We start from the raw sequence: 1,077,365 nt of genomic DNA on the forward strand, positions 1-1,077,365 counted from the left end.
GCGAGGTAAGTGCTCTGACGCTCTTATGAATTCTATGAGTGTCAGAGCGTTTACTGTGTTGGCCTGCGCTAAAAAACCTCTAGCGCAGCTTGATAAAAGGGGCCGTTAATTAGGTAGATGGTTGATTTTCATAACTAAGATGATATTATGTAATTCCTGGGTGATATGGCCCTAGCGTTTTGTGCCTCTGGTCCACAATGAACTGTTGATATTTGTGGAATATGTCATTGAGGATATGTTGAAATCCTCAGTTTGCAGCGGCATCTGAAAAGCAAATCGAATATTAGGAATTATCAGGAAAGGAATGGACAACAAAGAGGAGAATGTTATAATGCCCTTGTAGTGCTCCATGGTTTGACCACACCTTAAATACTGTGTGCAATTCTGGTTGACGTAACATGGCAACATAGTAAATGACGGCAGATAAAGACCAGAATGGTCCATCCAGACTGCCCAACCATACATGCTCTATAAATTAATTATTTCATTTAAATTGTTCTTTTTCTTAGATATTTCTGGGCCAGAAACCTAGAGCTCTACCCGGTACTGTGCTTAGGTTCCATCTACTAGAGTCTCCATCAAAGCTCAAGTCAGCCCATCTAAGCGATCCCAGGTGTCAAAATCATCTCCAGCCCATCCTCAAATGAATGGCTATATACGGGACATAGACTGTGCAAGTCTGCCAGTACTGGCCTTAGTTCTTCAATATATACCATTCTACGCCTAAATACTAGGACTAGGGGCCTTGCAATGAAGCTACTAAATAGTAGATTTAAAACAAACCAGAAAAAATATTTCTTTACTCAGCATGTAATTAAATTCAGCCTATCACACTGTATCCCCATTACTAAAAACAAATAGTATCTATTTACATTAAACAGAAGTATCCCTTGAGTAGGACCCAGTCTATCTACTATGAAAATGACAAATCAAATGTCATTTGAAAAAAGTAGGCATTTAACATAGATTTAAACTTTTTATTACTAATGTCGGCCCGACTATCTTTTGGTATGCTGTTCCACAAATTCAAAGCTAACCAGAAGAATGCTCTCTCCCAAAGTGTCCTCGTAAAATGAGGAGACAATAGTCTAAAATCTTGCAAGGATATTATAAGTCAACTGGCAGGCACATACAATGATATCCACCTACTAAGATAGGAAGGTTCATGCTCTCATAAAGCCTTATGTGTTAGAGCAATTTAAATTTACATCTGAAAGCCATAGGTAGCCAGTGAAACTTTATATACAATGGCGTTACATGATTATAACATCCTCAGGGGGGCCTAATTTTAGCATTCTGTAACATCTGTAGCCTTGGGCCTGTGGCAAACCTAAATTAATAATGGACCCATAATCCAATCTTGATGTAAATTAAAGCATGAAACAAAGTTTGTAATGCAGTACTTCTCCCTATCTGTCCTGGGGGGCTCACAAGTTGACTATGATACTGTGGGCCGCGCTTAGGCATCCTGTGGTAAGTTCCAAATCTGTGCGCGCTATCCATGCACTAAAACAACATTGTTCATTTTTGTTATTGTAGTGGGTGCATCTGGGGCAAAGAGTAGGTATTCTTGCATTAATCAGTTAATAAGAACATAAGAACTGCCATCTCCGGATCAGACCCTGGGTCCATCAAGTCCGGTGATCCGCTCACGCGGAGGCCCAGTCAGGTGTAACCTGGCGAAAACTTAGTCACCCGTAACCCTCTATGCACCTTCCGTGCTATCTGGTTAGCACAGGATTACCACATCAGCCTTTGCCACCCAATTGCTCGCGCAGTAATTCTCTTTCATGGGCATGCACTAATGGTCCTTAATAGATAGAAGAGGAAATCAGTCATTTCCCAGCTCCAGTAAAAACGGCCTTAGCGCTTGAGAAAAACCTGTGTAAAACTACACTAAGGCCACTTTTTATTGCAATTTGTACTATCCTTTCCCCCTCCCTCAGTTTAATTTTTTAATTTCGATGTATTTTTCACTACCTATTGTTTTTTCCCCTCCTGTTCAGTTAGTCTTATTGGTCCTGTAATCCCTCCACCACCACCATGACAAATTTAATTATTACGTCTGATAAAAGGGATGGAAAACTTCTCATACGCTGAGAGATTGGAGAAACGGGGTCTCTTTTCCCTGGAGAAGAGGAGACTTAGAGGGGATGTGATAGAGACTTACAAGATCATGAAGGGCATAGAGAGAGTAGAGAGGGACAGATTCTTCAAACTTTCGAAAAATAAAAGAACAAGAGGACACTTGGAAAAGTTGAAAGGGGACAGATTTAAAACGAATGCTAGGAAGTTCTTCTTTACCCAACGAGTGGTGGACACCTGGAATGCGCTTCCAGAGGGCGTAATAGGGCAGAGTACAGTACAGGGGTTTAAGAAAGGATTGGACAGAGAGAGAGAGGAGGAGGAGGAGGAGGAGGAGGAAGAGAGATACAGAGAGAGAGAGAGAGAGAGAGAGGAGGAGGGAGAGAGGTACAGAGAGAGAGAGAGAGAGAGAGAGGAGGAGGAGAAGGAAGAGGGGTACAGAGAGAGAGAGGAGGAGGGAGAGAGGTACAGAGAGAGAGAGAGGAGGAAGAGGAGGAGGAAGAGAGGTACAGAGAGAGAGAGAGAGGAGGAGGAGGATGAAGAGAGGTACAGAGAGAAAGAGAGAAGGAGGGGGAAGAGAGGTACACAGAGAGAGAGAGAGAGAGAGAGGTACAGAGAGAGAGAGAAAGAGAGAGAGAGAAGGAGGAGGAAGAGAGGTACAGAGAGAGAGAGAGAGAGAGAGAGAGAGGAGGAAGAGAGAGAGAAAGAGAGAGAGAGAGAGAGGAGGAGGAGGAGGAAGAAGATAGAAGGGGATAGAAGGGTATAAATAGAGGATTGCTGCACAGGTTCTGGACCTGTTGGGCTGCTGCATGAGCGGACTGCTGGGCATGATGGACCTCAGGTCTGACCCAGCAGAGGCATTGCTTATGTTCTTATGTTCTGTATGTGGATATTATTTTTACACATGCTTTTATTTCTTAATGATTGTAAACTGCCTAGATAAATTACCGATAGATGGTATATCAAATAAATAATAAACTTGGAAACTTGTAAAAGAGCCTCCTAAGTTTGTACCAGAGACAATGGAGGTATAAGTGACCTTGCAGTAAGAAAGAAAAAAGCTTTTGTTTCATTTTTTTTCAATTTAGTCCCCTGATAGCTCTATACATTACATCCACTTTTCCTGCAATGACTTTAACCTCTTTGAAAAGAATTATTCTGTTTGACCTTCAAACCAGCTTCCTTGACATCTTCATCACATGAAAACCGCTGTCCACGGAGATATTTCTTCAAAACTCGGAACAGGAAAAAAATCCAAGGGAGCCAGGTCAGGATTGTAAGGTGGATGGCTCTGCTGCTGAAACCCACATTCTTGGCTGGCAGCCTGTGATGGTCATAACAAGTGCACTGGCACATTGTTGTGAAGAAGCAGCACACCTGCTGTGAGTTTTCCTCATCTTTTCTCCTTGATTGACTCCCGCAAAGCGATCTCTCCCCAGTTATGGTGTCTTGAGTGGCATGAACTCCAGGAGCAAAAGTCCTTCATTATTCCCAGAAGACAGTTGTCATGACATTGCCTGCAGATGTTTCTGTCTTGAACTTTTTTTTGGGGGGGTGGATGACTTGTGCTTCTACCATATTGACTCCATTTTGGACTCAGGAGCTCTGTGATAGACCCAAGTCTCATCTCGTGCCATCAAACGATAAAAAAAATTTGTTTAGTTTTCACAGGGGATCTAAACTAAACTAAACCTTAGGTTTGTATACCGCATCATCTCTACATTCGCAAAGCTCGACACGGTTAACAGGAGTTAGGGTAGAAATGAACTCCAGAGGAGGGAAGGATGAAGAGGAAATTTAGAGGACTAGAATAATCAGAGAGGGAGGAGAGTTACATTTTTGAGAATAACCAGGTTTTCAGATGTTTACGGAAAGTTGGAGGGAACTCAGATTCCTAAGAAGGGAGGTAAGGTTGTTCCAGAGTTCTCCTGACAGCACTGGAGCCTTGTGGCTTTCTGACATGGCGTCAGCATTCTTGGAACCCATCTTGCACTAACATTGGACATGCCAAAGTTTTCATGAATTATTTTTCAAACTGTACCTGCCGAGATGCCCATTTCTTCAGCTATTCAGGAAATCTTAATTTGTCTTCCTGACAAAATTAAATCCACAGCTTTCTTGCACATTTCTTGAAAGTTTCTTCCATAGCCTGTCCAGTGTGAGGGTCATCTTCAACGGACTCTCTACCCCATTTAAATAGCTTGCTCCAAAATTTTGCTTTGTAGGATGATGGGACAGAGTAGACTCACTATAAACTGCAGTCGTTCATTTATGGATCTAATTTGGCATTTTCCCTTAGTTTGTCAGAAATTTTATCACTAAATAGTGTACCAAACCTTGCAGTTTCTTACTTGATTTGCACAAGGACTCTCTTGATATCCTGTCTCTTGGAATGTTAGACTCGCACTGAGCCACAACTGTACATGAGTAACCTTGAGACATGTCACAACATGCACAGGCTTGTTTTTCAATATGCTTGCTACTTTCTTTCATACTCAGGTAGATTATTGAACACCCCTCAAAGCTGCAATCAGTTACCCCATGTCAATGGCTGCCATAAGTTTTGTGGCTATCTTGCCGCACTTTCCATATCAACTTACACTATTTTGTAATGTCTCCATGAATTATGTGATCCTGCCTTTGCCTGCCCATGGTCTGCCCTCATGTATATCCCCTCATACATAAGCAGTCACGGCAATGCCTGTGTATGTTATAAGATAGCACCAACCACATACAGTACATGGGTAAGTGCCAATTAGTGGCACCTCTTCTCACATATGTGCTAGTATTCTGTAGCATACACAAGCATTTTGACCCTACCAGTAGGCATGAATTTAAAAAGTTGCCTTTATAATCTTCATATATCCTGTAGTTCTCATATTGCATAAGCATCTTGAGATGCTTCATATATGACGATAGTACTCTTTTATTACACTTTTCATGAGTACCAGTGCCCCAGTGTCCAAGTATCAAATCTGGAAGAAAAGCCACCGAACAAGATTGTTGTTGCCCCTTCTACTCTTTGTAGTCTGGCTGCATGATTCCAGTTCTCCCACCCCCACCTAACATGCTGGGGGAGGCTGAGCCACTATGCACATAGATGCGGGAGTAGACTGAAGGAGGGTAGTGGTGTATCACCCACTACCCCTCAGCTTGGCACCAAGTGGGCATATTTACCCTTAGTGATAGTTCTGGGCCTATGGCAGCTAATGTAAGAGCAGAGTTTGACGAGGTGATGCAACAGCAGACTGGCGGATGCTTGTTCATCCACTGAACCAGTGCCTATAGCACTAGTCACATTTTGCTTTACCACATCTGCTTCCTGGGTTATTTAAACTAAACAGAGGGACTTCACTGAGCATTGTGCTCTTGCAAACTCCACACTCCATGACTTATATAGAGAATCAAGACCAAAAATGGCAACAATTTAATCTCCAGTGCCAATGAGCCTAGTCTGAATCAGTTCCAGCTGTGTTGAATTTTGCACTTATTCAATCCTGGTTTGTTTTTTTTATATACTGTATATGTACCTGTGTATAACTGAAGACCTAGAATGCAATGGCATGAAGCTCATAGAAGTGGGAGTAGAGCCGTCAGGTCTGGGTGCTTTCATGAAAAAAAAAAAAAAAAAAAAGCTTCCCGTGGCCTTCACTTTATCATTCTTACTAAACTGCAATTTAAAAAAAAAAACAAAACAGCACAAGAAATGTGGCAACAATTTTCCTATTCTATAATTTTAAGTAAAAAAAGAAGCCTGTTTTTTTTTTTTTTATTATTAATAAAGGAGAGAGAAAAATGCATCAAAGTGACCGTTATGGTATTTTTTTTTTTTAACAGTCAGGGGTGAACATTCTGCAGCAATTTACCAGTAAACATAAGGTGACTGTAGTTGTAAATGCTGGTTAAATGATGATTTCACATGCCGGTTTTCTTTCAAATAACAGAGAACAGTAGATCCCACTGTTCTGTGGCAGGATGAAACTGAGTATTAACTGCTGTCATTTTCAGAGTGAGTTGCACAATTAAGGCACATTTTTCATTCATCGCACCCTGGTGGAACATCAGGCACATTAAATGGCTAGTTCATGTCAGAAAAGAGTATTTGGAACTAGAAAGTTATATAGACCTGTAAAAATGTTGTTTGTTTAGCTTCTGTTAAGCAATCCTTCTTCCAGCCCATGTGGTTTGAAAGAAAGTCATAGAAATTAATTGACTGGTATCTTGAGTTCTCTTTTATTTAGTGCAGTGATTCCCAACCCTGTCCTGGAGGAACACCAGGCCAATCGGGTTTTCAGGCTAGCCCTAATGAATATGCATGAGAGAGATTTGCATATGATGGAAGTGATAGGCATGCAAATTTGCTTCATGCATATTCATTAGGGCTAGCCTGAAAACCCGATTGGCCTGGTGTTCCTCCAGGACAGGGTTGGGAACCACTGATTTAGTGTGCATGAGAAACTGCCTGCTAGCTCAGTGGTTCCCAACCCTGTCCTGGAGGACCACCAGGCCAGTCGGGTTTTCAGGACAGCCCTAATGAATATGCATGAGAGAGATCTGCATATAATGGAGGTGCCAGGCATGCAAATCTGCTTCATGCATATTCATTAGGGCTATCCTGAAAACCCGACTGGCCTGGTGGTCCTCCAGGACAGGGTTGGGAACCACTGAGCTAGAAAATGATGCGGGGGACAAAGATTCATCCCCGTCCCTTCACCATCCCTGCAGCGAAGTGCAATTTTTCTTCCCCGTCTCCTCACTGTCTCCGCAGTCTTAACTTTCTTTCCCCGCTCAAACCAGAAAGATGATTTTATGCAATTTTATGGGCCTAAGGTAGAGTTACCAAATGGCTCCAGAAAAAGGAGGACGGATTAGGACATCCAGGTTTTACTTCCACTGGAAGCAATGGAAGTAAGGAGGACAGATTGAGACATCTGGGCTTTGCTTCTGTTGAAAGCAATGAAAGTAAAACCCAGATGTCTCAATTCGTCCTCCTTTTTCTGGAGCCATATGGTAACCCTAGCCTAAGGCATTGCAAATAAACATTTTGGGCCTGATTCTAATAACAGTGCCTACATCGGCCGGTGCTTTTCTAAAAACAGTGCCAGCCACATATCGATCACACACAGGCACCGGGAAGAGAACCGCGGCTTACATCTAACATAGGCGCCGGTAATGTAGGTCAGGTTTTTTTCAGACCTACACTATCAGCGCCTGTTTGAAGATAATCACATCTACAGAGGTGCCTAGCGGTGCCTAAGGTCACTTTCAATGTAAACCATATCTACTTTGACCTTAGACGCCGTTAGGCACCTCTATATATGCGATTGCAGCGTCCTTTTTTGTAAGCGCCCGCAGGTTCCTACATTTTATTTATAATGACTTTTTAATCAGTTTTAAATGATGCGGTCAATTACCGTGCTGATTAACACCAATTAAAACAATTAAGTTAGGCAGTGGTAGGGCGCCTATCGGCATCTAACTTACGACGCCATTACTAGAATCAGGCCCTTTAAACCTATAGTTGGGGAGGCGTTCTAACTTCTATTTTGATTGAAAGAACATCAATACAAGTACCACTTGTTGAGACATGCTGGCCTGGGTCCTGCATTGCGCACAGAAAACCAAACATCAGGACCACGATGGCCACAAATTTGGACTTAGAGATTACGATGTACAGCATCAGCATCTATGAGACAAACTTGGTTATTCTTATTACATAGGATTTTTTTAGACCCCAGTTCATTTGAATAAGGTAGATAGTTCTAAGTCTAATAGATGCTGGCATTGTCATATTAATATAGGGACCTTGGATCATCGTTGTTGAAAAGGATTCAGGTCCCAATTCCTGCCCCATACTTTCTCTGTCTCTGTCATATGTAAGTCAGGTACCTGGGGACACATCTTAAAGACCAGAAACCATCTTTCAAATATGTCCGTCTTTTATTATGAGTTTCACATCTTTTATACGAATCAGGTTTGCCAGCATGTGTCAGCATGTGACGTAAATGCAAACCATATATGGACACAGGTCACATGAAACTTTAAACACATCAGCATTTTTCCTAGCTAGAGATTGAAGTCCAAAAGGTAAGAAAAAGCCTTGACCAGCAGAGCTTCTTAACTAAAGCTGTCTGTAAATACGGCTTAACAAAACAATTGAATTCACTTCACATTATCTCTGTTTAAACATTATCTGTCCTTGTATTCTCTTCAAGGAAGGGAAAGATAAACAGGGCCTACCTTTGCATCTTTAAACAACATATGCCTAAGGACACTTACTAAAGTTCTGATACGTGTCCGTTCAATTCCCCTCTTACGTCATGTAAATGACGTCACAAATACACAGCATGAGCTGGAAGGGAGTGATACTCTAGGTATGTCTCTCAAGGAGGGGTCTTTTAGGAGCTGTAATACGAATAACACAGTACATGAGCAGTCAAGACAAGAGTGCAAATAATAAGAGATTATGCATTCAACTAAAGTGCTGATCCCAAGAATTAGATAAATCAGAGTTACATTTGAACTCAGCAAAGAGGTCTGCTAATTTCTGAATGTCCATAGGAGGACCTATATTGTCAGAAAGAAAAGTACAACAGCATAAAATACTGAGGAGAATTTTTCAGAATTCTCAGCTAGAATCATATCTAGGGCCATATGATTTTGAGAACCATCTGAGAAGTGGAGCCTAATTGATCAGTAATACTTTGCAAGGCGTTCCTAGAATAGTTCACAAAGCGTTGCTGATTATAATAATTTTAACTAATCCGATCAACATTCTTATTAATAGTAATAAAGGGAATAAGGAACTCAAACCCAGCCTTAACCTGAGCTCGGGCCTTAAATTCATCTGGGACCCCTCTTGGGACCCCTATAGCATCTATGTATACATGTGATCAGATTTATATCAAGACAAATAAAAGGAAAAACCATGTGAATAGGAAGGATGCCTTTCAGAAACAATATGCAGGAGCATAGTAACCTTAACTAAAGTGCACTGGCCTATCCACTGGCTGGGTAGCTTAACAGGGAGCCAAAAGTCTCCATAAAGCCAGTAAATATCAAATCTGATGCAGCAACAATAGGGCATACCTATGAGCCAAGACAGAACAATAACCTGGGGGTAAATTACCTACAAACTACTCTGTGTCAGATTAGAAACATGACATGTGTAATTGCCCTTATAGATGGTAACGGCAATATCAAGCTTTTGCTGTCCTGGCAACAAAGGGTATTTAGAACACTGCAGTGCACAAAGAGGATAGGTAAAATTAGAGGAGATATTGGTAAATAACCCAGAAAAGCATGGTTGGATACCAGGAGGGAGGTCCAGAGGTACGGTTCCTAGATGGGGTCTAGCTTGAGCACATATGTAACAATTACTCTTATTATGTTGATCAGCAGTGAATTTCATCCATTCTAACCAAAGGTTACATTCTGAAAACCCTACCTCAACAGCCACAATATCTTCAAAAGTGGGATTGGCAATAGCCATCATGTCAGTAAGTTTATTGAATGTAGGGGCCAGTGGGTTAGTATTTTTTGGGGCCCCCACAAAATGGCGGGAGAGGATGAGTGGAGGTAGATAGATCCCGTAAGAAAACTGATGATAGCTAGACCCACCCTTAAACCTCATGTCCATAATGTACATACCTTCATCAGTAGGTCTAGGGTTGTCAGTAGTAAGAGAAAGCTTAATAATTTGTGCAGGAACACTTTTCCTATAACAGTGTCCAACCTTATGAAGGGTCATACAAGTAAGCAGTGATTTACCATTTTGGTCCACTGTTTTTCAGGGTATTTTCTAGTTTATAAGCCCAGTCAGTATTAATATTCCACCCTACCACTCCCCAGAATGCACACTTATCCCCCCAACGTGAGTCAGTAACTTATATATATATATGTCCTTAGTTTTAGGAATCTCTGAGGACCAATGGCACAGCCTTGGGATATCAATTGATGAACAGTCCACAATGTCACAATACTCAAAGGAGAAGGTGGCAACTTGCACACTGCTGGAATTATACCAAAGGGTAGCATCGGTCTTTTCTGGATTCCAATTGAAGGACAGCCTTTGCGAGGGAGTAGTCCAGCTTGACGTCGTGTTCGCAAAGAGGTGTCGGGGGTGCTGTTTACAGCAGGAGTGTCATTTACAGATGGGTATGGGCAGAAAGTGTCATGGACCCAGAACACATCATCCCTGTAGACCCAGTTAGAAATGATCCATACAGGGAGAAAAACTAGCAGCAGCGGTGCCAGTAAGAGAATGATAAAGTTGGTAGAATGCTGCAATGAGATCATTATGTTGTTCCACTGGAGGAGGTGAAATCTGCGCAGGGAAGACTTGCTTCTGGGGTTTTAGGTTAACCCTCTTCAAGCGACTTGCGTGGATCCAAACAGGAAACTCCTCAGTGAGTGCAGCGGGCCTGGTCACAGCGATCACAGTAGTGGGAAGGCCAAAGGGGAAATCCGTCTGCTTCCGATCCTTGGAAAGCTGCTGGACAATCACCAGGCTGGAAAAAAATGGGTAGGAATCTGTGGAGAGAAAGGAGAAGTGCAAGACACGTTTCTTTGAACAAGCCCTAATATTTCAATTAGCTTTTAGACGTATTCCTCCTGTATCAAGGGAAAATCTACCCATGGGGCAGGGAAAGGTCATCCCGTGAGAATCTCAAAGGGAGAACAGCCAGATGTCTGTGCATACAGAAAGAGATACTTGAAAAGAAATGCTTGAAAAGCATTCCAAATATCATTCAGCAGCTGTACTCCAATGTGATCCAAATAAGAGATAGAAAACAAGAGAAGCCATGTTGCCTGTACTGAACGTGGCAACATGCAACAATACCAATTCATTCACTTAGCATAGCCATGGCAAAAGAGCGACAATACTCACTTACTTAAGGTTCTTAATTGAACAATCCAAAAGGATATGTTTTTTCGTGCTGCATATAACTATTATGCACCTCAGAGAGACCATACTGATGTACTGAATGTATTCAGAAATGTATATTGAATGGATCATATGTAGGGAACACCACGAAATAAACGCTGCATAAAATAAAGCTTTTTCTTATAACCCCTAACTAAACTATATTCAGAATATAAAAGCTATAAGTAAAAGAACATTGCGCAGTTAGGCTAGTAAGAAGTGGAAAAAGAGCTCTAGAAATGGCCAATATTATGTATCCTGGGGTACCCACTAAACTAAGACAAGTAGACATGACACAGACAAAACATAAAGTTTTTAAACGTGGAGCTATTTCTCCATCTGTCAAGTGTGCAGGGCTGAATTTAACTGCAAATAAACACATTGATATAAAAAAACCAAAACAACAAATAATGTATATCATAACCATCTCATATTTGGAAAAAGGCATAAAGCTAATGTCTCTTTGGAGCGTCTCTATCTCTGCAGTGATAAAGAGGACCCGTGGAAAACATTAGAAATATCTGTGCCAAAATGGATCTGGGATGGCTATGTATAAATCCGGAAAAAACATTTTAAATTAGCAACATCCTAATTTCAGCTAAAACACTAGAAAGGAATTGTATTTTCCAATTTATTTTCAATTCACAACCGTGCCAGCTGTAATTATTGAGCTATATATCTCTGTATCAAGGAGCAAAAGGTCAAGAATGAAAATATCACTAGCAAGAAGTTAAAATGTCGAGCGAGCACTACGATAACCAATACCATGATATTGAGCAATGAATAAGGGAGAGCTAGCAGCTGGTATCCAGGGTTTCCCCTCTTTGCACCAAAGTCCGTCCAAAAGGGCGGCTTTGGGCACCTGCCAAACGCCAGGCATCAAATTCAGAGGAAGCTGTGAAAAAAGAGAGGAAGAGAATCCTGTTCACCCTTGAGACCCAGAAGCCTATTTAAAAGAAGGGCTTGGACATCGTGAAAAGTATGAAGGGTAATGGGGTGACCTAGGATCAGAAAAGTAACCATCTCTACCACCATAGCACAAGCAGCCAGGGCTTTCTTAAACAGGAGTGACTATAAAAAAAGGCAACAGAGCGTAATTTACCGCCATGTTCTCCCTTCATGGTGTTACAATAGTCCCAAACAAAGAGATAAAACATGTGGGCATAAGCAGGAAAACCCAAACTTGAGCTAGAAACCAAAGCACATCTTAAATGTCCAACATTTCATAAGTCCATCTGATAAGAGCAGTCATTTCAGAAACCAGGGTCTGTCTCAAAATCTGGTCATAGAAGGAACAAGCAGAGATCCATTGGCGGCAGTGACCAATCATAGCAAGAAAAGTAAGCATGTCTTTCTTGGTAGCTGGGCGGGGCAGACACAGAATAGCAGCAGTGCAGAAAGTGCAGATTTTCCTCTGACCATGAGACAGGACAAAACCCAGGTATTTCACTTCAGATGTACACCAGTGCAGTTTATTTCATGACACCTTGTGACCACACACAGACAATCATTATAAAAGGTACAAACTATCAATCGGACAGGTCTCCTGAATTATGGAACACAAAAAGTTGTACAAAATAAGAATAGGACCATGAGGGGCAGTGCATGACTTTGTAGAATAGCCCGAAGGACATTCCACACTAGGTATACTGTTGCTTAAAGGTGAAGGCAAAAAAAGAGCTGAAAAGCTTCACCAAAGGGACTAAAATAAAACATACTTTAGGACAATGACAGAAAAAAAAATCATTGGCTGCCGGTGGAATGGTGGAAGAAACATAAGTGCAATGAGAATTACCAAAACATTAACAGCCCTAAATCTAGGACGAAACAGGGAATGCCATCAGCTTTGGCAACAAGAGCGATGGGCGTATTATAAGAAGAGATGGTGGTTTTGATAATGCCGGAGAAAAGTCAAGAGACAAGCAGTGGAATCTCACCTTACTGCTTTATAAAACCAAGAATGAGTAACTTCAAAGAAGCACTATAGGGGGTCAGTGGAAGCCCAAACAGAGAAGTCTGGGGGAAGGGACAAAAACATTCATGCACAGACCCTGATAATGAAAGCAAAGAACAGATTAGCTTTGCTCTGCACAAGAAAGAAAACCTTTAAAACGGAATTTTTTCTTTTTCTTGTTTCCTTTTTTTTTTTTTTTTTTTTTTTTATGATCCAGCACAGAACACAAAGAAAGCAGCCGGTAGAAGAAACGCACAAAATTAGGGCTTGTGTACAAACTACAAGGGAAAGATCTTAGACTGATTCAAACAGCGCATTCAATTCATTCCACATAACAGCCTGTCCTACCTCAGTATTAAACATTGGTGACACAGAAAGATGGGAACTGAAGGAAAAATGTCATACACACACACAGCCGTACAAGTCTCATTTGTCTAGGAGTAAGTGCCTTTATGACTCATTACAAAACCCATATAATAATGCAAAATATTCGCTTATCTTACCTTATAAGCGAGGTACAGTAATAAGAGACAATAAAATCTTATACTCTATAAAAAACCTTACAAATGACAGAGTGGGCAGGGGGGTTCTATAAATAATTTCATTCTTTCCGAAAGAATGGCAGCTGCTTATATATATGAGGGGCGCTTACCAAAAGTACCCCGAGATTTTTCCCAAAAAAACTCCATAATAGAACCCAAAGCTTGAACTTAAAATAAGGGGTTGGGTACAGGTCACCACTACCCAGTGAGTATTAAAGAACAGAAAAAATTCAGAAATACTCACAAAATACCGGTGATATCATCTGCCCATCCCGGACGAGCCCCCAACTGAAAAGGATTCAGGTCCCAATTCCTGCCCCATACTTTCTCTGTCTCTGTCATATGTAAGTCAGGTACCTGGGGACACATCTTAAAGACCAGAAACCATCTTTCAAATATGTCCGTCTTTTATTATGAGTTTCACATCTTTTATACGAATCAGGTTTGCCAGCATGTGTCAGCATGTGACGTAAATGCAAACCATATATGGACACAGGTCACATGAAACTTTAAACACATCAGCATTTTTCCTAGCTAGAGATTGAAGTCCAAAAGGTAAGAAAAAGCCTTGACCAGCAGAGCTTCTTAACTAAAGCTGTCTGTAAATACGGCTTAACAAAACAATTGAATTCACTTCACATTATCTCTGTTTAAACATTATCTGTCCTTGTATTCTCTTCAAGGAAGGGAAAGATAAACAGGGCCTACCTTTGCATCTTTAAACAACATATGCCTAAGGACACTTACTAAAGTTCTGATACGTGTCCGTTCAGTTGTATTATTGTCCAATGATACTTAATTTCTGGAAGTCAATTTGGGGACAAATAAATATTCTTGAGTCATCAATCCCGTTAACCTACGAAGTCATAATTTGTGGTACAATATTGCATATTAAGCCTTCTTTAGATAGATATAAAAGCCTGCTCTTCTTGATTATGACCAGAATAGCCATCCAGATGATTACATGTAACTGGAAGAGATACGACAGACTGAATTACACATTTTGGTGGGCAAATATTTGTTCCACTTATAAATATGAGAGAATGAATGCAAAGTGTTTGGGGTCTAGTATGACATTCAATAAGGTATGGAGCCCATTGACTTAATAGGTTGAATTGCAATGAATGTCAGGTATCTCCCTTTTTACAAATTCCTTACACATCCGGGGGGGTGGGGGGAGGGGAAGGTATTTGGGATTGCTAAAGGTATTTATCTATAATATTGCAATAATATATGCATGTGCAGTGTAATAGTTATGTGAGGAAGGGAGGGAGAAAAGGATTGGTAATGTATTAATTTTGTGTATTTTAAGTGCGTTATGTATAATGCTCATGTTTAATATAGTTGTATTGCACTGTCAAAATTTGAAAATCATCAGGACCAACATTAGGACCAAGTTGACACGAGCAAAGATGTTCTATTACCTTACTTTGTGAGTATTTCTTCAAATACATAACAGACACACAAACACAGTGTCTCAGCGAGGGTGAGCGGTGCCAGGGGTAGTGGCACCCCACCCCCCTGCCATGCCCAGGTGCCCCTTTCCCATACCTTTTTATCTTTGGCATGAACAGCCACCATGTTATTGCCCGTGTCACCTTTGGCGCTCTCTCAGATGTCAGTTCCTAGGCACGGGTCCCGGAAGTAATGTCAGAGAGAGTGCCAACGCCGACCTGGGCAGTAAGTTGGTGGCTGCTCGCGCTGAAGTTAAAAAGGGGCAGGGGAAGGAGCGCACGCACGCGGCAGGGGAAGGAATGGGAAGGGGGCAGAGAGGAGGAGGGGTGCTGGTGCCCCGAGGAAGATGGCACCCGGGGCAGACCTCCATGTTTGTTATTTACTACAGGTGAATAAGTAAGGAAAGCACGCAGAGAATGGTCTTTCCAACTTCCCTGCATGTGTGTATATGCAGTGGCGTAATGAGGGGGAGGGGGCATCATTACGCCACTGCATATACACACATGCAGGGAAGTTGGAAAGACCATTCTTTTCGTGCTTTCCTTACTTATTCACCTGTAGTAAATCACAAACATGGAGGAATATCCATTTCAACTACAGCATAACTGCTCAATAAGTACAAAGAAAAATTATGTATCAATGATCTAGTCCACATCATTGGGACCGCCAGTGCTGCCGCTAAGAAGCGAAATAACTAAACCAGATATTTAACATGTGGCAAGCAAATAAACATATGGAACACTTTTTAAATTTCAACTCAAAAGTAAATTAAGAAATTAGCTGAATTGGTTTATCCTTAAGAAAGGCTTCCGACTAGACTGGGTCCAGAAACACATATCTATCCCTTGCATATGATATAAGGCATTTACAGGGAAATTTAAAAAAAAAAGGTTGCTCCCACCGCTAGAACCTTAGGTTTGAGCAGTAGGAATTGCTTTCGTCTTTAACTGAGTCTGCTTAGATACATCGGGAAAAATAGAGACTCGTCGGCCGCGAAACAGAACTTGTTTTTTCATGAAACACAACCTTAAAATAGCCCTTCTCGTTTCTGAATTAGATCATGATGTGTCATGTTCCAGTGAAGACCTGATGTCTTTTGGATTAATCTGCAGTGATACGGATCATGAGCGAGTGCTAGAATTCTAAAGCCAATTGCTCTCTCTATGTGGCAGTTCCATTGCTCTGAAAAACACTCTCTTAACAACATTATAAATATTTCTGTTGTTTACTAACCTTGTAATAAATAATACATTATATCAATAATAGTTCTTGGTATTCTAGCAAGTGAGAGCTAACATTGTCATTAGCGTACATCCATTACAATTACTGCGTAAGCACTTACTGGCACCTAGTTTGTGGGTGACTACCGTATTTCCCCATATATAGGCCTGTGTATGGGGTGCAGCCTAGTTATATGGGGCAGCCTATATACAACTTTTAAATCTTCCATACCCCAGTACCTTTTTAGGAAGTCCTTCACTGGTGCGCGGCTCGGGTCTCCAGCAGTGCAGGACAGTCGCAATCTCTTCGACATCCGGCCTACACCCGCACCACTTGCTGAGTGCCTGATGTCAGTTCTCTCGAGTCCCATGATAGCTGACATCGGCCATTCAGCGGGCGGTGCGGGGGCAGGCCGGATGCTGAAGAGATCACGGCTGCCCTGCACCGCTGGAGACCTGAGCAGTGCACCAGCAAGGGGGCTTCCCAAAAAGGGTGCCGGGGGTGGGGGGGATGAATGTAAAAAGCAGGGGAGGTACCATAAGATAAGAACATAAGAAGGTGCCTTCACTGGGACAGACCAGAGGTCCATCCTGCCCAGCGGTCCGCCCACGCGGCGGCCCATCAGGCCTATCACCTGAACAGTGGTCCCAGACTAATTTTGTAACTTACCTCTAATCCTCTAATCCTATCCTTATAACCTACCTCTACTCCTATCTGTACCCCTCAATCCCTTTGTCCTCTAGGTACCTATCCAAACCTTCTTTGAAGCCCTGTAGCATGCTCCTGCTTATCACTTCTTCTGGTAGCGCGTTCCATGTATCCACCACCCTCTGTGTGAAAAAGAACTTCCTGGCGTTTGTTCTAAACCTATCCCCTTTCAATTTCTCCGAGTGCCCCCTTTTACTTGTAGTTCCCCATAATTTGAAAAATCTGTCCCTATCTACTTTTTCTACACCCTTCATGATTTTGAAGGTTTCTATCATGTCCCCTCTAAGTCTCCGCTTTTCCAGGGAGAAAAGCCCCAGCCTTTTCAGTCTGTCAGTATATGAGAGGTCCTCCATACCCTTTATTAGCTTAGTTGCTCTTCTCTGGACTCTCTCAAGTACTGCCATGTCCTTCTTGAGGTACGGCGACCAGTACTGGAAACAGTACTCCAGGTGCGGGCGCACCATTGCACGATACAGTGGCAGGATGACTTCCTTCGTCCTGGTCATGATACCTTTCTTAATGATACCCAACATTTTGTTTGCTTTCTTGGAGGCTGCCGCACACTGTGCCGACGCCTTCAAGGTTGTGTCTACCATCACTCCCAGGTCTCTTTCAAGGTTGCTCAGCCCTAGTGGCGAGTTTCCCATTTTGTAAGTGAACATCGGGGTTTTTTTCCCCTACTTGCATGACCTTGCATTTCCCTATGTTGAAGCTCATTTGCCACTTTTTGGCCCACTCTTCCAGCGTTGTCAGATCTTTTTGGAGATCTTCGCAGTCCTCCATGTTATTTACCCTGCTGTATAGTTTGGTGTCATCCGCAAACTTAATAACTTCACATTTTGTTCCTGCCTCCAGGTTGTTAATAAATATATTGAACAGTAATACTATGGGGCAGCTTATCTTACAGTTTTTAAACATAGGCCGCCCTTTTCTGCGGCCTATACATGGGTGCGGCCTATGCAGAGGGGTGGCCTATATGCAGGGAAATACGGTATGACTCATGTAGTTATTTATTTATTTGTTTAATTTTCTATACCGTTCTCCCAGGGGAGCTCACAATATATCTACACGAATCCTACACTAACTAATTAGCATGCCATACTATTGATCCACTACCTGATTAGTGTAGGGACACCCACTCTCCACCTTCCAACAAAAAAATCTACAAAAATGTATTAGCACTCAAATTAGCATGTGCCCATTTGGAACTTAGGCTGCTTTAGGGCATCCTGCGATGCCATTTTTTACGGTGTGGTAATCACTGTCATTTATTCCAACTTAGTAAAAAGGCCCCTTTGTACACTACGATCACAAAAAATTATGAATAGAGGATGAATAACTGCAGACTGAAACCAGAATCGTTAAAAAGTCTTATATCATTTCACTGTGTGTTTAAATTAATAGCGATACCATTTACGATCTTAGATACAAGGGCCCCCCTGAAATGTTATGGTCACAGGCAACTTGATAAGTGGAAGAAAGGAATGGACTTCCAGATTAGTTGAAGGTGCTCTTTGCCTATTGTACTGCTCTTATTGTCTCTTTTGATTTGTATTGCCTTAATATTTTTTGTTTGATTTTCTTATATTAAGATCTTTATAGAATGATGTGTTGGTTCTTCTATTGTGTTTTATTAACTTTAATTTGAATATACACCACCTTGATGGCCAAGGAGAGCATATACATTTTATAAATCAATCAATAAGGCTAAGGCTTATGCCTGAAACATAGAAACATAGAAGATTACGGCAGATAAGGGCCTTAGCCCATCAGGTCTGCCCATTCTACTGACCCACCCCCAAGTCTACTATCCTAGGGATCCCACTCCTGGTGAAAGGTTCCCTTGGCTTAACCCTCTAAGGGATCCCACATGGGCATCCCATTTGCTCTTAAATTCTTGCACGCTGTTTGCCTCGATCAGTGGCGTACCAAGGGGGGGGTGTGGGGGGCGATCCGCCCCGGGTGCCAAGCCCTGAGGGGGTGCTCCCGGTCCGGTTCTCCCCCCCCTGCGTCCAGTTCAGCCCCGACGTCTCGCATCTGGATTCCTCCCCGCACCATTTACCTGAAGCAGCCTGCAGCAAGATCGTGATCTCAGCGATCTTTGCATTGCTTCAGCTGTTTCCTTCGCCACGGTCCCGCCCTCCTCTGATGTCAGAGGAGGGGCGGGACCGCGGCAGAGGAAACAAAGCCAAAGCAGCACAAAGATCGCTGGGATCGCGATCTTGCTGCAGGCTGCTTCAGGTAAATGGTGCAGGCAAGCTGGGCGGATGAGCGGTCCTTCAAGGTGGTGGGAGGGCGAGTGGTCCTGCGGAGGAGGGGGGGTGCAGGCCTTCAGGGTGGGGCAGGCGGGCGGGCAGGCAGGCCGGCCTTGGGGGGGGGGGAAGGACACAGGCCTTCAGGGGGACAGGCCTTCAAGGAAGGGACAGGCAGGCAGGCCTTCAAGGGGGGGACAGGCAGGCCTTTGGGGGAGGGTGCAGGCCTTCGAGGGGGGGACAGGCCTTTGATGGGGGGTGCAGGCCTTCAAGGGGGGGACAGGCCTTCAAGAGGGGGGTGCAGGCCTTCAATGGGGGGACAGACCTTCGAGGAGGGGTGCAGGCCTTCAAGGGGGGGACAGGCCTTCGAGGGGGGTGCAGGTCTTCAATGGGGGGTGCAGGCCTTCAAGGGGGGGTGCAGGCCTTCGAGGGGGACAGGCCTTCGAGGGGGGACAGGCCTTCGAGAGGGGGTGCAGGCCTTCAAGGGGGGACAGGCCTTCGAGGGGGGGTGCAGCCTTCAAGGGGGGTGCAGGCCTTCAAGGGGGGACAGGCATTCAGGGGGGTGCAGGCCTTAAAGGGGGGGGGAGAGGCCTTCAGGGGTGGGATGCAGACCTTTAAGGGGGGGACAGGCCTTCAGGGGAGGGGGCCCTGGTGCAGAAGTACACGGAGGGAAGGGGGAGAGGTTCAAAGAGACGTGCACATGCCGGACTATGGGTGGGAAGAAATAATGGATATGAAAATAGAGGAGAGGGAGAGAGATGATGGACTATGGGTTTTAGGGAGGGTAGGAACAGAAAGGGAGAGAAGTTGGACACAAGGGATGTTGTGGAAGGGGGGAATAGAGATACTGGTTAGGAGGGTAGTTGGGAAAAGAAAGAGAGAGATGGTGGACTCTGGGGTGGTGAGGAAAGAGGGAGAGATGTTGGATGAAAGGGTAGTTAAGAAAAGGTGGATCTGTGGAGGGAGATGAAAAAAAGGAAAGATGCCAGACATCTGGGGGAGGGAAGGGAAACGGGAAGGACAGAGATGGAAGATGGATGGTTAGCATGTAGAAAGAAGGAAGGAGACCCTGGCAAGCAAGTTATCAGAAGACAACCAGAGCCTTGGACCAACAAGATTTGAAAAATAACCAGACAACAAAAGGTAGAAAAACTAATTTTATTTTCTGTTTTGTGATTACAATATGTCAGATTTGAAATGTGTATCCTGCCAGAGCTGGTGTTAGACCGCAAACGTGAGCTAGGATTTAACAGAGAGAGGAAAAGTCCTTTTTGTTTCTTTATTTTATTTACACCACACAGCACCAGTGTGGTTAGGATAAGCCAAAGGGGGGTGAAAAAGCTATAAAATAAACCCATCAGGATGTTTGAAAAAAACACCCAATTGGGCATTAAAATCGAATCGATAAACCAATTCAATATCGATAATTTATTTCCTGAATCTGGCAGCACTAGTTTGTGATACTGTCGTAGACTTTAGAACCTGGGATTGGGGAGAGATGGCATCCTCAGTACTTTATAATGCAAGTGAAACGAGAATTTGGTCAGACTTTTGAAGGGTCTGCAGAAGAAAAATATTGTATAGGCCGGGGACATGAGACAGCAGGAAATGGGAACTTTTCTTCCTTCTATTTTTGTGAATGGAAAGGCTGAGGATGTCAGAGTTCAGTTAAAATATGTGCTTTATAAGAAAATATAATAATGTGTTTTATAAAATTTATAAGCATTGCAGGCCTACCCGGTGAGGTGTTCCTAGTGGTGGAGGCAGCGTGTCAATATGTTGAGAGGAAGAGGTGGTCTGGGAAATTCTTCTGAGCAAACTCCAGGCCCATTTCCACCCCCCAGTTAGTCCACTCCACTCAACTGGTTCACACACTGAGTGGGTCTTTGGGTGTTGTGCCTGGGTAGTTGTTTTGGGATCTCTTCCAGTAGTTTGTCAGTATCTCCTTGTGGTTGAAGGAAGGAAACTTTGTTAACCTTAGCATTGACCTTCAGAATATGTTTGTAATATGTGTGGCATTAGGCTATGTAGTGATCGAAAGAAAAAAACATTTCCTGCATAGCTAAGTCCGTGTGAAGTTACCTTGTGCTGTATTTGACATCTAGCAAGGTCTCTGTTTGGAAGGAAAGATCTAAACTTAAAAATGAAGTGGCCAGAAGTTATGGTAAAAGCAGATAGTGTAGCTGGTTTTAAGAAAGATTTGAACAAATTCCTGGAGGAAAAGTCCATAGTCTGTTATTAAGACAAGGGGGAAGTGTCTGCTTGCCCTGGATCGGTAGCATGGAATGTTGCTATTCTTTGAATTTTGACCAGGTATTAGTGACCTGGATTGGCTACTATGAGAATGGGCTACTGAGCATGATGGACCATTGGTCTGACCCAGTTAGGCTATTCTTATGTTATGTTCTCATCTGTAGGGGCCTTTGTTTTCACTTCTTATTTTAATGTATTTTTTTTCTAGGAACTTATCAGTGTTTTTTTATAATGGGAACAAAAATGGAAGAGAATTAATGTGTGTGGAATGGGGGGGTAACTAATTTCTTCAGCTAAATAATTCAATCCACCTCAACCAGACATAGGAGAACTCACGTATCATTCACACACCCTCCAACCAAAAACGTCAAAAGAACAAAACTGTTCAACAACCTCCTAGTCATTCGAGCTGCAACACTCGACCCCCAACTCTACAACCTGTTGACCTTGACCACAGACTACAAAACCTTCAAAAAAGAAATAAAAACCCTTCTATTCAAAAAACACATAAAACCGAATTAACACAATCAGAACTATCCCAAGCATCACCTGCAACTACTCCATATGTACTTCTGATGTCATGACAATTCAGACATAATTTATGTTATGTTATGTTATGTTTGGAATAATGGTTACTGTCTTAGATTTTAGGACCTGGGATTGGGGAGAGATGGCATCCTCAGTACTTTATAATGCAAGTGAAACTAGGATTTGGTCAGACTTTTCAAGGGTCTGCAGAAGAAAAATATTGTATAGGCCGGGGACATGAGACAGCAGGAAATGGGAACTTTTCTTCCTTCTATTTTTGTGAATGGCAAGGCTGAGGATGTCAGAGAGTTCAGTTAAAATATGTGCTTTATAAGAAAATATAATAATGTGTTTTATAAAGTTTATAAGCATTGCTGGCCTACCCGGTGAGATGTTCCTAATGGTGGTGGTGGTGGCAGCGTGTCAATGTGTTGAGAGGAAGAGGTGGTCTGGGAAATTCTGCTGAGCAAACTTCAGGCCCATTTCCACCCCCTAATTAGTCCACTCCACTCAACTGGTTCACACACTGAGTGGGTCTTTGTGTGTTGTTCCTGGGTAGTTGTTTTGGGATCTCTTCCAGTGGTTTGTCAGTATCTCCTTCTGGTCCAAGGAAGGAAACTTTGTTAACCTTAGCATTGACCTTCAGAATATGTTTGTAACAGCGCTGCTTGTAATGTAATGTAATATATGAGGTTCAATAAAAAAAAATTTTCACTGCCTGTTTCTATTCTGACCATTTATTCCGTTTCATGGTCATTACAAAAAATATTTTTTTACATGGGGGGGGGTGTCAAAAATGATGGGCCCCAGGTGCCACATACCCTAGGTACGCCACTGGCCTCGATCACTTGCACCGGGGAGCTCGTTCCAAGGATCAACCACTCTCTCGGTGAAGAAATATTTCCCGGTGTCGCCATGAAATTTCCCGCCCCTGAGTTTGAGCGGATGCCCTCTTGTGGCTGAGGATCCTTTGAGAAAGAGAATCTCTTCTTCCATCTCGATACGGCCGGTAATATACTTAAACGTCTCGATCATGTCTCCTCTCTCCCTACGTTCCTCGAGTGAGTACAGCCGCAAATTTTTCAGCCTTTCTTCGTACGATAGATCCCATCTAGTGTCAGAGGTTGGTGAAATCTCCCCAAAAAGTCAAAGACACAGTTTCATAGATGAATCCAGTTTTTATAGTCAAGAGAGGCTCTTTCTTACATCATTGCCTCCCACTCCTAGCTTCTCAGTCTTTCTAGAAGATGCCAGAATATACACAAGTCAGGTATTGCTCTGCCTACAACTGAGGTCGAATGAGGTGAAATTCTATTTGTAATCAAGCACTCATACCGCAAGATTACCAGCTGTCATATATAAATATTCAAGTGGTACCATTTGAAGAGTGGCACCATCCATTTGAATATACCGAGCGTAGACACAGTGACCAGTCCAGTGACTATTCATGTAATTTAGAACTCCTATTTAGCAGACCTAAATTAAATGGATAACTTATCTGTTTAGCTGCTGAACATCACCACAATATCTTATCCGGGTTATAAGAGGCTTCAAAGGCAATTATGCCTATTTAGCAGATTAAATGGCTCACTTTTATCTGGATACAAGCTGACAGTCTCCGACACACCTTGCTTTGAATATGAGGCCCAGAAATAACATATCATGGTATGGATCTGGCTTCCACAAGGGTAGCAGTGTCACTGCTCAACCCAAGGGAATGTCCCTCCACTGTACAGTTAGACTAAATTATTAACTAATAGGTTCCATCTGTATCAGTTTAATCAGAAATCCAGAGCAAGGGGAGATACAAAGATACTGAATCTATTTGCCCTTTTGAATTCCATTCCCTCCCCGAGACATGCAGGAGGAATTGGATAAATGTGATTTGATTAAGTTAACATGGATTTGATTACCTGCAGTGGCAGTTTGTTTTCAGGATCTAAGCACAGCCTCCTTTTTATACTTGGAACATATCTTGTCAGTGCTTAGATTGTCTGAAACGATTATCTGATCATGCTTTTTTATGACTCGGCCTTATTCACATTTATTACAAAGCTCATCTTTCCAGGAAAGGAGAAAAGGGGAGGGGGAGGAAGAGAGGTAGCCAAGGACGGAGAAACAGTATTGAATCTGCAAATAATATTTATAAAAATAGCGCAAATGTAAGAAGACAAAGAGATGAAGAGGCTAATGTGAATCTCTAGGGCTGAACTGCCACTACATCTTTTTTGTTCCAAATCACAGGAAGCCTAGCCAACATTTTTTAATGGTGTTGGAGGTGGTGGGGGGGGGGGGGGGAGAGAGGATTAAATCAAACTTGCAGTGTGGCCATCAGGAGTGAGAACATGCATTAGTAAGGCAGCAGGAAGAATATGCATCGTTCTAAGGCATGAAATGTCATTGTTAGGACTTCTGCCACAGTGAACTTGAAGGGAATTCATAATATTAAAGGAGAATTTTCTGTTTTAAGTGACCAACTTTCCGTTTAACAACTGAAGAAATCCATAAGCACTGCTTTCCCTTAACTGACCATATCCTGATTTTTTTGCACCAGTGGGATATACCATTGATCATGGTAGAAGATCAACTGAAATCACTGGTTAGGTAACTAAGGGCTAGATTTACTTGCCCCCGATTCCATGGCCGATCCGTGCCCGATTGCATGCGGGCCGACGAAACTGGGGTGCCTAGTGCCTTTAATTGGAGCTCGTTTTTAGCATTGCATGAATACATCCCCCTGAGGTAACTTGGTCTTGTGAAACTAGAGGCTCACTTTGAAACTTTTCAGCTTAGCATCTCTTCCTTGTTGGTTTGAATTTTGAACATTAGTATCATGGTTTTTCAAGTGGCGTCCTTCTGGACCAATGATAGTAATTCCTTTTCCTCTCTAAAATAATGGGGCCCAATATTCAAAGGGATTTAATCGAGCAGAAGAGGCCATATCCTAGCAGATTAGATTGGGTGCAGAATGGGGTGGAATTTGTGCGGAGTCACTAACTTAGCTGTTTAGTGATGATGTTTAGTTGGGTTAATCACATACAGTTAGGACAGCAAAAAGGCTGGCCTACCTTTATGCACTGTTAATCATGTACCAGTCTTAATAATGTCTTACTATCCTCATCCTGCACTCCCTTGTAACTGTATATATTCCTTTCTCTCCTCTCTTCATCCTTCCAAAGTATTTTAGATCAATGTAGTCTTGTTAGAATGTTTATTTCTTATTTTTCCTCTATCTCTATTTTTCACTTCTTTGTTATTTTCCAGGTACTTTAGTTAGATTGTGAGCCTTCGGGACAGTAAGGGAATTTCTAAGTACCTATCTTACTTTTTAATTTTAATTGTTATTGTTACTGGTTACTTTACCCTAGTTAATCTGACTCTGCATCTTCGCTGTAAATGTACAGTCTCTTCTGTAAACTGCTCTGAACTGTTTTGTGGTATTGCGGTATACAAAAATAAAGTTATTATTATTATTATTATTAATGGCTGATACCTGGCTAACTTCCATGTTGGTGCACATACCTGGATATTCATTGCTGGGATCCACATTTGTCCTGCTATTGAATATCTGGGATTAGTTCAGCCTGTGCCTTACAAGCTGCTTGCCACCGTGGGCTGAGTATTGCCCCCATAATTTTTTTAGAAAGTTGCTGAACTCCTTTTCTCCATTGATAGAAACGCATAGATTTATTTAAGTTTTATTATATACAGTAGATTATTTGGGGGGTTGTTTTGTGGTTTTGTGTACCATTTTTGTTATGGGTGGGTTTTGTGTTTTTTTTGGGGGGGGTGTTGTGCCTAATGACCACCTATATTACATATTGGGCCCCCCTCCTCAAAAGTTGTTTCTGTCTATGCCACTGACCTGCAACATGGACCTATTGAGAGGCAGAGGTAGAGCAGATTGGAGCTGATGCACAGGGAAAGGAAAGTGAAATGCAAAGAGAGACTGACAGTGAGAGTTATTGACCCAGCAAATCATGGAATCATAAAAACACTGGCATACTGGGAGGTGTGACAAACGGACGTCTTTCCCAAGGTTTGCCACAGGGAAATTAAGGAAAGTATATAAACCCCAGTGCAGAAGGGCTGACCAGGTCAGTGACCAGGACAATAAATTAGCTGACTACCTGGTGAGTGACAATGAAATGGAAATAGAACAGGAAGGCTTAGACTTACCTGAAGCAGTTCCAGAGCCAGGCAGGAAGAAGCTGCCTTGCTATTGTCCATTGCCTGTAAGGCAGAAAGCTCGTAGGCAGTTTCCCCTCAGAGGAATGGCATGGGCTGAGGAAGGAATTCCCTTCCCCCATCCAAAGCCAAGGGGGAGTGGTTCTTCCCCTCAGCTTAAAGCCAGGCTCCTTAGAGAGCAGAGGGAGGAAGGAGGAGGAGCAGAACTAGGCTTGGCAGTAGAGCAGAGGCAGGACGGGGCTGAGCAGTTCCTCAGCACTGACTGGGAAATGACTGAGGAACAGGCTGGTAATTTGGCCACTGAATTCCTTCCCCCAGAACCCATGGTGTTGGAGGAAAGTGGGGCTATACAGGAAAGCTGGCCAGAGGAGATGGAGAGCTGAATATCCTGAAAAGGTCTGTGAACAGAGGTCTTGTTTAGGCTGTATTTTGCTGTTTGCTCTTTGAGCTAATGACTGTGGGAGTTGCTAGGGAAATAATCCTGTACGGCAATTTCACAGGCTGTTTTGCTGAAGTGTGGAAAGGATACAGTAATCTCCTCTGCAGGTTATGTGCACAGCTGAACCCAACGTCAGGCTGTAATGCTGGCTAGTTTTAAAGCCCAGAATTTCCTGACTTCCACACTCTTGAAAGTGCCCAGCTGTAAAGGAATTGCCATAGCAACTAACTAATTCAATTAGTCTGCCTGCCTGTAGGAAGAGTGAAATTAACCCTCTCAGGGAAAAGCCTGCTTGTGACTAGGGAGAAAGTCCAGCCCAGCTGGAGAGATTAAGAGCACTGTAGGAGAGCACATAATATTTCTCAATCATAAACAGGAATGCCTCTTCTGTCAAAGCTACAGGAGAAAGTTATTGGTGCTAACTGTTTCACCTCCTAGCCTCATGGAATATTAATGACTGTATGTGATTTACCAACCCAGTCCAGAGTTGATTACTGGGTGACTAAGAGTGAAATGAACTTTTTCTGTTGTTTTTGTATGAGGCGCATGCTCCCAGGAAAACCCGGAGCGGCACAGTAATTCCACGGCCGGTGGCCGAATAAAAGCTTATGTTTTCAACAAGGCCATTCTGACAAAGTGTGATTTTTTTCCCATAACCCTTGGAGAATAAGCTTAGTTGGGCATTTGCCAACGACTACCAACTTGAAAGGTGACCCTAATTCTAAAGGGACCACGCCAGTAACAAGCTTCATGTCACTACCCGACAGCTCAGGGTGTTCGCAGAGAGCGTGGGTGTGACAGAGGACTGAAGGCCCATCAAGTCCAATATCCTGTTTCCAACAGTGGCCAGTCCAGGTCACAAGTACCTGGCAAGATCCTACACATAAGCAGTGGATTTTTCCAAGTCCATCTTAATAATGGCATATGGACTTTTCTTTCAGGAAATTATTCAATCCTTTTTTAAACCCTTTTATGCTAACTGCTTTCATCACACTCTCTGACAATGAATTCCAGATTTTAATTACACATTAAGCAAAGAAAAATTTTCTCTGGTTCACTACTTAGTAGTTTCATTGAATGCCCCCTAGTCCTAGTAGTTTTGGAAAGCGTAAACAAGCGATTCATTTCTACCCGTTCCACTCCACTCAGTATTTTATAGTCCTCTGCAGTCCCATTTCTCAGCAATGAGCAGTTGGGCACATGCTTCCTGTGCTTCACAAGCTGTATCAGTACTGCTTTGGCAGAAACAAAGAACAGTGCCACAAAAACCCTCATGAGATTCACTGACTGCACCATAGCTGCAAGCATTAATTAGACATTTCCTTTTTTTTTTTTTTTTTTGCTATTAATAGCAGAACATTTTAACACCAGATGAGACCAAGAAATCCCACCCATCCCACTTATCTAGTAAGGATATGCTACAGCTAAATTTCTTGTTCTCTTAAAATGCTAAAATAGCTCAGGAGGTTTTCTGCCAAAATGATAGTTCAGTCACACGACAAAAGATATCTAAAGCATTAAAATATAAGCATGGTTTTCAATCATAATGGATTGGTATTTCTTAAATTTTGACTCTGATATAAGCTGTTTTCCATGGTATATGCAGATTGCAGTTGATTTGCAAATGTCAGTGAAAATGAAAGAGGGAACTAATGGCCCGATATTGGGAAGCAGTTATCCAGAGACCAGCCCCTCCTGTCAGTATAATTACATCCAATGGCTAAAGTAGGCAAAGTCTTCTTAATCAAAAACAAGTACAACAGTCAAAACTGAAGACTAATATAAAGAGTTCTTGCTCATATCACTATACCGCTCTCAGAGACCTGTAAGGTTAAACACAGCTGTGTTCTAAAACCACTTTGACAGGTGATAGGTATCATTCATTGAGCCGGTAAGTATATATCGTGTATTTTTGTGCAAATTACTGCAACCAGCTATACAGCTCCTATAAAGTGCAACGTGTAATAAATATTTAAAACGTATATGAAAAATATATATCAAAAAATTTTTAAACATTGCACTTATCTCATATAGGCTGGTTCGTAGTTAACGAATGGCTAAACGCTAAATGGTTAACTACGAACCAGCCTATATGAGATAAGTGCAATGTTTAAAAATTTTTTGATATATATTTTTCATATACGTTTTAAATATTTATTACACGTTGCACTTTATAGGAGCTGTATAGCTGGTTGCAGTAATTTGCACAAAAATACACGATATATACTTACCGGCTCAATGAATGATACCTATCACCTGTCAAAGTGGTTTTAGAACACAGCTGTGTTTAACCTTACAGGTCTCTGAGAGCGGTATAGTGATATGAGCAAGAACTCTTTATATTAGTATAATTACATCACCAAGTTTATCCACTGATTTTCAGATTTTATTGGATAGTGCCACTGAAAATCATTACTGACCGCCCCTGTGCTATCCAGATACCCCCTCATTCTATAATCTTGCATGCTCAGTTTTATGCTTAGAGCACAAAATTCCATGCACAGATTATAAAATACCTACAGTTATATGCAGGGTTACCAGAGATCTGAAAAAACCCGGAAATGTCCTCTTTTTAGAGGACTGACTACCAGACAGACTTTCCAAAACCTGGCAGTGTGTTTGGGTTTTGGAAAGCCCCAACGAGCTCCGGCTGCATCTGGAGGGCCTCTGAGCGTGTGCGGATGAGGTCACACACATCCATGCATGCACCAGGCCCTGCAGACGTGGTTATAGCTCATCTGGAAAGAGAGAAGGCTTTGGGGGGGGGGGGGGGTTGTGCTGAAGTGGGGCTGGGGTAGAACAGGACAGGGCCATGTATCTTGGATGCTGCAGCCCAAAATATGGTAACCTAATTACATACATAACTTACTTTACAAATTAGCTGCTAGCAATGAATTATTTGTGATTAGCTGGTGCTAATTGGTCCTAATTTGCAGTTATGGGTATAACTGCACTTACACTGTACCAGTTCTATGTAACTGCAAGAGGGGTGAGAAGGTGGGAGAAACATGGGCGAGCCATGGGTGTGCCCAGCCCTTAGTATTCTATAGCTTAGCACATGCCAGCTATGCACATTAACTGTGGAGGAGTACCCCAATGGTTAGTGCAGAGAGCTGAGAAACAGGTTCCATTGCTGCTCCCTGTGACCTTGGACAAGTCACGTAACTCTCTATTGCCCCAGCTACAAAAACTTAGATTGTGAGCCCAATAGGGACAGAGAAAGTACCTGCACAGAATATGTATACCACTTTGATTGTGCCACAGCAAGGGGTTAATTTTCATAGAACTTAGACACACAAAGTGCAATAGGCTAAGAACCACTGACTATCAGCCTTGTGTATCAGTCTCAGAATTGCAATATTTGACAGAGAACCTGTGCAATTGGGAGACATGTTTGTGTCTCTTGGCTTTAAACAAAAAGCAGGCTGCACTATTTTGGGTTTTTGTGGTCACTTGATTTAAACTAGGGGAAGACCATCATACATCATATTACAATAGTCTATCAGTTTTCCACAGACCTTTATGTAGACTAAGAAGGGGCCTATGCTTACCCTTTGAAGCTTTGCTTTGTTACTCATGGGTTTTTCTTATGTTGTTCATATTCTGTTTGTCTGCATTTATTGTACTGGCTGCATTTCACTTAATTCAAAAAAAAAAAAAAAAAGTCTAAACAGTTGGTGAAGAAAGCATTTAAAGATGTGTGCAAGAAGTCTCGAAAGTACAACGGGAACTCACAGTAGCCATTTTGATAATGGCTCTGCATGGGGCAGGAGAGTAGGACGATTGATCCTGCCCTGCGTCGCCGCTAGACCACCAGGTAAGGTCTGGGGAAGGTCCGGGATGCAGCGTTTCTTAAAAATTTTTTTAAAAAAATTGCGAATAACCGAATCCAAGGGTAATGAAACAGCGGGTTCGGAGGGGGTACTGTAGTTATTTTCAGAGGCACTAACCAATTAAGTGCCACTGAAATTTAGTGGTTAGCCCCAAGAAGGCTATTTAAATGACCAGGAGCTGTTTCTAGGTGAACGTGAGTTTATCCATGTAAAATTTTGTGAATAATGTCCCTTCAGCACATATAAAGAATCTTCACAGCTTTATGCTTTAAAAAATTAAAAGAAATTGTGACAGTTTGAACTTTATTTATTCCACTTAAATTTGCTCCGGTTGTACTGAGGAGCTCTTGTGTCTGATTGCGGTGTATGATCCCCAGGACCTCCAGACTCTGTGTGGCATTTCTCTTGCCAGCCAAATTTAAAAAAAAAAAAAAAAGTGCACTATACCACCAATACATGGCGTGACAAAAAGAGAAGGAAGGAAAAGTCATGAACCCTTAAACATTTGTCTAAAATTCATTTGGCATGCTGCTAGAAATGAGCATATGAGAAAAATATAGTTCACCCACAAGTGCATGAAATCATTTCCTAGACAGGGTATTCTCAAGATCAAATGTTTGTGCAGAGCAAAGCCTTCTATGCATGATGTCATTTTGCCGATGGAATTTAATGTACCTGAAAGAGTCTCTGGAGGGAGAACAATAGATTTATTACAGACATGCATACGCAAAATTATCAGCTTTTTAAATCCTGGTCTGACAAAATGCATGCAATTAAAGAAAAGGGTTTTACTCAAAAATCAATGACAGCTGCCATTTCATTTTTACCAGGGACAATCACAGCATAGAATCCATAGCAGCCTTTATTTTAGAGACTATCACCTTTATTGCTAACATATTCCAGCAAATGGACTCATAAGAGCCTGGTTTTATAGTACATGGCAAGCTGACATTTTCTGTATATGCTGTGAAAGCATATTGAATTAGCAGATGATACTGTCTTAATTACTCTACAAATTTTGCACACTGGAAATGCATATAGCACTAAACACAGACACGGCATCTGTTATTTTCTGTTACCAGTTAGCTCATTACCCTGTTGCACTCAGTGTGCTTTCCATGGAAGATACTGAGATGTTCCTAGTATGTGCCAAGCCTAATAGGAGTGACAGTTTGCAACTTAAAATGGGCTTACGGCTTTAAATTCTCAGGCCCCAAACTACACAGTGGTATACTACAGGGGTAATTCTATAACACATTAAGTCTCCTTTTACTAAGCTGCACTAGCGGTTTTAGTGTGCGCAGCAAATGCCACGCACGCTAGATGCTAATGCCTCCTTTGAGCTGGCATTGGTTTTTGGCGCGCAACGCAGGGTTAGCATTCGCGGTAATGTAGCACGCGGTAAAAACCCTAGCGCACCTTAGTAAAAGGAGCCCCAAAAGTAGGTGCCTATTTTAAACTTACTCTAGAAAGAAAAGTAGCCAGCAGATATCCTGGCCGTGGGAGGCAGGCTGGATAACTTCTGCAGTTAGTGCTGACCTCGGATAGTCAAGGTTGGGCCATTTCCCGTAACCAAATTTGATATCTAGGGGGGGGGGGGAGTAGCCATTAAAAATTAATTGGCTAGGTCAACATTCAGCATTGGCCAGTTTAGCAGCCAAAGATAGGAAGCGATTTAGCTGGTCAGTCAGTGCTGAAAATTGCCGACCATCGTATGATATAGCCAATTAATTTTTAGCCGCTACTCAGGAATATTCAGTGGAGATAACTGGCTATCACACACTGAATATTCGCATTTAACCAGCTACGCACTAAGGCCCTGGTTCTATAAAGGGCGCTGAGGAATGCAGTGCATAGCGCATGTCAATCTTAAGTTAGACATCATTTATAGAATCACGCCTAGCGGCACCAAAATTGGATTTAGACACCGGTAGGCGTAAAAACCTTAGGCACACCCTATTAATACTAGGGCTTCCTTGGCCGAAATTCCAGCGCCTAAGTCCAATTTACATGCCTTCATGCAAAACACACCCAAGATCTGCCCCTAACAATGCCCACTTTTTGGTAGGCGCTTTGGACAAGGCGCCTACCAAGTTATTTATTTATTTAATTGTTTAAGACATTTATATTCTGCCTTTCAATCCATCTATATCAGGGGTCTCAAAGTCCCTCCTCGAGGGCTGCAATCCAGTCAGGTTTTCAGGATTTCCCCAATGAATATGCATGAGATTCTCTGCGCTTCTCCAATGCTCATAGTAACTCTATGGCACTCGGAGCAGCGCAGAGCATTCAGCATGTTTGCCGGTGCTAAAAATCTCTTGTGCAGTTTTATTAAAGGGGTGGTGGTAAGTTAGGTGCCTAGATCAAAGGTACACCAATCTAAGCACCTAAGTGTCTTTTATAGAATCGAGGCCTAAGCACTTATTTAACTGGTCAGCGCTGTTAATGGCCAGTTAAATAGCCCTGAATATCGGCTGGTGGTTGCCTATCTTTCTTTCTAGAATACTAGCATAACTGTCCGAAAATCAAGAGTCAAAGGGACTCTACAAAAATAGTACTTTTAGGATTGATATGAATTATACAGACTTTTCCAGGATTGGTGTCCCTACCTTTAGCAATTTGTGAAGTATTATACATCTGACAACATTGCACTTGCAGTTAGGTTGCTAACCAGCTCCAGAGTCACCCCAACTGGATTCCCCAAGTAAAGCAAGACTATAAATCCCTGAATGCAATGAGGTAAAACCTGGACTGTTATCAATCCTGTTAGGAGAATCTGAAACCAGTTGGCAACCCTACTTGGCACAGCCTCAGCATGTAAGATCTTAGAAGCTAAACAAGGATCAAACATGACTAGGAGGAGATTGTGGTACAGTGGTTAAAGCTACAGCCTCAGCACCCTGAGATTGTAGGTTCAAACCCACATTTCTCACTGTGATCCTGGGCAAGTCACTTTATCACCCCATTGCCCAAGGTACATTAGATAGATTGTGAGCCTGATGGGACAGACAGGGGAAAATGTCTGAGTACCTGAATAAATTCATGTAAACTGTTTTGAGTTCCCCTGGGAGAATGGTATAGAAAATTGAATAAATAAATAGTGTGAAAAGTTTCAGCCTCTGATAACCAGAGCTGGTATTGTGATATCATAATGCTTCATTCCACAAATGCCTAAGAGTCAACCTCATCAGTGATGTCACAATGGCTTGATTGTCCTTTACTTGGCTCACCTTTACTACATTTTGTTTTTTAGAGTGGTGCAGTGGTTAAAGCTGCAGCCTCAGCACCCCGAGATTGTGGGTTCAAGCCCACACTTCTCCTTGTGATCCTGGGCATGACGCTTAATCCCCCCATTGCCCCACCAGGACATACAGGGAAAAATGCTTTACCTGAATACCTTGAATTAATGTACGCCATTCTGAACTCCCTTGGGAGAATGGTATAGAAAACTGAGTAAAATAAATGAATAAATAATAATACCTGTATCTGTCATGAAGAATAATAATCTTCCAGGTGATAAATCTGGAAAGCATGGCAACTCAGAGGAATAAACCTAAAGAGCAAATTCTTGCAAGACAAGCCCTGTGCATCAATGACAACAGTTTGGCAAGCAGAATACTCCAACAAGATCAATACTATCCAGTTAACAGCCATTGCAAGGTAAGGGAGTTCTAGGGGCCTTCTGTTTCAAGTTATCCTGAGTAGAACGATGGAAAATTCACGTGTACTGTTCAATTCTCTGGTTTTAGTACAGTTACTGGACAGAAACTGTTCATACAATTGTCAGTGGGAAGCGTCCAGGTAGTAGTGCCGCTCATAAAGGCTATGCCCAGACCTTCTCTGAATGCCCTGGCACTACCCAGGTGGTGCCAGGGCAATAGGCAGTTCCAGAAGTTATCCAGGTTCTGCCGATACCCAGTGCTGAACCTGTTATGTAAGGACAGCAAAATAGTTGTCCTAACTTAAAGCCTTAAACTTAAAGCCTATTTAAAGCCTTAAACGGAGACAGCCCAACCTACTTGAACAACCGCCTCATCCAATCCACCTCAATCAGACATAGAAAAACACACACCCCATTCACACACCCCTCGATCAAAGAAGTAAAACGGAAAAAACTATATGATGGCCTCCTGGCCACTCAAGCAGCTAAACTAGATAATCAAATCTCCAGTCTACTGATAACGACGCCAGACCACAAGACGTTCAGAAAAGAAATAAAAACTATACTCTTCAAGAAATTCCTGAAACAGCCTCAACTTCAAACTTACCGTACTTCCCCCCTCCCTCTTCTCGTCACACTGAAACTAGATAACCTACTATTTACCTCTCTAGAAAGGACAAATGTTCTTCCATTGTAACCCTCCGGTTTTTTTTTTAATCTCTTTTGTATCCCGCCTTGAACCACAAGGTAATGGCGGAATAGAAATCTCTAATGTAATGTAATGTAACTTACCCAGATATCTTCTGCTGGTCACTCATTACCTAGATATTCAGCATCAAAATTTGGATAACAACGGAGGCCGAGTAGTCATAGAAACAGAAAAATGAAGGCAGATATAAGCCACATGGCCTATCCAGTCTGCCCATCCATACTGTTTACTCTCCCCTTAGAGATTCTGGGCTCCTTTTATCAAGCCGCGCTAGCGGGGTTAGCTCGTCAGACATTTCATCACACTTTAACCCCCGCGGCTGGCTAAAAACTAATGCCTGCTCAATGCAGGTGTTAGCGGCTAGCGCGGCAGGCGGTTTTAACACGCATTAAACCCCTACCGCTGCTTGATAAAAGGACCCCTCTATGTATTTGTACCAAGTTTCCTTTGAATTCATATATATTTTTCTTCACCACCTCCTCCACTGGAAGGCTGTTCTACGAATTCACCACACTTTCCATGAAGGATTTCTTTAGGTTAATTTTGAGTCTATCACCTTTCACCTTCATCCTATGCTTCCCGGTTCATAGACAACCCCGCGAAAGACAAAGGCGCGCGCCGACAACTGAGTGCAAGACGGAGGCGCGCGCTGAAGAAAATTACAGTTTTTAGGGGATCCGACGGGGGGGTTTGTTGGGAGCCCCCCCAGTTTACTTAATAGAGATCGCGCCGGCGTTATGGGGGGTTTGAGGGATTGTAACCGTCCACATTTTACTGTAAACTTAACTTTTTCCCTAAAAACAGAGAAAAAGTGAAGTTTTCAGTAAAATGTGGGGGGTTACAACCCCCCAAGCCCCCCACAACGCCCCCACAATGCGGCGCGATCTCTATTAAGTAAAGTGGGGGGGTTCCTCCCCATGTCCCCCGTCGGAGCCCTAAAAACAGTAATTTTGTGCGGCGCACACCCCCGCGCTGCACTCAATTGTCTGGGCGCGCCTTTGTCCCGGCACGCTTTTGACCTGACACCATGCTTCCCTCATCCCAAAGCTTCCTTTTTCAAGTATATGTTTAAACGTCAGAGCCAGCTCTTAAATCCAGCATGGACTGTGTTGTTTATTTATTTTATTTTTTTTTGCGTGGGAGGGGGAGTTTAATTACCAACACACGCAATCATGGCTGCTTGAATAGCTAAGCAGAGGCAACCCAAACTATCTCCTCCCCTCCCCCCAAAAAAAAATCCATGAATGTGGGCTGCACCAGACAGCCGTCAGTTTAATACTGTTTGACAGAATGGGATTCAAATAAACCACTCTAGATAATTAAAAAGATGAGAGAGATGGCATGCAGTCTCCAAAAGAAGGATGAGAAAATTAGATTGTCTGAATGTTTACTCGCCATCCCTGTTGTGATTGTCACTTCTAAAGATAACATCTTTTTTCTGTCCACTAACACAATTTTAATATCCACAGTCCAGATACCAGTGCATCTGCCGGGATGATAGCGTTCGTCTGTTTCTTGATATCTGCAGTGGCACAAAGCCGACTTGCCAAAGCACAGACAACAAAGATGACGAATGGTTTGACAAATTGCCAAGTGCTACGACAGGAATCAATATTTCACAACGGTAAGGCTTACACCATGCCAATACTATCTTACAACACAAACTTTGTTATACTAAATCAGAAGCAAGTGATGATGGGATTGGAGCCTCGACCCTTTAAATCATGGTGGTTTTCAGTGACCAGACAGTCAATCAATCTGTCTACCCATTATGTTGCTAGAATTGAAAGAATAATCCCATGGCGTTAATAAAATTTCTTTTAGTTTCCTGCACCGGAGAATGTTTCCCTATTTATATATTTCTGAACTTTGCTTTTTGTGCTCCCAGCATGCCTGTGGGTAGGACTAACTAGAATCATGCACAGCTAAGGAGCAGTTGCACATATATTCGCCATACACCTTTTACCTACATACCAGGGTTGGACTGACCAGTCTATCAGTAGTAGGGGGCCCACTCTTCTCGAACCAGAAATATATGCCAGATGGGTTGTTAAATGCCCATGACTCTTACTGAGGACCTAGATAATTGCAATCTGTCCCTAATGGGGGGAGGGGGGGAGAAAGTGGAAACAAGTCTACTTTTCTTAAGGTACCCTTGGAACAGAGACTGGCCATTGTCCTGATTTCCAGTATTTTTGTATAGTATTAAAATACCCTATTTGATGATTAGCATGAGACTCCCCCATCATCACTAAACACAAACGCATTATGAGTAGACATTTGAAAAAAAATATAGGTGGGGGATTCTAATTAAGGTTACCAAATACCCACAATTTTGGGGGATTGTCCTTGAATTTGTGTATAAGTCCCCCATTGAACTTCCACCGGTCAGCAATTGTATCTGATTTTGAAAAAATAAAAATAAAAAACCCACCCTGTGCATACTACATCTGTCTGTAGCAGCACAAGGAAGTCATATAGGTGCCTTGTGATGCAACAGAAAGAGGAGAACCAGAGCAGCAGCAGTAGAAGAGGTTGAAAAGGAACAGGTAGCCCTCCAGGAAGGTCTGCAGTGGAAAGTGTGACAATGGCAAGCCCTAATCCAGCCCTGTAATGAAAGGCAAGAGAGGAGTTGTGTTGGGGGAACTGGGTAAGATCGCCCTAACCTCCACTACGTACCTCCCAGTTAATAAATTCAAAAATGTGTCTTCTATGAAAAATGTAAATACACTCTTCTTCTCTAGGGCCACCAATAAACATATTTCTTTTTAAGTGACCTATTTCTATAGGAGGAAAAAGCCTCAGATCCCCTTATGCCACCAGTATAAAACTTATGCAGGCTACACTTGAAAGGGAGATCACCTCGCCGGTTTCAAAAAAACCTCCTAGTTTCATAGAAGGAAATGTGTTTATTGGTGGCCCTAATTAATGGTGTTGAGGACATACAACATTATAAGACACTAGCGAGAAGAAGAGTGTATTTACATTTGATTTTTCATAGAAGACACATTTTTGAGTTTATTAACTGGGAGGTACGTAGTGGAGGTTATAATTGTGCTCTCAGAGTCCTGCATATATAATTTGTAGAAGATCACCCCCGACCCCTGGCTGTAAGTAAAAGGACCAGTATGACCTGTACTGATAGGAACAGAAGCAGAAATCGCTGGTGGGACTAGGAAGAAAAGAAGAACCACGGTGGGGAGACCCAGAGGGTTGTATAGTTATCCAATGAAATAAGAGTCCATGATGTCTTTGCTACGAAGAAATCCAGGGAAGCAGGATACACTGTCAAAGTCCATAAAGGGAAAAGGAATGGGATTTGATATACCACCTTTCTGTGGTTACAATCAAAGTAGTTTACATATTATATATGGGTACTTATTTTGTACCTGGGGCAATAGAGGGTTAAGTGACTTGCCCAGAGCCACAAGGAACTGCATTGGGAATTGGAACCAGGTTCCAGGTTCTCAGGCTACTGCACTAACCACTAGGCTACTCCTTCACTCTTTCAGTACAGCCTGGGAAGCTGCATCTTAGATTTATTTATTATCTATTTATTTGGATGTATTATTCACCTTTTCATGAAGAGATTCACCCAAAGTGGTTTACAATACATTGAGTAGTAATCAGGCACTCGTAAGTATTTTCCCTATCTGTCCCAGCAGGCTCACAATCTAACTAATGACCAGTTAGGTCACTTGTACAAGACTGCTGCCATCCACAAGGTGGCTGGTGTTGACCAAGTTATACACTTAAATTAAGGAAGAAAAGGATCCAAACATAGGCACTCCATATGTGGGGCATGGGAAGGTGCCCTAACCATGACCTTCTTCCCTCCCAGTGCCACTTTCTGGGACCTGTACAGTGGCAAACAGATAAGAATGCACAGGACTAATGCCACTCTGCTGGTCCTGCCTTCCCCTTCCCACTTCCTGTTTTGGAAGAGTGGACCCAACAGACTCATCAGTGGCACACAGAGAGGTAATGGCTCCATGTCTTCCTGGGATTTATATTTATTTATTTATTTTTTTGCACTGATGCACATCTCAGGAACACAGTGGTATCTTTGAGGGGAATGGGAGAGAGGACAGAAGATGCAGAACTGAAGAATGGCAAAAAACAGGAAATCTTGAATCAGGAGAGATGGGAAAAACAGGTGAAGTTTGACAAACAAGACATATCAAAATACATAATTGTATTTCATAATATACAGTAGTTCATAATAATATAAGTGTGCAATCATAGCTCAGATATAATGTGCCTCTGCATGAGACTGAAAACTTGGCTGTTCCCATTAGACTGACAAATTTAGGAACATGGTGTAATTGTCAGCACAGAATTCCCCATCCTGCCTTATTTGTAAGGTAAGTCTTTAGAGCCATTAAGATGTTTGATGAGATTTGTGATGAGGCATGAAGTATAGGCGTTATTACGCTAGATTACAATAATGAGAGAGCAGGGAAATTGGGAATTAATAGAGTTAGAGTCTAGTTATTCATTTCAGTACTAGTTTTTAACCTTATGGATTGGGCTGTATCAAATTACGGGTGACATAGTGCATTTGTGTTTGCATTTGTTATTTCCACTATAACTGTTATAAAAGATTAATACAATGATTTATATATTTAGTGATTTTTATTATACCCCATACCCAGCACTTCCAGCTTAGAGACTGCTAGATCAGGTCAAGAACCAACTAAATTAAACCACATAAGCCCCACCAGCTTTTAAATTAAATTAAATTTTAATTTAAAAAGGCATTATGTAATGAATTTACTGTAATTGTTATTCACTCTTCTGGTAGACTATGGGTCTCTTTTACTAAACAATCCCAAATATTGGTATCAGATACAAATCAAAATAGACCAATATAAATACTCAGAAATTAATTGCAGTCCAGAAATTCAAAAATTATCAATTCTCCACAAGTAATGTATTGGAGGAAAATGACATCAGAGACCCATGGACAGGATTTAATCACACTAACCCCGTCATTTTATAAGGGTCAGTTCTCATTCATTGGTCTATAAACCTCTTTATGCTTTTATCCTATTGATGTCTTCAATCTATATATATAAAAACGGAGGTATGTATGTGTGTATGTATGTATGTGCCGCGATCACGCAAAAACGGCTTGACCGATTTGAACGAAACTTGGTATGCAAATCCCTCATTACCTGGGGTGATATGTTCTGGGGGTCTCGCGGCCCACCTGCACACGTGGGCAGAGCTACAAATAGAACATCAGATTTCACCCATTCATGTCAATGGAAAAAATGTAAAAAGCTGCCATTCTCACAGTAATTCAAAAACGGCTTGACCACTTTGAACGAAACTTGGTATGCCGATCCCTCACTACCTGGGTTGTTATGTTCTGGGGGTCTCGCGGCCCACCTGCACACGTGGGCGGAGCTACAAACATAAAATCAGATTTCACCCATTCATGTCAATGGAAAAAATGTAAAAAGCTGCCATTCTCACAGTAATTCCAACTACCTGGGGTGATATGTTCTGGGGGTCTCGCGGCCCACCTGCACACGTGGGCGGAGCTACAAACAGAACATCAGATTTCACCCATTCATGTCAATGGTACAACTGTAAAACGCTGCCATTCTCACAGTAATTCAAAAACGGCTTGACCGATATGAACGAAACTTGGTATGCAGATCCCTCACTACCTGGGGTGATATGTTCTGGGGGTCTCGCGGCCCACCTGCACACGTGGGCGGAGCTACAAACAGAAAATCAGATTTCACCCATTCATGTCAATGGAAAAAATGTAAACAGTTGCCATTCTCACAGTAAATCAAAAACGGCTTGACCGATTTGAACAAAACTTGGTATGCAGATCCCTCACTACCTGGGGTGATATGTTCTGGGGGTCTCACAGCCCACCTGCACACGTGGGCGGAGCTACAAACATAAAATCAGATTTCACCCATTCATGTCATTGGAAAGGATGTAAAAAGCTGCCATTCTCACAGTAATTCCAACTATAAAACACTTTCTATGACACTATAACCACTAGGGACATCGTTTCTATTCTACCACGGACACCATACATATAGAGTTTGTATGTTCTAACTGTGTTTGTAACTGTTTCCTTCATGCACCCCAGTTCATAATGTTATGACATTACCTGAGTACTCACATATGCTGAACTAGGAACACAGGTTCCATTCTGAACCGGGAAAAAACTGCATGGAGTTTCTTTTCAACCTGAGTTTCCACATATTGAGTTGTTTAAATCAATACTGAAACTTTTGGATGCCACTTATTCCAACATATCTTCCTTTTCAGTTTACGAGATTGCAAATTCCAGTGAGACTTGCATTCTCTATCACAATCAACAAATCACAGGGACAGACTATTACATACTGTGGAGTGGATTTAAGATCCCCCTGTTTTTCCCATGGACAACTCTATGTTGCTTGCTCAAGGGTGGGTTCACCCAAGATTTTATATGTTCTTGCTCCTGGAGGTGAAACTAAAAATGTTGTTTATAATCAAGTTTTGTGTTAGTTGTATTGTATTCATTTTGTCAAATATTTCACATTATAATTTGAATATTGTACTTTTTATAAAGCTGTTAAAAAATAATTTCATTCACCACTATAAAGTATCTTTATATGAATCCATTTACAGTGTTATTGCTATAATTAAATACCCGTGCAACGCCGGGGCATCAGCTAGTTGATTATAATTTCAAACAAAATTGAGTATAAACATTCACTTATTTCTTTAATAAGTTAAAAGCTCAACAGTCCGTTTTACCACATATGGCTTCTTCAGGGGCTTCCTCTTAAAGAAATACATTCCTGGCATAGATATATAGATGATGTCTTTGTTTTATGGACAGGAAATATTGATGAACTAAGCAAGTTTGTTATCTGGTTAAATTCTTGTAATTCCTTTATTCAATTCCAACATACATATTCATTTGATACCATTTCGTTTTTGATGTAACTATTAGGCAATTTGATTAAGCTCTTCATATGACTTTTTTTTTTTTAGGAAGAAAACAGACAAGAATACAATTTTGAGAAAGGAAAGCTGTCACCCAAACATCTGGTGGAGAATTTACCCTGTTCTCAATTATTGAGATACAGGAGAATTTGTAGCGATGTCAAAGGTGTCAAACAACAAGCCAACATATTAATTAAGAATTTGAATAAAAGAGGATGTGATAAGAGACTATTGAATAAAGCCTACAAGAGAGCCCTTTACATGAATGGCTATTGAAACAATGCAAAAGTAAGGATCTACAAAAGAAACATACAGTACAGCAGTTTTACAATACAATCATGCAAGTTCAACTGTTAGTAGAATTCTATATAAACAGTGGAAGGTAGGTCAAACTAATCCTATGTTTCAAGACACTGAATTGAGAATAGCTTATACTAGAACAAAAAATGTAAAATAAATTTTGAGTCCGACTTATTTTCCGAGACATGATATGAACATCAAAATTAACAGAACAGGGCATTATAAATATGGTACCTGCAAGAATTGCAGTATGAATTTACAAAGATTTTTACTAATCCTGTAGACAATAAGACCTATGAGCTGAAACATTCCAGTGATTGCAACAGCGAATATGTTATGTATGTTATAAAATGTCCCTGTCATAAAATCTAAGTCGGTAATTTGAAGAAAGGCCGTGTAGAGGCACCACTTGTTGAACATTGTTATAAGTATCAACATAGTTTTCAGAGTTTACGATGTTTGATCATTGACACTGTAAATAAAAATATCAGGGGAGGAGATCACGACAGAATGTTGTTGGAGAGAAAAAAAATGGATCCACATGTTGCAATCTTTGCTACCCAAAGGTTTAAATAGCCATATAAAGTGGAAAGCGTTTTTATAATTCTAAGTGCGACCACTTTAAGCAATAATATTTAAGGGGTCTTTTACTAAGGCGCGCTAGCCGATTTAGCACACGCTAAATGCTTTTTTAAAAAAAATTATTTTTTTATTTTCTTAATATCAATACGTGCAATAATAATAATAGAATATATAATGGGTGTGTTAGCGCTAAATGCTTTTTAAAAAAAATTATTTTTTTATTTTCTTAATATCAATACGTGCAATAATAATAATAGAATATAATGGGTGTGTTAGCATTTAGCGCGCGCTAAATGCTTTTTTAAAAAAATTATTTTTTATTTTCTTAATATCAATACGTACAATAATAATAAAATATAATGGGTGTGTTAGCATTTAGCGCGCGCTAAATGCTTTTTTTAAAAAATTATTTTTTATTTTCTTAATATCAATACGTACAATAATAATAGAATATAATGGGTGTGTTAGCATTTAGCGCGCGCTAAATGCTTTTTTAAAAAAATTATTTTTTATTTTCTTAATATCAATACGTACAATAATAATAATAGAATATAATGGGTGTGTTAGCATTTAGCGCGCGCTAAATCAGCTAGCGCACCATAGTAAAAGAGGAGGTTGGTGTTTTAAAACAAATGACATAATCTAAGTTCTTCTATGGGCCAATGGCAATGAGACACTTTTTGTTAAGCTGCCACCATGTTTTGTTTAATTTTTTTCCTTATTTTTTTTAAATCAAAACACCAGGTAAAAATACATTAGACAATATTTTAAAATATGGCAGATTGATGAATAGTTATATTTCAATCACACTCTAACGTCCTCTTTTACAAAGCCGCACTAGCGGCTGCGCTGCACTAACAGCCCAGAAGCCCATAGAGATTTAAAGGGCTTCGGGGCTGTTGCCATGCAGCAGCCGCTAATGCGGCTTTGTAAAAGAGGCCGTAAGTATAATCCATAGGTACATGTTTAAGTGCAGGTTTTAAATGTCCTTTTTTCCCCATTGTGACATTTAATTTGCTGATTGGTTGATGCTAGTGTCGTTCTTCTGAAAAAGCCGCCACCACTTTTAAATTATGGCACCAAGTGAAAATGCATCGGTGAAAGCCTAAAAGTTCAGCAACTTGATGCAAGGTAAGGATTTTACTTGTATTTTCAAAATAAAATAGCATAAGGATTTCACTATACTAAATTTTATGACTAACACAAATGCTAAAAATATGCACAGGTTTTTTGAAAAGCTTTTTTTGGTATCTTTAAAGGTTGTTTGACGCGTGGAAGCTGCTAAGAAACATTACAGGAAACTTTGAACTGATATTAACTAACCCTTGACGAAGCTGTGAAAAGTGAAACAGCAGATCTCCCATCGGGTTAGGTACCTTTTTGAATAAAGTCTCTTTTTTGTTAAAAAAAAACAACAAAAAAAAACCTAAAATGAGAATAAGCAGCTTTAATGAGTGAATATGAACCGATGATGATGTTCATAGCCAAGTAAAAACACCGACCAATTCGGGTGCTTGGGTGTTTGAGGTTCATCATTCACCTGTACACTATATGATATCTATATGTCTTGTTTCATATATCTTTACTCAGTTTGAAAAGCTATTTTTTTAATATCATCTTTTAATTGGTTTTATACGACATGGTCAATTACCGTGTTGTTTATCACCAATTAAAACAATTAAGTTAAACAGAAGTAGGATGCCTACCACCGCCTAACTTTTGGTGGCCTGACAAGAATCAGCCCTTAAGTTCCCTTTGATGAATTCCCCCCCCAAGGGCCATTTTTACAAAGCCACGGTAGTGATGCTGTCACAGTAAATGCGCCAAAGTCTATAGGAACTGAATGTGTTTCAGTGTATTTACAGTGGCAACATCGCTAGTGCATCTTTGTAAAAGGGGCTCAAAATAGTATTATTTGGGCTAAAACAGTTAAATTTGTAACTTCCTGGGAAAGCTCAGTTTCTTACTCTGTAAGCCACACTGAACCCAAGAAAATTTAGGATATAAATATCACAATGTGATGTAACTTACTGTCAGCAAATTAATACACCCAGAAGAAAATAGTGGAACCACAGCCATGATCACCCATGAGAGAGGTGACAATCCAACCACCAAAAATATGACGTCCTAAATCAGGAGTTCCCAAAGTAGAGTACAGTCCATAGGCCACATGCAGCTCACAGGCAATCCTCCAAACTTTCTGCTTATAGATAGATCAGTCTGTGGAACAAGGTTTGCTTTTGGTTTGGGTTTTTTACCACATGCCATGGCAAATGGCCCACAGCCAACAGGTTTCCTAATCCCTGCTGACAAAAGAAAAAAAAAACAAGCTATATGGCGATGGAGAATCATGCACCACCAACAAACCACCCAACCCTGCTAGCATAAAAGAGGGTGAGGGAAGAAAGAAGGAAAGGGGCTATGGGTGAGAAGGAACATAAAGGAAAATATCAGAAAAGGGAGAGTAAGTGGGGAAAAGGGAAGAGAGAAGAAATTAGAGAGGAAGGGTTCATGGTGAGTATAAATAGAAAGATACACACAACTTCCCCAAGATGCTGGGGAAAGGAGGGAGAAGGTAGATGGTAAGGTTCCTGGGAATGTGAGCAGAGTTCTCAACTTTCTAGAAATATTTATACTTATAGTGTATTTGCCATACCTCTGGAAACCCTATCCCCCTCTATTCCCCCCTACCCCCCAAAAGACACACACACCAGAATGTCCAGCTTTCACATCACTGAATGGAAAAGATTCCATTGGGGACTTGATTTGAAATATCATATATGGCCCTGCACTTGGCAAGTCTGAGGACCCTTGTCCTAAAATAATGCTGTGACTGCCTTTGGTAATTGACAATGTAATGCAATATACTGAACAATCCATAGCAATAAACAGAGCTAAGTAGAAGCTCTTCCATTCATTAGCACTAATGATGTTTGATCACATTAACTTGCTGGAAGGGGAAGAGTGAAGGTGAGGGTTACTATATCCAGCTTCTGTATCCTGCTGGTATACTGATGATGTTTTGAATCCAGAATCTGCAGTACTTATTTGCCAAGAGACTGGTCCAAAAGGAATAAGATTGTAGACAAGCAGTGTTTGGTAGAAAACATTACTGATGAGGGGGAAAGTGTGCACCTGTCCTCAGTAGGCACTTATTCATGCCTCAAGGCAGATATAAATGCCAGCATGGATATTTTGTCATATCCTGGTGTATTCACCTTGAAAAATAAGGAATATAGAAACATAGAAACATAGAAAATGACGGCAGAAAAGGGCTATAGCCCACCAAGTCTGCCCATTTCAAGTATCCGCCCCCCCCTGAATTCACTCCCTTAGCGATCCCACGTGAATATCCCATTTTCTCTTAAAATCTGTCACGCTGCTGGCCTCAATCACCTGCAGTGGGAGTTTGTTCCAATGATCCACCACTCTTTCGGTGAAGAAGTACTCTCTGGAGTCGCTATGAAACTTCCCTCCCCTGATTTTCAGCGGATGCCCTCTGGTGGTCGAGGGTCCCATGAGACAGAAGATATCATCTTCCGACTCGATACGTCCCGTGATGTACTTAAACGTTTCAATCATGTCTCCCCTCTCTCTTCGTTCCTCCAGTGAGTACAGTCGCAATTTTTTCAGTCTTTCTTCATACGTAAGATCCTTGAGCCCCAAGACCATCCTGGTGGCCATTCGCTGAACCGACTCGATCCTCAGCATGTCCTTCCGGTAGTGTGGTCTCCAGAATTGAACGCAATACTCCAAATGAGGCCTCACCATGGATCTGTATAACGGCATCATAACTTCAGGTCTCCTGCTGACAAAACCTCTACGGATACAACCCATCATTTGTCTTGCCCTGGAGGAAGCTTTGTGGGATCAAAGGTGGAGGCCTTTATCCAGGAGTGCATCGGAAGGGGTCTGGATTTTGGTGGCTGAGAAGTCCTTGTCTAGAGAGGCATCAGAAGGGATCTGGACATAGGGGAGGAGAGTAATCAGTAGAGATGGCCATATTGGGTAGGGGGCAGATAGGATGAACATATAGATATGGGGGAGGGGGAGCAATCTCAAGTGGCCATATTGGGTAGGGGATTGGATGAGGATGTGGATGTGTGGGGAGGAGGAACAGAAGGTGAGACTTACCTTCATCCTGTGTACCTGTCCTTCCAGGAGTCATTTATTTATGCCTCAGGGCAGTATAAATGACGATGTGGATATTTATTCATGTCCATGTGTATTCCCCCTGTAAAATGGGGAAAACAAATTGGTAACCTAAAAAACCCTCGCTCTCTACATCTTAGCCATACACCCTTTGTGCCATGGAACTCCTCTTATACTTACTTCCTGCATTCCACTCCTCTGAACCTTTGCTGACTAGTTTTACATATGACCAAACAACACTCTATGAAATTACATGGTGCAAGCACGAGATCTCCATCATACGCACTTGAGATTTTCTTCCTTTTTGTGTCAACGATAGAAAATGTGTAACAGATAGGGCCCCAAGAGAGTAATTTTATAAATCATTTTTCACACACAAATGGTCCAAAAGTAGGTTAGACCTAAAAGTGAGGCACATACTTATACAGTAGAAGGCAAATTCTATAGTGGCTCCCAGGTTCTATTACAGAATAGAGCATAAGCTGGCCTTATGGGCTAACATTTAGATGCTACCATTACTCCATATAGAAGGCAGGTGTAAATGTGAGACACATAAATGATACATTTTAGCATGTAACTCATAATATTTTTTACGTGATTAAGTGTGGAACCTGTCCACGTCCCATTCTTGCATGTCCCCCTGTGAACACCTCCTTACATTTACACACTCTCCCCTAGATTCCATATAAGATGCTCAGAATTGCATGCTCAAATTTGTGCACCCAAGATGTGCGCCCAAATTAATTGAGTAACAAGCCAATTATCTTCAATAATTGGATGCTAACCACAAATTATTGATGTCATTTGGCATTCGTTAAAATTTGCATGCACAACTGGCTGTGTGATATTCTTCAAGGCTTGACGCCTAACTCTACTAGTGCATAGCTCAAAATGGGGCAAGGTCAGGGGCTTGCTAGGGGTGTTCCGAAATTACAGAATATAGGTCTCAACACACCTAACTCTGGCGCCAGCATTTACACCAGGTTTCAACAGGCCTAAGTCTGGAGTGGGAATTAGCACTACGCAAAATTTGATAAAGAGCACACACCTTTTATAGAATTACTAGTCTTTAAGCCCATTACATTAACGGGTGCTAGAATAGATGTGTCTGTCTGTCTGTCTGTGTTTCTTTCTCTCTCTCTCTCCTTGGCCACTGTCTGTATCCTTCTGTCTCCCCCCCCCCATCCCTTGAGCAAAGCTGTCTGCCCCCAGGACACACCTCCCCCCCAAAGCAGGCCCCTTTCCCTCTCCCTAACTGTCTCTCCATGGCCCTCTTCTGTCTCCCCCACACCCCCGAGCAAAGCTGTCTGTCCCCAGCAAACCTCCCCCCAAAGCAGCCCCCTTTCCCTTTCCCCATGGCTCCCGGTATTGATTCCCTTCTTACCCTCCCAACATCCAGGCGTCTTCTGGCCTGCTCCTCTTCACCAAAGCAGCCTGCGATCGTGGTGGCCGGCTTTAGCGAACCTCGCAGGCTGCTCTCCAACTCGGTAGCACGTTCCCTCTGATGCAATCCCGTGTGTCAGAGGGAGCGTGCTACTGAAGCTGGAGAGCGGCCTGCGAGGTTCTTTAAAGCTGGCCATGATCGCAGGCTGCTCTGAAAAGGAGGATCAGTGGCGGCAGCGGCGAGTGAGGGCGGGAGGTGACACGGCGACTCCTTCTGCACGGAGGTGGAGAGCGGCTTGCGAGGTTCGTTACAGCGGCTGGCGAACCTCAGCAGGCCGCTTTGAAGAGGAGCGAGAGGGAGAAGTCGCTGGTGTCTTCTGCACAGTCACGCGCAGGCGCCGTGAGGACTGGCACAGAAGCACACCTCACGGCGCCACCACTCACAAATTTTCAAGAGCGCATGCGCCTCTAGCATTTTATTATTATTGATGCTTAGCGCTGATTCAGTACTGAAATTTGAGCACCATTTACTGAATCTAGTCCTATGTACCCTGTGCGCTCACCTTCCAGAATACTGCTGTGGGCATATATACATAAGTAAGTTTAGGCATTCTATAATCTTAGCAAATAAATGGCACTTATTTTAAAGCACTAGAGATTATAGACCTCCCCCCCTTGCTTTTTTTTCCTAAGCCACAATAGAGGTTTTTACCGCAACCTAGGATACTAAATCGATGCTCATGGGAATTCTTTGAGCGTTGGCGCATTTAATGCCCCGGGCAATGGTAAAAACCTCTATCACAGATTTGCAAAAGAGGGCCAGAATGAGGTGGTAGGCGTGCAGAATTTTGGCAGAGCATGGGCAGAATGGCAATTTGTGTGTGCTCATATGTGCTCACATTTATATCTGCTTGCAAAGAGGTGTAGTATCCATACCTTGAGTCTAGGCACTATTCCTGCAGGATATGTGCTGTGTGTCCTTATAGCAGAGACAACAAATAGTTCTATTCCTGCTCTATTATCCTAGGCACTTGTTATAAAATTACCCCATATGCTTAGAACTGAAACATAAAACAGCCATTTTTCTGGAAAGGTTAAGAAATGCGCCTCACAGCCTTCTGGGCAGCGTTTCAAGCCACAGTGACAAATCAATAGCAGATTTTAATGGACTTTAATGCACTTGCCAGCCACATTGTGGATGCTACATATTAGAGAAATACGTCTAAAGGAGGGCCTTCTAAACCTGATGGAGTGTGTATTAAAAGGGATATTAAAGTCCTGCTGCTGCAGCCATTTGGTGAACTCAAAATGATCTCATTGATCCACACTCGCTAAATAAATTTTTTAAAAAATACGTTGAAAAAGAAACACTAAATATCTCATCCCACGGTAGATTTTGTTATTAAACACCCCCTCCGTTGGATGGACTTTCATAAAAGAAAGATTAATAAGCTACTGTTACACAGCCAAGGTTCTTCAACCAAATGAAACCATTACTTCAAACCCATTAACACTGCACAAGGACTTTTTAATGATTTGGACAAATTAAGCATTAAATAGGGGAAAAATATGCCTTTGTTTCCACCAGTCAGGAAAATGAGCTGCTACAATGAGAGTGGCCTTAACCTGGGTCATAATGGATGCAAACTCCTGTCTAGCTATGAGCTGATGCTGCTGCAACCGGAAAAGCAAGCAGAGTTATACAGTATCTACGGTGTCAGGTCAAAAGCGCGCCGGGACAAAGGCGCGCCCAGACAATTGAGCGCAGCGCGCGCCGCCGCACCGCTCTAAATTACTGTTTTTAGTGCTCCGACGGGGGGGAACCCCCCCCCACTTTACTTAATAGACATTGCGCCGCGTTGTGAGGGCATTGTGGGGGGTGTGGGGGGTTGTAACCCCCCACATTTTACTGTAAACTGAACTTTTTCCCTGTTTTTAGGGAAAAAGTTCAGTTTACAGTAAAATGTGGAGGGTTACAACCCCCCAAACCCCCCATAACGCTGGCGCGATGTCTATTAAGTAAACTGGGGGGGTTCCCCAACAAACCCCCCGTCGGAGCACCTAAAAACTGTAATTTGGAGCGGCGCGGCGGCGCGCGCTGCGCTCAATTGTCGGCGCGCGCTTTTGTCTTTCGCGCCGTTGTCTATGAACCGTATCTACAGTTAGTGCTTACCAGTTCCACTCCCCTTCCAACTCCTACCCTTGCCGCCAACACACAACTGTCGGTCAGACACATGAGAAAATGGTCAGTTTTTCAATCCCAGCACAGTCTCTTCTCCTCCAAAAGCTCTCTCCATTTCCAATTGCTGGTTGGTTGCCTTGCAGAGCACAACCTGCTTCGTTCTTTCATGTTTACGTAGCATGAAGACCACCTACTTAATTTACAGTTAGAGAGCAGTTTACAAATCAAAGCAGGTAGCTTACCCTGTTCCATTAAGAACATTTTAAGTGTGAGATATTTGTTGTCCGTGGTTCTGCATATTGGAATTAGTGCTAATAGTCCCATAATGCATCAGGATAGGTTTATCAGAAATCCAAGACTAGCCTAAAATGTCTCTACTAGAAATGGGCAAGTTGGCAGCTAAAGTACATTTTAAATTGTGGACTTTACCCCTTGAAACTGGTGCAAACTACCTAGGAAAAAAATGCAGAGATTTGTACCTGTTTTATTTTGCAAGTCTTCTCTCTTCAAAAACAACAAAATTGTGCATTATTGTCTCTTTGCACCTAATCCAGCCTCCAAATCCACCTGCTTTTCCCACAGATAAAACTACATGCCTTGTCAACTCCATGCATACTTTAGCTCATGGAAAGGGTGAGCATATATGGCTTTTGAAAAATGCCCTCTAAATAGATTCTTGTGTTTCCTCCACAAGGCCTTCTGTCTGGTTTGCTGTTTCTTTGTGAACCTTTTCTTCTCTTTGTCATCTCTTATTGTCAGTCAAAACCCTGTCCCTGGTTTTGACTGAGATGCAGTTTGGAACTCTTGGGAGAATTAATATTTTGTTGCACAAAAGCTGTGTACCTGGCTCTACAGCTTTTGGAGTTCTGGACTGCACGTGTCATCTGCAGAATCTTGGGTAGCACAGCTCTGATGTAATGAGTGTTTGCAAGAGCAACTAGAGCAGCTGAGAGGGCAGCCATGTATTGGTGGCTGTCCTTGTCAGAGTTGTTATATTGGTAAAAATTGTATAAAGAGTGCCAGTTTTAGTTAATAATTTGGGTGTGAAGTTCAGAGATACCGAACAGCCTGTTTTAATATGGATTTTGACTCTGTACTCTACTGATACAACTGAGTCTATATTTTAATGGTTCTTTGCATTGTACTCTGATATTGAATTCATTACTACAAATAGACTCTTGGTGGTGTCTAATTTTATTACCTTTTAAAAAGTGAGAAACAATTGGGTTTCATTTATAGTGGGTTTTCTTTAAAGTACACTAATGTGAATAGTGTGACAGGAGTTCTTTCAGGAGTTCCTGATTGAAAGTTTCACAACAATTCTCCTGACACTTTCTGAAATTATTACACTGTCAGACTGAGCTGGAAAATTTAATTTGAACTCTGCTTGACTGCTTTTGCAAACCAATTCACTTTATTGTTTTGTGTGTATGAAACAAGGTCCCATCAAGTTGAAGTAGCTCTAATATTTTTAACCTTGAAGGTTCTATGTAAATTTTAGTCTAATTTGTGACTTGTGGTAATAGTGAATCTGACTAAAGTTTGTTGGCTAATATTTATTTCGTATAAAGATCAGATACTGAGAGGATTCATGTATCTGATTTTCCTGACCTTTGTGGGAGGGTTTGGCTTAGGGTTCTGTTCTTTTTGGGTAGCTCGCTAAATATAATAATTAAATCTAATCTGATCTGGGATTTCTGAGTCGCACTATGTCCAAACAGATTCAAGGCAACTTACATTTGAAGTTATGTGAATACAAATTAATACATTATAAACAAATAACAGAAGATACCATTAATAAAGAGATAAGAATAGTTCAGTTATTTGATATAAACTTGTTAGGGAATAGGACTGTGCCTTATTGGGTTTATTTTAGTTAGACTAGTAGGTTGCCTTCCTCTTCACTGAGAACTGTAATCAAGAGTGCTGGTACCCTATGCAAGAAAGGAAAAAAAAGAGAAGAAAGATTCAAGAACGTTCTGCATACTTATACCACAGAGTTGAAGTCCACTTGTCACCTGTAGCACCTGTAAGACAGAATAAAAAGAATCAAATTCCTGCTTTTAACTGCTTGCTTAAATCTTTATTGCATGTTTAGTTAGAAAGATCAGAGAACGTTTACTTATCTGATAATACTTTTTCATGCTCTGTTGAGGTGTAGTGGATTGTATTATAAATGGTGTTAATTTCCTGGTAACTGTTTAAAACTGTTGGGAAACAAAAACATTAACTGGTTATAATCCATATAAGAAATAAGAGCCTTACTCTAAATGAGAGGGGTCAAAATGACTTGAAACTACAAAATAATTTGTTTGAGGCACAAACGTGAAACTAATAGTAAATATATTAAAAATACGTTTGTGAAATTCAGTTATAAGCAGGGATTCATCCAGACCAAATATACATAGAAATAGCTGACATACTAAAAATCAAAAAAGCTTTTTTGATTTTTAGTATGTCAGCTATTTCTATGTATATTTGGTCTGGATGAATCCCTGCTTATAACTGAATTTCACAAACGTATTTTTAATATATTTACAATTGAAACTACAAAAACCAGACCAGCTCTCTATTCTCCAGACACCTGAAGGGTTTCGGGCTAGCTGAACCCCTTATGCCAAGTGTTTGTTTGGATGTTACAAACAGAGTGTTACATCAGTAAGTGGGAACTTGTGTGAAAGATTTTGTCCGAGTTCACCAGGGTTCAACACCGCAAAATGCACAAACGTGCTTGGCAGACATTACCCACTCAATCAGCTGGCCACCCCGCATGAAAAAACAAAACAGCGGTTTGCAGATAAGTTCCTGTTTTTCAGCCATTTTATTAAGGGTTTAAAATTCACCAAGCTTTATACTTCTCAGGAGCTTTTCACCAATGTCATTTAAAAGCGTTGTTGAATTGTTGATTTATTTATTTGAATCCTATTTAAATTTAATTTTCCACACTATATAGACACCAGGGTTTTGGGCGATTGATAACAATTCTTGCATTAATTTATAGCTAAAGAAAAAGTAAAACAGAAGTTTTAAAAAAATTTTTGCACTATGAATTATAGATTTTTAGATTAGCCCACAGAGTGTTTTAAAATGATGTGAGTGGGTAATGTCTGCCAAGCACGTTTGTGCATTTTGTGGTGTTGAACCCTGGTGAACTCGGACAAAATCTTTCATGGTAATCATGTCATTGCTGTTAAATTTCTTGATCTTGTCTTGAGTATGGATTCCTTAAGTATTTGAATTGCTCACATTATATCTGAATGTTTTTTCATATTCCTCCGAGTTTGCTTTATGTTGTAATTTAGATTTTGTATCCTGAATATCAGCGTTTAAGTCCACTTTGACCTTGGAAGTAGTCTCAACAATTAACAGCATTAAATCCTTGCTACATCCAGCATAGCTTTCCATTTAAGTACAAAAGATTGATCATAAATAAACAACTGGGGGAGACTTATATAAAAGTAGACCACATGGGATCCTATGCTCCTTAATATAATGGACTAAGGGCTCCTTTTACAAAGGTGCGCTAGCGTTTTTAGTGCACGCACCGGATTAGCGCACACTATAGCACGCGCTAGCTGAAAAACTACCACCTGCTCAAGAGGAGGTGGTAGCAGCTAACACGCATGGCATTTTAGTGTGTGCTATTCCGCGCATTAGGCCCTAACGCACCTTCATAACAGGAGCCCTAAGTGTCACCATGCAATTCCACTCTGCTCAATCACTTATATTGATTTTCAAGTTCTGACCATGAAGTCTCAATTGTATGTTTAGTTCATTTACTGTATTTAATCAGAACTTTCTATACCGCCTTTAATGGTAAAAAAATAAAAATTAAAAAAGCAAGGCGGTGTGGTGTATAAACTAAAAATGACAATCACTGTGCAATCAGTGCTTCCTACTCTACAGAATAACTGAATTCATTAGACTCAGTCTGTGCCATGCTTATAGTTGACTCAAGCACTTGATAAATTACCTTCAAATCAAATGCAAAATTTAAAAACGGTGGGAGCCTACATAAACTAACTCAACTTCCTGTTTTCTTCAGGAAGGGTCACAGCTGAAAGAAGGCACCTGGATTGGTAGAAGCAGCCTACTATTGTTGATGATGCTGGCAGTGGGCACAGAAAGATTCATTATGGCAAGGAAAGAGACACCAGATTTCAGGGGGCGGGGAGAACAAAGAGGGAAAGAGGTGCTGCATCGTAGGAGAACACAAAGAATGAGAGAGATGCTGCATTGGGGGAAGGGGGACAAAAAGGGAGATAGATGCATGCAGAGGAGCAAGAAGAGAGAGTTGCTACATTGAGGGCAAGGAGGGAGACAGATGCTTCATAGAGGGGAAGTAAGGAAAGCAGCACTGCATGGGGGGCAAGGAAGGAGAGCAGTGCTGCATCAGGGAGGCAAGGAGGAAGAGAGGCACTAGACAGGGAAGTCAGGTAGGGAACAGAGAGATCCAATGACAGGGATGAGGAAGAGAGGGGATGCGGGGAGTACAAAAGGTGCTGGATTTGGGACAAGATAAGAAAAGAGGTGCCAAGACCTTTGTTGGACTCCAGGGTGGAGGTGGGAGGGGCAGAGGGAGGGAAGAAAGAGAGAGGGAAATGCTGGCACATAGCAGAATCAACTCTTACAGGCTACAATATCCACCCAAAGCATTCAACCAAATTTCCACCACAATACAGTCCTTCAGGTGTCAGAAAAATACTTCACCTACCACTGGTGAAATATATTGGATTTTTTTCCCCTGGCCGACAGACTTGACTATTTAAAGATAAGTGAATTTGAAGAAAAATGCAAAGAAGAGTAAATTTAAATATTCAATATTATAAATGCACATAAATAAGCTAATCATGAATGGGGAGCGTAAAGTTTAGCGTGATGAGATGTTTTGAGCGCTAAGTGGCCCCGCTGAAACTCTGAAATAATCAATATAAATATTTTTCTGACATCTGAAGGACTGTTTTGTGGTGGCACATGGCAGAAGACATAGGGACACAGAAGAGTTATGTTGCCTTATCAAGAATAGGGACACAGAGATGGGAGAAAAGAAGTGCTAATGGACAAGGAGACTCTGGAAAGACAGTTAAGAAAGATGAAAGCAGTAATTATTAGATTATTCTTGGAATATGCTTCTGCTAGAACTGGTTTTAGACATAGCTGGAGCCCATGAGAAGAGCCTCACTCACTGGCCTTCAATCTCCAGCATAGCAGTGGTAAATCTCTAGCTTTGGGATGGGCCACCCTTGATGTCTCTGGACTGCCCAAATAAACACAAGACTTTCAGCTGCAGCAGGAATAACAGTTGGAATGTTGCATCATGGAATAGGAGAGGGAGAACTAGGGATGCAGGTTTCCATTTTCTAGGCCTAAAAAACTGTTTTCATACCCCCTTCCTTAATATTCCAGCGGTGTCAGATCAAAAGCGCGCCGAGACAAAGGCGCACGCAGACAACTGAGCGTAACGCAGAGGCGCATGCCGAAGAAAATGACTGTTTTAAAGGGCTCTGATGGGGGTGTGGGGGGGAACCCCCCACTTTACTTTATAGAGATTGCGCCGCTTTGAGGGGGGTTTGGAGGGTTGTAACCCCCCATGTTTTACTGAAAACTTCACATTTTCCCTAAAAAACAGGGAAACAGTTAAGTTTCCAGTATAATGAGGGCAGTTACAACCCCCCACAACACCGCCGCGATCTGTATTAAATAAAGTGGGGGGGTTCCCCAACAAAAACCCCCATCGGAGCCCCTAAAAACACTCTTTTTCTTCGGCGCGCACATCCCCCTTGCGCTCAGTTGTCAGCGTGTGTCTTTGTCTTCCGCGGTTTTGTCTATGAACCTATTCCAGCTCTTCCAGATATAGGGTTACCAGATGTCTAGGAAAACCCGGACATGTCCTCTTTTTAGAGGACTGTCCGTGTGCCTGGATGGTTTTTTAAAAATGGGGAAGTCTGTTCGGGTCTAGCTGCCTCTCCCAACTCCCTCACCTACCTCCTCCCCAGACACTGAATTTAATATTCAGGCAGCCAGTGGCAGCGGCAACGAGGTGAGCCTGCTGCCATTGGCCTTCCTCTGAAAGACATTTCCCTGCAGTGACTTCCTGTTCCCACATAGGCGGGACTTGCAACGAAGTAGCTTCCAGGGCAGGCCATGGCAGCAGGTAGGTGAGGTAGTCAGGAGGTGGAAAGAGAGGTCATCCAATCCCACTGTGGGGAGGTTATTGGAAGGAGCAAAAGATACACACAGCCAGAAGCACCTGCAGAGGTGGTTTGAAGGAGAGAAGTACCAATGGCTGGGGAACATAGGGTGAAGAGGGAGAGAGAGAGGCAGATGCTGGGATGGGGGGGAGATTGAGAAAGACAGTGGATCCAGGGAGGAGGTGAGAGAGATATTAGTCCTGGATTGGGGGGTAAAGGAAAAAGGATAAATAAGGAAGAGAAGCTGGATAGAGTCAGAATATGGGGGCAGGGATAGAAGAAGGCCTTGGACTGAAAGGGTGATGAGATGCAGTGGAGGATAGATGAGGGCTAAAAGGGTACAGAGAATGGGAAGAGGGATTAAGGAAATGGAAAAAAGATGGAGGGGTGGGGCAGGGGCAGGGCTGGGACCAGTGGGAGGCAGAAGCATGGCATGGCAGGGGTGGGGGGTCGTGTGTCCTCTTTTTTGTCTTCCCAAATATGTTAACCCTATCCAAATAGTTAAAGTAGTCAGTATAAGCACCAGAGGGCAGGAATGTGGATAGGTTCTACAGAAGAAAAAAAAAAGTTATTTATTCCTTGAGTTTTCTTTGGAAAATATGCCATAAAAAGATAAACAAATGAGTACCCAAGAACATGTGGAATGTACTATTATAGCACACAATCATGTGTTCAGAGTTCCAGAACAGACTGTTCAAGGTTGCCTGCTTTGATATTTTTTCTCTCGTCTGCAGTTACAACGACTAAAGTCAAGGTTTTCATACAAATATATATCAAAATTTGTAAACCTCTGCTACTCCAGGACACGAGTAAGAAGATAAACATGCATAGACAGCTCTACACAGAGGGTAATTATAGGCAGTACAGAATATTTCAAACTGGGTGAATGCATAGATAGCAAGGTTGAAAAGCAAACAAAAAAAATATTCACCCCTTTTGCAAAACTAGCATGGTTTTTAGTGCCAGCTGCGGTAGTAACAGCTTTGATGCTCATTGAATTCCTATGTACGTCGGAGCTGTTACCTCTGTGGCTGGCGCTAAAACTGCGGTACGGTATGGGGCTAAAGTTCTATATTGAACTAACTTAATACATTTCTTGATCTGGTTTTATAACTGATAATCTCTTCATTAAATCAAAATTTATAAGTTAGTCAAAAAATGTATTTAAAAAAATTTTGTTGAACACAATTCCATTAGCAATTATGCTCCCGATTCACCTAATGAGGGAACTATAGGGCCCCTTTTACAAAGCCATGGTAGCGATTCTCTCGAGGCAAATGCACCAAAGCCTATTCAGTTCCTATGAGCTTCAGAGCATTTGCCATGGAGAATCACTACCGCAGTTTTGCAAAAGGGATCCATAATTTGTTACTGTGTCAAAAACAGAGCAAAATTTTCTATTTGAAGACTGTGCAACATATAGGGTTAAATGCACAAGATGAATGGCATCATGTCTTCTATTTTACTAATATATCTGCAAGAGCTTTGGATTTTTTCATTGATGATGATCGGCTGTGTGTAAAATCAAGGAAGCAATTTGATGGCCAATATTTTTAATTTTATTGGTTAAAAAAAGAGTCAAGTAACCTGTTGATAGCATCTGTAAAAAAAATATTCAGCACCTTTTAAAAATGTGTTTAAATAAAGAACTGAATTGTGTGACAAACCCAGTGCCAGCCCTGGCTCTGTCTCAGGGAAGATACTACACAATAAAGCCTTAAAACATCAGCCCCGTATCTCAAATCTTTTATAGCAAAGAAATGGGCTACCAAGATGATTAATTTAAACTTTTTATGATGAGTTTCCAATCAAATATTAATTGTCATCACAACTAATGAACTGTTGTCATCAATTCCTAGCATCAAGTTCTACTGTTCATCTCTATTGACATTCTTCCTATTTCCTCTCTGAGTAATTAAACCTGTGGTGGGAATATCATAACTATACAGACGTCAGTCTTTGGAACCTCTTATGATGTATATATCATTTCAAGTCCCCATCTTGTATATCTTTATAATCATTTACGCCTGCCACCACCTAAATTTTCTTGTCTCTGTTTCAAATCAATCTTTGGTTTGGCCTCTATGTACCTGGTTTCTTACTTTAATTTGGATTATGCTATTAGGCCCCCACGTAGAATCCACATGTTTACCATCCAGCAATAAAGGCCTGCCATTATAAAAGATTCCTGGACAGAACTCTAGCTTTCCAGGCAGGTAAACTGAACGACTGGCTGGGTAACGTATGTAATGTGCAGCGGCAGCAAAAAGGGCGAACAGAATACTAGGAATGATAAAGAAGGGGATCACGAACAGATCGGAGAAGGTTATCATACCACTGTACCGGGCCATGGTGCGCCCTCACCTGGAGTATTGCGTATAGCACTAGTCGCCGTACATGAAGAAGGACATGGTACTACTCGAGAGGGTCCAGAGAAGAGCAACCAAGATGGTTAAGGGGTTGGAGGAGCTGCCGTACAATGAAAGATTGGAGAAACTGGGCCTCTTCTCCCTCGAACATAGGAGATTGAGAGGGGACATGATCGAAACATTCAAGGTACTGAAGGGGATAGACTTAGTAGATAAGGACAGGTTGTTCACCCTCTCCAAGGTAGGGAGAACAAGAGGGCACTCTCTAAAGTTGAAAGGGGATAGATTCCGGACGAACGTAAGGAAGGTCTTCTTCACCCAGAGAGTGGTGGAAAACTGGAATGCTCTTCCAGAGTCTGTCGTAGGGGAGAGCACCCTCCAGAGATTCAAGACAGGGTTGGAAAGGTTCCTGCTGAACAAGAAGTGCGCTGGTAGGGCTAGTCTCAGTTAGGGTCTTTGACCTGGGGGCTGCCGCGTGAGCGGACTGCTGGGCACAATAGACCACTGGTCTGACCCAGCAGCGGCAATTCTTATGTTTTTATGTAACATTATCATGCACTCCTCATCCTATTTTAGTTTTAGAAAATTAGTAAAAACGAAACTGTTTAACCGATTTGTTACCTAAGATTTATAGTTCATTATCTCTCCTATTCTGTATACATGTATTTGATGATTCTTCATTGTAACTATGTTGCTGATTGTCTAGCTCTTATTATAAACCGCCTCGAACTATCATGGCTTTGGCGGTATATAAGAATAAAATTATTATTATTATCTCTTTATTTTTGAAATTTTTAACTAATCTTTTAATTAATAATACCCATTGTGTAGGAAAGATGGGGTGCAATGACCTTAAGACGGTCAAATAAGTAGAAAAGGCAACAGCGAAAGCTAGAAGGATGCTTGGGTGCTTAGTAGACAGTTGCGTTGGGACAGAAATCAAGCCTCGCCCTTCTGACTTCAGCATGAATGCTTCCATGTCAGATGCGGGTAGTGTGTTGGGACCCTTGCCCGTGGCTTTGTGAAGAATCACATGTGGCTGCCTGGAAGGAAGGAGGAGGCCACCAAGAGACAGGTACATACCACAAGTGTACCACTAGAGGTGCTTCCAACCTGCAGGATCCCCGTGACCCAAGGGGATCCTCCCAGGATCCCTGCAGACCCAGGGGGAACCCTGTAGGATCCCCGTGGATTCTGCAGGATTCCCATCGACTCCATTCCCATGCAGCTCTCTAATGCATGAGAAGAGGAATGGTCATTATGAAAAAGGAGGTAATGGTGCCCCTGTATAAAACTCTGGTGACACCTCATTTAGAATATTGTGTAAAAATCTAAAAGATATCATCAGGATGGAGCCAGGTCAGATGAAGGCTACTAAAAATGGTTGGTGGACTTCATCATAAAGCATATGGGAGGAGATATGATAGAGACTTTTAAATACCTACATGGCATAAATGCACACGAGGCGAGTCTCTTTCAATTGAAAGGAAACTCTGGAATGATGGGGCATAGGATGAAGATGAAAGGGGATAGACTCAGAAGTAACTTCAGAAAATAAATGCACACGAGGCGAGTCTCTTTCAATTGAAAGGAAACTCTGGAATGATGGGGCATAGGATGAAGATGAAAGGGGATAGACTTAGAAGTAACTTCAGAAAATAAATGTACACGAGGCGAGTCTCTTTCAATTGAAAGGAAACTCTGGAATGATGGGGCATAGGATGAAGATGAAAGGGGATAGACTCAGAAGTAACTTCAGAAAATACTTTTTCATGGAAAGGGTGTAAATATGGAATGACCTCCCAGTGGAGGTGGTAGTACTATTTAAGTAGTTTATCAGAAGCAGTCACCCCCCAGCCACGAAAGCAAAAATATATGCAAGAAAGGGTTCTCTAAACTAGAAAAATCAGGGATATCAAAAACCAAAAAGAGAAGACTTGTCTTTATAAAAAAAAAAGCAACTAAGCAAAAGAGTAGAACTTATCTTAAGTATATGTAGAGAGTCTTTCTGTTCCTGCTTGACATATACAATCATGTGGAGGACAACAGACAATACAGGGTGCCTACAAAAACACTCCTTGATTTTAAATGGTTACAAAACCAAAATTTATTGGAATATTTTTTCACCTTTTGTGGCTACAGTTTCATCAACTTATAAAGTTTCATATGGTATCTGTTGATGACATACACTCGATATGCGCCCTTAACTCGGCAAACATCGATGCAATAATCAAGCTCGAACCAGACCTGAATCATATCCAGCGTGATCGCATTTATAGCTTCAGTGATGCATTCCTGCAGATCATCCATAGTTGCGGGTAGTGAAGGTGCATACACTGTCTTTCACGTACCCTCAAAGGAAAAAGTTACAAACAGTAATGTCCGGTGATCTCAGGGGCCACTTGAGGAACACCTGCTCATTTTGTCACATAGCATCATCTGAAGGTTGCAACTTCTGCATCAGTTGCAGCTTATAAGGGTGAAAGTGCAGGCGATTGTGTAAGATCTTGCTAACTGTGCTTTTTTGGGACTTCTATTTACTGTCATCTTATTTCTAAACACATTCCAATAAGTTTTGATTTTATAACCATTTAAAATGAAGGAGTATTTTTGTGGGCACTCTGTATAATGAAATTAATATGAGCATATTCAATTTGGAAATTGGTCCTGAGCGTGTAAAGTCTACAGTAGTGCTTTTCATGGAGCCCCTCCTTCTGCTAATGACAGAGAGAAGGAGATACTCCTCTGCAGTGGAATTGCACAAAGTGAAATCAGACGTCTACAAATCATACAAAATACTTCCATCAAGCTTATACCAAAAACAAAAAAATTTGATCACGTAACCCACTTCTTAAGAACGCTCATTGGCTACCGGTATCTCATAGAATAACTTATAAACTATGCCTACTCACTTTTAAATCAATACTTTTTAAAACACCCGCATTTATTTTAAAATCATTGATTCCTTACTCTTCAAATAGAGCACTACGGTCAAACGAACAACATTTACTGACAATTCCTTCTCTCAAGATCATCAACACTAGACGACAGTTTATCTTTTCCGTTACTGCCCCACAAATCTGGAATTCTCTTCCAATTTATTTAAGAGAAGAACATAATATTGATAAACTTAAGACTAATTTAAAAACATTCCTTTTCAAAGATGCTTTTGAGTAATAATTCTCAATCTTGGATTTATTAATAATGTTGTATTTGACCATGCATCTTAAACTCCCGACTAGAGAATGACACGGGGAGCGATCCCCGCAGGGAGCTGCGGCGTGGCTGCGGTTTGGCTGCGGGTTATGGAGACTCCAAAGCCAAATCGCCGCAGACACAAAGACAAAAGTTTTCACCGCCCGCAAAAACGGTGAAAAGATTTGTCCCCGCAGGCCAATGTACCCCCTTCTAGGAACCGCTATTTACCTGTGTTTCACCGTGTTCGTGACCGGGTGTTTGATGTCTCCGCCATGTTGTCTGTCTCCTCCAACTCTCGATCCAACTTGCACGTTGCCGCATTGACTCCGCCCCCCAATATACTGGCTCCTCATTTGTCAGATCAACCCTTCCTGCCAATAGAACCTTCCCCCCCCCCCCCGACGATCGCCGGCAGGAAGGTGCTCAGCCCTTCATGCCGACAGAACCAGCCCTCCCCAACGATCGCGGCAGGAGGGTACCCATCCCCTCCTGCCTACCCCAACAGCCCCCCCGACGATCGCAGCAGGAGGATATCCAACCCCTCCTGCCAGCTCCCCAACAGCCCCCCTATGATCACTGGTAGGAGGGTGCCCAACCCCTCCTGCCGGCCCCCCCAACGGCCCCCTATATCGCCAATAGGAGGGTGCCCAACCCCTCCTGCCGGACCCTCCCCCAACAAACCCCGCCATCCCGAAACACCACCCTTAGTCTTACTTTCCAAGTTGGACCGGACAGCTCCTCGCTCGTCTGGCCAGCAGGCCTGCCTCCGTCTAAATGAGGCGGGCCCGCCCCTCCCCTCCCCTGCCTAACCCACAGGATCCTAGGGCCTGATTGGCCCAAGCACCTAAGGCCCCTCCTATAGCGGGAGTGGCTTTAGGTGCCTAGACCAATCAGGCCCTAGGATCCTGTGGGTTGGGCAGGGTAGGGGCGGGCCCGCCTCATTTGGACGGAGGCAAGCCTGCTGGCCATACGTGTGAGGAGCCGTCCGGTCCAACTTGGAAAGTAAGACTAAGGGGGTTCCGGGGTGGGAGGGTTCGTTGGGGGGGGTCCAGCAGGAGGGGTTGGGTACCCTCCTGCCGGCGATCTTAGGGGAGGCCATTGGGAGGACCAGCAGGAGGGGTTGGGTACCCTTCTGCTGCGATTGTCGGGAGGGCCGTTGGGGGGGGGTCTACAGGAGGGGTTGGGTGCCCTCCTGCCGTGATCGCTGGGGGGAGGGGAGACTTGCAGCCGTAGCCGCGGTCACTATGCTAATCACGGCAGGGAGATCTTTGCCGCGATTAGGTACAGCGGCCGCGTCTACTTACCATGTAGGCTAACATTGTAAGCATTAAAAGTACATGTCGTGTTTGTTTTTCTATAGTTATTAACTAATATTTAACTAAGTTTTAAAGTTTTAAAGTTTTAAAGAATGTTTCCTTTATACGTAAATAAAGAAAAGTATTTAAAATCGTACCCGTTTGAGGCTTTTATGTATGCAGCGGTGACGGTGACGGGGCGGTGAATGGGGTTGCAGTGGCGGTGACGGGGCGGTGAATGGGGTGGCAGTGGCGGTGACGGGGCGGTGAAGGGAATGGCGGTGACGGGGCGGTGCAGAGGATGGTGAGACGGGGACGGGGCGGGGACGGGGACCAATTTTTTCACCGTGTCATTCTCTACTCCCGACCTTGTGTTTTTCCCCGACTACTCTTTCTATAATAATTTGTAGTTCAAATCCCCTTCACCTTTTTGTTCTTGTTTGTTAAGTTTGTATATAGTCTAGTCTATTTTAATGTTTATGTTTAAATATTGTATTACTTTTAATATTATAATTTTAAATGTTTTTTTTAATGTATGTTCATCGCTTTGAAGTATGATTAAGCAATTAATCAAAAACACTAATAAACTTGATAAACTTGAAACTTGATAAACATGACCAGGCTAAATCAGGCCTTCTGATGACCAGATTTGTTTCCAGGTAAGTACATTAGGTTGATATACTACCTCTGGAATTCACAGAATGAGTGCTAGTTGCCCAGATGCTTGTTCCAAGTGATATATTCTAGTTTACCTTCAGGAAATCTTTCTTAAATGGGGCCTGAGGGGACATGAAGCAACAGCAAGTAACACGTCAGGCTTTCAGAAAAAAAAAAAGAACTTTATTTAAACTGTAAAACATTCCCCTGGAGAGAAAATCCTCTTATTTTTGTATGACTTTAGTTTTGCCACAAGAAACAAAGCATTGCAAAAAAAAAACCCCACTCATTCATGATCAGAACCCCGAATGTATGTCATAGATATGTATTTATGGTCTGTGGTTTCTCATCATTAACTTCCAGGACAATCAACATGGTTTTATTAACGTAGAATTTGCTGGGTTATCATCCTTTCACAGAATTGCTTCATAAGAACATAAGAAACTGCCTCCGCTGAGTCAGACCAGAGGTCCATCGCGCCCAGCGGTCCGCTCCCGTGGCAGCCCATCAGGCCCATTGCCTGAGCAGTGGTCCTTGACTATTTTTATAACCTATCTCTACTCCTATTCCTATCCTTAATCCTTATCTGTACCCCTCAATTCCCTCGTTCTCTAGGAACCTATCCAAACCTTCTTTGAAGCCATGTAACTTGTTCTGGCCTATCACAGCTTCTGGAAGTGCGTTCTACATATCCACCACCCTCTGGGTGTAAAAGTACTTCCTAGCGTTTGTTCTAAACCTGTCCCCTTTCAATTTCTCCGAGTGCCCCCTTGTGCTTCCCCATAATCTGAAAAATCTGTCCCTGTCCACTTTTTCTATGCCCTTCAGGATCTTGAAGGTTTCTATCATGTCTCCTCTAAGTCTCCGCTTCTCAAGGGAGAAGCCCCAGCCTTTTTAGCCTGTCAGTATATGAGAGGTTTTCCATACCCTTTATCAGTTTAGTTGCTCTTCTCTGGACTCCCTCGAGTACTGCCATGTCTTTCTTGAGGTGCGGTGACCAATACTGGACACAGTACTCCAGATGCGGGCGCACCATTGCGCGATAAAGTGGCAGGATGACTTCCTTCGTCCTGGCCGTGATGCCCTTCTTAATGATTCCAAGCATTTTGTTTGCTTTCCTTGAGGCTGTGGCGCATTGTGCCGATGCCTTCAGTGTTGTGTCCACCATTACTCCCAGGTCTCTTTCAAGGTTACTTAACCCCAACAGTGATCCCCCCATTTTGTAGCTGAACATCGGGTTCTTTTTTCCTATATGCATGACCTTACACTTCCCTATGTTAAAGCTCATTTGCCACTTTTTGGCCCATTCTTCCAGTGTCGTCAGATCCTTTTGGAGATTTTCGCAGTCTTCCGTTGTTTCAACCCTGCTGTATAGTTTGGTGTCGTCTGCAAATATAATGACCTCGCATTTTGTTCCCGCCTCCAGGTCATTTATAAATATATTGAAAAGGAGCGGTCCCAACACCGACCCCTGCGGCACCCCGCTCATGACCCATTTCCAATCTGAATAGTGACCCTTCACTCCAACCCTCTGTTTTCTGCCTGCCAGCCAGTTTTTGATCCATCGGTGTACCTCCCCTTATACCCCGTGGTTCCATAGTTTTTTAAGCAGTCTTTCGTGTGGTACCTTGTCGAAGGCCTTTTGGAAGTCAAGGTAAATGATGTCTATGGGTTCCCCTTTATCCACCTGTCTGATCACCCCTTCAAAGAAGTGAAATAAGTTAGTGAGGCATGACCTACCCTTGCAGAAGCCATGCTGACTTGATTTAAGCTGTCCATTGGTTTCGATGTGTTCACAGATGCTGTCCTTGATCAGCGCTTCCATCATCTTTCCCGGGACCGAGGTCAAGCTCACCGGCCTGTAGTTTCCCGGGGTCGCCCCTCAAACCCTTCTTGAAGATTGGTGTGACATTTGCTATTTTCCAGTCCTCCGGGATCTCTCCAGTTTTTAAGGATAGGTTGCATATTTGTCGAAGTGGCTCTGCTATTTTGTTCCTCAGTTCCTTGAGTACTCTTGGGTGAAAGCCGTCTGGACCTGGTGATTTGTCGCTCTTTAGCCTGTCTATCTGCCTGAGGACATCCTCTTGGCTTACCTCTAGTTGGGCCAGCTTATCTTCCTGATCTCTATTTACGTTCTCTTCTGGCTCCGGAATGTTGGTTGTGTCCTCCCTCGTGAAGACTGACGTGAAGAACTCATTTAACTTGTCAGCCATCTCTTTTTCCTCTTTTACCACCCCCTTTCTGTCTCCATCGTCCAAGGGTCCCACTTCCTCCCTTGCTGGTTGCTTCCCCTTAACGTATCTGAAGAACGATTTGAAGTTTGTTGCTTCCCCCGCTAATTTCTCTTCATATTCTCTTTTTGCTTTTCTAACCACTCGATGGCACTCTTTCCTTTAGGTTGTCCTTTGATTGATCCTTCTTCCATTTGTTGAACGAGTTTTCTTGTCACTTATCGCCTTCTTCACTGCATTTGTTATCCACACTGGGTTTTTCGCTCTGTTTTTTTTTTTTGCACCCTTTCCTGAACTTGGGGACGCACAGGTTCTGTGCTTCGTGTACCACACCCTTGAGTATGGTCCAGGCTTTTTCTACGGACTCCATCTTCCTTGCGTTGTTGAGTTTCTTTCCCACCATTTTCCTCATGGCATCATAATTCCCTTTTTTGAAGTTGAGTGTTGTCATTGCGGTCCTTTTCACATTTGATGATACAATTTCTAACCTGCACTGGATCGTGTTGTGATCGCTGTTCCCCAGTGGGCCTAGTACTGCCACCTCTTTTGCGGGTCCCCCTAGTCCGTGGAAGATTAGGTCAAGAGTGGCATCTCCCCGTGTTAGTTCCATGACCAGTTGTTCCAAGAAACAGTCCCTTGTGGCTTCCAGGAATTTGGCCTCCCTTGTACAGTTTGAGTGCCTGACACTCCAGTCTATCCCAGGGTAGTTGAAATCCCCCATCACCATCACCCTTCCACTTTTGCTTACCTGCCTCAGTTCAGCTTCCAGGTCCTGGTCGATCTCTTCCGATTGCCCAGGTGGGCGATAGTACAGACCTAATTTCATGTCTGCTCCAGATCCTCCCGGTAGCGTAACCCATAGTGATTCTAAGTCATCAGCCCCTACTGTTGTTTCAATCCTGGTTGAAGGTATGGATTCCTTTATGTATAGTGCTATTCCTCCACCCTTTTTGTGTGTCCTGTCCCTCCTGTAAAGTTTGTACCCTGGTATGGCCACATCCCATTTGTTGTCATCAGTCCACCACGTTTCTGTGTCTCCAATTATGTCTAAGTCCTTTTTGCTGGCTATGACTTCCAGCTTTCCCATTTTGGCCCTCAGGCTCCTAGCATTGGTATATAGACAAAGTAAGTCCCGGTTGGTTGCCTTCCCTGCTGGTTTTCCTCGTGGTCTGGTGCTCCTGCTGTCCCCCTCATGGGCTGCTGGACCTCGAGCCTTGCCCTGGTCATCCTCCTCCTGTGGTGCGCATGTTTCGTCCTCAGCCTGATTCTCCATTTTTGGTTGTCCCTCTGGTTCCGGTTGCTCTCTGTTATTACTGCCCACTAGTTTCCTCTGCTCCCTGGGCCCCTGCATAGCGTCCTTAGGTCCTTTTTCCAATAATTTCCCCTCGGTCCCGAGCCCCTGCATAGCGTCCTTAGGTACTTTTTCCAATAATTTCCTCTCAGTCCCGAGCCCCTGCATAGTGTCCTTAGGTACTTTTTCCAATAATTTCCATTCAGGCCCGAGCCCTTGTTTACAGTGTCCTTGCTCAGTATCCTTAGTTGATACTTTTGTCCGATGTGTCAAGGCCAGTTCGACTATCGGCTTTCCCCTTTTTCTCAGTTTAAAGCCAAGTCTATGATGCTCTGGACATTGCGTGCCAGCATCCTCATCCCAGCCGTGCTCAGATGCAGTCCGTCTCTCCTATAGAGCTTGTTCTTCCCCAAGAAAGTAGTCCAGTTCCGAATAAAGTGGAAACCCTCTTCTTCACACCATCTCCTCAGCCAACCGTTGATTGCTTGTAGCTCACTCTGCCTCCTTGCGTCTGCTCTCGGTACCGGCAAGATCTCCGAGAAGGCTATCCTTCGTGTCCTCATCTTCAGTTTTCTCCCCAGGATCCTGAACTGGTCAGTGAGTGTAGTCCTGTTGTAGTTCCTCCTGCTGACGTCGTTGGTTCCTATGTGGATTACTACTGCTGTCTCCTCCATTTCGGCTCCCTCCAGGATCCTCTCAATTCTGTCGATGATGTCCTTCGTTCTTGCCCCTGGGAGACATGTCACCAGTCGGTCCTCTCTCCCTCCGGCTATATGACTGTCCACTTCTCTCAGGATTGGGTCTCCCACTACAATAGCAGATTTCCCCTTCCTCAGCTGTCTCTCTGGTCTCAGGTCTGTGTCAGTGGCGCAGTCTGCTAGTCCTTCCTCTTGACTCTTTTGGGTCTCCGTCTCATCTGCCTGTCCAGATTCTCCGCAAGGTCCTCCTCCTATGGCGTCTGGTGGATTATGTCATCCAACTGTTGGTTCTCTCCTGATGTGCTGGTGGTCCTGTGCCTCCACCATCCTGCAGGCCTCCTCGATGAATTTCTCCAGCTCTCTAATTTGTTCTGTGATGTGGTTTTCTCTGGTGGTGTCTTCAATTGACAAGCACTGTCCCTCTATGGTGCAGAGTCCCTCCAGCTCCTGGACTCTGACCTGCAGTCTCCCGACCTCCTTCTTCAGGCTCTCCAGTTCCTGGCATCGACCGCATATGTATGCCTGTCTCCCAGAGGGGAGGTAGTCATACATGTGGCACTCGGTGCAGTATACTGGATAGCACTGCTGGGTTCCTACCGCCTCCATTGTTGTTCTCTTGTTCCTATGTCCCACGGTGTGTATGGGTGCGCAGCTAGCTGAAAGAGTGGAGAGAGAAGAGAGAATGAGTAGAGAGAAGTACCTGTAAAGAAGTTAGAATTTGCTGCTGGGTTGCCTGGGCACCTGGCTCCTTCTCAAGGCTCCTTCGCAAAAGCGCTCTCGCTACCAATTTTTCACTGGCTGCAAATCCAGCTGTAATATACAACACTAGTCTTTAAGCCAGTTACATTAACGGGTGCTAGAATAGATGTGTCTGTCATAGAGAGCTGCACGGGAACGGGGATGACGGGAATCCCGCGGGACCCGCGGGGATCCCGCGGGTTCCCCCTTTGGGTCACGGGGATCCCGTGGGGACGCCCCCTAGGGTCGCGGGGATCCCGTGGGGACGCCTCCGAGGGTCGCGGGGTTCCTGCGGGGTTGGATCGCAGCGGGGTTGGTCGAGCCGCGAGGGTAGTCTCCTTCTCCTTACCTGCCCTGTCGCAGCACACATCCGAACGGAAATCTTCCCGATGTCAGCGCTGACGTCGGAGGGAGGGCTTAAGCAAAGCCCTTTCTTTTTCAACCTTCTATTGGAGTCTCCAGAACAGGAAGTGGAAACCGATTGGCCGCTGAGTCAGAAGACCAGAGGGAGGTGGGGGAGGGGGAGAACCTCTTACCCGGGCAGAAGCTCCTTCAGGCATTTTCCTCTGCTTTTAAGGGCCTTTTCTCTGGCTGGGGGAGTGAAGAGACTTCCGGTTGATCCGCCAACCAATAGGAAACAGACAGACGACACCACAAAGGGGAGGTGGAAGCGCTCTTCACTGCCGATTGGTCACAACGCGCTACAGGGCGGGAAGACTACGAAAACGGCCCGCCCCGCGAGCGCTGATTGGGGGCTTAAGCAAAGCCCTCCCTTCCTCCGACGTCAGCGCTGACATCAGGAAGACTTCAGGTCGGCTGTGTGCGGCAGGGCAGGTAGGAAGAAGGCAATGGCGTACGAAAGAGGGGGGAGAGGGCGGACCGCCCCGGAGAATGTGCACAGCCGGTCAGATCCCCCGATCGACCGACAACAGGCCCGGCCGACAAATCTCCCTGCCCTGTAGCCGCGAATCTAAATTACCTCTTACAGCAGCTTCACTACTCCAGCTGCTGTAAGAAGGTAATTTAGATTCGCGGCTACAGGACAGGGAGATTTGTCCGACCGGGCCTGTTCTGTTGTCGGTCGGGTGCAAAAGCGCCACAAAGGGAGGGAGGAAAGGTGGAGTGGAGAAGAAAAGACGCTTAAGGGGGGAGAAGGCCGCTGAAAGTACTGGGGAAGACAAAGGGGTGGAAAAGAACGCTGAAAGGACATGGGGTAAACGGGAGAAAGGGGGGGAAGGACCCTGAAAGCACTGGGGAAGACAAAGGGGTGGAGAATGCCACTGAAAGGACATGGGGAAGGCAGAGAGGGGAGAAGGATGCTGCCTGACAGGACATGGGAAAGATGGTGGGGGAGAAGGACACTGAAAGGAAATGGGGAAGAGGGAATGGGAAGAAGACGCTGGCAGGGAAGAAGACAGAGGTGCCAGACTATGGGGGGAGCGGAGGGAAAAAGATGGGTGCCAGACCAATTTGGGAGGGGGGAGAAAGGGAGAGGCACAGTAACAGAGCAAATGGAAGACACAGAGAGAAGAGAGGCAGTGGATGGAAGGAATTGAATGAGAACATGAAGAAAGCAGAAACCAGGCAATAAAGGTAGGAAAAAAATTATTATTATTTTTTTTTTTGCTTAAGGATAAAGTAGTATATTAGTTGTGTTGATAAAAATTTATAAACATTAGAGGCTCTGGTAGAAACCCGTTTACAAAGTATGTATTCTTCCCAATTAATATTTCCAAATTAATAAAGTCTTTTTGCTTATTTTTAAATGGGTTTCTACCAGAGCCTTTAATTCAGTAGCATAATTAAATGAAATAACTATTTCTGTAGTTTATAGGGACAGGCGGGGACGTAGGGGATTCCTCGCGGGGACGGGTGGGGACGGAGGGGATTCCTCGCGGGGACGGGTGGGGACGGAGGGATTCCTCGCGGGGACGGGTGGGGACGGGTGGGAGTCCTCACGGGGACGGGTGGGGACGGGTGGGACTTTGGCGGGGACGGGTGGGGACGGGTGGGATTTCTGTCCCCGCGCAACTCTCTAGTCTGTCAGTCTGTGTTTCTTTATCTCTCTCTCCTTGGCCACTGTCTGTATCCTTCTGTCTCCCCCTCCCCCACCCTGAGCAAAGCTGTCTGCCCCCAGCACCCACCTCCCCTCCAAATGTCTCTCCATGGCCCTCTTCTGTCTTCCCCCCAGAGCAAAGCTGTCTGTCCCCAGCACACCTCCCCCCAAAGCAGCCCCCTTTCCCTATCTCTCCATGGCCCCTTCTGTCTCCCCCCAGCTCCCCCCTCCCGCCAAAGCATCCCCCTATCCCTCTCCCTGTCTTCCCCCCAGAGCAAAGCTGTTTGCCCCAAGCACACCCCTCCCCCCAAAGCAGCCCCTTTTCCTCCTCCCGCTGACTCTCTCTCTGGCCCCCTTTCTCTGTCTGTCTTTCTGTCCCTCTCCCTGCCCCTGTGTCTTTCTTTCTTTTTGTCTCCCTCCCTCCCGCTGTCTGTCTGTCATTTTTCCCCATTTCCCTGTGCAGCAGCATTTCCATCCCACTTCCCTATGCAGCAGCAACAGCATTTCCCTCCTATCCTCCCCCTTTCCTGTGTAGAAGCAGTAGCAGCATTTTCCCCCACTCCCCCTTTCCCTTCTCTTACCTTCTTTTCCCTGCTCCGTTCGGCCCCTCCCCGTTCAGACCCTCCCGCCGCCGACAAATCTCGGGGCTTCAGCCGCGTAGGCAGCACTTTAAACACGCTGCTTCACGGCCTTCTACTGGTGATTTCCTCTGCCGCGTCTGTCTCCGATGATGTCATCAGAGACGCGGCAGAGGAAATCGGCAGAGAAGGGTGCAAAGTAGCGTGTTTATAGTGCTGCCTACGCCGCTGGAGCCGGGAGGTGACGGAGAGAGCAGGGGGTGCTAGCGGCCGGCAGCCGCCACGCCGCAGGTGGAGAGCAGGGAAGGGCGCGCATGTGAACTTGTCTTGCCTTGTGAGGCCAGACCGTAAGCCGCGCATGCGCACTTCCTATGGGTCGCTACAGCTCACAGAAAATGGACGCACGCATAGGAAGTGCGCATGCGCGGTTTACCGTTTTATTATTTTAGATATTGAGTAAGACACCATGAAATAGTCCAGCCTAATTATTTTGCAGGAAAGTGATACTACTTCTAGCAAGATGGTGAGTGAAAGGTGCATTTGACGACTACAACTACTACTTACCATTTCTATAGTGCTGCTAGATGTAAGCAGCGCTGTACATTAAAACATTCAAGAGGCAGTCCCTGCTTAGTAGAGCTTACAATCTAATCAACAGACAAACAGGACAAGTACGGGGTTACTGGTAATATACTTAAGACCATAAGAATAGCTTTACTGGGTCAGATCAATGGTTTATCTAGCCTAGTATCCTCAGGGCAGGATTAATTTGTCGACGGCCCCTAGGCACACAAGTACACTGAGCCCCCTGCCCCACCCCACCCCACCATGCACCCAGGCGGAAACAGGAAGCTACGTCAGAGGGAAGCTTCGGGCAAGCAGCACCACTTGCAAAATTACAGTTCCAGTTGCCTTTCTTACCTGCGTTACTTGCATGTCTTACTTTCCGTCAATGGGGGGGGGGGGCCCGCGTTGCCGATCGATGCTGGAGGAGCCCATCGCTGTTTGGAAAAAACAATGTTGATGTTGTCCTTCATTGGGCCCCCTGACCATTTCGGGCCCTAGGCACGTGCCTACTGGGCCTATTGGTTAATCCTGCCCTGAGTATCCTGTGTTCACAATGGCCAATCAGGTCACAAGCAACATTCCATACTACTGATCCAAGGAGATTCAACAGTCACCCATGCAGTGCTGCTCGAGACCAGGAGGCATCAGAAGCAAGGCACAGAAATACTAGGGTGGACCTTCCTGAGAGATGAGCTGTACTGATTAGCTCATGGTGATGAAGAATTTTCATATTTCCATGCAAGTATTGCAATTAAGGCCCTTTTACTAAGCTGCGGTAAACATTAATGAACGCTTACCACAGCAAAAAATGACATACTGTGGGGTGTGTCAGAGGGGCGGAGAGTGGGTACATCTATGCAAATCAGTTACTGTGTCGGCATTACCACACGGTGATTAGTACAGGTTTAGTGCATGAGTCCCTACCGCTTACAAAACAGGGGCTCGTGCGCTAATGCAAAAAATTTCACTTTATCTTTAGATTCTCACAGTACAGCTACTGAGCACTTTAGGAATGATTTAAAGCAACCTGAGTTTTCTGAGGTTTTTTTCCTACCCAAGAATAATAGGATACAGTGAAACATTAGGAAAATATTTAAACCAGGGAACCGTCAAGGAATATCTTACTATGGAGTCCAAGACACATTAACCGATTTAGCGCGCACTGTATTTTTGTATGCTCTACAGACAGGTGGGAGCCCAGGTTTTTCTCTGGTGTGTACCTGAGTGTATTTTTACTGTGCTCCCTCTCCCCCCCCCCCCCCCCCCAGTGTAAGAGGAGCCTACGATTAGTAGACTTTAGCCTTGCTAGCTTGAAATTTCTGGCCTGGATTGGAATGTCCAGCCTGTGAGTCTGAGACTCGTTTTGATTAAATATTTGAGAAGGTCAGTGGCTCAACACAATCCAGCATCATTTTTGTCAAGGGAGGTTTCTTTTGGAAGCAAAAGAAATTGACAAAATTACCTTTGAAATTAGTGCTTATAAATAAGCACACATATAGAATTGCCCCCTAAGGGACCTGCTGCACTGATTTGAACCAGTAGAATCAGGGACTCAAATACTATATTGATGCTGGGATGTAAAAGTAAGACCAAGACTGGTCAAAAGATAAATCCTCCCTTACTCTCCACCTGCAACTGGATAGCTTGGCAGTTCTGATAGTAGCAATGGAAGTCAAAATATTCTTGGTTAGCTGGTCCCAACTTATGGCCCATATAGTGGGACGATAAAGGTACTGCACTGAGTTACATCATATCTGGTCATTTAAAAAACTTGGACATACAAAAATCAAATCCTGAAGACAATTTTAAGAAAGTTTTACAAGGGTAAATGCATGTTTAGCTCCAGAAAACTGCCTGCTGAAAATATTTTTTTCCCCCATATACAGAGGGATGAAGCTGTGTCCACTGTCTGCAGCCCATGCCCTCATTCATGTAGGATAAAAGGGCAGTGCTGTGGGCAGGGTTAGGGCACGTCCCCACTCCCCAAAGTACATACAGAGATTTCATCTTTAAATCCCAGTACATTCCTTACCTTCCAGCACCAGACCACTGCTTGGTTTTCAAATGGAAACTCCATAGCTTGTTTCCCTTTGAAAAGCCCTTGCTGGTCTGAAAATTTCCTTCCCTTATGCTTAGGTAACTTTGTGAGGGAACACGAGAACGTTAGCCTTCACAAATGAAAGGCAAATCAAAATATGCAGGTCATATCATTTTAGTATCTGCCACTTGACAATGCCAGTCACTGCCACACACAATGCCCGCGGAGCCGGTTTAATTGGGAAGGCTCCCTATGTACTATCAGCCCAAACTGACAAGCGCTTGAAGCTAGAGACTATAAAAAGGTTTATGTGTTTTGATTTCTCATGAAATGGATAGGAAGCACAGCCAGAGAGCAAACTGCAGGCACGGAAGCCAACTAACAGAGCGGACGAGAGCCAGAGACTTGAAGACCACAGTTTGTCAAGTAAATCTGTAAGTTATGTGACTAATACCACGACCTTTGCTGTGGCAGCTGTATTTTTCAGCTTCAGGGCAGTTACTCACAGTGATGTACTTAGCTGCACACCTGGTTCACCATTCCCTCCCCCACCTACCAATCAGAGTATAAGTGAGCTCAGCTTTTGGATATATTGATAGACTCAGACCAAAGGAGGGAAGAACACCTGTAAAACGCTAGGAATACAGCCAGAGAGATCTGTGGAACAGGTAGTTTCATTTACAAAGGCAGTCCCCTGGGAGCAATCAACATCCTATACATGGGATAAACAGATGGATTCTATTTTGAGGACTTGGTTTTGTGAATCAGCAACAGCTTTTTTTTTTTTGTGCTGGAGGTTTGTGTCAGAGCACTATAAAAGTGCCTACTTAAAACAAAGATCATTTATATACCTGCATTTTAGAGTATAAAGCTTTGCCAGAGTTAGTTAGGGGTATATTTAAAGGGTAGACATAAAAGGCCAGATTCTATAAACAGCGCCTGGGTTACATGCTGCTAGGTGCCCTAATCGCAGACACTTAGCAATGCCTAATTAAATTCTATGCGCAACCCAAATTGATTTAACAAGCTTAATTGGCATGGTAATTGACCACACCATTGAACTTTAATTTAAAAAAAAAATCAATTAAAAGTTGTGTACGGAATTATCCATGGCACCTAGAAAATAAGAATAGCTTTACTGGGTCAGATCAATGGTCCATCTAGCCCAGTATCCCGTCTTCATGGTGACCAACCCAAGTCACTAGTACCTGGCAAAAAACTCAAATAGTAGCAATGATCCAGGGCAAGCAGTGGCTTCCCCCATTTCTGCTTCAATAGCAAACTATGGACTTTTCCTCCAAGAACTTGTCCAAACCTTTTTTTAAAAAACAAGCTATGTGAACCGCTCTTACCACATCCTCTGGCAATGCATTCTAGAGCTTAACTATTCTCTAAGTGAAAAAATATTTCCTCCTATTGGTTTTAAAAGTATTTCCCTGTAAGTTTATCAGGTGTCACCTAGTCTTCTGTAATTTTTGATGGAGTAAAAATATCAATCCACCCCATTCTACACCACTTGGGTTTTTATAGACCTCAGTCATATCTCTCTTCAGCCATCTCTTTTCCAAACCCTAATCTCTTTAGTCTTTCCTCATATGAGATGAGTTCCATCATCTTTATCATCTTGGTTACTCTTCTTTGAATCTTTTCTAGTTCTGCTATATCTTTTTTTAGATAAGGTGACCAGAATTAAATGGGCACTTGGCTTTTAAATTCCTTTAATAGATGTCTAGGCTTGGGCACAGGTCTATTATTACCTGGGACAAATGCTTGCACAGCATCTGTTTTATTCAGAAGCCAGTTCTACAGCACTGTGGTCATAGGGTCTTCCCTGTGACAGGTGCTAACCCCCAAGGTAGACCCTAGCATCTGGTAACTATGATTTGGGTTATTCTTCCCAATATGCATCACTTTGCATTTGTCCATATTAAATTGCATCTGCCATTTGGATACCCAGTCTTCCAATTTCCTAAGATCTGCCTGCAATTTTTCACAGTCGGCATGCATTTTACCAATTTAGTTTAATGTCATCTGCAAATTTAATCACCTTACTCATTATTCCAATTTCCAAATCATTTATAAATAAGTTAAATAGTACCAGTCCCAGTCCTCCACTATTTACCCTCCTCCTTTGAGAAAAATGGCTATTTAACCCTATTATCTGTTTTCTGTCCGAGAACCAATTCTTAATCCACAACTGAACATTACCTCCTATCCTGCGATTCTTTAATTTTCTCAGGAGCCTCTTACGAAGAACTTTGTCAAAAGCTTTCTGAAAATCTAGATACACTTCATCATCCAACTCACCTTTATCCATATGTGTATTCACACCTTCAAAGAAGTCAAGCAAATAGGTGAGGCAACACTTCCCCTGGCTATATCCATGCCGACTCTGTCCCATTAAATCATGTTTTTCTACGTGTTCGACAATTTTATTTTTTAAAATTGTTTCCATTATTTTGCCTGGCACTGAAGTCAGGGTTACCAGTCTGTAATTTCCCAGATCTTCCCTGGAACCCTTTTAAAAAATCAGTGTAACATTGGCCACCTTCCAATCTTCAGGTACTACAGACAATTTTAGCAACAGGTTACAGACCACTAACAGCAAATTAGCAATTTTATATTTGAGTTCTTTCAGTACCTGGGATGTATTTACCATCCAGTCCAGGTGATTTATCACTTTTTAACTTGTCAAGTTGGCTTAGTATGTCTTCCAAGTTCATCAAGTTTCTTTCAGTTCCTACTCATCATCACCCTTGAAAACCATTTCCGGTTCAGGTAAAACTCTTACATCTTCTGTAAAAACTGAAACAAAGATTTCATTCGGTCTCTCCACTATGGCCTTATGCTCCCTGAGCGCCCCTTTTGCTCCTTGATCATCCAACAATTCCCTCACAGGTTTTCTGCTTCTGATGTACCTAAAAAAATTGTTACTGTGAGTTTTTGCCTCTTTAGCAAGTTTCTCTTCATATTCTTTTTTACCTTTCTCTATCATTACTTTGCATCTAATTTGCCAGTTGCTTATGTCTCTTCTTATTTGCTTTATTTGGATCCTTTTTCCTTTCTTTAAAGGATGTATTTTTGGCTCTAATAACCTCTATCACATCACATTTTAGCCATGCCAGCTTTTGTTTCCCAGTCATTCGCTGTATTTTCCGACCGCAAACCACACTCGCGGTACGCTCCGACCACCTCTTTCTGCACTAAGTCGGGCCTTATCCAGTCAGGAGCTGCTTTGTCACAAAATTTCCAATGATCGGGATGGTGTGGAGCTAAAGCAGAAGGGGACTTTTTCTTCATACAGCCTTTGGGCGAAACATGTCGGAATGACAGGTTCCTTCCCGATAACTATTGACAAAGGGAAAACTCAGAAAATGTAGAAAAAAAGATAAGTTGAAAGATTATTTATTTATTTACTCAAGCACTGAAATATAGAAGCACTAATGCACTAAAGCACTTTATATAAAACATAACGGTCTGACGAGGAGGCTAGTGCCACATAGTTTTTGGCCACTCAAACCAATTGGCTAATTCTGGCACTTCTGAAGGCCAATGAATAAATAAAAATTATAAATGAATATGTTATGAAGTACTGTTTGTGGAGAACATGAGTGATAGCATAACAGTACAAAGAACTGCTGTACACATTACTTTATCATATACATGCGCGCATACATGGACGCTCGTAAACCTGGACAAACTGCCAGGTTTACAAAAACTGCCTGGATACCAGAAAGTCCTCTAAAAAGAGAATATGTCTGGGTAAATCCAAACATATGGTAACCCTAGAGTTGGGATTAGGGGTAGGGGTAGGATCAAGATATGCTCTGGGGGGGAGGGGGGATCTGCTCTGGAAGCATGGGTTCTGATTTTTGGGAGTGGTATCTGCTTGGGGGAGATTGGATATTCAGAAAGGAACACATATTCAGGGGCCCAGATGTTCATGGGAATTGGACAGGGGGTTATGGAGGGGAGACTGGGAGGGGCTTACACACCATCATCATAGTTTTGTCTATATTTGAATAGTTGAGGCACTTGATTGTGCTACGAGATTGCTGGTGGCAAGGTTGCACATAAAACTGGCTGCTCCTCTATTCCACCTCCATCAACCACGATTTGCCCCTTAATGCGTAAAGCAGCTAGAATGGGTTTTTCACCATGCTGGCTATTTTTTTTAAACGCATCTGCGCCAGAAGACAGGAAACCCGATGCCCCGCTGCCAGCGGCCGTCTCCTCTAGAGGATCCTGGAAGCCGGCCAAAGCAGCCAAGTCCTCATCCATGCCAACACGCTCCGCCGACTACCAATTCGCAATCCAAGCCCCCCGCGGGCGCTTGGAGGAGGGAGGAGGAAGAGGCGACACCAAATGAAAGGAGGGAGGCAAAGCCACAGGGTGCACAGAGGGAAACCACCCTTGAAACCCCCCCCCCAGGTGCACGTACAATAGCTGTTAGCACATGTTTAGAAAACAGTAGAAAACCTGGGGCCGATTGCATTTGGGCCATTTGCTCAACTCAAGCAGCATACCACCATAATTCTTTCCGAGGTCTTTGTTTTTACAGGCTTGAGGAAGTGTGTTTGTACTATTCTACTCTTCAGAAAGACTAATGTTATTATTGGGGAAAAAAACTGGAAAATTCTTGGTCTCCATTTAATTCCTGTGAAAACTGTCCTTTAATGGGAAGATGGGGATTACTTTAAAACAGGACACCTAATTTGTATAAATCGCAGCAATCTCCAAAAAATCCACTGAGCATAGATCAGTGTTACCAATCTCACATGCATGCACTTTTTTTGTCCTATATTCTTAGATTTTAATTTTAATTCTTTAATTTTTCAATTCATATTATTAACCTAACTAGGTGGGAAAAAAGCCTCAGATATGGAGCTTAGCACCATCTGGTGTCAGCATGTGATACGTCACAATACTCCTGATCTAATCATCAGCCAAAAAAAAATCACCCACCTTTTCTATAACTCCTTAAACTACTGTTTCTTTATTATTTTTTCTATTTAATACTTTTTTTATAAGTTATGAAAAAATTTTAAAACTGGAATTTATCATGCATAATATAGACCTTCGTAAACAAGACATGCAAGCTATTCTTCTTAATAACATGCCCATGGTCACCTAATTTGTATAGCAGGTATGTATTTAAGCTTTGCCATATTTCTAAGAGGACATGTGTGCATACTTTACCACTGAAAACCACCCTCTGAGAGGAGCATACACACATGAACTTCTGCTATTTAGTATGCACAAATTTCTAGGCTTATTATAGGTGCATAATTTCCAAAGTATGAATATTAAGTGCTGTCTCTCTCACCCCCAGGGACACCTCTGCTCAGGTGTTATATTCATGGAAGGGCTACTATCTGGAAAACTATCTTTGAATGTCAGGCCCAACATTTTAAAAAGAGGAACTTAATCACAATCTGTATACTTTGGAGAAAAGGCGGGAGAGGGGAGATATGATAGAGACATTTAAATACCTACATGGTGTAAATGTGCCCGAGTGGAGTCTTCCATTTGAAAGGAAGCTCTTGAATGAGAGGGCATAGGATGAAGTTAAGAGGTGATAGACTCGGGAGTAATCTAAGGAAATACTTTTTTACAGAAAGGGTGGTAGATGCATGGAACAGTCTTCCGGAAGAGGTGGTGGAGACAGAGACTGTGTCTGAATTCAAGAAAGCCTGGGATAGGCACATGGGGTCTCTGTTTCTATGTTTCTACTGATCGCCATGGGCAACGCAAGCCTACGAATATTCAAGACAGGGCTCAATATGGATACTGGCATTAAATATCTGGGACTTGCATTGCTCAGGTGCTAGCCAATATTCAGATCACTGCCCACATTTAAAAATATGTCCTAACTTTAGCAGCTTTCTTATCCAGTTAATAGTCTGAATACGACCATTAAGGACTAGATTCTGTAAATGGTGCCCAAATTCGAGCGCAAAAAAAAAGAGCACCGTGACCAAACGTTATTCTACACATGGTGCTCCAGGATCCATGCCCAAATATTTCACCAACTGAAACCTGGTGTAATTCCCGTGCCTAAACCAGGTGCAGATCTACCATATTCTATAACATTGTTCGCAAATTCTAGGAACGCCCATGGTCCGCCCATGCCACACACCCTTCATGGAGCCACATGGAAAAATGTATGTGCGCATCTTTATAGAATCCTCACTAGAAAGATGTGTGCATAAACTCTAATTGTCAATTAGCGTCAATAATTGACTTGTTCACTAAAACTGTGCGCACATATTGGGCACTCAAATCTGAGCACCATCAACAGAATTTGGGTGTAACCAGATAAACTCCAGCTCCTGCCTGAATCTGAGCACAGACTGCCCCGGCATGAAGCGGATAATGCCATAGCAATCTCCCTGAATTTTCAGTGTCACTGTGTGATTATATGCTGCTGAGAATCTGGGATCACCTGGTCAGTGGAAGATAAGTGGTTAGGAGCTCTCCTAACTGATTATTTTCCTGTTGAATATTAGCCTGACTCAAGTTTTTTAAAATATCAAATCCAGGCCACACCTTCTCTGCACCCCCCCCCCCTCCACACACACACACGCACTTCCAATGTTTGGAAAAAAAAAAAAATGCCCACTCTCTCTAGACCAGGGGTGTCCAACCTTTTGGCTTCCCTGGGCTGCATTGGCTGAAAAAAATGTTTCTGGGGCCGTCAGGGGGCAGTGGCATCGCCCTCGACCAAGGCCGTACAAAATACTTCACGGGGCCGCATGCAGCCCTCGGGCCACAGATTGGACACCCTTGCTCTAGACCAGGGATCTCAAAGTCCCTCCTTGAGGGCTGCAATCCAGTCGGGTTTTCAGGATTTCCCCAATGAATTTGCATTGAAAGCAGTGCATGCACATCGATCTCATGCATATTCATTGGGGAAATCCTGAAAACCCAACTGGATTGCGGCCCTCAAGGAGGGACTTTAAGACCCCTGCTCTAGACCTTCTCCCTAACCTCTTAACCGATCTGTGGGATCTTCACAGATTAGAAGTGATTCCCTAGTGTCTCCAAAACTGTACCAGCCTCAAGTTAGCCAATATCACTTTGGATTACAGCATCAATGACTCATGAACAAATTGCCCCTGCCCTGTATAATCCCTACAGATGCAGCAGATACCTAGAGAACGAGAATCTAGAGGTAGTTCAGGGTGGTTTTTTTTTCTTTTCATTTTTTCAGCAGAGGCAGAGGGTATTCCTACACACACAATGTACATATTTAAAATGATTGTATTTGAAAATGTCTTTGGTGATTGAGAAGAGAGTAATAATCTGACATTACACGGTTTCAAATTGTAAAAAAAAAAAAAAAAAAAAAAAAGTGTCACCAGGGAGTGTGTGGTGCAGGGGTTAGAGTTACAGCCCCAGTACCCTGAGGCTGTGGGTTCAAATCCCTCACTGCTCCTTGTGACCCTGGACAAATCACTTAATCCCCTCAGGTACACTAGACAGAATTTGAGCCCACCGCGACAGATAGGTAAATATGATAAAGTACCTGAACTTAAACCACTTAGAATAAAAGTGGTATATAAATAATAATAATAAATATATCCACCACACAAGCATTCATTTAGCTACCATGCAGTTTAAGATCCACACAAGTACAGCACAGATCAGTTAAACAGGAGCTCATTTTCACTTCTTCCTGTCTAAAGTTATGCCTGATTTGAGACTGTAATTCCATTGTACAATACCTCATCAAATTTCATTGGAGAGGGATGCTCTTCTGGTACTGTGTGTCTCTCTTTTAATTCTAATGCTGTTACTATAGTTACAGAAGACTGCTGCCTAGCAACAAGCAGTCGCAGCAGAAATAAAGTTGGAAAGCTTTTCCATGTATGGTAACAGACCAATGTGATTTTACGTAACCTTGCTCTAATAGTAACACCAAGGGCCCCTATTGCCACGGATGCAGAAAGGAATAAGCCTTTTTTTTTTTTGTAAAGGGGGCCCATTTGGTTGGAACATCGCTTGAATTCTGGGCACTAAAGCTACGAAAGATCGCAGAGAATGATTCTTTTTGGAGAATCTGCATCAGGAATATAACCAGGGCAGCTGCCAATGGTGCGTAAACCACGGTGGGGGAGAAGCAGAAAGTGACTGAAATACAAGTGTAGAATCTATTTGTTGTAATGAAAAATGATTTCCATGCCTCCAGGATAGAGCTGCTGCTTTGCCAGTCTCTTCTGCCCGTCTACTGATAAGCTATTGACTGAGAAGTGTATAAAATTGCAACCCCAGTGCCAAAAACTGAATAGCGGTAGTTTCTTCCCTTTTCACTCCCTCTCCCCCCAGAATGGAAACAGCATCAGTCATATCTAAAATACAAGGAACTTCAGCTTGCACTTAATGGGAAACCCTCAACAATACCCTCCTTGGTATAGCCTAAGGGTAGGCAATTCCGGTCCTCGAGAGCCGGAGCCAGGTCAGGTTTTCAGGATATCCACAATGAATACGTATGAGATGGATTTGCATGCACTGCCTCCTTAAGATGCAAATCTATCTCATGCATATTTATTGTGGATATCCTGAAAACCTGACCTGGCTCCGGTTCTCGAGGACCGGAATTGCCTACCCCTGGTATAGCCAAAGGTACCCAGCATGTTTTTTTGTGTGTGTGTATGTGTGTGTGTCCATGTGCTGTATGAGTATGATCTATAGGGTCAGAAAATAATCTCTTGTCTCTACTTTGCGTATAGTGAATCCACAATGAACTTAAAGGTAGGCAAGCCATAAAGCAGATGAGATTTCCAGCTGACCCCAGATTCATCTGATGGGATTAATCCAGCCCTGGGTTTACCCAGCTGCATGCAGGAAATTGTAATTCCAATTTCCCAATTGCATTCCCTAAAAAAAAGCACAAGAGGTCTCTGCATGTAATGGAGTAAACCAAAGAAGAAATGGGGAAGGGACTGAACACATCAACCTTAAGGAACAAATACAAATTTGTTAATTTCATGGAGCCAACATGGTCCATGTTTCGGCTTCTGTGGAGAAGCCTTCCTCAGGGGTCGACCTAGGTTTGAAAAACATATACAGAAATATGAACAACATATACAAACCATATAACATGTGTATCAGTAAAACAAACATAGCCAATGTTAAGATAAGAAATTGACCATACATATTAATAAAAATCAAAGAGAAAAGTAAATCTTTTAAGTGTATATATTACTTTTCTCTTTGATTTTTATTAATATGTATGGTCAATTTCTTATCTTAACATTTGGCTATGCTTGTTTTACTGATACACATGTTATATGGTTTGTATATATTGTTCATATTTCTGTATATGTTTTTCAAACCTAGGCCGACCCTTGGGGAAGGCTTCTCCACAGAAGCCAAAACAGGGACCGTGTTGGGTCCATAAAATTCACAAGACTTGGACTTTTTATAAGGCTTGGTTTTACATATTGTGACAGGGAAGCTCCTGTCACAGTGAAAACTACTGCTAAAACTCCCCAGAATGCAGCACAGGGCTCTGTAAAACCCGGCATGGAGCCAGGACAGCTGGCTCAGCCAAGAGAATGCAAGCCTAAGCAGGTCCCAGCACAGCTGAAGAGCCAATTAGGGAGGGCTCTGAAAACCACTAATTGCCCCTATCACTCCTTTCCAGAGGTCAGGGAGAAACCTGAGACCAATTTAGAGAGGGGTGGAGTCAGACCCGGGAGTTTGTCTTATAGGCAAAGTAAGTTAGCAAACTTAGGAGAAGGAGGGAGAAGGAGAGAGCGAGAGAGGGAGGACACAGCTGTCTCTGATGAGAGAAGCCAAATCAATCAAGGAGTTTCCAGGTCATAGAGGGTGCCTAAATCCCAGCATGAGCGTATGGCAGGAAGCCAGCACCTAAGGAAAGGTGGTACAGCACTTGGGAAGTACAGTGACTGGCAACTTAAACCCCAGAGAGAAAGGCTGGGAAATTATCCCCAGGGAAAGGCTGCAGGTATTCTGGCAGACTTGCAGAGAGGGGGATGGGAAGCACAGCCTGGGGGAAAGGAGGAAACGTTAAGCCAGAGTTCACATGAGGGTGAATGGGAAATGTGCAGTGTCCTGAGTGATAATATGAGTGAAGAGGACATGGACCTGGGGGAATACAGTATTTGAAAGTCCTCAGCTAATCTCAAGAAGAACGTTCTCCCATTGTTTATTTGTTTCATACGGAAGCCAGAGCAGTGCTGGCAAAGCTAATTAGGTGATAAAAACGTGTCAGGAAGATAAAGGGAGCTGAGAGGGGAAAAGGCTGGACGCAAGCCGTGCTCAGCTAGAAAAGCCAGAAGGTGTTAAGATCCAGGGAGAGCTAGAAAAGCCAGAAGGTGTTAAGATCCAGGGAGATCAATAAGTCCCAGTGGGGATACGAGCCAAGGAAGGCATTGAACTGATATAATATTTTGATGTTATAGTATTTTTGCTTTTGATAAGGAGGTGCAATCCAGCTCCTCAGTAAAACACCTGGATTGTAATATAATAGTGTGCAGGATGCACCCAAAGGACTGTAACCAACCAAGGTGAATGTTTTCTTTTTGCTTCTGTTTTCTTTTCTTTGTACTTTGGGACACTAATAAACCTGGTACTGTTTTTCAAGGAATCCGGTATCCGGGTCTTCCTTTCACCACCATATAAAAGGCGTACTGAAATTCTTGCTTGTGGTCCAGGCCGGTGTTTCCCACCTATTCGGGGACGGGCCCGGCCACAATATATGAAATTATTTTTTGCTATTTTTGCTTATAATAAAATTGTATTTGTTCCTTAAGGTTGATGTGTTCATCCTTTCCCCACGCCTTCTTTGGTTTACCTAGTTTGTTCAGGGGGGGAGGGGTTCATTCCTTTAGGATTATTTTGTTAAAATGGAGTAAACCCAGGACTAGATCAACCCCATCAGATGAATCTGGAGCTCTCTGACTATAGTCAGTCAGATAAGGAGATTGACGGAAATCCTCAGAGTCACACTTAAACTATTTACTCCATTGCCTATTGCATCTGTATGTCTTGTATCAATCATGGACAGTTTCCCTTTATGAGTTAATACTTTTATCCCATACACAAGTAATGCCAATGAGAAGCTTTCTTCTGGCCATGCAGAATTCCCATATCCGTACACCTCGTATTTCATTAACTGCCAAGACAAACTGGCACAATGAGCTGTAACTAGAAAGATGTAATAGGCATTTGATTGAGGTATTTATAGAAAACCAATTCTTCTCCGCTTCGTACGCCCACTCACTTGAATCAATCAGGGTGGTTAATCTGAACACAATATTTGCAGAAATGCAGAATACCAAATTACTAGGAATTCTTTAGAAACAGTACTACGGTACACAGTAATTCAGTGACGTACAGTGAAGGCTTTCAGGGGAGTCAGTGAATCCCTAACTCAAGAGTCCTGCTTTTTTATTTCTTTGTTTACTTTTGCATGCTAAAGTTTGATTTGTTGAGTAGACAACCTACTCAACCAGTCAAACTGCCTCAAACAAAAAGTAAACAACAACAAAAAAAACAGGGCTCTTGGGCTGGGGATTCTCCAAACCCCCAGAGGGGGAATGTGTGGTGCAGTGGTTAAAGCTACAGCCTCAGCACCCTGAGGTTGTGGGTTCAAACCCACACTGCTCTTTGTGATTCTGGGCAAGTCACTTAATCCACCCATTGCCCCAGGTACATTAGATTGTGAGCCCACCAGGACAGATGGGGTAAAATGATTTTGAACCTGAATAAATTCATGTAAACTGTTCTGAACTCCCCTGGGAGAACAGTATAGAAAATTGAATAAATAAATAGTGTGAAAAGCTTCAGCCTCTGATAACCATTGTGACATCATAATGCCTCATTCCACCAATGCCTAAGAGCCAACATCATCAGTGATGTCATAATAACTTGACTGACATATTTGGTTCACTTTTACTATACTTTGATTTCTAGAGTGGCACAGTGGTTAAAGCTCCAGCCTCAGAACCCTGGTGGGTTCAAACCAACACTGCTCCTTGTGACCCTGGGCAAGTCACTTAATCCCCCCATTGCCCCAGGTACATTAGACTGTGAGCCCACCTGGACAGACAGGTAAAATGCTTGAGTACCTAAATAAATTCATGTAAACCATTCTGAGCTCCCTTGGGGAGAACAGTATATAAAATTGAATAAATAAATAAATGAAGGCCCTGACAGTACTGATCTGAATTTGATGGGTTGAGCAGTATCTGCCTGTTGCCTGCTTGACCAATCAAATTCAGAGCAGGGCCTTCAGGGGGTGGGGTGAATCACCAGAAGGCCCTGACTGCATACCACTGCAGTAATTCCACTAGGTATTCTTTATGACAGAGTATGAAGCATGTTTTCCTTCCTAATACCCTGCACAAGGCAGTTTGCCCGATTATTATAAAATTAATCAGCAACCTTCAAACCATTGCTCTCCAGTGAATGATGTGTGGTTATTCTCGATATGAAAACACACAACCAGGAGCAGAATGGCTCACTGACGCTAGCATTCACAGATCTTTTTTTTTTGGGGGGGGGAGGGGGGTACACTATGAGAAAAAAAAGGCATATACTTTCCTCATAGTGTGCAATCACACAAGCATGATAATTTGTGCTTGCACATAACTTTTGGGAAAGAATGCGTTCTCCTTGCACCTAGGGGAAATATTATAAATGGGGCTAAGCGAAATTGTATAAATGGCATGCTTCTTTTATAGAATCATGTTAGTGCCAATTCCCATGCCTAATTTTTGGCACCAGACTTACACCTGCTGAAATCTGGTGTAAATACTGACGCCCAAGTTAGGAGCACTGAAGGAGAACATGCAAAACTTTTCAGAATGCCCCTGACAGACCCAAGCCCCTCCCATGGCCACACCCACTTTTGAGTTATGCATTACTACAGTTAAGCACCATGTCTTATAGAATAGTGTGCAGCTATTTATTTATTTGGATTGTATTAATCACTTTTATAAAGAGATGCACCCAATTAGCCAGTTAATTTACACATGCATCTTGTGAGTGTGTCCAAATTTTGGCACACAAATCTAGGCACCATATAGAGAATCCAGGAGATAGTGTCTGCTCTTTTGAATAGTGCCACTGAACATCGGTTCCAACTGGCCATAGAGAAACCAACTAAATTCGAGGGTAGTCTGTGGTGGAGTTTGGGCGGAGCCACTACTCAGCTGGTTAGTGACAATCTTCAGTCCACTCACTAGCTAAGTGAGTGGATAAAGTTGGGACAGCAAAAGACTGCTCTAACTTTATCCACCGAGCTAACCAGGCACTGGCTTGAGTACTGTCGGGTGCCCAATTAACATCCAGGTTGCAGCACCATCCTGGATATTGAATGCTGGAGGCTGGACGTGGCCCGGCACTGAAATCCAGGGTTTATTCAGTCCAAGACTGTCAGCAATTTACAAGCCACTTACAAGCCTCCAAATGCAAATAGTGAACCCAAATGCAAATAGTGAATATCCCGGCGGGCTCACAATCCATCTAATGTACCTGGGGCAATGGGGGGATTAAGTGACTTGCCCAGGGTCACAAGGTGCAGCGTGACCCTGGGCATTGAACATTGAACCCGCAACCTCAGGGTGCTGAGCCTGTAGCTTTAACCACTGCGCCACACTCTTACCTCATGTTGCACTAAACCTCTGCCCTGAACATACCTACACATAGGTCATGCATATACTTTTGCACTTGTAAAGGCAGAGACATGGGTTTCATGGAATGTAGATAACCTCCCTACATACTACTAGTACTTCTAATAACGCTACTATTTATTGCTGTGGCTGAGACTAGAGAATGACACGAGGACAAATTTTTCCCCGTTCCCATGGGAACTCATTTTCCCGTCCCGTCTCCACGCGTTCTTTTCCTGTCCCTGCCCCCCTCCTGCAAGCTCTGTCCTCCTCTTCACAAGCCTCAGACACTTTAACATCATAAGTGTTTGAGGATTGTGCGGTTAAGATGGCTGAAGCACTGATTAAAGATAGCATAGTCCGGCACTTGGATACACACGACCTGATATAGAGCCAGTCAACACAGCTTCAGGAAAGGGAAATCATGTTTGACAAATTTACTTCAATTTTTTTGAGACCGTGAACAAACAAATTGATAGTGGAGAACCGGTGGACATAATATACTTGGACTTCCAGAAAGCATTCGACAAGGATCCACATGAAAGACTTCTCAGGAAACTACAAAGCCATGGAATAGAGGAAGATATATTAAGATGGATAGGCAAATGACTGGAGAACAGAAAGCAGAGAGTGGGCATAAATGGGAAATTCTCAGACTGAGAGAAAGTGATTAGCGTTGTGCCCCAGGGCTCGGTACTTGGGCCCATCTTATTTAATATTTTCATCAATGACCTAGAAGAAGGAACATCCAGTGAGATCACCAAGTTTGCAGACGACACAAAGCTATGCCAGGCAATCAGATCGCAGAAGGATAGCGAGGAACTCCAGAGTGACTTGTGTCAGTTAGAGAAATGGGTGGAGAAATGGCAGATGAAGTTTAATGTGGAAAAGTGCAAAGTAATGCATTTAGGCAGATAGAACAAGGAACACGAGTATAGAATGTCAGGTGCAACTCTGGGTAAGAGTGTGGCGCAGTGGTTAAAGCTACAGCCTCAGCACCCTGAGGTTGCGGGTACAATGTTCAATGACCAGGGTCACGCTGCACCTTGTGACCCTGGGCAAGTCACTTAATCCCCCCATTGCCCCAGGTACATTAGATGGATTGTGAGCTCGCCGGGATATACAGGGAAAAATGCTTGAGTACCTGAATAAACTCATGTAAACCGTTCTGAGCTCTCCTTGGAGAACGGTATAGAAACGGTATAGAAAATTGAATAAATTAAATTAAGAGCGAACAAGAAAAGGACTTGGGTGTTCTGATAGATAGGACCCTGAAACTGTCGGCACAATGCGCGGCAGTGGCAAAGAAAGCAAATAGAATGTTAGGCATGATAATGAAAGGAATCACAAGTAGATCGGAGAAAGTTATAATGCCACTTTATAGGGCAATGGTCAGACCACACTTGACATACTGTGTCCAACATTGGTCTCCATACCTAAAGAAGGATATAAAACTGCTGGAGAGGGTGCAGAGATGAGCAACGAAGCTAATAAAAGGTATGGAGAACTTGGAATATGAGGAACGACTTAAGAGACTGGGATTGTTCTCCCTTAAGAAAAGTAGACTGCGAGGGGATATGATCGAGACTTTCAAAATACTGAAAGGAATTGACAAAATAGAGCAGGAAAAAAAATGATATACAATGTCTAATGTGACACAGACAAGAGGACATGGACTGAAGCTAAGGGGGGACAAGTCCAGGACAAGTATCAGGAAGTTCTGCTTCACGCAACGAGTGGTGGACATCTGGAATGCTCTCCCAGAGGAGGTTATTGTGAAATCCACCGTTCTAGGATTTAAAAGCAAACTAGATGTACATCTCCTTACGAGAGGCATAGAGGGATATGGGTGACTAAAATTACTACTGGAATTGGCTAAATCCCCTTATGCCTTGAGTTTCTAATTTATGAGGGTTTCCTTTTCTTGACTAAAATTACGCCAGGTGTAGACCTGGCTGGGCCTCCGCGTTTGTGGATCGCCTGACTTGATGGACCGAAGGTCTGATCCGGAGATGGCATTTCTTATGTTCTTAAGGCAGAGCTTATAGGAATGCGGGGACAGGAACAAATTTGTCCATGTGTCATTCTCTAGTTGACACCAGGGCTGGGACTGGAATCTTCTGGAAAGCCTATAAGCAGTTTCCAGTTTTGATTCTTTTATCCACTTTTGCAATACGTTAGGTGAGTATGAGGCTGTGTTCTAAATCTAAACCAACTATTTACTAAAGTCATTTACTTGGTAGTCACGTCACAAGGTGGCAAAGATAGAAGTAATGCAAAAGGCAACAACTGGCAAAAAAATATATATTTACAAAGTCTCTGAGGCTGTTCACTCCTAACTCAGTTCTCAAAGAAAGTCCAGCTCTCCTTATATTCTCTTTCCTACTGCAGGGCACGAAGGACCCCTGGTCTGACCTGACAGAGGCAATGCTTATGTTCTTATGTTACTACCGAGGGTAGTGGTGGGGTGGAGGGGGGGGGAGTTCAGAAGTCAGCATTTTTTACATCTACAGTAGATATTCAGAGTCAGGTCTTACCCGGATTCTGGTCCTGAATGTTCAGGTATTTGGCAGCCGCTAGAAATTATTCAAATATTTTCTAGGCTGGTACCCAGAAAAATATATACAGTAGCCAAGTTAGGACAGCTATTTTTTTGTTCTAACTTACCCAGATTTCTAAATGTACAGTATATACCAGCACCAAATACTGGAAATATGCTTATATTTATTTTAGCATTTGGTATGCTGCCTTTATATCAAAGCAGACAAAGCAGTTTATAAAACTAAGGTAAGATCAATAAGAAAAAATGCTACAATTCATGGCAGGAAAGGAAAGAGGAGAAGAGAAGCAGGGCCGGATTTAGATGAAAAGAGGCCCTAGGCTATTCCACTTATGAGGCCCTTTCACCTCCCATTTTTAAGTTTGTAAATTACATGAGAGATAATAAAACACATCATTACTGTGATATATATCAATATGTTAAATGAAACTTGTTGTTATTGGTACTAACTTTTATAAAAAATGTGACACGATCCACGTTTTGCCTCTCTCCCCGCGGGGCTGGGCTTTGCACAGCTGTTTCCAGACTGACGTCTTTCCCTCCCCGATCCTCCTTCCAGGGCGAGAAAAAGAAAGGGAAAAGCCGAGTCGGCGCCCCATTGCTGCCAGAGCCAGTTCCGATCCCGAAGCGGAACCAAGGTAACCGGGGAGCAGCTAAAACCTGAACCGGAGGCAGGATCGGACCGGTGACCGGCGCGCGCCCCCACCCGGGGCTGAGACCGATTCCCCTCCGGAGCCAGGAAAGGGGTGGGGGAGGAGAGAGAGGAGCAGCGGGATCTGATCCGGAGCTGCAGCATGTGTGCAATTCGGATTTTGATGAGTCGCTGGCGCAGGCGCCGTGAGGAGTGACACAGAAGCACACCTCACGCCACCAGGACTCACGATATTTCAACAGCACATACGCGCTCTAGGATTTTATTATTTATGATATAATCATGAAAATATAAAATAAAGCACGTAATATACATTTTAAAATATGCAAATTAAAACATATGTTAAGAACTTACTTAGAATTCCGCGAAATGAAGATATTGTCACAAAAAAATTTTCAATAGTCTATAAACACTTCACTAAAGTATTGAACCTACTGAACTCAAAAGGCGAGAATCAAATGATCGTGTACGCAATCCTAAAATAAGAATCTTTTCTAATAACATTAACACGTGTTTCATATTATCGAAGTAACACGAATATAACCGAACGTCGGGATATCAATAGGTCTGTTCGTTTGTCTGTTCCAATCTACACCAATCTGCACTTTATTTATGCAAGAACAAACCAGAGCTTAGTAGCATAAGGCACGTCAATATTTGCCATAGCAATCAGTGAACGTATGAACTATACTTTGGTGCAATCTAGTATATACAAACGAACAGACCCAATGAGACGAACACGTTGATCTTAACCAATACATTTTTATGTTTGTTTATTAGTCATATGCGTAGAATTTCTCCTTATTTTCGGTTCAGTGTTTTAGTGTTCACTGTTTTTAGAATAGTGTAATTTTAATTTTGATAACAATTTGAATGTAGGCCCCTCTTGATCTTGAGGCCCTAGTTAGCCTATAGGAAAATCCGGCCCTGAAGAGAAGTAAAGGAAAAATAAAAAAAAAACAAGGCTGATCCTGATTGCCTGAGTGGATGCCAATCCTACACTCCCTCAGAAGACTGGGAGAATAAACTGTGATTGGAACTTCGGGAAGGTGGTTTCACTGCGAAGTGAGACAGGCAGAGCATTGCAAAGGAAGGAGTCGTGCACGTGAAACAGACGGATGAGTAAGCCATCAGGCAGTCGCAGAAAGGAGAGATCTTGCAGGACACTAGGCTGTAATCATGGAGGCCAGGTAGAGCAGAGCCCCGACGTTGAACTCATGTTCTATTCTAGAAGTGACAGGGTGCTAGTGATGTTGGGCCAGTAGTGGAGTAACATGGTCAGAACATTTTGCCCAAGTAAGGAGGCAGATTGAAGTATTTTGTATGGCTTGAAGTCATTTTAGAAGTTAGGGCAGTAATCCTGCATAAATGACATTGCAGTAATCTACTCGTATATGCCATCAACAATCCAACAGGACACGAACCCACAGGTACAACACAGAAAGGAAAACAATGGGAACGGATAATGAGCAATCCACAGGAGCCAGCAGGATAAAATCAAGCCTTGTTTATTTTAATCCATAACATGCAATGATATGGACCCGACAAAGTACTGCGTTTCGGTGAGCACAATCGCCTGCATCAGGGGTCACTGTGTCTTGGGCTCCACAAAGAAACACAAAGGCCCTCGAAGATAAATAAAACAATCTGGATCAGTGCCTTACACCATGGGTGGGAGCAGTATGTGTATGACAGTGCGTGGGGCGACTCTCCCCAGTCTCCATGGGGAAGCTGAAGCAGCAACTCTTGGGATTCTCACACCGACTGGCTCGGTCCTTTCCAAGCTCCAATCTATGACACTCATTTTCAAAAGAGAAAAAATGTATCAAAAGCAGCAAAAAGAGCCGGAAGGATGGGGTTTTTTTTACAGGAAAACATCCAAGTTCCGATTTTTGAAACTCAGATTTGAGATTGTTTTCTCAGCAGTTCATCTAAATCATAAGGGGGAGGATGTGTTTAGGGCAAGTTTTGGATGGGCCCAGAATTTGAATGTTTTCCTGGGATAATGGAACGAGATAAAAAAATGTCTGGGATGTTTTTATTTGTTTAATCATGATGAAGTCATAAAAACATGCCCTAACTGACCATCTGACCACTGGAGGGGTGACCCCCCATGACCCCCTTAATCCCCCCCAGAGGTAATTGACCCCCCCCACCCCAAAAAATATGACAGTGACAGTACATACCAGACTCTGTAACCGCTTCAGATATTATGCTCAATAATATGAGAATAAGAGTAGGATAATGGTCAGTACAGTGGACTGTAGAGAAATGGACCCAGGTCCATATCCCAGTCTAACTAGTGCATTTGTGGTAGAAATTGTGACCCTTCTAAAACCAACAAAATACAAACTGTACCTATAGAAAGGAGACAGCTTTTGTAGAGGTGAACATCCAAAAGCCCACTGTACTTAGGTGTTGGCTGGAGGGTTCACAATACAAAATAAGGGTGGACTTTGTACCTGGATCCCTTCATATGAAGTCTTCTGCATTGACCATTGGGCTGCCCCTCTGCTCTTTTGGGATGCATACGTGGCTAGTTTGCTAGGAATGGTGCCACATAGCCATCCCTATGGCTTCTTCTAGTGCGTTCTTATCCAGAACACTTTTTATTTTTTTTATTTTTATGATACCTAAAGAAATACATGTTGAGCACAGAAATTAAAATTTTCCCCAAAACAAAAACATAGACGTTTTTCCAGTTCGAAAATGGCTATGTTCAGGGTGAGACTTTTAGATGTTTTCAGCAAAACGTCTATAATAGAACTTGGATGTCATATCACTAATGTCCTTCTAAGTCTGATGAAGAACTCAAGATAACTTTCATCTGTGTCTTACCTCATCCCCCAGACTGCCTCAGCAGTACCCGGATAGTACCGAGGCAGTCGGACCTGATATTCAGCAGTATTATGTTTCTGTTTATTTAAATTTGCTGACTTGCTTCTTTTATATATATATTATCCAGATAATGCCGCTGAATATCAGTGCCTAGTTATCCAGAAAGTAGGTGCTGTTACCCAGATAACCAGCATAGAATATTTACCTCAATATGGCTGGTCTTTATACTTCATTCCTATGCTGTATGAATAAAGCAAATGGATTTACTTTTATTTTGTGTTTTTGAAATAATAGTCATCCATATCTTGATCCCTCCCTGATGCCCCATCTAGGATGAGTTTTTTTTTCACTACAGCTTTCCATTGTCAAAAGACACAGATTTAAGCTAAACAGCTTCTCCTTGTACCCAGCACCAAAGCGTTTGGAGAACTTCATTTTGATTCTGGTGGACGAGCAGAGTATAGTTGTGTATTTATTCATCTGGCCAGGCTCTGCAAGCATGTAGAACTGTATGAGCAGAGTACAAAGCGAGCCTTGCATAATTCAAAGCTCTCTGAGGACAGTTCTGTGCCATTAATTTTAAAGACCTTTGAAGAGTCCCTGCTGAGAGCTGCACTGACGTGCCAGCCTAAGAGGCTTTAAACTGAACCTAGTCAGCCTGATATACATTCAGAACAGAGTTGTCGCTGTGCTCACCTAGCAAAAACAAGCAGGTTATACATTTTGGATAATGCTACAGCTGAGATCACAATGCCTCTGCCTGGAAGGCGGTTATTGTCACTACCTTGCAATGGGTGATTCTGCAGCATGATCCCTGTCGCCATACTCAGCTTTATTATGTGAGAGGCAGCATTTCTATTGTCTCCCTTTCCAGAACTTGTCACAGCGATGTGGCATCATGTAGGGCACTGTCCCGCAAACTTTCTCAAGCCTCGGCACACTAAAGGTAGTGGCCATGGTTGGAGGCACGTCCTGTAGGCAGTCAGCTGGCACTGGCGCCTCCTCTCCTCCCCAGTGTACCGTGGCACACCTGAAATCTCAGGAGGAACATAGTTTGAGATACACCGATGTAGGGTCTTTTTCTCCAAAATCAAGCACAAATGTCTCTTGGGGGAGGGGGGGGTGACGTCAATAGGGATTCCAGAATACAAATCCATGCAGGCAGTGGGCTAAAACCTGGAATGGATCATGTACTGAGAATCTGGAGCCAGTTGGCATTGTACGAGTCATTTGCCCCATGTTCCGTGAATGCAATTTATTCTGAAGACTATTTGTTAGGGATACAAACTGAACTTGGCAAGCCACAGATCCAGACACGGACTCCAAACTGTTGAGAACATTAGGGCAGCCGCCAGCATGGGACCCTTGTCAGATTAAAGGATGGGCAGAGCAGGAGCAATAAAATGTTAATAGGATGAGTTCATGTTATGCTGAGTTTTGAGGAAGTAAAGATAAAACCAGAGGTCGGGGGACTCTGCAATTACAACATGCAAGGAAACTGAGTAGGTGGACTTTACAGTCTGTTTTAGTTTTTATAGTTTTCAATTATAATGCATAAGTATCTATGTGCTACAGCTACAGTAACCGCAATAAGAGAGGACTTCTTAAAGGAAAATGTAAAAAGAAATATATATTTAAAAAAACAAAACAAAACCTGATATTACAGATCTTCCCCTGTACCTCAGACCACAGTACTTCTATTAATTATTTCGAGAGTGCTACCAGATATACGCAGAACTGTACAGAGCCACAACGGAGGAAGTCCCTGCTTGAATGAGCTTACAATCTAAACCAGTGTTTTTCAACCTTTTTACACCTATGGACCGGCAGAAATAAAAGAATTATTCTGTGGATCAGCATCGGTCCGTGGACTGGTGGTTGAAGAACACGGGGCTAAGTCGTGGGCCAGACCCCGCCCATCTCTACCCAATCTCCACCCCAGACCCCGCCCCCATAATAGTACTAATTGCACCTTGCACGTCCCGTGCCTCATCTGAAAGCCTTCCCTCTAACGTTGCAACGTCAGAGAGAAGGCTACTGGTTCAGGAGCAGGATGCCCGTAGGAGCCACTGCCCATGGCTTTGTGCACTGAATCAGTTAGGAAGAGGGAGCTGGCATGAAGATAACGCCACATCGATCGCACCGTGGACCGGCGGTTGAAGAACACTGTTTTGGGCCTGATGCACGTGCTGGCCCTGTGGCCCGGCAGGAAATTTCTGTGGACCGGCACTGGTCCACGGATCGGTGGTTGAAGAACACTGATCTAAACAATCACGACAGGCAAACAGGATGCCAGGGTAGGAGTTACAGTTAGAGGGGATGGTTAAATTGCTGGCTAGGGTGGTGAGCAGAGGGGGAAGTAGGGTTATGAGATGAAGCCTATCTCGAAAAGGTGGGTTTTCAGCCTACTTTTGAATGAGGGAAGGGGTGTGGCAGATGAACTCAGGTAGTTTATTCCAGGCACACAGGGAAGTGAGATGAAAGGAACAAGTCTGGAATTGGAAGTGGAGGAGTAGGGTACAGACAAAAGCAATTTGTCTGAGGAACGGAGTTCCTGGAGAGGTATATAAGGAGAGAGAAGAGAGGAGACATACCGAGGGGCTGCAGAATGAACATGCTTGTAGGTTAGTAATAGGAATTTGAACTGTATGCGAAGGCGGATAGGGAGCCAGTGAAGTGATTTAAGGAGGGGGGTGAGATGAGTGTAGCGAGGCTAGCAGAAGATGAGCTATTACACATACTAATAAAACACCTGGGTTGCTAGCAAGACTTTATACAAATCCAAAATAGAATGTAACTGCTCAGGGATAAAGAACAGATAATTTACTCCAGAATAATTTACACGGGTAACACAGAAGCTCCCAAAGTTTCTTGGTGCATGAATAGAAACAATTTATGTCTTTTCTGAGTACAACTTCCAAATATATCCAAATTCTCTGCCCCCAGAAAAAAAAAAAACATCCCCTAACACACTGCTGGGTAATATAGAATCAAATTAGTGTCCCAAAAGTTGATTCACTCAATGCACGACAAGAAAGGAACACACAGTCTGTCTCTAATAACCAACAAAGGAGCTCAGAACCATAGAAGGTATAGAAATCACAAACAGGGACCAGCCCTCAGTTGTGAACTTGTCAAGTGCACCGTTTAGACACCATAAGAAGAACTTCTAACTAACTCTAGAAGGAGCAATGATAGACATGAATGAAACACAATTGAGGGCTTGTCTCCGTTTGTGATTTCTATACCTCCTATGGTTCTGAGCTCCTTTGTTGGTTATTAGAGACAGACTGTGTGTTCCTTTCTTGTCGTGTGTTGCCCAGAAAAAACATAGCACACATCTCTTGAAGGACAGGTGTAAAAGCACATTCAGGCCTTGTTCAAAGACATGGCTGACTAAGAGTAGACTTATCTTGAACTTCACTGGAGGATTCCAGAATTACGGAAATATCAAAAGGAGGACATGTCCGGGAAAAAATCTGGATGTCTGGTAACCCTGATTCAGATCTTTGTCTGCCATCATTTACTATGTTACTATAACCATGATCTGGGATTAAGAACCACCTGAAGCTATAGGGTAAGTGCGAACTTTACCTTTACATTTCATGGCATAGGAAACAGATATCAAGGATGCACATCTCAGAACTCTCAACCCCCAACTCAGACGTGCACTGCCATCTTGACTCCACCCTCCTCTATCAGACTTTACACTTATTAATAATCACTAACCTAGATGACTGTAACAGTCTCCTACATAGGATTACATCTTCAGAACTTAAACATCTACAACTAGTGCAGAATACAACAATAAAAACATAAGAATAGCCTTACTGGGTCAAGCCAATGGTCCATCTAGCCCAATAGCCTGCCTTCACAGTGGCCAATCCAGGTCACTAGTAGCTGGCAAAAATCCAAATAGTAGCAACATTCCACGCTACTGATCCAGGGCAATCAGTTGCTTCCCCCATAGTCTGTCTCCATAACCGACTATGGACTTTTCCTCCAGGATATTGTCCAAACCTTTCTTAAAAACATCTACATTAGCCACGTTTACCACAACTTCTAGCAATATGTTCCAGAATTTAACTGTTCTCTTAAGTGAAAAAAATATTTCATCCTATTGGATTTAAAACTATTTCCCTGTAACTTTATCAAGTGTCCCCTAGACTTTGTACTTTTTGATGGAGTGAAAAAATCAATCCACTTGTACCCATTCTACACCACTCAGGATTTTGTAGACTTCAATCATATCTCCCTTCAGCCATCTCTTTTCCAAGCTGAAGAGCCCAAACCTTTTTAGTCTTTCCTCATGTGAGAGGAGTTCAATTCCCTTTATCAATGTGGTCACTCTTCTTTGAACCTTTTCTAGTTCCACTATATTTTTGACATAAGGCAACCAGAACTGAATGCAATACTCAAGGTGAGGTCGCACTATGGAGCAATACAGAGGCATTATAATATTCTTTGTCTTGTTAACCATCCCTTTTTTTAATACTTCCTAGCATCTTGTTTGTTTTTTTGGTCACCACTGTACATTGAGTGGAAGGTTTCAGCGAATTATCTACAATGACACCCAGATCTTTTCCTTAGGTGCTGACCCCCAAGGTGGACCATAGCATTTGGTAACTATGATTTGGGGTTTCTTCCCAATGTGCATCATTTTGCATTTGTCCACATTAAATTTCATCTACCATTTGGATGCCCAGCCTTCCAATTTCCTAAGATCTGCCTGCAATTTTTCACAATCTGCATGCATTTTAACAGTTTTGAAGTTTCAAGTTTATTAGGATTTTATATACTGCCTATCAAGGTTATCTAAGCGATTTTTACAGTCAGGCACTCAAGCATTTTCCCTATCTGTCCCAGTGGGCTCACTGTTGTTCCAATTTCCAGATCATTTATAAATAAGTTAAATAGTAACAGTCCCAGTACAGATACATGCCGCACTCCACTATTTACCCTCCTCCATTGAGAAAAATGGCCATTTAACCCTACCCTTTGTTTTCTATCTGATAACCAATTCCTAATTCACAACTGAACATTGCCTCCTATAGCCATAACTCTTTAAATTTCCCAGGAGCCTCTCATGAGGAAGTTTGTCAAAAGCTTTCTGAAAATCTAGATACACTATATCAACTGGCTCACCTTTATCCACGTTTATTCACAACAAAGAAGTCAAGCAAATTGGTGAGGTGAGATCTCCCTTGGCTGAACTCATGCTGGTTAAATCATGTTTGTCTAAATGTTCCACAATTGTATTTTTTATAATTGTTTCCACTATTTTGCCCGGCACTGAAGTCAGGCTTACAGATCTGTAAATTCCCAGATCTCCAAAACCATGTAACTCCACTTATTCAAGAAGATCGCTGGCTGTCTATTGTCTACTGGATTACCTTTTAATATTCTCATCTTGGTTCAAAAACCTCATTATTCATGTATCCCACTATATCTTTCTCCACACTTGATTCCCTACGTCCCCCTCTAGAACACTGAGATTCTCTGTCTCAGTCCAATTCACTAAGGGCTCCTTTTAACTAAGGTGCGCTAGCGTTTTTAGCGCACGCAGGATATTACCATGCATTACGCGGCTAGAACTAACGCCAGCTCAATGCTGGCATTAAGGTCTAGCACGCGTGGCAATTCAGCGTGCGCTATTCTGCACGTTAATGCCCTAACGCAGCTTAGTAAAAGGAGCCCTAAGTATTCTTTCAGTCCATCAAATATGCTTCAATTTTTTACAGTCCAAAGCCTTCTGTATCATTGGCCCAACTTTATGGAATGCCCTCCCCTTTAACTTTGCTTAGAGAGAACTCTATCAATCTTTTGATCCTCTCTTTAAACTTTTTTTTTTTTTTTGTAATGCCTATGGCCCCTAATTTTTAGTCTTACCCTTTGCCACTGGGATTCATGGGCACTGGACGAGGGAGTGTCTGTATGTTTATCTCTTATTACTATTCTTCTTTTATCTAATACTATCTACAAATGGAGCTCCCTACCTTCTCCTTTTTAACTCTTTCTTTTACTTGTTTTTCTATTACATAAACTGCCCTGAAAGATCATTCTCAAGGGCAGTATATCAAGTTTTAATAACCCTGAGACCTGAACCTTTGTGTGCCATTAAATCCAGTTAGGGTGTTATTCAACTGGGGCGGCCAGCTGAAATAAATCTGGATATTCAGCGATGGTATCTGGATGCTGGCCAGAATCGAATATCCAGATTCAACAGTGGCCACCAATGCTATCCAGATAGTGGTGATATTCAGCCTCTACCCTAGTATATAACAAGTTAGGATTAAAAAACTTATATCAAACTGTACTGTAATTATGGCAAATCATAACCTAACTGTGTTTTATGCATGCTCAACCTGTAACCCGTTCTGAGTTCTTTGGGGACAACGGGATAGAAAACAAATTAATTAAATAAACTAACATTACATTACATTAGTGATTTCTATTCCGCCACTACCTTGCGGTTCAAGGTGGATTACATAAGAATTGTTATGATATTAAGTACTTAAGGAATAGTTTGAACATTTTCTAATTTGCTAAGACGTAGATAGTATTGCAGGAGGAGTTTGGGACATGTTTGGTTTTATGTGTTTTTTGAAGAGTAGGGTTTTTGTTTCTTTTTTGAAGGTTTGATAGTCTGTGGTGGAAATCAGCAGATTGGTGAGTTATCTGTCCAGTTTTGCTGCTCTGGTGGCCAGTAGGTTGTCATACAATTTTCTTTGATTGACATTTTTGGTTGGCGGGTGTGTGACTATTGTGTGGGTTCTCCTGTGTCTGGTTGAGGTGGATTGAATTAGTCGATTATTCCAGTAGGTTGGGCTGTCTCCGTTTATAGCTTTAAATAGTAGGCAGTGGAATTTGAAGTGTACTCTGGCTTGGGAGCCAGTGTGAGTCGTGGTATGCCTCTGTGATGTGGTCGTATTTTTTCACCTACAGTGGCATTAGGCATCATAAGGCACCTACACAGGTGTGAAAACAGCAGCCTTTTTTGAGTTTTAATTGGTTTTTAGTTGGCACAGTCAATCAGTACACCAATTATACCCAATTAAGTTAGGTGATGGTAGGGTCCCTACTGCTTGCTAACTTTGGGCGCCATTTTTAGAATTGGGCTCTTAATACATTTATGCTAAAATAATTTATTGATTCTGGTTTCTTTGCATCAGTGGATGCAGGAAGTTGAGGAGGGGAGGGTCATCTGCAACAGAGTGGAAACCCCAGAGGGAGTAGGCAAAATGAGTAGCGGTCTATACAACTAGAGGATAGGTCAGTCTGCTCTGGATGAGAATGTAATAACCAAAAGTAAATGCTTAGTAACCTTCCAGGACTCTTCTTCAGATATCCTACTGAAGGGCAAAGCTGTTAATTTGGGGACTATAGTTTTGTAGTAAACCCCCTTTAGTGGGGAGGGAAAATATCTACAGTTGACCAATGATAGAGCTTCTTTTGTTTAAGTTGCTGCCTCTGGACTAAAAGGTTTGCTGCTTCTAGTCCCAGCTGAGCCATTTTTCTTCACAGCTTTTCAAGAGAATAATTACACTTCTCCCTCAGTATTCGCGGGGGATAGGGGCAGAGCTGGACCGTGAATGGAGAAAAACCACGAATATCTTTTCATCTGGCTCTGACCCACCCCGCCTCCCTCCCACCTTCCCCCGAGCATCCCAGCCTTACCTGGTAGTCTAGCAGGCTTTCGGGGCAGGTGTGATCTTCCTACGCTTCTGCCCCATGCAGATCGCCAATAGGAAATGACTGCCGTGAGTTCCCGTAGTCTCTCGAAACTACGATGGGAGCTCATGGCAGCCATTTCCTATTGGCGATCTACACGGGGCAGGAGTGTAGGAAGATCACTCCTACCCCAAAAGCCTGCTAGACGATCAGGTAAGGCCAGGATGCCGGGAGGAAGGCGGGAGAGATGCGGGAACATGATAAAATATGGGTTCCCCCCCCCAAAAAAAAAAATCGCGAATTTGTGAAACCGCGAGTGTGGAAACAGTGAATGGGGAGGGGGAAGTGAGTATAATTTCAAAGAAGATTTTTTTTTTTTTAACTTTTACTTCTGAGCACCAGTTTACAGTATTTTTGTTTACAGAAATGGTCAAAGTGAGCTACTTTGGGATAGAATTGAACAGTTAGTTGCCAGTCAGTTACTCTGACCATTTCTTTATTTTTTTTCTTGCTGTGAAAGAAAGAGAATCAACGGTGAGGGAAGAAAAAAAAAAAGATTGGACACAGATTTATGAAAATGGCTGCTGTTTGCATTCCAAGCAGCTTTGCTTTAGCAGCTCGCAACAGGAAAACGTGCTAAATGTTTCAGAAGTGCCATTATCAATGGGGAACAGCTGGTAGTCAGAAAGTGACATAATTTAAGCTGTTTATTTTCTATTTTTGCACAACAGTTTTTCTGATTGTGCTTACTTCTCTGCAAGTTTTAATAAGGAACATCATTTATTAAGTGCTCATAGACCAATCCCAGAACAATATCTTGCTATGCACTGAGTTCTTGTACAGAACACCCTGAGAGATCCATTCATAAAGCCCTTGTCCTCATTGCAGATATCTGGCTGACAACCAGGAAAGGGTCCTGCTTCTCCCATTGACACTCCTTGTGACCTTGGGCATCACTTAAGTGGCAATTCAATAAAGTAAAGTGGCACCTCCTTATAAGCCCCACAAAGGGACACACTTAACACCAATTCTATAATGACTTAAGGATATGCCTAAGCTATTCTAAAATATTAATGCAAAGCTGTACGGCATGTCAAAAGTAAGGCACACCTACTTACAACAGGTCAATGAATGGCATAAGTGGGAATGCTTAAGTGAGCCATGCAATGTGCACAATTGATAGCATTCAATAAGTTGCAAGCAGTAGTGTACTGGGGGGCGGGGGGCTGGACCACCCCAGGCACCATCTTGGTGGGGATGTTGGCATCCCCCATACCACACCATGCTCACGCCCTCTCTTCTCCCTTCCCCTCCTCTCCTCTTTAAATCTTTGCCAGCGTGAGCAATTTCTCCAGCCTGCTACTCATGCTGGCCTGGCTCCCCTCTGAAATTACTTCCTGGTCACGGGGCCAGGAAGTGATATCAGAGAGAAAGCCAATGCCAGTGCAAGCAGCAGCCAGAGAAGCTGCTCACGCTGGTGAAGATTTAAAGAGGTATGGGAGAAGGGAGGGTTTCATTGTGGAATGGGGAGCCGTGAGGAGGGCACGGGGCGCCACTGCCCTGGGCATCTCCTACCCTCGCTATGCCATTGGTTGCAAGCATCACTTGGGGCTAGATCAGGGGTGGGCAACTCCGGTCCTTAAGGGCTGGAATCCAGTTGGGTTTTCAGGATTTCCCCAATGAATATGCATTGAAAGCAGTGCATACAAATAGATCTCATGCATATTCATTGAGGAAATCCTGAAAACCCGATTGGATTCCAGCCCTCAGGGACCGGAGTTGCCCACCCCTAGGTTAGATTCTCAAAAATTCATGTTAAAAACCGATGGGCCGCTGTCACAGCCGTTATAGTAGCAATTTAAAAAAATTGAGTCATTCTCCCAAAAATGCTCATGCAAATAAGGTAGATGGAGAGTAGTGAAGATTCACTATATTTGCATGTGCTTATCACTGGTAATAGCAATGGGCACATGCGCAGAATAAACTCATCCCCCCCCCAAAAAAAAACACAAAAAACAAACAAACAAGAACAACAAAATGAGCCACTAAAGTCAAGCAACCCTCCAACCAACAGCGGGACAGATGCCCACTCTCTCCCGCTGCCAAGCAACACATACCCCAACATCCCCTCGGCAGTCTTAATCAGAGCCTCAGGCCCCTCCCTGGTGCAACCCAGGATGCACCATGAAGGGGAAGACCAGCCATTTTGAAGAAGCGGGCCTGCTGGCTAGAGGAAGTAGGTACCCCTCTGGCCAGCCATCTAAGTAAAGTAAGGGAGAGAGGCTGGGGGGGGGGTCGTCAGAGGCAAGGGGGAGTTGTGTGGTGGCGGGAGAGAGTGGGCATCTCTCCCGCTGCTGGGGGGTGCAGTTGCTTAGTGGCGGGAAGGAGTGGGCATCTCTCCTGCTGTGGAGGGAAGGGGAGTTGGTCATTAGTGTTGGCAATGTGGCAGGAGAGAGTGGGCAGGAGGACAGGGGCCTTAAATAGGACTTAGGGCTCTTTTATTAAAGTGTGCTACAGTAAAAAAAAAATATATAGAAGAAAGCCTCATAATTTGCTGTAGCTTTTACATTTTTATCACTCATTTCCATCTGATTTCTAGGGCAAAATACAAAGAAATGGATTCCCTTGTTAAATACAGTATTCACTGAGCAGAATAATGAAGGTTCCTTCTATTTCTTCTGTAGACACTGTACATAATTAACATTAATGCCAAGTATAGCATTACAGTTCATTATGCTACCAGAATGAACTGTCACTTTAAGAAACATACTCTCTGAAAAGTCTAGCCTGCTTTGTAAAGTGCATGATTAACCCTATTGCTCAGTAAGGCTTTTGGATTTTCTGCATCTGTTCAGGAACCAATAGTCAAGTTAATACATGGTCAGACACATCTTTGAGGCAGTCAGTTATTTTTACTTGCCTAAATAGATCAAAATGACTATGTTTTGTCTTGTATGGGTATTTCACAGCACACAGCAAGTTAAAATTTTAAATTATCTGTAATTTCTATGCACTTTAAACAAAGTGCACCGCATTAATGCTTATACTAAAATTTGTTTCCTGGCATCCAAAGCTGAAATTCAGATATGAAATAACAGTTGTTGGAGGAAAAGAAAATAAAAATCAACTTTACTTAAAGTATACCCTGGGAAATAAAACCAAGGTGACTTCTGCGTGCATCTGGTAGCACTAGAGAAATAATTAATAATAGTAGTACTTTTAAAATAATATTCTAGAAAGATAACCTGGCCAAAAAAGTACTACTACTATTATTAATAATTTCTATAGTGATACTATACATATGCAGTGTTGTATACATTATATGTAGGTCCCTAGTAGACCCACCATCAAAGTTTTGTACTTGGGCAATGGAGGGTAAAGTGACTCAACCAAGGTTACAAGGAGCAACAGTGTGAATTGAACCCATTTAAGAACATAAGAATAGCCTCACTGAATCAGACCAATAGTACATCTAGCCTAGAATCCCGTCTTCACGGAGGCCAATCCAAGTCACAAGTACATGGCAAAAACCCAAATAGAAAACAAACAGCGAAGAAGACTCTGGTGCTCAATGTCCTTTATTGTGTATCAAGACTTGGCACGATCGTGTTTCGGCCCTAAATGGGCCTGCCTCAGGAATCTAAACAAACATATACAGAAAAACATAATATATATATATAAACAAACATGTACAACTTAAAAACTTATATAATAGACATTTTAAAAAATCACATATTAAAAAGGATGTATATAAAATTAATAGTGAAATCCCTGAATGGTGTAAATAATAAAAACTGGACTACAAATACTTGGATATACATATTATGTAACAAATAAACAATATCCCAAATGCATAATGTAAAATTTAAAAACAACAAAAGTAATATGCATGCTAAGACATCGTACAACATAAATAACCTAAAGACACAATTATTATATTTACAAAGTTCTTATAAATATCATGGGGCCGAAACACAATCATGTCGAGTCTTGATACACAATAAAGGACTGAGCACCAGAGTCTTCTTTGCTGTTTGTTTTCTACTTTCCAAGTTTTTGGAAGTTAGTATCTCCTGTTTTTCTGGAAAAAACCAAATAATAGCAGTTTGTGGACTTTTTCCTCCAGGAATTTGTCCAAACCTTTTTTAAAATCAACTAAATTAAACGCTCTTATCACATCTTCTGGCAATGGATTCCAAAACTTAACTATTCTCTGAGTGAAAAACTAAACTAAACTAAAACTTAATTTTATAGACCAGGTCTTCAGCCAAAAAGGTGCAAACTCGGTTTACAATAATGTAAGTATAGTACATAAATATAGAAGAAGAACGTAATCTCAAATGGCTTAATTTCCGTGGAGGGGCATAATCAAAAAAAAAGTTTGTCCCCTTTTGGCCTAAGTCAGTAGATGCTGAAGTTGGCATCAGGGAAATGTCCATTCTCAAAAAAATGTCCAAATTGAAGATTTTTTTGAGAATGGCCTACCTGCACGTTCAGCAATCTACTGGCCCAGACTGCCACTATGTTTATCCCTACCCCACATTCCCGACCAAAAAATAGCCCAAGTCCCAAACGCCTAAACCTGGACTTTTTAGGCGAAGGAGGGGCCAGTCCTTCGCCTAAAAGCAGGATTCTGTAACCAGCGTCTGTCAAAAAACAACGCCAGTTACAGAATTATATAACTGGCCCACCCCCCACCACAGTGATTGCAGCCGCAATCACGATCCCCCCACAACAAAACCCCGAACCAGCAGGGGTAATCCCAAGCCCTCCTGCCAAAGACAGCACCCCCAAACCACCCATAGGAGGGGCCTTAGGCAACTGACCCAATTCCGGTTGGCCCAGGTGCCTACGGCCCCTTCTATAGGCGGGGCCTTAGGCGCCTGGGTCAATCAGGCTCTAGGCATGCCATTCCACGGATGGTGGGCCTGCCAGCCAGCCGGTCTGGGGACCCGTCCAGCTAGCCAACATTCAGGGAAGCAAGGGGGGTGTCCAGGGTTAGGGGGGGCTGGGTAGTGGGGGGAGGGCATTCGGGGGTTTGGGGCATTCAGGGGGTTCACGAGGGGTGTGCCTTCGGAAGGAGTGCCTGGGCTCCCTCCTACCAGTGTTGTCGTGGGGGTGCACCTAAGAAGGAGGGCTTGGGATCCCTTCTGCCGGTAATCAAGGGCGGTGGGGGTGTCAGGGGTGCAACTCAGCAGGAGGGCCTGGGATCCCTCCTGCCAGTATTCAAGGGGGGTGTGGGTGTCGGGGGTGCGCCATGGCAGAAGAGATTGGGCATCTCTCCTGCTGGTATTTGCGGCAGTTCAGGGGGATCACAATCACGGCAGGGGGTGAGCAGGTTGCCACGGCTGCTGAGCTGATCACAAAGCCACTTAAAAGCGATCTTAAAATTGTTTAAAATCAAAAATGTAGGTGCCTAGAGGCATTTAAGGTGGCACCTAAGGATGCCTAAGGTTGAAGTAGGCGTGGATAATGCTGGAAACGGCCTTAGGCATCTTTAGGCACTGCCGTAGATGTGATTCACATCAAACATATGTGTAAGAAATGTAGGCCTCAAAAACCCTGGCCTATATTTTCAGCACCTATCTCTGAGGTAGCCACAGTTCTAAAATGGCGCCAGTGTGTGATTGACATGCGATTGGTGGCCATCTTATAGGCAGGCACCAATACCAGCGTCATTTGTAGAATCCGGCCCCGAGTGTTTCTGTGTGGATCTGCAAAAGGGGTGTAATGATGGGAGGGGCATGGGTGTTTCAGGGGTGTTCCCTTAAGATGCGTGCAGTGTTATAGAATAGTGCGAATCTGCACCCAACTTTTGTAGCAGAATTTACATCGGGTTTCAGTCGGTATAAACCCGTGTGCCCAGACTTAAGCACAGATCCCAGCACTATGGCCTGGATTCTCAAAATGGTACCATTCGGAAGGTGCCGTAGGTGCCTGAACAGCATTTAAGTTAAGTGTTTTAATTGGCAATTAACAGTGCAGTAATTGACCTACCAATTAAAAACCAATTAAAAGGAGGCGCCACGAGGTGTCTACGAAAAAGGCACCTGAATCATGTCTATGCAGATGCTTACTGGCGCTGAACGTCAAAAGAGGTGAGGTTATGGCCGGGGTTGACATTCAGTGCCACTAAGCTTGATTCTAAGTCAAAGGCACCAGAAATGTAGACCTTGTGACCAGCCAGGTAGTCTCCCTGTCAAGGTCCCAGCTAAGTTAAAGGCTAAGGTAAAAATAAAACCCCGGAAGAAAGATTCCAGGATCTCCCAAGAGTGTATGTTAAGGGATAATGTCACTGTCCACCAGGAGGAGCCTTACTTAGCTGGAGGAAATGAGTGAATTGTGTGTAAATCACCACCGGGGGAGCTCTAGAGGTCCCTGGGCTTCTGCTGACTCACCTAGACCAGGGCACGCCCCTAAGGTAGATAAGCCAGCAGTGGCATTCAGATCAGCAAGCCGGTTAGGGAGGAAGCTGAAGCTTTGTCTCCCCAGGGATCCTACTGAGCCAAACAGGGGCGACTGGCCCCAACCTATGGAGTGGTCTGAAGTAGAACCGACAGAGGATTCGTCTCACCTGTATGAAGAATCTATGGACTGTCAAGAGGCTTGTGCTGACTTTGAAGATAATTGGCCTGAACCAATGTAGGTGAACTTGTCTGTGAGCCACAAACAGTGAATGTGTTTTGAGAACTGTTTGTGTGCTGTTTTTCCTTTTTGAATGCTGTTTTTGTGAGAAAGCTTTGAGAGAGTGGGGAGAGGTTTTTGCTTCCATCCGGGAGGGAATTTGAATGCCTATTTGTAGGTCTGTATTTTTGCAAAGCCTGATACTCTCTCTTATTCCTGGCTGCCATGTACTGAGGGCCAGAGGCTTTCTTACCTTTTTTTTTCTCTACAATGAACTGAAAATTAAGGGGAACTGAATGCTGAACTGTTTTGTTTGGACTAAGTGAAACAGCTGCTTTGCAGCAGGCAGAGTAAGCGCTGCAGTGAGTTAAGGTCTCAGAAATTTCTGAGACTTAAAGAAGCAGCAGAAAGAGCAAATTGAGAGCTAATTTGGACTGCTTTATTTTCTTTGCCTTTTTGGCCGTTTTGGTTTTTGTTACTTGAATGCTGTATGGAATTCTGACTGTTACGCCTAAATTGTGGAAGGCATTACTTACCTGTTTTGAGGACTTAAGTAATGTAAGCTATTTATTTACCATATCCAATTGTTGGGACTTTATTTTGATGGTTTTGATACAAATTTCATGACTGCTGAAAACCCAATCCTGCAGGGTGACTCCAGGCCGGGTCACACGCTAAGGTACTGTTTGTTGTGGTCATCAGGATTTCTTCCAAGCTGTATCCTGGGCTGTACTGGAGGCCACAACCTGCAAAACCCTCGCCTACATTTTCAGTGCCTATCTTTGACACAGACCAATTATTCTCAAAATGTCATCATAGTTTAAGTGATGTTCAACTGGTGCCAATTTTTCAGACGCTGGCCGATTCCGATGCCATTTTGAGAATCTGGGCCTATGTGTTACTCTAAAAAGTGCGCCCATCCCAGAGTGCCCTTTATAGAATGCCATCCAGCACTCATTTTTTTTTTCCCACGCCCAAATTTTGGTGCCATTTGCTGAATCCAGTCCTTAATATTTAAAACACAATCAAATTTACTTGATCAATTTAATAACATAACTTTATTTTTCCATACCGCCTTAATCAGAAGAATTCTAGGCAGTTTCCACAAGAGAGAATAAACTGGACAATCAGTGAAATACAAAATAGTAAAAAAGAATATAATCTATTGAATTAAAAAAGACATTAAAAATTTTAAATTAATGGAATAAAATTAATTATATTAAAAATGAAAATCTCTCTTATCTGAATGTCAGTTCTGTTATACAAGGAGGTGCTGAAAAGTTCCCAGCCCAACCAACCAGCTTCCTAAATTCATTCCTTCATTAATTCATTGCTGAGTGTTATTTTGCCACTGGAAAGAGTGTTATCTTATTTTCTTAAGTGCCAATTTGCAGAAATGAAATTCTCTGTTTTGATATGGTTTCAAATCACTGATTGAACCATAACCACATCATTCTCTTCGTGGCTGGGCTGAGAGCATTTCAGCACCCTCTCATAAGTATTGTTTTCTTTTTACGTATTGTGCTCACTGTCCTATAATTCCAATAAAAAGATTTGAACTAAACAAAACAAAAAAAGTACACTTATTTATTCAATTTTCTATATACTGTTCTCCCAAGGGAGCTCAGAATGGTTTACATGAGTTTATTCAGGTACTCAAGCATTTTTCCCTGTCTGTCCTGGTGGGCTCACAATCTATCTAATGTACCTGGGGCAACAGGGGGATTAAGTAACTTGCCCAGGATCACAAGCATGGCTTGTTCCTCTACATTGCTAAGAGACTGGTGACAAGTCTATATATCACCGCACTGTTTTTAATCCCATTTCTTAGCTTGAGATGATGCCAGTTATCCATTTGATCATTTCAAGCATTGCTATTTTCCAATGGCCAATTGGTGGTGCAGCTTCATTCATGCAGTGTAGGAGAATGGGCTTCCAAATTAATGAAAGTGCCAAACATGTCTCTTGTCTCTAGTGACTCCCAGGAGAGTCCCATAGGACTATTCAAGTGAGGTGCTCTAAGAGAGGGTTTAGACCCTACTGCTATAGGCACATTTTTGCATTCAATTAGTGTTGTACTTGTCAGCCTATAGCTAATGCAAGACACTTGGGCATAGATTCTGTAAAGTGTGCCTAACTTTAGGCGTGCTTTAGGCGTCCGATTTAAATGGATAATGAGCGATTTAAGGGTCTTAACAAGCGTTAATTGGAACTTACACAAACTTAGGCATCCTTTAGGCGTCCTTAGAGAACAGATGCGAGATAGGTGCAGATTTAGGGAATAGTCGTGTCTAAGTTTGTTGACGTGGGCGTAACACGGGCATGGTTAAGGATAGGCACCACATAGATGCTAGTTAGGTGACAGAGGGCGTCTAAACAGTGTGGAAAATGTAGGCGTAGGAAAAGCTGGTCTAAGTGTAGTTTTTGCTTCATTTCAATGGAGCTTAAGTTAGGCATAAGTTAGGCATAAGTTAGGCATAAGTTAGGCTTAAGTTAGGCTTAAGTTAGGCTTAAGTTAGGCTTAAGTTAGGCATAAGTTAGGCTTAAGTTAGGCATACGTTAAGCTAAAGTTAGGCATAAGTTAGGCTTACTTTCAAAATTTCAACTTTCTGGCTGATGAATGTTCAGTTCCAGAGGCCCTTTCATCTTGGTTAGCCCTCTCCCTCCTTCCCCATACAGAGAAAATCTTTACTGTGGCTCAAGTACAACTAGGCAAGGTCTCAAACCTCCCTTCCTCTTTTCTAAACTTGCACACTCATCATTCTTATTTTAATCAGTTTGACATTCCAAAATTGGAAAAATTGGGATCGGCTGAGTTATAATTTGGGGTGGAACTCTTTATGCCATATCTTTAAAATGGAGCGTGTAATAGCCATACAGCAGGGGCATTTTAAGAAATTTAGGGATGTTTGGGAGCCATTAGCAAAATACTGTAAAGAATGAATATTACTTTTTCCCTTTGAACATACATGTCCAAGATGGGTGGGGGTAATTTTTGTTTTTCTTATGATTGAAAATAATTGAGATATATGAGGGGGGGGATATCTGGGACTGGGAGGGAATGCATGGATGGGAGAACATCGCAGGGGAGGAGACATAGACATCCTGGGACTGTCGGCCAAGTCTCTTCCCTGAATAAGCCCTTTTTCTGGAAACTAAAATCTTGTTAAAATGTTTATTTTATTTTTATTTTTCCTCTAACTCTACTTTTCACTTCTCTATTACCCTCCAGGTACTTTAGTTAGATTGTGAGCCTTCGGGACAGTAAGGGAATTTTTTCAAGTACCTTTCCTATTTCTAATCTTAATGTATATTTTCTGTAAACCGCTTAGAACCTAACGGATGTAGCGGTATATAAGAAATAAATTACATTACATTACATTACATTACATTTGATCTGAATTAGTCTTTGATAGAACATTAAGTGATGTTAAAGTGTAAAATGATTTTATCCTGTATTGCACTTATTGAAAGTTTTAGGGCTCCTTTTACGAAGGCATGTTAGCGTGTTTAACGCGCGTGACTTTTCATCACGCGCTAACCCCCCCCCCCACTAGCCGAAAAACTACCGCCCGCTTAAAAGGAGGCGGTAGCAGCTAGCGCAACCGGTGGTTTAGCGTGCGGTATTACACACGTTAAACCGCTAAAGCGCCTTCATAAAAGGAGCTCTTAAAAATGAATAAAGAATTAAAAAAAAAAATCAGTTTGGCAATCATCATCTGCTGCATTCATAGCCACATGTCTCCGATGGAGGCCACTAAAATTGCCTCTGTGCTCCAAGTAATCTCGCAGCTGTACAGTCACAATTTTCACCACCATCCCTAAATTCAAGATTGGCCAGTAATGACTAATTTGAGATACCGGTAAACAAAGATTTTTTTTTTTTTTTTTTAACTGGACAAATAAGAGTCTGTCTTAAAGTACTTAGACATTCTCCCATTTCCAGTGATTTCCATACTATACTTTTCAAATACAGAAAGTTGCCTTCCAATTAAAGCTTCATTAGCCAAGCTGGACACAGATCTACCACACTACTCCCCATCACAAAGATGCTCACCAGTGCTTAAAACATATCAATTACAGCAAGTGAATCCAAGAAAACTTAAAAAGAATTAAAAAATTTAGTAAGTTAAAAAAAATTGTTTTTTCTGCCCTCCGCTTTCCTCTTTACCCACTGGAGATCCACAGATAAAGTATCCATAGAGTCATTAGAACATTAGTAATAAAATAAATCATCTAGGAGATATTTCCCCTAAAACCTCTTATTTTGGAAAGCTTTCAGCTAATCTGAATAATTCTAATGTTTCAGTTCTGGTTAATCTCAAGGCTTTTCAATGCTTTTTTTTATTATTATTATTGCTTGCACTCTTTTCCAGATAAAAACGAGAGAGTTTATAGTTTGCAATATATATTTTTTTTTTAAAGAAAAATTTTTGTGATTGATGTGTCCTGGGTTTCGCAGCCAGCGTCAGCCTTCATAACTCACCAAAAACAATGACTGTATAAATATTGGAATAAAATCAGGGAGGTTTTGCTACTGAAGATAATATATTTAGCAGTAGATTACAAAACACTACAAAGCACAATGTGTATTAAAGAAATCAGGCTACTAAATTGTTTATTCATAAATTATATTTTATTTTCCAAACTCAGGACTCAGTATTGGCTGATATATGTAAAGGTCCTTTAATTAAAGCAGCAGTGCCTCCAACAGACATAGCAAAATAAGCTAGTGAAATGATTCCTCTCCTTTCTCCACCCCCCACCCCACCCCTGCCACTACCCAAAATATTACAACTTATAAAATTTTGGGATGGGGTGGATGGAACAAATGAGTAGTTTGGTAGCTAGTGCAGTGGGCTGTAAACCAAGGGACACAGGCTCAAATCCCGCCATAACTTCCTTAGGACTGGCGAGGGGCTTCAATAACAGCCTCAGTAGTTGGAGAATAAGGCTAGAGCCAGGCAGACTTCCAAGCCTGTGCTCTGAAAATTTCAAGTATCCATGCTTAAAGTTAGGCATGTAAATGCAGACTTACACCAATACAATAGAATCCCAGTTTACTGGCACTCAACCAACCGGCAAAAAAAAATCCCTTCCCTCGAGACCACCTTCACTGCTACCATCCATTCCAAACTCCCCCTGAGGCCACCATTGCTGCTACCCTCCACTCCAAATTCCCCCTCCCCCAAGGCCACCAGCGCTGTTATCTTTCACTGCAAACCCAGTTCCCCAAGGCCACTGACGCTGCTCTCCTCCCTTCACGCCAAAGATGACTTTTGCTGCTGTCCACCTTCTCCCCTCACTGACTGACAATGTGTTTACTATATGTATGTTGGTGCAGAAAAAGCCTGCCACCAATGTTCTATGCAGGACCGCTGCGGGGCCTTGAACATCTACGGCAGGGCTCAGATATAAACCGATATCCCCATCTTCAGCCCATTTTGTGGGCCAAAAATCTGGGTTTACTGTACTGTATATTCAAGGTCTTCCAGCTCTCGCGCTCTCTGAGATTCTCAGAGAGGGTAGGAACTGGAAGGCCTTGAGCATGGGCAGATACTCAAGGCCCCGCAGTGGCCCAGCGTAGAACATCAGCAGCAGGCACTTTCAACACCAGCACTCACAATGCAAGTCAGTAGGGAGAAGAGGTAGACAGTAATGCCAATCATCTTGGGCACGAAGGGAAGAGATCAACACTAGTGACCTGTGGTGGGGGTTGCAGTGAAGGATAGCAGTGCCAGTGGCCTGGAGGGGGGAAGGAGTGGGAGGACAGCAGCAACAGTGATCTTCAGGAGGGCTCAGATATAAACCGATATCCCCATCTTCAGCCCATTTTGTGGGCCAAAAATCTGGGTTTACTGTACTGTATATTCGAGTACTCTATATATGTTAGCCCTATTTGTAATAGTAACTCTCAAGCAACCAGAAACTACATTTATCCAGCATTTACCAGTCCCCATGGGTGCTGGATAACTGAGAGCCTACTTGTATTCTGTGCATAACCACCATTATAGAACGGATGCTTAAGGCCCAAATATTTGGCATCTAACCTTAAGGTCTTTCTTGGATTTACTCCTTAGTGTGCTAGATCTCCAGTATGGCTCAAGTTTCTGAACATCAGCACCTGGAAAATAATTATCCTTCTTCCCTTCTAAAAACAAAGCAAAACAAACCTACAGTTCAAATAGGTGGTCCTCCTCCCCTACCTAGACTACTGCAACTCCTTATATGCAGGCATTGCAGAATATGATTGCAAAAGATTACAACTTCTCCAGAACACAGCAGCAAGACTGATTTTCCAAACGGGCAAATATGAAAGCATCTCTCAACCCCTGAAGGAGTTACACTGGCTCACTGTGAAGAGAAGAATACAGTACAAGACAGCCTGCAAGGTACACAAAGCCATCTATGGGGGAGAAATCCACAGGACTTGTCGCAGACATCACAGGCAAACACACCTTCTTCAAGGCAAGAACACTCCAACGGTTCAAACTGGCCTTTCCCTCCCCCCTTCTCTTCAGGTAGGAAAAATCTGCACAACTCAACATCTGCATACCAGGGACCCAGGACATGGAATGGTCTTCCCCTTCACCTGCGACAACAATGCCAGTACATAGCTTTCATCTTTTCTCCTTAGACCTAAAATGAAATTCCAGGAGCCTACCCCCTGCTCTTTCCTCATGTCCATTCCCTAAATTTTGTTGTAACCCTTTGATTCCCCCAATTCTACATCCAATGGACATGTCTTGATCTTAAATCTGTTGTAAACCGCAGTGAATCCTAGTGGAAAATGTATGGAATGGTACAAATATTTTTTTTTACACAATAGAAAGTACAGTTCCGTTATAACAAGCTAAGAATGTCCTAGGTATATTGACCTAAATAACTACTTTGCTCAGAACAGCTTGTACAATCCAATGGGAATTCTGATTCCACTTCCTCAAAACGAGTCAGTGATGTTGGGATTCTTCATCATTCCCCATAACTGGAAAGTACTCAATATATATTTTTTTAAAATTTTTCTTATTTTCTTTTCTCTTTATTATTTTATAGCTTAAATATAGCTTATATATAGATAAAGGTTTAAAAGTGTATCACTTATCTTAAATCCTTATCGGTTCCCCTTCCCGACACGTTTCGGAACTCTTTTTCAAGGTCGAATGGGAATCAGAATTCCTATTGGATTGTACAAGCTGTTCTGAGCAAAATTGTTATTTAGGTCATCTATTGATTATCTGAAGTGAGTCATATTAGTTTGCTAGGTATATTGAGACATCTGGAACTTAATGCTTCAATATACTATAAAACATCTACAGTCTTCTAATGAATGTTTCCACATGAATAAAAGTAGAGTGATAGGAAGTAAAGAAATGGAAATTTTTCTAAGGCTGATGGGAGTTGGATAAATGACAGTAGTAGGTTATTCTGTGCATTCTCTCTTGGAAGATAAAACTAACTAGCCAGGTAAACAGCAAACAAAGTAAACAAGCCAGGAAAGAAAAAAAGGATCTCACGTAAAACAGGAGAAGAGAAACCCTGGCCAAATGGAATCAGACCGTGTGGCTCTTTCAGTGCTGGATGTATACCAGCCATAAATGCCGCTTCCAATGTATGAAGTTTTAGCGATCTCTGAAGAATTCTGGGCACAAAGAAAAGGTCAACTCATGGTATGGAGCTGCCAGTCCAGCAGCGTAAGGAGAAAAAGGTAGAACACGTGTCACTCTGTTATCTCGCCGAACATTTTGTGTAGGAAGCAGTAGCCAATCCCGATTAGCGCATAATGCACGCTTGTATGCGCTATTAATACTATAGTTAGAGTAATTCCTTTGTTTAAAGCAGGTACACATAAAAATGCAGGCCAGCCTGCCCCACTGGGTGATCTCTTACAGCATGGAGCAATACAATTAGATTTACAGTACAATAATATTGCTCTCTCTCCCTACACACACACATTCAACGCCTCTCAGTCCTTGACATCTAAGGATTTTCCAAACATGGAAAACAAAATTGTAAGGAAAATGATCTGGGTTGTTTTGGGGTTTTTTTTTTCAAGTTTCCTTCATGGTGTTCCTTCCCTTGCAGTTGCTCTGCTAGAATCAGGTTGGGCAGACTGGATGGACCATTCGGGTCTTTATCTGCCGTCATCTACTATGTTACTATGTAGATTCAACAGCGTGTCTATCAGCACTAATGATATCTTTGAAGACTTTTTTCACCTTTATTTAGTACTAGCTCATTTATGGCTGAGAATATTGTAACCCTGCCAGAATCAGCTCTTTGGCAAGCTCAAAAAAATATTTATTAAATAGCGACCATAATTGAACATGCTTATAGCTAATTTGTGCTTTATAACAGTACAGGAATGATGTGCTGCTTTTATTAGCTGTGAGTACATCATGTCATTCCTGTGTGTATAAATTTTTAATAGCTCTGGATGAGGTTTATCCGTGGAGAGGATATAAACCCGCTGTAACATTAATCTCATATGATGGATCAGAAAGAGAAACTTGCTTTACAGATGCTAGACACGGTTGAGATGCTCTGCTCACTTCCTGAAACTTAACAATGAGAGAATGCACCTGCAGCTACTCAAAGCAGACAGCCAGGCCGAATGTGGCACCTGGAGATTGGCAATGGGCAGCAGCCACATAGGATTATGCGATTTCTGGCAGTATCCAGCTTCTTGCAAGTACAGTCACCTTATGCCAAAGCTCTGCCAAGCAATCAGACCATCATTAGGACAAATATCTGCCCAGAATCAGTGGCGTGGGGGGGGGGGGCGATGGGGACGGTCCAACCCAGGCACCATGTTGGCTGGGGCACCAATTTCCCTCCTCCTTTCTGCCCCCCGCCTCTTCCTCCTCCTCCCCTCGCCAAGCGCATGCCCCATTCCTTTCCCCCGTACCTCTAGTTGAAGTTGTTGCTCGGGATGGTCAAAGACGTGCTCCTCATGACCCCATCGACTCTCCTGCTGACATCACTTCTGGGTGATGTCAGATGGAGAGCCAAATTCCAAAGTTTAATTGCATATTTTGTGAAGAAATATTTGCTCCGGTTTGTTTTAAATCTACTACTTAGTAGCTTCTTTGCATGCCATCTAGTCCTAGTATTTTTGGAAAGAGTAAACAAGCGATTCACGCCTACCCTTTCCACTCCACTCAGTGTATTATAGACCTCTGTCATATCACCCCTTAGCCGTCTCTTCTCCAAGCTGAAGAGCCCTAGCTGCTTTAGTCTCTCCTCATAGGGAAGTCATCCCTCCCAAACCTTTTATCATTATCTTCGCCCTTCTCTGCACATTTTCTAATTCCACTATATCTTTTTTGTGATACGTTGACCAGAACTGCACACAGTATTCAAGATGCAGCCGTACCATAGAGCGATACAAGGGCATTATAACATTTTCATCTTTGTTTTCCATCCCTTTCCTGTTAATTCCTAACATTCTATTTGCTTTCTTAGCAACCGCCACACATTGAGCTGAGGATTTCAACGTATCATCAACAATGACACCTAGATCCTTTTCCTGGGCAGTGACTCCTAACATAGAACCCAGCATCACGTAGCTCTAGTTTGGGTTCATCTTTCCCACAAGCATCACTTTGCATTTGCTCACATTAAACGTCGTCTGCCATTTTGAAGCCCAGTCTTCCAGTCTCACAATGTCCTCTTGCAATTTTTCACAATCCTCTTAGGATTTAACAACTTTGTTTCATCGGAAAATGTATCTCACTAGTTATCCCCATCCCTAGATCATTGATAAATATGTTACAGACCCCATCACAGACCCCTGGGGAACCCCACCATTTATCACCAAAAAACCACAAGTACAGGAATGAGAAAGAAAAAGATCAAATTCTAAGTCCAATACCTCTCTCAGATTCGTTTCAAATTCTTATCAAGGACACAAATCCATTGAACATTTATTGCATGATATTATAGTAACTTGTACTTCAAATTGTATAGAGGGGAGAGCCTCAGATCCCCGTGTGTTGATGATTATTTCAACCACACTGGAAAGGGAATAATTCTTGTCACAAGCCCGATCCCAGTGCTGGCCTTGTGACAGTGAAGAACCTTAAAAACCGACCGGTGAAATTAGTCAGGGCTGATCACTATGTGCCTGCAAGACAGGAACTAGATCAGGAAGCGCAGGCTATGTTTGGGCAGGATTTAGCCCATAGACCTGTGAAAATAGGTCTTACCCCTTTAAATCCTCCATCTTGGAAAGGGCTGTCCAAACAGGGTGGAAGGCAGCCTTGGCAGAAGAAAGCCCTGCCCCGGAGTAGGGCTGGGCGGGGCACAGCAGCTTTGGAACAGTTAGAAAGCTGGCTGTCCCGGAGAGATAGGAAGGCCAGGGAAGTTCCCAAGTGGAAGGAACCTCCACCAGCCTTGCTGCGGTGAGCGTGAAAATTAAACGCCGCAATAATCGGTCCACAGCCCTGACGCAGCTTGAAGGCGAAACAATACCTAGCTCAATGTCGGCGAAGGGACTGGCAGAGACGGCAGGAGCGATAATCACCTGCACTGAAACATCTAACTTTCAACAATTTACCCTGCCCTGAAGCTAAAGTTAAGTCTTTTGATTCTTTAAACATTGTAAACTGTTTAAAACTTGATTATATGTGGGCAGGAGGGGGAATATGAGCCAGTGAAGTTAATTCCCTTTCTTTTTTTTCTTTTTTCTTGTAAATCATGTTTATTAAGGAGTCAACAAGGGAAACAAGTGAAATACATGGGTAAAAGAAAATAGCATCCAGCGAGAATAATACAATGGGCATGAACAAAAACCCTAATGTATGGAGCTGATATGAGAAATGGCTTGTTCTTGCTCTTGGATATCTCTGTGTTTTATTGTTGCACTTAATTCCCTTTCTATTGCGGTTGTTAAGTTTCACAAAGCACGGGGTCTGAGGCTCTTCCCCTTTAACAAAAACAAAGATAATTAATATGCTAAGAGGTTTTTTTTGCTACAGAACAACACTCTCGATTGATTCTGATCAGGCATTATTTATTCTTAAAGTTTGTGAGAAGGGTATTTTATGAGATTAGTTTGTTCTTTCTCATTCTTGTATATTTTTTGGTGAACCCCACTATTTACCCTTCTCCATTGAGAATATTGACCATTTAAATGTATTCTGTCTTTTAACCAGTTCTTAATCCATAATAGGACATTACATCCTATCCCATGACTTTCTAATTTCCGCAGACGTCTTTCCCATGAGGTACTTTCTCAAAAGCCTTTTGAAAATCCAAATACACAACATCAACCAGTTCACCTTTATCCACATGTTCATTCACCCCTTCAAAGAAATGCAGTGGATTGGTGAGGCAAGACTTCCCTTGACTAAATCCAAGTTGGTTTTCTCATCAATCCATGCTTACGTATATGTTCTGTCATTTTGCTATCGAATGAAAAATTGTTAGAACAAAAGATGTTTCCAACTTTGTGAAAGCCTTATCTGTAATTGACCAGCACGATGATGATAATGAAGTTGAAGATGCAAATGATAAAATTAGATCACACTGCTTCTAAGGTAGATGATAGAAACATAGAAACATAGAAAGATGACGGCAGATAAGGGCCATATAGCCCATCAAGTCTGCCCACACTATTTACCCACCCTCTTAAGTCTTCTGACCCCTTAAGTATAATTGTAATTATACTGTCACTCTACTGACCCGCTCATTCAAGTCCTAGTGACCCTATCCCTTGGCATGACCTCGTAGGGATCCCACATGGGTATCCCATTTGTTCTTGAAGTCTGGGATGCTGCGTGCCTCGACCACCTGCACTGGAAGCTTGTTCCAATGCTCGATCACTCTCTCCGTGAAGAAGTACTTCCTGGCGTCTCCACGAAACTTCCCTCCCCTGAGTTTGAGCGGATGTCCTCTTGTGGTCGAGGGTCCCCTGAGAAGAAAGATATCCTCTTCCACCTCGACCCGTCCCGTGATGTACTTAAATGTCTCTATCATGTGTCCCCTCTCCCTACGCTCTTCAAGAGTGTAGAGCTGCAATTTGCTCAGTCTTTCCTCGTACGGGAGATCCTTTAGCCCCGAGACCATCCTGGTGGCCATCCGCTGAACCGACTCAATTCTGAGCACATCCTTACGGTAATGTGGCCTCCAGAATTGCACACAGTACTCCAGATGAGGTCTCACCATGGCTCTGTACAATGGCATCATGACTTCAGGTTTCCTGTTGACGAAGCTTCTCTTGATACAACCTATCATCTGCCGTGCTTTAGATGAAGCCTTCTCCACTTGAGTGGCTGCTTTCATGTCAGCACTGATGATTACTCATGACAATGATGATGATAAAGCATTCTTCCCTATACAGGAGTCAAGTGTTTCAGAGAGATTCCTTTGATCAGTATCTGCAGACCCAGCCAAAAGACCTCAGTAATATTGCAGCCTCGCCCGATGTAAAGGAACATTTTACTCAGGCTGAGCAATCCACTTTCTGCCAGTGCAGTTGTTAAACACATTTTCAGCTGTACTGGTTTAATAATGACTCACAAGCACACTTGCATGAGTGACAATCATTTTCAAAATTGAAAGTTTTACTAAAAGCAAATGGATTGTTTTTAGAGCAATAAAGTTGTTGGGATAAAAAAAAACATTACTAATAGTCGTATTCATTGTAATTACGATACTTTTTTCTTTTTACTGAAAAAGTATTTTATGAGGCAATAACTTTTTTACTTTTACTTAAGTAAATTTTTTAATGTGTTTTTCAGTGTACTTTTACTTAAGTTTTTTTTTTTTAATAAAACTCATGTATTTTTACTTTGAATAACACTGGGAAGCCCAACAGAGAGATAGTCTGGATAGCCAGGGGACTATATAGATACACTATTTTATTTTATTTTTTTTATGTTCAATAAATTTGATTGATTTTGAAGAAATACAAATGAGAGAACCAACAATATGAGTGCTCCAAAGGGGAACACGGAGTAACAATGAACATTAACATATGTGAAGTGTATCAAAAATGAGATAATGGCAGTCTTGCAGCAGTAAATGATATGAGAAAGATAATACATAAAGAGAAAGGAGAAGGTAATATAATGTTACAAAGACATGTTTGATATATCAGTTATGTATATGCAATTTCAGGGAAATGGAAGAAGATAAAATATATGTGATGTATCCATAATACAATAGATAGCAGAGCTAAATCAGTGATAGAGAGGATATAATAGAGGAAAATAAACATTGCAATAAGATTATAGAGAGGAAAATGTCAAAGATCAGATTTACAATATTCGAGTATAGGAGACCAAATTTTGTCGTAGGAGGTCAACCAAATATGTCTTTCAGCAATGCAACGCTCAAATTTTATGAGGAGACAAATTGAATTCCACCATTGATTTGCATGTAATTTTGAGGTATCTTTCCAGTGTTAAAGTATAAAAAGCTTAGCCCAGACCTATGGTATACATGTAGAATAAGGAAGTATGCATGTAGAATGACTGAATGCACTTAAGTGAATTTTCAGTTGCCTAAAATTTGGCATAGAAGAATTGCTGGGGGGAAGGTAGGAGATAGGAAAAAGGGAGATGTTGGCAATCAATGGGCGTGTTCCGATTATTGTAGGAGCCAGGGAATGCACAGAGATACTTTATTTGTATTTTTGCTTATTTATATTGCCATTTTTAAACTTGTTTGTTAAACTACTTTTAATGATCATTGATTAGATTGGTTGTATATAAATTATTTTATTTAAGTAAATAACTTAACACCCCTTTTACAAAGTTGCAGTAGCGGCTGCCATGCAGCACATGCTCCGATGCCCATTGAATCCCTATGGGCGTCGGAGCAAATACCACAGCAGTAGCCGCTACCGTGGCTTTGTAAAAGGAGCCCATATATTTTTAATGAGCAAGTTTGGCAATGGCATACCAATAATACACAGAGCGGCCTATTTACGGAACTGCGTAAAATTTTGCACATTACATGCATATAATTCAGTCAATGGCAGCATTCACAATAACACTGACCATCACCGGCTGAATATTACCCCCTAAATATGAGTTATCTTGTTTAGGAGAATGGATCCCATTGCTTCGCAGGTGTATTTCAAATATTTTTTTTTACTGATCATCTTTCTTGAATTGTTCCAGAACCCTTTGTACATAGGGCTACAATATGGCTCCAGGTCATGGAGGACAGATTGAGCCAGGTTTTACTTCCACTGAAAGCAATGGAAGTAAAACAGGACTGGTTCGATCTGTCCTCCATGACATGGAGCCTTATGGTAACCCTAGATGTACATATATACATCCTTTCTGTATATATCATGTTCTCCTGGAAGTTAACAGTGATTAAGCTATAAAACAAAAAGACGAATCCAACAGTTCTGCAGGAGGAAACAAGTATCAAAAAACAAAAAGGAAACTGCAAAGATGATGTACTTAAGTCAAAAATTTTATTAAAAGTCAACAAATATTGTATTCCAAATAATGGTTCTTGTTTAAAAAAAAAACAAACACCAGCGTTTTTTAACAAGAACCATTATCTGGAATACAATATTTGTTGACTTTTAATAAAATTCCTGATTTCAGTACATTATCTCTGCAGTTTCTTTTTTGTTTTTGTTATTGAGCTATAAAATGTCATCTACAGCTTTAAAAAAAAAAAAAAGATGCATTTGTTTATTTCTTTTCACCTGCAAACAGCAGAATATAACATACATAAAGGCATCCATAATGCAGTAGCAAATAGGGGTGTCTATTCATGTGTCTTCATTTAATGACGGTGTGTGAGAGATGTGGTGCATGTGATCTGTGGCTAGTGGTTAACGGCAAATGCTTCCAACTTTAGGATCATAAATCTATTACATATTGATTTTTAAAGGGAGAGTCTGTGTAAGAGATGCCTCCGACAGACCATAGATAATAGAAAAGGATAGCAGAGAATAGGGAGATAACGTTATAAGATGAAATGAATGGCTGTCGTTCCATAGGACCAATAACTACACCAAATAAATAAAACATATATAATCTAATAGGACTCAATGGAGCAGCATTTAAACTAGACAAATGGTGCATGTTACAAGGCTAACTGCATGGATGGAATAAATTGTTTGGGGAAGCTTTCAAGCCAATTTTGATTGAAACAAGTACAAGTTTAATCCACTACACTCAAGGGTTTTGGCGTTCAGGATCTAATATAAAATGTCAGTCAGTCAACCTGTGGCTGTTCAATTACTGTAGGGTGTTGGGTATGGGGAATACTAGTCAGAGTGAAGGTGTGAGGGGGAGAAATTCAGACTATACTTATATTACATTACATTACATTACATTAGTGATTTCTATTCCGCTTGTGCCTTGCGGTTCTAAGCGGATTACAAGTTAGAAGACTGGACATTTCCAGTAGCATTGCAGTACATGTAATCAAGAATGCGTTAAGTTACAATTGTTATTCTGGGCTTTTCCAGGAGAAATTGATAGCAGATAGTAGATAGTGATAGGTTGTTTAGACGAATAGAGATAATATTGTCTGGATTCTGTTATTTAAACGAATAGAGATAATACTGTCCGGATTCAAGGTGTTGCTGGTGGTGGTGGTAGGGTAGTCATGAGAGCATTTTCTAATACTTTTGTGAGGTTATGATGATGGGAAAGTGTTTTTTGAAGAGATGAGTTTTGATTTCTTTTCGGAATACTTTAGTGTCTATTGATTTGGTCAGTAGATTGGTGATGGTAGTATCGATCTTTGCTGCCTGTGTCGCTAAAAGGCTGTCATATAGTTTCTTTCGTCGTGTTCCTTTGAGAGGGGGGTGAGTGAATAGGCTCTGAGTTCTCCTTAATCTGTGTGAGAGGTTACGGTGTAGTCTGTTGTTTAGGTAGCTGGGTGCTGTTCCATGTATTACTTTGTATAGTAGACAGTAGAATTTGAACTGGGATCTTGCTTTTATTGGTAGCCAGTGTGAGTCTAGGTATGCTTTGGTGATGTGGTCATATTTGCCTAGTGAGTAGATGATTCTGAGGGCTGTGTTCTGAACTGTCTGTAATTGTTTTATCATGTAGTTTGGGCATGATAGGTATAGGCTGTTACAGTAATCTACAATACTCAGTACTAGGGATTGTACTAATATCTTGTATTGATCTTTGTTGAAGATACTGGAGTAGATGCTCTGTGCTTATTTATTAGGGTAAATATTCTGTCCCTATACACTTCTCCCTCCGTATTTGTAGTTTCAGCACTCGCAGTTTCGCTTATTCGCGATTTTTTGCATGCTGACTCCTCCCCCCAAAATTGCATCTTGAGTAAAGTACCTGTACTGAACTGCACCGATAAAAAAAGTTTCGCGTTTAGCAGCATTCACTCAGAAAATCGCTGCTTTCATGCTTCCACCCACAAAATCGCTGCTTCCCAGATTCCCAGTGTGCGCAGAGAAAAACGCTGCTTCCCAGCATGCACGGAGAAAATTGCTGCTTGCTTGCTATCAGCCTGAAAAAGTTATTCGTGGTTTCAATAGAAAAAATGGTGGCTGTTAGCAAACAACCACGAATGACATACAAAAAGTTATTTGCGGTTTTTACGTATTTGCGGCTATGTTCTGCCTGTATCCACCACGAATACGGAGGGAGGAGTGTATGCATACTGAAGCTAAACCCCCAGAATTCAGGAGCTTTACAGATGAGTCGGATAGAGGCCTCCTTCCCTTTCTCCTTTGATTCTGGGGACCCTTGAGTCATACTCAGAATTTCACACTCACCTTTCTACTCTGACTAAAGACACCTTTTTTTTCTTGTGCAAGATCTACCTGTTTCAGTCATGTTAGAACATTAGAAAAGGACCTGTATGTCCTCCTTTAGTTGCCGGTATTTATCCACCTGAACAATGAGTTCTTATACCCCATTTCTCTCTGTTCTCTCAATGGCATTCAGCCCCCTCAGAATAAATTTGATAAGGCCTTGCTGCTCTTGGGTGCCAAAAAATGCAAGGTCATGCACCTTGGTGGCAAAAATCCATGCAGGACTTACACCCTAAATGGTGAGATCCTAGCAAGGACTGTAGCAGAACGTGACTTGGGGGTGATCATTAGCGAAGACATGAAGATTGCCAATCAAGTGGAGAAAGCTTCATCCAGGGCTAGACAAATCATGGGCTGTATCTGTAGAAGTTTTGTCAGCCGTAAGCCCGAGGTCATAATGTCGTTGTACAGATCCATGGTGAGACCCCATTTGGAATACTGTGTACAATTCTGGAGGCCGCATTATCAAAAAGATGTGCGGAGAGTTGAGTCGGTTCAGCGAATGGCCACCAGGATGGTCTCAGGTCTCAAGGATCTCCCGTATGAAGAACGACTGGGTAAGTTGCAGCTGTACTCACTCGAGGAACATAGAGAGAGGGGAGACATGATCGAGACATTCAAATATGTCACAGGCCGTATCGAGGTGGAAGAGGATCTCTTTTTCCTTAAAGGACCCACAGCAACAAGAGGGCATCCATTGAAAATCAGGGGTGGGAAATTTCATGGCGACACCAGAAAATATTTCTTCACCAAAAGGGTGGTTGATCGCTGGAATAATCTTCCACAACAGGTAATTAAGGCCAGCAGCGTGCCAGATTTTAAGAAAAGATGGGATTGGCATGTAGGATCTCTTCATGGAGGTAGTTAGGGGGTGGGCCATTAGTGTGGGCAGACTAGATGGGCCGTGGCCCTTTTCTGCCATCATGTTCTATGTTTCTATGTCCTCCAGTAAATTGTAACGTTTCCTCCTGCAATCCTGAACAAAGCCACTGTAGGGTGTTGCGTATAGCCTATATCTTCTACTCTACTGCTTAGACCCCCGCTCCCCTTTATTTAAATGTAAATTACTTTGTTGTGTATTTTGAAAGGTGGGATATCTAATTAATATAGGCTGATCAATAACACATGTAACACAAATTCTCCTGAATAGGTGACTTGACTGAGCAATATTGCCAACAAGACCCCAGTCTGCATCCAACGGTGGACACAAGGCATTACGCCAACTGAAACCTGGTGTAAATCTTGCCACATAGCTTAGGCACAGATCTCCAATATTCAGTAATACTGACCTACTCTTGCCCATCCCATGCCCCCTTTTGAATTTGCATACAGATCTTTCTAGAATAGCACTTAGCAAGATGCGTATGCAAATCCTAATTGGAGGCAATTAGCCTCAATAATTGGGTTGTTAGTGCCCAATTGTTACTAGTTAATGGCTTGTTACTCAATTAAGTTGTGCGTGCAACTTGAGCATGTGCCCTAACTTGGGTGTATTTATTTTATTTATTAAAAAAACTTATTATCCGCTTATATCCTATGCGGCTTAGAATTAAACATACACAATACTGATCATAGTTTACAGTACATTGTACATCACATTACAAAACCTACATGTAATAAAATGGGAAAAACCAATCAGCCTTATTTTCTTTCTTCAACAAATTGTAGTAATCATTCTATGTACAAGTAGACATAATAGAATCAGCTAGAAGCTAAAACAAAAAAAAAACGTACCTTAAGTAATTTTCAAGATAACAGTACATTGTTACAAAACCACATTTCTCCAGACAGCCCATTCCAAAGCGCTGGACCCGCAACTGAAAAACATGACTTTCTGGTGGTAGCATGCCTAATTTTGTCTCCTATTCATGCATCTAACGACATTCTATTCTCTGATTGCAAAACTCTGTTTGGTTTGTATATTTTCAAACATTTGGTCAGATAATCTGGTAAAGTTTGGGGCATCATATATTGAACCCAGGGGCTAGTGGCTAGATTCAGGATCCATAACTACAGTAGTCAGAAGGAACTCTGGTACTTGACCCCTAACCCCGAACTGCCACTGCAATGATTAGACTAATGTTGCTGGGGATAAAAAAATAAGTTGATATCCCCAGCTAGTTGCAATTGAAGTCATATAGTATCGGTATCCTAGCTCAGTTCTTAAAAGGGACCAATAAACTTGTCACCTCAAAAAAATAGAATTGATTTAATTGAAGACATGGAAACTTGCAAAAACTAAGGGTACGTATTACTTGCTTAAGTTAAATGCAATGAAAGAATTTTAACTGGTGATAAAGATGATCGATAATGCAAACAGAATTATTCTAACCAATCATAAAGGATTCCATGAGGAGAGAGGCCATCTTAGTTAAAGAAAAGCAAATGTAAAAAGTTGTGCAAGGTGATAATTACTTTTACGTCTAAGGAGCAATAAGTGCTTGGGAAAAAAAAATGTATCAGGCAGGGCTGCCAGAATTAAGAAACAATTAAGCACCATGAGGAAGAAACGGAGTATGAAAACCAATGAGGCTTTGCTAGAGCGATAAAATTATCTATTATTCTTTGCATTTCAAATACAGTTTAATAAAGTATAGCGAGAGCATGTTTATTTTAAGACACAGATTTTAAGTTGCAAATGATACAGAACATTTGATGATGTGGTCATTTTGTTTAAGTTATCCAAATAAAAGGTGGAAAAAAAACCCCAACCAGTCTGAATCATTTGATAGTCTTTTGGGGACGAGGAACACACTGAACCAGCTGGCTGAAGTTTCTGGGGGTTATTTTTAAAAAAATGGGAACTCTTGGAGAAAAAAAAAAGTTTTGCCACATTGTAAAACTGCAGGAGGGGAGGTGGAAGGAAAAAGAATTGCATGGTACACTGCCATCATATGCCATCCATTGTGATGGCACAATCCATATTTAGAATTGACATATGAATCACTGCAAGTGAATAAACTGAATAAGTCATTTTAAAAAAATACTGAATTGTGTGTGTCTAGGGTGAGAGTTGTAGGCTTTGTCTCTTTCTTTTAGTCTTAAGAGCCCATAGCAGGTGTCTTATGGGCATTTCCACGGCAACTTCTTGTAATCATGAGCAAATAATTTAACCTTCCATTACCTCACAAACAAAAACTTAGATTGTGAATCCATCAGGGACAGAAAAGGTACCTGTATATAATACACAATCTGCTTTGATTGTACCACAGAAAGGCAGTATATCCAATTTATTACCCTTACCCATACACTCCATGCCCAGTGGATTAGTGGCAAACAGTAACACCTTTTCACGCTGAACTTTTTGCCTCAAGCTCAGAAAATCTTTGACACCTTTTCACCCTGTCCAGTGTCCACACTGGCCTTGGTACGATGAACTGTTAGATAACAAAAAAATCAACTAAGGTTTAGGTGTGTCTCCTGGAAAGAGGAGAACCAGTGAAACCCATGTATTATGGACTGCAGAATGCAATGGCAAGCCTCTGCAGTATTCTGTCGAAAAGAGGTCATATACTCTTCATCAACTTTAACACCTAGGAAGGGCAGGAAGGTTGATATGAGAACCAAACTGATTCATTGAGCTGCACTATTTCACATGAAGACATATTTCTCAATTGTCTCTTCTTCCTTAATATTATCTTAACAGGTGTAAATGAGGATGTATTTTTTTTTTTTTTTTAATTTATAACCTTTTAAATTTAATCAAGCATACATAACTTGAAAAAGATCAGAAACAATCAAGCAAGCAAACAAAAAGAAATCACCTAATTATACAATCAGATGTAATGGAAACATTAATTAATATTTAGTCCACAATTATAGGGATCAAGAAAGGAAATTTTCACTATTAGAAATATAACTCTTACTAAAGTAACGGCCTAGGTAACCCTAACTACAGCCGGATGGTAGGTCATTTATCATTGGACTAAGATTCCAACCTTTCTTTTGGTCCAATAAAATCTAAAAGCTGTTTGGGCTCAAAAAAAAGAAAATTCTTACTCTGATAGGTAATATAACATTTTGCTGGAAATTTAACCAAAAAAGTAGCCCCAAGAGCTAGGACTCTTGGCCTTAGGGCCAAGAATTCTTTCCTTCGCTTCTGGGTTTTCTGAGCCAAATCTGGAAAAATTCTCACATTAGAGCCCAAAAACTTATCATTAATATGTCGGAAATACAAACGAAGAATATATTCCCTATCACTTTCCAAAGCCAATGTCAGCAACAAAGTAGTTCTGTCAGTTACCACCTCAAGGGAACTTTCTAGAAATAAAGACAAATTCATGTCCAAATTTTCTTTCGGATCTTCAACAGCTGTAGATTCTCCTTGAGGTTTCTTTAAAGTCAGATAATAAGCCCTCACAATTGGAGGTAAATTTTCCAATGGAATGGAAAGAACCTCTTGAAAATATTTTCTCGCCATCTCAACAGGTGAAATGACGGGACATTTAGGAAAATTCAAAAGTCTTAAATTATTCTTCCTCAAAGAATTTTCAAAGTTCTCCTACTTACGGGAAATAAATGATCTTTCTTTAACCATTTCCATTTGTACAGTTTTAATTTCCTTTAAATTTTCTTCTTGTTCCTCCAATTTTTTAGTTAAATCAGACAGACACACTCCTTGCTGTTCTACTTTGGAGTAAATAGTCCCATAGTCAGATTTGATAACAGAAAGACTCAACTTAAGGTTGGCGTCCATGATAGATATGGCCTGCCAGAGCGCCTCCATATCTATTTTCTGCGGTCTTTTTAATTCCCCAAAACAGATGGCATTCTCTCCCGGAGCACCTCTCACCTCTCCTTCCAAAGTGCTGGGAGATAGCTGACATATTCCACCTGCACCTTCCTCCTGAATCTCCCGTGCTGGTGTCCCTCCTTCACTGGAGCACAGCCCTTCCTCTTCGGGCAGCTGAACTCCTGTGTCTCCCTGCATCTGTGTACTTCCGGGTTGGGGAGGGACCGACCTCTGCTCCGGGCTCAGTATCGCCCGTGCAGCTCCTGCGCCGAGTTCCCCCGATGAATCCGGGCTCACCCCCGAGGTAGGTAGGGTTCCTTCAGATGGACGGGAAAAAGCAGTCGTTATCGTGGTTTGAACCAGACGCTGTGGGGTCCCAAGCGCCGGAGGGTTAGGGCGAGAGATCCCTTTTCTTTTCCCCATTTCGTTAGGGGAAAGAAAATATACAGCGCTGTTCACTATCGATTCGGAGCGCTACTCCCGTTCAGGCGTCCGTCTTCGCCGCCATTTCTCAATTGTCTCTTCTTCCTTAATATTATCTTAACAGGTGTAAATGAGGATGTATTTTCAGGGAACAGCATCACTAGTTGTGGTTAGAGCTGTCTGATTTAGGCAAACATTTTTCAATTTGATTTTGCCAATTGAATCAATTTTTTTGATTCAATATGATTTGATTTCTATGTCATAGCTTTAAAATTAGCTGGTGGATTAATTTTGCAATCTTTTCACCCAGCCCACCCCCCTTTTCCCTCTCCAACTCCACGCTGGCACCGTCAAGTGTAAAAAAAACAAACACCGTTAGGTCCTAGCTCACACTGGCTGTCTAACACCAGCTCAGGCAGGATGCACATTTAAAATCAGTAATGTAATAACAAAATAGAAAATGAAACTAGAAGTAGAAAATAAAATTATTTTTTCTACCTTTTATTTCTGGTCATTTTATTATTTAAATCATGTTGATCCTAGTCTCTGGTTTCTATTTGTCTTATTAGCTCACTCGTCAGGGTCTCCTGCCCATTTGACATTTTCTTCATGCTCACCATCTTCACTCTCTGTACCTTCTCTTCTCTCCCCGCCTCCCTGCAGGTCTAGTACCCCCCCCCCCCCAAGGGTCCACACCCCTCCCCCAAGGGTCCACACCCCTCCCCAAGAGTCCAGCCCCTTCCCCTCTAGCTCTAACATATAGTCATGTTTCTCTCTTCCCTCCAGCACTCCCTCCACCCCATGTGGGCAGCATCCTCTCTCTCTTTCCTTTCTTCCAGCCCACTCCCCTCTCCTCACCACCATAAGGCCAGTACCCTTTCTCTCTTCTCTTTCCTCTAGCCCATACCCACCCCATGTGGATAGCACTCTCTCTCTCTTCCTTTCCTACCAGCTTGAGCCTCAGACTGTCAAATTGCCCCCCCCCCCCCCCATGAGTCCAGCATCCTCTATCCTTTCCCTCCAACTTTCAGCTTCCCCGCCCCCCAGGTCCAGCAGAGATAGAAAGCAGTAACCTGAATACTGCGGGCAATTCTGGTTGACGTATCTAAAAAAAAATAGCTGAATTAGAAAAAATACAGAGAAGGGTAATGAAAATGATAAAAGGGATGGGACAATTTTCATATGAGAAAAGGACAAAGTGGCTGGGGCTCTTCAGCTTAGAGAAAAGACAGCTCAGGGGTGATATAATAGAGGTCTATAAAATACTGAGTGGAGTGGAGTGGAAAGGATATATGTAAATCACTTGTTTACTCTTTCCAAAAATACTAGAACTAAGGGGCATGCAATGAAGCTACTTAGTAATAGATTTTTAAAAAAACTAGAGAAAATATTTCTTCACATAACATGAAATTAAACTCTGGAATTCGTTACCGTAGAATGTGTTGAAATCAGTTAGCTTAGAAGGGTTTAGAAAATGGTTGGATAAATTCCTAAAAGGGAAGTCCATAGGCCATTATTGAGATGGCTTGGGGAAATCCACTACTTATTCTTAGGATAAACAGTATAAAATCTAGCCACTGTTGGAAACTGGATACTGGGTTTGATGGATCTTCAGTCTGTCCCAGTATGTCAATTCTTACCCCCTCCCCCCCCCCATGGATCCAATAGCGGTAGCAGTGTGGCAGTGCCCCCCCCCCCCTCCATGGGGCCGACAGTGGCAGCAGAGGAAGCAGTACAGTGCAGCACAGCATCCCACCTTCTTATCCTTCATTGTCGATCCTCACAGGTCTGCTCTTGAGCTTTCCCTCTCTTGAAGTCCTTCCTTATGATGTAACTTCCTGTTTCCTATTTTAATTGAAGTGGGGAAACAGAGCATGGAGAAGAGGGAGGGGGAAGCGGAGAGATTGTGCCCACCCATTTTGGTGTTAGGCCCACCCATAATTTGGAGTCTGGCTAAACCACTGTGTGGGAGTCTTCCAAGTTATGGGCTCTCGACTTAAGCAGGTAAATAAAGAGCTCAAGGTAAGCGGGGGTCTTTAAAAAGCTTTTTGGAGATCCTCACAGAGTTTATTTCATGCATCACCCTTAAATAAAATAAGACTTTTTCTTTACAAAGTCATCTAATCCCTACGTCTCCTTTGTGTCTTCTATCTTACTAACAACCTACCTCAGATGTCGGGAGTAAAGATTTCTGGCTCTTTACTCCCGAGTTTGGTTGGAGTTAGAAATGCCTCAGAGACAGAATTCACAGCCCCTAGGAAAAGAAAGTCATGGCTATTTTTTACAGGTAACACCTAGTGGCTAGATTCAGGGCCCATGATTGCAGCATTATAATAATCCTGGCAGAATTCTGCACAACTGCACAATGCAGAATTTGTGCAGAATTACCTCTGTTCTGTGCAAAATTTGGCATTGGCACTCCCTCTCTCCATCTGCGACCCAAATCGTTGCCAGTGATATCTTCGGGCAGCCTGTGCGGGCTCTGCCAGCTTCTGTCTACTGTGTTCCCACCTTCGATGATATCACTTTCTCTTTCTTCAAAGGCCAGACCATGGTAGAGGGAAACCTACAGAGTTGGCAGTAGGTTGCCTATTTGAATTCTATGAGCATCGAAGATTTTACTGCAACAGCCGGCAATAAAAAGCCCTAATCCTTCTGATGGCCTTGCATCACCTAATGTTAGTGCCTGGATTAGGTCCAGCATTGAATATACTACTATTACTACTGCTAATCATGTGTATAGTGCTACCGTATTAGACGTACAGCAGCAGTGTACACGTTACAAGGGGACACTGAAAATTTCTCAGCCCAACCAAGAAGAAAATGATGTGGAGCCATGAACCTTACAAGTTATTTCACATTTCTCTTGACACTTTCATTTCAGTGAGGCAAATGGATCTAGTAAATGGGGCACAAGTATAGGGAAACCAAGCCATGGTGGCATCACCGATGAGGTTGGCTCTTAGGCATTGGTGGAATGAGGCATTATGACATCACAACATGAGGGGCCACTAAAAAATTTTCAGTCCAACCAAGAAGAGAATAGAGCCATGAAACTTACAAGTTATTCCACACTTTCCATTTCATTTCATATCATTGAAATGAAAAGTGTCAAGAAAAGTGTAGAATAGCTTGTAAGTTTCATGGCTCCATTCTCTTCCTGGTTGTACTGAGAACTTTTCAGCGGCCCCCCTCATATATGCAGGTACTTCCACTGTCCCCAGTGGGCTCACAATATGTTGCTGTCCCTGGAGCAATGAAGGGTTAAGTAACTTGCCCAGGATCACAAGGAGCTGCACTGGGAAATTTAACCCAGGTGTGATTCTGCCCACAGCAGTCAGCATTGTCAAAATCACTGACCTCCATGAGCTGAATATCGGGCTCATAAAATTTATAAGAACAATGGTCCATCAAGTCTAGTAGCCCGTTCTCACGGTGGCCAATCCAGGTCACTAGTACCTGGCCAAAACCTAAGGAGTAGCAATATTCCATGCTACCGATCCAGGGCAAGCAGAGACTTGGCTGGACATAGGACTTCAGAGGTGAGAGGACTGATGCAGCCAGAGGAGGAGGACAGGGTCCCACAGAGTTAGAGCTTTAATGATTTGTCCTCCACTACCCAGAACTTAACACCATTGAGATCTGCTCATTCCTCACACTGTAAACTTGGAGTGTACGTCCTAGCCAACCAGATGTAATAGCTGTGCAAGCATCTCTCCTTTCTCTTCCCCCCAACTTATAATTTAAAGTGGATCAGTTTTTCTTTATTTTTGGCAAACACCTTCTTGAGTAAGCTAAAAAGTTCAACAAATAAATCCTACAGATAACTGACCTGAATATACCTCTTTTCTCATTTAAATTGCCTTGTACAATCAGTTCCTGGTATACCAAAGCACAATCAGTTTTATGTTTGTTTTCTTTCTCTCTGTGCAGAAAATGGGATTCTATTAATTACTGCATTGGCACAGGATTCTGATTTCTCAGAAGCAGCAGGAGGACGTATTAAAAAAAAAATTTCAGGCTTCTAGCTGAACTTTCCACAGGTACAGAGCAGGGCTGCTCAGGAGGAGAAGCCTGATTATGATTATTTCCTTATGCCTTGAATGCAGTCTTTAAATTTAATCTTTCATACTGCTTAATGCTCTTTCTTTGTCACCGCTAATTTCCATGTGGGACCAATATTCAAGCCATGACAGGTCAGCAACTGCTGCAGAGTTGCCAAGGGGGTCGATTTCCTAAGAGAGACAATTAGGGCCTGCCCCACTCTTCCCATAATCCCTGTCTGCCCCACTTACAATGCCCAACCCTGCATATAGCTCCACCCAACACAGCTTCGACTCCTATAGCGGCACCAGCGGTAGTCTCCCTTTCCAGCAGCAGCTGGAGAGGCCTTCCTAAAACATCAACTCCTGCGTCCACTGGAAAGGAGGCCACTCAGCGGTAGATCCCAGTTCCTCAGCAGGAGTGCGGGAGATGGCAGCTCTGCTGCTGTGGACTAAATTAAACCTGGACATTCATTGCTTGGCCTAATCTGGATGCTGACTCTGAATATCAGGAACTTTTTCAGCGACTGGAAGTTATCCAGATCCAACCAATATAATCAGTGTTGTACCTAAAAATGTAACTGGGCACCGTTAGAACTGTTTAATGCGATATTACTTGCTCAGTTAATTAACCAGGCAATGGCACTGAATATTACCAGTGCCCAGATCTGCCCCCGACTCCACCCTGGACCAACCCAGCACAGCAGTTGAAGAAGATGTTTAACGGCACTCTCCAGTGCTATTTAACCAGATAGGAGCCCTTCCTACCCGTTTAAATAGTGCTGAACATCGACCCCGGTTCCTTTTATGTTTTGATATTTGTTTTAAAACGAATGGTGTCAACATTCAAAGCAATATAACCAGGTAGGAGGGGCTCAATTATATGTGCAACACTATCTGATGATATTTAGTGGCACTCAGGGGTGGACCGATGGGAACTGGGGCCCCTCCCTATATAACCTGGTTCTGTGGTAGCGACAGGAGTTCCCTTCAGCTGTCTACTACCGAGCTTGCAGTCAGCTCTCTGCTATATCCCACCCTTGCATAAGTAGAAAGTTATTTTCAGAAGGAGGGTGGGGCGAGTAGAAATCAGACCACGAGCTCGGCGGCAGACAGCTGATAGGAAGCACTAGGCCTTCCAACAGCTCTGGGCCCTTGAGCACTGCCCGGTTGCACGTATGGTCAGTCTACCCTTGGTGGTACTTAACTGCTACTAAATATCAATACATAGTAACATAGTAGATGACGGCAGATAAATACCCGAATGGTCCATCCAGTCTGCCCAACCTGATTCAATATAAATTTTTTAATTTTTTCTTCTTAGCTATTTCTGGGCAAGAATCCAAAGCTTTATCCGGTACTGTGCTTGGGTTCCAACTGCCGAAATCTCTGTTAAGACTTACTTCAGCCCATCTACACCCTCCCAGCCATTGAAGCCCTCCCCAGCCCATCCTCCACCAAACGGCCATATACAGACACAGACCGTGCAAGTCTGCCCAGTACTGGCCTTAGTTCAATATTTAATATTATTTTCTGATTCTAAATTTTCTGTGTTCATCCCACGCTTCTTTGAACTCAGTCACAATTTTACTCTCCACCACCTCTCTCGGGAACGCATTCCAGGCATCCACTACCCTCTCCGTAAAGTAGAATTTCCTAACATTGCCCCTGAATCTACCACCCCTCAACCTCAAATTATGTCCTCTGGATTTACCATTTTCCTTTCTCTGGAAAAGATTTTGTTCTACGTTAATACCCTTCAAGTATTTGAACATCTGAATCATATCTCCCCTGTCTCTCCTTTCCTCTAGGGTATACATATTCAGGGCTTCCAGTCTCTCCTCATACGTCTTCTGGTGCAAGCCTCCTATCATTTTTGTCGCCCTCCTCTGGACCGCCTCAAGTCTTCTTACATCTTTCACCAGATACGGTCTCCAAAACTGAACACAATACTCCAAGTGGGGCCTTACCAATGACCTGTACAGGGGCATCAACACCTTCTTCCTCCTATGATTCTATAAATGGCACCTAGGTTAGGCGCCATTAGGGGCCCAATCATGGATGACTAGCGATGCCTAACTGTGTTCAGCATACAACTTAATTGTTTTTAATAGGTTTTAAACGGCATGGTAATTGATCATTTAAAAAAAAAAAACACATTATTTTAATGATCAATTTAGGTTACGCATGGATATCCATGCAGTACCTAGCAATGCCTAAGTTGAGGTGCCCTCTGACGCCTAACCACGCCTACCTGAAAAGTAGGCGTGGTTATGGATGGAGAATAGGCGTGGTTGACGTAGGCATCACTAGGAGCTCCTTTTACTAAGGTGAGCTAGTAGATTTAGCACGCGTGCTCCATAGAGCTTGTGTTAGTATTTTTTGTGCAGCGTGGGGGTTAGGGCGCGCTAAAAACCCTAGCGCACCTTAGTAAAAGGAGCCCTAGGTGTTGTAGTTAAGCACTGGAAAACTCTGGCCTAATATACCAGCGCCTACTACAAGGATGCCCAGCGAAACTCAAGCATGTCTAGGTGCTGTTAAGTGTGATTCTATAAAGGACACCTAGTGGTTGATTGACAACTGCGCGGAGTAGTGACTACAAGTTAGGTGCGGCTAGGCACTGTTTATAGAATCAGGCCCTAAGTGTATTATGACTCTTCCTGGGTAGGGTTACCAGATTTTCCAAACGGAAAATCCAGACCCATGGCCCCCGCCCCGCACCCCTTCCCTCTCGACCTGCACGAGCAATGAGCAACGTCAGGCAGCATTCGCGCATGCGCTGGTGTGACACAGTGACATCACGCACATGCGCGTGACATCACCAGGTTGCACCGCGAATGCCTTCCCGATGTCGCTCGTTACCAGAAACTTTTCCAAACCCGGACAAAGTGCCGGGTTTTGAAAAGCTGTCCAGATCCCCAGACATGTCCTCATAAGGAGGACGTGTCTGGAGAAATCCGGACTTCTGGTAACCCTATCCCAGGGGACACCATCAGTTAAACCCTTTCTGCATTGCAGTCTCAGAACATTACCAGCTGGACTCTCAATTCTTTAAGCAAATCTTTAATACAAAGAAAATGGACTCACAGTTTGTTGCTTGGACAGAATTATGGCTCTATAATTAAGCACATGGGGCATATATGACTCTTTCTGGAGCTGACCATAGATCAGTGGTCTCAAACTCACAGCCCGCCAGGTACTATTTTGAGGCCCTTGGTATGTTTATCATAATCACAAAAGTAAAATAAAACAGTTTCTTGATCATAAGAACATAAGATTTGCCGCTGCTGGGTCAGACCAGTGGTCCATCATGCCCAGCAGTCCGCTCACGCGGTGGCCCTTAGATTAAAGACCAGTACCCTATTTGAGACTTGCATATGTTCTGTTCCAGTAGGAACTTTCCAACCTTGTCTTGAATCCCTGAAGGGTGCTTTCCCCTATTACAGCCTCCAGGAGAGCGTTCCAGACCTCTCTCTGGGTGAAGAAGAACTTCCTTACGTTTGTGCGGAATCTTTTCCCTTCTAACTTTAGCGAGTGCCCTCTCGTTCTCTTCACCTTGTAGAGGGTGAACAATCTCTCTGTCTCTACTAAGTCAATTCCCTTTAATATCTTGATATCTTGTGTCTTTAGCTATAAATTACAATATTATTATTAAGACTTAGCCAAAAGGAAAGATTTATAAACAGGTTGGGCAGACTGGATGGACCATTCGGGTCTTTATCTGCCGTCATCTACTATGTTACTATGTTACTATGTAAAGAGTTTTACCTCCTGCAAAATTGTCATTTCTTTAATGACATTAATTATTTTTTTTCTGAGGCCCTCCAAGTACCTACAAATCCAAAATGTGGCCCTGCAAAGAGTTTGAGTTTGAGACCACTGCCATAGATGTTCCCTTTGTAGCCCAAGGGAAATCATACCACCAGAAGCCAAATATCTCCAGCTATTCAGCTATCTGCATGATATGGGAATTTTCTAGACTTCAGCCTCATGCAGTTGTTATGAGCACAGCAAGTTTAAAATAGGAGAAATCCACGCAGAAATATGTCCTCTCAACTTTAAACAAGGCCAGTGTTGGGCAATAAGCGTACTAGCTTAATGGCTCGCTACTGCTTAAAGACTTTATTAAGCTAAATGTGAGGGACAGCAGTTGGAGTTAGAATTAAATGCCCATCACAGATCTGAAAATGTGGGGGTGAGATCCACTGGTATTTTTCCATGCCAAATATCGTTACTCAAAATGTCTCCAGACCACTCAGCAAAGACCTGGTTGAATTACCATCAAGACAAATATTCTCAATGGCAACTAAGCAAGGTTGATTCAGACTCAGACGTCTCTGTCTAACCCCTCTAACCTTAGTGTTTTCCTACAGAAAATTAATTATTTTTAGTCTGGGCATCCTTCCAGGATGGGAAAAAAAAAAAAAAGCAGAGTCAGGTTCTAAAGAAAATTTCACTGCTTTTCATTTCTATCCTCTGCTCTCCAATATCTTTCTGCTCCCCCAGTCACTGCTATTAATGGAGCTGATTTTCAAACACAGTTAAAACGAAAGTAAGGAAATTAAGGATAATTCAGAATACAGCTGTTCAATGGATTTTTGGTTTAAAAAAGAATGACCATATTAGTCCATATTATCGTTTACTTCATTGGCTGCCTTTGGAGGCAAGAGTATTATTCAGATTTTCCTGTATCTGCTTTAAGCTGATATCGGGATTGTCTCCAGCTTACCTTTTTCCTCATTTTGTGTTGCATAGACCATCAAGAGAAACTAGAAACTTCTTATTTGCTTATCCAACAATTAATGGGTGTAGATAGGACCCTAGCATTTCAAACTGGTAGGCAACAATCTTGATTAGATAAATGTATTCAGCAAGCTATGTTATCCTATTGCTGTTTTCGGAAATTAATTAAGACCACTTTGTTCGATAAGTTTATTACTTAGTGAGTTTTATTATTGAAATTCTATTTTACAAATATTTGCATTTTTTACTGCAATATTGTATTTCGCTGATTGTCCAGCTCTTTTTAATGTAAACCGCGGTATAAAAAAATAAAGTTATTATTTATTTTTAAATTTGGCTCCTATGTTGAGTCTAGTAATAATAAAATCTAAAGTAATTAAACAAAATAATTGAAGAGGAGATATAACAGGTATGGCAAAAAAAAAAAAACAAATCCATGAATCCCATTACAGCTGTTCATGTTTTAAAAGGTTCAAAGCGTGAAAACCGCTTCAGGTCTGCAAGTTCTTTTTGCATGTCTAAAACTTCCCCTGCTAAAAAAGCAATAAATATATACAGTATATATTAAAAAATTTAAAAAAAAACCCAAACCAATGCTCGTTCAGGGGCTGATTTTACAAACCTGCTTTAACTGCGGAAAAGGGCTTTCAGAAAATTACTCCTAGATGGCTTTGCCCAGCCAAGAAATGTACCCTCTGCTAAATAGAGATTTCAGCATTCTGCGCTGAAACAATGGTAAAACCAACTGGAGCCCTTCTTCCCTCCCCCCTCTTCCCCCCCACCACACACACACAAGTGATCTCACTATACATGCCTCTCAAAGGATGTGCCACCAAGTCGCCACACCTCTATAACCTGTGGCTAGGGCAGGATTAACCAATAGGCCAAGTAGGCACGTGCCTAGGGCCTGAAATGGTCAGGGTGCCCAGATGAAGGAGGGCATCAACATTGTTTTTTCCAAACAGTGATGGGCCCCTCCAGCATCGATCGGTAACACGCCGCCACCCCCCCCCCCCCCCCCCCCGATCAGTAATGCGGGCCCCACCCCGATTGACAATGCAGCCCCCACTCCCCATCGACAGAAAGTAAGACAAGCAAGCAAGGTAAGAAAGGCAACGGGAACTGTAATTGTGCAAGCGGTGCTGCTTGCCCAAAACTTCCCTCTGACACAACTTCCTGTTTCCGCCTAGGTGCATGGTTGGGTGGGCCCAGTGTACTTGTGTGCCTAGGGGCCCTCGACGAATTAATCCTGCCCTGCCTGCGGCCCCTATTAATGTGGTCATTTCATATTTCACCCATGAAAAAATCCCTTAGCTCCACTCAGCAGCACAAATTGTTCGTTCAATAATGCTCTGAAAAAGACAAACCATTCAGAATGTTCTTTGGAATAGCCTCTTGCTTTTAGTGATCTGAAATGTTGATTTCTCATGACTGACATAATTATCGCAGCAGCGTGCAACACTAAAAGCTTTTGGGGAACAAATGGGATGAGACATAACATTCCTTTAAAAGGCTAAAGCACTAGATTAGTTATTCACACTCTAGTTTTTATTGTGGTTACGTAGTCACCTTGGCAGTTGAACAGTTTTGACCATTGCATGGGATCATTTAGAGCAGTGGTGTTCTCACAGGCCATATTTCTGATGGCAGTTTAACACCTGGGAGTTACTGGGCAGATGGGAAAGCCTCTCAGTGACAGCTTCTAGAAGGTTAGGAACTAAGATCGGAGAAGGTTATCATGCCACTGTGCCGGGTCATGGTACGCCTTCACCTGGAATACTGAGTCCAGCATGTTAGGCGCCTTGTTATAGAATCACTGCTCTTAACCTTTTCCTATTGTGTGTCCTGAATGACGAGACATTCCAAAAAATGTCGTTGCCATCGTATGTCCCATGGCATGGGACATGCAGTACACCTTCTACCTATCATTTGTCCCATCTATTGGGCCATTGTGTTTACAATAGCCGTAAATGATAATGGTGAATAATACAAAACTTTGCTAAAATAATTACGATTGGAACCAGCGTAACGTAAAATTTATTACGAGAGGAAAAGGTTAAGCGTGCTTAAGCGCTCGCAAGGGCGCCTATGTTTTTGTTGTCCCTAGAGCTGGCCTATTTATTGGGTGCCTCCAAATCAGGTGCCAAAATAGGTGCCACTCAGTGCGACACGGTGACAAAATTCATCACCGTTCCCGTCCCCGCGGATAACCGCGGGAAACCATATTCATGTCATTCTTTAAGGAGAGAGGGAAGAATCAGAGTATAATTGGGCACAACCACTGATCCGCAAGCTTTGCTTTGATGAATAATGGTGTAGAAGGACTGAGGTTGAAACAGACACTACAGAATGACAGTCTCTGGTATCCAGAGCAGATATTGTGATGTCATAATGCCTCATTCCACCAGTGCCTAAGAGCCAATCACATCAGTGATGTCACAATGGCTTCATTATCCTTGGCTCACATAAGAATCAGAGTATGAATGGCCACAACCACTGACCCGCAAGCTTTGCTTTGAAGAATGCTGGTGTAGAAGGACCGAGGTTGAAATAGACACTAGAAAATGACATGGGATTATTTCCCGCAGTTATCCAGGGGGACGGGAACGGTGATGAATTTTGTCACTGTGTCATTCTCTACGCGATTCACTAAACAGCACTCAATTGTGCTTGAATAGCGTTGAACGGTGACTATAGCGGCGCCTAACTTTTGGGGGCTTCTTATAGAATTTGTCCTTTAATTTTAATACAACAGAGTTCTAAATTAAAACCTCGTTTATATGAAGTGCAATTCTGTACAGTGCGCCAAAATTTACGTGAACCAGTTTATAGAACAGGGGCTTTTATGAGCATAAATGATGTCAGGAATTGGCAAGTACACGCTTAAGTGCTAGCTAGTGTTCTACAATATACAAACTAAAATCACCTGGTGAGGCATCTTTGATAGGACGTCTAAGTCTGACTTTGGACGTTCCCACAAGGACAACCAAAAGCTGGTCCAGGGAATGACCATTTTCAAAACCGAAAGACATCTGTCATTCTTTTTTTTTTTTTTTAGATAATGACTCATTTAAACATTCTGGTCCTTAGAACATCTATCTTGTTTGCCTATTTTAGAAAATCAAAATGTCTAAAACAAGACCATTTGGACATGGGAGAGGCCAGTATTGTTTATGGACTGGCCACACAGGCATATCAACAGAGCAGGGGTGCACCTTAGGAGGCACTGCTGTGAACTTCATATAAAGGGTGCCAGGTATACATTTCACCATAATCCCCTTATATTGTACGGTGAGCCGTCCAAAACTCCCTCAAAACCTACTATGCTCACTTGCCTACCACCCCAATAGCCCTTATGGCTGAAGATGTCACCTATATAACAGTACAGTAGGTTTTGGGTAAGATTTGGTTGGGCCACACTTTCCACCATAAATGTAGAGGGTAAGGTGGAATATGGGCCTGGATCCCCCTCTCTGTGGTTCACTATACTGCCCACTAGGCTACTCCAGAGACCTGCTTGCTGATCTACCAGGATTTCCCATATCTGCAGCTATCATAGAGGCTGGTATGTACTGTTTTTTCACATCTTTTTGGAGTGAGAAGGAGTCAGTGAGCACTGGGGGAGTGTGTGGGGGGGGGATCAAGCCTTCATGCATCTAGTGGTCATCTGGTAAGTCTGGGTACCTTTTTGACCCTTATGCGCTTTTAAAACAGGTCTAATTCTGAACATTGAAATTACACCCTGGACATCTTCAAAAAGGTTTCATTATCCCTGCAAGACATCCAAGTCCTAAGGCCGCCCTAATCCTACCCAAAACATGCCTCTAACATGCCCCCTTAAGATTTAGACGTATGGAAGGAAAATGACCTGCAAGATGTCAGTTTCGAAAATCGGCACTCGGACACTTTGGTGATTAAAACATCCAAGTGCTGGTTTATGCCGTCTTCTGGATGCTTTTCTTTTTTGAAAGTGAACCTCTTAGCATTTTAAATGAAAGGGGGCTTTGGTGTGCTTTGGGAATGTCCGCGAAATATGTGCATAACTTATAGAATACTATAAGATATTTGCACTTTAGGGCACGCATAGGAGCTAACTGTTATTCACTTGACATAACTGTTGGTGACTACCTTTAAGAACGCCAATGCCAACATGGTAGGATTCTATAACAGCATCTTGGTGCCACAATGCTTTGTGTTGAGGGCCAATTCTATAACAACATTGATGCCGATTTATAGAACTGAAACCATAGAATGTAGAGATCAGAACTGAGACTTCTAGGTTGAGACTTGCTCAGTTCTGGTGGCATTTTCGAAAAGGATCTGCCAATGTAGAGCCTCTTCTAAAATACATGTAGGAGTGCCCAAGTAATTGCCAGCACTTGCAGTAGCAGCAGCCATTTTATAAATATACAAGATGAAAAAAAAGGAATAGCATGAACCTGGCAGCATCCATATAGAGATTTATTTATTTAATTCGATTTCTATCCCATCCTCCATGGAGCTCAGAACAGGTTACTAGCCAACATTCACAGAAGTTACATTGGACAGTGCATTTGGCAATACAATACAATACTATACTATACAGTCACAAAGGGCAAGGCTGGGTAGTATAATAACTTGAGGGCATTCATAGGGAATTCCTGGAGGTTATATTACAGAAGATTGGACCAGGGGGTCGTCAGCTGGTGGTTGTTGGCGTAAGATACATCAGAGGAGGCTGTTTGCGGTTGGACCTTTAGTTGAAGAGAAAGGTCTTCACTGCTTTTCGAAAGGTCATCAATGAGTTCTGTGATCTGATTTGAGTAAGGAGTTGGTTTCAAAGCTGTAGGAGTGGTTTACGGGCGATTTCCATCAGGAGATGTTGGCATTTACCCAAGGACATGACCATGTTGCAACTTCCACAAAAGCTGCTTCATTTTACAAACCTGGCAAGTAAACGGCATTAGATAGAAATGATGGCATGTATAGAATATCCTCCAAGTGGGCGCGATGGTGGTAACAACGGTAAAAAAAAAAGTCAAGGCATGCTGGGCTAAGCACTGGAAGCCTTTAGCTCTGACGTGAACCAGAGATTAGCCAAGAAAACACTTGTGCAGACAGTAGATGGAGTGGAGGCGTGGTCTGTTGGTTAGAGGAGATGCCTCAGCATACTGAGGGTGTGAGCTCAATTCCCACCACAGCTCCTTGGTGACTCTGGGCAAGTCACTTAACATTTCATTGCCTTATGTAAACCACGCAGAAAAAGCAGTATATCAAATCCCATCCCCCTTATTGTCTGTTATTTTTTTTTCTATTTTTTTAAATGTAAAAGTGTATGAATAATATCTTCCCACTATGTTGCTCAGCATGAACACTTGCCAGTTAATATTCAATCAGTGACAGGGAGAATTTTCTAAGTGCCGACTGTCCCCGACTAAAATTAATCCAGCATTAAATATTCAGATGAGCAATGGCACTAGGAGTTATGCCGGTACACCTGATATTCAGTACCTAGCTGCATATCGCAGATGGCATAGTTAGGACTGACCTTTCTGCTGCCCAATTAGGCGTGTGGGCACCAGCACTGAATATTGCCCTTGTCTGCATAACTCCTGACTGCCCAGAATATGCCTGGGTAGTCATAGAGCTAATATTCAGTGGCTCAATTAAATACAGCTGAATATCTGCAGCTGGTCAGCATAGGGTGGTTTAAGCAGGCAAGAGCCTCTCCTACTCGTAATTATCACCATCAAAAGCCTTTTTTTTTTTGGCTTTTGGCCTGGATGTAAGTCAGAGGCAGATCATTTGCTGCAGAGATCTGCTATACACACAGCAGACTAACAGAGAAAACTCATTCTGTTCACAGACTGCCATCTGCTGTTATAAATGAGTGAGCACAGTAGGAAGAGTATACCAGTGAAACGCCATCATGTCACGGTGATAGATATTTATTTATTTGTCTCCCATCTGAGCTCATTTTATTCACAAGTGCAAATTTTACTTAGGATGTGAAATGATACGGTGGCCATGTTAGTCCTCTTTTCAAGATAATATATACAAATAAAACATAAGAGAAATAAGGTTATACCTTTTTAAGGCATACTTTTTAAGGCATCCTTCGAAGATAGGATATAAAGAGAGGAATTAAAATGTTCAGATCAGGATGTAGAAAATCTCTACTATATTTTACAAAGATTCTGCCAAAAACAGGACCACTAATAGAATGTGCATAAGGATATGCAGGACTGCATGTGAATATCGCTCTATATCCAGGGGAGCAGCAATTTTTTTAAAAAAAAGCTGCAAGTAGAGAAAGCAAGTACGCAGCTTTGCTCCAGAAGTAAGAGAAAGCAAGGTGTTTTTTTAATCGCTACTCCTAAAATGCATGCACCCCCCCCCCCCAAACCTCTCCTGCCAGCATCAGTCTCCTTCAATCCTTCTTGGCCTCAGATCTAACCCCTTACCCTGCTCCCCAAAGTATTAGAACTCCCATCACACACTCCCAGTATCTGATACCCTCATAACATGCCCCCCAAAAGGACTCCTCATTATAAGCCTCCTGAAAATCAACCCTCACCTCAAATAAAGCCCCCACCCCTCAGGTCCTGATCTTTCCTCCGGGTGCTTATCAGTATCCCTGGTAGTCTAGTGAGAGCAGTAGTGATCCTCAATCACTCCTCTGGGTTCAAAAGGGCACCTATGATTCATAGCAATAATCTCACAGTTAAGAGGTGATAGGCTCTGGAATAATCTAAGGAAATACCTTTTACAGAAAGGGTGGTAGATGCATGGAACAGTGAGTTTCCCAGAAGATGTGGTGGAGACAGAAACTGTGTCTGATTTTTAGAAAGCCTGGGATAGGCACGTAGGATCTCTTAGAGAGAGGAAGAGATAATGGTTACTGCGAATGGGCAGACTGGATGGGCCATTTGGAATTTATCTGCCATCATGTTTCTAGAGGTCAGGCTGTTATATAAGGGGATGTTGGGGGGAATTAGGATGTTTATTTTAAAATAAATAGCAGCATGTACACCTGTTGATAACACACACACGTAAATAGCAATTTTAGAAAGCCCCAATTCACACATGGAGATCCACACTATGCAGAGATTTCAAGGGGGCATGATGGGGCATAGTATGGTTGGGGAACAGTCTACATGCATAGTCCCCATTTCACAAAAGAACACAGCAGAGAAGAGATCCTGCTGGCTGGAGACAACCAGTTTCCAGCACTTGGTAGGACAGAGAGAGAAGAATAGCTAGATAGATAGTCTGTGGAAGTGTGCAGAATAACATCTGGGGTCTGGTAAGGAGTCATAGAGGGAAGCAGATTCCATCGAAGTCATCGTTCACTTTCTTTATAAGGGACTTCAACCCAATCATAGTTTGTACCTGAGATAATGAAGGGCTAGGTGACTTGCCCAGGGCTTTTTTTCAGGGGGTACCCGAGGATACTGTGTACACGCACCTTTTCCATTGCCTGTCAAGCTTGACCCATGGACCCCAAAAATTAATGACAGATCCCAAGCTTTGCACACCAGTGCAGCCTTTTCATAGATTTTGTGACTGGTTTCAGGGCACCTGGCTGTTGTGGAGTGGGCCCCACAGTGATTACCCTCCCCTGAATCAACTGCCCCCTCAGATCAGATTCCTTGAAGGACTCCTTGGCTTTAGAAAAGCAATAAAAACATACTTCTTTACCTAAACTCCTGCCCTTGACCAACAGACTGCACGTCCTGTAGGCAGTCAGCTGGCACCTTTCCTCCTCACCGGCATCTCTCCTGCTCTCCATGCCTCTCTTATTCCAGCACCTTCCCATCCCCACCCAAAGGCAGCTCAGAGCCACATCTGGAGGGCCTCCACACATGCGCGGATGTCACCGTGATGACATCACGTATGCACGCGACATCATTACATCAACATCCGGAGAAGGCCTAAAGCCAGACCTGCCATTTTCGTTGGGCCCAGATTTAACCTGGGTGGGCCTTTCTCACCCCCACCCCCATATATTGTGGCACTGCCGGTGCCGGCTTGAATGATGGCCCCGGTCAGCGCCCAGAATAGCCTGCGCTGAACGTGCTTCCAGGATATGCTGGAAGTCCTGCTGGTTTCTTAGTCAGTGAGGAAGCACAAAAAGTCAGGAACAATAAAGTTTCTAACATATATCGGAGTCTCAATTTATTGAGTGCATTGTCCCTTTAGTCAGGGGTTAGTCCATTTATTTCATGAATAATAAAAAAAAACATGAAAAAAAATATCCGGGCTGTAAAACCAAAAGCCCACACCTTCCTTGCAGGTATCAACAGGTGAGTATTTCAATAGTTTATAATAGTTCAGTCCTAATAAGCCTGCAGTCCCAAGCAGGGCAGGAATTAGACTGTTACAATTGCTCAGTTTTATGCAAGTGTTCCAATTAGGCCTGGCTTGCAACAGGCCTGTCCCAGCCAACTCAATAAGCCGTTGGTGGGGGAGGGGAGTAGCCAAATCCACTGCTTTAAATAAGCTTGCCACAAATGGCCCCACAATCCCACCCAAGGATCTTGTGTGGATTCTCCCCACTTCTACTACCCCTACACAGAGTCCATAATGCAGTCCCAATTAACCTCAAAAGGCAAAAACCAAAAATCTTGCAAACAAAATAAACCTGGTTTTAAAGCTACCAGGTTAAGGCACCTTTATAGCCGGGAGCCCAGCACTACTCACTAGCCTCAAGCAGGTGTATGCGAGTTTCACAAACAACCAGCAAGAAAAAGATCACAAAAATCAAGCAGAGCCAAAAAGGTAAAGTCATAGTACTTAGCTCTCATCCATGGCTGAGGTTTCCGGTTCCATGGCAGTGTCCATGAACTCCATGGGCTCCGGGTTTGCTAGCTGGCTGGCTTCAGGTACAGGGGCTGCATCAACCATTTCTATATCCTGGTTCCTCTGAGGTTCAGGAGAGCCGTCCTGAGGACCTCCTGACCCAGGGTAAACTAATTGGTTCCTCCTCAGTGCTGCCTCTAAAGCACTGAGGCGACCACGCCATGTTCTGTGAGGGGGAAAGGCAGCCTGTAGCTTTTGCTGGGTTTTTCCCTGATCTCTAATTAAGCCTAGCAGCTGTGATTTACCTGAGCTGGTGGATTTGCTCTGAGGCTGTTCCTTAGTATAAGGCACCTCCCTCTGCTCCGGGCTGTTCTCCCCATATTCCTCACCTCCCCAGGGTCTAATAGCATAGGGTTGAAATGGGAATTCAGAGCCTATTTTTCTATTCGTGTCCAACCTGTCACATTGGTTAGCCCTCTTTAAGATTAGATTAGGGTTAGGCGCAGTCTTCCCTGGCACAAGCCGAGCTTTAGGGCTAGGGTTGTGACAATATACATGAAATTTTTTTAATCTTCCCCTCTGCCCCTACTTCCTTCTCCCTCTCCTCTGCCTGAAATTTCATCTGCTCTTCCAGGCATCTATCCTTCTCTTTCTAAGCTACCACCTGTGTGTACCTCAGAGATGCCACTGATGGTGATTCTTACAGGCAACTTGTTCCAGCTCTGCAAGCTTCTCTCTATGTCATCCCCATCCATGAAGAAATAGGAAATGCCATCATAGAGGGTGGGAAATTGGTAGAGGGAAACTTGAAGAGCCAATGCAGGCTAGCTAGAAATGTCGCTGGTGATGTTTCCTATGAGGTAGCCTGGGGGTGGGGTTCAGAAAGGGATGGACAGATGCCAGGCCATGGATGGAGAAGAGGGAGAGAGGGGAGTGAGGCGTCACCACTGAAGCGCTTTGGGGTCTCGTGTAGGGTTGCCAGATTTCATCTTTAAAAAAAAAGAAGACATCTGGCCCCGCCCCATTCTGCTCTGGCCCCATCCCTTTCCACCTCCAGTTTCACCCCATTCTCCCCTCAGCCCCGCCCCCCACATGAACCTCCCTAAGCTCAGGGCTGTGTCTGGGCCAATCAGGCCTTAGACTTAGCGGGGATGGGCTGGGAAGGGGCGGGCCTGTCTCATTTTGACGAGGCGGGCCTGTCGGCTGGACGGCAACAAGACCTGTCCAGCCGACCAACATTTAAAGGTTAGTTTGGGGGGAGGTTAGTTGGGGGGGAGGTTAGGGGAGTCATATGGGGGAGGTTGTTAGCATGGGGGGTCCGGAGGGGGTCTGGCTTTCCGGCAGGAGGGGTTGGGCACCCTCCTGCCGGCGATTGGGAGTTTCAGGGGGCAGGGCTCCGGCAGGAGGGGTTCGGCACCCTCCTGCCAGCGATCGGATAGGCGGCCGCTATACTTATCTTTTGCCGCGATAAGTGTAGCGGCCGTGTCTAATCTAAACCGATTCTCTTACCGGCGTCTGTAACATGGACGCTGGTTACAGAATCGGGGTTAGTGGAGGCCCAATTCTGTATAGGACACCTCTCCCGGGCGTCCTATACAGAATCAGGGCCAAGGTATGCATTTATGTATAGGATACATAGAAACATGATGGCAGATAAAGGCCAAATGGCCCTTCCAGTCTGCCCATCTGGAACATCCACTATCTCCTCCTCTCCCTATTGGTTAAGGTCTTTACACTTGCATTGTGATGTTATAGAACTTTATGGTTATAGATACATAGAAACATGATGGCAGATAAAGGCCAAATGGCCCATCCAATCTGCCCATCTGCAACATCCACTATCTCCTCCTCTCCCTATTGGCTAAGGCTCTTTTTTAATTAATTAATTTGTTACAAATTATATAACAGATCTAAAAGAATATCAATTACAGCCATCAGCATATTAAAAAAATGCTCAATCAAACAATCTAAAGAAACTAAGAATTCAACGATCTAGCCCACATTTGGCTAAGGCTCTTTACACCTGCATTGTGATGTGATAGAGCTTTATGGTTATACATACATAGTGTCACAAACCCTCTGCAGCGGCAGGCTGTCGTGTGACAAACACAAGGATTCTGGCATGTCCCCTCTAACCAGGGGTACCTTCAGGACTTTTCAAGGTAGCACTAGGCAACTGCCCAGGCTTGGGAGAGACAAGGCAAGCAAAGGGCTTCAAAATATCACCAGTCCAAACCAAGTTCTTTAAGAAAGAATAAAATGTTTATTCTGACCCAGAGGTCAAAAAGATGCAGCATAAAACAAAAATCACTTTTGCATTTCATTCAAAAATAAAGTCAATTGTAAAATAAAGATATCACAAAACAGCAAACTCCTGTAGTTGGTTATTCCTGGAATCATGTGCTCTGACTCAGGATTGCTTTACACTGGTGCTCACTCATAATTCAAACTTTCTCTCAGCATTAATATCAAAGGCATGTAACAGCAGATTTCAGCAGCCAAATAAAGTTTGAAATAAACCTTTGCTGTAAATCCAAATTAAACCAAACTCTTTAGGCAATATAGCTACAGCACACTCTTGCAACAGTTCAGCTTTTCCCTCAGCTCCCTCGTGCAGGCAAAACACACAGCTGAGAGAGATAAGCTAATTAGCTCCTCAGGAACGGGAGCCACGGCAGGATTTTCCAAAGTTCAAAACATCAACTTAAAGGTTCTATCTTGAGCTTCTTGTTCCCAAACTTGACTCTAAACCAATCCAATAGTTTAGGATTCAGGTAAGTATTATTCTTAAACTCAAAAATACTCATAAAGCCCAAACCTATCTCACATTCTTCAGGCTTGTTTGCACAGCAGAAAAACATAGGCAAAAGGGAAAAAAAAACCACAAACCACTAATGGTTTCCCAGTTACTCACTTTCTTCATTCAGTTTCCATACATTCTGTCTGGCTCTCTAGCATAGGGCCATGCTTTCCACACGGTCTGGAATCTGGAAGTTTGAAGTGGGAAGGATTTCTTCCAAATCCTGCATGGGCCAATCTGGCACGGTTGTCTCTCCTGCTCTGCTCCACAGCTCCTCACCTGCCTTAGACTGTGGGAGTGACTCGCCCTGGTCACTCGCTCCTCCTCCTGCTGCTTGTCTCAGCCTGCTTTTAAACAGCTCAGAGCCAATCCCCTTCAGCCTGTAGCGGGGGATGGGCTTTGGCTCTAAAGCAGCTTTTCTCTGCCTGGGTTTATCTAATGCAGCTATATTCCTTGTGGCTTCTCTAACTGCCCTAAAGCCCGGAGGCTGCTGTTGACAGTCTGCCTGCCTCTGCTCCAGATCACTACTGCTCTGATCATAGGGGCAAGGGAGGTCAGCCTCAAGTTGAGCGCCAGAATCAATCTGATCAGCTCTTCTGCACCCGATCCTATTAGGGACCGAACTAGTGCTGGTGCTGGGTTTGTCACAATAGAAACATGATAGCAGATAAAGGCCAAATGGCCCATCTGATCTGCCCATCCACAGTAACCATTATTTCTTTCTCGCTCCGAGACATCCCACATGCCTATCCCAGACCCTCTTGAATTCAGACACAGTCTCTGTCCCCACCACCTGTTCCGGGGATACATGGAGTCACCAATGGAATCCTCCAAGAACCAAAAGTGACTCAGCCTTGGTTTTCTATACACCAGGGCAGACATGCTCAGGGAAATTACTATAAAGCCAAAGCTTAAATTAAAAGCAAAAGGGAGGCCGTTATGGGTATAAATCAGAGAAGCTGTGGAAAGAGTAGCAGTGGCATTTATTGTACCATAATTTGATTAACATGTTATCAACAATTAAAGTTATATTAAAGTAAATGTATTTATAGTTGCAAACATGATTTACTTACTGTATCAAGGAAACTTATAATAATTACAGAATTGGTAGCACAGCTAAAAATGAGGCTGGGGCATATAAGAAAGTTATCTGGTTTTTTAACATTTGCAATATCAACGGCTTTACATTCCGAGCAGTTTTGACTTAGGCATATATGGGGAGAAACTCTTTTGAGTTTTCAAGTTTGCAGAGATCTGGAATGAACTTCCTGACTCCATTAGGCTTTTAGGCAAGCTGCAATTATTTTGTAAATTCCTGAAAACTTTGTTGTTCTCGCGATTTTTAAATGGTTTAACTACAGTCTCAACAAAATGATAATATTATAGTTATTTTTCTTATGCTTTTCTTATGTACTTTAGTTTTTTTTTATATACATATAATTAGTTCTTCCTTCTCCTATGTTTTCTGCTATGTACTCTAGTCTTAATTGCATGTGAACCGAGTCAAACTCCACTGGGAGATGGCCCGGTATATAAACCAAAGATTAGATTAGAATTAAATCAGCTGATCCTTAAACAGGACAGCAGGGGTTGCCAAGTGGCCAATATTTGGCTATCTCAGATGGTTTTCTTTCTAGGGAGGCCCATAGCAGGAGCCTTTATGTTATATGTAAATTACTTTAGTTATACTACAGAAAAGCAGTATATCAAGAATCTCAAAACATCAAAACCAGCCAATATAAATTCCAGTTTTCTAATGACAACCAGCCTCTGTAGAAAATCCTAAAAACCTAACTAGGTTGCAGCCCTTGAGGACTGAAGATGCCTATCCCTGATCTAGATGACTAGTATACCAACATATCAAAGTAGTACTTAGCTTTATTGCAATGATCATTAAGGGAACGCCTCTACCAACATGTCCATGTTTCAGTGTCTTTGCTTCAGGGTTGAGGATCCCAATGGCAAAATTATCATGTGTTTCTCTGAGATAGTTGTTCCGCTCCACCTTGATATTGAAAAGTTAAAAAGCCATTTCCTATGCGTGATCTGCACGGGGCAGGAGCGTAGGAAGATTGCTCCTGTCCCGAAAGCCACCGGGTAAGGTTCCGGGGAGTCTCATAAGGCTTAAAAATAGCCCAAAAAATTTAAAATGGTTAAAAAAAATCATGAATAACCGAATCCGCAGATACTGAAACCGCGGATTCGGAGGGAGAAGTGTATACTCTATGTACTTGTATTGCAAGACAGTGCTTGTATATCAAGTTAAAATTTAATCAAATGTTTTGCTTGTCTTGCAAAACACTTGCAAACCAAGTTACTTGCAATCCAAGGTTTTACTGTACTTTGGTTGAACAATTAAGGTTATGTACCGACTGCCCTAATTTTAAGAAATTACTTAAAACTCAGTAATTTCTTGATGCCTATATGGAGAGGTTGCAGTAAAAATCACATGTTTTAATTTTAGGAAACATTGATATGTAGGCTGTGTGTCATTGCCTGCATACAGGCTGCAGAGAGTAATATATGGTGTATCTAGACAAGATGTTATATGTAGTCGACGATTGTTGGTTGTTTGATACTTGGAAACCACCTAGAACTTAGGCAATATATAAATTTTCTAAATAAATAAATAATGCAGTGGACCAAGAACCTGGGGAGCTGGGTTCAGTTCCCACGCTAGCTCCTTGTGACCCTGGATGGGCAAAAAGATGTACGACAACTTACTAGCAACACATGCAGCTAAATTGGACCCCTCCATCACCAACCTACTGACAGCTTCAACTGACCTCAAAGCTTTCCGAAAAGAAATCAAAACCATACTATTCAAGAAATTCATCCAAATTTCCTAACCCCCATTCTTTTCCCCTCTCTCCCCCTCTTAGTATCCTCCCTTCAAAATTGTTTTAGACCTAACGCCTTTAATTGTATTCCTCTTCCTGAAAACGTCCAGCTATCGTTTTGATGTATTAGGCCCAACGTCTTTAATTGTATCCCTCTTCCTGGAAATGTCCAGTTATCTTTTTGATGTAATCCGCTTAGAACTGCAAGGTACAGGCAGAATAGAAGTCATTAATGTAATGTAATGTAAGTCACCTAACCTTCCATTGCCCAAAGTATAGAACTTAGATTGTGAGCCCACTAGGGACAGAAAAAAGTACCTGCATAAAGTATACTGTATATAAACCACTCTGATTGTACCCACCGAAAGCAGTATATCAAGTCCATGAACCTTTACCCATTTGAATCCTGAAAGTCTATTTCATTCTTTCCAGAAGTTCATGTAAACAGTTATTAAAAGAATTTACAAGATGACTTTTGAGGGAGGGCCACAAATGTGAATCATAGAAATGATAAGTATTTTGGTTCCTTTTGGATTCATCTCTTCTGAAATCAGCCCCTATGTTCTATGATTAAACAGCAGAAGTCTGCTGTTAGTACAACAGGCCTCTCAATTACAAATGGGAAAATCAGACATTCCGGAATAGAACTGCATCTGAGAGCCAAGAAATGTGCGTGTGAACTGCTGGTTATGCCATGAAAAATAGCACATTAGCACTACCTGAAAGTAAACACAGCAGTGTCTTTAAGAAGCAGACAGAACAGGAATTAGTAAATATTTATTCCTACTGGGCCTGATATTCAGCAAAGTGGTCATTGCAAGTGCTGACCTGGGGTGTCACTATAAATATATATTTAACATTGCAGTCTATAGGGTAGCAGTGCTGATTGTACAAATCGAGCAGTGACTGCACCAGCATGATATGTTTAACTTGGGCCTGTTCATGTCTATAGGGTACTTTTACTAAGCTGCGGTAGCATTTTTAGCCCGCGCTAACCCCTGCGCTACATGGAGAAACTAATGCCAGCTCAATGGAGGCGTTAGCTAAAACCGCTAGCGCTGCTTAGTAAACGGAGCCCTATATGTTTATTACACAAAATCTAAATTAAAGGTTTGCAAGCTTGGAGAACAACGTAGATACCTTACAATCTAAAATTTCAATAATATTAATATAAATACATAAACCTCAAAGTTTCACGGGCGCACTGGTGCCCACACCACCTTCACTGTTGAGGAATGTAAAGAACTACAAACTGAGTGAATGGGCAAATAAATGGCAAATGTGCTTCAATGTAGAGAAATACAAAGTCTTGCACATAGGGAAAGGAAACCCGATGTACAAAGATGGGGGGTATGGTATTGGGGAAGAGCAACCTAGAAAGGGACTTGGGGATCTTAGTGGACCAATCAATGAAGTCGGGAGCACAATGCGTAGCGGCCTCCAAGAAGGCGAACAGAATGTTGGGCATTATTAAAAAAGGAATCACTACCAGAACCAAAGAAGTTATCCTGCCGCTATATCGGGCGAAGGTACGCCCACATCTGGAATACTGCGTTCAATACTGGTCGCCATACCTTAAGAAGGATATGGCGACACTCAAGAGGGTCCAGAGAAGAGAAACAAAAATGATAAAGGGCATGGAAGACCTTTCATATGCTGAGAGGCTGGAGAAACTGGGGCTCTTTTCCCTGGAAAAACAGAGACTTAGAGGGGACATGATAGAAACTTACAAGATCATAAAGGGTAGAGAGAAGGTAGAGAGGGGCAGATTCTTCAGACTAGTGGGGGAAACAAAAACAAGAGGGCACTCAAGAAAATTGAAGGGAGACAGATTCAGAGCAAATGCTAGGAAGTTCTTCTTCACTCAGAGGATTGTGGATACCTGGAATGTGCTTCCAGAGGAGGTGGTAGAGCAGAGTACGATTTTGGGTTTCAAAAAGGGGTTGGACAAGTTCCTGAAGGAAAAGGGGATTGAGGGGTATAGTTAGAGGGGTACTATATAGGATAAAATGTCTTAAGTAAAGGATCACTTACAGGTCACGGACCTGGGGGGCTGCCGCGGGTGCGGACTGCTGGGCACGATGGACCTATGGTCTGACTCGGCAGAGGCGATGCTTATGTTCTTATTACACCCAAAATATGAAACCCAATTATATCATAGGTTTCTAATTCATGGAGAAAGAAAAGGCAGAGCCAAACAGTCCTAAAAACAAAAGGAGAAAAACGTATTTGGCCAGAAAACTCCCAAGAAGTCAAAAATAGGTCAAGGTATCAACAAAAATTTTTACAAAAACGGTTCTTACAAAAATTCTGTACTGTGAATATTGTCCATATCTCAAAAAAGCACAATGAAAACAAACAAACAACCCCCCCCCCCCCCCGCCGCCCCCAAATAGAGGAAGAGCAGTCACTTGGCTATCAATGGCAAAATACATCATCTCAACAATTCACCAGGCAAAAAAGGGCTCCTTTTACAAAGGGGCGCTAACCACTACCGCCTCCTCTTGAGCAGGCGGTAGTTTTTCGGATAGCGTACGCTATAGCATGCGCTAATCCGATGCGTGCGCTAAAAACGCTAGCGCACCTTTGAAAAAGGAGCCCAAAATGTAGTGTTATAGATCATACTTTCTGCTGGAGGCCAAATGATCTAGTTAAAGGTTAAGGGTTATTTGAGAAAAAGTTACCGTATATGTTTATTACAACCATTTGATATACCACTTGCCTTATCCAGGTCAATGAAGTTTACAAAAGATAAAATCAAATTTTTTAAATAAAAACTTTAAAATAAAAGGAATGCTATAAACTGGACAAGACAGAAATCAATCATACAAAGGCATTGTCAACTACTGTACTTAAAACCAATGCTGTTGGATTGCTTTTTCTCATCTCACCGACTTCTGCAAGCCAAATCCAGTATCATAAACTAATTTGAAGTAATATGATTTAAGTTGCTTCATAAAATTAAAGAATGACAAAATTCCAACTAATATAAGATGAGTGTGCATTCCAGAGTTTAGGCCCAAAAAGAAAAATGCTGATGATCTAATCCAGGGGTAGGCAATCCCGGTCCTCGAGAGCCACAAGCAGGTCAGGTTTTCAGGATATGCACAATAAATATGCATGAGATAGATTTGCATCTCAAGGAGGCAGTGCATGCAGATCCATCTCATATGTAATTCATTGTGGATATCCAGAAAACTTGAACTGCCTGTGGCTCTCGAGGACTGGAATTGCCTACCCCTGACTAGTTAATTCATAGTCTGTATTTAGGACCTGGTAAAAACCAATCAATGTGCATTTAGCGATCTAAGTTGACAATTTGTGAAATAAGATATAGTCAGTGTTGCTTCGTATAAAGCAGGGGTGTCAAAGTTCCTCCTCGAGGGCCGCAATCCAGTCTGGTTTTCAGGATTTCCCCAATGAATATGCATGAGATCTATTAGCATACAATGAAAGCAGTGCATGCAAATAGATCTCATGCATATTCATTGGGGAAATCCTGACAACCCGACTGGATTGTGGCCCTCGAGGAGGGACTTTGACACCCCTGGTATAAAGGGTAATCTAGATGGTAGGCCTTAAAAGTCAAATACAAAATTTTGAAACTGATCTACTACTGAATAGGTAGCCAATGGAGTTTACAAAGAAGTGGGGGAGGGCTGCGTGATCAGTTTTATGAGCTTTACAAAGAAACCATGCTGTGGTAGTTTGTAAAGTTTGAAGATGATGTATTCAGAAGGCTAAAATATTATGTCGCCTCGGGAACTCTTTAGAAATTTTATGTTAACAATCTTAAAGGTAGCAGAATCTGATCTTCACCGACTACAAAAAAATGTATTACTTAAAGAAAATTTCAAATAAAGAAGGATAATTAGGAGGAGGTAGGGATCAGATGGATATATCTGATATATTACAATCATCTGATATTGAAATAGAGGGTCGGGCTACATTATTGATCTCTCTTGTGTTTCTTCAGGATAAAAAAATGTTGCTGAAATTGTACTTTAATTTGAAACAAGTATCCTATTTGGGAGAAAGGGTATATATGTTTCCTGATGTCTCACAATGGACGCAATCCAGAAGAAAATAATTTCTATCATACCGTGCAAAAGTGATTTCTTTAGGGGCAGTTTTTCAGTTAAGATTTCCCTGTAAGTGTTTTGTTTCCCTTCTGGGAAATAAATATGTATTTTTTTGAACCTGAATTAGATTTCTTTTTAGAAGGTAAAGAGATCTCTACACATCCAGACTGAATCATGATGTGTATGGTGTTAAAAGATTGGAAGGATGTTAATTGCTCTTTTCCTTAAAGTTCTGTATGATATTTCCCTGCCCCAAGGGTTTCTTTTGTCTTGCCTCCCTCTCCTATTGTGCACTATATGGGATGAAATATTACTTTTGTGTTTTGTTTTTTTTTTGCTTAGATCAGCTTGTACTGATAATATTGTATTTCAATACAGTAAAACCTTGGATTGCAAGTAACTTGGTTTGCAAGTGTTTTGCAAAACAAGCAAAACATTTTATTAAATTTTAACTTGATATACAAGCAATGTCTTGCAATACAAGTACATACAGAATACACACATCACAACTGAGCCGATGGTTCTTCTCTCTATGGCACTTCAAGAGTGTAGTGACTGTTCTAAACAAGCAAAGACTTGCAAAACAAGTACATACAGTATACACGCGTCACAGCATCACAACTGAGCCGATGGTTCTTCTCTCTCTGACACTGCAGTGTAGTGACTGTTCTAAATGAGCGAGGTCTTGCAATACAAGTACAAGTTGTATTTTGTATTAAAGGTTTGGGGTTGTGGAACGAATCGCCTGAGTTTCCATTATTTCCTATGGGGAAATTTGCTTTAATATACGAGTGCTTTGGATTACAAGCATGCTTCTGGAATGAATTATGCTCGCATTATGCTGTATTTCCTTATCATTGTGATGCAATGAAAATTTGAAATGATAAAAAAAGAAGACTAAAGTAAATGGATTAATTAATATCATCAATAAACAGAATTATCACCATAAATCTCCCACCCCTGATTTTTAGCGGATGCCCTCTTGTCGTCGTAGGTCCTGTAAGGAAAAAGATGTCTTCTTCCACCTCCATATGGCCAGTAACATATTTGAACGTCTCTATCATGTCTCCCCTCTCTCTAAGTTCCTCAAGAGAGTATAGCTGCAACTTACCTAGACGTTCTTCATATGGGAGATCCTTGAGTCCTGAGACCATCCTAGTGGCCAATCTCTGAACCGACTCTATTCTCAGCACATCCTTTTGATAATGTGGCCTCCAAAATTTAATTTATAGACAAAGGTTTTGTGTTGTGGTTGGGAGATCGAGAATCCCTTACATCATTTGTAACCTGGTTAAACATTCAAAACAAATGTATCCAATTTACTGTGGAGTGTTCATTTGATAAGATTCATTTTGGGGATGTGGAAATAAGTACGTAAGCAGTTCATTACCCGGGTGTTTAAAAAACCAACGGATTGAAATATTATGCTTCAATATCAAAGTTGTCATCCCAGAGCATTAAAGAATAGTTTACCGTGTTCTCAGTTTTTGCGTATGAAAACATAAGAACATAAGAACATAAGAAATGCCTCTGCTGGGTCAGACCCTAGGTCCATCGTGCCCAGCAGTCCGCTCACGCAGTGGCCCAGCAGGTCCAGGACCTGTGCAGTAATCTATCTATACCCCTCTATCCTCTTTTCCAGTAGGAATTTGTCTAATCCTTTCTTGAACCCCAGTACTGTACTCTGCCCAATCACGTCCTCTGGAAGCGCATTCCAGGTGTCCACCACACGTTGGGTAAAAAAGAACTTCCTAGTATTTGTTTTGAATCTGTCTCCTATCAACTTTTCCGAGTGCCCTCTTGTTCTTTTATTATTCGAAAGTTTGAAGAATCTGTCCCTCTCTACTCTCTCTATGCCCTTCATGATCTTATAAGTCTCTATCATATCCCCTCTAAGTCTCCTCTTCTCCAGGGAAAAGAGACCCAGCTTCTCCAATCTCTCAGCATATGACAGGTTTTCCATCCCTTTTATCAGACGCGTCGCTCTCCTCTGAACCCTCTCGACTAACGCCATATCCTTCTTAAGGTACGGCGACCAATATTGGACGCAGTACTCCAAATGCGGGCGCACCATTGCCCGATACAACGGCAGGATAACCTCTTTCGTTCTGGCTGTAATACCCTTTTTGATTATACCAAGCATTCTATTCGCTCTCTTAGCGGCCGCTGCACACTGTGCCGTCGGCTTCATTGTCATGTCCACCAATACCCCCAAGTCCCTTTCCTGGGTATTCTTATTCAATAATATCCCTCCCATTGTATAGTTGTACCTCGAGTTTCTGCTCCCCACATGTAATACTTTACATTTCTCAATGTTGAACTTCATCTGCCATCTCGTCGCCCAATCTTCTAGTTTGTTCAAGTCCCTTTGCAATTCTTCACATTCCTCTGTAGTCCGAGCTCCATTAAATAGTTTAGTGTCGTCCGCAAATTTTATTATCTCGTCCCTGTTTCTAGATCATTTATGAAGATATTAAATAGTAGCGGCCCGAGCACCGAGCCCTGCGGGACACCACTCGTGACCCTCCTCCAGTCGGAGTAGTGGCCCTTCACTCCTACCCTTTGTTTTCTACCCTCCAACCAGTTTCTGATCCATCTATGTACGTCTCCTTCCACCCCATGGTTCTTTAGTTTCCGGAGTAGGCATTCATGGGGCACCTTGTCAAAGGCTTTTTGGAAATCTAGATATATGATGTCAATGGGGTCTCCTTTGTCCATCTGTTTGTTAATCCCTTCAAAGAAGTGCAATAAGTTTGTTTGGCACGATCGTCCCTTGCAGAAAAGAATCTGTACAGATGAGAAAGAGTTTAAAAATCAAGCCAAACATTTTTGGGCTGAACTTTTAGCAAGGGGGTATCCATTGTGGGTATTGAAGAATGCTTATCGACATGCTAAGTATACACACTTTGAATGGACAGGATGGAGGGCCACACCACATAATGATTTAATAAATATTTGTGTGCTGAGGGGAAGAGGTAGCTAAAATCATGAAAAAGAACTGGAGTATAATGAGAACTCACCCAATTTTCAATGAGCATTTTCTAGACAAAAAAACTTGAAGGAGTTATTATGTCCAGAATTAAAACAGACTCCAGAAGTTATGGGACATCATAAATGTGGTTCATGTAAATCCTGTGATAAGATGGTGGAAGAAGACAGTTTTGTGAACCCTTTGACAAGCAGGGTTCACAAATTGACAGCCTATACTACATGTAAATCATCTTTTGTGGTTTACGTATTAAAGTATCCATGTGATAAATGTTATGTATGGAAAACCTCTAGAAGTCTAAATGTGCTGTTGAATGAACATAGATCTTGTGTCAACTGCCAGAAATTTGGAGCCCCATTAATATCGCATTGTGTAACAGCAAAACATAGCTTTGAGGATTTTAAATGTTTGGTCATTGATACTGTCACAGCCAACATCAATGGAGGAGATTGAGATAAAAGTCTAATTCAATGAGAACAAAGATGGATCTTTTCCCTTGGAATTTGTGAGCCTAGAGGATTAAATGTAGGTATCAAATGGGCTGTCTTTATGTGACCATTTGACAATATCTAGCAGCAGTGGTGTAATAAGAGGGGGGCGGGGGGAGGGCCATCCACCCCGGGTGCAGCCTTAGGGAGGGTGCACAGCCGGCCATGTCCGGAAAACTCTACCGGGCTGATCAGCCTGCCTCTCCCCGACATCAATTTTGCCGTCGGAGAGGAAGTTTGGGCCAGCCAATCACTGCCTAGCTAGGCGGAACTTCCTCTCCGACGGCAGAATTGACGTTGGGGAGAGGAAGGCTGGTCGGCCCGACGCAGGGAAGACGAGCTTGGGGTGGCGGCGGCTTTAGAAGGGCAAACAAATGTGTCACTGAAAAAAAAAAGGAGGCCAGAACTGGGTCACTGAAGGCAGCATGTTTACTTCATTCATGCTGCCAGTGGCCCGAAGAGTTGCAGCAGTGCTGCTGGGAAGAATAATGAGCAAGCACCAGATCCTGCTGGGGAGGGGGGGGAGAGAAGAAATAGCATGGGGAGGGTAAAAGAGATGCTGGAACGCGGGGATGGGGAGAAAAGATGCCAGACATCCAAGGGAAGCATGGGAAGGGGCTAATAGAGATGCCAGATCACGGGAGGGAGGAAGGAAAGGAGAAAGATGTCAGACCATGGGAGGAAGGAAGGAAAGGGGGGAAGAAAGATTGGATGCACAGTCAGAAGAAGAAAGTGCAACCAGAGACTCATGAAATCACCAGACAACAAGGTAGAAAAAATGATTTTATTTTAAATTTAGTGATCAAAATGTGTCTGAATTTATATCTGCTCTCTTTATTTTGCACTATGGCCCCCTTTTACTAAACCACAATAGCGGTTTTTAGCGCAGGGAGCCTATGAGCATCGAGAGCAGCCTTGGGCATTCAGCGCAGCTCGCTGCGCTAAAAACTGCTATTGTGCTTTAGTAAAAAGGGAGGGGGGGTATTTGTCTATTTTGGTATGGTTGTTACTGAGGTGACAGTGCATAGAGTCATCTGCCTTGACTTCTTTGAAAAAACCCTAGAATAGGAATGATAATTAACATTTTCTCAGCGTACAGTGTGCTTTGTGTTTTTTTAAAAAATTTTATTGTTGATAGATCATTTTGACTTGGTCATTTTAAATGTAGCTCACAAGCCCCAAAAGTGTGGGCACCCCTGAGCTAGAGCATTGAAGTTGCGTGTTTCTGCTGTAAAGGTCATCTCTGATGCAACCGGAAGTTGCATCAGAGACAACCTTTACAGCAGCCATATGTAACTACAATGCTCCAGCTGCTGTAAGAAGGCAGTTTAGACATCGCCGGCCACAGGGCAGGGAGGTTTGTCGGACCGGGCCTGTTGTCCAGGCCGGGAGGGGAGAAAGCGCCACAAAGGTAAGGAGTAGGGAGGGAGAAAGGAAGAAAAGGTGGGGTGGAGAGGAAAACAGGGTAAAACAGAGGGGGGAGAAGGACGCTGAAAGCACATGGAGAAGACAGAGGGGGGAGAAGAACGCTGAAAGCACATGGGGAAGACAGAGTAGGAAGAAGATGCTGAATGGAAATGGGGAACAGAGAGTGGGGAGAAGATGCTTAAGGGAAATGAGGAACAAAGAGTGAGGAGAAGATGCTGCAGGAAAATGGGGAAGAAAGAGTAGGGAGAAGACGCTGAAGGGAAATGGGGAAGAGAGAGTTGGGAGAAGACGCTGGCAGAGAAGAAGACAGAGATGCCAGACTATGGAAGGAGCAGAGGGAAGAAGATGGGTGCCAGACCAGTTTGGAAGGAGGGAGAAAGGGAGAGGCACAGTAACAGCAAATGGAAGATGCAGAGAGAAGAGGGACAGTGGATGGAAGGAAGAGAGTAACAAGAAGATGAGGAAAGCAGAAACCAGAGAAGACAAAGGTAGAACAAAAATTTTCTATTTATTTATTGCTTTAGGAGACCTGTGTCACTGTTTCTGTGGTGTTGCATTGTATGCAGAGTCCACCTTCTTGCTGGTTCAATATAACCTTTGTCTATGTATTTCTATTTTATCCCCCCTTTTACAAAACTGTGGAGCATTTTTTAGCGCCAGCCGTGGTGGTAGCAGCTCTGATGCTCAGAATTCTATGAGTGTTGGAGCTTTTACCACCGTGGCTAAAATTCACACTACAGTTTTGTAAAAGGGGGAGGGGTTAGTTTGTGATGACATATTCCATACTAGGCGAAGGTGTTTTCTGTGGTCTGTGTGTTCGAAAGACATGGTTTTCTGTTAGGATTGACGGTGTAGGATTGATCTGTACTAGTCTGGCTTGTTTAGTTTTATAATGGGTGTATTGATGTTGTACTGCTCACTGCAGTATGTAAGATGCTGCCTTTTCCTAGGTACTCATGTGTGACGTGTAGCTTGTTACTAAAAATCATGTTTTTTGTACAGATGGGGGGGTGCCAAAAAATGATGGGCCCCGGGTGTCACATATGCTAGGTACGCCACTGTCTAGCAGTATGAAGATGTTCTCTTTTGAAGTAGCACTGGGAGTGGGATGGGCCACCATCTTGAAAAGGGGGCCCTATTGGCAGCAGGGAATGGGCATCCTTCCTGCCAATGTTTCATGGAAGGTATGGGAGGTATATGGGGATGTAGGGAGGGGGACTGGGGGATGTCGAGAGGGAGGGGAGCTGTGGGATCAATGGGTGGAAGGGAGGGATCTCCTTCCCAGTTCTGTTGATCATTGCAGGGGAATTCCTGATCAGCTGAGCTGACAGGACTCCTCAAAGCCACAGTTTTGGAGAGTCCTGCTGGCTCAGTTGATTGGGGATTAAAAGGCACCATTGTATGATTGACCTGTGATCATCAGCCGCTTTTAAGGCAGCCACCGACTTCAGCGTCAGTTAGCCCTCGATGGAGACTGCCCCAACTTTGTTGGCTGGGCTGAGAATTTTTCAGCGGCCCCCTCACAGATATATGAGAAATCCAGAGCAGAAACTTCAGTTACGTGGGACAACAGATGATTTGCGGTAGAATCAAAGATGAAAACTTAGGAGCACAATTTGAAAGTCTCTGATTGTGAGCAGGGAATGGGGCTACTTAATTTTTATGCAGAACTTCACTTCTTTGCTAATTAATGCAGCACAGCACTCTGGGGTGTCATGTTGTAATGAGGTAATGGTACATCTCAGGCGGTGGTGCAGTGCTGGCCACGTTGAGTGTCCCTGTTGCTTAATTATCAAAGTGCTGGAGAAATGAAATTACTCATAATAGTAGTCAGCAATGTGTAAATCAAAAATGCACAAGACTGGGCAGTGTCAGTCACCCAGTGCAGTTCTCAGCAGCTAATTATCCTCAGGTCTTTACATTAATATTGTTCCACTGATCTCCAATTGCACAGGAAAATCAGTGTCTATTTTTGCAAGAATTGATTGTGTAATTAAGTCAAAGCGTAGCTGGCTGTGTGTGTTTGTGTGTATGTATATGTAGGGAGAGGTGTGTGGACCTGCATTTTGTTAGATGACTGATCATCTCCTTGCAGGTTTAACCAGTGATTGTAATGCTCCGAAAAGAGAAATATTTTTAGTTTTGAAACTAGGAGTGAATGTTAAAGCTCGGGGTATTGGTTTACAGTGCAAAATACATCTAGATCTGTATGCACACTAATTTGATAGCACAGAGCAACTTAAGCTGACTCACCCTCTTTCCTAGTGCAGAAAGCCCCTAAGATGTAACCAGGAAAAATAATGCTCATGCTGAGCTGTGTGAGCAAAAACCTGAGATCTGCTGATTGCAGTTAACAATAAAAACAAGAGGAGGCAATTTCAAGCAGTCTTCACTGAGACAAAGCCCATGCATTCTTTTTTACTGCAGGCTTTGCACCAATTCTCATAGTAAATGCATATGCACCTGAAGCTCCCCAATGCTGGCTTTCAAAGAGCACAACACCCAGGAGGATATGTGGGGGTCAATGATGATGTCTTCACACACACCCCCAACCCACTATCATATAGTAGGGGCACAGGACAAAGAATTAAAGATGATTTTATTTTTATTTTATTTTAATATTTATACCAAATTTATTTTAATATTTATACCAAAGCGGCTCACAATGAACATACATAATGTTCAAGTTTATTTAAAATTTCTTATACCGCCTAATCAGCCTTCTAGGCTGTGTACAAAATCATAAAAATTTACATTGGCTAAAATACAAACTTAAAATGACAAGGTATCTCTAGGGATGACTACTACATTCAAAGACATTAAAAACCATGACAAACAGGAACAGAAGGTAAGAAGGCAAGAACTACAATATTCAAAGTAAAAGAAAATGTATAGGAGAAAAACAGTAGGAGGGGTTGCTGAAGGTAAAATCATTTTAGGTCGGGGAAAGGAAATCTGGTTGGCCTGACGCTTCTGTGTGAGGAAGCAGGGAGAGCTTGGGGCGGTGGTGGTTTGAAGGCCTGTTCCCCGATGGCAGCGGCAGTGGCTTGGAGACAGGGAGACAGAAAGAAAGAAGGGAAAAGAAAGAAAGGGGGGACAGGAAGACAGAAAGACAGAAAGAAAGGGGGCATGGAGAGAGAAAGACAGACAGAAAGAAAGAGGGGCAGGGAGACAGAAAGAAAGACAGAACAAAAGGGGGACAGAAAGAAAGGGGGCATGGAGAGAGAAAGACAGACAGAAAGAAAGAAAGAGGAGGGGGGCAGGGAGAGAAGAAAAAAAAGTTGGCGGAGGGAATGAGGTCTGAAAGCATACAGGAGGCTGAAAGAAGGGAAGAAATATTGGATGTACAGTCAGAAGAAGAAAATGTAACCAGAGGCTCATGAAATCACCAGAAAACAAAGGTAGGAAAAATTATTTTATTTTCAATTTAGTGATCGTTGGATCAGGTAATACCTCAGGTTGTGAAGCTCTCTTTGATACTGGTAGGAAATATATTTTATGTAAAGGTGGAAGTCCTGAATCAGGGTATTTAAATACTTCCTTAAGAAATTTATTAAATAAATCTCTAGGAGACATTGCCAGTACTTTGGAAAAGTTGAGTATTCTTAAATGTAGCATTTTAGTATCATTTCCCCTTTTTTCAACTTTCCTTACTAGCAATAGTCTGTCTTGCATTAAGGTGTCTTGAGACTTTTGTATCCCTTGAACCTGTTGGTCCAAGGAATCCATTCTTACCCCCTGATTCTTCATTCCTTCCTGTAGAGTTTCAATTTTCTTTTCTTGTTCTTTAACTAGAGGTAGCATTCCTGCACACAGCTGGTATGAGTCTAAAGCCTTCCAGATAGACTGCAACATGAACTCTGCTGGCTTATCCAGTATGGGGACCACTGGAATCTGTCCTCCTTCTGGTAAAGTCAGTTCTGCCCTCTTTCCGATCACTTCTGCTGCCACTCGAGAGTCCAGGGACACTGGAGAGCCCTCCAGCTCAGAAAGGGAAGTAGCTTTCTGTCCCTTCTGAGCCACCGTAGTTCCCCCTTCCCGTGGCTGCTGGGGAGGGAGGGCTAATCGACACCTCGCTCCCGAAAGCTGAAACCTCCCTTCGGTTCGGCAATGCCGGTTCGCCCCGGGGCGAAGATGTGAGGAAGCCATCCATCGTTCCTTGCCATCACGGGGTGAGTTCAGGTTGCCCCTCCTTTTAGGCATCAAAAGAATCCCCGATAATCTCAGGTAATAAGGAAAGTTTTCTGGCAGGAAGACAATTAGTCGGCGTCCTAACTACACCGCGGCCATCTTGCTCCCTTGTTTTTTAAAATTTTATTGTTGGTAGATCATTTTGATTTGGTCATTTTAAAAGTAGCTCGCAAGCCCAAAAAAGTGTGGGCACCCCTGATCTAGACTAACCACACACCTGTAACTAAAACCATTGCCACATACCTTATCCAACGGTACACAAAATCTGCCTTCAATTTAGCCACCAATCTGTTTATCCCAACAACTTTGTTCTATCCATCTTCTCTATGTGTCCATAGGACTCATTTTTTTTTAAAAAAGACAAATATCCAAACGTGGCATAAAGGGACGTTTTTCTCGACAAACCCTTTCAATTTGCTATTTTCAAACCCTATTTTCTAGACAGATCTCTATGCTGTTCAACTGCAGTTCATCTAAATCTCAATGGGGCATTTTAGAGGTATGGTGTGGGCGGCATTAGGGTGAGCTTATGACTTGGACATTTTTCTGCCATAATCAAACATTTAAGAATATATCCAGAGCACACACACACACACTCGTTTCATATACCTAGTGAAATGTTTCATATATACACTCATATATACATTCATTTCATATACAATACACATATACCTAGTAAAATAAGGAACTATCAGGTCAAAAATGTAAAAGGCATATATCTGCCTACTTTACAGCTGCTATTTGGGCTGGTGGCCAGAGGGATGGCAAAAATTGTACATGCACTTGCAAATCAAATATGCAAGTGCAATTTTCCTCTTCCCAGCCTACACATGGCTACAAGAAGGCCTTTGTTGATGTGGGACCCAAGCAGAATCCTGAAAACGAACAAACGTGTATTTTTAACTGCACTTGAAGATGGGGAGGAGAATTTTCAGTCAGGCCACGTTATACGGGTAAATGGGTGCATGTCTTTGAAAACTGGTAATTTTTTTTCCCCAGAGATCACAAAAGAACTGAAGATTAATAGTAGCCAGCCTTAGTTTGACTTCAGTGCATGGTGGAACTGGAAAGGTGGTGGGTTTTTGTCTCCCATCTGTTCAGGGAGGATAGTCTGACAGACCTGCTGATCTCTCTCTCTCTCTGGGAATCCACAGCATTCGCTATCCATTAGCAGCGCATGCTCCAGTGGCACAGGGGACAGGCATTCTGGGAACCTGTTTTCTGCCAACACATCAGCTTCCATTTTAACTACTTTACTACAGGTTCTGGAATTTAATTAACTGAATCTATAAAACTAGAGCTGGAGAAGGCAATCAGGGGAAGTGTGTAGGAAAGAATGCAGAGGAAAGAGAGTGTGTGCAAGGCATGTGTGATAACTTCGAGGCTTAAATTACAACCCTTTAGCTCTGCTGATGGCTACAAACCAGGACTGATTTTTTTTTTGGGGGGGGGAGGCTTGGGGGTTGAGAAGAGGCAAGATTAACACAGGCACCCAATTCTCCCTTCATTGGCATATATTGTTACCACTGATTGGATGGGGCTATAATAATTGGGGGAAGCGGAGCACCAAGGGCCAGCCCAGGCTATGCTCATAGATTGTCTGCCATAGCAACTCATGGACTTTTTTTTTTTTAATAGAAAAAGGGAAATTATGATTCAAATTAGTACTTTGGACAATGAATCCTTCAAATAACCACCAAAGACTAGATTCAGTAAATGGTGCTCAAAATTCAGTCGCCCCCCCCCCCCCCCAAAAAAAAAAAAAAAAATCAGCACTGAACAGTATTCTCTAAAGCAGGGATGCCCAATTCCGGTCCTCGAGAACTACTGGCAGGCCAGGTTTTCAGGATATCCACAATGAATATGCATGAGAGAGATTTGCCTGCACTGCCTTCTTGATATGCAAATCTCTCTCATGCATGTTCATTGTAGATATCTTGAAAATCTGGCCTGTCAATAGATCTCGAGGACTGGAATTGGGAAGCCCTGCTCTAAAGGATGCTCTGGGATGGACACTCTTCATAGAACAGCATATAGAATCAGGATCTGTGATCAACTTTGGGTGCAAGGCAATTGAAACCAGGTACAAATCCCAGCACCTAAAATAGGTGCAGTTCCCCGGTATTCTGTAGTAATAATAATAATAATAACTTTATTTTTGTATACCGCTATACCACAAGCAGTTCAAAGCGGTTTACAGAGGAAGAGACTGTACACAGCGAAGTTACAGAGAAAGAATTTCAGATTACATTAGTAAGTCGAGAGAGGTTGGGTGCTACAGAGGTACAATGAGGTAGGAAGGGATCAGAGAAATTTATCGAAGATGTATGTTTTTATTGATTTTCTGAAGGAGGAGAAATTGGAGATGAGGGTGGTTAGACCTTTGTTGCATTTGCCTGCTTGGAATGACAATGTTCTGTCAAGGAATATTGCACACGTTTTTAGTGAATGCCCCGACCCACCCATGCCTTTGCCATGGCCATGTCATCTTTTGAGTTGTATGCATAAAAATTTGCAAGATGCGTGCACAAATCCAAATTCATGCCAATTAGCACCAATAACTGAGAGCACCCAATTACTGTCACCAATTGGCACATTAGTCAATTTAGTTGCTTGTGTGTCTCAGGAACACATTCAGTTTTGTATGCAGAAATGTGTGCATCATTTATAGAATCCGGGGGTAAATGCGTCCCACTCAGTCAATTATCAAATCACTCCCAAAAGAACAATTTGCAAACCCTGTATTATACCACATTTTTTGGAGCCATTTGGTAACCCTATGTCAGGAGTAATCTAAGGAAATGCAGAAAGGATGGTGGATTTGTAGAAAAGCCTCCCAGAGTAGAAATAAGGACTGTATTTGAATTCAAGAAATCATGGAACAAGCACAGAGGGTCTCTAAGGGAGAGGAAAATATTCTAGAGCTTAATAGTTGGTATAGGCTGGATAAACTGTATGGTTTTTATGTTTTATCATTTTCTATAGTGCCAGATTTTTGGAGGATACCACACCAGGGTTACAGGGCATACACATCGCCAGCAGGGCAGGATTAATTCTTCAAGGGCCCCTAGGCACCCAAGTACACTGGGCCCCTTGCCCCGCCCACCCCACCATGCGCCCAGGTGGAAACAGGAAGCTGTGTCAGAGGGAAGCTTTGGGCAAGCAGCACCGCTTGCACAATTACAGTTCCCGTTGCCTTTCTTACCCGCGTTGTTTGCTTGTCTTACGGGGGGGGGGGGGGGGGGGGCCCGCGTTGATGATCGATGCTGGAGGGGCCCATCGCTGTTTGGAAAAAAGAATGTTTTTTTTTTAAAAACTTATGTTTATTGAAAGTGAAAAAGGTTACAACCAGACTCAGGCAGAATACAAAACTGAAATAGAAATACAGCCAAAGGGCCCAGAAAGGCAATCAGAACAATAAACACAACAGCAACCTTCCACTATTTTATATGTAGATGTCCCCAACCGGGACCAATCCCTACACACACTCACCCACTCACACCTACAGTCAAACCATATCTTAGAACAGGCTCCCATACATAACAGGAAAAAAGAATGTTGATGCCCTCCTTCATCGGGCCCCCCTGACCATTTTAGGCCCTAGGCATATGTCTACTTGGCCTATTGGTTAATCCTGCCCTGATCACCAGATAACATTTCAGTTTTCTAATTGCCTGGGATTAATTGACTATATTCCACTGGTCGTACTTAATATTCTGCTTAATGTGGTCACAGCCAGGGTTCAATTGCAGTGATTGGATTTTTTGATTCATTAACTATCTATTGCCAAGAGAAGTATCTCCATTCTCATTCTATAAGATCTGCTGAATCTAACATTTAATTAAAGCCGTCAGATACATTGGCTGGTTTACATTTTAGCACAGCAGAAATATAAGCACAAGACCTTGATGAAATCACTTTCTTCACCTCTAGAAAGATATTTTGATTGCTTGCCTTTCTAAGTTCATAGTTTTTGATCTTTTTTTCTCTTTTTAAGTCCCTTCCAGGGTCTCAGACTGCAATACTAATATCTTTCCTCTCTCTCTCTCTCTCTCTCTTTCTGCTCAGCACATCTGTAGTATCACAGGACCACCCCCCTCCCCCCTCCCCCCCCCCCCCCCCCCGTTCTCCACATAAAGCACAAATCCATGTTCCCTGACGTAGAAGGTGAGGTATGTCTGCCAATTGAAAAATAAATCCGGGGAGTAGTCTGGCAACTACATGTAAATTGCTCGTTTTCCTCTAATTCTTGGCTCTGACGTCAGAGGAGGGGCGGGACTGCGGCGCAGGAAGCAGCGCCTAAGCAGCGCAGGGATCGCTGACGTCGCGATCCTGCTGCGGCTGCTTCATAGGTGGTGCGGGGAGGCCAGGGGGGCGAGCGGTCATTTGGGGTGGGTCGGGGCATCAGGACTTCAGGGTGGGGCGGGCGGGCAGGCAGGCAGGCTTTCAAGGGGGAGGGGGTGACAGGCAGGCAGGCAGGCCTTCAAGGGGGGACAGGCCTTCAAGGGGGGGGACAGGCAGGCCTTCAAAGGGGGGAGGCAGGCCTTCAAGGGGGGGACAGGCCTTCGGGGGGGGTGCAGACCTTCAAGGGGTGCAGGCCTTCAAGGGGGAGGGACAGGCCTTTAAGGGGGGCAGGCAGGCCTACAAGTTTCAAGTTTCAAGTTTAATTTGCATTTGATGAATCGCTTATAACAATATCTAAGCGATGTACAATTTAAAAACCATCAGAATGTGGCAATACATATAATTTGAACAAATTATACAACTGACAAACAAATTGGACAAACAAGAGTAAAATGGAAAGGCAGGGGAAAGTTACAATTTCGTTGTTTGTTAAAATTTTTACATAAAAAGGAAAACACATTGGGTAATAATGGGGTGAGGTAAAATAAAATATTTTAAATGTACAAAGATATTCAATGTAAAAGAAGAGAGAAAATGAAAGAACCTTAAAATATTGCATTTCATGAATCAAATGCATCTTGAAATAAATATGTTTTTAAAATTTTTTTAAAAGAGACAAGGTCTTTTTCACTTTTAATAAAATTTGGAAGAGAGTTCCACAGTGTAGGGGCCATCACAGAGAACATATCAATTCTGGAGGCCGCACCTGCAAAAAGATATAAAAAGGATGGTGTCAGTCCAGAGGAAGGCTACTAAAATGGGCTGAGCAAATCAGGGCCTTCCGGCTATCCACTTATGGCAGATTCAGTTACAGGGTGCAATTGATGGGCCGCATTTGTCAGAGCGCAATTGCTGTGCATAGATTTGTCGGTGTATCCAATCACACACACTCCTTGAAACAGAAATTTGAATTTCCACGGCTGAGATTTATTAGTGAAAGCCCACTTATGTCCCTTTGGAGTAACTCTAGAATTCAAAATAAAGGCAGATCCCTCTCATGGAAGAGGTGGCAGCGGGCGGGAGTCGATCTTGTTCATCAGTTGATCTCCTCTACCTCCATTGTTCCTTTTGATATTTTTTGTTCTACATACTCACTTCCACCTTCTATACATCCCCAATGGCTTATGCTTACTGGAATACTGTCTAAAATGCATATGCGGCTTGATTTTATGACCTCTATTCACACGATTCGTCACTGGTCTACTTTGGCCTTAATGAAGGGTAGAGCGATATCCCTTTTTTATAGTATTTTAAGGGATCACTTTTTCACCTTTTCACCTCAATCAATGAATCATTGGGACTCGATTCTGCAGACTACACTTGCTGATATAGATTGGGAACTTTTCTGGTCTTCCACGAATCGTCCTCTTCTCTCTTCCAGAGTCTCGCAATCAATGTTCTTCGTTATGTGGAATGCAGTATGGACTCCATTTTGCATGTGGAAAGCGAAACTAAAACAAGACTCTATCTGCTGGAACTGCTTAACAGAGTCCGGGACTCTTGATCACATGCTTTTTCATTGCACTATGGTTCACTCCTTCTGGATTCGTATTTGGAACACTATAAAATCCATAACTAAATGTTCTGAAGAGATTTCCTTAGACATTGTAATTCTTCGTTCTCAACACCCTTGTTTTGCACAAACAAACTGCCCACCTAAACTCATTGATGCCATGTTTGTAACAGCTCTTATGCATATTCTTAAAAATTGGAAATCACCCTCGCTACTCGATTACACCTTTTGGTGGAACTCTCTCAGCATGTATCACAAATTTGAATCTTATGCATATGAGAAAAATACGGTCTCTCGACTCTCCGCAAACATGGTGCGAAACAAATCACCTTGGTTATTCTTAGATTCGTATGTTCATTCTACTCTATAGACACTTCTGCCTCTCTATCTCGCTATTTATCTATCTCTTGCTTTTTCTTAATCTTTCCCTCTATCTCCCTTTCTCTTATTCACTCTCTTTGCTTTTCTGCTTCTCATCTATCTGCTCTTAGCAGTTACACATACCTTGCATTCTTTTATTAATTTGGTTATATATTATTGATTGCAGACATGGTTTTATTCTATACCAATGGTTCTTATTCAGATTTTGTGTGTCTCAACTGCTTTCTGTATATTTTTTGAAATTTTCAATAAAAATCATTGAACTTAAAAAAAAAAGAAATTTGAATTTCCTCGCAGACCACCTTCAACTTCCTGACTCGTACTCCAGCCAGTTGGCTACTTCCTGATGCGATCACCAACATACACCAGAAAATGCACTGCGCGATGATGCCTCGACCTCACTGCCACTAATTTTTCCTGACGGGAAAGAAGGAAACTTCCCACAGGGTGCATTAAAAGAGGGCTTCCTCCAAGCAGAATTCTCTAAAACATTTGTAGCAAGTCCCCAGATTTGACTTTACAGCTCAAAATATGACGGGTCCGTACCTTAGGACTGTCTCCTTTTTCTCGTTTCAACAAATTCCTGCATGTTAGACACAACTGCTTTCATTATCCCTGCCACTTAATTCAGGTCTTGGAAAATGTTCATTGCTAATTGAAATCACTCTTGCGTGAGGAAGATGATGCATGTGTGGTGCCTACACATTGTACAGCAAGACAGAGGACTCACTGGGTAGGTCGTTTTTCAATTAGATAACACATTTGGACTTGATCTGTTTGTAAACTCACTTAGCACTTCATGTAGAGTGGAACATTGTGCATATAGAGGGCAGGGAGGGTACACAGAACATGGAGGAATAGACAGTCACAGAACACTGTGTCAGGGGTATGTTTTGTATACACAAAATCAGCCAGCCGGAGCACAGTGAAAAATGGCCATTAATACAAACAATAGAAAATTCAGCAATTATACCCCAGCAGTAAAAATGACATTAGCAAGTAGGCAAGACCCTTGTAAGGGATGTGCTAAGGTCACTTTTTACCACTGTTTGGTAAAAGGGTCCCTTAGGCAGTAAGGGGTAAATTCTATAAGAAGCGGCCAAAAGTTAGGGCATAGAAAAAATAGACAGGGACAGATTTTTCAAATTAAGGGGATCAATAAGTACAAGGGGGCACTCAGAGAAATTGAAAGGGGAGAGGTTTAGAACAAACGCCAGGAAGTTCTTTTTCACCCAGAGGGTGGTGGATACATGGAACGCGCTACCGGAGGGTGTGATAAACAGGAGCACGTTACAGGGGTTCAAAGAAGCTTTGGATAGGTACTTGGAAGACAAAGGGATTGAGGGGTACAGATAAGAGTAGAGGTAGATTATAGCAGTGGTTCCCAACCCTGTCCTGGAGGACCACCAGGCCAATCGGGTTTTCAGGCTAGCCCTAATGAATATGCATGAAAGAGATTTGCATATAACGGAAGTGACAGGCAGGCAAATCTGCTCCATGCATATTCATTAGGGCTAGCCTGAAAACCCGATTGGCCTGGTGGTCCTCCAGGACAGGGTTGGGAACCACTGGATTATAGGGATGGGATTAGAGGTAAGTTACAAAATTAATCAGGGACCACTGTTCAGGCACTAGGCCGCCGCGGGAGCGGACCGCTGAGCAAGATGGACCTCTGGTCTGACTCAGCGGGGGCAACTTCTTATGTTCTTATGATATATGCACGATTCAGGCACAATAGGGTGCTCTTTAGTGAATCACGCTGAGTGGCACCTATTTTGGAGGCGCCCAGTAAATAGGCCAGCTCTAGGCACAACTAAAAGTTAGGCGCCCATGCCAGCGCTTAAGCACGCTTAAGAGCAGCGATTCTGCAACAAGACGCCTAACATGAAGCCTAACATGTACAGCACCTATTTTTTTTGAAGGCCGCCTACATTTTTAGAGGCGCCTTGTTACAGAATCGTGCTTTTCTTTATAGGCGCCTATGTTTCAATTAGGGCTTATTTAAAAGCTTGATTGGGTTTGTTGGTCTATTTAGATAGGCGCCTATCTAGTTGGGCGCCTCCGAAATAGGTGCCTAACCTTAGGTGCTGGTTACAGAATTTGGGCCCCAGTCTCCAAAGGTTTCCTAAAGTAAGATGCCTAAAGTGGATGCAGTCAGCACAAATTCTATAATAGTAATTATACGTGTACTAGTGTAAATCCATAGTCAGTGGTGTAGTAAGGGTGAGTGGCGTCCAGGGTGGTGGTGCCCCTCCCCTGCTGCACACGAACCCCCTTCCCTTTCCCTGTACCCTCTTTGACATCACTTCCTAGGCATGCGACCTGGAAGTGACATCAGAGAGAGCGCCAAAAAGGTACAGGGAAGGTAAGGGGCACTCACGGCAAGGAGAGGAGCAGAGAGAGAGCAAGTGAGCGGGCAAGCGAACAAGTGAACGGGGGGTGGAGGAAGAGGAGAGATGCTGCCGCACCCTTAGGAAGACCGTGCCAGGGGCGGACCGCACCCCCTCCCCTTGCTACGCCACTGTACGCAGTTCTGCATCTAACTTTAGGCACAAGCACTTCCTCTAGTTCAATGGCTGGTGTAGACGCTCACATCTAAGTGCTGCCAATTAGGGGCATGGCCAACAGTATCTTATAACCTTACCCTCATATTCTGTATATGGCACCTAAAGTTCTACACATACATCAGTGTGTGTAGTTGGTGTACACACAGAATTTAATTAACCGGGCTAATCAGCACTAATAATTTCCCCCCTCCTTTTTACTGTCTATGCCCATTTAGCTACAAGGGGCTAGCTTCACTAACCTTCAATCCGTGTCCGTTTGCATGCAGGCCGACAAATTCACTAAAGGCCTGCAAGCAAATGGGGGCGATCGCTGGCACGCCCCCCCCTCCCCACACCGCCTGCACAGATCACTAGAGAGCGAACCTTGAGCATGCACAGATCATCTTCCTTGCCTGTAGATGGTCTATGCATGCTCTGAACAGGAAATGGGGGTTTTTCACCTTTTTGTTTTTTTTTTTTTTGCAAGCCCTTGGTTTTAACCTACTTTAAGCCTGCGGGTTAAAACCACAGGCTTGCACTGCGGGGAAGGGCTGGAGAGTTGGGGCAGCAGGAGAGATTCAGGGCGAAAGCAGGAGATGGGGGGCAGGCAGCAGTTCAGGGCTGAGAGCAGAGAAGCAGGGCAGAGAGCAGGGTGGCAGAAGGCAGGGCAGTCGGAAAGGACCTCAGCAACTGGTGCTCAGCAGTTGCTTATTTGGGATCGGTCAGCCCAGTCGGTGTCCCTCTTTTTTTTTAGTGAATCGCATCCCTGACTACTTTGCATGCCGTTTCCCCTCATTTGCATGAACGGATCGGAATCGGATCGGTACACAGATTAGTGAATCAGGTCGGAGGGAAATCTGGTCGCAAAAGGTTTGCAAACCGATCTGTACACGATCGGTTTGCTTAGTGAATCTAGCCCATGGTCCTCTTAACCTGTAAATTGCTTTGAACCTGAACTGGAAAAGTGCAATTAAGAAGTCCTGATTAGATTAGATGAGAATTGGGAATTAACACCTCATAATTGACACTTACTGGGACTGATGAAAAAGTTACGCGCACAACTTGGAAGGCGCAATTGTATGAAGAGTAGGTGCCAGTTGCAGTGCGTGAATTTAAAAAGGGGGCATGGCCAGGGGCAGATTGGGGCATCCCTAAAAGTTAGGCACATTGTTATGGAATGTACCCTATGCATGCATAACTTAGGCGCAGACATTTATGTGGCGCACAATGACACTAAGCGTGATTCTATAAAAGGTACACACACCTTGTGGAGTTGCACTAAGTGCCATTTTAGTTGGTGCTGACTTTTTAGGCGCCATATATAGAATATGGTCTTTAGTGTGTAGATCTTTGCTACTAATATAAATACAGTAGTTGAAGACTACTTCAAGAGCGGGGTCCCGAATCGGTTTGCTTTCATATTACCATTCCTTTCTATTAACTTACAGTTGCTTGTGAAACAGCGTGTATCGATTTCCAACTTCAGTTTAGGAGAGTATGGTGCAGCGGTTCGAGCTACAGTCTCAGCACCCTGAGGTTGTGGGTTCAAACCCTGCAACCTCACCTGGAGTATTGTGTTCAATTCTGGTCTCCTTATCTCAAGAAAGATATAGCGGCACTAGAAAAGGTTCAAAGAAGAGCAACCAAGATGGTAAAGGGGATGGAACTCCTCTCGTATGAGGAAAGACTAAAACGGTTAGGGCTCTTCAGCTTGGAAAAGAGACGGCTGAGGGGAAGATATGATTGAAGTCTACAAAATCCTGAGTGGAGTAGAACAGGTACAAGTGGATTGATTTTTCACTCCGTCAAAAAATTACAAAGACTTGGGGGGGGGGGGGCACTTGATGAAGTTACAGATAAATACTTTAAAACCAATAAGAGGAAATATTTTTTCGCTCAGAGAATAATTAAGCTCTGGAACGCGTTGCCAGAGGTTGTGGTAAGAGTGAATAGCGTAGCTGGTTTTTAGAAAGGCTTGGACAATTTCCTGGAGGAAGACACGGGGGAAGCCACTGCTTGCCCTGGATCAGTAGCATGGAGTGTTGTTACTCCTTGGGTTTTGGCCAGGTACTAGGCACCTGGATTGGCCACCATTAGAATGGGCTACTGGGCTTGATGGGCCATTGGTCTGACCTAGTAAGGCTATTCTTATGTTGCTCCCTGCGACCCTGGGCAAGTCACTTAATCCTCCACTGCTCCAGGTGCATTATACAGATTGTAAGCCCACTGGGACAGATAGAGAAAATGTTTGAGTATCTGTATGTAAACCGCTTTAAATGTGCTTGTCTAACTACAAAAAGGTGGTATATATAACTGTGACTTTATTTCCCTTCCTAAGAGCATTTGGTTTGCTCATTTATGCAACAGGCTGTCTCTAGTGAGACCTCAATGAGAGTACTGTGTACAATTCTGGAGACCGCACCTTCAAAAAGATGGACTTGGTCAGCCAGCAGCTACTAAATGGTCATTGGTCTTCATCATAAAATGTATGTGTACAGGGAGCTGGATAATATTCTGCTGTTGCCACAACTGCAGCTGACTCTCACCCACCTGACTAGACCATTAACTATCTCAGCACAGTATTTATTTATTTATATATCACTGATATCTTAAGTGGTTTACATTCAGGTACTTCAAGCATAAGAACATAAGCAATGCCTCCGCTGGGTCAAACCTGAGGTCCATCGTGCCCAGCAGTCCGCTCACGCGGCGGCCCAACAGGTCCAGTACCTGTGCAGTAATCCTCTATCTATACCCCTCTATCCCCTTTTCCAGCAGGAAATTGTCCAATCCTTTCTTGAACCCCAGCACCATACTCTGCCCTATTACGCTCTCTGGAAGCGCATTCCAGGTGTCCACCACACGTTGTGTAAAGAAAAACTTCCTAGCATTCGTTCTGAATCTGTCCCCTTTCAACTTTTCCGAATGCCTTCTTGTTCTTTTATTTTTCGAAAGTTTGAAGAATCTGTCCCTCTCTACTCTCTCTATGCTCCTCATGATCTTATAAGTCTCTATCATATCCCCTCTAAGTCTCCTCTTCTCCAGGGAAAAGAGTCCCAGTTTCTCCAATCTCTCAGCGTATGAAAGGTTTTCCATACCTTTTATCAGACGCATCGCTCTCCTCTGAATCCTCTCAAGTAACACCATGTCCTTCTTAAGATACGGCGACCAATATTGGACGCAGTACTCCAGATGCGGACGCACCATCGCCCGATACAATGGCAGGATAACTTCTTTTGTTCTGGTTGTAATACCCTTCTTGATTATGCCTAGCATTCTGTTTGCCTTGTTAGCAGCCGCTGCGCACTGTGCCGTCGGCTTCATTGTCATGTCCACCATTACTCCCAAGTCCCTTTTTTTGGGTACTCTCATTTAATAACATCCCTCCCATCGTATAGTTGCACCTCAGGTTTCTGTTTCCCACATGTAATACTTTACATTTCTCAACGTTGAACTTCATCTGCTATCTCGTCGCCCATTCCCTTAGTTTGTCCAAGTCCCTTTGCAATTCTTTGCAGTCCTCTTTAGTCCGAGCTCCACTAAATAGTTTGGTGTCGTCTGTAAATTTTATTATTTCGCACTTCGTCCCTGTTTCTAGATCATTTATGAATATATTAAATATCAGCGGCCCGAGTGCCAAGTCCTGCGGGACCCCACTCATGACCCTCCTCCAGTCCGAGTAGTGGCCCTTCACTCCTACCCTGTTTCCTACCCGCCAACCAGTTTCTGATCCATCTATGTACGTCTCCTTCCACCTCATGGTTCTTCAGTTTCCGGAGTAGGCGTTCACAATCTATTTAATGTACCTGGGGCAGTGAAGGATTTAATGACTTGCCCAGGGTCACAGGGAGCAGCAAGGGGTTTGAACCCACAACCGCAGGGTGCTGAGGCTGTAGCACTAACCACTGCACCACACTCTATGAAGAAAAGTAGGTATCTATTCTTCTTTACAGAAAACTACTACAAGTGGCATTGAATGTGCATACACCTTTCAGCTCTATAGCTGGTGTAAATGCCTTGCCTAGATGTATGCTTGACCGAACATAAACAGTAATTTATATGTTTATGTTTATATGTTTATAATTTATATGTTAACACGCGCTCCACCCAAAGTCTATTCGTCTGCAAACCCACCAGCAAAGTTCATGCCATGAAAGCATGGTACATATTTTCTGGTAGTTGATATTCTGTAATTGGTCTAGAATTCTGCTATTTACATGCCTTTTTCGTCATCTCAAACTAGGCGGCTAATGGCATTGACCACCTTCCAGCAAACATGCTCCAAGAAAGACCTGACACAAGATGGCTCCACCTCTTCATGAATTATTTAACTGCAGCAACTCAGGACCCACTTTATTGGAAGAGTCTACAAACGCCCTGTGGGACTGCCCTTTTGGTGCTAGAGCGTTGATTTGCCTTAACTTCACCCCCTCCCCCCAAAAATGTTAAAAAGCCGAGATCAAGGAAACTCTTATATCTTGGCATCCCAAGTCCTCTAAATTTTCTTCACACTTCTACCTCTAACCCTCTGTTGTAGTTCCTTCCTATTTCTCCTACTGTAAACCGCGTCGAGCTCTACGAACGTGGAGATGATGCGGTATACAAACCTAAGGATTAGATTAGATTAAATTAGATCTAGAGTAAGAAGGGTACCCTGCACTAAGTAAATATAAGAAACATTAGCATCAGTGAAAAATAATCCTGAGATATATGTATTAGAAATGGCAATACATGAGGGCAGTGGCTCTCAACCAACCAGTCAGGTTTTTTTCACAATTAATATGCATGAGATAGATTTGAATAGCATTGCCTCCATGGTATGCAAATCTCACTCGCTTGTTCAATGTGGATCTCCTGAAAACCCAATAGGCTATGTATGTCCCTGGGTTTAGGTTAAGAAGCACTGCGAAATGGGGCATAAGCCACAGATTTTAAGTCATTTAGCAAAACACACACAGACACATCTCTGTCTATATATATAGTTATCCTACCTACTACACAGTGTAAGTATTGCTACAATGACTACATTAATGGTTTCCTCAAAAGAAATATTCCCTTGCATTTGGCACTTTGCTACAATGAATTTATAATCACTGGAGAATTGCCTTCTTACATTTGAGATTCTAAACATGGCAACAGCTGATTGGTTTTACTGCTTTCCCAGACACAGTTTTGTTGGAGGGGGAGGGGGGTTAGCACTTATTTACCTGGAAGCCTGGGCAGAAGCAGAACATGGGATGAATACGCTTCAGTTTCCTCTCCACAATGGATTTTTTTTTTAATTGAATGCATATTGTATCTATTCCAAGTAGTGATTCAGGCACATTTTTCTCTATTACATTATACTAATGAAATAGCACGCAGCTGTGAGATTCCCAACAGGGTCACCAACAATTATATTATAGTATGGATGAGAGGAATCAGGTCAAGGAAGAAACAGGTCCACAAAAAAAACAAAAAAGCAAACAGCTTGAGGACTACTATAAGACATTATTAATCAAAATTGTAGAAAATAAAGCAGTTAGATTACTAATACAAGAAAATATGATCATATAACCCCCCCCCACTCCGTGAAGAATATTAATCATTGGATAACCTTTAAGGTCCTTTTGTGGTCCATAAAAAACATTATTTGGGAACACCACTTTACCTTGCTCATTTAATCTTTCCCTATACTCCTTCCAGGTCCCTGCGGTCATCTGAGAGTATCTGCTTAGCAGTGCTCTCCTATTGCATGCGGGTTGGACACAATCCGATCAAGGATATTTCATGTTACTGGTCCTACATGGAGTTCTTTTCACTATCTAGATCAGGGGTGTCCAACCTTTTGGCTTCTCTGGGCCGCATTGGCCAAAAAAAAAGTTTCTGGCGCCGCACAAGCACGCAAACGCTGCAGCAAGACAGAGTAGGGAGCCAGTAAGACGGTAAACACCCGGGGGCAGCAGAGGAAAACACTGCATCGCCCTCGACCAGGGCCGCACAAAATACTTCACGGGGCCGCATGCGCACATGCGGCCCTCGGGCCACAGGTTGGACACCCCTGATCTAGATAGATGTACTTTTTAAAAAATTTTATTAGTATATCCTCCCTATCAAGGTTATGTAAGCAGTTTACAGTCAGCTACTCAAAGCATTTTCCCTGTCTCGGTGGGCTCACAGACTATCTAATATGCCTCAGGCAATGGAGAATTGAGTGACTTGCCCAGGATCACAAGGGTGCTGAGGCTGTAGCTCTAACCACTAGGCCACGTCTTTTCCTGCCCAATGATTTGCCTTCTGGGTAAAATATAAACTACAAAGACTAAATAAACTTGAACCTAAGAGGTCTGAGGTCCTACATGACTCTGTCATGCTTGTTAGCACTGACTGATCCAGTCAATTCAAAACTAAACTAAAAACATTTTTATTTCTTGATGCTTTTGAATCGTAACTGCCCTGTTTTCTTTACAGATACCCCACCTATTGTCCTTCCTCTACTTGTACTCTTTTCTCAGAATATTGTAGTTCTTACCTTTTTTACCTTTTGTTCCTGTTCGTCCAGGGTTTAAATGTCTTTGGATGTACTAACTATCCCTAAAGATGTCAAGCAATATAAAGTTTTAACCTCATATTCCAGTCTATGTATGTTTTTATTATTATTGTACACCGCTTAGAAGTTTGATTAAGTGGTATAAGCAATTTTTTTTCTCTCTGCTTTTCAACTTAAAGATGGGCATTTTATTGCAAAGGCTGAAATAATTCCTTCTTCTTCGACACACCAACTGTGCGACCCCAGCATCCAGTGGTCTTTATGTGTTGACCACGTAAACATAAATGCCAGAAATGCCGCAGACCCCTGTGAGTACGGATCTTCTTCAGCTGTTCCAAGTCTTCACGGAGCTTGTTGTCAAGACCGTTAGCTAAAACCTGGCTGTATTTTTGTCATCCTTGATGTCTTTCTGCCTGTTTAGGAACCATTCTGGGATCTTATAGTGACGAGGATTTTGCATAATGGTAACAACTCGCTCCACCTCATTTTCTGTCAGCTCTCCCGCTCGCTTAGTCAGGGTCAATGTCAGCCTTTCTGAGTACCACATGTGCGTAACGTCCGCCCACACCCTTGATGGCAGTATTAGCAAAGGTGACTTTCCTTTGTCCATCGATACTGGTGTTGAGCAGAAGGAGAATATGCTGGAACTTCTCGGGAATTACGAGAGACATAGTCGCCGGTATAAGAAATTTTAAATAAACTTGAAACTTGGTCCACTGCACACGTGAACTTGAAATTCTCATTTCCTTAAGAAAGACAAGGCATCTCAATGCATGTGATGGAGTAAGAATCCGGTCTGAAGCAGCCTGTCCTTGGTGATCTGATGTACACGACAATACTGATGTCATCACATTAAAGTAGGGTGTCCCAAACATTCCCATGGAGTGTACAGGAGAGGATGAGTAATGCAATTTAATGCAAAGTCTTATAGCCCACTACTTTTGGCCTCAAGGCCATAAAGTGTAAATTACATTACCAATAATAAAACAGTTACCCCATCCTTCCCTTCCCCCTACCCCCAACCTTATCATTCAAAAGAAGAAAACCAATAAACATACCAACTTTCCAAATATCTTGCGTAATCGCCAAGCACTTTAAAATTTTCAGGGAGCTGCACTGTTCTCGGAAAGCATAAGCTTTGTGTTCATAACAAACGAAACTCCTTTGCAGAAGGCAATTTCAGATTATGAAAGGTACCTAGCCGTAAAGCATATAAAGCCGACATAAGTGCCCACAAAGTCAAACAATATAGCTTAAAAAACATGTGACTTAATTGGCAGCCTTATGGTTAGTTCAGTGCAGTGGCATAATAAGGGGGGAGCGGGGTAGAAAGGGGACCACCCCAGGCACCAGCGCTGGTGCCTATTCCTCCTCTCCGCCCCGATGTACCTAGTTAAATGATCAATAGCATGAGCAGTATCTTCTACTTGCTGCTCGCGCCAGCCTCAGGGACCAGGTTGTAGAAACATGATGGCAGATAAAGGCCAGATGGCCCATCCAGTCTGCCCATCTGCAACATCCACTATCTCCTCCTTTCCCTATTGGCTAAGGCTCTATACACCTGCATTGTGATGTTATAGAGCTTTATGGTTATAGATACCTAGAAACATGATGGCAGATAAAGGCCAACTGGCCCATCTGCAACATCCACTATCTCCTCCTCTCCCTATTGGCTAAGGCTCTTTACACCTGCATTATGATGTCATAGAGCTTTATGGTTATAGATACCTAGAAACATGATGGCAGATAAAGGCCAACTGGCCCATCTGCAACATCCACTATCTCCTCCTCTCCTTATTGGCTAAGGCTCTTTACACCTGCATTATGATGTCATAGAGCTTTATGGTTATAGATACCTAGAAACATGATGGCAGATAAAGGCCAAATGGCCCATCCAGTCTGCCCATCTGCAACATCCACTATCTGCTCCTTCCCTATTGGCTAAGGCTCTTTACACCTGCATTGTGATGTCATAGAGCTTTATGGTTATAGATACCTAGAAACATGATGGCAGATAAAGGCCAAATGGCCCATCCAGTCTGCCCATCTGCAACATCCACTATCTGCTCCTTCCCTATTGGCTAAGGCTCTTTACACCTGCATTGTGATGTCATAGAGCTTTATGGTTATAGATACCTAAATTAACACGCAAAATATAGTTGGAGTATAAATATGAATCTTCTGTATATAAATACTTATTCTTCAAAAAAAGAAAATTCTAAAAAATATTATATAAATAATTAATTAATAGTGCTAAGTGATAGCCAATACGAACTCCAAAAGCATGGGACTTCTGCCAGTTCAGGCTTATATACATCATAGCACTCCTCCCTTCCTACCTCTAAAATAGCTGGAGTTGAAAAGACTAAAGCTTTAAGTAAACATCAAAAAGAGAGAGAGAGAGAGGGTACTTATCTCTGCTGGAGTTATGAAAGTTGTAAAGAGTCCCAGGCTTCTGTTGCTAACTAATCCAAAAGTGCTTTGTGCCTCCAAATCCAAAAAAGTGTTATAAACAATCCAAATCCAGTTTCCAAAAGTTCATCTGAAATCTCCTGCTTACTCTTCAGGGCCTGAAAACCCTACTGGACTCCAGTCCTCGAGGACCGGAGTTGCCCACCCCTGAGCTAAACCATAGGCAACTTTATAACATAGAATTAGACAACCCAGGAAAATAACGTTCAATGTACAGCTGTTTACAGAATTTTAGATTTCATTTTCTATCATTGGGATACTGGATGGGTGAGATATTCAGGCATTGGAGGGAGAAGATAAATGTTATCAATCGGTTTGTTTGTATTTATTTTTCCATATGTTTATATTGTATTTTTAATGTTTTATGCTTAATCGCTATTATGAATATTATGTTTTAATCTGCCTAGTCCAAGGTAAAATATAAATTGACAGATTATAAATAATGGAATACCTACCCCCTCTTCTACAAAGCTGTGCTAGCCGCGTGGCAACAGCCCTGAAGCCCTTTAAATCTCTATGGGCTTCGGGACCGTTACCGCGCGGCAACCGCTAGCGTGGCTTTGTAGAAGAGGGCGCTAGTATCTCTGAATAAACTTGCATCGAGCTATTACTGAAAAAGGAGGTGTTAAATCTAAAAATTCCCTTCTTTCCCCCAAGCTATGCAAGCAGGTGTTCAAGAGACCTAACAGCTGACCACAAGATGGTGGTATCTCACTGTACTTGTGCTAATGCTACTCATTTCCCACATTTTTTAAAGCGCTGCAGGATAAAACCCCAGTGTTTGAAAATGACAAACTCTTAAGATTGCTCTAGAGTTTTAGGAATAAAACATGATGTGGGAATGTTCACAAAGCATCAGGTAAGGAAGAAAATTAAAAGGAAGGGAAGAATGTGTGAAGGAGATGGATAAAGAGAGAGCTCCCGTTTGGGCCAGAGAAGATTATGTCTGTCAAAACCCCATTCTGCTCTCAAGCTGTAGGAATAGGAGGAGTGTGTGGCGCAGTGGTTGGATCTACAGCCTCAGCGCCCTGGGGTTGTGGGTTCAAACCCCGCACTGCTCCTTGTGACCCTAGGCAAGTCACTTAATCCTCCATAGCCCCAGGTACGTTAGATAGATTGTGAGCCCCCCGGGACAGAGAGGGAAAATGCTTGAGTACCTGATTGTAAAAACCGCTTAGATAACCTTGATAGGCGGTATATAAAATCCTAATAAACTTGAAACTTGATAATGTGAGGAGAGATCTAAGGAAACTTGAGAAATGGTTTAGAATTTGTCAACTAAGATTTAGGGCTCCTTTTACTAAGGTGCTAGCGTTTTTAGTGCACGCAGGATATTACCGCATGCTACACGGCTAGAACTAAGACCAGCTCAATGCTGGCGTTAAGGTCTAGCGCGCATGGCAATTGAGCGCGCACTATTCCATGCGTTAATGCCCTAACGCAGCTTAGTAAAAGGAGCCCTTAATGTTAAAAAATACAGGCTCATTCGTTTGAGCTGCAAAAACCCAAAGGAGTGATACAGCATAGAAGCTGAAGAAGAAGATTGGGGCTCATGTCACCCCTTTTTACCACAAACTTCACTGGCTACCCTTTGAATCCAGAGTCCTATTCAAATTCACCTGCCTCTGTTATAAAACAGTATTTGGCCTATCCCCAAGCTACTTAAACCCTCACTTCTACCTGAATCGCATAACCAAGCACTCCTGCAGAATTCAGCTGTTCGCCTTCCCCTCCCTAAAACTGTGTCACTCCAAAAGATTCCTTGACAAAACTTTCGCCTTCCAGGCTGCCAAACTGAACCCATGGCTAGCCCAAATTGTCCTTGAGGCCCCCACCTACCTCGGGTTTAGAAAATCTCTCAAAACTCACCTATTCCATGGACAAGACACCTAACACCCCTCTCCAATGAACCACAACCTCCTCCTTTCCCCTTCCACCTCTCTACCCAGCCTACCCACCTCAATCCTCCCCCCCCTGACCTACACACTCCCTTCTCTCTCTAACCTCAACTACTTCATCGCTTCTAATATTATTCAATTGTTGTGAACCACTTGTAATTTTTTTTGTTAAACAAATGTGAACCGCCTAGAACTCCTTGGGTATGGCGGTATACAAAAATAAAGTTATTATTATTATTATTATTATTATCATATCTGATATTCTGAACTTGGTCAAACAGGTTGAAAAGGCAACAGCTAAAGCCAGAAGGATGCTTGGGTGCCCATGGAGAGGAACTGCCAGCAGTTAAAAGGAAGTGATAATGCCTCTGCGTAGGTCTCTGGTGAGACCTCGTATTGTGCACCCTCTTCTTTTCCAGGGTCAGTGGCTCCCTCCCTGCTGCTCCTTTGTGTTCCAGAATATAACCCTCAGAGCCAGATACACTAAAGTCAGTGATCGTCTAACGCTCACCGCTAAATTAGCGATGATTGCCTTTACCAACCCGATGAATAAAACGGCTCACCATGTGGTTTTCTGCATGATCACTCATTCTCAGGTCTGACCATGCAAATAAGTCCATTAATATTGAAATGCCATGTAAACTAGCAGAGCGACTGATGCTTTAGCATGGTTTCCTGATATTGAGGACGGAGGAAGAGATGGAAGGGGGAGGCAAACAGTTTCTAGAAGGGGCATAGAAGAAGAGAAGATGCCAAATGGAAGGGGCAGAGAGAGGGTAGACAGTGGATAGAAGGAAGAAAGTGAAGAGAAGATGATGAAAGCAGAAATCAGAAATGACAAAGGTAGAAAAAAAATTTCTGTTTCTTTGATTTATTTTTTTGCTTTAGGATAAAGTAGTGTTGTAGCTAAACAGAAAATGGAAATCCTTTTATTGGACTAATTCTAATACATTTTTTTGACTAATTCAGAGTCCAGGACCTTCCTATACCTCCCCACAGTTGTCAGGCTAGCTCTGCTCCAGAACAAGGAAGTGACATCAGAGAGGGTGGACCGGCAGCCGCAGGGAGGTGCAGGAAGGTCCCGCGATGGCTAAATTTAAAGTTTACTGCTGCTGCTGGTTCAGGAAAGCAGCAGTGGTAGAGCAGGATGACGGCTGTGCACCACCTTAGACCGTGCACCCAGGGCAAACTGCTTACCACCCCCTCCTCCCCCGGTAAGCCACTGGTGCACACACAATTCAGATGAGGCCCACTGAAATAGTTTCCTAGAGCACTGAGAACTAACGCAGACCATTAAAAAGTTTAAAACATTTACTGATTAACTGCAACCCCTGGAGAACTAAAACAATGGTTCCTGATATGGCCAGAAGAAGGTTGAATAGCATTACAGTACTTCCTTCATGGGACAATGGAAATGAAGTTCCATGGCTGTATCTCTGCAGCATTGTGCTGGTGCAGAGATACACCTGATTGAACTCCATTTCCATTGTCCCATGAAGGAAGTAATGCTGTTTAACCTCCTTCTGGTGTTCCCCTCACACTACCCTTGTGAGGGCAAAACATGGCCAAGGAGGATGAATTGAGACTTCCGGGTTTTACTTCCGTTGCTTTCAATGGTTGTCTTAATCCAGGGGTGTCCAATGTCAGTCCTCGAGGGCCGCAATCCAGTCGGGTTTTCAGGATTTCCCCAATGAATATGCATGAGATCTATTTGCATGCACTGCTTTCATTGTATGCTAATAGATCTCATGCATATTCATTGGGGAAATCCTGAAAACCCGACTGGATTGCGGCCCTCGAGGACCGACATTGGACACCCCTGCATTAGGCCATCTTCCTCTTTCTGGAGCCATATGGTAACCCTAGCCACATTAGGCAACTAGCGTTATATAATTCTCCAAGTACTGCTGTAGTTTTATTAATAAAAGTTTTGAACTTTTTACTTGTTTTGTATTAGTGGTTTGCTTTTATTCCCAGTACTCTTGCTCTTGCAGATACCAGCTTCTGTTTTCTTGTTGTTATTTCCTAGGCAGTTCCTTGAGAGCTCTAATAGCAGATAAATCTTTTCTTGAGGTGAGAAATTTTTTAGCCATGTGGTCTGCTGATTAACATATGCGGAAACAAAATAAACTTTTTGAGCCCTGCTTAGACAGCAGTTGCTTCCTGGGCTGAATGGCTCCAAATACAGTTCCTTCCTACTCTCAGTTCTGAATGAAATTTGTACAGTTTACTTCTTAGATAGTCCCTCTGGGTCTCTTCTAGCTTCAGACAGGGTGGTATCAACACACGGTACGTGTACCCCTAAGGGTGTGTGAGCTGCTTGTTGGGTATACACAACATTCCACGGGTCTCCCGCCCCTTCCTCTTTATTTGCCGCCACCAGGGATCCTATGCCTTCCTTCTTGCCTGCCCCCCTCCACCAAAGCGCCACCACCGCCGGGGATCCCATGCCCTCCTTCCTGCATTTCCACCAAAGCCAACCCAGAAGGCTTCCCTCCAATGTCAAAGTTGACGTCAGAGGGAAGTCTTCTGGGTCAGCGTCACGGGCAGTTGCTTTTGCACAATGCACGTGGCTGACCTGGAAGCCTTCTCTCCGACGTCAGAGCCGATGTCAGAGGGAAGGCTTGTGGGTCAGCCATGTGCAGCAGATAAGTTTTGGTTTCTTGACACGTACCTTGTAGTCATCCAGCCTGAGCTGGGCTAAACCCGTGATATTGTGGGCCTGCTTCTTATCATTTTTGTTTTGGAATCTAGATTTTATTTTTAAAAACAAAGTGACTTCCATATGAACTTACCCCCTGGCATGACTATTTCTTTATTTGTATCGGGTAATACTGCAGAATGCAAGGTGAAGGTGACTGATAAGCAAGACCTTGCCTTCACAAGCCTATTTGCCAGCAGATACTTTTGCACTGATGTCCACAAGAAATCACAGAGCTGGCTAAAGATTTCCTATACCAGCAGCTTTGCAAGTTTACTTAAACTCATCAACTTCCACCAGTGCAAATTTCAGTGAATTCTTAGTTATGAAAGTTTCTCAGTTAGGTGCTATTTGGCACTCATTCACAAAAAAAATTATGCTTGCCACATGGCTGCAAAGGGGTCGATATTCAAAGTGATTTGCCCAGTCAGGCAGGGCTCCTGGCCAATTAGATTGCTTGTGGACGGCTATCCACCGAGATTCAGCAGCACTCAACAAGTTAATGCCGCTCAATATCGGCACCAATCACCAAAATGAAAATCAGCCATTTTGTGGGCGGCCTAGGGACAAAGTCAACATTTATTTTGTTAAGTACCAATATTCAGCATTTAACTGCCTAAGTTAACCAGACAAATTGAATTGCATAAAACACAGTCCTATATTTATCCCATTTTGCTTAAGCAGTTAAGTGATGAATATCTCACTAAACTGGACCTCTCTTCTTATCATCAGAAGCTAGTTATAGCTATTAATTAATACCAGTGCCTAAAGTCCAGGAGCATAGCCAGAAGTTGATTGGGGGGGGGGCTAGCCCAAGCGTTTCTTCTCTGCCTTCCTGCCCTCCACCCCCTTCCCCGCTGTAGCTGCCACTTTTGTTAACCTTCCCCTTCTCCCTGATCATACCTCTGCTGGCAGGAAAGGTTCCCTGCTGGAGCCCAGCCCACACGGCCTGAGCAGCAGAAATGGGCAGGATGTTCCAGCCTCTGAAACCCAGCACTTCCGCGCATGCTCAGTTCTATAGAAACATAGAAAATGACGGCAGAAAAGGGCCACGGCCCATCTAGTCTGCCCACTAATGACCCACCCCCTAACTGCCTCCATGAAGAGATCCCACATGCCAATCCCATCTTTTTCTTAAAATCTGGCACGCTGCTGGCCTCAGTTACCTGTTGTGGAAGATTATTCCAGCAATCAACCACCCTTTCGGTGAAGAAATATTTTCTGGTGTCGTCATGAAATTTCCCACCCCTGATTTTCAACGGATGTCCTCTTGTTGCCGTGGGTCCTTTAAGAAAAAAGAAATCGTCTTCCACCTCGATACGGCCCGTGACATATTTGAACGTCTCGATCATGTCTCCCCTCTCTCTGCGTTCCTCGAGTGAGTATAGCTGCAACTTACCCAGCCGTTCCTCATATGGGAGATCTTTGAGACCTGAGACCATCCTGGTGGCAATTCGCTGAACCAACTCAACTCTCCGCACATCTTTCTAATAATGCAGCCTCCAGAATTGTACACAGTATTCCAGATAGGGTCTCACCATGGATCTGTACAACGGCATTATGACCTTGGGCTTACGGCTGACAAAACTTCTATGGATACAGCCCATGATTTGTCTAGCCCTGGACTGAACTGAGCATGTGTGGAAGTGCTGTAAATATGCTGAGCGGGCAGACCAATGACCCTAACCAAGTGCAAAAATTCTTGTGTTTCCCATGACGGAATAAGACTAAGGTGAGGGTGTCAATATGAAGCCAACAGCGCTCAGTGATGTGCTGACCACTGTCAGCATTATGCACATGTACAGGCTCCAGGATGCTGGGAATTATTTTAAAAAGGGTTAGTTAACAAGACTAAGAATGTCATAATGCCTCTGTATCACTCCATGGTGTGACCTCATTTGGAGTATTGCGTTCAATTCTGGTCTCCTTATCTCAAGAAAGATATAGTGGCACTAGAAAAGGTTCAAAGAAGAGCAACCAAGATGGTAAAGGGGATGGAACTCTCGTATGAGGAAAGACTAAAACGGTTAGGTCTCTTCAGCTTGGAAAAGAGACGGCTGAGGGGAGATATGTTTGAAGTCAACAAAATCCTGAGTGGAGTAGAATGGGTACAAGTGGATCGATTAAATTACAAAGACCAGGGGACACTCGATGAAGTTACATGGAAATACTTTTAAAACCAATAGGAGGAAAAAAATTTTCACTCAGAGAATAGTTAAGCTCTAGAACGCATTGCCAGAGGATGTGGTAAGAGCGAATAGCGTAGCTGGTTTTAAGAAAAGTTTGGACAAGTTCTCGGAGGAAAAGTCCATAGTCTGTTATTGAGAAAGAAATGGGGGAAGCCACTGCTTGCCCTGGATCGGTAGCATGGAATGTTGCTACTCCTTGGGTTTTGGCCAGGTACTAGTAACCTAGATTGGACACTGTGAAAACGGGCTACTGGGCTTGATGAACCATTGGTCTGACCCAGTAAGGCTATTCTTATGTTCTCCAGTAATGAATATCTAGTGCTGAATATTGGGCTCTTAACTGGCCAAATGCCGACTCAACCCCTGAAACACCTCCAAAATTGCCAGTTTTGCTTTAAGTGCTAACTGGTCATTTTCAACAGCACTATCTGGATATGTGCCTCTTAAAATGACCGGTTTGCTCCAAACAAGCGATTTAACCTGCCAGTAGCCATGTCTGGCTGGTTAACCAACCTCACAGCATTTAAAAGCCTGATCTGTATCTTATGGTGACCTGCTTGAAACCTTTACAAAGCAGACTACACATATCAGATAAAATAAAATTAAACTAGCAGGATTCCGGATGTCGTGATTAAAATAGGTTTCTGAAAACAAGATGCTCTTCTGATAAAGCTTCTGCCATTGCTGTACTTGATTTATCTATATACGGTACCACTGGGGACGAGCGATCACAATGTGATCAGCTTTAAGCTTGACATCGGGAATAGAAAACATGCCAAAACCTTAAACTTTAAAAAGGGCAAATACGATCACATGAGAGCCATGGTGAAAAAACGACTCAAGAAAAAGGTGGACAAACTTGAAACGGTAGACCAGGCATGGTCCCTACTGAAAAATACTATCACAGAAGCACAAAATCTTCACATTCCAAGGATCTCCAAAGAGGGGAGAACAAAGGGTAAGGGAGAACCGGCATGGCTTACCAGACAGGTGAGGGAAGCCATAAAAGAAAAGAAGGACTCTTTCAAAAAATGGAAACACATGAAAACACCCGAAGCATGGAAAAAACATAAAGATGATCAGAAGAAATGTCACAAGGCGGTGAGGGATGCCAAAAAGGACTTTGAGGAAAAAATAGCTCAAGAGGCCAAAAACTTCAAACCCTTCTTTAGATACGTGAAAGGGAAAAAACCCACAAAAGAGGCGGTGGGACCCCTGGACGACCAGGGAAGAAAAGGGTACATCAAAGAAGATAAACAAATTGCAGACAAACTAAATTCCTTCTTTGCGTCCGTCTTTACGGAGGAGGATACCGCAAAAATACCAGAAGCAGTGAAAGTGTTTAGTGGAGTAATAGAAGACAGTTGAAGTGGAGTTGGACCAGATATACTACCAGATCGACAAACTTAAAAGTGACAAATCCCCTGGACCGGATGGAATTCACCCGAGAGTTTTAAAGGAATTGACGGTTGAAATCGGAGAGCTATTGCAAAAACTTGCCAATCTGACAATCAGAACTGGACAGATACCAGATGACTGGAAGATAGCGAACGTCATGCCAATTTTCAAAAAAGGATCGAGAGGGGAACCGGGCAACTACAGACCTGTGAGCCTTACGTCTATCCCTGGAAAGATGGTTGAAGCACTGATCAAGGATAGCATAGTCCGGCACCTAGATACACATGACTTGATGAAACCCAGTCAACATGGGTTCAGGAAAGGGAAATCATGTTTAACGAATTTACTTCAATTTTTTGAGACCGTGAACAAGCAAATTGATAGTGGAATGCCGGTGGACATAATATATTTGGACTTCCAGAAAGCGTTCGACAAAGTTCCACATGAAAGACTTCTCAGGAAACTACAAAGCCATGGAATAGAGGGAGATATACACAGGTGGATAGGCAAATGGCTGGAAAACAGAAAGCAGAGAGTGGGCATAAATGGGAAGTTCTCAGACTGGGAGAAAGTGACTAGTGGTGTGCCCCAGGGCTCGGTTCTTGGGCCGATCCTATTTAGTATTTACATCAATGACCTGGAAGAAGGAGTATCCAGTGAGATCATTAAGTTTGCAGACGACACAAAGCTATGCCGGGCAATCAGATCGCAGGAGGATAGCGAGGAACTCCAGAGCGACTTGTATCAGTTAGAGAAATGGGCAGAGCAATGGCAGATGAAGTTCAACGTGGAGAAATGCAAAGTAATGCATTTAGGTAGTAAGAATAAGGAACACGAGTATAGAATGTCAGGCGCAACTCTGGGTAAGAGCGAACAAGAAAAGGACCTGGGTGTACTGATAGATAGGACCCTGAAGCCGTCGGCACAATGCGCGGCAGCGGCAAAGAAAGCAAACAGAATGTTAGGCATGATAAAGAAAGGAATCACGAGTAGATCGGAGAAAGTCATAATGCCGCTTTATAGAGCAATGGTCAGACCACACTTGGAATACTGTGTCCAACATTGGTCTCCCAACCTAAAGAAGGATATAAAACTGCTGGAGAGGGTGCAGAGACGAGCAACGAAGCTAATAAGAGGTATGGAGAACTTGGAATATGAGGAACGACTCAAGAAACTGGGACTGTTCTCCCTTGAGAAGAGGAGGCTGCGAGGGGACATGATCGAGACGTTCAAAATGCTGAAAGGCATCGATAAAATAGAGCAGGAAAATAAATTATTTACATTGTCCAACGCGACACGGACAAGAGGACATGGTTTGAAGCTAAGGGGGGACAAGTCCAGGACAAATGTCAGGAAGTTCTGCTTTACACAGCGAGTGGTAGACGCCTGGAATGCTCTCCCAAAGGAGGTTATTAAGGAATCCACTGTGCTAGGATTCAAAGGCAAATTAGATGCACATCTCCTTACGAGAGGCATAGAGGGATATGGGTGACTAAAACTACATCAGGTGTATACCTGACTGGGCCTCCGCGTGTGCGGATCGCCGGACTCGATGGACCATGGGTCTGATCCGGAGATGGCAGTTCTTATGTTCTTATGAAATCTATGAACATTAGATAGCACTGCAGGGATGCACAGCATGCTCCTATCCAGTCTCCTCAAGCTGGGCCATTCTGGTCTTCACATCAAAGCAAGTTTGTTGACAAAATATACCATAGGTGAGGGCGCGGTCTGATGGAAGAAAAATTGGAACTGGCTGTGGGAAATTCCCCAGACTTATTTTGCCAATTTAATGTGTAAGATCTCTGCAAATAATTATGGAACTGACCTGGCAACTAAATGATGGAGTTTGTGGTGCCCTGAGGGAGGCTTAGAGTTGATTCACATACCTGGCACTTGCCCCATAGGCCATCCATAGTTAGGGATACTGAAGAGACAGCATTCATAGTCCTAAGTTACCTAATGCAAGAGTGATACCTACTAGCTAGGCTTGTGCTAGGTTCTGGAGGGAGTCGCATTGCCTATGACTTAGCCTAATCATCATTTTAATAGGTGGGCTAAATAGGAAGGGGGTGCATGAAGATAATATAAAGATGGGGAGCAACAAAATCAAACAGCTAAGGTGAATGAAGGTTCATAGTATACTGGGTCCAACTGAATCATATTCTGTAAGACTAGGAATCATGGCAGTTATTTTGTTTCCCAGAGCCAGATGGGGCAGAAGTAGAGGGTGACTGCTCCTGGCTTGACCCACTAGGGATCACCTCCTGATAAGTTTCATTGGTGGTAGTAAGACCTGGGGGAGCTGGAGGAAGGAAGTTTCCTTGTAACTTGTGGCGTTGGTTAAGGGGAAGAACATACCTGTAGTAGACAATTGGGAGAGCTGGGGGATTGGAGAGGGGATGCAATTGGGGGGGTAGGAGTGGGGAAACAGATTAGGGGTGTTGAGAGGATTGAATTGGGGGCGGGGTGAGGTCAAGATATTCAGTTTGTCGCTGCCCTAGTGAACTGCCAATAGTACAGCTGCACTTATCCCCTATTTCTATAATCTTGTGCACCCCATTTTCATACGTATTACACAAAATTGCACACGCATAGAGGGGCATAATCAAAACATGCATCTAAGTCCGATTGGGACCTAGAGCGCTAGACTCCCAAAGTCGGAAGTGGTAAAATGCCCATTCTTGAAAAATACATCTAAATTTTTTTTTTAATAGTCTATCTGGACATCCAGGTTATTGTTCTTCCAGACCGCCAGTACATCTATCTTTATACCACATTCTCGACCAAAATTTTGTCCAAGTCCCAAATGCCCGGAACAAGACCATTTGGATGTGAGAGGGGCCAGCATTGTGATGGACTGGCCTCCCAGATAAGGCAACAGAGCAGTGGGGCACCTTGCAGGACACTACTGTGAACTTCACAAAAAGGGTGCCACATAAACATCTCACCAGAACTCCCTTATAGAATATGGTGAGCCCCCCCAAAACCCACTATACCCACCTGTCTACAACCACAATAGCCTGCAGGCCTGCAGGTGGCAATACAGTAAGGTTTGGGTTTTTTTTGGTGGGCTCACATTTTCCATCATGAATTTAGTGGTTAGAGTAGCCTGAAGACCTATTTGTTTGCAAGATATCTCATTCCCACTAACAGATGATTTTGTAAAGGTTTTAAAACCTATTATTCTGCAAGATATTCATTTCTCCTTCACTCTAACAAATGAGCAGATCTACTGTGCTTCTATGTTTTGATTTTAATGTTAAATGTTAATGTTTTGAATCTAATGTAAGATTCTAATTTTGATTTTATTGCAACAATTGTAATTCCTGGAGATGGCCAACCTCTTACTAATTTAGAAATTGCACTGAAGATAGGAGTAGAGGTAGGTTATAGGGATAAGATTAGAGGATTAGAGGCAGTTACAAAATTAGTCAGGGACACTGTTCAGGCAATTAGCCCTGATGGGCCGCCGCGGGAGCGGACCGCTGGGCAAGATGGACCTCTGGTCTGCCTCAGCGGAGGCAACTTCTTATGTTCTTATTGGGTATATTAGCGAATGTTAAATGCTTATGGAATGTAATGTAGTATCTCTGATTATATGGTTTCTGTAACTTCAGCTAGACTATAGATGGTGCTTAGAAAACAGCGTCAGACAGAGAGATCAAACCGAAGCTTCTAAAAATGGCCATCCTGGAAAAAATGTTGCGAAAAAGAAAAATTGATGGTTTACGTGGCATATGGTCAAGGGAACTAATGATGTCTATATCTGATGATCAATGGCAATTCATATTCCTTAAACGCATCTGATGTTGTCAGTCCGCTTCCATGAAACAATCTTTATTTTTTGTGATTAGACGTGTATATGGACTCCTGTAAGATTAAACAAAATTAACTCAGAGTATTCTCCTTTATGTTGGTCTTGTGAGCAAGAAAAAGGAACGTTAGATCAAGTTTTTCAAGTTTATTAGGATTTGATATACCGCTTATCAAGGTTATCTAAGCGGTTTTTACAATCAGATACTCAAGCAAAGATCACATGTTATTCTATTGCCCCATGGTTTATGACTTCTGGCAACAAGTGTGGAGTCATATTCAAGCAATATTACATATAAATGTTCCCGTAACATATGCTCTTTGCTTCAGTTGAATGTCACTAAAATTCAGAAAAAAATAGTAGCTATACTTACTGCTGTAGCAATCCAAATCATTTTGAAAACTTGGAAAAATGCATCCTTGTTATCTTTCCAATTTTGTTGGAATTCAGTGTGGTTAATTGGGAAATATGAGGCGGTTATAATGGAAAAGAGAGGTAAAGGGGCCAAATTTAGATTATTATGGGCACCTATATAAGAGTTTGCAGATAATAGTTGAAGTATAGTGAAAGAATGGAGGATTCCCTGGTTAGAAAAAGTTTTTTCACCCTTTGGAAATTGAGATCTATTAGGGCTTATTTGGATATAGAATCATTTAGAATTTTGGTGCAGTCTCTTCAAGAGAGTTGCGCGGGGACAGAAATCCCACCCGTCCCCACCCATCCCCGCCAAAGTCCCACCCGTCCCCACCCGTCCCCGTGAGGAATCCCACCCATCCCCACCCATCCCCGCGAAGAATTCCCTCCATCCCCACCTGTTCCTACGAGGAATCCCCTCCGTCCACGCCCGTCCCTATAAACTTCAGAAATAGTTATTTCATTTAATTATGCTACTGAATTAAAGGCTCTGGTAGAAACCCATTTACAAATAAGCAAAAAGAATTTATTAATTTGGAAATATTAATTGGGAAGAATACATCTTTGTAAACGGGTTTCTACCAGAGCCTCTTTTCTTTATAAATTTTTATCAACACAACTAATATACTACTTTATCCTGAAGCAAAAAAAAAAAAAAAAAAAAAAAGAAATAGAATTCTTTTCCTACCTTTGTTGCCTGGTTTCTGCTTTCCTCATGTTCTCATTCAGTTCCTTCCATCCACTGTCTCTCTTCCTTCTGCGTCTTCCATTTGCTCTGTTACTGTGCCTCTCCCTTTCTCCCCCCTTCCAAATTGGTCTGGCACCCATCTTCTTCCCTCCGCTCCCCCCATAGTCTGGCATCTCTGTCTTCTTCCCTGCCAGCGTCTTCTCCCCACTCTCTCTTCCCCATTTCCTTTCAGCATCCTTCTCCCCCCCAACTTCCCCATGTCCTGTCAGTGTCCTTCTCCCCCCTCTGTCTTCCCCATGTCCTTTCAGTGTCCTTCTCCCCCTCTGTCTTTCCCATGTCCTTTCAGCGTCCTTCTCCCTCTCTGTCTTCCCCATGTGCTTTCAGCGTCCTTATCCCCCCCGTCTTCCCCATGTCCTGTCAGCGTCCTTCTCCCCCTTCTGTCTTCCACAAATGCTTTCAGTGTCTTTCCCCCCCCCCCACCCCGGTCTTCCCCATGGCCTTTCAGCGTCCTTCTCCACCCCTTTGTCTTCCCCAGTGCTTTCAGCATCCTTCTCCCCCCTCCTTCTCTCCCGCCCCGGGTGCAGCACAGCCGGCAAGGTCCCCTTACTTTTGTGGCGCTTTCCCGATCGACCGACCGACAACAGCCCCGGTCTGACAAACCTCCCTGCCCTTAACCGCAAATCTAAATTTCCTTCTTACAGCTGCTGTAAGAAGGTAATTTAGATTCGCGGTTAAGGGAAGGGAGGTTTGTCGGACCAGGGCTGTTATCGGTCGGTCGGGAAAGCGCCACAAAAGTAAGGGGACCTGGCCGGCTGTGCTGCACCCGGGGTGGGGCAGACCGCCCCCCTCCCTTGGTAGCCACTCGAGCCGTGAGGCTACTCCTCCTTACCTACCCTGCCTGCAGCACAGAGCCGAACGGAAGTCTTCCCGACGTCAGCGCTGATGTCGGAGGGAGGGAGGGCTTTGTTTAAGCTTTGTTTAAGCCCTCCCTCCCCTCCGATGTCAGCGCTGATGTCGGGAAGACTTCCGTTCGGCTTGTGCTGCAAGCAGAGCAGGTAGGGAGAAAAGCCGCGCGACTTAGTACATCCAGCCCCGCAGGAACCCCGCGACCCTCGGAGGCGTCCCCACGGGATCCCCGTGACCCTAGGGGGCGTCCCCATGGGATTCCCGCGACCCTAGGGGGCGTCCCCACGGGATCCCCGTGACCCGAAGGGGGAACCCGCGGGATTCCCGTCATCCCCGTTCCCGTGCAGCTCTCTAGTCTCTTGTGCTTAGACAGCTTGATTACTGCAATATTATTTATCTAGGAATTTCTCAAAGAAATATGCAGTGACTGTGGATGGTCCAGAATATGGCTGTTAGATTGATTTTTGGGCTGAAGAAGCATGATCGTAACATGTCATTTTACCGGAAATTACACTGGTTGCCAGTGGAGGCGCGTGTGAAGTTTAAATTTGGTCGTTTTTGTTTCAAAGTTTCGTTTGGACTTTCTCCCAAATACCTGATTGACCTCTTTACTTTTGCAAATAGAAACATAGGAGAAATTTGCCCCTGAACTTTGTCTTCCCGCCTGTTAAAGATTGCAAATTTAAAAAACATCATCGTTATCTTTTGTCTTATCAGGCAGCATTAGGGGCAAGGATTTGGAAACTCTAATCATGTCTTCAAATTCTTATGTGAAGTTTAGAAGAAATGTACAGATCCATGGTGAGACTTCATCTGGAATATTGTGTACTATTCTGGAGGCCACATTACCAAAAAGATGTGCTGAGAGTTGAGTCGGTTCAGTGAATGGCCACCAGGATGGTCTCGGGACTCAAAGACCTCCCGTATGAAGAAAGGCTGAATAAATTGCAGCTATACTCACTCGAGGAACGTAGAGAGAGAGAAGACATGATAGAGACGTTTAAATATATCACGGGCCGTATTGAGGTGGAGGATGATATCTTCTTTCGTAGAGGTCCCTCGGCCACAAAAGGGCAGCCGCTGAAAATCAGGGGTGGGAAATTTCATGGCGACACCAGGAAGTTCTTCTTCACCGAAAGGGTGGTCGATCGTTGGAATGAACTTCCACTTCAGGTGATTGAGGCCAGCAGCGTGCCAGATTTTAAAAGGAAATGGGATACACATGTGGGATCTCTAGGGGGGTAAAAATGGAAATGGGATACACATATGGGATCTCTAGGGGGGTAAAATCAAGGTGGTGGGGTTGTTAGAGTGGGCAGACTTGATGGGCTATGGCCCTTTTCTGCCGTCATCTTCTATGTTTCTATATTTGTTTCTTAAATATTTGTGTAATTAATTTCCATGTTTATAGATATTATGGGTCCTTTTATCAAGGTGCGGTAGGGGTTTAGCATGCATAATACTGCGCGTTAAACTACCTGCCGCGCTAGCCGCTATCGCCTGCATTGAGCAGGCGTTAGTTTTTTTAGCCGGCCACGGGGGTTAGCACGTGATGAAATGTCCGACACGCTAACCCCACTAAAGCGCCTTGATAAAAGGACCCATATATTTTAGTAATCTATTCTGTGAGTCTTTAACTTACGTAATTTTCAATTTATTCAATTGTATACACTATTATAAACTTTTGTTAACCGCATAGAACTTCACGGTCCTGCTGTATAAAAGTTGATTGTTATGTTATGTTATGGATGGATGGATGTTAGTTTTTCGCTCTCTGCAAATGGGATGGGTGGGGAGAAGGAGTTTATTTCAAGGATTTTGTCTCTTACCCCCTCTTCTACGAAACTGCGCTAGCAGTTTCTAGCACGGGGAGCTGCACTGAATGTTCTGCCCTGCTCCCGACGCTCATAGGAACTCTATGAGCGTCGGGAGCAGTGCGGGCCATTCAACATGGCTCTCTGCGCTAAAAACTGCTAGCATGGTTTCGTAGAAGAGGGAGTTAATATCCTAAGCTTTGTGTTAATTATTATTATGAGTAGTTTTGTTAAATCTGTTTCTCCTGCATTATTGTATGTTATTATACAAAAATTTCAACAAAAAATTATGGAACTAAAAAAACCCCAATACATTTTTTCTCGCTTTACTTTTCTTGTTTGCTCTGGGCATCTGCTCTAAGGAAAGAGAAAGCCAGCCTGCTTTACAACCTTGTGCTCTGCTTAAGCATTGCCTTGGCACACCCTTTGTTCCAGTATTCCAGCATCATATATTATATAGTTTGTTTGCAGAACAAATTTAGCTTTGCACGCAACTTGCAGATGGGTGGATGTGGCAGCTTAATGAACTCGCCGTCAAACAGATCTGATGTGATGTTACGTTCCCAGTTCCCCTATCTCTGGGATGCACTGGTAAAGAGTGTTGATTTTATGTAGGGTTACCATATGGCTCCAAAAAAAGGAGGACGGATTGAGAGTGACATCTGGGTTTTACTTCCATTGAAAGCAATGAAAGTAAAACCCGGATTTCCTTTAACGTTTTAATTAGTGTACATCCCCCCCTGGCTCTGTTTTCATTTATTTAAACATTTGTACTAACGTTTTTCTTTTATGTAAACTGCTTAGGATTTTTTTGGCGGTATATCAAATAATAATAATAATAAATTTATTCTTGTATACCACCCAACCACAAAGTTCCAGGCAGTTAACAACAAAGAAGAACTGTACAATCAGTGAAAGGTACAACAGGTAAATAAAAATGAATGACAAGAAGAAAATTATATAGTTATTTAACAAACTTATTAAACAAGTGTGTTTTAAAAATTTTTCTAAAAACGTTATAAGAATCTGTTTGACAAATAAGCGGGCTTAACCAAGAGTTCAGTTTGCCTAGCTCAGGGGTAGGCAATTCCAGTCCTCAAGAGCCGGAGCCAGGTCAGGTTTTCAGGGTATCCGCAGTAAATATGCATGAGATAGATTTGCATCTCAAGGAGGCAGTGCATATTCATTGTGGATATCCTGAAAACCTGACCTGGCTCCGGCTCTCGAGGATTGGAATTACCTACCCCTGACCTAGCTGAAAGGCAAATGGCCTATTCAAAAATTTCTTGTAATGCAATAGACTTGAAACTTGAAGCACGGAGGGTTAAGTGACCTACACAAAGCCACAAAGAGCTGCTCTTGGATTTGAACTTGAGCCTTCCACCGCCCAGCTTGTTGCTCCAACCATTAGTCTACTTCACTCCACACAGCATTTTAGACTTTAACTAAATGACAAACAAATACATCCTGCTGTCAGCTGGCATAAATTATATTAATATTGACCTCTGTTCGGAACTGGACTGGAAAGATGACAGATGTCACCCGAGTCTTTTCCCACGGTGCAAGTTCTTACTGTTCTTCACACATTTTCTTTTTCTACTTTTTGTAACAATCCCTAAAATTTGTAATAGTGCTCTAACAGAATGGATAGATAGGTATGTGTCCCCAAAAATAAGACACTGTCTTATATTAATTTTGGGCCCAAAAAAGGCACTAGGTCTTATTTTCAGGGATATCTTATTTTTTCATGTACAATGATCATCTCTCAATTCCTCTCCTCCACCCCAATTTTTCCTATTTCCTTTCTCTCTCCCACATGTGCAGAATCTTTTCTCCCCTCTCACCCATCCCCTTGTGCAGCATCTTTCTATCCCTCCCATCCCTTGTGCACCAGAACCCTTACAGCTTCAATACCTCCCTTCCATCCCTTACAGCATCTATCCTTCCCTTCCTCCCATTCCCCTGTGTAGCATCTTTCTATCCCCGTCGCCGTGTACCCCCCATTGCCCCTTGAAAATAAAATCACTTTTCCTAGCATTGTTTTCTGGTGATTTTATTTTTCTACTCATCTTTTCCCAGTCTCTGGTTGCACTTCTTTTTGTCAGTGCTCTTAACTCTGTTTCAAGGGCCTTCTTATCCTTTTGCTGTTTTTCTCTCCTTTAAGAACATAAGAACATAGCCTTACTGAGTCAGACCAATGATCCATCAAGCCCAGTAGCCCATTCTTAAGGTGGTCAATCCAAGTCACTAGTACCTGGCCAAAACCCAAAGAGTAGCAACATTCCATGCTACTGATCCAATGCAAGCAGAGGCTTCTCCCATGTCTTAATAACAGACTATGGACTTTTCCTCCAGGAATTTGTCCAAACCTTTCTTTCTGTCCTACATCTATCTTGGGCATTAACTTTTAACATTCATTTTTTTTCTCAAATCAATCTACTTTTCCATGTCTTCCCTTCCCATCTATCCATGTGCACTCTCTCCTCCCTCTCTCTGCCCTTCGCCTCCATGTGTGCCATCTTCTCCCTCTTTCTTCTCTCCTACTACAATCTATCGATAAACAGCATTTCTTCCATCTCTCTTCTCTTCCCAATATTTCCCATCCCTGTGCACTATGTCCTCCCTCTCTCTCCCATTCCTCTCCATCCCTGTGTACCATCTCCTCCCTCTCTTTCCCTCTCCTATAGTCTGACATCTGTCTGCCCCCCTTTCCCCCTCTTATGGTCTGGGATTTTGATCCTCTCCTTCCCACAGACTAGAATCTCTCTCCCCTCCTTCCTTTCCCTCCTCCTCCCTTTGAGGTCTGGCATTTCTCTGTCTTTCTCTTCCCCTCCCCATGCCTTAGTCTGGAATCTCTCCCTCCACCTTCCTTTCCCTAGTCTGACATCTCTCTTTTCTTCCACTTTCCCCACCCACTAGTCTGACATCTCTCTCCTTCCCTTTCTCCCCTCTGGCATCTCTATCTGCCCCTTTCCTTTCTTCTTCTGGAGGTCTGGCATCTTTCCTTCCCATCCATGCAGTCCAACATGTCTCTCATCCTTCCCATGCTATTTCCCTCACCCCGGCGTGGGATCCGGTGCTTGCTCACCATTCTTCCCAGCGGATCTGCTGTAACTCTTCAGGCCAACAGCAGCATGAATGAAGTAAACACGCTGCCATCAGCGACCCAGAAGCTTTTCCTTTGTTACTGCTTCCTGTGCCCACATAGGTCGGAAGCAGTAGCAGAGAGGAAGCTTCTGGGTCACTGAAGAGAATCCTTAAAAGAAGGAACTTGAGGACAGAGAGATATCCAAGATCAAGTAGAGACAGAAGCTAAACAACAAACACAAAGGTTGAAAACTTGTTTAAGATTTTAGTAAAGATTTCTGTGCCAGCTGGGCTGGATAAAAGGTAGGCAATAGCTACATTTTGTATTTCTCCTCCGGGATTGTAGTCACCAATGTCATTTTACTGGAAGGAAATGGGGGAAGAGAAAGGGATTATATTACTATAAAGTTGCTTTTGGTATTGCCCCATTATATCTTGCCGACAGATTTGTTACTATGGCGCAAAAGAATAGTAGAAAATCTCATGCCCTATTTACGTTCCCTTCAGCCAAGGGCTGTAAAAGAAAGAAACATCATGGGCATTGTCTTTCCTACGAAGCAGCTTACCATGACAAAGATTTCCATCCATTATTAATTAGATCCACGTCTTATGAACATTTCAGAAAACTCTTGAAAACTTTTCTTTTTTCTAAATTTCTGATCAATTAGATTTCTGTATATCATATTATTCCTGTATTTTCTCAAAGCATAATCTTTTGTTAACCGCATTGAACTTACAGCTATGTGGTCTAGAAATCTGCTATTATGTTATGTAATGTTATTCTGCCAGTTGTTGATGCAATAGTTTGAAAAATATCTTTAAAATTGTTTCTCTTTGACAGCTCTGAAATACAGAGACCTATGATTGTGTTTCAGATTGAAAGGGGACTAGAGGGTAACACCATCTCCTTTTTTTCACAAAAATAAAACACTCATTCCCTTGTCATATTTTATGAGAAACAGTGATGTGAGACTAAGTACACCCAAAGGAATAGCATGGCAGCAGCTGGAAGAGGTTACAGAAAAGATGGGTGAATTTGGAAGGGGTAAGAGGTTCTTGGTTTTGTTTTCCTCAACTCTTAAGCCCTGGCTTTCCTTTCTCATTGTCAGAGCAGCTCTGCTCTACTACAGGCTAGCTTTTGGGGTCTATGACCTTTGTGGCTGTGCAGGGCAAAAAGAATGAGGGGGTATTGCTATAGTGATATGCCGCCCCCATATCCTTCCACATAATGTGGGCCAGGAAAAGACAGGAGTAGGGGTATAATGGTGCTGGTCAGAGAATGGAGGAGAAATAAGGGGGTGTACTCGTATAGTAAAAGGAGAGAGTAAGAAGGAAGTTGTGCTGGAGTCACCACTAATAAAGGAAGGGGCATTGTGCCAAAGCTGTTACCACCAAAGAGGTGACAGTTTTCATTTTTGCAGAAGGCAGTAGAGTCGGTGCTAACTCAGCTCCCTACTGAGCAAGCACTCACTCTCTAACTGCTAGAGCTTTCGCAGGCGGGCTAACACACCATGGGTCGATATGAATGCACTCCTTCAGGTTCACTGATTCCCTTCTCGGCATGTGATCTTTGGGATGTTCAGTCTGAGAGCACGAAACACCACATGCAAATGTGGCCTTAGGGGCTATGAAGCAACTGACTGCTGAGCTTCCAAGGTTTGGGCATTCAGGGGGTGGAGCAGCTCATGGAGCCTTTCTGGATGTATTTGGATGCTATTGTAGTTCAGTCTGTGAGTTCTAGATATGAATGGTGTCTGGGGCTTTGGGAAAGGGAAATAGGAATTTGATCCTTGCCAGGAAGTCTAAGGATACAAATTCTGAAATGCACAATGAATCGGGTTTAGGAAGTATGAGGGATGGGTGCTTCTAGCCTGCAGGGGAAGGACACTGACCAAGGTAGCGTGAGAGGGAACCCAGTGGGGGAAGGAATTATTAGGGGACCAGGCAGGTCAAGTCAGGAGGAGGTAGAGAGCAGAGAAGTATAGTATGGGGATTTGAAGTAGGCACGGTGGGGGTGGGGGGGTGATATTAAGCATCCTACACCAAACAAAAACCAAACTGCATTGAAGTAGGGAAAAGCAGAAGAAGAAGATGAGAGAAGGAAGAAGACAATGTTAAGGCAGGGAGGGACTGAGAAAGAAGTAGACATGGCCTAAGAGAAAAAGTGTATGGTGTACATAGGTTTGTTAAGGAAAAGACAGTATTGAAGACTGGCTGGGAGGGGAAGAATATGGGTTGTATAGATGGATCAGGACAGACTGGATGGCATTGCATGAGTGTGGTGTAGATCAGTGGTTCCCAACCCTGTCCTGGAGGCCCACCAGGCAAGTCGGGTTTTTGGGATAGCCCTAATGAATATGCGTGAGAGAGATTTGCATATAATGAAGGTGATAGGCATGCAAATCTGCCCGGAGCATATTCATTAGGGCTATCCCAAAAACCCAACTGGCCTGGTGGCCCTCCAGGACAGGGTTGGGAACCGCTGGTGTAGATGGTCTGGAAGTAGGATGGCAAACTGTGGTAACTGAATTGGGATTGGGGAGGAAGAGAGACTGATGGAACTTGTAGCACTACTCTTTAGCATTTCTTTTACCTAAAAGTCCTCCCTGTGTGGCACCACTTGCTGTGCTTTTCAATTAAGGACAGTCTGGCCAGTTGTGTTCACAACCCACCATGCTTTAATTTCCTTTATATGGACTTGGTCATTTGTGGTGAATCAAGCACCCCCAATCATTTTGAAAAGTTGGCTCCTACGAATCAGGGCACTGGGCTCCTGCTTCTTGTGATTTTGGGAAGTTATCAATGTAGGTGACCATTAAGACATATTATTTTACTGTAAACCCTAGTTATTAGTAGCTAGGTCTTATTGCATAAAATGGGTCCTGTAGTAAAAATAACACTTTTTAACTATAGCCCACATTGATAATTATGCCATTTAATCCTCCATTGCCTCAGGGACAATTAGAGAATGACACGGTGACAAAATTCATCACCGTTCCCGTCCCCGCGGATAACCATGGAAACCATCTACATGTCATTCTTTAAGGAGAGAGGGAAGAATCAAAGTATAATTGGGCACAACCAATGACCCGCAAGCTTTGCTTTGAAGAATGCTGGTGTAGAAAGACCGAGGTTGAAATAGACACTAGAAAATGACATGGGATTACTTCCCACGGTTATCCGCGGGGACGGGGACGGTGATGAATTTTGTCACCGTGTCATTCTCTAGGGACAATCACATTAAGGGACAAAGTGCTCCATCTTCTCCTCAAACTTCTGCATTAGTTGTTCCTCAAAGGCTACTATTGACAAAGGTAGGAGCATGATAGCAGGAGTCACCATGCCCTCCCGAGTCATCTGGGAAGTATCAGAACTGGGAACCTGGGTCCACTGAGGCTGGCACACCCTCTCTGACATCATGGAAGCTGAGTAGCCCTCATATTCAGGGTGCTTCAAGGACACCAGTGACCTCGGTGTCTTGGTGGTCTCATACTAAGCTTTGATGGGGGCCAATACCAAGACAGCTCAGCCTCCGCCCGATGTTCTGCATCATGCTTTTTTGGAACCAGTGAAGACAAGGTCAAATCCCTCTTCTTCAGGTAGGAATCGGATGATGAATTCACTCAGTGGCACTGCGGTGACTGAGATGGAAAAATATCTGACTAAATCCATTAAAAAAAAAAAAAAAGGCTGAAGAGGTTCTGTGCAACAGAGACAGGTGGGAAGAGGGGAAGAGGTGCACATGTGTAGTGAAAGACCTAAATGCCTCTAGAAAAAGTTGATGGGATACTGTTCCTGGGCTCAGTCATTGACATCACACAAGCGTAAGAATTCACGTCCTGCCTGTACTCATGACACAACGTCCAGGACTTACCCTGGCTAAGAATTTACTGCTTTAAGCACTGAACCATAACTCTGAAAGATTATGGGTGTGGTTGTGACATTTAACATCCTTGGCACAGTATTCGATTAAAGAGTAGTCACATGTTTACTGGAACTTGTTATGTTTAGTACATCAATACGGTTTTTTATTGTTGGTGGGGGTTTTTTTGTTTTTTGATACCATTAAAACAGAGAGTTCCAGGTTAACAGAAGTGAAATTGGAGGCCTATTTTGCAACTGCAGTGTTGGAGGATCTGGAGGATCTTGGAAGAAGAGAAAACTCATTTTGATAATGTATTAATGTGCTCAGTCGTCAGAGGAACAGATTCGGGAACAAGATTAGAAGGCAATAAAAATGTCAAATACTTGCCGAGGTTCTCTGACAGCTAACCAAAATACAAAGCACCTTCGTAATAATGATTGTGTGTCAAAATAAATAACATAAAATAAAAAGGAAGGTGAAAGTGATGTTCTTAATTCTCCTGGAAGAGAAATAATTTAAGCCCCTTTTAATCAAACTACAGTAGAGCATTTTAACACAGGCCGGCAAGGTAAATGCTCTGACACTAATAGGAATCGAACGAGTGTTGGAGCATTTATCTCGCCGGCCCCTGCTAAAACTCTCTACCACAGCTTGATAAAAGGGGCCCTTAGATAGGAGCAGGGCAGGATTAAAGGGTAGGCCAAGTAAGCGCGTGCATCGGGCCCAGAGAGTGCAGGGAGCCCAGAATGCTGCCTGCTCTGATGACGTCAGTGTACCTGCCTCTGTGTCCGGCTTCAGGCGTCCAAGTATTGCCTCCCCCCTGCCTTCTTTATTATTCAGTGCAGCTGAACTCGCAATCTTCAAAAGGCCACAGGCAGTGGTTCCTACACGCTGCCTGCAGCTGACCCAGAAGCCATTCCTCTGATGCTGGGATTTTGCATTAGAGGAAAAGCTTCTGGGTCAGCAGCTCCCGTGCTGCCCGTGGCCTTTTGAAGACTGCAAATTTGGCTGCACTAAATAATGAAGGAAGTAGAAGGTGCTACTTAGACTTCTGGAGCTGGGGGGACATAGGAGGGCAAAGGCAGGGAAGGGCCAGGGCCATGGAAGGGCAGGTCCAGGTGGCCCAGTGTACTTAGGTGCCTAGGGCCCACTGAAGAATTAATCCTGTCCTGGATAGGAGCCAAAACAGTGTAATATGAGAGAATTTCAAATTAGTGAAGAGTCTTAAGCACCTTTCAGACAGGGTTTTTCTGAAATTAAACTTGCTTACGATATGAAGTAAGAAGCAGGAGATGCTCAAGAAGAAAATATTCAGCAAAAGTGACTTTACTGACATGTACATACGTAATGCCTAAATGGACATCTGGAAGAGGCAAAAAAGTAAGAAAAGCATAGAATGCCTTGGGAGGAAAGGAAGAAGGGAAAGGTTGAGAAACAGTGCTTTGAGGTGGGGGAGGGAAAAGAGAATGAGGAAGGGATAGGGATAGAGAAAGACTATGCAGAGAGACTGGGGAAGAAACAGAAAGAGCAAGCCTGGTTGCGGCTGGAGCTATACCATTGTGCAAGCTTATTTATATAGCACTTATAGCTTAAGTGGATTTACATTCAGGTACTCAAGCATTTTACCCTAATGTGCCTGAAGCAATGGGGGATTAAGCGACTTGCCCAGGGTCTCAATGAGCAGCATGTGATTTGAATCCACAACCTCAGGGTGCTGAGGATATAGCTCTAATTACTGTGCCACATACTCCCACTGCTTGTCAGACATGTACATCCATCTACATTAAAAATGATTATCCATACATTATAATTCCTAAATAAAATCAACTAAACTAAATATATGCATATCGATAAATAAATGTTGAAAACCTTTATATACAACAGAAAGGAATGAGACATGTAACACCAACACAATTTAAAAATATACACAAGAATCCCATGAAAAAAACAGCTTCATACAAATGTACAATCAACGACTGTATTGGTTACCGATCCAGCACAGGATGGTACTGTCAGGTTGTGTACCATGTCTCTCCTGCTATACTGAAGGAGTAGCTTGTTACCTACCACCCACAAAGAAGTTTGAAACCTGGAAAAAGCATGCAATTAAATTCCAACAAAAGTCAATCTATTGTCCATTCAAGGATCCGAGATGCTATGGTGTCGGTAGGGTGGGTGGGTGGGGTCAAGCTTTGGAATAGCTTGACTGGAACCTTGCGGTTTTGTGTACCCCGATTGGGCTTTAAGAAACTATTGAAAACCTCTTTGTTTGTCGACGCATTTATGTAATCGAGTGCAAATGTGATCAAGATGTGAAGCTGCGTGCATGGTCAAGGATTTGATTTATGCCTTTTGATGTTATTTTATAATAAGTAGGTTTTGTTTTAATAACAATTATGTTGTATTGTCAAATTTTATCTATGTTACTTATGTAAACCATGTAGGTCATATGTGGTATATAGATTTCTTAAATATTTAAAATGCATAGGCACTGGGATACACACAATGTATACACAGAGTTAAACTTAGTTACACTTCTGCTTCTAGGCAATTTCTCCCATTTACAGGTGCCAGCTCCCTGAGTGCCATGGGTGCTGGTCAGCCCCAATATTGAGACAAGGACTTTATGATATTGAGGATGGGGTAATGATGACTCCTACGTAGTAGAAAGAATCCATGACAGTTTGATATAAATTATTTTAAAATATTCCCTACACAGTGATTGGGTGGTGGGTTTGGCTATAGGGGCTTCGGTTCTTGGCTGAATTACACAATTCTGAGTGTATGAGAATTTAAAGTTTAAATTAACATTTACGTTAACAGATACTCAAACGGAGTTCTTTGGTTGGTTAGGTTTATTTTCAAAGCACATTCTTCAAAGGAGTGAATAAACATTGTATACAGGTGAGCCGGCTGATATCCTGTATATGGATTTTCTAAAGGCTTCTGACAAAGTATCTCATGAAAGACTCCTGAAGAAATTAGAAAGTCGAGGGATCGGAGGTAATATCCTATTATGGATTAAGAAATTACAGGAAAATACTTTTAAAACCAATAGGAGGAAATTTTTTTCACTCAGAGAATAGTTAAACACTGGAACGCATTGCCAGAGGTTGTGGTAAGAGCAGATAGCGTAGCTGGTTTGAAGAAAGTTTTGGACAAATTCCTGAAGGAAAAGTCCATAGTCTGTTATTGAGAAAGACATGGGGGAAGCCACTGCTTGTCCTGGATTGGTAGCATGGAATATTGCTACTCCTTGGGTTTTGGCCAGGTACTAGTGACCTGGATTGGCTACCGTGAGAACAGGCTACTGGGCTTGAAGGCTATTCTTATGTTCTTATAAGAACTAGTTAAAAGATAGAAAACAGAGAGTAGGGTTGAATGGTCAATATTCTCAATGGAGAAGGGTAAATAATGGAGTTCCTCAGGGGTCTGTGCTGGAACAACTGCTTTTTTAACATATTTATCAATAATCTAGAGATGGGAATAACTAGTGAGATAATTAAATTTGCTGATGACACATAGTTGTTCAAAGTTCTTAAATCGCAAGAGGTTTGTGAAAAAGTGCAAGAAGACCTTGTGAGACTGGGCTTCAAAATGGCAGATGACATTTAATGTGAGCAAGTACAAAGTGATGCATGTGGGAAAGAGGAACCCGAACCATAGCTATGTGATGCAAGTTCCACGTTAGAAGTCACTATAAAATGGCTGTTCAGAATCGACATCTCCAGCACATGGATGTCCATCTCATATACATATATATTTTTTTAATGTATATAATTTTTTCATAATACAGTTCATACAGAACAGTAGAGAATAAAGATAAACAAAACCATAAAAAAGATTACAGAAATAAACAGTTTCTTCAAAATAGAATCTTTCTAGCCCACTACAATGGAAGAGTTACTATCCATTACCAATTATCACAAAAGAAATATATAAGCTCAGGAAAAACCCGAGCTAAACTATCTTTAGTGCTATATTTACTTTGACTCCTAACCAAGATCAGCATTCATTATTTATCCTCTTTATTCTTTCCTTGTTCCCGTAAATTTAGGACCTCTTTTATCAAACTGCGCTAGCAGTTTGTAGCGCAGTGAGCCGTGCTGAATGGCCCGCACTGCTCCCGATGCTCATAGAGTTCCTATGAGCATCAGGAGCACCGCGGGCCATTCAACGCGGCTCTCTGCACTAAAACTGCTAGCGCAGTTTGATAGAAGAGGCCCTTAGAAATTGTTGCAGGTGGATTGGATCCCAAAATATAAATTTTTTTTCTTGCAATTTAATAGTGCACTTACAAGGGAACTTTAAGAAAAAAAAGTGGCAACCAAAGCTAACACCCGAGATTTTAACTGAACAAATTCATCTCACATATTTTTGAATGTGAACATATTTCCTGTTTGAAAATGCATGTGAAATGGATGTCTGTTTGGGACATTCCGACTATTCTGATTTGGACGCCCTTTCATAAATGCTCCTCTATGTAACATATTCATGTATTTACAGAATAGTGCTTTAAGTGGAATTTTGGTATATACGTGCTTAAGTGACTACAGATGCGCATGTATGCCATTGTTCTAAATATGTATGCATGTAATCAGCATGCAAATGTTAGTGCCTATCTTATAGAAGGTATCTAATAAGTAACCACCCAGACCATACGAGCAAAAGAGGAGCTGAGTTTTTGCCAACGTGGGAAAATTGATCCACTCCCCCTGATGCTGATGTTACTTGTGGTACCCTTGGCAACTATCTTCCAGGGCACCGGGAAGCAAGCAGGATGTCAGAGCAGCCCCCTCACCTACCAGGAGCTGCCTGCTGAAGCCCTCAAAAGACCATAGTAACCCAAAAAGCATCAGAGGAGCAGAGAGACTTGGGGCTGGTGTAGAAGAATCATTCTGCCCTTCCCCAACGCTGACATCATTCACAACACCCATTCAGAAACAATTATAACAACTAATCACACCTACAGGCTATAGGCGGGAGGAGGAATTGTCCTAATACCTATTCCCATGAACCCAAAAACTCAGCCCTTCTGATGTGATCAATTATCAGTCAGTAGCTTTCATCCCTCTATTTATCAAAATGATGGAAGCATATGTCACAGAACAACTCAAACGCTACTTACAATGCTTCAATATCCTCCACCTGTCACAATCAGGTTTTAGGAAAAATCACAGCACTGAGACAGTGATCGCAGTACTAGTAACATATGGCAAAGAACTACTAAGCAAGGGTCACAGAGCAATTATAATCCAATTCAACCTGAGCAGTGCATTTGATCTAGTAGACTTAAATTAAATGTAATTAAATGTCTGAGATTTTCTGTGATTTCAGATTTAGTGGCCCAGTTCTCTCCTGGTTCCAAGACTTCCTAACCACTTAGCATTATGATGTACATAAGAATGGCGGACTTTCTGACAGCTGGCACCCTCTGAGTGTGGTCCCCTAAGGATCCCCACGTTCACCATCAGAGATCAACTTTCTAATGCAATCCTTGGGAACCAACCTAGATTTTGCACAAATAAAACATTTCACTTATGCAGACAACATAACCAAATGTAACAGCTCCATTAGCCAATACCCTCACCACTGTGAAACAATGTGTCCACATCATAGTAAACTGGACTTCAACCCACAGCCTTAAGCTAAGTAAGAACAAAATCAAATTCCTTTGGCTAGGAAACCTCAAATGACTCAAGCTATATCCAAAGGATTATAGTAGACGACACAAACTTTCCAGTAGAACTACAATCCCGAGTCTTAGGAGTAGAAACTGATAACCTCCTATCCATGAAGAGCCACATACAATCAATAACAAAACAATCTTTCATTGTGATGAGAAAGCTAAGATCCATCAGAAAATATGTAAAAACTGAGTCTTTCTAATCTTAGTGCAATCCCTAATTCTATCTCGACTAGACTACTGTAATGTAACACTAATTCTTTGCTCTAAAATGTTGCTATCGCGTTTACAACTAGTTCAAAATGCAGCAGTAAGACTCATCTACACACTACAATATTAAACTACTGTACATTGGCTGCTCATAACCACAAGGATCAAGTTTAAATTAGGCATCACTGCCTTTAAGATCCTGATAAGCAACGCCCCCAACTACCTTACAGAGTTGACCATCAGGGTGCCTCCAACAGATATTCCACCAGAAATCTTTTCCATTTAAAATTCCCAGCATGCAATAATATAAAGTCTTCCAGGTAACTGCCTCTTATATTATGAACTTGTGGCCACTCATATCTCAGGTTCCGAAAACTTTTAAAAGCATTTCTATACCAAAACAGGTAGCCAGCCCTGAAATAACTGAAATGGTAATTGTAAAAGCACATTTCTAGACTGTCTAATGCAACTCCTGGGACATAACAATGAGCCAGCGATGACCTACTTGAACATATGTATTTGTAATTGTATTTACCTACCTGTATTAGCAACTCTATTGAATGTCCATGTCATACTATCCATTGTAACTTCTTTGGTAACCACTTGTAACCATTGGGTAAATTGTAACTTGGGTAACCATTACCTCTTGTAATGCAATCCAACCTTGAACTGAATAGGTAAAGGAGAAATAGAATGCTCCTGAAATGCCTCCTGGCCTACTTCCTCCAAAATGCATAATTTCTAATCTAATCTTCTATTTCTGCGTCACACATACCTAGGCAGGATCAAGGCGACTTACAAAGAGAAGAGAGAGAAATGGAGAAAAAGGGGAGGAGAAAAAAGTTTCTGTGGATTATTTGGTATAAGATGAATGAAGTTTTAAATTCTATTCGTGATGGAATGGGTAACCAGTGTAGTTGCCTGATGAAGGCTGATATTGAGTTGTATTTTTTCAGGTTGAAAATTAGTCTTACAGCTGTGTTTTGTATGAGTTGCATTTTATGGATCAGTGCGCTATTGATTCCCATGTAGGCGGTGTTACAGTAGTCCAGCTGTGGTAGGATCATCGATTGCACAATCAGAGCAAAGTGTTGTTGATGAAAGTATGGTCTGATGAGTTTTAGTTGCTTCATGGTGAAGAGGGACTTTTTCTGAATATTAGAGATTTGAGCTTCTATGGTTAGTGTGGAATCAAGAATGCAGACTAGGATTTTGGAGGTTTTATCGACAGTGAGGGTGTGGCCCGAATGGAGAGTGATGCTTGTCGGTGCTGTCTGTTGGGCTGTGTGGAAGTATTAAGATTTTGGTTTTGGTTTGGTTTAGTTATAGCTTGATGATTGTTGCCCAATTTTGGATTCTTTCTAGCTAGACATTGTGATTGATCAAAAATAATGCATTGATCATCCCCAAATTCTGAAAATAAATTATCTATGCTGTTAAATCCATATTTAACTACTAAATCCTTTTGATTATGGACTTTATTGTGTGTTTGCTTAGTCTTGCAGTCTGTAAGCCAGGATATTAGTATTGGCTCTCCGTCTGAATAAGGCTAAGCCTGAATTCTTTAGTAGCCTGCAAGATCAAAACCTGCATGAAAATGCAAGGTTACATGCCACACCTAGAATCTGAATTGTTTTTTCCATGGTGATAGTAATAAAACAGTTATAAACTCATTCCCCTTTCTATTTTTGACATTGGATTATCCACTAATGTCATCAAATCTTTATTACCAGAGATTCTACGTCAGTAGAATGTGCAAGTTTATTTGGGCTTAGACTTGGATGTCTTGTGTAGAGTTACCAGACGTCTGGATTTCCCCAGACATGTCCTCCTTTTCAGGACATGTCCAGGGGTCCAGACTGCTTTTCAAAACCTGCCACTTTGTCCGGGTTTTGAAAAGCTTTCCTTCGGGTAGGAGGGAATCTGTGTATGCGCGAATGCACGTGACATCATTGCATCGCATCCGTGCATATGCGGATGTCCTTCCCGACGAGAGAAGGCAGTGGGGAGGGGGCTGGGGTGGGATTGGAGGTGGGGTTTGGGGCGGGCTTGGGAGCACAACAGGGCGGAACCGAGGCATGAAGGGGCGGGGATGGGTGGGACTGGGCGGGACTGGGGGCCGGTCTAAGGGGCCAGATTTTCCAGGAGGAAAATCTGGTAACCCTAGTTTTGTGGTAATAATCAAACCTTTCTAAGATATCCTGGACAGAACTTAGATATGAGCTAGACCTGATTTAGAAGCATCTAAGTGCCAAAAGGTTACCCAAACTGACCAGATGACCACTGGAGGGATTAATGTACACACACAAACATTTCCCCAGTGGTCACTATCCCCCTTCCAACCCCCCCCCTCAAAATCTGAATGCAACAGTACCTGTCTATGGAACAGCAGCACCTGCTATGGGAAATCCTAGTAGAGCATGACACAAGTGTCTTAAGTAGCCTGGTGAGTGAACTAGTGAGCCATAGAGAGGAGGTCTTAGACCCAGAAGTTCTACTATACTGCCATATAGAGGCCACCTCAGCCATGAAGGCTTTTGGGGTGGTAGACAGGATAGTAGGTTTGGGGGGAGTTTTGGGTGGCTCATCATACATTAGAAGGGGGTTGTTGTTCAGTGTTTAATGTTATCTAGGATAAGCTAGTGCAATATCCTCTACTACTTAGGGATATCTGAGTCTAGGGTTCATGCGCTTCAAATTCTGCACTCTGCGGCAGTTCACATGATTTGTGGGCAGGACCATCAATCACAATCATAATTCTGTGAACTGCTTAGACAATATTTTAAGCAGTATATCAAATCTCAAATAAAACTTGAAAACCTGAAACTTAATCAATTATAACTCTAACCAAAAAGCCAAATTTTTAAAGCTTTCCTATAAAGCCATTACTAATACTTATTTGATTTGAGTTTAATATTTTATATCCAACTCAACACCACACAAATCAGCAAGAAATGAATTCCAAAAAGATGGTCCAGTACAGGTGTAGCCAGACACCCAATTTTGGATGGCCCTGGACCCCAGAAGGGGGCAGAAGATCCCATACCTCCCTTCCCCACCTAGGTGAGGTAAGGTGATGTAGTCCCTCCTCCCTTACTGCTCCCCACAGCTACTGCCTACCTTTCAAAAAGGAAACTCTGCAATGAGAGTACATAGGATGAAGTTAAGAGGTGATAGGCTCCGGAGTAATCTAAGGAAATACTTTTTTTACAGAAAGGGTGGTAGATGTGTGGAACAGTCTCCCAGGAGAGGTGGTGGAGACAGAGACTGTGTCTGAATTCAAGAGGGCCTGGAATAGGCAGGTGGGATCTCTTAGAGAGAGGAAGAAATAATAATTATTGCGGATGGGCAGACTGGATGAGCCATTTGACCTTTATCTGCCATCATGTTTCTATGATCTTCACTGGCAGAGAGCAGCATGACTGGTACATGCTGCTTATGCTGGCCCCACAGCCTTCCTTCTGATGTAACTTCCTGTTTCCACAGAGGCGGAGTGCATCAGAAGGAAGGCTGTGGGGCCAGTGTAAGCGGCATGTATCAGTCACGCTGCCAGCAAAGATCAGCCCTTTAAAGGTACGCAGAGGAGAAGTTTGTGGAATTTTTAGCTGATGGGGCTAGGGGATCCCCACCATCTATCTCACACCAGGGCTAGATTCTCTTTATTCATTCAAGCAGTATCATATTATGAAGTCGCTAATAGCTCAGATCACCTCTTCACAGAATACCTGCAGTATGGAAAAGATTGTCAGTGTATACCTCTCCTCATCACCGCAGACAGAACTTCGCTAACTCTGGACCTTCTTGCATAACAGGCTTCTTTCATTGTTCCTTCTTTACTCCCACCACCTCTCCAAAGTCTCCCCTATGACTTCTCATCTCTCACCTGGGCAGTGGTCCATAACCCAGTCCTTGGGACATCTGCAGTGTCTCCCCTTGTGGTCAAGTCTTTCTCCATAGACCTTGAAAGAAAATGCGGGCACGCTCAAAGGTGACATCAGTAGACAAAGCCCAGTGTGTGGAATGTTCTCCTAGCCCAGAGAAGTCAAAGTTTGGTGCCTCTGAGCACACTTGGGAGTTAAAATGCTGTCTCACTCTTCCCCCTCCTGATCAGGCTTTAATGTCTGTGGATGTATGAGCATCTCTCCTCAGAGTCGCCTCATTTCTCTCACAGTTTTAGTGGCTCTCCCAGCATTTTTCACTTCATTCTACTCTATTTTGACTGTTGCCCAAACCCTAGTACTATGGGTATTTCTATTTTTATTTTTGTATCAGCATGTCTTTGCCTCTGCTGGACCCTGTTCTCTCATCTCACTCTTCCTCTCCTTCACAGCTCTCCTGTCAGTCAGGAGCCAGGAGAGCTATTCATTTACCAGTCATGCAGCAACTCCCAATCTTTCCTGTGATAGGGACCTCCAGAGAGAAACATCTGCAAAATTGGGATCATTACTCTAACGCCTTCTCCCCCCTCCCCCCACCCCCCAACTGTGCATAGCAACCACTCTGGAGGCTTCTGTGAGTACACTGGGGTAAAACATAAGGAGAAGATAAATCATTTTTATGATCAATGGCAAGCCATCACCACAGATCACTTAGTTCTTCATCTCACACAATTATCAATTGAGAACTCTTGAAAACTTTAAAGCTAAAATTAAGATTTTTCTCTTCAAAGATGCCTATACTCTTTAGGCTCAGCTCTCGCATCTAATTACCCTTATATCTCTTGAAGTGCCATAGGAAACAATACGCCAAATTCCTTTGAAACACCAAAACGCTTCTTTTGAAGCAATTCAAGTCCTAATGTGTCTCCTTTCTCCATTTACCTCCCTTTTTTAAAAAAAATTTTTTGATGTATTTAGAAACTTTCCCTCCCCTACTTCCCTTTTGTTCAAGTTTCAAATTTATTCATGGCTTGATATACCAACCTACAAGGGAACCTACCTAGTTTGAAAAACCTGGCAAATGAGCGCTTATCTCAACACTGTTTTGTGTACTTCACTCTCTGCTGCCAGGTTACTGCCACAACTTCATATGCTTTGATATCTGCTGTCAGATTACTGCCACTGCCAACATTTCATGGATAAATCAATTAGTCCACTGCTTCAGGGCTAACGGCAGAAGTATTCAAGTATCAAGGAAAAGGATCTAGGTGTCATCATTGATGATACGTTGAAACCTTCTGCTCGGTGTGCAGCAGAATCTAATGTGGGACACGTTTAGCCAAATGCTGCCTCAGGGATAGCATACAAAGGGAAGAGGGCTAATGACATGAACTCTTGACCAAGTGTTTGTGTTCAACACAACAGCCTGCTTGCTTTCTCTTCTCACAGCTTCAAACTTGTCTTAAAGGTAGCCGCCGGCAGTGGCTGCGGTGGCAGCAACAATTCATTCAGCTTCGCTACAATTGCTCCGGGGCTGATTGTAGCGAAGCTGAATGAATTGTTGCCGCCACCGCAGCCACTGCCGGCGGCTACCTTTAAGACAAGTTTGAAGCTGTGAGAAGAGAAAGCAAGCAGGCTGTTGTGTTGAACACAAACACTTGGTCAAGAGTTCATGTCATTAGCCCTCTTCCTTTTGTATGCTATCCCTTAGGCAGCATTTGGCTAAACGTGTCCCACATTAGATTCTGCTGCACACCGAGCAGAAGGTTTCAACGTATCATCAATGATGACACCTAGATCCTTTTCCTTGATACTTGAATGCTTCTGCCGTTAGCCCTGAAGCAGTGGACTAATTGCTTTATCCACGAAACGTTGGCAGTGGCAGTAATCTGACAGCAGATATCGAAGCATATGAAGTTGTGGCAGTAACCTGGCAGCAGAGAATGAAGCACACAAAACAGTGTTGAGATAAGTGCTCATTTGCCAGTTTTTTCAAACTAAGGAGGAGATGCATCTATCGTTAGAAAATTTAGTCATTTAAAATATTTAAAATTATTTATGAAAAACTATTTATGAAAAAGCATTTAAAATATTGAAAACATTTATTATAAAAATATTAAAATCTATCCTCAGGTTTTTTGGCCAATGACTGGAGCTAAGGAGCAAATTAAACTACGCTGATGTTCCACTCTGTGATAAGGACTGTGCGTAGGCTCCCATTCTGAGGCCTTTTCCTGAGTATACCATCTATAAGACACTATGAATTAAGGTGGTTTTGGATGCACCCCTCCTTATAAGTAGTATTATTATATATATTAGGTCGAATATTTCTTGAGCCACTTTGGGTATACCCCTTGAGTTGATATACCAACCATCACATGTGTCTGGGCGGTTTACAATATTTAAAATAAAAAAAAGGTCTAATAAAATTTTTGATTTAGGTGAGATGAAATAAAAAGAGGGTAAACCTAAAACTATGACGAATTAAGACTGATTAGAAATGAGAGGTTTTGGGGGGATAGGGAAGTTTTAATTACAATATTAAATCAAAATAAAAGGAAGGGTAGAAGGATGGGGAGTAACGAAAGCAAAATGGGGATGTCGCTTCTTAAAAGTTTTTTTTGTTTGTTTTTTCACTTATTGGTAGGCATCTTTAAAAAGAAATATTTTGGGATTTGTTTTAAATTTATTTAGGGAAATTTTCATTGTGGAGGTAAAATGGCATTGCATTCCAGAGCAAAGGTGCAACTACGGAAAAAAATATACGTCAGTGTGAACTTGCCCAGTATTTTTAACATTTGTTAAGATATTTCTTTTAATTTGACTCTTTTTAATCTCATTTTATTGTACACCGTTTAGACACTTGTTTGATAGATGGTATACCAAAAATAAAGAAACCTAAAACTTGAGATGGGCGGCCGAGAAAATTCAAAGACCTTCAACAATAGATTCAGTTCCTCTTCCAGCCCATGTAGCCATCTTAGTAGAGGAAATAAAATCCCTTTTACAAGCAAACAACTTTTCTTTCTCTACAAAATCAGGGCTTTTATTCTAGGTTCTTCCTCATTCCCAAGAAATGAGAAGGACTTTGACCAGTGGCGTAGTAAGGGGGGGCGGTCCCCCCTGGGCGCTGTCTTCGTGAGGGCACGTCCTCCTCTCCACCCCTGCTCCTTCCTTGCCCCCCCCCCTCACTGCCACGTGTGCATGCTGCTTCCCTTTCCCCATACCTCTGTAATGTTCCTAGCATGAGCAGCCATCCCCAAGCTGCTGTTGCGCCAGCATCAGCTCTTCCTATGACATCACATCCTGTACCTGCACCTAGGAAGTGACATCAGAGGAAGAGCTGATGCTGGCATGACAGCAGCTTGGAGGTTGTTGCTCGCATCAGGAACATTACAGAGGTACGGGTAAAGGGAAGTGGCATGCACATGGCAGGAGGGGGCGGGAAAGGAGCGTGTGGAGGTGAGGAGGCAGAGAACAGGGTGGGGGAGGGGCACCACCACCCCAGGAGCCTTTCACCCTGGCTACACCATTGACTTTGACCCATTCTGGACCTGCACAATTTAAAACAAAAGATATATTCAAGTTGAACTATCTTACCACAGTTCTATTAATTTTACATCAAATTGATTGGCTTGTTGTTTTTTATCTCAAAGAAACCTCTGCTCATATTCTAATCCACCCAGGCAGTACTTCAAGTTCACATTCCTTCGTCAGTATTTTCAGTACAAGGTCCTTCTTAATGGACTTTCCTCCACTCCCCAAGTTTTCACAATCTCTCAAATTCTATATAGTATGCCTAAAGTTATTCACCTATATCAGCGTATGGCTGCGTGGATGGTGTCATAGAGAGCGTTTCAGCTTCCTGGACTTTGGATGATTTTCCAAGGGCTGCTGAACAGGGATGGTGTGCAAAACTGTGCATCTATCAAAGAAGGGACGACTGAACATGGATGGTGTGTATCTATCAAAGAAGGGAAGAAGTGTCTTCAACAGCAGACCAACCTACTGAAGAGGGCTTTAAACTAGAATCATTGAGGCAGGATGATCAAAGCCCCCAGGTGAGTATAATCCCTCAGGTAAGTGAATCACTAAATACCTCTACACAAATGTGAAAAGGGGGCAATGTCTGGAAAACAGTATAAACTAATGCTCAAAGTATGGGAAACAAGATTCTGGATCTCGAGACTGTGATGGAAGAGTTTGAGTTGGATGTAGTGATGATCACAGAGATGTGGTTCGCAGAGAACTATGGCTGGGATATGGTTATATCAGCCTATAATCAGGAAAGATAGGGTAGGAAGAAAAGGCGGGGGAGTGGTGTTATATGTTAAAGATCATGTTAATGCCACACAATTGCAGGATCTGAAGAGTAAGGAAGAGGCACTGTGGAATCTGGAAAGGGAATGGAAAATGTATTTACATTGGTGTAATATACAGGTCTCCTTCACAGACAGAAGTGGGCAGAGATTTAATAGTAAACATTCAGAATAAAGCTGTAGAAGGTGATTTTAATATGCCAGATGTTGATTGGAGTCTTCTAGAAGTAGATGTTGTAGGGTCTTCTAGAAGTAGGGAAATCCTAAAAAGAGAACTGTTCTAGTAGTTGGTAACGGAATCCATGCGGGATGGGGCCAAACTGGACTTACTACTTACAAACGGGGAAAGTGTTTCTGATGGGCGATCTTCTGGAATTTAGTGATCACCACATGGTGTGGTTTAATATTAATATCCCCAACAAAAATCAAAACACCACAATACAAAAAAATAACACCACAATACAACAATACAATACAACAAAAAAATAACACCACAATACAAATTTTATGGCTAATTATTGAATCAAACTTCACCAGCATCTACCTAACTCACTTGTATAAAACCCTCCTTCTCCGCCCCCTCCTGCATCAGCTCTTCCTCTGACGTCACTTCCTAGGTGCGGGTCCAGGAAGTGACATCAGAGGAAGAGCCAACACTGGTGCCAGCAGCAGGTTGGGGTTGCTGCATGCACCGGGAATGTTAAAGAGGTACGGGGAAAAGGAAAGGGAACACGCATGTGGTAGTGGAGGGGGCAGGGAAGGAGCAGAGGGGGAGAGAGGAGGATAGGTTCTGCTCCCATCAAGACGGCACCTGGGGCGGACCGCCCCCTCACCCCCCCTTACTACACCACTGTGTGCTATGTCTGACCATACCATGTTTTGTCATATGTTCATATAATGATTCAAAATGTGTGATCGTGGCACCGAGGTACCCCCTCTTCAAACCCAACATGTACCCAAAAAGAGGGAGAAAAAGCTTCAGACTAATGTAGCAGTATAGAACCAAAAGGTACAAAACAAAACAGATTTTGATACTTTCACTGGCAAAAAAACCTCCCTCATAGAACAGCTCAGGTTTAGAAAAGGGCAAAGTCACCCAGAGGCACGTTTAAGGACTTAGCTGACATAAGACGACTTGAGCTCCAACGCTGTCACGTCTTCTCCAATCTTCCCAACAAGCGACCTTGTTTCACCAATGTTTTGGCTCATCAGGGGAACAAACAATACAGCCTTGAAAAGTGCAGCCACACTGAGGCCAGCAGTTTTGATTTGTACCTTTTGGTTCTATACTGCTATCTTAGTCTGAGGCTTTTTCTCCTCTTTTTGGGTGCATGCTGGGTTTGAAGAGGGAGGTACCTCGGTGCAACAATCACACAACATTTTGAATCATTATATGAACATATTATATGTTGTGCGTCTTCGTATAATTTGTTAACATATTATATTTTTACCATGCTTTGTAAACTTTGTTTTGTCATCTTTGACAGACTTGCCCTGGGAGAACAGTATAGAAAATTGGATAAATACGTTTCATGTTCTGTTATCTTTGTTTTAGACTGATCAGGAGGGGAAAAGTGAAGCAATGTGGGAATCCCACACATGCTCAGAGATATCCAAGTTTGACTTCTCAGGGCTAGGAGCACATTCCACTTACTGGGCTCCGTCTGCTAATGTCATCTTCCTCTGCCTTCCTTTGCTGTCTACGGAGAAGCCCTGTTATAGGTAAGCAACTTTACCAACACCAGATTGGCAGAGGGTGTCTCAAGGGCTAGTTTCAGGAAATTCCTCCCCCCACCCTCCCACTAGGATGTCAATTACCCTTTAAGACTATTCCATCTAGGCAATTACAAAGGAGAGGCTTCCTACCTGGAAGATACTATTGCCGTCCCTGTAAAATGGAAGGCCACAGGGTCGCTAAACAGACATTTGAGGTGGCATCACAGTTTGCCTACACAACATGAGTTTTACATCTTAAAATAAACCCCTCCGTAATAAATAGAGTGATTAGGTTAAGAAAAATACTGCAGATCACAGTGAATGCTAAGCATGCCTTGAACCAAAGGACCCTCAATATATGGAAAAATAAAGGATGGAAGAAGGAAGGAAAAATAAAGTTGCTTTCTGGTCAGTAACCCCTCCCTCTCGTGGAAGAATTTGCATAGCCAGATGTAGGCAATACTGTATATATAGCAGTGAGTCTTCCTGTTCACAGTCCACAGGTGCCTCACTAGAAGGAAGACAATTCGAAATGGCCCAAGTGATGATAATCAGTCTCTTCTTCTTGTATGGTGTACTGACTGTACCATCCTATGCACAAGATGATCCTTTTCCGGACTGTACTTCTATTACTAATGCTCCACTGGATAAAAATTATGAGCTGACTGTGAATCCCACTTCCTATAAAGCAAACTTACCTTACAGTGGTAAGTTTGATCTGTGTGTTTTTCTGTCTATAAACTATATACCTTCAACTGCTGGGATCTGCTAATTTCTTGTCATATAAGCTGGGTACTGAATACAAAAAATCTTTATGGATACTGTATGTTTGTGCTATCCAGTGCTGCATTATTCTATCTCTTTCTTGAAAACCTAGAATTCAGATAATAAAGAGTTGACCTGGAATTCTGTGCTCTGAAAGAATCTGTGTTTAGTTTTCTTGCAATCTTCCAGAAGAGGAAGGGTCCAGAGCAGGACTATAAAATCTGTGTATTTGTAAGAATTACAGCACCATATGGTTTGTCCTCAATATAAAGTTTGCACTTAATAAGGAGTAAGAGTACTCATATTTCAAAGATCCTATATGCAGCTTGAGGGGAGGAGTAGCCTAATGGTTAGCTTAAATCCTGTGAACTGGGTTTAATTCCCACTGTAGCTCTTTGGGTGAGCCAATTAACTCTTTACTGTCCCGGGTACAAAACTTAGATTGTAAGCACACTAGGGAAAGAGAAAGTACCTGCATTTGATGTGCAGAGCACTACTTAATGCTAAATCTGTGTTTGTGGCTTTCCTGGTATGTTGTGCCTTGCTTGGCTTAATGCTGCTGCTCTGTTAGCAGCTGTTTAATTAAATACAACTTGAGATATTACAATGCAGAAGGCACTGAAGTATGATATAATTATTGTTTAGCTGGTAACTGAATTTGGAACACAATTCGTTGTGTTAGAAAGCAGAACTGGAAGGGCAAAGTCCATTCAAATAATATCACTCAGTAGGAGACAGATTGATGTCCAAAATAATGCAGGTCCTTCAGTTATTTCCCTCCACTGATTTAGCTGTTCTTTTTCATCCCTTATCCAATAACCTCAGTTTGAGGGTATTACCTGGAATATGAGTGGGGTTTAAGATTTTGGATTATTTAAGATTCTTTCTCATAAAAAGAGTTGGAGGAAAATAGAAGGAAAATACGTTAGGTGAGTAGTTCTCACTTTGGGGATTAGGACCCCAATGCAAGTTCTTATAGAGCATTGGACTGACCTCCCCTCCCCCTTCATGAATAAAATGAAGGGTTAAATTAGAGTGCAGTCAGACCTCAGTCTGTAGCAGTATCTCAGACTCTAAAGAAAATTGTTAGCAAGGAAAGCCTGCTCCTAACAGTTTTCACAGCAGAGAACTAAAATAAAGGGGTACATTTGGAAGGTTTTGGGGTTTGCACAGGAACTCTGTGGATCTCTTAAAGTACTGAACCAAAGAGCACTGAAAGTTATAGAACTGGAAAAGCCACATGTCTAAAATACAGAAGCTATAGGAAAGTCAGAGGGTGTCTCTGGTTCTGATTCTGACCCAAACATCTATGTTCTCATCTTAAGTCTGATCTAGTTGGCACTATCTCAAATTCTGATCCAGGTTCACCTGGCAGTTGCCTCTTTTTGACTCAGCTAACTGGATTTTAGTTCTCGTTCTCATCTGATCTATTGTGTCTCTTTTTCTGGTTCTGACCCAGCTGAAAGTGATCTTGCTTGTTGTTTCTAGCTTGGCCTCAATTCCAGTTGCTTGCGCATTGTTTATGACCCAGTTATTGGATCCTTTGTTTCTGCTTCTGGTCCAGATGTGTCCAGTGCTATGTATGTCTAGTAGCATTATAGAAATAATTAGAAGTAGTAATATCCAGGTTCTAATTCTTATCCAGGTCTTTGTAATATGCTTTGACTCTGGCTCATCTTGCTATGCACCTGGTTCTGTTTCTAAACCCAGCCTTGGTTCCATCTGCTCACTAGTTTCTGACCTAAGTGAGTCTGTTTTCTAAAACCACATAAACTATTTTAATAAAAAGTAGGTATATTAAAAGCAAAAAACTGGGAAGAGAATCAGTTGGACCGCTAGATGACCGAGGGATAAAAGGGGCTCTCAGGAAAGACAAAGCCATAGCGGAGAGATTAAAGGAATTTTTTACTTTGGTCTTCACTGAGGAAGAAGCGAAGGAGTTACTGGTGTCAAAAATGGTATTCAATTCTGATTAATCAAAGAAACTCAAACAAATCTCTGTAACACTGGAAGATATTATGAGGCAATTTGACAGTAGCAAATTGCCTGGACCGTATGGTATACATTCCAGAGTGCTGATAGACTTGAAAAATGAACTTGCAGAGCTATTGTTAGTAATTTAAAAAAAATTCCAGAGCAGAAATTCCAGAGCAGAAATACAATATCTTTTTTTTTTTTTTTTACAGTAACAATTAAAGGCCCAATAAGCAACACCGCCATTTTGTTTCAAGTGACCAGTTCTCCCAATAATTATGTCAAAACTGGATGGGAGGGTGGGAATCCATCTTGTAACGGTATCTACTTCCAGACAACTGCTGACGAAACCTCGCTGACTAAGAGCTGGACCTCTCCCACTGATACTGCAGTAACATCCGTCACCATAAGGTAAGAAAGCTATCTGGCTTTATTTACAAGCTGCTGTTTCTCACCATCTGTACATGACTTTTCAGAGGACTGTATGAAGGATCTACCATTCCTAAGGAGGAAGAAGCCAGATGATCCAAGAAGAAACCAGATCATCACTGATGAAAAGGCCCCGAATTAATTTTATTAATCTAATTCAGCAGAAACCTGACTTGGCCATGTTTTGATATCTGACCCACTGAACGAAAAGGTATCAAAAGTGGGGTTACAAATTACATAGATAAAGGTTATAAAAGTTTGGAAAGGTAAATTTGGGCAACTTTCACTTTTGAAATTTGATCACAGTCTATACAAAATATGGTCAAAATTTTATCCCTAACCTCTTGTGGATTACAGAGACGTAAATGTTTTATGTTTGCTATTTTTCAAATGCGTTTTCCTGAAAAATGTATTTTTATTGCTCAACTAGTCTTTAAGCCCGTTACATTAACGGGTGCTAGAATATATGTCTGTCTGTCTGTCTTTCTTTCTGTCTCTCTCTCCTGGCTCCCTTTTTCTGTCTGTCTTTCTGGGTTCATAGACAACGGCGCGAAAGACAAAGGCGCACCCGGACAATTGAGCGCAGCGCGGAGGCGCGCGCTGCTCAAAATTACAGTTTTTAGGGGCTCCGACGGGGGGGTTTGTTGGGGAACCCCCCCACTTTACTTAATAGACATCGCGCCGGCGTTATGGGGGGTTTGGGTTTGCCCTGTGAGTGAGAGAACGCGAATGGAGTGCTCCCCCTGGAACCCTTGAGAAAGCCTCCTGTGAGGCGAAACGGGTCCCGTCAGGCCATAATGTTGGGGCAAGCAATTTCTAAGAATAACAAAGATAAAGATTAAGAATCACTGTGTGTCCTGTCTGGATTTTTGGATTTATGACAAAGAAGAGTTTTAGCTCTGGAAAGAATTTCCCTACAGAGTGAGGATCCATTTTGTTGCAGGGTTGTAACCCTCCACATTTTACTGTAAACTTAACTTTTTCCCTAAAAACAGGGAAAAAGTGAAGTTTTCAGTAAAATGTCCGATGCAGGCGGGGATCGTGAGAGGAGCCACCGCTGCGTCTTTCAACTAAAAAATGCAATACGGCAGGGGGAGGAGAGAGGACTTCAGGCAAGGAGCAGGGCAGAGCAAAAATCAGCACGGGCCGACAGCCGCCGCGTCCGACATCCACCTCGGGGGAGGAGAGAGGACTTCAGGCAAGGAGCAGGGCAAAGCAAAAAACAGCACGGGCCGACAGCCGCACGGAAAACGGACGCACGCGATGGGAGTGCGCATGCGCGGCCTAGCATTTTATTATATTAGATGTTTCTAAAGGGTGAAAATAAAGAGTCATGAATTTGATGTAACGCTTCTCTGTAGTACCACCAAAGTGGTTTACATTTATTATATGTAGGTACTTTTTCTGTTCCTTATGGACCCATAATCTAAATTTTTGTATGTACCTGGGCCAATAATGGGTTAAGTGATTTGTCCAGAGTCACAAGGAGCTACAGTGGGAATCTAACCTTCTGCACTAGTCATTAGGCTATTTCTCATTTTTTAAAGACATGGGCCCTCTTTTACTAAATAAACACACACACTACAACGGGAGTATTACTTCATAATGCCTAATTCTTTCAAAAACTTTCTACAAAAAAAATTAATATTTTTCAAACAATGCTTTAATTTAAATATTGATTAAAAACATCACAGTCAATATACCATACAAACTCATAAACATAGGATGCCTAGAATTCTCCAGCAATGCTCCTAAGTTGAAATAGGCAATCATCTAAGAGTTCTAACAGTCCATCACAATGAAGGAGTACTTATTTCTTAAAAGTTCTAATCCGAAATTCTTATTTTCTGAAGTCATCAGATCATCCTGGGCCCAGCTGCATCTTCCAAAGTGCTCAGCGCTCTCTCACAAAATCGCAAATGAAAAAAAACCACAAGTGAAAAAAGTTCATTCAAAAAAGCTCAATTTTAAAACAGTCATAATCCAAAATCATCAATCCAATGCATTTTATTCATAAATCCAGAAAGTCAATATAATTCAAAAACCTCAAAACTTCCTCAACACAGTATGCAGTCTCCGGTAGTTCTTTGACATCATACGTGTTTCCCTTCCAGCTTTTTCAAGAGGAAGATATATGTAACACTTTAGAAAACAGCAGACAGAGTCCCCTGCAGAACTCCATGGCGGCACAGCCATCTCTAAACACTAAACACTCTCAAAGTGCATACAGGTGTCTTAAGTAGCCTGGGGGTAGGCTAGTGAACCATAGAGAGGACAACGCAGTCCTTTAAGCCACTCTAACCACTACATTCATGATGGAAAATATGAGGCCACCAAAAAACCCCAAACTCTGCTCTACTACCATATAGGTGACACCTGCAGCCATAAGGGTTATTGGGACTGTAGACAGGTGGGCATTGTAGGTGTTTTGGAGGGCTCACAATAACCTTTAAGGGAGTTCTGGTGAAATGTTTTTCTGGCACCTATTTTGTGAAGTTCACAGCTATGCCCTATAAGATGCCCCACTGCTCTGTTGCCATGTCTGTTTAGCCAGTCCATCACAATGCTGGCCCCTCCTATGTCCAAATGGTCTTGTTCTGGATGTTTGGAACTTGGATGAATTCTTGGTTGAAAATGTGATATAAAGATAGATGTACTGGCGGTATGGACGTCCAGATAGATGATTTTTGTAAAACAATTTTGGGGGCATATAGAGGCTAGATGCACTAAAGTCAACAGTCGTCGCTATACCTGTTTTCACAGCTTTAGCGATGATCACTTTTACTGACCCTATGTACACAATGGCTCATCGTGTGTTTTTCCCCTTGATCGCCCATTTTCTGATCCAGCCATGCAAATTAGATAAGACCCCCAAGCAAAGGAGCCAAGCGATTGATGTACCAGGGATTTTAGCTATCAGTAACTGTAACTGATTGGCTCAGACGCCTAAGGCCCTGATAGGCTCCTCCCCATGTATCCTCTAGGAGCTTTAGGCCCTCCCTCTGTATCCCATGTGATGCACAGGGAGGGGCCTAAGGTCTGACATCTGAGAGAAGCCCTGATTTGCTTGGATGCCTAAGGCCCCAAGCAACAACTAGGTTTGCTGTTGGGTAAAAGTATGCATGTACACCTCCACCTAAATTTGGCCAACTTTAAAACAAGTCATTTCTGCACATAAACCACAGGCTTATGTGTGTAAAAGGACTGGAATTTTCACTTGACTATAACTATAACTATAAAAGTTTTAAGAAGGCTTTGAAAACTTATTTGTATAGTGAACATATGTTGAAAGGAGCAATAAATTCAATGTTGATTATAAGATTGTAATTCTGAACATTGTCTCCACTTCTTATTAATGTTAAACCGCAATGAATTTTGTTGAGGTATTTGTGGTATATAAATAAATGCTGTATTGTATTGTATTGAATCTTAAAGGTTTCACCCATGTATGTCGACCAAAGCTTTTTTTTTTTTTTTTACAGCTGCCAAACATTGCTGTGTGTTTCAAAGTTATAGGTATATATATAAATAAATAAATAAATAAAGATAAAGACTCTAATCAACCAGATCTAATTTTTTTACATTTTTCACAGTGCTTATGTCAAAACTGCAGATAATAAAATTAGCATGGCGACCATCGATTTGTCAAATGGTAAGTTGCTATACAATGCACTATAATCTGTAGCCATATCAGTGGACATGCAACCTGCATTCCAATTCTGCCTCTGCCACAGATACTGATTATCACCCTCCATCTCAATACACATTATAATAATTCCATCAAGATGGTTATTCATTGTACTTTTATGCTATTTGTATTATACTCTCCTAGTTTTAACACAATCCAAGTTTTATGAATCCAAGGTAAACATCCCATTTATCATGCATACCAGGGGTCCTCAAATTCTGTCCTTGAGTGTTGCAACCCAGTCTCATTTTCAGGGGTCCTCAAATTCTGTCCTTGAGTGTTGCAACCCAGTCTCATTTTCAGGATTTCCATAATGAATATATACAAGATAGATATACATGTACTGTTGCCACTTTGTGCATATTCATCAGACTGGTTTCTGATCCTCTATGAATGAGTTTGGGGACTCCTGTTCCAAACTAACACAACAGGCTGACTTGGGTAGAAAAACCGATGGCCATGTGCTAAATTCAATGTAATATCCCTACTGCGACTATACCTGATGTCTTCAAACATGGTGTAGTTATGCCGCTCCTTAAAAAAATCATTGCTGGACTCTACCTACCCTTCCAATTATTGTCCCATCTTTCTCCTTCCCTTCCTATCCAAGCTACTTGAACATATTGTCCTACACTGTTGTCTTGATTTTCTTTCATTCCAAGCCATTCTTAACCCCTTTCAATTGGGCTTTTGTCCTCTCCATTCTATGAAAACTGTTCTTGCCAAAGTCTGCAATGACCTGCTTTTGGTCAACTCCAAAGACCTCTATTCCATCTTCATCCTCCTGGATCTATCTGTGGCCTTCAAAACTGTGGATCACCGTCTACTTATCAATACGCTGTGCTCACTTGGATTCCAGGGCTCTGTTATCTCATGGTTTCTTCTTATCTTTCCCATCTTTAGCATATGCTATGGAGGATCCTCCTCCGCTGCCATTCCACTATTGGTCAACATACCTCTTATTTTCTCCATCTACACTTCCTCCCTTTGTGCTCTAATCTCCTCCCAAGGCTTCTGGTACAGTCTCTATGCTGATGACTTGAAAATCTGCCTCTCTAAGCCCAAAATTTCTACAGGAATCCAGATCCGAGTCTCGGCCTGCCCATCTGACATTGCTACCTGGATGTCTCTCCACCATCTAAAATTAAACATGGCCAACTCCTTACCTTTCCTCCTAAACCTGCCTCTCCCCTTCCTCTGTTCTCTATTTCAGTAGATAATGCTCTCATCTGCCCTGTCTTGTCGGCCCGCAACCTCGGGGTCACCTTTAACTCATCCCTCTCCTTCTCTTTGCATAGCCAGCACACCACCAAAACTTGTTGCTTCTTTCTATACATCGCTAAAATCCAGACTTTTCTTTCTGAACACACTGCAAAGACCCTCATCCATGTCACTTCTTGCCTAGATTACTGCAACATGCTTCTCACAGGTTTTCCATTAAGCCATCTCTCTCCCCTTCAATCTGTTCAGAATTCTGCTGCACACCTTGTATTCTGCCAAGGTCGTTATGCTCACCTTAACCCCTCTTCAAGTTGCTTCATTGACTCCCTGTCTGCTTCCACAAACAGTTCAAACTCCTCTTATTGACTTACAAGTGTATTTGTTCTGCGGCTCCTCAATCTCTCTCCTCTCTTATCTCTCCCTACACTCTGCCATGGGAACTCCTTTTATCAGGTATGTCTCCCTTGTCTGTACTCTTCTCCTCTACGGCCAACTTCTGACTCTGTCCCTTCTGCCTTGTCATGCCATATGCCTGGAACAACCTGCCAGACTTAGCACATCAGGCTCCATCTCTGGCAGTATTGAAATCTAGGCTGAAGATCCACTTTTTCAAAACTGCATTAGGTCTTAACCCTACCAATTTGCAAAGCACCATACCTGTTTGTTGTTCCCTCTGTAGCCCCTACTCTCTCTACCTCTTCTCCCTCTATATTTCCCTACATAAGCAGAATATATTGATTCAACATTTTTGTCCAATGTGTCTTTCATAATTAGATTGTAAGCTCTTTTGAGCAGGGACCTTCTCTTGTGTGTTTGATGTACAGTGCTGTGTGCATCTGGTAGCGTTATAAAAATAGTTAATAGTAGTACTAGCCACCAATATGGTATCTCTTTTGGGACTGTCAGCAAGAACTCACAGGATATGTCACACAAAAATGGATACCCAAAAAAACAAAACTTGGGATATGACTTATCACCATTTGGGTTGATACCCCATAAGCTGTGCCTTTTTGGTCAATCACTGCACTTTAATGCTATGCACTTTAATGCACTTTAAAGTGCAGTGATTGTACAAAAAAGGCACAGCTTATGGGGTATCAACCCCGCTCGTGATCTTTTTACCATCTATTTGATCCTGAACACTTTTTACACTCTGGAGAAAGTGGTGTTATAACGGGTTAGTAGTTAATGGTGGGTAATTTTTCTTTTCACACCAAAATGGATGCCAGCAGAGCATTAAGAGACAATTAACATATCACAATCAAGAGAAAGATTTGCTATTTACCCAGAGGGAATGTTCCTGCCTTACTGGACAATACATTTTGCACATTGTGGGGTGCTCTGGGTGTCTTTCATGCATTGCCCTCTTTTCCCCCAAAATGTATATTTTAATAGATTGATGTCTATGAGCTAAGACAGCACAGTTACTTACCATAACAGGTGTTATCCAGGGACAGCAGGCATATATTCTCACATGTGGGTGATGTCATCTACGGAGCCCCAGCACGGACAGCTTTTCAAGCAAACTTGATTGAAGTTTCAAGTTTGCTATGCTGCACCACGCATGTGCATGCCTTCTTGCCCACTAGAGGGCGCATCCCCACCTCGTGGTCCTCAGTTCCATATCCAGCAAAGAAGCCATCCCCGGGGAGGAGGGCGGGTTGTGAGAATATATGCCTGCTGTCCCTGGATAACACCTGTTACGGTAAGTAACTCCATTTTCGATGGAACCGCTGTGACTGTAAGAGGGGAGTCCAAGTTCCTCAGGAAGGTCTGATGGAGGACTTTATTAAGAGGCAGACGTGGAGTCTCCCTCGGGGGAGAAGGTAAATCCTGCTCCTCCAAAAACTCCTTGGTATAGTGAGAACCGGACACCAGATCCAGGTCCAAGGCCCTCCCCATATCAAGCACAAATCTCGAAAAGGAGGAGGGCTTGGAAGGCGGGGAGGGAGATCGAGAGGCCCGCGTCACCAAAAAGGAAGTGGAAGCCTCACGGGAATACCGAGGTTCCCTACCAGTACCAGACCCCGAACCCCACGACGACGCCCCGAGCGACCTCGACGGGGTCGGGGACCGCCTATGCCCCGAGGAACCCCTTTGGGAAGTCCCCTGGGACCGAGGCACCGAGGCCTGCCCCTTCCGTTTCGGCGAGGAGTCTCTCGATAACCCTCCCTCGGAGGAACGGAAAAGCCTCGGATTATCGAGGCGGAGCTCCGAGACACGCAGCGTCTCAGCCCCGGTCGGCGAGGAGCGTCCGCGTCTCCGAGGAGAACCCCGAGAACACTTGGGCTTCCTCGGCCGGCGCTTCGCCCGAGGCCGACCTGAGGGCGAGGAGCCCCGGGAGGACCTCGACGAGGATGAAGTGGAAGAGATCCTCCGAACTCTCCGCACCTTGTCCCAAGGCCGCACACTCCGCTCCGGCTGGTCGACCGAGGTCGAGGGCAAGGTCGGGGTCGAGGCCAGAGCCACCCGGGGGCCGAAGTCGAGGGCACCGAGACCGAGGCTGCCGAAGCCGGGGCACTCGAGGCCGAAGCCGGCTGCAGATGCGCAGGGCACCAGACAGCTCCGAGGCAATGAGGGCACGGAGCAAGTCCTGAAAAACAGGAACCCCCATCATGGCCGGTAGATCCGGGGCCGGCGGGTGCTCCCTCGAGGGCGACCTCGGTCTCGAGTATTCCCGCGGGGCACCCGACTTCGACGCTCGGGGCGGGGCCGAAGACGACCCACCCGCCCCCGTCGAGGATCCCGAGGATGGCTTCTTCAAGTTTGGAACTGAAGAAGGAAGTGAGGACTTACCCCCCGTCGATTTCGAAGTCGAGGACGCAGGCTTCGACGAAGCAGGATGTCGCGGCGAGGTCGAGGGAGTCGAGGCCGAGGTCAAGGCCGGGTATGATGGACGTATTTTTTCGAAAAAGGAACCTTTTCGTCCAGCTGGAAGTTGCTTGTCCCGTACCCCTCCTGATGAAGCCAACCGGTGAAACCTGGGTTGGGGGGCTCGGTGAACATGCATTTTGTGCAGCTGAGGTGATTAAGGATATACCCGGAGTAGCTGTAAAGACCACAGTACCACCTTACTAAGATAAGTAGTTTTTGTTCCTTTTGTAGGAGCTGTGGATGTTGTTAGAACTAATGTTATATAGTAATGGAGGGAGAGACTGTAAACAAGCAATGATGGTCTCTTTACACAGCTTCTCCGTGATATTTCACTGGGATATAGTTGTGGGTCTGAGCGTTCACTATTAAGCACGTATCATATTGTGTGGTCATTTTTTATATACAAAGAGATTTATAGATTGTGGATGGGTGACTAATCAAAGCAATAAAATATTTGTAACATACATTAGAATTTTTAAATAAGTGTTAATTGACATTAACCCCCTCTTTTACTAAGGTGCGCTAAACGCTAACGCGTCTATAGACTAACATGCTAACTAATCAGTTAGCGCACCTTAGTAAAAGAGGAGGTAAATGAGTTAACTGATAGGTTAATATTCCTTAAATTATTGTAATATTCCCTAATTTTAAGGAATAAAAACAAACTATCCCCCTCCTTTACAAAGCCGTGCTAGCATTTTTTTAGCAGCGGCCGCTGTGGTAAGAGCTCTGACGCTCATAGAATTCCTATGAGTGTCGGAGTTCTTACCACCGTGGCTGGCACTAAAAACGTTAGAGTGGCTTTGTAAAGGAGGGCCTATATATACTAACACATGCACATCCCAAATACAAAATATAACATCTCTCTATTTTTACATTGTAGGTGATTCAACCACACCTCCTACTACTGTTGCCACCACTGCCACAACCAGGGACACAACCAGCGCCACCATCTCCACAACTAGTTCTGCCTCAACATTGCTGTCAAGCTACACCATTCTTGGGATCATCCAAGTTATGGCCTTGGTCTTTCTCTGTCATCTGACATCCTAACAGGATGGGAAGCCCATGTCCATTGGCTGACATCTATTCTTCCAGGATATTTTCCTTTCTTATTTATAAATTAGACTCAGCTTTTGAAAATGTTTCATCTTGAATTACTCTATGACATACAATATACTTCTTTCAGCAATGAAGGGAGGTAATCCAAGAGTTCTTGTAATCAAAGACCTCCAGTCGGGGGCAGCTCACAAGTTTGTAGGTCCCTGGGTCAACTAGCACATAGGGCCCCCTCCCCCTTCTCATCCATAACTATCAAGTACATAGCTTTATTATCTATCGAATTAGACTATTTATATTTAGCAGTGCCATTTAAAATCTTATGATCCATTTAACAATAACGGTATCAATAATAACCGACAAAATGTCTATGACAAATAACATAAGTGGAAGTAGGTTGCATAGAGTATGAAATGTAGTCTACATAAATATTCATAGATGGAAGAAAAGAAAGTTTCTGTTAGTGTTATAGGGTATTGACATAAGCTTTATTAAATGGTAAACCTCAGGGTTTCGGCAGAGTTTATAAATAGATTTATTATGTTCCTGAAAAACACATCACCAAACTGTTATGCAAAGCCCGTCTTCATAATGAGAAAGGCCCCCAAACCTTTGTGACCCTAGGCCTGGGCTCAATAGGCCCATGCAGGGATCTGTCCCTGCCTCCAAAGAGTCACACAATTTTATTTGGCTACCATCGTTTTTAAAGATTTTTTTGTTTCAACTTTGGAAATTTTTAAAAGGGGTTGTTCCCTTTTCAGTTCAAAATAAAGACATTTACACAGTTACAAGTTGAATGTGGCCTTTATTTTAAATTCATAGATATTTTGATTAAATAAACCAGTATATGATAAGTGTTATTTAGTTTTGTGGAGAGTGCTCAGTGTCCATATTTCCTGCAGCTGAGCCACTTAGAAAACATATTCGGGACCATCATATCACCTCTCCGTCCCTCAGCGTAATCATCTTGTGCTTTATCAAACACCATGCATAAGTGTAATAAACCGGAAGCAAAGACAAAATATGCCCAGCTTCAATGGAAAGCGGCTCCGCAGGATTGAATGATAGTGAATCACAAACTTCAGTGCTCGTCCTTATGTCATAGGTGCTCCCCTACTCGGACCTGAGTTTCACCATCTCAAGGCTTCCTCGGGGAGAAGTATTAACTGAAACCCAGAGGGTGGTGGATATATGGAACGCGCTACCGGAGGATGTGATAAGCAGAAGCACGCTACAGTGATTCAAAGAAGGTCTGGACAGGTACCTGGAGGACAAAGGGATTGAGGGGTACAGATAGGAGTAGAGGTAGGTACAGATAGGAATAGAGGTAGGAAATAGGGATAGGATTGGAGGCAGTTACAAAATTAGTCAGGGACACTGTTCAGGCAATTAGGCCAGATGGGCCGCTGCGGGAGCGGACCGCTGGACAAGATGGACCTCTGGTCTGCCTCAGCGGAGGCAACTTCTTATGTTCTTACTAAACTACACATACCTAAATATATAACCGTATATTTCATCTGTCTCAATAAATACTAACATACTATGGTTCATAGTCAAATGTGCGCAGTCAAATATGCACAGACATTTGAGCGCAAGTCAATAGTGTACAAGAGAAATGCGCGTGGATACATGCGCGCAGGCTATTGTCATATGCGCAATTGTGTCGCACGCAATTGTCCTGCGCTCAAATGTCTGCGCGTATTTGTCTTGCTACCATATACTATAATACAGCTCTATGCCCTGAGGGAGACACCAGGGACCATGGTCTGAACGCCTCCTGCTGGACCATGGGAGAGGAAGTGGGTGGCCACTAGACAGCTCTTGTATTATATTTCTAACCTTGTCTTGATTTTACATGCAGTTTTGCACCTGCCCAATCTACCAATTCTCACAAATCCTATTTAATTGATGGAAAAATATCCTTCACTGGATAAAATAACGTACCATAAATAAGATAGCCTAATTAAAGTGAACCCAAACACATCCAGATGAGTGCATCGTATGCACCGAGCTAGCAGACAAAACTCAGGGACTTAACCGAGAATAAGTTTCAAGTTCAAGTTTCAAGTTTATTTATTCATTTGATGAATCGCCTATTAAAATTGCTAGGCGATGTACAAAAATCCATGTAGAAAGTAATACAGAGAAACTATCAATTAACAATATAATTACATAAAATACGGACATGAGGAGGTAGGGAAGGATTAAAGTTTACAATCTTAACAGCTAACGTACTCATCTGCTTCTCAAGGCATGGGGAAAAAAAAAACCCCGCTCCCCTAAAGGATATGGAAGAATGCCTCACAATTGACCAGCCCTCTCAACCTCCCCCAATGCAGGAAACATACCCACAACTCATTCACTATCCCTACATTAAGAGTTTGTATTCAATCCAGGATAGAGTCATTTAGAAGAATTGATTTACTCCTTGGAATTTTGAGCCTTTATTTTAAAACCATTTTTCCATGTTTTTTGACCACTCAATGTGTAGTAGCAGTCATAATAGCAAACAAAATGCTAGGAATTATTAGAAAAGGGATAGTAAACAAGACTAAGAATGCCATAATGCCTCTTTCATTTCATGGTGCAACCTCACCTTGAATATTGCATTCAATTCTGGTCGCATTATCTCAAAAAGATATAGCGGAAATAGAAAAGGTTCAAAGAACAGAAGATGAACCGGCTGATAATGTGCATTTGGATTTTCAAAAGGCATTTGACAAAATACTTCGTGAAAGACTTCTGAGGAAATTAGAAAGTCATGGAATAGGAGGTAATGTCCTTTTAAGGATTGAGAACTGGTTTTATTTGGAAAGGTAAAATTTATTTGGAAAGGTAAAATTGCTAGAATTGCTTTAGTGTCTTTACAAAATCCAATTATTACTGAGGGAGGGGTAAATTTTCCCAATTTTTATAGGTATCATCAATCCTACATTATGCGACCGGGTATGTATTGGGTCGGAATGACGACTCATGTTTCCTCTGAAATTATGCCATGTTCTTAGTATCAAAATGCCTAGGTTATATAAAGAAAACAGAATATTAGTGGATACCTTAAGATAAGTGAATAATTTAACACCTATTCCAATACATAAATTAACAAATCAAACTATATGGCTCAACTCCAAGATACAAATTGGCGGATTTAAGATCATCTGGAAGTATTGGATGATAGCAGGTATACGTATTTTAGATGTTATATCTAATGGTAAGCTGCTTGATTTTTCACAGTTGCAACATAAATTTGATCTTAATAAATCACAAAGTTTTAGGTGGTTGCAACTGAAGCAGGCCATTCAGGCAGGGTTCCCTGAATGGAAAAATCTTAATAATCAATATCAATATAGTTTAGAGTTCTTATGCATTCAGGTGGACTTCCTGGGACACCAGGCTGCATAGTGGTATAAAATGATATCTGGATTTATGAATAAAAAAACAAACACCGGTCTTAGAGACATTTGGAGCATTGAGATTAAGCATCAAATTACTGCATCTCAATGGTCACGAATTTGGTCTTGGAGGATGTCTGCATCTATGAGACAAACTTGTTTTTTTCGGTGTCAGGTCAAAAGCGTGCCGGCACAAAGGCGCGCGCAGACAATTGAGCGCAGCACGGAGGCATGCGCCGCAGAAAATTACAGTTTTTAGGGGCTCCGATAGGGGGTTTTGTTGGGGAGCCCCCCCAGTTTACTTAATAGAGATTGCGCCGCATTGTGGGGGCATTGTGGGGGGTTTGGGGGGTTGTAATCCCCCACATTTTACTGAAATCTTCACTTTTTCCCTGTTTTTAGGGAAAAAGTTAAGTTTACAGTAAAATGTGGAGGGTTACAACCCCCCAAATCCCCCACAACGCCGGCGCGATCTCTATTAAGTAAACTGGGGGGGCTCCCCAACAAAAAACCCCATCGGAGCCCCTAAAAACTGTAATTTTCTTCGGCGCACACCTCCGTCTTGCGCTCAGTTATCGGCGCGCGCCTTTGTCTTTCGCGGGGTTGTCTATGAACCGTTTTTTTCTGTTGCATAGAGCTTTCTGGACCCCTGTACGTTTACAAAAATTAGATAAGTCTAAGTCTAATAGATGTTGGCATTGTCATCTTGAAGCAGGGACTTTAGATCATTTATTATTCTATTGTCCATTTATTTTGGCTTTTTGGAAATCAATATGGGGCCAAATAAATTGTTTCTTAGATAATCCGGTGGCATTATCATATGATACTGTATTATTTGGCATGTCAATGAAGGCTAAGAGCCAAATATCTTCAAAAAATAATAAGCTTTTATTTATTATGACAGGAGTTGCCATACAACAGATTACATGTAATTGGAAGAATTGGAATAGATTGAACTACAGCTTCTGGTGGAATTCTTTGTGTCATATTTATAAAATGGAAAGAATATTAGCCATACAGAAAGGGAATTTTAATAAATTTCAAGATGTGTGGGGGCCATTAACAGATTATTGTAATGAATAGATACCATTTTCCCCTAATAGTGCAATTGTAAATGAGGGGGAGGGGTAGTTTTATGGTCTTTCATTAATTGTTGGGATTGGTAGGGAAAATGTATTATATGGTATACATGTTTTACTGGTGTTATGAAAGTGGGGGGAGGGAGGGGGACAAATTTCATTAATTTGATTATTGCAGAAAATCAAGTGGTGTATCCAAGTTTAAATGTCATTTTCTGATGCACTTGTAAGTTGTAAAAATGAATAATTTATAAAAAAAAAAAGAAAGACAGAAAACAGAGAATTGGTTTAAATTAGTGTTTCTTAACATGCGGGTATGCGGGTACACGGCCCCGCCCTCTCCCCCCCCTCCCCCCCCCCCCCCCCGCTGAAGCCTGTGCCAGGGGTCCCTCCCTCCCTCCCTGCCTAGAAGGATGAGAGGGAGAAATGGTGGATATGGTGGTGGAGAGGGACAGAGGGGCACACTGAAGGGGATGCAAGGGGGAGGAATGATGGACATAGTGATGGAGGGAGAGATGTTGCATGGTGTTGGAGAGGGGTGATAGAAGGAGAAATAGACATGGGGCCGATGGGCAGTGGTGAAAAATGTTGCACATGATCTGGGGGATGAGAGAGGGAGAAATGTTGGATGTAGCAGTAGAGTGGGTGGGAGAGATGCACCCTGGATCTCTCAAGACAGATAGACAGTGAGAGAGAGAAAGGGAGACATGTTGCCAATAGGGGTGAAGGAGAGAGGAAGAAAAGTTGGACTCATGGAGTGACAGAGAGAGATGGTTGGGGAAGGGAATGAGGTCTGGAGGAGAGGAAGCAGAAAGAAAGCAATATTGGATGCACAGTAGGAAGGAAGTACAACCAGAAACTCATGAAATCACCAGACAACAAAGGTAGGAAAAATTAGTTTATTTTCAATTCAGTGATCAAAATGTGTCAATTTTGAGAATTTATATCTGCTGTCTATTTTTCTATAGTTGTTACTAAGGTGACGGTGCATATTTTAAAGTCATCTGCCTTGACCTCTGTGGAAAAAAATGAATATAAATGATAATTAACATTTTCACAGTGTACAGTGTGCTTTGTATTTTTTTTGTGTGGTTACCATTATGCATTAATATGATTATATTATGTGTATATGAAAAATGGATGGAAGAAATTGCATTATAATTAGCACTATTATTATGGAGTGGAGTCAGGGGCAGAGCTTGGGCAGGTCTGGGGTGGAGCTTGGGCAGGGTACTCTTGCTATTTGTTAGGCTTAGGGGGTACTTGGCTTGAAAAAGTTGAGAAACACTGGTTTAAATGGTCAATATTTTCAGTGGAGAAGGGTAAATAGTGGGGCTCCCCAGGGGTCTGTGCAGGGACCGCTGTTTTTTTAACATATTTATCAATGATCTAGAGATTGTAATAACTAGTGAGATAATTAAATTTGCTGAAGACACAAGTTGTTCAAAGTTCTTAAATCGTAAGAGGATTGTGAAAATTGCAAGAGGACCTTGTGAGACTGGAAGACTGGGCGTCAAAATGGCAGATTAAGTTTAATGTGAGCAAGTGCAAAGTGATGCATGTAGGAAAGAGAAGCCCAAACTATAGTTATGTCATGCTGGGTACAGTGTTAGGAGTCACTGCCCAGGAAAAGGATCTAGATGTCATTGTTGAGGATACGTTGAAACCCTCAGCTCAATGTGCAGCGGCTAAAGCAAATAGAATGTTAGGAATTATCAGGAAAGGAATGGAAAACAAAGATGAAAATGTTACAATGCCCTTGTATCGCTCTATGGTATGGCTGCACCTCCAATACTGTGTGCAGTTCTGGTCACCATATCTCAAAAAAGATATAGCGAAATTAGAAAAGGTACAGAGAAGGGTGACAAAAATTATATAAGAGATGGGATGACTTCCCTATGAAGAAAGGCTAAAGTGGATAGGGCTCTTCAACTTGGAGAAGAGACAGCTCAGGGATGATATGACTGAGGTCTATAGAATAATGAATGGAGTGGAAAGGGTAGATGTAAAAGTTGATCGATTTATTACTCAATCAAAAATTACAGAGAGTAGGAGACACTTGATGAGGTTACAGGGAGATACTTTTAAAACCAATAGGAGGAAATATTTTTTCACTCAGAGAATAGTTAAGCTCTGGAAAGCATTGCCAGAGGATGTGGTAAGAGTGGTTAGTGTAACTGGTTTTAAATAAGGTTTGGACAAGTTCCTGGAGGGAAAGTGCACAGTCTGCTATGAGCATAGGAATTTGACGCATTCTTGAAGCTCACGGTGGAAAAAATAATAAAAAATGCAAAATTTCACTAATGTAAAGTTACCAGTAATTTTATTGTTTTTATCTTCAATCATGGCACCAAAAAAATACAGCATAATTGCATAATTGCATTAGCCGTTACATTAGTGGGAGAACGTTATAGTTGCCAAATGCTGGCCTTCTGATAACGAACTCCCTTAAGATCTCACGACACTCTCATTATATACCTTTGGCTCATTATGACATCATCAGTTTCTCAACCAATAAAAATCAACAAAGGAGGTGTTTAAAAGTTAGACAAAGTTTCAGAAAAGTACATTTGTTTGCTTATATTCATTTCTGAATATAAATCATAATTTTCACAAAAGTATATTAAGAACATCATTTGTTAAAAAGATGCTGAAATGTTCTAAGCCCTTCAATGCTGAAAAGTTGTCAGCCTTAGAGGAAAGGAGAAAGTGCAGGAGAAGGCAATCAAAGAAAAGGAGGACGAGAAGGAGGGGCCGTCCCCCCCTAAGCTGACAGTCTCAAATTTACACAGAAGCCTTCCTGTGTTAGAGACTGGAACAGCAGTTTCTAACTTTAAGTTAACCATTTCTGGATGTTGTGTTTTCCATTTTATTTTTAATACCAATTCATATCCACACATTCATACTTGCTTCATTCATATTTTCTTGAGCCCAAGCATTCATAATTCTCATTCATGTCTCGGCCATTCATAACTCATATTTAATTTACATATATCTTGGCTTGGGACACTTTTTCTAGCCAGCCTAAGGCACATGTGGTATCAATTAACACCACAATGCTGAGAACAAAGACTTGGAAAACAAAATGGATTCCAAAGACACCAGAACCTAAAATGGAGTCCCTGTATACCCTGGTTTCCTTCATGATCTAGCCTAATAGCAAAGTACATAAAAAGAATATTATTATACTTTCCCTTAAATTAATCTGTAGTGTGTTTTTCTGGCTTTAGCTTTATTCATATTCAGATTTTTATTCACCAATTTGTCATACACTGGATTGGCTCAGGCGGCTTAAACCCCACCCACAGGTGGGGTCTGAAGTGCCTGGGCCAACCAGAATAGGCCCAGGAGCCTTAGGCCCCTCCTGTGGGTGGGGCCTTAGGCACATGGACCCAACCCGGCCCATGTGCCTAAGGCCTCGCCCACAGGAGGGGGGTGGGATTGGGGGTGGGGGGATCGGGGATCGGCGGGGGGGCTGATCGGGGGTTTGGGGAGGCAGTCGTGGGGGGTTGTGTCGAAGGCAGGAGGGCCTGGGATCCCTCCTGCCCGTATTTTAGTGGGGGGGTGGGGTTTAGAGGGTGTCACTGGGCCAGGAGGGCTTGGGCTCCATCCTGGCCGGATTGTGTGGGGGGGAGGGGGGTTGGGGGGTTGGGGATCATGGGGCAGGAGGGCTTGGGCTCCCTCTTGCCCCGATGTCGGCGGGTGGGGGAACGCGGTTCGACGGAGAAAGAGGGCTTGGGTTCCCTCTTGCCCTGATGTTGTCAGGGTGCTGCCGGGCAAGAGGGCTTGGGCTCCCTCTTGCCCCGATAGTGTGTGTGAGGGGTGATGTATCACAGCAGGAGAGATTGGCCATCTCCCCTGCCGCGATGTGATCACTCCTCTACCCGAACTGCCACAACCCGCGGCAGGAGAGATGCCCAATCTCTCCTGCCGCGGGTCACGGCAGTTCGGGTAGAGGAGTGATTGCATCGCGGTAGGGGAGATGAGGCATCTTTCCTACTGCGATGGTTGAGGTGGGGGGTAGGTAGGTTGGCAGGCTGCTGAACTGATCGCGCCAGCCACCATCAGTTCAGCGGCCCCTTTTTCAGCACTTATACCTGTTTTGACTTGGTCTAAGTCAAAACGTATAAGTGCCGACTAGGCAACCTGTCAAAATCTTTGGTTATACACCTAGGTGTAGGTCGGCCCACCACCCGCCCTTTCCCCTCCTCTAAAAACGCCTCTTTTCTCTCTGTGCGTTTAGAGGCAGGGGAAAGGCCTAAGCTGGTTTTAGATATGTCTAAAACCAGCTTTGATTATGGGTACTTAGACGATCAGGCTTTTTGATCATCCATGTACCCATTTAGACCACGTTTTAGATGTTTGTTTGTTTTTTTTATTATGAGCCCCTTAATGTGTATTAACATTTTTGTTTCTATCACTCTAAGTGGGGTAAGTGGTTAAATTCTGTCACGTGACTGCAAAATAGATGGGTCAGGTGTTTCCGTATGATACCTGTAATTAAGAAAATTTATATTATTTATATATCTACTATAATAAAATGCTAAGCGCGCATGCGCACTCTTACCGCCGTGTTCCTTGATCCCTGATCTGTAGGTCTGTGGTCGGCAGAGTGTGCATGCGCGCTAAGGCGCATGAAAGGCGATGCGGAGTGGCGGCTGCTGGGAGGAGGGCTCGTGGAGCGGCCCTGGCAGTGGCTGCTGGGAGGAGGCCTTCGAGCCGCTGATGGTCGGGCGCTGCTCCCGTGAGTTTCACGGCCGGCTGTACCAAACTTCGCAGGCCGCACAGCACCTCAGTAGAACGTTTCCTCTGACATACGCGATCGTGTCAGAGGGAACGTACTTCCGAGGGGCAGAGCGGCCTATGAGGTTCGCAAAAGCTGGCCGCGATGCTCACAACGCTGCATACTGGACCAGGGAAACAGGTAAGGGGTGCTGCTGGAGCAGGGAAGAGGGACAGGGGAGGCAGGGAAGAGTTCCTACTGGACCGGGGGAGCAGGGAAGAGGGACAGGGGGAGCAGGGAAAAGGTGCTACTAGGCCGGGGGAGCAATGAAGAGGGACAGGGGGAGCAGGGAAGAGATGCTACTGGGCTGGGGGAGCAATGAAGAGGGACAGGGGGAGCAGGAAAGAGGTGCTGCTGGACAGGGAAGTGGAGTGGGGAGGGAAATGCTGCTGGTGAGAAAAGGGGGCTCGGGCTGAAAGGGAACAGATGGGAGAAGGGGGCTGAGTGGGGGGGGGTAAAAATGGGTTTGGAGCTGGGGCTGAAAATAGGGGACATGTGAGGGAAGGAGGCTTTTCTAGCACCCGTTAATGTAACGGGCTAAAACACTAGTACTGTATTATATATTTTTATACCTACGCATTCTTTAGAAAAAGGATTTTGTAGTGTGGCTATCTTTGACCTTTTCAAACAGGTTGTTGAAATAGGAGCATTTCTGGCAAAATTAACACCTGGAATCCCCAAGCCAACTGGATTCTTTGAAATGATACTGAACACTGAATTCTGCTCTTATTAATCAGTGATTCTCTGCATTTTAAGCTACTGCTTGAATCCTTTTCACTTCGTAGATGAATGGTGTGGATTGGCTCTTTTCTGGCACATTTCTATATTTAGTGCACAGGAGACAGAGCCTAAACTACTCTGCACAGTGCTGGAATAACTGGCTCTTTCTGTGTTCCCTGTAAGCCTGTGCAAACACAACCATGATTTTCCGAGGGAGAGGCATTTGAAATGTTTTATGGAGTTACAAGTTTGTGACTGTATTGAATGGAAATTGATACCTCCATTCTCTGGGATTTGTTGGGGGAGAGGAAGAGGTAACTTTAAAATAAAAATTAATGAGGGTCCAAAAATAATTGGAGTGTCTGAGCTTCCTTGAGCAGCATTACCCACCTTAACACCGTCCAATTAAACAAATACCATAAATAGATTGTAACCTACCCTCTCTAACTGCATTCCATATGTATTTTTCATACAGTTCTTCACTGTCAGTTTAATTTCCATCCTATAAATTCACATAGAATTTTTCTTTTTTCAACCATCTTTATTTTCTCTTCTTTATTAATTTCCAGGTACTTTAGTTAGATTGTGAGCCTTCGGGACAGTAAGGGAATTTTTAAGTACCTTCTTACTTCTCATTTATAATCTTAATGTATATTTTCTTCAAACCGCTTAGAACCTAACGGATGTAGCGGTATATAAGAAATAAATTACATTACATTTTCATTTAACCCCCCACCCCTTTTTTTATGAAGCCACATTAGATTTTTTTATCACTGGCCGTGACTATAAAAGTTATGATGCTCCTTGAATTCCTATGAGAGTCGGAGATAATACCACCGCGAACGGCAATAAAAAAGCCTAATGGACTTCTCTTTTTGGAAATTATCCAAACCTTTTTTTTAAACCCTGCTAAGCTAACTGATTTCACCACATTTTCCGGCAATGAATTCCAGAGTTTAGTTACATGTTGTATGAAGAAATATTTTCTCCGGTTTGTTTTAAATCTACTATTTAGTAGCTACATCACATTGGAAAGCGTAAACAAGCGATTCACATCTACTATAAGTACTGGCTGTGCTGTCTTCATCTTGCTTGTTTTCTTTCTATTTCCGTCCCTACTGGCATTAGACCATTTTTCTCAATCGCAGCAAATTGATAAGGATCTGATTGTGGATATCCAAAAGTTTGGAAGGAAAGAGGAGGTTCTGCTGTTGGGAGATTTCAACCTGCCGGATGCGGACTGGAATGTTCCGTCTGCGGAATCGGAAAGAAGTAGGGAGATTGTGGATGCCTTTCAAGAGGCTCTGCTCAGACAAATGGTGACGGAACCCACAAGGGAAAAAGCGATATTGGATCTGGTCCTCACAAATGGAGAGAGTATCTCTAATGTTCGAGTGGGTGCTCACCTAGGTAGTAGCGATCATCAAACGGTTTGGTTTGATATAACGGCTAAAGTGGAGAGCGGCCGCACGATACTTAAAGTCCTAGATTTCAAACGTACGGACTTTAATGCAATGGGAAAGTACCTGAAGAAAGAGCTGTTAGGATGGGAGGACATAAGAGAAGTGGAAAGACAGTGGTCTAAGCTGAAAGGAGCGATAAAAATGGCTACGGACCTTTATGTGAAGAAAATCAATAAAAACAAGAGAAAAAGGAAGCCGATATGGTTCTCCAACCTAGTGGCTGAGAAAATAAAGGCGAAAGAGTTGGCGTTCATGAAATATAAAAAAACCCAAGAAGAGGAGAGCAGAAAGGACTACAGGGTGAAACTGAAAGAAGCCAAGAGAGAGATACGTTTGGCGAAGGCACAGGCAGAAGAACAAATGACTAAAAATGTAAAACAGGGAGATAAAAATTTTTTCAGATATATTAGTGAAAGGAGGAAGATAAAAAATGGAATTGCTAGGCTAAAAGATGCTGGGAACAAATATGTGGAGAGTGAGCAAATGTGCTAAACAAATACTTCTGTTCTGTGTTCACAGAAGAAAATCCTGGAGAAGGACCGAGATTGTCTGGCAAAGTTACATGAGAAAATGGAGTAGATTCTGCGCCGTTCACGGAGGAGGGTGTTTATGAGCAACTTGAAAAACTGAAGGTGGACAAAGCGATGGGACCAGACGGGATCCATCCCAGGATACTAAGGGAGCTCAGAGAGGTTCTGGCGAGTCCTATTAAAGACTTGTTCAACAAATCTCTGGAGACGGGAGTGATTCCTGGGTATTGGAGGAGAGCGGATGTGGTCCCTATTCATAAAAGTGGTCACAGGGATGAAGCAGGAAACTACAGGCCGGTGAGCCTCACTTCAGTTGTTGGAAAAATAATGGAAGTGTTGCTGAAAGAAAGAATCTAAGGGTTACAGGATCCGAGGCAACATGGCTTTACAAAAGGTAAATCATGCCAAATGAACCTGATTGAATTTTTTGATTGGGTGACCAGAGAGCTGGATCGAGGACATATGCTAGATGTAATTTACTTGGATTTCAGCAAAGCCTTTGATACAGTTCCTCATAGGAGGCTGTTGAACAAACTTGAAGGGCTGATGTTAGGACCCAAAGTGGTGAACTGGGTCAGAAACTGGCTGTCGGACAGACGCCAGAGGGTGGTGGTTAATGGAAGTCGCTCGAAGGAAGGAAAGGTGACTAGTGGAGTCCCTCAGGGTTCGGTGCTGGGGCCAATCCTGTTCAATATGTTTGTGAGTGACATTGCTGAAGGGTTAGAAGGAAAAGTGTGCCTTTTTGCAGATGATACCAAGATTTGTAACAGAGTAGACACCGAAGAGGGAGTGGAGAATATGAAAAAGGATCTGCAAAAGTTAGAGGAATGGTCTAATGCCTGGCAACTAAAATTCAATGCAAAGAAATGCAGAGTAATGCATTTGGGGATTAATAATAGGAAGGAACCGTATATGCTGGGAGGAGAGAAGCTGATATGCACGGACGGGGAGAGGGACCTTGGGGTGATAGTGTCCGAAGATCTAAAGGCGAAAAAACAGTGTGACAAGGCAGTGGCTGCTGCCAGAAGGATTCTGGGCTGTATAAAGAGAGGCGTAGTCAGTAGAAGGAAGAAGGTGTTGATTCCCCTGTACAGGTCATTGGTGAGGCCCCACTTGGAGTATTGTGTTCAGTTTTGGAGACCGTATCTGGTGAAAGACGTAAGAAGACTTGAGGCGGTCCAGAGGAGGGTGACGAAAATGATAGGAGGCTTGCGCCAGAAGACGTATGAGGAGAGCCTGGAAGCCCTGAATATGTATACCCTAGCGGAAAGGAGAGACAGGGGAGATATGATTCAGACGTTCAAATACTTAAAGGGTATTAACGTAGAACAAAATCTTTTCCTGAGAAAGGAAAATGGTAAAACCAGAGGACATAATTTGAGGTTGAGGGGTGGTAGATTCAGGGGCAATGTTAGGAAATTCTACTTTACGGAGAGGGTGGTGGATGCCTGGAATGCGCTCCCGAGAGAGGTGGTGGAGAGTAAAACTGTGACTGAGTTCAAAGAAGCGTGGGATGAACACAGAAGATTTAGAATCAGAAAATAATATTAAATATTGAACTAAGGCCAGTTACTGGGCAGACTTGCACGGTCTGTGTCTGTGTATGGCCGTTTGGTGGAGGATGGGCAGGGGAGGGCTTCAATGGCTGGGGAGGGTGTAGATGGGCTGGAGTAAGTCTTAACAGAGATTTCGGCAGTTGGAACCCAAGCATAGTACCGGGTAAAGCTTTGGATTCTTGCCCAGAAATAGCTAAGAAAAAAAAAAAATTTAAATTGAATCAGGTTGGGCAGACTGGATGGACCATTCGGGTCTTTATCTGCCGTCATCTATTATGTTACTATGTGAGTTGAAGTGCTTATTTGTCTTGCCTTGGTCCTTATTATCTGTTTAGCAAGAGAAAAGAGTGCATAACCTGAGTGTGTAAAGTGTGACACTGAAAGAGGCAGGGGAGCAAATGGGAATGGTAGGTAGGTGACTAGAGTGAGTGAAGACGAGCGGGATAGAAGTGAGGGAGAAAGATGAGGGTGATGACAAGAGTTCTGGAGCAGAAGTAGGGACAGCAGTAAAAGTAGAAGAGAGCAGCACGGAGTTAGGGTATATTAAAAAGTATGCAGACCATGGAGAGGAGTGGAAGGGGCTGAAGCTAGAAGTCCAGTGGAAAAAAAAAAGAAATAAGCTGGAGGGTCAGTAGGCAGATGAAGGCAGGAGGAAAGCAGAGGGAGAGCTGGAGAGAGTGACAGGAAGAGAGCGCACATGGACATGGTGGCAATGCACTGAAGCAAAGCCAGCACTAACTGGCCTAGAATGTTTTCACTTGAAAATGAGATGGCAATTCAATACATCCTAATTATAGCATGCTTTTTGACAGGGAAACAGAAGAATTCAAAGGTGGTTAAGACTGGCATCTGGCAGGTTATGGTACGACCCATCAACAACCAGGGCATCACGAGGAGGGCAACAGTGTGTGCACAACAACAGGGCAAAGTTAAAAACTAATGCCAGTCAAATGATAATGGTAGGCAGCATAAACACAATCTGTTATGACACAGTGGAGTCAATAAACCATTCTGCAATATTCTATTGTGCCCATTTGCATATAGAGAAAACAACTTTTTTTTTTTTGCACTGCACACTAGAAGTGGAAAAAAAAAGGTTTCCGCTTGAACGAATAGAGTCTCCTTTCCAGGAGATGTGCACCCAACAATCCCCTCATTCCTTTCAGAATCCTCACATCTGCCGGACATACCCCTGAAACGGTGGTCTGAATTGGACACCGAACACAAGTTATTAGAAGACACACATAGGGCTCCTTTTACTAAGCTGTGCTAGCGGTTTTTAGCGCGCGCTACAATGCCGCACGCTAGACGCTAACGCTTCAATTGAGCTGGCATTAGTTTTTCCGCGTAGTGCGAGGAGCAGCACGCACTAAGAATGCTACCGCAGCTTAGTAAAAGAGCCCATAGAGATATTTTTATTCTTTACACAAGATGTGCGCAGCTCTGCTCCTCGGGCCATGCAGTCAAGTCAAGATACACAGCCAAGGCAAATATAATGTTCTGGGAACTGTGTTTACCTGGAAAAAAATGGTTAGGTCAATGTAATGCTCACGAATAGCCAGGCTTCATGTTTGTAGAAGCAGTCTCCTAGAAATAAGCTTTTATGCTGCTTTTGAATCCGGTAAGCGAGGGAGCATGACAGAGTGACCTCAAGCCTTCTTTCCCTTCAAAGAGTGAGCTAATAAAAATAGACTATGTGATGGAAAGTTGTTACTTTTCTAGGTGGAAATCCATGTGCACCAAGTGGGGCACATCCTTTTACCAATGTCATAGGATTAAGCACCTTCTGCTACATTTTCAGTATCCAGCATGTGTCACTGTAGCATGAAGAGCTCTTTGTGAAATTTGTTAGTCTGGAAGTGAATCAGCAGTCTTAAGGAGCTCCGACTGATTTCTGAAACAGGCTCATGCTATCCTTTCAATCTAACCTTCAAGTGTGTGTTTTCATCTTAAAGTGCAAGTCCTCACTTACTCTTTGCAGCAGGCAGCCCTGAGGCAAATAGCTTGTTCATGATTCATCCAACGAAGAACATGGCCGTGCACTAGTTTTTGTGCTTTTAAGAGACCAGACTGTCCATTCGTTATTGATTGTAATTTTATTTCGTAAATATATTTTACGGCTATGTGCTAATAACAACATTGGTGCATGGTCATTAATATAAAAAAAGAAAATGGGGCATTTTATGGCTCAGGTAAAAACAAATATGTATGTCACCTGTTGTTTTCTCAAACATTTGTGTTACTATAAGTCTTTTTTTAATGTCTTCACCAACAGCAGATCCAATTATTCAATCTTATGAGTTGTATTAACTTTTCAATTGTATGGACCTTCTGACTGCATCCGGGCACCACACTACCCGTTGCTAAACTCTTCGTCAGTCCAATCTTTATTAAAGTGCTTTTTATAAAATGTATTGTCTCTAAAGTGTTTTTTTTTAATATATTTTATCATTTTATCTTTTTAACTTAAGTTTGAACTAGCTCCCACAAACATTTACCTCGACCATTTACCTCGTCACTGGCTTCCGATAATTTCCAGAGTCCACTTCAAATGCATCTGCCTAACTTTCAAGATCCTCCACGGCATCCTTCCTCCATTAATCCCACTGTCCTGGAATTCCTCGAATCTTAGTACCACCAGACCTACCCAAAAATCGAAACTATCCTTCCCCTCATTAAAAGGCATTTCCCACCCAGGAAAACTGGGGACTTCCCTCCTCTTCAGATTCACCGAGCTCTGGAATAACCTTACCTCCCCTCTTCGGAACCTGAGTGCTCTCCAACCCTTCCGTAAACATCTTAAAACCTGGCTTTTCTCAAAAACTTAATCACTCCTTCCTCATCTGACATCCTAGCTCTTTAGCTTTCCTCTTTCCTCCGATCTTCATCTAACCCTTTCCTTGGAGTTCCTTTCTCTTTACAATCCCTGTAAACCGTGCCGAGCTCAATGACCATGGAGATGGCGCGGTATACAAACCTAAGATTTAGTTTAGTTTAGTTTAGTTTTAGTTTAGACCATGAAGAAAAGTTTCATTTTGAAACTTGCATGTCGGGAGAGGTGAAAGAAGAACAGATCACCATTAAGCTAAGTGACGTTCTTCTAGTTGACAGTGTTAACATTAGAAACATGAAAATTGTCAAGTTAAAAAGATAAAATGATAATGTATATATAAAAAACACTTTAGAGACAATACATTTTATAAAAAGCACTTTAATAAAGATTGGACTGACGTAGAGTTTAGCAACCGGTAGTGTCCGGATGCAGTCAAAAGGTCCATACAATTGAAAAGTTAATACAACTCATAAGAGTGAATAATTGGATCTGCTGTTGGTGAAGACATTAAAAAAAGACTTATAGTAACACAATTGCCAGGTAAAAATAGCCATGTGTGCAAGGGGAACCCCCTCACAGGGGTGTGCTAAGATCACTTTGTGCCATACGTTCTCGTTTTGCTCTTGTCTGTGATGTGAATTTTTAAGATTTTTCATGTATATTAATTGTGAGCCGCTTTGGCTAAAAGTGGAATACAAAAGGTATTAAATAAATAAATAAAATAAAATATAAAATACCTTAATAAAAGGGCCTCTTATAATGTTTGGGCAATTTACAGTCCATCCTATCATTCTCGCTGCAAGTGACTCCCCAATCCCTATATGTGCTGTCTTTCTGTCCAAATTAGATTGTAAGCTCTTCTAAACAGGGACTGGAGTAATCTAAGGCAATACTTTTTTACAGAAAGGGTGGTAGATGCATGGAACAGTCTCCCAGAAGAGGTGGTGGAGATAGAGTCTGTGTCTGAATTCAAGAGGGCCTGGGATAGGCACGTGGGATGGCTCGAAGAGAGAAAGAAATAATGGTTACTGCGGATGGGCAGACTAGAGAGGCCATTTGGCCTTTATCTGCCATCATGATTCTATGTTAAATGTACAGTGCTGCATAGGCCTTTCAGCACTATAAAAATGATAAATAGAAGTAGTAGTAGTATTGATAAGATAGCCCTAAGGGGGATAATTCTAGGAAGCAGACACTACCATTTAAGCCTTAGTCACAACGTGCACTATTCTGTAAATATGCACATCACTGCACTGGGCAGAGCATGAGTGGGGACACATTTACGTGTGTAACTTATAGGATACCATGAGTTATATACACAACATTGGCACTTAGATGCACACACTTACACTAGTCCTATAGCAAGTGTAAGTGCTCATGTCTACGTCTATACATGCACCCTCACCTGGAGTACTGCGTCCAGCACTGGTCGCCGTACATGAAGAAAGACACGGTACTACACGAAAGGGTCCAGAGAAGAGCGACTAAAATGGTAAAGGGGCTTGAGGAGTTGCCGTACAGTGAGAGATTAGAGAAACTGGGCCTCTTCTCCCTTGAAAAGAGGAGGCTGAGAGGAGACATGATAGAAACATTCAAGATACTGAAGGGAACAGACTTAGTAGATAAAGACAGATTGTTCATCCTCTCCAAGATAGGGAGGGAGAATGAGAGGGCATTCTCTGAAGTTAAATGGGGATAGATTCCGTACAAACGTAAGGAAGTTCTTCTTCACCCAGAGAGTGGTGGAAAACTGGAACACTCTTCCGGAGGCTGTTATAGGGGTAAACACCCTCCAGGGATTTAAGACAAAGTTGTACAGGTTCCTGTTGAACCGCAATGTATGCAGGTAGGGCTGGTCTCAGGGCACTGGTCTTGACCTGGGGGCCACCGCAGGAGCGGACTGCTGGGCACGATGGACCACTGGACCTCCATATTGGACTCTATTACCTCTGTTCTCTTCCCTTTTACCGTCTCACTAACCCCAACTTCCCCATTTTGCATGCTCCTCTCTCTTATTGCCAGCTGTAGCTCCTTCAATCCCCTTTCCATCATCTATCTAAATGTGGTCAAGGTCTTAAACCCTTCTACCTCTGCCATAGACCCATGGCCCAAACATTTATTTAAACATTTATCCCTTCATACTCTTCCACTGTTTCTTACTGTTTTACAAACTAGCCTATCCTTAGGTAAAATCCCAAGCATCTGGAAACAAGCATTGGTCACTCAGCTTCTGAAGAAGCCATCATTTGATCCCTCAGACCCTGCAAACTTTCAGCTTATTTCCAATCTCTAGTTTGACCAATTTTCCCTCTTGCTTGAGAAATCGCTTGCTCTACATTCTTACCAAGTAGGGTTTAGGAAGTAATGCTGCCCGATTCACGATTCGAATCGATTCACCGATTCACTTCGGGTGAATTGATTCAAATCGATTTAAAAGAAAAAAAAATTGGCTTCCTGATTCAGCTGACCCTCACCCCCTAAAGCAGGAGCGGCAGCGCTGCTCTTGCTGGCCGGCCACTGTCGCACCTGCTTTAGATGACGAGGTGGGAGGGTCATTCGGGAAGTGCTGGTGTCCGGCTTCCCCTCCTGGCGTCCAGTTTCCCCCCTGGCCTCCCCACACCGTTTACCTTATAGAAGCAGCCTGCAGAGAAGATCGCAGTGCTAGCGATCTTTGCAAACTGCTTCAGAGCTGTTTCCTCCGCTGCAATCCTGCCCCTGACATCTGCGGCAGGCCTTCGGTGGGGATGCAGGCCTTAAAGGGAGGGGACAGGCCTTCAAGGGGGGACATGCCTTCAGGGATGCGGCACAGGCCTTCAGGGAGGACAGGCAGGCCTTCAGGGGTGGGATGCAGGCCTTTAAGGGGGGAGACAGGCCTTCAAGGGGGGGAACAGACCTTCAGGGGAGGGGGCCCTGGTGTAGAAGTACACGGAGGGAGGGACGGAAGGGGGTTAAAAGAGACGTGCATTTGCCAGACTTTGGGGGGGAAGAAATAATGGGTCTAAAAATAGAGGAGAGGGAGAGAGATGATGGACAATGGGATTTAGGAAGGGAAGGAACAGAAAGGGAGAGAAATTGGACACAAGGGATGGTGTGGAGGGGGATAGAGATATGAATAGGAGGGTATTTGGGAAAAGAAATTGAGAGATGGTGGACCTGGGGTGGTGGGGAAGGAGGGAGAGATGCTGGATGAAAAGGTGGATCTGTGGATGGAGATGAAAAAAAGGAAAGATGCAGTGGAGGGAAGGGAAACGGAAGGGGAGGACAGAGATAGAAGATGGATGGTTAGCATGGAGAAAGAAGAAAATAGGAGACCCTGGCAAGCAATTTATCAGAAGACAACCAGAGCCTGGGACCAACAAGATTTGAATAATGACCAGACAACAAAAGATAGAAAAACTAATTTTATTTTCTGTTTTGTGATTATAATATATCAGATTTGAAACGTGTATCCTGCCAGAGCTGGTGTTAGACCACAAACGTGAGCTAGGATTTAACAGAAAGAGGAAAAGTCTTTTTTGTTTGTTTATTTTGTTTACACCACAGCGCCAGTATGGTTAGGAGAAGACAAAGAGGTTGAAGAAGCTATAAAATAAACCAACCAGGATGTTTTAAAACAACACCCAATTGGGCAGGAAAATCAAATTGAATTGAAAAATCGATTCAATAGGCTGAATCGAATCGAAATTTTTTTTCCTGAATCGGGCAGCACTATTAGGAAGGGCCATCCTGACTAAGATTTTTTTTAGACCTACACCTTTCTGTGATGTTGATCTCTCTCGTTCTCTCATCAGCATTTGACCTTGTAGACCACACGCATTATAAAACATCTTCAGCAAGGAAACAAAATGTCACAGCATGCAGGGAGCACCAGCCCCCTTTTTCAGCTGCTATTGTGTAAATGGAAGTGAGAAAGGCCAAGGTCGCAGTATATGGGATAGTTCTGGTCAATCTTTCCAAAAATATCTGTTGTTGCTTATTATTTCCCCCCATTCAGTTACAAATCCCAGGGTATGTTTTATTTATTCTTTTAACGAGTTGCATTCAGGTACAGTAGGTATTTTCAGAGAGCTTACATTTTAAGAATGCCACATTGCATAGATATGAATTTATTTTACATAAAAATATTGTAACATTATTTTGCATAATAACAATAAGGTAGTTTTCCATTTTTGCTTTGTGTCTGAATATTTAATTTTGTTCACCTGGGTGAGGAATTTCAGTAATCAGTGTGAAGTAGGAAAGGCCAAAAAAGATGAACAGAGTGGGAATATTGTGCATGGACAATGGGGGTATTGGGCAAGGAGAATGAAAGAGGAAGAATTGAGGATAGGTAAGGAAGAGAAGGAGGAAAGCTCGTTGTAGGTAAGAAAAGATGGAAATGGAAATTGGGATGAGGAGAAAAGAAAAGAAAAATCAGGATGGGTGAAGAGAATGAGAAAAGATCATAATAGGGGATAGAGGGAAGAGACAAGGAGAAGAAGAAGGGAAGGAGGTTCTGGGATCATGGGATAATTTATCACGATAAAGGAAAGGAGGTGTCTAGCCTGGCTACCCCTTCATCTCTTCTTCCCAACCTTCTTCTGTTTCCCCTTATCTCCTTTCCTATCTCCACCAGGTGTTTGTTTGTTTGTTTTTTGTTCCTGACCCAGATATTTATCTACATACATTCCATTCTCCATCTCTTACACAATCTTGCTTCCTACCCACTTCAACAATCCCCATCCTGTTTCATATCCCGCCCTTCCCCTATATCTCCTCTTTCACATACCCTCCAGCCTCCCACATAAGAGCCAGTTCTGCGGGTGCTGAGCACTCCCAATATATAGCAAGCTACTTCATTTGTCTAGAGGGGGTTAATTTGTATTGAATTAGGCATCCCCAATCATTTTGAAATGTTAATGCCTATGGCCTCCCAACTTCCCCTTTCAAATATCCTTCTGGTGGCAGCCAGGAACATCCTCTTTCACAGTCCTGGGCCTGACTGTTCATTTGAACCACATGAACACCTTAAAGCCATGAAAATCAGCAGTCAGATTCTAGCTGGCAGTAGAAATGGAGACGCCCGATGTGCAGCTACTCTTATTTTTGTTGTGCTGTATGACAGTATGGGGTGACAGGCAGTGGGGATGGGATTTGGGATACACAACAGCCATGAGGCAACCAGCCCTTTATTTTTTGAGTAAGGCTAGGCCCAACCCCTTGATATCTCATGGCGATTCAGAAGGGACCAGTCAGTTCCGTGGAATGGGGCAGTTTTTACTGTCCTTCCCACAACCATTGAAATTGCAATATACAAGGTGTCTGGTGATGATCAATGCAGTGATACTTCTAACAACAAAAGGAGCTTTTGAAAATTTTAAACACTAAAGGGCAGATTCTTATAGGGTGCCGGTCTCAGCAGCCACCTATGAAGCAGCTGAGAATCACATGCCAGCATCCTACACAGAATCAGGTCTATCTGTAAAAATAGACACCTTACCCGATTCTGTAGCCAGCAGCAGTTATAGAATCGTACCTGCCTGATCAAGGGATCCCTTGTCATCAGCTGATTACAGCAAGAGAATCCCTGATCAGCTGAGCCGGCAGGCCTCCCCGAAGCTGCACTTCAGAGAGGCCTCCCAGCTCAGGTGATTGGGGGAAAATACCTCTACTATGATCAGCTGAGCGACTGTGGCAGGGGACCCCCCCCCCCCCCCACAAGTACTCCAAAATCGGCAGGATGCTCACTCCCTCCTGCTGACACCCCTCCTGAAGGCTCAGCTGATCAGGGATTCCCTTGCCGCAATCAGCTCAGCCGGTCATGTCTACTTTTAACTTTAGAAATGTAGGACAGCATTATGTTGGCCTACATTTCAGGTGTCTGTCACGGCCCTAGGTACACTTAAGCTCGCCCAAGGCCACTTTCAGAAGAAACCATTCCTATGCCCAGCCTTGGGATAAGCTGTGTTCCAAGGCATCTCCCTGCACCCGCAATAAACTTCTACAGTGTAGGTGGCCTGCCTCTGGGGTGTTTTTCTTAAAACAGGCATCCCAATTGGCTGACAGACGGTAGTAGGATGTCTACCACTGCCTACAACTGGGATGCTCATTTAGAGAATCAGCCCCTAAGGGCTGTTTAAGTGACAGGAGCTTTCAAGCACAGTGGTCCATTTTTTATTTTTTTTTTAATTGGGTTTTTATATACCGCCTATCAAGGTTATCGAAGCGGTTTTACAATCAGGTACTCAAGCATTTTCCCTATCTGTCCCGGTGGGCTCACAATCTATCTAACGTACCTGGGGCTACGGAGGATTGAGTGACTTGCCCAGAGTCACAAGAAGCAGCACGGGGTTTGAACCCACAACCCCAGGGTGCTGAGGCTGTAGCTCAACCACTGTGCCACACACTCATGAAGTGGACTCATCCTCAAAAATTCAATAAATCGATTATCCTAAAAGGTGCCACCAGCCCTTTTGCTGTTTCTTGCTCTTACAGACTACAAATGGCTACCTCTCTAGAAGGTTAAAATGCTACATAGAAAGCCTGTGAAAATCCAACTGAATTGGCTAAAAACATTTAGCTTTGCTTGTTTTTCTATTGGTAAATCGTTCAGAAATATGCGTTTCTTCAATTAATCTGAGAGAAATCTTTGTTTTCAGGCAGGAGTTGGCTTTATTGTGAAGGAAGCTAAGGGTTTGAGAATGTATTAATGGGGAAGTGAATGAAAGGAAGCTGCTTAGTATGAGACTGGAGAGCAGGATATCACAGCCCCTTACTCAAGACCTAGGTTTCATCAGGGCCCATTCTGCCCTCAGAAATATATTACTGTAATCTTCCCCCACCTTGTTTTATTCTGAAATCACAATTCAACCATTTACCAGTATGTTTTGTTATGTCTTTTATGGCAGGAGCTACCTCAGGTGTGACTCACACCAGAGGAACAGTAAAAAAAAAGTTATAGGTTCAATTATTTGAGTTTCTATATAGTGTGCTGATAATATTTCTCTCCATTACAGGTACTCTAAAGATCCTTTGTACCAACTTTTTATTAATCAGTTCTTAAAATCTTTCAAACAACAAAGAAGGAATTCAGGAATGTATAAATCAGATAAGCTTAAGAGGTGTAATTACATTTAACACAAATCCGGCATACATTTCTAAACACATGTACCAAGCACAAGTGAGTATTGAGAAGGTTACTTATCTTCACCAGTCTGTCGCTTTCTTACAGTGGGATTCTGGATCTCTGGTACTTCTGAATGGCTCTGGATTAGCTCTGGAAGTCTCTGTAATATCTCATCTACTAAACTATCTATAAACAAATTAGTAAAAGAAACCTTTCTCCTTGTAATATGCATCCTATATAATAAAACTCTAGAGCGCACATGCGCTCTTGAAAAATCGTGATCCCTGGCGCCGTGTTTTCTGATCCGTGGCCGCGTTCCATTATAGAACGCAGCCAGGGATCACTCTGGCCACTCCCCTCCTCACTCACCAATCCGAAGCAAGCTCCTCACCAACCGGAAGCAAGCACCTCACCTCCCACCCTTGCTCACCGCTGCTGCTGCCGCTGATCCTTCTCTTCTGGGCAGCCTGCGATCATGGCCAGCTTTGACGGGCCTCACGGGCCGCTTTCCGGCCTCGGTGGCACGTTCACTCTAATGCACCGGATCGCGTTGGGAGGGAGCGTGCTTCCGGGTTGGGGAATGGCCTGTGAGGTTCGCTGGGGCCGGCCACCATGATCACAGCATGGAGCAGGCCAGAAGACGCCGGGATGCAGGGAGGGTAAGCAGGGGAATCAATACAGGGGACCAGAGGGAGAGGGAAAGGGGGCTGCTTTGGGGGAGGGGTGTGCTGGGGGGAGACAGAAGGGGCCATGGAGACACAGGGAGAGGGAAAGGGGGCTGCTATGGGGGAGGGGTGTGCTGGGGGGAGACAGAAGGGGCCATGGAGATATAGGGAGAAGGAAAAGGGGGCTGCTTTGGGGGGAAGGTGTGCTGGGGACAGACAGGTTTGCTCTGGGTAGAACACAGAAGGGACCATGGAGAGACAGGGAGAGGGAAAGGGGGCTACTTTGGGAGAGAGAAAGGGGGCTACTTTGGGGGAGGGGTGTGCTGGGGACAGACAGTTTTGCACTGGGGGGAAGACAGAAGGGGCCATGGAGAGACAGTTAGGGAGAAGGAAAGGGGGCTGCTTTTGGGGGTAGGGGTGTGCTTAGGGCAAACAGCTTTGCTCTGGGGGGGAAGACAGAAGAGGGCCATGGAGAGACAGTTAGGGAGAGGGAAAGGGGGCTGCTTTGGGGGAGCGGTGTGCTGGAGGCAGACAGCTTTGCTCAGAGGAGGGGGGGAGACAGAAGGACATAGACAGCGGCCAAGGAGAGAGAGATAAAGAAACACAGACAGACAGACACACATATATTCTAGCACCCGTTAATGTAACGGGCTTAACGACTAATGTGTGTACATATATGAGCTGAATCAGTCTTCCCCCAAATTCTAGATTACTGTCTTTGCTACCCCAGAAAATAATCAGGTTACCCTAGATCAGGGGTAGGCAATTCCGGTCCTCGAAAGCCGGAGCCAGGTCAGGTTTTCAGAATATCCCTAATGAATATGTACGAGATGGATTTGCATGCACTGCCTCCTTGAGATGCAAATCTATCTCGTGCATATTTATTTTGGATAGCCTGAAAACCTGACCTGGCTCCGGCTCTCGAGGACCGGAATTGCCTACCTAAGATGTGCTGAGACTTGAGTCGGTCCAGCGAATGGCCACCCGGATGGTCTCGGGACTCAAGGATCTCCCGTATGAGGAATGGCTGAATAAATTGCAGCTGTACTCACTTGAGGAACGCAGAGAAAGGGGCCATATTGAGGTGGAAGAGGATATCTTATTTTTCAAAGGCCCCACGGCAACAAGAGGGCATCCGTGGAAAATCAGGGGCAGGAAACTACACGGTGACACCAGGAAATACTTCTTCACCGAAAGGGTGGTTGATCGCTGGAATAATCTTCTGCTACAGGTAATTGAGGCTAGCAGCGTGCCTGATTTTAAGACAAAATGGGATCGTCAGTGGGATCTCTTCACAGAGAAAGGTAGGGAGGGTTTTGGGGTTTTGGGTTTTAGGGGAAAAGTTAAGCTTTCAGTATAATGTGGGGGGTTACATCCCCCACACCCACCCCCCAACATGGCAGCGTGAGGCAGCGCGATCCCTATTAAGTAGAGTGGGGGGTTCCCCCCTCCACACTCCCCATCAGAGCCCTTTAAAATACGGGTTTTCTTTGGCGCGATTAAGCCCTGCGCTCAGTTGTCCGCGCTCGGTTGTCGGCGTGCCTTTGTCCTCACGCGCTTTTGACCCGTCACCGGTTAGTACAGCTATATTGCCACATGCTAACCAATTAGCGTGCGCTTAGCGCATGAGCCCTTAGGGGCAGATTCTCAGAGTGGCACCTAGAACAGCGGATGCCTAGAAAAATGGCGCCTGCAGTGTGTCAACCATGCTTAGGCGCCACTTTGAGAATCACAGCTACCAATGCTTAGCAAAAAAAACGTAGGCGCTGGTAATGTAGGCCAGGGTTTTAAAAGCCTACATTGCCAGCACCTAAGAGTGCCAGAGAATCGTACATAGCGGCGCCTAGTGATGACGAAGTCTGACGTCACCCCTAAACATGCCTACTTCTGCATTAGACATCACTAGATGCTTTTAGGCACCAGGGACGTAGGCACCGGTCCAAAAAGTCACCTAGCATGGCCTAATTTCTTTTCAATTGTTTTTTAATTGACTTTTAATGGCATGTTCAATTGTCACACCACTTAAAGCTGATTAAAACAATTAAGTTAAGCGCCTATAGGGATGATCTAGATGCCTACAGGTGCCTAACTTTAGGCAGCCCTTACAGAATTCCCCCCATACTGCCTATATAATGGATAGTGGGAGGGGCTTATGTGCTAATGGGGAAATTAGCATCTGGCCATTAATGATGGATCTCTCAGAGAGAGAAAGAGATAATGGTTACTGTGGATGGGTAGACTAGATGGGCCATTTGGCCTTTATCTACCAGCATGTTTCTATGTAAAATAGAAAATTTGACAATTTTATCCTGGTGGTACAAATGGTCTTAGTGCACTAATCCAAACAATAAGAGGCACTGGAGATGTCAAATCTAACTGGGTGGTCAGAGATCCTTTATTAGCAATTCATATCAAAGATTTAAAAAAAAAAAACCCAAAATGCCCGAAGGCGAAGTCCCGACTAGGACCCGAGTTTCAGCGAAACCATCGCCTTCCTCAGGGCCCCTAAATAAATTTATCCTGGAACTGAAAGAGGGGGTAGTAACAATTTCCAAAACAGAAACAAAAACATTATTAAAAATGACAGTAAATATGTACCTTATATATTTCTGGAATATTAAGCATCATGCAAAGAAATTCTTTAAAGAATAAGGAAAGGAAACAATTGATATAAGTAGTGATGATAATAAAACCAGAGCATTTCTCTAGTATGGCATTCCCAAATGTGACTCTGTGACTGTGGAGATAGGGGCTATTCAATCAGAAAATTTTCATTTTGTATCATTTCCAGGAATATTCATTTTGTTCATTTTTTTGTCCTTATGTCGTCAGGGGGGGGCAGTGTTATTAAGAGTGCACAGTGGCATAGTAAAGGGGCACCATCGTCTCTCCTTCTCTCTGCCCCCACACACACTCTTGAAATGTTCATCGGTGTGAGCAGCATCTGCCACTTGCGGCTCGTGCCATTCTCGGTTCCCTTCTGATCTCATTTCCTGGTCACAGGACCAGGACATGATGTCAGAAGGGAACCGAGGCCGGCACGAGCAGCAGGTGGAAAAGGCTGCTCCTGACAGCAAACATTTCAAGAGGTAAGCAAGGAGCGGGGTGGGGAGGGGGGAGGGGGGAGGCATGTTCAAGCGGTGGGGAAGAGTGGGGGGAAGTGCGCCACCGCCCCGGGCACCAACCTCCCTCACTACGCCACTGAGTGTACATGCTTTTTAAAAAAATACCATACACTCAATTATCATATAAGGCAAAAGAATAATGGGGGGATGGGGGATGGGTGGGTAATGATAATTTAATATATATGTGCATAATTTAATTGATTAATATACATAGGAATTATATTATTCATGTATAGTTATGAGATGGGGGTGGGATATAAATCTTTTAGTTATATATTGTTATGGAATTATCAAGTGATAATGTAATATGTTGTGTTCATATTTTAATGTACACTTGATGTATATGTTAAAATGAATAACGATTTGGAGAAAAAAATACCATACACTCTTTTGAAAGAATGTGAACTATTCACAAAGAGTGTGCTCTCTTTCTTGATATCACATGCATCACACATATGCAATAGTGTCTATATGAACACACTATCAGGATAGAGTATTTTGAAAGAGCGTGCACTCTGTGAATACTGCACTCTCATTTCAAAAGAATATGCACTCTTTCAGAAGAATATGCCCTATTGTCTAGGGCAGGGATGGGCAACTCCAGTCGTCGAGGGCCAGAATCCAGTCGGGTTTTCAGGATTTCCCCAATGAATATGCATGAGATCTATTTGCACGCACTGCTTTCAATGCATATTCATTGGGGAAATCCTGAAAACCCAACTGGATTCCGGCCCTCGAGGACCAGAGATGCCCACCCCTGGTCTAGGGTTACCTGATGTCCAAATTTCCCCAGACATGTCCAGGGGTCCAGATGGCTTTTCAAAACCCGGCACTTTGTCCGGGTTTTGAAAAGCATTCCTCAAAATCGCTGTTGGGCAGGAGGGCAACGCGATGATGTTACGTGCGTGCACATGATGTCAACATGTCACATGCGTGCCCTCCTGCCCGACCAGAGCAGGCAGCAGGGGGGCGGGGCTGGTGCGTGATAGGGGGAGATGGGTGGAACTGGGCAGGCATGGGGGCGGGTCCAAGGAGTCCGGATTTTCCAAATGGAAAATCTGGTAACCCTACTATTATCAGCATGTGAAACCCCCCCATACAAAATTATGCGTTTCTTCTGCTCATTTATGATTGCACCATTGTCACCATTGTTCCCTCTAAGCTGAGCAGAAGTCTTCCACCTATAGTCCTGCTAGTGTGACGTGCTGTCTCACTATCACATTTTCAATAGTGAGAGTCAGGCAAGCTCTGCAGAACTCCAAGGAACTTGCCCGTACCCAGTGATTGAAAATGCAATGTTGAAGCACCACCCCTTATCGGCAGCAATGCAGTTGGAGGACCCTGCTCAGCGTAAAGGGAACAATGGATGTCACTGACATTTCCTATATCATTTCAATTGAGCGCACATCCCTACCTGACGATCCTGCCCATGGCACGTAAGGGCCAGGGTTTGCTGAATGGTTCCAAAATATAGTGAAAAGCTAAAAAGGGGGAGAGGGAGGTAGGACTGAGCTGGAGGAAGCCCCTAAGGAAAAATGGAAGGAATGTCAAACTTTCCTCCTTTGTTCCAGAGCACTCTAATGAGCTCATTTGCATAATTTTTGTCATGCAAGACCATTTTCCTGTATATTAATAAAATATTAATTTGATATGGGGGGGGGGGGGAAGATGTACCTGTCAGTGAAGGCTGTCGACAAAGGTTCATATAGACTGGGTCACACTACATGATTCAGGAACAATTACCTCGGTACTGGCCTGTATAATTGTGGTAATTACTCTCTTCTTATTTCCATTGTTACAACCACTTGCTATTTCTAATTACTAACCCAACTACAGTTGATATAAACTGATGAAAAATTACATAATAGAACTAGCTGAGTATCACTGGCAAGGATGCCAGTATCAGAACTGGAATCTCTGAAAATTCTCCTGAATTCAGCTCCAAAATCAGACCATACCTCCCTCGGTAAATGATCATCTGCTTTTGTTCCCCCCCTCCCCCATCCCCACAAGATTTGATGAGCTGCTTCACTGAGATGGTGGTTATCGCTTCTGCTACATACTGCCCTATCAAGGTCCTTGTTACATATGGCATCCTCTTAAATACAGCTTTGCTTTCGTTTTGAATGACCAGAACTTGAATTCCGTCCCTTCATTACTAAAGGGGAAGAAGTGCATCTTGCGTCATAGAGCAATTCAAGATGGAAAATTTTCAAAAGCCGAGTCTGATATGTAAATAAGAGAGAAAAGTACCCTGGGATGGATAGATGCCAGCCAATACATATGGGCTTCCCTTCCTGTTAAGATGTCAGATGACAGAGAAAGGCCAAAGTCATAACCTGGATAATCCTAAGAAGAGCGCAACTTGATAGCAATGTTGTGGCAGCATTAGTCGTTCCGGAGACGGTGGTGGTGATGTTATTGACGTTTCTGGCAGTGGTGATAGTGGTGTTGGTGGAGTTGCTGGTACTGTTGTTGGTGGCATCAGTGGTTGTGTTAATGGCTGTGGTGGTGATGATCTTGCTGGCGGCGGTGATGGGGCTGCCTGTGGTAGCATTGGAGGTGTTGGTAATAGTGGTGGTAGTATTGGTAATGGTGGTCGTAGTAATAGGAAACATGGTTGAATAAACTAGAATTTAAAAAAAGAGAGAGCTTTTATATTTTGTATTAGGGATGTGCATTTGCTAAGGTACATTTGGTCTGTTAGGAACACTAAAAATTTAAAGCTTATTAACTTATAGGTTAGTGCACCTAAGGTCCATTAACACATATTAAAAGATTCAAATGTGTGTTTAAAATTTCTTATTCGCATGAATGTATGAAATGAATAACATAAATGTTGAAAATTGAGATAAAAATCTGAAAAGGATCCCTTACCCTTCCCTTCCCCAAATCGGGTGCAGTATGTCTCTCTTCCCCCCCCCCCCTCCCCAAATCATGGGTACCTCTCCCTCTCTCAGAGCAATGAAGAAGGAAAGCTCCAGTTTGGCTCCTGCAGTCCTGCATCTCTCTTCAATTGGAATGGGTACCCGGCAGCAGCAGCGATTCCCACATGCTGTCTGCTGCTGACCCAGAAGCTTATCATCTTCCGCAAAACAGACTTATAAACCTTTCTTTTTCATGATGCATACTCTTGAACTAGACATCCTTCACTAGAAACTTAATCGGGCTATACTTAATGAGATTTTAAAAAGTCCAAAACATAGCAGTACCTCCTACATAAGAACATAAAAATAGCCATACTGGGTCAGACCAATGGTCCATCAAGCCCAGTAAACCGTTCTCACGGTGGCCAATCCAGGTCCCTAGTACCTGGCCAAAACCCAAGGAGTAGCAACCTTCCAGCATCTCAAAGAATAGCAAGATTCCGGAACCCCAATGAGAGCAACATTCCAGAGCTGAGATTGTGATGTCATAATGCCTCATTCCACAGTGCCTCAGAGCCAACCTCATCAATGCTGTTACAATGGCATAATTGTCCTATACTTAGCCCTATTGTATTATCCCCCTACTTTTCTATTTTTCTCGTAGTTCATCCCTCCTCCCCCTAAGAATCATGGCTTTATTAACCCCTGTCCTTTTATGCATCTAATTATTTTTAGACTGTAAGCCACCTAGAAGGATCCCCAATAGGTGGGATAGTAAATAAATAAAAAACGGAAACTTATTGGCGGCTAGTAGGGATATCGCATTGAATTTAGCACATGGCTACCAGTTGTTGTTCCCAATTCAGCCATCTTATCTATGTTTGGAGCAGAGGTTCCCAAAAATGGTCCAAGAGGAACAAAATGTAGTCTGATTGTCAGGATTTCCATAATGAATAAGCACACAGGGCCTGATTCTATAAATGATACCTAACTCGGTAGGCACCATTGAAAACAGCACCTACCACATGTCATTCAAAGTTAAGAGCCATTTGTAGAATCGCGCCTAGCGGCACCTAAGTCGAATTAGGTGCCTACAACTTAGGCACGGTATATTAGGCCAGGGTTTTCTTGGTGCCTAACTCTATCCACGCCAAACTTTGCCCATAACCACGCCTTTTTTTTTGGGGGGGGGAGTAGGCACATACCTGAAAATTAAATTTTTAATCATTTTTAAATTGGTTTTTAATGTCACTGTTCAATTAACAGCACCGATCAAGCCAATTAAAAAAATTAAGTTAGGCACCTACATCAGTAGAAATCCTGTTCTAGGCGCCATAGAATTTGGACCATAGTGGCAACAGTGCATGCATACTTATCTTGCATATATTCGTTTTGGAAATCCTGAAAACGACACTGGGTTGCAACACTCAAGGACAGAATTTGAGGACCCCTGGTATGCAAGATAAATGGGATGTTTACCCTGGGTTCATAAAACTTGGATTGTGTTAAAACCAGGAGAGTATAATACAAATAGCATAAAAGTACAATGAATAACCATCTTGACAGAATTATTATAATGTGAATTGAGATGGAGGGTGATAATGTTCTTTTCCCAATGAGTATCTATGGTGGAGGCAGGATTGGAATGCAGGTTGCCTGCTTTGCAGTGCATTGTATAGCAGCTTACCATTTGTCAAATCGAAGCTCACCATGCTAATGGTATTATCTGCAGTTTTGACATGAGCCCTGTGAAAAATGTAAAAAAAAAAATTAGATCTGGTAGATTAGATAGAGTCTTTACCAGCAATGTTTAGCAGCTGTAAAAAAAAAAAAAAAAGATTTAGTCGACATACATGGGTGAAGCCTTTAAGATTCAATACAATACACTACAGCATTTATTTATATACCACAAATACCTCAACGAAATTCATTGTGGATTAACATGAATAAGAAGTAGAGACAATGTTCAGAATTACAATCTTATAATCAACATTGAATTTACTGCTCCTTTCAACAGGAAGTATCAATGAGCATTTAGAAAGAACTAATCTGATGAGAACAAGCCAGCATGGTTTCTGTAAAGGAAGATCATGCCAAACGAACCTATTGAGGGGATAAGCGAACAATTGGACAAGGGTGACCCCATAGACATCATATATCTGGATTTCCAAAAAGCCTTTGACAAGGTACCTCATGAGCAACTACTAAGAAAACTGTGGAGCCATGGGGTGATAGGGGACGTGCACAGATGGATCAGAAATTGGTTGGCGGACAGGAAACAGAGGGTAGGAGTAAAGGGACACTACTCGGACTGGAAAGGGGCCACAGGGGTCAGTGTTGGGACCACTGCTGTTCAATATATTCATAAATGACCTGGAAACAGGGACGAAGTGCGAAGTTATAAAATTTGCGGACAACACAAAACTATCCAGTAGGGTCAGAACTGTTGAGGAATGCCAAGATCTGCAAGAAGACCTGAACAAACTGAGCGAGTGGGCAGAAAGATGACAGATGAGCTTCAATGTTGAGAAATGCAAAGTCTTGCATATAGGGAAGGGGAACTCGATATACAGCTATACAATGGGAGGGAGAGTACTGGGGGAAGGCAACCTAGAAAAAGACTTGGGGGTATTGGTGGACAAAACAATGAAGCCGGCGGCGCAATGTGCAGTGGCCTCAAAGAAGGCGAACAGAATGTTGGGCATTATCAAAAAGGGTATCACTATCAGAACGAAGGAAGTTATTCTACCACTGTATCAGGCGATGATGTGCCCGCAGCTGGAGTACTGCATCCAATACTGGTCGCCATACCTTAAGAAGGATATGGTGATACTCAAGAGGGTCCAGAGAAGAGCGACTAGGATGATAAGGGGCATGGAAAACCTTTCGTATGCTGAAAGGCTGGAGAAGCTGGGGCTCTTTACCCTGGAAAAGCAGAGACTTAGAGGGGACATGATAGAGACTTATAAAATCATGAAAGGCATAGGGAAGGTGGAGAGGGACAGATTCTTCAGACTAGTGGGGACAACAAAAACAAGGGGGCATTCAGAAAAGTTGAAAGGTGACAGTTTCAAAACGAATGCTAGGAAGTTCTTCTTCACTCAGAGGGTGGTGGACACCTGGAATGCGCTCCCAGAAGAGGTGATAGGACAGAATACAATATTGGATTTCAAAAAGGGATTGGATGATTTCCTGAAGGTGAAGGGGATTGAAGGATACAGATAGAGGGTGACTATACAGGTCACTAAACGAATAGGGTATACATGTTTTAGGTAAAGGATCACTTACAGGTCATGGACCTGGGAGGCCGCCGCGGGAGCGGACTGCTGGGCACGATGGACCCCTGGTCTGACCCGGCAGAGGCAATACTTATGTTCTTATATGTTCACTGTACAAATAAGTTTTCAAAGCCTTCTTAAAACTTTTATAATTATAGTTATAGTCAAGTGAAATTTCCAGTCCTTTTACACACATAAGCCTGTGCTTTATGTGCAGAAATGACTTGTTTTAAAGTTAGCCAAATTTAGGTGGACGGGGACGGGGCGGTGACGGGGTTGGTGAGACGGGGACGGGGCGGTGACGGGGATGGTGAGACGGGGACGGGGCGGTGACGGGGACCAATTTTTTCACCGTGTCATTCTCTAATGTACATGTCTTGCATACTTTTACCCACAGCAAACCTAGTAGTTCCTTGTGGCCTTAGGCATCTGAGCAAATCAGGGCCTCCTTCAGACATCAGACTTTAGGCCCCTCCCTGTGCATCACATGGGATACAGAGGGAGGGGCCTAAGACCCCTAGAGGATACATGGGGAGGAGCCTATCAGGGTCTTAGTTCACCATGGAAATGCTATTATCTGTAGTTCTGACATAAGCCCTGTATAAAACAAACAAAAATACAGACTTGGTGTTAGATAAAGCCCATATAGATATGAGGGACCGCTGAAATGGTCTCAGCGGAAGTCTCCATCAAGGTCTATACACTTAACCCCACACACACACACACACACACACACACAGCAGTAACAGCTCCGACACTCATAGGAATTCAATGAGCGTTAGAGCTGTTACAGCTCTAAGTGTTTCAAAACGCGCTACGGTTTTGTAAAAGGGAAGGGGGGTTTGGCCAGTGATTTTTCCACTTTTGTCATTCCATCGGAAAAATACAGAATGAAAAAAGTGGGAAATTGCTGGACTAAGTGTATAGCCCTCGATGGAGACTGCCCCAACTTTGTTGGCTAGGCCGAGAACTTTTCAGCGGCCCCCCTCATACATATATGTTTATGTTTATATACCGCCCTATCTGAACAAGCAGCTCAGGGCAGTTCACAATATAAGTACAATTATCAATGAAAATAAATAAAAATGGAAAAAAAATCCCACAGTATTATAGGACTGAAACAGATTCGGAAGGCTGCTGTGTTAGGTAAGAAGATCATACTTAGTGTGTGGATGCAATCGACCGCACCTGCTTACTGGGCTTGGAGAAATAGATTTCGTAATTTGATGCTTTTGGAGCAACGCCATGCCCGCTTGTCTTTCAAGCGGAAGAAAGTTTTTCTGCAGATCTGGGACTCCTATATTCAAACGCTTTCCCCTAGGGCCAGAAGCCTGGTCTTAACCTCGTTCTAGATCTTAGACGATGATACTGCATGTTTTCGGATGCTTCCCCGGGATGTTTGATATGGTGTCTGGCTGAGTAGATGGTTGGTGTGGCTGTAGAGAGTGGGTGGTTCACATGGTGGGGAGGGAGGAGTGTATTATGGGGGTGGCTGGGTGGGGTTGGGGATGTTTCTGTTTGGTGATTGCTGAGTGGCATAAGAACACAGCTCGCTCAGCAGTTCTTTTGGTCTGTATGTTTCTTTGCATAAGAGTGAAAGGAATCAATAAAGTTATTGTTTAAAGTTTTTATTTGTAGAAATCTAGCTTCTTCTTTGATGGTATATGTTAAAACTTAGCTATTGTGGAAGCTTTTCTATTTAGAGTCCTAACGCATATTGATTGGTTTACTAAGCATTATATTCTATGGGCGCGTTAGCATTTAGCGCATGCTAATATTTAGCTTGCACTAAATTGGCTAGCGCGCCTTAGTAAAAGAACCCCTAGGCCTTCGAAAATGCAGCATTTAGTTATGGGCAGCCAGTGGTTCTATTCACAACCCCATCCAAATAATAATAGGTTTAAGATCATAATAGGTTGACTTAAGTTAGACAGTAAGAAGGCTTTTTGAATTGGAAAAGTAAACAATCATTGGAAGACATGAACAAATGAGGGAGCAAGTTCAGAACATGTTAATATGAGAGGCTTAGGAATGGTAGATCCTGCATACTGTCTTCTGGAAGTTCATATACAGAGGATGAGAAACAGTGGCATAGAATGCAGCTTGGAAATAAAGTCAGATAGCTTTCTTACTTTATGGTGACGGACGTTAATGAAGTATTACTGGGAGAGGTCCAGTTCGTAGTCAGTGAGGTTTGGTCAGCAGTCGTCTGGAAGTAGACACCATTACAAGATGAATTCCCATCCTTCCATCCATTTTCAACAAAACTATTGGTAGAAATGACCACTTGAAACAAAATGGTGGTGTTGTTTATTGAGCCATTAATCATTACTGTAAAAAAAAAACACAAAAAAACCCAACAATGTTGTATTTTCTGACAATAAATACCGTCTAACTCTAAATTGGAGGCTATAGCCCAAGCCAGTTTATCTTTAAAACACTTCCCAAGTACAGTATACAAAAACAGTGTTTATCTCTTACAGAACATGAGATGTCTGGACAGTGCTATCCTATAATAATGGGGCAACCATCATGTGATCATTCATTGTTTCCTTACACTGAAAAGATGTATCATAGTAGACAATATGCTGAAACCTTCCTCCCAATGTGTGGCATTCTGATCAAGGCAATCTGATCAAGGAGCGTTCAGCCCTTTAGAACATGACATCTCTCTTTTACCTTTGTTAACTAATGCACCACCATGCCCAGTGGTGACGAGGGGTTCGGTGTCAAGTCCCAGGAGATCTGGGGCGGGGCTGGGGAGCAGAACAGGGCGTGATGCAGTCGGAACTGGGCAGGCCTGTGGGCATGGCCATGGGTCCAGGCTTTCCTTTGGGAAAATCTGGTAACCCTATTCCAAGCATCTCCTCTTCCATCTGCAACTGTTGAAAGAACAGTGTGAAGAGGTAAGGAAGATAGCCATGCCTACAATGAGGTCAGCTTGGCATGGTTACAGTGAGTCTGTTCTGCAAGCTATGTTGTACAGTGATGAGGGACAGGAGAGAAGAGATGCGGTGAAGATATTGAAGATCAGAGATGAAGGAGATGAGAAGACACAGCTTAGAGGCAGCAGGGTGAGATGCAGGAAAACACCATCCATCAACACTGAGGCAACTACACTCACCCAGTTACTTGACTGGAGCTCTGGAGTTTCTGAGCCTCCTCTTACCTGTATCATGAACATAGCAGAGATGAAAGCATTTCTCAACAAGCCCATGGTGGATCCAGTCTGGCCATCACACACCCAGTCCATAGAAAGGTGTGCAAAAATGGCAACTGTGGCTGCTGGTCATTTACAATCAGGAGAGGAGGGAACATTATATTAAGGGTCAGAAGGTTAGCAGGGAGTTCATGATCCGAAAGAGAAGCAAACAAGATATGGCCTCTTTGCTGGATTTTGTTAAATAATATTAAATGAACTGAATTAGAGAATGACATGGTGACAAAATTCATCACCGATCCCGTCCCTGCGGATAACCGCGGGAAACCATCTTCATGTCATTCTTTAAGGAGAGAGGGAAGAATCAGAGTATGAATGGCCACAACCACTGACCCTCAAGCTTTGCTTTGAAGAATGCTGGTGTAGAAGGACTGAGGTTGAAATAGACACTACAGAATGACAGTCTCTGGTATCCAGAGCAGATATTGTGATGTCATAATGCCTCATTCCACTAGTGCCTAAGAGCCAATCACATCAGTGATGTCACAATGGCTTCATTATCCTTGGCTCACATAAGAATCAGAGTATGAATGGCCACAACCACTGACCCGCAAGCTGTGCTTTGAAGAATGCTGGGGTAGAAGGACTGAGATTGAAATAGACACTAGAAAATGATATGGGATTATTTCCCGCGGTTATCTGCGGGAACGAGAACGGTGATGAATTTTGTCACCGTGTCATTCTCTAAACTGAATCAATGGCATTTTAAAGAAAATGACGTGGCTACAGATGTAGTTCAGACTATTTGTACGTTCAAATAAATATGACTTTATTTCCCCATATTTCAATGGTGATTTGATGTAGGCAAGACTCACTTTAAGCAGATTCTGAAGACAGCTTTAGATTCAGCATGCAAAACTGCATGTAATTTGGTCACTAGTAGTTTGTAAACTTTGAAAAAATAAAAATCTACCCCTAAAATTGACACACCCTACTATACTGTGCTTCAATGCCTTCTGTCTTTTAATATCTTAGGTCACGCTTAATTGAGCAGCTGCTAACAGAACAGCAGCATTAAACTAAGCAGGGCATAACACACTAGAATAGGACTTTGATCAAGCCACAAATGCAGATTTGAAATTTATCTTTACCCCATTAAGGGCAACTTTATATTAAGAGCATAAAAACAAGGGAGTAGCCTTACTGGGTCAGACCAATGATCCATCTAGCCCATCTTCATGGTGGCCAATCCTTTTGCCAGGTCAATAGTACCTGGCAAAAGGAGAAAGCAGCTGCTGCTGTTACAAATTTCACAGTCCTTCTCTAAAAACTAAGCACAGATTCTTTCAGAGCACAGAGACCCAGGTCAGCTCTTCTTTTCAGAATTCTGTAATTGGGTGCGTGCAGTTATGCGTATCTTGTGCGCATAAATACACAGAAAAGCAACACTTATGTTCATAAGTACACTATATGCTATTCTATAAGTTAGCATGTAGGTGCTCTGGATGGGGCATGAACATGTCTTCAATTTTCATGTATAACATAGAATACTATCAGTTATACACATAATGGACTGAATTCTATATACAGTATGGTGCCTAAAAAAAAAATTATGCATCCCCCTTGTGGACCTGTGCCTAAATTTACATGCATACCTTTTAATTAAATCCAGTTAGTGCTAATAATTGCTTGTAAGGATGCCAATTATCAGAGCGAATTGGCTCATTATTCAATTAAGTTGCACGCTCAGATTGGGCACACATAACTCAAAGGACCATATATAGAATCCAGGGGAATATGGTATATTTAGACCTACCATTAACATGGCATAAATGGTTGTGTCTAATTTTAGGAGTGCCAATACGTACTAACACTAGAATTCCATAATGGTATCTTGGTGCCCAGATGCCATTATAGAATAGGCGCTCCTCACACATCATTAGGGCTCCTAACCAGAGGCGCCTGTTATGGAATTGCCCCCACGGTGTTTTGTAACCAATACCCAGTATATTGGACTGGACATTTGAAAATTATAATACATGAGGGGGATAGAATTTTAAAAAAAAACACACAGATCAAACTTACCACTGTATGATGAGTTTGCTTTATAGGAAGTGGGATCCACAGTCAGCTCATAATTTTTATCCTGTGAAACATTAGCAAAAGAACAGTTCTCAAAAGGATTATCTTGTGCATAGGCTGGTGCAGTCAGTGCACCACAGAAGAAGATGAGACTGACGATCATCACTCGGGCCATTTTGAATTGAATCTTCCTCTGCTGGAGACCTCCTTCCAGTGAGGCACCTGTAGCAGTGAACTTTGAATAGGGAGACTCACTGCTATATATACTGTACAGTGTTACCTACATCTGGACTTGCAAATTCTTCCACAAAAGAGGGAGGGGTTACTGACCAGAAGGCACCTTTGTTTTTACTTCCTTCTTACTGAGGGTTATTGTTTCTCCACATATTGAAAGTACTTTGGTTCCAGGTATGCTTAGCATTCAGTGCCATTCACTGTAATCTGCTACATTTTTCTTATCCTAATCACTCCATATATTTTAGAAGAGGTTTACTTATTTTAAGACGTCATAAAGTGTTGTGCAAACAAACTGGGAGTTCATCTCAAATGTTTGTGCAGGGTCCCTGTGACTCCTCCCCTTTTACAGGAACTGTAACAGAATACCTCTCCTTTATGTATGCTTAGTTGAATAGTTTTAAAGACTAATTGAGGTCCTAGTGCAGAGGTTCTCAATCCAACCATAGGGACACCCCATCAGTTTGGTTTCAGGATCTTGAGAAGGAATATGCATGGGAGAGATTTGGCCGCAGTGCGTGCAAATCTGATCATGCATATTCATTGAGGAAATCCTGAGATTCAAGAGGAATGTGGATGCTCCAAAGACTGGGTTATGGACCACTACCCTAATGACAGTCAAGAGAGGCCACAGAAGAGTCTTCAGGGAGGTGTTGGGAGCCAAGAAGGAACTAGAAAAGAAGCTAGTCATATAAGGAGAAGGATTCACTAGAGCGTATCCAGACTTGCAGAGGCATTGTAGAAGCCAGAGCAGCAGCTAGCTGTATACCTGAGTCAAACTTGCACATCCAACTGTCCAAAAAGAGATGGCTCTTGCCTGAAGTCTATGGCTTGAGAACCATTTCAGGAATAAGGATCTCCACACACTGGAAGATAACTAAAGGTAACCCTGGTGACAGAGGAGCACCATGGTGAGAAAGAGAAAGGTAAATAGAATAGAGTCCTGTCTCTTCAATCTTGTTCCTCCTTTCTATCATTGTAATCCTAATCTTCTATCCCAGAGCTCCCAGTTCTCAACCCCCAATCCCTGTTTGTCTTTGAGCTGTAGATTCTGTCTGCAAAAAAGATTTAATTTATTCAAAAGCTTAATTGCCAGCAATGAAGGAATTTCATGAGGCAGATCACGGGCAGCCTGCTGAAACATACAGTACAGCAAAAGAGGCAAGGGAGGTGGCCTGTCAGCCAAAGAAATCAGTCCCAACCAGGATCCTAGTTTTCGGCGTCTAAAAAAAATGCCTTCCTCAAGGGACATTAAGCTGACGCTGAAGCTTGTAAGACACACTGAAGAAATATCGCTGAACGATCCAACAAGGTCGCTTGAAAAGCAAAAGAACCGCGAACGATGGTGAAGGCCTTAAAAGTGAAAGTAAAGAGGTGAACATGGTGATGTAAACAGTGACATCTGCACACGCTGCGTAACCGACAGGACGCCTCCCTTGCCTACTTTGCTGTACTGTTTGTATTTTGAGGCAAGGTGTCTCTTCTTTTTCTTTGTTGCAGCCTATTTAACAACAGACCAAAGGTCCATCAAGCTCAAAAGTGGTCAATTCAGGTCACAAATATCTAACAATATCCCAAGGAGAAAACAGATGTTATATTGCTTATCCTAGGAATAAGCAGTGGATTTCTCCAAGCCATCTTAATAATGACTTATGGACTTTTAGGAAATTATCCAACCAGTGGTTCCCAACCCTGTCCCTAATGAATATGCATATCAATAAGATAAATTTTAGATAGCTTAACCCTCATATTTTACATCAAAAAAGCTAGTTACTTATTAATTCATCCACTACATCATAAATATGATCATCACAATTAAATACTTTTATTAAACAATTCTTGCTGCTATACCTGGATGTCAGGTGAACATTTCATGAAATTTTAAAGAGGGATTATTTTAGTATTTATAGGAACTGGGGAAGCTCTATATCAGTGGTCTCAAACTCGTGGCCCGGGGGCCACATGCGGCCCGCCAGGTACTATTTTGAGGTCCTCTGTATGTTTATCATAATCACAAATATAAAATAAAACAGTTTCTTGATCATATGTCTCTTTAGCTGTAAATGACAATATTATTATTAAGATAGCTCAAAGGAAAGATTTATAAACTATAATGAGTTTTACCTCATGCAAAATTGTCATTTCTTTAATAAGACATTAACTATTTTTTCTGCGGCCCTCCAAGTACCGACAAATCCAAAATGTGGCCCTGCAAAGAGTTTGAGTTTGAGACCACTGCTCTATATGTATACGAGATATTATTGTGTGAGGTATGTGAGAATTATATAAGAATTGTTTAATAAAAGTATTTAATTGTGATGATCATATTTGTGATGTAGTGGATGAATTAATAAGTAACTAGCTTTTTTGGTGTAAAATATAATGAATATGCATGAGAGAGATTTGCATACCTGTCACTTCCATTATATGCAAATCTCTCTCATGCATATTTATTAGGGATATCTTGAAAACACAACTGGCTGGGGGTCCCCCAGGACAGGGCTGGGAACCACTGATCCAAACCTTTCTTAAACCTTGCTAAGCTAACTGATTTTACCATATTCTCCATCTTAATTACATTTCCCCTAATATTTTTGGAAGGAGTAAACAAGTGACTCACTTCTACCGACTCCACTCCACTCAATATTTTATAGACCTCTATCATATTACCCCTCGGCTGTCTCTTCTCCACACTGAACAGCCCTATCCACTTTATCCTTTCCTCACAGGGAAGTCATCCCATCCCTTTTATCATTTTTGTCACCCTTCTCTGTACCTTTTCTAATTCCACTATATCTTTTTTGAAATGCAACAACTAGAATGAGAAGAGGTCAATAATTAGAATTTTGTTGTGCCAAAAAGATTGCTATAAAATTAATTTTAAAAATGCCTGAAAGATCTAAAACAGGAGTAAGATTTTTTTTAATTTTTTTCTATTAATGGTTTGCAGTTAACGGCACTGGTATTAGCTGTTCAGGAGGGCTGTACCAGACAAGCTGAAAATATGTGAGAGCCTAATGTGGAAATTAAAAGAGGTGATAAAACTTTTTGAAGCATGAAGGATGATAAGCAAATGTACTCTGATTAACAATTAACTCCACTTGATACCACAAAATGGCATATTTTTTAGGAGGACTTCAGGTCAAGGGCACAAGGTAACAGCTATAAGAAACAGACTGCTGTTTTTTTCAGGAAGGACCAGAACTGGTTCCTGACTGGGGAAAGCAAAGAGAACAGATCTGGGTGGAAGGGAGGGGGAGGTGGAGGCCAACCAAACAAAAAACATCACTGCTGCCTAAGGGGTCCTTTTCTAATGTGATCCCCCCCGGAAGAATGTCTCTTCTACAGGGCAGGAGGCAGGAGATTCTTCTGGGATTCACTGAGTGCATGTGTATACAGGAAAGCATGAATGGGAGGAGTTGGAGGACCATGATCTGAGTAGGAGGGGGGAGCAGTACATAAAAGGGAGGTGAGAAGCAGAAGCGGGGGGGTTTGTTTTCCTGATCTCTCACCAGAGCCCGAGTACTAAGGGAAACTCCTGGAAATACCAGCAGCCTTTGGGATGAAAGTCTGAATGAGTTTACTAGCAGAGCAAGCAGTTTCAGCTTGGTGGGGAAGAAAAGTGGCCCTGGGAAGAAGATAGGACCTGGAGCAGCTCACCAGGAGTTAGAATAAAGGAACTCTACATTGGAAGGTTGTATCCAGGAGAGGACAGAGACAAGATGGCGTGGACACCCATCTCTGTGGGTTAATGAGTGTGAGGTGATTCTGCTTGCCGTAGAGCCTCAGTGGATAGTTGGCAGGAAGATAGTGTAGTCCTAGGCTGAGGGGCAAAGGATAGGACCCAGAATAGCTCACCATGAGTACAGAAGGAATTATGATTTGGAACATGATGAGAGAATGTTAAAGTGACTTTGTACCAGGATTATGATCAAGAATTGCAATTTAGGTTAAAGGATTATATACATACTGTATATACAGTACTTTTTCTGTGTGGTTACAATCACCTCCCAACACATACATCCCCCTCAGATTTTTACTCCCCAAATACATCACTCTGCACTTCTTTGAGTTGAATTTTAGTTGCCAGACATTAGACTATTCTTCCATCTTTTGCAGATCCTTTTTCATATTTTCCACCCCCTCCAGAGTGGAAATATCAATACCTTCATGGAGGTATTGATATTTACAACCCAGCTTATATGAACCTGGAGCAACTGTCACAAGTCATTCTGTCTGAAGACAAATATAGTCTGTTAATGGATATACACATTATAGAAAACTTTTGAAGACTTTTCTTTTCTCCCAATTTTTGGCTAACTAAGGGCTCCTTTTACTAAGCCGCGTTAGGGCATTAAGGTGCAGAATAGCGTGCTAGACGCTAATGCCAGCATTTAGCTGGTGTTAGTTCTAGCCACGTAGCGCAGGTTTAGCGCATGCTAAAATTGCTAACGCAGCTTAGTAAAAGGAGCCCTAAATCTTTATGTAATACATTATCTTTATATTTTCTCATAGCATAATCTTTTGTTAACCGCATTGAACTTAGGGTTATGCGGTCTAGAAATTTGTTATTATGTTATGTTATGTAACATGCCTCTATTTTCAGGTAGAAAGTCAGGAGATGATGCTTGGAGATTTGCGCAGGATTTGAAAGCAGCAAATAGGGTAATGATTTCCACATTCTTGGTAATTGATAATCTGGCCATTATTGTGTCTATGATTCCTAACAAGTCTACATGTTACACAATCATAGAATGTCCAGCATTCCGCTAGCGCCCTTAAGCCAGCATGTATTTGCATTTATGTACGAGGGAAATCAATACACAAGGGCTACACTATCACGGGGTTCTACAGAAAGTGTGTCCCACTTCTCACAAGCACTGTAACATGCATTAGCTGATGTAGCTTTGCTAGGTGGTTCCACTTTAGTTCAGCAGGTAGATGATTTGTTTCTCATTTCTCCAAATAGGGAGAGCAGTATTAAAGGTGGCATGATTGTTTTAGAAGCCTTGGCATAAAAGGAACTAAAGGTGACTAGGAAGAAACTAATTTTGTAAGTCTACGGCACAATATTTATTAGGAACAGGACGAAAACAATTGTTACCAACCAGGGTCCTTAAGATTTTCATGTGGATTGTTTACGTTGACTTTTGAAACTTTTAATAAAGTCTATTTCAGGAACATCGTCACACCCACAGGGTTTTTGGGGGGTTTCTCTTGAATTGTTCTCTCTGTGGACTTCCCAGGGTCAATTTCCTTTCCTAACCCTTCTGAGCAACAACAACAACAAAAAAAGGTAGGTTAGAAATGGTAAACTACTGTAGGGAGTGGGTCATTGATTTTACAGCCATTGAAAGACTTTTGCAATTGTTGACTCAGAATAAGTTTATAGAGTCAGTACAATCTTTATGAGCTTTAAGCACTAAAAATAGCACCCGATCATTTAGTCCCTTTTACAGGACCAAATTCAGTTGGCTTCCTGATACAGATGCTTAGGGGAAAGCGCTGCCCTGTAGCTTATCATAGCACTTCCTTTGGATCTGTGACTTACAGGCATCTCCCCGCCTCAGCACAGTAGCATCTGCCGCTTTCATGAAACAAACTAACATGAAGCGCTGGATCACCCACTAAATTTGCAGAAACCTTCTCTTCAGTAGCAGCCTTGATATTGAACTCTAAGACATAAGAACATAATAATTGCCGCTGCTGGGTCAGACTAGCAGTCCATCGCGCCCAGCAGTCCGCTCACGCAGCGTTCCCCAGATCAAAGACCAATGCCCTAACTAAGACCAGCCCTACCTGCATTCGTTCTGGTTCAGCAGGAACTTGTCCAACCTTGTCTTGAATCCCTGGAGGGTGTTTTCCCTTATAACAGCCTCCAGAAGAGCGTTCGAGTTCTCTACCACTCTCTGGGTGAAGAAGAACTTCCTTACGTTTGTACAGAATCTATCCCCTTTTAACTTTAGAGAGTGCCCTTTCGTTCTCCCTACCTTGGAGAGGGTGAACAACCTGTCTTTATCTACTAAGTCTTTTCCCTTCAGTAGAATGTTTCGATCATGTCCCCTCTCAGTCTCCTCTTTTCAAGGGAGAAGAGGCCAAGTTTCTCTAATCTCTCACTGTATGGCAACTCCTCCATCCCCTTAACCATTTTAGTCGCTCTTCTCTGGACCCTTTCGAGTAGTACCGTGTCCTTCTTCATGTATGGTGACCAGTGCTGGATGCAGTATTCCAGGTGAAGGCGTACCATGGCCTGGTACAGTGGCAAGATAACCTTCTCATAACAACTCATTACAACAAACCTACTGGTCATTCCCTCCCATTGACAAATCACATATGTCAATATGTCATATGTCATATGTCAATATACCCCTAATGGTATCTTTTTGGTTACTGGTCCCATCCTTTGGAACTCTCTCCTCCTCAATCGATCGATTCAAATCACAACTCAAGACTTTTCTTATTTCAAGATGCATTTCACTGATTTGCCCTTTCACGTATATTTCTTAGTTTACCATCTCCCTCTCATCTGCGGGCCACCTCGCATGACTGCACAGCCTACCTCTCTATATTTTTCTGCTTATACTCTGAGCCCCCCCGTCCTATCAAATACTGTAGTTCTTTTTCCTCTACCTTCTTCTACCCAGATTCTATTTTTAGCCCCTCCACCTCTTCTACCAACTTTTTTACTATCAATTTTTTGTATTGTAAACTGCATAGTTGCCTTCGCATAGTGCAGTATATCAAGACTTAATACAACTTGGAAACTTAGCACATTTCAATGGCTAGGCTGACACATTATGCGTTACTGATTTTGAGTACACTCTATATTACCATTCAGCAATGCACTACACTTAATTCAGCCACTCTTCTCTCCTTGCCTAGTGAAGCAAACATGAGGATGTGAAGGATGTAGAAACCATGACTGAGTTCTCTGTCCTGTTGGACTTTTTGGTGTTTACTTGGAAACCATAACCGAACCACAAACAGATTTGTCTGTAGTTCATCTGATGAACCCTGACAATGAATTTTTTGTTTAGAGGAGGGAAGCTTGGTTGCTGGATATGTAATGTGCACAATACATAAAGTATCAGAAGCATGCAACACTGCCAGGGGTCAAAGTCACACATGTTGTGGAGCATGTGACCCTCACTAGAGCAGCTTACAAAGTGCAGGGCACCACCATAAATATTTACACTGATTTTCCATATGCCTTTGGGGCCATCCATGATTCTGTTGAAATCTGGAAGCTCTGCTGGAAAGCATATCTCAAATAGTGAATATAATTCATCCCTCCTGTTTGCCATTACATTTTGTAAGCAAAGGGAATGATCTAGCTCAGAGGTAGGCAATTCCGGTCCTCAAGAGTCACAGGCAGGTTAGGTTTTCAGGATATCCACAATGAATATGTATGAGATGGATTTGCATGCAATGCCTCCTTGAGATGCAAATCTATCTCATGCATATTTATTGTGGATATCCTGAAAATACTGACCTGCCTGTGGCTCTCGAGGACCGGAATTTGCCTACCCCTGATCTAGCTGATACAGCAAGAACACAGGCAATAGAACAAAAGCTCTCAGGGGTGACCTATAGCCCTGACCATGAGAGGCCACTTACATTTATTTGAATGCTACCAGTGATTTCCCCTTTTTTTTCTTGATGTTTTGTGAATACCTTCTTTTTGGAAATACAATATTTAATAAATGTGCTGGATATAAAGTGGGACACAGCATGAGATTTTTCCAGTGTAATCAGGCAATCCGTGCCATGGGCCTGTCTTCTACCCTCTCCAAACTAGAATCCCTTACATTGACTTTTACAAATGTTTTGGATTCTGGGGTGGCAAGCCTATATTCTCCTATGAACCATTGATTTTTTGGACCTGGGTCCAGAAAAGTGTGGCACAATTTACAAAAATCGCAGTTTTCGCCAAGTCTGTCATGGCTGCCAAAACTTCCTATTTAATAACATAACATCGTACTTTTAAACCGCGTAACTATAAGTTCTACGTGGTTTACAAAATATTATAAACAATTTGATACTGACAGGAAAATTATTTGACCAAGTATTTTGAAAAAAGATAAGTTTTCAATTGAGTTCTAAAATGTTTATAAGAACAAGCTCCAAGCAATAGCGATCAAAATTCTCTATCGTGGGAAGCCGCTTGGAATGCTAAAATATGGTTAAGAAATTTCTTGCTTTTACCGCCCTGTACTGGTGGAAAAGTAAACAAGGCATGAGATCTTCTACTATATTTGTACGATGCTAAAGAAAATCTATTAGTCATGTAAAACGGAGCGGTACTATACATAACCTTATAGCAAAAACAATCCAACTTAAACAAGACACGAGCCTCCATTGGAAGCCAATGCAACTCACAATAAAAAAGAATTGCATGGTCATACTTCTTAAGACCGTAGATCAATCTAACCGCTGTGTTCTGAATCAATATATGTCTGGCCATGTCTTTCTTAGAGATTGTTAGATAAACAATAGGAATAGGAAGGACAAGAATCCTGCATTTGGAAAGAAAATTCTAGCACTAGATCTGAGGCACACGAAGATAAATGAAGAAACACAGAAACATAACAGCAGATAAAGGCCAAATGGCCCATCTAGTCTGCCTAAGAGGTCCTCTATCCCCGGCTTTCTTGAATTCAGACATAGTCTTTGTCTCCACCACCTCTACTAGGAGACTATTCCATGCATCTACCAGCCTTTCTGTAAAAAAAAGTATTTCCTTAGATTACACTTGAGCCTATCACCTCTTAATTTCATCCTATGCCCTCTCATTCTGGAGCTTCCTTTCAACTGAAAGAGACCTGACTCATGTGCATTTTCATCACGTAGGTTTTAAATGTCTATCATATCTCCCATTTTCTGCCTTTCCTCCAAAGAATACATATTGAGATCTTTAAGTCTGACTCTACGCCTTATGATATACACCACCAACCAGTTTAGTAGCATTCCTCTGCACTGACTCCATCCTTTTTATATCTTTTTGAAGGTGTGGTCTCTAGAATTGTACACATTCTAAATTAGGTCTCACAGGAGTCTTGCATAGGGGCATCAATACCTCATTTTTCCTCTCATTCATTTACCTGACCTGTCTCCCTCCCTACTTTATAAAGCTGCAACAGTTAGAATGGCCTAACAAAGTTTAGATATACTTCCTTTTTAAAAGGAACCTGCCCTGTTTGAATGGCACCTAGATGACCTTTTCTCCTCTATATTTTCCTTTTGCTGTGCAATATTTTTAACACATTGTTTCCATTCCCCCCCCCCCCCCAATTAAACCTCCTGTAGGTATAGTTACACAAAATAATTACATGATTTATGTAATAGAGTAAGTGATCACTGGAGGAGCCAGAGGTGCCTCAGGACATTCTATTCTCAATCAGGAAGAAGGATCACAAGGAGACTAGGAGCACCCCCTAATGGTTCAGTCAAGAAAAGCATTTACATTTTAAAGGATTGATCATTACATTTACACATAAGGGTAAACACTAACCCACAGAATTTAAATGCCACAGTTAGTGTTGCATTCAAATACTCAGATATTTAGTACCAGCTGATACTTAGCTATTGGCACTGAATATTCAAGTACAGAGTGGTGTCATCATGTGACCGGGCCAAGCAGTTATCACCCGTCACATATCCACCCCCATGCACCTTTGTTCTTTGTTACAACAAACATACAGGGTTAAACATATCATGCATTCTGTTAAAATCCATGACTTGGTCTTCCCATCTCCTCCTGTTCATTCTTCGGGTCCTCCCTGAACTCGGTTCTTCTCCTCCAGGTCCTCCCCGGTCTCTTGGGCCGTCAAGGATTGTTCCAGCCTCCACTGGTCCCTCTGGTCACTCATCTCTAGACATTGTAGTAGCCAGTCCCTCTGGTCACCACCAGTCCCTCACTCTGGATGCCAGTCTCTCGGGTCCCCACCAGTCCTGGACACCATCGATCCCTCTAGTTGCTGGCCTCTTGGCTCCAGCCAGTCCCTCCAATTCCTCTGATGGTCACCACTAGTCTCCCCACCAGTCTCTCTACCAGCCACTGCCAGCCAGAACTTCGCCGGTACAGTGGTCTCCTCATAAACCCTCTGGTTACCAGTCAATCCCTGAAGACTCCCCTGGTCCTTCAGGCATTCCACTGAGGACTCTCCCTGGTCCCTTAGACTCTCTCTCTCTCTTTCTCTCTCTCTGAGCACTCTCCAGGTCACTCAGATGCCCTCTCATTGGCCTTTCCCTGGTCATCAAGCTTGAGGGCTCTCCAGTCCCTCCAAGCTCTACTAGGTAGGCTCTTGCTCTTGAATACTCTCTGGTTGCCGGCCTCTCAGGTCTCCTATGAGGAAGTTCCTCTTCCTCAAGATCATCTCCTGGATCACTGACCAGAGACCCAGCTACCTCATCAATAGGACATTTGTGTTTTAAAACCCTGAAACTTCCAAAAAGAGTTCTGATAGGGAACGGTGGTAAAAGTCCCAAGATGAGAGTTTAAAGGCCATACTACAAACCACTTCCGGAGTTGATTAACTGGACTGGTCATCACTGGAACTTTTTTTCACAGAGATAAGGACTGTGAGCTAGGAAGAGGCAGCTCACAGTCAACAAGGAGCTTATACCTCCACCCAGAGGAGCATGGAAAAGCAGAACTGAAAATGTAATAAACTATGAACTATATTTTCACTTTTCTTTTCTGTACAACTCTACAATGAGTTACTTCAGAAAATATAAGGGAAACAATAACCCTGTTCCAGGAATGCACTTCCTTCTCTATAATCAATGGCCAATCTCACCAACTGCAACACATCTAAAATGAGACCCACTTCCCCTCCATCATTTCTATTTCAAATCATGCATTTTAACTAGCTCAGCTACCGACTCTTTTACTCTGTCAATAAAACATCTTTGTATTTGGACTTGAACATTGAAGCCTTGGAAGTTTGAAGATGCATCTTATTGCATTTATTATTTGGTTTTTATTGGCCAGGTTTGAGTGGGTGGTGTGAGAAGATTCCAGCATTCCTAAGGGATCCACAGTATATTTGTAAAATTTCAGGCACTCAAGCCACATGATAGAGTCACACACGAATGGGTGAACACATGGCTTCTACTGTGAGAATAATGCTATGCTATGCAAAAAGCATAGCATATGCAAATTTTATGCACACAGGACTTACAAGCTAATCAGGGGAGCTTGCTGGATGTTTGCACACAAAGGTTTTGCAGTCAGCATAGCTTTCTTATGTGCACATTTCAGCAAAAATGAAAGTGTCAGCCTATTCATCATATACCCCCTTCTTTTACAAAGGTGCGCTATGCCTTTTTAACGCACGCTAAACGCTAGCTCGTGCATGTTATCCTATGGACGCATCAGCGGTTAGCGCATGCATTGATTTAGCGTGCGCTAAATCCGCGCTAAAATGCTTAGCGCGCCTTTGTAAAAGAGAGCCATAAATATTGGCCTGGCAAAAATGTATGTGCAAGAAATTTATGTAAGGCTGATATTTATATGCAGAATGGGCGTATAGGTGTGTTGACACTTTCGTTTTTGTTCTGACATGAACATGCTCAGCTACCTCCCATTAGACTGCCTTGAGTCAATTCCTTCAAAAAGACAGTCAATAAATAAAGTATTTCAAAAATTGCAGGTGCTTCTTTCTGGATGCAGAAGAAGACAAAACTGGTAGTTAAATCTTATACACTGGCATGAAATTCTCTCTGCTAAGCCTTCTAAGCTGTCTCAGTTCTGGCAAAAGAAATTCCTTGTGCTGTCCAAATATCAAAGGCCTTGTTTCCTTTTCTATATTGCCACAGAATTCTTAATGGATTCATAAGAACATAAAGTGGCCAACCCAGGTCACAAGTACCTAGCAAGATCCAAAGGAGTAAAACAAATTTTATGCTGCTTATCCTAGGAATAAGCGGTGAATTTCCATCTTAATAATGGATATAGACTTTTAGGAAATTATAAGAACATAAGAACATAAGCAGTGCCTCCGCCGGGTCAGACCATAGGTCCATCCTGCCCGGCAGTCCACTCCCGCGGCGGCCCAAACAGGTCACGACCTGTCTGAATCACCAGAAGGGGCTCCCTTGCCACCTTGGTTTCCCATTTAAGTCCTGCCTTCCTATCGAAGTCCTAGCCCTCCGGTCTTGCACATGCACGACCTGGTTGGTTTATACTCATTACCTGGTTAACTTCCTATACTTGTGTTACATCCCAGCTCCTCCCTCAGTATCCCACGATCCCTTTATCCCTCAGGAATCCGTCCAATCCCTGTTTGAATCCCTGTACCGTACTCTGCCTGATCAGTTCCTCCGGTAGCGCATTCCAAGTGTCCACGACCCTCTGGGTGAAAAAAACTTCCTTGCATTTGTTTTGAACCTATCTCCCTTCAGTTTCTCAGAATGCCCCCTCGTATTTGCTGTCCCCTTCAGTCTGAAGAATCTGTCCCTATCCACCCTCTCTATGCGCCTCATGATCTTGAAGGTCTCTATCATATCTCCCCTGAGCCTCCTTTTCTCCAGAGAGAAGAGCCCCAGCCTATCCAGCCTCTCGGCGTATGGGCAGTGTTCCAGCCCTCTTACCATTCTCGTTGCTCTCCTTTGGACTCTCTCAAGTACCGCCATGTCCTTCTTGAGGTGCGGCGACCAATACTGAACGCAGTATTCCAGATGTGCACGCACCATCGCTCGATACAATGGAATGATGACTTCCCGTGTTCTGGTTGTTATGCCCTTCTTTATGATGCCCAGCATCCTGTTGGCTTTTTTCGAGGCTGCTGCGCACTGTGCAGATGGCTTCAGTGATGCATCCACCAGCACACCCAAGTCTCTCTCAAGTCTGCTGTCTCCCAACAATGCCCCCCCCAATTTGTAGTTGAACAACGGGTTCTTTTTCCCTATATGCATGACCTTGCATTTTTCCACGTTAAAGCGCATTTGCCATTTGTTTGCCCAGTCTTCCAGCTTGTCCAGGTCCCTTTGCAGGTCCTCACACTCCTCCCTGGACCTAACTCTACCGCACAGTTTGGTATCGTCTGCAAATTTTATAACCTCGCACTTTGCCTCCTTTTCCAGGTCATTGATAAATATGTTGAAGAGTAACGGCCCCAGCACCGATCCCTGTGGCACACCGCTCGTGACTCCCCGCCAGTCAGAATATTGGCCCTTCACTCCGACCCTCTGCAGTCTACCCGACAACCAGTGCTTGATCCATCTGTGCACATCCCCTCCCACCCCGTGGTTCCACAGCTTCCTAAGCAGCCTTTCATGTGGCACCTTGTCGAAAGCCTTTTGAAGATCGAGGTAAATGATGTCTATGGGTTCCCCATTGTCCACCCGACTACTTATTCCCTCAAAGAAGTACAGAAGGTTTGTTAGGCACGACCTTCCCTTACAGAATCCGTGCTGGCTTGTTCTCAGTAGGCCATTCCTCTCGATGTGCTCGCAAATGCCGTCCTTGATCATAGCTTCCACCATCTTCCCTATAATTGAAGTCAGGCTCACCGGCCTGTTGTTCCCGGGGTCACCCCTCGATCCCTTCTTGAAGATAGGTGTGACATTCGCCAATTTCCAGTCCTCTGGTATCTCACCAGTTTTCAAGGATAGGTTGCAAACATGCTGGATTGTGCCCGCTATTTCTTGTCTTAGTTCCTTCAGAACCCTTGGGTGGATCCCGTCCGGGCCCGGTGATTTACCGCATTTATCTAAACCTTTCTTAAACCCTGCTAAGCTAACTTCTTGTATCACATTCCCTGGCAATGAATTCCAGAGTTTAATTACACATTGAGTGAAGAAATATTTTCTCTGGTTTGTTTTAAATCTACTACTTAGTAGCTCCATCACATTCTCCCTAGTCCTAGTTCACATCTACCCATTCTACTCTAATCAGCATTTTATATACCTCTATCATATCTCTCTTGATCCATCTCTTCTTCAGGCTGAACCTCTTAGGGAAGTCATCCCATCCCTTTTATCATTTTTGTTGCCCTTCTCTGTACCTCTTCTAATTCCACTATATCTTTTTTGAGTTCTCAGCTATGATGTTAAGAACCTGTTTAATCGCATCACCATCAAAATTGTCTTTCTTTTCAAGCAATAGGGACAATCATATTAATGATGGAGTCTTGCCATTCTTCAGTGAATGTTGAGGATGATACAATGAAAGCCAAAATGTGTAATATGACTTAGAAGTCTTAGTAGAATCTCAGGCACTCACATGGTGAGATCTCTTTGGTGCACCACCATGAAAGATCTAACCCGTGGCTGGGTTCCTTTGGTAGGCCACATGCTCTTCATATTGACTGGGTTGGTACAGCGGGTTAGTGAAAGCCGGGCACTATTGGGAAAGGCTAAGGCAACCTGGAAAGTCAGTGTGTGAACAATAGCCACATTGGTGTCGATGTGGTAGCTGCTTGGTTTATTGTAGGGCTTTGTGGTTAGATATGGGAGGGAAGAGGTTCTGAGTGTGAATTAAAGAACCTTGGGCTAGATTCACTAAGCAAACTGATCGTGTACCGATTGGTTTGCGACCCAATCATCCTCTGATCCGTGCATGCAAATGAGGGGGAACGGCATTCAAATGATGGCAGGCAGCGATTCACAAACAAAAACCCTGCAACACCGACTGGGCTGGCCGATCACAAACAAGTGACTGCTGAGGACCATTCACTCAGGTCCTTTCCGACTGCCCCAATCTCCTGCATGCCCCGAACTCCTGCAGCCCCTGACTCTGCCGCCTGCTCTGATCTCCTGCCTGCCCCAAACTCCTGCAGCCCTGACTCTCCCACCTGCTCCAATCTCCTGCCTTGCCCCAAACTCCTGCAGCCCTGACTCTCCCATCCTTCCCCGCAGTGCAAGCCCATGGTTTTAACCCACGGGCTTAAAGCAGGTTAAAATCACAGGCTCGCAAAAAAGTTAAAACCAGTTTTTTTTAAAAAAATTCTCTGCTGGGCTCGGAGGGCCAGCGCATGTGCAGACCATCTACAGATGGTCTGCGCATGCATTGGGATCGCTATAGAGCAATCCAGGCAGGCAGTAGGGAGCATGATTCCGATCACCCTCATTTGCATGAGGGCGATTCGTGAATCAGCCCCCCGGACATGGATCCGATCCATGCCCTTAGTGAATCTAGCCCCTTGTATGCTCATCCACTCAGGAGTATGGGGTACAAAAAAAGAAGGTGACAAATGCTTCCCTGAATAGAAAGTGACATCCTACAGGTAGATATGTTTAGTAGCTAATGGTACTGTGGGTGAGGCAGTGTGGACAAGGAACAATTGGGTAGACAGGTTGGGTCAATTGGTCTTTTTATGCCTTCAACTGCTATGTCATTGTTTCAGAATGAATTTAAAGATAAGTGGATTTAAAATATTTATTAAAAGAAGAAAAAAAGTAAAATTAGAAATTTCATTTCATAACGATGGTGGATGGAGGCTAGGACCAATGAGGAGGCTTGCAACTGATAATCCTAGCTTGAATGAAAAATGTTAGCTTGGATGTAGCCTACCGAGGTCCTTTCCTCACTCTAGAAAAGAAAAAAAAGTTCTATATTAAGCAGCTTTTGTGAGAAGACTCCTATTAAGAATATGAGAGTTTTGGAGTGAACTAAAACATTTTTTTAAATATATCAAGTGAAAGGAAGTGAAGTTTTATGTATGAATTGTTTCAGAATTATGCATTTGGTGGTATTTTCATGCAGTTCCAAGATTTGGGGGGGGGGGGGGTTATTACTAAGTGGAGCACCTAGCAACTTAGTTGACCTCAGTTGCTTTGGTGACAGATCCTGGTGATTTGCCTTTTTTGAGATGACATGAAAGGTGACTGCTCAGTGACTGGCTGTGCTGACAGACTGCTAATGTAAAGGGTAATATTCAACCATGACAGTTAGCGTTGTTTTTATACACTGGCCTCTGGGTATTTTTAATACCTGGATATTCAGCACCAGTATCTAGTTACCACCCTGGGCTGAATATCAAGGTATAGGTTGGGCAGCATTATAGTTTATAGTTTACTAATATTTTAGGCTGCTACATTAATGGGTGCTAGAATATATGTCTGTCTGTCTTTCTTTATTTCTGTCTTTCTCTCCCTCCCGCTGTCTCTCTTTCTGTCTGTCTCTCTCCCTGGCCCCCTTTGTCTGTCTGTCTTTCCCTGCCCCTGTGTCTTTCTTCTTTTCTTTCTGTCTCCCTTCCTCCCGCTGTCTGTCTTTCTTTCTATCTGTCTGTCTCTCTCCCTGCCTCCTATGCAGCAGCATTTCTCTTCCCCCCCACTTCCCTGTACAGCAGCCACAGCAGCATTCCCTCCCACCACACCACTTCCCTGTGCAGCAGCAGCGTTTCCCCTACCCCCTTTCCCTTTTCGCGGTCTAGCCAGCTTCTTTAATCCATTGCCGCCGCCCCCCGTCCCCCCTTCCCACATTCCCGACAAACCTGCTGACTCCAGCAGCGTCTGCAGCAATGTACACACGCTGCTTCGGGGCTTTCTACTGCCCTGATTTGCTTTACCGCGTCTCTGATAATGTCATCAGGGACGTGCCAGAGTAAATCAGGGCAGTAGAAGGCCCCGAAGCAGCGTGTGCAGAGTGCTGCAGGCTGCTGGAGTCGGCAGGTTTGGAGTCGGGACCACGTGAAGGGGGGGGTGGCGGCAAGACGTCGGGAGAACTTACTTACCGATCCTGTGGAGAGCAGGGAGTCCAGCGCTGGCAGCCAGTCCTGCGAGTGTAAGTAGGGGCTGGGGACTCGCACATGCGCACTCCTGTGGCCACAGACCTACAGAACATGGAACAGGGAAAACGGAACACGCAAGTAGGAGTGCGCATGCGCAGCTAGGGTTTTATTATATAGGATTATTTATATTCTGCCTTTAAACATTACTTATCTTAATACTTCACTGCCCCTAAGCTGCTCCACTGCTCTGTTGGGATGTCTGTGTGGCCAGTCTACTACGAATGCTGGCCCCTCCTACATCCCAATGGCTTGTTTAGTGCATTTTTTTTCTTTTGGGTGCGTTTTTTTCAAAAATGATTCAAATAGATGCACATCTGAAAAATGGCTTTTATCGAAAAATTAAGATAGATGTTTTGTCGTTTTGAACATGGCATGTTTGGTAGTAGATTTTTGTGCATGCTTCGCGAAACATCCAAACTCGGATTTGTACAGGATGTCATATCGAAAATGGCCCTCCATGTCTTCTTGAGTTTTCATTTTACCTAGCTGTAACAATACCAGCATTGCTGGCTCAAGGAATTGTGGTGCCCTAAGCGAACAGTTGCTTTGGTGAAACCACCTCCCTATTTGTATTGGCGTAGGGTTGCTAGACGTCCGGGTGCCTGGATGGACTTCCTAAAACCCACAATGTGTCCTAGTTTTGGAAAGCCCCACCGCTTCTGAAGGGCCTCTGCGTAGATGACGTCACACGCATCCGCATATGCTCGGAGGCCCTTCAGACCCGGCGTGAAAGAAGAGATGAGGCTGTGTGGGAGCAGGGCTGGGGGGGTGGAACAGGGCGGAGTTTGGGGCAGAATGGGGAGGGGTTTGGGGTAGAACTGGGTGGGGCTGGGGCCAGAACTGGGCGGGGCCATTTGTTCGGGATTTTTTTTTTTTAGCTTCAAATATGGTAACCCTACATTGGCGCCTCCCTGCCTACACCAGCATCCCTCTCCCACCTCTTTTACAGTGACATGGGCAGGAAACTACTCTCACTACTGTGCTCTCCTCCATGCTCAGTTGCTGGCACCTCCTCAAGTTTAAAAACAACAGGAAGTACTTGGTTTCACTTTTAAACCTGAAAAACATGTTTCTTATTGTTGTGAAGGATGAGCTGGCGAAGCAGGCTTTTGCCACCCTAAGGCAGTGCCTCTTCTGGCTCACAGCACTGTACATAATCATATATGTAATGTAATGTAATTTATCTAATATAATAAAATGCTAGGCCGCGCATGCGCACTAAAAAATCGTGTTCCCTGATCCCGTCGCGGAAACACGAGTGCGCATGCGCGGTTTTCACGCATTGGGCTTACCACCACTGCAGCCAGCTGAGGTCTAAGATGCAGCTCAGCCTCTTCAGACAACGCCGCTCCTCCTCTTCGGGCAGCAGGCTCCTCTCCTCTCAGCGCAGCCGCTCGGAGGCCGCCAGGACAGAGCTGCGGCGCCGATCGCCTCCACCAGTCGGGCAGCCAGCCGCCGATCTCCAGTGGGCGGGGTATCGGAGGAGAGGGATCACGGCCGCTCAGCGCCCCCACCGAGGAGCCCAGCAACTTTCCGCCCACCCAGTGGTGATTCCATTAGCGTGTGCAACAGTCTTCACACGCTCATTCGGGCCCTTCTCCTGCCCTGATTTGCTCAGCTGCATCTCTGATGATGTCATCAGAGATGCAGCAGAGCAAATCAGGGCAGGAGAAGGACCCGAAGCAGCGTGTGGAGACTGCTGCACACACGCTGCTGGAATCACTACGTTTGTAGTTGGGCCCGCGGGAAGGGAAAGTGGGGTAGAGGAAACGCTAATGCTGCTGCACAGGGAACTGCTGTGGAGGGAGGGAAATGGAGGGGGAGGCAATGCTGCTTTGGACAAACAGACAGACAGAGGGAGGAAGGGAGACAGAAAGAAGAGAGACACAGGGGCAGGGAGATACATAGAAAGACAGACAGACAAAGGGGGCCAGGACAGAGACAGAAATAAAGACAGCGGGAGTCGCGTCAGGGGGTGTGCGGGATGTGGCAGAGAGAACTTTTCCAATGGGTGCAACTGGGCGGCTGTTGGGAACCTATGATCAGGGGCAGAGCAAGGTAAGTGTATCATAGGGATAAGAAGGATGAGGGGGGAGAAAAAGGAAGGGATGCCTACTGCTGGATAGGGGGAGAAGGAAAGAGGTGCTGATGGACAGGGGGGTGATGAAAAAGGAACAGAGGCCTAATGTTGGACAGGGGGCGAAGGAAAGAGGTGTTGCTGGACAGGGGGGAGGTAAAACAAAGGGAGAAGGGCTGCTGCTGCATAAGGAGAGCTGTGAAGGGGAAGTGGTGGACACAGGGGAGGTAAAAGGAAGGGAGAATGGATAGGGGGAGCAGGCAAGGGGTGGTGGTGGACAGCCAAGAAAAAAGAAAGGCAGAAAGAAAAAAAACAGCTAAGGAGAGAGAGAGAAAGAAATAAAGACAGACACACACACATATATTCTAGCACCCGTTAATGTAACGGGCTATAAGACTAGTTTCTTATATACCGCTAAACTCCGTTAGGATTCTAAGCGGTTTACAGAAAATAGACAATAGGGTGCATTAAAATTATAAGTAATATAGGTTTACAGAGAAATATACATTAAAGGATACAATAAAAATAAGATAAATAAATAAAGAATAGGTACTTTGAAATTCCCTTACTGTCCCGAAGGCTCACAATCTAACTAAAGTACCTAAGAACAAACAAATTAGCAAAATAATAGAGAGGAAATTAAAGATAGAGGAAAAAAATGAGATATGAAGCATCCTAACAAGAATACATTGAACTCTCAATACCAAATTGTTAAAAACAAAACGTACAATCCAAAATAATAATGTAATGGAAAGAAACTAATTAAATAGAAAATAATTTTAAGAATTAAATCAAATATAGAAATGTAAAAAGAAAAATAAACATTAGAAGTGAGGAAAAAAGAAAAGGTAGAGGAAGGCCAATCAATCAGTTAGAAAACACACGGGTTTTAAGGCAGAATCATATTAAACATACTCTAGCAGTCAATCAATCTGTATTCTACAAGTGCTTGATATTAGGCAAGGTGAAAACCACTGGACTCTTCTGTTCCTAGTTCTGCATCACATCCCTATCCCTTCCAGTCCCTGCTAGCTTGACAGAGCTTACAATATATTCAAGACAAATAAGGGCTTAGGGGGAGTTTCGTTTATTATGGGAATGATTAAAACAACATGGATATTGAACAGACGGATAAGGGGTTAGGAATTTTAAAATATCCTCAAAAGGTAAGCTTTCAGCCTGGATTCAATATGGAGTGGCTCAGGTACGGTGCAGCATAATGGAAGAAACTGGGTTGAGTTGGTGGAGGAGAAAGGTACAGCTAAGAGTGGCTTTCTCAGGGAGGAATGAGCGAAACCAAAGAGCCGCAGAATGAATGCACTACGAGTTGAGGAGACAGGAAGGATGACAGTGTCATTCACGGAAACAGAGAACGGGGAAAGTGGTGGGTTAGGGGGGGGGGAAGATAAGAAGCTCGGTCTTGGCTATGTTCGGTTTCAGATGGCAGTGGGACTTCCAGGCAGCAGGCTGAGACTTTGGCCAGAATTCCTGCGGAATTTCGGGTGCAGAGAGGCAGATCTGGGAGTCATCAGTATAATGATGCAACTGAAAACCACAAGAAGCAGTGGCGTCGTAAGGGTGAGCGGCGTCCAGGGTGGTGGCGCCAATCCCCCACCACCACCACGTGCGCCCCCTTCCTTTTCCACGTACCATTTTAACTTCCCCGGCATGAGCAGGACGCCCATGTCGGTGTCCACTCGCCCTTTGATGTCACTTCCTAGGTGCGGGTCTTGGAAGTGACGTTAGAGAGTGCCAATGCCAACACGGACAGCAACCTGGCACCAGGGAAGTAAAAAAAAGGTCCGGAGAAGGTAAAAGGGTAAGTGCGGCAAGGAGAGAAGAAGGGGTGGCGGACCGCCCCCTCTGCACCCCCCTTACTGCACCACTGAAGAGAAGAGATACGAACACCAAGGGAAGAAGTATAAACAGAGAGAAGAGTTCTCTAGACAGAGCCCTGAGCTACACTGACTGATAGTGGGATACCAGTGGAGGAGGATTTCCCAGAGCAAAACCTAAAAGTGCTATGGGAAAAATAAGTACAAAATCAAGACAAAACAGAGCCCTGAAATCCAAGAGAGAACAGCATATTAAGGAGTAGGTGTGGTGATCAACAGTGTTATCCTAAATGCTATTCACTGCGATGGTCAGTGTCATTTGCTACATGACAGGCTCTGGTGCATTCTTGGCTCCTAAACCCTGTCCTCAAGAAAAGCTAGATTACACATTCAGTCTTGCTGAAAACCAGGAGCCCAGCTGACAAACCGAAGCTTGATGTGCTTTTTCCCTGCATTTCTGCATTTCCAATTTAATCCCTTTTATAGTCAGGTTAAAATATGAAGACTTTTCTACGCAGTGCACACTGTGCTTTATCCTAAAGAGGGAGAAAAACAAAACACAAAATACTTGCCAATCACGGCCACAGGTTCTAGCTTTAAAAAAAAAAAAAAAATCCCTCCCATCCGTTACGTAACTCGCACACATGATATGTAAATATTCTGAACTGCAGCTGCCTGATCTCCACTTCCAGCTGATCCCATGGTCTTCCCTGCCAAGGGGGAGGGGAGTATCTGAGAGAACAGAGTCATTTTCCACAAAGCCTAAAATTAATCTGTGACTAGGTGTCGGGAGAGAAGAGGAAGAAAAATCATCTCTTCTGTTGCTCACACAGTCAGCATGAAACACCTTCTGCTAGCCATGATTGTAGCTGCAGGACTCTGGAATTTCAGCACTGGTGAGCCAATACTTTATTGATATACTGTATTTCATTAATTGTCTGCAAGCATCAGCAGAGAGGACATATAGAACATTGCACCATAAGAGGTGAATGCATGTTCAGAGCTGTCTTGTGAATCTCTGCTCTGGGCAAAACACTGCCTCGTCATTTCCATTATCTGTCTAGGTGGTCCATAAGTGAGTTATTTTTTTAAGCGCACACTGTGTTTTACACATGGAAAATGGTTATTATAGAAACACAGAAAAATGAAAGCAGATGAAGACCATATGGCCTATGTAGTCTGCTTAACCATGCCATCTACTATCCCCCTTCTCTCCCTACGAAATCCACTCACACTTGCCCCAAGCTTTCTTGAATTCAAATACACTTTTTGTCTTCACCATCTCCACCAGGAGGACGTTCCAAGTTTCACCACTCTTTCCATGAAAAAGGATTTTCTGAGACTACTTCTTAGTCGATTCCCGTTCATCTTCATACTATGCCCCCTCATTCCAGAGTTTCCTTTCAATTCAGAGACGCAACTCGTGCATTTATGCCACGTAGGTATATAAATATCTCTATCGTATCTCCCCTCTCCCACATTTCCTCCAAAGTATATATATTGAGATCTTTTAAGCTTGTCCCCATATGCCTTATGACGAAGACCACGCACCATTTTAGTAGCCTTCCTCTGGACCGATTCCATCCTGTTTATATCTTTTTAAAGGTGCAGTCTCCAGAATTGTACACAATATTCTAAATGAGGTCTCACCAGAGTCTTGTACAGGGGCATCAATATCTCCTTTTTCCTACTGGTCATTCCTCTCCCTATGCACCTAAGCATCCTTCTAGCTTTCGCTTTCAACCACTTTGGTCACCTTAAGATCTTCACATACTATCACACCCAAGTCCCGCTTCTCTTTCGAACACATAAGTTCTTCACCCCCTAAACCAGTGGTCTCAAACTCAAACTCTTTGCGGGGCCACATTTTGGATTTGTAGGTACTTGGAGGGCCGCAGAAAAAAATATTTAATGTCTTATTAAAGAAATTACAACTTTGCATTAGGTAAAACTCTTTATAGTTTATAAAGCTTTCCTTTAACAGTTAAAAGGAAATATATATAAACTATAAAGAGTTTTACCTTATGCAAAATTGTCATTTCTTTAATAAGACATTAACTATTTTTTCTGTGGCCCTCCAAGTACTCTATTTTTTCTGCAGCCCTCACATTTAAAGTTTAATATCTTTTCTTTCTCAAAACTGACACATTTCAATCACTATATTGAAAATAAAATCATGTTCCCTACCTTTGTTGGCTGGTGACTTTATTTTTCTGTGCTTTTAACTATGTTTCCAGGGCCTTCTTGTCCTTTGACTGTTTTTCTCTCCGTTTTCACTTTCTGCCTTGCATCCATCTTTGCACAAATAGGAAAGTCACTACATCACAATGACAATAATGTTACTCTGTTGCTCATATATTGTTTAGTAGAACTCTGCTCAGAGACATGAAGGCAATTTTGTACGCCTCACCACCCAATCATTGCAGTGTTCAAACAATATATGTATATAAAGAATAACTTTAGTTGTTATGTTGCTAGCTTTTACAGCTATGCTGAGCTTTTCATCCAAGTAACAATTGTTTGAAAAAATAACTTGAAAAACTTATCTTTAAAGTGTGGCTGGTTCCGACGTGCCACGTTTCGACCCTGCGTCAGGGAACCGGCAGCAAGAATAGTTACAATGGAGGTGAAAGCTCATGAAAAAAACCCGCGCTAACGCTGAATCTTGAATGCTGTATTTCTAAGAATGTCCTCTACCTTAAGTATATTTTGCTTAAATTGGTTACCCCTACTCATATATTTTGACTGAGTTTGCATCCATCTTTGGCATTAACTTAATATTAAATTTTTCTGCTTTCTTTTCAAAATCTACATTTCCATGTCTTACCTTCCCTTCTATCTCTCTCTTCTTTCATCCCTATTTCCATGGTCTGACATCTCTTTCCTTCCTTTCTCTCCCTCCCTCCTTCCTTCCTTCCTTCCTTTCCCCTGGTCTGGCATCTGTCTCCTTCCCTCGCCCATGCCCTGGCATCTCTCCCTCTCCCTTCATGGTCTGGTATCTCCTTTCCTTCCTTCCCTCCCATGAACTTGGCATCTCTTGTTCCTCTCCTCTCCCTTGTCTTCCTTCTCCTTCCTTCCCTCTCTTTCCCCAATTTGGGTACAGCAGCAAAAGAAGCAGCATTTCCCTTCCCCCTTTCCTGTGCAGCAGAAGCATTTCTCTTCCCCATTCCCTCCCCCTTCCTGTGGTGCAGCAGCAGCATTTCCCTTCCCCCTTTCCTGTACAGGAGAGGCATTACTCTTCCCCCTTCCCTCCCTCTCCCTTTCCCTGTGCAGCAGCAGCAGCAGCATTTCCCTAGGGTCCCCCTTTCCTATGCAACAGAAGCATTTCTCTTTCCCCTCCCCTTCCGTTCCCTTCCTTGTGGAGCAGCAGCGTGTCTGGCCGGCTCCCTTGCTCAGTCGATTGTTCCGTTCAAAGCCGCGGGTGGCGGCTCCTCGTGAGATCCGCGCCTGCGTCTGAAGCCTCTCTGATGTTGTGACGTCAGAGAGGCTTCCGATGCAGGAGTGGATAGCGCAAGGAGCCGCCACCCGCGGCTATGAACGGATCGATCGACTGAGCCGGCCAGACACGCTGCTGCTCCACATGGGAAGGGGGAAGAGAAATGCTGGTGTGGATGGCACCAGGAGCAGCCGCCGGCCGCAGCTTTCACCGGAACAATCAACTGCATCAAGGGAGCAGTTGATCATCGCATCCAGACCGCGGGCCACAAAATAGCACCTGGAGAGCCGCATGCAGCCCGCGGGCCGCGTGTTTGAGACCGCTGCCCTAAACTGTACCATTCCCTCGGGTTTTTCCATCCCAAATGCATGACACATTTCTTAGCATTAAATCTTAGCTACCAAATTCCAGACCATTCTTTATGCTTCGCTAGGTCCTTCTTCAATCAGGGGTGTCTACTCTATTGCAGATTATAGTATTATCTGCAAAGAGGCAAATCTTACCCAACAGCCCTTCAGTAATATCGCTTGCAAAAATGATAAAAATAACAGGCCCAAGAACCGAACCTTGTGGCATACCACCGGTAGCATCCCTTTCCTCAGAGCAATCTCCATTGACCACTACCTTCTGTCGCCTTCCACTCAACCAGCTCCTGTCCCAGTCCGTCACTTTGGGGTCCATATTGAAGGCACTCAGTTTATTTATTAGATGCCTGTATGCACAGGATATACTCACGTTAAAAAAAACCCTCCCCCCCCCCCAGTGCTATAACTGGGCAACAGCATTTACATGCTGCTTGCATGCATAAATTTAGAGATTACTAGAACCTTTGTGGATAAATGTACCTGTCTGTGCATTAGTGCCAACAGGGCACCTAAGCATTATTCTGTGAGAGCATATATAAGGGAGACATAGGGGAAGGGCTTCCATTATGTACATAACGTACAAAATACTGTAAACTAAATGCACCTTTGCTGCATTTAGATACCCTCTGTTATACCAGGTACATAAATGTTAGGCATGCCAATGCCAGATTATGTTAGTAAACTATAATGTAATCTGGGGGCTGAGATGGCATTATATAATAGGCTCTCACCACACAGCGTCGTGGCGCCTAAATGGCGGCATCAATAGAATAGCACCCACAGTGTTGAAACAGTTAGAGTAGAATCATACCAGGTTATGCCCCCGTGGGACTTGTTCATTGGTGCCCCTCCCCTCGTCCCTCCCACTTTGCCACTGCCAATCAGAGGAGAGGGTGAGCTGGAAGCCATTTTCTACGCCCCTCCACATTTGCGTCCTGTGCATCTGTACCAGTTGCAGAATCCTTCCATGCAATGCTGGATTAGAGCAATTTTCGCTGGCACTATCTGCATTGAGTCTTCAAAACTTGGTAGCCAACAGACTTATAAATTTACTTGCAATCAGTAAGAGGCAGATTCAGTAAATGGCGCTCAAATTCATGCCAAGCGCTATTCCATTGTGGGTGCTTTAATTTAAAAACATTCCTCTTTAAAGCTGTATTTAACCTCTAAATTCTTATCCTTCCATGTAAATTTTAATTCCAGTATTTTTGTACCCAAATCCTAATGTTCTTAACCTCCCCCCTTCAACCCTCTTTTTCTCCGCACTAGGAATCAAAATTTTGTAACTTTTTCCCTCACGTTTTCTCCACCTTACTCCAGTTTTGTAGTATCTGTCAGTATTGTCAGTCTGAAATTGCCCTGTGTTATTTATTGTAGAAATTTTATTAATATTTTTAATGTTTTACTCCAATTGTACATTTTATGTAATTCGCTTAGAAATATTAAGCGAACCATCAAATTTAAATAAAACTTGAAACTTTGGGCCAAGCACTTAGAGCAGATTCCCATATCTAACTTTGGGTGCAAGGATATACACCTGCTGAAACCTGGTGTAAATCTTGGCAGTCAAGTTGGGCGTGTAACCCTGGTATTCTAGAACACTACATCTTAATCATGGGAAGGCCTATGACCCGTCCATGGTCACACACCCTTTTGAGTGCTATGTGAGACGATGTAGGCACACAGGGCCTGATTCTATAAACAGCACCTAACTGTGTGTAACTTGTTGGTGCGGTTGTCAGTCAACTCTAGACACCGTTATACAATCACGCATAGCTGTGCTTAGGTGTCGCTAGGCATCCTAGAGGTAGGTGCCAGTATATTAGGCCAGGTCAACTACACTTACTTTTCAGGTAGGCATGATTAGGCATCAGAGGGCACCTCAATTTAGGCATCACTAAGTGCTGCGCAGATATTCGTGCGCAACCTTAATCCAAAATTTTTAAAAATCATTTTTTTAATCGGTTTTCAATGGCCTGGTCAATTACCATGCCATTTAACCAATTAAAAACCAATTTAGCTGTGCGTGGATTTTAGTTAGGCATCCTCACTGTATGAGATCTATTTGCGTTCACTGTTTCCATTATATGCAAATAGATCTCATGCATATTTATTGCAGAAATCCTGAAAAACAGACAGGGTTATGGCTGGATTAGAAGACCCCGCTCCCCTCTCTAAGCATTTCCGCGTGTGAGCATCACATAAATATTAGCACCTATGTTACCGAATTACCATCATCTGGCGCAAAACTAGGTGCTTTCATTTCTGAATGCCTACTTTTAGGCTTATTTATTTATTTATTAATATCCTGCTTACAACTAAGCAGGTAACAAAGAACATGCATTTCAGAAGGCTTCCTTTAACGGCTAGAATATGCTGCGGTAGCACTAACAGCACTAAAAGTATTCATAAGTGCAAAATATCCACTTCCTGAAGAAGCTCTCTTTATATCTTGAGAGCGAAACGGAGATCTTCCGTCGCAGTATTTCTTGAGGGCCGGGTAGAAAACCATCCCTGAGCTAAGTGTTATATATGTATATAAATACTATAAGAAAGAGGCCCGAATAGGGATATAAGAATATATTTATAATTTAATTGAGTAAAGCCCTTAAAGGTTGTTATATTTTAAAAAAAGGTTAAAAATTAAAAAAAATCAAAACTCAAAAAGAGACAAGTGGGATCGATGATAGCCCGCATACAGGTTATTAGCCTAGACTGATTCTAACGGCAAATAACTGCAGGCGCTTGAGATCCTTAGTCTCTTCTGAGATACATCTGGTTCAGCGTTTGCCTATGATTAGGTGGTTTTTGTGTGTCACATGTGGAATACTTGGATTTATAGCGTATAATATAATCAACATAAAACAATACAAAAAATATCAAACACAATTTCAAGACAGCAAAGCAGCAGACCTCTCTAATCATCTGTCCTCAGATTGTAGACAAATTCGTAAGTGCATATTCGAGCATGTAAAACACTGTTCTACACACTCAAGAGGACTACTACTACTACTATTTATTATTTCTAAAGCACTGAGAGGCGTATGCAGCACTGTACATTTGCTCAGAAGAGCTTACAATCTAATTTAGACAGGACATTTCGGGATTGGGGAGATTAAGGAAGAGAAAATGATAGAGTTGGTAAAGGTATCTGACAGTGAGTGGGAGTTAGGAGTTGAAAACAGATTCAAAAAAGTGGGATTTGAACGCTGCTAGGGAGGGAGCACGACGTATTGATTCAGGTAGCCTTATAAAAGAGTTTTATAAAATTATCCCTAAGAGGACAATTCTATAAAGTGGTGCCTAAATATAGGGGTGACAAAGAAGCACATTTAGCGTCAATTCTATAATGGTGCTCAGGTGTGAATAGTAGTGCAAAGGCGCTTTGGTGCACTGAAACTTAGGCATGACAGCTTACACCAGGTCAATGGCAAGCATAAGCTGGCAAGTCATAAGAATAGCCATACTGGTTCAGACCAAATGGTCCATCTAGCCCAGTATCCTATTTTCACAGTGGCTAAACTTATCTTCGATAAGAGTAAATTTGATTACGTAACCCCTCTGCGAAAGGAATTACATTGGCTTCCAGTGTATCTCAGAATTCAAATTAAGTGTATTTGTATTGCATTTAAGATCATATTTGGCATTTTGGCCACTTTGATTCCTTTAGACTGGAATGTTCATAGATCTCATCTTGCCAGAAGTTCTCAAAAATTAAAACTTGCATTTCCCTCTCTCAGTGGTAAAAACAGAACCTTTAAGAGATTTAGTTATTCTTTTGCTTTTAAATTAACCAAATTCTGGAATGCTTTGCCCCTTACATTAAGAAGTTTAGGTTATTTTGCTTTATTCTGGAAAGTTCTGAAAACTTTTTTGTTTGCTAAACATTTTGGAAATTAACTATTTCAGTCTACTTTTTCTTGTCAAATTTATGTATTATGTTTTACATTATTGTAAACCGAGTCGAGCTTCTCTTGGTTTTAGTTTAGTTTAGTATAAAGAACCGCGCCTAAATTCTTTCGCTCGCAACTCAAAAGAGGGCCTTGGGTGTGTCATGGGCATTCCCAAAAGTTGCACACACTGTTACAGAATTGGGGGAAATGTGTGCTCAACTTGTGCACCAGGATTTACAGCTGGTTTCCGCAAGAATAAGTCCTGGCACCTATTTAGGGAATGGGTACTCTGCGCTTTTCTATAAAATGCACTCATCCCAGAGTGCCTTTTATAGAATAGCATTGAGCGGATTTTTCCCGGTGCCCAAATTTGAGTGCCATTTATAGAATCTAGCCCCATGTATCTAACGCGCCAATTTTATTGACCAACACCTAGTGCATATGCGCAGAGATATCAATTGTGATGGCATTCACGTACGTGATAGCACCTAACCTATCAATCAGAGCAAACAACCGGCACCTAAATGTAGGCACCTTTTATATAACTGACCTTTAAAGGCTCCACAATGTCAATACAACTCATGTCTGAGTAAAACGTCATGCTTCACAGTGACTCGCAGAATGTCCATCACACTTAATTAAAAAAAATCTTGACTTAATGTGGGAACTATTACAGAGCGAGCTTGTTCCAAAATATTCAAGAACAGGATGCACAGAAATCTGACAGAGAACATTAATTATGACATAGGGCTTTTCATCTTGTTCCCATTGAAGACAGCGAATGAGTAAAATCTTTGCAATAAAAAGTGAAAATAGCAAGACCCCTCTTCATATTGATAGAGCTGGTACAACCTGCTCATGCAGGCTTCAAGCAGTTGGAGATTAATGTTACATGAAAGCTTTCTTCTAGTTACCACCAGTAACTGGCCCTAAGCAAACATACAGTCCCATAAGAACATAAAAGTCATACTTGAGCATGGGCATTAGACACTCATAAAGCTGCAGTTGCCAATTAAGCTGCTAGCTTGCACTCAAGGTGTGCAAAATAACAAAAATATGGAAAATGACACATAACGCAAGTTTCATCAAAATATAATTTTATTTATTGTTTTAATTTTTCCATCATGGAACTCAAAAGACTAGTTGCGTTAGCGAGAGGTCGTTATAGTTGCCAAAATGCTGGCCTTCTGATAATGAACTCAACCCGATACTTCGAAGCTCCCCATTATATACCTTTGGCTCAGTGTGACATCATTGGCCGTAGGCCAACCAAAACTAACAGAGGTGGTCTTTAAAGTTTAGACAAAGAAAATTCCTCTACATGTTTAATAGTTTCAGAAATCATATTTGTTTTGTTTACATTCATTTCTGAATATACATTAACATTTTATTACATATCCAATATTCTTTTTGTCCTTTTCACAAAGGTATATTAAGAGAACCTGCATTTGTTAAGTGCTGATATATTCTCAGCCCTCCCTGTCAAGGAGAAGGAGGAGCTGTTTCCCCCTCTCCCTGAAACCTGACAGCTTCATGTTACACCTACACAGTCCTAAGCATGGGCACCCAATGCCCCCCTTCCTATGCTTGAGACTGCTACAGTTTCTGACTAATTATTTCCAGCTGTTGTGCTCAGGATTTTTCCTTAGTGTTCTTTTTATAAACCATTTATATCACCACATATCACTTCAGGGGCCCCAAACATTCATAGTTTCATTCATACCATGTATTTCATTCATATTTAATGCATGTTATATCTCAGTTTGGGATACGTATTCTAATATGTTCTTCCTAGCCAGCCTAAGGCACATCTGGTATCAATTAGAACCACGAGGCTAGAAGCGGGAAAGCCTTGAACAAAGACAGGGAAAAAGGCTGAACACAAAATGGAGTAAAACCAAGCAAAAGATACAGAAAGACAGAGAACCCAAAATGGAGTCCATGTATATCCTGATTTCCTTCATGATCTAGCCTAATAGCAAAGTACATAAAAAGAATATTATTATGCTTCTCCTTAATATTAATCTGTAGTGTGTTTTTCTGGCCCTGGCTACATCCATATTCAGATTTTTATTCACCAATTTTTCGTACGCTTCTATTGGGTGTGGCCTTAACTAACACATTTGCTTGTATCTAACTAGAGTTACCCAGAATCATACGAAAATTCCACAAAATACTGCACCATCATGTCCTGACGTCCATTCCATTACCGTCCCATAGACATCACCCCCTACTGGCCACGAGCCACTACTGCTCATACTGGGACAGACCAAAGATCCATCAAGCCTAGTATTCTGTTTCCAAAAGGGCCAACCCAAGTCACAAGTGCCTGGCAAGATCCCAAGAAGGAAAACAGACTTTTTGCTACTTATTCTAGGAACAAACAGTGGGTTTCCCCAAGCCATCTTAATACGAGAGGGTACTGAAAGATCATCAGATCGGCAAATATTGGCTAAAACATTTGCTGAGACACTACAGATATTCAGGAAACGTGTTCGGTGTATAATCCACGAGCAGCTGGGTATGTAAAAGCTGTCATACAAGTGGGTGCCCAAATATTTGAATGCTGACGAGAAACAACACTGAGTGGACACTTTCAAGTTGATTTTGCAGCATTTTCAGCTAGCTGGTGCCAACTTTTTTGAATAATTACTGTTGATAAAAAATGGTTATCCCAGGACAAGCAGGCAGGTATTCTCACAAGTGGGTGACGTCATCCGACGGAGCCTTGATGCGGACGCCTCACAAGCAGACTTGCTTGAAGAAACTCGAAGTTTCGAGTCGCCCACACCGCGCATGTACGAGTGCCCTCCCGCCCAGTGCAGGGCGCGTCTCCTCAGTTCTTACTTTTCCGCGGAGCCGAGAAGTCCGTCTTTGACTCTCTGCGTGAAGTATTTTCACTTGTGCCTTCTTTCGACTGCAGTTTTGTGTTCTTTTGGTCACAAATCGCTGTTTTTTTTATTTCTTGTTTTCTAAAAAAAAAAAAAAAAAAAATTTCTTCCGTTCGTTCGACCGAGCAGGCCTCGTGGCCGCAGCCCTGCGGCTTCGATCTTGCAGCAGCTCTTTTTCGGCCTATGTCCCGGCCTGCAACCGGTTTTAAAAAGTGTTCCAAGTGCCAGCGCGTGATTTCCCTCAAGGACCCTCATCGACGCTGTCTTCGGTGTCTTGGGCCTCAACATCTCCCGAAATCGTGCCGGCCTTGCTCAACACTTAAGTCTCGTGCTTTTAAGCGTTGTTGTATCCTGTGGGAGCAGCTTTTCAGCATGGAATCTTTGATGGAGCTCTCAACGTCGAAGGTTGCTTCACCCTCGACCTCATCCGAAGCTCTTCCGGCTTCCACAGCTTCTACTCCGAGCCTCATCAAACCTGCCTCGTTTGTACTGGCTCTGTCTTCGACGCCTGCTGCGATGCTTTCCTCAGTCTCTTCAGGTCAGATAGGGCAGCAGCCCATTCCCACGGTGGTGCTTAAAGTGCCTAAGGCTTCTAAGTCCAAGCACTCTCACACTGCCTCGAGGGAACACGAGGCCCGTGCAGGTGGTCCCGTTGGAGACGCAGATCCATCCTTGCCGGCTTCGTTCCAGAACTTGTTGGAGAAGCAGTTCATTCAGCTCTTTACTACCATTGGGCCGAAGCTTCTCTCACAAATCCAGCCTGGGCATTCAGCATTCTCCCGCGAGGTCGAGCCGCCTCCTATGTCTCAGTCCCATGCACACTCTTTCAGGGAGCAGAGTCTCTGCGAGTGTCTGGTCTAGCATTTGGGCACGGACAGCAAGGAGCAGATTCTTTACCAGTGCCTCGGTTGAAACCCTCACACTCGAAGCAAGGAGCAGAGTCTTTGCGAGTGCATTGAGGTTCCTCTTCTCAGCCTCAAATGCTTCGTTCCACAGCCTCCAGCCCTAGCCACTCTCTGGGGGCTTCGACTGGGGCACGTTCTCCTCGATCTTCGAGGCACAGCTCGCATCACAAATCGAGGCATTATTTGAAGAATTCATCCAGGCATGCCTCGCCTCACCGCAAACAGCCTTTTCTTTAGTTTTCTCCACCGCCTCCATCGACCCTTTCGCTTCCGGACCTCGAGGACCTGATGGTTTCCATCTCTTCATCCAGGTCTCCTTCTTCACTGGACTAAGCTGCCTCAACGTTCTCGAGTCCTTCTCGAGGCCAGGCTTTAGCAGATCAGCTGTCCTTTTCATCTTTTCTGCGTCAGATGGTGGTTGACTTGGATATTCAACTGGATACTGGCTCGAAGTTCTCCAAGGAATATCTCGAGACCATGCATCTCCCTCAACCTCCGGCTGAATCTCTCAAGCATCCTCTCCATAAGCTTTTGGATCAAACCTTTGTCCGCTGTCTGGAAACTCCTTATTCCATTCCAGCTGTTCCATGCAAATTGGACTCTAGATACAGGACAGTACATCATAAGGGGTTTGACAATACTCAATTGTCTCACCAATCCCTTCTGGTTGAATCTTCTTTGAAAAGATCTCACCCTTCTCAGGTATATGCTATTGTTCCTCCGAGAAGGGAAGGTAAAACGACGGACAGATTTGGTCGTCGCATCTACCAGAATTCGATGATGACCTCCAGAGTCCTCAACTATAATTTTCATTTCATCACCTATTTTGAGTTCTTTCTTTCCATTCTACCAAAGTTCATGCCTTATCTAGATTCTCATATGCATTTTGAATTCCAAGAAGTACTTGCCTCCTTGTCACAACTCTGGCTACAACTTCTTCAGTCATCCTATGATGCTTTCAAGCTGTCTGCTCGAGCTACTGCTTGCTCTGTGACCATGCAACGTCTGGCTTGGCTCCGTACTATCGACATGGATCCTAACCTGCAGGACCGGCTAGTTAATGTTCCTTGCGCAGGCAATAACCTCTTTGATGAGTCTAGAGAGGCAGCCACCAAGAAACTCTCAGACCATGAGAAGTCTTTTGCATCCATTCTCAGACCGAAGCCAGCACCTCCTCGTCCTACACGCCCTCCTCAAATCTATCAGCGGCGTTTTCCTCCAAAGCAGGCTCCTTCTACTCATCAACCTGTCAAGAGGCAGCATCCCCAGAAGCAGCAAAAGCCTCAGTCACCTGCTGTACCTAAGGCTCCTCAGCCTTTTTGACTGTCTAGAATGGAGCATAACCTCAGTCCTTCTGCCATTCCCGTTTTTCCCCCTATCGGATGTCGTCTCCATCATTTTTACCACCGATGGACGACGGTTACTACTGACCTCTGGGTCCTTTCCATCATCAGGGAGGGATACTCTTCAATTCCATCAAGTTCCTCCGGAACATCCTCCAAGAGAGTATCCTTCCAAACCCTTCCCAGACCGCCCTTCTTCTTCAGGAAGCTCATGCTCTACTTCATTTTCAAGCTATCGAGCCAGTTCCTCTGGCTCAGTAGAACAAAGGTTTTTACTCCCGGTACTTCCTTGTTCCGAAGAAGACGGGTGATCTGTGACCTATTTCGGATCTCAGGATCTCAACAAATTCCTAGTCAGAGAAAAATTTCGCAGTTGACCCTGGCATCTCTTTATCCCTTCCTCGAGCAGAATGACTGGTTATGCTCTTTGGATCTCAAGGAGGCCTACACACACATTCCCATCCATCCGGCCTCCCGTCAGTACCTCAGATTATCGGGTGGGAAATCTGCATTATCAATACAGAGTACTTCCTTTCGGTCTGACCTCGTCACCCAGAGTATTCACCAAATGCCTGGTTGTGGTGGCTGCAGCTCTCAGGAACCATAGTCTTCAAGTATTTCCATACCCTGACGACTGGCTCATCAAAGATTCAACGTCGTAACGACCCACGGATATCTGGTTCCTGCAAAGTCTGGGATTCGAAATCAACTTTCCCAAATCCCATCTACAGCCGTCTCAGACTCTGCAATTCATTGGGGCCATCCTGGACACAGTCCAACTCAGAGAATTCCTTCCTCAACAACGTATAGAAGCGCTTCTCCATCTTTGTCATGCAGTGTCCTCTCACCCTTCCATCTCGGCGAGACACATGATGGTTCTTTTGGGTCACATGGCTTCCACAGTACACGTGACTCCTTTTGCCAGACTTCACCTCAGGATACCTCAGTGGACCCTGGCTTCCCAATGGACGCAGGTTTCCGACCCTCTGACTCGACACATCCAGGTCACTCCTGCTCTGACACAGTCTCTTCGCTGGTGGATGCTCTCTTCCAATCTATCCAGAGGCTTACTTTTTCACACACACACCCTCATCAGAAAGTTCTCACGACAGATTCTTCAACTTACGCTTGAGGGGGCTCATCTCAATGGTCTCCGTACTCAAGGCTATTGGTCCCCTACGGATCGTCAGTGTCACATCAATCTGCTGGAACCCAGGGCGATTTTCAATGCTCTCAATGCTTTTCAGCATCTTTTTCACGACCGTGTAGTCCTCATTCGAACGGACAATCAAGTCGCCATGTATTATGTCAACAAACAGGGAGGCACGGGATCTGCCTCCCTCTGTCAAGAAGCTCTGAAAGTTTGGGATTGGGCCATTCGCCACAACACCTTCCTCAAAGCTGTCTACATTCAGGGGGCGGACAGTGCCTTAGCGGACAACTTAAGTCGTCTTCTGCAGCCCCACGAATGGACTCTCCATTCCACGCCCCTTCATCACATTTTCTCTCAGTGGGGGACGCCTCAGATAAACCTCTTTGCAGCCCCCCACAACTACAAACTGCCTCAGTTCTGCTCCAGGATGTACACTCCTCATCGCCTCGAGGCAGATGCTTTTCTTCTGGACTGGACGAATCTCTTTCTATATGCGGTTTCCTCCATTTCCTCTAATTCAAAAGACGCTGGTCAAGCTGAAGACCGACCATGCCACCATGATTCTGGTTGCTCCTCGGTGGCCCAGACAACCCTGGTACTCCCTTCTACTTCAACTCATCAGCAGGGAGCCATACCTTCTACCAGTTTTTCCCTCTCTGCTTACACAGCATCAGGGATCTCTGCTTCATCCCAACCTACAGTCTCTTCACATGACAGCTTGGTTCCTCTCAACATAGCTCCTCTCCAGTTTTCTCAATCTGTGAGGGATGTTTTAGAAGCTTCACGGAAGCCTACTACTAGACAGTGCTATCACCAAAAATGGACTAGATTTTCTACTTGGTGCTTTTCTCATCATAAGGAGCCTCAACATTCCTCCTTATCTTCAGTTTTGGACTATCTGTTGCACCTTTCTCATTCTAGCCTCACGTCTACATCGATACGAGTCCATCTTAGTGCAATTGCTGCTTTCCATCAGCCTATTGAAGGGAAACCTCTCTCTGTTCATCCTGTGGTTTCCAGATTCATGAAAGGACTTTTCAATGTCAAACCTCTTCTCAAACCGCCTCCTGTGGTTTGGGACCTCAATATTGTTCTTACTCAGTTGATGAAACCTCCATTTGAACCAATGGACAAGGCTCATCTGAAGTATCTCACTTGGAAAGTGGTATTTCTCATTGGCCTCACTTCCGCTGGACGAGTCAGTGAGCTCCAAGCGTTAGTTGTAGATCCACCTTTTACAGTGTTCCATCATGGCAAGGTGGTTCTTCGCACTCATCCGAAATTCCTTCCAAAAATGGTCTCCGAATTTCATCTCAACCAATCCATTGTTCTTCCAGTGTTCTTTCCAAAGCCTTATTCTCATCCTGGAGAAGTTGCCCTTCATACTCTGGACTGTAAACGTGCTTTGGCTTTCTATTTGGAATGCACCAAACCACACAGAACTGCTCCTCAACTGTTTGTCTCCTTTGATCTGAACAAGTTGGGACGTCCTATTTCTAAGCGTACCATCTCCAATTGGATGGCGGCTTGTATCTCTTTCTGCTATGCCCAGGCTGGATTACCCCTTCACAGTAAAGTCACAGCCCATAAGGTCAGAGCAATGGCAGCTTCTGTAGATATCCTCAGATCTACTCCTATTGAGGAAATTTGTAGAGCTGCTACTTGATCCTCGGTTCATACCTTCACTTCTCACTATTGTCTGGATACTTTCTCCAGACGTGATGGACAGTTTGGCCAAACAGTATTGCAAAATTTATTCTCCTAAGTTGCCAACTCTCCCACCATCCCACTTTGGTTAGCTTGGAGGTCACCCACTTGTGAGAAAACCTGCCTGCTTGTCCTGGGATAAAGCACAATTACTTACCGTAACAGTTGTTATCCAGGGACAGCAGGCAGCTATTCTCACATGTCACCCACCTCCCCGGGTTGACTTCTTTGCTGGCTATCTGAACTGAGGAGACGTGCCCTGCGCTGGGCGGGAAGGCACTCGTACATGCGCGGTGCGGGCGACTCGAAACTTCGAATTTCTTCAAGCAAGTCTGCTTGTGAGGCGTCCACATCGAGGCTCCGTCGAATGACGTCACCCACTTGTGAGAATAGCTGCCTGCTGTCCCTGGATAACAACTGTTACGGTAAGTAACTGTGCTTTACGCCACTATGATCCTGAGACAAAACAACAGTCCAAGCAAGGCCAAGGACATTCAAGACCCAAAAATTAGCAGAAAAGGTCATGGCCATAGTGTTTTGGGATCAGGAAGGTGTTGTAATGACTGACTATAGTCCAAGGGGCCAAAAAGTCAATGGAGAATACTATTGTGACTTGCTGTGCTGATTAAAGGAGGCATGGAAAGCTTTTTGTAAGACAGTGCACCTGCTCACAAGGCTGGCAAAACAAGAGATGTTTTGACACAGCTGGGGTTCAGTGCATAGACCATCCACTCTACTCACCAGATCTTGATCCATCTATTTTCAGTTTCCAAACCTTAAAAAGAGTTTGAAAGGGCAACAATTTTCAAGTGATTCAGAGGTGATTGCAGCAGTGGAGCAGTATTTCAGTGACCAGACATCGGAGTATTTATTGGAAGGTGTTCTGCCCCCATTTTATGTGGGCAGTTTCTCAGTTCTTGTATAAATCAAGTATACAGTGCTCCCCCGCAAATTTGCAGTCCACGATTCGCGGTATTTTCCGACCGCAAATGACCAGGCAGGAGAGGGCAGCCGGAGAGGCAGGAAAGAGCAGCCGGAGCTCCGCGAGTACAGGAAATCACTTGCAGTACGCTCCGACCGCCTCTTCCTGCACTAAGTCGGGCCTTATCCAATCAGGAGCTGCTTTGACACGCAACTCCTGATTGGATAATGCCCGACTTAGTGTAGGAAGAGGCAGTCGGAGCATACCGCGAGTGATTTCCTTCACTCGCTGACGCTCCAGCTGCTCTCTCCTGCCTCTCTGGCTGCCCTCTCCTGTCTCCCCTGCTAAAAAACCATATTCTCGGGTTTTCAACATTCGCGGGGGTTCCTGGAACGGAACCCCCGCAAATATCAGGTGAGTACTGTATTTATTTATTTTGAAAATTTATATACCGTTTAAAACTAAACGGTTTACAATATTTACATACACAGTATTTCAAATAAACACATAATAAAAACAAATGGATAATTAAAAAACATATAGGGGTCCTTTGATCAAGCCACACTAGCGGAGTTAGCGCATCGGACATTTCATCACGCGCTATCCCCCGCAGCAGGCGGTTTAATGTGCGTTAAACCCCTACCGCAGCTTGATAAAAGGACCCCATAATAAAATAAATATAAAAACAATCTTCAAAGGGATACCATAATGTGGATAAAAAGATCATGGATAGTTCATCAGTTTTGTCAAAAATACCTTTAAAAAAGGCATCAACAAATAACTGCATCTTTAGTAATTTTCTAAAGCTACCCTTTTCCCAGCAATTTCCTATCTGACCCACCAAGGAGTTCCATAACTTAACTCAAGGAACCCCCACAAATCTCAAAAAACCGCAAATACAGTTTTTCATGGGGGAGCTTGAAGAGGGCAGTGGGAGAGAGCAGTAGGATAGCAGCCGGAGCGCCGCGAGTGCAGGAAATCACTTGCAGTATGCTCTGACCGCCTCTTCCTGCACTAAATCGGGCCTTATCTAATCAGGAGCTGCATGTCAAAGCAGCTCCTGATTGGATAAGGCCCGACTTAGTGCAGGAAAAGGCGGTCGGAGCGTACCGTGAGTGATTTCCTGCACTCGCGGAGCTGCGGCTGCTCTCTCCTGCTGCCCTATACTTGTCGGCGGTTCGCAGTCAGAAAATACCGCGAATGACCGGGGGAACACTGTACAGCTGAATAAGATATGAGGAACTGGTCTAAGTTACAGGGTATGCAGCAAGCTATAATATGATTCATGTGACACAAGTCTGCAATATACTGGACATGCGGCCAGGACTGCCATCTGGCCCAGGTCAACCCCAATTGGCTGATCAAGGCCTACTTTTTACCTTGCTTCATCTCTGAATGTGCAATTTTAATTTATTATTTAAAAACAAACAAACCTGGAACTACAAAATTCATGAATATGAAAAGAGACAAAACCAGAATTAGATTATCACAATTGACCTGGGCCAGGTATTTCATGACCAATTAGAGATTTATCTCCATTGTTGGCTCACATCCCATCACAAAACTGAACATCAAGTGGCTTTTCCTGATTTCGGTGTATCAGTTGTGTTTTAGAGAAGCTGAATTACAGAGGTGGCACTGCTAGTAAGAGAAGAGAAGGGAATTGTTTCTGATGTAATGTATGTATTAACTCTCGGATCAAACCTTTTCTCTGTCATTATTGCCCTCCCCTACCTCCTATCCCTTTTCCCTTCTCCTCCTTTGTCTTTCCTTCCATAGCTCTCAAATGCCATTTCTGCATGGATGCAAAAAATGATAAGGAATGCAATAAAGATACAATATCCTGTGGCCAGAACAAAACTTCCTGCATAGTCTCACTAAATGTGGAAAGTAAGTAGGTTCTGTTTATTCCTTACATACAGTGCTTATCCTAAAACGTTTTCCCTTATTTGTTCTTTCCTTTACTTATTGTAGATCTCCCCTTTTCCCTCTTGTTTTTACTTCTATTTGTCTGGTGCGTGTATTTTTGCTTTTACTGACCAATCCCTAGTAATGATATGTTCTGTTTTTAATCATTTGTTTTTGTGCCATTGTATGCTGATAATGAATTTTATTGTACACCGCTTTGAATTTTAGTTTAAGTGGTATAACACATTTTTAACAAACATAAACCTTGAAACCTATTTGGAAGAGAATCTTTGATGATCCAGTGCTGTTCTGTATGGTGGTCCTAAAGGTCCAAAAGAGAGAGCCCAAGGAGGCCTCAATGACAAGACAATCAAGGCACAACAATGGAGTCGTGAGGATGAAACAGACGTCAATGATTCAACCACAGGTGTAAAGTTAAAGTTCACTTTATTGATAGTAGCACTGCGAGGACTCGCTACTATCAATAAAGCGCACTTTCACTTTATACCTGTGGCTGAATCATTGACATCTCATCCGCACGACTCCTTTGGTGGTTCTAAACTAAACTAAACCTTGGGTTTATATACCGCACCATCTCCACGAATGCGGAGCTCGGCACGGTTTACAGGAAGAAAGATGAGAGAGGAACTACAGTGGAGAGATTAAAGAGTTAGGTGTAAAGGGGGAAGGTGAGAGGCCTAAGAGGGGGGAAGTGTTACAGTTTTGAGAATAGCCAGGTTTTTAGGTGTTTGCGGAAGAGTTGGAGGGAGCTTGAGGTTCGGAGAGGGGAGGGGAGGTTATTCCAGATCTCAGTGATTCTAAAGGGGAGGGATGACCCAAGTTTGCCTGCATGGGAAATACCTTTTATGGAAGGGAAGGATAGTTTAAAAATTTGGGAGGATCTGGAGGAAGTAGGGGTTGGGGAGTTCCAGGATAGAGGGATAACGGCAGGAAGGATGCCATGTAGGATCTTGTAGGCCAGACACGCACATTTGAAGTGGATCCTGGGGATTACTGGGAGCCAATGGAGCTTAGACAGGAGTGGTGAGATGCGATCAAATTTGCTTTTCGCGAAAACAAGCTTAGCTGCGGCGTTCTGAATCCGCTGAAGTCTGTGGAGGCTTTTCTTGGTTAGGCTGAGGTAGATAGAATTGCAATAATCCAATCTGGAGAGGATGATGGATTGTACTAGGACTGCGAAGTGTTTTTGGTGAAAATAGGGTCTGACTTTCCTTAGCATGTGAAGGCTGAAGAAGCATTTCTTCACCAGGGATTGGTTCTAAAGATCTCCTTTCTGATGATATGTGTGTCTTCACACATACACAAAACTGATGTCAGAAAGAAGGTATACCAGCTATTTGATACTCACGTATGGGATTTATCTGCAGTTTGGGAGGTTCCATGTTCTCTCTCTCTTCTAGGAAGAAGTTCAGGGCTTAAAAGAGTGCCTGTGTACTAAACAACAAGTTAAACCCAGTCAGCATCCTGTAGAGGGGGGTTCTTCAGGTCTTTATGTACTTTTGGCAAAAATTTATACTCAGAGTTGGTCAAAAAAACAGCCGCTCTTCCTTCAGGATATATAACAGCACAGTATAAATATCATCAGATGGATCTGAATCAAGTTGCACATATACGGCATTATCCTCAAGTCAGAGGAGGAGGTGGTTCCGTGTACATTGAAGTTTTCATCTGTAGCGCAACGTCTAGGCCAGCGGTGTCAAAGTCCCTCCTTGAGGGCCGCAATCCAATCGGGTTTTCCCCAATGAATATGCACGAGATCTATTTGCATGCACTGCTTTCATTGTATGCTAATAGACCTCATGCATATTCATTAAGGAAATTCTGAAAACCCGAAAGGATTGTGGCCCTCGAGGAGGGACTTTGACACCCCTGGTCTAGGCAGAAAGATCAAAGGTCTGTGGCCAATGTTGCAGACCAAACCCTGTTTTCACAAGATGGACTGTAAGATCTTCTTTACAAGGAACCAGAATCTAAATGACATACTATGCAAAGTGAATGTGTGGTCCAGTAATAGGGAGAGGTGGGTGGGTCATTTTCATTGTAGTAAATGTGCAGCGTGTAACAACATGCTTGAAGGAATGGGGGTTCTTATCCCTGGTAGGAAAAGGATTGATCTGCATTCTTTCACTACATGTAAAACAGTGAGTGTAGTGTACTTTATGTGATGATATGCCCCTGTGATTTGGCTTACATCGGGCCTACCGCCACGAGTTTTAAGACAAGATTATTTGAATACTGGTCTAATATTAATCATAGCAAAGAGATTCATGTGATGACACGACACTGTATGGATAAGAAACATGCGTTTAATGAGTTCAAGTGCAGTGTCTTGGAACATATACCTACCACAGACAGGAGGGGTGACATGAAATGGACTCTGCACCAACACGAACAAAGATCTATTTTTTGAACATTTTATGCCCGAATCTCTTGAATCAGTAACTTGAAAGGTACACACTTTTTGAAATCTTATCAGCTGTTCAGTGATGACTTTGTGATCATAAGTCACGCCAGAAATCAGTCGAAGCCTCCCTTTTTGTACAAGCAGTGCCACCTGCGCCTTTAGTGCATGGTTCTGGACTGAGGGCTTTGGCTGTGGAAATCCCTGATGCAACTGGTCAGCGGCGAAACAAGGCTCTTATAGGAGGTGCATCTGAGCATGGACTGTGAGTGGAGTGCAGCAGCTTAAATTGTTCCAGGTTGCCACCAGAGGTGTACAACGCTGGAAGACGGCAGACACTATGCTTCAGAGCTAAGTGAAAGCTTTCTTTTTTCTATTACCCTGTGTACAGTGGTTGGCTTAGGCCCTGTGTGAGATTAACATTTTGCGCTGTGGAATTTTTTATGCCAATGACAAGTAATTGGGCAGCTTGAAATCATATTGATCATAGGAGGCTGTTGAACAAACTTGAAGGGCTGAAGTTAGGACACAAATTGGTGAACTAGGTTAGAAACTGGCTGTCGGACAGAGGGTGGTGGTTAATGGAAGTCGCTTGGAGGAAGGAAAGGTGAGTAGTGGAATCCCTCAGGGTTCATTGCTGGGGCCGATCCTGTTCAATATGTTTGTGAGTGACATTGCTGAAGGGTTAGTTTCAAGTTTAAGTTTCAAGTTTATTTAATGTTTGATATAATCGCAATATCTAAATCCAATGCAATTTACAAAACTAAAAATATCAAAACAATTTCAACAAACATGGTATTAAAAACATTGTGATTATAAAATACTAAGAAAAGAAATGAGGGGGGGGAAAATAAATAAATAAAAAATAAAAAAAATAAAATAAAATTGGATTAAATACAATGTAAAAATAAAATAAAAGGGTGGGTAGGACATGAAAAGGTTGGGGACGGTACCAACTTGATTTCTATTTAACAGTATTCCTTGTCCAGATAAGTTCTAAGAAAAAGTAAAATGATTAAACCAGAGAAAGGTCAGATAAAAGCATCCCTAAATAGCCAGCTTTTTAGTAAGCCTTTGAATTTAGCGAGTGGTTTTTCATCTCTAATATTGAGAGGTAGGGAATTCCAGATTTGGGGAGCTGTAACAGAGAAGATCGTGTCTCTCCTTGAATAAATAATTTTTAGTGAAGGAGTAACCAGCAGAGATTTTTCTTCTGATCTAAGAGATCTTGTAGGTGTGTATGGTATTAAAAATCTTTCTAAAAATACTAGAGCTTTATTTAGTAATATCTTATGTGTCAATAGAGCTATTTTATAAGTGATTCTATGATTAACCGGTAACCAGTGATTTTCCCTTAACAAAGGTGCCATGTTCAAATTTTTTCTTATTTATGATAATTTTTATTGCGGTGTTTTGGAGAATTTGTAATCTACGCATTTCTTTTAATGTAATCCCTTTGTACAGGGCGTTACAGTAGTCAATTTTAGAGATGATTAAAGAGTGTATTATAATATTTAGAGACGATTTAACGAGAAATGCAGAGAGTGATCTAATTAATCTCAATCTGTAGAAGCAAGTTCTTATCAATGAACTGATTTGATCATGGTAACTAAGCTTTTGGTCCAGTATGATCCCGAGAATTTTTAGCTTAGTAACTACTTTAAGATTGGTCGTATTTATGGTTATATTGGCTCCTAATTTTTGACCCTCCCTGCAAGGAAACAGCATAGTTTCTGTTTTGAAAGTGTTAAGGGCCAATTTATTTTCTTGCAACCATTTCGATATTTTAGAAAGTTTTTCGTTAATAATTGTAATATCACCATTAACATTGGCATCTATAGGATGTAACAATTGAACGTCATCTGCGTATGCATACGGAGTAAATCCAATTGATTGACAGAGTGTTAATAATGGTGCCAAGAATATGTTAAATAATAGCGGGGATAGTATTGAACCTTGCGGAATTCCAAAGTTCGTGGAGGGAATCCTTGCTGAAGAATTATTGAATATTACCTTGGATGAACGATGGTAAAAATAAGATTTGAACCACTGAAGAACTACTTCTGATATTCCTATGGATCTTAGTCTATGTAAGAGAAGATGGTGGTCAATGGAGTCGAAAGCTGATGATAAATCTAAAGAAATAAGAAGAACAGATTGACGCTGATCCCAAAAATATAGTACAGAGGATGTCAAGGCAATTAGAGAGTGCTCTGTTGAATAAAATTGTCTAAATCCTGTTTGGTGTGGGTGTAATGCTCTGTTTTTTTCTATGAATTCTGAAACTTGGTTAAAGACAATTTTTTTCTGTCAATTTTGCTAAGAATGGGATATTGGCTATTGGCCTAAAATTACAAGGATCATTCAGATTACCCTTTACATCTTTAGGAATTGGGTGAGTAATTGAGTCTTTCCAGTTTTGAGGAATGATCCCGTTTTCTAAAGAGGAACAGATTAATTGATGAATGTAGTTGCCAAAGACGTTGAAAAAAATTTTTAAAATACATGGAGGAAGTATGTCTCCTTTGTTCTTAGTGTTCAATGATGGAAATAGACTTTTCAGGTCTGAGATAGAAGGTAATGTAAAGTGAGAACATTTAGATATAAGAGAGCAAGGGTCTGGGACAGAAAAATCCAAATCTGAGTCTAAATTAGCATCGAATGTTTTCCTTATCCCTTGAATCTTCTCTATGAAATGGTTAGCTAACTCTTGCGCAGTCAGGGTGCTAACTGAACCCTGTGCTGACCGGGTTTTAAACATTGTTAAGGATTTTAGGATAGAGAATAAAATAGCTGAGTTGTTTGCTGTTCTAATGCGTGATGAATAGTATCTTTTTTTTGTCTCATTAATTTTATTTTTGTAGTATTGTGCTTGGTTTAAGTAACTGGCTAGATTGGCAGATGTTTTTGTTTTACGCCATTTTTTTTCTAGGGAGCGCATTTGTTTTTTGATGAATGATAATTCTGGCGTGTACCAAGGGTTTTTTTGTTTTTTTATTGAAATTGTTTTTGTTATTTTGGGGGCAAGTTTATTGCGTAACGATACACAAAGGTTATCCCACTGGCTTATTTGCTCATCACTTGATAGTTTTTTGAAGTCTTCAAAATGAAGGTCAATTGTTGTAGTCAAATTGGATTCATCTAGCTTACTATAATCATAATAGCTATAAGTTTTATTAGCTCCCGGATGGTCATTAATAGTGTGTATATAGTCATAGTTAAAAGTAATTATATTATGATCGGTCCATGGGACAGGCTCAATTATTGGAGATGAAAAGGCTGAACTAAGGTGATTGGCGACAAAAACTAGATCTATAGTATGTCCTGCAATGTGTGTTGGTTGGGAGACTATTGAAGATAGGTCAATATTAGAAACAAGAGTTGTCAAATCAGATGTAAAAGGATTTTCTGGGTTATCGATGTGAATGTTAAAGTCTCCAAGAATTACTATATTTTTTGATGTTATACTAAAGTTCATAATTAAGGACTGCAAAAAAGTAATCGAGTCTCTAGAAACAGGTGGTGGCATATATAAAAGAAGAAGGAAAAGTGTGCCTTTTTGCAGATGATACCAAGATTTGTAACAGAGTAGACACCGAAGAGGGAGTGGAAAATATGAAAAAGGATCTGCAAAAGTTAGAGGAATGGTCTAGCGCCTGGCAACTAAAATTCAATGCAAAGAAATGCAGAGTAATGCATTTGGGTATTAATAATCGGAAGGAACCGTATATGCCGGGAGGTGAGAAGCTGATATGAACGGTTGGGGAGAGGGACCTTGGGGTGATAGTGTCCGAAGATCTAAAGGTGAAAAAACAGTGTGACAAGGCGGTGGCTGCTGCCAGAAGGATGCTGGGCTGTATAAAAAGAGGCGTAGCCAGTAGAAGGAAGAAGGTGTTGATGCCCCTGTACAGGTCATTGGTGAGGCCCCACTTGGAGTATTGTGTTCAGTTTTGGAGACCGTATCTGGCAAAGGACGTAAGAAGACTTGAAGCGGTCTAGTGGAGGGTGACAAAAATGACAGGAGGCTTGCGTGAGAAGAAGTATGAGGAGAGACTGGAAGCCCTGAATATGTATACCCTAGAGCAGTGGTTCCCAAATCTGTCCTGGAGGACCCCCAGGCCAGTCGGGTTTTCAAGATAGCCCTAATGAATATGCATGACAGAGATTTGCACATAATGGAGATGCCAGGAATGCAGATCTGCTCCATGCATATTCATTAGGGCTATCTTGAAAACCTGACTGGCCTGGGGGTCCTTCAGGACAGGTTTGGGAACCACTGCCCTAGAGGAAAGAAGGGACAGGGGAGATATGATTCAGACATTCAAATACTTGAAGGGTGTTAACATAGAACAAAATCTTTTCCAGAGAAAGGAAAATGGTAAAACCAGAGGACATAATTTGAGGTTGAGGAGTGGTAGATTTAAGAGCAATGTTAGGAAATTCTACTTTACGGAGAGGGTGGTGGATGCCTGGAATGCTCTCCCAAGAGAGGTGGTGAAGAGGAAAATGGTGCCTGAGTTCAAAGAAGCATGGGATGAACACAGAGGATCTAGAATCAGAAAATAATATTAAATATTGAACTAAGGCCAGTACTGGGCAGACTTGCATGGTCTGTGTCTGTATATGGCCATTTGGGGGAGGATGGGCTGGAGAGGGTTTCAATGACTGGGAGGATTTAGATGGGATGGAGTAGGTTTTAACAGAGATTTCGGCAGTTGGAACCCAAGCACAGTACCAAGTAGAGCTTTGGATTCTTGCCCAGAAATAGCTAAGAAAAAGTTAAAAAATTTAAATTGAATCAGGTTGGGCAGACTGGTTGGACCATTCGGGTCTTTATCTGCCGTCATCTACTATGTTACTATGTTACTGCTGGAATATGAGAATTTGAGGCTTTTTCTCCACAATTTGATAATAAATGTGTCTCTCCTTGTGGTAACCCCACCGCTGGCTAGTAACAATTTTTGGGTTTTGATTGCTTATTGATTCTGTTACTATTGATGAGTTTTGGTTTTTTTGAGACATTTAAATACCTATGTGATTTAAATACACATGAGGCAAGTCTCTTTTAAATGGAAGGAAACTCCAGAGTGAGAGGGCATAGAATGAGGTTAAGAGGGCATAGGCTCAGAAGTAATCTAAGGAAATACTTTTTATAGAAAGAGTGCTAGATGTGGAAATTGAGGACCATTAAGAAGTATTTTGATCTAGAGTCCTTTCGGTTACTGGTCCAGTCTACTGTACTGTCAACTCTGGATTATTGTAATATTATTTATTTGGGGCTACCAAAAAAGATTCTATTAAGGCTTCGATTAGTTCAGAATGCAGCAGTTTGTTTAATCTTTGGTCTCAAGAAGTATGATCATGTTAGTCCTTTTTATGCTAGACTGCATTGGCTGCCTTTTAAGGCCAGAGTATTTTTTAAGTTATAAGGCTCTTTTTGGTTTATTACCTTCCTATTTGGTATCTTAACTGAAACTGTTTAATTCATTAAAATGTATCAGAAGTTCAGGTATGTTCCTCTTCCCTACCCCAAGGGCCTGTCGCTACAAGACTTTTTTGCACAGGACATTGGAATATCAGGCGGGGAAGTTGAACTCCTGGATGAGTCCGCTGATTGTTCAAGCCTATTCTTATCTTACATTTAGGCAATTATTGACAACTCACCTATTTGATAAACAAGAATGTTGATATTTAGGAAGGTATTTTTTTATTAGGCTCTCTGTATTTGAAATGTACTTTTTATCTGATACTGTATTTAATGGATGTAGTAGTTATGATAGTTGTGTTTTTTGAAATTGTGTTTTTTAACTGATATGTTTCAGTTCTTCTGTTGTGAACCGCCTAGAACTGTTGGTGGGGCGGTATACAAGAAAATAAAATTATTATTATTATCTCCCGGTAGAGGTGACGACGACAAGCACTGTGTCTGAATTTGAGAAAGCATGGAGTAGGCACAGGAGATAGTGGATGCTGCGGATGGGCAGACTTGTTGAGCCATTTGGTCTTTATCTGCCATCATGTTTCTATAAAAATCTTAATATACTGCTCAATCAGAAAGCCTTCTGGGCATATTATAAATCTAATAAAGAACATAAAATGAAAAGAACTTCCAAATAATGACAGTTTAGAGCAACAGTGAAGAGGAGAAAAACATCACATAGAGACACAGATGCAAATTCTTCTAGTGAAGCATAGCCTGACCCTCATCCAGAAGTGAAAACGTACGGGAGGCACCAGAGCCAAAAACATTCAAGTCCAAATGTGAAAAATGTGAAGGCTTTTACAAGGCCCCCATACGAGTCAGGATCAGATGCAATCCGATTCAACTCAGATTATCCTAACACCTCATTGTCCCCCACTACGATCTCCTCCCTCCCCCCCCCCCAAATCTGAACAGACAAAAGAATGTTTAAATTAACAAAAGCAACTGATGTAAAATTCTTGTTCTGTTTTTTTTTACAGCTGGTTTACTAACCAAAGGTTGTGAACGTACCGTTGACTGCACCTCTTCAAACAAGCGCATAAAGACTAAATGCTGCGAGGAGGATTTATGCAATGCCAAGTTAAAGGTCAACAGTTCATGTATGTTGACGCACAACTGCTTGTTTCTGCTGCTGGGAACTGTGGTGGCCCTGCTCCATGAAATGGCCCCATAAACTTAAAGTTACTGATGACACATGTGCTTTCTAATTTATTTTATTGGGAATGTGCCTTTTTGTAACAATCTTATGATGTGTTTAAGCTGTACACTACAAGACAAATTCTTCATGCATTTGTGCAAAACACTGTAAAAAAAAAAAGACATTTAACTAAACAATCGCTGCTACAGTGCCAGATTTGGGACTTTGACACCCCTATTAAGCACTCTCAGCAGGGAGTGGAGATGCTCCAGACACTGAAGAATGGGGGGGGGGGGAATCACTAGGCTGCCCCTGCTTGGGTCCTTCCCTTCCACACACACATGCCACATCATAGTCCCTCATAAAGACCGTGCTCACCTCTGAAAAGGACAAAGACTTGCACTAAATTTGCATAAATGATCTGCGTGTGCAAAAATATTTACATTCATGCTACATTATAAATTATTATTCACCGTATTGTAGAATTCCTCCCTATCTGGCACTCTCACCCCCTCTCATGTAATTGTGGCAGCCATTGCTGAATATAACACTAAATGTGAATCAAAGTGTTTAAAGTATATCTTAAATTATTATAAAATAATTTATAGAGTGCTCAGTGTGAAATCTTATTCAAAACCAACAGATTAATAGAATGAAGATGTAATAACATTCCATCATTGCACTCACCTACCTACCAGCCCTATATGATTGATTAAATATAAGTTGTTCAAGCAGAATAATAGTAGTGAAGAAGTATAAATAAATACTTAGCTGGATATAATTGATGAAAAACATATGTGTGTCTCCACTGTGAAATATACCATCTCAAGATAAGCAAAAATGTCCTTGAGATCTGCTCATTAATGCTGGAGGTTGTACAATGGAATCTTTTTTATATTGTTGGTTTAGTAGATAATATAAAAGAAGTGAGTCTCCAAATCCACCATTAAAAGTTAATCCATTTCAGCATAAAGCTAAAACTCCTTGTAGTGAAAGCAATCCAACATTTCCTCAACACCGATCGTGTTTCACTATATTTTGCGTCATCAGGAGGAAATAACTTCGGACCACACAATGGAGAGAACACGCTGACAAAGGATTCCAACTGAAAAGTTAAGTCAACGTGTGACGTCTGACGTCACTGCTGAAAGCCATTGCTGAATGCCAGGCCCTGCCTCACGCCACTCCATTCCATGTTTTTTCTTCAGTTGGTAGAGATTGGGAACCCTGTCGACCCCCAAACTCCATCTCTAGCTCTTGTTTCTTTGGCTTAAAAAGCCTAGGTAGCCTGCCAACCCACTGTTCCAGTTCTCTCCCTCTCCTCCCAACATCTGCATCTGGCTTCACTACCTCTCCCCTCTCCTCCCCTCCTTTTATCCAATATCTTTGCCTTACTTCTTCATCCTATTGCCATCATGTTTCTATGTGTCTAAATTATTGAATAGTATATGTTGCACAATTTAGTCACAAGCATTGACACTGGCGTAAGTGCCAAAGCCTGGCTCTTCTCCCAATACATAGGGTAACTGATTATAAGAGGGGGGTGCTGAAGAGTTATCAACCCAACCAAGAAGGGAATGATGTGGAGCCATAAAACTTACAAGTTATTCTACATAGTCACCCCTAAGTTCATCCCAATTGGACATCATGTCTGAAATTTTTGTAACCTTTCCAAAAAATAGTCTGATGTCTAGTCACTGAAATACTGCTCCACTGCTGCAATCACCTGCAAATCACTCAAAAATTGTCACCCTTTCAAACTCTTTTTATGGTTTGAAAACAGAAAATAGTCAGATAGAGCAAGATCTGGTGAGTAGGGTAGATGGTCTATGCACTGAAACCCCAACTGTACCAAAACATCAATCGTTTTGCCAGCCTTATGAGCAGGTGCATTGTCTTGCAAAAAGAGAACTCATTTCCACAGCTTCCCTCTCCTTTTTTCTTTCAATGCCTCCGTTAATCAGCACAGCAAGTTACAGTAGTATTCTGCATTAACTGTTTGGCCTCTTGAAAGATAGTCATTACAAAATCTTCCTGATCCCAAAAATCTATGAATTATATATATATATGCCCCGAGTGGTATGAAATACAATATCAACTATAGATAGCAAAAAATCCACTCAACAGGAGAAGTGCACTAAACAGGAAAAAGGCCTCAGAGATGGAGCCTACGCACAGTCATAGACTGGGGAATTCAGCGTAGTTTGTCAGCTCCTGGCTCCAATCATTGGCCAAAAAACCTGTATTTTATTTCCTAACTTTTTAATTGATTATTCATTTAAAACAGTTTTAATTTATTTAGTTTTTTTTTATTTTTTAGTTTATTTAACCCCTTTGGATATAGTGTGTCAAGTCGGCTGATCCAGCGTTGCTCATGCTGGGCTAGATATCTTTTGAAATCACCCCCTCTCTTGCCCGGTTGCTGGGCAAACATCTAGGAAGTTCAATGTCCGGTTGACGGAACACAAAAGTAATATAAAAAATCAGAATATGGGGGCACCTTTAGCAAGCCACTGTATAACACAACATCATGAATTTGAAACTTTACGGGCCCTTGTATTAGAAGTTCTAAAACCGGGCAAGAGAGGGGGTGATTTCAAAAGATATCTAGCCCAGCATGAGCAACGCTGGATCAGCCGACTTGACACACTATATCAAAAGGGGTTAAATAAAAACATGGAGTGGCAACATTTCTTTTGATCTCAGTGTTGTTCGTGTTAATTATTTATGATGTCATCACGTATATGCGTTGATAAATAGAACGCTGTCGCCATTTTGTACTTGACTGAGAATTGTTGATGAGACATTGCGATTAAGTAAGTGAGCTTTTTTCAAGTATTTTTAGCTCTTTTTCAGATTCTAACCTATTGTTATGTTTTCTGTAGAAATCTATCATGCCATGACATTGGCCCTGACGCAGCGAATGAAAAACATATCCGCAAAACGCTGGCCGCGTCGGCTTCTTCCTGAGGCACTTTTTCGAGTCATTGTTGCCCTAGCATGTTCTTAAACTTCCATTAGTTCCAGATAAGTAGTTACTTTGGAAACTTTAACACTTGTTCTCAGTTCTATGGATAAGTGCATGGAAATAATATGTGTAACACTTTGAATGGTGGGAAAATATAGATAAGGTTTTAAGGTTATTGAAAAACTAAAAAATCTAAAAAAACTAAATAAATTAAAACTGTTTTAAATGAATAATCAATTAAAAAGTTAGGAAATAAAATACAGGTTTTTTGGCCAATAATTGGAGCCAGGAGCTGACAAACTACGTTGAATTCCCCAGTCTATGACTGTGCGTAGGCTCCATCTCTGAGGCCTTTTTCCTGTTTAGTGCACTTCTCCTGTTGAGTGGATTTTTTGCTACCCAAAAATCTATGACCATGACCTTTCCTACTGACTTTTGGGTCTTGAATTTCCTTGGCCTTGAAGAACTTGAGTGCCACCATTGCATGGACTGTTGTTTTGTCTCAGGATCATAGTAATATAACCATGTTTCATCAACAGTAACTAGTCATTCCAAAAGGTTGGCACCAGTTTGCTGAAAATGCTGCAAAATCAACTTGGAAGTGTCCACACAATGTCATTTCTTGTCAGCATTCAAACAATTGGGTACCCACATGACTGACAGCTTCTGCATACCTAACACGTTCTCTGAATATATGCAGTGTCTCAGCAATTGTTTTACCTGATATTTGCCGATCTGCCAAAATCAAGTCATGGGCATGGTCAACAATTTCAGGAGCTGATACTGTTAGAGGCCTCCCAGACCTTGTTGCATCTTCGGTCTCGAAATCCCCACACTGAGTTTTCACACCGTTTCTTCACTGTGGAGTATGATGGACATTTGTCACTCAACGTTTGCATCATCCACTCATGGATTTCCTTTAGGAATAGGAATTTCATGATAGCTTGGAGTTCCACACTTTTCATTGACATGGTTCAATCAATGATTTGGATCAATGGCAAAACATAGCATTACAATTCTGCAAACTGGCACTTTGCAAAATAAAAATAGCACTCAGAATTTAGGAAGTTGGTTGGGCTGAGAACTTTTCAGCACCCCCTCATACAGTCATTCACACAAGATAACTTAGATCAGTTCCTTATATCTTGTTTAACTGAACAACTTGCCTTGAGTTTAGCCACCAATCTGTTGTACTACCCATCTAGTCCCCATCTAATATCTGCACTTGGCCTCTCGGCTATATGATAAGCTGTATTGTAGAAAAGCATTAGCGTAATATCTATGTTATTTGAATGTTCTAATGTGTTCTTATTAGGTGTTTCATAAGTATTATCCTGACATTGTATTATCTCTGCTATTTGAATTTCAGTGCTGTTAATAAGTATATTTTTGAAACTATTATTAAGTTTCAACTTGCTGATTTTGAGTTTACCTCATTTATTGTATTTTTGTTTATATTTGGTCATTTTATTATTGTTATATTTATAACAAAACTGTACATTGTATGTTTAACTGTACTTACTGTATACCACCTTGGATGAATCTCTTCATAGAGGCAGTTAATAAATCCCAGTAAATAAATGCATGGGTATTTACTGGACATGCCAGTGTTCTATAAAGAAAAGTGAATCTCTACTTTTCTTAATAGAATAGGGTCTAAATAAGCGTGTCTATTTTGCTTAGAAATTGGCTTCCTTGTTATAAAATTACTCTCCAAATGCCTACCTTATTTCTACATTTGTTTGGGGGTTTTTTTAAATTATTATCATTGATTTTATGTAATCTGCTTTGGTCCAAGCATAATATAAATTAATACAACCATAAATTCACCCAGTATTGGTAGAGTGTTCTTACTGGCTAAGAGACATTTTAAAAAAAACCTTCACTTAAAAGCCTACTTCAAAACTCAAAGTATGTAGGGGAATTCACACAGTACCTGCTGAGTAATAAGAAGTCAGGCAGCTGAGTGTCAACCAATCAAATGCCAGGGATTAGCATCCAGGAGGCATAAGTGATTTTCATAATGCTGACATGTCTGGTTGTAAGGAGTCAGCAGCACCTTCCTTGTGCTAAGCACTTGTCTTTTTACTGGAGAAAGAGGATCTAAGTTTATGGTGTACAGCAGCTAGACATTCATGTTACCCACAGCATGTCTGAAGAAGAGGTCCTTGAAAGCTCATGTCTTGCCATCTGCCTTACCCCTGCCTGGCTAGCTTGTTGGTTTTCTTGTCACAACAATAGTCTTTTTGCTGCTTTTCAGAGCACACGCTTTTCCCGTTTCTTGCCATATTGTATGCTAGCAGGGCTGTCAAGAGGTTCTGTGTTCTTAATAATAATAATAATAATAATTTTATTTCTTATATACCGCTGTACCGGTTTACAGTAGAAACAGAAGAAATGCAATAAGTAAGATTAATTGAGATGAAGAGAAAGTACTTAGAGTTCCCTGACTGTCCCAAAGGCTCACATTCTTGCTAAAGTACTTGAGAAAAATAAATTAGTTAGGTTATAAACATAGAGTAGAAGAAGGTAGGAAAACAGTTCATAGGAAAATTAATTTCGAATACATTATACATTATATATTGTTCAAGGCGGAATACAAATTATAGGAATTACCAAAAGAATTGCGTAATAAAGATTATCTAGATAAATTACATAACAGTGATTCGTGTACATTAAATGGTGTGGTAGAGGATTCAATTTTGAGAATTACATATCAAGGGAATCATGTGTGGATGCGTAAAACACTGTATGGCATAATGTCAAGGCCAACAAAATAAAAGGCATGTCACCGACTTTTCTTACAGCTTCCGTTTTATTTCATTATATTGCCCACTTCCAAAAGAGTATCTAGGAAGGGATTAAGATCTCCCTTTACAAAGGACCCAGGGACTGGTTGCACTTGAACAAATGCAAGCTAGCAGCTCTTTTTCTTCTTTTCCTGTGGACTATCTTTTCTCTCAGTAACCTCCCCCACCCCCCTTTTACGAAGCCGCGTTAAGCTTTTTTTAATATCATCGGTTGCAGTGGTATTAGCTCCGATGTTCATATAATTCCTTTGAGCGTGAGAGCTAATGCTGCCATGGCCGGCGTGGCTTCATAAAGTGGGGGGGTGGTAATTACAGGTAGTCCCCGGGTTAAGAACGAGTTCCATTTTTAAAACCATTCCTAAGCTGAATTTGCATGCAACTCGGATTATGTTAGAATCTGTATGTATTAACTATCAACTCTCCTCTTCCCCCCTCTTAAATTCAATCAATTTGTACCTTGCTTAATTTATTGTAAACCGCATAGAACTTAACGGTATTGCGGTATATAAACTGTTGTTATTATTATTATTATGTATTTATGTTCTCCTGTACAGTACACAGTCTATAGAAACATTAAACCAACAGTCCTCAAAATAAAGTACTGTAGTTTAAATATAAAGAAAAGATAGGAGGTTTACACTTATGCATTTGTTCTCTTCAAAAAAGCCACAGGCAACATTTCCTACATACTGCCCATGGCTGACCCGGAAGCCTTCCCTCTGAGCATATACTCTGAGTTTCTCCTTTTGTGTCCCACGATACCCTATAGTGTGCCATTATTGTCTGTCTCCCCCCCTTCTTTGTATTTTTATTAGAAACAGTTGTATAAATGTTTTCATTTTATGTAAACCGCCTAGGTTTTTAGGTGGTATATCAAATGCAATAAACTAGTAAACTTTTTTCCCTCCCAAAGTCTGATCCTACTTTTCATCCTACCTTCTCCACCTCCTTGAGGCCCCTCTTACATCCCTTTCCATCCATCCCATTGTTCCCTCTCCACCACCACATCCAACATTTCTCCCTCTCATCTCTCTCTTCCCTGTGCTTCTGTACCTCACTCCTCTCCCACCACCATGTCCAATAATTCTCTCTCCCTCCCTATGCCCAGCAATTCTCTTTTTTCTTCATTTTCCCATGTGTACTCTTTTCTTATCACTCACTCATGCCCAACAATTCTCCCTTTCTATTCCCTCCTCCACCTCTGCATCTCTTTCCCTCCATTTTTCCATCCTATGTCCCAAGTTCATGATCCCCTCTCTCCCTCCCTCTATTCTATGTCCCATGTTCATGCCCCAGCCCTCCTTCCGTTCATCCTTTATTCAAATTTGTGCTTCCTTCCTTCCTTCTGTTTCAATGATCACACAGTTAAAGCAATACCTATGCAATTAAACTAACAGCATTAGCCTATATTTCAGATATCCAAACACATTAACTCAGTCTTTTGAATCTTTTAACTCTCAGTTCTGTTTTAGTCTCTTGAACCTTTACACCTCTTCCAGCTCTGAATGCCAACACTGTAACTGTCAAAAAAGATATGCAGGGGTAACTCATTCAAATCAAAATTACTGTCAAGTGACTGAAGAGGTCAATAGAACAAAAATAAAGTCACTGCTGGTTCATCAATACACTTAAGAAACTTATTTTTTATTTAGAACTCTGCTCAGAGACACGAAGGCTGAAAACGTGGCCTCACCTACCAATCATTGCAGTGTTCAAAAAGGATTTTTAATTTAAAGTACCTTTTAATATGCTAGCTAAAAAGCTATGCTGAAAATATAAATGCTTCCATGAATTTTATAGTTATGAAAAAAGACTTAACTTTGAATAGTGACTGGTTCCGACGTGCACGTTTCGTGGCTGCGTCAGGGAACCGACAATACAGCTGGATTTAGAGCTGGTAGTGGTCACTGAAAACAAGAAATAAATGCTGTAAACAACAATTCTTTACAATAAATCTAGTTTATAAAAAGCTATAACTCTATCTTATGGCTATTTACCGGTAGAGTACACTCACCATGCAATTAAAAAGCTAGATCTCTCAAAAAGACGTTTCTTCTCTAATGTCTCAGACCGGGCAAGCAAAGTACAGACGCTATTTAAGGATAATGCAGAGCCGGTGAGATTGCTACGTCAGAACCCTAAACGTCACTGTCCCGACCTGCTAAAAGCTATTGCATCATTATGCTCACTAAACTCTAAACTATAAAGCCTAATGCTGCACTCGTTCTTCACAGAAAACTGCTACTCGCTAGTGAAATCAAAGTGAAACAAAGTAAGACAAAACAAATAAACAGATTAAGTTGTAAACGCCCTTCCTTAACAGAGAACATGTACAGAGCCAGTATTATGAGCAATCACAAAAAAGCTCTCCATTCAACCTCACTGTTTAACCCTTTAGGGGACAGGGTGCCCAAGGTGTAGATCCATTTCTGCTCTAAGGCATACAATTTAGCCTGCATGTCACCTCCCCTAGGTAACATCGGGGCATCTAGAATTGAAAATCGCAAGGAGGACAGTCCTAGGCTTCAAAAGCAAACTAGATGCATATCTCCTTGAGAGAGGCATATAAAGATATGGTTGGCTATAAAATAAGCCAGGTGTATACCTAGCAGGGCCTCCGCGTTTGCGGATCGCCGGACTTGATGGACCGAAGGTCTGATCCGGAGATGGCGCTTCTTATGTTCTTATGTAGGACACAGGATGTTTTTTCTGAAGCCAATGTGGTGTGAGAGGAGCTTCTACAACTTCTTTGACTATCCTGCTCACATGTTTAGCGACACAGGCAGCAAAGATCGATACTACCATCACCAATCTACTGACCAAATCAATAGACATTAAAGTATTCCGAAAAGAAATCAAAACTCATCTCTTCAAAAAACACTTCCCATCATCATAACCTCACAAAAGTATTAGAAAATGCTCTCATGACCACCTCCATCACCACCACCAGCAACACCCTGAATCCGGACAGTACTATCTCTATTCGTCTATCAATTTCTCCGGAAAAGTCCAGACTAACAATTGTAACTGGACATATTCTTGATTACATGTACTGCAATGCTACTGGAAATGTCCAGTCCTCTAACTTGTAATCCGCTTAGAACCGCAAGGCACAAGCGGAATAGAAATCACTAATGTAATGTAATGTTCCCCAATGCGTACACAAATTTTTCTAACAGTGTGTCCTATATATAACAACTGGCAGGGGCATTGAATGATATATACCACATTTTTTGTGTTAAAGATCTACGGTTGATTACCCATTCAGGAAGTTGTAAGTCTTCCAACTTAACACTGTACTGGCACATAGAACATGCAGAACATGGTAAATGAATTCCTCTCTCATTTTGTTTGACCGTTTCAGAACGGTAAAGGGCTTTAGTGAGATGTTGTTTCAGATTCCATGCTCGCGAGTAGGCAAATTTTGGAAAAGTGCTGAAGCATTCATGATATTGTAGAATGCTCCAGTGCTGTTGTATAATATGTTTTATCTGGAATGCATGCTGAGAATATGGCAAAACACACACTGTTTCAGCTTCATCGGACTTCACAGCCGGGGACAACAGCACTTCTCTATTTGACCAGTATGCTCTTTTATATGCTTTCTTAACAACGGAGGTAGGATACCCCCTTTCTTTAAACCGCTCCTTCATTTCTTCAGCTTTATGCTCAAACTCAGTCCTAGATGAGCATAATCTTCTTAATCTGAGAAACTGACCCATAGGGATATTTCTACGTAGATGTCTCGGGTGATGGCTATCATATCTGAGAAGGTTATTGTGGTCTGTTGGTTTCCTATAGATAGAAGTGTTGAACTTCCCATTTACAATAGAGATCTTCATATCAAGAAATGGCAGGGAATACATGTTAGATTGAGCAGTGAATTGCAACGTGGGGTCTTGTTGATTCAGCCACTCTAGAAAATTCTCTAATTCAATATTTGTACCCACCCAAACAGCAAATACATCATCTATATATCTTTTCCATAATAAGAACTTTGGAAAGTGCTGGGAGGGATACAGATGTTGGTCTTCAAATGCTGCCACATAGAGGCATGCTATAGTGGGTGCCATCTTTGCTCCCATGGCAGTGCCACAAGTTTGAAAGAAAAAATGTCCATCGAATTCAAAATAGTTTTTACTTAGTGCTAATCGCGCTATGGTGACTAAAAAGTCAATCCGCTTGGTGGACAATTCTTGAAGACTCAGATATTTCTGTATAATCAAAACGGCTGCTTCTTGTGAAATATTCGTGCACAGGGCCGCTATGTCAAGAGTAATTAGAATTGCATGATCTGGAATATCTTGATAGGTGTTCAAAATATTAATCATGGAGGCAGTGTCTTTGACATAAGAGGCACTTAAAGGGACTTGATCTTTGAGTTGAAAGTCCAAAAATTCTGATAATAGTTCTAAAATGGAGCCTATGCCCGCTACTATAGGGCGCCCCGATGGGTCTATCAAAGATTTATGGATTTTTGGCACAAAATAGATGACAGGTGTAATTGGATGTTGACATATAAGAAATTTATATTCACCTTCAGTAAGAATCCCTGATTCTAAAGCTTGCACTAATAGAAAGGAAATAATTTCCTGTAATTCTTCTAAAGGGTCATGATCAATAGGTTGATAATACGCAACATCTGACAGCTGTCTCCAGGCTTCTCGTGTATATGCACTGGCATCCATAACCACTATGCCTCCACCTTTATCCGCAGATCTGATTACTATATTTTTATCTGACATCAAATTGCATAATGCTGTTCTCTGTGCTAATGTTAAATTATTTCTAGCCAAAATAGGTTGAGTTTCTAGAATGGCAAGGTCACGTTCAACTAACTGTTCAAAAGCTTTAATGTGAGGGTCAACTAAGCCAGGAGGGCACCCCTTAGATTTAAGTCTTGGGGTAGAAAGCAGGAACAAATTTGCTCCGTGGGAAGTAAGTTGAAAGCTTATTCAAGCATGTCCATTATCACACTTCCACATCAGGACAGGAGTGGAAGCGGGTGAATGAATGCTCAAATCCCTGATGAAGCATTGTAGCGAAACAGGGAGCCCTGTTGGATTGATGTGGAAGTGTGATAATGGACATGCTTGAATAAGCTTTCAACTTACTTCCCACGGAGCAAATTTGTTCCTGCTTTCTACCCCAAGACTTAAATCTAAGTGGTGCCCTCCTGGCTTAGTTGACCCCCAAATTTGTTCCTGCTTTCTAACCCCAGGACTACGTTTAAACAGCAATGTGTTCAGATAAGTTACTTTAATGAAAATATTTATGAAAAGACTTTAAAAAAATATTTATAAAAATAGATTTGAGAGACTCTGAATTTGCTAGAGAGCTTTGAGGAGTTTTTTGACCGAGGATGTGTCTGCTGGTCTCAAACTCTGTCTGAAACCAGCTTGTCTAAGTGGGAAGCTTTTTAGAACCCCTATTGGACACTGAGGTCTTTTCTCCTTTTTTGCTATAATTCTGATGCGTAGCCCTGTGTTTTGGAGGGTGTTTTTGTGAATTTTGAATTTTTGGGACATCCTTTCTTGTGTATTTGGATTTTTGTGATATTCTGTGAGTCGTCATACTCACATTACTCTTCTCTTCAAGTCACTTCACTGGCTCCCCATTTCTGAATACAATTCAAATTCCTCTTACTGACCTACAAGTGCACTCACTCTGCAGCCCCTCAATATCTCTCCTCATTTATCTCCCGCTATGCTCCCCTCCATGAACTCCGTTCATCAGGCAAGTCCCTCCTAACCATACCCTTTCTCCTCCACTGCCAACTCTAGACTCCGTCCCTTCTATCTTGCTGCACCATATGCATGAACAGACCGCCTGGGTAATTACATCAGGCTCCATCTTTTAGCAGGGGTGTCCAACCTTTTGGCTTCCCTGGGCTGCATTGCCCGAAAAAAATGTTTTTGGGGGCCACACAAACACTGCAGCAAGACAGAGGAGGGAGCTGGCAAAATGGTAAACACCCAGGGGCAGCAGAGGAAACACTGCATCGCCCTCGACCGGTGCTGCACAAAATACTTCACGGGGCACCCCTGTTTTACAGTATTCAAATCCAAGATAAAAGCCTACCTTTTTGAGGCTGCTTTCAACTGCTAATTCACACTGTAAAATTACCTATATCCTTCCTATCATTCTCTCTGCAAGGAACTCTCCTATCTCCATGTGTCCTGTCTGTCAAAACTAGATTGTAAGCTCTTCAGAGCAGGGAACATCTATTGCATGTCAAATGTATAGCTCTGCATACACCTTTCAGCGCTGTAGAAATGTTAAATAGTAGTAGTAGTGGTCTGGGTGGGGCACAACTCCCTGTGCAGTCCTCAAATGCCTGTTTTCAGAGATTTTCTTCTTGGCTCTCCCCGCTTACTACTATTTATTATTTCTATAGCACTGAAATGTATGTTAAAATGTACGCAGCGCTGTACATTTTAACATACAATAGACAGTCCCTGCTCAGAAGAGCTTACAATCTAATTTAGACAGGATCTTTTGGGGTTGGGGAGATTATGGTAGACGAAACGATACAGTGGGAGTTTAAGAGTTGAAAACAGATTCAAAAAAGTGGGCTTTTAGCTTGGATTTGAACGCTGCTAGGATTCTACAGTTCAGGCCATATTAAAACTGTCCATTCACAGGACTTACACAGACTAAACCATCACCTATAGGAGATTTACAGGCAGCCGTCACAACTTCTTTCCATACCCCACCCTCACCCCACAAGCTGAGATGCCACAAAGGCCAGATGAGCTATTAGGGTGGGGCATCACTGCCAGGATGATCTGCATCTCCCAAATTGTCACACTGCTATTCCCTCTGGGGCGTGGGTGTCATACCAGGATGGAAGCTTGCATCGGCGGAAGAAAGAACACACACACAAAAAAAGAACTATTATGCACTGCACAGTGTTCCCAACATACATTGGTATTTATCTATTTTTAAAATTTACAACCTGCTCTACCTAAAATTCTAGGTGGGGTACAAAGTTTATACTGTAGGAACACCTTGTTGATTGGCAGGCCCAAATAAACCATATTCAGCTCCACCTCCAAGCTTCCTAATTGGTAGTGATGTGTTATACAAAATATTGTCGAAGCCATGGCTCTAGTGACTCACCCTGTTCCGCTGCCTAAATGCCAACTAGGCATGAACGGAACTGGAAACAGCGGTAGGGTTACCATAAGGCTCCAGAAAAAGGAGGACGGATTGAGACATCCAGGTTTTACTTCCATTACTATTTTGCTTTAGCTCCATAGGAATTGGCCCTGTGGGTGGCCTGTGTGGTTGATTCTACTGCTTTGTTACAAGGAATACTGAATATAGGACAGAGCTCAGCTGGAACTCTCTTTCTCCACCTGCAGGTAGATGGACAAAACCACAGTTACTGTGGTAATTCAGTGACATCAGCGCTAGAGAGTCAAGAGGCAAAATCCAACCTTTCCTTTCCGAGGACTCTACCAAAATCCTTATCCACACTCTCATAACCTCTGAGTTAGACTACTGCAACTTGTTTCTCTCAGATCTTCCACTCAACTATCTTTCTCCCCTTCAATCCATGCAAAGTTCTGCTGCACCACTTATATTCCATGAGAGCTGCCACACTCACATTACCCCTTCTCCTCGTCTCTTCACTGGCTCCCCATCCATTTCCGAATACAGTTTAAACTCCTCTAACTGACCTACAAGTAAACTCACACTGCAACCCCTATTCTTCCCCCCCCCCCCCCGTGAATTCTGTTCATTGGGCAAGTTGCTCTTACCTGTACAGTTCTTTACTGCCACCTCCAGGCTCCGTCCCTTCTATCTTGCTGCACCATATAGAATAAACAGCCTGAGTCATTCCATCTCTGGCAGTATTCAAATCCAAGCTAAAAGCCCACTTTTTTGATGCTGCCTTCTCCTAAATCCCACTCCCACTCCTAATTCCTAACTCCCACTCACTATAAAATTACCTATGTCCTTTCTATCATTCTTTCTGTAAGAAATGATAAATAGTAGTAGTAAATAAGGAGGATGGATAGAAATATCTAGGTTTTACTTCCATTGAAAGCAATGAGGCTCATAATCAAAACTTAAACTCATCTAAAAACCTGACCAAGTCGGCACTTAGACGACCTAAAAGACAGGTGACCGCCACGGAGGAATGTCATCAGATAAGTGCTTCACCATTTGGTTGATAAGAGTTTCTTTAGAACTTTTTCTGGCGGTTTGGGATGGTGAAGTCGATAATGGTCCCAACGGCAACCTCAGTTTGGTGTCTACACTGAATAGCACTGGTTGCGGGTCTGAGCACTTCACAATATTATTAATAATATTTATTTAGTTTGAAAGTCTGTGATTATTTGATACTAGTCTTTAAGCACACTACATTAACAAGTGCTAGAATAAGAATATTTACCTCATGCAAAATTGTAATTTCTTTAATAAGACATTAACTATTTTTTCTGCAGCCCTCCAAATACCCTATTTTTTTCTGCGGCCCTCACAGTTAAATTTTAACATCTTTCATTTCTCAAATCTGACACATTTTCAATCACTATATGAAAAATAAAATCATTTTCCCTACCTTTATTGTCTGGTGACTTTATTTTTCTGTGCTTTTAACTATGTTTCCAGGGCCTCCAGCATGCTTCTCCTTTGGTCCTCCTTCCCTTCACCAACCAACATCTATCTCTCCCTCCATGAATCCAACTTTTCACTCTGCCCTCTTCCCCTTCCCCAGTGTAACATTTCTCTTTGCCTCTTTTCTGCCCTCCCCATCCATCTTGCCCTCTCCACGTCCAACACTTTCTGCCTCCTGCACACTTTCTCTCTCTTTCATTGCCTCTTCCCTCAGTGGCATCCCTCTTTCCCACATCCCAACCCAACATACTCTCTCCCCATGCACCATCTCACCCTCACCTCCAGTGTGTAGCACCTTTCCTTTCCCTCCCTTTCTGCCAGGTCCAGCAGCACCTCTTCTCCCTTCCTTTTACCTCTCCCCTGTCCAGAAGTACCCCTTCCCCCCTGTCCAGCAGCACCTCTTCTCCCTTCCTTTTACCTCCCATGTCCAGCAGTATCCCTTCTCTGCTCCCCCTATCAAGCAATACCCCTTCTCCCTTCCTTTTACCTTGCCCCTGTCCATGTTCTCCCTTCCTTTTACCTCACCCCTGTCCATGTTCTCCCTTCTTTTTACGTCCCCTGTCCAGCAGCATCTCTTCCCTGCTCCCCCTGTCCAGCAGTAGCCCTTCTTCCTTCCTTTTAACTCCCCCCTGTCCAATAGTATCCCTTCTCCCTTCCCTGCTCCCCCTGTCCTGCATCCGCTAGCTTTAGTTTCGCTTTAGCCACGGTTTCATCAGACAACCTTGGGGCTTTTGCTAGGCCGGCCCGCCTCACATCATCGAAGTGGGCCGGTCTAGCAAAAGCCCTGCGGCTGCTTGATGAAACCACGGCTAAAGCTAAACTAAAGCTGGCTGCCGCTGCTGGTCCAGGGGTGAGAAGAAGAGGAGTCCCGCCAGCGTATAGCCGGCAGAAGGCAGGAAGTCAGCTGGCGTCAATGAATGGGGCAGAAGGCAGGAAATCAGCTGATGCTGACACAGGTGATCGGCGGCAAAAGAAGAGATTATTGTAGTGCGCATGCAGAGGCACGGAGGCACGGAGTTTCAAATGTGCATGTGCACTAAGGGTTTTATTATTATTATAGATAGATAGATAATTTAAGTTATTTATCACAGAGGAAGTTAATTTAATTCCCTAATTATATTATTAGTATTCCTTTTTCTGGAGCCATACAGTAACCCTAGTTATACCAGCAGCATTAAGTATAGACAGAGTTACAGCTCTCCTGAATTTCTTGGGCCAAATGAGACTGCAAGACCATGCATGCAAAGGAAAAACATCATGTCTGAATCAGCCAGTTGGCAACCCTTGACTCCAGCTCTTCTTTGTGGAGTCAGGATCCAAAATTCCCTGGCAAAGAATACATACATCATGCTTTAAGGCAAAATTAAATATTCAGGGAACTGCTCAGCCAGGGAAGGGAGAAGGAAGAATACTTCAAACAATGGAGAGAAATCTAGAATGTTTTCTATTCAAATAGAAACTATGTCTTGTCACTTCAAAAAGAATTTAGAAATATTTTCAACCAATTAATCAGAGTAGGCATTCATCCCTTCACTGCTTTAAATACTTGAGCAGCTGCTACTTTAAGAAAAGCTTGCTTGACCTTTATCATGATATTATACACATGAAGTCTGACTTCCTCTTCTGGGCCAAAAAGAAATTTTGTAATGAGAGTGCAAATGATAAATTGTCTTTAAAATCCTTTGCACTGTAGTACCGTAGTGATAAGCACACCCAAGAAGTTTTTTTTTTCCCAAGAGGAAATAACCAACGTAATAATTAAATATAATGAAGTGTTGTTAATTCTTTGCTTAATAACGCTTTATGGGGTCTTTTTATTAAGGCGCGCTAACTGATTTAGCGCACGCTAAAGATTAGCACGCACTAAATGCTAAGGCATCCATTATATTCTATGGGCGCCTTAGCATTTAGCACGCGCTAAATCGGTTACTGCGCATTAACAAAAGGACCCTTATATAAGTGGTTGGCATAAATTTTAACCTATTTTTCCTATGTCAGATAATTTTGGGTTGTAACAAGAACATATGACATGGGAATAATCCTACCATAATGACAGCAATACTGCCCTTCTCATTCTAGGGCATCATACAGTCTCTTACATAGAGGGATTTACGGGACAGGCTTGCTTTCACAAATCTGTGACTGATTGAGAAAGGAGAGAAATTGCCCAATTTTTGTAGATCGCTCGATCAGCATGAAACATATCCTGGTTGCTGTGTTTGTAACTGCTGGGTTCTTGATTACCAGTAGCGGTAAGGGACTGTTTTACAAAGCCGCACTAGCGGCTGCCGTGTGGCAACAGCCCCGAAGCTCTTTCCCCGAAGCCCTTTACATCTCTATGGGCTTCAGGGCCATAGATACATCTTTACAAGAAATACATCTTTACAAGAAATACATCACAAAACATTAATCTACACAGCCAAAATAATATCAACAACAACCAAAAAAAAGGTATCCACTGTCCAAGGCCAGTGTTAATTGTCATGCAGCAGGGAAATTTAAAAAAATTTCAGGTTATTTGGGATCCATTAACAAGATACTTTAAAGATTAAAATTACTGCATAGAATAAATATTACTTTTTTCCCTTTTGTTCATACACGTCCTGGGTGGGGTGGGGGGGGGAATATTTTATGATTTCTTTTGCTTATGAAGTGGTTGGCATGAAGTGGTTGGGTATAAGGGAGGGGGAATATTTAATGTGAGTTAGAATTTGATGATATATTAAATGATGTTAAAGTATAAATGATTATATATATTACACTTATTGTGAGTTTTAAAAATGAATAAAGATTGATTTAAAAAAAACAACAAACCAAGGTCAGTGTTAAACATTCTAGAACCCAGGGCAAAAATGTGGAAGGGGGTTCCAACTCACCAACATGCAGTGTATCCCTAACATGACCATTTCTTTTTTTCATCAAAACGGGACATCTACTGATTTTCAGTCCCGTCCCCCAATCCTGTCCTAGCCCCACCCCAGCATCACCCCCAATTTCTTCAATTCATTTTTCATGTACACACAATATCTTATTAATTCATAATGGTAACCATAAAATAAAATAAAAAAACACAAAGCAGGAAAAATGCAGAAAAAATGTTAATTATCATTTATATTCAGGTTTTTTTTCAAAGAGGTCAAGACAGATGACTTTCATTTCTTTGTTTCTTTCTCTCTCCCTGCCCCCTCCCCCTTTCTTTATTTCTCTCTCCCTGCCCCCTTCTTTCTTTCAGCTTTCTTTCTCTCTCCCTGCCCCCCCAAGCCACCGCCACCATACTCCCCTAACTTTTTCTTTCTTTCTAAATCTCTCCCTGCCTCCCCCCATGCCACAGCCGCCAGCAACAATTTCTTCCTGCTTCCTGCCACCGATGCCTTTGCAGCAACAGGGCGAGGCGAGGCGAGTGTAGCGACTGCACTATGGACAGCTCAGAAGCCTTCCCCCAACGTCAATTCTGACGTCGGAGAGGAAGTTCCGGGCCAGCAAATCTCTGCCTGGCTGGCCTGGAATTTCCTCTCCGACGTCAGAATTGACATCAGGGAGAAGGCTTCAGGGCCGGCCATTGTGCAGTCGCTGCACTCACCTAGTCTTGCCCTGTTGCTGCATCGGTGGTAGTGAAGCAGGGAGAGAGCCAAGGCTCCGCGAACGCCTGTCCCATTGTCCCCATACACAGCTTTGGGACGCTCTCTCTTAAAATGGGACATTTTGTCATCCAGAAGCTGTGCATGGGGACAATGGGACAAGGGATCTAAAAATGGGACGGTCCCATTCAAAACAGGACAACTTTAGCAGACGTGGAGCCCAGGGCAATTGCATCATTTGCACCCCTTCCCCTAACACTGGCCCTGCCACTATCAAATATTTTAGACCAGGGCCACTCATACTGTAATCTGTGATCCCAAATGAGGTCATGAAACCTGTATGGGTCATGACCTGAGAAGGTCCTCCAAAGAGACATCAGCCTATGTCTCTGGGTAGGGGGAGGGGTCACACCCACAGAAAGTTTGATAAGTACTACTTTAGATTATTCCATATATTCCTTTATCACAGTCAGCCTTTACTGTTATTTTGTATATTAGACTGTAGAATGTTACTACTGAAAGCATAAAAATTAATGATTGTTTTTTCTGCACCCTTTCCAGCTTTATGTGTGCATGCCAAATCTGGCCACTAGGTGTCAACAAAGGCTGAGATAATGTGGATTTGCATAAGAATTATACAAATAGGTCTTATATTCAGACCTCATATATTTGCTGTGATACAGTACTACTCTGTTAATGATATATAGGAAAGGAATGTCTCAACTAAGCAACACAAACAGAAGTTTTTTGAAAAGAAAAAAGTTGGCTCATCCAAAAGTTCTATACCATTTGGATTCAGCAAGTGCTCTTTATTGATTTTTGTATTTTTTAATTGTTCATCTTGCATATTTTTCCTAGATAGTTGCACCTTCTTATTAGCACATCAACATGACAGTGCAGGGTGGTGCTTCAATATTGTGTTCTCAATTTCTAGGAACAGGCAGGTTCCATGGAGTCCTGCAGAGGTTGCCTACTGAAAGGACCGGAGGTGTTGGAGAACTCTTCCTGTAGTTGGTAATGAGTTTGTACTATTTCAGCCTGGTGAAATTTCATTGTTTAGCCACTGACCTAATGGGAAGAGGATAATTCTTGGAAGCCTTATTTTTCATTTATTTATTAGAATTTATTAACAGTATATATGAAGAGATTCACCCAAGCCTGGTGTACAGCAATTACAGTTTAGAAACATAGAAAGATGACGGCAGATAAGGGCTACAGCCCATCAAGTCTGCCCATACCATTGACCCCCTTTTAAGTCTACTGGCCCCCTTAACTCTACTGACCTGCTCTATTAAGTCTATATCCTAGCGACCCTATTCATTGGTATGACCCTCGCAGTGATCCCACATAGGTATCCCATTTATTCTTGAAGTCTGGGATACTGCGGGCCTCGATCACCTGTACTGGAAGCTTGTTCCAATGCTCTATCACTCGTTCCGTGAAGAAGTACTTCCTGACGTCTCCACGAAACTTCCCTCCCCTGAGTGTGAGCGGATGTCCTCTTGTGTTCGAGGGTCCTTTGAGGAGAAAGATATCATCTTCCACCTCGACCCGTCCCGTGATGTACTTAAATGTCTCAATCATGTCTCCCCTCTCCCTACGCTCCTCGAGAGTATAGAGCTGCAATTTGTTCAGTCTCTCTTCGTACGAGAGACCCTTTAGCCCCGAGACCATCCTGGTGGCCATCCGCTGAACCGACTCAATTCTGAGCACATCTTTACGGTAATGTGGCCTCCAAAATTGCACACAGTATTCTAGATGAGGTCTCACCATGGCTCTGTATAATGGCATCATGACCTCAGGCTTCCTGTTGACGAAACTTCTCTTGATACAACCCATCATCTGCCGTGCCTTAGATGAAGCCTTCTCCACTTGAGTAGCAGTCTTCATGTCTGCACTGATGATCACCCCCAAGTCTCGTTCTGCCGTAGTCTTGGTCAAAGTTTCTCCATTCAAGGTGTAAGTTCTGCATGGATTTCCATTTCCGAGATGCATGACCTTACATTTCTTGGCGTTGAAGCCCAGCTGCCAGACAGAGGACCAACTTTCTAAAGTACGGAGGTCCTGTTCCATAGTATCCTGCAGATTGTAGCCGTTTATGATATTGCATAGTTTGGCATCATCAGCGAATAAAGTTACCTTACAATAGTAAAACAATGAAATATAAGCATAAATACAGTCAATGAAGTAAATTTGAAGATGGCAAATTGAATTCTAATAATAGAACTAAATAATAACAACTTCAGAAATACAGTAAAACCTTGGTTTGTGAGCATAATTCATTCCAGAAGCATGCTTGTAATTCAAAGCATTCGTATATCAAAGCAAATTTCCCATAGGAAATAATGGAAATTCAAACGATTCATTCCACAACCCAAAAACTTTAATACAAAATACTACACGCACTTGAATTGTAAGACCTTGCTCATTTAGAAAAGTCACTACACTCCTGCAGCGTCACAGAGAGAAGAACCATTGACTCAGTTGTGATGTGTGTATACTGTAAGTATTTGTATTTCAAGACATTGTTTGTATATCAAGTTAAAATTTAATAAAATGTTTTGCTTGTCTTGCAAAACACTTGCAAACCAAGTTACTTGCAATCTAAGGTTTTATTGTATAAGCATTTAACAGCACTGGAAAACCATCATGTAATAAAAATATAATAAATATCAGCAGAATGCAAATGATAAGTTAGTCTAATAAAAAGTTGTTACTTACTGCTTAGTTGCCAGCCCTTATTTCAGGTTGACAGATGTATAATAGGAGACTTGGGATTAAACCTAAACTTGTCAATAGATGGCAGAGCCATTACAGTAAGTCAGCTATGTAGGGGTCAATATTCAGCCATCAGACAACGTTTTGCTCACTTCTGATGGTGTTATTCCTGGATATTCAAAGATGGGAATGATTTTGGCTTTGAATATCCAGTTATTTTTCAGCCTGTTAAGAGATAGCCACTTAAGTGGATATTCATCACTTAAGCGGCCATGAATTACCTCATAAAAATAGGACATATTTTTATGTGGTCTGTTATGCAGTATACCTGGCCATTTAAAGGCTGACTCCACACCCAGAAGGCCCCCAACATAGCCAGCTTTGAGTTCAACACTAACCACAATATTCAGTGGCACTTAGCTGGTTAAGTGCTGCGGAATATTAGAGGGCAATTCCAACGTACTGATTTAACCCCTAGCAGTAGACGTATTCTACTCTCTGTTTCTCCTCCATGAGGTTCCAATCTGTCCCAGGGCCTTGTTTCCACATCTTCCTTCACTGTCTGCCTGTCTCCAGTTGTGAAAAAAGGGCACTCTGCCCCAGGTACAAATCATATGATGGTGTTCCAGTCCCTTCATCACACTGCAGCCTGCAGTCTTTGGGCTACTGGCAATATCATGAGTTAAACATGCTGCCTTCAGCTGCCCAGAAGATTTCCCTCTGCTTCAACTTCCTGTCCCTGTGTGGTGCCACTGCAGGGACAGGAAGTTGAAGCAGAGGGAAATCATCCACAGCCACTGAAGGCAGCATGTTCAGCTGACTGACACTATTAACAGCCTGAAGACTGTAAGTTGCAGCCTGCAGAGAGGAGAGAAAAAGAGAGGTACCCATCCCATGAGAGGAAAAATTTGCACTCAACTGGGGGGAGGGAGGAGTAAAGGAGAACGCTACTAAATTGGAGTGTAGGGAGGGACAAGGAAGACCAGTGAAGAGAGAGGAGAGGAGAAAGAGATGCCAGACTATGGGGGAGGGAGGGGAAGGGAGGAGATAGAAGTCAGAGCCTGGGGAAGGAGGGAGAGATGGAAGGGAAAGACACAGATATCAGACCTGAGGGGAAGAAGGAATGGCGAGAGATGCCAAACCATGGGGGGAAGAGGGAGGGAGAGATGGAAGGGAAGGTGATGCCAGATCAAGGGGAGGGGAGATAAGGAAGGAAAGGAGAGAAGAAGAGATGAGAGGATATGATGAAGATGCCAGAGTATGGGGGAGGAAGAAGGGAGAGATATATGGAAGGAAAGGAGACAGAGATGCCAAACCAAGGGGAGGGGAGAGAAGAGAAGACAGAGATGCCAACCACGGGTTGTGGTGGGGAGGAGAGGAGAGAGATATCAGAACCTGGAGTGAGGGGTGGAGAGAGAGAGGGGGGGGAGATAAAAATGAAGAGGAGGTGAAGCTGTAATGAATCATGTAAAAAGGAGAGAGGGGGTACAGGCTGGATGGAAGGGAGAGATGTCAGACAGTTTATGGAAGGGGCAGAGAAAGAGGGCGGACAGTGACTGGAAAAGAGATCCTGAAGAGAAGATGAATACAGCAGAAACCAGAGATGACAAAGATAAAAAAAAGATTTTTTTTTTTTTTTTTTTTTTGCTTTAGAATAAAGTAGTATTGTAGCTGTGTTGATAAACATTTATAAATAGAAAATGGAAATAAGGTGATCTTTCTATTAGACTAATTTTAATATATTTTTGACTAATTTCCCTTCCTCAGATCAGGAAAGGATACTATAACTGCAGTATACTGTACTGACCTGGTTTTGGCATCAGAAAGGTAATTGAAAAATGTACTAGTTCAATAAAATGGTATTATCTTATTTTCTATCTTTTGTTTTATTTCTGTTTGTTAATTTGTAAAGTGGTAATTGTTATTTGTCTTTTTTTTATTTACATCTGCTATCTTTATATTTTGCAGCTTTAGGGGTCATGCATCACTGTTTCTGTGGTACTGTATTGTATGCAGAGTCTGGCTTGTTGGCAGTTCAGTATAACATTTGTTTACATATTTCTATTTTTAATTTATGATTACTTATTCCATACTAGGTGGGGGTGTATCTGTGTTCTTTGTGGATTAAGAAGACATGGTTTTCTGTTTACATTGACTGTATAGGATGGATCTGTACTAATCTGGCTTGTTTAGTTTTACAATGGGTGTATTGATGTTTTACTATTCACTGCAATGTTTAATCTGCTGCCTTTTCCTAGATACACCCTTTGTTGGGTGACTCGTGCATTATTACTAAAAATAATTTTTTATATAGAGAAGTGGGGTGTTAAAAAAATGATTGGCCCTGGGGATAAAATACACTAGGTATGCCACTGCCTGTCTGTATTCCCTCTCTTTCTCCTTTTCACAAACCTCCATGCCCTCAAATACCCCACTTCAGCTCCTCTCTTCACAGCAGCTGCAGGGGTTAGTCTTGAATATGGTAGCAGATTATAAATGAATACAAAGATTAAATCAATATACCCTCACAGTCCACTACAAAGATTAATCAATGTGCCCTCACAAGTCACATGGTGGCTCTCCTGCTTCTGAATCCTGTGCAGAAGGCGAGGCCTTTGAGAATTTGGACTGAAATACTCACCTTCTCATAGGGTTTACAATCTAAGACCTTCATTTAATAAGCAGGAATTAGCATGTCAGTACATGTTAATGCACTATAGTGTGTGTTAATATGATGTAACACGTTAATTTGGCTCGAAATATAGTCACACTGTAGAATTTGTTCCCAAGGATGTGTCCAAGGAATCTAGCACTGCTGAGCTTAAAAGAAGTTTAGACAAATTTTATAAAGCATTATTGGCCAGGCACATGCCCCCAGATTCTGTATAGATTTTCTAAATTTCAGCGCAGATCCTAGATGCATGCATAAACTATTTAGTCAAGTAGGCACTAACAATCAATTATTGGGAGTTAATTGGCACAAATTAGAAGTTACCGTACACATGCATCTGCCCTAGAACCTATTCTATAACACGTGTGCCTAAATTTCATAGTGTGTAAGTCAAAAGGGGCCATGAAAGGGGAGTGGGCAACTCAGGGGCATTCTAGGAAATTAGTCACAATGTTATAGCATACTTGATATGCACACTCAGCTGCCATCAGTTGAGTATGAGGACTTACACCAGCTTTGGCAGGCATAAGTCATCACAGCAAAAGTTAGATGTAAGAAACTCACTACGCTAGTATTCAGTAAAGGGTGCTTTGCTGAATGCTAGCTAAGCCTGAATCTCAACAGTACCTAACTTTGAGCGCCATTTTCTGAATCTGGTCCATGATGACTGGAGAAAGTTATCATGTATCCCAGGGAGTGAGCAGCAAGGAACGACTCAACTCTTTAGGATCCTGTTAGATCTTTCCTAAAGTCTTGAATTGGTCATTGATGGAAACATGATACTGTGCTCAATAGACCATCTCCTGTTCTCTTGGAGAAGTGTGTAGATATTTCTCAGGTGTCCTGGTACACCCCCAGCTAACCAGAATTTGGCTAGTCTGGCTAGTTTTCATTAAAAGAGGCAAGCAACATGGACATTTCAACTGGCAATGTAATTGCTGGTATGCTGTGATCACCAATCTCCAGAGCATCAAAACTTCTCCCAGCCCCTTAACCTTTCTCTCAACCTTTCCTGCCTTCCACTATCTCTGCTCTTCCTCCACCCCCACCATCTCCCATTCCCCCAGTCTGAAGCAGGAGCTGACACCTGGTCCAACTGTGGGAACTGCGGCCACAATGATACATTGTAACATAAGAACCCAGATCTGAGCCAGTATACATTCTACTGCCAACCCCCACTTCCCACATGGAAGACAGGAAGGGGATGTACTCGTGTGTATAGAAAAATAAATTCTTGGTTTCTCCCCAAGTCTTCCCACACCCTACCCCACAACATTAACTCTCCTCCAAAGCCAAGACACTCTCCTCAACCTTCTCCTCTCCACAACTTACCCCTTCCCCATGAACTATTTCTTTAAAAGCAGGGACCAATCCTAGATCTGGGTATGGTGGTAGCTATGGGAACAGTGGTAGAACAGGAGCAAAAGAAATTGTGAAGGCACACAGGCCTAAGACTCAGCCAGCACATGTTCCACTTCTAAGCCCCTTTCACCTTTCTCCTTTCTCATTCTTCTAAACTTCCGGAGCTTCCTCTACTCCCCCCCTTACCAAAGTTACCAATGTTTAATCCTGTCATAGAAATGAAGAGCACGATATTTTTGAGGAAAATGTGTCCTTTATAGGGAGGTTAGAAAGGATTCCGAGAATTGTGGCAATGACAAAGGCAACCTACAAAAAAGTGAATCCTTTGTTTTTCTTACAGATTATACAATCACATAAGGATGCACCAGCTCCAGTGAATGCTTAAGAAACTTCTCCGAGAACATGACCTGCTGCTTTGAGAAGCTATGCAATAAGTTCTCACTTTTTAATAAATCCATTACTATTCCTGCGGGAGCCAGTCAGGAAGCCGCTGAGAGCCAAGCAGCAGCATCAATGTGCACTCCTGCTCGGTGCCGTTCAGCAGCTGAAATTTCAAGTTTCAAGTTTAATAAAATTTTTGATTAATCGCTTAATCATAATTCTAAGCAATGTACATAGTGATAAAATTACAAGGTTTTGGGAAACAATACAACACATTAAAAGAAACCAGAACTTGTGGCAGCCACTGACTGACCAGGTTAGCAGCGGAGCAGAAGCACAGAAAGCTCACTCCTGCCTGCTGCACCTATGGCAGGGATTGGCAGAGGAGGTACGATGGACAGGGCAGGGAGGGGGGAAAAGGTGCAGAGCCTGGGAGGGAGGGGAACTAGGTGCAGACTCAGAGTCTAACAGGGGAGTGAGTGAGGGGGGCTGGGCGCAGAGCCTGACAGGGGAGGGAGGGAAGGGGGCTGGGTGCAAAGCCTGACAGGGCACTTGAATATTAAGCCACCTGTCTTATATTTTGGAGGAAAATGGGGGGTCTTGACTTATATTTGAGTATATATAGTTAAGTATCCAGCTCAATGTCTGTATCAGTAGTGCCAAAAATAATTAATCTGTAAGACAAAGGAATTGATATGGAAAGAATCTTAGAGATGGATGACCAAACTTTATTCCAGTAACCAGCCACATAAGGACACGTTAAAAACATGTGTTCCAGAGTACCAACTGCCAATTTGCAAGACCAACAAACATGACTCTAACATTTTCTTCCTCTCAGTGAGTTTATGGAAGTCCTAATTTTGTAGCAGTGCTGAGTTGCTGTACCTCTTTGAAATTGTTACTTCTCTGATAGGATTTGGCTTGGTGTAAAACTTGGGGGGGGGGGGTTTGTTTTATGTTCATATAATTCACCTGAAGCAAGCAATGCCAGTGTTGAGAATGTTAGTGTGTCACTTTTCAGATTTTTACATCTACAAGTGGCTCATTACTTTATCTGGTGAAGAAACTAGAACATATTGGAGTCGTGTTTGTTTCTTTAGAGCAGTGGTGTTCACTGATCATCCTCAAGCGCCTCAAATTGACTGGGTTTTCAGAGTACCCCTACTCAGTATGCATGAAAGAGATTTGCATACATGCTACCTCCTTTGTATGCAAATTATCACATGCATATTCAATAGGGATATTCTGAAAATCTGATCTGGTGTACAACCCTCAAGGATAAAAACAAAAAGTTGTGGATGCTGATGTTCTGAAAAATGATTTATTATGCACTAAAACACATTAAAACCATAAAAATACAGCTGTGATAGTCCAACCGGACCCTACACGATCCGTATTTTGGCTAACACGCCTTCGTCAGGGGTCCAATGGTTTTCAAATACACATATAAAGAATTGGACTGAAAACAGTCTAATTGTCTGCGGTGTTCTTTGACCACATGTTTAAACACAATTAGACTGTTTTCAGTCCAATTCTTTATCTGTGTATTTGAAAACCACTGGACCCCTGAGGAAGGTATGTTTGCCGAAACACGGACCGTGTAGGGTCCAGTTGGACTATCACAACTGTATTTTTATTTAACTGTGGATCATTGGGTCTTTTTCTCCTTTGTTGTACAACTCTCAAGGACCAGGAGTGAGTAACAAATAGAGAAACACCTGGTAAAGTAGATGAAAATTTATGTTGGCGAACCACCTTAACTTCTTCTCTGCAATGCACAGCAAACCACAGGAAAACCGTGTAGAGTCTAATTGATATGCTCTAATAAAGACCTCTTTGAAGAATCTCTCTCTCGACTTAGAGTTTGCTTTTAGTGGCTCCTCAATTGGATACTCAAAGGACTATCCCTACTTTTTGACTGGTTACTTTACTCATGAGGAATTGATTCATTTTTTTCTTTGTTGTGTTTCTTAGATACGCATGCAATCTATAGAATTCTATATGTAACACACAATTAAGGTAAGGGGTAAGGCACTTGATATACTGCCTTTATGTAGCACAATCAAAGCAGTTGACTTATTACGGCTTTTTAATAGGCTTCGACCGTATTTGCCTCCTAGCATATTTAGGGTCATTCTGCTGTCAATGGTTTTATCATGTCTGGACTTTTGTAATCTTGTGCTCTTGGGCTTACCAAAAACCCTGTTGAGTGCATTACAGGTTGCACAAAACTCAGTGGTTAGAACTCTTTTTCGCTTGGAAAGGACTCCTACTTATGCTCTTTCTCTAGTATACTTTATCCAGTGTAGAAGATGTGGAGAAGGATGCTACACTCATAAGACAGACCAGATGTTAAAGATGAGAATAAACGTACATAAACATCAGATCACACTTCATAAAGCAGATCAAGGTGACACCTCTGGCGATGAACACTTTTTATCCTGGGGGAATTCTGTGCAACTGTGCAGAATTGCACAGAATTCCCCATCCACACAGGATGCACAGAATTCTGTACTTGCTGTACAGAATTCACTGCAGGGACAGGTTACAGCAATTCTGCTCAAGCTCACTTCCCCTTTCCCACTGAGTTCATGCGGCAAGAACAGGAAGGAGTGAACTGGTGTACTTCCTCCTCCTGGGTCACTTTATCCACAACTGCTCTTGAAAGCTAATCAAGAAACATATTTTAAAACACTATCATTTTATATTTCTGGAAGGGAGGAGGAGGTTGTTATCCTTTATTTCTATGCTCTCAAAAAGAAGTAGCCCAAGAAGTTTCTATTTCAATGGCATCAGAGATATGTTTTTTAATGGAAGGGGCTTACCATTTTTGTGAAGTGAAAAAGAGGACATACGACCCCGCCCCCACCTCAGCCGGACAAAAAGACAGCAATTGAAAAAATCGTCTGGATGCCCGACGGGAGCAGCAAGAGGAGGACATGTCCAGGAAAACCCAGACATGTGGTAACCCTAAACATACCCACATGTTATTACCACTGCCCAAATCAGATACATTGCATAAGTCCTGCTGCATGCTGAGTCCCAGAAAACCCTGCAATTACCAAACCTGCTGCTTTCTGGCTGCCTCACCTGTCTTTTTTTTCTTAATTGTTCAATTAAAAACAGAGGCAATAATCCAGTTAAAACAGTATTCTTAGGCACAGAGAGCTGCAATCCTAGTATGCTTTAATCCCTGCAGTTGCATTCTAAATCCTGCTAGATCAGTGGTTCCCAACCCTGTCCTGGAGGAACACCAGGCCAATTGGGTTTTCAGGCTAGCCCTAATGAATATGCATGAAGCAAATTTGCATGCCTATCACTTCCATCATATGCAAATCTCTCTCATGCATATTCATTAGGGCTAGCCTGAAAACCCGATTGGCCTGGTGTTCCTCCAGGACAGGGTTGGGAATCACTGTGCTAGATGATCAAAATCCCAGAACCACAGAGTTACCATATGGCTCCAGAAAAAAGAGGGTAGATTGAGATATCCAGGTTTTACTTCCACTGAAAGTAATGGAAGTAAAACCCGGATGTCTGAATCGTCCTCCTTTTTCTGGACCCATACAGAAATAAGAATATCAATGAAAGATGGACTATCAGAACATCACCTAAAGGAATATCACCTCTATGCAGCTGGATTAAAATAGTAGATGAAATACTAACTGACCTGCCCAGTCTGTATCAGTATTCTTCTAGATAAGAATATTTCCCAATTGTCGACAGCAGTGGTCCCCAACCCTGTCCTGGAGGACTACCAGGCCAATCGGGTTTTCAGGCTAGCCCTAATGAATATGCATGGAGCTGATTTGCATGCTTGTCACTTCCATTATATCTCATGCATATTCATTAGGGCTAGCCTGAAAACCCGATTGGCCTGGTGCTCCTCCAGGACAGGGTTGAGATCCACTGTACATACTTTACCACCTGCAGGGTTAATCACTCTTTTCCAAGCCCTTTGTCTTTTTGCCATTCTGAGTAGATGAGCAGATGATTCCTAAATTTAAACGCAGGCATCTACCCCTCCATTATTCTCACCACTGTCCTCTCTATCTTTTCCAAGCTTACTTAAGTTCTGTCACTGCATTATCCTGATGCCAATCAGTTTTTCAGAATATTCATGGTGAGTAAGTGCTTTTCTTTGAAGATTTTGCCCTTGTAGCACAAAGGATGCTGAGAGGTGTATGCACTGTGTTTTGATAAGAGATGGTTTTCTTCATAAAAATGGGGCCATTTTCAAAGCACTTAGACTTGCAAAGTTCCATAATTACTATTAGGGGAATTTTCAAAACACTAACCCCCTCTTCTATAACAAATTAGTGCAACATAAATAAGTCATGTGCCTATCTCGTGTCTAGGATACACCATATCTACACCACAGATTCTAGAGGAGCAGCACATAGGTGTTTTAAGTAACCTAGTGGGTAGGCTACTGAACCATGAGAAGATGACCCAAGCTCATAAGCCTCTCTAACCACAACATTTATGATGGAAAGTGTGAGTCCAGCACAACCCAACAAAACCCTACTATACTGCCATATAGGTGTCACCTGCAGCTATAAGGGCTATTGGGGTGGTAGACAGGCGAGTATAATAAGATTGGGGGAGTTTATGAGGGCTCACCATAAATTTTTAGGGAGTTATGGTGAGATGTGGCACCCTTTATGTGAAGTTCACAGCAGTGCCCTCTGAAGTGCCCTACTGCTCTATTGGCATGTTGTGTAGCCAGTCGATTACAATGCTGGTTCCTCCCATGTCCAAATGGTTTGGATTTAGATGTTTTGAACTTGGACATTTTTGTGATCGAAAATAGTTAAGCATCCTAAGGTTGGACATCCTAACAGCCAAGATGTCCAAACAGGTCATTTTCATAAAAAATTTGGACATCTAGAGGTTTAGAAAATGGATGTTTCTCCTCCCCAACTTTTGGACATCTTGCGTTAAATGTCCAAAGTTGGACTTAGCCGTTCTTTCAAAAATGCCCCTCCACATAACTTTGTAAGCCATGAAGCGGCATAATAAAAAAAAGTCTAAGTCCGTTTTGGGCCTAGAGTGCTAGTTGCCCAAATTCGGCAGCGTCTAAAGTCCATTCTTGAAAAATATGTCCAAAATATTTTTTTTTCGAGAATCGTCCAATTATACATCCAGCTGTTTGATCATCCAGACCACCAAATCATCTATTTTTATACCACATTCTCATCCAAAAAATCGTTCAAGTACAAAACACCTAGAACAAGACCATTTGGACATGGGAGGGATCAGCAAAGTGATGGACTGGCCACCCAGACATGGCAAAACAGTAGTGGGGCACCTTACAGGGCACTGCTGTGAACGTCATAAAAAGGAAGCCACATAAATATCTCATCACAACTCACAGGTCACGGTGAGCCCCCCAAAACCTACTATACCCACCTGTCTTCTACCCCAATAGCCCTTATGGCTGCAGGTGCCACTTATATGGCAGTATAGTAGGGTTGGGGGGGAGGTTTGGCGGGCTCACATTTTTCACCATGAATGCAGTTGTTAGAGTGGCTTATCGGCCTGGGTCCTCCTCTCTATGGTTCAGCATCCCACCCCCAGTCTACTTAAGCCACCTCTGTGAAGCTGTACTAGGCTTTCCTATGCCAGGTGCTGATGTTCTGGAGGTAGGTATGTATGTTTATTCCGATTTTTATGGTGGTGTAGGGGGGGGGGGGAAACCAATGATCACTGAGGGAGTATGTGGGCATCTGTACTTTGTCCCTGCAGTGGTTAATCTGGTCACTTTGAATAGTTTCTGGGCACTTATACCTATTTTTAGATTGCCTAAGTCACAATGTATAAGTTCCATCTAGGCAGTTTCATCAAACTTTCGATTATCGCTGCAGGACGGCTAAGTTTGGTCGGACCACATCCCACCCACCTCCCACCCTCACCATGCCTCGAAAAATGCCCCTTTTCACTCTGGACGCATAGAGGCAGTCAAAAGGCTTAAGATGCCTCTAGATATGTCTAAAAATCTGTTTTGACCTGTCTTTTAGGTCGTCCAAGTGTCGATTTAGGCAAGTTTTTAGGCGTATTTTCATTTCAATTATGTACCTATAAGTGTTTTGAAAATATGCCTCCATATCTCACAACCTACAAAGCATATACAATTATAAAAATGTAGCCTACAGACCCTAGTATTGCCACAAATTTCATAAAACTCATCTTCAGAAAATGAATAGTATCATTATTAATACAGAGCAGTTTTATAAATCCTAAAGATATGGCTTCTACAATCTCCAGATGCTGTGGAAAGAACAACCTTCACCAAAGCAGAAACCAGCTGTTGTAACCATGACTCACATATTTCCATCGACAGCTGGATGGAAGCAGATTAGGTGGAGCTCTCTTGAAAGCATCTGCGATCATCTAGTACATTGTGTTACATCAACAAATGTGCCAGTGTCAATGTAATAAGCCCAATGGCAATCACAGGAAGGGCTAGGATCAGCCATAGCACCACCCTGGGTGAGCCACTATCACAAAATAGTTGTAATGCTTTGTCTCTAAATATATTGCCAGTATCTGTACAAGCTGCATCATATTACTAGATTTTTTTAAATCCTCTGGCACCAATTCAACTTCAGCCTTCTAAAAGAGCAGAGACTCAGTGTAAAGTGGCACCCACTTGGCAAATGATCTCATTCCACAGCCTTGCCAGCTCCTTGTTCAACACAAAACCAATTGTATCAGGGTGGCAGCTTCAGTGAGGCTGCAAAGAGCAACCCAGACTGAGCTAAAAATAGGTTCTGACAGCCACATAAACTCATATTGAAGTTCAGAGGAGGTTAACAAATTCAAAATATTAAAACAAAAAACTCATAATAGTTAATCTTGAAAAGAGATATTGTTTCAAAATTCTCCGAAATTGGGAGTAAGATAAGCAACAACATACTCCATATGACAATGCATTCCAATTTTTGGCTAACTGAACTACTATATTCTGATTTCAATCTGATTCCTTGGATAAATAGATATTGTAGCAACAAATAATTCTGAGCTTGACTGTTAGACAGCCTGTTAGATAGAGTAATTAAGTAGGTCAATGATACCGGACAGTTGCCCCCAAGTTTCTTAAAAACTATACAACAAAGTCTGAAAATTATTCAAGCCCTTACAGGTAGCTAGTACAAAGATATCAACACTGGAGAAACATGATCAAATCATTTGAAAGGAAACTCTGCAATGAGAGGGAATAGGATGAAGTTATGAGGTGATAGGCTCCGGAGTAATCTCTCCTGGAAGAGGTGGTGGAAACAGAGACTGTGTCTGAATTGAAGAGGGCCTGAGATAGGCCCGTGGGATCTCTCAGAGAGAGAAAGAAATGGTTACTGTGGATGGGCAGACTAGATGGGCCATTTGGCCTTTATCTGCCATCATGTTTCTATGTTGACTTATTAAAACCAGCCTAACAGCAGTGTTCTGAATCAACTGTACCCTGGTCAAGTGCTTCTGAGTGATCCCAGTATACAGCAAATTACAGTAATGCAATTGTAATATCATCAAAAATTGCATAAAAACTCTGAAATGGTCCAGCAGAAAATATGATTGCACTAAACATAATTAAAAAAAAGGTTTTCTGAGAAACATATGAGATATGAAAGCACATATCCAAAATCGAGTCCAAAATAATTCCAAGAATGTTGGGAGACAAATCAATAGCTGAGAGCCATTATAGCAAGCTACTGACTTAGGCAGTTTATCAACATTTCTGGAAAGCAAAATAATTTTCATTTTATCACTGTTAAGTATCAAAGAAACTAATGAGGACCAATAACTGATTTTCTTAATGCAATCATTAATCCTAGATAATTGATTACAGATCCTCTCAGGGTACAAACAAGCTAATTATCCTGGGCCCTTATGCTACAGGAGGCCCCAAACCTATCTAAAGCTGAACAAGATATACAGTCTGCTGAGATTTTTAAAGTTATTTACTGTAACCTGCTTTGAGTCTACACCTGCAAAAGACCCAGAGCAGCAGCATTCATTTTGTAGCATTTCTGAGAGCTCAGGAAGCAAAGTTCTCCCTGGGCAATTACTGCTAATTCACAGGCTTCTCTTCACTCTGCCAGTCACAATTACTAAAGAAGGAAAGGTTCAACAAACTGTAGCTTCTCCTTTTTGCTTTAATACTCCTAGAACTCTGTAGCCTTGCTTTCTAACTTCAACAACTTCAGAAGCTTCGTTTAAGAGTTTTATTACAATAGAGAGGAGAGACTACTACTACTATCATAAGAACATAAGAAGTTGCCTCCAATGAGTCAGACCAGAGGTCCATCTCGCCCAGCGGTCCGCTCCCGCGGTGGCCCACCAGGTCCGTGACCTGTGAAATGGTTTTTGTCCACTTTTATAACCTACCTCTAGTTCTATCTGTACCCCTCAATCCCCCTATCCTCTAGGAACCTATCCAAACCTTCCTTGAACCCCTGTAAAGTGCTCTGGCCTATCACCTCCTCCGGAAGCGTGTTCCATGTGTCCACCACCCTTTGGGTAAAAAAGAACTTCCTAGCATTAGTTCTAAACCTGTCCCCTTTCAATTTCTCTGAGTGACCCCTAGTGGTTGTGGGTCCCCACAGTTTGAAGAATCTGTCCTTATTCACTTTCTCTATGCCCTTAAGGATTTTGAAGGTTTCTATCATGTCCCCTCTAAGTCTCCTCTTCTCCAGGGAGAACAGCCCCAGCATTTTTAACCTATGCAAAATTTTCCATACCTCTTATCAGTTTAGTCGCTCTTTTCTGGACTCCCTCGAGTACCGCCATGTCCTTCTTGAGGTACAGCGACCAGTACTGGACACAGTACTCCAGGTGCGGGCGCACCATTGCGCGATACAGCGGCATGATGACTTCCTTCGTCCTGGTTGTGATACCCTTTTTGATGATACCTAGCATTCTGTTTGCTTTCTTTGAGGCTGTCGCACACTGCGCCGATGGTTTCAATGTTGTGTACACCATCACCCCCAGGTCTCTTTCAAGGTTGCTCACCCCTAGCAATATTCCCCCCATTTTGTAGCTGAACATCGGGTTCTTTTTCCCTACATGCATGACCTTGCATTTCTCTACGTTAAAACTCATTTGCCACTTTTTTGCCCATTCTTCCAGTCTCGTTAGGTCCCTTTGCAGGTCTTCACAGTCTTCCGTGCTTCTAACCCTGCTGCAGAGTTTGGTGTCATTCAGTTGTGTCCAATCCTTGGATACTCTTTAGGTCAATTCTTGCCATGCTTCCCTGTTTTCCATGCTTTCTTTCAATTGCTTAATTCCTATGTCATTCTTGATGGTATCCAGCTAACAGGCCTTTGGTCGCCCCTGCTTCTTTTTAGCACAGGATCTGGGTTTGTCAGTCTCACTCCAGCTCTGGAGTGAGACCGACAGATCCAGATCCCGTGCCGAAAAGAGAACGCTGTCCCGAGCCGCATCATGCGAGTCTGGCAAACAAAAAGACAGAGCACACCGGACAGTTGTTTTAACTAGGTTCACCCCTGACGAAGGAGTGTTTTCTGAAACACAGGACGTGTTGGGTCCGTGTATTCACACAAGAGGACTATTTGTTTGGAATGCTACATTGCATCTTCTTCAATAAAGATAAGACTTTTAGACCTTGCACATTGTTTCTGCAGTATTTCTTCTTGTTTTGGTCGTCTGACTTTCTCAATGTAGATTGGTTGGATTGTTTCTTTGTTTGACCTTTTACCACTGACCATTCTGAGTAGCACCTCCTTTTCTAGTGAATTTGCCCTCATCACATGTCCAAAATAGATCAGTTTCTGCCTGGTAATCTTGCCTTTCAAGGACAACTCTGGGTTTATATGATAAGAACATCTTTGTTGATCATAACTGTACAAGGGATTCATAGACGTCTACTCCAGCGCCACAGCTAGGAGTCATTTTTTTTTTTCTATCTGCTATTGTGAGTGAGAGGAGAGACACAAGGCAAAAAAGAAGGGGAAAAGTTCAGAGGATGGATACAAGAGGAGGATGGAAGGGGGTCACAAAGGAGAAGGAGAAGCATGACACACTGAATAGAAGGACAGGAAGAAATAGAAGGTTGGGAGGGAAGAGATTAAGGAAAGGGAGTACAAAACTGATTGGAAGGTAAGACAAATATGGGTAGGAGTGAGAGACAAGTAATGTGGCGGGGGTGGGGGGAGAGTGGAGAAATACCATAGGGTTAAAGGGAGGAAAGGTAAATAGATAAGGGGCCAAAGATTGAAATATGAAGTTCTGATAAATGGAAAAAGTAGAGATGGAAGAAAAGGGAGGAGTGGCATGGAATAATTATACTAAAAATTAGCACGGGGAAAAAAACAGGAAAAGGAGTCTGGAGAACACAAAAGGTTAAACAGAAGAGAGGGGAAAATGTGGAAAAATCAAAGAACAACGTTTTGTTTTCAATTAAAATATTTGATTATGCTTATTATAACATGTTTTATTTCCATCGCACCTCTCACACCTGTCTCTCTGATGTCTATAATCCAAGCTTGGCTGTGTAGGTGTATATCATAAATTTTCTTCTTACTAGACTCAGGTGGCAAGCTGCAAGCAGATGGGAAGAGTCAAGGTGTAACAGACACCATTAGTAGGAGCTGTGGGATAAGAATGCAGGAATTTGGGCAGGGGTTGGCAGGGTGTCAATTTTTGAAGTTGCAGAGGACAGCTAGAAACCTTGCACTGGCCTTGGATTAGTACCGGTAACTCTGTCTCTCTGTCTCACTCAGTTTTATAAATGTCTTATATTTGGCATTAATGAATGATTATAGCTCATAATACTAGAATGAACTACAGAATTACAATATCAGCCCATTGCACAAAATTCTCCATAAATAGTATCACAGAATACCTCATACTCAGTGGCTTCTGTGATCCTTGTCACTCTCCACAAAGTTACTCTCCTCCAAGTAAGATTCTCCAATTTTTTTCTATAACGACCAGGATCAAGTCTCAAACCTCAGAAAAAAAAAACAACAATATTGTTTTTGTTTTTCAGTTCAGATTGCAAACTCCTCGAAAAGGAATTCAGAGGAAGATTGCTTATGTGACTGGATTGTCAACTTTGACCAACCGGGATTAACTGGTTCTCTTTAAGAACTGTGCACATGTAAGAACATAAGAACATAAGACTTGCCTCTGTCGGGTCAGACCGGAGGTCCATCGTGCCCGGCAGTCCGCTCACGCGGCGGCCCCTCAGGTCCAGGACCTGATAGTGCTCCTACCCTAAAACTCACATATGCTTTTCGCTTTTGTCCTGTAGAGTAACCTTCTATCTATACCCTGTAATCCCCTTCTCTTTCAGGAAGTCATCCAGTCCCTTTTTGAAACCCAGTATTGTACTCTGTCCTATTACCTCCTTTGGAAGCGTGTTCCAGGTGTCCACCACCCTCTGAGTGAAGAAAAACTTCCTTGCATTCGTTTTGAATCTGTCCCCTCTCAGTTTTTCTGAGTGACCTCTTGTTTTTGTTGTCCCCGCTAGTCTGAAGAATCTGTCCCTATCCACCCTCTCTATGCCTTTCATGATTTTATATGTCTGTATCATGTCTCCTCTCAGTCTCCGCTTTTCCAGGGTAAAGAGCCCTGTAGTCTGGATAAAAAGAAACACTGATGTGAAAGCTCTGAAGGGAAATAGAACATAATAACATTAGAATCGCCATACTGGGACAGATCGAAAGCCCATCAAGCCCAGCATCCCACCTCCAACAGTGGCCCACCCAGGTCCCAAGCACCTAGCTACATCTCAAGTAGTAAAACCGATTTCATGCTGCTAGGAATAAGCAGTGGATTTCCCCAAGCCTATGGACTTCTCTTTTAGGAATTTATCCAAACCTTTTTTTAAACCCTACTAAGCTAACTGATTTCACCACATTCCCTGGCAACGAATTCCAGAGTTTAATTGCACGTTGTGTGAAGAAATATTTTCTGTGGTCTGTTTTAAATTTACTACTTAGTAGCTTCAACACATAACCTCTGGTCCCAGTATTTTTGAAAAGAATAAACAAGTGATTCACATCTACACTTTCCACGCCAATCAATATTTTATAGATAAGAACATAAGAACATAAGCAGTGCCTCCGCCGGGTCAGACCATAGGTCCATCCCGCCCGGCAGTCCGCTCCCGCGGCGGCCCGAACAGGTCACGGCCTGTCTGAGTCACCAGAAGGGGCCCCCTTGCCACCTTGGTTTCCCATTGAGTTCTATCTTCCCATCGAAGTCCCCACCCTCCGGTCTTGCACATGCACGACCAGAGCAGGCCGCGACCCCTGGTTAGCTATCATATCACCCCTGAGCCATCTCTTCTCCAAGCTGAAGAGTCCTAGCTGCTTTAGGACTTTCCTCATAGGGAAGTCGTCCCATTCCTTTTATCATTTTCATTGCCCTTCTCTGTACATTTCCTAATTCCAATGCATCTTTTTTGAGATAAGATGATCAGAATTTGCACACAGTATTCGAGTATAGAGCGATACAAGGGCATTAATCTTTATTTTCCATTCCTTTCCTGAAAATTCCTAACATTCTATTTGTTTTCTCAGCCACCACCGCACATTGAGCTTAGGATTTCAACGTATCCTCAATGATGACACCTAGATCCTTTTCCTGGGCAGTGGCTCCTAACATGGAACCCTGCATCTGTAGTTATAGTTTGGGTTACGTTTTCCCACACACATCACTTTGCACTTGCTCACATTAAACATCGTCTGCCATTTTGACACCCAGTCTCCCAGTCTGCAATTTTTCACAATCCTCGTGCAATTTAACAATTTGAGCAACTTTGTGTCATCAGCAAGTTTAATTATCTCTCTAGTTATTCCTATGATTGTGTACCAGAAAAGTTCTTATAACAAGGAGGAAAAAACCTCAGAATCCCGTCTCTAGCCAGAACAAATCTTGCTAGGAGACTGGAAAGGGTAAATACCTCACCGGCTTGTAAAAAACCTCCTTATTTTAACTTTTAGAACTTTTAGTATGTCTTAAATCTTTGGAAGCGTTTGAGACTAATTTCAACTTAATTCAATGAAAAAGCTCTGCATGCATAGTTCATATCATATATTGATGAAGACAACGGCCACTTATCTTTAGTGCTGTGCTCTTCAAATGCAAGTGCCTGTCTTGTTGATATATGCAGAGCCCCACTATTTACCCTTCCCCATTGAGAATATTGACCATTTAAACTTACTCTGTTTTCTGTCTTTCAACCAGTTCTTAATCCATAATAGGACTTTGCCTCCTTTCCCATGACTCTAATTTCCTCAGAAGTCTTTCATGAGGTACTTTGTCAAATGCCTTTTGAAAATCCAAACACATGATATCAGCTGCCTCACCTTTATCCACATGTTCATTCATCCCTTCAAAGAAATGCAGTAGATTGGTGAGGCAAGATTTCCCTTGACTAAATCCATGTTAGCTTTCTCTCATTAATCCATGCTTATGCATATGTTTTATCAGTTTGTTCTTTATAATAGTCTCTACCATTTTGCTCGGCACCAAAGTCAGACTCACCAGTCTATAATTTCCCGGATCACCTCTGGAACCCTTTTTAAAAATCGGTGTTACGTTGGCCACCCGCCAGTCTTCCGGTACTATGCTGGATTTTAGAAAAAAATTACAAATTACTAACAATAGCTCTGCAAGTTCATTTTTCAATTCTATCAGCACACTGGAATATAGATTAGAGAGAGATTATTATTTTAATCCCTTCATGGTGCGCGTTGGAGAAAGAAGAATAAGCGGAAATCAAGTAACAATTTTGTATGAAAAAAAAGTTACCATCTCAAACTGGGAAGGAAAGGGAAACCATATACAGTATCTCTTCCCCATATTACCCTGCACATACTCACCAAGAGCCAAATTCAATGTGTTGTGTAACAACAGGTACTCTTTGGAAATTACTGCATGCAAATGGTAACCAATAACTGTCTAGATTAGAAAATTATAGTTATAAGTATATGAAGGGTCATTGAAAAGTTCTCAGCCAAACCAATAAAGTTGGGGCAGTCTCCATCGAAGGCTACACACTTAGTCCAGTGATTTACCACTTTTTTTGTTCCATATTTTTCTCAAGTTCAAGTTTCAAGTTTATTTACACTTTGATATACCGACCATCAAACAAATATCTAGATGGTTTACAATTCCTAAAATTAGAGTTTAAAAAATGCAATAATAAAAATTAAAAAATAAGCAAATAAATAGGGGAACATAAAAACCAGACAAAGACAAAGATATAGACAGAGTAGGTACGATAGGCACTGAGGGAGGGGAAGATTTAAAATTACATTGAAGTCAAAATTAAAATAAAAGGGAGGTAGGAAGGGGAAGGGAGAGATCAAAAAGGAGAGGGGAGGGAGGTCGCTTCATAAAAGCGGTTGTTTTTGAGCAATTAAAAAATGGAAGAAAAAGGATCTTATCCGGAATTTTGGTTTGCATCATGAAATAAAAAAGATTTTAGCTTAGTTTTTAATTTATCGAGTAAGTTTTCTGATCGAAGATGAGATGGGATTGTGTTCCAGAGGGAGGGGGTTGTAATAGAAAATATAAAGTTTCGAGTGTAGAAAATATCTTTGAGAGATGGAACAGTCAGAAGTAGAGGTCTGCACGGGAACGGGGATCGCGGGAATCCCAAGGGTCCCGCAGGGGTACCGCGGGAATCCCCCCTAACCCATGGGACTCCCACGTGGACACCCCTCTAGCCAACGGGACTTCCACAGGGATGGAAGGCTTTGGAAGCAGGGTTCGTCCATATAATATAATGAACACATCAGCCTTAGTAAAAGAGGGGGTTTATAAGTTAATTACCTGAACAGAAAACAAAAAAAGGGTTCCACCAAAGAGATTCCACAAGGAAAACAGCAGTGCAAACACAAAAGAAACTGTGGAATTGATGATCCTGTCAGAAGTAATTGCTGCTTTTTATGGGGACGGGCGGGGATGGAAGTAATTCCTTGCGGGCATGGGTGGGGACGGAGAGGATCTTGACGGGGACGGGTGGGGATGGAGAGGATCCTGGCGGGGATGTGTGGGATTTCTGTCCCCGCACAACTCTCTAGTCAGAAGGTTAAGATCAGCAGATCTCAGAGCCCGGGGAGAAGCATAAGGAATGAGATACTTATCAAGAAAGGATGGGGAGTGGGTGAGTTTAATCTTCAAAACCAAGAGGAGAATTTTGTAAGTAATACGATGCGAGACAGGAAGCCAGTGTGCCTCACGTAGCAATAGGGTGACGTGATCAAATTTTTTTGCATTGTGAATAAGTTTAATGGCGGTATTTTGAATCAACTGCAATCGGCGGATTTCTTTTTGCGTGATTCCATGGTATAAGGAATTGCAGTAATCTATGTGGGAGATAATCAGAGTGAACTAGGGTTTGAACAGAGGCCAGCTCGAGAATAGAGGATATAGAACAAATTAGTCGGAGTTTATAGAAGCATTTTTGGGTAACTTCACTGATCTGATCATGAAAGGTGAGGTCTTTATCTAGGATGACATAATTTTACTTTAGGTTCAATTGGAATTTGTTTAGCATCAAGGTTCACAATCATTCGCGCACGCGGGACAAAGCCGCGCCGACATTTGAGCCCAGACAATTGCACGCAAGACTCCAGCATGCCGCCGGAAAAGTTAATTTTAAAGAGCTCCGATGGGGGTGTGTGAGGGAGAACCCCCCCCAGTTTACTTAATAGTGTTCGTACTGCCGTTGGGGGGGAATTGGGGGGTTGGAACCCCCCATTAGAGAGAAAACTTAACTTTTTCCCAATTTTTTTAGGAAAAAGTTAAGTTTTCTGTATAATGTTGGGAGTTGCACCCCCACACACACACCCCAATGACAGTGCGAACAGTATGAAGTAAAATGAGGGGGGTTCCCCCGCACACACACACCCCCGTCGGAGCTCTTTAAAATTAACTTTTCTGGCGGCGCACTGGAGTCTTGTGCCCAATTATCTGGGATGAAATGGCGGCGCGGCTTTGTCCAGCGCGCTTTTGTCCCGTCACCTAGAATCAATGCAAATAGGTCCTTTTAAAAACTCATTGTTTTTTGATGGAAAGTGAATACCACAGGATTTGTCAATATTGAGAGATAAATGGTTAGATCAAAGCCAATGACTAACTTTGTCAAGTTTGATATTGATTTCTTGGATATTACTTGCGTCTGAAGGGTTGATAGGGTGCAAAAGTTGGATGTCATTGGCGTATGCAAATGTAGTAAATCGTATAGTTTGAGCTAAGGTTAGAAGTGGAACAAGAAAAATATTGAAAAGCAAAGGAGAAAGAATAGAGCCCTGCAGGACACCATAGGTTTGGGAGATCGAAGATGATGAAGAACCATTAGAATGAATTTTGAAGTTCCGATATGTATAATAGGATGAGAACCAGAGGAGGGTGTGGCCTGAAATTCCACTGTTTTTGAGGCAATGGAGGAGGAGAGTATGATCAATTGTGTCGAAGGCTGCTGAGAGGTCAAGGGAGATGAGGAGAACAGATTTACGGTGATCATGGTAGTAATAAATGGTAGTAGTAAGACCAACGAGAGATAGTTTTGTGGAATGGTTAATACAGAAGCCTGCTTGATTGGGGTGAAGCGCATTGATTTTTTTTTTTAAAGTCAGAGAGTTGCTTAAACACTATTTTTTCTGTTAGTTTGGTAATGAAAGGAAGGTTGGCAATGGGACGGTAGTTGTCACAGTTGGTTTCATGTAAGTGTTGATTTTTTAATGTTGGAAAGACTAAGGCAGATTTCCAGGATCTAGGAACAGCGTCAGTGGTCAGACTTTTGGTAACCATTTCAAGAAGAAAGGGACCAAATATCGTGAAAAAATTTTTAGGGTGGATGGTGAAACGAGGAAAGTGGAAAATTGATGGACTGACCCAACTTGGTTGGATTGAAAACTTTTCAGTGGCCCCTCATATTGCACACTACTGTGCCCTACTACCCTTTTCACTTAACACTACAATGTGGTGCTTGATATACTGAGACCTGCAGCAATGTCAGCTGTATGACAAGTTACTTGTACAGATTTATGCACACTATTAGCACTATATATGGGGTTAAGGAAAAATACTATAAGAAACCAAGCTGTATTTTTTAGTGGGGAACAAAAAGGAGAAATGGACACTAATGATGGAAACCAAAATACGAGGGTTTGAAAAGTAATGAGACTGCCTCTGTTTTTCTTTCCAAGAAGTAGACGCAGCAACACTATGCTGGTTCTTGTGAAGCTCATATATCAACATTTCTGAACCTGCAGTTAGACTGCCATAGTCTTCATTGTTGGATCACAGCAAGAGGAAGAACTTCGTACATTTCATCATGGCAAATGAGGAAGACGTGTCTGTGAGAGTATGTCAGAAGTGTGTGATTGAATTTTGTGTTAAACTTGGAAAGACCGGTAATGAAACTCTTGAAATGTTATAGCAAGCATTCGGTGGGGAAACAATTAGCCATGTTGCAGTACCTCTGGTGTACTCTCACAGACACATCTGCCATGATGAAATGAACAAAATTCTTCCTCTCGCTGTGACCCAACAATGAAGACTACGGCAGTTCAACTGCAGATTCAGAAACGTTGATATATGAGCTTCACAAGAACCAGCACAGTGTTGCCACACACCTGGAGCATAGCCCCCAGCTCAGGACCACCGCTGCAATGACCAGACTAGGTATATGGAGGGAGGAGTTTATAAATTAGGAGAAAACACCCATAGTAATTGTGAATGGATGATACCAGATCCTAGCACTGGTTCCAACCAACCTGGAAGTACCAAACAGCAGGAGAAACAAAAAGCATCACTACAACTTGTTTGTTGACCCTTATTACTGAATAGGATAAGAATTTTATCGTTATAATTTCTGGGTGGAGCAAACATAAATAGCTATTTGCTTTTAACTTCTCTCCAGCCTCATTTTCTACTCCAATTATCCATCCTGTTATTAGATTAGGGAGCGTCTTTGACACCTGCTTGTTTAAAAGGGTGCCAGTTTACTTTTTATAGACACAAAATATAAGTCAGACCGTGTAGGAAGGAAGGCAAGACACTGATCTGAATGTGTCCCAATTTGATCGGCTATGACACTCTTCGCCAGTGTGGTCTTCACCATGGTTGCTCTTCTCACCACTATCAGTAAGTCAATTGTCTTTTAACTGGAACATTCTGGAATGATACCGATCTGGAAAAGGTAGTAGTTCTCTATGGTACCCTCATTTCTTGTACTCATTCAATCCCTGACTTTTTTACTGAGACCAGTACAAAAATACATTACTTAGTATCAGTTGTGATCGTAGTTTTAACATCCCCAAATGACTGCATGTAAGTCACTTTACTTCACGGGTGGAATGGTAAAACAAAAGACTTGCGATCTCTGTATCTTTTGCATGAAAGCAAATTATAATTACACTTTTAATTATAGCACTTGCCTGCCTCTGTACAAAGAATTACAACATTATGGAGTACAAGAAGGCTATCTTACGAAAAAGAGTGAGGACAACCACAGACAGGATGGGTACCAGACTTTATATCTGTTTACTGTAAAGCAGAAATTTATGATGCTGGCCCTCTGGAACAAAACAATACAGGGACAGTTTAGTCAGAGTCCATGCTAATAGCTTCAGGCATATCAGGATAAGGGATTAAGACTTGTATACCACCTTTTTGTAGTTTTACAACCACAATCAGAGTGGTTTTTCAAGCATATAGGTGTTTCAAGCATTTTCACTATCTGTTCCGGTGGGCTCACAATCTATCTAATGTACTTGGGACAGTGGAAGATTTAGTGACGGTTGTCCAGGGTCACAAGTAGCAGTGTAGGGTTTGAACTCACAACTTCAGGGTGCTGAGGCTGTAGCTCAGGGGTAGGGAACTCCGGTCCTCGAGAGCCGTATTCCAGTCGGGTTTTCAGGATTCCCCCAGTGAATATGCATTGAAAGCAGTGCATGCAAATAGATCTCATGCATATTCATTGGGGAAATCCTGAAAACCCGACTGGAATACGGCTCTCGAGGACCGGAGTTCCCTACCCCTGCTGTAGCTCTAACCACTACAGATTAAATGGTGAATGGTACAGAAGCAGAAACCCAAGGCATAGCAAAGGATCCTTGCTGCTGTGTGCTGAGACAAAACAATCATAATGAGAATTTTAGAACTGGAAAGCAAGCCCTTGACCCTTGAAAGCATTTAAATAAACAAAGACTAAAAAAAGTATTCAGAGCATAAAGTTGAGTTGTGCCAGCAGTTTTGAAGGGCAGAGCACAGGGTGTTTATTAAATGTTTCTCTGATAAAAATGGTCATAGTAATAGCATGTATTTTAGAAAGAGAGAAAAAATAAATTTTAGCTTCAAGCTCCCTTTTTGTTGCATGCGGGGACCTGTAGTCCTGGTTTCACTGCTAGAGGTCAAACATGTATATTCCCACCACATGACATAACCAGGACAAGCTTGATCTCTCCCTGAAGATCTGCAGTTATCCTAAGCCAGGGGTGTCCAATGTCGGTCCTCGAGGGCCGCAGTCCAGTCGGATTTTCAGGATTTCCCCAATGAATATACATGAGGTCTATTTGCATGCACTGCTTTCATTGTATGCTAATAGATCTCATGCATATTCATTGGGGAAATCCTGAAACCCCGACTGGATTGCGGCCCTCGAGGACCGACATTGGACACCCCTGTCCTAAGCAATGATCATGTGAAGAGGATTCATCTGCTACTTGTGCTTCATAATCACGTGGCAAGTAACACAAAATTAAAAATAAACTGAATTTCCTAAGTTTCTCTAATTTAAAAAAAAGTTATCTCTGTTTCAACAAGACATTAACATCTTCAAAATGCACAATAGATCATTCACAGTGGTGCATTAAGGTGCTGCATTTTCCTATGAGAAACTCCTTGTAAAAAATCTGTACTTTGACTCCTAGCCTGCTTACTGTGAAAACACTCTGCACATATTTGATCTGCAGCATGCCAGCAACATCTGATATGTCTTCTGGCTTTGCTTTGACCCAGCTAAGATTTTCAGTAATGCAACATCAAACCAAATAATAGTTTCTGGAATGTACATCATAGTGTTTTTGTAAAAGGCTCAAATTCTTCTGGATGAAAAACTCTAATTTAATTGTCACAACCCCTTCCATTCCAGATTATTTCGTTCTTCATTCTAATTTTAATTAAAATGAAAATTTAAATTCCGCATTCCCAATTTTTGAAGAAATTAGGCTCCTAGTTTTGAGAGTTATGCTCATAAATTGGTCTCTGAAAATTTATACGGACTGAGTGCAGAACTTTATATTCAAAGGGGGCAATATTCAGACAGTGGTGTTCAGTATTTTTTTTAAATGCTGTCACTACTGAATTAAATCAGGCCATGTCAGACACTGGCATTGAATATCCAATTTCCAGCCCTTATCCAGATAAGTTAAACCTGGCAAAGATAGGACTGTGATTCATATGGTTCTATTTGTCTGGTTAACTTATTCAGACAAGGACTGAATATTGGCACTTACTTGGATAAATGCCAACTCTACCCCCTGGACCACCCACTGAATAGCCAATTTCAACTTTTAAGCAGTTAGAGGGGATATTCAGTGGCACTATCCAGATACAAAAAACTTACATTGTGAGCCCACCAAGGACAGAGAAAATACCTGCATACGAGTATAATAAATGAAAACCTCTTTGGTTGTGAAGTAAAGGCTGCTTTGTTTACCTCATTGGAATAACTACAAGACGGCATTGTATCTTCCAAAACAGACAATATTCATTTATTGTTAGTATAAAAACTTACAGTATTACAGCAGCAGAGACATATCAGAAAAATATATTGTCAGTTCAGAATATGCAATGGAGAGAAGAACTTGCACCCATATGCTTAGCAGGGGGCTAGCAGATCCCCGTAGCATAAGTAAGTGAATCTCTCTGGCTTTACCTAGAATGCACGTGTTTTTTATACAGAGAAATTCTTCCTTTGTTCCAAAAAGTACATCCCCGAATTCTGGTTATGTAATTCCCTATTGGTACATAAAATAATGTATACCTAACTTCTCCTCTCAGTCCACGCCACTCTCACCTCCACCCCCCCCCTCCCCAGTAGGGGGGGGCCTTGCAGAAACAGAGAACTCTTGGTGAACTTTCTTTCTCCAGTGCTGAGATCTGTAGATGCTAATTAGTCTGTGCATCTTCGGGATGGTGTCCTTGTATGCTGAAAGTTGGCAAAGGTGACCTTTCAACAATCCAGCTGCTTGGATCCAATAACTTGGTTCAGAGACAGGGAGCAAATGTTTTGGTACCAAGTTCTCTCATCTCGCTACACCCACATCGTCCTGCAGGGATCCTTGCTCATTATAAAAGTTTTATGGCTTTCCAGGGTGCCTTATCCCAAGGTGATGTTCTAAATCACCCTAAATACCTTGTAACAAAGGAGTGACAATAATTTTTCTCGGCCCTCAGAGATGCCACCAGGGGATCAAACGATCATATCCCCCGGCTTTACGCACCTAATCGTCATCGGGTCGGTGCAAAGTGTGAAACTGGTATATCGTTTTTTTTGTATAATTAACTCTTATAATGATTTAAAACAATAAATATGACTGAAGAGTTTTAAAGTGAATACTTAGCTTAACCGGGATGGTAAATGGTGGTTGACAAGGGATAAACAAGCCAACATGTTTCACCCGTAGAGGGGTGCCTGGCATATGAAGTCATACAGCACTGATAACAGTTCAGCAGAACCTTGGAGAAATATCCTCCCAGCAGGGAATGGAGGCAAAAACGTTAGCATTGCAAAGACTGCAGGTGTTTACAGACAGCAAGGTACAGGCTGGGCCTGGCTATGAGAAAATATAGGTCTGTAGTGTCCAGCATACACAAGTGAGGCCAGTATGTCCAGTTGAATCATCTGTATGTCCAGGTTATCCATGTCAGTTGTAAAACCAAAACAAGAAACTGCAGAGATGATGTACAGGACACCAAGGCTTTGTTGAACAATCATAAAAAACATAAAACAGTTTATTTCCAAAAGGACTGATAAGACCGGACCCAACACGGTCCATGTTTCAAAGAAACACTCCTTCCTCAGGGGTCCTAACGTGTATCAAAACAAAATAACCTGATGGATAAGAACTGAATAGAAACTGGAAACAGCAATGAATAGCCGTTGGTGCTCTTGCGTGATGCAGGGCCCTGGTTCGGTCTTATCAGTCCTTTTGGAAACAAACTATTTTATGTTTTTTATGATTGTTCAATAAAGCCTTGGCGTCCTGTACATCATCGCTGCAGTTTCTTGTTTTGATTTTTCGTCTCGATATTTTACTGCAGTCGAGTTGGATCTTCTGTTTGTTGTAACCTCTTTGGTTGCACCACCAAAACCCTATATCAAATCCATGGCCCTTTGACACCCTACTTGCATTGATTCCAGAACTCTGTTCATACCCCTCTAATCCCAGTAATGTTACTTCTACAATAATCAAAAATTAATTTTTTCTAAGATCAAATGTTATATTCTCTAACCCTTTTACAGTGTGAACACAGAGTTAGTCTGCAGTGAATGCATATTAGAATCTCATTTTTTTAATGTTTAAAATTTTATTTTAGCTAGTGCTTGGAAGTGCTATTCTTGCAAACCAACACCCAATATAACAGAGTGCGACATGCAGCCAGTGGAAACCTGTCGCCCAGAAAAAAACTTCTGTATCATCTCAAATAAAATGACTGTGATTTCATTCGTTACCTTCCGTAAGTATAGAAAACTAGACATTTTCATGGATGCTGAGATCATGTTTGGATACATCGTAATAAGAAAGAACTCTGGGATCCCTAATATGTCTTCCCCAACTAGTAGTTGCCAACCTGGAACCGTATGTCACTGACCCAGAACCTTTAGGAACATATTTCCTTTTATCTACTGCAGCTGGAGTAAATGGCAAAAACTGCCTTCCTCCCTGTTGGCCCCTACCTAGTATTTTTTTTTTTTTTAAGAAATCTTCCACTGCTCCCAATCACCTCCCCCAATTATAGATTTGATTGTACTAATGGTGTTCTTCCACTGGGATAATATTCCCCTAAAGCCAATCACATTCTGCAACATAAAGAAGTGCTTTTCAATCCAGTCCTCAGAGCACACCCAGCCAGTCAAGTGTTTAGGTTTTTCACAATGAATATGCATAAAATAGTTTGGCATACCAAGGAAGCACAGTATGCAAATCTATCTCATGCATATTCATTCTGGATAGCTGGAAAATCTGATTGCCTGGGTATGTGCCAAGAACTTGCATGAGAAGTACTGCCGTAAGGACAATATCCGCCACTTCTCCCGACATTGTTCTTGAAGGGATAGCAAAAATAGATATCATCAATCTATACATAATAATGTTCTCATTCTCTCTCCACAGATTCAAAAGTCACAGTAATCAAAGGCTGTGCAAATGACCAGGAATGCACAACAGAGGATGGCTTTGTTTGGCTGTCCAAGGAGAACCGACATTGCTGCACTTCTGACTTCTGCAACCATGGAAATGGCACAAACGGTGGAAAGAGTATAGAGAAAAGCAGCGTGCTGCTGGGGGTAGCACTTGCGCTGGCACAGCTGAAAATGATCCAGTAAACAGGCCTCATGAGACAGGTGTTCTTGCAAATTGGATGCTAATAAGGAGTTTCAAAATAATTCAGAACTAGAGAGAGAGAGGAAAATCACAGAATGACTGGTATCTGATAGCACCATTCAACCAGACACAGACTGACTAAGTGCTCCTAATCTCTTACCATCTACTCCATTTTTATGAATACCAACAAAAGAAATAAAAGCATATTCCATGCTGAAATGTACTGGACATTGGTGGCTCTGACTAGACATTAAAAAGGGGAGCAATGATGTATCCAGACCACTTAAACCATCTGTTAGGCACCTCAAGACATCAGAGTAATTGATGGACAACTGCCCTAATGGTACATAGACTGAGGGAGTGTTCACATCCATGGAGAATATATTAGGCAAAACATGGGCAGGGTGCAATGTTACTTGCTTATAGAATATTTGTGTGTTCTTTTGCAGTGATTATACCAGCTCTATGTCTGATTATATAATAATTCTATTCTATGCACATATTTAGCAGGTAACACTGGTATTCTATAAAGTAAATGCATCATTTTCTTTATATAATACGCACAAGACCATCATTTATGGAATTGCCCTCCATGCCCCGGATTCTATATATGGTGACTAAAGTTGTGTGCACAAATTTGGCCATGTGGTGAAACTATATGCACAACTTAATTGTCCAACAAGCCAGTCAGTGCCAATAATTGGCAACTAACAAGCAATTATCAGCACTAATTGGTACTAATTAGAATTTATGCTCGCAGCCTTCTAACCATATTCTATAAAGTGGTGCATGTAAATTCTAATGCACAGATTGGAAAAGGGATTGTTGCCATGGGAGGAGCATTCCTAAAAATTAAGCAGTTACAAAATGTGCCTAATCTGAATAGAATTTAGGTGCAGGCATTTATACCTGATTTTAGTTGGAATAAATGGTTGAGCCTAATTTTAAGTAACGGGGCTGGTCACTATGGGCCTGATTCTATAAACAGCGCCTAACTGTAGGCACAGGTCGGCACAGTTGTTAATCAATCCTATGGCACCATTTATAGAATCATTTTTAGATGCCTAGCATCATCTAAGCGTACTTAGGCATCGCTAGGCATCTTAGAGGTAGGCATCGGTATATTAAGTCAGGTTTTACCTAGCATAACTTACTGGCGCCTAAAGTAATGCATAAGTTTGCCATGCCTATTCTCCACCACTAACCATGCTTACTTTTTTAGGAAGGTAGGCATCGGTGAGCACCTCAACTTAGGTGTCGCAAGGCGCCACATAGATATCTGCACACAACCTTGTCAATAAAAAAATTGTTTGAATTGGTTGTTTAATGGCATGGTCGAATACCACACCATTTAACCAATTTAAAAAACAATTAAGTTGCACACAAATTTTCATTAGGTGTTGCTAAGGATCCATGATTACAGCGCCTAGCCTAGATGCTGTTTATAGAATAGTGCTATGCATATTTTTTTCCACACCAGTTTTTTCAGTGACTTATATAGAATCTGGCCCCATATGTGTACCGTGACTTTTGAAAGCAGTGCATCTGCACTGTCTAAAAGTGAACTGAAAGTCACCCAAAGGCTTCTGTGTGTATTTTATTCCTCATATATACCGCTGTAAAGAGCGACTAAAATGGTTAAGGGGCTGGAGGAGTTGCCGTACAGTGAGAGATTGGAGAAACTGGGCCTCTTCTTCCTTGAAAAGAGGAGACTGAAAGGAGACATGATCGAAACATTCAAAATACTGAAGAGAATAAACTTAGCAGATAAAGATAGATTATTCACCCTCTCCAAGGCTGGGAGACTGAGAGGGCACTCTCTAAAGTTGAAAGGGGATAGATTTCATACAAACTTAAGGAAGTTCTTCTTCACCCAGAGAGTGGTAGAAAACTGGAACGCTCTTCTGTTATAGGGGAAAACACCCTCCATGGATTCAAGACAAAGTTGGACAAGTTCCTGCTAAACTGGAATGTACGTAGGTAAGGCTGGACTCATTTAGAGCACTGGTCTTTGACCTGGGGGCTGCCATGTGAGCTGATTGCTGGGCACGATGGACCACTGGTCTGACCCAGCAGCGGCAATTCTTATGTTCTTAATGTAAGGGAAAGAGAGTTCTTTATCTGCTAGAATGCTCAGTCAGGAGCCAACTGGATAGGTTGAATTTCCCAATATACTGGAGATCACAATAGGCTCCTTTATTCAAATGTGCCTTTGGGCAGGTTGAGTATTTAATACCTTAGCTGTAACAAAGGTTAAAATTGCAGGGTATGATAATTACAAGGCGATCAAACTTTAACATATTAATAGAATACTTGCCAAAAGTCAAATGATGTCATCTATCTTTTTACACAACACAAGATAAGTTTCATCTCAAACTGGAAATTCTGTATTGGTACCCTTGTAGAATTAATGTATATTGTAACAAATATTGATGCTTTTCTTATTTGTCATGTTATAAAAAAGAGAGAATAAATAAATATTCTTATTTATTTTTGTATTTATTTATCATATTTATATTTTGCATCTAACTATATATATATAAAATCGGATGTGTGTGTATGTTCCAGCATAACTCTGAAATGCATGGAGGAATTTCAACCAAACTTGGTATATATATCACTTACTATCTGGGGGAAAATATTGTGGGGGTGGGAAGGGGGTGACATGTAAAAATAATCAAAAACCACATTACCATGCAGGACAAAACCAAAACATAAGCACCAGAACTTAGATGTGATCAGATGTGATGACATTGTCCCATAAAAGACTTCACTTAGTGCATCACATAATAAAGCATATTTGATCCTGCATATTTCACTCTGCATCTAAAGGTCACTGTTTCTAAAAAGCCCATGTTCTCTTTCTACACAGCTTAATAACCTTTGCTCTCTTTAGCCTCAAGGTTTCTGCAAATGTCCAAGCAGTTTTCAGTCAGTACTTGTTTCTTATCAGGGAACAGAGCAATGAAAAATATAAACATAACATTTCATTCTCAGAGACAGTCAAGCATAACATTCCCAAAGATATGATTCTTCAGGAAAACTCTGTTTCTCATGACTAACATTTTCAGTGTGGCAAAACTCTGCTGTCCCTGAAGGGTGTTTTCCCCTATAACAGCCTCTGGAAGAGCATTCCAGATTTCTACCACTCTCTGGGTGAAGAAAAACTTCCTTACGTTTGTACGGAATCTTTTCCCTTCTAACTTCAGCAAGTGCCCTCTCAATCTCTTCACCTTGGAGAGGGTGAACAGTCTCTCTTTCTCTACTAAGTCAATTCCCTTCAATATCTTGAATGTTTCGATCATGTCCCCTCTCAGTCTTCTCAAGGGAGAAGAGGCCCAGTTTCTCTAGCCTCTCGTTGTACGGCAACTCCCCCTGTCCCTTAACCATATTTGTCGCTCTTCTCTGGACCCTTTCCAGTAGTACTATGTCTTTTTTCATGTACAGCGACCAGTGTTGGACACAGTATTCCAGGTGATGGCAAACCATGGCCCAGTATAAAGGCATGATAACCTTTTCAGATCTGTTTGTGATCCCCTTCTTAATCATTCCTAGCATTCTGTTAGCCCTTTTCGCCACCGCTGCCACGCATTGCGCAGACGGTTTCATTGACTTGTCTACAAGTACTCTCAAGTCTTTTTCCAATGTCCACAGAGAAGCCAACAAGCTTTTCCCGTTGAATACAACGGGCTTTAATGGAACACTTTTGCAAGGTGTAACACTTAACACAGGATTCAATTTGATGATCAGGGCCCAAACATTGACACCACCAATTATGTGGGTCAGTTATGGAAATAGGCCTCTGGCAACTGCAGCACTTTTTAAACCCCCATTGTAGGTTTCGAAATGGAAAAATCTCATCAGCGATTGAAGTCAATGGTGAATGAAGTCCTGTCAGGGAAAGAACCTCCAGGCCGAAGCCCGAGGTTGAGCAAAAGAAAAGAAATATATTTATTTTTAAAACTATACAAACAAAAGTAAAACTTGAAAGTATAAACTAGGAAAAAAGAAACACGAAGTGGGAAGGCAATGCCGGCTGAACAGTTGTCAAAAACAGACTTTGCTCCATGGAAAACGAAGAACTGAGGTACCACAAGCGGGCATCGGGGAGGAAGGCACTCGCGCATAAGCGGTGCAGGCAGTCAAAAAGTTTCTTAAAACTTAAAGTGACAATACACTTTTCATGCGGTCCATACCAGGCTCCTTGGATGATGTCACCCAAATGTGAGAATATGCTACCTGCTTGTCCTAAGATAATGCAGATACCAGCTATGGAATTTTCTTTATAATGGATTTCCAATCAGTGTTTTATAGTTTTTACTATGACCACATCTACTAATCTACTCCTTCTAAAACAACAATAATGTGAAAAATCTTACCATGTCAAATTACAAAATGTACTCGCATCTTCTTATGGGCTTGTATAACTGGTGTAATAAACTTAAGAAGTGGAGTTACTGTACGTAGTTTGAATACCACTGGAGGAAAATGTCATGCAACTGAATCATCTCTCTCAGCTGTGACTTTTCTTCCTGCAGTGCCACTAAGCCAGGAACCTCACTTCTCTAGTCACTATAATAGTTCTCCATCTGCTTCTGAGTACAGCATTCGTTTGTTAAGTTAGTCTTGAAAATCAGGTCTTTATGCCAAGAGCTACTTCATAGGAGGTTCGGCAATATATAATTTTCAATCTTGCTCTGTAGGAAACCACTAGATACGACTGTAACAGCAATGCTTTCATATTGGCTGACCAAAAACTCCTGCAAGGTGGCCAGACAGATTTGCTGGTAATGTACAGCAATAACCCTTGATCATCTGGCTTCTTCCTGTCATTGCTTTTGTCCTTCAAAACAAGAAGTTCCCAGTGTCCTTACTAAAAGAATTTGCTGAGTAAAGAAGATCATTTCCCAATATCAGCAAAAAGCACAATGACTAGAGCTTTCTTCCTGTGGCTGGATGCAATCTGTTTTTCAAACATATAAAACGACACTCAGAGGCTTGATTCTCTCACAGTGATTTACTGTGAGATTATTTCTAGACTGAAGGCTGTAGCAAGTCACTCTAGTGCCCTTTCTCTGTATATTCCTTCTCATTTGCGAGCTTAAATTTAGAGGATATTGTCATTCACACATACCTTAAACAACAGTAATGCAGCTATTCTGTAACCACGTATGGGGACAAAATGCAGCTGTTAGGCTGATGTTTAGCCTAGCTAAATATGACAGACTTAAGCTTATGTTGAATTACACTGGCATCTTGTCATGGCCCATATAAATTTAAAAATCTGTTACTGTTTTTAAGATTACCACCACTTCCCCCCACCTCCAACAGAGCAGAGCAGATCAGATCAGAAACACTTCTGAGCAACTTGCTTGCAGAAAACAAACTGATGGAGCAGGAGCAGCTACCTGGGAATTAGATGGAATTGAAGGAAATATTAGGTTCTTACCTTTGCTAATCTTCTTTCTTGTAAATCCACACTCTATTCCTGAACCAGTGGGTAATCAATCCCATCTCACGAGATCTCTTGTAGGAAGCTTCATTTACATATTTTTGATCCTCCCCTCTCACCTCAGGACTGACCTCTTTCAGTTGGTACAAAAGCAGACAGTCATACCTGTATAGGACATAGAAAAGATGAGAAATAAATCTAATCTGCTCATATTGGAAAACCGCATAACAATCATGATCAAACAGGTTTTGCAAATATTACAAACCATAAAATCGTAACAAGAAGCTACAACCTGCATTAAGTGTTGGGCACATTAGTGAAAGACCCCCAGAGGCAAAATGTACAATATTGGCATATGTTAATCTTGGAAAGACTGGTTAAAGAATCATAAGTCCAACTTACTAGTACTTATTGAGACAGACAATCGATGAATCAGCAACTCCCAGGACAGGCTTCAGGAATAAGAGTGGATTTACAATAAAGAAGATTAGCAAAGGTAAAAACCTAATCTTTCCTTCTTGTACAATCCCACTCTACTCCTGAACAAGTAGGATGTAACAGAGCAGACCCTCAAATTCAGGGTGGGACTGATGTGCCTGCTGCCAAAACTAAAGATCCGAATGCAGAATCCTACTTGGCTGCCACATCTATCCTGTAAAACTTCATAAAGATATATAAGGAAGACCAAGTGGCTGCTCTACAAATCTCTTCTGGGGAAACTGCCAAAGATTCTGCCCATGAGGCAGCAACACCTCATGTGGTGTGAGCCTTCACCGAAAGAAGAGGCCACTTTCCAGCCTCAATATAGGCGGGTGAAATAGCCATATGGATCCATCTTGAAATGGTGGCTTTCAATGCTGGTCTGCCCTTACAGGCCGCACCTACCAGCACAAACAGGTGATCAGATAAAACAAAACTTGTTTGTGACCTCTAAGTACCTCATCAAAAGCCTGCGCACATCCAACACCCTGTCATGCTTGCTCGAACCCAAGGATGTATCGGCTAGCAACCGCACTTCCTGGTTGATTTGGAAACTAGAGAACACTTTCGGAAGAAAAAGGGGACAGTGCACAGGATCATGCTTGATTCCATAATTCGAAGAAAGGGATCTCTGCAGGACAAAGCCTGAAGTTCAGAAACTCTGCTGGCTGACATAATGGCCACCAAGTACAGTGGAATATCGATTATCCAGACTATCCTCGGATTGAAAAATTGATCCATTTGTACCCATTCTACTCCCCTCAGGATTTTGTAGACTTCAATCATATCTCCCCTCAGCCGTCTCTTTTCCATGCTGAAGAGCCCTAACCTTTTTAGTCTTTCCTCATATGAGAATAGTTCCATCCCCTTTATCATCTTGGTTGCTCTTCTTTGAACCTTTTCTAGTGCCGCTATATCTTTCTTGAGATAAGGAGACCAGAATTGAATGCAATACTCCAGCCCAGTGAAAGAGCATTTGAGCCTCCAGCTGCAGGGGTGCACTTTTGGTGCCCCCTCGATGAGTGACATAGGCTACCTTTATAGTATTGTCTGAGTATTGTCTAAGTATTGTCATTCTGGAGGTACTCTTGAAGTGCAGGAGAGCCCGCCAGATCGCTCAAAGCTCCAGGCAATTGATTGACCTCTTTCTCTCAGGAGACCAAAATCCCTGGACTGGACTGTCCGCACAAAACATTCCCCAACCATAAGACTGGCATCCATCATCAAGATCACCCAGGTGGCGATCTGGAGGGGAACTCCACTGGAGAGAGGATTCAACCACCAGGCTAGACTGCGATGAGCCTCCACTGTCCAAGGGAGTCATCGATACAGCAGATCCCTTTGTAGACCCCAATGGGAGATAAGCGTATCCTGGAGCAGATGCAAGTGAGCCCTCACCCAGGAAACTACATCTATGGTCGCGACAATCGACCCCAGAACCTGCAAGTATTACCAGGCTGTAGGGGCTCAAGTGTCCAGAAGGGAACATATCAACTGGCGAAGCTTCTCTTGGCATGACTTGGGAAGAAACACTTTGTTCACTGCCATGGCGAAATGGACCCCCAGATATTCCAGGTCCTGCATTGGAATGAGCTGACTCTTCTGAAAGTTGACTACCCAGTCTAGTCTCTGCAGCAACAGGACAACCTGGTATACTGCTTGGTGTCCTTCGGACTCCGACTGGGCCCCGATGAGCAAATCATCAGATACTGATGGACTCGGATCCTGAGTTTTTGTAGGTTGGCTGTCACAACCACCATCACCTTGATAAAGGTCCGAGATGCTGTTGCCAGCTCAAAGGGCAAGGCTGCAAACTGGAATTGCCATTGCAAGACACGGAACCTCAAATATCGTCTGTGTTTTGGAAAAATGGGAATATGAAGATAGGCCTCAGTCAAATCCAGAGAGGCCAGAAATTCCCTTGGCGCTACTGAGATCACTGACCTCACCGTTTCCATCTGAATCGAGGAATTTTGAGGGCCATATTGAGATCCAGAATTAGTCTTCAGTCTTTGGAGCCTCTCTTTGGCACAATTTAATATATTGAGTATCTGCCAGAGCCTGTGTTGGACTTTGGAACGGTGTCTATGGCCACTATATCAAGCAACCTCTGAACAAAGGCTCTGACTTTGGCCTGTCTAGCCTCCTCACTGGAGAGTCCAGAAAAAGCTCTGGAAGGAGCTGATAAAACTCAAGCTTGTACCCATCTTGCAGAACGTCTAGCACCCAGTCATCTGGAGTGACATCTGCCCACTCCTCCAGGAAAGACAAGAGCCTCCCTCTGATCTGTAGAGGGATGAAAATATGGCCCGTGATCACGACCCCCCTCCCACATTCATGAAACAGTGCATATCTCTATAACAGCTGCAGATACTATGGCCAGTCCTAGTACAGCTGCAAGCAAGTCTGGAATAGCCTAGTGGGCAGTGGAGTGGACTGCAGAGAAGGGGACCCAGGCCCATATGCCACCCTAAGTAGTACACTTGTGATGGAAAGCATGAGTACACCAAAATCCACCAAAACACTAATGTACTGCCAGGCATAAGGGCTGCTTGGGTGGTAGACAGGTGGGTACATTAGGTTTTGGAGGGCTCACCATATAATGCAAGGGAGTTATGGTGAGATGTATACCCGATACTCTTAATGAGAAGTTCAGAGCAGTACCACCTTGGGTGCCCCACATGTGTTAGCATGTCTGTGTAACCAGTCCATTAAAAATGCTGACTCTTCCAATATGCAAATGGATTGTTTTGGAAGTTCTTATTTTGGACTTTTCTTTTTTTTCGATAATGGCAAAAATGAAATAAGATGTCTAGCTGGACAAAACATCTTGCTGGGTCATTTTTGAAAAAAAAGATACCGTATTTTTCACTCCATAAGACCTGACCATAAGACGCACCCTAGAATTAGAGGAGGAAAACAAGAAAAAAAACCATTCTGAACCAAATTCTCCCTGCCAGGCTCTGTACCCAACCCCATACTCCTTGTCAGGCTCTGCACCCTGCCCCCCTCCCTGCCAGGCTCTGTACCCTGTACCCCCTCTACTGGTCTAGTGGTAGGCTGGGACAGGGCATGCAGGCAGGCCTAGGAGCAGGCGAGTCCTGCGAGAAGTGATCGCAGCCATTCAGAAAACAGCGCAGGCCCAAGCGGGAGCGCGGAAAGCTTTGCTCCTGACCGCCGCTACCTTCTGACCTCCGTGCCACTGGCTGGGAAATAAGAAGAGGAGATAGCTAGGGAGGGAGGGATCACACTGGACCACCAGGTAATTTGTAAGCAGGCAGGCGGCGGCGGGTGGGGTTTTAAAAAGATGCGACAGACGGTGGTGGGCGTACAGGGTGGTGGGGAGTTTTACATAGGTGTAGCAGGCATGCGGTGGGGCAGTGGGCGGGGTGTTTTAGAAAGGGTCGGCGGCGGGAGGGGTTTTTAAACGGTACAGGGGTGTAATTTTTTGTACCTTCACTACATAAGACGCACTGAAATTTCCACTCAAGTTTGGGTGGAAAATGAGCATCTTTTGGAGTGAAAACTACGGTAAATGTCTTTAAAAATGGATATTTTCTCTACTCAAGTGTTGGATGTTTTTCTCAAAACGTCCAAAGTTAGATTTAGATGTCCTATCAAAAATGTCCCACATAGCTACTGATAACTGGGATTAACAGTAAAATAAAATGTCCTAACAGTAGCCCACTGTGTCTGAAATCAACAGGGCTTGGGATAGGCACGTGGGATCTCTCAGAGATTACTCAGTGGTTACTGTGGATGGGCAAACTAGATGGGCCATTTGACCTTTATCTGTCGTCATGTTTCTATGTTTCCAATTACTACAATAGTAAAAATTATTTGAGTCTATGACTGATTCTTTGAAGAGCTAATAGCATTAAGCAAACAATACCTTGCTGCCTTTTACTGGTATCAGCTCATGAGAAAAGGATATGGCTTATTTTATACAGTACTTTTGATTTTTTTAATTACAAATGTTGCTCATAGAACAAAAGAGGATGAATGAAAAGATCTGGAAGACAGTAGAGCTTTACAAAATTTTAAGAACATAAGAAATGCTGCTGCTGGGTCAGCAATCATTCTACCATTGGATTATATAGTAGGTGATCTGAATATAAATGTCCTAAAGTTCCAGTTTTGAAAACACTAACATTACCAGAAACCACTGTTTACTCTACACTGAGCAGGAGTCTTCCAACTACATTGCTGTCAGTAGGAGGTGGTGCTTCAATATTATGTTTTCAATCACTAAGGACAGGCAGGTTCCCTAGTGTCCAGCAAAACTTGCCTGTCCCTCACTATTGAAAATGTGATAGTGAAACAATGCCCCCTGCTAGTAAGACTATAAGTGGAGGACTCCCTGAGGGAACAGTACCAGAAACTCTGTCTCTCATCGCTCACAGCTCATTTTTATTACAAAACCTCTGGTTGCCAACTGCATTGTTGGTGAAAAAAATATTTTGTTAGTCTACTAACAATGCCTGAAACACCTGTACATACAAATTGACAAATCAAACAGTACCATGATCAAACAGGGAAACTTAATGGCATGCATGGATGCAAGTGCACTGAAGGGCAAATCATGGAGCATGTTCTTTTATTGATTATTGTAGGAAGGCTTCTATAAAAGAGGGCCTCACTGCAAAAGCCATCACTTCTGAAAATTCTGGAACACTTATTTATGACAAGAACATAAGAAGCCATGCTATACCATCTATTTTCCATGTATTTTGACGTACTAAAGAAAAATGCCATACCAATAAAAGCAGGAAAAAATACTAGTAAAATAAAATCTTTAAAATTAAGAAAAATTAATTTTATTTCTAGAAAATTAAACTTATTTCTAAGCAGAAAAAAAACTTTTACAGTATTTTGAAAAAAGTCAGTCAAACTCTGTACTAGTCATTATATTTACAGCAGCATCATATCTGCAAAAGGAACATCAACAGTTGAACTGATTCTATACAGTATCAATTATAAAATTATATGGACTCTTACATATTAATTCAATATTCTACTTAAATCATGCAAGTGATGTTTTAACAATTGATTGTACACGGCAGTAAAATAATAAGTACCTTTTATATATTTAGCTTTAATCATTCTTACACTTTAGATACAACTTTTACTTTAATTAATGCAATTTAAATGCTCTCAGAATTTGTAAAAGGTTTACAAGGAATTTACGGTAAGATAAATATACGTCAAGTCCAATATACAAAGATATTTCACTACATACAACACATAATACACATGCTATTACATTAATGAAAATCTACATAAATTAAGCATGGCTATAGCCACACTTACATTCTGACATATTTTAAACACACACATCACTTTATCTTTGAAGAGTAGTTGCAATCATTGTAAGCCTATTCCTCAGGCTCTCTCTCTTTTGCTTCAGTTGAGATTCTGTTGCTCTTGCTTCTTTTAAGATCTCATCAAGCTCCTGAATATAGGAAGCATCTATTGATCTTTTCTCGCTTCATTAAAACAAAAAGCCTAAAGTTAAAACATATATCTTAACTTTAGAATTCTCTCTCAAATTTCTATTGACAAGTAGAAAATTTTTAATTAGAAATAAGTTTCACAGTAAGTGCTCTTATCTACTAGCTAGTCACATGACCAAAAATACCATTCATTTCAGCATCAAAATACTACAGTAATAACAGACAATTTAAGCCTCTACTTTAATACATTAGGGATTTAAGTTGCATTATTTGCCCCATAACAAGACTTACCCTCTCTTCTACAAAACCGCGTTAGCGGTTTTTAGCACAGAGAGCCGCGCTGAATGGCTCGTGCTGCTCCCGACACTCGAGTTCCTATGAGCATTGGGAGCAGCGTGGGCCATTCAGCGCAGCTCCCCACGCTAGAAACCACTAGCGCAGTTTCATAGAAGAGGGAGTTAAAGGGCCTTAATGTAGCTTGACAAAATTTACCATGTCAATATTTGCTGTGAGTTAATATAATAAAGAGACGCAATGAGACAAATCAAACCTTCTTGAACAAAGCCTATGTTAGGTTTAGCACACATTAGTAATAGAGCTCCAAAGTAAGAAATGTGAAAGAAAATATTTTAGAATCAAAATCATATAAAATATGGAAAAGTTATCCTTGAAACTGTGTACTTGCCTGAAAATCTGTGCATATTTAGCCAATATGATGTTCATTTCTTTATTCATATCTATTAATATAAACTGATTTTTAGTTTATTAGATAATTTACAAATAATATCACTAAAATAATTTTCAAAACAAATAATTATTTTCATCACCTTTTATAACCTTTTCAAAAATGCTAGAATCTGAACTGTCAAAAAGATCTGTATCTTGTATATTAGGGGAACAGCATGGGCCTTCTTCATCTTCGGTCTGCAGAAAAAAAAATGTTATTTTTTACTTCCTATAAATATTTAAAAAGTCCACCACAGTATAAACTTTTCTGGGGGAAGTTATTATGGTGCAGTAAAAATCAGGCTTTTTACCATACCTTTATATACCATAGAAGTCACCAATGAGGTACTGGTTCCCATAAAATAATAATAATAATAATAATAACTTTATTCTTCTATACCGCCATAGTCGAAAGACTTCTAGGCGGTTCACATTCGAAGAAGGCTGGACAATCCAGCGAGTTACAGGATGCCAGAAGTGAGGGTTACATAAGAAATAGATAAAGGACAGCAAATTACATCAAGGTTGATAGAGGGAAAATATATCATTGTCAGTGGAGAGGCTTCTGTTTAGGAGATGAATTTGTCAAACAGAAAGGTTTTAATTGATTTTCGGAATGCATAATGTAGTTTATGATCAACTTTGTCATGGGAGCATTGGGCCACATCTAAAAGGGGCTGGACAAAATTACTCTGAGGTACCTTCTAAGTCTTACTCAGCACAAATACCCTCCAGAGATTTTTATTACCTAAATTCATCTTCGTCTTTTCCAAAGCATTAAGCAGGTAAGTTCTACTGAGCTCGGTTTCAGGGAGAACCCCCTTCTTCAGGAATCCCTGTAATGTGAATGTGTGTCACAATTTCTCTGCACTAAATCCCTCAATATTCTTATCCACTCTCGTGATTTCCAAAATCGATTACTGCAATGCCCTATTCAAGGGAATAGCTCTAAATGAAATCAAGCATCTACAAATTATTCAGAATGCTTCTATCAAGCTCATATTCAAAGCCAAGAAGTTTGATCACGTAACACTCCTTCTCAATAAAGCGCACTGGCTTACAGTTGCTCACCAGATAACATATAAACTATGTTTGCTCACATTCAAATCCCTTCTTTACAAAACTCCAGCTTTCATTTATAAGTTATTAATTCCATATACTTCCAATAGAACGTTAAGATCTACTGAACAGCACTTGCTGACGATTCCCTCTCTTAGAATTATTAATACTAGACTACAATTGATTTTTTCTGTTACAGCCCCCCAAACTTGCAACTCACTTCCTATTCACTTGAGGGAAGAACACAACTTAGAAAAATTCAAAAGTAAACTAAAGAGCTTTCTTTTTAAAGACGCCTTTGAAAATTAGCCATTTAGTCTTCCAACCAATTTTACTTTTTCTCTCTAATTTTATTGAAGTAATTTTTAACTTACCTTTCCTTCTGTATCTCCCTTATATGTCTCTTTAACTTTTAAATAATTTGTAGTTCATATCCCTCTCTTCCCTTATGTTCTTAGTTTTGTTACATTTGTCAATAGTCTTGTCAGACCTGATTTTTGTTATTTATTGTATTGTTTCCCACATTTTGTAATTTTATTATTATGTACATCGCTTAGAATTATGATTAAGCGATTAATCAAATCTCCATTAAACTTGAAACTTGTCAAGAATCTTGTATTTGAAAACATCGCCACTTAGCACTGAAAAACTGCTGCTTCTCGCTAGTGAGTAGCCCCCAAAGGGAAGATCAGATGCCACCTTTCAATAGATTCTGTTGTGACCTCATGTTGAAAACTTCATTTAACAAACAAAACTAAACAGACAGCAAATTTCATCAAATACTTGTGTTCCACTCAATGCAACATTGAGTTCTTTGGTTTAACCGAATCCAATTCAAAAATCCAGTATTGTCCATGCAATTGTATGCAGGCTGTTTTATCTTCCAGGGGGGCTAGGAGGGTTGAACTTTTTGGGGGGAGGGAGGATTCCAACAGGAGGGATTAGGCATCCCTCCTGCCAGCGAACTACTGGGGAGGGGTTCCAGCAGAAGGGACAGGGCATCCCTCCTGCCGCAACTGTTTGGGGGGTGCCGGGCAGGAGGGACTGGGCATCTCTTCTGCCGTGATCGTTCAGGGAGGGACGGGCGGCCACAGCCACATTTTACGTGTCTCCCACTGGCCTAGGGAGACACATATGGCCGCCTAGGACCGCCTAAGGTTACTTCCAGGCCAAACCACACCCACACTAAGCCTTAGAGCTTAGTCGGGCTTATGCGCCTACCTAGGCAACTTGGGCAAAGTTCTTCAACAGAATTTTGCTTGAAAGAGAATCATTGGTTTCATAATCTGGTTCACAAGGTGACAGAAACAAGTAAGAATCCTCTGAGCCTTTTCTAGTACTTGTCCTGTCTAATTTTCTTGCTAAGGATAGGACATCTTGTAATTATGATCAGATTCCTACCTTTTGATTATCCGAGATGTTGCCAACTGCTGGGATAAAACTAGCTAATCTACTAAGACCTCCTGAATGACTTTTATCACACACCTGGTTCTCAGCTTCTGGGGAGGATGACCTTTGGAGGATCATCAGGGGTAAGGAAGATATTGAGATCACTATGGATATAAAAAGCTGGTTAACCAGCACAAAATTCTATAGAAAGGAATCTACAGCTTATGCTATTCATCTCAATAACAGCTTGAGTTTCTCCTCAATGTCTAAGAATTTGGTATAGAGGGACTCCTGGGCAACACTGGAGTCAACTGGGAAGTGTATATCACTGACATCAAGTTTGGCATGTTCAGCGTCGAAGTAACCTTGACTTGGAGGTGTCATCCTTCAACATCAATGCAAGCACTGATGTATCCTTTATCATCAATACAATTTTCAACATCAGAGAGGTTTCCATGTGGGTTAACCAAGCCAAAAGCGGATGAACCTTCTGGCCCTTATTCTGAACACCTTTTAGTGGGCTTTTTAGAATAAATTGGCAACCTGGTACTTTACTTGTTGAGCATTTACTATTCTAATAAATGTAAATTGTGGTTTGTATAGACATTTCTCTTGCCTCTTCTTTGCTGGTTTGTCATCATAAAGTCTGCTTCATTTCTTATATGAACTCTCTTTTGGTTTTTTTTTATTTTACCTTTCCATATGTGTGTCATTTTTAGTCTCTCCCTCCTCTCTTCAATATTTATCTTTCTGATCTTACTTCTCATTTTGCCAGGGCTGAATTTAAGATTATATCAATCAAGAAGGGGACATAAATCCAGCTATTTTTGTTCTTTTCCAACTTTGTCATTCAGCTAATACTCTTTATATCTTCATATCTCATTTCTTTTATTCTCATTTTATGGTCTTTCATGTTCCTTTTCAACCTCTAATCTTTACCTCCCTATCTCCTATCTCTTTTTTCCTCAAGAGGAAGAGAATGGGATTTGCATACTGCTTTTTTGTGGTTACACATTCAAAGTGTTTACATATATACAGTTACTTATTTTGTACTTGGGGCAATGGAGGATTAAGTGAATTGCCCAGGGTCTACCACTCCTCACCTAAGTTGGAATACTAGGGTCTTCCATGATCCTATTACCTTTGGACAGAGTGAAAATCCTGTTACCTCCCATATCTATTGTTTTTTGGTGTTTTTTTTATCAGGAATAAGAAGTACATGTAGACAGATCTAAGCCTTACTACAGTAACCTGTGAGCACATCAGGTGGTGGGTATGTGAGAGGCAGGAATTGGTGAACCAGTAGAGTTGGGAGGAAAGACGTTTTAGAATGCTAGCAAAATACTTGTTTGTCAGGATTTGCCAATTCCTATTGTATTGCTTTGCTTGTGAAGGACCTTTATTGGTTGATCTCATGTCCTGAAATTCACAGAATTCTCATCCTAAATGAGATGTTGCCTCACAATGGTACTCTAAAAAGAATAACTGCTCACCTCTAATTCCTTTTTGCGCTTACAACCTTTCTCGACTGATTTCACTGGTTTGCTTGCCATTGTTACCTGATAAAATATAGCACACCTCTTTTTAAACAGGCAATGTGAATAAATAGTGCAGAAGACATTAAATATGTATTTAAGTTCATTGTTTAAAATAAATTTTAAATAATAGAAGAAAGTGTAATAATTCTCTCTAGAATTGAACTAGTTTTAATGGCAATGCCCTACTGAAAGAGAACTGGGAAGTTTCTAAAAAAAACAGTTGAAGGAATAAAGCAAATTGTATCTTTCTCCTCTAAATATTTCCAAATAATACCTACATCCAAAGGGAAGGGGTTTTAACAACTGATAAGATATGCTTGAGTTGCAAAGTCTCTAAACCCCAACCTTCAAGTCATATTTTGTGAAATACCTTGCATACACAAAACCTATTCTGGTAATAAATGCATTCAGTCAGAACTTGGAAGGGTCATTGGGGAGGAAAATTCAAGTCACAGAACGTGAAGGTCTTTGGGGTTCAGTGTTAACAACAAGGGAAACTAATTGTAATCTCAGCTCTCTTATTTGTAGTTATAGAGATCCTGAGGAAGATGACTTTAATATAAAGTTCAAACCGTAATGATTTCTACTATTATTCCCTCCCCCTTAGTGGAACATAGGCTCCAAGCCTGCAATTAAAGCCTTACAGAATCTCCTGCTCTCCCATGTTTAGCACTTTCCAACATGCATTAGTATTTTCCAAAACCATTTTAAAGACGTGAAGACTTTAATAGAGGCTGTTGCAGATCTACGCGTACGTACTAACAGCCAAGTTTTGCTGTTGTACTTAAAAGGAACCACAGCATTTATTCACATTTAGACTGCCAACAGTTCCTTACCAATATATATATCTTTTTATTGTATTTAAAAAAAGGAAATACACGTTATCCCTTCACGGGAAAGAGGCGAATGGGCCCTAGTGGGGGGGGGGAACCTCCCTCTCAGTCAGTGCGTATGGAAAGCGCTGCCTCCCCTCCCCCGATCCCACTCCATGAGGTCTTATTCTGGAAGGTTTGGAGATATAGGTGGCAATAGTTTCACTGTACAGTACAATATCGAAAGGAACCCCATTCCGGCAAAGGCCGTCGTCAGTTACCGAGGCGCGAGGGGCGGGACTAAGAAACTCCGGGCTCTTCGCCATTGGTTACCTGGGCGTCCAAGACAAATAGCAAAGTCACACCACCACACCCGCCCCCAGGCGATGGCCGTTACCCACGCGCGCACTTTTTTGACCGCGTCTCTCCTTGTTTTGCTTTTAGGTTGGGGAGGAGTTATTGCGAAGCTGAGGCGCGGGAGAGAGCCTGGACGGTCACGCGCTTTTGCCTCGTCTGCTTGCTTTTAGGTGTAGTCAACCAGTGGGTTAGGTGACGTGCTTGCGCAAGGGCGCACGCAGTTGCAGTTAGGTGGTGAGGTCAGGCGGGGGTGGCTGGATCTTCGCGGGCTTTGCCCCACGATTCTTAATCGAGTAGAAGGACAGTAGTTGAAGCAATTTGGAGGGCGTGGAATGTCCTAGCATTGGAAGATAAAGTGGTCTCTGCTGGGTCATTCCTTCTGCCCGAAGGAACAGGCAGCTAAATATATTTTTAGTGCAATAGGTGTGTCAGGTGTGTCATTCTGGACAAACGGGTAATATCCCAATTTAATTCCTCCTCCTTCATTAGAGGGCTCTGCTGCCCCCTTCAGTTTTTCCTTCTGAATTCCAGTCAGAAGGAATCTTTCTGATCTGCTTTCTTTTCTTTTTTGCAGGGTCAAGGGTCAGCTCTGCCTACCTAGAGGAGAAACAGACTGGTCCAAATCCCTCTTTGGTACCTGTTAGCCTGTCTGCAGAAACCTTTTTGGAGCTCGGGGGTCTGTTCCCCTTGTAACATTGCTCACCTGTGTAACAGGGGTTTGAGTGCATCCATCAGGGGCTCAGTGGGGTTCTGCATCCATCAGGGGCTCAGCGGGGTTTTGCAGGCCTCCAGCTGCATTTTGCCTCCCCCTTTCAGGTCCATGGGGGTTTCTGCCTCTTAGGTTTCCCTACCTCTAAAATCCTTTAATTGTTTTTTTTATTTTTGTTAAAGCATTTTGGATCCATTTTTTGGAATTTTAAGTTCTCAAGAAACTTCAAATCACCTTGTTTTGCCTCAAAACTGGAAGGGATGAAGTCCTTTTCCTCTAAGTCATGCCAAGCTTGTGCACCCAAAAAGCACCCTTGTGACACATGCACCAGCATGTGAAGGGGAGACAGGAGTGGTCGGTTTAGTCTACTCTTTGCTTTTTAGGGCTGAAGAACAGTTGAGGAGTCTGTTGGTTGGGAATAAATCTCTTCCAAAGCCCCAGAATGGTGGTCATCCTAAACACAGGCCGGGGAGCCCAAGAGTCGCAAACTGAAGTCATCGAAAGGAGACTCTGCGCTGCCTAACAGCATTCTCTGACTGTCCAGTTTTATTCTGTAATTCACTTTATCCAGTATTTCGCTTTATTCTGTAATCCGCTTTATTCTGTAATTCGCCTTATTGTCCAGCTCTATTCTAAAATTCGCAGATTGTCCAGCTTTATTCCTTGGGTTACATACAAGAGATCTATACTACATACTTAAGATTCATATTTTCCTTTTATTTATTTCCTATGTAATAAGTTGCATTCTGTAATTCGCTGATTGTCCAGCCTTCTTTGATGTGAACCGCCTAGAAGTCATTCGACTGTGGCGGTATAGAAAAATAAAGTTATTATTGTTATTTGTTAATCTAATGTGGAGAGCCTTTCTGGATGGCTGAAATCCCCAAGAGGCATCTGGCAGTGCTCCAGGACACGAACGAGGGGGCTGAAACTCCCTGGGCACATCTGCCTCAATTTCAGAGGCTTGCCAGGATCTGGGAGACCTTTCCAAGGGAGACTTGGAGGATGGTCTATTACTATGTCTTACTGTCACAGAGCGAGTCATCCCTTTTGGGAGATGCAGGGATCGGAAGCAGGTGCATCTGCGCTTGATATGGTGGCCCTTGATCAAGTTGATGACCCTGGAGTCTGCCGGCTGTTCAGACCCTTGGCTCTATTAGACTTTATTGCTGACTCTCTGCTGGAGTTAAACTTGGACTCCCAACAGGTCCCCTCTGCTTCCTGCTCTATAATAAGCAGAATGAGAGCTCGGTCTTCTTCATTTTCCCTGGCTTCCTAATATCAATATTAGTCATGCAGTATTGGATTCTCCTGAAGGGTCCCTTAAAGTAGCCAACATAATAGCTCGGCTGTATCCAAGGGCACACGAGTGCCAGCAGCTATTGCTCTGCCCAAGGTAGATTCTTGGGTTGCGGAAATAACCAATCACATATCCTTATCAAGTGAGGGAGGCGTATTAAAGTATATACTGGATCGCAGAGTGGATATGATTCTTAAAAGAGAGTTCAAAGTTCTGGCCTTGAGAATCAAAGCAGCTTCCTTTGTGACGCGCCTGTTACACTAGGTTGTGGAGTCTAGAGCTGGAAGGAGTCAAGCCTTTACCCCAGCTCCTATTAGTTGGAGTAGACTATGTAGCCGATGCTCTCTATGACATTATTAGAGTCATGAACAAAGTTTCAGCTTATTCAATCTCAGCCTGCAGGATGCTCTGGATCAGGCAATGGGCAGGAGATTCCACCTCTAAGGCTACTCTCAACAGACTTCCTTTCAAGAATCAAACGTTATTCAGAAAGGTTGAACAATCTCATGACCAGCGTGGCAGATCATTGGCCAAAGTCTCTACCTGGCTGCAGACCTCGAACCTCTAGAGCAGGGGTGCCCACACTTTTTGGGCTTGCGAGCTACTTTTAAAATGACCAAGTCAAAATGATCTACCAACAATAAAATTTAAAAAAAACACAACGCACACTGTACGCATAGAAAATGTTAATTATCATTCCTATTCCAGGGTTTTTCAAAGAGGTCAAAGCAGATGACTCTATGCACTATCACCTCAGTAACAACCATACAAAAATAGACAAATATACCCCCCTCCCTTTTTACTAAACCACGATAGCAGTTTTTAGAGCGCAGGGAGCTGCGCTGAATGCCCAGCGCTGCTCTCGACGCTCATAGGCTCCCTGCGCTAAAAAACTCTATTGCAGTTTAGTAAAAGGGGACCTTAGTGTAAAATATAGACAGCAGATATAAATTCAGACACATTTTGATCACTAAATTTAAAATAAAGTCATTTTTCCTACCTTGTCTAGTGATTTCATGAGTCTCTGGTTGCACTTTCTTCTTCTGACTGTGCATCCAATCTTTCTTCCCTTCTTTTAGCCTGTATGCTTCCTCTCCTCCAGACCTCGTTCCCTCCCCCAACTTTTCCTTCCTCTCTCCCTGCCCTTTCTGTCTCTCTGCCTCCCTTTCTTTTTTTCTGTTTCTCTTCTTTCCTTCTGTCTCCCTGCCTGCCCTTTTTCTTTCTTTCTCCCTGCCCTCCCCCAAGCCACTGCCATCGGGGATCAGGACCCAAACCGCCACCAATAACAGGCCCCAAACCGCCACCAATAACAGGCCCGAAAGCCGACCCGCCCCAAGCTCTCTCTGCTTCGGCCGACCAGCATTCCTCTCCCCGAAGTCAAATCTGCCTTCGGGGAGAGGAAGGCTGATTGGCCCAAGATCGCGATCGACCTATTGGGGGAAATGCTGCCGGGTCCTGCCTTCGCGGAAACAGAAAGTAGGCAGGACCCGGCAGCAAGAAGAGCAAATGCTTCACTAACCTGTCTCCCGCCTTAGCCCATAGCGAACGCTTGCTTCAGGGCTCTCAACATGTGCGTGCCGGCTTCCCTTCTCTCCCCCCCCCCCTCCCGGACATAACTTCCGGTTTCGGAGGGAAGAGAAGGGAAACCGGCACGCACACGTTAGAGCCACGGAGCATAAGTTTGCTACGGGCTGAAATCTCCAAGCCGTTTTTTTTTTTTTTTTAATGTTCAGCAGCGGCGGCAGCAGCAGATGACAGCTGGGCGGACCGCCCAGCTCAAAGGCCCTAGGGAGAACACTGGAGAGGAAGGCTGATCGGCCCGGTAGATCAGGACGGCAACATGAGTCTATCACGGAGCCCAGGATGGGCTCCGCGATCGACTCGCGTTGCCTTCCTGAGCTACTGGTCGATCGCAATCGACGTGTTGGGCACCCCTGCTCTAGAGGCTCCGGGCAGTCTCATTTCTGTAGCTTCAGGTGTTTTCAGCAGAGCTCAGGAGGAGCCTTCTTGCAAAGATCCAGGGATCCAGACAGAGATTCTCAGGTCGCAGGTAAAACCAGGCCTCCAGGTCCCGTTCTGCTACAACCTCCAACAAAGCACAATGACGCCAGGTCCGAAGCAGTTCCCCTAAATATAGGGGGACAGCTGTTGGACTATGCGGAGGCCTGGGCGCAGACCTCGGCAGATCATTGGAAACTGGAAATCAGAGCAGTTACAAGCTGATTTTCTTTATACACTTCCATCCTTCTTGCTGAAAGTTGTATCAGCTTTCCATGTTAATCAAGAAGTCAGATTGCCGGCGTTCCAGTCCACAGGTTCCAAGAAGTGGGACCGGATTCTGAAAAAGTTGGATGTCAGTGATGTTTATCTAGCACCCTTTTTGTGAAGTTCACAAGAGTGCCCTGTAAGATGCCCTACTACTTTGTTGTCTTGTCTGGGTGGCCAGTCCATTACAAGATTGGCCCCTCCCATGTCCAAATGATCTTGTTCTGGGTGCTTGGGACTTGGTTGAAATTTTGGTTGAATATGTGGTACAAAGATGGACATTCTGGCGGTCTGGACAAACAATAGCCTGGACATCCAGATTGACGATTTTCATTTTTAAAAAAAATTATAGACTTATTTTTAGAAAATGGACATTTTCCCACTGCCGACTTTGGGCGTCTAATGCCATACATCTGAATCAGACTTAGACATTTGTTTTGATTATGCCCCTCCATGGGTATAAAGAATTATCTATTGCTATATAACACATTGGAGGAGTATTTGAGCTCCATAAAGGTTTTTGTTGGCATGTTTGTTTTGCAGTTTTGATTGTTCAGTGTTAATGTTTAACATGTTTGTTGTATTTTCAGAGCAGAACAGAATTGCAATTCAGGAGTTTCCCCGTACACCTCCTTCATTTGTATTTCTATATAGAGCTATCACCTGCTTTGGTACAAACTGAAGGGGGCAGCAGAACCCTCTATTAAAGGAGGAAGGATTCAAAAGCTGCAGTGGATTCCTTCTGCATGGTTCACGAGCAATGAGATATTACCCATCTGTTCAGAATGACACACCTGTCTACTAGAAAAGATATTGGCAAGAACCTAATCTTTTTATAAACGAGGTTTGATCATGTGGAAAATATTAAAAAATAAACTTATGAAAGTATAAAAGACTCCTGATAATAGGTTTTGCAAAGAATGTTTTTGTTCCATAGGTTTAATTTTATTTTTTAATATTGGAAAGCCTTAGGTCTCCTTTTACTAAACTACAGTAGAACATTTATGAGCGTCGGAGCATTTACCTTGCTGACCCACGGTGACTTGTAAATTGGGATATACATGTGTATTTCCTTCTACCCCAGCAGTAATTTTCCCCTCTTCCCCCCATACAGTGATCTTTATTCCACCCCACATCTCCATCCTCAGTTCCTCAATTTTTTTATCTTGAATGCTGTAGCTCATTAGCTTGTGGCACACAGGAGGGTAAAATTAACCTCTGCAACACCAGTGGCAATGTGGTTTTCTAGAGTTGTCAGTCTCACTCCTATTTACATCACATTACATTACACAGGCCTTATGTTCCACAGTCACTTTATCAGTTCAATGCAGATCACACACAAAAAAAGAGATGTACAAGTAAATCAAATTAAAGCAACATTATAAAAATATACTGACATTACTCTGATATAATAAACTTCAGAAACAAGAATGTCTTTTTTTATATTCTTCTGAAACTTTAATTTGAAAAGGTTAGAGCATTCTAAACAGAAGCAGCCTGATATGACATAGAAGAGGTCAACAGATTTGCAGTTACATAGGAAAAATAATAATGAATTCTGTCCACGTTGTTTACAGGAGATGCATCAGCTCATTTATATAAGGGGGTATTTCACCATAAAGAACTTGAAGAATCATTGTGCACAATTTAAATTGTACAAGAGTTCTCAACCCAACCAAGAAGAAAATGATGTGGAGCTATGAAATTTGCAAGTTATTCTACACATTTGTTGACACTTTTCTGCTGATGTGACATGCAGTGTCGGGAAAAAGGATGGTAAAATAATGCTCTAGTTAAGGTGGGAGAAATTGGAGTGGTGTTCTCCAAAACTCATTTTTCAAAGTTCTTAGGGCTAGGGACAAGGTCCCTCCACCTCAAAGAACCTTTCCCTGCATTTTTTGTTTTTGAATTTAGCTCCCATGGGCCATCTTAGATTCCCAATTTTAATTTAAAAGCCTCTTATCTGCCTCAGAATCGATGTAGATGGACTCAGGCTGTGATACCCCAGATTCATGTCAGATTTTAACTGGATGGCCAGCCAAGGACCGTCCTGATTCCATGTACTCTGTGGCATGTGAGGAGAGGCGAGAGCCACCGACTTAGTCCTTTCTAATCCCTCTGGGGCAATGGGGTCCCAGATGGCTCATTTTACAGGTCAAAATTGGAATTTGCATCTCAATATGTATACTTTGGAGGAAAGGCAGGAGAGGTGAAATATGATAGAGGCATTTAAATACCTGCATGGCATAAATGCACATGAGGTGAGTCCCTTACATTTGAAAGGAAGCTCCAGAATGAGAGGGCGTAGGATGAAGTTAAAAGGTGATAGCCTCAGGAGTAATCTAAGAAAATACTTTTTTACAGAAAGGATGGTAGATGTGTGGAATAGGCTTCCGGTAGAGGTGGTGGAGAAAAAGACTGTGTCTGAATTCAAGAAAGTGTGGGATAGGTACGTGGGATCGCAGGGAGAGGAGGAGATAGTGGATGAGCAGACTGGATGGGCCATTTGCCCTTTATCTGCCATCATATTTGTATGTTTCTATTTGTCAAGGATGCTGCTAGTAGTGGGTAGTTGTTTTTAGCTGGGAGGCTGTGTCAGAGGCTTGAATGACCTAAATACAGTCTGCCCTAGAGGGTGTAGTGTTGTCTGTATTCTGGTTTTACAGTGACGGTTGTCTTATCAATCTCTGTGTGAACATTTTTTTTATCTTGTTTAAGAAGTCAACTAGTATTTGGGAATTTGGCTGGAAATATCGGATAGACCTAATTTTGGAGATGTAGTCATGGAACGCATTAGGCAAAATAGTTTTCTGATATCAAAAATTTTGTTTTCAATTTCATGAGTGTAGTGGGGGGTTGGACTTCAGCGATACTGAATTTGTATTTATTAACTGCTACCCTCCAGGCTGTTTGTTCTGGTAGGTTGCTCTTTTGCCACTGTCTCACAAGCAGCAACATGTGAGTATAAGGCACTAAACAATTAGCTTTATTCAGGATAAACTAGTCCTTGGCACATGTCACTGCTTACTGACCTGAAAATGAGATGAAGATTGGTGGGTGACAACGCAATACACAGAAGAATGGACAACTCCCACAATATGTGACAGCAGAGTAACCCACCTATAACCAAATGTAGGTACTGGAGCAATGCTCATAAGAGAGACAAAAAACAATGCTGAGCATATGTATGGTAGGCCTGAAACATTTTGTGAAAGCATGCCAACAGAGCAAAAAGTGAAACATAGCTAAGAAGCTGAATAAATTGGAACTGATGTCAGTCAGATGATGCAGATTTGCTCTTCTCATAGGAGTGCTCTGGCACTATTTGGGCAATTCTGTAACAGTTATGCATCCCAAGTCAGCACAAGAGATGCTTGTTCTATAAAGGCATCTACTGTAGTCATCCTGATTCCAATTATAGAATAGAAGCATAACCTCATCCTGACACACCTAAATTATTAACACTCCCCTTAGGCACTCAAACTTATTCCCTTTATAAACACGTATACGTTAGTCACTGTGTTTTTTTATATCATGCTTTTTAAAAAATAGCTTTAACACACGTAGAGAATCTCAGAACGCCACCTGTATACTGGATCGTGATATAATACAGTGTGGCAGCACTCGTCACTGGCTCACCCAATCGTGCAAATCTAACTTACTCTATCTTCTTTTTATTAGAACTCTTTTCTTCTTTTTGAATTATTTTATAAATTATCTAATTATTTATAATACTATTACATCTTCATTCTTATCGATTATATCTTCATTTGATAAAAATGAAGATGTAATAGTATTAGAAATTATTAGATAATTTATAAAATATTTATAAAATAATTCAAAAAGAAAGAAGAGAGATAACCCCAGCCTCGCTTTGTCTGGGTGCTCTTAGCGGCTGCTCTCCGACATGGACAACGCTGCCCCCTGCATCCGCCGCAACAGTTCATCAATTCTGCTGAGGGAGGGCATATCAGAGCGCCACGAGGCACCAGCCGCACTCCTGCCCCTTCTCTTTGGCATCTTAAGGGGAAATCGGGCCTCAAAGCCACCAAGCCAGGAAAAAAGGTAAGATGTCTGGAGCGTCGCTCTCAGAGCGTCTGTACCATGGCCATCCAGCCCCCTAGATTTTAAGATGCAGTAAAACCTTGGTTTACGAGCATACCAGTAATTCATTCCAGAAGCATGCTTGTAATCCAAAGCACTCATATATCAAAGCGAATTTTCCCATTGGAAATAATGGAAACTAACTTGCTCATCCAAGAAAGGACTCTCTTGTGATCTAACAAATCTGGTTTCCTCTTCCACAGTGCCCCACAGTTGGTATCACTGAAGGCACCCTGACACCCTCCTCACTCCCTCCTCAATGCTCTCCTTTCTTTTTATAGGTACAGTTATAAAAGTAAGTGGAGGTTTACAGCAAAGAAATCACTAATGTCATTTTAAAATTATATCATTCTAAGCAACCACTTCATCCACTTAGTAGAAGAACTGGCCCTGAAAGTGTATCGCTAAGATATATAATGTTTGTCGTGCTTACATGACCTCACAATCTTCCACCTGCTTTATTACCTAGTGCAGATGTTCTTAACCAGTGGTGCTGCAGAGAAAAGTGTTGAAATCTGATGCAACTTAATGAAAATTTCTAGACAGAGTGAAAGAAGTTATTTGGACAGTTTTCAAATGAGTTTGCCCAGGTAACTTAATAGCTGGGTAAATTCCTTAACATAGTAACATAGTAGATGACGGCAGATAAAGACCCGAATGGTCCATCCAGTCTGCCCAACCTGATTCAATTTAAATTTTTTTTTTTTTTTTTTTCTTAGCTATTTCTGGGCGAGAATCCAAAACTTTTCCCGGTACTGTGCTTGAGTTCCAACTGCCAAAATCTCTGTTAAGACTTACTCCAGCCCATCTACACCCTCCCAGCCATTGAAGCCCTCCCCAGCCCATCCTCCACCAAACGGCCATATACAGACACAGACCGTGCAAGTCTGCCCAGTAACTGGCCTAGTTCAATCTTTAATATTATTTTCTGATTCTAAATCTTCTGTGTTCATCCCACGCTTCTTTGAACTCAGTCACAGTTTTACTCTCCACCACCTCTCTCGGGAGCGCATTCCAGGCATCCACCACCCTCTCCGTAAAGTAGAATTTCCTAACATTGCCCCTGAATCTACCACCCCTCAACCTCAAATTATGTCCTCTGGTTTTACCATTTTCCTTTCTCTGGAAAAGATTTTGTTCTACGTTAATACCCTTCAAGTATTTGAACGTCTGAATCATATCTCCCCTGTCTCTCCTTTCCTCTAGGGTATACATATTCAGGGCTTCCAGTCTCTCCTCATACGTCTTCTGGCGCAAGCTTCCTATCATTTTCGTCGCCCTCCTCTGGACCGCCTCAAGTCTTCTTACGTCTTTCGCCAGATACGGTCTCCAAAACTGAACACAATACTCCAAGTGGGGCCTCACCAATGACCTGTACAGGGGCATCAACACCTTCTTCCTTCTACTGACTACGCCTCTCTTTATACAGCCCAGAATCCTTCTGGCAGCAGCCACTGCCTTGTCACACTGTTTTTTCGCCTTTAGATCTTCGGACACTATCACCCCAAGGTCCCTCTCCCCGTCCGTGCATATCAGCACCTTGGGCTGAAAACTTCAAGTAGCAGACCATTTTTGATATGACATCTAAATCTGAGTTTAGACTTTTTGCAGAGCACACACAAAAATCCATTGCCAAACATGCCCATTTTCAAAACTGCAAAATGCTCATAGAATTCCTATGCGTTTCAGAGCAGCGTCAGAGCATTTAGTACTCCAGGCAGTGGTAGAAACCTCTACCATAACATAATAAAAAAAAAAAAGGGGGGGGTTTGGAAAGCTAGCTTTGGCTGTAAGGGAAATTCATCCAGTATAACTGACTAAACATCTCACTAAATAATTTTTTTTTAATATTCAGTACATGTGGGAAGTTAATGATTATAATATTCTTTTAGCACAACATGTATGGGCTTTAGCTATAATATCCGGAAGCACTTTGGACTTAAAATCATGCTATTCTTTTCCTGGAGTTGTGCAACATTATTGGGGATGGATCATAATCACTTCCTGAAACCTCACCTTGATTTATAGCACACCCAGTCTGCTTTAGAGTCTAAACTTCAGACAAACAAGTTCTTTTTTAAATCACTAATGGCATATTATAAAGCAGCGGTCTCAAACTCAAACCCTTTGCAGGGCCACATTTTGGATTTGTAGGTACATGTAGGGCCGCAGAAAAAAATAGTTAATGTCTTATTAAAGAAATGACAACTTTGCATGAGGTAAAACTCGTTATAGTTTATAAATCTTTCCTTAATTGCTTCTGATAATTTCAACTATACACAGCTGAAAGCAGTGCAACATGCAGAAAGTGAAGTTTAGATAGTTTTTCACTTTCTGCATATTGCACTGCTTTCAGCTGTGTACAGTATAGCTGAAATTATCAGAAGCAATTAAGGAAAGATTTAAAAATTATAAAGAGTTTTACCTCGTGCATAATTGTGATTTAGATTCGAATCTAAAGTATCAACTGCAAGAGACAAGATTTTGGTGTAGTCCTCTAAGCTTTTTTGTAGAGGGGAGAATCATTATCCGACTTGGGCCTGGAAAACTTGTGCCTTAAGTGTCTGGTGGTCACATCCGCAACCGCCTTCAGTTCTCACCTCCTCCAGCACCGGACACAACCGCCCTCTTACATCAAGCAGTCACCGCCAGGAGAGGTGCCGAATTTCATGAGAGTTCACGAGATTACGTACACACGCACAAGCTGCACTGCCTCCAATGGTTACCTTACGTTCTGGAACGTTGCCCGCCTCAGTGCTGTAAACCTCACGCAAGTGCTTTCCTGCGTCTGTACACGACTGTCCTCTCCATTTCACCTCACAATCGTGTACAGATTCAGGAAAGCGATTCAGGAAAGGAAATTTCTGTAACTGGGCACAACTTTTGAGGTGCCCAAGGACACATATGAGAGCCTATACCAGGAGTCTAGATTCTGTTACAGAATTCCAGCATAATCCAGTATCCGGTGTGCTGTGCACTTTCACACCTGCAGTGTCACTAACCATAGAGCTGACATAACTGCAGTCACATAAATGTGGCAGGGGGAGATATAATTTATAGTATACTATGTTATGTTTGTAATTGAGAGACACACCTAAGACCTACCCCTACAGAATAGGGCTTAGGGGCTCTACTAGCGCATAGCACAAAAACCACCACAGTGAGGTTCCTTCTGTTCTTGATTCAGATGACTTGATTCTTGTTGTATCTCTTGACCTATCTGCTGTTTAGAATACCAGCGTATATGAATGTAAATGCATGCATACATATATAAGTGTGAATACTGTATGCCTGAGAAAACCAAGATGGCGATGGGGCAACTGAAAAAAAAAGAAGAAAGCGATGGGTTCAGTGGAAGACAAGCCTCGGTCCGGTCATCCACGTGCATCAGCATCACGCCAAGACCATGCACTTCAATGCATTTCATTGGCCAATTGCAAGTTGACCTCACCTCAGCTACTGCATGAGTGGTCAGATGAGTGTCATGTCAGTGTCAGCTCATCAACAGTTTGTTGTCACTGCCTGCAGTTTGGTCTGCAGGGCTGCAAAAACATAACAAGCCACTGATTAATATTTATTTTAGTATTTATATACCACTTATTACCAAAGTGGTTTACATTCAGGTACTCAAGCATTTTTCCTTATCTGTCCTGGTGGGCTCACACTCTATCTAATGTAACTGGGGCAATGGGGGATTAAGTGACTTGCCCAAGGAGCAGCGCAGGTTTGAACCCACAACCTCAGGATGCTGAGGCTGTAGAGCTAACCATTGTGCCACACACTGACTGACATCCAAAAGCGCAACCGGATTGAGTGGGCGCAGAAGCACTTAAGATGGGCATGTGAAATGTGGAAAAGATGCTTTTCAGTAATGAAAGCACATTCTGCCTGTTTGGTAACCAGGCCAACACCTATGTGAGAAGGTTTCCTAGACAGGAGTTCATGCCTGAGTGCCTCAACCTCATTGTGAAGCATCCTTTGAAGGGTAGTGTCTGGGGCTGCATGGCTGCCAGTGGCATTAGACATCTGTATATCGTCGATGGAATGGTCAACGGGACCAAGTACTGCAAAAGTGCATGGTGACATCAGCTCAGCAGCTGTTTCCAGGCCAGTTCCTGTTCGAAGATGACAATGCACCTTGCCATTGCTCCAAACAGGTGATCAAGTGGAAGCATCAGAACATCGAGTCAATTGACCGGCCTGCCCAATCTCCAGATCTGAATCGAGTCGAGAACTTGTGGCACAAGGTGGTCTGGGAGATATCCAAGAAAAATCCAACATCAAAACGTAAGTTGATTGCGTCATTCACTGCAGCCAGGAACCATGTTGTCACCCGTAACCACCTCATCAAACTGGTTCACTCATTGCTGACATGGTACAGACAGGTGATCAAGAACAGAGGGTAGCCCACCAAATAGTGAGCCATCACTGACACACAAAAAGACCACCTATATGAATATGAAGGATAGATGATGCTCATATGTACTTTTTGGCCAGTCAAGCACATTACTCGATTTACACACACACAAAAAAAGATTAACATGGCAACTTAAACTCAGAAATTTAAGGCCAAACTGCAATAGAATAAAAAGTTGATTCTAATAGCCAAATGTATCCCTTATAATGTGGTACACAGACAAAAAATTAAAATAAAAGATCAGAAATTTGAAAGAATGTAAAATTCACAAGTGGATCCAGACTTTTGCACACCACTGAATAGGGTGCACCGTTACTGAATTTCCTCCATGTGGCCACCATCAACCTGCTGACACTTACATAGTTGGTTTGTAGTCCACTGGCTATACTCTAATTGAAACTCTTAGATAGGGGTGGGTAATTTTGGTTCTCATGGGCCACAATCTAGTCAAGTTTTCAGAATTTTCCCAATGAATATGTATGAGATTAATTTGCATACAATGAGGCAGTACATGCAAATAGATTGCATGAATATTCATTCAGGAAATCCTGAAAACCCAATGAGCTTTGGCCCTCAAGAACCAGGGCGTCCCACCCCTGCTTTAAGGGGTTGATATTCAGCATAACTTAACTGGATAGGAGGGCTCCTACCCAGTTAAATCATGCTCACCAGATCCAGTGTTGATATTCAGCAGCACTTAACCAGAACTGCCAAGGGGGGGCAACTTTTTCAGTGAAAGATTTAGGGCAAACTCCCAGCCTGCCCCACTCTGCCCACTGCTCTGCCCCTGGTACGCCCCAATTTGTGGCCCACGGCATCAGTGGTTGCATCTCTTTCCAGTGACAGCAGAAGTTGCTTTAATAAAATGCCATCTCCTACTTCTGGTCCTATTGGTCTCACGGCAGCAGAAGATGATGTTTTATTAAGGAGTCTCCTGCGGCCACTGCTCAGCAGAAGATTCCAGCTGTCTGGCAGGAGCGTGGGAGATGACCTGCAAAACCCGAATGCAGGAAACTTGCAGAGCTGCTTAACTGGAGTTCCGCTGAATATTAGCACAGACCACAGCAGTTGGTGCCAGTTGTAGTCCAGGGATGGAGCTGGGAGTTATCCAGGTACATATTCAGTGCCAGTGTTCGGACAGCTATCCAGGCAGGTAGGATCATATATATGGCATTCCTAATTTCCTCAGATTGCTAATAGGGTACCAGTACTGAAGATCAGCAGAACTCAGGAGCTTCCAAAGACCCAGTTATTCAGTTCCGGTGCCAGGTCTCAGTGGTGTACCTGGCAGGGCAGAGCATTTCCACTGGACAGTAGGAGGGAGCATGGAGTGGTCATGGGGCCATGGCCATTAGTTCTGCCACTCCCCCACCCCAAAACAGAAAGTGGAGTGGGTGGGGGACAGCGGTCACCCCCCAACTCCTTGCACCCGGGACAGACCACCCTGCCCATCCAGGTCTAATTTAGCTGGTATTTCAAATGCTGCCCACTGTGGGCTGAACATTGACCCATAAGATTTCTGTGTCAATTGTCACCTAACATATTTTTTTTTTTTAGTAAGGGAGTGAGGTAAGAATTACAGTCTACCTGCATCCCTGCCTGTGACAGGTGAACTTTGTAGATCTAGCAAACATGGTTATTGAGGAAAATGAATGAAGCAAAGAACTGCTGGAATGTAGACAAACACATTTTCTTAACATGTCAGTCACTTCCTGCTCCATTTTACAAGAGTTTGCAGTCCCAAGGCAAGACATTTACAAGTCCACAAGTGCTGCGAACAGTTAAGTCCAGCTCCTTGAAGTAGTGAAAAAAACCCAGCCAGATCTTGACGTCAGCCGTAGGATATCCTCAATTCACTCATTTGCCTTTTGTTGAAGAAAACTGTTGCACTGGGACGAAACAAGCTGCTCTCATTTTAACAGCTTTCTTTGGAGACTGAAAACTTCTTCTATGGAAGGACAGGCACAGCCCGATCAGCCTGCTAGGTAGGTCTTGAGTGCGTCTTACGCTGCATCTTTGCCACGTTCTCTCTGCATTATTCGAGTGCATTTGCAAGTGTGGACTGCTGTAGTACGCATAATTTTGCAAGTCAGCTTTGTGTTGTTTGCAAACTTCCCCCACCAACCCGAGAGCTGTTTCCATCGAAATGCTGCCACCATCAGGGACTCAAGCACCAAGCTCCGTCTTCTCCCTCGTTCTCTTCTCGGTTGTTTCTTCTGTCTTCCTTTTATTTGCCATCTCATCTTTTCTCTTCTCCCTAGCTTTTTTTCAGCTCTCTCGCCTACCATTCCACTGAATTTTCTCTCTCCCACTGCTCCATTCTTTCCACCTCGGTCTTCACTGATGTGATGCCTCCTCTCCCTTCCTTTATCAGTTGCTTCCACAAATCCTTCATTTCTCACTTTTTCAGAAATCACCAGACTGCTTCTATCATATCTTCCCCAGCAATCATTATCCCTAGCATTTGCACCCTGCTCTCACCAATTCTTCCTCAGCCTTTGCCTACTGCATCTACACTGTCCTCTTTCACTAGAATCTGCCATTTGCCTCTTGCCCTTTTACTCGACACATTCTTCTCCCCCCCCCCCACCCCCCAATAAATTTTGAAAGTGCTTGTGGTCTGGGCTGGTTTAAACATTAGAAAAGCAAGGCAGACACCTTGGGAAGGCAGCTTCTTGGGGTTAGCAAAAAGCAGCTGCAGTCAAAGCAAATCCTAATACCCACTCAGATTTGAAGAACCGTCAGCATGTACTTTTACCTGCAGGGTACGTGCTTTTAAGACATTGTCCTCATTGTGTATCTGCTGTATAAATGAAGCATAGTTTTTTTGTTTATTTGTATGTTTGTCATACCATTACATCATCCTAGGACATTGAGGCAGTTTACAGTCCTGAGAATGCAGTCAGAAAAAAATATGGAATTGGATTTAGGAACTGGTGCTCAAAATTCGATGTCCCAAGATGATCAGTGCTAAATGCAATTCTACAAAGCTCATGCGCGCTTTATAGAATTGTGCACAGCACACTCCCACACCAAACTTTCAGGTACCAGACTTACACCTGGTAAAACCAGATGTAAATGCTGGCACCACATTTGTGTGCGCTCAAGCCGTATTCTGTAAATCTACATGTAACTTTTTTGAACTCCCTCCACATACCCCTAGTCATGCCCCCTTTCAGATACTTACTGTAAAAGTTAGGCGCCAAGCTATATAGAATGGCGTACAGCAGGAGTGTCCAACTTTTTGGCTTCCCTGAGCCGCATTTGCCGGAAACAAAATAAACTGTGGCCGCGCAAACTCTGCAGCAAGATGGAGAAGGAAGACGGCAAACACCTGGGGGCAGCAGAGGAAAACACTGCATTGCCCTCGACCGGGGCCGCACAAAATACTTCATGGGGCCGCATGCGGCCCTTGGGCTGCAGGTTGGATACCCCTGGCGTACAGCCAGATGCATGCACAAATCCTAACTGAAGCTAATTAACTGCAGTATATGAATTTTAGTGCCCAATTATTGCTAATTAAGGGCTTGATACTCAATTAAGATGTGAACGCATCTTGGGCACATGCCCAATTTTGGCCATACAGCTTTGAGCACCATATATAGAATCCAGGGGTAATGAACAAAATATAGGAGAAACAGAATGGGAAGTTTCAAGTTTTTTATTTTGTTTGATAAATCGCTTATTAAAATTTACTAAGCGATGTACAGTTTATAAAATCAAGAATAGGAGACTAACAGGGTAAAACATGTATTTTTCAACTCAAAAAGACTGACGTGAAACATAAGGAAAGCGGGGAAAAGTTACAATTTATTAAATTAAAAGAGAAAAACAAAAAAAGGGAGAAAACAAAAGGGACGGGAAAAGAACAAGAAAAATTAAAAGAAAGAAAAATTAGAAGATTCCTGAGTTAAATCTCAGTGTTAATAGCCAAACGCATCTTTAAAAAGATATGTTTTTAACATTTTTTTAAACAGAGAAATGTTTTTTTCATCTCTAATGTATTGTGGTAGTGCGTTCCAGAGTTGAGGGGCTACCACCGAAAACATTTCATGTCTTCTGATGCCTATGATTTTCAAGGAGGGTACAGATAGGAGGTTTTGTGTCATTGAATGGAGAGATCGGCAGCTACTATGAGGAATGAGCATTCTGGAAATAAATTGTGGTTCGTTAGAGGATAAGGTTTTGTGTACTAGCATAAGAATTTTGAAATTAATCCGATGGCTGACCGGGAGCAAATGAGCGTCCTTTAGTAATGGAGTGACATGGTCGTACTTTTTGGCATTATAAATTAATTTAACAGCTGTGTTTTGTATAATTTGCAATCTCTGTTTTTCTTTTTGTGTAATGTTAAGTAGGAGTGAATTACAGTAGCACAGCAATAAGTCACCTTAATACAACAATTATACAAATATTTAAAAAAAACCAACCCAACATATTAGAAAGCTACTCTAGAAGCTAGGTGATAGGCATTTTTGAACAGCCAGGTTTTAAGTGCCATCTGAAACCTAGGGCTCCTTTTACTAAGGTGCGCTAGCGTTTTTAGCGCAGGCAGGAAATTACCTTGTACTAAGCTTCTAGAAATAACGCCAGCTCAATGCTGGCATTAAGGTCCAGCGCACGCAGCAATGTAGTGCGCGCTATTCCACGCATTAAAGTCCTAGCGCACCTTAGTAAAATGAGCCCCTAGAGTAGGAAGAAAGTAGACAAAGGACAGATGGAAGCTCTAAAGAAATGTTTCCACACAAAACTTTGTTCTGAGCCAGATGTGGGAATATGAAAAGCGGAAGGAATCATGAGCAGCCTCACGTTGGTTGATCTGAGTGACCAGGATGGACCATAAGGGACCAAAAGTGATGCCAGGGAGGAGGGAGAATATGTAATATCATGACGAGTCGATGTTCAGTTATGTGTTTTTACAATTTTATTCTTGGAGGGTTAGTGTTGGACTGATCATAACTGTTTGGTTTAAATATCTGATTCTTGGATATGGGGAAGAGGGATCTGAACTTTAATTAAAGGAGCATAAAACTGAAGATTCATATAGGAAGCCTAGCAGCCTTGCATCAGCCTGATCAAGAATGAAGGGGAACCGCATCAAGAATGTAGATCACAGCCGAACACCACAAGGAGTCAACCATAGATGCAATAATAGATCACAGAAATTGTCACAGGTGCCAAAATATTTATTGAGGACCCTCGGAGAGAGCAAGAAATAATGGTTACTGTGGATGGGCCGACTAGATTGGCCATTTGGCCTTTATCTGCCATCATGTTTCTATAAGGGTGGTAGATGCATGGAACAGTCTCCCAGAAGAGGTGGTGGAGACAGAGACTGTGTCTGAATTCAAAAGGGCCTGGGATAGACACGTGGGATCTCTCGGAGAGAGAAAGAGAAAATGGTTACTATGGATGGGCAAACTAGATGGGACATTTGGCCTTTATCTGCCATTATAATTTTATGTTTCTATAATCATGAAGTTCTATGACATCACAATGCAGGTGTAAAGAGCCTTAGCCAATAGGAAGAGATAATGGTTACTGCGGATGGGCAGACTAGATGGGCCATTGGTCTTTATCTGCCATCATGTTTCTATGTTTCTAAATAAGACAATGTTTCAGCCTTTGCCTGCATTGGGGTCATATAATAATGGTCTTTAGTATGTGATACTGAACTGCACAAAGAACTTATGATTGAAAACAAAGCTATGCAAAGATTCAACTATAATAATAATAACTTTATTCTTCTATACCGCCATAGTCTAGGCGGTTCACATCGAAAAGGGCTGGACAATCATCGAATTACAGAAAGTAAATGGTGAAGGTACAACATATTACACAAGGAATAGACAGAAGAAAAATATAAATTTAGTGAGACTTCTGATTAGGAGATGAATCGGTCAAACAGTACGGTTTTAATTACTTTCCGAAAGGCGCCATAGGTCAGCCTGGCTCCATTGATGTAGTTACCCAGCCAGGACTGCTATTTGCTTGCTTGGAACATGGGTATGCAAATGTGTTACAGTTTCTGTGGGATCTCTCTTTCAATGACAACAAAGAAACAAATAGTCCAGATTTGGTTAGAAAAAAAAAATTAAGCCTGAACCTCTCCATTATGTCCCGGGCAGAAGCACTTTAAGGGAAGGTGGGAGAAGTCTGAGGTCAGCTGATCATGCTCTTCCTGCTACAGATGACTTTGCCTCTCTGTAACCCTGGGAAAAATCAGGCAGTGCCAAGCCCAAGGATCAAGGTGATGCAACCCAAATTGGCAGATGATCAATAAATATTTTGGCACTCAGTGACAATTCCTGTGGTATGAGACTGACTTCTTGTGTTGTGTTGATGAGCCAGAGTGATTGAAAGCTGCTCCAGCTATTGAGTTATATGCGGGCTGATATGAGGTTTGTGTGACAGCTGGAAAAAAACAGTGTACACCAGGGGTGTCCAACCTTTTGGCTTCCCTGGGCCGCATTGTCCGAAAAAAATGTTTCTGGGGCCGCGCAAATGCTGCAGCAAGACAGAGGAGGGAGCCGGCAAGACGGTAAACACCCGGGGGCAGCAGAGGAAAACACTGCACCGCCCTCGACCGGGGCCGCACAAAATACTTCACTGGGCCGCAGGTTGGACACCCCTGGTGTATACAGTGACCAACTTGGAACACTCTTTACAGATTATCCCCTTCCTTTACTAACACGTAGCGCGGGTTTTAGCACCGGTAGCAGCGGTAACGGCTCCGACACTCATAGGAACTCTATGAGCGTCAGAGCAGTTACCACTGCTGCCAGCGCTAATACATGCGCTAAGCGTTAGTAAAGGAAGGGGTATCTTTGAATTCTTTACTTGAGGTTATTCATTTGGGGGTAGTTTTATAATTATTTCCATGCATACATGGTTTGTTATAAAGTTGCAGTCAACATAGCATGATGGTGTGCAACGGGGCAGAGTTTGCAAGTAAGCACATGTTAATCTATGCATATACAAGATAGTTGTGCTTTATGCTGCTTACGTAGTATTTTATAAAGACATGTAGGTGTCTATGTTTCTGTTGTGGACCTTTCAGATCAGTGGGGCTGAAGGATAACCTAAAGACTGGTGCATAAATAGGGTCTGGGCAGCCAAAACTACATAACTCCCAAAAATCTTCTCCCAATGCATCTAAACAAACAAAAAAAAAAAAGGGTTCCCTAATGGCAGATTTTAATAGTAAAAAGTAATATTAGATAGGCACTGTAAAGTCACAGGGAAAAATGTAGCAAAAAGGCTATTATGAATTATGATAAAATTTCCGGATCTTTTCCAGATAAGCCCCGCCAAAAAGTTAACCCCCGCCACCCAAAAAAAATTATAAAAAAGAGGCGCGATCTGTAGAAAGTAAAGTGTCCGTGTCGCGTTGGACAATGTAAATAATTTATTTTCGTGCTCTGTTTTATCGATGCCTTTCAGCATTTTGAACGTCTCGATCATGTCCCCTCTCAGCCTCCTCTTCTCAAGGGAGAACAGTCCCAGTTTCTTGAGTCGTTCCTCATATTCCAAGTTCTCCATACCTCTTATTAGCTTCGTTGCTCGTCTCTGCACCCTCTCCAGCAGTTTTATATCCTTCTTTAGGTTGGGAGACCAATGTTGGACACAGTATTCCAAGTGTGGTCTGACCATTGCTCTATAAAGCGGCATTATGACTTTCTCCGATCTACTCGTGATATACAAATTAAGCTCTAGCTTTTGCTGTGATTATATCATGGCAGTAGAGGGAATGATGAAAATAATGGCAGGCAAGCACAATGCTTCAACATTCCTTTCTAAGTTGCATTTATTTTTGATCAGTTGATTTTAAATGCTGTAGAGGTAGAGGTTATGGCTGATTCTCTTACATTAGGCAATACCCAAGCCCATATTTACTAGAATCACTCTACAATGTATCAAAACCATCTTGGTTAGTACTTTAAAACAATGCACCTATGAGAAGGAATTTATTTCCCTACCCTTTCTAATAATGCTTTGGAACCCAGGGCTCAATGCATCCATATCCAGAAGTGTTATTCTAGGTTTACATACCTTTAATGGGTGTGGCAGGAATTTTGCTAGGTACACTACAAACTCAAAGAAGCACTGAGTAGATTTTATATCCATGGACTTGGCCTTTTTTATCTCAATCCGCTCTTGATCCCTGTGAAAAGAGGATGGCTTTGTATTTTCAGCTATATACATGTGCATCCTGTTAAATGCAAACACATATGCTAGCCATACAGCTAGTAAAAATGTATGCGCTTAAGTACCAAAGATGTGTGTAACTTTCAGACCCATCCAACTTCTGCCCATGTGAATGTTCACCTGTCAGATACAGGCTATGCAAGTTACATACCTAGTTACCGAATGGCATGTAGGTGGAAATTTGGGAATGCACGCCTGTATGTGCGCACACCTGAGTATATGTCAGTTACATATGCATATGGCACACAACTATTAACACCCGTTTTATAGATTTACGCTCTACATGTCAGCCCATAATCCAGCTGACAGGATTGTAGTATGTTACTTAATCTGAGATTCACAAACCGTTTTGTGTCTCTTTGTTCATCTGAAAGCAAATCTATAACTAGGCACTTGCAGCAAGTATACAGAAAAGCCTATGCAAGGTGGCATACACTGGGCAGAGTATAGGAAGGACATGAGTGTGTCTCCAAATTATGTGCACAACTAATGCAGTGCTATAAGTTACATGCAATACATGGCACACTTAGGCATGCCCGTGTACACCTGCCATTGGCCTGGCATAAATGGTTTCACCTTAATTTGGGTGCATAAATGCACGTTTATGCTACTGTTTTATAGACATAATCAAGGCACCCAGATGCCATTATGGAATAGGCACTTCCTGTACTGCATTTTTGGGGTACCTAAAAGGGGGTACCCTGCTACAGAATTGCCCCAGTAGTGCCAGAGCACTCCTATGAGAAGATCAAATCAGTAGAGAGCAAATGTGCATCATCTATGTGCATATCACTTCCATTTTATGCAACTTCATAGCTATGTTTCACTTTTTGCTCTGTTGGCACGGTTTTGCGAAATGATTCAGGCTACTGGAGTGGTTCTCAACCCTGTCCTGGAGGACCACCAGGCCAATCAGGTTTTCAGGCTAGCCTTAATGAATATGCATGAGAGAGATTTGCATATAATGGAAATGACAGGCATGCAAATCTGCTCCATGCATATTCATTAGGGCTAGCCTGAAAACCCGATTGGCCTGGCGGTCCTCCAGGACAGGGCTGAGAACCACTAGGCTACTGCATGAACTGTACTCAGCATTGTTATTTCTCTCTTATGAACATTGCTCCAGTACCTACACGAGGCAGATTTGGCTACAGGTGGGTTAGTCTGCTGTCATTTATTGTGGGAGCTGTCATTCTTCTGTGTAACCTCACCAACTTTAAATCTAGTCTTAAAACATTTCTTTTCAAAGATGCTTATGAGATCTATTCCTAGGATTTACCACTTATGAGACTCCCTTTACCCCTTTCATTCTACCCTTTCTATTAGTTTCATGCAATGCATCCTTCACACTTACCCTTATGAAGCACGTTATGTCTGTATTGTTTATGTCAGTCTATTTTCTACCATTTTTATATTTTTTAAAATATATTTTTTAAAATATCTGTATAATTGTAAGCCGCTTTGCATTTAAAAGCGGTATATCAAGACCAAATAACTTGAAACTTAAAAAGGTAATAAACTACTCAGGAGTTCATGACATGACAAATTTATTCAATATCCAGTCAATAAAAAAGTTGACAAAGGCCAGACATGGACCATGTTTCAGCATAAAAAGCCTGCATCAGGTGGCATCAACCGTCATCTGTGATATGCCAATTCAATGATTCCAAAAAAGATACCACTCAAAAAGTCGTCAGACCCAGAAAAAGTCTGTGTACATACAGCTCTCACGGCTGCTTCAATCCAAACACTGCCAGAAGTAAACAGATAATGGAAAGAAAATAGAAACGAACCAAAGGTCACTGCAGCCTAACGAAGCCAAATATTTGCATCAGTAGCAAAAAAAAAATGTTGAAAAAACTCAGTAGTTACCTTCATAAGGTTCAGTATTCACACTGCTTCACTAGCAATTACAGTCAAACACTGCCAGCAACCAATCCTCATCTCATTTTCTTGTCACTAATTTTCAATCTCTCAGTAGGCAGTGATATATGCCAAGGTCTGGTTTATCCTGAATCAGCTGTATTATACACACACATGTTGCTGCTTTCTCTTTCAAATGTGTGGTAAAGTTACCAATTGATTCACCCTCCTCCTGTTTGCAGCAGCCAACTATGTATGTATGTATAACTATGTATATGTGTTCAATCTTTTTAGTCTTTATAAAAATTTGAGATGATTTAATATGCTCACATAAATGATCTATACATTAAAATCATAGCAAAAAACCACAACATATATAAGCAGATGCTGGGACTTCTTGCACCTGCTCTAAGCATGTGCGAAAAGTTCCGGCAAAGGACAGCCGAAGGCATGCCGCCAACTTCTATATGAAAAAAGCAGCATCGGGAGAGGGCATCCACACATGCAACGCGGTGATGTCACACATGCATGATGTCATCGCATCTGTGCATGCGTGGATGCCTTCCTGCCCAATGAACAGGCAGTAGGGGCGGAGATGGGGCATAACAGGGCGGGGATGGGTCGAACTGGGCAGGCCTGGAGATGAGTCTAGGGGTCCAGATTTTACTGATGTAAAATCTAGTAACCCTAATCATCTGGCTCACCAAAATTCTGCGGCCATGGCAACAACAAACCATCTCTCCCTCCAGCAACAGAAGAGGCTTTAATAAAATGTCATTTCCTGCTGCTGATGGAGGAGGAGGAGACTGCTGAGTGAAAGTTCTTCATTCCCCATTGGGAGTGCGGGAGATGAACCATTGAAGTGGAGTCTCCCATTGAATGTGGGAGACTTGACAGGAGTGCCATGTTAAATTTTGTTATTAGAGCTGCTGCTGTTGCTTGGGGTCTGGTCCGCTCAAAAGATAGTGGCATAGCTGGGGGAAGGGGAGGGACAAAGGCATTGCTATCAGGTAGCAAGTGCTACCCCAAAAAAACTTATCAGTCATCGGATTATATTCAAGGGTAAGTCCCCTGCCTAGTCCAATGGTTTGCTGCCCTGGTATTCCTCATAGTTCAGTCCAAAGAGTACACATATCAAACCAGACTGCAATGTTTTCACTACTTAGATTCAAGCTCACAAGTATGTCTATGTAAGTTGAACTTTAAAAAGTCCCAAGGCCTAAGCATATGAGACAATCAGGGCCTTAGCCACCCTTCCCAGTGTATCCTGGGATACATTGGGAGGAGCCTAAGGCCCTGATTGGCTCAGACACCTAAGGCCCCTCCATTGTGATATGCTGGTGTAGATCAACGTATACATACCGGTAGATGAATAATCTAAATTTTAAAAAATAGTCCCTGCAAAGAAGCCTAAAAAGACATTTCTTCATAGAATGTGACTACCGTAATTTCTGTCTTTTTTAGTTCCTGTACATTAACTACGAACAACCTAGATGAGTTATTCATTAAAGAAGAGAACGGAATCTTTTACTTTCAAGGTAACATATCTCCCTTTGTTTTAAATTTTTTAAATTAATTTTTATATTGTCTTACTTGAAAAACTCCAGAGTGTGTTAAAAAATATATAGGGCAATTCTATAACCTAGCGCATAGAGGTACACACCACTTGGCCATGTCAAAGGCAGTTAGAATCCTATGTACAGTAGAAATTATTCTATCAAGTAGCATTTAACTGCCATAGCACTAATTCAGGCTTGTCCAATCTGTGGTCCCTGGACCAGAATCCGGCCAAACAAGTGCTTTTTTTCCTGGCTCTCAAAAGCTCGGCAATTATCGTGATGCTTGCAGAGGCATTTCTGTTTCCCCACCACAACTTGGCTCTATGTAAGCTTGAGCCAATTGGTGCTGGAAGTCTCGTGAAACTTGAAGCTGTGAGACCAACCCGAACTTCCAGCACCACATGGCTCAAGTTTGCAGAGAGCCATGTCGCAGTGGGAAAGCAGGAATCTCGCTGCTTGTTCTGTAGATGAAACCATGTGTGAGGAAAGAAACTGGAATAAGACTAGGAAGGGGACAACACACCATCCTATTTTGCCACTATATGATGAAACATTCAACAAAATACAAGTACAACAATGCATGCTTTGACCCCCCCACCCCCGAATGTTACAAAATATAAAAATGCAGCCCCCGATAAAAAAAGTTTGTTCAAGCCTGACAATCGCGAGAAGGAATACATGTTGACAGATTATGGGTAGACATAACATAACATAAGAACATAACCAATGCCTCCACTGAGTCAGACCCAAGGTCCATCGTGCCCAGCAGTCCGCTCACGCGGTGGCCCAACAGGTCCAGGACCTGCGCAGTAGCCCCCTATCTATACCCCTCTATCCCTTTCTTCAGCAGGAAATTGTCCAATCCTTTCTTGAACTCCAGTACCGTACTCTGTCCTATTACGTCCTCTGGAAGCGCATTCCAGGTGTCCACCACACGCTGAGTAAAGAAAAATTTGCTAGCATTTGTTTTGAATCTATCCCCTTCCTATTTTTCCGAATGCCCTCTTGTTCTTATATGTTTTGAAAATTTGAAGAATCTATCACTTTCTACTTTCTCTATGCCCTTCATGATCTTGTAGGTCTCTATCATGTCTCCTCTGAGTCTCCGCTTTTCCAGGGAGAAGAGCCCCAGTCTCTCCAATCTTTCAGTGTATGAAAGGTTTTTCATACACTTCTTGCATTCGTTGAAGTAGACCATAGAGTTGTTTCCCAGGTACGTGTGTAGTCTATAGAATACTTAAAATTATGCAGATCACTTGGCATACTTAAGCGTGTCAAGCTTATGTCTGCCATTGACATGGCATAAGAGGGCATGCCTAAATGTGGGTAATCTAATGCATTCATACACTAGTATTCTGTAATGGAATTCCTTGATGCCATTATAGAATTGGTGCCAAATGCAGGGAAATGGAGCACCTAAAGTGAGGTGCCAACTTAAGGAATTACCCCACTAGACACTTTCATAACATATAAATACAAACAAAATATAAATTGCTGTAGATAACAAAACCCAGCCATAAATAAGAATACTTAACAACCAGTAATCCACCCTCACAAAAACCCAACTTCTACCTAAAAACTACTGTTCCCTAAATTTTCCTCTAAAACCATCAGCAAAACATTACAATTTAGGAAGCTGTTAAAAACCTACCTGTTTGGTCAGGCATTTTTCAATATCTGATTTTGCAATACTGAATGTCTGAATTACTAGGGCTAGGCAATAGAGAATGACACGGGGACAATTTTTTCCCCCATGGAAACTCATTTTCCCCATCCCGTCGAGTTCTTTTCCTTTCCCATTCCTGCAAGCTCTGTCCTCATCTGCACAAGACTCAAACACTTTTGAGGCTTGTGCAGTTAAAGTAGAGCTTAAAGGAATAGGGACAGGGACAGTGCCATTACTCGCGGGGATGAGACAGGAAAATTGAGTTCCTGTGGGGATGGGGACAAATTTGTCCCTGTGTCATTCTTTACTAGGCAGCACAGAACTGACTGTTAAAAACGAGGTAGAGCAGGGGTGTCCAACCTTTTGGCTTCCCTGAGCTGCATTGGCCAAAAAAAAATGTTTCTGGGGCCGCACAAACATGCAAACGCTGAAGCAAGACAGAGGAGGGAGCCAGCAAGATTGTAAACATCCGGGGGCAGCAGAGGAAAACATTGAATGGCCCTCAACCAGGGCCACACAAAATACTTCACAGGGCTGCATGCGGCCCTTGGGCCGCAGGTTGGACACCCCTGAGATAGAGCATTATGGATATTCTGAAAACCTGACTGGTTGGGGTGCCTCCAGAACTAGGTTTGGGATCCACCATGTTAAAGGGTTCCCCTAAATTATAAAGGAGGTAACAAAACCTGTGGCGTTCCCCAGCTAAGTGGGTATGAATTAGATGTCTTCTTTCATACCTAACTTAACCCCTGCTTTATAAAGCCGCACTAGCATTTTTAGCACCGGCTGCCACGGTAACAGCTCTGACGCTCATAGAATGCCTATGAGCGTCCGAACTGTTACCACCGCAGCCGGCGATAAAAACGCTAGCGCGGCTTTGTAAAGGAGGGGGGTTATTGCACTGTCAGATAAAAATTGATTTGTCTATTATAGAGTCAAATTAGAAATTGTCAGCATGGATAACCACTGTAGCAAAATAAAATGTTCAATGGTATCAAAAGCTGCTCTAAGGTATAATAATACCAGAATCAAAATGTGTACATTCACCAAGATCAAAGGGTCAATAATCAGGCATTGCGGTCAGTCTGTGTTTTTTAATCCCCAGCTGTGGCATTTAAATCTATTCAGCACTTCTATCTGGATAATGAGCAGTGCTGAAATACGAGTGAGGAAAATAAAAAGTATGTGTAATCCACTAGAAGATTTTGAAATTTTCTCAGGAACCACTTGGAATTTCAGACAAAATTTTACAGATTTATTTGTTTTTACTATTTGCACTTATATGATGAGTGGAATGAGATGATCTTTAAACAAGGTGAAGTTACAGACTTTTACACAGGACCACCCAATGTGCTTTGCGTATTATAATGAACTGGCCACATAGACATACTAACAGAGCAGTGAGGCACTTAGAAGGTACTGCTGTGAAGAAAAAAAGCAGGCACTGCTGTGAACTTCATTGAAAAGGTACCAGATATACATCTCACTATAATTCCCTTATAATTTATGCTGAACCCTCAAAAACTCCCCCAAAACTTATTATATCAACCTGTTTACTACCCCAATAGCCCTTGTTGCTGCAGGTGGTATCTATATGGCAGTATAGTAGGGGTTTGGAGGGCTCATAGTTTCCACCATAAATGCCTTATAAATGATGGACAGTTTGGAAAATGCGATGGCGTTGAAACTGTGGATTCCGGATGGCTGACATGTCAGACAGAGATTAGATTACGTCTGCATTATTCTGAAAAACAGCCTGTGTCTATATCCAAGAAAAAATTTTAAAAATCTAGATTTAGGGTGAAGTTGACATTAGAAGGTTGAGAGGAGGAGGAGGATGACGACGACCAAAATAAGATTTTGCCGCCTCTTCCGAAGATGTCAACCACTTTGGAGATCTCTCTAGTTAGCGATGATGAGTTCAAATCTCGACACTCCCAACCTGAATTTGGCTATGCTTTGCAACCTGATCGATGGACTGAGTACAGCATACATACCATGGAACCAGATAACTTGGAATTAATTTTTGACTTCTTTGAGGAAGATTTAAGCGAAACAGTAGTACAGGGTGATACACTCCAAGGACATGTGGGCACAGCATGCCTGTTATCCTCTACCATTGCAGTGCATGGGAGGAGCAATGGAATTCTTATACTTCCCATCATGAGCAGAATTTCAAGGCAAACAATTGGAAAAGTTTGAGTTGACTACCTTATTATTAAACCAATAGAAGGATATGAATGTGACATGAAACAGTCATTTTCAAAGTATTGGAAGCCAAGAATACCTTTAGATGTTGGACACAGAGGAGCTGGAAACTCTACTACAACTGCAAACCTTTCTAAAGTTCGTGAAAATACAATCGCTTCATTAAAGAATGCTGCCAGCCATGGAGCAGCATATGTGGAATTTGATGTGCAACTCTCAAAGGATCGTGTTCCTTTAATATATCATGACTTAACTTGTTGTATTTCAATGAAAAAGAAACATAATGCTGAGTCGTTAGAATTGTTTGAAATCCCAGTTAAAGAACTTACTTATAATCAGCTGCAGTTACTAAAACTGACTCATGCGACTGCACTGAAGTTAAAAGACCATCCTCTGTCTGTTACAGAAGATGAGGTTTCTCCATCTGATCACTGCCCATTTCCCTCTCTTCAAACTGTATTGGAAGCTCTGCCTGAAGATGTTGGCTTTAATATTGAAATTAAATGGATTAGTCATCAAAAAGATGGCACTTGGGATGGCAATCTATCAACATACTTTGATATGAATTTGTATTTGGATATCATTCTTAAAATTATACTTCAAAATGCTGGAATGCGGAGGATTATAATCTCTTCCTTTGATGCAGATGTGTGTACAATGATTCGACACAAACAAAATAAGTATCCAGTATTGTTTTTGACACAGGGGAAATCTAACGTATATCCAGAGTTGATGGATCTCAGAAGCCGTTCAACTCCTATTGCCATGAGTTTTGCTCAGTTTGAAGACCTTCTGGGAATAAATGTTCACACAGAAGACCTACTGAGACATCCACAGAGACCAAGTCTAAAGGCTTAGTTATTTTCTGTTGGGGTGATGATACCAATGACCCTGAAAACAGGCATAAGCTAAGAGAATATAGAATTGATGGATTAATCTATGACAGGATATATGATTGGAATCCTGAACAGCCTAATATATTCCAAGTGGAGCAGATGGAACGTCTAAAGAAGGAGTTGCCAGCAGAGATGCTAAGAAAATGCTTATGTCCTATTAACCAGTTTGTTTGTGGTTCTGCCTTTTGTATGCGTAGTGCTTCTACTGTTGGAGCTTATGGCATAGATCAACAACAGCAAGTTTAAAAATGTAGGTTTTGTACATAGGCTGGTTCAAGGCTGCTTTAGTCAACAGCTGTTTGGGGTTTTTTTTAAGCAGCACTGTAGCCTCTTATTCCAATAAAGCAATAACCAAGCATTCTTGTTATGTTTTTCCACTATCTAATCTGTTGGGTTTTAAATAGTTTTTCAATCATTTTTAGAACATTTTTTTTGGCCAGATGATATTCCAATTTTGTATATAATTTTAAAACCTGGAAAATCAAACCTCAGTCAAGTACTGTATCACACTTTTACTGTACAAATCTGTATTATAAAATGTAACACAATACCTCTGAATAGCATTGTAATAATTTACTTTTCTGTGCAATATTTGATTCAGTGATACAGATTGCTGAGCAGGAAATGGATCATTACTATTTTGACTCCAAAATTAGTCTATTGTAGCAACAGTTTTCATTGTCATGTACTGTTAGATAATTATTTCTGGCCACAGACAAATAATACCTCAATTGCATATATTTGCACTGATGAGTACATTTGTATAAATGACCACTGAGGTCCCAAGGAGAAAAACGACTGACCATACCTTCTGGCCGCTCCCTCAAAACTGAAACTGCCCGCAAACGCTCCTACTCACATTTCATACCCAAACTTTGGCACACAATCCCTCCATCTGTCAGGTCACTAGATGGACTCTGGAACTTCAGGAAGGCCGTGAAAACCTTCCTCTTTACTAACCCAGCGCCTTAAAGTCATTCACCCTGAAATGCCACCCAGTCAACTCACCTTTGTCACTTAATTTCACCAGATGCTACTTAGTACATATGTTTTATTGTCATGTCTATATTGTAATTTATGTAACCTGTCATCTATATTGTAATTTATGTAAAATGTCATCTCTGCTCTGTCTGGATTATTATGGATGTACTTTGTAACCCATTCTGGGCTCTTTTGGGAGGACGGGCTAAAAATCGAATAAATAAATAAATGTAGTGGTTGCAGTGGCTTATGGGCCTGGTTTCTTCTCTCTATGGCTCACTAGTACACCCACCTGGCTACTTGAGACACCTACCTGTGTAATGCTCTACTTGGCTTCCCTATACCAGTTGCCCCACTGTTCTGTTCTATTCTAGAGACAGGTATGTGCTGTTTAGTTTGAAGGAGGGAGTCCCATGATCACTGGGGGTGTTTGGGAGGGGTCATTATATAAGCCCTCCAATGGTCATCTGGTCCTAGATGCACTAAAGTCAGCAAACCTCAAACGATCATCGCTAAACTAGTTTTCAGTGGTTTAGCAATGATCGGATTTGCCGGCCTGATGCAGAAAACAGCTCACCATATGGTTTTCTGCAGGATCGCTCATTCTCTGATCCAGGTATGCATATAAGGTCATTAATATTGAAATACCATGTAAACTAATAGAGCATTTGATGCTCTAACATGGCTTCCCGATGCACAAAAAAAGTGATCACTTTTAGCATTCTGAAAAAAGTGACTGGTCAAGACCAGTCTCTTACCTTTCCTACCAACACAAAAATATGCATAACAGGCCATACCTTTTTTTTTTTTTTTTTTTTTAATGGTTACAGATGCTGTGTGTGTGTTACACATTCACAATATCTGCCCCATTAAAAAAAACAAAGCCCCTCCCTGCTGATGACAGCCCTTCCCAATATCCCTGGACAAACTGAAACCAGGGACCAACCCCACTCCACCCCCTGCTAGCAAATATCAGCAGGAGGGATGCTCACTCCCTCCTGCCATGCTGAACCCTCCTCTGCGTGAGAAAAAATTGTCAGGAGAAATGCCCACTCCCTCCTGCAATGCCGAGCCCCCCCCCTCTCCACACGAGAAAAAATTGGCAGGAGGGTTGCCCACTCCCTCCTGCCAACGGAGGATCCCCCCTCCCAGTATCAGGTACCACCCCTCCGAACCATCCCTTGCCCTCCCCCTCCTTCCCTTAAAAAAAGACAGGAGGGATGCCCACTCCCTCCTGCCTCTAGATGCTCCTCCAAACCTCCCCCTCCCCAGTAACTTTGTCTGAAGAGAGCAGGAGGGAGGCATGGTCCTTCCAGCTCCAAGGCTCGCCAGTCCAAAATGGCAGACCTTCCCCTCCTCGGTGTATCATGTGATATACGGGGAGGGGCCTAAGGCCCTGATTGGCTCAGATGCCTAAGGTCCCTCCCAAGTAGTAAGTAAGGAGTTTGCAGACCAAAAATTTTCATTTTATTTAGTTTCCTGTGCTATTTAGTTTCCTGTGCATTTTCAATAGGTTTATAAAAAGGGTTTTGTTTCAGGGGAATATTGACAATAGCATACCTATCAATAAATAGTGCATTCTAATGATCTATATTGCTCACAGTCTCTGGAGATGGCCGCATGATTAAGTAGCTCGCTAATTTAGCTTGTTTTTGCAGACCACAAAGCATGTTTTTCCTTTTTTTTTTGCTCTGTGCCTACCATTGGTTCTTTTTCTTTTCTCGGGGAGTTTTTGTCTTGAAGATCGCGATCCTCACTCGGGCCCAGGGTAACGAAGATCCCAGGGCTTGTGGCCTGCACCGAGACTCAGGAAGTGAGCGCACTGAGACCCCCGCCTCAGCCAAAGAGACTTTTGTGCCGCGAGGGATAGAGTGCCAGGGCCAGGACTATCCGAGGAACAGCTGCCCTAAACCGGGGTAAAGGGAGTCACATGCAAGACAAAGGGAGAGGGAGCCTGTATTCCTGACTGTTTGAGCTCTTTTTGGTTTTGTTCGTCGCAAGGGGCATCAGGCGGCGAAGCGCGTGGGAGATGAGCCCGCCTCCCGACGCCCCTTGCAGCGCTAACTTTTTGTCTTTCTACACTCTTCAGCCCAGTCCAGTGGCTGCAGGGGAGGCAGAAGGGAAAAGTGTGGGAGAACGAGCTCCGCCTCCCGACGCCCATTATAGCGCCAACTTTTGATTTTTTACATTCTTCAGGGCAGCTCTATTGTTGCTGACAGCTGCCCCAGCCCAGTACAGTCCAGCGGCTGCAGGGGAGGCAGAAGGGAAGAGCATGGGAGACGAGCTCCTTCGCCTGATGCCACTTGCGATGAACAAAACCAAAAAGAGCTCAGTCAGGAATACAGGCAGAAATATAGACAAAACAACAGTCAAGACAACCCTCATGTTGAAGCCCCCTCTTACTCCTATACTTCCTCTCCACCCTTACAGCCTTACACAACATATCCCCCAACAATAATAACAATCCTCCAGCAAGCAACGAAGACCCAGTCCACCAGAAACTCAAAACCAATCAACGGGATACATTGGACAACCTCAGCATATCCTTCCCATACTCTGGAACAAACACAATCACAACAAACACCGAAAACAAACGAATCGTAAACCCCTCAATAACCCACTACCTACAAAATGCTCAACAAAACCTAATGAAATCACCATCCCCTGCATATACGTTAATGCTCAATCAGTGGTAAACAAGCTTTTCATCCTAAATGACCTAATCACATCCAATAACATTGCTCTGACATTCATCACAGAAACATGGCTGAAAGACTTCGAAAGCCCTGACTTCCACACCTCTGCCTACAGGGTCACAACATTCTTCATCTTCCCAGAAAGCTCAAATGAGGAGGCGGCCTGGCAATAATCTACAAAAACTCATACACCATCGCCGAGACAGACTCAAGCTCCCAACCCGACCTAAAATACATAGAATACATAGAGTATGACAGCAGAAAAGGGCCGACGGCGCAACAAGTCTGCCCACTCAAAGAACCCTCCCCTTAAAAGAACCCTCCCCTAAGCATTTCTCCGGAGTGAACCCACGTTTATCCCATCATCTCTTGAAGTCGAGCACGTTGCTGGCTTCAACTACCTGACGTGGAAGACCATTCCAACGATCCACCACCCTATCGGTGAAGAAGTTCTTCCTAATGTCGCCATGAAGTCTTCCACCCTTGAATTTGAGCAGATGCCCTCTTGTTGCCGTGGGACCTGTAAGGAAAAAGATATCTTCCTCCACCTCAGCGCGGCCTGTAAGATATTTGAAAGTCTATATCATGCCTCCCCTCTCTCTGCGTTCCTCTAGAGAATATAACTACAGCCTGCTTAAACGTTCTTCATATGGGAGATCCTTGAGTCCTGAGACCATCTTAGTGGCCATTTGTTGAACCGATTCCATTCTCTTCACATCCTTTAGATAATGTGGCCTCCAATACTGAACACCATGGACCTGTACAACGGTATTATAACCGTTTGTCAGGCTTTCGGCTGACAAAACTTCTTCGGATGCAACCCAGCATTTGTCTAGCCTTGGTTGAAGCTTTCTCCACTTGATTGGCAAGCTTCATATCTTCACTAATGATTACACCCAGGTCCTGTTCTGTGACAGTTCTTATTAAGGTTTCACCATTTAGGGTGTATGTTTTGCAGGGGTTCCCGTTACCAAGATGCATAACCTTACACTTTTTGTTGTTAAAATTCAGTTGCCAAGTATTTGACCATTTTTCCAGTAAAAGTAGGTCCTGCCTCACAGTGTCGGGCACGGTTGTGCTGTCCACTACGTTGCATAGCTTAGCGTCATCGGCAAATAATGTAAACTTACCTCGAAGTCCTTGGGTCAGGTCACGTACAAGACCGAGCCCTGCGGCACTCCACTGGTCACTTCCGACGTTTCTGAGGGAGTACCATTTACCACCACCCTCTGAAGTCTACCACTGAGCCAGTCTTTAACTCATGCAGTCAATGTTTCTCCTAGTCTCATTGTATTCATTTTGTTCAATAACCTACGGTGTGGGACACTATCAAAGGCTTTACTGAAGTCTAAATACACTATATCCAGGGACTCTCCTGTTTCGTTACCCAGTCAAAGAAGCTTATCAGATTAGATGCATCATCTGCATCCAATCTGTTTCGTTACCCAGTCAAAGAAGCTTATCAGATTGGATGCATCACCTGCAAACTCGAAAGTGAGCACAACCTCGCACACAAGAACATCGGAATCCTCCTACTCTACAGACCCTCTAGCACTAATTCAGACTCCATCACAAAAACGATTTCAGATAAGTTACCTGTATCCAATGTTTTTGAATTGGAAAGTATCATGGTATCTTTGGGAGGCAAGGGACTGTAAAGGCATTGATGGTCCCATTGGCAACCATAGTTTAGTGATTACACTGAACAGTTTTGGTTGTAGGGTCTGAGCACAGGACATGCCGGTGCCAATGCCCGAAGATCTGCTTCCTTCGCGCTGGGCCTTGAGCATCTGCGCATGTTCAAGGCCTTCGGGTTTCTGTTCCCTCCGAGATTCTCGGATCTCGGAGAGAACGGGAACCCGAAGGACTTGAGCATGCTCAGATGCTCAAGGCCCAGTGCGAAGGAGGTAGATCTTCAGGGACCGGCACCGACATGTCCTGTGCTTTGGTGCCGGTGCCAAATGTGGGTAAGAAATGTGATCAGGTGGGTGGGTGGGTGCCTGGGGGATGCCGTATCATGTCGGGGAGGGGATGCGACGCAAGCGGAGGGTGACGGATCGCGGGGAGGAGGGTGCCGGATCGCGGGGGGACGCTCGTAAATCGAGGCACGCTCCGTTTCCGAGGCGCCAATTTTGTGAATGTTTGCTCGTCTTGCAAAACACTCCAAACCGGTGCACTCGCAAACCGAGGTAACACTGTATTCTTATCTTTTTGCATTTATATAAAAGCTGCAAACTGGATCCAGATTCGCAGGACAGGGTTGATCCAGTCTTGGGTTTACCTCGTTGCATGCAGGGACTTGTAGTTCTGATTTCCCCATTGCATTCCCTGCGAAAAACAAGACTGCAAGTCCCAGTATGAACTGAGGTAAACCCAAGACTGGATCAACCCTGTCCTGTGAATACAGATCCAGTTAGCGGCCTTACATTTATAGGGCTAATTGTCTTTCTCTTTCTCCTTGACACTTAGCCAAGACAGGTCATGAGAATTACTTTTAGATGTGATCTGTTTAATTACAGCTTCTTGTGACTCTGGGCAAGTCACGTAACACTTCATTGCCCTAGGTACATAATAAGTACCTGTCTAAAATATGTAAAGCTGATTTGATTGTAACCACACAGAAAAAGCGGTATATCAAGTCACATTCCCTTTACCCTTATTTGATTTGTTAGTTGTTTTGTTTTTTAATCACTTCTGTTTCTTGGTGGTTCATGAGCAAGTGCTGTGTCTTGTCATCAGATGTCATTCTCTGGGTTAGACAGGGCTCACGAAACTTGCTCAATGTTGACTTTTAGTGGTCAGATTTTGAGGCCATGTTTCAAGTTTCAAGTTTCAAGTTTTATTTAAATTTGATGGTTCGCTTAATATTTCTAAGCGAATTACATAAAATGTACAATTGGGGTCAAACATTAAATATATTAATATAGTTTCTACAATAAATATCACAGGTCAATTTCAGACTGACACTACTGACAATTACTACAAAACTGGAGTGAATTGGAGAGAACGTGAGGGAAAAAATTACAAAATTTTGATTCCTAGTGCGGAGAAAAAGAAGGTTGAAGGGGGAGGGTAAAAACATTAGGGTTAGGGTTTAAGAAAGTGAAATTAAAATTTACATGGAAGGGTGAGAATTTAGAGGTTAAAAGCAGCTTTAAAAAGGAATGTTTTTAAATTATTTTTAAATGAGTTGAGATCTTTAGTATTTCTAATATACAAAGGAAGGGTGTTCCAAACAAGCGGATTCTAGAGAGAAACTGCCTGAAGACTCCATAATAAATAGTACCAAAAACAAATCTTTTCTAATTTTTGCATTCATCTGAAAAATCACTGCAGTGGAGAAGTAGCCTAATGGTGTTAGTTCAGTGGGCTAAGACCCTGGGAAGCTGGTTTTGATTCCCACTGCTGCTCCTTCTGACCCTCGAGCAAATCACCTAATCCTGCATTGCTCCAGGTACATAACTTAGATTTTGAGCCCTCTAGGGACAGAAAAAGTCCCTGCTTATACTATATGTAAACTGCTTTGACTGTGCTCACAGAAAGGCAGTAAATCAAATCCATGACCCTTTTTGTATTGACAGAATGGCAAACGGACTCATTTCGAAAGTATGAAAACAACAATTTACAAGTGCTGTTTGAGAACAGTTTGAATGACACGCTGGTGGTGTATCCAGACGTACGAGAGAGCTATGCAGAATTTCGGTCTCAGACTATGCAGGAGAGGCATAAAGGTATGACTTGGCTTCCTCACATGAAGCATCTTTGTTGTTGCAAGATGACTGCTTTTTCTTTTACAGATCCAGACTAATCTACAATTTGTGGGTCGCTCTATGCCTAAATAGGTTCAAATCTAGTCTTGAAAAGTAACCTAATGGTTAGAGTCAAGGGCTGAGAACCAAAGAAGCCAGATTCAAATCTTACTGCTGCTCCTGTCAATCTTAGGCAAATCACTTTATCTTCAATTGGGGGGAGGGAGGGCAGTCTGAGGCAAGGATTGGGCAGACATTGGAGATATTCAGTCCTTTAACAGGATAATTATCCAGATAAAATTAGGGCAGCAAAAGGGCTATTTTAAATTTATCTGGTTAGTACTTTGGACTCAGCCCCTCCTTTCAAAAAGCAGACTCCCTTATTGTAGTTGGTGTGGTTCCCTACGATTTGCTAGCTGAAGTCTGGCAGCCAGAACTCTATAAACTCCACATCCCACGGCAGTGTCCCCGCGCTGCTGCCATCACTGCTGGCCCCTCCTATGCTTGTTCATTTTTCACCAGCTGAGAAATATTTTTTTGCATTCAGGTGACAGGGGGAGAAAATTTGGTACCCCCTCCAAATCAGCCATCTGGCTACGCCAGTGGATTAGAGGCTTGAATAGCGCATCTAGTCAGCACTACATCTGGATATTCAGCACCAGCTGGTCTCCAGCTTGTGAGACTCTGTCTGTGTTACTGAGGTGAGGTATCCCACTGGTGTGTAGTTTTTGTAGAGAATTCTGCTTCTATTTTCCCATTGGTGTGATAATATTTACTATACTGCTTTTTTTATATATGAGGGGGTGCTGAAAAGTTCTCAGCCCAACCAAGAAGAGAATGTCGTGGATATGGTTCAATCAATGATTTGAAGCAATGTCAAAACAGAAAATTTCATTTCTGCAAATTGGCACTTAACAAAATAAGATAACACTCTTTTCAGCTACAGTGGCAAAATAACGCTCAGAATTTAGGAAGTTGGTTGGTTGGGCTGAGAACTTTTCAGTACCCCCTTGTACTGCACTTCATGATGGCAGTTGCTTTTTGTTAGAAAAAAGCAGAGCAGACTGATAAATCGTTCTGGCAAAAGCTTTAATTTGCACTGAACATGAATATGAGATTTTCAGTTTTTTTCCTCCTCTACAGATACTTGCAAGGTCAACATACATGAATACAGAGACACTAGTTTCAGAGAAGGTGTGTCTATAGCAATTACAGTTCAGAAGGAATCAAAGACCTACATCATGTACTGCAGAACAGACACAACTCTTGGATTTAAGGTGATTGTAAATTTAAAAGATTTCATCAACGCCTTCTGTCCTACCAAGCGGCGTCATGGGACAAGAATCTGAATCGTTTAATTATGTCCTTTAACACTTATCAACAATTTTGGTGTTCTTTAAAAACATATCTTTTTAGTAAATCATTTGGAAACTAGATATATTTTCTTATTGTATTCATTTTTTGTATACATTCTTGTCTTTCTGTGAACCGCACAGAACTTAAAAGTTTTGTGGTATAAAAGTGAGCTTTGTTATGTTATGTTAACTGTATTCATTATTCTGAGCCTCACAAGATTTCTTAGGGAGGAGAGGGTATTGTAGAACATAAGAATTGCCACCACTGGGTCAGCAATCCGCTCACACAGTGGCCCTTAGGTCAAAGACCAGTGCCCTAACTGAGCCTTACCTGCGTACATTCTGGTTCAGCAGGAACTTGTCTAACTTCGTCTTGAGTCCCTGGAGGGTGTTTTCCCCTATGACAGACTCCAGAAGAGCATTCCAGTTTTCTACTACTCTCTGGGTGAAGAAGAACTTCCTTACGTTTGTACGGAATCTATCCCCTTTTAACTTTAGAGAGTGCCCTCTCGTTCTCTCTACCTTGGAGAGGATGAACAACCTGTCCTTATTTACTTCATTATCTTGAATGTTTCGATCATGTCCCCTCTCAGTCTCCTCTTTTCAAGGGAGAAGAGGCCCAGTTTCTCTAATCTCTCACTTTACAACAACTCCTCCAGCCCCTTAACCATTTTAATCGCTCTTCTCTGGACCCTTTTGAGTAGTACTGTGTCCTTCTTCATGGTCCATTAAGCCCAATATCCTGTTTCCAACAGTGGCCAATCCAGGTCACAAGTACCTGTAAGATCCCAAGGAATAAAACAGATTTTATGCTGTGTATCCTAGGATTAAACAGTGGATTTTCCTAAGACTTGTGGACTTTTGTTTTAGGAAATTAGTCAAACCTTTCTTAAACCCTACTAAGCTAACTGCTTTCACCATATTCTCCAGCAACAAGTTCCAGAGTTTAATTACACGAGTTTTCTCCAGTTTGTTATAAATCTACTACTTAGTAGCTCCATCACATGCCCCCTATTCCTGTATTTTTGGAAAAAATAAACAAGAGATTCACATTTACCTGTTCCACTCCACTCAGTATTGTAGCAATTGGCATAAATGTTACAAAGATATGCTTGACTATTGTAAACTCTTCAGAGCAGGGACTGCCTGTTGCATGTCAAATGTACAGTGCTGCATATGCCATTCAGTGATATAGAAATGTTAAGTAGTAGTGGTAATGAATCATGTTCAAGGGTAGACAACCTCCAGTTTTCGGCGCGGGAGACCTTTTGAGGGGGGCAATGGGATAGCTTTTAAAACCTATTTTAAAAATCGGTCCACATGTTCAAGTTTTGTATCATGGGAGTTCCCAAATCAGCTGCACTTCACAGACCATACACAGGGGAGGAGGAGGGAAACAAGGGAAAAGCAGGCTATGGGGGACATAATCAAAACCTTGAAACGTCCAAAAACCCACCTAAGTCAGCACCTGGACATATTAATAGCAGGGACGTCCAAGTGCCGATAATCAAAACCAACTTTTGGGACATTCAGTAGCACTTCTAAGCTGCTGTGTGTCCAGAGCTCAAAGGGGCATGTTTGGAGGTGTGTTATGGATGGGTTTAGACCTGGAATAACCAAAGCTTTCCTAGACAGAACTTAGATGCAGGGAGTTAGACATAAGAACATAAGAATAGCCTTACTGGGTCAGACCAGTGGTCCATCAAATCCATTAGCCCGTTCTCATGGTGGTCAATCCAGGTGCCTAGCACCTGGCCAAAACCCAAGGAGTAGCAACATTCCATGCTATTGATCAAGGGCAAGCAGTGGCTTCCCTCTTGTTTTTCTCAATAACAGACGGTTGGCTTTTCCTCTAGCTACACTATCTGCTCTTACCACAACCTGTGGCAATGCATTCCAGAGCTTAACTATTCTCTGAGTGAAAAAAAAATTTCCTCCTATTGGTTAAAAGTATTTCCCTGTAACTTCATTGAGTGTCCCCTAGTCTTTGTAATTTTTGACAGAGTGAAAAATCGATCCACTTGTACCCGTTCTACTCCACTCAGGATTTTATAGATTTCAATCATATCTCCCCTCAGCTGTCTCAGCTGTCACCTCAAAAGGTTCTTCGACAAAACTTTCGCCTTTCAAGCGGCTAAACTGAACCCATGGCTAGCCCAAATGGTGCTCGAGGCCCCCACCTACCTCAACTTCAGAAAGCTACTCAAAACTCACCTTTTCCACGGACACAACCCCTGACACCCCATCCTCTACAATGCACCGAACTCCCCTCTCTACTATGCACTGAAAATCCCCTCTCTCCTTCTTACTGTAATATCCCTTCCCACTACCCTCAACCTTTTCTTCCCTTCTCCAGCTAACCTTAACGACATCATTCCATGTCAATTGTTCTTTATTATTGTTATCTGTAAACTCTGATATGTTGATAATTTGATAAATTGCTGTGAACCGCCTAGAACTTCCTGGGTATGGCGGTATACAAGAATAAAGTTATTATTATTATTATTATTATTATTTTCCAAGCTGAACAGCCTATGAATATGCATGAGAGAGATTTGCATACCTGTCACTTCGGTTATATGCAAATCTCTCTCATGCATATTCATTAGGGATATCTTAAAAACCCGACTGGCTGGGGGGTCCCCTAGGACAGGGTTGAGAACCACTGGTTTAAGGCATGACCCTCCCTTACTTCCCCAGTGGTCACGACGCCCTCCCACCACCCGTGTTGTCCTTTTATTTCTGAGGAATGGCAGAAAGCACCCTTTGATTGAAAAAATACATTTAAAATTATGTTGTAATGTTTGGGAAAAATAAACTGCATGTTCTTCCCTTGATGTACGAGGCACTGTCAGGTCAGATGATTGTCATCACTTCCCATCATGTCACCCATCTAAGATGACAGCAAGTAGTGTGCCCATATAGTAATTCGCTACTTGCTGCCATCTTGAAAAAGGAGTGTGACCTGGGCAGAGTTATGATATCACTTCTTGTGATATCATATAAAGGGGTGGGGTCTGGTGCAGGATTATTCAAAAGGAGTGGGGCTATAATGTCACAACTGGTGATACCATCAAAAAGCAGGTAAGTGGGCATGGTTTAGGTAGATCCTCAATTTTAATACTACTATCATGAATGAAAGGTACAGGAAAGTTATCTCAGCCAGAACAGGAGTGAATAAGCAAGTCCTGCTATAGTATGTGCCCCCAGTATTAGTCCTTGTGTGTTTGATGACTAGTTATTTGCTTCTTCCATTAACCCTTTCAGGACCAAGGGACATATTTGTCCCATAACTTTAAAATCCTATAAATTTTGATTGGGATAGTCTACAGTTCTAAATTTGATATGTACGGATTCCATATGATACTGCCTTTATGTAAACAAACTGGTTCCGACATTCATTCATTAGCATCGTTGCTAGATTGACGAGAAGATTCACTTGCCACACTGTCCATAAGCCAGAAGTGTGATTTTTTAAAATAAAAATAATGATATTTCACAAAAAAATCAATTTTTTGGCATCTGCAAGCCCTTTTTACCATAAAAATGTCGTCAAAACCACAAAAATTGGCCTACGATCCTTATGGTCCTGAAAGGGTTAAAGGCTTGGGATTACATTGTAAGAAATAAATAGCATCAGATATCTGTGGTCTGTAGGGATTTTACCTTTGTTCTCTTTCCATACAGGAAGGGCCTGCTCCACTGAACATTTTGGGAGTTAAAAGCGAGTATATTTTCTATAAGAGAACCTTCAGTGAAGGGGATGTGGAAGCATACAGCTTTGAATCATCCTTACTAACTGGATACTTCTTAGCATCAAAGGAGGAGAATGGCCTGAGAAAATTGTCTTTAAAGAGGAGCCAGGATCAGGTGGATGAAAGCCTCAGAATGATAGTCAGAGACAACTGATCTGCTAGTTTTAGGTTTTGGGATTTGTTTGATTTTCTTCTGAATATGCTGTTCTTAACAAATACAGATCTTTATGGAAGCATTTATATGACATTTCCCCCCCCCCAAAAAAAAAAAAAAAATTAACCTAATTGTTATGATAAAAATAATTAGGAAAATGGCATGCTCATAATCCGATAGATAAAAAAATGAGTGCTAGGAAACAGAATATAATGTGAAAAAGAAAAACACTAGAAGTGCATTGATCATAGATGTGTCAGTCCCAAGTGACTACTTAGTGAATTGTGTGGAAAGAGAAAAGACCTTCAAGCACCAAGACATGTAGTCTGAGACCAATAAAATGTGGCAGAAGGATATAGAAATATTTCCCATAGTTTTGGGTGCCTCAGACTCTCATTAAAAAGAATTTCCAAGCACACCTGGATAAATTGCCTATTCATGCAACATGTTATGAACTCTAGAAGGAATTCCTTTTTGACACAATGCAACTACTATGGTCAGCAGCATTAACAGTAAATTTGAGAAACTGAGATCATCCCCCACATATATACCCTGGCTTAGGAGTGAGATTCATTGTTGTCACGGTATGTACAAAAAGTAACTTGCTATCAAAACACCACAAAGTTCAGAAAGGGAAAATGCTAAGGGCCAGATTCACTAAAGATAGCAATTCAATTGCTGTTGGCCGATTTCTGGCCGATTTTGAAACAGCGACTGATTCACTATCTTTGTTGCATGCAAATGATTTCCACGGAAGTTAAGCTGTTAAGAACAGTATATGGAGTTTTTTTTCTTAACAGCCTAATGATAAACTCACTGAATTCTGTTTCTCCATATATTTGTTACCTATTCATTTCAAGGTCGGATTACATTACAAGAGGTTGGATCAGTTACCCAGGAAGTTGCAATGGACATTCAATAGAGTTGCTAGTACAGGTAAATTAGTACAGTTATTAATAAATAATAGTAGTTATTAAAACAGTTACTGTAGGTCAGAGGTGTCAAAGTCCCTCCTTAAGGGCCAGAATCCAATCAGGTTTTCAGGATTTCACCAATGAATATGCAAGAGATCTATTAGCATGCAAATACATCTCATGTATATTCATGGGGGGAAATCCTGAAGCCCCGACTGGATTCCGGCCTTCGAAGAGGGACTTTGACACCCCTGCTGTAGGTCATACAGTAGTTTCAAATATATAGTTACAAGTTTAAGTAGGTCATCTTTGGCTCATCGTTAGGTACCAGGAGTTTCATTAGACAGTTTAGAAATGGGCTTTTACAATTACCATTTCAGTTTCTTCTGGGTTGACTCCCTGTCTTGGTACAGAAATGCTTTTAAAAGTTTTCTGAACCTGTCTCACAAGATGGTCACAAGATCATAGTATAAGTGGTAGTTGGTTCCAGCATTTTGCTACTTGATTTTATATTGTCGCATGTTGGGAATTTTAAGTGGAAAAGATTTCTGGTGGAATATCTGTTGGATCAAAACAAAAACTCTGTGGAGAGTTGATGTTCCTGAATTGAACTTTATCATGAAAGGCCCACTGTTAGGTGGTCGGGGGCATTTTCTCTCAGGTGAAGGCAGTGATGCCTAATTTAAACTTCATCCTTGCAATTATGGGCAGCCAATATGGTTTCATATAGTAGGGCTGTAGATGTTCCAATTTCCATAGTCCGTATATGAGTCTTACTGTTGCATTTTGAACTAGTTGTAAACTAAACTAAACTAAGCCTTAAGTAGACGCAATAACAATGTTTTGAGCAAAGAACTAGTGTTATGTTACAGTATGCTAGTTGAGATAGGATTAGGGACTGCACTAAAATTTGGAAGGCCTCTGTTTCTAAGTATTTTCTAATGGATCTTAACTTTCTCATCACAAGGAAATATTGTTTTATTATTGATTGTATGTGGCTCTTTATGGATAGGTAGTTATCAATTTCTACTCCTAAGATTCGGGATTGTAGTTCTAATAGAAAGTCTGTGTCATCTACTGTAATTCTTGGAGATTAATGTGGATCAGCTGAGGGTCCTAGCCAAAAGAATTTGGTTTTGTTCTTATGTAGTTTAAGGCAGTGGGTTGAGGGCCAGTTTTCTGCGATGTGGACACATTTTTGACAGTGGTGGAGAGTGTTGGCTAATGCAGTTGTAGCATGATCATTATGTCATCTGCATAAGTGAAATTCGTGCGAGATCTAGGTTGGCTTCCAAGGATTGCATTAGAAGGTTGAACACTGATGGTGAAAGTGGGGATCCTTGGGGGACCCCTCTTGGAAGGTACCAGCTGTCAGAAAGTACATCATCCTTATGTACAGCATAGAGCTGAGTGGTTAGGAAGCCTTGGAACTAGGAGAGGACTGGGCTGCTAAATCTGAAATCACTGAAGATCTTGGACATTTGATTGAAGTCTACTAGGTCAAATGCACAGATTAGGTCAAATTGGATTATGATTGTGCAGTGAACCTTACTTAGTAGTTGTTTGTCCTACGTTACTAGTGCTGTGACCACTGTCTCAGTGCTGCGATTTTTCCTGAATCCCAAATGTGAACGGTGGAAGATATTGAAGCATTGTAAGTAAAAGGATGCTAGGGTGCATAGGGAGAGGTATGGCCAGTAGGAAAAAGTTGGTATTGATGCCCCTATATAAGACTCTGGTGAGACCTCATTTAGAATATTGTGTACAATTCTGGAGGCCGCACCTTCAAAAAGATATAAAAAGGATGGAGTCGGTCCAGAGGAAGGCTACTAAAATGGTGTGTGGTCTTCGTCATAAGGCGTATGGGGACAGATTTAAAGATCTCAATCTGTATACTATCTGTATGGGGAGTGTGTGGCACACTGGTTAGAGCTACAGCCCCAGCACCCTGGGGTTGTGGGTTCAAATGCTGCACTGCTCCTTGTGACCCTGGGCAAGTCACTTAATCCCCCAGTGCCCCAGGTACATTAGATAGAGTGTGAGCCCGCTGGGACAGATAGGGAAAAATGCTTTAGTACCTGCATAATTTGTAATTTGCATAGAATTGTAGGATATGTGGAATATAAAATAAATAAATACTTTGGAGGAAAGGCGGGAGAGGGGAGATATGATAGAGACATTTAAATGCCTCTGTGATATAGATGTGCATGAGTCGAGTCTCTTTCATTTGAAAGGAAGCTCTGGAATGAGATGGCATAGGATGAAGTTAAGAGGTGATAGGCTCTGGAGAAATCTGAGGAAATACCTTTTTACAGAAAAGGTGGTAAATGCGTGGAACAGTCTTCTGGTAGAGGTGGTGAAGACAGACTGTGTCTGATTTCAAGAAAGCTTGGGATAGTCATGTGGGATCTCTTAGAGAGAAGAAGAGATAATGGTTACCGCGGATGGGCAGAATGGATGGGCCATTTGTCCTTTATCTGCCATCATGTTTCTGTGTTTCTATATCCTTCCACCATTTTGATAAATAGGAGGATGGAAGCTATTGGCTGAGAATTGGTCATATCAGAGAGGCTGAGTTTTAGGTTCTTGGGAATGGGCATTAAAATAATTCCTCCTCCTGATTTGGGGAAAAGGCCAGTTTTTAGGTGAGAATTAAGCCACTGGCTTATTTTCCCTATGGTTGTTGGGCTGCTTAGATCAGGTAAGGTAGGTAGGTGTCGAGGCTGCAGTATGTTTTGGAGTATTTTAGGAGGTGTCTTTGAATTTAATCTCATCAAAATTGTTCGAAGATCTGCTTGCTGGTATTTCCATAGGTGGTTTTGATGCAGTGGGTCTAGCTGTAATGGGTAGCTGCTCTCATGTGGATTGAATCTTTGTTTTAAAATAGTTAACTAGTTCTGTGGCTGTTGTAATGGAGGGGTTGCCACCAGTGCTCCCTCTAAGCGGGCGGGTGTTGTGAGCAAACTTTTTTCGCTGTGAGCTAAAAGCCAGCAAGTTATGAGCCAACTCGCCCGATTCTCCTCTCGCCGCCCTGCCATCTGCCGTACGCCGTGCGCTGTGACGAGAAACTTGTGCGCTGCGATGTAATATTTTGTGCGCCAGCGCACACCAGCGCAGCTTAGCGGGAACACTGGTTGCCACCATTTGTGATCGTGTTCTGTTGGTTCGGTTATTTAATATTGAGAACAGTTTGTTGATTATAAGATTATCTTCTGTGCTGATCTGTTTAGAGTAGTACTCTTTCTTCTTTTGCGTCAGTAGTGATTTATGTTCTAGGATTTTCTGGCTACTAAATTATTAATGCAGAAAGAAAAAATGTTTTATCCAACTACGTAAACATTTCACTTTGATGACTTAACCATATTATGTGGTGTGCTCAGTGCTCCTGCAACCAAGTCATGTGGACAACAGACTAATTGCGAGAGGAACCATCATAGCGCCACCGCGTTTCTCAGTATCCCCATAACACCTTCAAACCCCAACTCATAAGATAATAATTAACCCTAATAATAAAGGTGTCACTTATCTTTATGCGGACTGAAGGGCTCCTTGGTGGCGGGGTACCTCTTGGCTGTTATATGTAAAAACTTGAGTGTAAATCAAAGTCTGTTGATCCATGAAATCACTGCACAATCTCCCAGTGTTTATATGTGTTCAATTCAAAGTGGCCCAAAATGATCCCCAACTCCAGACGAAGGTCCAGACAAAAAAATAAAACTAAACTAAATAATAATCCAAATATTAAAAATGACCCAAAATAGTGCAAATGATAAAAAGACAGTCAAAAACACTTATCTCCCCAACTCTGGCCGAGTTTCTCATTCGCTTCTTCAGGGGGAGAATAATATAAAAGATCTTGACAAAGGATGATCTCAGCGCTGTAGAAACACATAGAACAAAAAAATGCGTAAACAACATTACTAGCTTAAACAAGTCTGAAAACAATAAATTATTATCATGTGGAGACCCACCAAAGTGAACTCCAAATTTCACTGCAGTTAAATCATTTCGCCCTTACCAGGACGCTTTTATTAATTCAAACTGTCCAATAGGGTGCAAGACTTATTCAGCTGCTGTGATTTCGCTGGTTTCGCTTGCGCTAAAAATGCACTGTCGCAATCCCTGCCTCACTATACCAAAGGCCACTCCACTCTGTGGTTTAGTCCATGGGGCTCAATCTCTGTTTTTTTAGCAACAGAGAATGTATAATGTTATATGCTGCATCTTAATTAATACAGTATATCTCAGTTGATCCACAGAGTGACTGCACTGTAGCCAGGGATTGGTTAGAGGGGCTTCCATTTTACCCATGAAAACTTAAGGAATGTGCAGTCTGATGAAGTAATCCTTTGAAAAGAAACACTCTTCTTTCTGTATATTGTTGCCTTGGAATGAAGTAGCATACAACCACAGTAGCCTCATGGGGCTTTTTTTAAAACATTTTTTCATTGGACTGCACATTCCTTAAGCTCTCAAATTGATTTTAAATGTTTTTGGGTTTTGAAATTGTTGAAATCTATAAATTCCTCCCAGCTTCCCCTTGTCCACGTATATTGTCACTGCTTTCCTTCTCCTAGAACAGGGGTAAGCAATTCCGGTCCTCGAGAGCCGGAGCCAGGTCAGGTTTTCAGGATATCCACAATAAATATGCATGAGCTAGATTTGCATCTCAAGGAGGCAGTGCATGCAAATCCATCTCATACATATTCATTGTGGATAACCTGAAAACCTGACCTGGCTCCGGCTCTCGAAGACCGGAATTACCTACCCCTGTCCTAGACTGTAAGCTCTTTGGGGTAAGGAGCCTCTCTATAATGCTGTTATATGTATTGTCATATCCTCTCCTCCTTCTGTTCTGTGGTGTATATAGTAACATCATTAATGAGCATTAATAAAACAAGAGTTATATGTGCCTGACAATTTATGCAAATGAATAATTAATAAAATTAACATTTCCTTCTATATAGATTTGTAAAAATATATATAAAATATAACACTGCACCGAATCAAATTCTTTTCTTTTTCTGTGGTTGTTACCAATGTGATCAGTACAATTTGTTGAATACATTAAGATTGTTTTTCTAATTTCTAATTTGCACTCTGCCAGCTGTAGACTCACAGCATTTCTCCTCCCCTACTAGCAACCTGGCATGAATCACCCCACCTCCTTATGTACCTTTTAAACATTTCAGTTCTTTCTAGCAGTGTGCAGTGACTCATACACACTGTTTGCCCTGGCCCCAGAGCCTTTCCTCTGGCATACTACCGCCTATTTGGAAACAGGAAGTTGCATCAGAGGGCAAGCTCTGGTGAAGGCATTGAGCAGCATACACACTACAATAAGTAATTGGTGTGGGAGTGATGCCAGATCACCTGCGGGGGAAAGGAAAGAGAGATTCTGGGCAAGGGGAGGGACGGGGTTCCAGTGCTTACCCGCACTGGGCTCAGACACACCAAAAACTAGGTATTTGACTATGCCAAAGCTTCTGTCTGTTCTACTGTGGCTCCCATAGGACAATTCAGCTGCAGTTGTCTTGTTTTTCCTGTGTGTGCAAGGCCCTCAAACACCAAGTCATCCTCTTTTCAGTCTATGTAGGCTGCTGCAATACCACGTCTTACTCCTTCTTCAGACTGCATGGGCTGAAAGATTAAAGCAAGAGCTGATTGTCCTGAGGCAGCTGCTGAACAAGTGAGAAGCTTGACGCTACCGAGGCTGGGGGAAAGGGGTAGGTAGGAAAACTCTGTGGGATAGGTGACAGAGAAGAGTCTTTGGTAGGATTACCAGATTTTTATCTGGAGAAACCCGGACACATGGCCCCGCCCCCTAGACCCATTCTGTCTCTAGCCCCACCTCCCACAAAGCCTCATCTTTGTTTTCTAACCTCTGACTGCATCTGGTGTGACGTCATCCATACATGCTCAGGCCCTCCAAATGCGGCCGGGAGGTCAGGGCTTTCCAAATCCTGGACAAACCACCAAGTTTTGGAAAGTCTGTCCAGTAACCAGACAGTCCTCTAAAAAGAGGACATGTCCAGGTTTTCCCAAATGTCTGGTAACCCAAATCTTTGGGGAAGATTCTCAAATGTTTGCAGTAAAATCTGACAGACCACTGCCGCAGCCACTGTTGTAACAATTTCAGAAAGACAAGTCATTCTTTAAAAAACACATGCAGATAAGGTTTGTGGAAAGTCACTAAATCTACATGGGATGAGTTGCTGGTGATAGAGATTGGCATATGTGCAGAATACACCCGCAAATTTTTTAAAAATCCAAAATCAAAGATCGGCAGGAGGGATGCCCACTCTCTCCTGCCACCATTATCAAACAATCCTCCCTGATACCTCCCTCCCGGCAGCAGGAGGGATGCCCACTCCCTCCCACCACCGCTGTCAAGCAACTCCCTCAGGCAGTGGGAGGGATGCCCACTCCCATTGCTGCTGTAAAACAACCCCCTCCCCGACAGCAATGGGAGGGATACCTACGTACTCCCTCCTGCTGTTGCTGCACCCTGACACCCACCCCCCTACAGTGCGAGTAATACCCACGCCTTCCTACTGCGACTGTGCCCCCAACACCCCCCTGCCTCCCCCTACCTTCTTCACGAGCCTTCCCCTTTTCAGTGCACTTAAGGCCCCTGGGATGCACTTAAGGCTCCTCCAAAAAACAAAATAAAGATAAAGAACCACAGCTAAGCAAAAAAGAAACCTATCAAATCAAGAGATTCGCAACTGGCACGTAACTTAGGAGGCAGCGTTGTTAAAACCTCTACCCAGCTACAGTTAGAGCTACCCAGTTATAGCTGTGTACTGCAGCTTTTTTGTTGCTGTAGGGTGTGCCTAGAAGATATATGTTTAATCCCCATTTCAGAAGGGGAATACATGTTGATGCCCTGACAGATCAATATCAGGATTTACATATGCTGGAGCCCCTGTCAGTTATCTCCTGTGCCTGCCTACTGTCTCAATCAGAAAGTTTGAGTCCAAACTGAAATTTGGATGTCAGTCAGAATAAGGATATAAAGAATAATCTATTGCTATAACACATTGGGGTAATATTTGAGCTCCATAAATGTACCTGTATTTGATTGGCATGATTGTTTCACTGTTTTTGATTGTTCAATGGCAATGTTTAACATGTTATGATTTCAGAACAGAGTAGGGATAGTTTCCCTATATACTCATCCTACAAATGTGTTTTTATATAGGGCTATCACCTGCTTTGTACAAACTGAAGGGGGCAGCAGAGTCCTCTAGTGAAGAAGGAAGGATTCAGAAAATTGAGTGGATGATTCCTTCTGCATGGTTCATGAGCATATTACCCATCCGTCCAGAATGACACACCTATCTACTAGAAAAGATATTAGCAAGGAAAGAGCTTAATCTCTTTTTGGACTAGCAGATTCAAGGTTAAAAACCCAAATGGGGCACAATACTTTCTCTATTGTCGTATGCTAACTAACATGGAGTCTAAACAGAACACACAGCAAAAGCAGGCAAGAAGGAAGGGAACATCAGCCCGCCAAGCATATAGCAATGCACACTGGGAGCTTGAGTTAAAGAAACACACACTGTTTACATATTTCAATACAAGCAGTCTACTCCCCTCAATGTGGGGGCACAACACCCACACTGGGGATAGCACAGGTCAATACTTAGTAAAAGGGCCCCTAAATAAAGATTGTTTTGTACTATATGACAATTTTTATTATATATGTAATTTTGTAACTTAATAAATAAATCTTCAAATGTATCTGTAAATTGTAGGCGATCTGTAAATTGTAGGCGATGTGATACTAGAGGGGTATTCAATTCACAATTCCTCAAACTGCTTCTGTGCTCTTCAGCCTTTGATTCAGAGTGCAAATCAGGTTACCTACATACAGCAGTGGATATGGAGACCATATAATATTCCCTACTGCTTTGACAGGGATATTCTGTGCTTCAACTTTATAGGTTGTTAGGAAGGAAAGGATAACATAGCCACACTGAAAGGCTGCTCATAAACTGAACATTTCAAGATTATTTAAGCAAAGCAGAAGTTGTTTTTAATGGATTAGTTTTAATGCAAAGTGTGCCTTTAAAAAAAAATAATAATAAATTATTATGCATGTTTATTCTATGCCAGAACAGTGAATAATGTAGGCCTGAATTTTCTTCCAAGTCTTTCATGGCTGACTATCCACTCATGCCACATCAGAATCAGCTTGTCAGGTGTCCTGTAACTGACACCAGTCCTAAATACATTATTTAAATATACATGTAGGAATCCAGAAATTTCCCAGAGTTACTATGATACTACAAATGGCCCACACGGGCTAACAGCAGCAATGCCTTCCCCTTTAGGACATGTAAATTGCACCCACAAGGTCGCTTGCAGGGAAAAACATCTAGTGTGACCTCCAGCAGCAGTACAAAGCCTGTAGGCCCTGATCCTATAAATGGGGCCTAAAACATAGGCGCTGAGGAACACGATGAATAACGCATGTCAATCATGAGATAGGCGCTGTTTATAGAATCACACCTAATTGCCGTAAATTGGACTTATGTGCCCCATATTTATGCCAGGGTTCTCTTGGCCTAAATACCAGTTTCTAAGTCCATTGTAGGAACTTACATGCAAAACATGCTCAAGATCACCCAGGATCTTCCCTTAACCTTGCCTATTTTCTGATAAGCGCCTTGGACTAAGCATCTACCAGAAAGTGATAGGCACCTACCATCCAGTTAATTTTAATTTTTGCCTATTTTGAGCTGCTAATTGCTCATTATTAGCGCCAATGAAGCTTTTAAATAATTAAGTTAGGCATCAACATCGGCTAGGCTTGCCAATCTAAGCGGCTAACTCCTAGTGTCTTTTATAGAATCTGGGCCTTAGTACTATTTGGCAGTACATACAAAAGGTTCAGTGCTAACTACAGTGCAAAATGTTTACAGAGCCATTGTAGATACATCGTAGAAGTTGGAATGGGGGGGCTAAGAGGATGTAGACTTATTGTGTTTTCTTAGTATGTACCAAAGAATCCAGGTATGTCATGATTTGCTTCTGTTAGGGGAGGCTCTGTTCTGTTTTTTCATCTTTTGTATTATGTTTTGATTGGCTTAATAAAGTTTAAAAATTAAAAAAAAAAAGAAATGTACAGGCCAATGTATGTCAATTTTCACCTGTATTTTAGAAAAGATTCGCCAATGTAGAGATTATTTTAAAATACAGGGGAATGGACATTTAAGTGGTTGCAGCGTAAACATCCATTTAGAAACCATAGCTGGTTATTTTCCAGTTGACCTGATAACCTTGCTAGTTTGGCATTTGGGGAGCTAAAAATGTCTGAGGGATTAAGGGGACACTGTCTCTAATCCCTGCAGTAGAGTGCTGCTCAATGGCAGCTATTTCCCAAATCCTAAAATGTGCTTGAAAGCAGGCCATAGATAGGGTTACCAGATGTCAAGATTTCCCCGGATATGTCCTACTTTTCGAAGACGCGTCCAGGGGTCCGAATGGCTTTTCAAAACCCGCCACTTTGGATTTTGAAAAGCTTCCTTGACATCACAGGCAGTCGGGTGGGGGGAGGGTACTGGGGTTATGGTGGGAGTGGGGGGAAGGTACTGGGGCTATGGTGGGACTGGGGCATAACGAGGCTGGGATGGGATGAGTGGAACTGGGCAAGCTTGGGGGGTGGATCTAGGGGGTCCGGATTTTACTAAAGCACAATCTGGTAACCTTAGCCATAGATGTTATGTTTAGTCCCCTTCTGAAATGGGAACTGTCTGAACTTGCCACTAGCAAGTTGCCACTAGCCCTGTCCCACCCAAAACACACCCAGACCACACCCCTTTGCTATTTGCATGCTCTCAGGTCTAAAATGTGCATTTCTCAGGCTTTCCAGAGTGGGAATTTAGACATTTATTGAACATAAAGATTTAAGTGCTTGTTTATGCAAGTATTAAACCCAATTAAGGCTTGTAAAATGAGGGCTAACGATTTTCTTGAGTATCCAAAAGTAAACAGGACTCATCAGCAGTGTTCCCTCTAAGCGGGCGGGTGTTGTGAGCAAACTTTTTTCACCGTGAGCCAAAAATATCGGGCGCCAGCAAGTTATGAGCCAACTCGCCCGATTCTCCTCTCGCCGCCCTGCCATCTGCCGTACGCCTCTTCCGATCGTGCGCTGTGACGAGAAACGTGTGCGCTGCGATGTAATATTTTGTGCGCCAGCGCACGCCAGCGCAGCTTAGCGGGAACACTGGTTCAAATGGTTTTATTTATTTCCCCAAATTTATTTTTGTTATACGCATTGAAAATATTTGATATTGCGTTTAAATCAAAATCTCAATAAACTTGAAACGAGTGCCCGTGAGATTGTGGGAGGGTTAAATACTCAAAACTTAGAAGTTTTTGCTACGCCAGCTTTCTGGTATCTTTACATACAGTGGCGTACCTAGCATATGTAACATCCGGGGCCCATCATTTTTTGGCACCCCCCCCCATCTGTAAGAAAAACATGATTTTTAGTAACAAACCACACGTCACACATGAGTACCTAGGAAAAGGCAGCATCTTACATATTGCAGTGAGCAGTACATCAATACACCCATTGTAAAACTAAACAAGCCAGACCAGCACAGATCAATCCTACACCGTCAATCCTAACAGAAAACCATGTCTTTCGAACACACAGAACACAGAAAACACCTTCGCCTAGTAAGGAATATGTAATCACAAACTAACCCCTCCCTCTTTTACAAAACTGTAGTGTGGATTTTAGCTACGGAGGTAACAGCTCTGATGCTCATAAAATTCTGAGCATCAGAGCTGCTACCACCAAGGCTGGTGCTAAAAACGCTTCACAGTTTTGTAAAAGGGGGGATAAAATAAAAATACATAGACAAAGGTTAAATTGAACCAGCAAGAAGCTGGACTCTGCATACAATGCTTCACAGAAACAGTGACACATGTCTCCTAAAGCAATAAATAAATAGAAATTTTTTTCTACCTTTGTCTTCTGTGGTTTCTCCTTTCCTCATCTTCTTGTAACTCTCTTCCTTCCATCCACTGTCTGCCGTCTCTCTTCCCCTATATGGCATCTTCTCTCCTTCTATGCCCCTTCCAGAAACTGTATGCCTCCCCCTTCCATCTCTCCTTTCACCCCATTGGTCTGGCATCTCTCTCCTCGCCTTCCCTCTCCCACACCTCTCCTCATAGTCTGGTATCTCCCCTTCCCTGATTCTCTGGCATCTCTCTCCTTTCCTTTTCTTCCATCTTTCGCTCCCCCTCCATGCTCTCACATCTCCCCCTTCCTTTTCCCTTAGACTGGCATACCTTCCTCCTACGCTCCAAGCCCTGGCATCTCCTTTAATTCCCTCCCTCATCTTCCTTCTCCCTCCAGCTGGGTACCGCAACACTCTTCCCTGCAGCTCTGCACTTCCCCACAATTGCCATGCTTCGGTTCCTCTTCTTCCTTCCTTCCTCCCCCCCCCCCCCGCGGGACCCTGCGGCACCATCAACTCTTACTCCCTCTAATGTCGGCCCTGCAGCTCCAGACTTCCTCGCACCTTCTCCCCTCCCCCTTTGGATCGCTATTATTTTAAATGTTATAGCCGCGGAGCTGTATCCATCAGTGGAGATGTCTAACCTCGGCCTGCCCCGGAACTCTTACTGCAACAGTGACTTCCTGTTCCTGCCTAGACGGGCGGCTGCTGCAGTAAGAGTTCCGGGGCAGGCCGAGGTTAGACATCTCCACTGATGGATACAGCTCCGCGGCTATAACATTTAAAATAATAGCGATCCAAAGGGGGAGGGGAGAAGGTGCGAGGAAGTCTGGAGCTGCAGGGCCGACATTAGAGGGAGTAAGAGTTGATGGTGCCGCAGGGTCCCGCGGGGGGGGGGGGGGGAGGAAGGAAGGAAGAAGAGGAACCGAAGCATGGCAATTGTGGGGAAGTGCAATCCCCCCAATGCGTCCCCTTACCTTACCGACGCGTGTGTGGGCTGTGAAGAGAAACTTTGCGCTGCGATGTAATATTTTGTGCGCGAGCGCAGGCCAACGCAGCTTAGCGGGAACACTGCTCATCAGTGTTATTTACCAGACTTAACACTGCAATTCTTATACTAACTCATCTCCATTATTCTTGTGTGCTTGTTACTGTTGGTAGAGTTTCCAAGTTTATTTAAAATTTGACATACCACCCATTAGAGACCTTTCTGAAAGGTACATCAAAACTAGTTTCAAAGAAGGAAATACGGTTTCAAAGTAAGAAAGAGTACCTGCAAGTCCTAGACAGCTCTTAAGCAGACAGCAAACAAGTGACTGGATGAAAAGTTAGCTGCTGGCATCTTAAAAAATATTTTTTGACTTTTTTTTTTTAATTTCTCAAAAGATCTATCCAAATGAAGATGGGATAGAAAGACATTCCATAAGGAGGGACTTGCAATACTAAGGGCCTCTTCTATTAAACTGTGCAGCAGTTTCTAGCGCGGGGAGTCGCGCTGAATGGCCCACACTGCTCCCGACGCTTATGGAATTTCTATGAGCGTCGGGAGCAGCGTAGACCATTTAGCGCGGCTCTCTGTGCTAAAAACTGCTATCGCAGTTTAAAGGAAGAGGGGGAAATATCTTGGACCTAAAGGAATCTAAACAGACATATCTTTACATGAGGGGACTATGAGGCAGTTCAGTTGAGAGGATATACAAAGGGGATCCCAAATAGTGAAATTTATGTACCAATGTAAACATCTTTACATAAGAACATAAGCAGTGCCTCTGCTGGGTCAAGCCAGAGGTCCATCGTGCCCAGCAGTCCGCTCACGCGGTGGCCCATCAGGTCCAGGACCTGTATAGTAATCCTCTATCTATACACTTCAATCCCCTTTTCCTTTAGGAAATCATCCAAGCCCCTCTTGAACCCCAGTACCGTACTCTGTCCTATCACACCCTCTGGAAGCGCATTCCAGGTGTCCACCACCCTTTGGGTGAAGAAGAACTTCCTAGTATTGGTTCTGAATCTGTCCCCACTTAATTTTTCCAAATGCCCTCTCGTTCTTGTAGTTTTTGAAAGTTTGAAGAATCTATCCCTCTCCACTTTCTCTATGCCCTTCATGATAGCCTGAGAACCAGGTTTAATTCCCACTACAGCCCAACATGACTGGGCAAGTCACTTAACCCTCCTTTGCCCCAGGTACAAAATAAGTACTGTTTTGATTGTATAAATCAATCAAATTTATAGCATATCTTGTTTTAAACTTTAATAAATTATTAATTCATTTATAGTGTGAAAAGTATTCAGTGTTTGATTGTTTCCTGCAAGCACGAGCCGTTAGGGAAACAAAGTCAGGACCATCATTTCACTTTTCTTCCCAGTCCCTGATGACAATTCTCATAATATATCCAATTGTTTGCTATGCAGTAAGTTATAGATACTACACTTATAAAACAGTATTGAGAATCACTTATCTTTTGCCATGATGTTAATCTTAGCTTATCTTAGCCCCAACGGCCCGGTCCAGTAGGTTCTATTTTTCTATTTTCATTGCGGTAATAAAGTGCTCCGTGAATTTAAAATGTCCGTGAATGTCGCTCCCCAACTCAGACCTGAATTTCACCAAAACGGCTTCCTCAGGAGGAGTACCAAGTAATAACTACGAATAAAAATAAAGTCACACCAAATTAATAAATAATGAAAGATACTATCATTACTTTCCACAAATTTTAACCACTGTTCCCAATTCTGATATAATTCATTTTTCAATGGAGAGTAAAACTGTGACTGAGTTCAAAGAAGCGTGGGATGAACACAGAGGATTTAGAATCAGAAAATAATATTAAATATTGAACTAAGGCCAGTACTGGGCAGACTTGCACGGTCTGTGTCTGTATATGGCCGTTTGGTGGAGGATGGGCTGGGGAGGGCTTCAATGGCTGGGAGGGTGTAGATGGGCTGGAGTAAGTCTTAACAGAGATTTTGGCAGTTGGAACTCAAGCACAGTACCGGGTAAAGCTTTGGATTCTTGCCCAGAAATAACTAAGAAGAAAAAATTAAAAATTTAAATTGAATCAGGTTGGGCAGACTGGATGGACCATTTGGGTCTTTATCTGCTGTCATCTACTAAGTTACTATGTAAATATACTGTATATAAATTCGGCAGCCTGAAAAGGTAAAGGGATTCCAGACCAGTTCCCCTCAGATTTAAAGTTATCATTCTCAAAACACCTATTTATCCTGTCCCCTTTTCTCCCTCTCAAGAAAGAGGAGTTACATTTTTTGGACCATACCACTAATTTTTCCGCCTTATTTTGTACAATTTCCAGCAAGCATATGTTGTAGATTCCTTTCATGAGAACTCTGCAGAAATATAGCTGTTTTCTAATCTAGGGACTCTCCCTACTGAGGCATGATTATAATTATTAGAAATCCCCTAAAAAGTATGTTCTACAATAGACAACATTCTAGGAAGAGAGGAAAGTGTTGTGGTTGTTTTCAATCAGTAGGTGGTGGTGCAGATTTAGATTTTTTTTTAAAAATCTATACATCCTCATGGTTGGAAAAATTTCTGAATCCCGACGTCAGAAAGAGGATGCACAATCTAGAGGTGTGTCTGTAAAAGGAAGAGAACTGTTAAGCGGTGATCACGCGGAGAAAGTTTAGTGAAGAAAAGCTTGAAGATGCTTGGGATTCAGAGGAGAAAAAAATCCTGGAACCTAAGAAAAATGCAGCCAACCCTACATTCAGATGGTTGCAACAATTGTAAGTCAAAGTTTGAACCATGAGAGAGAAAGAAATACTTTTTTCAATGGTCTTTTTTATTGGCAATAAATGTGAACTACAATCAGTGCAGGAAAACATTATAAACCATTTTTAAAATACCTATGTATGCTTTTTTCTTCCTTACAGGATCTCTAGCTACAAAATATAATTAATCTATCCCTTTCCAATTTTATATAACTCGTTCATTGTTAAAGACTATGCAAAAACATTCTCTGTAGTCTAGTTATGAACTCTATATACAGTACTTTGATCTATAAAATCTATATGGTTGTATATGTAGCAATAGCAATTGTTTTAGACGGGCTATTTGCATTTAATACATGCATAAACTGGCACTTAATTATTTATCTAGCAGAAACATTTAAGTTCTCAAATTTACAAAGCTGGGATATGTACTTCAAAAATCCAATTGTATGCAAATGGTAAGAAAGTATGATCTGACTGTGTTTTGGGTGGGACTAAGGTATTCCTAGAAAACAACACATTAATTTCCCTTTTAGGAAGTGAAATAAATGTCGATGCCCTAACAATCAGGGTAGTATTTTAACACTTCACTTCTTAAAAATGAGTGAGGCACAACCCTCTTGATTCTTTATGTTCTATACCATGGAATGCTCTCCCAGAAGAGGTAATTGCGGAATCCACCGTTCTAGGGTTTAAGGGTAAGTTAGATGTACACCTCCTTATGAGTGGCTTAAGGTGACACAGGTAAGGGTAAACTAGATGCACATCTCTCATGAGAAGCTTAAAGTGATATGGGGACTAATACTATGCCAGGGTACACCTGGCGGGGCCTTCGCGTGTGCGGATTGCTGGACTTGATGGGCCTAGGGTCTGTTCTGGAGATGGCACTTCTACCAAAATGGTTCCAAGCAAACAGTATTCAAAAACTTCTTCTTAGTATCCCATGGACTAGGTGGGTTTTTAATACATACTCATTCAGATTTCTTTTAAAACCTACAACTAACCAAGGAGAGGAACATCAGAAATTCAACTTGGGAAAGGGATCATGGGGCCTCTTATAGCGCACAGCTATTACAGAACCCACTTCACCAATCCCAATTCTACAGTCATTTGTTCCTCCCCCCCCCTCCCCCAACCTCCCTGTTTCTAAATTTTGTTCACTATACACCGTTTTCAAATCAGTTAAATATGAAATAATCCATAAAGCAAAATACACTAATGATGTGTGGAACTGCACTTATCTATCCCATAGGATTCCGGCGCTGTCTGTATTTTCAGAAGGGAGTGAAAATACAGTTTCACACATCAATAGTGTATTTTGCCCATTAGTTATTCTCATTAAAAATACATGATTAAATTAACTTTGGCTCTTCTTTGATATTTCTGGGCCATAGACTAAAGTCTACCAGATTAGTGTATCAGGATATTGAGAGATTGTGGCAGAAATTCCAGTCTCAATTGGGGATGCTTAAAGATGCCAATGAAAAGATACTGAATGATCAAGAAAGCATTAAAAAGAGATGTAAAGATAAGAACCAGATATTTTAAAAGAAGTCATAGCAGCAATTAAAGCTTTATCAAAAAACAAGTCACCTGATATCAATAGAATTATTCAAAGTCTCAGAAGGTGCTATCATGGCCCTCACTCAACTGTATCAATAGAATTGGAAGGAAAAAACATGGCCCACTGATTGGAGAAGATCACTATTCATACCTATACCGAAGAAAAGTGACGACAAGGACTGTAACAACTACAGAATTAATCCATTAATTCCACACGCAAGCAAAATATTGCTGAAAATAATACAACAAAGGCTACAATCATACGTTGAGCAAGAACTACCTAAAGTTCAGGATGGTTTCAGAAAAGATCGAGGAACAAGAGACATTATTGCCAAAGTTAGATGAATATTGGAGAATAGCAAAGAATACCAAAAGCCCCTATACTTTTGCTTCATAGATTACAGCAAAGCTTTTGACTGTGTGGATCACAGTAAACTGTGGAGAACTCTAGCGCAAATGGAATACCCAAACACATAACTCAGCTGATAAAGAGCCTCTATGAAAATCAAGAAGCTGCAGTGAGAACTGACACTGATTGGTTTGCAATAAATCATGGCGTCAGACAAGGATGCATCTTGTCGCCTTACCTGTTCAACTTTTACAGTGAGGCCATCTTTAGAAAAGCAAATTTGGAAGAAGAGAGTGTTGGTTTCAAAGTTGGTGGCCAAAATATGAACAACTTGCCCTATGCAGATGATACAATGCTCATTATCAGCAGCAAAGAAGACATGCTGTATCTACTGAGAAAAGTCAAAGCCCGAAAGTCATAACATGGAATTAGAACAACATAAACAAGACGAAGATCATGAACACGGAAAATTATGAAGATTTGATCTTGAAGGTGACAGAATAGAAGTTGTAAAGGATTTCAATCTGCTGGGCTATTTCATAAACAAAGAAGCAACTAACAGGGAAGAAATACTCCACAGAATAGCACTTGGTCACTCTTCAATGAAGGTTCTTGACAAAGTATTCAAAGGCAAAGAAATAACATTCCAAACAAAGATCAGACTTGTCCACGCACTCATTTTCTCATTAGTCAATTATGGATGCGAAAGCTGGACATTACGGAAACAAGACAGAAAGAATATTGACTCATTTGAGCTTTGATGATGGAGAAGAATTTTATGCAGGCCGTTTGAAGAACTAACAAATCGATTCTGGAAGAGATCAAGCCAGCTATGTCACTCAAAGCCTAAATGATGACGTTATGACTGTCTTATTTTGGTCACATCATGAGAGAGAGATCACTGAAGAAGGACATCATGTTTGGGAAGATCAAAGGAACCAGGCGAAGAGAGCGACCTGCAGTCAGATGACTGGACATGTTGAAAACAACCATGGGGATGATGCTGGACTGAATGGGTTTTGCTGCATTTGCTATGGGGGAATCGATACTGCATCTTTGTAAAAGGGACCCTATGTGAGCAAATTCTGTTTAAAATACTAGTGAAAAAGCACAAACAAGAAGTAATGAAGGCGATCAATAGTTCTGAATACTTTAATCCATCAATTGAAAGACTCGACAGGTGTGTGTTTCGGCCCTAAGGCCTGCATCCGGAGTCTCTATTTCTTGAATAGTAACAATTTAACAGTCCAGCAAACAAAAGATCAAACCACTATTTCTTGAAGGGTAGTGATTTAGCAGTCAAGCAACAAAAAGATCAATCCTGCCAAAAACGTTTATATGTTTTATATCAGTCTAAGGCAGTGGTTCTTAACCTTGTTGGAGGTACTGAACCCCACCAGTTTCATATGCGTGTTCACCGAACCCTTCTTTATTGGAAAAATAAAATATGATTTTTACAAATTCAAAACATAGGTATACAGTGAGGGAAAAAATAATATCAATTTTGAAAACAAAAAAGTTCTCCTATATTTCGAATAATAATAACATAATAATGAAATTTACTGCAAATCAGTGTGACTTCTGCTGTTGCCTCTCAGAGACCAGTTCAGAAATGCGCGGCTTTACCTTGGCAAGTGCCACTCTCATGTCATTTTCGCAACAAAGTCTGTTCCTTTTCTTCGTTTTTATGTCCAGCATCCTCGAAAAGGATTGCTCACAAAGATATGTTGTAACAAACGGTATGAAAATTTCCAGAGCTTTCTTAGCAATAACAGGGTACGTTACCAATTGTTGACACCAAAACGTTGAGAGCGTTGTTGTTCTGAAGAGTTGCTGTTGAACCTGGCTCTGCTGAATTTCAATGATTTCATCGAGGTATTCATCATTGACATCTGTTGTCTCAACACTAAACGTGAACGGCTGTCTTACCCATACTGGATATGACTCTCTTGTAGGGAAGTATCCGTCGAGAGACTTTGCAAGCTCATCTAAGTGCGGGGCAATAGTTTGCTTCAGTTCCGCGGGTACAGAAATGTCTCCGATTCCAGATACATCTTCGATCCTACTTACAGAGTTGTCTAGCAGGGGAAAGTTTGCGAAGTTATCGTTTTCTGTTCGTCGTTTCCATAATGGTAGCTTTTTTTGAAAAGCTTTCAGGTTTTCTTCCGCTTCGATGATGTTGACTCCACCACCCTGCATCTGCTTATTGAGATGATTGAGAGCTGCAAAGATATCAGCCATGTACGCTAAAATGAGAATGAACTCAGAATTTTTGAAGCAATCTGCATGACAATGTTGCTGCTCTTGCAAAAACAGAGCTAATTCCACACACATGGCAAAAACACGATTCAGCACCTGTCCCCGGGATAACCACCGAACGTTAGAATGGTACAGAAGTACCTCGAATTCAGATCCCATTTCTTTACACAGCTCCTTGAAGATGCGGTGCTTCAGAGCATTATTTCGCACATAGTTCACGCATTCCACAACAATTTTTAAACTTCTGCCAGTTTTGGAGGCAAGGTTTTTGTTGCCAACGCATGCCTGTGCAGAATGCAATGTGTAACAATGATGTGTGGTGCATTGGCATTCACTAGCACACCAAAACCGGACTTTCTTCCGAGCATGGCTGGAGCTCCGTCCGAACAAGCTGCAGAAACCATATCCCACGAAAGATTGTTGTCTTTGAAGAAGTCATCCACAAGTTTCTTCACATCAGTTGCCTTAGTTGTTGTTGTAAGAGGCTTACAAAATAAAAAATCTTCCTTTATCACGTCGTCTTTCACATAGCGCACGAATACTGCAAGCTGGCTTAGATTGGAAACGTCTGTGGTCTCGTCGAGTTGAAGGCTGAATTTTGCCGGGCTTGAAATCAGATCTGCAACTACTTGATGTCTTTGCTCATGTCCTCTATTCTGTTGCTGATGATGTCATTTGAAAGAGGAATTTCAGATAACTGAACTTCAGCCGCTTTTCCCAGCATGATATTCGCCATCTTCAACACAGCTGGTTTTATGAGTGTTTCACCAATGGTGTGTGGTTTGCCCTGCTTAGCGATCAGGTAAGCAACTTCGTACGATGCTGTGAGGATCGGTTTGTTGATGGGTACAAAGCCGAGAACAGGCAGAGTAGCCTTTTCATCGAATCTTGCTCTCTTCACCTTGAATTCAGCGAGCGTTGTGTTCTTGTATTTTCCATCTCCATGCAGCTTAAGGAAGTGTTCCCTTAGTTTTGCCGGAGCTAGACTAGAATTACTCAACTTGGCATTGCAAATCATGCAATTAGGACGCTGACTCCCATCACATTCCGTTATACATGTGAATCCATATTGCACATATTCGTCCAACCACTTTCGTATTTTGCTCGACATAGTTAGTAAGGGATTAAAATATTAAGATAGGTATCACACGACGTACCATCACAACAGTTACAATTCGACTACTGTGCGCATCAAATCCCCTGCAGCACAGATAGGCCAAGCGATGTTGCGTGATCACCTGCAGCCAATTATGGACAAGCGGGGCGTATCATCACGAATCATAAGCACTTCGGTCACGTTCAATCATCTATCAGTTAAATCACAAATTTTGATCAGGAATTGATTGATGTATATAAGGCGTTAGTTACAGATTGATAGATCAAGAAACCGAGTACACGATCAGTCTTGATCAAAATCACTGAATAACTGATAGAAGATTGAACGTGACTGAAGCGCTATATGAGTCGGAGGTGTGTTTTGACCTCCGCCGAACCCGCGAGACTGACTCACCGAACCCCTGGGGTTCGGTCGAACCCAGGTTAAGAACCACTAGTCTAAGGTCTCGTTTTCATATGTGCACAGGGTCTAGATGCAAGGCACTTCTCTTGTGAAACTTGAAGTGTCCTAACCTAGACATCTCAATTCTAACTTCTACCTGCATCTATCAAAGAAGGAAAGAAGTGTTTTCAGCAGCAGGCTGGCTAACCTACTGAAGATGGCTTTAAACTACTGTAGAATTGTTGGGCCAGGGTGATCAAAGCCCCCAGATGAATATAAGCCCTCAGGTAAATGAATCACTAAATACCTCTACACAAATGGGAAAAGGGGACAATGTCTGGAAAGCAGTATATACTAATGCTCAAAGTATGGGAAACAAGGTTTTGGATCTAGAGGCTGTGATGGAAGAGTCTGAGTTGGATTTAGTGGCAATCACAGAGACATGGTTCATGGAGAACCATGACTAGGATATAGTAGACATTCAGAATATAGCTGTAAAAGGGTAAGTATTACTAATAGGTGATTTTAACATGCCCGATATTGATTACGGAGTCTCAATTCAAATGGTTCCTTCCTTCCTACAGAAGGTTGTGTCTGGTTTTCATGTAAACCAAGGGGTGCGCCTCCCAGCCTTCACAACTAAGGGAGTGAAGAAGATGGGTAGAGTGTTGAAATTTCTGGATGTATGAAGAATTTTGCTTTGTTATCTTGAAGTAATCAACAAGTTCCAGCAGTATGATCACCTCTTTGTCCTTACGAATGTGGCAAATCAGGTGAGACCAGCATCTAAAGCAATTATATCTAGATAGATCAGAATGGCCATATCTTCCACTTATATTGGAAGTGGAAAGCAGTCTTCACTGGTGCTGAAGGTGCACTCCATTCGCAACATTGTGTCATCCTGGGCAGATTCTAGAGCAGTCTCACCTGCAAAGATTTTCAGGGTAGTCACTTGGTCTAACTGCCACACATTAACTAAGTTTTACAGGATGGATGTCACAGCCAGGCTGGACACCACATTTGGGTCCTCAGTGCTGGCAGCTGGCGCATCTGTCCCACCCTAGGAACCTGGGAGTGCTCTGATACATCCCATTTATCAAGACTACCAGTCCAGTTGCACAAGAAGGAAAGATTAGGTTCTTATCTTGCTAATTCTTTCTTATCAACGGGAATGGTAGTCTTCATGCCCTCCCTACCAGATGTATAGTATTCTAACCTGCTTTCTGTTTCAGACATGCTTGCTTAGTCAGATGTCTTGTTTCTAACTCCTGCCCAGTAGGATCAGGAATGAAGAGGAATTCACTTATAAGAGGCTCATTTTAAATACTGGGCAACAGAACTATTGATGTAGATGGCACACAGTTGGCCCCTTTTGTTTCCACCTTGTTTGTTTCGGTTAGTTGTGGTTTAATGTTTGTATTTAGGGCAGAACAGACATGTGATTTCAGTGAGTTTCCTCGTACCCCTCTCTTATGTTGGCACTCTAGGACTCGCTAGAAGCTTTGGTACTGATTGAGGGGGTAGAACTCATCCCAGAGTAATGGGAGGTGGAGCATGAAAACAAAATAGTGTGCCCTCTACAACCCATGCAGCTAATGATGGTTTTACCTACTGGTCAAGACTACCATTCCTGTTTACAAAAAAGAAGATTAGCAAGGTAAGAACCTACTTTTTCCTTCTCCTCCAGCCCTATAGTCACCAGAATTAATGTTATTTTACTGGAATGACCTAGGGGAGGAGGAAGGGATTGTGCTAGTATTTGATGTTGTGGAGGGGCATTTTCAAAACATCCAAATATATATATATTTTTTTAAATAGTCTACTTAGATGTCTAGGTCATCGGGACATCTAGACCGCCAGAATGTCCAAAGTTATACTCCATTTTTGACCTAAAAATCATCAAAGTTGGAAATGTCCAAATGAACTGCATTTGGACGTGGGAGGGATCAGCATTATGATAGACTGGCCCCATAGACATGCCAATAGAGCAGTGGGGCACCTTAGAGGACACTGCTGTGAACTTCACATAAAGGGTGCCATATATCCATCTCACCATAACCCCCTTAAAAGTTGTGGTGAGCCCCCTCCCAAGCTCCCTTAAAACCCACTATACTACCTGGCTACCACCCCAATAGACCTTATGGCTATAGGCAGTATCTATATGGCAGTACAGTAGGATTTTGGTGGGCTCAAATTTTCTACCATAAATGTGGGTAAAGTAGCTTATAAATCTGGGTCCTCCTCTCTATGATTCACTTGCCTACTCACTAGCCTACTTAATACACCTGTGTGATGCTCTAGTAGGCTATCCGATAGGAGATGCCTTTCTACAGACAGGTATGGACTTTTAAATTCAGATGTTTGTGGGTGGGAGGGGGGTCTGTGTCCACTTGGGGGGATTGGGGGGGAAGTCAGTAGTTAATCCATCCAGGTTTCATTTGGTCAGTTTGGGCACCTTTTTGGCACTTAGACGCTTCTGAAACAGGTCTAGCCTGAAATGTCTAAGTTCCATCTAGGACATCCTGCAAAACGTTTGATTATAGCTGCAGGATGTCTAAGTCTAAGGCTGCCCAAAGCCTGTCCATATCCTCATATCACATCTCCCATCATGCCCCTTTACTCTCTGGACGCACAGTGGGTGAAACGTCCCACTACATGTCCAGGAAATGAGTTTTGATTATCTGCACTTGGATGTTTTGGTGAGAAAAATGTCTAAGTGCCGACTTAGGTGCTTTTTTGGACATTTGGATGTTTTGACTATGAGCCCCTTAGTCTGAAAAATACCTTTAAAATTGTAGTTTTGAAATAGATATGAAAAGTTAAAATATTGAAAATGAGTGACTTGAAGGAGAATTCACTATTGTTGCTGTTGTCCGGGTCTTGCCACGTCTAGGTAGGTAGAACCAACGTTTCAGCCATCATGCTGTGGCTTTCTTCATACCCTGACCAGACATGGTGAGACCTGGATAACAGCAACAATGATGACGCCAGCCTAAGAGAATAAGAATTCACTAATTTACTAAAATTATAGAATACTAGTATTTTAGCCCGTTACATTAACGGGTGCTAGCTGTCTGTCTTTCTTCCCCCCACCCCCCCCCACTTCCCTGTGCAGCAGCATTTCCCCCCACCCTACTTCCCTGTACAGCAGCATTTCGTTCCACCCCCCCCCCCCCACTTCCCTGTGCAGCAGTAGCGTTTCCCTTACTCCCCCCTTCCCTTCCCGCAGTCCTGACAAACCTGCCGATTACAGCAGTGTGTGCAGCACTCTACACATGCTGCTTCGGGGCCTTCTACTGCCCTGATTTACTCTGGCACATCCCTGATGACATCATCAGAGACGCAGCAGAGCAAATCAGGGCAGTAGAAGGCCCCGAAGCAGTGTGTGTAGACTCGAGTGCTGCACACGCTGTTGGAATCGGCAGTTTTGGAGTCAGGACCGCGAAGAAAGTAGCGGCTGGAGTGTTTTTTCGGCGCTTCCCTTCCCGCCCCATGAGGTGTCGCTACGGCTCCTCTCGATCCCCGCCAACGTTGGAAGCCTTCTCCACCGCTGGTGCAGCTGGTGAGAGGAGCTGAATATTGGGGAGAGCAGGGAGTCCAGCGCTGGCGGCCAGTCCTGTCGGCAAGTGTGGGTAGGTGCTGGGAAGAAGGCTGGGGACTCGCGCATACGCACTCCTGCGGCCACAGACCTACGGATCATGGAAGCACGCAGTTAAAAGTGCGTATGCGCAGCTAGGGTTTTATTATATAGATGATACAATATACAATAGGTGGGAGAGGATTTTATGCCGATGATTAAACAGGGAAGTTTACTCAATGCCAGTCTGTGAGTTGTAATCCTCCCGGTCTGAGGCTTTTCCTACCCTCCTTGTTAGATTATGGGGTTCATTTTCAAAAGGCACTGGGACATCTTACAAGTCAAAACATCCAAGTGTTATAATCAAGTTTGAAGTTTATTATGGTTTGATATACCGCTTACCATTCCTAAGCAGTTTACAAAAAAAACCAAAACATTATGTAATGTAATGTAATGTAATGTAATTTATTTCTTATATACCGCTACATCCGTTAGGTTCTAAGCGGTTTACAGAAAATATACATTAAGATTAGAAATAAGAAAGGTACTTGAAAAATTCCCTTACTGTCCCGAAGGCTCACAATCTAACTAAAGTACCTAGAGGGTAATAGAGAAGTGAAAAGTAGAGTTAGAGGAAAAATAAAAATAAAATAAACATTTTAACAAGACAGCATTGATCTAAATACTTTGGAAGGTAGAAGAGAGGAGAGAAAGGAATAGAAGCAGAAGGGGAGCCGTTGAACAGTAGAATTCTGGAGAAATTTAAATGATAGAAATAGAACAAAACAAAGACAAAAGGCAAAACAATAGATAAGATTAAAGATAAATCATAAGCTGGAAAGAAAAATAAAATAAAAGTTTGTCTTCAATCCACGGTTTCAGCGTCAGTGATGAAGTGGAGCAAGTAAGTTTAGGAGGAGCGATTGACGTTTCCAGAAAGGGCTTCTTCAGGGAAGAGACTTGGCAGACAGTCCCAGGATGCCTATGTCTCCTCCCCTGCGATGTTCTCCCATCCATGCATTCCCTCCCACACACACTGCCCGTGCCCCAGCCGCTCCAAGGAGGCTGCCCCAGATGAGGCCCACGGTGAATGCAGGATTCTCTCCTCTGCGGGAAAGCCGCCCGGAGCCGACAGTCGATCTTCTTAGCGGATTGCATGGGGGGAAGAGTTCACACTCTTGGTAGGATCGGGACTGTGTGCTCTCGGTGGTTGTGGCTGGTCTCGTTGCTGCTTAGGTGTAAAAGCAGTTGATCTCCACTGCTGCTGATATTTAAAAGCAGGCAGATTGATCTCTCCAATGGACTGCAGGGGGATGAGTTCACACTCCTGGCAGGATCGGGTATGTGGGCTCTTGGTGGTTGCGGTAGGTCTCACTGCTGCTTGTATGTAAAAGCAGTTGTTTTTCTACTGCTGCTGATATTTAAAGCAGGTAGATTGATCTCTTAAACGGGATATAGGGGGAGGAGCTCACATGCCTGGTTGGATCGGGGCAAGGGCTCCTATTATAGGCAGCTGGTCTTGCTGCTACTTAGGTGTTAAAGCAGTTGATCTTCCTAGCGGACTGCAGGAGGTGTGGAGCACACACTCCTGTCATGATCTGGTCTATGGGCTCTTGGTAGTTGCGGTTGGTCCCAATGCTGCTTAGGTGTAAAAGCAGTTGTTCTCCCACTGCTGCTGATATTTAAAAGCAGGTAGATTGATCTATCCAATGGAATGCTGGGGGAAGATCTTATATGTCTGGCTGGATCGTGGCAAAGGGTTCCCGGTAGTGGCGGCTGGTCCTATTGCTGCTTAGGTGTAAAAACAGTTGATCTTCTTATCGAATTGTAGGGGGGGCGGATCTCACATTCCTGGCAGGTTCGGGTCTGTGGGTTCTTGGTGGTTGCGGATGGACCCGCTGCTGCTTAGGTGTAAAAGCAGTTGTTTTCCCAATGCTGCTGATATTTAAAAGCAGGCAGATTGATCTCTCCAACAAATTGTATGGTGAAGAGCATACACGTCTGGCTGGATTGGGACAAAAGCTCTCGATAGTGGCGGCTGGTCTTGGTGCTGCTTAGGTGTAAAAGCAGTTGATCTCCTACTTCTGATAATATTTAAAAGCAAGCATATTGATTTTTCCAACGGAATGCTGGGGGAAGAGCTTACTTGTTTGGCTGGATCAGGGCAAAGGGCTCTCGGTAGTGGTGGCTGATCCTGTTGCTGCTTAGGTGTAAAAAACAGTTGATCTTCCTAGTGGACTGCAGGGGGAGGTGGAGCTCACACTCTTGGTTGGATCGGGTCTGTGTGCTCTTGGTAGTTGCGGATAGTTCCGCTGCTGCTGAGGTGTAAAAGCAGTTGATTTCCCACTGTTGCTGATATTTAAAAGCAGGTAGATTGATCTCTCCAATGGACTGCAGAGGGAGGAGCTCACATGCCTGGCTGGATCGGGGCAAAGGGCTCTTGGTAGTGGTGGCTGGTCCTGCTGCTGCTTAGGTGTAAAAGCAGTTGATTTTCCTAGCGAACTGCAGGGAGGGTGGAGCTCATATTTTTGCAGGACCGGGACTGTGGGTTTTTGGTGGGTTGGTCCCGTTGCTGCTTAGGTGTAAAAGCAATTGATCTCCCACTGCTGCTGATATTTAAAAGCAGGCAGATTGTCCAGGGAGAGGAGCTCTGCACTCAAACTGCCATCCTCCTCGCCTCCAATTCCTATCTGAAAATTAGGCTAAGATAGGGTAAAATAGACAACATGAGACACAATACGTGAAACGAAAGGAGAACTTTTGGGATACGTCATTTCTTTAAAAAAATGGGAAGGGATGTAACTTGGCAGAAGCCACTTTCTTTCATGTTTTTTGGCATTGTTCCGCTATGCAAACCTTTGGGAAGCGTGCTAGAGCCTTTATTAGAGACATTCTGGGCCAGCCCCTGTTGCTATCTCTCGAGGTGCTCCTTTTGGGATTCTTAGGTTCCTGCAGAGTTCGAGGGAAGGGAGCTCGATAGTGGGTTCAGAAGCTTGTTATTTTGGGTTTGAAAGCGATATTGAAAGAGTGGGCCTCGCAGGATCCCCCCTCGTATTGGGGTTGGAGACTTGCTATCCTTGAGTTACTGGGTTGGGAAGCTAAAGTTGCAAGAGGCACATCCAAATTTTGAATTTGCTTTAAGTATACCCTGTTTTCCACAGCTTGCTGGTTTCCTTTCATACCTCATCTCTATCCTTGAGGGGCTGTTGGGGGGGGGGGGCTAGACTGTGGTGGGGAGTGCTAGGGGGAATTTGATGTTCTCTTTGGTTCTTTCTTGTCTGGTCCCTTTTTCTTGCTGATGGCCATTTGGATGCAGGACTATACATGTGTTGGAGGGGGAGGGGGTTTCTATCCTAGTTTGGAACAAGGGGGAAAATTGTTGATTCCTTGACTGTTCCTTTCTGCTTATGCTGTTATTATTGTTCTTTTGTCATCAATAAAAATTGTTTCAACTTACAAAATACGGCTGTTAAACTCATCCATAATGCTAAAAAATATGATCACGTCACGCCCTTTATGATTGACTCCCATTGGCTCCCAATTAGCCATCGCATCACTTTCAAAATATTACTCTTAGTATATAAATCTTTAATTTTTAACGAACCTCAATTTATCACCAGAATGCTTATCCCCTATAACACCTTCCGGTCTCTTCGTTCGACATCTCAAAACCTCCTATCTGTTCCATCCCTGAAAATTATAGGCATTAGAAGACACGATATGTTTTCGGTCATGGCCCCTCAACTGTGGAACTCACTACCACAGTACATTAGAGAAGAAAAAGATCTTCCCTCATTTAAAAATTTTTAAAAACGTATCTTTTTAAAGACGCATTCAACCTTTCATCTTTCGACCTATGACCAGATGTTTTAGGTCCCAAACTTTTTACCCCTCCCCCTCTCGTTTTTCCCCTTTCTGTTTTTTCTCTCTAACAAAGAATTGTAACTTTTCCCCCCTACCCTCTACGACTCATGTCTGTTTTAGATTTGTAAGTCCGAAGTTATTTTGTCTGTTTTCACAACCTTGTTTTTATGAAGTTGTACATTGCATAGTAAACTGAATAAGCGATTCATCAAATATTAATAAAAACTTGAAAGGGAAGAGAAGGGATGAGAAAGAACAAATTGGGATGGGAATAAGATAATTCAAAACACCTGATTCATAACTCCAAATGCATCTTTATAAAGAAAGGTTTTTAGACTTGGAAAGGAGGAAAATGCCTCAGATGTCCACTCAGTAGCATTGTAAAGAGGAGGTGTGGTCCACCCCGGGCGCGTCTTCCTCTCCACCCCTGCCCCCGCGCTCCTCTCTTTGCCACGCACACATGCACCCTTTTCCTCCCCCCTTACCTTTTTAACCACAATGATGACAAGGGCAGCATTTAACTTTATTCCTCCTCTTGCCCAAATATTGCTGTGCAGATGACATTTTCATATTGATTCTGGTTTCAGATTATTTTAGCACCCTGAGGTTGTGGTTCAAATCCCACACTGCTCCTTGTGACCCTGGACAAGTCACTTAATCCTCCAATGTCCCAGGTACATTACATACTGTGTAGACTGTGTGAGCCCACTAGAACAGATAATTAAAATGCTTGAGTACCTGATTTGTAACCCCTTTCTGAACTCTTTTAGAAGGACAGGCTATAAAATCAAATGAATAAATTAGTAATTGCACTGATGTGGTAAACACAAACCAATGAATATAGAAAGTTTTAAAAAAATCTTTATTGTTTCAATTTCTATCGGGCCCCTTTTACAAAGCCACGGTAGCAAGTTTCAGTGTGGCAAACGTGACATAGTCCACGGAAATTGAAGGGGCTGCGTCGCGTTAGCTGCATGGAAATTATAAAAAGGGCCTGTTATTTGATTTCAACCTTTATTTGAAACTAGCTGATGCCCCGGCGTTGCACGGGTATTTAATTATAGCAATAACACTGTAAAAGGATTCAAATAAAGATACTTTATAGTGGTGAATGAAATTATTTTTTTACAGCTTTATAAAAAGTACAATATTCAAATTATAATGTGAAATATTTGACAAAACGAATACAATACAACTAACACAAAACTTGATTATAAACAACATTTTTAGTTTCACCTCCAGGAGCAAGAACATATAAATTCTTGGGTGAAGAGACCCCCAGAACATATCACCCCAGGTAGTGAGGGATCTGCATACCAAGTTTCATTCAAATCGGTCAAGCCATTTTTGATTTACTGTGAGAATGGCAGCTGTTTACATTTTTTCCATTGACATGAATGGGTGAAATCTGATTTTCTGTTTGTAGCTCCGCCCACGTGTGCAGGTGGGCCGCGAGACCCCCAGAACATATCACCCCAGGTAGTGAGGGATCTGCATACCAAGTTTCGTTCAAATCGGTCAAGCCGTTTTTGAATTACTGTGAGAATGGCAGCTTTTTACTTTTTTTCCATTGACATGAATGGGTGAAATCTGATGTTCTGTTTGTAGCTCCGCCCATGTGTGCAGGTGGGCCGCGAGACCCCCCAGAACATATCACCCCAGGTAATTGGAATTACTGTGAGAATGGCAGCTTTTTACATTTTTTCCATTGACATGAATGGGTGAAATCTGATTTTCTGTTTGTAGCTCTGCCCACGTGTGCAGGTGGGCCGCGAGACCCCCAGAACATATCACCCCAGGTAGTGAGGGATCTGCATACCAAGGTTCGTTCAAATCGGTCAAGCCGTTTTTGCATTACTGTGAGAATGGCAGCTTTTTACTTTTTTTCCATTGACATGAATGGGTGAAATCTGATGTTCTGTTTGTTGCTCCGCCCACGTGTGCAGGTGGGCCGCGAGACCCCCAGAACATATCACCCCAGGTAGTTGGAATTACTGTGAGAATGGCAGCTTTTTACATTTTTTCCATTGACATGAATGGGTGAAATCTGATGTTCTGTTTGTAGCTCCGCCCACGTGTGCAGGTGGACCGCGAGACCCCCAGAACATATCACCCCAGATAGTGAGGGATCTGCATACCAAGTTTCGTTCAAATCGGTCAAGCCGTTTTTGCGTGATCGCGGCACATACACACACACACACATACATACCTCCGATTTTATATATATAGATAACAGAAGAAATATAGAAGCATAGAATATGACGGCAGAAAAGGACAACGGCCCAACAAGTCTGCCCACTCTAATGACCCACCCCCTAATTTCTTCCTTGAAGTGATCCCACATGCTTATCCCATTTTCTCTTGAAATCCAGCACACTGCTGGCCACCTAGATGTTATGACAGGCGGTATAATAAACTTGAAACTCCATTTCTTAACCACAGGAGCATTTTGAACTGGAATTGAATGCTTTCTAACACATCACCCCTAGCACCCCCATCTGCCCACTGTGCTGTAGCCACTGCAGGGAGACAAAGAAGAGGGTGTGATATTTACACCCTGGTCTCCCTTAAAACCTGTGTATCTGCACCACTCACAGAGCCCCGCTTAAGCTCCTTCTCCCCAAATCTACCTTTCTGGTCTGTTCTATGTTCACCTGTTGGCAATGGATGGGATTCTGATGACGGTTTGCACAATAGCGTGTCCCTCCGCTCTCCACCCTCCCACTTACATAAAACTTACGATGATTGCTAGGGGGCCATATTAGGTGTTTTCACAGACCAGAAAGCAATCAACACTCTGTAAAATAATTAAAAAACTACAAATATTCTGAAACAAAGGAGGAGATAGCATTTGAGGCATCATTCAAAAACAATTTATTTATTTAAAAATTTATATACCACAAACTATGCGGTTTACATATCACATACATAATATCTTGCGTTCCCTGCGGTTTCCTTCTCAAGAATAATCAGGGAACCTTTCAAAATCCAGGTAGATTGTGTTATGTTGTAACTATACAAGGCCTTTCTTTAACCCAAATTCCACCCACTATGAGTTATAAAGTGATCATATACAGTGGTGCCTCACACAACGAACTTAATCCGTTCCAGGAGCAAGTTTGTTATGTGAAACGTTCGTTGTGTGAAACGCGTTTTCCCATAAGAATACATGTAAAAGAAAATAATTCGTTCTGCAGCCCTACATTTCCCTCCCTCCACCTCACCTTATATGCAGAGTTTGCCAGCTTTCTTTTTCACCCAGCCGCACGCTTTCAAAAAGCTGTGCACGCGCAGCTGCTGAAGTTGATCAATGTTCTCTTCTCCTGCAACTTCCGGTTTCCGGTTGCGTCAGAGGAGAAGATTGAACAACAGAGCATGCGCGCATGTGCTGCTCTTTGAAAGTGTGTGGCTGGCCGAAAAAGAAAGCCGGAAAACTCGGCATCTAAGGTAAGGTGGAGGGAGATGATGGAACACTGCATTCAGACAGGAGGGTGCTGCTGTTCCCGGCTTCGGCGAGAGTAGTTCCGCCCCCCCCCCCCCGGGCCCCTCGGGCGACTTCGTTGTGTGAAACGAAGTTCGTTATAGGGAGCAAGACAAAAAGTTCATTATGCGCAGCGTTCGCTGTGCGAGGCGTCCGTTATGCGAGGCACCACTGTATTTTATACACATACAGAATAATGCAACAAGTAACTTTAAAATATGCTAATGTGGAAGTGCTAATTCAGGAAGCAAAAAATATTTATAAATGATCTGGAAACGGGAATAGTGACTACATTTTCTGATGGCACAAAGTAATTCAAAGTTGTTAAGTCGCAAGAGGACCTTACAAGAGTAGGACTGTGGGCATCCAAATGGCAGGTGATGTTCAAGCGATGCATGTGGGAAAGAGGAACCTGAACTAGAGCAGAGGAGGAAAAGGATCGATGATACGTTGAAATCTTTGTTCAATGTGCTAAGAAAGCAAATAGAATGTTAGGAATTATCAGGAAAGGAATGGAAAACACAGATGAGAATATTACAATGCCCTTGTATCGCTCTGTCGTGTGACTGCACCTCGAATACTGTGTACAATGTTGGTCAAAAAAGATATACACTTCCCCCTCCGTATTCGCGAATTCCGTATCTACAGATTCGCTTATTCGTGGTTTTAAACCCAAAAACCCATTTTTATTTTTCAGGCTATTTTAAGCCCCCCCCCTTAAGCCTCACCCGGTGGTCAATATCAACATTTTCAGTTTTTTTGCCCAACAGGACTGGAAATTCCCACGTTTTGGGAGGTTTTCCTATGTCATAAATAGTGTGCACTCTACCAAAAGAATGTGCACTATCAGAAAAGAGTGCACACTATTGGACAATAATGCACACTCTTCCCGAAAGTGCATGCATGCACAATTTCCCAATAATGAGCACTCTACTGAAAGAATGTGCACACTATTGGACAATAATGCACACTCTTCCTGAAAGTGCATGCATGCACAATTTCCCAATAATGAGCACTCTACTGAAAGAATGTGCACACTATTGGACAATAATGCACACTCTTCCCGAAAGTGCATGTATGCACAATTTCCCAATAATGTACACTCTACTGAAAGAATGTGCACACTATTGGACAATAATGCACACTCTTCCCGAAAGTGCATGCATGCACAATTTCCCAATAATGTGCATTCTACTGAAAGAATGTACACTATCAGAAAAGAGTGCACACTATTGAACAATATTGCTCCTGAAACAAAAAAGTTTTAAAAACCCTAAAAAAGATTAAAATTCTATAAACAATACAAGAAACTAAACTAAACTAAAAATTTTGGCTGCCGTAGGGCATGAAGAGATGAGGAGGAATTCCCACTTGCTTTCAAACACATAACCTCTTACTCATCTCGTTGCATGCACATCATGTAGTCCAGTGTCTCATGCAGAAAGGTAACAAACATTAAAGAATCTGTTTGGGCAAGACTCACAGTGTGAGAAGAGGATGACATCATAATAACTATGCAGAAGGGCATTTTCCCACAATGGATGCTCCTTTCAAGTGCACACGTGTCTCTGTTCAAAACTTTGTAGCAAAGACCGAATCTCAGAACACAGGTGCCACTTCCACTCTGGTCATGCTGAAGACTTTTGCTGATATGAACTGGGAGAAATGGGAGCTTCATAAACAATGTGAGTCGTTAAGGAAATACTTTCTTCTGCTCTGTTAAATCTAATTCTAGTTTCTCTGTTTCCCTGTCTTCTCCATCAGCACACAACAGTCACTAGTCTCATATAATTCAGTGAATCCCTAATCCTGCTGCAACACTATCTGCTGGGGCTTTTTTTTTAATATTTTTTTTTTATTATTTTGTGTATGTTATTTGAACAGTTTGCGGTGGCCACTCTCTCTCTCTTCTTTTTTTTATCCAACCTCTTCCCCTGTGGGTCAAGCACCTGTCCTGTTCCCCCTGCCCAGCACTGACTCTTTGGATCCAGCACCTCTCTCTCTCCCCGCCCTCCCCCCATGCTTTCTTTGCCTCTAGCAAATAGACACATGCTGCCTGCAGCTGGCTCTGGAGTCTTCATTCTGCCACATCCTGCCCCGCTCCAACTCATCTTCCTGTTTCCACATATACAACAGAGGGAAGGCTCCGGAGCCAACCACAGGCAGTGTATGTTTATTGCTGCCACTTCAGGCAAAGAAAACAGGTTTGAAGGACCAAAGGGAGGAGGGGAGAGATGCTGGACCCACAGGGGTGGGGTTACCAGACATCTGGGAAAACCCAGACACGTTATGGTTGCCGGAGGAGGAGGTCTTCAGCTGGCAGGGCTAGAGGATCCATGGCACTGCAGGTATTTATAGTGGAGGGGGTAAAGCGGAGCCCCTCTTGTTGTTTTGTGAGGGTGGGAAGAACTGTGTAGGGGCTGCCAAGCTCCACTTGTTTCTCTGGAGGTGAGATAAACTGTGTTGGTGCCATTGAACCCCTCCTGTTGTTCAGCCACTTACTAAACCTGTTGTAAATGTTACCATATGCCACCCTGGGACAGGTAAAGTTGCAGGTTTATATTTTATCTCTCAGGAAGTCTCTTGCAGTCCTCCTACATCCAGTTCAGAGTTGCTAATCATTTTCTTCTATATATATCCACAGCATATGATGAAACCGATGCCTGGAAAATATACACTGCTGAAGACTTTCTAATAAAAAACAGCATGCATGAGACCCTTGTGGTTTATCCAGAGTCCATGGATAGCTGTGGACTATTTGAATCTGTGCAACAGCAATATCAAGGTACAGAACAGCTTCCTCAATATTAGAGGTGAATTAAGATTCTCTGGGGCACCTGGGCACCAAAATTTGGGGAGCCTTTCCCCATAGTTAGTTATGCTATAAAAGAAACTATGGTATATTGAAAAACATTTTTGGTTGATATTGCAATCACAAATATGACAAGCTAATGCATTTTTAAACCACAAAACCTGAGCATAAGTCATACATGTTAATTTTGAACTGTTTGAAAAAGCAAATTCCTTTACCAGTAAAGCAAAATCGATTTAAAAATGATTTAGTAATTACAGATGTTTTTATGTATATTCAGTCACAGTAATGATTTATATAACTATGCATTAAACATATATGAATAATTAAGGTCTATAAGGACTAGGGGGTTGGGGATTGAACGAGGCACTGCCATGTTCTTTCAGGGTTTCTGCACATGACATCATGCTTGTTGCAGGCTTCCAAATCTCACTATCATGGCAAAAATTCAGCACAGATCCTTTGACAGGGACTGATGTGAACTCACCCCTTGCATGGGTTTGCTAGGTAACAGGAAGCTTCTGCGGGAGGAAGGAATGAGACCATGATGGTGTCTTTGAGGGCACTTGTTCTCACAGGCCTCATACAGAATTCTTTTTACTTTTTTTTTTAGCTTTAAATTTTTATTGATAATATGAAAGAAAATAATACTTCTCTTACAGTACACAGTAGAGATAGAAGAAATACCCAGTCCCCGCAATACAAAGCCGTTAGTATCAGATCTCTAGTGCAAAAAACTATATCCAACAACTTCTCACTCCTCCCACTGCGCCCCCCTCCTGGATCAAAGGAGTCCTATCCCCCCAAAAAAAATCAAGTTAGTGAAAAATAAAGAAATCCTCCACTAAAGACCTATCCCTGCAACAAGTTCCAACTTGTGACAAATTTCTCTTCTGTATGATTTTTAAGTGCTGTCAGTTTCTCTATCAAAAGAATATATCGCAAGCATTTATGCCAAAGATCTAACGTAGGTTTCTCAGAAGATTTCCAGGTAAGGGCTATTGTGCATCTTGTTGCTAAAATACAGGTAGCCACAATTCTCTGAAAATGGAGATCTATATCCCTTAGCCAAGCAAAAACCATTTGTAAAAACAAGGGATTCAGATACCAAAGAGTTTGTTGCAGTATTTTCAATGTCCCAAAAAGGTTTTATATGAGTGCACAGCCACCACAAATGGAGATATGTTCCTTTTTCTTTGCAACCTCTCCAACATTGATCTGAACTCACAACAGCATATTTAGAAAGACACTCTGGAGTCAGGTACCATCTAAGCAGTACGTTGACACATTATACTTAGTGAGAAACATAATAATATTAGAAACGTGATGGCAGATAAAGGCCAAATGGCCCATCCGGTCTGCCCATCCCCAGCATCCACTATCTCCTCCTCTCCCTAAAAGATCCCATATTCCTGTCCCACGCTTTCTTGAATTCAGACATGGTATTTGGTTCCACCACCTGTACTGGGAGACTATTCTATACACCCTTTCTGTAAAAGGGTATTCCTTAGATTACTCCTGAGCCTATAATCTCTTAACATCATCCTATTCTCTCTCCTTCTGGAGTTTTCCTTCATTTGAGAAAAACTCACTTCCTGTACATTAACGCCATTCAGATATTTAAATGTCTCTATCATATCCCCTCTCTCCCATCTTTCTTCCAGAGTATACCTATTAAGGACTTGTCCCCATACGATTTATGACAAAGACCACTAACTAATTTTGTAGCAACCCTCTGGACCAACTCCATCCTATTTATATCTTTTTGAAGGTGTGTTCTCCAGAATTGCACACAGTTTTCCAAATGGGGCCTCACCAGAGACCCTCACTATCACCTCCCTTTTCCTACTAACCATTCCTCTGCTTATGCACCCAAGCACCTTTCTGGATTTCACCATCACTTTTTCTACCTGTTTTGTCACCCTGAGATCATCAGACACAAATCACCCTCAAGTCCTGCTTTTTCATACACAGAAGTACTTCATCTCCTATACTATACCGTTCTCCTGGATTTTTGCAGTCCAAGTGCTTGACCCTCTATTTTTTAGCATTAAATCTTAGTTGCCAATTACTGGACCATTCTTTAAGCTTTGCTAGATCCTGCCTCATGTTATTCATCCCCTCCAAGGTGTTTACACCATCTGCAAAATGACAAACTTTGCCAGACAGTCCTTCCGTAATATAGCTCACAAAAGTGTAAAAATGAGCTGGCCCAAAAACTGATCCCTTCAGCACTCCACTAACAACATTCTTTTCCTCTGAGCAAACTCCATTTACAACTACCCTTTGTCTCCTTCCACTTATCCAGCGTTTAATCCAGTTTGCCTCTTTAGGGTCCATACTAAAGGCACTACATTTATTTATCAACCGCCTATGTGGCACCATGACAAAGGCTTTGCAAAGTACACCATATCTAGCACTCCTCCCATATCTAACTGTTTGGTCACCCAGTCAAAAAAATCAATCAGATTTGTTTGACAAGACCTGCCTCTCATAAAATCATGCTGCCTCGAATCTTGCAGTCCATTCATTTCTAGAAATCTCACTATCCTCCACTTAAGAAGTGTTTTGCATTAGTATACTCACTACCAAGGTTAGACTAACCGGCCTGTAATTCCCAACCTCCTCCTTACTTCTGCTCCTGTGCAGAGGAACCACATCTGCTCTTCTCCAGTCCTCTGGAACCACTCCAGACTCCGAAGAAGCATTGAAAAGATGAGTCAAGGGAACCACCAGAACTTCTCTGCCACTGTGATTCATCTAAGATTATTTCCAGATCAGGAAGAGGATACAAGACCTCAGGATTTGCTTCATTCATTCATAGCTCCCCAAGGTCCAAATGCACACAACTTTTTACTTCTTTTAACCTAGAGCTACTAAGACTGTGTCCACACTGCAGATTTAAAAAAAAAAAAATCAGTTGATAGAAAATTAAATTCATTCTGCATTATAACAAATGACTTGTAAGTCTCATCCTCAAAAAATTATTAATGTCAATGGCTCCCCTAAAAAACCATTTATGAATGACCATTCAGGGAGTATCTGGTATCTATTCAAAGAATGCCACAAGTCTCTGCTTGTTTGGCTGACATTGCTGCCTGGATGTCCTGCTAAATATGTCCAAGACTGAGATGATCTTCTTTCCTCCTAAACCCTCTGCTCCTCCTCCCATCCATCTATGTAAATAATACTGTCATTGTTCCAGTCCCCTCATTCCACAGTGCCTCAGAGCCAACCTCATCAGTGATGTTACAATGGCTTGATTGTCCTATACTTGGCTCCAGTAGTCTGTTCTCAGAGTGGCCATTCCAGGTCCCTAGTACCTGGCCAAAACCCAAGGAGTAGCAATATTCCATGCTTCCTGGTTATGCTAGTATTTATTGATAACCAGATGCCATTAAAGGATAGGCTCTCATCACAATTCCTCGGCACAACCAAAAGGAAGAGCCCAGTTTTATTTATTTATTTATTTATTTAAAAACTTATACTCCCCTTATAACCTAAGCGGTTCACAAAATACATACACAATTATAAAACAGTACTATAAAAACAATTAGCAGAAGAACTCTTCCACCAATAATAAAATGAGAACCATCTTTCAAGAAAAGGCCTCTATAAATAAGGTTGTCTTCAACACCTTTTTAAATTTCTGAAAGTTAGAGAGCAAACTAAGTGGTCCTGTCAGATTATTCCACAGAAATTACTGAAGCCCTCATTATGGCATAATGTACACTTACTGACTTTTCACCAACCAGTTTTATGTTTAAATTACATTACAGATTCCTATTCCGCCATTACCTTTCGGTTCAAAGCGGATTACAAAAAGAGTTATGGAAGAAGGGTTACAAAGTTAGATCAGAGATCGTTTCCAAGAGAGGGTTAAGTAGGATCAGGGGTTAGGGAGGGGATGGTAAGAAGGAGGTATTCATGGTATTAAGCTTTATTCAGGGATTTCTTGAAGAGTATAGTTTTTATTTCCTTTCTGAACATCTTGTAGTCTGGAGTTGTTATCAATAGGTGTGAGATTTGGTTACCTATTTTTGCTGCTTGAGTGGCTAGTATAATTTTTTCCATTTTACTTCTTTGATTGGGGGTAAGTAAATGGGGTATGTGTTTTTCTATGCCTGGTAGAGGTAGTTTGGATGAGGCGGTTATTTAGGTAGATTGGGCTGTCTCCATTTATGGTTTTAAATAGTATACAGTAGAATTTAAATTGTATTCTTTCCTGAATTGGAAGCCAATGTGAGTCTGTTTTATTGTGAACGTGATAAAAACAAAGAGCAGAAACTATAACAAGAACAAAGGAATCAACATCCATCAATACACAATTTTCAAAAACAGTTCAAAAAGCAAACCCAACCCCCCATTCCCCCCACCACCACATACACACAGTGCAACTACCCCTCCGGGATCCCCCTCCAGCAAAATACAAAAACGACCAAAAAGTATCTCGGATGCCAAAGGCCAGTACTCTTGTGGCCCATGGGCTACGTCAAGAGGAAACCCCCCTCCCCCTCAAACAAACACACACAAAAAAAAAAGGAAAGAAGAAGAGAGGCAGTGACTGACCAGGGGAGCAAGCGCAGGGAACACTAGTGAAGCTAAGCAAGGGAATTCAAAAGGAGGCTGCGACCTCTAGGAGGTAAGGAATCCAGATAGGCTCCCCAAATCTGCAGGTAGTTATGCTGCCTTCGAGGACAACCCGACGCCTCTCGGGCCTCCCAGGCGGCCAAAGTATGTACCAGAGATCTCCAAGTCCAAAAAGAGGGAGGCTCAGAAACAGTCCAGGATTGCAAAATGCACTTACGAGCAAGGAGACACACCTTACAGCACCATTGGGGACCCCCCTTGGGAAGGCCACGGAAAGCTCCAGGTAGATCTAAAAGTTCTTTACAGTACCCGAAATAGGACCCCGAAATAAGCCCTGGAGATAATGGACAATGGACTGCCAAAAAGCTTGTACGGTCCAACAGTCCCAAAAATAGTGAGCAAAAGTATTGGGATCTCGGCCACATTTCAGACAGAGAGGGGAATCGATGCCTCCCACTTTATGCAATTGTACCTGAGTAAAATAGGCTCTATAAAACACTCGAACATAGCATTCTTGAAACTGCACTCCCGTTATCAAGCGAGGGACCCCCCACAGGGCACGCAGGATGTCCCAGCAGCCAAGGTCGCGACGGAGCTCCTCACCAACCAGTTTTAATGTCCCCTCTGATGTCAGGGATCGACTTGGTTGCTATATTTTCATAGGGTTACCAGATTTTACGCCAACCAGGCCCACCCATCCCCGTCCCATTATGCCGAACTCCACCCTCAGCTCCGCCTCCAGCCCCACCCCTGCTGCCTGTTCGTCGGGCAGGAAGGCATGCACAGATGCAATGCAATGATGTCATGTGCATGTGCGCATGCGCACGACATCACCGTGTTGCATGCACCGATGCCTCCTCTCAACGTGATTTCTTTTCAAAAGGAGGACATGTCTGGGGAAATCCGGACATTTGGTAACCCTATATTTGCAGCACCTGGGTCAAATACCAGGGGATCTCATAGTGTATTATTTTAATAATCAACAGAAGAACTTTATAGACAATCCAATATTTTACTGGTGAGCAATGAAGTTATTTCAATAAAGGTATTACATGATCAAGTCTGCTCCCTCTGCAAATCAGCAGAGCTGCAGCATTTTTGAGCAACTTGCAAAGCTTTACATTAGAGAATGACACGGTGAGAAAAATTCATCACCGTTCCCGTCCCCACGGATAACCGCGGGAAACCATCTTCATGTCATTCTTTAAGGAGAGAGGGAAGAATCAGAGTATAATTGGGCACAACCACTGACCCACAAGCTTTGCTTTGAAGAATGCTGGTGTAGAAGGAGTGAGGTTGAAACAGACACTAAAGAATGACAGTCTCTGGTATCCAGAGCAGATATTGTGATGTCATAATGCCTCATTCCACCAGTGCCTAAGAGCCAATCACATCAGTGATGTCACAATGGCTTCATTATCCTTGGCTCACATAAGAATCAGAGTATGAATGGCCACAACCACTTTGCTTTGAAGAATGCTGGGGTAGAAGGACTGAGATTGAAATAGACACTAGAAAATGACATGGGATTATTTCCCGTGGTTATCCGCGGGGACGGGAACAGTAATTAATTTTGTCACCGTGTCATTCTCTACTTTACATCAATTGCAGAATTGCGCCCTAGTTCACGTTGGCCATTTCAGTTGCCTGATGTGGAGCTGGCAGTCTGGATTTCGGTTTATGAGCTGTAACTTTCTGTTTTCCTAGTAACATTTAGCTGTATTTGAACCATTTTCCTTATCTTCCCAGATGGATGAGCTGTACATCAAATGACTAAATAAACTGAACATTTTATGGTCGTTTATAGGGACGTTCCGATTCAAGCTCCATCTGTACCAAGACACAAATGCCAAAGAAGGCGTACCCACTGTATTCACCATTCAGAAGGGCCTGAAGACTTATCTCATGCACTGCACAGAAGACAGAACTCTGAGATTTGAGGTGATTACTAGTAATATAATCTATTTGTGAGTTGCACAAACCTATAGAAGCTCTAGGCGACAAAGAGTAAACAGGAAGGGAGGGGGAAGAAGAAGGAAGACGGAGGACAGGTAAGAGGATAGATGCGAAGACAGATATCAATTAGTTGTCAAAGAGGAAAGTTTTCTTTTATTTTTTCCAAAAGAAGGTGTAGTTGGTCTATATTCATGACCCTGAGCCAAGCAGGGCTGCTGGCTCCAGTGGTTTCTGTATTTGATTTTTGCAAACCCTTCCAGATTTTGGGAATGTTCCAGGGGCGGGGCCATTAAATACAGATATTCAGAACTTGACCGATCAGGTTAAATGCATAAATAGGAGCATGTAAAAGTCAGTCCTTTCTTTATGTGGTAAAAACATCAGTAGGTCGTGTTTCGGCATAGCTGCTGCATCAGGAGTCCCAAGAGCATAGAGGACTTAATCACCAAAATATTGCGTATAAAGCACAGGTTTTGCTGCTCTTATGCAGCGAGATAGTCACCCTTCAGCATTTCATTTTTATTGCTTTGTGGCTGCTTTGAAATATTTTGTGTTCGCAAGCACCTCCATTGTTTCTCACTGTCGGGTTTATAGGTATGCACTGAGCTTTATCCCATACTCTACTTTTTGATGATTAAAGGGCAAATTCTATAAGAAGCGCCCAAACGTTAGGTGCCTAATTAGGCACTGTTCAGCGCGATTCAAGTAAAATTGGGTGCTGTTTAATGAATCACGGTGAGCGGAACCTATTTTGGAGGCGCCCAAGAAATAGGCCAGCTCTAGGCACAAACTAAAAATCAGGCGCCTAGCTGAGCGCTTAAGCACGCCAATTAGCAATGATTTGAATTTACGTACACATCTTTCTAGTCGGTATTCTATAAAGAAGCACAAATAAATTTTTAAGCGCAGATCCAGAAAGGGAGAATGACCATGGGAGGGGCATGGACAGGTCAGGGGCATTTCTAGAATTTGTTGGGTAGAATACAGTGGCTCCACATCAAGTTTAGGTACAAGGATTTACAGTGAGTTTCAGCTGGTGTAAATCCATGTGCCCTTCCTTATGTATCACTAATTAATTCTGGATATGGTTGTATGTTCATTGTTTCAAATGGTTTATTATTGTTATACGCATTGAATATATTTGATACTGCATTCATATCAAAATTTTAATAAACTTGAAACTTGCTAAGGACTATTCTTTAACAGTTCTAAAGATGGAGATATTCCCGACACATCCTTTAATTAGCACTAGTTGTCTGTCTGCAAGCAGTACCAACTTCCTTACTGTTTTATGAACCTCATCTGGAATACTGCGTTCAATATTGGTCGCCGTACCTCAAGAAAGACATGGCGGTACTTGAGAGAGTCCAAAGGAGAGCAACGAAACTGGTAAGAGGGCTGGAACACTGCCCATACGCCGAGAGGTTGGACAGGCTGGGGCTCTTCTCTCTGGAAAAAAGGAGGCTCAGGGGTGATATGATAGAGACCTTCAAGATCATGAGGGGCATAGAGAGGGTGGATAGGGACAGATTCTTCAGACTAAAGGGGACAACAGGTATGAGGGGGCATTCGGAGAAACTGAAGGGAGATAGGTTCAAAACAAATGCAAGGAAGTTTTTCTTCACCCAAAGGGTCGTGGACACTTGGAATGCGCTACCGGAGGAAGTGATCGGGCAGAGTACGGTACAGGGATTCAAACAGAGACTGAACAGATTCCTGGGGGATAAAGGGATCGTGGGATACTGAGAAAGTATAGAAACCCAACCAGGTCGTGCATGTGCAAGACCAGAGGGCTAGGACTTCGATGGGAAGATAGGACTCATCAGGAAACCAAGGTGGCATGGGGGCCCCTTCTGGTGATTTAGACAGGTCATGACCTGTTTGGGCCGCCGCGGGAGCGGACTGCTGGGCGTGATGGACCTATGGTCTGACCTGGCGGAGGCACTGCTTATGTTCTTATGTTCTGATGGTAGCTTGACATAGCAGTTTCCTGTCCTGACAGATACTTGGCAGCTCACTGTACTGTAACATTTCTGAAAAGGGAATAACTCCATTATCTTTTTGTAACCTATTAGTTTGTGAATATTGTGTTTTAAATAACCAAATAAAGCAAGTACTGTGCTGGGTTTACTTTAAAAAAAAAAAATGGAGGCCAAGTTGGCTCTTAGCATTTTTTTTTAATTTTTTTTTATTTAGCGCTTTGTGCCTGATCAATCTTGAGTCCCTGAGTTCATTTAGAAAACTTTTAAAAGCACATCTGTTTTCTCAGGCATTTTTATGAATTAAAACAGAAATTTTAGACATTGTTCAGGTTTATGAATACTGTATGCCTTGAAGAGAACACTTCTCCCTCCATATTCGCAGGGGTTAGGGGCAGAGCCGGCCTGTGACTATGGAAAAATTGCAAATAACTTTTAGTGCTGACTCTGACCCACCCCCGCCACCCTCCTGCCTCCTGGTCCTCTCCACACTTTACCTGGTGGTCTAGCGGTGAAGCGGGGCGGGAGTGATCTTCCTACGCTCCTGCTCATGCAGAATCATCAACAAAAATGGCTGCCGTGAGTTCCCGTGGTTTCACGAGACTACAGCGGGAACTCACGGCAGTTATTTTTGTTGACGGCTCTGCACAGGGCAGGAGCGTAGGAAGATCTCTTCTGCCCCGCTTCACTGATACGAATAACGCTGAACATCAGGTAAGTGCAAGTGCCAGATATTTAGTGTCAGTGTCTAGGACAATGTCCTGCAAACTTTTCGGTAGCTCACTAAACCCAGTGCCCTGGCCGGAAGGCATCCGGAAGTGCGCGGAGGTCGATACAATGATTTCACACGCATTTGTGATGTTAACACGTCAACATGCACGGAAGCCCTCTGGTCATGACCCTGAACCTGTCACTTTGCCGGTGGGGGATCCTGGAGGAGAGGAAGTGCCGGCAGAGGAGAAGAGATACCAGCGAGGAGAGTCATCAGCACTGGCTGACTGCCTACAGGACATGCCTCTTGCTGCGAGAGGCACATCCTGTAAGCAGTCAGCCGGCACCTCTCCTCCTTGACGGCGTCTCGTCAGGACATACCTGGAATCTGCTGTGCCACACTAGTGTGCCGATACACTGGTCTAGGAACTGCCCAGCACTAAACATCTGGATATTAAAAAAAACTTGCTGGTTTGTTTTAGAAAAAGCTGACTACTGCAAAACTGAATACTGTATTTTCACACATATAACGCGCGCGTTATACACAATTTTACAAACCGTGCATAACCATGCGCGTTATATGAGTGAAAATACGGTATTACCCTTGTCTTAGTCAAAAACAAGTAGGATGGAGTTAGGCACACAAGTGGTAGCAAAACTACTCAGTGTATCTCCAGTTTGTCTTTCAGGAGCAGCCCAGTCATAAAGAAAAAAAAAAATATGAAAGCTCTTAATGTTATAAAGTCAATTTAGCCAAATGCATTGTCTCAGTTGGTGTACTAGGCCGAGCAGTGGTGTGAAGTGAATGTTTTTTTTATTAAGATCTTCTACTGTTTGTACTTACAAACAGATCTAAGCGGTGTACAATCTAAAAGCATATAAAATATACTGTAGGAAAGGAATGTCATAAATAAAACCATATGTATTGTATTTGAGCCTTGATAACGTTTTTGTACTGCCACACAATCAATACTCAATCTTCAAGGCAGCCACTACACTTCATTCAATACATTCAATATTTATTTTTAAAAAAATGTTAAGTCTTCAGAATGCCAACCACCAGCCAAACAATTTTAGGCTTAGTTGTTTCATTGCATATTTGTCTTCATCAGACTTGTTTTTATTTTAGTTAATCCAGTGCTCTATACTTAAAATGTGCATTTTGTGTTTCTTAAATATATCTTAAACTTTACTTTACTAAAAAAAGCTGTTGCACTTACCTTCTGCAGTTTTCAAACTCTATTTAAATCTAAGAGTGTTTATTCCTAATGTCGGGTAAGGACCTGTCAGCTCGACATGTTTCGCCCGAAGGCTTTTTCAAGAACGAGTCCCCCCTTCGAGTTTCCTCCGCTTTCAGTCGGGATGCAGCGGAGGAAACTTGAAGGGGGGACTCGTTCTTGAATGTACCAGTTTTTGCTAGGATGATCTTTAGTTTAGGTAGATATGAAAGGGCTTTTCCGTTATTGAGAAACTTGCATTGGTTACCTGTGGAACAGTGTATTAAATAAAAATCGCTACTCTTATTTTTAAATCTTTAAATGGATTTTGCTCAATTGGCCTTATTCAGCTCTTGACCTTTCCATCTACTCATGGAAAATTTCATTTTCAGTCAACTGTAAGACTTGGATAATAATTTAACCATGATGATTGTGTGCTTAAAATCTATCCGCAACTACCAAGAGCACACAGACCCGATCCAGCCAAGAGTGTGAGCTCCACCTCCCCCTGCAGTCCACTAGGAAGATCAACTGTTTTTTACACCTAAGCAGCAACAGGACCAGCCACCACTACCGAGAGCCCTTTGCCCTGATCCAGCCAAACAAGTAAGCTCTTCCCCCAGCATTCCGTTGGAAAAATCAATATGCTTGCTTTTAAATATTATCAGAAGTAGGAGATCAACTGCTTTTACACCTAAGCAGCCTATAATAGGAGCCCTTGCCCCGATCCAACCAGGCATGTGAGCTCCTCCCCCTATATCCCGTTTAAGAGATCAATCTACCTGCTTTAAATATCATCAGCAGTAGAAAAACAACTGCTTTTACATACAAGCAGCAGCGAGACCTACCGCAACCACCAAGAGCCCACAGACCCGACCCTGCCAGGAGTGTGAACTCCTCCCCCTGCAGTCCATTGGAGAGATCAATCTGCCTGCTTTTAAATATCAGCAGCAGTGGAGATCAACTGCTTTTACACCTAAGCAGCAACGAGACCAGCCACAACCACCGAGAGCACATAGACCCGATCCTACCAAGAGTGTGAACTCTTCCCCCCATGCAATCCGCTAAGAAGATCGACTGTCGGCTCCGGGCGGCTTTCCCGCAGAGGAGAGAATCCTGCATTCACCGTGGGCCTCATCTGGGGCAGCCTCCTTGGAGCGGCTGGGGCACGGGCAGTGTGTCTGGGAGGGAATGCATGGATGGGAGAACATCGCAGGGGAGGAGACATAGGCATCCTGGGACTGTCTGCCAAGTCTCTTCCCTGAAGAAGCCCTTTCTGGAAACGTCAATCGCTCCTCCTAAACTTACTTGCTCCACTTCATCACTGACGCTGAAACCGTGGATTGAAGACAAAGTTTTATTTTATTTTTCTTTCCAGCTTATGATTTATCTTTAATCTTATCTATTGTTTTGCCTTTTGTCTTTGTTTTGTTCTATTTCTATCATTTAAATTTCTCCAGAATTCTACTGTTCAACGGCTCCCCCTTCTGCTTCTATTCCTTTCTCTCCTCTCTTCTACCTTCCAAAGTATTTAGATCAATGCTGTCTTGTTAAAATGTTTATTTTATTTTTATTTTTCCTCTAACTCTACTTTTCACTTCTCTATTACCCTCCAGGTACTTTAGTTAGATTGTAAGCCTTCGGGACAGTAAGGGAATTTTTCAAGTACCTTTCTTATTTCTAATCTTAATGTATATTTTCTGTAAACCGCTTAGAACCTAACGGATGTAGCGGTATATAAGAAATAAATTACATTACATTCCTTTCTATTCTAGGATGTAAAAGTCTGGAATGATATCCTTATCCAAATTAGGCAAATTCAATCTTTTTTTTTAAATTTTTTTTATTATTTATTTATTCAATTTTAATTAAACATACAGCATAAAAAATTCATTAAGAAACAGAAAGCATAATGCTATAGACATAAAAATCAACAAAGTATTTTCCATTTGGAACCTAACAAATAAATATACTCATAGCAACTTTCTCTATAAGTCCTCAACTACAAAAGAGGAAGAGGATAAGGAAAAAGAGGCACATCTCAAAAGAAAAAAAAGAACTTAATAACAATAATATCAACATCTCGCCAGTAATTAACTGAAATAGTCTTCCATTTTCCTAATAATAATCAAATTCTTTCCCCCGGACCTGACACCTGAACCTGTATTTTATGCTTATTCTCAAGAAAAGCCTCCAATTGTTTGGAATCAAAGAAAAGATACCTATTTGACTCATACAGTATTAAACATTTACAAGGAATTCGTAAAAAGAAATGAGCACCCAGGGCTATCACCTGAGGGCGTAGAGCCAAAAATTGCTTCCTTTTCTCCTGTGTGTCTACACAGACATCAGGGAAAACCCATACTTTACCTCCCAAAAACAATTGAGGGCTCCTTTTACTATGCAGCATAAGAATATTTTACCATGGGTCGGTGAGGTAAATGCTCAATGAATTCCTATGAGCATCGGAGCAATTAGCTCACCAGTCTGTGGTAAAATTCTCTTATGCTGCTTAGTAAAACCCAAAGAACAAAAAATGAACCCTACAAATGGAGGTGGAAAAATCACAAAATAGGAAAAAAACCTCACAAACCCCAAGACTGGAAAATGATTAGGGGAAAGAGACAAAGACCAACTGAAACTTGAAAAAATAATGATAACCAAAATTAATAAATATTAATTAAAGCAGGAGAGCCCTCAGTCACACAGCCACCGCTGGAAAATCCAGAGTGTAGCTGTCGCGGGGTTACACCCAAAAGAGTGTTAACTGCGGAACATCCCTGGGCTCTCTCCGCGTGAGAAGTGATTAACTAGTGCAACAAAAAAGTGCAATGCGTGTGAAAAATAATCATAAAAAACACACACCTTCTTAAAGTTAAGTTGAAATATGTCTCTGTCCCCCAAGCATGGGGCCAAAAGGAAAAAGAGTGTCCAGATCACACCAAGCCAAACACAAACTGGAAGAATTTAGCTTCTCCGTGTGTGAGCAGTCCGCGAGTGGTAACTTCGTCCTTCGTCCTACGGGACTCCGTTTCGGGGGTGCACACCCCCTTCTTCAGGAACTTGACTGCGCTGGGTCTCTCAAATTGTCCGACACAGCTTGAAAAGTGAGGAAGAAAATTTTGGTTATCATTATTTTTTCAAGTTTCAGTTGGTCTTTGTCTCTTTCCCCTAATCATTTTCCAGTCTTGGGGTTTGTGAGGTTTTTTTCCTATTTTGCTTAGTAAAACCCAGCATTAGAAAGGCATTAAAAAACACATTTTTTCTGATTTGACATTATTCTTGTTTAGTGTTTACTACTTGGGATTTAGCTAGGTACTTGGGACCTGATTGGCAACTGTTGGAAATAGAATACTGGGCTTGAGGGACCTTTGGTTTCTCCCAGTATTTATGTTCTTTTGTAATGAGAGTCTTTCTAGGACTCTGCTGTAGCGCTAGCAGCTTAAACCATGCTGATGCTGTTATAGAACCAAGGATACTTCAGTTGGCTCATATTTGCAGTAGTGTCACAAGTCCACCATCATCCTGCCGAAAGCAGCACGCAATGTGCTACATTTAGGAAAGTGTTCTGTGCTCTGGAGGAAAACCTTTCCAGCCTAAAAGCAACTGCAAAAGTGCTCAAACCCCAAGGCAGGTCCTCCTGCCAGCTTTAAAAACGCTACTGTTCCAGAAATCATTAATAGATTCTCCCTATCTACGTTAGAAGATCATAAATAATGATGCTTTCCAATCTATGTACTTTAATTGTAATGATCTATTTCTATGTGATAAATCAATTCTTGTAAACCGAGTCGAGCCCTTTCATAGGGATGACCCGGTATAGAAACCTAAAGATTGGATTGGATTGGAAGTACTCATTTTCCATCATCTGTGATTCTTCCTTAAGACCATGAAATGAAGGTCACAACGTTGTTGCCACAAGTAGATCAGTGGGTCCTGGATAACAGAAGAGCAAAGACACATAGATAACCATGCCTTATGTGGAGGGTGACTATATAGCTTCATTTCCAAGAGAGGAGGAGGAGGATCCTGTCCTAGTTTCATGCCATTGGATAGATGGAGATGTAGTCCTGATTTTTCATGTGCACTGGAATAAAGTCAGGACGAAGCTTGTCTGTCCTGCTATGGAGCTATGTGGCCACATGACCTATGTAGTAAGCTTGGGCAATAAGCTGAGTCATCTTTTTTTCTTCTTAAAACAAAAAGCAAGAAGGTTTTAAAATAGCAAACTATTTGTATTTATGCATTTGTTAATACTATTGAACATTTCCCTTCCCCATGGTAAACGATTCCATAATACACTGGGGCCAACGCTGGCCATGGTCCTGGAGAACAGGAATGCCATATTATGATCCTGAAGGTACATAAGAACATAAGAACTGCCATCTCCGGATCAGACCTTCGGTCCATCAAGTCCGGCGATCCGCACACGCGGAGGCCCTGCCAGGTGTACACCTGGCGTAATTTATAGTCCACCATATCCTTATATGCCTCTCTTAAGGAGATATGCATCTAGTTTGCTCTTGAAGCCTAGGACGGTCGATTCCGCAATAATCTCCTCTGGGAGGGCATTCCAGGTGTCAACCACTCTCTGAGTGAAGCAGAACTTCCTGACATTAGTCCTGAACCTGTCCCCCCATAGCTTCATTACATGTCCTCTAGTCCGTGTCAAATTGGACAATGTAAATAATCTTCTCTGCTCTATTTTGTCGATTCCTTTCAGTATTTTGAAGGTCTCGATCATATCCCCACGCAGTCTCCTTTTCTCAAGGGAGAACAATCCTAGTGTTATAAGTCTGTCCTCGTATTCCAGTTTCTCCATACCCTTCACCAGTTTTGTTGCTCGTCTCTGCACCCTCTCCAGCAGTTTTATATCCTTCTTTAGGTAAGGAGACCAATGTTGGACGCAGTATTCCAAGTGTGGTCTGACCATTGCCCTATAAAGCGGCATTATAACTTTCTCCGATCTACTCGAGATTCCTTTCTTTATCATGCCCAACATTCTATTTGCCTTCTTTGCCGCTGCCGCGCATTGTGCCGACGGCTTCAGGGTCCTATCTATCAGTACACCCAGGTCCTTTTCTTGTTCACTCTTCCCCAGAGTTGCACCTGACATTGTATACTCGTATTCCTTATTCTTATTGCCTAAATGCATTACCTTGCATTTCTCCACATTGAACTTCATCTGCCATTTCTCCGCCCATGTTTCTAACCGACACAAGTCACTCTGGAGTTTCTCTCTATCCTCCTGCGATCTGATCGCCCGGCATAGTTTTGTATCGTCTGCAAACTTGATGATCTCACTGGATGTTCCTTCCTCCAGGTCATTGATATAAATATTAAAAAGGATCGGCCCAAGTACCGAGCCCTGGGGTACACCACTAGTCACTTTCTCCCAGTCGGAGAACTTCCCATTTATGCCCACTCTCTGCTTTCGGTTTTCCAGCCATTTGCCTATCCATCTTTGTATATCCCCCTCTATGCCATGGCTTTGTAGTTTCCTGAGAAGTCTTTCGTGTGGAACTTTGTCGAACGCTTTCTGGAAGTCCAAGTATATTATGTCCACCGGCTTCCCACTATCAATTTGCTCGTTCACGGTCTCAAAAAATTGGAGTAAATTCGTCAAACATGATTTCCCTTTCCTGAATCCATGTTGACTGGGTTTCATCAAGTCGTGTGCGTCCAAGTGTCGGACTATGCTATCCTTGATCAGTGCTTCAACCATCTTGCCGGGGACAGACGTAAGACTCACAGGTCTATAGTTGCCCGGTTCCCCTCTCGATCCTTTTTTGAAAATTGGGGTGACGTTCGCTATCCTCCAGTCGTCCGGTATCTGTCCAGTTCTGATTGTCAGGTTTGCAAGTTTTTGCAATAACTCTCCGATTTCAACCTTCAATTCCTTTAAGACTCTCGGGTGAATTCCATCCGGTCCAGGGGATTTGTCACTTTTAAGTTTGTCGATCTGATAGTATATCTGGTCTAAGTCCACTTCAACTGTGGTGAGGCTGTCTTCTATTTCTCCTGCAAACACTTTCTCCGCTTCAGGTATTGTTGAGGTGTCCTCCTTCGTAAAGACGGACGCAAAGAAGGAATTTAGTTTGTCTGCGATTTGTTTATCTTCCTTGATGTACCCTTTTCTTCCCTGGTCGTCCAGGGGTCCCACTGCCTCTTTTGCAGGTTTTTTCCCTTTCACGTATCTAAAGAAGGGCTTGAAGTTTTTGGCCTCCTGGGCTATTTTTTCCTCATATTCCTGTTTTGCATCCCTCACCGCCTTGTGACATTTCTTCTGATCATCTTTATGTTTGTTCCAGGCTTCGGTTGTCTTTATGCATTTCCATTTTTTGAAAGAGTCCTTCTTTTCTTTTATGGCTTCCTTCACCTTTATGGTAAGCCATGCCGGTTCTCTTTTGCTCTTTGTTCTCCGATCTTTGGAAATCCTCGGAATGTAGAGATCTTGTGCTTCTGTGATAGTATTTTTCAGTAGGGACCATGCCTGATCTACCGTTTCGAGTTTGTCCACCATCTTCTCGAGTCGTTTTTCTACCATGGCTCTCATGCGATCGTATTTACCCTTTTTAAAGTTCAAGGTGGTGGTTAAGGTTTTGGCATGTTTCCCTTTCCCGATGTCAAGTTTAAAGTTGATTACATTGTGATCACTCGTTCCCAGTGGAACCATGACTTCCACTTCTGTTATCGGTCCCGTGAGGCCATTTAGGACCAAATCCAAGGTGGCGTTGCCTCTTGTCGGCTCTTTTACCATTTGTTCCAGGAAGCAATCCCCTAGCACCTCCAGGAACTTGGCCTCCTTGCCGCAGTTGGAGGTTGCTAGTTTCCAGTCTATCCCTGGGAAATTGAAGTCTCCCAATATAATTATATTGCCTGTCTTGCATTTTTGTTTGATTTCCTCCATCATTTCTGAGTCAGTTTCCTCCGCCTGTCCTGGGGGACGATAGTAAAGGCCAATTTTCGTATCTGCGCCATATTGACCAGGAATTTTGATCCAGAGTGACTCAAGCTTCTCTTTCATTTCTGTTGTAACTATTTCAACAGAATCTATTCCCTCCTTAACATATAGAGCAATACCTCCACCTTTCTGCCCTACTCGATCTCTTCTATACAGTTTGTATCCCTGTAGTACTATGTCCCATTTGTTTTCTTCATTCCACCATGTTTCTCTTATGCCAATGATATCCAATATGTCATGTCTTGCTATTGTCTCTAGTTCCCCCATTTTGTTACCTAGACTTCTAGCATTCGTATACATACATCTAAGTTCCCTTCGTGTTACCTTTTTGGACCTTCTACTCTTGGCCGTCCCTGTAGTTTCAATTACGATATCCTTTACTGCTCCTGTGTTATCACCTTTGTTTGCTGTGTGGTCGTCCCCTCCTGTGTCTGAGTTGTCCCTTCCTGCTTTTTCTCCCTTGTTGGCTGTGAGGTCGTCTTCTCTTGTGTAGGAGTAGTTTTCCTTGGCTTCTTCGTTGGGGCATCCTGCTATCCGTGCCATCGACCGGTGGTCGACTGTCGGCTTTCCCCTATCTTTCAGTTTAAAGCCTTCTCGATTGCCTTCTTCATGTTGCCTGCCAAAACTCTTGCTCCTTCCTTGTTGAGGTGTAGTCCGTCCCTTCTGTAGTACTTGCTTTTTCCCCAGAACGCCGTCCAGTTGCGCACGAAGTCGAAGCCTTCTTCTTCGCACCATCGTCTCATCCAGGCGTTGATTACTTGCAATTCCCCTTGTCTCTTTTCATCCGCTCTTGGTACTGGGAGGATCTCAGAGAAGGCCACCTTCACCTCCCTGATCTTCAGTTGTCTTCCGAGTGAGCGGAGCTGGCCCTTCAGCTCTTCCCTGTCATACTTCCGCCCGCTCACATCATTTGTTCCCACGTGGATAAGCACAGCGGTGTCCTCTCCCCCTGCGCCATCTATGATCCTGGAGATCCTGTTGGTCACATCCTTCACTCTTGCTCCAGGCAGACAGGTGACGACTCTGTCCTCTCTTCCTCCTGCGGTGTGGCTGTCCACATGTCGTATAATGGAGTCGCCTACGATGATCCCCATCTTCTTTATTCGGGAGTTCCTTGGGGGGCGTAGGTCCACGTCCTTGGAGTAGGGCCAGTCTTCTTCCTCCAATGATGCTCTTGAAATTGTTTCCTGTTCTTTGGATGGGGCGATGTCTTCCTGTGCTCTCACTATTCCTCCTGATGTGCGGTTGTCTCCTACCTCGTCTTCGGTTTCTTCTATGTTTGCATGGGTGTCTTCTCTCCTCACATCGGTTTCCTGAGTACAGTTTTCCAGCCCTGGGATCTCTACGTGGTGCTGATGAGCTTCCTCTATGAACATTTCTAGTTCCTTGACCTCTTCGTTTGGGCTGTACTCCACTAGAATCTTCTCCTGTGCTCGGATTCTGTCTTCGAGTTCCATCACTGTTCCTTCCAATAGTCTTACCTGACATTTCAAGCTATCCATCTCCATGCATCGATTGCAAATGTATGCCTGGATCCCCGAAGGGAGGTAGTCATACATATTGCAGCCGATACAGAAGACCGGAAAGCTCACCTTCTGACTTCCTTGGGCTTCCATTTCTTGCTTCCCTTGTGTCCCTTGCCTGCTGCTTCCTTATGTTGCTTGCCTTGCTGTCTCTTTTGTGTGTGCTGTCTCCGCTCTACCTCACCTTGATTGTATGTGTGGGTTTGTTCCCTTGGCGTCTGTCTCTTCCTTACCTTTTGTGTTTGTCGCTTCCTTACCGTTCAGTCCTCCTCGGTGTTCTTGATAGTAGATACTCGTCCCTACCGCTCGCCTTCGCCGCGCGCCGAACGGCTGGGCGCCGTTGGCTCCGCCCCTTTTAAGGGGGAGTTTGGGCTCTGACCTCGCCGACGCGGTGGGGGTGGGCGGAGCTAACTCTCGCCGCTACCCCTAGCTCTGTCTCCTTCCTGCTCTTGCCTTCTGCCTCCTGCCTCGCTCTGCAAGTCTCCCCTCCTCCTTCTGCCTGCTCCACCGGTTTCAGCTGCTGCTGCTGGTGCTCTCCGATCAGCGAGTATACATATTACTTATATTTCATACTTCCACTGTATGCAGATACCTCTTGTGTATATTCATTATGGATATTCCCCAAACTGTTTGCAGTTTCACACCCCTGCTGTAAAATTAATTCCATCCAAGGCATCATGGGAATAGTAAAAAAAGGAAATTCATGTTAAATATGGCTATCCTAAAATTGTCTTCAAGGAGAGCCAACAGCAGGCCTTAGGTCACTACAGCCAGTCCTGGCTTTCATCATTGCAGCTCTCGATCTGATTTGTAGTCCTGATTTTTTCTGAGAAATTGGAATTGATAAGCTAGAGTAGTGGTTTCCAACCCTGTCCAGGAGGACCACCAGCCAGTCAGGTTTTTGGGATAGCCCTAATGAATATGAATGAGAGAGATTTGCATATTATGGAGATGACATACATGCAAATATGGGCCATGCATATTCATTAGAGCTATCCTGAAAACCAGGACAGGGTTGGGAACCAGTGGTCTAGAGGGGCTATGGTGACAAACCTAGGATAGGCTCTGTCTATACATCACAAACTGGAGCCATTTGGTTAATACCCAGAAATGCCCATTACTTCTGATTCTTGTCTGTTTTTTTAGGGTAACCCAAGAAAGTAATTATTTAATGTGACTTAGCCCAAACATCTTATGAGTATTCTTTTGAAATATATTGAAAAACCGGCATAGCTATGGCTGCTGTAGATCAGCATTGCACACCCCTGTGTTATAGAGATTTTAATTATGAATCATCTGTTCTTTGTTCCCACAGGAAGGGAGTGTTCCTCGATGGATTTCGGGATATAAAAGCAAATATATTTTTTATAAGAGACAATTCAGTGAAGGGGACGCAGAAGCATTCAGTTTTGAATCGTCTATACTAGTTGGATACTTCTTAGCATCCGAACAAGAACATGGATGTAAAAAACTGGCTTTAAGGAGTCACCAACATGAAGTGAATGAAAACTTTCGAATACAACTTGTAAAAGTTTAGACTGTTAATGTTTTTGTTAATATGACCCCTATTTCTCTCTCTCCATACCCTTTTTAGCATCCAGCTCCCCACACCTGTCCCGTCTTTACCTTCCATCTAAACCCTAAATATGAATTTATAGGATCCTTGTATGTGTTATGTATGAAAATAAGTCTTTTGTGTTATTCTCTAACTAGCTTTATAGCCCGTTACATTAACGGGTGCTAGAATATATGTGTCTGTCTTTATTTCTTTCTCTCTCTGTCTCTCTCTCTCTGTCTTTCTTTCTGTCTTTCTTTTGGCTGTACACCACTACCCCTTGCATGCTCCCCCTGTCCATTCTCCCTTCCTTTTACCTCCCCTGTGTCCACCACCACCCCTTCACTGCTCCCCTTATCCAGCAGCAGCCCTTCTCCCTTTGTTTTATCTCCCCCCTGTCCATCAGCACCTCTTCCTGCTCCCCCTGTCCAGCAGTAGGCCTCCCTTTCCTTTCCCCCCCTGTCCATCAGCACCTTTTCCTGCTACCCCTGTCCACCAGTAGGCCTCCCTTCCTTTCCCCCCCCCCTCCAAGCAATCTGCAATAGTTACATTTCTGCTGGCATCTTTGTCTTGGGGGTGGCTCCTCCCTGGCGCTTTCAGGCCTTTCTTTGGTTCATAGACAACCCCGCGAAAGACAAAGGCGCGCACCGACAACTGAGCACAAGACGGAGGCGCGCGCCAAAGAAAATTAGAGTTTTTAGGGGATCCGATGGGGGGGTTTGTTGGGGAGCCCCCCCAGTTTACCTAATAGAGATCGCGCCGGCGTTATGGGGGGTTTGGGGGGTTGTAACCGTCCACATTTTACTGTAAACTTAACTTTTTCCCTAAAAACAGGGAAAAAGTGAAGTTTTCAGTAAAATGTGGGGGTTACAACCCCCCAAACCCCCCACAATGCCCCCACAACGCGGCGCGATCTCTATTAAGTAAAGTGGGGGGGTTCCCCCCCCCACACACCCCCGTCGGAGCCCTAAAAACAGTAATTTTGTGCGGTGCGCTCCCCTGCGCTGCTCTCAATTGTCTGGGCGCGCCTTTGTCCCGGCGCGCTTTTGACCTGACACCCTTTCTTTTGCTCGTTTCCATTATTTCCCCCCAACCTTAAAGGTTTCAATGCGCCTTAGATGGAATTTGCGCGCGCTAAGCCTGCGGGGCGCGTTAACCAGCGCTAATGTGCGCGAGCGGCTCCAGCACCGGCTTCTCCACCCGGACCCTGGGCACGCACCGCGCTCCGCCCCTTAGCTACCCGGAAGTACCGGGCTTCACTCGCCTGCTCCCGGAGAGTAGCCCGTGACGTCACAGAAGAGAGGGACAGAGCACAAGCGCATGCACCCCTCACGGAAGGGAGGAACTCGAGCCCTCCGTGTCATCATCGTCGTCGCCAAGGAATTCGCCAATCGAGGAGCACCCGATAGAGCGCTAGACTTCACGGCCGGGGAGCTGAAGTGAGGCTGGTGGGTGGGATCAGTGAATCCGCATTAAAGCGTGTGAAGGAGGGCAGGGCAAAGCAGGCTGCGGTCCCAGCTTGAAGAGTTGATCCTGTGATACCATTGGGCCGTCAAGTAGGCAGGGCTGTGGGGCCTGGGTGCAGTGGGGAAGGGGGATCTTGCCTGGCTGGGGCCAGCCGAATCCCCTGCTCTCCTAAGTGGCGGCCCCTCATGCCGCGCCATCTAACGCATGCGCACTCGTGCCGCCACATCTCGACAGAAAAGGGATCAGGGAACACGCGGCGCGAGTGCGCATGCGCGCTTAGCTTTTTATTATTATAGATTGCTCTTATAATTTTCTTTTTCAATTTTTTTTATTGTATTTTATGGATTTGTGAATCATTTTGAATGATGGCTATCATCAGTAAAATGGTGTACAACTTTTAAATAAAAGTATGGGTTGATATTCAACATGACCTATCTGCAGAGAAACAGCTACCTAGATAAATCCTGCATAGGGTTTCCAGACCCAGGTTTTCAGCAGCATTATCTAGAAAATGCTACTGAGAATCTAGACACTGAGAATCTAGACAGTCACTTGGCATTATCTAGGTAGTTCCAGAGTGGAACTGGCATTTCCCGGTTTGTGGTAATATTCAGTCTGCTAACTAGGAAATTGCCTGGATAAAGTTAGGACGCATAAAAGTACAAAATGCTGCAATTCGGTTGTTAGGCCATGAACATATTCGTGATCATGTAACTCCTTTGTACTTGAAATTTCACTGGGTACCCATGGAATTTAGGATAAAATTTAAGATCTTAATGTTAGCACATAGAGCATTGTATGAGTTACAATCATCATATCTTTCTAATCTAGTACTGTTCTATGCGCCTAGGCGTTTATTAAGGTCCTTGAATGTTAACAGAGTAGCTGTCCCCCACTTCTCAAAGGCTCACCTTGCTTTGACTAGAAATGGTGCATTTTGCTATTTAGTTCCAATATTGTGATAGGCTGCCGTAAGTTCTCATGGGATTTGCAGTTCTTGCGGCAGCCCATCAAGGAGCGGTGCATGGCCAGCCAGCAGCACAAAATGTTTGCTGCTGCGTGCTGGCCTGAGTGTGCCACTAGCTACTTACCTTTGCAAGCTTCTGGAGGATTTCAGTGTGGGATACACGCTGGACCACCAGGGAACAAGCAGGTACGCGAGGGAGGGAAGGAGGGAGAGTGGTAATTGTTAGTGTCGGCCTGGGCAGAAGACAGGAGGGATATCTCCTGTCCCAGCCTACCACTAGGTAGTTTAAGTTAAGGGGAATGGTTACCAATAATCTGCTGGCTGGGTTAGAGGGCAGAACCGGACAATCAAGCCATTGTGACATCACTGATGAGGTTGGCTTTTATTTAGGGGGAAGAGGGTACAGGGAAGGAAGGTGGGACAATGTTCAGAACCTGGCAGGGAGGGGGGACAGTATTAAGAGCATGGAAGGGAGGGAAGGAGGCTGGGTGCAGAACCTTGCAGGGGAGGGCATGACGGAGGGGACATTGAGTACAGATCCTGGCAGGGCATGGCACTTGAATATTAAGCCCCTGACTTATATTCAAGTCAACCGTTTTTCCTCCTTTTGGGGGAGAAAAATGGTGGTCTCGACTTATATTCAAGTATATACGGTATATGTATGTGCTTTCTTTATGTCTGATTAGGAGATGAGACGGAAAGGCAGTTAGAAAGGTGCAATTCCTTAATCACTCTTAACAGTGCAGTGAATGTATTCTGCAGCTGTTAGAATTGCTTCTCTTATAGAAATGTATTGTGGCAGTTTTTGGAGGGGTTCATTTATTTTTTGCCCCCCCATGCCAAAACTTCCTCTAGTCCAGATCACTTCCTCTTTTCCTGTGCATAGAGCTTCCTTCCTGATCCTCTGCTCCCATTGGCTGGATAGCATGATTGCTTACTGTAATAGAAGGCTCCAGACTTGAGACATTTGATGGCTGCCAGCTCAGAAAACTGCTTCCTCATACTCGGTAGAACTTTAAAATTGTCACTGAAAGTGCTATGCAGACTGTCTTTATTCATCATGTGTGGGTTTTTCCAGCTGTACTGTACTTTCTGCTTCATGTACTGATGAAAAAGTGCTGTGTTGACTTTTCTAAATAAATACTACCAAAAAAAAAAAAAAAATTGTCACTGAATATGCTCCATTCTTTCCAATCTGCTATCCCAATGTCAGCTAGTTATCAAGCTGGATGTTGCAAAATAGAGTAAGTTGAGTTGGGTAGTATGGAGGGATAGTGTGGCTGCATTAGTCTCAGGTCTATACAGGCCACACACACACACCCAGTACAGGTAAGGATTCACATTTTCTCCATAGACTAGAATGCTAATGCAGCCCACACCAGAGGTGACCCCAAAGCTGAAGACTGCACAAAGAAAAACTATTAAACAATTTTTTTAATGGGCAGATGCAAAACAATTGATTTATAAGTACAATCTGACCAAAAAACTCTATCAGAACTGCAGGAAGCATCCAAACAGTAATTCTTAGTAAAAGTGTACATGGAAGTCCATATTGCTGATTTACAATTATCTGTGACAGATGTCACTCTAATTTTGGCAATGGCTAGTGATCACTTGTAGAGAGTGAATACTGATATGACTGCAATTTGGGAGGGTGAGTTGTTGATAACAAAAGGAGATACAGTCTGTGCTCCATCTCAAATGAAATATTTGGAAACTGTAAATCCTGAGGAGGACGGGAAAGAAAAAAGCCAAGAAATCTTTCAAAAAATTCCTTAGCTCTGGGGACAGTAAAACAGAGTATTTCTGGGGCAACTTCTCAAAATGGGTTAGTGTTGTTACCATGCAGGCAGTGGAAGGAGCCTACAGTCACAACAAACATGTGGAGAAAATAAGCCGCAAACTTAAGTAGCAGTATAAATACAGACACTTCAGCAGCCTTCAATCTTATCACTCCGTCAAATACACACAAGTGGGGACAATAAACTCAAAACTTTTCAAATTGAATGATTAAGAAGAATGTCCTTAAGTGTAATAATGGAATAATCACTCATAACAATTCTCACAGACTACGATGTCAATCCTGCATACAACTTTTGGTAGCTTCTGTGCTCAGAGTCATGGAGACAATAACAGGGGCGATCCCCAACACTACTGACTCACCACCCAATCATCGCATTTTAAAGCACCATTTGTAGATAGTATAGATGTTTAGACTGTTGACTTCGGGTGCCACTAAGGCTAAACTATTTTTTCTCTTTATGCGTTTAAACTTAGGATACAAACAGCAAACTTATCTTGTAGCTTGCGGGTACCAGGTTCCGTCGTGAAACGTTTCATATCTGCTTCAGGGAACCAACAATATTGCGGAAAGATTTATATTCTGAGCGGTGTAGATTCACAGGTTGAACTCTCTTTGCTAACTGATCAAACAAAAATATTAAGACTTCTTTCGTGTCACACCGCTCATAATTTAAATCTTTCCACAATATTGTTGGTTCCCTGAAGCAGATACGAAAAGTGTCACGACGGAACCTGGTACCCGCAAGCTATAAGATAAGTTTGCTGTTTGTATCCTACGTTTAAACGCATAAAGAGAAAAAATAGTTTAGCCTTAGTGGCACCCAAAGACAACAGTCTAAACATCTATACCAGGGGTAGGGAACTACGGTCCTCGAGAGCCGTATTCCAGTTGGGTTTTCAGGATTTCCCCAATGAATATGTATTGAAAGCTGGGCATGCAAATAGATCTCCTGCATATTCATTGGGGAAATCCTGAAAACCCGACTGGAATATGGCACTCGAGGACCGGAGTTCCCTACCCCTGATCTATACTATCTACAAATGGTGCTTTAAAATGCGATGATTGGGTGGTGAGTCAGTAGTGTTGGGGATCACCCCTGTTATTGTCTCGATGACTCAGCACAAAAGCTACCAAAAGTTCAATCTTATCACTGGCATTTAAAAAAAAAACTCCACAGAGAACTTGCTCCATATTTCAAGAAGGTCCAAACCACTGTGTACAGGAAATTAGAAAAACACTTATATTTAGCTGGAGAATCAAACACTGAGTTCAGAGTCCCCAAATGTTCACTAAATCTTCAAGTCTTTAAATCTTCAGTAGCTCCAGATGTTACGCTGCTCCAGAAAAAGAATTCATAATCCTGACAAGGGTCCTTATGCCAGTGATAAGACCGAAGAAAGTCAGAAGTTTCTGTGTTTGAGGCTTTTTTTCTCCACGTTTGTGACTGCTAGATATGCTGTAGGTTCCTTCCACTGCCTGGCTTGGTAACAATTGAAATATAGCTGTGACATTAGTTTTTATCTTTTATATTTTGTATGATACTTAGACCCTGTTTTACAAAGGTGCATTAGCCGTTTCAAACTAACATGCACGCATTAGCATTTAGCACGCGTGTAGGCTTAGCACGCACTAAAATGCTTAGCGTGCCTTTGTAAAAGGAGCCCTTAGTGTTCTCATGACAGTAATGAACTTCATTCTGCTGTGGATTATATACAGTGCTATTTCTCCTGGTGTAGAACAAGGTTTAGGGGGAAAAGTAAGACTAGTGCATTACAGTACTCCCCCGATATTCATGGGGGTTCCATTCCAGGAACCCCCGCGAATCTCAAAAAACCTCGAATATGGTTTTTCATGGGGAAGCCTGAAGAGGGCAGCAGGAGAGCAGCTGGAGCGCCGATGCTCCAACCGCCTCTTCCTGCACTAAGTCGGGCCTTATCCAATCAGGAGCTGCGTGTCAAGGCAGCTTGATTGGATAAGGCCCGACTTAGTGCAGGAAGAGGCAGTCGGAGCATACTGCAAGTGATTTCCTGAACTCGCGGAGCTCCGGCTGCTCTCTCCTGCCTCTCCCGCTGCCCTCTCCTTGTCGGTGGTTCGCGGTCGGAAAATACCGCGAATGACCGGGACCGCTGACCGCGAACGACCGGGGGAACTTTGAAATCTGAAACGACTTTAGGAAGGAACTTTGGATGAGCAGTGTACAAAACAATTTGGATAAAATTAAGTGTATGATGTACAGCTGACCATTGCTTGCAGGATCTCCTGTTCTTCTAAGGGCTCCTTTTATGAAAGCACGGTAGCGGTTTAACGTGCGTAATACCGCATGCTAAACTGCCGGCCGTGCTAGCCGTTACCACCTCCTCTTGAGCAGGCGGTAGTTTTTAGGCCAGCGCGGGGGTTAGCGCAATGAAAAGTCACGCGCATTAAACCCGCTAGCACGGCTTCATAAAAGTTTAAAAAAAGTAGTGGATGAAATGAAATTAGCTGACCTTGAAATGGTTCATAAGGCACTACAATGAGAATATACTGAATTCAACTTTAAACTTTGATTTGAAAGGCTTGAATGATGGTGCAAAAGGAAATAAGAACATAAGCCTACCACTTCATTACCTTTTCTTTACACTAGTGAAAAACAGTGCTATTTAGCCTGATAAAAAAATTTTTGTGGGTGGTTTTCTATAAGCAATAAGAATCTCCTTTATTGTTTCAAAGGAAAAGTGTCAACACAGAAGCTTTCAAATCTACACAGGAGATTCAGTGAGTGAAGATGTCCCTAAAGCTGTGTGAAAAGAGAAAGGTCCTCCCCTAGCTGCATAAGCTCATTCTGTTGTAATCTCAGGAGCCAAGGGATCTGAGGCTTGCGTGACCAATTAGTAGTTATGACAAATGCAGAGTCTTATAAGAGTTTTTGACCCTGGAAATTAGCAGAATTAGAAGGAAGGCACACAGAAGTCCCAAGGAACAACAAGGCAGTCTTCCAAGGGTATACAGATATCTTGAATTTTAAAAAATGTTGCACTTTTGGAGGGGGGGGGGGGTGTCTATGGCCAAAAGTCTATTTATCGGTATTCCCCCAGTAATAGAACAGTATTTCTGCTACAGTTGTGTAGAGATCATTTGTGTGATTCTTACCTCCTGCTGAGCATGTCACCGAATAGATTTTGAACACCCAGTAGGTAAGTGACAAGGAGATAACTGCTCATGGAGATGATAAGCCATATTTTTATGGCTTCCTCACAAAGCTTGAGTGCCCCTGGTCCTCCTTAATTATATGGAACATTGTAACCTGGTTGTCTGTGCTAATTATAATTCTTTATTATGACAGATTTTTGAAAGTATAAGGAGTGTATTAAATATAGTAGCTCAAAGATCCAGATGGTTTATGTGTAGTAACTTCTTTTGTCGAGAGAATAGAACTGGAGTATGATAGTGACTGACATAGGCAGCCCTGCCTGTGTTGGAGACATCTGCTGTTAAAATGGTCTGAGGAATTTGGAAGGAGATGCCCTTTCAATCTGGCACCAGGTTTTTTCACCACTCGTGCCAGGTTTTTCGTGAAAGGGGCTGCAAAGTTGGTTCCATCGAAGTCTTTATCCTTTCCATCTGTAAAAGGCATGAGTCACATTGTCAAGAGTTTCGATGTTATGTAGTAGAGAATGACACAGGGACAAATTTCTCCCCATCAATTTCACCGTCCCCACGAGTTTTCCCGTTGTCCCTGGCCCATTCCTGTAAGCTCTGCCTTAACCACACAAGCTTCAAACACTTAGGATTTTAAAGTGTTTGAGGCTTGTGCAGATGAGAATGGAACTTGCAGGAGTGGGGTAGGGACAGGAAAAGAACTCACAGGGAAAAATTTGTCTATTATGTAGTTCTGCCTAATCAGTGAATCTGGAGAAACTATGTGGAGCATCTCCTTATAAAGATTTATACGTTAAACAGCATCATTTAAATTCAGTTTGGTTTTCTACTGGGAGCCAACGATGGAGTGATGTGAACAAATCTTTTTGCTGTACATTGTATTAACTGTAATTTTTTCATCAGTTTTATCAAGATTCTGGGGCCTGTTAAAAAAAATTGTAAGCTTTTATATTGAATTATACCTGCTGTATACCACTTTGGGTTAATCTCTTCATAAATGCAGTTAATTAATCCCAATAAAAAACATTCTGGACATTAATGTAAAATTCTATAACTTCAGAAAAAAGCCAGGCAGTTGGTAAGCCTAACGTCCTGAGCTTAAGTCCCCCCCCCCATCCCCGCTCTCTAAAATGTAGAAACAAAATATGTGCAAAGGTTGACAATGGATGCGTCCCTAACAGATGCCACTTGGTAGCACACATAGCAACCAACAAGAAAATTGTGATTCTTGAAATATTTTTTTTGAGAATTAAAAACATAGAAAATTAAATAAAGGGATAAGGGAATATTAACATTCCGTGTGTGTGCTTGGCATGTGTTGTGTTCAGGGGGAGATTGTTAGGACCATAGAGAAGTAGTTATGGAGGACTAGTTTTTCAGGCTGGGGCAGTTCATGGAACATTATCAACTGCAGGCAGGGTAATTTTTGGTTGTGGGCAGTTTGTGAGTTGGGGAGAAAGGTTAAAGGGTGGGGGGGGGGGATACCTGGAAGTTTTATACATATATATACAGTGGTACCTCAGTTTACAAGTGCACCGGTTTGCGAGTGTTTTGCAAGACGAGCAAAACATTTGCAAACTTGATTTGCGAGCGCCCCCCCCTGTGAACCAGCAACCCCCCCCCCACCCCCACCGCCGCGACCTGAGGTCCCCCAACCCACCCGAACCCTCTTCTTACTTTGATGTAGCCTCCGCACCTGCACCAGCATGTCCTGTGCTGTGCCGGTGCCCAAAAATCTGCCTCCGGTGCTGGGCCTTGAGCATGCGCAATGCTCAAGGCCCAGCACCGGAGGCAAATTTTCGGGCACCGGCACAGCACAGGACATGCTGGTGCAGGTGCGGAGGCTACATCAAAGTAAGAAGAGGGTTTGGGTGGGTTGGGGGGACCTCAGGTCACGGCAGGGGGGGTGCCTGATGGCAGCGGGGGGGGGGGGGTTCCGGTTCACAGGCCTTCGGGGGGGGCAATGCAGATTCTCGGGGGGGGGGGGGGGCAGCGCTGCTGGCCTCGGGGGGGGGGGGGGTGGAGGGTGGGAACCTATCAAAGCGAGTTTACATTATTTCCTATGGGGAAACTCGCTTTGATAAACGAGCATTTTGGATTACAAGCATGCTCCTGGAACAGATTATGCTCGTAATCCAAGGTACCACTTATATATTTATATATATATATATAGATATATATATTTTAGAGTGGGGTATTTAGGGCTGGTTTAACAGTTGCAGGGGACATAGTTGAAGGTGAGGCAGTTTGGGGCTGGAGCAGTTCTGAGGAGGGTTATGTATTCAGGATTAAAGTAACTTTGGATTTGGAAGAGTAGTGAATGCCACCTTTTAAACTGTCTCGTCCGGTTCATTGCTATATTTATCTTTTATTAAGATTTTCTAAACCTCTTTATCCAACACACAGGTTATGATAGTACACTAACTAAACGGTAAAAGAAAAAAAGAAATCCATAAACTGTGGGACCTGGGTTGGCCACTACTGGAAACGGGATACTGGGCTTGATGGACCTTCAATCTGTCCCAGTATGGCAATTCTTATATTCTTACTGTCTGCGTGCTTTCCCCACTTGTTCGGTTTTTTTTCTGCATGAGTAGTTGTTGGTCAATGTTGTTTTTATGCTTACAAACTCTCTGTTATGCATGCCTGTAAAAGTGTCATACAGACATGATAGCAGCTCTCAAAATGATGGTGATTATAATACTAATTAACCTTCCCAGTGCCTGGCTTCCTAGCTGTACTGTGGGACTTTATAGTTCAAACAAAAGCAACTGTGATATTTCAAACAGTTCAGCAAGCTTGGACATTTACAAACAAAGCAAAATATATCTGCACACTAAGCAGAATCTCTGGCTAAGACACTCTGCGTAAATCTAGAATCTGGCTTACAGAATAAGACACCAGCAATTTTATGTAAACACTTTAATATAGAGCAATTAAAGAACAACTTTTCCCTTATTTACCATTTTGTATTTTTTACAGCTAAATTAATTTATATAATAAAAGATATTTTAGGACTTGGTTCAAATGTTTCATAGGGATTGCTGACATGTTTGATGGTCAAATTCCTTAAAAAATAAATTCGGTAAATTAAATGAATCTTAGAAATAATTAAGAAAAATCAATGATTTCTGCAGTAAACCACTCCTTTGAGGATCTTTTCTAGCCATATCAATCAACAAGTATACAAGGACCTGATGTTTTAGACAAGTCTCAATAATTCTGGTTGGTATGGATTATCAAACCTTGATAAGATGGCTGCGTATTGTGTTATATATGGGATCTATAGGACTTGAAAGACACCACCACTAGGTTTTGGAATGGCCTACCAGAAAGTAAAAGAGGTGGACAGTGCAATGGGATTTTACAGATATGGTAAACAATAGTAGTAATAGGGTAGAGAAACTTGGCAAAAGGAGAACCAATGTATTAAGTATGGGAATTTATATGTTCATTTACCCAAAAAGGTGGAGAACCAAAAGGAAGACAGATGGCCAATCCAGCAGCCAAATATCATACTATATATGGGAAGGGACAGTGCATAAATGGTATGCTAAGTAATTTTACATTAATAAAAAAGATGAGGTTGTGACAGAATGGGCTCAACTCTACAAAAGAGAAAGATGTAGCAACAGATCATTCATTATAGCAAGGCTTCTCAAACCTACCATGGGCACCTACGGTCTGGTTTTCAGGATATTCCCTATGAATAAGATACAGTTGCAAATATTTAAAATCCAGTTTATACAAATTGAGTACATGCATAACTGGCTGTGGGATCCCCAGGAAAGGTTTGGGAAGTCCTGCATAATAGATAGTTCAACATGTGGCCCATAAGGCATTTGAACTTAGAAAGGAGCCACAGCAAGATACCACATGTGATCCTGCAATACAGTCAATCGCTGGGAATGCTTTCTAGAAGAGCTCAGCCTTGGTTACAGCACTTGACGCCCTCTTACCCCAGCTCTGATTTTTTACTCTAATTTCTGATTTGCCTCTAATCTCAAACAACTTAAAAATACTAATTAGCCTCAACGGAAACACTTTGAACCTATGCTGTAATTGTTTGCACTGATGAAATACATTTTTGCTGTGATCAGTTATTGATATAACAAAATTGCTTTGCACTTAACAGTAAAAATCATTTTTTAACCATAAAGCATTTTTTATGAAGAGCAAAACAGTATGAAGTTGCATGCCTACTGGTCTGTTTTGCTACATGTTCAAGTCTCTCTTATGCATTACAAATGTGCATTAAAGCTGCAGTGTTGATATGCCATCGCTTCCCCAAATGTACAGCTGTGTTTTAGAGGCTCCACAGCATGGCCACCGCTTTGCAGATGCCCACGTCATGATAATTGAAGTAGCAGAGGCCTGCAAAAGTCACCGCAGACATCCCAAAAAGGCCAACATTGGCCAGCTTGACCTTCAGGTCCCCATGGACATAGTCAGTCAGCACCTGGCCTAGGCCCCTGAAATAAAGGGGAACAAAGAAAAGCCTTTGATAAAATACAGAGAAATGACCTGGCCTTTACCTACCACCACAGATGCATACAGAAGCTTGTAACGCGGCTTCAACCACTGCATTTTTTGCAAAATTATCCTTCACAATTTTGGTTGAAAGGCTGCAGCATATCAACTTCACAAAATCAATCTCATGCTACTGTACATAAAGGCTGCTTGATTTTTGCTCTTCATTTGAATGGAAATCATTCAAAACTATATACAAAACATACAAGGAAATAACTTAATAAAGCATTTTCATATGTAAAGCATGTTTCACATAAGGAAAAGGACCCTTATAGAAGAGTGCAGCTGATGAGATGTGTGTACTCATATAGGCACTTCCACATGCAGAGCCAGGGCCACCGCTGCAATCTATATGCACATTTTATAAAATATAGGGTTCATTTTCAAAACACTTAAGACACACAAAGTGCAGTAGGATTCTATGGCACATTGTGTGTAAGTCAGGGGTGGGCAACTCCGGTCCTCAAGGGCCAGAATCCAGTCAGGTTTTCAGGATTTCCCCAATGAATATGCATGAGATCCATTTGCAAGAATTGCCATACTGGGACACACGAAAGGTTCATCAAGCCCAGTATCCTGTTTCCAGCGGTGACCAACCCAGGTCACAAGTAACCTAGTAAGATCCCAAAAGTGTAAAACAGATTTTATGCTGCTTATCCTAGAAATAAGTAGTGGATTTTCAAGTTTCCTTTATATTTTATATACCATTTATCAGACGGGTATCTAAACAGTTTACAATAAAATGAGATTTAAAAAAATAAAATATCAAATTAAGATATTACATATCTAGTGTTAAAAGGTACAGGGGCATAATCAGACTGACATACATGAAACGAGGGGAAGATGAGTTAATAAATACATCTAGATGAAAATAAAAGGAAGGCACGTGGATAAGGTGAAATACATTAGGGTAGGACTCGCTTCAAAAGAAGCGTTTTGATTTTCCAAGTTACATCAGTGAATTAATTGAGAGAGCTGGGATTAGAGAGTATAGGAATCGTTAAACAGGAAAGCCTTGAGTTTAATTTTAAATTTTACTACAGTTTTCAAGTTGGATATCCAATATAGGGGAATTCCACAGAGATGGTGCAGTGACCTAAGTCCATGTTAATAATGGCTTATGGACTTTTCGTTTAGGAAATTAGCCAAACCAATTACTTTTACCACATTCTCTGGCAATAAATTCCAGAGATTCTCTAACCGGCACCACTTTTTAGGTGCTGGTAAGTGCTCAAGATCATTAAAAAATGATGTTTAAACAACATTTTTAACCGAGTTTCAAAGGTGTCTGCCCCTGCCTAAAAAATCAGCACCAAAAATAACACCTCTGTAGGTGCTTTAGGCTGCCTAATGCCACTGTGGGCATGGCTAAAGCCGGAAGTGGCATTAGGCAGCCTAACGCGCATGATTCACAACGGGGGTGTCCAACCTGAGGCCCTATGAAGTATTTTGTGCGGCCCCAGTCAAGGGCGATGCAGTGTTTTCCTCTGCTGCCCTCAGGTGTTTACCGTCTTGCCGACTCCCTCCTCTGTCTTGCTGCAGCATTTGCGCGGACCCAGAAACATTTTTTTTCAGCCAATGCAGCCCAGGGAAGCCAAAAGGTTGGACACCCCTGATTTACATCAAAGGTAGGCACCAGAAATGTAGGCCTGGAAAACCCTATCATTGCTTGGGGCACAACTCTGTACCCGGTGCCAGTTACAGAATCCAGGCCTACGTGAAGAAATATTTCCTCTGTTTTGTTTTAAATTTACTATTTAGTAACTTCATTGCATAGCCCCTAGTCCTAGTATTTTTGGAAAAGGAAAAACAAATACAAATCTCATGCTTATTTATTCCAATCCACTCCGTGTTTATAGACCTCTATCATATTTTCCTTTAGCCATCTCTTCTCCAAGCCAAAGAGCCCTAGCTGCTTTAGCCTTTCCTCATAGGGAAATTGACCAACCCCTTTATTGACACCGTTCTCTGTATCTTTTCTAAGGCAACTGTATCTTTTGCGAGATGCGGCAACCAGAACTGCACACAGTATTCAAGGTGCAGTCACACCGTGGAGCGATATAAAAGCATTATAACATTCTTCTTTTTTGTTTTCCATTCCTTTCCTAATAATTCTTAGGATTCTATTTGCTTCTTAGCTGCCACTGCACACTGAGCAGAGGGTTTCAATGTATCATCAACAATGACACCGAGATCCTTTTCCTGGGTAGCAACTCCAAATGTGGAACATTGTACCACATAACTATAATTTAGACTCCTCTTTCCCACAAGCATCACTTTGAACTTGCTCTGGAATCTAGTCAGGTATTTCTGACCTGGGTTGGCCACTGTTGAGAGCATACTGGGCTTGATGGATCTTTAGTCTGTCCAAGTATGGCAACTCTTATGCTCACATGAAACATCATCTGCCATTTGGTTTCAGTCTCCTAAGGTCATTCTGCAATTTTTCAAAATCCTATTACGATTTAACAGCTCTGAATAACTTTGTGCCATCAGAAAATTTTAATTATCCCTAGATCACTTATTTATTTAGAATATGTAGAAATAAAACTAAGACAAAGAAAAAAAAAATAATACCTTTTTTATTGGACTAACTTAATGTGGTTTTGAAGAAGTCTTTCATGAGGTACTTTGTCAAATACCTTTTGAAAATCATACAAAATATCAACCAGCTCACCTTTATCCATCCCTTCAAGGAAATGTAGTAGATTGGTAAGGCAAGATATGCTCTGTAATTTTGTTCTTTATAATAGTCTCTACCATTTTGCTCAGCACAGACATCAGGCTCACCAGTTTACAATTGCCCAGCTCACCTCTGCAATCCTTCTTAAAAACAAGAATTTTACATAGGCACACTTTTACAAAACTAACCTCAAGATATTTACCATTAATAACATAACATAAAAACTCACTTGTATACCACAAATCCCATTAAGTTCTATGTGGTTCACAGAAATTAGCAATACAAATGAATAAACAACTTCCAAAAGATTCTATTAAAAAAATGCGTCTTTAAAGCACGTCAAAATTGTTGATACGAATTTGAAAGTGTAGATCTGCGAGTCAGATCCCTAATCCATGAGGTTGCCTGGAAGGACACCAATCAAGCCTTCAGGTATGTAAACAGAGTATGACAAAGAACTGAAGATGCTACAAAGAGAAGCAGGCGTACTAAACAAGATTATTAAAACATTAACCTTCCTAGATATTTAAGCAAATGCCTTAACCACAGATTTTAACAAAAGGGTTCAAAAATGGTCATGTAATCAGGGTATCTGTCTCCTGCACAAAGTGTTAACTTGGCCACTGCAACATTGTACCAGTTTTCACATGTAAGAGATTTTGTGTTGCCTCAGCACCCCGAGGTTGTGAGTTAGATCCCAGCCTGCTACTGTGACTCTGGGCCATTGCCCCAGGTACCACACTTAGATTGTAAGCCTACCAGGACAGTTAGGGAAAATACTTTAGAGTACATGTAGCTTGTAATCACTCATTTGCTTCATTACTTTATACCGTCTTGAACTGAAAAGATTTGACAGGATATAGATAAAGCTATTATTATTATTCAAAGTGTAGTGTAAACTGCTTTGGGTGAATCTCTTCAAGAAAAGGTGATTAATAAATCTAAATAAATAGTACACAAAGCTTACCTTCCCTATTTACAACTGAAGTAAAATCTAGGCAATTCAAATTACATTAGCTTTAACTACTCCTTCCTAAATGGTACTTACAAGGAACAAAATTCAAAAAAACCTCTGCAAATAAGACGATTGATTTTCCCATAGGGGAAAAATCTCCTTTGAAATTTGTCTCTCTTTCTCCCTGTGTGGGGAAAAAGGAGCAGGGTGAGGGCTGCAGTTAAAGCAAACCCAGTGACAGATAAGAATATAAGAAGTTGCCCCCGCTGAGTCAGACCAGAGGTCCATCTTGCTCAGCGGTCCGCTCCCGCGGCGGCCCATCAGGCCTAGTGCCCGAACAGTGGTCCCTGATTTATTTTGTAACTTACCTCTAATCCCATCCCTATAATCTACCTTTACTCTTATCTGTACCCCTCAATCCCTTTGTCTTCCAAGTACCTATCCAAAGCTTCTTTAAACCCCTGTAGCGTGCTCCTGTTTATCACATCCTCTGGTTGCGCGTTCCATGTATCCACCACCCTCTGTGTGAAAAAGAACTTCCTGGCGTTTGTTCTAAACCTCTCCTCTTTCAATTTCTCTGAGTGCCCCCTTGTACTTATTGATCCCCTTAATTTGAAAAATCTGTCCCTGTCTATTTTTTCTATGCCCTTCATGATCTTGAAGGTTTCTATCATGTCTCCTCTAAGTCTCCGCTTTTCCAGGGAGAAAAGCCCTAGCTTTTTCAGTCTGTCAGTATATGAGAGGTCCTCCATGCCCTTTATTAGCTTAGTTGCTCTTCTCTGGACCCTCTCAAGTATCTCCATGTCCTTCTTGAGGTACAGCGACCAGAACTGAACACAGTACTCCAGGTGCGGGCGCACCATAGCACGATACAGTGGCAGGATGACTTCCTTTGTCCTGGTCGTGATACCCTTCTTAATGATACCCAACATTCTGTTTGCTTTCCTTGAGGCTGTGGCACACTGCGCCGACGCCTTCAATGTTGTGTCTACCATCACTCCCAGGTCTCTTTCAAGGTCGCTCACCCCTAGCGCTGATCCCCCCATTTTGTAAGTGAACATCGAGTTTTTTTTCCCCTATATGCATGACCTTGCATTTCCCTATGTTGAAACTCATTTGCCACTTTTTGGCCCATTTTTCCAGTGTTGTCAGATCTTTTTGGAGATCTTCGCAGTCCTCCATGTTATTGACCTTGCGATATAGTTCGGTGTATCCGCAAATTTAATAACCTCACATTTTGTTCCTGCTTCCAGGTCATTAATGAATATATTGAATAGGAGCGGTCCCAGCACCGACCCCTGTGGAACTCCGCTCGTGACCCATTGCCAGTCTGAGTAATGTCCCTTTACTCCAACCCTCTGTTTCCTGTCCGCCAGCCAGTTTCTGATCCATTGGTGGACCTCCCCTTGCACCCCATGGTTCCATAGCTTCCTTAGTAGTCTTTCGTGTGGCACCTTGTCGAAGGCTTTTTGGAAGTCAAGGTAAATGATATCTATGGATTCCCCTTTATCCACCTGGCTGGTTACCCCCTCAAAGAAGTATAATAAGTTCGTGAGGCATGACCTGCCCTTGCAGAAGCCATGCTGGCTCGACTTTAGCTGCCCATAGTTGTCGATGTGTTCCCAGATGCTGTCTTTAATCAGCGCTTCCATCATCTTTCCCGGGACCGAGGTCAAGCTCACCGGCCTGTAGTTTCCTGGGTCTCCCCTTGAGCCTTTCTTGAAGATGGGCGTGACATTTGCTATTTTCCAGTCTTCCGGAATCTCTCCAGTTTTTAGGGATAGGTTGCATATTTGTCGAAGTGGCTCAGCTATTTCGTTCCTTAGTTCCTTGAGTACCCTTGGGTGAATGCCACCTGGCGATTTGTCGCTCTTTAGCCTATCTGCCTGAGGACATCCACCTTGCTCACCTCTAGCTGGACCAGATTTTCATCCTGCTCTCCTTTTACGATCTCCTCGGGCTCCAGAATGTTGGTTGTGTCCTCCCTCGTGAAAACTGACGTGAAGAACTTATTTAGCCTGTCAGCTATCTCCTTTTCCTCTTTTACCACTCCCTTTCTGTCCCCATCATCCAAGGGTCCCACTTCCTCCCTTGCTGGTTGCTTCCCCTTAACGTACCTGAAGAATGATTTGAAGTTTGTTGCTTCCCCTGCCAGTCTCTCTTCATATTCTTTTTTTGCTTTCCTAACCACTCGATGACACTCCTTTTGGTGTTTTTTGTGTTCCTTTTGGTTCTCCTCTGTTTTGTCCTTTTTCCATTTTTTGAATGATGCTTTCTTGTCACTTATCGCCTTTTTCACTGCATTTGTTATCCACACTGGGTTTTTTGTTCTATTTTTTTTGCACCCTTTCCTGTACTTGGGGATGCACAGGTTCTGTGCTTCATGCACTGTGCCCTTGAGTATGGTCCAGGCATTTTCTACGGACTCCATCTTCCTTGCGCTGTCGTTGAGTTTCTTTCCCACCATTTTCCTCATGGCATCATAATTCCCTTTTTTGAAGTTAAGTGCAATCGTTGTAGTTCTTTTCACCTTTGATGATCCAATTTCTAGCCTGTACTGGATCGTGTTGTGATCGCTGTTTCCTAGTGGGTCTAGTACCGCCACCTCCTTAGCGGGTCCCCCTAGTCCGTTGAGGATTAGGTCAAGAGTGGCATCACCCCGTGTTGGTTCTGTGACCAGCTGTTCCATGAAACAATCCCTCGTGACCTCAGGAATTTGGTCTCCCTCATGCAGTTTGAGTGCCCAATACTCCAGTTTATTCCCGGGTAGTTGAAGTCTCCCATCACCACCACACTTCCGCTTTTGCATACCTGCCTCAGTTCAGCCTCCAGATCCTGGTCGATTTCTTCCGTTTGTCCAGGTGGGCGATAGTACAGACCCAATTTTATGTCTGCTCCAGTTCCTCCTGGTAGCTTAACCCATAGTGATTCCAAGTCGTCCGCCCTGGCAGAGTCTCAAAATTAGTTCTCCTGTGATTTCGGTCCTAACAAAGGATCTAAGAATCATGAAGGCAGCACTATAACATGTAAGTAGTTCCAAATAGGGTAGAGTTTGAAAAATCAGTGGAAGCAAATCTGGTTTAAAAGTTTCCAAATATGTGGATGATCCCTTTGGTATAGCTTTCATAATCTTTTGAGTTCAATCATCAAATCCCAATATCATTATTATTGTTAATCTCTGCAAAGTAATTTTTAAATAGAAACGTCCAAGCCTGCTTGACCAAGTGTAAAGTCCACTGCAGGGAAGTAAGAAAGCTGCCTTTCGTTTCTCCGTGGTTTTCTCAGCACTTACAGTAAGAATAGTTTTTAAAGCACCTTCAAAATTATGTACTAACATTAAAAGGTGCTTGGTGGACAGGTTCACAGGTCTGTTTCTTTCCCTCTTTTTGATGTTTGCTTTATTTAAAAAAAAAAAAAATATATATATATACAGTGGAACCTTGGTTTGCGAGTAACGCGGTTTGCAAATGTTTTGCAAGACAAGCAAAACACTTGGCAAACTTTTGTCTCGCAAACTGAGCATTGCCCTGATAAACGAGCACTTACAGCTGCAGGAAGCGCCGCTTCAAGGGAATTCCTCTTCCATCTGCTGGTCAGCCTTCCACGCCAGATGCCTTCTGCATGTTGGAGAGTCTCTATCTGAGCCTACACAGCTGAGTGCCGTCCCACCTGCACGCTGCATATGATCACGCACAACGTCAATCATCGGCTGCATGGGCTCTCATAGGCTCTCCAACATGCGGAAGGCACCCGGAGTGGAAGGCTGACCGGCGGAGTATAAATTCTTAGTTTTGCCCATGTGTTCTTTTTAAAGTTTAGCAGTGTCTGCTGCTTCCTTGACAAGAGACCAGTTCATTCTTAGCTGAATTAGCAAAGAAAACAAAACAAAAAAAGCTAAAATTTGAGCGGGTTCAGGGGTTCTTCAGCGGTTGGCAAACAGAAGAGCCATCTCCTCGAAGCGGCACTGCGGGGTTTTCCAGTGGCTGGTGGACGGAGGAGGCGGACAGAGGAGACGGCGCTGCAGCACCCCTGGGCCATCCCTCGCCATTTCCTCGGCACCTTTTGGGGTCTGGAACGAATTGTCAGCGTTGCCATTATGGCCTATGGGGAAAGTTGCTTTGATATACGAGTACTTTGGATTACGAGCATGCTTCTAGAACGAATTATGCTCGTAAACCAAGGTACCACTGTATATCATTAAACTGCCCTTTAAGCCCAATGCCACATCAAAGGAATATACAAAATTAAATGTTAAGGACAGTAAAACAAAGTGCATAAAGAAAAAACAAGGCAGCAACTCAGTTATGATTTCACAACACTCTTCAAACTTTTACACACTGAATCTTAACTGCCAAGAACCTAATGTCAACTCAAGCTTCTGTTCACTCCCTCGGTAGTATCGTACTCAATTGCCAACATGGGGGAAGTCCACAGCTGCACTGACAACCAGACAAGGCTATTTCACAGAGGCATGGAGAGTCCCCCACTGTACTAAGCGATAAAACAAAGGACAAGTTCAGCCAAACAATAGGGCAGTCCATGACCATTCAAACTCAGACAGTATAGGGCAAGTTCATGAGGGCAGTTGCCAACAGTGCTGTGACAGGTTGCAAATTGATTTTGCAGAGCTGACTCAAGGATAGTACACCTCAATTTATACACAAACCCCTGGATTCTGTAAATGGCGCCAGACGCACGTCAATCAAACTTATGCGCCATTTACAGAATCGTAAACTTAAGTGTCGGAAATATAGGCAAAGGTTTTAAAGGCCTACATTTCAGGTGCCTAAGTTTTTAGAGAATTGCACTTAGCAGCACCTATGTCATGCTCCACCCATGGAAACACCCACTTAGGCATTAGGCACCTATCATCCAATTCATTTTTTTCCCCAATTATTGAGGCTATTAAGGGTATTTTGCCAATTAAGTTAGGCACAGTTTATAGAATCTGGCCCAAATTCTTGGAACAAAAAAAGTACGGTACACAAAAAATTAAACAAAACTTGGGGAAAGCCACCACTTATCTATGGAGGTAGCAAAAATGAATTGTTATTTAGCAAAAACTTATTTATATAAATATGGATCTACTCTTTGGGATCTGCTGTGATCCAAGTGAGCCACTGTCAGAGACAAGATAAGGAGTCTAATGGACCCTTGGTCTCGCACTGCATGATATCAAGCAGGCTCAACTGAGATTAGTAATGAGGTCCGCTTTTGATAAATTGTGCTTACTAAATTATTTAAAATTTGTTTTGTCCCTTAGCAATTTTCTCCAGTGGTATAATCGTTAGTCCTTTTTAATCTGGATGAATGAACTTCTTTGTATACTTCCAACTCGTGCATTACAAATGATTCAGGACTCTGCAGCTAAGCTATTAGCAATAAGGCCCTTTCACTAAGCTGCATAGTAACTGGCCTTAGTGCACCATTACACAGTGCATTTTTAGATCCAGGGCACCAGGATTAATGAATACTGAAGTGATACCAACATACTGTGGACAGTGCACGTTATTTATTTTTACACACTTATCACACTTTTGACATAGCGTTATTAGTGGGAGTGTTTCCCCATTTAAGTTGGGTCACAGATTGCAGCATCATCAGTTGCAGGTCCGCATCTGTGGAGAAATCTGCTCCAAAAAAAAATTACTTTTTGTGTTCTGCAAGAAATTAAAAGCTTATACAATGAATCTGGGAACTGGGACACTGCGCTGCGTAAATCCCCCAAAGCAGAAAAAAGAAAGTACCTTGCACAGTTTCAAGCTGTGAAAGTGTGTCATAATCAGAAAGAATGCACTCAATAAGGCATTTTTTCAGTACTTTATACAAGATACCTAGAAATGATGAAATTTTCTGGAAACCTCTTCCGGAACTAAGTTTTTCATGTCTGTTTTATGCAAATAAAGTTGTTGTGCCAGAGTTTTACCACAGTTAAAAGCAGAGTTGCATGCACCTGCACAGGGTCTTCCTGTTTCCTAATATCATGCACTGTGGCCGATCTTTGCCATGTGAAAAACCTGACATTTCTAAGAACCCACTATTCTATTTTGCTGATGATGGCAAAGTGCCCTGTAGAATAAACAAGTTCCCTATTTATAACAGTGTGAGTCATTCTTCCCTTTTCAAATACACCCTATTATGTCTCCTATTGCAGAGTGAACTAGCTAAGCAGCTTGAGGATTCTTATGTACCAAGGTCTTTGGGGGGAATGGCAAGGAGTGGAGGAGGTAGCCTAGTGGTTAGAGCTGCTGCTTCAACACCCTGGGGTTGCGAGTTCAATCTTAGCTTTTCCTTGCGACTCTGGGCAAGTCTGTGAGCCTGCTCAGACAGAAGGGAAAATACTCAAGAGTACCTGATTTCTATTCAATGTATTGTAAACTGCATTGGGTGAATCTCTTCGTGAAATCTAAAATAATAAATTAAATAGTGTCCTGCTGGTCTCAAACTACATCAGTGGTTCTTAAACCTATCCTGGGGGACCTCCAGCCAGTCGGGTTTTCAAGATATCCCTAATGAATATGCATGAGGCAGATTTGCATATAAGAGGTGACTTGCATGCAAATATTCATTAGGGATATCTTGAAAACCTGACTGGCTGAGGGTCCCCCAGGTCAGGTTTAAGAACCACCAACCTAGATTTCTCTGCTTGCTTAGTGTACTGAGTGAAAACTATCTAAAATTCAGATTAAATGAAATGCATCCAAATATTCTTAAAATGGACTCCCCTTAGGATGATTTTTTTTTTGGGGGGGAGGAGGCAGGAAGAGATATAACATAATAAGCACTCTGACCAAAATATATTTTCTGAGAATTCAGGACAAATCACCTACCCTACTGTCAACAATTCACCCTAGTTACAAACATGCATACTTCCTCCCATTATTCCACAACCTGCATTCCTCATACCTTGCTCACAAATTGGGACAAAATTAAATGTTTCCAGGATCTAAACACCACTACATGCCACACTAGTTTTAAAAATAGGATGTTATGTTCAGGGACAAATTCTCAGTGGAGTATGTACTGTGTGCTCAAGTGTTTGCCAATATTTTTATAATATAACGGTACTCAAAAAAACGAGGGTAATCAAATTATCAAAGATGATATTTAATATATGCACTATCATTGATCACCTAAAAATATTTTATAAGTCTCAAAATATGTTCAATTCATGAATATGACTTATACAAAGTGAACATTCAGACCCACAACTTTATCCCAGTGAACAAAGATCACGGAGTAGCTGTGCAGAGAGACCATCATAATGTTCACAGTCTCACCCACCAGAACCAGTACAGAGCATACACTAAACCAAATCTGTGCTGGCTGACTTGCAGTGGGTACGGGGGTTCCCTGCTGCAGCTGCTCTTACCTGATCGTGGCAGGGGAATTCCCCTCTCCTCCATCAGCTGAGCATCAGGAACTCTCCAAAGCCGCGATTCTGTAACCAGCATCCAAGTTTGTTCTTGGGTGCTAGTTACAGAATCGCAGCTTTGGGGAATCCCCAATGCTCAGCTGATGGAGGGGGGAATTCCCTTGCCGCGATCAGCTGCTACAGTCTAGGCAAAGATAGGCGGCTGAAATGTAAGCCAGGGTTTTCCAAGCCTACATTTCATCTGCCTTTCTTGGCGTGATTTGCAGCTGGGTAGCCACTTTAGATCGACTAACGCCACTTCGGGCATTGGCCATGCTTAATTTGGCGTTCCACAGCCTAGAGCGGCTACCTAGCAGCATTTCCAGCCGCCTTTTATTTAGGCATCAGTAGGCACTTTAACCCTGCCTTTTCTGACTGCATTTTTCAATTACTTAGGCATCGGCAGGGTGCCTACTGACGCCTAAATTTAGGCACTGGTTATAGAATTTCCCCCTAAGTCACTTCAAGATGTGTCATAGTACCTCAGGTCTCAATGTTACTTAACTTCTTAGGGTTGGAGTCATCACAATATCTTTCATTTCCTATTTCAAGTGTAGTAACTGACAGCTCAGCAAAAGGTTTTAATGATTAATGTACTCATTTCCTTTAAAAGAGAAATCTGAGGGTTTTTAATGGATAGGGAAATTAACATTATGCTAGCAGAATCTGCCAGGTTTGTAAAACAAAAAAAAACCCAAACAAACAGAGATGCCATCAGAGGTAGATCCCAGAGGCACAGCCTACAGGCAGAACAGTACAGGGAGGACTTGCCCACAGTAACACTTACCAGTGGCCATGCAGAGTAAGAGCTGCGGCCAGCGAATAATCTGCAGCGGGACCAGGGAAGTAATAAGCTGCAGGGAGAAGACCAAGCAGCACAACACTGACAACTCTCTCACTCGTCCAGTGCAGAGACGCGGCCTTCGAACCACCAGCTGTGATATAAAACAAGATTCACAATACATTATATATTCAGAGCGACTCACAAAGTATCATTTACATTCGCAAAGTATTAATCTTCTTACTTAATGTTCTGCCCTAACTGGACTTACATTATAGCAATTAAACCCCCAGAAAACACACACAATAAACCTATTTCATAAATAGTAACGTAGTAAATGACAGCAAATAAAGACCTGAACAGTCCATCCAGTCTGCCCAATAATTACATGCATTATAAATTCATGATTAAATTGTCTTTTCTTTGATATTTCTGTGCCTTGGACCACAGAAATCTGTCCAGTACTGTCCTTAGATTCCAACTACTGGAGTTGCCATCAAAGCTCACTCCAGCATATCCAAACCATCTCGTTATTTGTGGGATACAGACAATAAAAGTTTGTCCAACACTGTCCTCATGTTCCAAATTACTGGAGTTCCTGTGAAAGCTCTCCCCAGCCCATCCTAAACTGAATTGCCATATATAGACACAGACAGTGCAAGTCTGCCAAGAATTAGCCTCAGTTCTTCAATTTATACCATTTATTTTCTAATTAGAGATCCTCTGTGTTCATCCCACCCATTTCTGAATTTCATCTTCGTTTTCATCTGCACCATCTCTCTCCGGAGGGCACTCTAAGTATCAACCACCCTTTCCATGAAAAAGAGTTTCCTAACATTACTCCTATGTCTAGCACCCCACAACCTCTCTAGTTTTATCATTTTCCTGTCATTAATACCTTTCAAGTATTTAAAACATCTGTAGCAAAACTCCCCTGTCCCTCCTCTCCTTGAATATACATATTCAGGTCTTCTAGTCTCTTCTCATACGTCTTTTGGCGCAAAGTAACACAGTAAACATAGTAAATGACGGCAGATAAAGACCTGAACGGTCATCCAGTCTGCCCATAAGTTATACTCATTAAAAAATATATTATTAGATTAACTTGTCTCTTCTTTGATGTTTCTGGGCCATAGACTGTAAAGTCTGGTATTGTCCTAGGTTCCAAATGCTGAAGTTGTCGTCCAAGCTCACTCCAGCCTATCCAACCATCCCGTTGTTTGCAGGACATTTACCATAATGTCTGGCCAGTAACATCCTTCTGTTCCATATTAGTGGAGTTCACACTGATGCCCACCCCAGCCCATCCTACACAGAATCACCATATATGGAACACAGACCATGCAGGTCTGTCCAATACCGGCCTGACTTCTTTACTTTACATCCTTCATTTTCTTATGTTCCCTCCCCTTCGTGGTATGGAGTCAGTATCTCTTACCCACGGGCCCTCCCAAAGCAGCAGCAGCAGCGATCGGCCAGCAGAGGCTGTGATGTAAACAGGCTGCTTGCGGCCAGGGCCATTCCTCTGCATTCAATTAAAATTTTAAACGCAATTAACCATGAGATTAAAAGTAAGATTTTTTTTTATTCCCACTGCAGCTTACTTAAAGCTCTATTGCCCAGAGTCACAAGGTACTGTGGTGCTTAATCATCCTTATACATTTTAATTAAAATGCAGTACTAAAAAATTAAATAGAAAGTAAGATAAATACCAAATGCAAACAGAAAAATTACAAATTAAAGAATCTAAAACAGCATGCAGAATAGCTATGAACAACAGCCTTCATCAGCAAGGCAAGCCTAATTTATAGTCACATACCCAGGATGGGAAGCCAAAATAAAAAAAGGACCAATTTAGATAAGATGCAATATCCTACATATAAGCAAGCTTCTCGGACCGACAGTTGGGATACATCCTTTGCAGTGTAAACTTACTTTGTATTGAGGAAGGCATATTGCAAAAAAAAAAACACAAAAAACAGGCCATTACAGATACCTACCATGACGATTTGGAGAAATGTTAAACTGAGATGTCAGAGCAGGACAATTCTGAAGACTCACTGCAGCAAACCGATGTCTGGTCAAAAGATGTCTATTGAGGAGAAAGGCTAAGGGATAAAAGGAAAAATGAATTTGGGTATCCAAGTGTAACTAATTCAAAATCATCAACTAACTAAGAGGACAGGGGATAAACTTTCTCTACAAGGTGGTGCTGAAAAGTTCTCAGCCCAACTAAGAAGGGAATGAGGTGGAACCCGTGAAACTTACAAGTTATTTCACATGTTCACCCCTAAGTTCAACACACTTGGCATATTGTGTCTGAAGTTTCTGTACCCCTTCCAAAAAATACTCTGTCTGGTCATTGAAATACTGCTCCGCTGCTGCAATCAATCACTTGAAACTTGTCACCCCTTCAAACTCGTTTTAAGGTTTGGAAACAGAAAATAGTCAGATGGAGCAAGATCTGCTGAGGAGGGTGGATGGTCTATGCACTGAAACCCCAACTGTGTCAAACATCCATCGTTTTGCCAGCCTTGTGAGCAGGTGCATTGTCTTGCAAAAAGAGAACTCCTTTCCGCAGCTTCCCTCTCCTTTTTTCTTTCAATGCCTCCTTTAATTGGCACAGCAAGTTACAGTAGTATTCTGAAATAATTGTTTGGCCCCTTGGAAAATAAGTCGGTCATTACAACAACTTCCTGATCCCAAACACTGTGGCCATGACCTTTCCTGCTGATTTTTGGGTCTTGAATTTCCTTGGCCTTGGAGAACCTGAATACTACCATTGCATAGACTGTTGTTTTGTCTCAGGATCATAATGGTGTACTGTAACCATGTTTCATCAACAGTAATTAATCATTCCAAAAGGTTGACACCAGCTCACTGAAAATGCTGCAAAATCAACTTGGAAGTGTCCCCCGATGTCGTTTCTCGTCAGCATTCAAACATTTGGGCACCCACTTGGCCGACTGCTTCTGCATACCCAGCTGCTTGTGGTTTATAAACCCAACACATTCCCTGGATATTGGTAGTGTCTCAACAATTGTTTTAGCAGATTTGCCAATCTGCCAAAATCAGGTCAACAGTTTCAGGGGTTGACACCGTTTGAGGCCTCCCAGACCTTGCTGCATCTTCGGTCTCAAAATCTCTACACTGAAAATTTGCACACCACTTCTTCACTGCGGAGTATGATGGGCGTTTGTCACTCAATGTTTGCATCATACATTATGGATTTTTGGGGGGAGTTTTCTTCTGCAGGAATAGGAGCTTCATGATGGCTCAGAGTTCCACACTTTCATTGACATGGTTCAATCAATGATCTGAAACAATGTAAAAAAACATAGAATTATGATTCTGCAAATTGGAACTCAGGAAAATAAAATAACACTATTTTCAGCTATAGTGGCAAAATAACACTCAGAATTTAGGAAGTTGGTTGGGCTGAGAACTTTTCAGCACCCTCTCATATAGCCATCCAAATGAGTTTATAATACCTATTTTTTAAATAAGCATTTTTGTACATACATGATTTTCAGTTAAATAACACAGAAAACACAACCTCTGAGGGGGGGCCGATCGGGGGTTCTGGGGGGGGCGGATGTTGGGGGGAGGGGGTTTGTCGAGGGCAGGAGGGCCTGGGATCCCTCCTGCCCTTAATGTAGTGGGGGTAGGGGGGGGGGGTCGCCTGGGCCAGGAGGGCTTGGGCTCCCTCCTGGCCCGATCGAGTCAGGGGGTAGGGGGGTCGCTTGGGCCAGGAGGGCTTGGGCTCCCTCCTGGCCCGATCGTATTGAGGGGGTCGCGGCTGCCGCGGGGCAAGATGGCTTGGGCTCCCTCTTGCCCCGATGTTGTGTGTGTGGAGGGGGGAGTGATCCATCGTGGCAGGAGAAATACCTCATCTCCCCTACCGCGATGCCATCACACCTCTACCGGAACTGCTGCGGGTCGCGGCAGTTCAGGTAGAGGAGTGATGGCATCACAGTAGGGGAGATGAGGCATCTCTCCTGCCGCGATGGTTAGGTTGCCGGGCTGCTGAACTAATGGCGCCAGCAGCCATCAGCTCAGCAGCCCCTTTTTCGGCACTTAGACCTGGTTTTATTTCGTCTAAGTGCAAAAGGTCTAAGTGCCCACTAGGCAACATTTAACTGTTTTGGTTATAGGTGTTGTACGCCTAGGTGTAGGTCGGCCCACCTCCCGCCCACTGCCTGCCCTCTCCCCTCCTCTAAACACACCTCTTTTCTCTCTGTGCATTTAGAGGCAGGGGAAAGGCCTAAGTTGGTTTTAGATACATCTAAAAACCAGCTTTGGTTATGGGTACTTGGACGATCAGGCATTTTGATCGTCCAAGTAGCCACTTAGGACACTTTTTAGACGTTGTTGTTTTTTTTTTATTATTACCCTTGTCTAACTCCCCTCCCCAGACGAAAACACTCTGAAAAAGTATTATTAATATACAATCTGGCAAAGGGGGAGCTATACGAGGTTTGAATCATTTGAATAAATCCAGAACCAATACCAAACCAATCCATCGCTTGATACATAAAAGTCCATTCTACACAATCGAAGGCTTTCTCTGCATCCAAAGACAGAGAGAAGGCCCGATCATCCATAACTTTTGATAGATTTAACATATGTAACGCCAATCTTGTATTATTAGAAGAATGTCTTTGAGCAACAAACCCCATTTGGTGCATTCCAATGATATAAGGGAGAGCCTTAGCTAAGCATAAAGCCAGTATCTTAACCAATAGTTTACCATCTACATTAATCAAAGAAATAGGCCTGTAATTTGAAACCAACATAGGATCTTTATTTGGCTTCGGCAAAACGATAGTCAAGGATTCTGCCATAGTACCTAATATGCAACCTTTAGTTAGTTGAGCCTGATATAGATTTAGCAAATAAGGTAATAGGGTAATTTGAAATGCTTTATAAAATTCTACCGTGAAACCATCACCACCTGGTGCGGATCCAGCTCTAAGGGACTTCAATGCTGTTTGCAATTCCTTTATCAATATGGGCACTTCGAGACTACATTTTATATCATTGGTACTTTAGATTACTGCAATTTGGCCCATCTTGCTGGTCAGCACAAAAATTTATAAAGATTACACAAAATTCAGAATGCAGCAGACCATTTGATTTTTAATTTAAAGTCAGATCATATCACTCCGTACTACAAAGAGCTTCATTGGCTCCCATTTGAGGCCAGAGTATTGTTTAAATTTGGGACCCTCTGTTACAAAGCTCTCCACGGTCAGGCACCTTGGTATCTACTTAATCAATTTACTCTCTTTAATCCAGATCGCCTACCATGAGTTTCATCATTATTTGTGTTTCCTTCTGAATGAGGCTGTATCTATAAGGAGTTTTTACAACGACTCTTTGCCTATCAGGCAGCCAGCTTCATAATGTGTTTTCGCTCTCATCTTCATATATGCATTTAGAAAATTACTAAATCAATCCTATTTGTGAGATTTTTAGGAAATTAATTGATAATGGCTATTCTGCAGTTCACTGTGCTTCTACAGTCTCTTAGCTTTGTGAACTGCATTGATTTGAGAAGTTTTGCAGTCTAGAAATGAAATGTTGTTTGTGATGTTCGATTTGTCGTTTGTATTATGTGAATTTCCTCCAATTGTCTTCGAGTAGAGCTCCAGGCTCGTTCTAGCTTGCGCCATTCTCTTTTATAAGTTTTTCAGTTCTGCAGAAAACCAGAGAATTGGTTTTCTGCAGAATTACCAATTCTAGGTAATTTCTTCTCAATTAGGGGGAGCATGGAGTCTAGTGTAGTCCCTATGGAGTTCATGCAGTTTAGGTCAGATTGGAGTTGTCTGGAGAGATGATCCTATTCTTTCCCATAGTAGTTGAGTATCTATCTTCCCTCAAGTTATAATGGCCTTGCCCATCTGATGTGTGTGTCTGCGATTTGGTTTGCAGTTTAGTAGTAGTAGTTTAAGATAAATCTGCATAAATAATGATTTGACCCAACTATATTAACTTGTTTCTTATGTTTCCTATTCACTTTAATTCTTATAGCTCCTTGGAATAATACTTGGCCACACCCCATTTTACTAATGATTCTCACAGTTCAATTTTAACTACTATCCAGCTTTATGCATTAATCAGTCTGATACCTTCAAGAGGCTCTGAAAAGAATATGCTCTGTAGCTATATGAGTATGCTCTACCAGTGGCGTAGTAAGGGGGGAGGGTGGACTGCTCCAGGCGCATCCCTTCTCCCTCTAGATCTTTGCCAGTGTGAGCAACTTCTCCTGCCTGCTGCTTGCATCAGCCTGGTTCCCTTCTGAATTACTTCTGGGTCATCAGAGGTAAACCCAGAGCAAGTGCGAGTGGCATGCTGGAGAAGCCATTTGCGCTGGTGAAGATTTACAGAGGTACATGGGGGGAAGTGAGAGCACGAGTGAAAGAGGGGGGGTGAGGAGGTGCCACTGCCCCGGGCACCTCCTACACTCACTAAGCCACTGTGCTCTACTCATACTTTACATGCACTAGGATAAAATCTGTCTTGCATCTCAAATGACCAGCACAACCATGCCCTTTTTCCCATAGAAGTTATAGAAGTGGTAGGAACTCTCAATGGCCACGAATTTGGTCTTGGAGAATTAGATGTACAGTGTCGGCATCTATGAGACAGACTTGGTTCTTTTTGTTGCATAGAGCTCTTTTGACCCCAGTACGTTTACAAAAGTTTGATAGCTCTAGATCTAATAAATGTTGGCACTGTAATCTAGAAGCAGGGACTTTGGATCATCTAATTTTTTATTGTCCTTGTATTAACGCCTTCTGGAAGTCAATTTGGTCTCAAATTAATTATTTTCTAGAAAATCCAGTTGCTATGTCATATGATACAATTTTGTTTGGAACAATGATGAGAGCAAAGAGTCAAATTTCAGCAAATAATAATAAATTACTAATGATTATGACAGGAGTTGCCATTCAGAATATAACTAGAAATTGGAAAGATTATACAAGACTTAACTATACTTTTTGGTGGAATTCTATATGTTATATTTATAAAATGGAACGAATTCTTGCTATGCAAAAAGGAAATTATAACAAGTTTAAAAAAATTTGGGGGCCATTGATTGAATATTCGAATGATTAGACACTTTTTTTTTTATAGAAGAATAATATGATATGGGATTGCGAGAGTATAATGTGTGAGATTCAAATAAAATATTGATATGTGTGGAAGGGAAGGGGGGAGGGGGGATAATATAAGATTTAATATTATATGAAGTATACAAGTGAATTGTATGAATATTGAATGATTATTGTATACTTGTTATGAGATATGAAAATGAATAAAGAATTGGAAAAAAAAAGAAGTGGTAGGAACTTATCAGACATTTTCAAGTAGTTTAAACGCTAATGGTACCTCAAACTAAGTTTAACAGAAAAAAAATGAAATTCTTTTAAATAACTACATTTAAGTAATCTACCTCAAAAAAAAAAACAACCTTGGCCAAGCTCTCAGGTTTTCCTAAGCCATAAAACTGACATAGGCCACCCCTGCCTTGCAGCTTTGTCTGCAGTGAGAAATACAAAACCACAAAGTGACAAAAGCCAAGAACAAACTGCCGTCAGTTGTTAGCAGAGCTACTAAGCGCACCCCTTGGCCCTCCACTATTAGTACTTTTATATACTGCCTACCAATAGAGATTTAAGCAGTTTTTACATTCAGGTTTTCCCTATCTGCCCTGGTAGGCTCACAATCTACCTAACACCTTCTCTTTTCCGGCCCCAGCGGAACTCACGTGCAATGCCCCGAGAGCAACACCAACTCAGCCTTCCCACCGACGCCATTACACCACCCCTCCAAGGTCACCAGCCGCAACCCGGAAACATATTGCCCCGCTACCAGAAAATAGGTCACTGAAGGCCTTACCCGAAGAAGGGGGAAGAAAAAGTGTTGGAAATCAAGCTCGCTTTTACCAGCGCCATGAAGTTTGTTGAACTAGCAATGAAGAATGCAAATATGTATGATCCTTAAAGAAACGTAAAGCATTCCTTGCCCGGACGCCTTATGTCTGCAGATAAGAATCCGAACTCTCTCCCCCCCCTCTCCCATCGCTAGAACCTACGGATGGTACAGTCCACGGTCGACGTGATTCTAATAGCGTTTTGACTGAACGTCCGGAGGAAATGGGGCGGATCCATGGTTTAGAACGAGGCTCGGAACACAACGAGGGAAGGGAAGATTCCGACGTTGAAGGTTGTGCCTAGTTGAAATGTCGGACTTTGGGTCAAGCTTGGATTTCACTTCCGCTCCAAAAGCAGACGGTGCCCAGGATTCTGCAGAACTGCAGAGGCTACTGGCAGCGGAGCAGCAGAAGGCTCAGTTTACAGCGCAGGTAGGGAATGTAGGACAGTATAGCACAGTGCATTGTGGTACTTTTAGTCCTCGCTTGTTCTGCGAAAAACGTGGACTGTGGAGATCAGTAAATGACATGAAGGCGTTAGAAAGCTATCAAAGTAATGTAGGAAATTTAAATGTAGGAACATTATATGTACTAATTTCTAATAAAAAAAAAATCATATTTCATAAAGTTGATATTCAAAAGGACTTATGGAGTGGGTGACGATACGAACCACGTGAAAGTTTTTATATTTTTTTAAATATCCAGGCCACTTGACTTTGGGTGTACAAGCTGTTTGGACCTGTAACTTAAATTAGACCCACACAAATATTAGGTACAATTTGAAATACCGGGGATGCTTCAAGCTGTCCTAATGTATACAATTTTGCCACCTAAATGGAGTGCAACTAAATGTAAGGCTAGTTATGGGTGAGCCTTTGTTTCTCCTTTTTTTTGTGTGTGTGTGTGTGTGTGCGCTTTAGTTAGTTAACAGGTCTATAAGTACGTATAGTTTGCCAGGACTCTTGAAACAGCCTAGCGTGAAATAGGGCTGCTGTTGAGTCCGGCTCTTTGAATTGTTTTAAATTTTGATTTTCTATTTTGTTTTTTTGGTTGGGGGGGAGTTCCCCCTTTTTGCTGTTTGCCAACTTCAACTTTTGTGATAATTTGGTTAAGGTGCTGTGTACTGCAATATTCCTGTGTTGAAGTGGATTGCTACTATCGATGCCTTTGGTGAATATTTGTTGTGGAGATTTTTCAGAAACTTTGCGCCACATAGTTGTGCTGTTATGAGAATATATTAAATCTGAGGTCTCTCTTTCTCCACTTTTTTCTGTTGGTGCAAATGCCTTTTCATAGGAACCCATACTGATTAAGGGTTTTGTTTAGTTTTTCTGATTGATATACAGTATAGTTCTTACAAGTTTCAGACATAATTTTGAACCATCTAAGATATTGTTCAGATGAATAATGTTTAGCGGAACAGGCTGGGAGCCAGAGAACACAGATTCAAATTCCACAGCAACTCCTTGTGGCCTCAAATGAGCTATTTAACTCTCTCTTGGGATGGCCAGAGATGGCACCAGCAGCCTCACCCTATTTAGGGCCTGCCATTGAAACTGCCACACTTGTGTCATCTCCATTAGCTACGTTTGGCTTCCTGCTTTTAGGCAGCAGGGACTAGAGCAGTGGTCCCCAACTTTTTTTGTACCAGGGACCAGTTTCCTGCAAGACAATTTTTCCATGGGAGGGAGGGAGGGGGGGTTTCAAGGCAATAATCAATAAACTGCATAATATATCATCTTCACCATACTGTACACACAATATAATCTTACTAATACATTATGATAAACACAGAATTAAACTACACAAAGCAAACTCTTTTTTGTCTCCCAGGGTGCATTTCTCCCACCACCTGTATTGCCACATCCAACATTTCTTCCTCTCTTGTCACCTGGGCTATGTGCAGCATTCTTCACCCCTGCCCACCAGCCCCATACCCAATATTTTTCCTTGTTTCACCTCTTTCCAACACCATGCCATATCTCTCCCTTTATTGCCTCCACCACCATGTCCAACATTCCTCCCTCCCTCCCTCCCAAAACACTGCCCATGGCTAAACCGGAAGCCTTCCCTCTGAGCAACTTTTCTTCCCCTTTTGCATCCCTTTCCATCTGTCCCACTATTCCCTCTCCACCACCACATCCAACATTTCTTCCTCTCATCTCTCTCTTCCTTATGCATCTGTACCTCACGCCTCTCCCACCACCATGTCCAATATTTCTCTCTCCTTCCTTATGCCCAACAATTCTCCTTTCTTTATTTCCCTATGTGCACCATCTCTTTCCCTCTCACTCAGACACCTATGCCCAACAATTCTCTCTTTCTATTCCCTCTCCCACCTCAGCATCTTTCTCTCATTCCCTCCATTCTGTGTCCCAAGTTCATGCTCCCGTCCCTCCCTCCATTCTGTGTCCCAAGTTCATGCTCCCCTCCCTCATTTCTTCCTTCCATACTTTATCCAAAGTTTGTGCTCCCTCCCTTCCTTCTGTGTCCCAACATGCCTCCTGTCTCTCATGTCTCAAAGTGCCCTTCTTCCTCCATTCTGTGTCCCAAGTATGTTCCTCCCACCCATGTTCTGGTTGGCTCCCTCCTCTCAGCTGCACTTCTCTTCACAAAGCCACACGCAGCGGTTCCTACACACTGCCAGTGGCTGAGCCAGAAGTCTTCCTTCTGATGTTACAGGGAAGGTTTCTGGGTCAACCACATGTCGAGTGTAGGAACTGCAACCGTAACTTTGTGAAGAGAAGTGCGGCTGGGAGAAGGGAGCCAGCCAGAACAGGTAAACACCCATGGGAGAAAGGCACAAACTTGGGACATGGAAGGGAGACTTTGACAAATTCGCTCATTGGCAAAATTTTTATGTGCAAAATCTCTGAATATTTTAATTCATTCATTAGTAATTTCCAAAATTGATTATTGTAGTGCATTATTTAAAGATATATCGCAGAAAGAAATCAGATGTCTGCAAATTATTCAGAATGCCTCTGTTAAAATAATTTATAAAGCCAAAAAATTTGATCATGTCTCTCCTCTTCTTAAAAAAGCACATTGGCTTCCAGTTGCACACCGAATCTTATTTAAAATATGCCTTCTTACATTCAAATCATTACTATTTAAAACCCCTGCATTTATTTTTAGAGTTTTAATTCCTTATCGTACCTCAAGACTGTTAAGATCACAGGATCAACACTTATTGGCAGTGCCCTCTCTGAAAGTTATCAATACAAGGCGTCACACCATTTTTTCAATAACAGCTCCCCAATCTTGGAATGACCTCCCACTATTTCTTAGAGAGGAAAAGAACTTAGATAAATTTAAATCCAAACTCAAGAGTTTCCTTTTTAACGATGCTTTTAATGAATAAATTTCAAAGACTTGCTTACTTTCCACTTTTACTTTGTATATTAATATAAATTTTATCTGTTGCCCTTCTTATTGTTCTTTCCTTAAATGTTATTACATTAATATTGATTGTAACCCTTTAATGATTTTTCCCTTGCTTTGAAATTATATGTATAAGTTAAACTATGTATAGCAAAGTTTGTATTTATTAGTTTTAATTCATTTTGAATATTGTTTGTTAGATTTGTCACCCCTATTTAATTACTTATGAAATTGTACATCGCCTAGAAAATGTGATAGGCGATTAATCAAATTTTTATAATAAACTTGGAAACTTGGAGAGGGTAAGTTAAACTATGTATAGCAAAGTTTGTATTTATTAGTTTTAATTCATTTTGAATATTGTTTGTTAGATTTGTCACCCCAATTTAATTACTTATGAAATTGTACATCGCCTAGAAAATGTGATAGGCGATTAATCTAATTTTTATAATAAACTTGGAAACTTGGAGAGGGGCAATTTGGGACATGAAAGAGAGGAGGTGTGTTGTGACACAGAAGGAAGGGAGGAGCACAAACTTTGGACAAAGGATGAAAGGAAGGAGGGGAGGGGGCATGAACCTGGGACACAGAATGGAGGGAGGGAGGAGAGTATGAACTTGGGAGGGACATAGGATAAAAGAATGCAGGGAATGAGAGAGAGATGCCGAGGAGGGGAGGGAATAGAAAGGGAGAATGTGAGAAGGAAAGAGAGATGGTGCACATGAAGAAATGAAGAAAGAGGAGAATTGTTGGGCATAGGGAGGAGGAGAAAAATATTGGATATGGTGATGGGAGAGGAGTGAGGTACAGATGCATTGGGAAGAGAGAGATGAGAGGGAGAAAGTTTTCTAAAACTCTATGCTTAGAGGGAAGGCTTCCAGGTTAGCCGCGGGCAGCATGTAGGAAACACAGCCCGCAGCTTTGTGAAGAGAAACAAGGGTCAGTGCATGCTGGACTGAGTCTGGAGCCACGCGGTATGGAAAGTTCAGTGTAAACCTGCTATCTTTTATTTCTATTTAAACTATAGTACTTTATTTTGAGGACTGTTTCTTTAATGACTGTGTACTATACAGGAGAACATAAATACACACAGATTCTCACATCCTAGTTACATACAAATTAAGAAAATTTTTAAAAACGCAACTCATCCTTAACTGGGGACTGCCTGTAAAAGACAAGTAAAGGAAGGAGGAATACAACAATGAGGCCTAGGTTACAATAAATTGCCATCGTTAGGAGGAAAGAGTTAATATTGGGGTAGGAAAGGACACCTAACACACAAGAAGAGAGGAGGTGAAGAAGCAGCAAAGAGAAACCAGGGGGTCCTTTTACTAAGGCGCGCTAGTGCGTCTTAGCGCACGCTAAAAATTAGCGCTCACTAAATGCTAACGCATCCATAGGATATAATGGATGTGTTAGCATTTAGTGCACGCTATTTTTTAGCACGCCTTAGTAAAAGGGCCCCCATGTGAAGGGTGTCTCCCTGGGCTTCAGTCAGAATTTTTAATAATTTAAAAGGCCAGACCAGCTGGATAAAGTATTGGTCCCTAGAATCAGACTCTTTGGCAAATAAAAGATCTCTAAAGGAACTGGGGCAAACCTGAATGAAAGATTCAATGGATCAGAATAAGGATAACAATGGGCAGGAAGCTAATATTCAGATTTTAAAAGCAGTGTAATACTGTTTGAATTTTTTTTTTTTTTTTGTCCCATGGAGGTTAAATTTGAATTAATTGGAATTGGCAGGGAAATACTTAAGAGTACCTGATTACTATTCAGTGAATTGTAAACTGCTTTGGGTGAATCTCTTTATGAAAAAGTGATTTTAATAAATCTAAAATAATAAATACAGTGGAAGAGCATGAAAAAGAGAATTGCAATAATTGAGAAAGGAGATCATAAGCAAAAGGACTAACAGACCAAGGAAGCTAGCATCAAAAAATGAATGAGCTACACAAATCTATTTTAGGATAAAGAATTTCCATACAAGAACAGAAATATGATTAGAAAACATAAGATGACAATCAAATATAACAAGTACTGTAATCATAAATTGCCAAAAAATTATATGTCATGCACAATATCAATGTTACTAGCCAGGGTTTTTTTATCCACAGAAAAAAATCATTTCTTAACAAAAGTGGAGAAAAAGCTTCAAGCACTGTATCAGAGACAGCAATCAACACTCAAATATATTACCCAGTATGTTTGTTTATGTAGCCCTTCAATGAGATAGTTAGTACATTAAGAGAAGGGAGATGAGGCAAAATAAGACAAGAGAACAAAACAATGGGAACAGCATACCTGGTAGAAAGATTTTGGAGACATTAAATTTCAGTTTGTTAGCATAAAGCCAGTCTTCAACTTTATACACTTTTGTTGATACCAACAAGGAATTTATGCAATTATATAAGCCAAATAAGGAGAGAAATGCAGATGCAACTGCAAGGAGCAACTTTGATAGGAAATTTAAACCAGGAAAATCAAAATGAATATTTAGCCCAGGTAGCCTTCAAATGCCTTAGTGAAGTGTGACAGGGTATACGTTCTATCACAGAGAGATTTAGTTGGACAGCCCCAGGAGATATCTAACAGGATTCATACTTATAGAATGCAAGCTGGGTTTGATGTTAGTTTGTTAGTCCACTTACTCAGGGCGACTGGACTGGGACGTTGTGACCGGTCAGGGAAGGCTACATGAGAGATTGCAGGGGGACCCTTCAGGATTTCCATTAATATAATTCCCTGAATATTGGGAGCGCAAGTGAGCTCAGAACTGAAAAGAGATTTGCATCTTATTTGCATAATAAAAATGAACTGCAAACATTGCCGAGAAAACTCTGGAGAAAGGGATCCTGTTAGTCCCCAGAAGGGGACAGGAGTGGGGGTGATGCTTGTCTAACCAGGACAAAAATCTATTTATTGATAGGGAGTAATGGCTCACTGTAACTGTGTAGGGGGAACTAATAAAGTCCTCCCAGCAGGTGAGCCTAAAGAGTTGGTGAGTGATTTGGCCTCTCAACTCTCTTTATTTGGGGGAGGGGGGGAGGAGGTATATAGGCCCTTGAAGAGAACTGATTTCTGGTTGGAGAAGTGAGGCTGGAGAACAATTTTCAATATGAAGAAATATATTTTAGACAGGTTTAAAACCTAGTCTGAGGAGGTTCACTATGCTGCTATCATGATAGTGTTTCACATTTTTAATTATGGTCCCATTGCTGATAGAAGGATACAAAAATCTGTAGAATTATTAGTATTCATAAATAAATACCGATGATACATGACCAATTGACCTTTCATTATTGCTTATGATCATTTGCCAGATGCTAGCTTTCTGGGTAACTCGGGCCGCTGCTTTTTAACATATTCATAAATGATCTAGAAACAGGGACGAAGTGTGAGATAATAAAATTTGCAGACGACACCAAACTATTTAGTGGAGCTCGGACAAAGGAGGACTGCGAAGAATTGCAAAGGGACTTGGACAAACTAGGGAAATGGGCAGAGAGATGGCAGATGAAATTCAATGTTGAGAAGTGTAAAGTATTGCATGTGGGAAGCAAAAACCTGAGGCATAATTATGCGATGGGAGGGATGTTTTTGAATGAGAGTACCCAAGAAAGGGACTTGGGGGTGATGGTGGACATGACAATGAAGCCGACGGCACAGTGCGCAGCTGCCGCTAAGAGAGCGAATAGAATGCTAGGTATAATCAAGAAAGGTATTACAACCAGAACGAAAGAAGTTATCCTGCCGCTGTATCGGGCAATGGTGCGTCCTCATCTTGAGTACTGCGTCCAGTATTGGTCACCGTACCTTAAAAAGGATATGGCATTGCTCGAGAGAGTTCAGAGGAGAGCAACACGACTGATTAAGGGGATGGAAAGCCTTTCATACGCTGAGAGATTGGAAAAACTGGGACTCTTTTCCCTGGAAAAGAGAAGATTAAGAGGGGATATGATAGAGACTTACAAGATCATGAAGGGCATAGAGAGAGTAGAGAGGGACAGATTCTTCAAACTTTCAGAAAATAAAAAAACAAGAGGGCATTCGGAAAAGTTGAAAGGAGGCAAATTCAAAACTAATGCTAGGAAGTTCTTCTTTACACAACGTGTGGTGGACACCTGGAATACAATTCCAGAGGAAGTTATAGGGCAGAGTACGGTACTGGGGTTTAAAAAAGGATTAGACAAATTCCTGCTGGAAAAGGGGATATGGGGGTATAGATAGAAATATACTGCACAGGTCCTGGACCTGTTGGGCCGCCGCATGAGCGGACTGCTGGGCGCGATGGACCTCAGGTCTGACCCAGCGGAGGCATTTCTTATGTTCTTATGTTCTCTGCACATACATCAGCTGCTTAGATTGCCAGCTGACCAATTCTGTTGGGCATTTTGATGTAGCCCTGGTTTCAGCACTACTGCATGCTTGAAATCAGCATTCCAAGATTTGTATGTAACGGGGGTAAAACCACTCAGCTAGACCAGCAAGCAGACTTTGAGTCGATTGGCAACCCTATTAGCAATGGATGAGCTGGAGTGTGTAGTTCTAATAATCTAGGTCATCCTGCAGTGTTTTCTATCTCCCAGCCCAAAGTCCAGTGCTGTCAAAAATTAAAAGGAGTTTGTAGTTCATGATAAAACAAATTGTAGCCCAGGTAGGACGAAGTACCTTTCCAAAATCCTAAGGTGTGTGAGAGAAAAGAGACTTTCTGCCTCCTTGGTAGTTTTCTTAATGTTTCATTTATAGAGCTGCATTCTCTGCCCTTATACACGTTTTCATAATTTTTGGAATAACAAGTGAGCCTCATTTATTGTGGCTACACCTTATTTTAATACTCTTTCCCAAATTCACCTCTAAAGGATTAGGGGTTGACCAATCAAAAATGATCACTCTTGTCTAGATGCACAGTTTGACACAGGAAAGTGGCACAAAAATAGTCCAAAACGCTCTTAATTAGCCCATCCCACATATATTTTTGAAAGACTTTATTGTAAATATCTATAATAATAAAATGCTAGCCGCGCATGCGCACTCTCACCGCGTGTTCCCTGAGATCTGATCTGTTGCACTAGGCAAGAGTGCGCATGCGCGAAGTACGTCACCAGTCGACGATCGCCTCCACAAGCCTGCTCCCAGCCAGCCGACGATCGCCTCCACAAGCCGGGACTGGGGCACAAAGAGCGCCTCCTGCCCCCCTCCCCCCAGGATGAACCGAAAAACGGAGTCCAGCAACTTTCCGACCCGGCTCTTGCGATGACCCTGCCGCCCGGGACCCGAGTCCTTTGCCGCCCACCCTTCCCATGGACCCGACTACGAACCTGGCAATTCCAGCAGCATGTGCAGCAGTCTTCACACGCTGCTTCGGGCCCTTCTACTGCCCTGATTTGCTCTGCCGTGTCTCTGATGATGTCATCAGGGACGTGCCAGAGTAAATCAGGGCAGTAGAAGGACTCGAAGCAGCGTGTGAAGACTGCTGCACATGCTGCTGGAATTGCCAGGTTCGTAGTCGGGACCGCAGGAAGGGAAAGTGGGGTAGAGGAAACGCTAATGCTGCTGCACAGGGAAGTGGTGGAAATGGAGGGGGAGGGAATGCTGCTTTGAACAGACAGACAGACAGAGGGAGGAAGGGAGAAAGAAAGAAAAGAAGAAAGACACAGGGGCAGGGAGATACACAGAAAGACAGACAGACAAAGGGGGCCAGGGACAGAAACAGACAGAAAGAAAGACAGCAAGAGGGACAGAGAGAGACAGAAATAAAGACAGACAGACATATATTATAGCACCCGTTAATGTAACGGGCTAAAATACTAGTTTTGTGTATATTTGATTGCAAATGATTTGTTATATGTATATTAAAACAACAGATTTTCCCTGAAATCCTGGTAGTATATCAACTCAAAATCAGATCATTATTTTTCTCATACAGGTTCATAACTTTATGGATGTTTGCTGGGATAAGTGTGTGGACAAACCTGGTTCAAAGCTGGATTCAAGGACAGAAAGCTGCCTAGTTAGCTGTGTAGATCGATTCATTGATACAACGCTGTCCATCACCAACAGGTTTTCTCAGATCATACAGAAAGGAGGGCACTGAGAGAAGCTATCCTCCTTAAAGAAGAAACTCATCTCCAAGGGAAAAAAAATCTTTATTCACTGGACAATTAAGCATCCTGGAAAAATGTGTGTAAAATAAATCGTCATTTAGGCCTGAATAACTTATGAAATTTTCCCCCATAGTAAGTCAAGCCTTAAACTTTGTTTATAACTGGCTTGAGTTGTCTTTGATTGTGTAGGGCCATGTCAGTACCCTGTAATCAGCTGCTAATATGTTTCTGTGGCCTACTTTCATCCACTTGTACTCATTAAAATGCATATGATCATCTCAGAGGTTATTTGATGGAACACCAGCAGAAGAGATCTACCTGAATAAAGATAAAATGGTTCAATAATATGTGAAGTTCGTTTGTGAAATCATGTACATTGTGGTTTACTGAGGCTCTTATCTTCTTTTTTTCTTGGTGCTTAACATGCCCAAATCCTGTTACAACAGTAAGGGCATCACGTCAGTATTTACACTTGTGCTGAAGAAAGCATTTGGAATAAACATTTTGTTGGCTAATGAACTGATGTTTTCTTTAATATGCTCTTGTTAATTGTCTCATGCTTAGTGTAGTGCTAAAGTATTCCAAAGCTCTTCATAGTGAGTTTGTCTTGTGGCTAAGTACTAGACACACAGTTTAATAAACAAACAAATTGTTCTTTACTACCAATATTTATCTTGTATGCATTCAGTTTTAGTTAAGTCTTTTCTTCTGCCTCTCAATTACTGGCTCACCACAACATTGCCTGGCATATAGCCAGGATCTGCCCTTCACCAGAAACTACTTCACCGATTTGAAATCTTTCAATAAGTCTTCTGTAGAATTTGGTTTCCTTATATTCAGATATTGCCTTCTAGAACTCGTATATTAAATAAGATGACATTCTGAAGATTGCTTGATCTGGAACATTTAGGGCTCCTTTTACGAAGCCGCAATAGCGGCTTTAACGTGCGTGACATTTAATCACGCGCTACCCCTGCGCTAGCCGAAAAACTACCGCCTGCTCCGCGGCCAGCGGTTTATCATGTGCTATTACGCGCGATAAACCGCTACCGCGCCTTCGTAAAAGGAGCCCTTAGTTTTATTTTGGGATATAGTTTTAGTCTCTCTGGATTATAGAGATTAACGGATTGAGACTAATGAGGGAAAGTGAGGAGAGACAACAGAGATCTTGGGGATGTGGGATGTGTGGTTGGAGGGATGGGGGTTGTATTTTAATACGTCTTGCATAGAATATACTTTGATGCTCTGCTTTTGCTTTGCAATTATGGAGTAGATATTGAATAAAAAGATTTTCAAATAAGTCTTCTGCAAGGACATTGTTTCCAAATGGGCTAGTCACTTTGACTGTGCCCATAGAACTTTCAGTGCTGTTAGCTGGCACTAGTTAAACCTGATATGTCAGCTAGAAATGTGCTGGAACAGTGTTGGGGAATTGCAGTCAGATATTCTACCTGTAAGGTTTATACTTATGAGAGAAACTTTTTTTTTTTCTTGATCTGAATTTCTGATCGCATAAAAGCCAGGGTTGTACATTGATTTAAAATTTTTAATTGCACAATTGGTCATATAAAGCGCCCTCCTGTACAATGCAATACATAGATATGTCAGATTTGAAAATTTACATCTATCTCAGTTACTAAACATAAAATCATTTATTCTATCTTTGTGATTTTGTCTTTCTAATCATCTCATTCTAGACTCTGGTTCTGCTTCCCTGTGCACTGAACTCTGTTTCCAGAGCCTCCTGTCTATTCAAAAAAAATTTTCCTCCTCCTTCACTTCCTGCCCTTTATCCATCTTTAATATTCAACTTTCTTCAAATTTTTCTCCTTTCAAATCTGTCTCACTTCCATCTCTTCCCTTCCTTTCCCCTTCATTCATGGGCATCATCTCCCTTCTCATTCCCTTTCTTTCCCAAGGCCATCTCCTTCCATCTCTCCTCCCCCTCTTCCTGTCTGTCCTGATCTAGAAGAGCAGCACCCTTTCCATCTTTCCAGCACTACTCTTCCTCACTCCCCTACCCCCACCCTTTCCATGTTCCAGCATCTCTCCCTGTCCCTCTCTCCTCATGGTTCATCTAACTTTTCCTTGTATCTCTCTATCCCTGGGTCTAGCACTGCTCTCCCCTCATTCCTGATTCTGGTATCTTTTCCCTTTTCTTCCCCCTCCCATTCAAAGTTCTAATGTCTGTCCCTCTTCCACATTCCCTTCTCACAGTCCATCTAACTTTTTTTTTCATCACCGTCGTAGTGGCACTGCATCCATTAAAGCTACTGCCTTGGGTATTTGGGCCTTCCCTGTGGGCGTCCAACCCTTTCCGGCGCAACTTCCTGCTTCTGCTAGGGCAGAATGCTCACAGAGAAGGCCTGAAGCCCCAAGACAGCAGCTCTAGTGGATGCAGTGCTGCTACCGTGGAGATTAAAAAAAAAGTTAGATGGACTGCAAGAAGAGAGGGAGAGGAGCAAATGGAATCAGAAAGGAAAGGGGAGGGATGCTGGAACTAAGAAGGAGAGGGAAAGAAGTGCAAGACTCGGGGACAGATTCAGGTAGCTGGAGCAAGCAGCCCTGGTCTAGACAACAGGTGAGAGTCAGGGCTTGGGGCTGGGAGGGCTTAGCCTCTCCAAGCTTCTTATACTGGGCACCTATGGAGAGAGGGGGGAGGGAAAATGTGATTAACACATGTTAATATTTTAATGCATTAAATGGAAAGCCCTAATAAAAACCATTAAGGGAAATTTTTTTTAAAAACCACAAAACATAATTGGTTCACAGGAGCTTTACTAGTCTCAAATAAACAGCCACTGTAACCTCCTCTTTGTAATTTAATCTTAACCGTAAAGCTTTACATTTTGTGCAAAATTTCACAAATTTTCTCCTGCTCTTCCATTTCACTATACAATTTGCACATTCTTGTGATTTTTGCAAAGCAGTAGTGACAATAAAGTTAGGCTAGCCTAAGCAACAGTTAAGGTTATAAACAGCAATACTAAAGCTGCATCCTGTGTTCAAGAAATGGCCTGCATGGAGGCCCAATAGTTTTAGATAGCAGTCGTCCAAATTTTGGTGGTGATATAAATTGTTACAAAACTTATTGGTAAGACACAGAGGAGGGCCATAGTGTTGCTTTAATAATTTATCTTTACAAAATGGAGAGGAAAATGCAATTAGAGAAAACAGAATTCCACCAGGAGTAATTATCGAATTACCCCCATAGAGGGCAGTGCCAGAAATAGGGTAGAGAGAAAAAAACATAATAAGGAATTGATATACATCAAAGTGATAGAGAGGAGGGATCTAGAGTGGGTAGATCAACTGTTCTCATTTAGAATGTAACTGTGCTGTACATCTTATTACTTGTACAAATCAAAACAGACTGATGTTATCAGCAGTTACAAGTGAATTGAAGATACAGTGATGTTATTAACAAAGACTTTAATGGTGGCCGTTGTGACCATCCTGCCTCCTACACCTATGTTTGTCTAGGTAAGGGCAGATCAACTTTTTACATTCCCAGCATTCCAACTTTGGATGAGTTGCTTTCATATCCTTCTTGCAGATCTTGCAACTTTTGCCCGAGTGGCTATCTCTCTGTCTTCTGATCATTCTTCTCAGCTCTTTCTTCATATTGGGGTCCTGACAGAAGCCAACGTCTACAATGGTGATCCTTTTGGGATCCCATACACAATCCTCTTCTCGTCCAGTTTTGATAGCAGTGATGTTGCTATGAGGTGGCACCCAAGCTGTGTTATACCCATGCTGGCTCCAAGTTTTCTGCAGAGGATGGTTATCACAGTCAATCTTCTTGACTTTGCCGACTCGGACTCGGAGCTTAAAGATGACCTTGTCACTATCATTCGCATTTTGGGGGTAACACTTAGCTTTATCGATGTTCCTGCTCACGTACACTCCTTTTCCTAGCAATCCATCATTCGATGGGTTAAAACCCGAACGAACTATGGCTTTTGCTACTTTCAAATGCGTTCCGTGATACATGGTGTAGGTGCGGCCTCGTGTTGGTTCCTGGTTGGATTTTAGACTGCTGCGGTCATCCACTTTGGTTTTCCAGCCACTGAAGGAAATCGTCATTGTGGAATCAGGTCTTTAAATCTACAAGAAAATTAAAATGAGCTGGTTAGAAATCTTGTGATAAAGTACTCCTTTTTTTCACCAGCTGTTTGGATTAGTTGAACTTAACCTAATTGTTAATTTTATGAAGCATTACAATATCACAGGCAGCTGCAAAATATTTGCTGTTATCCCTATTTGCTTCTTCAGTTATTTACAGAAGAATCTCAACTAACAGGCATTCAATTAACCGGCCCTCTCAAATCAACCAACAAAAAAATTGCTGGCCAAAAAAAAAGTCTTCTGCATTCCTCAGACAACCTCCAAACAACCCTCCTCCATCCAGCCCCAAAGTAGCAGTGGAAGCCGTCCTGACAACCCCCCTCCCTCCGGGCCTGAGACAGCAGCCAATTCTGACGGTTCATAGACAACAGCGTGAAAGACAAAAGCGCGCGCCAACAATTGAGCGCAGCACGCGCCGCTCTAAATTACAGTTTTTAGGGGCTCCGACGGGGGTTTTGTTGGGGAACCCCCCCAGTTTACTTAATAGACATCGCACCGGCATTATGGGGGGTTTGGGGGGTTGTAACCCTCCACATTTTACTGTAAACTGAACTTTTTCCCTAAAAACAGGGAAAAAGTTAAGTTTTCAGTAAAATGTGGGGGGTTACAACCCCCCACAACGCGGCACGATGTCTATTAAGTAAAGTGGGGGGTTCCCCCCACGCCGCCCCGGAGCGCTAAAAACAGTAATTTAGAGCAGCGCGCACTGCACTCAATTGTCTGGGCGCGCCTTTGTCCCGGCACGCTTTTGACCTGACACCAATTCTGACAACCCCCTCCCTCCCTTGACTCCAAAGCAGCAGTGGCAGCTTATCCTGAAACCCCCCTCCCCCTTCTTCCATGGCCCCAAAGCAGCAGCCAGACCTGACAACCCTCTCTCCTTTACTGAAGCAGTAGCAGAAGTGCCATAAACAAGCTGCTTCCTGCCAGCCTTGCCACAGCTGCCTAGAAGCAGCCTGTTTATGGTGCTTCTTCTGTTCACTGGCTGTGCTACTGCTTCGATAAGGGAGGGAGGCTGCCTCTGCTGCTTCGGGGCCGAGGGAGGGAGAGGGGGGTTGTCAGGAACAGATACCTGCTGCTACAGTATTTTTTACAGTAAGTCAATCAACCAGAAAAACAGTTATCTTGCATCCACCAATCCTCATGGGTGCCAGATAGATGAGAGAGTCTACTGTATTTGTATAACCCTGATCTCACACAGTCTTGGACACCAGCTAGCTCTCTGGGTCAGGGACCTGTAACCAGGATCTGCAAAACAAGAGTCTGTTTTCAAGATGGGTGCAGGCAGGGGTGGACTTACTCCGTTAGGCTAACGGGTACTCTTTCCTGGGCACACTTTACTTTACTTTCAGCAAGAAACAACCTGCAGTCTCTGTGGTTAGCTTTAATTTGTTGTATTAACAGAAACTCAACAAACACACTGCATAAACACCCATCAGGCTATATATCCCAGCCTTCCTTGCTTAGTGACCATCCTGAAAATCCTTCCTTCCACACCCAAAGCAAAGACATTTTCAAGGGGGGATCCCATTTGTATCAACTCTAACTTGCTTGGTAGTCTCTGTTTCTGTAGATGCAAGTGGACTAAAATGGCAACAGCATAGCTTTATTTAAAAGTACAGGGACATTATGATTCTGCTGATTAGTGCAGTGCCCCGAATCTCAAGCTGGAGAATCAGGCAGAACGATTTGGCAAAGACACAGCAGGGTCTGAGAGATATGCACTCACCTTATCCTTCACTGTGCCACTAGGCAAGAACCTCCAAATCGAGGGCAGCCAGTGAGAGAAACACACCCCACCTTCCAAATGAGCCGTTGGAAAAATATGGAACGAAAAAAGTGGCAAATCGCTGAACTTAGGGGTCCTTTTATCAAGCGCTAGCGGGGTCACCGGGTCGGAAATTTCATCACGCGCTAACCCCCCCAAAAAAACCTAACGCCTGCTCAATGCAGGCGTTAAAACCCTACCGCAGCTTGATAAAAGGATCCCTTAGTAGTGGATAACCCTCGATGGAGACTGCCCAAGCTTTGTGGGTTGAGCTGAGAACTTTTCAGTGGACCTTCGTAATTTTCTGTGAGGTTTTTTTTTGTTTGGTTTTTTTTTTGGTGGGGGAGGGTTGGCGGCTGAAAGATGCATTCAATTTTTTCAGCCCAGACGCAAAATTACAATGGCTCCCTTCCTCCTCTTCTATTCTCAACAAGATTTGCAAAGTAATGCTGAAAACAGAGCAGAAGCTACGCTCAAATCTGTCTCTGGCCCTCACTTGGGTCACTCAGGAAATGGGAAGTAAAAGAGGGAAGAAATTCTACATCTGCAGCTCTCTTTTTTTTAAGCGAATTAGTTTTACAAGAAGAAGAAATCTGGTCAATGATCTCTCGATCTCGTCGTAGTATAAGGCGGTTGCATGTCCTACCCCTTTGGGCCCGAGTAGCTTTAATCATTAGCTCTACGGACGGATCCAACATGGCTGCGTCCACTGACTTGTTAGCCCGAGTTCGAACGTGATGAAAGCCGATCTGATCTTTCCCGATCGCCATTTGCGTAAGACTTACAGCCTGTTTCACAAAGCCGCGGCCCTTTAAATCTCTCTATGGGCTTCGGGGCGTTACCGCGCCCCTTTGTACAACAGGCCCCTTAGGCAACGCTGGGTGAGTCCGGAGTTCGGTCCCACTTAAGGTTCGACGTTCGTACGTTGTTAGTCTCGCTGGGGTTTAAACGGAATTTTTCAACTTACAGCTCCGATGTTTTCGGGAAGAAATGGTTTTCCCCCTGCCCAGGACTTTTCTCGTCCGTGCTGCGGCTCTAGCTGAAATGCGTTTGAACTTTTACTTTCATTCTCTCGAATAACAGGAGCTGTTCCATTTCCTGTAAACTCACTAATACAACCGCCTGCTCTCGGTGAAATGAAACTTCTTGGCATCTATAGTCAAACCTGAAATCTTTGGTGATTTATGCATAGCAGCCCAGATAATGATGGGATTCCTGATCTACATTTTTTTTTTCCCCCTGGGGCTTCGAGTCTAAGGGCTCCTTTTATCAAGCCACGCTAGCGGTTTAACGCATGCTAAACCGCCGGCCGCGCTAGCCGCTACGGCTCCTCTTGAGCAGGCGGTAGTTTTTGGCCAGCGCAGGGGTTTTACGTGTGATGAAAAGTCACGCGCGTTAACCCCCGCTAGCGCAGCTTGATAAAAGGAGCCCTAAAAGGGAAGGGGTAAAACGCGGACCTGACGGACCTCGCGGATCTAAACCCGCACGTCCTTAAAAATCTGAGGTCCGTGCCGCTTGTAGTTAGTTTCTGGCTCTGACAGACCTCGGTGACAATTTAGCGCTGACGGATCCGTCTCAGCATAGGGAGGGGAAAGTATTAGGATCCGTCAGCCGCTACAATGTCATCGAGGTCTGTCGGAGCCGATTTACTGGGGCTGTAGGAAACCAGTTTAAAGGATTCGTTTTAGAGCCGCTCCAGCACTAGCACTAGTCTCTGGCTCTGACAGACCTCGATGACATTGTAGCGCTGACGGATCCTAATACTTTCCCCTCCCTATGCTGAGACGGATCCGTCAACGCTAAATTGTCACCGAGGTCTGTCAGAGCCAGAAACTAACTACAAGCGGCACGGACCTCAGATTTTTAAGGACGTGCGGGTTTAGATCCGCAAGGTCCGTCGGGTCCGTGAGGTCCACGTTTTACCCCTTCCCGCCCTAAAAGACTTCAATTGAAAATTTGGGTGAAACACTCCTCCTAGATAAATTCTCCCCCAAAACCTCCACTTAAATAATCTCTTCCTCCCCAAAACACCAACCAAGTATTCAGATCCCTGAAATGTAACGAAATCTTATTTGTACTCTTAACTGTAATCTGTATTTGTTATATCACACAGTTATCCCAGGACAAGCAGGCAGCATATTCTTTACGCATGGGTGACGTCACCGACGGAGCCCTCGGTACGGACCTTTTTACTAGAAAGTTCTAGTTGGCCGCACCGCGCGTGCGCGAGTGCCTTCCCGCCCGACGGAGGAGTGCGTGGTCCTCAGTTTCTTCGTTTCCGCGGAGCGAAGAAGACGCGTGTGTTTTTTCAACGGCCGTTGAACTCACTTTTTGCCTTCCCGCTCGCGAATTTTTTCTACTTTTTCTTTATTTTTACCTTCGGGTTTCTTTTTTCTTTGATTTAAAAAAAAAAAAAAAAAAAAACTTTTGATTTTTTTACCCCTTTTTTCGTTTTTGCCCCGGCGGGGCCTGTTGCCATTATACAGGCCTCGGGGTTCGATTTTGCGGAGGCTGTATTCCCCTTCATGCCCCCGCAAGCCGGTTTTAAGAAGTGCCAGCAGTGTGCACGCCCGATCTCCCTCACTGATCTCTTCCTCCCCAAAACACCAACCAAGTATTCAGATCCCTGAAATGTAACGAAATCTTATTTGTACTCTTAACTGTAATCTATTTGTTATATCACACAGTAACGTACAGTCAATGTAATATCCAATTTGCAAGTTCTTCCGGAATTAATCCAGGTACCTCTCCTCCCTTGTAACCAAAAAACAAAACCAAAACTATTGTAACTTCACTGGAAATGTCCAGTGAGCTCTTTTGTAATCCGCCTTGAACTGCAAGGTATAGGCGGAATAGAAGTCCCTAATGTAATGTAATGTAAAAAATGTGGGGATGCCGCCACAGTGACCACCAGTGTTTCACCCAAATTTTCAATTGGATGAAGTCTTTTAGAGCTCCTTTTATCAAGCCGCGCTAGCGGTTTCACACACGCTAAACCGCCGGCCGCGCTAGCCACTACCGCCTCCTCTTGAGCAGGCGGTAGTTTATCGGCTAGCGCAGAGGTTAGCATGTGATTAAAAGTCGCACGCGCTAAAGCCGCTAATGCAGCTTACTAAAAGGCGCCCTTTGTTTTTCCGCCTTTCAAAGGATACAGACTTAAAAAGCATCACCAGCATCTTCTTTCGTATCGGGCAGCAGCATGGGGCGAAGATTTAGGGCTCCTTTTACGAAGCTGCGTTAGCGGTTTAACACACATAATAGCGTGCGCTAATTTGCTGGCCGCACTAGCCACTACCGCCTCCTCTTGAGCAGATGGTAGTTTTTGGCCAGTGCAGGGGTTAACGCGTGATGAAAAGTCACGCGCGTTAACCCCGCTACCGCGGCCTGATAAAAGGAGCCCTAAAAGACTTCATCCAATTGAAAATTTGGGTGAAACACTGGTGGTCACTGTGGCGGCATCCCTATATTTTCCCAATTACAGAATTTTCCCAATTTACAGAAAACATTGTAAATCGTTCGCAGTACATATAGATATAAGAGAAGTTCACATTTGAATTTTGGGCTCCTTTTACGAAGCTGTGTTAGCGGTTTAACGCGTGCTAAACCACCGGCCGCACTAGCCGCTACCGCCTCCTCTTGAGCAGGCGCATGCTAGCGCATGTGATTAAAAGTCGCACACGCTAAAGCGGCTTCGTAAAAGGCGCCCTTTGTTCTTCCGCCTGTCAAAGGATGCAGACTTAGAAACCATCACCAGCATCTTCTTTCATATCAGGCAGCAGCATGGGGCGAAGATTTAGGGCTCCTTTTACGAAGCCGCGTGAGTGGTTTAACGCGCGCGCTAATTTGCTGGCCGCGCTAGCCGCTACCGCCTCCTCTTGCGCAGGCGGTAGTTTTTGGGCTAGCGCGGGGGTTAGCGCACGCTAAAAAGGTGTGTGCGATAAAGCCGCTAAAGTGGCTTCGTAAAAGGAGCCCTTAGATCAACTGCTTCTTCTTACCGAAATTTATGGGGAATTTAGAAAACATCTAAAAACATATTTGTTTGTGAAGCATTTAGATGGTCATAGAAACATAGAAATAGACGGCAGATAAGGGCCACGGCCCATCTAGTCTGCCCACCGCAATGACCCTCCCCCACCTAACTCAGTGAATAGATCCCACGTGTCTATCCCATTTGGCCTTAAAATCAGGCACTCTGCTGGCCTCAGTGACCTGATGTGGAAGACTATTCCAGCGGTCAACCACTCTTTCAGTGAAAAAGAATTTCCTGGTGTCACCGTGCAGTTTCCCTCCCCTGATTTTCCACGGGTGCCCCCTGGTTGCCGTGGGACCCTTGAGAAGGAAGATATCTTCTTCCACTTCGATGCGGCCCGTGAGATACTTGAACTTTTCGATCATGTCTCCCCTCTCTCTGCGTTCCTCGAGTGAGTAGAGCTGTAATTTATCCAGCCTTTCCTCGTACGGGAGATCCTTGAGACCCGCGATCATCTGGGTGGCCATTCTCTGGACCGACTCTAGTCTCAGCACATCCTTTCGGTAATGCGACCTCCAGAATTGCACACAGTACTCCAGGTGTGGTCTCACCATGGATCTATACAATGGCATAATGACTTCAGGCTTACGGCTGACGAAACTCCTGCGTATGCAACCTATGATTTGCCTTGCTTTGGAGGAAGCTTGCTCCACTTGATTGGCAGCCTTCATGTCCTCACCGACGATCATCCCTAGGTCACGTTCTGCTCCAGTTCTTGTTAGGATCTCGCCATTTAGGGTGTAAGTCTTGCATGGATTTTGGCTGCCCAGGTGCATGACTTTGCATTTTTTGGCATTGAAGCTGAGTTGCCAGGACCTAGACCAGCGCTCCAGTAGTAGTAGGTCGTACATCATGTTGTCGGGCATTGAATTTTTGTCTGTTGTACTCTTGGCCACTACATTGCTTAGTTTGGCGTCATCGGCGAATAATGTTATTTTACCTCGGAGCCCTTCTGCCAAGTCCCATATGTAGATGTTGAACAGGATCGGGCCCAGGACGGAGCCCTGTGGCACTCCACTGATCACCTCCGTCGTTTCGGAGGGGGTGCCATTCACCACTACCCTATTTATTAGGCAATAAGATCTTTTAGAGTTTTTCCCATTGTTTTTAATTCTCATCAACTTTTATTGTACACTAAATGAAATATTTTAAATGATGTAAACCGCATAGAACTTCACGTTTTTTGCAGTATATAAATAAATTGTTATTATTATAGGTTTTCACTATTGCTTCCCTTAGGGGGTGATGCAGAAAGGCGCAATGCAGGGATGTCTGAGCGCAGGAACTTCTACTGCAAAGCGTAACTGTGGCAAGCAAGAAGCTAATTGCCGCAGATTTTATGTGCACAAAACCTGCAGCAAATGTGGGGAGAATATGCCCGACTTGAGAACGTGCGGTAGGTGCCACTTTTCTAGGCGCTTCCAAGTTAGGCGCCATTTGTAGAATCTGGCCTTTTGTCTTTTTCATGTTGGCTCATACCTTTTCAATAGTGGAGGGCCCATTTTTCAATCTTAAAGTCGTTCTGGGCTCCAGTGCCCTTTTTTTGCTTTTGCTCTTTTCTTCTGTGCCTAACACTTTTGCTGTTACTCTAGTAAGCTCACTCTTTAGAGCAGGGGTCTCGAAGTCCCTTCTCAAGGGCCGCAATCCAGTCGGGTTTTCAGGATTTTCCCAATGGATATGCACGAGATCTATTTGCATGCACTGCTTTTGTTGTATGCTAATAGATCTCATGCATATTCATTGGGGAAATCCTGAAAACCAGACTGGATTGCAGCCTTCGAGGAGGGACTTAGACACCCCTGCTTTAGAAGGAAATCCTTTACAGTCTGTGTGTCACAAGTTAAAGTTCAGAGGGAAGGAGAATATTTTTGGCCATAGACAGTAGCGTAGCAAGGGTGAGCGGCTTCCCTCTCCTCCCCCCCCTCCGCTATATGCACACACCATTTCCCCAAACCTTTTTAACATCAGCGCAAGTAGCCACGAGCTTGTTCCCTGCATCAGCTTCGGCACTCTAATATCACTTTCTAGATGCGGGTCCCGGAAGTGACATCAGAGAGAGCGCCGAAGTCGACGCGGGCAGCAAGTTCGTGTCTGCTCGCGCCAAAATTAAAAAGGTACAGGAGAAGGGAAGAGATGCGCGCGCGGCAGGGGGAGGAGTGGGAATGGGGCTGAGAGGAGGAGGGGTTCCAGCGCCCTGAGGAAGACCGCATGGCGGACGCCCCCCCCCCCCCCACACACACACACACTTCCCTTGCTGCGCCACTGGCCATCTTATATAATAAAATCCTAAGCGCACATGCGCACTCCTACCTGTGTGATCCGTGATCCGTAAGTCCGTGGCAGGTAGGAGTGCGCATGCGTGCGTCTGGCCGGCTCCCTTACACTCCCTGGCCGAAGTTAAGGTCCGTGGCAGGTAGGAGTGCGCATGAACACGTCTGGCCTCCCTGGGCAAAGTTATTTTTAAGTTCAAAGCCGCCGCTGCAGCTCCTCTCACGAGCCGCACCTGCGTCGGAGAAGGCTTCCGACACAGGCGGGGATCGTGAGAGGAGCTGCCACAGCAGCTTTAAATTTAAAAATAACTCCAGCAAAGAACTAAGGGAGCCGTTTTAGCTGCATGCTGCTGGGAAGGGACAGGGGAGGGGGAGGGAGATCTGCTAGTTTCATTCGATTTGTGTCAAAGTTCGTTACGATGATTTTATTTATGTTACTGTTTCTTTGTTACTATATATTATTGCTTCACATTACATTTCTTATCTCTTTATATTCATTAGTGAAAGCTCATAGGATGGTTAAGAACATAAGAATAGCCCAATAGTCCATCAAGCCCAGTAGCCCGTTCTCACAGTGGCCAATCCAGGTCCCTAGTCCCTGGCTAAAACCCAAGGAGTAGCAACATTCCATTATCTCAGAGTAAGCAAGATTCTGGAACCCCAAAGAGTGCAACGTTCCATGCGGAATCCCCAAGGAGTAGAAATATTCCATGCTACCGATCCAGGGCATGCAGTGACTTCCCCCCTGTCTTTCTCAATAACAGGCTATGGACTTTTCCTCCAGGAACTTCTCCAAACCTTTCTTAAAACCAGCTATGCTGTCCGCTCTTACCACATCCTCTGGCAACACGTTCCAGAGCTTAACTATTTTCTGCGTGGAAAAAAAAAAATGTCCTCCAATTGGTTTTAAAAGTATTTCCCTGTAACTTCGAGTGTCCCCCTAGTCTTTGTAATTTTTGACAGAGTGAAAAATCGATCCACTTGCTGTTCTACTCCACTCAGGATTTTATTTGATTTTAATTTTGCATATTGGTTATGTTTATAAGTTTGCTCATATTGTGGAAGATATGTTGACCTCAGTCTTGTGAAGTAAAGTAAAATAATAGTGAATACCACTTCAGAAGAAAAACTGCAGCATCTCACTGATCCTTCAAGAATCAACAAATATCCTCTTGGCTCTTCCAGTGCATTTTGATTTTGTCTGCATGCTCGGTGCATAGTGTAAGGACTGGAGAATCCGTGTTTTACAGGATTGTTCTGGCAAGGGAGGCTTTTCATGATTGTTGAATGTAATTATCAAAATCCCGTGGCCCAAAGCTTTTAAGTATATAATAGTAGCATTACAACGTAGAAATCAAGTCTACGACATTACCTAACACTGTAATTACTTAAGGCTCTTTTGTGTCAGCGCAATGATGATACCAGTTGGCAGCTGTTCCTTAAATAATTCAACAGGGATATTTTTCCAGGGCCTGGGTTAAGCCTACTGGAGCACTGGCAGAAATTTACGACAGGTCCCCAAAGCCATCAGCAGGCTCCATCTCCTTGAGCTTCAGGCAAGTTCAGGGACCTCTGTATCATGGGGATCCAGGGCAATTGCCCCGTTTGCACCCTATATTCCACACAGGGGGAGATCAATACAAAAACTAATCCACAGGAGAGTTTTACTCAGAGAAACAGTTCTCAGCGTATTATATAACTACATATACAGTATAAACAAATATAACTATATATTTAAAACTATTTCTAAAGGGCAGAAACCTCTACAAAAGATAAGAAGATGCATGTTCAAAGATTATTCAGACAGATTTTTATTAATTGGCAGGAAAGAAGAAAACAAGGACATTTCTTTGCTTTCTTGAATTAGAGAAGCTAACTCATAATTCCAGCTTACTACTACTATTTATTATTTCTATAGTGCTGAAAAGGCGTGCACAGCACTGTACAATTTAACATATAATAGACAGTCCCTGCTCAGAAGAGCTTACAATCTAATTTAGACAGGACATTACAGGGGTGTGGCGATTATGGTAGAGGAAATGATACAGTGCGTATAGGTATCTGACAGCAGTGAGTGGGAGTTAAGACTCTTAAGAGTTTCAAAAAAGTGGGCCTTTAGCTTGGATTTGAATACTGCCAAGGATGGAGCATGACATGGGTTTTATGCAGTCTGGGGTTGGAGAGGGAAGGTCTGGGAAAAAGTTTCTGTGCTCCTCCTCATTCTTACACATTGCAAACATACATTCTCCTTAGAGCATCTGTTCAGAGCCCTAGTTTTGCTGAAGTTAGTATTCTTGTCACTTGAATAAATGGTTTATTCCTATACCAATTACATCCAATGGATTAAACAGAGGCATTATAATTGGCTGGATTTTAGGTGGAATAATAATATCAACAACTTTTATCCTGTTGGGGTCCCAGACACAGTCTTCCTCTAATCCACTAGATACCATCCCACAACCAGGGGGAACCCAGGCGGTATCATAACGATGATCATGCCAAGTTTTCTGCAGCGGGTGACCCTGTCTGTCTATTTTTTTCACTCTACCTACATTAACTCTTAGCTTCAATACCACATTATCATGGGAATTATTCAAGGGGTATCTTTTAGCTTTCTCTATATCTCTGCTGACATAGACCCCTCGCCCCAGCATGCCATCATTTGATTGTGTGAATCCATTCTGAACGATTGAAGCAGCAGCAGCAGCAGTGGTGCCATGGAACATTATGTAGATCTTTCCATCAGTGGGTTGCTCATAGCTCTCCAGACAAGCTTCTATAAAGTAGGGTGAGTTCTCTTCGGCCCACATGGTTTGATTGGAAGTTCTGGATGACGTTCCTTTGAATCTCTTTCATAAAATAAAAGAGACATAAATGGACAACGGTCTCTAAAACCACAATCTAGTACATTTGTACGCATCAAGCCCCGTTTTACATAGGAGGATGAGGTAAGAATTGAGACATTAGGTCAGGACAGCTGCAATTACCCAAGAAATTTTACAAAAGCCTCTGTAGATCCTTTTGTGAAATGTTCCCAGTGGTAACAGCCATTTCACAGATCTATACATTCAAAAAAGAGTGGCATCATTATTATATGGTTAAGCATTGATAACTATGGGCTCCTTTTATCAAGCCGCGCTAGCGAGGTTAACGTTGGCCTAAAAACTATCGCCTGCTCAAGGGAGGCGTTAGTGGCTAGTGCGTCTGGCGGTTTAGCGCGCAGTATTATGCGCATTAAACCGCTAGTGCAGCTTGATAAAAGGAGCCCTATGTTTTTTTTAATTGCCTATGCCACAAAAGTAGAGAGAAAATGGCCATCATTCCCCTCAAACGTTGCTTTTGTGACCAAGACTTTGATATTTTGAAATTTACATTTTTTGCAGAACATTCCAGATTGATTGCAAGCCGAGTAAACCTAGGGGCCCTTTTACTAAGGTGCAGTAGGATTACACAGCATCAAGACCTTACTAGGTGCCTTGAAGTATAATGAGTACAGCTGGGAGGTCATCAGAGACTTCAAAATGGGTTCCTAATGGGTTTCCAAGGACACAAAGGTTCAATAGCAAAGGTGGGGCTGGCTATAGCAGACCGAGTTCTCTGTGAGGAGAAACAAGATCAAATGGGAACCACTGGTGGACCCCCAGAAAGTGCTGTTGCCACCACTGCAAATCTAATTAGGCCCAATGAAACAAATGCCAGAACCCTAGATAAGGAGTCAACAGCATTCAAGTAACTTCAAGATATGTTCCCTACGTAATCTGTCTGAGGTAAAGGTCAAAGCTGGTGTCTTCGTTGGACCACAGATAACAAGATCCTGGACTTTAAGGAATTTCCCAAGAAGCTAACTAGGAAGGAAACAGTGACTTGGAACAGCTTTGTCGCAGTGGTTCAAGGTTTTCTGGGCAATCCCAAGGCCAAAAACTATGTGAAGTTGATTGACAATCTGGTGAAGAATCAGAGTAAAATGGGCTGTAGGATGTCTCTCAGAGTCCATGTTTTTGATGCTTCATCTTGAGACTTTCAAAGAGAACATGGGAGCATACTCAGAGGAGCATGGTGAGCACTTCCACCAGAATATAAAGGACTTCGAACGCCGCTACCAAGGACAATATAATGAGAACATGATGGGAGACCACATCTGGGAGCTGATTCATGAAAGTGACTTACAATATAATCACAAATTTCAAAAAACTACAAACTTCTAAATCATCTATGGTCATCTTTGTGTAACTTCACTGTAAATACATGTTAATTCTGATTCACATGTACAAATGGATTGATTTTTCACTCCGTTAAAAATTACAAAGACTAGGGGGACACTCAATGAAGTTACAGGGAAATACTTTTAAAACCAATAGAAGGAAATTTTTTTCACTCAGAGAATAGTTAAGCTCTGGAAGGCATTTCCAGAAGTTGTGATAAGAGCGGATAGCGTAGCTGGTTTTAAGAAAGGTTTGGACAAGTTCCTGGAGGAAAAGTCAATAGTCCATTTTTGAAAAAGACATGAGGGAAGCTACTTTTTTCCCTGGATTGGTAGCATGGAATATTGCTACTCCTTGGGTTTTGGCCAGGTACTAGTGACCTGGATTGGCCACTGTGAGAATGGTCTACTGGACTTAATGGACCATTAGTATGACCCAGTAAGGCTATTCTTATGTTCTTATGCTTATGATTTTATAAGAATGGGCTATTGTGGTACACAAGTGGGTACAATAAGCTTTGGGTGGATTTTGTAGGGCTCACCATGCAATATAAGCAGGTTATAGGGATATCTGTACCAGGGACTTTTTATGTGACATTCAATACAGTATTTCTATGCTCTGCTGTCTGAGCAGTTTGCTAAGAATGCAGGCTGCCTGGAAAGCTTGCTTTTCTGCATTTTTCATGTGGACATCTTTATATTTGGGAATGGCCAAAAAAGATAGATGTACTAAGGGCCAAAACATCTAGATAAGTTAATTTAGGATAGACGTCTTGCAGTTTTGAAAATGAGCATTTTCGCTGCTGGATTGCTGGACGTCTTTCTCCAAACACGGACTAAGGCATCCTATCAAAAATCCCCTTCTTTGTCTATCTGTGCACATATTAGCTCCGAAACCGCTCAATCCCAACTATCAGATTTTGAGGATAGTTATATTTATAAATATTAACCAAAAAAAGGATATATTACTAGACAACTTAAGAGGTCTATCTCAAATCTGAAAAAAATGTTTTTCCTTAAACATATAGATCACAACAATATTGATTTATTGTTTTCTTTAGAAATAAACCATTCGTACAATTTGCTTTGCAATTCCATTTTGACTTGCTCCCATTGCAATAGTTCTAAGGCTGGAGATTCACTTTTAAAATGCATTGTGGGCCCCTTTTACAAAGCTGTGGTGGTGATGCTGCAATGGTAAATAAACTGAAGCCCATTTAATTCCGTTGGACTTTGGTGCATTTACCTCAGCAGCATCGCTACCACGGCTTTGTAAAAGACCCCCCTGTGTGTAAAAAAAAATCAAATGCACCAAAGGGTCAAGGAAATGACAGGAAAACTAGTGATTCTTTGCATTGATAGGGTGTTTTTCTGTATCGCATTCCCCAGTTACGTGTTTATTTTTTTATTAGGATTAATTTACCACCTTTTTGAATAAATTCGCCCAAGGTAGTGCACATCAAGAGTGATCTGGACGTAGGAAATAAACAATGTTAGTTGAAAAAATATTCAAATAGCATACAGTATACAGCATAGGGTTACCAGACATCCGGAAAATCCCAGACATGTCCTCTATTAAGAGGACTGTCCAGGTGTCTAGATGGATTTTCGAAACCCGGCAGTTGGTCTGGGTTTTAGAAGGTCGGGCCACATCTGGAGGGCCTCCGAGCATGCGCGGGTGCGAAGTGATGATGTCACATGCATGCGGGGCAGAATGGGGCGGGGCCACATAGCCTTTTTTTCCTTGAACAAATCTGGTAACCTTAAAATGGCATAGTATGTTAATTACAATGTCATCGGGGTACACAATAAAACATCTTAATAGCATAGGGTGGAAATGGAAGTGGAACATAATAGATAGATAAAATAGAGTACAAGAGTTAAAAAATAAGGGTGCTAACTTAAAAAAAAAAGTTGTATGTGGAGTCAGATAGTTGCATGAATATGATCTCAGCTTGGGAATGAGTGGAAAAAGTAAGTTCTGCTATAAGAACATAAGAATAGCCTTACTGGGTCAGACCAATGGTCCATCAAGCCCAGTAGCCCGTTTTCACGGTGGCCAATCCAGGTCACTAGTACCTGGTCAAAACCCAAGGAGTAGCAACATTCCATGCTACCAATCCAGTGCAAGCACTGGCTTCCCTCATGTCTTTCTCAATAACAGACAATGGACTTTTTCTCCAGGAACTTGTCCAAAGTTTTCTTAAAAACAGGAGTAGCAACATTCCAACATCTCAAAGAATAGCAAGATTCCGGAACCCCAATGAGAGCAACAAATCAGAGCTGAGATTGTGATGTCATAATGCCTCTTTCCACAGTGCCTCAGAGCCAACCTCATCAGTGATGTTGCAATGGCTTGATTGTCCTATACTTGGCACACATAAGAGCACAAACCGCATAGAGCTTTATGGCCTTGCGGTATATAAACTGATTATTATTATTCATAAGAACAGCCATAATGGGTCAGACCAATGATCCATCAAGCCCAGTAGCCCATTCTCACAGTGGCCAATCCAGGTCACTAGTACCTGGTCAAAACCCAAGGAGTAGCAACATTCCATGCTACCAATCCAGTGCAAGCACTGGCTTCCCTCATGTCTTTCTCAATAACAGACAATGGACTTTTTCTCCAGGAACTTGTCCAAAGTTTTCTTAAAAACAGTTATTCTATCCGCTCTTACCACAACCTCTGGCAATGCGTTCCAGAGCTTAACTAGTCTCTGAGTGAAAAGAAATTTCCTCCTATTAGTTTTAAAAGTATTTCCCTGTAACTTCATCGAGTGTCCCCCTAGTCTTTGTAATTTTCAACAGAGTGAAACATCGATCCACTTGTACCTGTTCTACTCCACTCAGGATTTTGTAGACTTCAATCATATCTCCCCTCAGGCGTCTCTTTTCCAAGCTAAAGAGCCTTAACCATTTTAGTCTTTCCTCATACGAGAGGAGTTCCATCCCCTTTACCATCTTGGTCACTCTGCTGTGAACCTTTTCTAGCGCCACTATATCTTTCTTGAAATAAGGAGACCAGAATTGAATGCAATACTCCAGATGAGGTTGCACCATGGAGCGATACAAGGGCATTATAACATTCTTAGTCTTGTTAACCATTCCTTTTTTAATAATTCCTAGCATCCTGTTTACTTTTTTTGGCCGCCGTCGCACATGGGGCGGAAGGTTTCATCGTATTGTCTACAATGATTCCCAGATCCTTTTCTTGGGCGCTAACCCCCAAGGTGAACCCTAGCATATGGTAACTGTAATTCAGGTTAGTCTTCCCAATGTGCATCACTTGGCATTTGTCCACGTTAAATTTCATCTGCCATTTGGACGCCCAGTCTTCCAATTTCCTAAGGTCCGCCTGCAATTTTTCACAATCTGTATGTGCAGTTGGTGTTAGTCCTTTTCCTGTGTGAAACTTGCAAGTTGCATGCTTCTTCCATTAAAGGCCTGGGAGAAGAGCCAGGCTCTTTCTCACTTCCTAAAGTAAACATAGTGATATCTGATATGTGCTTTTAAAGAAAGAATAACAATTTATGGATATGTACTGTAAGTTGAAAATATTTCTTAAGGTAATCTCAAAATAAAAACAAAGTAAAACTCACCAGTGAAGGCACGATGATCAGTGTAGCACAGAGGGGATAAGGTCTGGACTTTTATAGTGACGTGAATAAATTTCCGTTTCAATCTGCCTGCCCCCTTCAACATCCTGGAGTTAACGATAGATACCAAAAATATAAACATTCTTATCCACCTATTGTCCAAAACATATTTTTCTCAAATGTCCCAGACAAAAAAATGTTAAAACATTAAAAAAAAAAAAAAGAATTTAAAAATGACAAGTTATTACACAGACTCCCCTGAAGAAAGGATGATCATTGAGACCCCCCACCCCATTCTGTCCCAGCCTTGCCCCATTCTATTTCATCCCAGCCCTGCCCTCAAAACCTAATTTCCTCTCCTTCCCTGAGCTAGGGGCCACATCTGGAGGGCCTCCAAGCCTGCGTGGACAAACTGCCTGGTTTTCAAAATTCATCCGGATACCCAGACAATCCTCTAAATAAAGGACATGTCTGGGTAAATCCAGACATCTGGTAACCCTAGATCAGGGGTAGGCAATTCCGGTCCTCAAGAGCCGGAGCCAGGTCAGGTTTTCAGGATATCCACAATAAATATGCATGAGATAGATTTGCATCTCAAGGAGGCAGTGCATGCAAATCCATCTCAAACATATTCATTGTGGATATCCTGAAAACCTGACCTGGCTCTCGAGGACCGGAATTGGCTAACCCTGCCCTAGATATATGTCCTTGACTAAGTTCTTCACATTCTACATTCCACAAGTCACATTCCAGCTATACACTGATAAGGCTCCTGCTGGGAGCAACTAGAGGCCAATTCCTCCCTTTGCCTGTCTTTGCCAGTTGCTGAGTTCCACAAATCATTCAGCAGTATACAAACAGCATTCCAAGATATTTTGTTATCCTCTAGAACAGTGGTCTCAAACTCACGGCCCGGGGCCCACATGCGGCCCGCCAAGTGCTATTTTGAGGCCCTTTGTGTGTTTATCATAATCACAAAAGTAAAATAAAACAGTTTCTTGATCATATGTCTCTTTAGCTATAAATTACAATATTATTATTAAGATTTAGCCAAAAGGAAAGATTTATAAACTATAAAGAGTTTTATCTCCTGTAAAATTGTCATTTCTTTAATAAGACATTAAGGGGTTAATAATAATTTAAAAAAAAAAAACACGTCTAAAAAGTGTCCTAAATGGCTACTTGGACGGTCCTAAAGCTTGATCGTCCAAGTACCCATAACCAAAGCTGGTTTTTAGACGTATCTAAAAACAGCTTAGGCCTTTCCCCTGCCACTAAATGTACAGAGAGAAAAGAGGTGTGTTTAGAGGAGGGGAAAGGGCGGGCAGTGGGCGGGAGGTGGGCCGACCTACACCTAGGCGTACAACAAGTATAACCAAAACCATAGGCAGGTTGCCTAGTCGGCACTTAGACCTTTTTGACTTAGACAAAGTCAAACCAGGTCTAAGTGCCGAGAAAGGGGCCGCTGAGCTGATTGTGGCTGCTGCGATCAGCTCAGCGGCCCCAGCAACCTGCCTACCCCTCCACCGCAAGCATCGCAGCCGGAGAGATGCCTCATCTCACCTGTGGGCGGGGCTTTGGTACGGCTGGGCCAATCTGGGCCCATTCTGGCGTTGGCTGCCTGCCGGATGGGCGGGTTTGGCACCCATCCGTCCGGCCAACTTTAAAAGGTACGGGGAAGGGGGTGGGGGGTCGTGGAGTCAGCCAGGGGGGGTCGCGGGTTGGCAGGGGGAACGATCGGGGGTTCTGGAGGGGGGCGGTCGTTGGAGGAGGGGGTTTGCGTCGAGGGCAGGAGGGCCTGTGATCCATCCTGCCCATAATGTAGTGGGGGGGTAGGGGGTTGCTGGGGCCAGGAGGGCTTGGGCTCCCTCCTGGCCCAATCCAGTCGCGGGGGGATGGTCGCTGGGGCCAGGAGAGCTTGGGCTCTCTCCTGGCCCGATGTTAATCGGTGGGGCAAGAGGGCTTGGGCTCCCTCTTGCCCCAATATTGTCGAGGAGTCAGGGAATCGGCGGGGCAAGAGGGCTTGAGCTCCCTCTTGCCCCGATGTTGTCGGGGGGGGGGGGGGTCGCGGTTCAACATGGCAGGAGGGCTTGGGCACCTTCTTGCCTGGATCATTGTGTGTGTGGGGGGGTTCTGTAACCAGTGTTGTTTTTGAAAGACACCAGTTACAGAATCCAGCTTTTAGGCCTTCACCTAAAAGCCCTTCTGTTGGACGTTTGGGGCTTAGGCGTTTTTTTGGCTCATTATGGCCAAAAAGTGTAGACGTTCTGGGGGTGTACTTTTAGACGTAGTGGTAATCTGGGCGTTTAGTAGAGGCAGGCCATAATCAAAACAAGGATGTTTGTTTTGGTTATGGACACTTTCCCTGCTTCTGCTTTGAACGTTTAAGGACTTAGGCCAAAAGGGGACTTAGACGTTTTTTTTGATTATGCCCCTCTAACTATTTTTTCTGCGGCCCTCCAAGTACCTGCAAATCCAAAATGTGGCCCTGCAAAGGGTTTGAGTTTGTGACCACTGCTCTAGAAGGGGGGAAAAAGAGAATTTAGATTAAATCTATAAACCCAACTAAATGGTTTCCTGCTGTCAAAGAACATTGATTGCTTGTTCAAGATCTGTTTCTCAAACTGGACTTCTCCAAGCACCAGTACTGTCTGTTTTTAGCTTTACAATATCCTTTTCCACTGTGATTGAGATGGATTAGCCCATCTTGGTTGGTGAGCAATATTTATGGTCATTTTAGGATGGAAGTTTTCCATCTCCCTACAGAGCTTTAACCAAGGGGTCTGCAAGCTCACTGACAAAGAGAAACTCACTATCAAGAAGTACTTGCAGGAATTTTAAAATAAGGGTCTCCGTTAAGATGAAGTGGTGTGTGTAAATATAGAGCTGGATTAAAGATGTTGGCATATATAGCAGGATCAGAGAACAGTGGTGAAGGCGGAATTCCCCCTTCCCCCCCAGATTATAACACACAGTCCTAAACACACAGGTGATTTTCCAGTACTCCACACCAGCCCTGGGAAGCAGTAAACTAATGTTTGGGGAAGATATTCAGCAATATTCAACTGGGCCGGGGATGCTCCAGCTCAGTTAAATAGCACTGCCCAGGTAAGGGCAACTAATGCTACTGAATATTATGCCTGACCGCCACAGCATCCTGGGGGCAGAGTCAGGGTCGACCTGGAATATATTTGGACCTTGCTAATATTCAATGTCAGGGCCCAGATAAAATACTTATGATTCCAGGAGTTGGTTCCACTCATCTGGTGACAACACAGAAAAAGTCATCTATCTATCAGGCTCCTGTTTTGTGGAATGCTCTTCCCATTCAAATATGAGAGAAGCGGTCCTTGATCTGTTTTAAGAAGCGGCTCAAAACATATTTTTTTCAACAAGCCTTTCCCGGTACATTGCTGGGGGTTGATATGGAGGAGATGCTGTTAGCCATGGGAATGTCTCTTGAGCAAGATATACATGCTTATACATACTCATATCTGGTTCATAGTCATTCGCGCGCGAGACTTCAGCGCGCTGACATTGCAGCGCAGACAGTTCGGCGTAAGACCCCAGCGTGCCACCTAAAAAGTGACTTTTAAAGAGCTCCGATGTGGGGTGTGAGTGGGGAACCCCCCTAGTTTACTTCATACTCTTTGTGCTGCCATTGGGGGGGGGGGGTTTGGGGAGGTTGGAACCCTCAATTATAGAGTAAACTTAACTTTTTCCTGATTTTTTAGGAAAAAGTTCAGTTTTCTCTATAATGTTGGGGGTTGCATCCCCCCCACACACACACAACGGCAGCGCAAACAGTCTGAAGTAAAGTAGGGGGGGGAGAGATGGCATCCTCAGTACTTTATAATGCAAGAAGAAAAATATTGTATAGGCCGGAGACATGAGACAACAGGAAATGGGAACTTTTCTTCCTTCTATTTTTGTGAATGGAAAGGCTGAGGATGTCAGAGAGTTCAGTTAAAATATATGCTTTATAAGAAAATATAATAATGTGTTTTATAAAGTTTTTAAGCATTGCTGGCCTACCCGGTGAGGTGTTCCTAGTGGTGGTGGTGGTGGCAGCAGCGTGTCAATGTGTTGAGAGGAAGAGGTGGTCTGGGAAATTCTGCTGAGCAAACTCCGGGCCCATTTCCAGCCCCCAGTTAGTCCACTCCACTCAACTGGTTCACACACTGAGTGGGTTTTTGAGTGTTGTTCCTGGGTAGTTGTTTTGGGATCTCTTCCAGTGGTTTGTCAGTATCTCCTTGTGGTCCAAGGAAGGAAACTTTGTTAACCTTAGCATTGACCTTCAGAATATGTTTGTAACAGCGCTGCTTGTGTGGCATTAGGCTATGTAGTGATTGAAAGAAAAAAACAGACCTTTGCACATTTTTGCACTATATGGTGGGTGTATGAGGAGATTCACATTTCCTGCACAGCTAAGTCCATGTGAAGTTACCTTGTGCTGTATTTGACATCTAGCAAGGTCTCTGTTTGGAAGGAAAGAACTAAGCTTAAAAATGAAGTGGCCAGAAGTTATGGTAAAAGCAAAGGAAGGCGTAAAAAGAAAAATGGTGAACCAGCTTGGTTATCCAAAGAGGTAAAAGACGCAGTGAGGGAGAAGAGGAACTCGTTTAAAAAATGGAAACGAGAAAAAACGATGGAAGCCTGGAACTGTCACAAAATTGACCAAAAAAGGTGTCATAAAGTGGTAAGAGACGCCAAAAAAGTCTATGAGGAGAAGATAGCGCAGGAAGACAAAAACTACAAGCCCTTTTTTAGATATATAAAGGGAAAGAAACCAGCAAGAGAGGCGGTAGGACCTCTCGACGATCATGGAAAGAAAGGGTCAATTAAAGAGGATAAACAGGTTGCCGACAGGTTAAATACATTCTTTGCCTCAGTCTTCACAAATGAGGACACTTCAATAATGCCGGACACAGGGAAGATATTCACCGGGGCCACAGAGGAAAGCCTAACAACAGTGAAGGTGACGCTGGACAGGATTTACTCCCAGATTGACAAACTAAAAAGCGACAAATCCCCTGGACCGGATGGAATTCACCCGAGAGTTTTAAAGGAACTCAAGGAGGAAATTGGCGATCTATTACTAAGAGTGGCTAACATGTCAATTAGAACTGGACAAATACCAGAAGACTGGAGGATAGCTAATGTCATCCCAATTTTCAAAAAAGGATCAAGAGGGGATCCAGGAAACTACCGACCTGTGAGCCTCACATCGGTTCCAGGGAAAATAATTGAAACACTAATCAAAGAGAACATTGTACAACACTTGGAAGACCACAATCTAATAAGGGATAGTCAACACGGTTTCAGGAAAGGGAAATCATGTTTGACAAACTTACTTCAATTCTTCGAGAAAGTGAACAAACAAATGGATGGTGGAAAACCAGTGGATATAATTTACTTGGACTTTCAGAAAGCGTTTGACAAAGTCCCTCATGCAAGGCTTATGAAGAAACTAATAAGCCATGGAATTGGAGGAGAAGTACACAGATGGATCGACAAATGGCTGGAAAACAGAAGGCAACGGGTTAGCATAAATGGGAAATTCTCGGACTGGGAGAAAGTGACTAGCGGCGTGCCCCAGGGCTCGGTTCTTGGGCCTATCTTGTTCAATATTTTTATAAACGACCTGGAAGAGGATACAACATGCAATATAATTAAGTTTGCAGATGATACAAAACTATGTCGGGTGATTGGCTCTCAAAGGGACTGCGAGGACCTCCAGAAAGATCTGAACAAGCTGGAAACGTGGGCGATAAAGTGGCAGATGAACTTTAATATAAACAAATGCAAGGTGATGCATCTAGGAAAGAAAAACAAGGAACATGAGTACAGGATGTTGGGGGTGAAGTTAGCAAAAAGCAAGCAGGAAAGGGATTTGGGGGTACTGATTGACAGTACCCTAAAACCATCGGCACAATGTGCGGCAGCGGCGAAGAAAGCGAACAGGATGTTGGGCATAATTAAGAAGGGGATTACGAGTAGAACGGAAGAGGTCATAATGCCACTTTATAGAACAATGGTCCGACCGCACTTAGAATACTGTGTCCAACACTGGTCTCCATACCTTAAAAAAGATATAACTCTGCTGGAAAAGGTGCAAAGGCGAGCCACGAAACTTATCAAAGGAATGGAAAATTTGACCTACAAAGATCGACTCAGGAAGCTGGGGCTGTTTACCCTTGAGAAGAGAAGACTAAGAGGGGATTTGATAGAGACTTTTAAAATATTAAAAGGATTTGATAAAATAGACCAAAAAGAAGCATTACTTAAATATTCTGATGTGACGAGGACAAGAGGACATAGACTGAAACTGAGTGGCAGCAGGTTTAGAACAAATGTCAGGAAATTCTGTTTCACACAGCGCGTGGTGGGTGCTTGGAATGCACTCCCGGAGGAGGTTGTGAAGGAGACTACTGTTCTGGGATTCAAACGCAAGTTGGATGCACACCTTCTTGCATATCATATTGAGGGATATGGTAAATCCAGGTCTCCAAAAAGGAGTACCTAAATGGGCCGCCGCGTGTGCGGATCACCGGACTAGATGGACCTCGATCTGATCCGGTGAGGGCGTTTCTTATGGTTTTAAGAAAGATTTGGACAAATTCCTGGAGGAAAAGTCCATAGTCTGTTATTAAGACATGGGGGAAGCATCTGCTTGCCCTGGATCGGTAGCATGGAATGTTGCTACTCTTTGGGTTTTGACCAGGTACTAGTGACCTGGATTGGCTACCATGAGAATGGGCTACTGGGCATGATGTATCATTGGTCTGACCCAGTTAGGCTATTCTTATGTTATGTTCTCATCTGTAGGGGCCTTTGTTTTCACTTTTTATTTTAATGTTTTTTTTCTGGGAACTTATCAGAATGGGAACATATAATGGGAACAAAAATGGAAGAGAATTAATGTGTGTGGAATGGGGGGTAACTAATTTCTTCAACTAAATAATTCAATCCACCTCAACCAGACATAGGAGAACTTACGCACCATTCACACACCCTCCAACCAAAAACGTCAAAAGAAAAATCTGATCGACAACCTCCTAGCCATTCGAGCTGCAACACTCGACCCCCAACTCTACAACCTATTGACCTCGATCACAGACTACAAAACCTTCAAAAAAGAAATAAAAACCCTTCTATTCAAAAAACACATAAAACCAAACTAACACAATCAGAAGTGTCCCAAGCATCACCTGCAACTATTCCATATGTACTTCTGATGTCATGACAATTCAGACATAATTTATGTTATGTTATGTTATGTTATGTTATGTTATGTTTGGAATACTGGTTACATATATGAGGTTCAATAAAAGAAAATTTTCACTGCCTGTTTCTATTCTGACCATTTATTCTGTTTCATGGTCATTACAAAAAATATATTTTTACATGGGGGGGTGTCAAAAAATGATGGGCCCCGGGTGCCACATACCCTAGATACGCCACTGAATCCCAGTGCTGCTCTATATGACCCTGGGCAAGTCACCTAATCCTCCAGTGCCCATCACTTTGAATGTCAGCTTTAAAATGCCAAAGCCACAAAAAGGCAGAGTTTAAAAAAGGTTTGGATCATTTCCTAAAAGAGAAGTCTATAGGGGAAATCCACTGCTTATTCCTAGGATAAGCAGCATAGAATCTGTTTTACTACTTGGGATCTAGCTAGGTGCTTGGGACCTGGATTGGGCACTGTTGGAAACAAGATACTAGGCTTGATGGACCTTCGGTCTGTCCCAGTATGGCCAATTCTTATGTTCTTACGTGAGTCAAGTATAGGACAATCAAGCCATTGTGACATCACTGATGAGTTTGTCTCTTAGGCATGGGTGGAAGGAGGCATTATGACATCACAATCTCAGCTCTGGAATGTTGTTACTCTTTGGGTTTCTGCCAGATACTTTGCACCTGGGTTGGCCACTGTTGGAACCAGGATACTGGGCTTGATGGACCTTTGGTCTGTTCCAGTATGGTAATTCTTATGTCCTTAAATTCCCATTCCCTTCCATTTCCCCCTTCCTTTATTCCAACTCAGCATCTATAAAATGCTAGTATCAATATGTAAAAAGTTAACACACCTTAGACAATTGAATTAAGTGATTAAAAACCACTGCAGAAGCTGCTTTTAGATTTAAATTAACTACTGCTAAATGACATCATTTGTGCCATGTCGGCTTTTTAAGTACATCTACATCTACATATTTAAACAAATATATTTACATACATACAACAATTATATCCAAAGAGAAATCTCTGTACAAGATAAGAACAAGCATGTTCAATGCTCTTTATGACAGATTTTTATTAGTTGGCAGGAAAGAAGACAACAGGGACATTTCTTTGCTTGAATTACAGAAGATAAGTCCAGCTAACATGTTTAAATCAGTCTGGAGCTGGGGAGGGTAGGTCAGCGAAATAGTATATGGGCTCCTACCCCTTCAGGCACATTGCAAACATACATTCAGAACCAGTGGCGTAGCGAGGGTGAGAGGCACCTGGGGCGGTGGTGCCCCTCCCCCACCCTCATCTCCACCCCTTCCCTTCCCCCGTACCTCTAGTTCAGGGGTATCAAAGACCCTCCTCAAAGGCCGCAATCCAGTCGGGTTTTCAGGATTTCCCCAAGGAAGATCTATTAGCATACAATGAAAGCAATGCATGCAAATAGATCTCATGCATATTCATTACATTACATTACAGATTTCTATTCCGCTTGTGCCTTGCGGTTCTAAGCGGATTACAAATTAAGAGACTGGACAATTTCAGGAATATTACAGTACATAGAATCAGGAATGTATCAAGTTACAATTGTTAGACTGGAAGTTTCCAGGAGAAATTTAGAGCTCATGGTAGATGAATAGTAGGTTGATGAAGAGAGTTGTAAAATGTTTAGGTATAGTAATGGTGGGGTGTTCGTGTGTGTATTCATTAGGGAAACCGTGAAAGCCCGACTGGATTACGGCCCTCGAGGAGGGACTTTGACACCCCTGCTCTAATTGAAGTTGTTGCTTGCGGTGGTCAACAATGTGCTCCTCAGAACCCCGTTGGCTCTCCCTCTAACATCTCTTCCTATGCGCGGCACCCGGAAGTGACATCAGAAGGAGAGCCGATGAGGTCGTGAAGAGCACGTTGTTGACCACCGCGAACCACAACTTTAACTAGAAGTATTGGGGAAGGGAAGAGGGGTGCACGCAGGGAGGGGAGGAATGGGAAGAGGCAGGGCGGAGAGGAAGAGGGGTGCCAGTGCCCCCACCAACATGGCGCCTGGGACGGACTGCCCTCCTCGCCTCCCCTTACTACGCCACTGTTCAGAACCCCAGTTTTACTGAAATTAGTACTCTGTCACTGAAGTACACAGGTTTCATCAGGTCGTAAATACGTCCAATCTTTAGTAGCCTTAAATTTTAGCAATGGTAGGCATAAGGCAGGAGCAATGACAACATCGACAACTTTTATCCTGCGGGGGTCCCAGACACAATCTTCTTCTAACCCACTAGGTACCATCCCACAACCAGGAGGAACCCAGGCGGTATCATAACCCTGATCATGCCAGGTCTTCTGCAGGGGGTGACGTTGTCTGTCTATCTTTTTAACTTTACCTACATTAACTCTTAACTTCAATACCACACTTTCATGCGGTTTATCCAAGGGGTATCTTTTAGCTTTCTCTATATCTCTGCTGACATAGACCCCTCGCCCCAGCATGCCGTCATTTGACTGACTGAATCCATTCTCAATGATTGATATTGCAGCATTAACAGTGGTGCCATGAAACATTATGTAGATCTTTCCATCAGTGGGTTGCTCATAGCTCTCCAGACAAGCTTCTATAAAGTAGGGCGAGTCCTCTTCGGCCCACATGGTTTGATTGGAAATTCTGGATGACGCTCCTTTGAATGTCTTTCATAAAATAAAAGAGACATAAATGGACAACGTTCTCTAAAATCGTGGTATTTTTGTATGCATGAAGCCCCATTTTACATAGGAGGATGAGGTAGGATTTAGGATGCCCATGTCAGGATGCTTACAGGTTCCCCAGTTTATTTTATTTTATTTATTTTTTTTTTTTTACAAACCTCTCTGCCAAAGGCAGATCCTTTTGTTAAATATTCCCAGTGGTAACAATAGCCTCAGGAGAAAGGACATGCAATGACTACAAATAATACAAAATACTGCTAGAAAAAAGATGCACAAAAATTTAATCATGTAACCCCTTTACTGAAAACTACCCCACCACATCAGTTATTTATTCAATTTTCTATACTGTTCTCCCAAGGGAGCTCAGAATGGTTTTACATGAATTCATTCAGGTACTCAAGCATTCTTCCCCATCTCTCCTGGTGGGCTCACAATCTGTCTAATGTACCTGGGGCAATGGGGGGATTAAGTGACTTGCCCAGGGTCACAAGGAGCAGCTTTAACCACGTCGCCACACTCTATAAAACCCTGCTGCTAGTACATAAAAGTCTCTCGCCCCACTCCTTTAAAGAGCAGGGAATCAGCAACCAAAATCTGCAATGACGCCTGTGCCGGAAAGGCAAAAATACTTATCTGCTGCAGCGACAGAAAACGCGGGAAAGCAAATCCTCAATTAGAGTTTCCGTAAACTGCATGTAGAAAGTAAACAGTCCAAGGGGCTCCGTTTCAAAGGTAGTGACCCCCCTTCCTCAGGAACTATACACGGCAGGACTTTTATATATCACGTTTTTATTGTGCACTCATTATTAACACTGATATACACTAAATTAGGGCAAGGTCCTGGGATGTTGCACAGTGGATACGCTTTTTGGGTTATTATTGTGGCAGCTCGCCTAGGGGCTGCTGTGTTGACTGAGGACCTGCCTTTTCACTAATTAATTTATTATGTAGGTTATATTTTGGTTATTAACTCTAGTCTGTTGCCCCTCTTTTCACCTTTACAGCGCCAGGGAGGGAAGATCTTTTAATGCATTTTGTGACAGCCTAAAGGCACATTAGAGCTTAACACTTAAGTAAAAAGGCTCTTAAATATTCTACTAAACAACTTAAGAGGTCTAACTCAGACCCTCAAACTTATTGATCTAGTCAAGATTTTTATCTTTTTTAGAAATAAGCCATTTGTACAAGCTGCTCTACCATACTTTTCTTTCTTGCAGCCTTGTGGTAAAACTATTGCAACAGGAGCAGTATCACTTTTAAAGTACATGTTTTGTGTAAAAACAAAAAAAAAAAAAATGCATGAAAGACACAAGATCTCAAGGGTCAAGGAAATTACATTTATTCCCAATACTTGACTGCCTAATGGTATAGAGCAGGATAAGTGATGACCAGTGACAGGTCTATACTTTTGTTTTTTTGGTTGGGAGGACTCCTTTGGTAGGGTGAGTAGGATGATAGGAGGTATGGAATTACTGTTATATCATTTTTGGGGTGTTTATGATTTTATATTAAGTATGTTTTATTGGAAGCAGAATATAAAACTGTAAACCATTAAACTGTTAGGATTTATTTACCACTTTAAAAATAAAAAAAATAATGTCGAGGCAGTTTGAGGGGATGCTGAAAGGCTCTCAGCCCAACCAAGAAGAGAATGACATGGATATGGCTCAATGATCTGAAGCAATGTCAAAACACAGAATTTCATTTCTGCAAATTGGCACTTAATGAAATAAGATGACACTGTTTTTCAGCCACAGTGACAAAATAATTCTCAGAATTTAGGAAGTTGGTTGGTTGGGCTGAGAACTTTTCAGCACCCCCACCCCCTAAAATTGAGCCAAGTATAGGACAATGAAGCCATTGTGACATCACTAATGACGCTGGCTCTTATTGGTAGAATGAGGCATTATGACATCACAAACCTCAGCTCTGGTTACCAGACACTGAAACTCTTCCCACTATGAGGGGGTGCTGAAAAGTTCTCAACCCAACCAAGAAGAGAATGACCTGGATATGGTTCAAAGATCTGAAGTAATGTCAAAACACGGAATTTCATTTCTGCAAATTGACACTTAATGAAATAAGATGACACTCTTTTCAGCTACAGTGGCAAAATAACTCTCAGAATTTAGGAAGTTGGTTGGTTGTGTTGCAACCTATCAGCAACCCCCTCATACATAGCAGGAACAATCTGAATATAGGCGAGAGACAATTTCAGCAGCAAAAATATTCAAATAACAGTACATGATATGACGTAGTATGCTATTTAAAATGTCAACACAATACACAATAAAACATCTTAATAGATAACATAGGGTGTAAACAGAAGTGGAACACATAAACAGAAAAGATGGAGTAACAGCAGGAGTTAGAAAATATGATATGATATGACATTTATATTCTACTTGCTCCCAACAAAGGTTCAAAGTGGATGACAAAATTCTACAGTACAATTCAAAAGAAAAGGAACAGAAATTTATAGTAATAGATGTTTCCTAAATAAATATGTTTTTAACTCTTTTTGAAAGTTCAAATGAAAAGATGACATTTTCAATGCAGACGGAAAAGAGCTCTAAATCTGCACCGTCTGGTATATGACAGATTTTTCCAAAGATGTATTGTATTGCAGAAAAAGATGGAAAGAAGAGTAACCTAGAAGAATGTGCTCATGAAATGTTAGGGTGAAAACAAACCTATTAGATATTTTGGACAAGTACCACCAAATAATTTACCCCCCCCCCCCTTTTATAAAACCACAAAAGCGTTTTTTAGCACCAGCCGGCGTGTTGAGTGTTCTGCACTGCTCCCAACCTCATAGGAACTCTATGAGTGTCGGGAGCTGTGCAGAGCATTCAGCGCGCCGGCCGCTGCTAAAAAACGCTTTCGCAGTTTTGTAAAAGGGAATGGGGGTTAAACAGCAAACAATCTAACTTAAAAATAATATGTGCCTAAAAAGGTATCCAATGCAGATTTATTGAAGAAGATATTGCCCTATCAAATTTTTTAAGGAAAAAAAAAAATAATAATTTTAGCAGCAAGAAAGTTGTACGTAAAGTCAGATAGGTGAATGAATACGATCACAGCTAGCGTAGGAGTGGACAAGCAAATCCTGCTACAGTATGTGCAGCTGCTGTTAATTCTTCTTTGTGAGAGGCATGAGAGAAAAGCCAGTCTTTCTCCTGCTTTCTGAGAGATAGTAATATGTGGTACGTGCTTTTGAAGTATGAATAAGTTTCCAAGTGTATTAAAATTTGATATACTTCTTATAATAGCTGTTTAAGCGGTGTACAAGGTTACAATTTTTTAAAAAAATTTTCAGGGGATAAAACAGAGACATACGACGTGACATGACATACAGAAATGAGTAGAAAGGTGGGTGAAATTACATTTATGAATATGTAAGTGGAAAATATTTCTTTTCAAATTAAAACAAAGTAAAACTCACCAGGAATGCAGGTCGATCCATGTGGCAGAGAGGGAATATGTTTCTGGGCTTTTATAGTGAAGTGAATAAGTTTCAGTTTCAAGCTGACTGCCCCCTCAACTTCCTATCTTTGTCTACATTTATATTATAAAAAATGGAATTATAACTCTGCTCTTTGTGAGTGTAACAGCGGGGTTAAGGACAGATAACAGAAACGCCGACATTCATATCCAGCCATCTTTTGTCCAAACCCCATTTATCTAAAATGACCCCCCCACCCCCACCCCACACACATACACACATACCAAAAAAAAAAAAAAAAAAAGTAGAAATGACAAGTTTTTCCACACACTTCCTGAAGGGACACGTATCAGAACTTTAGTAAGTGTCCTTAGGCATATGTTGTTTAAAGATGCAAAGGTAGGCCCTGTTTATCTTTCCCTTCTTTGAAGACAGGTAATGTTTAAACAGAGTTGTAGTGAAGTGAATTCAATTGTTTTGTTAAGCCGTATTTACAGACAGCTTTAGTTAAGAAGCTCTGCTGGTCAAGGCTTTTTCTTACCTTTTGGACTTCAATCTCTAGCTAGGAAAAATGCTGATGTGTTTAAAGTTTCATGTGACCTTACGTCACATGCCATCACATGCTGGCAAACCTGATTCGTATAAATATGTGAAACTCATAATAAAAGACGGACATATTTGAAAGATGGTTTCTGGTCTTTAAGATGTGTCCCCAGGTACCTGACTTGCAAATGACAGAGACAGAGAAAGTATGGGGCAGGAATTGGGACCTGAATCCTTTTCAGTTGGGGGCACGTCCGCGATGGGCAGATGATATCACCAATATTTTGTGAGTATTTCTGAATTTTTTCTGTTCTTTAATACTCACTGGGTAGTGGTGACCTGTACCCAACCCTTTATTTTAAGTTCAAGCTTTGGGTTCTATTATGGAGTTTTTTTGGGGAAAAATCACGGGGTACTTTCGGTAAGCACCCCTCATATATATAAGCAGCTGCCATTCTTTCGGAAAGAATGAAATTATTTATAGAACCCCCCTGCCCACTCTGTCATTTGTAAGGTTTTTTATAGAGTATAAGATTTTATTGTCTCTTATTACTGTACCTCGCTTATAAGGTAAGATAAGCGAATATTTTTGCATTGTTATATTGGGTTTTGTAATGAGTCATAAAGGCACTTGCTCCTAGACAAATGAGACTTGTACGGCTGTGTGTGTGTATGACATTTTTCCTTCAGCTCACATCTTTCTGTGTCACCAATGTTTACCACTGAGGTAGGACATGCTGTTATGTGGAATGAATTGAAAGCGCTGTTTGAATCAGTCTAAGATCTTTCCCTTGTAGTTTGTACACAAGCACTATTTCTTGTCTTCCTTTTGATCCTGACTAATTTTGTGCGTTTTTTCTACCGGCTGCTTTCTTTGTGTTCTGTGCTGGATCATAAAAAAAAAAAAAAAAAAAAACAAGAAAAAGAAAAATTCCGTTTTAAAGGTTTTCTTTCTTGTGCAGAGCAAAGCTAATCTGTTCTTTGCTTTCATTATCAGGGTCTGTGCATGAATGTTTTTGTCCCTTCCCCCAGACTTCTCTGTTTGGGCTTCCACTGACCCCCTATAGTGCTTCTTTGAAGTTACTCATTCTTGGTTTTATAAAGCAGTAAGGTGAGATTCCACTGCTTGTCTCTTGACTTTTCTCCGGCATTATCAAAACCACCATCTCTTCTTATAATACGCCCATCGCTCTTGTTGTCAAAGCTCATGGCATTCCTCGTTTCGTCCTAGATTTAGGGCTGTTAATGTTTTGGTAATTCTCATTGCACTTATGTTTCTTCCACCATTCCACCGGCAGCCAATGATTTTTTTCTGTCATTGTCCTAAAGAATGTTTTATTTTTAATCCCTTTGGTGAGGCTGCCTTCACCTTTAAGCAACAGTATACCTAATGTGGAATGTCCTTCGGGCTATTCTACAAGTCATGCACTGCCCCTCATGGTCCTATTCTTATTTTGTACAACTTTTGTGTTCCATAATTCTAGAGACCTGTCAGGCTGATAGTTTGTACCTTTTATAATGATTGTCTGTGTGTGGTCACAAGGTGTCATGAAATAAACTGCACTGGTGTACATCTGAAGTGAAATACCTGGGTTTTGTCCTGTCTCATGGTCAGAGGAAAATCTGCACTTTCTGCATTGCTGCTGTTCTGCCCCGCCCAGCTAACAAGAAAGACATGCTTACTTTTCTTGCTATGATTGGTCACTGCCGCCAATGGATCTCTGCTTGTTCCTTCTATGACCAGATTTTGAGACAGACCCTGGTTTCTGAAATGACTGCTCTTATCAGATGGACTTATGAAATGTTGGACATTTAAGATGTGCTTTGGTTTCTAGCTCAAGTTTGGGTTTCCCTGCTTATGCCCACATGTTTTATCTCTTTGTTTGGGACTATTGTAACACCATGAAGGGAGAACATGGCGGTAAATTACGCTCTGTTGCCTTTTTTTATAGTCACTCCTGTTCAAGAAAGCCCTGGCTGCTTGTGCTATTGTGGTAGAGATGGTTACTTCTCTGATCCTAGGTCACCCCATTACCCTTCATACTTTTCACGATGTTCAAGCCCTTCTTTTAAATAGGCTTTTGGGTCTCACGGGTGAACAGGATTCTCTTCCTCTCTTTTTTCACAGCTCCCTCTGAATTTGATGCCTGGTATTTGGCAGGTGCCCAAAGCCGCCCTTCTGGACGGACTTTGGTGCAAAGAGGGGAAACCCTGGATACCAGCTGCTAGCTCTCCCTTATTCATTGCCCAATATCATGGTATTGGTTATCGTAGTGCTCGCTCGACATTTTAACTTCTTGCTAGTGATATTTTCATTCTTGACCTTTTGCTCCTTGATACAGAGATATATAGCTCAATAATTACGGCTGGCACGGTTGTGAATTGAAAATAAATTGGAAAATACAATTCCTTTCTATTGTTTTAGCTGAAGTTAGGATGTTGCTAATTTAAAATGTTTTTGTCCGGATGTATACATAGCCATCCCAGATCAGTTTTGGCACAGATATTTCTAGTGTTTTCCGTGGGTCCTCTTTATCACTGCAGAGATAGAGACGCTCCAAAGAGACATTAGCTTTATGCCTTTTTTCAAATATGAGATGGTTATGATATACATTATTTGTTGTTTTGGTTTTTTTTATATCAATGTGTTTATTTGCAGAGTTAAATTCAGCCCTGCACACTTGACAGATGGAGAAATAGCTCCACGTTTAAAAACTTTATGTTTTGTCTGTGTCATGTCTACTTGTCTTAGTTTAGTGGGTACCCCAGGATACATAATATTGGCCATTTCTAGAGCTCTTTTTCCACTTCTTACTAGCCTAACTGCGCAATGTTCTTTTACTTTTAGCTTTTATATTCTGAATGAAGTTTAGTTAAGGGTTATATGTTTAAGAAAAAAGCTTTACTTTATACAGCGTTTATTTCGTGGTGTTCCTTACATATGATCCATTCAGTATACATTTCTGAATACATTCAGTACATCAGTATGGTCTCTCTGAGGTGCATAATAAGTTATATGCAGCACGATAAAAACATATCCTTTTGGATTGTTCAATTAAGAACCTTAAGTAAGTGAGTATTGTCTCTCTTTTGCCATGGCTATGCTAAGTGAATGAATTGGTATTGTGCATGTTGCCACATTCAGTACAGGCAACATGGTTTCTCTTGTTTTCTATCTCTTATTTGGATCACATTGGAGTACAGCTGCTGAATGATATTTGGAATGCTTTCCAAGCATTTCTTTTCAAGTATCTCTTTCTGTATGCACAGACATCTGGCTGCTCTCCCTTTGAGGTTCTCACGGGATGACCTTTCCCCGCCCCATGGGTAGATTTTCCCTTGATACAGGAGGAATACGTCCAAAAGCTAATTGAAATATTAGGGCTTGTTCAAAGAAACGTGTCTTGCACTTCTCCTTTCTCTCCACAGATTCCTACCCATTTTTTTCCAGCCTGGTGATTGTCCAGCAGCTTTCCAAGGATCGGAAGCAGACGGATTTCCCCTTTGGCCTTCCCACTACTGTGATCGCTGTGACCAGGCCCGCTGCACTCACTGAGGAGTTTCCTGTTTGGATCCACGCAAGTCGCTTGAAGAGGGTTAACCTAAAACCCCAGAAGCAAGTCTTCCCTGCGCAGATTTCACCTCCTCCAGTGGAACAACATGATGATCTCATTGCAGCATTCTACCAACTTTATCATTCTCTTACTGGCACCGCTGCTGCTAGTTTTTCTCCCTGTATGGATCATTTCTAACTGGGTCTACAGGGATGATGTGTTCTGGGTCCATGACACTTTCTGCCCATATCCATCTGTAAATGACACTCCTGCTGTAAACAGCACCCCCGACACCTCTTTGCGAACACGATGTCAAGCTGGACTACTCCCTCGCAAAGGCTGTCCTTCAATTGGAATCCAGAAAAGACCGATGCTACCCTTTGGTATAATTCCAGCAGTGTACAAGTTGCCACCTTCTCCTTTGAGTATTGTGACATTGTGGACTGTTTATCAATTGATATCCCAAGGCTGTGCCATTGGTCCTCAGAAATTCCTAAAACTAAGGACATATATGTATATGTTACTGACTTACGTTGGGGGGATAAGTGTGCATTCTGGGGAGTGGTAGGGTGGAATATTAATACTGACTGGGTTTATAAACTAGAAAATACTCTGAAAAACAGTGGACCAAAATGGTAAATCACTGCTTACTTGTATGACCCTTCATAAGGTTGGACACTGTTATAGGAAAAGTGTTCCTGCACAAATTATTAAGCTTTCTCTTACTATTGACAACCCTAGACCTACTGATGAAGGTATGTACATTATGGACATGAGGTTTAAGGGTGGGTCTAGCTATCATCAGTTTTCTTATGGGATCTATCTACCTCCACTCATCTTCTCCCGCCATTTTGTGGGGGCCCCAAAAAATGCTAACCCACTGGCCCCTACATTCAATAAACTTACTGACATGATGGCTATTGCCAATCCCACTTTTGAAGATATTGTGGCTGTTGAGGTAGGGTTTTCAGAACGTAACCTTTGGTTAGAATGGATGAAATTCACTGCTGATCAACATAATAAGAGTAATTGTTACATATGTGCTCAAGCTAGACCCCATCTAGGAACCGTACATCTGGACCTCCCTCCTGGTATCCAACCATGCCTTTTTGGGTTATTTACCTATCCCCTTTGTGCACTGTAGTGTTCTAAATACCCTTTGTTGCCAGGACAACAAAAGCTTGATATTGCCGTTATCATCTATAAGGGCAATTACACATGTCATGTTTCTAATTTGACACAGAGTAGTTTTGTAGGTAATTTACCCCCAGGTTATTGTTCTGTCTTGGCTCATAGGTATGCCCCATTGGTACTACATCAGATTTGATATTTACTGGCTTTATGGAGACTTTTGGCTCCCTGTTAAGCTACCCAGCCAGTGGATAGGCCAGTGCACTTTAGTTAAGGTTACCATGCTCCTGCATATTTTTCTGAAAGGCATCCTTCCTATTCACATGGTTTTTCCTTTTATTTGTCTTGATATAAATCTGATCAGATGTATACATAGATGCTATAGGGGTCCCAAGAGGGGTCCCAGATGAATTTAAGGCCCGAGCTCAGGTTAAGGCTGGGTTTGAGTTCCTTATTCCCTTTATTACTATTAATAAGAATGTTGATCGGATTAGTTAAAATTATTATAATCAGCAACGCTTTGTGAACTATTCTAGGGACGCCTTGCAAAGTATTACTGATTAATTAGGCTCCACTTCTCAGATGGTTCTCAAAATCGTATGGCCCTAGCTAGGATTCTAGCTGAAAAATTCTCCTCAGTACTTTATGCTGTTGTACTTTTCTTTCTGACAATATAGGTCCTCCTATGGACATTCAGAAATTAGCAGACCTCTTTGCTGAGTTCAAATGTAACTCTGATTTATCTAATTCTTGGGATCAGCACTTTAGTTGAATGCATAATCTCTTATTATTTGCACTCTTATCTTGACTGCTCATGTACTGTGTTATTCGTATTACAGCTCCTAAAAAAACCCCTCCTTGAGAGACATACCTAGAGTATCACTCCCTTCCAGCTCATGCTGTGTATTTGTGACGTCATTTACATGTCGTAAGAGGGGATTTGAAGGGACACGTATCAGAACTTTAGTAAGTGTCCTTAGGCATATGTTGTTTAAAGATGCAAAGGTAGGCCCTGTTTATCTTTCCCTTCTTTGAAGACAGGTAATGTTTAAACAGAGTTGTAGTGAAGTGAATTCAATTGTTTTGTTAAGCCGTATTTACAGACAGCTTTAGTTAAGAAGCTCTGCTGGTCAAGGCTTTTTCTTACCTTTTGGACTTCAATCTCTAGCTAGGAAAAATGCTGATGTGTTTAAAGTTTCATGTGACCTTACGTCACATGCCATCACATGCTGGCAAACCTGATTCGTATAAATATGTGAAACTCATAATAAAAGACGGACATATTTGAAAGATGGTTTCTGGTCTTTAAGATGTGTCCCCAGGTACCTGACTTGCAAATGACAGAGACAGAGAAAGTATGGGGCAGGAATTGGGACCTGAATCCTTTTCACTTCCCTGGGCAAGGATAAACCTTGATATTACTTTTACAGGGCTAGAGTTCCTCATATCCTACTGCCACAAATCATTAATCTCTTAGACAAGCCATGACTCTAACTGGACTTTTCCAAGTATCAGTACTGTCTGCTCTTAGCTTTAAAATATCCTTTTCCTTTGTGATTGAAATAGAATGAGCCTGGTGAATAATACAAGGGCTCTAACAAAAAGTTTCAGCACTTTCATGTTTTCGCAGAGAAGTGGTAGAATGTCATGTGACCATTCAGTCAGGCAACAGGGCGATTTGTTTTAAAAAATAGAAGAACAGAAACGTTTTGAAGCATCGTCATATTTGTGGTAGTTTTATGACGGCAGTTTTCCATTTCCCTGCAGAGCTTCTGTCAAGGGAAACACCACGAAGACATGTGTGTGGAAAGTTAAAAATAAAGGCCCAAATTCTGTAACCAGCGCCTAATGTTAGGCACCTATTTTGGAGGCGCCCAACTAGATAGGCGCCTGTCTAAATTGAATTACAAGCCCAATTAAGCTTTTTAATCAGCACTAATTGAAACTTAGGCGCCTATCAGGAAAGCACAATTCTGTAACAAGGCGCCTCTAAAAATTTAGGCGGCCTTCAAAAAATAGGCGCTATGCATGTTAGGTGTGGGCGTGGCTTCATGTTAGGCACCATGTTGGATGATGGGGACAGAAAGGGGGTGGTAAAAGAGGAAAAGGAGATAGCTGACAGGCTAAATAAGTTCTTCACGTCAGTTTTCACGAGGGAGGACACAACCAACATTCCGGAGCCCGAGGAGATCGTAAAAGGAGAGCAGGATGAAAATCTAGTCCAGCTAGAGGTGAGCAAGGTGGATGTCCTCAGGCAGATAGACAGGCTAAAGAGCAACAAATCGCCAGGTCCGGATGGCATTCACCCAAGGGTACTCAAGGAACTAAGGAACGAAATAGCTGAGCCACTTCGACAAATATGCAACCTATCCCTAAAAACTGGAGAGATTCCGGAAGACTGGAAAATAGCAAATGTCACGCCCATCTTCAAGAAAGGCTCAAGGGGAGACCCAGGAAACTACAGGCCGGTGAGCTTGACCTCGATCCCGGGAAAGATGATGGAAGCGCTGATTAAAGACTGCATCTGGGAACACATCGAAAACACTGGGCAGCTAAAGCCGAGCCAGCATGGCTTCTGCAAGGGCAGGTCATGCCTCACTAACTTATTATACTTCTTTGAGGGGGTGAACAGCCAGGTGGATAAAAGGGAATCTATAGACATCATTTACCTTGACTTCCAAAAAGCCTTTGACAAGGTACCACATGAAAGACTACTAAGGAAGCTATGGAACCATGGGGTGCAAGGGGAGGTCCACCGATGGATCAAAAACTGGCTGGCGGACAGGAAACAGAGGGTTGGAATAAAGGGCCATTACTCAGACTGGCAATGGGTCACGAGCGGAGTTCCGCAGGGGTCGGTGCTGGGACCGCTCCTGTTCAATATATTTATTAACGACCTGGAAGCAGGAACAAAATGTGAAGTTATTAAATTTGCGGATGACACCAAATTATACAGCAGGATTGAAAGCAAGGAGGACTGCAAAAATCTCCAAAAAGATCTGACAGCGCTGGAAGAGTGGGCCAAAAAGTGGCAAATGAGCTTCAACATAGGGAAATACAAGGTCATGCATGTAGGGAAAAAGAACCCAATGTTCACTTACAAAATGGGGGGATCACCGCTAGGGGTGAGTAACCTTGAAAGAGACCTGGGAGTGATGGTAGACACAACATTGAAGGCGTCGGCGCAGTGCGCCACAGCCTCAAGGAAGGCAAACAGAATGTTGGGCATCATTAAGAAGGGTATCACGACCAGGACGAAGGAAGTCATCCTGCCACTGTATCGTGCAATGGTACGCCCGCACCTGGAGTACTGTGTCCAGTACTGGTCGCCGTACCTCAAGAAGGACATGGCAGTACTTGAGAGAGTCCAGAAAAGAGCAACTAAGCTAATAAAGGGTATGGAAGACCTCTCATATACTGACAGACTGAAGAAGCTGGGGCTTTTCTCCCTGGAAAAGCGGAGACTTAGAGGAGACATGATAGAAACCTTCAAGATCATGAAGGGCATAGAAAGGGTAGACAGGGACAGATTTTTCAAATTACGGGGAACCACAAGTACAAGGGGGCACTCAGAGAAATTGAAAGTGGAAAGGTTTAGAACAAACGCCAGGAAGTTCTTTTTCACTCAGAGGGTGGTGGATACATGGAACGCGCTACCAGAGGATGTGATAAACAGGAGCACGCTACAGGGGTTCAAAGAAGCTTTGGATAGGTACTTGGAAGACAAAGGGATTGAGGGGTACAGATAAGAGTAAAGGTAGATTATAGGGATGGGATTAGAGGTAAGTTACAAAATTAATCAGGGACCACTGTTCAGGCACTAGGCCTGATGGGCCGCCGCGGGAGCAGACCGCTGAGCAAGATGGACCTCTGGTCTGACTCAGCGGGGTCAACTTCTTATGTTCTTATGTTACAGAATCACTGTTCTTCAGCGTGCTTAAGCGCTCATATGGCCGCCTAACTTTTAGTTGTGCCTAGAGCTGGCCTATTTATTGGGCGCCTTCAAAATAGGTGCCGCTCAGCTTGATTCACTAAACAGCACCCAGTTTTACTTGAATTGCGCTGAACGGTGCCTATATCGGCACCTAACTTTTGGGCGCTTCATATAGAATTTGCTCTAAACTGCTTATAAATAACATCAACACTAAAATTATTCATAAAATATCTAATAACAACTGTAAAACAATATGATAATCAATTTCTCTGGCTTGTGAATCACACCTTACGTAAATAAAAATAATAACAATTCTAAACTGCATGTGTGTTTGTCCAGAGGACCCCCAGAACCATCCTTTTGTCCCCATAGGATGAAGTGGTGTGTATACGAGGGGCCACTGAAAAGTTCTCAGTCCAACCAAGAAGAGCATGATGAGGAGCCTTGAAACTTACAAGTTATTCCACCACTTCTCTTGACACTTTTCATTTCAGGCAAATGCATCTAGTAAATGAGCACAAGTATAGGGAAACCAAACCATTGTGACATCACCAAAACAAAAAGCGTCAAGAAAAGTGTGGAATAGCTTGTAAGTTTCAAGACTCCACATCATTCTCTTAGAGCTGGATTAAAGATGTTGCCCCCTCCTTAGGAAGAATTGGAGAGCAGTGGGTGAAGGCAGGTTCCTTCCACAGAGGTCATAACACACAGTGCTGAAGCACACACATGAGTTTCCATTGTTCCACACCAGCCCTGAGCAGCAGCAAACCGATGTTCAGCAATATTGAATTGGGCTAGGGGGACTCTTTCCCAGTTAAATAGTACTGCCCAAATCAGGAAAGATTAATGCTCCTGAATATTATGCCTGATTGCCAGGGCATTCTGTAGGTAGAGTTGGGGTGGACCTGGAATATATTTGGGCATTGCTAATATTCAATGTCAGTGCCCAAATAAATAAACTGTGCAAGTAGGACTGCATTAAAAGCAATCCTAACTATGCCTGGTTAGCTATCCAGGTACCAGCACTGAATTTCAGCAGTGCATGCATAACCACTCCCTTAAAACTGAAACAGCCTGCAAGCTCCTACTCACATTTCATATCCAGACTTTGGCACACCATCCCCCTCATCTGTTAGATAACTAGATGGACTCTGGAGCTTCAAGAAGGCCGTGAAAACTTTCCTCTTTACAAATCCAGGGCCTTAAAGTCAGAATTGACGTCGGGAAGAAGGCTTCCGGGTTCGAGTAGTTTGCAGCAGAGGAGCAGCGACCTAAATCGGGCCTGGAGGGAGGCTTTTTTGTGTGTGTGGTGCGGCAGGGGAGAGACAGGAAGTGATCGCCTGTCCCGTTGTCCCCGCGCACAGCTTCTGGACGCTGTCTCTGAAAATGGGACATTTTGGGCGTCCCGAAGCTGTGTGTGGGGACAACGGGACAGGGGATCCGAAAACGGGACTGTCCCGTTCAAAACGGGACGTATGGTCACCTTATTCAAAGGACAAGCTTCTAGTACTATTAGGGAATTTTTATCTGTAATCCATGTCTCAACTATAAATGTAAAGCCTACTTGAGAGTCTTCAATTAAATTCCAAACTAATAATGCCTTATTGCAAACTGACCGTGCATTAAAATAATAACACCTTATAGGTATTTAATCCTCTACTTTAACTGTTCTTACCTCTGGCACAATTGCAATTAAATTCTCTGCTTTACTTTTGCTAGTATTCTTATCCTTAACTTTCTGTTCCCTTATCATATGTTGTAGAGTACGACGGATAGTCTGACAAGTTGGTCAGCTTTCTCTCTGTCAAAAGTCTGTATTTTACACGTTTCTTATTTGTTACTAACACAGGCATAGTTGAAATTAGAGAATGACACGGTGACAAAATTCATCACCGTTCCTGCGGGAAATAATCCCATGTCATTTTTTAGTGTCTATTTCAGCCTCGGTCCTTCTACACCAGCATTCTTCAAAGCAATGCTTGTGGGTCAGTGGTTGTGGCCATTCATACTCTGATTCTTATATGAGCCAAGGATAATGAAGCCATTGTGACATCACTGATGTGATTGGCTCTTAGGCACTGGTGGAATGAGGCATTATGACATCACAATATCTGCTCTGGATACCAGCGACCCTTCATGCTTTAGTGTCTATTTCAGCCTCAGTCCTTCTACACCAGCATTCTTCAAAGCAAAGCTTGCGGGTCAGTGGTTGTGGCCATTCATACTCTGATTCTTCCCTCTCTCCTTAAAGAATGACATGAAGATGGTTTCCCACGGTTATCCGCGAGGATGGGAACGGTGATGAATTTTGTCACCGTGTCATTCTCTAGTTGAAATCATGTGTCTCTCCCAAGGAATTCCCCAAACCCACTAATAAACAAAAAAAAAACATATAGACCAAAAAGCCACCTCATTTTCAAATCTTACTTAACCCACCAATAACAAACCAAACCTCACTGAAAACCAGTATCTAACAATCAACGCTGATTCAACTTATCTTGCAAAATCTGTCAGTCGCTGCTCAAGTGGCTGCACAAAGGCACTTCCGATTTAAAAGCTCCCAAACCCTATCAAGATAAACAGCTGTGGGTAGTCAGAGGCAGGACCCAAACCCCAGCACGGCTAGCAGGATGGTAAGAAAGTTTCAAATGAAGCAGCACTGCTTCTCAGGGGTTATAGCACAGTTTCTGATGTCAAAAGAGTGGAGCTAGCTCACAACAGCTGCACCCTTAAAAAAAAATCCCTGGGCCATGTTTATTGCTTTAGCCCCTCCCCTCCAGATAATACTGTATGCAGGAAAGAGGAAGGGAGGGTTTGGAGAAAGAAGCAGAGCTATTCTGTTACTGTCAGCTCTAGCCTCCTACCTCTCTTTCATTCTATCCCCAGGCAGATTGCCCTATAGATTATGATTCTTGAAGATTTTCTGCCTTCCTGCTGTGCTCAATCTCACTCAATAGAGAACAGCCTTCTACTCCCTGCTCCAGCCCCAGCCCTACCAGACAGCATTCAGGAGACAAACAACATAGAAAAGAATTGCCCTGTTCTACCCTTCACTTTCTATAAATTTTCCCTTCTCTCTTTTCCTGTGTAGGGAACAAAAGGGAAGAGGATGGAATAGACCAAGGCTATCAACCTTTATGTGGCTGTGGTACTATTCATGTGGCTACAGGAAGTGTGTGACCCGCCCAGGTCATGACCCAAAATGCAATTTCATAAACCCATTTGGGAAGTTCTGGAATAGACTGAAACAGATAAAGCAAGGTCAAAGAAATGCTGCTCTATAAGTCAGCCCCTCCCTTCTTGTCATTCAGGGATAGGAGGGGGAAGAGATGAGACTGCAGCAAATAGAATAGAACTAATTGGTGCCCCTGGCTTAAAAACAAAAACTGGAATCATGTCCCGTCACTGATCTTTTAACACTCACGCAGTACAATGGGATCTTTTCCAGATAAGCCCCGCCACTAATGGAAAAAGTGGACGCGCCGAAAGTTAAGCCCCGCCACCTTTTGCCAGCGCACGCAACCTTAACCAGTGAAGTTCTCAGCACAACGGCCCCACAACGCGGCGCGATGTGTATAAAGTAAAGTGGGGGGGGGTTCCACCCCCACGCCCCCCTGTCGGAGCACCCAAAAAAGATTATAAAAAAGAGGATATGAAACTTAACATTATAAAAAAATAGGATAAATTGTCGACCATTTTTTTAAGGGCTCTGACGGGGGGGGGGCATGGGGCGGGGGCGGGGGCGGGACCCCCCCCCCCCACTTTACTTTCTACAGATCGCGCCTCTTTTTTATAATTTTTTTTGGGTGGCAGGGGTTAACTTTTTGGCGGGGCTTATCTGGAAAAGATCCCAATGCATCCCCCTTGGTCTTTGGAGCATAGGAGCATGGACTTGCCCTAAATCACAGGAAGCAGACTGGGATCGGGCTCACGGCCTCAGGGTGTTGAGGCGGTAGCTCTAACCATTAGGCCACTCCAATGGCCGCACCTAAAAGTTAGGACACACTAGAACGGTTAAAGGACTGCCGCTACAAAAGATTCCTGGACAGAACTCTTGCCTCCCAGGCAGGTAAATGGAACCACTGGCTGGCTAACATCACCAACCATTCCTCATCGTACCTCAATTTTAGAAAATCAATAAAAACGAATTTGTAACCTACAAATCTAGTGTATCGCTCCTCCCAACCTGTACCTTATTTTCGATGACTTTGCATTGTAACTTCTTCAACTTTGTATTGTGATGACTTTGTATTGTGGTTCATAGACAACGGCGTGAAAGACAAAGGCGCGCCCGGACAATTGAGCGCAGCGCGGAGGCGCGTGCCGCTCAAAATTACTGTTTTTAGGGGCTCCGACGAGGGTTTTTGTTGGGGAACCCCCCCACTTTACTTAATAGATATTGCGCCGGCGTTATGGGGGGTTTGGGGGGTTATAACCCTCCACATTTTACTGTAAACTTAACTTTTTCCCTAAAAACAGGGAAAAAGTGAAGTTTTCAGTAAAATGTGGGGGGTTACAACCCCCCACACCCCCACAATGCCCCCACAACGCGGCGCGATGTCTATTAAGTAAAGTGGAAGGGTTCCCCCCACGCCCCCCCCGTCGGAGCCCTAAAAACAGTAATTTTGAGTGGCGCGCGCCTCCGCGCTGCGCTCAATTGTCTGGGCGCGCCTTTGTCCCGGCGCGCTTTTGACCTGACACCCACTAGAACGGTTAAAGGACTACCGCTACTAAAGATTCCTGGACAGAACTCTTGCCTCCCAGGCAGGTAAATGGAACCACTGGCTGGCTAACATCATCATTCCTTATTGTACCTCAATTTCAGAAAATCAATAAAAACGAATTTGTTTAACCGATTGTAACCTACGAATCTAGTGTATCACTCCTCCCAACCTGTACCTTATTTTCGATGACTTTGCATTGTAACTTCTTCGACTTTGTATTGTGATGACTTTGTATTGTAACTACTTCGCTGATTGTCCAGCGCCTCTTGTTGTAAACCGCCTCGAACTTTCATGGCTTTGGCGGTATATAAAAATAAATCATTATTATTATTATTGTTATTTCTAGTGCAGTGCTTTGCATCTTTTTTTTTTTTTTTTTTTTGTGCATGCTTGGGAGACAGGAGGATCAAGATTTTTGCAGGATTTTCTGGAAGGGGGGGCCATTTATCATGACTGTTGAATTTAATTATCAGAATCCTATGGGACAAAGCTCTAAATCTTTTTAAGAATCAAATAAGGAGATAATCAAGCTCAGGAGATTTTTTTTAAGGTTTTTGGGTTTTGGTGCTGTGGAACAAATTGAAACAATGGCATAAATAACTCCACAATCCCATGGAGGAGGGGGTAAGAATGATACAATAACTAATGCAGAGGAAAGGCACATCTATCAGCTGCTTATTGATATATGCATCTATTTATTTATTTAATTCATTTTCTATCCTGTTGTCCCCAAAGAGCTCAGAACAAGTTACAGGTTAAACATACATAATTACCTATATAAACAAGTTTCAAGTTTATCAAGTTTATTCATATTATTTGATTGAACGCTTTTCCAAATTACAAAGCGTTGTACAAAAGATAAAAATATGATTTTAGAGAAATCACTTATACATAATACATTAATCAGACCTACATGGGTAATTGCTTTTTAAAACCACAAATATATATGCATACAACTCTTATTTCTAAAGGGAAAAAACCAGGTTCAAAGATCATTTCAAGTAGAAATTTATTAGACAGCAGGAGAGGGCATAATAAGAGCATTTATTTGCATTCCCAAATTATAGAAGATATTGTTTTCAGTTAATATGTTGCATGAACTTTGCCCCTCCCCTTACATGCACAATGCAAAATTAATTCTGTTCAGAGCCCCAGTTTTTCTGAAATTAGTACAGTACGCTCTCACGGGCACTCCAGCTTTTCACCCTTCCTTATTTGCCTTTTACCAGATTTTTCAGAGGCTGCAGGTGACCTTCAGGCGCAATGATAACATCAACAACTTTTATCCTGCGGGGGTCCCAGACACAATCTTCTTCTAACCCACTAGGTACCATCCCACAACCAGGAGGAACCCAGGCGGTATCATAACCCTGATCATGCCAGGTCTTCTGCAGGGGGTGACGTTGTCTGTCTATCTTTTTAACTTTACCTACATTAACTCTTAACTTCAATACCACACTTTCATGCGGTTTATCCAAGGGGTATCTTTTAGCTTTCTCTTTATCTCTGCTGACATAGACCCCTCGCCCCAGCATGCCGTCATTTGATTGGCTGAAACCGTTCTTAATGATTGATTTTGCAGCATTAACAGTGGTGCCGTGGTACATTGCGTAGATCTTTCCATTAATGGGTTCTTCATAGCTCTTCAGACAAGCTTCTATATAGCAGGGTGAGTCCTCTTCAGCCCACATGGTTTGATTGGAAATTCTATATGACTGTTCTTTCAATCTCTTTCAGAAAATAATAAGAATAAAAGCAGAATAAATAGACACAGTCTCTAAAAACCACAGTCTTGAACATATGTATGCCATTTCTTCAGTTACTGAACTGGATCATGGTGTGTAGAAAGAAAATATTGGAACTTTCCCCCTTTTTTTAATTTTGTTTCAGTTTCATTACATTAGGGGTCTCAAAATCCCTCCTTGAGGGCCGTAATCCAGTCGGGTTTTCAGGATTTCCCCAATGAATATGCATTGAAAGCAGTGCATGCACATAGATCTCATGCATATTCATTAGGGAAATCCTGAAAACCCGACTGGATTGCGGCCCTCAAGGACTCCTGCATTACATGTTGTTTAATTTTAGCAAATGCTGAAATTCTATGCCACTGAATTAGTACTCAACCATTCACATTCAAATTAAAAGTACTAATTTAAATACTGAAATCTTATCATACTTTTTATAGAGCTTCATGTACACCGTTTAGTATATAACAGCTACATGTGTAAGAAATTATTGGATGGACCGTCAGAGTGCAGTTGGGTAATACATCCTACCAGCTAAGCAGGGGTAGGGAACTCTGGTCCTCGAGAGCCGTATTCCAGTCGGATTTCCCCAATTAATATACATTGAAAGCAGTGCATGCAAATAGATCTCATGCATATTCATTGGGGAAATCTTGAAAACCCGACTGCAATACTGCTCTCAAGGACCGGAGTTCCCTACCCCTGTACTAGAGTCTTTGTCAGTCCAAATTTTATTGAAAACATTTATTTATTCTAATTTCTTAATAATTTAAACTTTTTCAATTTTTTTTTTTGCTTTCTGTGAAACTTTTTTTTATATATGTGTGCAACTTTTTCCATAAACTTAAGTACAGACCACTTAGCTGAACAGTGGGTTCTCAAATTTCATCTATATCAGCTCTCCCGACATGCATGTTTCTTGTATCCAGATACAAGCTCCCTCAATTGATCCCCTCGACCCTGAAGGTTTCTTTTGAAACATGCATGTCGGGAGAGGTGGTATAGATGAACTTGCACTGTTAAGGATAACTATGACAAATTGTAACCTATAAACTCTGTATTATGTTTATTGGTTTTAGACGCCTACTATGTATCGAGTTAGGATACAACTTTGCATCATAAATTTGTACTGTAATTATGTTAAACTGTAACCCGTTCTGAGCTTTTTGGGGAAAATAGGATAGAAAATGAATTAAATCAATAAATAGATCACTGGAGAACTGTGGTCTCTCTCCTGGTAGGAAGTGAGATCATGTAAAGTAGTGGTCCTTAACCCTGTCCTGGAGGACCACCAGGCCAATCGGATTTTCAGGATTCCCCTAATGAATATGCATGGAGCAGATTTGCATGCCTGTTACTTCCATTATATGCAAATCTCTCTCATGCAAATTTATTAGAGCTAGCCTGAAAACCCGATTGGCCTGGTGGTCCTCCAGGACAGGGTTGTGGACCACAGATATAAAGAAATGCATCATGAGTCCCCTGTACTGTCCAGAACATTGCAAAAACTGAGCTCCTGATGGGAAGTGAATCATGTGACTCCTAAACCATCCAGGATGTGGCATCTTCCTAATGAGAAATGTGATCCTGTAAAGAAACGCATCTTGATACCCTGCACTGTACAGCATGGAGGAGTAGCCTAATGGTAGTTCAGTGGGCTGAGAGCCAGGTTCAGTTCTGACTGTGGCTCCATGTGACTCTGGGCAAGTCACTTAACCCTCCATTGCCCCAGGTACAAAAAACACTTTAGATTGTGAGCCTACCGTGCTGTGTATATCTAGAAGTGCTATAGAATTGATGTGTAGTAAGTGGTGTCTCTCCTACCGATGGGAAGTGCTGATACTTGCAGTTCATACAGGCTTTCCCTGAATGGCACTGTCATAAGACTGTATATGTAAATTACAAAATCTCATGATATACCCTTGCATAGTATCTATAGCACTATTTAGATGAATAAACTTGCTAGGTATAGGTCTGCTGCTCTTTTTAATGTCTTCCATTGTAAAATGTGCTTTTTTGCTGTGCATGACACACAATATATGTGTTTCTTTGGTAGTTCTCTACTTATAAAAGGTTTCATGTTCAAAGAGCCTTTTGTAAAATACTAGCATAGAGAACATAAGAATAACAATTTCCTATCTATATCAAATCAACATAGTGATATCACCAGAATTGCTTATGGCTTCTCTGCAGGAACTTTTTACTAATTAAAGATTGTTTGACAGCGTTTTTTAAATCTTACAGCTGCATTTCATACGTTGAATCATATGCTTTTTTTTTTTCAGCATCTTCATGATTTTAGAATTGGTGCTGCTGCATTAAAGCGGTTTGACTTTTTTGTGTGGTAGAAAATTTGAGAACATAACATAAGAACATTCTATAAGAATAGCTATACTGGGTCAGACTTATGGTCCATCCAGCCCGGTATCCTACTTCTAACAGTGGCTAAATCCAGGTCACAAGTACTTGATAGAGTTCCAATAAATAGCAAGATTCCATGCTATTGATACTAGGCGTAAGTAATTAATTTCCCTATGTCTATCTTTTCCTCCAGGCACTCATACAACTCTTTTTTAAACCCAGCTACCTTAACTGCTGTTAACAAATCATCTGGCAATAAGTTCCAGAGCTTAACTATTTGTTGAGTGAAAAAATATTTTCTTCCGTTCATTTTAAGGTGTGGCTCACTGGTAGAGCCGCTGGCTCTACACCCAGAGATTGTGAGATCAAATACCAGTGCTGCTCCTTGTAACACTTAATCCCCCAATACCCTCAACTTTGAAATACCAAAGCCACAAAAAGGCAGTACACAAGTTCCCATTCCCTTTCCTTTGAATAGCATTACCATGTAACTTCTTTGAGTGTCTCCAAGTCTTTGTATTTATTGAAAGAATAAACCATCAATTCACATTTACCTATTCTAAACCACTCAGGATTTTGTAGACCTCTATCGTATCCCCCTTCAGCTGCCTCTTGCTGCCTCTTTTCCAAGTTGAAGAGATCTAGGGCACCTTTTATCCAGCAGCGCTAGAGCATTTTACCATGGGCTGGCCAAGTAAAATCTCCAACATTCATTCAATTCCTATGAGCATCAGAGCATTTACTTCACAGGCCCACACTAAAACGCTCTACCGCTGCGTGATTAAAAAAAAAAAAAAGCCCCTTACTAAGCTTTTCATCATATGAGAATAAAATGGTATGGTAGCTGTGATAGTCCACTTTTAAAAATAATAGTACGTGTATGTGCAAAAAACACATCAAAGTCACAAGATCTCAAGGATCAAGAGAAATTACAAGGAAACCTGGCAATTCCGAGCAAACAGGGTGTGTTCCTTTATGGTATTTCTCATTACACACTGATTTGTGCTTTTAAAGTAAGAATAACAATTTATAGCCCATGTAAGCGGGCCATATGTCTTAAATAATACTATATCATAAATCATTCTTTAGATGTACTTTATATTCATGCTGATAGCAGAGATAATTTTCAAATAAAACTCACCAGGAGGCAGGAAGATCTGTGTGTAAGAAAAGAGAAAAAGTTCTGGGTTTTTATAGCAAGGTAAATAAGTTTCAGTTTCAGAACTGATTTCCCCTTCAACATCCTGCCTTTCTTTATCTTTCTTATTTATAAATAGAATTACTCAATAAGCTCTGTTCTTTGAGGGTATAACTCCGTCAAATCCGCTCCCTTTCACAATATCTTTGTTCTAAATCACTAAATATCCTTATCCACTCCTTAGTAATCTCTAAAATCGATTACTGCAACGCCCTTTTTAAAGGAATTGCACAAAATGAAATTAGACGGCTTCAAATCATACAAAATACTTCCATTAAACTTATAACAAAGACAAAAAAATTTGATCACGTAACACCACTTCTCAAGAACGCTCACTGGCTTCCGGTATCGCATAGAATAACTTATAAAATATGCCTACTCACCTTTAAAGCAATGCTTTTTAAAACACCTGCATTTATTTTTAAATCACTGATCCCTTACTCCGCAAACAGAATATTGCGGTCAAACGAACAGCATTTACTGACAATTCCATCTCTTAAGATCATTAACACTAGAAGACAATTTATCTTTTCTGTTACTGCTCCACAAATCTGGAACTCTTTGCCAATTTATTTAAGAGAAGAACATAATATTGATAAATTCAAGACTAATTTAAAAACATTCCTTTTCAAAGACGCTTTCGATCAATAAGTCTTACTCTTGAATTCATTAATAATGTTGTATTTGACTATTCATTTTAATTCCCAACCCTGTGTTTTTGCCTGACCTCCTTTTCTATAATATTTTGTAGTTCAAATCCCCTTTTCCTCTTTACTCTTGTTTTGTTAAGTGTGTATATAGTCTAGTATATTTTAATGTTCATGTTTAAATTAATGTTTTACTTTTTAATACTTTTACTACTAAATTTCACAGTCTTAGACTTTTTATATTCATTTATATTTTATCCTTATCTTAGATGTATATCTAAAATAATTACGGTGATGTGCTCAGACCTGTAACCCAATAAATAGTGAAGCCACTACCATGAGTTTAACAAGGGGACCATCATTGCAACCACCTGTCCCCGACCCTCCCTAAATGATCTTGTAACTGTTCAAATACTGTAATAGTACTTATCTGAATGGAGAGGTTTTAGTTGTTGATCTTGGTCTTGTTAAATCTCACTGGTGACTGTGTTCTAACCAATAAAGTGAAGATTAAAATTCTATGATGATTGTGTTTATCCTCATCAATTCTTAACAATTCCCGTCCCCCCGACTCGAGTTTCGTCTACTTCGTCGGGGAGGGACACTAGAAATCTAAATAAAAATATATTCATTAATTCTACTTTTCTTAAAGATCTTACAAATTATTATAAAATACGATCCAAGCTACATCTCTTCAAAATACTCTTTATATTCTTAACTATTAGACCAGATTCATTCAAAATCTTTGGGCCATCTGGATAACTTTGCTCTGCCTGTGTGCTTATATAGGAAACTAAGCGGAAAGGGCTGGTCTTATTAAAATCCCCGGATGTAAACGCCGCCAGGGGAATTCCATATTTTACTATATAGCTAACCACTCTATGTCCACATTACTTTTTAATACTGAAATTTTAATTGTTTCTTTTTAAGTATGTTCATCGCTTTGAATTAAGATTAAGCGATTAATCAAAAATTTTAATAAACTTGACACTTGAAACAGTGGGGCTAACATAAGAACATAAGCAGTGCCTCTGCTGGGTCAGACCAGAGGCCCATCATGCCCAGCAGCCCGCTCACGCTGGGCATGATGCCACAAAAAAATTGATATTCTTAGCCATCTTTTGTGCAAACCACACTTTTCTTTTATTTATGTATTTATTCAATTTTCTATACCGTTCTCCCAATGGAGCTCAAAACAGTTTACATGAAATTATTCAGGTACTCAAGCATTTTTCCCTATCTATCCTGGTGGGCTCACAATCTATCTAATGTACCTGGGGCAATGGGAAGATAAAGTGACTTGCCCAGGGTCACAAGGAGCAGCATGGGTTTGAACCCACAACCTCAGGGTGCTGAGGCTGTAGCTTGAAACACTGTGCCATACTCTCCCCTTAATCATATTATACAACCCCTCCCCCCTATAACAATGACTCAGACCTTTTACAGAGAAAGTCAATTTCTCGTCAAATATAGAGAATGATACGGTTTCAAAATTCATCACCATTTCTGTCCCCGCATATAACTGTGGGAAATAATCTCATATCATTCTTTAGTGTTTATCTGAACCTCAGTCCTTCTACACCAGCATTCTTCAATGCAAGACTTGAGGGTCAGTGGTTGTGCCCATTCATACTCTGATTCTTCCCTCTCTCCCTAAAGAATGACATAGGGGTGGTTTCCTGTGGCTATCCACGGGTGGGAATAGTGATGAATTTTGTCACCGTGTTATTCTCTATAATCCTTCAGGTCTGCACTAGTGTTTTTGGTAAGCAAGTCACCTGCCCCTGGATTATATGAGGCGAGTAAAGTTGTACGCACAAATCTGTGCACATTGCTGATGTGTGTGAGCAACTTAATTGGCTAACAAGCCACTGCACTAACCACTTGGCTATTCTTCAAATCTAGGATAGCAAGCCAATCAGTACTGATAATTGCCACTTAAGTAATTATCAGCACTAATTGTCATACACATAGTACTTGCTAAGCGTATTCTATAAAGTTATGTGCATAAATTCTACCTCGCGGATCTCAAAAAGGGGTGTGACCAGAGGAGGAGCACGGGCAAGTTATGGATGTTCATATAGAATATGGCTGATCTGTGCCTAAATTAGAAACATGATGACAGATAAGGCCAATGTCCCATCCATAGCATCTACTATCTCCTCCTCTCCCTGAGAGATACCACGTGCCTGTTCCATGCTGTTCACAGTCTTTGTCTCCACCACCCCTACTAGGAAACTATTCCACACATCTACCACCCTTTCATTAGAAAGTATTTCCGATGTGGCGGGAGATCAAGATGGCGTCGGGAGCGGACACCTGAGCGAGCTCTCCGCTCGTTCGTATCTGAATCTGAGTTGTTGTCTCTTCTCTGGCGGTGACATGGGGAAGAGAAAAGGAGTTTCCTGCGTTGTCCCTCCGGCGGCTGAACCCCTTCAGCGGTTGATTCAGACTTCGATAACGAGCGCTTTTGCTCGCATGGGTGAGGCGACCCCAGCTACTTCGGGAGGGAACCCGGATTTTTCGGCGGACCTCAGCACAGAGTCGGACTACTCTAAGTCCGGACCAGAGGCTGGTTCCTCTCCAACCCGGAAGTGCACAAGTGCAGGGACTGCCTGGAAACCGACAGCCCCGAGAGGGAGAGAGTGATTCCAGCATCGGAGGGACATCCCTATCAAGCCTTTCACTGGAAGGAGGAGACGGAAACCACAAAGAATCCCCCTGCATTTTAGAAGAAGAGGTGAGAGGTGCCTCGGGAGGGAATACTATCTGTTTTGGGGAGATGAAGAAACCAGATAAGATAGACATGGAGGCGCTATGGCAGGCCATATCAGTCATGGATTCCAATCTCAAATTAACTTTATCTACAATTAAGACAGATTATGGAACTGTTTTCTCCAAGGTGGAACTACAAGGGGTGCTTCTCACTAATGTTACTGAAAGGTTGGAGAAACAGGAAAACAATTTGAGTGAAGTAAAAAAGATTCAAGTAGAATTGGTTAAGGAAAGATCTTATGTTTCCCGCAAGATGGAAAATTTCGAAAACCAACTGAGGAAAAATAATTTAAGATTTTTGAATTTTCCTAAATGTCCTATTATTTCACCAGTTGAGATGGCTAGGAAATATTTCCAAGAGACTTTAGCCATCCCATCAGAAAATTTACCTCCAATTGTTAGAGCTTACTATTTGAATTTAAGGACAACACAAGGGGAATCCACACCTACAGAAACCCCAGTGGATAAAGCTGAGGACTTAAATTTGTCTTCATTTCTGGAAAATTCCCTTGAGGTTGTCACTCAAAGAACTACCATGTTGTTGATTTTAGCCTTGGAGAGTGACAGGGAATTTATTCTTCGTATGTATTTTCGACATATAAATGATAAGTTTTTGGGTTCTAATGTACGAGTTTTTCCAGATTTAGCTCAGAGGACCCAGAGACGTAGGAAGGAGTTCTTGTCCTTGAGGTCAAGGACCCTGGCTCTGGGGGCTACTTTTCTTGTTAAATTTCCTGCAAAGTGTTATGTATCTCTACAAGATAAAAATTTTCTTTTTTTTGAGCCCAAACAACTTTTGGAATTTATTGAATCAAAGGAGAAAATGGTAACCATGCCTAGTAATGTATGACCTGCCAGCTGGCTGTAATTGGGGAAGCTAATGTCGTGACCTTGATTAGTTGATTTGTGATTATATTTAGATGTTTATTTCCTTTCTTGACCTTTTAATTGTGGTTTCAAATTGTGGACTAAATAAGATATTATATTTTCTTTATAAATTTAGTTGAATACTGTTATTGGATCTTTTGCATTGTATAAAGTAATGCTTGTATTAAAATGGAAAATCTCATAAATAAATAATAATAAAAAAGAAGAAAGTATTTCCTTAGATTATTCCTAAACCTATCATCACTTAACCTTATTCTATGCCCTCTCACTCTTGAGTTTCCTTTCAACTAAAAGAAATTCACCTCATGTGTATTTATGCCACATAGGTATTAAAATGTCTCTATCATATCTCCCCTCTGCCTTTTCTCCAAAGTATACATATTGAGATCTTTAAGTCTGTCACCATATGCCTTATGACGTAGACCATCAATCATTTTAGTTGTCTTCCTCTGGACCGAATCCATCTTGTTTATATCTTTTTGAAGGTGCGGACTCCAGAATTGTACACAATATTCTAAATGAGGCCTCACCAAAATCTTATACAGGGACATCAATACCTCCTTTTTCCTACTGACCATACCTCTCCCTGTGCACCCTAACATCCTTCTAACTTTTGCCGTCACCTTCTCAACTTTTTTGGCCACGTTAAGATCATCACATACTAGGCGGAGCTTACCCAAGATGGCAGTCTGATGTATCTGCTGGGACGCCATCATGCTTGTGGAGTGTTTCCTCATATGATATGGTGAAAAGGAAGTCAAAAATACAGGTATTCCCCATTGAAGCAGTGGCACCATTTGGCCCGATGGATGTCTTCGTAGATCGTGGCTCACAAACCCCCACAACTGGAGGTCTCCATGGCTGGAGAGAACGTGCAAGCTGAGGCACAGGACTTCTCCTTAGAGGTTGCCACCTTATCTCTGGATGAGCGGAGTCTGCCTAGCTGCCCTGTTGCAATGGAGGAGTCGTTTCTCGATGTGCCGGCTCGGGATGCCCTCTTGCTGGCCTCTCTGAGTGGGAGGACTGACCCTGGAAAGGAGAAGGAGGAGCTCTGAAGAAAGCAGCAATCGGTGGTGAGATCACAGCAAGCTCAAGCAGCTTCTTTAAGCAATGAGGAGGCTACAGGTATTTTGGGAGCCCAAGAAGTTTCTTTGATAACTGAGGTGGTCACAGGTACTTTGGGAGCTACAGGGAATTTTGGAACTGAGATTGTTCCCTTACAAAGGCCTAAGGTAATTACCACATAGTATTTGGCCACTCAAATTAATTGGCTGATACTGGCACTTCTGAAGACCAATAATAAGTATAAAGCTATAAATAAACATGCTGTGAAGTACTGTTTTGTAGAACACAAGTGATAGTATAACAGTACAAAGGATTGCCGCACATATTACTTAATAAATAAAAAATAATAATAATAACTTTATTTTTGTATACCGCCATACCCCGAAGAGTTCTAGGCGGTTCACATTAGTTAGACAGAGATTACAAGTGGTTACATATCAAATTGAACAAGTGGTTACAAGTGGTAACATATCAAATTGAACATAGCGTTGCAAACAGTAAGGAGGGAGTAGTTACAAGAGGTTACATATCAAAATGATCGTAGGGTTACGAACAGCAAGGAGAGAAGTAGGGGGGAGAGGAGGGGGAGGGTTTTTAAAGATGTTTTTTAAGCATAAAGATGTTCCATTTTTGACTAATATAATAAGAATGTATCCTGATGTATCTCGTTAAACCCAGAGAAGAAGAAAGCAGTTTCTTATATTGAGACCTCAGGCTGTACAGTTAGAGGCAACCTTTGTCCTAATATATCCTTGTAAGTGTGTTATGACATTTAGAGGTAATAGATATGTGTTCTATGAACCACTTATCTATCATCTATGAACCACATATCTATGTGTAATAGATATGTGGTTCTATGAACCACAGCAGCTGTCTAAGCTTATTTCTGCATGAGTCTGCATGAGCTTCTCTGCTCTCAAATTAGCACTGAAAAGAATTGTTCATGAGTAGTTAGATCGCCTCTTTATTTTCTTGAATGCCTTATTTTAGTTTTTTTCTTCAGCTACATCTCTGAATATTATGGACTAACTATACGTTGTATATGCTGATATCCTTTAAGCAATTTGGAATGTTAATTTTATTTTCAGTTTACATTGTATTTTTCCTTTATTGACTGGTAATCATTGCCAATTGTTAAAATTTATAAATAAAGAATTAAAGAACAAAAAAAAAGATCATCACACCCAAGTTTCGCTCCTCTTTCATGCACAAAAGTTCTTCACCCCATAAACTGTACCATTCCCTCAGGTTTTTGCAGCCCAAATGCATGACCTTGTGTTTCTTAGCACTAAATCTAGCTGCCAAATTTCAGACCATTCTTTGCTAAGTCTTTCCTCATGTTATTCACACCATCAGGGGTGTCTATTCTATTGCAGATTTTGGTATCATCCACCAGGACTTGGTTTTCTGCCAGCATTGACTGTGCAGGATTGATCTGTATTACCGTATTTTCGCGGATATAACGCGCGCGTTATACGTGTTTTTACGTACCGCGCATACCCCTCGCGCGTTATATGCCTGAGCGCGGTATACAAAAGTTTTAAAACATAGTTCCCACCCCGCCCGACGCCCGATTCACACCCCCAGCAGGACCGCTCGCACCCCCACCCCGAACGACCGCTCGCACGCGCTCCCACCCGCACCCGCATCCACGATCAGAGCAAGAGGGAGCCCAAGCCCTCTTGCCCGGCCGACTCCCCGACGTCCGATACATCCCCCCCCCCCGGCAGGACCACTCGCACCCCCACCCCAAAGGACCGCCGACTTCCCGACAATATCGGGCCAGAAGGGAGCCCAAACCCTCCTGGCCACGGCGACCCCCTAACCCCACCCCGCACTACATTACGGGCAGGAGGGATCCCAGGCCCTCCTGCCCTCGACGCAAACCCCCCTCCCCCCCAACGACCGCCCCCCCCAAGAACCTCCGACCGCCCCCCAGCCGACCCACGATCCCCCTGGCGACCCCCACGACCCCCCCACCCCCCTTCCCCGTACCTTTGGTAGTTGGCCGGACAGACGGGAGCCAAACCCGCCTGTCCGGCAGGCAGCCAACGAAGGAATGAGGCCGGATTGGCCCATCCGTCCTAAAGCTCCGCCTACTGGTGGGGCCTAAGGCGCGTGGGCCAATCAGAATAGGCCCTGGAGCCTTAGGTCCCACCTGGGGGCGCGGCCTGAGGCACATGGGCCCAACCCGACCATGTGCCTCAGGCCGCGCCCCCAGGTGGGACCTAAGGCTCCAGGGCCTATTCTGATTGGCCCACGCGCCTTAGGCCCCACCAGTAGGCGGAGCTTTAGGATGGATGGGCCAATCCGGCCTCATTCCTTCGTTGGCTGCCTGCCGGACAGGCGGGTTTGGCTCCCGTCTGTCCGGCCAACTATCAAAGGTACGGGGAAGGGGGGTGGGGGGGTCGTGGGGGTCGCCAGGGGGATCGCGGGTCGGCTGGGGGGCGGTCGGAGGTTCTTGGGGGGGGCGGTCGTTGGGGGGGAGGGGGGTTTGCGTCGAGGGCAGGAGGGCCTGGGATCCCTCCTGCCCGTAATGTAGTGCGGGGTGGGGTTAGGGGGTCGCCGTGGCCAGGAGGGTTTGGGCTCCCTTCTGGCCCAACTACCAAAGGTACGGGGTGGGGGGGTCGTGGGGGTCGCCAGGGGGGTCGCGGGTCGGCTGGGGGGGCGGTCGGAGGTTCTTGGGGGGGGCGGTCGTTGGTGGGAGGGGGGTTTGCGTCGAGGGCAGGAGGGCCTGGGATCCCTCCTGCCCGTAATGTAGTGCGGGGTGGGGTTAGGGGGTCGCCGTGGCCAGGAGGATTTGGGCTCCCTCCTGGCCCGATATTGTTGGGGAGTCGGCGGTCCTTCGGGGGGAGGGATGTATCGGACGTCGGGGGGGGGCATCAGGCTTTCAGGATGGGGACAGACCTTCAAGGGGGGACAGTGCACGGAAGTCAGGGGGGTAAACGGAGAGTCGGGACAGCGCACAGAAAGTCAGGGCGGGCGAAAGGAGCGTCGGGCAGCATGCGCGGTATACCCGTGAGCGCGGTATACCAAAGTTTTTGTACATAGCATCGTGATTTCTGCGCGCTATACCCGTGTGCGTGTTTTACACGGGTGCGCGTTATATCCGCGAAAATACGGTAATCTGGCTTGTTTAGTTTTACGATGGGTGTATTGATGTTCTAGTTGCATTTTTTAAGTGCACCCTTGTTGTGTGACTCGTGGATTATTACTAAAAATAATTGTTATATATAGAGGTGGGTGTGTTAAAAAATGATTGGTTCCAGGTGATACATACACTAGGTAAGCCACTGTGTATTTCAATCCTCAGGAACCCTATAGCTAGGGTTACCATATGGCTCCAGAAAAAGGAGGATGGATTGGAGGATGGAAGTAAAACCCGTATGTATCAATCCATCCTCCTTTTTCTGGAGCCATATGGTAACCCTAGCTATAGGGTTCCTGAGGATTGAAATACACAGTGGCTTACCTAGTGTATATATCACCTGGAACCAATCATTTTTTAACACACCCACCTCTATATATAACAATTATTTTTAGTAATAATCCACGAGTCACACAACAAGGGTGCACTTAAAAAATGCAACTAGAACATCAATACACCCATCGTAAAACTAAACAAGCCAGATTAATACAGATCAATCCTGCACAGTCAATGCTGGCAGAAAACCAAGTCCTGGTGGATGATACCAAAATCTGCAATAGAATAGACACCCCTGATGGTGTGAATAACATGAGGAAAGACTTAGCAAAGAATGGTCTGAAATTTGGCAGCTAGATTTAGTGCTAAGAAACACAAGGTCATGCATTTGGGCTGCAAAAACCTAAGGGAATGGTACAGTTTATGGGGTGAAGAACTTTTGTGCATGAAAGAGGAGCGAAACTTGGGTGTGATGATCTTTTTTTTTGTTCTTTAACACTAGGTAAGCCACTGTGTATTTCAATCCTCAGGAACCCTATAGCTAGGGTTACCATATGGCTCCAGAAAAAGGAGGATGGATTGATACATACGGGTCATTTTTTAAGTGCACCCTTGTTGTGTGACTCGTGGATTATTACTAAAAATAATTGTTATATATAGAGGTGGGTGTGTTAAAAAATGATTGGTTCCAGGTGATACATACACTAGGTAAGCCACTGTGTATTTCAATCCTCAGGAACCCTATAGCTAGGGTTACCATATGGCTCCAGAAAAAGGAGGATGGATTGATACATACGGGTTTTACTTCCATTGCTTTCAACCAGATATCTCAATGTGTCCTACTTATTTTCACTGCTTTCAATGGAAATAAAACCCGAATGTCTCATTCCGTCCTCCTTTTTCTGGAGCCATATGGTAACCCTACCTATAGCTTTAGATGGTAAAACTTCCTTCAGCCCAAGAGATGTTCCTGAACCATCTGTAAATGAAAAAGAAAAGGTCACTTTGCCAGTGGTGTATCAAGGATCTTCCCTTTGCTTCATCCCACCCCCTCTGATGTTACTTCTTGTTTTTACAAAGGGAAGGATCCAGTAAAAACATTTATAGAACTTCTAGGTTTATAAGGCTAAGGCGTAGGCCTAAAAGGCTCTTCCCTACTATATATGGCCCATGGCTGGGAAGAAAGAAAAAAAAAAAACAACAAAAACCCTAAGTTATTCAGAAGTAAGACAAGTTTTTATATGCCAACCAAATTGTTCTCTGCCTTTGCTTGTAATATGAAATTACTAGCTACCCCCTCTTTCTGGAAGAGGCTAGAATATCCAAGGAATGTGTATTACTCTGCTTGGAAGCTATCCATGTCAGACAAATGGAAAAATTACTTTGCTTCTAGAAGAGGCACTGAAAATCTATGTCAAAAACATAAATAGGGAAATATACCAAAGCAATTTGGTGTTGTGAATGTATAGAGATCAGAAAAACATTTCAAACACAAATGTAATGATCTCTACCAGAAAATTTCAATATGAATACTCAATACCAGTAGAGATGTTATACATACACTCAGAAATGTGTAATCTTGCCAAAGACCAGAGTCCCTGTAGCCAGACCCACCATCCGGTCATTGTGTATGAGAAAATAATGGTGAAATTCTCAAAAACTATTCAAATATATATAGTGCATGTGCCTTTTATAACATACAAAATGGATTTAAAGCAAAAAATGAACTTAGCTCTCAGGGTTCTGAGGGACCCAATGCGGATCACGTTATGAAAATCTGACTCAAGGAACCCGTAGAGAAAAGAAACTTTAAGGCTCTCAATACAATGGAGTGGTAAAAGGCTTCAAAAGAGTTTTCAAATCTGCTGTGATAAAAAAGAAAAAGTAAATATCCTCAAAAGCATGCTTTAAACATATTCTGGCTCAATGTGGGAAGGTACCTATCAAGTTGAAGTCTTGAATATACAGTAGAATCCAGATATGCCACTCCAATGGGGCATCCTGTTTACCTTTGCGGATCTTGCTCAAATGTTCTGATATATGCAACTTTATGCTCCTTGAGGTTTGGCCAATATAGTGTAAGGAACAAGGGAATTGTATGATGTAAACCACCCCTTGGGTGTCACAATTTGAAGACCTATTGTTGGCTTTAATTATAGCCTACTCTGGCAATGTGAATGGAAAATGACCTGTTATTCGGGGGGGGGACTTTGTGATGGTACAACAAACTGTGATTTGACTAACTGTTGTTTAAGATTTGGTCTTTTTGAAAATGCAAATCTTGGGATGTTCTGAAAAACAGGATGATATTGCATGATGCTCCAATGTTTTTTAATAATGCGCTTCATGGAAAAGGCATGATGTGAGTAAGGCAACACACACACCCCGACGCTTCTTATTCGCGTTGCTGTGTTTGCAGCAAGACTGAACAGTCCGCATTGGATCTTTTTCGTGCTCTTTTTTAATCACTTTACTGGGAGAACCTCTGTTAGAGAATCTATCACTCATATCTTTAGCTCTAATCGTAAAGTCTTCTTTTGAAGAACATAGGCGTTTAAGTCTCAAAAACTGTCCCATTGGTATATTGTCTCTAAGGTGCTTCGGGTGGAAACTGTCATAACAGAGCAAATTGTTCCTATCAGTTTCTTTTCTGTGAATGGATGTAGAAAAAACACCTTCTTGTAAAGTGATCATTAGGTCCAAAAACGGAAGTTGTTTGTGAAGTAAACTGAAGGTTTGTGTCGCATGTGTTCAACCAACGTAAAAAATGTGTTAATACCATCTGGGAGCCCATCCTTACAAGAAAGACATCGTCAATGTATCGTTTCCAATATACTATTGGCGCTAATGGCCCCAAAGCCCATAGAGATTTAAAGGGCTTTGGGGCTGTTGATGCGCAGCTTTGTAAAAGAAGCAGAATATGCTCAAAAAATCAGATGTATATATGAATTGATTTTCAAAATTTTCCACATGAAAGCACATTATGGATGGTGCCATTTTAGCCCCCATAGCAGTGCCCTTGATTTGTTTAAAAAAATCTTTGCCAAATTGGAAATAATTCATTTTTAAGGCCAGACAAATCAAAAAATCCATTCTAGCTTTAGATAACTCTAGGTTCTCCAAATGCATTCGTATGATGATTATCGCTGCTTCCTGGGGTATATTTGTATACAACACTGCTATGTCTTAAGTGACCAGAGTGGTGTTGGAAGGAATTCCTGAAAGCTGGTCCAATAGCTTTATCATATCGGTCGTGTCTTTCACATAGGACTTGATTTTTGGAACCTCTTGTTTAAGAAAGGTATCTATAAATTCAGATAAAGGTTCCAAAACTGAACCTATTCCAGAAACAATTGGTCTCCCCGGAGGCTGTTCCAAAGATTTGTGTATTTTAGGGACCAGGTATATAACCGGGATCCTAGGATGTTTTCTGTTCAGATATTTATATTCCCCTTCAGTAATGGTTCCTGCCTCCAGAGCTTTTAATAAAATGTGGGAAATCATGTCAACCAATTCACTGGTGGGGTCAGCATCAAGAAGTTGATACTAAGTTGTGTCAGATAATTGTCGAGACATCTCCTCGACATAGTCATCTGTGTCCAAGACCACAACTCTACCACACTTATCACCCTTATACGTTTAAAGGAGTTTTGCTCTGTTTAGAATGCACAAGCATGCTTTTGAGGATATTTACGTTTTCTTTTTTATCATGGCAGATTTGAAAACTCTTTTGAAGCCCTTCGCCACTCCTTAGTATTGAGAGCCTTAAAGTTTCTTTTCTCTACGGGTTCCTTGAGACAGATTTTTGAAACATGGTTCGCGTCGGGACCCTCATAACCCTGAGAGCTAAGTTCATTTTTGGCTTAAAGTCCTATATGAAAATCCTATGTGAAAGACATAGATTTAAATGAGGCGTTTCTAGGGATCTGCAATTAGAGCACCATTTATAGAATTTGTCATAGCTTCGAACAGCAGAACAGGCACAACATGGGTAGTAGCAGTATAAGCTTTCCCATGCTCCTATCAATATTCCTCAACCAATATACACAGACTTTGGTCTCACTCCTGATGCTGCAAACAGTGATGTCAATTAGAACCAAAACTGGTTTTGTACATTTTGTAATATGGATGCCTTTGAGGGTCCCTTGAGATCAGACTAAAAAAGATTTCAGATTTCCATAGCTTTCATTTAGTGCTGATTTGAGCCAGGTATGAACCACAGACTTAGAGGTGAAAAATTCTGAAACATTCTTCTGATTCCATCCAGTCTCCCAGAACAAAAAGCTTCAGACATAACTTATAGCTTACTCAAGAGGATGTTCTTGGGTCTCCATCACCAGATATCTTAACATCACACCTGCTAATGTGCTGCTTGTCCAGACTACCCTTTTTCCTGGAAACTATTTAATTTCTGTAAATCCAAACCACACAGTTTCATTTCTGCAGATAGGCAACACCCTAGAAGCGGAATTGCACACATCCCAAAATGCCACAGAAAAGGAAGCAAACAGATCAAATTTGCTGGTAAAAAAAAAATTCCAAGGAGCTACAGCACAAGCAAACTCTGAGAATTTGCATGGGGACTTTCCAGACTGGAGACCTGAGTATCTAAAAGGCAGATGAAATTAAATACAGGCAATTTCACAGTCATGCAAATAAGGAACCCAATTTAACTATAGGCATACCATTCTCGGTTTCATATTAGGAATCACCAGACAGGAAAAGGGCTGTGAAGTTAATGTGGATGGTACACTGAAATCTTCAACTCAGTGTGCAGTAGTGGTCAAAAATCAAAAGGGGCTTGAACAGGAGAGATTCAGATCAAGGCTGAATTATGTGTGTCTGTGTTCTTAGCCCTGTAAAGTAATAAGATGGCTGCTCTTGATTGTTCTCTTTGCATTGCTCCTTCAATAAACATTTTTAAAAAAAATGTTTGGAGATTGCCAAGTATGAAAGAAATGCCATAGCTTGGTTAATTCTACCAAATGTAAGATACATTGCTACAGGAGACTGTGTGGGAGAGGGGGGATAGAGGAGGAAAGATGGGGCTTTTTACTAAACCACAATAGTGGTTATTAGCACAGGGAGCCGCACTGCTCCCAGCGCTCATAGAGTTCCTATGAGCGTCGGGGCTTGTTAAGGGTGTTGACTGTTTTAGCTTGTGCAAATTTTGAAAATAAAGAAACAACAAAAAAATATCAGGAAAGAGATGGAGAATTATTGTTGAAACTAGTTGTACTGTCTGTTCTTATTTTGTGCTTTATAAAATCAATAATGGGGCAGAACAGGTTAAACAATGATTACGCTATTTAGGGGACACATCATTAAAGTGAAAGAGTGACTGATTTAAAATAAATTGGAAGATGTACTTTTTTATTCAACAATCAGTTCTGTGGATTTTAATAATCATAAAATGTATTTATAACTCACAATATCTTGCAGTTCAGAGCGGTTTACATCAAGAGAAACTGGCAAACGCAGTGAAACACATACACAAACATATTCAATACATGACTGAAATTTCATTGGACAAATTTATCAAATAAATAAGTCTTCAGGGATTTTCTAAATGTTTGGGGATTTGATCAAGGCATCAAACACAGCTGGATTTAAAAGAGATATGGGCAGTTTGAAACTCCTATAGGAAAAATCCATAAATAATTATTAGCCAAGTAGATCTTGGAAGGTTACCACTCATCCCTGGGAAGGATCTGCAAATAGACCTATTTTGGGGATCTCTGGCTTTTTCTTAATAACTTGGATTGGCCGCTGTCAGAAACAGGATCCTGAACTGAATGGACTTTTGGTCTGACACAGCATTGCATATTATACAGCTGGATAATTCTGCTGTAAGGGCAGGCAAAACAGTGTATGAACCAATCCCTGAGATGGGTCAGGGTTGGTTAAAGCTGCCAGTCAACTATTAAGAGAGGTTGGAGGTCAGGGGTCCTTTAAATTAGCAATATACCTGTTAGTCTTCATTCCCCCTCTATCCAACTTTTCCTACTTGCTCATTTCAACAAATTGCTATTAACTGCTACAGTCACAGAGCACCGTGGGGCATCCTAGGAGTTGCATGGTGCCAGTGAACTGCTATGATGGGCTCCCAGAACCTCCTTTTTCAATGATCATATACAAAAAAAGAATGTTTTAGCCTGTGCAGAAGAATTTGTGAGAGTCCCTTGATAACAAATTGGTAACAGACGAGCCCTCTCTTAAGAAGTTGGTAGCATATCTCTGCATGGACCCTTAGCTAAACTGAACATAGTCTCTGGAAAGGAGACAGGGGTTATATAGATCCTTGGATTGGATTTCTGGAGTTCTGCCTAGCTTTGTATAGCATGCAGCATTTCCAAGGAATGGTGAATTACAGTGAAAAGGGCATTCTTTGGAAATCTTTCTTCTGCCAGCGGATCAACCTCATATAATTTTAGTCCCTCCAAAGGGTGGTGGAGAGATGGAAGTACTCCAAGTTATCTGGTTACAGATACCCCTGGACTTCTTGCTAAAGATGTTTTCTGAGGGATGGGGGAAGGGGGGCAACTTGTTCAATTATGGTGTCCAGAGGATGCAACTACCACAAGGGGTAAGTGGTAAGAAGAAACAAGAATGTACAGAGCATTAGATCTAACCTATGACTCCTTAGCTTGATTTTCAGTAACTCTCTAGTACCACCTATTATCTGACTTATCCAGAAACAGAAAAGAGCACTCCATTAACTTAGGAATGGGATGACAAGGTGTAATCCATCATGCACAGAGTCAGGAGGTTATAGATGCCAATGGGGATGATGCTCATATGTACTTTGCACATAACTGTATCCTTTCATGCTTGGGAGTATGAAGGGAATGATAGGTTGAAATCTCTTGATTTAGGGTTACCAGATGTCTGGATTTCGCTGGACATGTCCAGGGGTCCAGATGGCATTTCAAAACCCGGCACTTTGTCCAGGTTTTGAAAAGTTTTCCTCCATATTGCGTTGGGCAGGAGGGCATCTGTGCATGTGGTGATGTCATCGTGTTGCATCCATGCATGTGTGGATGTCCTGCCCGACGAGAGCAGGCAGCAGGGAACGGGGCTGGGGTGGGATTGGGATTGGGGGCAGGATGGTACTTGCTTGAGTGGAACTGGGCAGGCCTGGGGGGGCAGGTCTTGGTGTCTGGATTTCCCAAACGGAAAATCTGGTAACCCTATCTTGGTTGGGGTTTTTTTTTTTTGTTTATTTTTATATACCGCCATACCCAGGAGTTCTTCCTCAAGGACACTCACTTTTATACAGTGTGATGCAAGAATAGGATTACCGGATGTACGGATTTCCCCGGACATGTCCTTCTTTTGAAGACATGTCCAGGGGTCTGTATGGCTTTTCAAAATCTGGCACTTTGTTCGGGTTTTGAAAAGCTTTCCTCCACATCGCTTTGGGCAGGAGGGCATCCGTGCATGTCAGAAAATCTGGTAACCATATCTTAGTTCTTCCTCAAGGACATTCACTTTCATACAGGGTGGTGATATGGTCTCTCAGCAAATCAGTCTTCTGCACCTTCCAACTTTATGCACTTAACCAGTAGCAGACTGAATATCACTGGTTAAGTGCTGGCTCTATCCAACCTCTGTACTGGATCACTCCAGCTTGAACTGGACTAGGCCACGGTGGTCAGAGCAGATTAACCATCCCCCCCTAACCCTGGCATCCTGTTTGTCTGTCTTGTCTGTGTAGACCAGGGATCTCAAAGTCTCTCCTTGAGTGCCGCAATCCAGTTGGGTTTTCAGGATTTCCCCAATGAATATGCATTGAAAGCAGTGCATGCACATAGATCTCATGCATATTCATTGGGGAAATCCTGAAAACCCGACTGGATTGCAGCCCTCAAGGAGGGACTTTGAGACCCCTGGTGTAGACCGTAAACTCTTTCAAGCAGGGACTGTCTCCTTTGTGACTCTTTACAGTAGTAGTAGTCGTAGTAGTACATGTTAGAACAGGGGAAGGGAACTCTGGTCCTCAAGAGCCGTATTCCAGTCGGGTTTTCAGGATTTCCCCAATGAATATGCGTGGAAAGCAGTGCATGCAAATAGATCTCATGCATATTCATTGTGGAAATCCTGAAAACCTGACTGGAATATGGCTCTCGAGGACCGGAGTTCCCTACCCCTGTGTTAGAACAAAACATTATAGCAGGGGTAGGCAATTCCGGTCCTTGAGAGCTACAGGCAGGTCAGGTTTTCAGGATATCCACAATGAATATGTATGAGATGGTTTTGTATGCACTGCCTCCTTGAGATGCAAATCTATCTCATGCATATTTATTGTGGATATCCTGAAAACCTGACCTGGCTCTCGAGGACCGGAATTGCCTACCCCTGCATTATAGTTTCTCGTCCAAAACTGTGTTCTCTTGTTTCCGCTATCCGACCAAGAGTACACTCCTGTTCAGACTGGCGCTGTTCTCTTCTCCTAGAGTAGACTCAGAATCTCTCCTCTCTTCTCAGGCCACCACATCTGAATCCTGTAAAAGAAATCTTCAAAAACACTCACGTTCCAAATTCATTCACTTCTTCATCTTCTAAGCTCAGAGAATCTCCAGATGATAGTGTAGACCAGTGGTCCCCAACCCTATCCTGAAGGACCACCAGGCCAATCAGGTTTTCAGGCTAGCCCTAATGAATATGCATGGAGCAGATTTGCATGCCTGTCACTCTCTTGCATATTCATTAGGGTGAGCCTGAAAACCCGATTGGCCTGCTGGTCCTCCAGGACAGAGTTGGGTACCACTGGTGTAGACAACTCCTATATTTCCTCCCATCCCAGGCAACCACTGGTAGCAGTGGGGAAAAAAATCCCTCCAAAATACACAAACCCCTTCACTCTTCAGTCCATCAGCCACCCTAGCTCTCAGACACTCGCTGACACCTGACCATTTTCAAGAAGAGTTACAGAGTGAAAAATCATAGTTCAGTGATACTACCCACTTAAGTTTCACTGAATATGGCCAGATGGCCTGCACAGTGGGGTTTAACAGGGCAAGAGCCTCTCCTGCTTGGTTAAGCCCTTTTGAATATAGGGCCCATTGTTTTTAAAGCTTTTCTACAATCCTTACAAGGCAAATGACGCACCTCAGGAAGCAATGAATGCATTCCATACTATCATGCCCTGGCCTGGGATCATTTTTGTCTTATATTGCACAACCAATACTCCTCCGCAGCTGGTAATGCAAGCTGATATAACCAGTTCATACCTTGAGCATATTCATTCTAGGGGCAAACAGAAATATCTCTGCTCTTGTTTCAGTCTTTTTAGCAGCTTAACTGAAAATCTTTAGAAATCACAATTTAATTTTGCTTTCATGTCTCCATATCCAGTTGTAGCACTGCACATCAGCTCCATTTCCTGTTAGTTAACTCTGAAAAGTTTACTCCTGGAAGAAAGGCAGCAGGGAGAGTACAATGAACTACAAAATGAGCAGGAGAATTTACTGTTGTAAATTTTGGGATCCTGTCATCCAGTATCTCAAAATAATTTTTCCCAGCAGAGACAGTTTCCCTCACCCCTGACCCAGGTTTTTATTTACAGCACTAGTCTTTAAGCCCGTTACATTAACGGGTGCTAGAATAGATGTGTATGTCTGTCTGTGTTTCTTTATCTCTCTCTCCTTGGCCGCTGTCTGTGTCTTTCTGTCTCCCCCCCTCCCCCCCAAGCAAAGCTGTCTGCCGCCAGCACACACCTCCCCCCAAAGCAGCCCCCTTTACCTCTCCCTAACTGTCTCTCCATGGCCCTCTTCTATCTTCCCCCCCGAGCAAAGCTGTTTGCCCTAAGCACACCCCCTCCCCCCAAAGCAGCCCCCTTTCCCTCTCCTGTCTCTCCATGGCCTTTTCTGTCTTCCCCCCAGAGCAAAGCTGTCTGTTCCCAACACACCTCCCACCCTTCTCTTCAAAGCAGGCCGCGATCGTGGTGGCCTACCCCAGCGAACCTCGCAGGCCACTCCCCAATCCGGAAGCATGCTCCCCCCCCCCGATCCCATGCATCACAGGGAACGTGCCACCGAGGCCGGAAAGCGGCCCACGAGGCCCACCAAAGTCGGCTACGATCGCAGGCTGCCCCGAAGAGGAGGATCAGCGGCAGCGGCAGCAGCGGTGAGCGAGGGCAGGTGGTGTGTTCGAGCTTGCTTCAGGTTGGTGAGGGCGGGAGGAGGGGAGTGGCCAGAGTGATCCCTGCCTCCGCGTTCTAAAATGGAACGCGGCCACAGATCAGAAATTACAGCGGCAGGGATCACGAAGTTTCAAGAGCACATGCGCGCTCTAGGGTTTTATTATATAGGATGAGCACTTTCAGCTTACCAGGACACCAACTGCCAGAGTAGATCACAGCATTTAACGTGGCAAGGCCTGTGCTTGCATTTCAAGTGTTACTGAAGGCCCTAATTAGGTCAAGTGCACTTCGTCTCAGGTGTATTAGTATTCCCAATAATGCAGAATACTCATTGGAGCTGATATTTAAAGCAGGTCGGTGAACCCACTTTCTTCAATTTCCCAACATAGACAGGTAAAATCAGGCCATTTAACCTCCCCACCCCCTTATCAAGCTGTGCTGCTGAGCAGTGCAAACTAAATGCTGAGCTGCCCATAGGAATGGGCAGCTCAGCATTTAGCATCACGCTGCTCAGCAGCGCAGCTTGATAATAAAGGGGGTTAATTTGCTAAAAAGGCAGATTATATGCATATAAAAAAGACCAGCACTGTGATGGGACAAAAGTGGTGCTGGCGTTTATACGGGTCATTTTATAATAGGTTGCCTTGGTCAGGAGGCTAAATGGATGCCTACTATTTAAAGACAGGTAAGTCCTCATCATTGTGATGGACCAATGGATCATCACATTCACCAATCCATCTTCTTCAAATTAAACAACTATCCAGTCACTCCAACCAAATGTATACTAAATGTACGCTGAACTAGATCCACTCTATGTGTGTTAACTGAAGATGAAAAATCGTATAACATGACCTAATTGTATGCTAAACTTGACTCTCTGTACACATGCAAATTCATAACCCATTTAACGATGCATTGTGTATTTAACCTGGTAACTCGTTCTGAGCTCACTGGGGAGGACGGGATATAAAACCAAATAGCCAATCAACTGACCGAATGAATGAGATAGGCATCAATGTGTCTTTATGAAATATAATTCAGAAAGGCTTGAAAGCCTTTCTGTGTAGGGATGCATTTGAATTCCAGTGGCGGCATGGCAGCAGAAAGTGACAAAATCAGAGAGGATTTCTGGGACATACTTTTTTTTCTCTCTTACTCTAGGAATGAATTGCAATTCTCACTTTTCTTCCCTGTTTTGAACTTCACTTCCCTCTCCTTTTCTTTATTTTATTAAAAAAAATTCTTATATACAGGACATCTACAAACCTAAGTGGTTTACAAATTACACACACAATCAAGAACATCCAACCAAAGTGTATATCATCGTGTTGGTAATTACATTTGGTGGTACAGTATATCAAACATTGAATAAACTGTAACTGTAAACAGTTCTGTAGCTTCACAAAATCTGATGAGTGACTAAAATGCAGCCACATATATCTGTTCAGGAATTGGTAACATCGTAAATGACAACAGATAAAGACCTGAATGTTCCATCTTGTCTGCCCAAACTTATACACTCTCTATAATTTAATGATTTCATTTAAATTGTTCTTTTTCTTAGATATTTATGGACCAGAAACCCAGAGCTTTGCCCAATATTGTGCATCTACTAGAGTCTCTGTCGAAAATCACTCTAGCTCATCTAAACCATCCCAGCCCATCCTTAACTGAATAGCCATGTACGTGACACAGACCATACCAGTCTGCCCAGTATTGGCCTTAGTTCTTCCATATATATCATTATTTTCTGGTTAGAGATCCTCTGTGTTCATCCCATGCTTTTTAAAACTCTGTCACCTTTTCCTCTCCCCCACCTCCCTCGGGAGCACATTCCAGGCATCCACCATCCTCTCGGTAAATAATTTCCTTACATTACTCTTGAGTCTACCACCCCCTCAACCTCAGATTATGCTCTCTGGTTTTACCATTTTACTTTCTCTGGAAAAGATTTTGTTCTACATTAATACCTTTCAAGTATTTGAACATCTGTATCATATCTCCCTGTCCCTCCTTCCCTCTAGGGCAGGGGTCTCCAAAGTCCCTCCTCGAGGGCTGAATCCAGACAGGTTTTTGGGATTTCCCCAATGAATATGCATGAGATCTATGTGCATGTACTGCTTTCAGTGCATATTCATTGAGGAAATCCTGAAAACCTGACTGGATTCGGCCCCCGAGGAGGGACTTTGGAGACCCCTGCTCTAGGGTATACATATTCAAGGTGTCCGTCTCTCTTCATACATTTTTTGGCGCAAACCTCCCACCATTTTCATTGCTTTCCTTTGGTATACATGTGCATGGTTCCTAAGCCTGTCCCGGTGGCTCCCCAGCCAATCAGGTTTTCAGGAATCCCACAATAAATATTAATGAGAGAGATTCCACTGCATGCAGATCTCTCTCATGAATGTTCATTGTGGATCTCCTGAAAACCTGACTGGCTGAGGAGTTCCCAGGAAAAATTAGGAACCATTAATCTATACATTTACTTTTCGACTCCATTTGCACTCCAACCAAACTGTGCCCTTGAATATACCTAAACACAGGTCATGTACAAGTACATTCAATGTTATAGCACATCCTTTTGCATGTTTACCCCATGGGTCATTTTATAAGAGGCCTTTTAAGCAGTTTATAAAATGACCTAGTTAGTGGTGATAATTGGCCAGGGAATGAAAGAGGTTTGCTTTTTAACACTGGGTTTTACTAAGCAGTGTAAGAGTATTTTACTGCAGGCTGGCAAGGTAAATGCTCTGACGCCCATAGATAGTCAAGTTAGCCCTAATAAGTAACAGGCTTAATTTTAAAAACTTATAGTCATCAGCACAACCATTGGTCATATGTATATTCAGTGGCACTATTTCCATGGATAGTGCCAAAGAATATTCAAATAAAGTTAAGTGCCACTGCCAGCTTTGAACTGTACAGAATACATGGCCAGCCTTTTTGAATTCTAGGTTCTTTATTAGTAATACCAATAGTCTGAAATAAAAGACCCAGCCATAGATCAATATGTACTCTGATGACCACTTATTTATAATGCCATTGAAACAGTGCCTGATTCCCAACCCTAATAAAGCACAGCTTTGTAAAAGAGAGGGTAAATCTTGTGAATCATCAAAAAAGGTTCTGCTCTATAAGGCCTATATTATCTCTACATTAAATGTATGAGATAACACAGGCAATGCCTCCAAGTTTTAATGCAATACTGTTGGCACATACTGCAGGCTAAATGCATAAACTTACTACACTTTAGTAAAAGGAGACCTAAGTGAATTAGCGATCTAAATATGACACACAATTCCCCAAGTACAGGCAGTCCCCGAGTTACAGACACCCGACTTAAGTACAACTCGTACTTAAGAACGCAGTTCCGGCTTCATTTGATTTCACTGAGCAGTATTTCCAGAGGCATAGACTCCTACACTTCTCTTGTAGCAGTTTCAGGAATGATGCATGGCCATCTTAAGAACAGTGTGTGGTTGTGCAAGCTGTACCTTAAAGGGAACACTGGCCCTTTTGTCAGCTGGGAGCAGAAGTAAGCAGCAAGAACCTTAAAATCTACAGGTTCCGAGCTATATACAAATCTGACTCGAGAACAGCTTTAAAAATGTAACTCATTCTTAACCCGGGGACTGCCTGTAGTTGAGAACTAAATGGTCATGGTGTCAGAATGCTAACCTCTTTCCAGTGAAGCTGGAAACCCAAAGCAAAAGGAGAAACTGGTAGGTCAGAAGCACAAAATAATTTTCAGTTTCTTTTCTTTAAACAGGCACCACCCTGCCAACATCCTGTTTTAGATTACAGCACATATTTTGACAGTTAGCTCAGGCAAAATCTGGCATTCATAAGCATAGCCGTGTGCAAGAGCCAACAGGATGTTCAGCCTTTACTTATGGAAAAACTCTGCTGCTAACCATGCTGAGTTATTAGAGGAAAAAAACAAACCCATTTTCAATTTTATATTCACAAAAATCTTCTTTTTTCAGTTTTCTTCTTCTTGAGGGGTCCATGCAGAAAGCTACTGCAGGCAGAAGTGCATGGTTAAAGGGAGATCTACACACACACAGAAATGGGTTCAGGCAGTTGTGAACCTGTGGACTTATTAATGTGTTATTAGTGTGGGATTGTAGAATCTAACTACACTGTGAATGAGCCTCTTGCCGAATGTACATTACCACAATGTCTTAAATATGAATAACAAGATATACTGTTAACTGACAAACATTTAGAAAGGGAAAACATTCTAAGTCGCTGTATTTTGGGTAGTGACCAGTCTATAACCCCAATAATGGGCATTTAGATGGTCAAGGTGTGAAGGAGAGTATCATGGGAGATATAAAACATCAGTAAACTACCCTATGCACCTGTTAAGTGGGTTCTTAAGTAATTGTAAATTGCTCTGAATCTTTACAGCAGGGGTGCCCAATACGTCGATCACGATCGACCAGTAGATCAGAAAAGCAACGCAAGTCGATCACGGAGCCCATTCCAGGCTCTGTGATAGACTCGTGTTGCCGTCCCGATCTACCGGGCTGATCAGCCTTCCTCTCCCCGACGTTCCCAGCTCTCCCTGCAGAAGCATCGGACCGACCAGCATTCCGCTTCCCGACATCAATTCTGACGTCGGAAAGGAAGTTCTGGGCCAGCCAATCGGGAAGCCGAATGCTGGTCAGCGGGAGAGCTTGGGGCATCGGTGGCTTGGGGCCTGTTCCCTTATGGCGGCGGCAAACCTAGTGTCTTAGAGGAGGGCAGGGAGAAAGAAAGAAAGGGGGCAGGCAGGGAGACAGAAAGAAGGGGGGGCAGGGAGACAAAGAAAGAAGGGAGACAGAAAAAAGAAGGGGGCAGGGAGAAAGAAAAAGTTGGAGGAAAGAATGAGGTCTGGAGGAGAGGAAGCATACAGGAGGCTGAAAGAGGGAAGAAATATTGGATGCACAGTCAGAAGAAGAAAGTGCAACCAGAGACTGATAATTACCAGGCAACAAAGATAGGAAAAATGATTTTATTTTCAATTTAGTGATCAAAATGTGTCCATTTTGAGAATTTATACCTGCTGTCTATATTTTGCACTATAGCTCCCTTTTACTAAACCACAATAACAGTTTTTGGCGCAGGGAGCCTATGAATGTTTAGAACAGCGCGGGGCATTCAGCGCAGCTCCCTGCTAAAAACTGCTATCGTGGTTTAGTAAAAAGGGAGGGGGTATATTTGTCTATTTTTGTATGGTTGTTACTGAGGTGACATGGCATAGAGTCATCTGCCTTGACCTCTTTGAAAACCCCTGGAATATGAATGATAATTAACATTTTCTCTGCCTTTCAAGTGTGCTTTGTGGGGGTTTTTAAAAAATTTTATTGTTGGTAGATCATTTTGACTTTGTCAATTTAAAAGTAGCTCGCAAGCCCAAAAAGTGTGGGCACTCCTGCTTTACAGGCATAGTGCGATCCACCAATCCTAGATTAGATGAGATAAATATTTTTTTATGTATTCTTTTGATCCTTTGTAGTCAAAATGCCAAATTCCCTTTATAAGTGGCTGGCCTCTTCCCAGAATTTAGAACACATCTTGTCTAACCTTAGACTTGTATATCTTCATATAGTGATATATTAATAAACAATGATTGACTTTGAGCACAGGTTAGTGTTTCTTTGTAGTTTGACAAACACATGCAGTAGCAATCAGCACACAGCATATTAAAATGAATGGTAATGAGGTTATTAGCTTTTCTGACCCGATGCAAAGAACTACTGCAGAAGAATTTAAGGTAAGCACAATATGGGGAACCTGAATGCGAGTTCTGAAGGAGGATTAGCTCGCCCTTTTGCAGCAACTGCATTGGTGGAACTGTTAATGTTTCTTTGAAAAATAGAAAAAAAATCTCTGGTTCAGGTTTCCAACTGTCTTATGATACGGTGATTGTTCACTGTGGCAGGCAAGCTATATATAATGAGTTTAATAACCAGGAAGCCAAAGCCCTAGACAGTGAGCAGAGCAAAGCTCAGAATTGATGAGGAAGGAGCTAGTGCTGCTATACAAAACCAGCAAAGACAGATGGAGTAAGGGAAATGGCAAGGGACTGGGCAATCTCAGTGTGATATAATTACACAAATGCTAATATATTAACCTCTTGAGAGAAATGGCTACTCAGAGAGGCAAAGTGAGAGGAAGCAAGGGGGTTTCTAGACCAGTAAGAGATGAAAGAGCTTACTTCTGAAAGTCAATAAAACCTATCTGTCCAAAAGGTATGACAGATTGTGTCATCTGGTTTTAAATGATAGCCTGTACAGAATTCAACAATTAGAGCAGGTAAAATTTCTGGGATTCCTATAATTATATAAGAATATGCACTTTAAGGTATCAAAGGACTTTTGATTTTGCCCATTCCCCACTTTTCTATGTCTGCCGTACAGTGAAACCCTATGGAAACAGGATAAAAGAAGCAAAGGGGACTCCAAATCCTACACACATATCATCAAAGTCAAAAAGTCTTTTTATTGTGAAATTGTCATGTCTTTATTGCATTGTAACACCTCTGTGCAACAGTGAATCTGACGCACATGATGACAGACTGTTACACATATATTGACTGAAAAGTGAAAGGGACACTAAGTTATTGTATTCCCAGCAATATTCAATTTTCACTCAAGTCCAGTCTATTTCCTTATATAACAATTGGAGAATGACATGGGGACTAATTTTTCCCCGTCCTTGTGGGAACTCATTTTCCCGGCCTTGCCCCATTCCTGCAAACTCCATCCTCGTCTGCACAAGCCTCAAACACTTTAAAATCGTAAGTGTTTGAGGCTCATGCAGTTAAGGCAGAGCTTACAGAAATGGGGCAGGGACAGGGAAATTGAGTTTTTGCAGAGACAGGGACAAATTTGTCCCCATGTCATTCTCTAATAACAACAAAGCGATACCTTCCTGTTGTAAAAGAGTTTTTGTAGCAGGTAAAGGGGGCTGATATGCCAGTACATTTACTACCACCTCACTTCTCCTGCTCATATGCTATATGACCTTGTGCAAATCACTTCACCTTCCTTTGCATCAAGTAAGCCCGCTGGAGACAGGGAAACATCTGCTGTACTTGAATGTAAAGAGAAGATAAAGACCCTCAAAACCAAGAAATAAACAACTTTAGTCATATACAGGGTGACCCAAAAAAAAAGTGAGTTTTAAACTCAAATACAGACATCTGTATCTATGAATACCAAGTTTGGATATCCCAACAAGTCTGGCTACATCTCTCACTGATTAGAATTTCCCACCCCTTCGCCAAGCAAATGCAGGGATCATTGGGGTCTCATTCAGTGATCTCCATCACTGGTTTTCAAAGGCCACTGCAGCTCTGACATTCAAGATCTCTGCACTGAATATTCAGGCGGTGCAATTGCAGACGAGAGAAGTTGCTGCAGGTGAATAGATCTCCCAATATTCAGCTTGGCCATCCTAAGAACCAGACTGGTTTCTGTGGCTTTGAGGATCACACTTTGGATCCCTGGATTGAATCATAAAAAGTAATAAATAGACAGAACAACCATCCTGCTCATACCTCATCACCTCCGGTAGAGATTTAGAAACATCCCTTGCATGGCAGGGTTAGGTTTTCTGTTTTTTTTTTAAATTTTAGGCCTTCCAGAAAATAAATGCCTCTTCTGGGCAGTAGTCTGCTTTCCAGTAGAAGGAAGTGGCCCAAATGATGAAGAAAACTTAAGCTTTTGTCATTTTTTTTGTTAATTCTTGTTCTGTATTTCCTCTCAACTGCAATTCCTCAAAATGTGCTTAGTCATAAGAAAGCACAAAGGCAGTACCTTTTGCGATCAACAGCTTTATGTTTCTCCACCATACTAAGTGTTTTCCAGAGTTTCAGCAACATGTATAAAAAAAAACTGGGAAGGTTGCATCATGGTCCAGTTAACTGTTTAGTTCAACGAGAGCTTCCCCTTGAAGGGAAACAATGTTTTCCCCTTAGTCCTCATCCGAGCTCTCCTCTGACCGATCATCATTTGCAACCTTCCAGTTCTTTCGTTTACTTTTTTTCTCCTGAGTCTCTAAGTCAATGCGTGGCTGGGAGTGGTGGCGTTTCTTCTTCCTCCGTTTGGTCCAGGTCTTCTTCTCCTGGGGTTTACCTTCGCCTGAACTGCTGGAGATTTTGACTGTGTCAGGAGAATCACTCTCTGCCCCAGATGAAGGAGATGGCTGTTTTGAAGCCTTTTTTCGGGTTTTCCTCCTCTTCTGCCTCATTTTTCTTGCCTTGCCTGCGCTCTCTGCTAAGCTTTCACCATCACTTGAGGACTCAGATTGTTCCTCCTTCCTCTTTTTCTTCAACTTCTTGTGTGACCGCTTTCGCTGCTTTTTCTTGTGTGATTTCTTAGGTCTCTTGCGTTTTCGAGATTCTTGAGTGGTCCGTTTTACTGGCATTGATTTTTCCTTCCCATTGAGTGCACATTTTTCATCTCTCTTTTCTCCATCACTGATTCAAAAACAGAGTAATGAAAAACAATGCAATTCAGAAATTAAGAAAACTGACAAAAGATTTTACTTTGTATAATTACAGGATAACTTTGAACAGTACATGTATTTGTCATCATGCACAACTGAAATAGCCATTTGACAACAAAAGAAGTTTTAAAAACAACAGTATCACTACGGCAGAACTTCCCAAACTGTGGGTTGGGACCCCAATTGTGCTTGGAGTCACAACTTATGCAGGCTCTCCATAGGTATATCATTATTCTGCACCTCTGGGAGGGAGAGAAGGGATTAACACAATTTTATTTGGCATGATCAAGGGGTCACAGACACAAAAAGATTGATAAGCTCTGCACTATGGGGTTTTCATGAGTAACTATATGTATATATAAGTGCTGATTGTTGCTACTTATACCTGTATATGGCATCAAATTTAAGAAATCTGCAGTCTAAGGGAATCTGATGAAGGATTAATCCTCCAAAAGTCAAACATTTGGCCAAATGGAGATTATTTTCAATGCAAAAGAAGTAAACACAACTTTCTTTTCAACCACCCCTCCAAACTTCAGGTTCAAATGAGAAGTTCACAGGCGTAACAGGGCAATAGGTAAATTTCCCAAGATATAAATACTGTATATTGTAGTTCTAAAATAAGTAATAAATGTATACTCTACGGTAGCATAAAATATGCATCCTTTAAACTTTTACATGCTGTTTATATATATATATATATATATATGTTGAATGTGAGCAACAGGGCCAAGTAAGAGTAAATAAGGACAGATTCTTCAAACTGAGAGGAGCCACAAGCACTAGGGGTCACTCGGAGAAGTTGAAAGGGGACAGGTTTAGAACAAATGCTAGAAAATTATTTTTTACGCAGAGGGTGGTAGACACATGGAACGCGCTTCTGGAGGAAGTGATAGGCCAGAACTCTGTACAGGGATTCAAGAAGGGTTTGGATAGGTTCCTGGAGGATAAAGGGATAGAGGGGTACAGATAGAACTTGAGGTAGGTTATAGAAGTGGTCAGAAACCACTTCACAGGTCACAGACCTGATGGGCCGCCGTGGGAGCGGACCGCTGGGCGAGATGGACCTCGGTCTGACCCAGTGGAGGCAACTTCTTATGTTCTTAAGTAAGGAGAAATTAGGTTCTTACCTGCTAATTTTCTTTCTTCTCTCTAGACCAGCACAGCTCACTGATGGGTAATAGCTTACCATGACCAGCAGGTGGAGAAAGAGACAAACTTTTGGCTGTAGTACAAGTGGGCTGTGTAGTCCCAATTACAATCAGTCTGCCGAATAGCCAAGCAGAACTAAGAAACTAATAAGTATGAACTATAACAGCAACAACACTCCCCAAAGGAGTAACAACTAACAAAGAAATACTGTTGGAAATTGAATAGGAGAAGGACCTTCAGAAACGTCCCCACAGCTTGCCAGCTATGCCAGATGAATCAAAAACCACTTCTTTTAATCTCCCCTAACTGACCCAAAAAAACAAGATCCTGTAGAAAAAAACGCATTCTTCACGTGAATCACAAAAGAAACAGACAGGGCGGGGGCTGTGCTGGTCTGAAGAGACTAAAAAAAAGAAAATTAGTAAGTAAGAACCTAATTTCTCCTTCTTTAAGTGTCTCTCCAGACCGGCACAGCTCACTGATGGGACGTACCAAAACAGTACCCATAATGGGTGGGACCCCCGAAAGGCCGCCACAAGCATGCACTCCCTGAACACCGTGTCCCGACACGCCTGAATATCCACATGGCAGTGGCGCACAAAGGAATGTAGAGAGGACCAAACCGCCACTTTACAGATATCTACCGGAGGCACCAGGGAAGACTCAGCCCAAGCAGCAGCCTGATCCCAAGTAGAATGAGCTTTGAGAAATTCCAGAACCAATGGTTTTTTTTGAAGAAGATACATTGAAGCAATAGTTTCCTTGATCCAGCGCGCAATGGTAGCCTTGGAAGCACCATCCCCCTTATGAGAACCTGCAAAGAGGACAAAAAGACGACCCGATTTCCGGAACTCCTAGGTCCACTGAACATAAGAGTGGAGGACCCAGCAGACATCCAAATTGCGCAACTGCCTCTGTTCCAAAGAGCCCTCCCGACTACTTAAGCCTGGGAGGACCACGGACTGATTGACATGAAAAGGCAAAACCACCTTCAGCAGAAAAGAAGGAACTGGCCGCAGAAGACCCACTCCCTAGAAAACTCCAGGAAGGGAGGCCTACAAGAGAAAGCCTGCAGTTCGGAAACGCGTCTCACAGAAATAATGGCCACCAGGAAAACTGCCTTAAGAGTAAGGTCCTTCAACGTGCAGGAGCCCAGAGGCTCAAAAGGAAGGCACACAAGCACAGACAGTACCAGATTGAGATCCCAGGCAATTTGGCCGCCCTAAAAAAATGAATCGCATCTGGGGAAGAGGTTAAACACCAACCATGCAGCAAACTGCGAAACACAGACAAAGCCACAAGCTGAACCCAGACTGACGACCAGGCAAGGCCCCTGTCCAGGCCATCCTGCAAGAACTCCAAGATGTGAGGCAAAAAGGCACAAATGGGAATCACGCGCGGACACCACTTCTCAAAGATACGCCAAACTCACACATAAGCACAAGAGGTGGAAAGCCTCCGGGAGCCCAAGAGAGTAGAAATCACTTTATCTGAATAACCTTTCTTACCTAGGCATTCCCTTTCAAGAGCCAAGCCGTAAGACAAAAGGGACCCGGATCAAACACTGGAATGTGGTCCGGCGACAGGGGCAGCAGAAGAGGATCTGCCATGAGAAAACAAACCAGATCTGCGTACCAGTGGCACCTGGGCCAGCCTGGAGCCACAAGGATCACGCGTCCAGGGTGCCAAGCGATGCGAAGGAGGACTCTGCCCACCACTGGTCACATGGGAAACACCTAGAGGAGGCCCTCCATTGGGTAAGGCTGCACCAGAGTATCCAGCCCCTCGGCCTGAAGATTTCTATGCTGAATAAAGAACCATGGCACTATGGTGTTGATACTCGCCATCAGGTTCATGACTGGCCCGCCCCAGGCATTGACACTTGTGGCCATCAATTTCATGACCAGTGCGCCCCAGGTCTGCACAATCAACCCGAAGGCCGTATACTGAGACACCATTCGCCAGGATCCAGCTTGTGATGATTGAGGAAGTCTGCCTGAACATTCTCCGATCCCGCTATGAGGGAAGCAGAGATGGCCAGAAGATTAGCCTCCAGATGACTCCTGGTTCTCACCTGACGATTGACATAAGCCACCTATGGCATTGTCGGAGAGAACCTGAACCAACTTACCCACAGCAACTTCTGGAACACTAGCAACGCCAACTGGATGGCTCTGGTCTCCAGAACATTGATCGACCAAGATGCCTCCTCCGGAGACCAGCTGCCCTGAGCTGAGCAACTGAGACACCGAGCTCCCCAGCCAAGGGAGACTGGCATCCGTAAGAAGCACTGTCCACTGGGGATGATCCAGACTCACTCCCTGCAACAGATTGGAAGATTGTAGCCACCAACAGAGGCTGCGACAAACTAACCCCCGAAAAGGAACGGGAGAATACAGATTGTGCAACTGAGGTGACCACCGTTGAAGCAGAGCATGCTGGAGTGGCCACATGTGAGCCCGAGCCCACCGAACCACATCCAGAGAGGCCGCCATCAACCCCAAGACCTGTAAAAAAAAAAAAAAAAAAATCCTGCGCCCAAAGACACCGGAAGCCATCAGAAGGCGAATCTGCAACTGTAACTTGTCCACTCAGGCTCTGGGAGGAAGACCTTCCCCAGGCTAGTGTTGAAGAGAACCCTGAGGTACTCCAGGTGCTGAGACAGAGTCAACCGGCTCTTGGACAGGTTGACCACCCATCCCAGTGACTGCAAGAACTCCACAAACCGAGCCGTAACTCGGGAGCTCTTCTGCAAAGATTTAGCTTGGATCAACCAGTCGTCCAAGATAGGAATGAACCAGAAAGCACAGTTACTTACCGTAACAGGTGTTATCCAGGGACAGCAGGCAGATATTCTTGACTGATGGGTGACGGCACCGACGGAGCCCCGGTACGGACAATTTTAGAGTGATTGCACTCTAAGAACTTGGAAAGTTCTAGTAGGCCGCACCGCGCACACGCGAGTGCCTTCCCGCCCGACAGAGGCACACGGTCCCCAGTTAGGATAAGCCAGCTAAGAAGCCAACCCGGGAGGTGGGTGGGACGCAAGAATATCTGCCTGCTGTCCCTGGATAACACCTGTTACGGTAAGTAACTGTGCTTTATCCCAGGATAAGCAGGCAGCATATTCTTGACTGATGGGTGACCTCCAAGCTAACAAAAAGAGGGATGGAGGGAAGGTTGGCCATTAGGAAAACAAATTTTGCAAAATAGATTGGCCGAAGTGTCCATCCCGTCTGGAGAAAGCATCCAGACAATAGTGAGATGTAAAAGTATGAACTGAGGACCAAGTAGCAGCCTTGCAGATTTCCTCAATAGGAGTGGAACGGAGGAAAGCTACAGATGCTGCCATAGCTCGAACTCTATGGGCCATGACAGAACCTTCCAGTGTCAGTCCGGTCTGAGCATAACAGAATGAAATGCACGCTGCCAGCCAATTAGACAACGTACGTTTAGAAACAGGACGTCCCAATTTATTCGGATCAAAGGACAGAAAGAGTTGGGGAGCTGATCTGTGGGGCTTAGTACGCTCTAAATAGTAAGCTAGAGCCCTCTTACAGTCCAAAGTATGTACAGCCTGTTCTCCAGAATGAGAGTGAGGTTTCGGAAAGAAGACAGGCAGAACAATGGATTGGTTGAGATGGAATTCAGAGACAACCTTAGGGAGAAACTTTGGATGTGTACGCAGAACCACCTTGTCATAATGAAAGACCGTAAAAGGTGGATCTGCAACTAGTGCATGTAGCTCACTGACCCTCCTGGCAGAGGTAAGAGCAATAAGGAAAAGTACTTTCCAAGTGAGAAACTTGAAAGGAGTGGTAGCCAAAGGTTCAAATGGAGGCTTCATTAAGGCGGAAAGAACCACATTGAGATCCCAGATTACAGGAGGGGCTTTAAGAGGTGGTTTCACATTGAAAAGACCCCGCATGAACCTGGACACCAAGGGATGAGCTGAGAGAAGTTTTCCATGAACCGGCTCATGAAAAGCAGCAATAGCACTGAGGTGGACTCTGATGGAAGTAGACTTAAGGCCAGAGTCAGACAAAGAAAGCAGATAATCCAACAATGTCTCCACTGCCAGGGAAGTGGGATCAAGATGATGAAGAAGACACCAGGAAGAAAATCGTGTCCACTTCTGATGGTAACATTGCAGAGTGGCTGTTTTCCTGGAGGCATCTAGAATGGAACGAACGGGTTGAGACAAAAGAGTATCATGAGAAGTCAGCCCGAGAGATACCAAGCTGTCAGGTGCAGAGACTGGAGGTTGGGATGTAGAAGAGTCTCCTGATGCTGTGTAAGCAGAGAAGGAAACAGTGGAAGAAGAAAGGGTTCCCTGGAACTGAGTTGAAGTAGAAGGGAGAACCAATGTTGCCTGGGCCACCGTGGAGCAATCAGAATCATGGTGGCTCGTTCCCTCTTGAGCTTGAACAAGGTTCTTAACATGAGAGGCAGAGGAGGGAAAGCGTACAGGAACAGATTGGACCAGTCGAGGAGAAATGCATCCGCTGCCAGACGGTGAGGAGTGTAGAGTCTGGAGCAGAACAGGGGCAGCTGGTGATTGTGAGGAGCTGCAAAGAGGTCTATCTGAGGAGTGCCCCACTGAGCGAAGATGGACTGCAGAGTTAAAGGATCGAGTGTCCACTCGTGAGGCTGGAGAATTCTGCTGAGTTTGTCCGCCAAGGAATTCTGTTCTCCCTGAATGTAGATAGCTTTCAGGAATAGATGGTGATCTGTGGCCCAAGCCCAAATCTTCTGGGCTTCTTGGCACAAGAGGCGAGAGCCTGTCCCACCCTGCTTGTTGATGTAGTACATCGCAACTTGATTGTCTGTGCACAGCAGGAGGACTTGAGGAAAGAGGAGATGCTGGAAGGCCTTGAGGGCATAAAACATTGCTCTGAGTTCCAGGAAATTGATGTGATGCTTCATTTCCTGAGCTGTCCAAAGTCCTTGAGTTTGGAACTCGTTCAAATGAGCTCCCCAGGCATAAGGGGAGGCGTCGGTGGTGATGACAAGTTGATGAGGAGGTAGATGGAACAGAAGACCTCTGGAGAGATTTGAGGATATCAACCACCATTGTAGAGACTGACGAAGAGATGATGTCACAGATATGTGACGTGAGCAAGGATCCATCGCTTGGGACCACTGGGTAGCTAGGGTCCATTGAGGAGTGCGCAGGTGAAGACGTGCAAGTGGGGTGACATGAACTGTGGAGGCCATGTGACCCAGGAGTATCATCATTTGCTTGGCAGAGATGGAACGTTGTGGAAGCACCTGTTGACATAGAGATTGAAGCGTTTGAAGACGGTTGGACAGCAGGAACACTCTCATGAGGACTGTGTCCAAGACTGCTCCAATGAATTGAAGTCTCTGAGTGGGGATGAGATGAGATTTGGGTAAATTGATCTCGAACCCCAGCAAACGTAGAAATAGGATGGTCTAGTTGGTGGCCTGGAGTACTGTAAGAGATGAATTGGCCTTTATCAACCAATCGTCCAGGTAAGGAAACACCTGAAGGTGGTGGGAACGTAGAAAAGCAGCCACCACAATCAGACATTTGGTAAACACTCTTGGAGAGGAGGCAAGACCGAAGGGTAGTACCTTGTACTGGTAATGACAACGATTGATCATGAAGCGTAGGTACTGTCTGGAGGCCAGAGTGATCGGTATGTGAGTGTATGCTTCTTTGAGATCGAGGGAACATAGCCAGTCGCCTTGATTGAGAAGAGGGTAAAGAGTGGCTAAAGAGAGCATTCTGAATTTCTCTTTGACCAAGCATTTGTTGAGATCGCGAAGATCTAGGATGGGTCTGAGATCTCCTGTTTTTTGGGGGACTAGAAAATAACGGGAGTAGAATCCCTGCCCCTTTTGATCTAGAGGAACTTCCTCTATGGCGTTCAGAAGGAGGAGGGATTGAACCTCCTGAAGAAGGAGTGAACCCTGAGGAGTGTTCAAAGCAGACTCTTTTGGTGGACTTTGGGCAGGAAGTGTCTGAAAGTTGAGAGAGTAGCTGTGGCGGATGATGTTGAGGACCCACTGATCCGAGGTGATGGTTTCCCAACGGCTTATGAAAAGAGTAAGGCGTCCTCCTATGGGCTGCGGAGGGTGGGCAGCAGGATGGAGGCTAGCTATGTCCTGGAGAACCAAGTCAAAAGGGTTGAGTGGATTTTTGTGAAGGGGGAGGCTTCACCTGTTGTTGCTGCTGTGCTGGTCTAGTAGCTTGCCTCTGTTGTTGCCTCTGACGTCTGGGTTGTTGCGGGGCCTGTGGTAAAGGACGAGCCACAAATCTACGCTCGTAGGCCGACTGCTGGCGAAAAGGCCTGGTAGGTGGGGTTTTCTTTTTCGTTTTAAGGAGAGTGTCCCACCGAGTCTCATGAGCTGAGAGCTTTTGGGTAGTGGAGTCCATGGATTCTCCAAACAGCTCATCCCCCAAGCAAGGTGCATTGGCCAGGCGATCTTGGTAATTACATAGAAAACATAGAAAACATAGAAAAATGACGGCAGAAAAGGGCCAAAGCCCATCAAGTCTGCCCACTCCAGTGACCCTTCCCCCAACCTCCTGCCCTTACCTCATCAGAGATCCCACATGAATATCCCATTTATTTTTGAAATCTGCCACGCTGTTGGCCTCAATCACCTGCCGTGGGAGTTCATTCCAATGATCGACCACCCTCTCAGTGAAGAAATACTTTCTGGAGTCCCCATGAAATTTCCCTCCCCTGATTTTCAGCGGATGCCCTCTGGTGGACGAAGGTCCCATAAGACGAAAGATATCCTCTTCCACCTCGATACGACCCGTGATATATTTAAATGTCTCAATCATGTCTCCTCTCTCTCTTCGTTCTTCAAGTGAGTACAGCTGCAATTTATTCAGCCTTACTTCATACGGAAGATCCTTGAGCCCCGAGACCATCCTGGTGGCCATCCGCTGAACTGACTCAACTCTCAGCACATCTTTCTGGTAATGTGGTCTCCAGAATTGAACACAATATTCCAAATGAGGTCTCACCATGGACCTGTACAGTGGCATTATGACCTCTGGCATCCTGCTGATAAAACCTCTACGGATACAACCCATCATTTGCCTTGCCTTGGAGGAAGCCTTTTCCACTTGATTGGCAGTTTTCATGTCATCACTAATGATTACTCCTAAATCCCGTTCTTCCGTGGTCCTAACTAAGGTCTCACCATTTAACGTGTAAGTCCTGCACAGATTTCTTTTACCCAGGTGCATCACTTTGCATTTTTTAGCATTGAAGTTGAGCTGCCAAGTCGATGACCATTGTTCTAATAGTAGTAGGTCCTGCGTCATACTGTCAGGCATAGTGCTTTTACCTACTATGTTGCACAGTTTGGCGTCATCGGCGAACAATGATATTTTTCCTCTGAGCCCTTGGGTCATATCACTTATGAATATGTTGAATAGGATTGGACCTAAGACCGAGCCTTGTGGCACTCCACTGGTCACATCTGATGTTTTGGATGGGGTACCATTTACCATCACCCTCTGAATTCTACCGCTCAGCCAATCTTTAACCCATGCAGCTAGTGTTTCCCCTAATCCCAGCGATTTCAACTTGTTCAATAACCTGCGGTGTGGGACGCTATCAAAAGCTTTGCTGAAGTCCAAATACACTACGTCCAGGGACTCCCCGGCATCCAGTTGTCTTGTTACCCAGTCGAAGAAGCTAATCAGATTTGATTGGCAGGACCTGCCCTTGGTAAATCCATGTTGATGGGGATCACGTAGATTTTCTTCATCCAGTATTGTATCAAGTTTCTGTTTGATCAGTGTTTCCATGAGCTTGCATACTATGGATGTGAGACTTACCGGTCTGTAATTTGCCGTCTCTGTCCTGCAGCCCTTTTTGTGGAGTGGAATAACGTTAGCTGTTTTCCAGTCCAAGGGGACTCTTCCCGTGCTTAGGGAGAGATTGAAGAGCACAGACAATGGTTCCGCCAGGACTTCACTCAACTCTCTGAGTACCCTGGGGTGTAGGTTGTCTGGTCCCATGGCTTTGTTCACTTTGAGTCTTGAAAGTTCGCAGTAGACGCTACTGGGCGTAAACTTGAAGTCTTGAAACGGGTCTTTCTGGTTTTCCCTTGTCTGTAAAAGTGGACCGGATCCCGGTGCCTCACAGGTGAAAACCGAGCAGAAGTATTCATTTAGTAGCTCGGCCTTAGTGGAATCCGATTCTGCATAGTTCCCGTCCGATTTCCTGAGTCGTTCTATCCCATCTTTGTTTCTTTTCCTGTCACTAATATACCTAAAGAAGGATTTATCCCCTTTCTTAATGTTCCGCGCTAGATTCTCCTCTATTCGGAGCTTGGCCTCTCTGACTGCCTTCTTGACAGCTTTAGACCTGTCCTGATAGTCTTCTTTTGCCTCCTGCTTTCCTAAATGTTTGTAGGCGATAAATGCTTTTTTCTTCTCATTAACGAGGTCCGAAATTTCAGTACTGAACCACTGGGGTCTCTTGTTTCTCCGACTTTTGCTGACCTTTTTTACATAGCGATTTGTTGCTTCATGCAAGGTGGATTTCAGAGTCGACCACATATTCTCCACGTTGTCGGTTTGTGCTTGGTTCTGCAGCTCCCGGTGGACAAAATCTCCCATGTGTTCGAAGTCTGTGCCTTTAAAGTTGAGGACTCTCGTCACTGTATTTGATCTAGAGAAACCCCATCTGAGGTTAAGCCATACCATGTTATGGTCGCTAGAGGCCAGCGTATCTCCTACTAATACTTCTGTGACGCTGTCTCCGTTGGTGAGTACCAGGTCTAGTATCGCCTGGTTTCTAGTGGGCTCCAGTACCATTTGTTTGAGTCGTGCTGCCTTTATGGAGGTTAATATTCTTCTGCTGCCAGAGGTAGTCGCAGAGAGTGTGTTCCAATCTGCATCGGGCATGTTGAAGTCTCCTAGCAGAACTGTGTCCCCGCGCAAAGTGATATTCTCTATATCCTCGATCAGTTCTATGTCCTTGTCTTCCTGTTGTCTAGGAGGTCTATATACCACACCAAGGTATAAGCATTTTTCGTTCCCTCTAGCCAGGTTCACCCAGAGGGATTCCCCGGAGTATCTAACATCTGTGATTCTGGTAGTCTTGATGTTTTCTTTAATGTATAGTGCTACCCCTCCTCCTAACTTTCCCTCTCTGTCTCGACGAAGCAAGTTGTAGCCCGGTATAACCATATCCCACCCGTGCGAGTCCGTGAACCAAGTCTCAGATATTGCCACCACATCTAGGTCTGCGTTCATTATTTCAGTCTCCAATTCCAGAATTTTGTTGCCCAAACTGTGTGCATTAACATACATTGCCCTCCATACCTTATTGTTTTTAAGTCCCTGTGAAGAGATTCCCTTCTGATTTAGTGTGACTCCCATTTTATCTTGTATAGTATGGGTACTTACCTTGGACTCAGAAGTGTGGTTGTGGCTCGCCACCTCAGGATAGTTTCTTACTGCTCTGGAATGTGAGTGGATACCCTCCCCCAACTTACCTAGTTTAAAGCCTTACGAAGTAGGCGGGCTAGTCGATGTCCAAATACGTTTTTACCTCTCCTGGTCAGGTGGAGTCCGTCTGGTCCCTGCAGTCCCTGTAGCGCCTCTCCGTGGTCTAGGAATCCAAAGTTCATCTCTATGCACCATCTGCGAAGCCACTCATTAGTCCATTTGATACGCTCTTCTCTGGCTCTAAGCCAGGCCAGACGTCGCATGGCCACTGACATAGCCGTGGCCCTAGAGGTCAGCTCAAAGGTATCATAGATTGATCTGACCATGAACTTACGAAGTTGTAAGAGCGATGAAGAAGTTTGGCGAAAGGCAGATCTTTTACGGTCAGGAAGGTATTTCTCAAAAGTTGACAAAGTTTGAATGAGATGCTTAAGGTAGAACGAAAAATGGAAAGCATAGTTTCCAGATCTATTAGCTAGCATCACATTCTGGTACAACCGTTTGCCAAACTTATCCATGGCCTTACCTTCTCTGCCAGGAGGGACAGAGGCGTACACACTAGACCGGGGGTCGGCAACCCGCGGCTCCAGAGCCGCATGCGGCTCTTTTCCACCTTTGCTGCGGCTCCGGTAGTGTGTCACGCAGGCATGCAGCTTACAAGTCGGCGTCGCGGCGGGAAATAGCCATGCTGAGCAGTGAGCTCAGCACATACACAGATGAAAGCCTTGCTTGCTGATTGGTCCGGCGGCCCCGCCCCGCCGGACCAATCAGCAAGCAAGGCTTTCATCTGTGTAGTGCTGAGCTCACTGCTCAGCATGGCTATTTCCCGCCGCGACGCTGGACTTGTAAGGTGCACGCCTGAAAAAGAAATCATCCTGGCCGGGGTCGGTGTCATGCTCCGGAGATCTACAGCCTTCCTATCTCCCTCTCCCTGCTTCCGGCCACATCCCCTGCTCCGCGGCTCTCTTCGGCAACTCAGCAGCAGCGATCGACACAAGCTTCTGACGTCGGGGCCTACCCTCTGCGAGTCCCGCTTGTTTCAACTTCCTTTTTCCACAAAGGCGGGACTCGTAGAGGGAAGGCCTCGATGTCGGCAGCTTGTCTTGATCACTGCTGCTGACGAGTTGCTGAAGAGAGCCGCGGAGCAGGGGGGTGTTGCCAGGTGCAGGTAGAAGTGAGAGGGCCAGATGCAGGACTCGTGGGTGAGGGAGGAGAAGAGAGAGAGAAAGAGAGAGGGGAGGGAAACAAAAGGAAATATTTCATACTGGGCTGGGCCGGAGTGGAGGGAGGGTGGAAAGATTCTAGCTACAGGGTGCAGTAACAAAGGAAAAGGGGGGAAAGCTGAAAATGGAGATAGTGACACAAAGAAGAGAAAGAGTATGCAGGACCTACTGAATAAGGATAGAGATACAGAGGGAACATGAAGAGGAGGTGAAATAGAGACATAGAAGTAATACTGAAAAAGTGTGTGTGTGGGGGGGAGATAAAGACATTGAAAGGGCAAATGGTGAACATGGGGTAAAGACAAGGACAGAGACAAATGAAGATTCTGAAAAAATGGTGAGATAGGGATATAGGTGAGATGGACACAAAGAAGGGTGATGCTGGAAAATAGGTGGAATGGTAATTCTGACAGACACAGAAGGGAAATGCTGGATCAAGGAGAGATGGGGCTCAGGCTGGATGGAATGAGGAGAAATGCCTTGTTGGCCCGGAACTTCCTCTCCTACGTCAGAATTGACGTCAGGGAGCGGAATGCTGGTCAGCGCAACACTTCTGCAGGGAAAGCTTGGGACGGCGGTGGCTTGGGGGCTGTTCCCCGATTGCGGTGGCAGCAAACCGAGTGGCTTGGGGGAGGGCACGGAGACAGAAAGAAGGGGGAACAGGGAGACAGAAAGAAAAAGTTGGGGGAGAGAATGAGGTCTGGAGGAGAGGAAACATACAGGAGGCTGAAAGATTGGATGCACAGTCAGAAGAAGAAAGTGCAACCAGAGACTCATGAAATCACCAAATAGCAAAGGTAGGAAAAATGATTTTATTTTCAATTTAGTGATCCTGTATATAGCATTAAGAAAAGAAACAATATATGCAGTGTTAGATTTGTTTTATAATGGTTTTGCGGCTCCAAGTTTTTTTTTCTTTTCGAAAACGGGTCCAAGTGGCTCTTTATGTCTTAAAGGTTGCAGACCCCTGCACTAGACCATGTGGATTTCTTTAAAGTAGATTCCACTAGAAAAGACTCATGGGGGAGTTGCGGTTTGTCAAAGCCAGGAATAGGAATGACCTTATATAAGGAGTCCAGTTTGCGGGGAGCTCCTGGAATTGTCAAAGGTGTCTCCAGATTTTTATAGAAGGTCTCTCGTAAAATATCATGGAGAGGTAATTTTAAGAATTCCCTTGGAGGCTGGTCAAAGTCCAGGGCATCGAGAAATGCCTTGGATTTTTTAGATTCAGCCTCCAAGGGAATAGAGAGAGAGTCGCACATCTCTTTAAGAAAAGAGGTGAAAGAAGTTTCATCAGGTTTGGAGGACGGATCTAAACCAGAAGGATCCTCGTCCCCTGACGAACACTCTCCCTCAGAGAGGAAAGGCTCCTCTGAATCACCCCACAGATCAGGGTCCCTCACTTGAAAGCTACGGTCCCGTGACTCCGGTGTAGAGGGTTCAAGGTGTCGAGTTTTGTGAGTCGACTTACCAGACCTCTGAGAAACGGTACCGGGAGATGTTATCGGGTGTGCCGGTGCCGAAGTTTGCACCGCCTGGTGTAAAGACCTCGATTCCGGCGCTAAAATTGGCATGGACACCGAGGAAGCTGTCCGTACCGGTACCGACAAAGTGGATACCGATAAAAGAGGCTGCTCCACTGCCGGTACCGGTAGCTCAGACCGGACCGGGACTGGAAGGCTCGGTGGCAGAAGAGCAGGCAGGAGCTGTTGCAATTGCTCTTTGAGCTGCACTTGCAGGACGGCGGCAATTTGCTCGTCCAGCGAAGGCACCGGTACCGCTTTTTTCTTCTGCGGTACCTTTGGTGCCGCTCTACACTCCGAAGAGGAACCCGAGGTTGAAGGGCTAACCTCAATCGGAGTGGAGCGCTTCCGCGGGCGCCTCGAGGTCGGCAGGATTGGGCTCGCTGCCACTGAGACCGGAGGGCGCTCCAGCGGGGAAGGCTTCTTAGCCGGCTTACCTGAGGGATGCGACGCTGGCGTGGTATCGCGCGGTGTCGAAGAGGTAGGTGCCGACTGCGTCGGGGCCGAAGTCGGAGTCGGTGCCGCCGAATCCGACATCACCAAACAACAACCGCTGTTGAATTTGGCGGTTTTTTAGAGTTCTCTTTTTCAGAGTGGCGCAGCAGGTGCAGGTGGACGCCCGATGGTCAGGACCGAGGCACTGTAAGCACCAGTTGTGCGGGTCGGTAAGAGAAATGGGCCTCGCGCACCGCTGGCACTTCTTAAAACTGGGTTGGGGAGGCATGAACGTAAAAACGGCTTCTGCCAAATCGAAGGCCGAGGCCTCGATGGTGGCAGCAGGCCCCGCCGGGGCGAACCCGAAAAAATGAGAAAAAAAGAAAAGAAATGTCTTCCCTTTTTTTTAAAAAAAAAATAAGAAAAGCAATAAAATATGAAAAAGGTTTACGCGAGCGGGAAGGCGTTTAAGAAAAAATTTCAACAGCCGTTGAAAGTGCGTCTTCTTAGCTCCGCGGAAACTAAGAAACTGGGGACCGCGCACCTCTGTCGGGCGGGAAGGCACTCGCGCGTGCGCGGTGCGGCCTACTAGAACTTTCCAAGTTCTTAGAGTGCAATCACTCTAAAATTGTCCGTATCGGGGCTCCGTCGGTGCCGTCACCCATCAGTCAAGAATATGCTGCCTGCTTGTCCAGGGATAATGCCCTTCTTATGCAAGGCCACCGCCATTACCACAATAATTTTGGTGAACGTCCACAGAGCCATGACCAGACCAAAGGAAGAAACGAAGGAACCACTGATGGGAGGTCTGAATTGGAACCTGCAGGTAGGCCTCCGTCAGATCGAGAGAAGTCAGGAATTCCCCCGGCTGAACTGCCAGAATGACAGATCTCAGGTTCTCCATATGAAAAGATGGAACCCAGAGCACCCTGTTGACTCCCTTCAGATCCAAGATGGGCCAAAAAGACCCCTCTTTCCTGGGCACCACAAAGTAAATGGAATACCTGCCAGTGCAAAATTCCCAAGCAGGCACGGGTACTACAGTGTTGAGGTCAAGCAACCGCTATAGGGTCTGACGAATAGTCCACTTCTTCCAAGCTGCCTGACAAGGAGAAGAGAAGAAACGATCCAGCAAGATCGGGCAAACTCCAGAGCATATCCATCCCGAATCACCTCCAGGACCCACTGATCTGTCATGATTGCTGCCCACCCCTGGTAAAACTCCCGCAACCGGCACCAGGGGAAGGGCCCGTAAAGAGTCATTATGCTGGAGAGGCAGCAGAGGGGCTGCCGGATGAGTCCCGCCCTCCCCAGTGGGTCCCCCCAAAAGGACTGAATACGCTGAAAAAACTGGCCCTAGGACCTGGTGGAAGGAAAAGAAGCCACCCCTCGACCAGGGTGGTAACAGCAAAAATCATGCAAACTTCTCCAAGCAACAACCCCCCTTGCGCAGGTGGGTGAGCACAGTCCTCAGGAAGACAGGGCACCTTAGAGTCAGTCATGGTCTGAACCAACTTATCCTGATCTTTGCCAAAGAAAGACCCCTGAAAGGAAAATTTTGTAAGTTTAGCCTTAGACGCCACGTCTGTCGACCAACCCTGGAGCCACAGGGTAAGATGAGCAGCCACACCAAGAGCCATGGACTTGGCTGAAGCCCAAAGCAGATCATACATGTCATCCGAGAGATAAGAAGCACCCATCTCCATCTTAGCTACCTCCTGATCCACCAAGGACCAGTCATTTGACTCCCAGTCAAGAACACGCTCAGACCATCGAAAACAAGCCCAAGCCACCAGACCGCCATACATCGCCGCCTGGACTGCTAGGGCAGCCACATCAAAACTCATCTTAAGAAGAGACTCTATCCTAGGATCCTCAGAGTTCCACAAAGCTGAGCTGCCCTCAATCGGCACCGTTTGCAGATGTGCGTTAGCCTAGACCACCGAATCCACCATAGGTGACTTCTAGATATCCCTATCCCCCTCCAGGATGGGATACAGGTGAGCCATAGATGGCGCAAAACGAAAAGGCATTTCTGGAGCCTTCCATTGCATGAGCACTGTATCCCAAATATGCTGATGCACAGGAAAAGAGCAGGATGCAGAGAAGATCCCGCGAAGCAGAGTGTCCACCACATGCGGGGACTCCTTTGCGTCCTCCTCGAAACGCAAAACAGATGAAATCTGAAGAAAAAGCTCCTGGAGCTTTTCCTGCTGAAAAATACGTACCTTTGATGCATCCTCGCCAGCTGGCAGTTCCGTAAAACGTCCGCCTGCGGCATCCGTCCCCCCTGAGAAGATCTTGGAGGTCCACCAAGGGGTCCAAGTCCTCATCAAACAAAAACGCATTTCCAAACAAAAAATCATTGTTCCAAAAAACCCTCGGCCACTTGGACAAAGCTGGGGGGAAATGGGTTGGAACTGGCGTGAAGGGGGGCTGAACAGGGTGGAGGCGGAGGGCGAAAGACCCCCCAAAAAACTCAAGACCCCCGGGGAGGAAACAGGAATTCCGGTTGCCTGAAAATAAGCACAAGACAAACACAAAATTTTGGGGAAAGCCCCTTGGCGGCAAAGCAGGACTCACTTCCAAAGCAGGAGACCTGTTAATTGAAAATGACAGGGTATTAAATTACTCAAAAAAATGAGGGAGAAAAAATATTCAATTTACAAAAAATAATCTCACATATATGAAGCTTAGAAGACTTTGTACCTCTATGGAGGATTTTGTCTCCAAGACTGAGGACATGAAGCTTAGAATTTTACAAAGAGGGTATCTGAGAGCGGAAGCAAGTAAAGTTTACAAAAGAATGCTATACATAAACCTCACTTTACTATTACATCCTCAGCCAGAATGAGCAACATCATCACTGATATGTGTCCCCAGCACTATTGGCGGTAAGGAAAACCTTATTTCCCTGACCATTGGTGGCTGGGGCAATCCCTTTGTGGGCGGGAGGGGAAGCCCAGGCTTCCCCCCTGCTGCTCATGTGAAGACTCATGAAGGGGAACCCTGTTCGCTGGCATCCAAAGCTGAAGATTCCCCTTCACGGCGGCCAGCACACCGCAAACACAGGTCGGCCACACTGACTTGGTGCCTGAAGCACAATGAGCACTTTTTCCCTTTAAAAGTACTCATTGCGGAAACTGCTACTAAGCTGAAAAATAAAGTGCCAGTTAGAATTAAATACAATTAAGATCAATTGAAGGAATCCCTTCAGACTGGCACTGCCTCAGGACTTTTTTTTCAAAGTAACTTTATTTTACAATATAAACAGACCCCACTGGCTCTCTAAGCCATATACCTTGCCGGTATCAGTGGCAAGGTTTATAGCTGAGGCACCTCCACTGTAAAATTTGGGGGAGGTGGGGGAAATGAGGGGAGGGACTTGACCCGAGTGTGGCACCCCCGAGGTTGGACCGACCCCCCAAAAGGGTCCCCCCAAGCTCAATCTGGCACCACAGATGGGGGACCAGAAGGCCTCAAAACAAAATCCAATAGCCCTAAACTAACTCAGGGAAGACTGCACAGGTTTACCACCTCCACCTGTTGGAGACTGAGAGCAGACTGATTGTACTTGGGACTGCACACCCACTTATACTAGAGCCAAAAGTGTGTGCCTCAGTCTCCACCTGCTGGTCATGGTGAGCTATTACCCATCAGTGAGCTGTGCCAGTCTGGAGAAACGCTTAAAGAACAGGCACTTGGAAATACAGATCTCCCATAAGAGCCTTAGAAACACGTTGCTTCTGAGCAACAATGTCAAATAAAGAGTTAATGTTTGAGTTGAAAGTGATTTCTCTTTTGAGAAGTAAAATGTGTGTAGTTGGTTTTTGGTCAGTTAAGCTGGATGGGTACGCTTCCTCCAACTCTACTGTAGGTCGTGTCATGGATTTGTACGTCACTTGGTGTGAAAGGAGACTGGGGGAACTGAAGGGAATAATGAAGGAGATAAAGAATGGGGATACTTGATGGGAAATTGGGGTTCTGTGGAATGAGCAATGTTTTTATGTGTACCTGGCAAGGAGAAACATGGTGGGACTTTAATTTTATATATTATGGATGTTAAATTTATCTCTTTCAATGTTCAAGGCCTGAACACACTATTCAAGAGGCAAAAATTCTTTAAGGAAGTACTCCATTTAAAGGCCTCTGATCTTTGTTCAGGAAACTCATCTTCTTCCCAAACATGATTTTTTTCTCCAACGAACAAAATATCCTTTATCTGGGCTCAAATAAGTTGCAAAGAAAGACAAAAGGAGTGGGGATTTTGTTTGCAGGTTCCCTGCTAGTATCTGTTAAAAAGAGAATTTATAATAATTTTAAGGAGAAACCAGAAGAGGCATATAGTTCGGTGCTGAATCATGTATAATTCTAAAAACAATAGTATGGATTTAAAAACATTTGACAAAACAAACCTGTCAGTTTCAAATTCCTCTGGGTACAACTCTTTGTATCCACTGTGTCCCCATCTACAGAAAGACAAAGAAAATCCTAATAGGAAATGTAATTAGAGATAAATTTAGTTATAATTGGACTTCTGCTTGTGTGAATAGGGGTGATGCAAGGGTATCAACACCCTAGGCGAATCCTAAGCCTTATGCCACTGCTGCCAAACTGCCCCCCCCATTAAACTTTCAGACTCCTGGACCCCTCCTACCCCCCCAACCAAGATTTTGAGAATTAAACTCAATCATCCCACAACATTCCTGAAAAAAAAACATAATTGTACTGTACACATCATAGTTTTTAACATTAAACATTTTATATACATACTAGTTTTTAAGCCCATTATATGAACGGGTGCTAGAATAGATGTGTGTGTCTGTCTGTTTTTCTTTCTCTCTCTCTCTCTCCTTGGCCGCTTTCTGTCTGTCTGTCTCTTTCTTTTTGTCTCTCTCTTTCCTCGGCTGTCCACCACCACCCTTTTCCTGCTCCCCCTGTTCAACAGTAGCCCTTCTCCCTTCCTTTTACCTCCCCCATGTCCAGCAGCATCCCTTCCCTGCTCCCCCTGTCCAGCAGCAGCCATTCTCCCTTTGTTTAACCTCCCCCGTCTAGCAGCACCTCTTCTCTGCTCCCCCTTGTCCAGCAGTAGGCCTTCTCCCTTCCTTTTACCTCCTCCCCTGTCCAGCAGCACCTCTTCCCTGCTTCCCCTGTCCAGCAGTAGGCCTTCTCCTTTCCCTGCTCCCCCGTCCAGCATCCGCTAGCCCGGGCAGCCTTGGGGCTTTTGCTAGGCCGGCCCACCTCGCATTATCGAAGTGGGCCAGCCTAGCAAATGCCCCGCGGCTGCTGCGTTTGCTGGTCCAGGGGTGAGAAGAGGCGTCCCGGCAGCAGCAGCAGCAGCGCAGGAATCAAACTGCCACTGCTGTCGCAAGCTGCCCCACATGCCATAAATCGAATCCGGCATGGAGGCACACAGCACGGTGGCAGGGATCACAAAACCCTAAGTGCGCATTCACGCTTAGGGTTTTATTATAGAGGATACATAAGGGCAATTCCAAAAGTCATTCATCTGGGTAAATGAACTGTTTGAGAACTGTCCACCTTTCCTTCAGTAAAAAGTACTCCCTGAAGGCTATTTGAAATAGTGTAACTATCAGGATCTACTGTTTTGCTTTGATTGCAGCTGCTTTTTGCTGTCCCCAGAATGCTTCAATTAAACTTATGATAGCCAAGAAATTTGATCATGTGACTCCTTTACTTAAAAAAGCACACTGTCTTCCTGTCGCACATCGCATAATGTACAAATTAAGTTTGCTTACCTTTAAATCTCTGATATCTAAAACCCAAGCTTTTATTTACAAAGTATTGATTCCTTATACTTCATCTAGATTACTGAGGTCGAATGACCAACACTTATTAATCATTCCCTCCCTTAAAATTATTAACACATGACGGCAATTCATCTTTTCCGTTACTGCTTCTCAAACATGGAATTACCTTCCAATTTACTTAAGAGAGGAAAAAAATTTGGAAAAATTTAAGAGCAAACTCAAAAGCTTTCTTTTTAAAGATGCATATAATGACTAAATGAATTGCTCAGGAATTTCATTTTATCTTTATATCTTTTGAGAGTTTTTGTCCTTCCCCTTTCTATTGTTTCTGACCTTAATTGTCTTTCTTTTTATTAATCAGATTGTATTTCTTTCCTATTCTTTCCTTATGTTTAAAAAGTTGGTTTTTATTATGTTTCGTAGATTTAGTCTTTTTTGTTAGTTATGTTTGTCTCCCCTAACTTTGTAATTTTATCGATTTGTTCAACGCTTAGAATTTGGAATAAGCGATTAATCAAATTTTATAATAAACTTAAAACTTGAAGCTCTGCCAAGCACCTTTGGCTTAAATCTCGCACACATGCTAACTTCCTTGCTAACCTCCTTTAATTCTGCTCTCACGCTGGATAAGCAAAACTACTACATCCAGTTACCGTATTTGCCGGCATATAAGACGACTTTTCAGTACCTTAAAATCCTCCCCAAAGTCGGGGGTCGTCTTATACGCCGGGTACTGTTTACATGCCCTTACTTTACATGCCCTAACATCTCCTTCCTTACCTCCTTACGGTGCTTAGGGTACTAGTAAACCTGCCGGGACATCAGTGTGACAAGGGTGCCAGCTCCTTCATCCTGCGCAGCGGGAAGCAGCGGCGCTCTGGCCCCACCCCTTTTCTCTTTACTACGTCTCTCGCACATGCGGCCGTGTGTGGAGTCTAGCCCTTAAGGAAGTTGCGGGGGCGAACAGGAGGCTTTTGAAGGCTTTTAAAGGGAAACTGTCATGCCAGCAAACTTGCTAGGGACTTGCCCGGCACTTGCTCTCTCCCTCTATGTGTTATCTTCCTTCTATCATTGACAGTTTCAGTTTGGTTAACAGTTTAGAAAACAAATAGCATGGCAGCTCCCATGGGTTTATTGTTCTATTCAGCTTTAGTGAATTAATTAAAATTGTTGAAATAAATTCTGATGTTCTTTTAAGTTTTATTTGTTGTGCAGAAGGTGTGCGGAAGAAGGGGTAGTCTTATATGGCGAGTATATAACAAACTCTATATTTTAACTGTAAAAGTTGGGGGGTCGTCTTATACGCCCAGTCGTCTTATATGCCGGCAAATACGGTAACTAACTTCCTTTCTTCCAACCCCTGCCATCTCTTTGCCACGCTGAACTCCTTCCTCAAAACACCCCCCTCCTCCAACCTCTCCTTCTCTCTCTTTCCATATGATGGCTGAATTTTTCCATGATAAGATTCACAAGATCGACCTTGAATTTGCTACCTTTCTACCATCCATTCTCCTAATCTTCCAGCTCCCACAATTCCTTCTTCTGTCACTCAACAACTTGCAAACTTCCTCTCCTGACCCATCCTCCCTTGCCTGGTCCCACCCTCTCAACCCTCCTTCAACTCCCACTGACTTTTCTTCCTTCTCCGAAATCACAGAGGAAGAAACCGCACAAATTCTGTCCTCAGCCAAGCCTACTATATGCCCCTCTGACCCTATTCCCACCCCTCTTCTTGACCTCCATCTCACATACTTTTGTACCTGCTGTCATATCCTCAACTATCCATTTTCACTGCAACTGTTCTTGATGCCTTCAAACATGCAGTGGTTAAGCCGCTTCTCAAAAAACCCTCGATGGACCCTACCTACCCCTCCAACTATTGCCCTATCTCCCTTCTTCCGTTACTATCCAACCTACTCGCGCGTGCTTGCCCTTCATCACTGCCTTGACTTCCTTTCATCTCAACAGGCTCTTGATTCTCTACAATCTGGCTTCCGCATCCTATACTCCAGAGAGACTGCCTCTACCAAAGTCTGCATTGACCTGTTCCTAGCCAGATCTAAGGGCCTTTAGTCTAACTTCAACCTTCTTGATCTGTCTGCTGCTTTTGTTATAACTGCTTACTCCTTGATACGCTTTCGTCACTTGGATTCTGTGAATCTGTCCTCTCCTGGTTTGCCTCCTTCTTTTTCCATTGTACTTTTAGTGTTTGCACTAGTGGGTCCTCCTCTGCTGCTATCTCACTAGCAGCTGGTATACCCCAGGGCTCTTAGGTCTTTTCTTCTCTCTCCCACCTCTTCCCTTGGTGCCCTGATCTCCTCCCTTAGCTTCCAGTATCACCTATATGTTCCCGATTCCCAGATCTATCTCTTGACACCTGAGATTTCACCTAATCTAAGAAAAAACCTCAGCCTGCCTGGCTGATATTGCTGCCTGGATGTCCCACTGCTACCTGAAACTAAACATGTACCAAGACTGAACTGCTCCTCTTTCCTCCTAAACCCTCTGCTCCTCTCCCTCCATTCTCTGTCTCTGTAAATAATACTGTTATCGTTCCTGTCTCCTCTGCTCGTAACCTTTGAGTTGTCTTCAACTCCAAGCTCTCATTTTCTACCCACATCCATCAGACTGCTAAAGCCTGTCACTTCTATCTCTACATCATCAAAATTTGCCTCTTCCTCTGAGCACACTATCCAGACCCTTGTCTACACTCTCATAACTTCATGCTTAGACTACTGCAATCTGTTTCTAACAGGTATTCCTGCTGAATCACCTCTTCTCCCTGCAATCTGTACAAAACTCTGCTGCATGACTTATCTTCTGCCAACCTTGCTACACTCACCTCACCCCTCGCCTCAAATCACTTCACTGACACCCTATCCGCCTTCGCAAACAGTTCAAGCTCCTATTACTAACCTACAAGCATGTTCATTCTGCAGCAATTCAGTATCTCTCCTCTTTTGTCTCTCCTTATACAATTCCCTGAGAACTCAGAAACAAATTGCTTTAATCTGTACCCTCCTCCACTTCCAATTCGACTTCATTCCTTTCAGCTCGCTGCCCTATATGCCCTTTCTTTTCCCTTATTCAAAAGTAGGCTGAAAACCCATCTTTTTGAGACAGCTTTCAACTCATAACCCTACTCCCTTCTACCCTCTGCTTACCCCTAGCCAGAAGTTTATCCATCCCCTCTAACTGTAACCTTTACCCTAGCATCCTGTCTTATTTAAATTGTAAGCTCATTCGAGCAAGGATTAGCTCTTTGTGACTGTACAGAGCTGCTTACGTCTGATAGTGCTCTAGAAATAATAGTAGTAGTAGTAGAAGCTGCCTCCCTAGGCAACTACATGGTCTTACCTAATTATTAAGCTAGCCCTGTGCATGCACAATACAAAATTGGATCTTATCAGATTCTTAAAATCCAGTCTGTGTATTGAAATACTGATTTCTTTGCAATTAAAAATCTGCACTTTGGCCACATACAAGTCATGTGCTTGGCCTTTCTTCAAATTGAAAGTGTGTACCACTAAAGCTACAGCAGCATCCAATTAATGGTGCTTGGGCTTGTGGAATGGGCAGATTCTACAAAAAATAAGACAGATGGAGACCATATCTTCCTGCTTAAGCTCTGCCCCAAGATCAGAAGATTCAGATGGACAATTAGCTGGTGACAAATGTGCCATGACTCTGGATGCACTGCTTACCTATCAGGTATACTGGCCTCACACTCATAGATCCTTTTATTCCAATATTGGGTCTTGCGTAAATCCTTCTCCAGAGTCACTACTGTTTGGCCCACGGTTTTCACTCTTGAATCTTCTCGGTGACCACCACCCTCATCATCAAATCCATCAGAACGCATTCGACTCCTGGAAAGATTTCAAATATGCACTTTGTTCAATGACAAAAAGCTTAAAAAGTACTATCATCCAAGTACCATTTTACCCTATATGAAGCATTGGGAATGATGGTTCAAAACCCAGCACTATGCCATAAAGCTCTTATGCTCCCTTATATGTTGCTCTATGAATTCTGTGACAAATTTGCAGAATATCATCACTGTCACTTTTTTCTTATATACTCCAGCAAAACTGCTTCTAGTGAGCTCCTGCTCATGGCAGCTGGCAAGTACAGAAAGAAGGAAAAGAATAAAACAGATAAATATAATTTAAAAGTTAAATAGGAGATACATATAAGTAACCCAAACAACTCATTGTTAATAAGTGAGTTACTGGGACATGTAAGTTTATGTAGTCAAGCTCTTCTATATGTCCTCTTCACATTAGGGGTTATAAGGCTCTAATTTAGTCTCCCTACAGATGTCGTCAGATAGGGCCAGCTTAACCACTAGACCAGGTGCGATACTGGCTTAGGGCACTGGCCATAAAGGGCACCAAAATCCCTACCAGTGCCTCACCTGGTGCAACGTTTAAGCATATCTGCCCCTTCCCCCTCAGCAGGTTTGGCATCTCCAGTCTCTCTCTCCCTCCCATCTATGCTTCAGCATTGCTCCCGCTCCCTTTCCTCCCACACCTGCCCCTGATCCTGCAAACCTGCTGGCAGCAGCAACATGAAAAGAGGCAGCCTCTGAGAGTTCCCTCAGCCAATGTCCCACCAACAGACACAGCATCAAAGGAGGCAGGACCAACACACCACCACCCCCAGGGGCTGGTCAGAGGCTGCCTCTTTCACACTGCTGCTGTTGGCTGGTTTACAGGACCATGGGGAAGGGGAGGGGCATGATAACAAATCATAAGGAGAGAGGTGCCAATGCAGATAGAAGTGCTACCAATATGGGGAGGCAAGGCATCAAAGGAAACTGGCTCAGGGTGCAATGATCCCTTGAGCCAGACCAGTATCAGAACATCTTTACAGGAGGACCTTAAGAACAGACTGGATATTGCCAAGGCTCCTATGACTACCCAAAGGGTGTGCTGTAGTGTGCAGAACCAGCAGAGGCCACAGGATGACTACCACTCAGCAGAAGCCTGGAAGTAATGGGCAAAAAGTTTTTTAATCTAATTCCTGACATAAAAAACAGCAAAGCTTGGGAGACATTCCGACAATGATTTACTTCTTGCATGAATTCTGCCCATCTCTGAATTTTTTTTTTAGAATACAGCGGCAAGAAAAAGAATGTTATGCCGAGTCAAACTTATTAGCATGATGATTTTACCATATCTTAAACACAGTTGCCTTACTTGCCGGTATTAAATTCCTCTGGATATAACTCTCTATATCCGCTGTGATCCCATCTAAAAGGAAAGAAAAAAGCAAAGCCATCTATTAGCTGGATGTAAATCTGGTAAAAAGTAATGTAATGTGCATTAATTTAATTTAAAGCCAGAGTTAGATAAGTCCATTAATAATATTAATAAATGACCTCCTTGGAGAAATGCACACAGACCTTATTAGGATTTTATTGTTTTCAATTAATGTGGATTACCGTATTTTCACGCATATAACGCGCGCGTTATACATGATTTTACAAACCGTGCATAACCACGCGCGTTATACAATTTTTTTTACATAGTTCCCCCCCTCCCCCCGATTCATCACCCCGAAGGACCGCTCGCACCCCTACCCCGAAGGACTGCTCGCACCCCCACCCGAAGGACCACTCGCAACCCCACAGCCTCCCCCCTCCCCCTCCCGCATGGAGAAGCTGCCTACCATTTCCGGATGCCAGTGAGCCCAGCTGCTTCCTCTGCCGGCGGTCCTGCCCCTTCTCTGAACCCTGCGTGCGCTGCTTCCTCTTCCGGCGGTCCTGCCCTTTCTCTGTCAGAGAAAGGGCGGGACCGCCGGAAGAGGAAGCAGCACAGCGCAGGGCTCAGAGAAGGGCAGGACCACCGGCAGAGGAAGCAGCTGGGCTCACTGGCATCCGGAAACAACGTTAGGCAGCTTCTCCATGCGGGAGGGGGAGGGGGGAGGCTGTGGGGGTGCGAGCGGTCCTTCGGGGTGGGGGTGCGAGCGGTCCTTCGGGTGGGGGTGCGAGCGGTCCTTCGGAAAGGAGAGTGGGGGCGGCGAGAGGAGAGTGGGGACGGCGGAGAGTCAGGGTGGCATGCGTGGCATACGCGTGTGCGCGCTATAGTAAAAATTTTTTACATAAATTTCTGTTCCCCGCGCGCTATATCCATGTGCGCGTTTTACACGGGTGCGCGGTATATGGGTGAAAATACGGTAGTTATTTTAGATATGTATTGAATATTTAACATGGTTTTAAGTATGCACTGGGCTGCATATGAATCTTATGTATTTTAGAAATCAGTTGCAGTCCCCTTTCATCTTAGGAAATGTGGAATGCTAAACATTAAACAAAATAAAGGATATTCTTTAGGCAACAGTAGTGGTACATGGGGAAAAATGTTACTGAGCTTGAAAGAAGCATGGATATACTAGGTGGGCCTCCCTTATCTGTTGTTGTATTCTATGTTTGTAACTGTAACAACTTGAACCTTGTTTTTAAAGATTTCCCAATTATTTGATAGTCACCTTTTTTAAAACCAGACCCCTGTTTGATTTAAGATAGAAGAATTAAGTGAAAGTACACTTAAATAAGTATTCTAATGCACTCTTCGATTGTATATTTCACCTAAACAAGCTTTTCTATATGTCTGTGGCCTGTCGCCGTTGTCAAGCTCCTGAGGTGGGTTTGGGACATATGTTCTGGACCTGCCCCTCCATTCAGTCCTTTTGGGGCTCCATTTTTCTTTTTGTGGAACATATTTGGAGTACCACTGTCAAGCGCTCTCCACTGGTCCTGTTTGGAACTGTTCCACATTATTCTCCCCGTAAACGTGGAGTTGCTGCTTTTCTCAAATGGACAGTGCTTATTGCCTTGAAATGTATTTTACTTCAATGGCTTGATGGGGAAGCACCCGATTACTGCCTGTGGAGATGCCGGATGATAACTCTTCTGATGTGGGAGCGTCAGGATGTGAGGAACTTCTCCTCGCTCCCAGGTCGCCTTTTCCAGTACACCAGGGAACCCTTTTGGTCTACTATGACACCCCTTTCGATACTGGGGATTCGCTTGGAAGGAGGACCTAGGGTGGGGTTGTTATCTGTTGTGGGTTTCTTGAAAATGTTGGCTTGTTTTGCCTATTATGTGTATTGTTACCTGTTTCATTTCTTTTGTTGAGCTCAATAAATATATTTGAAATAATAAGTATTCTAATGCAAGCAGATTATAATAAATTTTGGTTGCAGCGAGAATTGTCTGTGGTTTTTATAGGTTATGTCACATCACTTCTGTACTAGTAAAATTACATTGGCTTCCAATAAAACAGCATACAGTTTAAAATTTTGTTGTTTATATTTAAAGTTCTAAATAACAGAGCCTCTTTTATCAAGCCACAATAGTGCACTGAAGCTCATTCAAGCCCTATGGACCGGTGCATTTACTGTGCCAGCCTTCGCTATTCAGCTTGATAAAAGAGGCCCATAGTTTCACCTATTATTGCTAACAACTTTGCAAATTTATCAACTAGTTAGAATGTTGCAATCTAATAGGAATCTATTATGAAATTCCACTTGTAAATCCATTAATTTAAATGTATATTGCTCCTTGAGTTCAAAGCGATAGGACCAAAACTGTGAAACGGACTTTGCAAGTTGGAAAATTGTACTGAATTTAAAAAAGCCTTAAAAACTTTGTCACTTTATCAGGCATAAAACCTTGAAGGGACTGGATGAGATTTGCTGAAAGCAAGATATTAAAACAGTAGTTCAAGACATGAGTTATATGTTGATTATCAAATTTTATTTTGATTTTATTAGGATTATTGGTAATGTCAATGTTCAAACTTTGTATGTTGTTTGTACTCCGTCAAGTATTTTTGGATTGTGCAGTTAATAAATGCTGTAAATAAAGTACATCTTAATACAAACAGAACATATTCCTCCAAAATGTAAATAGTAGTTTAAACAATAAACCCACCAGGAAAATGAAGTCACATATCTTTAACTTGTATTCTCTATGGATAAAAGGGTCCTATAGCAAAACCACAGCAGGAAGAGTTTCCTGGAACTCAGAAAATTCTGGAAATGTTTCTGAGGCTGAATGAGCATTCTTTTTGTTCTGCCTCATTCTGCAAGCTGAGATTATTATGGAAAAGATTTGTTGAAGCACTGAACAGTTACACTGTGGGAGTGTGTGGCGCAGTGGTTAGAGCTACAGCCTTAGCACCCTGGGGTTATGAGTTCAAATCCCTCGCTGCTTCTTGTGACTCTGGACAAGTCACTAAATCCCCTCATTGCCCCAGGTACACTAGACAGAGTTTGAGCCCACTGGGACAGATAGGGAAATATGATAAAGTACCTGAATGTAAGCCACTTAGGATATAAGTGGTATAAAAATAATTAAATAAATATTGATTGAAGAGACACTATTCAAATACGACGGTTGATCAAGAACAGTAATACTTGGTAAAGGTATAAATCGAGGGTCATGGTGCACTGTGACAGTGGGTCTATGTTCTGTACTTAGGAAAACCCAGGGCTATAAGAATAGGATGGAGATGGTAACTGAAACCAAAGTTTTAGTTACCATCTCACACTTATGGTTGGGTGGCACCCTACAACCTACAAGAGGAAGTCTTTATGGATACTTGGCCCATACCTATGGGTTGGTGGGGGGAGATCTTCACAGATAATTAGCCAATGCCCACGGGTGGGTGGGGCTGTGACAGGCACTTTGTGAATGCTAACTGAAAACAACCTTTGAAGGTGCACCTTTTGTGTTGCTGCAATTCTGAGCTGGTGAGCAGTAACTTTCCCTTAGTGATCTTGGGGCCAGATTCACTAACCAGCCCGATCCAGGCAGGTCCGACGAATTCTGCACAACTTAATATGCAGATGGGGGCGATCGGAGGAACGCCCCCATCTGCAGGCACGGATCTCTGTTGTGTGATCCCTGCGCAAGAAATAGCAAGAAAAAAGGACTGGAAAGTAAGTAGCCTCTGACAAAGTAATGTAAAGATCAAACTCCCATGCTGCTGCATATGCTTGGTACACAAAGGTTGGAGAAGAGTCCAAAAGAGCTCTATGATGGTATCTTAGAGGAACTTTATTTTGAGTCCACAAGGTAAATAAAAATCCCAATTTCTCTTCGACATCTTCAGTCAGATCAGTCCAACAGAGACTCCGGATGTAATTACGAAGTTGCAAGTAAGGAAAAATATCCTGTGGAGAGAGAGAGAACGCCCTTTGTAAGTCCAAAAAGGGCATCATCTTGCCCTCCTCTATAAGCACATGAAAAAGATAATGAATGCCCTTCTGTGCCCAGCGTTAAAAATCCGGAGAAGAGGTACCCACTGGAAAATGTGGATTGTCTTTAATGGCCATGTAAGGAGAAGCCTTAGCAGAAAAATGATGATGTCTGGAAATCCATCTCCATGCGGCAACAGCTGTAGGAAGCAGGTGAGACAGCGTAGCAACAGGCAGGGGACGCAATCCCAGCACATGGAGGTAACAGCTGAAGTGCACAGAGCCCAGGAGCAACAGTTCAAGGCTAGTAGCGGTGAAGTCCTCAGCAGATCGAAATCAGTCACTGACATGCCTCACAGCACAAGCAATAGTAAGGAATTTGATATTCAAAAGGCCCAGGCCTCCCATGGAGACCGGGATACAAAGTGCTGTGTAAGGTAGCATCGCCCTCTTTCCCAGCCACAGATAAACCTGTAAAGACCTTTGCAATTTATGGTCATCTCTAGCCCTCAAAAAGAGGGGAAGGATCTGGAAAACATACATCCACTTTGGAGCTAAAAGCATGTTAAACAAATGGATTCTACCAAGCAAGGAAAGAGGGTAGGCTCACCAAAGATTTAACTTCCCAGCAGTACCGTGCAATAAAGGGTACACATTAAGAGCATACAAACGAGACAGGGAAACAGGAATTAAGACTCCTAAATATTTGATATGATCTACCGCCCAATGCAAAAGAAAAGGGCCCACCCATGAGGCCCTAACCTCAGGAAGCAGAGGAAGAGCCTGAGACTTATGATAATTTAATGTAAACCCACAGAAGGCCCCAAAGCGAGAGATGGTATCCAAAAGAGTAGGTAAAGACTCCCAAGGGTGAGATAGCACCAGCAGGTCATCAGCATAGGCAAGGACCTTGACTGGGACATTGGACAGCGGGACCCCCGTAATATCTGGGGACAGCCTAATCAGAGAAAGTAACGGCTCCAAAGTTAAAAGAAAAAGCAATGGAGAGAGGGGACACCCCTGCCTAGTGCCTCGAGCAATGGGAAAAGGAAGGGACTGGACCCCATTGACTAGAACACAAGCTGTCGGATTATGACAGCTTTAAGAGATTGTAAAAACATGCCTCGCACACCCAGATGTGAAAGGACCTCAAACAAAAAGGGCTACAACACTTTATCAAAAGCTTTTGCAGCATCCAGGCTGACCACCATGAAAGACACCTCATGATGTTGGCAGTAGGCCAAGGCCATAAGCAGTTTCCTAAAATTCAAGACACTGACTGACGGCCTCTAACAAAGCCCAGCTGCTCCTCCCCAATCAATTCTGGAAGGACTGTGGCCAGCCTGGACGCCAAAAGAGTAGAAAGTAACTTGAGATCTACATTTATTAAAGAAATCAGGCGATATGTGGTCACAAGCTCAGCATCAGCCTGCGGCTTAGGGAGCAAAGTGATCAATGCTAAATTAGCCTGGTCTGGAAATAACCTGCGGGTTTAAAGCGGGGCTGCACTGTGGGGAAGGGCAGGCTAGTCTGGGACACGGGAGAGTAAAACAGGCTTGTGAAAAAATTTCATCTTGGGAAGCTGGGGAGGAGAACATGCCCTGAGAAGCGTGTGAGAGAGCCGAGGTTTTTCAAGAGACAGCAACAGTCAGGGTAGCAAGAGCAGGGCTGCAGAAAGGCAGGAGAATCAGGGCTGAGCAGGGCTGCAAAAGGCAGGAGAAGCGGGGCAGCATTCGGGGCGAGCAGGCAGGAGAGACTGCAGGGCAGAGAGCAGGGCTTCCAGTCGGAAAGACGTTTTTGACTGGTTCCCAGCAGTCGCTTCTTCAGTTGATCGGCCAGCCCAGTCGGATTGGATTGTGTTGTGAATCGCGTCCCTGCCTATTTTGCATGCGTTTCTCCTCATTTGCATGCACGGATTCGAAGCTGATCGCAGGAGAGGTAAGTGAATCAGGCCGGAGGGAAATTTGGTTGCAAACCGATCGGTACACGATCGGTTTGTTTTGTGAATCTAGCCCTAAGTTTGGTCTTTAGTAACAAAAGGATATGCAATCATAAATCCATGTAAACAAGGTTCTTTTACTAATGAGAGTATATTCCTTTTTGAATCAAAGGACAAAGAGTTGTGAAAGTCTGTTGGATGAATAAGTCCTCTTCAAATAAGTCTGCAGTCCAATGGGTGAAATCTTTGTTTGGTTCATTAGCATGAGAGTGTGAAAATCCTATATTTTATGGAAGAAACTTTAGATAAGTTCTAAAACTTGTCAATGGAGGTGAAGGACTGACTCTCTTTGCTTTTAATTTATCGTTGGCAGCAGGTTGAATGCCAGTAGGAAGCCTGCTAGGACTTCTACCTCTAGTAGCTCCTTCCTTATGCTATCTTTTTTTTCTTCCTCGATTTGGCATAGACTGTTTGATCTACACATAAGAACATAAGAATTGCCGCTGCTGGGTCAGACCAGTGGTCCATCGTGTCCAGCAGTCCGCTCATGCAGCAGCCCCCAAGTCAAAGATCAGTGCTCTAAATGAGTCCAGCCTCACCTGCGTACGTTCCAGTTTAGCAGGAACTTGTCCAACTTTATCTTGAATTCCTGGAGGGTGTTTTCCTCTATAACAGACTGCAGAAGAGCATTCCAGTTTTCTACCACTCTCTGGGTGAAGAAGAACTTCCTTACGTTTGTACAGAATATATCCCCTTTCAACTTTAGAGAGTACCCTCTCGTTCTCCCTACTTTGGAGAGGGTGAGCAATTTGTCTTTATCTGCTAAGTCTATTCCCTTCAGTATTTTGAATGTTTCAATCATGTCCCCTCTCAGTCTCCTCTTTTCAAGGGAGAAGAGGCCCAGTTTCTCCAATCTCTCACTGTACGGCAACTCCTCTAGCCCCTTAACCATTTTAGTCGCTCTTCACAGCGGTATATCTTTGGAGTACTAATTTCATTCAGTGCTTCCTCAGTGCTGTTTGTTTCTTCGAAGGCAGGTTCTCCCACACAGTGACTCTGCACTGGAGAACCCATGTCCTTATTGGGACTTAATATATTCTGGGTGGAGCTATCAAATCCAGTATACTAGCTTTGAACTGCTGAGGAGAGGCAATGATTTTTCCCTATTATCTGCAGAAGCCCGAATAGACACAACTTCTAATTTTACATTGTAGCTTCCCTTTCTGAATTTCAAATGTGGCAAAGAACTCTTATGGTTGTAGTTTCTTGGATGCTTGAGTCCCTTGGAGCACCCATTTTTTTCTTTATATCTGACTTCCTTTTTAATACTTTCTGCTTTAGTTCTCATTTTTCTAGCCCTTGGAGACAAAGAGATTTCAGACATCCATTCACTGGTGCGACTCATCTATACAACAGCAACAATACTTATGTTTGTCCATTACCACACATATTTCTATCAGTTTGGTCAGCACTTAAATCCTGGCTTTACTTCCATTATCACAAGATCTATGTGAGGTTAAATTCAATTTTTAAAACATTTTAAGGATGTAAATGTCAATAGCTCCTTCTGACTGATGGACAGAAACTAACCACTTATTGACTGTAACCATGGAATGCCTGTGTAACCTCAAAAATTTTTTCCAGAGTTTTCTGAGCTCTGTAAAGCTAATCTCGACTTGGCTCCTTTTCAATTATGTCACCATCAGTATGGTTGTAGGTCCTCATTATCTACAGAGAAGATACATCATACATTCATACTACCAAACATATTAATTGATAGCTAATGATGGGACAATCTACATATTTTAAAAAACGCATGAACTGAAAATACTCCATTCCATCTGGATTGTTTTGCAAAACCTCAAGTTAACCTGGCGACATCGGGGGAGGCTGCTCTGCGCTTTGTGCTATATGTTTCCTCTGTTTGTTTCTCCAGTTCTCTGATTTTCCACATTTCTGATTCTTCCTGGATCTGTGAATTGCCAAGAAGTCTGTTATTACAAGTAGTAATTTGTTTAAGCATGAAAGCCTTTCTCCCTCTAATGCCCTGTCAAAGGGCATTATAACTTTACCAGAGATATCAAGAAGTACTGATACACATTTCACTTATCTGTACTACCTGACAGCTGAAAATAGAACTTGTGGCCCTAAAATCTCAACAGTGTACCTTGTTATGGGCATCTGTGTGGCGAATTACATTTCGCAGGAGCACCTTTCCAAGAGGAACCCGGGACATCTTTCAATCTGTTAAATAAGAATACAGTTATTACATATGGTTACAGGACACCTTAACATTTTTAAGCCAAAGCAGTGTCTGTCTCACTGCCTCATTTAACTTCTGAACTATAATATACATAGTACAGCAACCAGTGCCCCTGACACTTAGAAGCCCTTCTTTCTATGCCCTGTAGAGAAGCAGATCACTTCAATTCAATTCATTGAAATCTCAAAAGACTAAGCATATTGTAACATCCAAGATTTTATAAACTGCCCTACCTTTAGCTCACACTGACATGTAGAAACTGTTTTACCATTGACTAGAACCTGAAGTCACCAGCTGACTTCATTTCTTGCTTAACTTCTTTCACAGGAAAAAGATCTCTAACGTTTAACGATTTAGTTATCAAATTCACAAAGGATCCTACATACTAAACTGCAGTAAGGTTTTGCAGCTACTGCATGCTAAATACTAAAACTAAAAGCTAACACAGCTTAGTGAAAAGGCACCATAACAATGTCATAACATGTGCAAATTACTATAGCAAAGGAAGAAATTGGACATTTTTAAATATGTCTGAGCCAAAAATCACCTCTAGAGCTAGCCACTGATGTAATATAAAGCTACAGGTATATAAATAGGCTGTGCAGCATTTAGCATGCAATAAATCTAATAACGCACCTTAGTAAAAGGACCCCTAAAGCCTGCTCTAATTTTGTCATTTATTCTCTGAATTGCTGCTTGGCTTTCTCTTTATCAAATATGCAAAATCTGTATACCTAAAAAGAGATTAAGTTCTTACCTTGCTAATATCTTTTCTAGTAGTTAGATGTGTCATTTTGGACAGTAGGGTATTCTCCCCATCCTCGTGACCCATGCAGAAGAGATCCATTCCAGGTTTTCAACTCCTCCTCCTTCTTCAGAGACTCTGCTGCCTCCTTCAGTTTGTACCAAAGCAGGCAACAGCCCTATACAGGGTACAAGGAGACTCCCTGATTAGAAATCTGTTCTGCTCTGAAAGTATAACAAACATGTTAAACATTATAATTGAATAATCAAAACATTGAAATAACCATACCAATCATTTATGGAGCTCAAACATTCTCCAGTTCTCTAGTGTTATAGCACTAGATTATTCTTCAAACCCTTACGGTCTGACAAATATCAAAATCTCTAACTTCCTGAATCAGACAGTTGGCAGCTAGAGAAATACAGGGTAGGGTTCCAGAATGACATATCTATCCACTAGAAAAGATACGAGTAAGGTAAGAATCTAATATTTTTCTAGTGCAACAGGTGTGTCATTCTAGATAGTAGGGACATACAAAGCAGTCTCAGAAATCTAGGGCAGGACCTCTTTGCCTGCTCATAACACTGAGGGCCCAAAGATGGTATCTTCCCATGCTGCCATGCCCACTCTGTAGAACTTAGAGAACGTATGCATAGTGGATCAGGTCACTGCCTACAAATCACTTAAGCTACTACCCATGAAGAAACCACACATCTTACGGAATGTACTGATAACACAAAGTTGTTAAATCACAATAGGATTGTGGAAAAATAGCAAGAGGACCTTGTGAGACTGGGCATCAAAATGGCAGATTATGTTTAATGTGAGCAAGTGCAAAATGATGCATGTGGGAAAGAGGAACCCGAATTATAGCTAAGTGATCCTGTGTTCTATGTTAGGAGTCAATGCCCAGGAAAAAGATCTAGGTGTCATTGTTGAGATATGTTGAAACCCTCAGCTCAATGTATGGCAGCAGCTAAAAAAGCAAATAGAAAGGAATTATCAGGAAAGGAACGGAAAACAAAGATGAAAATGTTATAATGCCCTTGCATTGCTCTATGGCAGTGGTCTCAAACTCAGTCCGGGACCCACATGCGGCCCGCTAGGTACTATATTGAGGCCCTCGGTATGTTTATCATAATCACAAAAGTAAAATAAAACAGTTTCTTGATCATATGTCTCTTTAGCTATAAATTACAATATTATTATTAAGACAGCCAAAAGGAAAGATTTATAAACTATAAAGAGTTTTACCTCATGCAAAATTGTCATTTCTTTAAAAAGACATTTTTTCTGAGGCCCTCCAAGTACCTACAAATCCAAAATGTGGCCCTGCAAAGGGTTTGAGTTTGAGATCACTGCTCTATGGTATGGTCTCACCTCAAATACTGTGTGCAGTTCTGGTCGCCATACCTCAAAAAAAGATATAGTGGAATTAGAAAAGGTAACATAGTAACATACACAGTAGATGACGGCAGATAAAGACCCGAATGGTCCATCCAGTCTGCCCAAACTGATTCAATTTAAATTTTTAAATTTTCTTCTTAACTATTTCTGGGCAAGAATCCAAAGCTTTACCCGGTACTGTCCTTGGGTTCCAACTGCCGAAATCTCTGTTAAGACTTACTCCGGCCCATCTACACCCTCCCAGCCATTGAAGCCCTCCACAGTCCATCCTCCACCAAACGGCCTTATATAGTAAAGAGAAAGGTGACCAAAATTATAAAAGGAATGGGATGACTTCCCTATGAGGAAAGATTAAAGTGGTTAGGGTTCTTTAGCTTCGAGAAGAGACGGCTTAGGGGGTGACATGATAGAGGTCTATAAAATACTGAGTATAGTGGAAAGGGTAGATGTGAATCGCTTGTTCACTCTTTCCAAAAATACTAGGACTAGGGGGCTACTAAGCAATGAAGCTACTAAGTATTTAAAACAACCGGAGAAAATATTTCTTCACACAACGTGTAATTAAACTCTGGAATTCATTTCTGGAGAATGTGGTGAAATCAGTTAGCTTATCGGGGTTTAAAAAAAGTTTGGATAATTTACTAAAAGAGAAGTCCATATGCCATTATTTAGATGGTTTGGGGAAATCCACTTCTTATTTCTAGGATAAGCAGCATAAAATATGTTTTTGTTTGTTTTAAATTTTTGGATCTTTTCCAGATAAGCCCCGCCAAAAAGTTAACCTCCGCCACCCAAAAAAGATTATAAAAAAGAGGCGCGATCTGTATAAAGTAAAGTGGGGGGTTTCCCCCCCACGGCCCCCCCCGTCGGAGCCCTTAAAAAAAAGGCCGACAGTTTATCCTATTTTTTATAATGTTAAGTTTCATATCCTCTTTTTTATAATCTTTTTTGATAATGTTAAATTTCATATCCTCTTTTTTATAATCTTTTTTGGGTGCTCCGAAGGGGGGGGCGTGGTGGGGGAACCCTCCCACTTTACTTTATACACATCGCGCCGCGTTGTGGGGGCGTTGTGCTGAGAACTTCACTGGTTAAGGTTGCGTGCGCTGGCAAAAGGTGGCGGGGCTTAACTTTCGGCACTTTTTCCATTAGTGGCGGGGCTTATCTGGAAAAGATCCAAATTTTTTATTCATTTTTATATGTCAACAAGTGTAACATAGAAATTTAAAAAGATCACATAAAAAATACACTTGAATTCCTTTCATGTATCACTGTATCATAACAAATTAAAGGAATTTTTAGAGCAGAGTGAGCAACCAATGACTTCCTAAGTTAAATACGTCTTGGAATTTTTATTTTGATGGTTGTGGTTTAAAATGTTTTGGGTTTTTTCAGCTATTGAAATTGATATTTTAAATTATAAATGGAGTTTTAGTACAAGATGACTGTTTAGATTCTTGGAATCTTTACTTACTTTTAAAAGTAATGATATGATGCTGCCACGAGAATAGAACTGGAACTGCATATAATTGCTGATGCCATCGGGTTATAAAATATGTTTTATAACGTGGGATCTAGCCAGGTACTTGGGACCTTGGTTGGCCACTGTTGGAAATAGAATACGGGGATTGATGGACCTTCAGTTTGTCCCGGTATGGCAATTTTTATTCTTACAAGACTGATTGTTTGCCACAGGCAATATATGCTGACGAGATGGTCATCTGTATCTATCTTGAAATGGTAGCCTTAGATGCCGGTCTACCGCATCTAGCTTGACTGGTAAGCACAAATAGATGGTCCAACAGTTGGAACTAATTGGTGACCTCTAGATAAGGTAGGACTCTCCTCACATCAAGCTTCCTCAGAATCCGATCTTTTTACTTTGACCCTGTGATCTGGAACGCTGATAATCTTACCTCTTGATTAATATGAAATGCTGAAATGACCTTTGGCAAAAAGGACGAGACCATGCACGAGAAAACTCCCGCCTCCATATCTTGAGGAAGGGCTCCCTGCACAACAGGGCCAGCAGCACCGAGGTTCATCTTGCTGTCATAATGGTCACAAAGAAAATGGTTTTGAAGGTAAAATCAGATAAGAATGCCTCATGAATAGGCCAATAAGAAGCCTGACTGAGGTCATCCAAAACCACATTAAGGTTCCATAATGGAAACAATTGTTTTGCCAGTGGTCTGAGCTTTAGTGCCCCTTTTAGGAATATGGCTATGTCTGGATAAGGAGCCAGGGAAGCTATGCATTCAAGGGCTTTGAAAATGAGAGGCCCAACACTTTGACCTTGAGGGACGCCACTGTGAGGTTTTTGTTGAGACCTGCTTGGAGGAAAGATAGCACCACCACGATCGGAGCAATAAATGGCTCCACCTTCTCTTTCTTGCATTAGTGTTGAAACATCTCCCATACCTCAGAGTAAGCTGAGACCATCAAAGGCTTCTTGGCTTCAAGGAGAGTAGCAATGACTATCTCTTAGTATCCTTTATGCTCTAACGCTGCACATTGAAGAGTCATGCCTTAAGATCAAAGTGGGCCCTGAGATAGAAGATTAGGCTATACCTGAAGTCCAAGACTTTGGTACCTCTGAAGACACCCTAGGTCTGCATATCACGGCCTGCATGGCCAAGCGAGTGCTACAAGAACCATTCTGGGTGGTTTGCTATTCTGTAAAGTATGTGCCCTATTACTAGCCATGGAAGAAACACGTACAAGAGTTCATTCTTTGGATGAACTAGGGCAACCAAACCCTCACATCTGGGCTCAGATCCTCAACTGAAGAACCAGCCCACCTTTTTATTCCTCACTGTAGCCATCAGATCGAAAGTTGGCTGACCCCATCGAAGAATGATGGACTGGATCGCTGCTGCAGCTAACATCCATTCTCTCAGGTTATTAGGTTTGCCAGCTGAGGTAATTGGCCTGGATACTGTTGCCAAGACTCTACATTACCTTTTTGGTCTCCCCACTAGGGAATCCCCTTAACAGACTGGTTTGTGATAGGCGAACTCAAGCTTGTACCCTCCCAGGTCTGATGAGATCTGCGCCCAGACCTCCACATACGCCAAGAGCCTTCCTCCTATCCTCAGACGGAAGACTTCAGCCCTAGCATTACAGTGCTTTCTTGGAGGCTGCTGTGGGTTGAGACTAGATCTTCCTGAGTACTGTCAAAAGCAGATGAGGATTCCGGCTATCCAAATAAGCTTTCCACATCAAAATGAACAAATTCAGGAAAAAAGGCTTTACTAGGCATCACTGAGTCCCCTTTAGGTAACTCCAACTTACATCTCTTGGGCTCCATAGCTTCCATGCCCTTACACTTAGGTGCACCGCTGTTCTAGGGCTCTGGTAGGGATTTTCTTCCAGTAAACAGGCCTCCCAAAGGATCCTCAGCCCTAGAGACCAAAGGAGAGGCTCCTGCCCCCCTTCACATGCTGCGTGGCAGAAAGGCACTCTTCCGGTGTCCATCCAGCACAAATCTGAAGTAAATTAGGAGTAAAAGAGCCCAAGGACTCCATTCCTGCCAGTTTTGAGGCAAAATGAAGTGATCTGGAGAACTATGAAAAAAATAATTATCGAGATGGCCATCGCAGCATCATTTTAGCGCAATTTTTTTTTTTAAACAGCTCAAAACAACCTAACTAAAGTTAAACTCAAAAAACAGAATTTTAGAGTTGGAGGACCCTACAGGATGTGGCAGAAATCTTCAAAAACAGGTTTTCAGACCCTCCCATCCCACCCCACGATTTTGCTCATATGCTGTAATAGTTATACTCACTGTGACGCGCTCTGAAGGTGCTGTAGGCTATCTCAGCTTTAAGCAGAAGAATCTGGATCTCAGAGAAGAATCTGTGCTTCGGTCAGTCCTCCAAAGCCGAGATCTACAAACTGCCAGTTAGACCAAAGCTGGACTTATTCTCAACCCCCGTGGAACCGTGCAAGCGAAGGTGGGAAAGCAAAATCGCAGCTGGCACCCTAAAGAGCTCTGCTGAGCCCCCTGCGGATGCCTAACAGCCTACTCTCAAGCCCCTTAAACAAACTATCCTATTAGGGATAAAGACCCTAAGCTCCACAAATTTTTCTGCAGGCTGGCCAAACAGGTCTTCTGCTGGCTGTAGACCCAAGTCTGCCTCTTCTCCATGCAGGTAGTAGAGCTTACCCCTGCACAGGGAAACTCTGGTGCACCGATAACTAAGAAAAATACCAAAAATAATAAAGAAATATACAGAGCAGATCAGAAAGCCACCTTCTGGCTCACGTGCAGCAGGAAAAACTGAAGGATGTAACAGAGCCCTTGGAGGAGGAGTTGAAAACCTGGGATGGGGCACAAGCATGGGGAGAATACCCTACTGTCCAAAATGACACACCTATTGCACTAGAATTATCATTATATGTGTATCAATGTACTATTTATTTTTGTACTCTACAAAATAGAAACAGCACTGGCATCTCACTGTACAAAACAATGCAGAAGTTTTAGCATCTTACCTTCTGCCTGGGATCTGTAGCGAGATGTCGGTACAATCTCTAGTGTGTATATTGCAAAGATAAGTATAGTGTGTACCTAAAATTGTTACATGGATTCGAGGGCGTGAAAGCCAAATAGTGTTAATTAAGAGTATGAAGGCCAAAGTTAAAACTTGCTCTATCTTTTAAATAATTTTTATAGTGCTACTGGATGTACACAGCAGTGTACATTGGATGTAAGTATTCAGGTACAGTATGTTCCTACTCATAAGGGATTCAATCTAAGTGGGCACCAGTAGCAATGGGAGAAAAAGGTCACATCTGAACCCTGGCTTCCTTGATTCTGTCACTGTTTTAACCACTAGGCCTGGCTGCACCGAAGATCACAATTCTCTTGAAACCGAGCAAGTGCTGGGATATCAATCTGCTTGCATTCACGTTATCATGTCTCAGTGTCAAAATAACTGCTCAGTGCCTACTTTCCAACAGCATGTGCACATATATGGAGGGACAGTCACGGAGGGGAGAAGAGAGAGAGCCACCAACGGCGTAGGGGGCAGGGTAAGGAGGAACACTCTCATTTCGGGAATTAGGTGCACAAGGCCCTCTCTTCACAAGCCACGTCCGGGCGCAGAAGCCCTTCCAAGGGCAGAGAATCAGGTTGTTGCGAGTTGTTTGGTGTGTTTTTTTTTTTTCCCTAAGCGGAGTGTGCGCGGCTCCGGTCGTCTCCTGTCTTGCCTCCCGAGGCCCAGCTCACCTGGCCCCTGCAGCTCACTCTGCTCCTCTCTCCCTGCCCCGCGCTGGCCGTTCCCGTCCGCGTGTCACCCCGAAATCCTTCCCCCCTCCCGCCCCGTCTCTCTTTGCTACGGACCGAGGGCGGGAGGAGCGGCACTTCCGCTTCCGGAGCCTGGCCGGGCCGTTTCCATAGCGACGGGATAGCGTTGACACTACGCGTGGCGGGTAAGCGCTGCATTAGGAAATGAATTCACAATAACCCGGTGTGTCTCTGTCTCTGTCTCTTCAAACCCTGGGCCCTGCCGCTCCCCCTTTTGTTCTTAGTCTCTTTTCTTTTTTGTAATTTACTCAATCTATATCTTAAAATTTTCCTGTGTTTCGGAACAAACACGAGAGCACCTTTTTAGTCTTGGTACAGATAGGAATATGGTTACCATATGGCTCCAGAAAAAAAGAGGATAGATTGAGACATCCGGGTTTTACTTCCATTGAAAGCAATGCAGGTAAAATACGGATGTCTCGATCCGTCCTCCTTTTTCTGGTGCCATATAATAACCCTAAAATACCCTCTGTGTGCGTAACATACTTTTAATAACTGGTACCAAGATGGGAGGGGTGGGAAGGGCAGAGCTGTGCCAAGTTACTCAGAAGACTTTGGCCATTCCTAGTCTGAAACATCCCAAAGCAGTGTATTATTTTATCTATTGAAATCAATGCTGCAGATCCTATAATTCACGATAGAGCTGTTAGAAATCCAGTATCCTTAAATATCTTTCATGGAACTGAGTAATTTGGCAGCTCTGGAGAATGCATGCTAATTTGTAAAGCACTACATTTGTTTGTCATTCCCCCAGTAGCCCCCTACTCTCTCTACCTCTTCTCCCTTTGTATTTCCATACTTGATCAGCATATATTGATTCACCATTTTTGTCCGTGTCTTTCATAATTAGATTGTAAGCTCTTTTAAGCTAGGACCATCTCTTGCATGTTTAATGTACAGTGCTGTGTGCATCTTGTAGCACTATAGAAATAATAAATAGTACTGTAGTAATAGTTGAAACGAACAAGATCTGTTTCTTGGTCCCGAAACTGCCCTGCAAAACACTCTGTCATCTGGAGGTAATTCCCCTTAGAAAGAAAGATAGGTAGACCGTATTCTAAAGAGATTTTGCCTGTTTTATTATCAGTGTGCATTCATTTATATATCTGTTACATGGGTCAGTGGTAACCATCACAGGAAAAGGGGGATGTACAAGAGAGGGGAGGGGGTGCGTGAGCAGGATATGTACATGGCAGGGGGTTTGAGCCAGTATTGTCTTAAAGACGAAACTTCATTAACATGATTAAATGACCTCTTCCCAAACCATCGAGAGAATAAACACAAAACATTCTGCATCTGATTACCTGCAGCACAGGCAGGAACAAAAGACATCCTTTTAGACAGAGACAGAAAACTTATCCATTAAAATGTGTCCTTTCAATCCCCTCTTACGTCATGAAAATGATGTCATAAATGCACAGCATGAGCGTGGAGGGAGAGATATTCTAGATATGTCTATTGAGGAGGAGTTTTAGGGGCTGTAATATGAGTCAAACAGCGCAGGAACAGTCTAAAATTACATAAGCAACAAGAGTGCAGATAATAATAAAGATTATAACAATAAGAAGGTCTTTCACCCACCCCTGCATCCAAATAAAATACAGATCCCAAGGATTAGATAAACCAGAATTACGTTTAAGTTCAGCAGAGAGGTCTTCTAATTTTTTAATGGCCATAGTAACCTTACCCGTGGGACCTACATTGTCAGGAATAAAGGTGCAACAGGATAAAGTATTTTTGACACCCAACAAAGCGTTGCTGATTATAATAAATGTAATTAATCCAATCAACATTCTTATTGATAATAATAAGGGACTCAAACCTAGCCTTAACCTGGTCTCGGGCCTTGAATTCATCTGGGACCCCTCTTGGGACCCCTATCTCATAGCTAAAGCGCACTGGCCTATCTACTGGCTGGGTGGTTTAACACGGAGCCGGAGGTCTCCACAGAGCCAGTAAATATCACCTAAAGCAAAATCTAATGCTGCAACAGTGAAGCATACCTATAATTTCCAAAAAAAGAATACTAGGCTGTAGTTAAATTTCCAGTATGCCTCGGACAATAGTTTCATATTAATACATTAACACATTTTAGCTAATCATGATTTAATCAGGACTACTTGAAACCGTCTTCCTGCCCTCAGGGTCTATCTGCATCCCCATGCCAGAGTCAGATTGATACAATTTCCCATAGGCTTTGGCTGACACCAGCTATGCCAACCAAAATGCTGAACGCCTGCAACAGCTATGCTGACATCTTCCATATTCTTTGAAATGAAAGCAAACTTGTGGTACCCTTAGCCAGCTTGCCTCGCTTATGCCTTGCCAATCTCTAACAATATATTAGCACGTCCTCCAAGCTATGAAGATGAACAGTTCCCATTATGAGTTCAAACCTCTGTCTTAGGTTGCATAGGTCGTATCTATATCTTACCCGTCATTGAGCGAATGAACGGTGCATAAGGGATGCAGGAAACTTTCTCAGGAGGCCCAGGCAAAAAGATACAAAGATGTCATAAGAGAATATGTAAGTATGGGATATGGGATAATATTATCTCTGACCCTGGTAATGGTAATGCAATAGGCCATGCCAAATTAAAACCAAATTAGAACCAAATTAGCAAGTGTCAGAGAAGATACTGGAAATTCATGTATAACTGCCTTAAAAGCTAGAAGGAATCTTGTGAGAAAAGAAATGTACACGTGTTTCACTCTACAGCAAAGGAGAATCATAACAATACATAGCAAAATTTATAGAATAGTTAAGATAGGGTGAATTAAAACATTAAATACATGGTTTGCAGTGGGCGAATACTCAAAGAAAAGTTCCCAAGCTTGAGACATGAGCATCTCGGAGCAAATTTTGTGCAATCTGTCCATTTTCAAAAGTGATAGTATGATTCACTTCTTTGGAGGTTTTCTTAAGTTGTTCAATAAAGTTCAGCAGCTTATGAAATGTCTCATTGCCCATACCAAGAGGTAGTAGATGTACAGCATATGAAATAAAGCCTGGAATGTCCGTAGAATAGGTTAAATAGGTGGAATTGTACAGCAAAGCGTTCTTAGGAAGGTGGCTATATCCGATGAACAGGAAACAATGTGTAAAAGTCTTTGCAGTCAGGGTACAGGAAGATGAATTACAGTCTCTTTAAGCTGGTGAGATGCACGCTTGGGATGAAATGTGCACAGGATCTGTCAAGTCACTGGAAACTAGTGGGGTTCACCCTTGAGATGAAATGATGTCTGTGCATACAGGGAGGGATTTGAAAAGAGTCCCGATATCATTCAGCAGCTGTACTTCAGTGTGATCCAAATAAGAGATAGAAAACGGGAGAGAAACCATGTTGCCTGTACTGAATGTAGAGAGAGAGAGAGAGACCAGGTTGCATGTACTGAATGTGGCAACATGTGACAATATTAATGCATTTACTTGTTATAGTTATGGCAAAAGAGAGACAATATTCAAGTACTTAAGGTTCTTAATCAGACATTCCAAAAAGATATGTTTTTGTGTGCTGCATATAACTATTATGGCAATTCAGAGAGACCATAATTCTGTACTGAATGTATTTAAAAAATTATGTCAGAAATGTGTACTGAATGGTTCATATCAAGTGAGCACCATAGAATATAGATATAGAATAAAACCTTTTCTTAAAATATAACCCCTAACTAAGCTACATTTAGCATATGCAAATTATAGGGAAAAAGAACATTGCGCATTTGGGCTAGTAAAAAGTGGGAAAAGAGCTAGCTCTAGAAATGGCCAATATTATGTATCCTGGGGTACCCCTCAAACTAAAACAAGTAGACAAAACACAGACCACATGGCACAGACAAAACACAAAACACATAGCTCTAGGCTTCAAACTATTCTTCCATCAGTCGTGTTCAGAGCTGAACTTATCTCTGGAAATAAACACATTGTTATAGAAAAACAAAACAGAGATGAACACATGAGTAAAGTATATGGACAAATAATGCATAGCATAACCATCTCATATTTAGAAAAGCTAATGTCTCTTTGGATCGTCTTTATCTCTGCAGTGACAAAGAGGATCCCTGGAAAACACCAGAAATATCCTAGTGCCAAAAACTGGGATGGGCATGCATATATCCGAACTGCTGCTAAGAAAAAGAAAAGTAAAACACATTTTAATTTTGCAACATCCTAATTTCAGCTAAAACAATAGGAAGGAATTTTTTTCCATTCACAAATGTGCCAGCTTTGGCTTTCCAGATTTTATCTTTAATAGTCCTGTTCATGCGTTCGACAATACCGGAACTCTGTGGGTGATATGGGAGATGAAATTTCCACTCAATGCAGAGTGCGATAGCTAAATCTTTGCATACTCTGGCAGTGAAAGCAGGACCATTATCTGAGTTGATGTGTGTGGGACATCCCCACCTAGGGATGATTTCGCGAAGTAAAATGTTCACCATAGTCTGAGCAGTTTCATTTGTAGTGGGAAAAAACTTCAGGTTATCGGGAGAACATGTCAACAATAACAAGGGCAGCTGGTATACAGGGTTTCCCCTCTTTGCGCCAAAGTCCGTCCGAAGGGCGGCTTTGGGCACCAGCCAGATGGGCATTGATTAAGCCAGTGACCAGGGTCTCCGCAATTAAAACATCCAGTACTTCTAGATGGATTATTACCATCTCAATCGGAGACAGGGGCCCGCCCGCTACGAAACCCGTGACCCCCTCTTCCGCGAGGAGCGTACAGGTGCAGTCCCCAGGTAGGTAGCTGGCCCTGATAATGCAGGATTTCCCAAGGCTTAGCGATCTCAAAGCGTAGAAGAGTGTTGCGTAGTGGTTAGTGCTACAGCCTAAGGAACCTGAGGTTTGGGGGGTTCAAACCCCGCACTGCTCCTTTTTCCAATCTGAAATTCTGCACAAGAACTAGTGGGCCATTCTGAAATCATTTGTTTGATAAGAATCTACAAAGGAGAATGGAGGTTAGAAAGGAAAGTCTGAATAAGTAGGGAATCCATATTTGCATGGGCACTAAGACCTGCCTCTTGGGACCAGGTTTCATTAAACCTCTTCAACACCTATCAAGCTCTGTCTGCAATCCTGATCGAATCACATTGGATTCCTGTTACTCATCGCATTACCTTTAAAATCCTACTTTTAGTTTTTTAAAACACTGTCTTTGAACGAACCCCAATTCATTAATAACTATTTATTCCCCATAGTATATCACGTTCTTTAAGATCCATTAATCAAAAACTCTTAACAATTCCATCACTGAAAGTTATCGGAACTCGTCATCATGATATCTTCTCTGTAATGGCCCCACAATTATGGAACACCTTACCTCAGCATTTAAGAGAAGAAAATGACCTAAACCATTTTAAAGGCAATCTGAAGAGCTTCCTTTTTAAAGACGCCTTTAATTTATTTATTCCCTATTCCTATTGTTTTCACCATTCATGTCTTCTTTTGTGCTTTATTAATACAATTGTAGTTCTGCCCTTTTTTCCTTATGTATCTGTTAGTTTGTATGTCAATATGTCAAACTCATGTAATTTATTATAAATAAGCTTATGTGTACACCTTGTTTTTTATTTGTAAATCGCTTAGCAAATTAAATTAAGCTATTCAATAAGTTAAAAATAAACTTGAAACTTGAATCTCACAAATTTCCATATTTTTCTTGCTCTATCTGTAAAACTAATTCTGGCCCCTCTGGAAACTCCGCTCCATCAAACATTACTTCGATTTCCCCACCTTCAGGTTGCTGGTCCAATCCCTAATCCTAAACTCCCTGGACTACTGCAACATCATATATCTGGGCTCATACAAGAAAACCATAAAACGACTATGACTTATCCAGAACACCGCCATCCGCCTCATCTACGGGCTCAAAAAGTCAGACCATATCAGCCCTTTTTACAGAAAACTTCACTGGCTACCGTTCGAAGCAAGGATCATCTTCAAATTCGCCTGCCTCTGCTTCAAAACCCTAACTAGCTCAGCCCCGATATACCTGTCACACCACTTCACCTTCCCAGGCTCTAACCGTACACGCAATGTACACCTGTTTGCCTACCCCTCCCCAAAAGGATGCATCCACAAAAGGTTCTTCGACAAAACCCTCTCTTTCCAAGCTGGCAAATGGAATGCCTGCCTGTCCACTCTCATCTCTCTTGCCCCAACTTATCAATCCTTCAGGAAATCTCTCAAAACATACCTCTTTGACAAATTCCTCTAACCCCCACCCTCCCTACCCAAAATAACACCCCACTTCATCTTCCTCCCTACCCTTCCCTCTCCTTCACCCCGGTTGGCACCCCCCAAGCAACAGTGATTGGTTCACTTTGCATTTGCCACCGGTCTATACCATATAATTGTTAATTAATTCTCTACACCTGCATTGTTTAAATCGCTCTGAACTGTGTCCAATATGCTGTAACTTCGATGTAACTTCGCTGTAAATGTACAGTCTCTTACCCTGTAAACCGCTCTGAACTGCTTGTGGTATTGCGGTATACAAGAATAAAGTTATTATTATTATTATTATTATTAATTTATCCTGACACTCTTTGGTAGTATTAACATTGGGGCGGCCGCAAGTGCCCAAAATCAAAGGTGCCACATACCTCAAGCTGAATTCAGAGTCTGACTTCTTTCCCTTATCCTGCGTCTCCAAAATTGAGTCCACAGGAAAGTGATAGGAGTCCGGCAGGGCTGTGAAGGTTTGAGTGACCTTGGTATTTAGATACAGAAAGTCAGGACATCCCTATGAACTAACACTGTTTTTTTTTTCCTGGCTGTCAAATCACTTTTTACTCTTTCCAATTCTATCTGCATTGTATCTTGATCCTGTTGCAATGCATTATATAAAGGCATCACTAAGAAAGAAAGATAATGCCTCCAAATTATTCAAAATACTGCCATTAAAATCATTTCAACTTAAAAGCTCGAAAATTTGATCATGTCACACCACTTTTGATTAACTCCCATTGGCTTCCCATAGATCATCGATTTACTTATAAAATAATGTTACTGATACATAAAACCTTAGCTTCCGGTCTACCTGATTTCATCAACAGGTTATTAATCCCCCACAACCTCCATCGCACATTACGTTCTTCTTATCAAAACCTGTTATCCATTCCCTCTTTAAGACACATTGGCACCATGCGTACTAATATCTTTTCTGTGACGGCCCCTACCGTCTGGAACTCAGCACCAAATTATATAAGAGAAAGTTCATCACTTGATAAATTTAAAACTAGCTTGAAGGTCTTTCTTTTTTAAAGACGCATTTGGAGTATAAAAGTCCTTTTAAGGACTGTAATGGGACTTTGCTCCTTGCTTTTCTTATTCATTTTAATCTTTTCTACAAAGTGCTAGATTATTTATTTTTTGTTTCCTCCCTTTTGTTTTGATCCTTCTCTCTTTCTTTTTCATTATAATTTGTTTTGTTTTTAAATATATGCCTTTCTGACTGTCTGTTTTAATAATTACACAAATGTATTTCTACCCTTTTTCATTTTGTTTCGGTAAGTTCCCCAAACAAACCTGAAACCTACTTACAGGGAGCTCTTCTACGTTTAAAAGTTTCAGAAATCATATTCGTTCTGTCCACTGAATATATATTAACATTTTATAACATTTCCAATATTCTTTTATCATTCTTAAAACTTATTTCAGACAATTTGTCTATGTATCAAACAAGCTGCTGAAAAGTTCTCAGCCGGCCTACAAACAGTGCTGAAAACTAGTCAGCCTGCTTATCACTACAACAAAGGAGAAGGAGGGGCTGCCCTCCCCCTCTTCCAGCCAAAGATTGCCACAGAATCAGAATCAGATCTCCGACTCCAACTCAACCACTTCACCTATACCACACATCCACAACCTGGTTCACTCACATTCAATTCATATTAAGCCCTACAGGGTTCACCACTTTCACCTACCCTATTCAACATTTACATATCCTCTCTAGGACACCCACTGCAAAAACCAAACCTGATCTATTACATATATGCAGACGATATCTCCATCCTAATCCCAGTGAATAGCATAACAAATGAAACCTCAAAATACATTACTCAAATAATGACCGAAATAGAACATTGGACAAGCAACTTCAAACTGAAACTTAACACAGAAAAAAAACAAAAATCTTCCTTGCAAGCCCAACAGATAAAATTGCCAATTCAACGCTACATATAAAAGACCATGATTACCCAATTACCAACACAATAAAAATATTGGGAGTCACATTGGACACACACACTTCACTATGATTGAACACACGAATATAGTGGCAACAAAATGTTTCACGATGTTATGGAGATTAAAGACCATCAAAAAATACTTTGACCCACTATCGTTTAGATTACTAATGCAATCACTAGTGCTTTCTACCCTGGACTATTGTAATATCGTTTATTTGGGTTTCATTCAGAACTCAGCTGTCCGCTTGATATATGGATTAAAAAAGAATGACCATGTCATCTCCCATCACAAACCACTGCACTGGCTGTCAGTCAAGGCAAGAATATTATTCAAGTTCTCCTGCATATGTTTTAAGCTAGTTTGGGGACCAGCACCTACATATCTACAAACCCATTTCGCACTCCACAACCCAACAAGACAAACCAGAAACAGCTATCTTTTTTGCATACCCAAGCATAACCAATTGTAAATACAAAACCTTTCTGGACAGAACCTTCATGCTCCAAGCAAATAAACAACAACATTGGCTAGACAGTCACATTAATAAAACAGAACCTACCTACAATGCCTTTAGAAAACTCATAAAAACTACCCTATTTGACAGATACATCACCTAAACAGAACCTCACCAAGTACTCTTTCTTTTCACAATGCTCTCTGAAATCCTAATTCTTGCTGTTTCTGAATCTCTAAACAAACTGTACATTGTAATTTTTTCCCTTTTTTCAGGAAAGCTGCGATTTTTCTTTACAGGTCCGCTCCGAAATTCTTAGCAAACATTATATTTTGTAATTTTGATTCCTAATAGTCTCTGTACTCTGTACTCCCTCCACATATTGTAAATCGCTGAATGTTCAGCTCTCTTAAATGTAAACCGCCTAGAAGTCGCAAGATTGTGGCGGTATAGAAGAATAAAGTTATTACCATTATTATTATTATTACTGAAGCGAACAAAGTCTCATCTGTCTAGGAGGTGGAGAATCCTAAGTGCCTTTATGACCCATTAGAAAAACAATATCACAATGCAGGAATTTTTTCAATAAAAAAAACAATATAACAATGCAGAAATTTTCGCTTACCTTACCTTATAAGCGAGGTACATTAATAATATACAATATAATCTTATACTCTATAAAATCTTATCTAAGCGATAGAAGAGAAAAGCGCATGCAAAGAATGGTACAGATGACAGAATGCGCAGACGTTTCTATAAATCCACAATAGAGACTTTCCAAAAGTCTTCACTTAATTTCATTCTTCCCGAAAGAATGGCAGCTGCTTATTTTTACGGCGGGAGTTTACCGAAAACTCCACATTAATATTTGTCCTTGCCAAAAGAACAGTAACCGCGGCGGGTTTACCAAAAGCCCTACAATATAAATAAAGGGTTGGAACATGACTCCAATACCTGTGAGTATTAAAGAACAGAATTCAAAATTCAGAAATACTCACAAAATATTGGTAATGTCAAGTCCATCCCGGACGAGCCCCCAAGTAGCACTGATGTTTGGGAATGCCAAAAGCTGCTTTGACCACTATTGTGCGAGCCCTAGTTTGAGGGGGCAATAAGAATGGCTTTGGATCAGGGCTGAGGCCAATCCCCCTTCTGCTGTCACACTGCTGTAGTGCTTCTGGGGAGGTGGGAAGGAAGGGAGAGAAAAGAAAGATGCTTGGGAGAAGAGGAGGGAAGAGGGAAAGGGGAAAGCGATTGGGACTTGTATACCGCCTTTTTGTAGTTATACAACCGCACTCAAAGCTGTTTACATATAGGTACTTCAAGCATTTTCCCTAAGTGTCCTGGTGGTCTCACAGTCTATCTAATGAACCTGGAAATGCTGGACCGAGGGAGGGGAGAGGAAAGGAAGATGTTCAATGGGGGAAGGAAGAGAAACAGATACTGGGAATGGGGGTAGTAGAAGACATAGTTAAAAATAGTGCAAGATTCTTGCCACATCAAATTTGGCTATGGCTTGAAATCTCCCTTGATGGTTGATTAGTTTTGATACTGAAAAAACTTTTTGTATGGGGTATTTAGACACCTATGGGATACATGAGTTTTTTCAGCAAGCCATCAAAACACATAATAATCCCAAGACCAGGGTTTGGATGAATGGGCTGCTGTTAAATCCCTTTTCCATAAGTTGGGGGGACTAGACAGGGTGGTCCGCTCTCCCCGTTACTGGTTGTTCTGACACTAGATCTTGTTATTCAATTAAGAACAACCCTGAGATCCAAGTTTTTTCATTGGTTAGGATGGCTTTCAAGATAGTTGTATTTGCAGATGACCTCCTGTTGTTGAGCCTCATAATTCTGTCCCAGCATGGGATATTTTCTGGTTTTAAATTAAACTTTACTAAATTAGAGGCTTTGGTAGGGACAATGGAGCAGAGACCTGGAGGAAGGCTTTCCCATTGAAATGAGTGGTGCATAGGCTTTGGAACAGGGGGACTGTGGGGGCCATGGCTCTCCAGAAATTGTGTCCGCATGGTGCTCTCTTCAGTGGGTCAACAGCAGCAATTCCCACATGCTACCTGCCGCTAACCCAGAAGCCATGTCCTGCCCCCTCTGGCAATTTCCTGTTTCTCCGCTGGTCATCTGGGGAGAGGGTTGGGTTTGAGAAGGCCAATGCGAATGTGAAACAGGATTATGTAAAAGAATCTTCCTAAACTGCACAGTGTAAAGCGAGCTGTCTTGTCATTATTACTCTATCTTCACCCAGGGAAGCTCATTGAGGATGTCCATTTGACATACTCCTAGAAAGTTGTAGATCTTATGTGATCTTCTGCATTATCCTTTTTTTTGTTACTGCTAAGCACCATCTGTGCTGATACCTTGCTTCTTTGGGTTCTGCTATTGATTTTGCACCCACAGTCGCAGTTTCCTGCATCCACTGCTCTCTATGTGAAGTACTGTTTCTTTTATGTTGCTCCCAACCCTTTACAGTCACTTCTCATGGTCCCTTGCTCTAAATCTTCCTTTCCACCAAAACAGGCTTTTTAGGGTGTTTGAATCTGTCTATCATGTTTTTTTTAATTAATAAATATATGGATATATATATTTTGTTCAATTGTGATAACTTAAATAACAATATTCATATCACAATTTAAAAGAATTAATTAATAATTTAAATAGTGCTCAGACCCACAACCTTAGTGTTCTAGTGTAAAGACACACAACACCAGTTGCCATCAGACCATCATGGCACTATTAATGTCTGTGCCACCATATAACAATCCAACATCCATTTACTATAAAATAAACTTATCTTTGTGGTGGTTCTGCTTCTCCGATGGTCATTTAATAAGCAGCTGGTGTCATAAAGTGCTTGTGCATGTGCTAATAAATAATAACTTCTGGAAGCCAAAAATTACAAATATCTTCCCTTTTACTCGAGTTTTGCCTTGTGCTTCCTCAGGAAGAGATTATCTAGAAACAGCCTCCAAAGAAGAACCCATCCGACCTGCTCCATCAGAACAGCCTACTAACTGACATAGTAAATGGATGTTGGATTGTTATAGGTGGTACAGACATTAATAGTGCCATGATGGTCTGATGGCAACTGGGGTTGTGTGTCTTTACACTAGAACACTAAGGGGCTCATAATCGAAAGAGAAAAACGTCCAAAAACTGGCCTAAGTCGACACTTGGACATTTTTTGAACATTTCTCAAAAACGTCCAAGTGCCGATAATAAAACTGGGTTTTGGACGTATTTCTAAACGACCTAGGCCTTCATAGTGCCGCTCAACGTCCAAAGCTAAATGGGGCGTTTCAGGAGGTGTGTCGAGGATGGGAGTTGGGCGGGCCATGGGCCGGCTTAGACTTAGTCGTACAGCATGTATAACCGAAAGTTTAACAACAGAGCCTAGACGGAACTTGGACGTTGTGACTTAGACCATGTAAAACATGGTCTAAGTCACAAAAACCCACCTAAACTCACCAGATAAGCATTTCAAACACATAACACAGACCCCACACACACTACCCCAGTGATCACCAACCCCCCCCCCCCCCCTAAACCTTTTATTTACAACTTTAAATTTCAGCCTCCAGACCATCATTACCTGGCCGCCTGGCATAGGAAAGCCTAGTCGTCCAGCCCAGAGGCAGCTTAAGTCATCTTGGGGGTATGTTAGGGACCCATAGAGAAGAGGACCCATGCCCATAAGCCCCTGTAATCACTGCATTGATATTGAAACATGTGCACTGCCCTATACACCCCCAAACCCCTTTTTGACTGGCATATAAGTGGTTCCTGCAGCCATAAGGGCTATTGGGGTGGTAGATAAGTGGGTCTAGGGGATTCTGGAGCTAGTTTGGGGGGCTCACCGTCACCTATAAGGGAGCTGCAGTGAGGAGAAGCAATGGCACTCTTTTTGTGAAGTTCACAGCAGTGGCCTGTAAGGTACCCCACTATTTAGGTGGCATGTCTGGGTATGCAGTCCATCACTTTGCAGACCCCTCCCACGTCCAACAGGGCTTGTTCTAGGATTTGGATGGAAAGTTGGACGGAAATGTGATATAAAGATGGACGATTTAGCAGCTTGGACAATCAGATCGGCAGGACGTATAATTAGACGATTTTCAAAAGCCAAAAAAAGTTGGATGTCTCTTTCGAAAATGTGTCTTAGGCTCTTTTTAACTTTGGACGACTTGCATGATGGACGTAAATGGACTTAGACGACCCTTTCAATTATGCCCCTCCACGGTTGTGGGTCTTAGCACTATTTAAATTATTAATTCTTTTAAATTGTGATATGAATATTGTTATCATGTTTTTTTGCCATCACCTCTCTTTTAGGGTACATGATTTTTACAGCCTTAGGTATCACCACCTCATACTCTAATGGGGGAGGAGTGTTAATCTTGTAAGTCATCATACTTTCTAGGCTGTCACATGTTACAAATAAAAATCAGGATGCTTCGATACTGATCATCAGATTGATATACAATCAGGTCAGAAGGGAACTTAGGCAAAAAGTGTAATTGAAAGATGAATATCATGCATATCCAATTTCCAAAGGTATATTTTGCCTTCAGTGCCTTAATTATCAGGAATACATCATGAGTGCATTTCTTCCCTGCTGAGTACAGTACACACCCTACTGTATGCAGCCTTCACTCTATTTCTCTTCCATGCCATTCCAACTCGATTCTTTATCTCCCCTTCCCTGCCCCTCTCTACATGTCCCTTTACCTCTTTCCACATTCATGCCCCCTCTTTCTTCCTTCTCCGTCCCTCGATCACTGGCCTTCCCTTTCTGCCTTTTATATCTTCCCCAAGCCTTTTGGTCTTCTATACTCACCCCTTTTCTTTCCATGCTAGTACTCTTTCTCCTCCCAGCCCCATTGGCAGCCCAGTATTGGAGACTACTCATTCTACACAGGAGTCAAGAGCAGGGCAGGTTTGTCTTTGGCTGACAGGACAGTGAGGTCGCACCATGATCACCCAAATTTCTAATCTCGGTTTATATTTGAGTCGACCTTTTTCCCCCTTTTGTGAATGGGGGAATGGTTACCTAGGTTTATATTTGAGTATACACAGTACTTTTTTCCCATTTCAATTGGTGTCACTTATTCTGTACTTGTTGAGGATCTGTCTGTATTCTATGTGTGTGACCAAGACCATTCTAGTGGCATGAATTGTTTATGTAGCGATCTGTAACAATCTGGCTTGTTCAATTGCTCTGCTGTATATACCTGTTGGGAAATGATTGTTCTAGGACCAACTGTAGTATTTAGGTTGCTGCCTTTTCATAGGTATGGTTTTTGTCAGGTGAATTTTGGAAATTAATGCTGACATGGTAAATTTGTTCTAGGTATTGAGTGACTTATTTTGGGCCTAGTACTGAGAGGGTTTATGTTGCTGTTATTGAGATTATACTAAAATCAGGAATGTTTTTGCATGGCAAGTTCTACGTGGAATTGTACGGATTGCTGGGGGAGAGGTTTGAGGCTCTATAGAGGCAGAAAATCTGTTTGAATTTAACACCAAATGGATGAACATGTGTGTTTTGGGGGACTTTGGCTCAATAGGGGTTGAAGAGTGCAACCTCTTGTACTCTTCCTTCCTGATGTGGCTTGCACTTATTCAGTCACTGTAATTATTTTTTATGGAGGTAGGGGGATGGGACAGGGAATGGAGCACAGGTGGAAGTTTTTTTTCTTTCAAAAAGTTGGTAACCCTAGTCTCCTGTCTAGTGGGAGACTGCAAGTTTTGACTAGGGGGGAGGGGGAAACAGTCACAACCAGGTGAGACCTCCTGAGGGAGGATGCAGTAATGGGGAGAGAGAGAATGGGAGAGAAGCACACAAAAGTTAAGGGAAGGGAATAGTGAGGCAAAATATTCTGAACATTTACCCCAGTGCAAAAATAACTGTACATTGATCAGTGAACATCTCTTTCCCTTGTTTATCCGACATACTGAGCGTCTGAAGTTCTTAGAGTTGAAGACTATGGATGTTACAGTGGTATATTAGGTATGAAAACTATAATAGATTCTGGTGAGATTCGTTACTGTATAGATTGAGTTCCACATATCTGGCAGGACATTTTTCTGGTTGTTATGATCTGTATAAAACTTGCCCCCTCTTTTACGAAACTGCGATAGCAGTTTCCTTGTCATTAACAGCAGATGAATCCAGAGACTAGTGGGATAGCACACATCTACCAGTAGGTGAAGATAGAGAGCAATGAGTTGACCTCGGGCACAGCCTCCTGGCCAACCAGCAGGTTGGATGGCTGCTATCATTCTTTCCACTCCTTCTAGGTTCATTCATGTGGAGGAGTAGACCAGAGGTTGGATCAGCTACCTTAGTCTGAGGTTGTCACTGTATCTCCTTGGAACTCTGGGGAAGGCACTTGTCACTTAGTGGCCCAGGTACAGAAGAGTGTCTGGTTTCAAGAGGATGCCTTGCCTCTCCTTTGACATTCTGCTTGACTGTAGTCAGCAGTTTGCCTCCTGTGGGAGCCCTATAGACTTTGTGCTGGAGAGGGCTTCAGTTGGATGGGGAGTCTTCACTTGTCATGTTCCAGGCTTGATGCCCTAGATCCTTGCGAGGGAAGTGGGTCTAGTCTGCGGCGATGCTCATGGGTTTTGCCATCAGCTAGGGCTGACATAATAGTTGCTTCCACAGGAGGTTATTTGGGGCCTGGTAGTCACGATAAGAGGCTGCTTTGCACTCATACTTTTAGTGGAGGGGCACTGTAACTGTGGTTCCGCAGCATTGTGCTCTCAGACGAGGATTGCTCCTGCTCACATGTGCTATGGGGGGCTAACCTCTGTATGATCGTGGGATACATACTCTCTGGAATTTAGTGTCTCCTTGAACATGTTTATTTCCTTCCCTACCTCCCTACATGTGAATTGCTTTGGTATATCCCACTAGTCTCTGGATTCTTCTGCTGTTGATGACAAGGAAGGTAAAATTATGTTCTTTACTGATAATTTTCTTTCCTTAGTCACAGCAGATGAATCCAGAGCACCACCCTGTTGCTTTCAGGCACGGTTTGGGCATGCCTTTCGAATGAAATGGCATTCTCGTTTTGGAGCATCAATGGTGCGAGTAGCGCATGTGAGGGAAGAAATTATGTGCCTTACTGTTATGTGCTTTATGTCAACTGCTTTGAGAAGACCTATACTGGTTGGCCAGGAGGCTGTGCATATACTCGAGGTCAACTCACCTGCTGGTAGATGTGTGCTATCCCACTAGTCTATGGATTCATCTGCTGTGACTAAAGGAAAGAAAATTATCAGGTAAGGACATAATTTTACTTTCTAGAGCGGGGAGATGCATTGCTCCCAACACTCATAGGAACTCAATAAGCGTTTTGTAAAAGGAGGCCTTATGAGTAACTGTAACAGTTTAATACTGCTGCAGTGCACTTTGAGTAAATGTGACCCACTGAACAAAAAGGTACCAAAACTCGGGTTACAGATAACAGAAATAAAGGTTAAGTTTGAAGGGGTAAATAAGTTTTGTATACCATAGAGTCAGTACAATGGGACTATACAATTTTTTTCAGTACTTTGATGTTTTTCATGTTCTACAACCTAAAAACTGCAAATGCCTAAAAGGTACCTAAAGTAGGGTATTTGATTTCTGGGGTTAATTACTTTATTGATAACCCTTTCTTATTTTTAAAAGTTTCAGGAAGTTATTAAAAACTTAGGCCCTTTTTTACTAAGGTGCGTTAATCGAATTAGCGCACTCTAATTGGTTTGCACACCTTAGTAAAAGAGGGTGCTACTTTTTTATTCAGGTATTTCAGTGAAATTAAAATTGTTTTATTTTGTAATATTTTTATATTATTCTGGTCCCAAGGAAGTTTTGTTATTAATATCATTGTAACTGAAAATTTATTGTGAATGTTTGTTTAATATTTTTGGATGTTTTTACTGTAAGTTGCCTAAGCTTTTAGGCAAATAATAAATATTTTAAATAAAGATGTAATTAGTCCATACTCGAGGCTGTAATTTGGCAAGATTATGCAGTTGATATCAGGGCTGTAGCCAAGGGGGATGCCTGGAGGGGCTTGGGCCTGGGCCTTTCTACCCAGCAGCCACACACCACCGGCAGCGATTCTTATATGCTGCCAGTGGATGACCTGGAGCCTTCTCTCTGACACATTGTGTTTTGTGTCAGAGGGAAGGCTTCTTGGTCAGTGCTGGCAGCATATAGAAGCTGCTACCAATGACCTGAAGATGCTACACAGGCTGGGAATGGGAAGGGAGGGCAAGAGAGAGGCTGCATGGGGGAGTGGGAAGTGAGGGAGAGAGATGTCCACTTTGGGTTCAGGCCTGCCCAAAGTTGGCTGTCTGACTACTCTACTGGTTGATATCCCTCTATCTTGTAGTATGGATGGATTGTGCCACCAAGTTGGCCACTGACTCATGGTAACATGCACAGTGAGGAATCCACCCTGTGATGTTTCACGGCAGACTACAGGAGTGGTTTGCCATTGCCTTCTCCCACACAGTGTGCAGTTCCACTATGTCACTGCAGCCCAACATAAGCCCCCTCGGTCTACATCACTTGGTATTCCCAGATGGGCTCCCATCCAGGCCCTAGCATGGCCCGACTCTAATTAGCTTCTGATAGTAAGAACAGGCCTTCTCAGGGTGGCCAGGCTGTAGGCCATCTTGTAGTATACATCTTGTAGTATACAGTTTTGGTACCATTTTGCTCAGTGCCTTACAAATAAATGAGGCCAACAGCATAAACAAATCAAAAAGATTTTAATGAACTATGGTGTAAGCTGGTTGGTGAGAGATATTTCTGTAGTAATTTCCAGGACATAATTTTTCTCTGTCTAGGGACAGCTGACTTGCATAGTTGAAGCAATTTATGTCAATAATGGAAACTAGACTTTCTCAAAAGGAACTGCTGACACAAGTCAATCAACTGTGGAATATGCTGGATGACATAGCTGAAAATAACCCAGAGAGCTATCAGAAATTTATACAGCACCATCTACAAGAAGGAAAAGAACTGCTTGTGCCTCCTGAGCCACACCTCTGCCTGCAGACCAAAATATTGGTATGTATTTTAAAAGTTTTATTTTGCGTTAATCTTCTTATGCACAAACAGACTTTGCACGGTCTTGTCCTACATATGGCAAGAGACAAGTGAAGGTTTGACAATTCCAGTGTATTGATCTCTTTATTGTCAAATACTGCGAGTGGGGGAACTGTGCAGCTTTGGAGGGGAGGGGAAGGCATCTTGGCTGGTAAGTTGAATATTGTAAGCAATACACCACATATTATCTCCATTATGGTTGGCATGCTGGTGGCTTCACAACTAGCATTTAAAAACGGGTGACCTGTGCCTACATAGAGTGGTGGGCGATGCTCAGATCACCTTGTTGGGCAGACTGAATGAACTGTGAGAGTCTTTTCTGCTGTCATTTACTGTGTTATTGTATTACTAGTCTTATAGCCCGTTACATTAATGGGTGCTAGAATATATGTGTGTGTGTCTGTCTTTATTTCTTTCTCTCTCTTTCTCCTTAGCTGCTTTCTGTATTTATTTATTTCTTTTTCCTTGGCTGTACACCACCATTCCTTGTTTATGGCATATTCAGAGTAGCACAATATATGCATACCTTTCAAACATACATGGCGCAATTGACGTGCGCGGATTTGTCAGTGTGCTGTCTACAGCATTTGTAACCCAGCTGAGCCTGGAAATTGGCTTTGGGTCTTCTGCACTGTACTGGCTGTCAGACTGTATTACTGGTTCATAAAAACTACCCCCCCAGCAGAGTTTGATTTAATTAGGGTATAGCTGGGAGCCATCTCATCCCCCGGTTGGCATTGATACCAGTGGGATGCATGTTCCTTTGATTATTGTCGGTGTCTGCACACTGCGTGACAGCTTCCAGAGAGAAGGCAGAAAGGAAGAATCAAATCTACTGAACTCAATAAGTTGCACTGTGTTTTCCCTCGGAAGTTGTTCTGCGGGGGAGAAGGGGGAGGAAAGCACAGGGGGAGTGTCACATGTCTTTCGCTGGCCTCACACTCCAAGAGCCCCTCTCTCTTCACACGCATTCGGAGACCGGTCTCTCCTCTTCCGCTTCTCCAACCCCTGTCAGTGCAGCGCATCTCTACCCGTCTCCTCCCTGTGCGCGCACGCTCACTCTCAGGCCTTCCCACCCCACCATCCTAACGTCAAACTCATACCTGAGGCCGCCCACCACCACCACTTCCGCAGCTCGCTCGCGCTTCGATACCCCTCCCTCCTCTGAACATTGTTTGCCCTGATTATCCAGCATCCAGCCCTCCCCCCCGCCTCGCTGAAAACAGGAAGTGGTGGCGGGGGGGAGGGCTAGATGCTGGATAATCAGGGCAAACAGCGTTCATAGGAGGGAGGCTGCGGGGCCTGTTTCGGATGGTCTGAAAGGCAAATGGGAGCGGCGGCGATGGGTGCATGAGAGAAGCCTGGTGGTCGAAGAGGAGGAGCAGCGGCGGAGTCTGAAGAAGCTGAGCTGCGGCTCCCCGAGCTGAGATTTCTGCCGTTGGCTCCTTCGGTCCCGGCTGTCTCTTTCACCATGTTCCGCCTGTAGTATGGTGACGCCGCCGCTCCATACTGCCTTTAGAAACTTTGGCCGGTAGGGAGGCCAGAGCGTAAGCCGCGCATGTGCACTTCCTAGCTGCAGCTCACGGAAAACGGACCCACGCATAGGAAGTGCGCATGCGCGGCTTACCGTTTTATTATATTAGATAAAGTCCTTTTCTGTGGTTAGTATTATGTGGCTAGGTTTGACATGAGACTGTGACTGCCTTACCCCCCCTTTTACAAAACTGCGCAAGAGGATTTTAGTGCCGGCTGGCGTGCTGAATGCTTTGTGCTGCTCCGACGCTCACAGGAACTCTATGAGCATCAGAGCAGTGCAGAGTATTTAGCATGCTGGCCTATGCTAAAAAAATTCTTGTGCAGTTAGTTAGTTGGTTAGTTAAATGTGTAATATGCATCAGAAGCAGGACTACCAAATTATAAAAGTTTGGGATAGAACTTTAATACTGCAATATGACAAAAGTGTATTAATTTCTTTCTGATGATCTTGAGTCATTTAAGAGGGCAAAGTGATAGAGGCAATCAAGCAGTCAGCAAGGATTACCAGAAGTAGTACCGTATTTTCACGCATATAACACGCGCGTTACACAAGATTTTACAAACCACGCAAAACCATGCGCGTTATATGCGTGAGCGCGTTATACAATTGTTTTCTGTCTTGCTGGCGCCCTCCTCCATCTTCCTGCAGCGTTCGCTGAAAGCCGCAGCAGCGGCTTCCATGCGCCTCCTGCGGCTGGGAAGCATTCCCTCTGACGTCGTGACGTCAGAGGAACACTTCTGGGTCAGCCGCAAGAGGCACATAGGATTCGCTGCCCGCGGCTTTCAGCGAACGATGCAGGAAGATGGAGGAGGGCGCCAGCAAGACAGAAAACACCGCATCACAAATAGAATAGGCATTACAATAGAAAACCTGGGAAACAAAATTACTTCATTGGTAATTTCCCTGCTGGCGGCATTTGCTGATAGTTAAAATAGCTCAGCTAATATTTCTTGTGAAGTCATTTTGCATACGAAGCAACAGTTAGATAAATAGGGCTTAAACGCTGGCATGAATTATGAAAGTTCAATGAGGAGCATGCGCGGTATACGCGTGGGCACGCTTTACCAAAATTTTCTTACGTAAATTCCTTGTTCCCGCGCGCTATAACCGTGTGCGTGTTGTACATGTGTGCGTGTTATATGCGTGAAAATACGGTAATATTATCAGTATGCTACAGTAGAGGGCAATATTTCGGTACACCTGATGTTTGGAAGTCTTTTAATAAAGAGCAAATATTTAATAAATTCTTTATAATATCTGCATAAATACATTTTTGTTTAATTTTAGACAGCCTTCTAAATAATGTTTTTAGGGCATTTTCTGGTATGGGGGACCTTCATCACTAAGGTTCCCTTTTACTAAAACTTGGTGTGTGCTAAATACTAAGGGCTCCTTTTACGAAGCTGCATTAGCGGTTTTAGTGCACGCAGCTTTTTAGCGCACGCTAAACCCGCACTAAGCGGCTAGAACTAACACCAGCTCAATGCTGGCTTTAGTGTCTAGCAAGGCCAGCAGTTTAGCGCGCGCTATTACACGCGTTAAACCGCTAACGCGGCTTCGTAAAAGGAGCCCTAAGAAACCCATAGGTATAAAGTGGGCTTCTTAGCATTTAGTGTACATTAATTCCGTTAAAATGTTCTAAGCTTTAATAAAAGGAGCCCTTCATCACTGACAGTATTGTTCTCAGCAAATTGCTGTAGAAATCTACATAGAAGCAGGAGTTCACTATTAATAGGACTTTGTTAAAGGGGAATAAAAATGATGTAAATGTTACTAAAGAGGAGAGCCAAGAGTTTGCTATTTAGTCATGTTCTGAGCTTGGGTAGGCTGGTCTCAGTGTAGTTAAATTAAGTGGAAGTTCCACATATAGAGATCTTTATCAGAGATGGCCAGGTAATTAGATCAAGGAGCATTCTACTTCCCTCTGATATTGTGCTGACTTGTAAACTGAGAGTTAGTCCCATGAATAGTTCACCAGATCCCTTGGTAATTTTTTTTTAAAACCCCAAATAAGCAAAAAAAAAAAAAATCAAACAACAAAAAAGAAAATCACATACGACGAACCAGTTTAGAAAAGAGTCCTGAGAAGGATATATTCATATGTTGTTTTTTGTTTGTATAATATCTCTGTCAAACAAAACTTTGACTTGAACAGGCTCAGAACTTTATATATGAATAATAATCATTCAAAGTTTTAAAATCTCAAAAATATATTAATAATAACAATTCGTACATAACAGTTAAAAATAGTTTATACCATCATACTTTTTCCAGGGGGGAATGAGCCACTAGTCTATCTACTAAGCTCTACTTATCCTGTTTTCTCCCATAGAAGTGTCTTCTGGTCCCTGGGGGGCTCAAAGGACCCTTAAGAATTCAAGAGACACCTCCTCCAATGCACATGAACTAGCCATCTAATTCAAAGGCTGCTGAGGGATTAGATGGCTGGTGATTCGAATTGTAGCACCACCAGTTTGTGCTATGGGCTCCATTAAATAATTTTAAATTTTTGAATGAAATCTTATTTTTGCAGGAGCCCAAAGAAAGACCATTGTTTATTAACATTTGCAAATGGAGCAGGATTCTAGCTCCAGAATCAGACATCCATCCAGTATCTCTAAGGGCCTGTTTAAAAAGCCGCGCTAGTGGCTGCTGCGTGGTAACAGCCCTGAAGCCCATAGAGTTTTAAAGGGCTTCGGAGCTGTTGCCTGCACGGCTTTGTAAAACAGGCCCCAAGTGCTGGAGGATATATTTGGGAGGCTAGAGGATATATTTGATGGTTCAGATGTGTAATTCTACAAAGCAGGTTTGTAATTCCACAAGTCTTCCTGATAGAGGTCTAGGCATACAAATTGATAATTTCTATTCAAAGTCATTTTGAAAAGTTAATATAATATGCTTCTGTAAGCGTAGCTTGCTTTGTCTGTGTTTGGGTAAGACTTTATGTATTTAGGGGCCCTTTTCCTGAAGCTCTTTTATTCGATGAAGTAATTTTAAAATTTGGAATGAAATCTTATTTTTGCAGGAGCCCAAAGAAAGACCATTGTTTATTAACATTTGCAAATGGAGCAGGATCCCAGCTCCAGAATCAGACTCCCATCCAGTACCTCTAAGTGCTGGGAGGCTGGAGGATGTATTTGATGGTTCAGGTGTGTAATTCTACAAACCAGGTTTGTAATTCCATATGTTTTCCTGCAAGAGGATGAGGCATATGAGTTGGTAACAATATCTATTCAAAGTCATTTTGAAAAGTTAGCATAAAATGCTTTTGTGAGTATGGCTTGCTTTACGTGTGCATGGATAAGATTTTATTTATTTGCGGGCCTTTACTGAAGCTAGAACTGAAAAAAGTGTGAGCCAAATCCAACAAACTAATTAAGGGACCCTTTTACTAAAGCTTAGCATGCGCAAACAGACATTAGTGTGCATTAAATGCTGCACAGCCCATTTTATACCAATGTCCCATGTAGCACACAATAATGTCTGTTAGCAATGCTAAGCTTTAGTAAAAGGGTCCCTTAATTATTTTGGGCTAGATTCACTAAGCTTACCTATTGTGTCCCGACCACCACCCGATTCACTAACCTTCTGCCTGATCCGATCCGCACCTGACTAATCTGCACATGCAAATGAGGGGAAATGGCATGCAAAGTAGGAAGGCAGCGATTCACAAAAGAGAAGAAGGAACACCGACTGAGCTTGCTGATCGAAAAAGAAGCAACTGCTGAGGACCAGTCGCTCACGTCCTTGCCGACTGTCCTGCTCTCTGCCGCCCTGAAATCCCAGCCCTGCAGCCCTGAAACCATCAAACTAAAAAAACACCTCCCTTGTGCAAAAGATTCTCTGCTCTCTGCCGCCCTGCCTCTCTGCGAGCCCATGGTTTTAACCCGCAGGTTTAAAGCGGGGCTGCACTACGGCGTTTCCAGTCTGGCTGCAAAGCATGTTCTATTCCCTTGCGCATGCGTGGATCTGGATTGCTCTGCAGCGATCCGTGAGATTGCTTGTGGGCGTGTGTCTGATCAGATCATTTGCATGGGGACTCTTTAGTGAATTGGTCACCCGGCAAGACTCGGACACTGATCGCCCATGGATCAGATCAGAAAGGTGAGTTTAGTGAATCTAGGCCTTTGTTGGATTTGGCTTTTTCAGTTCTAGCTCGTGGTCAATTTATGCATAGCACCAGTATTGTAATTCTTTTGCCCTCTACATTCAAGAGAAACAGCCCTCACTGAAATCTCCAAAGACCTGTTCATGGTTAGATCCAAAGCCCTCTACTCAGTCTTCATCCTTCTTAGATTCAAACAATTTTTATTGATAAAAACAACATAAGAGCATCACATTGTGCATAATACAACAATAATGCATCAAATAATATAAAATAAGAAGCATAAATACCCCCACCTCCCCACCCATAACCCCCCTCTCCCCAATGGTATTCTCTAATTCACTTCACTATGACACATCAATACACTCTAGAACACCCATCTTAAGACTGCACTACGGCCCTTAAGATGCAAGATTTGTAAGTAAGGCTCCCATATATTCATAAACATCAACTTTCGCTTCTCAGGCCTTCCAGCATCTCTCGCCTCCCAGATGGTCAACTGATGTAACTGGTTTCGCCAATGCCAAAACTTTGGGGGGTCAGGGACCGTGCAATATTGTAAAATACATTTTTTGGTCAATAAACTCATCTTCCTACACAGCACCCGATGACCCCTAGGCAAATGTCTGAAAGCCTCTGGCAAATCTAAAACAAAATGGGTCGGAAAACTACGTAAAGATCTCCCAATTATTTTTGACATATAGGATATTATTCTTTTCCAAAAATTTTGAATAATGGGACAAGTCCAAAATGCATGTCCCAAAGTATGACTCCCAATCCCACATTTATGACACAACTAGTTTTTTAGCCCGTTAAATTAACGGGTGCTAGAATAGATGTGTAGACTTAGGCATTTCTTTCTCTCTTTCTGTATGTGTCTTTCTTTCTTTCTCCCTGCCCCCCTTTCTTTCTGTCTTTTCTTTCTGTCTCTCCCCCCTGTCCAGCAGTAGCCCTTCTCCCTTCCTTTTACCTCACCTCTGTCCAGCAGCACCCCTTTCCTGCTCCCCCTGTCCAGCAGTAGCCCTTTTCTCTTCCGTTTACCTCCCCCTGTCCAGCAGTACATTAACGGGTGCTAGAATATGTGTGTGTGTCTGTTTTTATTTCTTTCTCTCTCTCCTTAGCCGCTTTCTTTCTTTTTGTCTTTCTTTTTCCTTGACTGTCCATCACCACCCTTGCCTGCTCCTCCGTCCATTCTCCCTTCCTTTTACCTCCCCTGTGTCCACCACTACCCCTTCACTGCTCTCCTTATGCTGCAGCAGCCCTTCTCCCTTTGTTTTACCTCCCCCTGTCCAGCAGCACCTCTTTCCTTCTCCACCTGTCCAACATTAGGCCTCCGTTCCTTTTTCTTCAGCCCCCCTGTCCATCAGCACCTCTTTCCTTCTCCCCCTGTCCAGCAGTAGGCGACCCTTCCTTTTTCTCCCCCCCCCCCTTCTTATCCCTATGATACACTTACCTTGCTCTGCCCCTGATCAGAGGTTCCCGACAGCCGCCCAGTTGCACCCATTGGAAAAGTTCTCTCTGCCGCATCCCGCACCCCTCCTGGCACGACTCCCGCTGTCTTTCTTTCTGTCTGTCTCTGTCCCTGGTCCCCTTTGTCTTTCTGTGTATCTCCCTGCCTCTGTGTCTTTCTTCTTTTCTTTCTATCTCCCTTCCTCCCTCTGTCTGTCTGTCCGAAGCAGCATTCCCTCCCCCTCCATTTCCCTCCCCCCACACCAGTTCCCTGTGCACCTGCCCCTGTGTCTTTCTTCTTTTCTTTCTGTCTCCCTTCCTCCCTCCCTCTGTCTGTCTGTCCAAAGCAGCATTCCCTGTCCCTCCATTTCCCACCCCCACAGCAGTTCCCTGTACAGCAGCATTAGCGTTTCCTCTAACCCCCCCCTTCCCTTCCCGCGGGCCCGACTACCTACCCGGAGATTCAAGCAGCGTGTGCAGCAGTCTTCACACGCTGCTTCGGGTTCTTCTACTGGCCTGATTTAGTCTGGCATGTCCCTAATGACATCATCAGAGACTGCGGCAGAGCAAATCAGGGCAGTAGAAGGCCCCGAAGCAGCGTGTGAAGACTGCTGCACACGCTGCTTGAATCGCCGGGTAGGTAGTCGGGCCTGCGGGAAGGGAAGGGGGTGCAGCAAAGGACTCAGGTCATTGTAAGAGCCGGTGCGGAAAGTTGCTGGGCTCTTCGGTGGGGGTGCTGAGCGGCGGCGGCGATCCCTCTCCTCCGAGACCCCCCCCGCCCGCTCGCTCACTCGGCCACCCGCCCGCTGGAGGAACATAGATCGGCGGCTGGCTGCGGTCCCGGCTTCAGACCGTAAGCCGCACATGCGCACTTCCTAGCTGCAGCTCACGGAAAACGGACGCACGCATAGGAAGTGCGCATGCGCAGCTTACCATTTTATTATATTAGATGATGCAGGGAGACCTCCACTATAATATAACTGTGTACGAGTGTAATAAGCACGTAATGTCACCCTATAGTATGTTTCTCTTAACCATGCACACGGGGTCACCCCCAGTGTCGACCTCAGAGTTCGAGCTATATCCTAATGTCCCAAATTAAGCTTTAGATCTCTTTCCCATTTACCTCTAATGTACCTGTAGTTCTTCTCAGGTAGCAACTTTTGCAATCTAGCATATATACAAGATACCGAAAGAGACACCCCCTCTTCCCGAGTAAACAACTCTCATAATTTAGCCCCCATATGCAATCTCAATTGTGCTCTGTCAAGGGATCTCACTTAGTGCTCCACTTGAAAACACGCAAACTGTGCACCCCAAGTATTTCCTACTTTAGCTAACAATTCTGCACGAGTCAACAGCTCTCCTTCATCTCCCAATATATGTTCTAAACATAAAACTCCTCTAGCTTCCCATAATCGGTACTCTGTAGATTCCCTTCCAGGAGGAAAGGCCGGATTACCCTGCAAAGGCAAAAAATCAGTAACCAACGGATCACCTCCCAAGGCATGCACAAGCCAACGCCAAGCCACTTGTAAGGTATTAAATCTATCTGTTGTTTTTGACACTATTGATCACCACCTGCTCCTTGATAAGCTGTCCTCCCTTGGTTTTATTTATTTAAAAAGCTTCTAGCCCATTTAAATCCTAAGCCGGTTACAAAATCAAATGCATACAAATGACATACAAAATGCATTATAAGCATCATTAAAACAAAAATAAAAACAGTAACATATTCCCCTTACATCTTCCTTCAATATTAAGCAAAAAATAAACATATTTATCCCCCTTGAGAAAAAAACTTCACTGGAACAGACTTTCTATGGCCATATTCGAATTTGTCTAAAAGCCCTTCTGGTGCAAAAGGTACAGGAGGCTTGACAAGTGGATTATACATCCCCACCCACGAGTTTGTGTAGGAGTTACATTTTCTTCAGCTCCACCTCTTGCTCTGGGCTACACTTCAGTTCTTCCTTAGCTGTTCCTTCTACAAGTAAGTTGGAAGGTGGTTTTCTGATCTGCTCTGAGATCATTTTTATTATTTTTGGGTATTTTATCCGGATTGTGAGGCTTTCAGTGCTGCAGAGGTTCCCAGTGCTCCTGGGACAGCTCTGACAGTGAGAAGACAGACTCTAGATTGAGTCGGTAGCTAGCAGAGCAACCCTTAGGGGAACCTGCCTAGCTGGCCTGCACTAACAATTTGGAGGTTGTGCCCGTCTAATCTTCTTATCTTTTTGAGGCTGCTTTTAACTCTTAACCCCTGTTCACCATTTCAGCACCTGTCTGTTTTAATGATTCCCACAATAAATTCCCTAGTACTTTACTTGGCCTATTTGCATCTTGAATAGATTATAAGCTCTGAGCAGGGACTGCCTCATTCATGTTTTGTGTATAGTGCTGTGTATGTTAAGTAGTGTTATAGAAACAAGTAGCAGTAGTACGAAAACAAAGGTGATAAGTGACTTGTTGATTCTCACAGTTAATTGTACTGAAGGAGTGGTAGTCACAGAGTATATAGTACCATACTGGCTACCTAAACTTAACTTTTTCATGTGGTTGAAGTCTTATCTGTATGTGTTGTAATCAGTTGGATAGCCTGATGATTTGGTGGGGCCTGGGGTTAATGTGGATGGGTTCAAAGCAGTGCAGATCTTGACACTAATAATAATAATAGTTTATTATTTTTATATACCGCCTAACCAGCAGTTCATAGCAGTTTACACAATTAGGAACTCAGCATACAATATAATAATAACAAACATAATAAAATCTGAGAAATACAAGCATTAAAACTAATGAATAAAGATAACATGATATCAACTACAAGAAGTGTAAATAAAAAGATAAAAAGTACATTATAACTACATGATAATATGAAAATCAGTAATGTATATTATATTGTCTAAATAAATGGGTTTTAAGATCTTTTTGAAATTGATAGTAAGTAAGAAATGGAGAAACAAGAAGATTCAAACATGAATTCATTAATCCTGCTTGGAATGCTAGGGTCCTATCCAAAAATTTTTTTGTAACGACATGCATTTGTTGAAGGAAAATAAAACCAACCAGATCTACGGATATTTTTCTTAAAAATAAAAAAAACTAAAATGAGAAACAAGGTAAGCTGGTACTAAGCCAAATAAAACTTTAAAACAAATACATCCAAATTTAAATAACACTCTAGCCTCAAACAGAAGCCAGTGAAGCTTTTGATAATATACACTGATATGATCGTGTTTTTTCAAATTAAAAATCAAACGAATTGCTGTATTTTGTATGATTTTTAATTGGCATTAGGGCATAGACTTAAGAGGATGGGTCAGTAAAGTGGGCAGACTTGATGGGTTATAGCCCTTTTCTGCAGTTATCTTTCTATGTTTCTATCCCAGATAAATAACATTACAATAAACCAATATTGAAAGGATTGAAGATTGGACTAGGATTTAAAATGATATAAAATCAAAATATTTCCTAATAGTACGCAGCTTCGAGGACAATAAAACATCTCTTAACCAGTTTTCTCCTAGATCTATACCGTTAGGCTTGGATTCTCTGAACATGCAATTGTTGGCAGCCGCCTTAAAAGCATCCGCCGATCATGTATCAATCACATAATGGTGCCATTTAGAGAATCGCGCCTTTGGCAAAGGTAAGCACCGGAAAAGTAGACCAGGATTTTCAAGGCCTATATTTCCAATGCCTGCCTTTGACATGAATCGCACCTACATAGGCGCTTTATGGCACCTAACACCACTTCCAGCATTAACCATGTTTACAATGATGTTAGGCACTATAAAGCGCCTGTGTAGGCACGATTCTGGCACCAGTAGGCACTTTGAAAATAATTTTAAAATGTCTTTTAAATGGCATTTTTCACTTAGGCACCTTCTAGCACCTAAGTTAAGGCACCACTTATAGAATATGGGCCTTACTGCTTACTCAGACGTGTTTTTGTGGGGAGCATAACCCACTCCTAGCTCTGCCTCCGGCTGTAAAAGCAGGGAAATAATGCACTGCTAAAATACAGCATTTACAGCAAAAAAAGTGAGTTTCACTCCTGGTTTTGGTAGTAGCTTACACAATAACTTATCACGGGGAAACACATCTAAAATTACCAATGTCTTTTATGTCTTATAATGGGAGTTTACAGTGACTCTCAGTACCACTGTTACAGCAACCTCCATAAACCTGTGCATGCTTTATGTCTTACAGAGTTTTACAGTATCATTGACATTGCTTATAATCCAGAGATGTTAAAGAAAGCAGACGATAACCAAATAGAAATGAACCAGCTGATCCAACTGGCAATGAAGTACACAGAGGAGAATTTCAAGCTAGTTCTGTGCCATTCTTTCCACATCACTACATTCACACTGAAAGGAAGTTTAAAGCGAATGAGAGCAAGTCTCAAAGGAATGGAAAGTCATGCTGCAGTTACCAAGGAAAGGGAACATAATGGTAATGAAAGAGAGAGTTATTGGCTCTTAGTTTAGTGGAATTTTTTGCCCCTAGACCAAGGGTAGGGAACTCCGGTCCTCGAGAGCCGTATTCCAGTTGGGTTTTCAGGTTTCTCCAATGAATATAGTACATAGTAACATAGTAGATGACGGCAGATAAAGACCCGAATGGTCCATCCAGTCTGCCCAACCTGATTCAATTTAAAATTTTTTTTTTTTTTAATTTTTTTCTTCTTAGCTATTTCTGGGCAAGAATCCAAAGCTTTACCCGGTACTGTGCTTGGGTTCCAACTGCCGAAATCTCTGTTAAGACTTACTCCAGCCCATCTATACCCTCCCAGCCATTGAAGCCCTCCCCTGCCCATCCTCCACCAAACGGCCATACACAGACCGTGCAAGTCTATCCAGTAACTGGCCTAGTTCAATATTTAATATTATTTTCTGATTCTAAATCTTCTGTGTTCATCCCACGCTTCTTTGAACTCAGTCACAGTTTTACTCTCCACCACCTCTCTCGAGAGCGCATTCCAGGCATCCACTACCCTCTCCGTAAAGTAGAATTTCCTAACATTGCCCCTGAATCTACCACCCCTCAACCTCAAATTATGTCCTCTGGTTTTACCATTTTCCTTTCTCTGGAAAAGATTTTGTTCTATGTTAATACCCTTCAAGTATTTGAACGTCTGAATCATATCTCCCCTGTCTCTCCTTTCCTCTAGGGTATACATATTCAGGGCTTCCAGTCTCTCCTCATACGTCTTCTGGCGCAAGCCTCCTATCATTTTCGTCGCCCTCCTCTGGACCGCCTCAAGTCTTCTTACGTCTTTCGCCAGATACGGTCTCCAAAACTTAACACAATACTCCAAGTGGGGCCTCACCAATGACCTGTACAGGGGCATCAACACCTTCTTCCTTCTACTGACTACGCCTCTCTTTATTCAGCCCAGCATCCTTCTGGCAGCAGCCACTGCCTTGTCACACTGTTTTTTCGCCTTTAGATCTTCGGACACTATAACCCCAAGGTGCCTCTCCCCGTCCGTGCATATCAGCTTCTCTCCTCCCCGGTTCCTTCCTATTATTAATCCCCAAATGCATTACTCTGCATTTCTTTGCATTGAATTTTAGTTGCCAGGCATTAGACCATTCCTCTAACTTTTGCAGATCCTTTTTCATATTTTCCACTCCCTCTTCGGTGTCTACTCTGTTACAAATCTCGGTATCATCTGCAAAAAGGCTCACTTTTCCTTCTAACCCTTCAGCAATGTCACTCACAAACATATTGAACAGGATTGGCCCCAGCACCGAACCCTGAGGGAATCCACTAGTCACCTTTCCTTCCTTCGAGCGACTTCCATTAACCACCACCCTCTGGCGTCTGTCCGACAGCCAGTTTCTGACCCAGTTCAACACTTTGGGTCCTAACTTCAGCCCTTCAAGTTTGTTCAACAGCCTCCTATGAGGAACTGTATCAAAGGCTTTCCTGAAATCCAAGTAAATTACATCTAGCATATGTCCTCGATCCAGCTCTCTGGTCACCCAATCAAAAAATTCAATCAGGTTCGTTTGGCACGATTTACCTTTTGTAAAGCCATGTTGCCTCGGATCCTGTAACCCATTAGATTCAAGGAAGTACACTATCCTTTCTTTCAGCAATACTTCCATTATTTTTCCAACAACTGAAGTGAGGCTCACCGGCCTGTAGTTTCCTGCTTCATCCTTGTGACCACTTTTATGAATAGGGACCACATCCGCTCTCCTCCAATCCCCAGGAATCACTCCCGTCTCCAGAGATTTGTTGAACAAGTCTTTAATAGGACTCGCCAGAACCTTTCTGAGCTCCCTTAGTATCCTGGGATGGATCCCGTCTGGTCCCATCGCTTTGTCCACCTTCAGTTTTTCAAGTTGCTCATAAACACCCTCCTCCGTGAACGGCGCAGAATCTACTCCATTTTCTCGTGTAACTTTGCCAGACAATCTCGGTCCTTCTCCAGGATTTTCTTCTGTGAACACAGAACAGAAGTATTTGTTTAGCACATTTGCTTTCTCCTCATCACTCTCCACATATTTGTTCCCAGCATCTTTTAGCCTAGCAATTCCATTTTTTATCTTCTTCCTTTCACTAATATATCAGAAAAAATTTTTATCTCCCTTTTTTACATTTTTAGCCATTTGTTCTTCCGCCTGTGCCTTCGCCAAACATATCTCTCTCTTGGCTTCTTTCAGTTTCACCCTGTAGTCCTTTCTGCTCTCCTCTTCTTGGTTTTTTTATATTTCATGAACGCCAACTCTTTCGCCTTTATTTTCTTAGCCACTAGGTTGGAGAACCATATCGGCTTCCTTTTTCTCTTGTTTTTATTGATTTTCTTCACATAAAGGTTCGTAGCCATTTTTATCGCTCCTTTCAGCTTAGACCACTGTCTTTCCACTTCTCTTATGTCCTCCCATCCTAACAGCTCTTTCTTCAGGTACTTTCCCATTGCATTAAAGTCCGTACGTTTGAAATCTAGGACTTTAAGTATCGTGCAGCCGCTCTCCACTTTAGTCGTTATATCAAACCAAACCGTTTGATGATCGCTACTTCCCAGGTGAGCACCCACTCGAACATTAGAGATACTCTCTCTATTTGTGAGGACCAGATCCAATATCGCTTTTTCCCTTGTGGGTTCCGTCACCATTTGTCTGAGCAGAGCCTCTTGAAAGGCATCCACAATCTCCCTACTTCTTTCCGATTCCGCAGACGGAACATTCCAGTCCGCATCCGGCAGGTTGAAATCTCCCAACAGCAGAACCTCCTCTTTCCTTCCAAACTTTTGGATATCCACAATCAGATCCTTATCAATTTGCTGCGATTGAGTCGGAGGTCTGTAAACTACACCTACATAGATAGAAGTTCCTTTCTTCTCTTTTCAGAGCAATCCATATCGCTTCTTCCTCTCCCCAGGTCCCTTGCATTTCGGTCATTTGGATATTGATCTTTACATAGAGAGCTACTCCTCCACCTTTATGACCATCTCTGTCCTTCCTAAAAAGATTATATCCCGGTATGTTTGCATCCCATCCATGTGATTCACTGAACCATGTCTCTGTGATAGCAACAATATCTAGATCTGCCTCTAATATCAGGGCTTGCAGATCATGAACTTTGTTGCTTAGACTGTGAGCATTTGTGGTCATCGCTTTCCAGCTATTTTTCAGCGATAATCTCCTTTTTCGTATGGATTTTTGTGTCGTTTCACTTTCCGTTGCAATACTAAGAAATGAGTTGCTGATATTGCTTATGTTGCAGCCTTTACTACTATCACATCTTTTCTTTTGCCGGGGGTGGTCTCTATAATTGTCCTTCGTACATACATCACCCCCACTTTCTAGTTTAAATGCCTAGAAAAATATTGTCTAAATTTCTCTGCAAGGTTTCTTTTTCCTGCTGTAGTAATATGTAGCCCATCAGTGCAATATAGCTTCTTGTCCTTCCATGTATTTCCCCATTCTCCTATGTACCTGAAGCCTTCTTGATGACACCAGGCTCTGAGCCATCTATTAAAGTCCTCTGTGTTTTTCACTCTTTGCTCTCCTTTTCCATATGCAGGCAGTATTTCAGAAAAAGCTAAAGTCTTTACAAAAGGTTTCACGCTCTCACCAAGCTCCCGAAAAGCTTTCTGTGCTGCAAGTGTGGAGTTGTTGGCCAGGTCATTTGTTCCCAGATGGATAACAACATCAGTGTTAAAATCCTTAGTTTCTTCCTTAATTATAGTCAGTATTTGCCTGGAACTCCTGGTAGCTGAGGATCCTGGAAGACATTTCACTATTTTGGTCTCCTCGCCCTGTGTTCCAAGGTTAATGCCTCTGATGATGGAATCCCCCAACAGTAATAGTTTTCTGTTTTTGGCTTTTTTATTTGTACTTAGGGTGCGCTTGTTCTCATGAGTTCCCTGTGCAGCAGCATTAGCGTTTCCTCTACCCCCCTTTCCCTTCCCGCAGTCACGACTACAAACGCGGTCCTGAGTGCATGCAAATAGATCTCATGCATATTCATTGGGGAAACCTGAAAACCCGACTGGAATATGGCTCTCGAGGACCAGAGTTCCCTACCCCTGCCCTAGACTAAGACCAGTTCCCCAACGTAGAGTTACCATATGGCTCCAGAAAAAGGACTGATTGAGACATCCGGGTTTTACTTCCATTGAAAGCAATGGAAGTAAGGAGGCCAGATTGAGATATCTTGGTTTTGACAGGGGTGGTAATTCACATTACGGCTAATTGGAAAAATTATACAAATCTTAATTATTCTTTTTGGTGGAATTCACTTTGTCACATTTTTAAAATGGAAAGAGCAATTGCTGTACAGAACGGGGGCCATTAGAGAATTATTGTAATGAATGAACATCGTTTTCCTTTCTGATGGATACATGTATTTTATTGGGGGGAGGGGGGAAATCGGATGATTAATATTTTTATTTAATCATTGGATTTCTGTTGAAGAATTGTTGGGTGGGGGTAAGGGTTATAATTTCTACTTTAATGGATTATATGTATAAGAATATCAAGTACTGTATATTTTATTAGTAATGTAATGTTTTAATATTAATTACTTGTTTGTCAGTTTTAAAATGAATAAAGAATTTTTTTTAAAAAAGAGATATCTTGGTTTTAACTTCCATTGAAAGCAATGGAAGTAAAACCCGGCTGTCTCAATCTGTCTTTTTTCTGGAGCCATATGCCAACCCTACCCAAGTGGAACACTTGTCAGTAAAACATGAGGGAGACTAAATGGGCAGTGGTCAGGAAAATTACAAATTAAGTTTTCAGCTTCTGCATTATATAGTATCCTATATAATAAAACAATAGCCACGCATACGCACTCAGACCTGTGTGATCTGTGATCCCTGATCTGTGATCCGTAGGTCCGTGGTCAGAGTGTGTATGCGGTGGCCAGATCGGGAAAGCACAGCACAGCCGGCGACTCCCCCCTCCCGCCTTCACTCACTGCCAAAACCACCACCTCCTCCTTCTCGCCGGCTCACCTGCCTTTAAATGAAGAGAAAAGCGCTGCACCGCGCTAACGCTGGCTTTGCTGTCTTCTGTCCACTGCGGCCCACCCTCTCTAACTACTTCCTGTTTCCGCTAGGGTTGGCCGCAGTGGATAGAAGACACCGAAGCCAGCGGCTGTAGCCACCGATCTCCGTTCCTCCAGCGGGGGGGGGGGGGAGGGTCTGGGAGGAGAGGGATCGTGCCCCCACCGATGAGCCCAGCAACTTTCTGCTGCCCAGGACCCGAGTCATTTGCCGCCTCCCCCTTCCCGCGGGCCCAACTGGCGATTTAAGCAGCATGTGCAGCAGTCTTCACACACTGCTTCGAGCCCTTCTACTGCCCTGATTTGCTCCGGACGTGCCAGAGTAAATCAGGGCAGTAGAAGGACCCGAAGCAGTGTGTGAAGACTGCTGCACACGCTGCTTGAATTGCCATGTGTAGTCGGACCCGCGGGAAGGAAAGGGGGGGCGGCAAAGGACTCGGGACCGCGTTTGTAGTCGTGACTGCGGGAAGGGAAAGGGGGGTAGAGGAAACGCTAATGCTGCTGCACAGGGAACTGATGTGGGGGGAGGGAAATGGAAGGGGGAGAGAATGCTGCTTTGGATAGACAGACAGAGGGAGGAAGGGAGACAGAAAGACAAGAAGAACGACATAAGGGCAGGTGCACAGGGAACTGGTGTGGAGGGAGGGAAATGGAGGGGGAGGGAATGCTGCTTTGGACAGACAGACAGAGGGAGGGAGACAAAGAAAAGAAGAAAGACTCAGGGGCAGGTGCACAGGGAACTGGTGTGGGGGGAGGGAATGCTGCTTCGGACAGACAGACAGAGGGAGGAAGGGAGACAGAAAGAAAAGAAGAAAGACACAGGGGCAGGGAGATACACAGAAAGACAAACAGACAAAGGGGGCCAGCGACAGAGACAGACAGAAAGAAAGACAGCGGGAGTCGCGTCAGGAGGGGTGCGGGATGCTGCAGAGGGAACTTTTCCAATGGGTGCAACTGGGCGGCTGTAGGGAACCTCTGATCAGGGGCAGAGCAAGGTAAGTGTATCATAGGGATAAGAAGGAGAAGGGGGGAGAAAAATGAAGGAACACCTACTGCTGGACAGAGGGAGAAGGAAAGAGGTGCTGATGGACAGGGGGGGTGATGAAAAAGGAACGGAGGCCTAATGTTGGACAGGGGGAGAAGGAAGGTGCTGCTGGACAGGGGGGAGGTAAAACAAAGGGAGAAGGACTGCTTCTACATAAGGAGAGCTGTGAAGGGGTGGTGGTGGACACAGGGGAGGTAAAAGGAAGGGAGAATGGACAGGGGACAGGCAAGGGGTGGTGATGGACAGCCAAGGAAAAAGAAAGACAGAAAGAAAGAAAGCGGCTAAGGAGAGAGAAAGAAATAAAGAGAGCCACACACACATATATTCTAGCACCCGTTAATGTAACGGGCTATAAGACTAGTCTAGTATAATAGGAATTTGGCATTAGTTAAATATTGAGCACAGTTCTACATCAGTGACTTAGTAAATGAAACTAGAACACCTATGTGTTCTACTGATTTCTAAGTGAGATCTTTCTTTAAATATCTTAACAAATATTTCATTCTACAATAAAAATTGGTCTATTTCTTTTTATTAGGCAAGGAAGATTCTTTGTTTCAGCAGCTAAGAAACCTTAAGCTAGAAAAGGAAGATCTTGAAGAAAACATCTCACGTATTCGGTTAGTTGAGGAAGAGCATATCCAGCCTGTGAAAGCAGGTCTCATTGAGGAGATTTCCAGCACTGAAGAGCCTAGAGATGATCCTAGACTGCCCCATTACCAGCTGGATATCCTGAAGGATGAGAGAGGGAAGTCACAGATTCTGGAGCTCAGAGTTCAGCTGCCTGGCATTAATTCTATGTCTAAATGTGACCTAAGTATTTCTAAGGTATGTGCAGAACCCTGGCAATTAATATAAAATAACACAGAAGCCAAAGGCAGATAAAGACCAAGAACCCTTCCAATCAGGCTAGGTTTTTTCCTCCTTGGTTTTCCATCTCTTTGGGAAGAGGAGTGTGTGAATCATTATGCTTAATCAGTCATTGTACACAAAGATAACTTTACTAGCCCCAAGGTAAAAAATTATAAGATTAGGACATACTGTCAGTGGTGTACCAAGGGGTGTGTTTGTGTGTGTGTGGGGGGGGGTGCGGTCCTCCCCAGGTGTACGCCCTAAGGGGGTGCATACAGCCGGCCCACCAGGTCTGGAACCACCCTCCCTATTCTGCCGCTGCTGCTTTCCTTAACCAGCAGCAGCAGTTAACTTTAAATCAGGGGTGTCCAACCCACAGCCCCGCTTATGCTCCCTTTCGAGTCCCAACCAACATGACCTTCTCCCCTCTGTGCCTCTCTCTGGCGGGTGTCTAGCTTCTGGCCGGCTTCCTTGGTGTAGTCATTTTTCTGCTCAAAGCCACGGGCAGAGAGAAGGCTTCCGATGCAGGCATGGATTGTGAGAGGAGCCACCGCTCACGGCTTTGAACGAAAGAACGACTGCAGCAAGGGAGCCGGCCAGAAACTAAACACTCGCCGGAGGGAGGCACAAAAGAGAGAGACCTACAGCTCACTGCTCTTACTTTCTTGGGGCCTTCCTCCGCAGACACAGAAAGTAGGTGGGACATGGCAGCGAGGAAGGCCCCAAGCAAGAGTAGCAAGTTGTGAAGGCTGCGCTGCCGATGGGTATGTGAGACAGGGAAGGGGAAAAGAAATGCTGCTGCACCCAGACCATGGAGGGGGAGGGAGACAAATGCCAGACCAGAGGGAAAGGAGGTAGAGGAGGTGCCAGGGCATGGGGGAGGGAAGGGGATAAAGATGTCAGACCACGGGGTGGAATGGGAAGAAAGGAAAGGAGAAGAGAGAGATGGCAGAGCATAGGGGAGGGGGTGGAGACAGAAAAATGGAGATGGGATGAAGCTGAAATGAATCATGTACAAAGGAGAGAAGAGGCACAGGATATACAGTTTATTGAAGGGACATAGAAAGAGGGAAGATGCCATATGGAAGAGAGAGGGTGGATAGTGGATGGAAAGGGCAGAGAGAGTGTAGGCAGTAGATGGAAGGGGTAGAGAGAGAGGGCAGAAGCTGGGTGCAATGGGCAGAGAGGGCAGATGTTGCATGGAAGGGAGAGAGGACAAACGCTGTATAGAAAGAGAGCGAAAAGAAGATGATTAAAGCAGAAACGACAAAAGGTAGAAAGATTTACTTAGAATCAAGTAGTAGTGTAATCTAATATAATAAAATGCTAGGCCGCGCATGCGCACTAAAAAAAACGTGTTCCCTGATCCGTCCCGAAAACACGAGTGCGCATGCGCAGCCCCGGCTGTGACAGCTTAAAAAAAAAAAAAAAAAAATTACAGCTCTGCAGCGACCTTCCTCAGGCTTTCAATTTAAAACGACCCCCACCCCCACAACTACAGATTGCCGCTATCACCCGTCTCACCCCTCCAACTGTAGATCGCCGCTCTCACCTGGCTCCAAACAACCCCCCTCCCCCCCTAACCCACAACTGCAGATCGCCGCTCTAAACCGGCTCCCAATTTGCATGGTGCCGACTTTCAAATTAAAACAACCCCCTTCCCCTCCTCCAACTGCAGATCGCCGCTCTCACCCGGCTCCCAACAACCCCCCTCCCCCCCTAACCCCCAACTGCAGATCGCCGCTCTCACCCGACTCCCAACAACCACCCTCCCCCCCTAACCCCCAACTGCAGATCGCCGCTCTCACCCGGCTCCCACTGTGCATGGTGCCGGCTTTCAAATTAAAACAACCCCCCTCCCCCCCCCCAACTGGAGATCGCCGCTCTCACCCGGCTCCCCCCCTAACCCCCAACTTGGTGCCGGCTTTCAAATAAAAACAACCCCCTCCCCCCCCCAACTGCAGACTGCAGATCGCCGCTCTCACCCGGCTCCCAACAACCCCCCTCCCCCCTCCAACTGGAGATCGCCGCTCTCACACGGCTCCCAACAAACCCCCCCTCCCCCCCTCGCCCCCAACTGCAGATCGCCGCTCTCACCCGGCTCTCACTATGGTCTAAAACAATGTTGCAAAACTTAAATAAAACTGGCACATGTGTAGTGAAGGAATTTAAGTAACTGTAGCATTGATTTTTTTTAAATAGCAGGCGCGTTACACGGTCGTCATAACAATGTTGCATCCGGTTAATAATAGACGCATTCCACGTGTGAACTTTCGCATTTACATGAGTGTCAAGTGGCGGTTTGACCTACACTAATCACTCTGTGCCTATTTCATACTTTCTACCATTTCTACTCTGCCGATTTACTAAAAACAACTTACTCTGTGCCACTTCCGTTATTACAACACAAAAATAAAAGGTAGGTGATACACATCTGCACACACTGAAAATACACACACAGGAGGACAATAGAAACAGACACCAAAGCACACACAGAGAGAGCTACAGTAACAAATACAGACAGCAGCCAAATACATACATAGAAGGTGACACACAAAAATCACACAGGGGTCTAAAGAGACAGATTTAAAGAAAAACTTAAAACTTTGGACAAGGAGAGAGAGACAAATATTTAAAAAAAAACACAAAATGACATACACACACTGAGAGAAAAACACACAGCAAAAAAAAAAAAAAAACCCACTTATAAATCTACACATTTCTTCTAGCACCTGCCACTATTTGTGTGTGGCTGTTTCTTCAAGCTCACTAAGGAGTCTGCAGCAGTGTACGTGTGGCGCTTTCCCTATCGCTACAAGGAGCCTGCGTAGGACCCTGACACAGCTGCTCAAGAAAACTGAACACTTCTCAGATAAGAAAAAACCTGTGTACTTGGGGCAGGGAACAATTTTTATTTAACTAAAGCAGTTGTACTAGGGGATAAGTTTGTTTCATTGATTTGGGTGAAGAGGGAGTGCTTGGAAAGGAAACACAGAGTGATCTTGCTTTGTTTTTGGGGGAGGGGTGTGTTTGGTAGGGGACAATAACCAATTTTAGGGGAGGGGGGAGGGGGGTTGTTTGGAAAGGAAAATAAACATTCTTCCATTGCTTTGCAGGGAGAACAAGCACAATCTACTATAATAAAAAACATGTTCCGTGAAACGTAAATCGGAAGCAGACATAAATGTACATGCACGCATAAAATGTTAGGTACCGTCTTGCAGCCTCCCTTACTCTTCATGCTCCCCCCTCCACCCCTCCCCCAACACCACACAAACCTCCTCCACACATCTGAACCCCCATTGAACCTCCCATCTGACATTCCCACTGCGGTGTGACAATCCCATCCAAACCTCACTTTCCCCTCGCTTAATTCCTTGCCTACACCATCCCTTCTCGCATTCTAAAAAAAAAAAAAAAACTGCTGCAAAGGAAAATGAACAGGGGAAGAAGTGCTGCAGCAGCTGCTGTACAGAGAAGTGGGGAGGGAGGAAAATGCTGCACAGGGAAGTAAGGAGGGGGGAAATGCTGATGTAAAAGGAAATGGAGGGGGATGGAATGCTGATATGGTTACTGTACAAGAAAGTAAACAAGGGGAAATAAATGCTGCATAGGGGGCAGAAAGAGAGACAAATAGAAAAAAAAAACAAATAATAGGAGAGAGGGAAACAGAAATAAAAGAAGAAAGACACAAGGACAGGGAGTGAGACAGAAAGAAAGAAAGACAGACATACATATATTCTAGCACCCGTTATTGATAAAAGTTTATAAATAGGAAATGGAAATAAGGCAATCTTTTTTTGGACTAAACCCCTTTCCTCAGGTCAGGACAGGATTCTATAACAGCAGTATACTGTACTGTTCTGAAGAAAGATTTGGCCTCTGAAAGCTAATTGAAAAATAGATTAGTCCAATAAAATGGTATTTTCTTATTTCTATTTGTTAGAGAAAGAAAGGCAGAAGAAAGAGGGGAGCCTGGGGGAGAGAGAAAGAAAGAGGGGGGGGGGGGCAGGAGAAGAAAGAAGAAGGACCAGAGACTCATGAAATCACCAGACAAAAAGGTAGGAAAAATGATTTTATTTTCAACTTAGTGATCAAAATGTGTCCGTTTTGAGAATTTATATCTGCTGTCTATATTTTGCACTATGGCCCCCTTTTACTAAACCGCAATAGCGTTTTTTAGCACAGGGAGCCTATGAGCATCGAGAGCAGCGTGGGGCATTCAGCGCAGCTCCCTGCGCTAAAAACCGCTATCGCGGTTTAGTAAAAAGGGAGGGGGAATATGTGTCTATTTTTGTATAGTTGTTACTGAGGTGACATTGAATAAAGTCATCTGCCTTGACCTCTTTGAAAACCCGCAGAATATAAATAATTAACATTTTCTCTGCGTACAGCGTGCTTTGTGTTTTTAAAATTTTATTGTTGGTAGATCATTTTGACTTGGCCACAAAGGTAAGGGGGAGGGAGGGAGGGGAGCTGCTGAAAGACATCTAGTAATCCTTGCAGGCTTGACTGTGCAGGGAATTATTTTTGTAAAATCATGTTTTGTTATGTGACTGGCATTATCTAGACTTTAATTTCTATGAATGAATAGAATGAAAATGATATAAAATTACTTGCTTGTTTTTATGTGCGTGCGCTGAAGGAAAGTGGAGAGAGAGTGGGCTGAGGATGCTGAAGGGAAATGGGGAAGAGAGTGGGGAGAAGACGCTGATTTATAAATTGACAATTGTACAGAATATTGTTTCTTTTTATACTTTAATATAAACAATTCAAGGCTTGTGTGGATGGAATCAGGTGGTTTGCGGGAATGGGGACCGAGCTTACGGGGATTAGTCCAATAAAATGGTATTTTTTTATTTCTCATTATTTGTTTTATTTTTATTTGTTAATTTGTAAAGTGGTGATTGTTATGTATCAGTTTTTTCAAATTTACATCTACTGTCTTTATATTTTGCACTGTATTAGAGGACATGTGTTACTGTTTTTGTGGTGTTGCATTGTATCCAGGGTCTGGTTTCTTGGCGGTTCAGTTTAACTTTTGTCTACATATTTATATTTTCAGTTTGTGATTATTCCATATTGGTCGAGGGTGTATCTGTGTGTATGAAAGGGACATGGCTTTCTGATAGCATCGACTGTACAGGATCAATTGTGCATGATCTGGCTTGTTTAGTTTTACAATGTATGTGTTGGTGTTCTAGTGCTCACTGCAGTATTTAAGATGCTGCCTTTTCCTAGGTACACTCTTGTTGTGCGATATGTGGATTGTTACTAAAAATCATATTTTTTATATAGATGGGGGAAGTGTCAAAAATTGATGGGCCTCGGGTGCCACATACCCTAGGGCAGTGATTCCCAACCCTGTCCTGGAGGAACACCAGGCCAATCGGGTTTTCAGGCTAGCCCTAATGAATATGCATGAGAGAGATTTGCATATGATGGAAGTGATAGGCATGCAAATTTGCTTCATGCATATTCATTAGGGCTAGCCTGAACACCCAATTGGCCTGGTGTTCCTCCAGGACAGGGTTGGGAACCACTGCTCTAGGTACGCCACTGCCTGGGGGACCCCTTAGCCAGTCAGGTTTTCAAGATATCCCTAATAAATATGCATGAGAGAGATTTGCATATAATGGAAATGACAGGTATGCAAATTTCTCTCATGCATATTCATTAGGGATATCTTGAAAACCTGACTGGCTGGGGGTCCCCCAGGACAGGTTTGGGAACCACTGCTGTAAGCAAATGTGCTGTTCCTGCAGTCCCTAGGCTAGGTGGTCAACCTGTCCAAAAGCCGGTTGATTCCATCTCAGTGCTTAGAGTATCTCGGAGTTATTTTCAACACAGCTTGGGGAGTTTTCCATTAGAGAATGACACGGTGACAAAATTCATCACCGTTCCCGTGGATAACCGCGGGAAATAATCCCATGTCATTTTCTAGTGTCTATTTCAACCTCGGTCCTTCTACACCAGCATTCTTCAAAGCAAAGCTTGTGGGTCAGTGGTTGTGCCCAATTATACTCTGATTCTTCTCTCTCTCTTTAAAGAATGACATGAAGATGGTTTCCCGCGGTTATCCGCGGGGACGGGAACGGTGATGAATTTTGTCACCGTGTCATTCTCTATTTTCCATCCGGAGGCCAGGGTGTATAAACTGCAGCTGCAGATTCGCTCTCTGATGGACTGCTGATTTCTGCTGGCACAAGACTTTCTGCAAGTCTTAGGGTCCATGGCAGCCTCCTTAGAAGTGGTACGGTGAGCTCGAGCTCACATGTGCCCTCTTCAGTGGTGGTTGCCAGATTCATGATTTGGACTTTCAAGTCCTGCATTGGGGATTAGTTCCAGTCTTCCAATCTGGTTCAGGGAGTGAATCTCGAACAGACCCAGTCCTTGGTTGGGTAATTGGGAGAGCTTGTTGGAGCAGAGGCAGTTGTGCAAGTTGGATGTCCATAGGGTCCTTCACTCTTATGTTCAGCGGACCCAGGAGTTCCATAAGTCAGACTGGCACAGACCCTGCCCTGTCATTTTGTTTGGTGTTTTTGCAAATTCAGGTTTTTTTCTATGGGATTGGTTGTTTGGAGAGTTTAAAGAGCAGTAGCATTTTGGTTCAGCTGGTAAACTGTGGGGGGATTTCTGAAAGGTTCCTGTTCTAATCAGTATCTAATAGTGTTTTTCCCTTTGTCTTCTTCTTGTAAGTAGGGGGATGTTATTGGGGGGTTTTCAGCCTTATTTTCTGCTTGGCTATTTGTCAAGACTAATTGTAATAGGGACTGCACAGCCCACTTGTACTGTAGCCAGAGAGCATAAACCCATCCGTTTCTGTGCCGGGCTGGAGGGACTAAAAGAAAGAAAATTAGCAGGTAAGGCTCTAATTTCTCTATTTTTCACTTTGCTTCATTCCAGGATGATGTAATAATTGAGATACCAGCAAAGTATAGACTACAGTTGGATCTGCCAGAAACCATTGATGAGGATGCTGTTAAGGCAAAATTTAATAAAAGGACATGTGTACTGCTTATTACAATGCCAGTCTGAGAGGAATTTCTTTCAGAAAGGGCTATCGTGCAGCTTCAGCTCTGAAAAGGATTCTAGTAAATAACTGTCCATACCGCAAGAGGATCCAGTTTTATTCTGGAGTTCAACAATCACCTCAAAATTAGTAAACTTTTTCCTAATCTACTTACCCAACATGCAAACACTTTTTTTTATGTAGTGAGAAATTCTTCGTTATGGACATGGAACAGAAGTGAAGCTCTTTTCCATGCTCTCCAAGCAGTTCTGCTCCAGTAGACACCAATTTGTTTTCAAAATTAAAACTTAATAAAGGCTCTGCTCTGACAACAGTAGAACTCTTCCTACATATGTTTAATAATGAATTAATTAATGATGTCAGTTTCCAATAAAATGACCACTCACTGATAATTTGATGAGACTTTACTGTGAGCTTACCAATTTTAGTAAGCAGTCAAATTCTCCTCCTTGTAACTGCCAAAAATACCACTCATATTGAAGTGTCTTATTTCCGACTCTTGCTTTTCCTCTTAAAAATATAAGGGAATAGGATTTGATATATTGCTTTTCTGTGGCTACAAAGTGGTTTACAAGTTATGTTAATAAGGTTTTCTAGTCCACCTTTACCTATTACAAGAGGTTGGGGTCAGTGAGCCAGGAAGTTACAATGGACAGTTTGACATGGACATTCAATAGAGTTGCTAGTACAGTTAGGTCATAGTTACAAATATATAGTTACAAGTAGGTCATAGTTGGCTCATCATTATGTCCCAAGAATTGCATTAGACAGTCTAGAAATGTGCTTTTGTAATTACCATTTCAGTTACTTCAGGGTTGGCTCCGTGTCTTGGTATAGAAATGCTTTCTGAATCTGAGATAGTGATCAGTGTGATAGTTGTTTCCACCATTTTGCTAATTGATATTGGATGCATAAGGTAATTTGCATGATAGTCTTTATATTATTGCATGCTGGGAATTTTAAGTGGAAAAGATTTCTGGTGGAGGCGCCCTGGAGTAGGATGGCCAACTCTGCTAGGTAATTGGGGGCATTGCCTGTCAGAATCTTAAGGGCAGTGATGCCTAATTTAAACTTGATCCTTGTGGTTACGGGCAGCCAATATAGTTTCATATAGTAGGTCTGTAGGTGTTCTGCTATCCATTGTCTATATATATATATATATATATAAGAGGCTTACTGTTGCATTTTGAACTATTAATATACAGGTACTTATTTTGTACCTGGAGTAACAGGGGGTTAAGTGACTTCCCCAGAGTCACAAGAAGCTACAATGTGAATCATACTCAGTTCTTATGTCACAGCCCTAACCATTAAGCTACCCCCCCACACACACATTATTTCTTCTTCATATTAGTATATTTTTCATTTTTGTGATATAAGGTACCACCTGCTTCTAAACTACCTAGTTTATCAAGAACTTTCAAGAACCAGAGTGTAAATGGACTTAGATCCTCAAAAGTTCATGCCTCAATAAATTAGTTAGTCTATAAAGGCAACACCTCCCCTAAATTAAAGCTTGAATTTATAGACCGTGTCATCTTTATAAGAATAAAGCTTGACTCAATTTACAGTATGAAATGTTCGGGAAGAGACAGTAAAAATAAAAAATTTACAGTTTGGTAAATAACCAAGTTTTTAAATATATACGGAAGATTTGGAGAGCCTAATTCTCTCAGGTACAAAGGGATATTATTCCATAGTTCAGTTAGTTTAAAGAAAATAGACTTCCCCATTTTTATTACTTTTTTCAACTTTTCCATTGCTTCAAGCTTTCCAAGCCATTAATAAACATTCATAAAACTGCTCAGCTTCTAGTTTATTTTCTTAGTTAAGGGAAATGAAAAAAAAAATTCACAAACAGAATAGAGAGTATATTAAAACTTATATTTTTGTAATCAAGAGGGGACATGTTACAGTTAACAAATTTACATTGTACTGTTAGTGTAAAAATTGCTCCAGTGCAAATATGTTACAGGTTTAAAATACATAAACAATTCTGAGCAATATTTATTTTAAAGTAAATTGAAATTCTTTTAAATTTTCTTCTACTAGTTGTTAACAGAAAAATAAAATGCCAACAGCCTTTATATAAGTTTCCTCTTTGGCCAGGTATTAGTGACCTGGATTGGCCACTGTTGAGAACGGGCTACTGGGCTTGATGGTCCATTGGTCTGACCCAATAAGGCTATTCTTATGTCCTTAAGTTACAGAATATAACTGTTTACTTATAGGTAAAAGCAAGTTAAAACATACAGAAACTGTGCAAAGCAGTAATAGATGGAGGACTTTGGAGCAGAGATGGGCGTTCTTTTGAGTCCAACCTAGATATGGTAAAGTTCAAAGGAGAAAGGGGGTGTTTCCTGCAAGGTCTTGCAGGTGCTGTGGCGAGATTCAGCTTGCTGCAGCAGTGACTTCACATACACAGTAATTATCCTACCTCTTTTCTGGACACTCTTCTGAATACAGAGTATTTTTTTACTAGATTCTTTTAAGTTTTCAATAACAGAAAGGGACCTTTTCAACCCATGTAAGTACAAGTGAAAAAGATGTCATCCACCACAGCAAGGTAAAATGTGTTAACAGGAAAAGAGGAAGAGCCTGTACAGTATCTACATATCTAAGGTGTCCAGTTATTTTGTATGCAAATTTTTGGATTTTATCAAAAGTGACTGAATAAAACAAATGACATACATGATGATTCCATTTATTCAAATAAATATGTATGGCTGTCAATTAGCTTTATTCTGCTAAACAAAAGAGAATGTACTGTTATAAAAAGAAATTTTCCCTCCGTTCCATACAATTTTAGGGTTATTGGGGAATTACAGTATGCTTATCAGTTTTTAAAAAGTAAGTATATTTACATCCCAACCCACACACCACCACCACTGCAAGATCAAGGACTAAACAATTGAAAACGTGTCTGCCAGAAGTAAACTATTTATTCCACAGCACAAATTTTTGGGAAAATATAATTTTAACTGAACAGGATTCAAAGTAACAAAATACAGATTTATTTTTTCAACTTCTTAATACTACCCATTCTTAACTTTTGCAGAAATCATTTGTGCTTCTTTTTTAAAATTACTTGCTAGCACCTGTTAATTTTGTTGTATTAGTACGCCAAGATAAAAGGATGCAAAATAATTTTGCATACATATACAACCATTTCAAGGTCCAGTTCCAATGCTAAATTAAGAGAAAATGGGACCTGCCACTGCTGGAGTTATCATATTTTATTTTCCTCCCCTCTTGTAAAATCCCATGCATCTCGTTCCAATGCCATAGCAGTCTGTAGGAAAACATGTAGTGAACTGTACAAGCACAAGCATGAAGGTAGCACCTTCTTGCACTGCATTTTGCTGTCTGTTACAAAGGGTTTAAGTAATATGGGTTATAATGCCCATTCTTGGCAAACTGCTGAAATCTCAGCACTAAATTCTTAACACAGCACCTCACTGGTCCCAGCATAAATTAATGCTGTGTAATATGCATGCCCTCACCTGCGCTAATTTCATAGCAGACAAAGGTTAAAGAAACATTGCTTACTCCAGCTCACAATTAACTAAACAGACTTTTTTCTTACTTTGCCCAATTAATTGTTTCTTCGTAAATTATCTTGTTTTAAGTTGCTACCACTTCTATTTCAACACTACTATGATTGAATGAATGCCATTGGTGCTAAAAACATACATGTAAGCAATAACAATAGTTTAAATACATTAACATATATAGTGTGGGTCATCAGTATTCAAAAAGTTTTAGGTACTAACTGCTTAAGTGCTTTTTTAAAAAAACAACAAAAAAAAACAACAAACGGTTGCTGGTAAATAGATAAAACATCCATACATTCCACTATAGGGCCAAAACGTATCCATGCAAGAACAGGAGGGGACAGGAGTACTCAAAGAGCAGGACTAAAAGCTATGTGAACAGCAGTGATTTTCAGGCATTAGCCAAATAACTATCACTGAGATGGCTCACCTAAATAGCAGTCCTTACAGATAAAATTCTTATAAGTTTAAGAGTTTAAGTTTAGGACAACATTTTCAGATAGGCTGCCTGAAAATTTGCTTCTAATTATCTAATTTTTTTGAATGGTAGTCATACTATCATGTATTGACTCTATTGGGATTCCATTCCTATAACTCTCAGCTACTTCTATTTACAACCGTAATTGCCTTTCTTCTAAACAGGCAACATTTTATAATGGTGGGTCAGCTTGGTGATTCTGTGGTACTGCTGTGCTGTGTCATACAGAAGCCTGACCTTAGAATCAAAGGCTTATTAAGGCTGGAGATACTGAAGGTAGTGCTCACAGATCAACAAGAGAAGGGCCTCTCAGCCATCACTTTCACAATCAGGGTTTAAAGCAGATCCCAGATAATAAAGAAAATGAGGGCTTTTGCAAGAGAGAAATAAACAAAAAAGAACAACAAAAACCAGTTGATATATAAAAAATTGAAAAAAAGGTTAAGTGTTCATATTTATCAAATGGAAAAGCTTTCAACTAACATTTGCAAGCAGCATGAGAAGAAACCATCCTAAGGTCCCTGAGCAAACTATTCTAGGTATGTGTCACTTGAAAGCTCCGACCTAGAGATCAGATTTAGGTTCCTTGATACTTGAGTTCCAGAACACACTGCAGTTTGTGGCCTCTGGCTAAGGGCTGTTATTGTTACTTTGGTGGTTAAGCAGAGGTGAGAGGGTGTTTAAAAAATAAAACAAACAAAAATATCCTGTCTTTGCAAATCAAAGCTCACAGTGCTTTAGTTCAAAACAAGCTGATTTGTGCAACTAATAATAAGAACTGATTTACTGAACAGAGCTGTTCATGTGTGCTCTCTCCCATGAGAAGTCAGCGTTAGGCCTGAATATCCATAATTTCAAGCAATGGCCTTCAGACTTACATAATGTATCATGAAGACCCTGCAAATTTAGCTTTCATAATTTAACATAAAATGTGGCTGCATTAATTTTAAAGATTAGATGCTTAATGAAAATCATAATTGTACTCCATTTCCAATACCCTATTAACAACTAGATTTTCATATTCAGTCCAGCAGTATGCTGGCAGGGTTACTTAATGTGTCAATTACATTTGCCACTACCACAAAGCATGTAAACACTCACACACATAATTGTACCAGAAGGAAAGAGTCAATGAGACTGGGTCTGGAACTGGTGGTTTGCTATTATTTAGAAGCTGCTTAAAAAATCTCAGGTTTGGGGATAAATTAGTAATGACTTCATAGCAGGATTAGTCAAAGCAGGAATAATGGAGTTGAAAAATAGTTCAGATATCCTAAAAGTCCTCTAGACTTTCTGTAAAAGATAGTTTGTGGCACTAGAAGAATGTAACTGTCCACAATAAATATATTACCTAAATGTGCTGACACTTCAGCCAAGAACAAGTTACTTGGCCTATTTTAGTTTCATTGAAAAATGCAACCTTCTATGCAACCCCTATGGCTTGGTATTGCAAATCAAAGCTCATAGAGCCAAACATTGGATGAGTTAAAAATCAAACTAGAAGTTAAAGAGTCTCCTGCTGCTACAAAGGTAAATGAAATAAACTTATTACTACCCCAATATAGATTCCATGCATATCTGTTTCAGATATATTGAATGAAATAAAGCTTTATTATACATAGCTGTTTTCTCTTACAGCATTAAGAATAATTATTTTTTTCCTATATTGGACAAAAAGCAGAAAATTCTTATTCAATAAACTGGTAAGTACCAGTATATTTTAGCATAAAGGCAGCTCCATTGAAACACCTGAACTCAAAACATTTCATTTTATATTTTAAATCTGATAAAACTCCAATGAGGAAAGTAGCACTGTAAAATAACACTTAGTAAAAAGTCAATATTGGAGTGAACTATGGACTTTCCAAGCAGCAAACTATGAATCCAACCAGAACACGTGGAGTCCAGTTTCCTGAGCCCTTTTCCCCACATGCTGTTGGGGTGGGGGGAGCAGAAAAGCTTTGCAAGTCAGGCTCTTAAATTTCTTATTTAAAGAGAGGCTGACCAACCAATCAGAAATCCACAGACTTGGGCAAACACTGGTGTTAAAAGTACAAATTACGCTACTGAAAAAAAAAATCCTAGATGCATTCTAATGCGCAGAGAGCAAATTATTCTCTGAAAAACAGATAATGTGATACGCTATTAAAAAATACATTTTCCAATTGGCTGGGCCTATATTCACTAACTCCTGAATACAATTTTTTAATTTCATATTAAATTCTAGGTTCATACTGGTAATTTTTATATAATCCAAATACTCACTGAGAGTACATTTTACTGGTATTCACTGAAGCTGAATTTGTCACCTATTTACTCACTGTAATATATACAGTTCTGCTTGTCATTCAATCCTTTAACACTATTGCATATTATAAACCCCTTATCTGTACATATCAGATAATAAAAAATAAACTAATGTCATTTTCCTTTTGATCTTTTAAATAAAAAAGAGCACTTACTGGAGTCTTTGACAATGAAATATATAAATATCTTGTTTACAACAAACAAATGACCTAGGTAATGGTTTTTACAGTTAATTAAAATTATAGCAGCATAGTGGTTGGTTTCTCCAAGAGCTTTTTGAACTCTGCCAGCCACTGAGCTCCGACCGAACCATCCACTACACGATGGTCACAGCTCAGGGTCACGGACATCACACTGGCAACATCAAAGCTGTGGAAAGAGGATAACATACGCAGGGACTTTATTACTCCAGACTGAAAGCTCAGAAGTGTTCAAAGAGAGGAAAGAGCCCATATTTCATTATGCATCTTATATTCTTTTTCCTGACTTTGTGCATTTATAAATCTCCCTGGGGTAAATATCCTGTTACAAACTGCAAAGCTGATCTATGGGCATCAACTCTCAGGGTTTCTTTCTCTAACCCCCCAAAACAATTCCATTTCATGTTATTACTTTGTTGAATGGCACCATCTAAGTGCTATGGAACTGAAGGCATTATACAGTGGGCATTTGTAGCTGGGAAATTTCTCCTCGTTTGCTTCTTCTAACCAGGGCCACTAATGTTTGACTGGACTCTACTGCTGCACCATTTTTTTCACTCAGTGCAGGATTCAGCAAAAGTTTTTAATGTAACTGAATTCAAATTTCTTGGAGGAAAAGGACAAAAATCATTATAGGGAGATTTAGGCAAATCTACTGCTTATCTCTGGAATAAGCAGTGTGAAGTCTATTAGACCCTGCCTGGTAATGTGACCTGGAATGGCCACTGTTAGAAACAAGATACAGTGGTACCTTGGTTTAAGAGCATAATTCGTTCCAGAAGCATGCCCATAAACCAAAATACTCGTATATCAAAGCGAGTTTCTAAGGGAAACTCGCTTGATTCATTCCCACCCACCCCCATCCCCCGAGGCCAGCGGCGCTGCTCTACCCCCCCCAAGAACCAGCATTGCTCTCCCCGCGTGATCCGGCGACCCCCCCCCCCCCCCCCCGCTCGCATCGCACCCCTCCCCGCCGCGATCCGGCATCCCCCCAGGCATCCACCCACCCACCCGATCAAATTCCTTACCCCCATTGGCACCGGCACCAACGCAATGCCGGTGCCTGAAGATCTGCCTCTTTCACGCTGGGCCTTGAGCATGCGCAGATGCTCAAGGCCCAGCGCGAAGGAGGCAGATCTTCGGGCACCGGCACGTCCTGTGCGTTGGTGCCAATGGGGGTAAGGAATTTGATCGGGTGGGTGGGTGGGGGGATGCCGGATCGCGGCGGGGAGGGGGTGCGATGTGAGAGGAGGGTGCCGGATCGCGGGAGTGGGGAGGGTGCCAGATCGCGGGGGGCGCTCGTAAATCGAGGCACACTCGGTTTCTGAGGCGCCGATTTTGCGAATGTTTTGCTCGTCTTGCAAAACACTCACAAACCGGTGCACTCGCAAACTGAGGTACCACTGTACTATGATAGAACTTTGGTTTGACTGATTATGGGAATTTCTAATGTTTTCATGTGCTCTGAAAACACTAAGAGGTACTAAAGGAAACAGACCAACTATGGCTTCTTTCCCTGGAAGATGCACTCTTTAGCTCAACATTTTAGCCCATTCCTACAGAGAAATAAAGTGTAGAAACCTATGGATTGCAGTCTTTGACCTAAGGGCCGCCACATGAGCGGACTGCTGGGCGCGATGGTCCACTGGTCTGACCCAGCAGCAGCCAATCTTATGTTCTTATGATTGCCTATTGTATGCATTTCTAGAACTCAGCATGATACTTACCCCTTTTCATTATCTGCTGGGACCAGCCTGTTCTCTGAGCTACCAACAGCCAAGATACAGGCCTGAGGAGGATTAATTATGGCAGAGAAGTTCTTTACCCCAAACATTCCCAAGTTAGAGACAGTGAATGTACCACCCTAGGACAAAAAGGAGAAAGGAGCTTTCACTACACAGCTGCTTCTTTCAGTTAGGGTACAAGAAACAAGTTTGTTCTGAACAAACTGTTTACTACCAAATTAACAGTGTGTACCAAATGTTGCTAGACATAACATAACAAATACAGTACATGCTTTTCAAGTCCTAAAAAAAAATACTGTTTAAAAACATCTTCCTTTAGTACTTAAACCCAGAAACCTGAGCTTGTGAAGGAGAATTCTCAAATGATGTTACCTGGATAAAATGGAGGTAGGGGTAGAAAACTTTTCATACCTGTAGGCAGAAGTACCTCTACCAAAAAAAAAAACCGGATAAGTGTTGGGGCAAAGGCAAAGCCAGCTACTACCCAGGGATAGCCAACCACCAGCATCAGCACCCACCAAAGCATGGCCAACACCACCAGCATGGCCAACCACCAGCACCAGCAACCTCTGCATTTTCAAGGAAAACTCCCTATGAGGTTTCCCTTTCAAAATGTGCTCTCAGGCCCCTTAAAATTATATATTCTCACACAATATATTTACAACAGAGAATCTGAAAGTAAAAACATCATTTATTAGACAACAAAACTGTGTCATTGATTTTCTTAGGGGATGCCCCTGAAGCACAAAGCACAGTTTCTCACCTGGAACTCGTGGGGCTGCAGTTTACCATCACGTGCTTTATCTGCCAAAGAAGCGACGTCTTTGCTGATGGAGACTAAACCCTTAATGTGTGCGTTAAAAACAATGGGTGTTATGAGACCTGCAGGGGTGCTCACTGCAACGTTAACATCCACCACGTGATTCCTGCATTAGGGGGAGAAGAAACAGATCTGCATTAACACAGGCAAAATCCAAAAATGTACAGTGTTGTATGGGTACTTAAGGTCTCTATACAGCAGGAGGTCCCTACGCGCAGAATCAGAGAAAGACAGGGCTGGAAGAGATCTCCAAAGAGGTCATCTGGCTACCCTCTGCCTCTCCCTCTGTCAGGATCCACAAACCACCTCAGATAGATAATATTTTTCTAGGGTGAAGGACTTATTTATATTTTGTCAGTCCCTTCTTGTCTTTCTCACACAAGGGATATGTAAACTCAGCAATGTGACTAGCAGAATAAGTCTTCCATGAGAGAATTACATGGCCCAAAATGATTTTGGATCTGCAAGTTTCCTCTTAGTTAGGTACTATGGTTGAAATTTCTCTTGATCAGCATATTGGGTCACTGTATCAAAAAAAATAGCATGCTTCAAAATTCCACAACATCATAAACAGATACAAAAGTTTGGTGTCAGGTCAAAAGTGCGCCGGGACAAAGGCACGCGCAGACAATTGAGCGCAGCATGGAGGTGTGCGCCGCAGAAAATTACAGTTTTTAGGGGCTCCGACGGGAGTTTTTGTTGTGGAGCCCCCCCAGTTTACTTAATAGAGATTGCGCCGCGTTGTGGGGGGTTTAGGGGGTTGTAATCCCCCACATTTTACTGAAAACTTCACTTTTTCCCTGTTTTTAGGGAAAAAGTTAAGTTTACAGTAAAATGTGGAGGGTTACAACCCCCTAAACCCCCCACAACGCCGGCGCAATCTCTATTAAGTAAACTGGGGGGGCTCCACAACAAAACCCCCCGTCGGAGCCCCTAAAAACTGTAATTTTCTTCGGCGTGCGCCTCCATCTTGCGCTCAGTTGTCTGCGCGCGCCTTTGTCTTTCGCGGGGTTGTCTATGAACCCAAAGGTTTTCACAGCTGGCACACAAAGTTTTGTATTTAACTTCTACTTACAAACCTACCGCCTAATGATGGTGTCCATCCAGAAAGAATTAGCTTCAGGCACCTTTAAACACGCCAGAGCAGAAGCCTTAATGATGAAGTCATTGACAGACAGCTTAATGTTCTCGGACTTCACTACCTACAAAAAAAAGACAAGTGAGTTGCACTTAATTTCCATTCATGTTCTCTGCTTTGTGAGTCAATCATTTTATGATGCAATTCCACTTGCTGGGAAAAGGGCAAGTATTAGAAGGGAAAGCTTCAATGGCTCTTTCAGCTTTAGCTTGAGTTTACATACTAGTAGCTGGTGATTTATACCACAATTGGCTCCAGATTTTGTCTTTGATGTTAAGCTTTTCCATCACTGGACTTCCACGGATGTAGTCAATCTGATTTTTGTACAATCCATTGGGTGAAGTCCATGTGTACAGTTGTCATTTGTGTTGCTGGAAGAAGGTGGTTATGTACCTTTTAGGCCTTCCAGACTAGCACAGACGGATGGGTTTATGATCTCCTGTCAGCAGGTGGAGACTGAGAACACATTGACTTTTGGCAGTAGTAAAAGTGGGCTGTGCAGTCCCATCTACAATCAGTCTAATGAATAGCCCAAGCAGGAACTAAGAACTTGAGAACTGTGAACTAGAAACACACCACCACCCCATGGAAATGGAGAAGACAAAATAGTTGTCCAGATTGGACATGGTAAATGACGGCAGTCTGCCCAACCTTACCCTCTCTTTAAAATTACTGAATTTAATTTAAATTTTCTTTTTTCTTAGCTATTTCTGTGTCAGAACCCAAAGCTCTGCCCAGTATTGTGTTAGGTTCCATCTACTGAAGTCTCCGTCAAAGCTCACTCCAGCCCATCCTCAACCAAATGGCCATATACGGACATGAAGATACTGTCTAGAACAAAAAATCTTCAAAGTGTCCCCACAGTTTGCTGGCTAAACCAAACGAACGTTGCTCCTATTATACTCCCCAAAACCAAGAAAAGATAGTGCAGAAAAAAAAAACTATTCTTTGTGAAAAATCGAGTAAAACAGGACAGGTACCGGTCTAGAGGGACTAAAAATTAGCAGGTAAGAATCTAATTTCTCCTTCTTTATCGTCCCTCTAGACTGGCACAGATGGATGGGAGGTACCGAAGCAATACCAATCATGGGTGGAATCCCTGAAGGGCTGCCACAAAGACACGCTCACCAAACACCACATCCTGATGCACCTGAATGTCCACATAGTAGTGATGAACAAAGGAATGAAGATCAAACCGTGGCCTTACAGATATCCACTGGGGGCACAAGAGAGCTCTCACTCCAAGAAGCTTCCTGACCCCAAGTGGAATGAGCTTTGAGAAAAGCTGGAACAGATTTCTTCTGAAGGTATGCTGAAGAGATTGCTTCCTTGATCCAGCTCGCAATCGTAGCTTTAGATTCACTGCCCCCCTTACGAGGGCCCGCTAGAAGGACAAAGACGATCCAACCGATGGAACTCCTGGGTCTGCTGAACGTAAGCACAAAGGACTCTACAGACATCCAACTTGTGCAACTGCATCTGCTCCAAAGAGCGCTTCTGCCTACTCAAAGACTGGAAGGGAAAACCGATTGACTGACATAAAAAGGAGAAAGGAAGAAAGGAGGGAACCGGCTGCAGCACGACCTGCTCCTTAGAGAATTTCAGGAAGGGAGGCCTACACAAAAAGGCCTGCAGTTCAAAAACAGAAGTAATGGTTACCAGGAATACAGCCTTGAGAATAAGGTCCTTCAATGTTTGAGCCGAGAGGCTCAAAAGGAGAACAAACAAGCACTGGGAAAAAAAACCCAAACAGATTAATAATAATAATAATAACAGTTTATATACCGCAGGACCGTGAAGTTCTATGCGGTTTACAATGCTTAGAAATGTTACAGATTGAGTGAATAAACAGAGTTACAGATTGAATGAACAAACAAAGTACAGATTTAACGACAGGTGATTCTTGCGGTCGTTTGTTAAGGACTAAGATTGAATGGGTTGGTCTCCTAAGTATTTCAGGAATAGATGTGTTTTCAGGTGTTTCCTGAATTCTCCATAGGTAGTAGGCACAAGCAATTGTTCAAGGTCTTTACCCCATAATGCTGCTTGATGTGCGAGAAGATGTTGATGATGACTTTTAAATTTACAACCTCTAACTGGTGGAGAAATGAAGTTCAGGTGTGAGCTTCACTTGTGTCTGTTGGTTGAGAAAGAGAAAAGGTCTGTTATGTATTTAGGGGCTAAGCCATAAAGTACCTTGAAGCAAAAACAACCAAACTTGAATTTCACACGTGCCTCCATTGGTAGCCAGTGTAAAAGTCGATAGGAAGGTGTCACATGATCAAACTTCTTCAATCCACAAAGTAGTCTAACCGCTGTATTTTGAACCAGTTGCAATCGCCGCATGTATTTCTGGGGGAGTGCCGGAACCCAAGGATGAAATGAAGGCTGGAGCAATTTTGCTGCTCTCAAGAAATTAATCACATCTGGAAACGAGGCCAAACGCAGATTACGCAAAAGATCATGAAAAGACAACAAGGCCACAACCTGAACCCTTAGAGAGGGCCAGGCAAGGCCCGTTCCAGGCCATCCTGCAAAAACTCTAAGATGTGAGGCAAAGACACGCGAATGGGAACCACGTGACGAGCGGAACACCACTCCTCAAAGAGAAGCCAAATGTGAACATAGGCCCAAGAGGGTAAAGACCACCTTATCAGAATATCCTTTTTTACGTAAGCGGTCCCCTTTCAGGAGCCAAGCTGTAAGACAAAAGGGACCCAGATTGAACATTGGAATGGAACCCTGAGTCAGAAGGTCGAGTGAGAGGGACAGTGGAAGAGGACTGCCACGAGAAGACAAACCAGATCCGCCTGCATGTCGAGCAATGCGAAGAACTCTGCCCACCAGTGGCCATGGAGGAGAGACATACAGTAGGCCATCCGCTGGCCAAGCCTGCACCAGAGCATCCAGCCCCTTAGCCTGGTAATCCCTGCATCAAATGAAGAACCTCGGCACCTTGGTGTTGACACTCGTTGCCATGAAGTCCATGACCAGCCAGTCCCAGGTCTGAACAATCAACTTGAAGGCTTCTAGCCCGAGACACCACTCTCTGGGATCCAGCACATACCGACTGAGGAAGACCACCTGGACATTGTCCACCCCCACTATATGGAAAACCGAAATGTTCAGAAGGTGAGCCTCTGCCTACTCCATGAGAGAGCTACCTCCTGCGCTACGAGATGACTCTTGGTTCCCCCCTGACGACTGACGTAAGCCACCGCTGTGGCATTGTCAGAGAGAACCCAAACCAAGGTGCCCTCCAGCAGACTGGAAAGCTGCCAACGCCAACCGAGTGGCTCTGGTCTCCAGAAGATTGATCGACCAGGAAGTTTCCACCAACAACCAGCTACCCTGAGTTGAACAACCCAGACACTGTGCACCCCAAATGAGGATATTGGCATCCGTGAGAAGTACTGTCCACGGGGGCTGATCCAGACTCACCCACTGAACCAGATTGGAAGACTGAAGCCACCAGCGCAGGCTGTGACAAACCAACCTGCGAAGAGGGACTGGGGAGTCCAGATTGTGAATCTGCAGGGATCATCGCCGAAGAAGAGCATACTGAAGGATGCACATGTGAGCCCGAGCCCACCGAACCATTTCCAAGGAGGCCTCCATCAACTCCAAGACTGGCAGAAAACCCTGCACCTGAGGGCAACGAGAATCCATAAGGGTGCAAATCTGAGACTGCAACTTCAGCACTCAGGCTTAGGGAAGGTGTCGAAGAGAACTCCAAGATACTCCACGCATTGAGACGGAGTCAACCAACTCTTGCAAAGGTTGTTAACTCAGCCCAGCGTCTGCAGAAACTCCACGACCCGAGCCGTGACTCAGAAGCTCTCCTGAAAAGACTTTGCTCGAATCAATCAGTGGTCCAGATAGGGATGATCTAGAATGCCCTCCTTGCACAAGGCCGCCGCCACCACCACCATAACCTTGGTGAAGGTCCATGAAGCTGTGGTGCTTTCGCAGAATTGCAAAGTGAAGGAAACGCTGATAGGAGGCCCAAATCGGAATATGAAGATATGCCTCCGTTAGGTCAAGAGAAGTCAAAAATTCCCCAGGCTGAACAGAAAGAATCATGGACTTCAGGGTCTCCGTGTGAAAAGACAGAACCTGGAGAGCCCTGTTTACACCTTTCAGATCCAAAATAGACCAAAAAGACGCCTCTTTCTTGGGCACCACAAAGTAAATGGAGTACCTGTTGGTGCAAATCTCTGGAGGGGGCACTGGAACCACTGCTTTGAAGTCCAACAACCTCTGTAGTATCTGATAAAACACCCGCTTCTTCTAAGTTGCTTGACAAGAAGAGAGGAAAAGATCTGGCAAGGGCCGGTAAAACTCAAGAACATAGCTGTCCCAAATCACCTCTAGGACCCACTGATCCAATGTGATCTTGGCCCACCCCTGGTAAAACTCTCGCAAATGGGCTCCCACCGGAAATTGAGGGAAGGACCCACACAGTCATAGGGCAGAGATGGAGCCATCAGATGAGTCAAACACCACCCCCCATCCCCCCCGGTGGGCTCTCTGAAAAGACTGCATGTGCTGAAAGAAGCATCCTCTGGAAGGGAAAGTCCTCATCAGGAGAAACTGCATCAGCGAGGAAAAAATCCTCATCCCACAAAACCCATAGAGGCTTGAACAGAGACAGATGGGGGGCAGATGCCGAAGGGAGAGACCCCCCCCCCCCCAATGAACCGGAGACCCTTGAGGAAGAAGCATGACCCCCAGCTGCCTGCAAGTAAGCCTTGTACATGGCTAACACGAAATCAGAGACAAAACCCCATGGCGGCAAAAAGGTACACACTGCTTGTGAAAAAGAAACATCTGAGACTTGTTCCTGTCTTTCTAAAACAGGAGGGAGGTCACCCGAGGCCACAGGCAAAACGATGGAGCTTCCCACCAAACAGACGTAAAGCCCGCTGAAAAAATCTCCCCTGATGTCTGTAGCAGTAAAGTAGCCTGAATGGGCCCAACCGCTAAAGCAGAACTAAGGCAGCATCAGCTGTAATGGAAAGGGAATCCCCAGCACTATCAACAGTAAGGGAAACCTGAGTTCCCTGACTGCCGGCTGGGGAAATCCCTGTGGGGGCAGTAGGTGAAGCCCGGCCCTCCCCACTGCCTAGAGAAAAGATTCAAAGAAGAGCGATCAAGGTGATAAAGGAGATGGAATGCTTCTTGTATGAGGAAAGACTAAAAAGGTTAGGGCTTTTCAGCTTGGAAAAGAGATGGCTGAAGGGGAGATATAATTGAAGTCTACAAAATCCCGAGTGGAGTAGAATGGGTACAAGTGGATCGATTTTTCACTCTGTCAAAAATTACAAAGACTAGGGGACATGTGATGAAGTTACAAGGAAATACTTTTAAAACCAATAGGAGGAAATATTTTTTCATTCATTCAGAGAATAGTTAAGCTCTGGAACACATTGCCAGAGGTTGTGGTAAGAGTGGACAGCGTAGCTGGTTTAAGGGGTTGGACAATTTCTTGGAGGAAAAGTCATGGGCCTGGATCGGTAGCATGGAATGTTGCTGCTCTTTGGGTTTTGGCCAGGTACCAGCGACCTGGATTGGCCACTGTAAGAATGGGCTACTGGGCTTGATGGACCTTTGGTCTGACCCAGTAAGGCTATTCTTATGTTCAGCTGACAAACAGTACATGCACGAAGCGGAACCTGCTCCCAAGCACCCGAAGCAGATGAGAATTTCCTCTCGCAGCGGTCAGAGCACTTCGAGCAGACGCTGGCCACATCAACCGCTCAGCAGGAGCACAATGAGCACTTTTTCATTTTCTTTAAAGTGCTCATTGTGAGCCACTAGGAATGAAAAACTAAGTGCCAGTTAGCAATAAAAATCAATTAAGCACAATTAAAGGCTTCCTTTCAGACCGGCACTGCCTCAGGCCTTTTTTCTTTTTTTAAAAAAAGCTATAGTCTTTGCCTAACTGTGGCTAAGTGTACAGCTGAGGCACCTCTAATCAAAATTTGGGGAGGTAGGGGAAATGGGGGGGGGACTCGACCACTCGAGTGTGGCACCCCCAAGGTCAGAAAGACTCCCGAGAGGGTCCCCCCAAGCTCTGTCTGAACTGCAAAAAAGGGACAATAAAAAGGCTACTAATCAGATCCAAAAGACCCCAACTAACAAGAGGAAAGACGGCACAAGTTTACCACCTCTACCTATTGGAGACTGAGAACAGACTAATTGTAGATGGGACTGCACAGCCCACTTGTACTACTGCCAAAAGTCAATGTGTTCTCAGTCTCCATCTTCTGGCAGAGGAGCGTAAACTCATATGTATGTGCCGGTCAGGAGGGATGATAAAGAAGTTCATTTTTACCATACTTAAGAGGTACCAAACCACCTTCATCCAGTAACACAAGCGACAACTGAACATATAGACTTCACCTAAAAGATTGTACAAAAATCAGATTGACCATCTGTGAAGTCAGTGATGGAAATGCTCAACATCCAAGACAAAATCTGAAGCCAACTGAGGTACAAATCGCCAGCTATTAGCGTGTGAACTCAGGCCAAAGCTGAAAAAGAGCAAGCCTGTCATGAACACAGCAAAGTATGATCTTGAAAATATATCACTGGAATTTAAAGACTGACTACACAATCATTACTCCACATTGCATACTGTTCCACAAGTGGCAGCATTTACTCATTTTGAAATCCAGACTCTTTATTGCTTACCATATTAACAAAAGAGATACCTCTATAGGCGTTCCCGCAAGCAGCACTCTGATGGTCTCCTGTGTGAATCCTGTACCCCTGGACCCTCCACAAGCAAATAATCTGCACCCTTCACCAACTCTACTCATGAGGGAATTTCCTGGCCCACTATTAATGAAGGCACAAGCTCTCCACTCCTGAAGGAATTCCTGTGTGAGGGGTGAGTAACTTGGCACCAACCACATGAGCCAACAAGCTGCCCGCCAATGGCTTCGGGGGTATTCAGGCAAGCAGCTGAGAAAAACACTCACCATATTGGATAATAACAAAAAAGAACCTGAAGAATTATAGTAATACATCAAAAAAGCTGTACTGTTCAAGCGAGTATCATTTGCAGTACTGAATTCTGAAAGGGACTGACAGAATGACTGCTGTAGATAACATGTTGCTCAGTACTAAAAACAGATGAGGGTTTTGGCCCAGGCACAGTATACTTTCGATAGAGGGCATGTAATCAATTTCAGGAACCAGTTCCTACTTCTTGGGTTATCAAGGGAAAAAGATGTACTATTCTCAGTCCCCTAGAATAAGCAGCAGCCCCTATGCAATCATATCGCTGACAAGCTTCAGAGTGTACCTGCAGAAGGATATGCAATCTATGCCTCTCAGATGTAGGATTGTCACTACCATGTTGGAGCAGGATGTAAAGAGACAGGTACAACGGGGAAGACTCAAGCGCCTGCAACAGAACCTCAATGCACCTTTGACCAGATAAAATGGTTCTAATTAACTTGGAATCTTTAAAAGGAAGAAGCTGCCACTAGAGAATAACAGGCTAGCCACGGGTAACCTGCAGAAATGGGGCAAAAAAAGATTGGTAGCTACGGGTACGGGGACAAGGCCATTCACTGCCCTGTGAAGTGGTGCATGGCCTTGTCCCCGCAGTAAAGTATCTGCTGCGCATTGCCTCCCTTCCCACCCTTCCCGGTCAGCAGCCTTCCTCACAATTGCACGGTCCGTGCATTTCTTCCCCTCATCGGGCTATCTCCCTCCCTTTCCCTCACCTTCACATTTCAGAATTTCCTCTCTCCAAGCGTCCTGGACCCCACAGCCTTCTTACAAATCGTGCACGATTGACCTGAAACTTCTCCTCTGATGTGAGCCGCCCAGGCAGAAACAGGAAGTTGAGTCCGAGGAGAAGCTTTAGGGCAGTCACGCGCGGCCTGTGAGAAGGCTGTGGTGTCCATGCCGCTCGTAGAAAAAACCTCAATTCTGAAAAGCGCCTGCGAAGGTGACAGGAAAGGAGGGAGATGGCCCAATGAGGGGAAGAGGTCGAGTGGCGCCGAAGGGGAGGGGAGAGAGGAACAGATGCCAAAGGGTAATGGGGAGGGGAGAGAGGAAGGGAGCAGACACTAAAAGGAAGTGGAGAAGAGAGAGAAAGAGAGAGGAGACTCCGAAGAGAAGTGGCGAAAGAGGGAAGAGCAGACGCTGGATGGTAGTGGGAGGGGAGAGAGGGGAACAGACGCCGAAGGGAAATGGGGAGGAGAGAGAGGGAGGGGAGCAGACGCTGGAAGGAAGTGGGAAGGAGAGAGAGGGGAGAGGAGAGAGAGGGAGGGGAGCAGACGCTGGAAGGAAGTGGGAAGGAGAGAGAGGGGGAAACAGATACTGGAAGGAAGTGGGAAGGAGAGAGAGGGGGAAACAGATACTGGAAGGAAGTGGGAAGGAGAGAGAGGGGGAAACAGATACTGGAAGGAAGTGGGAAGGAGAGAGAGGGGGAAACAGATACTGGAAGGAAGTGGGAAGGAGAGAGAGGGGGAAACAGATACTGGAAGGAAGTGGGAAGGAGAGAGAGGGGGAAACATGCTGGAAGGAAGTGGGAAGGAGAGAGAGGGGGAAACATGCTGGAAGGAAGTGGGAAGGAGAGAGAGGGGGAAACATGCTGGAAGGAAGTGGGAAGGAGAGAGAGGGGGAAACATGCTGGAAGGAAGTGGGAAGGAGAGAGAGGGGGAAACATGCTGGAAGGAAGTGGGAAGGAGAGAGAGGGGGAAACATGCTGGAAGGAAGTGGGAAGGAGAGAGAGGGGGAAACATGCTGGAAGGAAGTGGGAAGGAGAGAGGGGAGAAGATGCTGAAGGGAAGTGGAGAGAGAGGGAGGGGAGCAGACGCTGCATGGAAGTGGGGAGAAGAGAGAGAGGAGAACAGACACTGGAAGAAAGTGGAGAGGAGAGATAAGAGAGCAGTCACTAGAAGGAAGTAGGGTGGAGAAGGGAGCAGACGCTGAAGGGAAGTGGAGAGAGAGGGAGGAGCAGATGCTGGATGGAAGTGGGGGAGGGGAGAGAGGGGAACAGATGCTGGATGAAATGAGGGAGGGGAGAGGGGGAACAGACACTGAAGGGAAGTGGGGAGGAGAGATAGGGGAGCACATACTGGATGGAAGGAGGAGTTAAAGAAAAAAATGGCACATGCTGGATTGGGGGAAGAGGATAGAGTTAGTGAGATACTGGAAGGAGTGAAGGAAAGATGTGGCAAGCTGTAGGTAGACACAATGAAAGGGAAATTGAGCACTGGAAAGTAAGAAAGTAGACAAGAGAAACAGCAGAAAAGAAAAGGAAGGGAAAGAGAGAGGAGAGAGAGATACCAGAGTATTGGGGGAGGGGGAGGAGACAGATACCAGATCTGAAGGGAGGAAAGGAGGAGAGAGATGCTAAAAACAACTGGAGGAGGGAGTGAGAGATGGAAGACATAGATGCCAAACCAAGGAGGGAGCGGAGGGAAGAAAATGTGTGCAAGACCAATGGGGGGGAGGGAGAGATAGAAGGGAGAAGCACAGAAATAGAGCAGATACCATATGGAAGAGGCAGAGAGAAGGCAGATAGTGGATGGAAGGAAGAGAATGATGAGAAGATGAAGAAACCAGACAAAAGGTAGAAAAAAAAATTCTATTTCTTTTCTTTTTTACTTTAGGATAAAATAGTATTGTAGATGTGTTTATAAACGTTTATAAACAAAGCCCTGCCAGCTGAAGATCTCTTCCTCTAGTTCGGCAGCCAGAACTCTAATTTATAAAAATGACAACTGTACAGAATATTGTTTCTTTTTTTACTTTAATAAAATATGTTCACTATAAAACTATTCGAGGCTTGTGCGGATGGGATCAGATGGTTTGCAAGGACGGGGCGGGGACAGAGCTCACGGGGATGGGGACAAATTTTTTTCCCCATGTCATTCTCTAGCTGTCACGGCTAGATATTAAAAACACTGTAGCTGAGAGACACAAAGTGGGAGTTGAACCATGCTAGTTGGAAACTATGAATTATTGGACAGCTGTAAATTTTTATAAACTCCTTTTAGAAAGACTGAATAGAAGAATGGAGGACCCTTTGAGAGAAGATAACCAAGTGGAAGAAGCATGAAACATTTTAATACAAATATACACTGATGCTATGACAGACAAGAAAATACTATTAACACACATTTTGCACAGCTATTGCTGCTAGGCAGAAACTCTACTGTGAAGTGTCTCTGGCCTTTTCACACAATGGTCAAACCCATCTCTGCCTCCCAAGATGCCTCACCTCATTGAGCTCTTTCCTGAGATGCAGAATCTCTCCCATGTTTATGTCGATAGACAGATAATAGTGAGGTATTGTCTGCTTTGACTGCATCAGTCGTTGAGCAATTATCTGAAGGCAAAAATGAAGACACTGTCAGTCCCAGATCATATATAGATTAAATCCAATAAAAAATAAATTATATCAATAAGATATCCATACGCATTGAGGGTCATTTTCGATAGGACATTTAAGTCTGAGGTTGGATGTCCATAAACCCAGCAGAAAAAAAATAGACATCTGGCAGTTTTGAAAATGGACATCTTTTATTTTTGAAAATGACTTATGCATAAGATTTGGTTCTTAGGACGTCTATCTTTTTTGATCATTTTCAAAAATAAAACGTCCACATGAAAAACACACAAAAGCAAATTTTGTAGACATGTCCAACTACCTTGTCTGATTGCGGCAGAGGAATCCCCATCAGCTGAGCCAGTTTCAGGGATTCTTTCAAGCTCAGCTGATGGGGATTCCTCCTGTCAGGATCAGCTGAGTTGCGGAGCCTTGCACCCCTCTCCAGCCCCCCCCCCCAAATTGCTTCCCCCCCCTTGACATCCCCCAGCATTATTGGACCCCCCTCCCCTATCCCCGGACCCTCCGTACTTGCCGATGACAGATCGGCAAGAGGGAGGCCCACTCTCCCCTGCTTAAAGGGCCATGTGCTGCAAATGAAGGCCTTCCTCCTCCCAATGCATCTTGGATTGCAGTGGAAGGGGCCTCCGGCCCTGATTGGCTCAAAATTGTCATTTTGGTCATGCCTTAAACCTTCCAGTGGTAATCTTGTCAGTTTGGTCACCTTTAGACCTGTTTTACTTTGGTCTAAGTCCCGGCGTATAGTTCCACCTAGGATGTACTGGAAAAGCTTTGATTATTGCTTCAGGACATCCAGGTGGAAACCTGCCCAATTCCCACCCATAACACACCTCCCAACACAACCCTTTGAGCTCTGGACACACAGCAGCTTAGAAGTCCAGAAAGTTTGTTTTGATTATCGGCCCTTGGACATCCCTGCTATTAAGACTTCCAAGTACCGACTTAGGCAGGTTTTTGGATGTTTAAAAATTTTGATTATGCCCCTCATTACACTTCTCCCTCCGTATCCACAGGGGGGGGGGGGTTAGGGGCAGAGCCGGCCCGTGAATATTAAAAAACTGTGAATAATATTTGGGCCGGCTCTGACCCACCCCTGCTTCCCCCGGCATCCCTTAAGCCTTACTTGGTGGTCTAGCCGGTTTTCGGGGCAGAAGCGATCTTCTACGCTCCTGCCCCATGCAGATCACTCATAGGAAATGGCTGCCGTGAGCTCCTGTCGTAGTCTCGAGAGACTACGGGAGCTCACGACAGCCATTTCCTATGAGTGATCTGCATGGGGCAGGAGCACAGGAAGATAGCTCCTGCCCTGAAAACCCGCTAGACCACCAGGTAAAGCTTAAGGGGGGGGGGGGTCTAAGAGGGCTTAAAAATAGCCCTAAAAATGAAAATGGATCTTAAAAAAAAATCACGAATAACCAAATCTGCGGATGCTGAAACCAAGGATTCGGAGGGAGAAGTGTATATATATTCTTAGTGCATTAAATGGTGTCACCTCAACAAATCATTTAGAGTATTCACTGGTTTTAGAGAGTATATGTTTCTAAACCTGTATACAGTTGAAAGGCAAAAATATGTATGTGCTTCCCTAAGCAGATATTGGTAAAATATCGGTATAAAACGTAATTTGTTTTCAAGCAGAAATAAAATCAAACTTAGCACAAAAGTCCAACAGCATTTGAAAATCTATTAATACAGATGATATAGTCAGATTATATTGAGTATACTGCCTAATGGACTGAACAGTGGACTGAAAATCAAGGAAGCCCGGTTCAGATCCCAGTGATGTTCCATGTAATCTTCAGTAAGTCATTTAACTCTCCATTGCCTCAAGTCTAAACTTAGCTTGTAAGCTCACGGGGAACAGGAAAATACATTCCGATACAGAAGGTAACTTGCCTGGAGAAAGATGAAAACTAAATTCATATCCAATGGACAACTTTTACTACAGCAAACTTTCATTATGAACACATGGTCTGTAGAATTTGTACTTACCCTGCGGATGTTAGTGATTGGGATATCTGTAAACACACCAGTGGGCACAGCTGCCACTGCTGGGGATGGTGCAGCAGGAGCCGCTGCAGTCACCTGCATAAGGAAAGATTAGTTCTGCATTCATTCACAATAACTGGCAAACTTCCATCCCCCTCCAAAGCCCAAATTAGTGCCCCAGTTATAAAGCAGCAGTGTGACAGGAAAGAAGCAGGATTGATGAAGAGGAGCATTGCACATTGTCTAGGAAATGGAGAATAATGATGAAAAGTCACACAGTGACAAAAGAGGAGGAAAAACAGGGTCCGATTGGTTATTTTCTTAGCTCAAGCTAAATATATATTTTTTTAAGATGACTTTTTAAATTCAGTGTAGTGGATTTTAAATGTTCTTGTGAGAAGAACACACAGCTGTAAAATTTTTAAAATATATCCTACAATAGATACTTGGTCCCAATATTTTCTTTACGCTTTACTTACAGGAGGAACCTTTGGAGGCACAAATGATTCAATATCTTTCTTTGTGATTCTACCATCAAACCCAGTACCTATCAAATAAAATGCAAAAAGGTTATGGAAACCAAAGCAACAAGACTTCTTTGTGTATCCCTCTTATTCCCAACATCCTCTAGTTCCAACTCAGCAACTCAAGCCATCTCAGCAATGTGGAGGTTCACTTGTTGCCATTTTCCAGCATACTCTATTATACTGTACAGATTTAAAAAACAAAACACCAAACAGCTCTCCAGAGGTCTTTGGTACTATACATACTGCAAACTCGTACAACAATTTGTCTAATGTGTCCCTATAACCCAACAGAATCAACCACACATTTTATCTTATTCATTTGGGTAATGGAAATAAAGAGGAAAGTGGTACCTGCGTGATGACTTTATATGCTATCATGGTTATCTTTTCTGGTGAGTTGGGAATTGCGTCATAAAAAGGAGAATGCTAGATTTTGTCAATAAAAGCTGCTCACCTTTCACCTGTGTGACATCAATATCCCGCTCTGCTGCCAGTTTCTTTGCTAGAGGGCTGACAAATACTCTTCCCTTAGGGGCTGACACTGTTGGAGGCGATGATGCTGATGGAGGTGGAGGGGCCATAGGATGTGCAGCGGGTGGTAATGGAACAGCCTCAAAGAGAAAAGGTGCCAAATATTAATTTACTGCATGCTACAACACATGACTTTTTTCATCCAATGGTTTCCTCCTCCTGCTTCTTTGTACATCTAACTCAGTCAAAACCAAGGCTGGAATCTGGTACCATGAGCCTCCATTCACAAGCACTTGGGAATTTGTCCTGTATTTTATATACATCCTAACATGCCTGGTCTGGTAATTTCTGTGAGAGTCTGGAAGCCAGAGACCATGCAGGAAGACCTCAGCTTTTGTGAACCTTTAATTCAGCTATTAGAAGTATTAATGCACTCCAGCTGTGCTACAATTGAACCAAACAATAATATAAGGTTTCCTCCTTAATCCCCAGTAAACTTAATCTGTCGTTCTGGGCATAGTATGTCCCATCAGCAGAAACATCCATTTTAGGAGCCAATCTCAAATTAAAATCTCCACCAACAATCAAGTAGCCTTCCTTATGGGACAACAGAAGTTCAGTAAGCTTATTAAAAAAATGTTCACTGATTTGTATTAGTTGCATAAATATTTAACAGAGTATAAGTAATATTATGAGATTTAACCACCCAAAAAATATAATACCCTTCAGTGACTTTAATCACTTTTTGGATCTGCCAGTGTATATTCTGATAGATCAGAATTCCCACCCCATTAACATTTTTATGAGTTCTCTCATTAGAGACTAAATATTAGAAACATTTTTATGGGAAAGAAGATATTAATGACGTTCTAATAGGTGTGCTTTACTGTATGAAGCACACCTCTACTTTCAAACACAGTATTTCTCTAAAAAGAAAACGTCTTTTAGTAGGAACATTCAAGCACTTTACATTCAAGGATAACGTGCTCATTTCCATTGCTAAAACATTTTAACAGTAAAATAGCACAAAATACTGATCTTCGTGAAAGTGGTACATACACAAAAGTACACTTTAGGATGTAGTAGAACCTAGTAAAAATAAGGTCCCCACCCAGAACCTCTAACACAAAACCCTCCCCACCGCCCCTCATTATTTCACCCACTAGGTGGAGCAGCAAAGTGTTTCGCTTGTAAAGAAGAGGAAGGTGAGCATGCATCGATAGCTCACTGCTCTAGTACACTTAAAATATGCATGACATTCTCTACTGATGCTTACTCTGAACACATTATTACAATCAGATCACATAATCAAAAATTATATATCTTATTCTATCAACAGATGACTCTTTAAAGTCAAAACACTTCCTCAAACTTCAGAATTTCTGTCAAATAAAGCTCAAAACTTGCAGATAGCAATAGAGTACATCAGCCCCGACAACTAGTAGCCTAATAAGAAAGAAAAAAAAGTGCGATCTCACACTTCATCAGGTGATGTAGCATTATCGTAGGTGGCAAACTGATATCTGGCATTGTAAGCACCCTTTCCATTTAGATATTTTTTGCTATTTAGAGAGAATTTGGATTTTAAGAGCCGATAGTTGTCATTACTGATGAAGTTAAGCTCACCAGGTAGATAGGCTTGGACGCTGCAGATTTCCATTTCAATAGAATACTAATACAAATGGATATTGCCATTGATATTGAATTCCTTGACTCCTCAGGTATTGGGTGAGAGGTCATAATTCTCCTTGGCATTTTAAAGTGGTCACTGCTTGACATATTTTTATCTCATAGAAGTCCCACTTCAGTGGAGCAGTGCTCCAAGCTTTATCGATCACCTGTTCTTTCAATTTATAATCTGCAAAGGCATAATATCTTTAGATTTATTTTTAGGAGATGAGCCCAATGCCCAGTGAGTTCAAACTAAAGCAGTAATTAGGTGCAATAAATCTTACACAATTACAGATCATCAATTATCCTGTACTCATGTCTAGGGGACACACAGCACCTAACACATGTCCCAGAAAGAAATTAAACCAGAGTATAACCAATTCTTATTTTATTAGAAAAATATAGCAAGAAGCCATCTTTTTCCTTACAGGACCTAGGGCGATAAGAGAGCATCCGCTAAAAATCAGGGGCGGGAGATTTCATGGTGACACTAGGAAGTACTTCTTCACCGAAAGGGTGGTTGACCGTTGGAATGATCTTCCACTTCAGGTAGTTGAGGCCAATAACGTGACTGACTTTAAGAACAAATGGGATCAACATTCAAAGAAGAACTTAGGGGGAGGGTTATTCGAGTGGGCAGACTTGTTGGGCCAAAGGCCCTTTTCTGCCGTCATATTCTATGTTTCTAAACTTCTCCAAGTCCAAACTTGACTGAATCCAGTTTGCGTGGGTTCTCTGTCTCGCTGTGCACAGGTGACACACAGGAACCAATCAGGACCTGTCCAAAAGGATATTTCTAGTCCCAGAAGAATAATGAATAAGCTTTTTGTAGAAGGCACGTCAGACAGCATGGTTTGCCAAGGTAAGTGAACAAGACCCAGTTCATAGCATTGCCTGCAAAAGTACCCTCTCCTCTACATCTTCCCACAGCAAGAGAGTCCCGGGTGCTGGTAAATGACCTTGGCTGTGAACACACACATCTTATAAACAAGTCCATAATGCTCCAGGAGAGAAAGAATGTTCTTAGCCTAAGTTTAGGCCTGAAGCCTCCAAAAGGTAAAGCAGAGACAACCCCTACAGAACCAACACCGCCTCCAAAGGTTGAAGAGTTTGTTGCTCAGGAGAAAGTAGGAATACCACTATTTTTTATATTACCGATTCTGTAGCTGCATATTCTGGCATTTCAGGAATACCTCATACCCGAATGTTCCTTCTTTGATTCCGGGTTTCTAAATCCTCAAGCTTTTCAAGAATATAAGTTTCTTGAGTCTGGTGCTCTTGCTAGGCTTGTAAAAGCATCAGCATGCTCCGCCATACATTTTTCAACCTCATCAACTCTGTGGCATAGCTCTTATTTCACTACAGAGGTCTGCCAGCTCTGTTCTCACAGTCCCAGTATCTACTTTTATTTCATAAATCACCTTTGTGAACTCATCAAGGATCACCAATGAGGCCTCATCCTGCGTCAAAGCCCCTGGAGAAGGACTCGTTTGTCTCTGCAAGAATGAATCATCTGTAGCTAATAAGGTCAGTGCCATCTTGCTGCTGCAGCTGTCACCACCTGCTCAGGATTGTAAGCAAATGTTGTCAAGTCCAGACAATGAAGATGCTCTTGCAGTATCTGCTGGAGGTACAAAACTAGAGATCCAAGAATCTAGGTGATAAGCATAGTCAGAACAGAGATGGCAGCACATAATTTGAGAGGTAGCACAGAGCACAGTGCCTACGCTGCCATTCAGCTGTATGATGTCACTTCCCTAATAAAATCTATTTAGAAAAAGTTATGTTCCGCAAGTGTAGTTTCTTGGACCCCCTCTGCAATTTTACTTGATTTATCAAAAAGTTAGGGGGCTCCAAACCACCAGACATATGGCTTTGGGTTTAACAAATCAAGGCGGCAAGATAAAGAGGATCCAAGTGGTGCCAGAACCTGCAACTCAGTATTTTATTAGCTTAAAGAACATTTATCCTTATGCAGCTTGATTTGAGTTTTGGTGGATCATTTTATGTTAAAAGAAAAGCTTTATTTTGCTACCACTAGTTTTCCTGCTTCAATTCAGTAGTGTGTAGGAGGCACTATATCATAACACTTTCTCGGAGCATGACAAAGTCTCCCAGGCTGCTAAGGGAAAACAAATTTTAAAAAAATAAACTAAACCATGGAAAAAGCATGTAAATATAGAGCACAATATTCTTACTTGAGGTACTGCTTGCGGTTTGATGTCAGCCACACCAACAGTCTCCTGGTAATTGGCAAAGCTGGGAATATCCGACTCCTTCTCTACAATAATACAAAGTGGTGTCCCCAGAGGCACATCCCTCGTCCCTTCCGCAATGAGGATTTTGGCCAAGTACCCTTCCTCTTGAACTTCGAAACCTTACAGATATAAGATATTGTTCCACTATTTCTGTTAAACTTTGTAAAAAACATGAAACAAGAAACTTGGTACAGCAGAAGTCAAAACACCAACGCTTAAAACAAAGGGTTTTATTTATTTGTGTCATAATCCAAGAAAAGGGATCAAGTTTTAGAAATTGAATTATTCAGCTGTCTGAGTAATCAAGAAAGCACAGTTACTTACCGTAACAGGTGTTATCCAGGGACAGCAGGCAGATATTCTTTACGCATGGGTGACGTCACCGACGGAGCCCACGGTACGGACCTTTTTACTAGAAAGTTCTAGTTGGCCGCACCGCGCGTGCGTGAGTGCCTTCCCGCCCGACGGAGGAGAGCGTGGTCCCCAGTTAGTATAAGCCAGCTAAGAAGCCAACCCGGGGAGGAGGGTGGGACGTAAGAATATCTGCCTGCTGTCCCTGGATAACACCTGTTACGGTAAGTAACTGTGCTTTATCCCAGGACAAGCAGGCAGCATATTCTTTACGCATGGGTGACCTCCAAGCTAACAAAGAGGGAGGAGGGATGGTTGGCCATTAGGAAAATAAATTCTGAAGTACAGATTGGCCGAAGTGCCCATCCCGTCTGGAGAAAGCATCCAGACAGTAGTGAGTAGTGAATGTGTGAACTGAGGACCAGGTGGCCGCCTTGCAGATTTCCTCAATGGGTGTGGAACGGAGGAAAGCAACAGAAGCGGCCATAGCTCTTACCCTGTGGGCCGTGACAGCGCCGTCTAGTGACAGACCGGCCCGAGCGTAACAGAACGCGATGCAAGCTGCAAGCCAGTTGGATAGCGTCCGTTTAGAGACCGGTCGACCCAAACGATTTGGGTCGAAGGTCAGGAAGAGCTGAGGGGACAAGCGGTGAGCCCTTGTACGATCAAGATAGTAAGCCAGGGCACGCTTGCAGTCAAGACTGTGCAATGCCTGTTCTCCGGGATGTGAATGAGGTTTCGGAAAGAAAACAGGCAACACAATGGACTGGTTGAGGTGAAAAGCTGAGACCACCTTTGGAAGGAACTTTGGATGGGTGCGCAGAACCACCTTGTCATGGTGAAAAATAGTGAACGGTGGATCGGCAACCAGTGCATGAAGCTCACTAACCCTCCTGGCAGAGGTGATGGCAATGAGGAAAAGAACCTTCCATGTCAGAAATTTGAGCGAAGTTGTGGCAAGCGGCTCAAAGGGAGGTTTCATGAGGGCAGATAAAACCACATTCAGGTCCCAGACGACCGGAGGAGGCTTCAGAGGTGGTTTGATGTTGAAGAGGCCCCTCATGAATCGGGAAACCAGAGGGTGAGCCGTGAGAGGTTTTCCTAAGACAGGTTCATGAAAAGCCGTGATGGCACTGAGATGGACTCTGATAGAGGTAGACTTGAGGCCTGCGTTGGACAGGGAGAGCAAGTAGTCCAGAACAGTTTCCACCGCTAAAGAGGTGGGATTGTGATGATGACGGAGGCACCAAGAGGAGAACCTGGTCCACTTCTGATGGTAACATTGGAGGGTGGTCGGTTTCCTGGAGGCGTCCAAAATGAGACGGACAGGCTGAGACAGATTTCCTGAAGAGGTCAGCCCGAGAGAAACCAAGCTGTCAGGTGGAGCGAAGACAGATTGGGATGTAGTAGAGACTGATGTTGCTGTGTAAGTAGAGTAGGAAACACAGGCAGAGGAATGGGATCCCTGGAGCTGAGCTGAAGCAGGAGGGAGAACCAGTGTTGACGAGGCCACCGGGGAGCTATGAGGATCATGGTGGCTCCGTCCCTGCGGAGTTTGGATAAAGTCCGCAACATCAGAGGTAGAGGAGGAAAGGCATAGAGGAACCGATCCGTCCAGTCGAGAAGGAATGCATCCGGGGCCAGACGATGAGGAGAGAAGAGTCTGGAGCAGAACTGGGGCAGCTGATGGTTGTGAGGAGCTGCGAATAGGTCCACCTGCGGAGTGCCCCAGCGAGCAAAGATGGAGTGGAGCGTGGGAGGGTCCAAAGTCCACTCGTGAGGTTGAAGGATGCGGCTGAGATTGTCGGCCAGGGAGTTCTGTTCGCCCTGGATGTAGACAGCCTTGAGGAAGAGACTGCGGGCCGTGGCCCAGGTCCAAATGCGAAGAGCCTCCTGACAAAGGAGGCGAGATCCGGTGCCGCCCTGTTTGTTGATGTAGTACATGGCAACTTGGTTGTCCGTGCACAGGAGCAGAACCTGAGGGCAAAGAAGGTGCTGGAAGGCCTTGAGAGCATAGAACATGGCTCGTAGTTCCAGGAAATTGATGTGATGAAGACGCTCCTGCGGGGTCCAAAGACCTTGGGTGCGTAGGTCTCCCAGGTGAGCTCCCCATGCATAAGGGGAGGCATCCGTGGTGATGGTCATGGAATGCGGGGGCAGATGAAAAAGAAGGCCCCTGGAAAGATTTGAGGAGTTCAACCACCATTGTAGAGATTGCTGAAGAGACGATGTCACAGAGATGGGATGAGAAAGAAGATTCGAGGTCTGCGACCATTGGTTGGCCAGAGTCCATTGAGGTGTCCTGAGGTGGAGTCGTGCCAGGGGAAGCACATGCACCGTCGAGGCCATGTGGCCCAGGAGGACCATCATCTGTCTGGCAGAAATGGAGTGATGAAGGAGCACCTGACGACACAGGCGGAGCAGGTTCCGCTGACGGTCGGAGGGGAGAAACGCCCTCATTAGTGTGGTGTCGAGAACTGCTCCAATGAACTGAAGGCGCTGCGTGGGAAGCAGATGCGACTTGGGGTAGTTGATCTCGAACCCCAGGAGGTGGAGGAGAGAGATGGTCTGATGAGTGGCTTGTAGCACAAGCGGAGACGTAGGTGCTTTCACCAACCAATCGTCCAAGTAGGGAAACACCTGGAGGTTGTGAGACCTGAGGAAGGCCGCCGCCACAATGAGGCATTTGGTGAACACCCTGGGTGATGAAGCGAGGCCAAAAGGTAGCACTTTGTACTGATAATGGCGATGGTGCACCTGGAATCTTAGGTAGCGACGTGAAGCTGGATTGATTGGTATGTGAGTGTAGGCCTCTTTGAGGTCCAGGGAACATAGCCAGTCGTTCTGAGAGAGATGAGGGTAAAGCGTGGCAAGGGAGAGCATTCTGAACTTCTCCTTGACAAGACATTTGTTGAGGTCCCTGAGATCGAGAATGGGACGTAGGTCTCCTGTCTTTTTTGGAACCAGAAAGTAACGGGAGTAGAATCCCCGGCCCCTTTGTTCCAGAGGTACTTCTTCGATGGCATTGAGGAGAAGGAGGGATTGGACCTCCCTCAGGAGGAGGGGGGTTTGAGTTGAAAGAGAAGCAGACTCTACGGGAGGATTGTCTGGTGGAAGAGTCTGGAAGTTGAGAGAGTAGCCGTGGCGGATGATGTTGAGGACCCACTGGTCCGATGTGATGACCTCCCAACGGCTGAGAAAAATGTGGAGCCTGCCCCCGATTGGTTGAGGGAGAGGCAATGAGGGTGGAAGACTGGCTAAGCCCTGGAGAGAGGAGTCAAAAGGGCTGAGAAGGTTTGGCAGGAGGAAGAGGCTTGGCAGGTTGATTAGACTGTGCACGAGCCTGGTTGTGGTGTTGTTGGCGAGCCCGCCTAGGTTGCTGTGAAGGCGGGTTAAGCGGCCTAGCGGAGAACCTGCGCTGGTAAGAAGACTGTGGTTTGTAAGGCCGAGCAGGAGGGGCCTTCTTCTTTGGTTTAATGAGAGTATCCCATCTGGTCTCATGGGCGGAGAGTTTTTGTGTGGTGGTATCCAGAGACTCTCCGAACAATTCGTCTCCCATACATGGGGCGTTGGCTAGTCGGTCCTGATGGTTGACATCCAGATCAGAGACCCTGAGCCAGGCCAGGCGGCGCATGGCCACAGCGATGGCAGATGCACGAGAGGTGAGCTCAAAGGAGTCATAGATGGAGCGTACCATAAATTTTCTAAGTTGAAGCAGGCTGGAGATGTGCTGCTGGAATAGTGGGACCTTGTGCTCCGGCATGTACTTTTGCATGGCGGAGAGTTGCATTACCAGATGTTTCAGGTAGAATGAAAAGTGGAAAGAGTAATTGTTTGCCCTGTTGGCAAGCATGGCATTCTGGTAGAGCCGCTTGCCAAACTTGTCCATAGTTTTGCCCTCCCTGCCAGGAGGGGTAGAGGCATATACACTGGAGCCTTGAGTCTTGAGTCTTTTTTAAAGTGGACTCAACCAGGAGAGATTCATGGGGCAGCTGGGGTTTATCAAATCCCGGGATTGGAATAACCCTGTAAAGGCTATCCAGTTTACGGGGTGCCCCAGGGACAGTTAATGGATTTTCCCAATTTTTATAAAAAGTTTCCCGTAGGATGTCATGCACGGGTAACTTCAGGAACTCCTTAGGGGGTTGATCGAAATCTAATGCCTCCAGGAAAGCTTGTGATTTCTTGGAATCAGATTCCAGAGGCAAAGATAAGGCCCCCGATAACTCCCTGAGGAATTTTGAAAAAGAAGATTGCTCAGGTTTAGATGTGGTATCGGGGGCCGAGGGCTCTTCGTCCGACGACGATGCATCCTCCTCGGTACCGAGGGGAGATTCCTCCCAGAGGTCCGGGTCTCTGACATCGGTGTGTGCGTGCCGAGAGACTGGAGTGGAAGGCTCGGTATGATGAGCTTTAGACCGAGACTTGCCTGAGCGTACCGAGACGGTACCAGGGGATGAAGACCTGTGTCTGTCTCGGTCTCGGGAAGAACGGTGCCGGTCAGGTTCGCGGGAAGACCGGTGTTCCGCTCGGTCCCGAGGAGGATCGGATGTCGTCAGAGCGACGGCCTCGGCATGGGCATGGATATGCGGTGCCGAGAGAATGGGCATGGAGGGGTCCATAGGTACCGATGGCGTGGATACCGGTTGGACGGTGTGGGGCTCGGGCCGGTCTGGTACCGAAAGCAGCGGTGCCAGGATAGAGGGCAAGAGCTGTTTAAGTTGCGTTTGGAGTTGTTCCTGCAACTTATCCTGGAGGATGGCCGCAATGCGGTCATCCAGGGGTGGCACCGGAACCACTTTTTTCTGCTTTGGTTCCATGGGTGCCGCTCTACGCTCCGGCGATGAGGAGGCCGATGACGAGGCACTCACCGATATCGGAGCGGAGCGCTTTTTAGTTCGGCGTGGAGCCGAAAGAGCCGGTGTCGCCACCGAGGTGGGAGGGCGCTCAAGGGTGGAAGGCTTCTTAGCCGGCTTACCTGGCGCCGGTGGCGCCGATGTAATGTCAGGCGGTGTCGAGGTGGTCGGTGCCGACTTCGATGGTGCCGCAGTTGAAGAAGTCGAGTCCATAGTCGGGCCGGTGCCGAACAGCAGACTTTGCTGGATTTGGCGATTCTTCAAAGTGCGTTTTTTAAGAGTGGCACAGCGGGTGCACGAGTCCGCCCGATGCTCCGGTCCCAAACACTGTAAACACCAATTGTGTGGGTCAGTGAGGGAGATCGGGCGTGCACACCGCTGGCACTTCTTAAAACCGGGCTGCGGGGGCATGAATGGAAACACGGCCTCCGCAAAATCAAACCCCGAGGCCTGGATCGTGACAACAGGCCCCGCCGGGGCAAAGACCAAAAACGAAACAAAAAGAAAATATTTTTTTTTTTTTTTTTTTTTGGAAATGAAATAAAAAAGAACCCGAAGGTAAATAAACGAAAAAAGAACGCGAGCGGGAAGGCAAAAAGAGGATTTCAATCGGAGTTGAAAAACGCACGTCTTCTTCGCTCCGCGGAAACGAAGAAACTGGGGACCACGCTCTCCTCCGTCGGGCGGGAAGGCACTCGCGCACGCGCGGTGCGGCCAACTAGAACTTTCTAGTAAAAAGGTCCGTACCGTGGGCTCCGTCGGTGACGTCACCCATGCGTAAAGAATATGCTGCCTGCTTGTCCTGGGATAAGATGCTGATTCAAACGCAACAAACCACTTTTTTTCTACCATTTCATTTGCCAGAGATATACTATATCAATTAACAAATTGTTGTGTCTGATGAATAGAACCCAACTGACATTGTCGCTTTGTTTCTCAATTACCGTATTTTCACGCATATAACGCGCGCGTTATACGCGTTTTTACCTACCGCGCATACCCCTCGCGCGTTATACGCGTGAGCGCGGTATACAAAAGTTTTTCTACATAGTTCACACCCCGCCCGACGCCCGATTCACCCCCCCCCAGCAGGACCGCTCGCACCCCCACCCCGAACGACCGCTCGCACGCACTCCCACCCGCACCCGCATCCACGATCGGAGCAAGAGGGAGCCCAAGCCCTCTTGCCCGGCCGACTCCCCAACAATATCGGGCCAGGAGGGAGCCCAAACCCTCCTGGCCACGGCGACCCCCTACTCCCACCCCGCACTACATTACGGGCAGGAGGGATCCCAGGCCCTCCTGCCCTCGACGCAAACCCCCCTCCCTCCAACGACCGCCCCCCCCAAGAACCTCCGACCGCCCCCCCAGCCGACCCGCGACCCCCCTGGCTGACCTCCACGACACCCCCACCCCCCTTCCCCGTACCTTTGGTAGTTGGCCGGACAGACGGGAGCCAAACCCGCCTGTCCGGCAGGCAGCCAACAACAGAATGAGGCCGGATTGGCCCATCCGTCCCAAAGCTCCGCCTACTGGTGGGGCCTAAGGCGCGTGGGCCAATCAGAATAGGCCCTGGAGCCTTAGGTCCCACCTGGGGGCGCGGCCTGAGGCACATGGGCCCAACCCGACCTGGGGGCGCGGCCTGAGGCACATGGTCGGGTTGGGCCCATGTGCCTCAGGCCGCGCCCCCAGGTGGGACCTAAGGCTCCAGGGCCTATTCTGATTGGCCAGTAGGCACCAGTAGGCGGAGCTTTGGGACGGATGGGCCAATCCGGCCTCATTCCGTCGTTGGCTGCCTGCCGGACAGGCGGGTTTGGCTCCCGTCTGTCCGGCCAACTACCAAAGGTACGGGGAAGGGGGGGGGGGGTGTCGTGGGGGTCGGCCAGGGGGGTCGCGGGTCGGCTGGGGGGGCGGTCGGAGGTTCTTGGGGGGGGAGCGGTCGTTGGAGGGAGGGGGGTTTGCGTCGAGGGCAGGAGGGCCTGGGATCCCTCCTGCCCGTAATGTAGTGGGGGTAGGGGGTCGCCGTGGCCAGGAGGGTTTGGGCTCCCTTCTAGCCCGATATTGTCGGGGAGTCGGCGGTCCTTCGGGGTGGGGGTGCGAGTGGTCCTGCCGGGGGGGGGGGGTGGATGTATCGGATGTCGGGGGGGGCATCAGGCTTTCAGGATGGGGACAGACCTTCAAGGGGGACAGGCAGACCTTCAAGGGGGGTCAGACCTTCAAGGGGGACAGGCAGACCTTCAAGGGGGGACAGACCTTCAAGGGGGACAGGCAGACCTTCAAGGGGGGACAGGACTTCAAGGGGGACAGGCAGACCGAAGGGAGTGAAAAAGCTATAAAATAAACCCACTAGCGTGTCAATGTGTTGAGAGGAAGAGGTGGTCTGGGAAATTCTGCTGAGAAAACTCCGGGTCCATTTCCAGAGCAGGGCGGGCGAAAGGAGAGTCGGGACAGCGCACGGAGAGTCGGGGAGGGCGAAAGGAGAGTCGGGGTGGCCAGAGAAGAGTCGGGGCGGGCGAAAGGAAAGTCGGGCTGCATGCGCGTTATACCCGTGAGCGCGGTATACAAAAGTTTTTGTACATAAAATAGTGGTTTCTGCGCGCTATACCCTTGTGCGTGTTTTACACGGGTGCGCGTTATCTGCGTGAAAATACGGTAAGCATGTAAGGTTTGGTACCTTTTCTTAGACTGAGACACATTTATTTTCATTAACTTGGTATACAGCCATTCTGAAACCATCATGGCAGTGAACAATTAATCTTCTGTTGACCCTGTTTAAAGACTCAAAAAAAAAAAAAACCCAACAAAAAACCATTCAACTGAACCTCCTAAACAGTGAGGCACAAGAGGGAAGCAGTAGCCCAACAAAATTTAACTGAATACAAATATGCAGCAAATGTATTTAGTATATCCCTTCTATTACCATTTCTCATACATATATGACCAACAACTGCATTATAAATCTCATTTTTTTGGTTTACAACTATAATTTTTTTTTTGCCAAACCAAATAACAGATTTTAAATATAATCAAACTAACAAATGCTCTGTACTCCATCCATTTCTAAAATGAATGCCAAAATACTTCCTACCAGACAAGGCAGTTTCAGTAGATTCAGCATCACTGCGGGAATGTTGCTTTTCATGGCTAAGGTTTTATAAGAATATAAAGCACAGTCCATTGCAAAAACTGGGAAGCTCCTTCTCCCACCCCTAAGGTTTTATAAGAATATAAAGCACAGTCCATTGCAAAAACTGGGAAGCTCCTTCTCCCACCCCAGTAACGTAAAGAACATAAACCAAGGGCTCCTTTTACTAGGCTGTGGTAGCGGTTTTAGCATGTGCGCTAGACGCTAACGCCTCCATTGAGCTGTCGTTAGTTTTCCGCGTAGCGCGGGGTTAGCGCACGCTAATATGCAGTGCGCGCTAAAAAACGCTACTGCAGCTTAGTAAAAGAGAAGAGAACTGGTGAGTTTTTCATCCCTGCAATCCCATCAATAGATGTTTGCCTTCTAAGAGGTGCCAGCTGCTAAGTACTTATAACTTATTATGCTTACCGAGTCTCCAATACTGGTTTTTCTGTTGCTGAACCACTACACTTACCTATTGTAGCTTTATCTGTTTCAATCTCTGCCAGCAAATCGCCTTCACTCAGTTTCTCACCAACCTTCTTTTCCCATCTTTGCACAGTTCCCATCGTCATTGTTGGGGAGAGAGCAGGCAAAAGAATCTATGGGACAGAAGATAGCAAAGCTTCAAAGTTCATTTCCTATAGTACCCGCAACTTTGCAAACCCATGGACGCCTTCCACCCCACAGAGATATGCACTGAAATATTTTAGAATGGTTCAGCGATTGCTTCCATTTCTAGCAGCATTATGAAAGCAGCAGCACTTACAAGCTCCTGTACTGCCAGTCCCAAACCCTGCTCCCCCTCAACTTCTGAAAAGGAAAGAATAAATGCCTCAGGTAGTCAGAAGCAAACTGGGGAAATATCAAGCACGGTCAGAAGCAAGGCTCCGCAGAGTAGTGCAGGAAAAAGAAGACATGAAATTACTCCTGCAAAGAATACAGGGATCCAGAATAGAGATTGTACATGAAGTGATCAGCTGAATGAAAAACTGGACATTTTTACACAGCAGCTGGTGGAGGCCAAAGACCTCTTGGTAGTCTTGGAGGATGCAAGGGTAGAAGACTGTGATTATACTGCAATTCTAGCAAGAGGTGCATTGGCTAAAATACAACCAGAAGGACCTGGAAAATAGAAACAGAAGGAAGACTGCTGAGAGCAGCCTTGGAAGTGGAATCTCCCACCCATTGCTTGATCCAGAGTATTCGACGGGCTGGGGTAGTTAGGTTCTGTCATGATAATTGAAAAATGTGAGCAGTGGCCAAAAAAGCAAACAGGATGCTAGGAATTATTTTAAAAAAGGGCGGTTAACAAGACTAAGAATATTATAATGCCCCTGTTTTGTTCCATAGTGCGACCTCATCTAGAGTACAGTACTGTGTTCAATTCTGGTCTCCTTATCTCATGGAGGATATAGTAGCACTAGAAAAGGTTCAAAGAAGAGCGACCAAGATGGTAAAGGGGAAGGACCTCCTCTCATATGAGGAAAGACTAAAACGGTTAGGGCTCTTCAGCTTGGAAAAGAGATGGCTGAGGGGAGATATGATTGAAGTCTACAAAACCCTGAGTGGAGAAGAACGGGTACAAGTGAATCGATTTTTCACTCCATCAAAAATGACAGACTAGGGCAGGGGTAGGCAATTCCAGTCCTCGAGAGCTGGAGCCAGGTCAGGTTTTCAGGATATCCACAATAAATATGCATGAGATAGATTTGCATCTCAAGGAGGCAGTGCATGCAAATCCATCTCATACATATTCATTGTGGATATCCTGAAAACCTGACTTGGCTCCGGCTCTCAAGGATTGGAATTGCCTACCCCTGGGCTAGGGGATACTCAATGAAGTTGCAGGGAAATACTTTTAAAACCAATAGGAGGAAATTTTTTTTCACTCAGAGAATAGTTAAGTTCTGGAATGCATTGCCAGAGGATGTGGTAAGAGCGGATAGTGTAGCTGGTTTTAAGTAAGGTTTGGACAAGTTCCTGGAGGAAAAGTCCATATTCTGTTATTGAGAAAGACATAGGGGAAACCACTGCTTGCCCTGTATTGGTAACATGGAATGTTGCTACTCTTTGGGTTTTGGCTAGGTACTAGTGACCTGGATTGGCCACAGTGAGAATGGGCTACTGGGCTTGATGGACCATTGGTCTGACCCAGTAAGGCTATTCTTATGTTCTTATGTCTTGATGCCAAGGTAGGTGAGTAGCAAGTTAAATACGTGCTTTTATTTTACACCTTTGGGAAAGGGAAGGATCAACTGAAATGTTTTAAGTTTTCTGGCAGATTATTGATGAAGTTGACAAAAAAGTTTATGTGGATCTGCGGAGTTTACATATAGGCTGTGGAACATCACATATGATAGTTTGAAGGTGATGCGAGTCAGTGCAGTCTATTGTAGTAAGATGAGATGTAATCATATCTGCTGTCATATTTCTATGTTGTGATCTTATAGGAAGAGTGGAGATCCATGAATAGAGAATTTATGGCAGCTTCTCTGCATGGTCTGAGTATTTCTTTACTCATGTTCTATTTTGTTTTCTTTAGCTGAATGTTGCCAATATCTGCTTTTACAGCAGTTGTTATTCTGCTATTCACCATCTGGCTCCCAAAAATATATTAAGTGAGGCCTTTGCTCCTTACAAGCATGTACACACTATCAGGAAATAGTGCATTCAGGCATGCACATTTTGAAGAGTGCACACTGTTTACAACATAAGAAAAACAAATTACATTTTGTGGTCTCTCCTGTCATTTCAGGTAAAAAATAAATGAAATTAGATGACTCAGGAAATGTCATTTCAAATAAATGCACATCCCTAGTGCAAAGTTGCAATGAATCTAACTTTATAATGAGCCTTGAGACACTACTTTTCTTGATGTTAACAGTTGCTTTGGATGGAAGGAACAGGCCAAGCATGACTTTTTCCCATCTCACGTCAATACTGATGACTCCGGATCTACCTCTTTTCATCTGCAATTTCCCCTGGAACCCAGGCCAAAGTCTTGGCCTATTTTTCTGACATTGCTGCTGGGATGTCCCACCACCATTTAGAACTAAACATGGCCAAGATTCTTCCCATCTTCCCCCTAAACTCACCTTTCCTTTTCTCCCATTCTTTATTTCAATAATAACACTATCATCAGCCTTCTATCCTCAGTTCATATTCTTGGGGTCTTAGATATGTGCAGAAAGAGAAAAGTAGAGAAAAAGAGTATCACTTACATCACCAAAATTTATTTTCTGAAAAACCTAGCCAGAACCCTTATCCTTACCATACAGGTCCTCCCACTGAGCCATCTCTCCCCTTCTGCCAATTTACCTTTTCTTCTGAATGATGTATTTTTCACCAGCATCATTGTATTAACAAAACCCCATTTCTCAAGTCACATCATTCATTCCCTGTTTTGGCATTTGATTCAAATTTCTCTTACTAACCTACAAGTGCTTTTGTTCTTCAGCTCCTCAGTATTTCTCATCTTATCTTTTCCTACATGCCTCCTCAGGAACCCACTTAACAGGGTAAATCAAATTGATCTTCTCCCTGTGTAAATATGACCATATATCCTCTTGACTACCTAGAAACACACTGGCTTCTAATACAGACAAGATTATTACTTAAATTCTATTGTCTGTTATTTAAAGTCTTGAATGGCTCCATGCCAACCTACCCAACCGAATGAGTGTTTCATCCTGAAAAACATGACCAGATCCAGGAGAGTCTAGAACTCATTTACCTACCCTTTAGTTAAGGGCATAAAATGAAAGAAAATACTAGAGGGTCTATTATCTTTCCAGGCTCATTAGAATTCTATTTGTGGTGTCAGATTACAGAACTTTCCAAAAGGAAATGAAAATCATGTTGTTCAGGAAATATGTCAAGATATGTTAATGCTGCTGTTCAATATTTATTGAACTTGTGATTTTGCTGGAAATGTCCAGTATGTTTCTTATTGTAATCTGCCTAGAACTGCAAGGTTAAGGTGGAATAGAAGTCAATAAATGTAATTTAATAGAATAAACCAAATCTTTGCTCAATGACTTTGATGATGTCAGAGATAATTGCCCTGTAATCCACTGCAGATAACAGGAGTCCTTCTATTAAGCTAATAGGTTTGTCCTCCACCAGCATACGCCCCCTCAATCTGGTATGACAGGCACGTCATACCACTGATGTTGCTTTGATTCCCAAGGCTCACATCCACTCTGCGATCCTACATATCCTTTAATACCACACCTCCCGCGCTTGGCAGGGATGTGAATTTGGTTACCTGCACTGTTAAGGAATCTACCACAGGCTGAGCAAACATCTGCTGGCACCTCTGAGCCATTGGATAGAGCCGAGTCATTGTTTGGCTACCTTTAGGGACCCTTCAGGATCATCCCAATGCTACATGACTAAAATGCTCAATCAAGATGCTGTGGAAACAAAGATAAGTGGGCTCTCACTCCACTCAGTATAGAGCAGGGAGCAGACGGGACCTGTTGGGAGTTCAATTCTCAGAAGGAGTCAGTAAAAAGCTCTTAACAGAGCTGAGGGTTTGAACAGTTGGTGAACCATGGGGACATCGCCTGATTGAAGGCCACCACTGTATTGTGCATACTCCCATCTGCCTACGAGACCCTGCATCTCCCAGCAGTAAAGGCATGCAGATAGAGCCCTCATCCTCTGAGTATTCATCGGAAAGGCCCACCGGATCCTGGTCAGTCTCTGAAACTGAGCTGGGCACTTCCTGAGAAACTTCCCCTGGGAATATTGTCATTAAAGATAAGCTCTCCACACCATGTTGAGAAATTCAGGAGAGAATGCTGTACTGGGCAGCATTTAATCCCTTCTAGGTGACTCCATCTTACGTCTCTTGGGCTCCGTGGCTTCCATGCTCCTAAATTCAGGTAAGCTGGAGTTCCAAGGCTCGGGAAGGGGAAATGTCTCCGCAGCCCTAGAAACCCAAGGGGAAGCTAAGCCCGAAGCTTCCGACCATGCGGCACAAGGGCGCTCTTCAGGCATCCATCGAGCCTGGTGACTTCTTCCCTACAAGTACTGAGGCAAAATGAGGTTATTTGAAGGTTCTGGAGAACTTTTTTTGGGGGGGAATCAGGAAATCCAAGATGGCCATCGTGGCAGCATTATGGCACCAAAAAATGGCTCAGCAGAAAATAAAAAATACCGAAAATAGGTTATTAGAGATGGGGGTCCCTATAGGAAGTGACAGAAACATGCAAAATCAGGATTTAGAGCCTCCCCCAACACCGATTTTGCCCAAAGACTGTAACAGCCTTACTCGCTGTGGATGTGCTGCAGCCTGCCTCAGCTCTCTTTAAAGTAGCTGGATCTGGAGAAAAAATCACTGCCTCACTGAAACTGTCCACCAATGCTGAAATCTTCAGGCTGTCAGTTGGACTGAAGTCTGACTGAGCCTTGAACCCCCGTGGACCCGCAAATGCGAAAGGGGGGGAGGCAAAATGCAACTGGCACCCTGCAAAGTCCCCTACGGATACCTAACAACCTGCGCTCAAGCCTCTGAGACTCAGTAAGTGAGCAAAGCTTCAAGGGATCTGGACCTCAAGCTCCACAAGTTTCTTCAGGATGACCAACAGGTACCACAGAGGGATTGGCCTTTAAGCCGCAGATTTCAAATCTGCTTCTCCACGTAGGCAGAGCATTCACCTTGACCTGGGGAGCTCTGGAGCACTGAAAACCACAAAAAACTGTAAAAAAAAAAAAAAAAAATACTGAAAATAATAAAAAGTATAGAGAGCAGATCAGAAGACTCCTTCCGGCTCATGTGCAGAAGGAAATAACTGAAGGGGGACTGCAGAGCTCTCTAATGGAGGAGGGATTCCTTCTGCACGGCTCATGACACGGCTCATGACTATATGGGGATATTACTAGTCTGTCCAGAATGACAAGCCTATTGCACTAGAATATTCATTGTATCAGTGATAGTGGCAACAGTTGTAGCAGGCTGAAGAGTCCTGTGCCTCAATGTCTGCACACAAACCCCAGCACTCTGGATGGGTTTCTAATCTAACAAGAAGCCCACAGAGGAAGAAAGCGCAGAGTCTATAAACTTTCAGGGATTCAAAGCCCTCATACCAACTGTCATTACTAAACATAGCTCACAATGGAGGTCCCAAAGCAGGGGAGTAGAACTGTGTGTGACCCCACCTGACATCCCAAGCCAGTTTGGTGGGGAAGAGCGTGGCGTAGATGTTAGAACTACAGCCTTGGCACCTTGAGGTTGAGAGTTCAAACATCATGCTGCGCCTTGTGACCCTGGGCAAGTCACTTAATCCTCCAATGCCCCAAGCACATTAGATAGATTGTGAGCTCACCAGAACAGATCAGGAAAAATGCTTGAAGTACCTGTATGTAAACCACCGAATTTGGTTGTATAACTTCATAAAGGCTATATACAAGTCCCAATCTCTTCCCTTTCCTACTGCCTTAATCTATTTAGCCTCTTTTTCTGAAGAAGCTGTTCTATCTCCTTTATCATTTTTTACATCCTTCAACTTGATTCATGCGTCTTCTTCACTACCTGCAGAGTCCAACTCTTTTCTGTTTCCCTTTTGATTTTTTTTAGGTCACATCACAGTTCTACAATGAAATGGAATTCTCTTCTGGTTGGTAAAGGTGAGGTATGATCTCCTGTCAGTTCTATATAAAGACAGGCTCAAGAACCAGATTCAAAACTCTCACCATCAGATTGAGAGAACCCCAAATTGCTGCAGTTTAGGTCAGGTTGCATGTCTTTACAATGATATTATAGCTGGGTACAGGCCAAATCAAAATTCTACACTCAACAATCTTAATTCTGCTCCAGTAATAAAGTATACCATCACATCCAGCTTAACAAGTGAACAATTTTGTATTTTTATAGGATTATAGAAAATGATATTTTTCAACCTTAAATTGCAGGTATGTGACATCTGCTTTTGTCCCACAACTATCCTTGATTTTCCATTCAATGCAATACTGTCTTCAACGCTACATTAGCATCAAACCAAATACAACTAGACTTCGGAAGAATCATACCATATGCACATCTTTTACCTTCAAATGTGCTGGGTATGCACTGCCTGGAGCCTGAATTGTAGGCTGAGGAGCTGTTGCACTAGGAGCTGCTGCTGCTGGGGGTGGTGGTGAAGGGGCAGAGGCTGCTGCAGAATCCAGGGTAAAATCTTTAAAGGCATCAATATGTTCAGGCCTGGAATAAAAAAAGTTAAGAGAGATCACACATTTCTAACCACTTTGAACCGGTCATTCTATGTCAAGAGTTCACACAGTATGGAAAGACAGGCAAAAATATATGGAAAAGTTACGAGAGGCTGGTCGAATAGTCAGGAAAGCGAAGATGCAAATGGAAGAAAAAATAGCCAACATGGAAAACAGGGGGACAAGAAACCAACTTGAATTGAAGAAAATAGAAATTTGTTCAAACAAAAAACAAATATGAATCAGAGAACAAATTATCAAGTTATATTGAATTACCAGACTTCAAATACCCAAGGCACTATTTAAATCATTTTTCATGCCCTTGCTGGGGTGGTAAATTCATCATTGGTTTTGCAACACAAATCTGACCAATTTCTTTGACCTGGGTAACCACAGAATTGGATAGAGGGAGAGCATTAGATATGGTGTAATTAGATTTTAGCAAAGCCTTTGACAATATTCCACAAAGGAATCTAATAAATAAACTGAGTGCCCTCAGTTTGGGCCCCAAAGTGATGGACTGGGTCAGAAACTGATTGAGTGGAAGGCGACAGAGGGTAATGGTCAATGGAGATTGCTCTGAGGAAAGGGATGTTACCAGTGATGTGCCTCAAGGTTCGGTTCTTGGGCCTGTTCTTGTTAACATTCTTGTAAGAGATATTTCTGAAGGACTGTCAGGTAAGATCTGCCTCTTTGAGGATGATACCAAAATCTACAATAAAGTAGACACCTCTGATGGTGTGGATAACATGAGGAAGGATCTAACGAAGTTTGAAGAATGAGCTGAAATTTGGCAGCTAAGCTTTAATGCTAAGAAATGCAAGGTCATGCATTTGGGCTGCAAAAACCTGAGGGAATGGTGCGATAGTATATGATAATCTTAATGTGGCCAAACAGGTTGAAAAGGTGACAGTGAAAGCTAAAAGGATGTTTGGGTGCATAGGGAGAGGTCTGGCCCGTAGGAAAAAGAAGGTATTGATGCCCCTGTATGGTGAGACCTAATTTAGAATATTGTGTACAATTCTGGAGATAGCACTTAAAAAAAAAAAAAAGAGATATAAGCAGGATGAAGTTGGTCCAGAGGAAAGTTACTAAAAAGGTCAGTGGTCTTTGTCATAAGGCATATGGAAACAGACTTAAAGATCTCAATATATATACTTTGGAAGAAAGGTGGGAAAAGGGAGATATAATAGAGACATTTAAATACCTACGTGTCATAAATGCTTAAGTGAGTTTATTTTAAATGCATTTTCTTACCAAACCTTTAGAAAAACAGTTAAAACTTATCTCTGATAAATCTGTATAATTTCATATCCTTGTTGATGTATCTCTGAATTGCCTTCTGTAATATTGCTGTCTGTATGCAGTCTCTTTTACTGTAAACCACTCTGAACTATTTGTGGTATTGCAGTATATAAAAATAAAGTTATTTATTATTATTATAAATGCACATGAGGCGAGTCTCTTTCAATTGAAAAGAAACTCTGGAATGAGGGGTCATATGATCAAGGTGAAAGAGAATAGATTCAGAAGCAACCTCAGAAAATGCAGTACTTTTTCATGGAAAGGGTGGTAAATGCTTGGAATGACTTCCGGTGGAGGTGGTGGAGATGAAAAGTGTATCTAAATTCAAGACAGCTTGGGACAAGTATATTGGATCTCTAAGGGAGAGGAGGGGATAGTAGATGACATGATTATGCAGACTAGATAGGCCTTATGGTCTTTATCTGCCTTTATTTTTATTTGTTTTCTATATCCAACATATGGTGCTAAAGCTTTCTCACAAAATGCTTATATATAATGTATTTATATTTATGCTTATAACATAATATCGTACTTATAAACCGCATAACCGTAAGTTCAATGCAGTGAACAAAAGATTAAAAATAACATAACCTAAGGATGATTTAAATTAGTTTACTAAATATTTTGAAAAAAGATGAGTTTTCAATTGAGTTTTAAAGTGCGTGTAAGAACAAGCACTATGCAACAGTGGTCTAAATTTCCCTGTCATAGAAAGCAGCCTGAAATGCTAGTTATGTTCCAAGGATTTATGGCTGTTCTCAGATCTTCCCTCAATCCCATTTTCTCTTATGCTCCTCTCCTTCCCCCAACAGCACAGAACCAGAGGTGCAGTTTAATTTCAAATCAATTTGTATCAGTTTAGAAAGTAGTCAGAGTATACTTATTTAACGGTTCCAATACTAAGTAGTCTTTCCTTTTATGCAACAATATGAAGTTGACAGTCGAGGACACTTCTTTCCAGGTTCTATTAAGCAAAATAAGATTTGAATTCCTCAGAAGTCATGAAAGCTATGGGTGCAGCCTTCGAATAGCCAAGAAAAATGCAGCACAAAGGTGAGAATCAAGAAAAAGACGATATGGAGTTTTTACTAGTTATGCCTCTTCTCTTTAACCATCAACAGAAAGGGTTCCTTTGACTAAGGTGCGCGAGCATTTTTAGCGCGCGCTAACCCCACGCTACACGAAAAATACTAACGCAAGCTCTATGGAGGCGTTAATGTGTAGCACATGCGGCAATGTAGCACACGCTAAAACCACTAGTGCACCTTAGTAAAAGGAGCCCAAAATATACCAGCTGGGAGTTGGAAATTTGCTCAGGGCTCCCTCTGAGTTGTTAAAATAAAGCTGATGGCACCAGCAAAACCTCCTGTCTAGCTGTCCTCCTTCTCATGCCATGCAATACTGAGAATGCAATATTCAAAATGATTTACACATGTATGATGTGTTTTACCTGTCTGAAAACTAAAATTCTGAATGGTTATACATGTTTGGAGGGAAAAGTTTTTATGTTGAAAAAAGAAATTCCTGGGGCAGAGAATCAAATGTGTGGCTAGCACTTTCAGATTTTTTGTGCATACTTTTCCAAAAATAATCTGTCTGCAGAAAAAGCAGATGCAAGTGATTGTTTGCATGTTCCCTTTGAAAACTGAGGCAAAGCCTATAGGTAAAAAGTGCATGTGGAAAAATGTTTCCAAATTACACTTTAAGGGTTATAGGGCATAGCTCACAGCTAGCCATACAAGGTCTAATTTATCAATTCTTTTTCAGTTTGCACAACATGGAAAAGAAAAGAAAAGTAAAAGAAATCCATCTTTGATAAACTAGAATGATAGTCATATAGGGTCAAAAAAATGATAACAAAAATTTGTATCTTGTCAAAATGGATGAACAAGGTACTTGCCAATAGCAAATTCTGCCTGTTTTAGTTGGGCCCCTTTTACAAAGCCACTAATGCACCAAAAACCATAGGAACTGAATAGGCCGCGTGAGAATCACTACCGCAGCTTTGTAAAATGTGCCCTTTAATTTCCAAGCTGATTTTGAGCTCCCAGTAATTTAAACTGGAAAAATATTTTTGTACCTGCACTTTGAGCCAGTATATACACACACACTACATGTTCTTACATATAAAATATAGCCACTGTATTAGCACTCAAATTTGACAATTGTAGGCTTACTTTTCAACAGTGATACATATAATGGAACCAATTGGAATATCTCGTGTCCCTTCTGGATATAGAATCTTGGCCAGGTAGCACTCTTCCATACTCTCAAACCCCACAGTTGCTTTGTCAGTCTCCACCTTTTTGTATTAAAATAAATGATCATATTATAATAAGAAAAGCAAAGAAAAATATATAAATAGGTACACAGCATATCTGATTGTATGGTTTTTCACCATAGCTAATTGTAAAAACAATGGGTTTACACTCTCCTGGAAACAAATAAGTAGGGGAAAAGAAGCATAAAATGGGCAGCTCTATCAATGAAAGCTCCCATAAAGTCTTTCTTGGAAGAAATAAATCAGTATAAAAAAAGCCATTTATCATCCAACTAAAACCACATTAAAATCTAAACTAGATGGTGGACAGGCAACAATGTATCTCAAAATCCATTAAACTAATTTGCTAGTAGAAATAAAGTAGCATCAGAAAGATCCAAAACTATACTATTAAAATCCAGAAATATGTAACAAATATTTTTTAAAACCCTAGAAGAATGAATGTCCTTATACAATACTGCAATTCTTTTACTTTCATTCACACAACTGTGTACGACACTGACACTGAAATGTACTGGCTATGCACACTGACTGTCACAAAGGTCGATTATTGCTTCAAAAAAAAAGAAACAGCTTTCTACTTTTCCACACTTACCTCTGCTATCAGATCTCCCTCCTTGATTTTATCTCCTTCCTTTTTTTCCCAGCGAGCTATACTTCCCATCTGCATTGTAGGGGAAAGAGAAGGCAAAGGCACCTAAAAAACATCACAATTTTTAGATTAAAAAACTGCCCAACTGCCATCTTCTTCTGTTCAGAATAGATTTATTTTATCGTTTCATTTGATTCAATATGTCAGTTGTCTCTAATAAACCCTGGATTAGCAGTGGAGAAAGCAAACATTCTGCATTGTTCTGAAGGGAAAAATCAGTTGCTCAAAACCATTCATGTCCACATTTCATTTACCACTAGAAGAATCCTAGGCCTTCCTAATATCATAATTTGCATGTCACTCCTTTTCATCTATGTACTTTTTTTGAAAGGAAGCAGTATTTTATTTATAATCTCAAATTTCCCTTTAGCTATTGGTATTCAATTATGTTAAGGATGAGCATTTTTGTTTAAAGTTCACTATTTGCTCTTTGCTACCTGCCACCAATGTAATACAGGTAGACAGCATCTAATTTCCTAATATGTTTGAGCAATATCACCCCCTTTGCTCTTTCTGTCCTGACCTACTAAAGAGTGTGTGCCACTATTTTATTCAATTAGTTTAATAAAAAGGTATCATACATAACCTCTTTCTTGTCAAGCATCTACATAAATTAGTAACTAGAATACCAATTTTCTAAAGGCAAATGCAATCTATGTATATTTTCCATAGATTTTCCTCATCCTCACCTCTCTAACACAGATCCTCTATGGCAGTGCTTACCAATCTTTTTGCAGCTATGACCCCCATCATCGCAGCCAAATAAAACTGTGTGGACCCTTCCCACACACTTCTCCAGAGCAGAATAATGATATACTTATGGAAAGATCACCCACACATGGGTTTGGTGGCCCCTCATTTAGGCAGTCTTATTCCCCACCCCCTCACTGAGCCTCTAGGGCACAGGTGTCAAACTCAAGGCCCGCGGGCCAAATCTGGCCCAACTGGTCGTTGTATGCGGCCCATGGTACGATGCCCCCAGTGTTACCTTGTGGCCGGCTCCCTCCTCCTCACAGCTGTAGTGTGCACGGAGCTGTGTGCAGCGGCTCCTCGTGCATCCCACACCTCATCCAGAAGCATTCCCTCTGACTTTGTGACATCAGAGAGAAGGTTTCCAGTTCAGGTGCTATTTGGCTCCATGCAGACTAGGCTGTGAGGAGGAGGGAGTCGGCCACAAGGTAACCCTGGGGGCATCGGACCGCGGCCTGCATAAAACGGCCAGGTTAGAGCCGGCCAGAAGGTTAGACACCTGCCAGAGGGAGGCACAGCATGGAGGGAGAGAGACAACAAAGGTAGGGGGAATGATTTTATTTTCAATTACTGTGTGTTTGAATTGTGTTACTTTTGAGCATTTTAATGTGCTGTCTATCATTTGCCCTGCTCAGGAAGAAATACATGTTTCTTTTTCTCTGAATTTTAGGGGTTAAAAAAAATATATATATATTAGTACTTTTAGTTTTTTGTCCCGTATTTGCATAGGGGTTATCTGTGTTCTAGTAGGAATGAATGTTGAGAAGCATACAGTGTGTTTTGTGTAGTTTAATTTTGTGGTTAACCATTACTATTATGTGTTAATAAGATTATATTGTTTGTGTATATATGAAAAATGAATGGAAAAAGTGGTGTCATAATTAGTATTATTATGGGGTAGTGGTCTGGGGTGGAGATGGGGCGGGGTCTGGCCCGCAACTTAGCCTGTGTTTTGGATTTCGGCCCCTTAATGTGATTGAGTTTGACACCCCTGCTCTAGGGGGGAAAAAAAAACATCATCCCACCTGAGGTTAGAGTTACTGTCATGCCATTTCTTCACTGAGTCTCCTGAAAGAAGAGTCTTGTCAACGAGACAGGTGGGAAACTCCTACCACTGATCTTCTACCCAAACCCTAAACATCAAGGAGTCGAACAGTAATCTCTGATCTCTCTCCAACCAATTAGGAACGATTTTATGGCACCCAGAAAAAGACCGTGGAACCGCTCTCACCTTCTGATGGGGCGGCAGGCTGTACCACCTCTTAACAGGCCCGGGTCCCAGGCTGCTCCGGAGCAGGGGGACACCACTGGTCCGCAGGCGAATCATACCGGCATGATACCGCCGGAGCCTCCCAGCCAGCCAGGGCTTTGGAACGAGGCAGCGGGCACAGGGCCGCAGACGCAAGGCCAGGCGGAGCATGGCAGGCCGGAGAGGGGGTGGAATATGAGTTAAAGAAGGGAACTACAACCTCCGCCACCCTCACCACTACCACCCCGCTCTCTCCGCCTTCCACAATGACCTCCGGGCGGCGCGCCCGCAGCTTTACGGCAAGCGCGCTCACCAACTGTCGCAGAGGACTGTCATAAACACGGGGAGGTGGCTGCGTGCTGGAGCGCGAGACGCCGACATCTGTGGAATGAATGAATGAGGGACGTCGTGCGAGAGGCGGGGGCGGAGCCGGAGGTTCGTTAGAGAGGAGTCAACTGTGTATCTGAACTTGGTTAAGCCCGAGAGCCTGGAGTGAATTTAAGAAACCCCCAAACGTGTACACCATTAACTCAAAACAAGTTTATTTAAAAGTTTATTGTACACGCAATATCAAATACTTAAATGCGTATGACAATTTAAAGTTAGGAGACAAAATAACACAATTTGTACAATTAAACATACAATGTATGTACACAAGTAATTAGCGATGCAAAAAGGAAGGGAGTGAACTACAATCTTTAAGGAAAGTAAGAATACGTTTAAGGAAAAAACAACATCAGGAGGGTAATGAAGAATGCTTTAAAAATATGGGTAAGCCTAAAAAGAGGTTGTGACCTATAAATAAGGTCTGTTTAAAATTAGGTATTTGAGCCTAGGATTAATGATAGATGAATTATCCTATCTATGACTCAAATGCGTCTTTGTACAGGTAGGAATTTAAAGTGCTTTAAAATTTTTCTAATGAGGTTTCTCCACGTAAATAGATTGTTCCAAAGCTGGGGTGCTATGACTGAAAAAATTGAAGCTCTTCTGGTACCTATTATTTTTAGAGAAGGGATAGTCAGCAAATGCTGTTCCGCAGCTAGTTTAGAAAAGATCTTTCTTATATACACAGTAGATAGCAGAGCTAACCAAATTACCCAGTTCCAAGAAGATTTTTTAAGCATGATAACGCTATCATGTTGTTTTTTAAAATTTAATTGTTTTATAGTGCCTATAAGCCCGAAAACTATTGAAGTGGTTTGGATTTCAAATATAGTAGATATCTTTCTGTCCCTGGAGAGCCTCAATGAGTTTTGTACCTGAGGCAATACAGATGTACTGTGGGACCTGGAGTTATAAATACTACACCTTGAGAATGACACGGTGACATAATTCATCACCGTTCCCATACCCGCGGATAACTGCGGTAAATAATCCCATGTCATTTTTTAGTGTCCATTTCAACCTCAGTCCTTCTACACCAGCATTCTTAGCAGAGCTTGAGGGTCAGTGGTTGTAGCCCTTCATACTCTGATTCTTCCCTCTCTCCTGAAAGAATGACATGAAGATAGTTTCCCGCAGTTATCCGCAGGGATGGTGATGAATTTTGTCACCGTATCATTCTCTATAACTACACTACTTTGGGATGTAAATTCAAGTGGTACTGACCAAAAAATATATTCCCGGAACTGATAGACTTCAAACATATGTATATTCTGTATTTTATTTATTTAGCTTACACTAGGTACTTCCCTATTCCTAAAGGGATTACAGGTAGATACTCAGAACCTAACGCTGGCACTAGAAGTGATTAGCACTGGACTAGTGCCAGTGTTAATCTGCACTGGATGTTCAGAGGGATCTAGCACAGGAAACGTGTGTACCCAAGAACCAAGATTAGCACTAGTGGTGTAGCAAGGGTGAGAAGCACCCGGGTGGGCGCCTCCCCTCTCTCTGCTCCCCCACAATCATCCCCTGCTCCTTCCTCGATCCCACCTGCCACACATGCCTCCCCTTCCCCCATACCTCTAGTTGAAGTTGTTGCTCACGGCGTTCAATAACATGCTCCTCATGACCCCATTGGCTCACCGTTTGATGTCACTTTCTATGCGTGGCACCTGGACATGACATCAGCGGGAGAGGCGACAGGGTCGCAAAGAGTATGTTGTTGACCGCCGTGAGCAACAACTTCAACTAGAGGTATGGGGGAAGGGAAGGGAGGCATGTGCATGGAGGAGAGGAATGGGAAGAGGTGGGGGACGGAGAGTAGCAGGGGTGTCAGCGCCTCCACCAACATGGCGCTCAGGGCGGACCACCCCCCCTTACTACGCGACTGATTAGCACAAATAATATTTAAATGTAGTCAAACAGGTGTTAATGAGTTCATTGCCTACATATTCTCTCCCCATGTTCAGAGAAAGCTGCCCTTAGCACTGGAAGCCTAACTCCAGCTCAGAGCTGGCATTGGGGTATTTGAAAAGATGATTTCCTCCTTAAAATCTGCCAGTTTTGATTGAATTTGGAAGCAGAAGGAAGCTCCTGGGTTATTCCATGCAAAGTGGTCTAATGGTCCCCACCATTATGTTTCAGATTTTGTTCAAAATTTTCACTTTACAGCAATTGAGCATGAATAGCGGCATCATAACATTCCTTCAAATTTGGCATCTTTGACATAGGAGCGGAAATTTGTCCATGTTTAGAGTCAATTATAAAAAAAAGTCTGCCTATCATCCTAAAAGCAACACTGTTTGAAAGAGAAACTTTTACACTTTAAGATACATGCCTTTTGGTTTTGCAATGCCACTGCCATAAATGTACAAATTCACCTCAGAGTTAGGAATGTTTAGCAGTGTGACATGCAATATTACATAAGAACATAAGCAGTGCCTCTGCTGGATCAGACCAGAGGTCCATCAAGCCCAGCAGTCCGCTCACGTGGCAGCCCATCAGGTCCAGGACCTGTATAGTAATCCTCTATCTATACCCTTCTATCCCCTTTTCCTTCAGGAAATTATCTAATCCCTTCTTGAACCCCAATACCGTACTCTGTCCTATCACACCCTCTGGAAGCGCATTCCAGGTGTCCACCACCCTTTGGGTGAAGAACTTCCTAGCATTGGTTCTAAATCTGTCCCCTCTTAATTTTTCCAAATGCCCTCTCGTTCTTATACTTTTTGAAAGTTTGAAGAATCTGTCCCTCTCCACTTTCTCTATGCTCTTCATGATCTTGTAAGTCTCTATCATGTACCCTCTAAGTCTCCGCTTTTCCAGGGAAAAGAGCCCCAGTTTCTCTAATCTTTCAGCATATGAAAGGTTTTCCATACCTTTTATCAATTGTGTCGCTCTTTTCTGGACCCTCTCGAGTATCGCCATATCCTTCTTAAGGTACAGCGACCAATATTGGACGCAGTACTCCAGATGTGGGCTCATTCTGTAAGTTACACATGTTAAGTGAAAACTCTGCCTGTGTCCCAACCATACTCTACCCCTTGCAAATATACGCTATGCAGGATAAGTAGATATCTACAAGAATAGCACTTAGGCAGGATATTGTTAAATGCACATGAATATGTGAACATACACACACACATATGCCAGTATTCTATTGTGTAACATGTATGCAAATGTTAGCACTTAGGGCCTGATTCTGTAAGTAGTACCATAAGTTAGGCAGTGGTAAGTGCCCATCACCTAACTTAATTGCTTTAATTGGCGTGGAATTGACTGCACCGTTAACAAACAATTAAAATGTGTTTAATAAAATGTAGACGCCTACTAGGGTAGATGTTGTAAATGCATATACAACAAGGTGCCTAAGGTCAAAGTAGGTGTGATTAGGGGCAGAGATGAAGGTTCCCATTATCAGATGTACACTGCTATACCCTGTAATTCGCTGTATGTACAGTTTCTCTTTATTGTAAACCACCTAGAAGTCGCAAGATTGTTGGCGGTATATAAGAATAAAGTTATTATTATTAGGCGCCTGTAAATGCAATTCTCAAAAGAACTTAGGCATCTGCAAGGTAAGCCAGTAAAATCCTGGCCTACATTACCAGTGCTTATGTTCTATGATAGATGCCATTTGCTGTGATTCTTTAAATGGTATCTAAGCGTGATTGATATGCAGCTGGTGTCTTTTTTTGTAGGCGGCTGCCAATTTAGGCACCTTTTACAGAATCTGGCCCTTAGTGTATAAAATTACCCTTTGTTCTCAGGCCTCAGGAGGGAGTAGGACCACTATGATGCTTGGGAAAGGAGCCCTTGCTGACTCCTTTGGCTCAAGTTCTTTCACAGTGTACACAAAAGGTCCATGATGTAGGACAAGGGGGAGTCTGCCAGTCTGGAGGCCAGTTGAAACTAGAACTTATGTTGCTTTTTTTTCCTGGTTCTGCCAGACCCTAGCCATCCTTAATTAAAAATACCAGATAAGCAGGTCAGATACCCAGATGATGACCTTAATTTTAGCTTAAATTTAATTATTTAAATACATCATGATTGTGCAGGGGAGGTGGGGTCTGATCTGTGTCTTGTTTAGATTAGTGGTTCTTAACCAAGTCCTCAGGACACATCTAACCAATCGCTTACAGTGGATGTAGTGCATGCACATTTCTCTCTTGCATATACATTGTGGATATCCTGAAAACCTAACTTCACAAGGTGTGTCACAAGGATGGGGTTAAGAAATCCTGGTTTTTAGAGGAACTGCCTCTGAGCTGCCACAATACCCAGTTCTAAAAGGGAGATTTTAAGCCAGTCCTAGGTTTCTAACAACCCTATAATAAAGTGTTATGGGACAAACAGCATCAATTTTGATTTTAAAGGTGGGGACTATAATTACCACACTATTTTAGATGAAAAATTAAAACTAGGACTGGCCCACCTTAAACTGAGTAACTGGCAGCTCTGCTGTCATACAGGGAGGATAACTTTGTAGAGGTTGTCTAGGTGGGAAAATGGTTGTTTAAAATGATGCAAGTATTTTAGCGATTGTTTGTTGAATGGGAAGTCTTTCATGGAGTATATTTGGCACCATGCACAAATTAAAAGTTAATTTTATAACAGGAAATGTTCAAAAATAGAGCAGCATCAGTAGTGGAGGAGTGTTCTAGTGGTTCGAGCTACTGCCTCAGCACCCTGAGGTTGTGGATTTGATCCTAGTGCTGCTCCTTGTGACCCGGGGCAAGTCACCTAACCCTGCCATTCTCTCAGGTACCATAGTTAGATTGTGAGCCCACAGAGAGGGAAATGGGGGTGGGGTCTGGGGCACAGCTTGGGTGGGCAGTAGTTAGAGATACTCAGTTGATATTTGTTAGACTTAAGGGGTACTTGGCTTGAAGAAGTTGAGAAACACTGACCTGAAGTCAGGACTCCTAGACACATTTCATCAGAAATAATATTGTCCTTATAAAATTGAGTATACAGTCTACCAAAATTTATTTTTCTCCATCTGAGCTAAACATGCTTCTTTTAAAATGTTAACTAAAAAGCGACAGGGTTTCTGTAAAGGAACAACATGGATCATTCTCGTTTTGAGGGATGGGAGGGTTGGGTAGTTTTACTGTTAGAGAAATTGTATAGCACTAGAGTATTGGGAGATGGGTTATTGTTAGATTGTTTGCTGCTGTTTGATGATGCTGTATGTTAATGTGGTTTAATTGAATAAAAATTTAAATTTAAAAAAGTTAATTAAAATCATGCATGCCATTCCACAGTGCTTATACTTTATACACATTCCTCCTTTCTATATATACTGCATCAAAAGTTAGGTGCCAATTTGACATGTAACTTCCATGCTACAATGGCAGTTATGCACCAAAACGGGAGTGCTGTTCTCTAACTTGGCCTGAACTGCAAGGAGGGGCTGCATGGCATTGGCATTCCGCCCCTCATGGAAGAGGCATTGGCATGGACCGTGTCATCAATGTGTGCAACTTACAGAATACTGTCATTTGAGTGCACAAGATGCCACATGTACTGTAGGCACATGCATGTATTCCTGCTATTGACATGCCATAAGTGCATATGCCTAAATGTTGGTCTATGATTGCTGACTTACACTAGTGTTCCATAATGAATTTGGCATGTAAATTTGCCATTATACATAGTATACTATCCTAACACTGAGATTTTTGGGACCTAACTTGCCCTTTATAGTATTGCATTCATTGAGGGAAGGCGGTTTTCAGATGGTCAATTTATGAATGTGTATTGTTGTTATCCCTAAATTGTTTGGGGCCTATATATTATCTGTATAGAACTGCATCTACCAATGATGCTACCTAGAGGATACACTCTGAACATTTTATAGATTCATTTTGAATCTTCCTTTCCTAAATCTCAAACAAGCTATAAAACTTAGGGCTCCTTTTACAAAGGCGTGCTAGCGGTTTTAGTGCACGATACAATATCGCACGCGCTAAACACTAACGCTGGCATAAAGCTTGCATTAGTATTTTTCGTTTAGCACACGCTAAAAACGCTAGCGCACCTTAGTTGTTTTAGCAAGTCAGATGCCTCAATTTCTGATGAGAAATTACATCTTACCTGCCAATTTGCTTTCCTTTAGTCCCTTCAAACAGGCCAGACTGATGGATTATGCACTCCCACCAGCAGATGGAGACTGAGATCCCCTAAGACCTTAAGTGAGCCTTCAGCCTTTGCAGTCCTAAGAGTGTCAGTATTTTCAGTCTCCAGCACATAGTGGACATGGTAAGCTTGTGCAATCTCAGTTGGTTTGGTAGGACTGGAGGTCTAGTATCCTCTTGCTTTTGAAAGCTTTAGGAACTCATTTTGCAGGTTTCCATTGGCTAAAACGTGGTTGTTTCAGCAGGTCTTTGAGAGTGGTTGGTTGCCTGAGTTTCTATATAATTTTACTCTTCCCTTTCTATCTTGTTAACCTCATTCCTTTTTTTACCCCTTGTTATGTTTTAATTTTGTAAACTGCTTTGCTATGTTGTTGTTGCCTTAAAGATAGCATCACATACCTCTACTAGTTAAATAACATTATTTACTGAGAGGGCTATTTTAAAGTTTTGTACATAGGCAAATGATGATTGTATATCAACAGACTGCCTGAAAACTGCTCTATCTTGGTACAGCTAAAATTATATTGAAATATTAGGTTCTTATCTTGATAATAATCTTTCTGTTAATCTTCTCAGGAGTCTGTATGTATGGTGACATACCAAAGCAATGGCTAACATCTAGGGAGGGACAGAAAAGCCTACTTGCAAGACTGAGGACCCAAAAGCAGTAGTCTCTCTGTAAAATCTGGAAAAAGTATGCAGAGTAGACCAAGTAACTGCTCTACAGATATCTGAAGGAGGAACTGCCTGAGACTCCATTCTGTGACACCCCTGGTGGAATGCACCTTGAGAGAGACTAGTGGCCATTTACCACAGGCAATGTATGCCAAAGAGATGGTCATTCAAATCCATCTAGCTGTAGGAACCTTGGAAGCCAGCCTGCCACTCCAGGACTGGCTGGTTAGCATGAACAGATGGTCTGAAAGGCGAAAGTCATCGATCATTTCTAAGTACTGAAGCATGTTTACCTTTCTCAAAATTATATCCTGCTTGTCTGAGCCTGTAGATTGAAAAGCAGGCAGATGAACCTCCTGGTTGACTTGGAAATCAAGATACAGCAACAGGTTGGTAGTAAATAGATAAACCTAAATGGAGGAAAAGATCTCAGATCCACCACTAAGGGAACACATAAGTATTCTCCCTATAATCATGTGGTGATAGGTTTCTTTCATCGATCAAAAAACTTCCATTGTATTTTTTTGTATAATTTTTTTGTTTATACTTGTATTTGAATTAAAACTCATAAAGTGCTATGATTTTTTGTTTATATATGTGTTTGAATTAAAACTCATGAAGTGCACTGTTTAGTAATAAATTTTTCATATAATGCTACTATGCAGAAAAAATATTACTTATCTGCAGCTGAAGACAGGTTAAAGTGCTTGAGTGCTCCAATCGAAAAGTGCAAGCGGCCAAAGCTGAAAAAAGATAGCACACAAAAAATGTTAAAGTGCTAAGTGCTCGTCAAAGTTGCACAATATAATTGAAAATGCAGAAAAAATACTTATCTGCAAATTGGAAAAGCAGGTTAAAGTGCTGTAGTTTAAAGTGCTCTATGCTTAATCGTAAATATGGCACTTCACATGCACCCTGCTAAGTTCAAAAGTATATTGCACATCCCCGTCTCGGATCATTAAATCGCTCTTAGTCTCGGTTCGTTAGCTCTCAATGGGTCCCGTTTCACCCTACAAAGGGCTTCATCAGGAAACGAGTGCTTTTGTGGGATAGACCTTTGCTAGCATATTTATGATTAAGCATACAGCACTTTAAACTACAGCACTTTAACCCGCTTTTCCAATTTGCAGATAACAAGAAAGCCCGGCCACCTGCACTGTAAGGCCTTTCTCCAGCCTGGCTTGAAGGAAAGCCAGTATGACTTGCTCCACTTGGTCCTTTGCACACCACTGTTGAAAAACCTTCCAAGCTTTAGGTAGTCCGCCATAGTAGACGGTTTCTTAGCCCAGAGAACAGTAGCAATAACCACATCTGACTAGCCCTTGCGGATTAGAGCCATGTACTCAAGAGCCATGCCGTAAGACCATGGTGCTGTGGATTCTCCATGGGGACTGGCCCCTGATTCAGAAACCCACGATGAAGAGGCGGTGTGAGGCTCCTGGTAGAGACAGAGACTGATATCAAGAAAGCCTGGGATAGGCACGTGGGATCTCTTAGAGAGAGGAAGAGATAATGGCTACTGTGGATGGGCAGACTGGATGGGCCATTTGGCCTTTATTTGCCATCATGTTTCTGTCCTGCTGAAGATGTACCAGGTCCAAATACGGTTGGCGAGGCAAGTTTGGGGCCACTAGGATTGTGAGACCTGGATGAGTTGCGATTTTGAGAATAATCCAGCCCACCATGGGTCAAGGGGGAAAGATATAAAGTAGACTGACACGTGGTCAGGGCTGGACCAACATGTCCAACCCCGAGCTTCCTGTTTCTTCTCTTCGACTGAAGAAGTGCTTCACTTTCGAGTTTTTGGCAGAAGCCATCAAATCCATCATTGGCCTTCCCCAGTGGTGCACAATGAGATCGAACACCCTTTGGAAGAGCGACCATTCCTCTGGGTTCAGAAACTGTCAACTTAGAAATTTAGCCTGTACATTTTCCACTCCAGCCATGTGGGCCACAGAAAAAGCCTGAAGGTGGCCTTCACCCACCGGAAGAGCATCTGAGCCTCTAAGTGCAAGGGGATGCTTCTGGTACCTCCCTGTCTGTTCACATACACCACTTCTGTGGTGTTGTTGGAGAACACCCTTACAGCTTTTCCTTCAATTATGCTTTCCAGTGCCTTCAAGGCCACCTGGATGACTCAGATCTTGAGAAGGTTTATGGACTACTCTTTCTGATTGTGAGTCCACTGGCCATGAATCAAGCAGTCCCCACAATGAGCTTTCCAGCCAAAAAGAATGGCATCAATTGTAAGAGTCAGTCACTCCGATATCCATGCCCTTCGACAAGAAAGAAGAGTCAAGGAGGTTTCCTGAAGCCACCAGTGTAAGCTGTTCCTTGCTGTTCCTGCCCATGGGAGCTGCATCTGAAGTGAATGCCTCTATGGAGACCACCGGGAAAGAAGTGCGTCCTGGAGAGATCATGTGTGCTCTGGCCCAGGAGAAAACTTCCAGAGATGTTGTCATGAAGCCCAACACATGAAGATGATGCCACACAGTAGGAATCTACATTTTGAAAAGAGACAGGATCTGTTGCTGCAGCTTCTGTTTGCATGGTTCTGGAAGAAAAATGCAGCCCTGAGTCATGTCGACCAGAATGCTCAAGATACTCCAGAGTCTGGGTCAGTTCCAAATGGCTGCTCTTGAAGTTGACAATCCAGCCAAAGCACTGAAGCAAAATGCCCTGCTAGCTCACACTCCTGCCTGAACGGGACTCTGATCAGCCAGTTGTCCAGGTAGGGATGAATCTGGATCCCCGTATCTGGAGATGAGTTGCAACCACCACCATAACCTTGGTGAAAGTGTGAGGAGCTGTCATCAATCCAAATGGAAGGGCTGCAAACTAGAAATGCTGCTGAAGTATGTGGAAGCTCAAATATTTTCTGTGACCTGGAAAGATGGGAATATGCAGGTACACCTCCATGAGGTCCAGATAGACCAGAAATTTTCCTGGAGCCACAGCTGCAATGACAGACTGGGCTGTCTTCATGTGGAAATGAGGGACCTTCAGAAAGGCATTTTACTACCTTGAGATCCAAGATGGGCCTCCAGTCCTCTGTGCCTTTCTTGGGCATGATGAAGTATCTGGAGTATCTGTCTGAGCCTGAGTCGATATTGGGGACTGGTTCTATGGCCCAAATGTCCAGAAGTCTTTGAAGTGTGGCCCTTACTTTGGCCTTTTTCCAGCAGTCCGACCAGAGTCGACGAACAAATCCAGAGGAGGGCGATAAAATTCAATCTTGTGACCCACTCGAATGATATCCAATATTCATTTAACCAAGGAAATTTTCTCCCACTCCCCCCAAAACATCAACAACCACCCCCAATGTGTGGAGGGCACAACTGCTAACTTGGCATCATTGGGGCTTTTTGGAGGAAGGGTGACATGAGCCCTGAGGACTGCTGGCGCCTGGAGTTGCTGAATCGCTGTCTATAACCCTGTAAGGACCTCTGGACAGAGGCCCCCTAGAATTACTGCCAAGAATGACTGGAGGGATGAAAAGTGTTCCTACTCCTGCCTGGAGGTCGGCGTGGTCTGGCAGAGACTTAAGGTGGCAATCTGCCACACTGGCCATAAAGTCATCAAGACCCTTATTGAAAAGCATCTGTCCCCTTAAAGGGCAGCCTGCTCAAGGTCACCTTAGACGCTAAGTCGCCCGCCCATTGCCAGATTCACAGCATTCTGCGAGCTGAGACAGCATAAGCTAACACCTTGCTCATGACTCTGTAAAGGTTGTATAAGGTATCTGCCATGTAATCCACCCCTTCCAGCACAAGCTGGGGGCAGGCAACTTCTTCAGAGGGCTGCCGCCAGTCTGTTGTGGCAGGCCCGAGCAGAAAACAAAGCAGCAGCAGCCTTGATCCCCAGAGCAAGAGCTTCAAGCTGCTTCTTCAGAATCATGTCCACCTTGTGGTCCTGAACATCTTTCAGTATAACACCACTCTTGCTTGGGAGAGCCATACATTTAATGACCTGAGCCACCACCGAATTCACCTTTGGCTGGAACATGGAACAGGGTCCCCTCTGGGGTCTCCCGCTGTTCCATAACCAGTGCAGTAATGTCCGGATGTGCAGGAAAAAAAGGAGGTCTAAGCATTAGAGCCACTCATGACCATGCACTGGGAAGAGGAAGTTAGAGCCTCCAGTTTCATTTCTTTAAGAGCATTAGCAAGCAGCACAATTTTTTGCAAGTAACAGTGTCCTCATACCCTAAGGAGTTCATCCCAGTTAATTAAAATAAAAATTGAGGGGTTTTGAGGCAGCTGGAGGCTTTTGAAAAAAAGATCAATTGAAATCCAAGATGTCTGCCGCCAGTAAAATTGTGCCAAAAACAGCCTGTGGAGACTTTATTGAAATTTCAAAAAGTTAAAAAGGGGTTTTAGAGGTGGGAAATCTAAATCCTAAACTCAGAAACCCTCAGATGTAAGATTTTCAGACCCACCCTGATTTTCCCATAGGAAATAATGGGGCTGTACTCTCAGTTCTGTGGAGGTGCCTGCCTGTCAGCTTTTCAGTGCAGCTGGAAAGAAGGAAAGGACTTTCTGCCTCAGATGCTTCCAAATCCAACTCCAAACTGAGAAATCTTCGGGCTGCCAGTCAGACCAACCCTGACCGAGACCTCCACCCCCATGGAACCTTGCAGAGCAATGGGAATGGGTAAACTACATAGCCATCACCCTGATGGTTCTTACACAGAGCACCCACAGCCTGCACTCAAGCCATTGAGAAACTCAGAAAGCAAGCTGGCTTCCAGGGGAACGGACCCTGAGCCCAGAAGTCTCGCAGCATGCTGGCTCCCAGATCCACCCGAATGCTTGCTCTGCAGAGCTCAGAAGAACCTGCATCCTTTCCCAGGCAGAGATGAAATGTTTCTGAAGCATGTGCTTTGGGCAGGACCAGAAACTAACCCAAATGTACATATTTATTTGAAACATATTTATATACTGCCTATTCAATATTTTTAGCGGATTACACAAGATATACGTAATCAGCAGGCAAACATAATAAACAACACAACATCAATTATAGGTCATACAAAAACTGTACAGAAGCTTGCTCAAATAAAAACATTTTCATCCTTTTTCTAAAATCCAACTTACCCTGCATAGTTCTAAAATCAATTGGCAAACTATCCCATAACTTAAGTTTCTGAAAGTAAGAAGCTCATAAAATTTCAGAGGACATTTCAGGATCTATTCACATTATCTTCCATATGTACACAAAGAGCAGATGCAAGAATCCATGGGTACTTTCTGTACATAGCAAACTTGGAAGGGAAAGCAAGCACAAATTTTCTCTTTGACACTTGATGCAAAGCCCAAATGTAAAAAAGTGGAGAGACTGAAAACTGCCCCTTTATGTGAACAACCTTTCACAAACCAATATCAGTCAAGCAGAAATTCTTCATGTGCAAGCAAAAAATAAAGATTAGGTTCTTACCTTGATAATCTTTCTTGTAGATTTGTCTAGTGGTCCTGAACCGTAGGTTGTTTTTTTATAATTCTTTATTTAAGTTTTAACAATTGACAATATTTACAAGTCAAACAAGAAAAATACAGTGTAAAATGAAATATAAGACTCCAAATTGTTTAAACACGTATAAGAGCTCTTTCTCTATGTGCCATAGGAGAAACACATATAAGAGCTCTTTCTCCGTCTGGAGTAATGCATCCAAGCTCCCGCTTCTGGGCTTGTATCTTTGACTGTAAAAGTGAGTCGTCTTTGTGTTTGCTGCCAAGGCCATCAGATCCATCTATGGAGACCCCACTGCCCGCGGGTGGGAATAGAGACCATTCCCCTGGGAAATTGGCACGCACATTTTCCACTCCTGCTACGTGCATGGCCGAAAGAGCCTGTGAATGAGCTTCTGCCCACTGAAAGAGGAGTTGAGCTTCTAAGCGCAATGGGGCGCTTCTGGTGCCTCTTTGCCTGTTGACATAGGCCACCACTGTTGCATTGTCCGAGAAGAATCTGACAGCCTTGCCTTCCAGAGACTTCTGCTGAACCAGTTTCCAACAACTCTGAACTGGATGTCTGTTGCCATGATCCTCCTAACCATAATGTCCCTGGAGAGGGTAGCCACCACCGCAGGCTGTTCTTCCCTGCTGATAACCAAGGAAGTGGTCGCTAGAGAGGGTCCATTTGAGGAGACCAGTGAGAAAGGAGGGAGTCTTGGGTCACATGTGTGCTCTTGCCTAAGGGACCAAATCTATGGTTGTCACCATCAACACCAGAACCTGCAGGTAGTACCATACTATGGGAGACGGCCTCTGGAGAAGACCGAAATCTGCTTCTGGAGTTTCAGTCTGTGTGGCTCTGGAAGAAAAACCTGGCCTAAGGTTTGTGTCGAACAGATCTCACAGGTACTCCAGGTACTGGATCGGCTCCAGCTGACTCTTCCTGAAGTTGACAATCCATCTCAAGCCCTAGAGGAGTTGCGCCAGTCTTGAAACTGCCAATTCGCTTTCCTCCTTGGATGGAGCTCTGATAAGCTAGTCATCCAAATATGGATGCACTTGGATTCCTGCCTTGCATAGGTATGCTGCCACCACCACCAACTTGGCAAAAGTGCAAGGTGCTGTTGCTAAGCCAAAGGAGATCACCTGGAAATGCTCCAGCACATGAAACTGCAAATCTCTCCTATGGGCCAGGAAAATGGGAATGTGGAGATAGACCTCTGTCAAATTGAGGGAGGCGAGAAATTCCCCCGGTGTCACTGTCACTATGACTGACCGAACTGCCTCCATGTGAAAGTGCGGCACTTTCAAGACCTCATTGACTGACTTGAAGTCCAGAATTGGTCTCCAGTTCTCTGAACCTTTCTTTGGCACAATGAAGTATACGGAGTCTCTGCCTGAGCCCGATTCGTCATCCGGGAGCAGCTCTATGGCATGAAGAACCAGTAGCCTTTGCACTGTTACCTGGACTTGTAGGGTTCTTGCCGGTCAGCTGGCCAGAAAATCTATGAAATGGTCTGTAAGTGGTGCACAGAACTCAATTTTGTAACCATTTCGAAAACCTCTAGGTCCCAATGGTCTGCTCCAAAAAAGCCAACAACCTGCCCCCTATCTGGGGAGGCTCAGCCCCTGTCCTGGTGTCATTGTGATTTCTTAGAGATTAGGGAGGAGTGCAGTCATGATGCTTGCTGTCTCCTGCCTCTGCTGTGATCCCTGAAAAAACCTCTGCGTCATTTGGCCTGCTGCATAAGGACAAAATCTTCAAGAGCCTCAAAGAATGCCTTGTCCTGAACCCTGAGCCATCTGAGATCTAATGTCTGGCAAGGCCTCGGATGACAGTCCACACTTGCCATCAGGTCATCCAGACCCTTACCAAATAGCATCTGCTCCTGAAAGGAGAGCCTGCTTAGTGTGACTTTAGAGTCAGAATTTCCTACCCACTGTCTGATTCAAAGCATCTGTCAAGTGGAGATCGCATAGGCCGATACCTTGCTAACATCTCTGATTATATCATACATAGCGTTTGCTATATAATTCACCCGATAGGAGCATCTGGGGATCCTCATTGTCCTCCGGGACTGAGGCTCGAGATAATTGGATGTGGCAAGCACGTGCCACAAAGGAAGTTGTAGCTGCTGCCTTAACCCCAGGGCCATGGCTTCAAATTGTTTCTTGAGAAACAAGTCAGCTTTATAGTCCTGAGAATCCTTTAACATCAAATCTCCACTAGGCACAGTGATATGCGTTTGACCTGCAGCACCAGCGAATCCACCTTTGGCTGAACAAACAGTTGTTGGAAATCTGGAGCCATCAGGTAAAGTTTGGCCATAGCCTTACCCACCAGTAGGGACCCCTCTGGAAACTCCCAGTGGCCTGTGACAAGCTTTGTGACATCCGGATGCGAGGAAAAGCACTCAATCGGAGCAACAGAACTGCTGAGCACTGAGATGAGGGAGCTAGAGAAACTTCCAGCTTCAATTCTCTCAGCAAGGTGGAAATAATGGCCGAAAGCACAGAGGCTTTGCAAAGCTGGTGCACCATGGGATCTTCCCCCCCGGTCCAGGGCCACTGCCACTTCTTGACCGCCACTCTCATGCAAAGAACCAGACTCTGACAGTGAAACTTTATCTTGGGACAACAGTACATGGAATTTTTCATCCTCCCAGTCTATATCAGATTGAACCTCCTGGTCCAAGCCTGTGTCCTCATCTGGCTGAGTTCTTCTGCACCAATCCCTCTGGTGCGCTGCAAGCAGATGCTGAGGACCCTTGGCAGTTCAAATAGACGTTCCATATGAGGGTCAAAAAATCTGGGTTGAAGCCTTGTATTGGGGGTCTCAAGGACCCCAGTAGGTACCCCTGTCAGTCTTCCTGGGCTCCATAGCCCACACACATCTGCGCTTGGTCAATGCATGTCGGGAGAGCTCTGGAAAGGGTCTCTTATTCAGGGAATGCACCTCCTGTAGATCCCCCGCCCTTGAGGACATGGAGGAGGCTGAGCCAAAAGCCCCTACCCCTTCCCTGCGCGCTCTGCCACAAGCGGGACATAGATGCTCCTCGGCTGGCCATCCAGCGCAAACTTGGCATGATATAGGAGTAGGAAGGCCTGAGGGGTCCAGCCCTGTTGATATTTTAGCAAAATCGAGGGGTTTTGAGGCAGAGAAAGGCTTTAGAAAAAAAAGATTGTTTAAAATCCAAGATGGCTACAGCCAGCAAAATTGCACCAAAAACAACCCTGGGAGACTTCCCTGAAGGACAAAAATACAGGGAAAGCGGTTTTAGAGGAGGGGAACCTAGGCTCTAGGTGTAGAAATCTTCAAATTTGATTTTTGAGGCCCCCCATCCCAATTTTCCCCATAGGCTGTAATAGTCTTACTCACTGTGCTATGTGGTGCCTGCCTGCTTCAGCATAGGAATTCAGCTGGAATAAATAAAGAAATCTACCTCACTGATTTCACTGGATGAACCCACTCTTTAGGCTGCCAGTCTGACCGAGGTCGGACTGAGCCTCACGAAGAGGGGTAAGACCATGTAGCCAGTCCACTATTAATCCTGGCGAAGCCGAAAAGGAGCCAAACATCCTGTGTTCAAACTCCTGAATAAATTAGGGATGCGAGCAGCTATGAATGGTACGGCCCCTGAGCTTCAAATATAAAAAAGCAGGCTGGGCAGCTTGGTGTCCCCAAGGGCTGGGCTGATTTACTAGCAGCAGACTTCAGCTGCACAAGTTTGCCTCTTCTCCCAGGCAGAGGTCTCAACAAGTGGGAACCTCTGGGCACCGAACCTTCAATCAAAGACTTAGAAAAATACCCCAAAATAATAAAACCACAGAGCAGAAACACTTTTGAACAACTTGCTTGCAGAAAACAAACTGGGGGCAGGAGGCAGAATTAAAAAGATGATTGACAGTTTTCTGCAAGCAATTTGCAAGTTCAGATGCAAAACATATGGTTCAGGACCACTAGACACATTGCACTAGAAAATGGAGTTACATATATTTTGTATATACAACAGGAGAAATGTTATTAAATGTGACTAGACATTCTTATTTCCATAACAAAATAACACTAGGAATGAAAACTATTTTGTTTGGTGTTGTAGGGTTTCAACATGATATAAAACATAGAACCAATCTATAGAAAATGAACAGAATATAGTACACTATGTATATTATAAAGACTTGCACAACGCGTAAAAATATAGATTGATCTGTGACAATGATCTACACTGGTAAAAAAAATACTTCAAAACATTTACAAAAAGGGCACATTAATACAAAGTAAGAGAACAAAGTTCCATCTCTTGTTGAGATCCAAGAAAATGGTGGGCCACGCACTCACAGGTATAAGAAAGATAATGTATTTATAATCCATTTATTTCAATCCTTCCAGAAAACTGGTCCTATTTACACCTGATTTTTGTACCATTACAATCATCTCTGCTGTGCAGAAATACTATGCAGGCAATAGAGGATCAGAGAAAACCAGGACTGAGAACGCTCACAGGTCTTCTGCTCCTTGGGCTGAGATCAAGTGCTCTGTCAAAGGCTTGGATCTAGACTGAAGGTGGAAGCCATAAGCAATAGAGAGCACGAAAGGTTAGTGTCTACCACATGATAGATTGTAAAGTACCTGATAACTTTGTGATTCAGAAAATAACTGGGCGATGCTGAAAGTTTTGAGAAGTGGCAAAACTCTTAGAAATATCACTTGTATCGCCTTAAACCAAAATAATTATGCTGTGAATGATAATTTTAGAGTTATGTCAACTAAGAGGAGCAAAACATTTGATATTTCAGTTTTTCAGTATCTTATTTTATACTTTAAAATTTAAACCTCGTTATTCACATATCTTCACATCAAAACTTGGAATATCAGGACAGAACTGTACTACATGAGATTCTGAAAAAAACTTAAAGCTCTCCTCTTCGAAAACAAAAACTCTGTTGATAACTACCATTGGAGTACCTTGCCCTGATCTCTCATAGCTATGTACTATTTACAAAACCCTGCTACAAATTGAACCTCACCTTTATATTTTTTTCTAATATTACACATCTTTTGTCTCAATTGTAACTCATGACAAATTTAAATTGCTAAAATTGTAAGTTGCCTTAAAGCTTTCTAAGCATAGTGTGACTCAGAAATCACAAATTAGATTAGATTTTAATTTTAACAAAGATGGTTGTCAAGATCTTCATATTTAGCCAGTTTCCTTGGAAGAAGAAGGTGTTCCAACCATATTATTCTCCCAAATTCCCACTGATGGCGATGTTATAGGAACAATTATGAATTAATTAAATAACTTTCATTTTAGGGAAAGGGATTTGATATACCACTTTCTGTGGTTACAATCAAAGTGGTTTACATATTAGGTATTTATTTTGTGCTTGGGGCAATGGAGGGTTAAGTGTCTTGCCCAGAGTCACAAGGAACTAGAGTGGGAACCCAGTTCCTCAAATTCTTAGGGCACTGCACTAACCATGCTTCCAATGACTCTTCTAGCTTGCTAGAGCAGAAAATTGAGATTAGTAGAATAAGAAGGACAAAGATTAAGGATGTCATTCTATAAAACATTTTCCATATATAAATCTTATTTTACATGTGGAAAGTGACATAAAATTGTGGGGGAGGGGGTTACATGTAAAATTTTTTTTAAAAAAAAGTATATCAGAGGGCCCCTACATTTCTGCAGTCTGACTAGGTATTCCCAAGGGGCAGAGTTACCATTTATCTTACCCAATATGTATGCACATACAGTGGTACCTTGGTTTGCGAGCATAATTTGTTCCAGAAGCATGCTCGTAAACCAAAATACTCGTATATCAAAGCGAGTTTCCCCATAGGAACTAAGGGAAACTCGCTTGATACGTTCCCCCCCTCCCCCCCGAGAACCAGCATTGCTCCCCCTGACGACCTCCTCCCCGCATGATCCGGCACCCTCACCCCCGCGATCCGGCACCCACCCCGCTCAGAGAGAGCGTGAACTCGCAGGCCTTGAGCATGCACAGATGCTCAAGGCCCAGCAAAGAAAAGGAGGCAGATCTTCGTGCACCGGCACCCATGCACAGGACGTGTCAGTGCCGGTGGCCAGATGGAAGTAAGAAACATAGAAAAAGACGGCAGAAAAGGGCTATAGCCCACCAAGTCTGCCCATTCCAAATACCCGCCCCCTGGTTTCACTCCCTTAGGAATCCCATGTGAATATCCCATTTTCTCTTAAAATCTGACACGCTGTTGGCCTCAATCACCTGCAGTGGGAGTCTGTTCCAATGATCCACCTCTCTTTCGGTGAAGAAGTATTTTCTGGAGTCACCATGGAACTTCCCTCCCCTGATTTTCAGCGGATGCCCCCTGGTGGTCGAGGGGCCCATGCGGTAGAAGATATCTTCTTCCGACTCGATATGGCCCATGATGTACTTAAACGTTTCAATCATGTCTCCCCTCTCTCTTCGTTCCTCAAGTGAGTACAGCCTCAGTTTATTCAGTCTTTCTTCATATGTGAGATCCTTTAGCCCCAAGACCATCCTAGTGGCCATGCGTTGAACCGACTCGAACGTGTTTGGGTAGGTCTGGGGGATTTCAGATTGCGGCGGAGGTGTGTGTGTGTGTGCGATGCGAGCCCCGGGGGGGTGCTGGATCGCGGGGGGGGGGGGGGGAAAGGGTTCCGGAATGCAGGGGGCGCTGCTCGCAAATCGAGGCAAGCTTGGTTTCCGAGGCGCCGATTTTGCGAATGTTTTGTTCGTCTTGCAAAACACTCGTAAACCGGTGCTCTTGTAAACTGAGGTACCACTGAGGTATTTACATCTGCCTGGGGATAGTTCTAAGAGCCTATTTTATAAAGGCACACTGGTAACTATGTTGCCAGTAAAAAAACAAACAAACAACAACAACCCAATAACTTTAAAACCAATACAACTGTAAAGCAGGGGGTCCTCAAATCCAGTCAAGGTCACAACCCAGTCTGGCTTTCCACAATGAAAAATATGCATGACATCTATTTGTATTCACTGTTTCCGTTGCATGCAAATAGATCTCATATTTTTTGTGGAAAACCTGAAAACAAGGCTGGGTTGTGCACCTCAAGGACTGGATTTGAGGATCTCTGAGAAATGGCAAATAATTGCTAAATTTATGCATAAGACCATTGTATCAGGAGCCTGGGACATCTCAAACTTTGTCTCTTCCAAGACCATCTTATAATATAATCATTGGTCCAACTGAATATCAAATACATTTTGAATCAGTTGAGCACAAATCAATCCCAGACTGAGGGCACTAAATCATGAATGCAAAACCTTTTTGGAAGACTATATCATCCTGATATAGAGTGGCACATTTGAAAAGTGATTGTGTTGGTGTTGCTGATTAGTTTTTGAAAGCTAAGCAATGTACTCTTCTTTTGAATAATATTTTGCACACAAATAATTTTTGCAGATTTGTAGAAAAGTGAATTGATTTGTGCACTGATTGAAATTTTATTTGCTATTGAGATGGACCAATAATTATAACTACATGATGCTCCCACGCTTTCCCTGTGGAGGGTCCAGATGATTAACCTGCTTGCTTGGGAACATCCTGGACCACTCCTCTGTGCGTGGCTTTCGTTTTACGGCTACCTGGGAACCCTTCTGGAACACTGACTCCTTTGGCCAGGAGTCGGATTTTGAACTGTTGATTGTGTAATCCTAACTACTGATGCTTTCCCTAAAGGTTCTGCCTTTGCATATTGTTTGATTTGTTACTCATAGAGGGACTCTGGAAAGGGAAGGGGGGGATGGGGGGGGGAGTTTGAAAGTTGAAAATTGCTTGAGCTCTGTTTTCTGTGAGGATTGATGGACCTGTGTGTGTACCTTGGCTCAATAAAAATTATTTAAACATAACTATAGGATGCTTGCTATTGGGAAAAACAAATGCTAAGGATCTCCCAGATTTCTGATATGACTGCCTTTGCACATATTCAGCAATTTTTTGCCACTTTTCCCAGGTTTTATACATTCAAGGATGTTAGTTTGAAGATACTGTAGTTGATTTTGATACATTTTTTGCACTATTTTGTTAGCCTTTAAAAAACCCTCCATTGCCCCAGGTACAAAGTATCTGTATGTAAACCGGACTAAAACCCCATAAGGTGATATATCAAATCCCATCCCCTTTCCAAACAGGCATAAAATAGAAGCTGTTCTGAACTTTTTTTTTAGGTGCCATGTTATGAAATGTTAAGGGGGGAAATTCAGCAAATGGCATGGGATTATCTCTGCTAAGTTCATATTCTGTAAATGGTGCTCTGCATGGAACAATCTTTACGGAATACTAGCTTAGTGCACATTGCGCACCTAACTTTGGGCGCTTGGAAGATGTAAATGCCTACACTCAACTGATGGCAGTTAGGCACGCAAATGCAGATATTCTATAACATAGTACTTAATTTCTGGGAAAACCCCTGATCTGCCCATTCCCCCCTCCCGCCCACCATGATTATGCCTCATTTGGAGTTGCTTGCTTTGAAATTTAGGTTTGCATATTATAGCATAGGGTAGATTGTGCATAACTCCTAATTACTGTCAGTTAAGTGCTTGCTAATACCTATAATTGATTGTTTTTACCTAATTAGCTAACTAGTTTACATGCGGATATGCGATCTACACCCAAAAGTACAAACCCAACTTTGGACAATCAATACAGAATCCAGCAGTGTATGTCTGTAACTGTGTTCCTGATGTCTGCTAGTATAAATTCCATATTTAAGCCTAAACTGCCCATTTATTAACATTTTCAGAACTGCAAGAATAAGAGACCATCATTTCTCTCATTCAATGTGGTGGTTCTTCACAGATCAAGCCTTTCCTCCTGACAAATTGGTGTGGTGAATTTGTATTTGGTTTCCATGTATGCTCCCTCTCACTCCTCATACCTTCGCTGTTACCGTATTTCCCCCATGTATAGGCTGCGGCTTATACATGGGTTTTACAAACTGGCCTAGTGGGTGTGGCTTGATTAAATGGGGCAGCCTATCTTAAAATGCTGTGACAAAGTGCAGGAAGGCAGGAACTAGAGTGTAGGGAGGCAGCACAGGGAAAAGAGCAGAACAAGTCTGGGCAGGAACTGAGGCAGAGATATAAGCGTCTCTCCTGCAACCGGCACTTTTAATGCCGTCGAGGATAGGTGACCTTCCTCCTTCTTTCAGTGCCCCCCCCTCATCCTCCCCACTGAAACGCACGCTCCTGCTTGTGACTGTAAACCCACCGTTGGAGCCAAGTGACTGACACTTGTTGCCAGGTAGAACCCCACACACAAGACCTACATCCGCGAGAACACGCGCTCTCCCTCGTTCACGATCGCGTGCCCCAGCCCCTGTTTCTCCCAAGTTTAAGTAGACAGGACATAACCTTCTGGACGGCTGCTGGCTGCCTCCTCCAATCACGTTGTGCAGGGTAGGAGCAATGTTTGCAATCTCAAGCCTTGCCCCGCACCGCTTCCTGTTTGGCTGCCTTTAGTTCTCACGAGTACTGTGAAAACTGAAGGCAACCAATCAGGAAGCAGTGTGGGGCGAGGCTTGAGATTGCAAACATCGCTCTTGCCCTGTACAGCGTGATTGGAGGAGGGAGGAGGTAGCCGTTAGCCATCCAGAAGGTATTTACCGGCAGGGGGGAAGATGTATAAGCTGATGTAGGTTAAAAAAAACTCATAGATAAGCTGTGGCTAGTAACATGGGGTGGCTTATCTAAGAGCTTTCAAACCTACATCGGCATTTCCTATGGCCTATACATAGGGAAATACGGTATATAAGGCAGTATGATAACTTCCTCTGGCTAAGAGAGAAAGCTGATAAAGCATCTCTTAGCTGTCCAGCTGATGATGTCCCTGATGGCACATTTTCCAGAGGCTGACAGTGCTGCTCAGCCTGGAATACAATTAAGGTCTTCCATGTCTTATCACACAGCACTGCCACAAAGCCGGTCCATAAAGCTAGCACACTTTCTAAGTTGCTGGATTTTGTTTTAGATAATGCATAGTACAAGTAAAAGGTACATTCTTATCATTTCAAGATTGTGGCATAGAGTGCATTGACAATGCAAGGAAGAATCATTTAAGGAAACCGGTGCACTTCAGTTAAGACAAACCTAATACTATTTTGGTTTCTTCAAACTTCTGTTGGAAAGTACCCAGTGAAATACAGTGCATGATCCCAACACATGGAGCCTGATCATCAGAGTTTGTCCCACCTCGGGGGTAAGTTATAATAACACTGCAAATTCAGCTGAGACGATTGAATTTTCAGGACTGCAGTACAGTAGCTGGCATGTGTAGAACCATATATTGTCCTTTTTTAAGGTGACAGGGGAAAGCAAAACAACCTTTTCCCACTGTGTATCACCTTCAACACTGCAACCACGTTTTAATATTTGGCCACACAAAATTCAGTTTCTTTTTCTTTTTTGGTAAGAGTCATTCAAAGAAAAGACCATGTCCTTTGGCAGCAGTGTAGGGTTGCGTTGAAGTGGCTACTTTCGGTAATTATTTCTCAGCCTTCTCACCAGTTCTGCACTCTCAGCTCTGCTTGCTTAGCTGTCTCCATGATCTTCTTCCACCCAGGCTACTATTTTGCCTTCCCAGCCAGGAATAATTTCATCGTCATTGAATACCTTTGGGGAAAAGAAAAAAAGACAATGAATTCCTATAGCTTTAGTCAAAGCCAAATTACTCAGTAGAAATTATGTATTACATGAAGTTTTGGAAGTATGATGCTTATTACCTTGCAGTCTGATGCATCTTATTTATTTATTAAAATTTAATTACCCACCTTTTTAAAAGAATATCACCCCAGGCAGTATATAGCACATTAAATAACAAATATCAGCTGAGAAGACCGTGCGGGTGTATGAGCTGTTTGTACTATGCGCGAGGATAGTTCCAACATAATCCCAGCTGAGAAGATCGCACTACATTGAATAAGTTCTACACTGGTCATTGGTTAACGTCATTACGTTGTACGGAGCACGTTTACCCTGCATCAGCTCAGCTGGAATAAATTGGGCTGAATTTACAAACCGCGGCCATGTTTGACTCTGGACAAAAGCACCCTCAATTGGTAAGCGCATGAAATCTTCATCCCTTATCTCTTTTGGCAAGTTGAATGATGAATTTTAGAAAATTGGATTATTGTACACTATCTCTGAGGCACTATATTTAGTTATTAGAAGCTATGAAAGTAAGATTTTGTTTTTATACTATGTTTCTAGCTCCCCTCGACCCTGAAGAAAGTTTCATTTGAAACATGCATGTCGGGAGAGGTGGCTTTGATGAGATTTTAAAAAGAATAGAGTGAAAAAAAGAAAAAAACAACTTCTAGAGCTAAGTGATTCAAATGTATTTTTATATGAGTGATTGCACTATTTATGAAGAATTGATAAATGAACATATATATACAAATGAAGATATACATAAAGAAAAAATAAATATAATAGCTAGATATTTTCAATAAAAATTGGATTGATGAAGTGGTTAGCAGGGGGAAGGATTCAGTGCCCAACTGCAGCCTGAAGGTCCATACAAAAATTTCTTACATATGTAGCTACGTTATGTTTGGTATTCTACATATAGCTATACAACACTGAATAAGAGTGCAGTATATTTAGTATTTCTAGTGATATTATCTAAGACTACTGTACACATGTAAATTCTCAATCTGTTGTTTACGACTTATGTACGTAAACGCTGTTACCCGTTCTGAGCTCGGGGAGGATGGGATATAAAATGAACCAAATAAATAAAGTATTCATACTTCAGGTCCAACTTAGCAAGATAAGATATTGCAGAGACTGGATGTGCAAAGAGATTTACTCCACTATTTGGAAAGGACCAACAACTTTTGCTTTTCCGACCATTTGTTCGTTCTAACCAGTCAGTCAAGATGAGGCAGACCAGCTTCCAAGGCATCTATTTGCCAGATAGATTCGCATGGCAATTTTGACGTACACTGGCTACGGCAAACAGCCACTTATTTCTATCAAAGCTCATTCGACCAGAAGTGTGGCGTCCTCATGCCAGTTCCACCTGAAGAGATCTGTAAAGCAGCCATTTTGGTCTACTCTCCATACCTTTACAAAATTCTACAGAGTGGACATGGCGGCTTGGAAGGAAGCCGCCTTTGAATCCTTGGCTGTGCGGGCTGACTCGTCTGTCCCAATCTAGAGTACAGACTCCTATGTCTTTGCAACAGAATGGAAGATTAGGTTCTTACCTAGATAAGCTTCTTTCTGTTAGAAGACATAGGAGTCTGTACAGTCCGCCATGTCAGTTTTTCAATGCGCCTGCTTTACTGCCTCTGATAAATCTATAGACCCAAACTCGAATTTTTCTCCTGTCAGTTGGATAGGTATGTACTAATAAATTGAACATAAAGTAATGAGTTTGTTGAGTTTTCTGAGCTCCATACGTGTTAGTGGTAGTTGCACAGAACAGGTTGGTTCATTGGTACATCTATGTTGCAAGTTCATGATAATTACTGTTCTTTTTCAGGAGTTACAGAGCAGAACAGAAAGGTATTGTATTATCAGGGAGGTATCCCAGGACCCTCCTTCTGATTTCTTCTGTCAAAGTGGAGATTGACTGTTTTGATACAAACTGAAAAGGGCACTATATTCCACTGGTGAAGGAGGAGATGCTGAAAGATGTGATTGACATCCTTCTGCAAGCAACTTGTGACCAAGGGATAATCACCTAGAGTATGACTCCTATGTCTTCTAAAAGAAAAAAAGATTATCCAGGTAAGAACCTAATCTTCCATTTTCAATTTTGTTCTCACATTCTTGACTATCTGAACTGACTGACTGACAGATTTTAGCTATGGTGCATTACCTTTTTGTTTTTCTCCCTCCCCTTTGGTTCATTACCTAATTAAAGACAGATTGCCCTCATGTTTTCCTTTTATATACTGTCTATGTTGTTCTAGTGGTGCATCTTGTTTTAATATCCCTTTATCCCACCGATTATGTAAACTGCTTAGATGTGTCTTTTATGATTTGCGGTCTATCAAAATAAACTGAAACTGAAGCCCACACAATAACCCATGTACTGTCACAGGGTAGGCCCTGCGACTGAGCCGGGTAGTGAAAGGACACCTATGCCTAGGGCTAGGCAGGGGAAAATACTCTCCCAAAGGGATAAAACACTACCCACACCAACACCTCAGCCCAGAACTATAGCCAGGCAAGGAAGGTTCAGTAAAGAGCAAGGAAGTACCTATTTGTTTTCGCCAGAGTCAAAGAAGGGAGAACAATGGGTAAGGGGAACTAAAAGTACTCGGGATATTATTCCTAGGGGGAGGATGCACCACACATATCCTAACATTCATGGGAGACACAATTCCAGGCAACACCAGGAACATTCCAGTCCTCAATTTAGCCAGGAACAAGTCACACCTGTTGCTCATTATCCTGAGGCTTATAGAGATCAGCAGCAGTGCTCAGAAGGGAGGTAGCCATTGAACCAACCCATACTGGAGCAGAGGAGACAGAATGGAGACAGGAGACCAGTTCCAAGGGCACGCAGCAGTATACTTCAGCCTAACACCCAGGTCAGATCTAACTTTATGGAAGCTGAAATGTTAAATGAATTCATGAGGGAAGCTTCTGATAATGAAGACTTTTTAGACCAAGAAGAATCCATGGACTTTAAAGAGGGAGATGTTGATGCTGACCAGTGGGCTATGGAAACCAATGATGTTTAAAGGAAGTTAGGCAAAGACTGAGACAGTTGTGCTAGTTAAGGGGCTGGCTGTCTCTGTAACCTTAAGGCAAAAGAAAGGGTTACTGAAAGCCTTAGTGAGGGTTCCTTGCATTCCTTTTGGGCAAGAACCCTAGTGTTTCTAGGCTGGAGCAATTAGCACTGCACAGCCTTGGCAGCAGTTTGGAGACCTTTTTCCTTTGGGGGGTTTTCCTTAGATTAGATTGTGGGTCCTAGTTGGGAGGGGCCACGGACAACGGTCATTGTGGGAGGAGGTCCCTTCTGCCCTGAGCTCTGCATCCAAAGAGTTCAGAGGCGGATCCAGTTTAAAGCTGCCAGCAAGAAACTGTATCATACTGCAGGAAAGCATTTTGAAAGTGGTTTGGAACCGATGAACCATTGCATTGATGTAGAGAAGAGTCATTTTTGGACTATATCTGGGAAAGACCAGTTTATTTTCTTTTTGAACTGTGAATGCAATTGTGGGTTTTGAAAGCTGAAGTTCCTATGGGAATAAAGAATTTTGTGTTGGAAGCAAAACTGGGTGTTTTTACTTGATCCACCAACTCCAATTAGTACTGATAAACCGCTCGGTCAGCGCCGTGTGCTCTGGGCTCTTTCGGCCACTCCCGCTTGGGAGCAGCCCGGCAATACACGGTGACAGTATGTAGCATATCCCCAGATGCCAGCAGCTCAATGACAGAACCCCCCCCAAGTAAAAGAAGAACTATTCAGAGGTGATAAAGAGATTCTGGTTGTCTGAAAATCTCATATACAACATCATCTTTATATAATTCTTAAAAAAAAAAAAAAATTTATTCAGAATCACAGGAATGTGCATGCCACACAATAACAAAGTTTATTAAAGCCAGATAATACAAGACAAACCATAAAATCCCTTCTGTGGTCCTGATTTTTATCAGGTATCAACCCCAACTTCTTTCAACCTTCCCCACTTAGAAAAAATGTATGGAAGGGATGACCCCAAGCCACCACCGTGGATCAAAATCAACTATGAACACAATCCCATCTCCCTTCCCAGCACAGTATTGCCCTACCTCCACAAATATCTTAAAGTAATTTTTATAGTGCAGCACCAGCGCAGGCAGCAATGTAAATAATAGAAAAGCCCTTAAAAAGCCTATGAACAACAGGCCTTTTAACATCCCAGCATGTGTATATTTTCAAAGCTTGAGGCATCCTGTTCCCTCTATGTGCTGTCATGGGGAGCAGAATGTTGCAGGCCTTGAGCACATGTATGCATACAAGCTGGGATGCTAAAAAGCCTACCCATAATCATGACTTTTAAAGGAGTTCCCTGCTACTGTCTTTGTCAGATCTGCCAATGCTGTGCTGCATTGTTGCCCCCAAAGCCTATCACCCTTGACAGACATATAAGAAGTGGAATGAAGTAGACTATCGGGGCCATGGCCCTACCAACATTTTGCCAAACACAGAATCAGCAACAAAACTGCTTAAGGAATTGGGCCAGAGACTGGTGTGTTTGGCCCCTCTAAGTGTTTTGCTGCCCCTGGTCAATACTTAGTCTACCAAGTGGTAGGATCCCTGGTCATTGGAATGGAAATGTTGGTCCTTGGTGAGGCTTCCTGTCCCATTCTCTACATCAAGAGTTCTGGGAACACAGAAAACATGAAAGAGGACAAGAAGGAAAACTCAGAATGGAAGAATATGCTTGAGTATTGGAAAACACATAACGGCTCACAGTACCTCCTCCTTGACTGTACCAAATTCTGGGTCCAAGGCTTTGAAGTGATATCTGTGGTTTCCTTCTCGACTGACAGCTGCCTTAAAATCACTCAAGGTCACTTCACCTAACCTGAAATATTAAAGTTAGGAAGGAAAAGTATAAAATCTTATCAGAAACTACATTGGCTCCCAGTTGAGGAGAGGATACTTTTCATATGCGTCTGCATAAGTTATAAAGCATTGTTTGGTTATGAACTGTGCTACATGATGAAACATTTTAGACTTTCTGAAACTGATCGCCGTACTCGTGGTTGTTCTTTACTCTCTTTTCTATCCTTAAAAGGATGTATATATAAAAGATTTCCTGAAAGAACTTTGTCTTATCAAACAGGCAAATGCAGCAAAACTTTAAGTAGTTTAATTGCCCCTTTTTATTTATTTATTCAATTTTCTATACCGTTCTCCCAAGGGAGCTCAGAACGGTTTACATTAATTTATTTAGGTACTCAAAGCATTTTTCCCTGTCTATCCCAGCGGGCTCACACTCTACCTAATGTACCTGGGGCAATGGGGGGATTAAGTGACTTGTCCAGGGTCACAAGGAGCAGCGTGAGTTTGAACCCACAACCACAGGGTGCTGAGGCTGTAGCTTTCTTATTCTTATTCCTATCAAGATTTTAAGAAAAATGTAAAAAACTTATCTATTTGATAAATTTGTCTGATATGTTTTTATCAATTTGTATTGAATTTCCATGCTACTGATGAACTATCACTGTGATGTACAGCTTTTCTTTGTTGCAAACTGCACAGAGCTGAGAGGTGTTGCAGTATAAAAATAAAGATTTATTATTATTATTAATAAAATAAGACATCTGAAAGACTTCCTCTGCTTTGGCTCTCCTTAAAGAAATCAGAATTCTGAAACAGAAAGGACATTGGAGAAAAAGATGCACAGAAAAAATTCTCAAAGAAATAATTCATTCTTAGATTGCTTTTATATTTAGCTTTCCTTTGTGGCTTGGAGAATGCAGGTCTGTTCTGGGAACTGAGACTATGGTAATGCAGAGCACTTAGCAGCAGGGCATCCACAGAAACATTTTCAGATGAAGGAGCAGGGAGAATATTACAAAATAAGAACTCATACTTAGAGTATAGAAATTTGTGGGTTGATGTATATTATTAATACAAGGCAGAGATTATATATTGTAATTCCTGGATGAAATGTTTGTTTTCTTATTGTAATCCACATGGATCGGAATAGGATCCTGTGGAATATAAATCTGAAATGTACTGATATATAAAAGACAAAATCTTAGAAATATATACAAGTACAATTAATCATCAAAATTCAGTGAAAGGGCAAATAACCCTACTTGCTCCTTCCTCGTGGACCTATACTTGCCACTTGACCACCCCCCACTGAGTTACCAGGCCCTCACCTTACATTTTAGTTTATTTTCTCAAATTCAAATGAAAGAACTGTTCAGAGAAGGCAACAGGGAAATCTGGAATATTTTAGGGTCACTTTTTTATAAACTAGAAATTATCCCCCTGATTCCATATTTGGCACCCAAATTGGCACCAACCAAAGAAAAGCACGCTGTTGGCTTACAACACAATTGTAATAATTGATGTTAACAACTATTGCAGTTGATTGGCATCATTAAATATTTGCACACATCTTCCTGCATGCCAAAATTCCCTAGCATACAACTCAAAAGTGGGCCTGGCTAGGAACGTTCAAAATCATTGTATGCAAAGTTATAGAATAGAGCCTGTCCCCCAACCAAATGTCAAGAATTGGACACTGGCATTTACACCAGGTTTCTGCTGTGGGTGGCCTAGTGGTTATAGCTGCTGCCTCAGCATCCTGAGGTTGCGAGTTTGATCCCGCCTGCTCTGGTGGAAAGACCATGGGGGAACCTGGAAGAGGAGGGGGATGCTCTGGCTGTGCTATCTCGATCTGGCATGGAAAATTGCTTTTTCTCTTTATCTTCAGCAGATATCCTGTTCTTAGCCACTGAAAAGTCGATTTTGGCTTGTTTAGATTCTTAGAAGAACAGATCTCTTCGAAATGTGGTTGCTTTATCTAACAGGGTCTTATTTTTTCATTTTATTTAGTATTAACTGTTTTGCTTTGGTCTAATTTTGCTATTTTATTTTTGTTTTATCTTTCTGGGGTTTTGATTTGAATTTATTGGTCACTATTTTCACTTTTGTTATCATTAGTATTGAAAGTAATTGTTTATTCCGGTGCTTTAGCTAGATTGTGAGCCTGTTGGACAGATAGGGAAGTTTCCAAGCACCAAATATTAGATATTTTATTGTTTATGGACCACTGTGAAATTCAAAGGGGCATTGGCGGTATACAAATAAAAATTGTATTGTATTGTGACTCTAGGCAACTCACTTAGCACTCCATTGCGCTAGGTAGCACAGTTATAGGGTGAGCCTGCTGTGACAGAGGGAAAATACTTAAGAGTACCTGATTACTATTCAATATATAAACTGCTTCGGGTAAATCTTTTCATGAAAAGGCAATAAATCTAAATAATAAATACTGGCACCCAAATTTGGGTAATGGAATGGGCTCTAAGGGCTGGATTCTGTAAAAGGCACCTAAATCGACACGTACCTAGAAAAAAGATGCAGGCCGTGTGTCAATCAGGCTTAGGTGCCATTTAAAGAATCGTGCCTAACAGCACCTATGAAAAAATTTAGGTGCTGGTAATGTAGACCAGGGTTTTACTGGCCTACGTTTCAAGTGCCTAAATTTTTTAAGAAAATTGCGCCTAGCGGCACCCCCAAACTCACCTACTTAGGCAATAGGCACCTACCTGTTATAGACTCGGGTAGGTGCCTTTCGCCCAATTAAATTTTTGTTTCAATTTATGAGCTTGTTAAAGCTCATAATTGTATATAGTAAGGTGGTTTGGGTAAGGTGGGCACCTAAATTGGCACCTCTTATACCCTCTCTTTTAGGAAACGCATAGCATGGGTTTTAGCACTGGCAGTAGCGGTAACGGCTCTTACGCACATAAAATTCCTATGAGCATCAGAGCAGTTACCGCCGCTATGCGTTCGTAAAAGAGGGGGATAGAATCTGGCCCTTAGTGCTATTCTATAAACAATGCTTAAATCAAGAGCAGCACTCTGCATTGATTTTTTTTTTGTAACCCAAATTTGGGCATTATTTACTGAATCCAGTCCTATTTGAGTAAAGAAAAGTTCAATTCAGCTCTCTGCTGAAGAGTCATATTAAAGCACAGTACAGGGATACGATACTAAGGCACTTGACTCCACTTGACTCAAAGGTGTTTAGTCTCGGGATTGGCAGATAGCACCTGTTATGCTACAAAAAAATACCAAATTCTGGAGCCAGGAAATACCATTATTATTACAGACTTAACACCCTGATGCAGCATGACATGTCTTTTTATTTAAAAACCTACTCTGACAAAATACACTCGGGAGAGTAGGCTTTGCCTAAGTTAAACAAACCTTTTATCCAAAACGAGCCTCAGAGCTAGGAACGCCAGAGCCTCTGTGTTCAGCTATACAGCTGACCTGCTATAATCATTGGCTCCTCTTACAGCGAGCACTTACCCAGGAAAAAACTCCACCCATGGGAGAAAAAAACCTAAGGTATTGGTAGCTGTAGAGACAAAATAAAACCAAAAGCTCTAAACTCCCCAGTGTCTAAGAGTGTGGTAATACAAAGAAATACACTTAACAGAACAAATACATAGACAAGCCAAGTACTTAGCTGCTCAGTCCCGGGGCTTCAACAGAAACAAAGTTTGCACACATCAGTTCTGCAAACACTGGCGTTATCTCCTTTTGATCATGGTTCACAGTTCACAGTTGCAAAGTCTACTCTCCCAAGTGTCTAAGTTATTTTGTCAGAGTAGGTTTTGTAGGAATACCACACAGGAAACATACACACGCAGTCTTAGAGTCGGGATGGAGGCGCTCCCTAATGGATGGTCTCTCACCCTTTTATTGAGAATCTTGCCTCCCTTAATTACATGGCTAATGCTTTACAAGGTTACTATTTCATTATGCATATACAGTGAGGATTATCCCAAGGTAATTCCTTGTTTACATATTTTATGTGATTCTCAAAGTTACTATCTCACATGACATCTGAATACATCATAACAGTTACAATAAAGATTCCCAATGTGTACACTTCTAATATGTCTGACATCTTACTATAGCATGTGACAGTCCAAAGGTTATAATGCATGCTCCTTAAGCTCTCTTGATTAGCCTTAAGCTCAGGGCCTGCTTTTGCTAATAGAATGTCGACATGGCAGGGAATGAGAAAAGATTCATACTTCTTTCACAAGGCCGCAGAGCCAAACACAAGGCCTTAGATCAGTGTGCTAACCTGGCCTGTGAGCAGATCGTCGTGCCCTGCATCCCTTCAAGGTTTCTGATGTAATTTATTTAGCTGACATAAGTTACCTTGTGTGTTGTGCAAATGTCTTTTTATTTAAACATTAAAACATACCTCTTTGGTATATTGACCATGAAAGGTGTAAGTGATCGATCCGTGAAGTATAGCACTTTAGTACAGGTACTGCTACTCATGGTGGGTGTGCTATGAGAGTGAGGCAACTCTGAAATGAGACAGGGCATCTGATGTGACCAGCAGTAAAAAAAATATGAAATGACACTGAATCAGAATTATCACTTATTCATCCTGTAATAATTTACTTTATTTTATTTACTTATATATTGGAAGTTATTAACTGCCTTTTTTAAGATGGGTGTATTTACAGTCAAGAGTGAAACCCAGAATATGTGCAGCTTGCCAGACAGTTTGAAAACTGCTCCCTCTGGAAGTGATTTTAGAAGTTACATGGCACTTGTATATGTAAAACGCATATTTGCATATATAATTAGTATGCATACATATGCAGTGGTATAGGAATGAGCAGCTTGGGCCCTCTCCAAAATTGTGGCAGCCGTGGAATGACTGGTTAGGATGCCCAAACTCCACCAACTGAAATGGTCCTCTGCCCTAGCAGCGAAGATGTTGGCGGCATACTTCAGCCACCAACACCAGCACTCCCACCCGTACTCAGTTCAGTAATATGAACTGATCATGCACAGGAGTACCCCTGTATATAAATATATATTCCAATACAAATCCAAAATTCAAGAAATTCTGACCACCTGTGAATCTGGACTCTTTAAAATTGTTATCCGAACTGCCCAAGAGTCTGGACTCTTGCAGAGAGAGATAGAGAGATGGTGATGCTGGAGCTTTTACAGTAAATGTTACAAAGAGGAAAAAAATGAAAATTCAAAAACAAATTTAACAGTAAAATACCTAAGTTTCTATGACTCTCCTAACATGGTCTAATTCAATGAGATAATATTTAAGATTCTTTGTATGTTTTTTCCTGTAAATATTCTCATTTTGATAAATGAAGCATTCTGTATTTGTTAGTGAATAAATCAACAAAATTGGCTTTCATCTCTTCTTTATTCCTTAAATTTGAATTTTAAAAGTACTGCCTAAAAATCTGGACAATCCAGACTGACCCAATCCCAAGCAGTCCGGATTTTTGGACTTGTACAGTATAAATAATGGCTTTGATTGCCTGCTAGAGTTCTGGCTCTTTATGCTTATTTCATTATGCCAGAAGATTCTTCATGAAATTTTGCATCTGCGATAGGTGATTATTTTTGTACAGGATCTTGGTTACTTGCTTCAACTTTCCTTTTGTTTCGTTATTTGCCAACTGGATGGTTGCTGGTTGTTCACCTACTTTCCTACCTCTGTGTTTGTAAAACTGATGAGCTACAAAGGTTGAAAGGTGGGGTTTCAAGGTGTTTTTGGTTAAATGCCAAGGCCTGAAGGTACTGAGGTTAAATAGTGAAGAGTACAGCCTGATGCTAAGTGAAAAAGTCTAAAGGTGCTGAAAACTGTGAATAGGTTGAGACTGAATGGTAAGGAGAACAGTACTGAAGAAGCAACACCACCTGGGGAACACAAACTCGAAGAAGAGAAAGCCCTCTCTCTGCATATCACAGAGGTCTGGAGTGGTTGAAGTTGAATGGTGAAAAGTAAGGCTTGAAGGAAGTATTGGAGGATATGCATATGAAGATGCCTGAAGGTGCTGAAGACTGAGAAGTGAGGTCAGTAGATTGAATGGTGAAAAGTAAGGCTTGAAGAAAGAGTTGGAGGCTATGCATATGAAGATGCCTGAAGGTGCTGAAAACTGAGAAGTGAGGTCAGTAGATTGAATGGTGAAAAGTAAGGCCTGAAGGAAGTGTTGGAGGCTATGCATATGAAGATGCCTGAAGGTGCTGAAGACTGAGAAATGAGGTCAGTAGGTTGAATGGTGAAACTGGAAGGTAGTAAATGGTACTTACTTGAGTTTGGAGGCCAAGAATCCCTGTATTCACTTGTTGCTCTGTTTCCTGGCCCCCTTCCTCGGACCTAGATATAAAGGCACATTGCTTTGAAATTTGAAAAAGCGATTTTATAAAATTTTAAATAAACTTGGAAACTTGGAAGGCAAGCAAAGCAAGAAAATACGGTTAAGAGAAGGGGTACGGTTATCCTAGAATCAGCAGGAAAATGATTGATTTATTTATTCAATTTTCTATACTGTTCTCCCAGAGGAGATCAGAATGGTTTACATGGATTTATTCAGATATTCAAGGATTTTTCCCTGTCTGTCCCAATGGACTCACAATCTATACCTGGGGCAAATGGGGACCAAGTTATTTGTCCAGGTTCACAAGGAGCAGTGTGGTTTTGAATCTTCAACCTCAGGGTGCTAAGGCTGTAGCTTCAACCCCTGTGCCACACACTCAGACATAGTATTTTAGAAAACAGCATGGCAAACATTGACAGAGATGGTAAAACATAGTTAACAAATCATGGTATAATACAGGGGTGCCCACCAGTGTTCCCTCTAAGCGGGCGGGTGTTGTGAGCAAACTTTTTTCACTGTGAGCTAAAAATATCGGGCGCCAGCAAGTTATGAGCCAAATAAATATGTTGCTTTCTACCACAGAACTTCCTTACGTTTGTATGGAATCTATCCCCTTTCAACTTTAGAGAGTGCCCTCTCGTTCTCCCTGCCTTAGCTACTAAGTCTATTCCCTTCAGTACCTTGAATGTTTCTATCATGTCCCCTCTCAATCTCCTCTGCTCAAGGGAGAAGAGGCCCAGTTTCTCTAATCTTTCGCTGTACGGCAACTCCTCCAGCCCCTTAACCATTTTAGTTGCTCTTCTCTGGATCCTTTCGAGTAGTACCGTGTCCTTCTTAAAGTACCAGTGCTGGACGCAGTACTCCAGGTGAGGGCGTACCATGGCCCGGTACAGCAGCATGATAACCTTCTCTGTCTCTTCAGTCCAGCATCTGCCCCTTCCATTCACTGTCTGTCTTTCCCTGCCATCTCTCCTCCTGCCCCCCCCAATCCCCCAATTTGGTCTAGCATCCATCATCTTCCTTCTGTTCCCCTCATGGTCTGGCATCTCTATCCTTCCCTCCCCCCTGTGGTTTTTAGCATATCTCTCTTCTCATTTCCTCCACTCAGATCTGATCATTCTCTGCTCTCTCTTCCCTTTTCTTCTCTGGTCTTCCTTCTCTATTTTCTGCCTCCATCTAAATTAAATTCTTTCTTACTATTTAGTCCCGTTTCCCTCTTTTCACTGTGTCTACACACAGCTTGTCACCCCTTTCCCTCACCCCTCCATTATCTTACTATTTTCTTCCCCCTTTATTTATCTCCTCCTTCCATCCAGTATGTGTTCTTTCCCCACTTCCATTCAGCATCTGCTCTCCCTTCTCAACTGACATCCATCTGCCTTCTGCTCTCTCTCCCTTCTTCTCACTTCCATCATCTGTCCCCTTCTCTCTCTCTCTCATCTCCTCCATTCCATCATCTGCCCCTTCTCTCTCTCTCTCTCCCCCCCCCAACTTCCATCATCTGCCCCCCTTCCCCTCACCTTTGTGGGTCACTTTCTTTCCCCTGAGGGTGGCTCATGTCACAGGGGAAGCTTTGGCAGAGCAGAACCGCTTGATTGACAGTGGAACTTACTTGATTGATGTCGATGCTGGGGCCCGTTGCCGTTTGAAGGAAAAAAAAAAAGGTGGAAAAAAGGAACCTGTAAAGGCGAGAGGAAGGGAAACCTCCAGGACAGCTGCTTTTTGCCCTCCTTCAGCGGCCCAAGAGTTCAGACCAGCAGCGGCAGCTCTGTATGCTTTTAACTTCGGCACAGAGCTGCCCCTAATCAATAGTTTAGCGCGGTTTCATGAGGCAGCCTCGGGGCCTTTGATAGCCGGCCCGCTTCGATGATGCGATGTGGGCCGGCCTAGCAAAGGCCCCGAGGCTGCCTTATGAAACCGCGCTAAACTATTGATTAGGGGCAGCTCTGTGCCGAAGTTAAAAGCATACACAGCTGCCGCTGCTGGTCTGGAGGTGCGGAGACAAGGCAGGAGGCAAACGCGGTGGAAGGCAGGAGTCCCGGCGAAGGCAGGAGTCCCGGCACAGCGACTGCAACAGGAAGTTGCAAGTCAGCTGACACCGGCCTTTCGTTGCGGCGGGGACCGAATCCTTCGCGGACCGGCAAGATTTTGTTTGCGGACCGGCGGTTGAAGAACTGTGCTCTACACTGTGTGCGCTGTGACGAGAAACTTGTGCGCTGCGAGGTAATATTTTGTGCGTCAGCGCACCCCAGCGCAGCTTAGCGGGAACACTGGTGCCCACACTTTTTTGACTTGCGAGCTACTTTTAAAATGACCAAGTCAAAATGATCTACCAACAATAAAATTTTAAAAAACACAAAGCACACTGTACGCAGAGAAAATGTTAATTATCATTTGTATTCGGGGTTTTTTTCAGAAGTCAAGGCAGATGACTAAAATATGCAGTGTCACCTCAGTAACAACTATACAAAAATAGACAAATATACCCCCTCCCCTTTTACTAAACGTGATAGCAGTTTTTAGCTTAGGAAGCTGCGCTGAATTCCCTGCGCTGCTCTTGATGCTCATAGGCTCCCTGCGCTAAAAACCGCTATTGCAGTTTAGTAAAAGGGGGCAATAGTGCAAAATATAGACAGCAGATATAAATTCTCAAAATGGACACATTTTGATCACTAAATTGAAAATAAAATCATTTTTCCTACCTTTTTGTCTGGTGATTTCATGAGTCTCTGGTTGCACTTCCTTTTTCTGTAAAGCCAATATTTCTTTCTTTCTGCCTTTCTTTTTCTCTACCCCTGTCCCCCCCCCCTCTTTCTTTCTGCCTTTCTTTCTCTCTCCCCCTGGCCCCCCTCTTTATTTCTGCCTTTATTTTTCTCTCCCCCTGCCTGCTTGTCTTTCTTTCTTTCTCCCCCTGCCCCCCCAAGCCATCGTGCCGATTTCTCCACTTCCCCAATTCTTTCCCTACCCCCACCCCCAAACCACCACACCGATTTCTCCCTGCTGCTTCCCCGAGCCAGGCCTGGCGCGTACAAGACTTCACATCCGACGTCAATTCTAACATCGGGGAGGAAGTTCCAGGCAACGATTGACTGGCCCAGAATTTCCTCTCCGATGTCAGAATTGACGTCGGAGGTGAAGTCTTGTGAGTCTGGCGCTTGTACGCGCCAGGCCTGGCATGGGGAAGCAGCAGGGAGAAAAAGATCGCAAAGGCAACGCGATCGACTCGCGTTGCCTTTGCAATCTACTGGTCGATCGCAATCAACCATTTGGGCACCCCTGATATAATACATAGCATGATGAGCATAGTATGGCAAACAATATTACAAAGTATGGCTAACAGTATGGCATGGCTTGACAAAAATGGTAATTTGATACACTAGTACAAAAAAGTGGAAATAATCTGATTGATGAGTGAATATCATGGGCACAGGACATGCAGCACTTAACTCAGCAATTACACCTTTAATTGAGTTATATTCTGTCTAACATTATGAAATATGAGCTCTGCACTATAAAACAGAAACCTAGCATTTCTAATTTAGGAAAAATTGCACATCCAATTATGAACAGAGGGTAATTTTCGGGACAATAAATTATTCATTTTTGGATTTTACCAAACTTTTTTTCTTGATTTTCAGGTGTAGTTTTTTTTTTTATTTTTTTTGGTTCATTTCACACATTCTTTGTTGTATTGCTATTTATGATTGTATATGTAACTTGTGAACTGCTTATAGGTTTAAGCGGGTTATAGTTTTTTAAATTAATAAATAAATAAATAAAATAATTTTAAAAAGTCTGTGAACATTCAAACTTTTTAATATGTACAAATCATTTGCAGGCCTGTGGATTAATAGCTCTGTGTGCATACAGTTGATTGCACACATTTTTTGAGGTGTGTTCAAATGAATCAAATGTATGCTAATGAATGCACATCCCTAGGTAATTTTTAGCCAGGCTGCAGTGTTTGCAAGCCCAAGGGTTAGGGCTACCAAATTTCCTTGTTAAAAAAAAATGAAGACACATGGCCCTGCCCCCATTCTAACCCCCCCAGTCACACCCCATTCTGCCCCCAGCCCCACCCACACACTAACCTCGTCTCTTCTTCCCTGAGCTCAGGGCTGTGCTCTGCCAGAAAGTTTTTACTTCCTGCTCCACTCTGAGCCCTGCCCCTCTGGCCCGACTGCCTAACATTCCTTTGCTTACATTGGCTCTGCTTCAGCCTCTGATTCCTCAAGTTAGCACCATCTGCTGGAAGGTAGTTTAACTACCACATCAGTGAGGGAGTGTTTCTGGGGGTACTTACTACTATGCCACTAACTGCCTCACATCAAGGCACCACAATCTTTTGATCCACTCTTGGTCAAGTGGTAAAAAGTTCAGTAAGAAAACATTTCTGGTTAGTGACGCAGAAGGAGATAATGGTGTAAAAAATGTGTTTTAGATTTGGTTTACCTTCCGTTCCTGTCTCCTTTGGGTCTCTATTGTATGTAGTTTCTCCATTAGGCTGGAGATGGCCAGCTCTAGGCTGTCAAGGGTGTGGTGCTGCGGGTCGTGCCCACTGAAGCTGTTCCTTAAGCTCCGCAGGGCATCACGTACCACCTGCAGGTCATTGGACTAGCAAGAGGAAGGACCAAAGTCAGAACATCTAGCCCCAGTAACAAACAGCAATACCTTTCTACAGCTACTGATAATAAAGCTAAATACAGACTTAAACTTAAATGGTAATAATAAACTCAAATAGTTTTACTGGTTTTTAAATAGTTTAAAGCCCATTTCAGATACAATGTGGAACAGCTGCTACTGTCCAAATCCCTCAACCCTTCTCTATTTAAGTAAACTAATCAGGGTCAATTTAGCTATTAGGTTTACAAGACAGCTGCCCGGAAGGCAGCAGCTTCTGGGGACTGCAAAGAATAGTGGCAGCCAAAAGGAGGGTTTAATACTTAAAAGCAGGAACAAAAGAGGAGGCTAAGCCAGAAGCGCTTGCCCCCCACCCCACCCCACGCAGCACGTGGGACCTCAGACTGTTATCCAGTGCAAATCTGGCATGAATCCACTGTATCTTGGGCTGAGGAGTTCATCACACCTGTTTTTGAGCAAAATCAAGGTATTTTGAGGCAGAGAGGCTTTTAGGGCTCCTTTTACTAAGCTGCGTTAGGGCACTAACGCGCGGACTAGCGCACGCTAGATGCTAACGCTAGCATTGAGCTGGCCTTAGTTCTAGCCGCATAGCGCGAGGTTAGCATGTGCTAATCTGCTGTGTGCGCTAAAAACGCTAGCACACCTTAGTAAAAGGAGCCCTTAATTTCAAATCAGGAAATCCAAGATGGTCGCAGCAGCAGTGAATTTAGCACCAAAAATGGCCTAGGGGAGCTACTCTAGGGTCCAAAAATTAGTGATTTGGGGATTTTAGAGGTGGGGGGTCCTGACTCTAACCTCAGAACCCCCCAAAATACTAATTTTTTTTTTTTAAACCCCAATTTTTTTTTTTCAGTCTGTTAGTCTGTTTACTCACTATGCCATGCTGTGTGCTGGGAGCTTCTTGTGCTGAAGCAGCAGACAGCTTACAGGGAGAACATCTGCTTCAACAAGCTTGGAATCCAGACTGCTTGTCTCTTCAGAATGCCTCTCGGGCCCCAACGAACCGGCCGGAGACCTCAACCCCCACCGGAACTCATGCACACAGACGGGGAGGAAAGCACTTGGCCCCAATCCTAGAAAAACTGCCATGGAGCCACTCAGCCTGCGCTCAAGCCCACTGTGGACAGAACCTGAGGTGAGCCTTGCTCCCAAGGAATCAGTCTCTGAGCCCCTGAACTGTTAGTGTAAGCTGACTAAGTAGATGCACTGCAAAGCAGTCTGCCCTTTGAAAGCAGATCCTGGACCTTAGAGTCTGTGCTCTCCTGCAGCCAAGGATGCCCCAAGATTGGGATCCTCTGCAGCATCAAAAAAGCCTCGCAATTGGTAAGCAAAAACCCAATTTAACTAAAAAATAAACATGAGCAGAAAAGACAGGTTCCTACCATCTCGCTCATAAAGAGACAACTGGGAAATTGGAGGACAGCCTAGAGGGAAGGGAGGCGGAGCAAAAGAATGCTAATGAGGCTCTATATAAGAATTCTCATGAGAGTGGATTGAGTACCGAAACGTTCGGAAATAAAATGTCTGTCGCATTAGAAGTCCAGTTAGGTGTTTTCCAGGGTCATTCTATAGGTTAGTGTTGGAGTGATCATGACTGTTAAGTTTAAACATTAATATCTTGGGAGAAGGGGAAGGGGCTAATAGTTTGAGAGTTTATAGAGGTGGGGGAACAAAGCCAAAGGTTTGCCTAGGATGCCTAGGGCCCAAAGGTTTGAGTGAAGAACCTGTCAGACACAAATTAATCCAGTACACACATAACTGACTGCAGATAAAGACCTGAACGGTTCAGTGTGCCCAACAGTCACATGCATTATTAATTCATGATTAAACTGTCTTTCTTTGACATTTCTGGGACATAGGCCATAGAAGTCCACTCCATGTGTTTGCCTACCTGTAAAATACATGCTATGTCAAATATGCAAGTACAGTATTTACAAAATAGCATGTAACTGGATTTTGGGCTTTTATGCGCTACTGTGCATATGTACTTGTATATATGCCAGTTTTGTAGTCACATGGATATTTGCAATATAAAATTAATGCCTTCATTATAGAATTACCCCCTGTTTTTTTAACAGGGCACCTATTTTATGAAGGCAAAAAAAGCACCTATGTGCCTCTATTAAATATGCACCCGGAACCCGACCCAATAGTGCACAAATGTAGACTAGTTTCAAAGGCGGTGTAAATTTGTGCATTTATCTATATGGGTACCTGTATATTTAATTAAATATATGTGTACATCACAACTCCATTCCTTGTCTGCCCAAACTATTACATTACATTACTGATTTCTATTCCGCCTCAACCTTGCAGTTCTGGGCGGATTACAAAAGAGGCATCTGGACATTTCCAGGATGATTACAAAGAAACATCTGGACTTTTCCAGAAGAGTTACAAGAAGAAGAACATTTCCAGAGGAAGAAGAATGGTGTAGTATAGTTTAGGGCAGTGATTCCCAACCCTGTCCTGGAGGAACACCAGGCCAATCGGGTTTTCAGGCTAGCCCTAATGAATATGCATGAGAGAGATTTGCATATGATGGAAGTGATAGGCATGCAAATTTGCTTCATGCATATTCATTAGGGCTAGCCTGAAAACCCAATTGGCCTGGTGTTCCTCCAGGACAGGGTTGGGAACCACTGGTTTAGGGAATGGGATACGGCAAGGAGGATTGGGCTATTCCAGTGGATATACAATTCGGGATGCTGTACAGATATGCCCCTAGGAATGCTCACATTATAATCTCAGTCAATACTCTGGCATTGGTAAACCATTCATAATACCACAACTATATCTCTCAATTAATAAATTGCTTTAGTCAAACTATCAGGGCTTCAGACATGCCATTTAGTCACCACACAATTTTTGTGTTTGCTTGGTTGCCAAAATTCTTCTCACTGGCTATGGCTTCTTCACTAGCCCCTACTCAATATGTTTCACAATTTTTTGGGTTTTTTTAAAGTGCTTCATTATATCTCAAACTTATTAAAGTGCTTAATATCAATAACTTAACCGTTATAAAAAAATTGGTTAAAACTTATCTTATTATATTCTTTTTCTTGATGATCTTATCTCATCGGGAAAGGGACCTGTCATATCCGACATGTTTCGCCGATAGGCTGCTTCAAGAAAAGGTCCCCCCTTCACAACTTATTGTGAAACATATTGAGTAGGGGCTAGTGAAGAAGCCATAGTCAGTGAGAAGAATTTTGGCAACAAAGCAAACACAAAAATTGTGTGGTGACCAAATGGCATATCTGAAGCCCTGATAGTTTGACTAAAGCAATTTATTAAGAAGAGAGAGCGGCATTGAGAGATATAGTCCTAGGATTGCTCAGGCACAAACTGTGTAAAAATACACACATTTTTTCCATGCAGTTTGATAAGAGCAGGATTTAAACACAAGAAAGGTCTTATTTAATTACCCTCATAGACGCTAATTTGCTGGTGTTCATTCATTTGCTCATGTTTGCTTAGAAATTACCAACTCTGTATCGACCCTAACATTCGTTCGTAACTGCCAGATAAACATGGAACAAGTAATTGCTCCTAGCAAGGTCATTAACTCATATTGGGGTCCTTTTATTAAGGTGTGCTAACCGATTTAGCGTGCTCTAAAGATTAGTGCGTACTAAAGGAGCCCATAGAAAATAATGGATGCCTTAGCTTTTAGCACACGCTAATCTTTAGTGTGCCTTAATAAAAGGACCCCATTATCATCTGTGGCTGAATTTTGTCATTCAAGTGTTCTGTGTTAGAAATAGCTGCATCACTGAAAGAATAAAATCCCATCTCGGTTCTTTTTATGCTAAATGTGTAAAATGGCTCTGCAAAGATTGCCTGTTCCCTTTGCACTCTGCGAGTACTCACTCCTCTCTGTGTCACTGAGCCAAAAGCAGCAGATTTACCCCCTGGCTTCAGGAATCCGTTGCTTTGAGTGGCATAGCAGTTGTAGCCACCAGACACCTGCTGAAACAGAAGCAGCATTTATGAGAAAATATACATAGAGATAGTGATGTAATAAAGCATGTATATTTTCGCACACAGGGCGTCTATACATGTAAAAATGTGCAAAATAGCCCAAAATACACAAAAAGAAGAAATGTGGTCTTACCTGCTAATTTTCTTTTCTACATAGGTTTTCTTCTCAAAGATGGGTTGGTTTACCCTCTTCTGCCAGCAGATGGAGACTGAGAGCCACTAGTTTGATGATGTCGCCCTATTTAGGGTCCTGTGCAGTCCTCAGCTAACTATCGTGTTTCCCCGAAAATAAGACAGTGTCTTATATTAATTTTAGGTCCCAAAAATGGACTAGATCTTATTTTCGAGGTATGTACATGTTCATCTCTCCCTTCCTCTCATTCATCCCAATTCTTCCTCTTTCCTTTCTCTCCCCCACATGTGCAGCATCTTTCCTCCCCTCCCTCCCATCCCTCGTGCAGCAGGACCCTTGCCCAGCTTCTATCCTTCCTTCCCTTCCTCCCATCACTTGTGCAGAAGGACCCTTCCCCAGCTTCTATCCTTCCCTCCCTCCCAACCCTTGTGCAGCAGAACTCTTGAGCGAGCACCCCCCGAACACTAGCCCCTGCTGCACAGCCAAACCCTCACCCCTCCCTCCCATCCGAACCCCGCCAACTGCGAACAAGCCCTACATACCTCCCTAAGCAGCATCAGGCCGGCAGAACTCTAAACAGGCTGCTTCGGCCTTGTCCGCCCATGAATTCACTCTGCTGTATTACTGATGTGCGGCTGCACGGTGGGGACGGGTGCTCAGGGAGGGGGCAGAGCTTGCTCAAGGGTTCTACTGTACAAGGGATGGGAGATAGGGAAGGGAAACTGCCGGCGAATTCCGGGACTAGGGCTTATTTTTGGGGTAGGGCTTATATTAAGACCTACCCCGAGAATCCAGCTAGGGCTTATTTTTGGGGTAGGTCTTATTTTCGGGGAAACACGGTAAAATTTCTATAACACAGCAAACTCATAACATACTGTATATCCCCTCAGATGGATAATAGAAATAACCACAAACCAAACGAGAGAAGGGTCACAGATACAAATCAAACAGGGAAGAGAGAAGGGATGTGGATTTCCCTTGACTAGTTAAACCTTCTGAAGCTATTCTTCGATCTGAACTACTACTCCAGCTACAGCCTCAACGCCCTGAGGTTGTGGGTTCAAATCCCACGCTGCTCCTTGTGACCCTGGACAAGTCACTCAATCCTCCATTGCCCCAGGTACGTTAGATAAATTGTGATCCCACCGGGACAGATAGTGACAAATGACTGAGTACCTGATTGTAAACCGCTCAGATAACCTGGATAGGCGGTATATAAACACCTAAATAAATAATGAGGCTGCCTCTGTTTTTCTTTCCAAGAAGTAGACATGGCAATGCTGTGCTGGTTTTTGTGAAGCTCATACATCAACGTTTTTGAACCTGCATTTGGATTGCCATAGTCATCATTGTTGAGTCACAGCAAGAGGGAGAACTTCAGACATTTCATCATGGCAGATGAGGAAGACTGTCTGTGAAAGTACGCCAGAGGTGTGTGATTAAATTTTGTGTTAAACTTAAAAAGAGTGGTAATGAAACTCTTGAAATGTTATGGCAAGCATACGGTGGTGAAAGAATTAGCCGTGCTGCATACACTTACAGACATGCCTTCTTCATCTGCCATGACAAAATGTATGAAGTTCTCCCTCTCACCGTGACCCAACAATGAAGACTATGGCAGTAGAAGTACAGGTTCAGAAACACTGATGTATGAGCTTCACAAGAACCAGCACAGCATTGCCATGTCTACTTCTTGGAAAGAAAAATAGAGGCAGTCTCATTTCTTTTCAATCTGCCCTTGTAATTTGCATAGGAGACTGAATGCTGAGAGGACTATAAGAGGACACTAAAAAAGAGAGGGAGGAAAGGGGGACACTCCCTGGGTTGTGTGATGAGGGGTGCTTCTTCATCACACAACCAAGTGAAAAAGAGCCCAAGACTGTGTTTTTAAGCATCTCAGTGGGAGCATGCAGGGAGCCCCGAGGGACAACTTAACAAATTGTTAGAACTTTTAAAAGAGAGATTTCTGGCTCTTTTGAGCCTTGGACAGGAGGACTGATTTTTACAGAGGGAGATTTCAGCAAAGGACAATAACCCCAGAGAGGCAGGAGAAAAGCAGTTGCAGAGAAAGGGAGAGAGAAGCCAAAGGGTAGAAAAAGAGCAGGAGAGAGAAACAGAGGCAGGAGACCAAGAGGGGAATTGGCGAGAGTTAGCTCCGCCCACCAGGGCCGTCATCAGGGCAGTACCACCAGTCCTGCATTCAGGGGCCCGGAGCTGACAGGGGGCCCGGGCTCCCCTAGGGTCCTAGGCCACAGTCTAGGGGGAGGGGCGGTCCGCCCCACGTGGACAGGAGAGAGCTGGACGGGGGACCCGCGGAGTTCAATACATCTCGAGCCGCGAGGCTCGTCTTCTGTTCCTGCCTGCCCTGCAGCTAACATATAGCCGATCGCAAGCGTTCCCCGATGTCAGCGCTGACGTCGGAGGGAGGGCTTAAGCAAAGCCTGCCCTCCGACGTCAGCGCTGACGTCGGAGAATACTTCCGGTCGGCTATTTGTGCGCGGCAGGGCAGGCAGGAAGCAGAAGACAAGCCTCGCGGCTTGAGCTTCGTTTTGCTGAGAAAGTTGCAAAGATGGGCTGGGAGGCAAATGCGGAACACAAAAGGGGGGAGGGAGTGCGTTTTGGACACAAGGCATGAACTTGGGAGCGAGGAAGGGAGGGAAAGAGATGCTGAGGTGGGAGAGAGAATGGGTTTTTGGACACAGAAGGCATGGACTTGGGAGAGAGGAAGGGAGGGAAAGAGATGCTGAGGTGGGGGAGGGAATGGGTTTTTGGACACAGAAGGCATGGACTTGGGAGAGAGGAAGGGAGGGAAAGAGATGCTGAGGTGGGGGAGGGAATGCGTTTTTGGACACAGAAGAAATGGATTTGGGAGAGAGGAAGGGAGGGAAAGAGATGCTGAGGTGGGGGAGGGAATGAGTTTTTGAACACAGAAGGCATGGACTTTGGAGAGAGGAAGGGAGGGAAAGAGATGGTTGTGTACATGGGGAATAGAAGAAAGGAGAATTTTTGGTCATAGGGAGGGAGTGAGGTACAGATAGTGGCATACCAGGGGGGGGCGGTCTGCCCCACCCCGGGTTTACGTCCCAAGGGGGTGCACAGCTGGCCACCCTCCAGTGTTCTCCCTAGGCTGGCAAACTGCGGCTCTTTAGCCACTTGAGTGCCACCGCCGCCATCGGGAACAGGCCGGCACCAAGTTCTCCCTGCTTTTCCCTGTGGGGCCGGCCAACTCTCGCCACTCGCGTCAATTCTGACGTCGGAGAGGACGTTCTGGGCCAGCCAATCGCTGCCTGGCTGGCCTAGAACGTTCTCTCTGACGTTAGAATTGACGACGGGTGGCGAGAATTGGTCGGCCCAGCGGGGAAGAGAAGCAGGGCGAACTCGGTGCCGGCCTGTTCCCGATGGCGGCAGTGGCAGCCTATTCTCCAGTGGCGGTGGCAGCATTTTCCCAATGGTGGTGGCATAGGGGAGGGCAGGGAGAAAGAAAGAAAGGGGGGACAGGAAGCCAGAAAGAAAGAAAGGGGGCAGGGTGAAACAAAGAAAAATGGGGCACGAAAAGAGAGAGAGAGAAAGACAGACATACAGAACGAAAGAGGGTGTGGAGAGAGAAAGAAGGGGGCAGGGTGAGAGAGAGAAAAACAGACATACAGAAAGAAAAGGGGTATGGAGAGAGAGAAAAAGAAAGAAGGGGCAGGTTGAAACAAAGAAAAAGTTTGAGGAGGGAATGAGGTCTGGAGGAGAGGAAGCATACAGGAGGCTGAAAGAAGGGAAGAAATATAAGAAATATTGGATGCACAGTCAGAAGAATAAAGTGCAACCAGAGAGTGATGAAATTACCAAAGGTAGGAAAAATGGTTTTATTTTCAATTTAGTGATCAAAATGTGTCTGCTTTGAGAATTTATATATGCTGTCTATATTTTGCATTATGGCCCCCTTTTACTAAACCGCAATAGCGTTTTTTAGCGCAGGGAGCCTATGAGCGTTGAGAGCAGCGTGGGGCATTCAGCACAGCTCCCTGCCCTAAAAACCGCTATCGCGTTTTAGTAAAAAGGGAGGGGGAATATTTGTCTATTTTTGTATAGTTGTTACTGAGGTGACATTTCATAAAGTCATCTGCCTTGACCTCTTTGAAAACCCGCGGAATATAAATGATAATTAACATTTTCTCTGCGTACAGCGTGCTTTGTGAAATTTTATTGTTGGTAGATCATTTTGACTTGGCCACAAAGGTAAGGGGGAGGGAGGGAGGGGAACTGCTGAAAGATATCTAGTAATCCTTGAAGGCTTGACTGTGCAGGGAATTATTTTTGTAAAATCATGTTTTGTTATGTGACTGGCATTATTTAGACTTTAATTTCTATGAATGAATAGAATGAAAATGATATAAATTACTTGCTTGTTTTTATGTGCGTGTGCTGAAGGAAAGTGGAGAGAGAGTGCGCTGAGGACGCTGAAGGGAAATGGGGAAGAGAGAATGGGGAGAAGACGCTGATTTATAAATTGACAATTGTACTGAATATTGTTTCTTTTTTATATTCATCCATAGCTGCATGTTAATGATGTGCTCATATGCACTTATTTATCATCATAACATATACATCATCATTAACATGCAGCTGTGGATGTGTAAGGACAGGCTGAGGAGGATGGATGGGAAGGAAGGAAGGTGCACATATCAACATATCGTACATTTTTAACATGCATTATGCAGCTATAGGCAAGCAGAGGAGGATGGGATCATACAGATGTGTATGTTCAGATATGCGCTCAGATGTGTAGTTTTTTCTGGTATATTTATTAAGCTTACAGTATTTATAAAACACATTTAATACTTGTTACAAAAAAATATTGTGCAATTGTGATCTACTTCTGGCCTACAAAGGTCAAAAGAAATCCTTAACTGAGATTTTACATTCAAAAGTGAATTATAGCTACTAGCACTATTATTTATTAGTTATTTATTATGCAGATGTTTGTTAGTTTGTTATTAGTTCAGTATTAGACATATGTTAGTTTAGAATAGATAGATTAGTTTAGGTTAGGTTAGGTCCCTGCTGAAAGAGTCTACCTTGACGTGGTTGCAGGCTTACAAATCTTTTGGTCAAAGAGTGCGGCAACAGAGAAAAGTATGTGTGTATTCGGCCCACGGAAGAAGGGGGGGGTCGGGGGGGAAGGGGTGCATGGGGGGCCCAATAGGATTGCTCAGTAAGGGGCCCAGAAATTTCTGATGGCGGCCCTGCCGCCCACCCCCCAACATTGACCACTGAAGCTCTTATTATTATGTTCTTATGTATCTGGAGAGAATGGAGAGCAAGGACCCAAGTGACGACTTAACTACAAATTCACTTGCATACAGTTCTATGTATCAAAATTTATGCAACTTCATTAGTAATGAGCTGCTACAATGCAAAAGCATGCGAAGCAGTTCATTATTTCAGAATTTTATGACTGGTGAATAAAAAATGTTTTTGTAAAAATAAAATCATAACTACAGTATATTAGCTTTTTGTTTTCTTAACAAAACTATCCATAAGAAATTTATATACATATATTTTCTCTCAGGCTTATTTGAATAAATCTTATGTTCAGAAAATTGTTTCTTTTGCATGAAATTTTAGATATTTAGTATAATTTACTGACAAATGGTTACGGACCAGATAAGCAATAGAAATGCATTATTTCATTCAGGCAAAATACAGAAAAAATAGCATCTAGGCACATTATAAGAAATGCTATTTGATACATTGGAATTGGCTGTTTTCTTTACATTTTCATTAAAGTGGGAATGTTTTATGAAACCTGAAAGCTACTCTAGTGCTTCTGGGGTAAAATTCAGTTTCAGGTTTATTATACTTGATTAACCACCTAAGGACAAATATCCATCAAGGAAAATTGTTCACACACACACACAAAAAAACAAAACTCCATTACATGACAGGATAGAAAAGAAGAGTATTGTCATCACAAGGGACAGCAGGTTGTTCCATGAAAAATGGTTAGTGTATTAAATAAATGCAGCTGCAAAGAATGAGAGCTATACCATTCCACCATATACAGAAGACATGGAGAACTTTATCCCATGCATGAAGGGGAACTTTACAGAAGACATGGAGAACTTTATCCCATGCATGAAGGGGAACTTTACAGAAGACATGGAGAACTTTATCCCATGCATGAAGGGGAACTTAACAGAAGACATGGAGAACTTTATCCCATGCATGAAGGGGAACTTAACAGAAGACATGGAGAACTTTATCCCATGCATGAAGGGGAACTTAACAGAAGACATGGAGAACTTTATCCCATGCATGAAGGGGAACTTTACGGAAGACATGGAGAACTTTATCCCATGCATCCCAAACTGTAGGTAGTGATCCCAACTGCAGAAATAAAATTCTTATTTGGAGTCACCACCAGAGCTGCAAAACAAAACAAAAACCCCAGAGAGTGGCATTGTTGGCCCTTGTAACTCAATGGGATGCTATAACTCAGTTTGTGCAGGCCTGCAATAGTATCATCAGCCAATGCTGCACAAAGTATAGGAGGAAAGAGAGCTGGACCACCAGATTTTTCAAATGGTTAAAGTGGGATGGTGACCACCGTTCCCTAAGCAGAGCAGGAGTCCTCCACCTAGAATCCTGCCAATGGGGGTGTTTCACGACCACATTTTCAATTGTGAGAGACAAGTAAGCTCTGCAGGACTCCAGCAAACCTCACTGTTCCTACGGATTGAAAACACAATAATGAAGCCCACCATTCATTGGCAGCAATATAGTTGAGGACTCCCACTCAGCTTAGACAGAACAGTGTTTTTCTCAGTTACTGCTCCAACTCTTTGAAATTCACCACCACTATCCCTGCGGGAAGAGACCCTTATCGACAAATTCAAAGCAAATTTAGAAACATTCTTAAAGATGCTCATGATTTGTAAATCTCCATCCCAAATGATAACTTATCCTTCCCGTTGTATTGACCTTTTTATCTCACTATCCTATTGCAAATTGTATTTCTCCCTGCCCCCCTTTTTCCTCATGTGTTCATGTCTCAGTCATGTCACTCTGATGATTTTATATTCTTCTTTTGCACACCGCTTAGACAATTTTTTAAGTGGTATATCAAATTTTTAATAAACTTGAAACTAAGGGCTCCTTTTACAAAGCTGCGCTAGCGGTTTTAGCGCGCGCGCTAGACGTTAATGCCAGCATTGAGCTGGCGTTAGTTCTAGCCGCATAGCGCAGGTTTGGGGCATGCTAAAATTCTGCGTGCGCTAAAAACGCTATCGCAGCTTAGTAAAAGGAGCCCTAAAAAGTTTGGGGAGCACCGTATTAAGGTATATTTAAGCATGAAAGAAAAGATTAATGTAGCAGCTGACCTCATCTTCATTTCTGTTCAGCAATTGGCGGAGAAGGGCACTCTTTTGCTCCAACTCCCTTTCCAAATCCACCTGAAAATAAAGCCAAAGCAAAGGAATTAGTTCTTGAGCCTTGAATTTTAGATTTCACCCTCCTGGAGATCTCTGTGCCTTCCAGTTGTACCAAACTCCCAGGCTAACTGTGGTTCCACACACTGTTGTTTTCAGTCTTTTCCCAATCAATAACCTTCTGACACAAACTATTGCTAGGAATTTGGCAGCGGAAGCAAAGATTCCGTACAAACGTAAGGAAGTTCTTTTCTACCCAGAGAGTGATGGAAAACTGGAACGCTCTTCCGGAGGCTGTCGTAGGGGAAAACACCCTCCAGGGATTCAAGACAAAGTTAGACAAGTTCCTGCTAGACCAGAAAGTACGCAGGTAAGGCTAGTCTTAGTTAGGGCTCAGGTCCTTGATCTAGGGGCCGCCGCGGGAGCGGACTGCTGGGCACGATGGACCATGGATCTGACCCAGCAGCGGCAACTCTTATGTTCTTGAGTGATACAGGATCTTTTATTGTCCTTTTCTAGTTTTTCGCTTTGGCCCATTTATATAAGTTGGAGTTTCCAGCTGCTTCTTATACTTGCCTTGTTTCATGTTGTCAGGAACTGTTTTAATACTGCTCTCCCTGACTCATGGAACTTTTTACTTTTTTAAGTCAGAGATGAACAGAACTATCTTAGATTTAGGAGTCTGTTGAAGACATGGCTATTCTGCAGATATTTTCATATATTTATTATATGTTTTGTGATTCTGTGTGATTATCTGGCCCTTCTTTTTCTTTCCTTTTTTATTAATATAAATTATAACTTCTTAATTGTTCATTGCAGATTTGATGGCAAGATAAAGGAAAATGGTTGTTCTTGGTGGACTGTATGGTTAGATTGATTATTATTTTGCTGCAATATTATAATTTTATTCTTGTACTGTTTGTATATGATTTATGTTTGATTTGTATGATTTTAGCTTTTGTCTTGTGTTTTTATTAATGTGTATGTGACATTGTACTCCACCTAGATATGAACTATAGAGCAAAATATAAATATTGAAATAAATATATGTTCCAGAATGGTAAATCTGACCATTCTTTTTTTCGTTTGACTATAAACCGTCCTGAACTATACAGAGGCAACAGTAAATGAAAACAGTGTTGTTTATTATTAAGGAATTCCCCCAAAGACAGTGTGATCTCTTCTTATTAAAAAGCCCTTTTACTAAGCTGTGTTAGGCGCTAATGTGTGCATAACACAGCTTAAAATGGCATACCATGGGATGAGTTCTGCAGTAACTGCCAAATGTGCACACGCTAAAATATTAATTTTTTTGAGGACGGAGAATGGGCAATTTTGTGCTAAACTGCACATCTACGTCAGCACGCACTAACTGGTTAGTGTAGGAATACCATATGAGCCCTTACTGCCTAAAAATGGAAGGTGTAAATGCTCACATGGTAAGTTTTTTTAATGGCTGCACACTAATGGCAATATTAGCACATGTCCATTAACAAATAAAAAAAAAAAAAAAGAAAAAATCATTTTACAGCCTCAGTATAAATGGCCTTAGTGGGCTGGAAAAACCCGCATAAGGGCGAACTAGGCCACTTTTTCTTATAGCTTAGTAAAAGGACCACTAAGTTAGGAGACTACCGTGAAACTCTAGACAATTAAAACCGATTGTGATCTATCCAAAGCTTTGCTTTTAAGATGTATTCTCCTCGGTGTATGAGCCCAGACTCTGCTCCACTCTGAGCCTCAGGTAGCCCAAGCAGGACTAGTGAGCACCACTGTCTTGTAAGGGCAAGACAACCCTGTCTGGCTAGTGTGACCAAGTGCAGCCAGTCTCAGTCCAGGATGCAGGCAGGACCAGTACCTTTTGCTGGCTGCCCTCAGAGGCTTTTCGAAGCACCTCCTCCAGTTTCATCTGATGTTGTTGCAACAGCCGATCTTTTTGGCCTAATTCCTTCTGCAAACAGAAAAGGAAGGTTTACTGAGAGTGCAAGAAAGAGCAACATGTGAGCAGGAGCTGATACACTAGCAGGAGAACCTGACCCAACTGCTAAACACACATATACCTATGTGCCTTTGTTTTTAAAATATGTAGATGGCATGTTGCACACATGAGATTCATTTGCTGTGCTCAAGAGCACGTTTCTCAACCCAGGTCTCATAACACAGCCAGCCAGTCAGTTATTTAGGATATCCACAAGAAATATGCATGAGTGAATGCAACTTTATCTCGTGCATATTCATAGTGAATATTGTAAACTAGACTGGCTGGGTGTGTCCCAAGAAGGCATGTAATATCAAGAGTATGATAATAGGAGAAACAGACTAATGGGTTTATAATTCTTCATGTGACAATAGTGGTGCACGCTTACTTTATATTCACCCAAAAGATGGTTTCTCTCCTCTATCTTCCTTTGCAGATCTACCTGCACAACAGAAAAGTACAGTCTCATAAGTAAAGTTACTACAATATGCAGATAATCACAGCCAATTTTAGCTCCCACATGCAAATGGAAAATGGCGCTCCCCCCATCCTTCAACTGTTCTTGCACAAACTGAGACCCTTCCCTTTACCCATCAGTGTAGTCTTCCTGCTTGTTTGAGGGGACATATTAGCTGTGGGAAGTAGGGAGCCAATTAAGCACCAGAAAATTCCTTCCCCTGCAAACTATATCTATACCTTTCCCCTTACATCTGTTTATGCTAGAGAGCCCAGCCCTGAAGTAATAAAACCAAAATGAGGGTTCATCATGGGCCTGCAAGATATGACGTTCTACCCTTTGCAGATGTTTCTATACTGACAGGAAGCTCATGCAGAATAAATTAAGCACTATGCTACAGGGTCCGTCAGCGCATGAGACTCACAGACCTTGTGTTCTAGTTTCTTTTTATTGGATATATAAAAAGAAACTATACACTATTTGGATGACATATTGTAAGCTGCGTGAGAAAGCGAATGAATGAAATGTAGTTGTTAAGGCACTTCCCCCGTCCTGAGGAAGATACGAAACGCGTTGGTGGGGCCTAGTGTAACAGCGACATTGCACTAACAAAGCTAAGTTATCTAGGGGATAAGAAATGTTCAGTATAATACTTGAAAATGAATCAGAAAGAATGGTAAATTACTGAAATGAATGAAACGACTAAGAAAACATATGGAGGAGATAAAAATTCAATGAATTGAGATTTTGGAAATGACTTTAAAGATATTAACATATTTATTTATTTATTAGAGCACAGAAACAGTATGAAAAATTAGAATTAGAAACAGTGTGAAGAATATAAAAAAGAAAAAAAAAAGATTAGAATAGAGGGCACATTTGGGTGAGCCAGTGACGAGTGCTGCCACATTAGAAATAGAAACATAGAAACTTAGAAATAGACGGCAGATAAGGGCCACGGCCCATCAAGTCTGCCCACTCCAGTGATCCTCGCTATCTATCTTTGCGGATAGATCCCACATGTCTATCCCATCTGGCCTTAAAATCCGCCACACTGGTGGCCTCAATAACCCGAAGTGGAAGACTATTCCAGCGATCAACCACCCTTTCAGTGAAGAAGAACTTCCTAGTGTCACTGTGCAGTTTCCCACCCCTGATTTTCCACGAATGCCCCCTTGTTGCCGCGGGACCCTTGAAGAAGAAGATGTCTTCTTCCACCTTGATGCGGCCCGTGAGATATTTGAATGTCTCGATCATATCTCCCCTCCCTCGACGCTCCTCGAGTGAGTAGAGCTGCAAATTCCCCAACCGCTTCTCGTACGGGAGCTCCCTGAGTCCCGAGACCATCCTGGTGGCCATCCTCTGGACCGACTCCAGTCTCAGCACATCCTTGCGGTAATGCGGCCTCCAGAATTGCACACAGTACTCCAGGTGCGGTCTCACCATGGATCTATATAGTGGCATAATGACTTCAGGTTTACGGCTGATGAAACTCCTGCGTATGCAACCTATGATTTGCCTTGCATTGTAATGCATTTGCATTGCATTGTACTGCAGGAACCAACAAGCAGACAAGTGGCATTCTGAGATTCCCCTTGTGTCTTTTAAAAGTATTATAAGCTGCTTCATAAAGCATGATATAAATTTAAACAATAGTTTGAAAAATCTTTGGACTAGTTTCTTTTTGGCATTGCTACTCTATGGACGGGCCCAAGCCACCCTTCATGAGAAGCAGAGCAGGCCCAAGTTGAGGCACAGCAGTGATAGTGACACTGGGAACATTTGGCACCAAAAGCAGTTGTCTATGTTTCCTATACCGAGATCTGGGCCTGTATATAATTCATAACTTACAGTACCACATGAGTGGAAAGTCTAGATTCATACTAATTATCCATTTTGCCTATTTGATGGAGGAGTTGAGGAAAAGGAGAAAAGGCTACCATCATCCTTGCCAGCCACCACTTATATAATTGAGCTTTTCCCTTTTGCAACCAACAGACATAAGAGAAACTCACATCTGAATTTTGTTTTTCCGCCTGTTAAGAGGTTGTAAACTTTTTTCATATCAAGCAGCGTTATGGGGTAAGGATTTAGAACAATTGCTTTTGCTTACTGACACTTATGGGGAATTTAGGAAACATATCTGTTTTCGAAGCAGCTAATTCGTAAAAATTTTATTATGCACTATTTTGATCATTTTAGTGTCTCTAATTATTGGCTTTTAACTTTTTTAGTTCTATTCAACTTCTTTCATTTGTTTATTTATTTATTTATAACTATTGTAAACCGCATAGAACTTTTACGGCCTTGCGGTATATAAACTGATTATTATTATCTATTTATTAATTTTCTCAGGCCTATATCAGCCATTACAGTGGTGTACTTAGTAAATATGTCAAAGGCTTTAACGATGCAGGACAGGAGCTATTGAATGCAGGAAAGTTCTATGAATTTTAATGGATTAATAGTGTGGGCTACTGTCTTTGATTGGGGGAGTGGGTTTTAATTGGTTTCTTTGCTCTTATATGACAGCCTGAGTGTGTGGGCTCAGACAAACTTCCTTAAGAACAACAAACAAAAGATCAGGATGCTCTGGTTTGCAAGGAACTGGTGCTAACCATAGGTGAAAGGCTCACAATACAGAACTCCTCGAAGGTACAGCACAGTTACTTACCGTAACAGGTGTTATCCAGGGACAGCAGGCATATATTCTCACATGTGGATGTGGGTGACGTCATCTACGGAGCCCCAGCGCGGACAGCTTTTCAAGCAAACTTGATTGAAGTTTCAAGTTTGCTACACTGCACCACGCATGTGCATGCCTTCTTGCCCACTAGAGGGCGCATCCTCACCTCGTAGTCCTCAGTTCCATAACCAGCAAAGAAGCCATCCCCGGGGAGGAGGGCGGGTTGTGAGAATATATGCCTGCTGTCCCTGGATAACACCTGTTACGGTAAGTAACTGTGCTTTATCCCAGGACAAGCAGGCATGATATTCTCACATGTGGGTGACCTCCAAGCCAACCAAAAAAGGGCAGGTGGGAGGATGGCAATTTAGGAAAACAGGTTACGTAACACCGACTGGCCAAACCGGCCGTCACTTCTGGACAAAGTATCCAGACAGTAGTGGGAGGTGAACGTATGAACCGAAGACCAAGTGGCAGCTTTACGAATTTTAATGGATTAATAGTGTGGGCTACTGTCTTTGATTGGGGGAGTGGGTTTTAATTGGTTTCTTTGCTCTTATATGACGGCCTGAGTGTGTGGGCTCAGACAAACTTCCTTAAGAACAACAAACAAAAGATCAGGATGCTCTGGTTTGCAAGGAACTGGTGCTAACCATAGGTGAAAGGCTCACAATACAGAACTCCTCGAAGGTACTAGGAGTTACTCTAGATTCCTTGCTGTTATTCAAAGACCAGACTACATCCTTGGTAAGGAAATTCTTTTTCAGACTAAGACAACTAGGAACAGTCAGATTGGTTCTGATCCAAGACAGCTTTAGAAAGGTGGTGCAAGCTGTCGTACTGCTCTACCTAGATTGCTGCAACTCCCTCTACTACGGCGTTACAGTGAAGGAACTGAAGCGACTACAAATGCTCCAAAACACAGCAGTGAAGCTAATTTTTCGCTCAAACTGTTTTGAGAGGGCTAGTCCTCTGCTGCTTAAATTGGCTACCAGTCTGCTCCTCTCCAAGCAGGCAGAGCAGTTCCTTGAGCTGCATAAAAACAGTAAACAACCCAAAAAAAAAAGTAAAATAATAAAGAAATAAAGGGAGCAGATCAGCATAACACGTTCATGCTTGCCTGCAAAAGGAAAAACAGAAGGGGCCGCAGAGGGAGGAGCTGAAAAGCTGTGATTGACATTTTCTGCAGAATGCTCGTGATCAGGCATGGACAACCCTATGGTTCAGCATACCATTCCTATTGCACTGGAAAGTATGATTATGGTTGTGCATCTCCAAACTATCGACTATACCTGATTCACTTCTGTCTTCAATGAAGGAATAACAAAATTGCACAAATTTCTCCTCCAATCTCTATCATAACTGGTGGAGCTTCACACAGATATTTAAGTACTCAACATATTGCCATGAGCCTCACATTGATGTTACTCCCTGCACCATTTCTTTTCCGCACAGAGGGTGTAAATACCTTTTTACCTATGAGGAATCTCTTTGAAAACAGCTCACTAAAAAGGTAAGGATAGTCACTCAAACATAAGTCTTGGGAAGGTCCTCTCCTGCTCAGGGAGCCATGCTGTTTCCATTTAGAACTCACATTTTGGCTATGCAGTTCATCTTTGTCCATGTTTGCTCTCAGCAGCTCTTGTTTTAGCTGGAGGATAGCGTTCTCCTGCTGAGTCATCCTTTGCTGTAGTGCATCCTGGGAAGAGAAAACAGAAATAACACTTGGATATTTAGGAGGAGGTTTTTGAGTTGGCCATATAAGAGAAAGTGGAAGTGGCTGATATGTATTGTAAAAAAAGTCAGTTTCCCTTCTAATATCACAGCTTAAATGGCATAGCAAGTGTATAGTTGCACTCAGTGGCATAACAAGGGTGAGAGATGACCTTACACCTCTCCCCTGCCCCCTTCTCTGCCCCTACCCGCTCCTTCCCCACCAATTCCTGCCATGTATGCGTGGCACATGTGCCCCTTCCCATAAGCCCATAACTCTTTAACCTTCACGGTGCAAGCAGAATCACCAACTTGCTGTCGGCTCTCCATCTGACGTCACTTCCTAGATGCGGGTCCAGGAAGTGACATCAGAGGAAGAGCCAATGTTGGCGCTGATTGGGGGGCTCGGTGCAGCAGAGTAGAGAGGCCAGGCTGATCAGTCTTGACAGGGGGGACTGGTGCAGCAGAGAAGTGGAAGCCTGGTGTTGGGAGGGTCCACAGGGACCTATACACTGATAGAGAGATATAGGAGAGAGATCTGGTCCTGTAGCGAAGCTTGGTGATGAGAGGGTCTCTGGGGTCCTATACACTGGTAGGAAAGAGCTAGAAGAGTAGTTGGAGAAGTGGAAATGGCTCAGGCCTGATGACCGGCAGTGGGACCGGTGAAAAAGGATTCAGGCAGTGAGGACCCAAGAGGCCAGGGAGTGAGAGATTGGAGGTGGCCTCACAAGGAGAGTCCTCAGTGTGTACATCTGTGATAAGACAACTGAGGGGCTGGGACAGCCCTCAGTGTGTGCATGCATGCAGGATAAGATGACTTTGCAATGGAGAAGCTAGAAGAGTCCAAGGCTGAGGGGGAAGGACTCACAACTGACTGGTGGAAGGACCGACCGGTTAAGAGACCAGTAATGGCACCGGTAGTGGTCAGTGGATCCCTAGAAGGTAGCCTGATAGACCCTGGGAGTATTGGACACAATTCTGAGGAGCGTCCGGTAGAGGGTCCAGCTGGGACGGTGGCAACTGGAGAAGGGACCGGTAAATGGCACGTGAAGCTGCCGAAGACCTGATGGGCCAATGGAGAATCAGAGAGGACTCAGTGAAAACCTGGAGAGACAGAGTCCAGGGAGGACCCAGAGAATTACCAGGAGGAGCTGGGAAGACCTGGTCGGGGGATTTTACATTACATTAGTGATTTTTATTCCGCCATTACCTTGCAGTTCAAGGCGGATTACAGAAGAGGATTTCTAGACATGTCCAGAGGTGTTACAGAGTAGAGTGGGTTGCTTCAGAGGATTGAAATGTTTCATACAGTGTTAGTTAGTCTTCATGGATTTCTTGAATAGCAGGGTTTTCATTTCTTTTCTGAAAGTTTTGTAGTCTGGGGTCGCGATTAGTAGATTGGAAAGTTGGTGGTCTAGTTTTGCTGCCTGTGTGGCTAGAAGGCCATCGTATAGTTTTTTCTGTTTGATGTCTTTGATTGGAGGGTATGTGAACGGTGTCTGGGTTCTCCTGCGTCTGGTTGTGGTAGTCTGGATTAGGCGGTTGTTCAATTAGGCTGGGCTGTCACCATTTATGGATTTAAATAATAGTCAGTTGAATTTAAATAGTATTCTTGCTTGAATTGGGAGCCAGTGTGAGTCGAGGTATGCCTCGGTGATGTGGTCATGTTTTCTTAGTGAATAGATTAGTCTCAGGGCTGTGTTTTGTACTGTTTGTAGTTGTTTTATCATTGTTGTGGAGCAGGGGAGACATAGGATGTTGCAGTAGTGAAGGAGACCTAGGACTAGGGACTGGACCATAAGCTGGAATTGTTTTCTTTCGAAGAATTTTCAAACTTGCCTTTGATTTCTCATGACTGCGAATTATTTCTGTATTGTTTTGTTGATTTGTGGTTGCATGGTGCAGCATCTGTCTATCGTCATTCCCAGAAGTTTTAGAGTGGGTTGAATGGGGTATGTGATTGAGTTTATTACTAGGTTTGTTATGGTTGGGGTTTTATTTTTTTCAAGAAGTATGAATTATGTTTTGTCTGGGTTCAGCTTTAGTTTGTTGTCTTTCATCCATGTTGCCACTGTTTCTAGAGTTTTGTGTAGTGTGTCTGTCATGGTGGGTGTTGGATGATCAAAAGGAAGGAGAATGGTGATGTCGTCTGCATAGCTATAGAAGGTTAAGCCTATTTTGTCTACGCAGGTGCTGAGGGATGCAATGTAGAGATTGAAGAATGTTGAGAATAATGGCGATCCTTGAGGTACATTGAAAAAAATCTCCATAACTGCATCTTCATCACATTTTTATTTTTAATCTCTTATGTGTATTTTATTGAAATAAACTTGTGGAGAGATATTTTTCAACTATATATTTAACACGTCATTCTAGTCAATACTCCTTAGCTTCTTTAGATCCTTGGGGTACGCCACAGAGGTTGGCCCATGGTTCTGATTTTTCTTTGTTTGTCATTATTCTGTAGGTCCTGGATTGTAGGAATCCTTGAAACCATGTGTGTACTTTGCCAGTGATTCCTATTGTGTATCTAGTATTTGTAGCAGGATGTCGTGGTCTACCAGGTCAAATGCTGCAGTGAGATCTAGTTGAATAATCAGCATTTTTTTGCCTGTGCTGAGGTACTGTCTAGCTGTGTCCAGAAGGGAGCCCAGTAGTGTCTCAGTGCTGAAGTTGGTTCTGAATCCAGACTGTGTAGGGTGGAGCAAATTGTGGTTTTCTAGGTAGTTGGTGAGGAGTTTAGCTACGAGGCCTTCCATTAGCTTGACATATAGTGGAATTGAGGCTATAGGTCTGTAGTTGGATGGCTGATCTGTTGCTCCTTTTGGGTCTTTTAAGATTGGGGTGACAATGCTTTTGGAGAGGTCTTGTGGGAAAAGGCCATCTGAGAGCATGGTTTGTATCCATTGCATGAGGAGAGTGCGGAATTTTAGGCTGGAGGTTTTTAATAGGTATGGAGGGCATTGGTTGAGGTCGCAAGCTGCGTGGCTGTATTTTTTATAGAGTTTGTTAAGGTCGGACCATTGTATTGTGGAGAAGTGGGACCAGGTTCTATCTGCTGTAGCTGATTCTTTTTCTGTGGGGGGCATTGTGATCTCTTCTAGGTGGGTTGGGGTTCCTGCAAAGTTTGTCTTGGCAGTTGTAATTTTGTTTTTAAAGTATTCAGCTAAAAGGGTGGCTGAAGGAGGAGGGCTGTCATTTTGGCTAGGTAGGGTTTGGTGTCTGTGAGTTCTTTTAGTAATTGGAATGTATGGTGTATGTGTGTGTAGCCCTGTATATTGTGTTTTAACAGAGACCTGGAAGAGATCGGAAGGTGCCTGGGGGTGGATATGTGATGGGTAATACTGCTCAGCCCGGTAACATGATCACACTGCCCAACTGCACTTAAACTTATAAGTAACATAGAACATAGAAGATGACGGCAGAAAAGGGCTACAACCCATCAAGTCTGCCCACTCTGCTTACCCACCCCCTGTCTATGCCCTAATGACCCAATTTCCTTATCTTGACCCTCGTAGGGATCCCACATGGGTATCCCATTTATTCTTAAAATCTGGCACGCTATCTGCCTCGATCATACACTATATAGATACTGAAGAAAAAAAACCAAGGCACCCTCAATGACGAGAAGAGCACAGCACAGCACAAGAGAGGAGTCATGAAGATAAGAAATTGTTTGATTATGGCGGTACAGAAAAATAAAGTTATGTTATGTTATAAAACCAAATTGTAGGTGAAATCTTTTTACTGGACTAATACAGAGAGTAATTTTATGACAGACTGCCAGGAATGTGCAAATTTTATTGTATTATACCCCAGGGACACCTTTGACTGGGGTAAATAAAGTTATGGATATATAGTACATGAGGATAAGATGTCAATAATTCAGCCACGGGTGTAACATTCAAGATACTCTTTATTGATTGTAGCACTGCAAAGACTCAACACTGACAGTGTTTTGGCATCTATGCCTTTGTCGAGAGTCTCAAAGGCTTATTACTCTATCACATGAATAGAGCATTCAACACATGTCAATGTAAGGAGCGAACAAAGCAGTAACTGGTGTCTAAAGCAACGCTGAAGGTCATGAGTAAGAGTCTTTGAAGTGCTAAAATCAATAAAGAGTATCTTGAATGTTACACCCGTGGCTGAATTATTGACATCTTATCCTCATGTACTATATATCCATAACTTTATTTACCCCAGTCAAAGGTGTCCCTGGGGTATAATACAATAAAATTTGCACATTCCTGGCAGTCTGTCATAAAATTACTCTCTGTATTAGTCCAATAAAAAGATTTCACCTACAATTTGGTTTTATAACATAACATAACATAACATAACTTTATTTTTCTGTACCGCCATAATCAAACAATTTCTAGGCGGTTTACATAGAAGAAAGCTGGACAATCAGCGAAATACAATTAATTGAAATACAGCAATTTTCCTAAAAAATTCAGTATAAAATTTTAGTTAACAGTAATGTCCTCATTTAGGTAATAAATTTGTCAAACAACTTTGACTTGATTACTTTTCGAAATGTATCATAAGACAACATAACTTCACCAATACAATTACTCCACCAGGACTGCTGCTTACTTGCTTGAAATGCAAGAGTCCTGTCCCAAAAAGTCTTGTATCTGCAGCTAGTAATTTTTGGATAGGCAAATAAATTGGAATTCCTAGTTATCCTTGTTGTTATTTCATAGAACTAGAGAGAAACTGAGAACAGATAAAGATAACCCAGTCTGCTTATGTTGCCTGCTTGCTGCAAATGCCAATGATCTCAACCATTAGCCTCACTTCAAGCTCTAGAACAGGGGTGTCAAAGCCCCTCCTCGAGGGCAGCAATCCAGTCAGGTTTTCAGGATTTCCCCAATGAATATGCATGAGATCTATTAGCATACAATGAAAGCAGTACATGCAAATAGATCTCATGCATATTCATTGGGGAAATCCTGAAAACCTGACTGGATTGTGGCCCTCAAGGAGGGACCCTAACACCCCTGCTCTAGGAGGACCCTCTCTGTTTTGTCCTATAGTTGAATTCAGCTACCTTTGCAACAGTCCACAGCCTCCCCAAGGAGATTGCTTCATGCATCTACAGCACAGTTCTTCAACCGCCGGTCCGCGGACCGGTGCCGGTCCGCAAACAAAATCTTGCCGGTCCGCGAAGGATTCGGTCCCTGCCGCAACGAAAGGCCGGCGTCAGCTGACTTGCAACTTCCTGTTGCAGTCGCTGTGCCGGGACTCCTGCCTTCCACCGCGTTTGCCTCCTGCCTTGTCTCCGCACCTCCAGACCAGCAGCGGCAGCTCTGTATGCTTTTAACTTCGGCACAGAGCTGCCCCTAATCAATAGTTTAGCGCGGTTTCATAAGGCAGCCTCGGGGCCTTTGCTAGGCCGGCCCACATCGCATCATCGAAGCGGGCGGCTATCAAAGGCCCCGAGGCTGCCTCATGAAACCGCGCTAAACTATTGATTAGGGGCAGCTCTGTGCCGAAGTTAGAAGTACACAGAGCTGCCGCTGTTGGTCCGGACTCTTGGGCCGCTGAAGGAGGGCAAAGAGCAGCTGTCCTGGAGGTTTCCCTTCCTCTCGCCTTTGCAGGTCCCTTTTTTCCACCTTTTTTTTTTTTCCTTCAAACGGCAACGGGCCCCACCATCGACATCAATCAAGTAAGTTCCACTGTTCCTTGCAAGCGGTTCTGCTCGGCCAAAGCTTCCCCTCTGACATGAGCCACCCTCAGGGGAAAGAAAGTGACCCACAAAGGTGAGGGGAAGGGGGGCAGATGATGGAAGTTGGGGGGGAGAGAGAGAGAAGGGGCAGATGATGGAATGGAGGAGATGAGAGAGAGAGAAGGGGACAGATGATGGAAGTGAGAAGAAGGGAGAGAGAGCAGAAGGCAGATGGATGTCAGTTGAGAGGGGAGAGCAGATGCTGAATGGAAGTGGGGAAAGAACACATACTGGATGGAAGGAGGAGATAAATAAAGGGGGAAGAAAATAGTAAGATAATGGAGGGGTGATGGAAAGGGGTGACAAGCTGTGCGTAGACACAGTGAAAAGAGGGAAACGGGACTAAATAGTAAGAAATAATTTAATTTAGATGGAGGCAGAAAATAGAGAAGAAAGACCAGAGAAGAAAAGGGAAGAGAGAGCAGAGAATGATAACAGATCTGAGTGGAGGAAATGAGAAGAGAGATATGCTAAAAACCACAGGGGGGAGAGAATGATAGAGATGCCAGACCATGAGGGGAACAGAAGGAAGATGATGGATACCAGACCAAATTGGGGGGGGAGGGGGCAGGAGGAGAGATGGCAGGGAAAGACAGACAGTGAATGGAAGGGGCAGATGCTGGACTGAAGAAACAGAGAAGGTTATGATGCTGCTGTACCGGGCCATGGTACGCCCTCACCTGGACTACTGCGTCCAGCACTGGTCACCGTACATGAAGAAGGACACGGTACTACTCGAAAAGGTCCAGAGAAGAGCGACTAAAATGGTTAAGGGGCTGGAGGAGTTGCCGTACAGCGAAAGATTAGAGAAACTGGGCCTCTTCTCCCTTGAGCAGAGGAGATTGAGAGGGGACATGATAGAAACATTCAAGGTACTGAAGGGAATAGACTTAGTAGCTAAGGACAGGTTGTTCACCCTCTGCAAGGCAGGAAGAACGAGAGGGCACTCTCTAAAGTTGAAAGGGGATAGATTCCGTACAAACGTAAGGAAGTTCTGTGGTAGAAAGCTGGAACGCTCTTCCAGAGGCTGTTATAGGGGAAAACACCCTCCAAGGATTCAAGACAAAGTTAGACAAGTTCCTGCTGAACAAGAACGTGCGCTGGTAGGGCTAGTCTCCGTTAGGGTGCTGGTCTTAGACCAGAGGGCTGCCGCGTGAGCGGACTGCTGGTCATGATGGACCTCTGGTCTGACCCAGCAGTGGCAATTCTTATGTTCTTAGGGCAGACACTGGCTGGAAGAGAGTGAAAAGGCAATGAAAGCAGAAACCAGAGACGACAAAAGGTAGAAAAAAATAATTTTATTTCTATCTTGTGATTCAAATATATCAGATTTGAAATATGTATCTTGCTAGACATAATTGGGGAGTGCAAAGCCCAGGCAGTGCTTCTTTAGCTTCCAGCTGGCTTAGGGCTCTCTCTGACCAGAGAGCAGTTGCCCTAGTTCCACTCCCCTAACACCATTCCTGTCATGTGTGACTGTGGTATTCTGTTACTTGATATTTGTATAGCATTCTGTAATAATTTGGCTTATTCAGTTTTCTTGATAGTAGAGGGGATATATGTGAAGGGGAGGGGAGACAGGGGTTTTGTTGATCTTTGCCCTGTATTATTTGTATTTATAAAATGACAATTGTATAGAATATTGTTTCTTTTTATACTTTAATAAAATATGTTCAATATAAAATTATAACTATTTGAGGCTTGTGCGGATGGGATCAGATGGTTTGTGGGACCGAGCTCGCGGGGACGGGGCAGCGATGGTTTTTAAAAAAAAATTTCAGTCTTAGTAGTTTGCCGGTCCACGAAATAACTATTTTATTTCCGCCGGTCCATAGGTGTAAAAAGGTTGAAGAACACTGATCTACAGTATTCCCCTGATATTCCGGAACCCCCACGAATCTCGAAAAACAGCGAATACGGTTTTTCATGGGGGAGCCTGAAGAGGACAGCAGGAGAGTAGCCGGAGGGCCGCGAGTGCAGGAAATCACTTGCGGTACGCTCCGACCGCCTCTTCCTGCACTAAATCAGGCCTCATCCAATCAGGAGCTGCGTGTCAAAGCAGCTCCTGATTGGATAAGGCCTGACTTAGTGCAGGAAGAGGTGGTCGGAGTGTACCGCGAGTGATTTCTTTTACTTGCGGCGCTCGGGCTGCTCTCTCCTGCCTCTCCCGTTGCCTTCTCCTTGTCGGCGGTTCGCAGTCAGAAAATACCATGAATGACCGGGACCGCGAACTGCGAACGACCGGGGGAACACTGTATTAGCTTTTCTAAGAAAACGCACTTCTTTACCTTTATCCCCTGTAGGTTTCTAGCTTCCTGCTTGTATTTCAGTAACTCTTTCTGTAAATCCAAAATATTTAGTTTAGATACAACATTACACTGAGTTACAAATACTGACTTAAATATCAACAGAGCATTTCAAAAGGGCTATTATGCATTTTACAGAAAGCTACCACTTCAAAGAATTAAGGCTAAGACTTAGAAATTATGCATGCATCAGAGAAACTTTTACATCGGCCAATTCAGTCTCTAAACTACCAATGAAAACAACATTTGTCAGCAGTGCAGAATGAAAAATAAAGATATGGAACAAGAAGACAGGATACAGGACTCAGGGACTGATGCAGAAAGCTACTGTGAGCAGAAGTGTGCGGTTGTTAACCCCCCAATTCTCTATACAGCGCCCAAGTTGCAAGTTCATTTTAATTTTGTAAAGAATCATTAATTAGCTCTAAGGACCTGATTCTATAAATGGCACCTAAAACAAAGGCACAGAGGAGCATGTCAATCATAAGTTAGGAGCTGTTTACAGAATCATGCCTAAAATGAGCTTAGGTGCACCCTATTTATGCCAGGGTGCTCTTTAAATGAAATTTAGGTGCTTATCAGTGGCTAAATCTAAAATAGGCACCTACATACCAAACATGCCCTTGATTCGACCTCTAACCACGTCTACTTTCTGCTAGGCACCTTGGACTAGGCACCTACCTGAAAGTGGTGGCACTTACCAAGTTAGGTGCCTACCATCCAATTAACTGCAATTTAAGCCCATTACGAGGTGCTAATTGCTCATCAGTGCTAATTAATCTTTTTAAATAATTAAGTTAGGTGTCTAGATCAGCTAGACACAGCAATCTAGGGGCTAGATTCACTATGGAAACCGATCGTGTAGCGATCGGTTTGCGAGCCGTTAGCGGCCAGATTTCCCTCTTGCAGTATTCAGTAGCCTGTGTAGCGATTCGCTTCCGGTGCGTGCATGCAAATGAGGGGAACTGCATGCAAAGTAGGCAGGGATGCGATTCACTAAACTTTTTTCCGATCTGACAGGGCTCGCAAAAAGCGACTGCTCAGGACCAGTCGCTGAATCCCTTTGCGACTGCCCTGCCTTCTGCCGCTCTACTTTCTAACATGTCAGCCCCATCTCCTGCAGCCCCGAACGAGCCTGCCTGCCTGCCCCGAACCCCCTGCCTGCCTGTCTCGATCTCTCCTGCCTGCTCACCCCGACTCTCCTGCTCTCTGTCGCCCTTCCCCGCAGTGCAAGCCCGTGGTTTTAAAGCGGGGCTGCATGCCGCAGTGCAGCGCCAGCTTTAAACCCGCGGGCTCGCACTAAAGGGAAGGGGGACCCGAACATGCCTGCCCCGACTGCCTGTGCAAGCCCGTGGTTTTAACCCAAAGCGGGTTATACCCACGGGCTCACAAATGTTTAAAGTTTAAAAAAAAAAAAGTTTTGGCTAGGACAGGTCTGCGTATGCGCAATCCGTGCAGGCAGGTGGGGGGTGTTCCTCCAATCGCCTCATCTGCATATTTAGGTTAGTGAATTCATTGGACCTGCCTGAATCGGAAACGGATTGTTCCAATTCGGGCAGGTTAGTGAAAATAGCCCTAGGTGCCTAACTTTATTGCAGTTAATTGGCTCCAATTAGGATTTGCCTGAGTATCTTCCTAAGCACTATTCTTTAAAGGTCTGCACACAAATCTTTTACTGTGCAACTCAAAAGGGGATCTAGCCAAGGGAGGAGCATGGGTAAGTCAGGGGCATTCACAAAAGATGCACTCAGAATTCAGGGAAACTGTGCCTGAATTACATGCAAGGATTTACACCTGGTCTCACACCCAAAGTTGAATGTGTATCGTGGGGCTATGTGCTATTCTATAAAGGGCATCCATCCCAAAGCACGCTTTATAGAAAACTGTTCTGTACCAAATTTTGAGTGTCTTTTACTGCATCTTGTTCCAAGAGCGTATATGTAAGATACTGGCCACACAATGCAGAAAGAGGTTGAGTGCGGGAATTACATCATATTGGATTAAAATGAATGGTAATAAGGCCATAAAATATTCTTAAGCAATGCATTAAAAGGAAACAGTAGCTTTTAAAATACACCCAACACCAAAAAGATTGTTCACCAGGTTCAGGGCAATGTAGAAGGGTTGGCCAAGAGGATGTAGTGCAAGTTTTTTTTTTTGGGGGGGGGGGGTTAAATAAAAGTTTTGTCTTTTTTTTCAGTGACCAGAACAAATGCCTGCAACTTTAAAAGACAGAAGAGAGGTAGCAGCTCACGTATGCATGTTCGAACAAAAACAAAAGTCCTGGCAAACATCTGCACCTGTTCTTCTGCGCCATCAATATTAGCCTCGCAAAAACTTTTATGTGTCAGAAATTTTTGCAAGGCTGATATTTATGTACTAAACAACAGGTGCAGATGTGTGCTGGCACCTTCATTTTGTTCATAAATGCGCACCGTGAGCCACCCTTACTGCACACATGTCTGACAAACTTCCTCCAATTAGCGCACTAATTCTGCACATTTGAAATTAGCATCTCAGTGAATCACACCTAGTTTTAACTTCACAGTAGAAGTCATGTGCTTAGCCTTCCTCGCACAGTTCTATAGTGTTGCTTTCTGCATTGACCCCCTCGGAACATGAGATTTGCAAAATCAGGATGGCTGTTTTCATAATGCAATATAATAAGAGAAGCATACCATTTATTAGAATGAATGTCTAAAAAACAGGCCAGTTCGATGGTAAGGGCTGTGCTTTACCATCTAGCAGCCAGCTCACGTTTTCTGATGCTCGCTCGGAGCCAGATTCTCTAAGTGGTGTCTAGACTGCAGACGCCACCTAGCTGAATTGCGCGCGGGATTCTACATTTTTAAATTGGTATGATAATTAATCATGCTGTTTTTAAGCCAATCAAAAAAAACGATTGCCAATTAAGAGTTCCAAAAAGTAGGCATGGTTAGGAGTAGAGAATAGGCTTGGTAAAGTAGTTCAAGAAAACCTGGTCTATATTACCGGTGTCTAAGTCCATAGGTGCTGGTAGGCGCGATTCTATAAGGGGCACCTAGCGGTTGACTGACAACCATGCCTAGTGGTGCCTACAAGTTAAGCCCCCAGTGGCCAGATTTAGGACTCATAATTTCAGGGTTTCAGATAAAGCCAGATGATCAGCAGTAACTGGGCTAAATGAGTTGGTAGGAGATATAAAATTGGGGAGAAATCCCTGAGCAGCTGCAACTGAAGGCTGATGGGGGGGGGGGGGGCACATGCCAGAGCTAGTGCCAATCAAACTAGAAACCAAAAAGAGCATGAAGAAACTGCTGGATCACAAAATGTGCAAAAAAACTTAAGAAATAAAATAGGGATCAAAAGAAAGCAAACTCTGGGGAAAAATTATAAAAGAAAGCAAGAAACAGGAAGTCACAGATTTTTCTGGCTACTTTGAAGTCAAAAGAGATCTGAGATAGCACTGAAAACCTGACAATGGACCGTGCTATTACAGCTGAAATGATCCAGAAAACAAGCTAATGCTTTAAGGCCCTCTTTTACTAAGCCACGACAGAAGTTTCTACCATGACCCAGGTCGCTAAATGCTCCGATGCTCACAGGAATTCTATGAGTGTTAGAGCAGCGGCAGAGCATTTAGCACTCCGAGCCAGGGTAGAAAACTCTACTACAGCTTAGTAAAAGGGGGGGAGGGGAGCGAGTACTAGCTATATGATCTAATACCTTTATATCCTGATTTTCCTCCATGCTCTGATCCAGACGACTCTTGATTACAACCTAGCAGAAAAAAAACCCCATGAAATTAATTAAAAAATCCCCACAGTCCAATCATGTATTTCACAAACGATTCTTGCAGGAAAATGAGTGAGCTGGTTCCTGTGCAAAGACCATGATCCACGTACCAGCTGTTCTTCAGGGCATGCTGCCTCCTCACACAGTGCAAAGGAAATTTGTTCATCCTCGGGTAGTGATCCGTTTAACAATAAGGCCTGAGTGGAGAAAAACATAAGCCTGTTACCATGTGACTCAGGAACAGAAGCACGATGAGGGGATTAAAGCCTTAGCAACTATTAACCACAGAGGAACTAAAAGGTTTGCTCCCAAAATTAATTCGCTTTCTTTCTTATTTGCAATTAATAATAATAATAATTTTATTCTTATATACCGCTATACCGAAAAAGTTCTAGGCGGTTCACAACAAGCAGAACTAATACATGCAATGCAGATAAAATACAAGAAATTAAGATAAGAGAAACTTAACAGATTAAAAAACAATACTTTTGAGATACAATGCAGATAAAATACATCAGATTAGAATAATGAAAACTTATTAACAGTTAAAAAAGAATGCATTTAAGATACCAACCTAACAGGCCGAGTTAATACATATGATACAAATAAAATACATCAAGTTAAAATCTTAAAAAACTTGTTAAGAAAATAAAACAGGATGCGTTAAGATACCAACCTATCGAAAAGTTGTGTCTTTAACAATTTTCTAAAATCAAAATAGGAAGAGACCTCTAACATAATTTTTCCAAGGCATAAATTCAATTTGGCAGCGTGAAATGAGAGGGTTCCTCAAGGAACTTTTTGTAGCGAACAGATTTTATGGAGGGATATGTGAATTAAAATTAAAATTAAGATAAAAGATTTAAAATATTATTTTAATTTCTAATTACAAGGGAATTGCACTGAATTTTTAAGACATTAAAACTGAAGAGGAGTTTGACCTGGTGGCTCACTGGAACTATGAAAGATTTTATTTTTATTCCCAAGTCTGGATCAGCTGGGCTAAGGCTGCTGCAGTTTTAGAACTAACTTACATCTCCTTTGGGGCAAGAGGATTCCCTAACCATCATGCAATTGTGATACTTAGTGGCTGGATTAAGGGTGCAAGATTCCAGGGTTCTGGAATCTGTAAGAAGCTTTGATATGAGACCTTTACCTTCAGCTGAGGAGTGTTGTTGTAATGACTGGAATAAGTACACTTGGGGCGAGGTAATAAAATAGGAGAAAAAATTCTCAGGCAGTTACAAATGAAGGCTCATAGCACCAGATTCTAGATACAGTTGCAATTAACCTGGAAGCATAAAGGAGTATAAGGAAATAGCTAAGTCAAAAATAAATTGAATGTAAGCAGCAAGTCTGCACATTATGGTCTCCAAAGACCAAACAGTTGTTAACTTTACCACACTGAAAATATAAAGAAAACCCTTGTTGCTAATCATGCTGTTAATGCGTCAGAACGGGGAGAGCTACCGGTGACATGCATCTCCAAAAATCTCCTCACACTCCACTAATGCTGCTACTGTTTCAGATAAGGCGTCATGGGGCATGCTATTCATCTTCACGACTGCCAGCTCTGCCCCAGAACTGAAAGTGATGTCAGAAGGGGGCTTGGCTGGCAACTGCGAGGATGAATAGAGTGGTCCTGCGATGCCTTTATCTTTGTTTTGCTTCTGCCAGAGAAAGAGGGAGAGACATGCTGGATGGAAAGGGGGAGAGAGGAGGTCAGGTGCTGGATGAAAAGGAGGAGAGAGGGAGTCAGGTGCTAGATGGAAGGGGGAGAAAGGAGGTCAGATGCTGGATGGAAAGTGGAGGGGGAGAGAGAGGGGTCAGGCACTGGATTGAAGGGGAGGAAACAGGGGCGGACCCTGGATGGAAAGGGGAGAGAGAGGGGGCAGATGCTGGATGGAAGGGGGAGGTCAGGCACTACATGGAAGGGAGAGAGATAGAAAGGGGCAGACGCTGAATGGAAGGGAGGGAAGAGAGGGAGAAGGCAGATGCTAGATGGGGAGAGTGATGGGGCAGATGCTGAGTGGAAGGGGGGAAAGAGAGGAACCAGATACTGAATGGAAGGGAAAGAGAGAGGAGGGGCAGAAGCTGAATAAAAGTGGGAGACAGGATCAAATGCTGGATGGGGAAGAAGAAAGAGACCCTGACTTCCTTTACCCTGATTTCTTCCTTTACTCTAACTCCCTGTATTTTCAGCAGCACTATCTAGTTATGTGCCGCTGAAAATCCAGGTGATCAACCAGTCAGTGGGTGATAAGCTGGTAGGAGTCTCTCGTACTTGATAACCTACCACTGAAAATCAGCCTCTAAGTTTATACAGGAGGTACTAAAGACTGAAGTGAGAAGATCAAGGTTCCAAGTTTTGAACCCTAGCTATCCTTGTTCTCTGGCCCCATGATCTAACCACCTAACCCCTTTTGAATCCAGTCTGATCACTCACATTCTCTAAAATAGTGAACAAAACAGGAGAATGGATTAATTGCCTTCCATACATTATGCAAATGTGTTCTGCTGTCTTTGGTCTCTTGTTTTCCTTAGGAAACCTGAGTCGCAAAGGCTCAGTGGCTGCAGCCTGTATTTACTGGACAATGGAGGCTTTGTTTATAGGTAATACTTATTCAAAAACAGAAAAGAAAATGTTATCACTGAGAAACAGACTCGGCTCTCACCACAAACAGAAACTGAATTAGCTGAAAGCATATCACCCTGTTGTAGTTAAGAATGAAAGTGCCTGATTTTCAAAAAAGGCTGAGCTCCTACATTTCGGGGCTCCTAAATGTGTGCCCTATTTTCAGCTAAAATTAGAAGCCTAAGGTGCCTTTTTACTAACCTGCAATAACCATTTAAAGTACAATTGAGGCCCAGAAACAAGCTGCCAGACAACTACATTAAGTGATTTTTCAACAGTTTGCCTGTTTCCATGTGTTAAATGGTACATTACCTTTTTTTTTCCTCTTGGGGCGAAGCATGGGCTGAGAATGGGCACGGAAGCATTTAAGTAGCACTCTGCACTAACTACACACTAAGGCCCAAATTCAGTAAACAGCGCTCAAATTTGAGTGCCGAAAAATATGCATGGAACGCTGTTCTATAAATGGATCTCTTAGTTGGGCCCTGTGTATGGAATAGGACATAGGGCTCGATTCTATATATGGTGCCTAAAATTTAGGCACCTACTAGTGTGGAGCTAAGCGTAATTCTATAAAAGATAGGCACGCTTTATAGAATCATTATTAGCGCCGCCTAAGCGTCCTAACTTTAGGTGCACCCTATTCATGCCAGGGTTTTCTTGGCCTAAATGCATGTGCCAAAGTCCAAAACAGGCACACGCATACAAATGACACCCACGACCCACCCCTACCATGCCTACTTTGCAATTGACGCTTTGGACTAGGCACCTACTTCAAAGTGATAAGATTCCTACCGAGTTAGGCACCAAGCATCTAATTAAGTGCAATTAACATCAATTACGAGGTGCTAATTGCCAATTATTGGCACCGATTAAGTCTATTAAACAATTACATTAGGCGTTTGGTTCTTCTTCACCCAGAGGGTGGTGGACACCTGGAATGCGCTTCCAGAGGAGGTGGTTGAGCAGAGTACGATTTTGGGTTTCAAAAAGGGATTGGACGAGTTCCTGAAGGGAAAGGGGATCCAGGGGTATATTTAGAGGGTTACTATACAATACAAAACGCCCTTGAGTAATAGATCACTACAGGTCCTTGACCTGGGGGGCCGCCGCGGGAGCGGACTGCTGGGCGTAATGGACCTATGGTCTGACTCGGCAGAGGCAATGCTTATGTTCTTATGTTTACGTCAGAAAGGCATGCTGATGTAGGCGTCTAACTTTAGGCAGACTTTAGAGAATCAGGGCCATAGTACCAGGATCCACACCCAATTTTAGGCATGATGATTTACACCAACAGAACTCTGGTGTAAATCTCTGAGCCTAAATTAGGCGCAGATCCCCCAAGTTCTATAATAGTGCACGCAACTTTAGGTTTTCCCTGATGTCTGGAAACCCTACTCTCGGCAGGTACTGCATGTTAAGGGGACTATTAATACGTGACTCAAATATCCTGTTTTTGTTTTTCAGACAATTTCGTATTCTCTGTCATTTCCTGGATAAGGCTTCACAAATTACACCCTCTTACTATACAATCTAGACTACTCTAACACACATATGTTGCATTATCATGACACATGAGAGGAGTAGAAAATCTCACGCCCTATTTACGTTCCCTTCAGCAAAGGGTTGCAAGAGTAAGAGGCACCATGGGCACTGTCTTTCTTATCAGGCTGCTTCTTATGACAAAGATTTCCATCCATTATTGATCAGATCCAAATCTTATGAGCACTACAGAAAACTTTTAAAGACCTTTCTCCAAATTTTTTGGCTAGCTAAATTTCTTCGCATCTCATTAATTCTGTATTTTCCCATAGCATAATCTTTTGTTAACCGCATTGAACTAATGGCTATGCGGTCTAGAAATCTGCTATTATGCTATGTTATGTTATTAATGGAGGAGTAGCTTAATGGTTAGTGCAGCAGCCTGAGAATCTGGAGATCTGGGTTTAATTCCCACTGCAGTTCCTTGTGACTATGGTATGTTTAATTTTAATTTTAGTGGGGGAGGGGGGTGTCAAAGGAGAGAAGAGAAAGCAATGGAAGGCAGAGGAAATGGTGTGCTTGGTGCCTAATGCCTCTTACATCTTTGATGTCAACATCTGAATTGAAACAAACCCGGCTGAAATCAAAGTGCAGAGTAAATGCAAAGAAACAGTGATCGTGATGCTGACACCCTGTGGTCTTTGCTGATATAGCAACCTCTCATTAATCTGTATACATAAGAATTACCATACTGTGACAGAATGAAGGTCCATCAAGCCCAGTATCCTGTTTCCAACAGTGGCCAATCCAGGTCACAAGTATTTGGCAAGAACCCAAGCAGTAAAACAGATCTTATGCTGCTTATCCTAGGAATAAGCAGTGGATTTCTCCAAGTCATCTCAAGCGGTATATCAAGTACTACTACTAATAATGGATTATGGACTTTTGTTTTAGGAAATTATCCAAACCTTTTTCCATGGAAAGATAATTATACAGCTTAGATCTCCCATTACAATAAAAGATATCCCTATTATTTCTGTGTTTGCAACTAAAATTTTGGGTGTAATAATAGATAACAAATTAACTTACTGCCTGCAAATTAGCTCTGTAGTAAAAAAAATTGCTTCATTAGGCTGAGCATGATCTGATCTCTTGCAAACATTCTAGATCCTCAATTTCTCAATATTTTAATTCATTCCCTAATTATATTTAAGCTCGATTACTGTAATGCATTGTATAAAGGGTATCTATGAAAAAGACATCCGCCATTTACAGTTGATACAAAACACGGCCATAAAAATTATCACAAATAAAAAGAAATTCGATAATGTTACTCCTTTATTAAAATCAGCTCACTGGTTGCCAATTCCACACCGTATCATATATAAAATAGCTATCCTTTCATTCAAAACTCAAACCAGCTTCTATCCATAAACTTCTCATTCCACATGATCCTATAAGAGCTCTAAGATGCTCCTCTCAGCATCTGCTTTATACGCCATCCTTGAAAATTATTAGCATACATCGGGCTACCTCATTTGCAATCACGGCCCCTACAATATGGAATTCCCTACCTCTTCGTATCAGGGCAGAAAAAAACTTAGATAAGCTCAAGGGAAATCTAAAGACTTACCTTTTCCAAGATGCATTCGACTGTTAAATAGATTAGGTTACAGCCAGAGTGATTTCATAATCTTTATTCCCCAGCCTCCCCATCGTGATTTACCTTTCATGTATTCTTTACTGTTAATTTGTAGTTCTCCCTATTTCCCTATTATTTCTAGTTGGTCAAGTATTGTTATACGAGTACTTACTCGTTTATTGGCTCCCCCCCTTTTTTATTAAATTTAATGCATTTACAATATCATGAAAATATCAAGGAAAAAAAGGTTTCCATACAAGTTTTCAATACAACAAATAGTACAAAAAACAATCCTTTACAAGCACACTAAAAGGGGAAACATATTTGCTTATGCCAACTAAGTTTTAAGGAAAAATAAGGAAATGGGTTGAGTTCCAATGAACCCAAATCATTCCCAACTAAATTAGGACATTTTGGACATTCCTACCCTAATTCCTCATTGCTCCCCCCTTTTTAATTACAAATTGTGAAACGCTTAGAAGTTTTGATTTGCGTTTTATCAAAATTTTTAATAAACTTGAAACTTAAACTCTGCTAAGCTAACCAATTTCACCACATTCTCCGGCAACGTATTCCAGAGTTTAATTACATGTTCAGTGAGGAAATATTTTCTGGGAGGAGTGTGGTGCAGTGGTTAGAGCTATAGCCTCTGCACCCTGAAGTTGTGGGTTCAAACCCTGCACTGCTCCCTGTGACCCTGGACAAGTCACTTAGTAATCTTCCACTGTTCTAGGTTCATTAGATAGATTGTGAGCCCGCTGGGACAGATAGGGAAAATACTTGATTAACATGAAATCAATTTTTCCGTACTGAATTTTGGTATCGATCGGGAAAGTTTTCTCCAGGACCCTCATCTAACTCAATAGCTTTCCAGTGAAGCGTTGCTCATGAAAATCAGGTAAGAAATACAATCAACTTTACAGGAAGGACAAAGATTTGCAAGGATTAGATAAAAAAGATTACAAAACTAAATCTCTCTGATACCCCCAAATCAAAGATACCTGTAGTCCAGAAATCATTTTCCTAGCTTCCTCCATTTCTTTTTCCAAGAAATCCTGTTGTTCCAATAGATGTTCCTCCCACGAAGTCTCCAAATACAGGGCTTGACCAGTCTGCCAGTCGGGAAGAGGAGCAGAGCTGGTCTCGTCTAAAAAAAGAAAGAAAAGGAATGAGATGGCTTAAAGCCAGGGCAGAGTTGATGCGTAAAGAAGCAGAAGGAGACAGCTGGGTAAAAAAAAAAAAAAACCACCACCACAAAGCGAGGCAGCAAGTTTGCCCATTATGGCCTCCAAAAAGGAAATAGGTATTTGGTTTACCACACTGAAAATGTAAAGAATATCCTTGTTGCCAATCATGCTACTGAGTTTGTTTGTTTTCCTGGCATGTTTGGTTTATTTATAATATTATTATAAATCTGTAGTTCAGCATTCAAGGGTATCTGTGTATTTTTATAAAATAGGCCCAAAATAGGCACTCACTTGGTCTCTCAACCTAGATGACCTGTTATAAAATTATCTTCAAAGTGACTTACTAAAATCTTAGCCCCTCACATTCTCCCTGCTAAAACTGCACCCTCGATGCTAAAGCAAACCTTCTCCCAAACCCTTTGGGATTAATGATTCCCTCACTGCCACGGGATCTCCACAACTAAAGAAGAGCAGGGGGATATCAAATACTTAATAAACTTGAAACTATCTAAGGGCTCTTTTTATAAAGCCGAGGTAGAGGTCTCTACCGCGGGCCAGTGAGGTAAATGTGACTGTCATAGGAGTTCTACCGATAGAAACTTCTACCATGGCTTTGTAAAAGATAGCGTAAGAAAGGCTGCCAGCACTTATCAATCTTTCAGAGGTTTTTTTTATCACAGACCGTTTCAGTACAAACTCCAATGCTCACAGAGTTCCTGAGCATTGGAGCTTTTACCACAGCAGTCTGCGATAAAATTTCTTACACAGCTTAAAAAAAGGGGGCCTAATTGCCCAATACATAAAGAATTACAAGGAATAAAATTACAATTGCGAGGGATCTTCAAAACGTTTCTGCACGTTAATTTTTTTAAACACTATTAAATATCTCAAAAGCAAATTACATGACTTTTCTACATAATCGTCCTGTTTTGCGATACATTTTTCCCTGCATCCTTCTAACTTGCCCTCACTTTTCCTGCCCCAACCTTTTCCCGCGAAAATATGGAGGTGCAAAAACTTTTTGAAGAACCCTCATACATTTGAACTTTTTCTCTATCCTCAACTGTAATAAGAAATAAAGAAAATATTCTCAAAATCATTAAGGGCCCTTTTACAAAGCCACTATAGTGATCCTGCTGCAGAAAATGCACTGAAGCCTATAATGCACTGAATGGACTTTGGTACATTTACTGCAGAAGCATCACTACCACAGCTTTGTAAAAGACCCTTTAAGTACCTTAGGTAATTCTTCCTTATCTGTTTCCCAGCAAGGAAGGACTCTTGTTGTAAAGGATCTAGAAACACATATCTATTTTTTTCATAAACAATCAAGCATTTACACAGGAATTTAAGGAAAAAGGATTTAATTAAGGCATTTTATGTCCCATTAGCACATGTTAATTGTTCCTATGTTAAGTCTGCATTATTCAGTTAGCACGCACTAATGTGAATACGTTAACTGAATAATGCTCTCACGCCCATTCCCCACTCACATCACGCCCCTCCGGAAAATATTTCCAAAAATATAAATAATGTGCGCTTAGCTTACGAAGGTGCGCTAGCGTTTTTAGCACACGCACTGGATTACCGTGAACTATAGCGCGCGCTAGCTGAAAATCTGCCCCCTGCTCAAAAGGAGGCGGTAGCGGCTAGCGCACGCTATTCCATGTGTTAAGGCCCTGGCGTACCTTCGTAAAAGGAGCCCTAGAAGGCAAATTATTATCGCAAAGCATTTTAACATGTCTTTTGATAAGCCTTTTCCCACAAGCTAAGTGTGTGTTAGAGCTTAATGCTGTTTAATATGAGTAAAAGGGCCCCTAAATTTTTGAATGTGCATTAATGAACTGAATATGCACTAACAAATGCACACCCCTAAATGGCCAGTATTATCTGGAGGGAAGGGACTGTTGGAACTCTTTTTTACCTGTAGATTGGACTTGAAGGAGATGCAATCAGTGTTGAGGGGGAGGAGGTTGCCTGAGCTCATTTTTAGTTTTAAAAATCAAACCGGAGGGAAGAGATATAATCCAAGTTGACTTCAGTTTAAATTAGTTATCTCTGCTCCTAGTTTGGCTAGCGACAAGTTAGCTGGATAGTGCTGAAAGCAGAGCTTTCTTTCTTCCTCCTGACCTTCTGTCACCCTTTGGATTTATTGCTTAGTTAAGCTGGGTGATGATATTTTTAAAACCTTTTAGTTACTTACCTTTGGTAATTACATGTAGTTTGGCAGCTACATATATGGACATCTTTCTGTATTTTACTTACTTATACATTAAGCAGGCAATTCTGTAATACTGTATTTAAATCTATGGGCTGTTCTATACATTACTTATGCAAATTTTCAAAGTGAACAGGTGCATTTAATTTCTCTTTGAAAATTACCCTAGCAAAACTATCCATGCACAATTACACCTGCTATTTAGATACATACGGTACTTTTTAAAAAAAGTCTAAAACCACATGTGTAAGAGAAAACTCCACCTAGACTCAACTCTACTAAAGCACCTCTTCCAAACACAGTAAAAATGCACACCTGGAGATAATTTCATAGCAGCCCATTTAGGTATTTCAAGAAACAAGCAGATCAGAGAGAAACAGCAATACAAATGATCAAGGAGCAATTTAAATGTTTTCATTTTTATACTATACTTTTAGAATAATAGACGTAATCACATATTCATATTGCACCTCATAACCTTAATGTATTAGATATCTGTCTTCATGATCCTCAGCAGGGCCACCAGGCACTCAAATGTCTTTCACAATGCTTGGCTTTATGCTCCAAATCGTCATTGGAGCATCTCACTTAACTTCATATTTTTCTTCTTCTAAAAGCATAGTCTATGTCATAGCACTTCTATAGAGGTTTAAAAGAATTGCCACAGGTGAACAATATTCATTTTTTAAAATATACACTTTTTATATACATTTGTTGTATTTGGCAAGAGACTTTTAGTTTGATTTATGTTTTATTTATTTGTATATTTTAATGCAGGAGTTCCCAATCCACGGTCCGCGGTCCATCTCCTTGCTCAACATCTTTCCATCCATCCTTCCCATCCCGCATAGAAGAACCCCACCGACCCTTCCACCGCGAGGCCGACATGCCTCCGTTCCAAACAGTAGCGGCGGCAACAATGAACATATTTAAGAGATAGAAAAGTCTCTGAGGTGGCTTGATAGTAAGTTCAGTTTGCAGAACCAGGTTAACCAGCCACCACCAAAGAAGCAGGACCAAAAACCATGCCAATGATGATGTCATCAGTGATGCGGTGGCAGAGGGAAGGCCCCCCACAGGAAAGGCAGCAAACATAAGAACATAAGCAATGCCTCTGCTGGGTCAGACCTGAGGTCCATCGTGCTCTGCAGTCCGCTCATGCAGCGGCATAACAGGAACAGGACCTGTGCAGTAATCCTCTATCTATACCCCTCTATCCCCTTTTCCAGCAGGAAATTGTCCAATCCTTTCTTGAACCCCAGTACCGTACCATGCTCTATTACGCCCTCTGGAAGCGCATTCCAGCTGTCCACCACATGTTGGGTAAAGAAGAACTTCCTAGCATTCGTTTTGAATCTGTCCCCTTTTGGAAAAGTTGAAAAACTGAGGCTGAGGGGACTAATAGTAATGGCTGAAAGCTAAGCTAAGTGAAATATTTAACTATTGAAAGAAATTATTCATTGAAAGAAAATATTTATATAAAAGTGAAGAAAAGAAACACAATAAAAATAGTAAGGAATGTGCCTCCGGGAAAATATGAAGTAACCCTTTAGAGCTATGCTGCTTGGAGGGTAATCTGATATCTTATTGGCATTTTAAACATTTTTCTGTGCGACTGGACTGTATGTGGTATTGAAAGGTGTCCAGGGGAGACACGAGACTTCATGGAGAAGCAGATGCCAGAACACGGGAAGACCGGGCAGGGGGTCATTCTCTAGCTGACACAGAAGGCGCTGCAGCACCACCGATATAGTCTTGTCAGAGCACTTCACAAAGTCAGGCGTAAAGGGCATAGAGGATCAAGAACCTTCTTCAATGGGAAGGTTAGAATGCTTTCTTTTCTCCTTGGGGCCATCAGAACCTTTACTAGGCACTGGTGCTACATCACAGGACCCTAAGAGGGTAAAACTGTGCCCTATTCGACCCAAACAGGTGTTTGGCAGCATCGATAAAGTAGTCAGAGGCTGAACCCGAGGTTCCCACCTCCCCAACATGTGTGGCAGAACACAGCGCAAAGGCGCTCTTTGTCATTAAGTCATTAAGTCCTCAAGATATTAATCAGCTTTGTTTACATTGTTCAGTAAAAAATTGTAGTCATTCTCAAACATTTTATTGGATGTCTGAGGGACAGCTAAAAGCTAAGACGAAAAAATGAACCTTAAGTAATTTGTACATATTGTGTTGGCAGTTTCATAAAAGTCCATTTCCATGAGGAAGGAAGTGCTTTATCTGCAGAAACAGCGTTAAAAATGGTCCTCTTTGAGAACTCTATGATGGAGAAGTACCTGGGAAATATCTTTGACAGAGACCAAGGAATTGAAAGGTTCTGCTTTACTGAGCGTTAATCTTGTTTGGTGCCAATTTATGGTAATATGATACATTTGGTCATGGAATTACTAGAGCAGCCAAACCTAAAATTCACCAAATGCTACTTTGTGGGAGGAGAGTCGTAACATATGGTAAGTACAGGCCCATAGCCCAGATATTTCACCCACAGAAATCACTAAGCTGCACGGAAAAGAAGAGGGAATCTCTAAAAAGTACAGAGTGCTCTGTTTGTGCCAAATATAAACTCCCACGTCAGAACACATTAACAGACGGGGATATTTTTTTCAGTCTTATGTTTCTGCATAATAAAGCACTTTCAACAAACTGGCATAAAAATTTCAGGATAGTTTTAATAAAAATGAGATAAACTTCGTATATTATCCCTTCAATATTCAGCCAGCAATGGGTAGTGCTGTTAATGATCATTTGCTGGCGTTGACCCCTGATATTCAATGCCCGGCATTGAATATCCAGGCTTTTTTAAGCCAGCCAGTACTTGCCTGGTTAACTTTACATTCAGACCTAATCAGTCATTCATTAGCATATAAAGACAGGACTGCTATTTATGCGCTAACACTGGCAAGTTAGCTCTGAAAATTGGGAATGGCACTCTGTCCCTGGTATGACCCTCTTCCCAAAATCAGTGGCTTGTACTTTGGTGCAAAAATGGCCAGTTAAGTGCCACTGAAAACAACTAGTTAGCCACCGACAAGCACGTTAACCAGTTCATGGATGTTATCGGCTGTTTGACTCACACTGAATATCGAGTCCTATGCATTTTTTCTATCCAATAGCAATTTGCAGAAATTTAGGTGTTGTAATATTCAATACTGTTACTTATCTTTCCTTAAAAGACTCCCCCCACTACATGCACATCTATTACTTTTTAAAAAAGGAGGGGGAGAGAGACCAGCACACAATCAGAAAGGACATTTATGAAATTAAATTACAAATCTTGATGTAATGAGTTGGGCGGGCTGAGCTTGATACAGCTGAACAGATGGAAGGAGGGTAATACATGGAAGAGTCAAACTCCATGATATTCTCAAAATCTAGAAAGACTGGAATATTTTTAGAAGGTCTAGGTGCTTCTTGTTCCCACTGCCTTATTAAAGGGGGAAGGGGCATTTTTAAGCATTTTCAACGACGGGAATGCTTTAAAGAGCTCATTCTGAAGCCCTCAAAGATGAAAAGAGTTAGCAAAAAAATTTAAATTACTCTCATTTCAATAAATGCATTAAACTCATAAAGCTCTGTTGCTCCAAAACTAATATAGGCAATTAATGGTCCCAGTGGAAGAAAGGATGAAAGCCAGGGTGCTGTTCTTTGATGGGCTAGTACTGTTCTCATTGTACTTTGCTGCACTGAAAAGGTGTAAGCATGTTTTACATATTCATTGCTGAAATTAATGTAAGATACTGAAAAATGAAGGGTTCTGATTTCCTTTCTGAAGTAGAAAGCGCCTTGAAGCAAACTTGTTTTGCCTTTAACCTAGTAAAACCATTCCTAATGTGCAGTTAAGGAATCGCTGCCTTAGAAAAGCGTTCGGTTTCATTGTCTTCTTCATTTTTCTCCTCTCAGATATAGGGAGAAAAGAACAAGACCAATGTTGGCATATTTCAGAGATAGAATACCAGAACAACTAAATATGTCTTGGACAACAATGATTATACCAGATAAAATTCACAAATTTTGGGGAAAGGCATGTTACTCAACTGACCTACAACTGTGTTCATTCTGCTGCCCCTCAATATCTCTCCTTGCTTCTCTCTCCTTATACACCTCCCAGAGAACTCTGTTCCTCAGATAAGCTGCTCTTAGCTTTACCCTTCTCCTCCACTGCCAATTACAGACTTCGTTCCTTTCATCTAGCTGCCCCCTATGCCTGGAATAAATTACCCAAGTTTGTCCGTCAGGCCCTTTCCTTTCCTTGTTTAAAAGCAGACTGAAAACCCACCTTTTTGATATAGACTTCAATCCTTAACCCTACTCCTCTGCCCTCCAACCCAGCCTGCTGATTATCCATTCCCCTTAACTGCATCCATGACATCCTGTTTGTCTGTTTTGGAAATTTATATTATAAGCTCTTTCGAGCAGGGATTGTTTTCTTCTTCTTTGTGACTCTGTGCAGCGCTGCGTGCATCTGGTAGCACTATAGAAATAATTAATAATCGCAGTAACCGTAAAAAAATTGATTCTATATGTGCCCTATTCCTGCTAACATTAAGATGACAGCCAAGTACTACTCAAATTTTAACCAAGAGCCTCAAAGTCTCACAGACCTGCCCCCTATAAGGAGTTTAGTATAATCATAGGCTCCAACCCGGAAAAACACCGGAGAAGAAAAACTACTATCAACAGGAAAAAGGTTCTCTGGCTTGGGCAGTTTGGATTATCGCAAGAGGATTATTCTCCTGACGCAGCATTTCTGCGAAACAAGGACTTGCAAGCTCTCTTGTCGGGACTTGTTCACTTTGATTCCTTGGATGGTATAGCCTTGGACTCCTATTGATTTTTGAATATTAAGGACTTGTATCAGCTGGAATATAGGGACCAAGGCATGGCGGTACGAGAGCTCAACTTGAACTGCTTAGAAACTAAGTTCCGCCTAGATCTTTAATTCCTTTTTGCTTAGTGCCGCTTATGCTGGGCTGACAGCCAGTGTTTAGTACTGACTCGGTTTTCAAACCAGAGAACTTTTCTCCTGTTGATATGCATTTTTCTTCTTTGGTGTTTTTCCGGGTTGGAGCCTATGATTATACTGAACTCCTTATAGGGGGCTGGGTTCCCCTGGAGTGTTGGTCTGAGACTTTGAGGCTCTTAGTTAAAATTTGAGTAGTACTTGGCTGTCACCCTAATGTTGCAGGAATAGGGCACACATAGTAACATAGTAGATGACAGCAGATGGACCCGAATGGTCCATCCAGTCTGCCCAACCTGATTCAATTTAAATTTTTTTATTTTTTTCATAGCTATTTCTGGGCAAGAATCCAAAGCTCTACCCGGTACCGTGCTTGGGTTCCAACTGCCGAAATCTCTGTTAAAACCTACTCCAGCCCATCTACACCCTCCCAGCCACTGAAGCCCTCCCCAGCCCATCCCCCACCAAACGGCCATACACAGACACAGACCGTGCAAGTCTGCCCAGTACTAGCCTTAGTTCAATATTTAATATTATTTTCTGATTCTAAATCTTCTGTGTTCATCCCACGCTTCTTTGAACTCAGTCACAGTTTTACTCTCCACCACCTCTCTCGGGAGCGCATTCCAGGCATCCACCACCCTCTCCATAAAGTAGAATTTCCTAACATTGCCCCTGAATCTACCACCCCTCAACCTCAAATTATGTCCTCTGGTTTTACCATTTTCCTTTCTCTGGAAAAGATTTTGTTCTACGTTAATACCCTTCAAGTATTTGAACGTCTGAATCATATCTCCCCTGTCCCTCCTTTGGACAACAATGAGCCAGCAGGGCATTAACAATGATCATTAGTCAAAAGAAAGATGCTTTAATGAGCCAAAATCATCTGACGTTATCCCAGGAGTGATCAAAGTGAATCAAAAGCACCATTCAGTGTAAAAAAAAAAGCATGCGGATGATGATCTTGGTGTCTCAAATATACCGTTGCGCTTGCCAAAGTGGCGTGATGCAAGCACAATGGCAAACGTTAGTACCAAATATGATTGACTTAGAGTGGGGTTCATTACTCTCAAAGTATGTGAACCCATTTGGAGACACTGCCTCCCCCCAACCAAACCACCCCCCCCAAAAAAAAAACCCCAACCAAAAAACATATAAGAAGTCTAATGCTGCATGAGTTCAGAATAAAAACGTCTTTATTCTGGAGACTGTTGAATCCTTGTGCTATGATGCTATGAGTGTTTTGGCTTGCCTGAAATGTATTTTGACTTACCTTGGCTCTATGTACTGTTTTTGCTTTCATCAATAAAAAATCATTTAAATATAAAAATGTCTTCATTCCAAACTGCACCCCAGACTCAACAGGTTCTGTATTCTTTCACAAGGCTGGCGTTGTTTACCTGTTTTGTTTTCTGTTTCTTTGGACTGGGTGACCATAAACTCCACCTTCTCTTCCAAGGGTGTGGCGAAGGACTCTGATTTTGCACTGTGCACCGGACTTGAGGAGGTCAGGCTGGAAAAAAAAAGGGGGGGGGGGACAGAAAGGAATTAAAATAGAAATTGATCAAGAAGCACACTGTCCTTAAACTATGCTACTGGTGTTTAGTCGCTTTTTTCTCCTTTTGGGTTTATCATGTCTTCTACTGGGCTTTGCATCTAGTCACTATAAGATCAATTCTATAACTGGGCACTCACATTTACATGCCACTGGAGCGGATTAGTTTGCAAAATACTGGTATTTTTGCAGGGTAAGTGTACAATTTTGAGTGTAAGTGGCAGTAAAACACCTAAGCACTATTCTGTAAGGATGTGCATAAGTGGCAAGGCAGGTAAATGCAAGGGGCATTCACAGGGATGAGCATGGGTGTGGCTGCCACTTATATTTACAGATCGTAGAATAGTGTATTTATGCAAGTCTTTGCTGCATTTGGATAACAGCAGTTAGACCAAATGTATGGTGTCAAGATGGGATCCCTGAGAGGGTGAAGTTACGGATGGGTCAGTTAGAGCGGGGGCTCTAGAGCAGACTTAGGGGGTGGGTCTGTGGAGTGGGCAGACTTGATGGGCTATGGCCCTTATTTGCCGTCATTTTCTATGTTTCTAAGAGTAAGTACACCCTTATGACATTAGAGATTATCGTTATAGTGAACTCTAAAGAACCAATTCTTTGCATAACAATAAACTGAAGCAATTGACTCCTGATGCAGGCACCATTGCCGAAACATAGCCTTGTCGAGTTTTGCTCTCCGGTTTATTATTTTATGCCCTTGGTTGCATAGACTGAGCTCATCTGACTCAGACTGGTGAACAATCCAGTGCATCTACTAGACTCCCATGCCCACCAAGTATTCATTTAGGATTGTAACTGCTTCTCCAGGCAAGTTATCCCTCTTTTCCCATGTCTTCATTCAAGGTTGTAACAGACATTTAGTGCTGCCCCATACCTTTACAGAAGGGCTACATAACATAAGAAAAAAAAACCCTCAAACATAAAATTGTATACAAAATGTTCAAAAAACTTTTTGATCAAAATTATTATGTTCTGGTCTTAACATGCACTAGCACCAGCCCAAATATTGAGGTTAAGGTAGCCAACCACAGTTTAATCACTGCACAAAAACATATAAAGCAACTTAAACTATAAAGGTACTTCATAAACTGTGAGAAATACCACATTCACCGATATTATTTTTTTGAGTACTTATCTTGTATGGTGGTGGTGGTGGTGGTGAATAAAGAAACAGTTCCAGAAGAACTTTTGATTTTTGCTTTTTAAGCTATTTCTTCTCTCTTTGTGTGTAGTCAAGAAAATAACTGTACATAATTCTACATTGGAGGTTCTTTATGTTACATAACTTTGTTCTTAACCGTATATTTTTATTATGTTTTTTCTGAACTTATGTATATTTCACTGATTGTACAGTTCTTTTTCTTTGTGAACCGCCCGGAACTTTTATGGATGGGCTGTATCTATAATAATAAAACCCTAGAGCGCGCATGCGCTGTTGAATGATCGTGAGTCCTGGTGGCATGAGGTGTACTTCTGTGTCACTCCTCACGGCGCCTGCGCTAGCTGGAGGCGCGTGTGCCAGCGACTCCTCCCTCCCACTGATGCTGCTCTTCAAAGTGGCCTGCTGAGGTTCACCAGCCGCTGTAGCGAACCTCGCAGGCCGCTCTCCACCTTCCCGACATGGTGCTGAAGGAGTCGGGTTGCCACTGCCGCCACACTCGGTCTTCCTGCAGCCCCGCCCACCGCCATGAAGGAGGAGATCTGGGCCGAGAGGTGAACGATGCAGCCACAGCTCCAGTTCGAGGAATGGAGGGAGGGTAAGAATGGGAGGGGGGTGGAAACAGTGTTTACAGTGAACTGGCAAGACTCAAGGTGAACAAAGCCATGGGACCAGACAATTTGCACCCAAGAATGCTCAGAGAATTGAGCGATGTCCTGGCAAAACCGTTGGCTGAGTTATTCAATCTCTCCCTAAGTAAGGGGAAAGTTCCCCTGGACTGGAAATTAGCTAATGTCGTTCCTCTGCATAAAAAGGGTTGCAGGGCAGAGGCTGCGAATTATAGACCGGTGAGTCTCACATCAATAGTGTGCAAACTCATGGAAACACTAATTAAAAGCAAATTGGACACGATCTTGAATGAAGGGAATCTTCGGGATCCCAGTCAGCATGGATTCACCAAGGGTAGGTCCTGCCAATCCAATCTCATCAGCTTCTTTGACTGGGTAACAAGAAAATTGGACTTGGGAGAGTCTTTGGACGTCGTGTACCTGGACTTCAGGAAAGCTTTTGACAGTGTCCCACACCGCAGGCTGCTAAGCAAGATGGAATCGATGGGGTTAGGAGAGACACTAACTGCATGGGTCAATGATTGGCTGAGTGGCAGACTTCAGAGGGTGGTGGTTAATGGTACCCTCTCTAAAACATCGGAGGTGACCAGTGGAGTGCTGCAGGGCTCGGTCCTGGGTCCACTCCTTTTCAACATATTCATAGGGGATCTGACTCAAGGGCTTCAAGGTAAAATAACACTATTCGCCGATGACGCCAAACTATGTAATATAGTAAGTGAATGTAGTTTACAGAATTATATGGCGCAGGACCTGCTTACATTGGAAAGTTGGTCCTCAACCTGGCAGCTAGGCTTCAATGCTAAGAAATGTAAGGTCATGCACCTCGGAAGCGGAAATCCATGCAGGACGTACTTCTTGAACGGAGAAACTTTAACTTGGACTTCAGCAGAACGAGATTTAGGAGTAATCATCAGTGCAGACATGAAAACTGCCAATCAAGTGGAGAAGGCTTCATCTAAGGCAAGGCAGATATTGGGTTGTATCAATAGAAGTTTCGTCAGCCGAAAGCCTGAAGTCATAATGCCGTTGTACAGAGCCATGGTGAGACCTCATCTGGAGTACTGTGTGCAATTCTGGAGGCCACATTACAGTAAAGATGTGCGCAGAATTGAATCGGTTCAATGGACGGCCACCAGGATGATCTCGGGGCTCAAGGGTCTCTCGTACGAAGAGAGACTGAACAAATTGCAGCTCTACACTCTTGAGGAACGTAGGAAGAGGGGAGACATGATGGAAACATTTAAGTACCTCACGGGACGTGTCGAAGTGGAAGATGATATTTTCTTTCTCAAGGGACCCTCGGCCACAAGAGGGCACCCGCTCAAACTCAGGGGCGGAAAATTTCATGGCGACACCAGAAAGTATTTCTTCACAGAGAGAGTGGTTGATCATTGGAACAAGCTTCCAGTGCAGGTGATCGAGGCAGACAGCGTGCCAGACTTTAAGAATAAATGGGATACCCATGTGGGATCCCTACGAGGGTCAAGATAAGGAAATTGGGTCATTAGGGCATAGACAGGGGGTGGGTAAGCAGAGTGGGCAGACTTGATGGGCTGTAGCCCTTTTCTGCCGTCATCTTCTATGTTTCTATGAAACGGAAGGGGGCCATGGGGCAGGCAGGTATTGCACAACAGGGGACCAGGGGAGAGGAAAAGGGAGCTGCTTTGGGGGGAGGGGGCAGACAGCAATCATCAGGGGGGAACAGAAGGGGGTTACGGAGCACGCATGCATGGCACAACAGGCACAGGGCAGGCAGGCATTGCACAACAGGGGACCGGGGGGAGAGGGAAAGGGAGCTGCTTTGGGGGGAGGGGGGCAGACAGCAATCATCAGGGGGGAACAGAAGGGGGCCACAGAGCACGCAGGCATGGCACAACAGGCACGGGGCAGGCAGGCATTGCACAACAGAGGACCAGGGGGAGAGGGAAAGGGGGCTGCTTAGGGGGGAGGAGGGCAGACAGCATTTATCAGGGGGGGAACAGAAGGGGGCCATGGAGCACGCAGGTATGGCACAACAGGGGGAGAGGAAAAGGGGTGTGCTGAGGGGCAGAAAACAATCATGCTTTGCTCTGGAAGGGGGGGAGACAGAAGAGGGCCACAGAGAGACAGGCAGGCATGGTGCAACAGAGAAATACAGGTAGGCAGAGGGGCCAGAGAGAGACACAGACAGAATGAATGACAGACAGACAGACAGCATCCAAGGAGAGAGAGACAAAGAAAAAAAACCCAGACAAACATCTGCTCTAGCCCCCATTAATGTAACGGGCTTAAAGACTAGTACAAGAATAAAGTTATTATTATTATTATAATTTTCTTCCTTTCACTTATTATTTATTTTTCCTTTGTCAGTGTTTGTAGATGTGCAGGAAGTAATTTTACAGCTGTTTTAAGCACTCAATGTTTGGTTTCCATCCTCTTGCTGTTCTGTCCCCATATTCATGTGAACAGAGTGCTTATTTTCAGATATAGAGGGGCATACTCAAAAGTCTAAGTCCGATTTGGTCGTAGGTCACTAGTCGCCCAAAGTCGGCACTGGTAAAATGTCCATTCTCGAAAAGTAAGTCTAACCTATTTAGTTTTTCGAAAATCATCTATCTGTACGTCCAGGCATGTATTTGTCCAGACCACCACTACGTCTATCTTTATACCACATTCTCAACCAAAAATCTGTCCAAGTCTCAAACGCCCAAAAACAAAACCTTTTGGATGTGGGAGGGTCCAGTATTGTGATGGACAGGCTACCCAGACATGGCAACAGAGCAGTGGGGTACCTTACAGGGCACTGTTACGAACTTTACAAAAAGGGTGCCACATAAACATCTTACCAGAACTCCCTTATTGGTTATGGTGAACCCCCCCAAAACACCCCCATACCCACCTGTCTACAACCCCAATAGCCCTTATAGCTGCAGGTGGCACCTATATGGCAGTACAGTAGGGTTTTGGGGAGGTTTGGTGGGCTCACATTTTCCACCATGAATGTAGTGGTTAGAGTGGCTTATGGGCCTGGGTCCTCCTATGGTTCACTAGCCCACCCCCCAGACTCTTAAGCCACCTCTGTGCAGCTCTAATAGGCTTTCCTATGCCAGGTGCGGCAGGTATGTACGTTTTTATTCTGAACTTTGCGGGGGTGCAATGGGGGTCAGTGAATACGGGGGGAATAAGTGGGGATCTTTACTTTGTCTCTGCTGTGGTTATCTGGTCACTTTACATCGTCTAACTCACAACGTATAAGTTTCATGTCGGTAGTCTTGTCTAACACTCGATTATCCCTGCAGGACGACTAAGTCTAGGTTGACCCAAATCCCATCCATGTCCCACCCTAACCACTCCTCCAAAAACACCCCTTTCAGCTCTGGGTGCACAGCAGGCTTCAGAGGCCTAATATGTCCCTGGATACTTCCAAAAAGCCGTTTTATCGGCACTTGGACGACCTGTCCTTTAGATCATCCAAGTGCCAAATTGGGTGAGTTTTTAGATGTATTTAAGTTTTGATTATGAGCCCCATAGTATATTGCTTTAAGATAAGCTCCCAGAGTGCACTGCTGTTTGTCTGGTGAGATGAGTCCCCCTTTCTCCTGGCTGCTTCTCTTATGTGTGTGGACATAACTCCATTTTAGAGTTGAACATGGCCATAGAGAAAGTACTGTTCCCCTTCTGATTTCACCTTTGAATCTGCTAGTCTGAATTAACTTTAAGCTTAATGGACAAAGCTTAAAAGTACAGTATTACCACTTCACAAAGAATATGTGACATTACACTCCCAGTTTCCCCTATCTCTGGGATGTACTGGTGGAGCGTGGGTGCTGTAGTTGTAGGTTCAAACCCAAGTTGTCTCCTGTGACCATGAGCAGGCCACCTGGTCCCCCATTGTCTCAAGTATATTAAATAGATTGTGAGCCCACTGGGACAGATAGGGAAAAATACTTGAGTACCTGAATAAATACATGTAAACTAGTCTGAGCTCCTCTGGGAGAATGGTATAGAAAATTGAATAAATAAACGTAGAAGAAAATTCCTTGATATCAATTTAACTGTAAGATTATTTATTTCTCTGTTTTAAGTTTTGTTTAAGGAATCACAGAGTCCAGCCTGGTAATAGTATAGGATACAGATTCAATGAGTTTGTCTGTCTGAGATCCTCTGGGATAATCCTCAGAATACTTGCCATCTAGGAATTCTCTGTGTACAGTATAGCCGACTCCTTTTTGAATTTCATCACCCAACCTGGGCATCTCAATTCTGATCTCTATGCTCTAAGGCTTCTGTGAAGAAAGATTTCTGGATTCTGCTCCTGCCTCCTTGCAACTTCATACTATGTCCCTTAGTTTTACATCTGACCTTCCTTTGGAAAATATTTGTTTGTACATTAATATCTTTCAAATATCTGTATCATATTTCCCTTGTCTCTCCTCTAGGGGCAAAATTCTTCATAATATACAGATCTTACTTACTCTGCACTGTCTTCTGCTTTAACTCTTCCTGTTTCCAAGACCTTCCAGTGGGAAACTAACCATCTCTCTTCCTCTCTCTCACTCTGCCTCTCTCTTAGGCATATTGCATACTGGCAGGATTACAAAGGCTGAGGCACTCTGCTGTATCCTGGTTCTCTGGCCAACAACAGCAGTGGTAACAGCGATCAACCTAATTTAGCATTTCAGTTGTACAATAATTCAAAGATCCAGTTATACAAAAAAAAAAAAATCCCCAAACTAAAACCACAGGGAAGAGGCCGGGTAGGGGTGGTTTTTAATGGAACTCGTTTCAGTTACTCATATACTGAAACCATTTGTTCTGAAATAATGCCAGTCGGCAAGCTAAAAAGATTATGACCAGCATTTTGTTTCTTACATCATGAAGGCCCTCCAAATCCATCTTACAGACAAGAGCTGTTAAACAATAATATGACCTGTTTAACATGGTTCCGAAGCCTTAAAAGAACTGGGCATTACAGAAATAGGCAGAACCTGACATTTTCGAGGTCAATATTTAACTAGCACATACACATTCAATGCTATGCTGAACATATAAGTTGATTTTAAAAAACATTTTTGCACAATTATACAATTAACATTATAAGGATTATCTTAGAAGCCCTATCCATGTTTTCCACATGGAAATACTGGCACATTTGTCGTTCAAACGTGGTATTTCGGCTTGCGGTCGGGGTTCGCATGGGAAGGAGAGATGGCAGGGTTGGCGGGGGGAGAGGGGGGCGGGAGGAAGCGCTGCTGCCGGCGAGTAGGGCTTATTTTCGGGGGGTAGGGCTTATATTAAGACCTACCCTGAAAATCATGCTAGGGCTTATTTTTGGGGTAGGTCTTATTTTCGGGGAAACACGGTACTATTACTATTTATCATTTTTACACAAGATAGATGTTTAAGTGATGTATTATGCACGGCTAAAAATTCCCAAAGTATATGCTAAACCAGTGGTTCCCAACCCTGTCCTGGAGGACCACTAGGTCAATCGGGTTTTCGGGATAGCCCTAATGAATATGCATGGAGCAGATTTGCATGCCTGTCACTTCCATTATATGCAAATCTCTCTCATGCATATTCATTAGGGCTATTCTGAAATCCCGACTGGCCAGGACAGGATTGGGAACCACTGTGCTAAACCACCCATCAAAAAACATTTCCGAGTAGTTTATAATGCTAGTAAGGGTAATCTAATCATTGTCTTATATACCACATCTTCTCTATAAAATAGAGTTCAAAATGGTTAACAAAAGAAAGCAAAATACAGTAAATTAAAAACAATCCTTAATCATTTAGACATATGGGGGGGAGGGGGTAATTCTGTGCAGAGTACCAAATTCAATTGGCCACCTTGATTGGCAGACTGGTTGGACCATGCAGGAGGCACGTCACGTGTGAAATTCAAGTTTGGTTGTTTTTGCTTCAAGGTACTCTATGGCTTAGCCCCTAAATATATAACCTCTTTCACAACCAACAGACACAAGCGAAGCTCACACCTGAACTTCGTTTCTCCACCAGTTAGAGGTTGTAAATTTAAAAGTCATCATCAACATCTTCTCGCATATCAAGCAGAATTATGGGTAAAGACCTTGAACAATTGCTTGTGCCTACTATCTATGAAGAATTCAGGAAACACCTGAAAACATATCTATTCCTGAAATACTTAGGAAACCAACCTATTCAATCTTAGTCCTTAACAAACGACCGCAAGAACCGCCAATCGCTAAGTCTGTACTTTATTTATTCATTCCATCTGTAACTTTGTTTATTCACTCAATCTGTAACATTGCTAATCATTGTAAACTGCATACAACTCCACGGTCCTGCGGTATATAAACTGTTATTATTATTATATCTGCTGACATTTACTATCTTACTATAAGTGGGTGCCTCTTTTTAGGCGGCCTGATGCCACACAAGTGCCAATTCTATAATGGCATCTGTATGCCATTGTACAGTAGAATACTAGCATAACCCAGTATCTGGACCTGCAGTTATCACAGCCACAGACTCTGTGTACCTGTGGGCATTCTAATGTAGCAAGGGTATGCATAACTTACAGTATTCTATAAGCTGTGTACATAAGTGTCAGCCTCATCCTGTATATGCCCCCTTTCTTTGTATTTTCGCACTATGCCATTATAGGTGCACCCTTATAGAATAGTGCTTGGGGAAAATATTGACATTTTTGTATGGTTCAGTTTTTGGGCCAGCTCTTTTTAACATTTTTGTAAGCAATATTGCTGAAGGGCTCTGGTAAGATTTGCCTCTTAAAATCTGCTATAGAGTAGGCACCCCAGAAGGTGTGGAGAACATGAGAAAGGTCCTAGTGAAGTTTGAAGAATGGTCTGGAATTTGGCAGCTAAAATTTAATGCTAAGAAATGCAAGGTCATGCATTTGGACTGTAAAACCCTGAGGGAATGGTACTTTTTACGGCTAAAGAGCTATTTTGCACAAAAAAGGATCAGACGGGGGTATACTATAATTGTATGTGATGATTTTAAGGAAGCCAATCAGATAGAAAAAGCAATGGTGAAAGATAGAAAAAGGAGGTAATGTTGCCCCTGTATAAGCCTCTGGTGAGACCTCATTGAGACTATTATATAGAATTTCCTTCAAAAAGATACAGAAAAGATGGAGTCTATCCAGAGAGTGGTTACTAAAATGGTCAGCGGTCTTCATCACAAAGTGTAAGGGGACAAATTTCAAGATCTTAATATGCATACTTTGGAATAAAGGCAGAAGGGAGATATGATAGAGACATTTAAATACCTATATGGCATAAATGCACAGAAACATGAAGGCAGATAAAGGCCAAATGGCCCATCCAGTTTGCTCATCCACTATCTCCTCCTCTCCCTAAAAGATCTCATGTGCCTGTCTCACACTTTCTTGAATTCAAACACAGTCTTTGTCTTCATCACCTCTACCGGGAGACTATACCACGCATCTACCACCCTTTCTGTAAAAAAGTATTTCCTTAGATTACTCCCGAGCCTATCACCTCTTAATTCCATCTTACGTCGTCTCATTCTGGAGCTTCCTTTCAAATGAAAGAGATTTGCTTCATGCATATTTATGCCATGTAGGTATTTAAACTTCTCTATATCTCACCTCTCCCATCTTTCCTCCAACGTATATATATTGAGATCTTTAAGTCTGTCCCCAGGTTCCAAATGCTGAAGTTGCCATCCAAGCTCATTCCAGCCTATCCAACCATCCTGTTTGCAGGATATCTACCATAAAGTCTAGCCAGTAAGATCCTCATGTTCCAAGTTAGCGGAGTTCCCATTGATGCTCTTCCCAGCTCATCCAACACCAAATCAAAACATATGGGATACAGACCGTACAAGTCTGTCCAGTACCGGCCTTAGTTCTTTAATTTACACTTTGGAACTCTCTCCCCTTGGCCTTACGGTTAGAGCCCTCAGAGAATAATTTCTCAGGCATTTATTTTTTATATAATCTTTTATAATCCATGATTCTAAGTGTACTCTTCAGCATTGATGCCTGTTGTTTCCCTTGTGTTTCATCCTTGTATGTTTTTGCAATATTGAATTTCAGTTCTGGCACCATCTCTTGGATTTTAATTGTATTGTCTGTGTTTAAGATTTGTTTATAGTCAGTTTTTATATTTGCCATTATGTAAACTGCCAAGATGTTTTTAATGAATGACAGTGTAGCAAAAGTTCAAATAGCTAACATACACCAAAAGAAACATTCACTCAAAAACATACAGATGCCTCAAATGTTCCTAAGTGCCCTTACAGAACTGGTATTAAATGCATCCCACTGTGGCACCTACAACTTGGCACCAAATTATAGACATGTCCCTAGTGTTTTAAACTTAATTCTTTGTTCACTAGGTAACTGATGGACTGAAAGCAAAATGAGTTCAGTAACCAGAAGACTAATGGTAGACAGAAGTGAACATTACAAGGGAGAAGGAAGGGCGAAAACAAAAAAGCATCCTTCTAGAGAGAGTGTGTAAAAAAGAAAAAGGGAGAAGGATGGAAACACGACAGATGCTAAGCAGAGAGTAAATCTATATTATAAAATAAATAATTCTGCTATTGGAGACAAGCTAGAAATCTAAAAAAGAATAGCAAAACATGACACTTGATTTATTTTCTCGCATTAGGGATGACCTTGTTAATTCACTTGTGGCTCTATCAGTCATGAATAAGATTCAAAAAAATAAATCTGAAATGAAACGCCCCCACTACTGTCATTATACTGCAATAACATATGCCATTTATTTAACCAGATAAAGCTATGGACAGGTTTATAGGGGTCTGCACAAGCTGCAATATACTTCAGTCATTGACATGTTATTTGGAGGTGTTTGGCAGGTGAGAGCACTGACTGAAATATTGCACTCCCCCCATGATAGACTGTGCTGCCCAATTCCACATGACACCCTAGGTATGGGATACTATTGTTCAAGTGAACCCTCAGATCTGACAGTATTACTGTTGCTATAACAGAACATTTCCACTACACTGTATCTGAGTTAGAGAATGACATGGGAACAAATTCTTCCCCGTCCCTGCGGGAACTCATTTTCCCATCCCATCATGGTAAGTTCATTTCCTGTCCCTGCCCCATTCCTGTAAGCTCTGTCCTCATCTGTACAAGCTTCAAACACTTTAAAATCATAAGTAGCAACATCCTAGAGCTCAGATTGTGATGTCATAATGCCTCATTCCACCAATGCCTAAGCTCTGACCTCATCTGCGCAAGCCTCAAACACTTTAAAATCAAAAGCGTCCGAGACTTGTGCGGTTAAAAGGCTGAGCTTACAGGAATGGGGAAGGGACTGTGACAAAGCTCGTGGGGACGGGATGGGAAAATTGAGTTCCTGCAGGGACAGGGATAAATTTTTCCCTATTGACATTCTCTAATTTGAGTTTAAAGGTTTGGTATCTGGAATCATGGCGGTATATCCTATGTAAAGGATTGTGATGTGTTTATGTGGCATACAGGCTAGGGCAGAAGATTTAACGCAAAGAACAATTCTGTGAACCTCAATCAGCCAAGGTGAGAAAGGAAAAACATCTTAGGCACATGATTTGCAAAGACTTGTTTTTGCCATTATATAACCATGACAGAGTTTCATAAACAGACTTCCAGTTGGGTTGATGTACTGCTTCAAGCCAATTTTAGCAGTAATTTAACTTTATTTTCACATGATTGCTCTCGCTTCTCGGCAGTAATCATTGTAAAATGGCCCTAACAGCTTTCAAATCAGGGTGGTTTTGATTCCTTTAATAAAGTGACTTGTGTCTGCATGGTCACAATCTTGCTGTCAGGCAGATTGATGACACCCAGTAGTTACTTCTAATCTTACAAAGGAAAATGGGTCAGCTGATACCACACAGGTCACATATTATTGTCATTCCTGGAGGGTGGAAACCATGAGCCACGTCCTTTATGAATTCATAATTCCATGAAACTTAAAATAAGGCTAAAAGCATCCCCTGCTAGACAACCCACATCCATTGGGAAGGTCAACTTTTCTCTGGGTTGGAAAACGTCATAAAATCAAGTCAGAGCTAAAGATTTATCAAAAGAGACAACCACATTTATGTGTGCTATATAGCCCCAGGATCTGGCTACACCCTGCATGTAATCACTGCTTATATTATACTTTCAACATTACCAATGTTTACTTGTCTCCAAAAACACACATGGAAATACAACAGAAGGTTCGATACTCAAACAACACCAATTCTTTCAACACTATTGCTGAATATGTAAGTGTTTTTTTAAAAAAATCAAATAGTATTATGGCCAGTATTCTATACATGATGCAAAAAAATTAGAACTGATTAAATTTTGTGCTAAGTGCTATCTTATAAACAGCGCTCTCAGTTGGGTGTCATTACAGAATAGCGTTTGGTGCCGGGATCCACATCCAATTTTGGGTGTGAGAATATACAGTACACCATGTAAAACCTAGTGCAAATTCTCGCATCTAAATTATACGTGAATCCCCCTTATTCTAGAAAAACGTGTGTGAATTTCAGGAACATTCCTGATCCGCCCATGCCCTTTCCATGGTCACATCCCCCTTTCAGATCCACATTATCCCAGTGCCTAAAGAGCGCAGGCAATTTTCAATTAATGTCAATTAGCGCCAATAATTATCTGCACCCAATTATCTGTGCTAATTGCCTTGTTAATCAATTGGGTATGCTAATTGGGCATGCACCAATACCTGCGTATGCAATTTTGAATGGCATACATAGAATTAAGCTGCATGTTTATAATTCCAGGTGTAAAATGGATTGGATGTCTGAAATTCACTCCCTACTTCTATAAACTTGCATGCACAGTTTGACACTTACCTTTGTATTCTGTATTATGATGCTCAAAATTGCACACACAAATTTAGGCATGTGCCCAATTTGTGCTTGCAATTTAATTGAATGATGAGCCAATTACTGACAATAACTGGGCACAATTACTGGCGTTAATTGACAACAATTTAGATTGATGTGCACATTTTGCTAAGCGCTATGCTATAAAGAGGTGTGTTTAAATATTTTGTGTGCAACTGAAAGAGGGCACGGCCATGGGAGGCGCATGGGTGGGTCAGGGGCATTCTTAAAATGTGTGTTTTATAGAATAGCGCTATGTATAGGCCATTTACTCCAGGTTTCAGCTGGCATAAATACCAGTGCTCAAATTTAGATGGGAAAATTGGTTCTGAGCATTATTCTCAGGAGTTCCCTTTATAGAATATTGTTTAGTGCCCATTTTTTTTTCCCCAGTGCTGACTTTTGAATGCCATTTATAGAATTCTCCCCATGTATGCAAGAGTAGCCTAATGGTTACAGCAGGAGGGCTAAGAATAAGGGAAGCTAAGATTCAAATCACTCTGATGTTCCATGTGACTTTAGGTAAATTGCTTAATGTTTAATTGCCTCATGTAAGATTAAGGTGACCTTTTAATAAAATGTAGCATCCTACGTTAATAAAACGTAGCTGTGCATCCTATTTTATACCTAAGTGTCACTTAACACATGCTAATATTCATTAGTAAAAGGCCCCTTAGCTTGTCAGCTCTCCAGGTGAAGGGAGGGCCAGTTCAAGGGCAATGAGCACCCCAGGTGAACCTTCAGCCTTATGCCCTCCTCAATTAACATTTAGGCCTCATATATGGCCCCGCCTCCCTCCCTCTACTGAATAAATCATACTTTTAAGTATTAATTATATGAATACACATGCAAATGCGACAGCTACTTCTAGAAATTATTAGGGGGCACAGATATCAATGTGGGCTACTTTTAACAGTAAAATAATATGGCTTAACAGTAGCCCACACTGATAAAAGGTATATTAGATAGATTGTGAGCCCACCAGGACAGACAGGGAAAAATGCTTTAGTACCTGAATAAATTAATGTAAACCATTCTGAACTCCCCTGGGAGAACGGTATAGAAAATTGAATAAATAAATAATAAACTAAAATAAATGCACCCCCTTACACAGTTTAATGAGCTACTATATTTCAAAAATTGCCTACCTTTCTTGCAGTAGTATACATTAATGGCTCTGAGTTCATGTGGCTTCAGGATCTATGATTTTACTTTCGTTTCAGCTGCTCTTTGCTATCTCCCAAAAACTGTTGCCCTAAGCAATGCCTAGTCTTGCCTAATGGTTGTGTGACCTTGCTAATGCAGGTGCTGGTACTGAATATCCAGATCTTGCTTTGCCTGACTCGCCTGCTGATATTCAGTGCCGGTTCCTAGAGAACAATTCAGTCAAATCAAGATAATTTCTGTGGGTCTACTTGTCCATAAAATTATTTATTTATTTATTAAATTTCCTATACCATTTTTCCAGGGGAGCTCAGAAGAATTTACTTGAATTTATTCAGGTATTCAAGCATTTTTCCTTACCCAGGTAATAGTAACATAAGAATTGCCAAACTGGGACAGACCAAAGGTCCATCAAGCCCAGTATCCAGTTTCCAACAGTGGCCAACCCAGGTCCCAAATACCTAGTAAGATACCAAGTAATTAAACAATTTTATGCTGCTACGGAGGGAGGGGGCTTAGGGGCCTGGCCCCCTCCCCACTTTTGCTCACAACTTGACTGGCTGGTGGGGATGTCCGACCCCTGACAGCCAATGAATTTCACTGCTGGAACTGCCCCAGTGCTGTCTCAGCAGGGAAGAAGTCAGTGGCCTCCCTTTCTGCCACTGACATTGGCACTCCTTCATGTGTTACCCCTCCAGTCTACTCTGGGCCCTCCTAAAAATCCAATGCTGGCCATGCCCCTGCCAGGCACTAGTGCTGAATACTGGCATAAGAACATAAGAACTGCCATCTCTGGATCAGACCTTCGGTCCATCAAGTCCGGCGATCCGCACACGCGGAGGCCCATCCAGGTATACACCTGGCGTAATTTTAGTCACGCATATCCCTCTATGCCTCTCGTAAGGAGATGTGCATTAGAGAATGACACAGGGAAAAAATCTGTCCCCGTCACCGCCCCACCATCCTCTGCACCGCCCCGTCACCGCCGTTCCCTTCACCGCCCCGTCACCGTCACCGCCATCCCTTTCACCGCCCCCTCACCGTCACCGCCATCCCTTTCACCGCCCCGTCACCGCCACTGCCATCCCATTCACCGCCCCGTCACCATCCCCGCTGCATCCATATAAGCCTTAGTACTGTAATATTTAGCTTATTCCTTTCTTATAAATCAAAGTTCCTGCTGCTGAACTAGAGAAAGAGATATTCAGCAGGCAGGGCTTTGTTTATAAATTTTTATCAACACAACTAATATGCTACTTTATCCGAAAGCAAAAAATAAATAAATAAATAGAATTTTTTTTCTACCTTTGTTGTCTGGTTTCTGCTTTCCACATTTTCTCATTCAATTCCTTCCATCCACTGTGTGTCTTCTCTCTGCGTCTTCCATTTGCTGTTACTGTGCCTCTCCCTTCACCCCCCCCCCCCCCAATTGGTCTAGCACCCATCTTCTTCCCTCCGCTCCCCCATAGTCTGGCATCTGTCTTCTTCCCACTCTGTCTTCCACATTTCCCTTCAGGGTCTGTTCCCCTCCACCCTCCTTCAATGTCTGTCCTATTCCTTTCCACCACCACCCTTCCCTTCCTCCTTTACCATCTGTTCCTTTCTACTACCCTTCAGCTCCTCTCGTATGGCCTATCTATCTACCTACCTTCCTCCCTCTTATTTTCATGGCATGTTACAATGTAATTTGTGCAAGCCACTGGAGCCTGCAAGCTCGGTCCCTGTCCCATCCCCACAAACCATCTCACTTCTGTGCTCCTATTTTCCCCATTTCTAATATCTCCCCTATGTATCTGCCATTGCCCCCCCCCCCCCTGTGTCCATATACCATCCCCATGGCATGTCCCCTTTATGTCTCTGTCCCTATGCCCCATGCACATAATTTCCCCTTTCTGTTACCTTCCTGTGTCCAGATTTTCCCTATCTTCCTCTTCCATACCAATGTGTCTCTTCTTTTCAACCCCATCTAGCTTTTTTCCCTCTTTCTTCCCCCCCCTCCTGCTTCTAGCATTTGGCTCACCTGCCTGTCCTTCCCTTTCTTTCCTGCTGTGGGTTTTTCTTTCCGTCTTCATCCCCTTGGCCCAGAATCTTTTTCCCTTTCACTCCCTCCTTCCAATTTGAGCCGCGAGCGATCGCATGGTCCCCGCAGCCACAACCCGCCTGCCCAATCGATCCTAGTGTTTAGCCAGCTCTCTCCCTTCTCCTCACCTTAGTTTGTAGGCATTCTTTTTCGGCGACCTGCACGCGCGGCTGCTCAGTGTTGAATCTTCTGCTCTGCTGCAACTTCCTGTTTCCGGTTGCGTCAGAGCAGAAGATCGAAACTGAGCAGCAGCGGGTGCGCGGCTCTCTGATAGCGTGCGGGTCGCCGAAAAAGAAAACCTACAAACTAAGGTGAGGAGAAGGGAGAGAGCTGGCTAATCACTAGGATCGATTGGGCAGGCGGGTGTGGGCTGCGGGGACCGCGCGATTCTTCATGCCTCACTGCGGGGACAAGACCATTCACCGCCCTATGGGCGGTGAATGGCCTTGTCCCCGTCGCCGCAGCGACTGCTAGTTTTCGTTCCCCGTTTCGGCGGGTGACCCGCGGCTAAAATGCGGTGGCCGCGGGTAAACCGCCACCGTGTCATTCTCTAATGTGCATCTAGTTTGCTTTTAAATCCTAGAACGGTGGATTCCGCAATAACCTCCTCTGGAAGAGCATTCCAGGTGTCCACCACTCGTTGCGTGAAGCAGAACTTCCTGATACTTGTCCTGGACTTGTTCCCCCTTAGCTTCAGTCCATGTTCTCTTGTCCTTGTCACATTGGACATTGTAAATAATTTTTTTTCCTGCTCTATTTTGTCGATTCCTTTCAGTATTTCTAAAGGGAGAACAATCCCAGTCTCTTAAGTCGCTCCTCGTATTCCAAGTTCTCCGTACCTTTTATTAGCTTCGTTGCTTGTCTCTGCACCCTCTCCATCAGTTTTATATCTTTCTTTAGGTTGGGAAACCAATGTTGGACACAGTATTCCAAGTGTGGTCTGACCATTGCCCTATAAAGCTGCATTATAACTTTCTCCGATCTACTCGTGATTCCTTTCTTTATCATGCCTAACATTCTATTTGCTTTCTTTACCGCTGCCGACGGTTTCGGGGTCCTATCTATCAGTACACCCAGGTCCTTTTCTGGCAGTGTATATGGATATCTTCCAGGTCCTCTCCAACTGCATACCTGAACTGACCCAGCATTAACTGGAATGTCACAGAGATCAGCAGTGGTCAGGGGTGCTTTCTGGTTAAATGCCACTGTTCTAGGGCTAATCAGCGTGATTTAACTATACAAGACCCTCTCCTGCCTGGTTAAATTATTTTCAGCACTGACCCTATAGTAAATGACGGCAGATATAAATCAGAATGACCTATCCAGTCTGTCCAGAAAGGTGGCTAAGGTGGTATCTATTGCTCTTTGCATATTAGCTCCCCCCACCATTGTTTTTAGGGTTTTAACTGCTGCTGGATAATTATCTTTGACCTGAATCTGAAATGCTGACCAAAAGGAAGAAGTTCTGTTTATTTTAGTTTTTCAGCAGGGTTTAAAGTATGAGGTCAGTAATATTTCACCCATGCCATCCCAAAGTTGCCAATGCGGTCCTGCTGCTGCCCTACTGCAGGCATCAGGATGTCGTTCTTCTTAAGGATGTCAGTTACAAGTTTCTGCATGCACTGGATCAACACCAGGGCTGGGTCAATATCCTCTGATTAACCAGGACAAGGTGACAACCAGACTGGAGAACATGTTCCTTATGACCTGGAAGGAGATGGCCACTCCCGCCCCTAGCCAAAGGTAAAAGGTATCTATAAAGGTCAAGGGCATCTCTTCCACCAATGCAGTTCTCTGATATGGGAGCAGTTATGTTCAAAGAAACTAATAAGAAAAGAAAATATGTTGCCTGTAAATACTTTTTAAATCTCTCACTGAACTGCCACTTCAGCTGTAAAGTTACTGAAGGCAGGCACTGTCTGACAGGGCCCTCAGAAACACAACAGTGGATCGACTGGCACATAAAATAGCAAACACATAAAGGAAAATACTTATATATTACAGAAATATATTACTGTACTATTTTGAACATCTGTTGTCTCAATCCTTCAGCTTGTTGTTATGTTGCCACATATACAAAATCTACACATACACATTTCATATATTCTGATCTAAATGTCGGTGTTGACAGTCTTACCATTTGAATGGTTTCCCTCCCATGATTCTGTTGCTTTAAGCTTTTTCTTCTTCACGGGGTCCCTTTCCTCTGAGATCCAGCCCCGAGTGCATCCTAATCCCAGCCATGGGTGGACAGCTCTGACTACCAGCTTCCTGCAAATCACAGTGCCCACTGGTTCAGAGTATTGTTATTTTCTCTCCTCCTATACCTTGGGTACACGTATCCCAATCAGAAAAATTAAAAAAAAAAGTGTCCTCTCCAAAAATCCAGTCCCCAAGTCTTCATCCACACGCTGATGTATTTTTGCCTGCAGAAATGATTCCTTTCAGATGGTTTTCATGCAAGGCTCTTCCTTTTGCAGGCTGCATGTTGATCTTTGTTGTTTTCATACCAACTCCTTTCCTGAATTGTACACTGCATGTCTCAGATAATGCCTGTCTGCCTACTTCTCCCAGCCACCATCAGCTGAGGGAAGTGGGGAATGCCTCCGTCTGCAGCAAGCGGCACGGTCCTCAAACTGAAAGCAGCTCATTTGCAGGTCGGGTGTCAAACAGAACATTGTATTGAAGCTCCCATGAAGCCAAGCTGCCGATTCCCTTTTATTCTGTTCTGAGGCGTGCTGTCTCAGGCTCCCTCTTTCTCCTCCAGCTGTCAGACACAGCTTGTGCAGTGCTGAACCTATTCATTCACCCAGCACTAAGAGAAGACGGATTTTAGCTCAAGGTTGGGGGCAGGGAGGATCTGTGGCTCCATCTGGTGTGGATTATTACTCAGTGGCCAGGAAAATAAGTCAGATTTTGGGCATCCTCGCATTGTAGGACGCTGTTTTTTTCAGAACATGCCTTCCTGTAAATCTTGGCTCCCAAAATAGGTTCTAGTATAACCTTTTCATAAACATTAGGTTGGAAATACCATGCTAGACTGGAGAGGCAGAGTTAACAAAAAAATTACACTGTCCCACTGAAATGAATGTTCTTCACCTAATGAAGGCATTTCTCATTCACATTGTTACCACTGTACAAATATTTAAATTATGTAGTATATTTATAAATACTATATGTTCCAAAGGAGAAGATCTCCTCAGCAGATTAGGTTTTAAATAAATGCATTTAATGAGAAGGCTAAAGTATCTTACTTTGTGTATTTTCTCTCAGGAATATCAAATACAGCAGAGCTTTAACCACACCCATTCCCTGTAGTTGTTGCTTAGGGCTCTTTGGTACACCTTGGTTATAACTCTTATTAAACAGAAATATCATAACCCGCAATACAAGGGTGAATTAATATATTTATTTTTATTTATGCATTTATATACCACTTATAGTATAAGGGCTCCTTTTACGAAACTGCATTAGTGGCTTTATCGCACACACCTTTTAAGCGCGCACTAACCCCCGCGTAGCTAGAAAACTACCGCCTGCTCAAGAGGGGGTGGTAGTGGCTAGCGCGGCCGGCATATTAGCATGCGCTATTACGTGCGTTAAACCGCTAACGCGGCTTCGTAAAATAATAATAATAATTTACTGTTTATATACCGCCAAAGCCAAAGTAGTTCGAGGCGGTTTACAATAAAGAAGAGCTGGACATTCAGCGAAAAAAACAATGAAGTCTTTGAGTACATGAATATTTGTACAGAGTAAGGTAACATTGTAGGGGCGGGTTTACAATAAGAAGTAGGTCGAGGCGGTTTACAATAAGAAAGGTTGGTCATACAGCGTGAGGTAAGCAGTGAAGACTTTAGGAATCCTTGGTCATAAATTGGTTGAACAGGTTGGTTTTAACTAGTTTTCTGAAGTAGCCAGTCGTTCTGCAGACTTGCTTGGAAGGCAGCCGTTATAAGAACATAAGCATTGCCTCTGCCGAGTCAGACCACAGGTCCATCATGCCCAGCAGTCCACTCCCGCGGCGGCCTCCCAGGTCAATGACCTGTAAGTTATCTATTATTTAAGACATTTTGCCTGTATAGTATCCCTCTAATTATACCCTTCAATCCCCTTTTCCTTCAAGAACTCGTCCAATTCCTTTTGAAACCCAAAATCGTACTCTGCTCTACCACCTCTTCTGGAAGCGAGTTCCAGGTGTCCACCACCCTCTGAGTAAAGAAGAACTTCCTAGCATTTGCTCTGAATCTGTCTCCCTTCAATTTTTTTGAGTGCCCTCTAGTTTTTGTTGCCCCCACCAGTCTGAAGAATCTGTCCCTCTCTACCTTCTCTATACCCTTCATAATCTTGTCAAGGAATCTTTTGTATCGGCAGGTTTTTAATGTAGGGTGGCTAAACGTACGTATTCTGCTTGTAGGCCTGGTGAAGCAGTCTAGTTTAAAGTGGGAGACCAGGCATAGAGGGGCCAAACCGAGAATGGATTTGAAATAGAGGCAGGCAAATTTGAACAATACTCTTGCCTCCAGGGGCAACCAGTGGAGTTTTTGGTAGTAGGGGGGTTATGTGATCCCATTTCTTTATGCCGAAAATCAGTCGCACAGCTGAGTTTTGTATGATTCGGAGTCTTTGAATGGTTTTCTTGAGAGACCCCCAGGTAAATGATATTGCATTAGTCGAGTAGGTTTAAAATGGAGGAGCCCTAAGTGGTTTACATTCAGGTACTGAAGCACATCGCGCCCAGGCCGTCAAAGCACAAAAGTAAACAGACGGGGGGGGGGGGGGGGTAATTTCCAAAACAGATACTAATATTACCATGCTCATTGCACACATAAATGTTTAAAATAATAGCATTTAAGAATAGTTCCAAAACTGAACTCGGGGAATTAAATAATAATAACTTAATTTTTATATATTGCAACACTACAAACCGTTCAATGGTAGATCCAATGGTAACTAGTTTGCTTATATATATATATTACCGATCTCCTCCCTGTGTTGTTTAAACAAAATATATTATATGTAAACTACCTTGGACGAGCTCCGAACCCTCAGGTAGAGAACCCGCAAACGGGGACACGCCCCAAAATGCACTTTATACAAATGAAAATAATCACAACAAAAAAAGATAAATTAAACAGTTTTATTAGTGTAGGAGGAAGTGCAGTGATAGACCAGGGGAGTCCGCATTTTGGGGCTTGTCCCCGTTTGCGGGTTCTCTGCCTGAGGGTTCTGAGCACTTCCAAGGTAGTTTACATATAATATATTTTGTTTAAATAACACAGGCAAGAGATCGTTAATATATATAAGCAATTTAAGAATAGTCTACATTCAGCTCAACAATTGACTTAGAAGTCTTAGGGTACAATTGACTTAAAAGTCTTAGGGTACAATCAAAGCTGTTTACATATTACATATAGGTCCTTATTTTGTGCCTGGGGCAATGGAGGGTTAAGTAACTTGCCCAGAGTCACAAGGAGCTACAGTGGAGATCAAACCCGGTTCCGCAGGTTCTTAACTAGGCTCCTCCTCCACTCTTAGTCTGTGAGGTGGTGGGGTTGGGTGGGGGTGGGGAAATGATGGCTGAGTGAGGGCACATGGGGGAAAAATGGGAGACAACATGCACTGGAAGGGAAAACTATTGCTGCCCCTCCAGATAAGAGCACACTACTACTACTACTACTACTTATCACTTATATAGCGCTGAAAGGTATACACAGCGCTGTACATTTTGACATTTAGAGACAGTCCCTGCTCGTAAGAGCTTACAATCTAACTTGGACAGACAGACATAACATATAGGTTTGGGGATGCAGAGCCCAAGGTGAAAAGAGTTAGGAGTTGAAAGCACTCTCAAAGAGTTGGGCTTTTAAACGGGCCTTGAACACTGCCAGAGAAGGAGCCCGCCATAGGGATTTGGGCAGCTTGTTCTAAACACATGGCGCAGCAAGGCATGAAGGGATGGAATCTGGAGTTGGCAGTTGAAGAGAAGGGCTCAGATAGGAGGGTCTTACCAGCTGAGTGGAGCTCACGGGGGGATCATAGGGGGGAGATAAGTGAAGAGAGATAGTGAAGGGCAGCTGAGTGAGTACATTTGTAGGTCAGTAAGAGGAGTTTGAATTGTAGTCTGGGAAGCCAATGAAGTGTCTTTAGGAGGAGTAACGTGAGTATAGCAGCTCTCCCTGCATATAAGTTATGCAGCTGAATTCTGGATGGATTGGAGAGGAGTAAGATGGCTAAGCGAAAGACCTGAGAGTAACGAGTTACAGTAGGCTAAGCACGAGGTGATGAGGGCATGGATAAGTGTTTTGGTAATATTATAGAGGAAGAAGTGGCAGGTTTTAGCGCTATGTTGTATCTGAGTGGTGAAGGAGAGAGAGGAGACAAAGATGACCCCAAGATTACGAGCAGACAAAAGAGGAAGGATGAGAGTGTTGTCCAAAGAGATGGAGAATGAGAGGAGAGGTGGGTTTAGGCGGGAAGATGAACAGCTCTGTTTTAGCCATATTCAATTTTAGATGGCAGTGAGACATCCAGGTGGCAATGTCGGACAGGCAAGCTGAGACTCTGGTCTGGGTTTCAGTAGAGATATTTGGTGAAGAGAGGTAGATCTGGGAGTCGTCAGCATAGAGGTGATACTGGAAGCCGTGGGAAGATATCAGCGCTCCAAGTGTAGATTGATAAAAGGAGCGGTTCCAGGACAGAGCCTTGAGGTATACCAATCGATAATGGGAAGGCTGTAGAGGAGGAACCACCATTGCATCACTGAAGGTGCGATGGGAGAGATAGGAAGAAAATCAGGAAAGGGAAGAACCCTGGAATCCCAACAAGGACAGTGTATCAAGGAGTAGACGATGATCAACAGTATCAAAGGCAGCAGACAGATCGAGAAGAATGAGGATAGAGGCCTTTGATTCTGGCTAAGAACAGGTCACTGGAAACTTTAGCAAGGGCAGTTTCCATGCAATGCAGCAGGCAAATGATCAGGATGAATGATCATATTCTGTATTTGGCTACTTGTATCTTCTTATGGAGTTCTTATTTGTTACACGTTACAAAGTCAAAAAGGAAAAAAAACTTTTATTGTAATGTGAATCCTCAGTGTGAGGTCTGAGAAGAGGATACCTGAATTTTCCAGTGTAAATTTTTAGTGATACCACTCCTTAGAGGTCATTTTTCCTTTGTGTCTTTAAAGTATCACAGGTGTCTCTCTGATTTTGGTTTTTCTATACACGTTATAAAGTTACATAAGAATAGCCTTACTGGGTCAGGCCAATGGTCCATCAAGCCCAGTAGCCCGTTCTCACGGTGGCCAGTCCAGGTCACTAGTACCTGGCCAAAACCCAAAGAGTAGCAACATTCCATGCTATTGATCCATGGCAAGCAGAGGCTTCTCTCCATGTCTTAATAACAGACTATAGACCTACATGTTGTTTTGTCTTCTGCTGAAGCAAAATGAAAGAACTGTATAACAATTGGCTAGAAGAGGGACACTGCTAGATCTGTAACAGTCTACATTTAGATTCAGTTACTGAACAGAGATAGTCATTGTATCCCTACTAGATAATATTCACAGAAACCAAGACAGCAGATTCACCTCATTATTAGTGCTGTTGGATTTCTCAGCAGCTTTTGACACCAAAGAATACAATATCATGCTAGCATGAACAGTACTTGCTTGGTTCAGATTCTATCTACCAGATAGGCAACAGTCTTTAGTGTTTGGTAACACCTCATTACTACTGTGGACACTAGCCTGTAAGGTACCACAAAGATCCATACTGTCCCATATTTTATTTAACATCTATTTCAAGCCAGTGGTTTCAGTGGAGCGATAATCAGTTCTACGTCTATGTAAATGCTGTATAAGCTACTCATACCCATTGAACTAGATTTACCTAAAGTCCTGAATAAACTGACTATATGTTTAACAGCAATTCAAAGAATGGATTCCTAACAAAAGCAGTTACATAATGGACATTAAAATCCCTTTCTGAGCAATGAATTCCTCCTTAAATGGAAGATCAAGAACCTCCAGATTCAGCTAGACTCAACATTTACATTGATCCCCCAAATTCAATAAACGTTCAGGAGCTGCCTCTATCATCTGTAACAACTATACTATGTCTCCACAAGTCTTGCCACAATGGTTCATGCCATGAGAGAAACCCATCAGGCGTTCCACAGGGGTCTCCATTATCCCCACTACTCTTCAACGTCTATATATCATCACTAGGCGTGCAGCTGGCCCAGCGGGGTATAAAATTATTCAGTTATGTGGATGACTTTACAATCATTATCCCGTTCAATACTTCTCCCTCCGAAACCACCCCCATGGCAACAGAAGCACTGAACCTGATGGAACAATGGACCACAGAATTCAGACTGAAGCTTAATTCAGATAAAACTAAATTCTTTATAGCCTCGCCACACCCACCTGTCACTACAACACCACTACGCATTAACAATCCCAACTACCCTATTCAACCTACAATGAAGGTTCTGGGGGTAATACTGGACCAAGGTCTAACCATGAAAGACAATGTGGACTCCCTAGTCAGAAAGGGTTTTTTTACTCTCTGGAAACTTAGGTCCATTAGAGCATACTTCGACACTTCAGCATTCAGAATTCTGGTACAATCCCTAATACTAAGCCATCTTGATTATTGTAACATTGCCCATCTGGCAATCTCCCAGAAGCAAATGCAGAGACTACAACTGATACAAAATGCAGCAGTCAGGTTGATCTTCGGGTTGAAGAAGTCCAATCACATAACCCCTTCCTACCGACTCCTGCACTGGCTGCCAATGGAGGCACGTGCGAAGTTCAAGCTGGAATGTCTCTGCTTCAAGGTACTATCTGGTCTAGCCCCTAAATATATAACTGACCTCTTCTCCTTCTCAACCAATAGACATAAGAGAAGAACACACCTGAAGTTTGTTTCCCCGTCGGCTAGAGGATGCAAATTTAAGAGACATCATCAACAACTTCTATCGTATCAAGCAGCCTTATGGGGCAAAGACCTGGAAAAACTAATTACACACACAAACAACTATGGTGAATTTAGGAAACACCTAAAAACATACCTGTTCTTGAAATACCTAGATAACGAATCTGGACAATAGACCCCATCACAATCCCACCCCCAAATCTGATCTCGTAAACTGTTAACCACTAATCTCTAACTATGAATGTTCCATTCAATTTGTAGAATCTTTCTAATTCATTGTAAACCGCATAGAACTTCACTGTCCTGCGGTATATAAACTGTTATTATTATTATTATGATAGCATTAAGGCTGGATTATTACAAAGCGTTTGAACCAGATGTAACCGATTCAGAATGCCCCTGAATGATCTCAATAGAGAGCTGTAAGAGATATGATCACATTACATCTTGTCTGCAAAAACTTCACTGAATACCAGTACAATACAGGGTTAAATGTAAAACTCTACATAAGAACATAAGCAATGCCTTCGCTGGGTCAGACCTGAGGTCCATCTTGCCCAGCAGTCTGCTCACGCGGCGGCCCAACAGGTCCAGGACCTGTGCAGCAATCCTCTATCTATACCCCTCTATCCCCTTTTCCAGCAGGAAATTATCCAATCCTTTCTAAAACCCCAGTACCGTACTCTGCCCTATTACGTCCTCTGGAAGCGCATTCCAGGTGTCCACCACACGTTGGGTAAAGAAAAACTTCCTAGCATTTGTTTTGAATCTGTCCCCTTTCAACTTTTCCGAATGCCCTCTTGTTCTTTTATTTTTCGAGAGTTTGAAGAACCTGTCCCTCTCCAATCTCTCTATGCCCCTCATGATCTTGTAAGTCTCTATCATAACCCCTCTAGTCTCCTCTTCTCCAGGGAAAAGAGACCTAGCTTCTCCAATCTCTCAGCGTATGACAGGTTTTCCATACCTTTTATCAGACGTGTCGCTCTCCTCTGAACCCTCTCGAGTAACACCATATCCTTCTTAAGGTACGGCGACCAATATTGGACACAGTACTCCAGATGCGGGCGCACCATCGCCCGATACAACGGCAGGATAACTTCTTTCGTTCTGGTTGTAATACCCTTCTTGATTATGCCTAGCATTCTATTCGTTCTCTTAGCGGCCACTGCGCACTGTGCCGTCGGCTTCATTGTCATGTCCATCATTACCCCCAAGTCCCTTTCTTGGGTACTCTCATTCAATAATATCCCTCCCATCGTATAGCTGTACCTCGAGTTTCTGCTTCCCACATGTAATACTTTACATTTCTCAACGTTGAACTTCATCTGCCATCTCGTTGCCCATTCCCCTAGTTTGTTCAAGTCCCTTTGCAATTCTTCGCAGTCCTCTTTAGTCCGAGCTCCACTAAATAGTTTGGTGTTGTCCACAAATTTTATTATCTCACACTTCGTCCCTGTTTCTAGATCGTTTATGAATATATTAAATAGCAGTCCGAGTAGTAGCCCTTCACTCCTACCCTCTGTTTCCTACCCTCCAACCAGTTTCTGATCCATCTATGTACGTCTCCTTTCACCCCATGGTTCGTCAGTTTCCGGAGTAGACGTTCATGGGGCACCTAGTCAAATGCTTTTTGGAAATCTAGATTTATGATGTCTATGGGGTCTCCTTTGTCCATCCGTTTGTTAATCCCTTTGAAGAAGTGTAATAAGTTCGTTAGGCATGATCTCCTCTTGCAGAAACCATGTTGGCTGGTTATTAGAAGTTCGTTTCTTTCAAAATGTTCATCGATGTTCTCTTTTATCAGTGCTTCCGCTATTTTCCCCGGAACTGAGGTCAGGCTCACCGGTCTGTAGTTTCCTGGGTCACCTCTTGATCCCTTTTTAAAGAAGGGTGTAATGTTGGCTATCTTCCAATCCTCTGGGATCACGCCTGTTTTCAAGGATAAGTTGCAAATTTGCTGCAGTAGTTCCGCTATCTCCTCCTTTAATTCCTTCAGAACCCTTGGATGTACAGTGGTACCTCGATTTACGAGTGCACTGGTTTGTGAGTGTTTTGCAAAACGAGCAAAACATTTGCAAAATCGGCACCTCGCAAACCGAGCTTGCCTCGATGTACGAGCGCCTCCCCCCGCGATCCGCCCCCCCCCCCCCGCCGCGATCCGACATCCTCCCCGTACCCATCACCCACCCGAACACATCACTTACCCCTCATCTGGCACCCAGCACCAATGCACAGGACATGCCGGTGCCGGTGCCCGAAGATCTGTCCTCCTGTTCGCTGGGTCTTGAGCATCTGCGCATGCTCAAGGCCTTAGTTCCTGCTCTCTACGAGATTCTTGAGATCTCCGAGAATCTCGGAGAGAGCAGGAACTAAGGCCTTGGCATGCGCAGATGCTCAAGGCCCAGCATTAGATCCAGAGTGGCATTTCCTCTCATCGGTTCTCTAACAAGCTGCTCCATGAAGCAATCTTGTGTAGCCTGCAGGAATTCTGTCTCCCTAGCGCAATTTGAGCTTCCAAGACTCCAGTCTAACCCGGGGTAGTTGAAGTCTCCCATAATAACCGTGTTGCCGCTTTTGCATTCTCGCTTCATCTCGGTTTCCGTTTCCTCATCGATATCTCCGGTTTGCCTGGGTGGACGAAAGTATAGGCCCATTTTTATTTGAGGCCCTTTCCTTCCCGGGTATTTTAACTCATAGAGATTCTAGTTTGTTGGCCGTCTCTGTTGTCCATTCTTGTCGATTGTATGCTTTCTTTTATGTATAGGGCTATTCCACCTCCTTTTTGTCCTGACCTGTCCTGGCGATAGAGCTTGTACCCCGACAGTGCTGTATCCCATTTGTTTTCCTCATTCCACCATGTTTCAGAGATTCCAATGATGTCTATGTCTTTTGCATTGGCCATGGCTTCTAGTTCCCCCATTTTGTTTCTTAGGCTCCTTGCATTAGTATATATGCAATTTAGATCCTGGTATTTTGTTGTCTTCATTTCCTTTCCCTGTGCTTCGGTCTTTATTTTCTTTTCTTTTGCTACAATCTTTCTAACCTCCTCTTCTGGGTTAGTCGACTCCTGCAATTTGTCCCTTGTTTCTTCCCAGCCTTTTTTCCCCTTAGTATCTTCACGGGATACCTTCTTCCGAATCATCGACGCTTGGTCGACTGTCGGCTTTCCTCTTCTCCTTAGTTTAAAGCCTGTTCTATTCCTCTCTTGACGTTGTTTGCTAGAAGTCTGGATCCCGCCACGCTCAGGTGCAGTCCATCTCTCCTGTAGAGCTTGCTCTTGCCCCAAAACGTTGTCCAGTTCCTCACGAAGTGGAATCCTTCTTCCTCACACCATTTCCTCATCTATGCATTTATTGATTGTAGTTCCTTCTGCCTTTTCACATCTGCCCTCGGTACCGGTAGGATCTCTGAGAACGCTATCTTCTGGGTCCTCATCTTCAGCTTCCTTCCCAGAAACTTAAACTGTTCTACCAGCGTGCTTCTTCTGTAGTCTCTCCTGCTGACATCATTCGTCCCGATGTGGATCATTACTGTGGTCTCTTCTGTCTCCGCTCCTTCCAGGATCTTTCCAATTTTGTCCACGATGTCCTTGGTTCTTGCTCCCGGGAGGCAGGTCACCAGTCGATCCTCTCTCCCTCCTGCTATGTGGCTGTCCATATGCCTCAGGATCGAGTTTCCCACTAGGATCGCTGATTTTCCCTTCTTCAATTTTCGCTTCAGTCCTCGATGTGCTTTGCTCTTTCTTCTTCTGGGCTTCTTCTGGGCATCGACTAGCCAATTTCTCCCCCTCGTGTGGTATTCCTCTGTGGGTGTCTTCTTTGAGGTCATCTGCTTCTTGTTCTCTCTTCCATGTTGGTGTTGGTGTAACTTCTTCTTTCATCTCAAGTTCGTTCTCTTCCACCCTCCTCCTGTATGCTTCCTCAATGAATTTCTCGAGTTCCCTGACTTCATCCTCAATGTGTCTCTGGCTCATGAAGTCTTCAGCTGTCTTGATTGGGTCCTCTTCAAGGATTTTTAAGGTAATGGGCATTGAAGAACAGGATCTCTCTCTTAGCATCTCCAAAGTTGCTACAGACCTCCTAAGGAATATCCCTAACTACGCTCTCTCTAAAAGAAATAGTGCAATGTGACATCTGCCAGCAAGCCTTCTCTGGAAGCTTGTATGGCCTATGCTATGAAATATCACCTAGGCAGGACAGTTCTGAGCTGGAATAGTACTCTATGCAAACCCCCTCCTCAGATATTCAGCCAGAGGCGGTCAGCATTTTTATAAGCGCTGATCGCCACTGGCTAAATTACACACTGATATTCAGTGCTGAGCCATGTCTGGGAACCTGCACTGATTATCAGCTGGCAAGCCTGACTGATATTCAGCTGGGACTGTATAGGAGTCATGCATGCCCGACTGAATAGGCCCGGCTGCATAACTTTTTTTAAAAATAAAAAATAAGAGTCCTGGAGCCCTGATGTCCCTTCCAAACCACCTCCGCCCAATCACAGCCTCTCCTTTCCCAGCCCCCAGGAAAATCCATTAGTCCCTTCCTTTCCACCCTCCGTAGGGCCCCTCACCTCTCCTCCCCAGTTGTCCAGAGAGGCCCATACCACCACCTCAGGCCTACCTACATCAATGGGGGCAGAAAGCACATTCTCCTTGCACCTGCCCTTTGTGTTGCTTTTCCCCCCAGATATCAAAGTGGTTTACAATATATTAACTAGTAATCAGGTACTCTAAGCATTTTCCCTATATATCCTGGCAGGTTCACAACTAACTAGGGTACCTGGAGCAATGGACTTACCCAGACTATCTCACTCTATACATTTCCAAAGATACTAAGGTCCTCCCAAAGAGAATCCCTGACCAGATCCTCTCCAAAGGAGATCATGCAATTGATATCCCACAAGCGAGTCTTCTATAGGGAAAAGCCTCCACACTCTGGAATGCATTCTCCATTCTGCGGGAAATCCCAGCAGCCATTTTGAAAGAGAAGCCAGACCTGCACGGGAATCAAGTGGATCATTCCTGCACCCATTACCCAACCAGTGAAAAGGAAGACCCAAAAGGGGACAAGCCACAGAGAAGGGGTGTCCAGGAGAGGGTCCAGTACAGGTGAGGGGGGGGGGGGGTAAACCAGAAAAATGCTCATTGTCAGTGAGAACGTCTGGGAGGAGAGCCACCTGCAGAGGTGTGTATCTGGAAGAGGGCCTGTCACCAGCAGGCGGGGGACTGCCAACAGCAGGTGGGCTGGCATAAGGGCTGCACAGCATTTTCAAGTTAAGAAAGCAAATAGAATGTTAAGAATTATCTGGAAAGGAATAGAAAACAAGGATGAAAATGTTAATGCCTTTGTATCACTCTATGGTGTGGCTGCATCTCAAACATTATGTGCATTTCTGGTCGCCACATCTAAAAAAAAAAAAATAGCAGAATTAGAAAAGGTAGAGAAAGGCAACGAAAGTGATAAAAAGAGATGGAAAGGCTTCCCTATGAGGAAAAGCTAAAGTGGCTAGGGCTCTTCAGTCTGGAGAAGAGGTGGTTCAGGGAAGATATGATAGAGGTCTATAAAATACTGAGTGGAATGGAGCAGGTAGATGTAAGTCGCTTGTTTACTCTTTCCAAAAATACTAGGACAAGGGGCATGCAAATGAGGTTATTAAGTAATAGATTTAAAACAAACAGGAGAAAATATTTCTTCACTCAACATGTAATTAAACACTGGAATTCAATACCAGAGAACATGGTGAAAGCAATTATCTTAGCAGGCTTTAAAAAAAGGTTTGGATAACTTTTGAAATTCACAAATGGCTGTGATTTTTAAGTCCATAAACCATTATTAAGATGGATTTGGGAAAATCCACTGCTTATTCCTAGGATAAGCAGCATAAAATCTGTTTTACTCTTTGGGATCTTGCTAGGTACTTATGACCTGGGTTGGCCACTGTTGGAAACAGGATACTGGGATTGATGTAGTCTGTCCCTGTAGTCTGTCCCAGTATGGCCACTCTTATGTTCTAACCAAAACAATGCTGGCTTCAGCATGGCTTCAGGAAAGGGAAGTCATGCTTGACAAACTTACTTCAGTTTTTCGAAGGAGTGAACAAACAAGTCGATAGCGGAGAACCGATTGACATAATATACTTGGACTTCCAGAAAGCGTTTGACAAAGTACCTCATGCGAGACTTCTCAAGAAACTACAAAGTCATGGAATAGAAGGGGATATACTAAGATGGATAGGAAAATGGCTAGAAAACAGAAGACAGAGAGTGGGCATAAATGGGAAGTACTCAGACTGGAAGAAAGTAACTAGCGGTGTGCCTCAGGGCTCAGTTCTTGGGCCTATCTTATTCAATATCTTCGTAAATGACCTGGAAGAAGAAACGACCAGTACTATCATCAAGTTTGCAGATGACACAAAACTATGCCGAGCAATCAGGTCACAAAAAGACAGCGAAGAACTCCAGAGAGATTTGAAGCAACTTGAGAGATGGGCAGAAAATTGGCAGATGAGTTTTAATGTAGAAAAATGCAAAGTGATGCACATGGGCAGTAAAAACAAGGAGCATGGGTACAAACTGTTAGGTATAACATTGGGGAAGAGCGAACAAGAAAAAGACCTGGAAGTACTGATAGATAGATCCCTGAAGCCATCGGCTCAATGTGCAGCGGTGGCAAAGAAAGCTAACAGGATGTTAGGCATGATAAAGAAAGGAATCACGAGTAGATCAAGGGAGGTCATAATGCCGCTTTATAGAGCAATGGTCAGACCACACCTGGAATACTGTGTCCAACACTGATCTCCATACCTAAAGAAGGATATAACACTACTGGAGAGGGTGCAGAGGAGAGCGACAAAACTAGTAAAAGGTATGGAGAACTTGAGCTACAATGATCGCCTCAGAAAACTGGGACTATTCACCCTTGAGAAGAGAAGACTGAGAGGGGATCTGATAGAGACTTTTAAATTGCTAAAAGGGATCGACATAATGGAGCAAGCTCACTCACCAGTAGGGGTAAAGGATGGTGAGCAAGAAACAGCGTTATTCACATTGGCAAATGCAACCCAGTCTCGGACCAGAGGTCATGGCCTGAAGCTGAGAGGGGACACGGCCAGGACAAACGTCAGAAAGTTCTGCTTCACACAGCGAGTAGTGAACGCCTGGAACTCTCTCCCGAAAGAGCTGGTGGAGGAAACCACCATTCTAGGATTTAAGGGAAAATTGGACGCACATCTTCTTGCAGAAGACATTGAGGCATACGAGTGACCATTGTATTCGCCAGGGTGTGCCTGGCTGAGCCTCCGCGTGTGCGGATCGCCGGACTAGATGGACCCCAGGTCTGATCCGGTGCAGGCATTTCTTATGTTCTTATGTTCTAATGCTGAACACAGATTCCAGGCCGGTTTCGGAACAAAAACAAAAGTACATACATATAACCCCAGGCAATTTTATAAGCACTACTTCAGCACATAAAACACTACCATCCGTATTTGCCTTCTCCATTTGGTATGTGGTTGCGCTGTAATATGGGAGTTTGGGGATTTATACACAGATGTCGCCGATTACACAAATTCTTAAACTTGCAAGTGCTACTAAAAAGAAGTTCATTTATTACAGCCTGGAACTAGTTTCAAGAGACATCTCACATTTACACATCTGGTTTTGGTATTTTTCTAGTCCTGGAGGTCACTGGCCTTATGGAACATGGACGAGTGGTCTCCCTACACTCTACTGACCCCGTTTCTCTGTTGAGTGGAATCGTACTGCAGGAGCACCAGTGTGCAATACCTTCTTTGCACTCTCCATTGCCTTGGATGTTTTTCATTTATGTACGAAAGCACAAAGAAGAACACAAGTCTCCGAATGTCCAGAAAAAAAATGATTTATTCAGATAGTCAAAATAAAAGCAACCTCAGGATACGAAATGTGTCACTGATGGTACATGCTCACAAAAGTGAAACTTGGACCCTACACGGTTCATGTTTCAGCGAGTAATCAGCCTTCCTTGGGGGGTCTTTGAAAATAAATTAGCATTAAATTAAAATTAAATTAATAACGTGAAAAGTGAAATGACTCAAAAATGTAAGACAGGGTGCTATTTGGTGGTGTGTTTATGAAGAAAGTGAAAAGTGGAAACAATTTTGAAATTCACAAATGGCTGTGATTTTTAAGGATCAAAATATACTATCTACAGTGTGTGAAATACTGTGGCACTTTGGACATAAAAAACCCATCTTAATGGTAAAATACCCAAATTGAAGATATTAAAGTGCCAGTGTGGGTCAGTTAAGTTTACGGCATTCTTCTTTTCTCCTTTCCTACATTGGCACTTTAGTATCTTCAGTTTGGGTATTTTACCATTAAGATGGGTTTTCACATCCAAAGCGTATTTGGATACGCTTTGGATAGGGTGTTTTGATTCTTAAAAATCACAGCCATTTGTGAATTTCAATATTGTTCATACTTTTCATCTTCTCCATAAGCACACCACCAAATAGCCCCGTTTCTTACATTTTCGAGTCACTCCACTTTTCACGTTATTAATTTAATTTTTATTGTTAATTTATTTTCAAGGACCCCTGAGGAAGGCTGATTACGTGCCGAAACACGGACTGTGTAGATTCTAATCTCACTTTTGTGAGTATCTACGATCAGTGACACATTTCATACCTAATATATCCCATGTTTGCTTTTGACTATTTGAATAAATCATTTTTCCTGGACATCCAGAGACTTGTGTTCTTCCTTGTGCTTTCGTAGTTTGATTTTGTCTGTGGAACGTCCTTCTTTGCTTGTGCTTGCTCTTTTCATTTATGTCCATACCGAGTCTCACGAGAACTGAAGGCACCATTCGGAGGGCGACACTAGCCCAGGCAGGCAGGCGGAAAGCTTGCGCATGCCGGCTAACACACCGCTGGACCACCAGGCAATGGGAGACATTTAAAGAGGTGCGGGACAGGACGGGAAGAGGCGGTGCGGGCCCAGGTAGGCTGGCGGAAGGCTCACGCCTGCCAGCTGTGAACCACTGGACCACCAGGAAATGGGGGAGATTTGAAGAGGTACGGGACGGGGGGTGTTTTAAAAAAGGACAAAGATTAAAAAAGGTACTGGGGGTGTTTTTAAAAGGCTCGACCGGGGGGGGGGGGGGTTGTTAAAAATTCATATCTTCGCTGCATAGGACTCACCGACATTTCTACCCACTTTCAGGTGGAAAAAAAGTGCGTCTTATGGAGCAAAAAATATGGTAATTATTTACTGTATATAAGGCTGCTCTCCATAGAGCTAGCAGCAGTCACCACTCTACGTATATTCAGATATGGAAATTTTCTCTCTTATGACACTATTCAACATCTGGAAAAGGAGTGGGATAGTAGACATCAGGGGAATTCTAGACCAGTGCTGAAATTTTTGCTGTGGTTAAGGGGAGGAAGCTGAGTAGGAATATGACAGGATGTGCTCCTCAAAACAGATTCCATCTCTGTACATTGTACTACAGTTTCAAAATGCAGCATTGTGCCACACAACTAGGTATACTAATCATTTTTATAGAGCTACTGAAGTAACCTAATGGTTAGTGCTGTGGCCTGAGAATCAGAGGAACTGGGCTCAGTTCCCACTGCAGCTCTTTGTGACTCTGGGCAAGTCACTTAACCCTCCATTGTCCCCAGGTTTGGAGTGGCAATTTTCATTTTTGAAAGTTTTGTGGGCCAGTAGAATGGGAATATGCAATTTTTTTTCCACAACCTTGATGTTTTCATGTACTACAGCCTAAAAACTGCAGGTAACTAAAGTGGGATATGTGATTTCTGAAGTTAATTACTTTTTTAGTGGTAAATGTTTCTCATGTTTATTTAAACTAGTCACCAATGGCATACACCAATAAAGCAAAAAAAAAAAAAAAACCAACAACAAAAAAACCTATACAAAGAATGTGGATATAATATGTTTGTGTAAAAGTGCTCAGTGTCCATGTCTCCCGGATACGAGTTCAGACAGTAAATAATTATGGACATAAATGAAAAGAGGAAGCACAAGCAAAGAAGAAGGACCAGTGTTCCACAGACGAAATCAAAATACAAAAGCACTTTTGTTGTCCCTTACCAGCCACCTCATACGTGGCCACCGCTGTTTATTATCAAACTCATTTTTTAAAGACATAGGGCCTCTTCTACTAAACCGCGCTAGCGGTTTTAATGCGTGGAGCCACGCTGAATGGCTCGCACTGCTCCCGACGCTCATTGAGTTCCTATGAGCGTCGGGAGCAGCACAGGCCATTCAGTGCAAACCGCTAGCACAGTTTAGTAGACAAGGGGGATAATTAGTCAACACTTGAGGCTGAAATTTTACAGAATTAGGCAGTTGCCATCACTCTATCTTGTAGTATAAAATAAATCACACATCCCGCTTTTGGTTCCTTTTCACTCAAGGGATCACAATTGTTTTCTATTAGAAGTGTTTTGCTTTAGCACAGATCCCTTCTGCATCGACCCCTAAGTGGATGAATCAATGAGAGATAAAGGATCCCTTTGCGCACACTACCAGATTTAGCACGTGCTAAATGCTAAGATCCCATAGTATAAAATGGGCTTTTTAGCATTTAGAACACACTAATTCCAACAGAGTGCGCTAAGCTTTAGTAAAAAAGCCCTAAAATGACTTGTCTAAGGTCACAAGGAGTATCACTGGCACAGGTGAGATTTGAATCCTGGCTTTCTTGGCTCCCAGTTCGTGAACCATTAGGCTACACCTCCTGTACCAATTTTGCTTGGCTAAAATATGCACCTGGTTTTGTACATGACACACCACAACGAAGGGCATCTTTGATAGCACATCTGACTTTGGACATTTTGAGAAAAACATCCAAAAACCGGATGAAGAAAACATCTATTTTCAAACCCGCAGGGCATCTATCTCTTTTTTTTAAAAATAGCTCAGCTAGACATCTAATTTTTTTTTTTTTTTGCCATTATTGAAAAAAAAAAAAGTCCAAATTAAAAACATCCCAAACAAGCCATTTGCATGTAGGAGGAGCCAGCATTTTTTTTAATGGACAGGCTACACAGATAAGACAGCAGAGCAGTAGGGTACCCTAGGGGCCACTGCTGCAAACTTTGCATTAAGGGTGCCAGATGCACATCTCACCATAACCCCTGTACATTACATAAGAACATAAGAATAGCCTTATTGGGTCAGACCAATGATCCATCAAGCCCAGTAGCCCGTTCTCACAGTGGCCAATCCAGGTCACTAGTACCTGACCAAAACCTAAGGTGTAGCAATATTCCATGCTACCAATACAGGGCAAGCAGTGGCTTCCCACATGTCTTTCTCAATAACATACTATGGACTTTTCCTCCAGGAACTTGTCCAAACCTTTCTTAAAACCAGTTACGCTATCCGCTCTTACCACATCCTCTGGCAACGCGTTCCACAGCTTAACTATTCTCTAAGTGAAAAAAAATTTCCTCCTATTGGTTTTTAAAAGTATTTCCCTGTAACTTCATTGAGTGTTCCCTAGTCTTTTTAATTTTTGACAGACTAAAAAATCGATTCACTTGTACCCGCTCTACTCCACTCAGGATTTTGTAGACTTCAATCATATCTCCCCTCAGCCGTCTCTTTTCCAAGCTGAAGAGCTCTAATCGTTTTAGTCTTTCCTCATACAAGAGGAGTTCCATTTCCTTTACCATCTTGGTCACTCTTCTTTGAACCTTTTCTAGTGCCACTATATCTATCTTGAGATAAGGAGACCAGAATTGAATACAATACAAATAAGGTCGCACCATGGAGCGATACAAGGGTATTATGACATTCTTAGTCTTGTTAACCATCCCTTTTTTTAATAATTCCCAGCATCCTATTTGCTTTTTTGGCCTCCGCCACACATTATATTGTGAGGCCTCCAAAATTCCCCCAAAACCTGCTGTACCCACCTGTCTACCATCACAATAGCCCTTATGCCTGCAGGTATCACCTATATGGCAGTGCAGTGGATTTTTGGTACGCACACACTTTCCACCACAAGTGTACTAGTTAGGGTGGCAAATGGGCCTTGGTCCCCTTCTCTGTAGTCCCCTGTACCAAGCTACTCTAGAGACCTGCTTACAGCTCTACTAGGACTGGCCATAGTATTCACAGCTGTCATAGAGACAGATATGTACCATTTCCTGTGGAATATTTGGGAGTGGAAAGGGGTCTATGACCACTGAGGGAGTATGTAGGGGGCCATAGTTTCATCCCTCCAGTGGTGGTTATCTGGTCAGTTTGGTATCTTTTTGGTCCTTATTCATTAAAAAAAAAAAAAAAAACCAGGTCTAGCCCAAAATGTCCAAACAATGCCCTGGACATTTTGTAAAACGTCAAAGTGCTAAGCCTTCTCAAATCACACCTCTAACACACACCCTTACGATTTAGATGCACTGGAGACAAAAACAACCAGAAAGACGTCTAGAAAGTCAGTTTCATAAACACCCACTTGGACATTTTGACTAGTAAGACGTCCAAGTGCAGGTTTATGCCATCTTTTAGTCTACTATCTTTTTTGAAAATGAGTCCCACAATGTTTTGAGGAGATACTTAAGATCAATTAATAGTACACATAGATTTCATATAGCCGAACCATTGAATACCTCCAAAATATATCTGCTCTGATTCATAACTACTGTTGCAAGCGTGTAAACATTGTATATTCAGGAGTATAAAGACACATTAAGCCAAACTCAACTTCTCTATACCCATTCCATTATATTACTGATTTAGAGGAGAATTCATCAAGCTCAGCGCCCCTTAATGAATTATCTCCTTATTGTTTTATTATTGAACTATTACTATATTATAAATTGTTATGAAAATAATAGCGTTTCTCTATTGTACAACAGCATTAACTCTGTGAAGAAGAGGAAGTACAGGGCTTTAGTAAAACCTAATAATGCCAATCTGGCTGCCAAAAGCAGAAGTTTGAACAGGACAGTGGAGTCGGCGTCAAAGTTAAAAGCAATTTTGGATGAAATTGGAATCGGCAAAAATGTTGACTTTGACTCCAGCTTCAAAATAAAAACCTATGTCATCATACTATATATGGTAAATTTATAATTTTATGCTTACAATAGACAGGTAGATGGATAATTAATTTATTTTAGTAAATTTATATATAGCCTAAGTGGTTTACATTCAGATACTCAAGCATTTTTTCCTATTGGTCCTGGTGGGCTCACACTCTCTAATATACCTGGAGCAATGGGGGATTACTGTATATATATTGTTTGGGTTCTTTGTTTAAAATAAATATATTTTGTGATCTATTAGTTCGAATTTTATACATATCCATTTCTGTAATCAAATGTCTTTTAGATTTATTACACGTAACAGAAGTCTGATTCGGAGTTGGACAGTAGAAAAATAGAGGAGTCAGAATGGAAGGTTTGGTGTACCTACTCCACAGTCCTGATTTCTAATACTCTACCTAGGGTATGAAGCACACCTTGATGGGTCAAACTGACGTGTTAAGAGTTAATCTTTCTCTCTTTGCCTCTGGGAACAGCATCAGCCTTTTTTTTTTTTTTTTTTTTTTAATAGTTCCAATCTGTTCTCTCTTCCCTCCATGGACAGCTTCTATATTTGGTGCAGCTCGGGGCAAGCAGACAGCATTCCCCCTGGCAGCCAATGTCTGTGTCAGCTGTGACGCTAAATGCAAAATCCATATTATTTCTGCTCCACAATCCACATATCCCTTAAGGTTTATCTTCTGACACAGACACAAATCCATCACTTTTATTTGCTGTACTGGTACCTGAGACCTAGTCTATGTGTTTATCATTGAAAAATATTGTAGCACAATCTTTCTGTAACCCCTTCAGTGCCAGATACTTGGTCTGATTAGGAAAATCCCAAAAGATTAATTGAAAGCATTCAGCCTTCAAGATATCATTTAAATTTTAATTAAACGTCACAGCCCAGGCAAAGCTTTAATTAAGAAAATTATCCAAAATGAAGTGAATCCTCGGGTTCTTCCTGATAACAGTTTCTGATGGATGCTCTTATGTGACATGTTAACGCTACATAATTAAACAGTCTGTAGTCTCTGGAGATTTCTCAGTTGGGGGATGTCTACAATTTTCTCCTGTTTTCTTTCAGCTTCTGGCTCAATCATAGCCAACCTCCTTGAAGCTACGGAACAATGAGTCTTCATTTTGGCAGCTAGCTGGGTATGAGGTTCCTCATCTTCCTCCACTCTAGTCCTCTCCATCACTGTCCTCTAGAGCAGTGGTTCCCAACCCTGTCCTGGAGGACCACCAGGCCAGTCGGGTTTTCAGGATAGCCCTAATGAATATACATGGAGCAGATTTGCAAGCCTGGCACCTCCATTATATGCAGATCTCTCTCATACATATTCATTAGGGCTATCCTGAAAACTTGACTGGCCTGGTGGTCCTCCAGGACAGGGTTGGGAACCACTGCTCTAGAGAAGAAACCACAGCTCACTCCAGAATGTGACATGCTCTTCCCCAGTAGATGGCACTGTTGTATGATGACTAAGACTCGCTCTCTCTCTCTGTCTAGCCAAGGGCTGTGAACTGAGGGAGTGACAGGTAAGAGATACAGCTCTGAAAAATCACCTAGGCACGAGTCCCAAGCTGGAATAGCACTCTTTGCAACATGCCCCTTAGTGTCCCTACCTCATCCACTGCGCTATGGCCACAGGAGAGACAATGGATAAGGAGCGATTTTTGCACCTGTCTCCCATGTGCCCAGCGTGGCTGCATCACTTGCAGTGTTCGGGATTGCCCTTTACATAGGGGTCTGATTTATGCCTCTGGTATTTCCAGAAAAGAGCAATAGGAAATGTGTGGTTATTGGCTAAGGCCATATCCTATATCCTCTGTTTTAAATTGATAAAAAGAGATTAGGTTCTTACCTTGCTAATATCGTATTTTTCAATAAAGCTTTAATCACTGCTATGACTTCTTCCTTTTAAAATATCTGGTTTTTCTTCAGCTTCAGCTTCCAATTCAATTTCCCCAATGTAATCCTCATTGCAAGTTCAAGTTTCAAGTTTATTAAAATTTTGATTAAGCGCAAATCAAGATTTCTAAGCGTTTTACAAGTTATATTAAAAGGAAGGAGACATAATTGGACAGATTTCCACTGAACAAACATTTGACTAACCGAAACAGGTAGGAAAGGTGGGAGAACTATAAATTTAAAGAAAAGAATACAAAAAAGAGAGACCACAATATGAAGGGGAGGCAGTTAGAATTATCAAAGAAATCTAACCATATTTAAGATCTGTTTAGGAGTCATATGTATCCTGGAAAAGGTAAGCCTTTAAATGCCTTGTTTGTATAAATTTTCTGTATATTCTTTCCATCTCTTTTTAATGTTTTCTGGATCATTCAATATCATTCCATTGGCGTCTTTAAGCATCCCCAGTTGAAGTTGGAATTTCTGCCGCAATCTCTTAAATCTCTTGAAAAGCTAATCTGTTTTTTTCATTTACATGTTCTGATTCAATTTTCTGACAAATATCCTTGATATCATTGTCTTGCTGAACTTGCCGTTGAAATATTTGGTTCATTTGTGATACTTTTTCTCTTTCACCAGATAGTTTTGCTTGTCTTCTTTCTTCTGCAATCCAAGGTGATTTCTTGGCTTTCTTTTTCTTCTGGAGTGTTTTTGGGTTTTTTTTTTAGCTCGTTTGATTGAAAATGGCCCTATCCTGTCCATTTCAGCTTCTGTAGACTACAATCACATGGTTACAGTCACATGATTTCCCCTAACTCTACAAGTGACAAATATGTTAGTGTGTCCCTTAGCTTATTTTCAGAGAACAGTTATGTTATGGCTTCAGCATCCTGTTCCAGATATGAAACCAAAATATTTCTCTTTCTGTTTCAGTGGGCTGCCATATGCCCCTTGGAGATTTTAGCCATCTAGAAAGGCTCTCCACATCAGATTGACAAATTCTGGAGAAAATGCTGTGTTTGACTCCAGCTTGTGTCTCTTGGGCTCCGCAGCCTCCATGTCCCTGTGTTTAGGATGATTGCTAATCCGGGCTCTAAAAGGGATTTACTCCCAACCGATGGATCCCTGACTGTTCCTCAACCATAGAGAGTAAACAGAAGGCTAAGCTGACCACTCCCACCCCCCTTCATGTGCGGCACTGCATGTGGTGCAAGGGCGTCCTTTGGGTGCCTATCCAGTGAAAACCTGGCATGAATTAAGGGTAAAGGAATCTTAGGACTCCATCCCTACAAGTTCTGAGGCAAAACAGATCTGAAGTTTCTGAAGAACTTTACCAAAAAAAAAAAATCAATCAGGAAATTCAAGATGATTGCAGCAGCATTTTGGCACAAAAAAACAGCACCAAAACACTAACCAAAATGTTAAAAAACAGAGATTTTAAGATTTTGGAAGTTGCGAATCCTAAGGAAAGGGACAGACACCTAAAAAAAAAAGGTTTTACACCATCCCCCTGATTATACTCATAGGCTGTTGAAGTCTTACTCACTATGACCTGTGCTGGAAATGTGCTGCAACCTGCCTCAGCTCCAAAGGCAGTTAGATCTGAGAAAAGAAATCACTGCTTCAAAAGTGTTCCTCCAATGCTGAATCTTCAGACTGTCAGTCTGACCGGTGTCTGACTGAGCCTCGAACCCCTGTGGACCCGCAGACATGAAATGGGGAGGCAAAATGCAGCTGACACACTGCGGGATCCCATTAAGCCCCCTACAGATGTCTGATAGCTTGCGCTCAAGGCCCTGTGACACAGTAGGTGAGCAATGCTACAAGGGGGAATGGATCCTGAGCTCCAAAACGTTTCTGTAGGCTGGTGAACAGGTACCATAGAGGGGTTGGCCTGTCAGCTACAGACCTCAGTCTGCTTCTCCTCCATACAGGCAGAGCTGGACCTTCTACTAGGGGAGTTCTTAGCAACAAAATCAGTCAAAAGGCTGTGACAAAGGCCGAAAAAATAAAAAAATAAACAGAACAAATCAGAAAGACTCCTTCTGGCTCGTATGCAAAAGGAAAAACTTAAGGGGCAGCAGAGCCCTCTAGTGAAGTAGGAGGGATTCAAAAGCTGGAGTGGATTCTTCTGCACCGATATTATCCATCCGTCCAGAATGACATACCTATTGCACTAGAATGTTCATATATTTGCAATACTGATGCCCCAGAAGCTAACAAAAGGGCCTTCTCAGTGAGCTCTTCTTGTGAATGTGGCAAAAATCCTGAACACATGTATTCTTTTTCTGCGGGTGGGGAAAACGAGAGGGCACTCTCTAAAACTGAAAGGGGATAGATTCCATACGAACGTAAGAGGGTGGAAAACTGGAATGCTCTTCCGGAGTCTGTCATAGGGGAAAACACCCTCCAGGAATTCAAGCCAAAGTTGGACAAGTTCCTGCTGAACCAGAACGTACGCAGGTAGGGCTAATCTCAACTAGAGCGCTGGTCTTTGACCAGAGGGCCGCCGTGTGAGCGGACTGCTGGGCACGATGGACCAATGGTCTGACCCAGCAGTGGCAATTCTTATGTTCTTATGCCAGGCCTGATTTTGCTTGCCTGGCCACTGCAAAGAAAAGCTGGCATCAAGCAGGGCACTCACATTACATGTAGTCACACTAGCCAATTCAGGAGGAATGTCTTGCCACAAAAATCCAGCATGGTCTGAAATTTTAGGCTCATAAGGAATATAATTCAGTGCTAATACAGAGTACTGAAACCTAGAGAGAGAGACTGAGGTTGGGAGCCTACATTCATGAACTTTTGGAAATCTCTTCAACTGGAAGTAGCTCTTTGAATTCTCACATTCCCCAAGAATTAGCTGAAAATGTGACCCCCAACAGCAGTGGTTTCTAAAAAGGAGGGCCCAGTGGTTAGAGTACCAACTGAGCTGACAAGGGAAGCCTGGTTTAAATCCCAATATAGCAAACTGTAATCCTGGGCCAGTCACTTAAGCCTTCATTGCCTTAGGTATAGTGTGAGCCCTTGCAGTGATATTCAACAGTACTTATCCACATAGCAGCTGTTATATTGGCGAGTGCCCTATCTGTCAATATTCAGAAGCACTATCCCCTGGATTCTGTATATGGCACTCAGATTTAAGCAGGCTCCAAAGATGTGCGCGCACCTTACTTGGCTAACAAGCCTTCAACTATCAATAATTGGATGCTAACCATCAATCACTGACATTAACTAGCAACATCTGGCTGTGTGCTATTCTATTATGCTGGGTGCTTAAATCCCATAGCGCACAACCCAAACAAAGAGTGGCTATGGGAGGAACATGAGTAGGTCATGAGTGTTCCAAAAAGTTGGTGTATTGTTACAGAATAATGGGTCTCTGTGTCCAACTTCGGCACCAGGTTTCAAGAGGCATTAAGTCTGTGCCCAGAATTGGATGCGGGAATTGGCACTAAGCACTAGTCTTAGTAAAAGGTTCATGCCCCTTATAGAATAGCGTTTAGTGCCGATCTCTTCCGGCACCAAATTTTGAGCACCATTACAAAATCCCTCCCTATTCGAATGTTCTTACAGACCACCTCAATGTATATGGGGTAGAGCATGGATATTCTGCCTAACTCCATGGATAGTCAGTGATATTCAGTCACTATCAGCATAGCTACACACTTCTCCCTCCTTATTCGCTGTGATAGGGGATTAACAGACCCGCGAATACAGAAAAACCGCAAATAACTTTTTCATATGTTATTTACTGTTTTCTATTAAAATCCATCGTGAATATGGTGAAACCGCGAATAACATGGTGGGAGACCTGGCCTGTTCCTGAAGGAGAGGCAAAACACGATGAAGAAAGTGCTGGGAATCAGCGATTTCTCTATGCAAGCTGACGTAATTGGGCGGGGGGGGGGGGGGAAGCCAGCAAGCTAAAAACCGCAAATAATCGAAACTGCGAATGCTGAAACCGCGAATATGGAGGGAGACGTGTATAGATTAATTTAGGCCAGCAAGAAAGCTGTCATGACTTATACTGCCTAGCTATATGGAAAGCGGCTCAACATCATTACTATCCAGAGAACTAGCAGCAGTCACCGCTCTTTATATACAGTAGACTCTCAGTTAACTGGCACCCATAGGGGTTGATAGATACCAGCTAAATGTAGTTTCTGGTTGCTTGAGAGTTACTATTAAAAATAGGCTTAACTAATACTATACCCTATAGTATGTCATGCCATAAACTGTTCCAGACAAACTGCCGGACATGTGGTAGGCAAAGCGTGGACATACTTAGGTATGGTGTGTCAAGTTTATACTTAAATTTCTGCTAGAAATTGATTTTATTTTCATTTAAAGTATTATAGTATTTCTTGGATTTTTTTTTTTTTGCTGGTTGCTGAGAGTTCTGGTTGCTTGAGTTCCAATTAACAGAGAGTCTACTGTATCTTCAGTGCTGCTCACTAGTGCTGCCTGATTCAGGAAAAAAAAATTTGATTCGATTCAATTCAGTCTATTGAATCGATGTTTCGATTCAATTCGATTTTCCTGCCCAATTGGGTGTTTTTTTCAAACATCCTGGTGGGTTTATTTTATAGCCTCTTCACCCCCTTTGCCTTCTCCTACCCACACTGGTGCTGTGGTGTAAATAAAAAAACAAAAAAGACTTTTCCTTTCTCTGTTAAATCCTTGGTCACGTTCACGATCTAACACCAGCTCTGGTAGGATACACATTTTAAATCTGACATATTGTAATCACAAAACATTAAATAAAATTATTTTTTCTACCTTTTGTTATCAGGTCGTTATTCAAATCATGTTGATTCCAGGCTCTGGTTGTCTTCTGATAACTTGCTTGCCAGGGCCTCCTTCTTTCTTCGTTCTAACCATCCATCTTCCATCTCTGTCCTCCCTTTCTGTTTCCCTTCCCTCCCCCAGAGGTCTGGCATCTTTCATTTTTTTCATCTCCATCCCTTCAGCTGCAGCGATGAACCCCACCATCCCAAGATCCACCATCTCTCCTTTACTCAACTACCCTTTCATCCACCATCTCTCCCTCCTTCCCCACCACTCCAGGATCTACGAGTTCTCCCTTTCTCTTCTCAACTACCCTCCTATCCAGTATCTCTATCACCCCCCCCAAACTATCCCTTGTGTACAACTTCTCTCCCTCTCTGTTCCTTCCCTCCCTAAATCCCATTGTCCATCATCTCTTTCCCTCTCCTCTGTTTTTAGACCCATCATTTCTTCCCCCTCCTTCTCCAACCAGTCTGGTAAATGCACGTCTCTTTGAATCCCCCTTCCCTCCCTACCTCCATGTACTTCTACACCAGGGCCCCCCTCCCCCTGAAGGCCTGCACCGCCTGAAAGCCTGTCCCCCCTGAAGACCTGAACCCCCCCTGAAATCCTGCCCCCCCCCCCCCCAAGGCCTATCCCCCCCCTGAAGGCCTGCATGTTCCCCCATGGCCTCCTGGTCTTACCTTTACTTAATTACAGCAGCAGAGCAGCCTACAGAGATGATCGCCGGTGCTTTAGCGATCCTTGCAGGTTGCCATTGTCCTGAGCAGCATGTTCCCTCTGCCATAATCCTACCCCTCCTCTGACGTCAGGGGCAGGATCGCGGCAGAGGGATCCTGCTGCTCAGTACGACGGCAGCCTGCAAGGATCGCTAAATTCTCAGAGTTTTTTAGCCTATGTCTCCAAATAATGCTCAAGGAAGCATACAGCATGCATATATTGGGCTACAATTATTCCCTGCCCAAATGAATTTACAATTTAAAGGGCTAATTCTAGGACACATTTTATGCATGCATTACCTCAATAATCTTCTTTCCAGTATAAAGGAACATGAGTCTTGACCAGTGGGTTATTCACCTCTACCCAAAAGTGTTTGCAGAAGGAGTCATCTACAACTTTTCAGCTCCGGCTTCTTGTGTCAGTGGGCAGTCCCCATCTCATCAGTTTGTACCAAAATAGTTGATCATCCCTAAAAGAGGAGAAATAACAAGGAAGGCACGGGGAATTCCTCAACCAAGTCATGTCTTTTCTGCTCTGCAACAAAGACAATTAATTACTCAATGAAACTCAATATAAGCAAGGTGGACCCAAACAAGCTACCTGAGTGCAACCAGCACTCACATTTATACAGCTATTGTAGGCTCTCTCGCAGACTTTGCCAGTGAGTTATCACATCACTTATTGTACTTATTGGAAAGTTAAAAAAACAATCATCTACATAGAAACATAAAAACATGATGGCAGATAAAGGCCAAATGACCCATCTAATCTGTCCATCCACAGTAACCATTATCTCTTTCTCTCTCCGAGAGATCCCTTGTGCCTATCCCAGGCCCTTTCGAATTCAAACATAGTTTCTGTCTCCACCGCCTCTTCCGGGAGACTGTTCCATGCATCTACCACCCTTTCTGTAAAAAAGTATTTCCTTAAATTACTCCCGAGCCTTTCACCTCTTAACTTCATCCTATGCCTTCTCATTCCAGAGCTTCCTTTCAACTGAGAGAGACTCGACTCATTTGCATTTACATCACGTAGGTATTCAAATGTCTCTATCATATCTCCCCTCTCCCACCTTTCGTCCAAAGTATACAGATTGAGATCTTTAAGTTTTTCCCCATACGCCTTATGATAAAGACCACATACCAACTTAGTACATACTCTCTTAGCTGCTCCAAGGCAAGCATTTGGAGACATACATACATGTCTAAGACAGGAAGCAGGCTAAATTGATATTTGGTAGTTTGGGTGTCAAGACTCATGTTCCTTTATACTGGAAAGATTATCAAGGTAAGAACCTAACATTCCACTCCAGTGTAAAAGGAATATGAAACTTGATCAGTGGGAAATACCAAAGCTGTCCCCTGACTTTAAGGTGGGGCAGATGAGCCTGCTGCTAGCACCGAAGACACAAATGTGCGTTCACATCCATTCTGTTAAACTTTGTGAAAGTATGAAGAGTGGACAATGTAGCTGCCCTACAAATCTCCTCGGGTGAAACTGTCCAGGATGCTTGAAGTACCTGTATGTAAACCACTTTGAGTGTGGTTGTATAACTATAAAAAGGCGGTATATAAGTTCCAATCCCTTTCTGCCCTGAAGAAGCACACTTCTGGTGCATTGTGCCTTCTCGGAGATTGGTGGTTGTTTACCACAGCCAATGTAGTCAGATGAAATAGTTTTGCGGATCCATCTGGAAATCGAAGCCTTAGATGCTGGCTTCTCCGATTCGCAGGACTGGTAATCCCAAAAAGATGCTCTGAAAGATTGAAAGATGAAAATCATTCATCACCCCGAGATTACAGAGAACTCTCCTCACATCCAGTAACTCCAAAACTTCCAGAAGGAAAAACTGAGGAGATGAGGACTACCCACTGACACAAGGAGGTGGAGTTGAAAAGCTGTAGATGATTCCTTCTGCAAAAACTCACGGGTAGAGATGAATAATCCACTGGCCAAGACTCATGTTCTTTTAGTACTGGAGTACACACATGTATAATATTCATTTCAATTAACACACTTCTACTCTGCTCTTTCACCTAAAAGTATAAAGGGCAGAATACAGTAATAGTAAGTAAATTCAGAATTGAAAAACTCTTTAAAGATAAACCTACAAAATATTATATTATTATAGTCTTCTTTAATTCTAAAAAATATCTTCTGTAAATCTCTTTCCACAAAAGGTTGCTACCTAGCAAAAACTCTTAACATTTTCAGCTTATCATCCTCCAGAGGCCAAAATGAACTTGGATGAATTGAGCTCTTGCTAATTAAATAACAATAATGTCACAGTCATTACGAGGTCATAGACAAGGTCACAAAGGCAGTAAGAACAGCTGAGACCCCTTGTCTGCCCCTCACCACACACTTTGCTTTCAGATCCTGAATATGAATCCTAGAGGGTTATAAGCACAGTAACATATAAGAACAGGAATTAAAAGAACTGAATCAAGTGGCAAAAGCTGATTTGAAAATCTGTCACCAGAAACCTGAATTAGAATGATAAGGTCTGATATTCAAAGTGAGTTATATGTTTGCCCTTATACAAATAAAATCAGATTGTTTATTTTAACTCACTAAATAGCCATTTTTTTAAGAAGGTTTGGGGAGGGGCAGAGGTGGAGCCAGCAAATATCCATTTAGCTGAAGTATTCAGCCACTTAATGGATGTTATCCATTTAATTTACATCTGCTGTGTAGCAGACCTAAATTAAGTAGATAATTCTCACACAAAGGAGATCATTTGATGAATGACTTTTGTTTTATTCAACAGCAAACTATAAGAACCAAGGCATTATACTGGCCTTATAAGGCCTTACTTCATTTGCTCTTTAAGTTTCTATTTTAATTGATAATTTTTATGGACTATGTATCTCTTCCATGTTCAATACTTTTGTTCTTGATGTTGTTTCACAATTCTTCTTTGAATAAAAAGATTTAAATATAAATAGTTTTCTTAGGCTTCAGTGGTTGGTGGTGTCATGGTTCTTGCAGCTGTCCAGGTGGTGCTTGTCTGAATTTCCTTGACCAAAGTTTCGGCCATCTTACCATGGCTTTCTTCAGGATTCAGGATGAAGAAAGCTACAGCAAGATGAATGAAACATCAGACAAGCAAACTCAGATGTGACACCACCTGGACAACGGTAAGAAACTAAATGGTGCGTTGCCAAAGTGATCACTGCCTAACCTATATGGTTGGTGGTTTTTCCTTAAACAGACAGGTATGCTCAGAGACACCATCTAGTTAAGCACTGGGACTGGGGCTTAACCACATAGTGATTGCCCCCAGCTGAAAATCAGGCCCTTAAGCTTTAAACCAAGGGTATCCAACCTTTTGGCTTCCCTGAGCCACATTGGCTGAAAAAAATGTTTCTAAGGCCGCACAAATGCGCAAACGCTGCAGCAAGACAGAGGAGGGAGCCGGCAAGATGGTAAACACCCGGGGGCAGCAGAGGAAAATACTGCATCACTCTCGACCAGGGCCGCACAAAATACTTCACAGGGCCGCATGCAGCCCTCGGGGTGCAGGTTGGACACTCCTGCTTTAAACCAATGGCCTGCGTTTCACATTTCAATTCTATTTGTAGTCTGTTGCCCAAGGAAAAGACACTGAAAGTCTTCCAGACTTTTTCCTTCTTTAAACATGTTAATTTCTACCCAACAGTACTCCAGTTTTTCTTTTGGTAAATGTTTATTTCTGCTGAACAAGCACAAGCATAGTACTCTTCTATTAAAGTACAGATGAACTGTCACTTTTAGTACCTCAGAAAAACATTAGCTTTCCCCAGAAGGGAACAGTAATCATATATTCTGCTGATAATTTTTTGCTTTCCTTGAAAGAAACATTTTTCTAATGTAGTCTTTGTTATTAGCCCAGACATACCTAGCATGGGAGTAATTTTAAACAAGTCACCCTGGAAAAATTTCCCAAATGTGCCTAGTTTAAGCCTATTTTATAGAGCAACATAGGTGCCTATGTAACTTTGGGGCTCATTTTCAAAACAAAAAATGCTCAAAAAGTGGCATAAAGGTGCAAATGGACATTTTTCTCACCAATGCACCCAAAGCGCTATTTTTGAAGCACATTTTGAAGATGATTTTCTATGATGTTTGTCTGTAGTGCATCTACATTTCAAGTGGGTATGTTGGAGGCATGGTTTGGGCAGGACTAGGGCAGACTTACAATTTTGACATTTTTCTGCAATAACGCAACATTGTAGAAAACCTCCAGGGCAAAATTGGACATTTGAAGCTAGACTTGTTCAATAAGTGCCAAAAAGGTGCCCAAACTTACCAGATGATTTTCTATGATGTTTGTCTGTAGTGCATCTACATTTCAAGTGGGTATGTTGGAGGCATGGTTTGGGCAGGACTAGGGCAGACTTACAATTTTGACATTTTTCTGCAATAACGCAACATTGTAGAAAACCTCCAGGGCAAAATTGGACATTTGAAGCTAGACTTGTTTCAATAAGTGCCAAAAAGGTGCCCAAACTTACCAGATGACCACTGGCAGCATTAAAGAATGAACCCCCTCCCATAGTTTTCCAGTAGTCACTGACCCCCCCCCCCATCAAATAAGGCTGCCTCAGAGCATATAATGTCACGCTTCTGCTCCAACAAAGCGCAAGGTCCAGGCTTGAATGTCTTCTCACTACCACAGAAGTGTCTCTTTTGGCAGCTTATGGACAGCCAGCTCTGGGACACTCCTCTAATAAGGAGTAGAGGTCTGCAAGGGAACGGGGATCGCGGGAATCCCGCAGGGGTCCCGTGGGAATCCCCCCTAACCCACGGGACTCCCACAGGGACCCCCCTCTAGCCAACGGGACTCCCACGGGGATGGAAGGCTTTGGAAGCAGGGTTCGTCCATATAATATAATGGACATGTCAGCCTTAGTAAAAGAGGGGGTTTATAAGTTAATTACCTGAACAGAAAACAAAAAAAGGGTTCCACTAAAGAGATTCCACAAGGAAAACAGCAGCGCAAACACAAAAGAAACTGTGGAATTGATGATCCTGTCAGAAGTAATTGTTGCTTTTTATGGGGACAGGCGGGGATAGAGGTTATTCCTTGCGGGGATGGGTGGGGACAGAGATGATCCTGACGGGGACGCGTGGGGACGGAGAGGATCCTGGTGGGGACGGAGAGGATCCTGGCGGGGACGGGTGAGATTTCTGTCCCCACGGAACTCTCTAGTAAGGACTTGAGGCAGCCGTGTTGGGCATTGTTCCTGGGAGTAACTTTTCAAGCACTTTGGGGGAAAAGCAACTTTAAAAAGGAGTTGTAGATGGTAGATGTATAAATGAAAACTTGAAAACAAAAGCCACGTACTTTCACACCATCAGTACGTACCAGGTTTAGGGGTGGAGTCTGGGAGACAGCATGGGTGGAGTAATCTAATCTAATGTTCAATTTCTGGATTACTCGATGCCTAAATAGGTTCAAAGTGATTTACAATTTAAGAAGCTCATATTGTGATGTGAAGAATTACAATTCTGAAGTACTGTACAGAATATATGGACTACAGTAAAGTTGTTATATAAACACAATACTGTTGAATAAACATTGAGTTGTCATTAGAATTACAATACATTTGAATTAGAAATATAACGTAGTTGAATTAGCATCATATTGGTTGGGAGCAATTGTGTTATACAATATTTAAATAGGTAGTTCTTGTGATTTAGTGAGGTTAGAGTGGCTTATGGACCTGGGTCCTCCTCTCTGTGGCTCACTAGCCCACCCACCAGGCTACCTGTGTGATGCTCTTCTAGGCTTTCCCATACCAGGTGTTGCTGTTGAGACAGTTATGTACTGTTTCATTCTGATTTTGGAGGGGTGAGTAGTGGTCAATGACCACTACGGGAGTATAGGGAAGTCATTACTTAATCCCTCCGGTGGTCATCTGGTCAGTTGAGGTATCTTTCTACCACTTAGACGCTTTAAAAACAGGTCTAGCTCCGAATGTTTAATAATAATAATAATAATAATAACTTTATTTTGTATACCACCATACCCAGAGAGTTCTAGGCGGTTCACAGCAATTAATTAAGATTACAAACGATGAGATCATTGGAATTAACATTTTAGGAATGCCGTGGTCATTGAAGTTGATAGGAATATACAAGAATGTACAAGGAATATACAAGAATGTACAGGAATATACAAGAATGTACCATAGGAAGGCAATATTTTATTTTCAGGAATATACCGGTCATTAAGGTTAATGTTTGGAAGGTACGATAAGAGGGAAGGAGGGGGTTCCCGTGTATTGATGGGAGTTGAAGAGGTGAGGGTGTGTTAAGGGTTCTGTCCGTGGAATAAGTGAGTTTTGAGTTTTTTTCTGTCCAGGACATCTTGAGAAAGGTTTGATTATCACCGCAAGACATCAAGTCTAAGCCTGCCCATAACATGCCTCCAACATGCATTTTTGGACGCACAGTGGCTAGGACACTTCACAAGACAATCTGAAAGACATTTTTGAAAACTGGCACGTGAATGTCCTGGTGATGTTCAAATGCTAATTTCTGCTATTTTGGGGAAGTCTTAATGTTTTGAAAATGCCCCTAATAGGCACCTATATGCATTTACAAAATAAGCTACAAACAGGTGCCTACTTAACTTCTCCCACAGGTGGAATGTTATAAAAATTATTCTCCACATATGTACATCTGACCCCGCTTCAAACACTGGTGCAAATAAACAGGAGAGAACCAACTTTGATCCTACAACCAGCCCCGTGAACTGTGTGAAAACTGCTGAAATAATACTAACATTGGGGTTGTTTTTTTTTTCCAAATGATAAAGATTTCCATATTCAACAGTGCCCTGCTTACTGAAACCCTCATCAAAATCAGTGAAATTCCACCCTTGCCCTTACTCCTCCGCCCTCTCCCCCCTATATCTGTTCTCTGCATATTCGAAACCTGCCTTTGTCTGGTTACTGCCATTTCTGCTGATGGGTGATTTCAGATACTCATAACAAAATGGCATTGATTATTTATTCTAATGATCAGACATCTTAAAACCTTAGTATTGGATAAGATATAGGGGGGGTGGGATTATGAATGATAATAATTGTTAATTATTAATATATGGGTGGGTGGGGTGGGATTCTTTTATATTTATATATTTGGAGGAATATAAATAAGATTGTCAAGTGATTAGTTAAAAATATTTCTGATTATTATACACTTGTTGTAATATTTGAAAATGAATAAAGATTTATAAATAAATAAAAAATGGCATTTCTTTATGTATCCCTGAGCCACCCTCCTTCCATCTTCCTATCACTATATTTCATGGAGGCAGTTACCTTGAGGACTCGGATGTAGAAGGTGACCCCTGATGCCCTTCATACTGCTGCACCATTGCCCGCACGCTCCAGTATGGTTTTTCAATTTCTTCATCCAGACTGCTGATTCTGCAGGCAGAAAACCCACTATCGCTGATAAGCATTTAAAGAGAGTGCACAGCTATACCCTGCGGGAATTTGCACCAGTAATACTATTGCCCTGGATGCCAACTCACAATTTCAAGTCCAGACTATTGCACTGTTCAAGATTTTATCTTTAGTTTAGTGTTAGAAATCGGTATTTTATTGGACATAATGAGCAGTAATATGGGCCCTCATTTTACATGCCCTATTCGCATTTGATGAGTGTATAAACTGGCACTTAAACGTTTATCTTGCCACGATATGCACATGTCAAACCCAAGCGCATGCAAATGGCTAAGGGATGTGGTCTGAGCGTGTTTTGGGCAGGACAAGAGTGTTGCAAGTTCATAAATGTATATTTCCCCATTTCAGAAGAGGACTAAGCATCAACGTCCTAAAAGATCAACCTTGGGAGTTACGCCTGCTACCAAGCAAGCCTGGGATTTGGTAAACAACTGCTGTTGAGTAGCACTGCACTGAAGGGATTAGGAGGTCCCCCTTAATACCAGTCACTTTAACAGCAGTCGGGATAATACCCAGCTATTTTTCTAAGGCTACAACAAAAAGGCCAAACAATGTGTTCTGAAAATGAAAAGCAAGTACTACAACGAGGTGGCAGGTAAGGGCTTTTTTTCCTCCTTTTTTTTACCTCTGTCTGTAGTGAAAGACATCTCGCCCTGATCGGGACACATCCTGCCGTACGTCTGCCAGGACAGTCACAGCTCCCTGGGCGACAGCCATGGCGGACCGTGGTCTGTGATTGGCTGATGATGCTGCTTGCTTCTTGCCTGCTGGATTCTGACTGATAGTTTTTCCAGTGCAGGGTTTGAAGTGAGCAGCCAGTGCAAGTATCAGTCTCATGATGGATTTCAGGTTTCCTTCAACTATATCTGTTTGTATGACCAGAAAAAAGAAAAAGACAAATGACATGAAGGAATCACCTTAACTAAAAGTAAGTCTTATAGTATCTTTCATACAAATAAGATTTCCACACACTTTACTAGTGCGATTGCATTGATGTTTTATATGTTTGTTTATCTCTCTATAATGGATGATTATATTGCATGCCCTCGGCACAGTATTGCATGTAGAATCACCACTCTGTAATGGTTGGTTTCTGCATGATTGGAGACAGGAACAATCAGGTCAATATTCAAATGCTTCACTTGGTATATTTATAAAATGCTGGCTGTGATGTTTAAGTAGAGTACCAATATACAGCAATGCTATCCATATAGTGAGCAGTGCTGTATATACATATTGGACAATTTTCAGCCAGTGAGGGGCAGCGTGCTAGTGCTCAACCCGGATATTCAACACTGGACTGTTTCTGGGGTTTTTTTGGGGGGTGGGACAGCTCTAATTTAACCAGCTAAGCAAATATGGTTAAGTTAATAGCGAGCAAATTGAAAGGACTGCTATTTATGTGGTCCAATTAGCCTGCTCAACTTAGCCACCCAGTGCTGAATATTTATGGCTATCTGGCTAAGTTTCACAACATAGGGCTAGATTCACTAACCTTTTTTCTTGGGGCGATCCGTGGCCGATTCCACCAGGCCCGATTGATTCACAACGCGAACAAATTCAAATTAGGGTGATCGGAGGAACACCCTCCTCCGACCATACGGATCGCGAGTTTGCGATCCTGACGCATGTGCAGACCATCTGCTTTCCCTGCAGATGGTCTGCGCATGCATTTTGGGTCCAGGTGTTTTGGGGGTTTTTTTTATTGCTGGTTTGTTTTTTGTAGCGCCGACTCTCCTGCTCTCCCCTTCCAGCTGCTCTTGCTGCCTAGACTCTCCTGCCCTATGCCGCCCTTCCCCGCAGTGCAGCCCCACTTTAAAACCATGGACTGCACTGTGGGGAAGGGCGGCATTCTTCCCCACAGACTTAGCAGGCTTGCTGTTTGAATGTGCCCCGACTCTCCTGCTCTCCCCACCCCGGTGGCAGCAGCCTCTTCCCTTTCACCAACTGTCAGCTGGTCATACCCTGCTCTCTGCCGCCTTCCCTGTAGTGTGAGCCTATGGGTTTAAAGCAGGGCTGCACTGCGGCGTGCAGCCCCGCTTTAAACCTGCGGGCTCGCACTACAGGGAAGGCAGCAGAGAGTTCATAGGGGAGAAAGCAGGGCTGGAAGATCGGGATTGTTGCTTGCAGGAAAAAAACCCTGAAAATCAGGGCAGAGTGCAGGGCGGCAGTGGAAAATCGGGGCAGAGTGCAGGACGGCAATGGAGCAGGAGAGTCGGAAAGCCATTTGTGACTGGTCCCAAACAGTCGCTTTTTGGGTTGATCAGCCAGCCCAGTCAGATTGGGAACTTTTTTTAGTGAATCGCGTCCCTGCAGTTCCCCTCATTTGCATGCGCGGATTGGAATCGGATCATTACACAGGTTAGTGAATATTGTGGGAAGGAAATCGGATCACAAAGGACTCACAAACCAAACGATACACGATCGGTTTGCTTAGTGAATCTAGCCCATAGCCAGTTAGCAGCTAGTTGCTAATTGCGAATATTCAATAGAGTTAACTGGCTATCTCTCGCTGAATATTAGCAGTTAGCCAGCTAAGCTACAAGCTATTTAACCGGCCAGAAACTGTTCCTGGCCAGTTAAATAGTGCTGAATATCAGGAGGGATAGAGACTGCTGACCAGCACTAGATCATGGATAACAGTGATATTTGCCCACAAAGTATAGCTAAGTAATTTAATTTAGTACAGCCTTTTTGTTGGCCTAAATTAATTTACATCTCTATATGGAGAGCATCTGAATATCCTGGCTATCTGCAAAATTAAGAGAAAGGCACAGGCTCCATCCTTGATCTTTCTCCCAACAGACGTGAAACTTTGACAAAGCATTCGTGGATCCTTCATTATTTCTAAAAAATGCACAGAAGTAAATTAGTTATAAATGGCCTGGTGCAAATCAAACTCACTTTTGTAGAACCTATGCTAAATTGTAAGGTGGGAGGCAGCTACTGCCTGCTTCCTTTCTGCAACCCCATGAGAATTTGACAGTTTGGAACTGATGTCTCTAAAGTATCTTTTAAAAATCCAAGTAAAGCTGAACAAGAAAACAAGACTCCTTAGATATTCCCATTTTTTAAACTGCCCATGATGCTACAAGGTGTGCAAGTGTTTTAAACCCACAATCTTTTCACCAGTTTTCAAAGTAAAAATCAGATGTGTATGAGCACTCTGGAAATTGCCGAAGAAAAAAGTACTTGCACGGATCTGCACCTGTTTTTTTTCCAACCAAAATAACACACATAGTTTTGAAAATCCTACTAGAACTGAGTTAGTTGGCAGCTCTAAACATACCCTGTCATCTCCGCTGCACTTAGGGGCACTCTCCCTCAATTTGGGGACACTTCCCCGGTATCTGGCACACCCCGCGCCAGTTATAAAGCCTGCCAGCCTTCCCTGGCCCTTAAGCCTACCTTTTTTCAACTCGGGACCTGGCATCTGCCAGACCAGGTCTCCGGCAGCTTTCTGCCACTTTCTGCGGCTCTCCTTGGCCTCCAGAGCTCTTTGATCCTTCTCCTTCAGGCCCTTCTGCTCTTCCCAGCCCCTGGCCTAGTTTTCAGCACACAAGCGTGGCCCCATTATTAGCACGCATTACCAGCACACCAGTTGGGCTCTCCTTCCTCTTCAGCACATGCGTGGACTACCACGCATGCGCCCTTGCAGCTCTACTCCCCCCTCCTTCCCAACAGCTGGCACTTCAATCCAAATTAGTGCCGCAACCACCAAGAACACGCCTGCCCCGATGCTGGGCCCTGCCTTCCTACCCCTCCAGCGGCTGACAAATTTTTTTTTTTTTTTTTTTTTTTACCACACTGCCACAGGAGACTGCCGGCTCCAGCAAACCAGCCTTCCGGGTCCTGCCTCGAGGCCACGGCAGGACCCCGAAGATTTTGGGCCCCATCGAGACCCCATCACAGCCAGGCCACAGTTTCTGATAGGCTCTCAGCCACTGGACCCAAAATAATAATAATAAAAAACAGATACCAGATTCTAGTGCTGTTCTGTTTCTGGTCACAATACCAGGGGCTAGAGCCTCAACTCTAATAACCAATGCCCTGCACCCAAACAGCTCCTAGAAGGATGAGGACTACCGCTGTATCTTCTGAAGTGGGCTCCCTCTGTTCTGGAGGACTTTTCTGTAATTTTCTTTATGGTCTTCAATTTGAACCCCACCCCTACTCCCAAAAGCTTTCACTGGCCCAGGTTGCTGCAGGTTCCATTAAATAAGAATTTTCCAAGACCAGTAAGAAGCTTTTCATCCCAGCAATGGTTCCCCATCTTGCTGCCCTCCTGCTGTCAACATTAATTGGATTCAATACAGTAAACTATTTGCCTCTTTGACTTACCATACTATATTGTTTCTTATACCCCACAAATGTCAACTGAGAATCATTGCGGCTTCCTTGGAACATAATGGCAGTGAACTCATTCTGAGCCTGTGTTCCTAGGAGGTCAACCCAAATTTCAGCCTCAGTAACATCATCCTTTATACAAACATCAAAGTAGCAGCTTCACTATTAAGCTGCCTAAGCTGTCAAATTGCTCTCTAATGGGATAGTCTATAGGTAATTCAGGAAATAGTTTTTATAACTCATTTGCCCCAGTCACACTGCACTGTTCAACTCTTATGTAGCTCTCTGCTAAGATATGAAAGCAATTTACAGTGGGAGATGGAAGCAGGGTTACTTAATAATGGTGCCTGAAGAAGTTAATTGGAGTACAGAAAAGGATCTTGAAATCGGAAGCAATTTATTGAAATTTCTAGACAGAGTAAAGGCAGTCAGGATGGTTAACAGTTACCCCCCAGATTCTATATATGATGTCCAAAGTTGCATGATAAAATCTGGGCCTACACCTCAAGTTTTGCATGTAACTTAATTGATTAACAAGTTTTTAACTAGCAATAATTGGGCACTAACAACCATTATTGCAGTTAATTGGTATCACTTGTATTTGCCAACACAACTATTTGCTGCACACTATTCTATAAGGCTCAGTGCCTTACTGAACATAGATGAAAAGGAAGCATGGCCAGGAGTGTGTCAGGGGAATTCTGAAAAGTTGTGCATAGAATTACAGAATACTGCCTTACCTCGCCTAATTTGGACACTGGTATTTATACTAGGTTTTAGCAGGAGGTAAGTCTGGTGCCCATAGGTTAGATGTAGGAGCCATGATAAATGCTATTTTATATATTGCACTTAACACTGAATTTTTTCTGCACACAAGGTTTGGCGCCATTTATAAAATTTCCTCCATAGTGACATATGTAGCTATCAGTAGTCACTAGTAGATACATGTTGGTTAAAGAGCAGCACCAGTGCAGGAATCAAAAAAGGATAAGCTCTCCAGGTTATCTTGTGTCTCATTTTTCTTTGAATCACGCCAAAAAGAACACACGTAGAGTGCACTTGTTATCATATCCCTGCATAAAATCCTGTCGTTATAAGAAGTTCCTTGAGAGAACCCTCTCAGTTCAAGCCGCTAAATTGAATGTATGGCTTGGAAAAATTATGTTAGAGGTCTCTTCCTATCTTGATTTTAGAAAATTGTTAAAGACTCAACTCTTTGACAGGCTGGTATTTTAATGCATTCTGTTTCATTTTTTCAATCAAGTTCCTTATATTCAACTGATATATTTTATCTGTTCTATGTATTATTCCTTTCCCTGCCATGCCGGTATTTTATTGCCTGTCTGGGTGGCATTTAACAGTTCTTTTTAAACTGTCAACAGTGATTCCCCAATTTAAAACTGTTTTCTTTTTTGCATTATATTACAAATGCTTTCTGTCTTTATCTGTTTTTAAGTCCATTATTCTAATTTGTATTTTATCTGTATCCCATGTATTAGCTCACCTTGTTGTGAACCGCCTAGAACTTTTTCGGTATGGCGGTATATAAGAATAAAATTATTATTATTATTATAAAGCCTGTAGAAGATTAAACATAGTTCTAAAATAATCAGATGTGCTGGAGGGGAAGGAGAGGGGAAGTGAATAGCTTGGCAGTAAACCACTCTATTCCTGCCCCCATGAGGTCTGATCCTGTCCCTGCTCCATTCCTGCAAGCTCTGTCTTCATCTGCACAAGCCTCAAACACTTTAAAACCATAAGTGTTTGAGGCTTATGCGGTTAAGGCAGAGCTTGCAGGAATGGGACAGGGATAGAGGCAAGGAGATAGGATGGGAATATTGAGATCCCACAGGGATGGGGACATATTTGTTCCCGTGTGATTCTCTAAGTGGAAGTTTGACCCTTATTGGTTGTCATCTTCAGGCACAAACTGTTAAATTCTTTCAACCAGAGTAGCACCAAGTACTGTGTCAATGTGCAGCACACTCACCTTTAGCATATGTCTGGTGCATACGGATCTTTTTTGAGGCCACAAACTCCAGCACCTTCTGTACGTTTTCCCTCATTTCCTGTTGGCTGGTGGGACTTATCTGAATACCATTCAGTTTTTCGCCAGCTAAAGTAGAACGAAAAGAAGACTGGCTATTAAATCCTTATCAAGAAATTATTCTGCTACTATGGGATATCTATCAAAGGCCGGGATGCACTAAAATCGTTGCTAAAATCCAGTGGGACACTGTGGGGCTGACAAATTGTTCGATTTTAAAAAGGTGATCATTGTTTACATGCAAATTAGTTTCGTGGAGGTCAGCTGTAATTCCACCCTATCAGTAACTGGAAAAACAACTTTCACACATACGCAGAGCCGGCAGTGCAAACCCTTGTTGTAGAAATCTGGCAAGAGGGATGCCCACTCCCTCCTGCTGGCAGGCCCACCTCTTCAAAATGGTGGGCCTTCCCCTTCCTGGTGCATCCTAGGATGCACTGGGAGGGGCCTAAGACTCTGATTAGTTCAGATACCTAAGGCCCCTCCCATAGGGCCAATCCCTCCTTCCCGATGCATCCTGGGATGCACCGGGAAGGGAGCCTAAGACTCTGATTGGTTCAGATACCAAAGGACCCTCCTATGGATGCATTGAGATGGGGAAAGCCCGCCAATTTGAAGAGGCGAGCCTGCCGGCAGGAGGGAGTAGACAAACGGAAAAGCCCACGGTGAGCAGTTGTGTACTTCGGTCGGTTAAATGAATAAAGAGTTTTTAAAAATTACGTCAACGCTATACCAGTTCAACTGGTTTAGCGACAATCATCAGATGCATAGTGAGTTTAGTGCATCTAGGCCAGAGTCTGAAGTAGGAAAAAAAGTTTACGTGTGACTACATTTCTCTTCCCAGGGGTTTTCCCTGCTTGCTCATCTCTTTAAGGATCTAAGTTAAAATCAGCCATCAGGGAGTACATAAAATTTAGAAGGATCATTCTGCCTGCTGTTTTAAGTATGGCATTAGTGAACTTGCTCAGCTCAGATTTTTTTTTGCTACGGAGTGAATTCATACAGAGACTTTTGGTCAACGCTTTTCTTTGATTCATATAGGCTCTCGTTTATCCATTTTGCAGTTTAATTTGATACCTTGTCAACCTTGGACCCCTGATGAAGGCTTGTTAACCGAAACATGGACCGTATTGGGTCCCTTGATTTGTAAAGAGGTGGTAACATTAACCACATTAAATAGTTAAAATAATAAATTTAGCCTGCATCTTGTACGCTTGTTTGCAGTTTTTCTTTTGTTCTTTGTGCTGCATCCTCTTCACTGCAGATTGTGTTGGATTTTTTTTGTTGCTTTTTGTTTTGAGTCTTGCTCAGCTATTTCCCAGTTTTGGGTGGAAATAAGGATTAATCAAACTATACAGAACACTATCAAGATGTGCCTTCTGTACTTGGGCAATTTAGGAAGATGTGTTTAATTGATAAGTGGTGCATATTGTTGCAGTGGATTCACCCTGAGCCTCAGACAGTGATGTTATGGCGAAATCAAATGCACCACTTACTCCGTATGGAGAAATTACTGTTATCTATGATGAAATTTGTATATGTTGTGGGTTTTATAAAGGGTTGGTTTCCTAGTAGTTATGGGAATGTTGCATTATCTTCAACTATGAATTGATTGTATTATTTGCTTGTTGTGAGTCACTTGGGTGGATACTGTAGAGTATTGTTTCCCATATTGGTCCTTAATATAACCATATTTTTAATGCTAAGAGCTAATACATAAAACAAAATCCACTTTGGCAGAGTCAGACAGTCTCTATATTTCACTTGTTAAATACACCTAGGTCTTGATTAAGCTCTGGAAAATGTACCCTTAAGTACTCTAAAATATAAATATAAATAATTTATTTATCACCTCTAAAGCAGTGTTTCCCAAGTCGTTCTTAGAGTACACCTTGCCAGTCAGGTTTTCAGGATAACCACAATAAATATGCATGACATTGATCTGCATACACTGCCTCCTTTATATGCAAATCTCTTTCATGCATATTCATGGTGGATATCCTGAAAGCCTGACTGGCAAGGTGTACTCTAAGAACGACTTGGGAAACACTGCTTTAGAGGTGATAAATAAATTATTTATATTTATATTTTAGAGAACAAGCTGATATTCAAACAATTTATCCAGGAACTTTATACCTGCAAATCAATTTGTTCTGTGTAAAGCAGAGGCGTATCTTTGCAGTCGGTTGTAGTAATAAACATTTACCTATTAAAACAACTTTCTGCCTGGAGGAAGAATCAGCCATTTGTCTTTTGTTGTTCTGTAGGTCATAATCTGTCCAGCATATGTTAAACCTTCTTTGTATAACCCACATAGAGTGTCTGAATTTTCCTAACAGATTCCGTGATAATTGTTCCAGGTGTGTGTGAACCAAAACTGAGAACAAAAAATATTCAACAATTTCTTTGCTTCTGCAAAGGGAATACACCTGCAAGAAAGGCTTCATTTAAAATGACCATATGCTGGGGAGCGAGGTTAACAGGATTATGGGTAGTAATGGAGGAAGGCGCCGCTGGGAATATAGTCAAGCACCTTTGATATGCTTTCCTCTATAAGCACAGAAAACATGGAACGACAGTCACTTTGGTTATAAATTGACTAACCTAAAGTCTTCAGTTTCTGCTAAAACATTAAAGCACCTGGGACTGTTGGTTCATCACTGGGGCCGTTTTGCTCTGGCAATAATTGTGATTATGTTACTAAGCAGTGCATGGTGGAGGTCTACCAGCAGAATGGTATCAAAATGTCAGGGATAATATGTGAATGAGCATACAGTGAAATATTCACTCTCAACCAGGATTAATACCTTATAAATGATGTATTTTGTACACACTGGATTGTTCTAGCCCCAACAGAGCAATTCTTTGTCTACACTTCAGGTTGAAAGGCAGATGTGGTTTGGAGATTATAACTCACTGAGAGCATAGTATCAGTCACAGAGACCACAGAACTGTGAAACTGCAACAGCATCACATCTACAAAATCCTGAGTGGAGTAGAATGGGTACAAGTGGATCGATTTTTCACTCCGTCAAAAATTACAAAGACTAGGAGACACTCAATGAAGCTACCTTTAAAACTACTAGGATTAAATTTTTTTTTTCACTCAGAGAATAGTTAAGCTCTGGAACGCGTTGCCAGAGGATGTGGTAAGAGCGGATAGCGTAGCTGGTTTTAAGAAAGGTTTGGACAAGTTCCTGGAGGAAAAGTCCATAGTCTGTTATTGAGAAAGACATGGGGGAAGCCACTGCTTGCCCTGTATTGGTAACATGGAATGTTGCTACTCCTTGGGTTTTGGCCAGGTACAGGTGACCTAGATTGGCAACCGTGAGAATGGGCTACTGGGCTTGATGGACCATTGGTCTGACCCAGTAAGACTATTCTTATGTTCTTATGTGACCCTCACCAAGTGACACAGCTCACCTGAACCTGTGCTAAGCCCTCTTCTCAATTCCCCAAGCCCTTCTCAAAGTGAGCTACATGCTACCTTAACAGTGGTCACATTTTTTGTCTGTTTGCAAAATGCCAGAGATACTGTTTCTATAGCGCAGCACCATCTATACCAATGGCTCTGTAAGAACAATGGATATTATTTTGGTCAGGGTTGTCAGCAAGGAAAGCAGGAGGGGTACACACCCAAGGTGGAGAATGCCAATATGCTTCAGCCATGAATGCCACAGCAATCATTCCAGCAGCAAAGTAAGCTGTAATGGCCATTGTGTGATCACTGGAGTTTAAGTACATCAAGGAAGGGGCCAATGGTGTCATTAGAAAGAGGTCCTCTTGCAGCAAATAATGACAGTCCTGATTCTGGTAATAATGTTACTGCAGGGTCAAATTCTCTTTCCCAGCTTTATCAAATCTTACCACTGTTACTACTTTGAGTGGACTGCTGGGCACGATGCACCACTGCTCTGACCCAGCAGCGGCAATTCTTATGTTCTTAAACTTGGAGGCTTGTTTGTGTGTCAGAGTGCTTTGAAAATGAGTTCCTTGGCATTTCATATATCAGTCTAGTGTAAACAAATCAGATTTCATGAAATTATTAAACTAATGCATGGAAAATTACAACAAATAATTCAAAACATACAAGCACCATTTGTACTAGCAATGACATGCTAACACTCATGACTGGAAGAGCCAATGTTAAACAAAGGAATCTTTCATCATGCTATGTTTAATTGGCAAGTGTTCCATCCACTTAGGTGAAAGCTTGAAAGAAGGGCTGCGATTTCATTGGCTTTCTAAAAGTAAAGTAGCAAGATTCTACAAGCAACTCAAGTGAAATGGAATTTCATAATTCAGGCACAAAACAGCAGGCGTACTGCTGGTTAAGGGTTAATTTTGCCTCTGCTAAGGGTACTTATAGATTGACTGTAAAGGTAATTTGTAGGACAAAGTGTTCTCCCTGACTTGTGAAGATGTAAATAAACCAGAGTCAAATGACTTAAGACATTTAAAAAGCATGCCTAAGATCTTAAATTCTACCCAATGTAATAGGAAGCCAATGCAAGCTGTGTAAAACTAGTGTCACCTGGTCATGTGATTTAGCCAATTACCAAGCCTACCAGCTGTTTCTGCACCAGCTGGAAGCACTGTAGACTACAGTATACTGTGAAATTTCATCTAACCCCTTTTTTTTTTTCCTTTACTATCCTCAAGAAATTCAGTCAAGTTTTGTTAAGAAAATTTCTTAAAGAAATACTGGGGTTACCCAATGCGGAAAATTTCCCAATTAATAATTATTATTACATTCCTCAAAAAAAAAAAAAAGAATCCGCCCAGGGGGTGGACCACTTAGTGACACATGATATTAACTTGACTGAATTTCTTGAGGATAGACAGGATGTGATCCAGAGTAGGTCCACTCTGGTGATAACATGCATGAGTGAGATGGACAAAATGTTAATTATGAAACTTTATTTTAAAAATAGATTAACAAAATTTTGTGGAGATGTGGTTAGAATTTTTCCAGATGTCTCTAGAGCTACGCAATTGCGAAGGAAAGAATTTTTGAAATTAAAAGTTAGAGTTTTAGCTCTAGAGGCATCTTTTTATCTAAAATTTCCATGTAAATGTCTTGTTAAGTTAAAAGCCTTCAAAAAATGGCTATTAAGATTCAATGTTAAATTTCAGCCCTAGTCACTCCAACATAAATAACAGTCCAATAAATTAGACCCAGGCTAAAGACACCTTCACCATTCATTTAAGGTTACTAAAAGGTAGCCTCAGCCCCACCACTCCACCGCTAAATCAATGTTTCATTGCGGGAAGAATTATGTGAGAACTCATCATTGGCTGCCTCTAACAAATTTTTTATGCCAAAAGTTTGTTATATCAAAAAGTCTTCATGTACCTCAATAATAATAATAATAATAAATATTCAATGCTTTAAAGCGTCATTGTACTTAGCTTGTTTTTATCAGCCAACGTCCGGGAGTAGAACCCGACATGCATGTTTCGCACTACAAGAGTGCTGTATCAAGGGTCTCCCAAGAACGCCTGTGTCATCCGACTCCACCAATTTTAAAATTTAAGGCTGTGTAAGAACATTCTAGCCAAGTTTTAAAATTGCATAAAGGTGGAAGTTTTCAAACAGCCTGCCTAGGGGCAAAGTCCCTGCGCACTCTGAATATGCTTTCCCTTCAAATCCTGCCCATGGAACAGAGGACCCACCCATTCTGCACCAACTTTTTCTGCCAAAAGAATATTCAGGGACAGATTTACTAAAAGATGCTACCACATTACATGGCTTATTTGCTGTGTGCTTTAGGGCCTCTTTACTAGAGCTTAGGGCACTCTAACAGTCATTAGCATGCGCTAAATGCGGAGCTTCCTCTCTTATACCTATTTGCCACGTTGCATTTAGTGCACACTAATATTTATTAGTGCACTACGCTGAAGGTTCGCCTAGGCTGCCTAATGCCTTTCAACTGGTCCTGCTTCCACTTTCTATCATTACAACCAGTGGCGGTGTGGTAAGGGACGCAATAAAGAAGTATGAATGGGAAACACTTTGGCCTTAATTTTCATATTATTTTCTGTTTGTTTTGAGGGATATTTTGCTTTGTTTCCATCATTTCAGTTCATGGTATAATGACATAAATGAAACATTTCGGTTTTGTGTTACTTCCTTATGGTTTCTTTTATTTTGTTATTATGACTCAGTAGTTTTTTCCCGCTATTTTGTGCTCAGCTGGAACCAGGGCTGGGATCTCGTAATGAAATGTCTCAGGGAATTATCTCCTCTTTTATATTTTATATGCCTACTTCCCCTCTCCTAAGGGTTACCAAATGGCTCCAGAAAAAGGAGGATGAATTGAAACACATCCGAGTTTTACTTCCATTGAAAGCAAGGAGTAAGGACAGATTGAAGCATCTGGGTTTTACTTTCATTGAAAGCAATGGAAGTAAAATCTGGATTTCTCAGTCCATCCTCCTTTTTCTAAAGCCATATGGTAACCCTACCCTCCCCCAACCCCAACCCCCATACTTACTCTGGTCATTGCGCTGATGGTCCTTGGCCCATGCACCATGTTTCCAGAACCCTGCAATCATGACCCTAGGTGTGATTTTTAAACAATGCCACTCCCTTCCCTCTGGAAGCTGTGAATGGCATCCCTTGCTACCTAAACCAAAGACCTTCTATAGTTTTAAAATGGCAGCACATTTCTACCCACTGATCAAAATACAAAATTACCACTACTGACCTACAATGTCAACAAGGTGGGCCAGGGCAACCCCGTCCCGGAGATCCTGCCTCAAGTCCTGCACCAGCCTCATGCCTGTCTTCTTCTTTAGCTGAGAGTTCACCCATGCCACGTAGGCCTGCAGCTGCTGCTGTGGAACAGAAAAATTTAGGGTTATAGTTCCAGAAAAAACTGAAAAGGTTGTTAGAATTAAAGGCGCACTCTGATGGACTGAGCACCAGAGAAGTAAGGATTAGGTTCTTACTCGTGAGAACTGATGGCAGCCATTCAGGGAACAGCGCGGGGCCAGGCTGGAGTACGAAAAGCTTGCTCCTGTCTTGTGCGCCGCTGGCCCCGACATAATGAGGCCGCTGTCCAGCGAGGGAGGGGAAGGAGCATAGAAAACTCGCTCCTGCCAATATACCGCTGGACCATCAGGATTTAAGGGGGATTTCAAAAGGTATGACGGGATGGGGGGTGTTAAAAAATTGTTATATTCGCTCCAAAAGACGCACAGACATTTCCACCCACTTTTGGGGGAAAAAAGTGCATCTTATGGAGCAAAAAATACAGTACTTCAGATGTGAACTATTTTACCTTGTGTTACTATATATACAATTCATACGTATAAGTACCACAGAAGTATATATATATATATGTATGTATGTGTATCCCTGGATTCTCTATATGGCACCCAAAATGACATGCCGAAATTTGGAGCGCATCGGCCGTATTCTGTAACTGCACGTGTTCCTAGAATTTGCATGCAGTGTTATAGAAAGGGCAGATCTGTGCCTAATTAAGATGCAAGGATATTGATATAAATCCTCACACCTAAAATTGGGTGCGGATTCCAGCAGTAAGTCCTGTTCTATAACGGCATCAAACTTCAGGCACCATTTTTACAATTTAGTCCACAATTTATATGTATGGCTCAGCTGCTTGGTTTGTACCACCATTTTATACACAGGCTCAAGTATAATTTTACAAAGTTGTCTGCTGGGTCTACTTTTCACATGATACACTTGGTTTATGAGTATAATTCGTTCCAGAGCAAAGCAAAGTTCCTCATAGGCCATAATGTAAACTCAAACGATTCGTTCCACAACCAAGGTTTGCTATGGTGGCCATGTTTTCCCTTGCATCCCACAGCATGTACCCACCTCTGGAAGCAGATGCTGTGCTGGAAAGCTTCTTTGTTATGCAGCGGAAGCTGCGCTTCTCCTCCATCCTCCACCAGGTTGTACCAGTTCCTCACTGGCATGTTTCGTCTTCCCTCACCTCTCAGAAGCACAGTCAGCAAAGCCCCAACCCCTCTCTTCTGCTACTGCTGCTACCACCACCGGCGAGGCTTGCAGGAAAGGACAGCCCCGGGCCGGCGGGCATGGTGCATCCGCTCCCCCTCAGCCCTTTATCACAGCCAGGCAGCACAGAGAACAATAGATTGGGCAGAGAACAGACACTTTCCCTCTCCGTTGATTTCTGGGAGCTGCGCTCATTGGTTAAAAGTTACCTCACATGACTGGGGGCATGACTGGCGGTGGCAGTGGTGGAAAACATGGGGAAGGAGTTGAGAAAGAAAAAGATTGCGTGGAATGTAGGTGCATGAGCGTGAGAAGAGCACCTGCCAATTGCCAAAGGGAGTGTGCTGGGAGCGTTGGGAGTAAGGGAGACTGCTTCCGATAGTCAAAAAACATTATCTGGGGAGAAACAAACTAAAGCCACTAGAGTCACGGAGAGGAGGTGAAGGCGGAGAAAGGGAGCGGAGAGCATACGGAAGCGGAGGAGACAGAGAAAGGGGGAGAAAAAGCAGCGGAGGACCGTACAAGTGACGGAGGAGGCAAAACAGGGAAGCGAAGAGGAGCGCTGAAATTGCCAGAGTCGGAGGAGGAGGCGGACGGGACGCGCTGGTAACTCCGCCCACCCACCCCGAAGTCACAGCAGATCTCCCCCCCATAAAAGGGCTCGAGCCAACGGCGCGCGGCCGTTCGGCGTGCGGCGAAGGCGAGCGGCAAAGGCGCTCGTCTTAGCGAGAGCGCCTTTGCGAAGGGCCTCAAGAAGGGCATCAAGGAAGGGCTATCAATTTCAGCTGGTCTCTAAAATCCTACAACTAGCCAATTTACCAATCAACTTCAGTCTTTCTTCAATCTTTCCCTCTTCCAGGTCTTTCAACTTTCAACTCTCTACTCCTACCTAACCAACAAGCACACTTAACAGGTGGACCACACCAACCACTCTATATATATATATATATATATTTTTAGATAAATAAATAAATAATTAATAATAAAAAAACCTTTATATATGGCAGGCAGAACTAGAGGCAGCAAGACTTCAGTCAAGACAGGCAGCTCAGTCGCCGAGAGTACCCAGGGGATGGCTACGGTCTTCGTACAGATTGAGGGGGAGCCTGGACAGAGGGCAGAGGTCTCTGTACAGACCGAGGCCATCCCCTCAAAGATGTCTTCAGTCTCCACTCAGACGGAACCAATTGATCAGCCAGATGAAAGCCTTCTGATAGAGCTGAGGAGTCTGAGAGAAGAGATTCAACGCTTAAGGAGCATCCGTGATGACGAGACCTTCATCGACGGAATAATCAAGGAACTGTCTCAGATCGCCGAACAAGAGCCTGATAAGACCATCCTTGAGTCACCCAGAGCTTCCAGAACTTCAGACTTGAATCCTACCGTCGGAATTCAGGAAGTCACTGGAGACGCCGATACCTGGCAGCTGGTGACTTCCTCCACAGGTAAACGCAGAAAACCTAATTCTGTTTCTCTCTCTCACATACAGGGCAACTCTACATCGACACCACATATCCCCCTTAAGAACAGATACCAGCTGCTACAGGAAGGTCCTGACAACGAGGTACAAGAAGTGGTTGAACAGATGGTTACGGTTCCAGAATCCACAGGTCGGCCCACCCCTAGGAAGCGCAGAGTTGTGGTCATCGGGGATTCACTGCTAAGGGGCACCGAGGGACCAATTTGTAGACCAGATCTGCAATCAAGAGAGGTCTGCTGCTTGCCGGGGGCCAAGATCCGGGATGTAACTGCTAGCCTGGGCAGACTCATCAAGCCCCAAGATCACTTCCCTATGATTCTCATCCACGTCGGAACCAACGACACTGCCAGGGGCACCCCGGAAAGCATACCCGAAGACTTCAGAGCCCTAGGAGAGAAGCTGAGGAGGATGGATGCGCAGGTGGTCTTCTCCTCGATCCTCCCAGTGAGGGGCAAGGGCAGTGCCAGGGAGGATCGAGTCCGGAGGGTGAACGACTGGCTGCAGGAATGGTGCAAGGAGATGGGTTCCTGCACCACGGAGAGGCACTGCAAGGACTGCTTGGACCAGACGGGTTACATCTGACCAAGAGGGGGAAGAACGTCCTTGGACACCGTCTAGCCCGCCTACTACACAGGGCTTTAAACTAGGTAAGTTGGGGGAGGGTACGGGCTACCAATACTATTTTGAGACTGAACTAAGTAAACACTACATTTCTGGGTCACATTACAATTCTGGGTCTAAGGGGAGTACACATAGCAATTCTGGGTCTAGAGGGAGTACACACTGTAATTCTGGGACCAGCGAGAGTGCACACGCTGCAAATTGCACTAACGGAGCTCAAGTAGCCCAAACGGGAATACCTCCACAGGGTACACACATTACCAAGTCTGGGATAGGAGCACACTGTAGTCGTGGGGAGTCCGGGATAGGTACACGCTGTAGCTCTGGGTCTAGGGAGTGTAAGAGACACGCGAAAAATAGTAATGGTGTCCTAGTTGATATAGAGGGATTGTCCCCACTGAGATACAACAAGCACACAACATGGAGGGCTATGTACGTCAACGCCCACAGTCTGGGAAACAAGATCCTAGACTTGGAAACAGAAATGAGGAATGCCGACCTGGATGTGGTGGCGATATCAAGTTTCAAGTTTATTAAGTCTTGATGAATCGCCTATAAATTTGCTAGGCGATGTACAATAAAAAATAACATGTATTAATAAATGAAACAAGTACAATATTAAAAATGACATAAAAACAGATTTGTTGTATAGACAAGAAACCCTAACCCTAACCCTAACCCTAACCCTAACCCTAACCCTAACCTTAACCCTAACCCTAACCCTAACCCTAACCCTAACCCTAACCCTAACCCTAACCCTAACCCTAACCCTAACCCTAACCCTAACCCTATCTGAGACCTGGCTCACAGACTCCCACGGGTGGGACATGGTCATACCAGGTTACAACTTGCTTCGTCGGGACAGGGAGGACAAAATGGGAGGTGGGGTAGCATTATATACTAAAGATGACATTAAGGTCACCAGAATCACAGATGTACAGTACACTGGGGAATCCCTTTGGGTAAATTTGGCCAGAGGGAAGGACAAATGCCTGTATCTTGGCGTAGTATACAGACCCCCAAAACATCAAGAAGACCTAGATATGGAATTAATCGGAGATATAGAGAATATCACCTTGTGGGGGGACACAGTATTGGTAGGTGACTTCAACATGCCCGATGTGGATTGGGTCATGCTTTCCTCTGCTTCCGGCAGCAGCAGGAAGCTATTAAACTCTTTGAATGGAGCAGGATTCAGGCAACTGGTATTTGAGCCAACAAGGGATCAGACAATTTTGGACCTGGTACTTACCAATGGAGAAAGTATCACAGAGGTCTCGATGGGTGAAACTTTGGCCTCCAGTGACCACAATATGATATGGTTCAATCTCAGGAAAGGTTTCACGAAATCTACCACACTGACCAAGGTTCTCAAGTTCAAGGACACAAACTTCCAAGACATGGGAGACTTCGTTCACCAGGCGCTACAAACCCAAGCAGACACTGGCAGCGTGGAAGAAATGTGGTCAACTTTGAAAACCACCATACAGGAAGCAACAAACCGCTATGTTAAATCAGTAAGCAAACGGAGTAGGAACAACAAGCCACAGTGGTTCTCTATGGAGATCTCGGACCTCATCAAAGAGAAGAAAAAAGCATTCATCTCTTACAAACAATCAGGGACACAGGACTCCAGAGTAGATTATCTGACCAAATCAAGAGCCGTCAAAGCGGCAGTTAGAGAGGCCAAATTCTGCATGGAGGAGTCTCTAGCAAAGAACATCCAGAAGGGAGATAAATCCTTCTTCAGGTATATTAGTGACAGAAAAAAGAACTCGGGTGTGATAGTACGACTCAGAAAACCAGACGGAGACCATGTAGAGACGGACTCGGAAAAGGCCCAACTGTTAAATGAATACTTCTGTTCAGTCTTCACCCGCGAGGCGCCGGGAATCAGCCCTCAGCCACAGACAAGGATTAAATCAGTAGACCCGTTTAGTAATTTCAAATTTACACCCAGCAGCGTCTACTGCGAGCTGTCAAAAATCAAGGTCAACAAGGCAATGGGGCCTGACAACCTACACCCTAGGGTACTCAGGGAGTTGGGTGATGTCTTGGCGGAACCACTATCCGCGCTCTTCAATCTCTCCCTTAGTATAGGTAACGTCCCGATGGACTGGAAGACGGCTAACGTCATTCCACTACACAAGAAAGGCTCCAGGATGGAGATGGCAAACTACAGACCAGTGAGTCTCACTTCAATAGTGAGCAAACTAATGGAAACCCTAATCAAACATCAATTGGATAGGATCATGGACGAGGAGAATCTACAGGATCCCCGCCAGCATGGATTTACTAAGGGGAGATCCTGCCAATCCAACCTGATCAGCTTCTTTGACTGGGTGACGAGGAAGCTGGATGTTGGTGAGTCCCTGGACATCGTCTACCTGGATTTCAGCAAAGCATTTGATAGCGTGCCACACCGCAGGTTGCTGAACAAGATGAGTTCTTTAGGTTTGGGCAACACATTAACCAAATGGGTTGGGAACTGGCTTGGAGGTAGGCTTCAGAGGGTGATGGTGAATGGCACCCCCTCCGAAATGTCAGAGGTGATAAGTGGAGTGCCACAAGGCTCCGTCCTGGGCCCGATCTTGTTCAACATCTATATAAGAGACTTGACAGAAGGGCTCCGAGGTAGAATAACATTATTCGCCGATGATGCCAAACTGAGCAATGTAGTGAGCAAAAGCACAACAGACAAAAAAGCAATGACAGACGATATGGTGCATGACTTACTTCTGCTGGAGCACTGGTCTAGGTCCTGGCAACTCAGTTTCAATGCCAAAAAATGCAAAGTCATGCACCTGGGAAGCCAAAATCCATGCAAGATCTACACCCTAAATGGAAAGATCCTGACAAGAACTGAAGCAGAAAGAGACTTAGGGGTGATTGTCAGGGAAGACATGAAGTCTGCAAACCAAGTGGAGCAAGCTTCATCCAAAGCAAGGCAAATCATAGGTTGCATATGCAGGAGTTTGGTCAACCGTAAACCTGAAGTCATTATGCCACTGTATAGATCCATGGTGCAATTCTGGAGGCCGCATTACCGCAAGGATGTGCTGAGACTGGAATCGGTCCAGAGAATGGCCACCAGGATGGTCTCGGGACTCAGGGAGCTCCCGTACGAGGAGCGGTTGGGGAAATTGCAGCTCTACTCACTCGAGGAACGTCGAGAGAGGGGAGATATGATCGAGACATTCAAATATCTCACGGGCCGCATCAAGGTGGAAGAAGACATCTTCTTCTTTAAGGGTCCCGCGGCAACAAGGGGGCATTCGTGGAAAATCAGGGGCGGGAAACTGCACAGTGACACTAGGAAGTTCTTCTTCACTGAAAGGGTAGTTGATTGCTGGAATAGTCTTCCACTTCAAGTTATTGAGGCCAGCAGTGTGCCGGATTTTAAGGCCAGATGGGATAGACATGTGGGATCTATCCGCAAAGATAGATAGGGAGGGTCACTGGAGTGGGCAGACTTGATGGGCCGTGGCCCTTATCTGCCGTCTATTTCTATGTTTCTAAAGCGTTATCGGGATGGCAGATGGCTTAATTCGCTCATGTATTAGAACGGTGCTCGGTTTGCAAGGTAAGATTTGCGGGAGCGTTTTGCTCGTCTTGCAAAACACTCACAAGCCGCATTACTCGCAAACCGAGGTTTGACTGTATATGTTCCCAGGGGCATAAAATATGTGAATAGGAGCAGGATTGGTCTATTCTTTTGGCATACATTACACATATATCGGAGCAGGTGGTAATGTACACATCTATTTTCCATGGATAATTTTATAAAAACACAGAAGCTCCTATGTTGTCCTTAACAAATACTGTAGACTTAAAAAAGGACTTTTACCAATTTCAAAAGATAATTCTATAAATGGTACCTATTTTTAGGCAGAAACAAAACACTGTGGAACTGATTATCTTGATAAAATCTTTATTTGAACAAGGTGCAGATTAAAAAATAAAATAAAACACGATAAAAAGTTGTGGTACAGACCCGACACGGGCTGTGTTTCGGTTGTGAAAGGCCTTCTTCCGGGATCCAATACTGCTATAAACCACAAATAAAAGATTGCAAAATGAGTAAAACAAGATATTGTGTGAAATTGAGAGTAGTATCTTGTTTTGCTCATTTTGCAATCTTTTATTTGTGGTTTATAGCAGTATCGGACCCCGGAAGAAGGTCTTTTACGACTGAAACAAGGCCTGTGTCGGGTCTATAGCACAACTTTTTACTGTGGTTTTTTTTGGGGGGGTTTTAATTTGCACCTTGTTCAAATATAGATTTTATCAAGATTGTCAGTTCCACAATTTTTTGTTTCTGCTCTGCTGCCTTGTTGTGGAATCCCACTGGTGGACTTTTTGGTTGCTACCTATTTTTAGGCAAAAAGAGCACACCTAATTGGAGCCTATTCTATACAGAAAAATAGTCACTTTCTGATATGCTTCAGTGGTTTTAAATCAGTAATCAAGTGTACTTCTCCTATCACTATTTCCTCTAAACCAGTGGTCTCAAACTCAAACCCTTTGCAGGGCCACGTTTTGGATTTATAGGTACTTGGAGGGCCTCAGAAAAAATAGTTAATGTCTTATTAAAGAAATGACAGTTTTGCATGAGGTAAAACTCTTTATAGTTTATAAATCTTTCCTTTTGGGTAATTCTTAACAAATAATATTGTAATTTATAGCTAAAGAGACATATGATCAAGAAACTGTTTTATTTTACTTTTGTGATTATGATAAACAAACTGAGGGCCTCAAAATAGTACCTGGCGGGCCACATGTGGCCCCTGGGCTGCAAGTTTGAGACCACTGCTCTAAACTGAGAAGGAGTCCTCCATCTACAGTTCTGCCAGTGGGAGGTACTGTTTCACCATCACATTTTCAATAGTGAAAGACAGGTGGGATCTGCACTACTGAAATCCAGGAAATCTGCCTACACAATATTTAAGCACCACTCCCTACTGGCAACAATGCAGTTGGAGGAGTCCCGCTTAGCTTAGAGAACAGTGAGTCCCATTATTACTACCCCCTCCCCCATTACAAAACTGCAATAGTGGTTTTTAGAACAGGCCAATGCACTGAATGCTCTGCGCTGCTCCCTACACTCATAGAGTTCCTATGAGCAACAGGAGCAGCAGAGCATTCAGCACGCTAGACTGCACTAAAAACCACTATCACAGGTTTGTAAAAGGGGGGTAAGTGATGTGTCACAGTTGTTTTAAAACTCTACTCTAGAGCACTCCTTCTCCCACTCTCACACTCAGCGTCTATTTCAATAAATATTCCCTAAGGTCATATATGTATATATGATTAGTCTTTCGGATAGAAGGGAATTTCATACCAGTTATAGCCTTTTATTACTGTTCTTAGATACAAGTGCAGTGTTCTGGCCCTGGAGCAAATCGGATTCTTTGTGCACTGTCCTACCTTATATAACCTGTCAGTACAATTTATCCAAAGACAATGCAATGTGTGAGCTTTAGGAGGCCACATAAGCCTGTTCTTCAGACGTGACCTATGTGGTTTCCAAAACTCATGGAAATCAGTGTCTTTGGATAAATCGTACGGCAATCCAGATAGGGATATCAAAACCTTGCACATGAAAGAGCTTATTTATAGGATTTATATTCCGCACTACGATCAGAGAGACGCGAGCGGTGCCTGTCCTGAAAGGAGACAGATTCAGCGAATTTGATATGCAGAAGGAGAGAGTGAATGTCTTAGACAAGCTGATGACACTGGATTTGGGGCGTCCGGTTTGCTGACAAGGATCGGATGACATCTGGAGAAGTTTCGCAGACAAAACAGTGAAGTCATTTCAAGCTGGTCTTCAGTCTTGTCTATTTTGGTTTTATTTTCTCACTTTCTTTTTAGTTTATGATATTTTATTTTTAAATCTCATTCATTGTTTTGCCACTTGGTTTTTGTTTCCTATTTTATTTTATTATTTAATTTCATTTAAATTTCCTAAGAATTCTATAGTTTCAACGGTTCTCCCTTCTGCTTCTATTTCCTATCTCCCCTCTTTTTTCAACCTTTCAAAGTCCTTTAGGTCATTGTAGTCCTATTAGAATGTTTATTTTCCTGTTTTTCTCATCTATCACTATTTTATTTCTTCATTACTCTACTAATTGTCATTTTTTCCAGGTACTTTAGTTAGATTGTGAGCCTTCGGGAAATTTTACTTATTTCGGTACAGTAAGTACCTATTTTACTTATAATTTTAATGTACCCTATTGTCTATTTTTCTGTAAACCGCTTAGAATCCTAACGGAGTTTAGCGGTATATTAGAAATAAATTACATTACATTACATTACTCATAACCTCAGGGTGCTGAGGCAGCAGCTCTAACCACCAGGCCACACACCCCTCACTGATTAATTAGGCATATAATATACAAAAGAGGATGAACAATTGCTACTCTAGGCAGGGCCATGGCGCCACTGTCCCTAAGAATTATGCTATTTCACTGTTAGCTTAGGGTAATAAATCAAAACTTAATGCACTCTGTACGAGATTATCTACCTTCCCAATGCAGTGCATGGCTGTCTCTTTAATGTACATTTCTATAATGAACTTTGGCTAATCACTTGTTCCAAGCCTCAAGAGACTTTTCAATTCATCCAAGGCTATATCCCAGAACTCTCTGTGTCATCAAGTCACATGAAACCACAGTTGCCAGATGCAGTGGATCCCAAGCTTATTGGACAGAAATATGTATAAAAGTTTAATGGCCTAAAGAGGAGTTAAATACACAGAATGACAGGGAGAAAAGCTGCCTAACCTCAACCAGAACTTTAATTTAACAATCAGTATCATTTTCGGTTCATAGACAACGGCGCGAAAGACAAAAGCGCGCGCCGACAATTGAGCGCAGCGCGGAGGTGTGCGCCGCACAAAATTACAGTTTTTAGGGGCTCCAACGGGGGTTTTTGTTGGGGAACCCCCCCAGTTTACTTAATAGACATTACGCCGGCGTTATGGGGGGTTGTAACCCTCCACATTTTACTGTAAACTGAACTTTTTCCCTAAAAACAGGGAAAAAGTTAAGTTTTCAGTAAAATGTGGGGGGTTACAACCCCCCACAACGCCCCCACAACGCAGCGCGATGTCTATTAAGTAAAGTGGGGGGTTCCCCCCCACACACCCCCGTCGGAGCCCTAAAAACAGTAATTTAGAGCGGCGTGCGCCTCCGCGCTGCGCTCAATTGTCTGGGCGCGCCTTTGTCGCGGCGCGCTTTTGACCTGACACCTCATTTTCTGGCACGATATTTACCATTAACAAAGATTTGTTCAATAGGTTAATGCATAGCACTGTATGCTAACATAGGTTAAACACAGTTACGAAGAGAGAAAGGCTTGTCTCCTATTCTGTTCCTATGGGAAAAGCCCTTGATGCTAAAAAAGTGTGCAAACTGTGCATCCCTTTAATATATGCTTCAGTCTCAGATTTTGCTCTTAAGCCAGGGAGCAAGGCTCTGATTCATCAAAGCGTGACGTGACAAATAAACTTTACTGGGATTTTCCAAGATGAAAGGGATCTGCAACACAGTGCTTGAAATTTAACAATGCAGGCCACTCTGATAAGCTTTGCTATGTGATGTAGGAATCAGCCTGGGCAGACAAAAAGAGAATGAATGCATTTAAAGGACCCACATTTACAAGGACAGAAAAAATAGTCTTCATTAAAACCACACTTTTTCTGCCCTGCTTACCATGCTAATGCAAGCGTTTTATTGAATTAAGAGATCATTGCAGAAGGTAAAACAGAGCGCTTTGACTACTGCCCTTTAAATCACCATATCCATGACAATTTAATAAGGTCAGCTCATTACCATACACAGTCTTCAAGGGCGAATAAAGGTCATAACCAAGAGGCTGAAAAATCACTGGTGTAGTCTGAAATTTCACCCATAACTTATTAGAATATTATTTTACTAGAGCAGGCCAATAAAAATGAAAATATATGTAATCTTATCAAATTGCTCTATCTAGGATGCACGTTGTATTTAGCTGCAGGCACTCCAGAGGGGCCCTTATTTACAGTTGCAATAGCAAGATAAGGGGAATCCCCTCAAAGATGTAGTATTGGGATTAAAAAGGGGAATCCTATCCAGTAATCTAAAAGAAACAGCGGGCACCTCTACTTCTGTGCTACCCTCTCTATCTTGCAGAGCCACCAAGAATGGAAAGCAAAATTCCCCCAGGTCCAGCCTTAAAGGGAGGCCCAGTGCTAGCCATAGATAAGCCATGTTGGGCTCTACGGACCTGCATCTCCCTCCCCTTCTTCCCTTACTAATTGGGTTTTTGCTGCTACATTTGGGTTTTTGTCAGGTACTGGAGACTCTTGAGTTATCCGGTACCCAAGGGGATTAGTAGATGCCAGATAACTGTAGTTTCTATAGTGCTTGAGAGTCTCCCTTCTCACCTCCTCTTTCTGGTCTGCTAGATGCACTAAACAGGATTGGTAACACTGCGTGGGTCTGCTCCGATCCGATTTTTGGCCGACTCCAAAAGAGTTATTGATGCACTAAAAATTTTGCACACAAATGATTCGATCGGAGGTTCACTGTAATCCCCATCTTTCCCATCCAATTGATCGATGTGAGAGCAACTCTCATACATGCACAGAGTTGGCAGGGAAAGCCCAAACAGTTGAGAGGCAGGGGAAACCCCAAAGCAGCCTCCTGCCACTTAGCTATTTGAGGCAGGAATCCGGTTTTTTTTCCTTTTTTTTAATGGGCACAGATGCTGTGTGTGTGTCACACATGTACAATATCTGCCCCATTAAATAAAAAAAGATGAAAAAAAGCCCCCCTCCCCTGCCGATGACGGTCCTCCCCAACATCCCCCTGATAAAGTGGCACCGGGGACCAACCCCCCTTCCCCCCATGAAAATTGGCAGGAGGGATGCCCACTCTCTCCAGGCATGCCAACCCCTTTCCCCCTTGAGAAAAAATTGGCTGTAGGGATACCTACTCCCTTTGGCCATGCTGACCTCTCCCTGCATGAGAAAAAAATCAAGAGGGATGCCCACGTCCTCCTGCCAACCAGGGCCTCCCCCGCGCCAGCACCAGACACCACTCCCCCTAACCATCCCCTCCCCTCCCCCTTCCGCCCCCCAAAGAAAGGTAGGAGGGTTGCCCACTCCCTCCTGCCACCGTATGCTCCTCCAAACCTGGGAGCCGCTGCGTGAGCGGACTGTGGGAAGGATGGACCACTGGTCTGACCCAGCAGTGTCAATTCTTATGTTCTTAAACCCCCCCCCCAAAGAATCTTTGTCTGAAGAGAGCAGGAGGGAGGCAGCTCCGAGGCCCGCTGATCCAAAATGGCAGACCTTCCCCTCCTCGGTGCATCATGTAATTCACAGGGCCCTGATAGGCTACTTCTCAGTACTAATAATCAGACTGTCTCAGCCTGATTATTATTACTAATATTGGTTACTTCAAAAACTGGATTCCCTGCAGGTTGTGATACTTTTTTAATCAGAAAAAAAATGAACTACTAATCATGCACATGACCACATGGGTGAGCATTAGTGACTTGCTCGTGTACACCTTCCTTCTAGGTAATTTGATGCTGGGCTCCACACAAGGTATCTAGCTTTCTCCAAGATCGTTATAGCTTTTTCAGCTCCATTTAAAACTCACTAGAAATTTGATTGGGAGAGAGAAGGGTCAATGTCCACTGTCCATGAAAAGACATTGCATTTATCTGTGATGGATGAAGTGGTTACCAGCCAATGAAGGATTACACCATGGGGAATATATTTGCTAAAGTCAATATTGTATGAAATTGAAAGCGTTGTCAGCTCTTGCTGACTCCAATGCCATTTCCTTATTCCTGGTTCTACTGACTTAACCCTAGGGCTCTAAATGAGCTGACACTGTCTGGAGTCACCAGGCAACATAGTTACGTATGTTTAAAAATAGCTCTAAATTTTCTTTGCTAGTCTGCTCTCAAGTGGAAAAGGTTGACAAAGACTAGGACATTAGAATGCATTACAGGAGGAAGAGCAGGCTTTCCTGTTCCAAGTTTAACCTATTGTATCAGTAAATAAAAAGGAGCTTGGAGGGCTTTTGTATCACCTCACACACATCCAGAGTGCAGCTCCCACTCTCAGTGAATTGTATAAAGACGAGAAAATAGACTATTAAGGGGTCATTTTAGAATCCCTAGGCACTATTTCTAAGTAAAAAAAAAAAAAGCAGATTTCCACATGTGAAAAGGCATAAATAAAGGCATATATGGGCACTATAGAAACAATGCTACTTTCTGTTTATGTACCATATATAAAACGAGTCACAGAGTTCTGTGCACAGTGAAAGGAAGCATGGCCGGAGTATGTTCTAGAGCAGGGGTCTCAAAGTCCCTCCTTGAGGGCCGCAATCCAGTCGGGTTTTCAGGATTTCCCCAATGAATATGCATGAGATCTATGTGCATGCACTGCTTTCAATACTGGATTGCGGCCCTCAAGGAGGGACGATCCCTGTTCTAGAGGTGCTTCAGAATGTGTGTGTACTCCATCGTTTAGAACAGTAACATCCATATAGGACTACATTTTACATATGGTGCCTAAAAAATCAGCGCTGAAAAGAAACCCGCTCAGCATCGGTGTTACATAAGGCTAGATTAACTAAGCCCAGCGACCGTGTCCCGATCACTTTGCGACCCCGACCCGATTCACTAACCTTCCTCCTGCACCTGATCCGATCCGCACATGCAAATGAGGGGAAACGGCATGCAAAGTAGGAAGGGCCTCGATTCCCTAAACAAAATTCAGGAACACCGACTGGGCTGACCAATCAAGAAGAAGCGACTGATGAGGACCAGTCGCTCACGTCCTTTCCTGCTCTCTGCTGCCCTTCGAGCCCGTGGTTTTAACCCGCGGGTTTAAAGCGGGGCTGCACTATGGCATGTTCGGACATGCCGTAGTGCAGCCCCGCTTTAAACCCAGGAGTTAGTTATGTGAAACTTACACATTTACCAGTCAAGACCGGCCAGGGCTGACCGCTCGGCCAGGGCTCACGGGTTACTAGAAAGAGCAGCGCTTTTAACCGGGGGTTGGTCAGTATTCTGACATGCAGGGCCAAGAACCTCTCCCTCGCTTCTCTGGGTACGAGGTGGTTCTTCTCCTTGCTGGGCACCATCTCTCCCACCATATGCAATTAGGGAGGGCGGGATTCCGCTCAAGCCATGGTGAAAAACATTACTGTGTGAGCGCGGGAGCAGAGACAGACAGCAAGCGCATGCGCAGACCATCTACAGGCAAAGAAGATAGTTTGCGCATGCATTGGGGTCGCTCTGCAGCAATCTGTGACGTCGGTGTGGGGTGTGCCTCCGATCGCCCCCATTTGCATGAGGACGCGTTGTGGATCTGTCGGCCGGCCACGAAGTGGATCGGATCGCCCACAGAGCACTAAGGTTAGCGAATCTAGCCTATAGTTGTCTAGTTCACCTCCTTTAGCAGGCGTGGCGTCACTTAGTATTGTCTTGGGGTCAGAACCCTTATTGCTCTGCTCTGCTATTGCTTGTGGGGAATGCAGCTTTCCATCTGGGATTGGACCATGTGGTGTTTAAACAATGGGCTCATAAGGGTCTTCAATATCTGGGTCACGTGCTTACGGAAGATGGCTCCCTTTGCTCCTTTCAGAAACTACAAGCTGATTGGTTTCTTACAGACTACTATACTTATTTACAGTTGGCACATTATTTTGCTTCCTTGCCTGCACGGACTTTGTCTAACACTTTTCAACATACGCTTTTTAGTTTCTTTACAGATGATCAAAGGGAGTGGATCTTGGTCTCCCAATACCATCAACTTCTACAGCAGCTTCAGCTGACTCGGGACTATCAAATAATCTTATATCAGTGGTCATGGGCTTTGGCTCACTTCCCTGACCGCTCTTGTTCTAGTCATCCTTCACTTAGTTTATAATGTTGAACTCCAGGAGTGTCATTTCCACACAATATATCAAGCCTATATCTCGCAGAAACAGGCCTTGCATTTCAGGGGCACCCCCTACTCCGGTGAGTCCCAAATAAGAACATAAGAATAGCCTTATTGAGTCAGACCAATGGTCCATCAAGCCCGGAACCCCTTTCTCACGGTGGCCAATCCAGGTCCCTAATACCTGGCCAAAACCCAAGGAGTAGCAACATTCCATGCTATCCAGAGCAAGCAGTGGCTCCCCCCATGTCTTTCTCAATAACAGACTATAAACTTCAAAGAAATTGTCCAAACCTTTCTTAAAACCAGCTACACTATTCGCTCTTACCACATCCTCTAGCAATGCGTTCAGGTTTCAGGTTTATTAAAAATTTGATATACCGCCTTATCAAATATCAAATCGGTTTTACAAAGTATTATTAAAAATACACTAAAAACAAATTTCAATATAACAACAGGAATACACACAAATGATGACTTACTGGTACGAAAGGTAACTGGGCAGAACTACATTTATTTAGATAGAAAAGAACGGAAAGGGGGAAAAACAAGTGCATTCTAGAGCTTAACTATTCTCTGAGTAAAAAAATATTTCCTCCTATTGCTTTTAAAAGTATTTCCCTGTAACTTCATTGAGTATCACCTAGTCTTTGTATTTTGTGACGGAGTGAAAAATCGATCCACTTGTACCAGTTCTACTCTGCTCAGGATTTTGTAGACTTCAATCATATCTCTCCTCAGCCGTCTCTTTTCCAAGCTGAAGAGCCCTAATCTTTTTAGTCTTTCCTCATACGAGAGGAGTTCCATCCCCTTTATCATCTTGGTCACTCTTCTTTGAACCTTTTCTAGTACCACTATATCTTTCTTGAGATAAGACCAGACTTGAACACAATACTCCAGGTGAGGTCGCACCATGGAGCGATACAGGGGCATTATAACATTCTTAGTCTTGTTAAAAATCCCTTTTTTAATAATTCCTAGTATCCTGTTTGCTTTTTTGGCCGCTGCCATACACTGGGCTGAAGGTTTCATTGTTTTGTCTACAATGACACCCAGATCCTTTTCTACCCCCAATGGCAAGGGGGAGATAATTCTTTTGGACATGGCCTTTGGCTATGTCTGCAAATTCGGGCCTTTTGGAGGGCGGTCCACTCCTATTTGCAAACTTTAATTGGCCATAGTCTCCCATTTCACCTAGAGCAGTATCCCTCAAACCTTTCCGGTTGGCGGCACACTAAACTCAGTGCCCCAGCCGGAAGGCTCCCAGAAGTGTGTGGGATGTTGATGCGATGATGTCATGCACATGCGCGGAGGCCCTACGGTTGTAACTCTGGAGCTTTCCCTTTGGTGGGAGATCAAGGAGGAGGGCAGGTGCAGGGAGAGGAGGAGCTATATCACCAACTGACTGCCTACAGAACGTGCCTCTCACTGCAAGACGCACATCCTAGATGCAGGGTATAATTCAGCAGAACTAAACAAGGTGGGTTATAGGTGAGATTAACAGAAGGAGCAGTATTAACTGAGTACAATTGAAAGGACATAGGCATCTTAAGATTTAAGAAAAGTTACTAATATAGTATGGTTTCATGTCAGACTCCGGGCATCGTAATTAAGGGAGGCTTATCCTAGAATTCCATCTACCTGAGTCCAAGAAACGTTAGCAATGATTCATTTAACCTCACAATTGGCCCCTCCTCTCCAGGCAGAAAATCCAAGGAAACATGCATAAATGGATTAAATATAAAAATGAGTAAATCCTATCAAATGAGGGCTGCTAGGCACTATTTACAGCCCAGCATAAAAGAGATTTCAGTCACTTAGATTTCAGAAGCAGTAGGGCACAGCAAAACAGATTGGTGTATTCTGTGGGGATCATTCTATCTGTAAAGCCTGCTGTGCATGTGGAAATGAGCTCCTGTAAAGCTGTATGTAGGTACACATGCATAAAAAGTGGGCACATGGAAAGAGTCACCAGAGGACTGGAGAAAGGCAGATGTGGTCTCTCTTCACAAAAGTGGAAGTAAGGAAGAAGTAGGTAAGTCTGATTTCTGTGGTGAGTAAATTAATGGAAATACTTTTAAAACAGAGAATAGTGAAGTTTCTGGAATCCAGTGGATTACAAGGCAACATGGATTCACTAAAAACAAAACCTTGTCTGACAAATCTAATCAATTTCTTTGACTGGGTGACCAGAAAATTGGATAGAGGGAAAGCGCTAGATGTGGTGTATTTAGATTTTAGCAAACATTTGATAATGTTCCACTCAGGCTTCTAATAAATAAACTGAATGCCCTTAGTATAGGCCCCTAAGTGACAGATTGGGTGAGGAACTGAGTGGAAGGCGACAAGGGGTAGTAGTCAATGGAAATTGCTCTAACGGAAGGGATTTACCAGTGGTGTGCCTCAAAGTTCAGTTCTTGGACCTGCTCTTTTTTAAAATTTTTGAAAGCAATATTACTGAAGGGCTGTTGGGTAAGATTTGCCTTTGAGGAAGATACCAAAACTTGCAAAAGAGTAGACACCTCTGATGGTGTTGATAACATGAGGAAGGATCTAGCAAAGCTTGAAGAATGGTCTGGAATTTGGCAGCTAAAATTTAATGCTAAGAAATGCAAGGTCATGAATTTGTGCTGCAAAACCCCGAGGAAATGTTACAGTTTAAGGCAGTGTATTGCAAACTGTGTGCCTCCTGAGATTTCTGGTGTGCCGTGGTACACTGAGGAAGAGGAGAGGTGTGGGTGCCAGCTGTATACAGGACGTGCCTCTCACAAGGAGAGGCACATCCGGTAAGCAATTTCCCGACGCCGGCACCTCTTCTCTCTGCCGGCCCTTCTCTCGGCGAAGGCCCATTTGAAGGGCCTTTGCGCATGCGCTGATGTTGGCGCACTGACGCCAGCGCACTTCTGGGTGTCTCGAGCCAGGGACACTAGGTTTAGTGTGGCCTGGCTCGAAAAAGTTTGCGGGACACTGGTTTAAGGGGTGAAGAACTTTTGTGAACGAAAGAGAAGCGGGATTTGGGTGTGATAGTATGTGATGATCTTAAGCTGGCCAAACAGGTTGAAAAAGTGATAGCAAAAGCTAGAAGGATGTTTGGGTGCATAAGAAGAGGTATGGCCAATAGGAAAAGGGTGATATTGATGGCCTCCATATAAGACTGTGGTGACACTTCATTTAAAATATTGTGTACAATTCTGGAGACCACACATTCAAAATGATACAAATAGAATGGAGTTGGTCCAGAGAAAGGCTACTAAAATGATCGGTGGTCTTCATCATAAGGCATCATAATGATCTCAATATGTGTATTGTGGAGGAAAGGCGGGAGAGGAGAGATATGACAGAGACGTTTTAATACCTTTGTGGCATAAATAGGCATGAGGCCAGTCTCTTTCAATTGAAAAGAAACTCCAGAGTGAGATGGCATGGGATGAAGTTAAGAGGCGATAGGCTCAGGTATAATCTAAGGAAATAGCTTTTTACAGAATGGGTGGTAGATGCATGGACTAATCTCCTGGATGAGGTGGAAGAGACAAAGACAGTGAATTCAAGAAAGCATGGGATAGGTACATGGGATCTCTTATGGAGGAGGAGGAAATAGTGGATGCTGTGGATGGGTAGACTGAATGGTCCATTTGGCTTTTATCTGTCATCATGTTTCTATGTTTTTGAGATTTGCATGTAGGCACTTCCGGGGGCATAATATCAGCAGAGCTAAGATAGAGAGGTGCAATGTACACACATATACTACAGTCTCAATTATCTGACGTAAGCTGTTTTGATAATCCACCGCTAAAATACATGCAAGCTAAACCGTCAGGAACCGGTTTAGCAACCGCGTTAAAGGCAACTTTAAGTTTTGAGAATCTGGCCCTCAGTTGCTCAGTCTCTCAGTTTTAACTGCTCCATCTGCTCGGTCACACACAAAACTCCACTATTTATCATGCTTAAGAGCAACACACTTTCAACTCACCTAAAATACTCAGAGGACACAGAGGACATGCACACATTTATACTTGCCCTGGTGCAGGTGCAAAAGGATTTGTGCATTACTGGGGATAGTTCTTGGTGCCAATGAGATACGGTAGGTACCTTTTTGAACTTTTCACGAAAGTGGCCTCTTATAAAATCAATTCCTGCCAGAACTGTGCAGTCTGAAGCACCTAGACTTCGAGACCAGGATAAGAAATTTAATTGTTCCTTTTCTCCTGCCAAAAATACTAACAATTCCTGGCCTACACACTGTAACTATATGGGAACACACTGATAGTGCCACGGTACTGGCACATATTACATGAGCGCACTGTTAAAGGAATGTTTTTCTCCTGTGTGCACAGTGATATCTCACCACAAACAGTGTGTCATTCTATGGTTTAAAAAATGATTTTCAGATTAACAGAGTTTCCTTTGTACTAAAGATCTGGGGTCAATTGCTGCATTTTCTACTAACCTCTGACCTTCCAGATGATTCTCATCCCTCCTGTAAGATGTGCAGGGAGTATGTCCTACAAAAAGGAAGGTGGTGTGGCCTGTTCCTGTTGCGGCGGCAGTGGCAGGGGTGGGTGGGAATGGAGTGTGTCAGGTGGCAGGGTCGGCTTCGGCAGTGGGTCAGGGAGAGATTGGCAGTGGTGGCTTCAGTGGAGGGGGCAGGCAGGGAGAGAGGAAGAAAAAGTTGGATTCATTGAGGGACACATAGAGATGTTGGTTGGGGAATGGAATGAGGTCTGGAGGAGAGGAAGCATGCAGGAGATAGAAAGAAGGGAAGAAATATTGGATGCATAGTCAGAAGGAAGTGCAACCAGAGACTCATGAAATCACCAAACAACAAAGGTAGGAAAAATTATTTTATTTTCAATTTAGTGATCAAAATGTGTCAGTTTTGAGAATTTATATCTGCTGTCTATATTTTGCACTATATTTGTCTATTTTTCTATAGTTGTTACTGAGGTGACATTGCATATTTTAAAGTCTCTGCCTTGACCTCTTTGAAACCCCCCCAAATATAATGATAATTAACATTTTTTCTGCATACAGTGTGCTTTGTGTTTTTATAATTTTGTGGTTACCATTATGTATTAATAAGATTATATTGTGTGTATATGACAAATGGATGGAAGAAATTGCATTACAATTAGTACTATTATTATGGGGTTGGAGTCATGGGCTGGGTTTGGGCAGGTCTGGGGTGGAGCTTGGGCAGGGGTACTCAGTTGGCATTTGTTAGGCTTAGGGGGGTACTTTGCTTGAAAATGTTGAGAAACACTGCTTTAGATGAGGAGACAGCTCCCCAAACACAGAGATGAAAACAGTTTTTTATTGTATTAGACTGGAAACCCATGTGGAGTACTGGGGTCTGAGTGCTGACACACAGGGTCCTATGCGGACTACTGCTACAGCTGCCTTCTTGCTCTGGATAAGGGGGGAAAGAGGAAGTGGATGAGAAGGGAGAGGAACAAAAGTCTACTATTATATTTTCATCATCTGTGGTGATGTGAATTAAGTGATAAAATAGGCTAATGGATAAAAATTTGGGAAGCACTTCCCTATTTAATCCTATAATTGCTACTTATCATTTCTATAGCGTTACTAGACATACGCACTGCTATACATGTAAGACACAATTCCTGTTCAACAGAGTGTACAATCTAATTAAAACAGAAAATATGACCCTGAACTCCTCCATTTCTATTTACCCACAACCCTGACACAAACACACAAAGCTGTGTTAAAATACCGCATATAAAGAGATGCCAATACTGTCACTCTCATACTCAAGAGGGAAACCGTAATAGCTATTTCTGTGTGCAGAATGAATTTTATCTATGTAAATCAGCTGCCTAAAAAAATACCTACCCTCAATGTGGCTAAGAGGGTGGAGCATGTGCTCATAAAAGTTGTGGATTTCTGCAATACCCAGACTGCAGATTGTGATTGAACACCTAGCACAGGGGTGTCCAATGTCGGTCCTCGAGGGCCGCAATCCAGTCGGGTTTTCAGGATTTCCCCAATGAATATGCATTGATAGCAGTGCATGCACATAGATCTCATGCATATTCATTGGGGAAATCCTGAAAACCCGACTGGATTGCGGCCCTCGAGGACCGACATTGGACACCCCTGACCTAGCATATGGAATCTGGAAGGAATGCATTCTTAAAGCTGCAAAATTTTTACCTACAAAGAAAGCAGCTGCATCAGGCAAAAAATGCTTCAAAATAAACATATGCATGTACCTTCTCTTTGAAAATTGCTGCAAAGTGGGGGAAAAATATACTCTGTAGGCCAGGGCTGCCCAAGTCCTGTCCTCGAGATCTACTGGCAGGCCAGGTTTTCTGGATATCCACAATGAACATACATGAGAGAGATTTGCATACCAAGAAGGCAGTGCAGTCAAATCTCTCTCATGCATATTCATTGTGGATATCCAGAAAACCTGGTCTGCCAGTAGATCTCGAGGACCGGACTTGTGCAGCTCTGCTGTAGGCAGTTTAAAAATCACCCCTAATGGCCAACCACTATTTCAATTTTGAAGACTTATTTTATGAAGAGACATTCAAAAGTATAAAAGTGTTATTGAAAAAAGCACAAAAAAGTAAGGCAGAAGATACATTTGAATAAAGGAGGAGAACTGAAAATAAGTCTAAAAGAAGAAGCAAGAGTACATGCAAATGAACATTCATGAGATGTATTTGCATACAACCCCTTTGAATTAAGGGAAGATTAGGTATTTACCTTGATAATCTTCTTTCTGTTAACATAGCATACGAGTCTCCCAATTCGCAAGCTGTTGCAGAAAGAATCAATACTTTTTCTTCAGCTCCACCTCCTTCCTCAGTGGGCAGTACTACCCTCTTTAGTTTGTACCAAAGCATTTGATTATCACTAAAATAAGAAACATAAAAAGGAAGAGTACGGGGAACTTCCCTGACAAGACATTTCTGTTCTACTCTGTAACAAATATCGGGGTCCTTTTACTAAGGCGCGCTAGCCGATTTATCGCATGCTAAATACTAACGCGTCCATTATATTCTATGTACGTGTTAGTGTTTAACGCACGCTAAATCGGCTAGCGCGCCTTAGTAAAAGAGGGGGATAATGAACAATGTTAATCAAAACAAAACATATAAAACAAGGTAGAACAGCCAAGCCACCTGAGTGTAACCAGCACTAACATTTATGGAGTTTGTATACTCTCAATTGCATTTGTAACGATACCATAGTATTCTTTTCATAATACCCGACTGGTATGAGAAGATCTCCAGTTCTGGACAGACATGCTTGTCTGAACCACTAAGCAGGCTAATAATCATACTGACAAGGTGGGGCTTCAGGACATGTATGCTGAGTTAACAGAAAGAAGATTATCAAGGTAAATACATAATCTTCCCTTCTGTTACAAAAAGCATATGAGTCCTGATGTGGGACGTTTGAAATCAGTCCCTAAAATCTAAGGTCGGACAGATGAGCTTGCTTTTTACACTGAGGACCCAAAAGCGGCGTCTTTTGTGCTGCTATATAGGCTCTATAAAACTTAGTAAAGGTATGAAGTGTGGACCACTTTCGCCACTGCCTTTTCTCCCTCCAACTTGAACAGGACTCTGATCAACCAATCGTCCAAGTACAGATGCACCTGCCTTGCAGAAATGCACTGCTACAGCCACCATCATCTCCGTGAATGTGCGTGGTGCTGTAACCAAAGGGGAGTGCAGAGAACTGAAAATGTCTCCTAGACATGGAACCTGAGATACTTTCTGTGCTTGGGGAAAACGGAAATATTCAGATAGGTCTCCATTAAATCTAGGGAGGCTAAGAATTCCCCTGGAGATACCACCACAGTGACAGACTGAATGATCTCCATGCAGAACCGCAGCACTTTTAGTGCTACATTAACTGACTTCAGATCCAGGTTTGATATTCAGTCGTCTGAGTCTTTCTTAGAAACTATGAAGTATATAGAGTATCTGCCTAAGTCGATCCTTCAGGAGGCACAGGCTCTATGGCTCAAATGTCTAAGAGCCTTGTCACCGTCACCCGGAATTTGACTGCTTTCTCTAGCCTCCTGGCCGTAGAGTTCACAAATAGATCTGGGAGCAGGTGATAGAATTTAAGCTTGTAACCTTGTTGACTGATGTCCAGCATCCAGAGGTCTGAGCAAATCGGCTCCCAAGCCTCCCCATAAGCTGACAACCTACCGCCTATCTGCAGAGGCAGGCCAACTGACCTGGTATCATTGGGATTTCTTGGAAGCTGCTGTGGTGCGAGAACCAGAGGTCACCTAGTGCTTCCATAGCTCTGTCTAGATCTTACCATGTATGTCCTTTCTTTACTATAAAAATGGATTTCATCCCCTCTTTCCTTTTGTTTATATTATAATTAATTAAGTGTATGTAATGTTTTTGTCTCCTTATGTATGCATATTTTATTGTACATCGCTTAGAAATCAGATTAAGCGATTGAACAAATCAATTAATAAACTTGAAACTTGATATGATCTCTGAGCAGAGGCTCTTTCCGAATACTGATAAAATCACCGACAGTCTCAAAAAGCAGCTCAACCTGACCCTCTAGGGGCTCAAGGTCTGCTGTCAGGTAAAGCTTTAGGGTCATGATCTGCCACACTGGCCATAAGGTTGTCTAATCCCTTACCAAACAGCATTTGCCCCTTAAAAGTAAACCTGCTTAATGTTGCCTTGGAAGCTGAATCTCCTGCCCATTGCCTGATCCGGAGCATTCTACGAGCGGAGATTGAATAAGAAGAAACTTTGCTCATGACTCTGATTATATCATATAGAGCATCTACTACATAATCAACCTCTGCCATTACCAGCTGGGGGCAAACGTTATGGTCCAATGAGGGAGTTCAAGACATTCTAGTATGGCAAGCACGTGCCATGAATGAGGCCACAGAAGCTGTCTTGATTCCCAAGACTAAGGCCTTGAACTGTCTTTTCAGGACCATATCTACCCTGCAATCCTGTGCATCCTTTAAAATTACACCTCCTTCATAAGGTAGGGAAGTACACTTGGTAACCTGTGCTACCAAGGAATCTACTTTAGACTAAATAAATAACTGTTGAAGTTCAGGAGCCATGGGATACAGCTTGGACATAGTCCTAGCAACCTACAAGAAGCCCTCCAGAGTCTTCCAATGCTCCATGACTAGCAAAGTAATCCTCCAACCGGTTCCCCCAACCCAACTTGCATCCCTAGTAGTGGTGCCTACTCTGAAGTGCCCCACCCCTGAAGTATGAAACTCCCACCAACCTCCAACCTTCACAAAAGTTCCCACCGAGATATACTGTAATAGTCCTTGGTGTGTAGTGTACTGGGCAGAAGCAAGGGCCAGTCATTTCTGCCCTCATTGGTGCTGTAATCCCAAATGGTGCCAATGAACCCTAGCAGCAGTCTCACAGGGTTGTATGAAACCGACAACAGATCATCTCACAGATTAAAATGACAAATCAAGCATAATATTCCCAAGCCCTCAAATAACATCAGCATCAAAAATATAAACAACTAGCTGATGCCCCGGCGTTGCACGGGTATTTAATTATAGCAATAACACCGTAAATGGATTCAAATAAAGATACTTTATAGTGGTGAATGAAATTATTTTTTTATAGCTTTATAAAAAGTACAATATTCAAATTATAATGTGAAATATTTGACAAAATGAATACAATACAACTAACACAAAACTTGATTATAAACAACATTTTTAGTTTCACCTCCAGGAGCAAGAACATATAAATTCTTGGGTGAACCCACCCTTGAGCAAGCAACATAGAGTTGTCCATGGGAAAAACAGGGGAATCTTAAAAACACTCCACAGTATGTAATAGTCTGTCCCTGTGATTTGTTGATTGTGATAGAGAATGCAAGTCTCACTGGAATTTGCAATCTCTTAAACTGAAAAGGAAGATGTGTTGCAAGTTTCGTTCAAATCGGGCAAGCCGTTTTTGCGTTGGCAGCTTTTTACATTTTTTCCATTGACATGAATGGGTGAAATCTGATTTTCAGTTTGTAGCTCCGCCCACGTGTGCAAGTGGGCCGCGAGACCCCCAAAACATATCAACCCCAGGTAGTGAGGGATCTGCATACCAAGTTTCGTTCAAATCGGGCAAGCCGTTTTTGCGTTGGCAGCTTTTTACATTTTTTCCATTGACATGAATGGGTCAAATCTGATTTTCTGTTTGTAGCTCGGCCCACGTGTGGAGGTGGGCTGCGAGACCCCCAGAACATATCACCCCAGGTAGTGGGGGATCTGCATACCAAGTTTCGTTCAAATCGGGCAAGTCGTTTTTGCGTTGGCAGCTATTTACATTTTTTCCATTGACATGAATAGGTGAAATCAGATTTTCTGTTTGTAGCTCCGCCCACATGTGCAGGTGGGCTGCGAGACCCCCAGAACATATACCGCAGGTAGTGAGGGATCTGCATACCAAGTTTCGTTCAAATCGGGCAAGCCGTTTTTGCGTTGGCAGCTTTTTACATTTTTTCCATTGACATGAATGGGTGAAATCTGATTTTCAGTGTGTAGCTCCGCCAACGTGTGGAGGTGGGCCGCGAAACCCCCAGAACATATCAACCCCAGGTAGTGAGGGATCAGCATACCAAGTTTCGTTCAAATCGGGCAAGCCGTTTTTGCGTTGGCAGCTTTTTCCATTTTTTCCATTGACATGAATGGGTCAAATCTGATTTTCTGTTTGTAGCTCGGCCCACGTGTGGAGGTGGGCTGCGAGACCCCCAGAACATATCACCCCAGGTAGTGGGGGATCTGCATACCAAGTTTCGTTCAAATCGGGCAAGTCGTTTTTGCGTTGGCAGCTATTTACATTTTTTCCATTGACATGAATAGGTGAAATCAGATTTTCTGTTTGTAGCTCCGCCCACATGTGCAGGTGGGCTGCGAGACCCCCAGAACATATACCGCAGGTAGTGAGGGATCTGCATACCAAGTTTCGTTCAAATCGGGCAAGCCGTTTTTGCGTTGGCAGCTTTTTACATTTTTTCCATTGACATGAATGGGTGAAATCTGATTTTCAGTGTGTAGCTCCGCCCACGTGTGCAGGTGGGCCGCGAGACCCCCAGAACATATCACCCCAGGTAGTGAGGGATCAGCATACCAAGTTTCGTTCAAATCAGGCAAGCCGTTTTTGCGTTGGCAGCTTTTTACATTTTTTCCATTGACATGAATAGGTGAAATCTGATTTTCTGTTTGTAGCTCCGCCCACGTGTGGAGGTGGGCCGCGAGACCCCCAGAACATATCACCCCAGGTAGTGAGGGATCTGCATACCAAGTTTCGTTCAAATCGGGCAAGCCGTTTTTGCGTTGGCAGCTTTTTACATTTTTCCCATTGACATGAATAGGTGAAATCAGATTTTCTGTTTGTAGCTCCGCCCACGTGTGCAGGTGGGCCGCGAGACCCCCAGAACATATACCGCAGGTAGTGAGGGATCTGCATACCAAGTTTCTTTCAAATCGGGCAAGCCGTTTTTGCGTTGGCAGCTGTTTTACATTTTTTCCATTGACATGAATGGGTGAAATCTGATTTTGTTTGTAGCTCCGCCCATGTGTGCAGGTGGGCCGCGAGACCCCCAGAACATATCACTCCAGGTAGTGAGGGATCTGCATACCAAGTTTCGTTCAAATCGGGCAAGCCGTATTTGCGTTGGCAGCTTTTTACATTTTTTCCATTGACATGAATGGGTGAAATCTGATTTTCTGTTTGTAGCTCCGCCCACGTGTGCAGGTGGGCCGCGAGACCCCCAGAACATATCACCCCAGGTAGTGAGGGATCTGCATACCAAGTTTCGTTCAAATCGGTCCCACAGCTTTTTACATTTTTTCCATTGACGTGAATGAGTGAAATCTGATTTTATGTTTGTAGCTCCGCCCACGTGTGCAGGTGGGCCGCGAGACCCCCAGAACATATCATCCCAGGTAGTGAGGGATCTGCATACCAAGTTTTGTTCAAATCGGTCAAGCCGTTTTTGCGTGATCGCGGCACATACACACACACATACATACATACACACATACATACCTCCGATTTTATATATATAGATAGATTACTGTCACTTACCCCTCACTTAAGCTGAGAGATATTGCATTACAGATTACAAAATCAGGCCTTGATATAGGCAACTGCCACTGGTGCCAAATTTTGATAGGCCCTGGAATACTGATACCAAGTCTCCATCCTTAGCGTTTGTGTACCAGCCCTACAGCAGTAGCAGCAAACTAAATAAGAAAATGTAGTGTAGGGCCAGCAGTGTCCTCTCTCTCCCAAGGATTCTCATGGTAATGGAAAACCCATGCAGGAGATGCAAAGCTTGTCAGATTGTAAAGGAAAGCAGGCTCCATGCTGAATTTTCTCTTTGAGGAGCCAATACAGTAAAGTATGATAGGCTTTGCAAGCAGGTTTGTTCAGCTTTTGTGTGCATTTTTATATGTTACCCAGGGACATCCAATGTAAAAACTAGTTTTGTACGCAAGCTGTGTGCCAATCCTCAAGTAGACATCAGCACACAGTACATTTAAATCCATGGTAATGAAGCAATTAGTTTTTCAGCAAAAGAGCAGAAAAGTGTACAGAAGGCCAGAAGGCTGAGCACTGCTACACTGGGTTTTTAACACATCTGGAGTAAAGGTTAGCTCATTTTTCCAGGGTCAGTGCTTATAACTGTTTCTCTTTACCTCAATCATACAGGACCTGCAACTTTTTTTAGCTTCCTGGAAAGGAAGGCACAGAGGGGAAGTGTGCTGGAACAAGGAAAGGCTGGACTTGATAACTGCAAACACTGTGCATCAGCACTTCAGAGCTGCATGCAAATACATCTGAGCATGTGCTTGGAATGCTATACTGTGCATAGTTTCTACAATATTATTTCTGCACATGCACAGTGTATGCACACATGACTGAGGTGCCAATACCCACTTTTTGTAGGTGCAATTCCCACGATACTGTGTGCCAAATATAGCTGCCACTAGCGCAGACCCATGTGCACACGTGTTTGGCATTTTTGCATACAGTCCATTTGCATTCTATTTGCTTATTGCTCTAGGGAGCAGGGTTTTGTTTTGGGGGTTCTTTTTTTGGGGGGTGGGGGTGGGAGGGAGGGTTGTTGTTACTCATGTGCTTAAAAAAAAAACCTGCACTGAACTTTGCTTGTCCCTCTATGCAGCATAAAAAGTTTTAATAAACATAAACAGAGTCCTAACTTTGCTGTTACTGTTCTGGGATTAGCCCAGAAAAAAATGAAGGGAGGGAATGAGCAGCAGCAATTGGGGGACAGCAAAATGAAAGATCCCTTCTTCTCCTAATGCACATGTATAACAATGCCATTAATAAACACCTCCACCCACTATGCAATATCAGGAAAAATTACAAAAGGCATTCCCCTCTTCGCATCTTTAGGGAACATTTGCTAAACTAGATCAAATATTTGAAGATGTGAGGCTCTGATCTGAGCTTAACTTTATCCAACAAAGGGGGAAGTTTTCACCAGGACCAGTTCTGGATCTACAATTCCGCATGATTTAATGCTGACAGCTGTCGACAAGAAAACCCTGATAAATTTTACAGCGAACATTTTTTTTTTTTTTTTAACTAAAGCTCTACGGCTCCAGCACCTTTGTAGCTACTGGTACAGACGATGACAGATAATAACACCCGCAGTCTCCTGACCTTTGAGAATTGCTTTTCAACTCACTAAGGGAAATCGAACAAAAGAAAGCCTTCCCTGGATCGTTAAAATGTCCAGATTCGATTTTTTTTTATTTTTTTTTGCACCCACCTAGCCCCCCCCCCCCCCCCCCACGATTATCACTTCTTTAAAGTGAGTTAAGTTTGTTTCCGAGTCCTAAACGACTGGAGGACTACTTCCTTTTGCTATAAAACCGTGATATTTAATGATCTCTCTTACATACCTCCTCCATCACTCACAGATTCAAAACCGGAAACAGTGAAAAGTTGCCTTTTTCTCCCTCCAACTCCCTCAAAATCTTAAGCTTCAGGCTGCCCGTTTCTCCCCGGACACCTCCTTGCAATAATAAAGTACAGTACTCCACTTAATCAAGTGGCACGTTACAGGAAGACTTTAATGCACAACAATTAAATCCGCAGCTAGCTCTGTCGGCATCACGCGGGGACATGCAAACAGTCTGTGGCCGAGACGCTTGCATTTACCTCGGGCAAGCCTTCCTGCAGGATTTCCAGCACATTTCCTCTGTCCAAACAGGCAAGCATCATTTGAAACTCCGCAAAAGACCAGCCAGGTCCAAAATGTGTGCGTCTCCCCCCCACCGCCAGGTCCAAAATGTGTGCGTCTCCCCCCCACCCCCACCCCGCCCCTCTTACACGAGGTAAACCTCCGCCTGGTCAAAGCCAAGCGTTTAATCGTTGAGAAGGCTGTCTCATCCCGCCTCCTCCCCCCCCCCTAAGAGACGCGCTGTCCCGTTATCCGAAAGAGGAGCCTTGCAGACGCGAAGGCGGCACTGAGCATGCTCAGAAAGCATCTCTCCGCGGCGCACCAGCCTCCTGGATGTCATGTAACCAGAGCAACAGCTCGGCTTACATACAGGATGGAAAGACGGGAGGGATCCGCGTTTTCCTTTGCCTTCCCTTAGCCCCCCCCCCACCCCCTTCCATTAAAGTGAGGCGATAGTCGTGGGAGAAGTGTCATATCAGTCCTATGCACTAATATATTGATTTTCTTTTAGGAGAACAGCAATGAAATGTCTTGCAATACAACTACATACAGTATACACACATCACAACTGAGCCAATGGTTCTTCTCTCTGACTCTGCAGGAGTTTAATAACTGTTCTAAATGAGCTGAAGTCTTGCAATACATGTATGTATAGTATTTTGTACTAAAGTTTTTGAGTTGTGGAACGAATCGTCTGTTTCCATTATTTCTTATGTGGAAAGTCGCTTTGATATATGAGTGTTTTAACATAACATAGTAGATGACGGCAGATAAAGACTCAAATGGTCCATCCAGTCTGCCCAACCTGATTCAATTTTAATTTTTTTTTTTCTTCTTAGCTATTTCTGGGCAAGAATCCAAAGCTTTACCAGGTACTGTGCTTGGGTTCCAACTGCCGAAATCTCTGTTAAGACTTACTCCAGCCCATCTACACCCTCCCAGGCATTGAAGCCCTCCCCTGCCCATCCTCCACCAAACGGCCATACACAGACACAGACCGTGCAAGTCTGCCCAGTAACTGGCCTAATTCAATATTTAATATTATTTTCTGATTCTAAATCTTCTGTGTTCATGGGCTAGCCATTTGGATTACAAGCATGTTTTTGGAACGAATTATGCTCATAAACCAAGGTTTTAATGTATTTTGTATTCTAGTTTTTGGGTTGTGGACAGAATCATTTGCGTTTCCATTATTTCCTATGGGAAAATTTGCTTTGATATGCTCGTAGACCAAGGTTTGACTGTTTATATAATACATTAGCTATTTCTCTCTAAATTCCCTGGACTCTGCTTAGGGTGAAAGGCAGAAGACTAGCAATATTGGCAGTGGCATAGCAAGGGTGAATGGCACCAAGGGTGGCGATGAAACTTCCAATTGCCAATTTTGTGGGAGCCACTGCAAAATACTTCGATTGTTTTTTGATTAATGTGTTTATCATTCACTCTTTATGAGGACCCGATGGGGTATCAGACAACCCAACAAACGATATAGCTTGAAGGGAAAATTTCTTCATTTGCCCCACGGTACCTCCTCCTCCATACTTCTTATGTTTTAATGTTATATTTATATTTTTATAAGGTCTTTTTTTTCTTCAATTGTATTTTTTAATTCATTCTCATATATAAGTCTTCTCTATAGCAATTAGCTTATCATTTCAAATGCTTTTAGCTTCTGAATGAGAGTTACTTAGCTTTCGGCCTTGATGTCATTCCCCTGAACGCCAACGCGTTTCGAATATCTTTGTCAAGACGACATGGGGAAGTTATATTTGAATTAATCGACATACACAGCGTACCGCCAACCGGCTAGAAACAGCAAGCTTCCCCATGTCGTCTTGACAAAGATATTCGAAACGCGTTGGTGTTCAGGGGAATGACATCAAGGCCGAAAGCTAAGTAACTCTCATTCAGAAGCTAAAAGCATTTGAAATGATAAGCTAATTGCTATAGAGAAGACTTATATATGAGAATGAATTAAAAAATACAATTGAAGAAAAAAAAGACCTTATAAAAATATAAATATAACATTAAAACATAAGAAGTATGGAGGAGGAGGTACCGTGGGGCAAATGAAGAAATTTTCCCTTCAAGCTATATCGTTTGTTGGGTTGTCTGATACCCCATCGGGTCCTCATAAAGAGTGAATGATAAACACATTAATCAAAAAACAATCGAAGTATTTTGCAGTGACTCTGTGATTTATTTGGTGTTGAGATATTGACGTTACTATTATAGATTACTTGTTTCAATTTTGTGGGAGGCCATGGCCTCTGTGTCCCATCTCCTCCCCCCCCCCTGTTCCGTCACCCATGCCTAGCTAGACCCCAAGTAGTAACACAGATTTTATGCTGCTTATCCTAGGAATAAGGAGTGGACGTCCCCATCTCAATAATAGCCTATGGACTTGTCTTTCAGGAAATTAGTTAAACCATTTTTAAACTCTGCTAAGCCAACTGATTTCACCACATTTTCTGACAATGAATTCCAGAGTTTAATTACACATGTGAAGAAATATTTTCTCCACTCTGTTTTAAATCTACTTAGTAGTTTCATTGAACGCACCTAGTCCAACCATAAGAACATAAGAAAAACCTTACTGGGTCAGACCAAAGATCCATCAAGCCCAGTAGCCCATTCTCATGGTGGCCAATCCAGGTCACTAGTGCCTGGCCATAACCCAAAGAGTAGCAATATTCCATGCTACCGATCCAAGGCACGCAGTGGCTTACCCCATGTCTCAATAACAAACTATGGACTTTTCCTCCAGGAAATTGTCCAAACCCTTCTTAAAACCAGCTACGCTATCCGCTCTTACTACAACCTCTGGCAATGCGATCCAGAATTTAACTATTCTCTGAGTGAAAAAATATTTCCTCCTATTGGTTTTAAAAGTATTTCCCTGTAACTTCATCGAGCATCCCCTAGTTTTTGTAATTTTTGACTTAGTGAAAAATCGATCCACTCATACCTGTTCTACTCCACTCAGGATTTTTTAGACTTCAAAACCTTTTTAGTCTTTCCTCATACAAGAGGATTTCCTTCCCCTTTATCATCTTAGTCGCTCTTCTTTGAACCTTTTCTAGTGCTGCTATATCTTTATTGAGATAAGGAGACCAGAATTGAAAGCAATACTCCAGGTGAGGTCGCACCATGGAGCAATACAGAGGCATTATAACATTCTTAGTTTTGTCACCCATCCCTTTTTTAATAATTCCTAGCATCGTTTGCTTTTTTTAGCCGCTGCCGCACACTTCGGTGGAAGTTTCATTGTATTGACTACAATGACATTTATATTTTTCTTAGGCGCTAACCTCCAAGGTAGACCCTAGCATCTGGTAACTGTGATTTGGGTTATTCTTCCCAATGTGCCTCACTTTGCATTTGTCCACATTAAATTTCATCTGCCAGTTAGACGCCCAGTCTTCCAATTTCCTAAGGTCTGCCTGCAATTTTTCACAATCTGCATGCGTTTTAACAACTTTGAAGAGCTTAGCGTCATCTGAAAATTTAATCCTCACTCATCGTTCCAATTTCCGGATCTTTATTCCCCCCTACCCATCCCATCCAGCAAGACAATCTGGCTGCTTGGCTGCTCACTCGCTAGGCAAGTGTTCCACTGGGTTTCCCCCCAGCCACCAGACCAACTCATGACCAGACCTTCCTGTCCGTCCTTCTTCACTCAGAAACGCGGTTCCTCTCACCCCCTCTGGCTCTGCACAGGTGTTCCCCTGTTCTGCTCCTGAGGAAAAGGTTTACTCTCCCCCTCTCCCAGAGCTCTCCCCTTGACCTCTGCTCTGTTAGCAGTGGCCACCTTGATTCCTCAGCCCCTGGTTATTGTGCTGGATAGGATACCCCCTCACCTCATAGATCCTGGAGGGGGTTCAGGCCACCAAATACCTTGTGCTCAGTGAGGCAGAGAGCTTTATTTCCTCCCAACTCAACCCATAAATACTGTCAATCATATTTTCACAACATCTACAACTGTATCCATCTTCTAACTCCACCCACCTAAGGCAGCTCCACCAGCTCCCATCACCATAGTGACTGGTAAGAGAAACTCATCTCCTACACTACAGCAGAGGCATTCTCCTGGGAGGAGGGGTCACACACTTAGCTGGCTAGCCCAGTGTTCTTAAAGGCCTGGGGATCAAAGACGGCCCCTTGAGACCTCTAGAATGGTCCCCATTGGCTTTCTTTGGGGGGGAGGTTGTAGGGGGGGGTTCTGCTACTCTGCCTCTCTACCCAGGCTCAGGACAAGAAGGGAAAGTGTGTGGGGAAAGAGCCACATGTTTGATGGACAATAAATAAAAGAATACATTTGGAAATTCTCACAACCTTGAGACGACCCACCAATTATGTTTGAAGGTGGGCTGATGGGGATGGATGTCACTGGCATACACTGGTCAGCAGTGCCATAGCACTGCATGGGAAGATATTTGGAGATTCTCCTTCAGCTCATTAGAATCCAAAGTAATCCCAGCTTAAAAATTAATAAAGACCACTGGGCTAGCCAGATCCACAAGCTGTAAATTCAATGTCAACCATGGCCAGGGCTTAGCACTGAATTTCTAAGCATAATGTCAGTGGCAGTCAGCAAAATGTTGAATGCCGCTGGCTAAATATGACCCCTAAATATTTAGGTCACTTATCCCAGCCTTATGCCGGAGGCTGGATTCTGGATTGTCACAATAAATATACACATTCGTTACAGATATCATGAAAACAAGAGCAGATAGGTGTGTCTCCATGCCAGTGCTGGGAAACAGTCTTAGGTTTTATCAATAACTAATTATTTATTTTAGGATGCATTTTTCCAAACATGAAGCTACCTCTTCAAGGTGCACTCCAGCCTCAGCTCACTGAGGGGCCAATGCTCAAAACTACTGCCAGAGTTAACTGTGGTTAATGCCGGGTTGCACTCATATTACCTTACACCAAAAGCTCAGTTTTAGCATAGGTTTTAACTCACACTGAAAACATTGCCACAGACCAATTAAAATGCCTGTTAATGCAGTCATTATGCACCCTTTTGCCATGTTCCTCAAGTGCATTTAGCACGAGAAACGTTTCACCAGGTCCAGGGTAGTAACACCCCTTCTCTTCCTGATCCTCCCCCTCCAAGCCAGGACCAATGTGACCTGGCTCTTCTTCCTCCTTCTCCCCCAATCCCATTAAAAAAACTTCCCCGGTAGTCCAGTGTCTCCCCAGTCCCATAAAAATGCTCCCTGGTCATTTAATACCCCCCACCCCCACCGGCAACCCCAACCCAAGGACCCCCACTTCAGGAAGCAATTGAAGACACATTTGTTTATCAATTAATCATTTTTTAAATTTATTTGGTATCTTCTAAGCAGTCTACCAAGGATCACCAGTTAGCTGTAGCGATCCTAGCAGGCTGCCTCAACCTCCGCAGCACGTTCCCTCTGCTGCGGTCCTGCCCCTCCTCTAACGTACAGGACCAAGGCAGAGGGAACATGCTGTTGAGGCTATGGCAACCTGCTAGGATTGCTACCGCCGACCGGCGATCCTCGGCAGGCTACTTAGAAGATGGGACCAGGAAGCCGGGATGGAGGGAGGGAAGGAACAGTGGGCCAAATCTCGGGCCAGATCGCACACCAAATTTAATTACCCTGTGGGCCAAATTTGGGCCACAGGCCAGATTTTGATACCCCTGATTTACAGGTTATGCAGTATAGAAATTGTTTATTATATTATGTTAGGAGTTGAAAGCACTCTCAAAGAGGTGGGCTTTTATGTGCAAATATATTTATTGAGCTCAACAAAACCATCAAACAAGAAGTGAACCAAGTACAATCAAGCTCAGCGTTTTTGATAACAAAACCTGTCCCCACAGATAATAACCCCCCCGTCCCATCACAACCCCCCCAAGATAATAACCCCCCCTCCCCAGGGTCCTCCTTCCAAGTACAGCTCATCTAAAGAAAAATATATAAGGAGTAAGCAAACCAGGTACAACAAAAGAAAGCAGTATATAGGGATTCAACAGTTCAGCAAGCGACTGCGCGCCAGCGGGGTCATAGTTGAAGAGGTGGGCTTTTAAACAGACGGAGCCTGCCATAGTCATGAGAATCAGAACATTTTTTTGTATGATGACTTCCAAAGAGAAATGTCTTGTCTGTTTTGTGGGGAGGTTGAATATTTTGCTGCATATCATGTTTAAATTTAACTCATAAGAACTGCTATACTGTGTGAAGGCCAAAGATCTTTGAAAAATTTAAGTTATACTTGCAATATTAATAATATTTCTTATTGTTTTTCTTGTTCATGTGTGTGTGTATATATATAATATAATATAATATAATTGGATTGGCTCACATGGAATTTTTTTCAATATTTAAAAAATTATTAATTATGTGCAGCTTTTCCTTTGTTGCACAAATTATCATTAAGGGCTCCTTTTATCCATCTGTGCCAGAGGTTTTCAGCATGAACCAGTGCGGTAAATGCTCCAATGCTCAAAGAATTCCTATGAGCATCAGAGCACTAACCTCGCTGGCCTGCACTAAAAACATCTGGCACAGCTTGGTAAAAGGGGTTGAAAGTTAATATTAATTTATGCAATTAATATTTGCTCTGGATTATACATTTACTTTAAATGTCTATTGCTAGCAGCTGCCACTAGAGGGTTGCGCGGGGACAGAAATCCCACCCGTCCCCACCCATCCCCGTCAAAGTCCCACCCGTCCCCCTGAGGAATCCCACCCGTCCCCATGAGGAATCCCTCCATCCCCACCCATCCCCGCGAGGAATCCCCTCCGTCCCCACCCGTCCCCGCGAGGAATGTCCACCATCCCTGCCCGTCCCCGTGAGGAATCCCCTCCGTCCCCGCCCGTCCCTATAAACTTCAGAAATAGTTATTTCATTTAATTATGCTACTGAATTAAAGGCTCTGGTAGAAACCCATTTACAAATAAGCAAAGAGACTTTATTAATTTGGAAATATTAATTGGGAAGAATACCTACTTTGTAAACGGGTTTCTACCAGAGCCTCTAATGTTTATAAATTTTTATCCAATACAAACAACTGGGTAAATAATGAACAGGGAATTGTTCCAAAATATGATAACAGCAAAAACCAATAAAGGAACAAAAAATAACTTTTAATACCTTTTTAAGCCTGAATGGTGCTCAGAATCCAAGAATGGAATAAAAAAACTCAGTGTGGGGAACAAACCCCTATAGAGTTTTTCGCAGAATCTATCATTGCACCAACTTTTGTTTCTTGCTTAGGAAGTATGTGAAATTGCAGGTCGCACACAGCGCAGCGGGTTCTCTGAGGAAGCCAGTTCGGCGAAACGCGTCAGAACCTTGCTGGACCATTGCTGTATGGACATTTAAGTTAAGTTACTTTTGATTTCACCTTTTTTGAAGTTATCAAGGAGTTGGACATTTATTTCACTTTATAGATATATAAAACACGTTATAGTTTTTGAAGAAGCATTTTTAATCACCTTTTTTACCACAAAAGTTGGTGCAATGATAGATTCTGCGAAAAACTCTATAGGGGTTTGTTCCCCACACTGAGTTTTTTTATTCCATTCTTGGATTCTGAGCATCATTCAGGCTTAAAAAGGTATTAAAAGTTCTTTTTTGTTCCTTTATTGGTTTTTGCTGTTATCATATTTTGGAACAATTCCCTGTTCATTATTTACCCAGTTGTTTGTATTGGGCATCCAGAACTTTATATCTGGGGTATTTACACATGGCGACTGCCGGATAGGATACCACTTTATCTTTTACTGATCAACAAGCAGATGACATTTTGTCTTCTTTCAAACTGTTCACCCAGGAAGATGTGTCCACGACTACAGTAGATTGGGATCAGCTGGCGCATTTACAGAAGAGAACTATTAGGGCCGAATTACATGCAGCAACACTGGCGGAGTATTGCAGAGCTAAGCGCATTCCTAGGGGGCTCCGTATGCGTACAGAGCCTCGTCTATTTCTTGATAATGGGGGCTTTTTGGAGAAATGGAATGCTATTTTAAATAAATGCTCACACGATTTAATGTTGCTCATTATTGACACTACCAAACATGAACTGAGCACATATCATACTGAGTTTCAAGACAAAGTCACCTCAATGCAAAGTGCAGAACCACCAGATGATTTTGCTACCAAGATGGATGTTTTAAAAAAACAGATGGAGGAATTTAGAGTTGATATTAGGAAGACAAAGATAGGCAAGTTTAAAAGGGATGAGAGCGATTACATCCGGGGGTTCATATATCCCTGGATGGACCGTAACAAACGCCTTCGCCAACCCTGAAAAATCACATATGCACAGACATCTAGTGGGTCAGGAGGAGAGGACCCCAGCTCAGATTCTAGTAGCTCCATAAATTCAGGTCCTATTCAAACCCGCTCTTCTACAGTAAATTTTCAAGGGCCTGCCTCCCACAAAGCGGGAGGCACTCGGACCACCAGAGGGAGACGGCCCCCAAAGCCCTGACCACGAGTAACAACGTATTCAATTTATCCAGTAGGAGTTTATCTTCCAATGAATTGACTGTTCTTACCATGGGGTTATATCATTCGTTCCTTTCACTAATTACAACCCTTTAGACACCAGGATTAGCTTATACAAACTAATCAGGAAATGCAATCTCACTCTCTTTTTTCAAGACAAGACAGTTGATCAAGGTCCCACGGGGCTTTATAGATCTTCCACTTGGAATCCACCGGGCAATCTGGACCCCCATCTACAAGTCTTTTATAATTTAGTTGAAAAAGATATTGCCAGTTTGGAAGGTCAACCATCTCGTATTCGGCGCAATGTGTGCAAAGAGATGATGCAATCTATACAAGCATTATCCCAAGATTCCAGCATTGTTATACGCCCCGCCGACAAAGGCGGTGGCATTGTATTACAGAACACTGCAGCTTATGTTAGCGAAGCTCGTAGACAATTAAGTGATACCCATTACTACGAAGTTTTGCCCAATGACCCTACGGTAGAGATCTCTGACCTTATACAGCACACTCTTTTGCAGCCTTTGGAAAATGGGACTATCACTGACAAAGAGTATCGTTTTTTACATCGGAACCATCCAGTCATTCCAGTCATATATTTCGGCCCCAAAATTCACAAAAGCCTAACTCTTCCACCAGGGCATCCCATTGTCTCGGGGATGGGTTCTTTGTTGGAGCCCCTGTCAGATTTCGTGGATTTTCATCTCAAACAACAGGTTTCTTCAGCTAAGTCTTACATAAAAGATACCACTTCTATGCTCAACTGGCTTCAAGAGTCTCATTCTGTCCCTCAGGGGGCTCTTTTGGTTACTTTAGACATCCAGGCCCTATATACTAATATCCCCCAGACCAGTGCCATTGAGGTTGTACGCAGACATCTAGGTACCCTTCAGTTGTAACCAGCTAGAGTGGATTTTTTAGTAGTTATTGCCAGCATAGCTTTGCAAAAAAACTACTTCATGTTTGATACGCAATTTTTTTGCAGATTCAGGGCACTGCTAGGGGGGCCACTATGGCCCCCTCTTTGGCATGCCTTTATGTAACTGACTTCGAAGAAACACATATTTACACTTCCACGTATTACTCTGAGATCTATGTGTGGAAACGCTACATAGACGATATATTTTTGGTATGGACAAACACTTTAGAAGCTTTTCATCAATTTTTACAGTGGCTTAACACCTGTAATCCGCATTTACAATTCACTTGCTCAGATTGCTTTTCTTGATATTCAGATTGTTTTGTGTCAGGGTCATTTTGAAACCACCATATACCGCAAGATGACCGGCAGAAATAACTTGCTTCATTATGACAGTTACCATCCACGTCATTTGAGGGATAATCTACCCGTGGGCCAATTTCTGAGACTCAGACGTTTATGCAGTGATAGAGAAGAGTACAAAACTCGCTCTGCAGATATGTGGCAACGGTTTGTGGAAAGAGGGTACCCTCATGGTATCATTAAAAAGGCCTACAAAAGGGCCTTATATGCACATCGCACTTACCTGTTACAGCAATCTTCTGTTCCAGCCGAAGCCTGAATGGTATGCACACTTCCATATTCATACAAAGCGTTTGGCATCAAGAAGATTATCAAAACACATTGGCACATTTTACAGGTACATCAAGGTCTTTCTCAACCTCCTTTGTTCGCGTTTTCTAGAGGTAGAAATTTGCGTGACCACATTACCACCTCCCAGTTTGTTAGTGTACATACTAGCACTCCTGAACATCTTAAGGGCCATTTTAAATGCGGACGCTGCACTATATGTTCTCATGTTCTTGAAACTACTTGTATTCATCATCCCAACTTACCCAAGTCTCACACTCTTCAACACCATACTGATTGTGACACTCAGGGGGTTGTGTACATGATTATATGCCCGTGCAAGTTGCTATATATCGGACATACTACTAGAAGTATCAAAGTCCGTATTACAGAGCATTTGAGCAAAATCAGGAGAGGTGACATGGGGGCCCCACTAGTGCAGCATTGGCACTTAATTCCTCATCAGCTGAATGATTTACAGTTTGTAGTCTTGGAAGTGGCCCATTTAAACAGAGGAGGCAATGTTCAAGCTTGGTTGTGGAAACAAGAACAAAGATGGATATTCCACTGGAAGACAGTGACTCCTACTGGGCTGAATAAAGAAGTTGAGTGGTGGGCGTTTCTTCATCGATGACAGACAGTTTGGCACATCATAAGTACTGGGTGCTCAGCTGAGCATTGACGTCACAGGAAATGAGAGATTTTTTCCTTTGAACTAGGTACCCTGCTGACAGCGTCGAGAGTTTTTTGTTATACATGTATTTTGTTTGAACTTTGTGAAGTATCACCTTCTTTTTTGTTTTTTGCTTAGGAAGTATGTGAAATTGCAGGTCGCACACAGCGCAGCGGGTTCTCTGAGGAAGCCAGTTCGGCGAAACGCATCAGAACCTTGCCAGATCATCGCTGTATGGACATTTAAGTTAAGTTACTTTTGATTTCACCTTTTTTGAAGTTATCAAGGAGTTGGACATTTATTTCACTTTATGGATATATAAAACACGTTATAGTTTTTCAAGAAGCATTTTTAATCACCTTTTTACCACAAAAGTTGGTGCAATGATAGATTCTGCGAAAAACTCTATAGGGGTTTGTTCCCCACACTGAGTTTTTTCATTCCATTCTTGGATTCTGAGCGCCATTCAGGCTTAAAAAGGTATTAAAAGTTCTTTTTTGTTCCTTTATTGGTTTTTGCTATAAATTTTTATCAACACAACTAATATACTACTTTATCCTGAAGCAAAAAAAAATAAATATAATTTTTTTCCTACCTTTGTTGCCTGGTTTCTGCTTTCCTCATGTTCTCATTCAATTCCTTCCATCCACTATCTCTCTTCTCTCTGCGTCTTCCATTTGCTCTGTTACTGTGCCTCTCCCTTTCTCTCCCCTTCCAAATTGGTCTGGCACCCATCTTCTTCCCTCTGCTCCCCCCATAGCCTGGCATCTCTGTCTTCTTCCCTGCCAGCGTCTTCGCCATTTCCTCTTCCCCATTTCCCTTCAGCGTCTTCTCCCCACTCTCTCTTCCCCATTTCCCTTCAGCATTTTCTCCCCACTCTCTCTTCCTCATTTCCTTTCAGCGTCCTTCCCCCCCATCTTCCCCATGTCCTGTCAGCGTCCTTCTCCTCCCTCTGTCTTCCCCATGTCCTTTCAGCATCCTTCTCCCCCCTCTGTCTTCCCCATGTCCTTCTCCACCCCTTTGTCTTCCCCATTTGCTTTCAGCGTCCTTTTCCCCCCTCTGTTTTCCCCAGTGCTTTCAGCGTCCTTCTCCCCCCTCAGTTTTACCCATTTCCCTTAAGCGCCTTTTCCTCTCCACTCCACCTTTCCTCCCTTTCTCCCTCCCTGCCCCTCCTTCCCTCTGCACCCTTACCTTCGTGGCGCATCCCCGCCCGCCCGACAACAGAGCAGGCCCGGTCCGACAAACCTCCCTGCCCTGAATCCAGCTGCTGTAAGAAGGTAATTTAGATTCGCGGCTACAGGGCAGAGAGTTTTGTCGGACCGGGCCTGTTGTCGGTCGGTCGGGGGGAAAATGCCACGAAGGTAAGGGGATCTGGCTGGCTCTGCACCCCCCCTAAGGCTGCCCCGGGGTGGACCCCCCCCTTGGTACACCACTGCCTTGAATTTATCCTACCTGCCCTGCCGCAGCACACAGCCGACCGGAAGTCTTCCCGATGTCAGTGCTGACGTCAGAGGGAGAGAGGGCTTTGCTTAAGCCCTCCCTCCGACGTCAGCACTAACATCGTGGAAGACTTCCAGGTCGGCTGAGTGCTGCAGAAGGGCAGGTAGGGAAAAGAAGACGAGCTCGAGTGCATCCAACCCTGCAGGAACCCCGCGACCCTAGGGGGTGTCCCCATGGGATCCCCGTGACCCTAGGGGGCGTCCCCACGGGATCCCCGTGACCCGAAGGGGGAACCCGTGGGATTCCCATCGTCCCCGTTCCCGTGCAGCTCTCTAGCTGCCATGTGGCAACAGCCCCAAAGCCCTTTAAATCTCTATGGGCTTTGGGGCCGCTAGCGCAGCTTTGTAAAAAAGGCCGTATGTGTTTGCAGAGATAAGAGCGGTTGCATTTATAAATGTAAAAAATGTTATACTACTATGAAATTCCCCTGCCCCCAACACAGCTACTTTCATGCCACCTGGCTGCCAAAAACTTCTGGGAAGAACACTGTGGAATCAAATGTATAAACAATGAGAAAAATACTGATTAATCCAAGATTTTGTTCATAATGTTGCAAATTTATCAGGGCTGTGGAGTCAGAGTTATAGAGTTTGAGTCTAAGTTGGAAGCAATTTTGGGTGGTTCGGAGTTAGTAAAAATGTGCTAACTCCAACTCCAGCTTCAAAATAAAAGTTTACATTATAATACAGTATATTGTAAATTTATTATTTTATACTTATATTCTTATGTCCTGGATCTAAAGTATATTACTAGTCCTTTAGATCCAGAAAAAAAAATGTAAAGCCTAATCTCAGATGGAGTTGGAGTCCAAGTCAGACAGTAAGAAAACAGAGGACTCAGAGTCGAAGGTTTGATTTACCAATTCTTTCACAACCCAGAAATTTATACTACTGTTGGTGATATTATTTAACATTTTTTGTATTAAATGTATGAATTTTCCAAGTATATGTACATACTAGCTTCCTTTTTATCCACAAATGAAGTATTGTATAAGTCGGAGTAAGTTCACTTCCAGCCCTGGCCCTCCTCTAGTTCCACTTCTTTTCTGTCTACAAGATTAAGCCCTGGCCAGCTGAGATTTAATTTAATTGTTTTATAGGCCACAATTTTCAGCCTAAAAGACTATATACAATGGGGTACACCATGCAGGAAAAAAATACATTCCAGAATATTAAGGAAGCTCAGAGAAGTTCTCATAGGCATGTGTAAATAGATCCTTGGAGATGGAAAGAGTTCCATAATAATGGAGAATATAAGGCATGGTCTCTCTTTACAAAGTGATACCAAAGAAGTGAAAAATTACAGGCTGGTAAGCCTCACTTCAGTGAAAGAAAAAGTAGCGGAGACATTGCTGAAAGGAAAGATAGTGAACTTTCTATAATCCAATGGGTTAAAAGATGTGCGGAAACAGTTTTACCAGAGGCAGATCATGCCAAATTAATCTGATTCCTTTGCTTGGGTGACTAGAGAGCTAGATTGAGAAAATGTGCTGGGTGTGGTCTACTTGGATTTCAGCAAAGCTTTTTATATGGTTCCTCATAGAAGACTTCTGAATTAACTCAACAACCTTGGGGGTGGATCCCAAGGAAAGCTGGACACATTACACCACTGCTACAGTCTGACTCACACAGCATATTGAAGAACTCTGGATCATTTTAGGAGCACATGTTTGTCTTGCAGTAAGGTGTAATTGATTGCACAGAGAGCAGGCCAGCAATAGTCAAATTATTCCACCACTTCAGCTAGGCCTTAGAGATCAAAATGGTAGTTTATGTGGGAATTACTGTTTTGGCTTGCTGCAAGGGGTAATCAAACAAGGGAGGTCATTTACATTGTACCAGTATTACAGCCAGGTTCAGGGTAAGGAGATCTGAAGACACTATTTTGACCCACACCATTCACTGGAGTCTGTATCATTTGGGAAGCACAGTCACACTTTTAGTTTGCTCCAAGCGGTATCACACATGAGAGGTGATCTGGAGGAAATTACTATGCTGTGGGAGTTAAGTTTCTACATCTGATGGGAAGGGAAGAGAAATTAGCCCACTCCAAAAAAATGCCCAAATACATTTCTAATGGGAGCAGCAGTTCCAACAAATATAAAACAGTAATAATGCAAATAATTTAAGACAAAAATAGCCTAAACAATAAAATTTCAGTGCAGGATAATAATGCTTTATTCTAATAAACATCAACCTAAGCAGGCTGATAGTAGTAATAAGGCCTGCTGCAAAGATCACAGTTCTTGAGGCAGGACATAGTGCAATGCGCTATTACTTAGCCAGGTGGATTTTTTTGATGTACAATCTTATGCATTACACCAGCTATAGAAATGATTAATAGTAGTAGTAGTAATACTTTTAAACTTCATTCTAGCTGAACTCTTAGCCAATGTAAAAATTGCAAAACTGGACGTACATGCTTCTGGTGTCTAGCTCCTAAAATAAGGCAAGATACCATATTTTGGACCAAATGTAACTTTTTTTTTTAATTTGACACTAAAGCAGCCCAACATACAGCAAATTGCAATAATATGACAGGTAGCAGATTGATAAAAGATTGTCCAAGTTGTTTACTATATAAAATACCAATACTTATTTACCACATATATAATCATAAATACATAAATAATTAAAAGCCCAACAAGGCCATGTTTCGCCCTTTCAGGGACTACATCAGGGGTTATTAAAAAACTGTAAATAAATACATAAAACAACATGTTAATATAAATCATAATTACAGAATAAAATAATAAACTAATTAATACTTAAAATCATAGCATCACAGACTGATGCCAAACAACATGTATAAAACAGAATAAAACTACGCAAATCATTCTCTCCAAACAAGATTTAACCATAGCCCCTACATGCCTCATCCACTTAAATATGAGGGCAAGGGAAGATCATCCGGGGCCCCCTGACCCCCAAACATTTTGTTTTTAAACAATTCAGCTTTAACATATGACTCTATACCACTAAGAAACCCCCAGCTCTGATTTTTTTTAATTAACTGGCACTTATAGATAGTGGGAAGAGTATGGGGCATTTATAAAGATATGAAACTACATATTGGGATATAGATTGAAATGATTTGTAAACCTCAGATTTTGTCAAATAAAAATATCAACTTTATGGACCAGAAAATGTTAGGGGAGAGGGGAAGAAATATCAATCAAAGTGGTGAAATATAATAATATAATTGTAAACCGCTTAGATTCCATTGTATGCTTGTGATATATCAAATTGAGGACCCCTTTTATCAAGCCGCGTTAGGGTTTTTATCGTCAACCGCTGTGGTAAAAGCTCTGATGCTCATAAGAATTCTGTGAGCGTGGAGTTTTACTGCAGTGGCCAGCAATAAAAAAAACCCCTAATGAGTGAATCAAGAAGGTTTAAGCAACAGGAGACAGCTTTGCCCATTACCTGAGGTGAAGCCAGTAGGCAGAGCTTGTCACCATACTGATTCACCCAAAACAGCCTATTAGAAACCAAGGAAGTTTAATTGACAGAAGACTGCACCAATCATACTGTTTTTGAGTGTATCAAGATTGTGGTAGCGTTAGAAGATGGCTTCAGCATTGTCACATGATGCCGTCTCCTATTAATTAACCCTCCTTGAAGTGAATGATGTGGTCTATGAAACTACTCTGAAAAAAAAGGTAGATAATGAAATTAGCTGCCCAGTGAATTACTCATATGAGTTGGACTCAGTTCTATATTAAACATAGTAAACATTTCTATAAGCTCAAGAGATTTGAAATGTCTATGGGCTGAGCCACTGAACTCACTAGGCTTTTTTCTCATAGTCAAAGAAAAGGAGAAATACTTTAATGAATCAAGTCCTGTCTGTGTCTGTACAATCTGAATCATGGTCTTGCATAGAAATTGAACCTTCATCATTATGAAAGTAATAACACTAGTTGGTTTGTTTAATAAAGATATTACAAAAAAAGAAAAAAATTGAATCTTGAAGAATGTTAGTGCTTGTGAATTTATGAATTTAGATCCAGGTGTATATCTGTAGCTACAGGAACTAATAGAACTGTAACCAAACACAAACTCTAGAATCAAAACAGGCTGTTCCTGGGCCTTGGGAGGCACAACACAGACATATATATCAATACCAACCCCACCCCCCAGACACAATGTAGGCACTTGCCTCTCTCTGTTCTCACCACAGCTGGTGTTATTGTTCACTGCTTACAAAGGTGAGGCAGACAACATGTCCTGTGTTATGGGTTTGCTCTGACTGCTTGTTTAAAAGCACTTCACAAAAAATATCTAATAATCATCAAATTGAGCCTTCCACCAATTTATTAATACATTTTTAATTTTTTTTATTTGGGGGGGGGGATTAATTGTACTTTGATGATATTTTAATCCTACCTGCTTTACCATCTGTTTGTTTCTCCTTAAAAATCGAGAAGGCATTTTCCTTTTGGCTTTTTGATAATTCTATGGCACTTCTGCTTCTCTTCACTGTTTTCTCCTTTCCCTCCACCCTTTCTTGCCCCTTTTCATTAACCTAACAGCAGGACTTTGGGGGCCCTAGTCAGCCCTCAGCTCAGATACCATACAACATGTTCAGTTTTTAAAAAATGTATTAATTATTAATGTTAAATTGTTGTAAACCATATATAATGTATATTTGTTTCAAATATCTTTCAATGACGATTATAGAAAAAATGTAAACAATATTGTTTGTCGAGACACATTTATATTTCTAAAATGATATCTTTATTTTAAAATATATTATATACATCCTTATCATTCCTTCCAAGAATGTTTTAGCAAATCAAGACAAAAAACCCCATAAGTATTTTCTTATCTGTCTCTTGAATCACCAAGGCCCCCTTTTATCAAGCCATGGTAGAGCGTTTTAGTTCAGGCCAGCAAGGTAAATGCTCTGATGCTCATTCAATTCCTTTGAGTATCGGAGCATTTACCTTGCCGGCCTGCACTAAGGGCTCATTTTATTAAGGTGTGCAAACCAATTTAGTGTGCACTAAATGCTAAGACATCCATTATATTCCTATGGGCACCTTAACATTTAGGGCACCTTAATAAAAGGACCCCTAAAACGCTCTACTGTGGCTTGGTAAAAGGGGGCCTAAAATACAAGAGGTATAGTGGTTTGCATGCCACTCTTGTCTGTTACAATTTCATCATTATTTCAAGGTAATACATAGAAATAAAACACATAAAGGAAATAAAGTAATGCTTTTACCATTATTTCAAATGTATGGAAGTAGAAAATAGGCAAAATGAGTATTTTATAAACTTACAGAGGGTAATCTTGATGTGCTCTTGGACGAGTCTACAGGCATCTCCATCCTCATCGGCCAAAGGTCACCAGATCAAAAGGGCTGTTTCAAGATCTGCAGCTCCCTCGGCCTTGTTCTGTACTGACAGGCACTGTGTGCCAAAATAAGAAAATTAAATTCTACGCTGACAGCTAAATGAGGACCTCAGAAGAATGAAAGGAGCGGTAATGTGAGGCAGGTTACATCAAGACTGTACCGAGCTATAGCTGTCCACTGGCAACCTCTGCCCCCACCCCCACCCCCCAGCCTTAATTTGCCACTGTCAATAAAAGGAGACAGTGGACAAGGAGCAATTTCTACACTCGCTCCGTATTTGCACCCTATACAGCCACTTCATTCTCACAGTCCTTGGCACTGCACTAGGTTAGATGGACCACAATTGCAGTTCTTTCCACACTGAGTACCAAGGAAAAAATTACTTTCTTAATCCTGCACTTGGGACCCTTTGTTAACCTGTTTCATTTCCCTTTCCTTGCATGCATCTGTGTTTGATCCTTGGTAAAATACCCTTTGCACTTCTCACCCCCTGCCCCCATTTCCTAATCTGCTCTCCTGTTCCCAGGTGTTAATATCTTAATTGAAAGTTATGATCCAGACATACAGTAGTAATTTTCTGGAAGAATCTAAGCTAATACAATATTATAATTTGCCTATGTATAGCACTAGGCAGAATATGGAAGACTATATACATACCGTACTTCACATACATAAATAAGTTAAAATCCTCTTCTCATGATACACAAAAAAAAGAAAACATACTCCTATGTGCTAGGCAAATGATGCAGTGCTACACCAATTACAGTATCCTCAACAATCACTTGATGGAGAAAGTCTTCGCCTTCTCATGAAAAAAATAGAAGCAAATTCTCTTCCAAGCATGCATCAAGCATAAAAGAAGAGAGCAACCCAAAAACACGCATGCTTCAGTGTCAGAATGGTGAACAGATTTAACAGTGTTTTCAAATATTGGCCACTGGACCAAAAAGAATGAAAACTTTTCTACAAAGCAGGGGCAAATTTTGAATCCTCAGGCATTATGTCCCTTTAAAGCCCTGAAAATGAGCATGAATGTCTAAGCAATTTCATAAAAGTGGGCAACAAAATAGAGACACTAGACATGCACATAAATAACACACTGGCTTACTGTATACCATAATTGACTATAAGTTGAGAAATTTGGGGTAAAAAAAGCCCTAAAACTCCAAGGATGACTTATGCATGCGACCCACTTCTGACCCAGCACGGCTCTTTCCCTCCCCTCCCTCCAACACCCCTCAGCAGCTAGCAAATCCTCTCTCCCTACACACAGGTGTACCCTGTCTGCACCTTACTAACTCAAGCATCCAGCGATCCTCCGAGACTGCTTGTAGCCTGACCTGGAGCCATGTCTATGGTTTCTGACGGCCTGTTCCAGAGCCATCTCTATGAAAGGCAACCAAAATGCAAAGGTCTGCTGCTTTGGAGGGTAGCCCACTACAGAGCTGCCAAGTTTTCCATTCCAAGCGGAAGACATTTTGGGTGGTCCTGGTTTTAAACTTACATCCCAAAGCAGTGCAGTATTTATAGTCCATGAAACCAGTGCTGCAGGTACCATAATGCACCAAGATGAGGTTGGCAGAAATCTAGAACTGGCCAAAAAGTCTCCCTCCAGGAATGAGTAACTTGGCATCATCAAGTTACTCTCGGCCCCTTCACACTGGGGGTTGGGCTCTCCATCATCATGCACGGGCCCAGGGTAGAAACTGCAGAGAGACCAAAAAAGTCATTTGCAAGCTGTATATCTCCTTCAGTTTTAGGCAGGGTGGGTCCTCTTGTAATAAATAATAAACTATAGAGGCACAGGACAATTGCCCTGGTTGCCTTCCCTTAAGGCAAGTCTTGTGTATACTAAAAATATAAATTACTATCTTTGGATACATTTTCTAAAATTCAGTTTTTAAATAATCTGTAATGCACATTACATAACAGTGCAGACAATACTAGGTGGTCAAGCTGGAAGTTATATTCCAAGAAAACAGTTTAACTTACCGCCCCATCACCATCAGACAAGAGGCAGGAAAAACTGGAGTGAGGAAGAAGGAAACACCCCCTCCTTTTGCAAAATAAAAGTACAACAATAATAACTGCAGTATTAATATTGCGAGTAATACTGATCGAATCGCGGTATAGGAGGAACACCGTGTATCCTTCTCGCGGGCTGGCGTGTTACAGTAACCATGGTAACAGCCGCGAGTAAGGCGAAATAGGGAAGGCTCCTCCCCATAGACGAATGGATCCTCCCTCCCCCCCTCGAAAACCGCTAGAGCACTGAGCTCGTCAAAGCCGTCTACGTCTTTGAACACCCAGCGACCTATAAGCGGCGACCAGGAGTTGAATGGGGCGTGACTTATTATAATTTTGTACTCGTCCCTTCTCTCTCTTAGGCCAAAGGCGAGAAGGCAGAATCTAGGCCCTTTGTCTTATCGACGTTCGATTGCAGGAGAAGGGCGTAGCTTCATTTGATTGACAAAGTCATGAGGAAGTGCTTTTTTTCTAGCGCATTTTTTAGATCCAAGAGTGTAGTGGAGTGATGCAAGAAACCTGTTAAGTAACAGTGGTGGTAGTAGCAGCAGCAGCAGCATGGATTGAGAGCGAGAGATTACTAAAAGATAAATGGATATAGATACTTAAAACTTGTATAAAGTTTTTATACCTTTACATCTGTAACATCTCTGGAGCAATGACATCTAGTGTGTAAGTTTTAGGCATACCAGTAATGAACATTACTCCTAAGCTAGGGTACATAAGAACTTTAAAAAAGCCTTACTTTGTCAGACCAATGGTCCAGCCTTGGGTTACCATATGGCTCCAGAAAAAGGAAGATGAAGTGGTACATCCAGCTTTTACTTCTGTTACTTTCAATGCCTTAAATTTAGCATGGCTGCTAAGGGCCCAAGATTACAGGTCTGCCATATGTGCCTGAATCAATCAGGGCCTCCGAGTGAGTCCCAGGGAGGGGCCTAAGGCCTTAGTTGACTCATGCATCTATGGCAGACCTGTAATCTTGGGCCCTTAGCAGCCATGCTAAATTTAAGGCATTGAAAGTAACGGGGGGAGTAGTCTTAGACATCTCAGTCAATCAGGGTCTTATGCACCAGGAATAAGGGCCCACCCCCCTCCTACCCCTTCCAAGAGGCAGGCCTGCAGGCAGGAGGAGCTGGATATTTTTCCTGCTTTCATCTTTTCAAATAATGGTGGCAGCTCAGGGGCATGGGGGAGCCAAGTAGCAGAGGCAGGAGGGAGTGGGCATCCCTCCTGCTTCTCTCTCTTTGTTTGTTTGGGGGGAGTCATCACAGATTTTTTTAAAAAATGAGTACAGGTATTGTGCATGTGCAACACACACAGCATCTCTGCCCATAAAAAAAGAAAAAAAAAAAAGTTTTCCTTCCCCAAACAGCTGAGCAGCAGGAGGCTGATTCGGGACTTCCCTTGATGCTCATGTGTTCAGGCTGTCCCTGCTCGCTCTGCACATGTGTGAAAATTGCTTTTCCAGCAACTGGTGGGGTGGGATTATAGCTGACCTCCATGTGAAACTAATTTGCATGCTAAGTCCTTCATACATCGTTTTAAAATCATTGAATGAATCCACCCACTTGGCTAGAGCAACCATTTTAGTGCATCCAGGCCAGAGACAGGAAGCTTGGGGGAAACTACACTTAAGAGCAGCTATCTCATTAAGAGCCTCAGGAGCATTATTGAGAGCAGAGAAATTGGTGAGGAAATGGTGTGTGGCTACCGAGAGAAAAATTTTCTTTCAGCTCTAGAGTATGTGTGTGTGTGTATATGTAAGGAATAAATATTTTTGAAAAATGTTTCCTATAAATGTTTGATTTCATGAGAAATACAAGTTAAATCTGGTTATGGGCTGAGCTGAGGTAAGTAATGTAAATGCAGTGAAGATGGATACAGCCAGTGGCATAGCATGGGTGAGCGGTGCCTCTCCCCACCCCCTGCACACACATCGCTTTTTTCACCCGTATCTGTGTAACGTTCCTGCCACAAGCAGCAACCCCCAACCTGCTGTCATGCCAGCACCAGCTCTTCCTTTGATGTCATTTCCTGTGAGTCCTGGAAATGACATCAGAGGAAGAGCCAACTAAACTAAACTAAACCTTAAGTTTATATACCACATCATCCCCACGGAAGTAGAGCTCGGCACGGTTTACAAGAACTTAAAATGAGAAAGGGTAGGAAAAGGTTTACATAAGTTTATAAATCGAGTGGAAAGTAAGGGAAAAGAGATTACATGTTAGAGAAGAGCCAGATTTTTAGTTGCTTGCGGAATAAATGGATGGAGCTCAGGTTCTGCAGCTGGATAGTGAGGTCATTCCAGAGACCTGTGATTTTGAAAAGAAGTGATTTTCCTAGTTTACCTGCATGGAGAATACCATGAAGGGAGGGGAAGGATAATTTTAATTTGTGGGCGGTCCTGGTGGAGTAGGGGTACGAGGAGTTAAAAGAAAGTGGGATTAGGGAAGGAAGGATGCCGTGAATAATCTTAAAAGCCAGGCAAGAGCATTTGAATTGGACTCTGGAGATCACTGGGAGCCAGTGAAGATTGGCCAGGAGTGGGGAGACGTGGTCAGATTTACGTTTTGCAAAAATCAGCTTGGCTGCCGTGTTCTGAATAAGCTGGAGTCTTTGGAGGCTTTTTTTTGTTAAGCAAAGGTAAATGGCATTACAATAGTCAAGTTTGGAGAGGATGATGGATTGGACAAGGATGGCGAAATGATTTTGGCGGAAGAAGGGTCTTGCTTTCCTTAGCATGTGGAGGCTGAAAAAGCATGATTTTGTCAGGGAGTTGAGGTGGTCGTTGAGAGAGAGAGAGGAATCGATAATGATGCCGAGGATTGCTTGAGAACTCAAGGTGTAAGGCAGAGCCTGAGGGTAGTGCGAAGAGGGTGGGCAAGTGTTCTAACTTTGGGCCAAGCCAGAGTAATTTTGTTTTTGATTCATTTAGTTTCATCTGTACCGAGAGGGACCAGGAGTGAAGTCTCCTTATGCAGGATATTATGTTGTCGTGGAGGTTAGTGGGGTTTTGGTCTGTTTCAAGAACGACAAGGATATTGTCGGCGTATGTGTTTCAAAGGGGGAAAGCTGGAAGAGCTTCAATGAGGACATATAGATATTAAAAATGATAGGGGAAAGGGGTGATCCCTGAGGGACCCCGCAAGAAGGAGACCAAGGAGTGGACATGGTGCCATTAGAGTTGACAGTGTAGGAGCGAGAGCGAAGGAAGTTTGAAAACCAGTTAAGAACGGTGGAATCAATTCCTATCTCGGAAAGTTGATAAAGTAGTATGTCGTGGTGGACGACATCGAAAGCAGCAGAAAGGTCAAATTGTAGCAGAACAGCGAACTTGTTTCGAGAATGTAGTTGTTGCACCTTTGATATTAGGGAGACAAGGAGGGACTCGGTGCTGAAGCTGGGTCTAAAGCCATGTTGATAGGGGAAGAGAATGGAGAATCTCTCTAGATAAGAAGATAGCTGGGTAGCGACTATGGACTTAAGCAGTTTGGTTAGGAGGGGGATATTTGCTATGGGGCGGTAGTTCGATGGTGAGGAAGGGTCGAGATCAGCTTTTTTCAAAAGTGGGGATAGGGCAATGTGTCCCATTTCTGTAGAGAACAGGCCAGATAGTAGGGCAGTGTTTACAAGATTGGTGAGGGAGGAGATGGCCTGCGCAGGAATGTTATCGTAAAGGTAGGATGGGAAAGGGTCTAGGATACATTTGCATGATTTCAATTTGTGACAGAGTTTAGAGATCTGGGATTCGGAGGCTATTTCGAAGGCAGTCCAGGATCTATCAGCAGGGATAGGGTTGGAGTCGTTGGGAGGTAGAGAGTTGTAGGAGATAGTTGGGGGGAAAGAGCTTCTTATGGTAATTATCTTATCGTTAAAAAATTTGGCTAGGTCGTTAGCAGATGGTAAAGAGAGGGGGGAGGTGGAGTCATTTTTTGAGGTTAGACTACGCCAGATGTTGAACAGTGTACTAGTTTGGTTTTTTGATCTGGTGATTTTGTCACCATAGAAATTTTTTCTTGCTTTTGTCAATACCGTGTTGTAGAACTTGATATTGTTTCTCCAGGATTGTCTGTCAGAAGGGGATTTCGATTTTTTCCATTTACGCTCCAGTGCTCGACATTTCTGCTTCAATTCCCTATGATATGGAAGGTACCAGGGAGCTTTGCGAGAGTGGGAGATAGGTTTAGTACAGAGGGAAGCAAGAGCGTGGTAAGTGGATTCAGAGAGGGTTACCCAGTTGTGCCAGTTGGAGTCAGGGTCGGTGTGGTCAGAAGGAGGTAGTTGGTTGAGAAATTGGGACCAGAACTGTTCACTCACGATTTTTTTGCGATAGGTGATATAGTTTGTGACCCGGGGAGGAGTGCCCAGATGGGACATGAAAATGGGAAGGCAGACGGAGCCAAGAAGGTGATCAGACCAGGGGACATGTTCCCAACGTGCTTCTTGAACAGAAGTTTTGTGTTCCGTCAGATCGAGGAAGCTGATGATATCTAGAGTATGCCCCTTATCATGGGTAGGGGTGGGCGGAGGGGTAGTGAAACCGAGGGAGGTGAGGAAGTCGTTAAAATCGGTTGTGTCCTTGTTGGTAGTATCGTCTAGATGGAGGTTAATATCGCCGATGATCAATAGTCTCTGGAATTTTAGGAAGGCCCTTGTTATGGTCTCTAGGACGAGTTCGGAGGATTTGTTCCAGGGGGTGGGTGGGCGGTAAAATAGCAGGATACCTAATGGGTGGGGATGGAGTTCGTCGTTTACTGAGGCTAGCAAGAATTCTAGTGATGTATGGCTGCCCTTTTCAAGGAGCTGGACATTGAAAAATGATTTGTAGAGCAGGGCCAGGCCTCCTCCCCTCCGGTTGGTTCTGGGTGAGAAGAGACCTTGGTAGCCAGGGGGGCAGAGTTCGTTTTGTGTGAGAAAGTCATCTCTGTCGATCCATGTTTCTGTGATGCACAGGAAACCAGGGTCAAAATCTCCGAGTAAGTCTTTTAGTATTTGGGTTTTGTTTCGGGCTGATCTGGCGTTACAGTAGAGAGTTGGGACTGGGGTGAGAGAATCCGAGGTATGGTTGGGTAGGTTGGCAGGAGAAACAGGTTTTAAGGAGGAGTGATTAACTCCACGGTGTTTTGTGAAAGGATGGGATCTGGCACAACAGCAGGTTGGGGGGTTGCTGCTCACACCAGGAATGTTATAGAAGTACAGGAGAAGGGAAGCAGCATGCATGTACAGTAGTTGGGGGGATGGGGGTGTGTGTGCAGAGAGGATAGTAGCAGGGGCAGGCTGCTCCCCCCTTACTATGCCACTGGATACAGCTTAGTTTGCGAGAGTTGTGGGTCAAGAACTTATCTGATACCTGATGGTTCTCATGATTTGTTTTCAATTTACCTCTCCTTAACATTCATGTGTCTGATTTTGATCAATGAATGGCTCCTGAAATAGCACATTGGGGCTGATATTCAGACTGCAAAAGTCAGCCTAGCTACATCCCACAATTGGCAGTGAGCTAGAATATTCAATGCCGGGCCATTTCCAGTGACCAGGGTTGAAGATTGGGTTAGTTTGTGGGTTTGTTTGTTGTTGTTGTTTTTTTTTTTTTTTTGGGGGGGGGGGTTGGCTAGTGCTGAGCTGGCTTAGTTCTGTTTCAGTGTGCTTTAGGACTCCCATGTCTGCTTTTCATGGATACTTTTATTAGCCTCTTCTATTCATGTAACTCCTCCCATTTCCTCCCCAGCATTTTCTCTTTCCCTACTCCCATCCCATGTCCAGCATCTCTTCTTCCCTTCCTTAGCTATCCTCATGTTAAAACACCTCTCACTTTCTCTTACCTTTTCTATCCCCTCTACTTGTTCCCCCCTTACCTTCTTTCTGCCAGGCTGCTGCTGTCTGCTAGCTGTTATGTTATCAAATAGTAAAAGAGAAAAAAGTTTTTACACTCAAGAAAGAACTTTATGTGAACCAAATTTGACAATTCGGCTTAGGACTTAAAAAACATCAAAAGTATCTGATACAGAGTTACCAAAAATATTAAATATGTGGCAACTAGAAAAACATGCCAAAAAGAAAAAACAGAGAACCTCAGAAACTCCTAAAGGTCTGGATTACTGTTTTAAAATCATGTATATTTATTTATTTATTTATTCAATTTTCTATACTGTTCTCCCAGGGGAGCTCAGAACGGTTTACATGCATTTATTCAGGTACTCAAGCAGTTTTCCCTCTCTGTCCCGGCGGGCTCACAATCTATCTAAAGTACCTGGGGCAATGGGGGGATTAAGTGACTTGCCCAGGGTCACAAGGAGTAGCGTGGGTTTGAACCCACAACCACAGGGTGCTGAGGTTGGAGCTTTAACCACTGCGCCACACTCTCCCCTTAAAAAAAATGAAAGGAAAACTCATACTTGATTTGAGACACACGAACATGATATTGTTGGCGGTATATAAGAATAAAGTTATTATTATTATTATAATATGAATACTCCAGTAATAAAACTAACTCCCCCTTTTTGCAAAACAGCACAAGAACTTTTTAGCATCTATCAGCGCTAAATGCTCTGTGCTGCTCCGACAGCCAGAGCGCCTATGAGCATCGGAGCAGTGCAGAAAATTCAGCATGCCGGCTGGCACTAAAAACCTCTTGCATGGTTTTGTAAAAAAAGGGGGGGGGGGGGGTAAAAGAGCACACATTTTTTAATATAAAAGTTTTTATTATAAAAGGAGTGAATTGCCAGACTTAAACATTAGAAGCAAAGAAATAGCCAAATCAAGTGAAGATAAAATTGGGAAAGACTGGCACCCACTTTAGAAAAGATTTAACTTCTCCCTAACTGCACTGATCTTAAAAGATACTCAAATACTATACACATTAAGAAACATTATATTCTAAAGAAAATAACCACAGACAACAAATCTTCAATTTACTTTTCAAAGAGGTATCTGTGAGCGCCGATGATGTCAACACTCTCGGATGCGATAGTTCCATTTTTCACTGTGTTCTAAGAGCATGCTCATTGAAGTATATAAGAAGTCCAAACCTTTTTTTAAAACTCTGCTAAGCTGATTTCACATTCTCCAGCAACAAATTCCAGAGTTTAATTACACGTTGTGAGAAGAAATATTTTCTCTGGTTTGTTATAAATCTACTACTTAGTAGCTTCATCGCATGCCCCCTAGTCCTAGTATTTTTGTAAAGAGTAAAACAAGTGATTCACATTTTCCCTTTCCACTCTATTCAGTATTTTATAGATCGTTATCATATTACCTCAGAGCCATCTCTTCTCCAAGCTGAAGAGTCTTAGCTGCTTTAGCCTTTCCTCATAGGGAAATTGTCCCGTCCTTTTTATCATTTTTGTTGCCCCTTCTCTATACCTTTTCTAATTCTTCTATATCTTAAGATATGGCGACCAGAATGCCACACAGATGTGGCCGTACCATAGAGCACTACAAGGGCATTATAACATTTTCATCTTTGTTTTCCATTCCTTTCTTGATAATTCTTAATATTCTATTTGCTTTCTTAGCCACTGCTGTACATTGAGCTGAGGGTTTCAACATATCCACAACAATGACACCTAGATCCTTTTGCTGGGCAGTTACTGACTCCTATCATGGAATTGTACATCACGTAGCTATAGTCTGGGTTCTTCTCTCCCAAATGCATCATTTTACACTTGCTCACATTAAACGTCATCTGCCATTTTGTTGCCCAGTCTCCCAAGGTCCTCTTGCAATTTTTCATAATCCTCTTGTGATTTAACAACTTTGAACTTGGTGTCATGTCATCAGCAAATTTAATTATCTCACTAGTCATTGATAAATGTTAAAAAAACAGTGGTCCCAGCAAAGACCCCTGGGGAACCCCACTATTTACCCTTCTCCATTGCGATATTGACTATCTTTTAACCAGTTCTTAATCCTCAGAAGTCTTTCATGGAGTACTTCGTCAAATGCCTTTTGAAAATCCAAACACAAAATATCAACTGGCTCACCTTTATTCACATGTTCATTCACCCCTTCAAAGAAATGCTGTAGATTGGTGAGGCAAGATTTCCTTTGACTACATCTATGTTGGCTTTTTCTCATTAATCCATGGTGGAGTCAGTGGAGTTGTTTGTGATGGGTTGAAATGGAGTTGTATTTTTTTCAGACCAAAGATGAGTCTTACTGCAGTGTTTTGAATCAGTTGTATTTTGTGGGTGAGGGTGGCGTTGATTCCTAGGTAGGCAGAGTTGCAGTAATCCAGTTGGGACAGAATCATCATCTGGACAATGGTGGCAAAGTGATGCTGGTGGAAGTATGGCCTGAGTCTTATGGAGAAGGCTTTCTTTCGAAGATGGGATACTTGCGGCTCCATGGATAATGTGGAGTCTAGTATACAGCCAAGAATTTTGGAGTTTTTTTCTACAGCAAGTATGTTGCCCGACTGGAGCATGATACTCCTAGGTGCTGTTTGTTGGGCATTGTGTAAATAGAGGACTTTGGTTTTGGTGGCGTTTAGTTTTAGTTTTTGAGCAGTTGCCCATGCTTTGATCTTTTCTATATTATCAAAGATTTAGTTAGTAGTGTCAGTTTGGTTTCCTGCCACCGGTATGAGGAGTAAGATGTCATCTGCATATGACAGTATGTTCTCATCTTCAAGTTGGATGTCTCTCAGTGAGCTCATGAATAGGTTGAAAAGAGTAGGAGAGAGCAGTGAATCCTGCGGAACTCCACAAAAGGCCCTCCAGTTGTTGGAGTATACACCGTCTTTTTTGATGGTGTATTCTCTGTTCATGAGGAAGTCGGTGAACCAGAGCAGTACCATATCTGTTATCCCTATCTCTGAGAGTTTTGCTAAGAGTAAATGATGATCAACTGAGTCAAAAGCTGCAGATATGTCGAATTGAAGGAGTATGGCCTGTCGGCCTGTACTTAGCAGTTGTTTGATTTTGGTTAGTAAGGTCAGAATGAGGAGTTCTGTGCTGTGCTGTTGTCTGAAACTGAATTGTGTTTGATGGAGGCATGAATATTGTTCTATGTATGCTGTTAGTTGTTTGTTCATGTGGGTTTCAAGAAGTTTGGTAAGGATGGGGTTGCCAGCGATGGGCCTGTAGTTTGAGGGAGTGGTGAGATCTGTGTTGGAAGATTTAGGAAAAGGGGTTAGAGCTATTTTTCCCATTTCTTCCAGTAGGCATCCTTGGCTTAGGGATTTGTTCAGGAGGGAGTTGATCCATATGATAATTTCCTTGGGTGCTGATGTGAGAAGGTAGGGGGGGGGGCAATTGTCTAAGGGGCTGCAATGGATGGCCAGTTTGCCTAATAGTTTTTGTGTGTCAGAGATGGTCAGGGTAGTGAAGGTGGACTAGATGAGATCAGCCTTACTGGTTACTGTGAATTGTTCAGGTGCTTTTCTGGGATGTGTCTGTCCTGGTGACTTGCTGGCTACTTCTGTTTGCACAGTCTTGATCTTCAGGAAGTAATCTGCCAGCTCTTGGGCTGTGGGTGTATTGAGGTGATCTGTAGTGTTTTGTTTGGGGTGGGGGGAGTAGCTGTTTTACTAGAAGGAATAATTTTTTGTTGGTGGTGGTTTCGGTGCCTATTGTGTTTGTGTAATAGCATTTCCTGGCTTTGAATTTATATTTATTGACTGCTGCTCTCCATAACACTCTGTGGTTTGGCGCTTTGTTCTTTCGCCATCTCCTTTCCAATCTAATGCACCTGGGGCAATGGAGGATTAAAGTGATTCACCCAGGGTCACAGGGAGCAGCGCAGGATTTGAACCCACAACCTCAGCATGCTGAGGCTGCAACTACTAGCTGGAAGAGTAGTGACATTGCTGAAGCCTTTCCTGATTATATATAAATTTGATTGGTGATTGAAAGGAGTTCCTTTTTGGAATAACTGTCATTGTAGGGGGAATTCATATAGCCATTTATTGGTGGTGTGAGATGACTTTGAAGAAACATTTTTTGGCTGGAGATGGAGAGGCAATTATAATCTAGTTATTTATTTTATGCTTGATTGATTAACCATTGATTTTTTCATATAATTGAAACAGAGCGTTCTCTCCTGTGCTACTCAGACCGGAAAGTTTTTAATGCCGCTGATGTACGTTGACTAGAGCTAGACTTCAAATAGACTCACCGTTACTGAGGCTTTTTCTTTCCTTGTCTGGGCCGCTGAATTCTTTACAGTAGAGAGTTTTTTTATATTTTTTGTGATGATTATATTACACATATTGATATTGGGCACTGATAAATAATTTTATTTCTTTATTGGACCAATGGTTATATTTCATTAGAAGAGTGAACATTGTGTCTGATTCTTCTATTTATGAATGTTCACCTCACTATACCCCCCTTTTATCAAGCTGCACTAGAGGTTTTTAGCACGAGCGGGCACGGTAAATGCTTTGATGCTCATAGAATTCCTATGAGCATTGAGCACTTACCTCGCCGGCCCATGTTAAAAACTTCTAGCGCGGGGGTGAGGTAGGGTTAGTATTTTCCTAATCTGATACTGGAAAAAAAACTTATACTATAACAATGGCAAATTGTAACCTTTTAACTGTATATTATGTATGCTAGCCTGTAACCTGTTCTGAGCTTTTTGGGGATAGAAAACAAAATAATAATAATAATAATCTGTATATTTACGGGGTTTCAGTATTGACACACCAAACTGAAGCAAATAACAAAATTGTATAGTTCATTAGTTCTGTGAGCCATATATACAGCTGGTCATATAGGCTTATCATAATCCAGTTTCCAGAGTAACAAACACCATAGTAAGATTCAAATAAATCTATCCTGCTGTCTGCCTCAGGTCAGGGCTAGAGCTGTGGGGGGTTGAATCACAGAAAACGGCACCAGCTGGGAAGCGCATCTGAAGAGCAGCTTCTTATTTGGACATAAACCTTTTCAAATTACAGCATTTTCAGTTACATTGCGACAAGCTTAAATTGTAATGCAATCCTGCAAACAAAACCAGCAGGTAAATTCAAAATATTGCCATATTTTCATTACAAAACAATGTGATGATGTTTTGGAAATGAAGAAATAATAACAAAGTCATGCATTCATTTTTTATATTTTGCCTGACAGCCTTTTCTAAAGAATTATTATGAAAGCTGATATCATTAATGTCAGAATCAAAAGTACTGATAGACTCATGTGTGGTCATATTGATAGAGAACAGCACAGGGACAAAGTTTGTTCCCTTCTCCACCCTGTCCCTGTAAATTCAGACTCCATCACGCTAGTTCCATTATTTGATTTTTGTACAAATGTGGTAAGATTTTGTACTGTTGCAGGGACAGGGTAGGGAAGGGGACAAACTTTGTCCCCGAGTCATTCTCTATTAGTTAATTCTTACATTCATCCAATCTGCGCTTTTCTATAGGTGAAGGGGATGCACTTTTATATCCAGCGCGAGCGCCTGCGTTTGGTGGCCGGAAGTCCTGGTCTGTTTTGGTCGTAGGAGACGAACAGTCTATGAATGAGCCAAGGTACATTAGGAGTGATACTGAGCTGATCCCTACCTCTCAAAGGCAGGATAAACTCATCTAACCATAAAGAGTCTATGAAATTAATTAAAGATGAATATAGTTAGGGTAAACATTAAAGTTTAAATGATAAACTTAAAATATTACAATGTAATAGTAACAACTAATGGACTCGATAAATAGAATAAGCTCCTTAAACCAGTCATTAGATACCTTTTTCTTGTATAGGTTTATTAATGGATTTCCTTAAAGTTCACTCATAAATTCTTGGATCAATATTTGAGGACTTGAGATTGTTAGATTTAGAGATTTTTAGTATTATGGAAATTAATTTCTTCTATTATTATGAACGATTAGACAATCTTTCTGTACAAAATGTTTTGATTTTGTTAAAAAATTTAAAATGATAAATAAAGAATTAAAAAAAAAAACAAAACAACTTAAAATATTATGAAATAATAAGCATAAGATTGCCTTCTACATTTAACACACATAACGTCTGCCTCATGGATTAGTAGATTCAGCATCTTAGTCCCCCCCCCCAAAAAAAAAAGAGTAACAGTACCAAAACTTGTATTTAGCTCATTTTTAGAAAAAATATATACTGTTTTTCAAGAACAGAAGAGCTGGCATTCCAAATTAAAGGACGCGCATGAGAAAATTAAATCATAATCTACTGTGTCAGTCCCAAAAGGCCACTATGAGGAACTAACACAATGCATTTATGACTCAAATATTTCTCTGCCTGTTCTGCTTTGAATATTTAATGGCATTTAATGCCAATGGCACCTCTCTAAAGCATTATCTCTCAAACTATGTGCCACAGCATAGTGGCGTGCCCTGAAGAGATTCCGGGTATGCCACAAGAGATTCCAGAATTTTACTTTATTTAAAAAAAATTCCCTTCATATGTATACACTAGAATAGATGACATGTAAGTTGTATACGCAAAAGTCTGTTAACATTATGAGCATTGTGCATAGGATACAACCACCTAGAGAATCATCATTGTTTGACATGATTGGTCCTTGAAAACTAATGACAAGCAATTTTGTTTTTTATACAGTAGTTATCCTAACTTAAGCAACAAAGCAATCAAGGCTTTGTTACCATTTGGATCATATTATCTTTGCGAACCTGGATTTTCAGCTCTAACAGAAATTAAATTTGAAAAAAGAGAACAACTGCAGATGGTGGATGATGAAATGCATGTTTGCTTGTTGACCATCGAGCCGCGGTTTGAGTTAATTTGCACTCTAAAACAAACACATCCATTGAATTGATTAGCAATTCTATCTACTTTAGTTTCACCATTGTTAACAATTATCCATATATACCGGCAGCTTAAAGAGCTTTAAATAAATAACTGCCAAATGTAATTTTTTGTTGGTTTTGCAATTTATAGTTACAATTATAATATACCACAAAAACCATTTGCTCCGTTTAGTGTGCTAAAGCTAAAAAAGTTTTAAAGACACTGCTCTAAAGCAATGGTCAACAACTCAGTCTTCTGCTGCATCCAGCCAGGTTTGCAGGATATCCATAATAAATATGCACAAAATAGTCTACATATATTGGAAGCAGCATGTGCAAATCTATCTTGCTTTACAAGGAACTCATTAGTAAATGAACACTCTAGAATGCACAGTAAGGAACGCCTGCCTTTTAGCGTGCAAACTTCCAGTTGGTCTGGAGCTTCGGTAGCATTTTGCTTGAATTTTAGTCTGCAAGAGTGGCTGTGTATGTTCCAAAATAGCTGGAATTTTTCAGCTATTATAAACAACCCCTGTAAGATCCTCAGCGGCACAACTCAGGACTCAATATGTCTCATTGTCCCAAGCTTTATAAGTCTACTCTTCATTGGATCTGTTTTATATATATATATATATATATATATATTCTCTCTTTTAAACTTATTTAAGAGCTTAATTTATACTCTATTTTTCATTTTCATTAGTAATTAAGCAAATACTTAGCTCCCCTGGAAGAACGGTATAGAAAATTGAATAAATAAATCTTAAGCATATTCGTTTATGGATATCCAGAAAATCAAACTGGTTGGGTGTTCTCTAAGGACTGGGGTAAGAAGAACCACTCTAAATCATTGTGCTCCAGTTTGATCTGAAAGTGGAGGAGTAGCTTAATTGTTAGTGCAATGGCTTGAGAACCTGGTGAATTGAGTTCAAGTTCCATCACAGTTCTTTTGTGACTCGGCAAGTCGCTTAACTCTCCACTGCCCCAAGTACAAAATAAGTACTTGCATATAATAAGTAAACCAATTTGATTGTAACCATAGAAAAAGCAGTACATCAAATCCCAGTCTCTTTCCCTTATTGCAAAAATTTTCAGAGTGTAAAAAGTGTCGGTGTGAAGAACTAAGGCAATACCAGTATGCATAATATTCCCAGACCAGCTCTTTCTGATCATCAGACAACCAGGAAACACCTTACGGGTAAACAAGCTATGGAACTGGAAATGTATTAGATTAACATAATAACATAGTAGATAAAGACCCGAATGGTCCATCCAGTCTGCCTAACCTGATTCAATTTAAATTTTTTAAATTTTTTCTTCTTAGCTATTTCTGGGCAAGGATCCAAAGCTCTACCCGGTACTGTGCTTGGGTTCCAACTGCCGAAATCTCCGTTAAAACCTACTCCAGCCCATCTAAACCCTCTCAGCCATTGAAGCCCTCTCCAGCCCATCCTCCCCCAAATGGCCATATACAGACACAGACCATGCAAGTCTGCCCAGTACTGGCCTTAGTTCAATATTTAATATTATTTTCTGATTCTAGATCCTCTGTGTTCATCCCACACTTTGAAGTCAGTCACCGTTTTCCTCTCCACTACCTCTCAGGAGCGCATTCCAGGCATCCACCACCCTCTCCGTAAAGTAGAATTTCCTAACATTGCCCCTGAATCTACCACCCCTCAACCTCAAATTATGTCCTCTGGTTTTACTATTTTTCTTTCTCTGGAAAAGATTTTGTTCTACGTTAATACCCTTCAAGTATTTGAACATCTGAATCATATCTCCCCTATCCCTCCTTTCCTCTAGTCTAGGGAATACATATTCAGGGCTTCCAGTCTCTTCTCATACGTCTTCTGGCGCAAGCCTCCTATCATTTTTGTCGCCCTCCTCTGGACCGCTTAATATTCACTGGGCCCAACATTCAAAGGATCTGTACTTCTAATTTTGGGAGTTATGCTCCTAAATTGGCCTCTTTTAAAATTCACTAGGGCTGAAAACAGCTGCTTTAGTGCCAAGTAACAGGCATTTGGAGATGCAGATCTCCCATAAAAGCCACAGAAACACATGGGTTAAATTTATATTAAAAATTTCACTGAACTTCTACATTTAGAAACATAAAATCCTGTTGTAGATGGGAACAGGGTTTAGGGTAGAGAAAAGGTTTGGAGCACTAGGTACAATTCTATAAAAGATACCTAAAATTAGATGCCTAGATTGGCATGCCTAGCTGATCTAGGTACTTAACTTAATTATTTAGGGCTCCTTTTACAAAGCCACAGTAGAGGTTTCTACCATGGGCCGGCAAGGTAAATGCTCCAACATTCACAGGAATTCTGAGCGTCGACGCATTTACTTCACTGGCCCGTGGTAGAAACCTCTATTGTGGCTTTGTAAAAGCCAGCTTAATAAGCTTAATCGACGCTGATAATTGGCAATCAGCCCTTAAAATTAATTGGGTGGTAGGCACCTAACTCAAGTGCCTACCAGAACCTGGGCAGAACCTAAGCATGTTTTCTGTGGAAACACCTAAAATGGACTTAGGTGCCAGGATGATCTCGGGGTTCAAGGGTCTCTCGTACGAAGAGAGACTGAACAAATTGCGGCTCTACACTCTCGAGGAACATAGGGAGAGGGGAGACATGATCGAAACATTTAAGTACCTCACAGGACGTGTCGAAGTGGAAGATGATATTTTCTTTCTCAAGGGACCCTCGGCCACAAGAGGGCACCCGCTCAAACTCAGGGGCGGAAAATTTCATGGCGACACCAGAAAGTATTTCTTCACAGAGAGAGTGGTTGATCATTGGAACAAGCTTCCAGTGCAGGTGATCGAGGAAGACAGCGTGCCAGACTTTAAGAATAAATGGGATACCCATGTGGGATCCCTACGAGGGTCAAGATAAGGAAATTGGGTCATTAGGGCATAGACAGGGGGTGGGTAAGCAGAGTGGGCAGACTTGATGGGCTGTAGCCCTTTTCTGCCATCATCTTCTATGTTTCTATCTTCTATTTGGGCCAAGAAAACCTAAGTCCATTTTAGATGCCGCTAAGTACAATTCTAGAAACAGCGCCTAACTGAAGATTGATCAGCACTGTGCACCACATTCTTTGGCACCTAGGTCTTAGGTGCCTTTTACAGAATTGGAGCTTTGGCTTATACTGTAAATTAGGCTAAGCAAATGAATGACAGGCCTACATTTATAAATAAACTAAATAAAGATGACATTTTAGCTGAAAACAGACATAGGTTTGGCTGAAAATTAAGCACCAATTTAGGAGTATAATTTTTTTTTTTTAATATCAAGCCCATTGTGAATGAACTACAAACCAGATTTATTTCAAGCCCTTGAGGGAAAAAGTTGTATCTGCTAGGGCAGAGGTGCACAGTTAACCATCACACTATATTTATTTATTTATTTCTTCCATTTGTTAGTCACACATAACTTGTACAAGCTCTAGGCGACGTTACAGAGGAAGGGGTTAGATGAGGGTAAAGGAGGATTTTGGAAGGTTGGAAAGAGTAGAGAGGGAATAGAAGTAGAAGGGAGAAACCGTTAAACAATAGAATTTTGGGGAAATTTATATGAAAAAATAAAACAAAGGGGTAAAAAACATGAAATAAAAATAATTCATAAACGAAAAAAATTGAAAAATAAAATCAAAACAGTCTAAACAGAAGTTCCAGCTTGAAATGTCTTCACTGCTTAGGCTGCCACAGAGGCAGGCAGCAGTGTAAGGAGGGAAGGGGGACCCAGCAGTCAGCTATCCCCGACAGGGATATATCACGCTGCCATGAGCCAAGCATGACTCCCCCACTCCCACCTTCCCAAATATGAGAGAATAAAAGTTATGATATCATCATTCATCACAGTGGCCAAAGCTGCAGGAGGATTACCCACAATAAACTCCCTTGTCCAAAAGGCATTGGAAGGGTAAAAGTCCAGCAAGAAGTCAGTAAGACATTTTTCCTGACTTAAAATGAAGAGTTTCTTATTGTGACCCAGAAAATTAGTAGAAAGGAAGGACTAAAAATTTTTAAGTTCTGACATATTCATGTGATTTAACACTGAATGATGAAGACTCAAACTTGAGCATTAAGACATATCTTCCTCCAACAACAATTTAAAATCCAGAGACATACATGGAACCTTAGCAAAGACAGCAGCTTTAACTAGCACACAGAAATGGTGCAGAAGAGGGTGGTATGGGCATCAGCACCCATGGCTGATTTACAGTGGGGTCTTTTATAAGATTACTGGTGTTCAGTTGCCAGGAACCCATCTGACCATACACATTCCTTGAACAATCATGTAATGATATGCCAACACTGCAAGGATGGATGAGTATGTGTTGGAAAACTGAGGGTTAACCTGTACATACTAAGGACAGCTGCTCTACATTTCCTACTGATACATTGGTAGGGTGAGAGTTAAGTGATGACCTAAATTTCCTAAGCCAGGATGGGTACCCCAGTGCCCATGGCACTGTTGACATGGCATTATTTAAACACCTTAAACATCCAGCCTCCTCCTTGGCCTTCAGCATTAGGAATCAATGCATTTTTACTAAAGGGATCCCATCAGAACACAATTGTTTTCCCAATACCTTAAAGTGACATACAGGAGTGCAAATCATCTCTAATGATGAAAAATCAACTTGAAAAAAAAATTCATCAATATAATCTTTTTCAATGTGAAACATACTTCCATGAGGGTATACCGCATTACACTAGAGTCCCGTTAAAGTTGTCATAATTTAAATTGGCCCTGGGAAAGCTTATGGTGGCATACTCTGTTTCCTGAGCCTTTTGGAAGCGTCTCACGTCCTCCACTGTCCGCTGAGGAGCTCTGCTGAAGACCTGGATGTCAGCATATTGCACGCTGTCCTCCTTCCGGTTCTTGTTCACCTTGGCATACACTGGGAAATCTGCCACTGTATCATACGTGTGCATGAGCTCCTGTCTCTGGAGAGAAGATAAAGGACTTTAGTAAGTAAACACTTACTGAAAGCAGAAGATACTGAAAGAAAAGGGCCTTCAGAAGACCATGGCAGTAGAAGTGGTTGAGGATGTTATCCTGGGAGGAAATGTATGTGTGTCCTGGGACTTCACCAGTATGGTCAAGCTCCAGGACACACATACATTTCTTCCCAGGATGCTCTACAAGAAGAACTATTCCAGCAGTTGGTAATGGAACCTATGCGGGATGGAGCCATACTGGACTTAGTACTTAATAAATGGGGAAAGTGTTTCTGATGTTATAGTGCAGGGGTAGGCAATTCTGGTCCTCGAGAGCCGGAACCAGGTCAGGTTTTCAGGATATCCACAATAAATATGCATGAGATAGATTTGCATCTCAAGGAGGCAGTGCATGCAAATCCATCTCATACATATTCATTGTGGATATCCTGAAAACCTGACCTGGCTCTAGCGCTCGAGGACCGGAATTGCCTATCCCTGTTATAGTGGGTGATCATCTGGCATCCAGTGATCACTGCATGGTGTGATTTAATATTAAGACAGGTGTAGGGAAGGCTCATTCAAAAGTAAAGGTTCTAGACTTTAAAAAACAAACAAACTAACTTTGTTCAGATGGGGGATTATATCAAGGAACTGTTGTTTGGATGGTAACTGAAAGAAGTAGGAAAGCAGTGGGCAAAACTAAAAGGAGCTATTATAAGGGCAACAAACCATATTGTAATGAAAGAGGAAAAGGCTGCTTTGATTCTCATAAGTAGTAGCTGAAAAGGTAAGGAAAAGAGGTTAGCTTTCATAAACTACAAAAGATCGCAGAAACAGGAAGACAGGCAAAAATATCTGGAAAAGTTAAGAGAGGCTGGTCAAGTAATCAGGAAAGTAAAGATGCAAATGAAAGGAAAAATAGCCGATAAGACATTTGTTAGGTATATTAGTGATAGGAAGAAGTGCATAATTGGCATTCTGAGGCTCAAAGGTGAAGGCAAGAAATATGTAGAAGCTGAAAAAGATAAGGCTGAATTGCTTACCAAATATAGGGATGGATTTTCAGAGGACTGTGTTCGTCAGGAACTAGCTAAACTAAAGGTAGACAGATGGTGTATATCCGAGGGTACTGAAGGAAATTAGGGAAGTTCTGGCAGCTCCGCTAACCTTTTCAAAGCTTCTCTAGAATCTGGAGTGGTACCAGAGGACTGGAGAAGGCCAGATGTGATCCCTTTCCATAAAAGTGGAAGTAGGGAAAAGTAGGGAACTATAGGTCAGTAAGTCTGAATTCTGTGGTAAGTAAATTAATGGAAAGTTGGAAACACTTTTAAAACGCAGAGTAGTAATGTTTCTGGAATCCATTGGATTACAGGACCAGAAGCAACATGGATTCACTTGAGGCATTTCTTATCAGACAAATCGGATTAATTTCTTTGACTGGGTGACCAGAAAATTGGATGGAGAGAGTACACTAGATGTGGTGTATTTAGTTTTAGCAAAGCCTTTGACAGTGTTCCACACAGGCATCTAATAAACAAACTGAGTATCCTCGAGATGGGCGCCAGAGTGACAGACTGGGTCAGAAACTGGTTGAGTGGAAGATGTCAGAGAGTAGTGGTCAATGGAGATCTTTCTAGGAAAGGGAAGGGCTTGGAGATCCCTTCCAGCTAAGTTATACAAAGGACAATTAGGCATGCCTTGAGCACATCAATATTGAAAAGACTGGCTATGCATAAGTGCCCTAAGACCCCTCTAAAATGGCATGCATAAATGATATAGGGCACAACTGCAAGAGGGCATATAAGTGAATAGACTGGGCAAGCCTACTGTCATGTCAGGTCTACAGCTGGCATAACTGCAGGTGCCTAAATGTAATGCCTGCCGATATCGGGTTATGTTAGTGTTCTATAACAGAATTTGGGCACCCAGATGCCGTTATATAATAGGCTCTCACAGAGTGGTAATGGGGCACCTATAATTGTGCCCTTAATTTTTCAGTCAACCATAGAAACATAGAAAGTGATGGCAGATAAGGGCCACGGCCCATCCAGTCTGCCCACCAATGACCTCCCTTACCTTTTTCTGTGAAGAGATCCCACGTGTCGATCCCATTTAGTCTTAAAATCAGGCATGCTGCTGGCCTCAATTACATGTAGTGGAACACTATTCCATCAATCAACCACCCTCTCGGTGAAGAAGTATTTCCTGGTGTCGCTATGCAATTTCCCGCCCCTGATTTTCCACGGATGCCCTCTTGTTGCTGTGGGACCTTTGAAAAAGAAGATATCCTCCTCCACCTCGATATGGCCCGTGAGGTATTTGAACGTCTCGATCATGTCTCCCCTCTCTCTGCGTTCCTCGAATGTGTAAAGCTGCAATTTATCCAGCTGTTCTTCATACGGGAGATCCCTGAGTCCTGAGACCATCTGGGTGGCCATTCGCTGGACCGACTCAAGTCTCAGCACATCTTTGCGGTAATGTGGCCTCCAGAATTGTACACAGTATTCCAGATGGGGGTCTCACCATGGATCTATACAATGGCATTATGACTTCGGGCTTACGGCTGATGAAACTCCTGCATATACAACCTATGATTTGTCTGGCCTTTGATGAAGCTTTCTCCACTTGATTAGCAGTCTTCATGTCCTCACTGATGATCACCCCTAAGTCTCGTTCTGCTACAGTCCTCGCTAGGATCTCACCATTAAGGGTGTAAGTCTTGCATGGATTTTTGCTGCCAAGGTGCATGACCTTGCATTTTTTGGCATTTTCTGTAACAGCCCCAACGATTTGGAACTCTCTTCCGCTTTATTTAAAGATGGAAAATAATTTAAAAACATTCAAAAGCAACTTAAAATGCTTCCTTTTTAAAGATGCTTTTAACTGAAGTTTTATTTTATTTCAAAGTTGATTTTAACTGATGTTTTATTTTAGTTTTTTTTTTTTCTTTTTTTTAACTCCCTGCCCTTTTGTACTTGCCATTAATGTTTCTTCCATTTACTATAGCTATTGTATTTCCTCCCTCTTTACCTTGTGTGTCTTTTGTTCGTTCGTCCATAATAACTTTGCATGTATTATTGTTCGCTTTGTAGTTTTTAGAAAGTATGTATTAACTGTAATATTGTTTGTCTAAAGGAAAAATTTTTTACTCTGTACAACGCTTTGTAGAATCGATAAAGCGTTTAATCAAATAACTAAATAAACAATAAACAATTGAAACTTAGTTGCCAGGTCCTGGACCAATGCTCCAGTAGGAGAAGGTCGTGCGTCATACTGTCGGGCATTGAGTTTTTGTCAGGCCCTGTTGTGCTCTTACCTACTATATTGCATAGTTTGACGTCATCGGCGAATAACATTAATTTACCATGAAGCCATTCAGCCAAGTCCCTTATGAAGATGTTGAATAGGATCGGGCCTAAGACCGAACCTTGCGGCACTCCACTGATCACCTCCGTCGTTTCGGAGGGGGTGCCGTTCACCACCACCCTCTGAAGTCTACCTCCAAGCCAGTCCCCAACCAATGCAGTCAATGTGTCACCCAATCCTATAGAGCTCATCTTGCTCAACAACCTGCGGTGTGGTACGCTATCGAATGCTTTGCTGAAGTCCAAGTACACGATGTCCAGGGACTCCCCAATATCCAGCTTCCCCGTCACCCAGTCAAAAAAGCTGATCAGGTTGGATTGGCAGGACCTCCCCTTTGTAAATCCATGTTGATGGGGATCTTGTAGATTCTCCTCATTCAGGATTGTATCTAATTGGCGTTTGATTAGAGTTTCCATTAGTTTGCTCACTATTGATGTGAGACTCACTGGTCTGTAGTTCGCAGCCTCCTTCCTGCATCCTTTTTTGTAGAGTGGAATGATGTTAGCTGTTTTCCAGTCTAACGGGACTCTACCTATACTAAGGGAGAGATTGAAGAGTGTGGATAGCGGTTCCACCAAGGCGTCACTTAACTTCCTGAGTACCCTGGGGTGTAGGTTGTCTGGCCCCATCGCTTTGTCAACCTTGAGTTTGGACAGCTCACTGTAGACACTGCTGGGCATAAACTCAAAATTACAAACGGGACTACCAAGCTATCCCCTGTCTGCAGCTGAGGGCCGGATCCCGGCGCCTTATGGGTGAAGACTGAGCAGAAGTATTCATTTAAAAGTTTAGCTTTTTCAGAATCCGATTCTACATAGTTCCCGTCTGGTTTCCTAAGGCGTACTATCCCGCCTGTGGGGATGGGAGCAAGGGGGATGGAGAGGAAATGCATCATGCCCACCCAAAATCTGCTATCTGGCTACAGCACTGCCCAGAAGATATAAAAACAGGGAGAGAGGAAAGTGAGTGCATGTTTTAAAAACTGTTTACCTTGATTTCAGATTGCCTGTTACTCACACCTGAAATGGGAAGAGAAAAAATAAACATTAATGCAGGATTTTTAACCATTTGCATAAGCCTCCTAAAATTATATTATATTCAGGTACTTATTTGGTACTTGGGGGGGGGGCATGGAGGGTTAAGTGACTTGCCTAGAGTCGCAAGGAGCTGCAGTGGGAACTGAACTCAGTTGCCCAGGTTCTCAGGCCGCTGCACTAAGCTACCCTCATAGAAACATAGAAATTGACGACAGATAAGGGCCATGGCCCATCTAGTCTGCCCACCCTAATGTCCCTCCCCTACCTTCGCCCTGTGAATAGATCCCATGTGACGATCCCATTTGGCCTTAAAATCAGGCACGCTGCTGGCCTCGATCACATGCAGTGGAAGACTATTCCAGCGATCAACCACCCTTTCTGTGAAAAAGAATTTCCTGGTGTCAGCTCGTAGTTTCCCTCCCCTAATTTTCCACGGATGCCCTCTTGTTGTCGTGGGACCCTTGAAAAGGAAGATATCTTCCTCCGCCTCTATGCAGCCCGTGAGATACTTGAACGTCTCGATCATGTCCCCTCTCTCTCAGCTATACTCACTCGAGGAGCGCAGAGAGAGAGGGGACATGATCGAGACGTTCAAGTATCTCACGGGCCGCATAGAGGCGGAGGAAGATATCTTCCTTTTCAAGGGTCCCACGACAACAAGAGGGCATCCGTGGAAAATTAGGGGAGGGAAACTACGAGCTGACACCAGGAAATTCTTTTTCACAGAAAGGGTAGTTAATCGCTGGAATAGTCTTCCACTGCATGTGATCGAGGCCAGCAGCGTGCCTGATTTTAAGGCCAAATGGGATCGTCACATGGGATCTATTCACAGGGCGAAGGTAAGGGAGGGACATTAGGGTGGGCAGACTAGATGGACCGTGGCCCTTATCTGCCATCAATTTCTATGTTTCTATGAGGGTAGCTTAGTGCAGCGGCCTGAGAACCTGGGCAACTGAGTTTAGTTCCCACTGCAGCTCCTTGCGACTCTGGGCAAGTCACTTAACCCTCCATGCCCCCCCCCCCAAGTACCAAATAAGTACCTGAATATAATATGTAAATTGTTTTGATTGTAACTGCAGAAAGGTATATCCCATCCCATCCCCTTTGCCTGCCTTAAGCTCAGCTTTAACTTCTGTTATATTAAACCGGAGACAAAACCCCAATGGGACAACAGTTCAGATGCCCAAATTACACAGGCTGTGACCCCAATCTGCACTGCGAACCAAAAGAACCCCACACCCTAATGCGTTTTTGTCATATCTTCCATAGAACTCAGCCAATTCTTATGAAATTTAGGGCTCCTTTTACAAAGGTGCGCTAGCGTTTTTAGCGCACGCACCGGATTAGCGTGTGCTACCCGAAAAACTACCACCTGCTCAAGAGGAGGCAGTAGTGGCTAGCGCATGCGGCATTTTAGCGCGCACTATTCCCCTAACGTACAGTTGTAAAAGGAGCCCTTAGTGCGTCGTAATCTGAGGGAAGTTGATGAAAATTATGTAAATATTTCCCACTGTACTATAGCACTACTTTGTGGAAATGGCGTATCTTGCGCAAAAATCTAAAGTCATACAGTAATGTTCAGTTAATCAGATATGCGAAGGGTGCTCCCTTTGCACAAAGGCACGCCCTCAGCCTCAGTGTGTTTGAGGCTTGTCCTCCTGGCTCAGTACAAGATCATGTACAACGTCAATGTGCTCTTGTGTGAGCACCAAGCGAGGTCGTCCACTGCCTGGCTTACGATCCACAGTGCCCGTTGCTCGGAACTTGCATAGCAGCACATCAAGGCTGTTTTTGTTCCAACCCTTCTGTGGGAACTCTTTCAACAATCTTTTACTACCATAACCTTCTGCATGCATCCCATAGAAACAATGCATTTTCACACGATAGTGCTGCGGTACAGTGGGAGATATTTACATCATTTTACACTTCTCCCTCCCTATTCGCGGGGGTTAGGGGCAGAGCCGGCCCGCGAATAGGGAAAAATCGTGAATAACTTTTGGCTGGCTTTGACCCACCCCCGGACCTTACCTGGTGGTCTAGCGGTGACACGGGGCAGGAGCGATCTTCCTACACTCCTGCCCCATGCAGAGCCATGCCATGGTCTCATGAGACTACAACAGGAACTCCCTGTTGTAGTCTCGTGAGAGCACGGGAACTCACAGCACGGCTCTGCATGGGGCAGGAGTGTAGGAAGATAGCTCCTGCCCTGCGTCACCGCTAGACCACCAGGTAAGGTCCATGCTCCAATCTCCCGCACGCCACCTCTGATCGCGCCCCCCCCCCTCCCCCCGCCGCCGCCGCCACCTCTGATTGCCTCTCTCCAAGTCCCGGGGCCATTTTTTTTTCAATGCCGACGAGTGATTCTCAGAGGGGGGCCTGGGGAAAAAAACATGGATAATCGAAACCACGAACGGGGAGGGAGAAGTGTACATCAACTTTCCTCGGGACATGACACACTAAATTTCATAAGAATCGGCAGAATTCTGTGGAAGATACGACAAAAAAACCCATCAGGGTGTGTTGTTGTTTGGCTCACAGTGTATAAAATCATTTATGTACACTTAGGACTAGATTCAGTAAATGGTACCCATATTTGGACACCAAAGAAAATCCCTGCGATGTGCTATTCTATAAAATGGCACTTCAAGTTGTGTGCCATTTATAGAATAGCGCTTGGAGCCAATTTCCACGCCAAATTCTGAAACCTGGTATAAATCCTGCCATGTAAGATAGGCACAGATCACTTGAATTCTATAATACTGTGTACAGACTATGTCAAACCTTTCTTAAAACCAGCTATACTATCTACTCTTACCATAATCTCTGGCAATGTGTTTCAGAGCTTAACTATTCTCTGAGTGAAAAAAGCATTTCCTCTTATTGCTTTTAAAAGTATTTCCGTGTAACTTCGTCGAGTGTCCCCTAGTCTTTGTAATTTTTGACGGAATGAAAAATCGATTCACTTGTACCCGTTCTACTCCATTCAGGATTTTGTAGATTTCAATCATATCTCCCCTCAGCCGTCTCTTTTCCAAGCTGAAGAGCCTTAACCTTTTTAGTCTTTCCTCATACGAGAAGCGTTCCATCCCCTTTATCATCTTGGTCGCTCTTCTTTGAACCTTTTCTAGCGCCACTATATCTTTCTTGAGATACAGAGACCAGAATTGAACGCACTACTCCAGATGAGGTCGCACCATGGAGCGATACAGGGGCATTATAACATTCTTAGTCTTGTTAACCATCCCTTTTTTAATAATTCCTAGCCTCCTGTTTGTTTTTTTTGGCCACCGCCGCACATTGGGCACATCTTTAATAAATGCCCCTGACCTGTTTATACCCACACCCCCTTTTGAGTTGCACCCTAAAAGATTTGCACATGGATCTTTATAGAATAGCACTTCGCAAAATGTGCACGCAGATCCTAATTGTAGCCAAATAACTGGTAGCTAGCATCCAATTATTGCTTGTTAGTAGGTAATTAGTCAAGTAAGGTATATATCTGTGCAATTTGGGTGCACAATTATATAGAATGTGGGGGTACGTGCTTTTATAGACTACTTGTATAAGCAGCATCAATGCACCTACATTTAGGCATGTAAACGTAAGCCAAGTCTATGACCAGCATAAAAGAGCGCAAAGATGCTGTGACCACTGATAAAGCTTAGAGGGAGCCCAGGGCCAAAATAACAGGGCAATTAAAAGCTTCTCTGTTCCTCTGCTGTGATTTTTCCCCTTCATCCTCAATCCAATATGGATCTCATATTTTTAGAAGTGAGGAGAATTTTGGGGCCTAAAGCTATGAGCTACAGTAGCACAGGAAGTGCAAGTGGAAGGCGGGGCATGGGAACATGGAACATCTGTCCCTGGAGTCATTTCCTGATGCTGCTACTGGGCCTCTGGAGTCCCAACTAGGGGATTGGAATGGGGATGGGTACCTGCAGTGAACCGTGGGGTGAGGATGGGGCCAGAACTTGCGGGGACAGGGACAAATTATGCCCCCCGTGTCATTCTCTAAAAACATGAGACTAGTATTAATATGTAAAATCTTAACACATCTTACACAATTAGTAACTGAATTCAATGATTAAAAAATTGCAGAACCTGCTTTTTGATTTAAATGAACTACTGCTAAATGACATCATTTGTGTCTTGTCTGCCTTTGATGTGGCAACAAGAGTGTTGTCTGCTGATCAGACATACCATCTGTGACATCCTTCCATCATATTTTTCTCAGTGAAATCCAGGATGCCTGGCCCTACCCTGTTCCCCCCGAGTCCCACCCCACCCCATTCTGCCTTTGGCCCCACCCTCCGAAAGCCTTGTCTCATTATTCCTGGCCTCCAGGCCTCCGAGCATGCACAGATGCGTGTGAGGTCATCCACACACACTCAGAGCCCCTCCACACATGGCCAGAGCTTTCCAAAACTTGGACAACTGCTGGGTTTTGGAAAGTCTGTCCGGGCACCTGGACAAGCCTCTAAAAAGAGGACATGTTCAGGTTTTCTCGGACATCTGATAACCATACTCAAGCATCTTACTTAACAGATTCATCCATCATTGCTGGCATCAAGGAACATTTCCAACATTCAATAGACACTTATTTTCCTGTTCATCCACTACACAGTTTAAGTTCTCTTCTACACCCATGTCTGAAACTGCCCAGATGATGTAAAACAGGGCTGCCCAAGTCCTGTCCTCAAGATCTACTGGCAGGTCAGGTTTTCTGGATATTTGCAATGAATATGCATGAGAGAGATTTTCCTGCATTGCCTTCTTGGTATGCAAATTTCTCTCATGCATGTTCATTGCGGATATCCAGAAAACCTGGCCTGCCAGTAGATCTCGAGGACCGGACTTGGGCAGCCCTGATGTAAAACATACATAACTGAAAGAGAAACCTGGTAAACGTAGACAAAATTCAGACAGGAGCCACAAGATGGTGCCATTTCTCCAAATATGATAACTTTCACCATTTGGGCTGCCCTGACCCTCCCTCCTTTCATTTAGAAAGGTGGACATCAATTCTGAAGACCATGAAATTTAACACAAAAGAACAAAAACTTATTTTACCTCTTTTTTCTTTTCTGCCAAAAAATTTCCTAAAGAGAAGAAGAGATTTTGATTAATGTGGATTAGGCAAAATATAGCAGTGCTCTTCATAGAGGCCAAGATTTTCATATGAATGAGGGAGCCAAACAGCAAATTACTCCTCCCCAAACACAGTGAAGGAACTTGCTCAATATTGGGGGCTTCAGGACCCACTGGCATCCATAGAACTGACACCTATCGCTCACATAACTATCTGTAACAGCAAGATCTTTACAGAAAGATTAAATCTAACAGCACAAAGGACCCAGCTACTTTTCTTTTGCATTGTCATAGGCCTCTGTTGAAAATCTAGAGCCAGCTCTGTCCAACTTTCTCTTCATTTCCTTTCACCTATGGTTCTTCTGGGCTTAACCCAGGCTTTCTTGAATTCTGTAGCAGATTTTGTCTTCACCACTTCTTTTGAAGGCTGTTCCATATCCCCACCTCGCCGTTTATAAATAGAGAATTTTTAATGTTACTCATGTGTTCCACTCCCCATTTGAATTTCATAGTCTGATGTCTTGTTCCAAAACTCCCTATACATTGAGAAATACTGAATTTGTTTCTTGTGGTTTAGTACTTCCCAAGAATCGATAGGGCCATACTGAAATACTATACCTTTAATCGCACGGGAATGTCTCTCACTGTATTGTCTTGCGAGATGTTGTCTTGTGCTTATTTATCCTGCGCGTGATTGTGTTGTGCGCGATTTGTGTCGCGCTCAATTATTGTACGCGCGATTGTTGTGGTGTGCATTTGTGTTGTGCGTAATTGTGCTTGCGTGCAATTGTGCGGTATTGTCTATGCGCATTTGACTTGCCACCCCTTTACAAAAATATAAAGGAGATTTATTGGACTAACAGTTCATTTTTTAAAATTACCTTTGGAAGGTAGCCCTTCTTCTTCAGATCAGAAATAAGAAAATGTTGACAAATTTCAGAATATATATAAATGAAACATGTAAGTATTCCAATGACAGTCTCACAGGAAGAGGGAGGGGTGAGCAAGGTAAGAAATAGAGGGCTGGGTGAGTGGGAAACAGGAAGGTGACAAAGCAATTTAAATTCATGTTTGTAATGCAAAAGAAAACCAAAGTCTTTGTTAAGTCCTGTCTGGTGGGTGTCAAAATATTTTATCATCATTTTGGATTTCAAAAGGTCTTATATTCCTGGATTGCAGTCCTAGAAATATAATTCCCAACATTTTAAAAGAATGCAGACAGTACACATGGCGAAGTCTTCTCCCTCACCGCATTACAGCTGGTACCAATTTTTTAAGAATTATTTCTAAAACTCTGTAGGAATCTGTAGTTAAGTTCTACAAATTAATGGATCTAGGTGCATTTAGCCTTCTTTGGGAGTATTTAGGAAAGACAAGTATGCATTCTGTTTTTCATACATCCCAACCTTCATGTCTATGATTAGCTACTGGAACACGATCGGGTTATTTTTAACTAGTCAGATGAAAATAATTCCTAACTAAGGGAAAATAGACAGCTGAAAGTCACTTTCTTCTTTTCTGTGAATGTGTTACTATTAACTTGGCATGTTAAGTGCACCTGCTCATTAAATCACCATCAGGAGACAGCTCCTTAGTTGGTAGAGTTGAAAAAAACCCAAAAGGTCCATTGTGTCCAGTCTTGTAATTGCTAGGACAGCAATCAGGCAATCAAACCAGGAAATATCGTATTTGCCTAGGGCCCAACTCTAAAAGGTTAGCAAGCTCATTGGGCCCTACATTCTAATATAGAAACATTTTAAAACTCCCATTAATGGGGCTTCACATTGCTCCAATTGCTGAGGAAAACTAGCATTGGAGGACAGAGATGCCAATGGTGAACTGTTCCAAAGAGTGAGATTTTCTAGACGGTGCATGAACGGTATAAATCCAGAATGATTTAAGTGTCCAGAGGACGTTTCTTTCAAAGCATGCAGTCCTTTTGGAGGGCCCACCGGAGGGGGTCGTGACTCCCCCGGGGGCTCTTCCACCACCCATCAGTCCCAATGACTCATTGCCAGTCCTTCCCCTGGTTCTCGTCGGAGCCCGGCTGCGGGAGTTCTACCGGAGGTGGGCCAAGAACACCATGGATCAGTGGTTCCTGGAAATGTTTTGTGATGGTTATGCTCTGGAGCTTGCCCGACCTTTGTCAGATCGTTTCCTCTCCTCTCCTTGTCAGGTGACTTGGAAGAAAAGAGCTTTCCATCAGACACTGTTCAGGTTGCTAGACCTCAAAGTGGTAGTCCCGGTGCCTTCTCAGGAGCTGCGCACCAGCAGGTACAGTCAAACCTCGGTTTGCGAGTAACCCAGTTTGCGAGTGTTTTGCAAGATGAGCAAAACATTCTCGCAAAACTTGTCTCGCAAATTGAGTGTTGACTCGATTTGCGAGCACCCCCCCCTCCGAGAACCGGCATTGCTCCCCCCCCGCTCACTAAGCCCCCTCCCGCTCGAACCGGCACACCCCTGCGCGAACAACTTGAGCTTACCCCTTCCCTCCCCCCCCGGTGCCGCTTGAAGATCTTCCTGCCTCTGCCAGGCCTTGAGCATGCATCTGCGCATGCTCAAGGCCTTCTACTTCTCCCTCTTGCAGAGAATCTTGGCACATGCGAGGATGCCCTCCAGACGCAGCCCCAAAGAGATGTAGTTTGGGTGGGACCAAGGTTGGGTGTGGCAGAACAGGGCAGGGCTGTGGGCAGAATGGGGCAGGGCCACACGTTCTCTTTTTTTTGAGGACAAAATCTGGTAACCCTAGCTTTGCCTCTCTATTCAAGCTTACTACAGAAAGGGAAAAGTGGATAGGAGGTAAAGTTGCTAGCTTAAAGGAAAAGGCATTTCTCAATAGATGAAGAGAGTGCATTTGAAAATGCTCTCCTCCTTGAGGATACCCTCAATAGTCCGAAGGTGGGCTGGTGGGGTATTTGTTATTGACATACACTGGTCAGCAGTGTTGCGGTCGCGTATGGGAAGATACTTGGTGGCTCTCCTTCAGCTCGTTTGGATCCAAAGTGGTCCCAAGTTAAAATTTAGAGAATACCACTGACTTAAGAGGGAACAGTGGTTGTGGATACAGTGATAAGAGAGAAACAGGGGGAGGCAGCACATAGGAAAGTGTGTTCAGATTTCTCCCTGCTGCGTAGGCCACTTGGCTTTTCTTCTCATGGAAAGTAGTGATCAAGATTTGTGCAATGGCAAAGGGATTCCAGTGAGAGAAGGGGACTCAAACAGTCAGAGTGAAAGAACCTTCAGTTGAGTGTGACACCTTCCTAATGAGCGAAACCTGGCATGTGGGAAGATGTAGCAAGTAAGATGTATAGCTTGCTGTTGCCACCTGCTGGCTGGAGGGCTATGCACAGTCTCACTCATTTGGACTGATCTGCGTAACTGTCATCTGTCTAACTTTAAGCAATCTATTGAGAATTACAACCATAGTGGACTTTTGATTTCAGAGTCATTTTACTGTAGTGATTCAGAAGTCAAAGAGAATAGAACTGGCATAGTTCATTCTCCTGCCTGAAGATCACTCTACAAAGATGATTATTTGGATCAGGGCCTTTTATAGGGATGGGTAAGAAGGGTACTCACCTGGAGAACTGGGCCAGGAGGAGGGAGGCCACTACTGTTTACTACTACTACCACTTATTTCTATAGCGCTGCTCGACATAAGCAGGACTGTAAATGTAAGAGACAATTCCTGCTCAATAGAGCTTACAAACTAATTAATCAGACAAACAGGAAAAATAGGGGTTAGAGAATCTCTCACAGAGGAAATGATAAAACAGATGTGGGTACTTTACAAGTGAGTAGGAGTAGGAGTTAAAAGCAGCCTTGAAAAAGTGGGCTTTTAGCCTAGATTTGAGTTCTGCCAGAGACGGAGCTTGAAGGAGACTCAAGACTTTAAAATTAAATGTTTACTATATAGCAGTGGTCTCAAACTCAAACTCTTTGCAGGGCCACATTATGGATTTGTAGGTACTTGGAGGGCCTCAAAAAATAGTTAATGTCTTGTTAAAGAAATGACAATTTTGCATGAGGTAAAACTCTTTATAGTTTATTAATCTTTCCTTTTGGCCAAGTCTTAATAATATTGTAATTTATAGCTAAAGAGACATATGATCAAGAAACTGTTTTATTTTACTTTTGTGATTATGATAAACATACCAAGGGCCTCAAAACTGTACCTGGAGGGCCGCATGTGGCCCCCGGGCCACGTGTTTGAGACCACTGCTATATAGGATGACAATGCTAATGGTTCCTTGCTGTTTTAGATATCTTACATTGCATGTATATTTTTATGTAGAATATACAGCACTGTCACACTTGAGGACCATCATGAAAAATACAAAGTGTTGTGGAATGGAGGGGCAAGATAGTTCTCCTCAAATGAAGCTCCAGGGAGTATGACTCCCTCCTTCTAACAAGTTAACTTAATCATGTATTTCTAATGAGAATAACTAATTGGCAGACTGGATGGGCCATTCAGGTCTTTATCTGCTGTCATTTACTATGTTACTGTGTTTAAAGTGTTAATATGATAGTGATATGCAGTTATGTGTATTTCTGGGTCATTCTTGGGGGACAGAGAGAGGGCAAAGGCTGGCTGTGACTGTAGAGTTCTTATCCAAATCTCAACAGGAGAGAGGTGGAGGATGCCTATTACACTTCTCCCTCCATATTCGCGGTTTCGGTGTCTGCGGCTCTTCATGCGCAGGCTCCGCCCCCAAATTTACATCAAAGGAAGCTCCCAGCGATGCACAGGGAAAAATCGATCCACTAAGTGTTGTACAAAGGAAATTGCAGCACTTTCTTGACAGGAACAGGTCATTTTATTCACGGTTTTGTGTCTTTTTTTGGGATTTTTACAGAAAAACAGCAAATAACTTTTGAAATGTTATTCGCGGTTTTTCCATATTCGCGGCTATGTTCCGCCCGCATCCACTGCGAATATGGAGGGAGAAGTATTTAATCATCTGGAAGTTATTTAGTGGGAATGAGTTATTAAAACAGGTTAAGCAGGGTCTTAGACTACGGGTCTGCACTCAGCATCTTTTATTTGTATGTTATTGCTTGATAAACCATCCATCACTACATAAAACATGCCACTAAGTGTTTACATACTACAGAAAATTAAAATAAAATACAAACAGGTAAGACTAAAATTTAAAAAACAGGGAGCACCTGCAATGCCAGTGCAGTCACTTTGTTTGCTAGGGGTGCCTGCCCTTGATCTTCACATCTGTTTCTCTAAATCAGGGGTAAGGAACTCCGGTCCTCGAGAGCCATATTTCAGTTGGGTTTTCAGGATTTCCCCAATGAATATGCATGAGATCTATTTGCATGCACTGCTTTCAATGCATATTCATTGGGGGAAATCCTGAAACCCAACTGGAATACGGCTCTCGAGGACCGGAGTTCCCTACCCCTGCTCTAAGTGAACTGGTTACAGCTGGCTTTGGAAACAAAAGCATTTTGTAATTTATAAGCTTCTGGTGTGCAGAGACTGAAACTCAGAAGACGAAGGTATGCAGAGAGCCAGTAATTCTCCTTTATAGGTCATAGCCAAGGCCGCTCCCCTCTGGTCACCCGAAGTCACACACGAGTTCCATTTCCCCTTTGGAGTTGCCTGTTCCTATTACCACCTGCCTGGGAGATGAGCTGGGAGACTAAGTACCTGGCTGTCTGCCCAGGGTAAGGTTTCTAAGCTCAGCACTGAAACTGAAAAGGTTTAAAACAGAGCCACAATTGCATTCCAACAGTGCCATTCCCATCTGTGCCCCTGATATGATGAAATAATTAGCACCTAGACTTGTTCCTATAGGCCAGAGCCACAGTAGATTGCCTTTCTACCACTACTACTACCGTATTTCCCCAACGATAGGCCGCGGCCTATACATTGATTGTGCAAACCTACCTATTGGGTGCAGCTTGCTTAAATGGGGTGGCCTATCTAAAAAACATGAAAACTCATTCACTAAAAGTATAATTCAGTGCACAAAAAAGACAACATACCCAAATGATTCATTGAATTTAAATGTACTGTTTACTTCAAAAAATCATAGATAGTGACGGTGTTCATAGTGGTGGAAGTGCGTGCAAAGCTTCCTCATTTTTCCGACAATTTCTCACTTGTTTTTCCAACTACTTCAAAATGGCGTCCAACTGCACGATTGCCGTTTTGTGTCGCAAAAGCAACGACCTGGAGTTTAAATTCTGTAGCGTTAAGACTTGCGTCGCGGCATGATATTGTCAATTTTTATCAATTTAATTTTTATCAATTTAATTGTTCACTACGCATAGATTTGCAAAGGCCTACAGGGGCAGGCCAAATTAGATGCTTTTACTTCAGTAACGCCGCGGCTAATAACATGGAGTGGCTTATCATAGAGTTTTAAAACATAAATAAGTATTTTCTGCGGTTTATAGAATGGGGCGGCTTATCGTTGGGGAAATACAGGTACTATTACAACTATTTATGATTTCTATAGCTCTGAAAGGCGTATGCAGTGCTGCACATTTAACTTTTAACTGGGTCATTACTGTTTTATTAAAATTTGATATGATCGTCTATTCCTAGGTTTCTAGGGGAGTTACAAAAATGAAAACCATAATTTAAAATATATACGTTTACTTTGGAGATTGACATACTGGACACACAGGGAAGGCAGGGAGGAACTACATATGTTAAAAGAAAACAATTAAGGTAAGAACGAAGGGGAGAGATTAGTTAAAAGAACTAAGAGAGGTTACGAGTCCCTTAAGGAAATAAATGCTCTGGTGTAGATCTGCGAAGAATAAAGATGACTTAAAGTCTTTTGGGGAGATTAGTGATGATATAAATGACGACAAGAAAAAGGAGCTCAACTCAGTTAACAATAGTTTAAAAAAAAATCTAATTTGGACAGATAGGAGGGAGTTTCTTGCAGAGAGAATGATAGGATGGACACAGGCGAGTGGGAGTTAGGAGTTGAAAGCGGCCTTGAAAAAATGTTTTTTTAGCTTGGATTTGAATACTGCTAGAGACCGAGCTTGACGTTATTGACTCAGGCAGTCTGTTCCATGCAAACACAGCAAGATAGAAGGGATGGAGTCACAACCCTCAGCACTCCCACACAGCCAGCGGAGCGCAGTGCCCCCCTTAGTTACGCTCCAAAGCAATCGATCTCCACTGGACATCTTTCTAATGCACTGCTCCCCTGCTGAAAAAAGCAGGGTGCATGTGTGTGTGTGTGTGGGGGGGGGGGGGTCAGGTTTGCCATTGTTTTCTGAGGTTCGATATCCTTTAATATCTCCTGGGCTCAGGTTCTGTTCTGCCCACGTATTTTATCACAAAGTGGCATAAATTCCAGCCAAACAGTCACACAGTGCAGGGAGAATAAGGAAAGAGGTGGCCCTGAGTATAGGATCTCCTTTACCTTCTAAGGTAGACTTCCCTGCTCCGGGGGTCCTTTCTGCCTGGTTGCCAGGTTGTAATCAAGAGGGTGAAAAAATTTGGGTCTACTGAGGTAAATGTCCCAATCTAATTGTAATCCTCCCTGTCTCATTACAGTATATGATGTTCCTGTTCCTTATACAAAGGGGAACTTTAAAGACGTAATGCATTGAAATGTAATCACAGCACTAAACAATGTATTAGACTGAATTCTTCACATAATGTTCTGGCTTGGGAGCAGCTACCCGCCACCCTCTGTTCCTTTTTTTTTTTTTTAGTTGTTTGTATTTCTTGAGGCAGTACTTTGTGTTTCACAGTGCAGCGCTCATACAGGAGATCTTTACGATTGTTCAGTTTGAATTTGGGTTTTCCTATCTGGTTGTTTTTTTTCTTCAAAATCATTATTCATTTTATAACTTTCAATAAGTGCAACAAAAATACAATCATATATACTTTAACATCACTTACTAATCCATCAAAGACTAAATCACATCAATTACCCTCCCTCCCTTCTTTTATATCCATCATTATATAACATTTGAATAATCCCATCCTCCCCTCCACCCTGGACATTAGTAAATAAAAAAGGGGAAAATAAAATTATTAATTAACCTATCTGGTTTTCTGATATTCCATGTACCATCATCTGGGACCCCTGAGGAAGAGGTGTTTCTTTGAAACACGTACCATGTCGGGTCCGGTCCACACGAATACTTGAACCAGATTTTTATTTTATTTTATTGTTATACATGTTTTTATGACTTTTTATTAAATTCCTGCACCTTGTACATTATACTGCAGTTTTGTTTTTGTTTTCTGCTTTGTATTTTTTGAGAACCTTGATATTACCTCAATATTTCAGTCCCTGTCCTCTCTCCCCCCCCTCCCTCCACCCCACCTCGCCTCACTCTTGGTTAGAGAATTAGAGCACCAAGTCCCCTGCCTCTGGAGATAACTCTCCTTGCTGTAAAAATATGGTAATTAAGGTGGTCCGATGACGAGTGCTGTGTGCTGGTCCAACTTTTGTTTTCTTTTCAGACCGGCTGGGAGATCCTGTGGGCAGGATTGAGCTGCTGAGCTTACCTCGGTGGACCACGTGCAGCCAGGAAGCAGAACCAGAGAGCACCATTGGAATGCACATGGAAGTTGTGCTGGTGCCAAGAAAGGAAAAGGAAAAATGCGCCTAGAACCTCTGAGCTGTAGCTTTGCTCGTGGCCCCGTCAATTTTTGCAGAGGCCCTGTGTTATTTTTCGCTTTCATACTGCAGGCTGGGCCAAAGGGAGCCTTCTGGCCATTAATGGTGAGGCAAGGGAAGAAAAAAAGAGATGGGCTGGGTTGGCCTGAAACCCCGGACAAAGAACAAATCCAACAGATCTGCAGTGAGGATGCAATAGGACAAAGACAAGAAAAGAACTGCAGACAGATGCACAAGATGCAGGCAAAGTTGATTTAAAACCAACACACAAACAATTTGTTGCACCCAAACTTGTACTTGCACACTTGATAACATAAGAATTTATTTCTAAACCACAATTGCCTTAAAGTTCAATGCGGTTAACAAAAGATTAACTAGAAAACATAACTCAAAATGATGGATACATTAATATTAAGAACCAAGAAACTTAGACAAGAAAGTCTTGAGTTATTTCTTATAGTGAAGATAAGAAATAGATGAGGATAAGAGCAGCTTAAAATCTTTATCCCACAATGCAATCTGAAAAGAAAGAGTTCTATCATGATATCTTTTATACCTACAGCCCTTGAATGGTGGGAATATGAAGAAAGCTTTGGTAATACGTGAATAATAATAATCATCTTTATTCTTGTATACCGCCAACCGTGAGTTCTAGGCAGTTCACAATCAAGAAGGACTGTACAATCAGTGAAACATACATGTAAACAGGGTTAGAGAAATAATCATGTTACCAACTTATTAAACAGGTAAGTTTTCAACAACTTTCTGAAGGCGTAATACGATTACGTTTGTGGAATCAAAGAACTTAACCAGGAATTCATGTTTCCTAATTAGAAAGCAAAAGTCTTATCTAGAAATCTCTTGTAACGACAAGCTTTTACAGATGGATACATGAACAAGGGACCTGACCCATCAGTACTTTATAATAAAGACATCCCAATTTAAAAAGAACCCGTGCCTCCACAAGCAACCAGTGCAGTTCACATAGTAGCACAGTAGATCACTGTTCTTCAACCGCCGGTCCGCGGACCGGTGCCGGTCCGCAGAAAATTCCTACCGGTCTGTGGAGGGCCGGCGAGATCGACACGGTTAAATTTCCCGTCGGCATCTCTTCCCTGTTCCCTTCCAGGGCTTAGGATCGGCTGCAGACAGCAAAAAGAAACACAGAAGCCGCGGGACTTTTCCTCTTGCCTGCATGCTATAGGCTCTGCCGATCCTGATCCCGCCCCCCTCTGAAGTGACTTCCTGTGTTTGAGGGGCAGGATTGAGACCGGCAGAGCTTATAGCGAATAGCAATGCAGGCAAGAGGAAAGGTCCCGCAGTTTCTGTCTTCATTTAGAGTTCTGGGCAAGGGAACTGTAAGTAAACTGTTAAGAACCAGGCTGCTTCCAATTTAGTGTCAGTTATGGTGAGAGCAGCCATTGTGACACTGGAGTCACTCTGGGGCCAGCAGCAAAGGGAGGGAATAAGATATGCTGGATTCTCACGTGTTGTGGGAAGGGGATGGTAGACCCGGGGGTGGGGGAGGATTGGTGTGACAGAAGGGAGATGGTGGATCCCCTTGGGGGAGGATAGTTATTGGAACTAGGTGGGAGTTGGAAGAATAGGGACACAAAGACAGATGCTGGACCTTGCAGGGGGCAGAGAGACATGGAAAATGCTGAACAGGAGGGTGGAGTATGAAGACAGAAGTAAGATGTTGGACATGGGTAGAGGGAGTAGAGAGACAGAGGGGATATGCTGGACATGGTAAAGGGAGAATAGGGAGACAGGGAGAAGATGCTGAATAAGGAATGGAGGGAGTAGGGTGATGGAAGGTAACTTGCTGGATTAAGATGGGGAAAAGAAGGGAGGTACTGTAATACGTTCAATATAAAATCATAACTGAGGCTTGTGCGGATCAGATGGTTTGCGGGGACTGAGCTTGCGGAGACGGGGCGGAAATGTGGGTTTTTTAAATTTCAGTCTTAGTAGTTTGCCGGTCCACAAAATAATCCTTTTATTTCTGCCAGTCCACGGGTATAAAAAGGTTGAAAAACACTGCAGTAGATGACGGCAAATAAAGACCTGAATGGTCCATCCAATCTGCCCAACACTATCCACTCTTTAAAATTACTGATTTAAATTTTCCTTCTTCTTTGCGATTGCTGGACCAGAGCTTAAAGCTCTGCCTGGTACTATGCTTAGTTCCATCTACATAACAATGCGTGAAGTGATCATATTTCATCAGTCCATAAATGAGCCTGCAGTATTTTGGATTATTCGTACCGGTGGTGTCAAAGGACACGCAACAAATTTGCCTGATCTGTATGCTGTCTGATAAGGAAAAAAGCATATATGCAGCTGAAAAAAACAAAAAGCTGCATATATGTTTTTTTTGCCATATCAGACAGCATACAGATCAGGCAAATTTGGTGCGTATCCTTGTTTGTTGGTTTTAAATCAACTTTGCCTGCATCTTCTACATTCGTCTGCAGTTCTTTTCTTGGTATGAAAACCCATCATCATTATTCTCTAAGCCTGGAATCTTACTAAATACAGTGGTGCCTCACACAACGAACTTAATCCATTCCAGGAGCAAGTTTGTTATGTGAAACGTTCGTTGTGTGAAACGCGTTTTCCCATAAGAATACATGTAAAACAAAATAATTCGTTCTGCAGCCCTACATTTCCCTCCCTCCACCTCACCTTATATGCAGAGTTTGCCAGCTTTCTTTTTCACCCAGCCGCACGCTTTCAAAAAGCTGTGCACGCGCAGCTGCTGGAGTTGATCAATGTTCTCTTCTCCTGCAACTTCCGGTTTCCGGTTGCGTCAGAGGAGAAGATTGAACAACAGAGCATGCGCGCATGTGCTGCTCTTTGAAAGTGTGTGGCTGGCCGAAAAAGAAAGCCGGAAAACTCGGCATCTAAGGTAAGGTGGAGGGAGATGATGGAACACTGCATTCAGACAGGAGGGTGCTGCTGTTCCCGGCTTCGGCGAGAGTAGTTCCGCCCCCCCCCGGGCCCCTCGGGCGACTTCGTTGTGTGAAACGAAGTTCGTTATAGGGAGCAAGACAAAAAGTTCGTTATGCGCAGCATTCGCTGTACGAGGCGTCCGTTATGCGAGGCACCACTGTATGTCCTTGTCTATGAGAGTTACAGGCACTGAACTGTGTGGCAGAAGCAGCCCTGAGTCAGGTATTCGAGACTCCTGCCACAGATCCATGAGCCTGGCAAGTCAGGGGGAATTCTAATCTTCATCAGAACATTTCTATTCCACTTTAAACAAGACTGACTCAAGGCGGATTATAGTAAAATGATCTGTGACAATAATTCATTCTACAGTATACGAAAGTGATACTAACCATTTTTTCAGTTACACAGTGATAAAAGCTAGTTATCAATTAAATATAAAGAAAACCGCTTTTTCACTGTCTTTCTAAAAGATTGATAACACTTGATGTCTCTGATCGCTCTAGGTAGCTTATTCCAAAAATTGAGTTCTGTGCCAATTAATGACCAGTGACTGGAAATTATTTAATGATAAATAGTTGCAGAACGGATGGTCAGTCTAATTTCCCATGCAGACCTTAGCTCTCTAGGAGCCCAATTTTTGTCTGTGTCCCTGCAAACAGATTAAAAGAGAAAAAAATTTTCTGCAGGGAGGGGAGAAAATGCTAGAATTAAGTGAAAGTACTATTCTCCCTCTAGCATTCGCGGTTTCGATTATTCACGGTTTTTAGCTTGGTGGCTCCTCCCCCCAAATTACATCAGCTTGCATAGAGAAATTGCTATTTCCAAGCGTTTACAGAGAAAATCGCTGATTCCCAGCACTTTGTTCACCGTGTTTTGCCTCTCCTTCAGGAACAGGCCAGGTCTGCCACCATGTTATTTGCGTTTCACTATATTCACGATGGTTTTTAATAGAAAACAGTGAATAACATATGAAAAAGTTATTTGCGGTTCTGTTAACTCCTATCACAGCGAATACGAAGGGAGAAGTGTAGACACAGGGATTTCAAAACTTCCTACAGCTCAATATTTAAACTTCAAGCCAGCTATGGTGTTTTTCATTAAATGTTTAAAGGATATTCAAAAACAGTACTTAAACTGTTATCCAAATAACAAACAGCTAATGTTGGACTAGCAAATAGCCTAAATGGTGCCTGGTTAATCACCAGCTCTACCCCTATTCTCCCCATGCACCACTTCCCACCCTGCCACTACCTAAAGTGCCAATATGGTGAATAAGGGTCCTAGTCCGAAACATGATGGGGCCTAGGACAAATGCTAGGGAGGGGCCCCCAGAGCTTGCTTGCAGGCTGTCCCTCTTTTCAATTTCAGGCAGGTTTTGGGTCCCCTGTAACATGGGGGTCCAGGCCCCTAATGTCAGCCCTGATAAAGGTATTTAGTATTACTATTCAGATAGTGCTGTTGAATATCCAGGGTCAGTGCCACCTACTTACTGTGCAGGGGGAACGAGGCAAAATTTTAATGGTGGCTTTTGCATGGGTAAACTACCACTTACCCCTGAAAATGTCTTTGAAAATTGCCTATGTAAAAAGTACCTGTAGATACTCGTACCAACTTTGTCCAACCAAAACACTAGTTCCCTTGAATGCAAATCTTTCTCATGCATATTCCATTAGGGATATCCTGAAAGTCTGGCCCTATGGCAGTCCTCAAGGCCAAGGAGTGATAAACACTGACCTAGCTAGTCAGAATTAGAACCCATGATTGCAAAGCTCCAGAGGAAACTAGATAATAAGGTTGTGGCTGAATGTGGTCACGGCAATGACCAAGTCTGAACGGTTCTCTGCATGAACATGCCTACAACTCAGAAATTCTTCTCGCCAAGGCAAAAGCCACCAGAAAGACTGTCTTAACTGTAAGATCCATTAGAGAGAGGCCTTCTGCAAAGGCTTATACAAAGCAAAACAATGTTAAGGTTCCATGATGGAAAAGGTCGTCTATGGGGGGATGCAATCCGAGTGCCCCCTTCAAGAATCAGGCTACTGGGCACCACTTGAGCACCGCAAAGCCTCCAAAATTGGATAAAACCCCCAAAATAAAACTTCTCAGATCAAAAAGATGCCTTTCAGCACGCATGCAGAAGGAAAAACTGAAAAGAGGCAGTATAGCCCACTGAGGAAGGAAGCGGAGCTGAAGAAAATGTAAATGATCCCTTCTGCACAGTTCACAGTTAGGGAAAGTTAACCCACTTGTGAGAACTCATATGCCCTGTGTACCAGAAACCACCTTTTTGAAGGAATTCTCTCAAGGGGGTGTACAGCAAGAATAAGTCAAACATGAGCAAGAGATAATTACAGCTGTAAAAAATATTAAAATAACAATTCAAAATATGGCATAGTATGCTACATTACAAAGTCAATCCACTAAAAGGTATTTTAAAATATTATTTAAATTTATATCATGCCTTATGAAGCAGCTTATAATACTATTAAAAGACACAAAGGGAATCTCAGAATGCCACTTGTCCGCTGTTGATTCCTGCAGTACAGTATGGCAGCACTCGTCACTGGCTCACCCAAAAGTGTCCTCTATTCTAATCTCTTTTTTTCTTTTTTTGTATTCTTCACACTGTTTCTACTTCTAATTTTTCATACTGTTTCTGTGCTCTCTAATATAAGAACATAAGAACATAAGCAGTGCCTCTGCTGGGTCAGACCAGAGGTCCATCACGCCCAGCAGTCCGTTCACACGGCAGCCCATCAGGTCCAGTAATCCTCTATCTATACCCTTTTTCTTCAGGAAATTATCTAATCCCTTCTTGAACCTCAAAATCGTACTCTGTCCTATCACACCCTCTGGAAGTGCATTCCAGGTGTCCACCACCCTTTGGGTGAAGAAGAACTTCCTAGCATTGGTTCTGAATCTGTCCCCTCTTAATTTTTCCGAATGGCCTCTCGTTCTTGTAGGTTTTGAACATTGAAGAATCTGTCCCTCTCCACTTTCTCCATGCTCTTCATGATCTTGTAAGTCTCTATCATGTCCCCTCTAAGACTCCGCTTCTCCAGGGAAAAGAGCCCCAGTTTCTCTAATCTTTCAGCATATGAAAGGTTTTCCATACCTTTTATCAATCGTGTCGCTCTTTTCTGAACCCTCTCGAGTATCGCCATATCCTTCTAAAGGTACGGTGACCAATACTGGACGCAGTATTCCAGATGCGGGCGCACCATCGCCCGATACAACGGTATGACAACTTCTTTCGTTCTGGTTGTAATACCTTTCTTGATAGTACCCAGCATTCTATTCACCTTCTTAGAGGCCGCTGTGCACTGTGCTGACGGCTTCATTGTGTTGTCCACTATTACCCCCAAGTCCTTTTCTTAGGTACTTTCACCCGTTACCAGCCCTCCCATTGTATATCTGTACTTCAGGTTTCTGTTTCCTACATGCAAGACTTTACATTTCTCTACATTAAACTTCATCTGCCATCTTGTCGCCCACTCTTCTAGTTTGTTCAGGTCCCTTTTTAAATATTCACTGTCCTCTTTAGTCCCAACTCCACTAAATAGTTTGGTGTCGTCTGTGAATTTTATTACTTCGCACTTCGTCCCTGTTTCTAGATCATTTATAAATACATTGAACAGCAGCGGTCCGAGTACCGACCCCTGTGGAACACCATTTGTGACCCTCCTCCAGTCCGGGTAGTGGCCCTTCACTCCTATCCTTTGCTTTCTACCCGCCAACCAATTTTTGATCCATCTATGTATGTTTCCTTCCACCCCATGGTTCTTCAGTTTCTGTAGTAGGCGCTCATGGGGGTACCTTGTCAAAGGCTTTTTGGAAATCGCGAGAAAGCAAATGAATGAAATGTAGTTGTTAAGGCACTTCCCCCGTCCTGAGGAAAATACGAAACGCGTTGGTGGGGCGCAGTATAACAGCGACATTGCACTAACAAGCTAAGTTATCTAGGGGATAAGGAATTTTCAGTATATTGCTTGAAAATGAATTAGGAAGAATGATAATTTATTGAAATGAATGAAATGACTAAGAAAACATATGGAAGAGATAAAAAATCCAATGAATTGAGATTTTGGAAATGACTTTTAAGATGTTATTAGTATATTTATTTATTTATTTATTAGAGAGCACAGAAACAGTATGAAAAATTAGAAGTAGAAACAGTGTGAAGAATACAAAAAAAGAGAATAGAATAGAGGACACTTTTGGGTGAGCTAGTGACGAGTGCTGCCACACTATACTGCAGGAATCAACAGCGGATAAGTGGCATTCTGAGATTCCCCTTGTGTCTTTTAAAAGTATTATAAGCTGCTTCATAAGGCATGATATAAATGTAAACAATATTTTAAAAAAACCTTTGAGTGGATTGATATTATAGAGTGCCTAATAGGATTGACATTACAAAGTCAACACAATACACAATAAAACAATTTGACAGACAACATAGGGTGTAAGCAAATGTGGAGCATATAGATAAAGAAGACAGAGGTAGCACAAATGAAGTCTTGCAGCACCTTATCCCATCCTGGCTCTTACTGACAGAGCAGGGGAGGACTGCTGGGTCAAACAGAAAACCAATGCTTGAAATTTCTTCTTGGTATCTGGAGTGGCTTTAGGCCAGACATAACTCAATCCACACCCTGTTCTCCCCTTGTGTTCATGCCAAGGAATTCAAAGCCTCTATCTCCCATAGGCAAACTGCTAAAGAGAATCACTTGCACAATTAAAGGAAACTGGTTAATCCGCTGGTTATTTCTCTCTGGAAAAAAGGAGGCTCAGGGGTGATATGATAGAGACCTTCAAGATCATGAGGGGCATAGAGAGGGTGGATAGGGGCAGATTCTTCAGGCTGAAGGGGACAACAAGTACGAGGGGGCATTCGGAGAAACTGAAGGGAGATAGGTTCAAAACGAATGCAAGGAAGTTTTTTTTCACCCAAAGGGTCGTGGACACTTGGAATGCGCTACCGGAGGAAGTGATCAGGCAGATTACGGTACAGGGATTCAAACAGGGATTGGACGGATTCCTGAAGGATAAAGGGATCATGGGATACTGAGGGAGGAGCTGGGATGTAACACAAGTATAGGAAGTTAATCAGGTAATGAGTATAAACTAACCTGGTCGTGCATGTGCAAGACCGGAGGGCTAGGACTTCGATAGGAAGGCAGGACTTAAATGGGAAACCAAGGTGGCAAGGGAGCCCCTTCTGATGATTCAGACAGGTCTTGACCTGTTTTGGGCCGCCGCGGGAGCGGACTGCTGGGCGAGATGGACCTGTGGTCTGACCCGGCGGAGGCACTGCTTATGTTCTTATGAGATTTATTAACCACTTTTGTGAAGAGATTCACCCAAGGTGGTGTACAGCAGGTATAATTCAACATAAAGGTTTACAATTTTGTTAACAGCATAACAGTAGTAAAAAAAAAAGACCAAATGTAAACATAAATACAATAACCCTCCTTGCAGTATGAGCTAAATGCCGAGCCGCTCATAGGAATAGAATGGGCGGCTCGGCATTTAGCTCGCACTGCTTTGGCAGCGCAGCTTGATAAAGGGGGAGGGGGTAAATGAGTAAATTTAAACTTAATAATAGGACTACCATGAAACAGTTTCAAAAATATATCTATCAACTGCACTGAAATTCAAGTAAGAGGGATATAATACATACTATAAGCGAGACATAATACTTATGAAGCATCTAATAAGCACCAATCAGAACATCCAAATAACATAGATACAGTGGCTTAGTAAGGGGGGGGGCGGACTGCCCCAGGCGCCATTTTCACAGGGACACTGGCGCCCCTCCTGACGTACCCGTTGAAATGTTTGCCGGCGCAAACAGCATTTACACCTGCTGCTCGCACCAACTGTGGTTGCAGGACCGGGACATGACGTCAGAAGGGATCCAAGGCCGGCGCGAGCAGCAGGTGGACGATGTTACTCATGCTGGTGAACATTTCAAGGAGGAACGTGAGGGGCGAGAAGGAGCTCGAGCAGCAGGGAACAGCGGGAAGGGGGGCGCACGGCACAGCGCCAACCCCCCCGGCTATGCCACTGCATAGATACGACGCTAATGCTTTTCTATAATACAGCTTATCTGTGGGGCCAAATGCAGATATTAGATGGGGGACTAGATAGGTGGTACAAGGCAAGTTGTTTATACAGTTAAACAAAGTATAAGGAACTGATTTAGTTAGTGTGTGTGGTGAGCTAGTCCTGGTGCAGAATGACTGTAGAGTCAATCAATCAGTCACCCTATGTATTAAAGGCCTGGGTGAACAGCTGTTATGAGCACAGCTCAATTCATATAAAAAGGTATTTAAAGGCTACATCAATGCATCCATCCATCATAACTTCCTTGATAATTCAATAAAGGCAGGAGTGGACAACTTTTCCAAACGGATGACTGCATGAATGTAAGTACTTTTCCATGGTGGGCTACACACAGAGAATTACGTTTCTCGCTCTCAAATATTCCCCCCCATAGTGTTCAACATTCCCTACCTCTCAACCCTCCTTGAGGTACGTCCTTTATTACCTCCCTCCCTCAATGAGACAATACCACATTCAGCAGAATATACATCTGCTCATGCTCAAGGCCTGCCAGCTCCCACACCCTCCAAACTTCCTCTTTCAGAGGGAGCAGAAACCAGCCAGTGAGCCTTGATCCCTGTTCTGCTGATTATAGTATCGCCACAACAAGGGAGGGAGGCGAAGGGAGAGAGGGTGCCCAATCTTGCAGCCACATAAAATAAATGGTTAGCCACTGCAGCCCGCAGACAATAGGTTGCCCATCCTTACCATATAGCTTACCTAGTCTGCTCACCTATATTAACTACTCAGCTCTACAATTCCTTTTTCTCCTTTATCGACTCTCAGTGCTTGCCCCATACATTCCTGAATTCAGATCAGGGCTGGTCCAACCACTAGGCAGAATAAGTGCCTGCCTAGAGTGGCAAAATTTGGAAGTGGCAGCGGTCAGCATCACTAAACAAGAGTCAGGTTGAAAAACGTAGGACACTGGAAGTCTTGAGCATGTGCAGATTTAAGGCCCTGTACTGGCTTTGGTTTAAAGCTGCAAGGCTTGGGCAGACTCGGTGGGGATACGGCAGCAGCAAAAGTGAGGGCTACCAGGAAGAAGAGAAGGAGCAGATGGACACATGGGGGACACAGTGGACACTTCAGAGTGGGAGTAGGAAAGGGAAAGGGAGATGCTAGCCACCTTGGGAAAAGGGTTAGAGATGAGGACATGGGAATTGCACTCGGGTGGGTCACTGGGACCAAAACCCAACAATATTTTACCCCAACACAGTATCAGCAACTAGAGAGCTTCAGGGAAGGGCCAGAAATTATTATTATTTTTTTTTCCTGGAAGGGGAGATGCTGTACACCTTGGGGGGGGGGGGGGGAAGGGGTGTTAGGAGAAAGCAAGGCTGCACAGCATGGAATTACATTGGCTCCCTGTTGAGACTAGAGTGCTTTTTAAGTTTGGATGCTTATGTTACAAAGTCCCTAGTTACTTGGAGATCATTTTTAATTTTCCATTTCTAGACATTCATTACATATATCAAAACTATTTGATTTTCCGTTGGTTAGGGGCTGTCATTATAAAAGATATCACAATTGTCTGTTATCATTTCAAGCTGCCATCTGGGATCCAGATTGTAGCCGGTTGCTCTCCACTTCCACATCTTACATGAATTTTAGAAAAGTGTTAAAAACAAAACAAAAACCCAACTTACTTAAGATTAATCTTTTTATAATTCACTAGAGATGTTTGTTCTTAACCTCATAGATCTGACAGGTATTGTGATATACAAATATCATGTTATGTTATATTTTACGTATTATATAGGTACTTACACCATTTTGTAGTTGGGACAATGGAGGGTTAAGTGACTTGCTCAGCGTTACAAGAAGGGGGTAGGTTATGGGACATGAGGAGTGTCAGGTGCCCTTGAACCAGCAGTGATTCAGACATTGCATGGAACAGCCCTCCAATGGAGTGTAAATATGAAGATATTCACCACTTTTTCCATAAATATTTTTGATTCTATCCCCTTTTATCCTCATCCTATGAGCCCTCATTTTAACATGGATACATGTATATTTAAATGTACATATCATATCTCCCTTCTCCCAAAGCATATATATTTCAGTCTTTAAGTCTGTCCTTATATACTTTATGCCAAAGAGCACTGGCCATCCTGTTTTTATCTTTCTGAAGGTGTGGTCTCCAGAATTGGACACAGTACCCCATATAAGATCTCACCAAGGGCTTTAACAGAGGCAGCATCACCCAGAAAAGAAGGCGCAAGAAAAGCTCAGTTTAATGCTTGGGGAAAGAGGTCAAAGACAGCTGTAACAAAACCAATCTGTCCAGAGACATTACAGACCATTAGGAAGCCCAGAAGTTTCCTTGCTAACTCTCCTTTGTACTTAGCAATTCTTTCATTTACTACTGACATGAATTAATTCTGGTCTTTCATATAATACTGCAACAACTTATGTACAAATTGACGGGCCTCCTTGAATCTTCAGAAAGGGAGAAAAGAGCAAATGAAAGGGAGCCAGAGAGAATGAAATATTCAAGTAGCTGTCAGGGGTGAAACATTCTTATCGATAGCTGTAGAAGTATTCACAAGTATAGTTCCAGTGAAACCAAGATAAGGGCTAAGGAGCAGGATGGCCCAGGAAGCTAGGAAAAGAAAATGGAACTGTTAAAACTCACTAGGCGTATCAGGGAATTTCTGTACCGTGCGAGCCTGACTCAGAGTTAAAGGGCCAGTCCCTCTTGGTGGATATGGGTTGCAAGGATCATCATTTAGGGACCCTTTGAGTAATGATCTAACATGGGATGTGTTAAAGTATATGTTATTTTTTATTGCATGTGTGCGCACTAACCGCACAGTAGATATTTTTTTATTTTTTTAAAAAGGGGGCATGTCAGGAGTGATGAGTAGATATTTCTGTGCTAATTAGTTACATATCTACATTATCACATGCTAGTTGGTTAGTAAATGCTCATGCAGTTATTTTTTTTAAGATGGCCACACACTAATTGTTTTTTACAGCTGTGGAAAAAGTGGCTTTACTATGGGGGAATGATCCATGTAAGGGCAAACTAAGGCCATTTTTTTTTACTGCAATCTAGCAAAAAGACCTCTTAATTAGTTTTTATAGCATTTTGGTATGTATTTGATTTTTTAAAAACATCTTTTATTAAGAACTAGAACAGGGGTGTCCAACCTTTTGGCTTCCCTGGGCCGCATTGGCCGAAAAAAATGTTTCTGGGGCAGCACAAACGCACAAATGCTGCAGCAAGACAGAGGAGGGAGCTGGAAAAACAGCAAACACCCGGGGGCAGCAGCAGAAAACACTGCATCGCCCTTGAATGGGGCCGCACAAAATACTTCATGGGGCCACATGCGGCCCTTGGGCCGCAGGTTGGACACCCCTGAACTAGACTCAATAGCATAACATGGATAACAAAGTCGATGCCTGTATGTTTCTTAAACACAACAACACGACATGTACCCTCACTTCTTGCATTCTGTAATTCGCTGATTGTCTAGCCTTCTTCGATGTGAACCACCTACAAGTCATTTGACTATGGCGGTATAGAAGAATAAAGTTATCATATTATTATTATTATTATTATAGTTACAACTAATTCAGATAGTGTACCAAAAAAAAAAATCCTGATTGGATCTCTTCTGCATATGGCACGTGGCCATTGGGATGCTAGCCACTTGTCTAGAATGTTTCCCCTATTGCACTGTAAAGGGCATTAAGAAATTAATGTGGGGTTAACGAGTGAACTGTGCAGACACATTAAGGGGTTTTGTGGTAGTCTGCCTGTATCCACACATTAATGAATGTTCCACTCAGGGCATGGCATGGTTGGAGAGCGGGTGTGGAAATGTTCACCAGCTAGCAGGTTATTATTACTGCATGCTAACTGGCTAACACACATGGGAGCACTTAGCTAATGTAAAAACCATAGCCCATATCAAAAACCCCGAGGAAGCCGCTTGGTAATGGCGAAACGGGTCCCTGTCGGACACGGTATATGGAGCTATTGCGGCAATCTATCTAATGCCGTTCAACAATTTAACTCAAACCGAAAGATAAGTGCTTTTGTTTACAATTATAATTATTGGTTGTGACCCAATGATGAGAAAAAGGCTCTTTGCAGTAACTTGTTGAAAAATCAACATTATTTGCATATACCTACAAGTTGAACCACTAATAGTGTTCTTAATGCTATTTGCACAAGTAAAAGCTATTTTTGCACAATTTATTTCTCTCAATTAATAAATGTTAGTAAAAAAGATAATTTATTTAAAAAAATACAAACATAAGATAATAAAAAAGAAAAAAGTAATTAAAAAAGAAAGATTTTTTTGAGTAGTAATTATTAAATTTTGAAGAAAAGTGTTGCACACAGTTACTGTTAATATATGAAGGTTTTGGATCGATGAAAGATTCCCATGCCACAATTCCTTATATGGATAATAACATTATGATCCTTGGAGTGGCAATTCTGAGATTCTTTCCTTCATTTAATTAATTTAATCTCCTGGTTGATTAACCTTTTGTGCATCTGATTATTTTTGGTTAATCTTTTTCATTTTGTATTATTTTGATTTAACACACATGGGAGCACTTAGCACCTCCTAAATTCGTAGAAACATGATGGCAGATAAAGGTCAAAAGGCCCATCCAGTCTGCCCATCTGCAGCATCTACTAAGAGATCCCACGTGCATGTCTCAGGCTTTCTTGAATTCAGATACCGTCTTTCTCCACCACCTCTACCGGGAGACTAGTCCACGCACCTACCACCCTTTCCTGTAAAAAAATATTTCCTTAGATTAGGAGGCGGGTGAGTGGTCCTGCATTAACCAAGAGCAGGTATCGCAATTTAATCCAAATGTTAACACATGACCTGCAGTAAAAAAGTGTTGGGAATGCCCCTTCTTGATGCAGCGTTTGTTTTGGCCTTGCTGTGCGTTAAGAGCCTTCTATATATAAGAACATAAGCATTGCCTCTGCCGGGTCAGACCAGGGGTCCATCGTGCCCAGCAGTCCGCTCCCGCAGCGGCCCCCCAGGTCCATGACCTGAAAGTGTTCCCTACCTAACCTAAAATATCCATACCCTATTCGCTCAATGTCCTGTAAGGTAAACCTCTATCTGTACCCTGTTATCCCCTTCGCTTCCAGAAAGTCATCCAGTCCCTTTTTGAACCCCAGAATTGTACTCTGTCTTATCACCTCTCCGGGAAGCGCGTTCCAGGTGTCCACCACCCTCTGAGTGAAGAACTTCCTTGTATTCGTTATGAATCTGTCTCCTCTCAGTTTTTCTGAATGACCTCTTGTTTTAGTTGTCCCTGCTAGTCTAAAGAATCTGTCCCTCTCCACCTTCTCTATGCCTTTCATGATTTTATAAGTCTTAATCATGTCCCCTCTCAGTCTCCGCTTTTCCAGGGTAAAGAGCCCCAGCTTGTCTAACCGTTCGGCATATGAAAGGTTCTCCATACCCTTTATCATCCTCGTTGCTCTCCTCTGGACCCTCTCGAGTATTGCCATGTCCTTCTTGAGGTATGGCGACCAGTGTTGGACGCAGTATTCCAGATGTGGGCGCACCATTGCTCGATATAGTGGCAGGATAACTTCCTTCGTTCTGGTAGTGATACCTTTTTTGATAATGCCCAACATTCTGCTCGCTTTTTTTGAGGCCGCTGCACATTGCGCCGCCGGCTTCATTGTGTTATCCACCAATACCCCCAGATCTTTTTCTTGGCTGCCTAAAAAAAAATAGCACCGGCTAATGCGGCCCTAAGCTCGATTCTATAAAAGTTAGGCATCCATTATAGAATCACGCTTAGCCTAAGCGTACTTAGGTGGTGCTAAGCATTCTAACATTTAGGCCTATCCTATTTATGCCTAGGTTTTCTTGGCCTAAATGCCTGCGCCTATGTTAGGCACCCAATGGCTTCTAATTCAAAACAGGCGCGTACATGAAAAACATATTCACATCCTAACCATGTCCACTTTTAACTACGCACTTTGCACTTTGCTGTTGTTGAATCACACCTACCAGGTTAGGTGCCCAAGAATTGCCATACTGGGACAGACTGAAGGTCCATCAAACCCAGTACCCTGCCTCCAACATTGGCCAACCAAGCTCACAAGTACCTGGCAAGATCCCAAGGGGTAAAACCGATTTTATGCAGCATATCCCCGGAATAAACAATGGTTTTTACCCCCAACCATCTTAATAACGGCTTACAGACTTGTGTTTTAGGAAATTACCTAACCCTTTTTTAAACCCCCATTAAGCTAACTGCTTTCACCACATTCTCTAAAAACACATTCCAGAGTTTAATTACACATCGAGTGAAGAAATATTTTCTCCATTTTATTTCATCACACGCCCCCTAGTCCTAGCATTTTGGGAATGAGTAAACAAGCGATTCACATCTCCTCATTCTAGTCCACCCACTATTTTACAGATCTCTATCTGTGCTGTCTCTTCTCCAGGCTGAAGAGGGGATGGGACTTGTATACCATTTTTTCACTGTGGTTTATACATTCAAAACAGTTTACATATTTTAGACAGATACTTATTATGTACCTGAGGAAATGAAGCGCTAAGTGACTTACCCAGAGTCACAAGGAGCTGAAGCTCTTAACTCCCACTCACTGTCAGTAGCTTTACCCCTTGTATCATTCTTCCTACCAGAAACTCCCTAACCCTGAGATGTCCTATCTGTCTGTCCAAATTAGATTGTAAGCTCTTCAGAGCAAGGACTGTCTACTGAATGTTAAATGTACAGCGCTGCATATGCCTTTCAGTGCTATAGATAAATAGTAGTAGTCATTTTAAAAGTGTGCATTACAGCACCTTAAGCCCAAATCTTGGTGTCAGGTCAAAAGCGCGCCGGGACAAAGGCGTGCCCAGACAATTGATCGCAGCGCGCACCGCCGCGCTGCTCTAAATTACTGTTTTTAGTGCTCCGATGGGGGGGCGTGGGGGGGACCCCCCCACTTTACTTAATAGACATCGCACCGCGTTGTGGGGGGCGTGGGGGGTTGTAACCCCCCACATTTTACTGAAAACTTCACTTTTTCCTTGTTTTTAGGGAAAAAGTTCAGTTTACAGTAAAATGTGGAGGGTTACAACCCCCCAAACCCCCCATAACGCCGGCGCGATGTCTATTAAGTAAACTGGGGGGGTTCCCCAACAAAACCCCCCGTCGGAGCCCCTAAAAACTGTAATTTAGAGCGGCGCGGCGGCGCGCGCTGCGCTCAATTGTCGGTGCGCGCTTTTGTCTTTCGCGCCGTTGTCTATGAACCCCAAATCTTTATGCTTTTTAGTAGAAGGACCCCAATGTGTAAGAGAAAAGGCAAAGTTATAATCTTATAATACTAGGAGGAAGGGCTGTGGCTCACTGGTCGAGCTGCTGCCTCTGCAACTCAGACATCAAATTCCTTGTGACCCTGAGCAAGTCACTTAAGGGCAAATTCTATACGAAGCGCCCAAAAGATAGGCGCCTAAGTAGGCACTGTTCAGCGCGATTCAAGTAAAATTGGGTGCTGTTTAATGAATCACGCTGAGCGGAACCTATTTTGGAGGCGCCCAAGAAATAGGCCAGCTCTAGGCACAAACTAAAAATCAGGCGCCTAGCTGAGCGCTTAAGCACGCTTAAGAGCAGCGATTCTGCAACAAGGCGCCTAACATGTAGCCACGCTTCACGTGCATAGCGCCTATTGTTTTGGAAGGCCGCCTACATTTTTAGAGACGCCTTGTTGCGGAATCACTCTTTCTTGATAGGCGCCTACGTTTCAATTAGTGCTGATTAAAGAGCTTAATTGAGCTGGTTACTCGATTTAAATAGGCGCCTTATCTAGATGGGCGCCTCCGAAATAGGTGCCCAACATTGGGCGCCGGTTTCAGAATTTGGGCCTTAATCCTCCAGTGCCCACCGCTTTGAATGTATGCTTTAAAATGCCATAGCTACAAAAAGGCAGCATACAAGTCCCCATTCCCTTTCCCATTATTTACCTCCCCTCCCCCCCCTTTTACTAAGCCGCAATAGAGGTTTCTACCGCAGCCCGGAGCGCTAAATGCTCTGACGCTCAGAGTTCCTACGAGTGTCAGAGCATTTAGCGCTCCAGGCACAGTAGAAACCTTTACAGCGGCTTAGTAAAGAGGGCCTTAATAAGAAAACCAAAAGCGGCAATAAACCTATTCATACTTTCTTCCCTACCCACATATGCATAAGGCTATAAATCAGGGGTGTCCAACCTGTGGCCCGAGAATCACATGCGGCCCAGTGAAGTATTTTGTGCGGCTTCGTTCGAGGGCGATGCAGTGTTTCTCTCTGCTGCCCCTGGGTGTTTACCATCTTGCCAGCTCCCTCCTCTGTCTTGCTGCACTGTTTGCGCGGCCCCAGAAACCTTTTTTTCAGCCAATGCGGCCCAGGGAAACCAAAAGGTTGGACACCCCTGCTTTAAATGATCAGTCTAAAATGGGTGTGCTACATTATATATACAGAAATAAAACAAAATTATACCTTTTTATTGGACTAAATCCATTTTTGATTAGCTTTCAAAGGTAACCCAGAACACTACAGTAAAAGGAAATTTTTAAGACAATTCAAAACATAAGACCTTTGGAAATAAAAATGATAAAATATTGTATTTTGACACTCTCCAGATAGTTCTTAAAGACATGGATTTTGTATGGTATTACAAACCATAAAATTATACTTTTTCCCTCACTCACTTATCTCCCCTATTTCTCCCCCTACCCACCCTCTTCCTCTTCGACTGTCATTGGAATGCTTTTATGTTTCACTTATATATTCTGATATCAACATTTGCTTATTTCTGATGTGAAGTAGGGTTGCCATCAAAAGCATAACCAAAAAATGTATTGTTAGACCAATAAAAAGGTATCATCTTAATTCCTTTATTTATATACGTATGTTAACAATGTGAAACTGAAGTGGAAATCAAACACTAAGGATCAAATCTTAAACTTCCTCAGTGCAAAAGAAAAAAAAAAAAAAAACAACCCCAACAAATTATAAACTTTAGAGTTCAACCAGGCACCAACTCAAGGATCTACTCTAAATAATTTTCTCAGATGGTAATGCTTCATTTTTACTGACCTAGCAAGTCAGTACTTTCAGAACAGCCGCAAAAAAAAGCTGATTTTCGTCCATCCGCTTGTAATTAATATTGTTTTTTGGTCGATTTTCGTGCGCTGCTTTTCTGCTTTGGACACAGTTTGCAGACAAAGATTTCCAAGAAAACCAGGCTATCTTTATAGCAGCCACCCACACTGCAATCCATTTTTACCCTCAAAAATAATGACGTTTATTGTTAGACATGTCATTCTTCACCACTAAGAGAAGGGGGGGAAATAAATTAGATGAAAGCAAAGGGGGAGCAGGTGTTTCAGCAAAGGTCAGTTGGCACTCCCGAGTCTATAAAGTCTCATCCAATCATGTATACCCTCCCCCCCTCCCCCCAACCGCGAATACTGGAGGGTACTCACAGGTCTCCTTTACAGCAGACGTAGTTACCCATGGTACTTCTGCTCACTGCATGGAGAGACAACCAGATTTGTCTGAACTCCTATAAATACTGTAAGGAGTTTGAGTTCACGTTTCCTGGTTCTTAGCTGCACCACCAGGAGTGTCGAGTTTCTGGCTGGTGGGAAGGACAAGTTTCCCTTCCCAGGCCTGCGCTTGACCTGCCATCTGCTGGAGAGATTTGGGAGAATCTTTCCATGTTTCCCTTAGTTTTTGGTCCCAATACAAATGATGTCTTCCATTTGTTACATGCATAATAAAATATAGGTACACAACACAATATTGCATAAAAAAAATAAAAACTTAACTACTGATTTAGTCCACATCATTGGGGCTGTCTTGCACGTTAATATGAGACTGTACGCTTTTCATAGTAAGCAGACTAGCAGTGGCCAGAAGCAGGTCAGGTTCCAGAGCCCCCACTGATCTGTCATTCTGTGAAAAAGGTAATACCCCCCAAGAGCAGGTGTTCTCTCCCATTCCTCGGGACACAGCTAGCCAGTCAGGTTTTTAGGATATCCACAATGAATATGCATGGGATACATTTGGATGCAATACCTCTATTCTTTGTAAATGTATCTCATGCATATATTACATTATGACATTTGTAATCCACACTTTCCTCTTGAGTTCATTGTGGCTTACATTAGGAAACTGGGCAGTCCCAAGAAATTACAAGATCAACTATTAAAAACAACAACAACAAAATTATTTAGTATTTACATACCTTCTAAACAGGCATATTTTCAATAATTTCCAGAATGTACTATCATTTGTCTGATACCTTATCATACTAGGCAAATCAATTTATTGCAGATAGCCACAAACCCTGACTGGCTAGGGGTGTCATGAGAGCTGGGTTGAGAACCCCTACCCTAGGGCAGGTGTAGGCCATTCCGGTCCGCGAGAGCCAGAGCCAAGTCAGGTTTTCAGGATATCTACCATGAATATGTACGAGATGGATTTGCAAGCACTGCCTCCTTGAGATGCAAATCTATCTCATGCATATTTATTGTGGATATCCTGAAAACCTGACCTGGCTCCGGCTCTCAAGGACCGGAATTGCCTACCCCTGCCCGAGGGCAAATGGTGTTCGCCTGCAGTCCACTCCAGACCAATAATGGGTGGAGTTTTGAGGCTATGCCTGTGATAGATTTGCATACAATGGTAGTAAGAATGCAATTCTCTCTCTCTTGCATGTTCATTAGAATTTAGAGGTATGCTGAAAACCCAAAATAACCCTTTGAGGCTTAGTGCAGTGGTTCCCAACCCTGTCCTGGAGGAACACCAGGCCAATTGGGTTTTCAGGCTAGCCCTAATGAATATGCATGAAGCAAATTTGCATGCCTATCACTTCCATCATATGCAAATCTCTCTCATGCATATTCATTAGGGCTAGCCTGAAAACCCGATTGGCCTAGTGTTCCTCCAGGACAGGGTTGGGAATCACTGGCTTAGTGAATGCCTCTGCCCTGGCATAGCCCTGCCAACTGTTGTGTGATCTTGTCATCACTGGCTGTCACTCCTTCCATGAAGTTTATTCATTTTTCTGTACCGTTTTCCCAGGAGAGCTCAGAACAGTTTACATGAATTTATTCAGGTACTCAAGCATTTTTCCCTGTCTGAACCAGCAGGCTCATAATGTACCTAGGGGAATGGGGGGGGGGGGGGGATTAAGTGACTTGCCCAAGATCACAGGGAGCATTGGAGCAAGAATTAAAAGAGAAAATATATTTTGAATAAAGCAAGATGAAGAACGTCACAAGTTGGTCTGTTCTTTTTTTTGAATAGTTCATTCTGTTAAGTGAGGACTGCACACTGTTTGAATCCAAACACCACAGTGCTGAGGTTGTAGCTTTAACCACCGCGCCACACTCTTCTGCATCATGTTGAAGAGAACTTACAGTGCTACCACTTCTCTCCCTCCCCCCCCAACTTTGCTATTCAGTTGTCTTTTTGTGTGAATCAAATATTTCTCCTTCTGCCTCCTCTCCCTCCCCCCCACCCCCATGGGACTTGTCTCATATTTCCTGGTTTTTCACCAGCTAATGAAATGGCTTTTTGAGTTCTAGAAACCATGCACTCTAATTATGTTTACTTTGGCACATTTCTTTGTGCATAAGAAAGAAAACTATGTTAAGTTAGTCCAATAAAAAGGTATTATTTTTTTATTCCTTTATGTTTTTGTTTTATTTCTACATATTAAGAACATAAGAATTGCCATCTCCGGATCAGACCCTGGGTCCATCAAGTCCGGTGATCCGCACACGTGGAGGCCCCGCCAGGTGTACCCTGGCATAGTTTTAGTCCCCATATCACTGTATGCTTCTCAAGTGAGATGTGTATCTAATTTACCCTTCCCCGTATCACTCTATGCCACTCTTAAGGAGATGTGCATCTAGTTTATCCTTAAATCCTAGAACGGTGGATTCTGCAATTACTTCCTCTGGGAGAGCATTCCAGGTGTCCACCACTCGCTGCGTGAAACAGAACTTCCTGATATTCGTCCTGGACCTGTCCCCCCTCAGTTTGTCTATGTCCTCTTGTCCGTGTCACATTGGACATTGTAAATAACTGCTTTCCCTGCTCCATTTTGTCCATATTACCTTGCGCAAGAAACAAACTCTCTGTGTGCAAGTGCTGATGTACCTAAATCCTGACCTGCCTTTCTCCTGTTCAGTGCCAAGCCCTTCGTCATGGTTGTCCACCCCTTCTCTCTCATTAGACTGGTCCTTGGCCTTTACTGTACCAGTGCATCTCAAGCCAATTCTGCTTAATTTATCATATTTGAATGCAGTTTGGAATCAAATTGCACACACTCTTGAGTTACAGCTGTTTCCCTTGTTTTTGGAAAAAAAAAAAAAAATCTTTCCCTGAGCAATTGTCTGTGCTGTCTGCAATGCTCAAATTGGCATTTGATGCAAATCCATTCTTCAGCTGTCTGTGCTATTTAATTTAGATGTCTTGGTATGATGTCTGCTTGGGCTACGATTACCATATGGCTCCAGAAAAAGGAGGACGGATTGAGACATCTGGGTTTTACTTCCATCCATTGCCTTCAATGTCTCAGTCCGTCCTCCTTTTTCTGAAGCCTCATGGTAACCCTAGCGTGGGCCTCTGATGAAGTTTCAAGCTTTAGAGTCAATTAGTGCTTGAATAGCGCCAACAATAATCTGCGTGCAGAATGTTTAGAGGCCTTTAGCACAGGAAATAATGTGTGGGCCAAAGATAGCCACAAATTGTATTAAGATGTAGTCAAATGGATGTTAATGAGGTAATTTGCTATTCCCTCCCAATGCTCAGAAAACTGCACAAATAAACCCTGCTCTTAACACTGGAAACCTACCACCGGCTTGGAGTTGGAATAGGTAGGGTTACCAGATTTCCTTTTTAAAAAAAGCGGACACCAGGTCCTTCCCTGTTCCGCTCCCAGTCCCGTTCCACTTTTTCCTCAGCTTCTCCCCCACAAACCACACGTCTCCTTCCCCGAGCTCGGGACCATGTCTGGATGTCTTCTGTGCATTCGTGAACGTCAATGCGATGACATCAAGCATCATGTCGATGTCTGTGCATGTGCAGAGGACATCCAGACATGGCCTCGTGCTAAGAGCTTTCCAAAACCCAGACAAACTGCCGGGCATCTGGAAACCCTAGGTATGGGGGGGGGGGGAAGGGGGAGTTAAAGATAGGATTTCTTGTGATTCTCTGTTTAAAATCTGCCAGTTTCGATTTGTTCAGGAAGTAGAAGGAAGCCTGTGCAAGTCTCTAAGCACCGTTACTGAGAAACAAATGTGTGTGAGTCCAAGCAAACCTAAAAGTGAAATCACACATTGGCTCCTGTTTTCTGCACTCAAATACAAGCCTTCTAAGTTAAAAAAAAATGGAAAAGCCTATATTTAAAGGTGCAGAAGAGTGGTCCTGATGTGTGCTTCACTTCTGGATTTCCTTGGGCTGCATTAACTTTGAAACTCTTCTGTGCATGTGCCTGTCATGTTACTCCCCCTTACTTTTGGTCTCTGAATCCCGCTGTGCGCCCAGAGCTGAAAGGGGCATTTCTGGAGGAGTGGTTAGGGTGGGATGTGGGCCGACCTAGACATAGTCGTCCTGCAGGGATAATCTAATGTTTGACGAGACTTCTTAGGCGAAACGTATACTTTGTGAGTTAGATGAGGTAAAAGTAGGTATAAGTGCCAAAAAAGGTTTCAAAAGTGACCAGATAACCACTGCAGAGACAAAGTAAAGACCCCCACAAAGTTCAGAATAAAAATGTATATACCTGCCTCCAGAACATTAGCACCTGCTATAGGAAAGAGTAGAGCTTCACAGAGGTGGCTTAAGTAGTCTGGGGGTGGGCTACTGAACCATAGAGAGGAGGACCCAGGCCCATAAGCCACTCTAACCACTACATTAATGGTGGAAAATGTGAGCCCAACAAAATCCTACTGTACTCCCCTACAGGTGCCGCCTGCAGACATAAGGACTATTGGGGTTGTAGGTGGGTATAGTGGGTTTTGGGGAGCTCACCATAACCTATAAAGGAGTTCTGGTGAAATGTTTATGTGGCACTCTTTTTGTGAAGTTCACAGCAGTGCCCTATAAGGCGCCCCTCTGTTCTGTTGCCATGTCTGGGTGGCCAGTCCATTACAATGCTGGCCCCTCCCATGTACAAAAGATTTTGTTCTGGGCGTTTGGGACTTGGACAAATTTTTGGTCAAGAATGTGGTATAAAGATAGACGTAGTGGCGGTCTGAATGATCAAACGCCTGGATGTATAGAGAGACGATTTTTGGAAAAAAAAAATAAAATTATTTTAGAGAATGGATATTTTGTCATTGCCAACTTTGCGTGACTAGCGCCCTACATCCAAATTGGACTTAAACGTTTCTTTTGATTATGGCCCTCTATGTATAGAACTCTATATTGAAGAGGGTTTTTTTTTTGTATTTTTGTTGGTTTTCAGAATAACAAACAAAGCCAAACACACTGGCTAGGTGTGTTCTGAGGACTGGGTTGAGAGCCCCTGCTTTAGGAAGACCTTCCAGCTATGGAAGACTGTCTTGACTCTTATACGTGCCTATATTACATTACATTACATTAGTGATTTCTATTCTGCTTGTGCCTTGCGGTTCTAAGCGGATTACAATTAGGAGAGATCTGGACATTACCGAGAGAATTACATAAACAATGATTCAAGTAAGTTACATGTTATGGTAGAATATTACAAATTTAAAGATATCAGGAATTTATCCGAGAGAGTTACATAGCAAGATTCAGGTAATTACAGGATACAGTGGGGAATAACATTAAATTCGGGTAACAGAAGAGAGTTACCTATCATTGAGGTTATTAAAGGATACAGTGGGGAATTTCTCTGATAAAATTACATAGCAAGAATCAGGTAATTACAGGATATAGTGGGAAATAACAATATATTCGGGTAACCGAAGAGAGTTACCTAACATTGAAGGTAATTACAGGATACAATGGGGAATAACAGTATATTCGGGTAAAAGAGGAAAGTTATCTAACATTGAAGGAGTAGAAGTATTGGATACAGGTGGTAGATGCTTATGTAGGGATCTGAATCATTTTGGTAGGTGTGGTTCGAGGAGTTGATTAAAGTGTTATTCATGGGGGGGAGATCATGTGTGATTGGGGGGAGATTAGTAAATAAGGACGTGTTTTTTGAATAGGAATGTTTTGATTTCTTTTCGAAACACTTTGATGTCTGTTGTTTTGATCATCAGATTGGTGATGGTGGGGTCAATTTTCGCTGTCTGTGTCGATAGAAGGCTGTCGTAAAGTTTCTTACGTCGGGTACCGTTATGAGGGGGGAAGGTGAATAGGTTCTGAGTTCTCCTTGGTCTGGGTGATCGGTAGCGGTAAAGGCGGTTGTTTAGGTAAATGGGGGCAGTTCCATGGGTTATTTTGAATAGTAGGCAGTAGAGTTTGAATTGAGTTCTTGCTTTTATCGGCAGTCAGTGAGAGTCTACATAGGCGGGGGTGATGTGGTCAAATTTGCTAAGGGAGTAGATGAGTCTGATGGCTGTGTTCTGGACGGTCTGTAGTTGTTTTATCATGTTGTTTGGGCATGGCAGGTAGAGGCTGTTGCAGTAGTCTAAGGAGCTAAGTGTGAGGGATTGTACAATGATCTTGTAGTGTTCTTTGGTAAAGAATTTTCTTATTTTTCTTAGGTTTCGCATGGTGAAGAATGCTTTTTGTATGATTTTGTGTATATATTGTATAGAGACTCCTGGCTTTTTCCCCAGATAAATTATGCTGAATAGAAGAGGCTGGTAGGTTGCCCAGGTTGCCATGCTGGTGTGCCTGGTAACTGGCACTTCAGCTGTTGAGAGCAGCTCAGAATATAAAGGATTTGATCATGAACTGCAAAATTCAGCAACAGCTGCTGCAATGTGCATATAGGAAAAGAGCTGAAATTTCATTTGAACTACTGTGTTTGCTGCATATGTCTTGTTTAGGTTTTGCATGTCCTATAGAAGACTCTGATTATACCTTACTGATTCATGGTGCACTGAATAATGGTACAATGTTATATGACTTTATAAACCTTCTAAGAACATCAGCATGCCAAGGATTATTGTGGCGGACCTTATCATATTTCTATTATTCTGAATCAGATCAATAGTGTACAACGTGAACAATCTGCAACACATCACTCAGACTTGTACTTGGTCAGGTAAGACGATAATTATTTAGGAGCTATTTTCAGTCTGTTTGTAGAATTTTTTCAAAGAGACTTTGAAAACGTGCCACAGATGCAAAATATCCGTGGTCCTTTGCTTCTCTGTTTAATAAAATATCTGTTCCATGGAAAATAATGTACTTTGAGTTGAAAGTGTAATCTGTGCAAGTTAATGATTTCCTGATCTGTGTCAGCAATAGCGAGGGAGGACAGTCATGAGTTAGCCACATAAATGGCTTTGAAATGTTTTTTTTCTCAGTGTTCAAGTAATTTCAACTGTATTTATTTATTGCAGCCAGTGATGTATTAAGTGGGGGGAGGGGGGAAGGCAGTCTACCTCAAGCGCCCTCTTGGTGGGGGTGCCCCCCTCCCCCACTAGCGCATTAACATGCCACTTCCCTTCCCCCCTACCTTTATAAAATTAAGGGCACAAACAGCAATCCCAACTTGCTGCTCGCGCCAGTGTCAGCTCTTCTTCTGACGTCACTTCCTGGACCTGCGCCTAGGAAGTGATGTCAGAGGAAGAGCCGACGCTGATGCGAGCAGCAGGTTGTGGTTACTGCTCGTTCCGCGAATGTTAAAGAGGTACAGGGAGGGGAAAGAGCACATTGCGGCAGAAGGGTGCGGAGAAGGAATGGACTAGGGTAGGGGCGGAGAAAAGGGAAGGGGAGGGGTGCCTCTCACCCTTGCTATGCCACTGATTGCAGCCTTTCCTTAAATGATACCATTAGCTGACTACAGTATTGTCCATCCTTAGCCTCATAATGGTATCCTTGTTGAGAGTCCATCACTCTACTTCATCAGTAGAATTGCCATGTTGCCATGTTGTGTGCAATAACTGGGAGAATAAACAAGTGACTTTCCGGTCGAAGTGAATTAACAAAGCCTGTAGGTTTTATAAAGCAGACATGTTTTTCTTGCAGTCTGCAAGTAAAATGCAAAACAGTATTTACAAAGCATGAATTGGGGATGTCTTGGAGAACAGCCTGTTTGTGCTATGATTGATTAAATAAATGCATCATGTCAGACTCGAACTGTGGCTCTGTACAAACCGTTTCCTCCTCCTCTCCCTACAGGTGTATATTAGAGATATACACCCCCTCTTTGTTTGGTGCTGCCCTCTGTGGTCCCCCTTTCTCTTGGAGGGCTATCTTTACATTATGTATTTTGGCTTTTTCTTCTTCCCCTTTCCTGGGAGCTTCGATGCTAAGAATGCCATCATGAGATAGCGTGGCTTTGACCATTAGAGGGTCAACGCTCAGTGGCAGGATGTAGGTCTTTTTGAACTCCTGGCTGACGAAGCTGTGCCTATCCAGTTTCTGGGAATGCTGGGCTGATACCTCCAGCAGATTATCCATGGTGCGAACAGCGATCTCATCTGGCGCGAACTGGCACACATCTAGAAACACCTGAAACTTATAGTTGAGTTTGTTGATTTCCGAGAATCCTCTCTCCAGTTGCTTGTTGATTCGGGGTCTGATGTAGTAGCCTTGGTACAAGGTGGGAGCTAGAATATCTTCAGAAAACAGACCTTCAAATAACAAGACAAACAAGCCGTTTTAAGGCTTTATTTTCTCTGTTTGTTTTCCAAGACTAAGTAGGACACATATTTGTGAAGTCCAAATAAAGGACACATGACTCTGCCCTGGCTCCACCCCTGGCCCCACCTCCCACCGATCTTGCTCCTGCCTTGTCCCACCCCCTACCTTTCACCAGTCTTGCCCTTGCCCCACCGCACCTTTCACTGATCTCCTTAGTCCCCCTTCCAATCTTCTGTACCATTTTAGTGCTTCTCCTCTCCAATCCTTCCAAGGATGCTTCTCTTTCTCCCTCCCTCCCTCCTCCCATGGGTGCTTTTCTCTCTCTCTCTCTAGAACCCCCCTCCCTGTAGATTCTTCACTCTCTCCTTCCCTCCAGTGGCATAGCAAGGGTGAGAAGCACCCGGGGCGGTGGCACCCCTTCCCCGCCCTCTTCTCCACCTCTCCCACCTCTACATGCTCCTTCCCCGCCCTCTCCTGCCACATGCATGCCGCTTCCCTTCTCCCATACCTCTTTAACTTTTCTGGTAAGAACAGCAACCCCCAAGCTTCTGTCCGCCACCTTTGGCTCTTCCTCACCAAGACAGCACCTGGGGCAGACTGCTTCCTAAATTATGTAAACTAAGGAAAGAAGGGCGATTTAAATCTCATAAATATCTCAAAAACAACCCCACACAAAACAAACGAACCTGCTCAGCAACGCTACAAGGCTTAAACATACATATACCCAACCATTCACAGCAGGAGAAACACTCAATCAAATAGAAAATAAAAAAAGAAGTGGAGAAAAAGCCTCAGTTCAGCTTCATTTGGCAAAAAACTCCACTTTACATACACTCCTACACAAACAAACCGGTAGGGTGAAGAAAGCACTGTAATAGCTTGCAAAGTCAATGTTCAAAAGCACCAGGGGAACACAACCCCACACGTGAAAAAAATGTGGCAACAGGGCCCAAAGGCACAGTGATCCGAAATCATAGCATTAGGCCAAAAAAAACACTTAGCTGCTAAAGTCCATCAGATATGTCTCAATTCAGTGTAGTAACACAGCAGCTAGAGTACCCCACCCCACCCTTACTAGACCACTGTCTCCCTCCAACTCCCTCCAACTTAAATTCTTCTTTTTGCCAGGCCTTTAGAAGATCGTTAAAAATGTATCTGTTTGATAAATATTTATAATCTAGATATGTTCATAATTTCTTAATGCTATATTTTATATATACCGGTAATGTACCTTGTTTTGTAAATTCATTGTTTTTACAGTTTTCACCAGAGTCGATGGGACAGGCAGGTAGGGTTGCTACAGAGTTATGCTTAAAAGATGGTTTCTCAATGGAGAGAGGGTTCTTGAGTGGGCAGACTTGTTGGGCCGCCGCCCTTTTCTGGGCCCTTTTCTGCCGTCATACTCTATGTTTTATTTGTAAACCGCACTGAACCGTGAGGTATTGCAGTATATAAATAAATTTATTATTATATGGAGAAAGTTCTACATATCCCTAATAAGGCATTGTTGCCCTTTACTAACTTATATTCCTGTGAAGAAATTGTCTGTGGGTCGCAATGGTCCTGTGGCAGCTGCTGAACAAGTGTAAGATAGCTTGAATCTTACGGGGGTTTTTTGTTGTTTTTTTTAAAAGTCAGATTTAGAAGTGTTTAGGTGAGCAACTTATTGTTACCTTAGTTTTTTGTCAGGACTGAGATCACATTTTAAGATTGTTCTTTAAATTTAAAAATCATGGCTATATGAGGATAACCCAAAAGAGGAGGAGGAAATTTCTAGCATTCAGACAATGTGTACACACACTAAAATACACTTTTCAACTGCATTATCCTTATCATTGCGTGGTTATTTCTTCTACACAATATGTTTTCTTTGATCCGGATCAACTCTAATTTCTTATTGAAGCTAGCTCTCTCTTCCGCTCCACAACTCCCCTGCCCCACGGGTTCTTCTCTGTCTTTCTCTCTCCCTCTTTCCAACCTCGTCACCCCCCTCCACATGGGACAGTGCTTCTCTCCCTTCCTGTAGCTCTCCCCTGCCCCCCACCTACCTCCTTTACCAAAATTTAATTCTCGGGCTAACTGGCAACAGCATTGAGCTAAGCGTGCTGCTGTCAGCCTGCCCAGAAGTTGCCTCTCTGGAGTATCCTGCCTACAAGGGAACAAGAAGTTACTCCAGAGAGAAGGCTTCTGGGGCAGGCTGACAGCAGCAATCCCACCTCATTGTTGCTGTCTGCCAGGCTGAAGCTTAAATTACAGTAGAGTTGTAGGTCAGTGGGGGACAAGGAAGACTATTCCGAACAGGGGAGAAAGCTGTCTGGACATCCAGATTCCGGCAACCCTAAGTACTAGACTTGTAATTCTTTTCTATTTCAATATTAACAATTCTTCACATTCAGTCCAAGAATAGGCTATTCACTGTTTGGTATTTATAATAGTATTGCCAAGGGATATCAGACCATCCCTGGAACACTCATAGTTCCTCGGGGGTTCAATTCCTCATACTTCCCACTATGGCATACTTATTATAGTTTTTTCTTTTTTCTTTTGTTTCATTTACTTTTTGTTCTGTTGTGTTTATCATTGACACAGTTCATCCATTTCTGTGCCTTTAAATAGATTCAATGACTTATTTAACTTATCTAATAACTTAGCTTAGCTTTGCAGCTTCTAAGTCTAGCATCCCCTTTACCCTAAGGATCATAAATACTCCACTAAAAATTCTAAACAGCACTACCCTATTTGCGATACAGATCTTAAACATGAAAAGCTTCTTACCTACTATTCCTATTCATTACCTACACATGCCGTCGGCATCAAAAGATGGCCGTGGTGTCCTACCATGGACTGAAATAGGAAATCCTAATGACGTCATTTCCGGTCCCAAACGGGATTGTCTAATGACAGCAACCAATCCCCAATCACTCACCAAATCAATGCTGGACCAAAAGTACGATAATTTGGAAAGTGTTTTGGGAGTGGTCTGATATCCCTTGGCAATACTATTATAAATACCATACAGTGAATAGCCTATTCTTGGACTGAATGTGAAGTAGCCCATCCTATTGGAACAACCAACTAACTCAATCCACCTCAACCAGACCCAGGAGAACCCACTCACTATTCATACACCCACCAACCAAAAATGTCAAATGAAGAAAACTATATGACAATCTAATGGCCTCCAAAGCAGCAAAACTAGACAGACAAATCACCAATCTGCTGTCTTCGACCACAGACTACAAAACCTTCAAAAAAGAAACTAAAACCCTACTCTTCAAAAAATACATAAAACCTATTTAACACAACCAGTTCCTTCCCAATCTCCACCCACCACACTCACTACCCCTTTCAAATCTAAAATGTTTCTAATTACTCAACATGTATCGCCTCAAGTTCCCGACAATTCTTATATAACTCCTATGTAATTCCTATGACAATTCTTATGTAAAGTTACAATTCTTGTAACTCCTGATAAATCTTATGTAATCCGCCTTGAACCGCAAGGTATTGGCGGAATAGAAATCACTAATGTAATGTAATTGGCAACCCTAAGGACACATGACATAGTTCGCTTTGAACAGTGCCTCATTCTCAGTCTCAACACCTGGAAACTTCTCTCTGCTCACTTCTGTTTCAGTTCCTTCCCTTTTGACTTTGAAACTCCCACACTAGTTACATCACCTCATCCTTTAATCTCCCTTGCGTTAAACTCTACCTTTTGTTACCTTCTCGCCCAGTTCCTGGTAAAGGAGAAAGTGAAGTCTCAGGACTACTACAGTACATTGTACTGTGAGGAAGGACACAGAAAACATACTTAATGAAGGCAGAAAAAGACCAAGAGGGCAAAAAAATTTGCTTAAATGTAAGATTTAAGTAAACTGTTTAGATTTTATCACATGTTTGACAGTTTGCATGGCATTCATATTCTGCTTATGACCATAAATCAAGGGTCTTCATTTCCAGTCCTCAAAGGCCGCCAACAGTTCAGGTTTTCAGGATGTTCTTAATGAATATGTATGAAAGAAAGTGATATGTCTACTCCTTTCATTGTATGCAAATTTTTCTATGCATATTCATTAGGAGTAATCTGAAACCTGACTTGTTGACAGCTCTCGAGGACAGGGATTGAAGACCAAGACTCTAAATTATGAAAGAGACTAGGGGCTCCTTTTACTAAGCCGCATTAGGGCTTTAACGCGCAGAATGGCACGCGCTACATTGCCGTGTGCGCTAGACCTTAACGCCAGCATTGAGCGGTAATTTCCTGCTTGCGCTAAAAACACTAGCGCACCTTAGTAAAAGGAGCCCTAGGACTCTTGATTTTGTTACATCATGTCATAAAAGATTATTTAGACTTTTCCCTTGAGGTTATGTGACTGTCATTTATTTTTCTTCCAGGAGATGGTACTCTTTGTGCAGTGCTAGGCAGAAAGGTGAGGCCAGACTCCAAAATCGCCTCTCTTGGGATTGGAATCACTAGGACTAACTCAGCTGCCTGCCAGCCTTTCAGTGCTCACACATTTTGAGGGTTAAGAACATGTGAAGAACAGCATCAGAAGTCAAACCAGCTGTAAGCCAACTGCATCTGAAATGTCAGCCCACCCTGGGGGACTGTCTGCTTCAGATTCATCCAGAGGCATAGTTTGTTCCAAAGTGTACGTTAATATTTTTTTAGATTTTTATCAAGAAGAGTTTAGTCCCCAGGGTTTCATCACCTCAGAATAAGCCTAGCACAAATATTGCGTAATAGCTTTATTGAAAAACTTTCCAGCCAGTCCTAAACATATCCCTCCTAGGGAAGTAATTCCTGGTACAACAAACACAAAACGCAACCATGACACTTATGCATGTAAATATATTTCTCCCAGCTTATTCTGAGGCAGGGCAGAGCACACTGATATAAATTAGCTATAGCCTCATGGACAGAGCATAAAAAGAAGCTGGTGGAGGGTGCACATGCGTTTCTAGCAATAAAAATAAGTGTACTATCCACTCTAAAATGCAGTTTCTAGTGCTGGTTGTGGTGGGGGTCATGTTATACTTCTGACAAAGTAATTTGCATCAATGGTTCTCAGATCTTGTTCTGGGGATCACCAACCAATCAGGTTTCCAGGATATCCCTAATAAACCTACATGAAAGAGACTTACATGCCTATTATCTCCTTTATAAGCAAATAGTAACCAGGTCTCAAGGCATAAAATGAGACCTGTGTTAAAATATCAAGAGTTGGTGGTAAAATAACCTGTCTTAACAGTAATCCACGTTGATAACTCGCCCCCCATTAGTGTGAAGAGTATCAATCTCTGGTAATGAGAGCTGATCTTGTGATGTCATAATGCCTCATTTCACCAACACCTCAAAACCATTCTCATCAGTGATGTCACAATGGCCTCATTATCCTATACTTGGCTCATTTTTATTACATATAGCAGTGATTTTGATATCTAGAGACACTGCTTTTTTCTTCATTAAGGGGGAAAGTTATCAATGTGAGCTGCTGCTAAGATATGTTATTTTACTGTTAACCCGGGTTATTAGTAACTAGGTGTCATTGCATAAACTGAGACGTGCTAAAATAGCATGAGTTAATGGTAAAATAACATGTCTTAAGGGTAGCCTAAATTGAGAACTCCCCCCCCCACACTAAATGGAGTATAAATGTTTTAAATAGTTAAACATTCTGAAGAGAGTTGTGACTTTGCAAGCAGAACAGAACCTAGCTACACCATCTTCCGGAAGAAACTGAAAACCCATCTTTTCGACACATAATCTCCGCTCTCTCTCGCTCTCTCCTCTTCTACTTCCCCCTCTTCTTCACCCCCCTGCCTTCCCCCTCCCTCTCCTGCTCCCCTCCCCCACCCTCTCTTCTCCTGAACCTTCCTCTCTTGATGTCGCCTTGAGCCTGAATAGGTATGCGTGAAGCACAAATAGAAGATTAGATTAGAATTGCCATAACACTGTCGTTGGGTGTGATTGAATAGAAGTATTATACAGTGTCATGTTCACTCTTCCAGTGCTGATGTGAGATCAGTGTATAGTGCTGCGTACGTCTGGCAGCACTATAGAAATGATCAGTAATAGTAGTAGTAGTAGTAGTAGTTAAGAGGGCATTCGGAAAAGTTGAAAGGGGACAGATTCAAAACGAATGCTAGGAAGGGTATCACAACCAGGACAAAAGAAGTCATCCTGCCACTGTATCATCCTATGGTGCGCCCGCACCTGGAGTACTGTGTTGAGTTCTGGTCGCCGTACCTCAAGAAGGACATGGAGGTTCTTGAGAGGGTCCAGAGAAGAGCAACTAAGCTAATAAAGGGCATGGAGGACCTCTCATATACTGACAGACTGAAAAAGCTAGGGCTTTTCTCCCTGGAAAAGCGGAGACTTAGAGGAGACATGATAGAAACCTTCAAGATCATGAAGGGCATAGAAAAAATAGACAGGGACAGATTTTTCAAATTAAGGAGATCAACAAGTACAAGGGGGCACTCAGAGAAATTGAAAGGGGAGAAGTTTAGAACAAACGCTAGGAAGTTCTTTTTCACACAGAGGGTGGTGGATACATGGAACGCGCTACCAGAGGATGTGATAAACAGGAGCATGCTACAGGGGTTCAAAGAAGCTTTGGATAGGTACTTGGAAGACAAAGGGATTGAGGGGTACAGATAAGAGTAGAGGTAGATTTTAGGGATGGGATTAGAGGTAAGTTATAAAATTAATCAGGGACCACTGTTCAGGCACTAGGCCTGATGGGCCGCTGCGGGAGCGGACCGCTGAGCAAGATGGACCTCTGGTCTGACTCAGCGGGGGCAACTTCTTATGTTCTTATGTTTTGCTTTACCCAGCGTGTGGTGGACACCTGGAATGCGCTTCCAGAGGGCGTAATAGGACAGAGTACGGTACTGGGGTTCAAGAAAGGATTGGATAATTTCCTGCTTGAAAAAGGGATAGAGGGCTATAGATAGAGGATTACTGCACAGGTCCTGGACCTGTTGGGCCGCCGCATGAGCGGACTGCTGGGCACGATAGACCTCAGGTCTGACCCAGTGGAGACATTGCTTATGTTCTTATGCTTATGTTCTTATGTTTTGGTAATACAGAACCAAGGGTAGCCCTGTAATATGGGATGTAAATGTATCATATAGCAAGGGCAAATATTAAATCAACAATGGGAATTCATGCTCAAAATACGTCTGCCATGCTAAGCTGCCATCCTATGTTTTGTCATACAATGTTCGTCATGCTCACACCATACCATGTTTGTCGTGTTATGTTTTACCATGCTTTGTTGTCTGTAAACTTGTAACCCGTTCTGAGCTCTCCTGGGAGGACAGAGTATGAAATCAAATAAATAAAAATCTGTGACAACAAAAGAATGAATCAGCCTCTCTTTCCTTCTCCAAAATTCTGGTCATAAATCTTGTTGGGATTGCCAAACTCATATTCTGCGCTCATGGGATAGGCATGAGGCACTATCCTTTCTGCCATGGTTTATCCCCAGTGATTTTTCTGGATCGCTGGGTATCGAAAGGAAGAGAGAAGAACGTCCTGAGTTATTTGGTACTTGTGACAGTGAAGGCTGCAGATTATGAAGTTTTTATCCAGTGAATTCCAGAGGGAGGTAGGGGATGAAGGGCAGAGAATGATAAAATACAGACAGAAATAGACCGAAGCAGGCACTCTAATAGATCTGGAAATGAAAGAAAATTTTCTGTTTCATATGTGCTGGAGTTCCCTCCATAAATGTAGTGTGTAAAACCAGATGGATCTGTACGACAGTTAACTAAGGAGAGGAGCAGAGAGAGGGGAGAATGGAATGCTTTTGTTTTTCATACATGGAGAACAGAAACCCAGATGGTGCCTGCAAAAATATTTTCCTCAACATGCTTTCTCATACTGCATTTCTCACATTTGCAAGAGAAATAGATTTCTCTGGAAAACATATTTTAAGCTCTGGAACGTATTTCCAGAGGTTGTGGTAAGAGCAGATAGCTTGTTCCTATTATTGAGAAAGACATGGGGGAAGCCACTGCTTGCCCTGGATCGATAACATGAAATGTTGCTACTCCTTGTGTTTTGGCCAGGTACCTGGATTGGCCACTGTGAGAACGGGCTATTGGGCTTGATGGACCTTTGGTCTGACCCAGTAAGGCTATTCTTATGTTCTCACATACACTAATTCCATGTATTTCACATGGTGAAGGGAGACTCAGCAGCCTTTGCCTTCTTCAGTAGTCCCAGTGCTTATGATATGTAGGGGAGTGAGGAGTTTTGAATTATAGTCTGTTTAGCCATCTGGGATAATACCCCCTAAACATCTAGGATCATTTTCCCACAAGGGTCAGTGCTGGGACCACTGCTATTCAATATATTTATTAATGACCTGGAAACAGGGACAAAGTGTGAAGTTATAAAATTTGCGGATGACACAAAACTCTCCGGTAAGGTTAGATCTTTAGAGCAATGTACTGGTCGCCGTACCTTAAGAAGGATATGGCGATTCTCGAGAGGGTCCAGAGGAGAGCGACAAAAATGATAAAGGGCATGGAAAACCTCTCATATGCTGAGAGGCTGGAGAAGCTGGGGCTCTTTTCCCTGGAAAAGCGGAGACTTAGAGGGGATATGATAGAAACTTATAAGATCATGAAGGGTATAGTGAAAGTAGAGAGGACCAGATTCTTCAGACTGGTGGGGGCAACAAAAACTAGAGGGCACTCAAAAAAATTGAAGGGAGATAGGTTCAGAACAAATGCTAGGAAGCTCTTCACACAGAGGGTGGTGGACACCTGGAATGCGCTTCCAGAGGAGGTGATAGAGCAGGAAATTGTCCAATCCTTTCTTAAACCCCAGTTACGTACTCTGCCCTATTACGCCCTCTGGAAGCGCATTCCAAGTGTCCATCACACGTTGGGTAAAGTAGAACTTCCTAGCATTCGTTCTGAATCTGTCCCCTTTCAACTTTTCCGAATGCCCTCTTGTTCTTTTATTTTTTGAAAGTTTGAAGAATCTGTCCGTCTCTACTCTCTCTATGCCCTTCATGATCTTGTAAGTCTCTATCATATCCCCTCTATGTCTCCTCTTCTCCAGGGAAAAGAGACCCAGTTTCTCCAATCTCTCAGTGTATGAAAGGTTTTCCATCCCTTTTATCAGACGTATTGCTCTCCTCTGAACCTTCTCGAGTAGCCAACATAGGTCATTAAAATCTGGCAGAATTCCAGAAAGTGACAAGATTCCATGTTACTCCCAAGGATAAGTACTGGCTTTCTCCAGGTATACTTTTATAATGATTCTGGTAAAGTCCATGAATTTGTTCAAATCTGTGGAATAGCCACTGGGGGGGGGGGAGGAAACTGGGGCTCCCTCACTTTAGGTTTTACATAGACCGTCCTCTGGTGATTGTTTTTGACTCACACAGGCTAAAGTTTTTCTGTTTGTGGTTTTATTTGATACCTTATCAACCTGGGACATCCTGATGAAGGCGCGTTTACCGAAACACGGACCTTTGGTTTGTTCTAAGATGGTAATGCTAACCACACTCAATTATTTGGTATAATAAATTTAGCCTGCATCTTTGTACGTTTGTTTGCAGTTTTTCGCTATGTCTGGTGGGGCAGTTAGCCGCACTTTCCTTGAGTTGCTGCTGTGCTAATCCAGGGAAAGTGCCGCCGACTGCCAGGCCGCTGGTAGAGAAGCTGTTCAGAGATCCATGCTAGTTCAGGTATTTGGAAGTTACAAAGGAAGGGGGCATAGTAAGTAGGATAAAGGTAGAGAGTGGAGCAGAACAAAACGGTGTGCTCTCTGTCCCCCCCCCCCACCCAATTGAAGATCTGGTCCAAATCTATTTAAAATCCAACTATGCCAGCTGCTTTTGCCCCAGCAGAATTCCAGAGCTTAATTATGCAGAGTGAAAAAATGTATTGTCTCCTATTTGATTTAAAAGTATTAATATATAACTTCATGTTACAGAAACAGAAATGTATTTTCTCCTGTACTGTGCAAAATACAAAGATATTGGGGTGCTCCACCTTCAGATTCCCAAAACCGGCATATTCAAATCACAAAACCAAAAACTAAAAATATATTTTCTATTTTTATTATTTGGATTAAATAAGTTGTGAATGGATGGAAAGTAGGGGAAAAATTCCCAGGCATTTGCTTTTGAAGGTCATGATGCCGATTGTGAGGCCTGGTACAGACCCAAATTGATGGTCATAACAGTGATAGAAATTGGAGCTCTTGTGAAACATAAAATTAAGAGCAATCATCTTAAAAATATGCTTTATTTACTTTAAAAAAGGGTCTACATTGTCAAGCCATAGGTGTGGCACCATGAGGAGCAGCCGTACCTTTTTTTCAGTTTTTTAAATCATAAAACGCATTTTCCTAGACGTTGTAATTTGAGAATATTATAACACATATTTTTTATGAAGAAACAAAATGGAATTGTCCAGATCAGAATGGTGTGCACTACAAAAGTGTCCTCCAACCCATCTGGGAATGTGAAGATCTTTATTCCTCCAATGTCACAATAGTCCATACAACGACTCAATGATTCAGTGACTCGACATGTACATGTTTCGGCCAACAGGCCTGCCTCAGGAGTCTTAAAAATCATGGACGATGATATTCAAAGAAAGCTGCCACTCACATAAATTTAACCAAAAATCTCGTATCGTCCAGCTGTGTCCCACTAGTGCCGAGCATGACAATGCATATTTTTTATGGCAGTTTCTGTCTGCAATCAAACAAAGCTACCTTTAATGAGAATCACAGCTCATAGGGATTCTGGGGGTTTAGGGAGGGCAGAAGGGGTGACTGGTAGGGATAGAGTGGACTGGCTTGTTCTTTGTGTTACAGAAGGGGTTTTCTCTTTGTAGTTGGGTGCTGTCTGGTATAATTTTGATGCACAGAGGTGTATCGGATTTATGGGTAGGAGGGGGTTGGGAGGGGATGAGGTGGTGGTTTCTGTTTACTCTATAAAACTATTTGATGGTTGGCATAGCAGGAAGTTTTCTGTATGGACTTGCTTGTAATCTGCTGATACTGTTTGTTACAGGCAAACTTATGAACATCTGATATCACAAGATGAATCGTACAAAAACATTGTGCCCTGTCACTTGTTGCCCAGTACCAGGATAGTAGCTGAAATAATCCTCTAGGCATTCAAAGAAGCTCTGATTACAAGCCAGAACTCTTTGCACACACAAAGACCAGTCAGTCAGCAGCACTTCTTGCTGACCAATAGACCTTCCATTAATTCATTAATTTTTTTTTTTTTTGTATTCTTAGTAATGTGAGCATAAGGGGTTCTGAGTGTGACGCCAGATAAATCCCCTGAATAATCAGTTCTGTTGCTGAATGAAAGCAGACAGTAGTGAACTTGAATAATAGCAATCAAAATAAAACCCTGACATCATGTTTCCAGAAGATTCACACAGAGGATGGTAGGAGGGGCAGTCAGCACCCACGGGTATATAAAACCCTTTGTTCAGTGGGAGCAGCAGAAACTAGATTTTCAAGCTATTCCTGCCGGTGCTTTCAGCTGCTGGAATAGGAGAGATGGACATCACCATTCACCGACCCTGGATCCATCGCCCATTTGTCTCCTATTTCGGACCAAGTCGGATCTTTGAGCAGAACTTTGGGGAGCACCTCCATGAGGGGGACCTGCTCTCCACCTCTGCTGCCCTGCATCCCTTCTATTTCAGGTTCCCCTTCTTCAGACTTCCAAGCTGGATAGAAACTGGATTCTCGGAGGTATAAGAGCTGATCATTTGGGGATTTTGTTGAGCATATAGCAAAATATTTTCTCCCTTTCCCCTACATTGTGTGCACATGCATATCACATATGCACACCTACATAATATTTTGCACTGTTACTTGTGGTGGCTCAATTTTACATGGAAATTTGCAAAACTTCTAAAACAAGTAGATGCATGTAAAAAATCTTAAAAAATTGATTAAAAGTAAATTATATAGGAGTGATATGAGGAGAATGTAGGCCAATGAGGACATCTACATACCGATATCCCCACCCAAAATTTTTTTAGTAATGGTGGAGGCCACATTCATAAAATTGTTACTTATTTAAAACAATTACTATGATATGAGTGGTGATGAAAAAATATAGAATACACTGGTATCAACGGCAAACAGTTTTGGCATTGGGGAATATAGTGGTCACCTACATAATATAACATAACATAAACACAATATAAAAATCAATTTCTAGACCGAATAACCGGGAAATTCTAAGCGGTTCACAAAAGATTAACTAATGACCTACAATTGGATATGAAAATGAAAACCTGCAGCTAATATGAAATGTTAGTTGCCCAAAACCCTAGAGAATAAGCAAGTTTTCTAAAGTGTAAATAAGAAATAGAATATGTTTTCTTTTCTTTTTCTTTGATCCTACACAACTGACAACCTTTTTGTCAGCTGCACACCTGAAAGCTGGGACAACAACATGTGTGCTCAGTGTTTAATTTGGTCACTTCCTTCAGTTGATTGTATCCCTGCTTTCCTTTCTTTATATTTCTATGATCTATTTCAGTAGGCTCGCTGCTCTACTTCTTGGATTTATGATTTGAGGACTTGAGGTGGAGTTCAATGTCTATTTTGTCTTGATTGTGGTTAATCTAAATAGGGAAATTTATATTCTTTGATTAGCTCCGCCTTTCTGTACAAGTGTATACTTGATATGTTTATGAAAATGACTAATAAATTAATATTAAAAAAAAGAAAGAAATAGAAGTCAATAGTAATTGCTTGAAATCCAAGTAGAGAGTTGCACGGGACAGAAATCCCACCCATCCCCGCCCGTCCCCACCAGGATCCTCTCTGTCCCCACCCGTCCCCGCCAGGATCCTCTCCGTCCCCACCCATCCCCGCAAGGAATTACCTCCATCCCCGCCCATCCCCATAAAAAGCAGCAATTACTTCTGACAGGATCATCAATTCCACAGTTTCTTTTGTGTTTGTGCTGCTGTTTTCCTTTGTGTTTGTGCTGCTGGACTACCAATGATGAGGCATCACATAAATCTCCCGCTTTTTTTGAGGAGGCTATAGCGGTGGAGTGGTGGGGCTGAGGTGTCCTATTGAGAAAAATACAATTCTGACACTCCAACTTAGTGTTTTTTGATATATCTACAAGATTTGATTAGGTTGGTACCACTGCTAAGTATTTGCCATTATTACATAAGCTGTTTTCCTTGTGGCATCCCTTTTTTTGTTTTCTGTTCAGGTAATTAACTTATAAACCCCCTCTTTTACTAAGGCTGATGTGTCCATTATATTATATGGACGAACCCTGCTTCCAAAGCCTTCCATCCCCGTGGGAGTCCCGTTGGCTAGAGGGGGGTCCCCATGGGAGTCCTGTGGGCCAGAGGGGGGATCCCTGTGGGAATCCTGTGGGTTAGGGGGGATTTCTGCGGGACCCGCAGGATTCCCGCGATCCCCATTCACGTGCAGACCTCTAGTCCCAAGTAGCTGCCTGTTAGGAAAGAAATACGCTCCTCTCCTTGTATCTGTCTCCTTTTTTTCTCCACTCTGCTGTCACCTAGCATATCTACCTATTAAAGTTCTGAAGAGAATTGGCTGGACCTCCTGTTGAAATAAATTGGAACAGAACAGAGAGCAGATATTTATTTATTTATGTGGGTTTTGCTGACACCTTTTCCATAGTAGCTGAAGGTGAGTTACAGTCAAGTACACTAGATATTCCCTGTTTATTTATTTATTTATTGAAAAATTTTATTAACTGCTTTTATGAAGAGATTCACCCAAGGCAGTGTAAAGCAGGTATAATTCAGCATAAAACTTACAGGGCTCCTTTTACTAGTGTTTTTAGCGTATGCAGCTAGAGCTAACACCAGCTCAATACTGGCATTAAGGTCTAGCGCGCGCACTGTTTTGCGCGTTAATGCCCTAACGCAGCTTAGTAAAAGGAGCCCCCAATTTTGTTAGAAGCATAACAGCAGTAAAAAGACCAAATATGAACATAAATGCAACGAATGAGGTAAAGTCAAAATCATTAAACTGAAAATAATAGGACTACCATGAAACAGTTTCAAACATATACTTATTAACAGTACTCAAATTCAAATGAGAGATACTCATGTAATACATACTAAAAGGGAGACATAATACTTGTGAAGCATCTAATAAGCACAAATCAGAACTTTCAAATAACATAGATACGACGCTAATGGTTTTCTATAATACAGTTTATTCTATAACTGAGGGGCCAAATGTAGATATTAGATGGAGAAACGATGGGATAAACAGATGGGAGGCTAAATTCAAGGCAAGTTGTTTATACAGGTGAGGTATAAGGAACTCAACTAGACTACAGTAGACTACTGTTGTAAACCGCCTAGAACTTCCAGGTACGGCGGTATATAAAAATAAATAATTATTATTATTATTACTGAGGTCCAATGATCAACATTTACTAGTTATTCCCTCACTTAAAATTATTAACACACAGCGGCATTTCATCTTTTCTGTCACAGCCCCTCAAACATGGAATTCCCTCCCTATTTATTTAAGGGAAGAGCACAATTCGGATAAATTTAAGAGCAAACTAAAAAGCTTTCTTTTTAAGGATGCATTTGATAATTAGAAAGCTTGACTAGGAATTTCATTCCAATTCCATAATCTCTCTGAGGTTCATTGATCTCTCCCTTCCTATTGTTTTTTTATCATAATTGTCTTCTCTCCTATCAACAATTGTATTTCTTTTCCCATCCTTTCCTCTTGTTTTAATATGTTTGTAAAGTTAGTCTCCAATATGTTTCGTAAGGTTTAGTTCTCTTTCTGTTTTGTTGCCCCTTAAACTTTGTAATTATATTGATATGTTCATCACTTAGAATTTTGAATAAGCGAACAATCAAATTTATAATAAACTTGAAACTTGAATAGTGACGTGTAGCAAGCTAATCTTGGTGCATGATAAGTGTATAGTCAATTGCCCTATGTATTATAGGCGTGAGTGAAGAGCCAGGCTTTAACCTGCTTCCTGAACTAGAGGTACTCTGTAGTTAGACGTAGCCCCTCTGAGAGTAAATTCCAGAGCGTAGGGTCTACTCCTGAGAAGGCTCGCTGGTGAGTATCATATCATACAGTTTCTTTTGACGAGGGTACAGATAGCGATGGTCCTGTTAAGCTTATAATTTTTGTACCTGAGGCGATGGAAGGTTAAGTGACTTGGCCAAAAATCACAAGAAGCAATAGTGGAATTGAAATCAGGTACCCCTGGATATCAAGGCTAGTGCTCTAACCACTAGGCTACTCCTCCAGGAGGGCTTGGTTCGCTTCATAAGTGAAAGCTAATGTAATTATAAGTTACCTGAACATACAGTAAGAGGATGTTGATTTTTATCAAAGCTTCTTGTTTGAAAAGGGAAATAATTGCTTAAGGGTAATTATCTCCTGCAAAAAAAAATAGGTGGTGGTAGGGGGGGGGGCACTCATCTTTACTTGGAGGAGGAAAGATATAATAAAGACATTCAAATACTTCCAAGATATAAATACATAAACTCATTTTCTTTAGTAACGAAATCCTAGAACAAGAGGTTGGAATATGAGGCTGAAAAAGAGAAGATTGAGAAACTAAACTAAACCTTAAGTTTATATACCGCATCCTCTCCATAAAGATAGAGCTCGGCATGGTTTACAGGAACTTTAAGATAAGAAAGGAAAAACATAATAAGAATTAGCGATAATAAAGAGCGTAGCGAGATTTACATTTTTGAGAATGGCCAAGTTTTCAGATACTTTCAGAATAATTGGAAGGAGCCCAGATTCCGCAGCAAGGCAGGTATGTTATTCCAAAGCTCAGTGATTTTGAAAAAAAGAGATTTCCCTGATTTTCCAACATAGATAACACCTTTTAATGAGGGGAAAGATACATTAGAAAATATTTCTACCTTGAAAAATGTTGGGTTGCTTATGTGCCACATGCCATCTGCTGTGCATGCACATGAGTGACTAAAGTGAGCAAACCATAACTAGAGAAATGAACTGCTACACGAGACAGGAAAATTACTTCATAAAAAGCTGACTTCACGTGTTGCAGAGAGAGAAGTCAACTCTATTTTTTTCAACTCTTCAATTAATTTTTTTTTTTTTGTATTTCTGTGACATCCCAAATAAATTAAATGCAGTTAAGAATCCCCAAAATAAGCTACAATGAGAGATAACATAATTTGCCTAAGGAGAGACAGGGGAAGAGGAGAAGCATAGGTAGGATCTCATGGTTTCCCTGTTAGGGTTACCACATGACTCCAGAAAAAGGAGGACTGATTGACACATACGGGTTGTACTTCTACTGAAAGCAATGGAAGTAGGGGCTTTATTTCCATTGAAAGCAATGGAAGTAAAACCCAGATGTCTCAATCCATCCTCCTTTTTTCTGGAGCCATATGGTAACCCTATAAGTGAGCCTATAGCTCTGTTTACTAGGTCACACTCTTGGGAATAGCGTTGGTGAGATAGTCTGATCCAGAAGAAGCTTACACTACTACTAGCTGTTCTGTGATAAATGAAGGCCCACAGCTTCTATTTAAAACCCTCCTCCCCTTTCCAGCTAAGCAGAGTGAGAAATGTTCACCAACATTTCTAAAGACCTCAATATGATACTGAAAATGACTTTATTTATTCAGACATTTTAGAATCAGGTATAAGCGACTAGTGAGTGTTATGAGTCCATCAGCTCTCTTGCTTTCCATCAGAGGTAATGAAACATCAATATTCTACTTGAAAATTAATTTCTTTATTCTTATATAGTGTTGCACAGTACTGAACTTGGTAAGCGATGATAAGTCAATGCAAATCATGCATGTACATTAAATACAAGTGGATCGATTTTTCACTCTGTCAAAAATTACAAAGACTAGGGGGACACTCAATGAAGTTACATGGAAATGCTTTTAAAACCAATAGGAGGAAATTTTTTTTCACTCAGAGAATAGTTAAGTTCTGGAAAGCATTGCCAGAGGATGTGGTAAGAGCGGATAGCGTAGCTGGTTTTAAGAAGGGTTTGGACAATTTCCTGGAGGAAAAGTCCATAGTCTGTTATTGAGAAAGACATGGGGGAAACCACTGCTTGCTCTGGATCGGTAGCATGGAATGTTGCTACTCCTTGGATTGGCCACTGTGAGAATGGGCTACTGGGCTTGATGGACCATTGGTCTGACTCAGTATGGCTGTTCTTATGAATAATAATAATCAGTTTATATAACGCAAGGCCATAAAGTTCTATGTGGTTTATGCTCTTATGTGTTCCAAGTATAGGACAATCAAGCCATTGTAACATAACTGATGAGGTTGGCTCTGAGGCACTGTGGAAAGAGGCATTATGACATCACAATCTCAGCTCTGATATGTTGCTCTCATTGGAGTTCCGGAATCTTGCTATTCTTTGAGATGCTGGAATGATGCTACTCCTTGGGTTTTGGCCAGGTACTAGTGACCTGAATTGGCCACTGTGAGAACGGGCTACTGGGCTTGATGCACCATTGGTCTGACCCATTAAAGCTATTCTTATGTTCTTAAGATTCCACCTCTCCCCCATAGCAATAAGTTACCTGAGGCCAGAGTGATTTTGGTAATGCATCTACATGCTATGAAACTGCTGCTTTGGGCAGCAGTACCTTGCCTAATTTGAGTTAACTCTATCCTTAGTGCATCCTTGGCTAATTGCCATTCTTCATTGATTGCTCTCCTGCATTCCTGTCTTTCCTCCCCCCCCTCCCCCCAGCTGCGATTAGAGAAGGACAAATTCTCCATTAACCTGGATGTGAAGCATTTCTCACCTGAGGAGCTGAAAGTGAAAGTGACAGGAGATGTGATTGAGATCCAGGGGAAGCACAAAGAACACCAGGTAGGTGGGATGACTATGGACTGTTCCTTGCCTAGGCAGGATACTGGGTATTATGAACGCCTGTTGTAGATTTATACCTCCATCCACCCTTAGGCATGTGGACAGTCAGCTGCCCCTCAGTCTTCACAAGGTTGCACAACAACAGTGACTCAAAACAGCAGAGTGGCTGCCCACAGACACTTCCCTGATCTGCCTATTATTAAAGTCATCGTTGAACTCATTCCCACAGGTGATGTGTTTCTATTATACATATCAGTTACCTGTTGCCATTTCTGCTCCCCTGAATTAGATACTGTTTTTTCTCATAATTCAACAAAAAGCTATGGGAACCCTTCGATCACTGGCTCTACAACTTCACTAGGTATCTTATGTATGGGTCTATCTTGAAAGTCCTGCTGCCGTGCTGAGTCTCATCGCAGCTTCGGGCCTGGGAGGAGGTAGGTGGCTATTGCAGTGGCAGGCCCAGCAGGGGAAAGAGAAGATGCTGAATATGGGGAGAGAAGGAGAAGATGTTGAACATCTTGGGGAGGGACAGAGAGTGTAGGGGAGGGTTGATGCAGACCATCAAAGGGTAGATAGTGAAAGGGGAGGTGCATGGTAGAGCGAAGTAGGGAGAAGAAGAGGAGATGCTGAATTATGGAGGGGGGGGGAAACAGCTGAAGTTTTGCCTAAGGCATAAAATACCTTTGGACTTTCCTGAGATTATTCCTTTGAAGGGCCCTGGGCATAGAAATATGTTGAGACCCCCCCCCCTTCTAATATAAATACATTCTAAACCACCCACAAATAGATCCTGAATGATTCTGACTTCAAACTGCAGAATGCTGTTTACTGATTCCTTCTGCTGGCTGGAGGACAGTGCACAAGGAGGTGAGGAAAACAGATCTGTGTATTAGCTGAGATTCTGGTTCCCTCCACTACTCCTCTTTCTGCCAGCAGCTGACTTACCAGGGCAAACGTTTGCCTTGGGAGCTATAGATTAGCCCATTAGGTCCCGCCTAAACTTTGAGCCCTAGGCACATGCCTAGCTTATCTATGCCTTAATTCTGCTTTGCATATTCCCCTATACTCACCAATCAGTGCACTTTCAGAAGTTATTCTAATCTGTTATGCCACTACAATCCACAAGGTATGTACTAAACCAGGGTAGGGAACTCCGGTCCTCGTGAGCCGTATTCCAGTCAGGTTTTCAGGAATTCCCCAATGAATATGCATTGAAAGCAGTGCATGCAAATAGATCTCATGCATATTCATTGGGGAAATCCTGAAAACCCGACTGGAATACGGCTCTTGAGGACCAGAGTTCCCTACCCCTGTACTAAACAGTGCTTCAGAGCATTTCATTGCTACCGCGGGCCGGCGAGGTAAATGCTCCAACGCTCATAGGAATCGAATGAGCATCAGAGCATTTACCTTGGCAGCCCGTGGTAAGAAACTCTACCATGGTTTAGTACAGTGATTCCCAACCCTGTCCTGGAGGAACACCAGGCCAATCGGGTTTTCAGGCTAGCCCTAATGAATATGCATGAGATAGATTTGCATATGATGGAAGTGATAGGCATGCAAATTTGCTTCATGCATATTCATTAGGGCTAGCCTGAAAACCCGATTGGCCTGGTGTTCCTCCAGGACAGGGTTGGGAACCACTGGTTTAGTACATGCTTTAAGATAGTTACCATAAAAATTCCCATTGATCTGAATAAGCAGTTTGACCAAACCAAAGGTGGCTTCTACGTGCCTCAGACATGGTCATGCCCTCAGGAATAAAGCAGCCTGACAGACAGTGGTATTGTCAGGGGTGGACTGGGACCCATTTTTTTTATTTACAAAATTCCTAACCTGCTTATACCAAAGCGGTTTACAAAATACATACATAGTCATCAAATAGGCCATATGGTCTTTATCTACCTTCATTTTTCTATGTTTCTAGGTCAATGTATCGCCTACTGTGTACCGCACCACACTAGTGTGCCTCCTAAGATTTCAGGTGTGCCACAGCACACTGGGGAGGAGGAGAGGCACCAGCATCAGCCAACTGCCTATAGGATGCGCCTCTTGTGGCGAGAGGCACATCCTGTAGCCCAGGGGTAGGGAACTCCAATCCTCGAGCGCCGTATTCCAGTCGGGTTTTCAGGATTTCCCTCAATGAATATGCATGAGATCTATTTGCATGCACTGCTTTCAATGCATATTCATTGGGGAAATTCTGAAAACCCGACTGGAATACGGCTCTCGAGGATCGGAGTTCCCTACCCCTGCACAGTGTAGCCAATCAGCCGGCACCAACGCTTCTCCTTCTCTCGGTCCTCTTCCCTGCTGGCATCCCCTTCTGGCATCTCAGGGCCCGTCTGGAGGGCCTTCGCTTGTGCACGGACATTGGCACGATGTCATCACGGCAACATCCGCACACTTCCAGATGCCTTGAGCCACAGCCACTATGTTTAGTGTGCCGTGGCTCGAGAAAGTTTGCGGGACACTATTCTAGGTTGTTAAAGCCAATTATTACTATTTATTTGCCAAATAAGTGCCAATTTAGCACCAATTAACATATTAAGGGCCCCTTTTACAAAGCCACAATAGCAATTTCCCTGTGGCATTTGCACTGAAGCCCAATCAATTACTAGGGGCTTCGGTGCATTTGCCACGGGAGAATCGATACAGTAGCTTTGTAAAAGGGGCCCTAAGTTACAAAATAACTGGTGTTATTTTATAACTAGGCATGCAATTGCACACCTAACTGCACATGCCCTATATAAAATTGGGACCTATGTGCACACACAAATCTACATGATTTGGTCATCCAGAAAAAGCTTCTTGCCAGATCTGGCTAGTTGGGTTTGACGCACTCAGTCCCCTTTTCTAAATGCTCTTACATTTTGCTCAAATTTGACCCTATATTGCCAAAATTGCACTAGCTTTCCTTAAACAGCCCCGTCCCTTTGTTTCCAGGATGAGCATGGCTTCGTTTCCAGGGACTTCTTCCGAAGGTATAAGGTGCCGACAGATGTGGACCCACTGTGCATCACCTCAAGCCTGTCAACAGATGGTGTGCTGATGGTGACAGGACCAAGGAAGCTGGCAGACAGGCCTGAGCGCAGAATTCCCATCACCTGTGAGGAAAAGCCTGCAGCTGCAGGAGCTCCCAAGGAAGAGACCAAGCTCTTGGACCACTGAACTCTTTCCAACCAAAGGAAACCTTTCCAGGACTGGTTATATGTACTTTATCTTTGGTACCGTACTGATAACAAGCCCTGAACAAAACTACATAAACATAAGCTCTTGGTTTTTCACCACTGTCAGTGTTAAGGGCAATTAAAAGATGATAAAAGTATTGGTGGAAAATGTCCCAGAAGAGTACGAAAAGTGATTGCAGTAGTATCTATGGATATACCACAAGATATCATGCTAAGTGTCGTTGCCCAAACAAAACAGAAAAAGGCAAGAGCAATGTCCTAATCAACCAATATATAACTTTATTGTTAAAAAGCCCCAACAAGGCCTTCCAGTGATAGTGCCTTACTGCAGATAGATTCCAAAGGTGTTTTATCAGTTCTCATTATCTTCAATACATTTTCTTATTTACTAGTACTGTAGTTTGTGTTTAACAAGAGGCTGCTGTAACAGCTGTGATCAGTAGATGTCAGTATAACAGCTTACTCAGAGGCTGTAGAAACCAAATTTTCAAAATGATTGGGGTGCTAAACCCAATGGAAATGACCCCTCCTTGGGCACAGTCAAAGAGTTTGTTCAGTGTCAGCACTGGCTCCTATGGGCTGCAATACTAGCAGTGGCCATAGGGTGTCAGCTTCCTAACAGGCACATTGTATCAGTGCAAATCACCTATTGAAGTTGCCATGTCTGCTACTTTTTCTTTGTCCTTCTGTCTGTTTGCACTTATGTCAAGGCAGGGCCCTCACCAATGATGGATGTAAGCAAAATTTGATAAGAGAGTGTCTCGCTTAAGTGCCAGTACTCTTGCCATACTTCAACCCAAACTGCTCAGGAGGAGCTTTGTCCCCACCCCCCAATATGTGAGAAAGCAGAATTGGCAGAGGCAGATTACAGCAAGAGAAGACTGTAATATAGGCTAGCAACATACATTTCTCACACTTGCTTTTTGCATGAATTTTATTTCCCCCCTTAATTTTAGAAGGGCTTTTTGCCATTTCACTACTCAGTTGGAATTATGTTTCAGCATAGTGCATTTCATACTTAAGGGCTTGGTGAGTGTTATTTCTTCAAAAGTACAACTCATATCTAGCATTATGTAAACTCTAGGAATATTCATAGAAACACAATAGAAGATAAAGGCCAAATGGCCCATCCGCAGTAACCATAGCTATGAGCTCAGTTCATTTATGAGAGGTGAGTTTGATATCATCAAATAACATAAGAACATAAGAATTGCCATCTCCGGATCAGACCCTGGGTCCATCAAGTCCGGTGATCCGCACATGCGGAGGCCCCGCCAGGTGTACCCTGGCATAGTTTTAGTCCCCATATCACTGTATGCTCTCAAGGGAGATGTGCATCTAATTTATCCTTACCCGTATCACTCTATGCCACTCTTAAGGAGATGTGCATCTAGTTTATCCTTAAATCCTAGAATGGTGGATTCTGCAATTACTTCCTCTAGGATAGCATTCCAGGTGTCCACCACTCGCTGCGTAAAACAGAACTTCCTAATATTCGTCCTGGACCTGTCCCCCCTCAGCTTCAGTCTATGTCCTCTTGTCCGTGTCACACTGGACATTGTAAATAACTGCTTTCCCTGCTCCATTTTGTCGAATCCTTTCAGTATTTTGAAAGTCTCGACCAGATCCCCTCGCAGTCTCTTCTTCTCAAGGGAGAACAACCCCAGTCTCCTAAGTTGTTCCTCATAGTCCAGGTTCTTCACCCTATCTAGCAGTTTTATATCCTTCTTTAGGTATGAAGACCAATGCTGGATGCAGTATTCCAGGTGCGGTCTAACCATGGCTCTGTAGAGCGGTATTATAACTTTCTCTGATCTACTCGTAATTCCTTTCTTTATCATGCCTAGCATTCTATTTGCTTTCTTCGCTGTCGCCGCACATTGCGCCGCTGGTTTCAGGGTCCTATCTATCAGTACACCTAGGTCCTTTTCCTGTTCGGTCTTTCCCAGAGTTACACTTGTGTTTTGCCTGTAGTCTTTCAGTAGGCCCATCATAAGAGAAATTTCGCCAACAGAATGGGCCCCTGAGTTACAGATGAAAGAAATTTCTAGAACGTTTATCATCGACACCCTTGGTCTGAGTCATTGAGGACTAGATTTTCAAAAATTTGTGTTAAAAACCGATGGGCCGCTGTCGCAGCCCTTATAGTAGCAATTTAAAAAAGTGAGTAATTCTCCAAAAAACACTCATGCAAATGAGGCTTGTGGAGAGTAGAGAAGATTCGCTAAATATGCATGTGCCCATCGCTGGCGATAGTGATGGGCACATGCACAGAATAAACGCAAAAAAAAAAGTACTCAAAAACCAACAACAAATCAAGCTGCCGAAATCAAGCAACCCTCCAACTGACAGCAGGAGAGTTAGCCACTCCCTCCCTCAACCAAGCAATTACCCCCTCCCCCAGGCAATGGGAGAAATATCCACTCTCTCCCACTGCCAAGCAGCACCCCAAAACCCTCTTGGCAGCGGGAGAGATGCCCACTCTCTCCTGCTGTCAAGCAACCCCCCAATACACAACCCCTGTCCTCCGGCAGTGAAAGAGATGCCCACTCCCGCCCCATGCAACTACACCCCTCGACAATGGGAGAGATGCCCACTCTCTCCCACTGCCATGCAACCCCTCCCCATGGCTCCGATGACCTCCACCCTCACCCCCTTACCTTACTTAGATGACTGGCCGGAGGGATGCCTACTCCCTCCGGCCAGCAGGCCTGCCTCTTCAAAACAGTGGGCCTTCCCCTCCCCGGTCCCTTAGCTCTAAGCAATCTTTATAGAATATCACTTAGCATACATCTCCTTGCCCAACTTTGCATTTGAGGACTATTATTATTCGGGTACTCAAGAATTTTTCCCTATCTGTCCCGAAGGGCTCGCACTCTATCTAAATCCCAAACCCCTCATTACGTTTTTATAAGGGGGAATAAATTGCTTATCTTAATCAAACAGCTTAAACACGTTTTGGGCCGACAGACAGAATGTGTTTAAGCTCTTTGATTAAGATAAGTAATTTATTCACCCTTATAAAAAAGTAATGAGGGGTTTGGGATAAAGATTTATACTAAAGTATTTATATTTTCACAAGTTTTACTATATTTAAGGGAATTAAAACTAAATCTAAAAATAAGGCTTTTATTCAAAACTCATGAGGAGGTTGGTGTGTAAATCTCTTGGCAATGAGAGGATAGCTGAGCCTAGAGTGACACCTCTGAAGTTTTGATTAAACTCTTGATATATTCTAAATTTAGTAAAAATGGTTTGATGAATGATTTGAAGAATGTATTTTTAAAACCTGCTTTCTTAAAGATTCAGTTTTGATCCTGGGAATAGTATGTATATATATTATAGAGTAGCATTATAGTAGTAGTATTATAGAGTAGCACATAGGCAGATCCACACGCAAATCCTAATTAGTGCCAATTATCACCAATAATTGTTAGCATCTAATTGAATCATTTCTGTACACATCCCGATTTAGGCACCCAAGTTTTGGTGGCCTATATAGAATCCGGGGCTTAATGCTTTAAGTGGTGTTTTTTAAACCTGTCCTAGGGGACCCCCCCAGTCAGTCAGGTTTTCAAGATATCCCTAATGAATATGCACGAAGCAGACTTGCATGCCTGTCACCTCTATTATATGCAAATCTGCCTCATGCATATTCATTAGGGATACCTTGAAGAACCGACTGGCTGAGGGTCCCCCAGGACAGGCTTAAGAACCACTGCCTTAAGGGCTCCTTTTATAAAGCTGTAGTAGCGATTCTCCTGTGGCAAATATAATGAAGCTTATAGGAACTGAATGGACTTTGCTGCATGTGCTGCGGGAAAGTTGCTACCATGGCTTTCTAAAAGGTGCCCTAATTGAGGTAAATACTAATAGACAAAAAAAAAGGGGGGGGGGGAACCACACAAAGGGCCAAGAAACGCAAAAAGTGGAAGAAGCCACAAATACCAAGGAGGAACCAGGAATAAAATAAAAAACATTAATAAAATACAAATCCAGATGTCACAGGATATACAGGAGACCCAACACGGTCCATGTTTCAGCAGTTTTATGCCCTCCTCAGGAGTCCCATTAAAAAACTGCTCATACCATTAGTGACTGCTCAACCTTGATGAATGGTGTGCAGGAAAAAAAACAGACAAGTCTATGACACTTGTATTTTATTAACGTTTTTATTTTATTCCTGGCTCCTCCTTGGTATTTGTGATAAATACTAATAGACCCAACATTCTCGATTGGTACTAACAAGTAGGAACTTGAGAATCAGATCTAGTGGTTGAGTTCTCTTGTTTAGGGCCTACAGCACAGAAGCCAGTTCTGTGGGTGCTGAGCATCCCCAATATTGAGCCCACTCCTTCATTGTGCAGAGGGAGGTGATACTTTGTACTGTGTTAGGCACTCCCACTCATTTTCAAATGTTGGCGCCTATAGCCTATAGCAGAACACTGTGGAGCTTAATCTCCCTTTAAGCAGAACACAACAGAATAGCTGTGCTCTTTCAAAGATGAAAATCCAAAATGGAAACAGTGCCCAGGTCACATAAAGAGTTAACATCTCTGTGACAGTGATTCTCCAAATTCTAATGCTGTGGCCTCTTTAGGCACAATGAGGGTTCAGAAAGCCATTGCCAGAGCTGCCAATTACCCAGTTCCAGGAGGGAGATTCTGGGCAGGTCTTGGATTTCTGTTAACCCTATCTAAGGTTACCATTATTTGGGCCACCAAAACCCAGACACGTGGCTCCACCTCCAGCCTGCCCAGTTCTGCCTTCAGCTTCGCCCCATTCTACCCCAGCCCCTCCCAGTTGAGCCTCCATTCCCACTCCCACAAACCTCCTTTCTTCTTCCCCAACAAGCTCCGGCCATGTCTGGAGGATCTAGAGCAGTGGTCTCAAACACGCGGCCCGGGGGCCACGTACTATTTTGAGGCCCTCGGTATGTTTATCATAATCACAAAAGTAAAATAAAACAGTTTCTTGATCATATGTCTCTTTAGTTTTAAATGACAATATTATTATTAAGACATAGACAAAAGGATTTATAAACTATAAAGAGTTTTACCTCATGCAAAATTGTCATTTCTTTAATAAGACATTAACTATTTATTTCTGTGGCCCTCCAAGTACCTACAAATCCAAAATGTGGCCCTGCAAAGGGTTTGAGTTTGAGACCACTGATCTAGAGCATGCGCAGATGTGTGTAACATCATCTGTGCATGCTCAGAGGCCCTCCAGATGCGGCCGGAGCTCATCAGGGCATTCCAAAACCCAGACACTCTGCCAGGTTTTGGAAAGTCCATCCAGGACCCTGGACATATCTGGGTTTCCCCGGATGTCTGGTAGCCCTAATCCTATCATAATGCATTCTAGAACTTTCAATAGATAGAATCAGGAACTACAAATGCCACAGTACTTTAGTATGTAGGTTCAAAACCATGACTGATCAAAAAGTCTCTCTAAACTGGGTAACGACATCTCTGCATCACATGGAGTGGAGGAGAGGCCTAATTGTTACAGCAGCTGCCTCAGCACTCTGAGGTTGTGAGTTTTGAAATTGATTCCTACTGCAGCTCCTTGTGACTGTGGGCAAGTCACTTAACACTTGACTGCCCCAGGTACAAAATTAGTAGCTGTCTAAAATATGCAAACTGCTTTAAAGAACATTCTAAATTTTACAAATCAAAAATAAATCATGCAAAAACAAAATTTTACTCGGCTCAAATTTTGAAAGCCACAAACTCCTCGGCCCTCTATCGAATATTAAACTCAATCTCATATTCTAGTAAGCGAAAAAGTCATGACGAGGAACCTAAACTTACTGCTCAGGAACTTTCAACATATTTTATCGATAAAATTAATAAGATTAGGTCAACTTTCACCACAAATCAACCTGTTAAATTCGACCAAGAACAAACAGAACCCAGTTCACTTTCCTCAAAATGCTCTTATTTCAAAATCCCAAATTTGACAGAGATCAAAATTCTCATCAAATCCATTAATATAAAAGGTTCCCTGGCAGACTCTATACCACCTTTTCTCCTTAAGCGTTACTTTAAGATCTTTGGTCCAGCAATCCTTACACTAGTTAGTGAAAGTTTAAAACAAAGTCTTATGCCAAAACTCTGGAAAGAATCAATTATTCGTCCTATCATTAAAGACTGAAAAATTAGTATTGAAGATATATCAAACTATTGACCAATAGCCAACATCCCATTCCTATCAAAATTAACTGAGAAGGTGGTGTTTAATCAAATGTCAGATTTCATTGAAAAAACTAACATCTTGCACCCAAATCAGACAGGCTTTAGGCAACACCATTCCACAGAATACTCACTATTAGGTATGACCACATCCATACAATATTTCTTGGATCACCACCAGTCAGTTCTTTTAATTTCTATAGACCTTTCAGCCGCCTTTGATACGATCGACCATGAGCTCTTACTAAATAGGCTACAATCTATTGGTGTCACAGACCAGGTCTTATCTTGGTTTCAATCCTATTTCTCTGATCGTACTTCATCTGTGTCATTTAATAACGAAACTTCTAATAATTTTACCACAACATACGGTGTGCCTCAAGGATCTATACTATCTCCACTTCTATTCAATATCTTTCTCGCCCCATTACTTACTCTGTGTCAATCCATCGGCTTCAATGTTTATGCTTACGCCGATGATATTCAACTATTACATCCCATAGATACCAATAACCCTTTGGACATACCAACAATAAATATGAAACTTGAAAAAATATCACAATGGCTAAATAATAATAGACTAGCACTGAATATCAATAAATCAAATATTATGCTCTTTCCCTGGAAAGATAACTTAAAACTTAACCTTCCAATTACAATCAAGGGTGTTCCGTTGCAAGAAGTCTATAACATTAAAATCTTAGGTGTTACATTTGATCATAAACTCTCTTTTCACGACCACATCAGTAATATTGTCAAATCCTCTTTCTTTAGACTCCGACAAATTCGTTCTGTTTCCCAATTTCTTTGTGCTAAGTCTCTCAAAACTCTTATCCACTCTCTCGTTATTTCCAAAATAGATTACTGTAACGCTCTGTATAACGGGATAGCTCAAAAGGAAATCAAACGTCTACAGATCATTCAAAATACGTCCATTAAACTCATTTTTAAAGCAAAGAAGTTCGACCACGTAACACCGCTTCTTAGGGAAGCCCATTGGCTTCCAGTTACACATCGGGTAACATATAAACTATGTCTGCTTACATTTAAATCTCTTCTCTTTAAAACCCCAGCTTTTATTTACAAGTTATTGATCCCATACACGGCGAATAGAACATTAAGATCCGCTGAACAACATCTACTAACGATTCCTTCCCTTAAAATTATAAATACCTGACGACAGTTAATTTTTTCAGTTACAGCTCCCCAAACCTGGAATTCTCTCCCTAATCATTTAAGGGAAGAAACCAATATAGAAAAATTTAAAGGTAAACTGAAGAGTTTTCTCTTTAAAGATGCCTTTATAAATTAATAATTTTGTCTTTGAATCAATATCATTTTTTCTTTCCAAACTTTTATTGAAGTAAATTTAAATTTAAAAGAAAAAGAAGAAAAAAAAAAAAAAAGGGGGTTTATATTTTTTATATATTTTTTTTTTCTTTCCCCCTTTCCTTATGTGCCCTCCTTATTTGTCTCTTTATCTTTTAAATATATTGTAATTCTTTCCCATCTTCTCCCTTATGTTTCTTGTCTTATCAAATTTGTTAATAATTTTGTCAGTCTTATTTATTGTATTATTCCCCTTGCATTGTAATTTTATCAATATGTTAATCGCTTAGAATTTGGATTAAGCGATAAATCAAATCATTATTAAACTTGAAACTTGAAACTTTAATTATAACCACAGAGAAAAAGCAGTATATGAAGTCCCATATGGTGTCGGGTCAAAAGCGCACCGGGACAAAGGCGCGCGCAGACAACTGAGCGCAATGTGGAGGTGGGCACTGAAGAAAATGATGGTTTTAAAGGGCTCCGACGGGGGGTGTTGGGGGAACCCCCCACTTTACTTTATACAGATCGCGCCGCCTTGTGGGGGGGTTGGGGGGGGTTGGGGGGTTGTAACCCCCCACATTTTACTGAAAACTTTACTTTTTCCCTAAAAAACAGGGAAACAGTTAAGTTTCCAGTATAATGAGGGTGGTTACAACTCCCCAAACCCTCCACAACGCCACCGCGATCTGTATTAAGTAAAGTGGGGAGGGTTCCACAACAAAAACCCCCGTTGGAGCCCCTAAAAACACTCTTTTTCTTCGGTGCGCGCTTCCATCTTGCGCTCAGTTGTCGGCACGCGCCTTTGTCTTCGGCAGTTTTGTCTATGTACCGTCCCATACACTTTACAATCATAGGCACCAGAATGGGGTGAGTCACTGGTGTTAGGGCCCTGCTTATATTTTGCCCAACAAAGCATCAGCATTTAGAGAGCTTGGCTCCTACAACCAAAAATGGATCTCTGCTGCCACAATGACAGAAATATCCCCAACCCACTCCCAACCTGTGTACTTCAGGCCTCCTCAGTTGTAGAGAGTTCTTGTGAAGTGGAAGTTTAAAATTCAAGTAAAGATCACAAGCCTCAAGTGAAAGATATTTCATTCCAGATCCAGTTCTAGGGTTACCATATGACTCCAGAAAAAGAAGGATGGATTGAAACATCCGGGTTTTACTTCCATTGCTTTCCCTGGAAGTAAAACCCGGATGTCTCAATCCGTCCTTTTTCTGGAGCGTATGGTAACCCTATCCAGATCCATTCTAAATAAACATTGAAATGTCTATCATTCTCTTCCGGCTGTTTTATGCTGCAGCGTCTCTGTAACTCTCTTTTCAAAACTAAGCAAAATCAGCCAGTACCACTATCAGGAAGAAGTAGTTATAAAGTGCTTTAATTTATTCACTCGGAAGAAGATTCTTAAAGGCACAAAAGACAGAAATGACTTCACTCCTCAGTTTAACATTTGGCATTGACAATCTTGAGTTTCAGAACACAAACATATTTAAGAAATGCAGTACATCAATCATTTGGGGTAGGCGATTGTTAATATTTTACCCAAATATTCATTTGTCTTAAAACTAAGGATCATTCAAGTAGTGGGTTAAAAAAAAAAAAATGCAATTAATCCCTGAGTCAACATGTTTACAACATTTGAAAATAAGTACTTCTCTTGACCAAGGACTGAATTTCCTGCAACTGCAGGAAGACAAAAATATCATTGTCAACAATAATTTTAAAAAAATCTCTTGATGCAAAACATTTTGTGATCAAAAGTGCTACATCTAGGAATGAGGCAAAAGTCCTGTAGTTTTTTTGCACCAGTTTTTTTAATGGAATTTTTTTTTTCCTGTCCTGAAGCTGCAATAAATAAAATCCTTAGATCCAAGAGACACTGTTTTAAAATTGCGGCAGCATACTGAGGTGCCTTTTTGCTAAAGCTTGGTGTGCGCTAAGGGACATTAGCACATGTTCAGTTTTTGTAAAAGGACCCCTTTTTGTTGCCTTACCATTTTGCCACCTGTTTAAATCTGGCCCTGCCTGTTTTCAGAATTTGTTTTTATTTATTTTTTGTCTGTTTTAGTTAGGGTAGAAATAGAACAAACACCAATTTAATTGTATTTCTAAATAGCAGGAAATCATTCATTTTAAGTCAAGCAATCAGATTATGTCTCAGTGCAAGAAAAAGTACAAATTACTTGTAATGATTTATCTAGTTTCACACTGCATTTTGGCAATCACTTCCATTCCCTGACCTGCAAGCTCTACTACTAAAGGGATTTTCCATTGTGTGTTGAAGGCAAAAGGTCTTTTGAAAACAGAGTCAATCAAATATCATAACGGAAATGTATTTATACTTCAGGAAGTTAATCAGTATTTGGCAAGAAGATATTTGCTAGAAGGTTGGAGAAAGATAAGACTTGGGCATCTTAAAGAATGACAGGGGCTGTCATCTGGGTTGATTCTCAGGTCAAGTCTTCTGTTTACCAGAAAGTAGGGCTGGAGATTCTGGGGAGACAGCACTTACAGACCCTATGGATTGGAGTGGGGAATCCCAGAATTGCACAACAGCAACTTCTAAATGCAATACTTAGCAAGGCTGGTGTTGGAGGGTGGGTGGGAGGGGGATGCAAATGGGACAATTGCCCTGGGCCTCATGCTATAGGACCCCCAAGCATGTCCACAGCTGAAGAAGGCTTCTGGAAAGCTTTGGGCCCCTCTTCCATACATCTACACCAGTCCTGATATGTAGGGTCTATCTCAGGCAGGCTATAGAGTGCACCCTGCACGAGGACTGTCACTGGGCAGAGATGCTTTTATAAACTTCATCTCATTCGTTCCATAACCTCAGTTCTCGAAACCACCTCCATTGAAACCCTAATTCACTCATTGATTATCTCTCACCTTGATTATTGCAATTCCTTATATCACAGAATCACACAAAAAGAAATACGTCGCTTACAGCTCATCAAATTTATCTATAAAGCCAGGAAATACAACCACATCACTCCCCTTCTCCAAGAATTGCATTGGCTACCAGTCTCACATCGCACTACATACAAAATTCTTATGCTCGTCTTCAAAATAAAACTTGCAAAACCGGAAGTTACATCGAAGCAAGGACTCTGGTGGCAGAGGGAAATCCCGAACGGGTCTCAGCGTGCAGATCGGCAGCAGCAAGGCTCTCTCCTTCCCGCCCAAGCTTCATTCCAGTCTGATGGAGGAACAGGAAGGAACGACAAGCAGATCATCAGGGCTCAATGCAGAAAGGAGCCGAGAACAGGCAGGACCAGGGATATTCAAACATCCACCAGCTGCACAGCGGATAAGGGCCTCCCCCCCCCACACAGCTCCCTCTGACCTCCACAAAGCCTCTAAGGCACAGAGTGGGTTGACTGCACTTTCTTCGCCCGCACATGGTGGAGTCCACTCAAAGCTGTTCTCTAAACAAGATGAAGGGAGGCATGTATTGAACGTGATAAGGGATCTGAGCTTTCAGTTCGAAATGTAAAATCATTTTTAACTTTAAAAGGGAAATAGCCTTATATGAAGGTATTTCTGGGCTCAGCATTTGTCTTCTGAATACATACATGCCCTTAATATGTAATGATAGATTTTACAGTATTTCTCCTCCCTGGCCAGGAACAAGCAGCGGTAGCGAATGCAATTCACTACCCTGCCGCTACTCTGGGCGTCTTCTCTCCATTAGGCCGCCCAAGCAGAAACAGGAAGTTTTCACTGAGGGTGGGATGCAGTGGAAAGAAGATGCAAGGAGTGGATCGCTAAATAATTACCGCCACCGGCAACACGTTGTAACGTCAAAATAAAGGTAGATGGCGGGAGAGGGGAGATGGACTTGGGGGAGTTGGTGGACTGGAGGAGAGATGGGGAGAAGATGAATGGGAGAAATAAACTTGGTGGAGGAGGGAAGATGGATGGTGGAAAGGGGAGATGGACTTGGGGAGATCATGAAGAGGGGAGATGGGGAGGGATAGAAAAAATAATGGGAGAGAGATGGCGGACAATGGGATTTAAGGAGGGAAGGAACAGAAAAGGAGAGAAGTTGGACAAGGGATGGTGTGTGTGTGGGGGGGGGGATAGAGATACTGGATAGGAGGGTAGTTAGAAAAAGAAAGGGGAGGGAAGGAGGGAGAGATGCTGCATGAAAGGGTAGTTGAGAAAAGCAGAGATGGTGGATCTGGGTATGATGGAGTCCATTGCTGCAGCTATGGGAATAGAGGCGGAAAAAAGGAAAGATGCCAGACCTCCAGGGAAGGGAAGGGAAATGGAAGGGGAGGAGAGGAGAGAAATGGAAGCTGGATGGTTACCACAGAGAAAGAAGAAAACAACAAATGGGCAAGAGACCCTGGCAAGCAAGTTATCAGAAGATGTTTGTTGTAGAGCCTGGGACCAACGTGATTTGAAAAATGATCAGACAACAAAAGGTAAAAAAAAATTTAATTTTCTGCTTTGTGATTACAATGTGTCAGATTTGAAATTTGTATTCTGCCAGAGCTGGTATTAGACTGCGAACGTGAGCTAGGATTTAACAGAGAAAGGAAAAGTCTTTTTTGTTTGTTTATTTTGTTTACACCACAGGACCAGTGTGGGTAGGAGAGGGCAAAGGGGGTGAAGAGGCTATAAAATAAACTCACAAGGATGTTTGGAAAAAAACCAAATTGGGCAGGAAAATCGAATCAAATCGAATCGAAAAAATCGATTCAATAGGCTGAATCAAATCGAATCGAAATATTTTTTCTGAATCAGGCAGTACTACTTTCCGCTACCTTTGATACAATAGATCATCAACTCCTACTTCAAAGATGAGCTGCAATGGGCTTCTCTGAACAAATCCTTGAATGGTTCAACTCATATTTCTCTGATCGCACCTCTACTGTCTCATTCAATAATATCACATTTTCACCATTCAAAAACAACTTTGGGATTCCTCAGGGATCTATACTGTCCCCCATTCTCTTTAACATTTATCTGGCCCCTTTACTAACATTACGTCAATCCATTGGTTTCACTGCTTTTGCATATGCTGACGACATTCAGCTCATCTACCCCATTGACGCATCGGCCCCCACAAACATCAATCTTCTCAACACAAAATTAGATAAGACTAACAATTGGCTATGTGAAAACATGCTCTCGCTCAGCATCTCTAAAACTCACTGTCTTTTCTTTCCTTGGAAAAACAATATTCAACTTGTAGCCCCTGTCTCCATTAATGGCATCCCTATTTTCATTGTTGATTCAGTCAAAATCTTATGAATAATGAATAGACAGTAAACTTTCTTACATGTCCCAAATTAGTGCAGTAGTAAAAAAAAAAATTGCTTCTTTAAACTTAGAATGATTAGATCATTAGCTAAAATTCTGGACTCTCATTCTCTCAATATTCTGATTTATTCCCTTATCATATCTAAGCTCGACTACTGCAACTCATTATATAAACAAAAAACAAAAGGAATTGACCCCAAAATATCCACAAAGAAGAAAATCCAGAGAAAACCAAAAAAACTCTGTGGAGTGACGATGTTCCCAAATGGACTTTATTTGAAAGTATCAAAGTTCCAAAGGTACACTAAAATCATCCACATAAAATAATTCCATCCACATAAAAGTAAATCATCCACATAAGAGCCTTAAAGGACCTTAAGGGACCCCTGAAGAAGACTTTTTGTCGAAACGTGGACCATGTTCGGTCCTGTATCCCTAGCGGACTAGGTCCTTTAAGGCTCTTATGTGGATGATTTACTTTTATGTGGATGGAATTATTTTATGTGGATGATTTTAGTGTACCTTTGGAACTTTGATACTTTCAAATAAAGTCCATTTGGGAACATCGTCACTCCACAGAGTTTTTTTTTTGTTTTTTTTTTGTTTACTCATTATATAAAGGCATATGCCAAAAAGACATCCGCCGTCTCCAACTTATTCAAAACACCGCTATTAAAATTATCACAAATATGAAGAAATTTGATCATGTAACTCCCCTGCTTAAGAACGCTCACTGGTTACCTGTTCCGCACAGAATCACTTATAAAATTGCCATTCTTGCTTTCAAAGCTCAAAATACCAAAGAACCCGCTTTCATCCACAAGCCTCTCATCCCATATGATCTGCCTAGAATGCTTCATGTTCCTTCTTTAAAGATTATCAGTACACGCCAGGACACCTCATTCGCTGATACTGCACCCACAATCTGGAACTCTTTACCTACCTATTTAAGGACAGAAAGTAATCTAGACAAATTCAAAGGAAGCCTAAAGTGCTTCCTTTTCAAAGACATCTATGAAAGCTGAGCCAGCCCTTTGATCTCGTAAGCTTTTTTAGCCTTCTGATTAATCTTTTTTTTTCTCTATATTCAGAACATTGTCCTTCCATCCCCGTTTTGTTTTTTCCTTATTTGTTCTCCTTTACTTTAAATATTGTACTTCTCCCTACTTTTGTTTTATCGTATGTTATGTCTATAGGTATTATGTTTCTGAACATTATGAAATTTTTATTTTAATTTGTATTTTAATTGTTTCCCCATTCTTTTATTGTACAATGCTTAGAATTCATGATTGGCATTTTATCAAAATTTTAATAAACTTTAAACTTGAAAGCTTCCGGGGGCACCAAAGGCAGCATGCTCAGCTGATTGATACTGTTGGCAGCCTGAAGGTTGTCAGCGGCAACCTGGAGGAGAAAAGGGAGAGAGGTGCCCATCCAACAGGGAGAGGGGGAGAAATGTCACACCTGATTGGGGGGAGGGAGAGGCAAAGGAGAAAGCTGCCAAATTGGGAGGGAGGGAAGGAGGAAGGAAAGAAGAAGGAAGATCAAGGAAGGGAAGGGAGAGGAGAGAGATATGCCAGACCACAGGGGAGGAGAGGGGAGGGAAGGGAAGCAGAGGAGAAATGCCAAACTACAGGAGGAGGGGAGAGAGAGAAGGAAGGGAAGGAGACAGAGATGCCAGACCATGGGGTGGGGCAGTAGCGTACCAAGGGCAGACACTGGATGGGAGGGAGAGAGAGAGAGGGAAAGGTCAAATGATGCATGGAAAAGAAAGAGGGGCAGAAGCTTGCTGCATAGAAAAGAGAGAGAGGGTCAGAGGCTTGATGAAGGAAAGGGAAGTGAAACAGGACAAATGCTGGATGGAAGGGGTTGAAAGAGAAAGGGCAGATGCTGCATGAAAAGGAGAGGGGCAGAAGTTACTGCTTATGGAGTGTTAAAATTTCTCTATTGACCTTAAGTGATGTTTTGTATTAACAATATGCCTGGTACTGGATTTTGGATCTGGATTAATATCACACCTTTCTCAGTAATAACTCAATGCAAGTTACTTTTTGGTACAGTAGGTATTTTGCTGTCTCCTGGAGGACTTATAAAGAAATATAACAGCTTCCACCTCACACATCTAAACAGTTAACAATTAAAAGAAGCGAGACTATATACCTAAGAATTACATAAAATAAAATTAAAAGGGGGAAATGTATAATTCAATTACTAACACATATCTTCAAAAAGGTTAAGGGCTCCTTTTGCAATTAATTTTTTAATATAGAGGGGGTATTAAAAAATCATTGGCCCCTGGTGTCAAATACATGAGGTATGCCATTGCCCTGATCATCCCTAATGGGTGGACGATTCTAATCTGGATCCTCTGTTGCAAGACACAGGATCTCTTTTATCAAGCCAAACAGTGCGGTAAATGCACCGAAGCTCATAGGGATTGATGGGCTTAAGTGCATTTTCCGCATAGCACTTGCTACCGTGGTCCAAATAATAAATACACTCTATTGTAGGGGAATCCCTCCATTAAGCAGTGAATCACATTCATCTGAGTAAATGAATAAATAAATAAATTCAAGGGAAAAAGGCCTCAGAGACTGGAGCCATACGCAGTCGTTTTATAGACTCATTGATTTGGCCCTGGCTTTCTTTTTGAATAGCATGGAGGAATGTTAAATTGCAAAAAAATAATAAGATAAATTATCTTTTTAATCTGTTGGTACTTTCTGTTGGGGTTTCCTGCTGTGAAATTAAAGATAAACAAACATAAGATAAGTACAAAAATAACAAAAAATAAAAAAATAATCTAATCTAATCTAATCCTTAGGTTTGTATACCGCATCATCTCCACGTTCGTAGAGCTCGACGCAGTTTACAGTAGGAGAAATAGGAAGGAAGTACAACAGAGGGTTAGAGGTAGAAGTGTGAAGAAAATTTAGAGGACTTGGGATGCCAAGATATAAGAGTTTCCTTGATTCCTAAGTTGGAGGGAGACTTACATTTTTTGAGAAAAGCCAGGTTTTCAGATGTTTGCGGAAAACTTGGAGAGAGCTCAAGTTCCAAAAAGGGGAGGTAAGGTTGTTCCAGAGCTCAGTGATTTTGAAGTGGAGGGAGGTCCCTAGCTTTCCTGTGTGGGAAATGCCTTTTAGCGAGGGGAAGGATAGTTTTAATTTGTGGGAGGATCTGGTGGTATTAGGGTTTGAGGAATTCCAAGAAAGAGGGATAAAGGGAGGGAGGATACCATATAGGGTTTTGAAAGTTAAACAGGCAGGTTTTTTGGCCAATAACTGAACCGAGGAGCAGAATTGTTTAAATACGCCAAATCAGTGAGTCTATAAAATGACTTTGCGTATGGCTCCAATCTCTGAGGCCTTTGTCCCCTGAGTTTATTTATTTATTCATTTACTCAGCTGAATATGATTCGCTGCTAAATGGAGGGATTCCCCTACAATGGAGTGGAATATACTACCCGTTAGTTGTATTTATTGATTTAAAAAAAGGGCCATAGTCTTGTAGTTAGAGGCACAGGACGATCTCAGTCTGATTATTCTTTAAAAATAGCTAGAAGCCCTGTGCACAATTGCTGTGTAGTTGTCTGGTATTAAAAAAGAGAAAGGTAATTTAAGTCTGAATAATAGCTGGAATTCTTTTAATCTACAAAGGCTGATTGAAAAGTAACAAGACTGCCTCTGTTTTTCTTTCCAAGAAGTAGATGTGGCAACCCTGTGCTGCTTCTTGTAAAGCTCATACATACACTGACGTTTCTGAACCTGCAGCTGGACTGCCATAGTCTTCATCATTGGGTCACAGCAAGAGGAAGAACTTTGTATGTTTCTTTATGGCAGATGAGGAAGACGTGTCTGTGAGAGTACCCCAGAGGTTGTGTGATTGAATTTTGTGTTAATCTTGGGAAGAGCGGTAATGAAACTCTTGAAATTCCAAACCCTGGAAAAAAAACCAAACCAACTGCGCAGCTGGAAGTTCTCTTTAGATGATGACGTGAAAAATGCCACAACCGCGGCCTTATAAATGATGTCGCAAAACAGTCTACTGCATGTCTTTGAATCATTTTTGAAATGCTGGAAAAATGTATTGAATGTGAATGATGCTACTTTGAAAAAGAAAAAAAGTTCAGATCCTGTGGAATCATCTGATTCTGAATAAAAAACAAACAAACAAACCCCAACCCAGTTTAATTACTTTTCAATCAGCCCTCATAGTTGTAAGAGGAAGGGATGATGATCCCCTAACTTTTAGAACTTATCCCACTGCTTACATCGTGGGGTGAATGTGCCACAGAAAATGTTTTCTACATTTGGGGGGAAATTCTATAAAGTGCTCAATACTATTCTATAAAGGGAACTCTGGGATGAGCATTTTTTTTTATAGAAAAAAATGAGCACTAAATTCTACGCTCAACTTTGGGCACAAGGATTTATATGAACTGAAACCTGGGGTAAATCCTGGCGCACAAGTTGGGCATGGATTCCCACTATTCTGTAACATTGCCTGCATCTTTTATGTAAATGCCCCTGACTGGCTTATGCCCTTCCAAGGCCATGACCCCTTTTGAGTTGCACATGATCCAATTTAGGAGCTCATTGTTACAGGATTGCACACAAATTAAAAATTAGGGTCAATTAAGTGCTTATTAACTCCAATAATTAAATCATTAGAGCCCATTAACTAATTATTTTGTGCACATATCTGGAATCTATGCCCAATTTTGGGCAATTTTTTTTAAATATAATCCAGGGTTTTATATCTCAATCATTCCTGGACAATAAAATCCCTTCCTAGCCAATACATAGAAACATGATAGCAGATAAATGCCAAATGGCCCATCTAGTCTGCCCATCCTCAGTAACCATTATCTTTTTCTCTCTCTGAGAGATCCTACGTGCCTATCCCAGGTCTTTTTGAATTCAGACACACTCTCTGTCTCCACCACCTCTTCTGGGAGACTGTTCCAAGCATCTACCACTCTTTCTGTGAAAAAGTACTTCCTTAGATTACTCCGGAGCCTATCACCTCTTAACTTCATCCTATGCCTTCTCATTGCAGAGCTTCCTTTCAAATTAAAGAGGCTCGACTCATGCGCATTTACATTACATAGGTATTTAAACGTCTCTATCATAACTCCCCACTCCCGCCTTTCCTCCAAAGTATACAGATTGAGATCTTTAAGTCTGTCCCCTTGGGAAGGTGCCTCTCCTCTCAAACCTATAGGTCTGCTCTTACATCTGCAGGGGCTGCTGCTTCTCAGGCCAGTCATTCTCCAGCCATCCGTAGCCCAAAGAATATAACTGGCCCCCGTCACATGTGAGGACAGACTACGGGGCAAGACGGACCATTGGTCAGACCCAGTAAGGCTATTCTTATATGCTTATGTTATCTAAAGAGTTGCAGATGACCAGATGAAAACATTTGCATTCAGCTTTGGATTATAATTCTAAGGAAGAGACCTTTCATTACAAAAAAGAAGTGAACAGATATGAAAGCGCCCCCCTACCCTCCCTTGGCGGCACTGAGAATGGCTGCTTTGTTCCTACCCAGCTGGTGCTTCATTACCTTAGGTTGGGTGCCACATAATCGTGCATATAGCAGGACTTATGAAAGAACTGGACCTTTGGTGGGCCTGGCTCAGGCCGGTATCCAGAGAAGACTTGAGGTTCTTTTTTAAAAACCGAAGGAAATTTGATGGCTGGTGCTGGAGCTGATTTAAATATTTTATCCTCTTCTGGTGGCTCTTTTTTGCCCCCTTCTATTTTGTTTAAGAAATCCTGCAGGGCTTTGCGACGTTCCCTCGGGGCTACATAGTCTACCATATAAGTAGACTGTGGAATGTTCCTGTTTCCAGATGATCCCCACTTTGACTGGGGTAAAGTGAGGCCAGCATGATAGGCAGCCAATGCAGATATTTTGCTGGTTTCCTGCTCTTCTGGCTGAACCGCTTCCTCAGCATGCCTTTTCATGGCCGCCAGGAGGTTCTTGCGCTTTTGGCTTGGGGCTACATAGTCTATCATATAGGTCGTCTTGGGAATGAACTTGGTCTCCGGTGGATCCAGTTCTGGCTGGTGTCCAGGGTAGATATGAGGCTCTCTTTTAAGTGCTGAATAAAAAAAGGAGGAAATGGGAGCATTAATTTAAGTCTTTGCAGATACTGTACTTTGTTGACTAGCCTACTGCCCATTCTTTACTAGCGGGAAAACAGAAGCTATTTCCTCTCCTTCCCCCCTCCACGAGAGACCTGGTTTATCCAGTGGAATCTGCACATTTTTTGCTTGGGGGGAAAATCAAAATAAGTTAAGTCAGCTGTTGTAACACTGCATTATGGAATCATTTCCCCCCACAGCCAATCACAGTAATGCTGTATCATGTGAATTATTTCCTCCAATGATCACTGAATCACTGCATCATGGGGGGTCATTTGCTCTCAGAGCCACTCAAGGCAATTTACAATTCAGACTCCATAGTTATATCTCAGCCAACAGAGGCTGATGTTACTTGTTCAAGGCCATAACATCGGTGGAAAAAGTAGGGAATTTGAATCTTCAGCCTAAAGCTATGAGGCTACACTCCTCTACTCATGGGGCTCATTTGCTATCAGACCCCCCCCCCCACAGCCAATCTCTAATGCTGCATTCAGGCGCATATATAAATTATACATTAAAATGATGTTCTTATCTGCTTTGCAGTAGAAAAAGGAGTAGCACAGGACTGAAACAATGTGGCAGTGTGTTTCTGGCCCATTCACTTACTTGCTCTCTTAGGTATGTCCTCTTCCCGGTTGTAAGCTGCTGCATAAGTTGTCTGGTAATAGTGAGCATGCTGTAAAGGAAGTTATACTTCCCTGAAATGAATATTTCTTAAATAAATAGTGTCTCTTGCTCCCATTCTCTATCAACAGCAAAGTATTCTATAATCAACATTATGGCCTCTACATGCACTGGTTTGAAATCCTCAAAACTGGGAATTAACATAAAAGGAACTGGAGTGTCAGCTGACACAGAACCAGTCAGGTTGGTGGACTGGCTGACTTTTCCAGACTATCCTAGTCTATATGTACTCTGCTGCAGCAAAAATACATTGAACTATTTCACTAGAGCAAGGAGCCCCCCCCCCTATTTGTGCATGGAGGGTACATTTGTTATTGAAGAAGAGTGTTATGTAAATTTAGTAATAGAACCATGAAATGATGGATCCCATTATAAATTTATTAAAAAGCATGCTTTGATTTCTAATAAAAATGACGCAGTAAAAGCCTTCCATGCTATTTGCAGTGATACTGCCCAGCTACTGTTATATTAAAAATCAAGTGGATAATTTGGCAGACTACCTCCCGGTGATGTATAATAATGTAATTTAACATAATCTATTAACTGCTCTTCACGTTTCAAAGTCATGCAATATTGACTCTTTCTCTGTATGCATGCACTAGGCTGTGAATGGTTTATGGGAGCTGCCGTGATAGTTTCCAAGGCACACCCTAGGTGGGTGAAGGTTGCTTCTGCTACCCTTAGCTATCCCAAGGCAATGAGAGCCAGGTGAGCCACAAGGAGCTGCTGTGGGATTTGACCATGTACCCTCAGCCTGCTGCCCTAGCCATTAGACTATCCCACTGCCTCTTGGGCAACTCACTAGGGCACCAAATTTTGAAGCCACTAGATCGTCCTTTCCCAACCAAAGAAAAGTCTGTTCCTGTTTGCTTTAACATAGTAACATAGTAGATGACGGCAGATAAAGACCTGAATGGTCCATCCAGTCTGCCCAACCTGATTCAATTTAAATTTTTTTAAATTATTTTCTTCTTAGCTATTTCTGGGCAAGAATCCAAAGCTCTACCCGGTACTGTGCTTGGGTTCCAACTGCCGAAATCTCTGTTAAAACCTACTCCAGCCCATCTACACTCTCCCAGCCATTGAAGCCCTCCCCAGCCCATCCTTCACCAAACGGCCATATACAGACACAGACTGTCTTACTCTGGTCCTACTTATGAGTATCATACTCTTAAATCAAGCCATATTTACTATACATACAATCATGTAATTTTTTTTTTTTGCCAAACCACAGCTCATTAGGTACCTGAGATGGGAGTGGTTTGGGCTCTAGTACTGTTTTAGTGTCACACCTCTCTTCATACCAGTTCCCATGGAGTGTCTTAAGGGAGTAAGGCTCCTCGCTAGAGATGCATTGTCGGCCGTCCAGCAGAAACTTCTCATTTTTGTACGCCAGAGCCATCTATTCCCCATGAGAAGTAGCATAAGCAATAGCACTGCTGAGAGGCCCCGAATGCATCCAGATAGTCATTCTTTAGGCTAAGAGAAACATAAAAATATATTGTTTATATAGTGGAAGATTACTGTCATATCAACAATCACACACATTCAGATTAATCAGAGCTAACACCTTCTAAATAATAGCTGTGCACCTATGAGTTTTAGTATTTTCCCTTCATCTTTTAAGGTCCCATTCTTCATCTAGCTCAGCTATTTGTAGAAACAATCCTGATGGAAAGCAAATACAGTAGGTCATGGCTCTCTATAGATTGGGTTATGCATGCACCCAAAGTATACCATGTAAGCGCCATCATTTTGTAATTGCTGTGACTCCTTTAGTTTCCCCAGGAGTGTTATGAATACAATACAATACAATAGCACCCTTTGTGATAGAGGAACAGAAGCCAGGGATCATTACTCATTTTTAAGGCTGCATACTGTCTGCAAATCTGCTGATGTGTTTTTTTTTTCTTTGATAGACTGGATATATTATAGACCTAAATACATGGAACAAGCACTCCAGCTATATCACGGGTTGAATGTAATAGAAAATTAAACAAATTACAAAAAGTCAGGAGCTAAAAATATAAGATGTTCCAGGAGACAAATTTTGGCAATTTAAGCCAAAAACTAAAGAGCAGAGTATACTAGAAATCAACAAAGTACCTGATTACTACTATTCATTGTAAATTGCTTAGGATATAAGCAGTATGTAAATATATAAAAGTACAGAAGCTTGGGCTCTACATGCAAGAAACTCTATCATTATACAAAATCGGGGATTTGTAATCCAAGAATTAAAATTAAGGGATTACAGTGTTTGAGAGTTCAGCAACATATAAAAGCAATAGCTTAAGTTTTCAAGAAACTCCAGCAAAGTGCAAAGTGCAGAATTTGGGATATAAAATGAAAGAAACCCAGCATAAAAATATGTGGGTATATACTGAACATATGACATACAATAAGAACACGTGTAGAATAGCACAGGAATGCAAGCTCAGGGATTTGCAATGCAAAAGACCCCCAGCAAAATCCAGAATGCATGTCCACTGCAACGGGTTTACCTGAGCTCCGGCCGGAGGAGAGGGGGGATTTTCCTCACTTCGCCTTTCCTCGCAGAATTAGCTGAAATACAAACGGCAGAGGGGAACCCCCTCCCCCAGCCCACGTCCCACACCTGCAGCCAGTCCCGGGCTCTGCGAGCTCCCGGCGTCTCCATGGAAACGGGACGCTGCCCGCGCGACGTCAGCTGTCAGGCGGATAAAGGGCCGGCGATCACCCGTTTCACCTCCGGACCTGCCCCCTCTTTCTCCCTCCGGCCAAACCGACCCAAGGCTTCTTTGTAATCTCCCGGTGCATCGCGCGGATCGGTCCTGCTCGCGCTAAGTGTTGCTGCCCGGATGGCTGCGCGAGGCACCGCACCGAGGGTGGGGAGAGGCGGAAGGGACCGGGTCGCAGCGAGAGCGTGGCTTCCGAAAGAGCTGCTTTTATTTCGCGGTAAAAGGAAAAAGAAAAGAAACCTATTGGAGCTGTGCCAGCCTTTTAGGCTCTGAAAAAGCGGGCACGATCGGCCTTCCGGCCCCACCGGTACGTTTCCCAGCTCGCTCCCAGGTAAGAAGGGCTGCAGCTCGGTTTGCACGTGTCAGTGTTTACCTCCTATGAGGATCACATCAGTGGCAGTTAATTGCTCATCCTTCCCTGAAATGCCCAGCCCTAGAATGCTGTCCTCCAGTGCCAAAGGCTGCAACAAAAAGGCTTCATGTGTGTGGGTGGTTTTTCACATCGTGTAATGGAGGCTGGCTGGGTTTGGGTGATTTGTACAGCATAAGCTACAATTATTTATTTGGATTTATTTGTAACCTTTTCAAGGCAGTGTGCAGCAAGAATAAGTCACAAAAAAAACAGGGAGGAATGGAGGGAAGTACAGTACAAAGATTAAAAAATATCACTCCAAAACAAAAGCGCCACACAAGCCAAGAAAGCTAGCTTATTACTTAAGTGAAAGAAAAGCCTCAGACAAATGGAGAGGTGGGCCCACAAGGGAAGGGGTAAAACGCGGACCTCACCGATCTAAAACCGCTCGTCCTTAAAAATCCGAGGTCCGTGCATTGACAAGTCCGCCTTCGCTTTCCCTGCAGCTCAGCTCAGGCCCCTGGCTCCCTCGCGGACCTCATGGACCTGAACTGCATGTCACATCCTTAAAAATCCAAGGTCCGTGCCACTTTTAGTCTCTGGCTCTGACAGAGCTCTATGACAATTTAACTCTGACGGATCCTAATGCTTTTCCCTCCTTATGCTAGGATCCGTCAGAGTTAAATTGTCACAGAGCTCTGTCAGAGCCAGAGACTAAAAGTGGCACGGACCTCAAAAGTGGCGCGGACCTCGGATTTTCAAGGATGTGATGTGCAGTTCAGATCCGTGAGGTCCGCGAGGGAGCCGGGGGCCTGAGCTGAGCTGCAGTGAAAACGAAGGCGGACTTGTCAATGCACAGACCTCGGATTTTTAAGGACATGCTGTTTTAGATCCGTGAGGTCCGCATTTTACCCCTTCCCGACCCACACTCTTCCACCCAAGCATCATAGGCAAAAAACTTTCGCACAAGTTTAAAGTTAGCAGGTGGGAGCAAAAAAAATAGCCGAGAATGATTACCGTAATGGTAAAAACCACTGAACACAAACAGGCCAGGCCGATAATCGTTTCGTGACCGGTAACCACTGCTTCAGGGCCTTAGCGCCAAATCCAGGCTGTCAGTTCGCAGATCCTAACTGCTGCTTTCAACCAACCAAGAATAAATCAAACATAGGCAATGGACAATTGTAGCAATAAAAATGTTCAAAACAACAGTATTGGACAACAGCCAGTTATTTCAGAGACAGAATTTGGATTTCAAAAATATAGGGTGTCAGCATAAACATAGAAACATAGAAATAGACGGCAGATAAGGGCCACGGCCCATCTAGTCTGCCCACCCTAATGACCCTCCCCTACCTTTCTCTGTGAATAGATCCCACGTGTCTATCCCATTTGGCCTTAAAATCAGGCACGCTGCTGGCCTCAATCACCTGTAGTGGAAGACTGTTCCAGCGATCAACCACTCTTTCAGTGAAAAAGAATTTCCTGGTGTCACCTCGTAGTTTCCCGCCCCTGATTTTCAACGGATGCCCTCTTGTTGTCGTGGGACCCTTGAAAAAGAAGATATCTTCCTCCGCCTCGATGCGGCCCGTAAGATACTTGAACGTCTCGATCATGTCCCCCCTCTCTCTGCGCTCCTCGAGCGAGTATAGCTGTAATTTGTCAAGCCGTTCTTCATATGGAAGATCCTTGAGTCCCGAGACCATCCGGGTGGCCATTCTCTGCACCGACTCCATTCTCAGCACATCCTTGCGATAATGTGGCCTCCAAAATTGCACACAGTATTCCAGGTGGGGCCTCACCATGGATCTATACAATGGCATAATGACTTCCTCCTTACGGCTGACGAAACGTTCTCCTTCCCCCCCCCACCCCCCCCGTGTGTAAAGAACACCAGTTCTTGGAATTTGCTACTTTGGAGTCTCAAGAAATGTGCACTAGCCTTCTGAGAAGACAAAATAACACTAAGGCCTAAAATGCTACATTTACAATGTAAAAGGACACAGTAAAACATTTTAATAGCATAGTAGGCTGTATGGAAAGTTGAAACATAAAGAGAGAGTAACAGGAATTGGAAATAAAGGGGACTAAGTTTAAAAAAAGTTGCAGGTGATGCTAGGGTAGGAGTAGATAAGCAAGTCCTGTTGCTGTGTGAGCACGCGCATGCCATGGGATTTATCTCCATCCCCCATCGTGTCTCCACGAGTTTTGCCCCTGCTTCATCTCTGAAAGCTCTGTCCTCATCTGCACAAGCCTTGAACACATATGATTACAATGTAAACACAGTATTCAGGGCTGTGGGTAGGTCAGGTTCAATGTGACCCTTTTCGGCCTATCTACAAACGTAGTTCAACCTGCCTCCCTTACCTGTGTCTATATTATAGATCCAACGAAAAGCCTTAGGGGCTTTGCATGACTTTCTGCTCACATCCAGAGGTCCACTTTCTGTTGTTATGGTCGTCTGTCTATTGTTTTTATTTCTTCCAACATCTCTACTATCACGTTTTTATTTCTCTTTACATATTTAGTTGGCACCATTTGTCTTTCCGCACACTCCATAGTAATAGATAGTTCCATTCCTTCATTTATTTATTTATTTATTACCTTTGTGTGTTTACGAATACTCTAGGACCCCTGAGGAAGTTGTTTTACCGAAATATGGCCCTTGTTGGGTCCATTTAATACATATGTGGACAGTGCTTAATATTTTTTTAAGAAATAAAATGAAGATTTGGACATTGTTCGTTTCCACAGCTTTGTTTTGCTTTGGATTGTATATTATAGATCCCTGATATTCAGTTTATTAAATATTCAATTTGCTGGGTAGGATAGTAAATTCTGAACAAAACCGAGGATATATTTGTTGTGGATGCTTTTTTTTGAAGCTCCCCTGCAAGTATAGGGTTACTTAAACAAAAACAACCCCTCCCTTAACCCTTTCAGGACCATAAGGATCGTAGGCCAATTTTTGTGGTTTTGACGACATTTTTATGGTAAAAAGGGTTTGCAGATGCCAAAAAATTGATTTTTTTTGTGAAATATCATTATTTTTATTTAAAAAAATCACACTTCTGGCTTATGGACAGTGTGGCAAGTGAATCTTCTCGTCAATCTAGCAACGACGCTAATGAATGAATGTCGGAACCAGTTTGTTTACATAAAGGCAGTATCCTATGGAATCCATACATATCAAATTTAGAACTGTAGACTATCCCAATCAAAATTGATAGGATTTTAAAGTTATGGGACAAATATGTCCCTTGGTCCTGAAAGGGTTAAAATGACTATCTGATGGGGAGGGGGGCAATACATTTAATAAAATGAACAGATATCAAAGGAAGGAATGAGCCATTCCAGAGACCACAGGCAAGGGTAAAAAGGGTCAGCGGTCTCCAAGCTTTTTCATGTAAGGGACTGCAGCGTGAATGCAAGAGCTCCGAGGGCCACATAAAAAGTTCCCCGCTTACGCATAAACCACCTTGACCTGCTTGTTCAGACCTGGATATTAAACAAAAATTAATTCTAATATTGTACAACTCTTCAAGGATTACATTTTAATTACTCACTGCAGATTCGATCCCTGAGACGCTGGACAAGTCACTTAATCCTCCGTTGCCCCAGGTACCTCAGGTAGATTGTGAGCCCGCCGGGACAGATAGGGAAAAATGTTTTAAGGACTTGAATGTAAGAACCGTCTTGATGGTGTTGCAAAGGGTGGTATATAAGTACCTCAATAAACATAATGAACACATTGTCCACGACGATGTAAAGCTAAGGCCTGGACTCTGTAACTGGCATCGTTGTCGGCTGCTTTAAAAGCAGCTGCCAATCCTGTGTCAATCGCACAACGCTGGGTACGGAATCACGCCTCCGGCATTAGGTGGCCTAAAGCGCCTCTGGAGGTGTCATTCCAAGTGCCAATTTTTTAGGCTCCTTGAAACTCGGTTTAAAATGTTGTTTCAATGGTGTTTTTTTTTATTAACTGAGTTTGGGTGCCTACCAGCGCCTAAAAATCCAGCGCTGTTTAGAGAATGCAGGCCTGAGTGTCCATCAACCAAATCAGTTCAGCCGCCAGTTGTTTGAGGTAGATATTGAACAAAATAGGTGATGATATATCTGATCTTGTGGTACCCTGCAGGTCAGTACCTATGTTGCTGAATAGAGAATGACATGGGAACAAATTTTTCCCTGTCCCCGCAGGAACTCAATTTCCCCCCATGAGTTTTGTCCCTGTCCCTGCCCCATTCCTGCAAGCTCTGCCTTAACTGCACAAGCCTCGAACACCTATGATTTTAAAGTTGCTGAGGCTTGCAGGAATGGGGCAGGGACGGGAAAAGAACTCGTGGGGACGGGAAAATGAGTTCCCGCAGAGGCAGGGAAAAATTTGTCCCCTTGTCATTCTCTATTGCTGAACAGTATGGTTTGTTCCAGTATGCTAGATAGGATGTGAACCAAGCCAAATACTTTCCCATTGATACCTGTTTCTGCCAGTCATCTTGATATTGTGATCCACAGCGTGAAAAGCTGCTGAGAAATCCAGCAATACTAACAAGGAGGTAAATCCCTTGTCTTAATTTCCGTGAAGATTATCTAGTGGGGATAAAAAGACTGTTTGTTTCTGTTTCATAAGAGCAACAAAAAAAGAAATCCAACCGAATCTGCAGAAAAACCATCAAAACAGGAAAACCAAACAAAAACTGCAGACAGTGTACACGATGCAGGCAAGAATTTATTGTACCAAAGTTAAAATGCAGTAATAAAAAAACCTTTTTACCAACCAAGAGACCCAACACGGTCCGTGTTTCGGACAACACGCCTTTGGCAGGTATACAATGTAGCGCAAAAAATGAAGGTAACAACAAATGCCTGTGTATTACACCAAGAGCCGCTGCCAAAAACCAAATCACTCAAAATAATTTTTTGCGGTAAGAACCTAAGACATAAGAATTGCCACTGCTGAGTCAGACCAGTGGTCCATCATGCCCAGCAGTCCGCTCACGTGGCGGCCCTCTGGTCTAAGACCAGCACCCTAACTGAGACTAGCCCTACCAGCGCGTTGTATACCTTATTTACCATGGACCTCTGACGAAGGCGTGTTGTCCGAAACACGGACCGTGTTGGGTCTCTTGGTTGGTAAAAAGGTTTTTTTATTACTGCATTTTAACTTTGGTACAATAAATTCTTGCCTGCATCGTGTACCTTGTCTGCAGTTTTTGTTTGGTTTTCCTGTTTCTGTTTCATAACCAGTTCTGGATCTAGACTGATATGGATCTAGGCAGTTTAATTCTTCTAGCGAATTGTTGAGTTGAACAATGCAACTTCCTTGTCACCCGGGACCAAGTTCTGTTTCTTACATTACAGTGTAAACGTTTTAAAAATATCAAATTAAGGGAAAGGAATGTATTTTGGATGTAGCTCCTACTCTTCTAAGTTGTAGTTATGGCGTGTCCAGATACAGGAGGTGTTACCTGTGCCGGAAGACTTAGTCTGTGTTTCTATCTGAGCATTTTGTACTGCTGGAATTAAGAACATCACAACTTGGATGCCTCAATTCCAATCTCCACTAGTAAATATCTCAGTCATTCATATGGCATTGACCAATCATTCATAGAACTATCCACAAGATCAATGTCCCATACTTTCTTAGATATTTTTTACCATAATTATCAGGGCTTCAGACCTGCCATTTGGCCACCACGTGTTTTTTCTGGTAACCAAGTGTTTCTTAATGGCTATGGCTTCTTCATTTGCCCCCTCGATGTATTGATTTTCTCTATTTTTGTATTTTAATATTTTTAATTATTTTTCTTTATATTTTCTTGTATTTTAAGGTGCTTAGTGCTAACATAAATATCAATAACTTAATCTTTATAACTAAAAACTTATCTTAAATATTTTGCACTGCTCGTTTCACTCTCTCGGGAAAAGGACCTGTCACATCGACATGTTTCGCCGTTAGGCTGCTAATGTGACAGGTCCCTTTCCTGACTCAATTCCAATCTCGGCATACTATGTAAAATGAACCTTCACATGTGCCAGTACCTGATTCTATATTTTGATTTTTTTTTTTTTTCCAGTTTGAAAGTTATGAGGCCAAGACAGAACATTTTGTTGGTAGGAGAAGGGAATTTTTCCCTTTCTGCCGCACTCTGTGATTCCAGCAACAATGAAGCTCACATAACTGCCACCTGCTACCAAAGCGAAGAAGACGTAAGGAAGCAGCTGTTTGCTAGAACCAACATAGAGGGTCTCAAAGATAAAGGTATGGTCAGAAGCTATGATCTGAAATAACTAAACACACCATAGGCATAGGGCTATTTTCTAAAGGGATTTTTTTCAAGTAATATTTGTGAAAAAAAATGCTGTCAGCTTTGCATTACTGAATGCTGCTTATCAGCATGTAAGATGGCCCAGCCAGAAGAGCAGCAAAGGACTCTGGGGGTATTATATTAAACAAATCCTGACCATTCGGCCTTAGAATGCCACTAAATGACTTCTAAAATACCAGTACTTGAGATTAACAAAGAACCTGGAGGATCCATCACAGCCCTTGAGTTTCAACAGATGTGCTAAGGACAGATGCTTAAGGTAACCAGATAAAGAATGACTCAAACTGCCTGTTCTTAAAGACAGGTGCTTATTGTCAACAGAGAGCCATTGATTCAAACAGTTTCCAAATTATGAACCAAAGAAAGATACTGGAAAATATGTACTTAAACAACAATAGAGGCTACTTTTAGAACAAGATTCCAACCTATAAAATGCCTTGTCTCTTGACATATCTCTCTCTATGCTTTAGCTTATCCCCCCTCTCTCAGAGCACCTATACATCTCACCTATTCAGAGACACACAGGAAAAACTGTCTTTCCCATTCACAAAAGCATATAAGCAACTCTAAAGCCAACTGTATATTTTGTATTTGTAAAAGTGTGTATATATATATATATACAGTCTCTATGTTTCATAGTTGTCTCTCAGCCTCTGACTAAAGAACTCTAACTCTCTCTCTCTAAATAAGCAACTCTAAAGCCAACTGTATTTTCTGTATTTCTAAAAAGCCTATAAATATATATATATATATATATATATATATATATATATATATATATATATATATATATATAAGCCTATATATATATATACATACATATATATATATATATATATAGGCTTTTAGAAATATATATATATATATCTAATATAATAAAATGCTAGGCCGTGCATGCGCACTAAAAAAAACGTGTTCCCTGATCTGTCGGGTTTTTTTAGTGCGCATGCGCGGGCTGTACGTCACCAAACTCGGCAACGCAAGCCATGTCCGCCGTCGGCCTCGAGCTCCTGGGGGCCGGCGGCTCGAGTCGCCCAGCCGGTGCTGAGTCCCCCCCACTCCCACTTCAGCTGGCACGGACGGTTTGAGAATGAGGGAGAGAACAACGCAGCCAGATGGACCGCGGGAAGGGAAAGGGGGGGAGGGTTTCGAGGGAGCCGGCTGGCCGCATAAATTATTTTAATTTGAAATCTGCCGCCGTCGCCGCGGCTCCTCTCTCATCTTCCGACATAATATAAGTGCAGCTCATGAGAGGAGCCGGGCAGCGGCTTTGAAAACAGCTCCCTTAGTTCGCTGCATTTTTTTTTTTAAGTTTAAAACTGCCGCCGTGGCTCCTCTCACGATCCCGGCCTGTGTCAGAGAAGGCTTCCGACGCAGGCCGGATCGTGAGAGGAGCCGCGTAGGCATCTTTAAACTTAAAAAAAAAATCCAGCAAAGAACTAAGGGAGCCGTTTTATCTCCATGCTGCTACGAAGGAACAGGTGAGGGGGAGGGAAATGCTGATGCTGATGCACAGGGAGCAGGCAGGCATGGCAGGCAAGCAGGGGAAGAGGGAAAGGGGCTGCTTTGGGGGTAGGGGTGTGCTGGGGGCACATAGCAGTCATGGGCAGGGGATCACAGAACAGGCAGGCATGGCTCAACAAGGGGAGAGGGAAAGGGGGCTACTTTGGGGTGAGGGGTTTCCTGGGCCAGACAGCAATCATAGGGGGGAAACAGAAAGGGGCCACGGAGCAGGCAGGCATGGCGCAAAAGGGGGCAGGGGCATTGGGAAACGGGGCTGCTTTGGGGGGAAGGGTGTTCTGGGGGCACACAACAATCATGCCGGGGAAGAGAAGGGGGCCACAGAGAGATAGGCAGGCATGGCGCAAGACAGAGACACAGACAGAAAGAATGACAGACAGCATCCAAGCACAGAGAGAGAAAGGAAAAAAAAAACAGTCGTCTACTCTAGCACCTGTTGCACAGAGGGAGAACGAAAGAGATGCTGATGGACAGGGAGTTGAAGAAAAGGAACGGAGGACTAATGTTGGACAGGGGGAGAAGGAAAGAGGTGCTGCTGGACAGGGGGGAGGTAAAACAAAGGGAGAAGGGCTGCTGCTGCATAAGGAGAGCAGTGAAGGGGTGGTGGTGGACACAGTGGAGGTAAAAGGAAGGGAAAATGGACAGGGGGAGCAGGCAAGGGGTGGTGATGGACAGCCAAGGAAAAAGAAAGGCAGAAAGAAAAAAAGCGGCTAAGGAGAGAGAGAGAAAGAAATAAAGACAGACACACACACATATGTTCTAGCACCCGTTAATGTAACGGGCTTAAAGACTAGTGTATATATATATATTGCTTATTTATAGAGAGAGAGTTAGAGTTCTTTGGTCAGAGGCTGAGAGACAACTATGAAACATAGAGACTGTTCTAGAAAGTACCTTAGGCTATTAATGTGTGTCTTAGTGCATGATAACAGCTAATGGTGCTGATTAGTGTGGCGCTAAGCGCGAATCTATAAAACGTAAGTGCCTTATTTAGAATCACACTTAGCGCCACCTAAGTGGCGTTACATGTTGCTAGGCATCACAACTATTAGGACTCCTTTTATCAAGCCACGCTAGCGGGGTTAACGCGCGCGGCTTTTCATCACGCGTTAACCCCTGCGCTGGCCAAAAACTACCGCCTGCTCAAGAGGAGGCGGTAGCGGCTAGCGGGGCCGGCGGTTTAGCACGCGCTATTACGCGGGTTAAACCGCTGGTGCGGCTTGATTAAAGGAGCCCTGTATTTCTGCCAGGATTTTCTTGGTCTAAACGCTGGTGCCTAACTCAAAAACACACCCATAATCCACCTCTAACCATGCCCCCTTTTAGGTGAGCACTTTGGACTAGGTGCATATAATTTTGAGCTATGCGCCTACCAGGCTGTGTGCCTAACTTTGAAGTAAGTGTCAGTTATCGGCCCCTGTTAAGCCTATTAAGTTAGATACCTACATCGGCTAGGTTTACTGATATAGGTACCTAACTTAGGCAGACTTTATAGAGTTTGGGGGGAATGCATTAAATTGCTATTGTGTTTTTAGTGTTACCACATGCTGAGTCGCACATCATGGGGATTTGTATTAGGGGATGAAACTAGGTGTGGCATTGGTGGTGAATGGGCCTGGAGAGTATACAGCAATTAATGCACTGCACTTACACTGTGTGCTAGCTAATGTGCAGTTAGTATGGGACCCCTTACCGCCTCATAAATAGGAGGCTCTAAGGCAGGGATTTTTGGACCCCTAGGGAGTCCATGGGTGGGTTTCAGGGGGTCTGTGAGGGTCAGGTAAAAATGAACATTTATATTCATTATACAGCCCGGTACTGTTGACTTTTCTCGCAGATAACGAGAGAGTAGATAATAGTAGTAATGAATCTATTTTAATTTGCACAAAAGGATTGTATCTCATAATTATGAGTGGCCATTACTTTTTGCATAAAAAAAGGAGTTTTGGTTTGTTTACTTTAAAGTTTAATAATACTTTGTTTGTGTCTTATATGTATAAGACAATCAAATCTCGATAAAGTACGTTTATATTCATTGCATGCAAAGTTGTATTTATGGGAATATTTCTGGAGAAAGGGGGGTCCATAGCTTTCATCAGATTCTTAAAGGGGTCCCTGACTCAAAAGAAGGTTAAGAATCTCTTCTCTAAGGGACAGTTTCTGTAATTGGGTGTCTAAAAAGATAGGCACCTGAAGTCGCCCATTACAGAATCATGACTAACTAAGGCTTAGGCATCTACAATGTAGGCCAGGGTTATAAAAACCTACATACCTCTGCTATTAAAGATTCCCAATTAATGCACTCGAAGTTTGAAAATATGGAGAATTTACTTTGATCTAGGAATCTGAGATTGGTTAATTTTCCCAAAACTCATCTTATTTCACCAGAAATATTGTTTTGTAAGTACTTAAAGGAAGTTTTGGGATTGCCAAATTCAGATTCCTTACTTATATCTAATTGTTACTATATCCCACAAAAGAATAAATTAAATCTAGAGAAAGGAGTAGACCAATTGGTTACAACTGATTTAAATCTTACCAAATTCTTGGAGGATTCCTTAGACACTATAACCAACCGGTCTACATTATTAATTACTTGTTTCAATGAGACAGATAAGAGTTTAATTATGAAGACATATTTTCGGAATAAACAAGTAAAATTTTGTGGAGATATGGTACAAGTATTTCCTGATGTCTCAAGACCTACCCAGATGAAGAGGAGAGCCTTTCTTTTATTAAAACCCAGATTAAAAGCTCTTGGAGCTACTTTTTATTTGAAGTTTCCATGCAAATGCCTTGTGCAATTGAAGGGAAAAGATTATATTTTTTGGGATCCAATTCAACTGGAAAGTTTCTTGAATGTAAATGAACCAAATAAGATTTAGTAACTGTTATATTTTTGAGGCGTTAAATTATTAAGTTCACCTGAAAGTTGGTGGAGTTTCCCCCTGTTGTTAGAGGGAACTCCTGAATATTATGTTTATTATGATTATTTGTTATATAAAGGGAGTTAGCTCTTTCTTAATATGGGCTAGATGGGAATTAGGTTGATCAAATAATGATTATTATTATTTTCTTAAATGGTCATTCACTGTAAAATCCCATTCTTGCCTGTCTTGTAATATCAATGGTTGTAAAAGTATAAATTTTTTTTTTTTTTAAAAAAGCCTACATTATAGGCGCCTAAGTACTTCAGAGAATTGCGCCCAAGTCCTCCATCCCTAAACCAGTGTTTTTCAACCGCTGTTCCGCGGCACACTAGTGTGCCGCGAGATGTTGCCTGGTGTGCCGCAGGGCCGCCATCAGGGCAGTACTACCAGTCCTGCATTCAGGGGCCCGGAGCTGACAGAGGGCCCGAGGCAGGGGCGCCAGTAGCTCGCCAAGGCAAAGTGAGTCGATCACCCAGGACTCACTTTGTCTTGGCGATCTAATCTATCGAGCCGATAAGTCTTCTTCTCCCCAACGTCAATTCTGCAGTCGGAGAGGAAGTTCGGGCCAGCCAATCGCTGCCTGGCTGGGCGGAACTTCCTCTCCGATTGCAGAATTGACGTCAGGGAGAGCATGCGTCGGCTTTGGGGCCTGTTATCCATTGGTGGGTCCTGTTCCCCGATGGCAGCGGCAGTGGCTTGGGGAACGGCAGGGAGAAAGAAAGAAAGGGGGCAGGCAGGGAAACAGAAGGAAAGAAGAGAAACAGAAAAAAAGAAAGAAAGGTCAGGAAGAGAGGAAGAAAAAGTTGGGGGAGGGAATGAGGTGTGGAGGAGGGAAAGCATACAGGCTGATAGAAGGGAAGAAAGATTGGATGCACAGTCAGAAGAAGAAAGTGCAACCAGAAATCACCAGACAAGGTAGGAAAAATGATTTTATTTTAAATTTAGCAAAGTGGAGGCAGTATTACCACAGTTTTCAAAGGAATTTGCCCAAATAACTTAATAGTTAACTGGGTAAATTCCCAGAGATGAAAACTTCCCTTCACTTACTATGCACAGTTCTGAATTTATATCTGCTGTCTATATTTTACAATATGGTCACCTTTTACTAAACCGCAATAGTGGTTTTTAGCGCAGGGAGCCTATGAGCGTCAAAAGCAGCGCTGGGCTTTCAGCGCAGCTCCCTGCGCTAAAAATTGCTATTGTGGTTTAATAAAAAGGATGGAGGGTATATTTGTCTATTTTTGTATGCTATAAAAACCAAATACAGAGAGAGACTGAGAGCTGTTGACGAAGAGCTACGTGTGTGTCTTTCTTTGATTCCAGCTAGAATATCAGCTTTGTGTTCAGCCAAACAGGCCCAGGTTTCGCACTGAATAAAGTATTTTATAATTTTTCACTATTCTGTTTACTTAATATTTCATAATAAAGTAATTATAAAATACTTTCTTTGTGTTTATTTGATTCCTATTCAAGAGAATTACTTTATATATAGTCAATATAGGCACAGAGTTAAATTTTTTAACATTTTCTAATGGTGGTGTGCCTCATGATTTTTTTCATGAAACAAGTGTGCCTTTGCCCAAAAAAGGTTGAAAAACACTGCCCTAAACACACCTACTTTGGAGTTAGGCGCCATAAGATAGCTGCCTATCACCCAATTAATTTTTCCCCCCCAATTATTATGAGCTTATTAAAGCTCATAATTGAAGCCAATATACTAATTAAGTTAGGTGCCTTACTTAGAGGGAAATTCTATAAAAGGCACACCTCCATGCTAACTGTGCTAAGGAAAATGTTAATTCCCAACCCGCAGTGGAAAATGCTGAGCACCATGTTAGATTTTCAGCTGCTACACATTAATTTTCTGCACTAAACCATGGTAACTGCAACATCTAGCAGAATGTACTAAAAGGATCCCATAGATTTGTAAGAATATGTGAATTTGGAAGCAAATTGAAATTGTGTCTGCAGTGGCTACTTCAGTCATCCAGAAATCAATGAGGAGACAAAGTTATGGAGGGATTTTTGAAATGCTGAAGCACTGGCAGTCGATGCACCTCGAGCCTTAAGATCATCAGAACAGGCAGGCTACGCTCATGTATATCTTGTTACGTGTATTTCTCAGGGGCCGACATCCACTTCCAGGTAGACTGCACAAAACTGAAAGAGTTCTTTGCGCCTGTGAGCAAACGGTTTGATCGTGTGATCTTCAATTTCCCACACTGTGGGAGGAAGGCTGGCGTGAAAAAGAACCGAGAACTACTGGCCAAGTTTTTCTGCAGGTGGGCAAACTAGGCATATGCAGGGAGAAAATTCTGTTAGTTTATTTTTTCCATTCTGGCCATTTTTGTTTTAGTACTTGCTGTTTTCTGTTCATGCACAGTATTTCCTGTATTCTAATGCAGGGATGAAAATGTGCATGATACCATGCAAACACATCACCTGTAGTTTAAGGCAGTGATTCCCAACCCTGTCCTGGAGGAACACCAGGCCAATCGGGTTTTCAGGCTAGCCCTAATGAATATGCATGAGAGAGATTTGCATATGATGGAAGTGATAGGCATGCAAATTTGCTTCATGCATATTCATTAGGGCTAGCCTGAAAACCCAATTGGCCTGGTGTTCCTCCAGGACAGGGTTGGGAACCACTGGTTTAAGGTAGCCAGGCAGGTGAGGCTTTAGTACAACTGTTTCTCCTTGAAGCAAAATTCAAACTTGCTGCAAATTTAGGAAGGACAAAACTTAGGGCAGTATTCAATCCAGAGTAAAAGTCCACCTTTTCAACGTACGCCTTTTCAACGCTATAGAAATAATAAATAGTAGTAGTAGTTGAGGCTGCGTTTAGTTTATTTAAAGTAACAATGTCTGAGAAACTCTTTAACCTCCTACTTGTTCTGTTGTCTCTTTGTTTAGATTGTAAGCTCTACTGAGAAGGCACTGTCTCATGAATATTTTAATGTATAGCACTTATGTTTAGCAGCGCTATAGAAATGATTAGTACATCTAGCCCTAATACTACTAAAGTGCATTAAAACATTAATGAGCATTATTAGTAAATAGGCCTAATTGTTTTTTACTGTTGGTCCCTTTTTATACATGTGTTAATACATGGTAAAGCGATAGCACCTCTTAGTAAATCTAGTACTTAGAAAAGAGGAACTGCTGGTTATCTTTTGTCAGGCATTCCTGTTTTAGAAAAAACAGGTTCCTCTTTGAAAACTTATTTGCCAAACAATACTCTCATATGCAAGCAACAAAGTCTAGGGATCTGCATAACCAAAAGTATTTCAATTTATTTTCAGAACGATTTCCAAATTTTACTGTGTCTTTGAGTATATATTTGGTTCATTTCACACATTGGTTTATATAGCATTCATTTTATACAAGTTAGAATTTTGCGTGTGAATTAATTGGAAGGTTTATGCACCTATAGTCAATTTTACAAACACTAAGAAGTCCTTTTACTGAGCTGTGCTATACGGCAGAAAGGGCGGTAGATGCGTGAACAATCTCCCGGTAGAGGTGGTGGAGACAGAGACTGATTTCAAGGAAGCCTGAGTTAGGCATGTGGGATCTCTTAGAGAGAGGAAGAGATAGTGGCTACTGTGGATGGGCAGACTGGATGGGCCACTTAGCCTTTATCTGCCTTCAAGTTTCTATGTTTCTAAAAACATCCTAATATATGGTGCACTTAGTTTGGGCATGTGCACATGCTAACTGCATGGTAACTACTTTTTTTCTCATACATTTTTGAGGGGACGTGTCGGAGTGGAGAGTGGACATGCCTACGCTAACCAGTTAGTGCATCTACGTTACCGTGCACTAACCCACAGATTGAATATATGATGCCCATCCAAGATGTGTGCCCAACTAAATTGGCGAATGAGCCAGTAAGTGCCAATAATTGGGTACTAATTGGCACCAATTTAAATTTGAATTCACATTTTACTGCACGCTATTTTATAATGTATGCCCAAATCCCATAGCGTGCAACCCCAAAGGGGGCATGGCCATGGAAGATGCATGGGCAGATCAGAGCATTCTTAAATTTGGGGTACAGTGTTATAGAATATTGAGGGTGACCCAAATTGGACACTGGTTTCAGCAGGCGTAAATCCTGGTGCCAAAATTGTCACTCGGAGCTATTCTATAATGGGCGCTCATCTTTATGAGTACCCATTATAGAATAGCATTAAGGCACCTAGGCCCAAATTCTGTAACCGGCGCCTAATGTTAGGTACCTATTTTGGAGGTGCCCAACTAGATAGGCACCTATCTAAATTGATTAAAAAGCTCAATGAAGCTTTTTAATCAGCAATAATTGAAACTTACCGTATTTTTCGCTCCATTAGACGCACCTGACCATAAGATGCACCCTAAATTTAGAGGAGGAAAACAAGAAAAAAAAATAAATTCTGAACCAAACTCTCCCTGTCAGGCTCTGCACCCAGCCCCACCCTCCTTGCCAAGCTCTGCACCCTGTCCCCCATCTGGTGATCTAGTGGTAGGCCGGGACAGGGCAGGCAGGCGGGTAGGTATGGAGGCAGGCCTCTTCCCCCCAAGCAGGCAGCAGGCAGACCCCGGCCTCTCCATCCTCCCTCATTACCCCCCAGGCAGGCAACAAGCAGGCCCCAGCCTCTCACTCCTCACTCCCCAGGCAGGCAGCCTCTTCCTCTTCTCCCCCCACCCGCATACCTTTTTTTAATTTACTTCTGGCACCTCACTCGCTGAGAGCGGTGCACAAGGATTGCTGGCTGTCTGGTTCCCACGGCTTCCACAGAGAATGGCAGATGTTGCTGCCTCCTCTTCTGTTCTCTGGCAGCATCGCGGTGCATCAGGCTGCTTGCATGGTCTCGCAGGAAGCTATGCCGCCAGAGAACAGAAAAGGAGGCAGCCGCGCCTGCCGTTCTCTGCGAAAGCAGCGGGGACCAGGCAGCCAGTAACCCTTGTGTGCCGCTCTCGGTGAGTGAGATGCCAGAAGTTAAAAAAAAAGGTACGCGGGGGGTGGGGAAGAGGAAGAGGGCCGGCAAGGAAGGGACGGTGCCAATATTAAAATAAGTTAACCGGGGGGGGGGGGTCGCTTTTCATATTTGCTCCATTAGACGCACCCTTATTTCCACCCACTTTTTTGGGGAAAAAAAGTGTATCTAATGGATCGAAAAAAAGAAAGCACGATTCTGCAACAAGGCGGCCTTCAAAAAAAAATAGGTGCTCTGCATGTTAGGTATGGGTATGGCTATGTGTTAGGCGCCTTCTTACAGGATTGCTGCTCTTAAGCGTGCTTAAGCGCTCATATAGGCGCCTAACTTTTAGTTGTGCCTAGAGCTGGCCTATTTATTGGGCGCCTCCATAATAGGTGCCACTCAACGTGATTCATTAAACAGCACCCAATTTTACTTGAATTGCGCAGAACAGTGCCAACTTTTGGGCGCTTCTTATAGAATTTGCCCTATAATCTGTAAACGGCATTGTAAGTTAGGTGCCTACTGATGCCTAACTTAATTGCTTTAATTGGCACAGTAATTGACTGCACCGTTAAAAACCAAATAAAATCTCATTTAAAAAAAAGTAGGCACTAGGAGGTGCCTTTAGCATGGTGTCTAGTTGTGCCTAAGGTCAAAGTAGGTGTGGTTAGGGCTTGAGATGACCTTTGGTATTGGTAGGTGTGATTCTCTCAAAAACCTAGATGCCGGAAATGTAGGCCTTAAAAACCATCTTACTGGCCACGATTCTGTTAACGGCGCCTAAGTGTGATTGACCTTTTTTTTAGGCATTGGCCAATTTAGGTGCCGTTTACAGAATCCAGAATCCGGGCTTAAGTGCCTTTTTTTTTGGGGGGGGGGGGAAGGAAGGGGTGCTATTTACAAAATCTAGTCCTGTTTAGGTTCACAGTAAATGTGGAGTCCCTACTGCCAACTAGACAGGTGATGGGAAGTGTTTATGTGATAACTTTTAAAAAAATGTTTATACACTTAGTGCACTGCAATTAATGAAAATAGAAATAAAAGGCGCTTTTTTTTTTACAGCTGCGGTAAAAATGGTCTTGGCGCATGGGAAAGACCCATGTATGGGTGTACTAAGGCCAATTCTTACTGCAGCTTAGTAAAAGGACCCCTAAAATATTTAGCGTGCCCAGATACTTTAAATCATGTTAGTGATGCATACATCTTTTAAGGCAGGGGTGTCCAACCTGCGGCCCCATGAAGTATTTTGTGCGGCCCTGGTCGATGCAGTGTTTTCCGCTGCTGCCCCCGGGTGTTTACTGTCTTGCCGGCTCCCTCCTCTGTCTTGCTGCAGCATTTCGCGTCCCCTGAAACATTTTTTTCGGCCAATGTGGCCCAGGGAAGCCAAAAGATTGGACACCTCTGCTTTAAGGCTTAAAGGATTTTGAGAAAGACTTGGCTGCTTAAGTCAGCTTTTCAACAAATCATATTTAAAATAGTTTTTATTTCCAGCTATTTTTATCCATGGCTAAGTGCACAAAATTTAGACTTTTTTTAGTAGGTGTAAGTTAATTTGAAAAATAGACTTTTGAACTTTGAGTGTTTATTATGCCTTTTTTTTTTTTTAATTCCATACTGTATATGTTCAGTGATAAGTTTTGTATAAAAACAAAACTAGATTGCAAGCCCATAAAACATTGATGGTTTCAATTTGATGGATTTTGGTATTCATCATTATGACCAGTGGCGTAGCGAGGGAGAGAGGCGCCCGGTGTGCCGCTTCCCTTTCCCCCGCACCTCTGTAATGTTCTTGATGCAAGTCGCACCAGCTTTGGCTCTTCCTCTGTTACTTTCTAGGCACGGGCCCAGGAAGTGACGTCTGAGGAAGACCCAATGCTGGTGCAACAGCAGGTTGGAGGTTGCTGCTTGTGCCAGGAATGTTAAAAGTATGGGGGAAGGGAAGCGGCACGCACATGTGGCAGTGGGGGAGGGCGCGGAGAAGGGGTGGGGTGGACTGTCCCCCCCTTACTATGCCACTAATTATGACAATTATATTTTATCTATTATGAGCATTCTGCAAATAGATTTTTGGAAGGTGGTTTATAAGTTCAACTGAAATAAAACACTCCATGTTGAAACATTGGATTGATAGAAATCTAAATGAAGGATATTAATCTATAATGCTAGAATCATAATTTCTTAAAATAATCATTCAATGATTAAAATAAACTTACAAAGACAACTGGTGACATGAAAACACAGATTGGCTCAGTGTTTGTATGCATTCTTAAGTGCTTGATTCTTCTGTTTGTATGTATGTTTGTATGTACCAAGGGACAGTGTTGATTATGCTACTTTCTCTTTTCAGTGCTGCAGAGGTTCTTGCAGAAGGAGGAGACATTCATGTGACACTCTGCAAGGGGCAGGGTGGGACTGCTGCTGATCAGCCAATGAGAGACTGGCACAACAGTTGGCAAGTGGTGGATATGGCAGCTGGGGCAGGATTTATTCTGAGTGCGGTGCAGCCCTTCTGCTCCAAGGACTTCCATGGATATAAGTGCACCGGATACAGGCAACTGATTACAGATTTTGGTTGAAAATTAACACGTCAGAATTACTGTCTTTATATTTCTCCTCCTTTCCTCCCCCAAGGGTTTCCTCTGATTTCTTTTCAGCTTTTGTCTCAATCCGAACAGACTTCTGCTGGGGGTATAATTCCATTAACTTCCATTCATTACGACCTGGCAGGATTTTCCTCTGCACCCTCCTCCCTCCACCAAGCTTTGCAACAGTATTTAACCAGGGACTATAGACCATAATGCACTCTGGATCTTGGTACATGTGCACTCTTAAGTCTAACTACCGTGAAGCACTGGCTAAGATACCCTACCCCTAGGGGTGTGAATGCTGCATCTGCAGCTTCTGGCCCAAGAATGGAATCCAATTTTTTCTTATATCATTGCCACTAAGACATTCATAAACCTTTAATTTTAAAGTTCTGTACTTCTGCCCTGCCAGGGCTTTGTTATGATACTTGCAGTCCAAGAGCTATTTCCTTGTAGGGTTCAACAGAGGCTAAAAGTCATGAAATTGACTTTTAGGTTGACTCCATTGAAACAGCACTTTAATGGGAAGAGTAGCAGTCAGACACTTTGGGGCTCATTTTCAAAAGAGATAGACGTCCAAAAGACAGCATGTCTTACTAGTCAAAACATCGAAGACGACATTCTCAAAATGGACTTTCAACACGTCTTTCTAATTGTTTTGTCTCCAGTGTGTCTAAAAGGGGATGGGATTAGGACTTGGATGCCCTATAGCAGGGGTAAGCAATTCCAGTCCTCGAGAGCCGGAGCCAGGTCAGGTTTTCAGGATATCCACAATAAATATGCATGAGACAGATTTGCATCTCATACATATTCATGGTGGAGATCCTGAAAACCTGATCTGGCTCCAGCTCTTGAGGACTGGAATTGCCTACCCCTGCCCTATAGGGATAATCAAACCTTTAAACCAGTGGTTCCCAAACCTGTCCTGGGGGACCCCCAGCCAGTCAGGTTTTCAAGATATCCCTAATGAATATGCATGAGAGAGATTTGCATATAATGGAAGTGACAGGTATGCAAATCTCTCTCATGCATATTCATTAGGGATATCTTGAAAACCTGACTGGCTGGGGGTCCCCCAGGACAGGTTTGGGAACCACTGCTTTAAATAAACGCCCAGGGCTTTTTTTTTTTTTTTAAGTGTTTGAAGCTAAACCTGTTTTTAAAACATCTAAATGCTAAAAAGGTGCCCAAACTAACCAGATGACCACTGGAGGGATTAAGGCATGACCCCACCCCCTGTGGTCACCAACCCCCTTCTACCACCCAAAGATGTAAAAAAAAAAAAAACATTACTATCCAGCCTGTATGACATTCACATGGCTTACATACATTGGCACAGCAGAACAGAGGGGCACTCTTAAGGATTACTGCAGTGAATGTAATCCTTGGTGAACCCTCCAAAGCATACTGTACCTACATAAATATGACACCTTTTAGCATAAGGGCTATTGTGGTGTACAGGTGGGTACAGTAAGTTTTGGGTGGGTTATGGAGGGCTCACCATACAATATAAGCAAGTTATAGTGACATCTGTAGCTGGTACTTTTAATATGACATTCACTGCGGTAATCCTTAGAGTGCCCCTTTGCTGTACTCAGGAATGCTTAGCTGTCTGTGAACAGTTTGCTAAGAATGCTGGCTGCTTTGGACGTTAAAAAACCCCCTGCTTTTCTTTGTTTTTTATGTGGACATTTTATATTTGAAATTGGCCAAAAAAAATAGATGTACTAAGGGCCCAAACGTCTAGATAATTTTATTTTCCAACAAAAAAGATGTCTTGCAGTTTTTAAAATGAACGTTTTCTCTACTGGACTTTTGGACGTCTTTCCCAAAATGTCCAAACTCAGATGGAGGCAGGGAACATGAAGAGAGGGTGGTGATATAATAGGCATGATACTTTGAATATAACAGACTTTGGTACTTGCCCTGCTTGCTAATCAAGGCTGCACTAACATCTGTGTCACGGTAAACTGTATATTATATAACTACAAGTTTGTTTAAAGGAAGGTGACCTCTGTACTTTCCAACTGATTTTGGTAGGAGCCAGGAGAAGCCCTTTCATGTGGAAGGTGCCTTGACCCATGTTTTTACAAAGAGCCTACCTTTCCAGTGTCTCGGGCTTTTGGACGTCCAAACAAAATTAGATGACGATTGGGTATGTTTTCAGGTTCCAGCGGTATTAGCAGATAAAATGAACAGGTGAGAGTTGTTTACCCAACTAATAAATATAGCACCTACTATTACTACTACTATTTATCATTTCTAAAGCGCTGAAAAGCTTACGCAGCATTGTGTACAATCAACATGCAGTAGATGGCCCCTGCTCAGAAGAGCTTACAATCTAATTGGACAGACAGACAGGACATATTGGGGTTGGGGAGTTTCTTGCAGAGAGAATGATAGGATAGACATAGGTAATTTTATAGTGAATGAGAATTAGGAGTTGAAGGCAGCATTGAAAAAGTGGGCTTTTAGCTTGGATTTGAATACTACCAGATGCAGTGCCTGACCTAATGACTAAAGGCTTTGTTGCATTCTCCACTCTGCTGTGTCTCTCTGACAATAAATAAGAAATGATGGCAGATAAGTTATGGATGCAGGTAGAAAGAACGAAAAACCCAGAAATATTATTGTTTAGCCATCTGTATCAGTATGGTAGAACTGGCCAACAAGTATAGCACTTGGTAGAATAGCTGTCTTTTTTTCCCCCAGATGAAATAAAAATCTTATGTTTAGTGACCAAATTAATTTCAGAGATCTGAAGCTGTAAATGGTGCATGCCAGTGTTCATAATGTCACTTAGATGTCTGCCTCTATATTCCTAACCCATGACTGAATAAATCTTAAAGGACAAAATTGAAATTCTGCATAGGAACCAATAATGTTTTTAGTTTGAGTAAATTGGGCATAAACACAACTGCACCCACACACACATTTTTAGAAAGAGAGAAAAATTTCCCAGTGTCTGTTTCTCAACAAGGAGCTGTGTGTGAACATTTCAAGATGTCTCCTTTATTTTTTTTTCTTGGTTACATAAATTTGACAAGGTTATAGGTACTGAGCTATGGCAGGGCAGCTTTACAAATGCTTGACATCACAATGTGCTTTAATTTTCTGCTGTTTCTACTAGACAAAACAATCCTGTATTCCAGTTGAGACATAAAAGGAATAAGAGGCTCTATTAGAATCTCATTCCTTTTATGTCTCAACTGGAATACAGGATGTTTACGGAAGGAAAGGTTGGAGTCTACAAAATCCTGAATGGTGTAGAATGGGTACAAGTGGATCGTTTTGTTGTTTGTTTTTTTTACAGCATCAAGATTTACAGATTAGGGGGACACTCGATGAAGTTACAGAGTAATACTTTTAAAACCAATAGGAGGAATTTTTTTTTTTTTCCACTCGGAGAATAGTTAAGCTCTGGAACACGTTGCAGTTAATGTAGTTTGGTTTTAAAAAAGGTTTGGGCAAGTTCCTAGAGGATAAGTCCACAGTCTGCTGTTGAAACAGACATGGTGGAAGTCACTGCTTGCCCTGGATCAGTAGCATGGAATGCTGCTACTATTTGGGTTTTTGCCAGGTCCTTGTGATTTGGATTGGCCTCTATGAAAAAGGGATACTGGGCTAGATGGACCATTGGTCTGACCCAGTACAGCTATTCTTATGTTCACATGAAAATCATGATTTGGGTTGAGGATTATAGTCCTTTAACATACTCGTATACCAACACTGTTCCAAACACTCAAGCATTCAGGCCTGGATTCTCTATACAGCACTGTCATGTGATTTGACACGAGATCAGCGGCTGCTGATATTTGTGCCATATAGAGAATCTGCCTCAATGCCTTGAGATAGGATAAAGCCTTCAATGCTGCTCAACTCCTTGCAACAAGTATTTGGAATGCCATTGGTAGACACGTACACCAATGTGTACATGTTTAATTATTAGCAAAATATGTTAAATTTCTTTTATTTTCCACAAAAGAGTGCAGATGTTGAAGATTCATTTAGTACAATACTGCTAGATTTTGTTTTTTGTTGCCTAAAATGTCTTTTGTGTCATTATTTTATGACAGGAGAATGTCTTCCTATTTTTTGGGGGTTGTAACACTGTATTAGTGGAGTTATAAGGAATCCGACCCTACTTGTTAAAAGCATATTGGAGACTCTAGTGTTATTTCTGTACTGATTTATTGTTGTTTTTAAATAAAACAGACTCAAGTCTTTTTTATCAATGTATCATTGGCGAGTATGAAAACATAAAGGTTATAGCTATAATTCCAAGAAATTTGTTCCATTAAGCAAAAAATAATAGCAAATTTTAAGAAAAATGGAGCGTTATGTAACAGTGGCTTTGAGGGACCTTAGGATGGACTTAAAATTTTTTTATTATTATTTTCTGATCAAGCATAAATTAATGGGAAAAACTTCAGTTTCCAGTTTTTCCAACTTTAGGATTTTCTGGACAACCTTAATACTTCATCCATTACATGCAGATCTCTCTCACTCAGTAGGGATATCATGAAAAACTGATCTGTTTATGCACATACACCCTCTTGAACACCAGGCCATAAACTGAGTATAGACTCAATACAAGGGTTTTATCTCATAGACAGAAAATAGGAATACTTTAGCAGTAGAGGGGGATTTTATTAGTAGCTGTGGATTTATTAAAAAAATAAAAATAAAAATGCTGAAAATGACACCTCCCTTGTGACTTTCTGGATCAGGTCTCTAGTTTATAAGTGTAGGAGCTTTCTTTGTATAAATTCATAAAATACTAGAGCTTGGAGAAATAAAATGTTCTTGGTTTGGTTTTACAAGTCACAGTGGTTTAAAATAATCTCATACATAGAAACTTAACTGACCAGTTAAAGTCCTGAAATACTTTCTCTTTTTTTACTTGAGCAGGGCTTTTCTAGCTACAGATGCTCCCCACCCAGTAAGACTGGTCAATGAGAGGCTCATGGCAGAAATGGGCAAGAGGTTTCCACTACAAAGACTGGAGAATGCCTGTTCCCTTCTACATGATATCAGCTCCTCTGCAGTCCTCTCCTGGGCTTCCGATGTCACTACAGTAGCTCTGTTTTGGATTATTCCCAGCAGTGATGGAACCTCCAGGGTAAATCCTGGAGATACTGAAACAGTGGAAGCTTTTCATGTTCCAGCCTTATGTTCTGAGCTTCTTTCCTGTGAGGTCTCGGAGAAGGGCTGCTGGGCACAGGAGCAATATGCAAGCAAATATTATCTCCGGCCCTCTCTTACAGTTTGCTGCCGAGAAATTTCACAAAGGTCAGACTTTTTCCCTGGGACTCTCTATGCTCTCAGTGGCCCTGTTTTCAGAAAATGTTTGATTTCTCCTTATTCAATGCCAGCTTTTCATGAGAGCCTTATACTTTATGGGTTGACTAAAGATAAGCATGGTAATCCTGCTCAGCTGCTTATGGAGGCTTTTAAAAATGCTGTGGTCTCTCTTATGGCACCTTATTTCAAGGACATATTGAGCTCTTCACATAAGGAACCAGAGAAACAAGGGCAGTCTCGTCAGTCTTGTTCCATATCTTTTCAACACCACCCCAGTAAAGGACTTTATTTCATGCACATTGATGTGGGTGATGGAAACAATTTGCGTGTGGGTGCCTTTGCTGAAGCTCCAGATGGGTATCTTTCCAGCAAACTTGACCTCTTAATGCTGACTTTCAATTTAGATCTGTTAACAATGATCATTTTGGGTATGTCTGACTGGCGATTATTATGGACATTTGATGAACGTTTCATTAATCAGTTCAGCCATGGAGAATTAAAGCACTGTCACAACTTTTCTATTCACCCACCATCCTATATCCATGATATCAGTTTCTGGGTCAGGGAGGAGATGTCATTTGATGAAGTAGAGTTTCACACCGTTGTCAGAGACGTGTGTAAAGAAATGGTGACATCCATTCAGTTGCTTGATAGCTTCCAGCAGCCAGAGACCAGTCGCCGCGGCCTCTGTTATAGAATGACCTATCAGTCTTGTGACAAAGCTCTGTCTAGTAAGCAAGCAGCAGAGTTTCAGCTTCAGCTTAGGGTGAAGCTACCAAAGCACTTGCAGGTCATTCTGCGGTAGGCTGTTGTGTGTAAGGGTAAAGGAGGCACACACTATGGACTTTTTTTTTTTTTTTGCCCATGGGATTTGCACCAATAATCAGAGCAAAAGTACATTAATAATTCTGACAATTAATTACTCCTGGAAAATCTATCAACAAAGGTTGGTAATTGCTTTTATTCTGTACAATTTTTTGCTTGAAACAAAACACTTGTAATTTTTGATGTGATAAGATCACCCCCTCCTGATTTCTGGGAGCATCTCTTAGCCAAAAAGAGCAAAATGAATACATTAAGATGGTTTCTTTGCCTGCACTATGGGTGGGTAACAGCCATTGATTTAAAATATGGGACCCTCCATCTGTTTCATATTGTTGCCATGAGCTCCCTGTATGAGTGATACACAAAGGTGTTATAAAATAATAGCAAGGGATATTTTGCTAGGTCTGCATTCAAAAACTAGAGCATTGAGCTGGAACTCAGTCTGTCTCTACTTACTCTCCCCTCCCCCCACCATGATTGCCCTCTGCAGGCACCCCTTCAACCAGCTTTGATTGCTGTTACCTTTTCAATCCTTTCCAAATGAACAAGTGCCGACTTTTTCTTTATAAATAAATGGAATACATCTAGAATGTTCTACAGTTTGTAAGAATAATAAACAGGTTATCTAATCTTTAAATAGTGTAACTTATTTTATATTCACAAGCAGAACATCATCCTTATCATGTTTTTTGTCTTTTCCTATTTCTTGCTATTTCTTGATATGTTCTGTTTCTGAATTAAGGGGATCCCCATTAACTATTTAGAAGTTGTTTTGTAATGAAAATTCTGTTATTTTATATATTTCACTTTTACTGTTCAATTACACATTCTTTTTTATTATTATTAACCTCAAATTCTGTATATGGTGCTTTTAAGTTATAGGTGCAAATCAGTGTGCAAAGCCAATTTGCATGCACAATTGTTTAACAAGCCTTCTTGGCACTGATAATTGTCAATTAATACCTATTAATTGATTGATAATTAGAAGTTATACAAACAACTTTTGGTAGGTGCATGTCATTTCCAGTGTGTGAATCTGAAAAGGGGTGTGGCCAGGGTAGGAGCATGGGTGGATTGAGGGTGTTCCTAAAATTTATGTGCATTGCTATAGAATATGCCTGATCCATGCACAACTTAGGCACAGATATTTAGCCCTGGTTCTCCTTAGCTTAAATGGGTGCACCTAAAAGTTATGATGCACACTGGCACTAAGCATGATTCTATAGATGATGCATGCTTTTCACAGAATCACACTAAGGGCTCCTTTTACAAAGCCGCGCTAGGGCCTTAACGCACGGAATAGCGTGCGCTAAATTGCTGCATGCGCTAGCCACTACTGCCTCCTTTTGAGCAAGGCGGTAGATTTCCGGCTAGTGAGTTAAAACCGCTAGTGCGGCTTTGTAAAAGGAGCCCTAAGCTTCCAATCAGTGCCTATTTTTTGGGTGCCACATATAGAATTAGTACTTCATAACATATTCATTTATAATTTTTACTTATTTATTGGTCTTCAGAATGCCAGTATTAGCCAATTGGTTTGAGTGGCCAAATACTATGTGACACTAGCCTCCTCATCAGACCGTTATGTTTTATATAAAGTGCTTTAGTGCTTCTATACTTCAGTGCTTGAGTAAATAAATAAATAATCTTTCAACTTATCTTTTTTTCTGCATTTTCAGAGTTTTCCCTTTGCCAGTAGTTATCGGGAAGGGACCTGTCATTCCGACATGTTTCGCCCGAAGGCTGTATCAAGAAAAAGTCCCCTGCAATAAAATGCATTCATTAAACTCAGTATAAGATATCAACTTAATTAAAAGACCTTTCTGCTATTGCAAACATCTCCAGGAAGGGAGATTATAATCCGTTCAAGAAGTAGGACAACATGTAAATCTTGTAATGTAGTATATAGCATTATATGTCCATGCGGTCTGATATACATTGGAAGAACTAAAAGACCAATCCATATTAGACTAAATGAGCATAAATCTCGCATTATGAACAATGTCCTGGAAGCACCGCTTGTACAACACTGGCAGGATAAACAGCATACTTTACAAGACATCCAATAGTGAGTGATAGATCATGTCAAAGAAGGGTGGGAGGGAGGTAACTATGAACGCAAACTAAATTAATGTGAACAGAACTGGATTTTTAGGTTGAATACGATATACCCGGGAAGTTTAAACCAGGAAATAGAATGGATGTCTCTTATCTGATTCCTGATTCGCTACTGCTGCCCCTGATGTCAGAGAAGAGGGAGGTTAAAAAGAGGAGCAAAAAAATGCCACAGACATCTTTGTCACAAAATTTCCAATGATCAGGATGGTGTGGAGCTAAAGCAAAAGGGGTAACTATTCAACTACTAAAGGATTTGCTGGTTGGGAAGAACCCCTTTCTTTAAAGATGTTTTTAGAGATGTTTACAATAGCAGAAAGGTCTTTTAATTAAATTAATATCTTATACTGAGTTTAATGAATGCATTTTATTGCAGGGGACTTTTTCTTCGGGTGAAACATGTCGGAATGACAGGTCCCTTCCCGATAACTACTGACAAAGGGAAAACTCAGAAAATGCAGAAAAAAAAGATAAGTTGAAAGATTATTTATTTATTTACTCAAGCACTGAAGTATAGAAGTACTAATGCACTAAAGCACTTTATATAACACATAACGGTCTGATGAGGAGGCTAGTGCCACATAGTATTTGGCTACTCAAACCAGTTGGCTAATACTGGCACTTCTGAAGACCAATGAATAAGTCCTAGCAAAATTCTTCAATGAAAAGGTCACTACCATACGATGCTCCTTCCCACCTGCAGTCTCCTACAACTCCCTGGTGCTCACCGACTCCAACCCTACTCCAACGGTCTCTAGCCCTATTCCAGCCGACAGATCCTAGACTGCCTTTGAGCACGTATCCGATTCCCTCATCCTTAAACTCTGCCTCAAATTGAAATCTTGCAATTGCTCTTTAGACCCTTTCCTCTCCAACCTCTATGAAGAAATACCCACTCAGGCCATCTCTTCCATTACCAAACTCTTAAACTCCGCCCTACATTCGGGCCTTTTCTCCCCAGAAATGGGCCATATCGCCTTAACCCCTCTACTGAAAAAAACAGACCTCGACCCTTCCACACCATCCAGCTATCGCCCAATAGCAAATATCCCTCTCCTTACCAAGATGCTCGAATCCATCATATCGACCCAACTCTCATCTTATCTTGAGAGATTCTCCATTCTACTACCTTACCAATTTGGCTTTCGTCCCAACTTCAGCACCGAATCCCTATTGACCTCCCTAATTTCTAAAGTTCAACATCTTCACTCTCGCAACAAGTTTGCCGTCCTCCTGCAATTCGACCTCTCTGCTGCTTTCGACGTTGTTCACCACAATATTCTAATTTACCAACTCTCCGAGATTGGCATCTCCTCTACTGTCCTTGAATGGTTCTCAAAATTCCTTCATTCCCGATCCTACATTGTCAACATGAATGGCACCTCATCCTCCCCCTGGAAACCAATCTGTGGAGTCCCATAAGGCTCACCTCTATCTCCTATCCTTTTCAACATCTATATGTCTTTCTAAAACTCCTCCATATATCCCCCCTTGAAACAATTTACACTTATGCTGATGACATCCTTGTCCTCCTCGAGACCGACTCGAACCTTACTAATAATCTCTCAGAGAACATATCCTCTTGTATTTCGAACCTCCAATCTTGGGCCTACACCGTCCAAATGAAATTGAATGAATCCAAGACAAAACTACTCTGGCTTGGCCCAAAACTAGCTCAACTACCCACTCTGCAGCTCGAATTCTCCAGCAAGGTCTTTGGCATCATCATTGACTCTTCATTGTCCTTCAATGACCACCTCAACTCCCTGGTAAAAAAATGCTTTTTCAGCCTACACATGCTGAGGAAAGTAAGATCCTGTTTCCAGCAAAAGCATTTTGCCGTTCTCATCCAATTTATCATCCTCTCAGACTGGATTATTGCAATTCTATCTTCATAAGCCTAACGAAGAAAAACCTTCACAGACTCCAATGGATTCAGAATGCCGCGGCCAAGCTTATCTTTGCAAAAAGCAAATTTGATCACGTCTCACCGCTCCTGTCCAAGCTTCATTGGCTTCCGATAATTTCCAGAGTCCACTACAAATGAATCTGCCTAACTTTCAAGATCCTCCACAGCATTCTTCCTCCATTTATTCCACTTTCTTGGAACTCCTCAAATCTTAATACCACCAGAACTACCCAAAAGTTGAAACTATCCTTCCCTTCATCAAAAGGCATTTCCCACCCAGGAAAGCTGGGGACTTCCCTCCCCTTCAGATTCACCGAGCTCTGGAACAACCTTACCTCCCCTCTTCGGAACCTGAGCTCTCTCCAACTTTTCCGTAAACATCTGAAAACCTGGCTTTTCTCAAAAATGTAACACTCCCCCCTCCTTTGATATCCTAGTCCTTTGATATCTTAGTCCCTCAAACTCTCTTCTTTCCTCCTATCTTCTTCCTTTCCTCGAAGTTCCTTTTTCATCTCAATTCCTGTAAACCGTGCCGAGCTCTACAACTGTGGAGATGGTGCGGTATATAAACCTAAGGTTTAGTTTAGTTTAAAAATTATAAATGAATATGTTATGAAGTACTGTTTGTGGAGAACACGAGTGATAGCATAACAGTACAAAGGACTGCTGTACACATTACATATAGAATTAGGCCATTTACCCCGGATTCTAAAATATGGCGTTGCCTGCCTTAAAAACAGTCACCAATCGTGTGTCAATATGACACAATGAGTTTAATTTAGTACCTCTCAAGGCAATTTATTTTTTTGTGAGATGCTACCAATGTTTATTTCCTGTGAGAATGATTGAATATATATTTCTAAACCAAAATTCAGTTTTAAATTTAGAGAAAAAAAGCCTCTTAATTTGTCATTGCTACCATACTGTATAAGTAAATTTAGGAGCTATGGTTCTGATCTTCATACTATACAGCTTAAGTGTTTAAAATTTATTTGAACTGAATAATTTAACCTGAACATTTGACATACAAGAAGGTATAAGTCTATGGGCTCCTTTTATCAAGCCTCGCTAGCGGTTTAATGCATGTTAATCCGCCGGCTGCGCTAGCTGCTACCGCCTCCTCTTGAGCAGGCGATAGTTTTTAGCCAGCGCGGGGGTTAGTGTGTGATGAAAAGTTGCGTGCGTTAACCCCGCTAGCGTGGCTTGATAAAAGGAGCCCTATATGTCAGGAATTACTCTGCCACGTTCTTTATTAAATCTTCAGGAGAAATTCAGCTATTTGTTAGTCGCATCTCCTTCTCCATGCTGCTATAAAGGCACTTTTTTCAGGCAATGGAAACATCAATCCCGACAGTTGCTTTTACACTGCTTGTCTATGAGGAAACTAATGGACAAACATGGCTAATTCTGCAGTTCTTAATACCTATCCTCTCCACTAGAGATTTTACCAGCTTTGCCAAGTCTGAAATATGATACATGGGAACCTCAAAATTATTATATTTTGCAAAATAATTACCTTACAGTGCAGAAATGGGAAAATATGCATCACAAAAAACTGCTAAAAATGTATCAAAGAGCTTACACTTAAGCTAGTGCTGTCCTTGAACCATGACAGAGCTGGAACAGTAAGAGTTTTATCACTCTTATCATTGCTGGAGCTATCACTAGCAATGAAATGGGATAGCAAGAGGTCTGCTGTTTCTCTGCCTACTGCTGGAGCTGTGTGCCCACCCAGGTTAATCTCAGACCCTTCCAAAACATTAGTGCTAAATAATTATGCCATTGTTCTGAACAGTTGGTGTGATGGAGGTGCTACTATTATTGACAATAGCAACAAAGGCAACCATATTCCCATTGTCCAAATGTCACTTCACTTTTGCACAGACTACACATGTTCTTTGGCTGCTTAAGAGAACACACAAATGTTACCCATCTCTTAAAATCACTTTATAAAGAAACTGCTGCACACGTTACCCACGTACAAAATAGTAACCAAATCCGCATCAACTCTAGTCTTCAGGCTTCGAGTCCTATATGCTTTTCATATGCCGCTTCAGGTGCGTTCCTGTGCTCCTCTGCTAGGTTCCTGTTAATGATCCCTCTATTAGCTTTAGCTCATCTTGATACATCCAACATATTACTTTCTTGGGTTTGGCCTCTTCCCTATGGCATCTTCTCCTTCCATCTTGCCATTAAAATTCTGTCGTCCTTAGTTTACATTTGCATTAAAACACACTGTTTTGGTGGACAATAAATACTATGCAATGTTCCAATAAAACTCAATTGTTCCTTTCTTTTCCCTACCAAACTTCTACTTTCCTTTCCTATCAATATAAAAAACAAAAAATGCATATTGTAAAGGCAACTTCTTACAGCTCAGTTTTTACAGTCCACTAACAGAGCTAAGCTACCATTAGATGACATTTAACCCTACTGTATACAGGATATCTACAGGACCAAGAGAAAGAGATAATGATTACTGTGGATGGGCAGACTAGATGGGACCCCAATTTTTCCAGTTTTTAGTAATCATCTGCATGGCTATCCCAGTCAAAATGATAGTCTACTATATCTTTCTAAAGGGGGGTATAATCAATAATATTGCCCCCACAGATTACCATCTTATAGGACAACGGGATTGAAGATTCCAGTATCAAATTAATGTGTACCCAACCAGCCTGCGAAGACTACACACTTTAGCGGACACCAAAG

General features: G+C 42.7%; 19 protein-coding genes, 1 long non-coding RNA gene and 1 pseudogene across 44 annotated transcripts; 10 read left to right on the forward strand and 11 right to left on the reverse strand.

The window, feature by feature from the left end:
* Nucleotides 1-182,080: 182,080 nt before the first annotated feature.
* On the reverse strand, nt 182,081-182,563 carry LOC117347591 (annotated as a pseudogene).
* Nucleotides 182,564-203,446: 20,883 nt separating this feature from the next.
* Nucleotides 203,447-235,742, forward strand: LOC117347109 (integumentary mucin C.1-like). 4 transcript variants are annotated; one of them, XM_033917524.1, is made up of 5 exons: nt 203,447-203,579; nt 222,790-222,956; nt 225,902-226,100; nt 229,712-229,770; nt 234,785-235,742. In XM_033917524.1, exons 2-5 carry the CDS (start codon nt 222,905-222,907, stop codon nt 234,952-234,954), a joined length of 480 nt encoding a protein of 159 aa, XP_033773415.1. In that variant the 5' UTR covers nt 203,447-203,579; nt 222,790-222,904; the 3' UTR covers nt 234,955-235,742. The 4 variants fall into 4 exon arrangements, 3 of the variants coding, with proteins under 3 accessions (XP_033773415.1, XP_033773413.1, XP_033773414.1); XM_033917522.1 differs by lacking the exons at nt 203,447-203,579; nt 222,790-222,956 and adding an exon at nt 223,464-223,657; XR_004536719.1 differs by lacking the exons at nt 203,447-203,579; nt 222,790-222,956 and adding an exon at nt 224,728-224,857.
* A 28,061-nt stretch (nt 235,743-263,803) lies between these two features.
* On the reverse strand, nt 263,804-273,882 carry LOC117347028 (Y' element ATP-dependent helicase YJL225C-like). The gene is made up of 4 exons (XM_033917318.1): nt 273,599-273,882; nt 270,486-270,684; nt 266,763-266,821; nt 263,804-264,837 (listed from the first exon to the last, which is right to left on the reverse strand). Exons 1-4 carry the CDS (start codon nt 273,768-273,770, stop codon nt 264,509-264,511), a joined length of 759 nt encoding a protein of 252 aa, XP_033773209.1. The 5' UTR covers nt 273,771-273,882; the 3' UTR covers nt 263,804-264,508.
* A 21,268-nt stretch (nt 273,883-295,150) lies between these two features.
* Nucleotides 295,151-347,550, forward strand: LOC117347627 (lymphocyte antigen 6D-like). 3 transcript variants are annotated; one of them, XM_033918792.1, is made up of 5 exons: nt 295,151-295,373; nt 312,872-312,982; nt 321,885-322,004; nt 344,512-344,571; nt 347,118-347,550. In XM_033918792.1, the coding sequence occupies exons 1-4, from the start codon at nt 295,316-295,318 to the stop codon at nt 344,529-344,531; spliced, it is 309 nt and encodes a 102-aa protein (XP_033774683.1). In that variant the 5' UTR covers nt 295,151-295,315; the 3' UTR covers nt 344,532-344,571; nt 347,118-347,550. The 3 variants fall into 3 exon arrangements, with proteins under 3 accessions (XP_033774683.1, XP_033774684.1, XP_033774682.1); XM_033918793.1 differs by lacking the exons at nt 344,512-344,571; nt 347,118-347,550 and adding an exon at nt 324,928-325,560 and having other exon boundaries at nt 295,152-295,373; XM_033918791.1 differs by lacking the exons at nt 344,512-344,571; nt 347,118-347,550 and having other exon boundaries at nt 295,154-295,373; nt 321,885-322,259.
* Nucleotides 347,551-365,168: 17,618 nt separating this feature from the next.
* Nucleotides 365,169-372,458, forward strand: LOC117347049 (prostate stem cell antigen-like). Its single transcript, XM_033917368.1, has 3 exons — nt 365,169-365,284; nt 369,743-369,883; nt 370,540-372,458. The coding sequence occupies exons 1-3, from the start codon at nt 365,230-365,232 to the stop codon at nt 370,749-370,751; spliced, it is 408 nt and encodes a 135-aa protein (XP_033773259.1). The 5' UTR covers nt 365,169-365,229; the 3' UTR covers nt 370,752-372,458.
* Nucleotides 372,459-381,475: 9,017 nt separating this feature from the next.
* Nucleotides 381,476-388,249, reverse strand: TEX12 (testis expressed 12). 3 transcript variants are annotated; one of them, XM_033917445.1, is made up of 5 exons: nt 387,992-388,249; nt 386,802-386,867; nt 382,962-383,058; nt 382,820-382,871; nt 381,476-382,167 (listed from the first exon to the last, which is right to left on the reverse strand). In XM_033917445.1, the coding sequence occupies exons 2-5, from the start codon at nt 386,859-386,861 to the stop codon at nt 382,023-382,025; spliced, it is 354 nt and encodes a 117-aa protein (XP_033773336.1). In that variant the 5' UTR covers nt 386,862-386,867; nt 387,992-388,249; the 3' UTR covers nt 381,476-382,022. The 3 variants fall into 3 exon arrangements, with proteins under 3 accessions (XP_033773336.1, XP_033773335.1, XP_033773337.1); XM_033917444.1 differs by having other exon boundaries at nt 387,940-388,249; XM_033917446.1 differs by lacking the exon at nt 387,992-388,249 and adding an exon at nt 387,683-387,929.
* A 14,320-nt stretch (nt 388,250-402,569) lies between these two features.
* On the forward strand, nt 402,570-430,046 carry LOC117347793 (interleukin-18-like). Its single transcript, XM_033919173.1, has 5 exons — nt 402,570-402,795; nt 412,346-412,419; nt 424,469-424,618; nt 425,780-425,913; nt 429,679-430,046. The coding sequence occupies exons 1-5, from the start codon at nt 402,761-402,763 to the stop codon at nt 429,898-429,900; spliced, it is 615 nt and encodes a 204-aa protein (XP_033775064.1). The 5' UTR covers nt 402,570-402,760; the 3' UTR covers nt 429,901-430,046.
* Nucleotides 430,047-445,441: 15,395 nt separating this feature from the next.
* Nucleotides 445,442-485,695, forward strand: LOC117347918 (interleukin-18-like). Its single transcript, XM_033919435.1, has 4 exons — nt 445,442-445,546; nt 464,767-464,907; nt 471,332-471,465; nt 485,190-485,695. Exons 1-4 carry the CDS (start codon nt 445,465-445,467, stop codon nt 485,409-485,411), a joined length of 579 nt encoding a protein of 192 aa, XP_033775326.1. The 5' UTR covers nt 445,442-445,464; the 3' UTR covers nt 485,412-485,695.
* Nucleotides 485,696-495,684: 9,989 nt separating this feature from the next.
* Nucleotides 495,685-517,059, reverse strand: SDHD (succinate dehydrogenase complex subunit D). Its single transcript, XM_033918587.1, has 4 exons — nt 516,943-517,059; nt 511,169-511,276; nt 509,175-509,322; nt 495,685-497,277 (listed from the first exon to the last, which is right to left on the reverse strand). Exons 1-4 carry the CDS (start codon nt 516,989-516,991, stop codon nt 497,112-497,114), a joined length of 471 nt encoding a protein of 156 aa, XP_033774478.1. The 5' UTR covers nt 516,992-517,059; the 3' UTR covers nt 495,685-497,111.
* A 252-nt stretch (nt 517,060-517,311) lies between these two features.
* TIMM8B (translocase of inner mitochondrial membrane 8 homolog B) lies at nt 517,312-527,117 on the forward strand. Its single transcript, XM_033918588.1, has 2 exons — nt 517,312-517,539; nt 526,421-527,117. The coding sequence occupies exons 1-2, from the start codon at nt 517,417-517,419 to the stop codon at nt 526,586-526,588; spliced, it is 291 nt and encodes a 96-aa protein (XP_033774479.1). The 5' UTR covers nt 517,312-517,416; the 3' UTR covers nt 526,589-527,117.
* A 1,006-nt stretch (nt 527,118-528,123) lies between these two features.
* On the reverse strand, nt 528,124-579,162 carry LOC117347592. Its single transcript, XM_033918707.1, has 7 exons — nt 579,100-579,162; nt 575,105-575,582; nt 570,804-570,832; nt 555,950-556,407; nt 546,598-546,640; nt 541,158-541,643; nt 528,124-530,621 (listed from the first exon to the last, which is right to left on the reverse strand). Exons 2-7 carry the CDS (start codon nt 575,541-575,543, stop codon nt 530,031-530,033), a joined length of 2,046 nt encoding a protein of 681 aa, XP_033774598.1. The 5' UTR covers nt 575,544-575,582; nt 579,100-579,162; the 3' UTR covers nt 528,124-530,030.
* PIH1D2 (PIH1 domain containing 2) lies at nt 537,839-693,013 on the forward strand. 3 transcript variants are annotated; one of them, XM_033918578.1, is made up of 6 exons: nt 537,839-537,920; nt 664,529-664,751; nt 669,353-669,476; nt 676,094-676,339; nt 682,993-683,282; nt 690,213-693,013. In XM_033918578.1, the coding sequence occupies exons 2-6, from the start codon at nt 664,560-664,562 to the stop codon at nt 690,342-690,344; spliced, it is 984 nt and encodes a 327-aa protein (XP_033774469.1). In that variant the 5' UTR covers nt 537,839-537,920; nt 664,529-664,559; the 3' UTR covers nt 690,345-693,013. The 3 variants fall into 3 exon arrangements, with proteins under 3 accessions (XP_033774469.1, XP_033774468.1, XP_033774470.1); XM_033918577.1 differs by lacking the exon at nt 537,839-537,920 and adding an exon at nt 647,058-647,147; XM_033918579.1 differs by lacking the exon at nt 537,839-537,920 and adding an exon at nt 649,518-649,549.
* Nucleotides 604,566-647,083, reverse strand: NKAPD1 (NKAP domain containing 1). Of its 6 annotated transcripts, none has more exons than XM_033918580.1 (7): nt 646,945-647,083; nt 639,464-639,540; nt 639,168-639,268; nt 631,352-631,405; nt 629,855-630,019; nt 624,795-624,848; nt 604,566-606,569 (listed from the first exon to the last, which is right to left on the reverse strand). In XM_033918580.1, exons 2-7 carry the CDS (start codon nt 639,530-639,532, stop codon nt 606,065-606,067), a joined length of 948 nt encoding a protein of 315 aa, XP_033774471.1. In that variant the 5' UTR covers nt 639,533-639,540; nt 646,945-647,083; the 3' UTR covers nt 604,566-606,064. The 6 variants fall into 6 exon arrangements, with proteins under 6 accessions (XP_033774471.1, XP_033774472.1, XP_033774473.1 ...); XM_033918581.1 differs by lacking the exon at nt 646,945-647,083 and adding an exon at nt 646,667-646,881; XM_033918582.1 differs by lacking the exon at nt 646,945-647,083 and adding an exon at nt 646,209-646,585.
* Nucleotides 693,014-693,027: 14 nt separating the features above from the next.
* On the reverse strand, nt 693,028-739,868 carry DLAT (dihydrolipoamide S-acetyltransferase). The gene is made up of 14 exons (XM_033918575.1): nt 739,644-739,868; nt 737,606-737,707; nt 736,907-737,031; nt 733,263-733,416; nt 726,682-726,808; nt 717,816-717,994; nt 713,930-714,086; nt 713,428-713,495; nt 712,952-713,044; nt 710,831-710,938; nt 700,527-700,645; nt 699,387-699,549; nt 698,606-698,742; nt 693,028-697,047 (listed from the first exon to the last, which is right to left on the reverse strand). The coding sequence occupies exons 1-14, from the start codon at nt 739,830-739,832 to the stop codon at nt 696,918-696,920; spliced, it is 1,851 nt and encodes a 616-aa protein (XP_033774466.1). The 5' UTR covers nt 739,833-739,868; the 3' UTR covers nt 693,028-696,917.
* A 73-nt stretch (nt 739,869-739,941) lies between these two features.
* Nucleotides 739,942-747,434, forward strand: LOC117347518. Its single transcript, XR_004536807.1, has 3 exons — nt 739,942-740,096; nt 746,170-746,312; nt 746,765-747,434. It is a non-coding gene; the product is annotated as an uncharacterized LOC117347518 (long non-coding RNA).
* Nucleotides 747,435-761,899: 14,465 nt separating this feature from the next.
* On the reverse strand, nt 761,900-940,597 carry DIXDC1 (DIX domain containing 1). 9 transcript variants are annotated; one of them, XM_033917357.1, is made up of 22 exons: nt 939,726-939,894; nt 939,238-939,439; nt 937,659-937,788; nt 890,612-890,741; nt 883,845-883,970; nt 878,133-878,373; nt 877,361-877,486; nt 824,565-824,677; nt 815,792-815,937; nt 809,142-809,228; nt 808,963-809,016; nt 805,240-805,290; nt 797,099-797,203; nt 792,750-792,803; nt 792,242-792,334; nt 790,336-790,407; nt 782,722-782,820; nt 778,660-778,821; nt 774,140-774,206; nt 772,266-772,374; nt 767,771-767,879; nt 761,900-762,960 (listed from the first exon to the last, which is right to left on the reverse strand). In XM_033917357.1, exons 3-22 carry the CDS (start codon nt 937,710-937,712, stop codon nt 762,880-762,882), a joined length of 2,079 nt encoding a protein of 692 aa, XP_033773248.1. In that variant the 5' UTR covers nt 937,713-937,788; nt 939,238-939,439; nt 939,726-939,894; the 3' UTR covers nt 761,900-762,879. The 9 variants fall into 9 exon arrangements, with proteins under 9 accessions (XP_033773248.1, XP_033773249.1, XP_033773247.1 ...); XM_033917358.1 differs by lacking the exons at nt 939,238-939,439; nt 939,726-939,894 and adding an exon at nt 940,504-940,597; XM_033917356.1 differs by lacking the exon at nt 939,238-939,439.
* Nucleotides 940,598-957,159: 16,562 nt separating this feature from the next.
* Nucleotides 957,160-994,282, reverse strand: C13H11orf52 (chromosome 13 C11orf52 homolog). The gene is made up of 4 exons (XM_033917317.1): nt 994,097-994,282; nt 966,925-966,953; nt 961,808-961,836; nt 957,160-957,454 (listed from the first exon to the last, which is right to left on the reverse strand). Exons 1-4 carry the CDS (start codon nt 994,126-994,128, stop codon nt 957,215-957,217), a joined length of 330 nt encoding a protein of 109 aa, XP_033773208.1. The 5' UTR covers nt 994,129-994,282; the 3' UTR covers nt 957,160-957,214.
* Nucleotides 994,283-1,001,909: 7,627 nt separating this feature from the next.
* On the reverse strand, nt 1,001,910-1,009,866 carry HSPB2 (heat shock protein family B (small) member 2). Its single transcript, XM_033918708.1, has 2 exons — nt 1,009,764-1,009,866; nt 1,001,910-1,002,370 (listed from the first exon to the last, which is right to left on the reverse strand). The coding sequence occupies exons 1-2, from the start codon at nt 1,009,864-1,009,866 to the stop codon at nt 1,001,910-1,001,912; spliced, it is 564 nt and encodes a 187-aa protein (XP_033774599.1).
* Nucleotides 1,009,867-1,013,868: 4,002 nt separating this feature from the next.
* Nucleotides 1,013,869-1,023,853, forward strand: CRYAB (crystallin alpha B). Its single transcript, XM_033919157.1, has 3 exons — nt 1,013,869-1,014,135; nt 1,020,143-1,020,265; nt 1,023,215-1,023,853. The coding sequence occupies exons 1-3, from the start codon at nt 1,013,938-1,013,940 to the stop codon at nt 1,023,437-1,023,439; spliced, it is 546 nt and encodes a 181-aa protein (XP_033775048.1). The 5' UTR covers nt 1,013,869-1,013,937; the 3' UTR covers nt 1,023,440-1,023,853.
* A 17,573-nt stretch (nt 1,023,854-1,041,426) lies between these two features.
* On the reverse strand, nt 1,041,427-1,046,097 carry C13H11orf1 (chromosome 13 C11orf1 homolog). The gene is made up of 4 exons (XM_033919122.1): nt 1,045,607-1,046,097; nt 1,044,349-1,044,581; nt 1,043,025-1,043,094; nt 1,041,427-1,042,375 (listed from the first exon to the last, which is right to left on the reverse strand). The coding sequence occupies exons 2-4, from the start codon at nt 1,044,502-1,044,504 to the stop codon at nt 1,041,831-1,041,833; spliced, it is 771 nt and encodes a 256-aa protein (XP_033775013.1). The 5' UTR covers nt 1,044,505-1,044,581; nt 1,045,607-1,046,097; the 3' UTR covers nt 1,041,427-1,041,830.
* FDXACB1 (ferredoxin-fold anticodon binding domain containing 1) lies at nt 1,045,824-1,071,603 on the forward strand. 3 transcript variants are annotated; one of them, XM_033919120.1, is made up of 6 exons: nt 1,045,824-1,046,129; nt 1,052,252-1,052,436; nt 1,059,080-1,059,236; nt 1,064,266-1,064,469; nt 1,066,544-1,066,702; nt 1,069,415-1,071,601. In XM_033919120.1, exons 2-6 carry the CDS (start codon nt 1,052,262-1,052,264, stop codon nt 1,070,610-1,070,612), a joined length of 1,893 nt encoding a protein of 630 aa, XP_033775011.1. In that variant the 5' UTR covers nt 1,045,824-1,046,129; nt 1,052,252-1,052,261; the 3' UTR covers nt 1,070,613-1,071,601. The 3 variants fall into 3 exon arrangements, with proteins under 3 accessions (XP_033775011.1, XP_033775010.1, XP_033775012.1); XM_033919119.1 differs by having other exon boundaries at nt 1,045,825-1,046,153; nt 1,069,415-1,071,600; XM_033919121.1 differs by lacking the exons at nt 1,045,824-1,046,129; nt 1,052,252-1,052,436 and adding an exon at nt 1,060,710-1,060,844 and having other exon boundaries at nt 1,059,113-1,059,236; nt 1,069,415-1,071,603.
* The last annotated feature ends 5,762 nt before the right edge of the window (nt 1,071,604-1,077,365 follow it).

Source organism: Geotrypetes seraphini, chromosome 13 (genome assembly GCF_902459505.1).
Source record: "Geotrypetes seraphini chromosome 13, aGeoSer1.1, whole genome shotgun sequence".
NCBI lineage: Eukaryota > Metazoa > Chordata > Amphibia > Gymnophiona > Dermophiidae > Geotrypetes > Geotrypetes seraphini.

Bases quoted from the DNA above. Each gene is read 5' to 3' on its own strand.
- LOC117347109 (XM_033917522.1), top strand. From the start codon at position 223,483: ATGGCCCAAGTGATGATAATCAGTCTCTTCTTCTTGTATGGTGTACTG. The intron at 226,101-229,711 runs GTAAGAAAGCTA...CATTTTTCACAG, and splicing joins GTAACATCCGTCACCATAAG to TGCTTATGTCAAAACTGCAG. The intron at 229,771-234,784 runs GTAAGTTGCTAT...TTTACATTGTAG, and splicing joins GACCATCGATTTGTCAAATG to GTGATTCAACCACACCTCCT.
- LOC117347028 (XM_033917318.1), bottom strand. From the start codon at position 273,770: ATGGCCCGAGTGATGATCGTCAGTCTCATCTTCTTCTGTGGTGCACTG. The intron at 270,685-273,598 runs GTAAGTTTGATC...TTTTTTTTACAG, and splicing joins AGCAAACTCATCATACAGTG to TAATGATTAATGGCTCAATA. The intron at 264,838-266,762 runs GTAAGCTGCTAT...TTTAAATTCTAG, and splicing joins GAGCTTCGATTTGACAAATG to TTTATTCAACCATGTTTCCT.
- LOC117347627 (XM_033918791.1), top strand. From the start codon at position 295,316: ATGAAACACCTTCTGCTAGCCATGATTGTAGCTGCAGGACTCTGGAAT. The intron at 295,374-312,871 runs GTGAGCCAATAC...TTCCTTCCATAG, and splicing joins ACTCTGGAATTTCAGCACTG to CTCTCAAATGCCATTTCTGC. The intron at 312,983-321,884 runs GTAAGTAGGTTC...TTTTTTTTACAG, and splicing joins AGTCTCACTAAATGTGGAAA to CTGGTTTACTAACCAAAGGT.
- LOC117347049 (XM_033917368.1), top strand. From the start codon at position 365,230: ATGACACTCTTCGCCAGTGTGGTCTTCACCATGGTTGCTCTTCTCACC. The intron at 365,285-369,742 runs GTAAGTCAATTG...ATTTTATTTTAG, and splicing joins TGCTCTTCTCACCACTATCA to CTAGTGCTTGGAAGTGCTAT. The intron at 369,884-370,539 runs GTAAGTATAGAA...CTCTCTCCACAG, and splicing joins GATTTCATTCGTTACCTTCC to ATTCAAAAGTCACAGTAATC.
- TEX12 (XM_033917444.1), bottom strand. From the start codon at position 387,984: ATGGCGAAGAGCCCGGAGTTTCTTAGTCCCGCCCCTCGCGCCTCG. The intron at 386,868-387,939 runs GTAACTGACGAC...ATATTTTATCAG, and splicing joins GTCCCGCCCCTCGCGCCTCG to GTAACAATGGCAAGCAAACC. The intron at 382,872-382,961 runs GTGATGAAAATA...TTATATTAATAG, and splicing joins TTTTGAAAAGGTTATAAAAG to ATATGAATAAAGAAATGAAC.
- LOC117347793 (XM_033919173.1), top strand. From the start codon at position 402,761: ATGGAAGGACAGGCACAGCCCGATCAGCCTGCTAG. The intron at 402,796-412,345 runs GTAGGTCTTGAG...TGTCTTTTTTAG, and splicing joins CAGCCCGATCAGCCTGCTAG to TTCCTGTACATTAACTACGA. The intron at 425,914-429,678 runs GTGATTGTAAAT...CTTTCCATACAG, and splicing joins ACACAACTCTTGGATTTAAG to GAAGGGCCTGCTCCACTGAA.
- LOC117347918 (XM_033919435.1), top strand. From the start codon at position 445,465: ATGCTTGGGATTCAGAGGAGAAAAAAATCCTGGAACCTAAGAAAAATG. The intron at 445,547-464,766 runs GTAAGTCAAAGT...ATATATCCACAG, and splicing joins TTCAGATGGTTGCAACAATT to CATATGATGAAACCGATGCC. The intron at 471,466-485,189 runs GTGATTACTAGT...TTGTTCCCACAG, and splicing joins ACAGAACTCTGAGATTTGAG to GAAGGGAGTGTTCCTCGATG.
- SDHD (XM_033918587.1), bottom strand. From the start codon at position 516,991: ATGGCGTCGGTGGGAAGGCTGAGTTGGTGTTGCTCTCGGGGCATTGCA. The intron at 511,277-516,942 runs GTGAGTTCCGCT...TTTATCCCTTAG, and splicing joins TTGCTCTCGGGGCATTGCAC to CCTTTCTCCTCAATAGACAT. The intron at 509,323-511,168 runs GTAGGTATCTGT...TTTATATCACAG, and splicing joins CATTTCTCCAAATCGTCATG to CTGGTGGTTCGAAGGCCGCG.
- TIMM8B (XM_033918588.1), top strand. From the start codon at position 517,417: ATGTCGGACTTTGGGTCAAGCTTGGATTTCACTTCCGCTCCAAAAGCA. The intron at 517,540-526,420 runs GTAGGGAATGTA...TTTCTCATACAG, and splicing joins AGGCTCAGTTTACAGCGCAG to GTTCATAACTTTATGGATGT.
- LOC117347592 (XM_033918707.1), bottom strand. From the start codon at position 575,543: ATGTGGGCTGAAGAGGACTCACCCTGCTATATAGAAGCTTGTCTGAAG. The intron at 546,641-555,949 runs GTGACAGAGTAC...ATAAAAGTCCAG, and splicing joins GATGAAACCTGTGTACTTCA to ACCTTATCCCCTCTGTGCTA. The intron at 541,644-546,597 runs GTGAGTTTTACT...ATTTTATGAAAG, and splicing joins TGATCATCGTGCCTTCACTG to AGATTCAAAGGAACGTCATC.
- NKAPD1 (XM_033918580.1), bottom strand. From the start codon at position 639,532: ATGTCCCGGGTTCCTCTTGGAAAGGTGCTCCTGCGAAATGTAATTCGC. The intron at 631,406-639,167 runs GTTAACTTGAGG...CTTTCCTTTTAG, and splicing joins GCCTCCCCCGATGTCGCCAG to ATGGGATCACAGCGGATATA. The intron at 630,020-631,351 runs GTAAGGCAACTG...AAATCTTTCCAG, and splicing joins GAGGAATTTAATACCGGCAA to GAGTCGAATGCGTTCTGATG.
- PIH1D2 (XM_033918578.1), top strand. From the start codon at position 664,560: ATGTCAATAATGGAAACTAGACTTTCTCAAAAGGAACTGCTGACACAA. The intron at 664,752-669,352 runs GTATGTATTTTA...TTATTTTTGCAG, and splicing joins GCCTGCAGACCAAAATATTG to GAGCCCAAAGAAAGACCATT. The intron at 683,283-690,212 runs GTATGTGCAGAA...GCTTCATTCCAG, and splicing joins GTGACCTAAGTATTTCTAAG to GATGATGTAATAATTGAGAT.
- DLAT (XM_033918575.1), bottom strand. From the start codon at position 739,832: ATGCTCCGCCTGGCCTTGCGTCTGCGGCCCTGTGCCCGCTGCCTCGTT. The intron at 710,939-712,951 runs GTAAGTACAAAT...TTTTGCCTTCAG, and splicing joins CAATCACTAACATCCGCAGG to ATAATTGCTCAACGACTGAT. The intron at 700,646-710,830 runs GTGAGGCATCTT...TTTTTTTTGTAG, and splicing joins TCAGGAAAGAGCTCAATGAG to GTAGTGAAGTCCGAGAACAT.
- DIXDC1 (XM_033917353.1), bottom strand. From the start codon at position 920,197: ATGATGCTTGCCTGTTTGGACAGAGGAAATGTGCTGGAAATCCTGCAG. The intron at 815,938-824,564 runs GTAAACAACGCC...TTCTTTTTTTAG, and splicing joins AGAAACAGAAAACAAAACAG to ACGAGACCAGCTCTGCTCCT. The intron at 792,804-797,098 runs GTGAGTTCTAAA...TCTGTTGTGCAG, and splicing joins ATGAACTGCATAGCCAAAAT to GTAGATCTGCAAAGGAAGAT.
- C13H11orf52 (XM_033917317.1), bottom strand. From the start codon at position 994,128: ATGGGTAACTACGTCTGCTGTAAAGGAGACCT. The intron at 966,954-994,096 runs GTGAGTACCCTC...TCTTCTCTTTAG, and splicing joins GTCTGCTGTAAAGGAGACCT to GAAATTTTTTGGCAGAAAAG. The intron at 957,455-961,807 runs GTAAACAGTTTT...TCTTCTCTCCAG, and splicing joins ACAGGCAATCTGAAATCAAG to AGACAGGAGCTCATGCACAC.
- HSPB2 (XM_033918708.1), bottom strand. From the start codon at position 1,009,866: ATGGCAGAAAGGATAGTGCCTCATGCCTATCCCATGAGCGCAGAATAT. The intron at 1,002,371-1,009,763 runs GCTGATTCATTC...TGTTATTTGAAG, and splicing joins TTTTGGAGAAGGAAAGAGAG to GTCTGTTTTCTGAAGATATT.
- CRYAB (XM_033919157.1), top strand. From the start codon at position 1,013,938: ATGGACATCACCATTCACCGACCCTGGATCCATCGCCCATTTGTCTCC. The intron at 1,014,136-1,020,142 runs GTATAAGAGCTG...CCCTCCCCCCAG, and splicing joins TAGAAACTGGATTCTCGGAG to CTGCGATTAGAGAAGGACAA. The intron at 1,020,266-1,023,214 runs GTAGGTGGGATG...CTTTGTTTCCAG, and splicing joins GGAAGCACAAAGAACACCAG to GATGAGCATGGCTTCGTTTC.
- C13H11orf1 (XM_033919122.1), bottom strand. From the start codon at position 1,044,504: ATGGCTCTGGCGTACAAAAATGAGAAGTTTCTGCTGGACGGCCGACAA. The intron at 1,043,095-1,044,348 runs GTACCTAATGAG...CTTCCTTTACAG, and splicing joins CCAAACCACTCCCATCTCAG to CATGCTCACTATTACCAGAC. The intron at 1,042,376-1,043,024 runs GTAAGTGAATGG...TTTTTTATTCAG, and splicing joins GGACATACCTAAGAGAGCAA to CACTTAAAAGAGAGCCTCAT.
- FDXACB1 (XM_033919120.1), top strand. From the start codon at position 1,052,262: ATGAGGCCAAGACAGAACATTTTGTTGGTAGGAGAAGGGAATTTTTCC. The intron at 1,059,237-1,064,265 runs GTGGGCAAACTA...TTCTCTTTTCAG, and splicing joins CTGGCCAAGTTTTTCTGCAG to TGCTGCAGAGGTTCTTGCAG. The intron at 1,064,470-1,066,543 runs GCAACTGATTAC...TGATTTTGGTAG, and splicing joins TATAAGTGCACCGGATACAG to GAGCCAGGAGAAGCCCTTTC.